Here is a 1,153,433-nt window from a genome sequence, read left to right on the forward strand (position 1 = left end):
AAATATATGCTGTCTACAAGAAGCGTACTTAAAATATAACTATGAAAGGATGGAAAAGATATATCTTGAAAACATTAATCAAAAGAGAGCAGGACTAGCTATATTAATGTCAGATATAGTAAACTTCAGGACTAAGAAAATTATCAGAGACAGAGACATTATGTAATGACAAAAGGGTCAGTCTGTCAGGAAGATACAGCAATCTTAAATGTGTAAATATCAAACAATAAAGCTGCAAAATATATGAAGCACAAACTGACAGAACTGAAGGGAGAAATAGACATGTGCACAATTAGAATTAGAGAATTCAGCACTCATTTCAATTGTCCAATTGATAGAACTAGATAGAAACTCAGCAAGAACATAGAAAAACTAAACAACACCATCAACCAATGAGATCTAGCCAATATTTATAGAAAACTCCACTGTAGAATATACATTGTTTTCAAGTAAAAACAGAACATAGATAAGACAGGCCATATCCTGGGCTATAAAACAAACATTAATATTTTTTTTAAATATGAAATTTATTGTCAAGTTTGTTTCCATACAACACTCAGTGCTCATCCCAACAGGTGCCCTCCGCAATGCCCATCACCCACCCTCCTCTCCCTTCCACCCCCCTTCAACCCTCAGTTTATTCTCAGTTTTGAAGAGTCTCTTATGGTTTGGCTCCCTCCCTCTCTTTTTTTTTCTTCCCCTCCCCCATGGTCTTCTGTTAAGTTTCTCAGGATCCACATAAGAGTGAAAACATATGGTATCTGTCCTTCTCTGTATGACTTGTTTCACTTAGCATAACACTCTCCAGTTCCATCCACATTGCTACAAAAGGCCATATTTCATTCTTTCTCATTGCCAAGTAGTATTCCATTGTGTACATAAACCACATCTTCTTTATCAATTCATCAGCTGATGGACATTTAGGCTCTTTCCATAATTTGGCTATTGTTGAAAGTCCTGCTATAAACATTGCGGTACAAGTGCCCCTACACATCAGCACTCCTGTATCCTTTGGGTAAATTCCTAGCAGTGCTATTGCTGGGTCATAGGGTAGATCTATTTTTAATTTTTTGAGGAACCTCCACAGTGTTTTCCAGAGCGGCTACACCAGTTTGCATTCCCACCAACAGTGCAAGAGGGTTCCCGTTTCTCCACATCCTCTCCAGCATCTATAGTCTCCTGATTTGTTCATTTTGGCCACTCTGACTGCGTGAGGTGATATCTCAGTGTGGTCTTGATTTGTATTTCCCTGATGAGGAGTGACATTGAGCATCTTTTCATGTGCCTGTTGGCCATCTGGATGTCTTCTTTAGAGAAGTGTCTATTCATGTTTTCCACGCATTTCTTCACTGGATTATTTGTTTTTCGGGTGTGGAGTTTGGTGAGTTCTTTATAGATTTTGGATACTAGCCCTTTGTCTGATATGTCATTTGCGAATATCTTTTCCCATTCTGTTGGTTGCCTTTTAGTTTTGTTGATTGTTTCCTTTGCTGTGCAGAAGCTTTTTATCTTGATGAGGTCCCAATAGTCCATTTTTGCTTTGGATTCCCTTGCCTTTGGAGATGTGTTAAGTAAGAAATTGCTGTGGCTGAGGTCAATGAGGTTAGACTAGCAGAATGGACTCTCTGGAGCCAAACATCAATATTTTTATAGTTTTATATTTTAATAAAATTATTTAATATTTTAATATTTTTTTAAAAATTGAAATCATATAGAATGTGTACTCTTACCATAATGGAATCACACTAGAAATCAATAATAGAAAGATCTCCAAAAAACATGAAAATAAAAGATCATACTCCCAAATAATCCATGGATCAAATAAGATGTCTCAAGAGAAATAAAAAGAATAATGAACTTAATGAAAATAAAACCACAACATATCAAGATTTGTGGAATACAGCTAGAGTAATGCAGAGAGGGCAGTTTATAGCACCAAATGCACATATTAGAGAAGTAGAAAAGCCTCAGGTCAGTAATTTAACCTTCTACTTTAAGAACCTAGGAAAAGAAGAGCAAAATAAACCCAATGCAAGCAGAAAGAAGGGAATAATAAAGAAAATAGCAGAAGTCATTGAGACTGAAAACAGAAGAAGATAGAAGAAAATCAGTGAAACCAAGAGCTGTTTCTTTGAAAAGGGCAATAAAATTGACAAACTTCTAGGAAGACTGACACAGTAAAAAGAAAGAAGTTAGCAATATCAGAAAGGGAGAATATCACTACTGATTCTGCAAACATCAAAGGATAATAAAAAAATACTACTAACAATTCTATGCACACAAATTTGACCACTCAACACGGAGCAAATTTTTGAGAGACACCAACCACCACAACTTATGAAATAGATTGTTTGAAAAACTCTGTAACTATTAAGGAAATTGAATTCATAACTTCAAAAACTCCCCCAAATAAATTTCCAGGCCCAGATGGTTTTACTGGAAAATTTTATCAGGTTTAAAGAATTGAAACCAATTCTACATACTCTTTTCCAAATAATAGAAGAGGAGGGAACACTTCCTAATTCATTTTATGAAGTTAATATTACCCTGATGCCAAAACCATACAGTCCAAAAACAAACAAACAAACAAACAAAACAACAACAAACAAACCCACAGTCCAATATCATTCATAAATATAGACACAACAATCGGTAACAAAATATTAGCAAATAAAATCCAGCAACATATAAAATGAATTTTATACCATGAAAAAATGGGGTTTATTGCTGGGATGCAAAATTGGTTTAATGTAAGAACATCAATCCACATTAATAGGCTAAAGGAGAAAAATCAACTGATCGTATCAATTGATGCAGAAAAAGCATTTCAAATTTAACACCTATTTATGATAAAAACTCAGGATAATAAGAATAGAGGGAAACTTTATGGATAAAGAGTACTATAAAAAACCAGTAGAGAACATCATACTTAATGGTGAAATACTGAATCTTTTCCTCCAAGATTAGCAACAAGGGAAGGATGTCCACTCTTATCATTTTTATTCAGTACAGTTGAATTCAACTGGAAGTTCAAACCGGTGCAGTAAGGCAAGAAAAAAAAATGGCACACGGACTGGAAAGGAAGAAACAAAACTGTTGCTGATTGCAAAAGACACAATTGTTTACATAGAAAATGCCAAGGAATTTACAAAAATAATCCTAGAGTAAATGAGTTCACCAAGGTCACAGGATACAAGGTAAACATAAAAAAATCAACTGTATTTCTATGTGCTAGTAATTAATTCATGGATACCAAAATTTAAAATATAATACCATTTTTATTCACTCAAAAAATGAAATACTTATGTGAAAATCTAACAAAACATATATGGGAATTATGTGCTAAAAACTATAAAATACTGACAAAAAAATCAAAGACAATACAAATAATCAAAAGACCTACTGTGTTCATGGATTGGAAGACTCAACATAGTAAAAAGTTCTCCCCAAACTGATGTATGGTTTCAATATAATTTCTATCAAAATTGCAGCAAGATTTTTTAAATAGGGATAAGAGTATTCTAAAATTTATACCAAAAGGCAAAGCCTTCTTATCAAAAGTATTAAAATAGCTAAAACAATTTTGAAAAGAGGAATAAAGTAGAAGAAATCAATCTACCTGATTTCAAGACTTAATATATAACAACAATAATGAAATCTGTATGGTTTTGGCAGAGGAATAGGCACATTTGATGGATCACTGGCACAGAACAGAGAACTCAGACATAGACTAATAGACCCAACTTATTATTTTTTTTTTAAGTTTATTTATTTTGAGAGACAGAGCGAGTGAGCAGCAGAGGGGAAGAGAGAGAGGAGAAAGAGAATCCCAAGCAGGCTCTGCATTGTCAGCACAGAGCCTGATGTGGGGCTCAAACCCACGAACCCATGAGATCATGACCTGAGCTGAAATCAAGAGTCAGATGCTCAACTGACTGAGCCACCCAGGTACCCCACAACTTATTTTTGATGAAGGCACAAAAGCAATTCAATGGAGGAAAGATAGTTTTTCAACAAATGGTGCTGGAACAACTGGACATCTATAGCCATAAAAGTGAACTTGTTTCATACTTTATACAAAAAATGAAATAAAAATGGATCATGGGGTAAGTGCAAAATGTAAACTAAAACACTTATAAAAAAAGATCTTCGAGATTCAGGGCTAGGCAAAAAGTGTTAATGACACCAAAAACACGATTCATTAAAAAAATTGATAAACTGGACTTCATCACAATTTAAAAATTCTGCTCTGTGGGCGATCCTGTTAAGAGGATGCAAAGACATGCTACAGACTGAGAAAAGATATTTTGAAACCATATAGTCAACAAGAACCAGTATCTAGAATACAGAAAGAACTCCTAAAACTCAGCAGAGAAACAAACCAACCCAATGAGAAAATGGATCTAAGACTTGAAGAGATATTTCACCTAACTGGACACACGGTTGGCAACTGTTCAGTTTCCAGTCATTCATACTCATAGTCTTTGGGACCCGGGTTGTTGGGTTTTGTGCACTATCTGATTGAAAGAGTGATGGTGTTGCTAGGATGAAACTCCTGAGACTTTTGATGAAATTGAGTCACAAAACCATAATCATTGAATTAAAAAAATGGAACATAGGTCCATGGAACAATCACAGGTGTAAATATCAGCATGAACATGCATCTTAAAACTGTCAAAATGACCTTGAAGAACAGGTACAGCTGAAAACAATGAGTATTCAAGGAAAAAATATTCAATATTTGATTCTGCCAGATGGCTTTCCTCTGGATACACTACTCATAGATGTTGAGCCAAGGGTGAAATCTAAGGGGAGATGTTGCCAGAAGAAGCTGAGGCCAAGGAAGAGGAAGAGGAAGAGGAAGTGGTCCAGGTAGAGGAAGAGGGGGCCTTAGGCAATAATGTCTCTCAGGATTACTATTTCAAAGTGATATGTGAATTGGGGCATTTTTGTATAGGTTTTGTTTGTTTATGTCAGTTTTTAATAAACATAAATGTAGGAAAAATAGAAAAAAAAAGATGTTCAATGTCCTTAGCCATCAGGGAAGTGCAAATTAAAGCCACAATGATATTTTATTATGTATCTGCCAAATTGACTAAAATAAAAAATATTGATAACACTAAATACTGGAGGGGATTCAGAGAAATTGGATCATTCACACATTGCTGGTGGAAATGTAAAACAGTACAGCCACTTAAAAACAGTGTAGCAATTTGTTAAATAACGAAATATGCAACTACTATGGAACCAAGCAATGGCACTCCTAGGCATTTATCCCAGGAAGATAAAAACTTACATTCACAGAAAAACCTGTATGTGTATGGAAGTTTTATTCATTATAGTCCCAAACTGGAAACAAATCAAATGTCCTTCAATGGGTTAAACAGACAGTGGTATGTCCATTCTATGGAATATAACATAGCAATAAAAAAGAGTAACTGTTGATACAAGTTACAAGCTGGATGAATCTCCAGAGAATTAGGTTGAGTGAGAAAAGCCAATCCTGATGGGTTATATACTATATGATTCCACTTATAACATTCTTGAAAGGACAAAGTTACAGTAATGGAGAACAGATTAGTGATTGCCAGGGGTTAAGGGGAGGTTGGAGACAGGATGAAAGTGGGTGTGGCTATAAAAATGACAACATGAAGATCCTTGAGGTGATGGAAATGTCCCAAAACGTGACTGTTTCAATGTCAACATACTGTTGATATGGTATTGTAATTCTGTAAGATGTTACCTTTGCCGGGGGGTGAGGGGGCAGGGGGCACGTACTGGGTAAAGGGTACATGGGATGTCTTTGTGTTATTTCTTTACAATTTTTTTAAAATTTTTTTTGAGAAAGAGAGAGACAGAGCACAAGTGGAGAATGGGGGAAAGAGAGGAGAGGGAGACACAGAATCTGAAGCAGGTCCCAGACGCCAAGCTGTCAGCACAGACCCTGGTGTGGGGCTTGAACCACGAACAGTGAGATACCTGAGCTGAGGTCTGATGCTTAACCGACTGAGCCACCTAGGCTCCCTTAAAAAAATTTTTTTTAATGTTTATTTATTTTTGAGAGACAGAACACAAGCAGGGAATGGGCAGAGAGAGAGAGGGGGACAGAGGATCTGAAGAGGGCTCTGTGCTGACAGCAGAGAGCCCAATGCAGTGGTCCAACTCATGAACCATGAGATCATGGCCTGAGCCAAAGTCAGACACTTAGCTGACTGAGCCACCCAGGCGCCCCATCTTTGTGTTATTTGTTACAACTGCATGTGAATCTACAATTACCTCAAAATTAAAAGTTTAATAAAAAATAGTTATGAACCCTTTGCTGCTAAGGTTTATAGTACTTTGGAGGAGTCGTTAATTAAATCTCTATATAAACACATAAAAATTCAACTGTAATAATGCTTTGAGGAAAAGATATTTAGTCTCAGGAGAACATGTAATAGGTAGGGTGTGACCATATAATTTATTGCTCAAACTGGGACACTTTGAGAGTGAAAGAAGGTGCTATTATTAATTAGGCAGAAAAAGGAGTCCTAAATTGGGGCACTGGTCACCCTAATAATGGGGCAGGGGTCCTGAGGTCGGGGGAGGCTCCCATAGGGAAATGAAGCTAGACCCAAGATCTGAAGAAAGATTGAGAATGAATCAGGCAGGTAGGGAGGGGAAAGGCAACACAGGCAAAAACCCCACAGCAGGAGAGAGCCTGTCCTTGAGGGAGCAGGAGCACCCAGGGTGCTCCTAGGAGCTCGGGGAAATCCCTGCATGGTTTTTGGTGGGAGAAGCCTCATCTGGGCTCTGGTTCCTGTGACCTGAGTAGCACTCTCCCTTCCTTCTGCCTTCCTGATGCTGAACTTGGGTGTAAACCACATGTTTGTTTTCAGGCTACATTTAGTTCCTTCCTTTGCTCTTCTTTGCTATGCTTGAACAATTTCCCAAGAACTTCCAGCTCTCTTAGGTCCCCCGTGATGCTCCTGATTCTGAGTGTGGATGGGTGAAAGAGTCATGGTCCAAGTGCGGGGGTGGGAGGGCCACAGAGCATCCATGATACATCTTCTCCTCTGGCTGTAGCTAAATGGCCTCCGGCTCTTCTTGGGGGTGTCCATCTTGTCCTCAGCGGGATGCTTCTTCGGAGCTTCAACTCTGTCTTTACTTGGCTGTTCTTACCCATCTAGAAGCTAATCCTTGCCCCTCTTTCTCCACCCAGGCTCCTCATTCTTGCTTGTCTTGTATCCAAACTTGGACTCAGGAAATCTGCACCCCCTCCCCCTCCACCAAGTTCTCTGAGCACCAGGGACTCCATCTATAAATACAGATACTGACCTGGCCTGCCGACCTCTCAGGACTCTGGGAAGATTAAATGCACTTCTGCTTCCCCATCTGTAAAATGGAGATATCAGCAGTTCCTATCTCAAAATTGTGTTGTTGTTTTTTTTTTTTTTTTTTTTTTTGTTCTTGATTTTTAGGATCCAATGACATAATCTCTGAATAATGCCTGGCGTATAAGCACTGAATAAATCATTACTAGACCTCTTTACCTCTCCTCTCTAATCTCCCTCTACACCCACCCACCCCCTGCCACCAAATGTGCTCCATCTGCTCCATGATGCCTAGATTTCCTTCATGAGAAGCCAAAGCTTTTATTCCCCAAGGTGAAAGTGCAGAATTAAAGAGTAAATCATCTCGAGGCAATGGCCTTGTTGGTTGACCTCAATGCTATGGCTCTGAACAATTATGAAATACTCGTTTCCCTTGCTTCTGAGATACCACTATCTACGGGTTCCCCTTCTACTGCTCAAGTTGCCTCTTCCCAGGCTCATCAGTGTGTCCTCCTGGCCCATCCTCTTACCAACATTAAGGGTTTCAACTGGATGCTTTCATTTCCCACGTTGTCTTGAAGAGACCACCTTATCTCTAGGAACATAGCATTACTGTTAGAGTCGTCAGGGAGAAGAGTAAAACAAAAACCTGTTTCCTCCAATCTTCTTTCCCATTGCACCCACCTCATTAGGTCGATGCTTTTGTTTTTGGAGACATGAGTAGGGGGCAGATGTTGACAATGTTGGTGATGGCTTTCAGCAGCTTAACGAGTGTGTTCTTTTCCTGGAGGTTGTTATGTTTCTGTTGTTGACTTGTCTTCTTCAGCCTGAACTTGCTAGTTGAACACAGGCCTGGAATTCATTGACCATAATTTTCTCTTCCTTTCTAGGGGTGTCATTTAAAGATAAGAATGTCAACAACTAAATCAGCAACCTCTACTCAATTGCTAGGCATGTTGCAGGAACCATGTGCCTGATCAGCTACCAGCGTCAGTCCTCATGGTGTGTCCTTGTGTGGGGAGACAGGTGGCACTGCAGAAAGAACACTGGCTTTAGAGCCAAGGAGACCTGAATGTAAATATTGCCTAAGGCCTGTTGTGTGATCTAGAGGAAGATGCTATAAACCGCTGTGTAAGGACTTAGCTCTAATGTCATACAGATCTGGATTCAAACCCCGAATTCTGTCACTCACAAGCTGTGCAACCCAACCTCTCTGAATCAAGATTTCCTCAGCTATAAAATGGGCCAAAGTGCTGACCTCCACGGGACCATTAAGAAGAGTAAGAACCTTTACAGTCAAATTTACCTTTAGCAATTTATCTGTGCTACACTTCATTCAACTGCTTTTATGTGCATTAATTATTTAATCTTTACTATGACTCTGTATGGTACTTTCGCCATCCCCATTTAAAGATGAGGAATGGAAGCACAGAGAAGTTAAGAATTTGTCCAAGGTCACACAGCTGGGGTTGGTATGGTAGGCATTTGGATACAGGTAATTTAGCTCCAATGTTTGGGTTCATAATCGCTCTGCTAGAACGATTATGGATCATTACCACACATCGGGTCCCAAGTTAGTGCTTGGGGTGTGTGAACACTCATTAATGCCAATGGAATTGCTTTTATCATCACTGCTTCACCACATACATTTTCGTTTCTCAGTCTACCGATTGGAACCAAGGAAACCTACTCTGGCAGAAATAAGTAAAGCAATGGCATAGAAGACACAGAGTGGGACTTAAAGCCCTTATTAAATGTCAGTGTTCATGCTGTTCTTTTCTGCTCCTTCTTTCTTCTTCCGCTTTTCTTCATCATAACATCTTTGGTGACTTTATGACCAAGCTTCTTCTTTTTGTTTTGTTTTGCTTTTATTTTTAACAATGGCCAAGCTTTGTAATGTCACTACGTGCAACTATGCTGGGCAGATGGTCACCTGTGATAGGGAAGAGCATCAAATCGTAGAGCTTTTGCCTCTTTAGAAAGTATATGGGGCGCCTGGGTGGCTCAGTCGGTTAAGCGGCCGACTTCAGCTCAGGTCATGATCTCACGGTCCATGAGTTCGAGCCCCGCATCGGGCTCTGTGCTGACAGCTTGGAGCCTGGAGCCTGTTTCAGATTCTGTGTCTCCCTCTCTCTGACCCTCCCCCATTCATGCTCTGTCTCTCTCTGTCTCAAAAATAAATAAACGTTAAAAAAATTAAAAAAAAAAAAGAAAGTATACATATGCGAAAAAGAACAGAGGACTAGAAGTTGCAGCAGAAGTGTTATTATTTAAACTCATCTGTTTCACTCGTGATTGCACAGTTATCGAGGCTCAGTGCTATGTCACAGATGGGGCCAGGTGCTGAGGTTATAGCGTGGAGCAAACCAGACGCTTCTTGCCTTCGTGGACACACAGTGGTAGGAAGTCCTGATTCCAGTGGTCTTCTGACTACTTTCATCTGCATTTCATGGTTTGTTTTATAATCATTTACCTCTGTAGAAATTCAGAGAGTTACAATGTGAACCGCTGTTTTGATGTTAATCGATTAATTTCCTATTTAGTTCCAAAAAGGATGTGAAGTGGCTTATCAACACCGCACAGCTATTGTAAGACTGAAGAGTATCAAACAACAAAAACAAACAGTATTTAGTAAAAGGGGAGCAGAGGATAAAGATCTTGTTCTGAAGACAGTTGGAGCAAGTGAACCTGGTACTCAGCTTGACTGTCGAGACAAGAGGAAGACAAAGTGAGAAGACAAAGCCACTTTAAGAACGCCTTTAAAAAAGGATGTCAGTTTCACAGGAGAAAGCCACTTTTTCCGGCTCTAAGTTTTATGAGGAATATGTCTTTAGATCCTCATATGAGGAGTGCTGAACATGTTATAAAATATGAGAAACAGGCTTAATTGGAATGCTTCTCCATATGTGCTGGCCATGGGTGTTGATGGCAAGATCTATTAAAATATTAAGGGTTTGGGGTGGGGAGAGAAAGAAAGGGGGGGATAGAGAGGATATGAATAAGAATGCATTTTTGATGTCAGGAAGAATAGTGTCCCAAAGTGTTATTTCACCGTGATGATTAAAAAAATAAAACATGAGGGGCGCCTTGGTGGCTCAGTTGGTTGGGCGTCTGACTTCGCCTTGGGTCATGATCTCACGGTTTGTGAGTTGGAGCCCTGGTCAGGCTCTGTGCTGACAGCTCAGAGCCTGGAACCTGCTTCAGATTCTGTGTTTCCCCCTCTCTCTGCCCCTCCCATGCTCACGTTCTGTCTCTGTCTCTCAATAATAAATAAACATTAAAATTTTTTTTTAAAAAACGTGAAAGAAGTCATATTAGGGTGGCAGTCGTGTAATCTCATGGATAATTTACAGCATACAGTGTGCTTTTTCCATTGTTTGCAACAGGGACAGAAGCCTGGAGGGAAAATGCATTCTCAGTAGGGCCTTCTTTGCTCTCCCCATTGTACCTGGGTGAGGGCTAGTCTTGGCTCCCAACATGACTTTTCCAGCTGAACTGAGCATTATGCCAGCAAGGGAGATTGGAGTCCATCTAACCCTCACCTGTCTTTCCAATTCCAAATAGATGTTGGACAGCTCCCGTCTTACAGCAGGAAGACAAAACTTTGGAGATGGTGATGATGAAGATGGTAGTGGTGACGATAATGGGTAGTGTCAGGTGGAATGCTATAGTGGGGGCAGACTTCACGGGAGAACTGGCATTGAGAGCAGACCCTGATGGAAATGTGGCAGAGGGCAGATGAAGACTTAAGGAATTTGGTAAGAAAGTTCAAGGAGGCAAGGCAGTACATGGAGCCTTCATACTATTTTGAGAAGTTTGGACTTTATGGACAATGGTTGGCGATGCAGAGTTTTGAGGAGGGCGTTCCATGACTAATCTCCCTTATGTTTTAAAAGGCAACCATGAAACTGTGCTGTCTAAAACTGTAGCCACCAGCCACATGTGGTTATGAGCCTTGAAATGTAGTCAGTCTGAGTTGAGATGTAAGTGTAAAGTATACACTGGATCTTGAATACTTAGTGCAAAAATATGTAAAAATACCTCAATAATTTTTATTTAATGAGCTAAAATGAAGATATTTTGCATATGGTTAAGGAGGTATATTATTACAATTAATTTCATTAATTTCTTTTTGATTTTTCATGAGGCTACTAGAAAAATTTAAATTTATACTTTTATTGGACAGGCTGGTGTGGAGGCTGGGTTGGGGAAGGAAAGAACTGAAGACCAAGAGAAGATAGGAAGTTACAGCAAAACCCTAGACGACGGGGGGCGCCTGGGTAGCTCAGTCGGTTAAGCGTTCGACTTCAGCCCGGGTCATGATCTCGCGGTCCGTGAGTTCGAGCCCCGCGTCGGGCTCTGGGCTGATGGCTCAGAGCCTGGAGCCTGCTTCTGATTCTGTGTCTCCCTCTCTCTCTGCCCCTCCCCCATTCATGCTCTGTCTCTCTCTGTCTCAAAAATAAATAAAAACATTAAAAAAATTTTTTTGAAAAAAACCCTAGACGACGGAGGATAAGGGTCAGATCTAAGGCAGTGACTCTGGGAATAAACAGGAGACAACAGGTGAAAAAGGCTTTTAAAACAGGATTTGACAGGGCACCTGGGTGGCTCAGTTGGTTGAGCATCTAACTTCAGCTTGGGTCAGGAACTCCTGGTTAGTGGCTTAGTGGGTTCAAGTCCTGTGTGGGCCTGCATGCTGGTGGTGCAGAACCTGCTTGGGATTCTCTCTTTCTCCTTTCTCTCTCTGCCCCTCCTCCACTTGTGCTTTCTCTCTCTCTCTCTCAAAATTAACTTAACAGAATTTAAAAGAGGACTTGACAATGATTTTTCTGGATGTGGGGATGAGAAAGAGGGAGGAGACAGGGTTGCCTGTTAAGTATCTAGTCTGGGTGACAGAGAAGGAGGATGGTTTTTAGAACTTGATGCATATGGGTTTCAGTGTGGACCTCCACGTGTCTGGAGCAGTGGGGAACTCAGATGTGAAGCTCAAGAGAGATCAGAGTGGGCTTGTCGATTCAGGAGTCAACAAGCAAGAGGTGACAGCTGAGGCACAGAAATGGGTGAGAAGGTTGAGCTCACTCACACAGGGAGGGGGGAGTGAGCATGAAGCATAGAGAATGGGGTGTTGATGGAGGTTTAGGGCTCAGAATTTAATTTGTGGACAGGAGAAGAGAGGCTGATGAGCTTGACTGAGGCTGGTCAGGGAGGGCCCAGGAGACCCTGGTACCACATAGACCAAGGGAGATCTTTCCAGATGGAACACTACAAATGCAGCAAGTGGAAGGTGTTGACCAGGCTGTGTCAAGGAAGCCACCAGGAGGTGTTTGCTGGGAGTAAGCCTTTGATGAGTCACCTGAAGGCAAATGTCCGCTTGCAGAAAGTCCAGTAGAGAGCGGCGGGTGAGGAAGGGGACTACAGGTACAAGAGAGAACTCTGTGAAGAGGCTGAACTCTAGAAGGTTGGTGGGGACTCGGAGGCTGCAGAGGGAGAGTGGGCACAGGGCCGAGGACAAGGATTGTTAGGCAAAGGGTGAAGGAGGGAGAGCCTGAAGATAAAATGGGGGCCAATAACTGCTAGAGCAAGGCCAAGAGGATGAATCCGGGCAGGAGATGTGTGAAATTATCACATCTGCTAGAGCCTTTTATCCCTTTTTTTCCCCAAACAAATACTTAATAGCCACATCTCCCAGAGTCCCCCTCGAGGATCCGACCTTTCCACGGGCTATGTTCAGGTCAGGTCAGATGGGAGTGGGAGCAGGGAGTTTCCAGCATTGCTCTTGCAGATAACTGCCCCCCCCCCCCCATGGGGTACTGCACGTGAACTTTGGGGATTGGACAGCATACCTCCCCCTGTGGGTCTGGACTTGGGAGGCCTACCCCCAGCTCCCCCCCGCCCCGCTCCCGGGCTCTGTGAACGTCCACTCCGGGAGGCCAGCCTGAAAGCCAAGATCACTTCTACTCTGGCAACTAGCACCTCTGCCCACAGCCCAAGCAGAAGAGAGGCCTCGCATCCTTCCTGCACCCCGAGCTTGGCTCGGGCTGCAGCGCCCGGCTTTCCCCGGCAGGGGCGCTGGGAACCTGCGAATGGCCTGCTCGCGTCCAGCGCCCGATCCCGCGCCCACCTCAGCCTTCCGCGCTGCAACTTTTTTGGGGCGTTCCGCTGCCAACGGTCTTTGGAAACCCCTAGAGTCCAAGACACGACTCATCCTGGGCTGGACGTTGTCATCGACTTGGCTCTCCAGCTCAGTCTCCTGGGTTTCCAATTTCCAGTTTAGCTCCGGTCGGAAAAGCCTGTTCGCCAGGGTGGGGGCTCCCGGAAACCGCCGGTTGCCGCCCTCTGTGACCGGCTGATTCCCAGGCCACCTCTGCCTCCTCCATCCCTCTTGGCCCTTAGCTGGCGCTTTCGCCTCTTCTTTTCTCTGGCCTTTCCTTTCGCACCGTTATCTCGCCTTTCCTCCTCCATCTCATTTCTCCTCTCTTCTCCCTTTCCCCTTTCTCTCTTCCCCTCCATTCCCTTCTTGTCCCTTCGCCCCACATTTCTCCTCTTCCCTCTTCCGGCGTTTCCCTCCCTCTGGCTACGCTTTAAACATCACCCACAAAGGAACTCTTCCTCTAATCCCGAGGAGGAGGGGAAGGGCCTGGAGGCGGCCACGCTCTCCAAGCCCCCTCCCTTCATCCTATTCCTTTCTTAACAACCCCTCCTCCAGCTCTGCGCTTCTCGCCTTTCCAACCCCTAGAAATCACGGGTAGCTTCGCGGAGGCGGTGGGCTGCACTACGTGCCCGGGCCTGTAAACCACATCTCCTCCTCGTTCAAGTTTAGCTTCCCGCTCTCCGAAGTCTCCCTTTTCCTAGGGGGCTCCAAGGGCCCTAGCCCGGACTGCGTCCCACGCGCTCAGGCTGCTCTTCTGCAGCGGGGTCCAGGGGGGCCTGGTAGGCCGGCGCTGGGCTAGGCCGAGGGCCCTCTCACTGGCAGCCTACACTTCGAAGGAACAACTGAGCCGGTTCAGAAACGAATCTAGGAAGAGTGAGCGACCTCAATCCCAGGCTAGAAGATGGGGGCTGGATCCCCCCGTGGGAGCGAACGGTCTCCACTGTCTTTCCTCAGCTCCGACCACGGGTCCCGAGAAAGAGAACCGTGGAGCGGGAAGAGCCGGCAAACACCTGACCCCGCCGCCGGCTCCTCCTGGATCTCTCCCCTCGCCTTCCAGGAGGCTTAATGAATCACCAGGTTCCGTCCGCCGGCTGTGGGGGGAGCATGGGTGCGCGGGGCGCCAGGAGGAGGGGGCTGTCCAGGGCGGCCTGCCTCACTCTCAATATTGCCTTTCTGAAGACTCGCAGGCTCAGGAAATGCAAGCATAGCCCGCGCGTGATCCGAGAGCGCCCACGGTCCGAGCGGACCCCTCCCCGCCCCACACCCCACGGCTCACACTGACACGCACACAAATGCGTGCAAACGCGCACGCACGGAGGCGCGCGCCCCCGCACACCGAGCCAGCCCTGGGCTCCGCCAGGTGCCCCCACCCCGCGGCGCCCGCCCGCTAGCCCGCCAGCCCCCGGCGCACCCCTCGCCTCACCCTCTCCCGCCTGCGCGCACGCACGCGCACGCACGCAGTCCCCGTGCCCCCGCACCCGGCGGAGGCGCAGGCCGCGAGGGGCGGGGGGCGGTGGGAGGGGCGGGCCCGGGAGCCGCGAGCGGAGTCCCGGGTCCATCCCGCGCTCTGCTTCCGCACGCCGCCTCCGCACGCGAAGGCTCCGGTCTGCCCCTTGGCTTCCGAACCCGAACAGTTGGCGCTGAAAACACTTTACTCCTCCTCCTCTTCCTCCTCCTCCCCCTCCCTCGAGACCCCCCCCCCCACATCCTCCCTGCACGCCACCTCCCGCCCCCCACAACAGGCCCGAAGAGTAACCCCCTAAAGGCGGCCAGAAGCGACTCCGAACTCTTCGGCGGGAGCAGGTTGGAGGCTGGGTTTCGGAGAGACTCTGGATTGGGGTCCGTCGCCAGCCCCTCCTCCTGGATCCGGCTTGATTTTCATATTTTAAAAGAGGATTTTTCTCATTACCTTTAAACACCCCTTTTAACAAAATTTCTGGAGGAGCTCGGTGAGGAAGATTGTGAGGGATCTTATTTTAAGGGGGAAAAAGCACCGAGGGGGTATATATTAATTTTTCTTGGGTTTTGGAATCGCCCTTTCGAGAGAGCGAGCGGTCGAGAGCGAGGAGGGAAGAGTGGAGAGGACCAGCGAGGCGCGCCAGCCCGAGCCACCTCCTTCCCGGCCGCCCCCTCCCCACTCCCCCCGACACACACTCGCTCGCTGGCTCGCCGGCGCGCGCACACCCCCCGCGCCGGACCCGCACCTCGGCGGGCGCCACACTCTCGGCAGCCCGAGCCGCGGCAGCCGCAGCGGGATGGAGGCAGCGCGCACCGAGCGCCCCGCAGGCTGGCCCGGGGCGCCTCTCGCCCGGACGGGGCTCCTGCTCCTGTCGACGTGGGTCCTGGCCGGCGCCGAGATCACTTGGGGCGCGACGGGCGGTCCCGGGCGCCCCGAGGCCCCTGCGTCGCGGCCGCCGGCGCTGCTTCCTCTCTTCCCGCGGGCAGTGGCAAGCCAGTGGCCAGAGGAGCTGGCGACGGCGCGGAGAGGCGCCGCACTGGGGCGCCGGCCCGGCCCGGAGCCGCTGTCCCAGCCAGGCGGCGGCAGCGGCGGAAAGAAGCAGGGAGAAGGCGGGGGACCGTCGCCTGCAGGCGCGCGGTGGGGACAAGGCACCCCGGCTCCGGGCAAGCCTGCCGGCGCGAGGAGGAGTCGCCGGGCGCAGCCCCCCAGTACCCTGGAACGCGGGGACGCCCGGGCCTCTGCCTTGTCCGATGGTGCCAAAGGAAGCCGCCCTCCGGCCAAGGGTCTCCGGGAGGAGGTGAAGGCGCCGCGGGCCGGGGGGGCGGCGGCCGAGGAGCTCCGGCTGCCCAGCACCTCGTTCGCGCTGACCGGGGACTCGGCCCACAATCAAGCCATGGTGCACTGGTCCGGACACAACAGCAGCGTGAGTACCCGCTGGACCGCTGTCTCCTGACAGCAGGGCAGAAGGGGGGGGGGGGCGGGAACGAGGGACAGATAGTTGCTGGAGGGTCGAGGCAGAGGCGGGGGCGCCCTGGCTTGTAGAGAGAACAGGTTCATTCGGCTTCCCCCACGCCCCCAACAGGTTAGCGGAGTTTGTTGTAAGATGGTGTGTACGTTTGTTTGCTGGAGACCCTAGATTTGGGGCAGCCCGGAGGGAAGAGAGGGGGGAAAGAAGTGTCTTAAAGATGGGCAGGGGATGGATCTGTGGTCCCTTTCCCTGGTAAACGGCTTGGAGAGTCAGTTTTCCCGTCGGGCGCTTGAATTCGTGAGGACGCGGTCTGAATTGGCGAAGGACCCGCTGGGCAGACTGACGGATTCCCGCAACTGCCGAGCCTCCCCCCCTCCAGTCACGCGAAAGGGAACCCGGGAGCTGGAGGCCACTCAGACTCCCAGACCCCTGCCGGTCTTGGGGCCGCTGCTCTCCGCTCCAGGCGCACTTTCTCCCAGCCCCGGCGAGGGGGCTGCGCCGAGTCCACCCAAGCCCCGGCCTTCACGTCAGAGTCCCCCTCCAAAACCCAGGCAGCTGCCTGGAAAGCTATAGGAGAGGCAGTAAAAAAGTTTAAAGCGTGCAGTGAAATTCAACACCCTTTCCGCACCCCTCACCCTTACGAATGCACAGGCACACCTAAGTCTTTGAGCAAAACACTCGCCTCGGCTGCTGCGTCCCGCATCACAATCGGCCCCCGGAGTGGAGATGGGACCCGGTGCTTTCAGTGCACCTCTCCACCCCTTTCTCCCCGCTGCCAGGTTCCCCTGAGAGCAGCGGCACCGACAGGTGGCGCCCTTGAGTTTCCACTCCAGCGGCCCGGGTGCTGACGGCCCTGCGTTGGGCTTGGAGCTCCAGCGGCCCCGGGCAGCTGCTGCAGCCCACAGAGCGCGCTCGGAGGGGGTCCCGATCCCCGCCGCCCGCCCGGGCCCAGCGCCTTGCGGCCAAGCCAGGAAACGGAGGGGGACGAGCTCTCCGGTGGATGGGGGGCGGCTTCCCGCGATCTACCCCCCCTCCCCTCCTGTCCACGGCCCCCACTTTCAGCCAGTTTGGGAAAAATCCTTTCCGCTTCTCTGGCTCTCCGGCTAAAATCAGAAACCGGCGTTGGGCAGAGTCTGGAGGGTGATGAATGTCTGTATAGGCAGCTTTGGGGAACTCATTTGATGGGAAAGCTCCTCCCCTCCCCTTCATGCCTCTCTTTACGGCTGGCATTCAAGACTTCCTGGGAAATTTTCGTCTTATTTTAAAGGGGCTCTAGGGTGTCACAGGGGTGAGAAGGAACAGGAAAGCGGGGAGTCCGCATAGTGCAGCATGTCCACGCTGCCCAAAACAGGTTTCCTGGTTCTCCATGACACGCGCAGCCCAGCCTGGGTACGGATGCTGGGTTGGAAGGATTTGCGCGGTCCGACTCCCCAGCGGCGCGGTGTCTGGCTTCATCTGCCTCCGGTGAAGACCCCCGTAGCTTCGGAGTGTGCAACTCTGGGCATAGGGGGTGGGCACAGCAGGCCTTGTCAGGGCTGGGTGATTGAAGACTTGGAAATCTCCAGAGGGAGAGGGGGAGAGGGGGAGAGAGAGGTAATTCTCTGACAGCAGGGAGTGTGACTCTCAACTTCATTTTAGTTTGATAATGAGGAAGTGTGTGTGTGTGTGTGTGTGTGTGTGTTCGTTCATGTTCACACTCAGTGAGGAGGATGAACAGGATGTGTGGAAGTAAATGTATCTCTGGGAGAAGGAGGAGGTGCTGTCCTCACATTATCTATGACTATATTACTGCCACATTTGGACGGTATAAATTCACAATGCCTAAAGCGTTTCTTATGTCTCTGCTTTTACTTGAAGGATCGTTTTTTTTGTGTGTGTTGACTTATCCCCTGAAGATGGAATTTCAGAGAGTGACCACTTTTTTGCAAATGGTAGTTACATCTGCCTGTCTTCAATGCTGTTGTGCAGCAGAGGAAGTGAGGGGTCAAGTCTAGCCCTGTGCCCCCTGGGCAAATGGCTCATAGTTGAACGAGGGGCAGAAGCACCTGGGGAATGGACCAGTTGGCCTTGGAGCCCTTAGTGACAGCAATGAGATTCAGGCAGTCCACAAAGAGCCCACGGGATGCTTGTTGGTTGTGTTCTTGGCCAGTCTTAACTGTCCGAGAAAGGACGAGGCAACACACGTGGGTGCAGGGACCCCATCCTGTCCTTTCTTTCTAGTGGAGAGGGGGACTGCCTCTTTAGCTCCTGGGCTGGACCTGCCTCTTCTGACCATGCTGTGTAGGCAGTATTAGTGAGAAAGGCTTCACTGAGTATCAGATCTGTGCTGCTCTGAGGGAAGAGGGGAAGTATGTTACCATGGCCCTCTCTTTGAGAGACTCTAAGGAAACAACCCCTCTAAGAGAAACTGGGAAACTAGCTTCTGCAACATTACCAGGCTGGTTTCTTCAACTATCCCCCCCCCCATTCCTGAAGTCAATAAAAGAAGATGCTCTACATAAAAGCCAGGGTGAGGGATGAGTGGGACGATGGAAGTTTCTGGAAGCTTCCCTCATCATCAGATTCAAAGTGGAGGGAGATATCCTAGCACCAGGCTCTTTTGACGTGAAAAGAGAGTTCCATCTTGCCTCTGATAACCGAAGTATTAAACACATCCTTTTCTGGGAAGACCAGCAGTTTAAGTGTGAACTGGGGTTTCTGCTCTCCTTGCAAGTGCCTTTGGTGGACCTCATTACTTGATATGAATTCCCTTTTGGGGACGGTTTTCAGTCACCCCATGTAACTGAGATCAAACTCCAGTCTGACACTTGGCAGGATGTCAGGCAGGCATAACTGGACGTGCTCCACTCCATTTGTCCAGGTGTGCCCAGGGACTCGGGGGCAGAGGAGATCCCTGTCCAGGGCTTGGGTCATGTGTCCACTTTGGTTCAAGGACTGTGCTCAGTTGGCTTGGGGGACAAAGGAGGAAGTGCCCAGCAGGCTTGAGCTAGAAGGTGTCAAGAAGGGCTGGAGTCTGGGTCTCCCTCTGACCCTTACTACCCTGCCAGGTGTTCCTAGCGAGAGGTGAGTGGACTTGGACTTGGAGCCTCTACACTGGAGGGACATTCCCACCCTATCTCCAGCAGTCTCCAGCTGGATTCCTGGTGATTAATGGCGAAGAGAGTGTGTCACAAACACCCGGAGGGACAAACCCGGAGGAACAAACACCCCACAGCTTGCAGGGAAACAGAAAAACACATCATTCTGCCCTTCTCCTTCAAATGCAGGAAGGTGCCTCCTGCTTGCTCACTGGATTGACAAAAGGCTCTGGAGACTGGAAGGTTGTAAAGGTGACAGTTCACTTCTCTGTGCCCCCTCCTCTTTGGAGTAACCCCGCATGGGGATCCCCCGTGCGTGTTGCCAAGGTGGGAACCTTGCATTCTCCCTTGGATGACCCCCATTCCTTTCCAGCTCACTGGCAGTGGCAGCGACTTGCAGCCTGCTGCCCCTGCAGCGTGTCTGGTTGAAATGACTTGTCAGATGGTTTTCAGTTAATGTGCCCAACACTGAACATTGGTGCAGAAGCAGGGGTGTCGAGAAGCAGGGGATGCTGGTAACTCCAGGTGCCTCCAGATAACCCATCCCTGAGCCCGCGAGGAGGTGGAACACACAGATGTTTTCCAGGCGGGATTTCATACCTTTAACTAATTCAGCTGGACTGTGTTCTAAAATATTTACTCCTAATGTGCAAAATAGTGACAGCTTTGATCAGATTAATTGTATTTCACTCACTGGAGCAGCTAATTGTGGCTCTCAAACAGATTTTTCAAATAGCTTTTGGCTGGATTGTCTTGCCTTCATCGTCCCTGCTCACGAACCTTGTGTCACAATATCTTAATGCATTTTGCCTTCTCAGAGGCTTAATAAAGAAGCCTGCCACAGAAGCTGTTCCTCAGGGGGTTGCCAAAAAGAACCTGTTTTTAATTAATATTACAAGGGGAGCCTCTCCTTTGCGCTGGAGCTGGGAAGTGCTGTGGGCCATCACAGCCCTAATTGCTCCTGGTCATTGTCCGCCTGGGGTTGGGGGTGGGGTGGAGAGAGGAGGGGGCTGGACACAGGCTGTTTGTCTCTATTTGTCTGCTCTGCGTTTCCTCTGATGGCTGGGTTACAGGGTGTGATTTGCTTCTCAGATCCTGCAGTGATTTCCAAGGTGAGCAGAATTTGCAAACTCCTTAATTGGGAGGCCTGATTTAATGATTGCAGAAATGCAGTGGTTGGAACTTGCTTTGTAGTTGGCAAAGAAGTGCTGGGAAGTGGCTTCTCCAATTGTGTTGGATTTAAGAGAAGCAGCCGTGGGGGTGGGGGTGGGGGGGGGGTAGTGGAGGGTTGTAGCTCCAGTGGCAAGAAGGCTCAGGGCAGAAGGGAGAACTGCTTTTTCCTTGGCCTGCGTAAATCTATTATTGTCACTGGGGAATTTTGGAACTGGATGATATGTGGGCTCTGATTCATCCCATAAGGAGCAGAGGGGGTGCGACAACCCCAAACAGGCTGAGATAGGAAGATACCTCTGAAGGCTGGGTTTATCCAAGGGTAGGTGCACCTGAGGACTGCTGGCTTGACTCACCTGTTGATTTCCTGCTTTCTTTGGCCTCTTGGCAGGCTTGAGACACTTTTCTTATAGAGGGAGAATGTCGAAGGATGATTTTTCAGAGAGTTTGGGAGGAAAGCGATCTAATGAAGTTGGAGGCAGAGAAGAGAGAGTGTAGTGTCAGCGGGCCACCTTGGGTAAGTGGAATGGACACTGGGGTATGGATGGACGTTGGTAACCATCCTTACCCCCCAGGTATGGGGAGTGACTGAGAGAAGGGTCTGGATGGTGCTCTGGTTTTGCTGGCAGTGAGTGGAGATGGGAGAGCTCCGTCTCACATGCAGGAGGGACTCAGCCGTGTTTGACCAAGTGGGTGAAGGGTGACAGCCTCAAGTCTTATTGAACGGAAGCTATGAAGGAATTAGAAGTCCTTGTCCTTTGGGATATCAGTGATTTCTTTCCCAGGTTTTTCAAACTTGACAGCGATGGTAACCAGGGGTATTTCATCTAGTATGTCTACGTCTGGCTCAAATGCCTTCACCTGCTTGTATTCAGATCCAGAGCCCTTTAACCTGGCATTTGGGGCCCTTCACTGCGTATGTCCTGGCTCTACTTTTCCACTTCTCTGTTCCCTGATGGATTCCTTCACTCTAGCCAAGGGAGCCCCTTCATTGCCCCAAGCCCCTTCTCGACTCTGAGCCTTTGCTCTTGAGGTCTTCTCCACTTATGGTACCTTTCTTCCTCTGTTGAAATGCACCTGTTATTTACAGCTCTGCTCAAGATTCAAATTCAGTGACTTTCCTTGAAAGCATTTGTTTCCCTTTTTCCTAATTGTTTATAGAATGTCAAAGACTGCATCACACATTTGATCACGAGTTTAGTACTCATTTATTTTAATCTTGTATGGTTTTGTAAGTGTTTTCAAGGTAAGAGATGAAGGAGGAAATAATTACAACAGCACCTCCCCCACCCCTCAGCGTGAGTGTTGTTTTTCTTCTTGTGTTGTGTGGCATACAGTGCTTGTCACACAGCTCAGTACATACTTACTGAACTTACACCCAGAGCTGGAAGGCGCCTTAGCTGTGTGGGGAGGACGGGCTGATGCTCTTAATAGCACTGAGTTAATATAGCTGCTTTATTACTTCATATGTGACTTTTAACACCAGATTTGGAGGCATCTCTACCCCACTTAGTAAGAAGATGGAGATAGGAACTAGGCAACAACCTGGCTTCTTCCTTTTGGACTTCAGAGATCAGGTGGACTCACAGAAGGTAGTCGACCGCTTGCTGTGTGTTTCCTGTGTGTGTGGCAGTGTTCTGGGCACCGTGGGATTGGTAAGGGTGAGATGAAGGGAGAGCCAAATAAGGATAAGACAGCATTTGCCTCAAGGTCCTTCCAACATGCTTTGGATATGAGACTGCTGTTCTGTAAAGTTAAATAACACATGACAGCAAGATAGAAGCCATGGGGATGATACGTGGTTAATCGTTAAGCAGTTGTTTCGGGCTGCGAGCTCAGGGGAGAGAGGGTCACTGTGAGAGATACTACGGCATTGAGACTCATAGGATGTCAAGGCAGGAAGGGCATGTGGCAACTGTTTTCATTGTATCGCTCAGCATAGAGATGAGGGATGTGAGGCTCAGACAGAAACGTGGCATCCTATGATCTGGACTCTCTCCTGTTCCTTTTCTCTGTGTAGCTGTCCCCTACTCATTCCCAGGTTTCTCCTTGGGTTTACAGACCATTTTGTGTCCAAGAGGATTATGCATTTTCACTCAGGGGAGGTAGGATGCTGCCCATTTTATAGGTAGGACAGACTGAGGCCTAGGATGAATATACACGAGGCTAACCAAAGAGGCTCCTCTGGTTCCTCCTCTGGTTCCCTGGCTGTGTTCTACATCCACCCTGCCCACCCAGTGAGTTATCTGCAAACGATAAATACCAACCTCCTCAATGTTGGACAATCTGTGTCTTACTAACCGTTGTTAATGGGGGCCTCTTGTGAATCACCTCATTATTCGAGTTAGTGAATCAGGCCTGGTTGCATCACCAGGAACATTTTGCTCATTTATTTTGATCAGTGTAGTTTGGGTTTAATTATTTATGGAAATGCTTTTCTTCATAGTACGCTAATAAATGTGTTGTAGTAAATTTGGAAAAAGTAATGGAGTCTAAGAACTTCAGGATTGCACAGACAGCTTTCTGCTATTAACTCCTTGCTGGGGAGCGGAGGAAAGCATCCCTAGTGGGTTGAGATGAGAGGGCCCTGGAGCACAGTGGGGCCAGCCATACAGGACAGTTGGCCAGTAAAACTGCCCGCTGCTAAGTAGGGGCCTGTCACTTGGCCCACACCGGGACCTAGTTTAGGGGAAAAACTGGAAATAGAGCCATATAGGGAAATCAAGGATCCTGTTAGGGTGTGGATTGTGGGATTGTTTGGTCTGGGTGTGAATTCATGCTTGTGGAGTGTATCCATCCTGAACATAGTCTTCAGAGATTATTGGGGACAGCCGTGTAGTAAATAGTTAGGAGCATGGGTTCTGGAACCGGGTGCCTGGCTTTAAATCGTGCCTCTGTCCTTAATAGCCTTGTGACCTTGGACAAGTTGTTATACTTTCTTCGCTATTTGTACATTTATTAGAAGAGAGTGGTAGAAATAGTACCGTTCACACTGGGCTGCTGTAAGGATTAATGAGATAACATACGTGGCCAAGTGCTTAAAAGAAGTGCTGGACCTGTGGCAAGCCCTGCGGATACCTTAGTTGCTTTAGTTGTTATTTTTATATTGGAAAGGGCTTTCCCTTCGCTTTCAGATGGAAACATTGAAGCAGAGGAAGGACGTACTTGCTCCAAGTTTTCCAATGAGCTAATGGCAAAAGCTTTGGCCAGAACCCTCAGGGAGATGCTCCTGTCAGGCACCTCCTATCCTTGGCCAGATGAGCCTTTGCGATATCTCTCTTCTGTGTTGTGCTGAGATAGTGAAAAAGACAGGAGAGAATGACTGGGGACCTTGAAATTCCTACTCAGAATTTGTAATAGAAGCGGTTAGAATCAGATAGTTAGAACCAGGTTAAAGATTACACTAATTAACAGCTTTTATGTGGGACATTTTTTGGGGGGGATTTCATTGAAGCCTTAAGGAAGGCATCCAGAAAGGTAGAGAATAGCTTCTCTTGGCTTGGGCACCCATAATTATGCTTCACAGCTAATCTCGGAAGACTTCTTGAAGGAAGTGAGTTAGTGGAATGTGTCATTCAGGGAAGTAGGAGAACAGTGGGCTGCTGGGGCTGGGCGGCAAGTGGAACCTGTAATGTAGTGCCGAAGACTTCTCTACATGGAAGCCATGGGATGGACATTGAGGTTCCAGCTGTGCTTCTCCTCTTGATCTCCCAGCTCTCTCTGCTTCGTGCCTAGTGTAAAATGGGAATATCCATGACTAGAACTATCTGCAGAATATCCGCAGCCTCTTTCCAAGAATTATCACCCTGGCCAAACCCACTATTAATTTTGTAGTGATTTATCCTCATCGAGATACAGGCTTGTATTCCCTTTTTGCTTGCACCCTCTGCACCAAGAGTGGAACCTGAGATCCCTACACAGACACTAGAGGGAGTGTTGCCCTGGGAAAGAAGTGAAAATAAATAGGATGAAATAATAAAAAAAAATGCTGCACAAGGAATCGTTCCAAAGGAGAGAAGAGGAGAAACAGCACCCTGCAGGTGAATTGTGTGTGGGGATGTTTGGTGACCCCTAGATGGATATTGATTGGCAGCAGGGCACTTCAGTCCTGGGGGGGTGGGGGGCAGGGAGGTTGATCAGCCTCTTCCTGCAGAAAAAGGAAATGGGTGTTTTGTTTAAATACATTACATCCGTTCTGCAGTCCATTCAACCCATTAATGACCCAGCTAAGACTCTAGAAGTAAAAATCCGCAGGAAGTGATACTTAGGCTTGGTTGCCCTATCTCTTCTGCATTTTCTCCCTTTGTGTCCCTTCACTTCCTGTGCATGGTGCATGGTCAGTAGAAGCTTACTGAGTTGAATGTAATAAACACTTTCTTAAATACTTAGAACTGCCTGGGTAAAGAATGAGAGTCTTGGGGCTGAGGGAAGGCCTCTTCTTGCTGCCCCTGGGCCTAGGCTCACCCCTGAACATCTCTGTTCCCTCTCACTGGTGCTGAGATCCCACATGCCTGATTCAGGGCTTTCCAAGTCTTTTTGGCATCTATGGTGAGGTATGCAGTTTCTCTTCCAGATGGTTAGAGTCAGGTTAAAGATTACACTGGTGCATCAGAAATGAACTTTTTCTTCTTAAAATCTGTTCTCAGTGGGAGATGGGGAACAATTACTGAATCGAACATTTTTTTTCAGGGCTGGAAAAGTAGCTCAAGCTGCCATATCTGAATGTGATTACATGTAGTGGAGGAACTTGCTACAATAAGAGTTTCGAGACCATAAAACTGGAGTTGCAGAGAAATTTGTTTTCCAGGGTGGTGGTAGGTAGAGGAAGCTATTTTTAGAGGCAAAAGAGTTGCTCATATCACTGTGCTGCTGTCAGTGTTACTCATACTTGAAAGTGAAGTTTTGACTGGAAGGTTTCTCAAAACTCTGAAATGTCTATTGGGTTATGAGAAGATGCCCAAGCAGCAGCGACTTTGAACGGATGTCTGAGCCTCAGTTTCACTGGCTGTAAAAGTGGGATAATAGTGAACCTACAGGTTGTTGGTAATCTTAGAGACGGCGTGGGTCTAAAGTACGCTATAGTATAAAGGGTCTAGCATTGAAGGCTATCATGTTGGTTAAGAATGTTCTTATTATTCGCCTAGGCAGGAAATGGGGTAGGTTGAGTATCTGTCCATTTAGGCAGATCTGTTGGTTCTCTGCCCATATCCCCTTGGCACTTGTTGTTTCTCTGCATGCTGGCCTGACTTAGTGTGTTAGTCTGGGCTCTCTAGAGAAAGAGAAACAATAGGATATATATCTCCGATATATATCCAGTATGTGTGTGTGCATACACACACCCCTCATTGTAAATCTCTTTGTGTGTATATAAGTAAATATATATACATACATACATATATATATGTATAGGTATGTGTGTGTATGTGCATGTGAATGTACGTGCATGTATGTCTATATCTACGTATGTGTATGTATATGTACATATGTATGTGTGTCTATGTGTATATGTATGTGTATCTAAAGGAAGTGTGTATATGTGTATCTAAAGGAAGTTATTGTGAGGAATAGACAGACACTATGAATGGGGCTGAGAAGTCTTAAATCTATAGTTGTGAAGCTGGAGACCCAGCTGTAGTTCCAGTCTGAGTCTGAGTCTGAGGGCAAGAGAAGACCAGTGTCCCAGCTTGAAGATAGTCAGGCAAAGAGAAAGAATTATTTCTCACTCAGCCTTTTTGTTCTAATCCGCCCTTCCTGGCTTGGATGAGGGCACTCACACTGGGAGGGCAATGTGCTTTACTCAGTCCACTGATTCAAATATTAATCTCATCCAGAAACATCCTCGCAGACATACACAGAGTAATGTTTGACCAAATATCTGGGTACCCTGTGGCCCAGTCAAATTGACACATAAAATTAACCATCACACCAAGCCAGGAATTTCCCTCCTACTCTTTTAAAAGCCTGTTCTGGGGCCTCCCATGGTCCATATTGGGTGTGGGGAGGAGGATGAAGTCACTGCCCCCACTTCTGAGAGGTCCTCCTTGGAGTTGGCACCTTCCAAAAGAAAGGATCCCACTCCAGGTTTATACTGAGTGGCAGGAACATGGTGCTGGGGTTTTGAGAAGGGGACACACGCCTCCAAATTAGTGTTCACTGTCATTTCTCAAGGCTAAGCAGCCCCACCTCACTTAGGACCTGTGGTTGTTCTTCATAATACATAAAACAGAGGCTCCCTAAAATTTTGACCTCTACCTGCTGGCAGATGATGTCCTACCTGGGAGTGGGTGCAATTCCTCTTTTTCTTAGACTTTGTCAGGATTTGGGCAGGGAGCAGTTAGCTTCCCATTAGTATCTTTCTTTCTAAGATCTCATCAGTGAGAAGCATCATAATAGGATGGGAAGAATATTGTCCTGGGAGCTGAGATCTGTGGAGTTGGGTTTCTGACTCACATACAGTAACTGCTTTTAGCTGGCCACCATTCTTAGGTGTAAGGGGATGAAAACTCTTCAGTATATGTCTATGAATGAGAGTTGTTGTTGTTTTTTAATGGGTACATTAGTAAGGAGAGTGTCTAGGATGATGGTAAAAATACTGAAAAACGCTTCTTTCAAGCATGCATAAATTTGGTCTTCCCCAAGCAGAGGTGCATTCATTTGTTCATTCATTTTTTCATTCATTTCTTTGCTTAGTGTGATGCTCATTAAGTTATTGAATATTCTTGGATTCAATTTCTTTATCTATAGAATGGATGAGCTGCATAAATTGATACAGGCCTATCTCAGCATAAACTAGATGTGATACTAGGTCAGTCATTTCCTTATGTGTGAAATGGGGACAATCCCATTGCTCCCTTTATGTCACAGTTAAGTAAGGACATAACGCACCTGGAAGCATTTTAAAAAGAATGGTTCTCAAAGCAATGTGAACAGGGGCGGTGTGAACTCATGGTGTTAGTTTACCTTACCTCTCCTTTTATGCTTTAAGTGGCTGGAGGTCCTTCCACAATAGATTTGAGACCATGTCCAACAGCCGCCTTGTTTTGCCTTCGCCCAGCACAAACGAAACCCTTCCATTAGCACACATAGCATGGCGTTAAAAACCTCATGCTTCTTATTCCAGGCACGATGTACAATTTATTTCAAGCCACATCTGATATAATAAAATTCTCAGATGGGAGTGTAATTTGGGAGTTTAAAAAAACATTTGTTCCAGGACTTGACCTGTATTGATTGCCTGGCCTCATTCTTTTCAGATAATGTGAAGTATTTGGGGAGCATCTGCTATACTGCCTAGTGGTGCAGACTGGACACCCCCAAAGTGTATAGTCTTGTGTGTGGGAAACACACATTAGGAAAATGTTAGGAACAGAGAACAATGCAAGGTGCTTAGGAAATACATTGGATGTAACCTAGAGCACAGCGAATGAAACTAATAAAATGTTCAGAATATTATGCTTGTTTTTATTATCTGCAACAAAGTAGTATGGTTGACAATACTCATGACTAAATCTGTGTGACATGATAAGAAGTAAAGATTGGGTAGATTATTTTATGCTGTGACAGTTGCTCAGAATTCTGCCATAGTAGTTTGGGCTGTAACCTTCTTGTACTGCTCTTTGTTTTTTTTTTTTTTTTTTTTTTTTTTCTTGAGTTTCTAATTGTTTTATCATCCTCACAGAGAGAAGAAACATCTGTTTCTTCACCATTGTGCCAAGATATTCCAGCTTCTTAACTGTATTACTGGATATTCTTATTTGTACTGATTTCTTTCTAGGTCTGTCTTCCTGTTCTTATCTTACTATTTCTGTTTATTCTACTCCTGGGTTCGTACTTCTGGGTTTTTGGGGGGATGGGGAGTGGCTCCATTCCTCTTTTTTGGGATGATTTTCATGTTTCTGTGGTTTATCCTCCAGTTTTTTTTTGTAGAGAGGGCATGAGAATGTCCTGGATTATTTCTGTGTCCTGACATAAATATTGATATATTGCTTTTAATTCTCAAGAAATCCTGGCTTGGATGATAAATTATATGGTCTAAAATTATGATAAATTTATGTCTAAAATTTATTTGCCTTTCTCATTTGCTTGTGGTTCATCTGGACATGGAAGTCTAGGGTCAAAAAAATTTCCCTTGGGTCGTGAAGTACTTAGTGTACTTGCTTGATTTGCATCTTTGCTATTTGGGGATTCTATGTATCCCTCTCCTACTCAGGACTAATGAGAGTAAGGGAAGGAGGTGTCTAGCATGGGCCACCTTGGCTTTGCTCAGGTCACTGATGCGCAACCCTTTAAGGAGACCTGATGCATTACAACCAGGTTTATACAAAATCAGCAGCATGGTGTGAGGGATTAAACTCTACAGAGCAGTTTGCCATAGATGCTTATTATCTGAATACTTTTAATATAAAACTCAGCCAAAAAAAGAGTAGTTTTAGCTATTTGTCATTTTAAAAAATGTAAGATAGCTTTTGAAAACGACATCAATATTCAACAAATATTTTTGGAGTACCTGCTAGATGCCAGGCCCTGCTGGGCTCTGAGTATATAATGGTGATCAGTGCTCTGAAAGAGAGGTTCATGACATTATCAAAGATTACACTAGGCACATTTAACTTGGACAGAGAGGCAGAAGCAGATGAGCTGAGATCTCAAATATGCACAGGGTTAATTAGGTGAAGAGGAGAGGGCAGAGTGTTCTGGGCACATAGCTTCTGAGACACGAGGGAAGAAAGTATCTGAAAGGGACAGAGAGAAGGACAGAGAGAAGAGGGTTTGTGGGCTGGAGGCTGGCAAGAGATAAAGCTGGACAGGCAGGGATGGGTAGGGCCTTATGGATCCAGGGGGAGGAGTTTATTCTCCATCTTAAGAGCAAAGGGGTAAGCCATTGGGAGGGTTTAAAGTAGGAGAGTCATTTAATTAAATGTGCATTAAACAAAACCACTCTGATCACCCTATGAGTTAGATGGCGGAAAGGAGACCAGACTGTCGCTGTAGCTAGAGAGAGTGATGGCTTGGGTGGTGGCAGTGGAGGTGGGTGAGGAGAAGCCAGCTGAAGAAGTACTTAGCAAGTGTAGTTGATTGTATTGTTGGTTTCTCTATATAATTCCTCGCGCCTCTCTATAACCCCTTTTGTACTGGGCCCTGGTAGTACCCTTTCTCTGGAGGTGGGGCATTTCTTCTCCACCTCCTAACTTTGGGTTTGGCCTTGTGATGCACTTTGGTCAATAGAAGAAGTGCCAGTTCTAAGCTTAGTTAGCAAGAGGCATCAGGTATCCACCTGCTTTCTTGTGCCTCTGCATGAGGAAACATGCCCAGGCCAACTTGCTGGTCCTGGGAGAGAGGACAAGTCATGTGCAGCCAAGCCTAGCCTACACCAGCCTGGCCCAGCCAAGAGCAGCCCTGCCCAGCTGAGCGCAGTTGAGTCAGCCAACCTCCAGCTGCCCTATATATTTATGAGCATAAATGATTCTTGTGAGAATAAGTGGTTGAGATTTGAGTGGTTTGTTCCCCAGCATTTTTGCAGCAGAAGTTAACTGATACAGCAGGTAAAGTCAACAGAACTTGATAGATTGGGTGTAACAAATTTGTGGGAACATAACTAGAGTATAAAGGGAGGCTCACCTGTATTTCAAGGTCATTAGCCTCATACATGCTCAGGGCTATACTTAGGTGTCTCTGTGGTGGTTTCCTGTCCCTCACCTCTCTTTGTAATTCATGGCTTTTCCCGGAACCCAGTGAGGTAGGTCAGAATTCATGGTCCAAAAGAATTAATCTTCCCCCTTTTTTTCCTTCTCACTCTTTCCAGCAGCCTGCTCAGATTGCAGCAGAGTGTTGGGGCTGAGCAGTTCTCAGGTCCCTCAGTGGGGGGGGCCTTCAAGCCCTAACACTCAGTGCATTCTTGTTAGTTGAAGTCCGTTTCTGCTCTAGCTGTGAAGATGGGATTTCACTGCAAGTGGGGAGACATGCGGGGCCAGGGATTTTTCTGGTCTTGACTGATTATTTAAAATATATTAGTTCTGATAAAATATTTAGCTTTTAAACAACAAATTTAATATAGGGAATTGTGTTTTATTTATTAATTGCAGTTGGAGGGAGATTGGTAGGAGTTGCGCTGAAGTGCACTGTTGTGATTTTGCAAAGTATAGTAATTACTGTAATATTTTGTTGAATTATTAATATCTACTATGCCTGCAGGAACATAAGCTTTTGCAGTCAAATTCATTTCAAGATTGCCTTTTGCCCTTCTGGTTCTGTTTTGTGTTTTCTTCTCTTTCATGTGCACTTAATGAATTTTTTAAGAAATGGAGTTGGAAGGGCAGGGTTGATTATATGGTGTGAAACACCATTGTCACACCCTGTAACTGAACATAGGTGGGCAGGAGAGAAAACCTGTGGTTCCTTGATTGTCTCTTGTCTCAGCCAAGAGACTGTTGTGGTACCAGACTGAGGGATGCTGAAAAGGGGCGTGTTTGGGAAGAAAGGACTCATCAATGTGCCTCTTTAGGAGCTGCGATGAGGACAGAAAATGGTGGGGAGGCCATGTGTGTGCACGTCTCCGAGCACACAGTACTGATCTTTCCAGTAGGTGGAGTTGGCAGGTATTTGGGTGTATGTGTTGAAATGACACTAGCGTCCCTTAGTAATTGTTCTTGGCAACCATTGCTTAGTGTCTCTTGTGTCCTCAGATAAGATCATTGTAGATGATGATGGTAATGATGATGATGCTGACAGCTTAGGTGTGTGGATGGGCTCATGCTGTGGTAGGACTCCAGATCCATGCACAAAGCACATGTAGGAATATCCTTTTGGTTGTGATTAAATGGACGTTGGAAGACCAGCCTTCATACCACCATCTACCAGCTTTATGAAATGGCCAAAGTCAGTCCATAACTGAGACTCAAGTTTCCTTATCTGTTTCATGGTTGCAGGAATCAGAATGCAATCATATATTTGAAAAGGTGTTAGAAACTATACATTTCTAAACATATTTAGGGGAATGCCTTTGCTATTAAATCATAGGCGAAGTCGCTTGTATTCGTGGTGTGATTTTTTTGAGGGGAAGCAGGAAGTATTCTCTGCCAGATTTTTGTTTTTACTTTTGCTAGAAACTTCACAATTCAAGAGCTATCCCTTTGGGTTAAACATTATCCTCTCCAAGATCCTCTTAAAGTATCAATAATGGAGAGACGGTATTTGGAGCTGGAAAGAACAAATAATGATCTAACCAGGTCCTTTTTCAGATGTGGAAAGTGTGGCCAGGTGAGGTTGTGGCATGATCAAATTCACCAAGATGGCGGCAGCACCCACACCAGTGTCCATGTCCCTGACTCCTAGTCCAGTGCTCTTCCTGCAACACCCTGAGGCTCCTCCGTTTCCATTAGGTTCTCAATACAGTCTAAGGCTTTCTCTCCCAGAAGGGAGCCTTGGGCAGAATGAATACATTCGGTGACTTTGGGGAGACATAGGGCAGGGGATGTTCTGGGCGGCATAGTTGTGCTTGGGTCAGTCAGGTGGACCTCACTCCTCCTCTGACTGGCTCTGTCACGTTGGGTGGGTTACTTTTCTGAAACCCAGCTCTCTCCTTTATAAACTGGGATTATAATCCCTATTTTACACGGCTGTTGTGAGGATTTAGTGAACTTGAAAGGCTCGGCAAGGTTCCCACCCTGCCGGTGAAGGGTACTGGAAAGTGACTTGTAGATGGTAAGCAGTCGTGAAGACAAGCATGGTTTGTTTATCTCATAGTAGGTCTCCTCCTGAGACCCATTTTTCCTACTCTGAGAGTGTGTGTGAAGGGCAGACAGAAGGAAGTTGCACCGTCCAACACCACCATTTCCCTTCTCCGGGGTGGGGGAGGAGGGGCCCGTAAGGTGTCCAGGGGAGGAAAGCCCTGCAACGTCCAGAGGGATGAGCCAAGACTTACCAATGGCCCTCCCTTTCTCTTTAATCTCAGACAGCACAGATCCAGCCCCTATTTAAATGTCCCCCCAAAAGGGTGTGGATGACAAGAGGTGAGAATGAGCATCTTTGAAGAACAGCAGGTGACTCTGAAGAGGCTGCAAAAGTGCTTGCATACCCATACTGCTCAGTTCTGTGTTCTTATGGGGCTCCTGTTCTGGGTTTAAGTTACCAGTGTGGTTTCTGGGAAACGAGCTTCAGGGGTGTGTGTGTGTGTGTGTGTGTGTGTGTGTGTGTGTGTGTGTGTGTGTGTTATAAGGCAGGGCTTTAGCAATTGGCGAGAGGATGAAATTTTCTGAGACAGAAGGACACCTGAAACACCCCAGAGCCTGTGTCAACTCTCAGGCCTGGGGGCTGGGCTAGTGTTTGCCTCAAAGTGAAGTAAAGAAAAGAAAGGGACCAGGGAAGTGTGTTCAGTTCCCCTTTCTGGTTCTTTGCCTCCTCTCTGCCCAGCACCCTCCACTGTCTTCCTTCTCCCCGCCCTGGGAAAATGTTCTAACATCAGTCCTGTAGTGCTTCAGTTCCCTTTCCTGAGGCCTTTGCATTTTATTGCCTCTGCCCCGCCCCCACCCCTCCAGCTTTACTGAGGAATAATTGAAGAATACAAATTGCATATATTTAATGTGTACAGTGTGATGTTTTGACACATGTATACATTGTGGAATGATTACCACAATCAAGCCAGCATATCACCTCATAGAGTTACCATATTTTTTTCTTTCTTTTTCTTTTTTTGGTGGAGAGAACATTTAAGATCTATTCTCTTAGCAGATTTCGAGTATGTAATATAGTGTCATTAACTACAGTCACATTGATGGGCATTAGATATCCAGACCTTATTCATCCTGCATAATTGAAACTTTGCACTCTTTGACCAACCTCTCCCCTTTCTCCTACCTTCTAGCCCCTGACAACCTTCCTACTCTCGCCTTGTATGAATTTGACTTTTTGAAATTCTGCACGTGAGATCGTGCAGCATTTGTCTTTCCGCCCCCGCCTTACTGTACTTAGCATCATGTCCTCCAGGTTCATCCACATCATCACAAATGACAGGATTTCCTTCCTTTTTAAGGCTGGACAGTATTTCATTGTGGGTATATATATACCACGTTTCCTTTATCCATTCGTCCTTTGATGGACACTTAGGTTGATGAAATATCATGTTGTGGATAATGCTGCAAAGAACATAGGAGTGCACATATCCCTTTGAGGTCCTGATTTCATTTCCGTGGTACACCCAGAAGGCATTTTAGGGGTAGGGACTCCGGAAATCTCAGCCAGTCCCATTTGTCTAACTTGTCCACCTTCAGGGCTGGCAGCAGGAAGAGGGCGGCAGCAGGAGGAGGGTACCCTCTAGCCAGAGATGCTTGTTTCCTTTCTGACCCCTCCCTAAGCCTCGGAACACCACTGGGACGTGAGAGTGAGGGCCGTGACCAAAGGCTGGTTTCTATGTCTCTGGTGGCCATGCTTCTAATACTGGGTTTTCTTCGGTTAAGGAGGCAGGGAGTTGGGGAGAGCTCTACTGTCTCCCCTGTCCCTCCTTAAATCTTATGTGTTGATTTAAAAATATATATAACATAGTGGGGGGTGGGGTGCCTGGGTGGCTCAGTCAGGTGAGTGTCTGATTCCTGATTTTGGCTTGGGTCATGATCCCAGGGTCATGGGATTGAGCCACATTTCAGGTTTCTCCCTGAGTGTGGAGCCTGCTTAGGATTCTCTCTTTCTCCCCCTCTGCTGCTTTCCCTGCTTGCATGCTCTCTTTCTCTAAAATACACACACACACACACACACACACACACACACGTATGTATGTATGTATGTGTGTGTGTATATAACACATAACATTTGCCATTTGACCCACTTTGAAGTGGCATTGATTACCCTCACATTGCTGAGAACCGTCACCACTGTCCCTCTCCTGAGCTTTCTCACTGCCCAAACAGAAACTCTGTTTATGCATCAGTGACTTCCCATTGCTCTCAATTCTCTTTGTCAGCCTCTGAGCAGGTAAGGGGGCTTCCAGTTTGTTCCTCGATCCTGCCTTCTCCTGCCCCATCCCTAACCTCTCCCCCTCTTCTCCTTTCCTCCACCACAGGGGGCTGTGGTGTTGGGGGTGAGAAGGCTTATCATATTCAGAGCTGAGAAATGGGCTGCATTTCATTCCCCCCTTCACATTCCATGTTCTTCATTTATGAAAATAATCACGCTTCTTGCACCCAGAGATCTGTGCCTTCTTCCACCCTCAACTTGTTCTCTTGGCATGGGGGCCGTAGGCCAGATCACTGACAGGCTGGCCGGGTATGTCCAGTGCAGTCTTGTACTTGGGACTTTGTCTCTGCTAAGCCTTTTTTTTTAATGGGAGACTTGTTTCTATGCAGCTGAGATAGGAAACAAACATACTCCATAGTTGAGTGGTTATCGCCTATATTCATTATTATCTTTGTCATTATACGTAGTGAATGATGATGAGCTATGCATTGTGGTGTGGGCACTTTTATGTGTTTACAAATAATATATATCATCCTGCAGTAGTTCAGAACATATTGTGAACAACTTCCAAACTGTGCTTCAGTGCTGTGGCATATGCTGAGTAAAGAGCAATTCAGATTTGATCTGGTCTTTTGGGAACTTGAAATCTAAGATAAGTACATGTAAATAGAGAGAGATGGAAATGTTAAACCAACATTGGCATCCAAAATGAAGCCTTTGGGGGAGGCGATCTAATTCACCGAGGGTCTACTGTATGTCAGGAGGGGGTGTTAGGTGTGTTGTACCTGCCGTCTCATTTCCCTCTGCCAATAAGCTACAAGTTGGGGCTTACAGGTGAGGAAACCGTGATGAAGAGAGGTTGCATAGATTGCCAGGGTCACATGGCTAATAAGCTACAGAGTAGGTAATGAACTAGAACAACATGCCCTTTGGAAATGTCAGGTCGCTGAGTCTGCTATATTCATGACCTAGAAAATCATGGGGTTATAGAGTTTGGGTGTGGGGATGGGCTGAGAGAACCAGAGCGAATGGCTGGGTAGAGGTGAGGAGATAGGCTTTTATTTCATTCTAGAATGATGCAATTTTGTAAAAACCATGGACAACATTTAGTGTATTCTCCCTGTGTGCCAGGGGCTGACCTGTTATCTCTGCATCCAGCATCTCATTTAATCCTAACCTTTCTGAAGTATCTGCTATTAAGAGCCTCATTGTAAGGATGAGGAAACAAAGGCACTGAGGTGTTGCATTCCTGGCTCAGGTCACACAGCGGCTGACTGACAGAGCCACAACTCCCATGTGGGCTAGGCTGACTTGAGAGCTCCTTACAGGCAGGGCCAGAGAGCCTCTCTTCAATCTGCTTCCCCACCTGCTCCCAGCAAGGAGGGTGAGGCCCCAGGATTGTGAGGTTCACCTCCTGATCCCACCAGGGCTGAGATGGATTTCCAACCCCTGGACCTTTCCCCAGTGAGACCATCCTGTTCTCTAGAAGCCCTCACTGAGCATTTGTTCTGAAGTTCTGGTGTTTCCAGGCCTGGAGCAGGAGGAATAAAGAGTCAGAGGTGAGAAGTAACAGTGTGTGTGTGTGTGTGGGAACCAGGAGAGAGAGGGATGAGGTGAGGCCAGATTATGGAGGCATTGCATATCCCGCTGGCTTTATTTTTGTTGGCAGTGGGCACCCCTTAGGAATTGTGGGCAAGGGTGAGATACAGTTAGCAGAGGCATCAATCCTTCTCCAACCACCAGGAAACCCGGTCTCCCTTCTTGGTGGGAGGGAAAACAAAGGCTCAGAGAGGTGTGGCAGCTCCCCTGGAGGCTCCCAGTAGATTGTTTCCAGCAGCAAAACCAGAAGCTCTCTCCTTCCCAGAGATGGGGCGCTGGCAGCTGCTGGCTGCCTTCCCCTCCCTCGTTGCCCTCCCTCCCCTCCAGCAGGAGGGCCTCCTGCCCACTCCCTCCCTTCCACCGTGAGCTCTGCACAGGCCCTCTCCATCATTAGAGCAACCAGTGGGGTTCTGCTGTAATTAAAGGAAGCCAACGGGAGGGAGCAAAGCAGAGCAAGGGGAAAAAACAATCACCAACAAAACATTTTATTTCCCACGCACACTCCCTACAACCCGCGTCTATTGGCTTTCATGGGAACCTGCTTGCTTTAAATACAGCAAAGGGAAACCCCACAGGACGATGTGGGAAAGCCGGCTGTTAGTTACCATCAGGCTGCCAGGGTGGGGATTTACTCCTTTTTCCCCCCCTCCCTACCCTGCATTGGCAAAACCAATCCAATGTTAGTGTTGAAAGAGACCTCTAAGGTCATTTATTGCAACTTCCTTCCCAAGGCAGCCTGCCCTCCATGCTTGCCCCTTCTGGACATCATCTCTGACACATTGTTACCTAGCTCCCACACTCTCCAGCTCCCTAATTTGCTGGATCCAAGTTCAGGTAGGGATAGGAAGACACTTTAGGGAACAAACAAACAAACAAACAAAAAACCCAAAAATCTGGCCACCCACGCCTGCTGTCATTTACCGCCTGACTCCGGAAATGTCTAATTAATTCATTTATCCAATTAGCCCCTTGCTCTCTGAAATGCTTTTTCTTGGTTGCTGAGCAACCAGGATAGACTTTCAACACATGCACGCTGCTGGTGAATGAACCAGTAGTTTTTTCTTCACCCTGACACCCCTCGCCCACCCCCTCCCCTTTCTCCTTTTATTTTCCTGATGCACAGTAATGAAGACCATCTCCACCAATCTCCAGCCTTCTCACCTTCCCCAGGCCTCTGGATGTGTTTGCTGCCTGACTTAACACATCTCTGAAGGTAATTTTTATACCAGGCATTTGTCATGGACAAGGAGAATGACAGAATATACAGGTACACAGAGATGCGTTTGCAAAATAACGGAATGAGCCAGGCTCAGGTGGACCCAGGAAAAGCTTTGCTGGTGCCTGGGGGCTGGGGGGAGGGGACCCTGGCCAAGGTTAGGCTCAGAGGCGTTTGGGAAGAGGAGGGGCAGACTCTCTTTAAGGGACCAGGCATAAACAAGGGTAGCTTGACTAGGCTGCGGTTCCATTTGTTTTAAAGTCTGCCCTTCATGGGGAATTGTCATCCGTCCCCAGCCAGGAGCGCACTGTGAGCAGTAAACAGGACAGGGGTTTTAAGGGAGGCTGAAAGGGACAATATCAACCTAGGAGGGCGGGGAAGTACCTTGAGGAATCATCCTTGAAGTATAACTTGCTCCTATTTCGGGATGTGAAAATGCCACATCCTGCTTCAATGAGTTAGAATGTTAGAACTGGACTTTGAGCCCAAACTTCCACCGTTCCTTGCTTTTACAGATGAGAAAATTGGAGCTTTGGGAGGATAAACAGTTTGCTCATAGCCAGCGTTTGGGTCTCCAGGGTCCCAGGCCTTCTCAGTTGACCACACTGCTTCTGTTTCATCTTATTAAGGGGCCCTTGTCCATAAAATGAGTCACTTGAGTCACTGACACTTACTTTTAAAAGTCAGCTTTTATTTTGGAAGAGCTGAAGCTGGCAGTGAAGATTTGCAGGGCACAAGGGTCTTGGCTTCTGTCTACTGCAGATGCCAGGGCATGTGATGCAGTCCAGTATTCACTGTGAATAGGGGCTGGTCCTCGCCCTCAGGGAGTCCCCACAATACTGGAGGGGATGGACAGTAGAGGGGGAGGGGCTCCTTCTTAGAAGGAAGCATTTAGAGAGGAGGATCTGGGCCATTTGACCTGGACCCAGGTCTTGTGGTTGAAGGGGCTGTGAGGGTAGGGTGGGGGTGGGGCCATTCTACCAAGAGGCAGCCTGGGCCAAGGTCAGGAGGTATGAGAGATTGTGACATGTTTGGGACTGGAGAGTGGGTTAGGAATGGAGGCTTTGGGCCATTTGGCTTTCTGGGATACACAGTGGATGGCTCGGGGCTGCCCATAACGGCATCTGGAAAACGTTGCCTCCTGCTTGCCAGAATAGTAAAAGAGCACAGTTTTCTTATCTCTATGCATGGGTGGGTATGGAAAAGTGTATGTCAGGTTTTCTGGATGGAAATGACTTCCCTTCAAAGTTAGTTCATAAATAACGATGAAGGCCATGAGATACGTACACACTGCACACATATTTAGCTACTGCTGTGGACCAAACTCTCCAGGAGCAGAGTGTTCAGGAAAAGCAGCTGCCTAGAGAAAGAAATAACTATGGACTGTCAAAACCATTGGTACCCAGAGCCTCCTGTGGGACCAAGGGAAACATTTTATTGAGAAGGACCCGTTCCTTGACACTCACCATTGGTGGCACTCACTCAATCTGCAATTTCAGGAGATAGAGAAGGAACTGGCTGTGGACGATGATCACCCGATCAGGTTCTTCCAGTGAACAGGAGCTTCTGTACATCTGAACATTGCGCTTCAGGGTAAAGTTCTCCTTTCTTCAGCCATCCAGCCAAACTCCCCTGATGTCAGGCACTCTTTTTTCATCAAGGCTGGGCTTGCTTTTAGAGAACCTAGAGATGGCAGGCAGCATTGTGGGATGCTCCTTAGTATAAAATCTCCTCTGGGGATTTTCTTAACAAAGTGGTTTGAATTCCTCTAGGAATTAAGCTGGGGGTGGCTATTTTTCTGGCTAAGACTTTTTATAATAAAAGGCATGCTGCACTGAAGGTCCCAGTGGTCTGTCTTTGGGGCAATCAGATGCACACGACAGTCTAAGGCTCTGGTAGGAAAGAGTCTGTGGCCTCAGTAAATATTTGATACACCTGGGGCTTTGATGGATGAAGCCACTGTCTGCTTGGGTCTTCCTAGACCAGAAGGTGGAGTCTCCGGTAGCCATTGCCTCTTGTTCGTTCCTTTGATTCTCTTTGGTGAAAAATGACTCTTGTCTTGGTGAGGTCTGTTAAATCCGTTCTTTTCCAAATGGGGCTGTTGGTGTATGGAGGGGATTGGAACTTTCTCTCCCTCTGGTCAGCCCTCGCCATCCCTTGGGTGATTCGGTTTCCCATTTTCTGGGATGTGTCCACAGGGTTTGTCTCCCACCCCACCCCCCGCCTTATATAAGGGGGTAGGGTGCATCTGGCGCCAGATTTCATTCAACCCTGTAACAATCCCCCCTTTATGACATCATTGCTTGTCACCATGGAAACATCCCCCGAGTCACAGAGACTGGATTGTGGCATCATAGCATCAGGCAGGAGGAGGGAGAGAGGAGAGAAGAGGAATGAGACTGCCCAGGGGGATGAAATTCCAACAAAATACCATTTGGTGGCAGGAATGTAGGATTTTTCTGTTTGGATCCTTGAATGGAGAGTCTGACCATGGCTTGCCAGAATAAACCTCACCTAAGAGAAGGAGCACGAGTGGTTATGGAATGTGGGTTCTGGCCTCTTTGTTCTTGCTGAGTATTAGGGAAAATACTTTTAATGAGACCTATCCTAGATTTTATACGTATTTCTCATTTGATTCTCATAAAATGTTCATGAACTATTAGAGCACAGAGGTTAAATAACCTCCCTAAGGTTACAAAGCTGGAAAAGGCAGAGCTGAGAGTTGGAGGTAGGAGCCGTAGCCTGTGCCCTCACGTGGCTTACAGTTTTGTGTGTGCACACAGACAGTTATTAAGCAAATAAAATATAGTTAAGATTGTGGTAGATATGGAGAGAGTAAACATGGTGCTTCAGTGAGGAGGCATTGGAGAGTGAGTGGGAACTGACTTTTGTGTATTATTAAATTTGGGACACGGCTCTGCATCTAGTTGTGTGTGCTTAAACACACAACACACTGTGCTCATAGAGGCTCTGACCTGCCTGAGCTTGTCTGCTGGGCCCTGTGACTGTGACCCTCTTCCCTAGCTGCTTTCCTGTGCCTGTACCCTGCTTCTCCATTTGTCTGCTCCCTTTTTCTGAAATATTCCTGCCAGTCCTCCTCCCTTGATCCTGTTTTTTCCTACCAATCCCCCCTCCTTCTCTCTCTCTGGACTGTAAACTCCTTAAGAGAGAGAAGATACTCTCATCTGGTATAAAACATCCTTGGTTTGCCCAAGAAGGCTAGAAGATCTGTTGCAAAAATTAATGCAGTGGCTCGTTTTATAGGAAAAAAAATTGGCTAGATTTCATACCGTTAAAAAATATTCTTATAGACTTATCAGATTTTGGCTCCTAAATAAACGAATAAGTAACAAGTGTGCATTAGGAGAGAATTCCCCACACAAGTGAAATGACCAGTCATGTTTAGTTGAGTAGCTTGTTTGCTGTTGTTGGTGTGGTTCATGCTGATTGTGATTTCCTATTGTATTTATGTGGTCCAACAACATTTTCTGTTAGGAGAATTGGTCCTAGTGTGTAAGATGGTGGCAGGTAACTTAATGCTCTTCAGGTTTCTATGAGCTGTAGGTGCTGTGCCATGGGCCACCTCTGGGCATTCCTATCCTTGTATCTCACTTGGGCAATAGATGGGTCTAGCGAAGCCTACTGCTCTTCATTTGTGCCACCTTGCCGAGCTTTTAGGAGTATTTGCTGCTTGAGTTCAGTTCTCATCATTGCTTTCCTAGGATATAGGGTAGACAAGTCCCTACTTGGCTTCCAAAGTCCAGGTTACCCATCTCAGGTGAGCATCATACTGATTGGAGCTCTGCTATTATACTTTACTGTGACAGGTGTGTGTGTGTGTGTGTGTGAGAGTGTGAGCGTGTGCGCGCATGTGCGCGTGCATGTGGTATGCATGTGTGTGCACACAGGTACAGTTCTTAATTAGTAAACCATATTAAATGCACTTACAATCTAAGCTTGTTCTTTCAAAGACCTAGAGTGTCTCAATCTGACTGATAAGGGGGCCGTTTATTGATTGCATCAGGACCATTTATGACTGGCACATTACAGAACTAGTAAGTGGCTTATTTTTTTAAGGGATGCATGAGGAGTCATATAATGAATTAGTTAAAACCCCAGGCTTAGGAGTGAGATAGAGACGGTTTTGGATCCTGGTTGGGCCTCTTACTTGCTAACTGATCTTGAGCAATTGACTTAGATTCTCTAGTTGTAAATGCCTTCATTTACAAAATGGGCATGAATCTTAGATTCATCATGGCATGGATGTTTAGATTCACTGAGATACACCTGTAAAGTCTTTTTTTTTTAAATACAAAATTTATTGTCAAATTGGTTTCCATACAACACCCAGTGCTCATTCCAACAGGTGCCCTCCTCAATACCCATCACCCACCCCCCATTCCCTCCCACCCCCCATCAACCCTCAGTTTGTTCTCAGTTTTTAAGAGTCTCTTATGTTTTGGATCCCTCCCTCTCTAACCTTTTTTTTTTTTTTAACACCTGTAAAGTCTTAACCACGTGCCTATCTTGTCAAAGTTAACTATAATTTAGTGGGTTAAATGTACTGTTTGTATTTCCTCCAATAATTTGTTAACACTTTTTGAACTCAGTGCAAAACTTTGACTATACCCTAGATCACATCTAGGTGTTTCAAAGTTTGAATTAGAAGGATCAAGATAATTGGCATTTTTATTCATCATTTGCAGTCTCCATAGGTGAAAAGGACCCAGGAAGTGTAACTCCTAGCATAGAACTGATTTCTGAGAACTGGCTCAAGTACTGGAGATGGTTTCCCAAGTGTGACCTTGACCTTATGGCTATAAGAGCAAATTAAACAGGTGTGGTCCTCTGCCTCCAAGAGCAAGCGGTTCTCTTCACACGGTACTACCAGAGGGGAGATTCAGTCAGATGTGTATGTGAATTGACAGGCACACACAGACCAGGTGAGGGAGGTTACTCTGACCTTTAGGAATTCAGTTCATATTTCTGTATCCTCAGATATAAAAGTGCAGAAGGTAGGGGCTACTAGATACTTTTCTCCCCATGTGTTTATTGATGTGTAAAATACATGCACTGAGTACACAGTCTTTTTTTTAACGTTTATTTATTTTTGAGAGACAGAGACAGAACATGAGCGGGCGAGGAGCAGAGAGAGAGGGAGACATAGGATCTGATGCAGGCTCCAGGCTCTGAGCTGTCAGCACAGAGCCTGATGTGGGGCTCAAACTCATGAGCCATGAGATCGGGACCTGAGCCGAAGTCAGATGCTTAACCAACTGAGCCACCCAGGCGCCCCACGAGTCCACAGATTTTCATCTCATTTTTTACATATGAGTACGCGGATGTCACTCCACCACATAAATGAGGTCAAGCTGTAGAACTATGTATTCATTGCATTCCAGAAAGCTCCTTCATTACCCCTTCACATTGTATGGCCTTTCTCCCTGGAAGTAATCAATATTTTGATTTCTATCAAATTTTGCCTGTTCTTGAAACTCACATAAATGGAATAATACAGCGTTGTAGGCAGCTTCTTAGATGGCTCCCAACAATCTCTGCCTCCTGATACCCATGCGCTTGTATAATATCTTCCCTTTGGATGTGGACTGGCCTGTGTAACCTGCTTCTAATGAATAAGGTATGATAGACATGATGGAATATCGCTTCCATGATTAGGTTACAAAAGATTCTAACTTGAATTTTCCTTACATTCTCTCTGGTCCTTCTCTGGCTCTTGTTCTGGTGAAGCAAGTTGCCATGTTGGGAGGTGCCTTCTGGGGAACATCTGGTGAACTGAGGCCTTTGGCCCGACAACCATATGGGTGATCCTGGAAGCAAATCTTCCCCTGGCTAAGCCTTGAGATCACTGTAGTCTGGCTGACACCTTGATCAGAGCCTTGGGAGCCACCCTGAGCTGGAGGACTCAGCTAAGGTGCACCAGAATTCCTGACCCACAGAAATGGTTGAGACAATAAATGTCTCTTGTTTTAAGCCACTAAGTGTTGGTGTAATTCAATAGTAATAGACAACTAATATGTATAGTATGTTCTGTTTTGTGTCTGGCCTTTTTCACTGAAGTCTATGTGAGATCTATCCCTAGTGATACAAGTATATTGATATTTAGCTATATTGATGTATATAGCTTCAGTTTGCTTTCTTTTATTTCTGTGAAGTATTACAGTGTAGGAATATACCCAAATTATTCATCCATTCTAAAGTTTGGGATATCTGGATTGTTTCAGTTTTTGGCTACATCACAACTTTTTTTACATTTTGTGTGTGTGTGTGTGTGTGTGTGTGTGTGTGTGTCTATATGCTCTACTTCCTCTTGATATATATCCAAGGGTAGAATAACTGGATCATAACATAGACTTTAGTAGATACTTCCAATTTTTCAAATGGTTACACTGATTACACTCCCTCTAGCAATGTATGATACTTCCCGCTTTGCCACTTCCTTGCCAAGGCCTGATATTTGTAATTAAAAAAAATTATTTTAGCCATTCTGGTGGATGTGTAGTGGTATATGCCATGTGGGTTTTAATCTGATGACTATGGATGTTGACCATTTTTCATGTTTAGTGGTCATTTGGATATAATCTTTAGTGAAACATCTATTCAGATATTTCGCCCATTTTATATTATCTGTTTTTCACGTGGATTTGTAGGAGTTCTTTATATTCTGCATTAAAGTGCTTTGCTATATTTATTATTGAGACCTTTTTCCAGTTTGTGGCTTGCTTTATTAATGGGATGCTCTTAATTTTAATGAAGTTAAATTTTTCAGTTTTTTCTTTTAAGGTTATAAAATCTTTGCTCATTCCTGTGTCAGGAAGATGCTTTCCTATGTTTTCTTCAGACATGCTTTTTTTTACGTTTTACATTTAGGCCAGTGATTCACCTGGAATTTCTTTTTTTGTGTGTGCTGAGTGTCTGATGTGAAGAAGGGGGTCAAATTTATTTCCTTTTCTCATATGTAACTCCAAATGACCCATTGTCATTCACTGAAAGCGTATGTTTATTGCAAATCAGGGGTCTTGTGTATGGCAGGTTTTGAGTTCTCTATTTGGTTCCATTTTTTTTTTTTTTTCTGCTATCCTAACACCGGTGCTACCTGTCTTCATACTATAGCTTTATAATCTGTTTTATTATTTGGTAATTTAAGTTCATCAGCTTTTTGTGTTTTCTTCATGACTGTCTTGGCTCTTGGCCCTTTACATTATATGTATATGTAAAATCCATATATGTTTTAGAATCAGCTTGCCAATTTTCATACAAAAAAAAAGCCTGCTAGGATTTTTGGCTAGGATTACATTATATCAATGATCGGTTTGGAGAATATTGACACCGGTTTTTCTTAATTTCTTTCAGCAGTGTACCACAATTTTTAGTGGAAAGATTTTAGAAATCTTTTAATATGTTCATTTCTAGGAGTTTGATGCTTTTTTGATGCTATTTTAAGTGAAATTTTCAAAAGTTAATTTTCTAATTGTTTGATGCTAGTATTATGTTAGGTTCTTCTAAATTTTCTTTGCATACTGTCGTATCATCTATGAATAATGAAAGGATGTTTTCTTTCTTTTATTTGTACCTTTTATTTCATTTTCTTGCCTTATTACACAGGTTATAGCCTCCCTACAGTGTTGAGTGGAAGCAATGAGGGCAGACATCTTTTGCTTGTTCCTGAGTTCGGTGGAAAACATTTAATAGTTCACAGTGAATCATCATGTTTGCTGTAGGTGGTTATAGATATCTTTACCAGGTTAGGGATAAAAGTCTCTTTTTCAAGTCTGACATTTGATGATTATCTCTGATTGTATGGAAAAAGTAAAACCTAATCTATAGGAGGGAGGAATAATGATGAAAACATGAGTAAGAATCAGAGAGGCAAGAGAGAGAAGGAGATGAAGTATGCTAAGAAAAGAATGCAAGAGGAATTTCCTAAGTGCTTCCTATGTTTCGGGCACCCTGAGAGCTGAGGTAGGTTGTGATCAATAGGTCACATGGCTAATGAGGGCTGGAGGTTGGGTGAGAACCCAGGTCTTCCGGAACCAGGGCTTATTCTTTCTGCTGTACTCAGAGGGAGAGTAAATAAAGGAAGACCTGAAAGGAAGGGAGCAGCTATTGTAAAGTCCTCTTATGGATTTTAGGACCCCGTTCTTTCCTATGTCTCCCCATCTCTTGTTTCTTTCTTCCTGTCTCTTTTTCAATCTCTGTTTCTAATTCAGTCATAATCTTAACCATGGACTCGAGCTCAGTCTCATGATGCTCTCCACAGGGGGGAATGGTGGTAGGTGTCTTCTTTCTCCTTCTATCCAGATCATATGAGGCTTCTCTGCTGTGGGCCACCTCTTATTTTAATTCAGTTTTTACATAATGCCGGTTGACACGGTCAGTCAGATCACAATGGCTAGGGAATGAGATTAATGGGCATGGTCGGTGCCTCCTTGGTGTCTTGGTGTCCATGCTCTGCAAATAATGACCAGTCAACAGTCACTGGTCCACATGGAATAAGAGGGATGAGCAAGCTTCAGCCTGGAGTGAAGGGTGCACCCACCACTCCTCACCCTAGACAAGCCCAACATTTTGTGGTGACAAGCCAAGCTTATCTGTGGCAACTAAGGCCTCTATCCTGGACCAGGCGTAGGTGTGTTTGCAACCCTTGCTGCTGCCGTGCTGCCTGAGCTTTCCACAGCTGGCTCCGTTCTCCTGTCGGTTTTGCTTCCTCTTTTGCAAAGTCTATCCTGAGGCTATTGTTTGGTTTTCTAGTCCTGACTGAATTAGGATGGTTCCATTTAAGGTGAAAACAATATACAACAACCACAAAAAAAGCGCCAAAGAAGAAACCGAATAAAGAAGTGTTTTTTAGTCTTTGAAAGATGAATGCAAATGTGTTTTTGCAGTGTTTTAATACATTCGAGATGCTTCCCTAACATTAGCCAATCTATCATAGCCTGCCCGGGAACCTGGTGTATTTATTATGTTGCAGGAAAGTTTTTTTGAGGAAGAGGCTGAAGGGTAGGGTGAGAAGGTGCCTGCCTGAAGGCCCATGAGTCATCAGATTCATTACTGAAGCATTAAACTACCTGCTGGTCCCTAGGACTGGCCCTTGGAGGGGTGGTTGAGGGAGCGAGGTGTGGTGGGAATGAGGTCATTATCTGACATTTTCCTGTTGTTCTGTACAGGCAGTAACCTTTATCCCACCCCAGGACTACAGCTTATGTCCTCTGAGTATGACCTTCTGGAGAAGTATGGATGAGTCAGCACTATCCAATCCCCATTCCTGGAGACAAAGCATTCAGTATGTGTGTGTGTGTGTGTGTGTGTGTGTGTGTGCGCGTGCATATGTGTGCGCACGTGCATGTGCATGTTTAGCAAAGAGGACCATTGAAATTGCTTGCAGCTCTGAGATTTTCTAACTTTTTCTGTTGTATGCAACATTTTAAAGTAGGAGGGGTGCTGTGTGACCAGACATTTGTTTAAAGCAGTAGGCAGTCTTAGTTCCTAGTAACATTCTAGTAGTGATGTAATTGATGTCACTTGTAGACACATGTGCCTGGTCTTAGAAAAACATGAGGATGCCAAAATTAAATTCCTTAACTGGGCATTGATAGACCCCCTTGAGCATACTTTGAGAATCAACAAGGATGGGTCTCAACATTTCACATCTTCCTACGTTCTGACCTCAGGTGGCCTTCCGGATGGTGGTGCATGACCGTGGCATGCTTAATAGTAATGGTACTTTAGTAATAGTGGATCCTGTTGAAGTGAGGTGACTCTGTTACGTGGGGTTGACTAGTTGGGTTGACTAGATCTGGTCCACACTAGTGACTTTCAGAGGCCAAGTTCAGACCTGCAGAAGCAGCTGTTAATGAGTTCATACGTGTAAAGTGCTTGGCTGTATCTGGCACATAGTAAGCCCTCCATCAGAGTTAGTGAACATGAATGCTATTGCTGAAAAAGAGGTGACGATTAACAGCCATCGGGACCTGGTAAAAGTAGGGTAGAGTCAGTGCTTGGGGACAAGAGCACCATTTAGGATGAGAGAGAGTATTCAGTGCTGGAGAGTACAGGAGACTTAGTGCTTTACCTGCCTCTGACCCTTCTGTTGGGTTCAACCTAGTTGGGTCACATGTGCTCTGGAGTTGTGCCTCCCACAGCCTCCTGAGGGCAGGGACCATGTCTACCTCAGCAGTCTCTGGCCTGGAGCGTGTGCTCAAAAATACGTTGTTGAAAAAATGGGTAATGCGCTCAAAACGCTTCGACAGTGAGCTGTGGTATTTCCCTAAGTTTATATTCTCTGAACTAACAGCATCGTGCCCACAGTGAGGTCCTGCTCTGCTCTCCCGCCGAGGGCACAGCTGCACTGGGTACCCTCAGGTCTGGGGGCTCAAGACAAATCAGATTATCTTTCCCTGAGAGACCAAGCCAGGGAAGGACATTGGAACCCTACTGTAAAATAAACTATTAAAAAAGATAGGTTCGTTTAGCCTGGAGAAGAGAAACCTGGGGGCCCAGAGCTCTTAGTATTTGAAGAGCTTCTGGGCAGAAGAAGGCAAGAATTGTTCCTTATAGCCTTCTGGATAAAAGTTTGATGGGAGATGAGAAATTGCAGAAGCTGTTTTTGTTGTGCTGTAAGGAGGGACTTTACCCTGGGGAGAAGTGGTTAGCAGAGTCTCAGGGGAGCTTTTTAGGTGGCTGTCCTGGGGTGTGCAGAGGACTTTGGAATCCACCTTCAGACTTCCTTCCAAAGTAGAAGTTAAATGGGATGAGAACAGGCTTCTCTTGCTTGTGGAGAAGTGAAAGCTGTTGAGTCAATCAGGGTTGGTGAGAACCTTATCCATCTTGAACGAGAAATGAAGGAACCCACCATTTCCTGAGCACTGTCTCTGTATCAGGAGCGTTGCTGGGTGCTTTCTTTACCAGACTTACTTGTCTTGGAACACGTTAAGGTGAGTAGTAGAGAAGGAAGCACTCAGGTGGAGTCAGTTGGCCAAGGCTCACATCCTTTCCAGTCATCTCCTGGGACCCTGTGCTGTCATGTTGATACTTTTTTAATACCACACCCACTTTTTCCTCATCTAAATAAATGATTTGCAGGTAGAACAGACCTGCTTCAAACTCTTCTGGAACTTTCTTCAGGGGCTTGGATGGGTTTTTGCCTTGTCAGCCAAGACTTTCCTCTTTCCTGCGGAGTCCTTGCCCAAGGCTCTCAATTGAAGTGTCCCATTTCTCCCCCTTCCCCTTGGTGGAGAGTTCCAGAAAGCTTTCTGTTGACCTTCCTTTAATTGCTAATAATTATTCAATTTTATGTAGCCCAGAGTGATAAATATTCATGAATAGCACAGTGCATCAGGATCCAACACTTTAAGCTATTGTGTTTTTTTAATTAAACTGAAACATGGAATTAAATGCAATAAAAAGGGAAAAAAAAGGGAGAGCATATGTACGTATCTATTTCAGTCCTGCTGTGGGACTGTGTGGGAGGCAGATCGGAAGCTTTGACCTGGATGTTGTGATGTTCTGTCTTAGAGTTTCTAAAGGAGACACCTAAAATATCTGGACCTGGCCAGGTTCATTCATTCATTCACACATTTTTTTCATTAATTCACTCAGCACATATTTACTACCATGAGCCCTCACAGTGCCTCTCAGTGGGCTACAAATAGACTAGAACAGGACCTAAGGAGCTCACGATTTAGTCCTGGAAGAGATAGGCACACAAATCAGCCATGCCGGAACTGCTTGGTGAGCATAGGTAAAGCACGAAATAGAGTGTTCCCAGAGGAGCAGAGGGTAACTTCCCCGGGCGGTTGATAAAGTGGCATAGGGGTGGCGTAAGCCCCGTCAGGACTTATTAGTTGGTCCCGTGTACGATGCTTCTTTCTTCAGCCCACTGAGTCTCATCTCCCTTTCCCTAGAGAGTCTGTGGAGGCTGTGGACTCAGAAGTTGGACTGCTTGGGCTCATCTCAGCTCTGATGCTTACAGTGGGTGAATATGACCCAGTGCAATGTTAACCAACCCTGAGCCTCAGTTTTCTTATCTGTGATATGGGGATTATCACAGAACCTACCTCACAGGGATGTGGTAAGGGCTACACTAGCCGATGCGTGTGAGGTTTCCAGAATGGTGCCTGGCGCACAGAATGTGCTCAACTATAGACGTGCCAGCCACCATTGCTGTTTGCTCTGAGGCCTTAGTCCATGAATTCTTGTGGCTTCTCTCCTGCTGTGGACTTCTCGGTTCTCTAGAGACCTCTTGTGAGGTTTGGCTCCATGAGGAGGCAGGCAAACGGCAGGTGAGCTATTGTTGAGAGTTCCAGAATACTGCTGAGAGCTGGCCTCGGGAGCCAGCGAGAGGAAGGCAAAGGCAGGGCCTTAACAAATACCTTCCAGAAGGCCCCCTCAGAGATGGGGCGGGAGCCTGGGTTGGGCACCTTGGGGAGCAGAGAGCAGGAGGGACAGCGCGAGGGGAAAATAGCACACCTTCCCGCGAATGCCACCTTGGATCCCTGCGCTCTGTGGGGAGGAAGACGCACTCACATGTGGGTGTAACACATGCTGTACTCCGTGGGTCGTGTTTTCCTGCTTTAAAATGGGAAATGTGAGTTATTTATTTGTAGCACATGCATGGTGAGATGCTCATGAACCAGCCTGGGGATGTTCTCCAAGTAAACAAACCCACTTTCTGGAGAGGCGGTTTCTTTTTACAGCCCCAGAGATAAAGTAGCCCCAGAAAGCGCACCACTGCCAGTTTCTAGCACCTCGACGTCCCTTCCTGGCTCCGAGAGGCCCATCTCTGCCATCCTCCCCCACCCCCGCCTGCAGCGTCAGCCCTCCCACTGAGTACCACCCAGCTTGCCTTTTTGTGTCAGTTCATACTGTAGCTGTTTCAAGTCAGAGGTGGATGGGGTTGCCAAGTGGAAGAGGTTGTGGCCATGAGGAAAAGGCCCTGGGGTCACTGTCTGATAGGATGACCCATTAGGGTTGATTTTGTTTCCGAGCCTTGGTTTAAACACGAGCTCTGTGTGGTTTTTAATACACCACCGGCCCTCTCTGAGCCTAGTTTCTTCATCCATAATGATAGGATTGATCAGAATGTAAAGGCAGAGTCCTTACTGTAACCGTCCAGGCCTCATGATTGGCCCTTGTCACTATGCTCACCTTACCTCTTGCTTGCTCCCCTGGTTTACTCGGTCCAGCTGCACTGGCATCTCTGTTCCCCCATAGATCCCAAATGCTCCTGCCTCAGGACCTTTGCATGGACTCTTCTCTCTCTCTCTCTCTCTCTCTCTCTCTCTCTCTGAAATGCTCTGTCCCTACCTAGCTGCATGTTTCATTTTCTCACCTCCTTCTGAAAGGAGATGAGAATTTTTTTTTTTTTTTTTTACTGAAAATTGCCTTTGTGTGAGGCCTGCCTTTGGCCCCCAATTTACAATTGTGTATCTCTCCTCCCATTCACCTTCTTTCCCTGCTTTCGTTTTCCTCAGGAACCCTCTTGCATATTACCCATTTTAGTACTGCCTGTTACTTATTGGCTGTCCCTCCCATGGGCATGCAGGCTCCACAAGGACAGAGCATTGGTCCATTTTGTTTCCACCTCCCACATGGTGCAGCCTGTGGTGGGGAGTGTGACAGAGATGGGGAAACTCAGCAAAGCAAGGTGGTGGAGACACTTTGTGATCGCAAGCTTTCTGGTTCTTTATCTCCTGAACTGTGAGAAGAGACGGCCTCCCCAGAAAGCAGTTTGTTTACTTGGAAAACAATCTGCATGCTGATTCTGCTCGGTGCCTAATAGATACTTGCTGAAGGAAAGAATACAAGGCCAAGCCTGGGGCCGTATGGCCTGGACTGCTCCTCTTATCAGCTCTGTGAACCTGAGCCAGCTCCTTAGACTCAGTGACTTTAGTTTCCTTCTTTTTCAAAAGGGGGTAAATGTGTAACTACCTTGTGGGGTTGTTGGGAGCTGTCCACGCAAGGCTGAAGAAAGCCTGCATCTTGGAGGTGCTCAGCAGGTTAGCTTTTATTTTTAAAAGTGCTTTTAGTTCTCATACTCTACTTACGGACAGAGGGTTAAGGAACTTGGGTTGAGCCCTCAAGAAATGACTCCCATAGGCACTAATATGGTTCATGCATCCTGCCTCTGATGCTGCCTGAGAGGAGGGTGGGGGCTGTTGGACAGATTGTAGGGGGTGCAACTTCATCCAGTGCTTTCATGTTGCTAAAGTCTTAGGAGACTGGACAGCGAGGCAGAGGAGGATTCTAAATTGACCCCTGGTTAGGAAATTCAGATGCCCTGGGTTCAGTACCCGGAGGGAGGTTGGGATGAAGGGACCTGGCTCTGGGCCCTGAAGCAAGCTGGGTGCCAATCTTGAGGGTGGATGCAGGCAGCTTCTGGTCTTCTCTCCTCTCCAGATCTTGCTTAGTCTTGGCCCAGGATCTTACCTATTCAGATCCTCCCTGGCATCACCACCAGCCTGGTGGTCACTGGCTTTTAGCCAGTATTCTAGGGAATCTGCTTACCCAGGACATCTAAGCATGCTTCAGCTCAGGTCCTTACAGAGCTCAGAGGAAGACCCCGAAGGTCCCAGTGGTAGGGACAGTAACACTCACCCTGCCCACCACATTCCCCGCAGTAGACTAGTCAAATCAAGGTGACCTTGGAGCTGAGTCTTGAAGGGTTCAGAAAGCTGAGGAAGTCTTGGAAAGAGAAAGCCTTTCTTGTTTGGGCATAGTCATCAAATAGGAAGCGTAAGTTTGGGCTTCTGTTTGCCCCTTGGTCTTAGAGACAGCATGTCCTTCTAAGGGCGAGAGTGCCTGAGAGTCTCCGTGCCTTTCCTTCAGAAATAACGGATGCTTAGAAGGGAGCCCCAATTGTCTGACCCCTGCTGGCCCTCCCACTTTCTTGTTTATGGAGAAGTAGAAGAGAAGAGGCCAGCCAAGACCTACCTGGTGCTTCAGGGAAGCTTCCAGGATGATTTTGCTCCCAACATGAAGCCCTGAGGACAGGATGCCTGAAAATGGGAGAGAAAGGTATTTTTATTCTTTTGCCTTGGTGCTGTTGTGATGGCTCCTTGTATTTATGCTGTGGGTAACTTTTGGTGCCAGCTGATGTTTACTGCCTGACTCTTATCCCAGCCAAACCATCCAAGCTGGGAAGAGATGGGGAAGCCAGTTATATAAGACTGGTAATTCTGGGGTGGATTAGCCCTGGGATTCACAGGGTCTGGCTCAGCGCCCGGCAAGGCCTGGGATGGGCCTACCTCAGTCAGCTTGGCTGCCATAAGAGATACTGTAGGCTCGGAGTCCTGGGCCCCGTGCATTGGCACAGACTGCCGTGTGGCAGAGTGGCACAGTGGTCCCTCACTAGACTTTAGAGCTGGTCAGCCCCGCTCGATGCTAGCTGCTTGTGGGACCTCTGGACAGCCTTGGACTCACTCTGCTGCTCGGGCAGCTCATCTGTAAAATGGGGATGATGGTAATGATGCTTATCGTAGGAGGTTTTTGTGGAGATTCAGTGGGCCATTCCACGAACATACACAGCACCAGGCATTTGTTTAGAGAGTAACTCAGGAAATGTTGGTGTTGATGAGTAGAGAGGTGGGCAGTGAATGGATAGTGGTCGTGCCGTGAGAGGCTAGCTGTGGAGGAGGACCACACTGAGTGTTGCAGGAACGCGGAGGCAGCACACAGCCTGTGTCTGCGAGGCAGAGAGAAAGGGAGCCACAACTCGAGTCCAAGCGTGGGCGCACTGGTCATCCCTGGTGTCACCTTTGATAACAAGTCTGCTGCTCCCTGGCCCCAAGGGAATCCTTTTTAGTGGCAGAGGCTGTGAGGGCCATCCACCAGTGCCTTTCTTGAGTGAGATCACAGGGCCGTGGGCCTTTAATGCACCCTCCCTGCCCAGCCAGGATGGGGAGGCAGCAGCTGCAAGGGTCACCTGCACCTGGCATCCTGCACATCCAGACCCAGGAGACATTCTTCCTTCTGTTTGACCTGCATGTTCTGAGCCCCTGGGCCCAACACTGTTCCCCCAGTTTATTGGAATTCCTTACCTGCTGACTCCATCCCTGGCCCACCCTCCCCACCTGTGCGCCCTCACAAAACTTATAAATGCCTAGAAAGAAGACATGACTACATGCAAGGTTGTTTTTTTTTTTTTTAAATAGGGGGCACATTGACTTTTTGGGCAAAGAAATTCTTTCTGGTGCTGACTGTCATGAGCACTGAAGGACTTAGCACCCCTGCTCCCAGCCGGCATCACTGGCATTGTCCCCACCCTCTTCCAGATGTCCTCGGGGGCTGGCACCTGCCCCATTGAGACCTGCGAGAGCTGAGGTGGCATGGATGTTTGCTTCTCCTCTTGTGGGTTTCTTTGCTGACTCTGCTTTCTCTTTGGGGTTGGCTGACCCCCCTCCTGACACTTTACTCCTCATTGCCTGGTGGCGGTGAGGTCCTACAGCGCTGGTGGGGGTGGGTAGGCAGTCCTGGGGAGAAGCACAGCTGTGGCAGCGGAGTGAATGCAGACGGAATGAAAGTGGGCAAGCACAGGTGGCCCGTGGCACGGGGTGTCCCTGGAGGGGCGTCTGGCTCTGATTCTCTTGCAGACCCTGCTTGTCAGCTTGTCTGTGGTGAGAGGAGGTCAGGGAGGAGGGCACTGTGTCTCTGGAAGTGAAGCTCTGAGCAGGGGTCTGGCATTCCCGGAGGCAACAGGGACTCTGTAGGAGTGCTCTCCAGGTCTCAGTTTTGTGGGGGAAGGCATCTCCCGGGAAGGGGCGACAGGACCAGCGGTGACCAGCTTGGGGCTGGGGTGGGGAGGCACAGGAACTGCCAGTTGCCGCAGACTCAGGCTGCAGAAACATCTGCCTTACTCACCCCTGCAGCCAGCATTCTGGGCAGATAAAGTGATGAATAACTGATCGTCGTGAGCTCTAGAACACCCACACTCAGTAAACTACAGAGATGAAAATCTGGGGTCTCCATGGGGCTGGCTCTACTCTGGTATAACAAGCCTGAAAGGTTCAGGAACCTTGGGAGGGAGCCCGATGAATTCAGAATGCCACACCACTCTTCCTTTGACCTGTTTTCCTGCCTCCCTTTCACCCTCCCTACCATTTCCTAGGTATTCTGTTCCCATCCCTCTTCCTTTCTCCTTGTGTTTAGAACCTTTCGCGTACCTGATGGAAAGGACCCAGGCTCCTGGGACGAGCCCCATGTACTCGGCGGTCTCTCTCAGAACCACAAATCCATCCCTCTCTCAGGCTCTTCATTCATCTATCCACCCGCCCACCCACCCTTCTGTCCGTCCATCCATCCATCCATCCACCCACCCCAACCCTGCTTAACATCCTCCCTCCATCAAGATGGCCTGTCTTTCCCAGCTGGATAGTAAGCTCCATCAATCAGAGCATGTAACTGATACTTAAAAATCACCCAACCTGTCTGGCCTGGGGAATGCCACACCACTCTTCCTTCTGACCTGTTTTCCTGCCTGGCTTTCGCCCTCCCTACCATTTCCTAGCTATTCTGTTCCCATCCCTCTTCCTTTCTGGGGAAGTGCTGTTTGAGACACTTAGGAGCCCTCTGGGTCTCTTCCCCTTTCCTGCTGCCTCCAGGTAAGGAGTGGGGCTGAGTGAGTGGAAAAGCCCTTTCTTGATACAAAATGTCACTAGCGACTGAGCTTTTTTAAATGGTGAATATCTGTATTCTCTTTTATGAGACAGCCCCACGTTCAGATGTCTGGGAGAGGTCACACCGAACACAAATACACATTAAGGTATAAATGACTGATGTGAAGTTGTCTTTCGAGTGTGAGGGTGTGCTCAGAGCAGGGGCTGGGAGAGCATGAGGTGTGGCTGGAACCATGCAGGAGTAAGTACAGGGGTGTGGCTGGAAGGGTACCACGCAGGAGTAAGGTACAGGGGTGTGGCTGGAAGGGTACCATGAAGGAGTAAGTACAGGGGTGTGGCTGGAAGGGTACCACGCAGGAGTAAGGTACAGGGGTGTGGCTGGAAGGGTACCACGCAGGAGTAAGTACAGGGGTGTGGCTGGAAGGGTACCACGCAGGAGTAAGTACAGGGGTGTGGCTGGAAGGGTACCACGCAGGAGTAAGGTACAGGGGTGTGGCTGGAAGGGTACCATGCAGGAGTAAGTACAGGGGTGTGGCTGGAAGGGTACCACGCAGGAGTAAGGTACAGGGGTGTGGCTGGAAGGGTACCACGCAGGAGTAAGTACAGGGGTGTGGCTGGAAGGGTACCACGCAGGAGTAAGGTACAGGGGTGTGGCTGGAAGGGTACCACGCAGGAGTAAGTACAGGGGTGTGGCTGGAAGGGTACCATGCAGGAGTAAGGTACAGGGGTGTGGCTGGAAGGGTACCACGCAGGAGTAAGTACAGGGGTGTGGCTGGAAGGGTACCACGCAGGAGTAAGGTACAGGGGTGTGGCTGGAAGGGTACCAGGCAGGAGTAAGTACAGGGGTGTGGCTGGAAGGGTACCATGCAGGAGTAAGTACAGGAGGAGAAGCCCTTCAGTACTCTCCTGGGCCAGTGGTTTCAAACTGAAAGTAGTAATTTCAGCGTATCAAAGCTTTGGCTCACTGGTGGCTCTTGAATCCACCGTGCGTCTGGAGAGAGTGGTGGGGAGCTTAGCGCTAGAGGTCATAGCTTTGGAGCCTGTCTGTCCTGGTTCCAATCTTGGTTCGCACGTCCTAGCTGTGTGCCCTCAGATAAGTTCTAAGCCTGAGGTTCTTCGTCTGTACCATGGAGATAGTAATAATACTGTTCTCATAGGGTCGTCCTGAGGGTCTGATGAAATAAGGCGTGCACTTCGCTTTGCAGAGTGCCTGGCACATCATGGTTCAAAACATGAGTCACCGTCATCATCGTCACTGTCATCATCGCCACCCTCATCATCACCCTCATCCATAGCTTTGGGAGAGGAATCTGGAGCAAAAGTAGGAGGCATCTGCGTACCTGAACCCTCAGCCACAGCAGTGCCAGGTTTAGCAAATAAAAATATAAGCACATTTACTCATTATTTATCTGGGATCCACATTCCACTGAATGTCCTGTATTTTATCTGGGAAGCCTCATCAATCAAGCCTCTCAGAAGCCAGGTCTGGATCTCCTCCCCCAGCTTGATCCTAACTAGGATGGCCAAGAGGGATCCGGGAGGAGGCGGGGGATGGGGAGGAGGCGGGGGCAGGAGGGGTGGCCGGGGTGAGGGGCTGTGTGCGTGGGGGGGACTCAGCAGAGCTGCGTGCTCCGTGGATGCGGAGGGCGTTGTGAATCAGAGCGCGTAGACGCCAGCACCTGCCAGCAGGCCGTGGGCACGGAGACTAGCAGCCCGTGGGGAGGTGCTCCACGCCGGTTCCCAGTGGCAGCGGCACAGCAGTGGGGACCGCTTCTGTTTTCTTCTTGAGAGAAGCAGCCAGCGGAGCTCTGAGTTTTCTCACCCTGGTGGGTGTGTAGGGCACCTCCCTCCAGTTTTCTCCTGTTCCTGCTCATTTCCTTCTTCTCTGTCCTCCTGTCCTCCCCCCGGCCCCTCCTCATCTCTTCCTCTCTACCTGCCTCCCCCTCCCCCCCCCAGCCTTTTTGAGAGAGCTGGTGTGGGAGGGATTCTGACGCATTCCTGGTTACCTGCTGTTCCAAGCCCACAGGCTTCTGCCCCTCCACGTGCTGACTCCCAGACCGTCCCTTGGCAGCATGGCCCGAGCCCCCAGCAGCAAGGGAACATCCGAGGGCAGGTTCTGCGTGACCTGGGGGAGATGAGCCGCTTCCACGCCCCTCCAGGTGTGCAAGCCGGCCAGGGAAGCGAGGATGTGATGTGCATAGGTGCCATCGTTTTTAGTACAGCTGGGGGTGTCCTTTCATCGGGTTAACATTCTGTTGTTCCATCTATTTTGGGGGCTCTAAACTCTGGCCCCCATTCTTTTTGCCTTGGCGTAAAAGACCCTTCGTGTCTCGTCCACTTAATTTTTCACCTTTTTTTTGGTCTACTTAATTTTTTCTTGCTGTTTCTCCCATCACTCCTCCTCCCACATGAAGTCCCAGGTAAATGGAAGCGCTTTTCATTCTGAGAAAGCTCTGTGCCCCTCATACTTTCAGGCCTTTGTGCATTGTGTTTCTTCTGTCTTTGCAAGATCTACTCATCCTTCAAAATTCTGCTCAGATACCTCCTCTTCTGAGAAGCCCTCTTGACCAGCCCCTGGCAGGCTTGACCTTCAGGGCTCTTTCTCCTATAGTCAGCTTTGTCCGTAGTGCCAATGAAGCCCTTGTTGAAATTACCTTGTGAAATTGTGATTGTTTGTTTGTATATCTGCCTCTTTATCCCCGTTGGAAGTTCCTCGAATCATGTCTTTTAATTATCCCTGCCGCAGGGCCTTTGCATGTGCTATTGGATTTTCATGGAACACCGTCATCCTGTCACTGTTCACGAAATGGGCCCCGTATCAACCCTCAGATCTCAGCTTAGATGTCACCTTGTCAGAGATGCCTGCCCTGACTCACCTTACCCCTAGATGATTATTTATCACAATACCCTGTTTTCTCTTACAATAGTTTATTCGTACCTGAAATTTATTTCTATTTTGTCAGTCTTCACCACTGGAGGAGGCACCAATGAAGGCAAGCCCCTCTTGGCTGGTTCACCATCATGTCCCCATGTCTTGGCCCAGAGCCATTTGTGGATAAGCTGGAGAAAGGCATTTGTGGAGAGAGGCACGTGCAGCAGAAACACTGAAGGCCAGGAGAAAAGGAATTCCAGATCAGGATTCCCTAGAGGTGGTTAACAGAGAAGGGATGTGGGGCTGATTTCTCTGTAACTGTACCTTCCCATCTTGTCTGATCGGAGCACATACCTCCAGTGTGTACCATTATCATTTCTTTCCCTTTGTACATTTTAGTTTTAATACATGTTTCCTTGGAATTCTTCCATTTGGTTACTGTCTAACCAACAGGAACGTCCTTGTTCTGCAAATATGTAAGGTGTTTGATGAACAGCGGCTAGAGTGCCTGGGTCAGCTCTGGGATTTGCACACCAAAGGTCTGGAGTGGCCTTTGTCCCTTGCCTGCAGGTGGGAGATTCCCTTATAAATGTGGGAGCACTCAAAAAGGCCCATTCTTGGTGGTGACGCCTTTCTCTGGACCCTGGAACCCCTCCAGGTAAGGGTGTGGACTTGAGGATCCGAGCATTGACTCCGAAGTCTAGTCCCTGGAGCCCCTGCTAAGAGGGTAGGCCAGCCACCCGGGGAAGGGCCCTGAGAGATTATCCGCTCAGAGCCCCATGCCTTCTTACAGGGGGAAACCATGGCTCACAGAGAAGAAATACTTTGCCCAGAGTCACAGGGTTGAAGCAGGACCAGAACCCAGGTTTTGTGTCACCTCCTCTGGGCGCCTCACCCTCATCTAGCGAGACCCTCATGTGATGCAGGATGTTAGTTCAGAAGTGCACACTTCAGTACCGCAGGACGCTTTATGTTTATTTTCATTGTACAAAACTAAACCTTTTCTTCTTCCACATTCCTCCTCTCCCTCCTCTTCAGCAGCATGAGAACACTGAGCAGATGAAGGCAAAGTCTTGGGTTCGAGCGTAGTGGGTAGGCAACAGGTGTTTCCTAGTGATCCACGATCCAAACGAGTACCGTGGAGCCCTGGCTGCTCCTCTTGGGACCAGACAGACTGTACGGAGGGCCCCCCTCTGTCAGCAACCATCTGATGGTTTCCTTATGGAAGAGAGCAGCTACGTGTGTTCAGAGCACTTTGGTTTTCAGGTACAGATTACAAAAGGTTGTTTCTATGTAGTTAACCTTTTGAGGGGTCTGCTAGAAAACTCTTCTGCAGGCTGTTTTGGTTCAGGTGTGTGATTGCAGCTGGCTCTGACCACCGCATCGTTCCAGGACACTGTCCAGGGGACCGGCCTGGCCAGAAGCCTGTGGGCAGCTTGCCTGCAGGGCTGTTGCCCTCCTGACATGCAGTGAGGGATGGGGAAGGAAGGATTCCATGGCAACAAGGCTGGAGAGCCCTAGCGCCATGGTGTCATAGCAACCAAATAGAGGAATTCTATCCACATAGTGACAGGGGGACCCCTGGACCTATCAGACTCAGCTGGCCCACTGCATTAGCAACCAGGCTGTGGCCTCCTATGATGAGAGTTGGGTGGGAGGAGGGTGCGAAGGTTGGAAGAAGTTGTTTTGTGTGTGGGTTTAGAAAACTAAAAAAAAAAAAAAAATTATTGAGAGAAACAAATAAAGAAGGCTCTGTGGGATAAGTACCAATAAAAGAGAAAGGAATCAGGCCTGGCTTTGTATTGCATACCCTAGGAAATGTGTGTTGGTTCATCTCTCTCCTCGCTTGGGGCATTGAGTTTTCCCCGTTTCATGCCTGGTCTGGAACATTTTACCTTGGAGACAACACTCGTTGCTGGTTTTCCTCCTCTCTCTCCTAACATTGTTCTCTGTTCCTTTTGCTTACTCAAGACATGGGAGGAGGTGTTACAGTAGCAGTCATTGGCCGTTCTGTCCCTCACCGTATGTGTCCGCGCTGTATGGCTTGTGATGTTTCAATGTGTGTCTGTTTTGGCTAACTAAATGGACTGTGGTACTTGACCCCTTACCCCATTGTCTGGTTTTTACTGGGCAGCGTGGACACATGCAGATATTTGTGAGTTGACCAGGACCCGGTTTGGGGTCAGGTGATTGGGTACAGGCTTTAATGTAAAAGGTATCTTTTAGGGGCACCTGGGTGGCTCAGTCGGTTAAGTGTCCGACTTTGGCTCAGGTCATGATCTCGCGGTTTGTGAGTTCGAGCCCCGCGTCGGGCTCTGTGCTAACTGCTTGGCGCCTGGAGCCTGCTTCGGATTCTGTGTCTCCCTGTCTGTCTGCCCCTTCCCTGCTTGTGCTCTGTCTCTCTCTGTCTCTCAATAATAAAATAAACATTAAAAAAAAATTGAAAGGTGTCTTTTAGCAGCCTTGCAGACTTTCTGAGATGGGACCGTCTCAGCATGGATCTGAGCCTTCATTCTTCTTTCTCATCAGTTGTGGAAGGGTAGGGAGAATGGAAGATATGGGAAGCCCTGGGGAGAAAAAACAGAGGGAAGCATGGACTACAGCAGGGAGGTCTGTGCCTATATCAGCAGAGAAAAGAAATGTGGTCTTTGACTTTCCAGCCATAAGTTTGGATTATAGGCACCTCAGTGGTCAAGATGCAAAGTGTCTTTGAGGCCTTTGGGCATGATGGATCCGGTTTTCTGTGTATACACAGTGAGATCCTGTAAAGTTAGGCCATGGCTTACATTTCTCTATCCCCCATGCCATCTGCACAGGGATGGGCCCCCGTATTTGGATGCCTTGTATTTGTTGAATGATACTGTTCTTGTCCTTGTCAAGCTTACACTCTACCTAAGAAAATGGAGCATCTCTCCATGGATTACTTACTCCCAGGGACATTAATAGACTACACGTTTTCCAGTGTAAAATAAGGATTTGCTGGCTACTGCATGAATGAATGTTTGGAACATATGGGGGCAGGCATTAGAGATTTGGAGATTGGGGAAGTTAAGAAAAAAGAAAGAGATCGTGAAAACCAACCCTGGTGCTCTAGGCTGTGAAGAAAAGTATGCCTGTATCCTAGGGGACCTCAAACTTCAGTTGGGTCAGATTCATCTAGAAATCTGTTTAAATATGCAGCTTCTAGGGCCCTGCTTCAAAGATTCTGGCTCAGGAGTCCTGGGAATCTGCATTTTAAACGAGCTACCTAGGTGACTCTGCTGGAGGTCAGCTGGGGACCACACACTTAGAAACACTTAGAAACAAGGGCACTCCTCATATAGCAAAGCCTCTGTGAGCCACATGAGCTTCAAGACTTGCTCTTCTTAGGGGATTCACAGATAGGTTTAATAACAGAAAGATAGCATCTGTGGGGCTGGCAGATCTGGGAGCCTTGCCTTCTCTGGTAGAGGAGAAAGCACCAATGTCGTCTTTATGTTTAATTGGTGAAGCCAAGAGGTAACGGCAGGTGGCTGAGCTCCAGTATGTGGATTGGGAAGCCCTCGCTGGGTGTGTGAGCCTCACAGGCGGGGAGGGTGAGCTCCTGTCGTTTCACGGGGGCCACACTGTGGGAGCTGTGAAATGCAGGACAGGATAGGGAATTTCGGGGGAGGATTTGCTGTTTTAGGGGTTGTCTCTAAATAGGGAAGGAAAACCATTTATAAGTCAACCTACTTCACAGAAGGTTCAGAAAAACCCAACCCATCTACCACACTTTCATTCATTCTGACTTTTCCTGCTGCAGTTGGGTTGTTGGGAGGGTGCTGACGATTATATTAACCACCCTGATAGTAATAATCAAGAGCTTACACTTACTAAATGCTTTCTGTACATGCACAGTGGTAAGCACTTAATGTTCATCATCTCATTTAATCTTCACATTGACCCTGGGAGGTCTGTGCTTTTTCACTTCCCACTTAACACTGGAGGAAACTGAGGCTTCCAGAATAGAGATTTACAGCTGGTGATGGATGGATCTGAGGTTTGATTACAGTCCCTTTGTTGGAAGCATTATGCATGGAGACTGTTTGATTCAGCTTCCTTCTCTCCTCTCTTATTATCTTCTCCCATGTGCCAAAATGTTCATTCTCCTCCATCCAGTTTATCCTGTATAGTTTCTAGTCTTACTATGGAACATGGATAGTAGAAATGGAGTGGAATAAATGGATCTTTTAAGCATGCATGTGAAGCAAAGCCTTTCAGTAAACACACAGTGCAAATAGGATGAGCACAGGGTTCTGTGTAAGGTCCTTCATGGCAGAGGTGATCACAGAATAACGGGGCCTTGATTATCCATGTGGTTGTTAGCAAAGCCCTTCTTCTGTGTTTGTGACAGATCTCTTTGGCTTGATAGATTCCTTCTAGTGTCAGATTCAAGACTCCCCTCACCCCTTTTGTCTTGGTGGGCGGATGGATATGCTTCTCAGCATAAAGGTCCAAATTGCAAGTGTGAGATCCAGTACCAAAAGCTACCCTTCTCTGAGTCAGGTGCCCTAAGTGGGTACTTGGTTTGGGGTGCAGCATGGCATTAGGGGAAGACTTTTGGAAGTAGATATTCAAATCCTGCCTCTCTGTTTACCTTGGGCTAATTTCCTTGTTCACCATGGTTATTACTAGTGAATGCGGTGGATGCAGGATGAGCCTTTCTTTTCCCCAGCTGCCGTGAGCACCGGCCGCTGAGTCTTTCCCCAGGAATCACCCTCAGCATAAGACAGCTGCCTCACCCAAGGTCACACCTATTCCCTGGAGGTAGCCTGTGTCCACATCAAAGGTATAATGGCTTGGCATCTTGACCTGAGGCCGGACAATTCCAGAACTCCTGTGGATGGGTAGAGGCCTCTGTTGTGGCTGCATCATCCCTCTGTCTTCCCAGAGGGGGAGACTTCATGTCCTTCTGCCCAGGCCCCAGGCTTCACTTCTCCTTGGCCACTTGTCTTGAGCCTCTCCCCTGAAAACACCCTCCCATATGCAAATCTCTGTTTCAGAGTTCTGGGTACCCAACCTAAGACACTTCTGTTTTGTGATCATTAAATGAGATCACTGATTCAAGTGCCTAGTGTAGTGCTTGAAAAGCAGTAGGACCTCTGTAAATGTCCCTTTCATGTTGTTAGCTTTAACATTTCATAAAATTTATAGCTATGAAATTTGAAGCCACTTTTCTGTATTTTGGAAAAATACTGAATATGCAGTCATGATCAGGGCTCAATAAATTTCAGTGAAAGTAGGAATTCTTTGGAGCTATGAAGGAAGCTTTCCTATTGATTCATGTCAAACTTCATTGTAAGAAATGTTTGGGACATTTGGATCAGCTCTGTGTAATGGAATATTATTGGGGTAATTTTTAAAAAACATTTTACTAGAAACCATATGTTCTCTGAAGGATCTTCCCAAAGATATCTTTGCTTTTAGGAAGATCTTAACCAAACTCAATCTTTTAGTGGGGAATTAATGAGGAAAGGAAGTGCTATAAATCCAGTAGGGGAAGTGGGAATGTGTTATCATCTGCATCTGCTCTTTCAATCCTCCAAATGTGCGTGTCTACGTGTGTATCTCTAAGAGAGTATTTGTGGTTTCTTATTTGCTGGAACATTAGGGAACTTAGCTGATGGTCATCAGTGGGAGTGGTTAGGATATTGGAGGCTCCATTGAGAGAAGAAGTTCTAGTATATCGTTTTGACATAACCTTTTGTAGGTGATCATAACAGAAGTAGAAATAAATGGAAAGAAATTCATGCATTACTGGAATGTATAATGCCTCTCAACACAAATTTGGTGTCCTAGAAGTAACCACTATCATAAGTTTAGCATATGTATTCCTCAGATTTTCTCTCTATGTATGATTATATTCATATAGATTAATGATATATGTGTGTGCATATGTACGTGCATATATGTATGTGTGTATATATATTTTTTAATGAGGTCCCATCATAAACTCTACTGTGTAACTTTTTTCCACATACTCTAATTGGACATCTTTCCAGATCTGTATATGTAAATCTCCTTCATTCTTTTTGATGTCTGTGCACAATACTCCATTGAGTGGCTGCACCCAAATTTATTTAAGACTTCCATTGGTGAGGATCAAAGTTGTTTCCATATTTTCAATATAGTGAACCAAGCTGCAGTGAAAGATCCTTGTTCCTACATCCATTATACCATTTAAATAAATGACCCTCAGCTCACAGAGGGCTGGATGCACAATAGGCACCGAATCAATAATTGTTGAATTGATTTCAAGGCTCGGTGCAGCTTGAGGAGAGATTAAAAGGCCTAGCTGTGCTTAGTACGCAACCAGGCACTGAGTTTTCAGGAGACATTGACCATCAGGGATAGATTTGGACAAGAAAGAGTCTGGTGCACTGAAGTCTTTCTTGGTGAAAGTTTGTTTTGGTCTGATTGTCCAGGCCCTGGTCCTGCTAGACATTCGCTTTGATGTCACAAAGAACCTTTCCTGTATGGTGGGCTTTGCCTGTACCATGGCATTAGGATATCTGGTGTTTTCTTCCTTTACAGTTTGAGGGTATGGGCTTTGATCCGAGCACATATGCTGACGATCACACGGCTGTCACCCCAGCCAGTTTAAATGTTCACAGGTGTTCCAGGCTTTACAGATGAGAGGGCTGTTCAAAGGGAACAGGTGCATCACGCGGGTGCTGAGCCTCCAACATGTAAATACTCTTTGAAAATGATCCCCTATGAATAGTTAATTTCAAAATGCATCCAGAACACACTCTGTGACATAATAGTTGATCTATAACCCCATTAATGCATCTAAGTGAAGGGTCTAGGTTTAGTGATGCCATTTAGCATATTCATAGTCCTGTCTGGGGTTTAATTATGTCAGCCAGGAGCCCACGCAAGCCCAGTGCACCTGATGCTGCCTGCCCCCATTGTGCTTTAGCACAGGGCAACTTTTTAAGGTGTTTTGTGCTGTATTAACCTCAGGTTCAGCAAAGGAGGTTTTCATGAAGGCCACTAATTGGAGCATCTCTCCAGGAAATCATGGGCCATGCCAATCCACTATGCAACACTATCATTTTGTCAGAACCCTCCCTCATTTCCTTTGCACGACATTCTTGTGGATCAGGACAGATGCGGAACCTGAGAGTCAGAGTTTACTGGCTTATGCAAGGTCCCATTGGATCAGTGATAGGAAACCTAGGACCAAGTTTCCTGTTTTGAAGTCCTTGGACCCCTGCAAATAACAACCACTGGACATATCTAAGTTGTGTACATAGACCGTGTACATTGAAACACACTACTTGGAGCCCAAAATGAATTCCATGTGTTCAGATTCCTTGGTGAGAATTTCTAGGGTTTTAATTCACTTTTGGTATTCAACAGCCCTCTTACTGCCACTCTCATGGTTCAGTCTATTGCTGACTGTTCTCTTTAGCACAGGTGCATACACACGTGTATCAGCTCTCACAAATTAAATAGAAAGTCATTTAGGAGGAAAGAGGAGCGATTTCATTCTAAGGAGACTTAATTAGACCCCTTACCAAACAAATGGCTGTTGAATGCTCACCCTGCGTGACTCTGGCCTGGACACAGGGAAGGAAACCCAGCTGTGCAAAGAAGTGTTCCTATACTGAGGAGCTTGCGATCCAGTTGAGGAGATGAGAAGATGATTAAGTGACACAGGGAAGCGTGTCACCAGTTGCCCATCATGAGCCATGGAGTTCTCTCCTTCCCCAGGATTTTGGAGGACGTGGGGTCCCTGTGGGGTGGAGGAGTCAGGGAAGCAGCATGGGTCCCTTTAGTCTCCCAACAGAAAGGTCTTAGAGGCTACGTAACACTTAGATGAAGGGAATGGGATAACACTTAGATGAAAGGAATGGAGAAAGGAAGTGCATTCTAGGACCCTACTAGCTCCATGAATTTGAGGCTCAGTGAGGAAATGTCAGATACTCATAAGCAGAGGTGATGCCTCGCGTGGCTTTGGATCATGTTTGTTAGCTTCCAAGGCAACTTACAGAGTGCCTAAATCACTGATTTCTAGGACTTTTTTGGACAGAAAAGGCCCAAGGGTATATATGTAAAAGAATGAAGGCCTGGGCCACCAAAATATTTTGCAGCTGATTACTCTGGGCTTTGGCTTTGGTGTCCCTGATTACTGGGTCACCACCCCTATGTCCCCACTTTATCATTACCATCCTTGGATGTGTGGGCAGAGCTCAGGAAGGGACATCATGCTTGTGTAGGGAAGACTAGTCCTCAGGGCTCCTCCTCAAGAATATAAAACTAATCGTACATATGGACCCCTGTTCTACCAAGTATATGCCAGGTAGCAAACAGGTACAAACTCTAGAGGAGAGAGTTAGCCCTAGGCTAGGATGCCTAGTTTTGTTTCAAGTAAGAGGTGGGAATTAGGCCCCTGGAGACAGGCTGGGATTGGATGGCTGGATATATGAATGGGATATGGGTGGGAAGACCATTCTGGGCCAAGAGAACCACCTGAACAAATCCTGGGGCAGCAATGTGATGGTCTTTCTGGGAAAGAGCGAGCCAGTGTTTCTGGAGGGTAGGGTACTTGTGGGATCTTAGGAGGAGGAGAAAGTCACTGTAATATGGGAGTCTTTAATATCATTTTAAAAGATTTAAGAATTTGGATACAAAGTATTAAAAGTTATAATCAGGAAAAATAGATAAAAAGATAACCAGGAAACTCTTGCTTGGCAAAACATAATAGGAGCTAACAGATTTTTAAAATATGCCAGATTTTAAAAGATGGATGATTTACAGTTACTCATTAGGATAATTGCATCTGGATGCAATGTGAGCTTTATTCTAGAAATAATATATTCCAAGATTCTTAGAAATTATTTTCTCACCCAATGCTAAATAAAAATGTAATAAATAACCATTCAAGAGGCTGTTGACATATTGCAAACGTAACATGTCATGGAACAGAACGGAGTCAGAGCACTGCCTAAGGCCATGCTTCAGATGAGTGAGTGCTTGGGCAGGTGCTGAGCTGTGATTTTAGGGGTGGGATGGGTTGCCATGAGCCTCCCACATTCTGTCACTTGACCCCTCCGTGAAGCTAAACGAGATGGCTTGAGATGTGCATTCACTGTACTGGTAAGGAAGCTTTGGGTGGCAAGTGACAGAAGCTAAACTCAAACTGGTTTAAGTCCAAATGTTTAACCAAACTAAAAAATTAACCAAAACTCAACTAAGATGTCTGGAGTGGATGTAGCTTCAGTTGTGGCAGGACCTAGAGGCTCAGTGTGGTTAAGAGTCTGTCTTTTTCTCTCCTGCTTCCAACTCTACTTTCCTCCTGGTCAGCTTCCTTTTCAAGCAGGCACTCTCCATGTGGTGGGTAAGATGGCCATTCAGAGCTTGCACTGATGACAAGAGAGTCAGTCTCTCTTCTCCTTTCCCTCCTCATCCTCCTCTCCCTTTCATTATTTTTCTTTCTGAAAAAGTTGTTCCTACTTGATTCCTGTGTTCACCCCAACACTGGGCTAATTACCGGTCAGCTTGAGGAGACAGCACTCTCTAATTGAGAGCACTGCTCAGCAGGATAAAATGGAGGGGATAAAATGAAGAAGCAGTTTCCCAAAGATGTGGGTACAGACCAGATCAGAGAGAGAGTGAGAGAGAGTGGCTCGGATCAGGGTGATACCAGCTGATGCTTGCTATCATGGGGTGGGGCCCTGTGGTCCTACGGCCTTAGATGCTCTCTGATCCACACCATCAGCCCCATACCTGGAACAAAAGCAGGGACTTTTCTTAGCCTGAACTGCAGTGAAGGATGTGGGTATCAGAGGCAGGGACCTATTGGATCACATAGTCAACTGCAATCCAAGCTTTTTTGCTGGACAAAGTGACTAAACTTTACTTTGAATTTCCACCTGAAATTGTAGAAAAAGCTACTCATACTGATAGAAAGTAATAATTGCTTAGAGGATGAAGATTTGAAGGTTTTCTCTTAGAGATTACCAAAATTTAATCTATGAAGAGTTTTCCATCGTGTGTTGCCATATTTGGAATAAGGCTTTGTAGTAGATGAGTTAATAGGTCATTTGCTTGTGACACCCTGGTTTTGTTCTCCTGTGTCATGTTTATATTTACTGAGCCCCACCTCCTTGGAGAACGTACATGTAATGTTTAGCCTGTCCCTGTGAGGGGCTCTTAAAAAGCTCACAGCAAATGCTGTTTTGTGCATCCTTTTCACATCACTGGTTTGGAGGAGGGAGATAAGGGGTAGGAGATGGATATGATTTTCTCCATTTGGTTAGGAAAGTAAAACATAGGGAGGGTTAAGAAATTTGCAACGGAATATTAGTGGCAAAGCCTAAAGATAGAACATGGCACTCCTCATTTGAAATCCGTTTTCCTAACAATCGGGCACTGTCTTTTCTGATTTCAATATGCTGTTTCCTTTCAAAAGAGTAGCACCTTGAGTGTTCAGTTTCACGGGAGAGTCCTTTCAGATCCATTGGTGAGCCCAAAAGATAATAGCCAAGAAATCATTTAATGAGATCTGGACCATTTTATAAGGCATGCTGAGTTTCCATTTATTTGTAGCGCTGCATTCAATATGCACTTCTCTGATTTTTCTTTTAAAATAAAGTAAAAAAAAGTTTGTTTTCTGTAGTTTTTCTAATGATTGCTAATCGTAAATGCACTGGTAATGAAAGGAGTGGATATCTAGTTCAAAAGTTCAGGCAAGAGTAGATATTATTGACAACAGGCTTCTAAGCAGGTATCAAATGCTGAAGTAATTGGTTTGTGATATATATATATATATATATATATTTTTTTTTTTTTTTTTGTATTGGGTGGAAAATGATCTTTCCCACCTCATTGAACATCAGTAGTACTTTGTTTCATTTCTGCTGCTGCTGCCCTTGTTGTTGTTAAGTGAGCTAAGTGAATCTAATATGCCAGGAGTTGGCAAACTCTTTTTGTAAAGGGACATAGGGTGCTTTTGTGGGCCATAGGGTGAATTACTCGATTCTGCTGTTATAGTGTAAAGTTGCCATGTGCAAATATGTACATGGATGGGTGAACCTATGCTCTAATAAAGCTTTATTTACAAGAACAGATGGGGGGCCAGATTTGGCCCATGGACAGTAGTTTGTAGACCATTGGTGTGCACAGTCTGCTGGAGTCTACGTGGGTTCCTCTACCTGAGCACACCTGAAGCACAACTGTGTTTTCACAGTGTTCCTGCAGTCTCCATCCTTCTCGCTTCCTGTTTCCTGCGCAAGTGTGTTATAGGATTCAATTTCAAGTGGTATTTCCAAAAGCCCCTTTTCTAGTGGCTGCGTTTCCATCTTAAGGGCACTGGACCTTGGACTGGACTCAGGGGCCTGATCTTAGCTCTGCAGAAGCAAAGAAAAATCTTTCTGCTTAATGCTGGAGTTCGGATACATCCTCTAGCAAAATGACACTCAACAAATGTTGGTGAGTCCTAGGCTGAGTGACCCTGAGGAAACTACCTAACCTTAATGAGTTTATTGTCAACCGTAAGAATATCCACCTTTCTCTCCTCATGGGGCTGATGTAAGGATTACCCATTCATCCCATTTTTCTTTATTAAGCACCTACTTTCTGCCGTTGCTTTGGCTAGGCACTGGGGATGTACTGGTGAACAAAACACTTACCAAGGTTACCTTCAAGGGTTCAAATTAATATTAAAGGAGATAAAACTTCAAATTGATTGATTATACAAAGATTTAAATTTTCCTGATCCTTTTAAACCAAAATTATGCCAAAGACCAAGGGAGATATTTGGTTCCTTATTTAGAAGGTGAACTGTAATGAAAGCCAGTGGGAGGGTGGTTTAGGTAGAATGATAAGGATTGGGGGTGAGGGCAGGGAGAAAATGAAAACAAAATGTGTTAGAGTGGCCTGATGAAGCTGCTTCCTACCAGAGTTCCCTTCTGAAAGAAATCAAAGAGATTTTTCAACTCCATCTGGGCTCTAAACCTAAGGAGATTACCACTAAAGTCAGCTAGTGGAGGGTAAAAATAAGAGTGTAGGAGGATTCATTTTGAAACGTTGTCAGCAACCAGCTGGAAAAAAATAGCAGTTACTGTGATTACTAGGAAATTTCTTGGAAGGTGTAGAGGTGTTTATCAGGTAATCTAATCTGTCACCCATTTCAGTGGCATTCGGGTGGTTGGATAAGCATTTCAGTTTAGAAGGAAATAGCACCAAACAAGAGAGAAAAGAACATGGTTATTTTCAACTCTGGGTCATCTTGGGCAGCATGGATTTCTTGTCAATCAGATCTGATAGCCTGTTCCAGTTCACTATTGTGAGATTTTCTGAGAAATAACTTTGGGCCCTGCATGGGGTTGGAAAATGGGGGTGGGGTAGGGGTGGGGGTAGGTACCAAAGCACAGGCAGACCCTGGTTTTAGCCTTCTGAGAATCTGCTTTCTGGAGAGTGTGTGTGAAGAGGCTATGGAAAGCGTGATGGGCCACCTTCCACCTCAAGCAGCAAGGAAGTATGTCTCATGAGGGCTGATCTCAGCATGGTACCTGGCAAACTACGGGTGTGCAAATCATTGTGGAAAGAATGCCACTGTATGTTTGGTGTTCAGTCACAGCAACTCATTTGGAGACTCACAGATGCACCTTGTGCCTTTATAGTCGTGGCTCTGTGTGCTTGGAATACCCTTCACCCCAACTTTGCCATGCTAGCTCTTTCTTCTTCTTCAAGACTCTGTGCACATTTCTTCTCCCTGAAGGTTTCTTTTCTCTTTCCCTTTCCCGCCTCCTCCACCACAAGCTTGGTTCAGATATTCTTACTTACCCCCTCTGCCTCTCTCTTCCCATTCCACGTGCCTCTGTTACAGCCTGTGACTCACTGGATTGTGGTTGTTAGTATCTTACAGTGGAGACCAGTTGCTGGTACTTGAAAAATGTGTGTGAAATTTGCAGAGTCGTTAAAAAAGTACACACAGAGCCTGAACATATTATTTTAATGTAACACCGAGAGATGTATGTTTATTTACCCATTTTTTATTTTTTTAAATGTTTGTTTATTTTTGAGAGAGAGAGAGAGAGAGAGAGAGAGAGAGAGAGAGAGTGCAAGTGGGGGAGGGGCAGAGAGAGGGGGACACAGGATCCAAAGCAGGCTCTACACTGACAGCAGAGAGCCCGAAGCAGGGTTTGAACTCATGAACTGTGAGATCATGACCTGAGCAGAAGTCAGACGCTTAACTGAGCCACACAGGTGCCCCTGTTTACCCATTAAAAAAAAAAACTTTAATGTTTATTTATTTTTGAGAGAGATAGAGATCGAGTGCAAGTGAGGGAGGGGCAGAGAGAGAGGGAGACACAGAATCCGAAGCGGGCTCCAGGCTCTGAGCTGTCAGCACAGAGCCTAAGGTGGTGCTCAAACCCATGAACTGTGAGATCATGACCTGAGCCGAAGTCAGATGCTCAACGGACTGAGCCACCCACGCGTAGTCTATATTTAAAATACAGACAGGCTCGGGGCGCCTGGGTGGCTCAGTCGGTTGAGTGTCCGACTTCGGCTCAGGTCATGATCTCGCGGTCCGTGAGTTCGAGCCCCGCATAGGGCTCTAGGCTGACAGCTCAGAGCCTGGAGCCTGTTTCAGATTCTGTGTCTCCCTCTCTCTCTGACCCTCCCCTGTTCATGCTCTGTCTCTCTCTGTCTCAAAAATAAATAAAAACATTAAAAAAAATTTTTTTTAAATACAGACAGGCTCTAGGTCTTTTTTTTGCATGTTGGTCTACTGATTAGCCTTCTAGGTCTTGGGGCTTGTTTAAATCACACCTGTAACACATCATCTCTACTTTCCAGTTCCTGATTTTTTTTTCATGGAGTTAGAAGACATTGGGAAAACAATTAAAAGATTCTGGGTCTTCCCTACACCCAGTATTTTATACTTTTCCTGTTCACAGCTAACTTAACCACATGTTTTAATGACTCACCTTTATCAGCTCTTTGCAAAACATTCAAGTAAGCTTTTATAGAAACATGGATTTTTTTGGTCTTCATCTTCTGTTGATTTACACACTGTTTAATTTAATTATCATAACAAGTATGACAGCTATACATAGTTTGGAGAATAAATGCAATTAGCTGTCATGAACGCATAATGCAGCTGGGGGGAGAAGTAATGCTTGGGTGTACGAGACTGGGGTAACATGTGACTCAGTTGGTAGGACTTGAGTGAGGTGGGCATCAGAAGCAAGGAGAGAATCAGTTAATCCAGCAGGTCGGTTAAGCAAAGTTCCGTTTAGGGAGCATGTTCTTGGTTGAGCTAGTATGGTACCTGTTCAAGCAGGTGTTCAATAATTTGTTATATGGATACATGAACGATCCAGTAAGTGAAGGAGAGAATTTTTGGGGATACCACTTTTATAGGCCACTGGTATTTGAACTCATAATTGGCCATCTCTATCTTATAAGGAGTGCTGAACCCATATCAAAAGGCTAGAACTTTTCCCACCGTCTTTGAAATGAAGAGGTGAAGGGAAATTTCTCTCCAACAAACAAGGCACAGATTTTGGGGGGAGGCTGCAAGCTGGCTTCCCAAACCCCTGCCCCAGCTTTTAACACAACTGCTGTCTTGCTGATGAATTAAGTGTCTCCCATGGTCCCTGGATACTGTGTCTGCCATTACTTCTTATTTCAGCCCCTTCTACTTTGGCTCTGAAACCTGTGAAATGTTCAGGGACTGGAGTTTCTAGAGATATATACCACCAAAGGAAACTATTTGTATTAAAATTCTCTGTGTTGTAAACCCTTTTAATGAATCTGGTTTCACTGCAGCGTATGGAACATCAGCTGGCGAGGGAGGCTGCGTACACATCAGGGCCCCATTTCTGATATAGTCCCACTTCCCTGTGGATGTTTTACCTTACCTGTAAGGAGACACTGGCAAGAAGCTTATGTATATGTGTGATACACCACGCACGCGCACACACACACACACACACACACACACACACACACACACAATTATTTTCCCCCTAAATATGAAACAGGTAAGTATGAGTACAGGGAGGATTGATATAGATATAGGGTCACCTCTTGAAAACCAAGGATCATGGAGAGACACAGACTGAAGCTTTTAGTGTGTGTGTGTGTGTGTGTGTGTGTGTGTGTAGTGGTTAAATTAATAGAAGCAAAATCTGTCTGAGTCATAGCATAGATCGGACACTCTGTGGCTTATCCACAAAACGGAGTGGAATGAGTTAGATCCAAGAAGCAGAAAAATGTGGGGATGTGGTGGCTAAGGGTGTATCTCCTAGTTTCAGAGAGTTCTGGGTTCAAGCTCTAGCTCTCTGCTTGTTCGCTATGTGGCTAGGTCATTTAGCTTATAGGTTTGCTTTTTAGTCTATCGAAAAGAGAATGATCGCTCTTCACAGAACTGGTGGGATGATTGGATTTTTATATGGAAAGTAATTCACACAATGCCTGCTCCACAGTAAAACACTTAAAAATGTGATATTCTTATAAACATTAGTTGTATCTGGAGACAGGACAATTTTGTCCTGCTATCAGGGCACTTTTTTGGGCTACTTGGGATCAGGAGACCTTTAATGAACTAGAACCTCTCTGATGAACACTGTGTAGTACAAAGTATAATCTAGACATTTTGAAGGTGGAAGGTCAAATAAGTAGATTTCAAGATTGCATGATACAGATTTTCAATATAATAGGAGAGCTAATAATATCCATAGAGAAGGACAGAATTGCATTCAAAGAAAATATATAAATGAGTATCACTGATGAGCTGCCATCCCTTGACCAAGGTCAAGATACCTTGGTCAGTTTGTTTCCTCTGCTTTTAATCTCTGATATTCTTAACTCAGGCAGGGGCTGAGAGCTGGCAAGAATGTATCTGCTTCATGTCTATTTCAGAAACCAGAATAGAATGCCTGTTGCTTCCCCTCCCCCTCCCCCAGTCCGATGCAAGCCTGTTCTTTATCCCTTATATCAGGAAAGATTCACCTATGACCGTCTTGAGACCTAATGTCAGATACACTCGGGATGCAGTTCTTTTATTGCTGAGAAGATTGGGACTTTACACGTGAGAGAGGTTGAGATGAATGAGTTTCCATTGTATTTATAGAAACTCAGTGCAATATCTCCCAAGGTATAAATAGAACAATGGAGTGTTGACAAAGGAGCTGGTTTTCTGTAACTGTGGAAAACCTGCAATTATTCCTGGAACTATACTCATTGTTTATCTGCATCTGAATTTTAATAAACAGGGCTCTTGCTGCTTATTCATGAATTTTCAAATGGAAATATATCTCCCATTATTATCCCCTTCTTGTGAGTCAGGCCCCATCTTGCAAATTTGCAGCTGAGTAAATATACGGAACATTAGCAGCAATTAGATAATTGGTGCCCTGGATAAACCCACCCGCAGCTGTGAATCAATATGGACTGTACCAGTGTCACCTGGTGCGGCTTCCTGATGGCACTGCATGCCACCACAGCCTTGCAATTAAGTATAGACGTTTACCAGCCCGTGTCCTGGCCCTCCTTCCTCCTGAGAGACCCAAGGTAGCAAAATAAGGGAGGTTCCTCATTGTCCATGTGAATCACTGTACAATGAAAGAGTAGATGCTAGAGACTTAGTTAAAAAAAAAAAAAGGAGAGTAGGTTCATTTATCTTTGCTTGACTGTTTGGTAAATTGCTGGTGGTAACTTGTTTGCTGCATGCAGACAACAAAAATTCATGCTTGCGTTCTGGGTTGGGGAGAAAGGAAGTTGGGTTATAACTCCTGTCTTTCTGTAAACCTCCCCAAACTTGAAGCTTTGAGCTGGTCATTTTTTCCCGCCCCATCATTGTTTGGGACTCTGACATTGATTTGGGTTTCCTTTCAGCAGGTCATATTTTCCTGTCTCTTCCCTTGAGATTCTATTCCTCCTAGGCTGAACCGGATGCCTTTTCTAAGCGCATTCTTTACTCCTGCCCCTCGGGCAATCACATAGCCCTTTTGAGGTAGCTAATCTTTTTAAAATTTTTAACGTATTTTTAATTGCTAGCGACTCCAGGGACACAGTAACGTTACAAAAGGGAGAGTGGCAAGACGGCTTCACCATCGCGTCTTATCACTCTGATGAGGCTCATTCCAGCCCGGTGGAGCTCACCCCCTCGCCCTCCTCTGTCCCGCCTTGTCTCGTCTGCCGCCTCACTTTTGCTTTTGGTTTGAGAGCAATGCTGTCTAGACCTCCAGTCTCTCATTCTTGTTCTGCAGGCTAGCACCTCCCACCCCCATGCTTTCCCAAGTCACTGCTTTCCTTGTGTATGCATACACCTTCTGCGTGTTTAGAAGGAGGCGGCTGCTGTGGGATTTGGAGATAGCAGGGTAGTGGGGAGATTTGGGCTGGGTGTCTGGGCCTATGAATGAGTCACGTGGAATTCATTCATCTCCTGGGGATCATTCCAGGCCATCTCACTCTGTCCCAGCTTAGAACAGGAATGCCATATGGGTCTTGAACAGAACGGCTGGGAGGAAAGCCCTGGGAGAAGCAGCAGTCCTGGCGAGACTTCTTGCCAGCCCTGCTCTGCGTTTTCATGTGTACCGTCCTCCTTTATAAACTTGGGGCACATTCTCTGTCTTCTATGCTTATTTTTGCCACGGTTTTCTTCACATGGCCAATATTTGACATCATTAATATAATGACGAAAGCTATTTCCCGTGTGGAGCGCCTACCCTGCTTTACGTATGATTATATGTTATTTCCACAATCCGTGAGATTAATTTTATTAACCCTATTTTATAGATGAGCAACTGAGAGTTCAGAGAGGTTAGTAAACATCTCAAGGTCACACAGCTAGGAAGTGGCAGGGAGGAATCGAAACCCAGGCTCATCTAATTTCAAAGCCCCTATTCTCAAACACTGTGTTGATGGCAGGACTCAAGTCCTTTGGGGCTACAGTTAATGTGTGAATTCTCTGCTTGACAGAGAGATGTGAACTGTATAGTCTGCATTTTAGTTCCTTAAATCATTTGTCCATTTGGGAGAAGACATTAAAAACACAGACTCAGGCAGCAGTGCTTGGTGATGGTGTGTGAGTGTGTGTGTGTGTATGTGTGTGTGTGTGTGTGTGTATGTGTGTGTCTTATACCTTGGCTGAATTTTCCTTTCCAGCTAGAAACTAGTTTTCCCAATACTCTCCTCTGGGTTCTCACTGCTGCCAACACATCAGATGCATCAACCACCTGAAACTGGGCTGCAGGGGTAGAATTTATTTGCAGACGTTTTAATTTCCCTGGTGATAAGCAAATTAATTTTGTTGCAACTCTTTAACATTCTAATTGAATGATGGAATGTTTCTGAGTGTGTTTTCCAGATAAAAGGCCGTCAAAGTCTTACCATCCACCAGAAAGAACAGGGTTGGGACCTTGGTTTACAGTTTTCCTTTGCCCGACAGCCCAGCCCAGCCCAGCCCATCCTATCCTCTGGGCTTGAGAAAAGCCTTTTGGCAGAAGGGTGTCAGCTCTGTAATCCAGCCACACGGCTGGTGGTCACCTCTGCTGGGGGAAGACCTTTACTTCGTTCATTTAATCAGGTATTTCTTGAGTGCTTGTTAATGTATGTAACAGACACTGTTCTAGGCTCAGTGGTGAACAGAACAGACAAGTATCTCTGCCTTTTTTGGGGGGGAGCAAGCAGATGATAAACTAATGAACAAGCGTCCCAAATCATCCTATGAAGAAAAGCAAAACAGGACAACGGATACATAATGTTGAGGGAGCTGTTCCAGAGGACACCCCTCAGGAGACCAGGGAATGAAGTGAGGAAGGGCATTGCAGCCAGGGGGAACAGCAAATCTGAGAGTTTATGTTTGTCGCTAGGCCAAATTACCACGCCCCTACCCTATTGAGAGCAGTGATTTGACCTGAATTGGATCTTGTGTAGCACCTCTTTCTTGTGGCTCCTAGAGGCCTCTTCCAGGGCAGCTCCTTTGGAGATTGCCTGTAACACCTGTGTCTCTCATTTGTTGGGAAGTCTGTTGAAGAAGTAAATAGCATCACCACAAAAAGGCTGTATATGTATGTGAAGCATAAGGCTGTGGTGACGGTAACACGGGTTCACACTTTCTGCCTCTCTTGGCTAAGAAACACTATTTATGGGGAGATGGAACCTGACAATGATGGGAAATTAGGTGGAATGATCACCAGGATCATTCACTGCACATGTTTGTCATTTTCTATTATGTGCAAGAGCCTGTGGGATGGGGTGGGACTGCTTTGGTTTTCATGTTCCTTCAGCAAGAATTTTCTATTATTATTATTATTATTATTATTATTATTAATTTTTTAAACAAAGACTAGCTGTCATTATTGGGCACTTACAATATGGTAGATGCTTTTCTAAATACTTCATAAGGATTAACTAATCGTCACAATAAGCCTAAGAAATAGGTTCTTTTTATTGTCCACATTTTATGATTGAGAAAACAGAAGCACAGAGAAGTTGGTAATTTTCCTGGGGTTTCCCAGTGCCTAAGTATCTTGTCCAGGTTTCAAACCTGGCTAGTCTGGGTGGACATATCTAGCTAACTGTGGGCCAGACGCTGTGGTAAGGGCTGTAAGCTAAGTGCTCCTATCATCCTCATATGAGAAAACAGGCCCAGAGAGATCACACATCTTACTCAAGGTTACATAGTTGTGTCATCGTGTAGAGGCCAGAATCTAACATGGGTCTTTCTGACCCCAAGGCTGTGCTGTTAATGCCTCGGCCCAGCTGCCCCTCCCATGGCCACACTCACTTTCTGGGGAGCAGAAAGGATCAAGGCTGGTGCCAGCCTGGTGTAGTTTGCCAGCACCAAGCTGTGCCCCCTCTTCAGCCTGGCATTTCCTCAGGAGTTAGGATCCGGGAGAGAACCAGCATCTGGAGATGATGGTGGAGTTGCACTGGAAGGAGTTTGGGAAGCATCACCGGCTGCTGAGTTCAGGGACTCTCTTTTCAGCCTGGGCCTCTAGGTTTGGCTGTGGGACATCTCGAGGATAGTTCAGAGATGGGGGTGTTTGAGCTGAGGGGGGACCCTGCGAGTTCTGTGGGCAGCAGGTGCCAAGGGAAGCAGGAGGTTGCCAGCCACACTGGCTTACCCCACTTTCCCATGCTGCCTATGATGCTCCTGTGGTGCAGCTCAAGGAGCCCAGCTGCCATTGGTAGGTTTTCATCCTTCCTGAGATGCATCTCCAGCTCCTGGAAGTTCCTCCAACCTTCCTTCTTCTGTGATTCTTCCCACAGTAGCAACAATGAAACAAGAGTAACAGATTTCAGTAGTACTTCCCACTTACCAAAGAGGAAGAAGCCCGGCTTCAGAGAGGTTCTCGTCTTGCCAGAAGCCACATAGCCAGTAACTGTGCCCGAATCCAATCCTAGTTGCTTGACTCTTCCCCACTCTGCCACGCCGCCTCTCCAGATCATTTCCTAATTAGTCTATTTAACGGCTCTCTGTCAAGCTGGCTTCAGTTGCCCTTGCAAAGACAAGCCTGAATGAAATCAAATGATTTTACCGCTGAATGAAAACATTTGCACGATGCTGTTTTCTAGGCCATCCTCACATATGGTTCTCTTGGCTCAGGAAGCCAGTGCAGGTTTGGGGCGGGCTGCGGTGGCTGAGGAGGGACAGGACACCCTCCTTGTCACAGGTGAGCCAGTTAGCGATTGTGAGCCTGGCAGATACCTCCCTGCACGGTGGGCGGGTCCAGGGGGAGGAAGGAGACCGAGAAGCTTCCGTGGTGTTTGTGGTGCCCCCCTCTGTCTGAGAAGATGCCCATAGCTGAAGGATGGCTTGCTGCCTTATTCGTCCCGACCCTGCGACCCTCTTTCCCGTGGTCTTGGCCCCTGAATAATCTAAAAGATCACAAAGGCCTGAACTGGTTTATTCACGCAACAAAAATACGCACACGCCAATGTGTGGTGGTGATGTGGCAGTTAATAAAACAGCGAAGTCCCTGCCTCCCGGAGCTTACTTTCTAGTGGGGGAGAGTCAAGAAAATAGATTACACAACACGGTTAGCAAGTGCTAAGTGCTGTGGAGAGCAGAATGTAGGACGTGCTGTGGGTGGAACAGCTGTGTCCCCTCGTCTCAGCTCAGCCCCCTCCCCACACAACGTGGTCATCATCATCCCAATTGCAGGTGGGGTGATGGGGACAAGGAAGGAACCCCAGCCCCCCTCAGCCTTCCCCAAATCTCAGGAAAAACTATCCACTTTCACTGTGGGTCCTTTTCCATGGGATTGCTTCCTATTTTTTCCGTAGCTCCTGGCTTCCTGTTAGCAGTAGGTTTGTTGGGTAGATATTCTTCTGGACATTCCCCACTATGTCCAGTTTGCTGTTTTTATCATAAATGGGTGTTGGGTTTTCTGCACTGATGGATACTATCGTGTGGTTTGACTTTTTAAGTCTATTAATGTGATGATGACTTAGGTCCATTGATTTTCAAATGTTGAACCAGCCTTGCATACCGGCGACAATCCCATTTGGTCTTGTTGTATAATTCTTTTTATATATTGTTGATTTGCTAATATTTGTTGAGGATTTTTACATCTATGTTCACGAGAGATATTTGTCTGTGGTTTTCTTGAAAATTTTTTTTTCTGGTTTTGGTATTAGGATAAATTTTGGTCCCATAGAATGAGTTAGCAAATGTGCTCTCTGCTTCTGCCTTCTGGTGTTATTTCTGCCCTAAATGATGGTAGGACTCAGGAATGAAACCATATGGACCTGGTGATTTCTCTCTCTCTCTCTTTTTGAAGATTATTGATTCTGTTTCTTTAATAGATACAGAGCTCTTTAGGGTATCTCTTTCTCCTGGTGTCAGTTTTGGTATTTTGTGCCTTTCAAGGAACTGGTCCGTATTATCTAAAGTGTTAAATTTATGGATATTTATTTATTCTTTTTAATATCAATGGGGTCACTAGTGATAATTACTCTTTCATTTCTAATATTGGTGTTTGTGTCTTTTCTTTTTTTCTTGGCTCTCCTCACTGGAAGTTTGTCAATTTATCGATCTTTTCAAAGAACCAGCATTAATTTTAGTTCATTTTTCTCTGTTGTTTTCCTGGCTTCAAGTTCATTGACTTCTGCTTTTATTTTTCTTATTTCTTTGCTTCTGGCTTGAATTTCTCTTCTTCCTCTGGTTTCCTATGGTGGAAGCTTAGGTTATTGATCTTAGATCTTTATTATTTTTTGATAATATGCATTTAATATGCTGTAAATGTTACATACTTTTGAGCACTGCTTTTGCTGCATCTGATGACTTTTGATAAGTTGCCTTTTAATTTTGATGGTGTTCAAATATTAAAAAAATTCCCTCGAAACCTCATTTTTATCCAGTGTTATTTAACATAGAAAGGTGTTGTTTAATTTCCAAATACTGGGGTATTTCACAGCTCATCTTTTTGTTTTTGATTTCTAGTCTAATTCCATTGTCGTCTGAGAATATACTTTGTAGGATTTCTGTTCTTTTAAACTTGATAAGATGTGTTTGTTCAGAATGTGATCCCTCTTGGTCAAATTCCTTGCCACCTTGGGAAGGATGGGCATTCTGCTGTTAGATGGAGTGTGATGTCTGTTTTAGACGTAAGCCAAAACTCCAGGGTTCTTCACCTTTTCCTCCCAGCCCAGAAGATGGTGCCTTTCCAGAAGGGAAGCTTTTGGAATAGCTGAGAGTTATACTAGGGTAACCTTAGTCAGGCAAGCGGCCAGGTCATAGGCAGCATGAGGAGGGCCAGAGGCGATACGATGGGAGAGCAAGGGATCATAGGCTAAGTTAAATAGGGGTCAGGACAGGAGAGACCAGTATAATGAAGCTCGTCCTGTGTTCCTACACCTATGCTTGGTACTTTACACACATTATTTGGTACAATCTACACCAGTGCTCTTGAAAGTGGGGTATATCCAGGGAGTGGACGAGGTTGATTCCATTGAGTGTTTGGAAGAAAATAGTAGATCCTCTATTTTTATTTTTGAACCTCTTCCTTTTACTATTTCTGCTTTGGGGTGTATTTTTAAATGTATGTCACACACTAGTGCAGGGCTATGAAGTAGATGAAGACTGGCTCTCACCACTGCCACGGCTGAAACCCTGGTCTGAGTGATCATGATCTCTGGTTAGGATTATTTCAGTAGCCTCAGATCCAGTGTTCTAATTTCTGCCCTTCCCACTGTGTGTTCACACCAGGTGACACTCTTACACATAAGTCAGTGTCCCCCTACCTCACCCAGCATCCCCAGCTCTGTCTCATTTCAAGCCAACTCCAAAGCCCTTACCATGGACCTTGTCCCCTGTTGCTCATCTCACTCACAGCCACCCAGGTACAAGGTTCTTGCTGCCCCTGCCTTTTGCTGTGCTGTGCCCTTTGGCTGGGTGCTCTTCCCCAAGCCTGCTTGACCTGCTTTCTCAGTTTCAAGTCCTTTAAATTTGCACTCACTGCATTTCTTAGTCCTCCTCTCTGCTTTATTTTCCCTTCCCCAAATTTATAAGTGTCAGGTGTATAATTTATTTGTTCATTTGTTTACTGATAATCTTCCTCCAGCTAGAATTTAAAATGTACAAGGTCAAGGTTTTGGTCCATTTTGGTAATGCTCTGTCTTCTAGTTTCAACACATACATAGAAGGTTCTCAGTAAATACCTGTTGAATACATGAAACAGTATTTCAGGGGGTGTTAAATTTTGTTGACTGTTGGGGTACAGAGTGAAAACGTATATCCTCAGAGAAGGGAGGCTGAGGCCACTAGAAAGAAGCAGAGCTGAGTTTCGAATCCAGGGTTTTCTGATGCCAGAGCCCACACTTCCCCAAGTTGCTTTTCAGGAAGAGAGGACAGGGGCATAAAGAGAGAGAGACAGACAGAGACAGATACAGAGAGAGAAAGAGGGAGAGAGAGAGAGAGAGAGAGAGAGTAAGAGTAATGGAGGAAGGGAAAGAGGAAAGGAGAGAGGGAGAGAGAGAATGAGAACTGAACATAAATAACAGAAATGATCAGAACCAAAGAGAACAAGTATTAGCCACATCCAGGCAGTTTTTTAGGATAAGAAATCATCTTCATTCCTCCAGGAATATTTTTGGAGTGGGAATGTGGTTCTTTTATCTTACCTGAGTCCTCTGAAGTTGAGTCTCAGATCAGTGGGGCCAGATACCCTGGTTCTCCCACTGCCCACAAGGATGGACCATTGTCATCTTTATTTATTTATTTTTAAAAGTATTTATTTTTATTTTGAAAGAGAGAGAGAGAGAGACAGAGAGAGAGAGAACGAACATGAGCTGGCAAGGGGCAGAGAGAGAGAGAGAGAGAGAGAGAGAGAGAGAGAATCCCAAGTAGGCTCTGTGCTGTCAGTGCAGAGCCTGATGTGGGGCTCTGTCTCATGCACCATGAGATCATGATGTGAGCCAAAACCAAGAGTCAGATGGTTAACCAACTGAGCCACCCAGGCACCCCTCATTGTCATCGTCATTTGCAGGGTTGTTCTTAGGTGAGGAGGGTGCCAGCTGACACTGGAGTTCTGTCTGACTGAGGAAGGGAGAAAAGGCGCTTGACTTCTCTGCCATTGGAAGAGGAACCATCATCCTGATCCCCTTCCCCACCAAAAAAGAAGTACGTTCTAGCATCAAAAGTGGCAGCACACAGTAAAACTAAAGGAAATAGAGGTCTGTTTCCATCTCTTCTGCTGTTCTTACCCAGAGCCTCATTTCTTCCCTTCCGGTCTGTCACCAACACTGCTTTGTTGCCTGCTGTCTATGATCTGGTTCTTTCCTCTGAGTTTTTGTGGCTGAGTTCCGGTGTCTTTCTTTATCTTCTTCCCTTTCGGTTGCTGCCTCTGCTTATGAGCATCTTCTCTTTGATGATCACATATAAAACCCAGGGACAGTGACAATTAGGAAGCCCCTGAGGGCACCACCTACATATCATGCTTGTGAGATGGTCACATCATAAACTGGAAGCAATTTCAGCAGGAAAAAAGAAGGCCAGCTGGGCAGCCTGATAAAATGTAAGGCACACAGAGCCTTGGGACAGTGAATTTTGTTACCATAGAAGAAAAGTTTGGGAGGTGCCTGTGAAGTACAATTAGAGCCTCCCAGATCTGATTGTGCCCTGACCTTCGCCCAGTGACTTCGACTCTGGGAAAGAAATCTGGAGGCCAGCAAGGCAGGGACACTTCAGCAAGGGACCCCAGTTCTGAGGAATTGGGTTTGTTGAGTGTGGCAGGTTCATCAAAGACCATAACACAGAAAATTCTGATTGTTCCTGAGAAGTGAGTCAGCATGACGGACAAACTAGGCCAACGGGGCTGGGAGTGCTCCAGGAAAGTGGGACAAATGTCAGGAATATGCCAGTATGAAAACATCTTTTTTTACATGCTATTAAGAATATTGGGGAAAAAAAAGACATTCTGGTTTTATTCCATAAAAACAAAGAAGAAAACTTTCTAGAATAGTGGTGCCCCATAGAAATATAATGTGAGCCACATATGTAACTTAAAAATTTTATATATTCCTTCTTCTTCTTCTTTTATTTCATTAAAGCAGGTTCCATGCCCAGTGTGGGATCTCGAACTCAGGACCCGAGATCAAGGGTTGCATGCTCTATCAACTGAGCCAGCCAGGCACCCCATATAATTTAAAATTTTCTAATAGGTTGAAAAAGTAAAAATGAGGTGAAATTGATTTTAGTAATAGGTTTCATTTTTACCCAATACCTCCAAAAATTAGAATTGCAACAGGTAATCAATATAAAATATTAATGCTGTTTTGTTATTTTTTTCCACATGAAGTATTTGAAATCAGGGGTGTACAAGACGCCTACAGCCCATGTCCGTTCTGACCAGCTCAATGGTTACACGCGGCTGATGGCTACTGTGTTAGACCACACAGATCTAGAAAATCCTTTTTCTTTCTCTAAAATCTCCGTTCTTTGATTTCTTCATCATTGCAAACATGTCCCTGGTTTTGCTTGCGCTTCGTACGGGAGTGTCTAGTGTAGATGTGCTCGCCAGTGGGTTGGGTTGGTTCAGGTCTTTAGGTTTTGTTCGTGTAACTGAACGTCAGGGTGGAATGTGAGATGATTGAGCCCTGTCCCTTCACCTCTGTACTTCCTGACTCAGGCCCTAAGGGAACAGGGATGCTGTGGAGAATGGATGGTGGACGTAGCACAGAGAGAGACGTGATTATGTGTCACTGTCTGATCTTCGGCGACTCACGTCACCTCTCCATTTCTCTGTCTCCTTCCCCATAAAGTGGGGAGGGTGGAGTCATTCATGCCTGGCTCCAGGATTGTGCTGAGGATTAGGGAACACCAGAGTAGAGGACCCTTGAGGAGGTAAAAACATCACCTGCATGTAAGACGGGGTGTTTTTTTTTATTTTTTATTTTTTTTTTATTTTAAGGTGATCGAGATTAGCTAGGTCCTCTCGCTGTCTTTGTGTGAAGGTAACCTTGTCGGCAGCAAGAAACCATGGGAATTATACTCGGGTTGATATTGGAGCAGTTTGTTTGTATGTGTTGGGGTGAGGGAAATAAATGGAATGGGAATTGAGGATTGGGGAAGCCCCAGCTGAAAAGAGCTTGCTCTCTTTCTTGTCTGTAAGACCATGTCAGGAAGCTAACCAGCCAGCTGAGCTTTTTCTGCTCAGGGAGGTCTCTAAAGTAAACAAGGTGGGCAACTTTAAGCCAGCAGAGGCAAATTTACCTTAGCGTTCAGTGGCTCTGGATTCCGGGGACCCCCTGCATTGGTTTACCATGCTGTACTTAAGGACACCTCGCTCTCAGGAGATCCTGCAAACATCGGGTTGTGTCCTCTCCCAAGCACTGGAGCCTGGCATTTCTTCATCACCGTGGAGGCACTTGCTTGCAAAGGGTGTTTTACTTTGTTAGTGTGTTTTTGCTTGGCATTCCCACTGGGCATATTCATTTGAGCTCTTGCTTTTAGGTGGATTAAGTGGCTGCTGAGGTGGTGGTTGGAGCCCAGCGCCAGGGTGCAAACCTGTGGGGCCTGTTCCCCCCCATCTGTTTTGCATGTTTGCATGTAAATGGCATTAGTGCCCTCCTGCCACACCACTTCCCCAGGGGGAGTCTCTTGGGTACTGTTCTGGGATCTCCCCTTCATTCCTGGTCTCCTCCTCTGGTTTGCTAGGTAGACTGCCTCCAGGTTATTCTTTCAGAGTTGCTTCTCCTCTAAAATCTTCGATAGCTCTCTGTTGCCACTGGGTTAAATCCATCCCCTGTGGCTAGACTTCAGAGTCATCCGTGGTTTGGTTCCTTGTTACCTTTTCTCAAGCTGGACTGCCTTCCTTCCAGGGAACAAGGTTTGCCTGGCCCTGTCTTAATGCCTTTACTTTTTCTCAGCCAGAGAGCACTTCCCAAAGAGGGTAGCCCGTAGTCGTGGTTTACTAGAGACTGGGGATTCCTGGGGTGCAGGACTTTCAGGGCTCAAGCTGGTGAAGTCTTGGGTGAACCAGGACAAATGGGTCACCCTCTTCCCACATCCTGTCCACCTATTGAAATTCTACCCAGTTCCAGGGTGCTGATCATCCGTTCCTTGCTGGGCCTCTGAGCTTGGGCACTCGTTACCTGTCCATTTATACAGCACTGTTTCTGTTGTCTTTGGTCATAGGTGTTTGTGTTCTCTTACTGTCTCCCTGTATAAGTGTAAGTAATTCGAGGACAAGATCATTCATATCTCATTCTCTCCACCCTTTGGAGCACGTGGCACAGGGTCTTTCGCGTGATAGGTGTTTAGATTTTATCTTGATGCGTGAATGAATGGAGAATGAATTCTATCCTTGCAGTGAGAAACTGTAGTATACCCACATTGATTTTTATTCTTATCAATTACAAAATAATACATATTCATTGTGTTTTCACAGAAACTGGATAAAATAGAAAAGCACGCATATCGCTTGAAAATCTACTACCCAGAAACGACTACTATTAATATCTTTTTTGTCTATCTCTAATATTTTCCCTTCTTCCTTTTCATCTCTTTATCTAATCATCATCTATCTGTCTATATATCGTTTTAAAAATGCTTGGGTCTTGTGGCGACTGGGTGGCTCAAGTCATTGGGGGCGTCTGGAGCTTGATTTTGGCTCAGGTCATGATCTTGCGGTTCAAGAATTTGAGCCCTGTGTTGGCTCTGCGCTGACAGTGCAGAGCCTGCTTGGGATTCTCTCTCTCTCCCTCTCTCTCTGCCTGTACCCTGCTCTCTCTCTTAACAAAAATAAAAGTTTTTGGGTTGTATCATACGGATTATTTTGTAACCTGTTGTTTCCTTCAACAATGTATCATGAATGTTTGTCTTATGTAACTAAATATTCTGTTATAATTCTTAAAGGATACATATATATATCCTCACATGTCATACATATGTTTATCATTGTAGATCATCTGTTTATTTTATCAATCTATCTATTTACCTGCCATTCCATTTGTGGCTGTGCCAGTTTTCTTTTCTTTTTTTTTAAATATATATTTTTTAATGTTTTATTTATTTTTGACAGAGAGAGAGAGAGAGAGAGAGGGAGAGAGGGAGAGAGGGAGAGAGGGAGAGAGGGAGAGAGACAGGGCATGAATGGGGGAGGGGCAGAGGGAGAAGGAGACACGGAATCTGAAGCAGGCTCCAGGCTCTGAGCTGTCAGCACAGAGCCCGACGCGGGGCTCGAACTCACAGACCGTTTTTTTTTTTTTTCCTTCCTTTTTAACCAACTCCCCACTCCTGGACATTAGGATTGTTTCAGAAATTCTGCTCTTGTGGCTTTTTTTTTTTTTTTTTCTCTCACCATTCCTGATTATTTCCTTAAGGGTAAATTCATAGAGGTAGAATTTCTAGGTCAGAGCCTTCTGAGTGATTTTTAAAATTTAGTTGGGGTGCGCCATATAGTTTGCAGGTTACCCCCGATAGAAGAAATGAGCTCTAGAGGTTAAGCCTTGCGTAGATCTCAACTCTGACAGTGACCTTGCCCTTCAGTGCTGTTCGAAGACCTGAGCCCTGGAGGTTTGAGGAAACTTAATTCTACTGCAGGGCTGAAAAAACCCGGGGCAAGGCTGAGAATGAGGTGTGTTCATGGTGGGTCGGGATTCCGGGAGTCTGGGCGTGGCTGAGGCAGTAATAGGAAGATGGTGGAAGCCAGGAAAGAGTTTGGGAACAAGGTTAGGGCAGTGCAATGTGGGCAGATTAGGTCAAATCAGGTCAGAGACCCTTGAATCTGGGGATTCGTACACTAGATGTAGTACACTAAACCAGGGGACCTTCTTTCTGCAGTGAATCCTGCTTCAGGCGGGAAGCCCTTTACTCCTGTCCTACTGAAAATCAAGGACTAATTTCTGTGATGGGGCTCTCCTGGGGCCTGCAGGCTCAAAGAACATTTCAGTGTAAGCCTTAGAAAGTGCTATCTGGCTGATCTTTCCTAGCCCCAGCTTGTCTGAGCTTAGCAAGTGACAGTGGAAGTCCAGGCTCACTGGGAGATTAGTCCTGCAGGTCACAAGCCTGAGGTGATCAGCACTAATAAGTGTGGATGACCAGCTCTGGTGTTCCAATTAGAAGAGAGCTCCATCTGCCTTAAATGGGCTCAAGTCTCTTGATCTCGACAATTACATCCCAGGTTAGATGTCAAACTTTGGTGTAATATAATATTGCTGGCAATATTTGAGGACAACTTTGCAGAGTCAGAATGTTCTGGAAGGTTGGAGACAGGCACTAATTATTCCTGTTTTCAAACTGGTCTGTAGGAGCTAGTTTACAGATGTGTGAGCTGGTTTAAGATCCTGGGCAAGATTCTAAAATAAGAGTATTCGAAAGATGGTTTGTGTAACCTTGGTAAAGCAAATAGTAATCGCTAGGAATCATCGTGTGCTAAGCAAGGAGCAAGTATTGTGTAGCTAACCTCAAACCCTTCTTTGTAGTAGGCATGGTGTATCCTAATTTTTGCAAGGTGTTGGAAAAGCCTCGCAGGATAACCTTGGGCTCAAGGTGGAGGGCTTTGGGCTGGATCAGTTATTCATGGAATATACTCAAGAGTGCTTTTTAACGAAGCATTCTTAAGACACAGACAGGTTTTAGAGCTACAAGGTTCTACTCTTGATCTTGCATTGTTAACATTTCCTTTAATCAATGACAGAGAAAAGAAATATGTAGGTGACATGAAGATGGGAGAGATAATGGATATGTCGGATGAAAAGATTCAGATCCAAAATGATTAGTTCAGGCTTGAAAAAACGAACTTAATTTATCAAAATGATGGTTAATAGGGTCATATGTTAGGTTTTATCCTTGCATTAAAAAAGTAAAACAACTGCTCAAGTACAGGATGGAGAGGCTGGGTGGACTAATATATCAGAAGATATGGAATGTCAAGTTCGGTGTGTGTCAGCTTACTTGAGTCGAAGTGCAGGGCCCGTGGGGAGGCTGGAGAAAGTCCTTCTCCCTCGTCACCGCTTCTGTTACACCTGGAACCAGGTGACTTGTTCTGGGCACAGCACGTTGAGAGGACACAACAAAAGGCAGACGGTGCACTAGAGGGAAAAAACATGGTGTCCTCCAAATCTGCCAGTGACAGGCGGTGTGTACCTTGAGGATGTGCTGAATGTCTCTGAGCCTCAGTTTCCTTGTCAGTCAAATGGAACAATAGTTACCTTATTAAGTCTTGTGAAGATGATATAATTTGTGAACATCCCTTAGAACAGGCCCTTGTCCAGACTCGGTGCTCAGCAAATCTTGGATTTATTTCTGTCGTCCCTGCTAACAGAGTGAACACAATTCTAAGAAGAGTTGAAAGTCATGTCAAGTGAAGGTACGCAGTCTGGAGAAGAGTCGACTTGGAGGCCTGCGAGATGGATGTGTACTTTCCGCCAGGCGTTGTTTGAGTGCTTTGCTTGGAGTATTTCATTTGCCTTTCTGGGTAGGCCTGTGAAGTAGACACTGTTTTGTTGTCGTTTTACAGATCAGCAAAGTGAGGATCAGGCAAGATGTGTTTAGACCAAGGCTCCGCGGCTAGTCACGGACCGAGCTGGGGCAGGATCCACCCTCGTCTTTTTGCCTCCCTGTCGAAATTACTGTGCCACATCTCTTGCATTCTGGAATACTGAAAATTGGCAGGGTATTAAGTGAAAGGATTTTAGGGTAAATGGAGAGATCCATCTAGATTGGGCACCAAGAAAGTCTGAGTTGAAGAGCAGCCACGTTCCCGTCCTGCACCTTTCCACCATGTTTTCCTCAGTTGGGTCTTTTGGGCATTTTGCTGGGCGATTGCCAGCAATCCCGGAGTGAAAGAAGTGCGGAGTCCACGTTGCCTGTGGATGACTCAGGGCTGTGGTTGGGAGGGCAGAGACTTGGTGGGGTTTGTGAATGAATGAATTTCTAAGACAACCGGAAACTGCCTGTTTATCTGATCTCTCCCCCAGCCCCCACTCCTGCTGAGCTGACTGCCCAGTAGGGAGGCCTTGTGTGTGGGGGTGCACTTTGAGAGACCCCATCACCCTCCATACATTCACATCTGCGACAGAGAGCTACTTCTCTGGGTTGGAGCATAACAAATGATCCGTGGGAATATCATGGTGACCTTTTCAAAGGGTTTTCCTGGGTCCCAGCCAGAGGCAGAGATGCAAATTGATGTGTCTTCTTAGTCTGCATCTTCATTTATTGAGTCATGTTCCTTCTGTAACAAAGAGTTGGTCTTGGGGGCTAATTGTAAATCATCTCCCTCCCAGGCGTCCTTGCTCAGGATTCCTCCAGAAAGGGCTGCCTAATTCCTGACTCTTCCTCCACTCTGATTCTGAGAGCCTCAGTTTTCTAGTCACCTTGACTCCAGACCCCAGGCTCTAAACTTGGCTCCCACTGTGATGTGTCCCTTGTGCCCTGTGTGTTTTTCCAACTCTTACCCTGCATTCTGCCCCCTCCATGACTTGACCCAAGTTATTAAGGCCACACAGATGAACTAGACTGAGGAACTGAAGGGCAGGGACAAGGATCCCTGTGCCCAGAAAGTTCCTGGCCCTCTGAAGATGCTCAGTAGGCCTGTTAAAAGAATGAGCTAGAACAAAGGAAGGGAGGAACACCAGCGAGCCCCATTTAGCCCTTCAGTGGTCTCTGCTTGTTTTGATGCAGGTGGTTAAATGACACTTCCTTCAAGCTATGGTCTCAAAAGTCAGAGGTTTGCGTTCAAATCTCAGCCTTTCCGCTGACTTGGGCACATTCGTTGAATTCTCTAAACCTCACTGTCTTCAACACGGCAAGATACAGGGTTGTTGGGAAGTTGAAATGAGATTATGGATGCGATATTCTTATTAGCCACAACAAGTGCTCAAGAAACCCTAGCTGGCTGTAGCTGTATCAGGAGGGCAGGACACCAACTTTTATTACTCCGGTTGACTTGGTGTTCATCTGGCTCTCAATAAATCTATCTTGAGTGCTTATTGGGTAAGGACCCCAGCATTTACAAAGCAAGCAAGAAAGGACTCAGCAGAGGAGTCTGACACGTTTATAATAAAACACAGTATTGTTTTACTTGAACAGAATTGTGCTAGCTTGGAGGCTTAATAGCAGACATTATGGGAACAAAGAGAGAAATAGAGGGTCATGAGGTCAGTGCCATTGTTACATCAGTGTTCTCTGTTGTCTCCGGACAGGATGTTCCTAAACCGTGGTGCTTGTATTTGAGAGGTGACTCACTCCAGCACGACACTGCTTTTAGAGATTATGATAGATACTGCCGAGAGAGGAACACTCAGAACCAGGCTCTGCTGCAGGAAGTTAAAAATGCCAAGTGCCTTTGCTGTTCTGTCCCCCAAAGGGGGCGGCTAGGGGTGTCAGTATGGAATTATTAGAAGGATGAACTCCAATCTCAGTCCCCTTAGCTCGGAGCAGCCTCTGCTTTTGCATACGTGCGGCTGCCACTGCTCTTAAGAAGGCTTTGTCTTGGGCTCACATGCATATTGTGGAGCAGAGATGTGTCACCCCTCCCTGAAAAGAAATAGCCACGCTAACAAGCAGGATTGGTGAGGAGGGCGGCGGGGTCGCAGCAGTGCTTTGTCATCTAGAGGGGCTATTTTGCTGGGGAGGTTTGTGTGGGTGTTCTGGGGGCAGCACGGAGTACCCAGAATGGAGGTGAGTGTAGGGATGGGGGTGTTGAGACTGCGTGCAGGTGGAGGCGGCAGGGGAGAAGGAGCCCCTCCTCCAGGCCTCATTCCTGGCCCCCGCATCTGAAAGTTGAGGGGCTGAGCAGCAGACAGTGGAGGAGGGAGCCTGAGAGCCAGAGTGGGGGCAAGTCAGGCTGCAATCAGCTTGCAGTAAACAGGCTGATTAATCAGGGATGGATTCAATTTCCCTACAAGAACTATTGCGGATTGTCATGGTGTCTCCAAAAGAATAATAACAACCCTTGAACTTGGAAAGTGCTTTATACTTCTGAAAACGCTCTGGAGTTCATGAGCTTCTCTGATGCTCCCGGCGGTCCTGAGAGGTGGGGGAAGGGAGGGTGGGCTTTGCTCTCCCCTGGGCAGAGATGCGGACGGGCCTCAGGACCTGTACACGGACACCAGGTAGACCCAAAAGAGCTGGACCTGCTGCCTACCCTAAGTTCTATAACTTGTTCATGCATTCATTCATTCATTCATTCATTTATTCACCAACTCTTTGGGCGCAGTTTTTGTATCACACATTGGGCTTGGCTGAAAAAAAAATAAGGAGATCCAGAGACATGCCTGCAAATAATCCCAATAGCTTGTGTGATTCAGTAGAGCAGCTCTTTGGTGTTTCCCCTTCAGTTTCTCTTGGCAAGCACCAGGTTGGATGCTTTGCTGTAAAGTCCAAAGGTTTCACTTTTAAAAAAAAGTTTCTCAATCCCCGCTTGGTGGCGGAGGAGGGGAGGGCGGAGGAAGATAGGACAGATCCCATGTTGAGCAGGCTTGTGAACGGAACCTCATTGCCACAGAGTTGGTCTTCATTAAGCATCTCCTGGAAACCAAACAACTGAGGAGGTGCTATTCCCCAGCAGTGTCTTCGGATACCTGTGTGTCCCAAAAGAGATCATAAGCTTCTTAAGGGTCCTGGTGTGCTCTTTACCTTCCCAACCTGCCCTCACACCCTCACTACAATAGTAGGCACTCAGCATATAATAACTGGATTGAGTTAGTGGAGATACTACTATTTCTAAGTTGTTCCTCTCTCTGCATGCCCACGTGCCTGCGTGCATGTGTGTTGTGAGCATGTCAGGTTGCTTTAATCTGAAGTGTGACAAAAATGGTCTACTTCTGTGGTTTGTTTTTAGGGATGCAAGAAAAATCTCTTGCCTAGAAATAAGTCCCAGTTCCTAGTCTAGGGTACACTAGTAATTTTTATCATGAGATGTACTTCTTTATTATAAGGATGAATATTTATAGCCCTGTACACTTTAGTATGAATGAGTCACTGGTCGTTTCTTTCAGCTGTAGGAGAAATTATAATAGTGGGAGGTGGCCTGGAGCTTCTGGAGATGAAGAGGAGACCAACAAGGGCAAAGGGCAGAGGAGGTAGCCAGAGCCTAGGCACCAAACACAAACCGCTGCTCTTATCATCTAGCTGAGAGCTCACATTGGCCCTGTCTTCCCACGGAGGTGGAAAGAGCTTCGGGAGCAGAGTTTGCATTTGTCCCTAAGAAGCATTTACTAAGCAGTCAGATCACAGATGCTGCTGTGCCTGTGCACAGGACCTCAGGAAAGGTGGATTGCAGCATAATGGATCACACAGGCATGATGGCCTTAGCAACTGTCAGTGAGAATGAATCAAGAGGGGTCCACATGTGGGCAGAGAGGCTTACCTCTGATATCCTCCTTCATAGCCTGTGCTGGTGATGCTCAGGACCGCGTAACAGGAGAGACTTTTCTGCAGGCTTTTGAGGGAGCTGGGTTTGACCCCACCTCGGGCACATCGGACCTTTGTGACCTTGACTGAATGATTTAACCCCTCTGGTCGCCAGGGATAAAACCAACACTGACCTTGTGTTGGGTGTATTGAATGACATGACATGTGTGCAGGACTGGTTACTAACTTAGTTTCAATAGAGCTGGCAAGTTAGGTTTCTTTTCCTTCCAAGAAAAAACTCTTTTCTATAGTTAATAAAAGAATGTACACTTTAAGGTGTTCAGCTTAGAAATTCTTTCCCTGGAAGGGGTGGAGTACACATTCAAGAGTTGGTGAAGAACATCAAGAAAGAGAAGGGCTCCGGGAGGGGGCTTCCCCCCTACCGGTCCCCTTTCAAGTGGTTCTCCTGCCTGGTGAATGTCTGCAGGCAGGGGGCCGGGCTGCCCCTCCTCCAGAGCTCTGCCACTGCATTGTTCTTGGCACTTACGCCAGCCGTTCAGGGCTCTCAAAAAATTGGCTTAGGAAATAGTTTGAAAGTTATTACTTGGGATTCAGGAAACTCCAGGTGGCTTTTGAGCTCTGCCCCCAAATGCAGCCGGAGATGCATCCTCAGCTGTGCACTTTGAGGACTTTCATTATTTCTCGTGTTTGTTTCTGGCTGGAGCCAGAGCTGGGGTATTCATGAGCTCTAGCCGCCTGGCTTTTTTTTTTTTTTTTTTAAACCAATCCCTTTGTTTCTCTGGGAGAGAAAGAAGCTTGCTCCTCAATCCCCTCTGCCCAGTGGTAGGGTTCAAGGAAACTGGCCCTTGTAATTGTAAATTACCTATGAAAAAGACAAAGCCCTTGGCTCCCTTCCTGGCTAAAGCTTCAAGATCAGCGGTGATAGGAGAAATTAATGAAAGCTGCTGCTGAGCCACTGGCCTGTTGGAGGCTGCGAGATGAAAAGGCAGCCGTGGAAGCCGGCTTTGGGGATGAGCCCTACGATAAGGATTTCTGTTTGGGATACGGTTATTACACATGCCATGGGCTCCAGCCAGGCCTCAGCTTTCTTGGAACTAGTTCTGATTTGCTCACTAATCACCAGTTTCCTTTTCTTTCAAAATGTAACCTTTCCCCCTCTCCTCTGACCACCACCTCCCCCAGGAAAACATGCAGCCCTCAAAACACAGTATAGTAGTGACTCAAGGTGCATCTCTCTTTCTTCTTCTGTTTCCTCCTTTTGAGGGCAGAATGACAAGGGTTGGTGGGATCCACTTTCCCTTTCAAAATCTCAGCTCATGCCCTCCGGGCCTGTGTTAAACAGCTGTCATACTTAGGCTGCCCAGGAACCCACTTAGGAAACAAACCAGCCAGCCTTCTGAATTGTCCTCCTGTGACCCGACTAAATTTGTCTTCCTAATTTTTGAATGCTTGAGTTCCTGGGCCTCAGGCCGATGGGTGTCATTGCTGAACACGGTCCATCTTTTGTGCTCAGCCAGACCCTTTTGTGAATTGAGTGGATGGAGTGCAGAAGCCTGGTGGCTGGGGTCTGACTTCAAACACGGAAGGCTAAAAAGGAATAAAGGTGTGAGCTTGTTAAAAACAAAGCGATCTCTTGTTCCTGTGTGAGGGATGCTTTCTTCTTAACGTTCCATTATCTTCCCAAGAGGAATAAACACTCGAGTGGAAAGGACACTCCGGGGGATCCCGTGTCCACCTGATCAGGGTATGTCATGTTGCAGGTACATGCGTGTTCTGTTGCATGAAAGGGCTGTGTTTTATTTATTAAAAAAAATTTTTTTTAAGTTTTTTTGTATTTTTTGTATTTGTATTTTTTTAAAAGTTTTTTTGTACTTAAGTTTTAAGTATGAGTGGGGGAGGGGCAGAGAGGGAGACAGACAGAATTCCAAGCAGGCTCTGACCCTGATGAGAGGCTCAGACCCATGAACCTTGAGATCATGACCCGAGCTGAAATCAAAAGTTGGTTGCTCAACCAACTTGAGCCACCCAGGGGCCCCGAAAGGGCTGTGTTTTAGAGAGCACAGTGACACTTCGTTATTCTGTCAAGGTTTAGAAATAGGTTTTAAATTGACATTGATGAATTTCACATTCATGGTTTTGGATATTGTTGGCATCCCCAGAGAGCTACGTGTAGTGTGAACCCTGATAGTTTTTTGTTGTTTTTTTTTTTTTTGTAATGCTAGTGCCAGGCAACCACTTAAAGAGGCATTCACTTCAAAGACAGCCCTCCGGAATAAATACGTTGCAGGCCACAGGCCACAGGCCACCTCCTCTCCCTGAGGCTCCTCTGTTTTAGAGATCCTGGATGATTTCCATAACTGATCATTTGGGCCCCTCGCTTTTTCTTCCCACTCTTAGTGTTTTAAATTCACCAATAAGGGGTGAGCCCTCACCTCTAACCCCAATACAATCCCCCTGTCCTGCCCCCTGCTCCCCTCCCCAGCGTGCTCCCTCTGTCTCTACTTGCGATCTAGCTCTGTGGCCCCAGGTGTGTTGTGTAATTTCCAGGTCTTGTAAGAAATTTTTATTTTTTTTAAAGTGTTCTGATGGTTGATACTGAAGGGCATCTTGCAGCCTTAACCAGTAGGATCAGTCCCACCACAGCATTCCTGATTGATAGACTGATGCCAGGCACAACACGCTGTGGCACAGTAGTCCGTTTCAATGCCTTTGATAATTTTGCAGTTTATTTGATTAGTTATTACGTTCTCTGTTTGGAGAATGAGTCCTTCTGAAGTCTGTTTCTCTTGCACCCTTTGCAAGTGAACCTTTTCTTTTCAAAATGTTTCCATGTCTGAGTCCTCTGACTTTTTCAGTTGGAAACTTGATTCAGTTATTTGTCCTCTTTCTTGCTTGGTGTTCAGACTTTTAACATGGTGACTTTTTCTTTGTTCACAACTCACCCACTCGTCATGACATTTTACAGTGATCCAACCCAGGCAGTCGCCCGAAACAGGTTCTCAATTCATCTCGAAGCAGCAATTCACAGATGTAGCTTCTCATAAACACCTGGTAATATCAGAAGAACCTGGGAATATTTGAAGTGGTAGTTCCCCCCCCACCCCCCGCTTGCTCTTTATTTCTGCACAGAAGTAACTGATCTTCTTGAGGGGACTGTGGCCAAATGGTAATTAGTGCTTTCTTGTGACAGATTTTGATGGGTTTCGTTGCTATCTTTTGGGATCCCAAAGCAGAAGAATGTGAGGCAGACACATTTGTGAGTGCACATTGATGGGAACTATCAGAGGCATTAAAAACTAAAATGGCTTTTAGGTCACAGTCCAGGAAAATGCTCACTTTGTGTACATTTTGGGTTAGGTGGAGAATAGTGTACAGCTGAGAACCAGCAGCAACTTCATGGTTTCCCCTGAGACTCACAGCCCAACACCCGTGGTCTGAAGATTCAGAGGGAGTTCCCTGACAGTATGCAGGTGTCCTGCAAACACCCACAGCCTATTCAGCTGACTCTCCTGCTTCTGCCTTTCAACAGTGGCAGCCAGAGGTGAAGCAAGGGGAACCCAAGACACGTGCTGCAGACACATGCTGGGTGTCTGGGGCTTTTCTGGTGGAAGTGGGCTCAGCTGGGCATTTGCACATCTGACCCTCCAAAAGTTATTAGAAAATAGGAGGAAGCTATTGGCCATGAATAGGTCCAGACTTATATTCATAGGAAAGTTGAGCATCCAGGAACAGATGTTCAGTACAGACATAATCTCTGCTCCCAACCACCGCAGGGTCTTGTTGACCTGGATCCTCTCTAACTGAGAGATGTCAGAACACTTGGGACAAGTGAAAAGAACCTCGTGGTTCTCTCCCCGAATGCCTGAGACAGGTGAAGCGGAGGCTGTGTTTGCAGCACAGCCAGCAGCGGTCTTCACAACAGTTCAGGCAATGGATGGAGTTCTCGTTGAGTTTTGCTGCCATGGTCCCATGGGAATTCACTGTCCCAGGGTGAATTCTCAGGCCTGTGCCTATTACTGGCTCCACTCTGATGAGGCTGACGAAATTGCCCAGTGCCAGGTTTTCCTGAATTTGCTTCTCCTAGGACTCTGGGCAGATGAAAAGCCTTTTTATCAGTGTCCATAACCAAAAAGAGAAGGCACCTTAGAGGTACACGGTGTCTGAACTTCATAGAGGAGGGCTCTCAGAGTTGTCGCAGAAACAGAGGGAGGTCAGTGCTCTCTGGAGTCACAGCCATAGATGCTCTTCACAGCCATTGTTGTCTCTCCTCTGGCATCAATGCTGAAGGCTCCTAGTGCATCTGGAGGGATCTGGAATCACTGCTTTCCTTTTATCGGAGTAGGTGAGATCACACCTTCCTCCCAAATCCTGCCACACCCATTATCTCTCCTTTGATTGTATTTCCATTAAAAGCCAATCCGAATAAAATATGGGCTTCACCCATCTGTGTAGGACTCCAGGATTCCTGGATGGTAATTTGAAGGTTTTGTGTTTATTCAGCTATCAAACAGTGTTCCACTTGGTACCTCCTTTGTGTAGGAAGTATGTAAGGAGATGCAGTGTGTTTAATGGTGAGGAGGAAAAACTTGGACCGCACAATGGTAGTTAGTATTACTTTTGACAAGTTAGTATTACTTTTGAAAGTATTTCTTTTAATTTGTGTATAGAATTTCTTTCTTAGCATAGTAAAAAAATATTAAAAGGTACATATTTAAAATTTTGCAACATAGGCTAACAAAGACATACTGGGCAGCATTTTCATTACATAAAACTGAAACAGTCAACATTAATTATAGCGAATTCCTTAAAAAAATATCTACCTGTACCAAATAGTCCTAGAAATCTGTGGGACCTTTTTTTCCTCACTTTTATATCATTGAATCAAATACTTATTTCCTAAGTTTGTGTCCCTTGATAAAATGAAGGCTTCGTAAGAGCAGAAGATTCCCTAGATCAAACAGTGGTCAAAACACATTGAATACTGACCGTCTGCTTTGTCTCATCTCCTTCTTTTTGCTTTGATGCCACCTGCTCCAGGAAGTGTTAGCTGATCTCCCAGATTCAGAGTCCCCTTGTTTATGTTCTCACAACCTGGGCCTGTTTTTTTTTTAATTCTTTAATGTTTATTTTTGAGAGAGAAGGAGACAGAACACAAGCAGAAGAAGGGCAGAGAGAGAGGGGGACACAGAATGCCAAAGCAGGCTCCTGGATCTGAGCTGTCAGCACAGTGCCTGACATGGGGGCTTGAACTCAAGGATCGTGAGATCATGACCTGAGATGAAGTTAGATGCTTAACTGACTGAGCCACCCAGGTGCCCCTGTTTTGTTTGTTTTGTTTGTTTTGTTTGTTTGTTTTGTTTTTTTACAACAATGCTCCTCTTGTTACCTGCTTAGTGACTGTCTTCCAGATAACTTTCATAACGGTGTGGACCCCCGTTTTCTTATCCCGAATGGATGCCTGCATCAGGGTCACACAGGTGCATTGCTCCCTGAAGATCAGTGGATTAATGTGCATCACACAGAATGTTTATAAAGGAATGATACCTCCTGTTTTCTTATTTCATGGTTTCTGTGTGTCTCAAGGCAAGGAAGTGGTTTGTATGGAGAAATGATGGTGTAAAAGAGGTGAGGTTCTGTGATTCTGAGGGCTTAATTTTCTTCCGGGATCTTGTCAAATGCTTGGCCTCATTAAGTCAGAACAAGATTTACCTTCCCATCCACACAATAATATTAGCTTCTCATCTTGACAGTCTTGGTTTCATAAAGTCAGTTAAATCCTTTTCTTTTTTTCTTTTTTTTTTTTAATTACTAGAAGGCAATGCCAATATTCCCACCCAGCCATCATAGTGGTGCATTTGCCTTCCGGAGTCCTAGAGGGCATATTTACTTTGTTATGTATCCAGACCTTTGGTTTTTATTTGTTTTTTAACTGAGCATCCATCATATGCTAATAACTTTGGGGATGCAAAAATCTTCTTTGTTCAAATGGTCTTCTCACCCAAGGGTCTCATGGTCCAGGTTTAGGCTTAATGGAAGCTCCAGGGAGGTTAATGTTAATGCTGGAATGGTGTAGTAGAAGGCAGGGTGGGAGAGGTGCTGTGACAGGCATTCACCCTGTGTTAGAGGTCCTTGACCAGATGAATCATCATGGGGATGAGGGGTGTTAAGACCTGGGTATCCTATAACTGTGTCCAAGAAATTTTCTCTGTAAATCAGTGTTACTGAGAGTGGGCTCTCGGGACAGCCTGTGGATTGAGTTCTTTCTCCTGGGGAAGGGATGAGTTTATTTTGGGCCACCTGCGTGTTCTCCTAAGCCTCTCTGTGTGCGTGAGTATGATTCTTTGAGATAGAGGGCTGGGGCCAGAAGACACAGGACATCTGCCTGGTCTGTACAGATGTGGACATGAAAGAGAGGTTCAGAACAGGAAAATGAAAAGCATCCTTTATTCAGGCATCTGTTTAAAGGCTAGGGCTCCAAGGAAAGGATTTCAGAATGAGCTTCCCTAAACCTTCATTCATTAGTAACAATGCTGCTGCTTCTAATCATGCTAATAATAATAGCGGTAAGCTCTGATAATGATGCCTCCCATTTTACCCAGTTCATCAGCTCATTTGACCCTCGTGGTGCTGTGAGATGGGTATTATCATCTCCATGTTGCAAGTGGAGAAACCCATTTTTGAAAGGTTGCTGAGTGTATGCATGGTGTCTGCCTGTCACCTCAGAGCTCTCCCTGATCCTGTCATCGCTCTTCCCTTTATATGCAATCTTCCTCAATAGTCTTTTTAAAAAATCCAAAACAAAAAATTGAAAATGAATAGACTGTCAGAGTTATCTTTCCTTTCCTTCTCCTCCTCCAACCTTGGGCCCCTGGACATACTGGACCTGATTGGGTGGTATTTATACAGTGCTGCCTGTTGGATGAGAGTCCTAGCTTGTAGTAGTAATTTTTCTATTGCAATAATGATAATGATGATTAATTACACTAGTGCTGTATTTTATTAAAACACAAAGCATGTGCCGAAAATAGTGAAGCGTTTGCTTTTTCTTACATACTCCTCACAGCAGTCCCGTGAGGAACATATGATTACCTCCACTGTTCCAGATGAAGGAGTTGAAGGTTAGAGAAATGGTATAACTTGGCTACAACAGTGTGGCTAGGAAGGGGCAAAGCCGGGATCTGAACCAGGTCTGCCTGATTCTGAAGCTCATGCTTGTGCTTCCAAGCCTTATTTTCTCCCTCATGAATGTTTTCTCATGCTGGGTTTGCAGAATCTGGACCCGCCTGCAGCCCCAGAATGCATCAGGAGTACTGCCAAGTGAAGGGCAAGCAGAATATTCTCCCTGCACTTTCTCTCTTGCCTTTTGCCTCTCTGCAGGCTGCCGGTTTGGTGTCGCGTGCCTGGGACCCATTTTAAGGCTGTGCTGCCCAAGACGTGAGTGGTGTATTAAAACTGGAGACTCATTGTTCACTTCACGGGCGTTAATCAATGGCAAATTAGAATGGAATTGATATATGCATATGACATGCACATTAATTCCAAATGTGTTTATCGTAATTAATGCTATTACAATGAATACCAAAGGAATCAGGGAATGATTAGCTACACTTAGTATTTGTTACGGTTTGTTTAAAAAAGTTAAACATAGAATTAGTTGAGGTTTGAGGAGTGATGTTTCATTTTCACGGCGAACATGGCTGTAAGCCTTGGGTTTTTGCGTGATGGGAGGTTTCAGGTGGGCTCCCCATGCGAGATTTTACAGAAAATTGAGGTAATGAGGCTATCATCCTCAATTAATGGCGTGGTTTTCCTTTTGAATCATTTGTATCTCACAGCTGTTCCCTATTGTCATACCTATATTAAAAAGCCTACCAACTCAGAAAGATGTAAATGGAAGAGATGCAAAAGTAGCCTATAAAACATCGAAAAGGATCAGTTTATGCTTTTATTTTGAGAGAGATAGCATGAGTGGGGGAAGGGCAGGGAGAGAATCCCAAGCAGGCTCCATGGTAGCCTGATGCAGGGACTCAACACAGGGCTTGATATGGTGGCTCATGGCAGGGGCTGAATCTCACAAACCAAGAGATCCCGACCGGGGTCGAGATCAAGGGTCAGGTGCTTAACCAATGGGGCCACTCAGGCGCTTTTAAAAGACATATGCTGTGTTAGCTGGGTGGGCTATTCATATTCATAGACATCTGTGATGTTTTTGCCACCTTCGTTTGTGTGACCCCATTTAATCCTCAGAATGACACTGAGGCAGAGGTTAAAATGAGAAAACCACGGCTAGGAGGAGTTGACCTGCTCCCAGTGACATGACTGCTGCGTGGAGAAATGGGGATTCGACGCTAGGTATCAAAGTGTGAGTTCAAATCCATGCTTGCTCCACTAAGAGTGGTGTACTTCCTCCCAAGTGACAGGCCCCCTCCCTCTGCACCCCTCATCTGGTGGAAGACCTTCCAGATGGGTAGAGCTGGTCATAAAGAAGACAGGATGAAAGAGAATGGTTCACTTGGGACAAACCCAACTCTGTCAATGGATCAGCTGCTCAAAGTGTTGTACTGTCACTTGTTTTCAAAGGATGGGCTTTTGAAGAAGAAGTATGTCATATGGAGGAATCTGTTTAACAAACATTTGTTGAGCACCTACATATGCTGGGAATTCTTACCAGCCCTAGTGAGACAGATGAACAGCACAGTCACACGTATGCAAATAGCTTATATTATAGGGGAGTAAGTAGACACACAGATGATTCCAAAGGGACATGATAAGTCTATGATAGATACCTGAGGTTTCTGGAGAATCAGTGAGGAGTGCTAACCTAATCTGTAGATTGTAGGGAGGCAAGAAACACTTCCCATATGTGGTATGTAGGTTGAGCCTTGAAGATTATCAAATGCCTACTTGGTATAAGATACTGGGCTCCACTCTCTGAATCCTATGGATGGGGATTCTTGGGCTATAAGAGGGCCACTTCTGGGACCGTTCTCAGTGCCTAGCATAGTGCTGATAGTAGGAGGCCTCAGTGTCTGTTGAATGAATGAATAAGTTTATGTAGAGTTTGCAAATTGCCTTCGCCAAGACACTTTCCTCTCTTCATCTTTTCACTTCTGCCCTGAATATGCCAGCATCTGGAAGGACACAGCTTACTGTACATTGTTAAGAGTAGTGGGTTTGAAGGCTGGATCTGCTGCCTGCAAGCCACGAGACCTTGGGGAGGTACCTCACTTCTCAGTCCCTGAGTGTCCTCATCTTTACTTATTTTTTTTAATGTTTATTTAGAGAGACAGGGAGCTCATGCCCATGCATGTGCAAGTGTGGGAGGGGCAGAGCAAGAGGGAAAGAGAATCCCAGGCAGGCTCTGCACTGTCAGCTCAGAGCCCAACGCGGGGCTCGATCTCATGAACCGTGAGATCATGACCTGAGCTGAAATCAAGAGTTGGTCATTTATCTGACTGAGCCACCCTGGTGCCCCTCCTCGTCTTTAAATGGGACTGATAATATCCCCAAATCACATGGTTATGACTCATAATAACTCCAAATCCCATGGTTGTATGACTGATAATAACTCCAAATCCCGTGGTTATATGACTGATGATAACTCCAAATCACATGGTTGTGTGCTGATGTGTGAAAAAGCGCTTAGAGCAGTAGCTAGCACATAGTGAGTACTCAGTCATTATTGGCTCTTCACTTTTCTATGACACATTGATTAATCTTCTCAGACAAATCTCTTTTGGCAAATTCCAGCTTTTCTCTGCTATCATGTGGTCTGATTCTACAGTCTATAATCTCATAGAGTTTGATGATACTTTTGATGACAAGATTCCATGATTTCTTTCCTAATAACTTTACTGAGTCCCATCGAGTCTGATTTGACAAATAGTAAATGAAGAGACCTTGTTTTGGTTGTTTGTATCAGCCAAAGCTTGTGCAACCATGTGCATGGCCGGGCTGTTGAAACCACTGGTCTCTCTCTTTATTTTAATTCGTGTATTAGTTCAGTTTTTTGTTTGTTTGTTTGTTTGAATTTGAAGGCAACAGAAACCAGCTGGAATTCCCTTAAGCAAGAAAAGGAAATTTATTGAGAAGATTCTGTAGTACTACAGGCATTTCCGGGAACAACCAGGCCTCAAAAAAGGGTGGGGACCAGGGAAATTCCATAGCCTCAGGGACAGGAGTTTGTAGACCTTTCTTACAGATCTCCACCAATCCTGTAACTAGATTCTTAACAGATCCCTGGGAGAAGGTATCCAGTTTTCCCAGATGTGGCTGGGTGTCCACCGTGAAACCAATGTGCTATGGCCAAGGGGGGCCAGACTCGTGAAGCAAAAACAAGAGTGTGTGGAGGCCTGGGTCAGGCAGTTCCCAGGGAAAGGTATACAGTGTATTTACTGCAGTTAATTTGTGTGTAGCCTGGAGAATTGTGAATTTACTTCTTGCTTTCAGCTCTGAGGAGATCACTGCTCAGTCAGGCATGGTTACTGAGCACTTACCATGTGCCTCACTCTGCCGGGAATGGTGTTTATGTGAATATGTGCACGTGTGTGCATGCGTGTGTGCGTGGTGGCCAAAAAGAAGCATGCCTTGGGGACTTCGTCCTTAAGGAGGTTATAACACAAGGCCAGCACCAGGTTGAGATGGTTTTATTAGTTTGGACATGAATGTGACCTCTTTATCAGTTGTTTCCTCGTTCCTTTTTCTCCTAAGCTATTTATATCTACCTTGTATTTCATGCTTCTTACAAATTGGGGCATTTTTGGCCCAAGTATTCAGTATTGAGGGTGGATCTCAAATGAGAGCATAAAAAATACTGTACAGTTGAGGTGCCTGGGTGGCCCAGTAAGTTGGACATCCAACTCTAGATTTTGGCTCAGGTCATGGTCTCGTGGTTTGTGAGATGGAGCCCTACGTCAGGCTCTGCGCTGGCAGCTTGGAGCCTGCTTGGGATTCTCTCTCTCTCTTGCTCTCTGCCCCTCCCCTACTTTCTTGTGTCCTCTGTCCCTCTCTCTCAAATTAAATAAATAAACTTAAAAAAATAGTGTAGAGTTTAGTGAGTGCTTACTATATGTCAATAACTGTACAATTTCATTATTTCCCTTTTCTCTAGAATTCTCTCAGCCCCCTAAACAGCAGACACTAGGATTATGCATATTTCAAAAATGAGGAGATGGGACCTTAGAAAGAGGAAGTAGCCGTCTCAAGATTATGCACCTCAAGTGTGAGCTGAATGAAAGCATTTGAACAAGTTTCAACCTTGCAAAACACAAAGCCAGGACTCCTCACTACTATACTCTCCTAGCTTTTACCTTTTATAAGATGTAGTAAATTTTTTGGCTTACTTTTCATGTTTCATATTTTCCATTTTTTCCCTTACGTTTCCACATGGAGAGATTTTCATTTTTTTTTTAAACCATAATCTCATTGGTATTTCCTAAGCCTGCACCGTGTAATCATAGGTCCCTTGCAAGATAATGGAATTGAGTATTGTTCTTTTGAAAATCAACACATAGTGGGGCGCCTGGATGGCTAAGTTGGTTAAGCGTCCGACTCTAGCTCAGGTCATGATCTCACGGTTTGTGAGTTCAAGCCCCACGTCAGGTTCTGTGCTGACAGCTCAGAGCCTGGAGCCTGCTTCGGATAATGTGTGTGTCTCTCTCTCTGCCCCTCCCCCACTTGTGCTCTGTCTCTCTCAAAAATAAATAAGATGTAAAAAAAAATTTTTTTAAATGAACACATAAAAAAGTTATTAAATTTATTTTGTCCAAATCAGCATCAGACATGATTTTTTAAGCAGTCTGGAAATATGTTCAAAGGCAAGGTGTGCTAATACAAACTAGTAGGTGACATTGACCTAAAAGAATAGTTTGGAAGGGAAAAATTTAGAATATTTATTAAAAAAAAAATCCCAAGGACAAGAATGAGGTTTTTGGAAATATTTGGGACAAGGATATTGGGGAAGGTCCTCTAGAATGATGGATGAGAGGAAGGAAGTAGGGCTCTTCAGTTCCCACTTTATTTGGTCTTCTATGTCAAGGAAAATGTTCTCTGGACTCAACAGTGTAGAATGAACATGTGTAAATGAACATGAATACATGAGAAAAGCCACAAGGTGTGTGAAGAGACTTACAGAATATCATATTGATCTAAATAAATTCGAGTCTTCTATCACACAGGAGATTTACGCCATGGCTCTCGAAGGCATTACGTAGGAGATCACTGTTAAAGACTAAGGAATCTCAAGAATGAGATAGACAGATGTCAGATGATGGGTGTCGCAACCCTGGAGCAGTGGGCTTAATGAGGAGGTGGTGATGATCACTGGGGATGTTGTGAGAATTTGATGCAAGCAATTCATGCTAGCGCAAATCTTGCCTTGTTTGTAAGGGTCACTATTAGGTGAGAAAAAGAAAATAACACAAGCAAAACAATCTCAACAACATATCTGAACAACCTCCTTGTGAAATCTTTGTGATCATCAATAGGGACGTGTATTTGTAGGTAAGGGAAACTGGATGGATTAATAATGGGTCACAAATCATTCTCAAAGGATACTGACCCATGCTTGAAAGTGAATCTGGAGATAGTCTAGTAGCCTGCTGGCTGATGCTGCCCTTGGCTCCGCCTTCCTGTCTACCTAAGAGATGCCAGCATCGTTTCCCTCGGTTTGGGGACGATATCCCCCAGTTCATCCAGTGTGCAAATAATACAAAGACAGGAGGGACAGTGAATACTAAGACAGAAACAGAATATAAAATGATATTTATAGACCAGAGATCTGGGCCAAGTCTAACAGAACAAAATGTAGCAGGGATAAATGTAAAGTTCTATAAATCCCAAAATTAAACTGCCCAAAATCGGATGAGCGCCCTCCTGTTCTAGAGAATTAGTATCATGAGTGAAATATTATTAAATGGTTGAGGAAACAGTAAGCTCAAGGATCCCTATGAGTCAACTCTGATATAATAAGCCACAAAACTTGCAAACCCATAACCTATGTTGATAGATGTATAGTATAGAATGAGAACGGGGATGATTTATTTATACTTTGCACTTCTTAGTTTGGAATATTGTGGTTGTAGTATTTTAGTTGGGAATAATTTTCTTCTGGTATATGCTTAGTGGGATATGGACACATTGGAAGCCATGTAGGAGAAAGAGAACCTGATGGCCAGAAGATTTCAAGTCCTGTCATATAGGGGATGTTTGAAGAAATGGGGGCCTTACTAAAACGAAAAGAGAAAGAGAAGGCAGAGAAGAGACATGATAGCAGCCTTTAGATACAGGAAGGGGTGTCAAGTACAAGAGATATTACGACTGCTTAATATAGTATCGCATTGTGCTAATATGTGGCAGTCACAGGGGGGAGAGATTGGGATTCAAAATAAGGAATGAATTCCTAACAGCAATGCCTGGTCATGAGATGAGTCTTCTTAATAAGAGGTATGGAAGTTTCTATTATGGGAAGTTAATCCTAGGCTAGAAGACCAAGTAGGGTGAATCTTAACAGACATTCCTGTAGATTGCTGGTATATTCTTCAATAGGGGAACTAAGCTTTTGAGTGACATGGGCTCTCACCGTTCTGCAAGAGGTAAGCAAGCCCACAGTCAGGGAGACTAGTTAGAGGCTATTGCTATTTTCTGGGTGAAATGAAGATTGGCAACTGTTTGGATGTAAAGGTTAAGTAGGTGCAGAAGAGTCTAGGATTATCCATCATTCCAAAGCCCTTGTAAAGCACAGTGAGTGAATCTGATGTGGCTGTGGCTTGCTGTGTGATCTGGGCCAAATCATTAAATGGTGGTGGTCTTTAGCTTCCTCACCTCTGGAGGCTAGAATCAGGATCCCTTTCATTACTGGCATTCTGGGGGGAAAAAAAACGAGCTGTAAGAATCACATTTTTGGAAAAGTACATTTATGGCTGTGTGGCTGCCCACTTATTTAATATATGAGGAGGGACGTGGAGGTGGCTCCTACCCAGATATATTTTCTCATATTTTCCAGCAATGACTTCTACAGTGGCTGGAATTTCACCATTCAGGTTTTATTCAATTGAATTAAGACCTCATTCTCTCTCTTAAAAGCTGAATAGATGCTAAACGATGCACACGTTAAACCATAGTTAATGGTTTAATTCTAGCAGGAATTAGGTTTTTGGTTGTTTTTCTCTAAAAGCTCCAGTGAAACACAGGCTCTTAAGGAAAGACCATTGTGGAGGGTGGGGCAATATTTGGATTGCAGAGTTGAGTATAATTCCTCAGTTGACAAACGCAGTGGGGTGGGGAATCACCATTGGGGATAGAACAAGTATACGGGCTTCAAGGGCACGCTTCAGTCATTTCAGCTGTGCTGTGGGCTCACCAGCTCTCTGGTTGGGTCCCAGGTTCATTTAGCTCCTTCTCTTCCATTTTCTTGAGAGCGAGATCTCGAGGATGTTAGGTGTGCTCCATTGTGATTGTTGTTCTGTCTGCTCAGTGATTGAAATTTAACCATCTTTCCCCAGCACTTGATTTTGTGAGATGGAATTAATTACTTTCATCTGAATTATTTCCTGAGTGGTCTGAGACACTGTATAATAATGAAGTTACTGTTGGGTTTCAGATAGTTAATGTGGACTTAAAAGAGAAAGTTTAAATATTTTCCATGTATCTTGAATGTCTATAGACAGCTGTTTGTTTCTGTCTATTTAACAACCTTGGAAAGAGTTTGCTGGTGGAATTCAGTGAGAGTTTTAAGAAAAAAAAAAAACCTTCATGGAAACAGGGACTTTGGCTTGAAAAATAATTTATTAAACTCTTTCTAGCAATTAACCACTCAAGTAGGAGTATGTCTACTCTATTGACTGACCTTCTTTTAATTAAATGCTGTACCTGGCTAGGTATCTTTTAAGAATCTGGCATTGACTTTACACAACCATAGGGAATCTATCCAAATAAGATTTGCTTAGGTCTCCCCCCACAGAAAAAGGTTTAGGGCACGTTCTAATATTTTAAATTAAGAGTGAGGAATCCATTTGATGGATGGAACTGGGGCCGCCTTCACTATTTGAGAAAGGTTAAATGATATTTACCAGCAAATTTTCTTGCCAAGAAATATAAAAGGAAAAGCGGTCTACATTCATGTAGAGTGATGGGCCAGGTCATGTCAGGAGGAGAACATATGTGCTCAAGTCCTGCATAGGCTTCCATTAAGTCTGGCTGCTGAAGGATGCAGTGACTATAAAGTGTGTGTAAAAACAAGAACAGGAAGAATGCAAGTATTTGCTGATGGGAACACTTTAATCCAAAGCTCATTTCCTGATACTGATTACCTTTGGTAATAGAAGGATAAGAAGGATCCTAATGTGTGACTTTGTTGATAGTTTTTCCCTCTGTTCCCAGTAAATGTGGTTTTAAAAAATATACTTTTACTATTCTAGGGTAGAGTTTTCAGAGGACTTCCTCATCAGTGATCTTATTTTCTGGCATGACATTGTCCTTGGGCTTTATGTTTGCACCATGCTATGGATAAGACAGCGTTATCATGATATTCTCCAGAGGTCAGTGACCTAAAAGTCCAAAGCTGACCGGGAACTAGGGGATTCTGTGCCATCATTATGGTGACCATGTTTTCAGAAACCCCAAGAATGTTTTTTTCCTAATTATTTATGTATGTGGAATGACTAAATCATATTTGCATCCTGAAATAGAGCCTTAATTTGATAGACCTAATATGATTTAGAGACATTTGGACTGGGCCAGGCAGTCTGAGAGGTAGGAGTTCAAAGCCTCTATTTGTGGAAAGTTTCTGTTTAGTGAAACTCTACCACGTGCTAGACCCTGCACTACTAATTTTATGTTACAAGCTTAAATTCCTACAACTCTCTGAAGAAGCTATTCTTACTCTTACCCAGAGGTGAGGTAACTTGCCCCAGTTTGCAGTATATAATACAGCTGGGATTTCCACCTAGGCCTGTCTCACTTAAGAGCACATCAGGGGCATCTGGGTGGCTCAATCTGTTGAGCTTCCAACTTTGGCTAAGGTCATGATCTCATGGTCTGTGAGTTTGAGCCCCACGTCGGCCTCTGTGCTGACAGCTCAGAGCCTGGAGCCTGCTTTGGATTCTGTATCTCCCTCTCTCTCTGACCCTTCCCTGTTCATGCTCTCTCTCTGTCTCAAAAATAAATAAACATTAAAAAAATTAAAAAAAAAAGAGCACATGCACTTCACATGACACGGTGTTTCCATGTTGTTTATCAGTCTGTCATAAGGGCTGGCTACATCAAGATCATCTGGGGCCCTTGTTAAAAATCAGACTGTCAGACTCCTCCAAAGACCTACTAAGTCATAATCTCTCTACCTGTTGTTGGCCAGCTCTGTAGCCCATGGGTCATGGGCTCTTCTGCGTTAATGCTTGTCTTAGACTATAACCTTGTAGAGGGCAGGATTTTTGCTATGCACTTACACCTACCAGCAGATGGTAGAGACAAAGTCCAAAACACTGGGAGAAAACCCTTTATCCCCTAGCATTTCTGGTTTTAGGCGCTGTAATCAGAGAAGTCAAGAGAGTTATTGAAATATAAGCTTCCTTGGGCTTGGTGGTTGAGAACAATCTTTGGGCTCATGGCCTTGCTTGCTGTGCTATGACATGGAAATTTACTCAGAAAATGATTCCTGTCCAGCCTGCTTGTAGCTTGGGATATTCATAGAGGAATGAAAACTGATTGCAGAAGTCAGTCCCTGCTGGGGCCCCACCAGGCAGGGCCTGACCTCCATGCCCATGTATCAGCATCTTGTTTATTAGCATCAATAAAGAGTTATTCCACTCATTAGTGGATGGCAATTTGAACCACAGAATTATACCCCATTCCTGCCAGCTTGTTTACTCATTTTCTCCTTTTCCCCAAGCACTAAAAAAGTCCAGATGGAGTCAGGGCGGGTTGGAGGGGGATGCCAGAGAAAAAATTAAATTAGAGAAGGTGCTATTGAAATAACCTGGCTAATCTTAGCAGAGATCTGTGGCTAATGCATTCCAGGTGAACTCATTTTGTTTGAAAATAGTGTCATGTGTCTCTGTGTTAGTGTGTAATGGGGAGGAGAAGAGACAGAGGATAGATTTGTCTGGAATTGTTGAACAACAACTGAAACCTGACTAATGAAAAGGCACATTCATTCATTCACTCATTCATGCATTCTTTCTGCAAGGAGAAATATTGACCACCTGCTGTGTACTTGAGACTTGTCCATGTGTGAATTTTTTATATAAGAGAACTTGGGATCCACCATTAAAGAATTTAAAATTTAGATCAATGGGGCAACTGGGTGGCTTAGTTGGTTGAGTGTTGGATTCTGACTTTGGGTCAGGTCATGATCCCAGGGTTATGGGATTGAGCCCTGTGTAGGGCTCCATGCTGAGCATGTAGCCTGCCTGCTCCAGATTCTCTCTCCCTCTGTGTCTGCCCTGCTTGTGCGAGCACACACTCACTCACTCTCTCTCTTTCTAAAAAAAAGTTAAAAATTTTTAAAAATTAGATCAATAATAAAAGTGCATGAAAGTTAAGTAAGGGCATAAGAATTGGATGAGAAATATCATAACAAACCAAGTACATGTTGTTGCAGAAAGTGAGTGGTAAAGTAGTTAAGGAGAGCCTGGATGAAAGGAATAATCCTAAATGATTTAGAATTGAACTTGAAATTTGAGTTCCAAAAATGAGTTAGATTTACATGGAAATGAGGGGATTTTGGCCGAGGAGAGTGTGTGCTGAGGTGTGCTGGGGGCTTTGGCAAATAGTCAAGCCAGCCATATTGTGTTCATGGGGAACATGTTGGTGAGTCAAAGAAAGAGAAATGGAATAGCCTTTAATGATCTAGAATGATTCTACTTTGCCTTCCTCTGTCATCACACTTGTCACATGGAGTCATAATGTTCTGTGATCTTGTCTGTCTGTCCCATTAGATTGAAACTCCTCTTGATCAAGGACTATCTATCTCTTTTGACTTTCAAGTGCCATCACTGACACAAAACTGACAAATAATATGCACCCAGTTAAGGGTGTAGGGACTAAATTATGTTGTATCTGGATAAGGGTGAAGGGCCAATCCCTTCTCCCTTCCTTATTGCCTGCTACATGCAGGCCACCAACCAGAGGGGTTTACTCTTGTATAAAATTATTAGGTTATTATATGGCTCGTCATCAATGTGGTTGGGGGAAGTTGAGGTTATTCTGAGCCCTACAGTACTATTATTGGAGTGAGGTCATTAATAAACCACAGAGGAAAGTGTCCAATGATGGACAGCTATTTATTAAGGATCTGCTTATGTCTGGTCCCATGTTAACTACTATGGGGGTATATGAAAGATTAACATATAGGATAATATAGGGACTCTGTCTTTGGAAACATGTAGCGTGTTAGACAGATGAAAGTCCAGTACATGAAACAGAAATTAATAAAAGAATGTCTGGATAAGCCAAGCAACCTGCCTAGGCCTTGGTTTATTTTTGTCTATGAAGTTGGACTGGATGATCTCTAAGTACCCTTTGAGCTTGAAATTGATCAAGGGCTTAAAGAGTGCAGCAGGGGTAAATAAGTGTACAGGGCAGGTGTTGCTTATTCAGCACCTTCTTCATAAACAGCCTTTCTTGGCAGGGTAAGGGTGGGGTCAGGTAGAACCTGGAAGGTACCAGGTGAAGTTTGGGAGAGGAGAAATCATCCAGAGATGGAGAAAGCCCGAGTGAAGTGTTGGATGCTGGAGCGAGCATGCAGAGTGGAGACTGCCTGTGGTATCAGTGGACCTCCCAGGGCATGGACCCTCTGAGACTGGCGAGGGTGATGCTTTGAATATGAATCTCCTGGGAGGTTAAATACCTCCCTTCACAAGCTGCCGGCAGTGCACTGGCTGAGATCCTGGGTGTTCACGCTCTGTGCTGGTTGGTGCCTGGGGAAATCTTCCCGACTTTCAGATTAGTGATTTCTGGGACTGAATGCTAAGGATTTGACCTCTTAACAGTTCCACGTGCTTTTAGGAACCCTCCTGAGATAGTCACTTGGCTTCTCCTGAAGCTGGAACATCTGTATCCATGTTCAAGATCAACCATTATTTTCAGACCCACTCCAGCGCTGAATAACTGCTGTTGTCCAAGTTAAGGTTTTTTGTTTTTTGTTTTTTTTTGTTTTTTGGTGGGTTTTTTTTTTTTTGGCCCCATTAGAGCTCACAAAAGTCTGTGCCTGCTTTGTCCAGGTGGGTCTGCCAGAGGCCCCCTGACCCAAATGGTCTGTCCCCACATCATGTGGCAGCAGAGCCCAATTACAAGTGACCAGGGCAGCAGTGCACTTAATTTTACGCAGTTAACACCTAACCCTTGGTTTCCTTGGCAAAGCAAAGGCATTGGCCTTTTGGCCTCTCCTGGTCTGGTCAGCAATTACCCAGTTATTAAAAGGAGATAATTGCCATTAGCGCTTGTCCTCAGTTCATCCCAAGTCTCAGTGCGGGCTGATTTTCATCTCATTTGCAAAGCTCTCAGATGCAGGGCAGGGGATGCTGGTCCTTCAGACAGTGGGCAGGTGCAGCAGCAGAGCTTGCCCCCAGGGGCCCCTTTGCTCGGGCTGCGTTTTGCTCTTAGTGATGGTACCCCGAGGTTTATGCTCGCCTTCATGCTTCAGCTCCGGGGCCCCCACCTGTGTGTCTGTGTTCCTGTTTGTTTGGCGGACTGTGGTTTTATTGTCAGGGGAATAGGCTTTCCTCTTGCTTTTTCTCGGCTGGATATTGCTTTGTGGGAGCGGTTTGAAATTCAGTTTGGGGGGGCGTGAACTTTCTCTCCTCATCTCTTTCTCTTCCCCTTTCTTTCTTCTGAGTTCTCATTTCTGAAGAGATTTCTCTTCTTAAACCCTGACATTAAAGGGAGGCGTTTTCATTTTCTCCAGGAGAAGTCTCACTGCACAGGTGTGTGCTTCATTCTTCTACACGCAGCTGCTTTTCCCCCCGCTGCCTCGATGTTGATCGCGCTTGTCTGAAGTACAAAGGGAAAGTCAAGATTACAGGTTGTCCTTCTCTTGATTGTATTCTTGGCTGTAGCCTCTCAGCCCTTTGCGGGAGGAACTTCATCAGGCAGATGTGGAAACAGGAGAATTCTCAGCCCCAGAAATAGACGCTTCTCAGAGCAGATGGCTTGGGGACCCTCCTGCCCAAGAGCGGATTTAGACGGGCCCCAGCAACCCATAGGTTCCGGGTGGGGAGAAAACGTCTGAGATCTGTGTTTGAGGCAAAGAAAATTCTGACGGAGCCTGTGTGCAAATGTATTCAGAAATCTAATTAGGTCCTGGGTGTGTTTGCACTACTCTGTTGCAGTGGCTACAATATTATTCGATTTTAACTACTTCCAGAGGGCAATGATCTTTAACCCAGATTCATCCCTACTCTTTTTTTTTTTTTTCATTTTTCCTTTTCTTTTTAGGGTTGTTAAATAGAATGAGGGTTACTGCATTTTATTCTTGTGGCTGTGGAGATTAAGGAAGCATTTGATGCTGTTTGTCATGGGGCCACCAGCTATAAACTGTGTCCCAGCTAGGAACCAGTGGTGTAGATCACAATGACAAGATGGGTCCGGAGGTAACATAATCCAGCCTCTCATTCTGTAGGCGAGAAACTTAATCTCCATATTCCCATCTGTCCAGTCTCTCTTCAAGGCCTGGGCTCCAGGATGTCTTGTTTTCCAAATGCCCTGTACCTCATCACTTAAAAATGACAGCTAGGACCTTGTGAGACTTGAGAGCTGATAAGGTGATCCAGCTGGTTCTCTGGTCTCGTGGCCCTCCACGAATGCAAGGAGAGATCCCATCCCTTCCGTGTTCTTCTTCCAGGCTGCGTCTCAGATCCAGGGGGCCTGTCCTTTTTGAATTTCCCATTTAGTGGCTTGACAAAGTCAGTCTGCCTCCATGGGCTTCCCAGTTTGACCTCTGACATGCCTTCGTCCTGCTGAGGCAGCCCCTGTTAGGGAACTGATTTTATTTTATTTTATTTTATTTTATTTTATTTTATTTTATTCTTTTATTTGAGAGAGAGAGAGAGAGAGCGAGTGAGCAGGGGACAGGGGCAGAGAGAGGGAGAGAAAGAATCCCAAGCAGGCTCCACACTCAACGTGGAGCCCAGTGTAGGGCTTGATCCCACAACTGTAGGATCATGACCTGAGCCAAAATCAAGAGTCAGATGCTCAACTGACTGAGCCACCCAGGCACCCCAGGAAAATGATTTTAAATCTGAGGCTCTGTTGTGGGCTGAGTTGTGTCCCCCTAAAATTCATATGTTGAAGTTGTCATGCCCAGGACTTCAGAATGTGGCCTTATTTGGAAATACATACAGTCATTGCGGATATGATTATTTGAGTTGATATTGGAGTCAGGTGGGCACCTAAAGCAATATGACCAGGATCCCTATTAGAGGGATATTCAGATACAGACACACACAGAGAGGACACTGTCTAAAGATACAGGCGGAGATCAGGGTGATGCATCTTTCAGCCAGGAAACACCAAAGATTGCCAGCAGACCCACAGACACCACGGGAGAGAGGTCTAGAACAGCTTCTCTCTCACGGCCCTTAGAAGGAACCAACATGTCCACACCTTGATCTTAGATTCCAACCCCCAGAACTCTGACACAAAAACTTTCTGTTGTTAAAGCCGTCCAGTTTGTGGTACTTGGTCACAGTAGCCTTAGAAGCTAACAGGCTTCAAACGAAGCGAGAATGTCTTCCCTTGTGGAAGGGGAAGTCATCACCTGGGGAGGACGGGGGCAGTGGAGGAACTTCTGTCTTCTTACTGCCATCCCAGCAGTGTGGGGATTCTTGGACAATAAATTAGGCTGAGATTTTGTGTAGGGGTTATTTTCGTGTATAATCTTTTGTCTGTTATATGTGGCCTTTTATCTGGAATACCAGTGGACTTCCCTTGCCCATGTGCTACATGTGTGAGATCCAGCCCACAACTCCCCTTCTTGAGATCTTTTTCTACTCCTAGGCTTGGGTGTGTGTTTTCTGCCCTCCTTCCCCACAGCTTGCGTCATGTTCTAACCATTGTGCTGCTTTGCCGGTTCAGCAGGTGCTCCGCAGAGGGCCTGGTATAGTCCTGAGGGTGCTGGGATGGTGGTCGACTCAGTGTTCAGGTTGCTCATCAGCAGCGGGGGGAGCAGACGATAAGTATGTGAATGGATCAGAATAATGTCACCATGGAGGGTTACGTAAAGAGAGTAAACCAAAGTAATAGAGTAGAAGGGCCACTGGATACAGTGAAGTCAGGGAGGCTTCTCAGAGGGGGGTATAGGTGAGCCGAGACCTGAAAGAGCAGTAGGAGCCAGCTACACGAAGATCTGCAGGGAGAGTTCCGGGCTGCGGGGAGTGCGAAGTGCGAAGCCCCAGAGGGGGCGGTGGTCCTGGCACACGCTTGCTGGAGTGGCTGGAGAATGGTGGCTCAGTGGAGAGCGGGGATGGGGTTGAAGAGATGAATGGGAGTGAGGTGGTGTGAGCTTTGCTTCCCTGCCAGACCGAGCTGATTGTGTAAAGGATTTCACAGCCTTCGTCACCAGAGCACCTAGCACACTGTCAGTGCAAATATACATATATTTATGAAGACCCATAATTAGTACATACGCTAGTATGCACACATGCTAATTAAAAATCACTAAATGCTAGACTAGATAAATGTCACTAGACATTTATCAAGGATTGCTTCTTGGGCAAACTCTGCTGTCCAGGATGCATCAAGAGACAATAAATAAGTAAACACGGTTCGGAGATGCGAAGGCAAAATGTCGAGAGTTTTAATGTGCTTAAGGTCACAGAGTTTACTTAGCAGACACTGCCTTTGACCCTTGTTCAGAGTCTATTAATTCTCTTTCTACATACTGTTCTCATGATGTTGGTCCTTGAGTTTCCCAAGTCCTAGCAAATTTAGAGCAACAAATTATAATTGAGAAGCAAGCGGGGGTGGAGAATGGACACTAGGGGCAAACGGCATGATGTAGGCATGACGTGATGGTGGGCAGACTGGCAACAAGAAGGTGGACAGGTGTGAAGAAAAAAGAAGAACCAGGAATGCAGAATGCTCACCGGGGTAAGACTATTAACTCAGGGAAGGCAGCCTTACGCATCACAATAAGCTGAGACATCCTGTATATTCTAGCATGGTAAAAATACAGGCTGTTCACAATGAGAGTTCTGAAGTGCCACAAAAAAGGTTACATTTTGCTCCATGTATTTTGTCTAACAAAATAGAGAAGTGAGTACCATTCTAGAGTAATTTCCATTTGAAATGGCTAAAATTCAAAAACAAATCAGGTGCTTAAGGGTAAGCTTCATTTATCTGGAAAATGTATGTCTGTGCAATTCTACCTCTTTGAATGATGCCAAATAAATGAAAATGTGATTGTTTAGCCTTTTGATCTTCAAAAACCTTAGTACAAGTGGTAGATGATTTCCTGTGACCTCCTAATCAGAGCAAGGAATTATCATTTCTGTTTTTTTCCTCCCGAAGAGCCAGGTAGAAAATGACGAGCAAGCAATGACATTATTACAGTGGCACTTTCATGGATGTTCAGGGAACTAAAAAGTCAGCAGAGGCGCTGCATGAAATATTCATAGGTATTATTCTTTTTCTCGCTCCTCCCTCCCCAGATGCAGGAGTGAAAAGCATCCAGGGCAAAAGTTCTGAGTACCGGAAGCATGTAGAAGTGACTCCCGCAGGCCTATCTTTGACCTTTTGGGGAAGGGAGGGAGAGACAAAGCTCTTCCTCTCCGATGCCAACTTTCTTTTTTCTCATTTCTGCCATCTTGGTTTTCCAATACACAGAGATGCATCTGCTTCTTACAGAGGCTCTAGGGCCCTGAATGGATATTGACAGTTCCACCTCCTCTTGGGAATGAGGTTAGGATTTTACCCCTAGAGGTTTCTGGGAGGAGGTGTGTGGGATCAAATAGATCGGTATCGTCGGTGGGAGGAGATGGAAGCTAACAGCCTGGTCCAAGGTGGTTCTTGGGCACTGCCTGCAAGCTGTTGACTGGTAGGAAGTCAGGAGGCCCCCCCGGAAGCACTGGTGGGGTTGGACGATTACTCTGTGGCCTGCTTTTGTCTTAATGGTCCTTACAGAAAGTTTGGCCAGTATATGATCCCATACTGCACTGCACGTGCGCACTCTTCTATGGAAGCCCATTGTATGAAATTCTAAACTTCTGAAGTCAGATTTTCAGAGAAGCACTTTTCTGTGACAAGAACCCTCACTCTGCCCAGAGGCACCTTGACCTGTCCCACCTCCAAACACATAATGCTTATTGTTCTCCCAGGCAGATGACCTTCTTTCCATACAGATCTTAGCCATCCTTTATCGTCCATCTCGGCCTCACCACCTCCATGAAATTCTCCATGTCCACTGCAGCCCAGTGAGATTTCTTCTCATCTTTCTAGTATTTGTTGCCTGACTGTTCATTTGGTCCCTATCACACATACCTTCTAATCAGTGGTGTGCTGGTAGATGTTTAATAAAGCTTCTCTTGGGAGTGCGGGGAGAGCCCTGATCCATAGCACTTGCCAATTTCTGTAGTGAAAATATACCCCTGCGGTGGCCAGTTTCAGACTAATGACATGATGTGACTCAATTCACAGTTGGGAAGAGGTGTGTACCATTGGCTTTCTCCCGCTGGCACCAGCTGCTTCCGGCACCTAGTGCCCTGGGACTCCTCTTGCATATCTATCTTACCTCCTGAGCTCACTGGTGCTCAACTCTGACTTCATGTTAGAAACGACAGGGGAACCTACAAAAATTCCAGTGCCCGGGCTCCACCCCCAGAGATTGATTTCCCTGGTGGTTGGAAGGAACCAGGCATCAGTAGTTTTAAGAGCTTCCCAGATGACTCAAATATACAGCTGAGGTGGGAACCACTGTCCTCGATGCAGGGGGAATACTTTATGTCAGTTCTTCTCAAAGTGTGATCCCTGGACACATCATCCTGGGACTTGTTAGAAATGCTAATTTTTGGTCCACTCCCCAGACCTACTGGCTGAGAGACTTGAGGAATGAGGGTTAGATTCACAATCTGTGGTTTCATAAACCCTCCAGGTGATTCTGGTGCACGCTAAATATGAAAACTACTGAAAACTACTGTCTTATGTCTTCTGAATCCTTATTAGAACCTAAGACAGTTACAGGCACACAGCTGTGCCCAATCAGCACTTGTTGATTAAAACCTATCAAGGGGTACATTTTCATGAAGCAAGCTTTTCCCCCCCCTCTCTTTGTGAAAGGATTTAGTAGAGGGTACCTTAAAATAGAGACTTCTTCTTGCACAGTGAATCATGTGGTTCACAAATAGTCAAGAATCTAAAATTTAATGTTCATTCAGCTGTGCAGAAACAAACCTATTACATAAAACAAAGTACAATGACATTCATTCATTTGTTCATTTACCAAATACGTATTGATGGTGGGAACCTCATGGAAAGTACAATGAAATGCATTCATTCATTCATTTACTCACCCATTCATCCAATATGTATATGGCTGGGGGCCTCATGCTAGGCATGAACAATTTGTTATCAGTCCATATCCACCTGTGATGACCAGTCAGCATTAGAGCTGCACATGCATGGACTGTTGTGCTTGACCTGTTATTTACAAGCTGGGTGATGTGGTGGCAGACACTGAACTTCTTTAGACCTTTAATTTTTTCAGAGTGATTAGTATTTACGTAGAACTTTCTGCTTTAACTGACATAGGATACCTTTCAAAAAAAACTTACCAGCATCGTAAATAATGTTGAAAATAGAGACACACTCTCTTTTTAGTTAGAACAAAAATCAGGACACTTTTTACTCTTTTAATTTCTCAATAGTCAGTTGAGTAGTGTTTCTCAATCTTTAATGTGCATGCGAATCACCTGGGGATCCTGTTAAAATGCAGATTCCTAGAGGGCTGGAATTCCAGTGCTCCTGCTTCATAGACAGTACACTGAGTAGCAAGGCTCTGAGGTTCTGGCTGATGCAACAATAGGAAAAAGAAATGAGGGGGATGAGAATTGCAAAGGAAATTATTTGCAGAGGTGATTGCCTACTTAAAAACTTGACAAACCACTAAAACTAATAAGAGTTTTATGCTTTACACATTACAAGGTGCTTGCCTGCCTGGTGAGGTAGTTGTGAGAGTCAAGTGATGGTAATTTGTAAATCATAAAGTGTTCTAGAAGTTTAAGCTAAGAAGGTAATGAATCGTTAGTTTCTGAAAGCATAGTTAATTGTACTGCATTGCCTAGTCCATTGATTTTTTTTTTTTTTCGGAATTGTTAACTAAGATTCACCCAGGAAGTTCTAAGAATATATATTATCACTTGTTTCCAGTGTCCTAATCATTTCCTGAAGTAGATTACCTATCCTTTGAAGACTAGGGGCTTCTTAATCTCCTCTTGACAGCATGGTGAAGAGAAGGGATGGCAAATAGATTTTATCTAGTAGTCAACTCTGGTTGATTGGCAGGGCTTTCTGGAGTCTGAAGGCTAGGATTGCCTCCAGGCCTGAAGGCATAAGTGCGGTGATCGATTATTGATGTCTGCCTTTGACAGAGGACAGGAGAAGTGATGAGCTAGTCGTTAGAACCAGATTGACTTAGGTTTGAATCTCCTCCAAGAATCAGACCATGCCAGAAACTCCTCTTGTTAAACTCTATGACCTCTTTCTAGGTCCATGTCAGCAACCACGCTTTACCTTTCTTCTGACCCGATGGAACCTTATTTTTTTCTTTCTACTACTACCGCACACACACACCCTCTGTCCCCTGCTGTTTCTCTGTCCACAGATCAGAGAACAGAAAAGAAGGATGTCTTTCCAGCTCTACTCTTCCTTACAAACCCCATTCCCTTTTGGGCTCAATTCCTGTGCCATCTGTGGAAACCGATAGATACCAACATGAAGACTTTAAGAAGTTTTTGGACCTTTACAAAGCTTTATAGTCATGGAGCTAGTCACTAGTACCTAACCAGGTCAGAGGAATTTCTGGACCTCTGTCTTCTTATCTGTATAATGGAGATAATGATTTTGACATCCCAGATTTGCTGAGAGATTAAGTGATATATAGTGTATATGAAAATACCCACACCAGTGGCTCGTGTACAGCAGTTAGTTGGTCAGTCAGTGTTGGTTCCCTCTTCCAGTTGGTCCTCTGCACATGATGTGCAGTGTTTCAACAATGTCGAGATAGGGTAGGAATTGTGACCTGACTTGGCACAGAATCTAGATGACCTATGCTGTTGGATGGGGAGAAAGAAGGACAGTTATTTTATTTATAACTAAAATTTCCCAGGCTCTTGCTCTGTTTCAGGTATAATGTGAATTATGTATTAACTCATTTAATTTTCATAATGATATTGTGAATCATTATCTATTTCACAGATGAGGAAACCAAGCCCCTGAGAAATTAAATACGTTGTTCAAGTCCACCCAGCCAATCAGTGTCAGGGCTGGGGTTCCCACAGGGAGTCTGACTCAGAGTCTGTGCTTTCAACTACTTCACATGGTACTTCGTCTAGGCCTGGGGTGGGGGACATCCTGGCATCCACAGCTACCAACTTGCCTTTTGGAGCCGGACATGATAGAGATTTGCTTTGTTTTCTGTAGAATTCCTTATCTTCTAGATTTTCTGGAAGGGGCTCTTATCTTTGACTCTGGTATTCTCCTTCTGCTTCAGGAGAAAGGGCCCAGGACAAAGTCAGAATGGGATAGAGGGCAGTGAGACAAAGCCTGGAGCAGACCTACTAAAGCTATACAGTCAGGCTAGAGAGAACCAGGGGGTGAGGCCATTGTCTGATGGCTATGGTATCCATGAGAGTAGCTGAGAAGGTGGGTCACAGAGAACTATGGAGTGGAGGCTGTCACTAGATCTGGTTGATATTTGCCTCCTTGTCCCAGTGCGGGAGTCCCACCCTGACTCCCATGTGTCGAGTGAGAGGAGCACTGGGGGAAGTGAGTCAAGTGGCATCCTTGCATACCCTTCTCCTAGAACATTGCATTCACAGGGCTTGTTTACTTGTCTGTGTCCTGTGTGAGCTCTGTGGGAGGAGTAGGGGCTGTGTCTTCTTGTCACTCTTGTGTCTTAAGCACAGGCACGATGCTGGCCACACTGTTGGTAGATGAACCATGGATGGATGGATGACTTTTTAAAAGAAGGGCCCTTCATATTGTGGATTGTTGGAGGAGGCTGGCTTCCAACATGGTGGCAAGTTGGGCCTTCACCTTGGCTGTTCTTGCTGCTAGTGTAGGGACCATGACAAAGATAAGATTTGGGGAAGTCATAAGTAGAAGGAGGAACAGATGTTTCACCCTGGGCTCAAGGAGATAATGGGGCCATAATACATAAAGAGCATAACTCTCCATTATAACTTGGATGTACCCTCCCCAGTTGTGCATATTGGCCTTCTGTGACGTGTTCTTCCATCATTTTCTCCACCATGACCTCTGAGAGGTTTGATTTAACATAAATATTACCTGTATTCCACTGTGATGGGAAAGACTCATTATTTCCCAGATAATACAGGTCAGGTTCCTAGTTTTTTTGGGCTTAGCAGAGGGATACAAAAAGTGGTCATTCTTTGGGTTCACATTCCTCCAGGTTTTAAAATTTTTTTTTAAAAGTTTGGTTATTTTTGAGAGACAGAGACAGAGCATGAGCAGGAGAGGAGCAGAGAGAGAGGGAGACAGAGAATCTGAAGCAGGCTCCAAGCTCTGAACTGTTTGCACAGAGCCCAACACAGGGCCCAAACTCACAAACTGAGATCATGACCTAGTTGAAGTCAGATGCTTAACCAACTGAGCCACCAGGTGCCCCTCCTCCAGGTTTTTTGGTGGGTAGCTTCATGTCCCCAGGTCCTCCTTACCCCCCATCAAATGTGGTTCTGATTCTAAATGTCTTACTTTCCCATCTCAAGTGTAAGCCCTCCAAAAGCCGGTTCTGTGACTTGTTCTGATATAGCGTGTGGTTCTGATTCTAAATGTCTTACTTTCCCATCTCAAGTGTAAGCCCTCCAAAAGCCGGTTCTGTGACTTGTTCTGATATAGCGTGTGATTTCCATAGAGAAAATGATCAGTCAATACTTGTTGAGTTAGTGGTAAATGTTGGTACACATAATCTATGCTGGAACCGCTGAGAAAATGATTTTCTCAAGAAAGTGGCAAGGTCTGCTTTCTGAACACTGAATAAATGAAAAGCTCTAAGTAGGCCTGGAATCTCTGGCCTACATGCTTGATGAAGTTTCACCTGAAGTTACAGGTGGAACCCTAGCTCCCAGGCCTGTGGAATTAATGCTTTTTGTCATGCTGCTCCAGAGGACTTGAATGTGGAAAGCCCTTAGGTTCTACTCTGAAAGTTAAATGTCACCCCTTTCTTTAGAATTGTGACCCTCCCTCTTTCCTTTGATTCTTCATGATTTACAAGTCTGTTAGAGCTTGGTTGTAATATAAAAGATGGCCAGTAGGTGCCGAATTGTTTTACGACAGGTGAAGTGGCATCAAACCTCATGGCTTTCCAAGACTGGACAGTTTCAGGGAAGGAGGACCCAGGGGTTTAACTGGATAAAGCAGAATTAGCCCTTGAACCAAATATTTTCTGTAAAGAAATCGCTAACTATGTGATCGGGGTTGTTTAAAACTGTTAGAGCAGAGCATCTCAAGGTGTGCCTGACTGGTTATGATGAGGGTTTACTGAGCTCCACAGTAGATGCACAGAATCAGAGTCTGCAGGGAAGACGTCCATCTGCTGTTTTGTGAGCTGTCAGGTGATTCTTAGGTGCATGGAAGTTTGAGAATCATTTGATGTAGGCACTCTCCCTTCTTCAGGTGGAGACAAGTAGGCACCTTGATTGGAGTTCAGTAAGGAGTAGGTGGAGACCAGGCATCTTTTTGAGAAATCTGAGATTTGTTATAGTAAAAAAAAAAAAAAAAATCCAGGGCCCTACTTTTTCTATCTGTAAATTGTATTCTGTGATGCAAGGAATATTTAAAGAGAGGTTGTGCTTGAGATGCGGCCAGGGAAAGTGGGTGGAGGAGAGGGAACTCTTGATACATAGGAAAGAAAAAAAACCCATCACTTTGCTAATCTGATGTTTTATTTTCCTTGACAGTGTGGTATCCATGGCCACCACGCAGAACACCTATAATAAGCCACCAAGGCGCTTGAAGGCGATGGTGAAGTGTACTTCTCCGTGGTGCTTATTAGCCATTCAGGGCTTGTTGGGCTTCTCCCGATGGAGAATTTGCTCTTCAGAGCTCCACAAGTCACCCCTTGCTCCCTCCAGCCCAATTTTCTATGCAAGAAGCATCTGTTTCTCTGCCTAATTGGAGGCCTTCCTCCTCTCGAGTGACACCGTAGTGACCTGACGTTGGAGGTGCACTGTTGAGTTCACAGAGCACACGGACAAGCGTGTAAAGGCCTGGACATGGAAGGAGGTACAGGGTCAAGGGCAGCTCGCAGAGCCCTACTCCCTGTGCTGATGGAATCCAAATGGCTGGAGAGGGTAGCTGCACCTTTGAGTGCCCTCTCTGCACAGTAGTGACATCAGGCTTCACTCTGTTCCTTCCCTGCTGCTGTGTCTCTTCTCCTGGCCCTCTGTCTTCCAAACCCTCTGCCTCTCCTGTTTCTATGATCGATAGAAGAGAGGGTCAGGGAACCACCAATTTATTTATACCTAAGGAAGCGGATCTGTATGTGAGGGAATCACAGACCGTGGGCTCCTCACAACTCCCCAGGGAGAACGCAGAGAGGGAGAACTAGTGCACCCCCCAGGGGGCTTCTAGGTTGCTGGGTGTTGGGCTTCTGTTAGCTTATGGCCAGAGGCAAAGCCAGGGTGAAGCCAGTTCACAGAGGTTGGGTCTGGAGGCTGCCCCAGGCACTGTGCCCACAGGGGTGCTGCTGGCTGTTTGCATTTCTGGAAACAGTTTTAGAACGTAAGTATCTGGTGAGGTATTTGGCATGCCCAGTGGACATTTCTACCCCTTGGAGGGAGGCCAGCTGCCGTCCTAGCTCAGGGGAATGTGCCCAGGTAGGTGAGATGCCTGTTGGGAACGGGGGGGCCCCCATGCAAGATTCAGCATCGGATGGAGGAGGCTGTGAGGTGTTACCAGGGTCTCACTCTGGTAGTTAGAGGTGGAGGGGGTCTTCAAGATGACTTCTTAGAGCTAATGGATGCCCACTAGGAGTCGGCACCAGGCCTCTGGGCGATCTAAGATGGCTGGGCAGAGCTGGAGGGGTATTTTGCTGCCAAGGTCTGAGGCAGGACTCTCAGGGGTGAGCACTGACTTGGAGTCTGATGTCTACGTCTGTATGCTTGTGTGACCTTGAGTAGGGCCTGCCCTTCTGTGTGTCTTAGCTCCTTAGCTATAAAACGAAGGATTTGGCTTGGGGAGCCCTACGTACTGACTTGATCTTATAAGGTATAACCTTTGGTCAAATGACTCTTCTTCTGGGGCCCATTTAGGGTAATGATGATGGTGATATAATTTCACCAGTGGATAATAGCTGTTACAACAGTGCTGCCCAGTCGTGAAACAGTCTGCCTCACAAGGTAATGAACTCCTTGTCACTAGCGGTATTCAAGCAGCAAAGAATACTCTCGAGTGTTTCCAAGATAACATCATCATAATCATCTGATTATAAAAAAAAAAATTAGATTCCTGGACGCCCACCCCCAGAAACTCCCAATTTGGCAAGCTTGGGATGGGACATGGGAATTTGCCTGAAAAGTGAGTCTGGGACATGGTGCTGCTATAGATAGGCCAAATTAATTTGGGAAACCATGTACACTGTAGCTTTTGTTGGAAGTTCACAAGGTGCAGGAGCCAGATAAAGCATCCTCATTGTATATGAGAGGAGCAGGGACTCCTGCTATGAAGGTACAGTGCTGTTTCATGGGACTCTGTGAGGATGCCACTTTTGTGGGCCTTACGGTATTTCATGGGAAGTTCTATGACAGTGCTGTCCAACAGAAATACAACATGAGATCCATATGAAATTTAAAATTGTCTCGTGACCATATTTTAAAAAGTAAAAAAGAAAAACCCATGAAATTATTTTTCATGATTTATTTATTTAACCGAATATATTCAAAATATTGTCATTTCGGTACCTAAAATGATGAATGTGGTAGTTCGCATTCTTCTTTTTCTACTAAGCCTTTGAGATCTGGTACAGACTTTATACTCGCAGCCCATTTGACTTGCGATTGGCTATGATCCAAGTGCTTAGTAACCACAGGTGGCTGGTGGGTACTGTACTGGACAGTGCTGATCTGTGAGATCTTTGCTACTCACTGTGTGGTCCAAACATCAGCAGCATCAGCGCCACCTGGGAGCTTGATAGAAATGCAGAATCTTTGGCCCCACATCTGATCTGCTGAATTGGAATTTGCATTTGGCACTATCTCAGGATTCTGTGCACCTTCAAGTTTGAGAAGGTGTGTTAGATGACCTCTCTTCCAATTCCAAGGTTTTCTGTTCTTCAGATTCCATGGGGATGTGTTTAACTAATAAGTATAGCTCACATGAGAAATTGGGAGCTCCCATGTGTAAATGTTTGGGTTCCTGGGATCCCTGGATGGAGAATGGGCACATCACATAATACTGAATTGTTGCAGTCTCAATCTTGGTGTCGTAGGAGTGTCTTACAGAGAGACTTAACCGCAGAGAAGACTTCCCTAGAGAAGCGATGTTTAGGATGAGAAATGAAGGAATAGGTATCTCAGCAGTGGAACAGCATAGATGTGAGTCCTGAGGCTTCCGGAGCAGGTCAGGAGGCTGGAGAAGTGGTTGGCAGGGGGTCAGACCCCTCAGGATGACTGAGCCATGGCCCTTCATCCCAGCATGCCATTCTCTCGCAGTACATCATCAGGCTATGAGCTCCTGGCAGGTAGGCAGTGCATTGAGAAACCTTCTATTCCCCCCCAGCAGTGGTGTGCTGATGCCTTGTGACTTTGAGAACCAACTGATCCATTTCGAGGAATTTTTTGAACCGGGTAATGCACATGAGTTGCTTGAAATTGGCCATGATGACAATATTTACACTATGGAAATTGGCAAATGCTATAAATCAGGGCTCTTTTATCTTCTCTTTCAGCGAGCTGGTGTTTAAACATTTACCAGCACGTTGCTGCCAGCTGACACAGTGCTGGGTCTACAGAGCAGGAGGCAGAGGCTGGGAGAAGGAGCACAGAATTGGGAGACAGATACTGTCTGTGTGTTGCTGGTCAGGGTCTTTAGCCTTTCCGATTCTCAGGTTCCTCATTTTTCAAATGAGGATATTAAGACAGATTTGAGGAATAAGCGAGAAAAGCTGTTCAAACTACAGGCCCCAGTTCAGGTCACACAAACCAGACTGAGCTCATTTCCTCCATCTCTCAATTATCTGAGTGTCCTCAAGAACTGGAAATACCTGTTCTCTGCTCCTTTTGAATTGTTTTTTGAGTATAGTTTTAAGTTTTACCTTATCAAATATTCTATGTCGTGTTAATTTTGCAAGCCATTTCTCATCCTTCTTGGGAGAAAGTGGGAACTGTGCCTCCCTGTAAGGCCCAAACTCCGGGAATAACTGTTCTGTTCCCTTACAGTGGCCTGCAGCCCCTCTGCTACCCCTCTTCCTACCCCTGTGCTCACAGCATCAATGGGAGGTCAGCCTTACTTTGGGCTGAATGGACCTTCCCAGCCCTTCCCCTGACAGCAGGAAGGAGACTCTCTTCGCACTCAGAGGGTCCCTGAAATTTATGACTCGATTTTGCGAGGCTGCATTGTTAACCCCCACGCTTCAGAGGCTGAGCAAACTCCCCCTCTGTTTCTGCAGCCTGTGCTGATATCACTGTTTCCCCAGGGAAAGGGAAGTCAGTGTTGTTCCTCGTGGGGTTGGAGGGTGAGGGCTGCTGTGTATTGATTACTTAAGGATAATATTTCTGGCAGTGAGAGCCAATGAGGTGGGAAATGGCTTTTGTGGGTGATTACATGCCGAGATGATGTGGCAGCTTCTGTCTGTGGCCACGAGTCCCAGTTACCTGACAAGAAAGAGAGATTTGGCCAGCCGTCCATCGGCGAGGCTTGGTTCAGAGGGCTGTGGGCAGGGAGAAATAACAACCGGACATTCAGAAGTGGGATCCCAGAACACAGAGGAAACAAAGAGGGACCATCATGGATTCTGGTCCTGTCACGGCTGCAACTTGATGTGCGACCTTGAGCAAGTCATTGTCCATCTGTGCTTTATTTAACCTCTCTGGGAAGCACGGACGTGAACTACATGATCTCCAGCATCCCTCTCGGCATGGAGAGTGTATGATTTTACGAACTTCACCAACCAGCAGAGACATTCCCATTTAGGCTTGTTTTATGTTCTAATTCCCAAGGACATATTTCTAGTGGACTGTACTCCAGAGACTCTAATTATTTCTTGTTAGCCAAGAATAATTTTAACAAGCAGCAGTAAGCTATGAGGAGCCTGGTGTGTGCGTGTATTCAGTTGTAGAGTGTTCTGGGCATTCAGCTGAACTCAACCAGCATTTATTGAGTGTCAACGCTGGGGATGAAGTATGGTGCCCTGGAAACAACATAGGATTTAGGGCTAAAAGCTTGGGATTTGATCTGTGATTTGCTATTTGTTAGCTGTGGCCTTGACCTCTCTGAGTCTCAGTGTTTCCGTCTGTAAAATGGGGATAGCAAGAGCCCTTTCCTCCCTGAAAATAAATGTGAGAATGTGTCTAGAGTACATAGCACAATGCGCGAGGCATGGAACTGCTTGATATATGCTCCTTCTTTCCCTGTCAGGTGCAAGGCCTTGATTAGGTGTTCGGAGTACAATGATACATGGAAGTCAGGGGATTCTTCGAGGCTCCCACTGAACTTCAGGCAGACAGACACCATCAGTCTGTGATGAGGCATCCATCAGCACTTGAGGCGGGAATGCCATGATCACGGGCACAGAGATGTTCAGCTGTAGAGTCATGACCTAGCAAGCCAGTGGTCACTGTGCTCCTGGTTGCAATGAGGAGATACAAACCCAGTGCAGCTGGGATCAGTTCTGTAAAGACAGAATGACAGACTTCAGTGCTGCCTTGGCCTTGGGCATGGCATTTAGACTGCCTCCCTCTTGGTGCCACTGTCTTCCAGACAGAAGGGCATTGGCATTTATGTTTCCAGTGCTGGACTAATACCATGGGGGCAGGATGGGATTCTACAGCTTAAAAGACACAGCCCCGAAGCCAAGAATTCTTACTTAGCTTGGGGACAAGGTGTGCTCACTTGAATAGCCAGAAGCTGGAGGCAGAGCGAACTCAGTGCTTCTGACCCTGGCAAGTGCATGATCGTGTAACCCTTCCCCTCCTGCCCTCTTTTCCTTTTTCTTGCATTAAATAAGCAGATATTGAACGCTTGTTGGTGCCAAGTGCTAAGGATCTTGGAGTAAGCAAACCTAGTGTTTGTCTCTGGAAGATTCCAGTCTGACTGGGAGATAGGTACATAAACAAGTGTGCTCAGCAGAGTATTATAGGTGCTCAGAATGTTGGGACAGAGTTGGGGGCCAGGGGAGGAGGGTGCAAGGCAGGAGTCTACCTGGATGTGAGGGCGTGTGGTTGCACCAAGGCATGTGAAGAAGGGGTTCGCGGGAGCCCATAGCGGCCAGGGAGGTTTTCTAGGGCGAGTGAGGTCTGTGCTTCTTACTCAGATCTTCTGCAGGCCATGGAGCCCTCACACTCTGTGGAGTTCTCTGACACTCCCCAGGGCTGGGGAATTCTTAGGTCTGATTTGAGTTCTGTCTGCTAGGCCTGCTTAAGTGTTGTCAGGCGTAGCAAGGGTAGTTAAGAGTTGGCGAGAAGCCCTCATCTGAAAGTCAATTGCATCTGCCTTTTGAAAACGGGACAAGACATTTATGCTTAATATTTGGGTATTTGTGTTGTTGGCTTTTTAAAACATTTTCTTTCTCAGGTCACACTCTGCTAGTGAAACAAGATTAATTTGAAATGGAATTAAGTGCCTGTTCCGTGTAAGACACCCTTGCCAAATAATTACGTCAAATATAGTTTGCAAGGAAGGTTGTCTTTTTTATCTTTTCATAAAGGGCAGTCCAGAATCCAAACACACAGCAGGCCTGCCTCTGAGAACCAGCATGTTCTTGGGTCTTTACCTAAGATCGCCGTATCAGCTCATCCCTCTCCCAGAACCCGGGTTAGGCAAAATTGTAATAATCTTATATCTCAGGACTCAGAGAACTTTTCTGTACTGTCTTCACTGAAGGTATCAGCTTTAATCAAAATAAAAGTACCTGGGCTTATTCGGCAGTGGGGGAAAAAAAAAGAAAGAAAAAACGCCTTAGGAAGCCCTGCAGAGTTCCTCTTTGTTATATAACAACAGAGAGACAGAAATAAAGAAAAACCTATAGGGAGAGATAGAGTGCTCATGGACTGAGAGAGAGAAATGGGAGTGTTGGGAAACAGAGACGTCCGGCTCATTGCACACACCCAGGCCGCCGTGGAACTGTGGCCTTGCAGATGTCTGTGGCCGTGCCCTCCTTCTGGCAGCCCCATGAGGGGCTTCCCTCTGGCCCCACCTGCTCACAGTTCGGAGAGCTGGCTGAGAATGGGCTCACCTTTGGGGAACAACACGACGTGACCCTAGACAGATTGTTGCTCAACTTGTTCATTTTGCGAATGGGGAAACTGACACCCAGACAAAGGAAATTCAGCAGCTTCTCACGTCTGCCAAGTGCAAGCGATGGGATGCGGGAGAGTCTGAGGCTGCCCTCAAGGAGTGGCTCCTCAGTTACGTGCTGAGCTGCAGGGCGGGCAGGTGGGACGAGAACCCTGTGCTCTCGATTCCCAGGCTGCGCTCTCGATTCCACATGCCCTTCCCGCTGCCGCCTTCCCGCTTGTTCAGGGACAGGTACGAACTGACCAGAGACTGGACGTCTCTCAGGCAGTGACTTTGCTTTTGTGACCTGGTCTTTCTGATCCCCTGTCTCAGTGGTTTTCAGCCAGGGGCAGTTTTGCCTCCAGCAATATCTGGAGCCTTTTGTCACAGCTGGAGGTGGGGAGGGTGCTCTTGGCACCTATAGAGGGTGGAGACCAAGGAGGCTGTTATGTATCCTGTGATGCGCAGGAGAGCCCCTCACAAGGAAGGGTCATCAGGCCCCAAATGTTGATAGTGCTGCTGTTGAGAAACTGCCTATCTGATTTTGTGTGTGTGTGTTTGTGTGTGTGTGTGTGTGTGTGTGTGTGTGTGTGTGTGTGTGTGTGTGTGTGTTTCAAAGAGATGAGAGTTGAGTGTGACTGCAGAGAGGATACTGTTATTATTTAGGGGGCTCCTGTTTTACAAATTTGCCCAAGCATCTGAATGAACATGTTTAGCTTGTTACAAAACAGGAGTTGATGGATGAACAACACAGGTTTGAACTGTGTGGGTCCACTTTTTTTTTTATTTTGATAAATACAGTATAGTGCTATAAATAAACCTATTTCCTTTTCCTTATGATTTCCTGAAAAAAAATTTAATGTTTATTTATTTACTTTTGAGAGACAGAGAGAGAGCACAAGCAGAGGAGGGGCAGAGAGAGAGGGAAATACAAAATCTGAAGCAGGCTCTAGGCTATGAGCTATCAGCACAGAGCCTGACATGGGGCTCGAACCCACAGACCATGAGATCATGACCTGAGCTGAAGTCGGACACTTAACCAACCGAGCCACCCACACGCACGCCCCTTCCTTACGATTTCTTTAATAACTTTTTCTTTTCTCCAGCTTACTCTGTCGTAAGAATATAGTATATAATACATGTAGCAGACAAGATATGTGCTAATCAACTATGTTATTGGTAAGGCTTCCAGTTTACAGAGGGCTGTTAGCTTTGGGGGAGTCAAAAGTTAGATGCGGATTTTTGACTGCATGGGGCATTGGCACCCCCACATTGGTTAGGGGTCAGCTGTATTTCCAGACCCCACTCCCTATATATGGAATCAGGATCCCAAGTGGTGGGCCCAGGAATCTGTATTGCAACTTGGCTCCAAAGGTGATTCTAACACGGAGCCTGTTTTGGTAAAATAATGGGTTAGGTCACAGCGCTGGCTGAACATTTGTTATTTGCCCATTCAGTTAAATCTGGACTTTAACTTCAGCTTTGCCCTTTGTCAACTTGTGTGACCTTGGACGTATTCTCTGGGCCTGTATTTTCTCCTCCTCCAAAGAGGGACGGCCACATCCATCTCATGGTTTGCAGCGAGCGGACAGTGAGATAACTGCTTCAGAGCTCCTGGGCAACAATAGATGTTCATACCTGTGTTTGGTAGTAAGGAGAGCTACCGGTCATTAACCACTTGTATGCCAGGGGCCCTGTGAAGTGCTTTGACAGTATCCTTTCCACTTAGCTCACAGTGACCTTGTTTTATAGCTGGGGCACAGTTTAGTTCTCTGACTGGTGGGGTGAATAATGGCCCCCCAAGATGTCCACACCCTAATTTCTGGAACATGTTTAGGTTATCCTACATGGCATAAGGGACTTTACAGTTGTGATTTAGTTAAGGGTCTTGAAATGGGGAGATTATCCTGGATTATCCAGATGAGCCTGACCTCATCACAGGGGTCCTTTTCATAGGGAGGAAGTAGGAGATGGGACAGTGGAGGCCAGAGGTTGGAGTGATTTGAGGAAGGGGTCACCAACTACAGAATGCCACCGACCTCCAGAAGGTCAAGTAGGCAAGGACTCGGATTCTCCCCTAGACCCTCCAGAAGGAGCATGCTCCTGCTGACACCTTGACCTTAGCCCCGTAAGACCCATTTTGGACCTCTGACTTTCAGAACTGTGAGAAAATAAGTTTGTGTTGTTTTTAAGCCACCAAGTTAACCACCAAGTGGTCATTGGTTAGAGAAGCCATCAGACGTTAATATACTTACTGAGGTCTCATATCCAGAAATTCTGAGTGATAGAAGGGGGTGGGGGGAGTGGCCAGATATCTGTTGTCTAACCAGTGAGAGGATACACACACACCCACACACCCACACCCAGAGCTGAAAAAGTTGGGAGAATTTGCATCAAGGAGCAAATGAAAACATCTGAGAGAAGTTGAGAGTCAGGACCCTCGTAAGTGGTACTGTTAAACCAAGGTAGCTCCCCCAAGGGTGTTGGGACACTGCCTGCTCCTGCAGCGTGTGGCTGATGTCTTGTAAAGGCATTTTGGGATCTTGGGAATGACTTCTCTCTTGCCATGTGATCAGCCTACTCCGTTGGTGCTGGCCCTTCAGCCTGGTCTTCTGCCCTCTCCCGTCTTACATGGCACAGCGGCCCCTGCTGCTGGTTGACAGATTCCAGAACAGCCTTTGGCTCTCGGGTGACTCTGATTAGAGAGGATGGCAGGGGAGGCCCCTCTGCATCCCCCTTCTTTTCCACACACAAAGGTCTCTTCTCTCAGCCTCACGCTGCACTACCCTGAGCTGGTTGATGAGGGCGGTGTAGGTGCTGACTAACACGCTTATTAGAAGTAGGAATTATTTAGGGAGATATTGCATCATTAACCTGTCATTCATCAGAGGGAGGCTTGGCAGGCATATTAACATTAAGCACATTGCTGTTTTGCTTGTGGGAAGGGGGGGTGGGGGGTGGGATGGGGGTGAGGTGGTGCAAAGAACTGGCTGAATTGTGGAGGACTGGGAGGGGTTGCCCTGAGTGAAGAGGCAGAGCAAAAAGAGCTGAGCGCAATTTGATAGCGGAAGTGTTTTTGGCTCGAGAAACTGAACCGCACTTGCAAGGGGACCAGCACCTCACACATCCAGGGGCATCTGTGAACACACATGCCCATGTGATCCCTGTAATGACAGTAATAAATGTTGTCTCGTGCTGTGACTTGTGGAGGTCGCCCTGAGATGACAAGGTGACGAGGAAGAGGTGGAGCGGGAAAGTATTAATAATAACCTTGGACATGACCCTCAGCTCTCTCACCCCTTCCCCTGAACCCGTCGGTGCTGTGCTTTGCCCAAACCTTAATGACATAGGAGCCCATGCCATCTAGTGTCAACGTAGTGTCAGTGGGTAGCTGCTGTTATTTCCAGATGGACTTTGTGGTTTGATGGGAAGGCCAGTGCTGGTTCTTGTCCCTGTTTGGATCTGGAGGGCCTTCTGATACAAAAGCAAATGTTCCTGCTTTGGGATAATGGGGTTTGAAACTGGGTCTCTGGGTGGGATGGGAGATAAGGACTCTGCTGGAATGTGCTGAACCGAGGCTGTCAAACCAATTCCCTTTGCAGGGGGTCAGTCAGGTGGCATCCACCAGGAGTTAGTTAGCTGGGTCTTTTGTCAAGCACACGTTTGCTGAGTGTCTGTCAGATGATCCTCATCTTACAGGGGACACGCAAGTGTCAGATAAGATCCCTCCTCAGGAGCTCACTGTCTTCTTGGGGAGAGAATAACAACATAAGGCAGTTGCTACAGAATATTTTTATTAGTACTGTTGCCAGACACAATATCATCCTCTAGTATCAGAGAGCAATATAATTGTTATGAGATACGTTATGTAGCTTTATTAGCTGTACGTACCGCTCCTAGTAGTAATAAATGGAGAGCACTATTGTACCAACGTGGATGGTTTTTTGCACAGAAAATGAGCATCACTGGAGATTACAGGTAGTAGAAAACTCTGTGCAGCAGTAATACTGACATCCAACATCTGCAGAATGTCCTGTAGCTCACACTCTGCTTCGCAGGTCGTGGGATCTTCACAACAGGAAGCCCAGGGGTGTTAGGCAGCTTGCTGATACCACGCAGCTGCTAAGTGGGAGAGCTGGCGTTTGGGCCCCTTGTGACACCGGAGCCAGGACCGGTCCCACTGCACCACAGCTGCCCACCCCACTGAATGTTGTGGGTTTGTACGTGGTATGTGGGTCACAGCGCTTTACGTTTCCAAGTCCTTTCCCATCAGCCACCTGTGAGAGTCACAGAGCAGGAGTGCATGAGGTAGGGGTGGGTGTGTTCTGGGGGAGGCTTGTTGGAGGACATGGCTTTGAGTAGCCCACTAGCTTCTGTTAGGAGAAAAGACACAAAACTCACACACACACACACACACACACACACACCCCAAGAAAAAAAGAAGACAAACTCACAGAGCGAACAAATAATAGTCCTAAGAAGCTATAACCACAAAGAACATTTGGCTGTGTCACTGTTCCCTGCTAATTGCCCAATATCAGGTACCCTTTCCTACATCCCAGAGAGGCAACTGCAAAGGATGGGTAGGGTCCATCCGGTGCCCCCACTTCCTCCCGCTGACCTTCAGGTCTGGTTTGGGCCTTGGTAGTTTGTGCTGGTCTTTGGGGTCAGGGCAGATCTTCCTGCTCCTCTTCCCCTGGATCTTCTGGGTCCACCCACTTCCTCTGCCGTCATTTGCACAGGGGGGTCTCCTTCAGACAAAAGAGACACACTGCTGGTTTTGTTTTTGCAAGTTGACTGGGGTGCCCGCGTGTCGTGGCCTGCACGCTCACCCATGAACACCCTCACAGGCATGCCTGGGCTGAACTTCCCTCCCACAGCTCAGTAATCCAGAGTGGAATCTGCCATCTTGCTCGTGGATCATTTGTATTAGCAGTTCTGAGGCAGCTTTATTATTTTAAACCCCCCTTACGACATTTCCTGTGACTGACAGTCACTGTCATATTTCTGCCTGATGCACACTGAGCCTCGAATTGTTGACTTGGCTTTAGGGATGTGTCACCTGGTCGTCTACCATCGCTCACTCACGCTGCACCCGCTGTTCATTTCGGCTCGCCTGCTTCCATTAGGACAAGGCAGGGGCCTGGGGACCAGAGAGAATGGGCAGTGGTTATCCTTTATCTGGGGCTGTGTCGCTTCAGCAGAGTGGGCTTCCTTGAGCATCCTGTGGCTACGGTCAGGCAGGATGCAGCAGTGCTAGTGAGCCTTCGAGAAGAGACTGTACAGGTGTCTAGGTCACTCATCATTGCAGTCACCAGATCTTCCAATGACCACCAGCCTGTTCTTGGATACCTGCAGAAATGAGGAGATCACTCCACCCCAAGGCAACTCATTCTGTAGGGTTAGCACCCTCTTTCTGATATTTAGTCAACATGTGGTAAGATGAGGAGAGTACTGGGCTAAGAGTTAGGCACTGCCCTAGGTTCTTCTCCTGATTCTTACTGAGAAGGTGTGGGGTCCCAGGCAAGTCACATCATCTGTCTGGGTCTCAGATTCCCCTGCCTGTGGAATGTGGGGACTGTGTTTCGCATGTTTGCTCTGAGAAGCTTGGGCTTCCTGGAAGGTTCTTCAAAGGAGGTTGAAGTGGGGGTTAAGTGTTGAGTGGGACTCCAGCTGATACTAAATGAGACTATTTATGATTTTGTGTTGTATGTATTGGGTTTTGAGTAAACGACTCTCATAGACTCTGGATAAACAAGTTTAAAAAAGAACAGGGCTGGGGGCACCTGGGTGGCTCAGTCGGTTAAGCGTCCGACTTCAGCTCAGGTCACGATCTCACGGTCCGTGAGTTCAAGCCCCGCATCGGGCTCTGGGTTGATGGCTCAGAGCCTGGAGCCTGCTTCCGATTCTGTGTCTCCCTCTCTCTCTGCCCCTCCCCCATTCATGCTCTGTCTCTCTCTGTCTCAAAAATAAATAAAAACGTTAAAAAAAAATTAAAAAAAAAAAGAACAGGGCTGGATAATTCAGGGTCCTTTTCAGTTCTAATGTTTTATGATCTTTGAAATCTGTGGAAATCACAAGGAAGTCTTTTTAGTAGAATAATACTATTTTAAATCCATTTTACACAGAACAATTCTAACCCCTCTTACGAGACCGCCTTCCTACTATCTCTGACCTTTCTAAAGTCTGTACATGCAGACTATGAATGTGAGTATTACCTCAGGGGCAGCCCTGGCCAGAGCAGGAAATTGGGAGAGATTTCTTTTGGTGCTCTCTTTCCTCTGTTACTTTCTTTCCAGCCTGTGGGGTTTCCCATTCTCCATAGACTGTCAGACCTGGTCAGCTGTCACTGTGGGAGGAATTCTCTGATAACTTTACCCTAGTTATGAAGTGTTAGCTGATGATGATTTGAAGTTTTAATATCTTCCAAAATATCTTCCAAAATATTTGGGACTTTTGAAGACAGAAAGTCTAAATCTGTTCTCAAAAAATGAATCTCTAATGATGAAGTCTGGGGTTTTAAGATAAATCGTATTGTGGGCAGTTGTGTGTCTGGAGGCTGCTCCTGGTACCCATCAGCTTCTTCCGTCCCTTCCTCCGGGCGTATTTGCCTCACAGGTATGTTTCCAGTTTTGCCTTACAGAAGTGTTTCCAGAAGTCAATCCCTCGGAATACTAATCCTAAATGCACTGAGATAAAAGGACTGTGCAGCCAAGTGCCTTTGGGGGGAATGCTGGGTATTATGTTTACCTCTTAGAGATTCATAGTGCACCCTGATCTATTTCAGACTCTGAGAAATCTGTCAGGGAAGAGTCCTGTTTATTTTTGTTTCATACAGTGTTTCCCAAACTATTGACAGTATCCTATTTTCCCCTAAGTAACAACTTTTAGCATCCCTAAGTACTGGTGTTCCCTTAGACACAGTTGGCAGATCCTACTGTACTGGTTCTCAGGGGGAAGTTTTGCTTTCTAGGGGACACTTGACAAAGCCTGGAGACATTTTTGGTTGTCACAACTTGGTATGGGACAGGGAGTGGTCCTGGCAGATGGTGAATAAAGGCTGCTTTATTTAAAGGATGCTGCTACATTTCCTAAATGCATCAGATAGCCACCCACAACAGAGAATTATCTGGCTCCAAATGTCAGTAATGCTGGGGTAGAGAAATCCTGTTCTGGAGACAGGCAGGGGCAGGGTCTGTTTAAATGTGGGGCAAGTCCCTGCCAAGTCAGGTACTCAAGTCAGGCCTTTTCTGAGTATTTTCTGAACAGTGCTGAAGGAGATGCTTGCAGGTGATGTTTCCCTGCACACAAATCCAGAGCAGAGTGTCTGTTCCTTCAGGCTCAGAGGCAGCACCCAGTTGCCCCGAATCCCCCTATGTGGGTGGTACTGACAGCAGGGCATCTGGGATCAGGACTGACAAGGTGCATCACCTCCTTCATTTCCTTCATTCTCAGAATCAAGCAGTTTAGCACCACTGTAGGGCAAGCCTATTTTCCCAGCTTGCAGATCGTGCTTTATTTATTTCTTTAATCTTTCTCCAAGCCTCTTTTCTTTTTTTCTTTGACAGGGCTTGGCTGCTCCTTCTGGAGATGTTGACTTGGTGGAAAAAATGTGCCTGCTGTCAAGCACAAGAGCGTTCCGGGGACTGGGATTCTTTAAATCCTGGTGATTTATCTGTTCCCATAAAGCAGAGCAATGATGCTTGTTAGTCAGCAGAACTCACACCTGCAGCGTCCCCGCCCCACTCAGTCCCACTTGGCATCAGGGAGGGCAGAAGAGACCATTCCAGGTCTCAGATTTTCTGATGCTCTAAGTCTGTGAACATAGAGCTCTTGGGAGGCCATGGATCCCTTTGAGAGTCTGAAGGAAGTAAAGGATCTTCTTGCAGTAAAGTGCATACAGATGCACTCACACAATTTTGCACGTGATTTGAGGTGGTGCATTTACTTTTGTGTTTGTGAACTCAGAATTTGACATGCCTAATTTAAGGGATACTTCTTGGAGACTGCGGCTGCTCTGTGGGTCTACATCGAGCATTATCAATGGGGAGGACAGGGAAGGAGCCACCTCAGTTCCAGACCCCAAAGAGCTGCTGGTCTTGGGGAATTAAAATTACCCCAGCAAGTTAATAACTGCTTGTATTTTAGCTCATTTGTTCAGCACATGTTTTTTAGTTCCTGTATGTTAAGTATAGTAGGAACTACTGGAGAGTCAAAGACGATGAAAAAACGATCTTCTTTCCCTCAATAATAAAAGATACAGGAATTAAAAGAGAGCCAAAAAAAAAAAAAAAAAAAAAAAAGAAAAGAAAATTGAAACTTGAAGGCAGAAGCCGAGAGGAGTGGCCTCAAGCTCAGAAGCAGAGTGTGAGCTGGGTGAGAGCAAGCCATGAGACTGGGGCTTCCATTCAATGTGCACGGCTCCCCTAGTCTCAGAGCCACCTGCTGGGATTGAAGAATTGTGCAACATCAAGCAGGTTCTGCTCTGGTGCCTGGCACTTATCCCTGGACTCAGTCTTGGCCTGAGAAACACTAAGAAGTCAACCAGCACTTTCCAGTGTTCCAATGAAGCACTGCCCATTTCCCCTTTTCAGTGCCCTCTGCAGAGCTGGGGCCATTTTTGTAGCTTTACCTGGTTGTTATGGGGAAGAACAGAGGACACAGAGTCTCCACGTTGGGGTTTTAGGACTTGTCTTACCAGTTATGGCCCATAGCCTCCACAGCTCCTGTAGCATGACAGGGAATAAGGCTGAGTTTTCTGATCACAGTATCCTTTTTGGCAGAGCTTACTGATGTGGGAGTCTCTGTAGAGAAAGAACTTTGCAGAATGATGAACACCTTTGGAATGAATCATGTTAATGCCACGGTTGTCTCTGTTTGGTTTCCATTGTTTGGGCTTCGTAATGAATTGTAAAGAATCCAATAGAACAACTAGACTCCTCGCTTCTGGCTAGGACACATACTTTCGGCAGCCTGGGAGGAGGACATGTTGGTCTGTTTGTTTGAGCTGGTGAGGACTTTGAATGATCCAGCCTAACCAGTGGATGCTCTTGGGCAGGATGGGCAGATGGGATTTCTTTTTCCCAAACCAATTTATGCTTGCATCAGGTTGTGATGTTCTCACCTGAAGAGGGACAATGAAGTTCGTAGCAGTTGGATTCAAAAGAAGAAATCACTTTTCTGTAATTGGTACCTTCTGTTCTCTTTTTAGAAATGCCTAGCACCACTCCCCAGTTCTGAATCCCCAGAAAAATGCAGCATAGGAAAGGAAAAAGACCACACAGAAATTACAGTTGTAAGCAGGTAATGAGAAGCAACTACAAGCAGGCAGCTCTCCGTCGTGAGAATGGGGTTGCAATTACAGATTTATATGGCTCCGTTCTCAGCTTTCAATATAGCCTGTCGACATCTCCAACTACGAAGCCCATCGCTTCGGCCTGGGCAGCCCCCTCCCGGCTCTGGCTTCAGGAGAGATTTATTATGCTTACAGACCCTGCTCACAGCAGCGCCCTCCAGATGGGCCGATGGAGGCAGGATTTTATTTTATTTCATTTTGCTGAGAACCACAGCTCTGCAGAGACGTTTGTTCTGTCTCTCAGGATGGGCTCCTGAATCTAGGTGAAGAAGGTAGGGAAATTGAATCAGGCAGTGGCTGCACTGAAAGAAAATGAAAATGGAGCCAAAGGACCACTTATTGCTGCATTGTGGGAACAGAAGCCTGAAACAGTAACCGTAATACCCATCAGCTGGGAACTGGTGAAATTAATTATGGTCCATCCAGAAAATAGAATACAATGCAGCTGTTAAAAGGAGTGAGGAGGATTTATTTCCATGGGAAAGGACTGCTCTCCATGGTATAATGTGGAATGAGAAAAACAAAGTGCAATGCAGTATACATAGTGTGCTTCTATTTGTATAAAAGTATGAGTGATCTATAAATATGTCTATGTTGGAGATCTCTGGGAGGACTCATAAGAAATATGTAACACTATTTGCTACTAGGGAAGGACTTGACTGAGGGACACAAGAGGCGGGAAAGGTTGTTGTTTTTTTTTTTTTTTTTTTTTTTTGTAGAAGACCTTTCGTGCTTCTAGATTTTTTTTTTCTATGTGCTTGTATTACTTTCTCAAAAATCACTTAAGGCTAAAAAATGAATTTGAAATCTAATAATGCCTAGCAAGGTTTGCTTTTGGAAGGATGAGCAAATTGTGGTTTGAATGTGACTAACCGAAGCTACCCAGAAATGAAAAGTTGTCTCCAGGAACTCCCATTATTGTGTGGGATTTATCATGGCTAATGATAAGTAGGAACTAGAATCTGTCAGGTGAGGTACGATTTTACCTTCATTTATGGGGATGAATTGAGTACATTATGGCCCACATAAATTGCATTTATACCACACCGATTTGTTACGTACCATCTATTAGAGGCTCAAACATCCCTCCTAATGACATCATTGTTTCCACCACCCAGGCGCCCTGCCTTTTCTGCCAATGTCTTGTTATTCTTCAGCAAGGTTGGCATGGACAGTCTGTTTCTTGGGGCTCTTGGGATTTCCTGTGAATCCCAGGGATCAGAGAGGTAACGTAAGTGTTTGAAATGGCCAAGTAAAGGAGGAAGTAAAAGTGGTCAGGGCTCTGGCAACCAGAGTGGCATGCCCCACTTGGGAAAAACATTAAATTCATCTTGAAAACAATCTGTAGGTCGTATCTTGTTCAAGGTCCGGGGGGTTCTACAGTCTCTTTATTGAACTTTCTCTCATGTCCCATCTTCCTCCCTCAGTAATGCCCAGGTCTGCACGTTTGATAGCAGTCTTGGTAGTCAGAAAACATCCTCCTGGGTGTCAGTGTTGAGAGTGAATGGGGGGAAGGGTGACCAGATAGCTTAGAGCCAGCCTGATTCTTTGCATTTCCATGCATTCTGCCCCAAGTTATTGAAAAATGCATCTTCTCTTTTCTCTTGCACATCAGGTTCTTGGAGAGTGAGGACTTGTTCATTTCACACAGAGCATAGGCTAACACATCTTGCCTCGGGCTTTTCTTCGAAAACCTGGGTCTTGCAGGGTGTTATTGGGTTATAGTGTTGCACCTGGGAGGCTCTCTTCCCAGGATATATCTCACTGCTGGGAAAGGTAGAAACCAGAACAGATTTGCTGAGAAAATTAAATAAATGAGTGGTATCATTCTTAGCACACTGCGAATTCAGAACAACAACTTGATCAGGATTAAGAGGAAAATGGTTGCCCTTTGAATGCGTAGCTGTATGTGGAGGTGAGCACTTGGTCGGTCCCTCTCCGAGCCCTCTGCTGCCACCACCATAAAAAGAATATATGGCTGTGTGACTTTTGGGGTGATGGTTCTTCTGTCTGGCTTTCTCTGGCTCACAGGGGTCTTGGCTATCCCAGTGCCTAACTTTGTTGGATAATTCAGGACTTTCTCCCTCATCCTGTCTCTTCTTAATGGGGTTGGCATGACTCGGGGGGTTCTGTGCCAACGCTGCCATAACTCTCCTCGGTAACTCGCCCAAACAGGAGTTTCTTCCCCAGAAGAGGAGAGTGAGAGCCTATCCAGTTTCCATATAACACTGCTTCTGTCCTCCACCGAAGCACCACTGTGCAGACTATATTCGAAAGCCATCCACAGTACTAAATAACACAATGCAGCAGACAGCGGCTCCCATAAATTACTGGAAATCGTGCTGAAAAGACAATGTAGGGTGCATAAATTCAAGTATTTAGCCAGAAGCCCATTAACTTGGGGCTGACAAAAAGAAGGGAAGAACATTAACAAACCACTTCCCGGTAGGAGTTTGCAGTGGCTGGGGAAGTAAGTGAAGAGGGAACAAAAAATAAACCACATTGGCAAGGAGGCCAGAGAAAAGGAAAGGAAAAAGGGACAGAGGTTCTTTTTTTAAGACAGTGGGAGAGAAAAATCTATGGCCTTGAGTTGGAATCCCCAGGTGGACTAATTACCCTTGGAAGGTCCCCTCACTGTTGGGACAGCCTTTACCTGTCTCTTTACCTGTCTAGTGGCCACCTCCTCCCTGAAGCTTTCCCTGAGGTTCCAGATGAAAACAGCTTTCCCTTTTAGGACTTAACCTGTTTTCATTGCTCATCTCTCTCAGTGCTGACTTTCTACCTTTTGGGATGGTTACTTGTGTCCGTTTTGTTTTTCTACAAATGTATATGTACTTTGAAGGCAGAGATTATAACTTGATGGTTGCCAATTTAGCAGCTATGTTGCTGATTGCTTATATATATATTTCTCTCTGTGCTAGAAGGGGATACTTAGATGAACACAATGTGGTCTTAGCATTAATCCCATTTGCCTTTAGCAGAATCAATAGGGTTCTTTGCATGATGCATGTGTGATCTCTCCTGAATGAACCAAACTTGAACCTCTCTTCCCTGTTTTAAGGAAATGAGGAGATTGAAGTCCATGGTTCCTTGATCTTCAGAAGATGGCACTTCTGGTTTGCATAAAGATGGACACTCAGGCAACTCTGTTCTTGCTCTGTTTTATAGTCTACAAACAGCATCATTCTCCTGGCCAGCTGTCTGATAGATGAAAGGTAGGACTGGGAGAGTCTGGCAGTAGCCCTAGCCCCCCAAAGCTGGGAATAAAACTCGCAGGACACACTGAGATCTAAAGACCGATATGCATGAGCTATTCAAAGCAAGGCCAGTGGAGTAGTGGGTATGTCTGAGAAAGGCTAAAACAGGACTTCCCGAAGTGAGGAGGAGACTTTGATGGATAGGAGGGCTTGCCTTGAGGCAGCAGACCCTGAGCTCAGAGACTAGTGAGGTCAGTAATGCAGACACCTTCCTCTTTCATTGGTCACTTTGCAGGTGTTTATAGAGTCCTAGAGGCAATATGGACTTAGAGCCCTACAAACAAATATATATCTATCCAAGCTTGGCATACAACAGTCCATTGTCAAACTTGGAAAACAGCCTTCCCTTTTCCTGGTTGCTATGCAGGCAAGTTGGAGCCGGGCGATAACTCCAGAAGCCGTCTGATTCAGCTCCCTGCCTTTATGTGGGTTAAGATATTGGCTCCATTTAACAGATGACTTAAAAGAGGCTCAGTGGTGCTTAAGGGCCTTAAACCACTCAGGAAGGGTGCCTAGCCCAGTGTCAACCCAGTGGTGATACATGGTATGTGGAGTGGCCATTTCGTGAACATTTTTTTGAGTTGGATTTTGGTGGAATAAGGCACTGCATTCATCTGAAATCCAGGTTCCTCAAGGACTGACTCTAAAGCTGCCTCTTTGGCCCTTAACTTGGATCATGGGAGCCCTGGAATCTCAGATTTTGCATTCTGGCTGCTGTGCTTTGGTGACATAGGAAGGACTGCAAGGGCGTTTGTGTGGCTCTGGTGTGGTCAGGAGCTAGGGCAGCAGCAGACACACAGGATCTCAGGCTGGGGTGTCTCCTTTAGCCCTTCTCTCATTCATAAGCAGAGGAGCTCTTCTGTTATTCTGTTATGTGCTGTGGATCATCTAGAGTTCTCTGCAACTCTGGGGAAATTGGAGCTCTCCAAATTGGTACTCTTTAGGTGGCTGTGATCAGAGAAGATATTTATATTTTCTACACCTTTCCATAACAAAGCCGGTGATTATAATCTTCTGTAGAGTTGTTATATTTCTGCTTTGGAATCAAATCAGAAAGAAGGAAGGAGAATAGGTTAGAGGCATAAATATAGAGAGAAACCTGGACCAGTGTCTACATTCCCTGCAAAGAGAAGCTTATGTTTTGGGGATAGTTCTGGTCTGAATTCAAAATACAGGGCCCAAGAAAGTCAGAGTTATCCTAAAACATCACATACCTATCCCGTTAGAGGTATGTGGCAACAGGTCTCGGCGGGAAGAAGATGGAGAATGCATGATGGCACTTCCACACTGACCCTGCTGGCTGCCACCTGTATCAGGTGTGCTTTTGATGCCACTTCGAGCCTCATCCTCCTGTGGCACGTGGTTGTTTCCTCTTTTTGACCATGTTCCATTCTGCTTTGCTTCACCAGTTAAACATGGTAACAACTTTGTAAAGACCATTTGGTCCTTGAAAGCAGTGAGTGTTTTATTCCCTGTGGGTTGCTTACAACATTTGTGCTGTTCCTGGTGGAGAGAAGAAATGCAGGGAACATTTATCCTTATGGTCTTTGCAACATTTCCTGCTTTAGAAAGTGAATTTCTAAGTATCCTTGGTATCAAGGTGGCTACAGTTCTTCACAGTTATCATTTCCTTCTAAGACTTAGAAGCAGAAGACTTAGAAGCAGCCGCCTTCATGAAACTTCGAATGACTGTGACTTACACGCCCTACCTGTCAAAAGTCCCACATTTTTGTAGGTTGTGTGTTATCCTTTTTGTTGTTGTTGTTCTTGTAGCCTCAGGTCGACTGTGGGATTTCCTTGGGTCTTTCACAACAGCTGTGTCCCTACTTTGAGACTGAGTGATTTTTCGGTCATTTATTTCCCAAGTTTATCTCTTAATAAGGAGTTTTACTATGGTTGGGCAAAGGAGGAGAGGAACCTTGGAATTGGTGCTGGGATATATATACATATACAAATATGCACACACATAAAATGTATATGTATATGTGTATATATAATTATATATAAAGATACATATATAGTATGTGTATAGATAGAAATGCATATGTATATGTGTATATAAATGTATGTGTACATACATAATATGTATCTATAATTATATGTACACATATGTATATGTGTGTGCAATATATATATAATTATATATACATGTGTATGTGTATATATGTAATATGTATATATAATTATATATAAATGTATTTGTATATGTGCATGCATATATTTTTTCTCTTTTTAATCCTTGCAATAAAATGGAAAAGCATCATTATTATCTCCATTTTTGATAAAAAGAAGAGATTTTTACCACTTCAGAAGTGAGTTATTTTGAATGTCAGATAACATAACCCCATCTCCTGTGGATGCCTTTTTTTACCTAAAGTGGCTGAATAGGAAGTTGAACTCTATGTACGATAAATACAGACTCTACAATTAGGGTAATTAAAATAATGAGTCTGCACTCTTGTTCTTGTCCAAGGTCACACAGTCAGAAATCTGTGAACCTATAATTCAACCTCAGGTCTGCCTGATTCAAATGCTTCTAGTCCTTCCTGATTGAAAGGAAACAATAATGGAGGGCTGTGTTGAGGAACCAGAATTCTGTACCATGGGTCATGCTGAAAGCTTGGTGTGGAGCTAAGTGTCAGATTTGACTATACGCTTTAATAGGATCATACTGCTAAGAGGTTGGGAGATGGGTGGGAGGATCTGAGGAGGAAGAGAAATCAGTGAAAGTCCTTGGTATTACAATATTCCAGGTGAAAGATGACGAAAATCTGGACTGATGCCCTGGGAACGGAGGATGTGATAACATGCTATCATTGCAAAGATAGAGTTCTTAGGACTCAGCCATGCGTTTGGGGAACAGTTAGGTCAATAATATGGCCTTCAGGATTCTGTTGTGGGTGCTGGGAAGGCAGTGATGACCATTAACTGAGACAGGAATACAGACAGGAGCAGGGATTTAACTTAATAGGGGAGGGAGGGGAGGAGAATGTGTATGATTTTGATATATTATCGCTGAAGTATTGGAAGTTCAAAGGTTGGATTTTTCTAGGAGGTCGTTGGATTTATAGGACTAAAGATCAGGAGGGAGGTCAGGATGGGATTAGGAAGGTTTGGATCCACTGGCACTTAGGTGGTAATGGAACTGTCAGAGTGGATTAAATTTCCCAGGAGTGGAATGTAGAGAGAGAAGGGAGCTGACAGTGGAGCACTGGCAATGACCAAAATTTAAGGGGTAGAGTGAGACAGGACAGCAATGACAGAGGTGGAGAAGATGCTGGCAGAGTGTTAGGAGAGGGTCAGGACTGGACCTTTTGCCTCAGTTTCCAGGCCAGAGAAAAGGAATATGCAGCTGCTGCTATTCTTGGCAGCTACCTCAGAAGAGTTCTAAGATCACTCTGTCTGGATTATTCATCCCTGAATTTCTGGGACAGTCATGATTTCCAACACTTTGTTCTGGGTCAGACTCCAAGCCCATATTTTCATCAGATTTTGTGTCCAGGTTTTTGGTTTGGAAAACATCATACATATACTGCTTATCAGCTTTCGGGAGTATGGGGTCTTCTCCTGTGCACCTGTTTTCCTTCAAGGGTTGATGATTGGGACATTTTCTGTCATGAGGCCAAAGTGCTAGGAGCCAGATGGCTGTGTAGGTGGGAAAGATAAACAGTGATAAAGGGGGCTCTGGGGCTCAGAACAGATGCTATGGTAGGGGGTGGGGCGTCTTGGGAGCCTTGAGGGAAAAAAGCTACAGGAATCTAGGGGAAATGAACCAAATGAACTTCTATTGGAAGGATTTAAACAAAAGATCAAGGAAGGATTTCAAGGTAGATAGTGTATATGTGTGTGTGTGTGTGTGTGTGTGTGTGTGTGTGCGCGCACACACACACAGGAGAGAGAGAGAGAGGAGAGAGAGAGATTATTATCTAGCATATAGTTGAAGAGGGGATTTGGAAAGTTACTTCAATAGGCAATACCTGCCTACTCCCCTTCTTACAAGTTTTGTTGCCAAAACAAGTAGGTTGCTGTGGAGGCAGCAGGGACCACATTGGATTTGAAGTCCTTGGCTAAATACCCCGTGCCTCTGGAATTCACAGCCTAACACCCACATGGAGCTTGAAGAGGATGAGGAGCCTGTGTTTCTCTGCCCTACGGAAGGCCCTCCATGGACTCGGTGGGGGTTGGGGTTACAGAGACTAGGAAGACAAACCACCATGGGGCTGATCTCTGAGAACGGTATTTTCAGGCATTTCACACCCGCTTCCCATTTTTACAACAAATATTTTTAAACACTCACTTTACTGTACTGAAATGAAATTCAGAGATAATGTAACCTGCCTACACACATAATTAAAATCAACATAATGCTCTGACTCTAATATAAAGAAGAAATAAATGGAGAGTAATTTATAACAAAATAGCATGTATTTCAATAAATGCTTGGGTACGACTACACTAGAGTTATAATGAAGTCATTGGATGCTTGCTTCCATACATAGAATCACTGAGAGGCAGCTACAAAAGCAGACTGATACAGGTGTGTGTTGGCAATACAAACACTACAAATGATATTGCCATTTATTATGTGATTTTTTGTTAAAATGGTGAATACTTTTTTGTAAGATCCTTTACAAAAGTCAGTCTTATAATCTACGTGGTAGTTATGTGCTTAAAAATTCAGTCTATTGATGCTATGCAAAAAAGACTTTCTGCTTATATGTAGAATGAGTTTAGGTTCTAGGTGTGGTTAATGACAAATAGATTCTTCTCTATAAGAATGTCTGGTGGGGCACCTGGGTGGCTCAGTTGGTTAAGTGTCCGACTTCAGCTCGGGTCATGATCTCATGGTCCATGGGTTTGGGCTCTACACTGGGCTCTGTGCTGACAGCTCAGAGCCTGGAGCCTGCTTTGGGTTCTGTGTTTCTATCTCTTTCTGCCACCCCCCTACCCTGTCTCTCTCAAAAATAAATAAACATTAAAAAATAAAAGAATGTCTGGTGACTGTTTCAAGCTGTGTGAGATGTGAAGTGACTTTCCATGGTACAACACAATATAGAATGATCAGCATTCCTGCCTCTGCCCACTAAATCCAGTATTGATTGCCTTGTTGCCCGTAATTTTCAAAATGCTCCCTAAGGGCCAGTAGCTGTCCTACTGACAATACATGTAAGGTGTCCAATAAAACACATATATGTGTATGTGTGTGTGTATGTATATAAAAAGTCTTGGTGGTGGCCAGAAAAGACCAATTCTGCTGGGAACTGAAGAGCTCCAGTTATGTCCTGTAATCAATTCTTGGGACCACAAGGAGCTGTCCCTGGTTCTGCTTAGATTTTGGTACAAGCTAATTTCATTCCTTCAACTTGGACCAGTTCTAAGTCCTACCTGCCACCACGACACCATTGTGATCCTGCCTTCCTGATTAAAGGCTCTAGTTACCAGCTTTAGCTTTCTCCATAATGTGAGTTATGTGCCTATGGCCAGGCCACCAGTCAGGCTTCCATGCCCTGCTTCAGACCGAGAACATCCTGGGTGGTGGTATGGCTTTGGCTGAACCTTCTTGGTTGGATCCAAAGACAGAAGGGATAACAAACTAAGATATTTCATAAGAATAGCCTTGAGGAGGGATTCCATAAGTTATCTACCTTTTGCCTGGGAAGAGCATTGTTGTTTTCTCACATTTGGATGTTCATAGCTTGTTCTGTATTTGTGAAAAGCCTGTCAGTGCCATACCTTCTGTAGCCAGAACTCTTCGTAGTATTTTCCGAAGCATTAGGACTTGTGGCAGTTCATCTCAAGCATGGATGTGGCTGTGAGTAGTATTGGCTCATTTGGTGAGATACTTAATTCTTTTCAGTTTGCTTTTGATCCCTTTAGAACATCAAGGGAGAATCTCCGTTTGGGGCTAGTGTGTCTTTAATACCTTTCTAACACTTGATAATCTCCCATTTTAACAAAAAAAAGTGGCTTCTGTCTCAGAGCCCACAGCAGGGGACAGTATTAAGACTTTAATGGCCTTGTTTTCCTTGCTTTGCTATTATTTTCATGATCCCTCTGCATTTATGGCAGGTGATGTAGATTTTCCATTTTGGTCGTAATACCAAGTTTTCTTTCAAAATCAATTAATTTTAGTAAAAAGAAGAGCCAATTTAAGAAATACACGGCATTTAGTATAGCTGTTTCACAGAAGCAGCATACAAAGAATGTAGTGCAGCAAAGATTGAAGTTTAGGGAACATTGACATTTTGTATCATTCAAGGATCAGGTGCTGGGTGTAAAACAAGTTCTGGGGCAGAGGAAGGCCACAATTTCAGGGTATTGGCTGGTTGTCAGGTCATTAAATTATTGCTTTCTTGCACAGACCCACTCCAGACTATTTACTATTCTTGTTGCTGTCTTTGTCCCTGGATAGGAAAGCAGCATGTTAATGCCTCATATAATTGGTGATGGATGGCCCCAGCCTGTCAGTCTCTGACACTTTGAGTGTTCAGTAATTTCATTATCTGCCCATTTCTCTACTCTTTGCAGCCTAGCACTTATGACAAGGTGGCATTCATCCCTAATGACTTGGGCTGGGCTGGGATTCCCAGGAATCATTCTGTCTTTAGGAGGGTGAAATTCTTTGAAAGAAGGCATTCCCCCTCTTTTTTTTTTTCTACTCAGTTTAGAACAAATTAAGAAGCTGGGCCAAGAATTTTTGCTGCTGCAAAAATAGAAAAATAGCATAGGTAAAGAGGGCTGCAAAATGAAACTTTTAGTGACTAATGACAGTGCTTGAGTTAAATGTTTTCTAACTCAAGATGGAGCCAAAGGTTTTTTTTTCCTACTAAATGCATGTTTTAAAGCAAACACTGATGTAGGCTGGATGTCCACCAAATAAATAAGATTAAAGGAGCCCCATTTGACATTGGCTTGATGGCACCATACTGTTTGCTAGGCCAACCTTGGCCAATTTTGCTGCTCTGAAAAAGGTAGCAAAACCTTGAGTCTGAATCAAGGCTGATATATTTTATTTATTTATTTATTTATTTATTTATTTATTTATTTTTATTTTTAAACATTTATTTATTTTTTGAGAGAGTGCAAGCAGGGCAGGGGCAGAGAGAGGGGGACAGAGTATCTGAAGTGGGCTCTGTACTGACAGGCTGACAGCAGTGAGCCCGATGTGGGGTTCAACTCACAAACTGCAAGATCATGACCTGAGCTGATTCAGCCAACTGAGCCCACCCAGGTGTCCCAGGGCTGAGAGATATACATATCTATCTATCTATCTATATACCCAAGTATATAAGTATATATATATGTATATACGTATATATATACATGTATATATATACGTATATACATATATATATACACACATATATATATACGTATATATATACATGTATATATATATATATGTGTGTGTATATATATATATATATACTTAAATGTTGGCTGAAATTGTATGTCTAACTCCTATGCACCACATACATTTATTTCACCTAATCTTTACAGCAAACGTAGTTTCATACAGGTTAAGTCAATTGCCCCAAGTCACAGAGCTGGCAAGGTAGGACTAAGATTTGAATTTCACATCTCTCACCTATGTCTCAACATCCCAAATCCATGTTATTGGGACTTACCTGGCTTTTTCTTAGAAGAATTTTTCTAGCCTGGGTGGAAATAGTTCTTCCCACTCTCTTGTTTTTAATTGCAAAACTCTCCCAAAGATAAGAACCACCCTGGGGTGCCCAGTGGGTTAAGTATTCGACTTCAGCTCAGGTCATGAACTCGAAGTTCTTGAGTTTGAGCCCTATGTTGGGCTTTGTGCTGACAGCTCAGGGGAGCCTGGAGCTTCTTTGGGTATTCTCTCTCTCTCTCTCTCTGTCTCTCTGTCTCTGTCTCTGTCTCTCTCCCCCTCCCCCACTTGTACTCTGTCTCTATCTCTCTCAAAAATAAATAAACATTAAAAAAATAAACCCTGGGAGATTGGAAAACAACAACAACAGCAACAGCAACAACCAAAAACCCAACACCTTGGATGTTTGAACAAAAGAAAAAGGAAAAATCACACATATACATGTTTCTGGGCCCCAGCCCAGATCTACTGAGTCAGTGATTCTGAGGGTGGGGCCTGATTATCTAACAAGCCCAGCAGGTGTATACAGTCATCAGGAAAGTTTGGGAAACAGTACATAATCTCATAGTGTAAACCCATGAGTGATATTTAAAATATTTAATAGCCAGGAAAGGTCTGGGCTTTGACTAGTCAGGAAGGACCCTGGCTGTAGCTGGAGCACAGTTCCAGAGGTCTTCTCAGGGCCAAGCCTTAGCTCCTTGGGTACAGGATGCGAAACACGCTGGAAAGTCTAAGCAGTGGGTCTGGGGCTATGTGGGTGGTAGTGGGACCCAGAGAGGGCTTGCAGTAACAGCTTTTTACTAATGGGCCTAGGACTGTGTCAGTATTTAACTGACAAGTCTGTACCAAGTGAGCACCAGTTGAGAATCAGCCCTGATCCTCAACCCTCACATGAGAGACTGCAAGCTGGTGGTAAAGCCTTTTTCTTTAAGTTTCCTAAAATTTCTCAACCTCGAGCCATCTGCAGGAGAATCACAGGGAAGCTCTTTTAAAAAAATGCAACTCTGCTATGATAACACACCTATTAGAATGGTGCAAATCCAAAACGCTGACAACACCAAATGCTGACGAAGGTGGGAAGCAACAGGAACTCCCGTTCACTGCTGCTGGGAATGCAAAATGGTGCCGCCACTTTGAAAGACGGCGTGCCAGTTTCTTAGAAAACTAAATGTACTCTCACCATCCGATTTAGCAAAATTTGGTATTTAACCAAATGAGTTGAAAACATATGTCCACACAAAAACCTGCATATGGATGTTTATAGCAGCTTTGTTCATAATTGCCACAACTCGGAAGCAACCAAAATGTCCTTCAGTAGGTGAATGGAAAAATAAACAGTGGTACATCCATACAATGGAATAGTATTTGGTGTTAAAAAGAAATGAGCTACCAGGCTGTGAAAATACATGGAGGAACCTCAAATGCATATTATTAAGTAAAAGAATCCAATCTGAAACAGCTATATACACTGTATGATTTCAGCTCTATGGCATTTCCAGAAAAGGCAAAACTAATGGAGACAGGAAAAAGATCAGTGTTCACCAGGGGTTAGTGGAGAAGGGAATAGGTAGAACACAAGGGATGCTTAGGGCAGTGGAAAGATGCTGTCTGATACTGTAATGGTGCGTACACATCATTATGCACCTGTCAAAACCCACTGACTACACAACACCAAGAGTGAATGTAAACCATGGGCTTTTGGGTTATACTAAGCCAGTCACTGAAAGACTCTGTGCATATCAATTTCCTTCTACTCCTGGTTACTCTGATGTTGAGATTACCCCCTACCTTAAGGTACTAGTTTCAGAAAGCACCTGTGCTATGAAGTATTCCCTGATTCAGCTAGCCAGGACTGATTCTTCCTTCTCCTAAATTTGTAGAAATTGGTGACTATTGTATTGCTCATTTTCAATCCATGGATTTTCACTTCTTTTAATAGAGAGAGTGGTAAGGGGCATATAGCCAGATGGCCCTGGGTTCAAATCCTATTCTTACCACTTATAGTTGGTATCACCTGGAGAAGTCACTTGATCTGTCCATACCCATGCTTCCTCATCTGTAAGCAGGGGGAAATTAAAAGGACCTGTCTCATTTGAAGCTTAGGGCTACTAGGTTAAGGCACCATAGCTTTCATTATTTGTTTTTGACTTTCCTGTCTCCCCTGGAGAGAAATAGTGTGGGGGATTGGACAGACTCTATAGCCAGACAGATCTTTGAATTTGACCTTGGAAAAATTCCTTAACCTTTTCAGACCATAATTTCCTCATTTGTAAAATGGAAATAAACATGCCTACCTGTGGCTATTTTTTTGATGGTGAAAAATACACCTGTAAAAGGTCCAGCCCTGCGATCGGCTCAGTCTGTGCTAATGTCTCTTTTGTGCCTGTCACTCATGCTGCCGTAAACACAGTGAGTGTGTGAATAAATGAATTATGTATTGTGCATAGTGCAAATGGAATCTTTGAGGGTAAGATACGAATCTGCTGTGAACATAATTTTTACAACTTAGGACTTTCATCTGGGTATATATGTTTGGAAGCAGAGCCTGAAAAGAGAAACTAAAGCATTGAGGCATACATTTAGTTCTAAGACCAGAACTGTACATAAATTTACAGATATGTAAAAGCTCACAGTGTCATTGTAGTATATGGCAAGGGCAAGCTTCAGAAGATCCTGTTTAAAATTCGAAAGTTTCACTTCTGAAGGTCTTAAGTTTAAACATGGATAAGAATAGAACTTACAATGATTTTGAAAGATCCTGGCTTCTTTGATGCTAAAATGGGATTTGTATTCTCTGAGATCTACTTCCATTGCCAGCTCACTAAGCAATTGCTCACATTCTTTCTTTTCACTTTATTATATTTTAAGACATTTTAAATATTTTGGTGAGTCATTCTTCTTGGTAATTAGATGTGGTGATTAGAATAGCTTTTATATTCCAAGGCATTTAGTTTCTTTTGTACACCTCAACATCATCATTTTCAGTAATGATCTAGTATTTAACAGTGGTTTCACGATACTGGATCTGTGAAGCCAAGAGAAAGTGAGCCTGTCAGGTGATGGGAAAGGAGGACCAAAACCCTCCTTATTCTGGCTATATTTAACAATTGAATCATCTAAGATGGGAGAATAGAAGAGAATAGAAACTCAGTAGCACTTGCAACACCATTAGGAATTATGGGGTTTATACAAAATTGTTTTTCAACATTTTGTAATAGTTCTTGGCATTGAGATAGTACTTTTCAGCCTGAGCTGATAGACCTCTTTGGGATTTAAAGAACAAGATACTAGGCTGAGGTTTCCCCCAGAAAGCAACGGGCTCATTCTGGGAATATCCTGGAGGCAGCAGTGCTGGGAAGTGGAGAATGTGTAGAACTGTGACATCCCAGCTCCAAGTCTGAAGCCCAGATGTAGCAAAAGAAAAGAAAGGGAAGGAACTCTGTGCTGCCATAGTGTAGTCCCAGGATCCATTTGGGAACTATGGAGCATCTACAGAATCACTTTTCCTAAGAAATGAAGCATAAACAGAATCTGTTTCCATTCAAAGCTATGAACAACTTCTGGTCATTGAAAGAGGTCATCATTCTGGCATTGGGGCCAAGTCATGGGCTCAGAGAAGATTTGGAGGTAGTGTAGGAGGCACCGAATTGAGGGTTTCCCCCTACATTTTCCTCTTCTCTTCCTACATACTTCATTAGCTAGGTCACAGGGGATCTGTAACAGTGACGCTCATGGTGCCGAGGCTTGAACAGGATGGAGATTTCTTTCTCTCCCATGTCTGATGTAGGTGGGTGGCCCAGGGAGGGGAGGTGGCTCTGCTCCACAAGCTCATCCTAGAGGCCCAGGCCCCTTCCATTTTGTTGCCCTATTAGCCTCTAACTTTGTCCTTTTCACATGGTTGAAGCTAGCCATTGTCTTATCCATGCCTGTAGTGAGCGAGAAAGGGAACAGTCCATTTCTTTTGAAGGAAGTGATGCAGAAGCTGCACACACCACTTTCACTCACATTCTACTGGCAAGAGCTGAGTCATCTCAAGGTCACTTCTAGCTGCAAGGGAGGCTTTGAAATGAAATCTCTACGAGGGGTTTCAGCTCTAAAAGGAAGAGAGAGAAGTGGGTAATGGAGTTGGTTGTCTTTGTCACAGATCCAATCCCTTTTTGAGTTGGTGGCCTTCTGATTCTACTGTCAGATCCCACTGTGCCTCACTTTCCTCAGTGAGGCTGCCTTTGGGGGATGGAGGGGCTGTAAGGCTGAGCATTCAGGCTCCAGACCTTTCCTCAACTAGCTCACCTTGATTTTACTTGTTATATGCATTGGATTTCCATATTGATTTCCTTTAAAGAAAGAATGTGTAAAATATTTTTAAAAACCACTGCTGTAAGCACTTTCTATAATCCTCTATATTACCCATCACTGGCACTTTTTTTTCCTTCTACCTTATCACCTTTCTCCCTTTCTGGGTATCTCTGGGTTGCTGTTTATAAGGAATGCATTTAAGGCTCCTCCGTGAGTTCCCAGGCTCATTTAACTCACTCAGGCTCTTACTGCAGGTGAGTGACCCCATTATTGCTTCTGAATTCTCATGAAAGGCAGTATTTTGTTCTTGATCATTTTCTCCTCCAGCTCTTTCTTGGAGGGCCCTCCTCCAGGGCTCAAGGTCTCTGTCTTTGACTAAATTTACAGCTGTCACAGAGATCTTTCACTGTCTCCTAAAGCCGGTTTCAAACCCCAGGGAAAGAGCCATTCTGTCATCACTTAACCACACAATGCTGGGACCCAGATCAACCCTGAGGAATAGTTCTTGGATGTCAGTTCCCAGGTTGGTGGGTATACATTTCCCATTTAGCTCCAGTTATGTAATAACCATATTGGGGTATAAAACATTCTATTGTTTAGTGCTTTATAGTTCTCATGGAGCTATCTTATGGAGCATCTCATTTGATTCTAACAAGCACCTGAGAGTAGGAATTTTCATCATTCCTATTTTAAGGTTGAGGAGACAGGTGATAATCAAAGGTTAAGGAACTTGGTCTGAGTCAGCACAACTACTAGGTGGCAGAATCAGGATTTGGACTTAGGTCGTCCAGGCTCTCCTTTCATCTACATAAAATCTTGCTTATATGGACTGTAGAGAGGATGAAATAGGTTATTAAAAGTTTCTTTAATGGTCCTTACTTCATGGGAGGGGCACAAAGTAAATATTAGTTTCCTTCTTTATCATACCTGGTACTTTTGTAAAGGTGCCTCATTTCCACCTTTACACCTTTCGTCTATTCTTATAGCCCTGGAAATAGGCAAGGTGGGCATGATTAAGTCAATAATCCAGGTACAGATACAGAGGGTAAAACAGATGAAGTGGCTCTACCATTGTCACATAATTAGCAGCAAAATCCACCAACTGAAGCTTAGTTGTGGTTCCTTTCCATGAACTTGGCTGCATCGTGGAAGTGGGATCCTAATGCAGTTATATTCAATATTCAGAAGTTAACAAAGCTCCTCATTGAGATAGGATAAGATTTGGAAAACTGGTATCATTCAAGAAACCAGAATAGATGCCACTTCATATGAATTGGGCAACTTGATTTCTACCAGAGGTGGACTGGCTGGTAGGTATGAGCTTCCCGTGCCTTAGGAAGGGTTCAACTCTAGACACTCCAAAGTTTCATTAATTCTTTCAAACAAGTAGGGTTTAGATAAGCAGATAAATAGGGGAAGACAAATCATGAGTTGTCACCCTTAGCCAAATCTTAGGTGCTGCGTGGGAGTCATTTAGTTTTCTAATACAGTCCACCCCAATCTAATGAGCACCTGTTCTGTTTGAATCATGGAGGGGGGGATGGCTATAAACCGTGATTTTTGTGCTTCAGTTTTGTACTCTTGAATAGAAGAGGAGTAGAGCTAGGATTCTAAACAGAATATTTATGACTAAGTCCAGGTCATTCCACCATTCTAGGTTGGAATCCTCTGAGTTGAATTTCTGTGTGCCCAGAGGTTAAGTCTAGGCATAGAGAGATAGGGAGCATAGTTACAGGTGACCCAGTAGGAGTATGGCTAGTGCCCTCCAAGAACAGCAGCACAACATTTGATTGTGACTAATGATGAAGCCCTTGAGCTCTCTTCAGTTGGAATAATCATTCTGGTGGCATTTCAAATCAGAACAACTATTTTGGAAAGCAGCATGACAGGTTGTACCCAAAGCTATAGCATTGAGCATGGCTTTGATTAAGTAATACCACATCTTGGAATTTATCCTAAGAACTTGCCCTCAAATGAAAAGATGCTAGGGGCATGAAAACAATCACATTTAAACCAAAAAGGAAACATAATAAGGTACATTCCATGATAGCAGTAATGATCGTTATGAAGTCTTTAAGGAAAAATGAGAATACATTTATGATAGGTTAGGTGAAAACAAAAAGATAGCTCAAAAGGGCATATGTCCTTGATCACAGATCTTTACAAAGGTCTACATTTCATCCAGTCAGAAAGGAATCCTAAGTATGGGAACAGTTATAAGAGGCTAATGTGATTATGTATTTTTTTTTTTCTTCCCAGAATTGTCTCTGGTGTTCTATGGTTTTTATAATGAAAGCATATGGAAGAGAACTAAGGGATGTGTGCCAGGGTAGGGTTTGCTCTGAGCTGTTGAGACCCTTATACTTCAGTTTATGACAAATTCTGGGAAACTCCCTGGGTCCCTGGGCTTTAGGGGCAGAGCCAGGTTCCATAGAGCCTACAACCCAACTCTTCCTGCATTCTGAGTGCTTCTGGGAAAACATCCTAGGATGTGCACCCCCAGGCTACATTTACAGACACTTCTGGACTGTTGCTCTTGTTACAAACTTTTAAACTTTTAACTGAAGTTTAGTTGACACACAATCTGAATATTCATCTTAAGAAACTCTCTCATTCTAAAATCTCTTCACTAAGTTCCCTGTACAGGTTGTGTGTGTGGTTGGGGGTGGGGCAGAGAGGGCTCTATTTTGTTTTTGGAGGCATCAGCCTACCACCGTTTATATTTTCAGTCTTAGCTGAGGGATACTGTAGAACAAATTAGGTTTTTTTTTTTGGGTTTCTTGATCCATGGAGAGGCTTTAGGGGATCCACGAATACCCTGAGATTGAGTGGAAAATTGTGTGTTAAGTGTATGCTTCTGTGGAGAGAGGATCTATCGTTTCATCATCTTCTGTAAGAGCTCTTTGAGCCTCTAAATTAAGGAGAACTGCACTGAAGGCTCAATGTGAGGACAAATGAAGAGATACCTAGACCAGAAGGGGACATGAGTGGCCTTGTAAAAGTTTAAGAATCCCCTGTTGGGAGCATCTCCTGCTGATGGGGGGGGGGGGGGGGGGCGGGGGGGGGAGGCAGTTTGTCTCCTCCCAAGTGCTTTCTCCATCTCTCTTCTCCTTATTTTTTTTTAACCTGAGTTTGGTTTTTATAGCTGAACTTTGTGAATATGAGGGTGACAGCCCAGAAGTTAAAATCATTCTGTGGCTTCCAACACTTGCTGTTCTCCCAGCTTGTAACAGATGGATTTATCGCTATTATTCCATAGAATATGATGCATGATGAGGTCGTCCTCACACCAGAAAAAAAAAAGCCTTCATAATTTACCTTCAAATCTGGGTTTGAGTGAGTGCTGGGAGGCCTGATTCTGCCATGGTGTGAAATGGATTCCCGGGAAGGGGTATGGCTCAGTTGTCTGACCTTTACAGCATATTTAAATACATATTATGGTGTTCACGGTAGTAAATAATATAGCTAAGGTTATGCACAGAGGAGAGCTGAGGGAAACATTTGCAGTAAAGCTGTGGGCTGCCCTGGCGGGGAGACAGGCACTTGGCTTTGAACTAGAATTTGGGATCTGGGTGGGGGAGTGACAGCAAATATTTTCCACATGGGTGCCAGTTACTTTAGCACTGACAGAACGAAGATTCCCAGAGCTTCTAGACAAAGTTGGTTCCGTTGATTCGGGGTACGTTCTACTTTTATGAGTTGATGGAGGACATAAAGGTGGATCTTCATTTATTTAGTCATTCGCCAAGCATTTACTTAGCACATGCTGGGTACTTGGCACGATTTTACATGCTGGGGATGTAAGGACACGGCTTCTGCCTTCAAGTAGCTAACAGTAAAACTGAGATGGATATAAATAAATAAGTTACAATAATGTGCAAATCAGTGGAAGCATGCATGCAATATGAATAGGGTAAAAGAGGGACTGATTAGGGGAGTTATTAGTTCCGTATGGAGGGGCCTCAGGGAGAGGTGGAAGCTTGGAGGTAAAGATATGACTTGTGTTTTGAAGGATGGATAGGAGTTCATCTGTAATGGATGGCTGGGAAGGACATTCCACATGGAGGAAAAAACATATGTAAAGGCCTGGAGGCAAGAGAGGGAAAGGGGCACGGGTGAAGGTGGTTTGCATTGTCTTCAGGTAAGTGAGAGGGTAGGAACTGTTGGTATATGAGAAGACTGGCGCCCATTATAAATTGGCATCGTGTGCTGTTATTATTAAGGAAAACAAACTAACATTTACTGAATGCTTACTCTGTACCATATTTTCTATTGAGCACTTCAGATGCATCATGTCATTAATGTAAATAACAATTCTGTGAAGTAGGTACTGGTATTGTCCCTATTTTATAGTCAAGGAAAAGGAAACTCAGAGAAGTAAAGTAACCTGTTAAAGGTCACACAGCAGAAATGGATTGATGGTAACTTAGAGAAGTGTTGGTGATAAAGACTGAGAAGTAAATGGATTTGGGAAATATTTAGGTGGAAAAGTCAACAGAACTTGATGCATTGGATATAGAAACATGTAGGAGAAGACAAGGGAGGATTTGAGGATGATTTCTAATTTTTTGTCACATGCAGTGGGAAGGATAATCCTGTCATTCACAGACTACTGGAGGTTCTGGGAGGGAGAACAAGAGTTCCATTTTAAGTGTGCTGGGTTTTAGATACCTTTAAGATATATAAATGGAGATTTAAAAGCTGAAATAAAGGTCCATTTGTCACACATCTCCCATGACTCAGTGGCTTAAAAAAACACATTAAATTGGCTTAGAACTGTGTGAGTCAGCAATTCGGGCTGGGCCCAGCTGGTCAGTTGTTCTGGTCTTGGCCGGTCTTCCTCATGCACCTGGTCTCCCGCACACATCAGCCGGTGGCGGGGCTACTGGGGGGTGGCCGGCTGCGTGTCTCTCCTTCCAGCAGACTAACCTCAGATTGTGCTCCTGGAGGCTGGGTAGGGCTCTTAAAAAGCAAGTGGAAACACGGCATCTCTGGGAGCCTAGGCCCAGAGCTGGGGCACCATTGCTTCTGCCATATTCTTTGGAGGAAAACGAGTCAACACCAACTCAGATTCAAAGGGTGGGATAACGGTTTCTGGCTCTTGATGAGAGAAGCTGCGGGTCACAACTTGAAATGCAGGTACCGGGAGGTATGACAGCCAGGGCTGTGGGTGCAGGCGGTCGGCCACCCAAGAGAACAAGGCCCCTCTGTGCTTCTGGAGTACGTCTTCTGCCTTCCACCTCCCAGCTCTTACTCATGTCTTACCCATACTTGTTTAATAAGCATCTTGTGGTTGTCTGCTGTGTGGGTTGGCCCTCTGCTAGTTGCTGGGGATACAGAAGGGGATGCATCAGAGGCTTGGCACTTAGGCTGAGGAAAGTCGTGTACCTGTTAGTGGTGAAGGCGAGGCCACTCTGCACATCCCAGACCCTACCCAGTGTCCTTTATTTGATACTCCCTCAATGTCACCAAGGTGGCAGCCCCGGCCCCCTGGAGAAGGGTCTGCTTCCTGTAGGTGTGCAGGAAATGTGTCACCCACCAGTGGGATGGGTTATTTCTGAACATGCTTCAGACAGAAAGCATGCTCTCATTTAAGCAGAGCCATATGCCACATCTTGAATGTTAAAATTTAGCCACCACTGAATCATCTAGAGATGAAATAAAGGTTATGAGATTTTTAAAGCAGAGATAAAGGCCCTTCAATTCTATTTTTATAGCATTTCTGACTATAAAAGAAATAGGAGTATCTATCATAAGAAATTAGAAAATATGGAAACTTGTAATGAAGAAAATAAAAATTCCACTGTCATGCACTGAGGATTATGTCAACACACATGAACATTTATTTTGTAATAATATAAAAGTTATATAAAATTTTTGTGTTTAACATTGTCTTTGTACAGAATATGCGTATATCCATATGATGTATTTTTAAAAAAATATTTGTTAGTATTATGTACAGTGTTTTATGGATTGTATTTTACCCTTGACATTGCATGATTATACCTTATATTCAATATTACAAAATAAGAATGTGAGATTACGATTTTAATCCATCATATGGAAGTACCACAGCTTAATTAACCTTCCCTTGATTGTTGGCATTTATGTTGTTTCTGGTAGTTTGCTGTTATAAATTATGCTCTTGTGTCCTTCCTGGCACCTAAATCATTGCAGGCATCTATTGTTTTGTCCAGACATTGTCTTAGAATTTGCTGCACAGGGACAGAGGGTACATGCAAGTTTTAAAGGTTGTGGAGAGATACTGAGAAATGGCTTTGTAGAAAGGTGACAGAACAGTTACTGTCTCATCCTCTGAACTTCCTTTGACTCAAGAACTCTCTAAGGTGGACATTGTGGAAACTTGCCAGCAAGTATTTGTTTGTTTATTGTTTCCTTCCTTCAGTTTTTCACTCATTTGTTCATCAAACATTTATAGAGAGAGAAAGTATGTAGAGAGAACTAAAAATGTCTAAAATGGATAGTCACCCAACTTCATGCATTTGTCAAAACTCAAAAAACTGTACGCCAAAGTAAGTTTTACTATATATACATTCAAAAAATAAATTTAAAAAATGACTAAGACATGTCCATAGCTCCAAGGAACTCGAAAGGCAGTGAGGAGGAGAAGACACGCGCACCACAATTCCAACACAGGATGACATATTAAAATGCCATAGAAGGGAAAACATTTCTTGGCACATTTTGTGTGCCAGAGACCGGGACAGGTGTTTGACGCATTCCTTTCTTTGCTCATTTCCTGGGAATAGGAAGATGGAAAGCCAGAGTGCCTGCTTTCAGAGGCCGCAGCTTCTGAGAATCAGACCTGCAAACCATCACGAGCAGGACAGGGTAGTTGCTGTAGCAGGTGTGCATGGAAGAGGAAAGAGTCGGCCTGGGGCAGCTGTGGCTGGCTTCTGAGAAGCCAGGGGGTTTGATAGGAGACAAAAAGGAAGAATAGTGCTTTGCCTTGTTTCTTCCTCACAATTGCCTGGAAAGCAGGGGCCTCCTACTTGATTCACAGAGGAAGAAACCGAGGCTTATCGCAGAGGCTAAGTGACTGGTCCAAAGTCACCCAGCTGAAAGTGGCAGAGTCACGAATTCCACCTAGATCTGTAACTGTCTGTCCTAGTCACTGGGTCCCTAGGGAGGAGCTGGGGTTTAGGATCGAGCCTAACATGGAACAGGGAAGAAAGAGAACTGGAAGGGGGTCAGAAGTGGAGTCAGTGGAGAGCAGAGGTTCATTTAGGGGAGTAGCGCGGGGAGGTGATGGGGGACCCAGACATCAGAGGGGCTTGCATTCTAGGCCGAGGGCCACAGGCCTTAGTAGGTAGGGAAGTGATTGATATTGTGAGAACAAGGAAGTCATCTGCCGAGACAGGTGCATCAGGAAAGATGAATCTGGCAGTAGCGCCCTTGAGGGTTAGATGAGGGCCAGGGGAGACTCAGATCTCTCTTGGAGAGCCATCCACAGACACATGTTAGTGGGGGACGGTGGTGCATCCTAGCCCGAGATCGGTCCCCACCTAGTTACGCACATCCTTAGTTATTCCAGGATTTTGTTTGCTATGGAAATTCTCTTATCAATTTAGTCAGAACAGTAGAAAAAACTGTATGAACACCCCTGTTGATGGGGGTGTTGTAGTTAGGTAGTGGGAATCTGAATTTTAAGTCTCTTTTTTTTTTTTTTGTAAGCAGTGGAAGGAAGAACCCACCTCTTTATTTTCTCTAGTGCCGTGGCTTGCCCCCACCTCCAACTCCAGGACACCGGCAATGCGACCTTTAGCTCCAAAATTACCCTCAGGATAGTTTTCTTTTTCCATGTCCTACAAGGCCCCTGCGTGCTTCACTCCCTTCCCAGCTTCATCGCCTGCTGATCCCTCCAGCCTCTCTGACTTTTTGTTTGTTAAGTGTGCCAAAGTCTTTTCAGCCTGAGGGCCTTCACCACTACTGTTTCTTGTGAGGGCTGTGGTTTCCCTTCTGCTGTTCTTTAAGTGGCCAGCTACTTCTCATGATCCATTCACTGTTTAGAAAGGGCATTTCTGATCTCTGGATGTGACAGATAATCCCTTTTGCTATTTGTTAATTCAGAAAATTTCTTTGCAATTTGTAGTTATACATTCATTTCTTTGTCTAGTTTAAAAGTCTCATCTTTACTATAGATTTAATACTTCCTGAGAGCAGGGACAGCTTATTTTATGCACTAATATATATATATATATATATATATATATATATATATATATATATATATATATATATGTGTGTGTGTGTGTGTGTGTGTGTGTGTGTGTGTATGTGTAGCTGGCTCAGGAGCTGGAACATAGAAGAGGCTTCATTAATATTTGTCGAATGACTGAACCTGAGACCTTCCATTTCTGTGGCTATATCAGCTCATTTCGAGTGTGACTGGGTGAGAGTATATCACACGTCCTCAGAGCAGGAAGGCTTTCCTTTCTTCAAGGTTGGGCACATTGGGTTGGTCCTTCCTGTACCCCTTGGTCTCTCTTCAGGGGTGGGTGGCAGTGATGGCCCCACATGAGAACATTCCTCTGGGCTGGCAAAAAAGATATGTTAAAGGAAAATACTCCATTTCTTCCATGAAACAAAATTTGTAAGCAGGACAACAAAGTTTTCATGGGTTTGTGGAGGAAAAGAGAAAGAGGGTATTTTATCATTGTCCACATTTTGACATTCTAAAACCTGTTTCTTCAAGTAGGAAAAAAAATCTTTTATTGAAAAGGATATCTGGGGGAGTCACTTTTTTGGGGGGGTTCTATGAATAGTTTAGGAAAGTGTGTAATTTTTTCACCCCATTCCAGAGTAACTTTGCATTTACCAAATAGAAATTGGTATGTGTTCTCTCTTAGTCACGTAACGTTCTGCTAGAATATCCCTCGTTTGAATAGCTTCCAAGTTGCTTGTCACTCGGTGCAGCCCGAGAGGTGGTGTTTTGAGGGTCGAGACATGTTGAGGAAGTGAAATCAGCTTTCCTTTTATGTTGGACACGGTGTTCAGATGCTTTCTGCTGTCTCTCCTGACCTGCGGTGACATGTGTCGCTGGCCTTTTGTATATTTCTTCCTCCCATCTTCCTGCCCTGCTCTTAGTCTAAGGACACACACCACCCAAAATAATGGAGTGAGACCCTTCTCAAAATCCAGGCTTTTATGTTGACCCAGCCTCAGCTGTCCCTAACTCAGATCCTGTGTTTGAGATCTGCTGGCTGTTCCCAATCATCATACCTCTGCCTTTGTAGGTTTTGTTCCCTTCGCCTGGAATTCTGCCCCCTTCCTAGCCCTTCACCGACCGCAGTCTCCTTATGGCTACACCTTATTCATCCTCTTAGGATTCAGCTCAGCTAGTAATCCTCCTCCTGGAAGCCTGCCGAGACAGGCTTTTCTCCTTACTGACAGGACTTTGTGCTGATGTCCATCAGAGTCACTCTCTTTATGTTGCTATTGTATGTTCATGTGTCTAACTCACTAAATGTGAAATACTCTGTAGGAAGGGCAGGACCAGGTCTAATTTATCTTTGTATCACTAACACATACTAGATATGGCTTATCAATGAATGAACATGGAGAATATTTTGTTTCAAGACCTTTGCCAAAATAAAACATAGCAAGTTAATTATTTGTACCTAGCTCCGATTTGTAAGTCTTTCAGCATTATTCTATCTTATAAATATAGTTGATAATTATCCTGCCTTTTCTCTTAACCTTCATCATTAAATCCTAATGGAGCCCCAGTCTGTGAATCAGTTCAAAGATGCTCTCTGTGGAGGCACCTGGAAGAAGAGAGAAGACACAATCCCGCTTTTCAAAAAGCTGGCAGTCTAAAAGGAAGAGGCAGGACAGACAAACAGTTTTAACAGAAGAATGTATGTGCATGGCGATCGCTGATACGTCAGCTTAACCTCAGCGGTAAATAACGGCTAACCACCGTAGTGAAGAACAATGTGGAAGTCAGCCACTGGGCATCCTGTAATATAACGTTCTTGGAAACATTTAAATATAAACAAATAAAGATTCGAAGTTGGTGTACAAAGTAGATTCATCATGATCCCAGTTCATTTAAAAATAGTATTCCATCCTGATTGTCATTTATGACCATCTATACAGGGGTGTATATTTGCATTTCCACAATTACATATTAAATAGACACGCATTTTTTTAAAGGTAGACTTTAGGCTAAGTCAATACATAAAACAAAAATAGTTTTTCATTATGTATCTAACTTTGTAGAATATAATCTCATTAATACCAAACACAGGGTTATCAAGTGGATATACATATTTATACGTAGCTATAATAAGCACAGCATTCTTTTGCTCTAGTTTGTAACTTAGGTATGTTTCTACATTTTCCCCCCTGTATTAATACAGGCATGTAGTTTCAGTTCTCCATTTGTAGTAACAGTGTGGAATCCATCATAGAATATGCTATTAATTGCTTGAATATGTCTGTGCTGTTGGGTATTTAGGTTGTTTAATTGTTTTTTTTTCCCCCTGTGAGGGACGGCAGTGTTATGAACATTTCCATACAAATAGCTTTTTTCTTTTTTACTTTTGAGTGATTTCTTTGGAACATAAAAGTATATTACCAAAAGTGGAATTAGCAGGGTAATGGGCATAAATAGCTTTGTCATTCTGCTAGAATGTTCCCTGGCAGTCTTGGGCCAGCATACAGGATAGAGGATCCTGGTTTCTTTGGGGTATCTGCATACTTCATAACTTTAGAATTAATTTTCACTAATTCAGATGCATTTCAGAAATGAGTTAATTTGCTTTTCTGTTTTCTGTTGAACGTGGGCTGCTAGGCGGGTGTCCTGCTTTGGTTTTCTCTGCATTTCTTTGTGTATAAACTACTGTCTTTTGCTTCCAGATATCCTTGCTCTGGTGCCTTCAAGCACAGCCTTGGGTCTTACACCCAGATGGTTCTCCTTTCCAGTATGAGGAAAAACAGAACTGAGCTACATCAGTTTGCTAATTGTTTTTCTTGTATTTATCCTTTCCCTCCCGGCTCATCTCCACGTTACACTAATAATACCCATCCCGGGTCCTCCTGTGTGCAGGCAGTTTGTGAGCTCAGTGCATTCTTAGCTGTGCCCACAGGGCCAGGAAGGGATTGGTTTCTGCTCAGTCACCTTCCAGACCCACCAGAGGCTTTTACACATCAGCTTTTGTTGAGGAAAGAGCAAGGCTTTGAGGTCCGGCTGGACTTGAATCCCAGCTCTGCACTGTGTGACCTTTGGAGGTTTATTGGCTCTGTGAGCTTGGGCTTTCACAGCGGGATGCTGGGGAAAACCGAACCCGGTTTGCATCAGATTGGTACTACTTAGAGTGGTCTCTCTCCACTTCCCACCTCCTGCCACTCACCTCTCATCCTTCTCGCCTCTACCTTGTAAGAGAAATGGAACATTCCGGAGCTAATTCTACATACCAGCTACCATTGCCCAGTTTCTTTCTGTGTGCCAGACACTGAGTTGATTCACGGTTTTCCTCTTCGTTCCTCACCGCAGGCCTATGAGGTCGATGTGCCTGTGTGGAGGGAGGCGGGGAGGCTCTGGGGGCCACACAGAAGTGGCGGTGCTGGAATGCGAACCCAGGGCTGTCTGCTTTCAGGATTTGGGCTTTAACTACTATAACACTTAGTCTTTAGGGGATTACTGTATCCACTGGTATATACACCGGGAGCTCAGGGTTGCTTTGCTCTTGCATGCGTCCAGCCAACAGAGGTTTGTTGAGAACCTCCTATGTGCCAGGAGGCCCATCGTCCTCAGCATCCAGTGGGTGCTCTCCTATGCAGGCACTGCTGTCTGGAGGAGATGGGCTCCATGAGGTGGGGCCACCTTGCAGCACAGGAATGTACTACTGGAGGTGGCTTGTAGGCCCCAGTGGGTATCTGGCAGGATGTGTCCCACCCTTGGGTGGGTTTTTTTTTTTATGTTGCACTCATGCTGCTCAGGGCTGGGTTCGGTAGAGGCTACTGGAAGATTTGAGTGATGCTCATAAGTGGAAAAGAAGCTGGGCCCCTGCTGAGCCATAGATCTCAATGCAAAAGGCCCTTAAAGCGGGGGTTCGTTCTTCTTGTGCTGGGGTGGCTGGGAGTCAACATTTGGGAGCCATTAGCAGATGCTATGTGGCTGCCCTTGGCCCTGCTCCTGTGTTTCTTGTGCCCCCCTCCCCCCCAACCCTGTCACCTTCCCCCAGACAATAACTACTGGAGGGGCTGCTTATGTAGCTCTTGATTATCTTGAGTCACTGGAGGTCTGGAAATAAATCTAGCTTTCCAAGAGGCGTTGTGCCATCTGGCCTCCTCTGGAGGTTCTTGCAGATGACTCAGGTCTGCTTAGGAACAGAGCCCTGAGCAGCCGGTGGCCCCAGTACAGTTATGGAAGGGGTGACACCTCTGGGCACAGATCTCAGTGCATGAGGGGTAGAAAACAGAATCTGCATTTTTAAAAATAAGTTCTTTAAGCAGGTCTGATTCCTCTGGTCCACGACCCACACTGAGAGAGGTTCTCACCTGTTGGACGCGTATGTTGTGTTTATGTGTAAAAACACACATGCTATATATAAACTGTATCTCCATCTCACTTTCTCTCTCTGAATCTCTCCCTCCACCGTAATCTCCCACTCACAGCCTCCCACCCACTAACCTGTCTCAGTAGGTGCCCCGTCTTTCCCTCACGTGCCCACAATACCTGAGAATCCCTTGGCACATTTTAGGTATTGGGCACATGCTGGCTGATTGAATGATCCCTTTCCTGTGATTCTGGGCTTCACTTTTCTTTGAAGTCCCGTACTGTCCACCTAAACCCATCAGTGTCCTGGATGGTAGGAGACAGGTGTGTGTTCCTTTCCTTTCCCCGCATCACCTGTGACCCAAAACCTGCTCTTTTGAATCAAAGTTCCAAGTTTAGGAGAAAAACTAGAGCCTGCCATCCGAGCACTGTGAGGTAGGTGGCCTGGAAGCAGAAACTGAAGGTGGAGTGTGACTCAAGATGTGGAGGTGGAACCTGGGGGTCGGGAGAGCAGAGAGGTGGGAGGGAACCATAGAAGTGCCCTGTCCTCAAACTCAAAATGGATAAAGGACCTGAATGTGAGACAGGAAACCATCAAAACCCTAGAGGAGAAAGCAGGAAAAGACCTCTCTGACCTCAGCCGTAGTAATCTCTTACTCGACACATCCCCAAAAGCAAGGGAATTAAAAGCAAAAATGAATTACTGGGACCTTATGAAGATAAAAAGCTTCTGCACAGCAAAGGAAACAACCAACAAAACTAAAAGGCAACCAACGGAATGGGAAAAGATATTTGCAAATGACATATCGGACAAAGGGCTAGTATCCAAAATCTATAAAGAGCTCACCAAAGTCCACACCCGAAAAACAAATAACCCGGTGAAGAAATGGGCAGAAAACATGAATAGACACTTCTCTAAAGAAGACATCCGGATGGCCAACAGGCACATGAAAAGATGCTCAACATCGCTCCTCATCAGGGAAATACAAATCAAAACCACACTCAGATATCACCTCATGCCAGTCAGAGTGGCCAAAATGAACAAATCAGGAGACTATAGATGCTGGAGAGGATGTGGAGAAACGGGAACCCTCTTGCACTGTTGGTGGGAATGCAAATTGGTGCAGCCACTCTGGAAAACAGTGTGGAGGTTCCTCAGAAAATTAAAAATAGACCTACCCTATGACCCAGCAATAGCACTGCTAGGAATTTACCCAAGGGATACAGGAGTACTGATGCATAGGGGCACTTATACCCCAATGTTTATAGCAGCACTCTGCACAATAGCCAAATTATGGAAAGAGCCTAAATGTCCATCACCTGATGAATGGATAAAAAAAATTGTGGTTTATATACACAATGGAATACTACGTGGCCATGAGAAAGAATGAAATATGGCCTTTTGTAGCAACGTGGGTGGAATTGGAGAGTGTCATGCTCAGTGAAATAAGCCATACAGAGAAAGACAGATACCATATGTTTTCACTCTTATGTGGATCCTGAGAAACTTAACAGAAACCCATGGGGGAGGGGAAGGAAAAAAAAAAAGAGGTTAGAGTGGGAGAGAGCCAAAGCATAAGAGACTGTTAAAAACTGAGAACAAACTGAGGGTTGATGGGGGGTGGGAGGGAGGGGAGGGTGGGTGATGGGTATTGAGGAGGGCACCTTTTGGGATGAGCACTGGGTGTTGTATGGAAACCAATCTGACAATAAATTTCATATATTGAAAAAAAAGAAAAAAAAAAAAAAGAAGTGCCCTGTCCTCGCTTCCAGAGAGCTGACGTGTCTCATGCAGTCTTCATGCCCAACCTGCAGTCCCCCAGGTCTTCTTTAACCTCTGAGCTTAGAGTAAACGGTTGGCTTGAGATTGAGTTTGTGGTTCCATCTTGAAGATTTTGTTTGGTTGATTTTGAACTTAGCCTTGAGAGAGAGGCTTAGCCAGCAGAGGTTCTAGTATACACCAAGCTGGCATGATAATTTCTGTAGTGCCAAAGTTGCTGAGTTCGTTGACTCCCTTAATCAGGAGGGAGGTGGCGGGGAGGCCCTGGGCGGCTCAGTTGGTTAAACATCTGACTCTTGATTTTGGCTCAGGTCATGATCTCAGGGTTTCTGATCGAGCCCCATGGCAGGCTCTGTGCTTCTGTGCTGATAGTGTGGGGCCTGCTTGGGATTCTCTCTCTCTCTCTCTCTCTCTCTCTCTCTCCCTCCCTCCCTCTCTCCCTCTCTCCCTCTCTCTCCCTCTCTCTCCCTCTCTCTCCCTCTCTCTCCCTCTCTCTCCCTCTCTCTCCCTCTCTCTCCCTCTCCCTCTCTCCCTCTCTCCCTCTCTCCCTCTCTCTCCCTCTCTCTCCCTCTCTCTCCCTCTCTCTGCCCCTCCTCTACTCGTGCTCTCTCTGTCTCTGTCTCTTCCTCTCTCAAAATGAATAAACATTAATAAAAAGGAGGGAAGTAGGATATGAAACCTTGGGAGGGAACAGTCATATTTTTTTGTTAGAATATGTCAAGTGCTGTCATTTATGTGTCATGGGACTTTGTTTAGTTACATAATCTTTTCAAGACTCTGGTTGATCCTGTTTTAAAAAAGTGGGGGAAGGGAATAATGGTGGTCACATTTCATAGGATTGCTGTAAGGGTTAAATGAAGTAGTGGATATAGATGTTGACTTGTAGTCTTACTACCATTACTGTTGTGAACTGAAATTTGTCAGTTGGCTACCATTTATTCTGTAGATATTTACTTGTTAACAGATGCTTGGAAGCATCTATTATGGATCAGGTAGGGTTATGTATGTGTATTTCCTTATTTTTCAGAAAGATCAAGAGGCTCGAAACTCACTCTCAAATATCTCGCAATGTAGTAAGAAGATAAAATGTTAACATCACAATTCAGTAAGAAGTTGTTATAATGCTAGGGTGTAGCAAGGGTCATGTAGAAGAAGGAATAATAGTCTGTCTGGAAAAGACAGGGTAGGCCTTGTGGAGGAGGTAACTTTGACCTGAGGCTCAAAGGATGGCTAGAGTATTTCAGGTGTAATTAGAATATGGATGAACTGAGAAAAAAGGATTTATTGGCTGATTTGACATAAAATACTAGAGGTTAACAGCTTCAGGTCAGGTTTGATACAGCAGCTCAAATGATACCATCAGTACTTACATTCCTTTAGTATTTCTACTCTGGCTTATGCAGTGTTGGCCACATCCTCAGGTTTCACTTTGTTTTCCCCCAGCAACGTCAGGCTTTCCTTGCAAGACAGCAAAATGGTCATAGTATTCTAGAACTCATACCTTCATTCCATATTATTTAGAAGACAAAAGTCTCTTCTGATGTTTCTTGAGGAAGGAAGGGGATGCTTCTATTTCGCAAAAGTCCCAGCAAGACTCATCTTGGATGTTATTGGCTCCAGTTTAGTAACATGTTTTTCTTGGGATCAATCACTATACCATAGGGCTGGGGTGGAAGACTGACTTGGGATAAATAGAGCCAGCTCTTCAAGCTGAGGATAGATTCAGTACCATGGCCCATGCCACCTGAACCATATGACTCATCATGGGGAGAAACTGGTTCCCCAAAGGGATATTGTTCCCAGAAGGAGAGGGCATGGAGAGACATGGCAAAGCTAGCTCTCCACTACACAATAATGGGTATTTAAAGTCTGCATTTTAGGGATGCCTGGGTGGCTTGGTGAAGCATCAAACTCTTGATTTTGGCTCAGGCCATGATCTCATGGTTTGTGGGTTCAAGCTCCACATCAGGCTCTGCACTGGCAGTGTGGAACCTGCTTGAGTTCCATGCCCCCCCAATCCCTCCCTTGCTCTCTCTCTTTCAAAATAAATAAATAAACCATAAAAAAATTTTTTTTAAAAGTCTGCATTTTACGTGAGAAAATAGGGAACTGTATTTCTAGAACAACACTTAGTTGAGAATATCTAGATCAGCACTATTCATCAGAACTTTGTGCAGTGATGGGAGTGTTCTATGATCTTCTTTGTCCCGTATATTAGCCACTAGCCACATGTGACTGCTGAGTGCTTGAATGTGACTTGTGTGACTGAGGAACTGAATTATTAATTTTTATTTACTTAATTTTATTTATTTACTTAATTTTCATTATTTAAATTTAAATAGGCATGTGTAGCTAATGGATATGGTTTTGGAGAGCACAGTTCTAGACTCTAGAGAGGGTTCTGCAATATAATTAAGCCAGGAGACAGGACAGAAACAGAGAATATGAGAATGAATAAATTAATCCTGAATGCTTTGGTTATATATTATTGTGATGAGAATAGACAAAAGTCACTCAAATCATCTTCTCCATTCTTTGGTTCAGATGAGTGACCCAGAAAATAGAACCCAAGGTGGCAGGAAATATGGATAGAGACATAGAGACCTAGGCCAGGACCAGGTTGATAAAGCCCTTGTGCCTTGTCAGTTACTTTAGATTGTCCCTTCTAGGCAGTAGGGAGTCAAGGAGGATTTTGAGAATGACCTGATCATATTTGGGTGTTGGGAAGGCAGCATGGCACTTTGCAGAACCAGAGGCTTGTGCAACTAGAGGTGGGGATACCAGAAGGAGGCAGTCCCAGAAGTGCTTATGAGAGAGGATGACAGTTTGAACTTGGGGAGGAGGGGTGGGGCTGCATAGAAGGGTGAGATGTGAACATCAGAGACAGAAGAGTAGGGTGGGGTTGCATGTGCTGCATATAGCAGGATTCCTGGATGTTTGACCTGGACAACTGAGGGGATGATTGTGCTCTCTTTGAGATGTAGCATTCCTCAAGGAAGGGATAGGTCTGAGGGGTTCCTTGATGAATACTCTTCAGGGCATGTGGTATTTAGTACACCTGTAGGAATACGCCTGCTAGGTTCTAATGTGTTCTCTCAAGGGGTATATGTTCTAGGTATGGAGATTAGGTCTTTATGAATCAAATCATTAAAAATTATTCCATGTGCCTAATGCTGTCTGCCTTAAATGCTGCATGTGTTTTTTGAATGGTGTTCTAGGTACCTTTTCAGTGTAACGAACCACCCCGAAACTTAGTGATGCAAAAGAACAACATTTTATTATGTACATACATTTTGTGGGTCAAGAATTTTGATAGGGCATGAGGTATGCCATGTCTGGTGCCTCAGCTGAATGAATCAAAGCTGAGACTGACTCAGTGGCCTTATTGGAGGGTATGTATTCCCTCATGTCTGGTGACTGACTGTCATTCTCAGCTGGCTCCTCAACTGGGCCATGGGCTGAAACTCTGTGGCCCCTGCCTGTGGTCTATCCTGTTGTGGGCTGGTTTTTTACTTCCTTAAACATGTCATTTGGACCCCGAGAGTGACCATTCTAAGGACACATAGTGTCGCCTTTGTAGTCACTTAATACCATTTCCCCTCTGTGCCATTGGTCTGGGCCGTAACAAAGATCTGTCCACTTTCAAAAGGAGGGATGTGAACTCCACAACTCAATGGAAGGAGTATCATGGTCAAATTTGTAAGATGATAAGCAGTGAGAAATAAGTTGGCCACAGATGGAGAGATGTATGTGGACGAGGGTAATGGATGATCTTGCTGGGGGTGGCAGGCTTGAGCTGATACTTGAAGAGTGGGTGGGAAGATTCTGGCAGGCAGAGAGAAACAGGGGGAGGAGAACATGTGAGAGAGGGGAGGGTTTATGTTCCTTTTGAGGTCTACTAGACTAATCTTCTTAGTGCCAAGGGCAACTAATGGTGGGGCCCCGTTACTGCCACATCTCTGTGGGACACCAAGGAATACAGCGGGTTCAAAACAAATGGCTCCTTTCTACGTGATCACATTCAACATCAGGTCTAAAGTTCCCTGTGCTGACCAAAGTTGATCAGGCTTGTCAAAATGCAAAGCCATTTCTTTTGATTTTCCGTACTGTTTTGTGTTCTGTTTTGGAGTGGGGGGAGCCTCTACACCATGGAATTATAAGCATCACCAGAGTCCTTGAGTTAGTGCAGTTCAGTACCCTTGTTAGTGCAGGAATCACATTATGTATTTGTTTACTTATCTATTTCCCCTCCCCTCATTAGATTGAGAATTTCTGGAGAGAAGAAACTATGTCTAACCTACTCAGGCTTCTGGAGCAGAGCCAAATACACAGTAGATGCTCAGTACAAGAAAGTTAGTCATTCAAGGTTAAATGGAAACAGAGCTGAACACCTGGGCATTTTTATGCCAACTCAATTTTTTTTTTTAATATATGAAATTTATTGTCAAATTGGTTTCCATACAACACCCAGTGCTCATCCCAAAAGGTGCCCTCCTCAATACCCATCACCCACCCTCCCCTCCCTCCCACCCCCCATCAACCCTCAGTTTGTTCTCAGTTTTTAACAGTCTCTTATGCTTTGGCTGTCTCCCACTCTAACGTCTTTTTTTTTTTTTTTTTTCCTTCCCCTCCCCCATGGGTTTCTGTTAAGTTTCTCAGGATCCACATAAGAGTGAAACCATATGGTATCTGTCTTTCGCTGTATGGCTTATTTCACTTAGCATCACACTCTCCAGTTCCATCCACGTTGCTACAAAAGGCCATATTTCATTCTTTCTCATTGCCACGTAGTATTCCATTGTGTATATAAACCACAATTTTTTTATCCATTCATCAGTTGATGGACAGTTAGGCTCTTTCCATAATTTGGCTATTGTTGAGAGTGCTGCTATAAACATTGGGGTACAAGTGCCCCTATGCATCAGTACTCCTGTATCCCTTGGATAAATTCCTAGCAGTGCTATTGCTGGGTCATAGGGTGGGTCTATTTTTAATTTTCTGAGGAACCTCCACACTGCTTTCCAGAGCGTATGCCAACTCAATCTATCGTGAGGTCCAAACTTGTTTCTGTTCCTCACTTTTATTCCTTCTCTTTGTCTCAGACTCCGACCAGCTCTTCTGTGCTCCTTGTTTCTCTAGAGCAGGAATCTGATCTGTCTCCACTTTCTGTTTCTGTATCTGACAGTCCCTGCCCCAAACCTGATTCCCATGCACACTTTTCTGCTTCATATCATGGAGGGAGATTGTTTAGATGAGAGTCAGTATACAAGAAGGGCTGCCGGCCCCCTTTCCCCTTTTCCTTGGCAAGTCTCCTTGGCTGTACTCTTTTTCTGTACCTAAGATATGTGAGGAACTTATTTTTTACAGAGATATTCTGCAAAAGATAAATTTTTCAGGACTGTGGCCATGGATTCTTAGCAAAAGAAAGGACAAGGAGATATGATCAAATGTGTGCTGGTGAATCAATACAAATAAATTATGTGTTCTTTGTTATTATGTCCTAGGCTACATGAGAGAAGGTTCTTAAATCATCCACCATCAGCCGCTGGAGGTTCTGCTCCTTTCCGAGGAGTTATATGGAGACAAAGTCTAGGCTTGTGTTATTTTAGGCAATCTAGATAACTTTCTAGTGTGGACACTGGTTTGGTTGCTAGGGGAATGCTGGCCACTGCAGAAGACCAGAGGGGAGCAATTCTTCTCTAGGTATGGCATGGCCCTGATTACACACTAAATATTTTTACCTCTAATGTCTGGGATTTATGAGCACTGTCTTGCTTGAAAGGATGGTCCTTTTACTAGAATATATGGGACAGACCTCTGGGGTTTTGACTAAGTGCTTGTCCAAGAGTTTGAACAGATTAAAATCTACATCCCCTCCCCACCTCCTACCACATGAATAGGACAGCCCTTCATCTGTTATGTCCTGAGATATGGCTTCCATGGCCCAATTCTCAGTTATTCTGGATCAAGATCTAGAACAAGGCCAACTCAGAAAGAACATGGAAATCTGGGCAATCCGCAAATGAGATCCAGGCAAGTGGTTTGTGAATGTGCTCAAGAGGTGACCAGATAGGTGGGTGAGGCTAAGCATATTAACCTAGGGAGGGAAATCCTTAGAAGTTCAGGCAGTTGGGCAGGCAATAACAAATATTCCCATCCATCTCTTAGGTATATGAACAAAAGCAAGAGGGGAAAGAGGGAGAGCTTTGGCCATGAACATGTTTCCAAAGAAAGGGAGAATGCATAGATTCAGGGAGTTAGGCTGGAATCCCATCTAACCAAGCTGGGGCGTGAAGTGAGTGTTAGATTATGCAAACATACAAGATGCTCCTCCTGTAAGTGTTGGAGCTGGATTCAAGTGCAGGCCTTCGAATTATAATGAAACCCACTAACTTCCTAGAAATCTCTGAGGCATCTTTGACTCCTTTCTTTTCTATTATGCATCATTTGCAATTTTTAGCAACAATTTTCATAGATTTTTTTTCTCCTTTTCTTTCCAATTATCATTATCTCAGTTCAGATCTTTAATCTCTTAAATTTGGATTATTGCAATATCCTCACTAACCTCCTTGTTTTTCATCTTCACTGATCTATCCTTCATACTCTGGACAGTTTTGTTTCCAAAACATAGGTGCCAACAAATCATTCACCTCAAGCACTTAGACATCTCTGTGCTATTTACTGAGTAGAGTAGAATCTCCTTAACCTGACATGGTAGGCATAATAGTGGCCTCCCAAAGATGTCCACAATTAATGCCTGCAACCTTTGAATATGTTAGGTTATAAGATGCAGGGGAATTAAGATAGTAAATGGAAATAAGGTTGTAATCATTTGAGCTGAAGATGAAGAGATTATCTTGGGTTATCTGGCTGGACCCAGTGTAATCAGAGGATCCTTAAATGGGGAAGAGGAAGGCAGAAGAGTAGGAGACTGATACAGTGTGAGAAAGAGTGTTGATTAGCCATTTGTGGCTTTGAATATGGAATGGAACCACAAGAAAGGAATGGGTGCAGCATCTAGAAGCTGGGAAAGGCAAGAAAATGGTTTCTCCCCTGGAGCCCAAGAAGGGATGTAGAAACACAGCCCTACTGGCAGCTTGATTTTAGCTACTGAAACCTATTTTGGACTTCTGTTCTCCAAAACTGTAAGATAATACAGTTGTATTGCTTTAAGCCACTCCATATGTGGTGACCTTTCCCTACAGAAACAATAGGAAATTTACATACATGGTGTTTTTTAGCTCTACATTTTTATTTTATTTTTAAATATAATTTATTGTCAAATTGGCTTACATGCAACACCCAGTGCTCATCCCAACCGGTGCCCTCCTCAGTGCTCATCACCCACTTTCCCCTCTCCCCCACCCCCATCAATCCTCAGTTTGTTCTCTGTATTTAAGAGACTCTTATGGTTTGCCTCCCACCCTCTCTGTTTGTAACTGCTTTTTTCCCCCCTTCCCTTCCCCCATGGTCTTCTGTTAAGTTTCTCAGGATCCACATAAGAGTGAAAACATATGGCACCTTTCTTTCTCTGACTGACTTATTTCACTTAGCATAATACCTTCCAGTTCCATCCAAATTGCTGCATGGCAAGATTTTATTCTTTCTCTTTGCCAAGTAGTATTCCATTATATATATAAACCACATCTTCTTTATCCATTCATCATTTGATGGCCATTTAGGTTCTTTCCATTATTTGGCTATTGTTGAAAGCACCTCTATAAACATTGGGGTACCTGTGCCCCTATGCATAAGCACTCCTGTATCCCTTGGATTAATTCCTAGCAGTGCTATTGCTGGGTCATAGGGTAGTTCTTTTTTTATTTTTTTAAGGAACCTCCACACTGTTTTTCAGAGCAGCTGTACCAGTTTGCATTCCCACCAACAGTGCAAGAAGGTTCCTATTTCTCCACATCCTTGCCAGCATCTATAGTTTCCTGATTTGTTCATTTTAGCCACTCTGACCAGTGTGAGGTGGTATCTCAGTGTGGCTTTGATTTGTATTTCCCTGATGATAAGTGATGCTGAGCATCGTTTCATGTGTCTGTTGGCCATCTGGATGTCTTCTTTGGAAAAGTGTCTATTCATGTCTTCTGCCCATTTCTTCATTGGATTATTTGTTTTTTGGGTATGGAGTTTGGTGAGTTCTTTATAGATTTTAGATACTAACCCTTTATCTGATATGTCATTTGCAAATATCTTTTCCCATTCCGTCAGTTGCCTTTTAGTTTTGTTGATTGTTTCCTTTGCTGTGCAGAAGCTTTTTATCTTGATGAGGTCCCAATAGTTCATTTTTGCTTTTAATTCCCTTGGCTTTGGAGATGTGTCGAGTAAGAAATTGCTGCAGCTGAGGTCAAAGAGGTTGTTGCCTGCTTTCTCCTTTAGGGTTTTGATGGTTTCCTGTCTCACATTTAGGTCTTTTGTCCATTTTGAGTTTATTTTTGTGTATGGTGTAAGAAAGTGGTCCAGTTTCATTCTTCTGCGTGTTGCTGTCCAGTTCTCCCAGCACCCATTTGCTAAAGAGACTGTCTTTTTCCCATTGGATACTCTTTCCTGCTTTGTCAAAGATTAGTTGGCCATACATTTGTGGGTCCAGTTCTGGGTTTTGTATTCTATTCCATTGGTTTATGTGTCTGTTTTTGTGCCAATACCATACTGTCTTGATGATTACAGCTTTGTAGTAGAGGCTAAAGTCTGCGATTGTGATGAGTGCTGCCTTGTTTTTCTTCTTCAATATTACTTTGGCTATTCAGGGTCTTTGAGGTTCCATAAAAATTTTAGGACTGTTTGTTCTAGCTTTGAGAGCAGTGCTGGTGCAATTTTGATTAGGATTGCATTGAACGTGTAGATTGGTTTGGATAGTATTGGCATTTTAACAATATTCTTCCAATCCTTGAGAATGAGATGTTTTTCCATTTCTTTGTGTCTTCTTCAATTTCCTTCATAAGTTTTCTATAGTTTTCAGCATACAGATCTTTTACATCTTTGGTTAGGTTTATTCCTAGGTATTTTATGGTTCTTGGAGCAATTGTAAATGGGATCAGTTTCCTTATTTCTCTTTCTGTTGCTTCATTATTGGTATATAAAAATAAAACCAATTTCCGTACATAGATTTTGTATCCTGAAACTTTGCTGAATTCATGTATCAGTTCTAGCAGTCTTTTGGGGGAGTCTTTTGGGTTTTCCATGTGGAGTGTCATGTTGTCTGTGAAAAGTGAAAGTTTGACTTCTTTGCAAATTTGGATGCCTTTTATTTCATTTTGTTTTCTGATTGCTGATGCTAGGACTTGAACACTATGATAAACAATAGTGGTGAGAGTGGACATCCCTGTCGTGTTCCTGATCTCAGGGGGAGAGCTCTCAGTTTTTCCCCATTGAGGATTATATTAGCTGTGGGCTTTTAATATATGGCTCTTATGATATTAAGGTATGTTCCTTCTATCCCAACTCTCTCGAGGGTTTTTATTAAGAAAGGTTGCTGAATTTTGTCAAATGCCTTTTCTGCATCAATTGACAGGATCATATGGTTCTTATCCTTTCTTTTATTAATGTGATGTATCACATTGATTGATTTGTGAATATTGAACCAGCCCTGCAGTCCAGGGATGAATCCCACTTGGTCATGGTGAATAATTCTTTTTATGTGTTATTGAATTCAATATGCTAGTATCTTGTTGAGAATTTTTGCATCCATGTTCATCAGGGATATTGGCCTGTAGTTCTTCTTTTTTTGTGGAGTCTCTGACTGGTTTGGGAATCAAAGTAATGCTGGCTTCATAGAATGAGTCTGGAAGTTTTCCTTCCATTTCTATTTTTTGGAACAGCTTGAGAAGGATAGGTATTAACTCTACTTGAAATGTCTGGTAGAATTCCCCAGGGAAGCCATATGGCCCAGGACTCCTATTTGTTGGATGATTTTTGATAACTAATTCAATTTCTTTACTATTTATGGGTCTGTTCAAGTTTTCTATTTCTCTTCATTTGAATTTTGGTTAGTGTGTGGGTGTTTAGAAATTTGTCCATTTCTTGCAGGTTGTCCAGTTTGTTGGCATATAGTTTTGCATTGTATTTTCTGATACTTGCTTGTATTTCTGAGGGATTGGTTGTAATAAATCCATTTTCATTTGTGATTTTATCCATTTGGGTCTTCTCTCTTTTCTTTTTGAGAAGCCTGGCTAGAGCTTTATCGATTTTGTTTATTTTTTCAAAAAAACCAACTCTTAGTTTCATTGATCTGTTCTTCTGGGTTTTTTTTAGATTCTATATTGTTTATTTCTGCTCTGATCTTTATTATTTCTCTTCTTATGCTGTGTTTGGGGTTTCTTTGCTGTTCTACTTCTATTTCCTTTAGGTGTGCAGTTAGATTTTCTATTTGGGATTTTTCTCGTTTCTTGAGATAGGCCTGGATTGCAATGTGTTTTCCCCTTAAGACTGCCTTTGCTGCATCCCAAAGGGTTTGGATTGTTGTGTTTTCATTTTCATTTGTTTCCACATATTTTTTAATTTCTTCTTTAATTGCCTGGTTGACCCATTCATTCTTTAGTAGGATGTTCTTTAACCTCCATGCTTTTGGAGGTTTTCCAGACTTTTTCCTTTGGTTGATTTCAAGTTTCATAGCATTGTGGTCTGAAACCATGCATGGTATGATCTCAATTCTTTTATACTTATGAAGGGCTGTGTTGTGACCCAGTATGTGATCTATCTTGGAGAATGTTCCATGTACACTTGAGAAGAATGTATATTCTGCTGCTTTAGGATGAAAAGATCTAACTATATCTGTCAACTCCATCTAGTCCAGTGTATCATTCAGGGCCATTGTTTATGTATTGATTTTCTTTCTGGATGATATGTTCATTGTTGTAAGTGGAGTATTAAAGTCCTCTGTAATTACCACATTCTTACCAATAAGATTGCTTATGATTGTGATTGTTTTATATATTTGGGTGCTCCTGAATTTGGTGCATAGACATTTATAATTGTTAGCTCTTCTTGATGGATAGACCCTGTAATTATTATATAATGCCCTTATTCATTCTTGTTACCAGCCTTTAGTTTAAAATCTAGTCTTTCTGATATAAGTATGGTTACTCCAGCTTTCTTTTGACTTCCAGTAGCATGATAGATCGTTTTCCATCCCCTCACTTTCAATCTGAAGGTGTCCTCAGGTCTAAATGGGTCTCTTATAGATAGAAGATAGATGGGTCTTGTTTTTTTTTTGTTTTTTTTTTTTTTTAATACATTCTGATACCCTGTGTATTTTGATTGGAGCATTTAGTCCATTTACATTCAGTGTTATTATTGAAAGATATGGGTTTAGAGTAATTGTGTTATGTGTAGGTTTCATGCTTGTAGTGATGTCTCTGGTCCTTTGTGGTCTTTGCAACATTTCACTCACAGAATACCCCTAGGATCTCTTGTAGGGCTGGTTTATTGGTGATGAATTCCTTCAGTTTTTGTTTGTTTGGGAAAGCCTTTATCTCTCCTTCTATTCTGAATGATAGGCTTGCTGGATAAAGGATTATTGGCCACATATTTTTCCTGTTCATCACATTGAAAATTTCCTGCCACTCCTCTGGCCTGCCAAGTTTTAGTAGATAGGTCTGATACTACCCTTATGTGTCTACCTTTGTATGTTAAGGCCCATTTATCCCTAGCTGCTTTCAGAATTCTTTCTTTATCTTTGTATTTTGCCAGTTTCACTATGGTAAGTCACGCAGAAGATTGATTCAAGTTATGTCTGAAGGGAGTTCTCTGTGCCTCCTGGATTTCAGTGTTTGTTTCCTTCCCCAGCTTGGGGAAGTTCTCAGCTGTGACTTGTTCAAGTACACCTTTGGTCTTTTTCTCTCTCTTCTTCTTCTTCTGGAACTCCTATCATATGGATATTGTTCCATTTCATTGAATCATTTAGCTCTTTAATTATCCCCTCATGATCCAGAATTTTTAAAAATCTTTTTCTCAGCTTCTTATTTTTCCATAATTTTATCTTCTATTTCTGCCTCTCCCTTCTGCCTCTTCAGTCTTCTCTGTGACTGCCTCTGTTTTATTTTGCACCTCATTGATAGCATTTTTTCAAATTTATCATTACTATTTTTTAGTTCCTTGATCTCTGCAGCAATAGATTCTCTGCAGTCTTCTATGCTTTTTTCAAGCCCAGCGATTAATCTTATGACTATTATTCTAAATTCTTGTTCAGTTATATTGTTTATATCTGTTTTGATAAATTCTTTAGCTGCCATTTCTTCCTCAAATTTTTTTTGAGAATTCTGTTGTGTCATTTTGGCTGGTTTTCTGCCCCTTGTGTGTTTCAAAAGCTTGTTATGAGCCCTGCACCTATGAGCACTACTATATTAAAGAGGAGTCATACACTGTCCAGGGCCTTGCCCGTCAGGAGGTGTTTTTTGGAGGGTGTTACTTGCTCTCTGTTGTTGTGACTTTGGTTACTTTATCTCCCTACTTGTAGTGATGTTTTGGACCTTCCACCAACATACCTGATGTTTAAAACCATCATTATCAAACTCCAGTCTGGGACTTCATCTCTTTCTCCATGCACCTGACTCTAGCCTAAGCAGACCACCTCTGGTCCTGAAACACGACTGACAAGTCTAGCCTCCTTGTGTTTTCTTGTAATGCCTCCATAGCCAAAAAAGTCATTTGCTTTCTTCACCTGGTAAAATAAGCCAGCTCAAATTTTCACAAAGGGTAATTCTCTACTTCATCCCAGTTTGGGAATCACTGATTACTGTTATATGTCTATCTTTCATAGTTACTGCAAGACTCACGTGAAACATTAGGTATAATATGAGCAGCCTCGTGTCAGACCAATTTCAATTTTCACCAAAGGTAGTTGTATAGATATTTACCTCTCTTCTCACACTGAAAGTGCCTTAGGTCAGATACTTTGTGTCTCATGTTTCTCCTTTTTTTTTTAAATGATATTTAGCACAGTGCAGAGCCCAATTTGTAGGGTTGGATAGGAGACAAGTTGTGATAAATGACAGATCATGGATTGGGTGATAGATCATTTTTCTCCTCCCTTGTGTATGTGAGATCTTGGGATGGGGGGGGGGGGGGGGTGTCTGGGTACTGTCCCAGGTGCTGAAGATACAGTAACAAATAAGACAGCTCTTGGATTTGCCATGAGGTCATCTTATAATCTAGTCAAGTCTCTGCTCTTAGTCTCATTGGAAGCACCTTGGGCTGGTAGCTACTTCCAATCTGGGGAATTGCTGATCCCCAGAAAATCCACTGGGGTCATCAGCGAAAATTGTTTGGCTGACAGCTCTTTCAGCTCCTGAGACCCAAGAGGGAATGATGCCCCTGACAGGAGTGGTAGAAGGAAGGGGAGTGTGTGTGCCTGCAGGTGAAATGAAAGAGACAAGTGGATAGGATCACACACCAGGAAAAATGGACTTGATGGACCTGGGATCTTTCCATTGCTGAGGCTGTCAATGCATGTCCACATAAAGTGAGCACCAGCACGCAGGGAATCTCTGAGCTTTCATCTCTACATCAGTGAGAGGCCTGGCGAGGTTGCTCTTTATTTTGTTAGCTTCAGGTTGTCATCACTAAAGAAGTGACATGCTCCCTCTTGGGACATGGCATTTTTCTACTCTGGTGGCAAATGACCTGGTTTGCTCAGAGACAAACCAGGGTGGAAGGGACCTGATATATGCTGAGGGCTTCCTGTGCACCTGACAGAAGACAACTTTCATCTAATCCTCACAACAATCCAATGAAAGAAATGAAATTGGCTTAGTTTTCCAGATGAGGAAACTTAGGCTTCATAGGATCAGCTTCTTGTCTAAGGTCACACAGAGAGTGAGTGGCAGAGTATAGATTCCACACTAAGACTATCTGGTTTAGAGCTTTTTTTCCTTTCCCAAGGAAACAGATTGCTTACATTTTCCTTTACGTTGGTGATTATCTCTGAAAGCTTCACTCCAGTGGCTTTGGAGCCAGCTTTTCATCTTTTGTCTGCTCACATCTGTTCCTGCCCTCAGCCTCCTCCTCAGGGGGTGCTGGTGGTGGTTGGATGGAAGGTGTGATGGGCACATAGGAAGATATGAACTCAGACTCCTAGTTACTGGTATACCTTGAGCTAATTAACTCTAGTTCTGGTGAGCTATCATCATGGGATATAGACACTGGCAGGGAATTCTGGGGTCATTTGGCCCCACCCCTGTTAGGGGGCTGCAAGCTACCTAAATTATTTCCAAGAGATGACTCTCTCTCTCTCATTTTCAAAGTCCCTTAGGGAATGAGAGTGAATGGATTTTTAATTAATTTTTAATGGCTCGTTATACAAAGCCAGAACAGCCCCCTACTATTCAAGAGCCATTTTTCATAAGCTCCTTGTTTCAACAATACTGTATTTCCATTTCCTACATCTGTCTCTTACCTTATTCAGCAACCAAATTCTGCACAGTACTTTCTTAACAATAGCTCTGCTTTAAATAGGGATGACTAATGCTTATTAATTTTTGTATCTCATATCCCTTGCTTGGATCAAGAAGGAATAGATAAACCTGTGTTGGGCCCTGACTGGACAGTTTCCTCATTTGGACAGTGGGGATAATGATATCTGCTTTTCACTGTGGTTATTTCCATTATATGTGTAATGCACATAAAGCACCAAACATGGTGCTAGACACTTAGTAGGTGCTCAGTATATATTAGTGTCCCACCTCTGCTTTTTCTGTATTTGTTCAGTTCTGGTCTAAGCTACTCTACTTGATCAGGTCATGCTTTTGTCTATAGACTAGTGTTTTCATTAACCTACATCCCATCAGATATAGGGATATACCTTTGTCTTTTCTAGAAGTATCTAGAGAATAACACCCCTCTAATACTTAATATGGTCATATTTAGAAGATTGTTTTCACTGTCTTCCCTTCTTGCCCTTGTGTCCCCTTTCTCTTACCCTCTCGTGGAAATTCATGAAGTTCTCTCCTAAACCACCTTGGGTTCTCACTTCTGGAGAGAATTGGCAGACTAGTTTATCTAAGGAAAAGACACATTTGAAGGAGTTTACAAAATACTCCAGAAGAAGAGGGCTGGAAATTTCCATTTTCCTCCTGTCTCTTAAGATCTTCACTTATAGCTCTCATCCTTTCTGAGAACCTTGATTACCCCAGTCCAGACTCATCTTCTCCTCCTTTGAACACCTATGGCAACACTTTCTATTCAAGAATGTGTGTATTTCTGTTGGTTATAGGCACCATGTCAAGGAAGAGCATAAAATACTCTTATAGTATAATGAGAAAAGCAGGGTCTCTATCTTGAAGGTACACATAGCCTAATGGTGGATATGCATATGCAAGTAGAGAATTATAATATAATCTGGTGAATAGCATAATTGGATGTATGTGCAACAAGTTAGGGAAACATGGATTAAAAGAGAATCCATTCTGTCTCAGAGGACAGGTGAGACATCAGAGTGTTGATGACGTTTGAGCTGGGCCTTGAGGAATGAGAAGGAGATCAGCAGGTGGAAAATGGGGGAAGGACTTTCAAGGAGAGAAGGGAGCTTTTGAAAAAGTGTGGGATCCTGGAACAGGGAAGAAATAGGTATTCCAGTGTGTCTAGAATTTAGATATCATTTGGGAAAGTGGCTCTAGAAGAGGGTTAAAATGTCTAGAGGGGCCAAGTTGAGAAAGGCCTTTCATGCCATGTTGAGGAATTTGGATTTGATTTTAAAGATGGTATGAAGGCAGGAGAGATTTTTTTGGCAGTAGGTAATGGGATTTGGCCTGTGCTGTAGAAGGGTCATTCTGGTGTAATGGTAGAAGAGGGGTGAAGATCAGAAATTAAGTAAACTAGTTATTTTGAAGGCCTCTGTAGTCATCCATTAGCTAAATCCATTGGTCTGTTCTTAATCTTCCTTGTACATGAACTGTCAGCAGTATTTCACACAGCTGATCCCTCCTCCTCTTTGAAGCACTTTCTTTACTTGGCTTCTAGCACACATGCTTTCCTGGGTTTCCTATGATCTCACAGACTCTTCTATGTCAGTGAGGGTCTCTGACTCTAGTATTTCTAAGAGAAGACAGGAATTGAATGCAGGAATTGTTTACAAGGCTGGAGGAGTGAGGAAGAGAAAAGGCAAAGTTGCCCAAAGATTGGTAACTATAGAAACCTTTTCAGGCCTCTGCATAGGAGGAGAAGAAACAGTGCAAGAGGCTGAGGATCTCTCCTACCTAGATTCCTACTGTGTGTGCCGGGCTTCGCATGCAGGGGACCCAGAAGTCTGTGCTTCCTGTCACTGAGGTCCACCGTCACTGCTGTTGTTCCCGCCAGCTCTGTTGCTGCTGTTGTTTTGTGACTTCAAAATACAAGTGGGAAGAGTAGCTTTTTTCTTTCCTACTGGTCCCTACTGGTCCCTACTGGTCCCTACTGGCATACTGCCTCGTGCATTGGGTCAGACTGGAAGGCAGATAACGTGAGAGTCTTAGAAATACAATTCTCAGGGTCCTGATTACCTGCAATACATAGACAGGAAAGAGAACTTGGAGTAAACAGACAGCACAACCCCTCTCTCTGGCTACTGTGAGCATCCATTTCCATCCCCAATTCATAAATAACTCCTTCTTTTCCTGTAGGTTCAGTGATAGTGTGAGAAGCTCAAAATAGCTGGGTATTAGTTTCTGCTTCCAGTTCAACAGAACAAGAGTTTTGTCTTTTTTTTTTTTTTTTTTTTGACAATTCCCTCTTTAGGAACCAAGAGTTCTCTCTCAACAGAGCCAAAATGTATGGGGACATGAAGCAGATACTGTGAAATGGCTTATTGGGGACAATAATGAGAGGACCACTACCTCTTTTGCCCCTTGATTCTCAGACCATTGTATTTCGACCATATGTTGGTCAAATGCATTTTATGGAAGACAGTGCCACAACCTCACAGTGTTGACTCCCAGCTAGTGTTGTCATTGAATCTTTGAAAATCCATTCAACCATTGTATCAGGCCAGCTGCTTCTGGGTGATTAAGTTTGTGGTAAGACCAGTGAATTCCATGGATATGCCCATTACTGCACTTCATTTGCTGTGAAATGAGTTTCTTTGTTGGAAGTAATGTTGTGTGGGATACCATGACAGTGAATAAGGGGTTCTGAAATGGAAAGATTTTGACTCTAGCATAAGCACTGCAGGTAGGGAAAGCAATCACAATGAAAAGAAATTGCTCCCTGTATGTGATGGGGGCGGGGGTGGGGCGCGGTGGTGCAATGTGATCAAACTGTCACCAGGTGCCATAGTGAGGCTCAACATTGGTTTCTGATGTTGGCAGGTCGGGAATGTAGCAGTGATAATATGCACAACAGCCTTGGTGAAAGGAAGTCCATGTGAAGCCTAGGCAAAGTCTCCATCTCTGTCATAGCAGTGACCACAGAGGACCCCCCAGAGCAAACTGGGGGGGCTCTGGGGAATTGGGCTTACTGGCCTCAACCGAGGCCATCTTGTTCATTTGATTACTGAGGTTCTTCCTTGTAGTAAATACCATTTGGTGAGCATTCACACAGGACATACATATCCACTGTGGCAATTTTGAGAGGACTTTCTCACTCCCCTGACCTCTAGATGCTGGAACACCTCAGCTCTCAATCCTCCTATCTTTCCTCCATCTTCACACTCTGTCTCTTGGTGATCTAATCTAGTCTTGTGTCTTTAAATACCATCTAATTAGAGATAATTCCCAAATGGATATTTCTGTCCTAGATTCTCTTCCCTCAACTCCAGACTCATTTATCCAGCTCACTATTGGACTTGTTCATTTGAATTCTCTTAGGTATCTCAAACTTCATGTTCAAAGCTAATTTCTAATTTTTCCTCCATACCTCCTTCATCTGTAGTCTTCATCTCATAAACCAGCAACTCTGCCTCCAGTTGCTTAGTCCTGAACTCTGAGGGTCATCCTCAACTGTTCTCTTTCATTCACACTCCATATCCAGTTTGCCTGACACTACCTTCAAAATACATAAACATCATGTCCCTTTTCCTGTGCACTGCTGTTGCTCTGCTGTAACACATACCATGTTTCACCTGGATGATTACAACAGGATCCTAATTCACTTTTGTGCCCTTACTGCCTTTCTCAACACAGCAGCCAGAGTGATCCTGTTAAAAGTAAACTTCTCTATTAAAATCCTCAGCAGCTCCCCATCTCACTCACTCACTCCCTCCGCATCTCACTGGAGTCCTTACAACGGTTCACAAGTTCCAGCAAGATCTGAGTCTCCGAATATCTCCCTGACTTCATCTCCCCCTACTTTCCACACCAGCTTCATTGGTCTCCCTGCTCTCCCTTGAAAATGCCAGGGACACTCCTGCCGCAGGATCTTTGTATTCACTGCTCCTCTGCCTATAATGTTGCTTACCCAGATAACCCCATGACTTCATCTCACCTCATTCAGGGTTTTGCAGGAGTGTCCATTTTTCATAGAAGATGTACCTGGGCTCCTTCATCGTCTCCTTTTCCTTAATTCCACCCCCGCCCCCATAGCACTCACCATCATCTAACTATGTCATTTACTTACTTACTTACTTATTTATCTTCCCTGCCAGAATGTCAGCTTCATGAGGGCAAAGAAACTGCTGTATTATTTTCAGTGCTGAATCCAGATTACTTGGCAATCAGGAAGCGTTCCATACATATTTGTAGTTAATGAATGAAAAAAAAATATGAGAACCTGTAATTGTGTGATACAGTGGACTACAGTGTATTTCAAAGACTCCGTGTTTGCCTTGATTTGTGTGGGACGAGGAAGGAATCAAGGACCATGCTAAGGTTCAGTCGTGAGCCACAGAGTTGATGAGATGCCCTTATAAAAAGCAGGAAAGGGGATAAAAGCTTTGTGAAAATCTGTGCATTGTACATGACAAGTTGCTATAGTTTGTACTGTTTCCTTGTCCTCTTAACTAGATTGTAAAATCATAGCAGGCAGGGAACACTGTTCGTGTCACTCTGAATTTGGCACACACCTACCACAGTTCAAGACGCCCAGTTGGTACCCAGACATCCTTGTATTGGGGATCTGTTGGGCTTTGGGTTGTAAATGTTCAGTTTCTGTTCCTTGGTGAGGGGATCTCCCTGAGGTGTGAGAAGGACCCCGGGATTCAGACTCTGCTGGAACTGGAAAATGAAGCTCTATAGGCTGTCCCAGAGGGGTAGCATCTTTGTCGTGTGACAGTTATCAACCATTTCTGGTAAAGAAAGCTGCGGTCCTTATTCCAACTGGCTGGAAACAAAGAACTATCAAGTAGGGGCAGGAATGAAGCGGTAGCCTGTGAGTGGGATGCGCAGAGGACCCCGTGGATTTAAAGGCACCAAGATTTCAGGAAGGTTTAATGAACTAAATTAATTTTCCTTCAGAGTAAAATTTTACAGGCATGAAAGGCCCTCCCTTCACTGAATGTGCTCACGGGCGAGAGCGTCGCAGTGATTTATGAATTTGCAGATTATGCATTATCCTTTCAGAGGACAGGAATCCCCCCGGGGTTCCTGCCTTCTTTCCGAAGCTGAGTGGGGGGAGCCAGGTGAATGCACTGACTCTGATCTGCAGCCTCCTGTACTGAAGTTGGGGTTGAGAATGGATGAGTTTGTTAGGAGGAGCTTAGCATAAACTCTAGAATCTGAATTCCCCTCCCCCAGCCCCTGACCAAATGAAAATCATTTGGAACCCTTATCTCCTGAAGAATAATTATCATACTAATAACACCCATTTCCCTAGTACAGTTTATAAAGCAGGTCAGCTTTCCTTATTTGATTTGAATCAACAACCCTGTGAGGTTGGCAGGGGCAAGTGTATCATTACCCCCATTTAAGGAAATTGGAGCAGATTCTGAAAACATAAATAAGTTGCTCAGGCTCACACAGTAGCATATGGTGAGACTGGGTTTTGAGGCAGCCCTCTGGTCGCAAGTGTTCCGTTATTTCCATGCTGCCATGCAAGCCCTGTCCAGGAGGCAGACGGCTGGATCCAATGGGTAAGTGAGTCTAGAGACAGGCACATTTAGAAGGGTTCTCAGGTGGGATAGCGATGGAGACTTCTTTGCAGTTCTGCATTGTGGGTACCTCCTCTCACATAGGAAGTGGGTAGGAAGAGGATAGAAAGCTCCCTTGTCCTCACATATCACTTTCCCTAACTCTGCCAGAGACTTGGACTCCTTAGTTCAAATGCATAATCCTGGAGGCAGCAGGTTGAGGAGGACTGTCCCTTTCATGAGGACAGCCACCATTTCTCTTTTGATCACTTCACCAAGAAGCTTATGCTGTGCTTAACGTAAGTCAAGAACAGATGAATGAAAGAGAAGAGGGGACATATGAAATAAAGACACTAGTTACTGGCTCCGAGTGTGTGTAAAGAGCAGGCACAGGGATGGCTTGAACATCTGGGGGCATTAGAAGACACTAGGTGCCTGGGGCCAAGAAAATTGGTAGTGGATGGTCAACAAAGACAGCAGCAACTGATTTCATAAGAGGCTAGTCCTTCCCTTTATTGTCACTTACTATATAAGTCCCTTATTTTAATATAGTCTCTTAATATATGAATTATTTATTATATAATGTATGCATTATATATGTCTCCTGTTATAATTAGTCCTCTGATATATTACTTATTAGATATTTATGTATACATTACATATAGACACATAATAAGTCTCTTGGTAAATATGGTCCCTCCTTGTTATCGCCCTCTTCACTCATAAAACTTTTTATCTACCCATAGTTGGCCATAGGTTGGGCTTCCTCTGTCTTTCCTGCATGATCCCATTGTCCTTTGTGCCTTCTTTCCCAACTTGACATGGCCTATGTCTCTGAGTGGCTCATGTACACATGACATTGCATTCAACACATGACTGCTCTTGCCCCTAATGGCCCGTGCCACTCTACCTCCATACCTTTTCTTGTTACTGGAATGGCCTCCTCCCCTACCCTCCTTTTTTTTCTATCGATCTCAGTTCAATTAAAAAAAAAGAAAAAAAAGTGAGTGAGCTCCATTTTAGTTTATGCTTATTCTTAGCATACTTTAAGTCCCAGTTCATGTAATCTTTCCTTCATGGAGACCTTTCTGATCACACTCTATGGACTTAATTGCTTCTTCTTTTCAACTCTTATAGCACATTATCTGTACCTCTCAAATACATTTATCATCTCATCTCTTCTTTTATTGTTCTGCATCCATAATTCACTTGTAGTGCCTGCCAAGTGTCAGGTGATGTGCTGTGCATTGAGGATGCAGAATTGAATGAGACCTGATTTCTAACCTCAAAGAGGCCACAATCTAACAGACTAGTCAGACATACAGAAAAGTCATACTGACCCAATGTGATAGAAGCTATAAGAGATAAATGACCACAGTATAATTCCAGAGATGTCAGATACCAATTTAAGGGTGTGTGTGTGTTCGTGTGTGTGTGTCTCTGTGTGTGTGTGTGTGTGTGTTTACACATTTCTCTCTATATAGGTCTAACTATGTTTGTATATACACACACATACATGTCTGCGGATTTCTCTTTATACTGTGTGTGTGTGTGTGTGTGTGTGTGTATAGCTTATATTAAGAGAGAAATGCTATTTACTCATGAATTATTCCAATGTATTTTCACATTTTAGGCAGCAATCCTGCTGCCTGGAGGTCTCTCAGCAGTTTGTCTCTCAGCAAACCTGGGTCTCTCAGCAGTTTGTCTGGGTCTTTTCTCCTTCCATAACTCTGTTTCCTATTTCCTTCTCCAAGAACAAAGAAAACAGAAGTTCCCTTCATCCTTGGGCCTTGAACTCTGGATCTCTCCCTGAGTCCCAGAGTTTAGCTGGTGCCTTCCCAATTCACCTAAGAGGAGCCCAGTAAGTATCTGTGAACTTCAGGAGAGAATGTGCAACTCCTTGAGGGCCAGGGTGTGCTTTTCTCCTCTCTGTGTGCCTGCTCCTTGTCTTGCACACAACTGGCTCACAGAAACACTTGCTTCCTGGAGTAGCATCACATTAGAGCAGAGTGAGCACAGCGTGTCATATAGCCAGGGGTGGAAGTGCTGGTTCTGTCTCCTGCTAGTTGTGTGCCTGGGGTGGGGGTATAATTAGCTTAGCGCTTGGGATTCAGTTTTCTCATCTATAAAATGGGGATATTATATTACACTTGCTTAGTCTCAAGAATTTGTTGTGAGGATTGAGAAGCACTCCATGTAGTGTTTATTGCCTGGTAAGGGTTCAATTAACGTTTACTCTTTGCTTTTCCTTTGCTGAATTTGACTGCCAGCTCTCATCTGGGAGTATCTTCTGAAGAGGAGTCAAGTCAGGCTTTGCTGTGGATCCAGGATTAGCCCTTTAGCCTTCCCGCACCCCACATCCCATCCGCTGGTGATTCCTGAGGCACACTTGCATCCTCTTTCTGATCTGAGTCCTTGCCTCATGGTCTGGGGCTTAGTGGCTTTATTGCATCTGCTTTCAGTTTTCTTCCCTAATTCCCTCCTCTCTGGTGGCCTTCGGAAGGCTCTGAGTGGTGAGAGAAGCCAGGGATGGGCAGGCCTTGTTTCCCTCTTGGTTTTGTTTGCTTGGCACAGAGTATCTCAAGGCTAAAGGTTACATTATCATCTCTTCATCGCTTTATTACTGCCCTTCTGTGCTGGCACCAGGGGAGTGGAAGCTTCCAGCCCCTAATTCACCCCTTTCCTCTGGGAAATGCAGGGCTGATTTTGCAGAGGCATTTTCCTCATACGTCTCTTTCTGCATGCTTTCTGAAGTTCGGCTACATTTAAAGGACAGGATGCTTTTCTAGGTTAGGATCTCAGCACGGTGCAAGGGCAGTGTCACTGCAGCAACAGTGTTGGGAGAGGAATCATAGTGGGATGGAGTCTTTCCCAAGTGTAGTTCTCCAGTTACCACAGGAAGATTTCTGGACCCCACTCAGGACCCACCAAGTCAAACCTGCTGGGAGTGGGACCTTAGAATCTGCATTTAAAGGCTTTCTGGTGACTGTTAGCTCCAGCTGTACTCATGACATGGAAGAACAGTGCCCTGGGCACTTGGTCAAGGTCACACATTATTGAGACTTTAACCAGTCCCTTCCTTTCTCTGTGCATCAGTTTCCCCATCTGTACAGTGAGGGAAAGAGACTAGATTAATACCATTCCCATCTGAAGACTATGATTCATCACCAAAACACCATTATCTTCTATTGACTCAAAATGATTATTTTTAGGAACCTTTGACATGTTGAGCTTGCCTGTTAGGGAGACAGAAGTACAAAATACGAACCCCGCCTCAATCTAGCTGGGAATGCAAATCCTGTGACATCCAGAAGGTAACAGGATAGCGTTTGACTAAGTGCCAAGTTATGTAATTCCATTTTAAGTGCAATAGGACTTTAGAAGAGGGATAACTCTGATGGCTGGTATGGTCCTAGGAGGCTGCCTAGAGAAGGTGGGCTTCAAGTTGTTTCTTGAACAACAGGCAGGCAGGTGCAGGTGGTAATAAAAGGCTGAGGCACAGTTGATACAACATAGCATGGAAGAAAGAAAGCAGAGGTGTGAGAACAGGTTTGGCTTATTTGCAGAGCCTTGAGAAACTTGGATTGCTATAGCAGAAGACAGCGTCTTGAGAACTGGGGAAAAGTGGTTGGAGGAGTGTGTGTAGTACATGTGTGTGGGTAGTGCATATGTGTGTGTGTAGTGTGTTACATACCAGGCTAAGGAGTCAAGTTCATCCTGAGGCAGAGGGAGCCAGGACACTGATAGAATGAGAACAGCTCTGGGCTCTTTCCAGGGCTTTCCAGACCCAGTTGTTTGTTAGAAGCTCTCTATTGGTTAAGTGGAACTCTTACCCCCTACACTTCTTTCTTCTCTCTGTGTGGACTTTGCACTTTTTGGAGGTTTTTTGATGTCCCTGAAGGCTTGATATTGGGAGAAAATGAAATGACCTAATTTGCTCCTGCAGAGCTCTGGATGGGTGTTCTGACCTATTTCTAGAAAAGCATAGTTTTGAGTTTGTTTGTCCAGAATTTGGGATGGCCAGCACATAGCCAGCCCCTGTTTTTTACATAGTGACTGTGGGAACGACTTTGTAGATGAGAGAGGATAAAAGAAAGGGGAGGTGAAGTCTGTTGTGCGGGTTATCCAGCAAACAGGATTATTGGTGCATTCCTAGGCATTTGGTTGGGGAAGGTGGGGATAAGTCCCTTGTTTTCATCAGCCCCTGAATTTAACAAATGAGGAAAACTCCATGAATGGGAGAGGCAAGAACCACTGAGTGGCTGTGGGGAGCAGTTCTCTGCAATGGATATACACTCCTTACTGTTGTGCTATGTCAATAGGACAGGTAGCTTGGTAGATTTTACTGTTGTGCAAATAGCCATGTCATTGATATTTTTCTTGGCTTGGCTGTTTCTTGCCCATTCACCACTCTCCATCAAAGAATGCACGCTTGGGAAGAGCCCTTCCATTGTGGCCCTGCAGAGAAGTTGAGCATCCCAAACCAACTTTGCCATGGACTCTCTCTGACCTATAATGGGTCACATCCTTGCCTCTAATTTTTTCTTAGTTTACATAAAAGTAATGGAAATGGTGCGGACAGACCTCATGGGGTGTTGGATGTTAGTAAATCTCAAAGTGAGTGTTCTGTTGTCAGTGAGATGCCATAAAAATGTTCAATATAATGGCTGATTATTTTTCTTTAATCTTAAATAGATACCTAGAATGGGAAAGTCCCATCTTGGTAGCAGAAATTCATTATCTTGGAAAGAGTTTAATGGCTGCTGTGCAAATGAACTGGAGGAAGTTAAATTGTGGAATGGGAAGGAACTGAAAAAAGTGAAATGAGTTGTGCATTAAATTTAGAGAAACACAATTATGTGTAACTGGATTATCACGTGTGCAGGCAGGCACTGTATATTAGGCACCTGTGTTTTGATTAAAATCGATTCAGGTGCATGCACTTGGCATCCTTGTGATTCGGAGTTGTGCCTAAGCCACTGTCCAGGCACACAGTGGGCAGGCAGGGAGACGTCTGATATCCAGGTCCCCAGCTGGAGAAGTTTAAAGGGCCTAGGACCAGACCGGCCCACGACCATTTCGGGAAACTGCTAACTCTATTAGAGAAAGCTCCAGCCCTCTTTCATGTACAGCTTCCTTTTGGGTTTCTGAATTTCAGCTGATGTCAGGAAAGTGGTCCCGGAGTCCAGTGGAGTCCAATGACCTGCTTCTTACTCCATGATGAGGACAGATGCCAAATGGTAGATGGCAGATAGCATCAGGGGATGTTGGGGACTGGGTTTACCTGCCATTCAAGTAGATGCGGCTGCTGAGGCGCTAGTAATGGAAACACAGAATCTCTTTGAACCCGTCTGTAGATGGAGAGAATTAGGCTCGGTTTCTTCTTACCATTGGGTCCAAGTCTGTAAGTCAGAGTCATCTCCAGATCAAAAGCAAGCCCATCGTCTGATCCCTGGGTGGCTGTACGAGTGATCAGAGCCAGCCGGCCAGCACCTCACCTTGAAGGAGGACAGATGTAGAGAAACCACTGTCGATAACCCAGTTAATTCCTGTTGGCTTGTTTTACTTCAAATGCAAAGCGTCGTCAGGATTAAAATAAATGCTACCAGTTACAGGAATGCATTAAATTAATAATTGTTTTCCCTTGCTTGATCCTATAATACCCCTCCACTCAACGGATAAATACTAAACCCTCCTCTGGGTGATTTGAGATGCACTGTATATTGTTACACAAACTAAAGTAAGCTTGCTTTTTTTTCCTCCCCTTTTGTTCCTCTTCTCTGCCCTCCTCCCCATCCCCATCACAGGTTATACTTATCCTGACGAAGCTGTACGACTTCAACCTGGGGAGCGTGACTGAGAGCTCACTCTGGAGGTAAGTGGATTAGAGGTTCTTAACAAGCTTCTGTGGCTTGGCTCACTTGAAGAATGCCAGCCACGCGGCTGGGGGGCACGTTTTGGAAGAGGCAGGAAGCAATCCTCCTCATGGAAGAGCCCCTTAGCCCCCCAGGTGGAATGGACAGCCCCACCTGTGAACTCCCGTAGCACTCTGCTTATCTCTCTGGGGGCCTGTCACAGCCCTGCCTGCTTGGCACCATTGTTGCTTCTGCGTTCCTGCGCTGTCTCGTTCTGCTTGAGGGACACACGTCTGGTTAGAGAGATCAGGGGAGCATGCCCGGAATGAGAAGAGCCGTGGGTCAGGGAGTCTGCTGAGGGGAGAGTCTTGCCTTGGGCGTGAGTCTTGGCCCAAGGACCATTTCCGGCCCTGTGCATCTGTGAGATGCTGTGGTTCTTACCTGTCCTTGTGGGAATAGATACACGTGGGGATCAGGTCCAGATGGGGACCTTCATGGGCTTCTTGATACATATATTTTAGTATATTCACTATACATATTTATAAATGCTTACTGTATATTAATGTCTATATATTTAACAAACATTTACTATATATTTAATAAATTTAATATACGTTAAAATGTATATTGGTAATACATATATTTTAATATATATCGAAATATGTATTTTATGGCTGCAATGGCATAAAGATAAGTGTGTTAATATAGTATATGGAAACTTTTTTCAGCCTCAAAGTTCATTTTTTGTTTGGACTTTAAAAGAAATGAAACATGTTTGTGGATCCTTAAAAGTATGGTAAGCCCTCGGCACTGTGCCCATTGTGCCTGCTGGATAAGTCCGCTCTGACGAGACGCGGGTCACGGGACAGAGAGAAGGATGCGGGTGGTTAGATCAGGGAGAGCTTGACTGAAGCAGAGGCCTGAGGACTTTCTCTGCACCGGGCGCTTTGGCGCCCGGCTCTACACAGCGCATGCGCACACTGCGGGCAGTGCCAGGGCAACAGCAGATTCCATCAGTCTCTCTGAGTCAGCACTTCAGGCTCTGGGAAGGCTGTGTTGTCTGTCCTGTTTGCTTTGTCATTTGTAAACACTGGGGAGGGGGCACTGTCACAAAAGGCTCTTCACTGGGCTGCCTCACCATCCCAGACCTCTGTCCTGAGGGTTTCCTGGGGTCTTGGAGCAGAAGTGGTCTGGGGCATGAATATCTGTGTGCCTTGCTTCTTCTTCATCCCACCTGTTTGTTTGCAGAGGACTGGCCAGAGTTTGTTTCCCAGGAAGGGGGAACAGTCACAGCATCAATGAAATATTTAGGGGTTAATTGCTCATATTGACTCAGGCCTGCCTCCATTCGCACAGGATGTCCAAAACCTAACTTTGCTGCTCAGTGAAAATTGGCACAGATATAAGAAAGCACTGTTCCTCTAATAGATGAGAGCATGCCTGTTTCCACTCACACAGGACTCCCGGGGAAGTAGAGCCTCAGAAAACTTCCTCTCAGGCCCAATCGCAGTGATACTATGGTGATACCTGAAGCCTGACTTGCGCACTGCCTTCGGAGGGCAAATAATAAAAACAAGCCAGAAGATCCTGCCCTTACAATTGGAGAAGCTCTACCTGGCAGCCCATATTTCAAGAAAGGTTTGGCTAGGTCTAGGGGTGGGCCAGGCACAGCCAGGGGCCCATGCCCAGGCCCAGGCCATGCTTACTGCTAGAGGCCCTTAAGTAATGAAGTGTGTGGCCTGTGGTCATAAGAGCCAGTATATTCACTGGTGTGTACCAGAGACCATAGGCAGCCTAAGGGCACCCTGATGTGCACTCGCCAGGATTCAGACCCCACCTCACCCACCCAAAGAGCTCTGTAACTTTTTAACCTCTTTGTATCAGTTTTCTGGGGCTGCTGTGACACCGTACCACTAACTGCCTGGCCTAAAGCAGCAGAAATGTACTGTCTCTCAGTTCTGGAATGTGGAAGTCTGAAATCAAGGTGTCTGTAGAGCCGCACTCCCTCTGAAGGCTCTAGAGAGAATCCTTCCAGCCTTGGCGGCTGCTGGCATTCCTTGTAGCTAAGGCTATGGTCCTCCTTCTCTGCCTACGTCATCTCCTTGGCCCACTCCTCTCCTGTCCCTTGTAAGGACGGTTGCCATTGGAGTTAGGCCCCAGGATAATTCAGCATGATCTCATCCTGACATCCTTAAACGCATCTGGAAAGATCCTTTTTTTGTCAAACAAGCTCTGCGACAGGTTCTAGGGGTAAGGATGTTGAACATATTTTTCTGGGTGGTCACCATTCAGCGCATCTCTCTTTCCCTGGATGTAAGTTCGAGATAGTACAGAAACCCCCTTTGCTGCAACCACATTGTTCTTGCCTTCCCTGAGCCACATCACCTTGTCCCCTCCACGGCCCTTACCCTCGCCGCCTTTTTCTGCTCCTCTCCAAGGCGGGGCGGGCAGTGCCTCTGTTCCTTACCCTCTCGGTTCCTCTAATCAGGGAGGCCTTTCTCTAGGACTTCACATTCCATCACTCAACTTGCATTTTCCTCCTTAGTACTTACCCCCAACTGGCATGCTAAATATTTTACTTATTGAATGATTTATTGTCTGCCTATAACCACTAACATCTAAGCTTGTAGAGAGAGACTTTTTTCCATTTTAATTCAGGGCTATCCTCTCTGTACCTAGGACAGTATCTGGCACATAGGAGATACTTAATAAATGTTTGCTCAATGAATTAATGGATGATTTGCAAGGACTAAATGAAATAATAAATGTAAAAACCCTTAAGAGTGGCTCACACGTAGGAAGTGTTCACTTAATTGTAATGATTGATTATTATAACCCTCTGTGTTTGTATAGTGTTCATCCCATTATTGACTTTGTTTATAAGGATCCAATGATGTTGGGGTCCATGTGATGGAAATTATAGGGCACCAAGGGGATATATTCTGTGATATGGATGAATTAGCAGAGATCTTCAGGGGATTAGGGAGGGGAGAAGAGTGATTTAGATGGTTGTTCCTTGTGCTGATTAGAGGGAATTGAAGTATCGGTTTCTAGCAACAAGAGGATGTTCCTCTGTAGACAGGATTCTATGAGCTGGGGGTTGGACTGATGGGTGGGATGTGACTTGGCAAGTGAGAAGTGGAAAAACGTCCTTACTACAAGGGAAAAGGGCAGGTAAGCCTGAGCTGCAGGAGAAAAGGGAGCCAAGCAGCAGGAAGAGAGAGCAGCTGGTCTTGGACCAGGGAGGGAACGTTTGGGTGGGTCTCTTCATGTTCACAGAAGGAGCCAAACCAAAGAGTGTTTGTTACACTAAGCATGGTTTGCAGATAACAGATTCATATGGTGTGACCTTATAAGGATTTGGAATGCTGGTGGATATTGTAGGCTTTCCCTCTGGATAATTGTTACATATGAATGTGTTTTTGTGCTCTGTTTCCAAGGGTTCATGGGTCTGATAAAGCCCTGCTTAGCAACCCCTGCATAGAGCTAGAGAGAGAAAAGGGGCTGTTTCTATCCTTCGGGGGAATTTTCCAATGTGCTGGGGCCTCACAGCATTTCTTCAAACCTTGCATTGTCTTTCCTGCTCATCCCCTAGAGATCTGCGTCTCCCATCCTCTTTTCTGTCCCGATAATGATGATGTATTTTGCAGTTAGAGCCTAGAGCACTGTGATCTTCCTTACTAACACAGTGTGCAGAGAAAAAGAAACTAAATTAAACACGCACCCTTTCAGTTTTGTGATTTGGCCCAACATGCTTAACCAAGTTGAAATTGAATTTAGGGGATTCTTCTTCAATTTTCTGTACAGCAGAGGAGCCTGGAGCAGCAGCTGTCATGACAAGATGACACTCCCTGCCAGGTTACAGTGGGATATAATTATTCGCCTCACCGGATTAATAATTCAGAGGCCATCTACTTCTAAATAGACAAAAGACTGTTGAAAAGCATTCAATAGGGTAGGGGTATCTTAAGCCCTCATGACATTCTTTCTGAAACTCCTCGGTGCTGTTATCCTGGGGGGAGGGTCAAAGTTTTTCTCTACCAATGCAAGGATGGCTGTATATTAATAACTGGTTATTAGCACAACCATCTGTTTGTATCCTTTAGTCAATGGACATTTTCCATAGAGAATTCATGCTTATAGACTTAAGGAGGTTGGGGACTGATATTTTTTTAAAAGACCCAGGGCTGGGGTGCCTGGGTGGCTCAGTCGGTTAAGCGTCCGACTTCAGCTCAGGTCACGATCTCACGGTCCGTGAGTTCGAGCCCCGCGTTGGGCTCTGGGCTGATGGCCCAGAGCCTGGAGCCTGCTTCCAGTTCTGTGTCTCCCTGTCTCTCTGCCCTCCCCCGTTCATGCTCTGTCTGTCTCTGTCTCAAAAATAAATAAATGTTAAAAAAATTTAAAAGACCCGGGGCTTCACTTTCGGGGTGTTTTCAGTCCATAATGTGTCAAATCTGGAGGTTGCCCATCAGTCAAGAGTGATGCTGGCCCCCAGTACTGTTAGATTTGATAGAAGCCTGACCCAAAAAAGGAGAGATAAGTTCAGATTTAAAGGCTGAGCATTAGTTGATCTGTTTCCTGCTCATCGACGTAATTAAGAATAGAAGCTCGGAGACTGATGGCCTGGGTTCAAGTCCACACTCCTCCACTTAGCCACGGAGTGACTTTGAACAAGTTTCTTCACCTCTCTGTGCCTCCATTTCTTTACTGTACAATGAGGATTATACGGGTGCCCACCTCATAGTGTGGTTATGATGTTTCACATGAAATACAATGTGTGAACTGCCTAGCATAGTGCCTGGTATACAGTGCCCACCCGTGGAAAACGCTCAGGGAGGGTTGGTAATCCTATGGAATCTGGAAATTGATCTGCTTCTTGGTGCCGGCTCCTCTTCCTGACAACAGTGTGAGACACGTTGTGCCCTTAGAAAAGCAACCAGGTTGCTCAGCCGTTTTTCCTAGGGCCCAGAGAGCAGAGAGAGGAGTTCCGGGGTAAGGTGTTTATGGAGCATACCGCCTCCTGTGCTCATCCTCCTGGGAAGCTTCCCTGCCCCTCCTCCCCGAGTGGGGTGCCCCTGTTCTGCTCACCACCGGCACCACTTACACTGTGTTGTGATTTGTTTCCAGCCTGTGAGCTTCCCAAGAGCAGGGGCCATGTGCCTTTCATGTTTCTGGATCTATAACACATAGCACTTGGGCTACACTAAAGAAGGGCTTGGAGAGCGGAACTGAAGTACCAGTGGCCCCAAATCGGCTGCAGCATCAGCCTTGCCTTGGCCTGTCGCTTTCCTTGTATTGAGTTGTCTCATCCTCCTGCCACTGGGGAATCCAGTGACTTTTCATCCGGTTTGCAAGCTGTTGGCTGGACCATTTATTTCCTCCCCTAATTGTTCTGTCAGTGACCTTTCTGGGGGATGCTGTATTTTTTTTTTAATAGAAAATGGAGACCTTTGGATTTATTAATTTTTTGTTTGCCAAGAAAACCCTGATAATAATTGCTAAGACTTCCCAGAAGTTATTAGTTTACAAATTTTAATGACACTCATGATTTATTTATGTGTTTCCCTCCCTCTGCAGCTGCTCACCCCAATTCCTTAGTGGAATTGCTGCTGAATCTGAGTGAATTAATGGAAACAAAACTGCAGATTGGAATGACATTTTTTTGTTAGGCTGTTAATTAAAAACTTCCCGTCCTATTCGCTAGGCTCTTCATATGTGAAGTCCCGAAGGCTGGGCTGATGATACAGGCTGTGAAATCCTCTCCCTAGAACTGGGGCCTCCTTCTATTTGCTTTCAGTAGTAATAAATCTGGTGAAAGCTCCTGAATGGGTCACAGAGCATTCAATTGAACAGATATTAATTGAGCATCAATTATATAAGCAGCCCTGTGCTCATTGCTGGGGGATGCAGGATAATTATGTCATGCTTGTTATCCTCGAGGAATGTTTCGTTTTGTTGAGAGGTAAGATTAATGTACTAGGAACCAACATCAGGCATATGCACGAATAATATGTATATACAAAATACAGTGCATTCTGCAAGAAGTTGCCCTGCTATAGAAATACTTATATTTTTATTACCACCCATCTCATTCTATAAAGGGTGCAAAATAATTCTAGGAAGGAATTAGAGAAGTGATCAATATGGCACCTATTTTTTGTTTTGCTGTTTAATATAAAACATTTATTTCTCTGTTAGGGTGTGAAACTCTTAATAGGAAAGGCTCTCTCCTGTACCATTGGTTCCCATGGTTCTCGGAAACACTGGGTAATTGGTGGGATTGAATATGAGTAGTGGATAAGGAGTCGGTCCTGGATTCAGACTGCCTGGATGTGAATCCCAACTCTACTGCTTATTAGTTATACCACCTTGAGCAGTGTTTTAATTTCTCTTAGCCTCATTTACGTACCAATATAATGGGATGACAGTAAGACCTGTCTTGTGAGAGCTTTGTGAGAAGTCACTGAGATGGTACATGTAATGCAAAATGTCTGTAATCTAGTCATAACTTAATATAAACAGTAACATCTGTTGATAGGTCCACATCTGCCTAGCCCAGCAGCTTCCACCTGGTTCCACATGACAGTTGTGCTGGTAACTTTAGGAGGGCAGGGTGCAGAGCACATCTAGAATCCTAAGCACGTAAGGCCTGGATGTGATACACTTCTTTTGAGAGAACACTGTGGAGTCTTCCTCTTTGCATACTAATCTGTGCTTAGCAAAAGGGCAAGGTGAATATATTTCTTGGTTTTTCTACACCAGATGCTGATAATGATTTGGAGTATAGGATACAAACCACAATCTGATTTAAGTTCCCCTAACATAGTGTTGAGTTAACTCATCTGTTACTGGTTATTTTCTTTTTAATGCAACCATAAGGAAATCTAAGCACATTGAAGAGGTTTGTTACCGTCCAAGTACTTAACATGGAAGTCAGAGTGGGATCATGCATGTTTTTCAAATTTGGCATATCCTCACAATTTCTTGTGGAATGTGCTAAAAATCTAAATTCCTGGGTCCTGCCCAAGAGATTCCAATTTAGTAAGGCTGAGGATTACTCTGGATGTATAATTTTCGAAGTGCCCTAGTGGCCTCTTAACATCATGTAGGACCAGGAACCAGTGATCTAGGAGAAAGCCTGGTTCTGGCCCATCTCAGTTACCAGTAAATTGGATTACTCTTGCCATCCTTCTGCTTCCTCATAAACAAAGGTATGAGGTGAAATGATCTCTCAAGTCTCTTTCAACTCCGAAGTCCACAGATTCTTCCACCTTGGGAAATCAAACAAGAAGCCAACACAGTGGGATTTATGATGTGCAACGGATAACGCCCTCACTCCCGAGCATAGCCACCTTCCTTAAAAAATCAGGTATTGTTAACAACACATACACAACCCTGCTGACATGCCATGCCGCTCACTGATGGATAGTGGCCAGTTGGCAGGTATTAGCTAGAACACCTCTCCAAACTACTTAATTTAAATTCATTAAACGAAGGGAGCATCACTCAACTTGTGAAAGTCTTTGTTCCAAAAAACAGAATGAGAAAGGGGTTTGCCCTAAATATTGAGCCCTCAAACATCTTACTTTGTTAGAGAATAGAGAAATGAGAATACTGGAGAATGGGGTCTGGATTGCAGATTTGTTGTTTTCCTATTTATTATGGGAAAGAGGGGTTCTTTTTATGGCCTCGTCTTTTTGTCTTCCATGAGGCAGGACCCAGACATGTATAAATCTTGATTTTTGTCCAGTGGCTGAGAGAATGTAACACTTTTGTATGGATCATGTCTGTTGATTGTTATTTTTTGTTGTTTTCGCTTTCATCCAAATGCAGTGCCATTTTATCACAATCATAAATAACCTCACCATTTGGAGAAGGGGTGTGAAATTCTGCCCATCCCTTTCCCGAGCCTGTGCTCCCTCTCATTTTCCCAGCAGGAGATTCATTAGCTTTCTAATGAAGTTAATAAGTAAACAGGATCAGACAGTCCCTTCTAAAATAACATTTATAAATGGATGCATTTCCCTACTCTCTAAGGTAAGCCATAATTTATTTCCCTGCCAGATGTCCACGTGTGTAACACTATGATAGGTGGATCCTTGGAATTTGGTTTAAAACCCAAGGGGAAAAAAAAAAAAAGAGGAAAATTTTCAACTCACATAGAGCCTATCTATTACCAAGTTTATAGGAGAGTGGATTTTTACCAACCCCATTCCTGCTTATGTATACACAACGCCTATAAAGATAAGGTAGTCAAGCTTTCATGGTTACTTTCTCATCATTTGGTGGCCAATTACTTTATTGGACGTCCACTGTAAATGTCTTTAGGAGGCCTTTGGCAGCTTCCCCACAAAGACCACTGCCCTCGATATTATTTGGAAAGCAATAAACTGGTAAAAAGACATGTTCTGTTTTCTCTCTCACATGTCGGTGAGGTTTCTTTTCAAGAATTGCTGAACTTACAAAGGAGGCATTTCACACCTTGCTGTCTAAATGCTTTGTACCCAAATTAGAGCTAAAGTTAAGTCTTAAAATGCAATACATAGTAGGGTTTATCTTTAAAAGCTCCCCCTTTCAGTGGTACTTATCTCTTAAACTGGTATACTATTTGTAGTCACTGCCCACATGAATGCCTGGCACGTCTCCTATTTCTGGGAGGAATGTGAAGCCTGTGCATTGAACATTCCATTTTACGGATGGATGAACTAAGGTCCCGAATGGGTTGGTGCTCACTGATTCAGATCTGGGACCCAAATCTAGGTCTCTCCATTCTCAGTAGCCCCCTGCTCTTGCTGTTACATTAGTAATCACTCTTTCCTGGCCTTTCTAGCTCAGCCACCATTCATATTTCATAAGATATCTATAGCCACAGGGTTGCGCTGGGGACTAGGAATGGGTTTCTTGGATGTTTGTCTAAGTGATTTTCAATTCTGGTGGATCATGAAAATCACCTGGGAAATATAAGACAAGCCAGTCTCCTGGGCCTCATTCCAAACCTATTGAGCCAGTTTCTGGGGGTGAAGATCTAGTTGTTTATAGTTTTAAGTTTATTTATTTTGAGAGAGAGGAAGAAAAAAATGAGAGTGGAGGAGGGGCAGAGAGAGAGAATCCCAAGCAGGCTTTGCACTGTCAACACAGAGCCAGATGCAGGGCTTGAACCCACAAACCGTGAGATCATGACCTGAACTGAAACCAAGAGTCAGATGCTTAACCGACTGAACCCCCCAGGCTCCCCAAGTTGTTTATAGTGTTTAAAGAGCTCCCCTCTTGATTCTGATATAACTGTCGACCTAAGAGAGGTCATGGCCATCTTTACTTCTGAAAGGTGCATAAAAACTTGTTGTGGGGAATTCCCCCTTAGCCTAGCACCTTTCCCTTGTATCTATTATCCTTATGTCTGGTTCACAATGAGAAGCACAGTCATTCATGCCCTCATCTTTATAAATGACAACCATAAAGGTTAATAATTGGAATGAGCTCTGATACTTACTAATTAGCTCACATTCTGTCAGCATCAAACTTGTTTAATTGGCAATTAACATTGATTTTAGAGAGTGGTACCACAAGAGAATGGTTACAAGGTGCTGCTATCTGTGGAGTTGTGCTTGAGATGAAACCTGTGAGGCTGAGTTGGCAGCTGGGAATCCAGGTTCCCTGGGGGTTTGGAAGGGCCCACAAATGGGAAATAGTTTCCAGGTGATTTTGGAAGGCTTTCTATTCATAATACTTGGTTGCAAGCAATAGAAGTAATCACTAATTTAGGCGAGATGTAGGATTTGTTGGAAGGATACTGGGATCACTCCGTGTTTGGAGGAACAGGTAACAGGAAGACTCCAGGAAGGACCAAAATCCTAGGCCTCTCTCGGGACCATGGTATGTCATGACTCTATTCTCTGCATCTCCAGGGACCACAGCATCTGAATGTCATGGTTCTACTCTCTAGTGAGCTGCCATAATATGACAACAACCTTCTCCGTGATTTAAATTCCCAACAGAGAATTGGAAGGCCCCCTTGAGTCAAGCAGGCAAAACTTTATGTTTGGGGGTGAGAAATTCCCAGTCTAGGCTGGCTTTCTTTTTTTTTTTTTTTTTTTTTTAACGTTTTATTTTATTTTTGAGACAGAGACAGAGCATGAACAGGGGAGGGGCAGAGAGAGAGAGGGAGACACAGAACCTGAAACAGGCTCCAGGCTCTGAGCTGTCAGCACAGAGCCTGACGCGGGGCTCGAACTCACGGACCGTGAGATCATGACCTGAGCCGAAGTCGGACGCTTAACCGACCAAGCCACCCAGGCGCCCCTAGGCTGGCTTTCTTATTCATTCCTGTGCATAGGGAGACTGGGACCGCTAGAAAAAAAAAAAAAAAAAAAAACAAAAAAACTAGGGAAGAATTTTGGGAATACTAGACCAATAACCTTCAAGGGTATCAAATGTTTTCTGAGGTATTCTAATATAAAGGAGACTTAAAATACACTACATTTTAAAGAGCATCCCTTCACTTGTACTATTAATTTAAAAGACTAATTTAGAATGTGTTAGGGAATGCCTAGGAGCTTTACTTGTAAAGATACCACTTATAACAACCTTGCAAGGATTTTATTCCATTTTGGTAGAGATGAATCTGAGGTTTTTATAATCAGCAAGTAATGGACATTAAGTTTGACCTCACCCCTATAAAACAAAAATACATGCTTGTCTGACTTTGTCATACTGCCTCCCCAAATAATTTTCAGTTCGGGGTCTAGTTAGTGAGCACCTTCTCAGTTTTGGATGCTGCATTGCCATATCTGTTCTCCTGAACTTTAGACAATGTACCATAGTCCCAATAGTCTCCATAAATGATGGCATTGTGATTAATTAGACATGTTGCCAAAAATTCTTAATTTTTGGCATACCTCCTTCCCACCACCTCACCCAGAGATGCAGCAGGTAAAATGCTCGTAATCATCTGCAAATTCTCACTCATTCCGTTTATGGTTGTTGAGTACAGAGTGTTCTATGGGATGAGTGTGACATTTGTGATCATATACATTTTCAATTGAAATTTTTGCGAGACAAATGAAGATACACATACAGCTTTAAGAAATGATACAGATTGAGCTTGTGTACTCTCTACCCAGTCTCTCTAATGGTAATATTTTATCAAACTATAATATCACAACAGTGCATTGACATTGATACAATCATCAATGTTACACAAATTTGTTGTTCTCATTGGTGTGTGTGTGTGTGTGTGTGTGTGTGTGTGTGTGTAGGTTTGTCTATCCACCACTGCAATGAAGATACTGAACAGTTGCATTACAAGAATCTCTCGTGTTCCCCTTTTATAATCACATCTACCTCTCTTTCCCCAGACCCTTCATCACTAAACCTCGGCAACCTCTGATCTGTTCTCCGTTTATAAAATGTTTCATTTCAAAATGGTTAAAGAAATGGAATCATACAGTATGTAACCTTTGGGGGTTACCATTTTCACTTAGTGTAATTCCCTGGAAACTCACCCAGATTGCTGTGTATCAATAGTTTGTACTTATTGTTGAGGAGTATTCCACGTATGCATGTACCACAGGTGGTTTAACTTTTTACCTGTTGAAGGACATTTGGCTATTTCCCAGTTTTTTGTTGTTGCAGATAATGCTGTTATGAACATATGAGTACAGGTCTTTGTGCAGAGATAAGTTTTCATTCCTCTGGGACAACTGCATAGGAGTGTGATTTCTGGGTCATGTCGTAGTTGTGTGTTTAGTTTTAGAAGAAACTGACAAACCTTTTCAGAGTCGCTGTTCCATTTTATATTCCTACCAACAATGTCTGAATGATCCAGTTTTTTATAGCCTTGTCAGCAAGGCTTTCTCACTACTTTTAATTTTAGCCATGGTAAGAGGGAGGCAGTAATATCTCATTGTGGTTTGAATTTGCATCCTTGATAGCTAATGATGTTGAACATCTTTTCATGTGCCTACTTAGCATCTGTATATTGTCTTTGGTGAAATGTCTGTTCATGTCTTTTGCCAACTTAAAAATACACTTTAGAGATATTATGGAAATACAAGAAGCTGTACATATTTAATATATATATATACACATATATATTTATATTTATATATATATATATATATATATATATATATATGTATATATATAGATCTTGGTGAATTTGGAGGTAAGTGAAGCTGTCACCACAACCTCTGTCATAAACATATCCATCACCTGTAAAGTTTCCTGCTGCCTTCTTTATTCATTATTATTTTTTGTGATAAGAACTCTTAACACAAGTTCTACCATATTAACACATTTTTAAGTCTGCAATACAGTATTGTTAACTATAGCTTTATGCTATACGGCAGATGTCTAAGACATGATTATCTTGTATAATTTAGAACTTTGTACCATTTGATTAATACCTCTCCATTTCTTCCTCCTTCCAGCCCCTGGCCACCACCATTACATTCTCTCCTTCTATGAATTTGATTATTTTAGATTCCTTATTCAAGCAGTATCATGTATTTGTACTTCTGTGTCTGGCTTATTTCACTTAGCGTAATGTCCTCCAGTATCATTTATGTTGTTGCAAATGGCAGGATGTCCTTCTTTTTTTAAGACTTAATGTTCCATTGTATGCGTATACTACATTTTCTTTATTGATTCATCCATCAGTGGACATTTATGTTGCTTCCATGTCTTGGCTCTTGTGAAAAATGATGCAATGGACATAAGAATACAGATATCCCTTTCAGATTCATATTTAAATTCAAATGGATATACACTCAGAAGTGGTATTGTTGGAGCATATGGTAGTAAAACTACCATACTGTTTTCCATAGTGGCCGTACCAGTTTACATACCCACCAACAGTGTGTGGGGGTTCCCGTCCCACCACATAATCACCAGCGTGTATTATCTCGTTTCTTTGTTAATCTACATACTAATAGGTAGGAAGTGATATCTCATTGTGGTTTTGATTCACATTTCCCTGATAATTAGTGATGTTGAGCACCTATTCATATACGTGTTGGCCATTTTGTATGTTTTCTTTGGAGAAATATCTAAATGTCTATTCAGTTTTTAGTTCATATTTTAATTGGGCTATTTTTTTTTTTTTTGGTGTTGAGTTATAGGGATTCTTTATATGTTTTGAATATTAACTATTTATCATAATGTTATATGATTTGCAAGTATTTTCTCTCATTCCGTAGGTTGCCTTCTCATTTTGTTGATGGTTACCTTTGCTGTGCAGAAGCTTTTTAGTTTGATGTAATCCTACTTGCTTAGTTTTGCTTTTGTTGCCTGTGCTTTTGGTGCCATATGCAATAAATCATTGCCAAAGCCAATGGCAAGAAACTTTTCACCTATTTTTTTCTTGTAGCAGTTTTTTTTAGCAGTTCTATGGTGTTAGGTCATTTGCTTAAGTCTTCAATACATTTTGAGTTGATTTTCATGTATGGTGTAAGATAAGGATCTGGTTTCATTCTTTTAGGGGTAGTTACCAAATTTCCCATATACTGTTTCTTAAAAAGCCTTTTCTTTGTTCATTCTGTATTTTTGGCATTTTTGTTGAAGATTAGTTGACCATATATGAGTTGATCTATTTCTGGTCTCTAGAGGTCAATTTTTATGCCAATGCTATATTGTTTTGAATACTTTGGCTTTGTAATATATTTTGAAATTAGGAAGTGTGATGCCCCCAGCTATTTTTTTTTTCTCAAAATTGCTTTGGCTATTTTGGGTCTTTTGTGGTTTCACATGAATAATTTTAGGATTATTTTTTTCTATTTCTGTGTAAAATTTCATTGGGACTTTGATAGAGATTACATTGAATCTATAGATCACTTTGAGTAGTATGACATTTTAATAATAATAATTTGTCTAATCTCAACACATCTGTCTTTCCATTTATTGGTATTTGCTTTCATTTCTTTCATCAATGTTTTATAGTTTTCAGCATGTGGGTCTTTTACCTCTTTGGTCAAGTTTATTCCTAAGTATTCATTTTGATGTTATTATAAATGAGATTTTGTTAATTTCCTTTGTGGATAGTTCATTGTTAGTGTGTGGATGGACCTTGAGGGCATTATGCTAAGTGAAGTAAGAGACAGAGAAAGACAAATACAATAGGAGCCTTCTTATATGTGGAGTTTAATAACAAACAAAGAAAGCAAATTCACAGATGTAGAAAACAGATTGGTGGTTGCCAGAGGTTGGGGTGGAAGGGGGTGCGCAGAATGGGTGAAGGTGTTCAAAAGATACAGTCTGGTAGTTATAAAATTAATAGGAACTGGGGACATAATGTACAGCATGATGACTGTAGTTAATAATACTGTACTGCACATTTGAAAGTTACTAAGAGTATACATCTTAAAAGTTGTCATCACAAGAAACACAGTTTATAACTATGTGTAGTGATGATGGATATTTACTAGACTTATTATGGTGATCATTTCACAGTATGTACAATATCAAATCACCGTTTTGCACACCAGGAAGATGTTATATGTCCATTTTATCTCAACAAAGAAGAGAGAAATACAACTCATTTTTGTATGTTGACTTTGTATCCTTCAACTTTATTGAATTTGTGTATCAGTTCTAATGGTTTTTTTTTCTTGAGTCTTTAGGGTTCATACACACACACACACACACACACACACACACATATATATAAAATTATAATAGCATGTTGTCTGCAAACAGATAATTTTACTTTTTCCTTGGATTTGATTGCCTTTTATTCCTTATTTGTTCTGGCTAGGTCTTCTGGTGCCATGTTGAATAGCAGTGGTGAGCGTGGTTTTTTCCCATTGAGTGAGAGATTAGCTATGGATTTTTCATACATGGCCTCTATTGTGATGACTAAGTTCCTTCTATGACTAAGTTGTTGAAACTTTTTTGGTGGGTGTGAAAGGATATTGAATTTTATCAGATGCTTTTTCTGCACTTCTTGGGATGATCATGCAATTTTTATCTTTTATTCTGTTAATGTGGTGTACCACATTGATTGATTTGCATATATTGAACCTTCCTTGCATGCCAGGGATAAATCCCACTTGGTTATGATATATGATCCTTTAAATGTGTTGTAAATTAGGTTTTTGTTCATATCTTGTTGGTGATTTTTGCATATATGTTCATCAGAGATATTGGCCTGTAGTTTTCTTTTCTTGTGGTATCTCTGCCTGGGTTTGGTATCAGAGTGATGCTGGCTTCAGAAAATGAGTTTGAAAGAATTTCTTCTTTTTCTGTTTTTTGGAAAAGTTCAAGAAGGATTAGTTTTGATTCTTCTTTAAATGTTTGGTAGGGCTCACCTATGAAGCCATCTGGTTCTGGGCTTTTTTTGTTGTTGTTGGGAGTTTTCTGATTATTTCAGTCTGTTTGTTATTGGTCTGTTCAAATTTTCTATTGGGGAGGGGGGTTCAGTCTTGGTATGTCATATGTTTTAGGCATTTATCCATTCCTTCTAGTTTTTCCAGTGTCTTGGCATGCAGTTGTTCATAATGGTCTCTTATAATCTTTTTTTTTTATTTCTGTGACATCTGTAATGGTTCCTCTTCTATTTTAGAATTTATATATTTGAGCCTTTTCTTTGTTTCTTAGTCTGAGGACCTTTTGGTTTTTTATATCTTCAAAAAACCAACTCTTAGTTTTGTCAGTTATTTAATTATTTTTTAGTTTCTATTTTATTGATTTCTGCTCTTAACTTTATTATTTTCTTCCTTCTGCCACCTTTGGGCTTAGTTTCTTTTTCTTTTCCTAGTTCCTTGGGGTGTAATGTTAACTTTTTTAAGATGATCTTTTTTAATCCATGTGCTTATGGCTATAAACTTCTCTCTCAATGCTGCTTTTGCTTCACTCCAGAAGTTTTGGTATGTTCTGTTTTTGCTTGTCTCAAGATATTTTCTAATTTGCCTTTTTGTTTTGACCCATTGATTAAGAGCATATATTTAATTTCCATGTATTTGTGATTTTTTAATTTTTACTTTTCCTTTTGTTACTGATTGCTAATTTAATTCCACTGTGGTCAGAAAAGATACTTGGAGTAAGTTAAATCTTCTTACACTTGTTAATCCTTGTTTTGTGACCTAGCCTATGATTTGTTCTGGAGAATGTTCTGGGTGCTGCTGTTGGATGGAATGTTCCATCTATGTCCGTTAGGTTTACTTGGTCTGTAGTGTTTTTCAAGTCTGTTTCTTTATTGATTTTCTTTCTGGATGATCTATCAACTATTGAAACTGGGATATTGAAGGTTCTTCCTAGTATTGGGTTGTTGTCTATTTTTTCCTTCAGTTATGTCAGTGTTTGCTTCATATATTTAAGTGCTCTAATGTTGGATGCATATATATTTATAATTTATGTATCTTCCTATTGAATTAACCCATTTAAAGTTATGTAATGACATTCTTTTTTTTTTGTGACAGTTTTGATTGCCATAAATAGAGGCACCCCTATGCTCTGTTTTGGCTACCATGTATACAGAATATCATTTTCCATCCTCCACATTTAGTGTTCTTAAATGTGAAGTCAGTCTCTCCTAGGCCGCATATAATTAGATCTTTTTTAGAAAAAGATACATTCAGCCAGTCTTTATATTTTAATTGGTGAGTTTAAAACATTTAAATTTAAAGTAACTATTGATAAGTAAGGACTTACTATTGCCATTTTGTTAATGTTTTCTGTTCTGTAGTTTTTTTTCATCCTCTCTCTCTGTCTTCCTGATGATTATATGTAGTGATATACTTTGATTCCTTTATTTATTTATTTTTTGTATTTACCCAAGGTTTTTTTTTCTTTGTGGTTACTATGAGGCTTGCATAAAACTTTTTTTTAATGGGGCACCTGGGTGGCTCAGTCAGTTGAGTGTCCAACTTCAGCTCAGGTCATGATCTCATGGTTCGTGGGTTCGAGCCGCATGTCGGGCTCTGTGCTGACAGCTCAGAGCCTGGAGCCTGAATCAGATTCTGTGTCTCCCGCTCTCTCTCTCTCTCTCTCTCTCTCTCTCTCTTTCTGTCAAAAATAAACATTAAAAAAATTCTTTAAAAAATTTAAAGTTATAATAGCCTATTTTAAGCTCATAACAGCTTAACTTAAATTGTATACAAAAATTCCACACTTTTACTTTCTTCCCGCAACATGTTAGATCACTGATGCCAGAGTTTACCTTTTTTTACATATTATTTATGCATTAACAAAATACTATTATCTTTTACCTTTTATACTAGGGTTAAAAGTGATTCATACACCACTGTTACAGTCTTGAATTATTTTGTATATATTTACTTTTGCCAGTGAGATTTATACTTTCATATTTATGACAGCTTTTGTATGTTGAATCTTTTAATACCTGAACATGGTATACCTCTTCATTTATTTAAGTTTCTGTTTTTATCAGCATTTAAGCATTTTCACCTATATATGTTACATTCAAGTGTGTACTTAAGTATTTTATTTTCTTTGGAGTGATTATAAAAGGTATTGTGTTTTTGATGTCAGTTTCCACATGTCTATTAGTGAACAGAAACAGAAATGCATTTATGTTTTGTCTGTTGGTCTCGTATCCTGTGACCTTGATCAACTCATTTAGTATTTGTGAATGCTTATCGTGGACTCTGCTCTGCTAGGTGCCTTTTGTTAATCATGGAATAAATATATTATGGGATAGAGTGAAGTTCCCCAGTGAGGGCTCTAAGTCCAGGAGATTTGGCTCTTTTATGACCATGCATTAGGTCAGTTCATTTAATAAGACTTAGCTATGTGCAGTATCTGTGCTAAGCACTGTGGACCATGCAAAGATGTAAAAGAGATCTTCTCTCTTAGAAATCCCTAGCCGAGAGAGACAGAGAAAGGTAGAGATAGAGAATACAAACATTTCATATTATTTATTGTTAGAAGGAAATATAATAGAAGTTTAAAACAGAGGCCTGAGAAAATAAGATGCTAATTCTAGCTTTGGGAGTTCAGGGGAAGCTTAATGTGGAGAGCAGATATGAGGTGGGTCTTGAAGGGAGAGAAGGACTTTGATGGGTAATGTGAGGTGACGGGCATGCTAGATAAAAAAACATGAAAATCAAGGGGTAGAAAATGACGAGGACAGGTTTGGAGAATGTTCACGAGACTGGGGAGTTGAAATATTGGTTCAGGGCAGGGAAAGTGACTGAGGAAGAGGTGGGACAGGAAGTGAAAGTCACATTGGGGAAGACTTTGGGGCCTGATTGAACAGTTTGGAACCTTTTCTGTGGGATAGAGAGGAAAGAGCACAGGTTTGTGAACAGCAGCTGTAAATGATAGTTGTGCTTTAGAAAGGGTGATTTAGTGTGGAAAAAGTTGTAGTCTGGAAGGATCAGGATTGATATGGTTGGATATTTGTATTTTTTTCTCTTTGTTTATTTATGAATTCATAAATGTATGTATGTGTTTGCTTGTGTGTTTATCTTCCTACCCTTGTAGATCCTCTAGAGATCTGAGTAGTCTGTTTATTAGGTCAGGAATGAGGAAGTCAGGAAGCCTAAGCTCGATGCCCCCTTGCTTGAGGGAGACCAGAAATTTGCTCCCCACCTTTCAGATGTATAAACATGGATTCTATACCTTTGGGGTTAACCTGTGGTGACTGGCTTATGCGTTGGACCTGGTGAGGGGCCATCAGGGACATGGCATGTTTCTCTGGCTTCCTGAACTCAGGCTAAGGTCAGACTTCAGTATTCTGAAAGCATGGGGCAGAGGATAAAGAAGGTGGCCTGACTTCATAAGATTATTCCATTTCGTTCCTCAACATGTGCTCGCTGTGGGGATAGGGGAGGGGGGGGAGTAACAAGGCAGCCTGTGTAGAATTTAGAATTGCACCTAATTCTGATTTCCTTTGATACTTTGATACCTTATATTGGCATTCTCTTTAAACTCATCTGCCTGGATTCCCTAAGATTTGAGAATTGAAATGTTACACAAGATTGCCTCTGGCCAACAAGGAAGTAACAATGAGTTTCCTAAGCTTCTATTTTACTTCTCATTTTTGCGTATTTAAATTTTTATACCATAATTTCACTAGTAAAGACAATTTTCCAAAACTTGAAAAATGAAGAGTACTATAAAAAAATAGTCACCATCTATAATCCTGTTCATTACCATTGTTTCAGGATATGTATACTTATCCATGTTTTACCTATCCATTTTTGCATAATTGAGATCCTCTTGTGTCAACAGTTTTGTTTCTTATTTTTGTATACCATTTGAGTAAGCATTTTTTGTGTGACTCAAAATGTTTTGCAAACATAATTTTAATGTTTGCATAATAGTGTATTGTATTGCTGTTCTGTAATTTGCTTAACTATATTCATCTATATTGGAGATTCGGATTGTTTTAACAGTTTCCCACTATTTTAAAAATGTTGTAATGAATAACTAGAAACATAAATCTGTATTTTCATCTGCATTTTGTATTATTTCCTTAGGAGAGACTTCTGGAGGAGAATTTTTGAGGCTGTAGTATATATTGTCAAATGGGTGATGAGAAAGTTGCTTTTCTGAAAGTCTTATGCTGGGGAAAGAAAACCTTGAAATTGAAAGAGAGAAGTTAACACACTGCACAGTGCATGCATGTACGTGTGCGGGCTGCTCATAGCTCACACGTGTGTTTCCATGCTTTAGGGTAATCTGTGTGCCTAGAGTTATTGTAAGATCATTGGAATAAGACTTGGGTAGTAAGATCCGTGAAAATGATGTATCCCTAGATGCCACAAAGAACATGCATGTCTCCTGCTAACTGAACATATCCAGGCTCATCTGAACTGGTAAAATGAAAACAGTAATAACCACATCAATAATAACAGCTGCTCACACTTACTGAGCACTAATTATGTGCCAGGCACTGACTCGAGTGCTTCCCATATGTTTAAGCTACCCTTCTAATAAACCAGCTAGGTAAATACTGCTGTCATCCCCATTTTGCAGCTGAGGAACCCGAGAGTCAGGGAGTTCAAGTAAATTTCCCCCAGGCCGTGCTCTCTTGGGAAGTGGATGTGCAGGGATTTGGATCCGGGCCCTCAGATTCTAGAGCCTGTGCACTTAACCTCACTGTGGATAGTCATTAATTTAGACCTGACCAAGGTTGGAAGTTGTTTTGGGGGTTCTCGACAGCCTAGGTTTACGACTCACCTAGTGCAAGTCTCATGTGAAGGAAGGAGACATGGAGAAAAATCCTCCTGGATTAGACCCAAGGCACTGTCTTTTATGGAATTGGCAGAGGAGGGGATGGGGAGGGTCTAGTCTCTTCCTTCTATAAAGGTTTGGAATAGCCCTGAACTTCTTCTCTTAATAAGCCATAAAGAACTTTTTGAACACAGCTTACCTGTTCATACCTGTCTTACCTGTTACCTGTACCTGCTTACCTGCACACTCCTGAGAGTCACCACACAGAAAGGTTAAAAAGCACGGACTCTGGCACCTCCTGGCTGGGTTCAGATCCCAGCTCTGCCAGTCCCCAGCTCTGAGCTCCAGGCACGTCTCTGGGCCCCACTTTTTCATCTCTAAAGGAAGAGTGATAACATACCCACTGGGCAGCTGAGAGGACACCATGAGTTCATGATGGTAAAGTGTTTGGAACGGTGCTGGCTCACAGTAAGCCTGCGCTCTGTCTATATTTGCCTCAGTTCCTGTCAAGACCGCTCTGCCTCTTGTCCTAATAATCCCTCAAGGCTCCAGTGAGGGCTTGTGCCTGTCAGGGCTGATTCCCACGTTCCCCAGACATAACCAGCACTCGCTCATGGAGCGCTCCCACCTGCTCGATGTCACAGGGATTGCAAGAAAGTGAGCAAACTGCCTGCACCTTAATGCTTCCCTCCAGTGTGGAGGCAGATGTCAAGTAATCTGTGAGGTGGTCCAAGGAAAGCACAGTGTCCCCAAGACACTGAGGTTGCAGGAACATATTGAGGGGAAGGATCAGGGAGCGCTTTCCTGGATGTACAAGTTTCCTGGGGCTGCTGTAACCAAGTACCACAAACTACGGGACTTTGGCCACAGGAATGTATTGCCTCACTGCTCTGGAAGCTGGAGGTCCAAGACCAGGGTGCCAGTGGGGTGGGTCCTTCTTGCTGTGCGAAAGGATCTGGTCCACGCCTCTCTCCTAACTCCTGCTGGTTTGCTGGCAATCCTTGGCATCCTCTGCCTTCATGTTCACATGATATTCTCCTGTGTGTGTGGCTGTGTTCTAATTTATCCGTTTTATAAGGCTGCCGGTTATATTGAATTAGGGGCCCGCTCTACTCCAGTGGGACTTCATCTTAACTAATTACCTCAGCAAAACCTTGTTTCTTTTTTTTTTTTTAATTTTTTAATGTTTATTTATTTATTAAAAAAATTTTTTTTAACGTTTATTTATTTTCGAGACAGAGAGAGACAGAGCATGAACAGGGGAGGGGCAGAGAGAGAGGGAGACAAAGAATCTGAAACAGGCTCCAGGCTCTGAGCTGTCAGCACAGAGCCCGATGCGGGGCTCAAACTCACAGACTGTGAGATCATGACCTGAGCCGAAGTCGAATGCTCAACCGACCGAGCCACCCAGGTGCCCCTAATGTTTATTTATTTTTTAGAGAGAGAGAGACAGAACAGGAGAGAGGGAGACACAGAATCTGAAGCAGGCTCCAGGCTCTGAGCTGTCAGCACAGAGCCCAACTTGAGGCTCAAACTCATGAACCATGAGATCACGACCTGAGCCAAAGTCAGACGTTTAACCAACTGAGCCACGCAGGTGCTCCTGCAAAACCTTGTTCCTAAAACGGGTCATACTGTGAGGTCCTGGAGTGAGGACTTCAAGATATAAATTTTGAGGGGACGGGATGCAATTTACCCCCTCACACTGGGGGTGAAAGATGAGGCAGAATTCATCAAGAGCTGAGGGGTTAGGAAAGAGAGAGGGGAGTCTGTGCAAAAGCAAGTTCCTTTGCAAAGGCAAGTTCCAGGCAAGTCTGTGCAAAGATACTGTGGTGGGGGGTGGGAGGAGGGGGGTTTGCATTTCCAAGGAGCCAGAGTAAGCCAACATGTGTGGTGATGGTCTGTAAGATGTGCGGTGATGGCAGGGGGCATGCCCTGTGGTGTCTTAACCATTTTAAATAGTTTGGGTTTTACTTGGGGCATGTGGGAGACAATTAAAAGGCTTTAAGCAGGGGTGTTCCATCATGTAATGAATGTTTGAAAGATTCATTATTGTTGAACTTTCATGTAAATTTTTATTACTGATTCTGTGTTATTGTGAATGGAACATTTTTTTTTCTTGTTTGTTACCTACTTGTAGCTCCACAGCACGTTTTCTTTCCACACATTTTGCATGGTTATCTGCTGGTGACTTCTTTTCCTTATCATTCTGTACATGGTTTTTTAATATAATATATAAACTGAAAACGTGGAATCTGATGCCAACATTCCCCCATTCTATTTTTTCCTGTTATCTTAGTTTTCGTTTTCATAAAGCCGGAGTTTCACAATTTGTAAATAATCACATCTGCTGATCTTTATTTAAAACCACATTTCTTCTTACTGGTATTTGTTAGGATTGAAGGGCTCCCACTTTTTCGTGCATTTTTACGCGGCTGCAAATCTGTCCCTTAGGTGGGGAATGGGTGCTAAAATTGTTGAATAAGCTGTGACATTCATTAGAGGAAACACCTGCTTGTTTTGTGCTCTATTATCTCAGAAAATCCTCCCCCAAACCTTAGGATGTAGGAACTACTGTACTTTTCCTTTTTGAGGATGGGGAAGCTGAGTTTCAGTGTAATGAGTAGTGTGCTGAAGTTCACACAGGTGGATTTGGGGCTGTTACCCTCAGATGAGCCGACTCCTGACTCCTTCACCACCTGGAATTTCTCAGCTAGGAGCTGTCAGTCGTTTCTGGGGTGGCCTCTACCCTATCACTTTGCACTTTAGTACCTACTCCGCGTGTGGAAATGAGGAAGTTCCAGCAGAGCAAATGCTTCCATAGATTTGTTGCGTCTACACCGCTGCCTCCCTTTCTGACTCCCCCACCTCCCCTTATGCCACTTCCCATTCTGGAATTCCCTCCTCTTCCCTCCTATTCACTTTTGGGATTTATGTTCTTCTTTCTCCCAGGGACGGTCTTGAACACCCTCTCTCTTCTTTCTTTGGAGTCCCTTAGAATCTGTTTTTCCACACACTCCTCGGCTACGTGGTCTTACCACACATGTACGGCCTCTCGAGATCTCCCCCAGCACCTGGCTGTGTGATTGGGGTGTCGCGTGTGCTCCATAAGTGATTTCTGGGCAGAGGAAGAGCGGGAGCCGCCTGAGTGTCTTTGGTCTCGATATTGGGAGTGTGCGGAAGGCCTCCCCGGCTCCGGCAGGCTTGGGTCCTGTGGATGCTGCCAAAGGCCAGGCAGCCTCTTATGGCCACTTGGTTCTTGATAGCCCTCCTGCACCCGTCACCAGCTTTGCAGTGGCAGTGTTTTCTGCTCGGTAGCTTGTCCTCTGTCACAGTCAGATGGTGTAGGATGGGATAAATGGATATTTTGGAGTGACAGCCTGTGTTGGAAGGCAGCCAGCTGATAACTGAGAATCGCACACAGAATGCCACAGTTATCAAAATTCACTGGCTGTTTTGAGGCATTTGCCAGATTGCTTATCAGGGTTGACAAAAGGAACATTGCCAAGAGATGGGGGGTAAGTGGGGGCAATATGTGCTTGGGGGCAGTTATAATTGTTAGCATATACTGAATGGCTACTGTGAGCCAGGAATGGAGAGTTTCTGATATTATCTCTAATCTAAACACCCTGATGGCAAGATGTTTAGGGAAGTGCTGAGTATAGTACGAGTTGAACAGGATGCTACGTGTGTGGGGTTATTGCCTGGCCTTCTGGCTTTGCTGTCTTGCCCAGAGATGTCAGGAATTGTTACATGGTTATAAAAGTCTTAAGATTTAAACAGACTTTAAAAGATTTTGCTGTGCTAGGAACCCGTAGGAGTGGGGGATGGCTTAGGGTCATTGCAACCACAGCCCCAGAGCCCAGAGTTTAGCCTCCTTGGGATCACTGGATGCATGCAGTCACAGAGGGATCTGTCCAGCCTTGGACACCTTAGGAAGCCTCACTGATGTCTTTGTATGCACTGGCACCAAAGCCATACTCTCCTTTTAGGGTTCCACTCATTCCTGTCACCAGTACACCCCTGGAGTGGTTCCTAGTATTGAGGTTCAGAAGGTTTGTCCATAAGAGTCTCCCTGGGTGATACTGTCTTCCTTTCATGGCCCTTTGGCATGCTGTGATGGACAGCATCTGCCAATGGGTGCTGGACCAGAGTGCACCCCACATTTTTGCATCAGAGATATCAGTAGGTGTCTATGATACGTGCCATGATTCTCCCTATTGTCCTCTGTTAAAGTATCAGTGATAAGGCGAATGCACCAAATGCACATAGGCCTGTAGAAGCAAATTGTGGGGTGATCATGCATGCCACCCCAAGTCACCAAAGGCAAGCTGGTGTTCTTGCATTCTCTTTAGAACAAACCACACTGTTTCAACTCCCTGGGGAACTTCACGTCTGTCTGGAACATTCTCATTGTCTCCTTACCTCCCCGTTCCACCTGCCCCCAGTCTTACTTTTCACAAACCTCATTCTTTTTAATTTTGTTCTCTTATTTTAAAGATTGCTTCAATCTAAGCGTCTCTTCTCCAGAAAGGTGTTGTCCAGCCATGCTGTCTAAGTGAGGTTTCTGAGCTGGTCTGTCTCTCAGTCTCTCAAAGCATGACATCTTCTACAACCTGCAGTCATTTCACTTTATGTCTTACGTTGGAGCTATTTATTATTATTTTTTCCACTACTGTTCCACCTTCTCCACTAAACACATTCACTGAGCTCAGGGGTCGTGTTTGACTCATACGAACTTTTCTCACCACCAGGCACTGCTTGGCACGTGATAGGAGCCGCTCGTTGGAAGGGGAGGAGGGAGGGGGAAAGACAGGGAAGCAGAAGGGCAGGCAGCAATCCACAGACAGAAGCCAGGGAAGACAGGTAGACGTGTGCTTTCCAGTCCCCTGGATGGTGGTTCTTGAATTCACCCCTTGTAGATCCCTTCCTTTATGAATGCTTTCACTTAGATTGCTGATATTTTACGTCAGAAGAAACACCTATCATCAACGCTTCCCTACAGATTGTAGGGAGGGGGACAGTGAGCTCACAGAAGGGAAAAGCCTTGCTCCGTAGCATTTAGTTAACGGGAGGTTGGACCCAAAGTCAAACCAGCACACTTCAGACAGGAAGGCAGGCATCCCTGAAAGATCTTGGGAGCCCCCGTCTTTTGGGATTTGTGACTAAACCTTTTGCTTTCTAGAGGAACAATAGAAATAGTGGGAAACGTAAGACATGAAGACAATCAAATGCTGGGCTTTTACCCAGGAGCAATCTCTTGAGTCTGAAAAGCCTTTCTCTAAGAGGGACCTTGAAAGAACAGGGTTTTTTCCTTTTCCCTGAAGCGGAACCTACAAGCTGAGCACAATGCACTCCACAATGAGTCAGGCGCTGCCTCAGAACAGTCCCCCGGGGGTGGGAGGCTCGTCCATCTTTTGCCTTCTTTGCAGGGCAGTGCTTCCCGCTTGGAGGCTGACTGCAGTGCTTCTGTCCTTGGCCACCCCGGGGGGAAGATGTGTAAGGGATCGGACAGTGGTTCTCTGTTTGCTTCGCACACTCACCAGCCTGTGGTTGACGCTTTCTGTGGTTCATCCCTGAAATGTCAGAAGGGAAGGAGCGAGGAAATCTACTTAGAACATAGCTGCACCAGTAAACAGTGAGTTAGGGAAAAGGGACCCAGTGGTGGTGGTTCCTTTTGGGGAAGTGTGCTGAAACCTGACTTCCTGTTCACAATCAGGTGCTTGAGGTGTCAAGGTCTGAACAAGAAGGAATAGGTTCAGGCAAAGGAACTAAGGGCTTATGTAACACAAGGACTCCTATGGTGTGAAAGGAGTGGGGTAGTTATGTAAAATCTGTAAAAAAGACATGTATTTCTGAAAACCCAATTGTCTAATTGTGTTGACTGCTCTTCGAGGATAGGTTTGTTGGGTTTATTGATCTAGGAATTCTTTCAAAAAGCCAGAGTTGGGAACAATTAGTTATGACCACCAGTAAATGTCATGTTTCTAACCTGAGCCCTTGACATGAAATCAACCTCAGTGCTTTGTTAGGTCATTTGAGAGGATAACTTTGGTGCTGGCAGCAACCCGAGTTTGAACACGAGCTGCCTCAGTTATTCGCTGTAAAATCAGTGACAGATTCTAGAACCTCTTCAGTCTTCACCTTGATGTCCTCATGTGGAAAGTGGGCAGAGTTTACTTCCGAGAGTTAATGTGAACATTAACTGAAATAATCTTGAAGTCCCTTTGGAAGAGGTATTCGTTCATTGTTTTGTTGTTGTTGTTGTTTTCCATTTTCTCTCTCAATGATTTGGAAAAGGTGGTCTTAATGCTTGTGGAGTTCATACTTTCTGACTTGCTCTTTACCAAATCAGGTGCTTTCTTTGGCCCCAAACTTATTTTGGAGTATCTCAGTCTTGAACATGTATCCATGACACTGGTTCTCTCTGTATACTTTAAGGTAAGTAGGACGGATGAGGGCTTAGGGGGATTTTGTTGGGTTGCCATTCAGCACACGATCTCCTGGGAACTGGCTGTGTGCCCCACACCCTGTGAGGCAATGAGGGACTGCAGGCGGGGGTGGTGGGGAGATAGATCATGTTCCTGCTCTCATGCAGCTGACAGACTATAATAGACAGTAGATGAATAAACAGCCAACCAGGTGGTAACCAATATGGAGAGTGCCACAGCGTTGTGTGACAGGCACTAGGTGGGCATGGGAGAGGAGAGGTGAGGGGCTCATCCGTTAGCATGGTCAGGGGAGACCACACCTGGGTGCAGGGCCTGGCAGGAGGCCAGTGAGGCAGGTGAGATGTCCAGGGTGCAAAATGGTGCAGGGCCCTAGGCACCCTGCTCACCTGTCTCATGCTAGTCCCAGCTCTGCCCAGGAGGTGACATCTGAGCTGGTACCTAAAAGATAATGAGGATCTAGGCCTTCAGAGAGCTGTGTGGTCATCAGCTAAACAAGAGAGTGAAGATTGCCTTTGCTGTGGCTCATTTCAAAGTGGTGCAAAGATAGCCACGTAAATCCTAATTGCCAAAATTGACCCATCAATGTTAAAGACCCTTTTTAAGTGGATCATTTTCTTCCTTTTACACAGCCATCAAATGCAGCACTAATGAGGGGTGGTATTCATCTTGTTTTACAACCCTGAGCTTCTCTGTATTCATTAGCACACAGGAATCTGGCTGCGTGTGGTTCTTAGAAACACGCGCCCCCATCCTTGCTTCATATTTTCATGTACAGTTGTTTTTAATTGCTGAGGAGCCTTGTGGCTCAGCCCAGGTGGCTCTATCCATTTCTTCCTTTTCTCTGACTTCACAGTGCTTTAGGGGTTTGTTCTCTGACTGAGGGAGAGTGTCTTGGCTGCCTTCTTGCGGGAAATGTCTCTTTATAGCTAACACGCACAACTAGAGATCATTAATTAAAAGCACATCCATGATATTAACACATCACTGAGAAACGCCACATTGCAAAGTTCCAAAACTGCGAGGAAAGTTCTAACTTCTGAGCCCCGTCTGATGCATTGCTCTTTCTATTGTGGTCTGCAGGAGCTGACTCTAACCCTGACAAGACCCTCCCACTATTGCAAAGCTGTGTTCCCAGGGGACCGCCTACCTGTGCAGTGATCTTTCCACTCGCTCTGCTTTCCTGATGGTATCTCTCAGATGGAACCCTGTAGGCACTACAGCCAACCATCTCTTCTCAAACCCAAAGCAGAACCCACCCTGTGCCCTGTTGAAATGTGTTGGATTGATTGTTTGAACTCAGCACTCAGTTGGAACGTCAGGAAGCATGGTCATTGCACACATTGTGTGGTGCTGACTGCTTGTGTTCTCTTGCTGGCTTCATCATTATTAGCTGCAAATCATTCACCTTTGTTGTACCTCCATGTCCTCAGCTGCAGAATGGGCATAACAATGATGGCATATACTATATAGACTTGTGTGGAGAAAATGAGTTGATACATAGAGAGTTCTGGAAAGAGTGCCAGCATATTGTAAGAGCTCTAAAAAATGCTCTTTATTATTATTATTATTATTTCATCACAAAGTTGATGCATATTCTGAGTATCAACAGCTCTCCAAGGATGGTGTACTCTACCCTATTTTTATGTTGCATATGCAACGTATAAACAAAAACCACACAATTAAATTAATACTTACTCTTTCTATCATTGATCCTATCTTCTGGAACTGTCCTTCTTGGCCAATCTAAATCCTTGGGAAAAAGAGGCATTGAGACCCCTTTAGCCAGTGGCACTGAGTGGGAATCATTCATTTATTCATTCATTCATGCACGCATTTATTCAACAGGCATTTCGTCAGCCCCACTGTGTGCCAGGCTCCAGGCCAGCCCCTCAGTGAAGCTGACAGATCATTATTATATGTAATCAATGTTTTTGTTCTTGTTAGACTCTGTTATAACACTTCAAAGAAAAGTAACACCTAGAACTGTCATGACTTCCTGGCACACCAGTGTGAGGAAGGTTTTGAGAGAGACTTTTGACAAAGGTCTGGGGACAGCGTGTGGATTAGGGCCTTGGGCCCAAGGACAACAAAGGGCATAGGGAGCTGGCCATGAGAGTAGACCCCAGGGTGACCAAGGGAAAGAAGGAATGAGAAACAAGTTTACCCAGGATGGGGAGAAGCTGGCCGTGGCAAAGGCAGTGTTTTGCCATGTTGAGAGTGTGCCCACCTTGGTTTGGGAGGGACAGGCCTGCCTCACACTCCCCTCTTCTCTGACCATTGGTCCTCTCCCTTCACCTGGTCATCTTTCTTGGAAGTATCTTGCAGTGAGCCCAGCTCTGAGGTCCACCAGTCTCCTGAACATGTTTTGTAGAGGGAGGCCAGAGGCTTTAAGGCTGTTGGCTGTCAGGGAGCATAGAAACCAACACCAAGAACAGGAGTGGGCAGAAATCACAGTGGGCAAAACAGCTGTGCATCCTCATGTGTGACCCTGTGTGCTGGGGTATGAGGATAGGCCAAGTCAGAGAAGAAGCAAGCATGTGTAGGTGAGAGGAACCAGATGATAAAGTCGTAGTCATATATATTGAGAGGTCACTACATGCCAGGCACTGTTCAAAAATTACACAAAGATTAACTTTTTAAATTCTCACAGCAGTCCGAGGAGTTAGATGCTACAATGATCCCCATTTTGTAGACGAAGAGATAGAGGCACAGAGAAGGCTTCACAGAGAAATCCATTGTGGATTAGGCCTTAAAGGATGGCTATGGTTTAATTATGCAAAGAGACAGGAGGGAAGTTTCCAGGAAGGGAAGAGGAAAGGTATGCCCTTTTATCTACAGGGCCCGTATAACTAATTGGTGCAAGCCAATTTAAAAAAATATCTGTTTATTTTTGAGAGAGAGAGAGAGGGAGAGAGAGAGAGAGCATGAGCCGGGGAGGGGCCAAGAGAGGGAGATGGGGGATTCGAAGCAGGCTCTGTACCGAGAGCAGAGAGCCCAACGTGGGGTTTGATCACACGAACTGTGAGATCGTGACCTGAAGTCGGAAACCCAACTGACTGAGCCATACAAGCGCCCCATGTGCAAACCAATTCTTTAAGGGTCAGGAGTTATCAGTGGTCCAGTGTTGTGCTTAGAGTTCTACTTTAGAAATCTGGAGCCCCCGCCCTCAGCCCCACTGTGCGCACCAGCTCTGGGACTTTGGCAATCCAGGTGGACCCTCAAATGCAAATTTCCAGGAAGATAAATGAGAATTGGCAGCTGTATTTAATTATGCAGACTTCTGCAATGTGTCTACAACAGACATTTTCCTTATAGAGACTAATTATTCTTAGCGTGCCCATCTGAATGAGATGATGCTTTGGTAATTGGTTTTGAATCCTTGATCCATTTTTATTTGAGCCGCCTTGCTGGAATCCTCTCTCTCACTGTTTGTGAGGTGAGGCCAAGGCGCTCCTGCCTCTGAGACACAGCTTAACGGTGATAGTGTTTCTGCCCTTCCGGGAAGCCTGCAGAGGGAGGGCAGGAGTCCCTGGGGCGATGGGCAGACCCTGCTCTGTGGGATATGCTTGCTTAGCACTCTCAAACCCTGCGGAGAGGTCTTCATTTTGCCCCTTTCCCTTGTAGTTCTGATTATAGTCTCAACTGATTGGAACCGTTGTACTTGATGCAAGGAGGTGACTTCTGCTCTGTCTCAGTCTTTTCTGCTCACTCTGACCCGTTGATTCACGGGTTTACGCCGCGCTGGGCTATTTGGCTGAATAAAGCACAGAGAATTTACATTCTAGCCAACCAAATCCTACTCCAATCCTCTGTACCCATGTCCGTAATATAGATATAATAATAACTGCCGCATGAAACTCAGAAGATGCTGTGAGGAAATTGGCAAAGTGCTTTTAAATTATATGTTAAATTATAAATAGCAGGTATTGTTGCCAGACTGGACTGAATTCCAGCATCAACTCCTGTGTGACCTTTGGCAAGTTGGTTTTCCTTCCTGGACCTTCGTTTCATTCTCAGGGAAATGAGGGGGTGGTGACAGATGATACTCCTGATTGAGTATTTTTGAGAATCTATTTGCATGCAGGGCCTTTGACCTAAGGGAGCGAATAGAGGTTGCACTCTCAAACTGAATGTGCATTAGGGGTATCTGGCCACGACAGAATGCAATCCTGCTGAAATGCCAGCTTTGGGTCCCACCCTCCTGGGCTGGGACTCTGGTAATGAGGGATAGGAGTATGGGATCCTTTTTTTTTTTTCTGACATCCCAAAGGATTGTGATGTAGTTATTCCATAAGCCATCTTTGGATAATTCCTACAGTACAGGAAGGGAAAACAAGAGAGAGTGGAGGAGATAGCAAACTGTACTGACCCTACTTTTGGGGTATCTGGGTTTCCGGTGAATTTCTTTTCTTGAGCCCCAATTCCTCATGTGTGTGTTTCATGTGCTCGCCCAAATGTGCACAGGCACGCCCACTCCACACGCCATCACAAACAATATGGGTTGAAAAGTTTGTTTTCTGAAAAGCACAATATGCTGGAGTCTTGGCAGAAGGAAAATTATGTTACGTGCTGAAAGCATTATCATTTGCCATGCGTGAAAACTTATGGCTAGAAGGACTGATACTCCATTTGCAGAATGTGATTTATAATGACGTGCGCACACACAGACACACAGACACGTAGACTTGAGTATGCTCCCACACAACAAATGTGTTAAGAAAAGAGCAAAGAAAGATCCAGAGAGACCTTGCCCTCTCTGTAGCAGAGGGCAGGGAACGCCAGTGTGTCAGTCATTCTCACAAGAAGAAGCTTTCGCTTCTTGTTTTCAAAACTAGCAGAAAATAGAAACAGAGTGAGGGCTTCTGAGACAGAAATGCAGTAGGATGTGGAGTGCCGGATTTCCTAGTTCTGGCCCCTCTTTCCCTCAGTGGGATGAGACCCCTGGTTCTTTGCTTTTCCTTAGTTGCCGGCCAGATTCCTCCTGACTGGGAAACGATTCATCCCTAAACGGGGTGGGGAGCCTGTACTCACCCCACAGTGCTCCCTGCAGCAGTGTGCAGGTTCTAGGGAGGGGCTAGTTCTGAGCAAAGAGCAGAGCCAGTCAACAGCCCCCTTTGGCTTTACCTGAACATCTTCAGAAGAAGCTCTGTTCTACCTATTCCGAAGGAAAGTGTTCATGCAAGGTAATTTCCTCCTCCTCTTTTTGTAGCAGAAACAATTGCCGTTTGTGGGTAGAACCCCCCCGTGTTCTCTTTTGCATGCACAAGTCATACAATCACCGTTTGCAGATGCGTGATCTTTCATTTTAATTATAATTGTGGCATATCTTTAATTTGCGTGGCCTAATGCACTTAATCCAGAATTATAAAATATGCAGCTAGCCCTTGGCCTCATTCTGCTCTCCCACCGCAGAGACAGCTTGGTGTTTTTATTAATTTAACTTGATACAAGCTAACAGATTGCCATAAAGGAAAACAGAATTTCTCAACCAGTTCAGCTAATAGCTGTGCTTCGGCAAAGGGCCCTGTGGTATGTGTTGAACAATAACTACCTCTCTCCAACTCCGCTTGCAGGTTTTAATTGAATTTCTATCCCATGGATATCATGTTGGAACTATTCATCTGCTCCACTAAGTCCTCTGATATTAAACAAGTTCTTCCAGGTTATTATTGTAATACAAACACTGTTAGACAGTTGATTTGCATTAAAAATTCACTGCCGCGGTGAGGCTAACACAGTAAAGGGAGTTTATCCTGAACATGGCCAAGTACAGAAATCACATTAATAGGGGTGACAATGCAGCATGCTTATCTTGTTTGCTTCCTTCATGGCCCCGTTCTTTGTTTGACTGAGAGGGTTTGGTCATGCTGACAAATTTTGATAAATGACAAAAATACCAGGCATTTTCAGAGAGTGCTTGGTTTGCGATATCTGCCATTCAGATCTGCCACCAACAGGCACATACATTCAGCTGGGTTTCTCTTTCCCTTCCTTTCTCCCTTGCTATCTTGTCTCTAGCTCACACTGCCGTTCTGGTCGACATTAGGAATATCTGCCCCCGAGAGCTATTCGAACTGCTACGAGAAACATTTCAAAAGGCCTTCCTGTCCCCTGAATTGTGTGTGCTGTTCCCTTTCCAGCATTTTTACCACTGACACTTCCTCATGTTTGTAGACTGACAAGTTCACCAAGGTTTCAGGACATCAAAAGACGGGGGCCTTCTGAAAACTCTCAAGATGAATTTTCTAAATAAATGGAAGTAAGCCTTACATGTAATTGGGATGGGTGACATTAGGAATGGCTTTCCTGTATTTTCTAGCTCTGGGACGGTGTCATCACGGAAGGGGACTACCATCCTGCCTGCTGTCGTAGTGCCTAACCTCAAGTATACTGCATCCTGTTGCTTACCGTGTCCCTACCTTAAACCTGTCTCCATCATCATGTCCTTTAACACCCTCTGTGATGTCTTCTCCATCTGTGTTAGAAGACACCTTCACTAGTCTGACCTCATAGTCTTCAGCCGTCTTCTTCAGCCACCTACTAGCATCATTAAATCTTGGTCCTGTCGTCATTTTTACTGCCTGATTGATAATAACTTGAACCTTGAAATTTCTCTGTCTGATCACATTCTCCTATTTCTCCAAATTTCTGACATGCTTATGTCTGCTGAATTTGTTTTTGAGTATACGATGTCTTCCGTTTTCTCAACTGCTCCTTACCTCCAAGTTCTGAAGTCACATGTCTCCTCTTCCTTCAAAGACTATCTTCTTCAAAGGCAGGGATCAAGCCCGCTACAGACATCGTGCTTTCCTTGGAATAGATGCTCAGTGAATAGTTGCCAGTTGGTAGATCTTTTCAAGTCAAGAGTGTTTGACCAATCAATAAGAAAATTACTCTCTGACTTCTGTTTTGGGATATGCGTTGGATCAAGGGGATGCCATCTTGGTACAATACCATTATTTGCACTTCTGTTTCATGATAGTGGTTTTACCTGGATAGTCAATTCTGAGCTCAAGTTCTTGCTCTCGTTGTGTGACCTTGGGCAAGTTACTTCTCTTAAATTTTTTCATCTGCAAAATGGGGCATAATGAGAGGGTCTACCTTATAATGTCACTGTGATAATTACATTAATTGATGTTTATAAAATGGCTCACCTAGTTCCTGGAATTTAGTGAACTCCTAAAAAATTACAATTATTATTACTAGGAGTCATGGACCCACCAAGGTTTCAAGCCTGTGTTTGCTTAAGATGAACCTCTGGAATTTCTGGTTCAGTGTTGAAGAAATTTGAGTCTATAAATTGTGGTTGAGACCCAGTTGCTCTAATGAAATTCCTAGTTAGTTATTGCCGCTGGCCTACCCATGTCCATGAGAAAATAGATGGTCTCACGGGCTCAATGGTGCATATTAGAAATGTTTCTAAATTGTAAAACCTGCACGCCTGTCTGAATGAATAAGTGCTAGGCTGATGGTCAATGCAAAGCTTTACAATGGACATAATTATTAGTGTTTTTGAATCTCTAGACACCATAACACTGATGGGAAAGCCTTAGAATGGCTAAAATGAGGTGACTTTTTTAATATTCATATGACCCTGTAAACATAAGCCTGCAGGCTCCTAAAGTGTATTTGGGAGTTTTGAACCATGCCTTTTCTCTCTAGTTAGTGTTACTCTGTATGTCAAGGTTAGATGCCAATAAGTAGCAAATCGTATTTCTTGCCTTGGCCTGGTTGTTAGACTTGCTATTTCTTGAGAAAAACAGCAAAGCCTGCTGACAAAGGGGTTCTATGACTTCAGTCTTAAGTCACTAAGGGCAGTAAACATTCCTGAAAGGGACTGTGTTCTAAGGATTGTAATCATCTCCTTTTGCAGCCAGTTTGTCTGGGATAACTATGCCATCAGATGTTAATTACTTGCTTTGATTTTTCTGGCTCTCGGAGGGTGGTGCTTATTTTAATATTGTTATCCTTTATCTTTGGACTTCTTTCCTTTATTTTAGATGTTAACAAAACAAGTCAGGTTCCAAAAGTATTTTATAGTTATGCGACCTTCAAATTAATCTGTAGAAGCATAGAAATTGTATAGCAGTTAAAGGCCTGTTTCCATGCCCTGAAGTTCCCCACATTATTTGTTTCCCTTGAGATCTCTCTCTCCCCATTCCTTTCTTTGCTTTTTCTACTTTCTATTATTCAAAGTGCAGCCCCAGCAATTTCAGCCCACAGCGATCTATGTGAGATTTTTATCTACCCCTCAGAACCTGTTTCCTCATCTATAAAATGGATACAAGTATAGCATATGTCCTACGAGGATGAACTAAGTCAGTAGTTAGTGCAAAAGTATTTGGCCCATATAAGATGTTCAAGAAATATAATGTCCTACCATGATTAATTTAGCATATCATCATTTTTCCCTTCAAGCCTGTGTGTAGAGACCTGGACGAGGCATGGGGGATCAACAGTGTAGAAACTGGCCACCCTCTCAAGGGGCCTGGAATCTAAAAGAGAAAGATGTTCATTAATAATTTCAAGGCAAGGTCTTCTAAAGGAATGCCACATGAGAGACAGAAAATCAGCCAAGAGAGGAAAGGAAGGCTACTTATATGGGGTGATAAGAAGGAAGTTCTTGGGGAAGGACTCAGATACCACAGAGCATGTCCTTGCTGTGTTGTTACCTGTAATTTTCAAAACACATACGAAGTGTATTTTTAATATTTTGACTTTGAAAATCTTCTATAATGCCTGTGTTATAAAGTTGGTTTTCTTAAGAGGTCTTTTTGGTAATAACACTTCTATTTTGAACAATTTTTACTTATTTATGCACACATGCCTTACTGTTTTCCAGAAAGGATTTCAGGTAGTCTGATAGTATGTATCTCTACTGTCATCCCAGTGTCTATGTTAACTCCAGCTTTTAGGAAATATACACAGATTTTTTTTCAGTTGCATTTGTTCATGAAATTCATTTGTCTTTATTAAGCATTAACTCAGGGACAAGGGTATATAGTCCATGGAGATCTTCATGGAGGACTATGTTTGTCCATTCAACAAAGATGCTGTGCCTATACTCTGTTCCAGGAACTGTGCTATGCCCTTGGGGGTACAGGTGTGGACAAGACATGCATAGTTTCTGCCATTGGTGAGCTGACCTGCTAGTGAGAGAAGCAGATAACAACCACATTAATGAGTTAGCAGTATAATTATAGCTGGTAATAAATGCTGCAGAGGAAACAAAAAGGTGCTGTGATAGGGAAAGGAGAGTGGTAGGGCTGGGCTATGGAGAATTCCATTATATAAGCATTTTGGGCAAAGGGCTCGATTTGTCATATAAAGTATTTGGTGTTCAAGAAGATTTACTCAAAACCTGTAAGGAGTTTGAACTCTTGCCTCTGGTGGTTCTGTCTTCAACTATAAATGTATGTGTGTTTGCGTGCACACATGTATATACATGTATATACTAGTAGAAGATGTTCATAAGAGAAAAAAATGAACTTAATTCAGAGAATGGTTAAGTAATTTGTCTCCTAGGATGAAATACTGTGTTACCATACAAATGATTTTATAGAGGTTTTAAACTAACATGATGAAATAGTTGTGAAATACTTGTGAAAAAGGTAGTACAATTACGTAGGTTAGAATGTAAGTACATAGAATTGTACCATCATCGGTCATGCTTCAGTGCCTGGGGAATACACTCTTATGTATTCCAAATATGGAGGGTTTTAATAAACAGATTAGAGAGAACTGCATAATCTACTGGAAGAGCCAGGGACGTAGGTCAGGGATGCCACCACTGACTGCAGCCTGCAGCGTCCTAATGGATTGCTTTTATGGACTCAGCCTGAAGCTATGACAAATCTCCAGGAGCCTCTGGGAAGCGCCAACCTATTCCATCAGTTTCCACGAGCAGAATCGGTGGTTTTTAAGGATGGCTTCATGTTATGAGAGACTGTTCAGAATGTGTTTTTCCTGAGACGTCTGCTGCATATGAGGATTACATTTTGGAAAGTTTTAGGAGGAGCAGATTTTGATGGATAGTCATCATATCCGTCATGTCAATTTCCTATTGCTGCTGTAATGAATTACCACACATTTAGTTTATTATTTTACAGTTCCATGTGTGAGAAGCTACAGGTCTCATGGGGCTAAAATCAAGGTGATAGTAGGCCGAGTTCTTTTCTGGGGGCTCTGGAGGAATCTCTTGCCTTGCCTTTTCCAGCTCCATGGCTGATTGTATTCCTTGGCTTATGATTCCCTTCCCTCGGTTTTAAAGGCAGCAGTGGCAGCCCCATGTTGTATCGCTGAATCCACCATTGCTGGGGAAAGTTTTCCACTTTCAAGGACTCCTGTGATTAGATTGGACCCACCTTGTAATCCAGGATAATATCCCCATCTCAAGATGTGTAGTGAACTGCATCTACAAAGTCCCTTGTATAGGTGGCATATTCTCAGATCCTAGGGATTAGGGCATGGACATCTTTGGGGACCATTATTCTGCCTGTTGCAATTTATGTGGAAAAGACGGTGGGCCCAGGCCACCACTAGCCCATTGTCTAACACATGCATGTGTCTAAATTGTACAAAGGCACTGTCTCTAGTTGGACATGGCCCATTGGTGAGAAGATGGAGCCTGCATGTGAATTTGAGAATTTACCCCTTCTGTTGAACAAATGTGGTCTTGAGCGGAGCCTCCCAGCCTGCCTAGCAGAGCAGAGACTGGGTTTCACACTTTTTTTTTTTTCCCATAGCAGGATGTCCTTAACTTGTAGAACGCGGTTCAGAGGCCCTGGGCAAGGTCAAGGAGTGGAAACATCGAGAAGAAGCGTGTTGAAGTCTATTGAATTTTACCTGCCACCTCTTTCTCTGGCAGGGTGGTGGAGGTGGTGGTGGTAAACCTGGCTGATACCCTGGGGCAGGTGAACATGCCACGCCTCAAATCCCTCTCCCCAGGACCCAGGCCACCCTAGATTCACTTCCTTTTGCTTTCATAAATACATTTAAATAATTATAAGTTGCCTCCTCGGCCAGGCTATAAGTTCTTGGGGGACAGAAAGCCTACCTTGTCTTCTCCTTACATTCCTTAGAGCCTAACCTGATTATTAGATACTTAATGACACGTGTGGCCTAAATGAGCCAGTGACTGAAGTAAAATGTGATAGGGGTTATAAAAGATCTTCGAGGCTTTGCAACACGTGCTGCCTTGCTCTTCTTGCTACGGTGATACAGACAAAGAGTATCAGACATCAAGGTTTATCTTCCTTCCCTGAGTGCTCCCTGCTTCCTTGGGACTGCTCTCTCCCATAAGGCTGCTGCTTGCTCTCTGCCTTTCCTTTCCTCTGTCCAAATCTGCTGGCTGGTATTGACTCAAGCATGACTGAATTTATCACTGTGGTCTGCCTTTCAGTGATACATGCCTTTGATGCCCCATTACAGAATGCAAGTCTTTACCTTTGTGTTAAAATAGTTGTCAGAGCAGGTGGGAGAAGCGTTTTGAGGTCAGGGTCTTCCTTGGTGCCTCGAACATCCTCACATAGGTTGTCACCTCTTCCACGGTTGCCTCTAGTGGCTACCCTCCACCGCCCATCTGTGGGCAGGAGGCATTCTTGCCAAACATTCGAGCACATTCTCTAAACCCAGATTAGAAATCTCTGCTTTCCCTTACAGAAATCTGTCCTCCCTTGCCTTTCCCTATAACGTTATAGATGCAGATAAGTAGGGAGGTGGCCCGTATCGATGGTGTCATTACTGAAAAGATCCTCATCATAGACAATTCACTCTGCGGTGGGAATGCCGTGATGTGAGCCACAATTGGCCTTCAAAACCACATGTTTGTCACTGTACATGCAGGGGAGAAAGAGATTAATTTTTCAAAATTCCCACAATGGTTCTCTGAATCTGACTCGTTAAAATATATCATCTCTGTAGCCTGGAAGATAATGCCTCAAAGTTGAAACTTTATTTATTTGCTTCAACTTCAGTATCACTGATGCAGCAAAGTATGAAAAAACAGTTACACTCTTTGATAACATCACTAAACCCATGGTTAATGCAGATTTTAAAGGACAACTGCTAGTTTCCTGGTCCCCGTGATCAATACAAACACACAGAGGTTTAGCAGCTGTGCAGTAGCTCTGTACAGAGTACAAAAGAGATCCGAATATGGGGGAGTGTGTATAGATTGTAGTCTAATAACCTGAAATATTTCTACTGATCAATTACTGTGGCAATAGGCGTGTGCAGTTGCCTCCCTTAAACCAAAATGGCTTACCTATTTGTGAACTCCAGCTCTGTGCTTTGCTGGGGGAAAGAAGTGGGAAAGAAATGTATTAGCAATGCATAGAGCAATACTTTGTAATCAGAATATTAACATTTTGATTGAATTGATGGAACATTTAGATGGAAATATTCAATTGCAAAGATCAAACTTGGGAGGGAACCTACAACATGCAGAGTCTGGGCCTTTTTTCTTGATTACAGAGAATTCTTTTAATAAAAAAAAAGAGTAACAATGTAAGGAGCTTCATATTAAGAATAGAAGGGTGGGCAGGCACCGGGTGGCTCAGTTGGTTAAGCGTCCAGCTTCGGCTCAGGTCATGATCTTGCGGTTTGTGAGTTCGAGCCCTACATCGGGCTTTGTGCTGACAGCTTGGAGCCTGGAGCCTACTTCAGATTCTGTGTCTCCCTCTCTCTCTGGCCCTTCCCCTCTCAATCTTTGTCTATGTCTCTCTCTCTCAAAATAAATAAACATTAAAAAAATTTAAAAAAAAAGAATAGAAGGGTGGGCAGTGTTCATTTTTCAATTGCTTATATTCGAATACACATAAGTACCCACATTGGAAGGTATAAAGGCAAAGTCTTTGATGTACTGATGATTGAAGAAGTCTATGGTAGTTTTATCAAAAACCAAGCAGAGTGACTGAGCAGAGAGGCCCAGGAATGTGGTATGTTATCAGACTTGGATGCTTGCTCTGCCTCCATTCCAAAGAGCTATGTAGTGTCGGGCAAGCCACCTCCCTGTCTGGGCTCAGTTTTTCTCACTGGTAAAATGGGAACAACAATACTTACCCTAAGGAATTCACATGGTTTTCATGTGGAGCAGATGGGATATAAAAGCTGTTTGCATCCTCAGCAGCCAGCAAGCATCTGTATTCCCTGATGGGAAAAGGTCTGTCCCCAAATGGGATCGGAAGCTAGAGGTGCTGAGCTGCTCAGTGGATGCACAGTGAAATTTAGAAGGAAGATTCTCCTTTGAAAATTGTAGATTCTCCTTCAAAGAGTTTTAACAGATCACCCTTACTGATCAGCATACCAGTTTTTTAGAGTAGGGAAAAAATATGAATTTTCTTTTGTAACAAATTGTGGGTAGAGATACACCTGATTGACTTTCTACCTCTGCTTTGTCCTCAACCCAACTGTTTGTAAAATGTCCAGATTTATTATAAAAGTGGTTCTCAAGTCACTTTTTTTTGTTTGGCTTCAATGCATTATCAAAAGTAGGACTATCTCCTCGGTCAAAAGAGATCTCCTGGCTTTCGACCACTATTAGAACAGAACCTATTATTTGGAATGAGAAAGAAAAGAATGACTAGTAGAGCATTAGCTTATGACGACAAGTATCTTCATCAGAATGCTTATGGTTTTGAAAGGAAATGCTAGTAAATATGGTCTCATTTGTGATGGGGAAGGAACTTGGTCTCCTAGAACTGTAGAATTCTACAGAATCATTTTACAAATAAAGAAACTGGGGCCCAAATAAAGCACATTCTATTTAGGGAAGAAGCATCCATAGGGCCACTCCCTTGTTCATAACATACACTGTGATTTTATATTTCTTTGGATGGCCTTCCAATTTGGTGCTGCCGCATTCCATATTACAGCTGCCAGTTCCAGTCTCCCCATCCACTGCCCTCTGCCATCCACAGCTTGGGATGAGAGAATCTTTGCAGATATCACAAGAGCTAGTGAACATTTGGACTAGAAGAAAGAATACTAATTCACTATTTCATTGTCGCACAATGTTTCTCCTCTTGACCCCTCTCTTCTACTTAAAAGAGAATCCTGCTGATTTCTAGTGAAGTCTAGAAGGTGTCCTGGTCCTCAGGAGACCAACATCACAGAATCACGGGGAGGAAGGGTGTACATTTTAAAGTTACAGGTGGCTGTCCCATCTGTCCCACCTGTTCTCCATAGACAGGGTAAGGGCTCCATTTTTCTATTCCAGAGCAGGACAGTGGGTGTAGGGAACTTTCCTGGACCTCACTCATTCTGGTTGCCACCAGGTCTGGGGAGCTCAGGAGTCTCCACATTGGGGTGAGTAGGTTTGACAGCAGAGGCGGGGAAGGCGTCTCCGGGAAAGAGCTACCTAATTAATCACAAGCTATCAGAGCCCATCCACAGAAGGACTCTCTGAGGTCTTAACGACACCCCTCAGTAATGTTAAAAACCAGCTTGGTATGACTTCATTTTCTTAGAGACACATGATTGATCTGGCTATTGGTGAATGGAGACACTGCGGCTTCTTTCCGTAGATGGTGTCATTAGACGAGAAGATTAAGTGCCTTTGCACAAAGGCTATGAGGACACTGTGAGTGATTCACTGGCAATGAAGGGAAGATAAAGACAATTCTGAAATATGTATTTTTAAAGGCAGAACCTTAGACTTTACCTCATTTATTAGCATCATGAAAAGCTTGGTGGAGAGTCTGAGCTAAGAAAAATGGCTCTTTGGGTCAAGTCTTTCCAAGATGTTGTTCAAAACAGTCAACTGGGGCTAATATCTGTGGGGAATGCCCTATTTCTTATTGGTGATCCTAGTAAGTATTTCAGGGCTCTGAAAGGAGGTGAGAGTCTTCTTAATTGGAGCCTGTTAAATTTTGGGAAGCCAGATTGGGGCAACTCAGCTTCTTTTATTCAGAGGAGGCTGGGAAGTAAGTTTGTTAGAGTGGCCCCTGAGACTGATACTCCACCTTTTCCAGGAGTTTAGGGACTTCCTAAAGAAGACATTGTACCTTTTCTTCAGGCAGGCAGTAACTATACCTTCAGTTCTTTCTGTGTGTGAACCACAGTGGGGGCCAGCCTCTCTTCTTTTGTAGATTCTACTGTCCAGTTGGGGATACTGGCTAACACTACTAAACTATGTAATGCATAGCATCAGACCTTTACTGTTGGCTGCTGGATTGTGTAAAATGCAGTAATACATGAAAAGTGCCTAGAACAAGTTCTCGCTCAAGTCAATACTCAATAAGTGTTAGTTACTATTATGATGCAAATGTTTATAAATTTGATGTTGAGGATTATAGAGCCAGGTATACAGAGAAGAACAAATGAGTAAAGAAGGACAGGTAGTAGAGGTGGGTGAGGCCTGTGGTCAACAAAAGCATTTATATGCCCTCTGAAGTCATTCAAGTTCATATTTTTAAGTATTCATGGCAGGCTAAATCAAACATATTCAGGAGGACTTAGCTCATACAGATGATGTAGATCTCTAGAGATGAGAAGAGATAAGTTAGCATAAGTATGCTTTGATCACTTCATTCATTCATTCATTCATTCATCCATTCCTCATACATGGAGGGATTACCACCTACTGGGTTATGTCAGAGGAAATAAAAAATAAGACATAACAAATGATCTAAAGCAATTCAACATCCAGGATCTGTTAGGTAAAAATCAATATGTCCTATGAGAGATCTTTAAGTATAATACTGTAAAATCCAGAGAGAAGATAGGATAGTGGACTTTGGATACCAGGTTAAGGAAGGAGTCAGCAGACTTTGGGGAGCCAGCAAAGGTTTTGAGCTGGTTATTATAAGATTAGATGTGGAAACTAGGAAGCATAATCAGGTGATACTGTATGAGATGTATGTGATGGGTTGGTCTTAGAAAAGAGGGATGGGTCTCCATTGGGTATAGACAGAAGGTGACCTTTTCAAGACGTAATATGGATACAGAATCCATCACATTTCATAGAACATCTTGGTGTAAGGAAAAGTAGACATTTTCAAAATGAAGTATTGAACTCCCATAAGTAGTAATTTGGGTAAAAAAAATGGTGTCTATCAGCAAAGCTGTTCATAATCTGGTCCCACATACCTTTCTAGCTTTGCTTTCTTCCATCTTCCTCCAGGCATGCTTGCTACCAATCAAAGTAGACCTAGACTAGTGTCTTTGCCCAGAGCATCCCTTGCGTTTCTTGCTTATAGATTGTTTTCTCACACCATTTCTTCTGCTTCATTGAAGTTGATAGGAGGTCAGGAAATTGTGAGTGGACTAGTAGTAAATTTCTAAGTCAGTATTTTGACAAAGAGTTCCCAAGAATCCACTAAATGCTGGGCACCATGCCAGGGGCTGGAATATAGTGACCAGGCTGATCTCTGCTCCAAAGCCAGGCTGACAAAAGGGAGACTGAAGTGCTGCTCACCCATGCAGGAAGCATCTTCTCCACGTCCCCTTACTGACGCTCATAGTTACAGCCAAGTGGCTGCAGTCTCCCATGTCAGCAATATCTCTTTACTGCACATTTTGGAATCACGCGTTTTGGCCTTTTTCAGGGTCATGTTAACAAAGATCTCAAGGACAGCAGATTCCAGTTTATGCTGTCAGGGAGACTTAGTAGCTTCGTGAGGGCATATACACTTGAGTTTTAAGTGCACAAGAAGCACGTTAAAGATGTTCAAAACATTCCTTTCTATTCCACAGACTCTGCTGTGTAGGTGCTCCTTGTGGCAATATAGTAGGACTTTTAAAATATATCTTTATGGGTTTTAATTTTGTATTGCAATTTCAATATATAGAAATTTGTATTTGTATTTCTTTTGTATTTCAATTTCAATATATAGAGCTTTTAATGTATACAAATGCAAATTTGTATTTCTTTTGTATTTCAATTTCAATATATGCAGCTTTTAATGTATATCTTTATGCATTTTAATTTTGTTAGGATTAGAAAAATGTTAATGGCTACCAATCTTTTAAAATGCTTGCAGGGTATTAAGGCTCAGGAGAAAAAGGTTCTCCTTCAAATATAAAATTTATAACCAAGAAATATTTTTTTGTTTCTTTTTGCTTCTCTCCCATTCCCATGCCATCCTCCTTACACGAGGTGTATGATGTAAGTCAGATAGCTGCATCAGACTAGCTGGAACATAGGAAGGATGAATATCCCACTATCCTGGGAAAGTTTTGGGTATACTTTAGCGTTCTCTGAACTTTGTAGGATTTCTACTTTCTTCCTTAATTGTTCTAAGAATTTCTCTTGGTTCATATGATCTGAAGCCGAATAGCAAAGATAGCAATGTCAACAGAATGGTTAGAAAAGAGAGAGCAAAGAGAGAGAGAGAGAGAATATAGGTTTACCTGTTCTCTGTGACCGGTTATTTGGTGATGTTCAAAGTAAAGCAAGAATCTCAGAGCCAAAAAGACAAACTAGGCATTCCTCCCATTGAACAGATTGGACAGCAGAGGGTCCGGAAGTATCAGGTGATGGTCTCACAGATACCCCAGCTAGATAGCAGTGGTGAGGGGTAGAATTTATCTTTTGGTTCCCTGTTCCATAGTCTTTAAATGTATCTTTAATAATTTTTTTCCAGTAAAAGTAACATGATCCAATGGAGTTGGGATGGAAGCTTTCATTTGGGGGGCAGCAAAATCTGTTTGGATTCCTTTCTCATCAACAGCTCCAAAATTCTTATTCAAGTCCTGCTTCTCTCTTTTCAAAATTCTTGGAAATTGAATTTGAATACCTTTGTTAAAATGTAATTCGTGAATTCATTCCATTTACTTTAGAGACTTAATTTTATATGTATTTCCTTTTGTTTAGAATAGGCACATACATAGAATATGCTTTGAGGCCATGTAAGAAATAAATTATATATATATATATATATTATATATATATATATAATATACATTATATATAATAATGTATATAATATACAAAAATACTGTCATGGAGAACATTCTAGAAGTGTAGAGCTATAGATATAGATATCTACCTGTATATATTATGTATTTTTCCCTAAACATACATTTAGAATTATAATCCTTTAGGTAAGAGTCCAAGATAGTCACTAGGTATTGACTGGAAATGGCATGTCAGATACAGCCTCTTTGCCATTGTGCTATTTGTTTAAACTGATATGTAAAATTTGCAACTCAGTGGAAAAAATTTTTATTCCTAGATTTCCTGAATAAAATGTTTACTTTTATCTATGATGACACCTTTCAGGCTTATTTAGAGGGTTCCCTTCCCCCCCGCCGCCCTCAGTTTACTCACCATCTTCTTCATCCAATTTTTAAAGTAATCTGACTGGAACACAGGCGAGTTACCCACTTTCCTGTCTGTGAGCTCAGTGGCAGTGAGGGTTGACAAAGTTATCCAAAGGGAACATTTGGGTGGCGGGATCTGGGTTATCCTAGCAATTCAAATTTCTTTGTTTAGCAAGTAATTTAATGAATACCCCACTAAGCATAGTAGGGAAAGTATTTATTCTAGAGTGTCCGTTTTATAGGAATTTATGATTTAGTTGGGGAGATAAAGGATTCACATAAGCAGTAATTATATGAGAATTTAAAGCCCTATTTGAGCAAATGGCATAGACACTTCACTGTTTATAAATGCCAAAGGACTTCAGAATAAAAAAAAACAAAACATTGTAGACTGATTGGGAAAGTCTCCCTGGGTGGGAACAGCTTGGGCCAAGGCTGAAAGGCTGGTTAGGAAAGAGCTGTGCAGGGAGGAGTCATAGAGAACATTCTAGAAAGAGGTATGGCATGAACAAGGGCTTGGGTCAGAAATGAACATGGCTTTGTGAGAGACTTGGGCCCATTCAGTTCTACTGGTGTGGAGTGAGAGTGCAGAGGAATAATCAGAGATACAGTCACAGACATGGAGGGTGGGAAGATGGAGATTTTAGAGGGCTTTCAAACTTCCACTGATGGGTTAGGATGCTCCTGCGTGTTTGTTACATAGAATGCAGCTCCTAGACAGGAGTTCAGTTATGGGAAGGGGTAGAATTGCTGCTCTGGGTCAGGTTGTGGGGTGCTTACCTGAGGATTTTCTCTCTGCCCCAAGATCTCCAGGCAGTGATATTCACGGTGTGTGGCTCCTGTCCCGAATTTTATTAGATCCCACATGAACTGGATTGTTTTCAAACAGTACAAGTTTTGAGAATCATGCTTCCCTCTTCCACATCTTTGTTACTTAATTGTTCTACCCACGTTTCTGTGAATGTTTTAAGTTCTGCTGCATCTGGCATGATGTGCGGTGGCCAGACCCACACGGACTGTCCAAGTACAGATGCTCGCACATTTAGTGCAAGGCAAGTCACTTCCCTTATCTCCTGCACCTTCCCAGCAGCATGGGGAGTGGCAAGCCCGTGGACGCAGCATGAGACCAATGAGAGTGCTTCTCAGAGTTTGGGTTTATGGTCTGCTTTTTTGAAGGTGGCTGGGAAGCTGTGCTTTCCCCCAGGACCTCTTTTCCTCTTGCTCACGGCATTGAGACATCATAGATTTCTTTTAGTGAGCATTGTAAAACCATTCCCCTTCCTTTCACTTTTTAGAGTCTCAGACAATTGTAACAGTTAACCTCTTTTAAACGATTTTGCTCTGACTTTTATTCCCCTGGTACTGGGAATAAAACTGAAAATTAAACGTTGAAATCAAATCCATAAATCCCTAGCTACCACCAGAGCAAAGTGACAGGCCGAGTGGTTGGGCCACGAGACTCATGGGCTGGTTGATCCCAAGGATTGTACTTGCTTGTATTTTGCTGTAGGGCATCAGACTTCGTGGTGTTCAGTGAGAAATGCAAAAGGGCCCAGTGGAAGAAGCCTTTGTTTTCTGTGTTTTTCAAATGGGTGCTCTGCACGTGCTGCCCGTGCAAAGTGAGGATGTTGTCCATTCTTGTTTCTTTGCTCTTAAATACCTCTCCACCACTCAACATTTTCTCAGTGTGAAGCCAGCTTGAATAAATGAAATGATAAAACCTTATAAATGGCAAGAGATTTAGAGATCACTTTTATCCAAGCCTAGAGGTTGTATTCAAAATACTAAGCAATTGATATCAATCTGTCAGGGTAGGTAGAGGCTACAGGGTTGGAACCGAGCAAGGAGACAGCATGGTGTACAGATAATTACCTTTTTAGTTTCTGAGTTGGGGAAGATCCTGGGGGAGAGGAGAGATGGCTGAGAGATGTTGGGGAGTCTGGAGCAACAGCAAGTTACCAAATTCCATTATTTTAAAATTATTATGGTTGAATATTAGCCCTGCCTGTAGCTTATTATATTTCATATATTTTGCAATTCTATTATCAGATGCATAAGCATTAAGAGAGTTCTGTCTTCTGGAAAGATTGAGTACTTTATCATTATGCAATGGTCTTCTTAATCCATGGTAATATACTTTGCTCTGAAACTCACATTTCCTGATGTTAGTATAGCCACTCCAGATTTCTCTTGATTGGTACATCTTTTCCCATCATTTTGCTTTTAATCTACTTGTGTCTTTAATGTAAATCACATTTCTTGTAGACATCATCTTTGGGTCTTGCTTTTTTATCCAGTCTGACAGTCTCTGCCTTTTAGAATGTTTGAACCATTTACTTTTAATGTGATTATTGATAGGTTTGGTCACCTTTCTCTTTGTTTTCTACTTGTCTCATAGTTCCCTCATTCCATTTTTTCTTTTTCTTCCTCCTTTGGATTGAGTACTGTTATTTCGTTGTACCTTTTTTTTTTTGGCTTATTGGACATAACTCTTTAATTGTGTTATTTTATAGTTGCTTTTGGGTTTATAGCATGTACCTCAAAACGTTCACAGTCTAGAATCAAGTGACATTTTGCCATCTCACATATGGTGTGAGAACCTTATGGCAATGTATTTCTATTTCTTCCCTTCTAACCTTTGAACCATTGTCACCATGCATTTTATTTCTATGTGTGTTATAAACCTCACAACATGTTGTTGTTATTTTTGCTTTAACAAAGATATTTTTTAAAAAGAGATTTAACTAAGAAGAAAGACTTACATTTATTCCTATAGTTGCCATTTCTTTGATCTTCATTCCTCTGTGTAGATCCAGATTTCCATCTGGCATCATTTAGAGGTTTGTTGTTGTTGTTGTTGTTTGTTTGTTTTTGTTTTTCATTCATACTTTAAAAATACTGCTTCGCTTTCTTGTCTGCTGTCATACATGTCTTCGCTCCACTCTTTGTGATATATCTTTTTCTTTCTGTATTTTTATGTCTTTATTACCAGTATTAAGCAATTTGATTATGATGTGCTTTGATGTTGTTTTAGTCATGATTCTTCTGCTTGAGAATTTTTGTGCCTTTTGGATGTTGGTTTATAGTTTTCATCAAATTTTCAAAATTTTCAGCTATTACATTTTCAAATATGTTTGCCTCCCACCCCAACCCCCACTGCCAATTTTCTTTGGGGACTCTAATTACACCTGATGTCCTGCAGCACACTGATGTTCTATTTACGTTTTTCCAGTTTTTTTTTCTGTATTTCATTTGTACTGTTGATATTATCATGGTTTTAATTTCACGTGCCTTCTTCAGTGTCAAATTTGCCATAACTCTCATTAAACTCAGAAATGGTAGTTTTTGTCTCTGGAAGTTTGATTTGTGTCTGATTTTCATATCTTTCAAATATATAATTAACATGTACATTTTTTCTGGCTTCTTGAACATATGGAATAAAGTTATAATAGCTGCTTTAATGTCCTTTTTTACTAATTCTCTCATTTGTGTCATTTCTGAGAAAGATTTCTCCACAGTGGTAATATTAAATCTTGGCTTGGCTAATTTTTAGTTATGGGGGGATTTTCTGTGCGTTGTAGGATATTTGGCAGAATCCTTGTTCACCACCCACTACATGCCAGTGGCATCTTCAGTCATGACAATTAGAAATTTCTCCGGACCTTGACTACTGGTCTCAGGTTGGAGGGGGTGAGAAATCACTCCTAGCTGAGACCTAGTAGTTTAGATTGATTGATTTTTTTTCTTCTCATTATGGGTTGTATTTTTTCTGCTTTTGTCATGCCAAATAATTTTTTATTTGATGCCAGCTATTATGATTTTTATCTTACTGGGTGGTAGATGTTTTTTGAATTCCTACAAATATTGTTGAGCTTTTTTCTGAGACACACTTAAGTCACTTAGAAATGGTTGAATTCTTTCCGGTGTTGATTTTAATCTTTAGAAGGTAGGATCAGGTAGCATTTTGTGTAGGGCTAATTTTGCCCTGTGACTGAGGCAGAGCATTTCTGAAGTATTCTACCTGATGCTCTGTGACGGTCACCACTCTGGCTGGTGGGAAGAGTAACTATTAGTGACCCTGTGTGAGCTTCTGGGATTGTTGTCTAATATTTCCAGGTGGTTTTTTCTCTAGCCTTGGGCGGTTTCTTCACATGGGTGAACTGATTAATACTCAGCTGAAGACTTGAGTAGGATCTTCTGCATTCCTCTGGAGTTCTGTCTACTTATGTAGCTGTCTCTTCTCCCGTACTGTTTCTTGCAAACTCGACCCACCTTGGCCTGCTCACGCTCGCCATGGCATCAGCTCAACTCTGGGAGATCACTGGGCTTTGCCTCAGTTTCCTTCCCTGCATGTGGCCTAGAGGCCTTCCTTCTGCATTGGTCTGGGATGACTGGAACACTTGCCTCATTTGCTTCTTGTCTGTCAGGGATCACTGGTCTTCATTGCTTGATGTCCAATGATTTCAAAATAATTGTTTTTATATATTTTATTTATTTATTTTTCGTGGGGGAGGGGGGGGGTTGGTCCAGTCCTCTTTACTCTGTCATGTCCAGAATCAGAAGTATCTATACCTTATTTTATATCTTACAGAACTGAGGTCAAAAGAGGTGTGTGTTTACCTAAGGCTTACTCAGCCAGTTTAGAGGCAGGACCGGTGCTGGTCCCCAGACTTCTTTCTTCCATGTTTGTGCTCTTTTAGTCATTTCACACCCTGCAACTGCTGACTCCACAGGCAATGGTTTGGCTTCTGGATCTTTCATGATAAGATTTAAATCACAAACAGAGGGAAGGTCCTAGAGTCTTCCTGCCTCTTCTTTGCTCCTTATTTGTTAAATGCATTTTTCTGTAGACAAGATTGTGACCCCTGGGAAGATGATGTAGACTGTGTGTTGGCGTGGGTATTTTGTGAAGACTCTCATTTTAAGTTTTACAACTCTTACTGTTTGATAGTGTAAAAATATGTACTGGGTTGGTGTGTCCCTTTAAAATTCTGCTTTGGTGGTTAAGATGTCCATTTGGGATTCTGTCCACCTCTAGTGTTAGGAAACCTGGGTTTTAAGTGTAGAAAAACCTAGTAATAATGGACTAGCTCATGCTATATTTGGGGAGATGCATTTGGCTAATTGGAATCAGGTGTTATTTTGGTTGAGGAACAGTGCAAAATGACATGTGTCACACACGAACTTACCAAATCAAGATCAACACAAATATATCCAACATGACTGATCATTATTTTTATCCAACATGACTGACCATTCTCTACACCCAGTATGGGGCTCAAACTTACAACACTGAGGTCCAAAGTTGCATGCTCTACCAACTGAGCCAGCCAGGCACCCCCATGATTGACCATTCTGTTCCATATATGCTAGTTCTCTCTGTAGGCTTCTACAGGCAAAAGCAGAGGCTGTGGTTGAAAAATACCTCTTCCAGTGTTTGAGACATAGGACACACTCAGTCTGTGTTAGTTTCTTTCTTCCACGTTGTGTCCTTGGTGAGAGAGAGGAGGCTGGGCCACATAGTGTGTCCTTACCACTTGTGTGTTCTTTCCACATGTCTTTCTCTCCCTCGTTCACTTTCTTGTATTGGTCAACCTCTTTCCTGCTCCAGGGCCCTTACAGATGCTTTTCCAACTGCATTGCTCAGGCATCCTACGCCTTTGCTCTTTAGGTCCAGCCTCAGTGGCATCTCCTCTTAAAAGACACTTGCCACCAATAGTCTCTGCCATACTTCCTCTTTATTTCCTTCGGCATGCTCAATAATTTCCATTTTTGAATTTGCTTATTAGAATACTCGTTTGCTGTTTTTTTTTCCACTGTGGATTGTGAGCTTCACATGAGCTGTGATTTTGTTTGCTTTATCACTCATGGAATGGCTGATTTGGGCTAAGAATTGTGGGAAGGTATACAGCTCACGCTTGTTGGGATTTGTGTCTATGAAGTAGGATCATGATTGAAAGCCGATGTAGATACTCAGTAGGTACTTGGGAGTTGAATCTCCAAGGGCAGTGAGCCAGTCTCCTGGGCATTGCCAGACACAAAGTATAACCTCATTCTGAGTCTAGAGCAACTGATGACAATGGTCTCTTCCATCCAGTCCCCATGCTGTCTGCTTTGTCAGCTTTGGCATTCAGAACAAGGGAGGGCATAGTTCACCATGGTTTGATGTCACTTGTAGTGTGATTTCCTGGCTTTCAAAGTCTATCAGTGATAGGTACTGGTTGTTTTCAATGCTTCTGACATACAACAGACCTTTTGTCCTTCCTTTTTGCCTCGTCTGACTTCTGGTCACCCAGTCCCCTGGTATGGAGACCTTTAACTGATGCTTCTGTAGAGTCTGTGTCAATGAATTAGGGCTTATTTCCTTCTAGGTGCTAGAGATTCCTTACCGGCCCTGTTCTGTATGTTGAAAGGAAGCCGGCAGTCTCAATGGCGGGATGAACAGCAGCTCCTTGCTTTTCCAATTATTTCCTTCTCAGGCAAACCCTGTCGCACTTAGTAGTCTGGTCAGCCTTCTGCTCTTCTGAGACTCTCCTTCACCCATTCTGATAAGGACCTCAGGTTTTCTCCTGTGGCAAATTTATGCCTCTCTCCAGCACCTGTTCCCTGCTACCTTTCCACAGCACTCCTACCCGACAAATTCATTTCATTGTTTAGCTACGTCTCTACTCCTTGTCAATAAATTACTTTTCCCTGGCTCACCCAGGTTTTATTCACTTCCTTTCGGGGTCATCCTCTTAATTATTCTGGCTGCTCACTGACTGGGCTTCCTCCCTGTTATTTGTCATGAACTCCGGTGTAATCTCCTTTCTTCTCTCTACCCTCTGCATTCTTATCATTGTTTTACACACTTGTAACTGTCAAATCAGTTCAGTTTTATAAGCTCACGGGTTCTCTCAATGGCAGCATTCCTCCCAAATAGCCATAGAGGGAAAGAAGAAGAAGAAGAAGAAGCAGAAGAAGCATATAGCTCTTCTCAGTATTCTTCAGTCACCAGCCGCTCCATCATCAAGCAATTACTGAGATTCAACTGTGTGCTTCCCCCCGGGTTGGGTGTGAGCGGTGGTGATGGTGAGTGCAGACAGGGTATGGAATACCAGAATTCTCTTTTATAGTAAATATGGGACAGTGAAGATTCTTGAGCTGGAAAATGACTTTGTGCTCACAGCTATGCTTCAGGAAGGTGGATTTGACACCACTGTGATCCCTGGACTGAGGAGGGAAGATGTCTGGAGGTGGCCAGTAAGGTCAGGGAGTATTACAGTAGCCCAGGCAGCCCATGATGTGGAACTTGGGTTGTTTAGAAAGAAGGAAGGAAGGAAAGAAGGAAGGGAGGGAGGGAGGGAGGGTGGATGGACCAATGCAAGAGGTATTCCTTGTTAAAATTTTTTTAATATTTATTGATTTTTGAGAGAGAGAGAGAGAGAGAGAATATGAGTGGGGAGAGGCAGAGAGAGAGGGAGACACAGAATCTGAAGCAGGCTCCAGGCTCTGAGCTGTCAGCCCAAAATTCAAAGCAGGGCATGAACCCATGAACCCTGAGATCATGACCTGAGCTGAAGTCTGACACTTAATCCACTGAGCCACCCAGGTTCCCAGCAAGACGTATTTCTGAAGCAAAGTGGGGACAGGACCTGGCTGCGATTAGAGGTGAGGGAGAGAACACTCATGATGGTTGTAACGCTTCTGACCTGGGCAAGTTAGAGGGTTGGGTCCCATTACAGAAATGGGGAATGGCAGAGGAGGAGGAGGTAGGGGTGGAGAGAGAGGTGCAGGAGTGCTCTGGTGGGGGAGGTACCCAGCTCAGTGTTAGCATCCTGGGATTGCAATGGCCCTGGTTCATCATGCAACATTTGGAATGTGGGACTGGAGCTCACAGGAGAGACTGGTGGGGACTAAGTTTTGGGAGTCATCCAAACGGAAGTGGGAGGGGAACCTGAGGAGGAGCTGTGTGCATATTAAGAGGCAGCTAACACCACAGGCAGCAGGTGTGGGACCCCAGTGTGGTATGGACAGGTCCTGTGGGCTGTGGGCATCAAGTGGAGGGAGCATTGCGGCCAGTTGTTAGCAAACACCTTCTCAAAGAGCTGAGCTTCCGTCTGTCCTTGCTTCTCATGCCATTTATATTTACTGTTTTCTTCCTTTTCAGTGCTTTTCCATTTCTGCACACTATTTTCATTTGCATTAATGTCTTCAACCTCAATGTTTCCTTTCTTTCCATTTGTTGTTTAAAAAAAAAGGTTGATTTTTGAGAGAGCAGTGCGCTTGAGTGGGGGAGGGTCAGAGAGCGAGAGGAGGACAGAGGATCCGAAGCAGGCTGTGTGCTCACAGCAGAGAGCCCAATTGAGGGCTCCAACCCACGAACCGTGAGATCCAGACCCAAGCCAAAATCCAGAGTCCGGTGCTTAACCGATTGAGTCACCCAGGCGTGGCTTTCTGTTTGTCATTAAGTCTGAAAGTGGAAGGAGGTAGAGCGTAAAGGAAAAACATCAGGGGTGAATTTGTGTCTTTTCCTCAAAGGCAGTGAGTGATTGCCTTTCTTTGCGAAGCTTGCTGGGCGGCAGAAACGAAATCAGAAATTCCTACTTATTTCCCACTAACACTGAGAAGGAGGATAATTGGACAAAAGTGTTGCAGAGGCCTGGGTACACTTTGCCTTCATAAGAACGCTCAGACACCGTGTGTCCTTTTTCTTTGTCCAGAGAACTGCTTGCTCCGGCGTCTCTCTGCCCTCACCCTCCTTTCCTGTCTCATTCTCTGTATCTGTGTCTCAGTCTGTAGAATTGAGAAATGAGTCCCCTTCCGGGGCTGGTCTCGTCGGCTCTTCTCATTCCCACTGCACCGACTCGTGGCTTTGCTGGCAAGCCAAGAGTTCCCTCTGCTCTCTGCATGCATGCCTCCATGCCTGAAGATGCCTACCCATGTGTTGGAGGTAGACTTTGGGATGCCATCTCTGCCTGCAAGCTTTGCCAAGGCCATTGAATTAAGCAGGCAATTTCCTCTCACTTTGTCTCTCTGTAAATTTCCCAACCATATGGTATGAGGAGAGTTTTTGGATTATAAATAAACAACACTGCTCATAAATCTCAGGGTTTTTGTTTTTCCCTCCAATGGGAATAAATAGAAACCATAGATGTGTAACTTCAGAAAAATGTGTTGGAGAAGAAGATAATGTCTTTCTCTCTCTCTAGGTATATAAATATTCCCCCCACCCCATTTCTTCTGACGCAAAGTCTCTTTTTACTGAGAGTCATCTTTTTGGCTGGATTCCATTTATTTTTTATTGCTGCCATTTTCCAACCCGGAGGTAAACTGTTGCTTTAGGCAACATGAATATAGCCACATGGGCCTGGCCAGATTGCACTGACCAGATGGGTTTGGTGCATCTTTTTCCCTGCTGGAAATGTCAGTTTCCTTCTTTACGGGACACATGCTTCCTCACTGGTCTTATGGCAAAAAAAAGTGAAATGGTGGATTCTTTTGCATTCTCTTCTGGAAGAAGCCCAGCTTGGGCATCTTGCATGTCTGTCCATTGGGCAAGCTGTAGCTTGGCCACTCTTAAACTGCAGATCTTTTTAAGACATGAAGAATCACAATATTTGGCAGCCCTTTAGTTTGCTTTCCTACTACTGAAGCTACAGGGAATCACATGAGCATGCCAACCACCAAGGACAGATGCTGGGATGACATCCTGGGACTGGGGTGGTTCAGGCAAGGGACAGCTCATGGAAGCATGACTCAGAGTGTGAGTGCGGATTTTGGTCTAGGGGGAAAGCTGAGTGTTGGTGCAGCTAGGTCAGCAAAAGGTAATGGGAGCTTATAGTTGGGAGGGGGCAGGTAGGCAGTGGCCATTAGGCAGGGGGCAGCAGAATGTGACCCATACACCAAATCCAGTGTAAATCCAGTGCAAATCCAGTAATGCCCCCTGTACTTGTATAGCCCGTGTGCTAAAACCATTTTTAAATGGTTGAAAAACAAATAAAAATAATACTACATTGTGATACCTTAAAAACAAGAGGAATTCAAATATTAGTCTCTCTAAACAAAGTATTATTGGAACTTAACCATGCCCATTGTTTATGTATTGCCTAAGACTGCTTTGGTGCTACAGTGACAGAGTTGAATAGCTACCCCACTAAGTGTAAAATACTTGCTCTCTGACTCTGTGTAGAAAAAGTCTATTGTCCCCTGGCCTAAGGCATTAGGAATTATGATCATAATGGTGGAGAACACGTTTAGGGGAGGCACTAGGTGCTGCTATACAACATGTTGATTAGGCGCAGTTCAGCTTATTTTCCATGCAGACCTGAGACAACGGCCCATACCATAAAGATGTCAACATAACATCAGCTTTGTTGGGCTTCGGGAGACTAGGTTAGTCTTTCAGAAAGAGTTTGTCTAAGGGGTAAAGATCTGTGAATCTATCATATTTCATTTCATATTAGGTCCTTGTGCTCATACCAAATGATTTCAAATAAAATAATTCCCATAAAGGCAATGAATATTCAGTATCTTGCCCAGAATTTTGTCTTTTCCAACACCGATCTTGATGAATACATTTTGCTTAATTCAAACAAATGAACATCAAAACATGAAATTGGAGGCACTGAAAAAACACTGTTGTGGAATGTTTTTGAGATGGGGAGACTTCATATATCACAACATGTCCAGCCATTAAAATCAGTTCTACTAAAACCTGAAAGATTGTTCAAAGGGCAATTAATAGAAAGATGAAGTTAGTAATTTACTTTTCTTTAAGGGAAATGTATTCTTCACTCTGGAAAGCTGTATTAAATTCCAAGATTTTAATTTCTTTGCTATTGTTCCCATACAACTGACTTAATAGCTCTCTTACCCATTATTTTATAGTTTGATAAACTATGGGACGATATAGTAACTTTAGGGGTCAGTGATGGAAGCTAGAGAGAAAAGAATTTCATCTCTCTCTTGTGAGTGCAGAACATAGTCTTCCTTGTGAGTGAAGCAATTGTTGCATGGTTCTGGGAATGGGATGCTTTGAGTGAGTCCTGCTCTGGTCCCCATGAGTTGGAATCGTTTGCCTGGGATAATCCCACTCATGCCTGCCAGCCAGCCTTTAACCCACACCAAGATATCTGTAGCCCATACTGACTTTTCATATTCTGTCCAGCTGGTTCGTTATAGTGGAGGAAGAAAATAGAGGGCTAGATCTAGTCTGCACATCTCTTCCTTAGCACCACTGAGAAGCTGATTTAGAGTTGGGTTATAGTGGCCTGTAATGAAGGCATCTATGTATCTCTTTGGCTCAGAGAAGTGTTTTATGGGAGCTAGCATGGCATCTGGAGAAGAACTTGACTTCTGAAGTAAAGTAGACCTGGTTTCAAACATGAACTTTGCTACTTACCAGGTATGTGAACTTTAGCAAGTCACTTGGCCTCTCTGAGCCTACATTCGTTTGTTCCGTTCCTTCCTTTCTTCCTTCTTTCCCCCCCTCCCTCATTCTCTCCTCCTTTCTTCCTTCCTTCATTCTTCTCTTCCTTTCTACCTCCCTCTCAAGTGCTCCCTCCCTCCCTTCCTTCCTTCCTCTTCCTCTTCCTCTTCCTCTTCCTCTTCCTCTTCCTCTTTCTCATTCTTTTTCTCTTTCTTCTTTCTAACAAACATTTTTATTGTGGTAAAATATACATAATACTGAATTTGTCATTTTAACCATTTAAGGGTATAAATCAGTGGCTTTAAGTGCGTTCACAATGTGCAATAATCACCACTGTCCATTTCTCAAATGTGTTTAGATTTTAGGGTAGAGGTTTTTAATTTCTACTTGGGTGATTAAATTTCTTCAGCACTTTTATCATTTTTTAATTTTTAATTTCGTGGTGAGAATTATTAAATTGTACTCTTTTAGCAAGTTTCAATTATACAACACAGTATTATCAACTATAGTCACTGTTATATATATATTAGATCTTAATACTTTATTCATCTTAAAAAACAGAGTTTGTATCCTTTTACCAGCTTCTCCCTATTTCCTTCATCCATTAGCCCCTGGCAACAACCACTCTTCTGTTTCTATGAGTTTGACTGACTGTCTTTCTTTCTTTCTTTCTTTCTTTCTTTCTTTCTTTCTTTCTTTCTTTTATTTTCCAAATGTAAGTGATACCATGCAATATTTGTCTTTTCTCTGACTAGCTTATTTCACTTAGCTTGATGTCCTCCAGGCTCATTCTTGTTGCCACACATGGCAGAATTTCCTTCTTTTTTATCTTTTAAATATTTATTTATTTATTTATTTATTTATTTATTTATTTATTTATTTAATTTTAGAGAGGGGGTGGGAGAGGGATAGAGGGGCAGAGGGAGAGAGAGAATCCCAAGCAGTCTCCACGCTGAGCATGGATCATGGGATCGTGACCTGAGCCAAAATCAAGAGTTGGATGCTCAGCCAACTGAGCCACCCAGGCACCCCTCCTTTTTTAAGCTCAGTAATAGTCCACTATATACAAAGACCACATTCTTAAAAATCTGCTCATTGTGTATTTGGATTGTTTCCATTTCTTGGGATCCTGTTTTCAATTCTTTTGGGTAAATAACCAGAAGTGGAATTGCCAGATCATAGGGTAGTTCTATTTTTAACTATTTAAGGAATCTCTGTACTATTTTCCAGAATGGCTGCACCAGTTTGCATTCCCACCAGCAGCATTCAAGGGTTTCCTTTTCTCCACATCCTCACCAGTATTTGTTATCTCTTGTCATTTTGATAATAGACGTCCTAGCAGGTGTCAGCAGATACCTCATTGTGGTTCTGATTTGCATTTGATGATTAATGATGTTTGGTACCTTTTTGCGGACCTATTGGCCATTTGTATGTCTTATTTGGAAAAAGGTTTATTCAGGTCCTTTGCTTAATTTTTTTTAAGTTTATCTCTTTCTTTTGAAACAGACAGAGACAGTATGAGTTGGGGAGGGACAGAGAGAGAGGAGGGGGAGAGAGAATTTTCTAAGCAGGCTCTGCGCTGCCAGCTGTGCAGAGCCCAATGCAGGGCTCAAACTCATGAAACCATGAGATTATGACCTGAGCCGAAACCAAGAGTCAGATGCTTAACCGACTGAGCCACCTAGGCACCCCTCCTTTGCTTAATTTTTATTGGGTTATTTATTTATTTATTTGCAAATGAGTTGTATGAGTTCCTGTATCTATTTGGATATTAACCCCTTATCATTTACATATATTTTCCCCATTTCATAAATTTTCTTTTCATTTCATTCTTGGTTTCTGTGGCTATGCAGACATTTTTTTAGCTTGATGTAGTCCTACTTGGTTTTTGTTTTGTTTTGTTTTGTTTTTGTTTTTTTTTTTGCTTTTGTTGACTTTGGGTGTCAAAACATCATTGCCAACGACATTGTCAAGAAGCTTACACCCTATATTTTCTTTTAGGAATTTTATGGTTTTAGGCCTTACATTTAAGTCTTTAATCCATTTGTATTTGCTTTTTTGTGTGTATATTGTAAGATAGGAATCTTGTTTCTTTCTTTTACATGCGGGTATCCAATTTCCTCAGCACCATTTACTGAAGACTGTTCTTTCCCCCATTGTATATTCTTGGTTCCTGTGTTGAAAATTTACTGACCATATATGCACAGACTTGTGGACTGTCTATTCTGTTCCATGGATCTATGTGTCTGATTTTATGCCAATACCATGCTGTTTTGTTTACGATAGCTTTGTAATATAGTTTGAAAGCCAGAACTGTGATGCCTCCATCTTTGTTTTTCTTAAGATTGCTTGAGCCATCTAGATTCTTTTGTGTTTTAGTACAAATTTTAGGGTTATTTTTTTCTATTTCTGTTGTCAAATGCTATTGGAATTTTGATAGGGATTGCATTGAATCTGTAGATTTCTTTGGGTAGGGTGGACTTTTTAAGAATATTAGTTCTTTTGATCTATGAACAAAGAATATCCTTCTATTTAGTGTCTTCATTATCTTTCATCTATGTATTATAGTTTTCAGTACACAAATCTTTTACTTCCTTAGTTAATTTTATTCTTTTTGATATAATGGGTTGCTTTCTTAATTTACTCTTCTGATAGTTAGTTTTTGGCTTACAGAAACACACCTGATTTTTGTGTATAGATTTTGTATCCAGCAACTTTACTGAATTCATTTATTAGCTCTAACAGTGTTTTGGTGGAGTGTTTAGAATTTTCTATATAAGATCATGTCGTCTGCAAACACAGAAGATTTTTCTTCTCTAATTTGGATGCCTTTTACTTCTCCTTGCCCTAGTGCTCTGGCTAGGGCTTCCAATGCCATTTTGAGTAAGAGTTGTGAGAATGGCCATTTTTGTCTTGTTTCTGATCTTAAAGGAAAAGCTTTTAGCTTTTTACCATTGAGTAGTAATCTGTAATTTCATTAGCTAGTCACATATGGCCTTTAGTAAGTTGAGGTACATTCCTTCTATACTCAATTTGTTGGCAGTTTTTTTTTTAATCATCAAAGGATGTTGAAAGGACCTAGTTTCTTTATTTGGAATATTGGGATACAAGTGAAAATTCCTGTCTTAATATAAAGTGCCCAGCACTTGACTGGTTTGTTTTCCCTTTAATGTGGTGTTTTGAGCACCTAAAATAGTGTCAGGCAAGTCATAGGCACTGCATAAATATATGGCAAATGAATGGGTAATCAACAAATTATGTTCCTGTTCTTTTGGTGAGTAGGATGTGTTTCTGGGTGTTTTATGAGCTTAGAATCTCCTTAGGAGCAAGGAGTCATTAACTGGTCAGTCTTTTATGTAAAAAGACAAAATTCTAATTTCCAAATTCTGAAACTTCACCATCATGTTTCCATGGCAGAGACTGAATAGATATTTACTACACTTATTCTATCTTCATCCAGGGCAAACAACCACACTACCTTCTTTCATTTAAATATAGCCATAGGACTGAATTCTGGCCGGTAGAAAGAGGCTGGAAGTAATAGATGCCACTTCCATACCTGGTAAAAAATGCTTCTTACACCATTCTCTCTGTTCACTCATTTCTCCTTCCACCTATTCAGTTGAGGATTCCTAAGATCTGTGAGATAGCAGAACCTTGATATGAAAGGAGGCTGGGTCAGTGAAGCATCGCCCACATCAGAGTCCCCTCCTGCCCCTTACCTCTCTGCCAGTCCATGTTGCCCTATAATGTGAACCAGAAATGCACTAACACGGTATTAAGTCACTGAAATGTGACTAAATGCTGCCGTTTGCCACTGCAGTTAGCTACCTCGATGCATGCAATGTCTGAAATGCGTATCTAGCCCTTTCACTCCTACATTAACTTTGTTCTCTAGCCAGAAATGTCTATTTACTATTCCCAAGATATTCTGTGTTTTTCCAGCATCTAGCATAGTGCCCTTCACACCATAGGCATTCAGTAATAAACACCTGCTGATTGATTTCTGGGTCAAAGAATGAAACAGCAGCTTCCTATAAAATGCAAGCATGTTTTATGTTAGATCTGATATTTCACAGGAAATATGCGTTTGGATGTGATTCTCTACTGTAGGATTTTGTGTGCAGCTTTTAAACAGAGTTCAGCTTACTTAGAACATTAAAACTAACAGTAAAGTTACACAACCCTTTCTGGGAGATTCCTGCTGTATAAAAGGAAAATATAGCCCTAGGGAATCCTGGAAGTGTTAGAGTAGCCTTGCAGATAGGCTCCAACCAGGAGACAGACTCCTAGACCAGAATATATGAACTGGCAGTGCATGTTAGTGGCCCAAAGACATAGGGTATCCATGCCAGATTTTTCCATGCATATTCAGCTGTTTTAAATAGAGACAGCTTATCTTTTCCACCTTTTTAGAAAGGCTCACCTAACTTTGCTTTTGCACCTCTGATGAATTACATGGCCAGTGGTGAAAACCCAGAAAATGACAGCTACCTAGCATTCTGCTGCTTACACAAAGCATGTCAAGAATTGGAGGGGAAGTGAATTACACTACTGGATAGAGGTTGTACAGGGGCAGAGAACTGGAGTTGCCCAGAGTTTTTCTCCTTCATCCATCAGATATGTTGGACATCTTGCCATCTTCTTCATGCTAAAGTTGTTATAACATTAAAAGACATTTGTTGAATGTTATGTGCCAGACCTTAAGTTGACATTCTCTTTACCCATCTGTCAGCTGCTGCAAGAGAGGTGGTGGCCATCTGCAGGGGGAAGGCTTTACCTGTATCAGGCTTTCTCTGGATCCACATTATTGCTTGTCTCCCCCCCCTTGCCTATCTTGCCTTCCTCTCTTCTGGTAAGTTTTGCCTAAGAGCACTCCTTCAGTAATTCTTGAGCTTCCAGATCCCAGATGCAAGCTCTGCTTTTAAAGAACTCAGCCTGGGATGTTTTTCTTCTTTCTCAGAGTCAATTTATAACCTATGCCAGAGGCGTTAGCTCCACTCTTATTTCTGCCAATGGCGACACTATTCTCTTAGGCTCTCGAATGGCTTGGAATCTTTAAGTTACCATCACCAGCCCCTTCTCCTTCATCTCTGCCCCCTGTCTGGGAAACAGATTATGCTTCTTCTCCGTGTCCCTATTTCATCTCTTACAACCTACTGCCATCAGGCTAGTGAGACAGATTGCTAATAAGTATTTCTGCCTCCAGGAGGACATGCTTCACTGATCCATCATATACATCACCAAAAGATTAGTCTTTCCAAACAGGCATCTATCATGTCCCTGCCCTGTTCAAAAGCCTTTGCAGCCCCCACTGATTGTAGATAAAATTCAGACTCTTTAGCAGATATCTAAGACCCTTTATCTTATTCTACTAATCTAAACATACTCCCCTTTATGCCCATGTGGAACATTGCTTTCAGGTCTGGCCCATCTCCTAATTATCTTCTGAAAATATTTGCATGTTTCAGGTTCCAAGCCTTTGGACATGCTCTTTGTCTTGCTTTGGCTCCTCATCCTCCATCTTTTCCTCAAGGCCTACCTCTTCTATGAAGTCTTCCTTCCTTTTCTCTGAGATCCTTTAGCACTAACGAATGTCAGTGTCTTCAACATCGTAGCCATCGTCATCATGTTAATAATGGCTACCTTTTATTAAGAACCTGTAACCTTGACATTGTGATAAATGCTTTAAGTGTCTTTACTCGGTGAGCTCTCAAACCACCCTGTGAGGTAGTTGGAATAGGTGGTTTTGCCTATTTTATAGATGAGAAAACTGAAGTTCAAAGAGATGAAGTGACCTGCCCATGATCACATAATCAGTAACAGGTGTGGAACCAGCCCTTGATCCCATCCTGTCTCTGACTCCAAAACTTGTGCTCTTAAACATACTGCTATCCTATTGCATTTGTTCTAACTCTTTCCTACTCATGTGTCTCATAGTATTTATTTGTTAAAATGGTGATTGGGTGCCAGGGAGAGGACACTAGGGGCTTGGTAGACCCCTTGTCCTCCCAGAGTTTTATCTAATTGCATTCTTGAGCCTTTTTCCTAATCACTATCTCCCTCCCCAAACTTCTCTTTCTCCTTTGATCTCTCCAGGAGAGGAGTATATTGGAATTTTACCTATGTTCAAGTCATTTTGTCTATCATTTTCAGGTGGTTCAGGTGTTGGGTGTCGTCCCTTGGCATTCAAGACTCACACATACCCTGATTTCTAGTTATTTAACGAGAGATGGTCTTGTTGCCCCAAGACCATATGGTTCTTTTGGACCACAGTCCTGTAGGTGCCTAGATTACGTGATCCATATGCTGGTAGACCTTTGGGAAGCTGAGCACTTGTTTTAGGCACATGCCTTAACTCAGGCAGTTTTTGCAGGACCTCAGTGGCACATTTGCATCCTTAGAGCATCGATCTGCATTTTGGAAGCAACCAGAAGGCATTTGGAGCTTGATCAGATGCACAGAAGGTTGGAGATGGCAGGGGCTTTTGAGATCATTGATTCCAGCCCCTCTCATTTTACAAAAGAGAAGAGTAATCAAACTGTGAAGCGTTGTTTTGGGTTGGAAACAAGGAGTATCTGTAACAACAAGATTCTGGAAACCCAGTAGACCAGAACTTATGGTGCTGGCTGAATGCTTAAGTTTGAGCCACTGGAGACAGTCAATAGCATCATGTTGCTGCCAGTCCTGGTGTTTGTTAACGTGTTGAGAGACACTCTATTCCTAATCAGGGCTCTGGCTCCTCTCAAGCACCTTATCTTGCCCAGTTGAGTACTACCATCCCCCTATGGGAGCAACCCACCATGTCAGGAAGGATGTTGAGTTCCAGTGATTCAGAGAGGACATGGGCCTGACAAATGTCTGTGCATGTTGAGGGAGGTGGGCTATGGTGGCTAGCTTCCAGAGCCAAGCCCCCTGCAGGCTTTCACATGAATTGGCAGTGAATGTCTTGGTAAAAACCGCTGTCCTCTCTTCCCAGCAATACCTTTGGCCCAGGCTTCTGCAGCCTCTGTGTTCCAAAGACCCCCAGATCCAGGTGTTTGGTATAAAATATACTTCTGTTCAGTAAATTGCTCAGACTATAGGAAGTACCTGCTTTCATTTCATTAAGTCATTCTTGTTTTATAGAGGGGAAATAGGAAATGGTAGGAAGATGGCCTCAGGAAGGAATGGAAGTATTTCAGGGACCTAAGCTGATTCTTGCACTATGCTTAATGCAGGTTTCTCACTTTATAGAGAGTATCCCAAACAACTCTGCCTGGTGGAAGTTGTTATGCCAATATTAGAGATGGGGAAACTGAGGTCCAGAAAAATAAGGCAGCATTCCCAGTATCCTATGCTAGTAAGTGGGAGAGCAGGGATTTTAGTCTAATGTTGATTCTAAACACTCTCCTTTTTGATACCTGTAATGCCTCCTAGTAAGCAATGCCTTTGGAGATCCCCTGAAAGTATGAGTCAGTGAAACATGTGATACTTTGTGAAACACACGCTCCATTTACCACTGCTTAAATAACTAGCCAAACACTGGAGTAGAAGAGTACAAGGGATTTGGAATCCGTTGACCTTGATTCCAGGTCCAACACTGTTGTTTACTCAGACACTTAACCTCTCTGAGTCTCTATTTGCTCATTTTTATGACAAAGATAGAAAACCTATGTCAAAGGAAGTTCGTGAGAATTAAATAAAATATTTCAAGAGGAAGTGTTGTGCATAAGGCTCTATGTGCATGTTACTTAGATGCTGGTGATTTAGGGTAGCAGTCTTCCGAGAAATCAATTACTGAGCCCGAGTGTGTGCCAGAGGCTTGACCCACGACCTCAAGAAGCTTATAGTTTGGGTGGGGGCAAGTTACTGTGAAAATCAGAGAGTACAGGCCAAGTGGTGCTGTAGTTATAGAAAAGCAGGAGAAAAGCAGAGACGGGAAAGATCACAGGGCAGCATGGATGAGAAAGCTTTATGTGGGAGGCTGGAGCTGAACTTTAAAGGAACTGGATAAGAGGAATGCTTGAAGAGGAGATTTTCAAGAAGTCCAGAGATTTAATAAAAAAAAAAAAAAAGTCATCTTTTTGTGTGCCGCGGCCCTCTTGGGACCTAGTAGTTATTTGGCATAGGGCAGTCGTTCTCCAAGGGTGGCCCTTCCATCCCTGGGGGATGTCCATGACCCTTTCAGAGGATTGATGACATTGAATTATTTTCTAATCATAAAATGTGATTTTCCCTTTTTTATGCTCATTTTCTCATTGTGGAGTTTCTTAGAAGCTACATGATCTATGCGATATATCAGATTAAATGCAGACATAGATAGAAGAATCTCATGGTCTCCCATGAAGCCAAATATTAGAGTTTTGCAAAAAAGCATAAAATGCCACTCTTTCTCACTAAATTGTTTTCATTCTGGAAACCAGCTGGTTTTCGCAAAAGCGTAATATGTATTTATTTTTGTTATTTTAAAATGAATTAATAAATGGAAAATTTTATCAGCTGTAATTTCTCATGTAGTACGTGGGGTGAAGTAAATCTCCTAGGGTCCAGTCCCCACCAGTTTTTAGAAGTATGAAGGAATCCTGAGTCACAAACATTTGAGAAGCATTGTTGAAGACGTGGCATTCTGGTGTGAAGACACAATCAAGATCTCATGTTTTTTACAATGCTTTGGCGTCAAGATGGGTGTCCTCTTGGTATGTTAGGACACCTGTGTTCTCGTATGGAAAACTTAAAATGTTGTCTGCTATGTCTGGAAAACTTCGAAAGGTAAAGCCCAGTGTTGACAAGTAAGCAGTGAAGCTGGTGCCTGCCATACATTACTAGAAGTGCCGATTGACCAGAATAGTTCTGTAGGGCAGTTTATAACAAGAATGTTAATGATAATTTTTACCCTTTGAACCAATAATTGCACTTCCATGAATCTATTCTAAGGAAACAAATAAAGATGCACACAAGGATTTATGTACAAGGATACACACTAAAGTATAAAATTGTAAAAGTTTGGCCAGAAACCGACCCAATTGTCCAAGAAGAGAGTTAATGTAAATTATAATACGTTTATATATTCGAATGTTGTAGGGCTTTAAAATGATTTTGGAAGAATATTTAACAACACGGGGAACAGCTTAAAATATTATGTTAAGTGAAAAAGGACGACATTAAACTGTATACAAAGAATGACCCCAATTTTCATAAACATACACATGCACACGGATTAGAGAAAAAAAGCACACCAGATGTTAACTGAGCTTTTCTCTGCATGGCGTAGCTATAATTGATGTCTGTGTTTTGCATTATTCTTTTCTGTATTCTGTATTCTACCATAAATTTTCAGTCCTTTTATCTTCTTTTATGTGAGGCTATGGGAACCCATCTACCGAGTCAGCCCATGTCACTGGGGGTTTAGGTGAGGGCTACTTCAGATCGTGAAGGGGCATTTCGCAAGGGTGATGGTTTAAGTAGTCTGTGATTTGAGGATAAACTCAACTTCTAACTGGTTGTCTTTTTCTACTTAGACTTTCAAAAAAGCTTAAGAAAACTAGGATTCATTTTCATTCCCTACAGTGCTCTGGTCTATCATTTTGAGCATTTGGAGTGTAGAATGCAGGGCCCAACAGGGCAAATGTTTAAATAATGTTGTGCAGCTGGCACAGTGTAGAGAGAGCATGGCAATCAGTGTATAATTCTTTTAAAATAACTTCTTTTAAACGTTTTATTTATTTTCGAGAGAGTGCAAATGGGGGAAGGGCAGAGAGAGGAGGGCAGAGGATCTGATGTGGGCTCTGCAGTGATAGCAGTGAGCCTGATGTGGAGCTCGAACTCATGAACCACGAGGTCGTGACCTGAGCCCAAGTTGGGCGCTCAACGAACTGAGCCACCCAGGCGCCCCAATGTATAATTCTTCTACAGGAAGAGGTTTCTCAGCCCATGGAGATGAGGTGACTATGGCATAATAGCTTCAAATAGAAGAGCTGCAATTCACTCCTTTTGTATCTGGAAATTTCTTCCTCTTTCCTGTGTTGGGAAATGTCAGGTGTTGGAAAACTTTAGTCTTCCTTCTTCCCTGAATGACCAGTAGGATAACTGATAGTCTGAGTTCTGCATGAGGGAACATCTGCTTTGTTGTAAGTCTCTGACAGCAGAACACTTTCACAGTCAAAATGGAATCTGTTTGAATGTGACTGTTTCAGTTCCTGGAACATATTTGCTCAGTTTGACTATCTACCCTGTGTGGCAATATTCAGCATGCTTTAGGGTTTAAAAGAGACATCCAAGATACTTCCTTGACCTCAGAGAACTTATTCTGTCTGGACAAAGAAGCCTGATGCAGAAAAAGTTAAATGATGACATAAAACGACAACAGAGGAGAAGAGATGTATGTCCCCAGAGAGCAGGTACAATCGTCCCTGACAATGACACCAATGCTGGGTGCTAGGAAACCAGAAGCAGGAGAGATGAGAAGCTTCTGGGAGGAGGATACAGCCCAGGTACATGCTCTCTTTACAGGGCTGGCTGTTCCTGGGAAGAACAGATTCACATTAATTGACAGTAATTAATTACTGCACTGAGTGCCCACCACATAAAAGGCATTGTGCTTATCTCTGACAAGAAAAAGATTTACAGATGAATGGGACACAGAATTTAACTTCTCTAGGGTAGTGGGATGGTCTGAAGGCTCGCCATCAGTTCACATTTCTCCATTAGGCAGCTACACATTTTATCCTGGGGGTTTCTGGATGTGCACAAACAGACATAATTGCTTGTATGGCATAGGGACCCAACTGGCTGCATGTAATTTTAAAGGGAAATGGTAAACATCTGCTCCCAAGACAGAGATGCCTTGCTAAAACTGTCCAGCACCTTCTAGTTCATGCCTCATTATTTTTTACCCCAGGAAAACTTAGTAAAAAAAAAAGTTGATTCTGTTTTCCCTCGACTTTAATTTGCGAGCGTTGGCCACCTGCTGGAGGCTATCTCTGATTATGTGTAGCAACCCCTCCATCTTCCGTGTGCCTTTTGGTAGCTTACTGCTGATTTGGTGGGGATGGGATGGCGTTCGTCTGTCCGCTGGTGGTTATGTAACTATAACTCAGCCGCTGTTTGGCCAGAAATGGACGGGACAATTTCTCCTCCAGTGACTATTATTCTACCATGGGGTCTCCCAACAACTGGCAGTGAAGGGAGCTCTGTGATATTAGGGCTATTTAAGCTTCACAGTAATCCTATGAAGGCAATATTTATATTCTCATTGAGTGGATATGAAACATGAGACTTATGTAATTAGCCTAAGGTTCCACAGGCTGGATTTGAAACCAAATCTGCTTGACTCTGAAATGAATCCTCTTATGATTATGTTGGGCTGTCTGTTTGAATGCAAATGCTTATCTATAATAGGGTTCCTCTACAGATGTGTCATTTTACTATGTGCATTGTAGCTGCTCAGTAACAAATCACTTTATTGCTATTATTTTTTAAAGTTTATTTATTTATTTTGAGAGGGAGAGAGGGGGGTGGAGAGAGAGAATCCCCAGACGGCTCTGCACCCAGCGCAGAACCGTGAGATCGTGATCTGAGCTGAGCTCAAGAGTCAGACGCTTAACCAGCTGAGCCACCCAGGTGCTCCGTGTTGCTATTATTTAAAAAAAATTTTTTTTGATGTTTATTTATTTGTGAGAGAGAGGGAGAGACAGAGTAAGTGGGGAGGGGAAGAGAGAGAGAGAGGGAGGCACAGAATCTGAAGCAGGCTCCAGGCTCTGAGCTGTCAGCACAGAGCCTGACATGGGACTGAAACTCATAAACCACGAGATCATGACCTGAGCCAACATCCCTGAGCTTAACTGACTGAGCCACTCAGGCCCCTCCAGCTATTATTTTTAACTGTGTGAGTGTTACATGGATACCTTTTCATTTTAAAACACTATAACATTACAAAGAGCTCAAGTCCCAGTAGCCAATGGACCCCACCCCAGTCTCTTACCCCGAGTTAACTTTTATTACCAGTTATTTGTGTTTTCTTCTAGAATTTTTAAAATGCATTGTGTACACACTTATAAGCTTAATGGCAATATGTTATTTTGTCTGGGTGTACTGTTTGTGTATTTAATATATCATTATTCAGTATATGTGTTAGGGACTTTTCCAGATCAATAACCTTCATATCTACCTTATTTTTTGATGTTGTTATATAGTATACATACGTGTGTGTGTGTGTGTGTGTGTGTGTGTGTGTGTGTGTGATAAAATACACTTAGTCTTTCCCTTAATGATAGCCATTTCATTATGGTCACATGAATAAAGGTGCAGTAAATTATGGGATGCTGCACCCACGTGGGTTCTTTTAGAGGCTTTTTCTTTGGAAGGCTTCTTTCCTCCCCTTACCTGTATGATATAAACATACCTCTTGGATGATAGAATTGAGACTGTCCTTTTGAATCCTCAGATTAACAACCCAACAACCTTATTGTCTGGACTGAGATTCTTTAGTGGGAACCAAAGTGTTCACACAATGGGAAAGAAGAAAGATCTGAATGTTTGGCCAACCCCACCCACCCCAACCTTCCCTCCCAGATCTGTGCTGGGTGGGTGCTGCTGGTGGATCTCCATTTTATCTGATATAAACCATGGATTATGCACGATCTGGTCTTTAGGGTCAGCTAACCCCCAATTCTCTGCATTTGAAACCCAGTGGTGGTTTTCATTCAAATAGCTGGGGCAGGAGGATACAGAGATGGATTAATTATCCTGTATCATTGTGCCTCTCTTTTTGAGACTAGATAATGCAGCTGAGGAATCAGATAACACAAAGAGGTCAGTGGGAGCTTTGTGAGCTTCTGCCTTGGCATCAGCCTGTGTTTTTTTTAAACAGAGGGTGGGACCAATACCCACTTGGAGAATGAAGCTATTTAAATCACTTGCTTTTGGCTGAGGTCTCAAGTGAGTTATCTGTTTGTGGTCAGGCTGGGTTTCTGCCATTGCAAAGATACAAATTAATATGGCTTTGGGCACTGGCCCTAAGAGGAGAAGTGGGGCCGGCCAGAGGGGAGCATCAATGGTTTTTCCATTTCATCATAAAGACTGTCTGGGCAGCCCTTGGTCTGGAGCTATGCTGTGGAAGCTCCTGACCCTGACCCTGGAATGATCTGTGGTTCACCACACTTGAGAGCCCCTAATTGCCTGTGGGTTTTGATTGTTGACTCTCCTCAGTGTTAGTTAATTGGGACATACTTGGGGAATGGCTGGAGGGTCCACCCCAAGGCATGCCACTTTGAAGCTTGGTTCTGACTTCTGATTTTCCAGGCAGCTGGGCCATATTGTACTTTCATGGTAGCAAATTGAAACGGTGGCCAAAGATTCTTTAATGATTTATTGGGTGTTCATAGGCCTTCCCACCCCTGTTAAGTGTAAGGAGTGTAAATCAAGGAAAAGAAAACAAGGTGATTGCCCTTGAGGAAAATACAATCTGGGGCATTCATAAAAATGACAGCCATAAGCATTTATGGAACGAGGGCTTTTATCAGCTCCTAGACTAGGTATCTCACTACTCTTCATTGACACCACAACAGTATTGTCTGAGCTGAGGTTTAGAGGAGCAAAGAGCTTACACAGCTAGTTCTTCAAGCTCTGCATCTAGTTGTCTTTGCCATGATCCCACCTTCCTTGTTTTCTCTGCTTAGAGCTGTGCTCCACACTTCCAGAGATTTGAAAGGCATTTCATTTGTTATTTTTCTTTTAAGGAGCTCTTAGCAATTGCCAAAAAGCAAATTTCACATTCAGAGAATAAATAGGGAACTCCAAGGTGCCTTTGATACAAATGAATAGGAGAGTGTGGGCTGAAGTTGTAGGAAAGTCTCCACGATGTAATCAGTGCAAGAGCTGGGAGTCAAAGAAGGGGGAAGTCTGGGCAGTTGCCAGCCTTCAGATCACTGGGAGAGTGGGGGATGGGACATAGATGGGGTGGACCATGAATGCCCAGCTCAGGTAGGCATTTTGACCCAATGTGGCAGCTGGGCTGGGAGGGTGAGTTAGGGCATCAGTGACCCTGGTGGGAATCTTGGAAAGTTGTCTTAGAGCAGAGACAGTGAGTCAGGCTGGTGGTGGGGATAGTACAAGCTGATGGTTTGATAATCTGGAGCAGGGGCCTCCTCATTATGGGCTCCCTGCTTTTGTAAATACAGTTGTATTGTGACCGCCACACCCAGTCGGTGACATGCTGTGTTTGGCTGTTTTGGAGCTAAAGTACAGAGTTGAGTGGTTGGGACAGAGATCAAGGAAACCTAAAATATTTACTCTCTGGCCCTTTTACAAAAAAAAAAAAAAAAAAGTTTTAACCTGAGCTGGGGCTACTTGTAAGTGTCCAAAAGGAGAAGCGAAGCCCATTGACTGGCACACAGTATGTGCCCTAATAGGTAATAGGTAGGTATATGTTAAGAAATGAATGGAACAAACTAAACTTGATAACAGGAAAGAGAACAATCGAGCCTGTGATTGTTTGCTGAATTTAGATGACCTCCCAGAGAATGGAGCCGATGGAGGGGAAGAGAGACTGATAAGAGAATCCAGGAGGGAAAGACTTGTGGTCTCCCAGCTCCTTTGCTTTGCAGAAGTCAGGGGCAAAGTTTGGAAAGGGAAGGAGCAGGAGGCTGATTAGTGAGCTGGGTGGTAAACTGGAGGAAGGCGGCTGCCTGGACGAGGGAAGCAGTGCACTCACCTGATCCCGAACATCTGGTGGGCCAGCGAGAACTGGCAGAGTGCCTTCCAGAGTCCTCTCACCTCTGGCAGGAACGTGGCATTGGAACGGGGGCGTGGAGTTACAGTTCCACTCTACCGGGAGGCTGACTTGGCTGAGTTGCCTGAAAGTTTTTCTTTTATGTTCTTTTACTTTTAAAATAGCAGCCCATATGCTTGTTGCCACCAGCCTCTCCCCCAGAAGCTTACTAGAGGAGTGGGAGCTTGCTGGATGGATAAAAGTATATGATATTCTCAACTGCACTCTGGACGTTGTCATGGAGAGAGTATCCCTGGTGAACACCCAGGGTTATGGCAGGTCAGGCTGCCATGCTCTCCTGGAATGTGCTGGCCCACATGGAGATCTTCTGAAGGCCTATCAGCATAGGATAAGAACTCCTGAGTTGTTGAGGGGCTCACTAGGAGTCAGGTCCTGGCACAGAACTGTCTGTGTCTGGGAAGTTGAAGACGGAGGGTATCCAGCCTACCAGTCATCTTCGGGTACCTAGGGAGTAGTGTGAGTGCTTGGCAGCTGGGAGGCCCAGCTAGACAATAAGCAGGTCCCTGGGCAGGCTTGGGCATCATGGAGCAGGTGACCCACAGCAGTGCAAATTGGAAAACCAGGATCAGGGTCCATGTGGCCAGGATCCAGGGCCCCAGATGCTAACTGAGTTCAGATGGTCTGGAATTCAGGACTGTAGAATTAGAGATACCTGGGACAAGACTGGTCAGGATCTATGGACTTAGGCCCTGGAAATAAAGAAGGACTCAGCTGCTGGAACTGGAGAGTAAGGGAGTGTATACAGGCTTCTTGGAGAAAATTTGTCAATAACCAGCAAAGTAGAAGTTATGCATAGAGTATGAAGCAGTAACTGCACATCAGGATATGTCATTTTCTTCCCTTTCTTCATAAATGCATGAGAAGCCATGTATAAGAACGTTCACTGAAACGTTGCTTACTATCACAAATTTTAAAAGAAAAAAATTCAGAAATATTTATTAGTGGTTGGAAAGATAGACAGTGGTTTCTTCATACGCTGCAGTGCTCTACAGCAATGAAAAATGGATGAATTAGGGCTAGATGTGCCACCATGGATAAATCTCAAAACTTGAATGTTGGGCAAAGTAAGCAAACTGCAGAACATAGATCCTGTATAAGGCTTACGTAAAAGTAAAATACTCCAAAAGATGATATGTTGTTTATGAACACAGATACTTGTTAAATCTAGTAGTGGGCATATGATTGGCATCTCATTGTGTTTTCCCGTGTGCTGGAAATAATTCATTAAAAAGGCAGGAAGAAAGAACGAGAGAACATAGAACGGTCTGCTAGACTGCAGTAACCTGAGCGGAAGCACAGAAACCCATAGCCTGTGGCTTTATACCTCTCACGTGTCGCCTTCCAGGGTAGCTGTGCATTCTGATCTCCAGAATGGTAAATGGCAGGTGTGATGTTTCCAGGTTTCCGGACATTTCAGTGTTGGGACCACAGTGTCAAGATTTGGGAAGCTAGCTTTGAAATAGGAGAAAGGAGCCTGTTTCCTCCACGTGGCCCCACTGGCAGGTGTCTCAAGTGACAAGGTGGAGGATGGTCTGCTTTCTTGGAAAAGTGAGTTCCTCAGGTGCAGCTGTCTCTGGCAATGGGGTGGAGGCCTCTCTCTCAGCTGCTCCTCACCCCAGGCAAAGGGGGTCCCCATAGCTCTGTGGTCAATGTGGTGTGCAGTGTCCACACTGGAAAGGACAGAGTCCGGGGCACCTTTAATCCCACAGGCGGCCTGGCTTCTTAAGGTGTCTTCAGTGAAGACACCTGTCTGTCAGCCTGAGCAGAAAATGCCCAAGGCACAGAGGAAGCTGATCTATGGAGAATCTTTTGTTGGAAAGTCCTGACTCTTGGAGAAGCAGCCACTCGGAGAAGAGCAGAGTCCCTGTGAATCTGTGGTGCAGCCAGCAGAAAGAGAGGACTATGTGGTACTAAGCATACTACCTTTGATGAGATTCATTTGGATTCTGGAAGGAAGTTTGTTGTGACGTCAGTCATGCAGGGGGACCTGAGAATTCAGCTCTTTACAAAAGTAAGATGTTTGCTATGTATAGAGTGAGGAAAGTTTGCTGGTTGGAAAACAGCTAAGCACTGTGTTGGTGGCATAAAGATATTCAAGGTCCAAGTGGGGCCTTATGATTATTGGAGTAAAACCTCTTGTATTTGATGATGAGAAAATGGGGCTTGACAGACCCTCTTCTCTGCCAAACTCTAGTCAGGACCCTCTGAGTGCTTTGTCAACAAGGCCCTGTCCTTGGGTGTGTTCAACTTTTACCCAGTTTCACCATGAATCCTGCTAAGCCAGTTTAGCTAGAATCCCCCGCCCTCAATATTTGACTGAATTCCTCATCCCCTACCAGGCCCTAGGTGATGTCTGATTACCCTGGCATGCCTTCAGTAAGAATCCTCTCAGGTCAGTTTAGAAAAGAATTACTCTACCTTCTAGTAATGATCCACTCACTGACTCCCACCCTTCTCTTTGGCTGTAAATTCCTTGCTTTTTGTTGTTTCTAGAGTTGATCCCAGTCTCTCTTTCCTATTGCAGAACCCCATCACAGTGGTCTCTATACTTATTGCCATTTCCCTGAATGAAGTCTGGCTTACCATTTTAACAAGTGTCTGGGTAATTTTTTTCTTTAACAGGCATAGAGAATTGGTTTGTCCAGGGGAACACTTTGTGTATGCTTTAGAGTCTAGATTTCCAGACTCCAGATTCAATGTTCTTTCTCCACACCATGTTATCTTTAGGCCTTCAAGAGTACAGAATCAAGAAGTGATTCATCCTACAAAATATTTTATTTGGGTTAATAAAAGTATGCACCTGACTGCCTCTAGAGATTAAGGTGTCTCCTCCCTGCTGTGGAGAGGAAAGGAGCTTGGAGTGATTGATCATTTAACCTTGATGCTAGTGCATGTGAACTGTAGGTCCTTCCCTGGAACCAGATGCTGCTAGATCTTTCCAATTGTGCCAACATCCAACTTTATGAATTTTTCTAGGTAAGGCTATGTTTTGACTTGCTCCCAGATGTTAGCAGTTGGTCAAGAACTTGTGACCACGCATTCATTCTTGCAAATAAAGACAAAGCAAAGCAAAACAATACACAAATCAGTACATTCAGCACTTGCTTTGCACCAGAAGTGGTGCAAGGCATTGGGGCTGTTATAAGAAATGGCTTTTTCCCTTAGGGACTTATAGTCAAGGAAGAGATCCCAGAATAAAAATAGTATGACTGAAACCATAGGATAAGTGCCAAAATAGAATTATATACAAGGTGATATGAGAACACAAAGGAAATCTTGATTAATTTCCCAGTGGGGAAGCTGGAAGGAGGGTGATATTGGTGTTGAGGGTTGGAGATGAATGCACCAAGAAGAAGAAATAGAGCAGGAATAGTTCAGGCAAAGGGAATGATATGTGTAGAAATGGAGGGAAGTGAAAATGCAAGACATTCAGGAAAGTTTAGTGAGGCTGGAGAGAAAGGGACAGGGAGCAGATGGCTGGAAATGAGTCTAGTAAGGAAGATTAAAGCCAAATTTGACAAGACTAAGCTTGGAAGCTACAAACTCATTGTGCGTAGGCAGTGGGTAATTACTACGAGGGATGAGATGGACAGAGCTGGGAGGTTGAAATATAGCCTGATGACAGCATGGAGGATGGTGGGGCGGGGGAGAAGGCTAGAAGAAGAGCATCCAATTGGGGAACTATTGCAAAAATAATGATGCATGAGCCACAGCATCGGGGTGAGGATGAAAAGACCAAGGGTCCAAGTTATTTAGGAGATAGGATCATTAAGACTTGGAGACTGAGCTGGGTTTAAGAGATAAAGGCAAGGAGAAAGATTAGGCGTGATTCCCTGTGCTTAAAGGTAGACAGGAGACAGAAAATAAGTCATTTTGAGGTGGGGGCTGGTTATAAAAGTTACCATAGCCACTGACCATGTGGAGCCAGTAGCCTAGGGAGGGATTTGAAATGCTGATGTTTGTTTATTCAGTAAGCATGCTGAGGGTATATGATGTGTGAAGCCTGGTTCTGTACATTTTGGGGAAAGGAGAAGTGAATGTCCTTTTTATTTTTGTTTTATTTTTTTAACATTTCATTATACCTACATCCTTTTGGGAGGTTTCCCATGTGTTCTATTTTTGCATCTTTACAAAGATCTTGTAAGACTAAATTACCCTGAATCTTTTATTTGAGAAACCTGAGGCTCTAGCAGACTAAGTAACTTGCACATGGTCACGCAACCAGAGAGCCGTGGATCTAGCAATAAAATAGAGATTTTGCTATGCCCAAAGTTCATGTTCTTTCATCTCACCATAGCATTCTCTGTGGTTCCTTGCCCACCGGGAGCTTATGTGGTGCTAGGGGAAACAGAACTTAAAGAAATTCAACATAACAATATCAAAAGAGCCGAAAGGAGGCATGGACAGTGGGCTTTGGGCATGTAATGGGTGGAGAAGCTTGTTCTTGTGCAGAGAGATGAAAGTGACTGGGAAGAGGGCTAGTGAAGCCTTAACAGAGGTGAGGGTGGGCATCCAAGCTGGGTGTGGGGACACGGAATTTGCTAGATTAGATGGGGGTGGGGCTAATTCTTAAAGGTCATCAAATAGTACAAGCCTTGGCTACTAGGCTTGTAAAAATAAGATGTAGGCCAGGACAGGAGCAGATTCTGGTGAGAAGGTGGATGAAGAATCCAGGAAAAGGCAGTTACTAGGGGAGGCACCCAGCTAGAGCTGGGATCTGAGATTTGAGACAGAATGCAGGCACCCATGAGGTTGGGTGACCATAGAGGAAATAAACAGACCTCTGATTTTCTAAAGCCTGGGTGGGAGAAGTTTCGTGATCTAGCCAAGGAAGGCAATGAGGGAAAGACGAGTTGGGGAGCTGATGATACCGGTTGTTTGAAGAGGGAGGGGGGCAAGTGAGGGGTGGAGTTGGGAAGTGAAGTAAAAAGCGTGATAGCGAGCCTAGCTCTTGGGGCCTCCCTGTTTGGCACCCCTTCTCCTTCCTCCACTATGGAAAGGTGGGGTGGAGAGGAAGGAGCCTGTGGTTTGGCCTGCCTTTGTTCTCTGAGACCTGACTTGTGGCTTTGGTATAAGGTCAAAACCCTGGAAATGAGGGCCAAAGGACAAACAGGGTAATTGGAATAATGAACTGTTGGCAGTAGTTCAACAACATTGACTTTTCACCCTGACACACCATTGCTCCTCTGTGAAGGCTCACACCCTCTGCCTGCTGCGGCCTGATTTGGCCACTGGACCCTAATGGGCTTCTTTCCACCAGAGGGTCCCGAGCCTCAGGCTCAGTGGAGGGGGCATGAGGTTGGCTGGACTCCAGTGACCTCAGGAGGCTGTCTGGCCTTGCACATAGCTCCTTGTGCCCCTGCACGGCACCAAGAGGGACTGAAGGTCCCTGGGCTGAAGGTGGAGCAGGAAGTCCCCAGCAGCAACCTGTACCCACAGTCTCACAGAGGGCAGAAAAGGAGGTCTCTGAGAAAGGCTGGGAGCAAAGGGGACTGAGTTTAGGTAGATGCAGTGGTCTAATTGCTCTTCTAAAATTAATGGGGCCTTTTATCTCTGAATCACACCTGTGATTTGGGAACAAAGGTGCGAGTTGAAGGAGAGCCTGGCTTCCCTTGAATACAATCTCCCATTTGGTGAAACATCTCTCCCTTTGTTTCTCTCTTACCTGCAGATCAACAGACTATGGCACCACCTATGAAAAGCTGAATGACAAAGTAGGTTTGAAGACTGTCCTCAGTTATCTCTACGTCAATCCCACCAACAAAAGGAAGGTAAGACTAGGGGTCAGGGGTCCTGACCGCTCCCTGGGGATGGGGAGTTGTAGTAGGGCTGCCTGCGGCCAGGAGTGAAGAAGAAAACCCACAGCCGTGGAATCAGAGAGGGCCCGCTTGATATACCAAGGAGAACATCACAAACGCTGCTTATAATTCTAACAACTGCCTCAATACTAGTAATTTCAACAACAACAGTAAAATTATATAACTAGTAAGGTGTTCCTCTGTGCCAGGGATGCCTTATCTCGTTTATGCTCACAGCGAATCTATGCGCTAGACATTATTATTGTCCCCATTTTACAGATGAAGAAACTGAAGCTCAAAGATACGAATTTTCTAGCCTAAAGTCAGACAGCGGTGAGTAACAGCTTTGTGATTTGAGGATGGATATGCTTGTTTCTTGAATTGGCTTCTTCCACAGTTGCCCTCTTGCTGGTCTGTTTTCAGACAGCGCCTTGGAAACGGGGAGTCTGTTTCTGCCGAGGGAAGGAGAGGCAGTTCCTGGATTCACCAACTTGATCTAGAACAGCTGCTGAGGCAGGAGAGAGCAGACCTGGCTCCGGTGGCCCCTTGGCTCTCTGACTTTCCAATGGACTCAATAGCCAGGATGTGGAGGAGATCATATAAGGCCAGACCTTGGTCATGGAGACCCATTGGGAGGAAGGGTCCTGGATTCCATGGAATAATGGATGTTTTAGAAAATAAATACTGTGTAATATGTTGGCTCTGGGAAGAGGTGATCTTATTGCAACTAGGAAGGCACTGCTCTTTAGAAACTTAGGCAGGCCGAGCCCCTATAAACATACCAGCTTTCTAAAAGGCTGTTTCAGTGTTTCTAAAAGGCTGAAAATGTTATGGAACCAGGCTGGAACGCTGGTGGAAAATCCAAGTGGCACTCAGAGATCTTGGTGGATCAGATATTTATTTAACACCGGTGGGCTCAGAGGAGACCGTTTCTCCAAAGATCTGAGCCCGAATACAAGTGGGAGGGGTAATTTATAGTTGTCAGCTTCCGTATCTGTGGGGGTTTTTGCGCGTGCAGCAAATAGGGCAAAAAGAACCCGGAAGAGGGGTCTCCAAGCTAGAGACGAGAGCTTATTTTAGTCCCGTTGGCCATCTTATAGTGTAAAACTTTATTAATTTTCCCAACACTCCCCCCTTTGATGCCTTTTTAAAAATCTTTTATTAAGCATCACTTTTTAGCTCTAGGGGTTGGTACCCTCGGAGGGCTAAGATACTGCTGCAGTTTGGCGAGCAACAGTGTTTTCAGTAAAACGTACCAGGGTATTTAGTATATGGGGGCCGATGGTCACAAGTAAAATTAAGGAAAGGAGGGGCCCTTCCAGGGCAGGGAGCCAGGATGCCCAGTCTGTGAGATCCCATCCTCTCCATTGACTGATATTTTCCTATTGTCTACATTGAATTCTTTCCTCGAGTTCCTTAGCCTTAGTCCTGACGATTCCTGATTGGTTTACAAAATAGCAACATTCCGCCCCGCCCCAGGAAGACACAAGTCCCTCCTTTTTCTGAAGTGAGGAGGTGGAGGGCTCGCCTGTTTTGGAGGGACACTGCTACCAGGGAGTTTGTTTGGCTTTGTCAGGTTACCAGGGAGTCTGCCATCCGTTCCACATCCAGCTTGTTGCTGCAGTCCCTATTAGCCCACCAGCAAGAAGCAAGATTAGGGCTATGACACCAGTAAGGGGCAAGGGCTGGCCGAGTTGCATCCAAACCCCTGGGCTCAGTCCACACGTTGATTCCTCAGGCTTTTGCCATGCGCAGGCCAGCCAGCTTCCGGGGTGTGGCTGGAGCAGGGCTGGAGATCTCAGGGGCCAGTGTCTTTTTGAGGGTCAGTTTAGGCGGGTTGACTGGATCTGGATCACTTCGCCAGTTTGAGGGTTCCTCTGAGTTGGCCTTCTTAGCTCTGGAGTGATCACCATGGGGTGATACCCGAAACTGAGTCCTCTATTTGGTTGTGTGTCTGTGAAGTCCACCTCCAAGTCTTCAAAAGGGGCGGGTTTCTGGTAACTGTCAGATCAGGTTTAGGGAAGATATGGTTTGCATATGTAGAGATCCATCCTGTTTTCTAGCTGTTTAAATAATCATACGACCATAGGGTCTTAGTACTATCCCCACAGAATAACAAGCACGGAAGATTGTCTATACACAAAATACTGTGACAATTTTTCTGAAGTTTACCTCAAGTTGTCTAGTTTAGGCAAACAACAAACATTTAAAGACAGTCAGAACTAGAATTTAACATCCTTAACGGTGCATTGTTGAAACATAGTCTTTTTATTTTCTCTCTAAACCAGCCCCCCCTCCCCCCCGCCCCAGCCTTTCTAGAGATAGCCAAATTGAGACCAATGCATTTGTAGAACAAGTCCAGTCTTAACAATCCTGGCCTAATTATTTATGCAAGCTCACCAATAGCGATTGATCGTGAGGATCTTTTAAAGTTTGCTTTGCTGGAACCTTTTATCAGGAATCTCTTGGTTGAACTTTTAGTAGCCTCTCCAGGCCAGAAGCCAAGCCAAATACTTGCCATCAGACAGGCCTGCGATACCTGTACAATTGGGAAAATTCCTCTTTATGAGGTCCCCAAGATATCCTGAGGTTCCTGCACCTGCCAGGAAGTGACCTTCTTTCATCACCTGGTGAGGCTGCTGGGAACTCTGTAAGCAAGGTATCAGGCCAACATTTCCAAGGGGCTCTATGGCCCCATGTTTCATAAAGCCAACCTTAGTTCCTTAAAGCTGTCTGGTCATATCTGAGTCTATGAATGTCACTCTCAAATATGACATTCCAGTCAAAGCCTTGGTAAAATAACCAGTATTTCCAATGGTGATCTGTTACAAGATGAACAGATTCTTATTGAACTTATGCAAACAACTGTAATTGCCATGAAAGAAAGAATACTCACTGAGAGTTTTTGAATTTCAGGGGAGTTATGTAGAGAGAAAAGATAAATGCTTCAGTTTACAAATGAATATTTTATGACATTTCTGTATGTCATAGATATCTTAAGAGAAAGTTTCCTTAATCTGGAAGAGAAAACATCAGAGGACAAGCAATATTTTCAACAAGAATCACAAAACTGTAATCTTCCTTAGTTCATTTAATCCCATGTTCCTAATTCTTGTTCAATTTGAATGCAGCTTTTTAGTTCTGGAAATTCTTACCCATTTTAGTATTAATCTTAAAGACGTCAAATACCTGTATTTGTCCCTAAAGTCCTTTTTATAAATCTCCTTGAAGAAGAAACACGTTTTGTGGGAGAATAAGAACAATTATAAATGACAAAATCTCAGAAATAGACATTGTTAAAGATCTGATGAGAGTTCATTATGATGCAATTGACAAAGAAATTCGGTTATTTCTGTGACACATAACACTTCAAGTAATCAGAATATTAAGTGATGACCTTATACCAAAACATTAAAACTTTAGGAATTGCATATATATTTGGGCAGTTACAGCATTACCTGTGCAGTACAACCTAAGGTTTACCATCGTACGACAGTGCCTTTCCAAGTAACTTAGTATCCCAAATAAAAGGGCGTAATTGGTCAAAAGACTTCATTTGCCATTTAAATCCCGGGAAGTTTGTTAAAACCTTAGGAAGTTATAAGTCCATTCTAAATAGGATTACAGATCATTACAAACCTTAAAACTTTATTTAACCAAGGTGGCAGTAAAAGATTCTAAAGGTGAGTGTGTGGCATTATATAGTTGTTACCGAAACCTAGCTCCTTTAACATTGAAAAGTTTTAACTAAGTAATCAAAGACCTGATAAAGATGACACATAAAACTTTGGTTTTCCTGGAAAATAAACCTTTGGTTGCATTGTCTTACCAAGAGCAGATCAACAGTCCAAGAAAACTTTGCCATTTGAGGAAAGAGAAAAGCAGAATTTTAACCTTATACCAGTGTACTTTTAAAATTCCATTTATCTCAACCTTCTACAACTTTCCTTTGCCTTCAGACTTTGTCCTACAGCTATTTCTCTCCAAATAACCAGTCTCATTTAGGACAAAATTACTTTCCTCTACCCTCAACAAAAATGTATTTCCATTCCTTATATCTTTCTTACATACCTCCTACTTTCCTACATACAGGGTTGCTTTCCTTATTTCCATCAGTCTTAAGTACACTTAGCAGAATTTTAACTCTTAGGAAACTTTAGTCTCCAATTGAGGACTTAGTAACCAACTGAGAGGTGTTTACAATGAGAATTTTTTTAGATGGTAAATTCATGAACCAATTAAGTACAAAGCATGTTTTCCAATAGGTCCAAATAGCCTTAATTTCTCAGCAATATGAAGTTAAAAAAACAAACCTATGTTCAGTAATCAAAGCTTTAGCATTTCCATCCTATTTGGAAAGTTTCAGGTTACTAAGGACCTTGAAAGTTATCTCAACAATTACCCATGAAAACTTTGAGACAGACAAAATTAACTATCATTAATAAATTGCAACAGAGATAACATGAGCTTATTTGACCTTTGCTGATAACTTTAAAGACAGGGCCAACAAACTTAAATTAGTTTCAACACTGAATATGTTTCACCTGCGTCCACTTAAAAGTCCATCAATTTTTCCCCATTGTCAATTTTCACCTGGGGCACCAGTGGAGGTATCTGAAATGGGTGGTCCTAGAGGGTGCACTTTGCTCCTTGACCTGGAGGGTGGGAGGAGGAACCAATGGTGCCAGAGGCACTGAGGGTGGTCTAGGACCACACCCAAGTTGGTGCAGAAACATGAGGGGGAGGGGAAGGCAGAAGCAGCAACTGCTTGGGAATATTCCTTCAAGTCTCCATCCCCAGGTAGACTAACCACAGTTGGCTCCAATTATAGCTGTTAACCTGGGAAATGAGGGAGAATCCCTCACATCTATTAGGCAGAGGAACAGGGAGAGGGAGTCAGTGTCCCTTTTAGTCTGATTCTATTTCAGCCAGACCAATAAGGTCCCCTTGAGGTTCCTCCTGATACCGGCTGGGTTTCTGGGACTTTCCCTGGTTGGGACACTTATTCTTTTAATGTCCTTTCCCCTTGCAGTAGGCTCATTGACCCCTTGCTAAGGAGGTTCTGGGCCTCCCCGCTTTTGGTGGCTAGACCTTCCCCGTCCTTTTGTTTTGGCCTTTTTGTGCCTCTGGAGCAAACAGGGTGTAAGCCTCGCATATTCTCTTATAATAATCCCCGGGGGAATCCCCTTGCTGCTGGGCATATTTATGGGCTTCTCAGCCCCTGCTCTGATCCCCAGGAGTACAGACTCTTGGTACCCGTGGATATGGACCTACATCTGGAGAGCGCCTGCACCTGGCTGAGGATGCAATCTGGTCACTGGTCCCTGTGGAGGAGGGTTCTCCGGGTCCCTGAGGGGAGGAGAAATGGGTGGTACTGGTGGTGGAGGAGAGACAGACGGGGGAGGGAGCCCTGTGAGTCATAAGGTAGCAGAAGGATGAGATCTTCCTTCGTGTCTCCTGCAAACACTAGGGGAGCAGTGGGTTGCTTCTTTGGCTCTCTGGGTGAGTCTCCGGATAAAGTGGCTAAAACCTTTGCCTGACTCCGCTTGCTATGGATGAATCGCACCCAAGGCAGAGGATTTTGGGCAATTTCAACCAGTCGATGTATGGAAATTGATCAGGGTGACCTGGGTCCCTGGAGACAACATGCTAGATGCAGCAGACCATTGGGACATCCAAGGTTCCTTCACAGGGCCCTCCTACACCAAAAGTGGGCCATTCTAACTCACATAGGGTCTTTAACATGCCAGGGGTTATCTTAATTTCATAGTCTTCCAAAAACTCCTTCTTTGCTCTGTCCTGACCCCATAATGTTCCTGTGAGACAGAGTCACAAAGACAGAGGGATAGGGGTGCTTCCTTTAATGAGGAGATCAGTCAGATGCCTGTCTGGCCGTGTCCCGAAGGAACCTAGGTGACGCTTAGCCGTAACGGTCTCAGCTTTGTGACTTATGATTAGAAACTATTCTGATGCCACCATAGACTTTGTGCCATTCACCACAGAGTCGCAGACGGGCCCATTCAGACTCTGTGGGCTTTGGGGACCTTAAGGGTGCCCACCCACGGAGCCACAGAATCGAACTTGGCAGGCAAGCTAGACCGAGTTGCACATTCACACTCACATATACACCAGAGGTTATTACATTCCCTCCCACGGAATTTCTACCTGTGAGACTACTGAAGTGTCTGGGGACTGATCAGGTCCCCCTTCCACTCTTGTGAGTGGGCCTCACTAGATTGAGCCCCAGTCTTACCAGTTCTGATGTCGGGTCCAGATCCTCACCTGCCAAGTCTCCTTGAGTCAGAATGGCAGAGCAGAGCCAGCCTGAGGCAACTGAGCGGGACACTGCCAAAAGTCAAGCAGGGCGTGTCTTCTCCCTTGCGATTCCTTGTGCCGTCACCGCCTCGCTGTTCTCCCAAACCAGTGGCAACAATGGGTCAGCACAGTTGGGTTTCCTGGTCAGGGAACCAAATATGTTACAGAACCAGGCTGGAACGCTGGCGGAAAAACCAAGAGGTGCTCAGAGATCTTGGTAGATCAGAGATTTTTTTAATACCAGTGGACCGTTTCTCCAAAGATCTGAGTGCCGAATGCAAGCAGGAAGGGTAATTTATAGTTGTCAGCTTCTCTATCTGTGGGGGTTTTTGCCTGCGCAGCAAACAGGGCAAGAGGAACCTGGAAGAGGGGTCTCCAAGCTAGAGAACAGAGCTTGTCTTAGTCCCATTAGCCATCTAATGGTATAAAACTTTATTCATTTTCCCAACAAAAATGGCACTGCCAAGATCTCTTGTGATCTGATTTGCATTCCCCCAGTGGTTTTCTAGCCTTTTCTTTAGTGAGAATAAGTGCAGGGGTGAGCTTGAACCCATTGTGCAGATGTCCCTGATCTCTGATTCCAACCTGGTGGAGACCAAGCGGGGGTGATGATTGTTTATGCTACTCAAAGCAGAACAGCTTTGACTCAAACCCTTAGCACGAGAACTCATAGCCCCCTCTTCTCCTCACTTTTGCCTCCACAGCCCCAGCAAAGGGAGGAAGCAGAATGGGTGACACCTGGTTCAGTGTTGGTGATGGATACCCAACGATCTAGCTAGGGAGCCCCAGACCTGAGACTGTGCCCACCAGTCAAGTGCCAGGACTCAGATGATCATCAGGAGGGCTGTTTAGATACCCGTTGCTGGCTTTAGTGGAGCCGTTTGTCTTTCCTTTTCCCCAAAGTCTGTCTTTCACACAGTTTTCAGTATTGTCATGTGACTTCTTGAACATTAGAGCTGAAGGGATCATAGATTTTATTTATACAAAGAGTTATTAATAGTTGTTGAACTTCAGTGCTTCTGTGAAAGTGATCAAAACTCTAGATCTCTTCTCTTAAAACCTGCCCCTGACATAAAACTGGAAAACAGTTTTTAGCAGTTTATGAACAGCTGGAATCTCACCCCTGGACCAAAGATGTCCGTGGAGTCTCAGTTAAGAATCGTTTATCTGTAATCATTTTACAGATGACGTTTACAGGAAGACAGAAGCCAAAAAGCCCACATAACTGGGTGAAAAAAGGAGCCAAGTTAGAGGCCAGGACTCATGATTCTCAGTCCGGATTTCTTTTCTCCAGACCACACTTTGCACCTTTTCTTTCTATGCAGTCACAGCCTAGTATTTTAAAATTTACAGTCTAGTCTTGTCTTGGAAGCTTGGGGCAGTTGCTTCGTGACTTCGATTAAAGCTGGTGCCCCGTCCATGATGGACACATGATAAAACTGGACCCAATCAATTCAGAAGTGATGTGTCTCAATTCTGTCTCTGCCCTTCTCCCTTCATTAAGAAGGAAGCTGGAGCCCACAGACGATAAATGTCCACCCAGGTCACTCAGCTGGTTGGTGGCTCCGTTGCCAGTTGGTCTCATGACTTGCAGTATAAAGCTTCCCACAAGTGACGTGGGGTCAGATGGAATCACATCTCAGGGTGTGTGCGCTCTGGGAGAAACAGGAACTGGTTTGTCATTTGTCATGTAGCAGATGCCCTTCAGCACTGATCTCTGACCTATGACCACAACAGAATTAATCATATTTTCACGTAGATGATAGGTCAGCCCTCTCATGAGGATTCTCCCAAGTGGGATGTGGAGGGTCACACCTGTTTGCATCCATTTTGGTGGTCATCTGTCAAGTCTGTTTCCTGTTGGGTTTCTATTAATGTCTTCTTTGGTCTTTTGCTGTTTTTCTTGACCTCTGACTTCTTTATCTCTCCCTGCTACAGCCTAGACGTGCTTAGACCTGCAGGGAACAAAGTTGGTGAAAGCAGATGCTGGGGTCAGAAAGAACAGAGAGCTAGGATTGAGAGACTACTGGAGTAGAGATGCTGTCTCCACTTCTTCATCCTAGAGGTGCCGTCTACCCCACAGGCTCTCTGGAGCAGTTTCTCATGGGAATTCATTCCCACTTAACAAAAGTTGGAACTATTTTGTATGTCTTCTCTGAGAAACGCCATTAAAGCACAATTAATTCCCACTTAAGAGGTACTGTTGCCCAGAAAATTAAAAGCATAGATATTTTCTTCACACAGATTGGGGAAAAACAAATGACCGGCTATTGCCATGGATTTATTTACTTTTTTTTTTTTTAAATGGCAGTAGGAATTAATTCATAAGGAGACTATGTGATCCTGAAGTTCTTTCTGAATCATCCAAGGGAAGATGAAATTAGATTTTGTTTCATTTTATTGTGTTTTTGATTGTCTTCTGAGCCTCTAGATGCCGACAATTCAAATACTTACATGGTGGCTTTCTTTTAACCAGAATATTCAGTTTACCAGAACTACTGTTAAGCAGCCACATAGGCAAAATGACAATTAGACATAAATACTCAGTTAGATGAAAATTCTCTGATTTGTTTCTTTATTGCTCTAGTGCTCTGAATCATTATGACCTTGTAATTCAATTTTTGGTTTTGCTTCCTTCTTAAATATGTCTTAAAGTTTAAACTTGTGGTCTCTGGATTCTCATCTCAGCTCACATTATGCAAGATCTTCTGATTCTCCAGTGCCTGAATTATCTGTAGCTGCCCATGTTCACTGACAGCCAATGAAAAATCCAGCAGATTTTCGGTTAATCTTGTGGAAACACTTGCTCTTTACTTAGTGAGTTATTTATTTAACAGATGGCTTGCTTTCCTTGGAGGCTGTGAGAACATCAGAGATCTGTGGCCCCTGGCAAAACAGTAAATTGTGCTTGTATTTATATAGCTGTTGATTTTCTAACGCTTTTGGTGATGACATAAAATCTCCAACTGCAGATAGCCAATAAGCCGTTAGATTGAAAATAGAAGTGTTAATATGTGTACAGTCTCCTTCTACCAGTAATCATCTTAGCCTTAATTGAGTACCTACTGAGCTAAGTTGCATTTTAATAACTTCATCTGTATAACCTCCAGTCCTCCCAGCCACTTTAGGAGGCAGGTGAGGTAAGGAAATAGCTCTATGTCAATTACGCCAAGGCTGTGTTACTTGTAATTGGTGGGTCTGCAACGACTTTCCCATTGATAAGGACAAGGAATGACAGATTCATCAGGATACATCTAGCAATGGTGGACTCCCTAAGGAAGTTGAGATTTACACTAGCCGTATTTACTAGTCTTTCCTACATGGGAGTATTGGTATGAAATGCTGGGAGCTACTCCAGTGGACGTTGTTCCAGGCTGTCATATGACATGGTGGCATCAGCATTATTTTAATGACCTTGACCTGTCCTGACTGTTTTTGATGTGAATTCCATATTCCTCCCTGTTTGCCTTTCTCGAGCCATTGGCCAAATAGCTCATTGCCTGCATGATGTCTGAGCCTGGCAGTGTGTTAGTTCTAGAAACAGGCACATGTGAGGTTTGCCTCCCAGAGGAGGGGCTCTGGTGGGGTCTGAGTTCCCTCTCATAGCTTCTGCTACTCGCAGGAGACAAGTGTCCCTGGGTTTCTAGAGCTCATTACTGTCAGCTCATTCTTGTCCTCTGGTCCATGCAGAATGGCATGTGCCAAGGTCAAGCTTGCATTTAACAGACATGTGTTTTGTACAACACAAACATGCTGAAGGCTTTGTGCCTCCACAAGAGAGGGGTTTGGCTCCTACGGGTGCCTATTAGAGAACAAACCTTTAAGTGGATAGGGAAATGTAGGCCTGCTATGGTCTAATTGCTCTGGCTCAAAAGTGACTGCCACCTGCAGATTTGGAAACAGTGTTTTGGAAATGGCAGAGAGCATAGGAAGGTCTGACTGCCAGGGAATGTGACTAAATCACTGCAGGGTAGAGGTGGGTATGCCTCTGTAGATGTGTGGGGTGTGGGGAGGCTGTAAGGTCTGCTATCAGAACAGGATAATTACTTCTTACGAGCTCCTTGTAAGTTCCAAGCCCTGGGCTGAGTTCACTTCTACACCCTATCCTAAGTTTTGCTCTTAATCCCTAGACCCTGGCACTTGTATTCCAATTTGGCAAGTAAGAAAACTGAAGCTCAGGCAGGTGAGCCCCTTGTTTTTTGTAAAAAAATGTGGATCCCCGTTCACCTCTGTCTGACCACATGGGCCACACTGTCTACTCTGACCTGGAAGTTGACTGCCCTTGCACAGATATGGAGACCAGGAGAGTACAGTCAGCACCCTCATAGGACTCACTCTGCTTCTGGGGGTTTTCTGTCCATTATTGTGAGAGAATTAGCAGTTTCTTAGAAGAAGAGGGGAGTGTTAGACCGTTCTTTCTTAATTGATTTACCATGGAGAAGGATAATTGCTTCCAGGCTACCCTGCAGAAATATAGTGGGAATTACCAGTCAGATTTCTCTGACAAGCAAGCCGTTTCTGTCAGGCTACTAAAGAGGCGTTGTGAACGTGGTCGGATGTTGGTTATTCCCATATCATTCTCTTAATACAGCAGCATAACCCTGAGCTCTCTGACACGTGGGAAAACCTCTAAGGAAAGCAAAACACAGAATTTTAAACTATTGGCCTCCTGCTTTCCCTGACCATGTCTCCTGAGATTGTTGGAGGATCAGGGAGAGTTGGCTTTGGGGCAGAACACTTTCTATTCACAGATATTAAAATCTCTTACACTAAAGCAAAGCAGTCAGAATCATAAAAAGGAGAATGTAGAAAGATAATTTCAGGCTGTTCAGCAATCTGTTAAATGTCTAGCTCTGAGCAAAGTGTTTTGGAGGGGAATTTCCTGCTTTTAGAAGTGTGCAGTCCAGGGGCGCCTTGGTGGCTCAGTTGGGTAAGCGTCCGACTTTGGCTCAGCTCATGATCTCGTGGTTCCTGAGTTCAAGCCCCACATCGGGCTCTGTGCTGACAGCTCAGAGCCTGAAGCCTGCTTCAGATTCTGTGTCTCACTCTCTGCTCCTCCCTGCCCCTCTCATCCTGTCTCTCAAAATTAAATAACCTTAATAAAAAATTAACGAAAAAGAGGTGTGCAGTCTGGGACACTTGGTGGCTCAATCAGTTAAGCTTCCAACTCTTTGTTTTGGCTCAGGTCACGATCTCATGGTTTTGTGAGTTTGAGCCTCGCGTTGGGCTCTGTGCTGGCAGTGCAGAACCTGCCTGAGATTCTCTCTTTCTCTCTATCCCTCCTCTGCTCACACTGTCTCTGTCTCTCTCAAAATAAATAAGCTTAAAAAAAATAGTGTGCAGTTTGGGCAGACAGCATGCACAGAAAAAATGGCTGTGTGTATAGAGTTGGAGTCTCAAACTCAAATGCATACCAGGGCCAGGGAGGGGGTGCCAGCGAGCAGCAGGGGCCAGGTGGGGACATCAGCAGCCACTCCACAAAGGGCCTTACACTCAGGGGCTCCAGATCACTGCTTGCTTGCGAGGATGAGGGCCCAGTGCAGCTCTGACATCCTTCCCATTGTCTCCTGATTCTTTCTGCATATTTTCCTGTGAGACTTTTGCATTTTGAAGTGTTTTAGATAGGCTAGGATGTGGAGTTGGGAGTTTGGGGCCTGGGAAATGGTCCAAAATCCATTTCAATTCCTTGCATCCAGGTGGTGTCGTGTGCCATATTCTGAGTTCTAAGTGATTCTCCAGATGAAAAGCTGGTATTTGCAAAGCGGCCTTTGGGGCCACAGGGTAAGGATAGCACTTAGTAGGTGTTCTTACTGAGGGCCTCCAGTGATGCCTTGATGACCTGGGGGAGAGATCAGCTGAGTGTGGCTCACAGAGACTTCCCTTTGACTCAAAGGAATCATGTAGTATTTTGTGTCTTTGAAGGGCAAGACCTTTAGAGTAGGAATAGAAGACGACCTCTGTTTCCTTTCAGTCCCTGGGTACCTGTGTTCTTTAGTAAGCCAGTCCCTACTCAGAACCTCCATTTCCCTATCTGTATAATGGCAAGATCATCTCCTATACTTCCTGAGGCTCCTTCCAGCTTGGGTTGTCTGGATGGTCACCATTTGGACGGTGCCTCTCAGAGGGCTGCATGGTGGTATGTGATGATCTGTGGACCTTGGGCTTAATGCACAGCCAGTTGAGTAGACCTTGGAAGGTGCAATCCCCATAGCTCTTGGTTTTAGGGATACATGTTGGCCAGTTAAGCCCTTCCATCCAGGCTAGAAAGTTCTTTTCTGCAGTTACAGTTCCTTGGTCAGAAGGTGGATGCTTTCCTATAACTCAGTGGCTCTGCTGCTGTGACCCAGAGTAGCAGCATCCTCAGTGGCACAACAGAGGGCTTCCATGAGCACGGGCTGACGCAGCGTCATGTGAATGTCCCTGTCCCGTGTAGGCGTGTGCAGCTCTCCTCTTGCAAGGGAGGGAACTGGAGATTCTCTCTCTGGAGCACCCAGGCGTAAGGATACTCTCATGATAGCAGCCAGTGGACAGGCTCTGCTGCATCCCACTTCCTCCTTCGTGGCCACCTGCTTGGTGCACCCTCAACCAGGCATCTCGTCGCCGTGGGCCCTGCTTTATCCCTTCACAGAATGTGTATAATAAGCCATGTGTTAAAGAGCAAGTGAGACAGGTCCCTCCTGATGGTCCTTTCTGTTTCCAAAGGTAACAAGTGTCTGTGGTATTAATGACAGTGGTGATGATAATATAATAACAGTGATAAGCAGCTAGCATTTTTTGAGAGTTAACTCTGTGCCCCAAATTATTCTAAACGTTTTATGTGAACTAACTCATTTTATACTTCATCAACAACCCTGTGATGTTGGTACTGTCATTATTCCATTCACAAATGATGAAAGTTTGGCACCGAGAGGCCAGTGACCTGCTGAGGTCTAGTTGCTCCTGGTCACTTGCCGTGGTCTAATGTGCTCACCTAACTCACTTTTACTCATATTTAATTTTAGACTCGCTGCACATTGGAGCTAAAAGGGCCCCCAGAGATCATCTTTGCCAGCTCTCATTTAGCAGAAGGGACCACTTGGGGACTTGCCCCAGGTCATGACATCATTTGCAGCAGAGCCAGGGCTGGGACAGGGTCTACTGACCGCTAATCCAGTGTTGTCTACAGACGCACAGGCTGTTGACAGCTGGGGCACTCAGATGTGATAGAAAACCCCTGCTGCAAGTGAATGCAAGCAGGGAACAGCTGGGGATATGTACTCCCCACCTGTCTCACTGATGTGTGTGTTAGCTGCAGGGTCATATAAACATCCATAGCTTCTCAGTTCTTTGGCCCAAAGTCCAGAGGACATTACCACTGGGATCCTGTTTCAGATGAAGCTGGATGAGAAACCCAGGGCTTGAAATCCAAACTGCCATTTGCATGTTGGAAGACAGAATGGTTGAGTACTGTGCTCCAGGCTAAACGGGTATCCAAGAAACAAGAGGCTGGCTCCCCTGGGGACGAGATGCTTCCCTGGGGAAGGAACTAGGATTTCTGGTCTAGCCCTTTCTCTTAACTAGCTATGGGAATAGGGAAAAACCATTTAAATTCTCTAAGCCTCTGTTATCCCATCTGTAAAATGGGCATAAAGGATCATTTACCTATCCCTTCCTTTGGGAGCAAAATTAGGATAAAATGAGAAACATAATACTGTATTGGAGGAAATAAGCTTCAGAAAGTGAAGGGAGGGTTGTATCTATTGAGGCGGAGCTGGCATTATGATCACAGACTGGAATCTGGGCTCCCTGTGCACTGGCTCCTTGGCTGTGCCTCTGTGCTGACCATTGGGGCTGCCAAGCCTCCCCTGCTGGGCTGCCTGCTTCTCAGTTTCCTTGAGGGGAGGGGAGGCTGCACCTCCCAGAACCCTGGGTTTTCGAGGGCCTCACATCCTGCCCTGTCCAGGAGGCACACTGCCACCTTCTTTCCCCTGCCAATCTTCTTCTTTGTCTCTTAAAACCAAACTTGCTGACAGCCTGTGGGAGATGGATTATTCTGCTGATGGAGAGAAATGGTCCCACTCTTGTTAATTCACAACCACCTCGTTTTTCTTGCCTCATCAGTTAACAGTTATCAAGAGGCTAGAGCAGCGTTTATGGGGAAATGTGTGAAAGGAAGCAGTGACAAAAGGAAAAACAGATCTTGGACCAAACCTTCTTCATTTACTGATTCCATGTCCAAACCTTTTTCCTCTTAGTATATACAAAAAGTGATCCAGAAAGTAACCTTCCAAGAATGAAAGCGTCAAACTTTGTTGGGGGCCACGGAATCCAAATAAAGGAGAACTAAGAAATCAGAAGGGGGTAGACCAGTGAGGGGAGAGACCCTGCTTTACAGATTTCCACCTGCCTTTGCAAGTGTGACCAGTGATGGAACGGATATGAAGTGTGGTTCAACTCAAACTAATCACTTAAAGGAAAAAGAATCTAAAGTAATTCTTGGAAATTCACTCTTTAGTCACAAAGTCCCTTTCTCAGCAAATATATGTATTTGGTTCCCTGTATAAATTACTGCAGTGTGCTCTAGCCAATAATTTATTTAAAGGCTCATTAAAATGATTACTAGTTTTTTCTTTTGCATTTTATTTGAAAATGGGAAGAATATAAACCTATAGCCTGGCTTCTCTCCAAAGTGCCCTTTGGGGTTTGCATTGAGTAGATCACATTTTTTTAAATAAAGATATGATTTGCAGTAAGATTGTTCAGGCATTTAAAAGGAATAATAAAAATTGGCCACTTCCTGCACTTTTTAGTGGCTTGTGTTTGCCTAACCTATTTTTTTTTTTAATTTGATTTTTATTGGATTTGGGTTTTATGTGTTTGTATGTGTGTGTGTGTACTTGTGCATCTGTGTGTACAGAAGATCTCGACAAAGAGCATTATGGAAACTTCAGGGTTAAGGGGGAAAAAAAAAAAACCCGGAAACCAAAACCCTTCTCTTTCTGTGCGTACTCTGGTTTGGAATGAACTAAGGAGTAAAGGAAAGCCTATGTTTCTGGGTGGTCATATGAGATGCTGGTTCTGTTATGCTGTCTGAGATCGTGGGAATTTGGCACATTAAAGGCAGTTAAAAAACAATGTATCCCGGTGTGAAGGATTTAATAAAGCACCAAGCTTGGAGGAAGATGTCACCCTGTGGCATAATCAGAATCAGTGAAGAGGAGAGGCGAAGATTGGGCTGTGGAAGAAAGCTTGCGATTTGGAGAAGAAAGGAAGAACAAAGACAATCTGATAGGGGAGGCAGGGTGTGTGGAGGTTTTACCAGACATACTGGGTTTAGCAGTTGCAGTTCAGGAGAGTGGCAGAGTGAGATTAAATATTGTAGAACCTCCTCCCCCGAATCTCAGGGATGGAAGTAGGACTCAGGGCAGGGGCATGGGGAGCCACAGCAGGCTTTTGAGTGGGGACTGGCAGTGTGAGAGCGGTGTAGGGGAAGGCTGATAGCCTATGCACTGATAAGGTGCCCGTGTTAAGCATTGTACACCAGCCCTCCGTCCTTGCCCTGCCCTCCCTAGACCTCTGGGTTTTTGTTTTTGAGCGTCACAGGCAAGAGCAATTTTAACAAAGAGCTTGAGATGGCAGGGTGATGTGTTCTTTCTAATGTTCCAATGCACAGTTATATAGCAAATGGATCTCACTGCCCCTGAGGTAGAGATATCTGTTACAAAAACAACCACCACCACCAGTGAAAGAAATGACTCTATTTTTTTTCTTCCTTGGTGGGCTCAACCAAGCAGAGGGATTGTTGGCACGCATGGCTCGCCCCCAGCCCATCCCCCCCATCACGGGCTCAAGGTCAGAATGATAGACGTCAGCACTCAGCACACACTCTGCTGGTGAGTGTGTCCGGGTAATGAGGGGCCAGCGTCCTGGGATCCTCAGGTCTGCCAAATGGCTCAGGGGCAGGTTTGCGGCAAGTAAGTGTCTGTCCCTTGCACACGGGGGGTCTGAGCCGGCAGCGCAGAGCGAGATGCTGACCTCAGTGACAAATGGAGGCCTAGCTTGGTGCTGGCAGGTCCATGTGGAGGGCCCCCTGGGAGCAGATGCAGACAGTCAGCCCTGCCATTTCACAGCATGAGTCTAACTCTGAGAAATGGCTCAGGCTGTCTTATGATGACCACATGGAGGAAAGAAATGAACCAGAGAGGAAGGAGCTACGAGAAATACACAAGAGTTTCACCTGGCTTCCAGAGGGAAGGTGCGTCCAGTTTAGAAACTTGCCACCTGTTCCTGATTCCCTCCTAGTGCCCAGCAAGGTGTGTGACTACGGAGGGAAGAGCTTCATGGCACAGCCTGTGCCCTACTGGCTGTGTGCCCTTAATGTGTCATTTCACTTCTCTGAGCCTTCGTTTTCTCATCTGTAGATGGGGCTTCCGATTGGATTAAGAAGACAATTTTAAGCATTAAATAGCATATGCACGCACAGTGCACAGAGTAGATGCTGTCCTTCTCTTGGTTAAATGAACTTCTCTTTGGCTTTTCCCCCTCTGCTCAGCGATGCTTCCAGCTTCCCAGGCACTCCATGTCCACGCAGCTGACTTCGCTGTCCTGCAAAAAGGCATCTATTTCCCTCAAACTAGCATTAGGCAATGTCCTTTCAACTTCTAAAACGAAGAATTGCCCCCTTGGCATCCCTTCCATTTTTCTCTCCCCAGCCGCCTGCCTTGTGTGTCTTCTGACTGATGCATTGATTGCTTCTATCTCACTTAATGAAGTCTAAATTAAAAGTGATGTTTGCCAGCCCTGGGCAGTGTGTGTAAACCAAGCTTCTACCAGTTATCACCCAAGCCCCATTAGGCAGATGGAGCTGGTGGAGCAGGGATTCGTATCCAGGTCTGTCTGGCTTCAGAGCCCCAGCATCATTCCCCCATGACCACCTCCGTCTGTGTAGATGCACATTCAGGTGCATTGCTCCCTCTTGGTGGTGTACAGATTATCCTTCTCGACCATTTCGGATCTCCTTCTGTGTGGCGCCAGGCCCAGGAAACATGCAGGCACTTCCGGCCTGGATCCCACACGGGCAGATGTTGTATTTAAATGGGACTTTCCTTTGGGACTGAGCTGGGAGAGGAGCTGGTGGCCACCACCTCAGCGACTGCAGTTACAACAGTGTGCTAGATGCCAGGAGACACCCCCATGGACACTCAGCCTGCTGCTAGATGTCAGGAACTCAAGAACATGCCTTGCTCTGGCTTGGGCATTAGAAAGACAAAAAAAAAAAAAAAAAAAAGCTAATATTGATTGAGCATGTGACATGCTGATGGTTTTAAGTGACATTTTTTTCACATGCAAGAATATGTAAGGTACTACTGTTGTTATCTCTGTGTTGTGAGGAGGGTACAGGGGAGGCTGAGAATGACTACTGCATGAGGGAAGTAGAGGGACAGAGACAGAGAGGGAGGAAGTGATAGGGGAGGGGCAGAGGAGAGAGGTCCAGAGGGAGAGAGAATGAGCACGTTGAGACAAAGCCACTAAGTTCTAGCTGGGCAGTGGTCACGCCAGGTTTCAAACTCAGATTGTCCACCTTTCAAACATAAGGTCTTAAGACAGTGATTATTTTGGTCTTTCTTGGCTTGGATGGGCACCATGACCTTCCAGAGGCTCTCTGCTATCTAAAAGGAGTGTAGGTATGCAGAGGGATGAGTTTCCTTCTAGTTCAACAATGCCTTGGTCCTGTGTTAAGAAGTTCAGAAGAATGTTCCCTGCTGAGGGGAGAAGTCAGAGGAGTGTAGAGTTGCTGTGTTTTCTTAAACATAAGACAAACAATAGACTGGGGTGGATGGGGGTAGTAACCAGCCTGTGGAAAATGCCGTAGCATTCAGTAACTAAAAAGAGCAAGCAACAGGACCAAGCTCTGGCATTCCCATTTGGAAGCCCCCCCCACAGGGCTGGGGCTGGCTGGGTTCTGGAGGGTCTCTTTCCACTTGGGTAAGAAGCCATTTTCTTCAGATCCTGGCTCTACCTCTTAGCAGCTGGTGGCTTGGGCACATTATTAAATATTACAAGCTTTTGTTTCCTTGCTAATATAATCAGGACAATACTAGTACCTGCTTCATAGGCTGATAGAAGTATTAATTGAGAAATGTTTGCAAATGCTTATCCAGTGACAAACCAAACAGTACTACTGTTTATTATTATTATCATTGTCCTAATTTTGAGACAACTGGCTTCTGTGGGATAGTCCCATGTCGGGTCTGCCCATTTATTGAATGGATACTCAGCCTAACTGGGGCACTCTTGGCTTCTCTCTCTCAGGAATTTGGTTCTCCGTTTGGAGATGAGGCTGATTGGTAACTCAAAGGTTGTCTGGTTCAAGCCTTTCATTAAACTGATAAAGAAACTGAGTCCCAGTTAGGGAAGCCAATTATTCAAGGTAATACGGACACTTAATGGCGGAACTGTGGTTTTTGAAATCAGATTTCTGGCTTTGAGCCCAGTGCTCTTCTTATGAAGTTACACAGAAAGACACTTCACCATGCAGGCAGACCTGGAAAGACATGGAGTTGAGGAGGACACTGACAACTAGGAGCTTTAAGATGCTCTTTGTCTTTGTCCAGTAAACCCAGAGTTTCCAGGGCACTGGGATTAGAAGGAGCCAAGTCAGTGTTTCAGACCAGTGGGGAGTTATGTATCATGGATAAGGCCCCCAAGGGTAAGTTGGACCCAGAGCAGTCAGAGGCAGCAACATGAAAGAAGAATTTGAGTCAAAGTTGAACGAGGAGACTAAAGGTTGAAATTGGACAAGGTCTTCTAAAGTCCAAACGGTGAGAAAAGGCCTGAAATGGAAGGATGAGGAAGAAGGGAAGAAAGCAGGAAGACGGGCCATGGAGTACAAGGAAGGCTTGGGCATGGGGACACAAACTGAGATTGTGAGGTTATTGGCAGCGCATTTGTATAGGGCACCTCTCTCTTGTCGGGGGGATGGTAACAGGGGGAGGCACTTGACTGATTAAAGCAGTCAGCCTGGGCCAGACAAGGACAGTCACACAAGAAGAGTAGCAGGGAGATAGGATGCAATTATCCAAAGTGGTCTTTGGCCTGAACCTCCAATCTTTAATCATCCCTGGGGAGGCAGTGACAGCATATATATGCATGGAAGATTTCCTGACTCTGCTCTGGACCTTTGGAGAGGAGTGGGTTGATGTCAGAGCAGAATCTTAGCACACAGGTTAGCTCTGCAAAGGTGGCGTGGAATAATAAACTGCTGGCTTCTTGGTCTCAGCCACCCCACCTTGATCCCAAATCACAGAGCATCAGCATTCGGTAGCTCAGAGCAGACCAGCCTCCTAGACGCAAGGTTGTAAAAAGTTATTTCTCTGAGAAGATTTCCTCAGCATTAATGGCTGTGTGACGTGGCTGTCTGGGGGAGCTGTCTTGCCTCAGCTGGACCCTACGCCAAGTGTAAATGATTTGAAGTACTCCTTGTCGCCCTCTTCTCTTGAGCAGCTATAAAAATCATTTATCTGGGTCTCACAGTTGCTCGCTTATGAACTTGTGTATGCTGAGTTTTCTGTGAAGTCTTAGGACAGGTGCTTGGGGCCTGACCATCAACCCCTGGAAGGAAGGTAGGAGGAGGTGGGAAGGAGGTAGGCCGTTATCATAGTCATTCTCTCAAAAAGTGATACAGAACTTCAGACCTTCATTTATTGTCAGACATCACCACTTTGATCATGCCAATCCTTACTCAGAAACCTTCACGAGCTCCCCACTGTTCATGGGAGAAAATCTGTACATTATGTGTGTTACAGCAAGTGGTTCTGAGCTTAGCTGTCTACTCTTCCCTGTGTCCCCCTCAGCAGTGTCACTTCTGTGACCTTGGACGCTTTTTAAGTGCTCCATACCTCAAGACATTATCCCTACAATGGAAATCATAACCCCTGCCTATATCAGTTAGGATGCTTTGGCTCTGTGAGTCACAGAAAGCCGTGCCTTGCCCCTCTAAAGCATGGGGCATTTATTGCTTCATACGGTGACGTCTAAGGGTAGGGTGCTTCTGGATTGTTCATTCACTGCTTCCATGACATTGTCAAGGGCCAGTTTCTTTCACATTTTGTACTTTGCCATCTAGAGTGTTGGTCTTTGTCCTCGAGCTGGTTTCCTCATGATGAGGAAGAAAGATGGTCACAGTTCTCATATCACATCCAGACACGAAAATATCCAGAATAGGAGACAACATGTTTTCCGAATGAGGGAACTGTTGCCAGACGATCCCAGCTCCCAGCATCCCTCGGGCGTGCCGGTGCTAGGACTGGGCTGACCAGGGGAGGCTTCGTGGAGCCGGCCTCCTCCAGGCACATGGCCACACAGAGGGGGTACCTCGACAGAATTTGTTAGGAAGTAAGAAGGAGAGGCATGGGTGGATATTGTGTGGGCAACCAACAATGCCTGCCACTTGCTTCATGGGGACCTTTTGAGAATCAAATGAGATAAGCCAGTAAATCATATAGATGTTAGCACTTTTGCTGTTCACCATCCTTCCTGTCTTTATGTCCTGGCTCTCACTGACATGTGTCCACCCCACCTGAAAAATCTTACTCCCCTTAAAAAGATGAGTTTGTACCTTCCTTCCTCTTGAAGTTTTCCCTGACACCCCAGTATCTCATATCCATTGTTTTTCTCCCAGATGGAACTTCTGCCCCCAATTCCTGAAATAGTATAGGCAGTCTATGGATAGTCTGCATCAGATAACCTGAAGAACGTTGAAAAATACTGGAACCCAGACCTCATTTACCCCCTGGAGATTCTGACTTTATAGGTCTGGAGAATGTTCGGGCTAGATATTAAACAAAAAGTCTCCTAGGCCTGCCTGATGTCAAGCTAGGTTTAGAAGTAATTTCTGGAACCTAACATGAAGGCTTCATTACCTACTTTAAAGATGGTGGATAGCTTTTCAAGTCCTGTCCTCGGCTGGAGAGCAGGAGCCCACATCTCATATTTTTGTGTGTTGCTTAACACACAGCCTGGGCACAAGTGTGCCATCAGTAGTTTTTCAAGGTGTGTTTTCATGGAGTCTTTGGAGAGGGTTAAAAAAAAATTCCAGAGTTTTTCTACATTTTCTACATTTCTAGGTTGTAAGTCTACTCTAAGACTTACAACCAAAAGAGGTTGGCTGGTTTATTCCTCTGGCACTTCCTGCCAGAGGGATAGACAGATCTGTCGGCTCATGCTCAGTTCCAGTGTTGCCACTCAGCGTTTCTTTCTCTCCTTTCAGAGTTATAACCAATTTAGAAGGTCTGACTGTGGTTTCCTTTACAACTGCAGAGGCGGAAGAAGTCGGAATTGACTTAACATTATCTCTGAAAACAGCCAAGGCTGGGAAGGGGCACTTTTACGCTGCTTCCTTTTTACCGGTAATGATCTCCACAGCAAGTGACAGCATCGCCAGTTGGAGTTTCAGGGAGCTGATGGAGATACTGAGCAGCAGAACAGTCATCTGGTCCATGAACTTCCTCCAAATGACTGTTGAGAGTGTTGGCTTGTTTTGGGCCCTGAGGGGGGGGCTGTGAAGGAATAGCAAATACCAGCCTATAGCATGCTCACTATGTGCTGGGGTCAGGACTAAGTTTTTATATGCATTATATGATTAATCCTTAAAACAGCTCTTGACCCTTGTGAGTTAGGCATTGTTATTATCCCCATTTGGCAGCTGTGGAAACTGAGGCTGAGAGGTTGAGAAATTTGCCTCGCTAAGGAGTTGATGACCTAAGTTTTAAACTCAGGTTTGCTCGACTCCACATTCCATTCTGTGACCCACCGACTCTACTGAGTTCTAGGAGACACGCATCACTGCTTTCTAAGGGTCTGGAGTCACTGCCATTTATTCTCAGCTCTGGCTGCCCTTCAGACTTCCTGAGGAGCTAGAAAGCTACCCATGCCCAGGCAACACCCTTGGGACTGTTTTAATGTATCTAGCATGAGGCCTGGATTATACAAAGTTTTCTAGATAATTCCAGTGTGCTTCAAGCATCAAGAAGCACTGGTTTAGTTAGAGTCAAGAAAAATGAATCCATTGACTATTTTTGAGTGTGTCTTGTGCTCTGGGCCTTTGCTTTCATGGAGGCTTTCCCAGGAGGGTGATAAATGCACAGAGGAAAGAGACACTGATCCTGCCTAACAGGGCCAGGAAGGCTCTGCATGAAGCTAGTATTTAAGCTGTGTGAACAGGTGAGTAGGGCTTTGCTGAGGACTGATGGTAGGGTTGGGCGGGGAGGGTTTTCTGGGCAGAGAAGATAGCATGTGCAGTGGCATAGGCATGTGTTCAGGAATGCCCAGGAACTTCGGTGAGGTAGGGTGAAAGCGCGTGTGAAAAGGTGGCAGAGGGGAAAGAGAGGTGGTAAAGGGCCGCATGATTAAGGGTCTCCTGTATCAGGCTAGTGAGTTGTATTTTTGTTTTTCTTGATGGAATAGGGAGTTACTGGATCTAATCGCTGTCTTAGAAAGATCACTGGGATGGAGGGGGTGCCTGGGTGACTCAGTCTGTTGAATGTCCAGCTCTTGATTTCGACTCAGGTCATGATCTCACCGTTAGTTGGATTGAGCCCTGCGTCCGGCTCTGCAGTGACAGCGTGGAGCCTCTCTCTCTTCTCTCTCTGCCCTTCCCCTGCTCACACGTTTTCTCTCTCTCTCTCTCTTTCTCTCTCTGTCTCTCAAAATAAAAAAGTATTTTTTAAATGCCCCCCCCCCAGAAAAAGAAAGATCACTAGCAGAACAGGGTGGAGATTGGACTCAAGAGGTTGGTGAGCCTGACAGCAAGAGTCTAGTATGACATTGCCTTACACAAGCAAAAAAGATGAGAAGCCACCTGAATACCCAACCATAAGAGATTTATTAGGAAATTAAAAACATTAGTATGATGGAATACTCTGTAGGTATTAAACATTGTATTTGTTGATCTAGGAAGCTATTTGTTACATATAAATTTGAAAAATGTTATAGAATTGAGGAGTGCCTGCGTGGCTCAGTTGGTTAAGTGTCCAAGTTGTGATTTTGGCACAGCTCATGATCTCAGGGTCATAGGATGGACCCCTGCCTTTAGCTCTGCACTAAGTGTGGAGCTTGCTTGGGGTTCTCTCCCTCTCTCACCCCCCCCGCTCTCTCTCTCTCTCCCTCTGTCCCTCCCCTGCTCACACTCTATCTCTCTCAAAATAAATAAATAAACTTTCAAAAAATGTTATAGAATTGTGTATTAGAAATAAAGCAAGCTCTGCAAAAAAAAAAAAAAAAAGGAAAGAAAAAGAAAAAAATGGCTGCCATGGTGTTCTAGGCAAGGGCTGACACGGGCATGGACTTTTGCAGTGTTGGAAGGATGCTGTGGAAGTTGGCTATGAGAAGTGCTAGAGAAGTAAAGTAAGCCCAGCCTAATGCATGCTTGGATGTGGAGCTTCCAAAGAAGATTGTAGTGTAGGTCTCAGGGTTTCATTTGAGTGGCTGGGTAAATGCGTAGGGTGTGGTGGTATTCATAAGCCATGCACGGACCACAGAGCAAGAGGCTTTGGACAACAGATAATCAGTTTGGTCGGGACATGTTGAGTTTGACACTCTGGGACATCCAGGTTAGAAGGCTTTTAGTCAGTTGTATTGATGGGTCCAGATCCTAGGAGACAGGCTTATGCTTAAGAGCTCACATAAGTCTTGGCAAACAAAGATAAATTCGACAATGCGGTCTGTTTGCGATTCTTATTGTTGAACATAGGATTGAGTGCATATAACCCAGCTTGCCATCAATTCAGCAAACATTTATTAAAAACTTACTCTGTGCTCAGCACGATGCCAGGCACTGGGATCACCAAGATGAATGGGACTTTTTCTGCCCAAGGAAACATATTATAATAGAGAGATGTATCAAATGCATTGGTAACAAAGAAGAGAAAGTGATTAATTCTACCAAGGGTAGTTAGAGGAGGAAACAGAGCAGAGGTCACATTTGACTAGGACTAAAAAGATGAGGTCGAGTTTGCCAAGTGGATCAATGTTTTATGCATTGCCACTGCGGTTGAATTTCACTTTAGAAATTAAGCATATTTCAGAAAAAGTTGGTCTCAATTTGAATGCCAGGAAACAGAATATTAAATCCACCAGAAGAGTCTTCTATAAAATTCAGGAAGTTCTTTTCTGAGAGAATAGAGAACACCAGTTGTGTTTTGCAAGCCGTTTTAAGTTTTCTCGCAGGTTGGCTGAAAGCTCGTGTCATTTTTACTCACCACGAAGAAAAGTGACATTGAATATCTGATATGTTTTCCTCCAGTCCATACTAGCCAAGTCAAGCTTGGGTCTTGGAAGGACAACCCTTCCCCAAGCTCCCGGCAGATGCCCATTCCCCATGGCTGCTTAAATAGGAACTGGTGAACCAGTTCTTACTCACCTCAAAGGGCCTTATTGAAGGTCACACAGCAAAGTGGTGGCAGAATCCCACTGCTGTATGCACCTTGCCACACCATCGGGCACTTCCAAATGATACTTCCCCACATGTTGGCTGCTCTCCTTTGGCAGTGCTTGTGTGTACTTTTACCTTTAATTACAAGGCACAGCAGCGAGTAGTGGTTTGCATGCGGGCGCCAGTGGGGATGGAAGCCAGCCAAGTGGTAGACGCTTGACCTGGTGAAAGATGACTGATTAGCAGAGTTTGGACTCCAGTCTTACCCTTTCATTTTGCTGAAGTTTAATGTGTTTTGTGTACTTCCAGGGCTCTCTGTTCATCGGGAGCCCGTTCAACCTCAGCCTGCCTCTTTCTCCACTGTTGTTAGTGCCTTCAATTTTTGACCGGGATATAAATACAGTGCAGAGACCCAAACCTTCCCAGGCTGATATGGGCCTCAGTTGGCAGGTGAATTTATAACCTGAGACTAGTCTGTGCTTTGACATCTTCCAGTTGAATGGCCTTTATTGGTCAGGGATGAATCTTTTGCGGGGAGGAGTGTTACATGAGATAATTTGCTTTTATGCAGTCTCTAGCCTGCTCAAAATCTGCTAGTGATTGCCCACTGTCTTCAGGATTCAGGCCAAACTCCGTAGCAGGAGACTAAATCTCCCCTGACAAATGTCCCCAAGTGTTTTCTCCTGCTTCATCACCCTTGTACTTTCATATCTTTATAGGATTCGTACATGCCATGTTCCCTTTCATCTTCTCTGGCTGCTCCTGCGCTGTTGCTCACAGTGTCTTCTTGGAATGATCCTTCCCATTCTCTCTCCACTACCTGAATTCTAACCATCTTTGGAGCTCCATGAAGAAGTCATCTCCTATAAGAGGCATTTATTGATCACCTCTCCCTGTATTTCCTCCCACATTGATTGTCATTTCCACCTTGCATAATATATTTTAACATTCTGTCTGTAGAAATATGGTTAGCTCTCTTGGAGAAGGTACTGAGTTTTTCCCGTTCTTGTACCCATTGTAGTGCCTGATGCAATGCCTTACAGGCTCTCAGAGCACACTATTCTTGTTGCTTTTTTGGAGGGAAACCATGGTGCAGGTGTTCAAGGCAGTTCCAGGGTAGCTGGATCTCAGCCACCTGTCAATGGTTCTCAGTCTGTCCCTGGGCAAGGCCTGTGGAGGGCTAACTAATGAAGAGGGATTTTGCTTCAGGTTTTATCCCAGCTCCCAGATCTGCTTTCCTGGTCCAGATGGCACCTGAGTTTGGCTGCTCCATCCTGGACTCACCTTCTGTGTTCAGCATTCTGCTGGCCTCTCCTGTCATTTCAACAGGACTAATGGCTTCCAGCTGTAATAGCTTATAGTCTTCCTCTAGCATCCCCTGCCAGAATTCAGAGCCTAGCACCTTCTGCTAGGGGGAGAGAGCTGAGTAAAGGGGACATTTATGGTAGAATTGATTGCTCCCTCCTTGGTGCTTTTACAACATTCTGTTTATCTTCTGTCTAGCATGTATCTTCCTGCAGCTCAGCCATTTATGTTTCTGTGTCCCCAGCTAAACATTGGATGCCCTAAGGCTAGAACCATGCATTATCTGTTCAGGCTTCCTGGTACCTAACACAGTGCTTGGCACTGGGTTGATATTCATTTCAATGAAGCTGAAATCAGTAAACAATTATTAACTGGCAATGGTCCAGAAAGTGCCCAATCCAAGCCGGTGAACCATTTGAACTCCATACTGTGTTCCTGCTACTCCTGTTCCTATCCAATCCCTTTCCAAGGGTAGTATCCCAAGAGTATCCCTTTGGACTTGACGTTCCTGCATACTGGAGTTTTAAGGGGCATTTTCTGTCCTTTGGGTGGAAGTATCATAGGGGCAGAGGGAGGTCTAAGCCAAACTATCTTCAAGGCTCTGTGAAGTGACTGTCCTCACCTACCCAAAAAACTAATTTCCTAATTGTTTTTCACCCTGATGCTGTTCTATAATGTGAAAGAGATGTGGACATGAGTTTCTCTTGGTCCACAAAACTCAGAGGGTAGAAGGTAAGCCATATTTTAAAAAATGTTATTTTTTTCCTATTGAAAAATGAAAAAAAAATACACTGGAGATCAAGCCCTTCATCACTGGACTTATTGATTCAGTACATAGCAGTTATTCTTTCTGGCTCTCTCTCTTGGTTCCTGTAAAAATGCTGGAATTTAGACAATCCAGGGAAGAATGGGAACATCTTTGACATCATACAGTGATGCTCTTCACTCTACTTGGCCCTGGAAAAGTGTCTGTCTTGTCCATGTAGAAGTGTCCAACTCTGAAACCATCTTTACTCCATGTTGAGTGGGCTGTACACACCTTCTCCAGGGTTCTTAAGGTCACCAACTTTGTTCACAGTCTACATGGGCACTCATAGCCACCTTCATTTGAATTTCTGCCACTCCAGATGATACTTGTCAGATTCAGAGAACTTCAGCCATTCTTACTGCTGTGAATAAGACTCTAAGGACTTGGGCTCTGTTCTTTTCAACCAGGGCACCAAAACTTAGACAATCTGGCTAATTTCCCTGGACTGGTCCAGACCTTGGAGAAGAAAGCAGGGATGATTTTAAGGTTGGCTTCCAAGCACAAGCTTCTTTCTCTTCTTGCTCTGGCTCTGAAACAAAGTAGAAAAAAAGCTCTGACATTCCCAGTAGTGGAGAAGAGAGTCTAGTCCTTGCAAACAAAGGCCTAGCTGCCTGTCTGGAAGGGTTTATTTGGGGAATTGGGACTTCACTTTTGTTTCAGACTGATTAGTCTGAAGCATTGAGAAGGAAGACACAATTTTATGTCTTCATAGTTTATTCTGCTGTGTTTATTTCTCAATAAATCAACCTGCTAATAGGGACAAGGGTCATATATATATATTTTTTTCTAATGATAAAAACATCTCGTATTCATCAGAGAGGCAATGCTGATTTAGGATGAGGATTACTGAGATCTGTCTAAAAGATCAGGACTGTGGAAGGAGAATCATGGCTGGAACCTGCCCAGTAGGATGTGTTGCAGCATTTTCTGAGGACTGCTAAGAGGCTAACACCATAGCTTCTAGAGCAGCCATTGAAATATTTTGGAATACTGAAAATTTGAAGCATCCATTATCTATTAGAGAAACTGAACCTGTATTTAACATTCTTCCCACCAAGAAGTCACCAGGCCCAGATGGCCTTACTAGTGAATTCTTCCAAATGTTATGGACAAAATAATTAATAATAATAATAATAATAACACACATCTTAGAGAAATTCTTCAGAGAATAAAAAAAAAGGGGGGGGACTTTCCAACTCACTATGAGGACAGCATAACCTTGATACCAAAGTCTACATGGCATTAAAAGGAATAAAAATTACCTATTAATTCCTCTCATGAACATGGATGCTGAAATCCTTAACAAAACATTACCTAATTCAAGCCAGCATAATATAAAAAGAATAGTACATCACGACTAAATTTGGCTTATTTCAGGAAGGTTACTGCAAGGTTACTTTAATATTAAAAACAAATGTAATTTAATATAATTATATAATAAAGGAGAAATCATATGATCTCAACTGATGCAGAACAAATATTTGATAACACTCAACATCTCTTATGGTAATAATGCTTAGCCAATCAGAAGATAACTTCCTAAATATGATAAAATATATTTTAAAAAAACCCTACAGCAGATGTCACACTTAATGGTGAAATTTTGAATGTTTTTCTCTATGATTGGGAATTGGATGAAAATATCTATCATATCTTTTTTTCAGCATTATAATGAAGGTTCTAGGCAGTGCAAAAGGTGAGAAAGAAAGAAATAAAATGTACAAGGATTGGAGAGAAAGAAATGATAACATAATTATGTGGAAAATTCAAGAGAGTATGAACAAACCACTAGAATTAGTAAGTGATTATAACAAGGTCACTGGATACAATGCCAATATATAAAAAAATTATGTCTATATGGTTGTAATGAGCAAATATGAAATTAAAAATATAAAATGGTTCTGTTTATAATAGTATCAAATAATATGTGATAAATATATAGATAATATAATAACATAACAGACAAAGTATTTAAACCATGAAGAAGTCCTCAGTACAGAAGACTACAAAACATTGCTGAGAGAAATCAGAAAAGGTCTAAGTAAATTAGGATAGGGACAATATTGTAAACATATTAATTCTCTCCCACACTCATCTACTAAGTCAAAACAATCCCAATAAAAATTTCAGTGGACACTTTTTGTGGAATTTGATAAACCAATTTTAAAATTTATGCAATAATGTGAAGGACCAACAATGTATAAGACAATCTTAGGGAAAAAAGGAAGAATTACACCAAATATCTGTACTTATTTCAAGCTGCAGTAATTAAGACAGTATGCTATTAGCACAAGAGCAGTGGAATAAAGCCCAGAAGTGTGTGTGTGTGTGTGTGTGCGCGCGCGTGTGTGTGCACGTGTGTGTGTGCGCGCGTGCATGCTCTTGATACTTTCTTGGTGATAGAAAGGTGATCTTTTAAAAAACATAGCTTGATCTACTGAATATCTTGATATATTTTTTTTAAAATATTCTTAACTTCTATTTCACTCTCTACACAGAATCATTCCTGATGGATTACAGATAGAAATGTGAAAGTTAAAATCATAAAGCGCCCCAACAAGAACATAAGAGATTGTCTTCATGGCTTCTGGATTGACAGAGATTTCTTACATAAGCCACAAGAGTTTTGACCATAAAGTAAATATTACTAAATTGAACTTTAATAAAACACATAGCTTCTATTCAACAAAAGCATTATAAGAGAGTAAAAAGGCAAGCTACTGAATAAGAGAAGATACTTGTAATACATATACATGACAAAGGACTCATATCTAGAATATATAAAGAACTCTTAAAGTAATTTAAAAAAGACTGACAACTTAACAGAAAAAATAGGCAAAATATTTGAACTGACTTTGCACCAAAAAAAGGTATCTAAATGTCCCATAAACACATGAAAACTTGTTGATCAGTCTTTGGGAAATGCAAAATAAAACCACTCTGAGATGCTTTTATTTAACCAACATATTCACTAAAATGAAAAAAGACAACATTGAGTGTTGGCAAGGATATGAAGCAACTGGAACTTTCATACACTCCTGAATTAGATGTAAACTATTACAACCACTTTGGAAATCTGGCAACATCTTCTAGAACTGAATATACACATAGCCTTTGAGTCACTGGTTCTACTCTTAGGTATATGTCATATAGAAATACATGCATATTTGCATCATTTGGCATGTAGAAGGATGTTCATAGCAATAGAAGCCACACTTTAGAAGCAACCCAAAAGTCTATCGGTAGTAGAATGGATAAATAAATTGTAGACTATTCATACAATGGAATACCATACATTAAAGAGAAAGAATGAATCACTGCTATAAGCAAGTGACAAGATGGATTAATCTCATAGAATGCGGAGCTATATAGGCAAGACAAAAAATAGTACACACTTTATGGCTCTGTTGCTATCACATTTTAGAATAGTCAGAACTAGTCAATGTTGATAGAAGAAAGAATAATGGTTACTTTTGGGAGAAAAAGGACACAAGTTGTATTTCCAAGGTGCTACTAATGTCCTTTTTCTTAATGTCCAAAGTGTGTAATACACAGGCACACTCACCTGTAAAAATTCATAAGGCTATACCTTTATGATTTGTGAACTTTATGTGTTTTGACTTTAATACATTGTTTACATTAAATTATTTTGTAAAGATAAGGAGGTACCTTCATTTTAGAAGGAGGTCATGGCTTCTCTGTTCAGCAGCTCACACTTTTTTCCCACAAAAGTAACCACACACATGTACACATACAAAAAAAAAAAGTATTTGCTCCATTCTGTACTCTGCCTTCACACCAGTATTACCTCAGTAATTTTGGAGAAGTGGCGGTGGCATAGTTTACCCTTCAAAGTGCTATGGGAATGGGTTTTGAGTTAAGTGGTTGCCATCTTGTGGCCATTTGTGTGGTTAAGAGCCCCCACATCAGCTTTAGGCAGACCTGAGTTCTAGGCTCTACTAGTTATTAACAATGCTATTTAGTTACAGTGAGTGGGTTGAGTTCTTAAAACTTCAGTGTTGTGGGGGAGGAAATAATTTTACTCTGCCTTTGAGGTTCTTATAACTAGACTAAGAATGAAATTAACTTGAGGCAGATTAACAAAATAAAATAAAATTTAATTTTGTATATAGGGAGAATCCACATAGACATGAGATTCCAAAGACAGGCATAATGAAGTATGTATCATTTTGAACTAAGAAGGGGATAGGGGTCTTGGACTTGAAAGAGAAGGAATACAATTTACAGGAAGATGAAAAAGAGTAAATGTATGGTAATGAATGTTGGCTGCGCCACTCAAAAAATGAGACATAGGGAGGACTTTGATCAAGCAGTCCTTCCTAGGTTCCTCTCTACCACACCTAGTTCATATTACAATGTAGTTATCTGTGGTGATAGCTCTCTTCCTGGAACAAGTTCTCTAAGTTCTTTCAGGCATTTGGTGGATGGGGGGGGGGTGTGTCAAAGTTTCTTCCTGAGTCTTTAGGGCCTTGATTGTTTTCAGCTCAGCATAATCTGCGTGCCAAAGTGGCTCATCCTGGGTGCCTGCCCTTGGCCCCTGAAGTTTTCTTATTTGCAAAATGGGAATAATACTAATCTTTCTTTCTTGGGTATTGCTGAGTATCAAACAAGATAACCCATGAAAGTGCTTTGCACAGTGACAGGCACATGGGGTATTTCATAAATGACATGTTTGGTGGTAGTGGTAACAACTATGAGTACTAGCTAAGGAGGGGCTGTGAGGGTGTTGAAGATACCTGTAGGGGACTGAGAATTGGAGTCACAAATACAGAACTTCCTTCTTGTGGTGCTCTGCTACCTATCTCTTCCTTGGGGGCCCCATTTTCACAGTCTTTCAGTGAGCTCCAGCCACACTGCTCCTTGCCTGGCTCATTCTGCCTCTCTCTCTCTCCAAGTTCTGTGTGTGGTTACTGTGGAGGTAGTTGTATCCACTTTAGCAGCAGCTACCAAAATTGTTTGATAAATGCTCTGTCATCATCAGACCATTTCAGGGGCTTTGATGTGGAGACAGGCCACTCAAAACTCTGTAAATGCATGGACCCATCTCCTGCTTTGGCATGAAGTGGCCTCTAGGTCAGTAGCCTTGCTGACTGACTCGATGGTTTCAAAAGAAACCAGGAGTTCCATTCCCACTGGTTGAGAGTGTTCCCACATTCAGGGACTGCTCAGCCCTGTGCTTCTCCTCATCTGCTCCCCACCCTCCCATCATGGGTCCAAGTTAACTGAGATATTCTCCTTCCTCCTCTCCTTCTGCATGAGAATGAATTTATAAGTCCTACCAAAAACAAAACAAAACAACTCAACCAAAGCAAACAAAAACAGAAAACCCAGGAGTCCTCTCTCCCTCTGAGCTCTCAGCCTGTTCCTTGGGGTGGACATATGTAGCAGCAGTAAGGACAGCAGGGGACAAGTCTGTGTTAAAGCCAAACTTAACTTCTGGGAGTGACAAGTTGGGGTTGTTTGCAATCCCCAGCATGGCAGCTCCCGTCCCAGAAAAAGCAATAGTGTGGCCTTTAAAAATTAGCACTGCTACGTGTTTTAACCTTCTTCCCCCATTCTCATTGCCCCATCACTTTTCCTATTTCTCCTTTTGGGAGGGAAAATGTACTTGGCCAAGGAAGGACTCTGTTGGAAAGAGGTGTGCTTTGAAAAAAGAAGGTTCTATGGCAGAGATCAGCAGTAAGATCCATGGCTACAATAGTGTGTGCAGATTGGGGAAAAATTTGCTCTTCCCTGCGGATACTAGAAAGAAGGACTGATACCATTAGGAATCCCATACACCATCTGGGACAGAGGGAAGCTTAGAAAATTCTGGGATTTAGAGAGAAGAGTCTCATTCTTTCTCTCTCTCTCTCTCTCTCTCTCTCTCTCTCTCTCTCTTTCTGAGGGACACTCAATGCGTTCAAAAGCGTGAAGGCTCTGCAAACACGCAGGTGCTGTCCCTTCATGGATGGTGAAGCTGACCTATGTGGCAGTAATACACCATCCTCATGGGCCCAGAGAATGGCAGTGCTTCCCAGGACCAACTTCCTGACCCAACACTGGGTTGTATGGTTTTTTTATCGACCTGGGACATAAGCACCTGAAAAACAAAACTGCCTTTGTCAGGACACCAGAGCTATTTTTGTGATTGTAAAAATGAATGAGAATGTTTAAGGGACTCTTTATAGAGGACTTCCAGCAGGGCTAAGAATGGGCTTGGCATTGAGGAACAGATAACACATATACAACCTTTATGCTTTTCCAGCTACATTGTCTACCGCTCAGACTGATTCAGGATACTGATTCCTGCCTGGCCCTGTCTTGAATGCCCCTGAGTTTTGCTTTCCTCCAAAGGGTTGGTAGCTGTGTGGCACCTCAGCCACAGCGTTCTGCTGTGGCTGATAGAAGTTGCAAAGAATGGCATACAAAGCACAGGAATGAGGGCTTTACTAAATTAGTTATTACCAATAAATTCTGATATGGGCGCTTTATGCAAGATGGAGAAACCAACATCAAGGAACTGGGAAAACAGCCTCAGACATCACATAGGCATCTAGCTGGGCCTGCAAACCTTAAAGACCAAGTGGGTATGGGGGTGATGATAAATGGGCAGTGTGGAGGTAAGTGGAATGGGATGAACTTCTCATGATAGAAATGGTCTAGCTGGGAACCACATGGAGTAGCTCATTTCACAGCATTTTCAGGGTACCAGGCATCAACTCTGGGGACACAGTAGCTAAAAACCGAAGATAGCCCTGCCCACATTTTGTTGACTTTCCAGTTTGAAGTCTATAAGTGGCTCCCTTTTCTTTGATCCTCATGTGTCTTATGGGTTCAAAGGAAGAGTCTTAAATAAAAGGAACATCCTCAAGAGGAAGAATGCACAGGAAGTGAATAAGTAAAGATGGGCTGTTCCTCTTCTTAGGGGTTATCAAACTGGGCAGACAGCTCCAAAGCCAGCAGGCCAGTGGTGTCTCTATGGGAAAGATTTAGTTATTGGCCACTGTTCTCCCAGCCCCATTTGCTACCAGCCTCACTCCTCTCAGCCACCCACTAATATTACTTACTTTGTCAAGCAATGTGAAATCATGCTAATAGTAGCCCAAGCTAATTCAAGCTAATTTGTTTCAGAAAAGACCACCATCCAGGATATAAAGGGGGGAAAATGCTTTCATTAGTCACTATTTGAGATTACACATCCATCCAGGTCTTCTCTATGGTATGAATAACCAAGCTTTGACGGTAAAAGCCCAGTTTGTTTTTTCTTATGTGTTTACAAAAATCAGTAGATCCCTCTAGCACATATAATCTTTGCCTCACTCCAGAGGCAGAAAATTGAAAGTTGGCTTTATTTAAAATTGCTATGTTCACTTTGTCTTTAAATTGCTATGTTTTCCACAGATACTATGCTTGTGTTTGGGCATCAGTGGGGACACATGGGTGGTGGAAGGAGCTTTTTGCTTATATGCCATAGGGAAAGCAAAATAGTTTTGAATGTAGCTGAGGCCTGGCAAGTTAGACTTTTAGTGTAATTTGGCAGTTCAGGAGAATTATAGACACAATTATTTCAGTAAGAGAGTGAAACACATTAACAGAGAAGGCTTTCTCTTACGGTTTCAAGGTGTAGAGTATTAAGAAAAAAAGCTAAATATGACTTCCATCTTTTCCCTCTTAGGAAATTCAGTGCTGTCTCTTGGAACCTCTTTGTAGCATTTCATAAATATATTCCATTTTCCTTCACGTAGGTAGGTAATTGAGAGATCTTAGAGCAGCAATCTGGCTTGGTCTAGGTTTTTGATCTTCATTCATTGTGGCTTCTTGAATAGAACTAAGTGCATGTTTAAATTTGTGTTCTCTTTAAGAAAACCCACTACATAAACATTTGAATTGTAAAGTAGGTAGGCTTTGAATTTCTGTGTGTACGGAGGAGGGAAGTTTGGAAAGAATGGTGAATTTATTGGGCAGTTCCTTGGTGTATTTCACTGTTCATTTGCAGATCATTAGCTACTTGCCTGAGAACTGAGAGCAGAGAAACTTTAAATTGCACATTGAATATCAATTTGAAGTGAAACGGTAATGAGTCAGTGGAGGAATAAGATTCGATTTACACAAGTTCGGTTTGTTCAGTTTTTGTTTAAGCGGCACGAATCCACCTGTACAGGTGTCAGGTGAGTCATAGGAAGCATCCATCTAACACGCAGAGGCAGAAGCCAGGATCAGGTGGAGGTTGAACAAAAATCAGAGTAGGACTCCTCTGAGCATGCCCGCCTTTACACCTGTGTTCGCCTCCTTCCACATCCTTCTGCTTATTTCCTGTGAACCTTCTACCCCATTCAAGGTCCTTTTCAAAATGTCATCCTCTGGAATGAAGCCATGTGTGATCGCTACTCACAACCAATGAGATACTGCCTATTGCCTTTTTTCACACACACACAAAAAAAAAAAAAAAAAAAAAGGCTAACTTTAGGACAATATACAATAGTGAATTTCGGTGTTAGAAATATTGGATTTTAGTTCTTGCAATATTACCTACTAGATCTTGGGCTATGTTCCTTTTACCTCACTGGATCTTTCTCTTAACTACTGGTTAAAATAAAGGGTCCTAATGCACAGGGCCCTTGCGAGGATTTGAATAAAGCACTGCATGTAAACAATTCTTAGCATACAGCTTGGTGCATAACAAGAGCTAGAGATATTAGCTATTATTAGTTTAATTATGATTTTAAGGCTATTTTTATAGATCTGGTTTAGTTACAGACATGTTTTATAAATTGGTTTTGGAGAAAACCTGCTGGAAATTTCCATTTGAATAGAAAGGCTAGTCCAAGTGGATTGGGGAAAAGCAACATTTTCCTCTGGCTCAGACTGGGGATATGCTGTCTTGGACGAAAAGGGGGAGAGGGGAGAGGTATATATCTGCACCACAGAACTCCAGGAGGAGCATCTCCAGAGCAAGGAACATGGATTTGGAATGTTCTGTCAAGTTTTCCAGGTGATCTTATGCACACTAAAGGTGAAACCCACAAACTTGGTATGTAAATGCTATTCTCTCAGCTGTCTTACAACTTAAAAGCTGAGTCCTAAATGTAAATGGTTTCAGCAAATTGGTGTTATAACAGGACCATCTTAAGTTGAATATTTTTTTTTAAGAAAGACTACTTTTTGAACTGCCCGTCCATAGGGGACTGGTATTCCTATCGCAGAGCCCTTCAGACATCTCTAGTGGGTACTGGCAATATATTTACATTTTCTGGTTATCTTTACTATTAATAGAGAGTTTCTTTCTTAATCTTCACTAATGTTGTTTATATGTTCCCTGTGAAGTGTGTAGCATATAACAAGTGCATGCTTAGTCCTGAATCTCCTCTTCCTTTTGAGATTGTAAGTTTCTTGAAGGCAGAAACCATCTTGCTTTGTTCCCAGTTCCAGATGCACCTTCCACACTGCCTTGCACGTGTAAGACTCGATTGAATAAGTACTGATCACTCAGGTTTACCTACAAGTCTATGTGTCGAAGATGGAAGGTCAGAGATGGGCAAATCATAGCAGACACAACACACAGAGTCACGATTATCTTGAATCCTGGACACATATTCTTGTAACTCAGGCATTCTTCATCATTGTTCATTTCTGAGGTCCTAACAAATTGTGCTAAATACTTTATGTACATTATTTATTTAACCCTCATCCAAACCAAACAACCAACCAACCAACCAGTAGATTTTATTATCCCCATTTACACCAGGTTCAGAGAGCTGAGCAAGTTAGCCCCATGGTGAGATTTGAGTCAAGTTCTGCCTGATTCTCAGTCTGGTGTCCTTCTACTACAGCAGTGGTTCTCAGATGGGGTTCCTGAACCAGCAGCTAGCTCATACATCACTTGATAACTCATTAAAAATATAAAATCTCAGACCCACCCCAGAACTCTTGAATTCAGACACTGTGGGGGTGGGGCACAGAAATCTGTGGTTAAATAAGCCCTCCCAGTGGTGGATTTCATGCACGTCAAAGTTTGGGAACCACAGCACTACACCAGATTTTTCTAACAGTCCCTGTTACTCTAAGACCTACAGACCACAGCATTGGCTTAATTTAGGAGCTTGTTAAAAATGTGGATGTTACACCTCTCACTACACCTACGGGATCAGAATCTGTAATTTAGAAAGATTTTTGGTGATTCATGAGCATATTGGAGTTTGAAACACATTGCTCTCAACTATATTTTCTCCCCTCAGTCTTAAATGAACCCATCCTGGTTTGGATGTCTAGGATCTTGGGGTTTGCATTCACTCATGGTACAGAACCAAATGCTGAGGAGCCTTCCATTTTCCACCATGGGATAGTTGAGAGTTGTGCCAATTTTTTTCTAATCAGATTGTGGCTTCTTTCCACACATGCTTGCCTCTCTAGTCTAAATGCATGCACACACTGATACTGAATACTTTTATTTGTTTCCCTTTGATATCACCTTAAGCTAGGCACAACAGCCAGGGAGTAGCTAGAGTTGTGTTAACATGTTGTAAACTAGCAGGAATGGCAGTGCTTGCCTATTAATGAGGAAGGAGAATGGCTAATTCCTGCTCATTTCTATTCTGGAAACTAAATGTAGAATCTGAAAGCTCATTGCTCCACAGCTGATGCTAATTACTTTCCAACCATGTTATAAGTAAATAGGTGATGTTTAGAAAGCCTAAAATGTAGGCTCTTTAGGGGGAAAGACACACACCTTTTGGGAGCTTAGTGTGCAGTTATAGAAGTCACAAAAGGAGTATTTGGGGACCCCCATCTCTGGTAGTAGTGGGGATTAAAGGTTATTCAGAGAAAGATATTAACGAATGGTGCCCTGATTCCCTTGTTGTAATTACTTTTGTCCCTGTGGCACTAGGGACACATCATTCTCTCCTGCAATCCTTGATTCCCTATTGAGTCCAGGGAGACTGACCCCCTCATGATGAGGGCTGCATCTGCATTTCACACTCCATTTTTGCTTGTATGAGTCCTTCAAACTCTCCATGGCCACATCCTTGATGGAGGAATATCAGGCACCAGCAGTTTATTTCCATCCTGCAAGAAACCCGAGAAGATTTGTTTTCTTGTTGCAAACACTTTACAGGCATGATGCTCACATTTGTGTATTTGTTAGAATAATCTCACTACTTGTTAAAGGCAGAAATTCCTTCTCCCTGAGTCAGAAATTTTAACTCAAGATGTCTGAAGTAGGACCCAGGAAGACAGAGTGTTTAGGAAGCATTATGGGTGATGCTGATGGTCTTTTCCAAAGTGCCACTATTGGCCAATCACTATATCATGGATATCTGTGGGATTTTAAGAAGATGGCTACATGTCTCATGTTCTATCAAATGTATATGGAAATGGTTGGGATGGATGAGCTGCTTGCTCTGTAATAGTTTTCTCAGAGTTAGTTAACTATGACTTCACTTAGACATATCTGTTGACATCTGCAGTGTACCAGATATTGTGCTGAATGCCGGGGATAAGAAAGATAAATCATCGATAGTCAGTGTTCTCAGAGATGTCACATTCTTCTAAGGACACAAATATACAGAGCAGTGAATGGCACTAAGCATACTGGCTGGATAGAAGCGATAGGACATTAGATCCAAGAAGACCCAGAGTTGGGAATAGTGCCATAGAGTAAGTTTCTACTGTGTTCTAGTAGCTTTCTGTATTGGGTTCTCTAGAGATATCTACCACAAAGGGAGAAAATAATCTTGGGCAATGCTTCACATGGTCATGTGGGAAGGGCAAGGTTGCCCTTAAAAATTTCCAGTCTCATAGAGAAGGCAGATCCAAATATTTAACTCACTGATTTTCCTCTGACGGATAAAAGGTTTGGTCACTAAGAAGCAAAAACAAACAAACAAAAAACTGTTAAGAAAACTCATGCTGCTGAGAGGGAATCTCAAAAGGGACTTTGGGGATTTGTGCCATTTCCAAAAAATATGGTGGTCCTATTATTAAAAGCTTAGAAGAGATGTGGTTCACTTCATTGCCTGGAGTTTTGAAGGCTATGTGTCCCATTTTTCATTATCCAATAATAAATATCATAGTGAAAGTCACCTTTAACACTTAAATATTGCTTGGATTTTATGAGATTGAATTGAATGGACTGCCATGGTATTAAAAAGCCGTATGGGTGAGGTACTTTTATAACACATGCTTCATAAAGCTGTATAAAGCAAGTGCCTGTATACCATCCTTTAAAATGAGAGCATTCAAGCATGGCATTTAGGCATGAGGAGGCCTCTGGTTGTGGATTAAACCTGTTGGTAATGTTAATTTTTAAGAAATAAGAAGAGAAGGCTTCAGGCAATTAGAATAGGATTTGTTGCTGGGGAGGGTAATCCACCTGGAACTGTGGCTTGCTCAGCAGGACATGTGAAGTCTTCACAGGCTGCAGCCACGCTGGAATTGGGCATCGCGGGAGCCAAGCGGGTCTGTAACAAGACTCACTAGCCAGTAGCTGATTGTGAGGTTTGTACAGCTGTTCACACTCTCCTGATGGTGGTGGTCGGTGGCACCCATTTATTATTTTCCATTAAGCAGAGGAATTAATAGAATTTACAAGCTAGGTGGGAATTAGTTTGGTGCTTAGTAGTATCTTTAGCTTGATATTGTCATCCTCTTTTTTCTTGGCAAGCAGGAGAGAGCCAGAAGCTGACCGGCACTGGCCTCAACTCTTGTAATTTTTTATCCAGGTTTAATTTGCATAATATAAAATTAATCATTTTAAGGGAATAATTCAGCGGCATTGAGTACATTAACTGTATCGTACAACCATGACCTGTGTCTAGTCCCAAAACATTTTCATCACCCTAAAAAGAAACCCCAGAAGCAGCAAGCAGTCATCACCTCAACCACCCATCTGCTTTCCATCTCGATGGATTTACCTGTTCACCTGTTCTAGGAATTTTATGTAAACTGAGTCATTAATGTGTGACCTTTGTGACTGGCTTCTTTCTCTTAGCATGTTTTTGAAGTTCATCCATACTGTAGCATGTATCCATACTTCCTTCTTGTTCACGGCTGAAAAATGTTCTATGTGTAGGTCCCGTAATTGGTTTATCCATTCATCTGTTGATGGATATTTGGGCTGTTTCCACATGTCTTGGCCACATTTTATAAATAGTGCTACTGTGAACACGAATGCACATCTATTTATTTGAGTATCTGTTTTTGACTCATTTGAATGTATATCGAGGAGTTGAATTTGAGTCTATTATTTGTACAAAATATTTCTTGCCTCCCCCCTGCCACAGGGCTGTCCCCTGGGAGGATCGTACACCATCTCTCAATGGGGGTAGGCTCGGCCCAATGACTTGGCTTTGGTCAATGAATGTAGTGAGAGCAGAGGTAACTAACGCCTCTTGTGAAAAAAAATGAGCCATTTCGAGGCGCTGCCAGACTCCTTTCCCTCCTCATTTGGGAGTTCTTTAGTATGGCAGGGGCTGCTCCCTCAGGCGGGGCTCATGAATGCAGCCACGGGGAGCAGAGCAGTAGGTCTTTTGAGCTCCCTCTGTAAGATACCAAATTGGACTGTGTAGGGGAATAAGTAGATGAGGGGAAATCTCTCTGCCATGAAAAATCTTACAGTTTTACTATAACTTAAGCAGCTAGTTGTAAGCTCTATAAAGCACAACAGAGTGAAGAGGGAGGAATCCATGGAGATTTCTTAGACGACTTTTGGTATGGCCTTAAGTGACATATCGGGTTTGGGTGTACAGAGTGCAATGAAGAGCATTCCAGAAAGAGGAACGGCCTCAGCAATGGCTTCAAGACGGGGAAGCAGGATGCTTATGGAAAAAATGAATTGGGTGATTCTTTTAAAGAGTATAAGCATTCTGGGGGTTCGGGTTGGAAAGTTCTGTTGGCACCTGTGAGTGAAGCACTGTGGCCTCCAGGCCAAAGAGCTGGTTCTCTGTAATCTGCCATTGAATATGCCAGACAGTCACGAATGGCTGTCACCTGCTCCTTCCTTGTGCTTTGGAGGTTGGACACCTTCTACAACAGCAGCTATCAATCTTTACATTGTGGGGTTTTGCTTCATCTCAGCTGTGCAACTTGAGTGACCCCCCCCCTTCTTCCACAAACTCATTGTCTGCTTTTATCCCCCATCTTGGCTGAGAACATCTGTTCTCAACGGCCTTGGGGAGCAGGTGGGAAAGAAAGGCCCTGACATTTGCCAAATGCCAATATATGTCAGGAGGTTTCCAGACATTGCTTCTGTCTCTCATTCTCTCCTCTAAACCCACCATGATGTTGGGGTTGGGCACGATTCCATCTTTTTTTTCACAGAGAAAATCTGAAGCTTTGATGTCAGGGAGCTAATAAATGAGCTGACCAGTAGACCAACAGAGGTGGGATTTGACTCTGTTTGATTCCAAATCTAAAGGGGGTGATATTTTGTAAGATTTGGTTCCAGGACTCTCTCCCTCACAAACACCAAAATAAATGCTCTTGAGCTGTGGTGAATGTGGTCAGGGGCTAAAATGACACAGCTCTGGCTTAAGTTAAGGAGGAAGGGACTCCGCAGGTTCCTGGATAGAGTTGGCTTAGCTAAGAGTATGTTCCCATTTATCTCTTGTCCTGCTTCTCTGGACAGACTGCTGGGTGCAGGAAAAGCCGTTGGCTGATCCTTTTCAAGTACATTGTCAAGGACGTTTTCTGGCCCTTTGCTGTGGGATTAGAGCTTTGTGAAAACCATAGCTAGAAAAGGAGGGAAAAGCGAAGAAAGCAAGGTGAAATGTAATTTCCTCTTTAATATAGGCTGTCATTTAATCTAATATTATAGAAAATGATTAGATCTTAAAAACCTATAAATTACATTTGACAACTCTCCGGCGTGTCTCTGCTTCCCCTCTCGGCAATTATACCCTGCCACAGTGGGCCATGGCGGAGAGGAGCTACTGAATGCAGTTTGTTTATTGGCCCTTAATGAGAAGCAATTAATCTAAATCACCATAGGGGTGGATCCTTTGCCGAGCTTTGGAATCCAAAGTGGCAGTTGGACCTTTTGACAAATGTGCTGCTTGGTCCTTAACCACAACAGAAAGTTTCCAAGGAGATGTGTGGTGTGTGTTTTCTTCCTCTGAGTGATGAGGAAGGAAAGAAAATACACACACACACACACACACACACACACACACACACAGGCTCAGAGCAGTCATGGCACAAAGTAGAAAACTGCCCCCCTTAGGCACCTCTGTCTCTCACCGGCAGCCTCCCCTCTCCTGTCTCTGCCCGCCCTCCCTGACTGAGGCAGCTGGGGCTCATCATTATGTCATTCCCTACAAGGCCCTCTGCTTGTCTGTGATTGTTATTGTGGCTTTCTCTTTCCTTCCTGCCTGGGGACCACCTGGCACAGGATGAGGGGTCATTACAGAGAGTACCTGCATGGCAAAATTGCCACCTCTCTGTCCCCTCCTGTCCTGCTTCACGTTGGGAAAGAGAGGAAGCATCACCAAACAGCTAACAGGAAGGCTTAAAAACCCTGCAGGAAAAAGAAATACACACACATGCGGCCACATTCTCTTTTGTTTGGGGATCACGGGGTCAGATTTGCAGCTGCAGGGACGGACACAAAAAGGGGAGGATGGTGGGCAAAGACCTTTCTGGGAAATGCTTCAGTTTGATTGTTTGCCGCCTTTATTCCCATGCACTCTTTGTCATTCCCTTGCTGTGTCATCTTGCTCATTTTTACTGTGTGGCCAGCACAGGGCAGCCGAGCAAGAAGGAGAGCACTCACCTCGGGAGGTAAAGTTCTGAGTTTGAGCCCAGTTTTCACACTTGGTGACTAGCTGTGACTGCCAGCAAGTTGCTCAGCCCTGGCTGTGGTGGGTCCTGGCCTGTAGAATGGGGTGTGACGGGCAGGATCCTGGCCTCCCAAAGATGTCCCGATCCCCAGAATCTGAGAATGTGTTAGGTCACATGGCAAAGGGGGGATTCAAGTCTGGATGGAATCACGGCTGTTCATCATCTGATGTTAAAATAAGGAGAGTACTCTGGATCCTCTAGATAGACCATTGTCATCACAGGAATCTTTCAAATGGGAAGAAGGAGGGAGCAGTCAGAGTGAACCCATAGGAGCAAGACTGGCCTGGCCATGGCTCGCTTTGAAGATGGAAAGGGGCCATGAGCTGACGAATGTGGGCAGCCAGTCTCTAGGGGCTGGGCCAGGCAAGAAAACAGATTCTCACCCAGAGCCTTCAGAAAAGGGCTGAGCCTTGCTTCTACCTTGATTTTATCCCAGCAAGATAAAAGCCCAGCATTTTGGGCTTTTGACATCTAAATTGTAAGATATGAGATTATATTGTTTCAAGCCACTAAGTTTGTGGTAATCTGTTCCCTGCAACCAGAAACAAATACAGTAGGCAATAATACCTGCCCTGGCTTTCCCAGGGAGTAGAGAGAGAGAATCAGGGAGAGAATATCTGTGGAAAGACTTAGCAAGCTGTGAAACTCAATGCAAAGCCTGTGATATTGTTTAGCCCTGCTTGAAAGTGAAGGTGTGCAGAGAAGGTATCTTGAGCTGCGGTTAGAAAGCACAGACCAACTGCTTCAAGGATCTCCCAACTCCTTGCGTGGTCTGGCTCCATTTTGTTTATCCTCTTTCTGGTAGCTGAATATCTGTCCCCTGGAAGAATGGGATTGGTGCCCCCTTTCCCTTTCCTCAGGCCAGCTACTGTACTGGTGAAAGATTGAAGCTACCATCAGTTATTATTGTTTGACTCTTACATGGTTCAACCCCAAAGCGTTGTTGCCTTGGAAAATTGCCTCTTCATTGTTAATCACATCTAACATCTGGCTGAATGTGAGCTCCTTCCTGCCCCTCCAAAGAAGTGGGGACAGTGACTGGGGGGTGGTGAGTTGAGTTCTAACGTATCAACATTCTCAGTGGTCAGCGTGGTGCTTCCTGAATGCAGTGACCTTGCTACCAGTGCCAATGAATCTCTTGACTGAACAGTGTCTTCCAACCTGACCACAACATGGGGTATTTCTAAGCATATTTGCTCCCCTGATTGTTTTCCTCATGATAACCTAAAGCTTGTCTTCCCTCTCCTGACTGAAAGAGTCTTTCCCAAATATGGAGGGTTAGGGCTCTGAAAATTGCCTCAGTCAGGGGTTTCTCACATAACAAATAAGATCCAAAAGGAAAAATAAGATTAGCAGGTGAACTTACGAAAGCCCTTGTCCTTTTTTTTTTTTTAATGTTCAGTGAATTAAACACTAAAGATAGCACACTAAATAAATACTGTATCCGTGACAATCTGCAATTCTTAAATTAGTCATAGTGGGTACTGTGCAATTAATTTCTATTTACCATCCCTGTGCACTGGAATCTTTTGAGGATCTTCCCACACAGATTTAAATGCTTATAAATTAGGATTTGTTTTGTAGTAGGTGGTATGCATGCTGGTGAGCATTTTTCCTCTGTCTCTTCATGTAGCCATTGGCTTTCTCATTTTATGATTTGAAGCAGGGATTCTTAACTCTGGGGCTCCGCCGTGTTCCCAGACATGCACAGTTGCAACTTGGATGCTTGAAATAGCAAAACCTTGGATGATCTTGATGCAACTGATTTGATATTTGTCAAAACCTTTCCCAAAGCACCCAGTTATTATCTATGCCTGTGACAACGTTATGCCAAATCCCATGCCTTATACCCATCTAACCCGTGTCACAGCATACTCCATCTGATGCCGGGAGTCTACAGTGGGGTTTGCATCTTTCTTTAGTGCCCCTGATGTGGCCAAAGACAAAATGAACAAATCAAAGCCCCTACATCAAACCAGAACAAAACATTAAAAATAATTCAGGGACGCCTGGGTGGCTCAGTTGGTTAAATGTCCTACTTTGGCTCAGGTCATGGTCTCACAGTTTGTGGGTTCGAGCTCTGCGTCAGGCTCTGTGCTGTTAGCACAGGCTAACAGCCTGCTATGAGTTCTGTGTCTCCCTCTCTCTTTTTGTCCTCCTCTGCCACTCATGCTCTGTCTCTGTTTCTCAAAAATAAATAAACATTTAAAAAATTAAAAAAAAATAATTCAACAAGGGCTCCTGGGTGGCTCTGTTGGTTGAGCATCCACTCTTGATCTCGGCTCAGGTGATGATCTCAGGGTCATGGGATCAAACCCCATGTCAGGCTCCATGCTGAGCATGGAGCCTGTCTCTCTTTCCCTCTGCCCCTTTCCCCCACTCACTCACTCTCTCTCTCTCAAATAAGGAAGGACAGACGGATGGACGGAAGGAAGGAAGGAAGGAAGGGAAGGAAAGAAAGAGAAAGAAAGAAAGAAAGAAAGAAAGAAAGAAAGAAAGAAAGAAAGAAAAAGAAAGAAAGAAAGAAAGAAAAAGAAAGAAAGACGGAAAGAAAGAAAAGAAATTCAACAAAAGTAATCAAAATTACTTCTAACTCAAATCCTGTAGACTTCAGTTTTATCATTATTTTTTGTAATTATGAAACTTCCATTTCCTTCTCTCTCAGGGGTGGACTTGCTTTTTTAAAATACTGGAAATGGAATCTTGCTGAAAAATATAATATGGCTATTGATTTGTTAACTTGGTATTTCCACAAGAGAGGAACTGGATTGGCAGAGGGACTGAGTGGTGATATTGCAGCTGGAGCTGGTATTGCCTGGGCCACCAGCAGTGCTTCAGGGAAAAGTTTTGCCGACCACTTTTATTCAGACGGTGTGGTCTTCTCTGGCTAGGGCACTGGTAAGCCACTAATACGGTGGACTGAGTAGTTGGCCGAGCCAACTCAGAAACCCTTGTGTGAGCTTCCCTCAGCCATGCTTCAGATGTTTATTGAACATGTGCTTTACTGAGCCCAGCAGAGAAAACCAGAGTGTGATATGAGTGAAGCTCTCTGCCTTTGAGGAACTTAACATCTGGGTGGTCAAGTGAGATGAATAGAAGCAAAACGAAATATAACTAATATTTGTAAATATACAAAAATGCTACTTAGAAGTTTTCAACTATTTTAAACATAAAACCATAGTTCATTGTGATAACTAATTTGCCAATGGAGTTTGTAGAAGGCAGAGATAATTCTGTTGGAGTATTCTGGAGGCTTCGGGAAAGGGAAGGAATTAAAATGGGCCTTGGAGGGAAGTGTGGGAAGGGAGGATGCTGGGACTTTCCAGGTTGGAGAATAGCATTAGCAAAGATAGGAGTGTTAGGGTAAGACAGTGATTTGAACAACACTTTTTTGGGGAATGCTTGATTGTGTCATAGTGGTCACGCCTGAGAGCAACAGGGGAACCCAACTGTGAAGGGTCTGAGGTGCCAGGCTTGGTTTCCATGACATGTAGAGGATACGGGAGTTTCTTCTTGGGAGGAAACACCGTATTCAGAGCTGCCTTGGGGAGATCCGTCACGCAGTGCAAGGTGGGCTGGGTAAAGTTTGGAGGGTAGGTGGGCACCAGAGGGTCCTGCTCCAGAGGGCAGGTCAGGAATCCCAGTCCTGAGTTGGGAGGTCCTCTTGCTGCTATCTCTATTGAGGTCCTCTCACTGTCCTGCCTTCACTGCATCCTTTCCCTGTGCTCAGAGGAGTGCTTCACAGTGTACACAGATAATTACCCATCTTCCCAGTTTTTTTAAGGGTAGGCGATGGGTAGCATAATCCTGTTGATATTCTTGAAAGGGCTAACGACAAAAAGTGTGTGTGTGCATGTGTGTGCATGGAGAGAGGGGGGAAAACCTTATTACAAAGGTAATGTCAGTTCATTGCAGAATGGGGAAAATAGAAGCATGTAAAGAAAAAAAAGAAAATTACTCATGATCTTGCCACATAATAGTATTTACTGACAAGTATTGAGTTTTTCCTTCAAGTTGTTTTATCTATGCATAAATATAGGCATGAGATATAAACAATTTTTAACAAAATTGAGATTATGCTTTATGTGTTTTCAGCCTGCTCTTATGTATACTGCTTGAGCATATGATTATTTTTCACGTGTCATAAAACTATTTGAATCCATACTGAATGGTTGCATAATATTCCATTGAATGGGTTTAACCTACTTTATTTAATCATTCTATCAGATATTTGTGTTGTTTCCAATTTTTTATTATTATAAATAACACTAAGATGATCATATAGGTGCATTAGCCTTTTATTGGGTCCCTGATGGCTTCTTTGGACAGATTCCTAGAAGAGAAATGACAGGATCAAAGTTATGAATATTTATGAGTCTGGTTCCATATTGCCACATTGGTTTCCAGAACAGTCCTGCCAATTTATCCTTGCTTCAACACTGAGTGTCTGCCTCCTTCACCCCACTGCCTTTGCCATGGTCACCAATATCCTCTATGTTGCCGGATTCAGTGGTCAGTTCTCAGTGCTCATCCTACTTAAGTGTCAGCTGCATTTGTCACAGTTGAATATTCTTTTCTCTGGGACTCTGTCTTACCTTGGTTTCAAGGTTTTGAGGACACTGCACTCTCTGGGTTTTCCTTGCCGTCTTACACTCCTTTTCTGGTGCCCCCTTTTCTCTTTGACCCTTAAGCAGGGCAGAAGGTTCAGTTTTCTATTTACTGTCTTGTTGCCTCCAGATTCACATCTATTTTTTTTATCTTTTTAAATGTTTTTATTTATTTTTGAGACAGAGAGAGACAGAGAATGAGCAGGGGAGGGGCATAGAGAGAGGGAGACACAGAATCCAAAGCAGGCTCCAGGCTCTGAGCTGTCAGCACAGAGCCCGATGTGGGGCTCGAACTCATGGACCATGAGATCACGACCTGAGCCGAAGTCGGACGCTTAACCGACTGAGCCACCCAGGCACCCCCAGATTCACATCTTTAAATGGTATCAAACAGTGATATCCCCTAAATTCTTATCTGTAGTCCAGCCCACTCTGAAAATAAGCCTTGTCTACCACTTGTCTACTTAACAGCCTTTTTTGGATGCCTATTAGCCATCTTAAACTTAGCCTTTCTACCATCATGTTTTTTATTTCCAAGGCCCCCAGCCTGCCCTTCCACAGGCTTTCCTATCTTATAAACACTGGTTTTGTTTTCCCAGTTTTTCAGGCCAAAATCCTATCAGGCAATTTGAATTATTTCCAGATTTTGATTATGATAAGCAACATCAAGATGCACAGAAAGTAGAAAACTTAAAAAAAATTTTTTTAATGTTTATTTTTGAGAGAGAGAGAGACAGAGAGACAGTGACAGAGTGTAAGTGGGGGGGGGGGGTGCAGAGAGAGAGGGAGACACAGAATCCAAAGTGGGATCCAGGCTCTGAGCTGTCAGCACAGAGAGTGATGTAGGGCTTGAACCCACAAACTGTGAGATCGTGACCAGGCTGAAGTCAGACGCTTAACTGACTGAGCCACCCAGGTGCCCCTAAGGTAGAAAACTTTTTAGTGGCTCTCCTCACTTTCTCTTATACTGCGCATGTCATCTGTAAATGGACCCTTTTGACTTTTCCTTTAAAATATACCCAGGGGCGCCTGGATGGCTCAGTGGGTTAAAGCATCTGGCTCTTGGTTTGGGCTCAGGTCATGATCTCACTATTTGCAAGATCAAGTCCTGGGTTAGGCTCTGCGCTGGCAGGGCGGAACCTGCTTGGGATTCTCTCTCACCCTTTCTCTTTGCCCCTCCCCTGCTCTCATGTGCTCTCTCTCTCTCCCTAAATAAATAAGTAAACATTTAGAAAAATAAAATAAAATGTACCCGGAAATGGACCACATCTCAGTACCTCAGCACTCGCCTTAGCCCGGGCCAACAGCCGCTCCCTCTGGGTCATAATGGTGGGGGACTCTGATAATGTTGCTGTTCCCCACCTCCTGGGATCCTCTATGCAACCAGCATGGCAGCCGCAGTGAAAAGATCAAAATATAAACCCTGGCCTATCAGTGCCTTGCTCCGAGCCCACCAGTGCTTTCCAGATCACTTGCGGTCAAGCCAGGGTGCTTCTATCACCTACAGACCCCCTTTCCAACACTGGGCCTCCTTCCCTCTGCGCTAGCTCGCTGCACTCCTACAGCCTTTTTCGGATGGCACCTTCCCAGGGAGCCTTTCCTGACCCTCTGCCAAAAGTGAGCCTCGCTTCTTCTGCACTTTTGGTCTCCTTTCCTGCTTTATTTGGCTCTGAAGGACTTGTCACCATCTGATAAGCTACAGATTTTACTTATTTGTTTGCTTACTATGTATTCTTCTCCCCCTAGCATGTATGCTCCCTGAGGGCAGGGATTCTCATTTGGTTTGATTATTGCTCTAATTCCAGTCTTTATAATCGAGCCTGGCATAAAGACTCAGTAAATAGTGTTTATGTGTTTGTTTGATTGGTTTTAAATTTTCCTCAGCACGTTGTTCTATGTCATTTCGTGCCTAATTGTGTGTTTTATTTATTTATTTATTTATTTATTTATTTATTTATTTATTTTAAAGTGTATTTATTTATTTTGAGAGAGACAGAGGGAGCATGAGCTGGGGAGGGGCAGAGAGAGAGAGGGAGAATTCCAAACAGGCTCCCTGCTATCAGTGCAGAGCCTGATGCTGGTCTCAGAATCACGAGATCTGTGAACTGTGAGATTATGACCGGACCCAAAATCAAGAGTCAGACACTTAACTGACTGAGCCACCAAACTGCCCCTGTATATCTTTACTTCTGTGTTGTTTTTTTTTTTTCAAATGTGGTAAGAGGCACATAACATAAGATTTACCATCTTAAACCATTTTTAAGGGTACAGTTCAGTGGTGTTAAATGCATTCACATTGTTGTGCAGCCAGTGTCCAGACTCCTTTCATCTTGCAAAACTAAAAGTCTCTACTCATTAAGCAACTCCTCATTCTCCATTTCCCCCAGCTCCTGGCAGCCATCATCCTACTCCCAGTCTCCATGAATTTGACTACTCTAGATACCACATGTAAGTGGAATCATATAGTATTTGTCTATTTGTGACTGGCTTATTTCACTTAACGTAACATCCTTGGGTTTCATAATGATGTAGTGTATGTCAGAACTGCTTTCCTTCTTACGACTGGATAATATTTGATTGTGTGTATATGCCACGTTCTGTTTATCCATTCCTCCATCAATGGACATTTGGGTTGCTCCCAGCTTTAGGCTGTTGTGAATAATGCTTTTATGAACATGGGTGTACAAGCATCTCTTTGAGACCTTGCTTCAGTCCTTTTGGGTATATACCCAGAGGTGAAATGCTAGTTCATTTGAAACTCCACTTTTCATTTTATGAAGAACCACCATACTGTTTATCATGGCGGCTGTACCATTTTACATTCCCACATGCCCACAGTGTGCAAGGGTTCCATTTTCTCCACATCCTCACCAACACCTGTTATTTTCTAGTTTTATTTTCTGTCTTTTTTGATCATAGCTGTCCCAGTGGGTGTGAGGTGTGGTATCTCATTTGTGGTTTTTATTTGCATTTCCCTAATGATTAGTGATGGTCAGCATCTTTTCATGTACTTTTTGGCCAGTTATACACACACACACACACACACACATATATATTCATACATACATATACATATTTGGGGGGAATGTCTATTCAAGTACTTTGCCCATTTTTTTAATCCAGTTTGTTTTATGTAGTTGAGTTGTTTTTGTGCTTTTTCCTCCCTGATTGGCCTCGATGGCTGTTGCTTTATTGGTGGTACTTATGTTAAATTCTAAAGGACAAGTAGAAATATGCTTAATACAATGGGTTGGGTAGAAAGATGGGGAGTCTAATCTTGGCAAAGTGAATGACATGCATAAATGGCAATAGGTGAAAGAGACATGTATATGCATAAATATGCATTGATGTGCATCTGTAAAATGTATGTAGTTTATATTTTTTTCAATATAGGATTTATATGTATATATATGTCTATATACATTATGCATATATTATGATTAAGGTTTCTCAACAGTACTGTTGACATTTTATGTTGGATAATTATTTGTTGTAGGGTGCTATCCTGTACATTGTGATGTGTTTAGCAACACCTCTGGCCTTAATCACTAGATGCCAGTAACTCCCTCTGCTGCCCCCAGTTGTGGTAATTACAGTGTCTTTATACATTGGTAAATGTCCATGGGGGCATCATGTCCCCCACCCTGCCCCCGTTGAGAGCAACTGATACAAGAGGAGGTGTTGGATGGATGGATGGATGGATAGACAGAAATACAGAGAGATGGGTAGACGGATGGCAGTGGAGGGGAATGCTGGTATATCGTTATATCATGATTAAAAGCCTTATCTATAACAGGCTCTATTTGTGTATAAGTCAATACTCAACAATATATCAATTACGTCAGTGGTTTAGGGGTCAGCTCAAAGAACATCTTTCTTATATTCTTTGTGAGCTTGTATTGATACTATTGTTATTTCTTATTGAACACTAACTGTGCTAAGCATCTCCCATTAAGACTCAATTATATAGTAAATTATAGCATTTCTCCTTTTCCATTCAGAGGAGAATCTACTTGTCTTCTGAGACCATGTTCAAAGCATTGACCAACAATCTGTTCCTTTGCACTCCCGGGTTCTCTGGCAGAGCGAGAAACTGAGAAACCTTTAGCTTTCACCCACTTTATAGATGGCACACAGACCAGAGAGGATCCAATTGAATGAAATGACATATTCACTGGTGATATTGTAAGACTTGCCAAACAACAGGAAAGGGTGCATTCTGGAAAGAGTTGTGGGGAGGATTGTGACCTCTTCGATACTAATTTTGACTGGTTTAGGCATAAATAAACTTGACAGGCTTGTGAAAGCATAAGACTAAGCACAGCCCCTGCCTGATTCCTGACCTTCACCCGTGTCCTTTGTGATTTGCAAAACCCCATGAAAATTAGGGGTGCTGTTACTCAAATTCCTGAGGAATTTCCTGCAAAAAACATTACAAACTAAAAAAAAAAAATTCTAAATGTTGGTGAACTCTAAACCTTGTCCATTTCTAATCTTAGATACAGACAATTCACATACAGTAAACAGCCAGATCCATAGAGACCAGTTATATGAGGTTTTCACCCCTAAGGCAGTGATGTGTTTAATCTTTCATGTGCTGGAGCTTTGCACTGAAGAGAGGAGAGTGGTCATTCATTCAAAGCCACAAACAAATTTAGCAAATTCCCAATTACCTACTGATTGGTGTTCATTTTGGCGGTGTTGATATTTGCTAATAAAGTGTTTTTCTTAAAAATTACCAGCAGTGTAAAGCACATGTAAAATGTAGTTGTTTTTTCTTTTTTCTCTTTTACCTTTTCATGGTATTCCTAATTGTGGTTAAAAAAAAAAAATACACCTAACGTGAGATCTGCTCTCTTATCAAACTCTTCAAATTGTACAAATACACTGTTATTAACTGTAAGCACGGATGTTGTACAGCAGATTTTTAGAACTTTATCATCTTGCACATCTGAAACTCTTTTCACCGAACAGCAACTCCCCTCTCTCCCTACCACCTATCCGTTTCATCTTCATCCACAAAGCTCAGGAATCATGGGAGCCAAGAGGGAGGCACATAATCCCCAAATTGCTTCAATTTGTCTCCAACCTGCTTGGCATCGCTTCTGACTTAAGTTGTGCTCTTACCCTGGGTGATTTAAAGATGAAGGTTAATGTTTATTTAGCAGTTATGGGCCTGTGCTAAGCTCTTGGAATCATTATCTCATGTAATCCTCTCAACAGCATTGTGAGTTAGATATGATTATTATCTCCTTTTATTTTAAGAATTTATTTATTTATTTATTTATTTAGAGAGCAATGTATTTATTTAGAGCAGCAAGAGAGAATCTCAAGTAGGCTCCACACCGAGCATGGAGCCCAAGGTGGGACTAGATCCCACAACCGCGAAATCATGAGCTAAAATCAAGAGTCTGATGCTTAACTGACTGAGCTGCATAGGCGCCCCTATCTCCTGTTAACAGATGAGGTAAAGACTTGGAAAAATTGAGTAATATCCTCATGTTTACATGCAAAGTAGTAGAATGAGAATCTGAACTCAAACCACCTGTCCCCAGAGCCTATACTAATAATAACTCTGCTAAACCATAGTTGAAATACCCTTTTCCCCTTCCAGTACACACATACACCCACTGCAGATCTTATGTTAGGACAAGCTGGATAAAAAATCAAAGCAAAAAGGAAGCAAAAGCAAAATAAAACAAAACAAAAATCTCCAAGGGAAGCTCTTCTCTGCTCATATTGTCAAAATCTCACAAATGCAGAGCTCACAGACATTGATTTTTACACCTCTATACCTGTAATTAAAAATTAAGGGGCAAGGGTTTTACATTTCTTGATTTCAGTAGTATTGTAGCTTGGCCAAGAATCACATGCCTAGTTCAGAAATTCAGGCTGCAGACATATTTAATTTGGGTACATTTTTTTAAAACTCTAACTTTAAATATTTTAAGAAAAGGTGTGCACCTTCCAAGCTGGCACATTCCTCACCACTCCTTGTCTTGCTTTTTTTTTTTTTTTTTTGCTTCACTCACTTATTTTACCTGATTTTGCCCTCTTATGCATTTGTGCTTGAAATCCTTGCTTAGCAGTAAAAATTTGGGTGGATATGGCATGATTTTCTTTACATATGTCATACATTAATATACAATACCCATATTTTACCTTGAGTCAACTTCTGGCGAGGTATTTGCTCTCACATTATATTTATGTTACTATTATGGTCTCCTTTTTCTTCTTCCTCTTCTTCTTCCTCTTTCCCTTCTTTTTCTCCTCCTCCTCCTCCTCCGCCTCCTCTGCACTGACATATATTTCCTCTTTGTATTTCTACTCATTTAATTCTTCTTGGCTTCTTGGCCAGAGGTGGATATGAGTCACAGGAAGAAAAGGGCTTTCTTGAAGCTACATTGTTTGTTTGTTTGTTTGTTTGTTTGTTTGTTTTGGTGACTTTCGTAGAGATGCTTAAGAAAAGGATGAATGAAGACTTGCTCCTCTGACTTCTGCTCTTCCACTGATAAAGATACTAACTTGCTGTGGTTTCAAGGTCCAGGAACGTGTTAGTATTGGGTGCAGGTGGTGGCATTTGAGCCGATCAGAGGAGGCAGTGGGAAAGTTGCTTTCCTCCTCTGAGCCTCTGTTTCCTTATCAATGCAACTGATGATACTTTTGTCACTTGACTTGTGTGAGATTTTGATAAAGTATCTGGTAGTGTGGCCAGTGCAGACTTGAAATCCAGAACATACAGGGTTCTGTTTCCCTTCATCTCCTTCTTCTCAGAGGCTAGGACTGAATACAGACACTGGCAGTGATATCAAAGTATATGAAAGGGATTCTGATGAGAATGTCAGAGAAAGGTTGCAATAAAAATGTACACCTGCCAGTAAAAGCTCTCTAAGACCACCACACGGTGTCAATGTGCCTTATATATGAATTCATTAGTGGATGTGTGTGCATCCATATATGAAGCATCAATGTATGTGTGAGGGTGTATGTGTACATATATATGCAGTGTTTACGGATTAATGTGTGTATGTGTACATGTGTGTGCACCTATATATGCAGCATTGATGTGTGAGTGTGCATGTGCACACATACATGCAGCATTTGTGTATGGGTTGATGTGTGTGTGCATGTGTGTATGTGTGTGTGCCCATACGTATGTAGCATTGATGTATGTGTGAACCGGTATGTGTGCACATATATGCAGCGTTTGTGTGTGGATGTGTGTTTATGTGTGTGTGTGTGTGTGTGTGTGTGTGTGTGTGTGTGTGTGCACATGTGCCCAGAAGGAAACTGCTAGGGGAAGAGAATACATTGCACTAGATATTTGATGGTAACCATTATTCAGTACATAGTAACTCATGGTATATAAAATAAAGTCCATCTATGATGTTGGTCTTATCTTCTAATTAAAATCATAGGCATGAAGCTTTTTTATACCTGCATAAAATAAGCAGTTTAATTTCTCTGCACCAGGGGAAAAATGATTTCATTGCCTGTTATGTAGCCCATCAGCACATGGTGGGAGCAGGGCAGGGCTGCGATGAAAGCCTCATTCTTCCTCAGTGTTTGTCCTCTTAGACTTTGTGAGGAGGATAGATATGTCCTCTGAGGTTTCCTCAAGGGCAGCAGAGGGGTGCTTTTCTCAGTTGCCCCTCCCCCTTCATAGCCCCAAGGGCAGAGACTCTCTTCTGTCTATGAAAAACCCATCTCAGATCATTTCCCCTGGATTATTCATATAGGAATGGAAAAAATATTATACAGCATCCATTCCCTAAAAATTTGCTGATAACTAGTAATAACTTATTTGAATGAAGCCAAAGCAAATATTTGGGGAAAAGAAAGTAAGCTTGTCTTGGAAGCTGTAAAGGAATAAAAGAGGAAAAGGACTATGAATCTTAGCAGCTGAAGGGATTGAATCTATTTTAAAGCTTACTTTGTAATAGTGATATGTACTATAAGTAGCATTTAAAAAATCCTGCCATTAATAGTTTTATTTGATGAGGTATGGGTATGGGTTTTGGCTTTATTTTGTACTCTGGGCCCTGTGGTTCAGACCGTGGTAAGAAGTAGCCCTAACAACTGGTGAAACTATAGCCAAAGGCAGGAAAATCTGTAAGAGGAAATAAACCCGTTTGCTCATTCAGTCACTCAGCAAACATTAGGAACTCAAAGAAGCTAGGTGTAGCTGGATAATAAAGGTCAAAAGGGCTATGCTGCTGCTGCTGAAGCCAGAGACATAAGCAGGGGAGAGTTTGTCAGGCTATTTTAAGGATTTTAGGATATATGGGAAGATCAGTGATAAGTCATCGAATGGTTTTAAGTAGGGAAATGTCAGAAGCAAATAAGTTTTATATAGTACAATTATTGGGGTCACAGTGTACAAAGTAGATTGCTGGGGGGTGGGGGGTGGGCAGGGCTATGTGACATCAGTGAGGTTGTCTAGAAGGTCTTACAGTGATGCAGTGCAGAAATTATCACATTTTGGGCTAAGGCAGTTATAATGGGCAAAGAGAGAGAGAGAGAAGACTAGATCTGATTTTAGAGTTAATTAGTAGGTAAAATATACAGGGTTCAAACACAAGTTAATGTTAGGAGGTGAGTAGAAAAGCAGAGTCAAGGCTGAATCTTGGGTTTTTGGCTTTATACTGAATCATTGGTAGAAACAGTAACTGAGTCAGGACACAGTGGGAGATGGGTAGGGCTGGGAGGAGGTACAGTGTGAGGAATGTTGAATTTGAGGTGTTTGTGGACCTTCAGACAGAGAAATCTGCCAGGAAGCTGAGGCTGAGACGAGAGGAGACCTCAGGTTGAGATTTAATTTATGACTTGTCCCCAGAAAGATAGCAATAATAATAATAAAAAAAAAAAAGCTTGGAAGAAGTCCCTGAGGAACGGTATGTTGAATAAAAACCCTCAACTGAGGGTTGAGGAGTGGTTATATTATAAATTTTTTTTTAACGTTTATTCATTTCTGACAGAGAGAAAGGGAGTGTGAGCGGGGGAGAGGCAGAGAGAGAGGGAGACAGAATCCGAAGCAGGCTCCAGGCTCTGAGCTGTCAGCAACAGAGCCCAATGAGGGGCTCGAACTCATGAACTGTGAGATCATGACCTGAGCCAAAGTCAGAGGCTCAACCAGCTAAGCCACCCAGGCGCCCCAAGGAGTGGTCATATTATAGAGATCAGAGAAAGTTGAGTATTCAAAACAGATGAAAAGGAAGGCTAGATGAGTGTGATGTGACGGAAGCCCTGGAAGAGAACGCTTCAGGGAGGATGGAATTGCCGTGGTATCAAAGACTGTTAGGAGTTCCATGATGGGAAAGGTCTGAGTGTCTAAATGTCTGTTGGATTAAATACTGGAAAGTCAGTCACACGTGCAGTGAGGCCAATGTCACTGAGGTACTGTAAGTAGAAGTCAAAGTGCGCTGATTGGAGGGAGCTTTTACATACATACTGGAAGATAAATAATAATTATAGCTATCCCTTGTCAAGACTATGTGTTCAAGGCCATTTTGGCTTCTTGTGATACTCAATTATTGTTGTGGCAACTGAGGCCTCTAGAGTTAAGTAGGTTTCCAAGTGACCCATTGTGAACAGAGAAGTGTTGAGTTTGAATCTGCTCCTTCTGATGCCAAAGTGTTTTTAGTCTATACCATTCTGTCCATCTGGCTTGGGGAAGACACACTTTCCTGAGCAGCAGTCTTTGCCCCAGGGGCCTTTGGGGATAGGTGCTTTGGAAAATCTCGAAAACAAAGGGATCATTGAGACCACTTAAGTCAATTAAATCACTGAAACAATTCCTTCAGAAAGAACAAAACAAACAGTGGGATAATCAGGGGATCCTTTTCATGATTAAAGGGCAGTAAGAACAATAGCATGATGAAGAGTGACAGGAATTGAGGGAGGGGGAGGGAGGAAGAGAAATTTGTGACGGTCTCAAGGTCAGGGGACAGAGGACCATAAGAATATGCTCCCACTACTTAAAGGCTGGACATCAAAAATGAAAGTACTTATAAGATGGACATCACAAAACAAAGCCTCATTTGTATGCAGACCTAACCATGCACAATATTCCAGCTCCCTTCAGCAATGAAGGACTAAATCAGGGGGGAAATGCCAATATTTCATAGAGAGACCCACGTGCCCCTTCCTGTGCTGTGATATGCAAGTACAGATGACTTTATATTTATGCTTTAATTTCTTGTAGTAGTTCTCTTATGCTAACTCTGTCAGTATTTTCTCCCCTCTCCTTTAGATCATGCTTCTTAGTGATCCTGAAATGGAGAGCAGCTTACTGATCAGCTCAGATGAGGGGGCCACCTATCAGAAGTACCGGCTCACCTTCTACATCCAGAGTCTGCTCTTCCATCCCAAGCAGGAAGACTGGGTGCTGGCCTACAGTCTGGATCAAAAGGTGAACAAACACTGTTTTTATTTGCATCTTGTCACCCAAGTACCACCTGGGGAAAAACGCTTGTTTACTCAGTCCAAATTTTGGAAGGGATTCAATGACATTTCATCATCCATCTGGGTTGATTTTGTCTGCAGCAACGAACTTTCTTTTCTACTCTTCAGTATCAAAATATGCAGGCAGGTGCATTTCACGTATTGGCAGTGCTGTTTATCATTTCATAGGCTGAAGATGATTTTCTCTATAATTTTACTCATTTGACCTTTAAAACAACCCTGTGAAGTAAGTAGGGAATGTGTATTCATAATAATTTGCTGGTGACTATAGTAAACAAAGGTGCAGAAGGGCTGAGGTGTTTGTTGAAGCCTGCCGAGCTAGTCATTGGAAGAGCCGGAGCTCAAATGCGTATTGTCAGATTCCAAGTCTAGGGCGTATTCCAGCATACCATGTGGTGTTGATTTGGTAAAATGTGAATATACCATTGCTTGTAGTTTAGCAAAGGAAGGGAAGTCCCAAACATGCCCATTTTGTTGTTTTCTATAAGTGCCTTCAAGATATAATGACTCGATACATCCTCCTCTTCAAGCTCGAGATCCATTTACCCATCTGTGTACTTGACCTTGACTCTCATGTGTCTCGGATGCCTCTTGATTCAACATATTCCAAAAATGAACTTTGCTCTCCCTCCAACATAGCTGGTTTCTCTTCCAGTGTTCCCTAATTGTATCCATTTGTTGGCAAAAGGTAGAAACCTGGGAGTTATCCTTCATACTTCCTTGTTGCAAACCTAGTGTCTGTAATCTGTCACTCTTATCTCTATCTCTTAATTCCATGGACCCTTCGATTACCACCACCACTCAAACATGGGTTATATCTGTCCTTTGAGCTGTGATCAGAGCCTCTTCCAGTGTGTTTACACTATAACCTGAACAACCTATTTTCCAAATGTAGATCTTAGGATTTCATCATTTTCTCATTGCTCACAGAAAAAAGACTGAAGTCCTTTGCAGGATCTGTTAAGATTTCCTTAGCTGGTCCCTCCTCTGTCTTGACTCAAGGTTATCACTTTCCCTTGAATGGCTTTCTTTCAGTTTGTCACCCCAGCTGTTTCCCTGGCTCCATTTCCTGGGCCTGGAATCTTTTTCCCCGAAATCAACTTTGTCACTGTCAGATCTCAGTTCTAGCATCACTTTCTCAGGACCTCTTCCCTAAACTCCCTGACAAAGTTAAATGCTCCTTGGTGTTGTTTCCCATAACGCTGTATACCCCCCTTCAGAATGCCTGTCACTGTTGAAATTTTACATTGATTTATGCGATGTCAGGATTATCTATATTCCTCACTAGACTATAAGCTCCAGGAGGGCAGGGCCAGGTTTGGTTTTACTCTCTGATTTAACACCAGTGCTGACACAGTGCCTGGTACTTAATAAGTGCTCAGTAATTTTTGTGAGGTGAACAAATTAGTGGATAAATGCATAAATGCTATGGTAATGAGCCTGCTATAACTGATCAACTTACACTTAAGAGACTTTAGACTATGCTTCTTTGTATTGCCTTAGTACAGAACCTAGGTACAACACTTGATGACAAACTGTTATGTAACAATGTTGTGAAATCAATCAGTGAAAGAAAATAGATAATTGTAAGCACTGTCTAGCGGAGAGATATCTACAGATTAACCTTAACTGAAATAGCTTTTTCTGTTCTCTCTTAAATCCTGAAACAGTTGCTTCTCTGTATATATTTAAATATGGGATTGTAAATATGAGTGTGTGTGTGTGTGTGTGAGAGAGAGAGGGAGAGAGAGATGTCAGCACCTTTAAACAATAATTTCAACATAACCTTTATATGTCTCATTAATGGAGCCTCATGGTGGGTTCCAGGTGCTTAATGCAATCCCCTAAGGACACCCATATGACATTTGCAGAGCAAAAGCCACTGCAAATACATTTCTTTCATGGCATCGAGTGGATATTGTATGAAAGACTTAGCCAAATGTCAGGTAGTCTGTGAGTTTAGATGCTTAGTGTTGCTAGGAATTTCGAAGCTGTATTGAAAAAAAAGATAATTTATTTGGCTTTGTTAAAGGCTGGATAGTAATTTATCTAGATGATGCTCAGAAATCCGAAACTATGTTTTTATTTATACAGAGACAAACTAGATTAGACCTCTCATGCCAAAAGATTAATAAACCAAGTGCAGTGTGCCTTGTGTGTATCTAGAAGGAATATCCTTTAACTCCCATCTCCATAGCGCTGCGAACATCTGGGCCATTGCTCAGGAAGTACTCTTGTGGATATAATGTGTTCAAAATACTTTCAGGCTTGGTGGCTGCTTTTTCACTTAGTAAAAATATTTGGAAATGTGGCAGTGGGTGTTGATGGATTTTCCTAATCACGCTGCACATTTCTGGATGTATTATTCCTTAGGTACTCTTTCTTGTTGACATCTTTTGCATAAAGTGGCTGGATGTTCTTCAGGCCCATAAAGTTTCTAACTGGTACCCTGCCATTCTTTTAAATAAATGGTGTGAGGAGGCAGATGATGCCCCTGGCAACATTTGCAGAGCTGGCATAAAACATGTAGCCTCAGTCATCCAGGGTGCAGAAGAGTTTTTCTTTATTTTGGAATAATTTATTGGTTTAGAGTCAAGGACAGTGATGCTATGCAGCAGCGGATGAAGAGGCAAGGGGAGTTGAGATTGATATACAAATGTCTTACTTCAGACTGGAGCCTTCTGTGATGTGCATGCATTGAGGCAGCTGGTTTCTTCTAGAGAAAATGAAAAGTGTTAGTATTAAGGTAACTGCAGCATCAAAGGGAGATGTTTGTGGTGAGGATTGAATCGATGTTTTCATTATTGTGCCTTTGATGAAATGCACTGGCAATTTCTTTAGAATCGGTAAGGCTATCTCGTTACGTTGTATGTATTACAAAAGACCTAATTGAATGATATTTTAAAGGGACAATATCCAGTTGCTTCACCTTCCAAATTGCTACCTCAAAGCTGCAGGAGACTTGCCAGGAGATCTCATTCAGTAAAGGCACTGCAGGAGAATTAAGGAAATACCTTCCGGATAGGACAAAATTGTAGCTAGAAATTGAGACATGAATATAACAACATGTTAGTTGAGATGCTGGATGGTAGGTTGTGAGCCAGCTAGGAAATGTTGTACTACGAACTGTACTGGTTCAAGGCCAGGTTGTGGGAGATCACCCACTTCCAAAGTTGCAAAGGGGTGGCGAGGTAGCGACAAATGCACCTTGTACTTGACCCTGTACATGGGCCATGACTCTCAAATTTTGATGTGTCATGATGTAGCAGTTATTTCTGTTTCCTGTTCAGCTGGACCTGGACTTTTGACCAATTTCTTCCGTTCTGGCCATCCCAGGAGCTTCCCAGTTCCTGTGGCAGCTCTTCTTTTGCCCCACAGACAAAAGAAGAGATGACTTTATAAGAATCTCATGATTAAAAAACAACCAGCAAACATGATAGGTTATGGCTGATTAAATTGGAATAATAAGAGAACAGCTACTCTCTCCTCCCCTCACCTCCCCTCCCCTCCCCAGTATTTCCTCTCCTCCCCTCCCCTCCTCTCCTCTCCCCTCCCCTCCTCTCCTCTCCCCTCCCCTCCCCTCCCCTCCTCTCTCCTCTCCTCTCTCCTCTCCTCCCCTCTCCTTTCCTCCCCTCTCCCCTCCCTTCTCCCCTCCCCTCTCCTCTCCCCTCCCCTCTCCCCTCCCTTTTCCCCTCCCCTCCCCAAATCAAAGCCCTAGAATGTCTTTTGAGGGCTATGTATTTATGAGTCAGGATTCTCTTTTGTTTCCACCAGGCTATGTCCTCATTGACAACTGAAACTACATTGTGATGTTTTGGATTAGCTGGAGGGCTCAATAATATTATTAAAACAGATTTAAAAAAAAGACTTCAAGACAGGTTTTGAGGATATTGCAGCCCTCTGAATGGATAGATGTTCTCATTGCTGTAGAAATCTGGATTTTTAAACATTCCTCATTTTGACAAGAGACTTGGTGTAGTTTTTTGTTGTTGTTGTTTGTTTTGTTTTGTTTTTAATGGGCACATGCTCATGTATTTACAGATGCATATATCCTGGCACAGGGGTCTTCCACAAGAGACAGAATTGAAAACAGCTATTTTTTTTCTGTGGGAGAGGCAGAGTTACACAACTCTCTATTATCATTTATCTACTTGGCAAAATGAAACATTAACAAATACAACTGGCTTTGGAGACCAGAGATGAGGAGCTCCATGGGATTTCAGACTCTGTTGTTTTTCAGACACTTCTGAGCTAGACTGGTCTAGAATTGCCAGTCATTTCCATTTAAAAACCACTTTCTGAAACACTAGCACACATAATGCAGGCTTGCTGTTACAGTAGTTGGGGGGTGTGGACTGCTATGTTTTTTTTTTGTTTGTTTGTTTTGGGTTTTTTTTTTTTTTTGATCACCTGCTACCAGACAAGTTCAATAGTAGCTGACAGATTGACAAGCTGGCTGAGGAGCTGATGCAGTTTTGGTCATGGTCACTGGCAAAACAGAGTCCACAGTTGAAGAGGTGATGGTTGTTCCATGCAGGCTTTACTGGTTGGTGGACTCTATCTGGGGCTGCATGAACAGGGCACTGGTGAATTAGAGCATCTGGTGTGTGGAGGAACTGAAAATTCAAAAAGGAAGTTTAAACCTGTATTTCTGGAATGCTGGATACAAATGATGCTGTTCCTTTCATTTGTATTCTCCTGTAAACCCTTAGATTAGAAATGTAATTGTATTCAGAGCTCCAGGATTAGCAGGTGATGACAACTTTCCTCAGTAACCATTGGCAGAAAAAGGCTTTATATCTCCCCACCTGGTGGGGATAAAGCTGCTGGGGATTAACTAGGGATGACCATGGTTTTGAAGCGTATCCTCCAGGGAACGAGAGTACTACTGAAGGGCACCTTCTATTTCAAGAAAAACATTGCAATTTCATTAGGTCTCTTCCATGCCTATAAAACCATTTGTGTATCATTTAAGAGAACAACAGTCCAGAGTTCCACTCACCTATGGCAAGCTGATCGTGTTCTTTGAGATATCTTGTGGATATAGTGGGGAGGTGCTGTCTCCATCGCCATAGAAACACCAGTTTCCATGAGGCTACTTTCATGTAGGTGAAAACAAAACAGTGGACCAAGAATGGCCCTATTTTTTTTTTTATTAAGAAGATGGAACAACCTGTGTGTTATTCAAATATTACCACTAATCTATCTGAACTGAGATCTGAATGACACAACTGGTTGAGTGTACAATATTAACTTGCATCCGGTGAGGGTCACATAGTAAAAATCTCTACCCATGGCAACTTTGCTCATGAGAACATTAGCTCAAAAGAACAATATACCATAAAATTATGGATCTCATGTCCTTTGTCTTCCCAAACCTGCTTTTCTGTATCAAGTTCCAGAGTTTCTGTGCGTTGCCTCTACATTCTAGGTGTCCATTTTGGTAAGCTGACACATTTCTGTCAGGGAAGAGAACATGAATATTTGCCAAAATAATTGATGGGAGATGCAGCATATATGTGTATTAAGTAGGGTACTCAGGGACCTTTTCCCAATGTCTTCCCAAAGAAGTTCTGCTCTCATGGTAGAAGTTCAGCCAAGACAGTATCTCGGCAAAGGAGGTGACTGCAGCCACAGGTGGGAAGGAGGTGGAGCAGCTCACAGCCTTCTCTGGATTCTTCCACCCATTTCCTGTATGCAGTGACCATGTCTTCATGCACGCACTGGTCACACTGCTGCCTAGTGTCCCCAACTCTGACCCTTTGCCTAATTCTGACCCTAGGTCTCCAGTATTCGAGTTGGACTCAGGAATTCTTTAGCTTGCCCCTTCCTTGGCAAGTCTCTCTAGACTTAGGAACTTATCTACCTGACCTGACCATACCTTCTATCCTGCTTCCATTCTCTGCCGCCATCTTGACCAGTCATACTGGTATGACAGTGCCTGGCCTTTCATTCATTCATTCATTCATTTATTTATTTATTTATTTATTTATTTATTTATTTTTAATTATTTTTAAATGTATTTATTGTTTAATTTACATCTAGGTGAGCATATAGTGCAACAATGATTTCAGGAGTAGATTCCTTAATGCCCCTTGCCCATAGTCCACCCCCCCCCCCACTCCAGCAACCTTCTGTTTCTTCTCTATATTTAAGAGTCTCTTACATTTTGTCCCCTTCCTTGTTTTTCTATTCTTTTTGCTGCCCTTCCCTGATGTTCATCTGTTTAGTATCTTAAATTCCTCTTACGAGTGAAGTCATATGATCTTGTCTTTCTCCAATTTCACTTAGCTTAATACCCTCTAGTTCTATCCATGTAGTTGCAAATGGCAAGATTTCATTCTTTTTAATTGCTGAGTAATACTCCACTGTATGTACATACGTACATACGTACATACGTATGTACGTGTATGTGTGTGTATATATATGTATATATACACACATATATATATATACATATACATATATATGTGTGTATATATATGTGTGTGTATATATATACACACATATATATATATATACACACACATACACGTACATACACACACACACACACACACACACACACACACCACATCTTCTTTATCCATTCATCTGTCGATGGACATTTGGGCTCTTTCCATACTTTGGCTATTGTTGCTAGCGCTGCTATAAACATTGGGATGCATGTGCCCCTTTGAAACAGCACACCTGCATCCCTTGGGTAAATATCTAGTAGTGAAATTGCTGGGTCATAGGGTAGTTCTATTTTTAATTTTTTCAGGAACCTCCATACTGTTTTCCGGAGTGGCTGCATCAGTTTGCATTCCCACCAGCAGGGCAAAAGAGATCCTCTTTCTCCTCATCCTCGCCAACATCTGTTGTTGCCTGAGTTGTTAATGTTAGCCATTCTGACAGGTGTGCGGTGATATCTCACTGTGGTTTTGATTTGTATTTCTCTGATGATAAGTGATGTTGAACATTTTTTCATGTGTCGGCCATCTGGATGTCTTCTTTGGAGAAGTGTCTATTCATGTCTTTTGCCCATTTCTTCACTGGATTATTTGTTTTTTGGGTGTTGAGTTTGATAAGTTCTTTGTAGATTTTGGATACTAACCCTTTGTCTGATATGTCATTTGCAAATATCTTCTCCCATTCTCTCAGTTGCCTTTTAGTTTTGCTGATTGTTTTCTCTGCTGTGATGAAGCTTTCTATTTTGATGAGGTCCCAATAGTTCATTTTTGCTTTTGTTTCCCTTTCCTCCAGAGACATATTGAGTAAGAAGTTGCTGTGGTCAAGGTCAAAGAGGCTGATCCCTGCTTTCTCCTCGAGGATTTTGATGGCTTCCTGTCTTACATTTAGGTCTTTCATCAATTTTGAGTTATTTTTGTGTATGCACCTGGCCTTTTAAAGTCAGAGTCAGTCTTGGGGTTCCTGGGTAGCTCAGTTGGTTAAGTGTCCAACTTCAGCTCAAGTCATGATATTGCAGTTTGTGAGTTTGGGCCCCATGTCTGTGCTCACAGCTCAGAGCCTGGAGCCTGCTTCAGATTCTGTGTCTCCTTCTCTCTCTGCCCCTTGCCCACTCACATTCTGTCTCTCTTTCACTCTCTCTCTCAAAAATAAATAAACATTAAAAGAATTAAAGTCAGAGTCAATCTTTAATCCTTTTCACTCAAGTTATAGCATATATTGGAAAGTTTACATCTCATGAGCTTGATGAATTTTCATAAACTGAATTCACCTATGAAACTAGCACCCTGATTAAGGAGCACATGACTGGCTTTCCAGAATCCCCCTTGTGCTCTGTGCAATCATTATGTTCCACCCCCAGTGGGGTCACCATCGATCAGGGTTGTTTTTAATGTCATGCAGATGATTTCTGGATAAGGTGGTGAGGGAATAGACACAGATAAATTCCTTGGAAGGAAAGTTAGAAGACAGCAGGTGAGGGAAGTGATAGAGAAGGAGAATTTAAAAAACTTAAACTTTAAACCAAAGGCAATAATTCATTGATATTGAATGAGCCTGATCCATCCAGAGCATTTGTAAGGAAACTTTCAAAAAATGCCCATTTACAATTAATTTCACAGGTTTCATTTTTAAAAATGTGTGTCTTTCTATGCCATAAGAACAATACCCTGTGTTGGCAAAGTTGTGATGAAACCCATATTCTGACATGATATTGATGGTCATGTGAATGAGTTTGCCTTCCTGGAAGACATCTTGGTGATGTGTATCAGAAGATGTACACGTATTCATAATTATAATCCAATGATTAACTTATTCCAGTTCTGAGACTACCAAGAGAATAACACTAAATACCACAAAAGCTTTAGGTATGATGGTTTATCAAAGTCATTCATAATGGGGAAAACTGCATGGAAACTCATTCAATGGCCAACATTAAGAGACTTTACATCATGGTCCATACATTTGACAGAATATTACACAGCCATCAAAATGGTGGTTCTGATGGCCATGTAGCAGCATGGATATGCATTAATTCGTATTTAATACGTCTACATTTCAAATGAATTCATATACATATGCATTCATGCGTAAGAAATGTTAAGTAAAGTTGTGTTATTTGAATGCAGATAGGCAAAAGATAAAATAAGATAAAGGGAAGAAGAAAGGAAGCAAAGAGGGAGGGAAGAAAAATTTTTAAAGGAAGGAAGGAAATATTCCCAAATATTTCCTGGGATCTCTCAAGATGATGGAATTCTGTTTTCCATGCCGTTTGTCTTTTAAATTTTCCATTATTTTGTTAGATTACTTTTATAATTAAAAAAATTTTTTGAAGCTATTCTTAAATAGCTTATGTTAAGTCCTAGTTCTAAAGCAGTGCTCTTAAGAAACATTTTAGGTGTGAAAATGGTCATTTTAGATAAAATATTTCAAATCATTATTTAAATACCTTTTGAAGAGGCAGGGTGGTGTAGAGGAAAATTTCCTTGAACTAGGAGTACATTGAGTCTAAGGTTTCTCTTTTCTTCAGCTTTGTTTTTCACTCTGGTCCCTTTTAAACTGTGAAACTCTAGAAATTATGTTTTTTCTCCTAACAAAAAGTATACTCTTGTTGGATATAACCTCAATCTATATTATTTACAACTCAGTGATAGATATAGGTCTTATTATTTAGAAGCATCCACTATAGATAGATGTTAAGGAAGTGATTTATTCTGGTAGTTTTTCAGATGAATTTTGTGACTATACCCGAAAATTGAATTAGTGTTTGGTTATTTGATTTGACAGCTGTAATGGAAACAAATACTCTGGAGCCAAGGGGTGTAGACATATGCAGTGAATTAAGGTTTGTGCTGAGTAACTCTTACACGTCCATGCTGTGTTATTTAATATTGGACATATAGGTTCTTCTCAGAAATGGAGATATATGTCTTTAAATATCTTCTGTGTATGGGCAGTGACAGGTGCTTTTATGTACATTGTATTGAATTCTCATAGGAGTCTGCAAGGTGGATAGTGTTATTTCCAAGTTATAGGTAAGCGTATGTCTCTTAAGAGCAAGCAGTGTTAATTTGTTCAAGGTCACATAGCCAATGAGGGGCCTGGCCCTCTCTCTATTCTAGGCCTTCCTGAGATCTCCCATTGGGACCCACCACCACACCTCACTCTCTCTAGTGGATAGACAGACTTAACTACCACATCTGGGCAGAAATTCATATGGGCCACTTCATACTGAATCCCAGTCCCAGAGAGCACTGTAATAATGAGACAACACAATTGGCCATGCCAAGACCAGACGTTTGGAAGCATCCAGTGGTTCCTCTGTCACATCCCTCAGCTGATGGCACTTTCCAAGATGAGATCCTGAGGCCGGAAGCCATCAAACCCGCTTACTGATGTTAGGCCATAGGACTAATTAATTTTGCCTCAAGCAGAAAATAAACAAGGCAGTAATGGTTTTTTTCAGGTTTTGTCCATTTTTACTCACTTTTCCTGTTAATTTGTTCCAACATGTGGGTTAATATGTAGATTAAACCAAAGAGTTTGCCATTTAAATAGGTAATACTATGATTTGAAGTTTTTTAAGGAAGTTTATGAAGACAACATCTTTAATATGGTAATGAAGATAGAAGTTGAAATCATTTAACTTCATTTACAAATCATGAATATGTATTATGCTTTAAATGAAAAGAAGGGCTAAAACAGATATAGTGTTTGTTCAATTTACTAAAGAGAAGACAATTTGTCAAGATTTTTTTCCCCAAAACTCAAGCAATATGCAAATGTAGGAAAATCAGACCCCCATGTTAATTCCATGGCATGATGAATATTTTTATAATCCTAATTAGTACCAGTCATTTAGTCTAGCAATTTCCCCCAATCTAGCCAATTTGAAATTAAAATAGATGCCTTGATTACAAAACTCATTAGCACAGAAGCACCCTTCTCACTAACCAGTTCATTTAAAATGCACAAACTGAATGAAGTGTGGAACACTTGTGTTGTCAATTGGCATAAGTGAAGTGAGTCTTAATTGGAAGCATTGTGAAGTATTTGTATTGCTGCATGTTTCATTGCAGTATAATATATCATTCATTAAATGTAACAAAAGCAACTTTTAAATGGTTTAATTAAGCGGAGTTGGTGCACTTGGTAATTTTTATAAAGTCGAATGTCACAATTGTTTGCATTTGAAGTCCTGATGGGTATTAATGTCAGGGAGACGAGGTCTGACTCTGCATTTATCACTCCGATTATGTGAAGAATGGCAGGTTTAATGTGAGAGGAGAAAATTAAATTCTAGAACATTGACTTCTTACTTAAAAGTACCCACATGCGTATTGTCCTCATGCATGTGGATGTGGAAGCCCCAGAAGTGCCTGACTTCTGGCCGGGAATGGAGAAGAAGGGCTGAGGACTGAGAGTGAAGTGGAAGGAGCAAATAACAGTTGGAGATTTTTCTTTTTGTCATTTCTTTTTTAATTTTCTTTTTTAATCAAGGGAGGAAGTAGTAGGTGGAGAGAAACTCTATCCAATATATTTTCATCTGCTCAAAAGAGCAATAGAGATGTGTGGCAGTGCAGATTGATGTTCTGTCTAAGCCAAATGTGGTGGGAGTGGGGGAGGAGGGGGAAACTGGCTCCAGACCAGGGAAATGCTAGAAACAGGGACTCTATAGAAAGTCCTGAGCTGGAGCCAGTTAGCAAAGAGTTCGAGACTGGTTTTTGTGTAGAAGTTAACAGAGTGAGTTGCAATAATGGCGGTTCTGGGGGCGCCTGGGTGGCGCAGTCGGTTAAGCGTCCGACTTCAGCCAGGTCACGATCTCACGGTCCTTGAGTTCGAGCCCCGCGTCAGGCTCTGGGCTGATGGCTCAGAGCCTGGAGCCTGTTTCCGATTCTGTGTCTCCCTCTCTCTCTGTCCCTCCCCCGTTCATGCTCTGTCTCTCTCTGTCCCAAAAATAAATAAACGTTGAAAAAAAAAAATTAAAAAAAAAAAAAATAAATAAAAAAAAAAAATAATGGCGGTTCTGGATGCATAAGGTATATGACAAGCACAGAAGCCACTGTGCTGTTGATGTTTATTCTCTGTGTGTTCCAGATGTCAGCTGTTACCTAATGTTTCTGGACTGTTTCAACCCCACATCCGTGAGGATGCAAAACTCAGCCATGTCGCTGGTTTCCATGAGAAATCTAATTTTCACAGACACGGTTGATGTCCTGCCCATATGCATTTGGTATTTCCACTGTAGTGTGCTCCTGCTGACTTCCTAGGGCTAGGATATGCATTTCTTTGCTGGAAGTCACTCTCCAAACCCTTTAGAGGTTACCCCACTCCTCTGCACAGGACCCAGTAGAAGTGCCAGGGAGGTAACATGTGGGAGCAGTCCTCAGCCAGTGACCAACAGAATTTGGTATATACGTACTCTGGTTCCCTCATTTCTCCTGTGGGACAGCTCTGAGGCATGTATTTATTATATACTTTTTTCCCCAGAATTTCCCATTGTAGTTAAGTTGTGGTTGCCCACAGAGTTAGCTGGCTTTGTAATATACCGTATATTAAGTGCCTTCCATTGCCTGCGTTGCTTCTCTAGTCCTACACCATCTCCCAAGGAAACTACTTAATTCTTGTGTCAGTGACTGCTCCTGGGGGAACAGTAACCAACTATGCCAAGCATTTTGTGATTAGGTGGTGGTAGCTGAATTACGGTGTCAAGGACAGGAGTCATAACTCATAGGTTTTCACTTGGGAAAGCCCCTTTAACATCTCTGTGTCCCTAGTCTCTCCTGGGTCATGCCACCCTCTGGTTTTCCTCACTCTTGTAAGCTCATTGATGTTCCCTCCCCCAAAGATGTCTACCTCCGAATCCCTAGAACCTGTGAATTTGTTTTCCTACCGGGCAAGAGGGACTGGGCAGATGCGATTCAGTTAAAGATCCTGAGATGGAGACAATATACTGGATTACCCAGGTGAGTCCAGTAAAATCACATGGGTTCTTATAAGGGGGAAGAAGAAAAGAAGAGTTGAAGAAATATGACAATGGAAACAGAAGTTGGAATGATACTCTTGGAACATGGCATCATGAGGGCAGGGAATGCAGGTGGCCTCTAGAAGCTGGAAAAGACAAGGAAATGGATTCTCCCCTAAAGCCTCTGAAAGGAATTGCAGTCATGTGGATACCTTGATTTTTCACCCGAGACTGATTTCAAATTCCAGATTTCCAGGAAATATTCTTTTATATTCTACAAATTCCATAAATTATATTTACACTTATAAATTAAATTTGTGTTCTATTAATTGTATAAAAAATAATAAATTTGTGTTGTCTTCAGCCGCGAAATTTGCGGTAATTCGTTACAGCATTGATAGGAAACTAATACCCTCACTAACCCTTCCTGTGGCATTTACAGGTCTTCTGTCCCCACAGCAGACAAAATCCTCAGCTTGTCTGTACCTCCACCCAGACTCAGGCCATCGAGGCTATACTTTTGACTCCTCTTTACATTGATCCGTAAAGTCCTGAAGTAATTAAGAGGTCCTCCTGAGAGGAATTCTGGTGGAAAAAAAAAAAGTTCTCTGTCTTGTCACATATTATTATTTTGCTAGGCCTGTCCCAATAGAAACTGTCTCACAGTTCTGGAAGGTAGAAGTCTGAGATCAAGATGTCAGTAGGATTTGTTTCTTCTGAGGGACTTCTCCTTGGCTTATAGATGGCTATCTTCTCCCGGTATCTTCACATGGTCTTCCCTCTGTGTGTATCTATGTCCTAATCTCCTCTGCTTAAAATGAGACTAGTCATAGTGCATTAAGGCCCACTCTGATGACCTCATTTTAACTTAACTAACTCTTTAAATACCCTGTCTCAAATTCAGTTACATCCTGAGGTACTGGGGTGAGGACTTCAGCATATGGATTTGGAGGGGACATAGTCAGCCCATAACTTATATTCATGTCAAGGTTGCTGAGTGATGGACGTCTTGTTGAGATATGGGTCTCTATGGCCCTGTGGAGGGGAGAGTAGGAGTCTCTTCCTACTTTGTAGCCTGAGATGTTCCTGAGGTGTATGGAATGGAACTAACAACCACCAGGAAGATTTTACAATGGGGGTGGGAGGTAAGAAGTGAGGGTGGGACTTATCCCTAAGATGTAAATCAGATCCTCATGAGAGGTCTTGACGTTGGTCAGGAAGGTTTCAAACTGATCTTTGTCCTTGACCCTAGATAAGGTTAGGAAATCATGGAGGCACAACAGAAAATATGGTGGCCAGGCCAAGGAGACCACTGAGGAGAACTTTGAGGGAATAGAGTCTGAAAGAAGTCAGAGATGGAAACTTATTCTTTAGAATCATGGCTATGTGCTTGTATAAGCTAGATTTGTTTAGTTTGGTTTTATTTTGGTATTTTATTTTTGTTCTTTCTTTGCACATTAAAATGTCAGTAGATCTCAGATGTGCCAGAAGTTATAGAAAGAGGTTTGGTTGACCTTAATCTTCCTCTTCCTCTTCCTCCTCCTCCTCTTCCTCCTCCTCCTCCTCCTCTTCCTCCTCCTCCTCCTCCTCCTCCTCCTCCTCCTCCTCCTCCTCCTCCTCCTTCTTTGAGTACAGTTGACATACAAAATTGCATTCATCTCAGGTGTACAACTTAGTGATTTGACAGATTTATATATTATGCCATGTTCACCACAACTGTAGCTACCATCTGTCCTATCACATAGCTATTACAATGTCATTGACCGTATTCTTTATGCTGTGTTTTTATTTCCATTACTTACTTGTTTCATAACTGGAGGACTGTATCTCCCTCTCCTCTTCACGTATTTTACCCAACTCCCTACCCCCTCCCCTCTGGCAACCACCAGTTTGTTCTTAAAATTTATCTTTGGCTTCCCTGTAGTTTGGAGGATAAATTTAACTTAGCACATAGACCATGGTAGTTTGGATCCTGTCTAACTTCCTACCACCCCCCCCCCCCCTTTCTATGCACTCCCTTAATTCATGCAACAGAGAATGTATCCTCCTGTTTCACACCAGAGTGTGAAACTCTGGCACTTATCTCTGGGAGTCCTTTCCCCCCTTTTCATCTAGCTAGTCCTAAAACTCAGTGCAAATATGGCTTTCTAGAGAAAGCTTTCCCTGGGCAAGATTATCTGTGGAAACGTAACTCAAGTTATCTAGATTTTTGAGAAAAATCTGGAAAGAAGCGATTCATTTTAGCATATGGAAAGCTTTTTATTTTATAATTTTTTATTTTATAAGCACCTAAGGGATGGGAGGACCAACGTTTTTCTCCGTGTTTACGACAGCGAATGATCTTAAATTGTCCCTGGACAAGAGATAAGTAAGATTTGGATTAAGGTAATAATTGTGGCATCGAAAAGAAAGGGAACCAATTATAGAGTGATTTGACAATAGAAGTAGACTTTGTGACTGTGTAAAGTCACAGGAAGGAAGAGTGCTTGATAACTCTGACCATGACAAGAGCCAAAAGGACACTATTGATCTGATAGTCTGATTGCCTGAAAAAATATCTAAGGCCAAGGGCTGTGCCCACAGCATGTTTCTTTCCTGACAAAGAAAATGCCAGTTTCTCAAAAGCGCAGAGTGGTAGAGGGGAGGTCCTGGTTGGCATTGCCGCCAAGGTGTACCATGGAGGGGATAATGACCTTCCTTTGTGGTCGTTTTTCCCGTTAGCTGCTTTTCTGACATTTTGCCCCGTTGTCTCCCTTGGCTGCTCTGAGTGCCAGAGGCAGTAGCCAGCTGTAGCTAAGTTATTGAAACAAGGCTTTTTAAAATGGAGACTTTTTAATTTAAAGTGCTTGGTTGAGATACCAGAGGTTGTAATCTAGAAGCTTTGTAATAGGCAGCTGGGGAATGAGCGAAGGGAAAAAAAAAGGACATATTAACTTTCCTTTCTTCAAATACTGTTGTACTAATATTGAGCTTGAATGTTTTCAAAATGAAGATGTGGGAAGGTGGCTGAGGAATCCTCTCTCCCGCGTCTATCAGCCTAGATGGTCTCTGAAACCTTCTAGCCCAGAGGTTCCAACTCCCAAAGGGAGCTTTTGAGTTTCACTGGTAGATCATTACTTGTGATATGATCTGTCTGCCCTTAGGTTTATACAGTTTCTTTCCCTTTTTTTGATGCTGAATATGCCAGTTTAATAATCAGATAGAACGCTGATACTCGTGTAATGTCTACTAGTGGTATCACACCATCAGTCGTTAAAAATAACTGAAAAGTATGCCATGGTGTTTGTCTTTTTTCCTCCCAAGTATCTTCTTAGCAGACCAGAGTCTAACAAATCCTGACAGATTCATGTTTTAAACTATTGGAAACCATTTTTTCTCAGGTGAATATTGATAAAACAAACGGAAAAATGAAAAGCATAGAGAGCAAAAAGCATTTCTTTGCTTGAAGTGTATGTCATTAAAAGTGTCGATAACCTGTGCTTTGCCACACAGACAGCAGGTCGAGGATATTATATTCAACAAATATTTACTGAGAACTTAGAATGTACCAGGGCTGAGGGATTCACTAATGAAGGCTACTGATATGAGTTCTGCTGCCATGGAAAGAGAAGCACTGATCATATAAGTAATTGATGGCCATTATGATAACTGCTACAAAATGGAAGTATTGGTAACTATGAGAGCATATGTTGGGGAGAAGGTCTGACCTGTCCTCAAAATGTTTGATATAATTACTGTGTTCAAAGAGTTAAGATATACTTTGGAAATTAAACATTTTTAAGTGCTCATAAACATTATTTGAAATAATCTAAGGTCACTGTATGAGTTGCCTTCAGATTTCTGTAAAGACCTTATCGAAGTATAATTGGCATTCAGGAACTACTCAGGTTAAAGCATACACACTGGATAAGTGTTGACATAAATATACCCACACAGGCATAATGATAGTCAAGAAAATTTGCATATCCATCACCCCCCCACACTCCAAAGTTTCCTTGTCCTCCTTTATAATTCCTTCCTCCCTCCTTTCTTCATTTCCCCACGGCCACCCTAGTCACAGTTGGGGATTTGCTTACTGTCACTATACAATAGTTGGCATTCTGTAGCATTTTTGTAAAAAGGCATCTTATATCCTCAGTTTTTTGAGTGGCTTTTTTAATTTCTCATAATTATTTTGAGGTTCATCCATATTGTTGTGTGTATGAGTCGTTATTTATTTATCTATGTATCTATTTACCTATTTGCTGGGTGGCATTCCATTTTATGGATATACCAAAATCGGTTTATTCATTTGCCCATGAATGGACATTTGGTTTGAATCTGAGTTTTGGCTACTACAAATAGAGCTGCCGGGGCCATTCCTGTACAAGCTTTCACATGGATGTATGCTTTTATTTCTGTTGGGTAGATACCTAGTGGCAAAATGGCTGAATCATACGGTAGATGTGGCTTCGCATTTTTAAGAAAATGACAAACGATATTCTAAAGTCGTTGTACCATTTTACATTTCCATGAGGAGCACGTGAGACTTGCAGTTGCTTCATATCCTTATTAACACTTGTTATGGTTGTCGGTCTTTTCAGTTTCAGCCTAGGTTCTACGAGGCATGTCGTGGTATCTCTCTGTGACAGTAGTTTTCATTCTGTTGGTAACTTTGCTGTTGTGACATCTTTCCACGTGCTTGTTTACTATCTGTATATTTTCTTTGGTGAAGTCTCTGGCAAAAATATGTTGCCCATTAAAAAATTGGGTCACTTTTGTTTTTTTTTTTGAGTGTTGAAAGCCCTTCTGCATTCTGGATGAAAGTCCTTTATCATAGTAAAACCTTGGATTGCAAGTAACTTGTTCTGTGAGTGTTCTGCAAAATGTGTGAACATTTCTAATAAATTTTTACTTGATAAAGGAGTGATGTCTTGCAATACGAGTGGTATAGGATGCTGAATGTCACAAGATCACAACCGAGCTTTCTTTTGCTGCGGAGGGGGAGGAGGAAAAGGCAGAGGAATCCTTCACTTCAAATGAGATTAGGGAGATGTGTAAAATTTTGGAAACAGTGCAAAATTTTGTAGAAAAGCACCACCTGAATGAGGCTGTAGCAGTGGGGACGATGAATCTGTTTAATGACAATACCACGAAATCCTCAAAAGGAGGCAAAAGCAAGTGTCATTGGATAGGTTCCTTGTTAAAGTTGTACAAAAAGAAGATTCCATTGAGCCAATAGATGGCACTGATTCTGTTAGTGATAGTGAAAGTGGTCCTACACAACATACCTCCTCTCTCTTGTCTCCTTCACACCAGCCAGGAAAGTTTTCAAAGGTAAGTGCAGGTTAATTTGTTTATTTTTCTTTATATTTTATATTTTTTAATTATTTTGTATTATATGACAGTATTGTAATCATTTTTTTTAATGCTTATTTATTTTTGAGACAATGTGAGAGACAGAGTGCAAGCCATGGAGGGGCAGACAGAGGGAGACACAGAATCATAAGTGGGCTCCAGGCTCTGAGCTGTCAGCCCAGAGCTCGACGCAGGGCTCAAACTCACGAACCATGAGATCATGACCTGAGCCAAAGTCGGATGCTTAACCGACTGAGCCACTCAGGCACCCCTGTAATCATTTTTCTATGAATATTTTTGGGTTGTGGTTTGAATCATCTGAATTTCCATTATTTCTTATGGGGAAATTCACTTTGATATATAAGTGCTTTGGATTACAAGCATGTTTCTGGAATGAATTATGCTTACAAACCAAGGTTTTACTGTATGTGGTTTGCAGATATTTTCTCCATAGCTTATTTTTTTTATTTTTTTTTTAACGTTTATTTATTTTTGAGACAGAGACAGAGCATGAACGGGGGAGGGTCAGAGAGAGAGGGAGACACAGAATCCGAAACAGGCCCCAGGCTCTGAGCTGTCAGCACAGAGCCTGACACCGGGCTCGAACTCACGGACCGTGAGATCATGACCTGAGCCGAAGTCGGACGCTTAACCGACCAAGCCACCCAGGTGCCCCACCATAGCTTATCTTTTAATTCTCTCGACAGTGACTTTCAGTGAAGAGAAGTTCATAATTTTGATGAAATGTAATTTGTCAATTATTTATTTTGGACCATGCTTAAGGTGTCATAAGAAATCTTTGCTAAAGTCAAGGTCACAAGGATTTGTTTCTTCAGCTTTTTTGTAGATGTTTTGTAGCTTTATGTCTTATACTCAGGCCCACGATCTATTTTGAGTTTAATTTGTATATGGTGTGAGGTATGAGTCAAAGATTATTATTGCAAATCTCCACTGAATTGGCTTTGCACTTTCATCAGAAATCAATTGTCCACATATATTCAGGTCTTTTCCTGGACTCTCTTCTATTCCATTCATTTAGTTTTCTTTCTTGACGCCAATACTATGTTACCGTGAGTATCATAGTTTTATAAAAGTCTTCAAGTCTAGGAGTGTAAGTCTTCCAAGTTGTTGTTGTTGTTTTGAGAGAGAGAAAGAGAGAGAGAAGAGAGAGACCATGTGCACATGCACATGAGCGAGGGAAGGGGAGAGAGAGAGAGAGAGAGAGAGAGAGAGAGAGAGAGAGAGAGAATATATCCCAAGGAGGCTCCACAGAGCCTGATGTGAGGCTCAATCCCATGAACTGTGAGATCATGACCTGAGCCAAAATCACGTCTGACGTTCAAATAACTGAGCCACTCAGGTGCCCCCCAAGTTGTTCATTTTTATCAAAATTGTCTTGGTCATTCTAGGTATTTTGTATTTTCATATGAATTTTGGAATCAAGTTGTCAATTTCTACCCTCCAGAAAAGCCTTCTGGAATTTTGATTTTGAGCTTATGTAAAGCCACAGATCAGTTAGAGGAGTATGGACATTTTACAAATATCAAGTTTTCTGATTCATGGCCACATTATATCTCTCCATTTATTTAGGTTTCTTTTAATTTAACTCAGCTGTATTTTATGGTTTTTAGTTTATAGATCTTGTATCTCTTTTATTAGACATACCTAAACATTTAATAAATGTGATTTAAAAAATGATATTAAAAATTCAATGCTTTAATTTTTGCTGGTACTTTATAGAACAAGTAGAGAGAAAAATCGCTAAGGGTATAGAAGAATTGAACAACACAATCAACTAACTTGACTTAATCGATTTTGATAAAACACTTCAGCCAACAAAAGCAGAAAAGACATTCTTCTTAAGTGTATATGGAATACTTACCAAGATCAGCCATATTCTGGTCCTTTGTGACTCACTACACTTATTGTAACTTTTCACTTGTAAAATGGAACTATTTTGACTAGTTTCAGAGAAATATGAAAATTACCTAATGTGTGAATAAGTATTTTGAAGCCATTAGAGAGACTTTGAGAATCAAGAATTAATAATAGAAAAAAAAATCCTTACTACTAAAATGTGACTTTAAAATGTTAAGTAAGTACAAACCTCCACCCTCACATCCCATTGTGTATGTTAGTTTAGTGGAGAGAGATCAAGACAGTGCAGTGGAGGATGAAAATGTGGCTTTTTGGTTTTTGGAAAAAGTGTCAGATTAGCACATGGAGAAGATATTCTGCACAGTGCAAACAATAGCCTAAGTAAATTTCTGAAGGCAGGGAAGGAGAAGTATAGTTAAGATTAGCAACTACTTTCACTTCACTGGGGCACAGAGTGCATAATGGGGAGCAGTAGAAGTGTGGTCAGCCTGGGGGGGGGGGGGTGGATTTGGTATTAATCTAGCGAATTTGTGCTTTACTGTGTAGAGATGGGAAATTATTTCTTTTGTTTTTAACATATTCCACAGGAAGGTTGGGAACTCTCTCTTTAAATAACAAAGGCTATTGGAGTAAGTCATTTATTTACCATAAACTAACAATTCAAAAACTAAAAAGAATCTTCCAATTTTGTCATTAATCAATTTCATACGAACCTCCAATTTGTTTCAGACTTCCAGATGTGAAGGTTTTTCTCCAACTCTGTTTCTTTGGTATGAGACTTGACCTTTCCATCAATGGTTTAATCCCAATTAATTCCATTCTAGATTGGGCGATAACCTCTTAACACTTCACTGTTGTAATCATGGGAAACAGCCCTTTGTGGATGTTTCCAGTTCTTGAAAGAAGAAGGCACATCAGGGCTCGAGGATCGGGGAGATATAGATGTGTGCTTCCCTGCCCCCCCTCCCCGACCCCCACCTGGGAACTCTCCCTTGGGGATTAGCTCTATGGCAATTACAATTCAGGACACAGTTTAGCATTTAATCCTTTCTGCTTTCTTCAATGTTTGTTTCATGTGTACGTCTTGGCTCTGTAACAAGACCCCAATCTCCTCATACCAAAGCCTACTTTTCCATTTTGCAAAACTTTACTGAGGACTAGAAGGGTGTAAATAATTGTATACAGTGTTTGTGTGGATATAATGATGAGTCAGACTCAGACCTTCCCTGAAGTAGCTCAGTTGGGTGGGAAGTAAAAGGTAATGAACTATTAATCATGTGTGGTGCCATTGGAACCTTAGGAACCAGTGACTTTCTGAAACTACTGGCAGTGAAGGGTCTACAGAATATTGGGGGAGGGAGTGAGCTGAATTTTAGAGGATGAGGGGAATTTTACCAAAGAAAGAAACCTACTAAGTGTACCTGTTAGGTGCCCGATGCATACTTGGGGATGGGTCAGTTACGAAGAAAGGGGCTCAGTTAAGAAGAATCAATACTTTAGAGGTAACCTCATAGCTTATATGCAGCTGAAAATGGATCTCACTGAGGGACATAGTACTAGGCTCTGGAAAGAGAATATGACTTAGACTCAAAAATCCTAGATTTCATGCTGTGCTTCTCCCTTTCAAGATGTGTTTAGCTCTGCCTGCCACCCGGCACCACAGCTAAGTAGATGACGTCACTTTTCATATGATTTGGGGTCCGAACTAGCTGAGGTAATTTGGATTTTCTTCTCAGGGCAGTTATTGCCTTCTCTTTTAATCTCCTCCTCTTTTGCTACTTTGAATTTTAACTTTTCTAAGACTTCAGGGGGTATTTTCTCTCGGGTGGAGTTACCTGTCAAGATTCTTTGGAACTTCAGTCTCCTTAATGCCTTGTTGTCCAGACTCAGAACTAAGGCCAGAGGTCTCAGGCAAAGGAGGCCGACTGGGTAATAGTTGGCTAATAGGACCATATATCATTGAGGACAATTTCCCAGCAGAAAATCGTCAGCCATTGATTAATATGGAGTGTGGACGTCTGTGACTGGGCTGTCTTTGCTCATTAAGTCACAAGCTGGGCTTCTGACTCCATTTGCAATTCATCAGGGTCCGTGTTCTCTAATTACAGAGTTGAAGACAGCAGTGCTCAGATTATCCAGCTCTTTCTCTTTATCATGGAAACACACACAGAGGAGGCAATTTATAACAACGTGTGAACTATGACCTTTTTAGCATTTCAATTGTGCCAGAGTCTCTAGGTGGTGTTCCTTTGGATGGCCTGTGTGTGTGCGCATGCACTCATACTCTACTATAAAATGAGAAGAGGAGAGAATAAAAACCATACTATCGTTCATTTAATTAAACTCTTCTGATTTTATTAACACTTCTAGGCATGGAGTTCGTTGTACAGAATCTCACCAGTAAATGTTTTTGTAGTTGTTTTTGCTTCTGTTAACCTCTCTGCTTTTTATTTTATTAATTAATACTTATAGAATCTTTGAGCTGGACAGGTCTTTAGTCCAACTCCCCAAACCTCTATATTTTATCTCTGAGCACAGTTTCTGTTTACACACTTCCAATTTCAGGGATCTCAGTCCCTCAAAGCCACCTCTGCTCTTGGAATATTCTAATTACAAGTTAAAGCCTTACACATAAAATTAAATTTTTCTCTCTTTCAGTTTTCCACTGGAAGTTGGTTTCTCTTTATGTGCTACCTTGTTCAAACACTCTGTTCATTGAAACCCACAAGTTCCACGCGCCCCACCCCCCAATCCCTGCTGTCTCTCCTTAAGAAACCCTTCAGGTAGGTAACATACCTTAGTACTTGTTGTCCTACTCTGTCCTCTCCAGAACCATCCTCTTTTGCTCCACAAGTTAAGGTCCAAAAATGCTGAATTGGGGCCCTGGTTGTGTCAGGGGGAGGTTGGAGGGCCCATGCTCCATGCTCCAGTGGTCCAACTGTTGGCCTTTTAAGCACACAAAGTTTGAAAAATACTTTATATGCCTAAACTTTGGGTTCATGTCATGGATCCAGCCCATTAAAGTCTACAGGTGGAGCTAAACATTCCTAAGTGCTTCCCTGCTCTTTCCCACTTAGCTCCTTCTCTCATGCTTTTTTTTTTTTTTTTAACCACATGGCTACCCTCTTGTGGTAGGCAGAAGAATTACCTTTCTCTTGGACCACTTGTCTCTTGCTTGTTCCCTGGTCCTTTGTTACTGCTTCTGATTCTTTTAATTTTTTTTTTTTTTTTTTTTTTTTTTTTTTTGGCAGTAGTGAATGTATCAATATGGGGTAGCATAAAGTAAAGTCTTCCTAAACCTCAGCTCTGGTCATGCACTCCCCTGCTGAATGAATGAATGAATGAATGACATATAACAAAGCCAAAAATAAGTGTCTAAAACCAACAATAGAGTCTAAAAACCAATTATTTAGGATATGAAAGAAAAGAGACTGGGAAATAGGAACTAGTGAATACCTAATATGTACTACACATTGTGCTAAGGTGCTAAATGTTTTATTTAGGCTAGTTTTGCTCTTCTAGCGTCTTTCTGATTCATTCATTAATTCCATGAATTTCAAACCTCGTGGTGGGGTGTGTGTGTGTGTGTGTGTGTGTGTGTGTGTGTGAGATTATGTATGTCTTTTAAGTGTTGGTTCATCTTGCTGAGTCTGTTTTTTTCACAGGATGCCCTGGATTTTCAAATATCCTCCATGGGTGGTTTTCTTTTGTTCCTGCTTGAGGTCTAGGAGTATCAGCGGACATAGACAAATTTTTATGTATTTGTCTATGGTAGATTTCTGCATCATGCAGACCGTGTGAATTCAAACTTCAGATTCATAGCTGCAGCTAGCCTTGGGTTTTGTTCTCTCTCAAGTGACTGTTCCCATCTCCCCCACTCTAATTCAAGGCTCTGATCAGAAGGCAGTTTGTTTCTGCTTCCCTAGATAGTGGCTGACATATTTCAAGGCTCCATGTTATGTGTCTGATAACACATCAAACTTTATATATGCACTGTTTCCAGCTATTTGCCTTGTAGAGCATAAGGACAAGAATCTTTCCCTTGTACAAATATTAGAATGCACCCATTAGAATGTTCCCAGAGCCTATATTTGTTCCACAAAACACCATGGGTCACAAAGTGAGTCAGCTCCTGCTTGCCACTTTGGTTTGAGTTCTCAGTTCGATTTTGACATGCAGGAATTTTACTTTCAAGCTCAGAAATTATTTAAGATTTTGAATTTTTCTATGTTTACTATGTCAGAATGTTTGTTAAGAGATTAGGTCCCATTCAGTTGTGGCCTCACTCTCCTGTATAATCTTCAAGCTAACCTAATATCATTACCTTGATCTCATGATGACACTAATGTTCAGGATGGTTAGGTAAGTTTTAGAGGTCACAGAGCCAATAAGTGGCATAACAGAGATGGACAGCAGCTAGCAAAGGAGACAAAAGAAGGATGTTGGTAGAAGAAGGAAGAAAACTAGGAATGAGCAGTGTCATGGAATTTAGGGAAGGAAAGCGGCTCAAGGTTTGGAGAAGAATCAAATGCTATTTGAGGGGTAAGGACTGAGAAAATCATTGGGTTTAGCAATTTTCTAAAGGGAACAGATTGTGTGTAAGTGGCTGTTTGAAGTGGGCCTGGAGGGCAGGGACTGAGTTCTGTCCTCTTCCTTCAACACTACTTGCAAATAGGCACTTAAGTGGTTTTTGATGGTGATGGTAATTATCCAAAATTTTCCTTGAAATTGCTCTTCCCATTTGAAAAATTTATGCAAAAATGTGGGATCAGGTCCGGCTTTATGCTCACCCTTTGAATACACTTTTTCTTTGGGAAGCTGCCTATAGAACCCCCTCAGGGGAAAATCACAGAAAGGAAGGATCAGTTAGGACAGGCCAGTTGGAGGATGTAGATGTGGTCACTGTAGCCTCGTAGGGAGAGGCAGAACATTCTTTCATAAACACATACAATGCATTGTGCACTTCCCTAAGCTCTTCGTACTCAGTGTCTCAACCTTTTGGAAAATGGCACTGTTATTCCCACTTTAAAGATGAGGTAACTTAGGGTTTAGAATTTTGATGTGCGCAAGTTATGAGAGCCAGAAATGACGGAGATGGTGTTCAAACAGGGGCTGGTTGGACTCCATGGTGAGGCGTCTTAATGCTTCAGGTCCCAGAGTAGGATCTGTTTCAAGTGGTTCTTGAAATTTCCGTGGGTACGTGGGGGGATGTGACTCCCAGAATCAAAATGAGAGATCAGCATGCTCCAAATTATCTTCTAGACACTAAGATGTGTAAGATGTGGGCCCAGGTGGGTGATTCAGGACCTTTATGGGCTCTGAGTTTGACTCACCAGTCTCTCCTTAAGAGTAGACAGAAGCCAAAGGCTGCAGGCTCAGGAGGGGTGTCTGCGTCATATTAGAGGAAGGGAGATTGGAGAGCCACCTGCTTCACATGGAGCCATTTCTCAACCGAGCTGAGGTGAGACTTTCATTCATCTATTCATTGATCCTCCAAGCACTTAGGAGTTCATTTGAGGTGAATAACTGTTTATTGAGGATAGACTTGGGAAGGCAGGAAAATCGGAAAGATGGGAAGAAGAGTTTCTATCCTGCAGAGTGACACAAGAATGCCTACCATACGTCAGGCACTGAGCCAGGGTGTAAGGACAGCAAAATGGATAAGGTAGTGAAGAGACAAGCTGTCTAATGTATTAACTGCTAACCACACGTGGCTGTAAATGAAATTCAACTAATTAAAAATAAATTTAAAAATTCTATTTCATAGTTGCACGAGCCACATTTCAAGTGCTCAGTAGCCACATGTGGCTGATGTCTACTATACTGGTTAGAACAGCTATAGACCATGTCCATCATTATAGAAAGTTCTATTGGATGGCATCAGTGAGAAAAGCCTTAATTCTAGAATCAGAAGGCCTGGATTGTGTGTGTGTGTGTGTGTGTGTGTGTGTGTGTGTGTGAGAGAGAGAGAGAGAGAGAGAGAGAGAGACAGAGAGACAGAGAGAGAGAGAGTTCTTGAATAGGTTTAAAAAATAATCTGCCTTTCTTCCCTTATCTGCAAAATAGGAAACATAGTAGAACAGTAAACTAGGGAATATCTTATTGAGCACTCACTGTGTTCTGGGCACCATTATAACTGCATTAAGTGTATTAATTAGTGTAATCTATACAACCCACCCCCATGAGAGAAAGGCTGTTGTTATCTTCATTTTAGATGTAGAGACAGGAGCAGGAAACTCATGCAGCTTGTTGACCGTGGACTGGGATATGAACCCAAACAGTCAGGATCCAGAATCTATGCTCTCAGTCTTTTATCACAATTCCTAATAATGGGATCAATCATGTGGTGTTGGGAGAATTACATCATTTACTCCATTAAGATCTTAGTATCTTCCTGGCCTAGAGTGAGGGCTCCAGAAATGTTAGCTGTTATTATTCTGGCCTTCAGAGAAGTCAGAGAAACTTGAAACTCTTATTTTCTTCAAGATTCTAGGAGAGGTGGACACCTTGTTCCCCTTGGTAGTAGAAAATAGCAAAACGTGGCAGAAAAAGGACTGTAATGGGAGACGAGCCCATAGCCCTTGCTCTTTCCTGTCTTGGACATGCGCCCTCCTTTCTCTGCTTTAGTTTCTTCATCCTTAACATGTGGGGGTTGAACTAGAAGGTCCCCGGACTATGTTTCCTTTTCCAAATTCTTCGATTCCATGATAAATGGGGACTAATTTGCATGGCACAATTGCAAGTCATGTATAAATATTAGCTTATGCCACTGGTTAATCATTTAATGTCAGATAAATGTGCAGAGCAAGGTGTTTAGTGTGTTTACATACACTGTACAAACCACTTTGTCATTAATTGTGCTTATCCAGAGTCCTAGTGTGAGTGTGTCGAGGCAGGGAGCTTGGCAGGGGCGCCTGTCCCCCTACCTTTTCATTCTGACCAGGCTCTGATTTACGCTGTGGGTTCCCTCCTGCGCACTTGGGAGCTGGGGTTTTGAAAATGTTTATGCAAACAGTGCAGCCCTCAGAATTGGAAGCGCATGAGGTGTTATCTCTGTCTTCAGACAGGCTGAGCTCCTTGTGGGCACTTCATTTTTCATCCCGTCAGGGGAAAAGATGGGACTTACCACCAGTTTACGCGTAGATGTCAAATCTCCCCCTGCCCCCGCATCTTCTTTAAGTTTTACCACAGGAGATCCAGGATGATTCCAGGGCAGTTACGGGAAATTTCTCAGGTGTGATAAAGATTCTCGGGGTTTTTTGTTCCATTGATTTTTATGGGACTGTGGATGGCTGTAAAATCCGAGCAGGCGTGATGCAGCAGTCTGCCCAATAGCCAGGACTGTGCAGGAAGCCCGGAAGGGTTGGGGCCAGAACAGGATGACACTGAAAAGGGATGCGCTTCGACCTGGTATCCAGAGAAGAAGATTGGCCTTGGTGGAATTTGGGGGAGAACGGACTCTTTTTCAGAGGGATGTGCCGGGTAAGGGCCCCCACACAGCATGGCCAAGCAGCAGACTGCAGCAGTAGAAAGCAGTGGGAGGAACATGAGAGCCCCCTGCACCTGAAGAACCAAGCGTGTGGGAAACTGCACCATGATTCCTGGAGTGAGCCCAAGTGGCTGAGTGGAGGTGGGGGCATCCAGCAGCTGAAACTGAAGTTGTGGCAAGGGGAGCCCATGGCAGACAGGACAGAAGCAGGGAGGTGGAAAGGCAGACTGTAACCTCTCTTTCTTCTCACCGGCCAAGCTCTGTCCATTGCCTCCCTTTTTTTTAATTTATTTTTGGGACAGAGAGAGACAGAGCATGAACGGGGGAGGGGCAGAGAGAGAGGGAGACACAGAATCGGAAACAGGCTCCAGGCTCCGAGCCATCAGCCCAGAGCCTGACGCGGGGCTTGAACTCACGGACCGGACCGCGAGATCGTGACCTGGCTGAAGTCGGACGCTTAACCGACTGCGCCACCCAGGCGCCCCCACTGCCTCCCTTTTTTGAACCCATCTGGGAGGCAAGGAAACCAGGTGGGTCGGTGCCGCCAATGAGGGTGAGCCCTGCAGGGGTGGGGAGGGGGCCGGAGAAGGGCAGATGATGGCCACGGAGTGAGGACACACGGAGAATAATCGGCATAGACACCCGTGGACAGCTGTGTAGTGTGAATGTGAAGTGCAGGAATGGGTAGGGAGAGAGCCGAGAGAGAGGGGAGTGGCTGGGAGTGCAAGGCTCCAGCTTATCAAGTCTCCTCCTTGGTGCCCCATTTGCAATCGGCTTCCCCTTCAACAGTCCAGCATCAAATATTCACTGAGTGATTAACAGCAAAGTTGGAAAGGGCCGTCTGCTTTAACTTGGACTTGGGTTTTCTTTTGACCACTCCCTCACCTTTCTCATCTTCTCTTTTCATGTCTGTAAAGTGGATGAATTCTACAGACATCACAGTATGGCTCTTCAGTTGGAATTAGGTAATGAACACAGGGCATGCAGCCCAGGGCCAGGTGCACCCTGGGTGAATGGAAGCACATGTGACCCTTGCATGCAGGTGACAACCTGGTTAAAGGCAGATATTCGGTGCTTGTACGTGTAAACAAACATGCAGTGATACAAATGATCATGCTTCATATGGCAATATTGCATAGACTCATACCCCAAGTGCTAAGGTGGCAAAGACCAATGCAATATGATAAGGGAGGTTTGGGGAAGTCCTCTGAAAAATTAGTACAAAGGCTGAGATTTGGAAGATGAATAGAAGTTGTCCAGTAAAGGCAATGAAATGTGTTCGGGAGGGGGAGGAGGAGGGGGAGCAAGGGAAGGGGAAGGGGAGGTGGGGAGAGGGGGAGAGGGGGAAAGGGAGAATTATGTGAAAGAGGGAATCCTGCTCTCCTTTGTATCTCCCCCTCACTGGGTGCTCCTTCTCAGAAGCCTCTCGTGCCTCTGCCTCATCTTTCTGGCCTCTCTGAATATTGAAGAGCCCATGGGCACGGTTCTTGGACTCCTTCCATCTCTGTCCTTCCTTATTCATTCCTGTTATTTTCTCATCCAGGCTTGTGGTTTTCAGTGCCATTTATTTGTCCTAATTATTACCCAACATCTCTCCTCTGCACCCCAGACTTGTTCATCTCCAAGTGCCTACTCGACTTCTTGACATGGATATCTCCTAAATATGCCAAATATTCCATCCTGAAATCAAACACCTGGTTTCTGTTCATCTTCCTCTGCAGATTTACCTCCCTCACAGATTCGTTCTTCCAGGTTTTCAGGAAAAATACTTTGGAGTCTTGGCTCCTCTTCTATTTCACACTCTACTGTCAGTCCCTCAGCAAATCATTTTGGCCCCATTTTTTTAAATGTTTATTTATTATTATTTTTGAGAGAAAGAGAGAGACAGAGCGTGAACAAGGGAGGGGCACAGAGAGAGGGAGGCACAGACTCCGAAGCAGGCTCCAGGCTCTGAGCTGCAGCACAGAGCTTGATGCAGGGCTCGAACTCAAGGACAGTGAGATCATGACCTGAGCCGAAGTCACGGAACCACCCAGGGGCCCTCATTTTGTCTCCATTTTTAAAACACACCTAGAATCCCACCGCTTCTCATCCCCTCCCCCACTGCTTCATGGGGTCCTGACACTGTCAACCCTCTCTTGCATGGGTGAGGGTAACAACATCTTCCCTGTCCACCTGCTGTCCACTCTCACAAAGCAGCCCAGTGATCTACTAAAGGGTGAGGATTATGCCATTCCTATTTAAAAGCCTCCAGTAGATGCCATCTCACTGAGAGTAAAACCTTCAGTCTTTGCCCTGGCTCATGAAGTCATCTGTCCCCTCCCCCACGTGCCTGCCATAGTGCTGCTAGGACTCCGTCTCCCTCTGCCCTGCTGTGTACTCGCCAGGTGCCCTGGCCATCCTGGCTCCAATCACCAAGCACAGCCCTGTCCCTGTTGTCTTCTCCAGCACCCTCATTGGGATGCACTTACTCACTTGCCTTGTGTTCTCACCACTTTCCCGTCTCCGCTCAAACCCCATCTTTTTAGCAATGCCTCCTTCAACCACCTTGTGTAAAGTTCAAGTTCATTCTGACCCACTCTGGGCACCATTTATCCTGCTTTGTTTTTCTTCATGACAAGTTGTCACCATTCAGTATGTTAATTCTTGGGTAGCATGTCTGTCTCTCCCACTAAAATTAAAGTTCTTGGAAACTGGGGACTTGGGCTCTTTAGTCCTGGGATGGGACTTCAGTACTTCAAACAAGGCCGGGCATAGGAAAGGTGCCTTAGACACAGCTGTTGACTGGCTGTGTGAGTGAGCCTGAGAAAGTCCTACAAAAGTTCCTTACTATAGTGAGGATCCATCCTTGACACAGCTTGTTCCTTGGAGACAAGGATGGAAGGCAAGTTACTCCAGTATCAAATTGAGGGTTCGAATTCATCCTGAAGTCCTAACTAGGGGCTGGGCTTTTAAACCATTTGGTCAGTTAACGATTATTGGTAATCAGGGGCACCTGAGTGGCTCACTTGGTTGTGTGTTTGGCTCTTGATTTCCGCTCAGGTCATGATCTTATGGTTCATGAATTCAAGCCCCATGTCGGACTCTGTGCCGACAGTGCAGAGTCTGCTTGGGATTCTCTCTCTGCCTCTCTCTCTCTGCCTCTCTCTTCCTCAAAAATAAATAAATAAACTTTAAAAAATAATTATTAGTAATCAACTTTCTGTGCAGCCTTTTGTTGGGTGATGAGAGATACCAAAATATATGTGGTATAATTTCTGTTCTCAAGGATCTTTGTAGTCTAATTGAGGTGAAGTACACTCACATCCACACACACACATCCACACACAAAAATAGCAGTAATTAACCACACCAGGCAGTACCTAGGTTATCCCTACCCATGTTGTCCCTATCCCTGCCACTGTATCCCTACCCCTGCCACTCCATCCTACCCCCCCCCCCAAGAAAGAAAGAAAGAAACAAACCTAGAAAGCAGGAGTCACTTTTCCAAGGTGAGTGTTGGAGTGTAATTTGTGAGGAAGGGGCACTGAGTGAAGCAGCAGAAGCTGGGTTCAAAACCACCTGCCTGACTCTCAGTGGCATGAATTGCAAACATGTTTTCTGAAACCCACAAATCAGGGCATAAGATCAGTTCCCAGAACAATTGTTGGGATGATTTTTCATTAATTATCTGTTTGTAGGAGTGGTACCAGACAGGTGCTTTGCACAGGCCATAAAATTTTGAGCAACCCCAGGCATGGACCTTGCCCAAAGGGCTTCAAAGGTAGAAGGGCATAAATTTGAAATTAGGATAGCAGCTAGAAATCTGGAAGTATGGAAATCTTCTTCCAGGAGAGAAGTCCTTCTGGGCTGGGATGATAGGCTGTGTTACAGAGAAGGAGGAGTTTTAGGTTGGCCTAGAAAACAGAAAAAAAAAAAAAAAAAAAAAAAAAAACGTGTAGCTGGAGAGGGATGGGGAAGAAGGAACAGAGAAGTCTCTGGAAAAACATGAATCTCGTTGGATAGTTTGGTTTCTGTTTAGCAAATGCTCTCTCAGTTTAAGTGTCTGGGAAGCCATTTGATCTCTGCCAGGCTGTCCTCCCTCCCTTCCAATTGTTGAACACAGCCATGTCCATCTTAGCATCTACCAATAGCCACTACTTTTTGCTCTGTGAGTGACGGTGGAGAAGACCCCTTGCCTTTTCTTGTGTGACTCTCTAGTGCCCAGAACATTGTAAATACCCAGTAAACAGCTCTTGGACAAAGGTCTACACTTCACTGATGTCTAGTAGATTCTCCGTGAAGGGATGGATCTTCTTCTTTCTGTCTGCAGCCCCCGATCAAGGAAACATATTCAAACCTGCTTGAATGTGAAGGCTATAGCACTTTTCCAGATGTATCTAGCTCTCTGATGTGGCTTTGAGCTAGATTTGATGCTCGATCTATGGTTTTTGTTGCATCTGTGTCATCAGAAGAGGGAGTGCTGAGATACTTCATAGCTAGGGTATTTTTAGAGGATGCTACCTATCCTACTGAATGTTACTGACAGAACAGTGTTGAGTAGTTTTGAGAAGGTAGCAGTGAATCAAATTTTAAATGCACATTTTTTCCTCCTTTCCTTTCTCCTTTAACTCTAAGGGAGACAATGAACACAGACATGTATTGTTCATAGTCTCAGATCTGGCACATATTTATTGAGCATCTTCTATATTCCAGATACTGTGTTAAGTATTTCTATGTGCTTTGTATCTCACAATAACATGGTAAGCTTGGTTATTATCATTGATGTTGTTGTTATTAGTATTTGGACACTGAATAATTAAATACATAACATGGAGAAATAAGTAATTTGCCTCTATACTGAGAGCTAGTAAATGCCAGAGTGTAAATGAGAAACTAATTTTATTTGGAGAATCTGAAAAAGGAAGCAGAGTTTTAATTGTGGAAGGATAAATTCAGGAAGGAGAGAAACATACTGTAAATGTGTATTGAAGCCTTCTATGCTTCTGTCAGTAAACGGTAAATGCGGAGGCACATCCAGAGAGGTGACATTTAGGGTCCCTGTCCTTAAGCTTACAATCCTGTTGAAGAGAAAAAAATTTGCAAGAGATACAGTTTTAACCAGAGGGAAGAAAAACAAAGAGATGTATCTTATCCTTGGGAAACAGCAGTGAGATGACATATTACCTATGTCATTTACATATACATGTAAATGTATAGATGGAAGTTTGCAAGGCCTGACAAAGATCACGGGGAAGTGAAAAGAGCGATCCATTGGAGCTATTGATTAATGATTGATTTTTTTTGAACGTCTGATATTTTTATGATGGCATTTTTTTTTCTCAGTAAGTTTGAGAGAAAAACCAGGAGTGATACCAAAGGAAAGGGGAACTTTTCATGATATAACAGGGCCCTGGCTAGGAAGAAAATTAACCAGCTTTCCAGGTGATCAGGAAATGAGACCCCCTTTCCTCCAGTTTCCCATTTCTCACTTTAGGGAAGCATATGTACAAGACTCTTGGAATTAAAGAATTGAAGGGATGTTGAAATAGCAGCTCTGTTTATACTCAAGGAGACTGAAGCCCTGAGATCGTTCCCGAAGTCAGTCATAACTCACGGCAGAGGCAGAACAAAACCATGTGCCAGCTCCGTAGTGGTGAAGGGATCACCAGACGCAGAGTCGGAGATGTGCATCTGGCTCATCTCTGTGGTTTTTCTCTGCAACTGGGTGCCTTACTTATCCTCTATGTCTTTGTTCCTAAGTCACTGTGGGAGGGGCTCTGATACTAACTTCACAAGCTCCTTAAGGGGAATCCAAGAAGAAACATGAAAGTGCTTTGTAAACCATAAAGTGTCATATGAATGACAGTGGTTGTTAATAATTCCATTGCCCTACACCACCTTTTGAAAGGAAACTTTTGTATTTGAAACAGTCTAGCATCTGCTGTTCTGCCTGAACACTGGTTCAGTATTTGTCTCTGGAGGTGAAGGATGCATTCTGGGATAGACAACAAGACAGAACCGAGCAAGGTATTTGGAAATAGAAATTGGTTTTTCACACAAGACCTATTCAGATTGATAGAGGGCATCTCATCATACTCAGCCATTAACCAAAATCACCTTGAAGATTATCTACTTCTTAAGAGGCTCAAAAGAGCAGGGAACTACCACTTTAAGTTCCACTCTGGCTAATGTGTGAGTTTCCACTGCATTGCCCCAGCTACTCTTGCATTCAATAAACATGAGGGATTGCACTGTAATAGCAACCAATGCACCCAGACACACACTTTAATTAAAGGAATACATCACACAATAAAGTACATTTAAATGAAAAATCTTTCTGTTGGAAGTACACTTTCTATTTTTTTCTTTCTTTCTGTGGCACCTTTCTGATGTTTAAACACTTCTAAGAGAATAGGAAGGGCAGGCTAGGGTCAAGGTGAGATTCTCTATGGGGATGTTGGGGGTTTTGGCTGTCTTTGCCCAAATATTGTTAGGTTTATGTAGTGAAAGATGGTGCAAACAATGTCTATTGTGACCATACAGTTAATGGGATGGTTGGGCAGAACTGATGCATGCATGAGATCCTGTTAGAGGATTTCTTAGTTTCAGGAGGAGGCATCATGGCTTGAGAAAGCGGGGTTGGCGGGGGGGGGGGGTGAGTGAGAGAAAACCACAGAATTGACATCATATGTTGTAGATGTCTGGCCTGATGACTCTATAGAGTCTGAATGCTTTTGCTCCTGGATAGGAGACAGAGCGAAAGAGCCATCTGCCTCTCCCTGTGCCTGTTATGGTATCTTTTCCTTATCAACTTTATTAAAAAATAATTTATGTCTAGTAAACCACATTTATTTAAATTATATACTTCAATGAGTTTTAACAGTTGTAAGCTCTCGCAAAACTACCACCAAGATACAGAACATATCTGTCGCCTCCGCCAAAGATTTCTCATACCCCTTTGCAGACCACCCTTCCCTCCACCTCTGGGCTCAGGCCAGCCCTCCTCTGCTTTTTATCACTATTGATTAGCTTGCACTTTATACAAATGGAGTCATACAATACACCATTTTGTGCGCCTGGCTTCTCTCGCTAAGCACAAGGATTCTCACATCCCTCATGTTGTGGTGCATATTTGTCGTTCACTCTTTCCTGTTGACTATGGTGTTTTGAGGATAACACAGTTCTCACCTTGATTACATGTTCCATATATGGAAAATCCTCTATGCATATCTGAGCTGAGGTCAGTTGTCACCACATTTAGGGGTCTGCTTGAGTGACCAACCATGGTGATCATCATTTTCCAGTCTGGGTTGCACAGTGAGGAAGTGAGGATGGCATCCCTTCCTTCCCTCCCTCCCTTCCAATTTCCCTTCCTTTTTCTGTCAGTATTTATTGCACTCTGTGTCCCAAACACTGCTCAAAGCACCTGGATATACTGGGAAACAAACCAAACAAAAACACAGAATTTCTCCCATTATGAAGCTTGCTGTATCTGTCAAATTAGATATAGATATAGATATAGATATAGATATAGATATAGATATAGATATATGATAACATTGATTATTATAGTTGGTTTTATATAGTTGGCCAACTCTTGCTGTAGTTGGTCTAGAAATAATATATATTGTTAGTTGGTCATAAGTGATGTAAGGTAATAACACACAGAAGGGAGTGGGGAGAGCCAGGATGGGAGAGCAGCAGCTTAGGGTGGCCAGAGAAGGACTCATCTAGACTGCTATCTGAGACAACCAAAGATCCAGAGCAGAGGCTCCAGCCAGTACTGTGGGTCTACAGCATAACATGAATGTTCAGCACATGATCTTTTGAAGGTGGACAGGCTTTTTAACAGCATATAGGGATGAAACCTCATGACACCCTTTCTTGAGTTTCCCGAGGCTTTTGCCTCTCTAGAGCTAAGCATTCTTCCTAGTTCATTTGAACTCTCTCTGGTGTTTGGTTCTGGTAGCTAAACTTAGAAACGGATGTAGAGAAACTGGAGCAGGCTGAGAAAACATACATATTCAAAGTGAAAAACATACTTGGGAGGCAGTCAAAATGGACCTTTGGATATTGGATGCTTTGGTGAGAGCTTGCCAATATTTTCTGGTGAATGTCCTTGCAACCTAAAGTTGAGATTGACAACAGTGAAAGTTCTAATGAGCAAGTGTGAACTTATGCAGAGGTGGGGCTGGGTAAACAGATTTGATAAATTCATAAGTCTAGATGGAAAGGAAATAAGAAGGCCCATTTCCATTAAGATTGTAACCTGTAACCTCGGGCCACCTGGGTGGCTCAGTTGGTTAAGTTTTCAACTTTGGCTCAGGTCATGATCTCGCGGTCCGTGAGTTGGAGCCTTGCACTGGGCTCTGTGCTGACAGCTCAGAGCCTGGAGCCTACTTTGGGTTCTGTGTCTCCCTCTTTCTCTGCACCGCTCTCTCTCTATCTCATGAATAAATACACATTAAAAAATTTAAACATTGTAATCTGAAAACTTCTAGCCATTCCCCTAATAGCGCTAAAAGACATTTCAGCCTTCATTTACACCCATCCCCTCTGGTCTTTGAATATTTTAATGCCAGCAGATCTATCCCTCTTTTCTTCTCTACACACACACACACACACACACACACACACACACACACCTACAGGGTTGACTTTTGAGGTCCACTAGTCAAGTGTAATTAAATTAACCTGTGGGGATTTTATTCTTCTAAGAGCAAAGAACTGGACACCTAGTGGACATTATAAAAAACATCTGTTGAGAAAAAAAAAAAAAACATCCGTTGAGGTGTTATCCTGAGTTGTCAACTTCAAAGCACCCGGAGAGCTATGGAAGATGGTTAAAATCTTGGGAGTTTGGAGTCAGGCTCAGGTCATACCACTAGTAAATAATACTCTGTAAAGAGATTATAAAGCACCTACTTCATAATGTGAACATTCAGAGAGATAAACTGAATCCAGCCATGTATGCAAAAGGGAATATAATAAGATTGAGTTTGGTTTATTTCTAGAATACAGATCACTTAATGATAGAAAAACCTAAAAATGTAATTTTCTCTATTAAAGGCTCCAGGAGAAAAGCTACATTAACAACTCAATTGATTCATAAAGATTCTTGAATAGAATTCAGCACCCATTAGTGATTTACAAAACAAAACCAAGAAAAGAAAACAAACAAATAAACCTTAACCAACAAGTGAAAAATGAGTGCTTCTTTAAACTTACAAAGATTATTAATAAAATTACAACAAACTTTAAAAAAAATTAATATTTATTTATTTGAGAGAGACAGAGCATGAGCAGGGGAGGGGCAGAGAGAGGGAGACACAGAATCTGAAGCAGGTTCCAGGCTCTGAGCTGTCAGCACAGAGCCCGACGTGGGGCTCGAACTCACAAACCGTGAGATCATAACCTGAGCCGCAGTCAGACACTTAACCGACTGAGCCACCCAGACGGCCCAACAAACATTCTTTTTAATTATAAAATATTAGAAGCATTTCTTTTAAGACCAGGAATGAGAGAAGGTTATCTACTATAGCATCAAGTCAGCATTGTACTTGGAGATCAACCATCATAATAAGAAAAGAAAAAGAAAAAAATCATTCTATGTAGATAGTATGATTCTTTCTCTATAAGACTCAAAAAACCCCTGCAAATTATTAAGCTTAACAAAGTCTGGAAAAATCAAATGGAGTTTTATTCCCCAGCAATAATGAATTAGAAAACATAATTCAAAATGTAATTTACACAGTGTAACTTTTTCTACTATCCAAAAGGAATGAAATGTATAAGACCTTTATGGAGAAAACTTTAAAATGTTTTAAAAAGACATAAAAAGAAACCAAACTAAGTGGAGGAATGTACCATGCATGTTTACTGGAAGCCTCAATAGCATAAAAATATCAGTTGCTGTGTTTCAATACAATTCAATCAAATAACAACAGGTGCTTATAGGAACTTAACCAAGCTAATTTTTCTAATGCATAAAAGATAGCAAAGGTCCCAGAATAATGCAGACTTATCTGAATAGAGAAAGTGTGTGTTGTTGGGCTGGGTGGAGAACTTACCAGATGTCAAAAGTTGTAGTTCAATTTGTATGCGTGCACATGCACACACACATACACACACAGACAGACACACATACACACAGAGACTGAGGCTGATTGGCAATTGGTACAGAATAGCAAGCTCAGAAGAGATCCAGACATCACATATATGATAATTACAAAATTGGCATGAATAGTGGGCAAATAATGGGCTACTTAATTATTATGTTGAGATATTTATGCATAGGGACAAAATACATTCAAGACACATAAAGGTAAAATTCCAGATGTATTTTAAGACTTAAATGTGAAAGAAACATACTACCTTTAAGAAGAAAATTTTGGAAACTGTCTCTTATACCCTGTGATAGGAAGGTTTTCTTAGTTATGACACAAGAAATGCTAACCATAAATTGAATAAGTTCAATTTACATTAATTAAAGTTCATAACAATAAAGAATAGTTGTTTGTTAAAGGATACCATAAATGGCATGTGCAAATATAAGCCATAGACTTGGAGAAGATATTTGTAACACACATCTCTATCAAAGGGTAAGGATCTATTGTATATAAAGAAATATTGCAAACTTATAAATAAAATGCAGTCAAATTAGCAATATAATTGTCAAAATAAATGAAAAGGCATAATATTTAAGAGAAAACATGAAATACTAGCAACACAACATGAGAAAAATCCTTAGCCTCATTAGTCATCAATTCAATGCAAATTAAAATGACAATAAGATAGCATTCAGTACCCATCAGACTGACAAAGTTAAGACATCTCACAATTTCAAGTATGAGGGAAATTGAGGTTTAATGGGAATCTATTTTATCCTGGATAGCAATATAAATGTGAACAAATCACTTTGGAAAACTATCTGGCAGTACCTTTGAGTCCAACTAGGTAAATGCAAATCCTATGATTGAAAAGTCTACTCCTGGGTATAAATCCTGGGAAAACATTTGCTGGGAGACATATGCATGAATGTTCATACATGATTTCTTGTTATGTCAAAAAAGCTGTAAGTAAATAGGTGAATGGGTGAATAAATTGTGTTATACTGACATAGTAGAATATTATTCAGTCATGAAAATTAACAAACTAAAATTGCATTGAACATGGATGGATCTTGGAAAAATAATTCTGGGTGGGGGAAAAAAAAAACATCAAGTAGGCTTTATACCAGTATGGCATTTTTATAGATTTCAGAAACAAGCAAGGCCTAACAATATTGCATTTAGAATTACATACCTCTGGAGCAGAATTATTTTTAAAAGCAAGGGGTCAATAAGAGGCCAATTCTGGTGAATGCTTGCCTTAGGGTTCAGGGAGAATGCACAGAGAGCTTCAGTGGAATGAACAGGTAAGCTTCTACTTCTTAACTTTCTGTGCCAGGATTAGGTGTTCATTTTGCTGTACTTCATGAATTTATGTTAGATATTACATATTACAAGTATTACATATATACTGTAGGAATAAAATATTACAGGCTTTTTAAAAAGCTAGACCATAAGCACTGGAGAAACTGTAGAACTAAAAAAACTCAACACCAGTCACTGAATAACCAAAAAATAGCAATTGCTATTATAGCTGTAACTCTTTTCAAGCAGGGATTATGTTTTTTTTCTGTTCTCCCTTTGTATAAATTGTTACCATAAAGGATGAAGGCTGCTGAGGGCTCTGTCATGTTGGCTGGAAGGTGGACCCTGATGGCAGTCAGCGTTACTCCCGCCTGCCACTCCAATTTCTTGCCATCCCTGGCAAAGTTGCCTCCTCTCTCCACTCAGCATATCTGTGGAGAATGGATGGCTGGCAAAGCTCACAAAATTAATGTATTCTGAGTTGCAGGGAAAAAAGTTTCCTAAAACAACATACACAATATTATTAATCTTGAAAACTGCCTCGGGGGAAAGATATGTTTAAGCTGATTTGACTCTTGGAATCAGGAGAGCAGTGTTTTCATTTGGAGGACAGCATTTTTAACAATGACTTTGATGCAGTGCAAGAGACTCCATTATGTCTCATTTAAAGATTAAGTTTTGCTTGTTCTCCCATGCTACTAATATTTTTTTTCTGCCACTTCTGGGTAATTATGAAGGTTATTTGTTGGTGTAATGAAGGGGATTTTTTTTTTGAGGGAGCCATCTGCTTCTTCTGCAGGTCTCTGCATGAAATGGTTGACTGTTAGGGGATGTGTAGGTCAGGGGCAGGTTGGGGGAGCCCAGCACAAAGGCAGTTCTGGTGGCCTTGGTAGAAAGGTCTTATCTTTGGTGGGCAGTCCTGTTCAATGATTCATAGGACTCCAAAAGGCAGTCAAAGAATAGGAAGGTAGTTTTCTATTTCCAACTGGTGTTGAGCAAATAAAGAATTTTCTCTGCATATTCAGGGATGAGTAATAAGATCAATTAATCAGAAAGTCCATTTGGATCAGTCAGGCAGCAAGAGGTTGCTAGGTCGTCTAGTAAAGGGGTTGAGGCATAGACTTTTAAATTATACAGTCCAGTCTAAAAAAAATGGAAGAAGCAGTCATGGGCTTTATGGCTTTTATTATCATTGTTACCGTTGCTTTTGAGAACATAACTACAGAGGTAGTAAATGTGAGAAGTTCTAGCACATAGAATGTTGCTCAATGAATGCACACTTTTTTAAAAAAAAGCAGTCCTTCTTAATGTCATTTGTTAGGAGGATGGATCCTTCTCTGTTAGGCTCCACTCTTCATCTCCTTAAACTTGGTTCACTCTTTTGTTGAATTTGGCGTGCAGCTGTTTCCTACATGAAATCATGAGGTTCCTGACTAGCAGGAGCTACATTGAGATAATTTTTTATAGTCCCTGCAGTATCCAATAAAAAAACTATATTAGTCAAAGCACAATGAACCAACCTCCAAGAACTGGCCTCTTACATGGACCTTCCATTGGCTAAGGTAGCCTGTACAATGCATGGCTCTCTCTGGTTTTAGTTAGCATGTTGCATGTGATTATGTGCTATGTATGGTAGGAATATTTGGAATGGAAGTGACAAAAATTCCATCTCAAAGTAGCAGTAAGTGAAAGGGAGTTTTGGGGTTAAGATAGCTGTGGTATTTAAGGGAAGACCTGGCTTCAAGCATGATTGGGTCTCAGACTATGCCAGCAGTTGTTTCTTTTTTTGGTATCTTTCAGCTCTGTTTTTGTTCAGACATTGTCTTTGTTCTCAGGAAACTTCCCCCTCAGAATGGCAGGGTGGTGGCTGGTAACACCAGGCTTCGGTCCTAGTGTCTTGGTGGAAGGAAGGATCCTTTAGCAGAAATGAATGGGATTGCTTCTGATTGTTTTTAATTGTGCCACCTGCCCACCTTTCAGCTAAAATTACCAAGACCACTGCAGGTGGCATAGACCTGGATCACATGCTGACCCTGATATGATGGTAAGAGTGGGGGAGGTCCCACACAAATCTCATGAACTGGTTGGAGGAGGAATGGTCCCAGGGAAGTTTGAAGTTACTGGAAAACATCAAAATGAACAGGGAGTGGGAAACCAACAGATGTTCAACAGAGATGTCTTATGTTGCCTTATGTGGAAACATGGATTTGACATTTTTCTCAGCTGCATTTTAAGGTTATTACTTGTGAGGCTATATTTTCATTTTTTTCTCTCCTAACTTTTAAAACAGAATATACAGTAATGATTTGAGACAGACTCAACATGATCGAATTGAATTGTTTCCCTCAGGAGAGTTTAGAAGAAGCTGTAGCTGCTCATCCAAATTCTCCTTTGATTAATTATAGTAACTCACTCTAACGTCAGCTTCTCTCTCTCTCTCTCTCAGACTTATGTTCATGGGGGCATGGAAGAAATATTAAGAATCTTTCACCCCATGTGTCAAACTCCAGCCTGAATTTTCCCTCGCCTTCCCTAGTTCTACCAGTGATCTGTCCATTCTTTCTGCCACTTAAGCGTTACCTTCTCCTTTCACTTGTCACTTGTGTTGAAATTGTCTTACCTTGGTGTACTGTTACTGACTTCACCTCCTTTCCATCCCCACTGTTACTACCTCAGTTTTTGTGTTTGTTTTACAACACTTGTGTTGGCTTGCTTCCGATGTCCCTCTGTCTTTTCCTTCTATGCTTCTTATGCCAAGTTAAAATCCCTAATGATGACGTATTTGATTATTCTTCAGATGTCATCCCTTTCCTCATTTTGCAGATAATAAAACTGAAGAGAGATTGACATAACTGCTAAATGTCATTAGTTCCATCTTTGGTGTTCTACGTGATGTAGTGTGTCACGCCCCCCCCCCCCCCCCCCCCCCCCCCGCAACACACACACAGGAGAATGACCAGTTGTTCTCCATTGCTCATACTCAGAGTTAGCATTTGGGTCTTCCAGCTCTTGAGATTCTGGAACCCCCCCCCCCCCCCCCGCCCGCCATTTCTACTTTTCCTCTTTATATACTTCAGGCTCTAGACATGTTTGAGTCGTGTTCATTTCTGTAAACATTTATTGTTCTGCCTCTTTCCCGCACTTCTCTTTCCTCTCTGATCCACATGCTAATGTACTTCCATGGTCTTACCACTTTTCCATGAAGTTTTCCACAGGCATTCAACAACAAGTGATCTCAATTCCTTTGAGCCTTGACATTCCTCTCTTCCTTTCACCTAATACCAAGAGTAGCTGTTTATCAAGTGTGTACTATGTGGCACATCCTATGCTTAGCACTTATTCTACCTTGCTCAGTGATGTGCACTCCCTTTTTGTATCTAGGAGCCATGAATGGTTGGAATGAATCTGTCTCATGATCTTTTTCACTCTTCCAGCATCTAGAACAATACCCTGCACAAGAAGACCATCAATAGCTTTTTTTGAATGGGTGAAAAATTGAATAAATGAAGGGGTGTACTTATTTCTGAATTAAAGATCAGCTTGGTACAATGGCCCACTTTTCCTGACTTAAAGTGGCAGCTGATTTTTTTTTTTTTTGTTCTATGTCAGGAGGATACTGGTTTCCATAGAAATGTATTCTTTTCTCTTTCCTTTTCTTCCCTGAATTTTGCAGAAGCACCAACTACTAATATTTGAATTTTGAGGCCTTGAAACTCTAATATTTTACAATTTCACTTAACTAAACTGACTTAAACCAGAGCCCACGTTTGCCCTGTGAGAATTTCAATGTCTTGTTTCTAAGACCATGTAGCATGCTCTTTTGCTGCATCAGAAAGCTTCCTGGCTCTGTCATTGGCATCCATGGGGTTGCCCATACTTACCTGTTACTGGATATCTTTATGGAAAGAGAATCTTCTGAGGCAAAGGCCCCATAAATATTGACCATATAAATAGCTTCTTCCAAAGGTGCCACATCTTCAGTGCCTCTCCCTTGCTGTCAGGGTGAACTACAAGCTTATAGACATAAAATCCATCCTTTCTACAGTTTGTATCACAGATGCATCACTCTCTGATTCTCTGTGCAAACCCTATACCCTAGGTTTATCTCAGATGCATATTAGGGAGGGGCAGATTGTATATAAGAATGGTTTTAGACTAGTAAATTGGTGTGCACCTGCCCTGCCTAGAAATATCAAATTCACTAAAAATACTATTTTAGCAAAAAATCAAAACAAAAGAAAACAAAAAGAAGAAAGGAAGAAAAAGAAGAAAGCCAAAGCAACTCCTCTGAAAAAGAAAAGACAAGGAACAAAAGCTGGATTTAAATCATAAAGTTGAGACCCTTGGGAAAAAATAACCCATAAAACAAAACAAACAAACAAAAAGCAAGGCCCCTGACTTTCACCATCACCCTCATCTTCCTTATGCTGTTTTGTCACTGGGACATTATTTATGTATGACTTTTAGCACTTTCTGAAGGGCTGTGAGCTCCCATATCACCTAATCAGAAAGGGTTTCCTTCTCGGAGCTCCCTTGACACTGGGTATCTGTACCTGCCCCACCTCCAGCACATGATGTCTAACATTGTAGTAATTATTGCAAGCATCACACTCCTTCAGATCATATGCTGCTGATGCACAGGGCACGTATCCGAGACATCCTCATATCCAAAGTGCATTGCACAAAGCCTTGTCGTTAGTACGTTCTTAGATAGCATCCACTGGCTGGTACTTGTGTATATACACTTAAATGGGATTAACCAATCAGTTGAATGAATATCTCTTCTGTGCTGTTTTATAGAATTCAAACACTCTTTCTTTTTTCCTACCTGAACTCTGGCACATTCTCATTTTAATAATGAATAATTCTAATAACTAGTAATTATAATAATGTTCCCTGAGATGGGATAATTTTGGTTAACTCACTTGACATATTTATAAATATCCACTGGAGAGTATAAAATTAATTTTAGTGTTTTGCCCTTATAAGTATTAAAAAGTACCAAGCTTTTGTTTGACTTTTTTTTTTTTTTATGGTGTCCCCAGTCTGCTTCAGAGATTACAGTTAAGAGAGGAGAAACTTGGGAGATATTTTATAAGCTACCAGTTCCAGGCCTGTATTTACAAGTTACTAGTTCTAGCAAGCAATCAGTCAAAAATAAAAATTAATTTTTCCACAAAAAGATATGGAAGAAACTTAACTTGGATGTTGCTGAGTGCAAGAGGACAGTTTGTAAAAGCTACATAATATATGCTTCCAACTACATGACATTCTAGAAAAGGCAAAACTATGGAGACAGTAAAAATATCAGTGGTTACCAGGGGCTGGGGAAAAAGGAAGAGTGGATAGATGGGGAACACAGGATGTGTTAAGGGCAGTGAAATTATTGAGTATCATACCACAATGGTGGATTCATGTCGTTAGTATCATATAAGTGGCATACATTTGTCATTTGTCCAAACCCATAGAATGTATACAGAGTGTGAGCCCTAATGTAAACTATGGGCTTTAGTTATTAATAACGTATCAATATTGGCTCACAAATTGTAGCAAAGTACCACACTAATGCAAGACGTTAATAATAAGGAGAGGTGACAGAATATATGGCAATTTCTCATACTTTTCACCATTGCTATGTAAACAAAAAAACTGCTCCCCCCAAAGAAAGTGTATTAATTAAAAATCTTTTTATTTAAATAATTAAGACAATAATATACATCCCAGTTGTCAAGAAATGATTTTGTAGGTATTTTACCCAGAAAACATTGGACATTTTGGGAGGTTGGTGAAAGGCCATGGCAAGTCTGACTATATGGTTAAGTGAATTGAAAGTATACCAGGCAAGCCAGAAATGGCAGCTCGTGCCTCTGAGCAATTTTTCCAAACAAGAAGCTTTTAAAACAATAATTTCTAAGGTGCCATGAAGATCATTAAGTCTGTAATAAAGAGACTTTAGAAGAGACAGCATTAAAAAAAAAAAAAAAAAAAAAGATCGGAATGTCTGTGGAAGATTGTCCAAGAATGACCTGGTTTTTAACTTGCTCTCTCTTCTACCAACCAATGACATGTGTGAGGTCCCCAGGCTCACTCCTGATTGGCGTTTTAGGGTAAGCTCTTCCCACAGACAACCCCCTACTTGGTGAAACACTATTTTGGCGTTCCCACCAGTCTCAAAGCAATGGAATAAAAGTGAAACCAAGGCCAGTAGATACATGGGTCTGTTTGTTTTCATTTCAGTTACTGGTTTCGTGTTTTTACTCTGGGTAAACAGGGCTGGAAATGGAAGCACATATGTGAATTTAATTTTTAATCTCTCAATTCCTGTCTGCTGGCTGCTTTTCCTGAAATTGCTTGGCCCATAGCAGTGGCTGCCTCTCAGCTACCAGCCTTAGAAGGAAGGGAGCAGAGAGTTCCCAGTGTTGGTTGGAGAGGAAAGTGGCGGTGTGGGGGCCGCTATCTGGAGTTAGGAAAACAGCTCCCAGTCTTGCCTTCTTTGGCACTGATGGATTAAGCCATTGTTTTTGGCGCAGCAGCTTTGTTTTGTGCCTGGGGCTGTCGGCAGAAAACTGTTTGAGCTGGAGGCTGTGTACCTTGCCATCTTGGCAATTCTGTATTTTCAGCATTTTGTCAATGCAAGGCGTAAGAGAAATTGTAATTGAGGCTGCCTTTCTATAAATCATGCCACAGAGGGTGAACACGTCCAAGTGATGAGTCCAACAGGAACTTTTGTCCCTTGCCTGGGGACAGTGGTGGTGGTGGGGGGGTGTTGGAAAATCCGGCTCAGGCACCTCTGTAGTTGTGAGCAATGCAGCGAGGAAGAAGTGGAAAATAAATTCTACGTTTCCTGGCAAATTACGAGTTGTGCACAGGGATAGGCCAGAGGAAGAGAAACAGCAAGAGATTATCAAACCATGGAATTCAGTTGAAAATGGGAGGGCAAGTCCACATGGCAGAGCAGTTTGTGCACCTACCCGGCCGGGCAAGGAGCTGGGAGGCTCCGTTTCTAGGACAAGCCAGCCGCTCCTTTCTCAGCCTAATTACTTTCATCTTTGTTATTTGACTCTGCCATGGCAACACTGTGAGAACGCAGTGTTCTTTGTGCAATAACATTAAAATGCAAACGGAAGGCAAAATGGCGGAAGGGGCATGTATATCTGTATGGGACTCACACTCCATAGGTGATCTGCAATAGTACAGACTAAGCTTGGGGTGAGCACACAGTGGATAGACCCTGTGTGATTTTGTGGGTCATCTTCCTGGTTTTTCTCAAAGGACTTTGCACGCTTTTCTGTTCTTGTAACCATTGACATAGACAGGAGTGCATTTGACTGTTATCTTTCACTGTTGTTGGAGTGTGAAATGCCAACATGGAAGGGTTGTAGGGCAACTTTACAATCAGATAAAGATAGAAACCCCTCTGTTCAAGGTTACTGACTTCAAAGGGGATATTGGAATTGATCTCACGGACCCTCCCAGCCCTGAAATGCAAAGTTTTCATGAAACAGGATACAGTAGGGGCAGGGGAAGTGGAGAAGAGATCAGATCTTGGCCCAACCCATATCTCTGCTGTCCTATGCCTGAAGGAATGTGAGTTTTGCTTTGTTTGCCCAATTGGACTTTGATAACCCCAACACCCATATGTTTCTCCCCTAAAACTGTCCCTGGCCTGGAATTTCCACTCCAGGGATTTATCTAGAAAAGACGCAGCCAAGGAGTGTGTCTGTGAGTGTGTACATGAACTGCCTTCTTAAGAATTCAACAGGCATTTTCTGAACCTGGAGCTTTCAGACAAAATGTGCTACAAAACAGGGCCTGTGCACCTGGTAAGTAACATTCTTAGCTATTGTAGGGTCAAGACCCTCTGCTTTGTGACTGACATGATTTTACAGTTTTCATATTTTCTTTATGTATTTCCCCTTTGAATTTCTAGAGTAAGTCCTTTTTGAAAATGCTGGTCTTCAACAGCTGTCCTGGGGGGACTAAGGAAGAGGATTGTCTTATTTTTCCGTGTTGTCTCCCTCAGTTCTGGGGCCGGAGAGAAAGGTAGAAGCAGACTCAGAGCAAAAAGTATCCTGCCTTCAACAGAGATTTTCCTCAAGAGAGCTATGTCTCCCTTGCTCAAACCTTGGAGGAATTTGTGTTTTGTTTGTTTGTGGAGGTGGTTCCCTGGCTTAGAGGCTTTTGGTTTTGTTGGTGGCTCTCTGCTCTCCCCAAGAATTGCTCTTGGTTACATGTTAAAAGCAACAAGCACATCTGGAGGCAAGTTCAGCAGGTTGAATGAAGGAATGTGGAGATGCTGGTCTTCATGGCTCTTGCTTGTCATCTGAGCAAGGAGACATTTCTGTGACACTTATTGTTACGTTGGCTCTTGGCTGCCTGGCTGGGTTTCTCATAAGCTTTTCCCGAGGAGATCCCAGAAGGACTTTACTCATCTGCTGAGCTACCTAGGCTGAAAACTTCAAACAGTGTGTTTCCAAGACCAAGAAAACCATCCTTCTTCAGGTCTTCCTCTGGAGAAATTGGAGTTTCTGCAGATTAGGATTTGGGGATCTCTGTCCAGTGTTCCTTCTGTACAGCAGTGGGCATTGCCTGACATTCTCTGGCTTCAAAACCTGTATTGATATATTTTTTTTTAATAATCACCTGTTGACTTGTCTGTTTCTCCCATTAAACTTCAGGCTTCTCCGGGGTAGCTGGGTTTTGTGCCTAATCCTGAGCACTTAGCAGAACATGTACAATAGGTAATTTATAAATATTTGGTGAGTACCTATTACGTCTTTATAATATTCTCTCTTTGTCTCACATACACACAAAACCTGAAGAATATATTAATGCGTACAACTCTTGACGCCCCCACAGACTCAATTCTTTCTCAGATTTGAATTGCAGTAAACGATACCACTTTCCATGGACTCCAGTTCTTGGAATCGTCTCTTTCTCTCAAACCCACTTTCAATACAGCAGCAGATCTTGTCACTCCCACTTTCAAAATATATCCTGAATATGATCATTTGCCTCACCTTCCTCTACACCTCAGTGGACAGAGTCCAGCATCTCAATTATCTGTGACTCTTATGTTACTCTCAGACTTCACAGCCAGTCTGTGACCAGACCTGCCTGGCATCCCCTCTACTTCCCCACCTCTACTGCTCACGCACTATCCTGGGCCACGTCTCCTCCCTGGACCAGCACAGCCATCTCTTCCCTAGTTTCCCTGCTGTTCCATTGCCTCCCCACTTTCTGTTCTCCACTGAACTGTCAGTGAGCTTTAAAACCTGTACCAGATCATGGCAGCCTCCCCTCAAACACCTTGTACGTTTCCATCATGAGCAGAAGGATGCCTGGGTCCTATCAAAGGCACACATGCTTTTTATTTATTTATTTTTTACCGTTTATTTATTTTTGAGAGAGAGATAGAGACAGAGTGCAAGCAGGGGAGGGACAGAGAGAGAGGGAGACACAGAATCCAAAGCAGGCTCCAGGCTCTGAGCTGTCAGCACAGAGCCCGACCTGGGGCTCGAACTCCCCAACTGTGAGATCATGACCTGAACCAAAGTCAGAGGCTTAACCGTCTAAGCCACCCAGGCGCCCCGGCACACATGTCTTTTAACATGACGTTGTCCCTGATTTTCTCTCTCACTTCACCTCCCATCGCCTCTCTCTCATCCACACTCCAGCTACCCTGGCGTGGCGACTCCTCAGAGACACCACCCACACCTTCATGTCACGGCCTTCGCCATTGCTCTTCTGCTGTCTCAGGCCACTCTTGGTCAGATGTTCACCTCACCTGCTCTGTCCCTTCATTTGGGTTTCTGCTCAAAGGTTAGGTGTGCAGAGAGGCTTTCTCTGACCACCTGAACAAAAAAAAATGGCACAACTTGTCATACTGTATCCCCTTACCCTGCTTTAATTTTCTTCCAAGCTTTATCTCTGCATGACAGTATTAGGCAAATCCTCATGATGTGCACGTTCTGTGTTTGTGAATTTACCTACTCATTAAAATTTACTTGTAATCCCCAAATCAATACTCAGAGTATTGTCAATGTCACCTGTGGACATGAGTAGAGTGGCAAAAAAGAGTTGAGTCGCCTGATGTACATGTTCTCAGCTGAGGTTGAATGAGGAGACACTCTAGCACCTTCTAGTTCTTATACCCCAAGCAATTGTCCTTTCTGTAGTCTTTTTTGTGCCATGGTTTTTGTAATTTTTGTGCTTTTCTTTAGTGGTTCCATTGTCTAAAATGGTCCCCAAATGTAGTACTGAGTGTCTGGCTGGTATTTTTAAGCATAAGGTGGCTATGATGTGCCTTGCTGTGATGTGATGGCCATTAGTTCAATGTTAGTGTTATTAACAATATATGTTGAATAATTTTTTAAAAAATATTAACATACCTAAAACAAGCTTGTGTGTGTGAAACACATTATGTGTGATGAAACTGTGACAAGAGATTCACAGGGACCTAACCTTGTATTTCCCATAGGGACAATGGTTTAGTATTTGCTACATCAGTGTCTGCGGTGACTTTAAAAGAGCATAACCACCGCAGATAATGAGAAACATATATTTGCTTATTTATGTCCATATAAATATCTGTTTGCTTATTGTTCCTTTTCCCCACTTCCATGTAAACTCCATGAAGTCAGGGATCAGTAAACTGTGTTTTCCAGCATCTTGTTCTCTATGTGTAGCACCTAAAATCACGCCTGGTTTATGGAAGGAGCTCACTAAATTACTAAGTTGATTAAATGGATGGAAAAAATGAGTGAAATATAGTCAGGAACATCTCAAGACAAAAATCTGACAAGATTACAGTTTCACTGTGCCAGCGTTTTCATTTTTTTAGACATCATGCTATCTCTGATCTTCCCCTAGCCCTATAATGTAGGCATCTTAGAAGCCCCCTTCCCTGCCCCTTGAAGTAACCTGCCCAAGTTCACACTCCAGTGTGGCTCAGAAGCTCCATTCTCAGGTTGTGAATCTTGGCTTATATGGTTCCTGAGCACACAGGCCAGAGAATCAGACAACTTGACCTGAATAAAACCTTCAAAATTGCTCTGTTTTCAGGCAAGTGACTTAGTTTTGTCCAAATCTTTGTTTTCTGCATTTTTTTTAAGTGAAGATAACCAGAATTTTTTAGTGCATATAGGGATTAAATGGGATGATGCAAACTGCTTAATGTAGTATCTGATCAATAATAAATGCCTGTTAAAATTATTATATACATTGAGCTCCTGATGTTGGAAAAATAGGTCAAAGGGATATGAAACCAAGCCACGAGACGCTCAGGAAAAAAATCCTGTAAGGACCCCTTAACCAGTATTAAAGATCAGTACCTAAGAGCAAGGTTGGCAAACTTTCTGTAAAGGGCTGAATAGTAAATGTTTTAGGCTTTGCCAGCCATAGGATCTCTGTTGCAACAACTCAATTCTAAATAAATGAGTGTTTCAATCAACCTTTCTGTTTACAAAAAACTAGTGGATCATAGTTTGCCAACCTGTCCTTCAGACAGAGAGTACTGAACCCTATCTGCACACTAGAATCACCTGGGGAGCTTTAAAAATATCTATGCCCAGGTAGCATATCCCCAGAGATTCTGATTTTATTTTTCTGAGATAGGGCGCAGGCATCAGTATTGCTTAAGACTGCCAGGTGACTGTATTGCAGAGATTAGAACCAATGATTAAAGCCATGAGCAGAAGACCCTCAGAGCAGTTGCTGTCTTCTAGCTCCTACTCCATCATTCTCCTATTTTAGAACCCAGGGATCCATGCTGTTTGAGAGCTTTGGGCAAAGGCTGGCCAGGCTATGGTAAGTCCCTTTTGCTTAGTGCACAGACCATATCGTTTTTGTATCTAGAGGGAAGTCTAATTATCTATGTAATAAATGAATTGTACTTTCAGGGAACACAGTCCAGCTGTTACTGTGCATTTTAGCTGAAGCTATGCTTTTTGCTATTTAATTGTATTCCAGCATTGGCAGCTGAACAGAATGGTTTTGAGTGGAAACACTCTGCCCATTTCCTTTGTCAAGGCCGTGACTTCTGTAATGGAGCTAGGAGCGGGTTCCCAGTAGTCAGTCAAAAGGTGTCTGACTTAAGGTGAAGCCACTCTTCTCTAATGGGCCCTGGAGCAAGCTTGTGATACTTCTAGAAGTCTCTAAGGAGCTCTCAATTTTCATTTGGACGTTGTTTACCTGTGATGGGGTGGAGTTTGGCTGAAGGCTGGGGGTGAGCTTAGTTATAAATGTCGAAGCTTTCCTGAGAATTGCCCCTTAGCATTTACAATAGGGTCATCTGTTATCTTGTTAAAATAACACTCTTGACCTCCTGATTCCAGAATTTCTGGAGGGGTCCTTGGATTATGCATTTTTAACAAGGTATCTGGATAACTGAAATTTGAGAGCCACTATTCTGGAGAAAGCCTTTCATCATACTTATGTAAGACTGAGATTGAGGAATTTAAAGTCTTCCTCAAAACAGCCCAGTGAGGTCATAAAAGTAAGACTTGAATCTCAGTCTGTGTGTCAGGTAGCTAATGCTGTGTAACCAAACTTACAGGCTTCTCCCTAAACTTACAGGCTTAAAACAATACACATTCATTACTGTTCATAGCTCTGTGGTTTAGTGGGTAGTTTTTATGATCTCAACTAGGATGAATTCATGTGTCTGTGGTCATCAGTGTTTGAGTATGCAGCTGTACTGATGTTGGCAGGGTCTCTCTTACATTTAGAGGTCAGATGGCTGTATGGTGATTTGAGGTGGCCTCTTCTGGGATACCTAAATTCTCTTCTGTGTGATCTTTCTTCCCCCATCAGGCTAGTGTCACCTGGAGGTGACAGAACTCTGAAAGATTGAAAATATTCATGGCTTCTTAGAGACCATACTCACAATTGGGACACTCACGTCTTCTCATTCTGATGCCAAAATGAGGAGTAAGGACATCCTTGATTCAAGGGGTGAGAAAATTCTAGCTCTTGGGGGAAGGGCTGAGAATTGCTTTCCAAAGGTGGTAGGTACAGGGAGGCTGAATGAATCCACCAATGCCTGCCAGAGTTCTGGGTTTTTCCCACAACATTTGAGTGCCTTTAGAAGAAAATTTATCTCCTAGCTTTTACAAATGTTTACGGAACATCCATAGTGGTATTCTTTTGCGTGCTGTACCTAGGATTACTGTTCTTAGAAGAACAATTAAAAATCCTGTATCTTAAGGGACCTAAGAAGTCATTGGTTTAAACCCTATCTGACACTTTAATTTCCTGATAGTATCACCTTAATCAAAATGCTCATCCATCTTCTATTCAAACACATCCCAAAAGTCCCTGGAGAACTTGCTGCCCTATGAGGCAGCTTTTCCATGCTCAGAGAGTTCATTCCATTAGAATATTATTTCTTACATCAAGCCAATATTTACTTCCATTTAGATTTGACCTTTCAGTCCTACTTCTGCCCTCTGATGCAACACAGAAGAAAGTTCCATTGCCCCTTCCATGAGAGAATGTTTTCCCACATTTGAACACCGTTACAAACCTCTTTGCTCATTGGCCAATTTTCTGTGCCAACAATCCCAAGTTTCTACAACTTCTCCTAGGACATTGTTTGAGCTGCATCAGACTTCAGGAAATTTCCTTCCAAACATTCATTTCTCAACGGCAGCCAGGTATTTTAGAATGCAGAGTGGTTTTGGAATCAGGTTTTCTAGAACTTGCCTTGAGATCTTGATCAAATTTATAAAACCCATGAGGCCACCAAGTTCTCCTCCTGAATGTGTGGGCAGAAGTAACCCTCAAACTGTTTATTTTGTGTCATTTAAACTATAAAGCATATACAAAAATGCCTGTCAGGGAAAATCCTCTATAAATGTTAGTTTCTTTTTTCCCTCTTGTTTTTCTGAAAGAGTAGCCTTTGAAGTACATAGTTTTTCCTTTAATATCTTGAGTTTGAATGAACTTTTAAATTTTCTGACTAGAGGAGTACCTGGGTGGCTCAGTGGGTTAGGCTTCTGCCTTTGGCTCAGGTCATGATTTCACGGTTTGTGTGTTTGAGCCCCATATTGGGCTCTCTGCTGTCAGCACAGAGCCTGCTTCAGATCATTTATGCCCCTCTCTCTCTGCCCCTGCCCCCCCCCCTCTCTCTGTCTGTCTCTCTCTGTCTCTCTCTCTTAAAAATAAATAGACAAACTTAAAATTTTTTTCTGGCTGTATATTAATACTAAAATCATGTGCGTGTTTAAATGTCTGTATCTGGAGGTATGTTTCAAATGGTGTTTCATATGTTAGGGTTGGTGAAATCTTCATTTCTTCCAAATTGAAGGGAGGTATTATTGTTTTGATACTTAGAGGTAGTAATTTAAATTACATAAATGACCTAAAACTAAGAGATTTGAGTACTTCATGCCTCTTTTAGATCCAGGCTTTTCGGAAGAAAAACAAATCTGAAGTTGGAAAGAGTTAGGGACAAATTGGATGCAGTGAAAAGGCCAGGAAAATAGGTGATCAAGTGGATTTAATAGCGGGCTGTGGTGCGACACCAAAATCATTAAGGAGAGAGAAAACACAGGTAAAGGGAGGGATATGAGTCGGAACAAAAAAGTCAGCTCACAGAGGAATACCAGCATTTGTGTGCAAAGAGTACTGCTTAATATGAGATATTTCTGAATCATAATATATAAAAATGAATAGAATCTGATTGCAAAGGAAAATGGTCAATAGAATAGGAGTGTGGAGACAAAAGAATGGATTTGGGTAGATACTATGTAAATTGTTTATAAGATTGTCTTATGTGACTTTTGGCTTAGAAAATACTCTTCAGTGTAAAAGAGGATAAAGTGAATTGTGAGAATGAATTGTAAATAAAAGCATTAGATTCAAGGTACAGTGTCGTTCATGCATGGCATACCCAAATGAGCCATTGTTCTGTGAGGTGATGGTAACTTGTTTTTCTTTTAAAGTCATGCACTTAATTTAACAAAGACAGCACATGCAGTAAAAAGAACGTTGAGATGAGAGTCAGGACCCTAGGTTTGAATTCCAGCTCCACAGCTGACTAGGTGTGGGACCTCAGGCAGGACAGTGAGGTTCTCTGAGCCTTAGGCTTGCCATGTGTAAAAAGAATTGTCCAGATGATTCCTACTTCCAATCTCAGCTACAAAAGCTTATTATTCTCTGATTCTGTGTTGTTAAGCAGCCCAGGGGAAGTTCCTTTAAGGGGGAGAGTGTCAAGATTGCAGAGGGGATTCCTGTCATCCGAGAGTCTCTAGTCAATTTGAAGAGATTACCTGAAGTTTCGATGCATAAGTAAATGGGTGAATAGATCACTGTTTGATTGAATTAAATAAAAACAATTTGAGAACTTATAAGAGAAACATGTTAGTAGAATCTGGTTGGACACCAAGTGTTAAATATGGGAAAAGAGATGCTGTTTATAAGGTATTCTTACCTTATCCCCAACATCTTCTAGTAATGAGTTGTATGAATTTGCTTTTAAAGTAGTTCTTTAGTTTTACTATTGTAATTTTGCCTCTTTTGGCCGAGCATGGCCATAGATGGCATCATTGAAGGGAGACATGGAAAGAAGGGTAAACTTATGACAAATTTGGGAAGGAAAGTGGGGGGCTTTTTGGGTGGAAGACACAGAACTTTACAAGACTTGGAAAGGAATATTTATGTATTCACTCAGTGAATATTTACGTGAGCATCTCTTCTCCTGTACTTGGCATGGTGTTAAACACTTGGGATTATTAAGGTAGCAATCCCCACTACCTAGAAATGAAGACAGATATCAAGCATATAATTACATGAATGTGTAATTTCATATTTTGATGAATGTTATGAGATAAGAGAGACTAGAGAACCATAAGGGTAGGAAGTAACCAAAGAGGGCTTCTCTTAGGAAGTGTTACTTCTGCTGATATCTGACATTTGAGCAGCAGTTCAGTACATGAATACAAAGAGGGAGAAGTGCAGAGTGGATGGAGGGCATTTTAGGTAGAGGGCACAGCATGTGCAAAGCCCTCGGACTGGAGAGCCCATGATATGTTTGAGAAGCCAAAAAACTGATGTGGCTGGAAAATAAGGTGGTGCAGGGAGCAGAGAGGAGAATCCTGGAGAAAAAGACATGTGGGAAATGAGCACGGGTCACCCTTTAACAGAGTATAGACATCAGTACCATTATTTCTGTGTGCCCATCTGGAGGAAAGCATGCTATACTGAGAGGTGGGCACTGGGAGAATGGGGACGAGTATCATCTGTGCTTTGTGTTCTCAAATGGGCCTTTAAGGCACCAGCACCTCCATTAGGGAGTAGGATACTAACTTGGGAAATAGAAGGCTTTGGTTATTCCAATATACACATGACCTCTGAAATTGGAGCCAACTAGGAGGATAAGTCTGAGGAGTCGTACAAAAGCCATGGCGAAAATGAGACTTGCTGTGTTAGCTTATAGGGTCACATGGAATTTCTTTCTTGCAAGTATGGTGTCACCAGACTGCGTGTTTTCCTCTCCCTTGTTCATTATAATTAAGGAGACTTAATGGAAACCCTGGCCATAGAGTGTCTTCTCATATCAAGTCCAGGATTCTAGTTGTCATAGGCACCAAGAAATGACCATAGCCCCTCTGTGGTCAGCTTGAGACAGGTAAGTGAGTCACCCCAATCAATAGCACCTGGGCCCTCATTATGCACCAGACATTCTTTGTGTAACTTCTTCCTCTTCTTCAAACTTAGCTCAAAAATGAACCACTTGAGAGGGGAACAGTGGTGAAAGAGAGTAAGTATGATAGATAGTGTCTTTCTGGAGGGTCCAATTCACTTGAAGATACGTGAAAAAATTTATCTTGCATTCTAAGCACAGAGATATGGTAGCATACACTACAAAATATCCATGGAAGGTTAAGGTAAGAGTTAGAGATTTGAAGATATTTGTCCTTCTTTCAGAATACTTAAGGCCAAACCCCCAGATTCCTGGTGGATGATTTATTCCCTTTGGCTGTGGGAGATGTTTTGATGAACAACTTTGAGAGGCATGGAGTCTTAATTTGTGTTTGATGCTGTTTATAGGATAGCCTGTGCCTTTCTCACCAACTTCCTCTAGAAATGAGCTTTATGAGCTCACTTTTAGAGGCAGTTCTTCATATTCAGTGTGTTAATCTTTCCTTTTTTAAGTTTCAAGGGACGGTATTTCCAAATTCGATGAGTACAAGTGTGTATCTGCCTCCACTTCTTACAAATTTTACTCTTGCCGTCTTGCTGTTGCTCTCAGGGTCTTCCTTTTACCCATATGCCCACCCTCTCATGCACTTGTTTCTTCCTCTTCCTCCTAAACACTTCAGATGACCTTGTTTGACTCCTTTTCCTTTTCTGTTCTTTCTCTTTTTTGATGTGGCACTTAGACCAATGTGCACTCATCCAGGGCCAAGCAAATGATACTTTTGGAGGAGGATGAGATGATGTTTCTGTTTTATTTCCAGTGTCTTCCCTAATGACTGTAATTTTTCACCTTTGTTAGCTGCAGTGTTTGGGGGGAACTTATCCTTCAGGCCAGCTCCTACTCATTCATTATGACTCAGCTCATGGCACACTGCCCAACCCCGCAGCACTGACCGCTACTTCCGTGAGTTTTTCCAGCCCTCCTCTACCTCTGTGGGCATGCGCCTCATTGTGTTGTGTTGCACTTACCTGTTGACATGTCTGTCTTCCCGTCTAAGTTTTCAGTTTCTAGAGATCAGGGAACTTGTATTATTAATCTTTGCATCATCACACCTGGCATTGAGCCTAGCACATGCTAGGTGCTTAATGAATACTAAATAAGTTGAATAAAGTGATGTGAATTAATTGAGTACAGGGAGTATTTACAATGATTTTGAAATTCTTTTATTCACTTGGGGAAATCCAATGTCAAAGAATAAAGGCACATAGTTTAAGGGGATGTATCTTATGATCCAGCTGCTTAGAAATGGAATGGGAGAGACTTCAAGGGAGGGTTGCCAGATAAAATACAGGACATGTGGATAAAATACAGCTAAATTTGAGTTTCAGATAAATAACAGTGTTTCAAAAAACATAATCATATTCCTACTGTTACATCTGACATACACACACACACATTTATTTTTCATCTGAAATCAAATTAGCTGGGCATTCTGTATTGTGTTTGTTAAATTTGGTAATCTTACTTCAAGGTCAAATAGTCCCATTCTCTTCTTCAGGCATTAGTATGTCTTTGCTAAGATTCAGGTCACAAATTTGTGGCCCTCAGGCAACATCTGGCCGGCAGGATCAATACACCTTATTTGCCCTGCAGTACATTTAAAATTAAAAAAAATAATAATGTTTATTTACTTTTGAGAGAGAGAGAGAGAGTCACAGTGTGTGAGCAGGAGAGGAGCAGAGAGAGACGGAGACACAGAATCCCAAGAAGGCTCCAGGCTCTGAGCTGTCAGCACAGAGCCTGATGCGGGGCTCGAACCCATAAGCTGTGAGATCATGACCTGAGCTGAAGTTGGACGCCCAATCAACTGAGCCACCCAGGCACCCCTAGTACATTTTAAATTTTTAAAATTTTTGCTAACACTGAAAAATACGGAGATTTCTCATAAAAATCTGAAATTTCAGTTCCCTTGAAAAACTATAAAGCCTGACCACACTAGATCAGCTGTCTTTGTCCAGATAAGGAACAGCTAAGCCCATTTTTAGATGGAGCATGAGCTTTGTGTATTCCCTGCTTCTCCCCAGTATTATGGGGAAATGTAGTCTGCCAAAGTTTATCACACCTTGCACCTGTTTTCCTTAGGGTTGAGAGGAAAGTGAAACCTTTTTTGAGCCCATGTCTCCATCAAAAGCAGGAAAACAAAAGATAACCAAAAGTGGCAAATGTTTCAATAAAAATGGGGAAAATCATCTTGAGTAAGTAAAGGAAGTTTCTTAGTGTGTTAAGTGCTAGCAAAATGATCATGTGTCTAAAGAACACAAACAGTGGTACTGTTTCTCTTATACCTCCCTCACATATTCACACTTACAGACTTGAGGGCATTTGAGTTCCTGATCTCCACAAGAAAGTAAGATCCCTGAGGGCAGAAACTTTTGTCTGGTTCATTGATGTATCCTAAACCCGTAGAGCAGTGCTTGGTTGTTAATAGACATTTGATCAATATTTATTAAACAAAGGAATGACTGATGTAAGCCATCTGAAAGAGAGAAAACCTCTATGGTTAGAAATCTTCAAGAAGAAAAGAAAATGTTGCCTTCTACAAAAGAATGACATGACTGGGTGAATGCCTGTTTTTAAAATAAATATATCTATGCTATAGATGCCTGATATCTGTCAAGGGCAAAGGAAAAGGGCTACTGAGGACAGAAGCCCTTGTCTAACTACCCAGAGCTTAGAGGGACATTGGATGGGTATTGTCTCCACCCGTTATCAAGGGAAGGGTTTTTTGGAGAATATTTGAGGAAGGAACCAGAGGCACATGTTGGAAAGGACTCTCTGCTACTGTGTGACCTGGTTTCTCTCCTGCCTACCGTAAATACTGCCACAACCCAGGGGATTCTTCCTGTAGTCCTAAAGAGCCCAGACAATTCCTACCACTCCCTCTGTGGCTACCAAGGAAACAAGTGCAGACACCTTATTTATTTATTTTTTATCAGAAACAGCCTCATTTTATTTGAATGACAAAGACCATCATGACTACAGTTCAGCAGAATACTACCTAAATTCCATAGGTTTTGAGGAAAAAAATCGGGACAGATGTATATTAAATTTGAATTTGCTACAAGGGAGAGATTTTTTTATAAATGTGTTCCAAACCATTCTTCCCTCTTCATGGACAGTATTCTGGCTCTAGGGAATCTGGCTGAATCACCAAAAGCTCACATAAAATGCATAGTTTGTTGTTTCTTCTGAATATGTCTGGTTACCGCCATATGGTCATTATTAATTCATATTTATTCTTAGAAAATATTATCCTTAAGGGTGTGGTGAAAACACATAGCAGAGAAAAATAGAGGCAAATGAGATTTTGGCTTTTAATCACAGATTCAACAATCTGGTCACACATCAGACTTCTAGCCTAGGAGTGGAAACAAACAAAAAGAAATATAGCAAGATTTGTCATTATTATTCTTGGAGGTAGGTGTTAGATCCCTGTACAGTCGACCCTTGAACAACATGAGGGTTAGGGGCACTGACCCCCTGTGCAGCTGGAAATCCATGTATAACTTTTGACTCCTTAAAAACTTAACTGCTAATAGCCTATTATAGACCGGGAGCCTTACTTATGACATGAACAGTACTATATACTGTATTATATACTGTATTATTATAATAATCTAGAGAAAAGAAAATATTAAGAAAATAATAAGGAAGAGAAAATACATTGATAGTAATAGACTGCATTTATAAAAAAAAATCTGTGTATAAGTGAAGGCATGCAGTTCAAACCCATGTTGTTCAAGCATCAACTATATTAGCTTTCCATGGGCTGCTGTAACAGACTACCTCAAATCAGGTGACTTAAAACAATAGAAATTCATTGTCCTACAGTTATGGAGGCTAGAAGTCCAAAATCAAGGTGTTGGCAGGGCCATGTTCCCTCTGAAATTTAAAAGGAAGTCCTTCTTTGCTTCTTCCTGACTTTTGGTATTTTGCCATTAGTCTCTGACATCCCTTGGCTTGTGGATATACCCCTTCAGTCTTTTGTCTTCACGTGGCCTTCTCTCTGTGTTGTGTGTCCTCACATTGTCTTCCCTCTGTGCCTTTCTGTGAGGCCTAATTTATCCTTATGAGGGTATCACTCATATTGGATTAGGACCCACCCTGACCTCATTTTAACTTGGTTTCATCTGCAAAGACCTTATTTTCAAATAAGCCCACATTCTGATAATACTAGAGGTTAGGACTTCAACATATCTTTTTTTTTTTTTTGTGGGGAGGGGCGGTGGACACGGTTCAAGCTATAACCTCCTAATGCAATCATATCATTCTTTGGACTTAAGCTTTCCAGGTATAACTTGTTGTTCCTCCTGTGGAATATTACATTGATTAAATTGCCTCTAGTTCTTTAGCCATCAGATGTTTTTCCCTGGCAGGCTGATGTAATTAGGGAACTAATAACCGGATCAATAAGGAAAAGAGCATGTTCTTTCATATTTTCCATCTGTTCCAATGATTCATTTAGGGCTTTCTGTGTGTGTGTTGCCACTGAATACGTGCTTGTTAAGAGATATGAGACCATGATATATAGGAGAAGAAGGGAAGGGAGGGGGTCTGGATTATTCTCTGGTAAAAGTCCAGGAATGTCATCCTTGCAGGGAGGGGGCATCATAAGGCAGGATATGAAGAACAATGTCATATACATAACTTTATATGAATAAGAAATGTTCTTAAAGATATTTGCTGTCTGGAAAATATACTTTATTTTAGTGTTGCATGAAACACGTTAGGCTGAAGTCATGCAGGACTGTTTAAACCACATGGGAGCTAATACACTGCTTGTCCTAAGAAGGATTCACTGCTATCCATGATAATGTCTATGCAATACCATTTTGTGGAAAATCCCATATTGCTTTGTCTAATTCAAGGTCCCTCATATAAAAGTTGGAATTTTAATTTTTGGCCTTTTAAAAGGTAGTTTTAAAGATAAATGTAGTGTATACATTATGGTTGGAAATTATTATTATAAAAATATAAATAGAATAAAACTTGGCTTATATTCCAAAATATATTATATATAATATATATAATATTCCAGTAAAACATTGGAATATTATATTCATTGTAAAGAAATTTGAAAGATATAGAAAAGTTTTATTAAAAATTTTTTTTTTTAAGTTTATTTTTTGAGACATAGAAAGAGCGCAAGTTGGGGAGGGGCAGAGAGAGAAGGAGGCACAGAATCCGAAGCAGGCTCTAGGCTCCAAGCTGTCAGCACAGAGCCCGCCATGGGGCTCGAACTCACAAACTGTGAGATCATGACCTGAGCCGAAGTTGGAGCTTAACCAACTGAGCCACCCAGGCGCCCCAGAAAAGTTTTAAAAGTATATGTTAAAATATATACTGGGTGGCTTGGTCCATTGGGGTGCCTGGGTGGCTCGGTCCATTGGACATTTGACTCTTGATTTTGGCTTGGGTCATGATTCCAGGATAGTGGGATCAAGCCCTGCATTGGATTCCCTGCTGAGCATGGAATCCTGCTTAGGATTCTCGCTCTGTATCTCTCTTCTCTCGCCTTTCTCTCTCTCTCTGTGTCTCTCTCTCCTCCTGCCCCTCTCCCCCACTCATGCTGTCTCTCTCTCTCTAAAATAAAAAAAAAAGTACATGTTATCCATAATCCCACAATTCAGAAATAACCACTGCTAATATTTTGGCATATTTCCTTCTGATATGTTTCAAGTTTTTACAATACTTTAAATAAAATTGGTGTGAATGTATGCATGTTTTGTAATATATTTTAAAGTAAATAATATATCATAAGCATTTTCATATCATTAAATCATCTTCTAACACTATGCAATGGTTGCCTAAATTCTTTGAGTGTTAGAGCTTTAACTTTTTAATTACTAAAGTAATATATGTTCTTAATAATTTAAAAACCCACATAACCAAAAGAAAAAATACCAATGGCCTACAATCTTACCCTTGCACAGATAGCTAGTAATAATATTATGACACACTCTGCATGACAGTATAATTGTCTGAGTTTCTGTCTTCCACTGTTCATGGCATTTTTAACCTTTATAATTCCAGCACTTAGTTCCGTGCTTAAATCATATTGGTTGCTTGATACAATTTTAGTCAATGAGTGAAGGAAGGAAGAAATGGATGAACACTTATATGAATGGAGAGGCTGCAAAGATCCAGCTCGTGGTAAAATAAAGTTCATTTCAGACTCAGCAACTTACTGTGGATAGAGAGACAAGGTAGCTAACCAAAGACTCCTAATGAATAGGAGCCTGCTCTTTCTGTTCATCTGAATCAGCCTCTAGGCAGAGAATTCAATTTAATTTTTCTCCCATCAGTCAAACAGAAGAGCTGAAAAAGCAAAACCAGAGACAAGGGAGGCAGGAGGTGGAACAGACTTGGATGAGGAGATCAGCAGCTGATCTCTTGTTCTTTCTCTGTTAGAAATAGCATGAGATGAGAGGAACCATGCTTACCCTGAGAGTGAGCCCCAGCAGGAGCTGTGGTGGATGCATTTAGCCACTACTGGATCCTGCATGATGGAAGGACTGATAATTTCCCCCAGAGGATTGAGACGCCAGCAATGTCAGTGTGACCCTCATGGTTCTTCCCTGGCTTGTCTTTAGAGTTTGCAGCAGAGAAAGACACGATCATGCTGGGTTTTATTTGAAGGAATTTGGGGCTCTGATTCTATGATTGGAATCTGGGCTGACAGTCTGATATCTTTGGGCTATAGAAGGCTCCAACCAAAGTCTCGTCTATATTTAATTAGGAAACATGTGTCTTAAGTCTGAGCATCTGTCCCTCAGACACCTGCCATGGGAAGGAGAGTGATCCATTTCTTAACACTCTGCAGGAAATCTCAGTCCTTGAAATAAAATATAAGAATATATCCTTTCCAATGCAATGGTCTGGTCCTCACCAACTCTCTCCCTCCTCCCAATCCCCTCCTCAATAGAAATATACATACAGATAAATATAAGATCAGCCACAAATAGTTGGATGGATAGGAAGAGAGACAGAAAAATGGACAGACAACCTCCACCTCCTTTTAGCCAATGACAGGTGTCACATTTCTCCTTCCTCTTAAAAGCTTCTCCATGGGATGCCTGAGTGGCTCAGTAGGTTAAGTGTCCAACTTTGGCTCAGGTCATGATCTCACAGTTCATGAGTTCAAGCCCCACTTCAGACTCTGTGCTGACAGCATGGAGGCTGCTTTGGATTCTTTCTTTCCCTCTCTCTCTGTCTCTCCCCAGTTCTCTCTCTCTCTCAAAATAAATAAATAATTAATTAAAAAAAAAAAAAAAAAAAAAAAGCTTCCCCATAAGCCAGGCTCAAGACCTTGGCCATATTGACACTTTGTTCTTATTGTTTCCTCCACCCAGTAAAATCTGTATCCATCTTTTGTCCTGTCCATACCACTCATCTCCAGAGGCCTAGGTCAAGCTGTGTAGCTCCAGGAAGGCTAATTGTTCCATTTCTTGCCCATTTCTCAACTTCTAGAGCTTTAGCCTTTGGTGTCGTGTATGTGTATTTGGGAGTCATCTATGTATAAATTGAGAGATGGGCAAGATTAACATGGGTGGAAATGGAAGAGTGAGGCTTCCTGGAGAAATAGAGATAGGTGGTGTGGATGGGATGGGAGGCAGATAGAGATTTTTTATGTGTATTCGAGGTTCAGGAAGGGGTTGTCATTTTGGTTTCTGAAGAATTGGATGTGGCTCTGTGTGTTCTACAGTATAATGGTCTACAATTAGTTGCTGTCTTCACTAGGCTCGTGAATAGAGAAAGGACAAAGGGTGATGGGGAATAATTTTGCCTGATTTTCCCATATGCAGAGTTGAATACACACAGTAGTTAGTACTTACCGATGGAATGAGAATCCGGTTTGGGTAAATACTGTGAGAGTTGGTAGAGTGGGTGAAGTATAGTATAAACTGTGATCAGCTAAATCAGTATTGGCATCCTGGTTTTCATATAGTTGTTATAGCCACTTCAAAGAATCAAGCATCGGTATCTTCATCTATAAAATGGGAATGCTAATATATCTCCTTAACTACCATATAGGATATTTTGAGTATACAGATACGTATTTACGTGTATATATGTATGTATGCATATGTTATATCCCAACACACACATGCACACATCTGTGTTATTTACTGGACAAAAAGAAACATTGTTATGTAGTTTATGGTGCCAATGTCCAATAAATATTGGAATTAAATTGAAATGGTCTAAAACTTCCTCAAGCCCCACAAAGCTTATTTGAGATTACCAGATGTTCATACAAAAAATTATTTCTGTTTGAGTTGCATGACTGCAGACTCAGAACTTTACAGATGGCAGCGTTACCTGGGTGTGGCGTGCCAGGCAGCACATTCCTATAGGTGAGCACTACCGGGGATGTGATAATGGGGAGATACTTCACCTGACCCCATTTCTAAAAACTTGAGGCCCATCTGCTTCTGCCTTTCTTAGTTTCCCCACCTGTAAAAGTGTGGAGAACGTAAACATAATAGAATTCTCATTATAAACTAGGTACCATGATTCCATGGAAGGAGATGTGAGCTAGGCATCAAAAAACTTAAATCCTAGTTACGTTGACCAAAACTTAACTTCTCCAAGACCAAGTTTCATTAACTTCGAAATAGGTTTGTGTGCTCACCTGTTATGTGTCAGGCATTGTATAACTGCTGATACATAAGGGTTAATTGGGCATGATCTATGCTCCTCTTATGACTCATACTCTGATGGAGGGAGGGACATGCCAACCATTATTGGCTTGGTGTGAACTGCTTCTTAGAGGCAGACAGTAAAAATGGTGATGGTACCGGCCGGGAGTGGTTGACTCTGCTTATAGATTAGAAAATGCTTGGGGCACCTGGGTGGTTCAGTAGGTTAAGCATCTGACTCTTGACATCAGCTCAGATCATGATCTCAAGGTTGTGAGATCGAGTCCTGCATTGGGCTCTGCACTGATGGTATGGAGCCTGCTTGGGATTCTCTCTCTCTCACTCAAAATAAGTAAGTAAATAAATAGGTAAATGAATAAACAAACTTAAAAAAAAAGAAAATATTTTAGAGCAAAGATTCAAGTGAGTTATAACTGCCTTGCCTTACTGTCATTGTCCTTGTAAGTCTCAAAAGTATGTGAAAGTGCAATGTGGTCCATCTATTATTATTATTATTATTATTATTATTATTATTATCATCATCACCATTATCAGTTAGATACAGATATTGTACTTCCAGACATACACTTAAAAATAAACCCCATACTCTTGGCTAGTCTCTTATAGGAATGTTGGCCTTTCCTTTATGTGTTCAAAAAGGGTCACACTCTACATCCATAAAGTAAGTGAATGTGGAATCTGACTTCATTAGCTATACTGAGAGTTCTTCATTTTTCCAAAGTCTTGAGCCTCCTCCAGAATTTTTTCTCCTTTCATCTCTCTATGTTACTATCTATACTGACTTGTCTGTTTAATTACTGATTTATGCAACAGATATTTATTTAGTGAACACCTCCTATGTATTTAAGGAGTATAAATGCAACTAAATAATACAGACAAATCTGAAAGACATAACCACATATTACCTTATGGCAAGTGCTCAGAGGAAACCAAAGTTGGGTGCAGTGAGTTGAGAAGCAAGAAAGAGGAGTGGGTTGAAGTGGGCAGAAAAGGATCCGGGGAGGAAGCCACATTTGTGGGTGCATGGCTGAGTAATGTTTACTTAGGCATAAGCGTGGCCTTATCTCTGTGAAGACATGGGAGTATAAATAAGGGTGGTATCTTGATTGACACTGAAGAGTCCATTTCATTTGGATTATATATTGGAGCAGTAGGAGATAAAACTTCACTAGCACGATATTTTGCATATAATATTGGCTCAGATACCAGCTGATGAGTATTTTTACGTGTGTTTCATTTCCCTGAGAGCACAGAATCTACCTCTTCTTTATCTTCACATCCACCAGAGTGCCTGATGCATAGGAGATATCCAATAAGTAAATTCTTAGTGAATTTTGCTGAATTGTTTCAAATGTAGCTAAAGACCTCAAGGAATTTACGGGTGTGCCTGGGTGGCTCAGTTAAGCCTCTGATGCTTGATTTCTGCTCAGGTCATGATCCTGCGGTTTGTGAGTTTGAGCCCCGTGTCAGGGCTCTGCTCTGATGGTGCAGAGCCTACTTGGGATCCTCACTCTCTCTCTCTCTCGTTCTCTCTCTCTCTCTCTCTCTCAATCTCTTAAAGATAAATACATAATCTTAAAAAATTCTTTAAAAAAGACTTCAGGGAATTTGAAGAAAAATAAGATAGAATTTTACAAAAGATTTTGTCCCTGAAGGAGAGAATGATAGATGACGTCAACTCAGCTCAAAAACACCAGCCGATCGGATATATGTGGAGCACCTACCTGGTGCTGGAAGGCACCATGATAAGCCCAGCACATCATATTCATATTTTCATCTTGATAAAATGGGTGTCTACTTGGGTGTGTTGGAAGGTCCTTATCCAGGGGCATACCACACGTATTTATGTTGAACGGTTCCCTCGATGCTTATGCTTTCCTCACGTCATTGTTTTGCAGCTGTACAGCTCCATGGACTTTGGAAGACGGTGGCAACTCGTGCATGAACGCATCACACCCAACAGGTTTTACTGGTAAGCCCCATCGGCACACTCACTGCCCTCTTGGGTAAAGAACCATCAGACAGCCTAGCTCTCTGGACAATCCTGGCCACCTTCAGCACTTGAAGACAGATTGTTCTAGCCCTTGGCTATTCGGTGTGGTTCACTGACCAGCAGCATCAGTATCACCTGGGAACTTGTTAGAAATGCAGAACCTCAGGCAAGACTTCCTGGGCAACAATCTGCATGTAACATGGTCCCTAGTGACTTAGTGTGTACATTAGAGGTTGAGAAGCCCTGGGCTAGGGTGTTCCATGAGAAGGTCATGACCAGGTGCTCTTAGCTATATACTTATCCCCCCTTTTTTGTGGGGGGGGGGAGTATCTATTTTATGTACCCATTCTAAAAGTGGTATTTCCTAAAATGTACTCTGAAGAACACTAGTTCCACAGAATTTGATAAGCATTTCTATGGTCAAATGATTTTAAATAATAATTATTTAAGTCTGCCTTACTGAAGATGCAGGGTCCGTGTTAAGATATTTAAGACTCTGGGGAAGCCCTGACTGAAGAAGTCTACCAAGCATTCAGTCACTGATTTCCAAACTTACTTCACTACAGAATCGTTTTCTCGTGTCACAAATGATAACTCCTTCAGAAGAACTTCCGTGGAGCACATTTTGAGAAGCCTTTTTAAAGAGTACATGTGTGTTCCAAATGGAAAATTAGCTCCCCCTCATCAGAAAGTGTTTTTTTTTAATTGGTGTTCCTTTATACGTGCATACTATTTTTACCTTGGTTGTAGCAAAGAAAACGTGGTTTGGTATAATTCTATATTTTCTTTTTCCCTGCTGCAATATGAAAATGCTTCTTATTTGTATCTCACTTTCATTTCAGCAGAAGTGTGGCCAAAGGAATAGAGAATAGGAAGCATGCATCAAAGTGGTTAATATGTGTAATTCTGTGCTTAATTAAAACAAAAGCAAAGTTAATCTTTGAAAGTAGTCTATATTCTATATTTCTTTCTAACTACCTTAGTTCAATGCCCTTAAAAAATCATGAAATGGGGGATGCTTGGATGGCTCAGTCAGCTGAGCATCTGACTTTTGATTTCGGCTCAGGTCATGATCCCAGGGGTCATGGCATCGAGCCCCGCGTCAGATTAAGATTCTCTCTCTCTCACTCTGCTCCTCTCCACCAACCTCTAAAATTAAAAAAATAATAATTAAATGTCCATTTATGTCTTATACAAGGTGGGGGTGGCGTGTGTGTGTGTGTGCGCACGTGCATGTGTATGTAGTGGGGGATGGTGATGAGTACTTTGTACATATATATATTCACACCAACATCTTTGAAAGCAGTGGCTCCATACAGTTCCCTCTGAACCCACAAAACTATGACCAGAATTAAAAAGGATAATTGTAGAAGCATGTTGTGAAAACACACTGTGTACTGTGTATTGATTGTACACAGTGAAGATAATTGGGAGAAAGCAGTGAGGACCGGGAAGTGCTCTTGGCTCAACAGCTGGACTATCCCAAGTTAATTTGGCCTTTTCAGACCGACTATTATTTGGTCTATACTATTATTACACTTAGTATTTGATCTGTATTTAGGACTACTAAGATTTTTTAATAGACTAAAGCACAAAAGGAAATATTTGTTTCTCTGATATTCCAGCCATGTGACTACAGCCTTTTGCTCATCTCAGAAGGACCTGTTTCTCTGTACCATCATGCAGAGGTCCATCAAAAAGAAAAAAAAATCCTCTGCTATTTCTGGAACAAACTCTTGAGATGGTGAGGCTGTTGGCTGACTAGGAAGTCAAGTTGATGGAAAAGGAAAGTACAATAGACTGGATAAGCCTTGTCATCATTGCTGAAGGAAATTAAATTAAGTGGATGAGGGGCAGCATTTTCCTATGTTTTGCAAAGAGCAAGAAGAGAAGGTTCCAGCTGTGGTCTGCCCTCCCCCTTCCTTTGTGTAGCAGAAAGAAAAAATCCCCAGGTCCTGATAATTGTGTTTCATCTCTCCTGCACTCTGAGATTCTTTCATATATGCCCCCATGGGGAAATATAAAAGTTAGTGCCCGTGCTGGCTAGCCAAGTGGTAGCTGGAAATTCCATCTTTGTAATTATCACTTCTTCATTTCTGATGTATAATTGCCATGATTATTCTTCTAGGTGTCACAGAAGTTGCAGTGGAAGTGCTCACGTTACACAGACCTTTTTCCCCCCCCAGTGACAGAATCCATGTCTTTCTCAAGCTCTAATCCATTTATGTTGAAGAGACACGGCCTGTGTGGGTTAGGAATAGAAACATTCACTAGGCACCTCCTTGAGAAAAGACAAAAGTGTGTCGTGGAGCTCTGCTTTGGCTGACACAGGGACTCTTTGAGCTCTGGTTCCCTCATCTCTGTAATGGGAACAATATTCTTGTCAATTCTGTAAGGTTATTGACAGGAACAGATATGATCAATTGGACATTTGGCAATTTCACGTCTTCAATTTCATATCAGATTTATAATTTGTACATTATAAGTCATTGAGAATTATGCTTATTAGCACTTCCAAAGACCATGACACCTAAGTGCTTTGCTCTTTTTCTGGGACACAAATTTGTATCCCACGCGCGATAAGTTTGTATACCTATGGTCATCTGATAACAATTGTTTGGATCTGATTTACTATCACAGATTCACTTCTCAGCCTAACTTCCACTGCTCTCTGTTCTTTATAATACTCTTCATAATTCTTATGAAATGGTATAACAAAAACAAATCAACAACAAAAATCCCTAAAACTACTTCTCTGGGAGGGATGGTACAGAGTGAAGTGGTACTGGGGACAGTGGGGACACATTGAAGGGAGTGCAGTCATGCTTAAAACAAGATATTGAGATGAAGGATGATGTTAATACTTTTATCTTGCATGTAGACAAATAGAGTGAGTGTGCAATTCATGGATAATATTGCCCAAATATTGTTATCTATAATTTGGAGATTTGCAATTGTCTAGAGAAAGATCCTTCATAAGATTTCTTCCCCCATGCCACCTTCAGTTGATGGAGAGATGGAATCCCCCTGGAGAGGATTCTTGGGAAGAACACTGTGATCCAGGGTGATTTTTGCCAAGGCTCCTGGAGGAAGAACCGACCACACACATACCTCTTCGTTGCTGTAATGGCTGTGAAATGGATGAGTTAGGTGTAGTAAGGGGCTGCCATTATTATCCATTTCCTCCTTAGTGCCCCACAGTGCCTTTGAGTTAGGCCAGGAATGGGGCACAATATTGGTTAGCAGTAATAAGAAAAGCTTCATCTGGAGGTAAAATTTTCTCTGTGAATTCCAGATTTGTCACCCCATCAAGAGAGGTCACCTAGGAATCTTACGTTATGGATTGATTCAGCTATCCGATACATGCGTAAAGAATAGGACCGACTGACTTGAAAACTCCTTCTTTGTATGTGACCCTTTCACTCCTTTGATACCTTGTTAACAGGAAGATCAACAGGCCTGTCTTGTGTTCCCATTTATCACTCCAACTGCTTCAGCAATTATAATTTGCAAGCAGAGCACAAAAGTGGAGTATGTGTCTTAACACAATCCCTTTCTAGTCTGCTTGAGCAGAGCTATCATGGGGGAAAAGTATGTATTTCTTTTTTTTTTTTTGTTTTTGTTTTTGTTTTTGTTTTAATATCCTACTGAGCTGCAAATGAATAGTATTTCCACTCTTCCGTTGGGAGATATTTAACAGGCAGGCACATTCTGCACTGAGAAGATTGTTTTCTTTGCACATGCAGTGTGAATACTTGTTGTGGGTCCCATCTTTGCCTTTGTGGCCCCTCACCCTCCCTAGGTGTTTACCTTCTTCTGGTGTAGCTGGGCTGGCCTCTAAGTGCCTCTGGTCTCTGATGGCATTTGCTTATATAGTGTTGTGAAAGAGAGAAAGAATATCTTCAATATCTCTTCCTTATTAACTTCCCTTAATTATTGTGTCTCCTGAAAGATCATAGTCCTTTTGTTCCTATTTCTTGCCATCACTGCAGGAGGGTGTTCTAATAAAGTATACACCCTAAGGTATCCCAGACTTTAAACTCTTACTTCTTTTCTGGGCTATTTGGATTGCAGTGTGGACTGCTGTTGAGAGTAAGAAAGCCCACAGGAAGTCAATAGATGTAGTACTGGTTTTAGATCAACCCACTTTAGAGGGTCCAGGAAGATGGTTCCTTAAGGACTGTTCTTTTGAGCTGTTATGATGCCTAGTTGCTGGCGGACCAGTGGCTGCTGTGTAGGGACAGTCAGGATGGGCTCCACGTCTCTATTGTACATTGATTAAGATCAGTGTAATCACCGTAGGTTCATGATGATGGTTGTGCCAGCATCTTTTCTTTTGCTTTTTCAGAAAGACCATAAGGGAGAGTAAGAAAAATGGAAAAGCAGAGCTGTCCCTCCAGGTGTGTGTAGATAGTAGGTCCTAGGAAAATGTCTTTTAAAAGAGAAAGGGATGGAATGGAAAACAAACAACAGACTAAAAGTCTTCTCATTGCAATCTTGCCTTTCCAAGCTTTTATTGTTCTTTTTTTCCCTAGTCTCTTCTTGTCTGCATATGCTCATTTATACATAACCTATACACATTAAAGGTGAGTTTCTGCAGTCTGATTTTTCTCCTCTTAATGTTCTATGGTAACAATTTTTATGTTATTATAAGACCTTTATAACCATCATTTTTAATTGTCTATGCAACACTTCATTATATAAAGATACATACTTTATTACTGTGTTTTATGTTTATTGGATATTGGAAATTTCTGCATCTTTCATTACCGTAAATAACCGTTTCATTAATGTTTTATGCATATGTCTTCAATATCTGGGATTGTTTTCTAGGACCAGTGTCTAGGTATCCCAAGCAAAAACTTTGACTGTGTTTTTCCCAGTCTCAGCAGAGTGTCACATTTCAGTTATTATGACCCGATTTCCATATTGAAAGCATTTCAGAGCAATGCCAGTTTTTACTGAACATTTTCTTAAATGGGTTGCAAAGAAGCATTTTATCACACAGCACACAGTAAGTCTTTTTAAAACTCCTTTGCCCCTGTTTGTCTCTAGGAGTCCTGATCATAATGGTAGTTACTTTATCTTTTCCTTCTCTTTCTGTGGGCTCCCAGTCACAGAGGCTTATTGCCCCAGAAGTCTCCTTCAAGAGCCCTGCTACACTTACACCTTCCTCCCCGGGTATCACAGGCTTTTCTTACATGTGGTGACCTACCCTCTGTCCTTTACTTCTCCGTCTATTGTTCACACCCCATGCCTCCAGCAAATCAATGTAATACTTGTTAGGTGCACATCTCTTAGAACATGGAGGAGGGGGAGTTGGTAATTCTTAGGGCTTAATATTTTTAGGTTGGATCACCACCAGACGGGGAGTCGTTACATCCAAATACATACGTTTTGAATGTCTTTAATACCTGTCATTGAAAATATTATCAAAGTTGTGTGCTAATGTATATTCCTGCCTACAACATAGGCAAATATAAGTCTATTTGTAGACATAATATTTACTTCCTCCTTGTGGCAGGCAGCCTCCAAAATGGCTTCCAGTGGTGTCTGTCTTCTGGGGACCCTTCCATTGTGTAGTCCCCTCCTTTTGAGTTTGGGCTGAATGTAGTGACTTGTTGCTAGTGAATAGAATGTGGCAGAGGTAATGAGAATGTCATTTGAGACACCTGGATTCAAAAAGATAGTGGTTTTCATCTTAGGTACGTTCTTGCTTGCTTGGTCAAAGCAAGCTGCCATGTTGGGAACTGCACTGTGAATAGACCTATGTGGCAAGGAACTGAGGGAGGTCTCCAGCCAGTATTCAGTGAGGAACTTAGAGCCTCAGTCCAACAACTCAGTTCCAACAAGGAACAACTGAACCCCTGCCAACAGTCACATGGGTGTGCTTGGAAGCAGCTTCTTCTCTGCTCATCCTTTAGCTGAGATTGCAGCCCCAGCCGACACATTGGTTGTTTGCCTTGTCAGAGACCTTGAGGCAGAGACACCCATTTGAGTCAGGTCTTCATTCCTGACCCATAGGAATAGTAAGATAATAAACATTTGCTGTTTTTAGCTGCTAAGTTTTATGGTAATCTGTCACACAGCAAGTGCGCACCTGTCGTTTCAGAGAAGTGTTAATTTCACTTCAGACAAAAAAAAAAAAATCTCATGTTTTTGAATCCTAGACCTACCCCTCTCAGCATACTAGCAGCTATGGGTATAGAAGACATTGGGCAGAGAAGCAGGAGGTAAAAATGGGGAATAATTACCTTGAGATAATGTGGTTGGCATGAACCCTCTTGTACCTTTACCTCCATTTAAACTCTGTAGATCTTGTATGCTATGTTTTGTATGCTATGTTTTGCTATGTATGCTATGTTTTGCTTCCAATATGGGCTCCTCTTCATCCAGGAACTCATTCAGACCCTAAACTATGATTCCTGAAGAACTACATGGCAAGTCATTTAGGCTATTAATACATTAGCCACAACAGAGACAGAGTTAAGGAACGGGCTGAATGGCTTGAGATTGCTTCCTGGAAAATCAAGGTCTTTTCAAACAAAGTGAACATTATGGGTTGAATTTTTGAAGCTGCCTCTAAATGTGCATCTACAATTTTGCAAACACAGTCATTTGCAATCTCAAGTAATGGGATTTAGGCATCGACCCGATCTAAGAGATCAGATTTAGAGGCCCTTTGCAAACCAGGGTATGCCACAAATAATATTTAATTCAGCTCTCCCTTACATTTTTAAAATGGTATGGCAATTTAAAAATGCATTACATTCAAAATAATACATGCAAGGTCATGAGGGGAGATGTGAAAATTCAGCATGCAAGCAGAAATCAGTTTCTACTTTGCTGGTGGGGGCTGCCCATGCTGTCTGTCTGGTTACATCTTGGCCTTGGAAGAGCTATGTTAATGCTAAGAGCAAACGCAGTGCTCAAAAGCCATACATGGTAGTCAGCACTGAGGAAGACACAATACTTTGACAAGGCCTCGGGATATCTGAAAATACTTGTGTATGTTCAACGTAGAATTCACAGATAGTCACAATACTCACCTAATCCAATGTAAGGCAAATTCCAGGACACAAATGGAAATACCATTCCTCCTTCTTTCTCTATCTAGCCTTGGCTGCTAGTGTCTCTGGAATTAGAGACACATGACTTCCAAATGCGTATACCACACAGATGATTATGAGGAAGACATGAGAACATTCTTTCAGCTTAGAGACAGTGGAATCTCACTGATAAATAAACTTTCAGAGGAGAGCAAGTTTGACTGTCCTTACAGTGGGAGAGATTTGAGTTGGTTAGAGTCCTATGAGGGCTGGGTCAGGAGACCCCCCCCCCCCCCGGTAGAATAGAACATTTTGACTGCTGCCCTCTTCTTGAAGGCCAGATTGTTCATGGAGGGCTTGCTCCTTACATGAAGAAATGTGGTTAGTAATAAATTGTTCTGCACCCTCATGAGTAGGAAGTATGAGAATTTGGTGGGTCAGGAAGAGGACTAGGTAGAGAAAAAAGAATAGAATGTTGAACAGAGGAACCCAAGGAGAAAACGCCACATTGAACACATGGAGGCTGTTTAAAATGCAGGTTGGATGCAGGATTGTGAAAGGAGTCACCCTTTTTCTCATTGAGCAACATGTAAGAATGTTCTGTTACAGCCGAGGCCAAGGGTATGTATTAGTCTGCTGGGGTTGCCATAATGAGAAACCATAGACTGGGCAGTAAAAACAACAGAAATTTATTTTCTCATGTTTCTGGAGGCTGGACGTCTGAGATCGGGGTGCCAATATGCTTGGTTTCTGGTGAGAGCTCCCTTCCTGGCTTGTAGATGGTCACCTTCTTGCCATGTCCTCACATGGTGGAGGCGGGAGCAAGCTCTGGTCTCTTCTTATAAGGACACTTAGGGTTTACAGCTTCAACATGTGAATTTGGGCAACGAGAGGAGATAGGAATCAGTACATGGCGGGATATAAAGCGGGGAAGAACTTGGAAAGGAATGCAGACTTTCTAGAGAACCTCTTACCAACAAGAGTTCTGGAACAGAAATGGCCAGGCATGTGGGGAAAGGGGGAGAGGTAATGCCAAAACTACAAAAAATAATTTTAAAAAGAAACAAACACATTTTACTTTTTTTCCTGATTTTAGACACAATGGAAGTCTGTTGTAGATATTTAAGGAAAAGCAGAAAAAGAAAAAGAAATAATTACCTATAATTTCACTGCCCAGAGAACATCACTTAAAAAAATCAAGTACTTCATAAATTTTTCCCTAGTATAATTTTTAACATGAATATTTCAGTTTCATCATAATTGAGATCATGTTGTGTATAAAATGTGGTCTCTTTTAAAAAACATACTTTATGGGGCGGCTGGGTGGCTTGGTCGGTTAAGCGTCCGACTTCGGCTCAGGTCACGATCTCGCAGTTCGTGAGTTTGAGCCCCGCGTCGGGCTCTGTGCTGACAGCTCAGAGCCTGGAACCTGTTTCAGATTCTGTGTCTCCCTCTCTCTCTGCCCCTCCCCTGCTCATGCTCTGTCTCTCTCTGTCTCAAAAATAAACGTTAAAAAATTTTTTTCAAATAAAAAAAAATAAATAAAAAACATACTTTAACATTTTCCTGTACCATCCTATACACTTTCCAAACATAATTTAGAACTTATATCATTTGCATTTTATTCTGATTGGTGGATATATAACTTAATCATTCATCATTTAACATTGATTCTTGCTTCTAAACTTTTATTATTAAAAAAGGCATTGGAATGTTGTTTTGAAAACCTTTAAGTATTATTTGTCCTAAGTCTGATTATTATAATTTTTAAGGATAGAGTACCAAAACTATATATATATATATATATATATATATATATATATATATATATATATATATATATAAAATATCGTCATGCCAAATTGTTCTCCAGAAAGTTTATGCCAGTTTCCACTCCAACTAGTAAAATACCACTTCACTACACCTCATAAAAATTTAATTTAAAAAAGTAATCTAATTCAGTAGGCAAAAATGAATTTTTCTTGTCTTCATTTGCATTTCTTATCAGACCGGTGAGTTTAGACATGTTTTCATATATTTATTAGCCATTGTGTTTCTTTTATGTGGCCATCTGTTTTTTCTTTTTCTTTATTATGAGTTCTTTATATGGTCTCTCATTTTGTTTCAATATTGTACCCAGTTTGTTCTTTGGGTTTTAATTGCCTTATGATTTTTAACATACTTTTTAGTTAAAAAAATTTGTACAGATCTTTTTCTTTTTCCCATTGTAGTGTCTTTTATTACTTCATGTTCAGATAGTGCCCTCAATGTATGATCATGTAAATATTATATGAAGTTTTCTGATTTGTAATGCAGCTTTATAAGTACATATAAATACATAATATATTTTTATATATTAGATGTATATTGAATATAATATATACTATGCATAAATTAGGTAAAATATGGCAGAAAAATACTGAGCATTCTCTGACACTGTGCTTCAAAAATCTCATGTTAATAGTTGTCCATATCATCCTTTGACCATATTATAATCAGTTTAATAAAGTAATAATTTTATGCATACTGATGGATATTTTTAGAACGTATAGGATTTCTATTTTTTTAAGTAAAACAAAATCTAATGAGTGTGTTCCCACTTATTCTGTTCCTATGGACTGTCTCATCTGATGATCTCCTGCAAAGGAAGCTCTGGTCATCTTAGGTACCCTTGATGTTGGTGGCATCAGTCAGCTTTTATTCTACTGGATTGGTTGGTCCTCTGTTTCCTGAGCTAGATCTTACTGTGTTTAACTACTGTTGATAATACATGATCATGCCTAGTCTTCTCTCCTGTGCTACGTAAGAAAATAAAACAAAAATAGAACCCCTACTTCTTTTTCAAAATATTCTTGGCTTGTGTTCCTCATTTATCCATCCAAATGAATTTGGAATCACTTTGTTATGTTCCAAAATCTCCCACTCCCCCCCACCCCCCACTGAAGCAACTAAGTAGACTGTTGATTAGAGTTGCAACAAAGCTCTGAGTTCATCTGGAGGGAACTCATTCTTTTTCAATAATCTGGTTTTCATTTTGGACCACATGGTTTCTCTTCTTCTATTCCATTTCTGGGCGTTCTTCCGTAGAATTGTACAGTTTCCTTCATGTGGGTCCTACACATTTCTAGGTAATGTTTTTTCTAGGAATTTTCACTTCTGGTACTAAGTAAAGCTGTTTTTCACACAGCATCTCTCTTCAGATTGGCATGATTGAGCTGGGTAAACATGATGTGTGTCTGTAATGTGCCTGCATGCAGGTAAAGTTGGTGTCATTAGATTCTTCGCACTACAATGAAAATATCTCTTAAATTTTAAGTGATTGGGAGAGTGGGATGTGACTAGGGATTTATTCTTGTGGCAGGGGGATTGGGGATCTAAATAGGAGGAGAGCTCTGCCCTTAACAACCATGTGACGTTTGTACTAGATCTCTGACCAAAGCCCCTTGAGTCAGAAAGGACACCAGCTAGTACTCACTACCGCTGCCTCCTGGCTGAATGCCAGTCTTCTCAGCCTGACACATAATAAGTACTTCATAAATACTAGCTATAAAATTAATAATATAATGACTTATAAGATAAGCAGACAATTGAAATAAATGACTGTTCTCATTAATTAGGTGGCAAAATAGCACTTAGCATCTTCTTTGAAACCAAACAAGGTTGGGTGTGTCTGAATCTTTCTTCCCCCCATCCAAATCCCATTGCCTAATGGTCGATGTTTGCATTTCTGATCTGTTTTTCCGGCTCTCAGCATATGTCTATTATTATACTTGTTAAAACTATTTTTAGAGAAAATTATTTCTGGCATAATGTTAACAAAATTCAATAAAATTTACAAGACCATCAATTAAAGATTGTTCTGTATCGGATCGTAAGTGCTTTAACAGATTTGATGTAGATGTTAAGTCCATGTGGATCGCTGAGGGTCCATGGCCAGAAGGAGGAAACACTGAAAGAGTATTGGAGGAAGTGTTATCACTGCTCAGCAGAGGCTTCTTGGAGGAGTTGGGATTGAAGAATCTTGAAGAGTGGGTTGAATTGGTGAGGAAGGAAGGGAGAGACCGGTTTTCCTGGGAAGGGAGAATAATCAGAATGAAACTAAGGTCATGATACGTTTGGAGAGACATTGGAGGATATGCTGGAAGAGGATTTCTCAACCTCACCATTTTTGATATTTTGGTCTGGATGAGTCTCCTGTGCTTTGCAAGAGGTTTACCTCGATCCCTGCTTCCCACTCCATAAATAGCCACAGCACCCCTCCCCAACTTGTGACACCCAGAAATGTCTCCAGCTATTCCCAAATTGCCAAATGTTCTCTGAGAAGCAAAATAGTCTTCCCTGGCTGGCCCCTGCCACTGAAGAGAACTACTGTGCCAGAACAGTCGGATTTGCGTTGAAGGGCAGTGAGGAATAGAATAGAAGTAGACTTGACTCAGATTGTGTAGGGCCTCACATGCCGGCAAAGTGATTTAGATTTGTCACTCTGGCTAATGGAGGGCATTCATCTTTTGTGTAGGTGAATGACATGATATACATGTTTTATGAAGATTTATTAACATATGGAACTTTTTTGTGAGATGCGTAAGTGCATTTCTGTGCAACTCACTGTCAGTAGATAAGCTATTGGTTTTTCTGAGGACAGATGCAAATCTTCTCCAGTATCCTGATCCTAAGTTCCATTCTGCAATGACAAATTATGGAATTGTAGACTTTTAAAAAGTACATATCGGGGCGCCTGGGTGGCTCAGTTGGTTAAACGTCCAACTTTGGCTCAGGCCATGATGTCACCCTTTGTGAGTTCAAGCCCCGTGTTAGGCTCTTGTACTGACAGCTCTGAACTTGGAGCCTGCTTCGGATTCTGTGCCTCACTCTGTCTCTGCCCCTCTCCCGATCATACTCTGTCTCTCTCTCTCTCTTAAAAAGAAATAAAACATTAAAAAATTTTAAAAAGTACATATCTAGTATATGATTTTTTAAAGCGACACATTCTTATGTGCATTTTAATTGATACAATGGCATTAAAATGTTCTTATTAAACTAAGGATTTAATCATTTTAACATAACTTTAGTCTTGTAACAATTTTTGGACACATGAAAGCCGTTTCTCGTAGAATTATATTTGCTCATTTTAGATCTTTTTAAACATTTTTACTTACACCTAACCTGAACAGTTTTCTGTACATGTACATAATTTCATAAAGATCATTTTGATGGTGGCAGAATATTCCACTAAATTGATACACTCTCATTTAGACTAAACAATTATGGAAACGTTAGAGTGGAAAGGGCTCTGTCATGTTACCTGGTCTGATGATTTCTCTGACAGCGCCCTCAAAAGCTCTACAGGGGTTCAGCTAATTTGCCCCAAGGACTACATGGTTCACAGAAAAGCCTGTGAGGTGCCTAGTGATCAGGTCCTTGGCCCTCTCATTTTTGCCTCAGCCAGAACTACTCAGCTTCTTAATTAGTTGTATATATTAGGCTTCTGCCTACAATTTCTTTTGAAGATAGAACCCCATTTATTAAACAAAAATGTTTACAAATCATTGATTTAAACTGGTCTTTTCATTTTACACAGGCTGCATACTGGTATTACAATACCCCGAAATGTACAACTTCATAGCGTAGACCCTGTTTAAATGGTTGCCAAACTATATAAGCCATTGTGTTAAGTGAGGACATTGAGAAGTGAGAAGTGGACTCTCTTCTCTGTCAATAGGCTCACCATGTTTGGTGAGAAGACAGTTGTCCACACTCACCTAAACGTGGTTTTGGCAAGTGAAGTGCTAATTCAGAGTGATAGGTGTGGCAGCATAGGATGGAAAGCTGTGGTGACTGGATTGGAAGAAATGGACCCCTTCATTTACTTGGTGGCAAATGCCACCGAGGATCATTCATTCAGTCACTCCCTAATTTGTTTTGTTCTCAAAGGGATGCCTAAAACAGGGAATTCCTTTAGGTGATTAGACTTTTTTCAATTGTCAGCATATTGCCTTTCAAAGACGGCAGTTTTCTGCCTGTGTACACGGTTTGTGAATCTAGCAACTGGGATATTCTACCACCTTGATCCCTTTTTCTTACATCAGGGTTCAAGAATCTATGTTGTTTCTCTTTCAATCCCCCCGCTCCTGCCCCCCTGTCAAGATACATTATCCTGCTTTAGGCATCTCACTCACGTTTGCTCTTTGGGAAGACAGCCTGGATGATGGATTAGGGCCATGCCCCGCCCCTTCTCATCTCCCCACTGGCGAGTGGTGTCCTATTGAGACATTCTCCAACCTTTTCCTCTAGCGGTGTTGAAGAGAAGCTGTCAAGTAATTTGGGCAGAACTGTGCACATTGGAGGCAGAGAGAGTGCCCCTGAGGGAATCCCTGCTCTGCCCACTCAGCGTTTTGGATGGATGTAAGGAGACTGAAGTATTGAAAAGGTCAGACCCTGGAACCAGGCTGATCTATAAAAGGCGCCAAAGTATGCAATAGTTGCCAAGGAGCAGGCCAAAAGCCCGGGGCTGCCGGGGGGGGGGGTTTAAAATGGGGTGGCCATACACTTGTCCATGTGACTCTGGGAAGGAGAGGTCCAAAATCCTGCTACATACATTTTTCAGCATTATTGCCCCCTGTTTAACAAGTCTCATTAAAAGAAGCAACAGTGAAATAGAACAAATGGAGTTAAGTTTTATGACTATTTTCTCTGCGCAAGAGGAGATTTGGAACATGGATTACATAATTGGGGGAGCCGTGCTTTCCTCCCTCCCTCCCTCCCTACCTTCTTTCCTCCCTCACTTCCTTCCTCTCTGCCTTCCTCCCTTCTTTCCTTCCTCCCCTTCTTCCTCCCTTTCTTCTTTCCTCCCTTCCTTCCTTCCTTCCTTCCTTCCTTCCTTCCTTCCTTCTTCCCTTATTCCTTCCCTAATGTGAGATTTGTTAGGATTTTTCCATAGCTCAGGGAAACTCAGTAAATTGGGTAGAGAAAAATCTGTGACCTGCGATATAAGCAGGAGGAGAGTTTGAGTAGGATCAGGCCTTCTGGGTATAGGTTCTGCTTCTGCCACTGGAATGGCACCAGTCCTTGGGGCACTCAGAAATTTCTGGCTCTCTGTGTCTTCGGCACAAAGGGATGGCCAGAAGGTTTTGAAGGCTCAGTCTTGGAGGCCCAGTGCTTTCCTCCCAGGTGTCCATAATCCTCTTACGGCCTGGGTGTTGGTTTCCAGCATTATGTGATGGCATAAGAGGAAATTCTGTGTACTTCTCTGACGGTCAGGGAGGATTTTGTTTCTTGGTTGACGGTCAAGGGAGAACCTGCAGTGGATTGACTTGAGATGCTTGTTAAAGATGCAGATTCTTGGGTCTCACCTCAAAACTCTCGATCGGAATCTCTAGATCTAGGCCTCAGCATTAGCACTGTCTCCTGGCAACTCCTTTGCACCTTAGATTTTGGAAACCAGAGGAGGTGGTTAGGAAGTGGTTTTTAAAACCAGGGAGGCATGTTAGCGAACTATCAGGTTTTGTGCTTTGAGTCATACAGACTGGGCCCTCTTACCAAAACCTTCCCTTTTCTCTGCAGCACTTGACATCCATAGTTAGAGAGTAGTTAACCAGCAAAGACATGACCACCTCCAGGCATCTTTTGAAATGTACGCACTCCATGCTAAATGAGATAATATATTTAAGTGTGCTTTGAAAGCATAAGACATTATTAAAATGCTTTATAGCTGCAAAATGCTGTCTAGATGTTAGTCATTATAAAAATAACACCTGTAGTTTTTATGAATACTATGGCATGAATGAAGTTATTGATTTTTTCTTTATGTCCATTTAGATGTACTTACTGAGCAATTCCATCCAAGAGATGGTTTTGAGTGCCCACTCTGTGAACTGTGTATCCCTATAAAGGGATATAAAGGACAGTAGATGTGGGTTGTTCCAATCCTGAGCTCTCTTAAGCGATAGAATTGCACATCCAAACCTGTCGCCATGTAAATTTGTGGGGCCTTTTGACTATCCATTGCAGGTACTTCCTCACCCCCTTGACTGTGGGTTCATCCATGTGACTTACTTTCTCCAAGTTTAGCAGATGTGACACAAGCAGAGTCTTTTAAAGTACCTGCCAAGTTGAGTGTGTCTCTTTTACCTGGGCCACGGCATAGTAGCTGTGGCTTCCCCCACCACACCCCCCCTCCCCGCCCCCAGGCTCCACAGCGAACACATGGTGCGTGCATAAGCACACATCTCTGAGAGGAACCAAGTTCTGCTGTATTCCTATCATGGAACAAAGCCTCCCATGGAACCCATCCCAGATAAACTGATCCTCACCGGGCCCCTAGATGTATAAGCAAAATATATAATTGCTGTTGCGAGCCACTGAATTTGGGGATGTGTTATTATGCAGCGAAAGCTAGCTGATACAGTAAGGCGAAGGAAGGCTGAGACGAATGGACACATATCTGATACGAAGGACCATAGTGAAGTGGCTGAGTGAGGGAGGTGCAGCCTGTGACAGAGCGGCCCTGGGAGGTGGCATCAGTCACGTCTTCATGGAGGAGGTGGCATTTGGATAGAATCTGGAAAGACGGGTTCATTTACATGGGGCTGAGCATATGTGTGTATTCCCGTGCCTTCTGGTGATATGTGATGGCAGAAATTCCAGGCAGAGGAAGAAGCAGGGGGAGAGCTTTAAAAGTGGGGGAGCATGGGGTGTGTTTAGAAAATTGTGAATGGTTCAGGCTTTCCGGAAGTTCAGGTTCTGTTCTTATGGGAGAAGAGATGCTGATAAGGCTGGAAAGAGGATTGAAGTGATTTCTGAGCAGTCGTAAAGGCCAGGTTGAAGATTTTGCAGTTAATGCCGTGCACATTGTGGGCTTCTGCTCAGGGCCAGGACGCACTCAGGACTGGCCCTTAGGAAGGTCGTTCTTGCAGAGGAATTAAGGGCAAATCATAGAAGGAAGAGCTGGAGAGCAAGTGGCCTGTTAAAAGGCTATTACTAGGGGCAGTGAGAACTGGAAAGAGACAGAACTCTAGGGAATTTCAGAAAATGCGCTTTGCCATGAAAAGAGGAAACGAAAGGGAAAGAAAGGAAAAAATAAACAGAAGAGAAAGACTCCTGAAGAGTAGAAAATAAATCCACATCCTTCTTTGGTCCTAGAATATTGTTATATGTTTTCATAATACCTAAAAACTCAAATTGTACTTCGAAATAAATGAACAAAGTATAATGACCACAGATTTCTAGATGTACAAATTAACCTTTTAATACATGTTCAAATTCAGCATGATATTTACACACTTTGTGGAAAGCCACACTCTGGACTTAGGTGTGATTTTTCCTAGTGTAAAAGGGCACCCAGGGGTACCTGGGGGGCTCAGTCAGTTGTGTCCAACTCTTGATTTCAGTTCAGGTCATGATCCTAGGGTGATGGGATCAAGCCCCATGTTGGGCTCTGTTCTAAGCTTGGAGCCTGCTTAAAATTCTCTCTCTCTCTCCCTCCACCCCTCTTACCCACTCATGATGTTCCTCTAAATAAATAAATAAATAAATAAATAAATAAATAAATAAATAATAAAATAAAATAAAATAAAATAAAAAATAAAAGAGCACCAATGGTGGTGGGGTGGAGGCGCGGGTGGCTCAGTGAGTTAAGCATCAGATTCTAGATTTCAGCTCGGGTCATGATCTTGCTGTTTGTGAGTTTGAGCCCCGCACCTGGCTCTGCCGTGGCAGTGCGGAGTGTACTTGGGATTCTCTCTCTTTCTCTCTCTCTGCCCCTCCCCTGCTCTCTCTCTCTCTAACTCAAAGTAAAGAAACTTAAAAATTAAAAGGGCACTAAAACTGTTCTCTGAATGCTTTTGTTTGTTTCTGTGTTTGTTGTTTGTTTTTTGTGGGGTGCATGGATGTTGTAGGTGGTGTTTCCTTGGCAAGTATACTTTTTAAATTTTTTTTTAACGTTTTATTTATTTTTGAGACAGGGAGAGACAGAGCATAAACAGGGGAGGGTCAGAGAGAGGGAGACACAGAATCTGAAACAGGCTCCAGGTTCTGAGCTGTCAGCACAGAGCCCGACGCGGGGCTTGAACTCACGGACCGCAAGATCATGACCTGAGCCGAAGTTGGCCGCTTAACCGACTGAGCCACCCAGGCGCCCCTTGGCAAGTATACTTTAAAACAGAAGTATTTTATGTATAGGAGGTTTGTTGGGAGCTCAGACTTACCCTTTGAGGGGTGAGGGAACATGGCAGGTAGGATGAGGTGGGCCTGCCATGTATTTGCAGTAGCTGATTCCAGGGGGCCATGTAGCTGGGATGGCCCTTCCACACATCCAGTCTCGAGCCAAAGGATTGGACCTTCATACCTCCACAGTGACCCTCCACACCCAAAGAGGGTGACCTTGGTGAGGTGGCTGTCATCAGCTGTAGCGAATTCCCAATGAGCAGCTCAGCTGGGAGTTAATCAGGCACACATAGATTTCCAGCACCGGGGAAGGAATGTCTGGGGCAGAGTAGGGTGCAGACCACATGCTACCGTGTCCACTGCAGCAGGGAGAGGGAGGTATACTGTTCATCCTTCTTGTTTCTAAGACGCAAATGAGCTTTGATAATAATAGTAATAAATAACAGTGCAATAATAAAAAGCCATGTAAAATGTTAATAAATATTTATGTGGGCATGGCCCATAACTAGTTACCATTTAACAACGTGGTAAGTTCATGGCGCCCGTTATTGCAACTCTTTTTAACAAGCACACGGGCAGAACGTCGTGGTGGCCGAGTGTGTTGGGCTGGCCACGGACTGCTTAGGTGTGAATCAGAGCTGTACTGCTTATTAGCTGTGTGATCTTGGGCCCAGGGCCTCAGTTTCTTTGTTCATAAAATGGGATTAACACCAATAGTCTGCTCCATGGGATTGTGTGTTAATGTGGACCAGAGCATAGTGGGGCTGGTCTTTCCTAGTTTGGAGCTGATACCGTCAAGTTTGGTTTTGGGTGTTTGCAGGAGGCTAGGCCAGAGAAGCATGCTGTAACGGGGTCCTGCTTAGCGATGGGTACTTTGGGGTTGGGGAGAGTCAGGGCTAAAAGTGCGGTAAAGGCAGAAGTGTGATAGGCAAGAGGGTACAGAAGACTATTAAGCTCACAGTGATGGGGGCACCTGGGTGGCTCAGTCAGTTAAGCATCCAACTTCAACTCATGTCAAGATCTCAAAGTTTGTGAGTTTGAGTCCTGTGTCGGGCTCTGTGCTGGCAGCTCAGAGCCTGCAGCCTGCATCAGATTTTGTGTCTCCCTCTCTGCCCCTTTGCCACTCACACACACACACTCTTTCTCTCCCTCTCTCTCTCTCAAAAATAAATAAACATTAAAAAAAAGGCTCATAGTGTCGGCATGCCTTTCCCTGGCAAGGGTAACCCTGTCATCAAAACAACAGAACCTAAGGAGTCAACACCTGCTACTGAACACCACCCTTGGTGGTTTGTGCAGGGAAGCCCTTGTGCTTTTTGACTTTCCTCCATGCCATGCACTATGTCTATATAGGTGGTTCCATTCCACCCCATCACAATGTCAGGCTCTGTTGGACACTTTCTGAGGGTGATGATGGTCTTCTAGGCTCAGAAATCTACCCTGATTATAAAAAGACGCTCGCTGCTCCAGGTACGATCGCTGCTCTGCGAAATGGGTAAGACCAGAGAGAAACAGCAGTGGGGGAGGTGACCACAGAGAAACTTACTGTTGTATGTCATTAATCACTAATTGCTGAATGATTTTATTATATGGCAGCCATAAAATATCACTTGAGATTTTACAGCCAGTTCTAGCTTTAAGAAAACAATTCCTTATGTCAAAATGACTGTTAAATTAAGTGATTCCATATTAAACATCCTATGGACTCCAGATGATTTATGGGGCTGTGTAATGAATAGGAACCTTTTCCTTCCGGCTGCTCAGAGGAAATCAGCTGCCATTTCTGGAACAGGCACTGACCTTGGGAGCCCAGGAGAGACAGCTGGTTTCTAAAAGACACCTGAATGATTAGAGGGAAGGGATTCTAGAGAAACAGGCCCAGCACCCTCATTTCACAGATAAGGAAACTGAGGCCAGGAGGCAAAGTAACTCCCCAGAGTCACTGTGTAGACACTGGTGGCACACTGTATCCATTGTGCTGCTGTCCCTGGTAATTATGTAGTTTTCCTGTTATTTCCAGCTGTCCTTACTGTCCCCATTTTATTTTTTAATTTTTATTTATTTTTACTGTCCTCATTTTGTAAAAGATGAAGCAAATCTTGGAAACCTCTTTTGTATGTTACCTCCAACATAACCACTTTTGAGGTGATGTGCAGTGCCTTTCCATGACCCTATTCGTATTGGTTGCCATGACTTTGCTTTTAGGTGTTCTAGGTGGTGGAGACCAGGAAAATGACCTAAAATGAAATTGTTTTGGCCCTGCAGTATGCTTCCACTGAAGTGTTCACAGTTTCACACTTGGAGCACGGTGGGAACACTGCATATGTTCCAGCCACGGTCCCTTCCTTCAAAGTGCTTATACTCCAGCAGGGAGCCCTGATCATAAGTGTCAGATCCCCCAGTGTTCACCTGTGTGATCCAGGTGCCATAGGAGACAGAAGGGTAGTTAGTGTATGTCTCATAGGTGGCAGTGAAGTCTGGCAGGGTGAGACCTAGCAAAGCCAAAAGGAGGAGAGAGGAACGTTTCAGGCAGGGCAGCAGCAGGAGCCCGAGGTTCAGAGACTGAAATCACTGTGATGTTTGGAGGTGCTGAGAAGTTCAGGGTTTTCTGAAGCGCGCCGGGTAAGCCTTGGCCAGATGTGATCTGATTGTGAAGGGTTTACAATCCAGGCAGAGGGGTTAAAAGTCCTGGAGCTTGTGTTGTGTCAGTGTTCATGTTTGCTGGCTTCTCTCCTTATCTACCCACAGTACTTCTCTCTCTCCCCAGCTCAGTTATAAACCTTCTCTAGGAGGCAGTCCTGCTAGGTTGTCTCTGTATACATTGCCTCCCCCAGTGTTAGATACAGGAATAGTTACAGAGAGGAGAGAAGGACAGAAGGAAGGACGTAGGAGGAGGCAGGACTAGAGGCAGGGAATGGAGGGAGAAGGGAAGTGCTGTCTTGCTTGTTGTATTGATGAAAGGCCACATGAAATAAGCCTGGAGAAGTTGCTAGAGTTGAGGAGTGGCCCTGGAGAAAACTTAGCAAGTCAGGCAGTAGCCTGTGGAGCCAGACCGTGCTCCGTGACTTGGCTGGTGTCCTCACGATGGATGGCAGCTGTGGGCAGGCTGCTAGCTTCCACAATGCCTACAGATGGCCCCAGAGTGCTACCCCACGTTACTTCTCCACTCACTGGTTCTTTGAACAAACATGCCTTGCCTTCAACATCTACTAGGAGCCAGCCACTCCACTAGGCACCAGGATATAATGGTGAGCCAAACCCACATGGTCTGTGCTCCCTTAAGTACTCACAGTCCAGTAGGGAAAACAGACGGTAACCAAATAATCAGACGATTGAAGATGTGATTGCTAACTGTGCTAAAAACAATAAGGGACAATTAAAGTTTGCCATATGAATGTAAAATGACTCAGCATAACCTCCGAGTCTGAAAGACCTGCCATATATATGGAACCTGCCATATATGTGTGTGTGTGTGTGTGTGTGTGTGTGTGTGTGTGTGTGTGTATAGAACCTAAACGAGGCAGAAATACAAATAAACTTAACAAAATCAAAATATGTAGGGTGCAAGTAAGAAGTCTTCCTGCTGGGTCCATCTGTCTCAATCTATATGTGAGTGAGTATTCAGTAGGAGGTTCAGTAGTTGTGGCTGGCATCAGTAGTCCTGGTACAAACCTAATTCTCCAGCTAAGAAATTGTGTGTTTGTGGTTAATTGCCTCCTCCCCTTGCACGTCAGTCTCCTGTCGTGAAGCATGAGGAGTTTGTACCAGCATCATTGCTACTCAAAGTGCGGCCCAGGGACCAGTGCCGAACCACACACTGCCTCTGGCCTGGGATGAGAGAAGTATGGATGAGTACATCCATTGAGAGTTTTTAGGAACTTGTATAGCCATTTGACATTCTGTGATATTTTTATTGCATTTACAAAAATATCAGTTTGCAGTAGTTTGGGGAGATATATTCATCCCAAGTGGTTTGAAAACCAACCACACAAGATGACCTCTGAGGACTCTTCTGGGACTAAGAGCCTTTGATTCTAATTGGGTGGGATAGAAACTTTTAGGTCAGCATTATAAAATACCCAAGGTTAGATCTAGAGCCTGGCGTTGAGTGATTATGAATGGCAAGATGATATTCTGGAACGAACTCTGCTTCAGCCTGGGGCTCTGAGACCTTAGGCAGGTCAACTCTGGTGCACTGATAGAACACAGAAGTCAGGACATCATCGGAGTCAAAGGTTGGTCACTCTAAGAAGACAGCTCATGTCCTTTTCTGGCCAAACACCTGACTTCCAGGTCAAAGACGAATACACCAAACCTAGCTCAGAGCATCTCTATAAAAGAGGAGATGTCTTCCAGAGAAGACAAAAGAAAAATCTGATAAACTCAAATTACCACACGTATATATATTTGTTGTTTGTTCTTCTTAATCCACTACACTCCCATCAAATTGCTCAAAAGCTACTTTGATTTATAAATGGAATTTAGGAAGGGAGTAGTGTGCAATGTAAGCAATTTAAACTTTGAAAAGTAGCTCCCATGAAGCAGAGTAAAGGTACTTAAAGGATTTCTGTTTCCCAAGACCCCACAATACAATAAATTAGAGTGGCTCTGTTTAACTGCTGTGTTATGGATGGTCCCCTGGGTAAACATTGTGCTTTATAAAAAGCTAATACTCAAAAAGGGTTTTTTAAAAATTAATATTCATTCATGGGCTCATCCGGTCGAACAATCCACAGCTGACGTTTTGTGACTGTGTTGTACAAAAGACCTGCGTTAATACTAAGAAGAAGCCCTTCCCTGTGTCCTGTCCCTGCTGAAATCTTTCCCTGTGAGCAATTCCTTGGCTTTCCCTTCTTCAGTGTTCAAAGAAGGAGGATCTATTCTAGACTTGATCTAGATTTCAGGAAGTGGAGATCACCTGGAGGAGAAGGATCTGGGTTTAGAGGTTGGAAGAGCTGGAAATAAATTAGAGACAGACTGGGGCTGCCACCTCACTGGCCACAAAAGGCTGCTTGTGGGGAGCAGAGCCGGTATGGGATTGGGGATTTGCCACATTGGATTTGGATCATTACATCCAAAGACCTAATTGAATTTGTCATCATTCTCTACCATTTATTTTATGGGCAGCCACTGCATGTCACTCCATGCTTGAAGAAAGAGAATTGTAATATATTGTCCAATACCAGCCATAACCTGCTTCCTTCCACTTATTTGATGAGCCAAATGGCCCTTGCTCTTGCCACAGTGTTTTTCTCTAATTGGCTCACCTCCTGTCCTTACTTGGGCTTGTCCCAATCTTTGCAGCCCTTCACCACTCACCTGTGCCCCTCTCTCCCCTGTGCCTTCTTTACAGCAATCACTGAGCCTTCTGTTTCACCCAAACAAGAGGCTACAGTATTTAAGTACACCCTACTTTCCTTTGTCCTTCCCTCCAAAGTTCTGTCTGCTTGGCCCTATATCTCTGCCCCACTGGAAGACTAGCTGTACCTTGCTAGTCAACTTAAATTTCCAGTTACACTGTTGTCCTGTCTCTTCTCCCCTTTTAGGGGCTTTGCTTCCTCTTCAGTTATTCTTTAGTCCAGTAAATTCAAATTCTTTATTCTCTTCCACCTAAACACATTGTTAGTTCTCTTCTACCCTAAAAATTAGAGTTAAAAAATAAAACGAACTGTCTGGTTTTCCACCCAAGTGACTTCCCTATTTGTCTCCTTTTTTCCATTGCCAGATTTTATGAAATTATTAGAATAAATATGTTTCCTTCCCTCCAAACCACCTTTAAACCCCCTCCATCTGGTCTCTGTACTGCTGCTTCCTTGACTGTGATCATCAGGGACCTTCTAATGCCAAATCCTGTACTTTCCCTTTATTTCTCACTCTGCCTGACTTCAGCTCGCGTTCTCACATTGTCTGCTTCCTTCCAGAGTCCTCATACTTCCTTGATCACTGTAATTTTCTTGTTTCCTTTCTGTCTTCCTGCTCATTTCGTTGCTGCATCCGTCATTGGCTCCGCCTGATTTGGGTACCCTGTACATGTCAGTGTTTCCAGGACACTCACATCATTGTCTTGTTGTTCTTGGAAAGGTCCATTTTCCCCCAGTATATCCACTATCATCACACCTGTTCGTTCCTATAAAGACCACCAAACCCTTCCCCCACTCTACTCTCTCTAGAATTTCAGACACACACTTCCCATGCTTCGCTAGACATTTCTACCCTGACATCACTCAGACACTACTGGAAAGTTCTACTGTGATATTTCTCATATATCTCCATGCCCACACTCTCCATAACAGAACATATTGCATTCCCCAAAGGCACAAAAGTCTCTTCCTTCCCCCAGTTTGGTTAAATTATTCCTCCTGATTTCACAGATTGTCCCTCCATCTACCTGTCTAACCTAGAAATCTCAAATCACCTTGGACCCCCTTCATTAATTCTCTCAGCCATCCCACCCACTTGATCCCCATGCCGTTTTATGACATGTGCAAGACCTTTTTCCCAAATACAACTTTTTTTTGTCCCTTCTGGCATTTTTTTATACCAGATGATGAACACATCGCCTTTTGCCCAGACCACCTTCTTCTCTCCCATCAGCTTTGCTACCACTTGAATTGATCCTTTACATTGCCTTGTAAGTTTGCTAAGAATCAGACTAAATGATGTTCTCTTTTGGTTAAAACCTTCTGTTGAAGTCAAGAGAGAACTATAAAAGAATTTTAAATAAAAGTGTAATGACACACTGGTGAGTCATGATTACTTGTGAAGTGTATCACAAAATTTTTGTGGCCAGTAATAAATAACTGATGTTGATGAGTTCTCTCCCCTCTAATTTTTTTTGGGGGGTAAATTCGAGGCAATTCAAGGTTATCAATAAAATTATGTCATCCTTAGCTCTTTGCATTCCTAAATGAATAGAAATCAATTAAAAGACAGCGAATGTGTCCCCGGCCTCTTCTGTCTCTCTTACTGACCGTAGTAAAGCTGCCTTTCTGGATGGACCTTAAAGAGATGTAGTGAATGTGCATTATGACCGCGCAGGATTTCACTAAAGAAGATTTGAGAGAAAAGAGATTTTCTCAAAATCGTGCTATGCTCACCCGATTGTGTCCTAGGTGAATGCCATCTGCCAAAGATTTGTCAGGGAACAAGATTGACAAGAACTACCCTAGACGTTGAATTCCAAAACCTTTAGCGTGCCCTAGCATGCCTTCTCACACCAGACACTTTCCAGACATCTTTCCAAATTCACAGTCACTTAACTGCTCCTCACCCCCACCCGCTGTCCACACCAGTTGCTGGTCTGCTTATAGGCTCTGCTCTTTCCATGGGGGTCTTTGGTCAGGCCTCCCTTTTGCCAGGACAATGAAGACAGGACACACAGCTCTAGGCAAACTACTTAATTCTTGCAAAGTTCTGTTCTGAAGTTACCTTACTTTTGAAATGACCTGAGCCCCCCGCCTCCCTCACACTGAGTTGTTAAGAACACATTTCCTGAGATAGATGTCTTCACTCCTTCATTAGAAGCTCTCATATTTTGGGCCAGTTTTGTAAGCCTCAGTTTCTTCATCAGCATCATGCTGATGATAATGCTGTCTACCTCAGACAGTTGCTGTGGAGATTCTGTCAGGCAATGAACCGTGCCTGGGGGCTTTTTCTGCACCCCTTCCATGCATTCAGATTGGTTAATATCTGCAGCTCATTTAGACAGTACATGGTATTGCCACGCTCAGCTGGGGTCAACCTCACTTTGCATCTCTCCAAAGCATCTAAACTGTGGAGTAAATTAATTTTCAGCAAGTTAGATGTCGTCCCAAGGTAATTCTCTGTGATACTTTCCAGCAGGGAGGCTTTGAAATGCCATCCCTTGTATAATTAATATGTTGTACTGTGCTGCACCCATCAGCAGACGGATTTCTTCTTGCACATTCGGACTTGACAGAGGTCAGCCGTCAGCTCTCTCCATGTGTCCCCATGTGCCCCTGGCAAGCTGGCCTCTTCCTTTCTTTCCCTTCTTTCCTAGCCCTCCCTATCTCAGCCTGCCTCCTAGTCTAGCCAGATCCTTAGCTCACTGGCTGAACGTAATTATGATATCAGTCTGGAGTTTGGAAGCTTGGAAAGACTCCACTGTCTGTTTAGATTTCATTTCTGACTGGAGTCATCACATTGTCAAACATTCCACATTTACTCATTCCAAACATTGGAATAGGAATCTGGTGCTTCCCAACCTTCTCTCTGCCTGTCACACTCATTCCTGGGTTCGATTTCATTTAAAAATTTCTCAAAAATGTAATTAGGATTAATAATGTCAACATTTATCAGTATTGTCAGCGTCTTTGGTTTTCATGTTGTTGTTAGACCTATTTCACAGATGAGGAAATTGGTGTTGACAGAGGTTACGAAGTAATCCCAGTTCACACATAATTAGTAAGTGACGGGGCTGGGATCCAACCTAGGCTTACCCCAAAGCTGAGATCTACCCACAATGTTATACCACCTCTGTATGTCAGGTGAGGATCTCCTTCAATGCTGCTTTCATTTCAGCACCGAGGAGATGGCTGGATTAAATAGACTGAATCAGAAATACCCAACATCTTTAGAGAAAGGGAGAGATCCCAGGTCTTTTGTCAAAGAGCCACTTCCCAGCCTGTGATCAAGGAGATTCACATCATCTCCTTCAGTGGAACCACTGTCCCCAACCCTTTTGTGAACCCTACATGGGAGGGAGGCAGCTCATATTTTCTCCACAAGCCATGAGACCCTCCCTTGATAGCTAAGCAGGATGATCTCGGCGAAGCTGACAAGATGTTTCCATGTTTGTTAAACAAGAACCATTTGTTTAGCTCAGGAGCATCTGTTGAATAAACAAGATATCTGATGTGCCATTTGCTCATTGGAAATTAACAAACCCTTTAAAAATGGCAATTTGTCAGGAGTTATATGAGGCAGAATTCATTCTCAGCAAGTGAACAAATTGAAACTTCCTTCCTAGGCTTTCTAGAATCCCCCAGAGCCAGTTGTGCAGAAAAAGTTCAGTTTAATTCTGCTATCATTAAGGAAAATATGCAGACAATGATGGGAGAAGAGAAGCAAGTGTCCTGTTAGGGAAATTGAAGGGTCCTGGAGGATGGATCTTCCAGAATGATTGGTACGAGCTGTTCCCCTTCTGGGTTGTTTCTTTTCGGAGAGTGTAGGTCTTTTGAACGGGAGGCAGCTATTGCTTCATCCATGCTGTTTCCAGGCACCATTTAGCAACACTGTCATCAGCCAGCATTGTTCCTATATGTGGCTTCCTGTGGGGAGGAATGGGAGGAGGGGAGGGTTTAACTTACTACAGGAATAAAAGAGAAAGGGAAAATAATAAAAGGAATAAAAAGGCAGTCACTTCTCTCCGGGGATGCAGCAGCTACTAGGGAACTAGCTAAAATCAAGTCTGATTATGGTCCAGTTTCTCTTATGAAACACAGGAGCTTCCTAGTGCTGGTCCACTTTTACTGAATCTCCAAATAAGCACAGTACGTTGGCACCAGGTGGCCCCAGCATAATGGACAGTGCACGATGGCTAGCATTTATTAAGTTCAGGTGCCATGCTAAGCACCTGACTGGCATTATTGAGTTGTGTGCCCACAAAGCTCTGTTGGGACTCCCATCTACAGATGAGGAGACCACGGCTTAGAGAGAGTAGCAATGGGATTTAAATGTGTGCGCTTTGAGAGCTCGGTGACTAGAACATGATGTTACATTGCTTCACAGAGCCTTTGAAGGTGCAAGTCCCTGGGATTTGGGGCATGAAGACTGAGTGAGGCAGGCTCTGGACTCATGGACCCCACTCTGGGCAGAAGCCTAAGTGTATGAAGTAGGATCTTCCCGAACTTCCTAGGATGTGCAGGCTGGCTTGGGGTTGATCTGCTATTCTTGCTGGGTTGCAGTTCAAATTCTTTATATAGAGGAGGATTTGGAACGGGAGGGTGATTGAGCCAGGCAAGTTCTCAGGCTTTATATAAGTGGGTCCCTGTGGGCTCTAGTTAGAAGCTAAGGAATTAGCTGACGCTGGGCCCAGCACAACCTGCTGCGTCATCTCCTCACATTAGCCTTCTTAGCAATTGATCTTGTAAACTTTCTGAATCAGAGAAATTAAAGATGAAAAAGGGCCTATTAAGTGATCTCGCCCCTGCCCCTGCCTTGGCAGAATGACTCCCAGGAGAGGATTCCAGAGTGTCTGGTTCAGTTTAATTTTAATTGTCCCAGGGCTCTGACTGCTTGCTCTTCCCCTGGGCAGCCCTTCTCTAGGCAGAAGGATACAGGTGTGAGCGATATCTCAGAGGACGATGCTGCCAGGGCTGTGCATTGTCATCTTGGACTCAGTTTTCCACGGCCTGAGAGTTTTCACATGTTGCCCCTGAAGTGTGCTGGGCCCTGGGAAGAATTCTTTTCTGGGGACAAATTAAATAGCTCTACTGTAGACAATTTCTGCTGATTTCACCTGCTTCTTCTTTTAGCCAGGAGATGTGCCTACAGCAGTGTCTATGCAGGTATAATGTGGGGATGGAGGTTCCTGAGTACAGTCAGGGGTCGGGGGGTCAAAGGCTGATAATCTATTACAGAGACCAGAGACACGAATGGCTGGCATGTATGGGGTATTCCTAAGCCTGTACTAGAAGTGTCCTACTATTATCTAGTTAAATTCTTATGACAACACTGTGAGGTGAGTATTATTATTCCCTCTTCAGAGATAAGGATTCTGAGGCTCAGAGAAAGCAAGGGCATGTCAGGGTCACTTAGCTGGTAGGCACTGGGGCTGGGTTTGAACCCAGGTCTCTCTGAATGTGAAGGGCATGTGTTACCCCACTTCCCTTTGTCACTGCCTCATAGTAAAATAGAGTGAAAATGAGACAGAGGCAGGAAGGGACCAGTGCTTACTTTGAATTGAAGATAGGTGATCCTCAGATTACCCAGGTTTAGTTTTCTAAACCCGTGGTATGAGTTCTCTGTGCAAGTCCCAGGTTTGGAGACCTTGGGGTGTGTGCACCTAGACTGATCCTTTCCAGTCATAGACAAAGGGGGAATTTCACTCATGTATCCCCTGCTTAAAGAGTGATGCTGCACAGGAGGTATTCAACATCTGGCACCAGCATAGAAAATATAACTGGTTATTTTTGGTTTGTTCTGCTGCCCCAAGATGTCCTTGCTTGTTACCGAAGGATATCTTTACATTCATTCATTATTTTCCTTTGAGAGCCCTGGCATATCCATGGGTTACTGGTGGCTGATTTTAGAGCCCAGAATATTATCCAGGAAGGGCAGGCCTAAGAAGGGAATGTCTTAGGTCCTAGGGTAGGACAGGGATGCCTGTGGGTAAGAAGCATGAGGCTAGTGGCTGTAGAAATAAGAGAAGAACTGAAAGAGGGGTGGAGTCAGGGATTGGGGGAGGGCGGTCATCAGAGAATCATCTGCATCACAGTTTGTCCCCAAGTTGTCCCTAAAGGATTTGTTTGAAGAAACAGGAAACCGTATACTTTTATTTTCTTCGCCTCAATGCCTTGTGTTTTCAGGATGTAATTTCATCTGTGTGGTGTCAGTTTCTGGGAAGGCGTGAAGTAAAGGGTAGCTCTATAGAGGTTAAGTTATGGAGTCATTTGAATCCTCCCTCTTCTCCGTTGCTACCTGAGTAATCTTGGGCAAGTCACTTAAATTGTCAGGACCTCTGTTCCTGCACTTACAATTTATGGGCACTGCATGCTTCATAGACTCCTTCTCAGGATTAAATGATATAAAGAAATAAGGTGGCTGGTGCAGAGTAGCTGATTAACACATGTTGGTCATATTCTTGCCTTCCTCCCTCTTTCTCCAGTCACCAGAGGCAGCCTTCATGGTGCATCACAAGATGTTGTTCCAGAGCTGGGTCCGTCTGACCTTAGTGTGAATGCAGCGACTGCCATTTATTAGCTATGTGACTTAGACAAGCCAGTAGGCCCTTGTTAGTAAAATGCAGGTAAAAGTTGTACCTCCCCTGGGGATGCCTGGGTGGCTCAGTTGGTTGAGCTTCCACCTTTGGCTCAGGTCATGATCTCATGGTTCGTGGGTTTGAGCCCCGCATAGGTCTCTGTGCTGACAGCTCTGAGCTTGGAGCCTGCTTTGGTTTCTGTCTCTCCCTTGCTCTGCCCCTCCCCTGCTTGCTTGCTCTCCTTCCCTCTCTCTCTCTTTCCCCACCCCATCTCTCTCTCTCAAAAATAAATAAACATTAAAAAAATCATTTAAAAAAATTGTACCTCCCTATAGGAGTTTTGATCCTTTGTTTAGCAACATGATTGAGCACCAACTTTGTGTTAGGAAATAAAGTTACCATAGCGGGCAGGCAAGACCCCCTTCCTTCAAGAAGCTTCTAAGCCAGAAGGGAGGTGGACATTACCCAAATAAACACACCAATTACTTATAAAATATTAAATAAGATCACACACACAAAGCATTATATAACAGGGACCAGCCCACCGTCAGGCAGCTTAGTATGCAAATATTAGCTACCATTATGTGGTCATTGGGGGTGCTGGGTGCTTACCGAATTCTTCACAGGGTCTGCACAAGATTCCAACCCATCCCCTCGCACCCGTGCCTGTTGTCTTCCACACCCATGTGCACTCATGAACTCATACAGCAGATGCCCTTTTCCTAACTGCTTTTGACCCCAGTCAGGTGTGGGACAGCTGTAAGGCCTTGCTGTGCGGACTCCAGGCGGGATGTCTGTGCTGGTGTAATGTGCCAGAATGTGTGCCCCTAACAGTCCCAAGGCAAAGACGAGGAAATTCTGTTTTTATTCTCTTCAGAGCTAAGATACAATTAAAAATGTTACCACAATTATTGGCAACGTCCATTAATTTGATGAGAATCACCAGAGGCGTCACATATTTCCCCTCTTCTGCACATTATTAGTCTATAAATACACCTGGTTCCTTTCTCTTTCTTCTCTAGAACTTCCACAGAACATCCTCCGAAGCTGTCTCCTTAATGCCCTTTGCCTTTTTTTTAATTAACTCTGAGTTCCTCCAGCACTTCCCATTGGGACCACGTAATCTTGCATCTAATTCTGTGAGGCCTTGTGGCCCGAGAGGCCGCGCCCGCCGCGCCCGGAGCCCTGGGTTCAGAGTCAGCAGAGCCTGGTGGGAACCCCAGCTCTGGTTGGTGACCTTCAGTGACCTCAGCTTTCTGAGTTTGCTCACCTGTGGAGTGGGAACAGCGACACCTACCTCTCCAGACTGAGGCGTTAAAATTAGATGGTGATGTGAAAGGGCTGTGCGATGTGTCAGGTGTGGGGAACCCCTCCAGCTTGTCCATCCAGCAGGTTCTCCACCTGCCGGTGCCCGGCTTGGCCTTTCAGTCAGCATGGAGGTGCGGGTGCAGGCTGTTTCTGGAAGCAGGAGGAGCCTTTGCCAGCTGGGTGTGGGCCCTGCTGCCGGCGAATGACAGCTCTGGAACCTCCCAGCAGGAGGCTCCTCTGCCTTGTGGTGCCCTCTCCTGGTTAGGAAAGTTCTCCCTCAGAGAAGGGGGTCAGGGCAGGGTGGAGCATGGAGGAACCTGACAGTCAGGGGTGGAAGATCTGTCTGTGCAAAGAAGGAGCTTGCATACCGGAGTCCTCTTCAGCGCTGGCGTGAACCGCACAGGAGGGACCAGAGACGGAGGGGATCCGTGGGTGCCTCACAGCCCTGGCAGCCCTTCAATCCACAGAGCAAGGAGCGGTGCACTTTGGGATCAGGTCACTGAATAGACTAGGACCAGAATTGAAGCCTTTATCCTCGCTTCAGTCCAGGGGTCTTTCTGCTACGTTCTGATGCAAATTTTTATTAGACACTGTCTACGTAGTACGTGTTGAAATGAGTGCGTATGCACATCTGTGTTGTGCACGTATGTGCACATGTATGTGTCCATTCCCGGATGCTTCATCAGATGCCTGGAACCTAGTGCACACATTCACTAAATGTGTGCTTATGTCATTTTATTTCACCCTCTTCAAGACTAGAAGGGGAAGTTTTGATGGTTTCAGGGAATTGGAGGTTTAGGGAAGGAAACTAACTTGCCCAAGGTATAGAGCCAGGATTATGATCTAGAACCTGTGATTCCAAAGCTCCTATCTTAACCACTGGACTATTGAGGAGACAAGTTCATGTCCCCAAAACACATTATATGTTAAAAATAATACTCAGTGTGATCAGCAGAACCCCCAATAAGCACTAACTCTGTTATTCCAAACTCCAGTTTGGGGAAGATGGGAGCATTGAGGGTTATGTTCGTCCCTAATTGTTTTTGTTTAACTGATCTCTATACCTTCATGAATGTATTTCTCTGAAATTATGTCCTGCCCCACTTTACCAACCCCTCCACTTCCTCTGGCCCCCTGACGCTCGTCTTATCTTCAGTCTTCGTGCTGAACACACAGGAAGCCCTTGAGAAAGACTTGATTTGGGAACCACAGGGCTACGCTGGTGGACCAATAGGATCTATTTGTATCTCTCTCTTCTACTCACTTTTAAAAGCCCACCCCTTTGTGGATTCCCATACCACCCTGCTACATTTTCATATGAATATCTGCCTGCCTCTTTTCCCGTATCAGCCATGGAGCCTCATCTTACTCAGCTTGGCATCTTCTGCCATTATGATTTTAGTACTGGACTCGTAGCTGGTGCTCAGTACTTGTGTGGGAATAGTGGGACAAGTTACTTGGTGTGGTGCTTTGCCGAGAAGCAACGCTGTCATGTGACCATGGGGATGATAGGCAGGTGTTCCTTCCTAATCCAAGTGTTTATAAAATTCCTGCCAACCAGGATGTCTTCCTTCACTCTTCTCTCATGGCAGAGTTTGGGTGGCTTGGCACAGTTGGTGTGCACTACTCTCACTCAGAGTTTGCATTTCTTGTGCTTTGGTTTGCATCCCACCTGAATGGCCATGGGTATTGACTCAGGCCATTGATGAAGGACGGAGTGAGAGGGTCTCCACAAATACTGTGATTTGGGGCTCACGCTTGCTCCAAGTTATAGTGTTTTAAGCACATCCCCAAAACAACAACAACAAAAGGAGAAAGCAAAATTTTAAAAAGCCTGGACTTTTCTAAATAAACCAGTTTATAGAAGTTACATTTATATGCTTTATTTCTGAAGAAATAGAATGGATATACCTTCAGAAACAGGATTTTTTTTTCACTGATGCAACCTAAATGGAGGGAATATTCCAGACTTGAGTTTCCAGGACCCGATCCGTAATTCGTGGGATGGTGGCTTTTCGTGGCCTTCGAGGTCCTTCTTATTCTGTCTCCAAAGTGATCTCTTGTGACCTCTGGCCAACATTCCACCCCTACAGCATGTCCATTTGCCCCACTGTACCTTGCATCATGCATTTTACCTCTTTCTTCTCCTTGACTTTTCAATCCCACACATTCTTCAAGCCTAGCCTTTGTCTTCCCATCTCTGTGAAACCCTTTGTGATCTAGCATGCCTTTCCAAAGTTTCCTTTATATATCATTCCATAAATACCTATGAAAGGAATAGTATACTCTCAGGAAATAGGTAGTGGGGTCTGAGAATGGCAGTTCCAAAGTCAGATGTCTAGGATAAAGGACTTGACCCATTCTCTCTAACCACTCTGCAAGTGTTGCAATGTGCTTGGTCTGTTTTATGGATTAATATAGGATGAACATTTTTTTAAATTTTTTAATGTTTATTTATTTTTGAGAGAGACAGAGACAGAATGCAAGTGGGTTAGGGGCAGAGAGAGAGGGAGACACAGAATCGGAAACAGGCTCCAGGCTCCGAGCTGTCAGCACAAAGCCCGATGCAGGGCATGAACCCACAAACCATGAGATCATGACCTGAGCTGAAGTCGGATGCTTAACCACATGAGCCACCCAGGCACCCCAACATTTGTCTTTTTTGAGCTGTCATGTGACATTATCTTGTTTGGAAATATATGGCTGTTCCCTAGAGCTCTGCCAGACTGTGGCCACACAAACAGCCACGTGGTAGGCTGTCTGGTAACTCACTGAATGCTCACACATAGTAGGTATTTAGGAAGTACTTGCCAAGGGATTACTGGTCATATTTTGAGTAGGCCAGTTGTTCAGTTGTATTTAGATAAAGCCTCATGCATTGTCACTGTGTTAACAGAATCACCAATGACCAAAGCTCAGCCTCACATTACCACTGCCAGCGTGTAGCATGGTGTTGGCTATGCTTCACTGAAATTCTTCAGTTATGTTCAACCTCTTTGTTTGATTGGAGTGACCTCTTGGTGTGCGTATGCCTTGTCCTGAAACTATTCATGTGACTGCTATATTCAGTTCCAAACATCTAGAACTTAAAAAATATATTGAATTAGACCGTATTGTTTTTCCTTATTTTTTAACTGCTTATCTAGTAGGCAGTGTTATGCTTATGACCCATTATAAACCTAAGTCTTTTTATTGCATCTTAAATTGACATGAAAAATACTTAGTCTCCCACATGAGATGCTCTCTGATATTTTCTATCCCATTTCATTCTATTTGATTAAAAAAAAAAAAAAAAGGACTTGTGATCCACTAAATACACTTCATAAAGTGTATTAAAGTGACCCACTAATGGGTCACAACCCCTAGGTTGAAAGACGCTGATCTAGTGGTCAGTGGCCCTTTCTGCTGGGAGGACCAGAATGCTGAGGAGATAGTAGTGAATCCAAGCATAATGAGAAGGCTCAATATACACTGAACAGCTTTTAACAAGTATATTCGTAATGACTCTCTGGTTGCAAGAAACAGTAACTACCTTGAGCTAGTTTAATGAGAGAGAGATGGGGAGGGAAGGAGGGAGGGAGGGAGAGAGAGAGAGAGAGGGAGAGAGAGAGAGAGGGAGAGAGAGAATGAATGGCAATAAATGAATCATTAGGATCCAAGAAAATAAATGCATTCAGATCTTAGAAGGGAGTCTATTCCAGATCTCACAGAGTCCTCTTTTTCTCTTATCTCTGTTCCTCTGTTCTTTCTTGCAGAGCAGCTAGAAGTGTCCAAGATGAATTGTTCCTAAGTCTTATGTGTACTCTCTCCAATCAATCCCAGAGTTTGGAAAACAAATGTCTTTGACCCAGCTTGGGTTGGGGGGTGCTGTCTATCCCTAGTCTAATCAGCTATAGACAAGGGATGGAGCCATATAGTTTGGACATGGGAGTGTACCCCTAGAAATCTGTGAATCTGGGAGGAGACAGGGATTATTGCTGATTTAGAAGGCAAGCTCCCAATGTGCCCACTAGGGGAGCCATGTTCATTTGAGCTGGATGAGATCCCTGTTTTTGCAGCTCTGGCATTTTCACAGCCAGATCACATTTGTCAGGCAAATCACAGATGACTGTGTTTGACAGGTCCAATATTGCTTTGAGGATAAATGGTGAAAATAGCAGCATAATAATGTAAAATGAAGACTTTATTCATTTAATTGCCTAGAGATTAATTAAATGAATGGAATCTGCTTCACCATATTATGGAGCTATTTTAAACATTTATCCTAAACACACTGCTAGGGTTATTGTTGTTGTAATTTGTGTATTTATTCATCTACTCTACTTATATTTAATAAGCGAAGAGCAAGGCACACTGCTAGGCACCAATGGAAAGCATGATTTGATCATATCTAGAGCCTGTCTTTGAGGTTAGTACAATCAAGAAAGAAAAAATTCAGGCCCACGAATAACTGAAGATGGAGTAAGACAGACCATGTTTGAATCCAGGCTCTATCTCTTTCTCACCCTGTACCAACAGTTGGGTAATTTCACATCTCAAAATCTTCCATTTCCTCATCTGAAAAAAAAAAAAAAAATTATATGACCAGTCACGAAAGTTTGTTTAAGGATTAAGTGAGATAACATTAAATTGGTAGTAAAATTCTCGGTCCATTAGGCACTCAATAAATATTAATTGTACTTAAGATAATGGGAGCACCATAATAGTAAGCATTATATATAATGTTAAATGTTAAATACATGCCTCTGTCTCTTAAAAATGTTCTACATGCATTTAATTCATTTGGTTCTTGTAAAAATAATGAGACGGGTGCTATTATTATCTCCCTGTTGTGCAGATGAGAAAATTGAGGCACAGAAAGGTTAAGTAAATGGTCTATGATTCCACAGTTAGTACATGTACTAACTGTGGTTCTTGTAAAAATAGCACCTCACAGTCTGATTCCAAATTCCTGCTCTGACACGTCAAAGGAAGCGACTGTTTCAGGCTGAGTTCATGGAGGCGGTGTTTTGAGCTCTAATGAATGATTCTCAGCTCTGAGTGCACATTCTTATCACCTGGGAATACCTAAAAGCTATTGATTCTCGAAGCTATTGATCCTGCACTGTTCTCCAGGCTAGTAGTTCTCATAGTGTGATGCCTGGCCATATTGTGATATCATCTATGTATTTCCTAAAAATACAGATTCTTGGGCCCCACTCTCGAATCAGAAGTTCTGAGGGTGGAGTCCCAACATCTGTTTTAAGGAGAAGGTTCTGATGTTGTTGAATTGTGAGAAGTTCATTGCTCCAGACCAGTTAAGCCAGAATTCTTGGGGTAGGGCCTGTGCATTGGTGTCTAGTATTTTTAGAAAGTTTCCCAAGGGGTTATAATATTCAGCCAGGGTCAGGAGCTTTCCTGGAAAGAGGTATTGAGGTGGGCCATCCACAGGGCCCAGAGTGGGATGGAAGAAATATTTCACTGGAGAGGTGGCTTGAGCAAAGACAAAGGGGGAGAATGTGGTGTGAATTGGAGAAATCTGTTGAGATAAGAGTGTTTTGTAAATTTAAGTGGCTAGCTGATCAGTTCATAAAGCATTTGTACTTTGACTTGATGGGGTTTTGTAGTGATGGCGGGGTTCAGAGCCAACGGCCAAGAAAGAATTATTGAAGATGTCTTTGGTGCTAAAAAGTGATTTTGTTAAAACATGGAGACAGGACCCATGGGCAGAAAGAGCTGCACTGGGATTGTGAAGAGGGACTGCTTAGGTACTATGGAGTTGGGGGAGGTAAAGTCTAGGAAATTTCTTAAAGGTATTTCTAGATGCTAAAGAAGATTCATAGATTACTGGAGGCATGGCTGTTGTCAAACTAAGGTTGTTTTTCCCTCTAGCAAAGCATTAACATTAAGACAGTAGGGAGTTCCTGGAAATAAGGTGATTGATAAGATTGTCCTTTTCTTGTAATTGTACTAAGGCATTTGTAAACTGATGGAGACTCTTATCAGTTTAACCATTTGTTTTCTGCCCTCTGTCCTTGCACAGCCAGTTGCTCTTGAGGAATATCACACATAGCCCCCCCCCCCCCCCCCGTGGGTGGGGGGAGGGGGTATGCTAGTTTGTGCTTGGCCCCCAGCTTGCCTTATTGGTCCCTCATCAACCAGATCACTGTTTTACCCTTAATACCTCCCTCATGCATCCCCAGTGTCCAGTTTTTGTTTTTGTTTTTGTTTTTGTTTTTGTTTTTATTTTTCTGGTGAAGATTTTGCTGTGGGATTCTCATCCACAAGGAGAGAAAAATGCACAGAAGTCTAGTGCTCCCACTTCCCCATGACAGCAGCTATGTTATGAGAGGCTGGGCTGAATAGCCCCGGGAGGAAATCACCTCCCACATTATTCACATCTGTATAGATTTTTTTCTCCTTTTTAACACCAGTTGAGCAATCCACTTGATAAACATTATCTGGGGCACAGGAAAGAAAATGAGATCTCTTTTGGCCTTAAGAAAGGTTTGTCTTTGAGACCCAAACGTGAGCTCCAGGCTTACAGAGGGCCGTATATAATTTGTCTGACTAAATAAAAGTGTTGTAATCATCCATTCATCAAATACATATTGATGATCTACCATTTGCCAAACACTGTGATGGAAAATGCCAATAGAAGATCCAGCAGAAGCCTGAGAGGTCAAGGATTGTGTCCCACAGCTAGAACAAAACAATTGCAATTCTTTATGGTTTCTACACTGGAGAGGAGAACGTGCTGTTCAAAGAACCTCGATCAAGGGTTGATCCCCAGGTTTGTGGTGTATAATCCATCTGAAGAGGGGGAAAGGTGCTTAAACTGAACTCCATAGCAGCGACTTCTCATATCCAGTGCCTGGCACAATGTTGCATTATTAAGTGCTCAACAGATGTAGAACTGAAGTCCAAGGGAAGGAAGAAGGTAGGCAGGAAAGCATATTAGTTTATCCTGCCCTTCAAACTGCAAAGAATGCTTTTTTGTGCCAGACACTGTTCTAAGTGTTTACCACTTAGCTCATTTAATCCTATAACTGTGTGAAGTCAGCATTATGATCTTCCCATTTCACAGATGTAGAAACTACAAGTCATTATTGGCACATCTGTGCAAAATGGGGTGGGGAGCTTGTGGAAAAGGGCCTGATATTATTTCCCTTTTGAGGAAGAATGGGAAAATCCCCTGGAAAAGATTAGTTTTTCCCCAATCATGGGTGTTAAGTTTCAGGAAAACCTTGTGAAAAGAGAATTAACCATTAGGGAATTTTTAAATATTTATAAGGATTTTCATAGACTCATACATGTTCTTGATACCTTAACTCTGTTTTGTTCTTTTAAATTCTGTTTTATAGGGGCGGCTGGGTGGCTCAGTCAGTTAAACGTCTGACTTTGGCTCAGGTCATGATCTCACAGTTTGTGGGTTAGAGCCCCGTGTCGGGCTCTGTGCTGACAGCTCGGAACCTGGAGCTTCTGATTCTGTGTTTCCCTCTCTCTCTGCCCCTCCCATGCTCACTCTCTGTCTCTCAAAAATAAATAAATGTAAAAAAAAAAATTTGATTGTTTTATAGTCACCTCATTAAAACCAGGAATACATATCACTAAATAAAGGCACTATTGATGACTTAGCATTAATAGTAATCCACCCATGTGTAATTTCTCTTTATTATCTGATACATTTTAGAAATCTTTGGTAGTTTCCTTCCATGTAACTTCAATGGCATACATGAAAATTCATTTTTACTTTGTTGTAGCCATTCAGCATAGGGAACTTGATGTGTCCTATGGCTGGTTCTGCATTGGATATGGGTCCTGGCCTTTCTATCCATCCTGGCCTCATGTTATTCCTGGAAATGTGAAGGGGCTTGTGTGTTTGTGATGGAAGAGGGGTCGGGGCAATCACTAACCCTCTTGGCCTACCTGAGCAAGCATGCCTCTCATCCCCTCCCCTGTACTCATGGCAATTTCACGGTCCCTTTTATATATGTCTTGGCTCATTCCATTTGCATAGACCTACAGTAGACTCAGACCCAAACACCAAATTTTCTTTTCCTCAGCTGTATTTATCTTTCTCAGGCTTCTGCAAAGATCTCCATTTATTACTTCTCTGTTATTGGCCCAGCCTCCTTGTTCTGTTCCCAGAATTTCCTTCTTACTGATTATCACCAATGGGGGGGTGGGGGGAGCTTCAGGTTCATGTAGTCTAGAATGAACATTTTCTGAGATGCTGTATTGAAAATGTATAGAGTGCATTTCTATTTCCTACAAAGCTGCTACTGAGGACCTCCATATGGGAGGTGTGGAGACAATGGGGCAAGATGGTTCTGGTCCTTGATTCTAGGAGAGATGGCTGCAGGCAAACCTCTCACCAGCCAGGAGAGGCAGCTTACAGGAGAGGTTAAACTCCTGGCTCAAAGCTACTTGCCTGACTGAGCCCTGGTTTTGCAGTTTACTAAACTGTGTGCCTTTTGGCGAGTTGTTTAATCTCTCAATGCCTGAATGTACCTTTTTAATATGGAAAATATGGAGAAGAATGGTTCAAGACTCAAAGGAATGGTGTGAGAATTAAAGATCAGCATTTACATGTAAAACAGAACCTGACACACGGTACTCTCAGTGTCTATCAATTGTGACTATCTATCGTGTGACTTTAAGTATGTTATTTAATCTCTCTTATTATCCCCATCCTACCAAGGATGGAAATTCAATGAATGGTACCTTCCTTAAAGATCATCTTGAGGATTAATTGCGACAATGCATGTAAAACACTGAACACAATGACTGACATGTGAATGGTCTCAATGTCCATTAGCATTTATCCTTATTACTGTATGTGCTTTCCCCCAAATTTCCACAGGTTTATCCCTTACAACTTCTGCCTACCCCCCAGAAAAATTATCAAATATCTGCATCTTGTATTTCTTTGCTTGCTGTATTTGTTTGCACTTTTCTTACATTTGGTTTTTAAAAATGGGGGCTTTGGCGCGGGGGGGGGGGGGGGGACTTTAAGATTAGGAACTTGATTGTTTCCACCTGATGAATGTCAGAGAATTTCCTGATAAAGTGGTGTAGCCCAGAATAGTGATAGTTCATGGGCATATCAGCAGTGTTAGGTCTAAGTGTGGAAGGGAGATCTCTGCGTGGTTGGTTGGTTTGTTTGTTTTGTTTGTTTGCTGCCTTTTTAGCAGGGGAGATAGAGTCCAGGCATCAGTTGAGTGAGTCCAGGTAAGACACTGGTTCTCGTTCTCAACTCGGGGCAGTTTTGACCCCAGGGGATAGTAGGCAGTGTCTAGAGACAATTCTCATTTTCAGGCCGGTAGGGATATGCTACTGCATCTAGTAGAGGCCAGGGATTCTGCTAAATTTCCTGCAGTGCATAAGACGGCCCCACAATGAAGAATTATCCAGCCGAAAATATCAACAGTGTTAGTGTGGAGAAACCCCAGGCTAATGCCAACAGTACTGCAGAAGGTGGGCAGTAGCATTCCTCTGTGTGCTGGAAAAGGGCAGGTGTATTCTCCTTATCCTCAGCACCCAACCTTCTCTGCTGCATCTCTGGCCTGCTGAGCAGCTTAATCTCTTCTCTTGTGGATCCAGAGACAAAGCAGCTCTGAAGTACAAATTTCGTATCCCCATCATTTAATCGGAATGTATACCTAATCCTGAGCTGTGTGTGGTGGTAAATATTAGAGAAAGATAATTAAGGTCCCTGTCCTTGGGAAACTCAGTGTCTGATAGGTTGTATATTAAGAATCATTCTCTTTGAAATTGATGCCTTAAGCGAATATAGAAACACATTCACACGGGTATGCTATGGCCTTATGTGGATAAACAGGCTGCAGTGCTGGAATGGGACTAAGAAACATTTTATTAGTCAGGGCTGTCCAGAGAAACAGACCAATAGGATATAGAAGAGACAATAGTATATGCAAATAGACCAACAGGAGGATGGGGGGAGAAGACAGGGAGAAAGAGATTTATTAGAAGTAATTGGCTCATGTGATTATGGAGGCTGAGAAGTCCCAGAGTCTGCCACCTGCAAGTGTAGATTCACAGAGTTAGTGGTGTAGTTCCAGTATAAGTCTGAAAGCCTAAGGACCAGCAGAGTTAATGCTCTAAATTCCTATCTGAGTTCAGAAGAAGACCAGTTTTGGGGCTAGAAAACATTCAGGTAGGGTAAGTGAATTCTCCTTTACTCCTTCTTTTGTTCTATTCAGGCCTCCAACAGATTGGAGGAGGCCCACTCATATAGGGAGGGCAATCTGTTTTCCTCAGTCTACTGATTCAGATGTTAGTTTTATCAGAAACATCCTAGAAGACACATCAATAATAATATTTAACCAAAGTGTCTGGGCACTTCATGACCCAATCAAGTTGACACACAAAATTAACCATCACACAAATGGATTCAGACTGAAGTACCTTCAGATGCATCTAACTGCCATTTGTCTCTAAGTGCATTTCTCTATTTGTGTGAATCCCGGACCTCTACATTTTATGTTTTGATGTCACAATTTGCATTTATTTACATGTATATCCATTAAAAAGTTAATTATAGTCAATTTAATATTTTGTCTTTTAAACTTCCTACTAGACTTATCAGTGATTTATCCACCACCATTAAAGTATTCTGAATTTAACTATACATTTACCTTTACCAGTGAGTTTTATACTTTTTTGTTTGTTTGTTTTCCTGTTACTAATTAGCATCCTTTTATTTCAGCTCGAAGAACCTCTTTTAACATTTCTTGTAAGACTAATCTATGGGGATTTCCTCCTTCATCTTTTGTTTGTCTAGAAAACTCTTTATGTCTCCATTAATTCTGCAGTACAGTTTTGCTGGGTATTCTTGGTTGGTTGACAAGGTTTTTATTTGTTTAGTGCTTTGAATATATCATCCCACACCCTTCTGCCCTGCTAACTTCTGCTGAAAATCTGTTGATAGTCCTACCAGGATTCCCTTGGGTATAACAAGTTGTTTTTCTCTTGATGGTTTTAAGATTCTCTACTTGTGTTTAAATTTTGATAATTTAATTGTAATATGTCTTATGTGGTTCTCCTTGGTTTCATTAATTGTAAATGTGTCTTATGTGGTTCTCCTTGGTTTCATTGTTTTTGGAACTCTCTGGGCTTCCTAGGTCTGGGTGCCTATTACCTTCACCAAGTTAGGGAAGTTTTCAGCCAGTATTTCTTCAAATCTTCTGGAACCCTATAACAAGAACATTTGTTCATTGTATGTTTTCTCATAAGTCCCTTAAACTGTATGCACTCTTTTTAATTCTTTTTTCTTTTTTGCTCCTTTGGAGGAAGTCCACTTCTATCTTAGAGTTCACTGATTTTTTTTTTTTCTTATACTTGATCTTGTCTCTTATTGAACCCTTCTATTCAGTTGTTTAATTCAATTATTGTATTCTTCAGATCCATGATTTCTGTTTGGTAATTTTTAATATTTCTATCTGTTGAAATTGTCACTGTTTTCATGCATTGTTCTTCTGACCTCAGTTAAGCATTTTTATGACCATTACTTTAAGCTCTCTATTAGGTAGATTATTGTCTCCATTTCTTTAAGATCAGTTTCCAGAGGTTTATCTTGTTCTTTTGTTTGAAACATATATTTCTGTTTTTGTTGTTGTTGTTGTTGTTTGTTTGTTTTTCATTTTCCTTGACTCTTTGTATTGGTTTCTGAGCATTAGATAAAACAGCCACTTTTTCCAGTCTTGACAGAGTGACCTCATGTGGGAGATGAACCTCATTGACCTGCCTGACTGAGCTCTTAGCTGTCTCTCAACTTTGTGTTTGTCCAGGCCTCCTTTGTTCTTAATGGCTTTTAGTAGTCATGAGTGTCCCAAGTCCTGTCAGTATCTCAAACTTGAGGATTACAGTCAACGTCTAGATACAGGCTTATGAGAAGCTGGTTCCTGAGGCACAAGTTGGGAAAGTATGTAGATAAGCCACTTCCAGGGAGAAACTGGGAGGTGGGCCTTTTTGCCATCTCCCTCAGTGCTAGGCCTAGGTGTGTAGCTGCAGGGGGTAAGGGTGCTGCTATGTCCATTAATAACTATTTCTTTGCTTGCTACAGTCCTTAGTGCCTCAGGAATGCAAGACCCATTTACTACTAGCATCAGGTGATCCAGGGTCCCATCCCTCATGTGACAACTGCAAGAGCTGAGGTGCCACATACGTGTACAACTTCCTTTCATAGAGATACTGGTGACTTGGTTTTATTATTGGAGTAGGTTTGAGGGAGATGGTAGGAGAAGTATCTGCCAGCTTCCCCAGTCTTTGGAAGATTGCAGATAGTTCCCAGATGCCTGCTAAATTAGAAGCCTGGCCCTCAGGCAGTAGCCTTTAAGGTAGGCAGATAAATCCCTTTCAGGGAAAGAGTAGAAGATAGGTGTTTTGGACCTGTTTCCTCTGCACTGAACCTTGGGGAAGTAGATGGTTAAGAATGGATTCTTTGTTTGCTATAGTCCTCTGGGACTCATGAATGAAGACCTGTTGGCTATCAGAGCCAGGTGATCTGGGGACCCATCCCTTGGGCAGCAACCCTAAAAGCTGGGGTGTGGTCCTTCCAGTAGCACAGCTCCTTCCAGGGAGCTACTGGCAACTAGGAATGGACTGTAGGGAGAAGACGGGAGAGGTATCAGTGGGCTTCCTCAGTCTGTGAGGAGGGTCACAGCCCCTCAAAGCCTGATAAATTAGAAGCCTAGCCCTCAGGCAGCAGCTTTTAAAGTATGCAGATAAACCACTTTCAGGGAAAGACTGGGGGAAGGTGCACTGAGCCCTAGGGCAATAGCTTCAATGATTGCTCTTGCACAGGAAGAATTGCTTCTTTGTTTGCTATAGTCTCCTGGACACAAGCCCCACTGGCTTTCAGAGCTAGGCATTTTGGGGCCCCATCCCTCTGATGCAAGCCTTAAAAGTTGTGATGCTAAATATGGAGGCCAAACCCTTTGCTCCTGATTATCTGTCACTGTGCCAGAGGTGGGGTTCATGGTGAGAGTGTATCTTAGCCTTTTCTCCCCATTTCAGTGTGGGTGTTTTCTCATTCATCCAGTGTGTGGGAATCACTCAGCTAGTTTCTGGGTATCTTTCAGAGAGAATTGCTCCATATATAGCTACACCCAATGTGTACCTGGAAGGAAGGGCACTCAGGAGTCTCCTGTGCTGCCATTTTGGTCTACTCTGTCTCTTTCTGAACCTCTGTCTGTCTTTGTCTCAACCACTGTCCTCTTATCATCCTTTCTATCCCTATCTCTCTATGAGACTCCTTGTCACAATGCCAATCTTTCTGTATTATATCCACATCATCCCTTTAGACCTATTCTCCCTATCAGACTAGACAATTTTCTCTCAACAGTCTTGACTTGGTGAGTAGAGAAGAAAAGCTATTCTTTCTAATGAGCTCCAGTTAGAGAAATTCTGAGGAAGTCCTCTAAGTTGTCCTGACATGTTCCAATCACCACAGCCAGGATGCCTCATGATCATGCTGGATCATATACCATCCTGGGGGTTCAGATGGGTGGGCTGCTGTAATTGATGACCCTGGACAAAGCACATGGCTTGAGTTGGGTAGAATAGTTCTATAAAAGATGGAAAGGTTATAGAGGTACTAAGATAGCCAAGACTGCAGAGGTCTGCTCTAGGGAAGCAAAAACTTAATCAAAATACAAATGCTAGAGGATATATGATCCAGATTCTGAATTCTGTAGAAGTCCAAAGGAGTTAAATCAATGTGAGCTAGAGTGACCAGGGAAAGCTTCCAGGAGGTGATTCAATTTCAACCTTAAAAGATAAGGTTTTAGATAGATAGGAGGGAGTGAGAAATCCTGAACTAGGGAATGGTTTCTGGTTTTTTATTGGTGGTGTTTGCATTCTTTTAAGCTCCTAAGAGACAAGGGCTTTTCTTTTGGTATAGAATAGCACTTGATAACCAGTTAGGCTTGGTCATTGGAACCAGGTTCCAATTCTGTCCATTCTACCCTGCCCTTGACCTTGGGGGAATGACAGAAGAATACCTGAGAATCCTCTTATCCTGGCAATACCAACTTGCTTATAAACAGAAAGGGAGACTGTAAAACAGAGCAGGTGTCCATAAAGTCCATTCTGATAGCTTCAGCCCTCTGTTTGTATGACCTCAGCCCTCTGTTTGTATGACTCAATGTGAGTTTCACATTGTAATTTTGGCATTATCATAGTAGACTGGATTGCTTTTTAAATGAATAATATATTAATTTAATAAGCACATTGGTAGCCCCTGATATATACTGAGCACAAAAGTGCCAAGGATTCCAAGATAAATAGATAGGGTTCTACTTTGTTAAAATTTATATCCAAGTACAGCAGGCAAGTGCAATGACATAAGTGATATGACTGAGCCATGCAAAGCAGTGGTTCTAACACTTGGCTATACATAGAAGTCACTTGGGAGCTTTAAAAAAAACTACCGATGCCATCATCTTATTGTTACAGCAAATGCTCGGTGCCCAGGAAGAGACAAGCCACACACACTAGGGAAATCAGGAAAAGACTATTTATTGCACACCAGTGTTGACCCAGCGGAGTCACCTCCAAAGGCTGAGCCCCGAACCTTGGCATCGGCCTTCTTTTATGGCTGAGATGGTAGAGGGTTGAGAGAAAAAAGAAAAAGGGGAAGGGGCTTTTATCAGTGTTGCTATCTGGGCAGTTGGTGGACACAGGAGGCAAGCAAGATTACAGAAGCCAAAAGTATGCAAAGGGAGTATCCAGCCTTGGACATCTGGCTGGCCCCTTTTATCTTGTTTTTATTAGCTTTTTCCTCATTATCTCCAAAGGATTTTTATTTCATTGGTCTGGGGAGGGGCCCGGACATCCAGATATTTAAAGCTCTTCCAGTGGCTCTCATGAGCAGCCAACATTGAGAACTACCAATGTACAGATGCTATGGAAGCAGATAGAGGACTCTTCAGCAACATGAAGAGTGGAAGGGCTGCCAGAGGGGTGAGCCTAGTGAGCTTTGAAGGAAGGGTGAGAGTTAGCTGGAGAAGAAAGGGGACAAGGAGACCATTGGATACGAAGGACATGGAAAGCAAAAGGGAGAAGAGCCAAAAGGACATGACTTGCTCTTGGCTGAGGAATCAATAAGTCTTTCTAGTTCTGGCCTCATCCCTTTGTGATCTTAGACAAACATCAACTTTGCTGTGCCTCAGTTTCCCTTTGGTCAAACCAGCTAATGATATCTGCTCTCTTTACCTTAGAAGTTTCCCTTAGGATCAACTGAGGTGAGCAAAAACTAAAATACAGTATTTTGATGATCATAAGTGAGATTTTTAAGTAACAGCTTTGGGCATTCAAAACATAATCATTTCATTTGAACAAATAAAAATCATTTTATTTTTCCTAACATAGAGCATTTGCAACCTACTTTCTTAAACAGAGTGCACTGATGCCATTTCCCACCCCCCCATTCCTGTTTTCTGTTCTCCCTTTAGGGTAGATGTCAATAGAGTAATGAATGGCCCTCTAATAGAGTAATGAATGGCCCTCTAATAGAGTAATGAATGGCCCAAGGGCCAGGGAGAAGCATTGGGTTTTAAGTTCTTAGGTCTGTTTTTCATAGGTTTTTTCTATTTTTCTTGCTATCTGGGTATCAGCTATTGATGCTCACTGTTTTAAATTTCTATTTTATTTATTTTATTTATTTAGTTTAGTTTTTTTTTTTTTTTTTTGAGAGAGAGAGAGAGAGAATAAGCAGGGGAGAGGGGTAGAGGGAAAGGGAGAGAGAGAATACAAGCAGGTTCCCTGCTCAACGCAGAGCTTGACCCCATGACCCTGGGATCATGACCTGAGCTGAAATCTAGAGTCAGATGCTCAACCAACTGAGCCACCCAGGCACCCCTCTCACAATTTTAAATTCTACCTTTTCTTTCTAACTTGCCACTTATTACCTGTTGAGGACTGGAAAACCAGAAAGCCCATCTTAGAATGATATTTAAAATAAGAGTAAATAGACCAAGCAAGAACTTGCTGGAGAGTGGATTATGTGACCTCTTTAGTGCATGAATGTTTTAATGTCTGTGTTGCCTCTTTTAGCTGACTTTCTGTGTCATCCTCTGGCCTGGATACCTCATGTGGGAGATGGCTGACTGAGGCTTTATGTGTGGAAGGTCGGAGGCCCACAAGGATTAGTTTGTCAGGATTCTCAGCCTGCCTGCTTTTGGCTGTTGGCCATAGACCTTTAAGGTTTCCCACTCTGATCACTCCGAGAATTTTGTTCTTGTCAGACCAGATTTTAATGTGTGTCACCAAACACTTACTGTTTCCGGGGTAGGAGGAAAGAAGGGCAGATAGCCTCAAACTCAGGAGGGCAACAGTGTCTTGAAGTAAACAGCTTGAGTGGAGGTTAACCACCCTCATCCAGAGGACAGATCAGGGTAGGGAACAGAACACTCCCAGTGGGAAGACAAGGGGGAGAAAGTGCTGGAAGGAATCCTGTGTGGCAAGACTGGGTGTGAGGGGAGAAGGAAGGAGGTGGGGAAGAGAGAACTTCTTAGGTGCCAGGTGGTGAAGAGGCAAGGACAGAGATTTAGACCTGTATTACTGTGGACTTTGTACTCTTTTATGGTTTTTTTGAGAGCCACCGACTCCCTAATGCCATTCCGGGACTCATGAGTTGTGACCATTGCAGGTGACAGCTGTATCTGCCAGGCTCACCAGTGGCCATCCTCTGTGGGTCCCCACAATGCAGGCTAGGCCCTCTTGAGAAAGTGGCTTTCCAAGTAACAGTCAGCCCTGAATTCTTTTTTGCACTTTGTTGTCTGCCTTCCGCGTGGTCACTGTCTCTCCTTCCTTCCCCAGGTCGGTGGCCGGATTGGATAAGGAGGCGGACCTGGTGCACATGGAGGTGCGGACTGCAGATGGATGTGAGTGCTGAGGCCTGGAGGCTAGGCCGGGGGGGGGGGGGGGGGGGGGGGGGGGGGGGGGGGGTGTCTGCCTGCAAGGCTCCCTCCTCCCCTAATTTGCATTTTAATGGCTTGGGAAAATGAAAAGCCCTGAGCTCCTTTACTGCCATATCCATCCTATTTTTCAGAGTAGGGGGAGAGGCCTCTGGTCCCAAGGGAGATGTTTCACTGAAATACACCCTCAGGAATGAATTTTCTGGGGATGTGAGTTAATGTGATGAATTTTGAGGCTCCTGTTAGTAATTTCCTGGCATCTTCAGTGTAATTCGAATAGGAATGTCCATAGCTCATCAGGCTATTTTGCATTCACATGGTGAATTACAGGGACTGTCAGCTTTAAAAATGAACCCTTCATATAGTCAAGCTTACCCAAAAAAGTCACTGGGCAATTTTTTCAAAACTGTTTATTCATTCATTCTACAAATATGTAGGGTCAGGCTACTCTGTGCTGTGTTAGGCCCTGGAGATACAGTGGTGAGCAAACCCTTTCTGTTTCTTGTCCCTGCAAACAAGCAGTGGTATCCCAGGATCCTGAATACGTGACCCCTTTGCACGGTATGCACCTGCGCATGTCTTACACGGAAATTGATAACATATCATTTTGCACCACTTAAGCATTTTACTCTTCCCAGAGTTGATCGTATTATCATAAGGCTCTTCCCTACCCAAGAAAATCAACTTAACAACACATGAAATGTGTGAAAATATATGATATAAATGAAAGAGATGAAAATATAATTAGCCTAGGTCAACAATAGAGCCAAATAATCTGTGGAAATAGTAGTGATGGAGGAATGCTGTGGAACAGGCCCCAGCCTGTGAGTTGGGGTCCTGGGTTGTTCCATGCACTAGCCCTAAGGCCTGGGGAAATGCCCTCTGATCTCAGTGCTAAGTCCTTCCATTATCTGAGAACACTCATCCTTGCTCTCCCCACCTCATGGGGTTATAGGCTGACCAAGTGGAGAGACATTTTATGGAAATTGTCAAAGGTACAGATGTAAGGAGGGTCCGTTTTGACCTGGCTGTGGGCGTTGCATTGTCATTTAGAATACATTAAGTAAAACTGCATGCGCTTTGTCCCTGATAAATCTGTTTTTGATGCCAAACACAGGTGCATGCCAGAAACATGCATTTTGGGGAATATTTTCTTTTTCTTTTTCTTTTTAAAAGTTTTAGAATATGACCAGCATTTGTTACTATATTCTGCTGAGTACTTGATTTTTTTCTTCCTTTCCTTCCCTTCCCTTCCCTTCCCTTCCCTTCCCTTCCCTTTTTCCTTCCCTTCCCTTCCCTTCCCTTCCCTTTCCTTTCTCTTTTCTTTCTTTTCTTTTCTTTTCTTTTCTTTTCTTTTCTTTTCTTTTCTTTTCCCTTTCCTTTCCTTTCCTTTCCTTTCTATGTAATTTGGTTGCATTTATTTGGTCCTTGAATAAATGTAAGTCTCTGAAGCAGGCAAGGATGAGGGATGGTTCACATACTCTTTAAACAAAAAAAAGTATTTTTTTAACGGAAAAGCTATTTAAGATTTAAGAAAATAATGCCACACATTCAAATGCACTGATCATAAGAGTAATGGATTCAAAATGATATTATCTGACTCTTATTGCTGAGAAAGAAACTGGGGGAAGAGTGAGATGTAGGGGTGTGAAGGAGGAATAGGGCAGCAGGAAAAGAGCAGACAGTAGCCGCAGATGATCTAGAGGCCAGTTTTTGGTACAGTTCCTATCTTGGCTTTGCTTCCCATATCAACTTTTTTTTTTTAATGTTTATTTATTTGTTTTGAGAGAAAGAGAGAAAGAATGAGTCAGCCACTGGGATAGAAACAGAAAGGAGAGAGAGAGATGGGGTGCCTGGGTGGCTCAGTCGGTTGAGCGTCTGACTTTAGCTCAGGTCATGATCTCACGGTCCGTGGGTTCGAGCCCCACGTCGGACTCTGTGCTGTCAGTTCGGAGCCTGGAGCCTACTTCGGATTCTGTCTCCCCCTCTCTCTGCCCCTCCCCACTGGCACTCTGTCTCTCTGTCAAAAAATGAATAAACGTTAAAAAAAAATTAAAAAGAAAGGGGAGAGAGAGAGAGAGAGAGAGAGAGAGAGAGAGACACTCCTAAGCAGGCTGCACTTTGTTAGCACTGAGCCCAACATGGGGCTTGAACTTAGAAACCATTAGATTATGACCTGAGCTGAAAATCAAGAGTTGGACCCTTAACCAACTGAGCCACCCAGGTGTCCCTCCATGGCAACATTTTTATGCCTTAGATGTGATCTGTGCTGGTTGTAGTATTTTAGAGTTGGAAAAACTTTGTATGACTATCTAACCTCCTGTCTATGTAGGAATACCATCCCTGAAAACTTCTGACAGTGTATCCTCAGGTTCCTGGATTTAGGCTTAATTAGAAACATCCTGTTCTACTCCTGGACAGCGCCATGTTTGTTTGTTTGCTTGTTTGTTTGTTTGTCTATTTAAGGTAATTTCTCACATTAAGTTTAAACCTATTTTCCAAAAGTTTAACAATTCTGATCCAAATTTGGATAAGGCCTATGGTGCAGGACTGCCACAAAATTTTATGAGATTAAAAATGCAAAAAAACATAATAGTTTCTGGCCTATTGTCAAGAATTGAAGAAAACAAACAAGTACAACAGGAATAAATGTCATGTGCCACACTTAGGTTAAATATGGTATATATTAATCCTGTTATATTTTTTACGTTTCCAAAATCAGTTTTTCAGTAGTTAATATTCTGATTGCCTCTAACCCATAGTTACTTAGAAAATGTATATAACAAGACTGCATTAATCTAGAGATGTTGTATTTTGTATATCCTAATGAAATGCATGATACTTTTCTTTCATGCTGTGTGGTGAGGGCCTTCTTACTCATACATTTACACATACACACACATGTCTATCTTTTAATCATCACAAAAGGCACAACATTTATTTCCTTTTTTCTGATGTGGTAGTCTGGACTACAGTTTGCCCAAATTCACACAGCTAGCTAGTGATAGAATGAAAACTAAAGCACAAAACTCTCAACTCACTAGAAATGAGAGGGAACTTCCAACAAAGGGCATCTACAAAAGACCTACAATTAACATTATATTTCATGATGAGATACTGAGTGCTTTCCCCATAAGAGCAGGAAAGAGAAAAGGATGTTTATTCTTAACACACATATTCAACATCATGCTGAAAGTCCTAGCCTGTGCAATAAAGGAAGAAAAATGAAATGTAATTCATATAGATTGCAAAGGAAAAATTAAAACTATTATTATTCTCATTGACATAATTGTCTATGTAGACTATCCCAAGAAATCTACAAAAATAAAAAGTTCCTACAACTAATAAGTAAATTGAGCACAGTTGCAAGGGACAATGAATTCAGTCAAGAAAGGATGTTATTTTTAACAAATGGTGGTGGAAAATATTGGAAAGCCATATGGGGAAAACTGAACTTCAACCTATGATTCACAACTTACACAAAATGCAACTCAAAAATGGATATTTTTAAATGTAAAATATAAAATTATAAAAAAATATAGAAAAACACATAAGAGAAAATCTCCATGACTGTGGGTTGGCACCAAGAACAAAAAGTACAAAGAATTGATAAATGGATTTCAAAATTAAAAAAACACGTATTTGCTTTGCCAAAGAAACAGTGAAGATACTAGGAAAAATAATTTGCAAATTATGTATTTATTAAAGGACTTGTGACCAGGGACTTTGAGAGCATAACAATAAGAAACAATGCAATTTTTTTTTTTTTAAAACAGGAGAAAATTTGAGTAGATCATTTACCAGAGAAGATATAAGGATGACAAATAAGCACATGAAATGATGCTCAACATCATTATACATTAGGGAAATGAAAATTAAAGCCATAATGAGGTATTATTACATACCTATTGGAATTACTAACATAAACAAAACTGATAATATTAAATGCTGACAAGAGTGTAAAGCCATTGGAACTCTCGTACTTTCCTGGTGGGGACACAAAATGGTACCACCACTCTGGAAAAACATTTTGGCAGCTTCTTATAAATTTACACACACCCTTATGATTCAGAAATCCCACTCCTACATATTTACCATACAGAAATTCACACTGAAACTTATACACAAATGTCTGTAGCAGATTTATTAATAATCACCCCAAAATGGAAATACCCTAAATATCCTTGAATGGATGGATGGGTAAGCAAAGCTGTGGCACATCTGTAAAGAACATGGATGAATTTCATAGGCATTATACTGAGTGAAATAAGTTGGTCTCAAAAGGTTACATACTGTAGGATTCCATTTATATGATCCTATGGAAAAGGAAAAACTAACAATGGAGAAATATATCAGTGGTTTCCAGGGTGGTTGACAAGAAAGCAGCACGAGGAATCATTCAGGGTATTGTAAATGTTTGGCAACCTGTGGTGGTTGTTACATAAATCCATATATCTGTTAAAAATTTAGAACTGTATGTCAAAAAAATTACTGTACGTAAATTTAAAAAAGTTTGTATTTAAAAATAATACTAAATGGGCACCTGGGTAGCTGTGTATTAAGGTTAAGCCACTGACTCTTGGTATCAGCTCAGGTCATGATCTCAAGGTTGGTGAGTTTAAGCTGTGCATTGGGCTCCACACTAGCAGTGTGGAGCCTGCTTGGGATCTCTCTCTCTGCCCTTTCCCTGCTCACTGTTTCTCTTGAAATAAATAAATGAAACCTAAAAAAATAAAAAAAAATAAAAATAATACTAAAATAAGTATTTAAAGAAAGGAGGGGGGGTACCTGGCTCACTGATTTGGAACAGCATGCAACTCTTGGTCTCAGGGTCACGAGTTCTTATAACTCTTGATCTCGAGGTCATGAGTACAAGCCCCACATTGGGTCTAGAGGTTTTATAAATATTTAAAAAAATAATGATAATAATACTAAAATAAAACCTATAGTGAGGAAAAACTAGAACACACAGTTCTTATCTTCTAGTTCTATAGAACTTGCTACCATTTATGATTAATTAATTAATTAGTTTATTGATCACTTAGTTCTTTTATTCAACTGGTGTTTATTTAAATTAAAAAAAATTAACGTTTATTTTTGAGACAGAGAGAGACAGAGCATGAACGGGCAAAGGTCAGAGAGAGAGGGAGACACAGAATCTGAAGCAGGCTCCAGGCTCTGTGCTGACAGCTCAGAGCCTGGAGCTTGCTCCAGATTCTGTGTCTCCCTCTGTCTCTGCCCCTCCCCTGCTCATACTGTCTCTCTGTCAAAAATAAATAAATATTAAAAAAATTAAAATCTGCATATTCTGGTCACTGAGGGGATGTAGAGATGAATATGATATTATCTCCACCTCAGAGAGCTTGTGGGCTTGTTGGGGAAATAGACAAGGATTTGAGTAATTCTAGCACAATCTCACAGGGTTCATAGGGTTGAACATATATTATGTTGAGTTACAAGTGGGAGTATTGCTAATAGTCTAAGGAAGTTGGGGGTTCATAGGGGCATATGTACTCCAATGTTTATAGCAGCGCTTTAAACAATAGCCAAATTATGGAAAGAGCCTAAATGCCCATCAGCTGATGAATGGATAAAGAAGATGTGGTGTATATATACAATAGGATACTACTTGGCATTGAGAAAGATTGAAATCATGCCATTTGCAGCAACATGGTTGGAACTGGAAGGTATTATGCTTAGTGAAATAAGTCAGAGAAGGACAGATATAATATGTTTTCACTGATACGTAGATCTTGAGAAACTTAACAGAAGACCATAAAGGAAGGGAAGGGGAAAAAATAGATACAGAGAGGGAGGGAGGCAAACCATAAGAGACTCTTTTTTCTTTTAATTTTTTTTAATGTTTATTTATTTTTGAGACAGAGAGAGACAGAATGCACGTGGGGGAGGGGCAGAGAGAGAGGGAGACACAGAATCTGAAACAGGCTCCAGGCTCTGAGCTGTCAGCACAGAGCCTGATGCCGGGCTCGAACCCACGAACCGTGAGATCATGACCTGAGCCGAAGTCGGACGCTTAACCAACCGACTGAGCCACCCAGGCGCCCCAAGAGACTCTTAAATACAGGGAAAAAACTGAGAGTTGATGGTGGGGGTGGGGGAGAGGGGAAAATGGGTGATGGGCAATGAGGAGGACAATCATTGGGATGAACACTGGGTATTGTATGTAAGCGATGAATCATGGGAATCTACCCCAAAAATCAAGACCACACTTTACACACCGTATGTTAGCCATTTTAACAATAGATTACACACACACACACACACACACACGCACGTGTGCGTGTGTGTGTGTGTGTGTGTGTATGTGTGTGTAAAAGAAAGTTGGGGGAAGCTTCTTAGATGAAGTTTTTGATCTGGCCCTTGAGAGATTAGTAGGATTTTATCAGAACATTTTGGATAGAGAGGAGAACCTCACACGTTCCCAGAGTTCACCCATGAAAAGTGGTGTGTGCAAGGCTGTGGGCTGTGGTTTGTGGCTGGCAAAGATGAAGGGAGATAAGGCCAGTAAAGGCAGGCTGGAGAGGTTGTGGGAAGAAATGGGTAGGTAGCTTTCCGATCTGTGATCCACACTGAACACCAAGCATTGAGGCCATTTTTACCTTTATCATAAAAAAGCTTTCATGATAGAATTGTGATTTCCCTAGCTGTGACCTTAAACATTGATTATACTAGACAGTTCTGCCTGGTTGTTTCAAGTTCCTTTATTTCTGCTTCTTCTGTTTGCCTGTTGTATGTTTAAACTATAGCAGCTGGTAGATGAAAAGTTAGCACCCATTCTAGCTCATTTAGACTCTAGCTCTGGGCAGTTACTTGCAATGCTGCTGTGCCCCCATCTCTGAGGCATAAGGCAGCCTTGTTATGTTTCCCTAGTCCCCCATCCTGCCTAACTTAGCTTCTAACTCAGGAATGGTGCTGAGAGATAGAGAAGGCAACTGGCCTATGTCTGACATCCTTGACGGGGACAGGGGAATAGAATACAGAATGACCTCTGTGATGAGGCCAGGTAACGTCCTGAACCCTGCTTCTTAGGGATCGTGCATCAGAGAGGCTTATTAGTCACTCCCAGCTCTGTGTCCAGGTCTTTTCTTGCCTGGCCAGACTGTGCTTGCTAATATATCCTGTGCATTCTACTTGCCAAGAGAGGCAGGTGGACCTGGGCAGAGTGCTGGAATGAGCACACTCTCCAAGTTCTGGCAGAGGGTTGGACAGTCCTAGACCAGGAGGAGGCACCAGAAGCACCCACCATCCCTCCAGCTCTGTCTCCACTGGGGGCCATGTTTGCAATTTGGGTTTATCCTTTCGAGGAGCAGGGAGAAATGGTTTTCAGATATTTATAGGCAAGCAGACTGGGAGAGTAGAAACCTAGATCTTAATTTCAGTTTTTCCATGGAGAGGCTGTGTTTCTAGGACAGCAACTAAAATTCTTGGGGTTCCTGTTCCCTCACTGTTAAATGAAACAATTAATAATTTATTCACTTTTCTTTCTAATTCTCTTATAGGATATTTACTGGGTGTCCCCTGGATGGCAGTCATGACCTGCATTTTTAGAGATATAAAGAGGGAATGAGACATGGTCTCTGCCCCCCCCCCCGCCCCGAGTCTGTATTCTAAAAGGGAATGGGCAGACAAATAAACCAGCAGCTCCTGAATAGCTGATAGCCTTCTTATAGTCACACACAGGACATGCTAGGAACCCACAGGAAAGGGGACTTCTTTATATTTGGTGTATTTGAAGTCAATTGAAACCTCAATTTTTCTAGCCCATTTGTTTTGTCATTCACATGTCTAAAGGGAAAATAACAATTCTCTGAACATCTTAAAAGAACTAGTAGATCTTAGGTAATAGTTATTTTTCCTTCCCCTGACTTTCCTTTGTTATTCCACTTTTTTTTTTCCATGTTGGAGAGTCTGTTACTTAATCAGCCCATTTCAGACCACTTACCCCGTGTTCTGGATTTGCCAATTACTATTTTGTAAATTATCCCCCAAAGCACCTTGAGCAGTAAAATTCCATTCTCTGCTTCTTCTAGCAGCATAGTTCTTATGGCCGTTTCTATCAACCTTTAACATCCATGACCCTCTGGCAAGCTGGTTCTATTGCAGATTCCTGGGATCCACCCCAGAGGTTTTGATTTAGATTGTCTCCTGTAGGGCCTGGGAGTCGACATATTGTTAAACATGCTCATGACATGATTCTGATCCAGATGGCCCCTTCAAGAACACTTTGAGGATCCCTAACCTCAGATGGTGCTGGGATTATAGCCAGCAGTTATATCCTCATAGGCATGAAGAAAGAGCCTTGGTGTTGGGGTCTGGAATTACCCTGTTGTAAACAATATGTGATGATCACGGCAGCTGGGCTGTCATAGGGTTGGAAACAAGAACATACAAGTAGGGCAAACATGTCTTTCCCTTCTTTCTTCCCCTTTTTTTAAAAGTAAAAAAAAATTTTAATGTTTATTTATGTTTTGAGAGAGACAGGGACAGAGCATGAGCAGGGAAGGGGAAGAGAGGGGGAGACACAGAATCTGAAGCACGCTTCAGGCTCTGAGCTGTCAGCACAGAGCCCGACGCCGGGCTCGAACCCACGAACCATGAGATCATGACCTGAGCCGAAGTCGGACACTTAACCGACTGAGCCACCCAGGCACCTTTTTTCTTCCCCTTTTGACTTTCAAGACAAAATCACAATAAATTGTAACTCATCAGAGTGTTTTCCAAGTCAAGATAACGTTCACTGTGTTACTTGGGGTGAGGAGAGATTCATAAGGAGTAGTAGAAATTGTTTGAAACCTGAAAGGATGTTCAGAGAATAGAAACAAGATATGGCTATGAAACAACAATTAAATGTTCTATGTAGTTCCCAGAGCAAGACAGGGATGTGTGGGCATTCATACTAATGTCGATAAAGAAATTTGTATTTCTTGTTTATTTACCCTCTCACATTCACTCCACAGAAATGGAAGAGTTTCCATGTGTGAAGACAGTGGTTCTCAAAGCTTAGCATTAATTATAATCACCTGGAGAACTTACACACACACACACACACACACACACACACACACACACACACACACACACACGGAAGGTCCTGGGCATTGGCCCTTTATGAAATTGTCCTCATGATTCTAAAGTACATGCAGTACTAAAAACCACTGCACTAGATCTGAGCCTTCCCAAATGGAACATGCATATGAACCATCTGGAGAGCTTGTTAAAACACACATTCCATATTTCTGACAAGCTCACAGGTGATGCTGCTGGTTTGCAGACCCCAATCCGATCAGCACTGCACTATGCTAAGCTGTGGGGGATTTACAGATAAATAGGACACAGCCAACCCTGACTAGCCAGCCCACAGTTTTAGGGGAGAGGCAGATATACACGCAGATTGTTATTTTGATATAATGTGCTGAAAGCCCCCGATTGTCCAATTTAAGTCTCCCAAATAAAGTGCTGTGGGAACCAAAAGGAAGGTGTTCTGGATAATAGTAATTCATGATAGCCATACTTTCGGTTCCATGGAGGAAAAAATTAATTATAAAGGAAAGAGAATATGAAGAATTAAACAGTTGTAGTAACAATAAGAAGGAGAGAGTATAGAGAAGAACAAAGAAGGCTTACTGTGTCAAATCATGTACTCACAACAGCCAACCTCTTGGCTGGGGAAGCCCCGCGGTGAATAGCCCAGTTGGAGTGCCACTTGAGGGTCCTGGGCAGAGTGTCCCCCCAGCACTCAGATGAGACTTCCGACTAACTTCCAACCAGGGCGATGCATATATGACTCATGTGTGATTTATGGCTAGTCGCCAAGTTTGCCTAAGTGCAGTCCTGAGGGAGCTGTTTTTTCTGTTTCTCTTATTGTATCTGACAATCTTAGGAGCCTGGGCATCCGCATATACCTCTTCCCTTCCTGGTCTATTCCATGGCGCCAGCCTGGTCTGGCTCAAGTAGGTGAGGCAAATTAATCCCATCAGGAACAGAAGGGCCAGTTCTGATTCCAAGGCCAGATATGGAGCACAAGCCAACTAAGCTTTCCATGATTGTGTGTGTGTAGGCTCTGGGCAGAAATGCCTGACAAGTCACACAAACAACTTCTATACAGAAGAGAAGGGTACCCCTAGTGCTGAGGAGCAACTGAAGGCTGCACAGAAGAGGCCATAGTTAAGCTTCATCTTGAGAGATGAGTTGGATTCTCCCAGGAGGATGGTAGAAAGGGGGTCAGGAAAGTCATGCTAGAGTGGTGCTGTCCAGTGTGGTAGCTGCATCATCACATGGGGTTGCTGAGCACTTGAAACATGCTGTCCAGATTGAGGTATGCCATGTGTGCAAAACATACACCAGGTTTCAAAGATGTACTGTGAATTAAATGATGGAAAATAGCTCACTAATAATTTTTATGTTGACTACATGATGAAATGATAATACTTCGGATATTTGGGGTTCAATAAAATATGTTACAATCCGTTTCACTTTTCTATAGACTTTTTAGTGTAGCTACTGAAAATCCGTAAAGGTTATTTGTGGCTTACATTGTATGTCCATTGGACGGCACTCTTCTAGACTGGAGGAACAGCAGGTACATCAGCACAGGGCGTCACTTTTTCTGTACTGTATGTGACACTAACCACCCTCTTTCTCAACCTGGCTCCCACACGTGGGAGCAAACCCAGTGTAAGCCGGTCCCTGTTCTTGTTTTGATGTAGGAATCTCCACTCCGGTCCAGTCCTGGCCCTTCTTTTTGGGAGTCAGACTTCCAGATTAAGCTGAAGCCATTGAATTATCTCTTGCCCTGGCAGGGTTTAAACAGGGCAAAGCCAACCAGTTTGGTTAAAATCATTGTGAACCCATTTCTTCCATACAATTCAGGATTCAAATGACTTTTTCTCCCATTGTCTTCTAGAAATCATTTTTCTCAGAATGTCCCCTGTGATCCTCCCTACACCCGACCCAACACATATTCAGATACACACATATACACACCCATATCCTCCATCCAAAAGACATTTGGGTATCAATAGAAAGTTCATCACCTTGATGCCCTAAGAGTTCAGAGTTGAGTTGGAGGATTAATTCTGCCATTTAGAAGCTGTTTGACCTTAGATCCCTTCTCTTCCAGTGCTTTATATATTATAAAAAATATATAACTGTATATATATAGTTATATAACTATACATATTATAATAATAATATATAACTAACAAATATAAGAAGTACTTTTATAACATTTTTTCATCAATGGACTAAAAAAGGTGTTATTACAGAGTAGAATTTATAGTGGGGAGGATTTCAGTTTGGTGAACAGAAAAGTAATAATTAAGGGTATCCGAAAATGGCTAAGGCTATTTTGTGAAGTACTGAGTTTCTCTTCATTAGAAATTCTCAAGCATAAGCCATTTGGATGTATCATAGGGATACCATAGTAAGTGAACCTGGATACAGGCAGAAGCTCTTTAGCATCTAGACACATTTGAAATTTCTAGAATCAAAATCTGTAGCATATATGCCACCATTTCTTGTCCTGGTGCCATCATCACCTGCCATCAATCTATCACCGCACCTTCTCACTAAGCCAGGATGAAGCCTAGTACTTTTTAAAAACAATGTTTAAATTTATTTATTTTGAGAGAGAGAGAGAGAGAGAGAGAGAGAGAGAGAGAGAGAGAGAGAGAGAGAGAGAGAAAGTGCATTTGCAAGCGTGAGCCTGGGAGTGGGAGGGGGGAGGGGCAGAAAGAGAGGAGAGAGAATCCCAAGCAAGTTCAGTACTGACAGCACAGAGCCTGACATGGGGCTCAAATTCGTGTACCGCAAAGATGCTTAACCAACTGAGCCACCCAGGTGCTCCAAGCCTAGTACTTCTTAACAGACCTCAGGGAATCCTAACTAATCAAATGGTATTGGCACCCAATGCAAAACTATTAACCCTATAGCCTAAACTTCAGGTTCTAGATACATAGAATATTGGCTCTTAAAGAACCTTGGATTATTGACTAGTTCAGTAATTTTTAACTATGTAACTCTGAGCTCTAGCAGTGTTCTAAGAACTCAGAGGCAAGATGGGGATGGGGTGTGGAGTTAAGCCAATGGGACTGCTGAATTCTTACATTCAACTGGAAATGGTGCACTAAAGTTCACTTTCTATATTGAGAAGATAGGATCTTGTTTGCTAAAAGCGTTCCGAAGTTTGTTTTTTTTTTTTTTTAAGTTGAAATAGAAAAGGTACTTTGAAATTGCATCACTTGCAAAAAAGTACTAAAATATATAATAACTTTCTCAAGGCCACGTAGATAGCTGTGGATGAGGACTGAACCAGAACATGGATTCTTGTCTAATTCTCAGACTGATTGTCCTTCCATGATTAAAAAAAATAATAGTTGGGATCATTGGTCCTGCTGTTAATATGGCTGTGTTCTAATCCTGGTTCTGTCATTTCCCAGAAGCTGTGGAACTCAGGCACATCACTTAATTGTTGTGCCTCAGGTTCCTCATCTATGAAATGGGGATGCTAGTAATTGCAACTCCTTACTGGATTGTTGCAGGAACTAAATAAGTTAATACATACAGCTTCTGCAACACCAGAAGACATAGAGTGAGCATTCAAAAATACTACTTCTTGGGGCATCTCGGTGGCTCAGTCGGTTAAGTCCCTGACTTCGGATCAGGTCATGACGTCGCGGTCTGTGAATTCAAGCCCCGCATTGAGCTCTTTGTCGACAGCTCAGAGCCTAGAGCCCACTTTGGATTCTGTGTCTTCATCTCTCTCTCTGCCCCTCCCCTGCTTACACTCTCTCTCTCTCAAAAATAAATAAATGTTTAAAAAAACATTTTAAACAGTGTTACTTCTTGTTATTGTCATCGTTATCATCATCATCGTCATCATCATCGTCATCATCTAGTCATCACTGTCACTGTCATCATTGTCATTATCATCATTATTGTCATTGTCATCATTTTTATCGTCATCATTGTCATCATCATCATTATCACCATCATCATTATCACCACTGTCATCATCATCATTGTCATCATCACTGTCATCATCACTATTGTTATCATCTAGTCATCATATTCAATCAGGCTCAGTTTATTTGGCAATTGGAGTGGAAAGAGCTCTGGATGCAGTACCAGGAGTCCTAAGATATTCAAGGACACTGTGATTTCTAAATCTCTATAACTGCCATATTCCCCCTATGCCATAAGAAAACAGGAGACACTAGAATTCTTCTTCGGTAGTTACAAGTTTCACAAAAACTCTAAATCCATAAGCACAATAGGCAGGAATGGAATAAGGTAGGTAAGCTGCCTTTTTCAATTCGTTTATTTTGTTTTCAGTACCTACCATGTCTGGAGGGTTGTGTAGGCATTTCCAGCATGTGGGTGCCCTGCACACAGGTTAGCCCCACTCCTCAATCAAGGAAAAGGAGGCTTGTGGAAACTAAATAACTTTTCATAGTTTCTTGGATCTGCTGGTTTTTACTTGTTTGCATCTGAGAGTTAATGCTATTATTCAAAATAAATAGCTCCTGGGTATTTCTCTAAGAGAGGACCTGAGGAGCTGATTTGCTTTTTGTTCACAATTTAATTCACTTTTTCAAACTTTGACAACATGTATATTACCCAAAGGGATGGAAGTTGAATGAATCCAAGGAAAGTTTCTTTCTCTGAGGTGGTAAGAGGCATGATGGCTAGGATAGTTTGAATATTTAGTAATCTCAAAGGCAAACCATTGCCACAAGTCACAATATCACTCAACATAACAAAAGTGTTTAGGTTTTTTAATGTCATTCAATTCAATTTAACTAGCATTTACGGGGACTTTATAAAGTTAGCTTAGGAGACAAACAAAGATAACTAAGACTTCATTCCTACTTCTGAGGAGGTGACCCTTTTGGAAAGGTTTGACAGAGAAAGAAACACTGGATATAAATGGATGAGAAACTTGCCTTGCTGGATGGGGAAGTTAGAGACTGCCTCCCTAAGCCTTACAGAATTCCTGGCAAAAATATATCTCCTTAGGAATAAAAGAATGCTAAGGATGTCAGATAATCTCCTTCATACTCTCTGTCTATATTCTCCAGTTCTCAGATCTTCCTCTGTCCAACGCAAACCCCAAGCATGTTCACTTGTGAATATCCCATTTTCCTCACTGGTCTGTGATTCTTCCGAGAATGTTCTCTGGTTCCTGGAAGTTCTCTGAGTGCCTGACACTTGAAGCTTCACTATACTCCTTGACCCAGTGCAAAAAGGAATGAATCAGTCAGTCTGAGACCACCCCTTCTTGCTATATGAGACCTTTAGCCCAATATCTGCTAGGTGAGAAGGCGTGAAGGCCGGACTCACTAGGGAGATGTTCTTATCTTCCCTAAAGGGTCTTCCAGCAGTAGAACTAGTTAAATTGAGCCAGATATTTCTAACGTTAATGAGTATATCCCTCTATTGACAGTGCAGGGAACAAAGCCTTTGACTTTTAACTTTTGTAAGTGGAACAGTGACTACACCAGCTCTTCAAAATACATTAGGAAGACATTTGACATTTAGAAATACGTTAATCATCAGGGTAATGATTGACTCTCAACCCCTAGGGAAATCACTCTCTAATTTTCTTACAGGGATATCCAAATGAGTTCTTCACTCAATCTGGTCTTTCTGATTTTTCATTTGAGAACATTTCAAAGGAAAGGATAGTAAATAAAAGATTAAGAATATAGATTAATCAAAGCTAATCCATTAACATGTGATTATATAGTGCCTTCCATGAGCTTTGCCTACCTAAAAGGCCATGGTTCAGTTTTCACTCCCTTTTTAGGAATTTCCTTCTCACATAATATACTTCTCCATCTTGTCTACACACAAAGGCTGCCTTCTCCTTCAAGTCCTCCTTGGTTATTGAGGCTCAGATTTTTTTTTTTTTTTTTTTTTTTTTTTTTTTTTTTTTTTTTTTTTTTTTTTTTTTTTTTTGTTATCTGCACACCCAAAGCACTTGAAGAAATTAAACAGGGGTATAAATTTGGAATATGACTTTACTAGTAGGACCTGTGATATGGTCTTTTGACTCTCCACAAACAACATTACTTGTTATTAATGGAGGGTATGAGAGATGCCGAGTGTTAAATTCCCTTCCTTCTCTTTTCATATTAAGAAAGAGGTACCATCTATTAGTCTTTTAAAATGTATCCAATGATATGCTAAGCATTTTTCATACATAATCTTGTTTAATACTGATGACAGTCCCTGGAGGCAGATACTAACTTGCGGGTATTTCACAGATGAAGAGCCGTGCTACTTACTCAAGGGTGATAAGCAAGTAACAGGTCCAGGACTCGAACACAGCCCAATCTGGCTTCAGAGGCCTTGCTTTCAAATACCACACTATGCTCAAGAGCTCTGGACCCCTGCCATCTTATCAGACGTTTGGTGTTATTAAAAGCAAATAAAAAGGCCACAGGTATTAGAAGCCTAGTTTGGGATTCAAGTTAAATGACGAATACCCTTCAGTTTCATCTTTAAATCTCCATGACTGTACCCAGCTTCATTTCAGGATAACGTCCAAAGCCCGAATCTGAGAACTTTTGCAAATGTGAGGCTCTTGGTGTCCCCTGCTCACTTTTGACACCCTGAGTCCCTCATCACCCTCGGTCACTTCCATCTGGTAGCCAGGCCTGCCCGGTAATTGACTCTCCCCTTTTTCTCTATTCTGAGTTTTCACCAGGCAGTGGGTACCTTAGCACTTACTATCATGTCTCTGTATGTTTGAAAAAAAAGAGCGTTGAGACTTCCAATATATGAGTCCAGCTAAAGACTGCAAGTCCCCTGAATTTTAAGTGGATTTGAAAAACTCATTTCAGTGCTGCTTTCCTGTTAAATTGGACCTTTCGTTCCATGCTGGGCAGTAGCAAGCAGGGGGAGAGCCAAGAAGTAGGATGAGTTTGGCACAAGAGCTCACCTGCTGTGGGCCAAGGTTTAGGTAGGTTTTGATTTTGTTTGGGGTGGCCTTGAATACACTTGATTCTTTTTTTTTTTTTTCCCAAAGTGTCCAAATGGGAGAGTGAATAGTAAACAGACAGTAGAAAATGAGCCTGTGGGGGGGCGGGGGATAAGCAGATGTCCTCCTGTGCGTACCTTTGATTAGCAGTGTAAGGAGCTTTCTGAGACACTGGCTGGCAAGAAGGAAGCAGGTTGTCATGTCAACACTTGTGGTTTCTTTATGTGTATTTACTGCAGCTTTTCACTGGCTTTTAGTGCCTTATTCTAGGAGAAAATTACTAAGGCTTTGTGGGTCCAAGAGTATTCCTGGTGGGCAGGCCATGTGCTGCTCGGCACAGCCTGTGCTCTCGGCCTTCCCTCGCTCTCACACCCAGAAGTGGAAAGCCAGGCCATTCTTAGCTTTCTGTGTGTGCAGAGACAAAGAGGAAGTCCAAGGGCAGGCTGTATGTACAGAACGGTGAACAAGCTGGGTTTGCTAATGGGGCAGGGAAGAGGGGGAAGAAGGTCGCTTCTCTGGAGAGGAAGGTAGGGACCAAATTACAGAACAGGTGACATATTTGGATGTAGGCTTGTTTTGTTTGGCTTTATGGTATTTGGCCCACACCCTATTTTAAATGTAGAATAGCTGTCCTTTTTTTTTTTTTTTTTTTTTTTAAATCAGGCAATTTCACATTTAAAAAATAGAGACAGTTAGATTTATTATAAGACACAGAACTCCTTACTCCTGTGTGCCAATGATGAACAGACACTGAGGAGCTTCTCCTCCATGAAGAGTCAAGTGTTGGCCATTTCACTGCAGTCCCCACCGCTCCCGAGTGCTCCCAGCCGCCGAGGCCGTGTGCCAACTGCTGTTTGTCATCTTCATCCAGCTCGTTTTATTCTTACACGTTACTTGTCTGCCTCCCTAGGCACTTGATTTTATTCGGCTTCTTGTAAGAAGCCTTCTGTTCTATAGAACGACGTTTGGGTTTTGTCCCAGGGCACTCAGAACTGTTTTGAAGCCGGGAGAGACTAGGTCAGGTTTAGGTTTTAGAGATGACTCTGGCTCCCTGTCTCGGGTCCATCCAGTTCCCAGTCCATCATGTACATGCAGGCTAGTCGTGAAATGGATGCAACAGGCCACACGGATGAGAAGGACTTGTCCCAGGCAAGTGGCAGGGCTTGTGGAGAGAAGAGGAGAGACTAAGCATGTCACAGGCAGGATGGTCGGGGCTGGGAACCAACTGGATTACATGGCATATGGAGGAAAGAAAAGTTAAGAGGCTTGTGCTCACGGGCGGGTGAAAAGACTGCTGATGGAAAGAATGAGATCTATGTTTGACATGTTTGGATTAAGAATACCAACGCAAATAGGCCTTGTTCAGCTATGGACGTTCGGGAAGTAGGGATGTAGCACATAATGAATTCATTTCTTACCCACATGTGTTTGTTACATTAGCATCATGTTTATACATAAATGTGTGGAATAGCTAGCTGCAAATAATATGAGTAAGCCCCTTTCTAGTCAGCAGGTCCTTTTGAATCAAAAACCTCTGTCTCATTCACTGTTGTATTCCTCGTACCTAAGCAATACCCAGTATATTGTTCACACACCAGAAACACTTGTTGAAGCCATCAGTAAATTAGTTAATTAACGATAAACAGGGAGGGGTGCCTGGGTGGCTCAGTCTGTTAAGCGTCCAACTTTTGATGGCGGCTCAGGTCATGATCTCACGCTTCATGAGACTGAGCCCCATGTCAGGCTCTGTGCTGACCGTGCAGAGCCTGCTTAGGATTCTTGGTCACCCTCTCTCTCTGCTCCTCCCCTGCTCATGCACTCCTTCTCTCAAAGTAAATAAATAAACTTAAAAAAAAAAAAAAGATAAACAGGGATAATTAAACGTATTCATGTTTTAACTCAATTAGCTTTTTTCTTATTTAACCTGTTTGCCTTTATCTCGGCTGCCTGCAGGCTCCCCTTCCCTGTCACCCGTGACACCTGTGCACACATTCAAGGGAGCATTTGCATTAGATACATGTAGTAATGAACATGGTTTTAGGTGATAACAAAGACTTCTCTACTTTTAATACTGAAATCACTCCTACTTCTCATTTTCCCCACTTACTACTTTCAAGTACTATTCAGTTATAACCACTTTATTATTTATTTAGTTTTTTTTAATGTGTATTTATTCTTGGGAGACAGAGACAGTGTGTGAGCAGGGGAGGGGTAGAGAGAGAGAGGGAGATATGGAATCCAAAGCAGGCTCCAGGCTCTGAGCTGTGAGCACAGAGCCCGATGCAGGGCTCCAACTCACAAATCACAAGATCATGTTCTGAGCCAAGGTCGGTTGCTTAACCGACTGAGCCACCCAGGTCCCCCAATTATAACCATTTTGAAAGCAAATGTACGGGGACACCTGGGTGGCTCAGTCAGTTAAGTGTCTGACTCTTGGTTTTGGCTCAGGTCATGATCTCATGGTTTGTGGGTTTGGGCCCTGCATTGGGCTCTGTGCTCACAGCACGGAGCCTACCTGGGATTCTCTCTCTTTCCCGCCCTCGTTGCCCCTCCCCACCATCTCAAAAATAAATAAATAAACATTTAAAAAAAATAAAATAAAAGCACATATATACACAGGTTTCTTTACAGAGACTTACCTGTAGTTTTTTCCCCAGTAACAAATAACTGAATAAATTATCTTTCTTGGATGACCCTATGGTCATAATTGGGATGCATTTTAGAGTCAGAGATTTTCCTATTGAGCAACAGCTTCTGCTGTCATGTTCCTGGTTTGCTAGAGGGGCTCTTGACCTGCTGAGATCTTTCGAAGATTTTACAAGTAATTATAGAGGATTTATAGGTTTTATACAAGTAATAGGTGAATACATTCTTATTGTAAAAATAATAAAAATGTATATAATATGGAAAGGAAAGGTCTCACTTCAACACTATTTCCATTCTTTTCACCCAAAAGTAATCATAGCTAATTTTTATGGGTTCCTTTAAAACTTTTTCTTTGCACTGTGGCACAAACCTATACATTTATAAAGGCAAGGTTTTGGGGGGACATAATTGTATCATACTACCATACTGCCAAATAATTTTTTCAAAGGTTATTTGAAAAGGAACAAGGATTCTAGAGAAATCAGGATGTGGATGTGTCCATATCTACTTAATATTTTTTAATGTTTAGTTTTGAGAGAGAGAGAGTGTGTGCACATGATGGGGGGAGGGTTAGAGAGAGGAGACAGAGGATCTGGAGCAGGCTCTGTGCTGACAGCACAGAGCCCCATTCAGGACTTGAACTCATGAACTATAAGCTCATGACCTAAGCTGAAATCAAGAATTGGTTGCTTAAGTGACTGAGCCACCCAGGCACCCCTCTAGTTAATTTTTTTAGTTATAGCATAGCATTCTGTAATATGTGTACCTTAGTTCATTGACATGTTCAGGGACCTTTAGCCTGTTTCTGATTTTTCACTGCTATGAACAATACCCCAGTGAGCATCTTTGCTCCTGACTCTTTGGGAAAATATATGAGTGTTTCTCCAGAAGACATTCTTTGCGTTAGAATTGCTGGTATAATATATGCACATTTAAAATTCTGATATTTCAAATTGGTTCTTCCAAAAATCTATTATCAGTTTACCCTTTTGTCAGTAGGATATAAGATTAACTTTCTTCCACTCCTTTGCCTCATCTAGATATTGCCATTTTTTAATAATTGTTACAAATTTTGTGTGAACAAGAATGAAATCTCGTTGCTTTGAACTGTATCACTGATATCCCATGGGGTAGAGCCTTGTGTACTGATGAGAGCTTTGTCACCATTTCTCTTTGCGTCTAAGTGTCGCTCTCCCATTTCAGATGCTCACTACCTCACCTGCAGGATCCAGGAATGTGCTGAGACCACTCGGAGTGGGCCTTTTGTCCGCTCCATTGACATCAGTTCCCTGGTTGTTCAGGATGAATATATCTTCATTCAGGTGAGTCCAGAAAATGCATTCAGTGGTAGAGGTGGGGGTGCTTAGGTGAAGTCAGGAAAATGAGGGCAGCATTCCCGAGGTTGTGAACACGTGGAGCTGGGGTGAGTCTCTGCTTTGGTGACCCATTCTCTGGGGGATCCAGGACTTCTGGTGAAAGATGAAGATGTTATGGGTCAGTATCACGGATGGGGTCTTTAGTGGCCCACTGAATCCTCAGCTGGGTTGCTGTTTTATTATACCAAAAGGGTCTTAAAATGACCAGGATTTGGACTAGGGCTTGGAAGTTTCTTAGAGCCACATCTCCAATGGATCTGACTTTCAGTAGTTTATCAAAGCCATGATCCATTGCTGTCCAAAGTGACCAGTCTCAAACTCCACACCCGAAAAACAAATAACCCAGTGAAGAAATGGGCAGAAAACATGAATAGACACTTCTCTAAAGAAGACATCCGGATGGCCAACAGGCACATGAAAAGATGCTCAACGTCGCTCCTTATCAGGGAAATACAAATCAAAACCACACTCAGATATCACCTCACGCCAGTCAGAGTGGCCAAAATCAACAAATCAGGAGACTATAGATGCTGGAGAGGATGTGGAGAAACGGGAACCCTCTTGCACTGTTGGTGGGAATGCAAATTGGTGCAGCCACTCTGGAAAGCAGTGTGGAGATTCCTCAGAAAATTGAAAATAGACCTACCCTATGACCCAGCAATAGCACTGCTAGGAATTTACCCAAGGGATACAGGAGTACTGATGCATAGGGGCACTTGTACCCCAATGTTTATAGCAGCACTCTCAACAATAGCCAAATTATGGAAAGAGCCTAAATGTCCATCAACAGATGAATGGATAAAGAAATTGTGGTTTATATACACAATGGAGTACTACGTGGCAATGACAAAGAATGAAATATGGCCTTTTGTAGCAACGTGGATGGAACTGGAGAGTGTGATACTAAGTGAAATAAGCCATACAGAGAAAGACAGATACCATATGTTTTCACTCTTATGTGGATCCTGAGAAACTTAACAGAAACCCATGGGGAGGGGAAGGAAAAAAAAAAAAAAGAAGAGGTTAGAGTGGGAGAGAGCCAAAGCATAAGAGACTGTTAAAAACTGAGAACAAACTGAGGGTTGATGGGGGGTGGGAGGGAGGGGAGGGTGGGTGATGGGTATTGAGGAGGGCACCTTTTGGGATGAGCACTGGGTGTTGTATGGAAACCAATTTGACAATAAACTTCATATACTGAAAACAAAAAACAAAAAACAAAACAAACAAACAAAAAAAACAAAGTGACCGGTCTCATTTGGGAGTGAGAATCCCCAAGAAATGAAGCATCTCTAGGATTTTCTTTCTAGAAAAATGTAGAGCTCCCTAAATCTTGCCCTCCCTTTACAGTGCTGACCACACCCTGATATGTCCTGAGTCCAGAAATCCTTCACTCCCAAGAGCTCTGACTCACAGAGAAAACTAGGTGTGACTCACATTTTTAGGCAGGAAAGGGAAGCCTTGTTTTAGGTGTTGAGTTTCACTGGAAGGAGATGCAAAGAAGAACAAAAATGAGGAAAAAGAAAAGGTGATGCTTCTGCTCCAGAATGACTTACAGTGTGTGTGTGTGTGTGTGTGTCTGTCTATGAGTGTGTGTAATCATACTTGACCTTTGAGAGCAGCTTTGATTTCTCCCACTCTGCTTTCCCACCCTTCTGCTGCCAGTTGTGTTTGCAGGCTGTTTCCTATAGGAACCTTGATCTTTAGACTCTCCTGAGTTTACTCAGACCTATGCACCTGAATGACTTTCTCTGCCTCACTCCTGTTTCTTTGGTCCAGATTAGCCCCGTTTCCCAGGAGCTGGGTATGCCTCTCTTCCTCTGAACCACTACAGCTGTTCTTGTCTGCTATTCCCTTAGCACATGGGCTATTAGGAATTGTTACTTAAATATTAGTGGATTTGTCTTCGTCTTTCCAAATTGCATTTTATACTATCTGAGGATAGGGACAATAGTTTATACACAAATTTTTCTCCTCATCCTTGGCCCTAACAGAAAGCCTTTGAAAATCCAGGGTGCTCAGTGACTACTTGTCTTACTGATAGATTGTAGATGTAGGAGTCACTTCTTTTTAAAAATCAGTTGTGTAGACTTTTGAGGTCTGAAACACAGGACATGTAGCCATCCACTCAAAAACCAGCTTGAAAAAGGGAGGGAAAGAGAGGTCTGTGTGGCTCCAGAAAAACCCTGTGTCTAAGTTTGCGTAAAAGCCAGAATCTCAGAATATTTTTGTCTAAATCTTGGCAGGTCATTAGCACTATTATTGCCTTATTCATGAATATTTATTGAACACATACAATGCAAATTAAAGTCAACAAAGTATTAGGTGTGACTCTGGCTCTCCCTAACTCTTGCCCTTGGCCTGCTTCTCTTTGCACCCAGTATATACCGTCTTGGGTCTTAAGTACTATCTCCATGTTCTGATGAATCTCAAGCCAGGGAGCTATAACCTCTGCCCTGGAAAGCAGACCTTCTTGTCTAATAGTCATCTTGATATCTCAACTTGGATGTTCGTTCCACAGCTAGAATAAAATCAACATGTCCACCTTGATCCTGAGGCATTGGTGGCATTACCCTCTACCTGGTCACTCAAGGTAGAAACCTGGAAATCTGTCTGTGACAACAAATTCAGTGAATCCAGGTCCCTGCTAATATCACCCTTAGTCTCAGATGGTTTTTTGTTTTTCATTCCATTCCCATGGTCCCAGTTTAAGGCTTTATTATTTCTTTATCTCTATTTAATTTTTCAAGGTAGAAGCACAGAGATGATTTATGAATTTACCAATCTTATTGCCCTTTCCTTAATGCTAATACTGCATATAATGATGAACATGACAGGACCATTTCTGGGAAACATGACTTAGAATTTTAAATGTTCAGATTTTTTAAAATTCATTTTTCCTTTTATTGCATAAAGTTTTCTGTAACTCTGCCGGCAGACATCCAGATTTTTTCCCTAACTATTCTGAAGTATCTTTTTATTATTATTATACTGCAAGCCAGCAAAAGTTTTTTCTTTGATAAGCATCAATTTTTATTTTGTTTGAAAGAGATAGGAGTTCCCGTTAGTCAATAAAATTTTATTGACAGCCTGCTACATTTCAGGCCCCTGTTCTAGGAGCTGGGGTTAAGACAGTGAACATAATAAAATTCCTGCCCAAGTGGTATTTATATTCCAGTGGAAGACATGGGAAAATATGTATATAATATATACATCCATATATACATAGGTATGAAAAGCCTGTGAAACATTAGTGGTTGAGATGCTGTGGTTTTGAGTCCAATGGCCAGCATTTATCCCAGCCTTGGCAGGCCACACTTTAGCTGGGTGGTCTTGAGCTATACTTCATTTGACTTATCTGTAAAAAGAGGACAATTGAGTACTTATTTTATTGGTTGCTGGGCAGATTCTGTTTGTTAATTACATTTGTAAAACACAAAAACAGTGCTCTGTAAATGTTGCTCTCTATCTTTCTATCTTGTGCTATCATCTATTCATCTATCTACCAAATATATTAGATGATGATAATGTTTTAGATGAAAATTAATGAGGAATGTGAATGTTAGACATCTGTAGATACTACTATTTTTTTTTTTTTTTTAAGATGACCTGAAAAAGTCTCATTCGGTGAGTGGTGAACCAGAAGAGGGTGGCAGGAGTCAGCAGTCAGATGGGCACGTGGGGCCAGGTGTGTTAGGCCCTGTACTTTCTTGAGCCCCACATGGCGATGTGTTGGGAACAGGTAGAGATTTGAGGCTGGCTTTAGGAGCAGAGGTGTTGGGAAAACCAGGGCTGAGGATATAAGTTGGAAGCATGTCAGCATGTTGATGTCACTTTTGAGTTGCAAAATTGAAGTCATCAAGGGAATAAATATAGACAGAAAAGAGAAGGAATTCATAGACTAGGGCAGAGGGCATTCTAATATTAGGGAGATGAGAAGGAGGGAGTAAATGAGACCTAGAAACAGAGTTTAGAGATAACCACAGAAAAACCAAGGGTATTAGATTCCAGGACCTTGAAGGCTGTTTTCAGATTTTTAAAAAGAAAACTATGAGAGAGATGGGAAGCAATGGAATAACAATGCCCCAAATAATGCAAAAGGCCAATACTCTTGAGAAAAGCATGGAATTTCATCAACCACCAAACACAGATTAAATGCTATCATTTGCAACTATCAATTGGCTAAATTTAAAATAAGGTAAAAGAATGTGAGTGGGTTACATATGAACCGCTGCTCATGCTGAAGGTATATTTGTGTATTGTTTGGCCATCAGTATTTAATGAGTCCTTTCCTTATCATAGGTGAGTTTGGCCTTATGCATTGATCAGTATGATAGATGTGTCTTATTTCTGACAGTGTATGCTTAGCTTTCAGTTAAAATTGCTTCTTTTTTAAAAAAGTCATTATATGATCTCTTTTCCTGCTTTCCTGCCTCTGGGTTTCTTTGATAATTTTGAATATTTGTTCTAGCTACTTAGCTTTATGAATATAACAGCAAATCTTCTATTTCTGGATAATATCTATTGATTTCCTTTTGTGAGCCGTGATACAATTTCCATACATTTCTCTTTCCTCCCCTCTCTCTTAGATTCCTTCACCACCTGTTTTGGGTTGGTCATATTATCTCTTTGTTTGCTTTTCTATCTTCAAATATAATTCTCTTAGACTTAAATATTTTACGAAGTACTGTTGAACAAAGGTAGAAAAAACTAGCCTGTGTTTATGACCTGTATCCAATTCTAGTTTTGTTAATTAAATCATTCAGAGCATTTACATTCTGCTGTGAATGATCATTCCTGCATTTATTTTGATCTTAGTTATATGGGTAAATCTAGTTCTTTTCTGTAGTTTTTGCATTTTTTTTCTTGGTTGTCTGAAGTTTGTCCTTCAGTTTTTCTTTTTTTTTTAAATTTTTTAAATTAATTTTTGAGAGAGAGAGCGAGAGAGAGAGAGAGAGAGAGAGAGCATGAGAAGGGCAGTGGCAGAGAGAGAGAGAGAGAGAGAGAGAGAGAGAGAGAGAGACAAAATCTGAAGCAGGCTCCAGGCTCTTAGCTGTCAGCACAGAGCCCAATGTGGGGCTGCAACTCAAACCTGAGCCGAAGTCGGACACTTAATTGACTGAGCCACCCAGGTGCCCCTGAAATTTGTCCTTTAGTAATGTCTTCAAGAAAGGTAAATTCTTTTAAAAAAATGTTTATTTATTTTGTGAGAGAGAAAGAGAGAGAGAGAAAGAGGGAGAGAGAGAGAAAGTGTGAGAAGGGGAGGGGCAGAGAGAGAGGGAAAGAGAGAATCCCAAGCAGCTGACAACACAGAGCCCAATGTGGGGCTCCATCTCATGAACAGTGAGACCATAACCTGAGACAAAATCAAGAGTCAGATGCTTAACTGACTTAGCCACCCAGGCATCCCACAAAAAAGGTGAATTCTTGAATGTTGTAAACAGTTTCCCTCTTTAGGTTTAATTTCCTTTTTTAAGCTATAAAATGCATGTATCATTTGCTTTCCATGATAACTTTGCTCCATTAACTTACTGAATGTTACTGTGTCAGGCCAGTCTGATATTTCCCTTTTGGGTATCTTAATTTTTCCCCCTTGATACCTAAAAGTCCTTTTTAAAAATATTTATTTTTAATACCATTTGCTTTGTTAATGTATGTTCTGTGGTTGATCATACTGTGTGAGTTTCTTTTCCTGAAATGTAAGTCTCATTCAGTTGGTTCAATTTCTTCTTCCTTTTTAATATCTCAGAACTTTCTGTTGCTTATATTTTGAAACATATATTTTATTTCACTTTAATTATTTTGGTTCTCTTTCTCCAGGACATTTAGGATGTGTGCAGTAGACAGGAAAATCAAAGGAGAGTCATTATTTTTTTTCCCCTTCTAATCAGTTTTAACTCACTGAGCAAAGTGATATTAAAAAAAAAAAAAAAAAAAAAAAGGGCACCTGGGTGGCTCAGTCAGTTAAGTGTCTGACTTTGGCTCAGGTCATGATCTCACAGTTTATGAGTTTGAGCCCTGCATCAAGCTCTGTGCTGCCAGCTCAGAGCCTAGAACCTGCTTCAGATTGTGTGTCTCCTTCTCTCTCTCTGCCCCTCCCCTGCTCATGCTCTGTCTCTCTCTGTCTCTCAATAATAAATAAACATTAAAAAAAATACTGGAAAGTCTTACCCACATTATCCCTGAACAAGTATTTGGCAGTGTCCAGGCTCTTTTTTATATTTTTTTGCTGCTCTTGTTGAACTTATTTTCTGAACTTTGCCAGCTTATATTTTATCACTTTTGTTGTCCCAACGTATCTATTCTTAGCTCTTGTATTTCTACTTTGAAGTCTTCTCTTACAGAGGTAATCTCCTCATCATACAGGCTATTTTTAATCATAGCAGTATGGGCACAATTTTCATTTGCTTTCTGGAAGCAGATTTTTTTTTTCTGAGTCTGCTGTTTTTTCTGTCCCTTTCTCTCTCATTTTGCCATAGTATTTTATAATCCCTGCACTATTTTATTTTATCTTTAGGTTTTTAACCATTATTCATTTTTTTTATGACATGAGCTCTTCTGGACTATTTGAGGAGATTCTTCTTGGTGACAGACCAGAACTCTTTCAGCTTAACAAGACTCTTCTTTGTTTCTCAGTGAGGTTCCATATAACTAAAGATAGTTTGTCTGTGAATGAGTTCTTTACAAAAGGTAAAACCACCTGGCTGCTTCTTCATCCAGCCACACCTCTCCAGCTTCTTGTCATTAGTCAGCTCTAAGAATAAATAAACTGCCACTTCCTGGGCCACAGTCCCTAGGTTCCAAATAATTGATTGTTAGTTTTGCTCCTTGGGAAATGTCATCTTTGGAGAATGCTATTTCTCTAGCTTGATCTAAGATTTGTAGCTGTAGGCATTTTTGCCCTGGTGCCTGTCGGTACTCTGTTTGTTCTTCACTGAATTTGGCTTCCACATATATTGTGTTTCAGGGTTATATTTTCATTGAGTATTGAGTTTGTATTTTTATTTCTTGTTTTCCTTGTTGCTCTAGGGTGATTTATGAGAGGAAAAGGGAAGCACCATTATTACTTGGCTATTTAAAACCATTTATAAACCTTAATTATGTATTTTCTGAAATGTCACAAAAGCTTGCAAACTGATTTTCTCATTCCGAGACCAGCAACCCCCACCCCCAATCCATTCACAACACTACTTTCAAAGTAATTTATTTACAACAAAAATCAATGTTCCTGTCTTCAGTGGCTGCTCATCACCTATAGGTTAAAATCTAATTTCCTTAACATTGTCTACAAGGCCCTGTACGATCTGGATCCTGCATACTCCATTAGCTTCATGGGAATCCCCATATACCTTCCTGGTTATATTTTCCCCTCCCATAAACGATAAACCTGTTTGGTCTCCATACACACATCATGTCATTTGTTGCCTAACGTGCCTTTCTTGAGTTTCCCCACCTGCTTGGAATGTCCCTTTACTGGACAAACTTATCCTTAGATTCATCTTATGCGTTGCTGCCTGTAGAAAGTCTTCCCTGGCATCCTTGATCAGGATTGGACCAAGCCCCTTTGCTGACTACTTATCCACGTGTGTTATGTCTCCCCAGCCAGGTCTGTAAACTTTAAGAGGAACAAGACTATGTCTTATTCATCATTGTTTCTCCTGCACTTAGCATAATGACTGGTACTCAATAAATGTTTATTGAACTGAACTGAACTGAGAAGATAAGACACCGTCCTTATTCTCAGGGAATGCGGTTAGTTATCTTTTTAAAGCAAGGGAATCTTGTTTCCCCAACTAACAATATGAGACAACTTTGGGTAATTGCCAATTGTTCACTGCACTAGAAATGACCGTATGTAGGATGTCTCTGCATTTTTATAAAACTGCTGTCCAACAATTATCCATTATGTTATTCAGTACCCTTTTCATATTCATTCATTTAAATGTATTAAAATACAATCAGCCCAGTGGGGAACACAGACAGCTAAACAGTTATTATGTAGCATGATGAGAGCTGTGTTAGTGCAAAGCACATGTTGCTCTTAAAGCAAGTGGGGGGAGCTTCGGAAGGAGGGTCTGTGCAAGCTTTCCAGCAAGGGAGACTAGGAGTACCAGCTGGGTAAGTGAAGGCAAAAGAGCATTCCAGGCAGAAGGGAGGCAAGAATGAAGTTAAGAAAGTAAGAGAAAACAATGCCTGGGGATCTCTTTGTCCAAGGATAGGTGTAGTTATGGGAGGGAGTGAAGTGGCAGGACTGTCAGGTAGGACAGTCCTGGGGAGGTGAACCTTTTCTGTTCCCTTTCATTAAATCTAGGTAATTGCGCATTTCCCTCTTTGTAGTGCTAAAAAGCTCACAACTAAGTTTTGTGTCAATTATAGCAGCTTCCCTGCATCAAATTGTGTGTTATTATTCTTCCTTTTCTCCTCCACTGCTGACCATTTGTGTTTATGTGGCTGCTTTCCTTTATCTGTTTATCTGTCGTTATGGCTTACTGCTTTTGTTTTAATTATTGGAAGCCACCTCAGAGAAATGTCTGAAATCAGTGCGAGTTTTGAATCTTTCTTGCAGGGGATGGGTTTTGAAAATTGAAATGGGCATCAGGAAAGGCTTTGTGGGGAAGGCAAGATTTGGACTGCAGTGCCTAATGTCTATCTCAGAAGCAAGGAGAAGGCAAAGACGCCTCATTCTGTTCATGGAAGTAAAGCTGCCGCAGAAGGCTTTTGGGAGGGCAGAAACTCCTCAGAGCAGCAGTAGCTTCTCACTCCAGGGTTTAAACCCACAGGTTTATATGGGAGCAGGGCATCAGGCCATCAGGGTAGGTGGCATTCTGCCGACCCTGCCAGCAAAAGCTACTGAAAAGAATGATCTCAAAAGCTGTAGTGCAGGGAGGCTTGGGTCCAGCACGCCCCCTCATGGGTGACCTCTCTCGGGAGTACCGCTAAGGTAGAGCTGGACATTGAGAACTGTGTCTTTTCTGAGAGATGCTTGCTGTCACTCCACAGTTGGGGTCTCAAAGGGGAGCCTTGTACAGCCACATTATTTTCTTTGTCTGCAGTTGGAGCAGCTACATAACAATAGGAGGAGCATAAAGGACTTTGGTGGCTTTGGTTTTTCATAACTTTAAGGGGTCTGTCTATTCACTTGGATTTTCTAGTTTTGTAGAGTATTGGTATCTTTTATTTCGTTTTAGTGCCACCAGAGACATACACCTGAGGAAGAATCTTACGGAAAAGGACGCCAGTCCATCCCCTTCACTCTTTCTGGCGCCCCCCCTCCCCCCCCTGCTAAATGTGGTTCTTGGCAGTTTTTACATGGAGTCTTAGGTAACTTGTCTCAGGAGCTATGGAAAAATGGAAGAGGGTATCTGGCCCTCTTACCCCCTCCTTAAATAGCACACCTCAGCTTTTGTTTGTTCCGTATGTCAGGGTTCTTAATACTTTTTGCATCTGATGAAAGCAATCTGCTGCTAAGAAATGTTTGAAACTGCCAACTTTTTGTAGCACTGTTGGTTCCATGGGTCACAGGTCAGGCTTTTTGGGTGTGGACAACCGAACCATTCGGGATTCATGTGACATGGATCCATTTCCTTTCTCTGCAGATTAATAAATGTTGTGTGTGTGTTTAAGGCATAATTGTTTACCCATTAGTGAGTCATATACAAATGTATATGCACACATTTGAGAGTAAAGTTAATAACCAAAAACCCAGGTAACTACTTCATAATAAACTTCCCATTAATTGTGCATTAAAAAATTCACCCTTAAAAAACTTTGCCCTCCTAAAGGAAAGCTCCTCATGCCCAGTCATTTCTTTCTTTCTTTTTTTTTTCAACATGATTATTTTTGATCTGTATCTTGTGTGTCGTTGAAGGGTCCCTATACTACTCATGTGGCTCCTACAGTTCAGAAGAGACCCCGAAGGTTCTGCCTCACCTTTTATTTTTCTATTGACAAAGAGGTAAAGATAATCATCTTGATGGTTTTGCTTGAGGGGGCCTAGTGTTTGATCTCCAGCTTTCAGCCGAGCTGAAGATGTACAGAACACTGTGAAATTTGTTAATCTGTCAATGCCTTTTCTGGGCAGGGGGCCTGGGGGCCTGGGGTTTCATAGTGAAATCAGAAGGAGCTAATCCTTCCCAGAAGAGCCCTTGTTTTAATGGGAAAGCGTCTGCCTGAAATGCCTCCGTTCCACATGGATAAAAGAGAAATCGGCTTTCCTCGTAGGGGCAGGGGGAGAGAGATAAGTTGGTTTCTGTGTTCTGAGCCAAGAAGGTTGGAAATCCTGTCTTTTCTCCTTATGGAGTAGCTTTTCTAATGATTATCCTGGAAAATAGGTAGTTCAGCAGTGATAGCAGTAAAATCCCTTCAGTGATAGGATTGATACCCTGGCTATTAGGAGGTATGATGAAGAAACAGGAACAGAGCCCTAATAAGCCATTGTAAGAGATTTGTGTGTCTTTACTGAACTATGCAAAGCCTGGCCTCATCCTCCCTTCATGGCATGGGAGGTGGCCTTCAGTGTAATGAGGATTCATTTACTCATTGAATAAAGTTTTATTGTGAGTGCAGTTGTGGGGGGAAAAACCCAGTTCTAATACAGATATCTAAAACACAAGAGAAAACACTGACCGATCCATAATTAACATACACACACACTACATCTTCTAGAGGTGTAGATAAAGCAGAAAATTCAAAGGGAAGGTCATCCCAACTCTGCCAAATCCTTCTCAACGTCCACAACTAGACCAGTGTCAGTGTGGAGATCCACACTTTCAACTCCTGGTAATGTGTGGGTGTAGTCAGGAGAGAAGGCCCCCCTACAGCAAGGAATTCTGTGTGTGGATCAATGGCACTCAGAAAAGAAGTCCTAGGATAACTCCAGGGCTACAGTGAAGCCAGTCAGCAATTTGGACACAAGTTGCTGTTGTGAAGAGTTGAAAAGATGTTCTAGAAGTATTAGCAATTAACAAGTACTAGTAGCTAGGTAACAGATGCTTCTTGAGGTCCTTGATGTATGCCAGGTACACTGGAGCGTGGCAGAGGAAGAAGGCATTGTTCCTGCTCTCAGACAGTTTATGATTCAAGTAGCCTGTGGTTTGATGTGGGGCAGAGGACCCTGAACTTGAACACCTGGGTTGTAGTCGGGGCTCTGCCACCTTACCAGCCAGGGAACACTGGGCAACTCATTTGGACTTTCAGAACGCTCATCTTCTCATTTCTGGAGAATGGAATGATGCCCCTGGCCCTGCCTGAATTGGAAGGTTTTTGTGAGGATCAAGGGAGATAATAATGGCTTTGATATGCTTTGAAAACTACGGAACCCTATAAAACGCAAGGATCAAGAGATTAATCCGCATGCAAAAATCAGACTCGCTACGTTTGTGTATGCACATTCTCATTTAAGAGTTTTTATAAGCCTGTCATATAGAAGATTCATAAATCTTTTCCCCAAATTCATTTGGTAGTTATTCATGGATTCAACTCATGTTTCAACATATGTGCATGATAGAATCTTCCCACATACCTTCCATAGTGCTTCAAAGAAACCAGCTTCTAATGACAGCTATGTAACTGTAGATATTCTGGGGTTTAATTATCTTGCCAGACTCTTGAGTACCTTCTTGTAGCATGTTTGCCCCCAGCTCCCCTGGGTTTTGATAGTTGTTTAAGAACCTGGTTTAGGCACCACTGTGGGAGGTAGAAAAGCCTCTCTGACATGGCCACTCTAGAGTTATCTTTCTGAAAGAAAAAAAAAAAAAAAGCCCCGAGGCAGAAATTAATAGAGTGTAATTATTCAAAGAAAAACTATTTGGCAATATTTTAAATGATGTTAATTTGGCCTTAATGGGAGAGATTTGAATGTTAAATAAATAGCAATCTCATCATTAGGGACACATTTACAACACAGGAGTTTAAAGGAAAATGAAAGAGTTGCAGACACCATCTTCAAAAGAAATTCAATAAAGACATCTTCAGGTGAATATTCTTGAAGCGCTTTCAGAATCTTAAGTGAGTTGTTTTCAACAGCCAGCGCTAATGGAAGATCCTTAAATAGCATGTTGCTGGGATGTGTCTCCTGTACAGGCAATGATTTTAGTGGCTTGATGTAAAAGTTGCTGTTAGTATTTGAAATGCTTCCATGTACAAAAACAAATGAGCAACCTCATTGTGAAGGTCATGATGCTTAGTTGATCTTCGTGCTGGGCATCGCAAAGGTCCTATCTCACGTCCTTCTGGCTCCTGTTTGCTCCGCAGCTAGCTGTGCACACAGGTGGCCTGATGTCACCTTGCCTCAGCTGCACTGTGAACCTCTTGCTTTTTGTTCCGGGCTGATTCCTCCCTAAATGGGGTACTTATGAGAGACCCCTTAGCCATCCTGATGCAGGTACAAGCCTTGAGGTGCAAAGGTGTCAAGACCCTCCTGGACAATTAGACTGATAGGAGTCAGGAGCCAGTGGACACTCACTCCTCTCTTCCTGTGTCAGGAGGGCGATACTGAGCCTCGTTCTCTAGGGGTCTTTAGAGTGTCCCCAGTGGGGTTGGGCCCCAGTTACTTATAGTAATAACCAGTTGAGTGACACTCCCTGGGACGGCTTTTTCTCCCTCCTTGTTTTCCACTCTCTAGTTCTGCCACATCTGTTCCCTAGGATCATTTCTCAAACTCAAGCAAACAAACAGACAAAAGAGCCTCCCACAGAAAATAGCAAGTACTACCTGCAAAGAAGCCCTGGTCTCAGGCTCTACATTTCAAGGCAGATGGAACCCAACTCAAAGAAACTAAAAAAAAAAAAAAAAAAACCCTCAAATTTATGGAGTCCTTACTATGTATCTAGTATGTGGATAGATCGAACTATCCAAGAAAAGTAAAAAGAATCCTCTTCATGCCTATATAAAATTTCTCAATCCAAACGCCCAATCCCATCCCTTCTGATTTCTCAGGGACCTGGCTTTACCCATTATCCTTCTTCCCCTATCTCTTCAATATTCCTTCCTGTTTCAGACTTCCCATCAGTATTTAAATATTTTTAAATATCTACTATCCTTAAATTAAAAAAAAAACAAGAAAACTTTCTTTGAATCCCATGTTGCTGTCTATAAATGTCCCATCTTTCATTTGCAAGCAGATTTCTTAAGAGCTATCTATATTCATTGTCCCGTTTTTTCATTTCCTTCTCTTTAACCCACTTGAGACTGACTTGCTCCTTGTCCACTCCATTGAAATTACTTTTGCCAAGTTCATCAAAGATGTCTCTGAATTATATCTAGACAACACCTCTTGATAATTAACTTAGTTGACCCGTCTGCAGCACTGGGGTCTCTTGGCTGCTGCTTCGTTCTGGAAGCACATTCACCCTTGCTTCTTTGACAATGTGTGCTTCAGCTACTCCGCCTACTTCTCCAGCATCTAGCATCTTCTTCCTCTCCTAAACAGGTGCCTCTTCCTCTGCCTACCCTTGAAATATGGGTTGTTCTCAGAGATTTTCATAGGTTCCTCTTCTCTGTTCACTTCCTGTGCTCTCTGAGCAATCCTGTCTCATTGATTCTTACAGCGTGGCATCAATTACCATCCAGATGCTGATGATTCCCCAGTGTCTCCTGCTGAGACAGAGAGGCTCCAGGAGGGGCTCTTTATTTACAGAATGCCCATCAATCCTTTCGGCTTGGTGTCTTTTTGCTCCTTTCAGAGCTTTGCTGTGCATGTCCCTAATAAATGGTGACGACTTGTTTATTTCCCAGGAGATCTGCCGAAGCTCTGTGAAAGTTACATACTGTTATTTACTAGGCCAGCATAGCAAGGAATGTTTTCCCTTAATCTCAGCGAATTGTTCTGTAATTTGCCCCATATTATAACACAGGTATTTGCTTTTCTAGTAGTACATGGATGGGATATGTCTGGCCCCAGGGTGTCGAATTGTTTCCATTTTGTGTATCACCTTTGAGTAATTACTAATAGCTGCATAGAAGACTGTGTTGTTGTGCTTCAGTAGGAAAGACTGTTGCCGTTAATTAGTAGTGTCTCCATGGGCATGAGAAGGAAGAGTGGTGGCGTGGCGTGTATGCTGTGCAGTGTATTTTATAGGAAGGGTGGTGCTCATGGTGTTTAATTATCCGGGAGCCTCATATGATTAGGTGCAGCCTGTGAATGCTGGCCTGGAAAGTGGATATGTTGTCCAGGGGACCACAAGTGTTTCTGTAATTCAGCCCAAAAGAATGAGATCGGCCACACATCTCTCAGTCTCCTCCACTACTGGAAAATCTGTAATTTCCCGTTTCCAAAGCAGTGATGCTTCAGAATGCGGTTTCCACCTCGCCACACCACCAGTTATTACCCACCAGTCAGCAAAGTGAAACTGTTGTCACAGTTTATTTGTTGTGTCTCATGTTTATTTCATGCCAAATGCATGTCTGCTATGTGTGCATTTTCTTTTCTTTAATTCTACTTTAATCTTCCCAGGATCTTGGTGTGATGGATATTATTCTCTTTAGTTTTTAAGGGTGGAAACTGAATTTCAGAGAGGGTTAGAGAATCCCCCTTTGTCCTATAGCTCAGTAGATGGCAGGGTCAGGATATGACATCAGAGCTGTCTGGCTTCATAAGGGATAACAAAAGAGGACAGCGATCTGTTTCTCATTTCATTTTCCCAATTGGAAGATGTTTGCATTAGCACCGAGTAGCTGGTGTTCCCAGAAACTTTTCCGGATGACTGTACAGGTAAAAAAGAGGCAGCTGTTGTCCCATTCTTGGTGGACACGAGGGGCAGGAAAGCCTTACTCCCTCCTTGTTCAGTGGACTGTTTGTCAGGATCTGTTTCAATTTTGTTTCAGATCAGAAACTTTCTGCACCATTAACCAAAGAAGGGCTTAATGGGATTCAGTACAATGTAATCATGCCTGAACCTCTGAGAGTCGTCCCTCACATGCACTTAGAGGATTATTCAAACACTCATCACTAGGGTGCAGAGGAGGGGGAGTGGCAGCATGGTTAATCATAGTTACCATCCCCAGCTCCAGCTTTCTCCAGCCTTCCCCACTTACCATGTACCTCTTGCCATGAATTATCCAGTTTCCATTGTGTGTTTCTGGGCACAGCTTCTCTTGAGTTCCATTCTGGGGTACAGAGGAGCTACTGAGTCATGACCCAGCTGGGTCTCCCCATTGTCCTTCCCTTTCTAAGTCCCAGCAATTTCCCAATACCCCCTCTTCTAAAGCACAGCTCCCAGGAGGATCTCTTTTCTGGGGCCTTCTCCTATTAAAGATAATTGTATTGTAAAAACAACAGTGCCGATAATGAAGACAGTTGGGCTGTGGACTGAGAAGCAGACTATTAAACTCAGTCCTCTCCCCATTACCATTATAACGAGGATACATATCTATTTATTTCAGAGTTTCGGTTTTTACAATTTTTAATAGCTCTGCCTTTAACTCCATAGCTAGCTAATGGGGTAAACAAATGCTTTGGATTTCTGCAAGCAACTTTTAAGGATCTGATTCCGAAAGCCCTCATGGTCAGTCAGAACAAGGTCTTTTTGGAGTTTAAAAGTGGCGGAGCCATTGGCTGATCATAGCTTAATTTGATTGAGCACCTACTATGTACCCAGGGCTGTGAGAGGTTCTGTCTGAGACAGAAGTGTTGATCATTCATTCATTCATTCATTCAACAACCATTTGTTGAGCACTTGATATGTTCCTGTTATTCTCAACGAAGGGAATATATTGGTAAACAAGACTGACAATGTTGTCCTCGTTCTGTTTCAGACTAGGTGCGGTAGTGGGACTACATAGCCTGACACTCTCTCTGAGCAATGTTCAAAAGCTCTTGAGAAAGTGCTAGGCAATTTCTCAGAGTGAGGGAGATCCATGAGGCATGATATGATCAGAGATACTTTCCTGGAGAAGGCAAGGCTCAGGCTAGGTCTCCAAGCAGAGAATTGACTTGAGGAGCCTAATTGTCAGAGCAGCAAATGCTCTAAGGAAGAGACCCTTCCATGGCAGGAGACAGTTTGCCACCAGATGGGGGTGCAGGTTGGTGGGGGATGTGGGGGTGGGCAGTACAGCATTGCTAGATGTAAGTCTGTTCTCACCATTAACTCACTCGGTGACATTGGATCACCACCTTTCCTCCCTAGAGCTCAGTTTCCTTGTCACAAAAAGAAAGAATTGCATCCAAGAAGAGCTCTTAACCTTTTGTTGTTGTGGTTCTTAACAGTGGGGACTGCTTTTCATACAACCTTTCCAAGGAATTCCAAGATGCAAAACAGATACAAGGGAATGATCTAGTTTAAAGAGGGTCAGGGGCTATAGGAGCTCCCGTACCCACTCAGCCTCTTCTTCATCCATTTTGGACACTCCCAAGGCATCACTGTAGGATTCCCAAACTCCATAGAATCCAGTTGGGAAGGCAATGGAGTATATGATTCCAGAGTTCCCTTCTAATGGTGCAGTTCCAGAAGTCTGCTCACTCTACAGGATGCTCCATTTAGTTAAACATGGGCTGGTGACTGTTATTCAGGAGTATTTCCCAAGTTATTTCTTCAGTGTTGGAATGAAAACAAAAAATATTTAGGTTGCAGCCCATCCCTTAACAGAGTTGCTGAACTATCCTTTCCTCCTTTCCTTTCACATACATCTACTGAGGGCACAAGGTAGAGGCGGTACAATAGGTCAAAAATTAAAAAGCAAACAAGTAAAAGTTCCTGCCATAAGGGGGTTTGTAGTCTAGTGAGAGAGATAATACCTATGCAAAACAGTGAAGAAGAAAAATAATTACATGCTGTGATAAATTGATGACATAAACATAATAATTGATAATTATCAATTGATAATTATCAACAATTGATAATTGATGACATAAACATAATTGCAAGAGCCAATCATAGAAAAGAAGACACTTCATTAATTCATCTATTCTCTCAGTCCCTCAATAAATATCTCTGGAGTTACTATAGTCCACAAAGCATGGGACCCCACTTTGGAGATTTTGTAGCGAATGAGACAAACCCAGCCCTCTTCTCCTGGGAGTTTATGATTTACATGGATTCTCATCTCTGACAGTTATTGGGAGGCAAAAATAAAATAAGAGCATAAATTAGAAGAAAACTATGTGCAGACATGCCTGTGTGTGTGTGTGTGTGTGTGTGTGTGTGTGTGTGTCTGTGTGTGTGTGTGTCTGTGTGTGTAAAATATCTCCAGATTTTGCTTTTGAGATTGGGACATATGAAGTGATTTCATGACAGGTGCATCCACATGCACTCTTCCCTCCCCCTTTCTAAACTGGGAGTCAGAAGGTCTGAACAGAAATCAATCCCAGCAATTTATTTTTAACTTCTTTCTCCTTAGCCAGGATTGATTTTTGTCTTTGTGATCAATGGCACAGAGAATAGCTCCATGGCCTGAGCAGCTGTTCAAGCGCTTGGTCTGGTCGGCCCCACATCTATCGAGCAGAACATTAGAAGCCGATTATGAACGTAATAGAATGAAGATGTTTGAAGGATGGGCCTGATTACCCCTGCTTTCCTGGTGAGAGATGCCTGCAGGCAGGGGGCTGCGTTTGCAGGAGCCCAGGAGAACCATAGGGCAGGGGGGACAGGGACACACGCTGCCTGTCCCCAGTGGGCAGAAGCCAGAGACCGGAAGCCTGCAAGGACAGGGAGGCACTGGAGATTCACTTCTCCTCTGCCAGCCTGACTCCCTCCCTCCTTTCCTTTTTAGCTCTCTCTTTTTCTTCCTCCAACTATTTCATCTTTACTACACCAACTGCTATTAGATTTGGAACTGCAAGTGAAACATCTGTTGTGAAATAGAAAAAAGAAAAAAAAAAAAAAAAAGAAATTGATTGGCTTTTCCCTCTCCGGGCTCTTGGGCTTTCAAATGGTCTGTCTTTAATCTCCATTCTCTCCTTCCTTGTTTTTCTCTAATCCAGCGTGTGTGTGATGGGACCATGAACTTAGCCACTTCCCCTCTCCCTGGAGCCTTGCAACCTCTAGAGGCCAGGCAGAATCGCTTCCACCTCCTCCTCTGAAAAATGTTTTGGGAAGGGAGGCACACCTTGTTGAAATGCGCAGTGGTGATTCCACCACCCTACCGAACCCAATTAGAGTGGAGAATCTGCTTGCCGTACCCCAGGCCTTCTGTCCGATTCTCTGGAATAAACGCCTGCGGTTTTACTGCCTGCCCCAGGTGGCGATTGCTTCCAGATTGCAGGATGGAGAAATAATCAAAGTGCTGTTAATACGATTGTGTTTATTATTTCGTTCTGCTGTGTAATTGCTTCTTAGGTATTCTGTGTGTGCATGGGAGGGAAGGCGTGGAAGTGGTGGCTTCCTTCCTCTGAAACGTCTGGTATGAGTCCTTGTGGAGTTGATTGAACCTTATACGGAGCCCTTCTGTATAAGAAATACTGTGATTCTCAGCATTTCCTTACTTAAGATTTGTCCTTTAACATTCTTCCGTGATTTTTACCTCCTGGCTAATTTTCTTACTGCATAATCTGTAGTTCTTGGGGAGTCAACTTCATATAATAGTAAGAGCTAACACTTATTGAGTGGCTAGTGTGAGCTAGGCATAGTATTAATGCATTTGGGCATTATGACATCCTATGAGGTAAATCCTACTCTTACCTCCATTTCTCTCGGGAGGCACAGAGAGGTGAAGTCATTTTCCTAAGACCACACAGCTAGTAAGGAGTGGAGCATAGATTTTGACCCAGGCTGTCTGATACCAGTACACTTGTTCTGCTTTTTAAATGAGAGTCACAACCTAAATGTTCTTACATTTTGAGGCAATTGGGTCAAGAACAATGTAAGGGGCAGTTAAGTAAGAGCAGAAACCTTTAACACAAAGTAGCAGCCCACAACGTGTTTGTGGGGTCATTTAATGAGCACAAAATAAACTGGCAGCATAGAATCTTAGGATATAAGAGTTGAAGAAGATCCTTATGCCGAGGACACCAGGACCTAGGATGTGAAGGAATGAAGAACACAGAGGTGTGACAGTTTTGAGTCCCTGCTTTGTGTCTGGCACATGTTGGGCCTATATGTTGTGAGTGTGCCTTACCTGTTTGAGGATGAAACTGAGGTCCAGAAGCAGCTCAGTGCTTTTCCCAAAGATCCATAATAGCCAGTAGGGGTGAGGGAGGTTTGGAATCCATGTCTAGGCTCCTGATGCAAGGCTCTTTGTTAATTTTCCCAACAAAGAACTAAACAAAGGGCTGAAAAGTTTCAGAAAAATGAATTGCTGGTAACCCAGCTATAAGTCTTGAGTATTTTCTTGAAGCAGAACTATGTTCTTGATATGAACCACCTCTGCAAAGAGAAACAAATAAATAAATAAAATCTTAAAAAGATTATTGAGCAGTGTGGTGTAGACTTTTTATTGGAAATGTCAAGCAAAAATGAAGCAGAGTGTTTGTGTCAGATACTGCACAGAAAAAACACTTAATAAAACCTACACACACCCACTGTTTCTTGGCATTCCTCCAAAGCACCTCTTCTGGAACCGACCACCAGTGACCCGCCTTCTTAGATTTCACCTCCTGCAACCCCTTCAGATTTGCTGTGATCTTTTTCTTCTTTCAAGATCCATCCCCACCTTATCCCCACCTTTTCTTTCCATCCCTCCCTTGATTAAATAGAACACTTCAGCTACATCCTGGTTTCTCTAGTGTTCCATCCTCAGATCGATCATCCCATTCAACAAACAGAAAACATATGTATATGTGTGTGTGTGTGTATGTGTGTGTGTGTATGTATATATGCCAAGTTCAAATCCTCCGTGTGTGTGTGTGTGTGTGTGTGTGTATGTGTAATATGTGTGAGCCAAGTTCAAATTCAGGCTCTGCCACTTTGGAGCTGTATGTTCCTGTGCATGTCACTTTACTTACGAGTAAAGTGGAGCTGCACAGTGTGTGTGTATATATACATATATTTTATATATATATTACATTTGTATTCACTACACACTGATGTACATATATATATACTCTCTATATATGTATATACTTTATGTGCATATATATGTATATACTCTATGTATGTGTGTGTGCATGTTGTATGTGCACTGATTTTTTAGTACTTCTGTACAGAGCATGAAAACACGTGGAGTAAATTACTGTGGTTCTGAGCTGGTATTTCTCTCTTCTGTGGCGCATAGCCTTCACCCTGCTCAGGGTACCATAGCATTATGGTGTTCTATAGCCATTTGTACATCTTCTATGCTAGGCTTGTTTTTACAGAGAAATGGTGAAGTCCATGAGGTCACAGTCCTATGACTCCCATGGTACCTGATACAGCCTGGGCACAAAAGTGCTGAATATGTTTTGATAAATGTAACATATGGTAGAATTGGAGCCAGTATCCATAATGAGATGTGTAAACATGAGCAATGTTCAAGGAATAATGTGAGTTTGGCCAGACCTTTAATTAGTATGTGGAGTCAGCAGTAGGTGGGGAAGAACATCTTGTAATCTGCTTCTCTATTTCCCACAGGGAAGCACACTCTCTTATCGCCTCTGGTTTTCCATGTTGTGGTGTTGCCAAACACTCAAAGGATTATTTAATGTAAAATCACGACCCACTGGTGAAAACCCATGCAATTATCTCCACTTTGTGTTTTTCTGATCTTGACTCAGCACACACAGTCTGAAGCAGCCTGGCAATGTGAAAAAGGCCTGGGGTTTCAAGTCAGAAGTTCTGTGGTTGGCTTTGAGACTCACCATTTAGTAACGAGGTGACCTAAAGTAAGACCCCTTAATTCTAAAATGGGAATATACTGAGACCTTCCTCAAAGGGTTGTGCTCTGACCAAATGAGGTTCAGTCAAATAATAAAACTAATGCATAGAAGAGCATACCCTACAAATATTAATTGTTATGACATGGATGCTAAGTACTGAGAGAGGCTGTATAGTATCTTCTCTGTGTGGTCATTGTGCATGAGAGCACGCAGTGCATCCAAAGTGTGAGCACAGAGCTTGACTCTCCAGTGGTGGTGCTTCTGCTGGAGGACGAGAGCAGCACGACATGCGGAGTGCAATGGTGAGGCTCCAAGTAGCAGGTGGCATTTCACAAATATTCATGGCTCTCTTGGGGAGGTGGCAGTGTTTCTTGAGAAAAATCTTGACAGATGGCTTAAATCTGTCCACTGCTGTCCCAAACCTCACTCATGAGGCACGCAAATCCCATGTTGGCGAAGTTTTGCCGTCATATCTAGCAGCCCACACATATTTCCAAGACCGTCTGGAAATCCCACGTCCCAAAGAAGCATCCCTGCTTAGCTAGAAAATTAATGACTTTGTTTTTTATGCCCTTTTATGTTATGTAAAATATCTTGAGCATATCAATAAAATTAATCATTCTTTACGTGGCTCTATATGCCTGCCATTCATCTTGTGTGGCTGAATACACTTCTGTTCTATATCTCTGCCCATCCATTTCTTGCTTCTCTTCTCACATTCCTTATTCCCCATTGGTCTGTGGATAGCTATAGCCTAATTGGGAAATTTCAGTGCCCCCACACAATCAATAGATTGGGTATTTGGATCATCAGCTTGATTTCGGTCTTAGTCTGTTCGGACCGCTGCAGCAGATATAGCATATAATAGAATCTTATGTACAGATAACAGAGTATTTCCCACAGGTCTGGATGCTGGGAAGTCCAAACTCAAGCAACCAGCAGATTTGGTGGCTAAAGAGAACCCACTTCCTAGTTCATAGACACATAGTAGAAAGGGCAAATGGAGCTTGCTGGGGTCTCTTATAAAGGCACTAATCCCATTCATGAGGGTTCCACCCTAATGACCTAATCACCTCCCAAAGAGCCCACCTCCAAAGACCAACACATCTAGGATTAGGTTTCAACATAGGAATTTTGGGGGAAAACAAACATTCAGTCTATAGCAATTTCCCAGTGCAAATACTTCTAAGATCTTTGGGTTTTTAGGTACATACCACAGGTCACTTATAATATTCTCATCGTTATAGCTGTAGAACACTTTACAGTTACATGATAGCATTTTGTTATCTCATTTTCTTCTCCCTAAGAGAAGGGTAATTATTTTCTCCCTTTTTATGGAACAATAACCCTGAAACTCCAAGAGATTAGTTACCATGCCAAAATTCCCTGTCTGATACCTGGCTAAGCTGAAATTAGAAAGACAGATGTTCTATACACCAGCACCTTACACCCTTCTTCTCCTTTCCCACTATTTTGTTTTTATTTTCTAAAATTCTGGAATAGTAGAAAAAAAGACAGAGGCTGGTGTTGGCCTGGGAAGATTTCAGCCAATGAATTGGCCTCATAGCATCTACCTGTGCAAAGGAAACAGGTGACGTGAGGTCTCAAGTTGAAGAGAAAACTTACATAAGGGTAGGAAGATGATAGAAGCAAGTCTCCTTGTAATATCTGCTCTAGCCTCCTCAGTCCCATCTTTTACAAAATCATATTAAACTCACAGTCCACAAGGAACAGGACCATTCCCTAGAGATGAAGGAGCAGATGTTTTGGTAATGAGTTTTAACATGTTTCTTTAGAGGTTCCATGAGTAGTGATTTTTTTCTTTTTTAATGAAGCTCTGGGACAAAGTAGATGGACTAGGTTTTAGCTTTTAGCTGTTATTATATTGATCTTGAGCATCTTGATACTCCCAACTTTTGTGCTCCAAGACAACAATTCAAGTCCATATCTGTTCTTTTTTATTTCTACACTTATCTTTGCCTTTTTATATCCCCACCCCCTGCAAAAAAAAAAAAAAAAAAAAAAAAAAAAAAAAAAAAAAAAAAAAAGAAAAAGAAAAAGAGGGAAAGCAAAGGACTTTCATCCTGAAGGGTCTTATGGGAATTCCAAGAACTTCTTGTCCTCCCTCTAAGTCATGAAAGCCAGAACACAAAGATAAAGCTTGCAACCTTTAATGGTTCAATCTCTGGCACAGACCATGTTGGCTTTGTGGTCTCCATAGGTGTCTTCTCCATAAAGTCATCCTGCCTGAGGGCAACAAGAAGAATTTCAGTCCTCTATCCCTGACCAGGTGCACAATGTGGCTAGCCCAGCACTTCCTGAAGCCTCCAGTTTGTATATATAAACTGCCACTATGGTCATAGTCAATCCCCATTAGGCCCCCACGATGTTATACTGGTGCAGGTCTCTGTACCTCTAGCTCAGCAGGGACAAGTCATATACAATGAGCATTTACTGTGTGCCAGCTTTGGGGCTAAAGCTCTTTACATGGTGTTCTGTGTTTACTCCTCAAAATAACATGTTAATAGGTTGTACTGATGTCTCCATTTTCTAGAAGGAAAAATTGGGAAGGTTAAATTAATTACCTGTCCAAAGTTACCAAACCAGCAAGTGGCAGAAGCAGAATTTAAACACAGGTCTAGGATCCCAACCAAAGTAGTAAAATGCTAAAAAATAAGAGGAAGAGTCCTCTTTGAAAATATGTAATTGGAAACTTATCAAGTCCAGATCCTTTACTGTATTTGACAAACAGGCTCAGAGTCAGGCATGCTGATTCCTCTTCTAGTGCTGTGTGTGGTGTAGACACAAGGTCTTTATCCCATGCTTTTCTAACTCACCACCTTTTCTCTCCCTTACTATCATTCCAAATGGGCAGTGAAGGTTCCAGGGAGTTTCTTAGTAGGGTTGGGGAAGGTGGCAATTGTTTATCAATATGTTTTGGCTGACAAGTGTGCTGGCAACCTCAGTATACATCTCCCCTCCAACACCTCCCCTACACCACACACACACACACACACACACACACACACACACACACACACACCAAACTGAGAGAACAATATTGGCTTCAATGCCAACTATCTTACTCGAAATCCGTTCTCAGTGAGGTTATTTTGGGGCTGTTATGTTAGGGTCCTAGTAAAAGATTTTATTATGTTAGGGGCCCAATAAAAGATTTTATGTGCAAATCTGTTTCAAAGGAGTTCAACCTCAGCACAGTGTATGTGTAGTAGGTAATAGACCCACTCTTTCTAGAAACAGGCAGATAAAACTGCATATTACATTAATATCACACAGCCTCCAGGACATAAAATGAGCAAACACCAGTTTGACAAACACTAAATTCAACATCAAATGGTCTAGCAGAGGAGACAACTTGCTGGTAAGATGCTGTGTTATTCCAAGTGCCATCTCACAGTTTTGATTCAGACACGTATTGTGTTGCCTTAGCAAAACATTTTTGGAAAATGAGCTTAGGGTGGCAAAGTCAACATAACCTGCTGTGCAGGAGCCCTCAGGGCCCTCCCGATGCTTAGAGCAACTTCCTGATGAGACTTATGGCTCTTTATCAACTCTTGTGGTCCAGCAGTCAGCATCCTGCTTCTTTGTTCTTGAAAGAGAAATGTGATCTTTGAAGGAAGTATGTAGGTGGAGAGGAAGAGAAAGGCCTAACAATGTCAAGATTTATTTCAAATAATCTGAATAGAATTAATGAGCAAAGAAATTGGAAAAGTTAATTGTGCATCCTAACAACTGTGTGGTTCACTTTTGTTTCTTTAAGGAGGAAGAAGCACTGCAGAGGCTGTGTGGGAAGTCACTAACATGTACCTGGAGAGGTGGCCACTCCTCTTGCTTAGGCTGGTTATTCACATTGCGTGGGGCCAGCAAGGTCCTCTAGTCGACACACCTTCTAAGTGCCATTTCCTTCATTTCTTGTGCAAGCCCAGTTTGTTTCCACTGTGGCCCCTCCTAGTCACAAGTTGCAGGAGCAGCACTGTTCACTCCAGTCCAACAACAGAGCAGTGATGTCTCAAGGCTGGGAAACTATTACGATCCCTCACATAAAAGGATCTGCTTTGTTGGCAGGCATCTTACCTGGGAAATTTGGAAGTCAAGTGACATGGGATCCATTCCCCACCCCAGAAGTTTGGAAACCTGACACAGCCTGAAGGACCAGCATGGGCTTGACAGTCAGATAAATTTGAGTTCAAATTCCAGCTTCACCATTTACTTGCTGTGTGTCTTTGAGTATGTTGCATAACTTCTGCACCTGTCAATTTCTCACCTGAATGTAAGAGAGAAGGCCAGTATGTACATAGGGACAGTGCTTGGCATGTAGTAAAGACTCAGAGAATGTTATGCTATGAATATTTATGCCTTGTAGGGTACTAATAGCTTCACTAACAATCATCATAGTAGTAATTAATAGTGTGGATATTAAATAATATCATGAATGTAAAGCATCCAACATAGTAGACACTCAAAAATGTTCATTTTTGCTTCTCTTTTTAGATTACCATGCCCATTTATGAGTTCTAGAGATATAAGTTTTCTTCTATCTATGGCAGAAACAGGCTCAACATACTCAAGGCCCTTTGGTTCCTTTTTCTTTTTTTTTTTTTTTTTTTTTGGCAGATTTCTTCCTCTCCTCCAGGGCAAGCCATCATCTAAAAGCAAGGAGAAATGAAAAAAAAAAAATAATAAAGGATATGTCAGGTTAGACTTGGTTACAGCAAGAATGGGAACAAGTCAGAAGAGATAGATGTATTTAATGGCCAGTGCATTTGTCCAAAGGAATCATTTTCACTGGCCAGGAGCCCAATTAAACCTGTAAAATGGAAATCCAGAAAATCAGATTAACGAGCCAGTCATTAGTGAGGAAAAGACCCAGCTAATTCAGTGTTTAGCATGACGGATGGGCCCAGAGCAAATAATTGGATGACATTCATCATATGTAAAATAAAAGGTGTCACTGAAAAGGAAAGTGGTAATAATCTCTGGGATTTACAATGCCAGCAGATTTGCTTGTAAGGAAGAGAAAAGTTCATCAAAATAGATTAATAGTCGCTAAACTTTATTCTTTTCTTGTGTGGTTGCCAGAGAGCTGTGCAAATAGTATTGGAGAGGCAGCAAATGCATCAGCTTGTATCATCCCAACATTGTGAGGATTTTGCTCCCAAGGAGGAGTGCTAGAGATAAGTTCCTGCAACCATCTAGAGGCTGGGTGGGAATGGAGAGTTCTCTACATCCATGGTTTAGTCACTAAATAATGGAGGAAATCAAACTCAAAAGCGTCTCTGGTTGAGCTCCTTAATCCCCACAATTTGTTATTCCGTTAGTCAATAGGTATTGAGCCCTGCTCTGTGCCTGACATTGTGGGGATACACTTATTCATAATTAAGGGCTCGGGCATAGGCTGGAGTCATAGATTGTAACAATCTCGTCCTGACCTGTGGAGGCTCTGTACATTATATAATATGTAATTAGACTCAAATGAGGGATGGTGTTTAAACTGCTTATTGTACCATTTTCTATGTAACAAGGTTTCATTGCATGGTAGTAATTATCAATCTTGTTTTTATTACCTCACCCCTTCTCTTCTATGAAGACATCATTTTTAAGATACGTCATCAATGCCATCACAGATTTTCTGGGAATATGAAGAATACTAAACATATATACATGTGCCAATTACAGAGATTTTTATATGTTTCTTAAAAAATAAAAATATGTTTCCTTGGAGTCAGGAAAATGTATTGTTATAGCGAGGTAAGATGAATGGAGACCCTTCTCAATCACAGGAGGAGGAGAACAGGTTTAGAGCCAAACTTTGCCAGGTTCCAATTTGTCTTATCTTGGGCAAGTCAGTCAGTACCTTATAGTCTCTGAAAGGTTGTCATGAGAATTGAATTAGATAATTTATATAATGGCTACATGCAGTTCTGGAACATGGTAGATGAACTCAATCAATGACCGTTGTGTCATTACTCTTATTATTACGTATTCACTAATCATTTGCCACAAGACCAGCACTGCCTAGGAATCAGGGAGGTTGCAACTGTATAATAAGACATGGAGGGAAGATTATAGGAATATGTGTACCATCAGAAAAAAATGTTGAAAGGGCTGTAGAAATAGGAAGAATAGGGTTGAAAAGTTGAGAGGAGAGAAATTGTAATGAACTGGTGGCATCCAAAATCCTTCCATGATCTCATAGGTGGTACAGTGACGTGAAACCATCAGTTGGCTATCAGTAGGTACAGAGAAGGATATCACCAGGACAAAAGCATAACTGCAGGAGTCGTCTTGGTATCACTGGAAGATTTTCTGATATCCTTGGAAGTGGGAGAACCTCTGGGCTCCTGGGGCTTTATCAGCCCCTTAGTAGTTTGGACCATCCCCTTGTGTATCTGAAGTGTAATCTCCATCTTTGATTACTCAAGCACAAAGTCTCCCAGGTTGTATGTGTGAGCTTGTGAGAGAGAGAATCTGTGCTTGTGCAGGGCTGTATCAGGAATGGCTAGACTGAGTTCCCGAGTTGGTGGGGTTGATCACCCTAACGAGGGGACCACTCTGTTCTCCTTTGGCTCTTGGTGATTTGGAAACCGCAAGGGACCCAGTGCAGTTCTATGGTGCTTATCAGAGGCTTGGCAATGCTCTCATCTTGTTCCCTCGGGAGCCCACTGGGTCTTTTTAGGAGAACCTTCTTTTCATTGCTGAGCTCTGGCTGGCATTCACTGACAGGACTAGCCTACTCTGATGCCAGTTTCCTTCCCCAAGGCAACTTTGGTGATGTTCAGGGTGTCCCAGAGAGAACTGTCTTTTAAGCATATGATAAGTGACCGGAGCATATATTTTGGGGTTTAGAAACTTCATCATTGTGTATCAAGTCTCCTTTGGGGTTATGGAAGACTTGTAGAACTAGATAGTGGTTATATAACATTGCAAATGTGCTAAATGCTACTGAATTGTACACTTTATTTTTTATTTTTTTAATTTGAGAGAGAGAGAGAACACAAGCTGGGGAGGGGGCAGAGGGAGAGAGGAAGAATCTTAAGCAGGCTCCATGTGTAGTGTGGAGCCAGACTTAGGGCTCAATCCCATGACCCTGGGATTATGAACTGAGCCAAAATCAAGAGTCAGATGCTTGACCGAGCCACCCGGGTGCCCCAAGAATTGTACACTTTAAAATGACTAATTTCATGTAACAGGAATTTCCCCTAAAATAAAACTTTATCATCATTGTCAACACAAAATGAGGACAGTAGCTACATCTAAGAGGGAGGCAAGGGTCTCAGGACAGGTGCAAGGCACAGAGTCACAGAGGTGTATGTCAGTTGTCATTTGAAGTTCTGGTTCTGACCTGCTTAGAGTGAGTCCCCTAAACCAGCAGCATTTGCATCATCTGGAAACTCATTAGAAAAGACAATTCTTGGACCTTACCCCAGGCTGATGAACTCAAAGACTCTATAGGTGGGACCCAGCAGTCTGAGTTTTAAACAGCTTTTTAGGTGATTCTGATGCAGCTAAAGTTCAAACACTACTATTCCAATTCTGAGGTTGACAGGTATACATATGTTGGTTTTATAATTTATAATTAAAACACGAATTCAAAAAGATAATATGCACCCCTATGTTTATTACAGCCAGATTCTGGAAGTAGCCCAAGTGTCCATCAGTAGATGAATAGATAAAGAAGTGATATATATATATATATATATATATATATATATATATATATATATATAGCGTATATCTATATATATCTAAAATATATATAATTATATATATATATATATATATATATATATATATATATATATATATAATGGAATATTACTCAGCCATAAAAATAATGATATCTAGCCATTTGCAACAACATGGATGGATCCACAGGATATAATGCTAAATGAAATAAGTCAGAGAAAATAAATGATTTCACCCTATGTGGAATTTAGGAAACAAAACAAATGAAGAGGAAAGAAAGAGACAAACCATAAAACAGAACAAACTATAGAGAACAAACAGATGTTTGCCAGAGGAGAGGTGGCTGGGCGGACAGGTAAAATAGGTGAAGGGGAGGGGCACCTGGGTGGCTCACTGTGTTAAGCATCCAACTGCAGCTCAGGTCATGATCTCACACTCCGTGAGTTCGAGCCCCGTGTCAGGCTGTGTGCTGACAGCTCGGAGCCTGGAGCCTCCTTCAGATTCTGTGTCTCCCTCTCTCTGACCCTCCCCTGTTCATGCTGTATCTTTCTCTGTCTCAAAAATAAATAAACATTAAAAAAATTTTTAAAAAAATAGGTGAAGGGGATTAAGAGGACACTTATAATGAATACTGAGGAATATATAGAATTGGTGAATCACTATATTATACACCTGGAATTAACATAACACCTCATTTTAACTGGACTGGAATTTAAAACATAAATAAATGAAATGAAACACACAAATAGGATCAAGCAAGGACTAGTGGTGACTGTGTGTTTAGTACCAAAGATTACATTTTAATCTGTTCTATGCAGTTGAGATTTAAAAAGGAAAAGACTACTCAACAACTCATTGATCTTAATATGTGAACACCCCATCTCTAAGCCAGTGCAGCACAATATAGATTGAGAACGGATGTCTTTATCAACAAACAAAAACCCAAATTAAACAACAACAACAAAACCCCAAAGTCCTGGAATACAAAACATGAATGGCTCTAATGAGGAAATAGAGATGTAGGGATAGCATTGAACAGTGGGGACAAAATCAGTCTCTCCTCTTGATTCACAGCCTGTCTTTGCACCGAGTTTTTTACAAGGTTCTGCCTCCCCACAGACTCTAACATTTGCTCCACCTGGCAGCTTGCGCTGTCTGCTTTGTGGGCTCCCAATCTGTGCAGAGCAAGGGGGAGCTGTGGGAGATGCCCTCTCTTGGATGGGGAGCGATGGGTGGCTTTCAATAGGGGTGTGACATTTCTGCTCCCTGCACCTCCCGCTGTGGATGGGCGCCACGTTCCGACTGGATTGGGAGGGCTGGCCCGTCTCCAGCAAGTGCTTGGTGAGAACAGAGTGGGTGCCTCCAGTAATTGCCTCCTCAGCACAGCAGCCTGGTTGCTATTGTCGTCCTGCTATTTTCTCTGAACAGTCTATGGTATCTTCTCTTGTGAATATTAATTCCCCCCAAGTTAAGACGATTGGGCTGACAGCAGCCATCTGCAGAACTGTGCCATGTTGGCAGGACTTTTCAACAAGCCCAGGCCAGACCATTTCTTGAAGTGGTTTCCAGACTCTTCTAAGAATCCATCCTTCCCAAGTGAGATGATTACAGAGTTTGACTCCCCCAGCTGTCAGATAGCAGAGCTGGGACTCAAACCCAGGATTTCTCACTTTCCAATCTAGAGTTCTTCCTCTGAGCCTTGATTCCTTTAAATAACTTGCATGTGAAATGGACCAAAGCATACCTGCTTAGTGCATAGATTTGTCAATAGGAAGGAAAAAAATGTGCTCAGATCAGAAGTGAAATTAATTTCAAAGTAACAAGAGTTTTTGAGCAATAGTAATTATTTAGAATCAGAAAAAAAAATTCATTTCACAATCATGTCATGACTGCATTGGATTAGAAACTTGTTTTTTAAGGCAGAATAAAGAGATCATGGGTACATCCCATGTAATGGCTTCTGTTTTCTAAAAATACTTATTGGGTGTGTATATATGCAGAGCACAGTGACCAAATAGAGTCCCTGCTCTCATAGAAAGTGTCAACCATTGGGAAAGACTGTTGTAATTGCTCATTTGTGGTCTACGTGCCATGACATGGGAGCAACTCAGTGCTGTGTTGCCAGCAAGGGTTATTCTCTAAAAGGTTATCACAAACCTATTGTGGCTGGTGATGGAGAAGCTAGTACTTTCAACTTGGCCATGACCCCTGGCCCAATCTGACCCCTGGCCCCATCTGACTTCTTTGTGTTTCCCCTGTGATCCAGGTAACAACTGGTGGAAGAGCCAGCTACTACGTGTCCTATCGAAGAGAGGCCTTCGCCCAGATAAAGCTGCCCAAGTACTCACTGCCCAAGGTATGCACAACCTCTGTCCTGGGTCCTGCCAGACAAAGCAGCAGGGAGAGGCTGCCATATTGGGCTCTGGGGAGGTTTGACTTCTGCCTGGGAGACAGCTGGCATTCAGCCTGACATACCACTGCTGGGGTCTGGCCTCTGCTTATGTCCCCAAACATGGGTTCTGTATTCCCTTTTCAGTAGGTTATACAGGCAAGAGCTTTGATTCCCTATGTCTCAAACATCCTGTATGGGACTGGAACCATTTCCCAGGGGCCGTAAGGAAAGGAGAGCTAGTATTCAGTCTCTTCTGGGGGTTCCTTCCTCTTGCAAGGGCCTTACTGCCAAATAGAGGGACAGGCTCAGAAGGGCCTAGGCAGGAGCCCAGATACGTGGGGTGTGTGTGTGTGTGTGTGTGTGTGTGTGTGTATGTATGTGTATACACATATACAAGTGGTGGAACTGGAAAGAAAGCTCAGGGCTTCTAGCTCAGAAGCTCCATTGCCTTTTCCCCAGTCCAGCATGGCCCCCTGTTTTCTGCCTCCTCCCTATATAAAAAAAAATATATATATATATATATATATATATATATATATATATATATATATGCATGCATAAAGGTGCACATGTGAGTCTTGTGGTGCTCTTGCTTCTGTCTGCATTTTAATACTAAATATAAATGCACTGCCTGTTTTCTGCTCCCTTCTGCCACTATGAGCAGTTAAAATAGGAATAGTTTACTATAATGTTAATCTCAGATAATGGCATTTTAACTCCTCTATTGAAAAATTATAAAACTTACCCTGTGGGCTCCATCCCTTGTGAATGATGGCTTCTGGCAGAAGATGGATCTTGGAGCCTGAATCTGAACATGGACAGGATGCAGTTGCATCACCTACTGTAGCTGCGAAAAAGCCAAGTCTCTGGGTGGACACATATCAGATGTAAAGGGTCTGTAGGCTGGTGCTGGGAAAAAAGCTAAGTGAATACAGAGGTGGGAGGGATTATGGAATAAGAAGGTGGGTAATTGTCTACCCGCTGGTTGTTTTATTCATGCATTCATTCATATATGCATGCTCGCATCCATTCATTCATTTGATCCTTCTTTTATTCACCCACTGAACTGTTGTTTCTCCCATTTAAGCTTTTATTCTGTGCCAGGCACAAAATTAGCTCTGTGGATAAAATAGTAAGTAAGCCGCAAATGGTCCCTACCTTCATGGAGCTTATATTCTGGGAGAGAAGAGAGACACTGAATAAGCAATTGTAGGTGTAGGGAGTGTTAGGGGGATAGAAGCTCAACGCCATTGTGACATAATAAGTGGAGCTTACCTAAAATGGATAGTGAGGACAAGTGTCCTAAAGACAGTCATGTTTAAGCTGATTTAAGAGGGTTAAGGAGTCAACCCTGCAAGCAAGGGTTGGGAAGCCAATAGAACATATATGCATAGGCCCTATTTTAAAAGAGATAGTATCATTCTTTCAACAAACTAAGACACCATCTCAAGAGACTGGGTTGCAGAGAGAGAGGTGGAGAGGCTGATGAGATGAACAGGGACTGTATAAAGTAGCCTGAGGAACCATGGGAATCAATTTCTCATTTTTCTCTACCCTCTCTGTGATGGGTTTGAGTGGGACCATTATATAGCTTTGTGGTTGCAGGGTGTACCCATCCGATGGTCTAAACCCAAGCAGGAAAGTGGTACCCTGCTCGCAGAAGATGAGGAAGGGGAAGTTCATAATCATGCTCTTTCTGAAGGAGAAAGACCCCTTGCAGTCACTTGATGATTTCTATGTATTGGAGCAGGAGAGAAGTATTTTGGGAACTTTCCAAACCATATCTCCAGTGTAAGGCCTGTTTCATCTCTGTATTGTGTGCATATTTTATGTATTCTCAGCCTTCTGAGGAAAACAAACAGTTCGCTCCCCTGGGCAGTGTGGCTGCAGGTGGGGACAAATGAAGCCTGGAATTGATCAGAACGCTGGGACACTCCATTAACGATCAGCAACCCCATGGCAGTTTATTGTGGTGGAGTACTGTCCGTGCGGCCCCTTTTATAGAACTTCATCCACAGCAGCTTCATTAATATGAGGGCTGCTGTGAAAATAGCTGGATGGTTATCGATTCCCTTTATTAGCCAGCGTTGGCTCAGATTTTCATAGCCTAGGCTGAGGAGGTGAGGACAGAGGGGGTGGAAGTGTTTAAAAGTGGAAATGGCTTTTAAGCAAGTTGTTGCTGTTCCATGAGCTGCGGCTGCTGCTGGGCCTCTTACTTAAAAAACAAAAACAAGGAGAAGCTCCTGTCATCATTGCCCTCACACCTCTCCTCTCTGCCTGTCTGTTCAGAACGCGCTCTCCTGGGGCACTCCGTGCCTCGGAGTATTTTGCAGAGAATGAAATGAACACCATTAATAACGAGTGGCATTATTAGGAGCAGCAACCTTGTGCTGAGTTCTCCAGAACCAGTTCCTGGGTGTCGGCTTGGCAAGGAAGGCATGCACCAGCAAGGTGGGGAGGCAGAAGACAGGGGGCCATGCCTGACTGGGGCAAAGGCAATGGAGCTTCTGACCTGGAAGCCCTGAGCTTTCTTTCCAGCTCTACCACTTGCTTATCCATGAGCCCAGGTCTACTTATCTGTGAAATGGGCATCATAATACCATTGAACATTACTGAGCCCGGTGCTGCTGGAGAACAATAAGGTTTAAGAAATTCCCCCACTCTTTTATGTTGCTGGAAGTGGCTCCCTGCAAAGAACCACTCTTCCCAGTGTGCCCCGCTAAGACACAGATGCCTGCCTATTTGCCTTTGACAAGACCAACTTCCCCTTCTTTATCTCACAAATGATTACCTGAACTCTTTGTCCCCACTGACCAATCTGGACAAAATGCTGGCTATTTTCACTCGATCAGACTTAGTCTGGCCTTTCACCTTCTCCCAAACCCATGAACTCTGCCCACTCTTGAGCAGATGCGAGCATTGAGGGCTTAAGCAGTCACTGGACTCAGAACAACCCGTTAACAGCCCTTCTGAAAATCACCTGATGTGACAAAACTTAAGGAAGGTGGTTTCCTGTCTAATGGCCCTCTCTGCTGCCACCTGCTCCCCCTTCTCCCCACACCCAGTTCTCTCTAGCTTCGTTTTATTTTCTAATCACTTCATAAAAGTAATTCTTTTCTGCCTTTACTCTTGAGGGACTTTAGATATGACAGCCAGACTGTTCCCCCTTTTGCAATAGCCTTTGCAAGTAAAGTCTCTCCCTACCTAAGTCTGGGTTTGCTTTTAGTTGACAGTAGAATATGTTTAATCCCATTTTGAATAATAAAAGAGAGGAGAGGGAAATATGCTTGAGAAAATTTATTATAATGATAATGATGGTGATATTAACCTTTTCCTTAATTTCCTTAGGACAGTTTTCCTTAATGTTTACATTTCCCCAAATACTGATTTATCCTTCTTTGCTCCCTTACAGCCATACTTCTTAAAATGTTATCTGTAATTCTTATCTCTTTGGTTGCTTCTTATCCACCCTTCCATCCACTGCCAGATGCCCTGTGCTCTCCCACAGCCCTCTCTCCACTATTCCACCAAAAATCCTCTGGCCATTGTTACCAGAGACCACCTCCACACCAAATCCAATAGACATTTGTATAACTCTTTTTTTTTTAACCACTCTGGAGCATTTGACAGTGTTAAAAAAAAAATCCATACCTGATAATCTTCCCTTTGGAATATTTTATTCTGATTTCCTTTTCTGGATCCCTTTCCCTTGCCACCCATTAAATGTTGATCATCCTAAGTTCTCCTGGTATTCTGCATGGTTCCTTGGTGACCTCATCACTTCTCTTCATATTGGTGACATCTGTATACACAGCCCCATCCCATATCCACTGAACCCTAGACTGTATCTCCAACTGCCTATTTGAAGTACCTCCCCTAAATGATCTCATTGTAAAAATCTGGAACTGAGCTCAGAGTCTCTATATGATATCCCTAATATTTCATCCTTCTCCTCTGTTTACTTAGTCCATCTAAACTTTCATTGGTTATCTACCGTGTGCTAGATACTTAGTAAGTGCTAGAAATGAAGTGATAACTAAGAAAGGCACAGTGTCTGCCCTCTGAGAGGTTACAGTCTAGTGAGACAGACAGACATAAACTAAATGATTACGCAAGTATTTAATTATGAGTATTTAGTTATGATTGTGTGAACATGCTAAAAAGAAGCAGAGAATTTTGTAAGTCGGATATCTGATATATTATTAAAGATATGCCCTTTTCCTTCATCCCCCTGTGGGTTCTGCCTTCTTAATATCTCACCAGCCATTTCATAGGATTCTCATAGAATACCTGCTTTCTTAGCTCAGGCCCCCATGTGTCACTTTGGAGTTTGTTGCGGTGACCTCATAAGCCTTCCTCCCTGCCCCACTGAAATTCACCTTTCACACTGCCTCCACAAAGAATGAGATCACACAATGCAGCTGGTTTTCCCCAGCCAAATCTCTGCACTGATCAACTCGAATTCTTTTCTCAGGCTTAAAATCGTGTGCTAGTTTTGGATTTCTTTTCTGGGCGAAACTTAGGTGTGCCATACACAACCCCTTAGGATGCAGTCACTGTCTGTCCTCACCTCCCTCAGGGGAAAACTGCCTTCAGGCCATTCAAGTTCCACACATTTCCATGGATGCCCCACTCCTCTTCCTGTCAGTACTTGTGTGGGGGACCTTCATCAGGTTCACAAAAGGCCAAGAGTTGGGGTGCCTGGGTGGCTCAGTTGGTTAAGCTCAGGTCATGATCTCAGGGTTCATGAGTTTGAGCCTCATGTTGAGCTTTGTGGTGACAGCTCAAAACCTGGAGCCTACTTCAGATTCTGTGTCTGTCTCGCTCTCTGCCTCTCCCCCACTCACTCTCTCTGTCTCTCTCTCTCAAAAATAAACATTAAAAATTTTTTAAAAACAAAAAGGCCAGGAGTGAGGGATGTCCCCACCACCATTGGACATCTGCTTGAGGTCAGGTTCTACACCTTCTTCTCTGTATTCCTATTATAACGTTTGGCACATGACAGATGCTGTATATCATATGTGTGTTTACAGTGAATGAAGTAACAGTCGGCCCAGATTACACGAAAATGTTTCAGTCACGGGGAAGTATTTCCACCATTGCTCACCTATGAAGTCGCACATTTAGGTTTGTGAAAGGCAACTATGATTCTTCCAAATTAATGGTAGAAGGGTTTAGAGGGAATGCTACTTATCATGTTTTCCAAATAAAAACATGAAGGTGGTAACATCTGATGCTGCCAAAATTCCAGTTTAGTAAAGTCCCAATCAGAATTGACTTACTGATTTTTCCCCTCTTGGGTTTCTCTCTTCATCACTGATCAGATCTCTCCCTGCATGTTCTCAGGAGTAGCAAGAATGTCTTCATTGTCTTAGAAGGAGGTGACACGTGCTTTGGGGTTAGCTTGAGATCACAGGATTCAAGAAATATGCTTTATTATCATCAGATCCCTATTAGACCAATAATCCTGATAATGCTTTTATTGTTCTTGAAGATTTAATATCCTGGTTATTATTGGTTGATCCCTATTCAACTGTAAGATCTATTTGGAGAGAGGACACATAGTTTAGAGCTTTTTCAAAGACTGATTCCCCAGACTGCATGCACCTGGATTGCCTGCAAGGCTGGTTCAGATGGTAGACTTTAAGGCTCCAAAGCCAGATGTACTGAATCAGAACTGCAGGCAGTGGGACATGTGAGTCTACATGCTATTAAAATTTGCAGGTAATTTTGATGCATATTGAGTTATACTCCCACTGATACGGAGGCTAGCTTCTTGATTCAGATAGTCTTGGGTTTAAATCTTAGTAATATCATTTATTAGCTAAGTGACGTAGGGGAATTACGAATATCACAAGCAGACTTCCCAGAATCCTAGGTGCTAGAGAGCGCTGTCTCTCCCAGAGACTGCAATACCTGTTGGCCAGGTGATACGCGCCAGTACAGCTCCAAACTAAGATGCTTTCACAGCAAATCTGGCTGCCTTTAATCCCGACCATGCCCCAGTGTTTTAAGTTGTTTTTTTCCACTTATTTTACATTAGTTTAGTCTAAAATAACTTAGCTCATTCATTTTTATAACCAAAACATCTGGGAAAAGCCCGGCACTTCTATTGCATTTTTAACTGGGTAAGTGAATTTAATTCGTATTTCCTGCAGCTGCTATTTCCCCTCCTACCGGGTTCTTGGGCTTTCATTCCACACCAACACAACACAATTTCATCACATGGTTTTTAAGAAGAAGCCTTATTTCCATTTTCAAGCAGCTCAGCGGGAACCTGTAATTCTATAAGGTGCGTAAGCACAAATGAGCTACTGAGGTCTTAGTCAAGGCGACCTAAGGAGTTCAAGGCCAGAGGCTGAGATCTGACAGATTCGCCAATAAAAAGATCCAGAATTCTTCTCACTTTCCCACATCCTGGTTGTCCAAATCAAATGAGCTTCTCTTTTTTAAAATCATCCTGAGAGAAGCTTTCCATAGTTGTGTCATTATAGACATTGCTACCTCCTTTTGCTGCTGAAATCATTTTTGGGAAAGGTTGGCCAAATAAGGTAAAAGCTAGACCCAGCTTGGTGATTTACTTACTGTCAACTCCAATTGCCTGTGCCCCTACTATGAGTGCTTGCCACCACAGTGACAAGGGTCCTCTCCTGCTTTCCCAGGATGTCATTACTCTTTGCAATATATATCTATATATTAATGCATTTTTTAACTGCTTCCATTATGTCAAGTGTTCATCTGTGTCAACATCTTCTCCTGACAGGGCGAATTCCCTAGAGGAGGACTTGAGTTTGTGATAATCTTTGTATAGTGCCTAGCTACATATGAAAACTGGCTTTCATAAATTGTTTTGAATTGTGAACTGATTAGATTTGATTTTAGAAATGATCTAGTCCAGGTATGCAGACTAAATTGACTTCAGAGATCAGGAAGTTGATATTAATATGTAAGTGGCCGATCATAAGAACATTTGGGTACTGGAGGCTGAGACTTTGGGAGTGCTGACTTTACCTAAAAGACTGCGCAGTCAGGTATTGAACAGAGACTGTGGTTGAACCAAATATTTGTGATTCATATTCATCTCATGGGTCATTGGATTACAACTTCTGATCTGGAGGCTGTCCAAATGCTTAGAAGCTAACAGGTTAGACTCCTATTACAAAGGTTCAAAACTTGGTTCTTCCTCTGACTAGCTATGTAATAAATATGAAGCAAGCTGGCAAACCTCTGTGTACCTTAGTTTATTCCTCAGTAAAATGGGAATAATACTGCCTCCACTGTAGAATTATTTGGATTTTTCACTAAAATAATACATTTAGATGACTTAGAATAAGTGCTCAGGTGTTAGCTATTCTTTTTATCAGTAGCCCAACCTCTTCAGTATTATGGTGAGAAAATTAAATCTCAGGGACCCAGATACATTCCACACCATATAGCTAACTTTTAGTAGAGTTTCTATTATGACCCAGAACACTAAATTCCAGGTTGAGTATCCTTTCTGCCATATCTGTGATTTTCAAATATTATGTTATTAGCAGCAGAACCTCCCTCACCTTTTACTCCCAAAATATTACATGGGACTCCAGTATAAAACAGATTCAGGTGGTATTGCTCTGGTTGAAACAGAGTTGGAAGCCCAGAATCCCACTCATTGGCTATGCCTCCATGCCATCCTTCTTGCAATCCCCATGACTCTGAAGATTCCAACGACAAGTTTCAAAACCACTACAATAAAAGTTTGAAAACATAAATGAAGATCTAAAGAAGGGATAAGCCCTGTCTTCTTTGCATGTGTGTTTCCTCTTGCAGGGCTGTATGTTTCTGTTAGCACTAACACTAACTCTCAGATATAAAACTAAAAAATGAAAGTGGATGAATCCCTTGGAGCCATAGAAAATGATACCCACCAAAGCCCCTTACACCCATCTTACTGTCACTTAGCAAGGAACAGAAATCACAAAGCTCTTAATATATAGCCTTGGTCCGACACAGAATTGTTTAACGCTGCCTATAACTCAGGCATTTTCTCAACCTCTCAATAAGTCATGGTAATTACTCTGGGTCCCACTGGGCAGAGAGATATGGAGATCTGAGTCCTTACAAGTTTTCCATCTTCTTACAGGACATGCACATCATCAGTACCGATGAGAACCAAGTGTTTGCAGCCGTCCAAGAATGGAACCAGAATGACACATACAACCTCTACATCTCAGACACGCGTGGCATCTATTTCACCCTGGCCATGGAGAACATTAAGAGTAGCCGAGGTCTAATGGGAAACATTATTATTGAATTGTATGAGGTATGTAGCCAAGACTGTCCTGCACCTGGATCTGCCTCTCTTTTTCATGAATTTTTAATGGCATAAACATAAGCATTGCAGTCAACTAGTCCTGGGTTCAGATCTCAGCTGCACCCTTTAGCAATTGTGTGACTTGAGGCAAGGGACTAACTTACCCGTGCCTCAACTTCCTCACCTGTAAAACATTTGCCTAATGAGGTGGTTGTGAGAAGGAGAGATAACGTATGTAGAGCATCCAGTGTGGTGGTTGACTCAGTGAGCTTTAACAAATGGTAGCTGAAGTTGATGTTCTTGCGTGTATAAGCATGATTACAAGCCAGACATGCAGGTATTTGACCTAGATAGGCTCACTTAAGTTCCCCTTTCAACTCTATGGACTCGGAGTGGAGGCACGTATCTACTTATATATGTTATTTGGAAAATTCCATCCTATGAACAAATTTTATAGGAAAATAAAAGTGAATATCAGCGCTTGGAAGGAGGGTTTCCCTAAAATGCCACCAGATACCAACCTCTGCGCATGAGGGAAGAACGGGCCTTGACTTATGTTGAGTTGTTGTTATTGTTGTTGTTTAATATCAGCATCACCTTACTGAGTTTTCAGTTATATTGAGGTTTGTTTTTAAATGTGATCACCAGTTAAAGAATAATTTATCTAGGAAAACAAGTGATTCCTCATAGGAACTAGAGAAAAAAAAACTAATTGTTTCAGTGCCCCTAAGGCTATGGTACTTTCTTGTATCTCTAGTGGCTGTGTATGACCTTTGATGGTCCTGGCCACAGTGCCCACCTTGGTATGATGGATTGATTTGAGTAAAGGGATGTATTTTATTATCCAGCATTCACTCGTAACTAGTGGTCAACCTACACGTTACACTGGTTGAGGACATTCATTTGTGGAGGGGGAAGTTGTCTTTCATGAGTGGTAGCTTCAGATGGTATGGGTGAGCTGCTCCCTTAGGAGTTTTCATCTTTGGGGAGTGGGAGCAGCTTTTAGAAAAGAGGGATCAGTGCAGGGGCTTCTACTTTGCAGTGGTCTCTTCTGAACAGTGCCCGTCAAAGTTCCAGCATCCCTGTATTGGTATCTAAGTTGGCTCTTCAGTTACTGAGAGCAGGGGAAACATATACGATTCTAGTTATTTTGTTAGGCAGGATTACACAAAGGTCTGGGGTGAAGTGAATGTCAGTGGGTATAAAAAACAAAATCAGTAGAAATAACCGTGATTTCCTAGGAGGTAGTTGACAAATACTGAAAGAATTCCCTTAACAAACAAGGTCCCAGTTTGGAAGATTGTCCAGATTTCTTCTCAGAGTTATGAAAATGGGCAAAGATGACTAAGGTGTGTAAAGGGCTTTGGGAAGCTTACATTTACATGCCTCTATTCATACCTGGAAGAAGAAATATACATTGTTACTGGGCAGTAAGTCACATCTAGTGGGAAGGTTTGGATGAAATGTTCCCAGGACTCAGGCCATTCCAACCAACATTCCAAACCAAGTTCCTATTTGCATAAGTGAGGCTATCGAGGTGAGAGGATTACTCATACTCCTGCAGTTAGACTCCAGTAGGACAGAGTAGGCATTGCTGCAGATGATCTTTCAATTGTGAACTCCCTGTGTCTCTGGTCCTTTTGATAAGTCAGGTGAGTTTGGCACTGTGCTGTTCCTTTCCTAATAAAGGCACCTAAAACCCCTTGGTCATTGTGAATAGTGAGGCACTCTGATCTGAAGTAGAACAAGGATTAAAGTGAAGAATGTGCCTAGATACATGTAATCTCTTTTGTCTTGCTGAAGGCAGTCTTGCATTTTCAGTTTTGTTGGGAAAAATGCATGGTGTCATTTTATCTATAGAGAAGCAAGACATACCAGGCAAGGCGACTTCTCTAAAACCAGTTCTGTTGAGCTTGTTTTCCATTTAATTTTATCAAGGTTCATTGTGCCCCTACTTTGTGTTAAAGCCCATGAGCAAGGGAGGAGAGATACTAGTTCGTACCCTCAGGAAGCTGGCCATCTAGCTTGTTGGACTTTGGGGAAGTCAGTGAACGAAGTTCCTTTTTTACCTGCCCAGATTGGAATCAGTTGAGACAGAGACAAAGGGTGAGAGAAATGGAGATCAGATGTCAGTGTTATTTCTTTTTAAAAGTTACATAGGAGGGAGTGGGCTTGCTAATACTGCACCCCAGAACTGGATACACCCATCCAGTCACATGCACAATTAGTAAATGCTCTTCTGTGGAAGCCTCTTCCTGTAACATCATTGCAGTGAGATATAGAGAATGTGATCTTTGCAGGCAGAGCCCTAAAATAGTGAACATGGGGATGAGCCATACATGCCCAGTTATTTTTTTGCAATGTTACCAATCTTATTATAAGACTTTTTGCTCTGGGGAGGAAGAAGTAGAAGGCATTCCATATTTTGAGAGTGGCAGGAGCCAAGAACTAGATGGATAGTGTAGATTTGCGAGACCATGAACTAGCCAATCTAATTGCATAGAACAGATTATTGTCAGGTACGAGAATGAGTGCCAGATAAATGGTTGGATTTCAGATTCTATAAGGCATTTAATACCAAGGGAATAAATTGTATCCTCACGCTACCTAGACTATGACCATATTAAGGGTTTTTAGAGGGTGATGCTGTTTTGCACCTGGAGATGCATTCTGTGATTTGGAGATAAAGCTAAATTTAATTGGTCTCTAGGGGTCATTAGTTTTTAACCTTCTTCACTGGAGATTCTCACAGAAACTGAGATAGTGTACCATATGGCCAGTTAGCAGAGAGACTATAATTTTTCTGGACTCTGAATGCCCTTGAGTAATGCAGCTGGGAAAACTAGTAAGCTTTCACATTCAATTCAACTAAATTGAATACACTTTCATAGAGTGTATTTTGTTTGATGAGATGTGGCTAGTGCATGAGACTCACAATCTACTGGAAAGATATGTGATTCTATTAGGGTAGTTAGTGATCATAGACTAACTTGTATTAAGGCTATGATTTTCCATGTTGTAGGATCAATAAGGAGGAAGGTGACTTCTAACTTGAGGAATTTGGGGAGTCCTTTAAATGAGTTGGCTTAAAGGATGAATTACTGGAGCTTGAGAGAAAGACAGGTCTGGTGGAATCCCAGCATGAGATGAGAACTAGAGTCTGATGACTAGATGCCCATTTTCATGGAATGTGGAGAGATTTTTGGAAACACTGGGGGTAAATATTGTGACTATACTAGTAAAGAGCTGGATTGAAGAGTTGCGCATTTATTTGATGGGCTAACATTTCTCTGTGTTTTTCCCCTACATCTACATACCTAAAAAATGATATTTAGATGCGTGACATAGTCTCCTATGCCACATTAATGTCTAACTTTATATTATAATGTGATAGGATATTATACCTGTTTAACCTTGTCTGAAATGTCAGGGATGCCTTTAGGTAACATGGATGTGAGGTGGCTCAGAATGAGCACAGCCACTTAAATCTACTTACTAGTGTATCACTCTATTTTGCATGTGGCCCTCTCAAGCTTCTTCTTGACCGCGGAAAGGAGACAAAGAAAATGAGAACTTACTTGAGAATTCACCTTACAGGTCTTGTCTCTAAAAGACCTTGGAAACCAATGGGATTCCACCCCACTGAATGTCCTAAAACCAAGTAAAGCAGAGACATTGTGTGTTTCCTGGTCTGTTGGAGCAGTCTCCTACTGTAGAGTCCCATCTCGTTCTTTAATCCCTGCTTCAAAGTACAAAATTGTCATGGCTGTAATTACATAATCAGGTGAGAAAATAATTCTTGAAGGACAAATAATAATGTTTTTTAAGGTGTCAGAGCCTGTTCCATCAAAACAAGTCTGGTGTTGACAATGAATGTAATCTATTATGTGTGTTCACCATTCTTCTATGATACTCGTTTCGCATAGAGCTTTGTTGTGGTTTCTTTACATCACACATTACTAACTCTAAACTTCATTTCTTCTTAGTTGCTTTCCACAGATAAATCAAGAAACAAATATCCTTTCCAACGCCCTCAATTATATTACAGAAACATGCTCTGAGCTGCTAGTCGGATGCATTTTTTTTTCAATATTTTCCTGGATATTAAGCATCCAACTTGTACCTCATCGTAATAATAACAACAGCATATGAGACAATGCCTTAGACCGGCATTGTTGAATAAATATATAATACAGGCTACAGATGCAGTTCTAAATTTTCTACTACTCACATTTTAAAAAGTAAAAATAAACAGGTAAAATTAATTGTAATAATATGTTTTATGTAACAAAATTATCTAAAATATTATCATTTTAGTATGTGTTCCATTTGAAAAATACTAATGAGATATTTTATTTTTTTCCATACTGAGTCTACAAAATTCAGGGTGTATTTTACACTTCCCACACATCTCAATTCCTATGCTAAATTTTCATCAGAAATACTTGATCAGTATTTACATTTCATAAAATTTACAGTAGAAAAAGAAGATTCACATACCCAAGTTATTCCAAACATACTTAAAGTTTGCCAATAACAGAATTGGGTGTCAGTTTTTAAATTGAAGTTCAAATTGCTTAAAATCAAATACAGTTAAAAATCATTTCCTTAGTTCCCACCGACCACATTTCAAGTGCTCAGTAGTCATATGTAGTTAGTGGCCATGGTACTGAATTGCATAACCCTAAATAATGTATATACTTTTTCTTATTTATCAATTGCCCTATCTCTTTGTGGCAGGTATCATTCTCCCTTGTGCCTATGAGAGTACAGAGATGCAGAGAATTTAGTAAGTTGGCTGAGATCATACATATAGTAAAATGGTGGAGCTGTGTTTAAACCATTCCATGTCTATTTGATTAAAAAGCCCAGGCTCTTTCCACTATGCAATTTTTCACATTTATGTTTTTTTTTTTAATTGAAGTATAATTTATGCGTAGTAAAATTTACCCTGTTTGGTATACAGTTCTATGTGTTTTGACAGGGATACACAGTTGTGTAACTATCATCATTATCAAGATAGAGAACAGTTCTGTCACACCAAAATATTTCCTTTTTGTAGTCAACTATCCTCCTACCCTAAATCACTGATTTATTTCTCTCTCCTGATTCACCTTTTCTAGATTTTCATGTCACTGGAATTATACAGTAGATAGCCTTTTGAATTTGGCTTCTTTTACTTAGAATAATGCATTTGAGGGGCTCCTGGCTGACTCAATTGGTTAAGCATCCAGCTCTTGATTTCAGCTCAGTTCATTATAACATGGTTTGTGAGTTCAAGCCCCACATTGGGCCTTGTGCTGACGCTGTGGAGCCTGCTTGGGATTCTGCCTCTCCTTCTCTTTCTGTGCCTCTCCAACTTGTGTGCACGCTCTCTCTCTTTCTCTCTCAAATAAATAAATAAACTTCAAAAAATTAAGGGGCGCCTGGGTGGCTCAGTTGGTTAAGCGTCTGACTTCGGCTCAGGTCATGATCTCACCCTTTTTGAGTTTGAGCCCCGCGTCGGGCTCTGTGCTGACAGCTCAGAGCCTGGAGACTGCTTCAGATTCTGTGTCTCTGTCTCTTTCTGCCCCTCCCCCACTTGTGCTCTGTCTCTCTCTATCAAAAATAAATAAAATGTAAAAAAGAACATTTTTAAAAAATTAAAAAAAATAATAATGCATTTGAGATCCATTCATGTTGTTGAATATCAGTAGATATTCCTTTTTTATTGCTGAGTAGTATTCCATTTGTGGATATGCCCTAGTTTATCCCTTCATTCAGCAGTTGAAGGACATTTAAGTTGTTTCCAGTTCTGTGAGCTAATGAATAAAACTTCTATAAACATTCACCAGAACATAAGTTTTTTTTATTTCTCATGGTTATACACCTAGGAGTAGGATTGTGGGATTGAATGTGTTTCTAAAGTGGCATCCCCACCAGAGATGTATGAGAGTTCTGGTTGCTTCACATCTTCACCAACACTTGGCATTATCAGTTGAGTGTGTGTGTGTGTGTGTGTGTGTGTGTGTGTGTGTGTGTAGCTACTGTGAAGGGGCCTAATGGCACCTTATTGTGTGTTTAATTTGAATTTCTTAATGACTATGTTGACCTCCCTAGGATGGATAAAATGAGACCCTGTGAGTCATCCATAGTATTTTGCTTTCTTTACCCATCTTAGTGATGTTTCCTTGCTTTCCCTGTCCCTTGTGCCTGTGCCCCGCCTTTGCTTTATCATGACTTTAAGTGACCCATCTTGGGCTAAATGATCAACTGCTGTTAGATTCCACAAGGCCATCTTTCCCAAACTCACCTTGACCCGCCCCTCACCATAGGTCCCACTGTAGGGACAGCCCACAGCAGACCATGATAATTGTTTTTCTCAGCAGAGCCCCGGTTTCCTTGTCCTAAGGGCCCAGGGAGGTGAGCAACAGATGACCATGCCACCTGGACTTAGTACTCTGCCAAGAGGCCGCTGTCAGTTTCCCTTCAAACCTCAAATTGATTCCCAGAAGGAAAGTGGGCCAGGCAGGCCCGCACTTGTCCCACCCTCTTCTGTGGGCACCATCACAAGCTGTTGCCCTTCTCTTTGAACTCTGGGGCCAGCAGCTGCGGCCATGCTTCTGATTTCAAATAACAGTGGGAGGTCACATAGTTAGAGTTTATCAGATGCCAAGTACCTCTTTGGATGGAAGAGTCAAAATGTGTGTTTCCTTCCCTAATCCCTTTATGTTGTAGGTAGTGAGGGTAAGTAGTGTTTCATGATACTTTTGCGTCAGAGACATATATGGGTCTACGTATATACTCACACATGTATATGTGGGTGTGAGGACTAGACTGAGCATAAACACATTTCATTCTTGGGCCGCAGTCAGAAAGGTTGAAAGCTGTTGGTCTAGGGCATGCAAAAGCAAAGGGCCCTCCAAACTTATAGTCCATTTATACACGATACAGAGCCAAGAAGCAACTCAGTAATAATGTAAGGGTTTTAAACAATCCAAATGCAAGTGGGAAGTGTTCTGGTTCTTTCAGACTGGAGGGAGATTGCTTGTGGCTCCTTTGTAACTGCAGAAGAAACACCTTCAGAGCTGCAGATGTGTTCCTTCCTATATCTTTTATATCTTTTCAGACCCCATTCTCCTGATTTTTCTCTCCTAATACGTCGGGATTGCAAAAATTGCTCATCTGAATGGTGGAGCGCTCATTGGGAAACTATGGTAGTGACCATTCCATTTGCCAAAGACACTCATCCAGAAGAACTGGACATAGCTGAATGGCTAGTAATTCATGCTGTAAGGCATCCAGCTAGGAGGCAGCAGATGGGGGTGACAGGAGCCCCACATGAGATGTCTAAATCAGACCTGTATATTTTCTCCCAGGAAGTAGACAGCAAGGCCCTAGGTACGTGTTGTGCTGGAAGGGGCCAGCTGGCTTAGGTGAGACAGTTCTCTAGATCATTACCTGGTGGTCCAACAGAAAAGGTACCAGCTCTGTGGCTGAAGATAATACCAAAAGTCCTCCATCAGACAGATGATTCTAAAGAAACACAGGGTCCGGGGCGCCTAGGTGGCTAAATCGGTTGAGTATCTGACTTCCGCTCAGGTCATGATCTCATGGTTCGTAGGTTCGAGCCCCGTGTCAGGCTCTGTGCTGACAGCTCAGAGCCTAGATTTTGCTTCAGATTCTGTGTCTCCCTCTCTGTCTGCCCGTCCCTCACTTGTGCTCTCTCTGCCTCTCAAAAATGGATAAATGTTTAAAAATATTAAAAAAAAAAAGAGAAAAAGAAAGAAACACAGAGTCCACTCTCTGTAAAGAATGATTGATAGTCAGGTTTAAGAGAAACACTTTTGAAGTTGATTTTAAAGACCGAGGTGGTCTGAGAGACTCAGAGCCCCTGGATGAGCATGGAAGACACCAGTCTCCCTGCAATGGCACTGAGTTTAAGCAGTGAGGACAGGGAGGGTTTGTCTTGGGAAGGACAGAATTCTGACACCAGTGCCCCTCCCCCTACTTCAGCTTCTGTCTGTACCCACCCTCTGTTCAAGTTAGGAATCTAATCAATTCCACTGTTGGCCATTTGTCAAATTCTCCTGGTGGTGTCCTTCCCAGATAAATTCTATTCTCTGCTTGACATTCTTTGTCCATTATTTTGTTTTGTTTTTTTTTGTTTGTTTTGTTTTTGTTTTTATTTGGGTTGGCATTCTTTTTCAAGAAAAAACAAACAAAAAAAACCCCCAAAACTTCTTATTTCATCAACTGAATTATGTAATTAAATAAAAGAGCTGACTTCTGTGAAATCCTTTCCCACTGTTATTCTGCAAGTTAACCAGGATCCTAAAAGAATGGGGGAATAAATATACTTAAAATTCTGAGGTATCTATTTCCAGAAAATCTACCATTCAACCTCATGTTTATATGTATTTAAATGATTTGACTTCCCTTTTGGCTTTGGAACATGCTGGGATTATATAGGAAGTTAGGGAATCTTTCTTTGACATAGAGTGTTGCTGTTCTTAGTATCAGTTCATTGCCCAAAATGTAGACATAGAAGGAATAAAAGTTTGAGTTGAATCTGTCCTTACTCCAGAACCTTTCTGGATCATAATTTTTTTTTTTTAATTTTGTGGTGATGCTCTTCTGTCTTCTAAATGTCAAGGGTATGCAAATTCCAATACATCAGGAGCTTTGGCAAGAGTGCTGTGCATTATCTCATGTATCCATTGTTAGCCAACTGAGGAAAATAGGAAGGGCAGGTCTGATTCTGTCTGTTTCAAAGTGGCCATTGGCTGAGACCCAAAGATGATATGGAAGTTACGCAAAGTCACACAGAGAGCCGGTGGCACAGCCAAAGATGGATGCCAGGTTACCAAGCTGGGTCATCTGCCTACAAATAGATGTCTCACTACTAATTAGGATGCCTAAACTTCTAGCATTAGGGATTATACCTTTATGCTTTCAAAATCTGCCTACAAGCTCCTCCTGAGCAAAAGTGCACGTTCCCTAGAAGAGTTAACTCCTTCAGGTATTATCAACCACTGCCACCTCAGAGGGAATGTTAATAGTTAAGGAAGGATAAAATCCTATAAACAAAGTGTAGAAACATGTAAAGTGGGAAAATGAATATCAGTAAAAGGGCAATGGGACATCTGGGTTGGTGTCAGGTGAGGAGAGTACAGAGATTAACTTATACTTCTCCCAAAGACCACATGGCATATGGCATTTCTCACCATGTTCCTCCTCTTCTATTCTTTTGTACTCCCAAAACCCCATGGAAAGTGCTAGTCTTCTCCAAGAGTATCAGCATTTGGCCCAACATGGTTCTCCATCTCTTGCCCTTTTTCCTAGGTAGCAGGTATCAAAGGGATATTCTTGGCAAACAAGAAGGTGGATGAGCAAGTGAAGACATACATCACATACAACAAGGGCAGAGATTGGCGCCTACTTCAAGCTCCAGATGTGGACCTGAGAGGAAGTCCGGTACACTGCCTGCTGGTTAGTCATTCAGTCTCACATGAGGTCCATGGGCAAGCTGGTCACCTGGGATGTTGCATCAGGGGCTTTCTTCCAGCATGGGGTTCATAGGAACTTGGGTGGTGCCGAGCAGGGATTTCCCACAACTCCCAGGGAGATGATCTATGGACTCAGATTGCCATACCACCTGGATGGAAAGTTCAGTTGAAACCCACAGGCTTTTACTGAAAATGTACTATGTGCTCCAATTCCTAAGATAAAGAAATGTTTAAGAGAAAGTGCCTGTGTTCCAGGGCCCCAGACAGAGCTCTTGGATAGAAACACATTTGTTAACTGATACTGCTGTGATACAGTTTGAGAAATGTTTGATAGATGTCAAGGGAAGCAAAAGTTGCCTTGGAAGCCCAGAAAAGGTCAGGTGTGTCCACATGGGATAGGAGCTAATCTAGCAACATTCCCAAGGTAACAAGTGTATGGAATATTGAGGTTGGCACTAAGGACGACATGCTGTATAAGAAGTTTTTTCTGCCCTCAGGTGTGACAACTCTTGGTGGGGAGCGAAGACCCATCATTAACAGTGAAATTCACAACCTTCATGCTCTCTTAGAGAGGATGCTCTCTTCTAAGGCCCCAGAAATGGTTATGTGTCCCCTTAGCCAAAAGTTGCCTTCTGCCACTTATTAAGAAGGTTTATTAGGCATTTACTGTATTCTAGACATTATATCAAAGACTGGGGCTGTGGGGACATTCAGGGCCTTTCCTCTTTTGTGGATTGCAGTCTAATCCCATGTTTTCTGCTTGAGGTCTCAGGAAGATCAGAGACCAATGTGCACCCACCTCTAGGAGCTGGTCACAGAATGAATTTTATTTTTCCCTAGGCCTTACCCAAGGCTTTCTCTTATTTTCTTAACCTCATTTTCTCCTTTCCCAATTTTCATCATTTTCTTGTTTTTACTTATTATACAAGATACATCTCTATAAATCCCTAATCCTTTTTAAAAACACCTAAATATGAATAAATGAGTAAATACATTTATATGAGTTTTAGACAATGGCTTCAAACATTTCAGGTAAAATTCAAGTAACATCATATACAGGAATTGCATAATAAAAGAGGAACTGAAACAATCTGGTTGAACAAGAGGGTAGAGGGCGTGGAGACTGCTTCACATAGCTTCTCTCCCTCCCTCCCAGTGGCCACCTACACCTGTAAAAAGCAGGATGTGAATGTCAAGATCAGACACAGAAGGAGGTCGGGATCATCCTGTGGGAAGTAATGGTCAGGGAGGCTTCCTAATGCTGACTGTGAACTGGACCTTGATGGATGGGGCAGGGGTGATGAGGAAGAGGGGGCAGGGGCTACAGTTGTGATGGCGGGGGGGCAGCTGCAGATGTGAGCATACCTGCTGTCTCAGGGGGAAATGTCTCCTTGCCCAAATCTGAATATGTGGCTGTTTCTGGAAGCTGAGCATCTGGAAGGCTTGTCTCTGGTGGGGCAGGGTGTGTGTCAGAAGTTTGCTGGAATTAAGCTGTTTTCTTCTTCTCCGTTGTAGCCCTTCTGCTCCTTACACCTGCACTTGGAGATCTCTGAAAATCCGTATTCCTCAGGAAGAATCTCTAGTAAGGAGACAGCCCCGGGGCTTGTGGTGGCTACAGGTAAGGAAGACACTCCTGGGGCTTCTTCCTCTCTGAGGGCTTCTGGAATATGTTTATCACCTCTTTGGAATCATTTGAGCGTTGGGGGAAAGCAATGGGTGCTCTCCCCAGTAAATAGGCAGGGTTACGGAACCCCAGGGCCAGTCTAATGACCCAGGAAAAGAACTCCAGACACTTGACACTTCTAGGTTAATGAGCATCCCACACAGTCACAGAGCAGTCCCCTGGGCTTAGCAAGAGACCAGAGTTCCTCTCAAAGTAAACTGACTGATCAGAAGGCTTGTTTGTAATAGGGAATTCTCACTTTAAGACATCATGATATGTGAACTTTCCAGCTCACCAAATATAAGTTGAGGTCATTTTCTCTTTACACAGAGGATTCTTTGCAAAGAGTTTCACCCCAGAGCTGTTTTTAATCAGGAGGTCTCTGGTGCATGTAAAGGTTTGTTTACACATGATGAACCACTTGGCTAAGAGCCTGGGGAAAAGGGCAGAAAAACCTAAGGTTGCATTGTTGGAACCACTGTCCACTGAACATCAATCAGAAATGAAGATAAAGCAACTCTGAAATGAAAAATGAAAGTCTCTGGGGAATGTGTTCTGATTAGCATGCATTTGATTTACATGTACCTTTTCAGGAATACATTGATGGCATAAAGCAAGGCAGGCTTCTAATCTCAGAAGTTAGAGCTCCAGTGTTAGGCTCTTTTCTAATGAGAGAAGATAAATTCACAGTGACTTCCTGAGATGGTATATTCTGTCCTGTCTTATCAACTCAAAGCTCTGGCTCCTGGAGTTACTGCTCTCCTAGACAGGACTTCCTTCTCCTTGGCTCCAGCTGCATGAACTTCTAAATACCATCCATGACTGACCACACTGATCAGATTTGCAGCAAGTGTAGCCCTCTAGCATTCCAGTCCATTTCTCTCAACCCCGTAGGGATTAGATCCCCATATTTAACACCATTGGCTTCAGGACTGGCTTCCGCCCAAGATAATGAGTGATGACGGCAGGCTCTGTTACTGTTCTGGCTTGAGGAGTGATCCCCAAACCCCCAATCCTTGGGGGCTGAACCTGTCAACTCAGGGACTGCAATACTCTCTAATTTTCCTCAAGGCCTACAGGACATCCTGGGGTGGAGTAGGAGGAACATGGAAAACAGTAATCAATAATCAAAGTAATATTATTTAGCATGTCAACTATGTAGCCAGGCATTGTCCTATGTGGCTTAACCACTCTGAACTTCAGTGTTTTCCTTGGTGAAGTGGGATTAACGGTATTGACATAACAGAATTGAAGGATTCAATGAAGAACTGGATTTAAGGCACTCGAACAGTGCCTAGGACATAGCGAGTACTCAATACACGTTACCTGTTATTATCAGTAATATTACAGAAGTTTAGCCCTGTTCATCTTGCACGAGAAGACTATGTATGATTTGGGCGTCTCCTTCAACAGAACCCATAAATCATATGCATACACTATGCATGCACTGAATGAATGAATACACTCCTTGTTGTCCTGCTTTCCGAGATGAGCTCTGACACTCACCAGCCTTATGAATTTGGCTTAGTTCTTCAACCACTGGGCTTCGTTTTCCTATTTATAAAGCAGACTTTTTCCCCCTACCTTGTGGGGGGTTCGTAAGAATTAGAAGAGAGTGTCCACAAGACCCCCAGCAGAGTACTCAGAATACAGTGAGGTAGGATTAGTTTAGTTATTACCTGTGACCATTATGTGTTTCTAAATTAGTCAAATGTTAAGTCTTTATAAATTGACACACATGGAGACATTACAGATTTGTTTTGAAAGTTTTTATTTGTAGACACTTGACCCTTGAACAACAGCGGGAGTTGGGGACATCAATCCCTACATCATCAAAAATCCACATATAACATTTGAGTCCCTGAAACTTAACTACTAATAACCTAGCGTTGACCAGAAGCCTTACCAATAACAAACAGTTGATTAGCATGTATTTTGCATGTCATACGTATTACATACTGTATTCTTATAATAAAGTAGGCTAGAGAAAAGAAAATGTTATTAAGAAAAGAATAAACTGAGGGTTGATTGGGGGTGGGAGGGATGGGAGGGTGGGTGATGGGTATTGAGGAGGTCACCTGTTGGAATGAGCACTGGGTGTTGTATGGAAACCAATTTGACAATAAATTTCATATTAAAAAAATAAAATCATGAGAAAGAGAAAATGCATTTATAGCACTGTACTGTATTACTGGAAAAAAAAATCACACATAAGTGGACCTGCGCAGTTCAAATTCATGTTATTCAAGGGTCAACTGTGTACCAGAATTTACTAATGCCTTTTATTCTCCCCTTTGTAACTCTCATAACTTTGTATGGCTCTTTGCCATACAAATGTCCCTGGGACTTTGGGAAGGCTATAACACAGCCGAGGAGAGTCTGACGAAAAGCCAGAGCTAGATGTCTAGCACATGCCTTCATGTTCCCAGCTTCTGCTTAGCCTGCTTGCCAGCTCTCCCTGGGAGGTTGTTTGTTATCAGGAAAACAATTATGAAGTCAGCCACGGGTCCCCTCAGTGGCCTGCATGGAGCCTGTCTCTAGGGCCCTTTCCCATGTCCAGGCATTTCATCTGCCTCCAGGTGCCTGTGACCCTGGGCCCCCTTCCCTCCACCCCTGGTGCTCACTGCCTCTTCCTCTTTGCCCTGAGGTGTATTCTTGGGGGAGCTGCGTGGAGGAAAGGATTCGTCTCCAACTCCTGTTGAGGCCATCTCAGAGGGCAGATAGAATGCCAGTCTGGAGAGTTTGACAGTTGCTTTTAGCAGAGCGGGGACACTAGGGCTCTAAATATTCTTACCACTGTGTTTTCAAGCAAGGTGTCAAGACCCTGCATCTTCACAGTGCCTTGCAGTGTGCAAAGCGCTCTCCGTGCCTCCATTGCACAACAGTGCTAGGATGTGAAAGAGGTGATGACTCTCCTCCATTTACAGATGAGGAGATGGAGGAGGAAGAGGAAGAGGTATTGTGCCCACACCAACACTCTGTCTGGTTCCAAGTCTAGTCCTGAGCCCCTTCACCTGCCAGTTGCAAGATACCCCGGGCTCCCTACCAAGCTTCCTGTGAACTGAAGCTCCATGGGGGTGCTCTCCTCCCTGCAGTGGGTTGTGCCCCGTCTGCTTCCTTTTCCATCTTTTCACCGAACCCTTAGTCCCCTGAATGGGCATCTGTGCTAGCGAGACCCCAAAATTATCTCTTCTTTTCTTTTCTTTTCTTTTCTTTTCTTTTCTTTTCTTTTCTTTTCTTTTCTTTTCTTTTCTTTTCTTTCTTTCTTTCTTTCTTTCTTTCTTTCTTTCTTTCTTTCTCTTCCTTCCTTCCTTCCTTCCTTCCTTCCTTCCTTCCTTCCTTCCTTTTTTTTTCTTAGCACAAGTGTTTAAGGAGCAGAGAAAGGTAGCTTTGAGAGGAAATGGGAATTTTTAAAAGTTGTTTAAACCTGCCAAAAGGGCAGTGGAGCCTCCAGGACTGACCAGCTAAGCCATTGGTGAGAGAAGCTTCATGTTCTTCTCTGTGTCTCTCCCCTTCCCCTTTCCCATCACATCTCTTAAGTGAGGAACAGCTACATCCTCTTCTAATCAGATCAGAGGTCACTTTGGTGAGCTTCGCAGTCCCACGTCAGCCAGTAAGGCGCCTTATTCAAATCTTCTTTATCTGACACCATAACCCAGATTCTTCCTGTCAGGGATTCCCCATAGGGCCACTTAGGGACTGCTGTGTTCTGAGATCCAGTTGTCTTGGAGACATCTTTTCTGCCCCTTCATCTGGGAACCGACTTTTTTTGGTTCTTGTGCTCAGTAGCAATTTTTTAAGGGCTCCTTTCAGTTGGTGGAAGATATTTCCAGAAAAAGACATTGCTGTGAGCCTTGGATTCTCATCACCACAGAACCTCCAAAGTCAGTCTGGTGGAGCTTTGAAAGAGAGGGGCTTAGGAAGATGACAGAACCAGCTCCTACAGAGAGTACAAGGTGATGAGACAGACCCTAAGAAGCCATTACAGGAATAGCAGATTCCAGCTCAAGGGTGACTGTGCTTTTGTGCCTGTTTCTAGCTCTTTGCCACCTTGGTAGACATTCCTGATTGATCACTATACTCTGTTCTCTTGAAACTAAGTATGACTTCAGAATCCTTCTTGTCACAATGCTCCAGGCAGCCATCCCTAAACGACATGAGTTGATATTGTCTGCCCCATCCCTCCTTTCTTTCTTCCAAAACCTGTATCTAGAGAGTTGAATTCCAGATTCCAGACAGATCTCCACAGAGCTGCTCATGGTGCCTCTCTTCGCTCCACTCACACCTACTGCCTGAGCCCTGAGCCCTGGGGTTATTTTTGGAAGCCAGAGTGTCAAAACAAGTTGGCTAGCTGTGTGCTCCCTGGTGCTGATGGGAGGTTGACAAGCTGTAGCCTGGCTTTAATTTCTCATTTTGAAGCATTAAATGTCAGGAGCTCAATTAACATTTTCATTATTGCATTTTTATTGTGCTCTTATTTAGGCTACAGATGTGTAGGAGCTAACATTCCCTTCCTGCTATTTTTAAAGAAAAAAATATCAGCCAAAATGATAAATTCTTAAATCTTTAGGGTACTCTCCTGGTTCTTGATACGTCCCCAAATACACATCAATATCAGAACATGATTTAATCATTTGTTGACTCATTCATCCATTCCATAATTATTTATTGAGTGGTTAACTACTGCATTTGGGGCACTATTCTGGGCCCTGAGGTGGGGGATGCCCATTGGGGAACCTTGGGCAACATAGGTAGACCAGAAAATCTTGATCATTTCCTCTTTTAATAAGTATAACCACTGGGTGATGATGCTCAAGGGAAGGAAAAGAAGGGGAGAGAGCATGAAGTTGTGAAGTGATGGAGGAGGCAGTAAGTGTGGCACAAGCCAGATGATTTCTCCTGCAGTGCTCGATAGCCATGATCTGCTGAGGATAGTCATTTTATTCTGGCCACCCTATGCATTTGGTTACGTGGTCGATAATATGGGGTCATTCATCTGTGTGGCACCCAAGAGACAGGTGGACATGTTTGAGTTGGATATACACTCACATGTAAACACACACACACACACACACACACACACACACACACCAGTTTTCCTTAGGCTAAAATTATCCATGAGGAGGAAGGTATCCTTAGGCTCAACTTCTCCATGCATATCTATTGTTCCACTCTTTGCCACCTTCAGAAAATGCCTATAAAGATAAATTTTAAGAGACTATTGGTAAAAGCATGAATAGTTCAAGAGATCCAAGCTCATTAATACTGGGTCTTTGAGTCTTAACCATTTAAAGATGAATTCCTATAATATTATTTACTTGTGTTCCCATATTACATTTTTTCTTCTTGCTGTGTTTTTGATATGACACCAATAAAGACACTGCACAAATCAACTCTAAACATACTTAGAAAATCGTTACCCTCTGCGACCCTTACCCTCAGTCCCAAATCTGTAAGTAATTACAAATGATGTGCTTATGTTTCAGGCAACATTGGCCCGGAGCTCTCATATACTGATATTGGTGTGTTCATCTCTTCTGATGGGGGCAACACATGGAGACAGGTAATTGGGAGAATTGGGAACAGGGAAGAGGCATTTAGGGCAAGTTCTGTCAACATCTCTTTTTCCTATAGATTCTTGGGCTCATTATGACTTTGTGGTTGCAAAAAAATATTGAAGCACCTGTCCAGTTTGGTCCATTTTCCTGACAGATGGACAGGGGGGTAAAATGGAAGTATTGGGTAAGGAATATGAAGAACTGGAATTTTCCCATTTTTTTTCCATTCTTTCATTCAGTGATAAGTATGGAACAGCCACCAGACGCTAAGTACTGTGCTAGTTTCTGGGGATACAACCGGTGAAATGGTTTCTATCGTTAATGTGCCATGGGACCTATCTGCCCAGATAGGTCCCTTTACCTTTCTGGGTCTGTTTCTTTATGTACAAGATGAATAGGTTAGGATAATAAAAACCCAAGGCTGTTGAAATCTCTGGTGATTTAAATAATATGTAGGTCCAGCCTTAAGTAAGTATGAAGCAGCTTAATAGATACATGACTACATGAAAAATTAACTCAATTGTATACACATTTGTAGCACACTGTCCAATAGAACGTTCAGCAGTGATGTAAATGTTCTGTTGTGCCATCCCAAGTGGCTACTGAACACTTGAGATGTGGCTAGTTTGACAGAAGAACTGAATTTTTTTATTTTATTTATTTTAATCAATTTAAATTTATTATTTTTTTTAAATTTTTTTTTAACATTTATTTATTTTTGAGACAGAGACAGAGCATGAACGGGGGAGGGTCAGAGAGAGAGGGAGACACAGAATCGGAAGCAGGCTCCAGGCTCTGAGCCATCAGCCCAGAGCCCGTCGCGGGGCTTGAACTCACGGACCGTGAGATCGTGACCTGAGCCGAAGTCGGTCGCTCAACCGACTGAGCCACCCAGGCGCCCCTAATCAATTTAAATTTAAATCGTCTCATGTGGCTACTGTATTGAACAACACAGATTTATACAATGTCAGCTAGGTGTCAAGTACAAACCTGAGGAGGCAGTTGAATATTTTGGGGTCCCTTTCCTCAAAGAGTTCAAAATTAAGTAGATAAAACAGCTTCATAAATAACGAACTGTAGTTTAGAGTGATTGAATTATTTTCATGGCATTTTTAGCCTGCAGAGTAAAGGGAATTGATTCTACTTGAGGAAACTGGGAAAGACTTAACAAGAAGAGTTGACATTTTAGTAAGTTTTAAAGATGAGAAGGTTTTCACCTGAGGAAGACAAAGGAAGAGCACTGAATGTCTTGACGAAGGGGAAGCCATCATCTGCAGTCTAGTTGGACAAGTTCCTGTTTGGATCCCTTAGTGAAATGTCATCACCATCACCAGCATCATCATCACCACCCCCATTGCCACCACTGTCACCACTACCACTATCAAGAGAAAAATTTACCTAGGACTAATACTTACAACCAGCTATTTTAAGTATTATAAGACATACGACAAAGAATAAGTTAAGGTTCCTACCCACAAGGCCAGAATCAGGCAGATGAGGAGAGGACACATAATTAAGAACATACCTTCAGAATATAAGATAATCACTTTTTATAATTTTTTGAATTTATTTTTAGAGAAAGTATGAGCAGGTGAGGGGCAGAGAGAGAGAGAAGGAGAGAGAGAGAATCCCACGCAGGCTCCATGCTGTAAGTGTGGACCTGACACAGGGCTTGATCCCATGAACCATGAGATCATGACCTGAATCAAAATCAAGAGTTGGACACTTAACTGATGGAGCCACCCAGGAGCCCCAAGATAAACTCTTTTAAGTGTCAAATTTGGGTGGAAACTGGAACATCAACTCTTCTGGTATATAAACTCCCAACAACAAACCATTGTCTCTCCAACTCAAGAAATAGCTCACCTGGCCAGGTGACCACCACAACATCCCTTCCTTGTGTTGTCACTACTTTGGTTTTCTTTTCTCTTTTTGTAAATAGCTAAGGATTTCAGTTTCCACTCCATTACTGTACAGGACACTTATTAGCATTGGCCAAAATGATAGAGAGGAAAGTGTAGATAATGACGTTTCTCTTTTCCCCATGGCAAGAATCTTGTACTCCTCAGCCTCACACTTAAATCCAGCATCTCCATTATGTGGATTATCACAGAGCCTACCTTTGAGCTCGGGAAAGAAAATGCTGTCATTGTAAGCCCAAAGTTCATGTTTATATATGATATATAAATGAATCACCCTGAGGTCCTTTTTGCATTAATACTACCATTAGTATGGACATTCTTATTTTCTTAAAAGACAAATGTGAGAAAGGAAACCAGTTGGGACGTTAGGTTTTCCTCCATGGTGTTCCCTAAGGCAGACCCCATTCCTCCTATTCTCTCCCTTTTAAATATGTTTAGACTCCTCACTTTTTCTACTATGTCTCACTTAACCCGGCATCCCAACCTCTCCTTCTAGGCTGTAAGAGCCACCACCAGTGGTTAAGAGCTAGAGGGATTATCCAGTTCTAGTTTCCTCTAGAAGATTTATAGGTAGGAGGTTGGTTCTCTGCTAGAGAAATGTTTTGTTTTGTTTTGTTTTTCCTGTTTCAGGTTGGAGATATGATAGATGTATATAATAGAAGCATTGAGTTGTGTGGGATTACATCTGAAGTTCTCATAGCTCAGAGCCTGGCATCATAGTAGATGCTTAGGAAATGCCTATGGATGAATGGATCACTGAATGCTTGAATGAATTAATGGATGCATGAAATGAGTAATGGACAAAAGGATGAATCAAAGAATGGATAATTCTACGTCCCTGGAAGCACTGTATTCCAATATACCTTCAGAATCTGCAAGGGCCAAACTTAGGCCTTCATCCAGCTTGCACAGAAACCTAGGAGGCAGTGTCTCAGTCTAAGAACTCAGTCATCATGTCTAGAGAAATTGTCCCATGTGTACGAGACTGTCTAGAGAAATTGTCTTTACATTCCTAGATAATTTATGAACAACACTGTAAGGGACAGACCATTTATAAATTAGCAAAAACCTGAATAGTTGAGAAAGGAGAGAACTGAGTAGTAAGTTACTCAAAATGCAAAGATGGGTAAACATTTTTAAGTCATATTTTCCTTTGGGTTTCCTAGCTGAGCATGCATCTTCTTGTCTCGTCTTCTTGTAGCACACCGTACTACACACTGGACACAGTACTAGTGGAAGGATCCCTGGAAATTCCGTTTCAGTGAACTAGGGAGAGTTATTTGCTCTCTGCAAGTCCATTTCCTTATCTATTGAGTGAGGATGATAGTCTTGCCAAACTCCCTGGTAGGGTTGTTGGAAGACTCAGAACCTAGAGGAAACAATGTATGTGAAAGACTTTGTAACAAGCCCTGTGCAAATGTGAGGCATTGCTATGATTGTTGTTGTTGTTGTTGTTCCAGATCTTTGATGAAGAGTACAATGTCTGGTTCCTAGACTGGGGTGGCGCCCTCGTGGCCATGAAACACACACCTCTGCCAGTCAGGCATTTGTGGTAAGGACAGCTCCCTACCCTATTAATAAGCTTTTTTTTTTTCCTTTTAGTGGAAAGTGTTGGGACAAGTTTTTCTGCATGACTTTGTACCCATCTACCCATTTCCTCATCCATTTATTCACCCGTCCATCCATTTAATATACATTCCATCATCTAACTCTTAGGTAGCAGTAGTAGACCAGATAATTTAGGTGGGGAGGTATGATAGAGTAGAGTGGTAGAAAGGGTGCTCAGATAAGGCAGAAAAGAGCTGGAAGGACCTGTGGGTTCAAGCAGCCAAGATTAAGAATCCAAAATACAGGATATAGAAATTGCTGCAAGAAACTTGGGTTCATGTAGCAGATACTAATTTCAGTTCTAGATAAGTTGGGTTTGAGATGTCTGTGAATATTCAAACAGAGATGATGATTATTTGTCAGATATATTCATCTGAAGGTCAGGACAGAGGTCTGGGCTGACACTCTAGACTTGGAGTCATTAGCCATTAGATGATAGGTAAAGCCATAGCAGTGGGCTCAATGGCTCAGGAGGATAGGTACAACAAGGAGAAATCAGGGATTAATATGGACATGGTTGAATATCAACATACAGAATGGGAAATAAATTATGGAACAAAGAAGAAGTAGCCAAAAAGAAAAAAAAAAGCAAAAAAAAAAAAAAACAAAAAAAAAACCAGGAGAAATGTTTTCATGGATGCTGAAGAAAGGGGTGATCAATAGCACCAAATTCTATAATTGGACCAAATTAGTTATGGAACGAAAAACAATGTAGGATTAATCAATGTAGAGTAGTAGAGGAGTTCAAACTCTGTCAGAGTAGATTCAAAAGAGAAGTGGGATTGAAAGATAGATTGTAATAGATTTATGAATGAAATGAGTGATGAATGAATGAATGGTAAGCAATGGAGTAAAATGGAGACAGTGGAGATAACTCTTCTCAGGAAGGTAGATTATGGAATGAGGTTGTGTGTATATATGCAAGACCCTCCAGTGAGGACAAAGATCTGTGAGAATATACGATGATGATGATGATGATGATGATGATGATGACGACGACAACGACGATGACTGATGCTGTTGTTTGTTCTTGCTTTTGGCAGGAGATAAATAAGTATCATGTGCATTTATATGCTGAGGGGAAAGGATTTCAGATTTCACATGCAGCAAAGTGAATATTTGAGACTGAATATTTGGGAGTAGAGGGTACTATCCAGAGTACAGTTGTTGGGGTGAACCACAAGTTGGAGGATGGACTCTGGCTTAACTCCCAGACCCTTGATTTTGGGAGACTATCCCTTTTAAAGTAAGAGTTTTACTGGGAAGTATCAGACTGTAATCAGGAAGAGGCATAGGATTCCCAGGTGCCAAATTTAGGCTTCAGCCACCTTGGAAGGACTTAAAAAGTTTTCTCTCAGTTTGTCCTTTTATTGGGTTAAACCATATTTACTTGCCATTTTTGGGGGGTGAAAATAGTCAAATACGGTCAGTTTCTTAGAGCTGAAGTTAGCATGAAGTTCAATGGTTTTACCAACTGCTATATTTTCCTATGAGATTATGAGATTAAATTTTGAAATGATACATGGAGCCATTTGTAAGGAAAAGTACTAACTGATGAATGAACGTGTAAAGGTTCCCATTGTAATTGTTTATCACCCTGTTACTACTGATTATATACTTTTTGGGTACAATCAGAAGACTGAAATTACTTATACTAATGACAGAATTTTTTGAGGAATTCTTACATTCCAGACAGCATTCTAAACCCTTTAGTAAGTTAACTAAGTTAGTTCTTGACACAACGCTAGGTATGTGGGTACTCTTTTTATCACATAATTATAATAGCATTGAAATGCAGACATAATAAATACTTTGCTCAAGGCTACACAGCTAGTACCTGGCAGCACTAGGTTGGGTCTCTGTTATGGATGCTCTTCTGTTTTAACTGAATTTTCCAGATCTTTAATGAGTGTACAGAGGCTTATCACATGGTCCTAGCCCTCTAGGAGATCATAGTCAAGATAAGGAGCTTAGACAGTCTATATGTCACCAGAAATCCAAGCAATGCCTGCTAAAGCATGCTGGCCCTGTGCGTTGTTGGGATCTTAGCGCAGGATGGAGTCCTGCCCAGTGTGTAAGGGATCTTCGTGCAGGTGGTGACAGGAGAGTTGATTTTTGAGAAAAAGATGCCAGGAGTCAGAGGACTGATGAAATCAGTCAAGGGAAGGGAAACCCCTACCAAACCCTGGGATTCAGGAAAATTGGGGAGTGTTAAGAAAATATATCTGATTGGAATCAAGAATGTGAGTAAGTTAGGGTGGGTAGGACTCATTGGAACTTAAATCCCAGGTTGAACCTGTAAGTAATCTCTTTTATTGCAAAGACCTGCCTCTTTGTGGAGGGAAGAGTTTCTCCACTGAGGATAGAGTAGGACTTCTACTCTCAGAAAGGATTACTTGACTCTTAAAATGCATTCATTTGTTTATTTGTTTTTTTCACCAAGAAAGGCAACATTTTTAGCCCCTACCAAAAAATTGCATTTATGTCTCAATAAGAGAATTGATAAATGCCCTGCAGACAGGTATAGCTGAGCAGATTTTCTCCACTTAAGTCTTGAGAGAAGGGGGGTGATAGCCCCATCTCACACTTGACCATCACCCTCCTGCTCTTTCTCCATTATGATAGGAACCTAGTACTTACTTAATGGTTGATTTCTAGACCCTTTTGCACAACAGTTTCCTTATTCTAAGGAAAAGAGGAATTTGGTGGTGGTGTTTCCTTTGGGGTACAGAAAAGGAGAGGATATTTGGCATGAACTAGAGAGTTTTGGTTTTGGTTCATCTTACCATCCTTACGTCTGACTGTTCAGTCTGTTCTGCAGTTATTTCCCACCCAAGACCTGATCACTTCCCAAAGGAGCATTTATCTGGGAATTTTTGGAGGGAAACCATGCATGCTGGGAAAATTTCTTAATATTCTTTCAGGGATACGTAAGTAGGACAAAATCATGTCTCTCAAAATCCTCAATACAAAGTTTGAGTTTTCCCTTGTTCCATGAACTATCTGTTTTTTTGTTAGAAAATGTTTTCAAAGCTCAGGAGAAAATAGCTGCATTCGCATTGAACTTCCTCTTACAGTAACAGTGGTAATACTACCTTCCATTTGCTTGCCTACTCCAAGTTACAAAGTATTTTTCAAATGAAACTTTTGAGATAGCATTTTCTCCATTTAAAGGATGTTGACACTGCTGTTTGTCATAAATGCTACAAATATTTCCCTGAACTTGGATGCCACCCATGATTTCTACTTGCTTGCCTACCTATGAATGCCAGTCTCTGAAATCATCTCTGCAATGGTTAAATACCAGCTATTGGGGTCATGTGTTAGAACACAATAAGAAATACCTTATTCAAGAATTCTCCTTTGCACTTCTCTTTCAAAGGCTAAGTGAGTATTTTGTAAGGACTTGACCATGTCATTATCATCAGTGTTCCCTTATGAAATTCTTGACTGATATTTGTCTCCTGCTTATGAACTGCAAGCTTGTGAAACACAAGCAGCTTCTTCATCACCAGTAGCTTCTAATTAAGTCACAGCTTTCAAGGTAAACAAGTAGCTCATTTTCAGTGGAAGAAAAGTTAACTAATCAGTTCATTGTTATTTTCTGTGTAGGCCTCAAACTGACATTATTTTGTACATAGATGTATATATATTCACATAGAAAAAAACAACACCAGCCTACACACTCTCACACAAGGGTATAGTGGTTCTCAAATTTAAATAATAGCTACATTGCCTTTCAGAGAAAATAGGAGTCATAATTGAAAAGCTGAGGAAACTTTAGCTAGGCTAATAAGGCATGCTGTTTCCCATAAATTGAAATGATAGGTAGCTAGATATGCATGAAGACAAAACAGCATACAAATGAACCCATCTATTTGTGACCGTGTACTCTTGGATGCATAGAGATTAGAACCTAAGTGCTATTTCAGGTAAGCCCTGCATCCAGCATTATCTTTATACCATAGATGCATTAGGGTAAAGTGAATAATGGAGCCCTATGGAATGCAGTGCTCTAATGAAAACTCAAAATAGTCAGAGCTACTAATCTGCAGGTAGATTGGGGTCCTACTGTTTGCTTGCCCTGACAAGCTGGCAGTGTCTCCTTTCAATAGGATGTTCTTGGAAACAGGAAATGAAACATCACCTGGCCTTTTTTCTTCCTTTGTTTTTCCATAAATGGCTGTGAGTGTTAGTATTTTGGTCCGAAAAACATTCACATGAAAACAACAGTTCCAACCATACATGCCTCTGAAAAGGGAAAGTACATGTGCTATTGTGAAGAACTTCCAGGTGGCTAAAATGTTACCACCTCATGTGTTTGTGACAAAATAAGATGGAACAATGTACCTCACCAAAGGGAGGACACTGATTCTCTGGGGAGGACTTCGTTGTCCTTGGAAGATATCTTCCTTTTAGTGGATCTCATCTCAGTATTATAAAGTCGTAGATGCTGGAATAAGGAAGGGTCTTAGAGAATGTGTAGCCTGGTTTCACACCTAGTGTACCAGACACCTCTTGGACACCCCAGAGGATCACCCTACTTCACCACAATACCGCAGTGCTAAGCAACTCACATACACCCAAGACAGAGATTTCCCCATCTTGTATAATGTCTTTAGCTGTTAAAAGATTGTTTTTAGGTTGAGCAGTAGTGAACCTACTATAACTAATGTCCATCATTACCTGTTCTGCTGCCCAGAGCTATACTGAATAAGTGGGATCCAGAATTGCACATAATTAAAGAATTATATAGCTGGAGAGGACCTCAAGAGATCTCTTTGTCTAACCTTCCTCAGCTCTAGAAAATGATCAGATATGCAGCTCAAGACTGATTTTATGCATTTATGCACTTATTCCTCATGCATTCATTGAGCATATACTATCTATCCAGCTTTAGTTTAAGGGCTGCGCTATAAAAATGAACAAGACAAATACTGGGGAGCTTAAATTATTGTGCAAAAATATTTGACTATTCTCTTTAAAACCATTATGAGAATGGAAATATTTTCTCTTTTATCTGTATTTTTAATTGATATTTTTATGCATCCAACTACTTATTTCTTTCACAGACATTGACCCTTTTCAGTAGTCAACAAATAGTGTTTTGTTTAACTAAAGCTTTCTTACTAAAAAAAAAAAAAAAAAAGTAAAAGACATGATAATTAATTCAGCTCTATTCTTCTTTACCCTAAGCTATCTTCAATTCATATAAACTGTTTTCAGAACAACCTGGTTTTTTTTTACCTTTAATCACATTGAATGTCAGTTTCTCTACAATGATTGTAACTAAACACAGTATTTAGGATTTAATAGAAGGATAGTTTTTTCTATTATGCATGTTAGCTATCTGTGAACACATAGTAGACTCACATAGACTCACTGTGGCTTGATTACCTCTTATAATAGCATCATTTCTAGAAAGTATGATTGACAATGACCCCAGTTGTTTTCAGCTTGAGCTTACCATTAGTTCTTCTTTTCCTTTCTCTGACTGTGGAGCTTTTTTTTTGTTTTTTCTAATTAATTCTGTTTTAAGTTGGTCCTAACTTATAAGTGACTTCTAAATCTACATTCCCAACATTGATTACTCCCCAGAAGTTTAGATCCATCCATCCAAAAGTCTCCTTGACAATGTCTCAACCTGGAAGTTCAAAAAGCACCTAAACCTTGATGTGGACCAAATAAAAACAAACAAAAAAAGCTTTGCGTCTCCTTTTCATCCCTTTTCCCCATCTCAACAGCTTAACCCTAAAAATCTGTTGTTCATGATTTATTTCCTTTGCTCAAGCAACCTGTATACATTATATTGACTCCACCTCTAAAAGTATCTTTTCCATCTCTTTCTCCATCCACTACTATAACCTTTGTCCGGGCCCCTGTTCTTACTTGGTATCTTCCAATTGTTACACTTTCCCTCAGCTCATCTCCTTGCATCCACTTTGAGTCCTGACAATCCATTCACTATAAAGAAATGAAAATTATGTTTTAAATTTAAAGCAAATTATATCTCTCTCCTTGCAGATGGAAACAAGGTCCTTCATAGTCTGTCTGGTCTTGTTTTCTGACTCTGTTTTCCTTCTATAATCTACTTTCCCACTGATCTACAGCCATTGGCAATCTTTCTGTTCTCCCTTGTGAAAGCAACTTCCTTTCACACTAGGTCTTACCTCTGGAATGGCTCTTACCTGGGTCTAATCAGCTTGTTCCTTATTATCATTCAGACCTCAGTTGAAATATAACCTCTTCAAAGAGGACTTTCTTAAACTTTCAATACAAAGTAGCTATTGTGGTCACTCTCTATCACATCACTTTGTTTTAATTGTCTTCATGACACCTATTTGTAACTCACATTTTTTATAACTCATATTTTTAATCCATTTGTCTGAATATTGTTTGTGTCCTCAAATTAGAATGTAAGTTCCACTTACACTAGGGCCTTCCCTTTCTTGTTCACCCCTAGATCCTTTAAACAGAGGCCACTGCCAGACCAGGTACAGTTAAGCATCATATATATTTATAAAGGAAGTGTATTTTATTTTGATTTTGTATCCTTGTCTTGCCATTATTTAGAGGTCAGTTGGAACTTTACACCTGTCTAAGTATTGGAGACCCTAACAATTTTCTGTTTCACCTGTGGATCTAATAAAGAATTCCCAATTCCTTTGTCTGGGCCATTAATGAGTTATTGAACTGAGTAGGGAAAAGAAGGTGCATCCCTTGGGGATACCATTCACTATAGTTACTTCAAAACATTAAAAAACCTCCCTGTAATCAAAAAAGAATAGTTCACATAAATGGCAGGCCATCCAGACCCAAATTTCTGATACCCAAGAGATTAAATTTTCTAATGTCATATTTTTTGGAGTTTGTTCAGGAGTTTTGTTTTGTTTTGTTTTGTTTTTAATAATTACCTCAGTTCACAATATTCAAGTGTTAGAAGTTCCTGATCTCATAAAGTCACCAGTATGGCACAGTCGTGACCTTCCAAGTGGTAGGCTGACCATAAATGAGAATCACGGGATCCATTCCTCACCCTGATTCTATAGGGATGTCTCCTTGCTTATGTTTATAAGCATGGTTTGTAATGGATTCTTTGGATTTTGGTTATTGTATATGCTAGCTTTCCCACATGGATTTTGGCATTTCTTAGTCTTTCTTCTGATCTCATTCTTCCATCTAATCCATGCTTCTACTCCTTCCACATGAACTCAGTTCATACAACAGGCCTTTTATTTTCCAGTTTTTCTTTTCATCTTGGGCTTGGCTTTTCCTTGGAACTTCCATCTCAGAGCTAGAAGGCTATGATGGTCCCTCCGTGTCTACTCTGTGGTGTCTCATCTACTGTACAAAGTAATAATGACTATCTTCTACCTTGTTATCAATGGCAGTGGTAGGAAGGCTCCTCCTTCCCTGGGACATTGGTAGCACCCACCATTATTTTCTCTGCTAGTGTTAATAAGTGATCTTCACTGATAAGGAAATTCAGAGAACGAGATAGGACAGAGGACTTCATCTCACTTTGGCTTCTTCCTATCAGTATAAAACCCAGTTTATCCAAAGTCACCCAAACAAATAACTAAAGAAATGCTTACTTATCTTCTAGAGCTATCGCCTAGTTAACTAGTTAGTGGCCAGGACATACTCGAAAACAACTATGATTATTTTAGGAACTGAGCAGGTCAATGGCAAGAAAGGTATGAAGTTCATTCCCAATTGTGCTTTCATCTTCGCCTTTGAAATAAGAAACTCATTTTTAAGAAAAGCAGTTCATATCTACCCAACTTTCTCTAGGTCAGCTTGGATGATTATGTAGCTTTCAGCCTATTTAAAAAAAAAAAAGTCTGAAATGACCAAATTCTTAAAAGTTAAGGAGGTATTGTTTTTTTGTTTTTTGGGATTTTTTTTTAACATTTATTTATTTTTGGGAGACGGAGTGTGAGTGGGGGAGGGGCAGAGAGAGAGGGAGACAGAATCTGAAGCAGGCTCCAGGCTCTGAGCCATCAGCACAGAGCCTGACATGGGGCTCAAACTCACGAATCATAACCATGAGATCATGACCTGAGCAGAAGTCAGACACTTAAATGACTGAGCCACCCAGGTGCCCCAAGGCAGTATTGTTAACTATCATCATCATGTTACATGTTAGATTGCCAGAACTCATTTATCTTGCATAACTGAGACTTTGAACCCATTGAGCAACATCTCATTTCTCCCTCCTGCCTCCTCACCACTAACCCTGGAAACCAGCCTGATTGTGGTAATCTTTTCATAATATATACATATATCAAAATATCACATGGCACACTTTAAATGTATATAATTTTTACATGTCAAAAATAACTCAATATTTTAGAAAAGTCAAGACAGACACAATTTGTGAACTCATAAAAACTTAAGTTTGGACTGTCTACTTTTCGTTTTTTGTGTGAATATAGACTTAGGTGTATCATAAATTCAGAAATTGGTTAAGAAAGGACAAGACAAAGAGATAGAGACAGAGACAGAGAGTCTGAGAGAGACAAAGAAGTAGATATGTAGAGAACAGGCTGAGTAGGTTGACCAGTAATGGAGAGATTCCTGCAGCCAGTACATGAATGCCAAGATAAATCATGCTTGAAAAAAGTGGATGGATTGGAAGAGTGCCATTAATCATTCCTTATTTCTTTCATTAATTTATTCATTTAACATTTATATAGTGCCAACTAGGTGCCTGTTTTTCTGCTAGGTGCTAGGAATGCAAAAATGAATAATATGGACTTTGACCTCAAAAAGCTCACAGTTCAGTGGAAAAATCAGACACGTATTTATCTAAATGTATATGAAATATCATGTAAGAAATCTTATAATAAAGATGTGTGGGTGGTGTTAGGAGAGCATTCAATTAACAAGACATACATGATCCCTGAACTCTGAAGATTATCGTTTTGAACTGGTGGATTTAAGATCCATTAAGAAGTTATCACTCAGCACTATGAGAGGAAAAGCCTACAGAGTTCCTATAGTTGAACTCAGAGAATCCTGAGTTATGGAGTCAGGGAGGAATTAAGAATCAATATGGCCAGGAGGAGGGAGCACAGGGAATAAAGCAAATAAAGCTGCTTTGGGGAAGAAGGAGGGTCAGGTACTTGACAATATCAAGAAAGGAAAAGAAGCAAGCACTCAGAATCGCCCCAGTCTCCTCCACTAGTAACCTTCTCTTTAAAGAGTTTCAGGTGCTGTGCCCACAAAGGGCCAGACCTTTCTCTTAGCACTGGACAAAAGATGGGATAGTATTGTCTAGAATGTCTTTGACACTCAGCACTCATCTCTAACAGCTCCTTAAAGTGGCACTGGGGAGGGAAAATGATCCTAACGTTCATTCTGAACAAATAGGAAATTGCTTTTCTTAAGGTTTGATCTGAAAGACACACACCTCCCCTCCCATAGGTTACACCCCACACTACTCAATTTATCTGTGTCAGAAACTCCAGGGACTGAATTGATCGTGCTGTAAATTGAACCTCAGTTCTATTCTGAGTACTTGAAACGTTACACTCCATCCACTAAGTCCTCCTGCTTGGGTTGGTTGGTGGTGTCGGGGTGTGTGTGTGTGTGTGTGTGTGTGTGTGTGTGTGTTTTGATTCTAATATGTTGAAATATTTCTGCAGTCTGGTGCTATCTCTGCCTGGGACAGGAATTACAGTTTTGATCAAATCTCATAATAATATAGGGAGATGCTGAAGATTAATGCCTATTGATAATTCAAACTGCCAGAAAGTGAGATACAGAGGAGAATTTAATAACCTGAAAAATTGTTGCAAAAGAGTATGGTTTTATTTTCAGCTGTCTCTTCCATGTACTTGTTTCCAACCCAGGGTGAGTTTTGACGAGGGCCACTCCTGGGACAAGTATGGTTTCACTTCGGTTCCTCTCTTTGTTGACGGGGCTCTGGTGGAGGCGGGAGTGGAGACCCAAATCATGACGTGAGTACTTGTTTTGCTGTGGCCGAAAGGAGTCCAAGAACTGGGTTCTGTTTCCACTGAGGCCACGGGTTTTCCCAGGGAATCCAACACCAAAGCATTTCAATCTGGTCCATAGTTTCCTCATCTGTAAAATGGAAATATGCAACCTTATACTCACTGATTGGGAAGGCTACTGACAGTGTCTGAGAAGCTAGACTTCTAATTGAGCAGTTAAGATTTCTAACAGAATTTAAGATATTGTAAATTTCCGTGTGTCCAAAATCCAAGCAAATGGAAAACTTGTCTTTAGACATGTTTTCTTTCCAAAACTGTCCAGTAGGGGGCGAGGCACAGGGACAGAGCAAACAAAATAGCCAACATACTGAAATAAGAGAATATTTTAAGTACTCCTGGAGCCTGTGGCACGCGTGCACACATGCACACGCGCGCGCGCGCGCACACACACACACACACACACACACACACACACACCACGGAGTTGTTGTTCTACTTCAAGTTAATTTGCTGTGAATGTTTTTGTATATCCCTTTACATTGAGAATAGATCATCTTAAGGCTTTAACAATTCCTGAAATATTTTCTGAATGTTAAAGAAAATAGTAAGTTGCTACAAGTTTTTAAAACTCTATATAATTTTAATTCCTAAAAAGTTGATCACCTATGTGCGTTTGTGTGCATGTGTGTACGTGAGGGATATGGGAAGATAGTTATGGTAACCTTCTACCAGCCAATACCACCCTCGCCTCCTTCACTTTCAAGTGACTAGAACACTCTATGCCTTAATTATCACTGAATGGAATTGAGGGAGTCTTCTGGGTAAGATTAGGGGGAATCTGCCATGTGGTGGAGTTGGCACAGAAGGGCTCCCAGAATGCTTCTCTGCTGGTTTGGGAGAAGAGTCTGGTCTTCCTCCTCTAGGGAACACTGCTGTTCTTTGAAACTTTGCGTTACAGATGTCTTTATGGTTTTAATCAGTCTCTTCCAGTATTCCTTAACCGGCTTTGAAGGGAAGTTAGATACAGGAGCAAATGGCTAGTTCTGTGTCTTATCTTTTTCCCAGGGTATCGTTTAAAAAATCGGTCTTAACTACAGCTATGCAGTTGTGATCAGAGGTCATAAACTGGCCACCAACTTGACTCCTCTGCCGTGTTCCACCCCTCTACTGCCATTCTCACACGCAAAGTGTTGACCAGCATGCACACACACACACTGGTCTTTCAGAGTGACAGAAAAAAAACTGACAAAAAATGACAGAAGAAATGGTGCACAAGTGGGGGAAAACAAACAAATATAATAAATGGACAAAATCTGATCCCAGGTTTAGGGCACCCGAGTTAGAATTCTGTAGAATACTGTGGCTGTGGATTACCTGTCTGGTAGCTAACCACGCTATATCTTCATTTCTTCATTTTAAGACTGAATCACTCCTGCTTCTTTTAAAAATGTTGAAATCCTAAAACTCTTTGCCTTTTTAGTAAATTTAGCAGAAGCCCTGTAAGGGTGTCATGTCTACAGGACTTGTATACAGAAACAGTCCAGGATTTCCAGTATCCTCATTACTGGGGTGGGGGGGGGGGTGGGGGGAAGGTTTATAATAGAAAATCTGAATGGTTCCACAAGAACACCTTTAAAATGTTTGGGACAAGTGCAACAAAGAGTGATTTTAAATTCTCTTTAATTCTCTCCGAATTTCCCAAATTGCCAGGAAAATATTATCTCTTAACTCCAAGGGCGGTGAACTGTGTCTTTTAAAGACTCAATGCTCATTTTTGAGCTTCTGCTATTGTCTTAGGTCCTGGGTTGGATCCTGGAGCTCTGTGGTTGAAAACTGAAAGATACGATGTCAAACCCTATAAACAGCTGCTCTGATTCTCCATGGGGTATATTATGTTACTAACTGATGTCTGTAGATGAGAACCTGTGTTATGGTAAGACTTCTCTGGACAGTTCTGTCATAAAAGATGAGCAGAGTTTGTTGCTCAGGATGTAAGGTTGTAATCTGAGTTTTGTCCAGGAATTTCTTCCCATTTTCTTAAAATACACCCTAAACAGAACTGTCTCACTGTCCAAATTTCTAATGAAAGTTTCTAAACAAACAGACTCTGTTGCTAAGCTGAGAAATCACTTTATTAAAAGTTAACGATTAGGTATTCAAGTGTAGCTGTACAAGCATACACAGTATTTAAGATACAGTATATTATTGATGCTTAGAGTCTAAAGCTTCACCATTTGTTGCATATGCAGCAATAATGTATGGTGGAAGTGTAAGTTCTGGATGTTCAAAGGAAGCATCATAATATAAGTTGTATTTCTAAGATACAAATGATTTAGTAAATCTATAGATATACATCTATCATAAATATATATATACAAGTGTATATAAATACAGATGCATACACATACACATTTACCTATACATGTATGTATAGAGAGAGAGATAGGTAACAGATACAAGTAGAAATCTAAGGATCTAGGGACCTGGTATGACCTTTATAGTCATACTGCAAAAAAAAAATAATAGTAATAGAAGTTAAAAACATCGTTGGTGCCTATGTGGTAGATACTGTTCTAGATGAACAAATCAGAGAAATTCCTGTCTTCATAAAGTTTACCTGATTGTACATTAAATAAATGTGACATACAAATGACTCTGTCATTTTACCCAGAATACTCTGCCAAGAGATTAAAATGTTTTCTTGTGAATTCTGGAAAGCATATGGGATACTGGGAATACCATGATCTTTTTTCATGAAGATCTTTGACATGAACTAACTTTTCCAAATTATTTCCTATCCTTCACTTAATCACTAGCTATAGAAAGAAAACCTTCCTCTTTTCTAGGACTTTACATGTCCATCAAGGATTTAAAGTATTGAACTCTAAATTCCATAAGGCAAGTGTGCATTCAAGAAGGTTGTAGATTCTGCTTGAATTTATCAAGCCAGATATGGCTGCATTTCATAGTCAAACCTGACATAGTCCTAGAACTTGGGCAGTGAAGGTATACATGGTCCTAAAGTCAGGTGTTTCCTGCTTTTGTACCAAAGATAGATACCAGTCCCCCTTTTATTTTGTTTTCCTCTCATCCCATAATGTGATTGATCCTGCATTTTCTTGTATGAGCCCTCTTTGAATGCATTGCATGCTTATCGTGGGCATTGCTTTGAACAATATCATATATACACCAGTCTCTACATGACCTGGCATTCCCCAGCAAGTTTAAGGCTACATTTTAAATTCTGTGTTCATCTAATCTTACATGGTAATAATTTTTTTCTCAGCTTCAGATAGAGTTTAGCTCATCACGTGGATACGAAGGAGATTGACCTCAGGGCCAAACCATTTACCGAAAAGACGAGATAGCACTCCTATTTTTCTTTCCTCCCCACCAAGACTCCGCAAGAGCGGTCACAGCTTCTGCCCCTTCTACCTTCTTTATCAAGATACTTTAAATGCTAGTAAGTAGCAGGAACTAGGGGAGGGCATCATTGCCTTACATGGGATTTGGGACAGACAGGTATTTTCATGAAATTAAGATGCGTTTGGAAGCAGTTGTCCAACCAAGTATGAACAATTCAGGCTTCCTGTTTTTAACTTTTCATCAAATTCAGAGTTTCTCTAGTATGAAAATAATCGAGGTTTTGTCAGGGTTCTTCAGACAGCCACAAGTGTGAGCCCTGGAAGGATTGCCAAGAGGCAATTTTTGTCTCTCCCTCAGATTTGAAAAGGACTTTAAACCCAGGTGGCCCAATTGGCTAACCAGTGCTTTCCCCTCATGGAATGACAAGGACATGGAGGGAAGCAGGAGCTCAAAAAAATTGATATACTCCCTAAGCACTGTGAGGGCAGGGAGTCCATTTGGGGATAAACGTGCTTCCTCTTGTCATTTAACCAAAAACTTACTAATGATGTAGGCTGTTTGAATTCTGTATTTTTCTCCTCGTGATTAACCCTAACTCTGTAGCTCAGCTTTGGTCAGGGAGAAAGAAAGGCTAGCTCATTCTCACTGAGGTTGTATCGCTTTATCTTGCTACCTTCATTTAGAGGATGTAAATATTTATAAGGATACAGTGGTTAATTTTGTGTCAGCTTGACTGGGGCCTCTGGGTGCCTAGATATTTGGTCACATATATTTCTGTGAGGATGTGTTTGGGTAAGATTAATATTTCAATCATAAAGCAGACTGCCCTCCCTAATGTTTGTGGGGCTTATCTGGTCAGTTAAAAGTCTGAATGGAACAAAAAGGCGGAGCTTTCCCTGAGCAAGAGAGAATTCCTCTTGAGTGGCTGGCTGCCTTTGAACTGAGGGACATGGCTTTTTCTGTCCTTGAACTTCAACTAAAAAATCCACTTGGGTTTCGAGCCTGAACTACTCTATCAGCTCTCTTGGGTTTCCAGCTTGCTGACTCACCCTACAGATCTTGGGACTTGTCAACCTCCATAATTGTGTAAGCCAATTCCTTATAGTAAGTAAATCTCTCTCTCTCTCTCTCTCTCTCTCTCTCTCTCTCTCTCTCTCTCTCTGTCTCTCTGTCTCTGTCTGTCTCTCTCTCTCTCTCTCTGTCTCTCTCTCTGTCTCTCTCTCTGTATGTATGTATATACACACATATACAGCTGACCCTTGAACAATAGGTTTGAACTGCACTGGTCTACATATATGTGGATTTTTTTTTTTCAATGAATACAGTACAGTACTATAAATGTATTTTTTCTCTTCCTTGTGATTTTCTTTTCTCTAGCTGACTTTATTGTAAGAATACATTATGTGATACATATAACATACACAATATGTACTAAGTGACTATGTTATCAGTAAGACTTCCAGTCAACATTTGGCTATTAAAAATTAAGTTTTTGGGGGGAGCCAAAAGTAATACACAGATTTTTAACTCTGCAGAGGCTTGATGCCCCTAACCCCCCCTGCATTTTTCAAGGGTAAGGGTCAACTGTATATGTATAACTTATTGGTTCTGTTTCTCTGGAGAGCTCTGAATAATACACAGTTTATAATTGAAAATTGTGTAATGAGCTTCTAATATGTTTCAGACTCTCTTAGAGGGTATTAAAGAGGTAAATACAATTCTTTTTACCTTCAAAGAACACTCACACCAATGTGTTTGGGGAAGGAGATATACCAATCATCAAAGAACCCTGGTTGTATAACCAGGATATGAGTAAAAGGAAGTGAAAACTTCACACATACAAAAAAAAAGTGATGATTGAGTTGGTCTTGAAATTTCATAGCAGTTCACCAGTGGAGAACCAATTAATAGGTAATGGAATATAAGCTCAAAGAAAGCACAGATTTTTTTCAGTTTTATTGAGTACTGTAACCTCAGTACTCCTCCTGAAAGAGGAATTGCCACATTGTAGAAAGTCAGTAATTATTTGTTGAAACAATGACTGATTTCAAGACAAAGAACCAAACAAAGCAAAGTGCCACAAAAGAGCACATGGCTGGGTCTCAAGGGATTGATATTTTGAATGGTCTTTAATTATGTTTAAGAATTTGACCTGTATCCAGAGTGATGTTCTTGAATTTGAAAATATGGTAATGCCATTCCTCTTCTCGAAGCCCGTGGAAGTCTTTCTATTGCCTTTAGGATTAAGTCATTGAATAGTCTATAAATATCTATACTTGATCACATGTCTGGGATCTCATTTCTGTCCCCAACACTGACCACTTTTCTCTGATCCATTGGTGCCTTCCTGCCCCTGGGTTTTTGTATATCTGTCTGGAATGTTCTTGCCTTCTGAACTTGAACAACCAAACTTCTGGATGTCTTTCAGGTCTCAGCTTAAGTATCAGCTCTTCTGGCACACTTTCTTTAGCCCACCAGATCACATTGAGGACCCTCATGCCACATGCTGTCTTAGCCCTATGTAGTTTTCCTTCACCATGCTTTGGACAATAAATATTAATGAAAATGGCATTGTTTTTCAGTAGCTTCCTCCTCCACCTTCATCTGCCCTTGATCCACAGACACGTGTGTGTGTGTGCGTGTGTGTGTGTGTGTGTGTGTGTGTGTGTGTAAACACACACATATGACTTTAAGTTCTGTGAGGGAGGATCTTTGTATATGTTGTTCTTTGAGTGCTATATGTTTACCAGTTTTTAGGATATGATGGTGTATATGTCAGTGATTAAATGAATAAATGAATGAATTAACAAATGCATTTTATGGTCCCCAATAATCTCACCACTATTGTGATTGTAGTGACTTAACTGGACTCTGAAGTGCTGTGATCAGAATCCACTAGTTGCAAGTAATGAGGGTCTGGGAGTTGAGTAGGAATCAGCATTCTGTGTGCAGAGGTATGTATGGAGTATGACACAAGGGATGGAATGATGTGTGGCCACCAAGAGGCAGCTGGAGAACGAGAACCAAAAGGGGGTGATTCCGAATTTCCTCAACCATTCACAAGAGTCTGCCTGGCTTCCACTTCTCCTGAAGGCCAGTGCTTGGGGAGCATGGTACCTTCGAACATGAGCTCTACAGGGAATTCGTGTGGGAGAGACAGTCCCCAGCTTGCAGGCATGGGGTTTACCTACTTTCATTGCTCTTTTTTCCCACCGTCTTTTCAAATGTTATTATTTCGGCATCTCCCTGGTAACCTTGACAGGAACCATCTAGTCTAGCCTAATTCATTGTGAAATGTGACCATTCTTATTACTTAAGGCTGAGAACGGGACTGGATGATTGACAAGCAGAGGGCCTACTGCCATCTCAGACAGTGGCTCTCTACCTGATGGGATGAGTTGCTTGCAGCTGCTGAAGTACTCGGGCCTCTTTGGTGTAGTATTTGCCCCCAGATTAGCACGTTAAGGAGAACTCTTTTTTGCTTGACTCAGATGTTGAATCAAATGGAGAAACACTGCTTTCCTACATTCTCAAAGCTACATTTGAAATTCTTTCTTGATATAAAATATTTGAGCCCATTGGCTGTGATTTAGCTGATCTTTAACAAGAGCAAGGGAGAACCTGATAGTCTCTCAGGGGGAAAAAAATAAACCAAAAGGAAAGTCCTGCTTCCCTGGAAGAAAGTGGATGCTTCTTGCCAGGCGTAAGAAGTACCTTCTTACCCGTCTGTGCCTGTTCAACACCTTCTTTTTATGTCAGGTACCTGAGCACTTTCTCAAATTGGATTTTATAGATTTCTCCCAACAACCCTGCTGTGTAGATCAGATTGTCATCACTCAGCAGATGAGGACACTGAGGCTCAGAGAAATTCACTGCTCACCTCACAAGTTCAGTAGGAGGCAAATTGAGAGCAAGGACTGTGAATTTCAAATGTCAGGCTAAGAGCTAAAATTTGAGGAAAGGTAGTAGAATTCTCCAAGGTTTGTTCAATAAAGGACCGTGGTGTGTGGGAACAAGAGTGACAGGATGCTAGCTAGTCACTAAGTATTGATGGATGGCCACTGTCCTCCAGACACCAAGTCACAGAAGACCCATTCAAACACAACCTGTTTGAAAAGATATGGCGAACATGTGCTAGAACTGGAGAAGGATTACATTGGAAGGTATGGGGCAAATTGTAGTTGCTATGAGACATCAAAGAAGAGATTGAAGATAGAATAGCTGGAAAAGGTTTTGTGACTCTGCAGACAAGAAGGAGACAGGGAGAATTATGAGCAAACATGGAGCAGTAGACCATGCCTGTCCTGCAGAGGGGACAGTGAGAGGTAGAGATACTTGCAGCAAATTGTCTAGGGCCAATTGCCTCACTGACTCCTTGTATAAATCCAATTCTAATTGGCATAAATCTCAGATCCATTGTTCCACTAGCAGAACTAATAGCCATAGTGAAGGGGGAGAGAGAACATTTTACCTAGAAAATTATACAAACCCCAAAACTGCAGAGGTTAAAAAAAATGAAGACCTTCTTTCCACTCATGAGACTGTGACCACATGCTTAGCAGGGAACAATGCCCTTAAATATAGCCTTAGTGCCACGCAGAGACCCAACCCTGAGCATAAATGCATTGTTTAGCCTCTGGTAACTGCATCTGATAAAGTCGTTGGAAATGAACCAGTGCTGCTTCCATTGATCTGTTTTTCAGTTCTCTGCTATTTGCTGGAAGAACCCGATTTTACTTTGCCCAAAGTAAGTCATTTGAGTAATCGGTAAATCCAGTGGAACTCTGAAGTCACTGCCTCTAAGGCTGGCTGCCGGGCTCACAATCTTCACGTTGTCAACAGACGTCCATCATTTCAGAAGCACACTCCTCTGTGCCAAGGAACACAGAAGCAGAATGTGTGCTGATTGTAGGGGATTTTGGGTGATACTGGGATGTACGGGAGGCTGGCAATAGCCTGGAAGGAAAAGATTTATTTTGACCAAAAAACGACTGTGTGTGATGGGGTGATGGCCAAGAGCATGGGTTTTAGAACTCCACACTCCAGGGACAGGGCTCAGGTTTCCACTTAGCATCCATGTGACCTTGGAAGCCTTATCTGCTCTCCCTCTGAGTTTGGGTTTCCTGACATGGATGTGAGAATTAAGTGGAAATAAGCTCCACAGAGGAACGTTAGAGATGTTTGTAATCTCTCTAGTCTAATGAACAAGATGTGAGTCACTTGCAGGGAAGAACTTTGGCCAACCAGATAGGGGTCCACAAAGATTTTCCCTAATGATTTTAGACTTTGCTGGCCACAGGGTCTTCAATGCTACTTGATCCCCAATCTAGTGTGAAAGCAGCCAGAGCCATTCACAATATGCAAATGAATGGGCCTCAGTGTATTCCAATAAACCTTCACTCATAGGCACTGAAATTTGAATTTCATGCAATTGTTACATGTCATAAAATACCATTATTCATTTGCTTTTCTTCCCCTAACATTTAAAAACTGTTGTTAGCTTGTAGACCTTCCAGAATAGATAGCAGGCCAGATTTATCCCACATGTTGTAGTTTGTTGACTCTGAAGGACAGGGCACATGGAGCTTAATTTACTGTGGCTTGTTACAAACCTAGTGTGAATCTTTGACACAGTTTCTACAAACCTCCCCTTCCCACAAACTCTATCTCTATTGCGCTCCTTTATGAAATATTGAATAGGCAAATCACTTGGAATGACTTAGAAGTTTCCTCATTTCTTATTCTACCCACATAGGCAACTCATCTCTTTCAGGAAGCCCTCCTCAGCTCCTTCAGCTCTTACTTATTCCCTTTCATTGAATTTCCTTTCTTAAGGTGCAGGGTTTGGCACACAGGTGTATTTAGTGTGGTCTGCACTATTCTTAATGGAGTCAAAATTTGCAAAGTTGGAAACATCTGGCAGCATTGAACCTGAATGCTCATAGTCCAGAATTTTTCTAGAGCTGTATGACAGCTGCCCTTTGGACTGGACATGCTATTTCCTGCCCCACCTGTCTCCTGATGTACATGTGTCTGCTCCAATTCTTCAGCTCACTCATGGTCCATTCAAGCTGCCCTTCTGTCTCCTGTAAGAGTTTCCGTTTGTGATTTCCAATATAGATTCTACATCCACAATTTCATACCTGTGTTGTTTCTTGAAGTTCTCCTTGAAAGTTTCAAAAATGCAGTAATACAAAGAATAATCTCATAAGCACCTGTGTACCAACCCCTTGGAATTAATATTATGTTAACACACTATGACTCTGGCTTCAGATTTGTTTTACTGAATGTACAGAGCATCCCAGTAGAGTTTGTCTTCTCATTATTGCCCATTTTCAGACCCTGTTTTTTTATTCCCTCCACAGATCAGTGACCACCATTAATTTGATATATATCCTTGAAGTGCGTGTTGACACATTTAGTACATATTTAATTATCCACAAACAAATATGTAGTATTGCTTTATTTGTTTTTAAGGTGCATAATTTATCTAAATGCTATCATTCTCCTACATGAGTCTGTCACTCAATATTATCTATCTTGGGGCATATCCATCTGGTCCAGACACTTTTAATGTTGTATGGCATTCTGTCATGATATGAATATGTGCTGCTTATGTCTCCATTCTCCTATCAGTGGACATTTAGCTTATTTCAAACAGTTTTTTACACTATTTCAAATGTATTCTTCTATCTCTGTGCATGCCTCCAAGTGCCTAGATAGAAGTCTCAGAGCTACAGACCTACAAGTGGAATTGCTGGGTCATGGCGTATTGTTATCATCATCTTTACTTTTGCACGGTTTTCTAATTGTTTTACGTATTGGTCATCTTGGTGGTGGGAGTGTGAGGGATTTTTTAGTCCATCAGAGTCATAGAGTTTACAACTGTCTCATTCATCATCTCCCAGAGCCGTGGACATGGAGGCTTGTGCACGATTGGTACTCATCAGATACATAGGGATTGAATGATACCATTGGACTGACTGGCAAATATTTAAGGGTAGGGGTTGAATTTTATTCTCTTTAGGATTCTTTCTATCTCTTGGTTCAGATTTTGGCACAAAGTTGGAGGCTGAGAAATACAATGCCATGGGAAAACCAGGTGGCACTCCTTCTCCTTTCTTCCAGCTCTTTCTATTCCCATGTAGTTCCTCTTCTCTTGAGCATCCATCATCTCCTTGTTTGCATCTCTTAGGTCCCCCTTAATCCACCAACTCCTGACTCATCTTTCACAGGTCCACAGATGACTGGTTTCTAACCCACTGATACAGACTTTAAAATTCCAAATTTTAAACTCAAAATTTCAAATTTTAAAACTTTAAAATGTCAAAACTAAGATTTGAGAAAGGAATCAATGTTGTTTGGACACAGAAAGAGTCTTTACTTGTAAAAGATCAGCTCTCTTCCCTTTGCCTTGTCGGTTCCAATGCTAAACCTTCAGTTTCTTTCTCAATTTCCCCTCCATCCTCTGCCTCTTCCAGGACTTACTTTCAAGCCTGCTAATCCCTGCCTCTGTCTGCCATCTCACAGATCGGAGCATCATGCAGCTAATACAGGCTCTGTGTGCAGGATCCCTTGCTGCTGATCCCCTGCCTATTTCTATTAAGGTCTAGTTCCTGTCTCACTTTCACTCAGTGTAATTCTGAGGCAGCTGCTGACCTCCTTTAGTGCTAAGCCCATCTACACCCTAATGGGAAAACAATCAGGTGGCATGGACACACACCAGTAGCCAAGGATGTGGCCTAAATTTCTGGAGACCAACAACTGCGGGCTGCTGATGGCTGGCCTTCTCAGAACACTGCTCTTTCCGCTTTGATTTGAAATAGGTCCTCAGGAGCTTACTCAATGGAAGTAGAGAGGAAAGCTTATGGGGCAGGAAGCAGGAGAAGGCTTGGGGAGCCTCGGCCTTCCACAGAGAACTAGATATTTAGAAAAGGACTCAGGGAACCACATGTATCGAGCCTCTATTACAAGAACTTACCAGATCTTTATTCAACAGGATGCATTGCATGCTCACTACAAGATAGGCACTGTTCTCAGAGTTCCAGGAGCTGGTCTAAGACATACACAAGGTAGTCAAAGGCTCTTCTGATAGGAAGTTTATGTTCTAAAGCCTCTTCCACACCCTACAGAAGAAAGAACAGTTTTGTATGAGGTTTATTTCAGGTCTAGTGCTATGGAATATGTTCTATAATCTGATTGTGAGCTTTTAATGGTGGTAGTGGTGATGTGGGCGCACATGAGATAGGGGAGGGAGAGGAAAGAAGAGAGGAGAGGAGAGGAGAGGAGAGGAGAGATTGCTATAAACCTCAGGGCACCTCTAACTTTCAGCAATTCTGACCCTGGCTGTGGTTTCTCATTATTACTTGTATCTTAGTTTGAGAAAAAACAACACTGTGAATGAATTGAAAGGAACATTACAGATTATTAAGAGTGGTTACCTCCAATGGGTCCTTTATTTTCTCATCTATACATTTTTTATAGTTTTCTAATTTTTGATAATGAGGAAAGGGAAATCATTTATCAAAATATACACATGAGAAAAAAGTATCTCCTGGATAATGAAAGGAGCTGCATTTAATTATATTTTGGTGATTTTGTAGGTCACACTGTACTTTTGAGGTTGTGACCTAAAGGAAGGGAGAGTCTTAACTACCCACCATCACTTTTCAGTGCTAACTAATGCCATGAGTAAATTAATACTAAATCATTTCAAATAAATAGGCTACTGGAACCCAATCAAAAACAAGAATGGAAAATAGACAAACCCCACTCATAAAATAAAAATTCAGGAAATTGCTAGATAGTGGCTTCTGATGAAGCAGTGCTCTAAATAATTTCTTCAAGGTCATCTGGTTAATTTATGATGCATTTGTAAGTTATTGTGTATTTTAAAAATTAATGAAAGATTTAATTATAGCAGGGTTGCCTGTGACCTTTTGTGAAATGACTTCATCATAAATCTGCAGGCATTTCAGAACTGTTTTCCAGGTTTCTAATAATTTGCTCTCAAATTAATGACATCCAGCCAGTGAAAGGAGTCAAGCTTGAGTAAAAGGATTGAGTTGGGATTTGCGGTTTCCTAGCAATGGCTAATTCTAAGTCCTGGTTGGGGTTGGCAGAGAAGATGGTGTGTGACTCACAGGAATCCACAGCAGGTTTAACTGTTTACTTAGAGAAATAAATCCAGTGTGTCAATAGGGGAAATTGTCGGTAGCCAGACTAGCTTATTGCAGAATATTTTATTTAGGGAACATTTTTCTGCATATCCATGTGGAGGTAACGCCTGGACCAGTGGGAAAATTCTTTTTCCCTGGTAACCATAGTCCTTCTCCCTCATTTATAAATTGAAGGTCTGTGTCTACCCTCCAGCCCGGTTGCCAGCTACCTGTGAAGCTGAACTTAGACTCCATCACTCTGGGATCTCTGACCTTCACCTATGGGATCTCTGACCTTCACCTAACTTAGTGAGAAGAGCTAAGCTGCCTTTGGAAGAAAGCAGGCTCACTTCCTCAGAAACCAGGGTATATCATTGTCTGTGTCATTCTGATGATTCATTTGATTCAGTAGAGTGTACAGAGGAATGCTATATCTTAACAAATCAAAGAAAAATTCTCTCTCTTAAAAGAACCTGGAGCACTTATTTGTAGTTCCAGATTGGCAGGCTAGAGTTTGGAAAACCTGGAACATCCTTTAGACACAGAAGCCTGAAGGAAAAGCCAGCAAAATGTAGAAGGAAAGTCTTGGCTGAAGACTTCCTTGTTTGCCACAGCCCTGAATATGATCTCTGGTGTACCCTTCATTCTTCCAGTAATGCACTACTGTCACCCCTGGCAAATCATGGCTCAGCCTGCATGCTGCAAAGGCTTCCTGTGAAAAGTAGTCAGCGTGGGAGGAAGAGCTGGGTTCCAGGAGTCTTGGGTCCTAGTTCTTTGTGTTCTTGAGCACACCACTACATCATTGTTTTCCCTAGCCAGCATACGAAGGGGTTGGGTCAATGATTTGTCCCTAATGACCCTTGGATGACTAAGACTTTATAATTCTATTTGTCCTTTTTCATGCCCAAAGGACTCCCAAATAGAGGCAGAACCAATAAAGATTGTCATAGTTCAGGTTCAAGTACATAATCATCCACATAGTTGATGCTTTAGAACTTGAGACAAATTGGGTCATAATTGAAGCTCTCTGGATATATCTTCTCGGCAGATTTTTCTTCCTTCCTCCAATTGGACTTTCAGTTTTATATATTTCATGGGGTTTTTTTCTTTTGTGCAAGCAGCCTATAATGAGCTGTTGTTAAGGGGACCCCCATGCCCAAACCTCAGTGACAAACTGTGCAGTCCATGATTGCTAATGAATCATGAAATACTTAAAAGAGATATGGGCCTTGCTAAAAGCACAGTGCTGAAAACTGTGTTATAATATTAGCAGCAACTGCCTAAGTTGGACTGGCTGCCACACCTACTTGCTCTATAATTCTTTTTGGATGAGTTATTTAACTTGAGCCTTAGTTTCCCTATCTGTTAAATGAGAATAATAAATGAAATGACATAATCCATACAAAGTGGTTAATGAACTGTAAGGGTTCAATAAATAATCACAAATATTGATATTCCTGATTATTATTGTTATTTGACTGACTTCTACTAGAGTGCCTACTGTTTGCAGTCTTGTAGAGATCATGGGTATATAAAAGCATAAGGTACACTATCTGCCCACAAAGTTCTCAGTCATCCAACAAAGGACATAAAGCAAATTATCATTATTAGATGCTATTACATAAAAATATTAATAATTTAAAATTATTTACTTCTTAGTTTATACAAAACACTATATAAACACTTAGTTTATACAAAACACTATATATGACACATTTAAACCTCAGCACTCAGTTAGGTACTGTTATTATCCTCATTTTGCACATGAGAAAACGGAAGTCTAATTAATGTGTGTAAAGACTTTCATTGGGTCTGGGATTGGCACTCACAGCTTGCCCTATCTGATAATAACACCTGTGTGTTTAACTAGTTCATTCTGCTGGCTCTCAGACAATAAATATATGACAAGGATGGCTTGTCATAAGTTGCAAACTTTTAAGAGTTTAAGATCTAGCAAGGAGGATAACATACTTATGTACATAGTGTATTAATTTTGATACCTTCTGGAAGTACTAAGGGTAATACCCAAAGTACAGAAAAAATGCTACAAAAATTCAGAGGAAAGATATTTTTTTTCTTCTTAAGGAAAGGAGTGGAAGAGGAGGAAATATCAAGGAAAACATAATAGAAAAGTTAGCATTTGAATTAAACCTAATAGAATAATCTATCAAGAAGATAGAATAATCTCAAAATCTGTAGTGTTATGATTACATAATTCAAAAATGTACAAAAAACTCAAGGAGAAATGGAATATTTGCAGTATCATAGGAAATATTTTAATAATTTTCACATGGAAATCAATAGAACAAGGAGTCAAACAAGGAGTCAAATCAAGGAGTATGATTTTGGTGTGAATACTATTAGTAAGTTTTATTTAAAAGACCTGTATACAACTTCTACTCAACAAATAGAGAATATATATTTTTTAAGCAAACATTTATTTTTTTTTAAATTGACCATACACTGGGCCCCATGGAAATTATGGACTAATTCCAAAGACCTGATATAATTGAGGTCATATTCTCTCTAAATGTTATAATTAGATCAAAATATTAAAATAGAATTATGATAAAGAAAATAAAGGAAAAGACATCTATGTTTGGAAACAAAAGCCTGGGTCATTTGGGGGTAGTTTTGTTTTTTAAAGAAGAAATCTAAACAGCCACTATGAAATATTTAGATTTGAAAAACTATCCCTCCTTTCCTTTCACTCCAATGCATTATTTCCCATCACCCCCTCTACTGTTTGACTTGAGACCTGCAGCATGAGTGGGAATTGGACAAAATCAGATGTGGGGAATAGCATCCCCAAGCAGAGGAAAATCAGGCACTAGGAAATCATGCTGCTTTTGGTGGAATGAACAGAATTATGCTTGAGCGCAAGTAACATGGAGGAGAGCAGGAGATAATATTACAAAGATAGATGGAGGCTACTGTAGGGTGGCTTTTAAATCAAATTCAAAGGTATTATCCTGATAGTCATGACTAGAGCTTATGAAAGTTCAAGGACAAGAATAGGTACCTTGGGAGTTTTTTACAAAGAGTTTGAAATTGCAGAAATAAATACGATTGCCAAGGTCAAGTGTAAGAACCAAGAAGACGAAGACTTAAGTTACCACAGTCAGAAATGAGGGGAAGAAGAGATAGGTGAGAAGTACACTAACAGAAGTACCAGTAAGGAAAGGAGAATATGGTGTCACTGAAGCAGAAAGCTAGAGAAACTGAGGAAAAGCCTCTGTTTCTGGGGGAGAAGATCAGCATCTGCTCATACAGGATGTCAAAAGCTTAGAAGAGGGGAGAGATCCCTTACACTTGCAATATCTAAGGAATGTTTCTAAGAGGAGGTGACATTTCAGTGGGGGCTTAGAATGGGATTGGGGCAGGCAGAGAAGGAAGGAGCAAATAGCATGGCAAAAAAAGGTGTTGAATTAGTAAAATGTGTGTGTGTGTGTGTGTGTGTGTGTGTGTGTATGAACATGCACATGCACCACCAGGGACTCTGCTAAGTGTTCCACAGCAATTACCGTCAGCATATATATAATGCACATGTATGCAAGCATCTGTGTAGAGTAGGCATTTGTGGAAAATAAAGTAGACTAGTTTGGTTGGAACAGAGGGAAGAAGGAAGAACAGTTTGGAAAAGAATTATGAGGTCCAGATTTGGGATAGAATGCTAGTTCTAGGAATGTGATCTCTATTTTATTCTGTAACTAGTTTCTGAGCAGCCATGTAGTGTCTTTGGAATCATGCTCAAAGACAACTCTCTGGAAGCTGGTGGAAAATTGGTTTCATGAATATGGATATATGGTATAAACAAGTGAAACCAGTGAGGAGGCAGTAAGTACGAGAGCCTGGATTACATTCTTCAGCAGGAAGATGAGCATCCAGTAAGAGTTGGCTTCACATGGATGCCAACTTGAATCCTAGTTCAACCTTGATCTTGAAAATGAACCTAGTGCCTCAGTTTCTTTACATGAAATGACTATACCCATGATCTCAGGGAATGTGTGTGGGGTTCCAGATTATAAAAACCGTGAAGCATTTAGCAGAGTCCGTGGAAAATGATAAGCATGCTGTAAAATATAACCATCAGTGGTAGCCATTGTTGTTATCAGGGTATGGAAATGGGATTCCCATTGAGTTGGTGAATATGAGAGATTATTTAGAAGTGCAATGAAAAGGAATGAGTGTCAGGCAGGAGATTAAGAGAGAGGACCAAGTCGAGGACTGAGTTTCTGCTGACACACAGGTTTCTAGCCTAATGAGTGAGAACTTGGGTGGGTCAGCCACAGAGAGAGGAGAGTCAGGAAGGACCTGTCAAGTCATCTTTGGCCTTCTTCTCTTAAAATTTTCCTCAGGCAGATATAAATGGGGGAATTAGTGGTTAGAAGAGCTCGAGATGCAGGTGTAAGAGTCCCTGAGGAAGATAAGGGAAAGGGCAGGTTCTGGGGCAGGTCGATGACAACACTGTATCATCTTACTTGAGTTCAATCAGATGTTCTTTCAAAAATTAGTCCACAGTAAAGTCTTAATCGGACCACCCCAAGCATCATTTGTTCTTTCTTTTGCACATTTCTAGTGCCTTTCTTTCTAATATTGAATCCTTGTCCTTTTCCTCTCTGAAGGACTGTGATCAACCACTCTCTCCTAGAATCTTCGCTCAGCTTTTACAACTGTGTATAAAGGTTGGTATAATTGGAGGTCAGGAAAAAGAACTATGCAGGGGAGAATCAGGTGACCCAGAATTGCTCTCCTGTAAAGAGAAAAACATCTTCACAGAGCCTGCTTCTCTAATTACATTTAGTGTGGCATTGTTTCCACCTAAATTATAGCAATTAAATAACCAGATCCCCTTTGAAATCATTTAATTAATGAGTAGCTAAACCTTTATGTGTATGGAATTCTAATGAAGTTTCTTTTTATTTTTGAGAACCACTTCTGTCCCTCAGATTAATCACTCCCCTCCCCAGAAGTCTCACTCAAGTCTGGATGGTAGGTAAGAGAAGGTATGTTAGGGTCCCAGAAAATCATTTGTTTGTGGAAGTCCAGGATAACAAAGGACAGAGAAGCTGCTGCTATTTCTCTCTCAAGATTGTTTTTGTCTTTCTAAACCCCAAAGGACACACAGATCAACCATGTTCTTTGGCCCAGAAATAAGGGCGGATAAAGCTATTAGTCCAATTTTGAAGAAGTGAATGACTTTGATGGATTAATTCTATCCATTAATCAACTCAGAACTGTTTAATGAGCATCTGTTTTATGGAAGAAGTGCCAGTGGAGATAAAGACGAATGACTCTAAAAGATAAATCTTTTGTGTATGGGGTCACCAGGAGATAGATGGCTTGTACACCTGGAGGTAGGCATAAGGATTGAAAGAAAATAAACTCTTGGAAATTATCTTAGAAGGGCCACATTCCATCTAGACTGTTTCTGCATTCCAACCTTTGAGTATATGTGTCACTGATTAAAGTCATCTTGTATAAGGAAGCTGCTGGTTTAAAAGATGAAGTTATTTGCTCAAGGTTATTTAGTTAATTTAGTGGCAGACCAGGAATAGGGAAAGATATTTTCTATTTCTTTGCCTCGTACTCTTGTCACCATGACTAAACCATCTGCGTGTTAAAAATCAAGCAACAGGAGGAGCACATGAGGGCACTCTCTGACCAGAGTCACATTAGTAGTCTAGACATTTGATACCAGAGGAGTTTAAAAAAAGGAAGAGACAGTCTTTTAGGTTGATAGAGCCAAAAAAGAGGGTGAATCTTAAGCCAAAAACTCTTGTGAAAAAATCCAGATGACAAGGTAAAAAGAAAAACAGAAGTAATAAATTTTAATTGATTTTTCCTGAAAATCCATATAGTGAGGAATGGCTTAGAGAATTCATTAATTTTGCTTTGGTCAGGAGCAACTTCTTCGAGGGAACTAACGGGCAGGCTACCTGTTTCCAGTCATTTCTATTTATGTATGAGGTATCTACTTTCTCCAAGGCTCTGTATAAAATGTCACACACACACAGACACACACAAAAGGCAAAGCCCTGAATTTGAGGTTAGTATGTATCTTAAAAAGGGGATATTGAGCCAAACCTGTCAAAAGCTCTTGATGAGCAGGGACTTGGATGTGTATTTCTGGGGGTTCCAGCAATAGGAGTGATGGTGATGGTAATGAACATTTGTTGTTCAGTGGAATTTTCAAGATTTTCACATCTTTATCTCACATGATAGGTTTTTTATATGTTGGCGAAAATACACTTTAAGTTAAGAAGTGGGGTTAGGAATACATTTCTGCAGCAGAGGGTCAAAATAGTTTACCTTGGTAATTGCAAGGACTACGGATGATAGAGGATTTGTGCATGCTAGAAATTATCTTTTTTTTTTTTTTTTTTGCCAAAGACTTGAGATTGAAACCACACTCTAGAATTCCTCGTTCCTCAATAATCAATTAGTGTTTCTTTATCAAGCACCTACCATTGAAAGGCTTTATGGCATACAAAAAGTATAAAGAAGATGTGGTTTATGTACACAATGGAGTACTGCTCAGCAATGAGAAAGAATGAAATCCCACCATTTGCAACAATGAGGATGGAACTGGAGGGTATTATGCTAAGTGAAATAAGTCAGTCAGAGAAAGATAGATACCACATGTTTTCACTCCTATGTGGAACTTAAACTTAACAGAAGACCATAGAAAAAGGGAAGGGGAAAAAATTGTTTCCGAGAGGGAGACAAACCCACAAGAGACTCTTAAATACAGAGAACAGACTGAGGGTTGATGGGGAGGGGGTGAAGGAGAGGAGAAATGGGTGATGGGAATTGAGGAGGGGACTTATTGGGATGAGCATTGGTTGTTGTATATAAGCGATGAACCGCATGAATCTACCCCTGAAACCAAGAGCACACTGTAGAAACTATGTTAGCTAACTTGACAATAAATTATCTTTAAAAAAAAAAAAGAAAAAGAAGCGTAAGAAGTGTTCCAAACCATAAGGAGCTTTCTAATTGGTTAACACAAACTTGACCAAAGGTAGGAAAATTACATTCTAGATAAGAGGTCTAGAGCTATGTTTCTTAAAGGTTAGTCTTGGGACCAGCATCAGCATCATCTGTGGAGCTTTTAGAAATGCAAATAATCAGGGGCACCCAAGTGGCTCAGTCATTAGCACTCTTGATTTTGGCTCAGGTCATGATCCCATAGTCTCACAGTCTCGTGGTTGGTGAGACAGAGCCCCTCAGAGGACTCTGTGCTGACAGTACTGGAGCCTGCCTAGGATTCTCTCCTTCTCTCTCAGTCCCTCCCCCACTTGCACTAAGTGGCACCTACTCTCTCTCTCTCTGTCTCAAAATAAATAACTACACATTTAAAAAAGAAAAGAAAGAAATGCAATGAGGCACCCAAAACATACTAATAAGAAAGTAAGAGAATAAGACAATCTATATTTAACAAGCCCTCTGTGATTCTGATGGAGACAGTGGAGAACCTCTTGTCTAGAGATAATAGGACCATTTGAGCTTCTGAGGAAACAGTTCAATGTTGCTGGAACAGTCATAGAAGTCTTTCTGAAAGAAGTATCACCTGATTTTGGAATCACGTTATCCTTTTAGAGATATTCCATATCTTGGGTTCTTTCACCCTACCTCTCTTGGGTTTTCATATTAAGTTGATATATAAACCACTTTGTTTCCCCCAAAATTTACCACAAATGGGATGAATATGCTGTGCCTACTTACTGGTGATGAGATCTGTAACTTTAGAGGAGCATTTCCAGTGAATAAGAAACTTTTATCTGGGAAATTAAGTTTTTTTTTATTTGTTAATCAGAAGTAGTCTGGGTTTTCTCTATTCCTAATCTACCTTGTGGGTGATTATCATCCCAGATTAAGGTACATGGTTTCTCATGATGGTCATCCTGCTTTCTATGCTGGCTTCACACTTTTACAAATCCTATTGTGAATTTTAACATCTGTTCTAAGGGTAGTTAGGAAAAGGGATGAGAAATGCTTGAATTTAAATTAGTCCTTATTTTATCTCCTGCTAAGTTTGCTGCATTTCTGTCATTTCCTTGGCTTCCATGGGCTCCAATCAGAAGAACTGTGAATGAATGCAATATTGAATGGAATTAGGGAAGCCAGATACATCCAAGAGACCATTTCAGTCACTTATGTCCCATAGGCGGGGGCCCATATTGAACATTTTTCTTCCCAGAACCAATAATGGATAGAGAGATGGGGAGTACATTAATATCTGAAAGTTGCTAAGGGGTTTTAGTTAGGGTCCACTGATCTTAGTTGGGGTCCAATGAGAAAATGAGCAAAGATTATAGTCCTGACATTCAGTGTTTAAAATTTTGTATCTGGCAAACGTAAGTGATCACATGGGAGAGCAGACTAGCACACTCCCAAGTAAAAATATTTTTGTATCAATTTACAGTTTGAGGAAGGACCTGGGAAACACAGTGTAAAGACATCTGGGCTAGAAGCCAAAGAAATATAGATGAAAGGATATGCCTTGCAAGATTGCAGAAGACAGAGGCTGAATTAGTCCCCAAGTCCTAACTTGGCACCTGTTTTTGTGGTCAGTTCTGAAATGAGCTCTCTGAGACTGGAAACAGGTATCCCAGAGAGTTGGGAAGACCAACAACATGGACATCCTTAGAGGGTCAGGGTCAATTAGGCTGGGCACTTGGGTGATGCTTGCATCCTCCTCCAAAGCAGCCCTGGGAGATGGTGAAGCCTGAGCTTGAGGTTCTGTGTTTACTAACTCTTGAGCATTCCTTTCCTTTGTGGGCAAGTTTATCTATTAGAAAGTTCTCTCATATTTTGTAAACTTTCACGTTTTTCTATCTTGTTAGTTTTTTTTATACTCACATGATCTCCCCAGAAGGCCTACTTTTTGGTTTCCCCTCCCCTGCCCTTCCTAAGTCATCTCCCGGTTAACCAGCCATAGTTTTTATAGCACTTCTTGGATAGATAGGTGAAAAAGTGATTTTAAGTTTATTTATTTTGATAGAGGCTGCACATGAGTGGGGGGGGGGGGAGAGAGAGAGAGAGAGAGAGAGAGAGAGAGTCCAAAGCAGGTTCCACACCATCAGCACAGAGCCTGATGTGGGGCTCGAACTCATGAACGATGAAATCATGACCTGAGCTGAAATCAAGAGTTGGACACTTAACCAACTGAGCCACCCAGGCACCCCCAAAATTGGTCTTGAATCACATCACCATCTATATTAATTTCCTGTGGCTGCTATAAAAAATTGCTTCAAATTAGGGGGCCAAAAACCCAGAAATTAATTCTCTAACAGTTCTGGAGGCTAGAGTCCAAGATCAAAGTGGTTAATAGGGTAGCACTCCTTCTAGTGCATGGGGAAAGAATTCCTTCTATGCATGTTACATCTTCTAGGGGCTCCAGGTGTTCCCTGGCATGTGGCCACATAGCTCCAGTCTTTGCCCTTTCTTCACATGGCCTCCTCCTCTCTGCAGGTTTCTCTTACAAGGATGCATGTCATTGCACTTAGGGCCCACCTTGATAATCTGGGATGTTTTCATCTCAAGATCTTTAATTTACTTATGTCTGCAAAGGTCCAGATAAGGTCACATTCACAGGTTACAGGGACTAGAACGTGCTCATGTCCCGTGGGGGAGTCACTATTCAATACAGTATGCTATCTTATGTAGTGTCTATTTCAATGGTCCTTAAGCTTTAGGAACTGTGAATCACTTCAAAAATATGATAAAATGTATGTAATTTCTCCATAATAAATACACATGTTCCAGTAAATGCATATTTTTATTTAAAATTTCTGGAGATTCACACTTTACTATGACCACCAAAACCCATACATGTATTCTAGTTTGAGACACTTAGTGTATATCTTTGAATGGTGACATCCAAAATTGGCTACCTTTTTCTTTGCGATCTAGTTAATGTAGAATAGTCCTGGATATTGCCTCTTTCATTCTTGATAATATACAGAATTCTTAATTAATGTGTTGTAGGATCATCTCAAGTATTTTTGGTTTCTCTGAAGTATTTACTTACATTAATCACATTGTGTATGAAAACTCTTAAGATGCCACATTATTATTATTTTTTTATTATTATTTATTATTATTATTATTATTATTATTATTATTATTATTATTTAACCTGAGCTGCATCAAGCATCATTTTCTTTATTCAATACTTATGTAGTTGCCAGGGAAGGACCTGACATATCTTTCTGTTACTTCACATTATTAGATTCAGCCTTTCCCTTCAGTCTGTCAAGACCTTTTTGGGTCCTGATTCTGCCATCAAGCATATTGACTGTTTCTTCCAGCTTTGTGTCATCAGAAAATGTGATTTGCAATGATGACCATTATTTTCATGTCTTCAAGTCATTAATAAAAATGATGAACAGGAAAGAGCAGACAGCAGAACCTTGCAGCTGACTACTCATGCCCTCCCCCCTCTTCGATTTTAATGCCTTAATTAGGTACTGTTCAGTCACATAATTTTACTGTCAGATGCCTTGCTCATACCCAGGTAAATCGTGTGCCTCATATTTCCCTCTTCTGTCTGTCCAGTAATCCTTCCATGGAAAGGAATGGCATTAATCAGACATGATGTATTTTATGATCCATGAAATAACTGTAAACTATTTGGAGTAGGTGGAAGTGTTTGGTTTAGCATCACTATTATTCTTCTACTCAGAGTATTCCAATCAGGGAAGACTAGAGGAGGTGATATTTGAATATGAAAAGATTTAGAAAGGTTGGATAGAGACAGAAGAAGACATTCATCATGGTCTTCTCACAGTGGTTTTTGTTTGTTTGTTTCTCCTGACAGTCTTTCAGTTTAACTCTTCTCTCTTCAAATAAGTAGAAACTTTTAAGACATAACTGCTTTGTTAGAGATTTTAAATGGACTGACTAGTGAACTCTCCATGAAATGAATCAGGACTAGAAGGTGAAAGTACCTCACTGGTGACCTGGCATGGACGTATGGGATTTGGAGACCAATGAATATAGCAAAAATGCAAGAGATCAGAGTAAGCCTAGGGGAGGGATGCTTACATTCACTCTGCTTCACACGGTATTGACCACACAACCCAAGATATTCTAGCCCCATGGCTTCTGCTACTCAGTGCTGAGCTAAGATTCTTATAAAGATCATACGTTTTTAGTTTTGTTCTTTTAATATAGTTGGCACACAATGGTACATTAGTGTCAGGTGTACAATATAGTGATTCAGCATCTCCATATGTTATGCTACACTCACTACAAGTGCAACTACCACCTGTAACCATACAAAATGATTACAGTATCATCAACTGTATTTCCTGTGCAGTGCCTGTTATCCCTATGACTTATTCACCTCAAAGTCTGTTTTTTTAATTTTATATGTTTTTATTTATTTATTTATTTGTTTGTTTTGAGAGGGAGGGAAGGGGGAAGAGAGAGAGAGAGTGAGAATGAGTGGGGGAGGGGTAGACAGAGAGGGGGAGAGAGAGGATCCCAAGCAGGCTCCTTACTGTCAGTGTAGAGTCCGACACAGGGCTTTAATTCACAAATCACGAGATCATGGCCGGAGCTAAAATCAAGAATTGGCCACTTAACCAACTGAGCCACCCAGGCACCCCAAAGTCTGTTTGATCTTTTAGACAAGACCATAAAAAGTTGTATTTAACTTTAAAATTTTTTTTTAACGTTTATTTATTTTTGAGACAGAGAGAGACAGAGCATGAATGGGGGAGGGTCAGAGAGAGGGAGACACAGAATCTGAAACAGGCTCCAGGCTCTGAGCTGTCAGCACAGAGCCCGACGTGGGGCTCGAACTCACGGACCGTGAGATCATGACCTGAGCCGAAGTCGGCCGCCCAACCAACTGAGCCACCCAGGCGCCCATGTATTTAACTTTTAAATTGATAGAACATTAAAAGGCATTTCTCAAGGTGTAATATGTAAGTTGTACGATCTACAAAACAGTCCTATTTATTCATCCATTTCACAATTTTAGTCAACTTCCACCCCTCGCAAAGCATCTTCATCCTTCAGAAAGAAGAAGGGACTGTCCCTTGAGGAGTAGTCTCTTAGGTGTCACCACAAGAACATATGACTGGAAGGAGATGAGAATCCGGGGATGATAAAATGATTAAATCTTGCTGAAATGGAATCCATCCAATGCCTTGAAAGACTTCAGTTGGTTTAGGTTCCCAGAGTGATTGGTCTCCTCTTTATAGCACTATGATAGATATCTTGCATTGTAATTATAAGACATGCCACCCAAGTAGAGTATGGGTGATCAGTATTTTTTTCCATTTTTCTAGAAACCATTGGTCATTCATATGTATAGGGCCATCAACTACTGGGCTTTGAAAAGGTCAGTATTGATTATCTAAGTCACATAGATGGTGTGTTTCTTTACTATACATAAATATGAGTTCCTTTTATGGGGCTACTGTGATTTTTCAGGGAAGGGAAAGGAGGGTGTTATTCATGTGAATTAAACAATAGGAATTTCAACTAAAGCATACTTAGATTCTGTCAGAATTTTGGAACTGGCAGCCACACTTCAGATTAGCTAATTTGCCCCCATTCCCACCATACACATACACATTTACTTTACAGATGAGGAAACTGAGTCCCTGTCAGTAGACATCAGTAGATAAAATACCTGTGCTTGCATTAAGGAGAAACAAGAAGGCTACATGTCAAAATATCAACAACAGTTCTACCTGTTGAGTGTAAGATTTTGAACTATTGGGTGATTTTTTTCTTTCTTCATATCTTTCTGTGTAAGGTTTTGAACTATTGGGTGATGTTTTTCTTCATATCTTTCTGTGTTCTCATTGCTTACTATAAAGTACATATATTACTTTTCCAATTAAAAAATGGTTAGTTTTAAACCCACTATGAATACCATGCCAGTTGGCTAGAGTTGTGTAAATGGTGGACTTTCTCCTTGGTGACCTTCCAAAACCTCAATTTGGAAGAACCTGTTGAGTCCAGGCCGCAATTTAGTCCTCTCGCCCTCCAGTCTTTGTGTATTAGTGACTGACTAGTGGGACCTCTCTGTTTGTCTCTCCCCTGCCTCCCCTAAACACTTAGAGTTTTCGGCCACTTCAGCCTCCGTTCTGAATGGCAGTTGGTGAAAGTGGACTACAAATCTATCTTCAGCCGACGCTGCACCAAGGAAGACTATCAGACCTGGCACCTGCTCAATCAGGTATACCATGTGGTAGGGGCATACTGGCTTCTAGGAAGAGGAACTACCACAAGGCCTGTTTGGTCATCTCTGGGCCTTCCTATTTGGAGGAAGAAGGTAGTGGGGCATCTGAAGATAGTGATGGATTTGGGGGAAGGGTTGGAGTCCACACACACAGGTCAAGCATGCAAAGATGGTATTTAAGGACCATTTTTCACCCTGTGATCCTGATCAACCCGTTGAGATGATTGAATAGTCGAGGGGTGAGGGGGGCAAGTATTACCTCGGGCTTTTGCTCTATCTGTGGAGAAATAAACCCAGACAGCCAGGAGGACTTTCAGTGGTTTCATCATCTCACCTGTTAGTGGGGAGGGTGAGAATATTTGTCAGGCCAGCCTGCAGTGAGATCCCCAAGAGCCCTGGAAACAGGGCCACAGATAAAGGGTGAGGGATTGGGGTGAGTGCCTCTAGAAATGGTAGATATTTGTTGCTTTGCAGCATAGGTAAGACTTCTGCATTCTTCAGAACCATTGCGATCATGTGATTTATACCAGTTTCTCCGCTTTTCTTTGCCCTTGACTGGAAATAAGGACTTGGGCATGATTATTTATCATAGAGAGAGAACTTTTCAGGCCAACTTCAGTTTTACTCTGAAGATGATATGAAAAATATGCCAGAATTGGATTCTTTTCCACCAAAATTTCTGTTGAAGTCATTTGGGCAATTTGTAAGTCTGTGACAATGACTTGGAATTTTTGCCTTCTCTCCAGAGGTGGAAGAGAAACAAGATGAAGTAGACATCATTGGCTAAGTTGGGTGTGAGGTAGTGATGAGCCAGCACCTCCTCCATGGTGTTCCTCTTATGTGGTAGTAAAAGACTGGTCCTTTTTCCCTTGAGACTCCTGAATGGTTACTAGGGATGAGATTGGTAGACAGAGTGACCAAAAGAGAATGGAAAGGCCAGCGCTTCCTATAGAGAAGCTGGTTTATTTCACCTTCTTTGTGTTTTTCTTCCTTTCTCACCGTGGACTTTCTTTCTAAGGGGGAGCCTTGCGTCATGGGAGAAAGAAAAATATTCAAGAAACGCAAGCCAGGAGCTCAGTGTGCCCTGGGTCGAGATTCCTCAGGGACAGTGGTTTCAGAGCCCTGTGTCTGTGCTGACTGGGACTTTGAATGGTGAGTCCCATGGCATCTCATTGTCAGTTTCAACCAGACATTTACTTGTTGGGGGGTGAGGATGAAGATCGAGCTGGGGAAAGGGGAGTCATGACCCACAGGTGGGAGGTGTGTTTGCTGGCCTATGGGCCTGACTGTTTCAGTTCCTGGGCCCGAGGGTAACCCTGTACCCCTGGAGGGAGGACAGGAGGAGATATTTTCACAGGGGAGGTCACTGTTCTGTCAGAGCAATATGTCTGAGGAAACTTGTCATCTTCAGTTAGCATCCCTGGGCAAGTACCAGAGAGGTTGGTCTGAGCAGTGACAAAGCTCAGAGAGCTACCACCTTGGACAGCTACCTCCAGATACATTAGCTCAAACTGTGATCTTCCATGTGTACTCTCTCCTTTCATCATTTTTTTTCTCCCTCTAATGACAACCACAAAGAACAACTTTAAGTCTCACCTATTAGCCAATAATCCACAAATTTCCAATATATACCTCCAGCTCTGGCCTCACTGTCCTCTAGGATGGAGACATGTGTGTCCATGTACATACTCAGCCTCTATCTCCCCTTGAATTGCTAGTAGGGATTTCAGACCCAATGTGGCCAAAGTGGAGCTCTTCCTGAATCTTCTACTTTAGAAAGCAATTTTTTCAGCTCTTCTTGAACCCCTCTTCCCAGACCAGTTTTTCCAAACTCAATAAAAAATATAGTTGCTTAGGTCAAAATCTCAGGAGAGCTTGATTTTCCCTTCCCCTTCCTCTTCCCCTAAGGCCCAGGCCATCTGCAAGTCCTTGTGAGTCTTCACCTCCAGAACACATTCTAACCCAAAGTACCTCTGCCCATGTTGACCACAACTTGGATCACTCTCGCAATCTACAAACTCTCTCTGCCTCCACCCTTGTTGCCCTAAAACCTATCCTCCTGACAGCAACCAAAATGAGATTGTGAAAACCCAAATCATATATTACTATTCCTATGCTTAAAACACTCCAGTAGCTTCCTCTCTCCCACAAAATACAATGCAGTCTTCCTTCCTTGGCTTATTCTACTCTACACGATTTGGCCTGCTACCATTGTGCCCTAATTTCCTACCATTCTGCCCTCATTCCCTGTTTTGCAGCCACACTACCGTCTCCTTTCTGTACCTTAATTAATCTAGGCTTACGCCTATCAAAGACAATAGCAAGTGCAGAATTTCTTCCAAATCTCAGCATGGCTGGAACCTCTGGATGAGTCATATCTCAGCAAAAACATCAGCTTTTCAGAAATGCTTTCTGAGGCCACCTGATCTCTCCTACACCGTGACACTCTGACACCCTAGTTCATTGTCTTAGTATTAGTCACCACGTGGAGTGATCATGTTTTCTGATTGCTTTATTATTGTCTGTCTTTCCCCAGTAGACTGCTATGAGGGCAGGAATTTTAGACTTTCTTCAGTGCCTATCCCATAGTAAGAATTAAGTGGTTGCACCATATTCCCTGAACATTGTCCCTTTTAGGAGAGTCAAAAAAGTATTTCAATTCTGGGGATGGGGGATCCTGCTAGTGATCCCACACTGATCCCTATTAGATGAATTCCTCCTTCTCAGGACAGTCAAAAGGTGAAGTTCAATTTAGATATTTTCATAACCCATTCCAGGTTAAAAGACAAAGCTAAGGGCTCAGGCATCACCCTCTAAACTTGGCAGGACAGCAGCAGAGTTGCATTTGGGCTTTTCTGGTGTCGAATAACAGAAGTAAATCCATATGGATGCAGAACAGCTGCCCCTCCCCAGCAACCTCATTCAGCCTCATTTCTTCCTCTTCCTGAAGCTTGCTTTGTGCTGGAACCCATGTTTTGTTCCCCCCTTTCTGCTAGCACTATCACTGGTAACTGCAAACCAGCTAGATGGCTATGACTGCTCCCTAGCTACTCTGCATCCCTGAACACATGCCTTGGAAAGCTTGACCTCAGTGAGAATCATTAAAATGGGATATGCTGAATGGAATTTAATTTGAATGTCAGGGTCCTACCTGTGGCACTTCTGACCCTTTGGAAACAGAGGATATTTTCACACTTGGGAAGAATAATTTTCAATTATTAACCACAACCCAGAAAAATTGTCATAGACCCCTCAGGATTATGCTGCGTGACATATTGACGTCAGCTTGAATATTCTGAATATGAATTTCAGTCTTCCTTGGGTCCCTCTGAAGACTGACTCCATGGAGGCACAGTGCCCTTGCATGTCATACTATTCTCTCCTGTGTCTCTCTGAGCTGTAATAGACCCTTGTCTGCTATTGGGAAACCTCACAATGGAGAAAGAAGAAGAATTATAGCATAAATATTTTTCTTTCAGTAATTCCACTAACATTTACTAGTCTGGAAATAAAAAATCTCAGCTCTGATATTCACAGATTTTGACCTTGGGAAATTTTCTTAATCTCTATGATTTAACCTTCTCGGCAGTAAAATACAGATAATATAACATGTATCTCATTGGTTGCTAGAGAGGAAGAAATGAATTAATCTACATCATTAATGTAGGTGAGGCATTCATCCTAGTGGTGTAGGCATCCATATGGTAGCTATTGCTGCTGCTGTTGTTAATCTTGTACCCCACAGTTAAGTAGTCCCCATGGTATTTTTAGCAAGTAAACCAGAGCTTATACATCCAAATGAGCCCTGTCTACAAAGTCATACCTTTGGGTGTTTTTCGTTCATTTATTGTAGGTGGTACTGCTTAAAATATTTCTGAGCTTTTCTTTGGGAACTGCTATCAGAATCCATCTGTAAGTGAAGCAGTGCAAAAAAAAAAAAAAAAAGAAATTAAAAAAGAAAAAAAGCCTTTGCAAGGTGTCCTTTGGTTCTTGCACTTGAATTTACAGAGGTACCACCCGGACCCAATGCTCTGTAACATCAGCATTGTTACTATGACTTTTTAATGAGATGAAAACAAGCATGTGGAACGTAAGCTACTTGACTAAGGTCACATAACAGAGAAATTTGGAGCTCAAATACAAGTCTAGTTAAATCCTATGTTCTTCTCTGTATCATGCTATTTCTCAAGAAATCAAACAAGTCTTATTAGATTCACTTTATGTTTCAAAAGAAACAGGTCCCCAAGTTTAGTTATTCTAAAATTAAAACATCCTCAAATAACGTGGGTGAACTGCTGTTGATATTTTTTTATTTAGAATGTTCCGTTAACTCTAACAAAATTCCAGATGATGTAGTTTTGACCATTGGTACTCGAATTGTAATAGGTGTATGGTGTTCAAGAGGACCTTATAGAATTTTAGGGAATATGGTATTTGAAGCATTATGTGATTATATTTTAGACCCAATTGTATCTCAAATTAGAAATAATACAGAAGACAGTATGGATGTTCCTCAAATAATTAAAAATAGAGTTACCAAATGATTGAGTGATTGAGTAATTTCACTACTGGGTAATTTACCTGAAGAAAACAGAAACACTAATTTGAAAATACGTATGCACTCCTATATTTATTGCAGCATTATTTTATTTTATTTTATTTTTATAATTTTTGTAATGTTTATTTTTGAGAGGGAGGGAGGAAGGGGAGCAGGACAGAGAAAGGGGGACAGAGGACACATAGCAGACTCTATGCTAATAGCAGATAGCCCGATGCAGGGCTCGAACTTGCAAACTGTGATATCGTGACCTGAGCCAAAGTCGGGCTCTTAACTGACGGAGCCACCCAGGTGCCCCAATTGCAGCATTTTAAATAGCCAAGATATGGAAGCAACGCAAATGTGTCCATTGATAGTTGAATGAATAAAGATGTGGTGTGTGTGTGTGTGTGCGTGTGCATGCACACACACACAGTGGAATAGTACTCAGCCATAAAAAAGGATGAAATCTTGCCTTTTACAACACCATGGATGACCTAGAGGGTGTAATGCTAATTTAAATAAGTGAGTCAGGGAAAGACAAATACCATATGATTTCACTAATTTGTAGAATTTAAAAAAGAAAGAAACAAAAACACAAAAAATAACAGATTCTTAAATATGGAGAAAATAAGAGGGAAGCTGGGTGGTGAGGGGGATGAGTAAACTAGATAAAGGGAATTAAGAGCACTTGTATCTTGATAAATGCTGAGAAATGTGTGGAATTGTTGAATCATTTTATTGTACACCTAAAATTTATATAACAAAAAAAGCTGATTATACTTTAATAATAATTTAAAAACGAACCACTTGAGTCAGAGATAGGATAAGCAAACAAACACCCAGGACTTGAGGCTGGGTTAGTGGTCAGAATCTGAGAACAAAAGCAAAAAAAAAAAAATCGTGTGGCCTAAAAATATTTTTGCACTACTTTTGAGTAGAGAAGAAAGTTTTATTTCTGAAATTTCTGTTGTTTTTCTACAATATTTTATATAAACAACTACTGAGTATTTAAAATTGTTTTGTTTTAAGTGATCTTCAGTAAGCATAGGTATTGATTTAAAAATATATTTTTTTCCATCAAATACAGTTGTTTGTCTTCAGTGCTGGAAATCAGTGCATGGCAGGAGTTTCATAGCCCTATCTCCTCAATGGTCCTTCCTACCAGGAAGCGTTATTAGCTAAAGAATCTGAAAAGCCCAGCTCAGTTAGTATAAGTAATTATTATGTGCATTCTACCTAGTTGTTTGCCTAAGCCAAATCAGGTCATGTTCATCTGATTGGTTCAAGCAACTTTTAAGTGTCAGAGACAGCAGGGAGAGGGTATAACCTAGTTTTAATCAGATTAGTGTGTGTGTGGGGGGGGGGGGGGGTTGTTTATGGGCTGGGGAGGATGCATTAAACGTCTTGATTTTGGTGGAAAAGTTTAGGAGTATAGCCTAGATCCACAAAGGGAGAGTATTTTCAACCTATATCTTTTCTTTGTTTGAAGAGGGAAGCTTTTACAGATTCTCAGAAGCATTTATTTGTAGAATAATATTCACCCTTTCCTCAGGAGTACATGTCAGTATTAAGCATGAATTTTGCATAAATATTGATGTTTCTACTTAGTTAGCCTCATGCTTATTCTAGAGAGCCACTTCCATTGTGGCACTGGTGAAGGGCCAGACATGAATCATCCCTGTGAATTAAGTTTGTCAAGGGCTAGTGAGTAGTCAGAAAAGGGAGTATAAGGGCCTTCTTTGAAGTCAAATGAGGCTTCTAGGAAGGAGTGGCCCTCTGAGAGATGCAATTACCTTTGTTCAAGGAGAACCAGGTTGAACCAGGAATTATGTTTAGTCATTCTCTTTTCTTATTCACCCAACCACTTACTCAGCAATAACTTTTGCTGAGCACCTACTACTCACTAAGTCCTTTAGATGGATTATCTTACTTTTCTCAGCTAGCTTCTGGAAGGAGAGTCTGTTACTGTAGGCCTTTGATAGATGAAGAAATGGATACACAGAGAGGTTAAGTAACTCATTCAAAATGATAATATTCTGACCTGAGAGTTCTAAGTCTGGGTGTGTTTTAGTGCTTCCTTCCATGTGCAGTATGGTTCCATATCTATAGAGGGAGTTTATCAAGTGGTAACATAGAGGGGAAGAGAGATGGGGATGCCGCAGTGCATAAGTGCAGGGGTGTCTGAAATCAACCATTAGTATTCTGCATTTAGAGTACAATCAAGTATATTTTTCTATAGACTAGCATTGTGGAAAAAGCAAAGGTGTAAACCAGAGTTTTGAACTGAAAGAAGGCATAATTGCAAATAATAAGGAACATAACTAGGGGCTGAATTTTACAATCCAGACCTATATTATCCAATATAGCAGTCACTAGTCACATGTGGTTATTTGCATTAAAATGAAATTAAATTACACATTCAGTTCTTCAATTGTACTAGCCATATTCTGGGTGTTCGTAGTCACATGTGGCTAGTGGCTACCATATTGGATAGCATAGTTGTAAAACAGGAAGGTCTTTCAGACAGCCCTGGTCCTTCCTACCTGCAAGTGCCAGAAATGATCAGAGCAAGGAGTGTTGAGGACTGGAGTAATGACAGAAGGCTTACTGTGGAAGGTTGTGATGGAGCTGTGTAGACTTGGTGCCAAGCACAAGGGAAAAGGGCAGCACTTCAGAGAATGCAGTTGTGTGAAAAGGTTGTTAGAGGGCATGAGGCTTGATAAAGAGAAATACTTGAGGGATGCTTGTTGGGTTTTTCATACAATTTCTGAAAGAGTTTGGATGTAATCGCCTTTCTTTTTGCCTGTATTTAGGCTTCTGCCTTAGCAAAATGTTAATGATGTTAATTATTATCCCATCGTTTTTGTTGCAGTTGCTTCTGTTTGTTGAGTGTTCACTCTGCATCTGCCAAAACCTTCTATCTGCCCATTTCAAACCAGCATGTGATCCTGTCTCATTAAGTGGGACAGAGACATCCGGGGAGTACTATTCCTGGAATCTCAACCGCCAAATGGGAGAATGGAGGGCCTGGGGGTCACTGAGGCAGTGATAGGGCTCTGCATGGTCTGAGAGTAGAAAAGCCCCAGCAACTGTGCCAATAGAAAGCATGACTTCTGGGCTGGCTCCCAGAGTCTCAGAATGTCATTCCTGGGGACCAGGGGGCTCTCTCTTATGATGATTAAATGGGTGCTTCATTTACTAAATCTGAGGCATGGATCAGGAGTCCCAAGTATCACTTCCATCTGCCATTTCCAGCTGTGTACAGTCTTGAACAAGTCACTTCTCTTTTGTTTCTCCCTTCCAACCTACCAGTTGAGAGGATTAGACCCAAGGAATACAAGTGTCACTGACACGCAGAAGCTTTGTGATTTCTGAAGCTTGTCTCTTCCCTCTTTAGATGGACTAAGGCTTCTCCCTGAATGGGATTTGGAGGACATACATCTCCTGGAAATGGAGAAGTTTCCTCCTAAACTTTTAGAAGTTCTAAACCCTTTTATAGTTAAGAAAGATGCAGAGGTGACTTATTTCTGGAAGGAAACTGCTGGTGTGTTTGCAGAAGCTGTGGCAGCATACTTCCCTGAGGCAAATCAGACTTTCTGGTACATTCTCTCCAAATGTCACAATTCAACAGAAAAACACCTCTTCCCCAGAAAGTTGGAGCAGCAGCTGGAACTGCTTGTTTTTTTTTTGTTTTTTGTTTTTTGTTTTTTGTTTTTTGTTTTTTGTTTTTAAAATCATGCAAACTCCAGAGCTGGGGGGTAGGTTGGGCAGAATGAGATTTTAATATACATTTAACAGAAGTTAATGAAGAAGTCCACAGCTTGGAGGCAGCCAGTGATGTTTCCATTAATGTTATTAAATATTAATGAGGTGCCTTTTCTCTTTGGGGCAAAACAGCATCCCTGACGCACCTTTTTTAATTACTGCATTGCTAACAGGTAGCAGAGCTGAACAGAACTGCTAAAGATGGTTAAAGATTTAGGAAAGAGCATTAAGACATTCCTTTCCTTCCCAAAGCTATTAAGGAGAGCACCCTTCCTTCAGAGATTATTAATATTTCTTAGGGTTAGCAGGACATTCAGTAGATTTAGTTCATCCAGCAGTTGGAGAATTGTCTAGAAGCATTGCAGACCCACCACAGCCCAAATGTTTCTACTGATAAGCAATGCTTAGAAATCAGATATTCTGGTGGTGCCTGGGTGGCTCAGTTGGTTAAGTGTCCAAGTTCAGCTCAGGTCATGATCTCATGGTTTGTGGGTTCCAGCCCCATGTCAGGCTCTGTGCTGACAGCTCAGAGCCTGGAGCCTGCTTTGGATTCTGTGTCTCCTTCTCTCTCTGCCCTGGCCCCACTCATGCCCTCTGTCTCTCTGTCTCTCTGTCTCTTTGTCTCTCTCTCTCTCAAAAATGAATAAACATTAAAATTTTTTTTTAAATAAATCAGATAGTGCTGTGCTGGTAAATATTTAACTACTAGCTCTCTTGGAACAAATAAATAAGCCCTCATTTGTAGCATTTGCTGATTGCTTTAAATATCCCCAAATGTGGCCAATTTCAAGCTACCAGCATGACGCCAGTGAATATAGAATTGAGAAGAGATGTACAGAAGCACATTATGTAGTATTTTTGTCCTACAGGTACATAGATGCAAATGACCTCAGGAGCATAGATAAAATAATAATACCTAACATTTTATATATAACAATATATTATTATTAGTAGTAGTAGTAGTAGTAGTAGTATAACAAATGCAGCAAAATATAAGGGGTCTCTGTGCTTTATGTATTTATTTTTAAAATATATTTATTTAATTGAAATTTGATATAACTTATTTTTTTGATATTGGCTGTGTTTAACAACTATTAATTAGCTGGCAAAATTCCTGAAATTTTAAGTCTGTTCCCACTGGTGGTTACCAACTGTCACAATACTGAGTCCGCATTGAACGTGCGGGCTGGGAGATCTCTGATCATTGATCAGGAGGCATGGCAAAAGATTTGTTTGACGGACACGTCCCTTGCTCCTTATTTTCTTCCATTTTCATTTAAACATGGCCATATCAAAGCTGGTCTTGAGTCCCACCTTTCTGGCTTAGGCATCTGTCGAGCACTTGGGATGTTTTCTGTGGTCCACACTGGAAGGTGAACTATGGGTTCACATCTCCCTGCAGAGATAGACCCAATGTAATGGAATAATAAGTGTGATTACTTTTAAAACATAATTGGAGTATTCATTCACCCAGTAAATATTCAACACCGACAATGTCCTAAGTACTGCTCTGAACTATTATATTGCCAAACAAAACCAACAGAGATCTCTGTATCTTCAATGTTTCCAACATGCTGTGGTCACAAAGATTCTGTCTGGGGAATCAGCGAAGGCCTCCTCTGATTAGATACTGAAGACGAATACTAAGCAAACTACCAAACACAGACAACGTTGAGTGCTTCAAGCCCAGGGAATAACATATGCAGAGACAAAGGGTTGAAAATTTGGCCTGGACTGTTCAGGTATGAGTTTGGTGTAGAGGAATATGGTGAGGAAGTAAGGTGATATGGAACTGAGAGAACAATTTCTATAATCTCCTCCATCAGTCGGTGCTTCCTAACTGTACTGCTTCATACTGTATTTTCATGTTCTGCCTCATGCTGTATTATTCTGTTCTTTGGTTGGATTTGAGGCATGTTAGGTCTCTTTCTCCAAAGACTAAAAGTCCTTGTAGGCAAGGATTGTAATACTTCTTCCTGAGGACAGTGCACATATTGAGTCATAAATAAATCTAGAGTTAAACTTGTATTCCTTCCTCCCTTTCATTCCTACCCTAGTCACAGACTGTTTCCCTCTATTTTCATTGGACTTTAATTAAATCTTGGCTCAAAGAACATGGGAACAGAAAAAGAAAGGAGGGGTAGGTCTGGAGAGAGTGACTTTCCTTGCTGTTTTATGTTTTATTAACACTCAGTGGATCAATATTCAAATGTCCAGATTGTTCTGCCCAGTCTGTGGGTTTCAGGAAACCCTTGGGTGCTTAACTTAGAAGCATGAATTCTCCTGCCAAGTGAAGACACCCTCAGTGACCTCTGGTTGGTTTCAAGAGCAATAATACTTATTTTATTGCTCTTTTTCTACCCTGACATTTATGCACCTGGGAGCCTTATGAAACTCCAAGAAGTAAGGAAACACCAGTCACATTTCAGACGGGGGCCCTCCTCTCTACACACTGGTCTTTTACTTCATTTTGGAATGGGAGGAATGCAGGAGGGAATCATACCTGATTTTCTTTCTTTATTTTATTACAGCTAGGCTTTTATGAAAATGTGGAAAAGAACCTCAGTTTGTTGTTTTTTGTAGGGTAACAGGAGACCTGTGTTATATGTATTGGGGACAAATTGAATGACTGTTTGTATATATGTGAATGCAAATATATATATAAATATATATATATATATATATATTTATATATATATTCATTCCTTGGGAAGGAATTTGTAGGAAAAATTAAAATAAAATCTATGAAATTAATTTTGGAATAACACCTATGGAATTTTATCCAGAAATGAATCTTGACCTTTAAAATCATCCTCTTGCTTATCACCTACTTATGTCAGTAATTCCACTGTGATCCAGAATATGCTTTTCAGCTCATAGCATCCCTGACACCCAACCCCAGCCAGTGTACCTGCTACATGATGTATATCCATACCTCTTTTTAACCTGGAGTATTTGTTTGATAATGCATTATTTCTTCCATACACTGGATTTCCAATGATTCGAGATTATTTCTAACTCTAAAACTTCATATGAATATTTGCTGTCACTGGGAATATTTGAAAGAATGCAATGCAGCTTTTTGCAAGACCGTAGAGATGTATTTGTGTTTGTGTGTGTCTGTGGGTGTTTTGGCATTTGTGCATCTGTACTAGTGTGCAATATTCATTTTCTGGACAGTGACTACGGCTATGAGAGACACGGAGAGAGCCAGTGTGTCCCAGCTTTCTGGTACAACCCAGCATCCCCATCAAAGGACTGCAGCCTTGGTCAAAGCTACCTTAACAGCACTGGGTAAGTAAAACACCTGAAGGAACTCTATTCACTAGTCTCCTGTTTCCCTAGATTGGGATCAAAGGTAGCATTTCTTCTGAAGCATGAGAGAGTATGGATAGTTTGTTTATAGGTGGCTTCTGAGGAAAGCTGAGGCTTTCTTTAGCTGAGAGTAGCTTTAGGGGGAACATCAGAAATCTACCAGATTTCAATACTTTTTTCCATTTGCCTCTGACAGACCATAGCTATTGTTTCAGTCGGGTCTTCTTTGCTGGAAAGAGATGCCACCTTATTTTTTGAGCCCCTGAGGAAATAAATGAACACAAGTGGTATGCAGATATTACAGTGCTCTCTAGTGATAGATGAACAGAAGCTCTCCTAGACTGTGATGCTGGCAACTTAAAATGAAAATTTACAGGTCCCATTCTAGAACCTCCTGGAATAAGAAGGTCAAGGCATACTTTGTTTAATTGTCACACTATGTATGTGTTTCTCTCTTTGCTCACTTATAGTTACTCAGATTTGTGGGGAAAAAAATATTTCCTTGAAGACTTATCTTCCCGTCTTTTGCTACCTCCATGGTGCAGAACGGATTTGGCAAGTGGATTGGGGGTCTAAGATAGCACTTTTCAAATTTTAATGTGTTGTAGATCACCTGGTGATCTTGTTAAAATGCAGCTTGTGATTTGGTAGATGTAGGGTGGGGCTGAGATTCTTCATTTTTAAGAAGTTCCCGGACATCATTGGCATTACTGGTCCTAGGACTTTGAGTAGCGGAGGACTAAGGTGTTCTGGACTCCAGTCTCAACTCTTCCAATGGGTCCTCTACCGTCTCACACAAGTTACTCACCACCTCAGTACTTTTACCTTCTCTGATTGTAAAATACTGAAAAGGTACAATCTACCTAAGTGACGGGAGAAAATGATGGAAGAGATGTGTTGAGTGGTCTGAGCTACTGAAAGCAAGAACTTTTAGTTAAATACTTGGTTCTTAGGGAGCTGTTGCTGGGTCCTGAGCTGGGGCTTAAGCACTTTTGATGTGATTTTATTGTGGGTGTCTAGTTCAGGGATTTAAGCCATTCAAAATACAGATCCAGAAGCATGAACTTTCAGAGATATGGTAGAAGAGAACACAGTGCTATCAAGTTTGAGGAAGAAGAATATGATAGGCACAAGTCATCAGCTAGGCCACCAAATCCCAAGCCAGAGCATACCTTGGACGGAACTGGAAGAGAATTACATCACAACACCACATATGATCATGTGACACGTATATGTACACCCAATTTAAAGCAAGTTAGGTATACCAAAATCCCAAATAGCCAATCAAATAAATTAGGAAGCTGAAAAGGAAAGATAATTCAATTTTTTTCCAAAAGACTTACTACAACTGTGTACACATACCTCTGTGTTGCTTAAATGTTGGCTTATATTATAGGTGGTCAACCAGCTGGCCAGTTGAGGTTGAAGAGAAAGAGTAGATGATATCAAGTTTGCATTAGGATATGGTACCCACCAAAATATCTGCCATAAGTAAAAATTAAATATCTTGTAAATGATTAAAAGTCAGCAAGAAAGTATAAATTGATTATAAAAGTTTGATGATGTAGACTGGTGCTGACCAAAAGAATTATAATATGAACCAAAAGAATTATAATATAATATAATATGAGAATTATAATATATAATTTAAAATTTCCTAGTAGCTACATTAAAAATAATTTTAAATGAAAACTTAATTTTAATAAGATAATTTACTTAACCTAATATATCCAAAATAGTATCATTTTAACATACAAGACTAACCACATTTTAAGTGCACAGTAGGCACAGGTAGAAAGTGATTAGCATATTGGACAGCACATCTGAAGACCCATTATGAGCTCAGTTGGCAATTAAAAAAATATTATGTATCTACAAAGGGGTATATTGTAATTCTATCTGAGGCAGTAACTACACACAGCATTTGCTTAACATCTTCCTGAGATCTTTGGGTGGAGATAGGGCTGGTAGTTCAGCAGTGTTTGGGGGGTGACGGATGGAGAGAGGACCGGGGGGAAATATCAGGTATAGTGGAGGATCAATATTATTCATAAAGAATTGTCTCTCATCTGCTTTCAATTGAAAGGCAATCAGAAGAAGGCAGCATGGATGGTTTGGTTAATTACTCCTGACATAAGGGTGAAAGAAGACATGATATAATGATGGTGGTGGTGACACATTTATATTTTGTGGTTTTACCAGAATGTTGATTATATGCAGTCTTACAGATAGTGGAAATAATATTTTCCGTGCAGGTCAGGACTGTGGACAAGCTCTTGGCTTCATATGCTGGGATCACTCATGAAGTGAGATGACATGGCATCACTATGTGCAAAGATGCTCTTGTCCTGAAAGGCCACACTGCTTTGTGAGGAGTTTTCCCCATGCCCACTTCTTCTCTGAGCTGATTTTTCCTCAGCAGGATTTAACAGGCATTTCAAATTTGTGCTTTGGAATTGGCATTTGTGTTGAGTGGGAAGTGAAATATTAGTAAGGAGAGAAAATGTGCTGTGCAAGAGCCCCGTGGCTTCAGAGCAAGGGCTATTAGGTATTAAAGGATGGAATGATGTCCTGCAGGTCGAGGGAAGACAGGAAGAGGCTTCCTGATGAATCAGAGTTGGAAGTCTGATCTTCTAGGTGATGGGCATTGAAGAAGGCATCTTTTGGGATGAGCACTGGGTGTTGTATGGAAACCAATTTGACAATAAATTTCATATATTAAAAAAAAAAGAAGTCTGATCTTCTAGATGGTTTTCGGTACAGAGAAAACTGGAGATGGCCTTAGATAACTCCAAACAAGTCCCTTCCTCCCTCACAGAAAGGAGCACTTGCTTTTCTTACTTCCCTCGTCCAGTGGGTCAGCCTCCTTCCCTCTTGCATGTGAGTCACGCATTGATTTTTCTTGGCTAGTTTAGACACTGATCTGATCTGTGGCTCACCAGGTAGGATCAATAATAATGTTTAAAGAGCTGCTCTTCCTCAGATGGAGGGATAGCAGTTCCTCAGCATTTGTTTGGCTTCTTAAAGGGCTGTCTTCTTTGAGACTCAGTGTTTAGGAGCAGCTGTGCAAAACGTCTCTCACTCTAGCTTTCTGGTATCCTTTTCTAACATGCACACACACACTTACCCCACACTGCCAACAGCTGTCAATACTCTTTAGGTACCGGAGAATTGTATCTAACAACTGCACGGACGGGCTGAGGGAGAAGTACACGGCCAAGGCCCAGATGTGTCCCGGAAAAGCCCCTCGAGGCCTGCATGTGGTGACAACCGACGGGCGCCTAGTAGCAGAGCAGGGGCATAATGCGACCTTCATCATTCTCATGGAGGAGGTAGGTGTTGTCCTGGGTCTCCGAGGTCATAACTCACTGCTCCCAGGGAGGGAAAAAAGAAAGATGATGTACCCCCCCAGGTGCCTGTACCAGAGTCAATGGTCAGAAGACAGAAGGGATAAAAGAAGGCTTGGACATTTAGGGACCCTCTTCCCTCCATCACTTGGCACAGACCTGGGCTGCAGGAGACCCACTTGGCTCAGGGCAGATGCAGATCTGGATATGTTCTTTGAGATTCCCCTTTAGGGCCTGCTTTGTTGAAGGAATATTTATCACCATAAGACCATATGCTCTAAACTTTGCCAGAAGAAGGGAATTCGTATTTTTTCTGTTGCTCCCAGGAGCCTCTTTTGCTTTTTTCCTCATACTTAACCCCCCTGATTAAAAAAAGCCCACAAGACTTTCAAAGAGTCTTGAGAGTGAGGGTGAGTGTGGGGGAAGATTATTGCAATCTTTTAAACATATATGTATAAAGAAGGTCACATTAGTTGCTCTTCCATCAACTGGCTGCTCCATTATTTCACTTTTTAGTGTCTTCTGCAATTAAGGCAGTAAAATCAGCCTGCATCCATTCATTCCAGGATGGAAACAGCTCTGTCTTACGCTTCTTGCTCCCTACATGAACTACTTTATCCCTTTCCCAAACCAGAGAGCTTTTCAGGCACTCCTTGCTGAGGGGGTGGGGCAAAAAAGCTTGCCTGATTTACAAAGACCTCTAAATGTGTGTGCAAATTGCTTTGAGCTCTTCAGATCTTGGAAAGAGACCACAGCAGGCCAGGAGGGGTTTTTTTTTGTTTTTTTGGTTTTTTTTGTTTTTTTCCCCCAAATGTGAATACTTTAGAAACCTTTAAAGTCTGGGCCATACTGAACAGGATGGTGAAGGTTCCTTATCCTGGGTTGACAGATTCTTCAGCCTTCGCCCACAGGACACTTGAATTAAAGGACTTTAAGATTTAGAGGAGGTCACTATCATATTTCCACTAGGGAGTTTCCAGGACCAGCAATATAAAAACCTTCTCCTGAATGGATGTGAAGAGCCATGATCTTATCCATTTGAATTGCCTCTAGTTCATTTCCACTTCAATTTATATTCATAAACCCAAGGGTAGTTAACATTGTGCAGGGGGCAAGGGAGCACCTATCAATATTTCATTCACATCTGGGTTGCCATGGGGGAAGAGATGGAACATGAAACTGTGATCAATGCACCTTCACTGGACAGAAGGATTGGCTCATAATTCCAAAATGATGTATATCCTTTTTTTAAAATTTCATCAACTATGTTTGTAAACAGATCCAATTCTTCTTTTTCATCGAGGATCCTTGTTTTGTGGTCAGGTTCAATTGCATTTATCCAAAACGCTGACCCAATATAGTGGGAGGAAGAACAAGGGAGGGTAAGCTTCAGTATCCGCTCTTAAGAAGCTGAGCATCGGCTTGGGGCGTTCGGATGACCTCACCAGAACTGATGGCATCATGCCTCTAGGTGTCTCCCAGGGGGCTCTTGGCCTTCCAAGAGGCAGAGGGATCTGTGAGCTGGGATGATTGGAAAAGGCTTCAGGGAAGAGGGGCTTAGGCAGGTTTAGGGAAACCCAAGGTCAGCAGAGCATGGATGTAATTTTAACTGGTATGTAGTATCCATGTGTAGCCTGGGAATAATCATCCTACCTCACAGAGTTATTTTGAAGGTGTGGTATAGAGTATGTGTTAGGTGATAAACATAATGCTTGGAACATAATAATAAATATTAAAACATAGGAATAATTATATATAGTTCTAGCATTGTAGTTGAGAGCATTAGTGTTGAAACCAGACTGGCTTGGTTCAAAATTGGTCTCTTCCACTACTAGCTGTGAGTCTTTGGTCTACTTATTTATTTTTGTCCCCATTTATAAAATGGGGAAAGTAATACTTTCTGCATTAGAAAGTTGTGAGGAGATCAATTGCTTGGAACTGAAAAGAAACTTTGTAAGTTAGCTGTTACTACTATTGCTGTTATTCTTATGACACAGGAGAGGAATATTAAAGCATGTGTGTGCCTAGAACTCCCTAGAGGATTTACCTTGTCCCCTTGGGCCCATGTCAGAGGCTGCCCTGAGCTTGGGCTTACGGGGACAACAGATCCATAGGACCTCCCCATGATGCCCAGTGGATATCATATAAGAGTCTGATGGTTGTGTGCAGGGTGCTTCAGCCCTGAGAGAGTCTCTAGGTCCTCAAGAGGATGATGCAGAAGGCACAGGACCAAGCATCCAATAGGACTCAGACTGGACATGTGAGTGAGCCCAGGCCCACTGCTATTCCCCCCGTGCAGGGTGATCTCCAAAGGACAAACATCCAGCTTGACTTTGGGGATGGGATTGCAGTGTCCTATGCTAACTTCAGCCCCATCGAGGATGGCATCAAGCACGTGTACAAGAGTGCGGGCATCTTCCAGGTGACGGCCTATGCAGAGAACAACCTGGGCTCAGACACAGCTGTTCTCTTCCTGCACGTGGTTTGTAAGTAGCATGAGCCTTCTCCTTTCTTATGTTCCTCCCAATTGACAACTGGTGTCAAGACTTCTGGGATGCAGAGCTGAGACTAGCTTTGGTATGACTGCCACCCTTTTGTAATGGCCCAAGTGGAGAGACTGAGATGTGTGCTCATCTGTGTTTCAGTTTTCTGACACCGAAGTAGATTAAATATCTTGAAAGTTTGGGGGATAGCATTACCAACTGGCCCCTCCTTTTCAGTCCCACTACATCCTGATGGACGTATGCACATGCAGACACACATTCAGGTGAAAGTCATTTCACTTTGCTTTGGAGAGTCCTAAGAATATAGGAAGAGGAAGCTCACCTGGTTCACGGCCACATGGTGACTTCCAAGCTACTATGAGTGAAGGCAGCCCGAATCAAAGTAAATTTCTAATCTCTGTTGGAAGAACCAAAGAAGGGTTAAAGAAACATGTACGGATTTTTGAAAATGTAGAACTGAGCACACAAAAGAACCTAATTCTTATGTCCAAGGTTACTGTAAGTTCACTCCTATTGTAAACAATTCTAAGGACTCTCCAAAATGTTTTTGTTGACCTGGAACGTTTTGCATTACTATTGACTGTCGCTTGGCCCAAATCAAAACAACAGCTGAAATTCCAAAGTACTTTGTGTGTAATGGATACGTTTTGTGTATTTGCTATCCTGGGACTTAATTCATGTAAAATGAAACTTAAATATTATGATTTTAGCATGTTGGGTCAAGACATGTTATGGGGCTGGTATTGATTTCCTATGCCTTTCTCAGTGATACTCATGGGCCTAAGGAATTCTGTGGTTCTAATTTATATACCCCATGATGTTTGGGGAGTAATATGCTATATATGGTAAAAATTATATGTCCCCAAAGAGTCTAGGTGAATGCAAGAAGTATCTCCACCTCAGTGATGATGTAAACTCCACTTTATAAGCTGCCTACATTTAAAAGGTTTCTGGAAAACAGTAAACTATCTAGTCATCTAGCATTTTAATCATAGTGGTAGCACAAGGGCCACCAGTGATAGGGGAAGAGCACTGGGGGACACCTGGATGATAGATCAGTTACATCGTTAAAGATGCCAGGATACTTGGACACAAGATAAATTATTTCTTCTCTGGATCTTCTGAACTCCAATTTCAAAATGGCTTAATTCTAACTGGTACTTTGCCTCACATGGCTCTTGTAACAAATAGGAAATGTAAATAAAACACCCGATTATTTACTAATTTATTCAACAAATGTTTGTTGGATCTGAATATATGTAAGGCATTCAGCAAGGCACCGCGGAAGTAACAATACAGATATGGCCTGAGTCTTGAAGACTTTACATTCTGGTGGGTGAGGGCAGGTGCTGCTAGAAATGGGCCATCAATAGCCCTAGTGGTAATAACCATACTATACCAATTATACTCATTCTGTGCCAGAAGCACCAGATCCAAAACCCAGGTAGGTGGCATGCAGGGTGTTCATGAGTCAGGGTTTAGAACAAAGGGACCTCTGTTTGAAATCTGATTATATCCCTTTGTTAAACATCTAATACTGATCAACTTTCTTACTCTACAAACTTCTGATTGCTCATCTTTAATAGTTAGGTTATAGGGAAGCTATGAGAATCAAATTGGATTATGAATATGGTTCACGGGTCCCCAGGACCACCCCCTTGGGTTTGTTGATTCACTAAAAGGACTCACAGGACTCAACATATTGTCATACTCAAGACTGTGATTTATTACAGTGAAAGGTGACAAAATAAGATGAGCAAAGGAAAAGGGCCAGAGGGCAAAATCTGGAGGAAGCCAGTCATGATCTCCAAAGAGTCAGCCCCTATCATGGTGTCACCCAACATGGGTAATTCCTCCAGCAAGGAGTTCTAGAAGCACATGAGAAGGGCTCTTTACCAGAGAAGCTGCTTAGAAATACATTACCCATGATTTTTTGGGAAGGACTGGTCAGGTAAGCATCTCCTGCCTAGTGTATGCCAGAATTCCAGACACCCTAAGGAAAATACATTCTCAGAATAAACCATATTGTTGGCATAAACTATCTAGACATAGTGAACCACTCTTAGCAGTTAACTGTTGAGTGGAAATACTCTCAAAGCCAAGTTTCCAGATGTTATCAAGAGCCAATCTTGCACACAAGTCTTTCCAAGGATGGCAATTTCAGGTCTATGTTAACATTTTTCTGCACAGTATGCAAAATGCCACTTAACCACCCAGCTTGGCACATGATGAATGTTACCTGTTATAGTAATTACTAAGTACTACCTACTAACTTTCTGCCTGACACTTCTGCTGCATTTAAAAATGAAGACAAAGAGGGAAAATTTACTTTCCTCTCTCCCACCCATATTCCTAATTCTAACAATAGCGGACCTTACCCGAAGGGTGCAAAGACCAGTGTATCTTAGTGGCAAAAATCACAACAGCAAGGAACTGATTTATACTGTGGGTTATGTGCATGAAGGAGGAAATGTTCCTTGAAACTTTTATCATGCTCGTAATTCCCTCCAAATCAATCATGGCTGCATTTACCAGACAGTTATTATAGTGGAAACTGCTCTTGGCCTCACCTTGGGCCATTAGCTAACAAAAGTAGTTGTTAGCCACCCATAATAACCAATCTCGCACAAATTATTAGATTTTTATCAAAAAGAGCACTGTTTGACAGTGAGGATTTTATGAGTTGGCTGTGCTCCCTCCTGAATCCTTCCTCTCTCTTCTCTCTGGTCACTGGTATATCCCTAGGTTGAAGCCCAGAGCATCTGGTTCAGGTTCTTTGCCCTACAAAGCTATTACATGTTGGGGTGCCTGGGTGGCTCAGTCGGTTAAACATCCGACTTCGGCTCAGGTCATGATCTCACGGTTTGCGAGTTTGAGCCCCGCATCGGGCTCTGTGCTGACAGCTGACAGCTTGGAGCCCGGAGCCTGCTTTGGATTCTGTGTCTCCCTCTCTCTCTCAGCCTCTCCCCGCCCTCTCTCTCTCAAAAATAAATAAACATTAAAAAAAAACTATTATGTGTTATTGTTCCTTGAGATTCTGTTTACCCAAACATGCTTGTCTTGAATTTGGAAAAAATGTGATTATGTTTGATGGTGTGCCAATTCATGGAAACTGTATCCCTTTGTTTGCAATGAGTTTAGGGAGAAGAATATCTCCTTTTATCTTTTTGGGCATCAAAGTACCTGACAGTGTGTAGCTGGGCCAAGGCCCTTGAGTAACAGAAAGCTGAGAAGAAGTGCCAGGGCCACAAGCCATTAGCAGTATCATCACTTAACTGTGGAAAGGCCTGGGATTCTGATGAGCTGGCCAGGGGAAAAAGCTTCCTGCATTATGAGGGAGGGATATAACAGGAGAATTGACTTTAAGGGTAAATGGTCCCTTTCCCAGCAGGGGAGGAATGAGCTCTGTATCTGGGCACAGAGAAAGACTCTGGGGTGTTATTGTAAACACAGAGTTCTCATCTCCCTCCTAGGACATGGCTGGCTGGGGGCTCCTTCCCACTGTCTCATTCTCCTCCCCATGAATCAGTAAAACACAAACAACAAAGAAAGGTAAATCATATAAGGTCCTAAAAATGACTAATTAAGTCACAAAAGTAGCCAGTGCTTTCTCATAACTTGTGGGTATTTGTATTTTCACCAACAATTAAACCATACAAAAATAATTGAGCAGAATTTCTTATTGAAAATAGTTAAACCTTCGGGGGTGCCTGGTTCAGTCAGTTAAGCATCCAGCTTCAGCTCAGGTCATGATCTTGTGGTTTGTGAGTTCGAGCCCCATGTCGGACTCTGTGCTGACAGCTCAGAGCATGGAGCCTTCTTTGGATTCTCTGTCTCCCTCTTTCTCTGCTCGTGCTTTCTCTCTCTCTCTCTCTCTCAAAAATAAATAAACATTTAAAAAAAATTTTAAGGAAAATAGTTAAACCTTTAGCCAAATGTGTATCTGAAGTGACAAGGTTGAAATTATTTGCTAGAAGTGACTATTTGCTGGAAGAAACCTTGAGGGTTGTATGTCTGTGGTCAGGTCAGAGAGCTGTAATCAATGAGTAGTTTCAAGCTGTAGATACGCAGGTCCTCGAACACATGTTGACTGTTTAGGAAAGTACAGCATGGACAGTGGCAGGCAGGCCTGACTGCTCTCCTCCTTTCAGCATTTGTCTTTACCCAAACACCTTCTCCCTCAGCATAAATCTACCTACAATACCGGCGATGCCCAGTGAGACTCAGAAGAACTTCTGCTGTCTTAGAGGGACTTCTATGCAATGGTACACAGAGACAGCGATAGTGGCGGTAGAAATAGTCCCCACCCAGAATTAACGGGATGGTACTTTTAACATCCAGATATCACATTCACATGTTCTTATTCCTCTAAGGAAGATGCGGGACGGCGTAATGGTAAGGGACTGTGTAAGGTCAAGGCTCTGTAAGAAAGAGGAAAAGATCATACAGCTACATTTAAACCAGACCAGAAATGAGAAGAAGCCATCTGTTTTCTTCCCTTTAAACCGAGCTGCCTCCAAAAGAACCCAAGATGTAAATAGTGAAGGTTGAGTGGCCTGAAAAATGTCCCACCTATGAGAAGAACTCAAGGCCCCCAACTAAAAAGATGTGGGGACTGCAGTCTTGACTTTTAGTTATTCTTGACACTATCACGATGGAAACCAGGAATATTTGTGCTAGCATAGTGTGAATTGATAATGGAATACTTTAATTGGGTTTGGTTAAGTAGCAAGGATATAAAGAAGGGAAAGGAGGTAAAGGGAAGGAAGGAAAAGAAAGAAAAAGGAAAGGAAAAGAGGAAGGAGTGGAAGTGGGGGGGAGAGGAAAACCCCACAGAGTTAAAAAAGATAACATATCCACCCCACAGTGCAACACTGACCTGTTAATGTTTTCCAGCAGCTTTTCCTCTTCTCATTTTATTTTGGAAATGAATTAAATTAAAATCCTCATTTATTGTGAGTGGGATGTGTTCATATATTTTCTCTGACTTGCTGCTTATATCAGTTTTCTGCAGGAAAAAAAGAGAAATTTGCTCACCTTTTTGCAAGCAGCTTTTTTATTATTTGGGAATCTGGAATTTGTTTCTCCTTTGATTTAGGGAGATACACATTTTCCTTTTTGTAAAACGGCCTTGCCAGCGTCTGAATGACGCCCACTGAGTATTGCAGATGATGGGCATAATGGCGGATTGTTGAAGAGGATGGAACCAATTAACAATCAAGGATAATGGAAGAGCCCTCCATATGATGCGCTGACCCCACATGACAATACAGGCTAATTGTCAGAAATGAAAGAGACTGCTGTTTATCTTCCTATTTATTGGCTAAGTGTCTAATAAACTGGCTTTGTCCTTGGATTGGAGGTTCATAAGTATTCATGGTTAGGCACATCAGATGTAAATGTATTTCGGATGTCATTCAAAAAGTCTGAAGTCTGATTTATGTTCCCTTTTATACAAGGTGCTTTATTTCAAGCACACACCCACATCTCAACATTTGTGAGTTTGTGATCCTTGTTTTACTATAGTTTATGGTAATAGGGGTTAAGATTAAGAATCTGGGAGTGCGATGAAGTTCGTTTATTCCCAGGATATAAACACTCATATTGTTTTCCTTGTTCCCACAGGTCCCGTGGAGCATGTTCATCTCCGAGTTCCATTTGTTGCTATAAGAAATAAGGAGGTCAACATCAGTGCGGTTGTGTGGCCCAGTCAACTGGGGACCCTCACCTATTTCTGGTGGTTTGGCAATAGCACAAAGGTTCGGCCCTTTCTGATCCATGTCTGAGTAGATCTGTGCTGAATTCTTCTATCTTCCAGCATCCATGTTGACGTTGGGGACATCAGAGATGTGGGCAATAGGGAGTACTTCCTGAATCTATGAATCCACATAATTGAATATCACATACGTCTCTATACCAGATTCATTATTATAGTAGGGAAAGTTCAAACAATCCTGAGGAAGAAAGAGTACTCTGAGAAGCTATACAAACCTACTTCCATAATCAGTATTTCTAAAACTTCATTTGCTCTATTTTTTTTTAATCCTGGGCTCTCCACTCACTAGCTATGTAAAGGAAGCCACTTAGCATCTCTGAGATCCTGTGATTCCATCTGGAAATGTGAATTATATCTCTAAATACAGAGATGTGAAAATCAAATCAAATAATGCATGTAAAGAACCCTTCTCCAAGACCTACTAGATGTTCTATGAAGCCCAGGGTTTTCTTTAGGTTCTTTTTTAGACTGATGCTGCCACGCCTCTAAGAAGGGGACTACGAGGGCTAAACTCTGAACTTGGCACAGCCTCCCTACTCCCCGCAACTGGTGACAGTGATAGTTGTGTCAACAGTGACTACACTTGGATAATAGGAGCTGGGAGCAGTTAGGCTGAGGGTCTCTAAATGTAAGGGCTTCATGTTTTTCTCCATTCCTGATTTTGTCTACATTTTGCTTGGTCATTCTTGATGTGATTGGCATTAACCATCTTAGACCTTTCATTTTTAAAAAGTAAGAAAGATATCGTATCACACTTGGAAATGCTGGATATCTCAAGAAAGGGGAAGCAAATATTCAGTTCTATGTAGTAATTCCTTTAAAAAAGAAATGAACAATGATGGCTTTGTTTGTTTCGAGATGACCAAAAAGAACTTCAGTCCCTGCATGGTAAGAGTGGGAGATGATTCACCCTGCCCTTTTTTAGGGAGGCCGCATGACATTGTGATGAAAACATGGACCTTGGAGTCACAGTGCCAGTGCCAGCTGTGTGAGCTTGATGAGGTCACTTGACCTAAAATTTAATTCAGTCAGCGCAAATTGGAGAGAATAATGCCTATATCATCTTAATTGTTGTCAAAATTAAATAAGATGCTATGTATCTCCCTAGTACATGCTAGGTACTCACTAAATGGATGCTTTTTATAAAAACTTGGAGTTAGGATGGGTTGATAAAAGACAGACTTATGGACCCAAGGGACCCTTTTCTGTTTGCATTGTTCATGCTGTATACTTTCAAGTCAGTTTCTTAATATAGGTTGTGATGCTTTTGCATTTCTGTAAAGATTATTCACCAGGACAAGAGATACAGAAGTTAGTTATTAAGATCCCCATTTGGTACATTAGAGAAGTGAAGTTCCCTGCGTGAGATGAGCATCCCAAGGTCAAACATCTGGTTAATTGTGGAGCCAGGTCTCCTAACTCCCATCTACCATGCACCACCCCAGTCTCAGGATGCATTGGCTGCATCACTCTGTTTGTCTTCTAGAGGTTACAGACCCTAAAATCTTTCTTCAATCACCAGCAGGCATATATAGTGAAAGAGGAAAGAGAGAATCATTTGGGAGGAGAAAATTAGAAACAGAGGATTTTAAGTGCCTTTATCTGCTGAGAACTTTTGGCTGTCAGGCCAGGGAATTCTTTGCTGTTAGTGTTCATTTACCAGGTGATCTTTACTGAGGCTGCTGTGCTCAAGGAGAGAAGTTCTTCGCAGTTGTCAACACAGTGATTTACTCAGCAGCCCACAAGGAGCTGGAGACACAGTGTTTCTCTACAGCACCATTTTTCCCCTTTGAATATGTTTTTTTTTTCCTTTGAGTATTCTAAGACCTGAATTCTAAGGCTTTTACTAGTTACTTAATCTAGTCTAGTTAATCTAGACTAGTAGTTAATCTAATCTACTTAATGCAGTTACTTAATCTAGTTTCTTAAATTTTGGTAAATAAACACAGAAGTGGGCAAAGTGACTGGGGAGTCAGGTTTCTGTTTCTCTAATGATTATCTTTGCTTAAACAAATCGCCCGATCTAAATATCAGTGCTTTTTCTCTCTGTAGAGCAAGGATACTAATATCTAACCCACAGACATCACTGAGTTATTATTTGAAATATACATCTAGCTAATCTATATTATGACATATTAGGAGAAGGGAAATTTTAAATTACAGAATGGCATTACAGTTTTGTTTTGGTTTGGGTTGGTGGTAACCTGAGGTCTTCTTTGGTTAGGAATTTCCACCTATAAGCTTGAGCATGAAGTGCTTCACAAATGCCCAGAATTGAGCAGTTTTAAAATAATAAATCTGGGTTGCAGTCCAGAATCAGATTCTTCTTGGCTGTATGTGTATAGTCAATCATGCAATTTCTCTGAACCTCAGTTTTGGTCTTTGTAACATCAGAGTAATAATAGTAGTAACTATTAGTAACTAATAGTGAACAAGTAGTAACCAGTAATAATTAATATTAGTAACTTAGATGTACTTAGAATATATCTAATAGCCCTTGAAAATATCAGTCAGGGTGGTGCTTGTCATTTGCATCAACGGCATCTACATTTCAATGGTGTATCTGATTTGGTTTCCTAGATTTCTCTCCCCCACCTAAGAATGGTTATTTGGTCCAGGTGAAAGAGATATATTTTCAGTTTTGTTTTGTTTTGTTTTGTTTTGTTTTTGCTAGCACCATACCAGAAGCATATCAAGGGGGCCTCATCGCCCAATTGATCCAGTGAGCATTATATTTGACTGGCAAGTTAATGAGTGTCTTTGAATGTTTTGGTGAGGGCTCTGACTTGGTGCTATTTGGTTCCCATTAACTAGCAAACTGATCTGTAAAAAGAGATAATACTAATTTTTTTTAATGTTTATTTTTGAGAGAGAGAGAGAGAGCACGAGCAGGGGAGGGGCAGAGAAAGAGGGAGACACGGAATCCAAAGCATGCTCCAGGCTCTGAGCTGTCAGCACAGAGCCTGATGCGGGATTCAAACTCATGAACCATGAGATCATGGCCTGAGCTGAAGTCGGACACTTCACTGACTGAGCCACCCAGGCACCCCAGGAGCTAATACTAATTTCAGGCATTTATTTCTACTACAGCTTTGTAGGAGGCTGTTGATACATATCATTTTATTTAATCATTAGAACATTACTGATGGAGAAAATTATCCCATTTCTCAGAGAAAACACTTAGGCTAATAACCTTGTAAAGTAATGTTTTATGGGTGTGTGTGTGTGTGTGTGTGTGAGAGAGAGAGAGAGAGAGAGAGAGAGAGAGAGAGTTGTGACTGAGTGAATTATGCAAGTATACCCAGATGGTCGAATTAAATCAAGAATCAGTTCACCCCTGCCTTTATACCTAGCCCTTCACTCGGTGGTGTCAGGAATAGAGGAACACATACAACATTGTCCCTACCTTCAAGGAGATCAAAGTTCAAATGAGAAGGCATGATGAACACAGATGCAATGATTGGCGAGCCCATGTGATGTACAAGTAAATAGAAGAGAATAAACATTCCTCAAATCCAACAATAGTCTCATATACCTACAAACCTATCACAGGAGATGTGAAATTGCATCAGTAGCTCCATAGATCTTATTCAAGAGCCCATATTTTGTGCTAGATGTTTTGAGGAATACAAATCTGTGTAAATTCCATTTGTTATCTTTAAGAAGCGATCTTTTGGAGAATATGAAGGCATAGGTACTATAAGGGAAGGTGGTAGGGATGTAATATTATTGGCCCAGTCAAGCAGCCTAGGTGGTGATGGATGTACACCTTGTTGGTCATGGAGTGAGTCACGTATGAAGTTGGTCTTAACCTGGCATTGAAGAAACAGAATTGAGGCAGAGAAAGGGAAAGAGATTTGTATGGAAAAGTAAGGAATGGTTGTATTCTGTGTAGACTGATTCAGACAAAAGAGAGACAAGACACTGAAAGGTAGGGAAGATAGGTGACAGGTGGCTTTCAATGGTACAAATGGATGTTTTTTTGTTTTTTGTTTTTTGTCATAGAAATTCAGATTTATGATAGGATGACAGAAGATAGAATCAGATTCATGGACAGTGATACTTTTGATGAGCTTTTGATGTGTTTGTGTGTGTGTTGTGTGTTTGAGTGAATTTTTTCCCCTATGAATTTTCACATTAATTCCTTAGTCCTAACACCTGTATAGATGCTATTTTGCTGGTCTTTGTGTATATTTTAGGGTTTTTTTTTTTTACATAGGTCTAATCATAGTATATCCTCAATTATGTATTCTACCTTTTCAACTTCATATGATGAACACATTTTACATTTAACTATATAATCTGCTGAAGGTTTTAAGTAAGGCAGGCATAGTCATTGCATAGTCTTTCCAATTTGGGAATGGTAGCTTTTATAAAAGTATATATTTAAATTGTAGAGGTTTTATTATGTTCAATATTAACTTGACTTACAGCGTCTGGGAAACTGGTATAGGCTGCATCCAAAGGTTTCCCTGAAGCTCCTTGTTCCATTAGTCAAGTGGAAATGTCATAACTAAATAGTCACTCAGAGTTTTGTCAATATCTTTCTGGGCTCAGTGGATAATATGTGACCTGTCACACATGAGGGATTCTCTGTGGGCAGGGATGTATCCCACAACCCAGGCAGGAATGAGGTATTATTCCAAAGGGTCTCACTGTGGGCTGCCACTGCAGCTTGGACAAGGCACAGAGATAGAGAAGTCAATCGGCTGCCTGTTAGATTTGTAGGGCTCTGAAAGGCCAATTTGCTGGGATTAACAGAGGTCTGGCTTAATAAATGTGTCTGCTTGCCTAATAGATTTAGTAAATGAACCTTAAAATACTTGATTTAATTTAGCATTGCGCACTAGATATCGGTAGCCAACAAAGAATTCAGGAATCCTGCTGAGTGTTCCAGGTTTGCAAGGAAGGTGAAATCAGCCATGATGCCATATCAATTGATGAAAAACAAAAGCAATTTGGAAAACAAAATTAGCTCCTGCCTCTTCCCTAGTATGGAAGCTTGTGGTCTACCATCTGGGGACCAAGTGTTCCCATTCAGCACTATTTGCTGTGACTCAGAGCCCTGACTGGCTGGTAGGATAGCACACTCTCTCCCACCACAGATGGCATTCCCTTTGTCCTGCAGCCCTGCACCCTTGTTTGGCCCCTGGATCTCCTAGGGAAACAGCCAGATGGAGAGAAGATCAAATATTCAGGGACGAGAGGAATTTCACCACTCTCGAAAGAGGTGCCTTTGCCTGACAGATTGCAGCTACCCAAGTCTAAGGTTACAGGAGTGTGTAGAGAAAGGAAGGGGGCACAAATAGACCACTGACAGCTAAGGAAGATGACAAGGAAGTAGTGAACGTTTCATGAAGAGAACACTGTTAACGTAGAAAAATGCCTGGTGATGAGAGGTGGGAAGATGATAGCTGAGGGTAGAGAACCAAGATGGAGGACAATAGAATATAGCCACGATCAGAGAGTCATTCATGGAATCAGGAAAAGTAAAATCATATTGATTGTTCCTTTCATGTTTTCTCTCCCAACATCTTATTATGGAAAACTTCAAATATACACTAAAGTTGAAATAATTTTACAGTGAACATCCGTATACCCACCGGCTGTAGCTACCATTAACATTTACTATGCTTGTTTTATCACCTGTCTGTCTCTCTTTCTGTTCTGTCCATCCATCAATCGATCTTAATTTTTGACTTATTTCACAGACACCAATATACTTTGTCCTCGATGCTTAAGCTTGCAAGTCATTAACTAGAGTGCAGTATTTGCTTCCCCATGACAGTGTAAAATGTATCAATAATGAAATGCACAAATCTGAAGTGTGCACTTTCTAGGTTTTGAGAAACACATTCACATGTAACCCAGACTCCTGTCGAAATACATAGTATTACCATCACTCCAAAAAGTTCTCTCATTCCCTTTCTTAGTCAATACTCACCCCCAATCCCCAAAACCAACTGCTGCTTTGTTTTCCATCATAGATTAGATTTGCCTGTTCTAGAACTTCATCCATATGAATTCTTTTATGTAAGGTTTCTTTCTTATAGGTTTGGGATTTATCCAGGCTGTTGTATATATCAGTATTTTTTTCCATTATGTTCATTGTGTGAATACACTATGGTTTTTTTATTATTTTCCTATTGGGGAGTTCCTGGGATGTTTCCATCTTGGGGCTATTATGGATAAGCTTCCATGAACATTTTTGTTTATTTGTGGACATACGTTTTATTTTCTCTTGACTAAATTCTCAGGACTGAAATTGCTAAGTCATAAAACAGAAAATGGTACAATTACTTTGGAAAAATTGTTGCAGTTTCTTATAAAACTAAACTTTTTCCTAAGTTGTTGTGTCATTTCACAGCCCACCAAAAAATGTATGAGAGTTCCAGTGGTTCTGCATCCTTATTAATGTTTTATATTATCATTTTTAAAGAAAATTTAGCCATTCGGTTGGGTATGTCCAAAAAATATGACTAGGTAATGAAGCAGTTGAAAGTCTTCTAACAGATAAGATGGAATGGGTTGACCAGTAGGGACTAGAAAGTTTGCCAAAAGCCATTCATCAATCCTCTGTATTCTGATTGTTGAATAAGTTCTCACAGCTCTTCTGACCCAAAGCTTTCATTTAACAGATAAAGTACGAAGGCCCATAATGGGGACAAACTTTGCCCAAGGTAATTTATTACAACATTAATTTCATAAAGCCAGAGTTTCAAATCTTTGTTCTTCTTACACTAGAGATGGCAGTTCTGTGGTGTACATATTGTTATTCCATGGTCATGGCCAACACTGGTGTACTGAACCCAACTTGACTTCAGCTTCCTTCTCAACACAGGACACTAAACACCAACCATCTGCCCATGGGAGTTGACATACATCACAGAACCTACTTGCAACGGGTTGCAACCTACTTGCAACCTACTTGATTCACTGTTTTATTCAGAAGGCTGTACCTTTGTGTATATTGTTGCTGAGTCTTAATACTTGAACTCTGGGATCTGTCCTTAGTTAAAGGAAAGAGTGTATCTATTTCTACACTCACTTCTTTCATGTAGCAAACAAAAAAGAAAGTGTGTCACAAGCTTAGGACAATATCTCTAATCTTGCCCAACTCCACCTATCTGCCTGGCCATAAAATAATGGAGTTACAGAATTTTATTTTTATTTTATTTTATACTTTATTATTTTATTTTATTTTATTTTATTTTATTTTATTTTATTTTATTCTATTCTATTCTATTCTATTTTATTATTTTATTTTTTAAGTTTTAATTTAAATTCTAGTTAACTAACATACAGCAAAATATTAGTTTCAAGCATACAATTAAATAAATTGTTAATTTAAATTCCAGTTAGGTAACATACAGTGTAATATTACTTTCAAGTGTACAATACAGTGGCTCAACACCTCTGTGTGTTACTCGCTGCCATCACAACAACTGCACTCCTTAATCCCCATCACCTACTTAACCCACCACCACCTCCCTTCTGGTAAACCATCAATTGGTTCTCTGTAGTTAAGAGTCTGTGTCTTGGCATGCCTCTCTCTTTTGTCCCCCCTATGCTCATTTGTTTTGTTTCTTACATTCCACACATGAATGAAATCATATGTTATTTGTCATTCTCTGACTGACTTATTTTACTTAGCATAATACTTGTGGTGCAATGGTAGTCTGTCTGAGTCCAGAATTTTAAAGCAGAAGAAATCAAATTATGTTTCAGAAGCCCACTTGAAAATTGTGAGCTAGAAAGGAATTCCAGTCTTGCCGCAGAGACACTGCCTGAAAGCTGCATCTTTGAGCCTCTGCAGGGCTCTGACACACATATCTAGGCCATGTCTAGTTTAGTGTGCCTGAGTGTGCTGTGTAAGTGCTGACCCACACTCACACCCTTAAAGAGCTGCTCTGTGCATCCCCAACTGACTACATTCTTGATCTCCATCCCATTGTTGTCCTGACATACAGAGAGGAGAGGGAGTCTGCTCATCTGTGTTTGTGACCTCTCTTTAAGAGCTGCCTTACAGCAGCCTTCTCCTGTTATGTCTTATCTCATAAACAACAGGAACTTGGACAGGCACAGGCTTAAGATGACCACTGAATAATGACTCTTCAACCTCAGGATCTTCATTCTTCTCTTTGATAAGCACCTAATTATATCAAGATCCTAATTCTCAGGAAAATAATATAATTATTCTGTTTCTATCCTTGGGAAACTCCATATGTTATGAAAATAAAGAAGAAGAAAATAACTAAAATGGTCATAGATGTGTATGTTTATGTTTTCCAGCCTACTTAAAATGCTAGGAGTGCCTGGCAATGGAAAACACAGAATAAAACAAAAAGCCAATGATCTGACCATGCATCCAACTTACATATATATTCTACTATATGAGGGCGGTGTGCCAATGATGGAGATACAGAAGGATGGGGATACAGAAGTAAATAAAGTGTGATCACCTCCCTGAAAGGTCTTATAGTCCAGTGGCATATAGGAGAAAATGCAGTTGACACAGAATATTGGAGGAGAAGAGAAATAAATGATCTGTTCCCAGAGCCAGCTGGAATATGTTACTAATGTTGCTTCTACTTGGCCCCTGGAGAAGGACCAGAGTGATGTGCAAAATCCAGAGTGTCCAATCTTATCTTCATCTTTCAGGATTACATGTTACAGTCCATTTCAAGGATATTAGTACTCTTCCTGGATACAGGCTATAATCACAGTTTTTGGAAGCTATGAAAAGTCATTTTCTTTTTCCCTTTTTCAAGTGAGGATCCCTTGGGGATACACAAATACTATGCAGATTTGTGACAGTCTGAGATTTATAAGAAAGGAAGAAAATCTGATATTCCACAGAGGACTAAATGGGTATTCCTACTCTTGTCTTTTAGCCCCTCATCACCCTGGATAGCAGCATTTCCTTCACCTTCCTGGCGGAGGGAACCAACAGCATCACTGTCCAGGTGGCTGCTGGAAATGCCCTTATTCAGGACACAAAAGATATCGCTGTTCATGGTAAGCCCTAAAAATTGTTCAGTGATGCCCCCTCCTGCTCAACCAATCCTGTCTGCTCACCCTGATGGCAATCCCTGACTGCTTTGGAAATTCCCCAGGCTGGGAAAAAATTACATAGGTCAACAAGTTTTCCAAACACACTTTCTACCTTGTTCCTGAATAGACACTGAGGTTAAGAGAAACTGGCACAGAATGGCATAGAAAAGCCCTTATTACTCCCCTAGAAGTAACTGCATCACATCCTGACAGGGTTCTCATTAGACAAAGACATATCATAAGTGGAAGGGCACCAAGCTAGAAAGACTATCATAGAAGCATCTAGATCTGATGTCCTGCTAAAGTATCTACAACATGTATGCATCACCTACCATTTGTGGCCATGGGCACCAGTGATCTCAAAAGAGGAGTCATGGCCCCTGACCTTGCAGAACTCATAGATAAGTTACTGAGATTAACTACACATAACCAATTGGAAATTCTAGCATCTTTGGCTGCAAAGGCTCAAAAACAAGACTGAAGGCAGAGCTAGAAAGAAGAGTGGTAAATAGGGCTACCATGCTGTTCTCAATCCTGGAGAACCATTCCTAGCTATTGAATTTATTTTAATCACATTTTCTTCTAGTACCATCCCACAAAACCTCCCCCAGGCACCTAAAGACTATTACTATACCTGGGGTTTTCTAAAAGGTTGTACTAAGGTATGTGATCCTCTGACTCAGACCATATTTCTTCAGCCTCACTTCAGGTGGGTGCCTTTTCCTACATCTCTGCAAATTTGATACTCTGGCTCTCTCATCAGGCAGCTGGAAGCCTTTTTTTAAGCAAACATTGTTATTGAAGTGTACATTTTTTTAAATTTTTTATTTTAGAGAGAGAGAGAGAGAGAGCAAGTGTGAGCCAGGGAGAAGGGCAGAGGAAGGGAGAGAGAATTCCAAGGCTTCACACCCAGTACAGAGCCCAACACAGGGTTCAATCCCATGATCCTGGGATCATGACCTGAGCTGAAATCAAGAGTCAGATGCTCAACTGACAGAGCCACCCAGGTGCCTCTATTGAAGTGTAGATTTAATACAGAAGAGTACACAGATCATAAGTGTTTAGTTTCATGACTTACCACAACATAAACAGACCTCTGTATCCATCAGCCAAATCAAGAAACTGGACATAGCCCACACCCTACACACAGGGTTTCAATCTAATCCCCTGACAGTTTCTAGGAGGAAGGTCACAGGAAATGAGGGAGGGCAAGTGACAAGTTTCCATTCAAACAAGCACAGGTTGTAAATACTTTATCGTTGGCTCTACATGATACCGCCAATGGTAACAAATGCCTCCTTCTTCTGGAGTTTCATATTTGTCTTTCATTTCAGTTAAGACGCTAGGAACTCTTACCTGGTAGGAGCACAAATCCACTTCCAGTCACTAAGCTCCACCTTCTTTTCAGAAGCCAAGAAACACACTGATAAGAAGGAATTTTAGTTGAGGCCACGTAGAAGACTGGACCCTTTCCCTAAAGCACAGTGATCATGCCATCTGCTAATCCACCACCCCTCTCTCAGCCCCACTCACACACCCTCTCTCCTTGCAGAATACTTCCAGTCCCAACTGTTGTCCTTCTCTCCAAACCTGGATTACCACAACCCTGACATTCCTGAGTGGAGGCAAGATATTGGCAATGTCATCAAGAGAGCTCTGGTTAAAGTAAGTTGGTTTTATCTTTGCTTACGTGTTAGTGTATAAAGAAAAAAAAAAACAGAGTGTCTGGTCTAGAATAAATTTTCATGGGTTAAAACCACCATTCTACAGTTATATGAGAATTCTCTGTAAAAAGAGAGACAAGAATGAGGAGGGTAAAGCAAGGATGGAGGGAAGTGGGGACAGTGGAGGAGAGACACAGAGAGAGAGAGAGATGGGAACCAGTGTTTGAGGATGGGAATTGGCCCTGTCTGTATACCAAATTTTTTTAAGACAAGAGAGCTTGACCCCTTTAATGAACTAATGGATGGGGGCACTCATTGAATCTATACAGATATTATCATTCACTAGACTTGTTCTTTGCCCACCAAAGGGGTTTCTTAACCACATATGTGGACTCACAAGACTACCATTGGCTATACGTGACAATCAGAAGGCTACAAGCCAGAATAAAGAACATACCTTCAGGGTAATAGAGTTCTAGAGTTAACCCAAGGTCATACTGGCCTTAGAGAGCTTTGAAAGGGTTCTGTTAACCCTTTTCTCAGAACTAGGCACTAGAACATAATGATGAATACAACCTGGGTTTTCAAATGCAGAGATAAGTCTAACATGATTAGTTATATGGCAGAGGCACGGTCAGCATTACAAAAGAGCATGACGAAAAGTAGGATTCACTCTACCCAGACAAATGCAGGATTAGCACACTATTTGTGATTTGATAAATACTTGTGAGCTATTAGGATGGTCTTTGCAGGGAATACTTGAACTCTGTTTTAAAGAGCACATAATGGTTAACAGAGTTTGTGGTGTCTTTCAGGTAGAATGAACAGTATGTGCAGGCCATGGACTATTGAAAGAGTGGAGCATATTGGGGAAATGATAGAGTTTAGTGTAGCCAGTCTATAGGTTCTAAGGCAAGTATGACTAGACTTGAGCTAGAATGGTTAGGGCAGCTTGTGAAGCATCACAGAAGCTAAAAGGGTCTGACATACATCTGGTAGGCAGTGGGAACTGGATTTTCTTATTTAAGCAAAAAATACTGAGAATAGATTCATTTATATTCAGACCCTCATTTTGGTAACAGTGGAGAGGTTGGGCTGCTGAGGTAGGAAGTGAATAAGGTAGGGAATAAATTTCACAAAAGATGACCAGTTAAAAGAGTGCTATATTTCTCTAGACCAGAGATAACAAGATCTTGAAGAGGAAAGATTCAAAAGCCACTTAGGGAGTTGAACAGTAGAACTGGTGACTAATAGAATATAGTGTGAATGAGAGGGAGAGAGAAGCTTCTTGATTCCAAGAGGAGAGGGGTGATGGCCTTGCCCTTAGGCCATGTAGGAGAAACATGCTTGAGGAACGGTAATAGTATGATCTTGTATGTGAGTTTGGAGCACAAGGGGAGTTGAAACTATGGATCTGAAGGTCAAGTGCATGTTCCCCCTGAAGACAGAAATGTGGAGCAGTGACTGTGGAGGTGATTAGGCCCCCCAGGTGACTGGGATGCAGGGCAGACACGAATGCCAATGCTCCCCAAGGCAGAGGAGGACAATCTAGGGAAGGACCTGGAGAAGGAGCCAGAAGAAGAAGAAGAAGAAGAAGAAGAAGAAGAAGAAGAAGAAGAAGGGGGAGGGGGAGGGGGAGAGGGGAGGGGAAGAAGGAGAAAGAAGAAGAAGCAGGGGGAGGGGGAGGAGAAGGAAGAGGAGGAGGAGGAAGAGGAGGAGGAAGAAAAGAGAGTGATTTAAGAGAGCATTTCTATGGAGAGTTGTCTACCAGATGATCTTCATCTGAAATCTTTTTACAAAAACATTTTTCATAGAAAAGGATGAAAATGCCCCTAATCTTGTGTGCCTATTCACAGTAACATCCACAATTCTGTTGTATTTTATATGATTGTGTTTATTAAAAACATACTAACTTTTTAATAAATGACTTGGTAATTGCAATAATAATACTAGTAAATAATAATAATCAGACATGTTGGTTGATGCCTGGGTCTTAAACCTCAGGAGGATCTGTCCCTCAAGTGTCCCTTTGGATGGGATTAAGTGAATCTAGACAGATGGGTCCAGAGTCTCTCCAAGGTTGCTAATTGACTGATACCCCCTGAGACCACTATTCCCTGGGACAAAGGGTCAGCCCAGCCATTGGGTGATCCTCTGTGCTTTGCCCTCCAGAATGATCTCTGGAGACTTGCTTCCCCTGGCTGGTTAGTATGAGGCCTTCTTGCCCCATAGACTTGGGCACCAAGACTTTCAGCTACTTCGGGTCATGCATCCCAACAGGAAACCGAGATGTCTGGCCAGTTCCAAGGGATCCTCTGTGTCTGGTAGACTCTTCTGGTTTCTGATTGCTGCTTGTTAGTTCTCTGCAAGTTGGTGCTCTCACTTTTATCACGTCCCTGGGAATTAACTCCAATCTGTGAGCCTAGTCCCAAATAGGAATCAGAGCTGAGCAAATGGAATACAACCCCTCCACTTCTGTTCAGTCTAGCGACTGTTTATTGAGTCTGTACTCTGTGCAAACATCATCAGAACAGAGAGCTAACTACAAAGACTCCCAGGAACGTCTGGGTTAGCATTCGTAAGAACCTCTCAGGGAAAAGCTTATACCCGCCAGATATATTCATGTCACAGGTGAGATGATCTAAGTCCCTGAAACTTGGTAGACATGGTGTCTGGAAGTGTCGGCATGAGAGACTAACATGGAGGAGGTCGCTGCCACTGGATATAGTCAGGGGAGACTTCTTGGAGGAGGCAGGTATTTCTGACAAATCAAAAACTACCCTATTTGGATTGGCAGCAGAAGAGGAGGTGTTCTGGATAAAAGACCTTCAGGGGACACATAGGAAAGAATAACCATACTCTTTTCCAGGGTAGGGGGAGCTCAGAGTTTTGTTCTCTTCAGGAATTTGCCTCCAGAGAGGCACTTAATTTTAAGTTTTTATCAAAAAGTAATATAATCCTTTTATTAAACACTCAGGAATAAAAAAAGTTTCACTCACGATCTCAGCATCTTAACACAACTTTTAGTATTTTATTTTGCTTTTTTACTCCTATACATTTTTATTTTTATAGGGTTGTAACCAAAGAAATATAAGGAAATAGATCAGAATGCAGCTATCATAAGTGTTTTTCCATGTTGGCTGACTGTACTAATTATCATCGTAATGGTAAAATAATGTTCTGTTCGATGATTATACCATTATTTACTTATTTTTTTGAAAATTCGAGTTTTTCTCTATTTATTTGCTATTACAAATAATGTTTTTCTTCCTGTGTGTGGCTTTTTCTATGTTTTGGATCATTTCCTTAGGACAAACACTCCAAATTACAGTTACTAAATGAAGGGTCTGAATATTTTTATGGCCTTAAAGTAGTCTTTTGAAAAGCAAATCAGCAAAGTCAATTGATTTGTAGGGCTGGCAGCAACAAATGAGCGAGCCTCTTAAGCCTCCCTGACATTAGTGATTTTAACTTAAAAAAAAATCCTGCTTTTGTAAGTGAAATAGGGTTTCTTGGTTTTTTTTTTTATTTTTTATTTGCATTTCCCCACATTTGCTTGTAGCCTCTTATTCCTTGTTTGCATTGCATATCCATGTTTTTGCCAGAAGCTCTAGTCCTCTTAGTGCAGAAAAATGGAAAAGAGGGGAGGAGCTTTAGCCACTGTTCCCAGCAACCAATATTTTGAAAATCATCATAGTATTTGAGTTTCAGGATAAATGTATGTAAGAGCCAAAGGAGGTAGTGAAACTAATAATAGCACTTCTAAGGGGAAACAGAAAGAAAGCCTAGAGGAATATTGGAATGTGTGCCTAAAATGCTGTGTTTAAAAAACAAACGTAAGCCTTACACCCATGTGCACCCTGATCCTTGTGGTTGACTCGGGGAGGCCGGGTGCTCCCGGGCTCCACTCTGTGGTCTGAATGTCCCTGCAGGTAACCAGCGTCCCGGAAGACCAGATCCTAGTTGCCGTGTTCCCTGGTCTCCCCACTTCGGCAGAGCTCTTCATCCTTCCCCCCAAGAACTTGACGGAGAGGAGGAAAGGCAATGAAGAGGACCTGGAACAAGTAAGTGACAGAACACTTGGCCAGGACACTTGCCTGCCCCCCACAGTCTGAAGGCACACAGTGATCTTTCCAGCCACGAAGGGAGGGGAGCTTTCTCCCATAGGCCCAGCAGCCTGTGGGTCTGCACAGCCCCCTGGGCGGTGCCAGCAGCCAGCCTGGCCCAGAATTAGCACGAGTGCACAGACTGGAACATTCAGTGCACAAGAAGGGAAAGCGTCCCTGGCAGCACTCATTCCAACAGTTGGCATCCCTACAAACTTACTTGGGTCTCCCGCCCGGTGACCTGACCTGGGGGAGACACAGGAGGGGGAGGGAGGAATTTGAGTTTCCTTTTCTATTTCTAGGAAAATGTGCTTCTTGTCCTTAAACATCCCGGTCAACCTAAGTTCTGCTTCAGGAGAGAAAATGAACTGCTTCTAACCATGTTTCTTTGGTGAGAGATGGATTGCTTCATCTTGCCTTGACTAAGGCAGCAGCGTGTCCGAAGGGATGGTGATTTACTGTCCTCATCAAATGGGCGTGTGGCTCCTGTGATGGGCACACCGTTCTTGAAGTGAAGGGGCCGGTTTTCCCTCACTCACCTATTGCCCCCGCCTTCCTGTGATGCTAAGTCAGGAGAAGTAAATGAAAGTGACAGTAGGGGGCACCCGGGTGGCTCAGTGGGTTAAGCGTCCAACTCTTGGTTCCAGCTCAGGTCATCATTTGTGAGATCGAGCCCTAGGTCGGGCTCTGCACTGACAATGCGGAGCCTGCTTAAGATTCTCTCTCTGCTCCCCGCCCCGCTTATGCTCTCTCTCAAAAATAAATAATTTTTTTAAAGTAAGAATGGGCTTCTAAACATCAGCACAAATCATGCATTTGCTCCCACCTGAGGACATCTTCTCTGTCCCTATACTACTCACCTGGCCATCCCCTCCTCCATACGGCCATCCACAGTCATCCTCCAGCTGCACAGATACCAGCACAGTCCATTTCTCTGGAAAATGCAGCAGATCCTTGCCTTGTAGGGCTGCATAGCAAAGTTGGCCAGAAATAAATTCAGCTTCTCAAAGCATACATCACTTTTACAAGACCTCTTTATTCTGAAATAGCAAGTGGCATGTGTGAACTATATTTGGAAGCTACAATATCCATCCATTTAGATAAATAGGTAATTACGGTGATGAATAGCAGCTGTGATATTAAGGCGCGTACAGCCAGATAAGAGTTAGGGACAACAGCCCAAGTCGGCCTCGGCTTTCATGTGGGAATTACAGAGTGATTAAATCGATGTTATATGTTCTGAGACTTGCTAGGGAAAAGTAAAGAGGAAAAATTATCCCATAAAAAGAAGGCAGCTTCTGCTTTGATGTCTGCCTTCAATTGTCTCCAAAAGAAAAAAAAAATAGAGGAATGGGCTGGGGACATATATGCCTGCTTTAGTCCTGGCAGGGGTGTCTCTGCCCTGTGTGTGTTACTTCATTAGATTAAAGAACTAATAATGGGTTGATGTTCTTTCATTGTAAACCATAATAGGTTGTGCTATGGTGAATTAGAAAGGCATGGATGAAAAAGCACCGAACCAGGAATTGAATGAGATATCCATGTCTGTTATCAACTGTAATTCACTAAGTAACTCTGGACATACTCTCTCTGTCTCACTCTCCTCTCCAGCCCAAGCGAATACCACCAACTACTTCCCTGGGCACAGAGGGCTCCCAAGGGCCGTGAGAACCAAATTGATGAAAATGTCCCAATATCCTGTCTTCTGATTGAACGTGGTCACTGTTTGCTTATTGACCCTGGTTTCTTACTCCACGAGGAAGCGTTATTTCATTTCATGTCTTCCTGTGAAACTCTCTCTCTCTCTCTCTCTCTCTCTCTCTTTCAGATTGTAGAGATGATGTTTAATGCTCTAAACCAAAACTTGGTTCAGTTTGAGCTGAAGCCAGGGGTTCAAGTCATTGTGTATGTTACGCAACTGACATTAGGTGAGTGCCTGCTGGAATCCAGGGGGAAATGGGAAGAAAAGGGAGGAGATAATTAGCAGACACTTCTCCACAAATCCTTGACAATAGCTTTGAGGGCAGGGCTCTTTTGTGTAGTGATGGTTACAAGAAAGATTAATCACATCTTTCTTGGGGCTTCCTGTCAAGGTGGAAAGAAGACTTCATTAGAAGTGGCTTTGCTAACCCTGTATGACCTTGGGGAATACCTACAATGTTCTTAGGCTTTGACTTGGTTGGTTGGTTGGTTGATTGATTTTTAATCTGCCATGGTCAAAATTATTATATATAGTCTTCAAGGTTTCTTAATTTCTGTGATTCTCAAATTCCATGAATCTTGGTTGGGAGGTCAGATCAGGTAATGTAAAAAAAAAAAAACCCTTTGATTTACATCTGGTAAGTCTAAGTTGATACAGAGACAGGCTCTAGTGACTGATTTGTAAAAGAAATTTGAAAAGGCATGTCCCATTGGGCATCCACTACTGGCTCTCTGGGAGAGCCTATTATAGCTCTTATTAATATAAGACTTTGCAGATGTGGAAGTTCCAGATGTGCCCACTCTGCAGTGTTTTAGCAAAAGGAGTGTAGAGGAGGGGAATGAAACACTGCATCAGTATTCAATTGAAGGTTCCCGATGGGCCACCCATCATTATGTCAACAGGCACTCAGGCTAAGAGAAAGGACATTCAAACCCTCCTTCTACTCCCCTTAGCTAGACACACATTGCTCACCTGATACCAAGAACAGTAAATGTCCCCAGGCAGAGTAGAAGAGTTGACTTGTCCCAAGAAGCTGTGATTGAGGATACTATTTTCATCATGGAAGCCAAGCGTCCCATGCCCGGATAGCACGCAGGGCAGGGCAGTTGGAGATTGGATATGAGGATGAACATCAGCTGGCCTCCTTTCTCCAGTGGGATCTCCCTCCATGTGGTAGTTTCCAAGTGAGCCATCTTCTTTTTCCTCCTAGCTCCATTGGTGGACTCCAGTGCTGGGCACAGCAGCTCAGCCATGCTTATGCTCTTGTCAGTGGTGTTTGTCGGCCTGGCTGTATTTTTGATCTACAAGTTTAAAAGGTATGTTCCACTGTCACTCAGTTTTGATACTGGGGCTAGATTCATGGGGTCTGGTTCTTCCTATAACCAGAGTTCCTACACTAATCCTAAATATGTGAAATTGATTCTCTTTGAAGTTTTGTTTGGCACTGGGGGACAGCAGGAATGGTGGAGGGTCCAGGAAGGAATAAATGGGTTTAAGAATCTGAACTCTATCCAATTTATAGATATATAGAGTTAGGAAGGTAAGGGGTAGCCTATGAAATCAATTCTTTTTTTCTCTTCAAGAGAAGTGGAAAGATTTTTCAGACCTCACCTAAATTTCTTAAGTAAAGTCTTGGATATTCAGATATTTTCTGCCTCTTAACACCCATTGAGGGTGATTAAGCGGACAAAATGCAGCAGAAATCTGGTGCACACATGGACACACACACACATGCATGCACGCACACACACACATGCTTTCTTACCTTGTGTTGCAGCCGCCTGGTCTTTCTGTGTAAATTTGCATGCTAAAAATATTCAACCTTTACCCCTCTCCCTCTTTTTCCTGTTTCTGAAGGGCAATTGATCAGGCAAACCAAACTTCACATGTATTCAGATATTACTTTTGAAGGCCACAGGAGAGGTGACATAACAGGATACTTATTAAAACATGAACTTGAAATCAATAATGCTGTACCATTATTTGAATAGTATAATACTTCTACCAAGAGGTGTCCTGGTTAAGAGCATGAACTCTGAAAATCAGACAGACCCAAGTTTTACTTAGTATTTGTAGCCTTGAGCAATTGGATTTGCCTCCCTAAGCCTTAGTCTCTTTATCTGTAAAGTGGAGAAAACAATGATACTTAATAGGCTTGCTCTACAGTTGAAATGTAATAATATCGATAGCTGGTACATACTAAATAATCAAAAATGCTAACCTATGATAGATAGCAGATAACATGCCTTCCAAAGGTCCCTTCTGTGTCACCAACTGGTGCATGGTCGGCTTGCAAAAGATTGTATCAGTGGCATAGAGAAGTGCTTCATAGAAATACTGGTTAAAGTGAAAACATCATTAATTATTCTGAAAGCAAAATTTAGTCCTGAGAGTCTTCCTGGGCTCTGAAGGTAATGCTTTTAGATTTTGAAAGAAATCAGCTGGAAAGGTGTTTGGCTCCACCCTTTCCCCCAACCCTTAGCTGCTCTCTAGTGGATTCCTCAGGCTTAAAAACACCAGTTTTACTCAGTACACATCTCAGCAGGAATCCTTCAACACTGTCCTCCTTCTGAAGGAGGTTTACCTTCCTACCCAATTAATAGACCAGTATGTCCTCTTGGATCAAGACATGTCAACCCACCTGCCCGTGTTTCCTTTGAAGAGGGGCACAAACCTTCATATCACAAGTAAAGAGTGGGGTAACTGGGTGGCTCAGTCGGTTAAGCGTCCGACTTCGGCTTAGGTCAAGATCCCGCAGTTCGTGAGTTCAAGCCCCGTGTTGGGCTCTGTGCTGACAGCTCAGAGCCTGGAGCCTGCTTGGATTCTGTGTCTCCCTCTCTCTCTGCCCCTCCCCTGCTCACTCTCTGTCTCTCTCTCTCTCTCTCAACGATAAACATAATAAAATTTGAAAAGGAACAAGTAGAGAGCAAAGATTCCATATAGAAACAGACTAGTCAGGGAAACACCCATTTGTGGATGTACTTCACTTACATGCAAAGCCCACTTTTATTCATCCAAGGATTTGATTATGGGGAAGCCTGATGTTTGCTAGAGCTGGAAGATCAACTAAACCAAATTTATCACCATCTGGCTTCTAGAGCTCCATGCTTGCTGAGGACAAGGGCCAGGTGGAAGTCCTGCAAAACGTATTTGTGTCAGGCATCTCCAAACTAAGGCAAGACATCTCATGACTTAGGAAGTTTTCTGTTCTCTTATAAATTCTACTAAACTCCCTAGACAGTCAGCTTATTAAAGTAGGCATCTCTAAATGTGTACATTAGAATTCTTGAATCTCTGCCAGGTAATGACATCTCTGAATTACTCTACCTCTATAGTCCCCAAATATCAGCCAACTCTTTCTGTGTCCCTGACAGTGAATCATGTACCTAAAGCTACAGGAAGCAAATACCACTCAAACTGGATAAGCAGTAGAGTCAGTTAAGGTAACCAATCATCAGTTATCTTTTCTTTTCTAGCTACCTTTTCTGGAAGTTTGTTTCCCAATGCTCTAGCTCTTTGGCTGAGGGCCTGTTGGATTTTCTTTTATTTCTTTGGTCTCTTTTTCCCTCCACATCACCTGGAACTCCAGTGATGGCTGTATGGGAGGTGGCTGGCTTCCTATCAAGTAAAGGCCAGGTTCTTACCCGTTATTCCCAGAGGCTCCTTTGTTTCTTTAATTACTGTCCAATAGAACTTTTGGTATTAATGATTTAAATGCACCGTAACCTGTACTGTCCAATATGGTAACCACTAGTATGACTGAGAAACTGAACTTTAAATTTTATTTAACTTTGATTAATTTAAACTTAAGTGTCTGCACCTGGTTTGCAAACATTGAGCACATCTAGAGAAAGGGCAGTTCTGTTTCTGTTTCCAGATCACTGGCCATGCTGAGTTTTCAGACACAAAACTTTCTCTGTGTAATCATCAGCATTAGCTCACCAAACCACCTTTTCATTCCACAGACATTTACTGAGGGTTCACTGTGTGCCAGGCAGTGAAAACAATCTCAGTGTCCCAAGTGGTCACTTACCAGGGGCAGGAGAAGACAGCTACCATCAGCCTCAAGCTTCCTTTAAATAAATAGCACCCTGTTTCTCACATATGATCTTATTCTTGGGTAGCTGTTTTCTGAAGTTTTAGACAATGTTTTAGACAGTAATTAGAAATCGTTATTGGGGCGCCTGGGTGGCGCAGTCGGTTAAGCGTCCGACTTCAGCCAGGTCACGATCTCGCGGTCTGTGAGTTCGAGCCCCGCGTCAGGCTCTGGGCTGATGGCTCGGAGCCTGGAGCCTGTTTCCGATTCTGTGTCTCCCTCTCTCTCTGCCCCTCCCCTGTTCATGCTCTGTCTCTCTCTGTCCCAAAAATAAATAAAAAACGTTGAAAAAAAAAAAAATTTAAAAAAAAGAAATCATTATGACCTGGCTTTTATTTTCTGAAAATTCTGCCTAACAAGACTTTCTTTCTATATGGTAAATCTGTTTTTTGTTTTTGTTTTTTTTTTCTGGTTATCCAAGAATACTTTTGAGCTTCTCCCACAGGCTCCTAACACTTACAGTTGGAGCAAACAAAAACTGAAATTTTTATGGGTGACTTGGGTTGATCCATCGTCCTTCTCTTATTAAAACCTATATGAGGGGCGCCTGGGTGGCTCAGTCGGTTAAGCGTCCGACTTCGGCTCAGGTCGTGATCTCGCGGTCTGTGAGTTCAAGCCCTGTGTCGGGCTCTGTGCTGACAGCTCAGAGCCTGGAGCCTGTTTCGGATTCTGTGTCTCCCTCTCTCTGACCCTCCCCCATTCATGCTCTGTCTCTCTCTGTCTCAAAAATAAGTAAACGTTAAAAAAAATTAAAAAAAAAAAAACTATATGAATGTGGAGGCGAAGACATGCCCCAAAATCTCTTTATTGTTAACCTTTTTTACCTGCAAAAATGGGCCTTAGTCTGATATTCTCAACAGTCCTTGAAGCACACGTGTTAAGAAATGAAAAACAATATGACAATTTTTAAAAATTTTTTCTATGTTTATTTATTATTGAGAGACAGAGAGACACAGAGCATGAGCAGGGGACGGTTAGAGAGAGGGGGGAGACACGGAATCCGAAATAGGATCCAGGCTCTGAGCTGTCAGCACAGAGCCCACCGCGGGGCTCGAACTCACAAACTGTGAGATCATGACCTGAGCTGAAATTGGTCGCCCAACTGACTGAGCCACCCAGGCACCCCTGACAGTTTTTTTTTAAATGTGCCCATTATGACATAAAATTCTTTCCACCCGTCTGTTGAAAATGTTGAAAAAAATCTTCCTGTTGTTTAGAGATTGCAAGAAAGTGAATATTCTTTATAAGGGAAAATTTTTCCAAATCCTCGCTGGTATCACTAGGAATGCAGGAAAAGGGGAGGCAGTGAACTCTGGCTGCAGCTCTGAAGTCCGCAAACTTGTGTGATGAGGAATAGTGTGACCGCCTCCAGCACCTAATAAATATTACAGTTGATCCCAGCGTTCATGAGTAATATGTACTTTTATGATTAGAAGAAATCTAAGTTGTTAGGCTGCATGTCTATTTAGATAAGAAGAAAGTAAGGGCCAGAATGAATTTTTAATTATACGTATTTAGAGAGCCTGTGGTTTGCTGCCTCACATAGAATCTATTTATTTCAGGTTCTTGTAAATTATGTTAAGCTGGGTTAGACCAGTAGGAATCACAAGGACACCTCTCTTAATGTATGTAAAACAACCATGGAGGAAATGAGAATTGAATGAAAAGGAATGGTAGAAACCACCCATGTTTCATCCCCATTTTTGGATCTTTTCTAACAAATTAGCTACAAGTAAATCTTATTAAATGCCCACACTCTACCTCATTGGGGTTGGAGTGGGGAAGGGAATACAGAAGCTTGAAAATACCGCTGCTTGGTACCAGGGCAACAGAGTGATTCTCCTTTAGAAAGGCACAGAACATTCTAGATTGGGATGGGCACCGATGCCTTAAGTTTTAATAATATCATTGCCAGGGATCAGCTTCGTGAAATGTCTGGACTTTAATCCAATCTCCCTGTCATCCAATGGGTTATGAGGGGTCTCTTCTAGATATAATGTTCCAAGGTAAAAATGTGGTCTTTTTGTTTGAGAACATAATATATGAAGGTAGAAAGAGCACATGCTTTGAGGTCATCTGTTCATTCCTTTAACAAATACTTCCTGAAGATAAACCATGTGCCAAGCACTGTGCTAAGTTGTGTGTGTAGCCGTGAAGACAGAGAACATAGACTCAGAATGCTTTTTAGGGACTTTTAGGCAATGGAGACAAAGACAGAAAACGAGTTGGCAAAGTTGACTATTCCACCACCCTAAACCCAGGACCCTATCCATTTCTTTCATAAACACTATCCCATAATTACATCCTTTTAACAGGAGAGGTTGGGTGGTCAGGAGAGGCCTCTCAGAGCCAAGTTCTGAAGGGCAGAAAGGACACACCATCATGAGAAGAATAGAAGGAGAAGTGTTCTAGAGGGAACAGCTGGTTCAAAGTGCCCACGGTGGGGACAAGTTTGATGTCCTAGATTCTTACACCTCACAGTTTGGGGCTCAGAGCAGCAGCCTCAGAATCTCCTGGGAGCTTGGCAGAAATGCAGAATTTCACCCCATCGCGTACAGACCTATAGAGTCACAAATGCATTTTAGCAAGAACTCGGGTGATAAAAAGTACATTAAAGTTGGAGAAGCCCTGGCTTAGAGGAATTCAGAGGAGGCCACAGGACTGGAACACAGTGGGTCAGGGGATAATGGAGATGGGTCAGGAAATGAATCCAAGAAGATTTCAATCTGAACCAGCCGCTCTTTCAACCTCAAGTCTTTCTGCCTGGCTTCCAAACCTACAACCTTTGTGACTTTGAAGGAAGTTATTTCACGTCTCTTAATCCTCTCCACAATCCTGAAAGGAAGCTATTGTTATTCCCATCGAGCAGATGAGGAAACTGACTGTCCAACTGTTTAAGATATTTGGCCCATAGACGGTGTTCTGAATATGGTAGCAATGGCTGGAAGCCTTTTCTCTCTTGGCTACTCATAAAGAAACCAATGTAAATTGATGCAGTAGATGCAACCTTAGAAAAAAGCTGTCTTTTCACTGTGGTAGAACCTTCTGAGTCTCAAAGTCCAGCTCCTTGAAAAGATTCATGGCAGATAAGTACGTTAAGGGTTTTAGTGCAACCTGATCGACAGCATTGCCCTTCTGTTTACACCTGTTTTGTTTTTTGTTTTTGTTTTTTTGTTTTTTGGGGATTTTTTGACCCCAGAAGAAGGTGCAGCCCTCACGGAGTTCTGCGGTTTACATCTCCACTGGGCCATCTGCTCTCTGGCCTTCTGCTTCTTGGCCTCCTGGCTGCAGTGTTGGCATGACCAGCCCCTTTCCCTGACATGGGCCTGTCCTATAAATAGCTTCTTCCTCCCCCTGATGACCCAGGATCTCCCAGTTGCCCAAGTTTGGCATACCCTATGATCATAATCTGATTTTTGTAGGAAAATCCCCTGGATTAACATCTATGCTCAAGTCCAACACGACAAGGAGCAGGAGATGATTGGGTCAGTGAGCCAAAGTGAAAACGCCCCCAAAATCACACTCAGTGACTTCACCGAGCCTGAGGAACTGCTGGACAAAGAGCTGGACACCCGGGTCATAGGTATGTGTGCTGGTACCACCAAGCTCCTGTGTCCTCTGTCCTCCAAACCCGAGGTCAGCTGGCTCGTGTGGCCTGTCCCTCAGCTAGTACCAGACTGGAGCGGGGTGGGAAACAGCTGGCTACAGAAACATACTCATGTTTGAAAATTTGTCTGCCACCTCTGGCCACATGAAATTGGTAGGTTTTTTTTCCCTCTTAAAAGTAGACCAGGATAGAAAGTGCTGGGGTTGGAGTAGGGGAGGGATAAGGCCACCTATGCATTACTGTTGGGATTTGTCTTTCTTTCTCTGAAGCAAAAGTGGATGTCGTAATTCATAACCACATGAATATTGGCTCTGGTATCAGAGGGCCCTGGGTGCATTTTCTTGCTTTATCAATCTGCTTGCTCTGTGACCCCTCTGTACCTCACATTCCTCATCTGTGAAATGGGAATAATTGTACCTACCTTCCAAAATTGTTGTGATAATGAAATGATGGTGTATCATTAGCACAGTGCCTGCCACATAGTACGTGTTCAGTGCATGTTGACTATGACCATTGTCATTAGTGGCGTGGAAGAGGGCAAGGCATTGCTCCTACCTTGCATGCTGATGTGGGAGATAGCACACCTTAACATAGACGGCATAAGCCAATGAGCTAGTAGGATAGCCTGTCCAGGTGTCCTTTTTAATAAATACATAGTAGGTACCTGTTCAAGGTGGCTTGGTATTTAGCAGTAAATAAAATAGACACAGGTTCCTGCCCTTGTGAAATTGACATCCTCTCTCCTTCTGTGTTCTCTTCCCCACAGGAGGCATTGCCACCATTGCAAACAGCGAAAGCACAAAGGAGATCCCCAACTGCACTAGTGTTTAATATCCACAAGTCACGTGGTCAACCATCTTTCTGACCTTATTTTTGATGATTACTATTACTCTTGTTATGGAAAAATGAAAATGGCTTTTTTACCTTTTGTTTACCAAGGGCCCCTTCATAAAGAGCAGGCAGATGCTTATTAGCTGTGGGAGGCAAAGGAGTTCTTAGCTGATTAAAATGAGACAAAAAGAATAAATGGCCGTATTTGTGCAGAGGGCAAAGGATGCATCTTCCCGTGGCCTCCTTGGCTTCACTCTGCCGCTGACAGTGTGAGGACTCTTTTTACTGTGGTCTCCTTTGTCGTTTATTTGTTTTTTGGGTTTTTTGTTTTTGTTTTTGTTAAGCTGGGTTGGCTTTTCATTAACCTCCCATGTCCTGCTTCCCACCCCCACAATCACCAACACCCTCCCCCCACCCCCAGAACACACCCCTAAAACACAAACCATTCCCCAGTTAGATCTGCAAGAGGTGGGTTGGTGGGGAGTGAAAGTAGCTGCAGAAAGCGTGCACATCTTTACGAAAGAGGCCCTGCCTCGTGCATGTCGATAGCGAGGCTACCGGTGGCTTCTTGTATATAATTACAGTGTAAATAGCTTTTTATTTCCTAAGAAATAATTTAATGTTTAGTAAAAAAGAAAACCGAAAAAAGAAAGATGCGTGTGTTGGCTTATGCACTCACCGTCCGAGCTGACCAACCCCCAGGCCTGCTAGTTGTGTTGGGTTCTGGATGCTCTCCAGTTGTCTGTCACACTTAACTCTTGAATCTCTGTGTCCATGCATAGCTGGTTTCTACCTATGTATATAAAGGGGGGGAGGGCGGGACGGGGAGGGCTTCTTTGGGACAATTAGTAAAGGAAGGACTAGAGTGACATCCTAGAACAACGAGGGTCTTTCTGTTCCATCAGTGACGTGGAAGAAGTTGCACGATGAAGCCCACCAGAGACTTCTAACTGAGACCCAGGTGGGGAAACAAGGCTTCCCCTCCAAAAGGAAAGCATTGAGGGTACTTACCAGCCAGAGAAGGTGGTTTTCCCTGAAGAAGCTAGGCCACAGATCTAAGAGGAACAGTCTTTGTGCTTTCTGGTCAGATTCCATGGAAATGTATAATGCTTATGGAGAATTCCTGGACTATTTTTAGCTCAGAAAAGCCCCTGAGCACTAGGTTAGGCCTAGCGAGTGCGTCTTGGCACAGGAGTCCAAGAGGCTGGGAGGGATGTGGCATTTGTGGCATCATGAGTCCATGTAAGCCCTGCAGGCCAAATAGGGGGCTAGCCTTTAATGATATTAGTCAAAGATGATTTTAGCAAAGCTGTGCTATTTGCTTGTCAGATGTACACAACTTCCTTAAAGTCAAATGTCTGCCTTCAGTTCCCTTAAGATAGTTCTTGCCTCTGGGGCGAGTGGCTTTCAAAGCCAGCTTCTCCTTTCCAGCATCCCGACCCCTTCATGCATTCACACACACTACTTCTTTTCCGTAGGGTCACTTTAAGCCATGCCGTAAGCATTGTTTTCTTTTCGGGCTCAGCCTGAGTCTACTTGTTTTAAAAAATGATATACTGTATATATACACGAGGAAAGGCTGGAGTTTGTACCTGTTAATTTTTGTGAGCTATTGTTCACATTCTTCTCTGTGAGACCCCGAGAGAATGTGACCTAGAGAAATCTGACTGGCTACAGCATAGATGAAGATAAGGAGTGTTTCTAAAGATCCTGCTTTTTTGTTTCAAGGGTTAAATGGGGCAGACAATTGCAATACTTGTACTGAATACTGGAATACAAATGCATGAGTCATGTCTATATATACAGTATATGTATATATACTGTTCTTGATTTTATTGTTCCATTTGAATATTTCTACTGTAAAAAAAAGACAGTGGTTTTGAAATTGTTGAAAATAAATGTATTTTTGTACATCAAAGCTACATACTTGGCTGACATTTTTCTCTTTGGGCAGTTCTCATTATTGTTATCAGTCAACTGTTCCTGAACCAATGCTACATGGCCAGACAAAACAAACAAAAAACAAATAGCTTACAACACAGATATTTATGTTTTACTCATGCATCTCCAGGTTGGCTGTGGTTTGGCTGAACTCAGTTGGGACGGCCCGATCTCTCCTGAACTAGTTCAGATGCAGGCTTCAGTTCGGTCCAGGTCGTCTTCATGCGTTGTCATCTTCTGAGACCAGAAGCTACCCATGGCATGGCATTTCATGGTGGATTACAGAATTCCAAGTGAGGCCAGCAGAATACTCTATGCCTCTAAGGCCTTGGCTCAAAATGGTCACTCTCTTTACCATCATCTACATTCTGTTGTCTAAAGAAAACCACATAGCCACATCCAGCATCAGTGGCCAGGAACAGTCTCTGCCTCCTCTGGTGTAAGGCACCACCAAGTCACATGGCAAAGGTGTGGGTATATAATTTCAATCTAGGGGAGGGCACAAAGAATTGAGAACAGTAGTTAACAACAGTTCAATCTACCATACTTATTCATTTTCTATGGTCCTGTGGGGAACTTTCATTAGATGGCCCATTTCCAAGTTTCGATCCCAATATTTGTGGCCAGGACTTCTGAGCAGAAGGCTTGGTAACCACAAGGCCTTTGAGGCTGGCATCAGATCCCAGTGGGTGGTAGATAGAACTCCAACTCGGGCCTTGAAGATTTTAGCAGAGGAAATGAGAAGGAACCAAGAAGATGTATTTTCTTTATTATTATTATTATTATTATTTTAACCTTTTTATTTTTTTAAGTTTTTTAAAAAATTTATTTGAGAGAGAGAAAGAGAAAGAGAATGATCAGGGGAGGGGCAGAGAAAGAGGAAGAGAGAGAATCCCAAGCAGGATCCACAGTATCAGTTTGGAGTCTGATGTGGGGCTCGTTCTCATGACCCGCAAGATCACGACCTGAGCCAAAACTGAGTCAGACGCTTAACTGACTGAGCCACGCAGGCACCCCTATTTTAACCTTTGTTAATGCTGTTTGATGCATCAAACCAGCAATAGATCTTCTGTCCACTGCTGAGTAAGGAATTTGGAGGGATGAACGAGTGGCTCTTCCCTAACATTAGTACTTAGGTGAGCTAAGTACTTACAATAAGGGCTGTAAGTTAGATGTTTTAATTATTTTTTTCGTGTTCAAAATAGGTAATAAATTTCCACGGATCCCAGAAACCAAGGAAACCCTAAAACTTTGGTCAATAATTTGTTCCTATATTTTGGATACTAGCTGACCATTCCAGAATCTTATTTTTTGTAACTCAAATGAAAGATGTAGGATGAAACAAAGGTAGTTTTCTTTTGATTGGTGAATGTATCTAAAAATTATTATTCTTGGTATCACATGAGTTATGCTCACCTTTTAAAAAATTCATACTGTCGGAGTAACTTCTTCAATGGGGGATGCCATTTATAGTGCCTCTAAAAGAAATAATGAAGTGTTTTTTGGTCTAACTAGTGGTTCATAATATAAGGTGCCTGCACATCTTTAAGGTATTTTTTAATAGTTTTAAGCTTCCCCAGTAGTGTAAAGTGTCTAATATCCTTATCCCACGTCAAAAGTGATTTTTCTAAATGAAGTCGTTTTTGCTTTCCAAGGGGATCTGAATTCTTCCCATATTAATTTATGTCGGGGTTGATAAAACTCCACCAGATTAAGAAAGGATGACAGTGAAATCAAGTGGTAAAACAGAATGAGTCAGTTGGTTCATTTGGGCTAAGCCCTGCTAGGAATATAGCCTGTGCAACCAGCACATGGGCCTGCCAGATTTCTCCTAGCAGACAGCCAAAGGCAGATGGCGGAGAATGTGATTGGCTTTGTAGCTATTTCTATGCGGGGTTTCTCACAAGTGGTGGGGACACTCTTTGCACCAGAATTGTCTTCTCTCAGGAGATTTGAAACCTGATAAGCCTGCAGAAGTGCTCAGGCTGGAGCCTGGAGTTTCTGAGGATGCTCCTGTCTGTTGAAGTTTGAGAATAACTGGTCTGCCACTAAAATAGCTCAGGGAGAGTTACTGGGGAAAAGTCACCTCCCTTGGTTCCTGTTACCATGATACAAGGCACCTTAATCTGCAGAAGTGAGAACCACTTCCAAATTGGCTCATTTCCTCCTGGGCGACAGCTGCAGCTCCGAGAGAGTCACCCAATTGAGTTATCTGGGACAAAAAACACTGCGAGTCAAGGTGGTGATGGATTGGACGTTGGAAAGAATATTAAGCCAGGAATTAGGATATCTCTGACTTTCAGCAAGTCATTCTGGACCATGATTTCTTATTTGTAAAAGGAGAACACTTTATGGCCTGCCTCACTGGCTACTTCTGATTTACAGAGGTGTGAAGAACACATCGCCAATTCCAAAGTTGATAGATGACTAGTACGGGCGTACTTAGGAGAACTCTCTTCTGTAGGGGGATAAACTGAGAGAGGAAAGTGACTTCCCTATGGTTATATAACAAGTTATGGTGGAGCTGGAGACAGAACCCATGTCTTCTTTATAATGGGGCGGTGTTCTTTCCACCACATCCCTTCCTGACAAAAGCAAACTTGGTTGAACTGCACATGACTGAGCTTCAGTGGAAAGCCTAAGGGTTATGCCAATATGGCTCCTGTATTTATAGTGTCCAGAATGGTTTAGCATCTAACTTCCCAAGTGTGTTCATCATTTAGTGGCTCACAGCCCTCAACTTGTCATTGCCCTCCTGACCCACTTGTTTAGCAGCCCATGGCCCGACGCCCTCCCTTGCTTCCCTCACTGGACTGAAATACGGCTACTCAATAGACAGCTGCCAGGCCGCAGCTTCACATGCTATGCTGCTTGCCTTTTAAAGCAGTTGGCCTTGTTCAGAGGGAAGAAGGCCAGAGAGCAAACATAAGCAATGGGAATGCCTCATCCTGACACACACACCAGACCCTGCCAAATTCTCGTCTACTCCAACATTACTGCCAAGGGGGACCAGATGTAGCCCAATTACCTCCAGAGTACTGCGTCTTGATGTCCCTTAAACTTAGTTTAATTACCATTAACTTTACAGTAGCAGAGTTCCCTTTAAAATGCTCTTCGCCTCTGTGTTCTTAGACCATATATCATGATGAGATATAGGTTCATTCAGAGCGGAATCAATGGCACGTTGTATACAAAAATGGGAGGAGAACTTCAGCTAGAGTTCAATTTATTCAGAAACTAAAAAGTCTCAATAAAACTCCATTACTTTTTCATTGTCTGAGGCCCAGAGGGATATAATCACATAATCAGGTTCCAATTTCCCTATCTATAAATTGACAATAATGACATCTGTCTACCTCACAATGTTGGAACCCAGATCAAATGAGATAATTTGGGTAAAAACAGACAAAATAACTAGGGCTTGACAAATAATGAATTGAACCTGAGAGGCCTGAGTTCTTTTGTGCTGGGTCTCCTTTCTCTGTCCTCCCTGCCCTCCAGTTGTAAATACTATCTGACCACTTACCTACTCTCACCTAGGGCTGTACTTTCAGGGAAAGAATCAGAATTACCTGGGGAGATATACCATCCCCCTCCATTACCCCTCAGAAGGAAGAGAATTTTGGTAAAAATCAGCTATTTATACCTGATGCCAAAAGTCACAGCTACTTTTATTGCTTGTTTAAAAATATATAACTTATCTAATTTTCCTTGTGAGACAGGGACCACGGGAACGAGCCCCAAGTGAAAAATATTATGCACCTGGGGCACTTTCTACTGGCTGTTATTGTCAAAACGCTTCTACAGAGCAGAACCAGGATGCGGCTCCAAATACAAGCCAGACTTAAAGGACCGTGGCTCCAAAAATCACTAATGAGCCGCCGGTGTTGCCTGCCAATATCAGCCAGTCAGGACAAGACCCTTCCAACCAATCAGGATGAGGTGTTCGTTTGTTTGTTTTTCTTTTCCACTTATTAGCATAATGGACCGGAACGGGAACTTGGACAGGGACTTTCTCTATATAAGCAGGACCTTCCACTGCGTTTGGGGAGGTTGATCTAAGTGTTCATTCTTGCTGTGTCTCCTGTCACCTGGAGCTGTAGGTCCAGTAAAGCCTTTCCTGTATCTTTGATTTTGGGGTCTGGCCTTGTTGCTATTACTGTGGGCCCAAGAACCTGATTCCGATAACACTTGGACTATATAAAAGTTGCGAGAAATGGATACTTCCAATCAGGGTGGCTAAAATGCCTCATAAAATTAACAACTAGAGGCTGCTGGGTTCTGAAATATGCTCTTCCCAAATGTGTTGACGCTCAGGGTTCAAAACAGTTCGGCCTCGCTTGTTTATGGTTTTGTGGCTTCAGAATTTATAAGTAACTTGCTTCTTGTTTATTCTCCCTTCTCGTACAAAGCTTTTGTGAGGATGTGTGCAATTCAGGTCCTGAGGTCCCTCAAAGCTCCTCTGAGGCTCACTGACGTGAGTTCCTTCATCACCATACCTTGAAAAATAATCAGAGAAAACAATTATTTGTAAAAATACACATTTTCTATATCCGCAGGTACCAAGGACACCTTTCTTGCCTTCAACCCTGGTCACAGCTCAAAGAGAGCTCTTTCAGAGAGGGAGCTCAAGATGCAGATTCTTTACAAAATGTCACCAAAGACAGAGGAAAATAGATGATGACAGGCACACATGCTGTCTGTCATTACGGCTCAGTATCTGGGGAACAGCACTGTCTGCAGCCACTAGAAATGCACCAGATAAAGTGGGGCCTTTAGTGATTTGCTCCTGGGAAAGTATGCGGTCTAGTCCCTGAAGAACAGAGACTTCTTAAGATGAAATGTCTGTGCCCAAAGTGTCCCATGAGCTGAAGGCTGCTAGGCTCCAGGAATTTCTCACCACTAAGCAGGCCCCACTTCTTCCTAAAGCCTCTCCCAGAAGCCTCTTCTTATGATGCAAAGTCCTTTGTTGCTTCTCCCTTGCAGAGGGTTATTGCTGTCAGCATTCCAGGAACTGGTTGCAATTAAGAGTATGTCCAAGCATGGTGGATGGAAAGAGAAAGGAGGCCACACAGAAGCAACAGAGAACAGAATTGTTTTTCTTGTCACTAATCTATCTTCCTTGGTTTCTGGGCAGAATCACCTGGGAAGCACTTAATTGTCTCCATAAACACACACCTGGTCCTTGGAGCGCCAGAATGGTTTTCTTGCACTGACCTTCCAAAATCTTATGGTTCAATTAGAGAATTTCTGGGCTTCTTCCATTGGCAGCTGGGACACTTTGTGGGAGGGGCAGTGAGGGAGGAAGAGGAGAGAAATGAGCCTAGAGAAATAAAGTTAATCTTTGTCAATTACAAAGCTTTACTTGACACATTCTCATTTCAACCTGTCAATTTCAGATTCTCCTCTGTGAGGGGAAAATGCAGATGCTCCCCAGATTTCTAATCTATTTATAATAGTAACAAGACAACTCTAGGCAGTGTGTGCTCATCATGAGCTAATCATCCTCTGCTATGCCTTGTGCCTCCTAATTAGTGGCATGTTGGTTGCCTACTGATCAAGTTGGAGCCTCATCCAGGCAGCAGGGAGGGAAGGTAGGGGGAGAAAGAACTCTGAGCCCAATGGAGCTTAGATCTTGGCAGACTTTCTAACAACAGGTGGGCTTCACACCTTGCCTTGAAATGCATCCCTGTTAAAGAAGCAGCCACCACTACCATGGGTGCTAACAGAAATATGGCAGGTTTCCAAACACGTGTCTCTCTCTGCCTAAGAGCTCTCCTAGCAAGATGCTGTCCTTCCAAAACCTCTTGGCTTAATGATACAGACACAGCAAGTGACATCGGGGAGAAGAAAATAAATAATTAAGTGTGCATCTGTAGATGATAATGGGTCAAGATCCCTTTTGTTCATTCTTCATTTAAAAAGTATTTATTAAGCTCTATAGCTAATAGTCTCTTAGGATTGCTGGAGGGAAGGTGAGTGGGGGACGGGCTATGTGGGTGATGGCTGTTAAGGAGGCACTTGTTATGATCAGCATTGGGTGTTACATGTAACTGATGAATCACTGAATTCTCCTGAAACCAATAGTACGCTGTATGTTAACTAGAATTTAAATAAAAACTTAAAAAAATAAATAAATAAAAAGTATTTATTGAGAACTTGCTTTCCACCAGACTCTTTTTGGATACAGAGAATAATGATCGGAACACACTTAATAGAGGGTGACCATATCATTTTACACAGTTGGGGGTGAATGGAGCACTATTCATAATTACTCTGGGAAAACAAGCATGACGCGGGACTGTCTCAAGCAAACCAGGATGTGTGGTCACCCTAACTTAAAATTCAGAGGGCCGTCACTTCTCCTGGCTAATTCAAGCAAAAAGGAATTTAAGGAGAGGCGATCAGAAGCCCACAGAATCAACTCAAGTTTGAGGAACAAACCTTGGAAAGAGGCAGGAGCTAGGGCAGCTTTGGAGGGATGGGGATCAAGAAGTACAGGGATGTTTTCTGGGTAGATTGTATCTCACCAGGGGTCTGTCTCCTCAGGAAGGAATGAACTCTAATTATCTCTCCTATCTTCATGTTACTGAAAATTCAAAGTTTCAGATAAATTTCCCAGTTGGTAAAGTGTGGGTCGCATGCTCACTGCATGATACATGGACTGAATTGTGGTCATCCTAAAATTCATAGGTTGAAGCCCTAACATCTAGCACCTCAGAATGTGACCCTATTAGGAAAGAGGGCCTTTAAAGAAGTGATTACAGCGTGTTACACTGAGGCTGTAACACGAGGCTCTTAGGGTGAATACAAATCCAATCTGATTAATATCCTTTTAAGAAGAAATGACTCACGCAGTTACAGAGAGGAGACCACGTGAAGACACAGGAGTAGGCAGTCATCTGTAAGTCAAGAAGATGGGCCTCAGAAGAATCCAACAGAGCTGACCCCTTGATCTCTGACTTCTAGCCTCCACAGTTATGATAAAATACATTTCTGTTGTCTAAGCCACCTCACCTGTGGTACTTGTTACAACAGCCTTCCAAAACTAAAGGTGAGGAAAACTATCGGGGGAAATAAACCTGTTAAGTATTGCTCTGGCTTTTGAAGTAAGATTTAGAGGCATTTGGATTTACTACCCCGTGGGGAGTCCCTACACGAGGAGACAAGTCCTCCCTCCTCCACCACCAGTGAACAGAAGTGAGTGGTAATGAAGGCAGAATGGATAGTGGACAGAGGACAAGCTTTCAAGTCATTTTAAAAATCATGATTCTTTCAATATTTATTGAGCATAAACCAAGAAACGAAGTACCTGGTGCTATAGGTGGTGAAATTTGAGATAAGAATTTGTGGCCCATGTCCTGTCCTGGTGGAACTTATAATTTAAGGAGAAATCTTGTGAGTATTTATTCATTTTTTAAGTCACGCTTTGGGGGATGGGGAGACAAAGTACTTGGATCATTTCTAGAAAGGTAACAGAGAGGTGGAGTTACCCTGTTGGAGTTACCCTCCTACTCTGTTGGAGTTACCCAACAGAGAGATGGGCCCCCACCCCGCCCCACCCAGAGGAAAGGTGGTAACCAGAAGGATGGACTGTCAAAGGAAAGGACACTTAGAAATGTTGGGGCTTACACTTTTCTTTCCACCTAGAATCTTCCTTTCCCTTCTCTCCTGGCACAGTCCTAGAACCCCGAATGTGGAGGAAGTGACAGAACTAGAGGATGAGTAGGAACAGGGGTATGGTGAGAAATGGACTCTGAAAACAAGCATAAAATAAATTTAAAAAATCAGAGATTTGGTGGGAATGCAAGCTGGTGCAGCCACTCTGGAAAAGAGTATGGAGGTTCCTCAAAAAACTAAAAATAGAACTACCCTACGACCCAGCAATTGCATGGGCATTTATCCACGGGATACAGGTGTGCTATTTCGAAGGGACACATGCACCCCCATGTTTATAGCAGCACTATTGACAATAGCCAAAGTATGGAAAGAGCCCAAATGTCCATCGATGGATGAATGGATAAAGAAGATGTGGGGTTTGTGTGTGTGTGTGTGTGTGTATATATGTATATGTATATGTATATGTATATATGTGTGTATATATGTATATATATACAGTGGAATATTACTCGGCAATCAAAAAGAATGAAATCTTGCCATTTGCAACTACGTGGATGGAACTGGAGGGTATTATGCTAAGTGAAATTAGAGAAAGACAAAAATCATATGACTTCACTCATATGAGGACTTTAAGAGACAAAACACATGAACATAAGGGAAGGGAAACAAAAATAATATAAAAACAGGGAGGGGGAGAAAACAGAAGAGACTCATAAACATGGAGAACAAACTGAGGGTTACTGGAGGGGGGATGGGAGGGAGGATGAGCTAAATGGGTAAGGGGCTCCAAGGAATCTACTTCTGAAATCATTGTTGCACTATATGCTAACTAATTTGGATGTAAATTTTAAAAAAATTAAATTAAAAAAGTCATTAAAAAAATCAGAGATTTGGATTTACAAAAAATGTCGACCTTCTAATCTGCATACAACAAAGTTTGTATTTTCCGTGTTATTCCAAATTTTTTATGATGAGCATATGTTCATTTCATAATTAAAGACAAAAAAAAAAAGAAAGAGGAAAGTAAGAGTCACATCAAATGTCCATAATGGTTTTCCAGATGTAGCAGGTTTTGCGGTACTTCATTCAAATTCTTTTAAATAAACTTTAAAAAAAATTGTAATGAGATTGTTCTGTTATACTGATTATTAAGCATAGTTAAAATAAGAACATCCATAGGTCAAAGATGGACAATAACTTCAAAAGAGACTGTGATAGCATAATATCTGCTAGAGAATGGTTTATTGGTCTTTATAAATGGAAAAAGAAACTGTAATTACTTAGGTCTTTCACAATGAGTATTAAAGATACAGGAAATCATTACTCAAGATTCTTGGCAAAGGAAATGGAGATTGTGTTGCTCTCTGCTACTCTTTTATTTCTTTCACAAAAGTGGAGAAACTTCTCTGCTTAGCAGTTTTACTGGCAATGTCCCATCCGTAAGTAATTTGCTGTTGTTAATAAATGTTGGAACAAAACACCACCAATTAAGGTTTTAAGTGGTTATCAGACGTGGCAAGAGATTGTGCATGAACTGTGAGATGAAGAAGTTAGTTTGAGGAAGGCATTGCCTGCTTCTGGAAAACATGCTAAACAGAAGGGAAACTAGGACCCGGTTTCTTGCCTAAGCTTTAGTACCCACCTGATGCTCTGAGACAGGGGAATAGCTAAAGGTTCCGAACTGGAATTCTGGAAGCCACAGGCCTGGATGAGATCACCTGTGGAAGACATGAAATGGAAGGTGAGCAGGTTCAAACTAGCGCCTCCAGCTTGGGGAAAGAGCATGTTCTCCAAATGTTTTTCTGTTTACAGTATATGCTTTTTATGAGTGTTTATCGATGTCTCATGCAAACTTCCTGCCTTTGAATGGAGTCTCTCCCACTCAGCTCTCAGAATTAAGGGCTCGCTTCCCATCCCAGACTCATCTAGGGAACCGCCTCCACCTGTGGAGGCAGGCTCACCATGTTGTCACAGGGATTTTGCATTTGAAGAGCTATGGACCCGGGCTCAGTGGCAGCTTCTGCATTTATTAGCTGTGTGGTCTTGGGTAAGTCTCTAACCTCCCTAAACATCATTTTCTCTCGTATTCTTATGAGGAAAGTAAAATGCTAAATAGAAAACACCTAGAGCATCACAGGTTCACCATAAAGGAGCATTCCCTCTGCCCCCAACTTTCCTCTGTGCTTCCCTAGGACACCTGCATGGCAAAGGGAGGTGACTCCTCACCAGGACAGAAACAGGGGAAGGCTCAGACCATCCCCATCCCTCCAAAGCGTGTTCCTCGTCCCCCTAGGCCATGTGTGCACTACTCTAACAAGCCCAGTGCTGCCTCTCCTCTCTTCTAAAGCATCCCCACCATCCCATGAATGTTTACACCTGTTCTTTTGTCAAGTCTCAGAGAAGAGGCTAGATACTAAGTTTGTAGGAGCAAAACGAGGCTGGGACGGTGCAGGAGACAAGTAGCCAGCCCCAGACCAGGCTACTGGGCTGTTGGCTGATGAATGCCACATTGCTAAACTCAGCCACGCTTGCCAGCTGAACAGCTCTTTTTCTTTATAACAAATCCGAGACCAAGGAGGTCCTTCTGAGAGCCTATCATTAGCTTCGTTATTATGGTGATTATCAACAATGTGCCAATTTTCCTACATCTTTTAAGATCTTTCAATTACTACATGCTGAGTTCTTCCTCCCCTTCTTTTCCCTGGTCTCTCCACCCACCCTCCTCCTACCCCGAGTGCCCCAATTTCTTCTCTTTCCTCCTCCCAAATTCTTTTCCCTGTAAAAGAAAGGCAGTGGCAGGGATGGAAGTTCAGCAGGATTTGGAATCTCTCTGACTGAGGGGCAAAAAATATTTGTATATTATTCACCGTCCTCCAAGTTATTCATCAGAAGTTTCATTTTTCACTAAAGTCTTTTCCTTATCTGAAAGCCACTGACATGAATATATATCATAGAGTTAAAAAGATCGAATTACACTTCGCGAGCTACCGCTAAGATTCATGGAGGCTCAAAGCCCAGCTAGTCCCTGGGTGTACCAAGCTGCGGCATTTTACGTTTGTTTTGTTTTGTTTTGTTTCTTCTTTCTCAGTGAACACACGCTAACAGGGTTTGTCTCTTCATTGTGATATGGGAAGGATTGAAAATATACTCTGTATCACTTGATGAAAGACCTTTGCCAAAAAGGAGAACAGCTTTGTCATTTGAACATATTTCCCAGGGGCCCTGAGATGTGCTTAAGCCTGGTGTAATGGGATGTTTCTGAGCGGTGATGCTGGTGCACAGGCCAAAGACAGAAGCTTCTGTGTGGGGTCACTGGCCCCAGGAGAGTATGGAAGCCCCCGGATGTGAGTGGAGATTAGAATGCCGGTTGATATGCGTGTGCCCTGGTAGCTGAAGTACCTGGGTTGGGGGCAGTCTGGTGGTTCATCCATCTACATTGTTGTTACTAAGAGGGTTCCCGAGTCTTAGCACCTAACAGGCTGCAGTCTCCTAGAGCCACAAACCAGGTGGCTAAAAACCACAGAAATTTTTTTCATTGTTCTAGGGCCAGAGGTTCAAAATCAAGGTGTCAGTAGCATTGGTTCCTCCTGAAGGACCTAGTGAAGACTCATATCCCACCTCTCTCCTAGACTCTGGTGGCTGCTGTTCATCCTTGGCTTATAGCTCTGTCACTCTGACCCCAGCTTCCAACTTCATATGGCTCCTCTCTGTGCTCTCTCCCCACATTTTTCCTTCATTTTAGAGAGAGAACGTGAGCGAAGGAGTGGCGCAGAAGAAGAGAGAATCTCAAGTAAGCTCTATGCTCAGCATGGAGCCCAGTGCAGGGCTGGATCCCACGATGCTGGGATCATGACCCAAGCTGAAATAAAGAATCAGTTGCTTAACTCACTGAGCCACCCAGGCGCCCCTCTCCTTACTTTGTAAAGGATATGTGTCATATCCTTTAAATGTGTCACATTTAGGGGGTACACCCAGTTCATCCAAGATGATCTCATCCAAAGATCCTTAATTATATCCAGGAAGATCCCTTTTCCAAGTAAGAAACCTGTCACATTCACAGGTTCTGAATGGATATATCTTTTGGAGGGCCATCAGTTCAGCTCATACCATAGGCCTATACCTGAAAAAAAGATAAAGATTTAGGCAAAGAAATAAAAGTCGGGATCATCATCTAGCTAAGGTGATCCACCTTAGCTCTCAGCATCCAAGGCCAAGCCCCATGATCCTTCCCATCAAAGTTTACCAGGCCAGTGGTCCAGTTTTTTTGCTCTCTAAAGTGAATCTGGGTTGTCTACTATGACTTTGTTGCTCTGGTCTGCATTTTATAAGCTATTACTATTATTGGACACCATAACTTTTATAAGTCCTTTAATCCCATAAGCCTCATGGTCTATTATCAACAAGACAGTTCCCATTAATACCTGCACCCCCACTTGTGTCTGAGGGGGGAGAGACTGACCCAATTGCTCAGATTCTAGGATACAAATCAGGCCTCCTTGGCTACTTGTCGGGGTCACTGTGCCACTATAATATGGCCATCCTGCAGAAAAAAAAGGGTTTTCTTTTCTTGCGTTCTTGCAGCTTTCCATATTTTCATGAAATGGAATGAGCCATACTATCCCGGGACTTCACTGGAGCTTGAAGGAGAAGGGAGAGGCCTCATCAGTGTCTAGGCTGGGCCACATGTAACATTCAGATTTCTCAAAACATTCTGCATTAGAGTTTGTGGCCCAGGTCTTAGGAACAAGAAGGTGGTGATTTGTTTTCCTTTGTCTTTTTCCTTGAGCCCCTGGGGTAGGAGTGTTTGAGATAAGAGTGGGGCATTTGAATACTTGGACCTCACCTAAGCCATCTTAATTCTATAAAATCCTACCCTGACTTGATAGAAACTGCATATTCAGTTTAAAGGGCTTTGTTCCTCTTCATCTGATCATGGAAAGCAATTTCATGCAGCTCTCCACAGTCTGGGGCCAGTTATTCAGGAGTTAACACTTCAGAAACCACAGGTGATTTACAAGCTGGCAAAGGATGTGCAGTGGGTACGTGGAGGGACTATGTGAGATGCCCGAGAACACAGACAGCCTTCCTTGCGAGAAGGACTTCAGAGATGGAGGGACCCTCTTTCTAACATACGCACACAGGCCAACATTGCTTGTGCAGATCCAGCCCCTTGCGAGAAGGACCCACACGCTCTACTCCAGATGTACCCTGGGTCGTTCTAGTTTCTGGACTACCTGAGCCTGGAAGGCCTTTGTCCCTTGATCATCTAAATCCTAACCACCATAGAAGAGGCTCAGCACCGATGTAACCTCTCAACAAGGCTTCCTGATGAGGCCAGCTCAATTCCGCTCATCTGCCCCTGCTTCCCGTGGCACTTGCTCGCTCCACCTCCTGCATGCTTGCTGTCACTGTTTGACTTTTCTCACCTTTAACCATGAGAGCTAAGAGACAGATGTAGCAGAAAGCACACAGAACTTAAAGGCAGATGTCCTAGATTCTAGTTCCAACTCTTCTCGTATTATCTGGCTTCTTGAGGCTAGTAATTCGGTCTATCCGCACACATTTCCTCCTCTGTGAAATAGGAGTCAGTATTGAAGAGAAATTGTGTTTGCCCTGCCTATCTTATCAGGTCATTGTGTGTATCAAATGAGACACCCCATCCTGTAATGAATTTAATATACTGGCTCAGAGCTGCCACCACGATGAGTTGAGTTGGAAGGCAATTTCCTGGCTTTTCCCTACACCTGTATTCGCTCGTCTTTGCCTGCAGCAGTGCACCCGGCACCGGCGTCTGTGAGTGTTGGCTGCTAATGTCTCACAGCTGCTCCTGCCCCAGAGGGATCCTCGTTTCTCCTAGATGCAACACCCTGACCCCACTCCTTGATGGGCCACGTCTGTGGTATCATTTATGCTGTTGAGCCCCTTGGGGTTCAAGGCAAAATGAAACTTAACCTGAAACTACATCCTCGCTCGACTCTTGTTCCCTTTTCATCCTTTTTCCTTCCTACCCTTAGATTTCACCCTCTTAATAAGTTACCTGCCCCAAGTCTCTGTCTCAGGCTCTCCTTCTTGGAAAGCCAACCGAAGACACCATCCTATGGTGGTCAGATCACAAAACAAGACATCCCCATTCCTGTTATTGAAAGTGTCCACACAGATAAAAGATATGTAGGACAGCTACACTTTCTTCGATATAATATCTCAGGGAGCAGGAGAACTGAGTTCTTTGACCAACCCCGAACACAGCTAGCTGAGTGCTGCAGTCCCGGTCTCCAGCCCTGAGCCAACACAGAGGACCTGTGAAAGATGGGGGGGGGGGGGTGGCGATGGGATTCACAGCATGGTGGAGCCCTCCTGCCCCAAGACTAGACTACCATGGCCTGTAAGAGCAGTGGGCCTTAGAGGGCAATCCTGCCTCTACCAGGAATTTTCTTCTGTGGCCGCAGAGCCCCCAAACTCAAGAGTGATTGCCATCGATACAAGCTGAACTTCCTTGAAACTGATTGTTGAGTGGGAACATCTGGTGTGTGAATGGCTTATATATTATTTTTCTCTTCTCTCCCTCCAGTCAACACTAAGTGAATACTTTAAAAAGTCGGCCCTCCTTCCCTTCCAAGGACTGGAGAACTGCTTTATTATTTAACTCTGTGCTTTCGTCACTGCACAAACTGTTTTCACACTGCCCTTGCCTGGCTGGAAGGGATACAAGCCACATCTTGCGAGATTTTCCTGCTAATTAAAAGTTTCCAGCAACTCTGTTTGCCAGGGCAAACACTGCCATATTACCTTGTTCAAATATTGCTAATTAAGACCAGCTCACCATTCCCAGCAGTTGCTTTAAGTTCTGTGTTTTTTGTTTTTGTTTTTGTTTTGCTTCAGTAGCTTTGAATACATCTTCACACACACATTCACACAATTGAATATCGACTCATACATTGTCTTTTTTATTGACAAGCATTGGAGTATAGTTGACATACAATATTATATTAGTTTCAGGTGTACAAACATAGTCATTCCATTCTTTACATTAGACTGTGCATCACAATAAGTGGTTACCATCTGTCACTATACAACATTACTACACTAGTATTGACAACATTCCCCATGTTATTCATACATTATCTTTTACTTACGGAGCCTAGGCTTTCTAGGTTGTTCTTTACAACTGTCCTTCCCCTAAGCCATAGCTACTCTGAGGGTGACTGGTGAATGTGTAACTTAGACTGTGGTCATCTTGCTATTGCCAAAGTATAGGTTAGTCTGGGTGAGAAGTATGGAGGACGTCTTCTGCATTGTGTAATAAAGAAAACTGCAGAAACAACACTGGGTCTTCTCTGTCACCTTTAGCAAGTGACTTAACATCACTAAGCCCTTTATTTTGTTTCATCTTAAATTGCAAGTAATAATACTGTGCACTTCATGGTAGTATTTGAGGATTTTATGAGACAGTTAATTCTTGCATCCCACTTACGTCCCATTTATCAAATGCTAATCCGGGTGCCTCTGGCCTGTACATTATTCTTGTGTCTTGTTTGGGGCTCTCAATGAAGAAAAATGTGTTTGCATTTTATAGGAATTAGCCAACCCAAATCAACATATTCCTCTTGGCTGTGTTCAGACTATGGTTTTTTAGCAGAGAGAAACCATCCGGTCTATCAAGTGGACTAAATGGTCTATACTATCTGAAATGATGAACCGATGGTTATACACACATAGAAGCTGCAAGTACCCTGTGGTTGGCTTTTAGAATCTGAGCTGCCCTCAATTTGTGGATAGAAAATCAGGATGTCCTTAAATTATTGCAGAAATAGTCCACCCCTACATTGTGACTTTAGCTGTTGTTTCAGATTTTCCTTTTCTACTTTTCCCAAAGAACTAATAACACAGAAGCTTTTCTTTTCTTTTTCCCACTATTGACAACTACTTGAGGACAGTGAAGTTAAGGCCTAATGCTCTATATGTCTGATATAAAGTTCTTTTTTTTATTATTCAAGTATAGCTAACATACAGTGTTATGTTAGTTTCAGGTATACGATATAGTGATTCAACAATCTACTCATTACTCAGTGCTCATCATGATAAGTGTCCTCTTAATCCCCTTATCTATTTCACGCACCTGCTGCCTACTGATCCTCTGGTGACTTTCAGTTTGTTCTGTGTATTTAAGAGTCTCTCTTTTTGTTTGTTTGTTTGTCTCTTTTTTCTTTGTTCATTTGTTTTGTTTCTTAAATTCCACATATGAGTGATACATGAAAAGATGCTCCACATCACTCATCAGCAGGGAAATGCAAATCCAAACCACCATGAGATATCGCCTCACACTTGCCAGAATGGCTAAAATCAAAAGCACAAGAAATGACAAGAGTTGGCGAGGATGCGGAGAAAGAGGATCTCTTTTGCATTGTTGGTGGGAACGTAAACTGGTGCAGCCACTGTGGAAAACAGCATGAAGCCTCCTCAGAAAGTGTAAAAAATTAACAACAGAGTAAGTTCTTAATAAACGTGTGTTGAGGACATCACGTTGCAATCATGAAAAAAATAGTATCTTGGATAAAACACATGTTCTGTGTTAATCGGGGCTCTTGTCATGAGCTAAGATATTGAGTAAATTATCTCTGGTTAAGACCTTGTTCTTGATTTCTGACTTTCCAGTTCTCATGAGGGTCAGTGATAACCTCACTCTTTCTGTCTCTCAGGAAGTGCATCTTCTCTCACCTCTGGTTTCCTCTGCCTGCCTGTACTTACTCCTCTCTCTGTTTACTTTCTCTTCCAGCCCGTGCTGTTGCAACTGACAGGATTCAAACTAAGACTCCTCCAGGGAAGTTTCAGAGGTAGGGAATCTAATTACAGCAGCTTGTTTTTCTGAGCCAGCAAGTCACTGTCTCTGTCCAGATTTTGAAATGACCATCTGTCGAACAGTTGTCCATCCAAGGCCTGTCAGCTGAGACCTGGATATGGGGTATTATGGTACAGGGCTTAACCATCCCTCTCAGTGCACATGCACATAAGGCAGCTTCTCAGAGATGGGGATGGTGTGGTGGCTTCTAAACAGGCAATGTAAGTCTCAGGCTCCTTTCTCCTTCCTCCTTTGCCACAAGCCTCCTGAATCTTTTATGAGTTAAAAATGAGCAGAGAAAATACTCCCTCTTGGAGCATATGTTCATGGATAAGAGGAAGGTACTCCCTAAGCATGAAATTTAGATTACCTTCTGAGCAGAGAGCTAGGAAAAATTCAACATGCGGGAAATGAAATTAGCCATCTGTAGAAAAAGCAATCCTAAACGATAAGGAGTAAACTTCCAGGTTCAGTGATTTGGGTGTCATCAATCTCAGGAGAGTGTGGTCGCTTAGCAGAGCTAAAGCTGTCACCTTCTTCATCCTCCATGTGAAGAAGGAATGTGTTAACAGAAGGGTATTTCCTGCATGAGGAAAAGAAAATGGAGATCCAAGAGCTGAGACTTGGAAGAGAATACCCAGCTCCCCTTCTTCAAGGAGAGAGGGCCTCCTCACCACCAGATGCGTGCTCTCTGGTTCTGTCTCCCTGTTACCTTCACTTCGGTCCCCACCTACATTCACTTCATGCACCTGACTTCATTCCCCACAACTCCTTGAAAACGTCTTGTCCAAGTGTATCACCAATTCACCTCACCCCAGTCATGAAACTCTTGGGCACTTGATACACTTCAGATAATGGTTTAAAAAGATTAATAAAACAAAGTGGCACACTTTCTTCTGCAAATGTCTCGGTATACTTTCCCTTGTGAATCTCCTTCCTGATACTTCAAACCTAACTAATCTCTTTGGGGGCCATTTGTCTCCTGCGCTCCACCCCTAAAATTCCTTGTGTTTTAATTTCTTTTCTCAGTCTTCTGCTTTTATCACTCTTCCCTGGGCCAGTGTGTCTATCCTAAGGCTTTTAGTACCATATGTAGTATTGTAATAATCCCTAAACTTAATTACAGGCTCTAGAATCCAAGGAGGTTAAAGTCTTTCTCCTGGTCTGCATACGCAGCCCTCTGCTGCTCTAGCCAGTAATGTGCTAGTCACTGTTTAACAATTGGCTTTCATGGAAAAAGGAAAGAAAAGCTCTGATTTGAGGTTTGCCAATCCCTGCAACATAAATATACTGACCATGGCATCAACTAGCTCACAAAATAGCTGAAAATTTAACAGTTGCCTCTCCAGAGCTGGCATGAGCCAACTCCAGCACACCATTGCCTCTGCTGGAAATGTCTTCTTGATTAACCCATAGACCCTTCAAATTCTACACAAAGCTGAACATCCCATGGCTCACGTGACTATTTCCCTCTCAACTGGCAATTTAAGTGATCAGGACTCATAGGGTAATCGCCATGAAAGTGTGGACCTTGCTCATATTCACTGTCTTACCCCAAGCACCTAGAGCTCTGCTGGCACCTAGTGTGAAATCAATATATGTGGAATGGATGAGACGGTATACCAACATTCCAGTCTGTTTTCTGGGCCTACTTAGACTTAGAATGAATTAGAACTCTTTACAAATCAGATTCCTGTGAAGCTAGTAAATTAGTGTATATGATAATGGAAAAAATTGAGTTCTGAATCTAAAGACTGAGAACTCAGTTCTCAGTTAAGTGCCCGACTCTTGATTTTGGCTCAGGTCATGATCTCATGAGTGGTGAGTTTAAGCCCCACATCGGACTCTGTGCTGACAGTCTGGAGCCTGCTTGGGATTCTGTCTTTCTCCCTCTCTCTCTGCTCGTTTCCTGCTCATTCTCTCTCTCAAAATAAATAAATAAACTAAAAAAAAAATAGACTGAGAACCCTAAACTGGACTATGGGAATCCACCAAGGGCCTGTGAAGCCACGTGCCATCTTACAGGTATGATGCCTTACACATGTGCCAGAGATAATAGTGTGAATACGTTTGTTGAAGTTCTAAAATAAGGAAGCATCACCATATAAAAAATCACTTAAAACAGGCTACGTAATCTACTAAGGTGCCTGCTAAAGTGGACAGTACATGGCTTTGAGATATTTCCTGAACTGTGTTCAAATTACAGATTGGACAATTCTTAAACTGGTGGCTTGGGTGAATTCCTCAACCTTTGTATTGTCAATTACATAATGCTTCTTGTAATGTCTAACTTGCATGGTGAGGAAGGTTGAACGACTTGTCCTACTCAAGACGCAATGAAATTCTTTTTCTGGACAATAAGGATTGGGAGGAGGAGGTCTTGAGGCTGACAGGAATATTGTTATGTGAAGGGCCTGGTCGGAGGTACTCACTGATCTGGCTGCCCATGACAGCGAAGAGATTAAATCCTCTTTTGTTTCCCAAACTGGCACTGACTCTGTTAATGGAGACAAGGTCAGAGCCTCTGCAGCTGGCTGTTGCCTGTGCCAGGGCTGAAGCACGTTGCAGGAGGGATGGAGGTCAGTCTGCTCCGCTATGCTGTCGGTGCCTCCATGGGGAGGAGCCAGATTCTCCCCTGTGCTGGCAGTTCCTAGATTTCTGCTCTGCAATCAGCTATGCTTCACGAGGGCCCTGAGCTGGGAAACTGGCCCTGCAAGGCACAAACACCAGATAGACAGGCCTCCAAGTGGGCTCTGGAATAAAAAATTCAACATATGTGATTAGAACAATTTTCTTTCTTTCACAGATGTGATCCAGTCACGCTAAAAACGTTTCTCAGGGGTTTTCCTTTATCTTTTAAACCAAAGGAGTCCCTGAGATTTGTCAGTAGTTAATCTTGTTGGCCACCACTAATGATCTCAAATGCAATGTGGGATAACAATGGGGGCCCAGATATAAAATCTCCCAGAATCCCAAGAACTGTGTCCTGTCCTTGAGAAATCCCTCTGGTTTTGCAGGACCCAGTGCTGGCAAACTCATTATAATTCAGTGGCTTTTAACAAGGTGGATTAAGAGAGTGAGCACAGCAACATGGTTCTTCAGGAGGCTTATTTCCCTCAAATCAGCAATGGAGATGGAGAAGGAAAATTCCTCCTTTCCCCACCTGCCTCTCGTAAGTACCCTGACTTGGATGGTTCTGGGACAGAATCCTAATTATCTGACTGTCCTTCTGACTTTTATGATAATCATGACATCTGAGAATTCAGACCGTTGGAGCACAGCCAGACCTCCCTGCTGGAAGATGTGCTTTGTGGGCCATATAATTGTTTAAACGGCTTTATAGAGCCATAATTGAAGTACAATAATTGCGAATTTTAAAGTGTACAATTTGATACATTTTTACATATGTATACACCTATGAAACCATCATCACAATGAAGATAATAAATTTTCCGTCACCTCAAGAGTTTCCTCATGCCGATTTGTAATCTCTCTCTCCCTCCACTGCCATGCTCAGACAACCACTGTCCTTCTGTCACTAAGGTTTTGTTTGCATTTTACATAATTACAATCTTACATTATATACTATGTTTTGTCTGGCTTTTTTTCACTTAGCATCATGCCTCTGAGACTAAATCATTTTGCTGTACGTGTCAGTAGTCTGTTCCTTTTAATTGCTTAGTAGTGCACCATAATTTCAAAATTGAAATCTATTCAACTGTCGGTAGGCATTCAGGTTCCCCCCCACCCCGCCCCCAGTTTGTCACAAATAAATCTGCCATGAATACTTTCATACAAGTGTTCACATAGACCTACATTTTTACTTGTCTGGGGTAAATATCGAAGAATGAAATAGCAGGATTGCGTGGTCATTGTCTGTTCACATTTTTAAGAAACTGCTAAGCAATTTCCAAAGTGTACTTTTTGTTTTTCTACCAATAATGTATAATTATTCCACTGCCACCATGATCTCCAACTCCAGGTATAGCTAATCTTTTAAATTGAAGCCCTTCTAATCATCATTCAAAAATGCCTTAATGTGTGTTTAACTTGAATCTTAATGACTCATGATGTTGAATATGTTTTCATAGTTTCATTGGGCATTTACATATATTCTTTTGTGAACTATCTGTTCCAATCTTTTGTCTAAGTTTAATATTGTTTTTTTTTAATATAATTGCAGGATTTCTTTCTATATTCTTGCTACAAGTCCTTTGTTTTGTGTATGTGCTGCAAATATTTTCTCCCAATCTGTGGCTTACCTTTTCATTTTCGTAATGCTGTCTGGGTTAGTCTTCTATTGCTGTGTAAGAAAATACCACGTACAGAGTCTCTTAAAGGAACACTCTTATTATCTTACTGTTCTCTAGTGCATAATTCTGGCACCATGTGACTGGATTCTCTGCACAGGGTCTCACGAGGCCAAAACCCAAGTGTTGGTGCGGTGTCTGTGTTCGTTTCTAGAGACTTCAGGGGAAGTATGTGTTTCTGAGCTCATTAAGGTGGTTGTCAGAATCAAGTTTCTTGTTGCAGGACTGAGGTTCCTGTTTCTTGACATGTGGCTCCCTCCATGCTCCAGCCAGCAACATTAAATCATTCTCATGCTTCACATTTCCTTATCTTTCCTTCTTGTCTCCCTCTTCAGCTTTTAGGGGCTCATGTGATTACATTGGGGCCTACTCAGAAATCCAGGATAATCTACTTATTTTAAGGTTAGCTGGTTAGTAATATAGCTTAGCAACTGCAAAATTCCTTTTGTAATAGAGTAACATATTCAGTCATCCTGGGGATTTGGAAATGGGATCTCTTTTTATTGGGGGTGGGTGTCATAATTCTGTCTACCACAGTGTATTTCAAAGACCAAAGGATGTTGATTTTGATGAAGTTCAATCTCTCAAAATGTTTTGTGTTTGTTTGAAATCTCTGCCTATTTCAAATTGCAAAGAGGTTCTCCTGTATTTTCTTCGAGAAGCTTTACAGGTTTAAGTTATATATTAAGTCTGTGAGTCATTTCAAGTTAACTTTTGCATATGGTATGACAGTCAATTCCATTCCACTCCCCTCTTGTTATATCATGAATGTACTGTTGACCTAGCACCATTTGTTGCAAATTCTTCCCTTTGCCCATTGAACTGAATTGAATTGTTTGCCTATTTATTGAGTTGTGATCATTCTTTCTATATACTGGATACAGGTATGTTTTTCAAATACTTTTATCCCAGTCTACAGCTTATCTTTTAATTGTCTTCACAGTGTCTTTCAAGGAGCTTCAATTTTAATTTTTATGAAGTAAAGTATATATATTTTTCTCTTATGGTTTCTGCTCTTTGTGTCTCATTCAAGAAATATTTGTCTAATGTAGGGTAACAAAGATTTTCTCCTGTGTTATTGTGAAAAGTTTTATGGATTTAGGTTTTGTATTTAGGCCTAGAATCTACTTTAGGTCAAGTTTTAGGGTAGTGTGAGCTAAAGGATCAGTTTTTCTTTTCTTTTCTTTTTTTTTTTTTTTTGAATATGGATACCCGATTATTCCAGCATCCTTTGTTGAAAAACTTACCACTTTTGATCAAATCGTCTTAGCCCCTTTGTAATAAATCGGCTGACCGTATATAAAGGTCTGTTTCTAGACTCTTTTGTGTTCTTTTAATCTATGTCTTGATTTTTATTATCTTTATAATAATGAAAATAGATAATGTGGGACTTGCAACTTTGTTCTTCATTATAAAAACTAATGTATTTTAGTTGCTTTGCTTTTCCACATAAATTTTATTGTGTTTACATTCACATAATTGGAGTGACAATCTATTTATGAATTATAGAATTGACACCTTAACACTCCTACTCTCAATCCATTAATGTGGTAGATGCCTATGTTTTTGAAGTAGTCTCTGATTTGTCTCAACAATGTTTTGTAGTTTTCAGATGAAAAATATTATATGTATTTGGCATATTGAAATACCTCAGTATTTCATAAGTTTTTCTTGTGTGTGTGCTGTCGTAAATAGTACTGATTTTAATTTTGATTCCCAATTTTTCTTTGCCTTTATAAATGTAAATGTAACTTTTGTGTAGATTATTTGGAACCTTCTGTGAACATAGTTACCCTTTTATCTGATACCCCACACCACAAATCCCAGCCATCTCAGCTCCCCAAATTCTGATCACTGTCCCCTCAACTCAGAAAGACTTCCACAGTCTGCGTAGAGGCCACCTATCTGTACTGTGGTCAGGAAATTATCCTGAAGTAGAAGCCTGGACCACTGTGGGCCTCACTTTTCACTCTCTCTTCCCTCAGGAGTCATAATCTTGTGCTGTTTGTTGTCTAGTGATGAGGAATATTGCCTCATAGATTTCGTCCAGTCTTCTAAGTTAGGCTGGGGAACTAGCATATACTAGTTACAACCATCATGGTTACAAATAGATAGTCCTCCCATACTTTATTCAATTAGGCATCTATTAATAAATATTCATGTTGTTTTCTATCTTATTTTTACCCAAAATGCTACAAGAAAGGTGTTATAAGTATGTCATGTTCCACATATATGAGTTTATCTATAAGGTAATTACATTAAAGTGTAATTGCCGGGAACAGACGCTATAAATTTTTCACCACATCTTAACAAATTGCTGAACCCATTTATAATTCCACAATCATCATATGTGGACACCCATTTCATAACTCATCACGGCAGTTTGTGGATCTCTGCTCAATGGCATGAATAGACAGTTCATGGAAAAGGAAATGGCTCTCCAACATTTGAAAAGATGATCTATCATGCTCGTAATTATTCATTCATGTCCATAAAGATAGCATTTCTTATTTACATCAGATTAGTGATATCATATGAAGCTTTCTTATTGAAGTGAGAGTCGGCATTTGGATATAAAAGCAAAATAAGCCAAGAAAACCTCCTCAAAAACAACAAAACCCCAAAGTCTAGGCAGATTGGGGAATGGCAGTCCAATTTTTCCCTGCCACTTGCTGCTAACAGTTATCTGAGAAGAACACTAGCCACAGCCAAAAGGTCCCTAAAGCTTCCATAGGTTGCTGTCAAACCTTGGCTCCCCATTTGGTACCATACCATTGTCCCCTACTGCATTCCAAGAACTGACTTATGTCACTGGCATTGCCAAGCACAAATGATGAATTGCCTGAACTGTTTCCACCAACACAAAATGTGCAGAGCGAAAACAGAACCAAGGCCTGGGCCAAATTCTCAGCACACTTTTTAATTACCCCATTAAATCTTGTGCAGGGCTGTGGTGAACTCACTCTGTTCCTGGCAGCCAGCTGCTAGGAGGAGGGAAACCTGTTGGGGATTTAGAAATTGAGTCTCATTTTGGATAAGGGAGTTTGGATTCTTTCCACCTACTGGTTTTCAAGTTCCCCTTTTTGCCATTAGACATGTTAAACTCGGGAGAACAGTTAAGTTGAAACTCGTGATTTGCAATGTAGACAGTCCTTAAATTATATCCTAAATATAGATGTGCATGGCCAATTTCTATTTAGATTAGAGAGTCCAAAAATACTTTTAAAAAGCATATAGCTTTCCTTTCTTGTGCCCTTAGTAAAAGATCTCTTGTCTCGTGCAAACTTGGGAACTGAGACTAGAAAATCTGGATTTGGGAGCTTGGTGAGTAATTATACTAGAATCATCATGCCTGCATTTAAATTCCAGATTCATCCCCAATAGATAGATAACCCCAGGCAATTATTTAACCTTATCTGCTCCCAGTTTTAGGGTATAAACTGCACATAGTAATATATGTCTTATATGATTGTGCTTAAGTTGTTTGGTTCATGTTGAATCTTAACAATACTTTGTTTATTGGATACTATTATCATTTTTGTGATCATTATTTGTGCTTTAATAACTATGATTAGAGGCACCTTGGAGAACAGCTCTGAGAATAGAAGAACAATGGCTGCTTATAGATTAATTAGTAAATTAACCAAATATTTTGAATGTCAATTGTGTCCTTAGCACTTTTTTAGCTTATAGTCCTGAACTTTATGGAGTTGGTGGCCCATTTAAAATTCAGTGGATCATCTACATGGAAATTTAATGAAAAGAGGAAAGTATCTGAAAAAAATGTCAGTTACTGTTTTTATTATTAATAGTCAACAATTCAAGAAATGCACTTTTAAAACCATCAACAAACAAGCCAAGATTAGGTATATGATGAAGTCAGACTGCTATCATTTTACTTCACTTGGACTTTTGTAATAGACTTATAATTACTTTTGGAAGAAATTAAAAGGGCAAGGCTTAATTTATATCACTGACATGGTCTTACTCCAATATATCCCGTTGCCTAGGCTGGCAGATTAATCCTCTAAGAGTTCATTTCTGATCTTGTCAACCTATATTAAACACCTTTAAAAACTTAACAATGACCATATGACAAAGTTCAAGCTTCTTAACATATTTTTCACGTGTTTGTCCTGCTGTGTTCTTACTCACCATGTTTACCAACCCATTTTTCATGTTAAACCAAACTACTCACTATTGTCCTGATAAGGCTCATGTCAAGTTCCATACATTTTATTTCAGGTCAAATTATTTTGCTTCCATCCGAGGTCTCCTAGCAACTGTACTATGTCTTTTTTTATGCTACATATGACATCTGAAATATAAATGTCACCATACATTTCCTTGAATAATTATATCTACACAAACATACAGATACATGGGGGTGTAGGCATATGATACAATTACCCAAGGGCATTATAGACAAATGGCCAAGAGCTTTGTTTCTGGAGTTAGACAGTTCTGAGCTTAAGTACTGTCTTTGTCACTTACTAGGAATGTGACCTTGGACTGCAGAGCTGCAGTTTCATTATTTATAAAACTCTTGAGGATTCTCATGAGCTATCCATAAGATAACATAAGTGATGCCCTTATACCATAGTACATGGTACATAGTGATTCTTCAGCACTCTCTTCTGAAATGCTGTTAGCTCTTTAAAGCAAGACACACATATGATTGGTTTATATTAGGAGAGTAGCTCTGATAGAGATATACACAGGGAAGGTGCTTAGAACATGTTGATGAGTGAAAGAATGAATGTGATTAATTTCTGATAATACATGTGTTGGATTGTAAAATTCTTTGAGTTCAGGGGAAAGAGTGACTCAAATAGTGGGAGAATTCTTCCTAGAACAGTTGGGAAAACTGAGTTGAGTCTTCAAGACTGAGAATGACCTGAGGAGTTAGAGAAAAGGGCAAGAATAATGCACATGATGTATTTTCCTTAAGGAAGAGAAAATCCAGAGGACTGGAATGGTCTTACATCTTTGGTGGCATTGTGACCAATTGGAGCAAACCATACCTCATTAAACCATGGAAGACTCTCCTTTCCATGTCCAGAGAAAGGAGTAAACTTGGTACAACAGCAGCAGCTCCAACTGAGAACTTTCTCAATGAATATGTGGGTCTAGCTTGAGAACTGCTTTACCCTCTTGCAAAAACATCTCCATTATAGTGAAGTCAGGAATTTTGAACCTCATCAAAGATTTTTAGGTTGTGAGTTTGTGAGTCACATCTTAATGGAGATAAGGAATGTGGAGTAAAGTAGGTAAGTGGCCCTATACTCATTATATGCAGACTTTTCAGCAAAACAATTACATCTCTCTATTTCAAGCTCTTTAGCCTCAAAATAGAAGGGATTGTATCTGAGCTGTCTCCACTGCAAGTCTTTTTGAGAATTCTAGGTGTAAATTCACTTGATATAATTAAAACTATTTGCAATTTTATTTGAAATGATAGTGCAGGGGGAACAGTCCCGTATCCTTTAGAGAGCAGAAACAGGAATTATTGTGGCTATCACCTTTCATTAGGTGCCAATGCTGGCATAAAACATACCTGCTCTTGCTTTGTTTCCAAAGGTATTTTAGGCGAATGTTACAGCTAAGATGTTGGTATCCAATTTTTCCTTATATCTGGATGTTAAATTGTAGAGGTGTTCCTTGTGAAACCTCAGATCTCTTTGTTGAAATTACCATGGATAAGGACATTGTCAATGTGATCAATGTGGTAGATTAAAGATGTCCTTAATTCTTTGACATTCCTCTATTGAGAGGTAAATCTATTTTCCCTCCTCTTGAATCTGGGCTGTATTGTAACTGCTTTGATCAAAAAAGAATAATGAAAGTGACACTATCTTTTCTGGATCCAACCTTTGAGACCCTTTGAGAGAACTGTCAGCCTCTGTCTCAGTCTCTTGAGGTCCTTTGTCTCCATGTAATAGTTTGACTATCCTGCTAGAAAGACCAATGAAGTGGCCTGGAGACTAAGTGGCGAGCGACTCAGTGAAACCCAGCCTTTCATCTGACTCTGACAAGGCCCTGGGCATGTAAATAAAGCAATCTTGGACATCCAGCACAGTCCAGCTGAATACTAACAAGTGATTCTTGTCAATATCCTGTGGCACAGAAGAATTTCCCAGTTTAGCTGTTCCCAAAGTGCTGATCAACAAAATCATGAGATGTAATAAAATGGTTGTTTTAAGCCATTAAGTTTTGGGATAGTTTTTTTAAATACAGTGTATTCTCATGAACAAGGTGCATGCATAGAAAGTCATGTGTCAAAATTGGGGGAATTATGGACAAAAAAATCAATACTTTTGTAGAATCTGTAATTAGTAATGTGAAACCATCAGTGGAAAGTTTATTAATGCAGTTCTAAGTAAGATGTTTGCTTCATTAGAACCAGAGATAATTTAAAGTGATCAAAAGAGGTAATAGGTTGTATAATTCCAAATTCAGCCAAAGCCAGTTTCTGATAACAATTTTCTTATTAAATGTAAGCAGGAGGTATTGTAGTACAAGAAACACATCATCCCCAGACTCCACTTTAAGATGAGGGCAGGTGCAAAACTGTTTAAAAATGCTTAATAATGAATGTCTGCCATCTTTACCATAACTTGCACCTTGGAAGCTGTGCACATCTTAATTAATTAAGCCTCAGAATGCCTCTGTGATGGCAAAAGGAAATAACAAGGAATCATTTTACCCACTACTGAAACATAGTCACCTCTTGGGTTGAACACAACAGCTGTTTAGCAGCTGTAAGGGAATCCTGAACTATCATTCTGGGCAGCCATGCTAAAGAGGATAACATATCTGATTGAAATTGCAGAGGAAATTTGAGCAGACAGGATGCAATTACCTGAATTGGAGCCCAGCCAGCTCACCGGGGCTAAGTGGCAAGCGACTGGAACTCGAGAGTGTGCCTTCTGCATATTTCACAGATTACTGGGGATGGTCAGCACCCTGTATGGACAATAATCAGAGGCTACGTAAGTCTGTGGTCCTGAACCTGTGGTACATCTTCCCTGAACACACCTCTTTCTAGAACAATGTGACCATTCTGTTAAACCTATCTGGGAAGGAAGGCTCATATAGACCCAAACATGACATGGACAGGAAAGATGAGGCAATTGGACACTCAATCTTCAAGCTACTCATCCTGACACAGTTCAAGGCACACATTTTTTTTTTTTAGCCTCTGAAAAACAGTAAAGAAAAGGTCACAAGTAGGAGCATAAAACTCATGTATTCTATATTGATATACTTAAAACATAGTATAACTATTTTAATAATCCAGAAATACACAAGATAAGTAATATTGGAGTTTAAATTCAAGAGCCACTGAGGCTCACGTTTTCCTTAAAAATTAAAAAAAAAAAGACTGGAGGTAGGGGAACTAAATGTGGCTCTACCAGGCTACACGATGCCTCTATCTCCTCATCTGAAAAGCAAGAGTTTCAGATGACACACACTCTAATAACCTGCTCACCCTAAAATTCTGTAAGTCTGTGAACCCAAAGAGCAATTTCTGGCTTTACTCTTAAGTGAAGCAAATTCTCATTTTGTAAAAGCATGTTTAGGCGGGACCACTAAATAAACAACATTAGTGAAATAAAATTAATTGGCCTAAAGAAAATGCACTATTAAAAAATAATGTAAAACAAGCCAATTACAGGACCCCTGTGCCAACCTCAGAGTGCGTGGGTCAGAGAATTCTGTATTCGATTTTCTTATATCAACTATGGACTCAAAGTTTTGGTACTAAGTTTTGGTACAAAGTTTTGGTTTTTCTACTCAAAGTGTGGTACATAAATCTGCATGGAAAAGTCAGAATCCAGGTTCCATCTCAGACCCAAAGAATCAGAATCTGGATCTTAGCCTGATCCCCAGGTTATTTGTAATCACATTCAAGTTTGAGACACCCTGTGCTAGCATATTAAATTTTTGAGGAGTCCTGCACCCATATAAATTATTTGATCTTGTTTAAGTTAGTATCTGTCTTCAAATATCATCAAAGACCCAGACCTAAATATACAATGGCATTTTGTTATCGCCAAGTGGATTCACTTGAGATTTCCAATAATTTTTACACTTTAGTTTTTCCAAGTAAATATTGAAATAATTTCTTTGCCTTTGATTCTTCAGGGTCTTATATATAAGGGAGAATTCAAACTATAAGTACTACCTTTGAAAACCAAGGACTCAATAAATCAAAGACTCTTTGCTCTGCCTTCAATTTCTCAACCACAGCAATGATTTCCCTTATGCCAAAGGATTTACACGCTTGTGATACATCACCACTTTATGTCGGCCTGTTGTGAGTTGTAATTTTACATAAACTTATTCCATTTAGCTTAATAATATCCATTTATAGCTCAGTTTATAACACATTCTCTACTTGAGAGTAATAAAATTGCATTTTGTTAACAAAACGACTGTAATTTAGTTTTGTTAGTGAGTTATATTAGTCTCATTATTCAAAATTAGTGAGGCTTTACCACGTATGTCGTGGCTGCAGACGTCAGCCAGAATACTGTGAATAACACCAACACTGAATCTGAAATTTGTAGCTTGTTTGGAATTCGCACTATTCAGGGGTGTGCTGAGCATGCCTCACTGACCCCAGTGGACCTGAGCGCTCCTAGAGTCTTAGAGCTGAGAGTGTAGGGTGTCTGGTTTCAACTCCTCATGTTGGGCCTTTCACTTTCACTTAAGAAGGGGTCCTACAGGGACACCTGGGTGGCTCAGTCAGTTGAGCGTCTGACTTTGGCTCAGGTCATGGTCTCGCGGTCTGTGAGTTCGAGACCCCGTCGGGCTCTGTGCTGACAGCTCAGAGCCTGGAGACTATTTCAGATTCTGTGTCTCCCTCTCTCTATGACCCTCCCCCGCTCATGCTCTGTATCTCTCTCTCTGTCAAAAATAAACAAATTCTGTCACAGTCGAGAGGGCTTCAGACTTAAGACCAGCCCCCACAGTCCATCCTGTGCTGCCTGCCATATCACAGTCACCAACAGCAACCCTGACAGGCCATTGGCTCACTGTTCGTTTGCCATGCCCCCTGAGCGTGGGAGTACTAGATGTCCAGCTTGACTTGGAACATTTCTGGGGTTAATGCAATCATGTCTCATATCCCTGCTCTCTTTGGTCCTCACAGCACCTAAACTATTCATTGCCAGGACCTTAATCCTCAGACTACTCTCTGTAGTTACTAATTAATTCTTATTTCCCCCAGAACTTTCTGTTGTTCTTTTTGAATTTATGATCTATTAGCTGTGAAATACCCTATACCATCCCCCGTTCCCTAAACTTTCTCCTCACTTTCTTGCCCTAATAGAAATATGGATGTCCGCTTATAAAGAAATAGCAATAATAGGGGTGCCTGGGTGTCTCAGTCACTTGAGCGGCCAACTTCAGCTCAGGTCATGGTCTCACAGTTCGTGGGTTCAAGCCCCCTGTTGGGTTCTGTGCTGACAGCTCGGAGCTTGGAGCCTGCTTCAGATTCGGTCTCTATCTCTCCCACTCGTTCTCTCTCTCTCTTTTCCAAAAAATAAAATAAAACATTAAAAAAATAAATAGCAACAATAATCTTCTCTAGAGAAATCTTCATGGAAAGCAATGCATTTATCCAAGAACCTCAAAGCAACTTATAAACCACTTCTTCAGTCTTCCTTCACAACCATTGTTTCTGTGAAATTCATGCCATCAGACTTGCCCTATACCCTTCTCTAATTACCTTATTCCTTCATGCCTTGACAAACTTCTTTATGGCTGTCTCATTGTCTTCTTTTCCATCTTGATTCTTGGGACCATTTTTTTTTAATATAAGCTATTCTTCTTTCACTGTAAAGATATTAAGACTTACATGTATGATACATTGGAGTAGAAGCAACTATAAAAGAAAAAAAATGTCCCAAAACCTGTATTTGGATCAAAGTGGGGTAGCTACCTGCCACTCTTATTTAAAACCATCTCAGGTTATTGTTACAGGATTATTTCTGAAAAGGAAAATACTCAAGTATGCAACATACTTCGCAGAATTTTCTCTTCTCAATCAGTAAGTTATAACATTTTAGAACACAGCAAGTGATACAATAACCTGAGATGGTTTTAAATAAGAGTGGCAGGTAGCTACCCCACTTTGATCCAAATACAGGTTTTGGGACATTTTTTTTCTTTTATAGTTGCTTCTACTCCAATGTATCATACATGTAAGTCTTAATATCTTTACAGTGAAAGAAGAATAGCTTATATTAAAAAAAAATGGTCCGAAGAATCAAGATGGAAAAGAAGACAATGAGACAGCCATTAACTTCCTTTTTAAAATCATTTTTTTTAATTTAAATTCAAGTCACTTAAATTCAGTGTAGGATTTCCTCTTGGATCCCTCACCAGCTTAGCTACCCCTTTCCATTCTTGCCCTCCAGAGAACTTTTTAAAATAAGCCGTATCATGTCATGGCCATGGTTAAAATCCTCCAATGACTTTTCAGTGCATTTAGAATAAAAAGAAATTCTACAGCCTTGCAGTGGAAAGGTTTGTAGACTGATAAATCCCTACCCAGTCTGGCTTCTGCCTAACTCACATTCTTACTTTCCATTCTATCCATGAATCACAGCTACATTGGCCTTCTTTCTGTTTCTCTGATATGCCCAGCTTATTTCTGCCTTTAAGACCTGAAAAATGATGTCCTCAGGTCTTCAAGGCCTTGTCCCTCACGTCAATATTACAGTTTAAATATCACCTCCTCAGTGACCCTCCTTGTCCCATGCCTGATCTACAAGAGTAACATAATCACTCTCTGTCACATCATCTTCTTTTAAATTTCTACATAGCTAATATTACTTTTTATTTGTGGGGTTGTTATTTGTCTTTTCTCATTAGCACATCAGTTTCATGCCATGTCTTTCTCTTATGCGCTACTAATCTCCCATTGCCCACAGTAGGGGCCAGCACATAGTAGTTGCTCAATTACTACAAAATGATTTGAAAAGAAACAAATAAAACTCTTCTATGGCAATATCACAACAAAGCCAAGGTGTGCCAATCCTTGACCTGTTTTCTCTCAGATCCATTCAATCTATTGAACATTAACTCTTTGTGATTATACAGGCACTTTCTGCTTTAGGTTGTTAACTTTTAAGAATTAAACTTATTCTAGCCCCTGGGATAGAACAACACTGTATGCCTCTTTCTTCCCTTGGGTCTAGGGATGGTGATGGCTTTTTAATGTGGCTAAAATCTGGATTTCCCTACTGATTTATACATTTTTCCCCCAGTTTTTCCATAACCTTTGTCACCATCTGCTTTTATTAAATTAAAATAACATTCTCAATACATATAATGACTTTTGTTATCTTAGAAGAACACTATCTGATACACAAGGATAATAAAAATGTATAAACTTTATGTTTCCAAACATGTCTTTCATTTTAGGTTACTGATTCCTATTACTGAATCACTGTAGGTAAAAATACTTTAGAGCAGATGTAAGTGTAATGAATTATTGAGATTTTACAGGTTGTTACAGAGATGAGTCACCCCTCATCTATATTTTCAGTAAACTCTATAATGGTCAAATTACGAAGGAAGGGAAGAATGGCAGAAAATCAAAGCAAGGCAAATATACTACGTGAAAAGACTGATAGATAAATAGATGATACATAGGTAGATTGATTGATAGATCTATCAGTAGATGAAAGAGAGGGAGAGGCAGGGAAGGAGAAAATGTTTCCTCAGAGAACAAATTACTACAGCAGTTTTCAAGGAGTGGCCTTGGGGTCCACAAAGTCAAAACTATCTTCACAACTTTACTAAGACATTATTTGCTTTTTTTTTTTTTTTTTACTCTGTTGATAGTTGCACTCATGGTGCAAAATGCAATGGTGGATAAAACTCTAAAATACAAATCAAGGCAATGGCGTCAAACTGCACTCAGAATAATCGTGCTTCACTACTATACAATTATAGTAAAAAAAAAAGATGCGGATCCACTTAAAAACATCCTGATAAAACAGAAAAAAAAATACATTTATTAAATCAGAACTTGAGTACTTGACTTCTAAATATTAGGTATGTGGGGCACCTGGGTGGCTCAGTCGGTTGAGCATCTGACTTTGGCTCAGGTCATGACTCGTGGTTCAGGAGTTCAAGCCCCGCGTCAGGCTCTGTGCTGACAGCTTGGAGCCTGGAGCCTGATTTGGATTCTGTGTCCCCCATCTCTCTCTGCCCCTCCCCCACTCACACTTGGTCTCTCTGTCTCTCAAAAATAAATAAACGTTAAAAAATAAAAATAAATATTAGGTATGCAGAAAGCATGTCTGCCGCCATGTGAGAGACTGCGGTTGCCTCCAGGAAAAATCACTTGTACAATTGTTTGAGTTGCAAGCTGAATTAGCCGCTTGTTTCCTAGAACACTGTTTTTCCTTGAAAGAATGGCTGGCAGGAGAAAACTAAGATTATTTAGCTCAAGTATTTGGCAGACATCTTTTCAAAAATAAATGTTATAAGAATGTCACTTCATGGAAAACAACTGAACATATTTGTCACCAATGAAAAAATTTAAGAATATTGAAATCTGGAAATCATGGGCAAGCCATTGTGGCCTTGACAGAGTAACACAATTTGAAGGCTTTCCTGATGAGATCAGTGGTGATATTAATATGTGTGACTTGATATTTTATAAGGAAATGTGTCAATATTTGCAATATCTGCATAACCCAGTGAACCTATATTTTTATTCAAAGGTATAAAATGCAAGATAGACTAATCAATTATAATGTAAGAGAGCAGTAAAATTTCATTGATACGGTTTCAGATTCTACATTGTAACTAATATGTGATAAACTACCATTTTTCTGGTTCGAGTGTAGTATCAAAAAAGAATATCCACAATTATTCAAAAGGCTATTAAAAGACTTCTCAGGGCACCTGGGTGGCTCAGCTGGTTAAGCATTTGACTTTGGCTCCGGTCATGCTCTCATGGTTTGTGGGTTTGAGCCCTACGTCAGGCTCTGTGCTGACAGCTCAGAGCCTGAAGCCTGCTTTGGATTCTGTGTCTCCCTCTCTCTCTGTCCCTCCCCCACTCACACTCTGTCCCTCTTGTTCTCTCAAAAATAAAATAAACATTATTTTTTTAAGGCTTCTCAATTTTCTAAATGATTATCTGTATGAGGCCATATTTTCTTCTTTATATTTCAACCAAACAATATATTGCATCAGAAGCACACAGAAACAGATGAGAATCTAGCTCTCTTCTGTTTAACCAAATGTTAAAGTGATTTGTAAACTGTAAGGCAATATCACTCTTCTTACTATATTATGTTTTGTTTTGGAAAAAATATATAGTAATTTTCATTAAAAAGTGTTCTTTGTGTTAATGTATAACAGGATAATTATTGGTATTTTATAGGAATTAATGCACTAATATTTAAAAATCCTCAGTTCTAATTTGTAATATGTTAACCAATGGTAGGTATTACCAACATTAGAACAAAAGGCTCTTTGAGTCCTCAATAATTTTTTTTTAATTTTCTTTTAATGTTTATTTATTTTTGAGACAGAGAGAGACAGAGCATGAATGGGGGAGGGGCAGAGAGAGAAGGAGACACAGAATCGGAAGCAGGCTCCAGGCTCTGAGCCATCAGCCCAGAGCCTGACGCGGGGCTCGAACTCATGAACCGTGAGATCGTGACCTGAGCTGAAGTCGGACGCCCAACCGACTGAGCCACCCAGGCACCCCAAGTCCTCAATAATTTTTAAGAGTATAAAGGGGTCTTTAGATTTAAAATTTTGTGAACCACTATTCTATATTAAATGTGACCAAAGATATAAAACAACTATGTGTAATGTGTGAAACTTTATTGGATGTTAGTTAGAGATAGCCAGATACAAAAACTTGTTTTTGTGGAAATTAAGAAAATTTAAATATTTGTCCAGTATTATATGATGGTATTAGGGAATTATCTTTAATCTTCTTAGGTATGATTATTGTAGAAAAGGGTACTTTTTGGGGAGGTGCATAATAAAGTGTACAAGGGCTAACTAGCCTGATGAATATAACTTACTTTAAGATAAGTGAGTACAATATAAGTATAGAAGTGTTTCCTACTCTATCCTACTCTTCAACTTACCTGTATTTTTGAACAATTTCTTTTTTTTTAAGTTTATTTATTTTGAAAGAGAGCGAGTGGACAAGGGGCAGAGAGGAAGAGAGAGGATCCTAAGCAGGCTCCATGCTGTCAGCACTGAGCCTGATGCGGGGCTTGAATTCATGAACCGCGAGATCATGACCTGAGCCGGAACCAAGAGTCAGTCGCTTAACTGATTGAGCCACCAGGCAGCTCTTGAAGAATTTCTTAGTCGTTTTTTTAATTATGCAAAATAAAACTGATGTGTTTATCATGTAGCTTTTAAAATCGATGTAAAGTCATAATGTTGAGATAAGAAATATACATTTAACTTATAATTAAATGATACAGGAATATCTTGCCCTTCTCATTAAATATAACAGGAAACAATACAAGAAGAGGAAAAATAGCCAACTGTCATTAGGTATCCTGGAAATGTCAGCTGCCACCCAGTCTGTGTTGCAACCTTTGACTTAAGTCCTAATGTGTTGTCTGCAAGCAAACTTTTAGAGAAAGGAGTGGCTCTTATATTTCAAACAGCCAGAGGTTCCAAACGGTGGAAAAGGCTTTCCTGAGAGGTAGGGTGTTTTCTGTCACTGAAGGTGTCCCAGAGTTGGTGTGATACCCTAGACCAATGCTTCTCAACTATTAATGACCCTGAGAATCACCTGAGGATCTTCTTCAAATGCAGATTCTGATTCAGTAGGTCTGAGATGGGGCTCGATATTCTTTCAATCAAGTCCCCAGGTAGTATTGATACTGCTGGTCTGTGGAACACATGTAAGAGTTCTCAAAGAGTTAGGAAAGGTTGAACTCAGTGAAGCTGGGCTTCCCAATTGTTTTTGGTTGTAAGAACCCCCTGATATCCTGTTTAATCTAACTTTCTATCATTTTCCTTTAGACACTGTGACTTAGTTGATTTTGGGTGGAAGTCTAGAAGCTGTGTGTTTAACAAGGAAATATTTATGATCAGGCAAATTTGGGAAACACTAACTAGATGATCTTCATAAGCTTTCCATGATACTATTTCTCTGTTTATTTTTTTCCCATAGAACTAACAATTGATTATATTTTTTCCTGAAAATATTTTTTTTAATTTTTGCCTTATTCTTTTGTCTTTTTTTTAAATCTCAGTGACAGTAAGATTCCTACATATTATTAATAATCAAGAATCAGCACTCAATACATGAACCTGCTATGATCATTTAGTGGTTAAGCAACTTTGTGAACTATAAAATTTTATTTGCATAACAACTCTGTGAGGTTTATATTATTTCCCTCATCATGTGGATCAGAAACCAGCATCTATGGAGAGGATCATATGATTCTTATCCTTTCTTTTATTAATGTGATGTATCACATTGGTTGATTTGTGGATATTGAACCAGCCCTGAATCCAGGAATAAATCCCACTTGATCCTGGTGAATAATTCTTTTAACGTATTGTTGGATCTGGTTGACTAGTATCTTGTTGAGATTTTTTGCATCCATGTTCATCAGTGAAATTGGTCTGTAGTTCTCGTTTTTAGTGGGGTATTTGTCTGGTTTTGGAATCAAGGTAACACCAGCCTCGTAGAATGAGTTTGGAAGTTTTCCTTCCATTTCTATTTTTCGGAACAATTTCAAAAGAATAGGCGCTGACTCTTCTTTAAATGTTTGCTAGAATTCCCCTGGAAATCCATCCAGCCCTGGACTCTTGTTGGTTGGGACATTGTTAATTACTGATTCAATTCCTGTACTGGTTATGAGTCTGTTCAAATTTTCTATTTCTTCCTGTTTTGGTTTTGGTAGTTGAAGTCAAGTGACTTGCTCAAGGTCACACAGATGGAAGAAGTTGTGGGGTCAGTAGTGGATTCCCATCTCTGTCTGAATCCTGGTCACTCAGACACTAGACTTACAATCCCACTGGTATCCATGTGTATACCTGTACAGCACCCTGGTGAGGATCAGGGTTGATGCTCGGTGCTAGAAGACTTGGGGGAGCAGAAGCAAAAGTAAAGTTCTCGTCAGGAGACATGAAACCAAGATACCCAAAGACATTAAGCTAGCAAGAGAAGAGCAGACGTTGTGATCAGTGTCAGGTCAGACTTGCTCACTTCAGTATCTCCCTGTGATCTTTATGAACATCCACATCCATCTCGGTCTGGAGGAAAAGCACATCCTGATGCCTGAGGTTCCCAAGGACAGGCTCTTTGGACCAGATGAAATATATTCCCTGAACTATTCTTTAGTCAGAACCGGCCATTCTGTGCAGAGTCACATGGTGGGGTTGGTGGGGATGTTGGGATAAGAAACGTAGGCCTTGTAGATGATTAATAATGGCTTTTGCTGATTTTCTTTTCTGCTTGCTCCTCAGTGGTCATTAGTTTAAATTTATGGGTCTCATGTATTTATTTAATAGGTGTGCATTGAACACACCCCATGCGCCAGACAGTGTGCTGGTAGCAGGAGTTATAAAACCGAGCAAACACAAATGAGGATGCTGTGCCCACAAGGTGATGAGCACGTTTTTAAGCAAGTAACCAAATAACCCGGTATAATTGTGAGCCGTTATCAGGGTCATGGAGGAAAGGGATCCAGTTCTCTCAGAGCTGTAGAACTGTGGAAACCGACTTAATCTAAACGGTAAGGAAATAATAATAGATAAAATATATGTACCAGGTGCTTTACTGTGTATCCCACTTTGTACTAAATGCCAAACATGAGTCATTTTGTGGTGTCCTCAAAACAACCATACAAGAAAGTTACCTCCTGTTATAGGTGAGAAAACTGAGGCTCAAGAAGTTAATATCTAATCCCAGAACGTGCACCCATGGACCACCTAAGCTTCCTCCTGGCGACTCCTTCGTCTTGTCACAGTAGCAACAAATCCTGCAATCATGGATTTAATGCAGAAGCTACTGCTGGGTCCTCATACAAGCAGGGGTTTTCTGCCACGGTTCCCATGTGCCGGCTAACACTGAGGCTAAAGGTACAAAAAAATAAGGAGCCCAAGGCATGCCTGGCTCGAGACTGCATGCAATCGTTGCTCTAGTAAATGTATTCTGGGGCCAGTAAAGTTGGAGCAGTGTGTATAGAGGAGCTGACAGAAGCCATGGGAAATGGTCTCTAAATCATTGGGCCATGAGAAATGGTCTCAAGGAAATTTAAATGCAAATTAAAAATGTGTAACACGTTGATGGTCAAATCCAAAATAGAAACACTACCGCTGAACCAAAGTGCCCTGCTACAGTTTGTGGGGCTGTTTTACCTTATCCTTTCTGTACTATGATGAGAAGACAAAAAGTAGAGCCCATTTAATAGTAGGTACGCTTGATATCTTCCTGATTCTTTAGCAAGTCTCCATTCATGCAGTGCATATAATAGTAGCTTCTCATTTATGTAGGATTTTGAGTTTTTCTCAATGGATGTATTTGGGTCCAGTCTCATCCCCCAAATCTGTGAGTAGACTCTATGTATTGTAATTCTCACTTGCTATGGCCTAAGCAGTGAATGAAGGTTCTCAAATTCACACAGCAAATTAGTGGCCCCACTGGGAGTGCCACACAGGCTTTTTGATTTTTGATTCTATGTACTTCCTACTAAACAAAATTGTCATTATTTACTTTAAATGAATGAGACTGTTTTATGATCCAGACTAGCTGATACTGTAACCTTGCTCAGAAATGCAATAATTGCATATAAAATTGTAGGTGCTAGCTCGTGAACAGAATATATAACAGAATAGTATGCTGTTATGTAGATGTGAGACTATGTCAGGGCAGGTTATGTTTGCAAATGTAAAGTAACTGCTTGCATTGATGTGGAAATACCAGAGTAGCCTATTTTCCATACTCTATCAGTAGTATAAAATAGTACCACATAGAATATTATCTTACACTTACAGATCATGACCCACATGCTTCTATCCCATAATGGTGCCATGTTTAGAAGAACATATTTCATACAACAATATTAATCATGAATTAATTCAGTTTTCTAATTCATATGTCTAGAATATAATGCAGGTGAATAACACTTTCTTTCACGTCTCTAAAAACTCCCCATTTCACTCTTCTACTGAATCACTCTCCAAAAAACCACCCCTCCTAGTTTCCACCTGATTTTCTACCACAAAGATCTCAACAGTTGATCTGGCACAACAGAGTTCTCCTTCAGATGGTGAAATTCAAAAAATAAAGGCTAAGAATAATACTACCTAATTCAGGAAAGGGGAAAGGCTTAGGTCATCATAGATTGTTTTAGAGTTTTTCCCCCATCATAAGTACAAACTAGAGCCTCACCGAGCTTACGTTGGATGTACAAGGCTCCTCGTTGCGGACGTGATGCGTCCTGATGCTGCAGATGAAAGCAGACTGGCCAAGGAGACTGACTTAAATTTAAGTTCAGAAACATCTAGAAATAATGACTCCAAAGACCCTTTTCAAAATGTACCATTGGATGCACTTTTCTTTTTCCTTTATTCTTTATTCATGTATTCACCAGGAGTTAATATACACTTTAGCAGCCTAAGTTCTTTATGAGATACCACAGAGGTTACCTTAAGCAATTATATCCAGTCCTTGATGTCACTGGCCCCAGTCAGTAGTGGGTCTGAAATCTTCTGTATTTCCCACCTACTTTTCTGGTGACTGCTAAGTCAGTCTTTGCTCACCAGATAGATCGGTGCTTTGAACAGTCTTGTGAAGGAATTTAGTGCTTTATAATTAAAAGTAGTCATAGCATCTGCTCTCTGTTTTGTTTTTAAGCTGCCTCTTAATTTTTGTTTCTATCTTTGTGACCACTCTTTGATTTATTAGCATATGCTTATTAGAATTCCCAGGGGTAAATGCAGAGTATTGCTTAGAAATTCAACTGTTTAAATTCCAAAATAATGCAATTAAGCACCAGGCAAGAACCTAGGGACAGGGCACTTGTCTGGTCTGAACTCTGTAAATCATCTAGGGTGACCAAGCATCCTGGTTTGCCCTGGACTGGGCAGGATGGGGTGGGTTGCATGGGTGGGGGTTTTTGCAGGATGAGGGACTTTCTGTGATAAAACCGGACAATCCCAGGCAAACTGGGATGGTTGGTCATCACCTATTCGTCTGCAGTTATCATGAGGTACCCTTGGCTAGAGCTGCTCCTGCATAGCATTTATCTTTCCTGGAAAGGGGAGGCTGATTTTAAAAACATCCTGGCTCTGCTTCCTGCTCCAGGATGGTCATTGTGGACCAGAAGAGATCTGTTCTTTAAACTGCTCGGTTTGAAATGAGGAGTCCCTGCACTTTGCTTATTGGTCCTTTAAGATTTACCATGTCAGATTCTTATTTTTACACAGAAAAACCCATGAGAGAGAAAAATGCAAGTCAGCCAGTGCACAAATTATTTCAAGAAATCACAGTCCACTTTGTACAATGCAGACCATGAGAGGGAACATGCTGGAAGTCTCAGAGAGATGTAAGTTCTGCAGGTAATAGAACCCATTTTGTTCACCTTTTTGGACTTGAAATTGGGACTGTGCCTTCCTTTAAGGCAGGCAAGTTACAGATATAGATCTCTAGCAACTAGATGGAAGGACAAATTTTAGTCTTTATATACAACTTGGGGCAAGTTATTTATGTAACTTGAGACAATCGCTTCTCTCTGGACCTCTGTGTGCTCACTGGTCAAATAAAGATGTTGGAGTAGCTCATTCTCAGTCTACTTCAGCTCTGGATTTACACACGAGCTTATCACACGACTGGCATCAATGTCAGTACTTTATATGCTTTAATTCATGTAATCCTTGCGACGACTCTCAGAGTGGGTTCTACGACTACCACCCCCATTTGACGGATGTGTGCTTGTTTTTGCATTTTCCCATTATTCCGTGTCCTGCCGCAAGATTTTGGAGGGCAACCAGTGTGAATGCTATTCCTTTTCTCTGGTTTCCGTTTCAGTTCCGCCGACGGGGAGCAGGGAATTACCGGAGGAAAGGGTGAGAGTGAGGTTGGGGTACTTCCTGTCCAGCCTTTGGATGGAAGCATGTCTCGACAGAAGGTTGCGTCTTCTGCCAGGCAGCCCTCTCCATGCAGCCCTCCCTCGTCCTGTGGGTTCCAACATTCTCACTCCATTAGCCTCTGCAGCCTTGGGGAGGTAGCAGCTCCTGGTACTGTTACTTGCTGAAGATACTGAGTCTTTGCTGGTGGTTTCCAGGAACCTGCCCACACCTTTGTAAAACAATACCGTTATTAAACTCCCATTAAATCCCCCAGTCTTTTTCCGAGCGGGACTCTGACTAATACAACAAGGCAATGGAGACTCAGAGTGATGAAATGGCATGCTTACAGCACACAACTGCCAAGGGGTGAAATAAAGCAGGCCTCAAAATCACAAGGATGGATTTCAGAGCCCAGGCTGGTAAGCACTATGTTACGCTGCCCTATAAAATCTGTGACTACATACTTGATGCGGAGCTCAGTTTAACTGGTCTCTTACAGACTAAACTCTGCTCTGATGGACTTTATAAAAAGTAACTTTAACATTCTGGGGAATGTATTAGGCCTCACGTATACATAAATCTTGTACCAATGAGCACTTCATGCAGAAAAATGGAAAATATTGGGCTTCGGAATCAGACAAGCTTGGATTCCCACCCCAGACCCACCTTATAGAGATGAGACCATGGGAACGTTACTTCATGTGATTAAACTTTTCTGCATCAAAGGGCATGCAGAGTTTAAATTCCTTTCAGAATGAAAATATTGTGATGTTAATAGAACATCCAGTTCAATGCCTTGGTCAGAGCAGGGGCTCAGCAGATGTTCATTTTTTCATATCTTCTCCTAAACTTTTATTCTTTGATTTCTTAGTATGCTACTGTGCTATGACTGTGTCCCATGTGCATTTTCATGACCATTGGCAAATTTGGGTCTCTGCATTTCCCATCCAAACGTAAAGACTGCGACATATATACACCATGCAAAGAGTGCTTACTCTAAAGCTGCTTGTTGAGTAAATAAATGTGTGAATTTTTTGGCAAAGTTTCTGACCAGGATGCAGATTCCAAGTTTCCTAATCTGAATTCCAGCAGGGACTATTTTTTAAACCAAAGTCACCTATCTATACACCTCAACTTATTCCTGAGCCTCCTTTGTTCCCTACTACCAACAGAGCTCGAGGGAGAAACCAAGTATTATATTCTTTGTTTACAAAGTAGTCATGTTAAATACAAACTTATTCACCTACGAATAGATATTTCTACAAACCACTATTTCATCACCAAAGTGAGGCAAGGGACTGGTCATAACAAATGAGACAGATGTGGGAATTTTGAGTCATGTCATCTGGGGGTTCCCTCTTTCTCTCTTGCCTGGGAAAGGCCAGTGGGAGGTTATAATTTCATGGTGTGACTTTCTCATCTCAGGTTTCCTGCTGATGTTGCCACTGAACCCTTCAACAAAGTCTTGGCCTTTCCCCAACTATTGTCATAAATGGGGATTACACATCTTGTTTTCCTCTTAAACAAATTAAATTAACTCAAGTACCAGAGGCTGCTCCCTCCTGATTTATTTTATTCGTAAATCTCCCAAATTTGGGTTGTTAGCAAGCCAAACTGAATTAATGGATGTATCAGTTTTAAGAAAAAGGAACCTGCGAGTCAGTCAATGCATTGCTCTTCTTTCTGTGATGGATGTGGGATTTATGAGCAATAAAAGTATAAGAAAAATATCTCCAATTTACTTGCAGAGTGACACCATGTGAGCTGAATTACTCTGAGTATCAGTTTTCCTCTTTACGAAATGTAGGACCTGCATTTGATGGTCTGTAGCATTATCCTCAACTCACATTTGGAGAGTGTGATTCCTTGAGATGCTGCCCTGTATGCATTGTTAGGATGCCATAAAATAAGCTCTGTGCAGGCCCCCCGCCAACTGGCTCTGAGGATTAAAAGAGCCTCAGCAGTAAGTTTCTTTGAAAACGGTACACATTTAAAATAACTACTCTGTGAGGAGAGTTATGTGCCTCTGTGATCAGAGGCTGGAGAAGAGAAACCCCACCCCCTGCAGACATGAAACTGCTCTCTGCAAGAGAAAACCAATGCTCCTTACCATCGCTGTGATCCCCCCTTCTTACAACACTCCCTGAGTGTTGAGACCAGGCCAGGATATTTAAAGAACCCTCTCCTTGTTCTCTTTGGGCTCCTTCTCTTCTCCCACCTCCAAGCATCTCACACCCAAGATTCTAATGACAGAGTTAATGTTGTTGCAAGCTGGTGGCATCTGACATCCAAAGGCTCCTCTGAGGATGTATTTCCAAATCCTTTACGACCTTAGGGAGTGGCGTGTAATTGTTGCTATAAAGCAAGGCGCTGCAGTAACCTTGGGAATTTGAAATCACTACAGGAAATTGAAGAGTAAATTCCTCTTAATAAAGCAGTGCACAGCAAGATGCCAGGGAGCAAGAAATGAGCTCATGCGGCAGTTGGTGCTCGGGAGAGAAGAGAGACCTCTGCTGCCAGAACCCAGCAGGGTAGGCTTGGGGCATTTGTTCCACCACAGCCCCTACCCCATTCCAGAAGCGGCCTTATTACCTTCTGGATGAGGAACTTGGAAAACAAAATGATTCCTCTAGTTTAAGAAGCAGAGGCAGCAAGCTGGAGGTTCAGGTGTGGAATATAAGTTTTGGAGCAGAGTCGAGTCTAGTCTAGTCTAGTCTAGACTTGGTCTTTGACGTTGAGGACTCAGATCATATCCTATCAGCCTCAGTTGCTCTAGAACAAAGTCCAACATTAGAACGCATGGTGATTTTTCTTTCCCCATCAGCTAGGGAGAAAGATAATGTCTATCGAGCTAAATGTGTGAAGTCTACAAGAGAGAAACTATGTAAAGCTTGGGCAGGGAGACATTGCACCAATACAAATTACATATTGGTATGATAGCCCTGTTGTCAGAAGCACTTTGTATGTGTTCTGTTAGTCCTTAACAATTTTTTTTTTCTTTACATTAAAGACTGAGTGTAGACAACCTGTCTAGGCAGATGAAGGTGAAAACACCACTCAAGCAGAGTGATATTGCCCTGAAAGGGCATGGATATGAGGTTGTCCAGAAGGCATTTGTCTAAGGATATTTGACAGGCTGTGGCTAACGATCCCACCACAGGGAAGGCTAATATTAGCTGCAGTTGGTTACAGCCATTGCTTTCCAGAAACTGCCACACTCCTAATTATTCTAGGGACTTGTGATTCCCCACATTATCACTCTCCATCCAGGCTACTTGTGTCTTCAGTCCAGTTCTTACTAGAGGCTGCCAGTTCCTCCCCTTGAGCAAAGACCTCTCTTTTCTTGGCCCCGATCTCTCTTGTCCTTCTGCCCCAAATTCCTGATTTACTCCTGTTCTACACTATTAGAATCATCAAGGTGTTGTCTATTACCATGGGCTCTGGAGTCTAACTCAGATATGGCTGGGTCTCAGCCATGCACACACAATTACTTAGTGCCACCTACCCTCAGTTTTATCATCTTTAAAATGGAGAAAGGATTGCTAGGGATATGAAATGAGACCAAGTACGGAAAGCATGTAACAGAGTAAAACACCAGCAATACATTTTTACCTATAACTATTTTTGTCAATGAGTACCTATTTGTAATGAATTCTGATTTGCTTTTTGAAGGTTGTCCTAAAATCTTTCACCCGCTCTGCCCTCCCTATCTCCTGATTTATTTGGCAAACTCTTAACTTGAGCTAAAGTTACTGAAGCTCTCTAGATCTCTGTTTTCTCATCTGTAAAGTAGAGACTAAGAATTATTCTCCCATAGTTTCAGGTTCCTGTGCTCAGTGGCCTCATCAACACTCCCCATGGGAACCCCCAACATGATGTCATGCTACCTCTGCAGGAGAGTCCAAGTGCTAGTGACAGCTTGTCAGCTGTCCTGAGTTTCATCTGCCCTACAGTCAACAACCTAGGTTTTTTTAATGTTTATTTATTTATTTTGGGAGGAGCAGGGAGGCAGAGGAAGAGGGAGAGAGACAATCCCAAGCAGGCTCCCTGCTGTCAGCATGGAGCCCGACACGGGGCTTGAACCCACAGACTGTCACATCATGACCTGAGCCTAAACCAAGAGTCAGATGCTTAACCAACTGAGCCACCCGGGCACCTCCACAACCTAGTTTTAGCTGTTTATTTACATTCTGACTGAAATATTTCCAACGTTTTACAATCCTGCTTCTTTCCTCCAGAAGACTCAATTGCTCTCTATATAACCTCACTATAAGGTGCCAGACTGTGTGGAATGCTTCTTTCCATAAATGGTCTATTCAGATAAAGCAAATGCGGTCTCTTCTTACCTTTGTTTTATATTTTTTACCCAGATTTTATAATCCCAGAGTGAAACACAGATCTCATTAAGTGTTTTACCTGTCACCTAATGCTATTGCCACATGAAATATCCCGCCCACGAAAATTTTTATGTCAAAATGTGGAGTTCCATGTCCCCAGGTCAATAGCTATACTGTTGCTGCCCTGGACTCAAAGGGCAAGTCTTCACTTTCATTTGCTTTAAATTTCAAATTAAGAGAAGCAGACCTCAGTGGGAGTTTTGTGAATACTAATTTTGTCATCCAACATATTTGCTCCTCTTCTCAGCAGTTTTTGTCCACACATGGGATGAACCCTTCCCTTTCATGCATTTACCTAGGTCCACTGACAAACTGTTTCAGACAGGGCCAAGGACAGAGCCCCAGGCAGATGCTATTACGAACCTTCCTCCTGTTTGTCATCCATCAAAATATCTCCTTTGGGTCTATTTGTTCAACCAATTACCAGTCTACCTAATTGTTCTTACATTGTTCTTGCCACTGTCTCTCCATCCTGGGCCCAGTTATGACAACTGGCTCTCAGTACACAATGTCTACTGTATTTCCCTGAGGCAGTAAGCAATCAACAATTGTTAAAAGCTTGAGCAGTGGAGTCACATAGACTTGTGTTCAATTCTGCACCCATTTCTCCTTAGCTGTATGATGCTTAAGGTTTGTTAAACACTCTGTCCCAAACTCTCAAAGGAAGAAACTCAAGGGGATTGAGAATAGCTATTTTATAGGGCTAATGTAGTTTCTGGGCAGATATAATATGATAAAGCATATCAAGCACTTACAAGAAACCACTTGTCCATAATAAGAACTCAATAAATGTGAGCTCTTTTTACAACTATAAACATCACAACTCCACTAAAGAAAATAAAAGGAAAAATGAGATTAACCTGACCAGATCTTTGCTGATTTCTACCACACATTTGAGACTTTATTCTAATATTTGTGTTTTTTCCCTTCACAGCACTGATCTCTCTTTGTAATCACTCATGGATTGTTATGATTATTTAATTAAAATTATCTTCTTCATTGACTCAGAAGCTCCATCAGAACACAATTCATGGCCACTTGTGCTCAGCCCTGCATCCTCCAAGTACCCTGAACAATTCTGGGCTGGTGCTCAATGCATATTTGTTAGGCAAAATGATTTCCATGCAATTTGTACTAATGATAACCAAGGAACAGAAAAGAATCAGCAAGTTTCTATTAACTGCCTATGAGTACAGATTTCCCCACCCTACCAATCCCACCACGTGGCTTTGCACAGAGCAGCTGGTTCTGACTGAAGAATAATTCAGGAAGTGTATTTGATTGCTGTTCTGAAGAGCCTAACGTCAGGAGCCTCATTACATCACAACTGACTTTTCCTCCAGACTGAGATGAGTGTGCATGTTCAAGAAGACCAGAGGAAGATACTGGAAGAGTGAATCTGGGTTGAGGTCCCCTGCTGGAGGGCCTGAGGAGAGCAGATGCAAAAGTCAGAGCGTGAAGTCCTACCACGAGGCAGAAAGCCGAAGTAAATGGAGACATCAAGTAGAGAAGAGCAGAAGACGCGGAGAGCCTGTAGGCCCTGTGCCTCCCAGGCACACAGAGGAGGAGGTGGCACAGGTGATGGGGCATCTGCTGTCTGAGGGACCAGGCTCAGGACTGAGTTAAGAGTCACATCCATACCCCCCAACTTTGTCCGTCTGTACGACCTTTAGCAAGTCGCTTGACTTCTATAGACTTCTGTCTTCTAATCCACACAATGAGAGAAATAATGAAAATCTCACAGAGTTGTTATAAAAATGAAAGTCTATCACTTAACGAAATCATCTAGCCAAGTGATGAAAGCAGGTTCACATGTAGAGTGCTTACTCTTGGTTATGAGCAGTAAAAAGTGATTCCATGTAATAGGTGTTCTAATGTCCCTGGGATGAAACAACATACCAGGCCGATGGTGGACATAGGCATGTGTCGAAAACCTCGTCTATAGCTAGCCCTTAGGAGAAATATCGAGAAGCAGAATTGTGGGAAGTCAATACCAAAAACTGTTTTAAAGATTATTTAGGGGAGCCTTGGTGGCTTAGTCCGTTAAGCGTCTGACTTTGGGTCAGGTCATGATCTTGTGGTTTGTGGGTTCAAGCCCCAAGTCGGGCTCTGTGCTGACAGATGAGACCTAGAGCCTGCTTCAGATTCAGTGTCTTCCTCTCTCTCTCTGCCCCTCCCCCACTCATGCTCTGTCTCTCTCCGTCTCTCAAAAATAAATAAAAACGTTGAAAGAAATTTTAAAGATCATTTAGCATTTCACCAAACTGACTGATCGTAAAAATCATGAGGTTAAAACCACAAATACCAGACTTCCACTGAAGAGCAACTAAGGCATATTCCCCAGGGTGGGGGCCTAGACATTCGTATTAACAAAGTACCAGGTGATTTTAATGACTACATGAAATTGGTAAATGCCGCACAGTTAGTTCAACCTTTGCTAATTATTTAAATCTCTTTAAGCTCTCACGACTCAAAACAGCAGCATCAAGATCACCTGGGAGAGTGTTAGAATTGCAGAACCTCGCATCCCACTGCAAACTTAACTGCATAGCAGTCTGTACCTTAACAAGACTCCAGGTGATTCTTATGCATATGAAATGTCAAGAAGCACCAGTTTAAAACCTCCTCACCTATTCTTGGACATTTGGAGGCCGGGAAAGCTCTCTCCCTGGAAACTTTCTATCTCTTAGTGCTTCTAACTATTTAAAATATAGGAGCCAAAAAAAGCCGAAACCAAAACCAAAACCAAAAACCCTCCCTACGGAGTCAACACCATTGAGAGTATTTTAGGATCTGAGCCATTGATTGTGACACAGACTGGTAAGAGCTAACAATGCCAGGACATCTAATAAAGGTAGGTATCAATTTACTTCTACAATATTAATCCTCAAAAATCAAAAGTTGTTTTATGTTTGCCTTCTTATGGGTTTAAAAAATTAGGCTAGGGGCGCCTGAGTGGCTGTCAGTTAAGCGTCCGACTTCGGCCCAGGTCATGATCTAGCAGTTCGTGAGTTGGAACCCCGCATTGGGCTCTGTGCTGACAGCTCAGAGCCTGGAGCCTGCTTCAGATTCTATATCCCCCTCTCTTTCTGCCCCTCCCCTGCCCACGCTCTGTCTCTCTCTGTCTCAAAAATAAAGAAATGCTAAAAAAAAAAAATTAGGCTAAAAAAACATGATATAAATTCACTATCTTAAACATTTTGATGGGTCCAATTCAGTAGTGTTAACTATATCCACATTGTTGTATGACAGGTCTTTAGAATCTTTTCATCTTTCAAAGCTGAAACTATATCCATTGAACAACTCCCCGGCTCCCTTTCCCCCCAGTCCTTTGCTGTCTCTGAAGAAATAAGCTGCCTGGTTGTGAGAGGTCTTTGAGACGGTCACCTGGGAATGAACTACAGGTGGCTTCCAAAGGAACCCAGCCCAGCTGTCACCTTGACTGCAGCCTTGTGAGACCCTATGGTGTATATTGTGTGTCATTTAAAGCCACTAAGTTTGTGGTAATTTGTTGTGCAGTCGCATTAATCAAATACATCTCTGGGGTGAGACTTAAAAACTGCACAAATATTCCATTCCCCGTCAGCTTTTTATCTAACAATTTTATTATTATCTTGTTTCCTTTATATGATGTTGAAAGAATTATTCTACATTCTTCATTGCCCATTTTCAGAGTGTGGAATTGGCATAATAGTCACCTCCAATAGTACTAAATGATTGATTTTTTCCTTTTATTATTATTATGGACTAATGGGTTTTTATTTACCAAATACATTGCATATAATTGGAGTCATTCTTTTTGTTCCACATAGCCTTTGAAATATATCATTCACTTAACTTAGGTAATATATTCATTTTAAGAAACAAAAATTGTCCCCTTAAGTTGTAAATGAAATCACAGGTCTTGTACTAATTTCCCCCTCCTAGAAAAGATAATGTGTGTTTTCTGTTATTCAGAAACCCCAACATTTGGAGTTTCATTTGACCTTGCAGACTTCTTCCAAATGCAGGCAGACTTTTAGCAGATTCAGATATGAATCTGGCTATTTTGTATTCATTAATGCATTTCCTAGTGTTAGGTTTTGAGAGATTTGTGGAAAATTGCAGTCAGATCATCTAGTGAGTCTATGGGTCAGGATTTCTTTAGACAAGTGTTCTTATAGCAAAAATTCTTCCACCTAGTTTCATACAGCATTACTTCACTTTAAAACACACAGTAAGAAGTTGAGATTTGGTTCCAGTAGCACTAAACTTTTCAGTGTTTTCTTCTCTTAAGGGAGCCTCTTTCTGAGCCTTAACTCTGCTCTGTGTGTGAGTGGGGGTACATGTTTTCTGGAGGGTCTTCCTTGAGCTCCTTGACATATTGCTTTCCTAAAATGTACTCTTCTCTGCTCTTTAATGAAATTCATGAACCGCTAGCCCTTGTGGGTTCTGCTCAAGTAACTTCTCCAGGTTGGAAAAATGGAGAAACTCTGGATTTCCCTGGGATGTATAAAACTCAACATTTGCAAGTAGAATGGAAAGCATCATGAATCATTAATGGTAAAAATTCAGTAGGCAATTTTGCACCAAACACAATTTACTGCCTGTCTTGGGAAACAAGCCTATCCTATTGTTAAGCTAAGAAAATGTTCAATTCTAGTTTAAGTGACAGTAAAAACTAAATACTCGAAGAGCTCAGAAGAGAGAAGGCTGTTCCAAAGGGATCTGAGAAGGGATTATAGAGAAGAGAGAAAAAATATACACCATCATTGCAAAATGTAAAGCCATTGAGAGAATGAAAAAGAATTTCCTGTGAAATTTAAGAATTTGTACTTTTTTTTTTCTTAAGTGAAAGAAGGTTTGGAGACATGCAGAACTCAGTAATGCCTTTGCTATTGATTAATGTATCCGGAAACAGTAGAAATGGTAGAAATAGCAGAAATAGTCTTGGGCTGCGACCTAGGGGATCTTGAGTTGTAGCATATGGTTCCTATTTCTAATTTTGTGTCCTTTTCTTTATGGAACACCATTATCTCTTCTTCCACTATTCATTTCCATAAACCCACAGGGAAATTATTTTGTTACGTCTGTCAAAATGGTAAAGCACACTTAGAACATACTGTAGAATAACAGCAGATGTCCAATAAATCCATGAATCAAATACCTGGTCCCTATTGCCATTCAATAAATGAGTGAAGCAGGCCAGATTTATTTTATAATGATGACTTAAATTATATTACATGATTATCTGCCTAGACAAATGGAAGAATGTTCTATGTCTCCACAAAGACATATGCTGCCTCCAACTTTTCTTGAAACATATGGTCATTCAGTCCTTTTTTGTTTTGTTTTTTCCTTTGAATAGAATCCTGGGAAAAGAACCCAACCACCTTCTTCTATGTTAAATGACCATTGGCATGCAAATCTCAGCTCCCATGAGACAACAGAGGCACTATGATAAACATAGAACATAGGAGAGCTAAAGGAAGCAGCCTCTTCTCAACTCCCCAACCTGTTGCACAGGATTAAAGATCTCTTGAATTTTTAAGATGAAACTACAAATCCAAATACTTATGTAATAATGCCAGATTTTAAATGTTGACAATTAATTCTAATTTTTAAAGTCCCCGAATAGGCCAATACTGTACAAACTGGATCCTATCCAAAGACAACTAACTAGCAATCTGATTTAGTTTGTCATTTTCCCAGTTTGGAAACTTAAATGTCCTAAAGCCAATTAACTATAAAACCTACAGCAGCACTTTGTTTTCCGAACTTTCTGTGCAGCGAAGCATACAGATACAAATGGCCCCCTCAAAAGAAACAGTGTCAAATGTGTCCCCCATGGACTTTAAATCTTGCTGTATGATTTGCTCTTCCATTTCTTTGTTCTGAGAGAGAATCTGGTCAATAGTGGAGCAAAGCTTTTATTCAGTTTTTAAACTTTAATGTTGGTTAAAAAATAATAATGCATCTTTATGGCATGTATTATAATGGTAAATATTTAAAGTCTCATAAATCCACCATGACGGAGATTCAGAAGTCAATGGAAATGGATAGCAAAACTGAGATGTGCACACTTGCCCTTTGGAAGGGTGATCTAAGGAAGAAGGACAATACTCTCTCCAAGTCCTTTCCTTTTTGCCTAAGTTCAGGATTTCTCATTTTTGCAGGGAGAAGCAATCTTAGATGTTCATAAGGAGGCTTCCATTCATCTTACATTCTCCCCAGTCTATGGGCTTTTTATGATGAAACATATTAAGTGAGGGCTTTCAGATATGGCCCATAGGAAAGATGGACAGTCATCACCTGAGTTTCCCTTGTCCTTTTCATCTGACCCAAAGGACACTCATCTCAGCTTTACGGCCTCTTCCCAATGTACTGAATTGTAGATAATTCATGGTTTACTTCCACTGAGATCTTGGCTTAAATTAAAAGTTTAAAATTGTGTGTGTGTGTGTGTGTGTGTGTGTGTGTATTATAGCTATATTTATATACGTTACATATTTTCCTAAATATGAAAATATTCAATATATATTTATATATTTTTTTGTTTTTCCTGTATATAGTCTATGTCAGTGTGTCTTTTCAGCATGCTTGGGTTTGATTAAGTATTCAAATATTTCTCAAGTATAAGCACTGCATTTATGGTGGTTGTGGAGTATATGTAAGAAAGGGATATGCCTTCTTGGTTTATTGACTTATCATACATGGTGCTGTACACACTTACAATCTTTCTGGAAGGTAGAGTAATTATGAAATACAACAGAAGAGAATGTAATTGTACAAGGCAACTTTTGAGTTAATTAATGCAACTTATGTATACTAGATTCTCGCTTCCATTGACCTGTTCTATTGTTTTTGCTTTTTTTTTTTTTTTTTTTTGTTAGTTTCTATTTCATTTATTTCTGCTCTAATCTTTATTATTTCCTTCCTTATGCTGTTTTGGGTTTTGTTTTTTCTTCTTCTTCTGGTTCCTTTAGATATAAAGTTAGGTTGTTTATATGAGAGTTTTCTTCTTGAGGTAGGCCTTATTGCTATATGAATGCTTTTGTTACATCCCAAAGATTTTGGGCCATTATGTTTTTACTTTCATTTGTTTCCATGTATTTTTTATTTCCTCTTTGATTTCTTGGTTGACCCATTCATTATTTATTGGCATGTTGTTTAACCTCCATGTATTTGTGCTCTTTCCAGAGTTTCTTGTGGTTGATTTCTAGTTTCATAGCATTGTGGTCAGAAAATATGCATGAAATCACTTCAATCTTTCTGAATATGTTGAGTCTTGTCTTATGGCCTAATATGTGATCTATTCTGGAGAATATTCCATGTGCACTTGAAAAAAAATGTACTCTGCTTTTTTAGGATTGACTGTTCTAAATATATTTGTTAGATCCATCTGGCTCAATGTATATATCATTCAAAGCCACTGTTTCCTTGTTGATTTTCTCTTTGGATGATCTGTCCATTGATGTAAGTGGGGTGTTAAAGTCCCCTGCTATTATTGTATTACTATTGATTGTTTCCTTTGCATTTGTTATTAATTGATTTAAGTGTTTGGGTGTTTCCATGTTGGGTGCATAAATATTTCCAATTGTTGTATCTTCTTATTGGCTTGTCACCCAAATAATTAGATAGTGTCCTTTTTTGTCTGTTGTTACAGTCTTTGTTGTAAGGTCTATTCTGTTCCATATAAATGTGCTACTCTGGCTTTTCTTTTCACACCCATTTGCATGATAAATTCTTCTCCATCCCTTCACTTTCAATCTGTATGTGTCTTTAGGTCTGAAATGAGTCTCTTGTAGGCAGCACATAGATACATCTTGATTTTTTTATCCATTCTGTCGCTCTATGTGTTTTGATTGGAGCATTTAGTCCATTTATATTTGAAGTAATTATTGATGGGTATGTATTTACTGTCATTTTTAATTTATTTTATGTTTTTTTTCTGTTCCTTTCTTCTTTTGCTCTCTTCTCTCACGATAAGTTGGCTTTCTTTAGTGATATACTTTGATTCCTTTTTCTTTATTTTTTGAATAGTTATTACTGGTTTCTGATATGTGATTATCATTCAGTTTGCACATAACATCTTCTGCATATAGCAGTATGTCTTCAGTTGATGATCACTTAAGTTTGAACCCATTCTTTACTCCTCTCCTCCCCACATTTTAGGTATATGGTGTCAGAAATATATCCTTTCATTTTGTGAATCCCTGGACTGATTTTGATGTGGCCTCTTCTATACATTTAGCTGTGGAGTTTATTCTGTCAAGCTTCAGGTAGTTTTCTGAGTTATTTACACTGATGTGAGTATTATCTAGTTGTATCTGTGGGACAAGGTGAGCCTAGGTTCCACCTACTCTGCTATCTTCCCTGAGAGTTTCTACATTTTATCTGTTAGACCACAAAGCCTATAACAGTGGTTATAGGGATTCATAAGTGGATTGGGTAAATCTTAAGGATCTTAGCCTTTGAAAGAAAAAAAGACACAAGTTTGATAAAAATAGGTGGGAAAATAAAAGGACAGCAATCCAACATTGCTATCTATAGCTCACAAAAAAATCTCCTCCTTCAGTCCTCATTATAACCATGAGGTTTGCAAATAATTATTCTAATAATTACAGAGCAGAATACTACTGGTCAAGAATGTCAAGAAAATCCTACTTTATCAGAGCTGTCTTTGTATGGGGTAAGGTTGGACACAGAGAGAAGACCAACATATGGTAAGCAAATGTACAGCATTCTGTAATTATGTTCTTTGTTCCTTCTTCTGTTGTGTGGGGTAAGATGACCATATTAAGGGTCTTATTGGATAAGAGTCAGGTAGTTGCAAGCAATATAAAAAGTAGCAAGGGTGGATTTTTTAATCTGTAATGCATATCTGTTTGTAAACCAAAAACTAATCACAGACTATATAAAATGGAAAACATAGAAACTTGTGGTTTCTATTATTTGGCACAAGGTCTTGTGTGCAGAAAGCAAGTTTTATAGTCATAAAAAATAACAAAACACACAAGGCAGCACAGGTTACGTGCTAGATAAGCAATGAAGCTAGAGACAGGAGTAAAGTCACCCTACTTCAGACACAGATATATTCTTCAATGCACACAATTTTAGGTGTCAATTGGGGTCTGCCCAACAAAACTTTTCAAAATGGTATAAGCCTGTCCATTGCATATGCTTGGATCTCTCTTCATGCAGGGTTGGCCAGTGAATGTTTGCATTTGCTGGGAACCTAAATATTCACTCAGTCACTTACCTTGTTTTTTATAAGGAACAAATAAACATCTGTGCGCATGACAAAGTGAGGGTGGGTCTTTTCTGGCAATGTGGTTTTGACTCTGAGAATCCATGTGCACTGTATGGAAACCTCTTCTTGGATGTATAGATTCCAATGTGCATCAACCAGCCATTCATTCACTCATCTGAAACACCAGAGAATGTGGAAAGTATCTGGTTATGTCTGAGCACTTAAGAGCACACAGTAAGCACTTAAGTATTCAGTGAGAGTGAGTTTAACTGAAAAGTAACAGGAAAAACAGAAGAGAGAAAAAAATCAAGCAATAATAACAACAAAAAGAAAACAAACACAAGAAGGAATGAGTGAGGAAATATGGCGTGATCTATATTTTCTTCTAAATAGTAAACATAAACTGCAAGCCCAGGAATGTGAGTTAATGGTCACTCTTCCCGAATGAAACAAAGCCACCCCACAAAAACTTTACTAAAAACTGCGTGTGTGTGTGTGTGTGTGTGTGTGTGCGTGCATGTGTGTGTGAGAAAGAGAGAGACAGAGAGAGAGAGAGAGAGAGTGAGAGAGAGAGAGAGAGAGAGAGAGATTTCCTTTGAAACACGGGTAGCCTTCAAAGTTGCATAGGTTTTGATTGTGGGGGATACATAGTAATGCTTAGGAATAATGCCCAAGGATCCCAACCAGCTGGCTGTCTGGTTGAGAAAATGGTAAAGAAAATCAAGAGTGAAAAACTCCATCTCAGGGGCAAACATTCAGATTCTCTGACTTGGTGCAGAGTCTCAATTAGAAACTTTCTTCTTTGAAGGCATTTTTCTAAAACCAACCTCTATCCATATTTGAAACTGAGAGATTAATGGACTCTAGGAAATAAAGTTAAGTGATATTTTTAAAAAGCATCATATATAAGGGTCCCCATTGGACATAATGATACATACTGACAATTGAACATCTCTTAGTCAGAATTAATCTCCTCCCATAGGCTTGTGACACTTTGCACTTATGTTAATGTTATGAAACTTATCATAAGGTACAGTATATTATAGAAAAAAGGAAATTTGTATTTCTTGAGAGGTGATTATATGTCATGCACTTTCCTACTCTCTCTCTCTCTCTCTCTCTATCTCTCTCTTTCTCTCTCTGAGCATATTTGACACACAATATTACACTGGTTTCAGGTTTACAATACAGTGATTCTTATATTGTCTCTTAAGTTACTCAAAAAATAGAGTATTTGGTATATTAGACCCATTATTTCCATTTTATGGAGAGAACAGTTGAGGTATGAAAGGTTAAATAATTTCATAATTAGTAAGTTTCAGTGCCAAGATTTGAACTCTGATTTATCTGTTCCCATTTCTCTTCATGGCTCTGCATATGCAACATCTAGAGAAAGGCAGCTTATGTCTCTCTTGGCTTTAATGACCTACTGTACCTAGGTGCTCAATAAAATGTTATTACATTGACTCTAATGAACACCTAATAGTTGTGTCATTTTGTAAGTTGAAGACCCAAATAATAAACTTTAGAAGCCTTATTCAAATTGCAATGAAGTAAATAAACTTCAAACTAGAATAACAATCCCTGAAGATTCAGCAGAGAAATAATTATTCAGAACTTCTCAGTCTGTACATTAAGAATGGACTTGACTTATAGATAGGTAGAATAGGCATTATCTGTTACTTAGTCATTTCGATGAGTTCTAGAATGTCTCTCTGTCTCAAATTCTCTTCACATATGACCTTAACACTAATAGTCATGCCTAAAATTTCCACCTCTTAGAGCTAATTCCTTGTGTAAAATTATAGTCAGCTAAAGATCTCAATTCAATTCCTTATCTGCACTAGAGATAAATAAAATATAAACCTCATTTTATAGAAACACACATGCACACACACAAATGAAAGATTGTTTTACCCTAAAGAAGATCCAGGAATCAAGGGAATTCTATACTCAGACTTGGAGGGGGAGGACTGAAAATATCAGACTCCAAAGAAGGTCTTGCCAACCTCATCATGCTGCTCAAAGCTGGTTCTGAATGAGAAGCACATTTCCCATCTGAATGATGTAACTCAGTAGAATCTTAATCAATGTGACTTTGATATAAAGGGTGTGCTTTGTTTGCTATTAGATACGGTCAGAGTGCTAGGCCTGGCAGCTCTCCAGGGCTGGAAGACCTGTTGGGATGTTGAGTTGTCTTTGGGATGGGGATCCATTGGGAAATAAGGCTTTGATGGTTAGTAAAGACAGTCTACATAGCTACTGGTGTCCTAGCAAAGGTCATAAGCAAAGAAAAATTGTGAAAGTTATTGGAGAGAAAAAAGGAAGAGGCAAGGTGGCCCCTGAGTTTGATAACTTAGAGTTTAATTATAGGGAGGCTATGTATGAGAGAGAGAATGAATGAATGAATGAATGAGAGGAGTGAAATATTGGGACAGTGCCTCAAAGTTACAAAGCTCTTGAATGAACCTTCATAAGAATTTCAAGAGAAAAATACTGCTATGGCAGAAAACTAGACCCACAGAAGTTAAATTTCCCCAAGACAAACAGCTACAAAGTGACAGTCCAAAATAAGATTTTCCCTCCTGGTTCCACATCTCATGTTTTCAGGTGGGTTATACTCTCTGCTGCATAGCAATACAGACTACAGAACATTCTGTAATGTTGGTGCTACATTGTGTCACATGGAATATAGAAAGGACGGAATAGTCAAGGTTGGCTTCCTGGAACAAGTGAGATTTGAGGTGACCTGGACAGGAATTGTGGGGGGGATGGTTAAGAGAGGGCTTTTGAAGCCTGCCTGAGTTTGAGCTTTCATGTTTCAGCCGTGTGAACTTGGCAAGTTAATTAACTTCTTTGTACCTCAGGTTTCTCATCTGTAAAATGTGGATGACTGCTGTGAGAATAAATGGGTTCAGTTTTATAAAGTGTCTAGAATAGTCCCTGGCAATGGCACACACTCAGGAAATGACAGCATCGTTGTTGATATCTAAGGAGAGAGTGGGCTCCAGGCAGGAGGGAAGCATTTGTTTATCCATGCAGGTCATTTAGTATTTATTGAGTCTCCATGAAGGCTAGACAGGCACTGCCCATGATAGTTGAAACAAATTACCTAATCTAGGCTCTGCTGGCAAATCACAGAACAATGCAGAGATACAGCTGTCACCACCTGAACCCACCAATCAATCTTTGTATCACCAAAAGTGAGACAGACATTACGTGCCTACTGGGGTGTTGCAGTCTAAACCATATAGCGCCACCTGTGAGGCATTCTTGCCAAAATGGCCTAACCTGGATCTAACGAAGCCTTTAGGAATAATGTACAGTCTGCAGGCAATGGAGGAAACACAGGGGATAGAGGGACAGGTAAATGACACTATGAGGAAATAATTAGCCAAATTCAGAACGTGGAAGTTTTGTCAAGACAATTAACCCAGTTTATTCAAAATATAAGAAGTGTGACAAAAAAAAAAAAAAAAAAGAAAGAAACAAAGGAAAGGAAAAGAGGTTCTGTTTTAGGTTGAAAGTGACTGAAAAGACATTTAAGAGACAGCTATCAAATGTCACAATGGGCATTTTCTTTACACATTTTCTTTACACACCAATTGAAGAAACTACTTGTAAAAAGGCCTCCTGTGGATGATCATGGATAATCATAGGTATCAGATGCTATTTAAAAAATACAGCTAATGCTCTTAGGTTTGAAAATGGTCTTGCTGTTATGTAATAAAATCTTTCTTTTTGAGAGAAAAAGTCTTGAATAAAACATTTTTTACTCAAGAGAATAAATTGATTAAGCAAAATTGTCTGATACCAGATTTGAGAAGCAGGTAGAACTATTTAAAATGAAGCTTCCTGTCTCTTTTCCTCAAGACCCCAGAGGAGCCCCATGGAGTATCCTGGACCTTTATGGGAGCTAGCATCTTATCTGCGACCTCCTTTTATTTGAGAATCTTAAGTGCTTTACCTGCAGAGAGGAGCTTATCTCTGTTTAGGAGCCAGAGAAAGATAAAGAAAATGAGAGAAAGATCAGAAGGTATTTGGATAAATGAGAAGGATGAATGAAGAAGTGAGGAGACAAAGGAATAAAATCAAGAAAAATAACATGGCTGGGAGGAATGAGGGGTGTGTGTATGGGAGCAAGGGAATGAGAAACAGGGGTCAAAATAAAGGTGAGAGCAAAGAATCTGAGAGCTCCAGAATAAATCCCCAACACTTACATTTGCCAAAGAGAAGGAGACTTTATCAAGGAGGGAGATAAATATGAACAAGGCCGAGAAGAACATGGGCAAGGAAAAGGCTCTGTTCAGGGTGTTTTATTTATTTAACGCAACAGTGCTGTGCTGTGTATATTATTCTTACATTCTGGAACCTGAGGCACGGGACATTACACGACTTTCCTAAATCATATAGCTAGTAAGTGGAAGCCCAGGATTCAAACCCAGGTGGTCTCGCTCCAGAAACTTCACTCCAAATTAATAACTGCTTCTGTCCAAGGACCTCATGTGCATAAGATAGTATTAGCCCATAACCAGACAACAAAATGCAGTGTGATTTAATTGATGCACATTTAAATTGGCTTTCCTAAGTAGACTGCTCACTCTCCCTACCCTTACAAGTAGCCATTGTGTGCCATTCCTCCCTATCTAGAACAAGGTAGGGTGTGTCTTTGTCATAATGGATAAACCAAGTTCATGGTCTTCATCAGTTAGACTGGAGCCACAGCCACAAGTGTAGAACCATGGAATGTTAGAGCTAAAATGGGCTCAGGTAATATTTAATTCAACCTCCTTTTTTAATAAATGAGGAAACTAAGGTCCAAAAAGGTAGGGTGACTTACTCAAGGTTACATGTCAAGTTAATGGTACAAATTTGATGATGGTCCATGTTTTCTCACTTGGAGTTCAGAGATCCCCGCAGGACAGAAACAGGTATCCTAGCTACATCCCAAACTTCACTGTGAAAACAAAAATCCATATGATCCACAAATTGCACTTCTGTATGTATATGCAAACAATTGAAAGCATGGTCTCAAAGAAATACTTGTTCACCCATGTTTATAGCAGCATTATCTGCGATCCTGAAACACGGAAGCAATGCAAGTGTCCACTGATGGGTGAATGGATAAACAGAATGTGATGTACACTTACAATGAAACATTATTCTGCCTTAATAAGGAAGGAGATGCTGATGTGTACTACAACATGGATGAAACTTAAGGACATTTTCTAAGTGAAAGAAGTCAGTCACAAAAGGACAGCTAGTGTATGATCCACTTACGTGAAGTGATTAGAGTGGTCACACAGTCAAATTCATAAAGGCAAGAGATTAGAATGGTGGTTGCCAGGGACGTGGAGGTTCCTGTTTAATGGACAGAGTTTAAGTTTTGAAAGATGAAAAGAGTTTAGTGGATGGGTGGTTCTGATGGTATCCCAATACCACGAAAGTACTTAATTCCACTGAACTGTACAATTTAGAAAAGTCAAGATGGTAAATTTGGTGTTATATGTACTTTGCCACAATGGAAAAAAAAAAAAAAAAGCCAGCCTATGAACAATAACAACAACAAAAGTTTAGGGCACTTTTAAAAAATGACATGTTTAAGAGTCAGAACAGACTCAACCACAAGGATCCCAGCTTTATCCTGATATTTTACCTTGATTGCATTCAACTGCATTACAGAAACAAACGTTGTATGTTGAAAGATCTATGGACAATAATTCAGCATCTTTATACTATATCTGACTTTGGTCAGCCCTAGCAGGAAAGGTATAAGGTTACCTTTAAAAAAATATCTATAGGCCTTTGCAGGTATCATTCCCTCTAACTGGAGGTTACCCCCATTTCTTCCAAAGCATGCATTAAAGAGACACACAGACAAACCACAATACCACATTGCCTGCTTTCCAAACTCCTATCTGTCCCTCAAAACCCTGCTAAGAACCTTCCGAATATTTTCTGGGAAGCCAGCAACATACACGGCTACTTGCCCTGGATCTAGACAATCTCAGACAATCCCTATGGCTCCATTAATATTGCTCTTACTTTTAACTTACTTATTGATGTTTGCATCAGTAAATTTTACTGTGAGCTCTTTCAGAGCAGGTACTGTCTTTCATCCCTACATTGCTAACGTTTACAGTTTTATACCTCCTAGAATTAGTCTTAACAAATTAGCTGAGTGAATAAACAAAAGAAGAAAAATTCTGAGGCCAGGCACTACATGTCTCTTCAGTGTCTGGCACTCATACCCCTTGAAAGGCTCTTGTCCCTTGAATCAACCCATCAGTGTCAGTTGAAATTGTCTGTGACATCTAATAAACCCAACATCCTGCCCCGTGCTCACACAGTGCTGCCTTCAAATATGCAAAAAATGTCACGAAAGACAGCTTACCCTTCTGGAAGAAGATGATTAAGTGCATAATTAAAAATTGATGCAATTTTCTTTGATGCAACAGTATTTTGCTATTTCTCTTCCTGCAGCATATAAATGGAGAAGAACACAGAAAAGAGATCGGTTCCCAGTTGTTGGCTCCTCTGCCCTCCTTTCCTACTCTGGAGGGAGCAGAGACCTGGGTTTCTTTCTCTCTACTTTTGAAAACAGCCATGCAATTATTGGATTGCAGGGTCTCTGCTCAAACACAACCTTTATTCTGTACACATGTCCTGGGATATAAGGTTGTTAGACATGACTTATGCTATTTACAAGCCACAAGCTTCATAATGGATGATGTATAAAAAGCACAGCCTTTCTGTCCAAGTCATCCTGATATTTTGTCAATTTCATAATTTGAAATTGGTAAGCCAAGTGCTGGGAATCCCAATCATATAAACATGCAGTAAAGGAAGAATTATCATGGTAGAGTTTGTTGTTTTTCTTAAGCCACACTCCTACTGTCTTCGTGTTTTCTTCTTCAATTCCAGGTTCTTACCTACTAGACTCTTCTGAAAAAAGAGAATATTTATTTTTCACTCTTGGAACACTGTAAGCTGGGTAATAGAGATCCAGAGGTGTGGAAAACCAGGAGTGAGACAAAAGAAATTATTATAAAGAAAAAGTAATATTGGAATTAGAGAGGTTTGTCCTCATCCTTAGGATTCTGCCAATGAATGGTTCATTTTCTGTCATGGTAGGGTTCCCTTTTTCTCTCCCTCTGTCCCTTCCTTCCTTCCTTTTTACTTCCTGTGTGTGTGTGTGTGTGTTCTAGGTATAGATAAGGTATCGACTATTGACTAGTTCATTGCGTGCTGTTTGTATAAGAAACTAAATGAAGTACATAACGCAGTAGAAAAATATAATAGAAATTAAATCTTAAGATGAATTTCTCACCCCAAATCTTGTGACATTTTGTATGATCCCAAGAAATGCAAATTACCCTTTTGAGCCTTACTCTACTCCTCTATCAATGGTTTAACATCTGCCTTGCTCACCTTGAGTTTGGGTGAAAGTTCTGGTCTGAGGGAGCACAGATGCCAATGGGGCCAAGATAGGGGGGCCTTGGCAGAGGAAGGGGCATCACTAATAATGTGGGCCTCAGGAAATGCTTCCCAGGAAGGCCAGCAGGAGAGCTGGGCTTCCCTAGGTAGATCAGGTTTACCAGAAAAAAAGGAAGAGAGAGATAGGAAAGCTTACTTCAGGAGTTGGGAGTAACTTAGAATACCGTCCTTAGAATGCCACGGGAAACAGGCAATCGGTGAGTACACTTGAGGAAAGAGTTTTTAAAAATTAATGAAATGATCCCGTATCTATTTGCATGTCAGCTTTTCTTCTGTTAAAACAAAAAGAAGTCACTAAAATGAAAAGGTATCAGGCAGCTCTGTTATTAGTTCAACATAGAAGGGGAAAGAATAAATGCAATTAAATTGTCAATAGAGCTCTCCTTACATTTGGCCTTTCAATACATCCCTCCCTGTGCAGCCTCTCTCTGCAGCATTGATTGGGTATTGTTAACCTTTATCTATCTCTTGTTTACGTTCCTCTATTAGGGCCAAACATCAATATGAAGCTTTTAGAAAGGACAGAGGCAACCAGCAAGGAGACATTGAGAAAAGGTCAAAAATCTCGAAGATGAGGTGTGCTATTCTCAGCCAGGCCTAGAGAAACATTTTCTGGCTAAGACAGCCAGGTCAAGGCTCGGCGGCTGGCATCCCTGGTGCCTGCCTTCCAGAAAGAAGTAACACAGGTAGCAGTTATCAGTGCTCCCTCTGTCAGGGCAGCAAACACCCAGCCTAAAAGAGAGGGGGGAGCAGGGCGGCTTCACTGGGCATGGATGGATGTGAAGACAGTGAGATGGCTGGATGAGTAATCTGGCTGGGGAGGAGGGACAAGTCAGCAGGCCCTACCACTGCCTGTCCCTTTCCCCCTGACCCCCATCTTCCTCCCCATGCTCTGTTCTGCAAAACTGAAAGACAAGTTTTTATTTCAAAAGGGAGGAAACTGAAGCCATGAGTAGTTCAGTGACTTGCAAAGATCTCACAGTGCCAAAGTTACACTTGGATTTCTCAGTTTTGAAACCCTACATCTGCGTCTGAGAAACAGAAAACCCCCTTTCCCTTGCAAAGTCTGGCTTGTGCAAAGTGTCCTCAGAAGCCATAACAACTTGGCAGAATTTTTCTTGTTCTGTATGTTACAAAGACAAATATATACTTGAAAATGTATACTTGCAAAGACAAAATGTATATTTGCAAATGTAAATTATAATAGAATCTAATAATTTTAATATTAAATATGCTCCCTCCCTTTCCTCTTCCCATTACCTCTATGTTAGGGCTCCCTGTGCTGGAGACCTGTTATACCAAGCTGAGTGCTGGCCCACTGTGAAAAGCAGAAAATCCCCGCAGGTCTCAATTTCTGAATACTAATACTCATACTACTCTAGTACTACTCTTTATAGGCCACTGCTGAAATTTTAGTGAACCTTGGACTCAGTTCCAGGTCTGTCTCACTCAAGACCCCATATCCTAAATTATTATGTCAGAGGACCTGCAGGTACAGACAGTGACATTAGTGCTACTTTCTTGACAGGACACTTGTGAGCATCCAATGCAAACATAAAGGTAATTAGCATTAGGAGATCAGAATTGTGATGGTGATAGTGAGCCATCCTCCTCACCACTGAGAATAGAAATGCAGATAGGGGCAAGTAGAAGACTGTAGACAGACCCTGTATGAATTTGCTGCCAGGGCATTGCCCAGGAAGAAATATGAACAAAGATTGTGATAGTTTTTTTTTTTTTTATTTTTTTTTTAACGTTTATTTATTTTTGAGACAGAGAGACAGAGAGACAGAGCATGAACGGGGGAGGGTCACAGGGAGAGGGAGACACAGAATCCGAAACAGGCTCCAGGCTCTAAGCTGTCAGCACAGAGCCCGACGCGGGGCTCGAACCCACGGACCGTGAGATCATGACATGAGCCGAAGTCGGACGCTTAACCGACCGAGCCACCCAGGCGCCCCTGTGATAGTTTTTTAAAGGCAACTGGGAAGTCTCTTAGACACCACATGGTGCATCCCTTCCCCCTATGTAAGATGGAGAATCAATGGCCCAAAGTCACCACCTGGAATGCCCAAGGTCACCTGCTAAATTCCGGCAGGGAAGGACAGGTTCTGCTGAGATGGCTCAGGACTTGTGCTGATCTCCTATACATACTGCAAAAAGGGGATAAGAGGGTATTTTATAAAAAAAAAAATAGCCAACAAAACAAAGAAAATACAAAAACATAAGAATCCACGGGAGTATGAGCTGGTATAATGGAGTTCTTGTGCTAGGTCATCTAGAAGTTTCTATGTGATTAAGCTACTATTATCCTCCTTTTCATCATCACTGTAATGGAAGTGATGACTCTGCCCTGCTTGCCACATCAGTTGGTCGTAATCAAATGTCATTTTTAAAAAGTATTTTAAGTCTTGTGTACCTTTTTTAAAGGCATGAACATGGGGCTGTTCCATTTTAATAGATGGGTGACCTTGGGCAAATCACTTTAGTGACCACAAAAATAAAACTCTGTTTCCCTTATTCAACATCATCAGGAGCAAGAACATCCCTTTGTTAAACGGATTTTGCTGAGATATTTGTTGATGTGGGACAGCGCCTTTGTGTCCTAAGCTGCATGTAGGGCTGGTTGCACATGACCAGACTTGTCTGTTGAGGGGATACTACTCTAGAGCAAAGGCAGCCTCGTTAGCTATACACAGGTGCAGGAGATTCCATGTCCAACATTTTCCAGGAAAGTCTAGATTTCAGCGATCCCACCCCTATGTCCTATAAGTCCTCTTCTAATTGTTAGTCCAGGTGGAGTGATTCTGGTCTGGCTACCCACATGGTTGTAGTGATGGTGGGCTGGCCCTGGTTGGACGGGGACCAGGTATTTGGTTGCAGGAATAAAAGAACCAGAAAGAGCTTTCCTTCCAGCCCTCATTTTATATGGGAAAAAATCCAAATACATTTCATAAGTGTGTATTTCAAGTTGTCAGGAGTATGCTACAGCTGGGTGACAGGCTTCTTTTTGAGCAACGGAGGAATAAAGCAGATTCATGGGTATTCTGGTTCATAACTAACTTTTTACTTAAAAGTCTTGGGATAGGTAGGTGGGTGGTGGTTTTAACTTTTGGATACTATAGAAAGTTTCAGCTTATAAATGTTGAGTCCTGAAAAGCCACTTTCTAAACTCATCCTTTGGTTAAGGCACTGTCACTGATTAAAATGCAAATATCTCTAAATGGGAAAATATATTAAACTGTGTTGGTCATTAGCAATTTAGTGCTAGTATGGCTGTGAGATTGCTTTTTTTTTTCTTACCTAGACAGCCAGTTGCCATTAGCTCTCTGTTAGGAATAAGACACATATTGGGTCTGATGACTACAGGAGAGAGAAAGAGAAAGACTAGAAATTGAGCCTTATCTGAGAAGCACTGTTGGGAGCATACTAATAGAGTATGCTGGGGGCAATATTAGGAGGAAGGATATCACTGTGTTTATTCAGATTATATTAAGTGCCAGAAAACTTATTCGTTCTTCTATCTGTCCATCTGTCCATCTGCCCATCCATCCACCCATTCATGCAATATATATTTTTGAATACTTGTTAATTACTATGTTGATCCCTGAGGTTCCAATCTAGAAACCATTTTCCCCGCTGCTATAGACTGAATGGTTGTTCCCCCTGAATTCATATGTTGAAGTCCTAATACCCAATGTGATTGTATTTGGAAATGGGGCCTTTGGGGAGCAATCAGAGTTAGATTAAGTCCTGAGGATGGAGCCTTCATAATGGGATTAGTACTTTTACAGGGAGATAGAGGCATCTGAGCTTTCCTCTCTGCCATGTGGGGATATAATGACATGATGGTTATTGCAAACAGGAAGTGGGCTCTTACCAGACACCATAGTTACTGGTGCCATGATCTTGGATTTTTCAGCCTCTGGAACTGTGAGAGATAAATATTGTTTAAGCCACCCAGTCTATGGTGTTTTTGTTATAGAAGCCCAAACTGACTAATACACATGTCCTCAAGAGATTAGTCTCATGGCTGTGGTCACAAGTATACAGACAACTATGATCAAATTGGAAAGAGCTATCATTGGGGCAGAGGGATTCATGAAGGGACAGGAAATGGGTGCTTTGCCATGTAGCTGTGGGAATGTCAGAGAGAGTCATATTGCATTATTTCACTTAATCTTCACACTAGTTTTGCTTGGTAAAATTTTAACCTGTTTTACAGATGAAGAAACAGGCTCAGAGAATATAGCATCCATAATTATAATACCGAAGAAAGCTAGCCACCATTCCTTAATCATCATGCCCAAGACATATGTCAATGAAATGCTGAAAGTCACAAAGTCAATAAAGTAGAAAGTCTAGATTTCAATGAACTGTGTGCCTGATTCTAAATGAATACATATTTGATCCTCTCATTCTCTCCTTTGACGAGGAGAATGAAAGAGAAGAGATGTGTTTGTGGCTGGTGGGAATGCTGAGGGTGGGGAGGCTGAAGCAGCCAGTTCCATTCCCCTTCTTTAGCCCTAATGACAGTCAATGAAAACTACGCACAAAGAGGACTTATCCTCAGGCAGCTTTTGTGTAGTGTCTTTTAGACAAAGGGCACAGCATGACACACTTTAAAAATGTCACAGATTCCCCAACCACCCTTTCTTTGGCAAGCTCTTTGCTATTTTCCTTCATTTGCAAAGCCAACAGCCTGATTGGGGCTGGTTCCCCTGCTCATCTTGTCAGGGAAAGAGGCCATGGGAAATGCCCTTTTAAAGTCCTTGAGATAAGGTTCGAAAGGAGATATAATGTCTGTCTTTGCACAGAAGACCCTCATTCAATAAAAGGTTCAAGAGTGTTCACCTGCCCCATGCAACACCCTAGGTTAGGTGCAGGGGGCACTATCAAACTGGTTTTGCTGAGATTTCCCCAGACTTCTTAGGAGTGGAATTTCTCTCTTGGCTATCAGGAATAAAGTCTCAGGAGGAAAAAGAACACAGAATTGCTCTAAGAGGATTTGTGAGTCGTAAGAGAAGAAAACCTGACCTCCCTCCTCTGGGGACTCAGAGAAGGCCCCATCTTTGTAAATAAGCTGCCCTGATTGCTGGGAACAAAGTGGGATCCTTAAGTCAGTTCCTGCTGACAGAGGCTGTTGATTGCTATACTGGTCTTTATGGGACTTAGTGGCTGGTTTCAACTGTGTGCTTGCCCCCCACAGCCAGCGGTTTGCCAAGGGTACAATTTTATAAATCACAAACAAGTAAACGCAGGAATTTCATCCAGGAGGCTGAACGGGCGGAGTTCAAGCTTTAGTGCAGGCCATGGGAGGTGATACAAATGGCTGCAGGTTTGTAGAGCCCTCATTGTTACAGGTATAAACAATGCTCCAGGCAGGAATATTGGAGAAGCTCAGTTCTCATCCCCCCTTCCACCCCCATCTGACTCCTGCTCTATTATCCCATATAGCTCAGCACTGAAAAGATGGCAAAGAGTAAAGAAATGGGAACGTGAGACTTGTGTGGGTACTCCTTGAGCTTGACAAAACCACCTTGAATGTGGACCCGTCTCATTGTTTTAAGTCACGGGAGATACGGCCGAGGACTGTGAAAACAATTAAAGGTCAGGGTTGAGATGTCTTCATGAATTACTGGAAACAACCTCTTGCTATTCTTGACTGCCTGACACACTTAGGCGAAATGTCACCCTCAGCCTGGCACTTCCGTCAAAAGTAACATAACGGGCAACATCAGATACAATACAGAAGCCCTCAGTGAGAGGTCAGCGTACCAGGCCATGAGGCAAACAGCAGAAAATATATCACTCTCTTTGATTTTCCTGTGGTATTCTTCTCTCTTAATTCCCCAGAGCCAGCATACAATTAACAGAAGCAAACATAACTGTTGGATGGAGACCATGGAAGAGTAAAAAGCAGTGACTAAGGGGTACATACTTATTTTGTGAAGTCATTTAGAGGTAGGGCTGTGGCTGCATGAGGTGCGAGAAAGGATTCAAAGACTGACCATTTGGTAAAAGAGAAAGGGATTGACTGTTGGAAAGACAAACCACGAATGGAGGCTGCCTGCCTCCTGTTTCTCCTTATGTAACAAAAATATCTTGCTAGGAGGGTTAATACTGGATTCCTCTCCTCATGCTGAATTAGAAAACAAGAAGTTTCTGGGGCTGAGTCAATGACTGCAAAAATCATGAATACAAACACAATCAGATTCACAACGCATTGAATATATATAGCCCTTTTATTCTGAGGAGCTATATAAAGTCACACAAGGTATCTCCTTAATCCTTACTTCTCTGTCTGTGAGATGAGGTGATCAGCAGAAATGGGGCAAAAAATTGAAGATCAAGCCAGTGGAAGTGTCTGAGGAATCAATATTGTTCCTACCTCCATAGCAATAACTGGATACGTCCCAGAGAAGTGACAATTCTGAGCTTCCCCCCTCGCCCAACAGAGGAAAGTCCTATATTCATGCCTTAAAAGAAATGCATTTGCAGACAACTTTGTCCTGTCCTACCACATTTTCATCACATTGAAGCAAACGGAAAGGAAATATTGCTTTACAAACTATAAAATTCTAGTATTTCATGACTAGGTTAGTAAACATACACAGTGTTTCTATGATAACCAGGGAAAATAGCGTGCAAGTGTCTTGCATAATAGGAAAATAACAAATTCACGTGCACCTTTTAAAGCTTGAGGCTTTCCCTCTACCATCCCCTAAAGGAATTAAAAAAAACCCAACAGTTTAAAGCATTAGAATTGGTATACCCTGGGAGTGAAGATAAAAGGAAATGCAATTATGTGACCTGAGGAAAAGAAAGAGCAAGAGAAATTTTATAATATAGATCTTATGTGGAAAAAAGATCTTACAGAATGAATGGTGATCAGCAATCCTTTATCCTCACTGAGCAAGGAAGAAGGGACAAGAAGGAAGATTTTTCAGCAGCTGTGTAATGGATTTAATAGCAAAGAGCTTTGCCACCACGATTATTAATACTAAGATCACCCATCTGTCTCCATCATCGCTGTCGCCTCCTGGGTCCAAACCATCACCACCTCTCTCCTGGATTGCATGAACCTGGTAGAGGACCACTATCTCTGCAGTCTTCTGTCTTCGACTTATTCTCTAAACAGAAGCTGGAGCTGTCTTTTGAAATTCAAATCTGATCATTTCATTCTTCTTAAAATACTTCAAGCGTCCCATCGTGTTTGTGTTTGAGCCAAATGTTGAGTTTTAAATGGCCTGCAAAGTGTGACCTATGCCAACGTCCTCTTCATCCAAACCTGGCACTCTGCGTCATCCCTTCTCCCAGTACGGTAGCCACACCAGGACTCTCTCTTTTCCTCAAGTAGGTCACCTGCTTTCCCTTTTCAAGTTCTTTGTATGTACTGTTCCTTCTTCCTATCTACACTGCAGCTAACCCATCACTAATCATCCTTCATATCCCAGAGAGAATTGGCATTCTGTCTTTATCTCGCCTAAGATGTATCAGACTTGTAATTATTTGTTCAATTAGATGGAAGCTCCTCGAGGACATATTTGCCTTATTTGCTTCTGTGATGCCTTAAAATCTGGTTGGTATCATAATAAGATTCCATAAAGTACTTAATGAATCAAAAGGTGATCTGGTAGGTGCTCAATAAATAATTGTGGAATAAGTGAATAGAATAGAGTGTGGGGAGAGAAGCAGAGAAACACACACACACACACACACACACACACACACAATCAGGTTGGTTGGATATTCTCCTAATAGGTAAACTTAGATTATTCCAGTCTGATTCTCAGTCATTTATTTCTGTCCCAAATCTTGTGGGCAGGATTAGAATTAGACTGGTTAACGCATGTGGTTAATAATCAGCAAATAAATATATAGTAAAGCTGGGTTAACTTCATTTTTGCCAGTTCGAGTCTTATGATACTCTCAACCGTTTTGCCATTTGTAAAAAGATTGTTTCCTGGAAAGTTTTATTAATTGGGCACTTTAATATACTGCTGGTGGGAGCAGAGATTGGTACCATCTTCTTGGAAAGTAGGTTTGGGTATCAGTAGCCTTAAACAAAGGGACCTTAGAGCCCTATTTTAAGAAAGCTTTCCTAAGTAAATATTATATTTAGAAATGCAGATGAGGACAAAGATTTACACATTATCATGTTGAACGCAACCATTTTTACAAAGAATATAAATTTGAAACCACTGAAACGTCAAACAACAGTAGGTTGTTTGAGTCAATTATGACACATCTACCCTGTGGCTGTCAATAAAATGATGTGTTTAAATAATTTGCAAAGATGAGGAAAGCTTATGATACAGATATGTGAAAAAAGAAGAAAGCAACATTATACATCAGAGAGACCTTGGCATTACAAAGATAATACAATCATAGAAAATAATCAGAAGAAAACAGTCTGATATCTGTGTGTGGAGAGTTTAGAGGTGGTTTTGACTTTCTAGTCTCACTTGTCAACACCACACTAGCCATGCCCAGCTTGAAAACAAAAACCAAAAGGAAAACACAAACACTTAAAATGTAGACTCTTTTGAAGATACCACCAAACAAAAACCATACAAATGATAATTTCAAGAAGCAAAGGAGGGAAAAGTGGGACATTTTTCTCACTGCTGAAAAAACTTTCAGCAGGGGGAGCCTGGGTGGCTCAGTCAGTTGAGCTTCCAACTTCAGCTCAGGTCATGGTTTATGGGCTCAAGCCCCAGATTCATGGGTTCGAGTCCCGCATTGGGCTTGCTGCTATCAGCACAGAGCCTGCTTCAGATCCGCTATCCCCCTCCCTCTCTTTCCCACTCATGCTCTCTCTCTCTCTCTCTCTCTCTGAAAAAAAAAAAAAACAAACTATAAAACTATAAAAAAAAAACTTTCAGCAGGTTTATGTGCTAAGTGACCCCCCACTGGAGCATGTTTATGCTCACTCTGCTGTGCATGCTGTCTACACTGATATTCCTCTGTAAATTTGGTTAACTAGATCAGGTGGAATCTATGTCTGATCCTTCCAGCAATCCATGTCTGATTATTTGCTCATCTCAGTTGGGAGGCCCTCTCGTGCAAAATATATGCTTTATTTACAGTCTAACCTGAAATAACACCTTAACCCCAAATAATAAATTCTTCCTGCTGGATTCCAAAGGCAGGGGAGCAAGCTTGCATGGTGGGGAGCTCAGGTTTACCATAGGCAGAGCCCTTAACAGTGCTTCTGGAAGTCAACAATTGTTCATGCGCCACCTTTTGCCACTATCAAAATCAAGATAGGCACTTTGATGTTTGTCTTTTCACAGTAGCACATGGTAAGTGCTATTAACCCATTTACAGCTGAGTTAAAAAGCATTCTGTGACTGACTTTATTATAGTCACAGGATAGAAAGAGGCAGAATAAAGTTCTGACTTAGGTCCCTGGATTGCAAATCCTTCTCAGTTTTCAATGTGAGAAGCATCTAGTCTGCCCACACTTAAACTCTAGTTTTATCTTCAAGAATTAAAAGCACAAGGGCATTTGCTTTGAGCGCATAGGCAGCTGTGGCCTCTGATCCACAATACTAGACTGGTGTATTGATGATAAAAAACACTCACTGTGTGTCTGGCACTGACAGAAAACCATATGTGTTAATTCACCTCATCCCGACCACATTCAGCCTGATACACAGTACATGTTCAAAACATGGGTATTGAAAAATATGTTAAGTATGTACTATTATTATCTTTCCTTTAAAAAATAAAGAAACTAGGGGCGCCTGGGTGGCGCAGTCGGTTGAGCGTCCGACTTCAGCCAGGTCACGATCTCGCGGTCCGTGAGTTCGAGCCCCGCGTCGGGCTCTGGGCTGATGGCTCGGAGCCTGGAGCCTGTTTCCGATTCTGTGTCTCCCTCTCTCACTGCCCCTCCCCCGTTCATGCTCTGTCTCTCTCTGTCCCAAAAATAAATAAAAAACGTTGAAAAAAAAATTTAAAAAAAAAAAAAAAAAAAAAAGAAACTAAAAAAGAAACAAACAAAAAAAAGGGGGGGCGCCAGGGTGTCTCAGTCAGTTAAGTATCTGACTTTGACTCAGGTCATGATCTGTCAGTTTGTGAGTTCAAGCCCCACATTAGGCTCTGTGCTGACAGCTCAGAGCCTGGAACCTGCTTTGGATTCTGTGTCTCCATCTGTCTCTCTGCCCCTCCCTGGCTTGTGTGCTTGCTCTCTCTCTCTCTCTCTCTCTCTCTCTCAAAAATGAACATTTAAAAATGAAGAAACTGAGGCACAGTTCAGATTAAGTAACTTTGTCAATGATGTACACCAAATAAGTGGTGTATTTGGGATTCATAGTCAAGCAGTCGGGGTCAAGAGCCCACACTTATATAATGTGTTGGCCGAAAGTCATTAAACAGAGGTTACCAGATGGGCATGTGTGATTATTGTTTGGAGACCCTGTTACTACTGTAGCTTTGGGGGTGTGCCACAGAGGTCCTGACCGAATGAGGCTAGAGAGGAGTATGGTAATCTGTGTGTTTACAAGTGCCTTCAAGTACTTGGGGAGTGGCCAGTCTGCAGGACTAATGTTTAAACCCAAGAGTACTTGGGACTCTGAGCTCTGGCCACTCACTGTGGGTTGGGACAATTTGCATAAACTTTCTAACTTCAGATTTCTCATCTGCAGAATGGTGGTACTAATAAACTCTTAAAGAGGAAGTAGGAAGATTTGATGAAAAAAAATATTGCTTCGTGCAATCCCTTGCAAGTAGCAGTTACTCAATAAGCGAATTATCATGGTAACAGCTGTCATCTTTGTTTCTTAAAATTATTGATATAAATAATAAATTATTAGTCAATGCAAATTAATATTATTAGCCATATAGTATTATTGCTTTATTATATTAATGTATTGTTATTGTCATTATGACTATTGATACATTTTTTAATATTATGAAAGCCAGCTATTGTCTCTGAGTCATCCATGGCACAGGATTCTTACTGCAGTGACCTGACCAGCTTAGCTCCCAGAAAGAATCCCAGAAAACTCTGGCTGCTGCAGAAATAACTGAGGAGGCTACTGCTTGTTTACTTACAGCCCATGTAGCAGGCAGCCACCACAGCCCCAGCATTATCAATATGGATTTTGAAATCACCCACGGCTAATAGCCCAAATTAATAGCCTCGGGTTGACTCTAGAGCAATTGAGAAAGAAAATCCATAACTTCACTAAAGACGCCAGCGGCTGTTCAGGAAGAGAGCTCTACATTAATTAACAGCTGTGAACACTGTAAAAACTGGTGCATTCAGGAACGAGACAGAGGCAGTTACAATTAGCCAAACACAAGAATCCCATAAGGCTGTCCAGGTTAGGAAACAGAGGGAGCCACCCCTGGAGAGGGCGGGCTGGTGGCCACCCTGCTGCACCCGGGCATAGCCCCCAGGGAGTCAGGTGCATTCTCCTACCAGCCCTGCTTCCCTGTGCTCACAGCAGCCTCTAGGGCAAGCCTGTCCTTTCTGCATCAGCTATAAACTTCAGGAACACTCAGGTTTGGGAGGTGCATAAAACTCTGTGGTCCTTTTCTTCTGCAACAAAATCATTTAATTCCGGTGGCCTCCTTTCTTGAGATCCCTCCTGGATACTTGGCGAGGTGGGAGGCTGAATGTGAGGGAGATTGTGCCTGTAAAGAGGATCAAGGATGTTAAAACAATGATCACTATCCTCAGCACCCTCTCTCAGATGCTTTGCACTTGGCGATTGGTGCCTAAGACAGATCCCAACCTCAGGCAAGAAAAGAACTTACACTTAGGAAAAACTGCGGTGTCCAGAGCATACGGTAATCAAGGCAGTTGTACTCAGGGAGTGTGGTGTCCTGAATCAGAGCCCCACTTTGTCATTTGCTCCTTGAATTAATTCAGGTAAGCCATTTAACCTTCCTGCACTTCCCATTTGTGAAATGAGATGAATACTTCCTATCTTGCAGTTATTATAAGATTCATAAACTATTATATACATTATACCTGTAATATATATCCTAATGTATAATATATATATATATATATATATATATATATATATATAGCATGTTATTCACATTTTAATTATGGGTTTTTTTTTCTGAGTACATTTTTTCCTGTGTGGTTTTATTCAGTGGTATAGCTTTAAATACAATCGATATGCTAAAAACTACAAATTTTTATTCCTAGCCAGGACATCCCTCCTGAACCGCAGACTATAAATAACCTTGTCTACTCAACATCTCCTTTTGATCTCTAATAGGCACTTCACACTGAACACGTCCGACACAGCTCTCACATCCTATTCCCCATCACTGCTGATGGCTCAGGCCCAAACTCAGGAAATCATCTTTTTCCTCCTACTCCTCACAGCCAACCCTCAGAGAAAATTCTATGGGCTCTATCTTCAAACAGACCCTGAACGTACCTCCTTTTCAAGTCTCCTATCAGTACCACTGGGGCCATCAGCTCTCACGTGGATCATCACCATCATTTCTCAACTGGCTACCCTGTTTCTGTCTTCACCATTCCCACCCTGGCAACACGGTGGCCAGAGTGAGTCTATTCAGATCACATGACCATTGTGTTCAAAACCCTCTGGTGGTTTCCCATCTCAAAGACACAGGCAGGGGCGCCTGGGTGGCTTGGTTGGTTAAGCGTCCGACTGGCTCAGGTATGATCTCGCAGTTGGTGGGTTTGAGCCCCAGGTCTGGCTCTGTGCTGACAGCTCAGATCATGGAGCCTGCTTCAGGTCCTGTGTCTCCCTCTATCTCTGCCCCTCTCCCACTCATGCTGTCTCTCTGTCTCTCAAAAAATGAATAAACGTTAAAAATTAAAAAAAAAAAAGATACAGGCAAAGTCTTTGCCTTGGCCTATAAAGCTTTAGGTGATGTCCCTGCCCTTCTACCATCACCTCTGTGGTCTTATTCTTCCTGCACTTGCTCACTCTGCACCAGTCACCCTGGCTTCCTTAGGCTTCCCTGCACATGATAAGTGAGCTTTTACCCCAGAGCTTGTGCACTTGCTGGAATGCTTTTTGGAATTGTTTTCCCTTGGGTCAGTATGTAGCTTAGCCCTCACTGCTTTCAGGTTTCTGCCCAAATACAACAGAGATAAGCTTTCTCTGATCCCCCATTAGAATAACACTAGGGGTACCGGGTGGCTCAGTCGTTTGAGTGGTCCACACTTGAGTTTGGCTCAGGTAATGATCCCAGGGTCATGGGATTGAGCCCTGTGTCAGGCTCCGTGCTCGGTGAAGATTCTATCTCCTTCTGCCCCTCTCTCCTGTTCTTTATCTCTCTCTAAAATAAATAAATAGATAGGTAGATAGATAAATACAAATAGCACTTTGCCATGCTCCCCAGCATTCCTTTCTGTACTTACCTGCTTACTTTTCTCCATAGCATTGATCACCATTCAACGTATTATATATTTAATTATCATGTCGCCTCTTACCCAGAATATCAGATCCAGGAGAGCATTCCATTTTCTGTTCTGTTCCCTGCTATAATCCTCAGCACCCAGAACAAGGTGTGGTACCTAGTAGAAAGGCAATAAATACATATTTTTAAAAAATCAATGAATGTACGAATGAATGATTATTACTAGTTGAGTTAGTTTATCCATGAAGATTTTTTGGAAGTTATTACAGGTCCACAAGCACCGATCTATACCCTTTGTGTTTGTTTGTATGTTTGCTTGCTTTGTGTTTATTCTTGCTTGTTTACATGGAGGCAGGGTCAACATGAGGACATGGGAGTTCAAGACTCCTTGTCAGTGTAGTCAGCTCAACATGGCCCTTGAAAGGAAAGCTATATCACACTCATCCATATCAAGAGAGAAAAGACAAAAGCAAAACCATCAGTTTCTGGGCTAGGGCAGTGCTGGAGTATACTGGCGAGCCCACTGTCCCACTCATCAGGGGATCTGCTCTGGACCCAGAGCACTCGGGGAAGTGCCACACATTGGCTAGTTTAACTCCGGCCCTCATTCTTGTTCCTCCCAAGGTGAACTAGTGAAGAGGGGCTCCATCTCACTCCTCTGCTAGCTGTGGACACAGACAAAGTAGGTCCTTAACGCCTGTTAGCAGAAATGCTCTCAGGTAAAGCTGAGGTTAATGGCTCTGCAGGGCTTGGGGATGTTATCATTTATAAAGCAAAGGGTTTTGCATTAAGAAGAAGACAGGGTTCTAGTATTGATTGTCCAATTATTACCCTGTAAGACCTGTAGGAAAATTTCTAGGCTCTCTGCCTCTGGTCTTCCTGACTGGTTAAAAGGGCAGGCTGGACCGATTAGAACTGGTACCCAAGCTGGTTATGAGATGTGGCCTGGAATTTAGCTAGATTGGTGTTAAATCTTATTTCTGCAAATGAAGCTGTGTTTTCTCAGGCAAGTCACTTAACTATCTAGGACTTGGTCCTTTATCTGCCAAATGGAGGTAACAGATTTTAAGGTTAGTTATAAAAGTAAATAGAAATAATGCATGCAATGAGCTTAGATTTAGGTCAGTCATATAAAGTGTTCAATATGCTTATTATTAATATGATCATCCCCATTTGAAAGATCCCCAAGGTCGTTCACATGTGAATTGGCTCCCATAATTTTCTTATGAGACATAGTTGAGATTTAGAACTCATCTATCTATCTATTATCTATTATCTATCTATTTATCTGTCTATATGTCAGAATTTCATAAACAGACATAGAGGGAGTTCTAAATCTCAGTTATGTCTGGGTACTTGGATTGGGGTAGGTGAGAAGATTGTCTTTGACAGGTTGCCTACCAAACACCCTGTGGTACTGCCAGCCCCAGGCAGTGAGCAGGGACAGTGGCCACCAAGTGCCTGAGCTCCATCTGACGCTCCAGAGGAGGGATAGCCTCTGCTTAGGACAAAGGATGATGGGGGGGTGCAAGTCTTTCCAGGCCTATACTTCTTGGTCACTGCCCGGTGGGAGAGTGTCAGTGGTCATGGGGCCGGGAGAAAGTGGGGGAGGTCTGGTGGGGCCCAGGGTGCTGGGAGAAGGTGCTGACAACCCAACCCAGCGAGGCAGACAGCCTGGGGGTAGCAGGACCTTGTGTGAGCTGAGGCTCTTAGCCCCTGTGCATGCTCCATTTTCCCATTGAACTCCTCTTACAAAATACAGTCCATGACTTGGGGTGCCTGGGTGGCTCAGTCGTTTAAGCATCCGATTTCAGCTCAGGTCATGATCTCATAGTTCGTGGGTTCAAGCCCCATGTCGGGCTCTGTGCTGACAGCTCAGAGCCTGGAGCCTGCTTTGGATTCTGTGTCTCCCTCTCTCTCTGACCCTCCCCTGGTCATGCTCTCTCTCTCTCTCTCTCTGTCTCTCTCTCAAAAATAAATAACATTAAATTTTAAATTAGATAATCCATGAACAAATTACTAGGAATTTCAAGTCAGACACCACAGAGCCTTAAACCCCCAGTACAGAGCCCTTCTGGGTGTCAGGCACTTTTCTGACTGAGCTAAGTGGGGGGCCCTTTGCAGCATGCCCATGAACCCAACCCTGAATCTCTCCACACAGAATGGAGACAAAGGTTAAGAGAGTTAATATACACAGAATGCACTGCCTGTCATATAACAGGCTCTTGATGCAAAGTAGTTGCTGAGATGATCTTCAAATTGTCCCAAACCTGCCCTTTTACCAGGCACCATTCTCCAAAGAGGGCATCTTTTTACATTGCAAATTCAAGCATGTGATTCACCTTAAAATGTTTAAGTTGCTTCTCTGTTCCGAAAATCAAGTCCAAACTTCATGTGGTCAGTGAATCCTTGTCACACTCTTCTAAGGGCCGCCTGACCCCTTACCTGAGGCCCCTTCCTCCTCCGTCACTATCCTCAGGCTCACTGCCATTCACTTTTATCAGGCTTGCTCTCACCTTAGGTCCTTGGCTGTCCTCAGGGAAAAGAGGAGTTCCAGGCAGAGGGAACAGACTGTGCAAAGCCTTACTCATTTGTAAGTTTGAAAATTCACTTAGGAGGGTTTTCTTTGAGATTTTTGACCAGCCAAAACAACCCCCATCTATGATGTGCTTTCTTCATTTTTTTTGAAGTTTTATTTATTTATTTTGAGATGGGGGAGGGAGAAAGCACCCATGAACGGGGAAGGGGCAGAGAGAGAGGAAGAGAGAGAATCCCAAGCAGGCTCTGTGCTGTGGAGCCCCGTGCAGGGCTCGAACCTGTGATCATGGCCTGAGCCAAAATCAAGAATCAGACACTGAACCAACTGAGCCACTTAGGCATCCCATGTGATGTGTTTTCATAAAATCTTGTGTTCGATTTTGTTTTTGTTTTTCATCTTCTGAAACAAATTTGTTTCCTTCAAAAATGAGCCAAAAAGGGCTTAGGCTTAAAAAGAAAACCCACACCAAAGCAGAAAATGAAGCTCTCTTTCTCTGGCCAGAACAAAACATGAGAAAGCAGGAACTCAGTCCCACCTCCACCCCACCTCCAAATTATACAGTCGCGTTTCCCACATTTGGGGAAATCACAGGGCTCAGCACATTGGGAGTGCAGTGTATAAGACTTGCCCTGGGAAAACCACCTTTGTGATCATGGCATCTCCCCTGTCAGGTGAGTATATCCTGTGTGTGTGTGTGTGTGTGTGTGTGTGTGTGTGCTCACATGTGCTTTTTTTGGTAAATAGCACTTCTAACAATTCTAAATATAATCAGCTCTTTAAAGATTGTTGATGTGTCTCTTTCTAATTAAACTGTTAGCATCATGTATACAATCTTTGTGTCTCTCTTGTTCATATCTCCATTCTGGTGCCTAGTTGAGAGCCAGACGCATGGTAGAATCTTGGGGACGATTAATTAAATTACTTATATCCAGTGTCTAACCAAGATGGATAGGCTGATGCCTGACCACTTGAGATTATTGTCTGGTAAAAGATGCCCTTTAATGTAGGCAAATCCTGGTTAGGTGTTAGAACAAGACTGGTTTCAGGTTTATTTCACTTCTTGCTCTCCTGGACCTTCTGATCTCACCTGTTTGGGTGTGAAAACCTTTTCTTCCCATTTTGTAGTGTCCTGTGCCCCAGTTCCCTGGATTACCACTCTTGAGCACAGGGCACATACATGTCTTTCTTCCCAGTCTTTGCTTCTAGATTCCTTCCCCCTGCCATTTGTGCAGACACTGAACCTCCTCATTTATTCAGTTGATAGTATCTTTACATCATTGTTTTGTAGAATTTTCCTATAAACTGTCTGCTATTATTTAAAGGTGGAAGAGAGGAGTTTGTCCAGTGAGGCAGATTGCAAAATAAGCTTTGCAGAAAAGTATGGTCTCTTAGGGGCGCCTGGGTGGCTCAGTGTGTTGAGTGCCCAATTCTTAATTTTGGCTCAGGTCATGATCCCAGGGTCATGAGATCAAGCCCTGTGTCGGGCTCCACACTGAGCACGGAGCCTACTTGGGACTGTCTCTCTCTCCCTCTGCCCCTTTCCCCTGCTTGTTCTTTCTCTCTAAAAAAGAAAATGGCCTTTTAAAGTAAAAAATATACTGGTTTATTTAAATAACCTTACCACATAAGCAGTGCTGAGCTTCCTGTCAGTTTCAGCTTCCTATGCTACACAGTTTGATGATCACAGAACAGGTGTGGAAAAGAGAGCCCCAGGTACCCAGCCACTGGGTTCCAGGAGCATTCTGAGATGGTCTCTCACATATTTGTCATTGTCTACAGCCTAATAAGATTATGCTTCCTTTTCACCTTTCATTTTATCATTGTCCATAATAAAGGGATGCATTAATTTAATCCATAAATACAGATATGATGGTTTTATCCTGTGGCTGTGAATGGTGCTTTAAAATAAAGAACCAAAATGATAAACCGGTGTAGTAATTTACCATAATTACAGCAATGAAATACTACTTTGAGTCAGTCATGGCAGTAATACACAGCTCAGGAACTTCTAGCAAAATCCACTAAATGGAAGAGAGCAAAGGGAGGAAGAAATGAGATGTGAGGTCGCATAAGGTTTCTAGCCACGAATCCAGACAGTTGAGAAAATAAATGCAAGCTGGAAGGCTCAGGGAAAGATCTGCCCTGGGAGGAGTTGCCCTTGTTTTCTCTGGAAAAGCACGCCAAGTTTAGGAGACTTGCCACAGTTTAATTAAAGTCTGCAGCTGGTGTGAAAGCAAAGGAGAAAAAGAAATTAGGGCAGCACAAAAACTAATGAAAGTCTAGAATCTCATTTTAAAGTTTTCTCTCTATTATGAAAGAAATACGACTTGTCACATGTGCCCCCATTCACCGTGACAAAGCCCTCGGGGAAGGAACGTTCTGGACTATGAAGAGAAAAGACCTGTAGTTAGGTCTCTTTCGACATGACTGCCACTGCCTTTTTCAGGAAAAACTCATCAAAATCTTTTGTTTGTTTTTTGAAAACCAGATTGGTTAGGGAGAGCAGCACAAATTGAACAGCTTCAAGTATAACTATAGGAAAGTCCATTGAAACTTTAAACCAGCTTTGGCAATCAGAGTGGGATTCACATTCAGGCTGTATGGCTGTATTCATCAACGTCTCCAGAGAAACCAAACCAAGAAGATAGTCTCTATTATAGGGACTGGTAAGTCCAAAATCCATGGAGTAAGCCAGGCAGGCTAGTAACTCAAATGGGTTTGTATGTTAGTCTTGAGCCTGAATTTCTTTGCCTTCATGAAAACTCAATATTTCTTATTAAGGCCTTCAACTGATTGGATGATACCCACCCACATTATGGAAGGTAATCTGCATTCCTGAAAGTCTACTGACTTAGATGTTAATTACATCTTAAAAATACCAAGGCAGCAACATCTAGTCTGATGTATTTTTTCAATGTTTATTTATTTTTGAGAGAGAGAGAGAGAAAGAGAGAGAGAGAGAGCAGGGGAGGGGCAAAGAGAGAGGGAGACACAGAATCTGAAGCAGGCTCCAGGCTCTGAGCTGTCAGCACAGAGTCCAATGTGGGGCTCGAACTCACAAACCATGAGATCATGACCTGGGACACAGTCAGATATTTAACTGACTGAGCCAACCAGCCACCCCTCTAGTCTTATTTATGTTTGGTGAAGCAAATGGGCACCATGGCCTTGCCAAGGTAACGCCTGAAATTGACTGTCAAAGCAGCTAATATTGAAAATATTATATTAGTTAATATTTATAGAACACGTTATATTTGTCAGGTACACTGAACTCATCTAATTCTCACAACAACCATATTATATAGATAATATTATTATTCTCAATTTATGGGTGAGAAAACTAAGATATAGGAAAGGTAAGTAACTTTCCAAGTTCACAGAGTAAGAGACAGAGCTAGAATTTGAACCCATATAGTCTAACTCCAGAATTTGGGTTCTTTAGCATCAAAATATGATGAATTTGGGCAAGTTAATTAATTTTCCTGAGCTTTTACTGTTTTATGGGAAAATATAATAGCAAATAATGTGTGGTTTGAGGGAACAATTAAATTAGAATATGCATATAAAGATCCTAGTAAAGTACCTAATAGATAGTAGGTACTCAATAACATGTAGCTTTTAGGGCATCTGTGTGGCTCAGTCGATTAAGCATCTGACTCTTGACTTTGGCTCAGGTCATGATCTCACGGTTCCTGAGTTCAAGCCCTGCATTGGGCTTATACTGATAGCATGGAGCCTATTTGGGATTCTCTTTCTCTCTCTGCCCCTCTACCATTGGTTTGCACTCTCTCTCTCAAAATAAATAAATAAAAACTTAAAAATAATAAAAATAAATAAAATGTATCCTTCTTCCCCTGACCTTAAAATTGCTTAAGTTTTAATCATGTCTTTTTTTAAATTTTTTTAACATTTATTCATTTTTAAGAGACAGAGAGAGACAGAGCATGAGTTGGGGAGGGCAGAGAGAGAGGGAGACACAGAATCTGAAGCAGGCTCCAGGCTCTGAGCTGTCAGCACAGAGCCTGACGCGGGGCTCAAACTCACGAGCTGTGAGATCATGACCTGGGTCAAAGTCGGATGCTCAATCGACTAAGCCACCCAGGCGCCCCCGTCATGTCTTATTTTTAGAGATCTCTTCACTCTAGAAAAGCTCACTAAAGCATTGAGGTCTTTTATTGAAGAGAATTATTTTTATAATTTTTTGGATAATAATAGTCTCCCTTGATAATCTCTAAGATTCATTTAGGCTAGAATTTGTGTTATTCCATGCTGTCCTTCAGCACCAAGTTCAATCTTTGGCATACAGTAAGATCTTCAATGCATGAAATAAATCAGTAAATAGATTGAGAAATTATTGCCCTTTCTTGTCCATTGAGGTAAGAAACTGAAGCACAGAATGATCCAATGATGTGCTCAGGTGGATGCAATTTACAGATGGTGCATCCCTGTCTCCAGAATTCCATCGTTTCATTTATGTATTTGTTTTCTTTCTGAAAACAGTGTGGGATGTAAGCAGAGGCTTATGCAACCTTAAGGTTCATCATCTCCCTGCCCAGTTGTAGTCAGAGAAAGTTTAAATAAAATTCAAGTGTTGAGTGACAGTGACCTCCATGCCTAGGTGCCATAGATAGGTCCTGACGAGGATCTGAGAATTGCTGATGCCAACAGCCTTCATTTGGAGTGGACTTCTTCTGAACAGGCAGATAAATAGCTTTGAAGCTCAGTAATGAAAGGGTCAGTGATTCACGCAAAGCATGAATGTATCCACATTTAGATACATGTCATTTGCATTTCAACAAGAAAAGAGAAAAAAAAACCCTCACACCTTAATTCAAGTTCCACTTCTCTTGTCCTTTTACTTTTTCTAGAACTGAAGAGAAGTACCTCTATAATTTAAATCTAATGACAATTAAAGTGCAAAGCCATTACCTACTTTTATTGAATTGTCTTCTGTTTTATGGATTAATTGAAGAAATGACACATCACTACAGAGATGTGTGTGCTCATCCCATCCGGCCCAGCCTCCTCCGACCTGACATGTGCTGTCTATGCTGTAGGAAGCTGATCTCGGACTTGGAGACACAACACGCTGGGCTCGGACACTCACATACCGAGTAAGCTCAAGCGAGTGCCTGAACCTCTCTCTGTCTCACTTTCCTCACAAATAAAATGTGGGTGACAAGTTCCACCCTGACTCTATGGAGAAGTAAGATTTCAGTGGGGTGATTTATGTGAGAGTCATTTGAATAAGACAACAAATAAGACATATAAATAAAAATTAAGAAATTGTACAAACTATTATTATTACTCTGGATATTTTGAAAGAAAAATACATTCTACTTGGTATTGAGTTTCCTTCACACTATAATTCCAAGTCTAGATTTCAAGTCCAAGTAAATAGATAAGCAACTCACAATCTTCCAGGCATTACCATCTCCTGGCCATTCTGACCTCTCTCTGAAAACCAAAGTTCCAATCAGTCACCCTTTGCCTCCTGATCTCCTAAAGATTCTTAGTTCCTATTATTTATACTTTTCCTTCCCATTTCCATGGCCAACACCTCAATTTAAAATTTCATTGTTTTCTAGGATGCCTCTCTGTTTCCTCTTTCTCCTAAACTGACTTTCATAACAGCTTCCCACTGCCTAGAGCAAATTCCAAATCCCTTAGATCTCTACAACTTGGAACTATCAAGACATTACTGCTTTATATTTCTAGTTTCCATAAAGAAACCCTCTGCTCTGAAAATTTGATTGTCTTACTATTCCCTCAAAGCTTCAATGTGGTTTATTAGACTACTTCACAAATTCCTTCCTTTCTCACCCTATAAACCTTCACATTGGAGTTTTATTCATTTTATGTAAACTCCCCAGTCATTTCTCTCCCTCACCTAAAAACTTCTGAGACCACATTGTCCTTAGACCAATATCCTTAAGATTGATTTTTAAGGTCCTTCAAAATGAACTTAGCTTATATACCCCACCCCAACACTTTTTCCCCAAACAAGCTATTCATATTAAACTTGAACAGCCCCTTGCTTCCTGACCATTCTTTTCCTGGCTCAATTTCTCTTCCTGCCCCTTCTCTGTTTATCTAAATCCCAGCAGTCTTTATGAAAACAGCTCATGTAAAATCTCCCCTCAAAGCTTTCTCTGTTGCTGCGTATTTTCCTTCACTGACCTCCAAGAATATGGAGGAGGCAGTATGATGTAGGAGAGGCAATAAGGCCTTCTAGAAATAGAATTTCATTTGGAGTTGCACAGACCTGAGCTTGCAATCCCAGTTTGGCATTTAATATCGGTAAGTCCTTGGGAAAAATCACGTAACTCCTTGAGCTTCCTATTCCTTATCTGTAAAATAGGAATATTAATTATAACCTTACACAGATTGTAGTGATTGAATGAGGCAATTTATATAAAACATCTGCTACATAATAGTCATTCAATAAGTGGTAGCTACTATCATTATGAGTACTGCCTCTGTTGCTCAATTGGCATCTACCATATGCCACTTTGTGTTATTATTGAACTACTTTATGGGTTTATAGTTGTCTCCTATAAAAGTGGTTTTCATGGATGTGCTGAGTATTACACTTATTTTGAATGTCCCAGAGTGGTAAGCACAGTGATGGTATCTTGCCATTTGTTAAAAATCTAAGAAGCTCATCCCTTGAAAAATTCATTTCAATAGTATGCCTTGTTACTTTAAGTACATACTGTTAACTGTGTATTACCAATACTAATAAAGCGTTGCTAAGTAGAAATCCTTCTGGATTAGTTTGGCATGTTCTTTGAGAATCACTTTACAGTTCTATCCTGTTGCCTCGATGCCATTATTTGAAACTTAGGAAGAGACTAGGGCCATCTCCTTGGGTGATAATAGATTTTGGGTCTCCTCCCCCCAACTGCACTGAAACAGAGTATTTCATAATTTATGTATATGATGAACACATTGGGTGGTTCGTTATCATTCTGAAGGATGAGCGTCTTTGACACGAGGTAAGGTGAGCAGCTTTGAGCCATGTTTTTTAGCTCTCTGAACCTGAAACTTATTTTTCGAATACAAATTATCATCGTTCTACATAGAGCCTGTGAAAAAAAGAAAAAAGAACAAACCTCTCAGCTCATTGTCTGGTATGCAGTAGTTACTTAAAAGCCATAACCATAAATAATTATTCTGTTTGTAATTATAAATAATATTTGTCAGATGAATAGCTATAGCTTATTTGAAATGCAGGGTCTCAGGCTCTAGGACTTAACAACTGAATCCAAATCTACATTTTGACAAAGAAGCCTAGATGATTGGAAGGCACCTTAAAGTTTGGGAAGCACTGGTCTAGATCATATTCTGAATAAGTAGGACTAGGAAGGGACCCAGGACGATGCATTTCTGACAAACTTCCAGATAGCACCTGTGCTGCTAACCTAACCCATAGTTAGCACTATGAATAGCCAGTGTGGATCCCTGGTCCCAAACTTGGCTGTACGTTGGAATCAACTTGGCAGGGGGTTTCAGAAAATATGGGTGGCTGCTTTCCACTCTCAGATATTTCATTGGAATGGGCTGCAGCCTCAGCATCAGAACTTCTAAAATTAGCTTATTCTAACATGCGGAAAAGTTTGAGAACCACAGCTATGTATTAACTTGGGATTTTTTTTTCACACATAAATCAAAATTAGCGATTCTATCAAGAGATTATTACGTAGATCATGATTCAAAAAAAAATCCAGCATTGAGATTTTACTAGAGCTATATTGACGGATAAAAAGGTAAACACACACGTACACAAACACAGACATACAGATCCGTTTAAATCCTTTTAACTCCTGACTTGGTCTTGCGTAACAATAACAAAACAAAGTTGAAAGCCTGTGAAATACACAGTTCCAAGAGAGAGTTAAGGCAAAGACGGAAGCTGAAATCATTTGGAAAGAAGCTTCACTGAGCACTTGAAACATTAGGGAGTCTGCACACCGTGCTTCTGCATCGCCAGATTTGCACTTGTCAATACATCAGAATTAAGGTTGAGCCAGATAAACTGTTAGCAATGTCAAATGTGATTGTTGCAATATGTTCTAAATCATGGCTGCCAGGGGTGGATCTTGCTGACTTTTGCATCTTCCTTCCCAAATCTCAACAGAATGATAGATGGATGTGTTTTTTTCAAAGTATAAACAAGAAATATACTTAGAAACAAGTGATACTTGAGTGGGTGGGCTCGTGTGAAAATATTCCACCTGCTGGTAAGACTTGGGAAAAATCTCATTGGGAGTTTCCTCATTAAAAATGATTGTAGGATGTCATCAGGGTGGGAGTTTTTTCCAGTTTTAGGCAGAAGCAATATTTTTTCAATAAAAAAGTATTAAATGATACATCATTTCTCTAAAAATTTCAGTATTTGACCATACTCCAGATATGCCCTTAATGTGAAGGAAATCCCGAACCTAAAATCAGTTTCGTGGTTGTGTTCCTTCACACTAACTAAAAATACACCAGAAGGAAACTTTGAACATGCCTAGCTTTCACTTTGTAGAAATGATACTCCGTTCAGCAGGAGGAAAAAAACAACAACAAAAAAAGACAAAATAAGTTGTAACCCCTTTGTTCAAAAACATTTTCGAATGGCTACTATGTGCTAGACGGTTTTAAAAGACCTTAAAATAATCCTCTCCTCGACAATTTAATCTTCAATTCCTTCGCGCAAAACAGTTTTGTTGGTGGAAAAAGATGACACGAGTAATGATGAATAGTTGGTGAGAACTAAGATGTGGTGGGTGGTTTGCTTGGCCCTTTATGTATAACCTTGTCTCCTCGTGTTCATAGCAACCCAGTGTGGGTAGAACTGTATTATCCGAGTGTCAGGATGTGGCAACTGAGACCCAACACCTTACCTGACTAAAGAAACAGTGAGCAGTGTGACCGGCATTTGAAATCTGGATATCTGAATCCAAACCCCACCTCTTAGTCATGATGGAGGAAGCAAGTGTACCTGAAATGTGCGGGGTGTGTTGTGTGAACTGAAGAACTCCTCATCGAAGGCACACTATGCCTATTGTAGGAGAAAAGTGGTTATTTTCTTCAGTGTTTTCATTTATTTTGTTTTGAAAGAGAGAGAGTGGGGGAGGGGCAGAGGAAGAAGGAGAGAGAAGCTGGGAAGCAGGAAGCAGACTCCAACTCTGGCTCTATCTCACCAACTGTGGGGTCATGACCTGAGCCAAAATCAAGAGTCAGGCACTTAAACAGCTGAGCCACCCAGGTGCCCCAAGGAAAGTGATTCTTGTTCCCATGAAGAATCATCTCTGCTCAGTCCAGGAAGCTTCCATGGACAAAAGAACTCCATCATATCAGTGCCCTGCAGCCAAAGCTCATCCGAAACACCCTGGGAGTTGAGGAGTCTTATTTATTTCTCATTGCAACAAGGGAGGTCATATGCCACGGGGACTAGGAAATATCTCAGTAAGACAGTGCTAAAAAGAACTTTGTACGAGATTTGGACTTTGGTTGGGTGATTTTTTTTTTTTAAAGTTTAAGGAAGCAAGAATTTACTCTGAGTAGGATGTTTTTAGGAAGGGGAGACAATCCCTTGATCTGGTAACTCATTGCATTTTTGCCGGAAGCAACCTAGAGCTAGGATAAAGCTGTAGTCAGTACGGAAGCATCTGTCACTCACACAGGCCAGGAGGGGGATATTTGGCATTTAGTGGGTTGCACTTGACCTTGTCTTGTCTGTGCTTATGCAAGGTTATGAAGTGACCCTGTTTTGTCTCACTTTATCTTGGTGTCAACAGTGGCTTTGTCTGGTGTTGGTGTTTTGTAAGATTGTTTATGTCCAGAACAGTAAAGGCCTTGTGGTGTTCAACAGACCAGCTTCTAAAAACACTGAGGCCCAGCTGTGTCAGAACAGTTCCTAGATGTCAGGGCTAGTTTTGCTGTTACTGTTTTTAATAGTCTATTGAGAACAATAAGACTCCCAGTCCTGGTGTCTGGAATTTTCGGGGAAGAGAGCTGAAATCGAACACATCGTGTGTCTAATTGTGTGCCTGAGGGTGAATGTAAAAGCATCAGAGGGCCTGTGTGTGTTTGTGCGCGCGCGTGTGTGTAACACACTTGTGTGTATAACTAACACAGAGAATGAGGGAGAGCCAGATAGATATACTGATAGGTAGAGAGAGAGAGAGAGAGAGAGAGAGAGGGAGATGATAGATAATGTTAAGCTCCAAAGACGGGGACAAAGGACCTATTGTTTCAAGAAAAATTGAGAGTTCTGAGTTACAGTGGCTCAGGAATGCTTCTTAGGTCAAATGGACAAGATGAAACCTTAAAGTAGGAAGGAATTTGGGGAAAAATAATAACAGATTTACCACTTGAATTCTTTTTTCATGTGTTTGATTCTTCAAACAGCACTGCCTCCATCCTCACAGCAAGGGACTGATTTATTCCTTTCTCTCACCAACCATTCATCAAGAAGTCAACAAGTTCTGTAGAATCGACCTCCCTTATAACTCTTAAGGATTTAATTACAAAACAATTCAAACTCGCAAAAATGCACAGGAATAGTGTGACCAACAGACATGTCTCTTTTTTTCCAGTCCCCCATGTAAATATCTTAATCTTCAGGATATGAAGGTGTCTACTGTTTTTCCCCCTTTTAAAAAAAGTGTTCTTCCCCCAGAAATTATTTATGAAAGTAGAACATGCAAATTAAGAATCAAGCAGTACAAAAAAAAAAAAAAAAAAAAAAAGAAGAAGAAAAAGGAGAGAAAAGAATCAATCAGTACTATGAAGCTTCCACCAGTTTCTCTTTGCCTTCCCGACTCTACTTTATTCCTGAATACCTTGGTCCTCAGAGTCAGTTTCTATCTATCTATCTATCTATATTGATATATATTGGTTTGACCTCTTCCATATTTCTAAGTAATCTGATACTATTAGCAATTGTTGATTTGTGCTGTTGAGCATCAGACCTTTATTTCATAGTGTGAGAAATGAGGATTTAGCCCTTAGCTCTAGCTGAGTCCTCTCTATACACCCTTCTTGTCCTGCCATTAGCACAATACAATTGTAATCCACTTTTGGTTAAACACATATTACTTGTTACATTATATGACTACATAGGTATTATTCACTAGTAGGGTACTATGACTACCTTTTCCTTTCTGGTACCACTTTTTATATTGGAGTTAATGATCGCCTTTATAAACAAATGTGCTTAATTTTCAATATAAAATCATTTTCCCCAAACTCTACATAAGAAGTGGAAAATTCTTTGGAGTACCTTCTTCCACAGAATGAGCTAATATTTATGCAGTTTTTTTTCCTCTGAAACAGTCCTCCTCCCCAGGCCCTCCACCCTCCCCTCCCACTCTAGCCTAAACTAGAATGTTGTCTTCTAAACTCTGTATCTAGCCTCTTGAGACTTTTTTTTTTTCCACTCATTTTGTGGTCGATCTGATGTTTCCTGGATGAAATGGTCTGTTTTGTCTTTCTTGGTTTACTCCGTCATTTTGGAGAGGTAAAACTTTAAGTGGTTTCCTCAGAATGATACACGAGAGGGAATCTGGAGGCCTTGCATTTCTGAAAATGTATTCTTGAAATCTCATCTCCTGGCCTGCTCCTTTTATACATGTATAGCTTATTTTTATTTATTTTATTATATTTTAATGAGGTTTCATGAGGGTACAAAGATTAATTCATATGTGACATTGGCAATGTATGTTTGGAAATCTTTAAAATTTTCTTCTAAATTGTCAGATTTGGGGCACCTGGGTGGCTCAGTCGGTTAAGCATCCCATTTTGGCTCAGGTTGTGATCTCACAGTTTGTAGATTTCGTCCCCATGTCAGGATCTGTGCTGACAGCTCAGAGCCTGGAGCCTACTTTGGATTCTGTGTCTCCCTCTCTCTCTGCCCCTTCCCCGCTCGCTCTCTGTCTCTCTCTCAGAAATGAACATTAAAAAAAAATTAAAAACAAATACATAAATTGTCAGATTGTGCACCATTCTTAGAGGAGATGTTAATTATATCCTGTGTAACAGGATACATTTTCAGTCAGTAGGAAGAGTGCTGTAGCCACTACCAATAAAATTAAAGTGATCACAGTACATACAATTTCACTACTAGTAAACTGAATTTTTTCACCTTCTAAGATTTTCTAATAATGGTAGTAAATGCCTCAAATCCTCTGTGGAATATGTAGTAGGGTATATAGAAATGAATGAATAAATGAACAATAAATGAATGCCTGTTGTTTATTAACATAGTAGAGCAACGACAACAAAAAATTCCCATCAGATACAGTGTGGTCTTTAGACAGCTGTTTGAGCAATAAAATGTTTTGACTTTAAGGGCTTTGTGGAGGCTGCATCACCAGAATGTCAGGTTAGCTTTGAAAGCTGACCAGTGTAAACGATCCACTGATGTTTTTCACATTGAATACAATGAAATTATCATACGATTATTTACAAGTGTGCGGTGAGGCTTCTGATGTCAGGGCGCTGCCACGTTTTGACGGTAAGGTGCAGGAAAGGGAGGAACAGCATGAAAAACCCCCATCCCCTCAGCAAATATCCATCTTGCTGTAATCTGCTGCAGTACCTCTGGACTTCTCCAGTATTGATGGCCCTCTTTATACAAGGGAATCCTGAAAGCTGTCTCATTAATGCACTGAATGGATAGTGGTGTTTAGCCAATGCCATTTCCAGGTCTCCCTCACCAAAGTGGAAAGATCCATCATGGAAGTCCATTTCCCTCCTCGACATTTCTCACTGCAGAATGTTTCTCCTGGAAGTCAAAGCTACCCTTCCACATCTCTTTACCATGGCTCTTTCCCTCTGTCACAGAGGAGGTGTGCCTTCCTCCCCCCGTCTCTCTCTCTGAATTAACACCCTCTGGCCTGTGTGTGTGATGTGTCTGACGATCATTGATGCCTTGCTAGGCGTTGGCTCATGGGGTGAGCAATGTACAACATGAGCTTTCCTGACAGATTAGAAGGTGCTTTGTGACCAGGGGGAAATCAAATCAAGTGCTTGTCATAGGGAATTCCAAGCTAGGTGGGAAGGCAGAACGGGCATGGGAGAAAAAGAAGAGCTGGAAGAAGGACAAAATTCAGTCTGATAAATGAAATGCAAACACCTGAAAGGCAGCATCAGTTGATGAAAACAGTACAAACACTGCTCCAAGCTCTAAAGGATCTTCTCTGCTTCGTGGCAAACCGATTTTCAACAAGAGCGCTGAGCAAATTTAAAAGATACAAAATAGGAAAACGGTTGATAAAGCTGTGAGATCACCAATCAAAGGAAGTTGATGTATCCATTTAAATGTTGGCTGTGGGGCGCCTGGGTGGCTCAGTGGGTTAAGCGTCCGATTTGGGTTCAGGTCATGATCTCACGGTTCATGAGTTGGGGCCCTGCGAGGGGCTCTGTGCTGACAGCTCGGAGCCTGGAGCCTGCTTCAGATTCTGTGTCTCCCTCTCTCTCTGCCCCTCCTCTGCTCATGCTCTGTCTCAAAACTAAATAAAACACTAAAAAAAAATAAAACGTTGGCTGTGAAAAAATTGTGATAGTATGAAAAATGCTTATTAGCACATGATGAGCGGGAGAAGGATGCAAAAGTTAAAAAGCAGAATGATTACAGCTGGGTCAGACTTGTGCCTAGAGGAAAGGATGACTATCTACCAGTATGTTAAATCTCTAGGCCCCTGGGTGGCTCAGTCGGTTAAGCGTCTGACTTTGGCTCAAGTCATGACCTTGCGGTTCTTGGGTTCGAACCCTGCATTGGGCTCTGTGCTGAAGGCTCAGATCCTGGAGCCTGCTTCTGATTCTGTGTCTCCCTCTCTCTCTGCCCCTCCCCCACTTGTGTTCTGTCTCTCTCCCCAAAATAAATAAACATTAAAATAAATAAATAATCTAGTGCAGCTAAGTGGTAGAACTTCATATATATTTCCTCTTTATGATTTTCCATATTTTCCGCATTTTTAAAATTATTTTTTTAAAAGATAGAGCACATATGAGTGGGAGAGAGGGGCATAGGGAGAGAGAGAGATTCTTAAGCTGGCTCCATGTTCAGTGGGAAGCCTGACATGGGGCTCGATCCCATGGCTCTGGGATCATGACCTGAGCTGAAATCAAGAGTCAGATGCTCAACCAACTAAGCTACCCAGGCGCTCCTACATTTTCTTTAAAATACAAGCTACCTCCCAAAACAAAACAAAGCAAAACCCCCAAAACCAAAAACCATGTTTACTTTTCAGAAGGAAGAAGTCTATGGGGCACTGACAGTTCAGAGCCTCTTTGGGATTCTCTCTCTCTTTCTCTCTCTCTCTGCCCCTCCTGTTCACTCTCTAAAAATAAATAAACTTAAAAGAAGAAGAAGAAGAAGAAGAAGAAGAAGAAGAAGAAGAAGAAGGAGGAGGAGGAGGAGGAGGAGGAGGAGGAGGAGGAAGAGGGAGGAGCGGGAGGAGGAAGTGTAAGCAAGCTTCAGGCCCTGGAGGAAAATATTCAAACAGAAGCACGAGGGAATACAACGGGGTGTATTGGCTCTGGGCCTTCGGTGTAAAGGAAATGGAACCAGAGAAAAAGCTAAGATTAAAGAGAAAGACAAAGACATGGTAGAAGTTTGTAGGAAAAAAGTCAGAAAAGCTAATGGAGGAAGACACACTTTGTAAAAACATTTTAAAAGTTGAGGAGAAAAAACCTCTTTAAATGTCATGAATATATAGTCGTTTTAAAAGATCATTTTCCCTTAATTATTGCTTGTTTTTTAAAAGGTCGTAAGTGTTCCAGAAACATGGAAGATCCATGAAACATAGTAAGAAGGGTCTAGGAACCAATTTGGACTAGGAAAGTGTATGGATAATATATCTGTTTCTTAAGTAAGAATTAATTAAACTATGATACATGAACCTGTTAGTAGTATGCACCCATAAAAATGATGAATATGAAAATTATAGAAGCATGAAAAATGCCTACAAAAGATGTAAATATAAAAATGCCACACAACTTTATGTAAACACTGATTACAATGATGTGAAATTTTATGTGTGTATAGAGAGATGTAAATAGTTATGCTAAGGGGGATGATTCCTTATAAATATTTTTTTGTGCAACTGTTAAATATTTAACACGGTTTTAGTTTGTATGAAAGATTACTGATCTAGGCTAGATGCATGCAAACACCGTGGCTTAAATTAATTGCAAACTAGACCAGCAAGGAATCCAAAGATAGCATTCTGGGGTGTTTGGGATACATTTGAAGGCTGGGGTAGGGAGCAGACGCCTCGGATGCGAGCGTTTAGCAAACGACAGAGAGATTTGCTTGGTTGGAAGGGATGGAGAAAGGGAAGAGGATTTGCATAGAACAAGCAGCTTCGAAACACTGGGCTATGTCTACACACCTGACATATATCATGAGGTTGAATTGGCCATAACTAGCTTCTGCACGCCTGTGTCAAACATTTCTGAAGGTTCTTCCCGTGCTTCTGGATGCTGTCCTCACAACTTGAGAAACATTCACTGAAGACGTCAGGGGATGCCCAGAGCCCTTAGAATGGAAATCAAGCTTCGTAACACCAGCCTGAAGTCCCCACATCATGTGGTCCCATTGACCTTTCTGACTCATGTGATGCCCTTTTATTCCCACCCCGTCCCGCTCCCCCTGGTTCATGCTTATTCAAGGTTTCCCTGTTTCAGGTCCTGGCTGTTTCTTTTGCACAAAGTTTTATTTCACCTGGTTCTTCGTGGTTAGCTCTTTATCCCCCAGTCCTCTGTTCAAGTGTGCTTCACCCTCTGTTCAGGTGATATCTTGTCCGATATCAAGGTTTTGCCATTACCTTCTCTAAACTGTGCCTTCAGCCACATCCATCCATCCCGATGTGATGTCCCCAGGGCACCACTTTGCTTACTCCCTTTACAGACTTAGAAACAGTACTCATTTATGTGCTTGTTCATTTATTTATTTAAATTTAGCCTCTGGTTCATGAGACTGAATTCTCTTAGGATAGGGATGTTACTTTATCTGCAGTTCCTAGCATCATCTTTAGCGTATACTATGTGTTCAATCAATGTTTTGGACTTAATGATTTCCCGACTAACTGATGAAGCAAGTGAATGAAGCATTCTTTCCCTTCTCTTCCATCTCATCAACAGTTTGTTAGAGATTCTTATGCTGAGTAGCTCAGTTGGTTAAGTGTCCGACTCTTGGTATCGTCTCAGGCCGTGACCTCAATGTTCATGGGTTCGAGCCCTGAATCGGGCTCTGCACTGACTATGTGGAGCCTGTTTGGGATTCTCTCTCTCTCTCTCCCTCTTTCTCTGCCCTTCCCCCACTTGAGCTTGCTTTCTCTCTCTCTCTCTCTCTCTCTTACTCTCTCAAAATAAATAAATAAGCTTAAAAAAAAAAAGGACTATTATGCTTGGAGATACCACAAGCTTTCTGAAACCATAGAAATTATACCTCTTTTATTTATAAGTTATTTCACCTTGCTTTGGATACCGAAGGCCAGTTTAAGATGGGATGACAAGTCTGGGTCACACAGGTTGTGTTCAAAACCTGTGCTAGCTGTATGATTTTGAGTTAGTTGCTAAAACATCATCTGGGCTTATTCACCAGAACATAATGATTAACAGTAAATATAAGACATCATAATAAATTCTATTCTTATATTATCACTATTATTTTTGGTATTACAGCTTTTATTTTAAAATGATTTCAGGTAATGGTTGACATAATTAGTTTATGTGGGGTTACTTTTATTCATATAACTACTTGGTGTGGATTACAGTCAAATTTTATTATAACAACAGTTATCAAGTCCACTATAAAACTATCTAATTTTGGGGTGCCTGAGTGGCTCAGTCAGTTAAGTGTCTGACTCTTGATTTTGGCTCAGGTCATTATCTCCCTGTAGTGAGATCGATTCCTGCATCAGCTCCGAGCTTGGCATAGAGCCTGCTTAGGATTCTCCCTTCCTCCCTCTGCCTTTCTCCCTTACTCGTGCTCTCTCTCTCTCTCTCTCTCTCTAAAACAAACACATCAAGGAAACTATCTAACTACTTAAGAGGGTTTCATCATGTGAATACCCAGAGAGCCTCTTAATAAATTTTCCCAGTGACAATATTGTAGAACGGTAGAAAATGGGAAACACGGAAAAATAAGTCCAGACAACCCAATCTGGAATAAACTTGAGTGCATGTCAGTAAACAAGAAATCCCACAAACTTTGTGATAGCACAATATCAGATTTAACTGGCATGTAGGTCCTAACTGCTGCCTAGCCCATTCCCAAACAAGAAATGTCAAATAGTCTCTTATTTTGGAGTGGAGGAGGGGGAACATGGAGGTGGGACTGAGGCCTGATCATTTCAGTTACTCTTGCAAGAACGCAATACCACATTTTATTTGAATTTTTGGGATACCATTTATTAATGTATGGCAGAATATTACTGTATTGATAAGAATGAATCACCTTTGCCTCACCTGAAGGTACGTCACAGGTGAAGCAAAAACCAAGGTCCTACCTTAAACCCATGGCCTTCTAAGAGAACCATGGAAAGCACAGGTGATCGAGTCCCACTTCTGGTATAGATGTTTGTGGCTCTTTAGTGTTGTCTTCTTAAGAAGTGCTAACTTTTATAGCTTTGAGAGAGGCATTTGAAAGTGATTGCAACTGGTTTCTCTGAAGGCAGTGTGGCAGCCAGGACAGGCTGGATTATGCTGTGGTAACAAACAATCCCCAAACCGTAGCGGTTCTACATAGAAGGTTTATTTCCCAGCCACGTGACACGTCCACAGAGGGTCAGCCAGGCACTCTGCTACAGTGTTGTCACTGTCATCACATTGAAGTGCAGGCTGGCAGGGAGCTGTCATGAAAGAGAGAAAAGAGACAATGTGGTGGATTTTGCGCCGGCTGTTACTTTTCTCCGTGTCAGTTTCCTTATGTTTCATTGGCTAAGGTAAGAAGTGACACAGTCATGTCTGACTTCAGGGTGGCAGGAAAGTAAAATCTTCCTGCAGGATGAGGAACTAGGTAATGGTGAAGAGGAATATGGTCAACCAGGTAATTAAGTGGAAGTTTACATTCCTGACTTCTGAGCTTGACTTGTGAAACTACAAACGTACACACACACACACACACACACACATTCAAACACATGCATACATACACACATACATACCTACACTGTGTGTGCCTTCATGTGTGTGTATGTTTGTTTGTGTTTGAATCCAGGTCTAGAAATAAGTCACTCACATTCCCATGGCCCAGAGGACCGTTTTGGTGCTGTGTATTTTCTTCTCTTTGTATATCTATCTATTTTTAAATTTTCTACAACGAAACTTTATTGTTTTCAACAACAATAAAAAATTATTTTGCTGTTGTTTTAAAACAGCTGGTTAAATATTTGCACTCTAAGTCTGATCTTTAGTTCCATTATCCTGGCAACTGAAAACACATGGGCCATGTGGTGGTCGTGGGGCCTACGGCTACCCAGGTGCATTAAATCAGCTCCTCACGTGGTCAGCCATCTTTGAAATGAAGGCCTTTCCCCACACAGGGCAATCAGTACTTCTATGAGCTTGGTTTGAACCAGATCTCTTAACACAGTTTTAAGCAAGTGCTCTGGGGGACCGCCACTAACATTTGGTCGGGTTTCAGTGCTCTTGTAACACACCAGAGCAACCAAACAAGTGTAACGAGGAGGAGTAAATAGGACAACGCCAAAGTGCTCTCTGGAGAAAGATGCTCACGTAAATGGAGAGTTACTCACTCTTACTGCGATCTTGAGATTGCAGTCTCAAGGTCCTTCCTGAACCGTAAGTGGAATGAATTTTAGAAATGCAATTCACGTTAGCTACCTTTCACTTAGCTATCGATGACAAACTGGGCTCTTGACAAATTTTCTCCTGTGTGATGCACTGGATGCTAATTGGCTGGGTGAAAGCTCTCTGGTAAAGAAAGTATGTTTATGAGTGAAACTCAATCCTGGCTCATTTTCATAATGATACTTTATGACAATGCAGCTGGAGAGAAAAGGTCTGTGGCAGTTAGATGTTTAGGAAATGCTAGAGATGCAATATGTTTCTCTCTTGCCACCTTATATTTGTATAGCCTAGGCACGGTATAACAATAAAAACAGGAATTAAAGCTGATGAGAAACAACATGAGCTAAAATGAGGCAAAGGGAAAATAAGAGTAGAAATGTCATATGGTGCCAATAAAATTTTGGTCCAGCACGCACGTACCTTGAAGTTCTGTACATCTGCTACGTCACACTTGGCACTGAAGATATTTAGGCACCAATGGGAAAAGGGAAACACACCCATTTCATAACAGATTGTGAACAAAATATTTACCAAAAAAAAAAAAAAAAAAAAAAAAGCAAGTGTTGAGGAGTCAAATATTTCTGGTAGAGAAAATACTAAGAACAGGATACTAATCCTCATGGGTTTTCTTAGATACTGCATTCAGATGGACGTTACAAGCGTGAGCTGAGGGACCGAGCTGCTTGAGTCTGAATCCCAGCTCTGAAATTTACCCTCTGCGTCATCTTGGGCAAGACTGCGCGAGATCCTTCCGGCTCTTTTCCTTGTCACTAATTGGGCACAGCAGTGCTCACCACATAGGATCATTCTGAGGATTATCTTAGGTAGTCTACGAAAGAATTCAGCATTCTGCTTGTTCATAACAATAGCTCAAATTTAGTGACTTTCGATCTTTGATGTAAGAAAAAAATAGTCACAGTAATTTCCCCATTAGTCAAAATAACGTTTTGAAATGTATAGATAGATAGTGATAGAAAACATCAAGAAGGATTTCAGTTTCCTACCTGCAATTCTACAGATGAGTGGGAGGTTGGAGCATACAACAAGGACTGGAGAAGGTTTTGGGTGTAAATGGGAAGTCCATTTGGACATAGTGCACAAAACATTTCCCCTGTGTATGTTACACTGGATTTTGCACAGGTTTGGAAAATTCCAGTTTAATAAATGGAAGGCTTTTTCTTGACTTCATGAATTATCAGAGCTCTTTGTGCCCTGTTGTGTATTCTGAATTTCCAGAGGGGGCAATAATATGCAGCATTTGCCAAACTTGGTTGACCAAAGGATTCTTTCTTCATTGGACAGGACATCTTGTAGAATTTATGTCCCAAAAGACACACTTAGGAAATGCTGATTGAGGGAGGTGACAGAATCACACTTCCTCCAGACAACTGGTCATAAATATTGTTGCTATCAACTGAGTTTTTGAGTTTTAATTTAGAGTTTGAGCACATCTGTGGTCTGACTTGAGTGAATCGTGTTATTTCTCAGCCTAGTTGGAAGAGGGGATAGACTTTCTCCTGTAAATATTGAAGGAACTGAGGAAGACATTCATTGACTCATTTATATCATGGTAAACCAACAAACTGGTTTTGGTTCTATATGTAAGTCACTATTTTTTCTCCTGAGTGTGTGTTCTGTGGGATTTGGGTGGAGTCTTAAACAACTTCCAGGTACCATTCCTGCTCCATAACACTGATGTTCATCAGTACAAGTTGATACATCAGTACATTCATATCCATGTTAATTGTACAAAGTCCAAAATTCTGAAGTATAGAAAGAAAAAATTCCTTTTCATCGAGCCTATAATTTCTCTGCGGATTTCTTTGACTGACTGTACAAATTAGTAGGTTCAAAAAACAGGATCGGGGCACTGGGGTAACTCAGTTAAGTGTCTGACTTCGGCTCAGGTCATGATCTCAGTTTGTGAGTTCGAGCCCCGCGTCGAGCTCTGTGCTGACAGCTCAGAGCCTGGTACCTGCTTCGGATTCTGTGTCTCCCTCTCTCTCTGCCCCTCCCCTGCTTGCTGGTGTGCTCTCTCTCTCTCAAAAATAAATACACATTAAATTTTTTTTTTTTAAAAACAGGATCATATGATATATATATATATATATATATATATATATATATATATATATATATATTCATATTCATTCCTGGCTTCTGTATCTTAAAAAAAATTTCTTTGTCTCTTCTTTGTTTGGATCATAGACACAAAGAGGACCACTGTAACTATAAAATGTGATATGTAAAGAGAAATTTGCAGAGAGATAAGAAATTTATAGAATTCTGGGTTGAGGATTTGGGGGATCTTATAGGAAATGGGGAGCACTATGGTTCCTATACTGGCAAAAAGCATGAGACAGCAGAGTTTTAGGCCAGTTCTGGCAGTGAGAGGCACAATGTACATTTGTTACAAGGCAAGTTCATCTTTTCATGCTTGGAGGGTCATGATTTAAAATAAATAAACATAGGGGTGCCTGGGTGGATTAGTCAGGCGACTTCAGTTCAGGTCATGATCTCACAGTTGGTGGGTTCCGGCCCTGTGTTGGGATCTGTGCTGACAGCTCAGAGCCTGGAGCCTGCTTCGGATTCTGTCGCCCTCTCTCTGCTCTTCCCCTGCTCATGCTTTGTCTTTTTTTTTCTGTCTCTCAAAAATAAATAAACATGAAATTTTTTAAGTAAAATAAGTAAACATAGGTTTGAATTATTAAATGATGCCCATCAAAGCCACACTTAAGTTTTTGTTTGTTTCTTGTTTGTGAGAATGCTCACAATTTTGTAAAACATTGGAATGTTACAAACTTCCATGTTCTCTGGAAGTTAGTTAACATGTCAGACTTACACAAGAGAGTTGAGGCCAGGAGTCTTCTGGGAAGCATCTTATTTCCTCCTGGTCCAAGTCCCCTGAGATGCACAGGATGTTTATAGAAACCTTCTGAGTTTATGCTTTAGGGTAGTAATAAACTTAAATTTTGCCTGGTTATTTCTCCTGATCAAAACATCAGGAGGTTTGTCCTCCCTGATGCTGTGTGTGGCCAATCACATTTTCTGCCTCTCCAGCATCTCTCTGTAACTCACTGCCTGTCAGCTCTGATGAGCATTAACGAAGGCAATGACTTGTGTGCCGCTTGTCATGTTTGAAGAGGTGCATGATAGTCTACGGTTACCACTAACTGGGGAAACAGATGACTTCTGTGCATGACAGCTAATTGGTGTCGAATCACATCACCTGCATTGCAGAGACAGGCACAAATCAGACAGGCAAAGGGTTGTCCCAGTATCTGCCCCACCAGGGCCCAGTTGGCATTTCAAAACTGCCACAATTTAGCATTTAGGACCCTTGCACTCCCACCCCCACCACCTGTCCCATTCTAGAACCAAAACAAATTTTTCTTTAAATTGCCTTAATTTTCAGGTCAAACAAATTTCAGGGCTCACATAACTGAACCTATATAATTACTGCAGATGATGAGATACCTTCCTCTCTCCCGCAGTCAACTCTAGGAGGATCTTGTGCTGAATGTTGAGCTTGTGATGAAGGTTATTTATGACAAGAGAACAGCTTTGCTCACACTGAGTCCTTTTCCAGTGACAATTTTTTTGTTGAGTACCTTGATCCTCAGGCACTCGAGCTACTCGTGTCTGAAACTTACAAGGAAAGAGGGTAAACAATTTGCTTTGAAAGCAACCTCTCCCTTACAGAGCCCTGTGAAATTTCCACTTAGAACTCTTAGAAAAATGTGATTTCTCATTGAAAAGAAATGGAAAGAAAGAGAGACAGAGACAGAGAGAGACAGTGGCCTCCAAGAAACAAACAAGTTCCACTCAAATCTTCACAGCATCATCCCTGGATCCTTCACTACTGCCTCTTCCTGCCAGGAACACCTCCTCCCACTTTCTGGGCTCCTTCCCATACTGCATGTCAACATTCAAAAATACTTATCACCAACTCCACCATATTGAATGTCGCCTCTGTTATCCTCTCCCATAGCATTTTGTTGTTACTTTCTAGAGGTGTCCTGATCTTTAATTATTTGTATTCATTAATTTTCTAATTGAATCTGATATGTTTTCTCCACTAGAATGCAAGATCCCTAAGGGGGCGGGACTTGGCCTCTATTGTCACCACTGATTTATCATGCCACCTGCATGGTAGGTGCTTGATTAATTTAAGTAAAGAGGAAGAAAGGAGAAAAAGAAGGGAGGACAAGAATGAGTAAAGGAGGGAGAGAAAAGAAAGATGAAAGACAATGAGAAGGGAGGAAGTATAAAGAGAAATTAACCTGAACACCAATAGGACATATATATAGAATATTGTGTGTGTGTGTGTGTGTGTGTGTGTGTGTGTAGACACATCTTTCCCATTCATTCAGTGGACATTTAGACTGTTTCTACAATTTGGCTATTATAGATAATGGTGCTATAAACATCAGGGTGCAGGTATCCCTTTGAATTAATATTTTTGTATTCTTTGGGTAAATACCTAGCAGTGCAATTGTTGGATCATAGGGAAGTCTCATTTTTAACTTTGTGAGAAGCCTCCATACTGTTTTCCAGAGTGGTTGTACCTGTTAGCATTCCCACAAACAGTGCAAGAGGGTTCCCTTTTCCCTGCATCCTCACCAACACTTGTTGTTTCTTGTGTTGTTGATTTTAGTCATTCTGACAGGTGTGAGGTGATAGCTCATTGTAATTTTGATTTGTATTTCCCTGATGATGAGTAATATTGAACCTTGTTTCATGTGTTTGTTGGGCATCTGTAGGTCTTCTTTGGAAAAATATCTACTCAAGTCTTCTGCCCATTTTTAATTGGATTACTTATTTTTGGAAAATTGAGTTTATATGTGCTTCATATATTTTGGATACTAACCATTTATCAGATATGTTATTTACTCAGCCATGAAAAGAATGGCAAGAAATCTTGCCATTTGCAATGAAGTGGGTGGAACAAGAGAGTATTATGGTAAGTAAAATAAGTCAGAGAAAGACAAATTCCATATAATTTCACTCATATGTGGAATTTAAGAAACACAACAAACCAGCACAGGGAAAAAGAGAGGCAAACCAAGAAACAGACTGTTAACTATGGAGAACAAACTGACGGTTACCAGAGGGGAGGTAGAGGGATGGGTTAAATGAGTGATGGGGATTAAGGAGGGCACTGGTTGTGATGAGCACTGCCTGCTGTATAGAAGTGTTGAATCACTAAATTGGACACCTGAAACTAACATTACACTGTACATAATTGAAATTTAAATAAAAACGTAAAGGTTATGGGGCTCCTGGGTGGCTCAGTCAGTTAAGCCTCCAACTTCAGCTCAGGTCATGACCTCACGGTTCATGAGTTCATGCCCCGTGTCGGGCTCTGTGCTGACAGTTCAGAGCCCAGAGCCTGCTTCAGATTCTGTGTCTCCCTCCTTCAGTACCCCTCCCCCACTCTCTCTCTCTCTTTCAAAAATAAATAAACATTAAAAAATTAAAAAACTCAAAGGTTATATATAGAAATCTACAAGAGGAGATTTATTATAAGAATTGGCTTCACGATCATGTATAACAGGGACTCAGAAGTTCCACAATTTTTCTTGCATGAGCTGGAGAACCAGAAAAGCCAATGGTGTAATTCAGTCCAAGTCCAAAGGCCTGAGAACCACGGGAGTGGAGAGTGTAGTCCCAGGTCCAGTCTGAAGATCCTAGAACCAGGAGTGGGGAGGCCCATGGGTAGGAGAAGATAGATGTCCCATCTCAATCAAAAAGAGCAAATTTGCCATTTTCTACCTTTTTATTCTATTCAAACCTTCAACAGATTAGATGACTCCCACCCCACATTGGTGAGGGCAATCTTCTTTACACAGTCTACTGATCCAAATGCTAATCTCTTCCTGAAACACCCCCCCATACACACTCAGAAATAATGTTTACCATCTCTCTGGGCAGCCCTGTCCCAGTCAGGCTGACACATCAAATTAACCATCATACCTGGTATGAAAAAAAATCTCAGGACCACCTCTGCTTCCACTACTGGCGGGTTTCTCTGTTGTCATTGGCCTGAATGCTCTGACTTAATCCAGTTTGGGATTATGGGATTAGCAGCAACTGTTCATGCTGTTAAGTTTGTGAGTGGAAAATTTCTGAGTTTTCTTTTTATTGTTCATGCATTTGTCATCCCTTCTGTATAATAGGCAAGAAAGTCAACTGTGGGACTCAGGGTTGAAGCATTCAGCACGGGAGATCATGGCAGTCAGTCATGTGTGTCATGGGTGGGCGGAGAGGGTCAGGGCAAAAGCAGGCCCCTCTTCCCAAGGAGCTGATTCTAACGTTTGTTCTAATTTCACTGTCAGCACCCAGCTTGCTACACTGCCCCCTGTGTCAGGTTGGCTGCCAGTTTTAAACACCAGATTAATTAATTTAGTCAGAGATTTGCAAGAATAAAAATGAAAGAGAACTAAGCCAAGTGCTTAACTTTAATTCAAAACGAATTACCTGATTTCTTTTAAGGAAAAGCTCCTTAAGCTTCACAGAAGCATTGGCAGCTCTTTTCAAAGATACGTCTTAATATGTGGTTATTTCCTTGTGACTTTCAGAAGCTGCCGTTCCTCCAGTATGAGCCTGAAAAGTTTACAGGAGGACTTTGTGTTTTGTGTTGTTTTGAATTAAACAGACTAAACCCCTACTCTGACAAAATATTACTTTCAGAATGATGCAGTCTATTATTATTTCTGTGTTTGAGATGCTAGAAAGCATTCAGATTAGACACAGCCCACCATGGTCACCTAAAGGGTTGGTCTGAAAGGTACTGACAAGTTTGGTCTAAGATGCTCTAGGGATGCTGTGTGTGGCACATAGGACTTGCTTGAGGAACTTATTAAAATGGGACCACTGGGTCCCAACCCAGGGATTTAATCTAGTATGTAAGGAATAAAGCCCAGGAGTTGTTTTTTTTTTTTTTTTTTTTTTTTTTTTTTTTCAATATAACAGGCCACCATGACTTGATGTAGTTTAGACACACTGCTTTGGAGTATTGGAAAAACACAAAACAAAACAATATGACATATATCTCCATTGTGTATAAATCTAATAAGTGAATCACTGCAATGGTCTTTCAAACGGTCCTCAATTAATCAACTGCTAAGTCAGTTGGATCTGTCCTCCTACTTAAGACCCTACAGGGCTCCCTGAATCTTTTAAGCTCCCCTTCAAATGTCTTTGTTCAACATTCAAGACTCTTCATGATCCAGAATAACACCATGGGAAAAGAGATGGTTCAAATGCAGATTACTTGGCCCACTGAATCAGATTTCCTGGATCCTGTCAGGAATTGATCCCTTAGTTAGTTCCCAGGGTGATTTTGATGTGTATCAACATTTGAGACTTTGTACTTGAGACTTTCTCCATCCTGTTTCCCACCACTGATGGCATTCTCTGCGGCAACCACACGAACCTGCTTAAAATTCCCTCAGTATCTGAGGTTTTTCCAACTCTTCTGGAATGTCCCACCATATCCCCCAACCAGGTAATACTTCCTGTCTCTGTCAAACTCAGCTGAAGCCCCTTATCTTCCAGCAAGCCTCTTGTCCCCGCCCCGCCAAGCCTGAAAGCCCTGTATCTCTTCTGTGTTCCCATAACATTCTCTTCATGTCTCCAGCTAGAACTTAACTTACTGAATAGACATTGTCAATTTACTTAAAATTCCGTGAAGCCTGGGAGCATATCTCTTTTAATATATTCTATGTCACCAGTGATACACCCAGGGCTTGTATGTTTATACAAATACTTGATCTAATGGCTGGTGGATGAATGAGCTAGAATAAGAATGCGGAACAATTAACAAATAGCTGTGCATAGAAAGTTGCAGTTTTATATAGAAAAGCTCAAAGTATTCTTGATTGGAAATGTTTTTATAAGGTGGAGTTAATCTGAGATTTTTGCTTGGAGGGAGTGCCTATGGAGCCTGGTGTTGAAAGGGAATGTGGGAAAAAGAAAGGGACCAGTTGATCGAATCAGTGGAGAAAGGTTGAGGAGCTTCGTATATGGGTACCTCAAGAACTAAGTATGGATGGAATGGAGGTCAGAATGAAGATCAGGAAGTCACAGGTCTGGAGGGAGAGTTTATCTAGACATAGAGTCTAAGGATGCTGATTTGTCATAAGGTTCTTAGTTTTAGCTCTGAGAATATCACCTGAAGATTAGCCTTATCTGTGCAGCCTTTGCTCACATGGTATTTCATGTGAACTGTACGATTCTTTGCCCCCACGGACAGAAATCAGTGACAATGATCTATCATCCTATAAATTTTCCCTTTTCCTCTTTCTCACCTTAAGGTAACTCAGCACCATGATTTACAGCCTGCTTTTTCTATAGAATGTCAGAAAGATGTTAGACTATGAGCATTTCAGTTTGTTTATTCTGTAAAGAAAGAAAATGTCTTGATATAGAAAAACAAGAGGGAGATTGAAAGAAAAGAATGGGAGAGGCGGAGATAAAAACAATGAGAAAAAGGAAAGTCTGACAGACTCTTGGCATATTTATTTCAAGCATGTTTATTTCTTAAAGAAAATTGAATTAGAGGTGGATATCTCATACTCACTTTTTATTCAGAAACCTGAAGCTTTGAGAAGTTTTGAGATGGAAAGAAGAGTTTTCAAAGAAACAAAAGAGAAATGTATATTAAAGAGGGTAAAGTGGATTAACAAGTAAATACACAATTCAAAGGTAGATCACTTCACATTTTCTAATTGCTTGTATAAAAGTCAAAATATTTATATAATCTAAAGGGAAACCAGATTTTTCTAACTGCTTTTGTAGCCAAGTAGCGCCATTCTGATCTTTGGTTATGAGCTGACTGATACTGTTGGGGTCTTCTGGCCACCCCTAAAGCTCCTATATACACCACTGCTTGTTCCTTGTCTACAGCAACCCCTGACCAGGCTCCCTCAGTCAGAATTCTCCCTCAGACCCATGATTCAATCCACTTGTAGATCATACCTTTTCATATGGCGTTTTGGGCCTCCGTTTTAGATGAGGTCTAGTGAAATTGAGAGTTTTGTGGGTCAAAAACAGAGGACAGAGAAGAAGAATGTGGTAACTAACCTCAAGTACATGATCCTTGAAACTCTGCAATGCTTGAAGACTAGCTGGCTGGTAGAGTAGATGTGCAGTAAATGACAGGGTAATATTATTCCTTTTCTAGCCTTCCAGATCTTGATTCTATTCTATGCATCTAGGTCAGAAACTTGGAAACCAGTGTGGACATTCTTCCAGCCTATCTAATTTGTCACTCACATTTGTCCCTTTGAGCTTCTCCATAGTTCTTCAGTTGAGGTATCCTCTGTATTGCTGTTCTTTCCTATGGACCTGCACTGAGTTCAGTGCAGTTGCCCTGGGACATGTCTCCCTGCCCCCGCTTCTCTCCTACCTCTGGGTTCATTCTTCCTACTGTTCCTAGACTTAAATTTACTAATATATGAATAGGATTATGTTACAACTTTTAATGGTTTCCCTCTTTCCTCCTGCTCCTTCCTCTTCATTTCCAGGACTTCTTACAGATCGTAGACTATGCCAGGCAGTCTTGCCTATAATATTTTCCTCATGCTGTTACGATTATTTGCAAATGCACATCATCAGATTTTCCCAGCCCCTAGCATTCTGCAAGATTTAGCTCCTCCAGGAATCCTCAGGTAACACCTCTTCTGATTTGCCTACATCTGTGCTTCAAGAACACCTTGAGCATAAGGATATTCAATAATTATCACATCAAATTAGAACTGTTTGTCCTGTTTTGTTGTGTTAGTCTGCTTCCTTCACCAGCTACAAGTTTCTTACAGTCCTGTCTTTCACCTCTGCAAGCCCAGTGACTGATACAATGATGGGTTCGTTTGCAGAGCGCTGACTAGAATCCTTTCAGAAATCATATGGGCATCATTGTATGTGATTCTGGTATGTCTGACCTTGGACCTTTTAAATCTAGCGATGGGCATAAAACCAGGCTAGGTTAATCAGAGGCCTCCCCCAAACTGTTGAGAAAGAGCTTTGGGAAAGAAGTTCTCTTCTTCTAGAGTCTGAAGCTGTAAGAATATCCTAGCTGAACATCTTAGGTTTATTTTCCTTTTCTGAATGGAGAAAGCCATTTTTAATAAGACACTGAGGGCGATGCTTCAACATAAGCAGAGACTGCATTCACAGGGAAGGATGGAATTGAGAGAGAAGAGAAGAGATTATTTTGTCCCTCTCTCCAACACCTGGGCTGCAGCCACATATGAGATTATTCCATACCCCCAATTTCAGTTATGTGAGCAAATAAATAACTAGAAATACTGTCACTTGAAAACAAAAGAAATGAGTTTGTCAATTAATGCTTACTGAATGGAGAATTTTAAAAAAATCTTTCACAAGATGAAAGAAGGGGATGAGTTAAGGATGAGGGAATTAGAAGGCATGTGGCGGTGAATTAAGAGACTACTTACCCTGGAATATCTTCTAATACAGGCAGAAAGATGGTGAACACAGAGAAGGAAGAAACATGTATAAATTAGTGGATTGTGGACTGAGGACTATTGTTGAAGAGACCAGGGCAATCTGAGTGCCATGAGGTTTTAGGCATAAATCTATTTTTATGAACTGACAAGTCAATGATTTCTCTGAAAGGAGAAAAATCAAGATTTAACATCGGAAAATGCACTTTGTTAATTTATCTTACAGTTCCATTTCTAGCACTGCCTAACTCAGGGTTAAATGTTCAGCATCTCTGTAGAATTGTATCCTGACAGATATATATTCAGAGTTGTACTTGCGGTCAAAGAACAAAATGATGAAACCCACCAGGAATGGGCTCCAAATACAGTGAACCTGACCGGGTCCCATTTGTCATGGTGAGTGAAATGTTGTAAACAGACATTACACTCAGAAGCTAACTTAAGCTTCTGACCCTCTGTGGCTGCAAACAGCCAAAGGAAGTTCACAGCCTGAATGAAAGTGGACAGCAGCAGACGTGGAAACTGTCCCCTGTCTGCCCTCCATATGGCAATTCTGGGAATTCATATCCATTTCCTGACTCTGTCAGCTTAGACTTTGCAAACTCAGAGGATAGGAAAACCATTTTCCCCTCTTTGTAAGGGTGATAATAAATAATAAAAATGAATTGATTCTAGGCAGGTACCTCTTCTGTGTGTAGAAGCCCATTTCTGTTTTAAGACTAGGATATGAAATGTGCTTACAAATCACATAAGGGTGCACATACTTACCATGATTCATTTGGTTAAAAAGCTAGTTATAAGAGTGGCAGAAACAAATATCTTTTCTACTAAGAACTAAACAAGCAAGCAGGGAAAAACTGGAACAGAACAGTTGGGGGTGTGGATAAGTGGGTAGCTCCGGGGGTAAAGAGCAAATTATTTTGCGTTTTGATATCATAAAAAATTAACTACTTCATCATGAGTTTCAAACATACAGTAAGGAATGTAAACATTTATTTATTTAGAAAGAAAACAATAGATATACATTTTTCTAACATATGAGCAACTTCTTTCTATCAAAGAAGATAGAAGACAGAGTTGAAGTTGAGAGAGAAGATAGTCCTGGAACAAGGAAACAGTCTTGAAGTTTGTCAAAGTTATGTCAGAGGTCAGATAATATTCGGCGTCTAATACTGGTCTAGTATTGACTGTTTTCTTGTAGGGGTAAGAGCAAGTAAGAGCAACAACCATTACTTCAATTAAAGAAGTAAAAGTGAGTTTTCACACACAAAAAGAACAGATGTTGTCAAAATTTATTTTGAACATGTTTTAACTTTTCCTTGAATTTAAAATGTCCATAAATGTTTAATTATTTTTTTCATAATTCCGAAGGAGGAAAACAAAAGTGTTTTCGCATTCTGTAAAGTTTTCTGAAGTGTGCACAGCTGTGGAGATAAAGTTCGATTTCCATAGTGCAGCCATCTCCTCTTTTAGAATTTTTAGGATTTTAGTGCTGAAGACTTGTTTCATTATTCTAGGCATCCATGGGCATAAATGGTTTCATGCGGTTGGCCATTGTCCAAATGATAAAATTGTGAGAATTACAATGTTTATAATTATCTTGTAAAGTGAGGGAAGTAGTGGTGTGGGTGATGTTGGAAGTCCCCTACCGTTATACAAGCATCATCAAGCCAGATCTTTTCAAATTCTTTCTATAATGAAGTACAAACCATATTGGTTTGCAGCTCATTCTTCATAAAAATCTTTTTGTTTTGTGTAACTTCCGAGAGCTCTATGCCACACTCCTTTAGGGAAATCAGATTTGGAAATTTATTCCTAAGCTTGAATATTTTATTTGGACATTACTTGGATATATTGGATTTTACTTGGATATATTACTCTTGGATATTTTACTTTAAGAGATCTCAGCGCCTGGGAAACCTGTCTGAGCAGTGGCTTGCCTTTAGTAAAGCTTCAATTCTCCTGGGAAGTAGCTGTGCCTGCAAATGAGATATTAGGCAAAGGCTTATATTAAAATGTCATAGTACGCATATCATCCCTCATACATTAGTCCTCCTATCTGCCAGCAAGATAAACCAATGTCTAAACCCCACCCAACTGACATTATTATCTCTTACTTCCCCGTATGAAGGTTTGTTTCTATTCACTGTCTCATTAACAAGTCCAAGTCTCCTCTAATCCTGCTATCATTTCCTATCCTGGAACATTCTTTGATCTCTCTGCCTATCTAATTCCTATACCTATAATTTAATCCTCCATTAACCACTTTCCAAACTGCCTAAGTCAATGGTGACTGTTATCTCACATCATGGAAATGCTTAGTATATAATTATTTTTTTATAATAATGTGTTCAAGTGTCCCTAAATTGATCATTAGAAAGTCAAGAGCAGAGGCCAAGCCACGGAGATCTTCCGTGTCTCCCAAAGAGTTATGTGTTAGGAAAATACTAAAATGATCAGGAAATATTTACCAACTTTGTGTGTATAGTATACTTGTGTGGGATGTATGGGGTGGGGTGTGCACAAAGTCTTTCTGCAACCTTAAATATTTTAAGTCATTACAACCTCTGAGTGACAGCTAGAAGTATCACAGAAAACACTTGCTAGACATAAGAGGTGAATTTACATTACTTTGTGGGATATAGTTTTAACGCACAGGATAATCATTAGAAATCACTGTAATGTGTAATTTTTGTATGTGCATACACATAAGTATACATTATCTAGCACCCCTGGTGGTTTGCATCCTGCCTTTGTTCCATTGGTTCCTGTATTTTGCTTTCCAGGAGGCCTGGAGGACAAAATGTTACCACTAATTTGCTAACATTGTTGTGATTTATGTTGCAATATGGAGAGTGAGAACAACTTTCAGAAGGTTAAAATTTTTCATCATTTATACAACAGGTGTTATAATAACAAGAGGCACTCAAGTTAAATGGCCAGAGCTATAACCTGAAGGCAACACTTTACCAATGGCATATCTCTGATATGGACAGAACCTCTCCTTCACCACATTAATGGACACTTACGTCCAAAACCTCTCAGATTACCATCACCCAAGGGGGGCTGAGTAGCTGGGTTACCCTTCATAAACCCCTGTTTGTCATTTTAAGATGTTGCCTGTATGAATAATCACAATAAATATGCCTTAATAATTAATTTGCATCCATTTCATATAAAATTATGCCATTAAATCGAAATTAAATGTCTAGCCCAGGATCTTAAGGGAGCTTATTACCAATCTCCCCCCACCCAGAGCAAAATCCCCTTTCAATTAGAACTCTTTGCAGCTATAATTGTAATAATAATTGCACTAACCCGCTTACATTTCTCTCTTATCATCCTGAACATGTCTCTCATCTTGGCACTGTAGGAAATCTTTGTTTTGGCAGGATATTAGTGAAGCGTGTTGTAGTTAACACTAATTAATTCCTGTTGGTCTCTTCACAATCTAATGAAACAAAATTAAATCTATACTTTGTTCACTTGGTTCACATTTTCCAAATGAGACACCTAATGGAGACTTTGTGAAGGGCATGTCAACTCTACATAGCTAGTCTCTGTGATTTCTTTTAGATTTCCAAAGGGAAAACCAGCCTATGCCCATAATAATGATAATGATTATATAAAAAAAAAAAGGAATGAATTGCCACAGAGTGGCTGAAGATTTTCAAATAGCTAAAAATATGAATCTACAACCAGGTAGCCGTTTCTTCTCATAACTGACATTTAAGAATGAAATTAAGGAGCTAATATTGTCCAAGTCTTCCTTGCTTATGTAACATAGGAAGGCTTAGATCTGGCACTTCCAAAATAGTTTTGAAAATTCAATAATTATCCAGGTAATCAAAAACATCTTGGCTTTTGTTAGGATAATCTATAAAATTAATACCCATTTGGACATCATGGAAGTGAGATTTTCCATTTTTATTTGCTTTTTCATTTGCATGATTTTTCATTTTTATTTGGTTAAAGAAGAGCTTCCTTAAAAATAGCAATAGTAAAGTTGGTTATAATTTCAGACATTTACACATAAGATCCTGCAAAATATAGTCATAGGACAATTTAAAGAAGATTTATTTATTTTTTCCTGGTTGATTTGTACCAAGAATAAATATATATATATATATATATATATATATATATATATATATATACACACACAATACACAATATCACAGTGTGTGTGTGTGTGTATATATTTACACACACACACACACACACACACACTGTGATATTGTGTGATATTGGTTAATCCATTTCCATTTTATGGTTTTTTTTCTTTTAAAAAGTGAGCATGGTGGTTCATATAATCTCTGATGACTAAAAATTAAAAATTATGTGATTCAAAATGCAGCCAAACAATAAGCAGCCAAACACTTATTCAGAGGAAAATTCATAGTCCTATAATTTTAGCACTTTCTAAAAAGAATAATAATGTTTAGTACTTACATCCCTTACTATATACTATGCACTATGTAAATGTTTTGCAGACAGGATCTCCTTTAGGAAAGGAGACTACAGCTGTCTTCTTGGCTACACCAGATGCCCAAGAACTATGTCAAGACAGTGAATCAAGAAGAAAGAAAGTTCAAAATAGGCTAGCATCTGAGATGATGAAAAAATACTCCAACCCAACAAATCTTGCTCATTTTGAGAACTTGCCCCTAAAAAAGTACAAAACAAAGAAATAAACAAACATGTAAGACAATCTTTGCCTCAAAAGGCTTTATAATGCAGTAGAGATGGATGAAAGCATTGGCTATTTTCTAGGAAAAGAAATCTATAAGAATTGTGTTGTGTGGAGAGCTCAGAATATTACTTGGGTAGAACCTATTACCTGATGCCTATTACAGTTCTCTAAATTGTCTGGAGTGAACCCCCTATTTTGTTTACTGTCATGATATTGTCCTCCTCCAGTGATTGAAGTGGGAAACTTCAAAGTTCTTTTCACACCCTCTTTCCCTTGTCTCTCACATGCCATCAATGATCAAGAGCTTTTGTTTGTACAGAACCTTCTCCTTTTCAAATCGTTTTCTTTGACAACCTTTAACCTGTTTTTTTTCTCAAAACTTTGCTGCAAATAGAAGGTCATTATCGCTATTGTCATTTAACCTCTGATGAAAAAAATAATAATGCTTTGAAATGTGAACTGATTTGTCCCATATCACATGTGATAGTATTAGTTCAGAAATTGGGATCCAACCTGAAAACTCCAAACAAATATTTATCCCGCTTTCATCTCTCATCTGCTAATTTATAATTCCTCACCTTCTTAGGACTCTGTTTAGATCTTCAGGCTCCCAATAACAGAGAGGGGTATGTGGCCATCTGTAACTCAAAACAAAAATAAAATTAAACCATAAAATAAACTGAAATAAGGACAATATAGACCTAAACTTCCCCAGGACAATTTTGATGTTTGAAAGTATTAATTATCATATTGTTTCCTTTGTTTTACTCACTTACTTGGTATTCCTGCTCTAAGTACAGGCTAATCTTCTTACCAATAAACCTATTAGTCATATTACTACTTTTACATATGGTCCCTTTGGACTAGGGAAAAAAAAGTGATATACATATATTATATATACACACATAATATATATTAAATATATGTAATGTATATTTATGTTCTATATGTATGTAATAATAGTTTCCATACATGTTATATAGTTTATATAGTTAATAGTTTCCACTCTTGTTACTTTCTGTTTGTCTCTTCCACTGTATTTCACTCCTTTCTCTCTTTCCCTCTCTCTCTCTCTTTCTCTCTCTCTCTCTCTCTCTCTCTCTCTCTCACACACACACACACACACACACACACACACACAAAAGTAACATGCAATGTATTCAGTATTTGTTTTACCAAATTATCAGATGGCATTGTCCAAGCCACAGAACTCCTTTTTCATCACTCATGTTATATATGTCTTGTATGTTAAGAAAGAGTCCTAAATTCCTGGAGAAAGAAGCCTGAGGTAGCTGGGCTTTCCTAAGCAGAAAAGCTCCCTTTGAGGTTGGTCTAATTCAATATTTATATCTCACACTCTAGAAGGCCTTTCTTTTCATTTAAAGAAAGAAAAGTTTTGAAGATTCCAGTCTCAGTTGCTTTATCAACTAGTTGCTGTTAATTTCCAGAAGGAAGATAGTAACTACTTTCAAAGATTGAGCAGCTCTTCACTGTAGGCCTTGGGTGTCCAGCACTTTGTTGAACACTTGGATATATGGGTGATACAGGCAAAGGCTCTCTTATTCACTCAAAGAAAATATAGTCCAGCCATGGAAACTAGATTTCAATAGAATGAAAACAACAGTATGAAGAAGCAATGAGGGAAACAAAAGGTAATCAAATGCCAAATTTTAATTACTTGGATTATTTTTGTAGTATGAGTTAAGGGAAAGAAGATGCTAAGGATTCTAGCAATCAAGGAAACATTCCCGAAGGACTTTTGCAAACACAGCCATACTCACTCCTGTTCTTATATAGTACAGTATCATTGCAATCAATCAGACACCTTTAAGTACTATTTATCTATTTATGCAAGGTACTACTATTATCTATTTGTGCAAGGTACTGTGAACACCTGTTTGTATCACTACCGTTGCAGAATCAGTATTGCCTACTCCCACAAAGCAGACACCAATAGATGGAAATCTAAGCCATCAAATAGGAGCCTCTAGAAACATGGACTCTAGACAGATGTAAAGGACCATAAAGGCCATAAAGGACCTCACCTATGGCCATCAGGGATCCCACTTTCCTGGTAGAGAACTAGCTTCTCAGCTACTGCTCAGATCTCCATATATTTGCTGGACCAGAAGAAAATGAGAAAAAAAAAAAACAAGCTGGCTTCACCTCATAGAACGAACTCACTCTCCCCCAAGGTCTCTGGTAACCTGATTGCCTGAAGTAGATGCCGAAACAGGAGCCTAGGAAACCCACTGCACAGAGAAACTGATTTAAGATTCTATTCTGCTAGTGCACTAACTTTACCTATATATGGAGCCCATGTCTGATGTGGAGAGAGAAAGTAACATGGGCAATCCAGCCATCTTCACAGAGATACAGTTATTCCAGGGAACCAAAGCAAAAAGGAGTAGTGGGTTGTGGTGCTGACCAAATCATTCAGGAATTGGATTATTTTCTCCCAAGTAGTTTTGTTTTTCACTGCTCTTAATCAAAGTAGATGGATAGCTCATTGCCTGAAAGCTTATTAGAAATATTAGAAATACAGAAACTTGGATTCCAACCAACTTCTACTAAAATAGAATCTGCATTTACAAATTCTCAAGAGATTTTTATGCATGTTAAGGTTTCAGAAGATCTTCAGTAATGAACATTTAAACCAGGCTTTCATGAATTTACTATTTAGTGCAGAATATAAACAAGAAAATGAGCTATAAGAATGGCCACAATAGTGGCCAACATTTATTGAGCAATGATTAATTATCATACCCTTTCCAAGTGTTAATGTGTGTTACTGATGCTAATTCATCTAGTCCTCATGATGAACTAGAACTATAGTACTACTATCTTCATTGTATAGATGAAGAAATTGAGAAACAACAATTGTATTTGAGCCAAAGTTGCAGTTAGTAAATGACGATGTTAAGATTTGAACTGAGGATCAGTGGGCTGCAGAGTTACCCCCTAAAATGCTACATTCTTATGGCAATTTCTAGAAGTAAGCAGTCAGGCTTCCATAAGAGATCACTGAAGGGACAAATAACTCATAATTCGAACTTTCCAGAAACATGTTGAAGGTACAAATAACTCATAACTCAAGCTTTCCAGAAACATGTCAAGTAAGCTGAGACACAAGAGTGAGGAGGAATTAGCCAAGGCAGGGGTGTCCATTCAACAGGCACCAAGCCTTCTTTTTGCTCTCCTGACTCCGCTTGACCAGTTCCGTATTGTGACCCGAAGCTATATAAATGTCACCTCATTTGCAGCTCTCTTTTATCACCTTTACTTGCCCTACACTTATAAAAAGGACTGCCCTTCTCTAGATCCATCTCTCTCTTCTGTTTCCTCAATGATTGCCTCTATCATTAGGATGACGATTTAAATCTCTTAAACGTGTTTTATCTGCATCCATAAGCTTTCAGTTTTATCTGTGAAATGTTTTAGCCATTGAATAAAAGAACACTTGCAAGTTAAATGGTTGTCCAGCTAGGCATGTCTCTAGACCATGGTCAATGAAACATATTCTTCATCCTTTGAGATTAACATGCTTTCCCTCTGAAATCTACCTCTTTTTTGGAGTAATCAGTAATTTGTTAAAAAGGAATAAACACATTCTATGTTAGCAATCCCTGAAGGAGGGCCTGGAAGTGAGGGGACTGCAAAAGAGCTGTTTACAGGGGTCAGGGTATGGGTTAGGCTGGCTCAGAGCCCCATCCTTTACACTCTGGCCTTCCATTTGATGATCCTGGCTTGACTCAGCCTCTTCTGGTAACCTCTTCTGGTTACAGCAGTTAAATTTGATCTTGCCTTAGAAATGAATGATTTCTGGAGCGCCTGGGTGGCTCAGTCAGCTAAGCATCTGACTCTTGATCTCAGCTTATATCATGATCTCAGTTTGTGGGATCGAGCCCTGCATTGAGCTCTGTGCTAACAGTTCAGAGCCTGCTTGGGAATTCTCTCTCTTCCTCTCTCTCTCTCTCTCTCTGTCTCTCTCTCTCTCTCTGTCTCTCTCTCTCTCTCTCTTTTTGCTCCTCTCCTGCTTGTGCTCTCCTCTCTCTCAAAATAAATAAACAAACATTGAAACATTTTTTAAAAAGAAATAAATGATTTCTCTAGGCATGCGAGAATTGCCCTGGAGAAAATTCAGTTAATATGGAAAAGCCTCCTCTGTCTCCATTTACCTCATCTTCCTAGATCAGAGGCTCTCTAACACATGCTCCCCTAATCCCCATATCCCTATCAGTGTGTTAAATTGGGTGTCAGTTTTTTTAGAACTCAGGAATATAACTATGCAGAACATGCATTATGCTCACTGCCATGCCAGGCACCTAATAAGTGCTCAGTGAATGAAAGCTGGGCTCATACTCACCCTTACAGAGTCCAAAACAACAGAGTCAATCCTTGGTTATTGGCGTCAGACTCTGAAAGAACAGACTGTGTCTGACTGATTTCTCTTTGGATTTGGACTTTAACACACAAATAGATTGCATTGTCATTATAGTTGTTAGTTCACGTTTTGAATAAAATCTATTTTCCCAGAACATAGACCTGTATCCAGGCAGAGGATCCTAAAAGGAGGGTATCTGATCTGCTAATAAAAGATGGCAAATCATTTCATATCAATGGAGAACTAAGTAATAACTATTTAGAAGACTGTTGATTATCAAGTTATAAACACATTATCATAGGGAGATCTCTAACTCACAACATATTCTGGGTTTATTTTTAAAAGTTAAAAATAAAGCTATCAAACAATGAAAAGAAAGTGTAGATCAGTGTTTATCTGATATCTGGGTGGGGAAAGTCTTTGCAATAATGTATAAGGGGAGATGTTGGAAGGGAGAGTCCAAGAATAAGGGTTCTGGCTTCAGACACATCTTCTTCAGCATGTCACATCTGCCTCTTACCCACTGTACATTTGGATTATTTAATCCTTATAAACCTTAGTTTCTGAATTACTAATACTTATTTCATGTACTTAAGAGGGAAAGAGATAAAGCATATAGTAAACTCGTGCATTTCCCACATATAGTAAATATTAATAAATATTGTTATCTTCACCATACTTCATAAAATGACAAGTCAGTATATCTAAAATTGCTATGAATAAAATTGAAAAGTAAATGCCAACAAAGGAAAATTCAAGTCTACATAATAGGCAAAGGGTTAATATCTTTAACCTCCAATATCTATTATAAATAAGCAAGAGAAATCATTCTCTGATTTAAAATGAGCATAGATGGTGGGGTGCCTGGGTGACTCAGTCAGTTGAGTGACTGACTCTTGCTTTCAGCTCAGGTCATGATCCCAGGGGGGTGGGATCAAGTCCTGCCTCCAGCTCCACATTGAGCATGGAACCTGCTTAACATTCCCTCTCTCCCGCTACCCTTTTCCCTCTGCCTCTCTCCCCTGCCAACCACATCTCTACCTCTCTAAAATTTTTAAGAAATTAGCAAAGAACATCACAGACAATTCACAAACCACAAACCAAAACCTTCATAGGATAGCCAATACTTAAATGTAGTCAGCCTTATAGGTTAATTAGACAAATGCAAATTCTGAAATAACATTTTACCTATACATTTGAAAAGGTCGTTTTTGGGGTATGAAGAAGGAAGTAATCTTAAAAAGGGTGGAAAGGATTGTAGAACTATCCTTTTCCAGAGCAATTTGCTAAGGTATGTCAAAATCCTCAGAAGTATTCATACCCTTTAACCCTATAATACTCCATCTAGAAATTAATCATAAGAACGTCATCAGAGATATATCCAAAGGCTTAAGATATTACCTAAGCATTATTCTCGATTATGAAAATGAGACAACCTAAATGTTCAACAGTAGAATAACCAGTCAATAAGTCATATTATATCTTAAATCAATAAGTTAATATCTACGTGATACAATTTTGTAAATAATCCTAATAGAGTAGTAGAAAAGTGTTTATAATATTTAGTTATGCTTCTAAAAATTATGAAACAATACACAAATCATACTGTTACACAAAAATAAATGACATACATGCAGCATTACCATTTTATATCATGAATAAAATACATAATTCTGCTTGTAGTAAGATAGTTAAATTACTGGTACCCTTTCAATATATATGCTTTATACCTTTTTTTTCTTTTTATTGTTTACATTCTTTATACTTTCCAAATTTTACTCAATAAACATTCATTTTATTCAAAATATGATATGATATAAAATGATAAAAATATTATTAAAATGATAGCAATAATATTTTGTTCCAGAGAAGCTACATGCAGATAAGAAAGAATTGATTGTGAATAATCTTACATTAAGATAACTTTTATCTCGAATTTAGTGATACCATGTCTAACACTGATGTTTTGCTTGAGACATTGTTCTGATATAGGTCAAAGGTTATTGAGGGAGGATGGGTTGTGAAATTTCTAGTTCTTGGAGATCTACAGCAGTTCCTCCATTTACTTGGGACTTCTTATTCAAGGATATAATCTTAGGGTTGGAAGATGTCTGAGAAATCAGCTTTCTCATGATCAGTTTTTCATCAGAACTTCATTTTTAGGACAGTTCATTCTTCAGAAATTGTCTCCACACCTAGTACAATGGCACATGAAAGTCGCTCAGTAAATACTGCTGAATGATTCCATAGAATCCTTTCCTTTAATGGTATCTGCTATAGCGTACTATTAACCTTTTCCATGAATCTGTTTTTCCCAAACGTTGAACATGGATCTGTCCCCTTCTTTTTTTTATTTCTTGATCTTCTATGGTACTTCTTCAAAATATCATACCTTCTCCTGAATCATCAGCTAGTTTTTCCTTTTTGGTCAAAATTGTGAAGGAAGTGACAGTTGATGGATTTATTTATAAAATAATTTATTCACCAAGTACTTCCACTGGGGTGCTGGCACTTCGTAAATGGATAAGAGATGAGACAAGCATTAAGACTGAAATATACGTTAATATATATATTTATTAATTGTTAGCATACAGGTAGTAATTGAATCTATTCAATTTGTGCAAATAGAGAAGATGAATGTCCAAGGAAACACAATATCAGTAAAAATTAAAAGCTCTAAAATAAGCATCTTCTATTGCACTTGTTCATTTTTAATCATTGAGATAAGATTTGGAAGGACTATATCATCTTTTCTAATTTCTACTTTAAACAATGTAGCCTTGTAACTCTAGGTTTTTATTTTGCCTTGTTTTCTTAGCTTTTAAAACACTTATGTTCTTTCTCCTTCTACTTTATTGTAGGTCCCTCTAGGACAGAGTCTTATGATTTATTATAATTTCCACAACTTTAAATATAGTACCGTACCTAGAATAGGAACCCAGCGAATAGTTGGTGGTTAATTAAGTAGGCTAATTCCATATTTTGTGTCAAGATTCCTAGAAAATCTGGAACATTATTCCTAACCAAACTTGTATTTACCTATATTCTAAGCCTTTTTGGGCATTGTGGGTGGACAGATATTTCCTTATATATTTAAAATTCTTTTTTCAATGTTTATTTATTTTTGAGAGACAGAGTGTGAGTAGGGAAGGGTCAGAGAGAGAGGGAGACACAGAATTCAAAGCAGGCTCCAGGCTCTCAGCTGTCAGCACAGAGCCCGACATGGGGCTTGAACCCACAAACCATGAGATCATGACCTGGGCTGAAGTTGGTTGCCCAACCGATGGAGCCACCCAGGCTCCCCTCCTTATATTTTTTTAACCAGATTTTATGTACCCAAATATTTGTCAATGCCTCTGCCTTCAAAGACAGTAATGCTGTGGGAGTAGTTGAATGTTATTACTGGAGGCAAATAAATGCATTGGAAGGATTTCATGTGGCTGAAGAAGCTGAAAAGGCTATAACTTCAATCCATAATAGTGGGTAGTGAGAATATCATTATTGGAATAGTCCAAATATTCAACAAATGAGACACTTTATATATATATATATATATATATATATATATATATATATATATATATATATTTTTTTTTTTTTTTTTTCAAGGATTTTAAGTGAAACAGTGAATTTAAAACAATAAATGCATATTTAACAAATAAGCAAGTTAACAAGCTAAAAAATAAGTCTGACCTTAGACTAACATCTTTTTATATATTTACCCAAAAAATTCTTCAGGTATATTTTGGAGCCCCACATCCCAAATCATATTGTTTTACCTGTAGTCAAGTTGGTAGCACTGATCAGTGTCCTTTGGTCTCCTCAAATGTAGTGAAATTGCTTTAACATTTTTAATTTTATATAAAGAAAGTAGCACTTGTGCCATTAAGTGCTATGAAAATAAGGAGTAAATATATTTTCAAATGAAGTGGGTTTGATCTAACATGATCAAAGGAGCTGTGTTATTTAGAAATGTTTCATCTCTTTTCAATTTCATTATTAATATTATTTTCTGCTTCTATCTTAAAAAAACTCCTTCAAATATTTTCAAAATATTAAATTTCTGGCTCCCAACATCCTTAGGGAATTACTATGATATTTATTTTATATCAGCAAACCTGAAGCTGCTGGAAATAAAGAGAACAAGTATCACAGCACTTGAAACTGGCAAGGAGAAGAACCAGAATCTGAAGTGTTCACCCCTGCTGCAGGATTGGATACCACACTATTCAGACTCATTCTGAGATAACAAGAAAATTCCAGACAAAAGTTGAAGCTTAAACTAGGCTTAGAAGAATGGGGCACCTGGGTGGCTCAGTCGGTTAAGTGTTCAACTCCTGATTTCAGCTCAGATCATGATCTCATGGTTCATGAGTTTGAGCCCCACATCAGGTTCTGTGCTGACAGTATGAAACCTGCTTGGGATTCTGTCTCCCTCCCCTTATGCCTCTTATCCACTAGCTCTCTATCTCTTTCAGAAAATAAATAAAAATGAATCAAAACAAGCAATAAAAAAACTAGGCATGGAAGAACATTTGGGTAGAGCAATTCATCCTCAAACCAACCCTTTAACCTTCCAATTTAACCAATATTTATTGAATACTATGCTTATTTCTACCAAGCTAACTTCTGACTTGGTGTAGCAACAGAAGGTAGAGGAAAAGTACAGACCATCCCTATTCCATGCATGTCAACAAGTAATGAAAAAATATATACTAATATACTAAATTCTTCACAAAAGGTGTTGGGAAAATTGGGATAACCACATGCAGAAAAATCAAATTGAATCCCTGTCTCCTAAAACTTATGGAAGTTAACTCAAAATGTATTAAAATCATAGACCTAAGACCTGATACCATAAAATTATTAGAAGATGGCACAAGAACAGACACTCAGATCAATGGAACAGAATAGAGAACCCAGAAATGGACCCACAAACGTATGGCCAACTAATCTTTGACAAAGCAGGAAAGAATATCCAATGGAATAAAGACAGTCTCTTCAGCAAGTGGTGCTGGGAAAACTGGACAGCGACATGCTGAAGAATGAACCTGGACCACTTTCTTACACCATACATAAAAATAAACTCAAAATGGATGAAAGACCTCAATGTAAGACAGGAAGCCATCAAAATCCTCAAGGAGAAAGCAGACAAAAACCTCTTTGATCTTGTCCGCAGCAACTTCTTACTCAACACATCTCTGGAGGCAAGGGAAAGAAAAGCAAAAATGAACTACTGGGACCTCATCAAAATAAAAATCTTCTGCACAGTGAAGGAAACAATCAGCAAAACTAAAAGGCAACCGACAGAATGGTAGAAGATATTTGCAAATGACATATCAGATAAAGGGTTAGTATCCAAAATCTACAAAGAACTTATCAAACTCAACCCCCAAAAAACAAATAATCCAGTGAAGAAATGGGCAAAAGACGTGAATAGACACTTCTCCAAAGAAGACATCCAGATAGCCAACCGACACATGAAAAAATGCTCCACATCACTCATCATTAGGGAAATACAAATCAAAACCACAATGAGATACCACCTTACACCTGTAAGAATGGCTAACATTAACAACTCAGGCAACAACAGACCTTGGTGCGGATGCGGAGAGAGAGGATCTCTTTTTCATTGTTGGTGGCAATGCAAGCTGGTGCAGCCACTCTGGAAAACAGTATGGAGGTTCCTCAAAAAACTAAAAATAGAACTATCCTATGACCCAGCAATTGCACTACTAGGCATTTATCCATGGGATACAGGTGTGCTGTTTCAAAGGGACACATGCACCCCCGTGTTTATATCAGTATTACCAACAATAGCCAAAGTGTGGAAAGAGCCCAAATGTCCATTGATGGATGAATGGATAAAGAAGGTGTGGTGTGTGTGTGTGTGTGTGTGTGTGTGTGTGTGTGTAATGGAGTATTACTCAGCAATCAAAAAGAATGAAATCTTGCCATTTGCAACTATGTGGATGGAACTGGAGGGTATTATGCTAGGTGAAATTAGTCACTCAGACAAAGACAAAAATCATATGACTTCACTCATATGAGGACTTGAAGAGACAAAACAGATGAACATAAGGGAAGGGAAATAAAAATAATATAAAAACAGGGCTGGGGACAAAACAGAAGAGACTCATAAATAGGGAGAACAAACTGAGGGTTACTGGAGGCTTTGGGGGGGGGATGGGCTAAATGGGTAAAGGGCATTAAGGAACCTACTCCTGAAATCATTGTTTCACTATATGCTAACTAATTTGGATGTAAATTTTTAAAAAATAAAAAAATTAAAATACTAGAGGAAAACATACAGAAGCTGCCTGACTTTGGTCTTGGCAATGATTTTATGGATATGATACCAAAAGCACAAGCAACAAAAGCAAAGGTCAACAAATGCTATTACATCAAACTAAAAAGCTTCTGAGCAGCAAAAGAAACACGAAAATAAAAAGGCAACCTAAAGAATGGAAGAAAATATTTACAAACCATATATCCAATTAGGGGTTAATATCCAAAATATATAAAGAACCCCTATAATTCATATAAAAATAATCATTTTAAAAAATGAGAAGAGGAACTGAATAGTCATTTTTCCCAAAGAAGACAGATACAAATGACCAAAAGATACATTGAAAGATGCTCAACATCACTAATCATTGGTAAAATGCAGATCAAAACTACAATGAGATATAACCTCATAGCTGTTAGAATGGCTACCTTTAAGAAGATGAGAGCTAATATTGGTGGGAATGTAGACAAAAGGGAACCCTTATGCACTGTTGGTAGGGATGTAGATTTGTTCAGCCACCATGGAAAACAGTATGGAGGTTCCACATCAAATTAAAAATTCAACTACAATAGGATCCAGCAATCCCACTTCTGGGTGTATACCCAAAGGAAATGAAAACAGGATATCAAAAAGATAACTGCATTCTCATGTTTCTTGCAGCATTATTCACAATAGCCAAGATGTACATAAACAACCTGAGTGCCTATCAACAAATAAATGGATAAAAATATGGGGTGTATGTGTATATATTTACATATATTATGAAATTTTATTCAGCCATTAGAAAAAAAGGAAATCTTGCCATTTGTGACAACACGAATATAACTTGAAGGCATTATGCTAAGTGATATAAGTCCTACAGAGAAAGACAAATATTAGTGATACCACTTACATGGAGTTTAAAAAAGCTGAATTCATTGAAACAAAGAGTAGAATGGTAGTTACCAGAGGCTAGGAGGTGGGGGAACTGGGAAGATACTTAAGGTTACAAACGTGCAACTGGTAGATAAATAAGTTTTGCAGATTTAATACACAGCAAAGTGATAATAGTCAATGATATTGTATTATAAATTTCAAGCTTATTCACAGATGCTAATTCTTCTCACCACAAAAATGTAATAATAATTAAGTGAAATGATAGAGGTGTTAGCTAACACCATGGTGGTAATCATATTGAAATATATGAATATATCAAATCAACATGTTATACACCCTAAACTTAGAAAAATGTTGGGGCGCCTGGGTGGCTCAGTTGGTTGAGCATCCGACTTCGGCTCAGGTCATGATCTCGCGGTCCGTGAGTTCGAGCCCAGAATCGGGCTCTGTGCTGACAGCTCAGAGCCTGGAGCCTGTTTCAGATTCTGTGTCTCCCTCTCTCTGACCCTCCCCCGTTCATGTTCTGTCTCTCTCTGTCTCAAAAATAAATAAACGTTAAAAAAAGAAAAAAATGTTGTATGTCAATTATATCTTAATGAAAGAATGCAAAAAGTTTTAATTAAAAAAATAAAGTATCATATACACAAATGTACTATCCAACAGGTAAAATGTTTCCTATACGTTTTAGAATATGAACAAATTGTATTACACTCTAAATAATCAAAGAGCAGACATGCCATTCTCTGAGGAAATGGTGTTATAAACGGTATTATGGAAACTGCCCTGGAACGTGTTGTTGTCCAATAATGATGCTGTGCGTTCACTGACACCTTTGCCCATGCAAGCATAGGAAAACCACCAATTGGTTAGACAAAGGGGACAAGACGGAGGCATCATTTTCCTCCCAGATAAAACACAAACAGCACCATAAAGAGGAAACCGTGTTTAACTTTAATGAAATTTTACAATTAAATATCTCTGACTCCTCTCCCTCCCTATCCAGAGTTTATTTAATTCATCTTTGAACTCGGTAAAGACTCACTGCCCACTGTGGGTTAGATGAACATCTTTCAAGTGTGCTCTGAGGACCCTATGGTCCCTCAAATGTTTTGGAGGATCTATACGGTCTTCTAGTCCTCAACTACGTATCTGTGTGAAGCTATAATTTCTTCATATACTTCAGCCAAAACAACAGTAATCACAATAGATTGAATGCAGAAGCAGTTATTATAGAATCCAGCTGTCTTCTATTAAGCAGGTCACAAGAAATTGGCAAAAATGTAAAGCAATGCTACTCTTCTTACCTATTTTTTTTGGACAATAGTTATTTTTTAATAAAACTAAGTTAAGGCAAAACTTTTTTTTTTAAAGTGATAAAACCAAGTATGCAAGGCCCGAATCAGCTACACATTTATAAAGTTAAGGGAAAACTTTTTTTTAAAAGTGATAAAACCAAGTATGCAAGGCCAGAATCAGCTACACATTTATAAAGAATTTTATGGCACTATCTTCTCTTCAGCAGATACCTCTGGGTAAGAGTATCTTTTAATCTGGAAATATTAAAGCCCCAAATAGGTTAATAAAACAATGAGTACAAAAAGGTGGCTTAAAGTCTATTCTAGAGAAAAGCTTTCCTGGAATTTCATCAATACTAGCAAAACATAGAGCCCAGGGCAATTGCATAGACTTATTCTGAACCAATTTGAGAATGTAATTCCTGACATGATACCATAATTCTTGTGCTTACAAGGAAAGTCTTCAGAGATAATGGAAGAGCTTTGAGGCAGGCAGAAATCTTGGGTTGCTGGATTATTTTATCTATGAGGGCCAAGAGTACCTGTGAACCCCTGAGAATAACAATTTTATAGAGTTCTGATGTTGTCATTGAAATCAGTAGGACTGGAAGATATCTCAGAATAAAGCATTTTTCCTGACCCATATGTTTGAGACAGACATACTTGGGGCACCAAAGAATAGTCGGTGGCCAATACATTTATGCCTCCCTGTACAAATGCTGTCTACAGTGAATTCACTGGCTCAGACACTTAAAAGAATCAGGAAGTTCAATTATACAGAGTATCTAAAAATAAATTCCACCTATCCGTGAGTTTGAATTTTATGTAACTTGACTTTTTTGTCTGATAATCCTCCTCTGCATAAAAGAACCTATGTACCTGTCTAAAATTTGTTTCAATTTTTTTTCACTTCTTGGTTGACAAGTGGTATTCAATCATTTCACAGATTTTCACTTGCCTTCCTTGATAGAATGCTGATATCAATATTCATGCTTACAGTGAACTTCTCTGACTTTTTGGTAATAATAACTAATAGGAAGATGAAATAGTTTCCAACCTGCTGTATCCAGTTTTCCATTTGTTGATGGTCTTGAGGTGACCACAGTCCCTCTCTATCTACCAAATAAGAGAAAGCCTTCATCTTCAGGCTGATGACTGTCTTCCTGATGCCATCAGGTACTATTCTCTGTATCTGAAACAATTTCTCACAAGCTACTTATCTTCTAGTTCTCAACTCAGACATCATTTTCTCCAGGGACCACTTTTTGATTCTCTCTAGAATATGTAACATGTTCCTTTTCTTTCTTTCATATGATGTACCTATTATAGAATTTATCGCATTTTACTATTACTGATAATTTGATATACTTCTCTTCTAACCTTTAAGATCCTGAAGGCAGGTGTGTGTGTGTGTGTGTGTGTGTGTGTGTGTGTGTGTGTGCATGTTCGCAAGTACGGATGGAAGATAGATAGAAAGGTAGATAGATAGATACCAACCCCTGAGTGTCTATTGCCTGTGTCTTTAGTAAATATTCACTAAATACTTACTCAACAAATGGATTAATGGTTAGATGGGTGGATGGATGGATGGATGGATGGATACCCATTGACCCAAGCTACTTTAACCCACTAGACAATATGGGCAAAGATAGAAAGTAGTATCTTGGTTTGTGACCCAAACTTTACAATGTATATTAATGACCTGGACAGTGGAAACTTCTAAATATTTGGCCTTTCTTGTCTTGTGTGTTAATCTGGGACTCAACTTTCTGAGTTGAGTCTATCAGATCATGTTAGTGGAAATCTCAGTTATGATTACTCTTGAATTTTCCCTATTAGCCTGGTCCTATTGCCCCATATATCTTAATGGGATTATACATGCATTTTTCTTAAAATATCACACTTATTTTCAAAATATATGCTCTGTGTTTTTCTGCTTTGCTAAATCAAAATATCTGTGGCTTTCACTTTTTCCTGCAGTGTTTGTTCAACATATATTTATCAATAATCTATAATGTACTAAGCAAAATGTTAAGAATATTTGGCACTGACCCTACTAAGACTTACATAATGTCCAAAATAAAGAAAACATAGACAATATGATGCTTATTAGTTGTTTTTAGGGAGTTCTTATTTCTAAAGTTGTGTATAATGCCATTCTGAAACTGCTTGATTTAACATGTACCAAGCTAAACAGAAAAGGCAAATCCTCTATGTCCGTGTAGCTAAGAAACGAGTAAATGATTTTAATGCAATACATAGAAATCTGGATTCTATATCATAAAATAATAACCTAAATGAAACCAGAGACTTGATTGATATTATTTAAACCATCCCAGGGATTGTATGCTATTTTGTATGCTGCTTTTTGTAACCTCTGGGATATTTTTAACTTTTCTATACACATTTGGATGAGGCATTTTTCTCTCCGTGTATAAGCTTTGACTCAATTGAACCATCTGTCTCTCTTCATCCCCTTTCCTCTGTCACTCACACGTTCCCCAAAAGTTTTCTGGGAGAAAGTATTACACATTGAAATCATAAGTTTATTAATCCACAAATATCATATGCCAGGCACTGTGCTAAACACTGGGAATATAGCAATAAATAAACAAACACAATCCATGTTTTTAATGGAACTGATAGAAAAATGCTAAGTAGTGATCCTTATGTTTGATGCATTCAGTTTTCCTGGGAAAAATCTGTAAGAAAATAATCAGAATATATATAGTAGTTGGGATTTGAACAAACTGCAATGATAGGGTGAAATCAAGTTTAGCTACCTTCACCTGGGAGCATAAGAAATGAGAAATGGCTAGGGATGAGCCTCCAAAACAAAAAGCTTGGAAATCAGGGCTAGAAAAGATATTGGCTGGTTAACTGTGTAGAAGTAGTAAACCCTCTGTTAGTACAAATAAGAATCCTTCAGGACTCTCCCAACTTCTGTTCTCAATGTCTTCTTTCATACTTCACAAATCACACAAATTATTTCAAATTACAGTGATTGATATTTTACGAAAAGAAAATCTTGTATTTGGGGCACCTGGGTGACTCAGTCGGTTAAGCCCCTGACTTCATCTCAGGTCATGATCTCATGATCTCATGGTTCATGGGTATGAGCCCCTGTTCAGCTCTGTGCTGACAGTGCGGAGCCTGGAGCCTGCTTTGGATTCTGTGTCTCCCTCTCCCTCTGCTCCTCCTTGGCTCATGCTCTGTCAATATCCCTTTCAAAAATAAAACAAACATGAAAACATTTTTTTTTAAAAAGGAAAATCTTGTATTTAATCAGAATTTGCCATGGAAACCACGATGAGCTTTAGGCTGATATCGACCAATTTCAATAATTCCCATTTTACATATATAAAAATAGAGTGTTAAGAAGTTACGTTGCATGTACAGGGTCAAATAGTGTTGAATCCAGGACTTGAATATAAGAAATTTATTTTTCAAGCTTGTGCCAGCATGCTTTGCCTTGATTAGATTAATCATTCTTACCGTTAGTGGTTTAAATCCTGGTCTTTCATCTCCAATTAGAATATACACCACAAGTAATTTATAACTTAGTAAATACTGAAGTTTTACAATCTTTTTTTTTTTTTTTTTTGAGACAAAGAGAGAGAACATGAATGTGGGCGAGGGACAGAGGGGGAGAGGAGAAAAGAGAATCTTAGGCAGACTCCACACCCAGCATAGAGATCTCTCTATACATAATTTCATTTTAATATAATTATTATTACATAGAGATATATAATTTTAATTCCAGTGAAGTTAATGCACAGTGTCATATTAGTTTCAGACATACAGTATATTGATTCCACAATTCTATACATTACTCAGTGCTCATCACGATAAATGTACTCTTAGTCCCCTTGTTTCACCCATCACCCACATACCTCTGCTAGTTTCAGCAGGTGATTGTATCTCTAGCTCAGAGGTAGGGGAGGGAAATGGTGCTGGCAGCTCCTTTGTTCTTGTTCTTGGAGAAGTCTCCCAAAGATGTCTGCTCCTCCTGCACATGCTCTGAGATGAGTAAATTAAATTTCCTTCCCCTAGCATTTTTCAAACTGCTGTTTCTGTGCTGTATCTCACTGGGGCTCTTTGTTGTGCTGTCTCTTTAAGGGCAAGGACTCATTTTCCTCACCCTCCTGGCTCTCCCAGAGCTGAGCCCACTGATTTTTTAAAGCTCCATGTGCTAAAGCCCAGTAATTGTAAAAACTCACAAAATTAGGCACCTCTGATTTTCAAAGCCAAATATTATGGGTATTTTCTTCCTCTTGAGGGTCCGCTGTGCCTGGAATACCTAATTTGGGGTCTATTCCTCTCCCTTCTTCATGCCTGTGGCATCCCTCCCTCCCAGCGACAGTCTTATGGGTCAGTTTGCCTCCCAACCATGTCTCTACCCTTCCTAACCTCTTTAATGTGGACTCTTCTCTGCATTCAGCTGTGGAGAGTCTGTTCTTCCAGTCTTTGGGTCATTTTTGGGGTTATTTACACTGATATGGCTGTTATCTATGTGTATTCATGGGACAAGGTGAGCCTAGGATCCTCCTACTTTGCCATCTTCCCTGCAAAAATAGGATTAAGTGGTAATTGTACAAAGCTACTGGGAGCCCATAGAAATTACTGGATTGAAAAGTAAAATTTTGTAGGATTGTGCTTTGGAGAACACTGTGGACATTTTTTTTACTGAATTTGAGCTTGTGAACTACATGAGAAGGCAAATATTATTGTTTAATGATTATACATTCTGTAGACAGATCATGATGATGATAGGTAGGTAAGTAAGTAGGTAGGTAGAAAATAAGCCATGTCTCTTCTAATATACATCTTTTTTTTTTTCTAAAATTTACTATGCTGGGCTACTGACAAGGTGCCTTGAAAACAATCAAATACATGAAAATGGAAAATAGAATTGTTTCAGATAAAGACCAGTGATGTATATATGTATACACCTTCGTGTAAAAACATGCATTGTATAAGTTTTGGCACTGGATGGGCCTTAAGAAGTCAAAGCCAAGGCATTATCTTTACCTATCTGGGAGCTAATATCCTTAGAGGGCCACATGCTTTGCTACAGATCACACTGTTAGTATCCTCTGCTGCTTTACCTGTTATTCTAATACTTGTCTAAGACTAATACTAAAATATGTAACATATTTTGAGTATATGTTAGATGCCAAGCACAGTGGAAAGCACTTTCCCTATGTTATCTCAATTTTTCCTGTCACTCTGTTATGTATTTGTTTTATAGAGGAGGAAGTAGAGGTAGAGAGAGGTTACATCATCAGTCCATGCTGAGACTGGTACTCAGATGAAGGAAAGTCTCAGAAGGTTATGTTGATACCGTTTATATCATCATGTTGTTACTGTTCTGTCAGAGGAAAAAGGGGATACAAGAAAAACAAGCATTTAAAGGCATAGATGCAGCTACATACCATTTTACAATGTAAGTGTCCTGGGATTGTTTATACTCCTCACTTGACTTCAGATATGAGTAATAAGTTGTCATTCAGTCCATGTAAAACTCCCAAACACATAATATACATAATGACCTTGCCCAGTGCCAGATGTTTTCTGGGTCCTCAAAAATGTCAACTCTCCTTCCCTACCTCCCTTTTGACCAGTCTAGAAATTTAAATACCATTCTATTTCAACACTTTGTACTCAGTTCAAATCTTTATTGAATGCTTTCTTGAACCAAAACTTGTTTTTTTGCCGTAGGAACAAATGAGAGACCGTAGACAAAAATTAATAAGCTTGCTTACTGTTTCAGCATTTCTGTCAATATATGAGGAGACCTAAAACATTATAAAAACTTCCTGACAATCTAAGCAAAATATGTCAGGGGCACCTGGGTGGCTCAGTCAGTTAAGTACCCAACTTTGGCTTAGGTCATGATCTCATGGTTCATGAGTTCAAGCCCCACATTGGGCTCTGTGCTGACAGCTCAGAGCCTGGAGCCTTCTATAGATTATGTGTCTCCCTTTCTCTCTGTTCCTCCCCTGCCCACTCGCTCTCTCTCTCTCTCTCTTTCACTCTCTCTCTCAAAAATAAAGATTTTTTAAAAATTTAAGCAAAATATGTTAAAAATCCATAAACGATGGATATAAAGGTTCAGTTACACCAAATGAATAAATTCTAGAGATCTCTTGTACAACGTTGTGCTTATAGTTAACATTACTGTATTGTGTACTTAAAACTTTTTTAAAAGGAAAATCTCATGTTGTATTCTTACAAAACAAAAACAAAAACAAAATACCCAAGGAGGCACAAGAAAACTTTTAGTGAGGAGTATGGTATGTCTGTTACCTTGATTGTTGAGATGGTTGCACATGGATTTGCCTGTGTCCAAACTCATCAAATCATATACATTTAATGTGTACATTTTTTTTGTATATCAATTATACTTCAAAGTTGCTTTTAAAAGAGAAATTTTTCATTTCATATCTGAGTTGTCAACCTTACTGGCATACACTGTTCTTTCTTTTTTTTTTTTAAGTTTGTTTATTTTGAGAGAGAGAGAGAGAGAGAAAGAGAGGATGATGAGTAGGGGAGTGGCAGAGAGAGACACAGGACTCCACCTCACAAACTGTGAGATGATGACTTAAGCCAAAATCAAGAGTCAGTTGCTTAACCAACCGAGCCACCCAGGCACCTCTGGCATAATACTGTTCTTAATAGTACCTTGTTTTCCTTTAAATGACTGTAAAATAGGTAGCAATGTATCTTTTATTCCTCATTTTTACTAACTTGTATTTTCTATTTTATGTTGACCAAGTTAGCTACAGGATAGCAATTTCATTCACCTTCTTACAGGAACAACTTGGCTTTTTAATTTTATCTTGTGTTTGTCTCTCATAACATTGATTTCTGCTCTAAAATGTATTTCCCTTCATTGATTCATTTTACGTTTAAATTGTTTTTCTTTGTTCCCTCATCTTAAGGTGGAAGTTTAGAGCATTGACTGTAGCTCTTTTCCATTTCCTGATATAATCATCACAACTATTATTTTCCTCTAAGAAGGACTACAAATTAATCTCCCAAATTTTGATATATTGTGAATCATCACTCAGTTAAAAACACTTTGTAATTTTCTTTTTTATTTCTTCTTTCATTCATGGACCATGTAGGAATTTGTTGCTTTGCTCTAGTTTTGGAGATGTGCTAGAGATCCTTTTGTTCTTGTGTTTTAATCTCACCGTAGTCAAAGAATGTTCAGTACTGTAGTTCAATTTTTGAAAACTTTTAAGACTTGTTACATGGCTCTTTATTGCTCTTTATAGGTGAATATTTCATGTGCATGTATAAAGAGTGTTTATTTTCCAGGAGTTAGGTGTAGTAATCTATGAATGCCAATTAGTTCATGTCAGTTAATGGGATTGTTCAAAACTTCAACATTCTCATGGGATGCCTCAGTGGCTCAGTCAGTTAAGCATCGGACTTCAGCTTAGGTCACGATCTGAGTTTGAGCCCTGCTTCAGGCTCTTTACTGACAGCTCAGAGCCTGGAGGCTGCTTTGGATTCTGTCTCCCTTTCTCTCTGCCCCTACCCCGCTCACGCTATGTCTCTCTCAAAAATAAATAAAAACATTAAAAGAATTTTTAAAAAAAACTTCAATATTCTCACTAAGTTATTATCCTATCTATTACAAAGGAAAAGATATTACAGCTCTATTTATAACATAAATTTTTCTGTTCTCCTATTGGTTTTGTCCACTTTTAGTTTTTGTAAAAAATGCATACACACTTCAATTGGTTATTCCTTCTTGATCAATTGACGCTTCTTTCTGAAATGTTCCATTTTGTCTCTGGTAATACTCTTTGTCTTGAAGTATATCCAATTTCTTTTTCGTGTGTGTGTGTGTGTGTGTGTGTGTTGAGAGAGAGAGAGAGAGAGATGGAGTGTAAGCAGGGGAGGGGCAGAGAGAGAGAGACACACACAGAATCTGAAGCAGGTTCCAGGCTCCTCGCTGACAGCAGAGAACCTGATATGGGTCTTGAACACAAGAACCGCAAGATCATGATGTGAGCTGAAGTTGGATGCTTAACCAACTGAGCTACCCAGGTGCCCCAAGTATATCCAATTTCTTAAGCTTAGTACTTTCACAGTTTATGTTTTTCTTTTACATACTTTCAACTTCTGTCCTATTTTATGTATATCTGATTTTTATGCAGTGTAAGAATATTTGCCTTTGTAGCTGGGCTTTTCCTTCCAGTCTTACAATCCCTGCCTTTCAAATAAAATATTTAGTCTGTTTGCATTTGACGTAATTAGTGATATGATTGTATTCAAGTTTACCATTTTGCTATTAGTTTTCTATTGTCTATTTATGTTCTGTGTATCTTCCCTGTCAATTTTTGGCTACTTTTGTGTGCTTTTTGAATACCACTTTATCTCATGTATTGACATTTTAATTCTACAGTTCCCATTAAGTTTTAGTGTTTGCTCTAGAGTTTATATTACATATATATGTATTTTTTTTTCTTTTCTCAGCCTACATTTAAATTATATGCAAACAACATTATAATACTATAGCAGCGTCCCTGTGCTTCATGCTCTTATCTTCATATATTTAAATTCCATATGTTATCAGCTCCATAATACACTCTTATTCCTTTTACCTTTACATTCAACATCTAGTTGTCTTTGCATGGTCTTATAAGTTGAGCGCTGGGAGTTTTTAAATCTCTCTCTCTCTCTCTCTTTTTAACAGTACAACTCTGAATTTCTTACACTGCCATAGACTGATAATGTTAGTCTTATAAATCATTGAGTTTGAATGAGGTTTGATTACAGTTTTGGTTGGACGAATTTTATCCCCAAATTAAGTGCTTCGAATTTGTTTCAGACTTCTTCTAGAAGGGCCTTAGGACCAAAGACTGTAAGATTTCTAGACCTCAAGACTGTGAGACTTCAAGGTTGGTAGACTTCAAAACTGTAAAGCTGCTAGATTTTTAGGGAGACTTTTTGATTTTGAGACCATGAGTTTGCAAAGCTTGGAGATTGTGAGACCATAAGACTATGATTCCTGGAAACTTTAATATTGCAATACTGTGGAGTCTGGGACTGCAGAACCATGAGATTCTGAGATGACGTGAGTGTAAATCCACATGACAGTGAGATTTTGGGATTATGAGAATTTGAAACTCTACTTCTACTTTTAAGAGATATACTTCTAATTTTCAGCCTTGCCTCCACATCTGTTTACACCTGAAAAGTTTCCTTATAAGAAAATTACTTGACAGATTATTTTTGCATTTGATTCAAATTCTACAACCTAATACACATACATGTTCATCAACCATTCATTTGGTTATAAATTCGCCTTTCCCCTGCCCTTCTCCAAAATTAGCAACTGGCCAAGCTTGAAAATCTCTTTTGTATTACTCACCTAGTATCACCAGGGACTCAACAACAAGTTCCAAAGAACCCAGTTTTCCAGCCATGTTTTATAGGTGCTGCTTACCACCAGAACGTAAGACCAGATGTCAGAAGCCCAAAGCTCCAAATAAGCCCTTCTGACCCAGTTTTTGACCCATTTGCTAACCCTCCAGATGAGCTCAAGATCATTACCATCTAATTGTAATAACAACAACATGAACAACAAAAAACCCACACACCTACCAGCCCATGACAGAACCAACTGTGCTCCTTTAAGGGAAGAAAAGAAGTGGCACTCTAATTTGAAGAAAACTCCTTTCCATTTCATGAAAAACCCTGACATCAGCTTGCTTACTAGCCTCTTAATTGCCCTAACTCCATAAAACACTGCCCATGAGACCTAATGGAGAGAAGGTGCCTTTAGAGCATGACATCCCCTTCTCCATTGTCTAGCCATTGAATAAATTACCCGCTTGCCATCAAATACTGTTTTGTTATTTGTCTATTTGGTGAATGGTATTGAGCAGGGAAAGACTCTACCATGTAGATAACACTAAGAAGGGTTTGTCAGTCTAGAGTTTAGTTTCCTAGATGCTTTTTGCCCTCAGATCTCAATGGCTTTAAAAAAACCGTGATTTCCCCCCCTGTTATTTCTTGACAGTTTGGTGGGAGTAAAGGTCTTTAATAGTCTTCTATTTGCTAATCATAAGTTGAACTTTCATTGAATTCTTAATTTCAATTATTACGCTTTTCAGCTTCCATCTGATTTGGTTTTATAGTTGCCAGTTCTTTGCCAAAATTCTCCCCATCTTGTCATTTAACTTTGTGAGCATGTTATTAATCACAATTATTTTTAAATGATTGTTTGACAACTCCAATATCTGGATCCCCTCTGACTCTATTGTTTTGTCTGCTTTTTCACTTGCTCTTGGTCAGTCACGTTCTTTTACATGCTTGCTATGACAGTTATCAAGCTATTATCTCTCAGCCTGAAACCCACCATTCTGTACTATGTTCCAAGGGTGGGAATCTGCAAAAAAAAAAAATAAAAATAAATTCTGAAATGCCTTATAACTTCCTATTCATATCTGCCCATAAAGGCACTAGAGGGAGATTGTAAGGTTGGAGGGAGAAGGGAATTTGTCTTGCAAATTTGCTTCCTATCTGTTCTCTTTTTCTATCACTATCATTTTCCTCATGATTCTTCACTAGAGAGCAGATGTTGGTTTAGGTAGCAGCAATTGAATCCAGTTTCCAGTTCTTCAGACAAAGAACCAGCCTTAATATAATTGTTTGGAGAGTCCAGCATCAGCCAGGCAGGATTATGGCCTGAAAAGCCTGGGTCTCAGTCCCCCAAGAATCCTCTTCCAAGATTAGAGACATGACTGTCAAACATTAATCCCTTCTTAATATCTTAATTTTAATTTGAGAGACCTCTCTTCCAAACTTCCTTGAAATATTTCCAGCTTCTTTCTCTTGTTCTTCCAGTTGTAAATAAGGTAGCTGCTTCTGCACGTTTTAACTTATGATATTGAGAGTCCTATCTTTTGCCTTTCAGTTCTTCAATTTCCACTGAAAATTTTTTTATATGAAATCATTTCGACTGAAATTCATTGTATGGTCTCTGCTTCTTGAATGGACCCTCAGTGAAACTGTTGTTTTCTTAGAGGATGCTAGATATTTTGCATTATACCATTTACAAACAAAAGTCCAAGGAGGCCTTTTGCTAGGGAGGTATTTTAATTGGGATTTGAGCTAATTCAAAGCTAACTCGCAGTCACTGTAGGAGCCAGTTTCTATCTAATTCACACTTAGGTTTACAATATAGTTTTTCAAGTCCCCCAGTAAAGTTTCATTTGTGAACAAGAGCCCCTCCGTTTGGATGGCTTCTCAATTCCAGTTTTAGATCCAGACCTATAAGACTGCCCATCATATTAGCTTCTATTTTATGCTCAGATTTTTAACCTCTCACTTGGTGTTTTCAAACCACCAAATGCACAAAGGGAAAAACTATACCAAATGTTGGGTTCACCATTTTGGGCTTTTCTGCTTTCTGGAACATTGGCCCTAAAAATTCTCACTGTCTTGGTAGTTCCCTGACTTCAAAAAGCTAAAATGACTTTTTTTGTTCCAATAATTCCGTTTTTCTCAGTGAGAAGATCAAACTAAAACTAGCTTACATTGCTCTCCTTTTTGCAATGCCAAAGAGAAAAGGTACAAGTCCTTGTAGTTTCCTTCAATTGCCCTCCGCCCCTCTGTAATGACTTTTTCCTAATAATCCAGTAAGGTAAAATTTTAAGGATTCCTCCCCAAGACCTGTCATGATTCCCTAATCTTCCATTTTAAATTATATTCTCCCTAGAAGAAAACAAACAAAAGTTCCATCTCAATACCAAGTATTTGAGCTGGATTGCTAGAATGTAGGTTAAGAATTCATGTTGTTTGTATTCTTGGATCAAAGGAGACGTCAGGAAGTGATATGAGAGGCCTGTCTCCTTTATTTTTTTTAATTTACTATAATATATTATCTATTTTCAGGGACTTCTAATCTCAATCAAAATTTAGAATTATAAATTCAAAAGTGATTTTGAGATTAAGAAGTCTGGGTATATACAACTGTGATACTCGGAAAATAGTTTTAAAAGAGTAAGAGAGAGGCAGAAATTAGAATTCTGGTTGCTAGGGTTTGGGGTGATAGGAAATGCGGAGTTCAATGGGCATAAAATTTTAGACATGCAGTTGACATAGTTCTAGAGAGATGCTGTACAACACTGTGGTTACAGTTAACAATACCATACTCTATACTTAAAAATTGTTGAAGAGGGGAGATCCCATGTTACATGTTTTCTTACCACAATCATAAAAAATTTAAGAAATGTTGCGTAAAGATGCATATATGTATATTAAAAATAATATAAAAGCAAACTGAAGACAGAGGCGCCTGGGTAGCTTAGTTGGTTAAGTGCCCGACTCTTGGTTTTGGTTCAGTTCATGATCTCACAGTTCATGAGTTTGAGCCCCACATCTTGGGATTCTCTCTCTCTCTGCCTCTCCCCCCCCTAATAAATAAATAAACAAACATTTTTTTGAACCCTGAAGAGAAATATAAAATAGATATTTTCCAGAGGGGGTTATTTTTTGGTTTTATTATAAAAATGCTTTTCCCACAGTCATTTGAGACATTTTCTTCTCAAATGTTTAGTCATAAACTAACGTTTAATCTAAAAAGAGAGAGAAAGGGAATGAGTCTCTCTTCATGCTGTCAATCTAATTTAGTCTATTCAATTTGCAACAGCTTCATTAATAATTATAATATTCTCTCTGTATCCATCCACACACCCTACAGCCATCTCCGCCCCAGTTTCTTCTCTCTGATTGCTGAGAATATGCATGTAAGTAGATTCATTAAGTAGATTCATTAAGTAGATTCAGTCTTCTTCATATCCCCTCAACAAAATCGAGGCAAGCCAGTTGTAAAGGTGATATTTGTTGGCAAAGTAGAGAGCTCATAATTCACTAGGGCCACTAGGGTGGCCATTCTAGAGAACATCATGGTAGTACTGTGTCAAATTAAGTGCGCAGAACCCTACGACACAGAGATCCAAGTCTTACGCAGGTTCTTAAGGAAACGTGGATCAGAATATTTAGAGATGCAGGCAACCCATTATTTAAAGACAGGACAATTATAATGTAGTAAATGCAAAGTGTGGGATATTGTGTTCCAAATAGAAGCAAAAATCACACACAATCATGCATACACAATAAAAATGATCTTTTTTAAAGATCTTAAAATGGTGTTAAGAATAAAAAAAAGATACATAGAATTCTATAGTATATTAAAATTAAAAAATATATGTAATGAAAAATGTAAAAATAAAGTATATAAATAGAAGAATAGTTTAAAATATTTCAAAAATTATCAGAATTAAAAGCTTAAGAATACCCCCCCCCCCCCAAATGCATGCACTCTACAACAGTATATAGAAATTCATAGATAGGGGTGGCTAGGTGACTTGGTCATTTCAGTGCCCAATTCTTGGTTTTGGTTCAGGTCATGATCCCTGAATTGGGGATCGAGTCCTGTGTCAGGCTTCATGCTCAGTGTGGAGCCTGCTTGGGATTCTCTCTCTCTCTCCTTCTGCCCCTCTTCCCTGCTCATGGTTTCTCTATCTCTCTCTCTAAAATTAAAAAAAAATACAATAAAATAAAGAAATTCCCAGCTATATTTAGAACCCATTAAAATAGTGACCTGTGAGCAGGAGAAGAATGCTAGTTACAACTGGGACACAGGGGGAGAATAAATGAATAAACAAGTAGACAATGGAGGAACCAATAAAGATGGTGTCCTGAATTAAGGGCTATGAGCAACTTTCCATCTGTACTATTTTAAGGGAAAAAGAAGAAAAAAAGTCTTTAAATGAAAAAACAAAAAATAAGAAGGGAATTTTGGCCATATCTCAATTCTCATTAGGCTTCAGACTAGCTACTCTTTCTTTTCATGATTTTCTTAATGCATTTCATATTTGGTTCCAGAGTTTAGTTCTCTTAATTGAAATATGTTCCTGCTATTTTGAGTATGTTATGTGAAGATAATGTGACTTAACCTTATAGTATAGTTTAGTTTCCTTAAGTGCTTAGTTCCTCTCAATGGTTATAAGCAATAGCTTCTCTTTAAAATTGCCCTTGGATATGATTTTACAATTTTTCCAGCAGCTGTACAAGTCACTGAGCACAATGTCCAATACTATTTAATTATACTTATTCAGAAGGAAGTTGGGTGGTAATTGTCTTTGGCCTTTCATTTTCATGTCACAGCTGACACAGAGCAAATAGAAGTTGAGGCCAGACCCCCTTCTTCAGTATTTATTAAGCAGTAGCCAAACCAGCCATGCTATCCCTGATTATCACTGCAGTGTCAGGACCACATCCCATAGTTGTTTTGTATAGGTTGTTCATTGTTCAAATGTGCACAGCCAAAAAGGTAATGAGGACTGAAATCCAGCCCACACCCTGCTAACCTGGCTGTGTGCACATGGGCTACACCCTCTCACAATGGAAATGCCTTGCTCTAATTCATAAGAAGGGGCCATATGGACCAGCAGTATCTCTATTAGTGTCTCACTTCACCCCATCCCTTTTACCCTAGTTCCTTCCCATCTCTTTTTAGTCCATACCTATCCCTGAACTAAGGAGAGGAGAGAGAATCTGCAAGACTTTTCTTCCCTGTGGAGGCTGAGGACATTTTTCTTCATCAAAGCTAAGTGAGAGGGGCTCCAAACTATACAAAGGAAGAGTGCTTGGAGTATCAACAATAAGGGCACACTGGCATGTCACTCCTTCCTGGTATTGTTCAGTTAAAGAATGTGTAGGCACTGCAAAGGAGTAGAAATGTGTTTTCTGGTCTTGCTGGAGGCCAAAATTTCTTCCCTAGACTTGAGAGACGTTCCCAAAGAGACAAGGAACTGCTTCTCACCTGGAGATATTTGAAGGCAGAATTGTTCAGGTTAATAGAACAAGCTGGAATCATTTGATAGTATGCTTAGGATGAAGGGGGTAGGACTCACACCCAACCTATTTCATATGGCAAAGAGTTACATTAAGGGTGATTACATTAGATCAATCAGATCTCAGTTCTGGAGCAGAGGTAGAGCAAAACCTACCAAACTGAAGCCAACCACACAGGTGCTACCACGATGGAGGAGGAGTCATTCTCCAAAGGAAAACTTGAGTGATATTAGCAAATGGATGTGGATGACCATGGATGACAGAGAGAATGCCAGAGTTCTGTACTTGTAGGGTGTGAAACAACATCTCAGCAGTCACTTGTGCTTTCAAGTGAAGTAAAAAAAAACCTTGAGTAGAGCAAGGGCAAGAGCCATGTGGTTGCCCACGTGGCTTCTGAGAGAGAGGACTAAGTGTGTGGAAATATCGGGGTTGTAAGGAGATACAGCTATTCCTCTCAGAGTCCTCAGCATTGAATGGACCAGAGACCAGAGCATGACTTAATTTCAGCCTCATGAAAACAACTCCTATGTTTGCAGAAAATCACCATATTGGTAGATAGCATCAGTAACAAGTGGAATTAGCCTGACTCATGGTAAGTCTGTAGATACCTTCCTGCCACTGACACTCTTCCTTCTTTCCTACTCCCTCTCTCTTCTGCCTCTACATAGAGGGACTTGACACAGAGGTGGGAGGAGAGGCGAGGTATTCCATAACCAGACCGTGCAACCCCCACCCCTCTAAGGTTTTGGGATGTGAGGATCTAAGATAAAACCATGCATCCCATTCACATCCCACATCCCCTGCAGTGGGGCTGTTGCACGGAAGGGAGGAGTTGGTGTTTGAATTGTATTTGAAGCCAGAGTCTTAAATCAGTCTGGGCTGTGTGCATTTTCTAATGACCTAAAGTTACTGTAAAGCCACAGAATCTACCTAGCGGATCAAAAAAGTGTGGTTTGACAGAATATGTTTGAGCACAGGAATTGAAAAAAGGATAATTAAACCATTCTATTTTTATACTTAAAGCTCACAATGTTCAATAACACAGGAAATATCCAGTTATCAGGTAAACCTAAAAATACTTCCCCTTGAGCCTTAAGAAAAGAGACCTAGAAAAAGAAAGGTGCTGTAAATTTAAAGGCAATGTATTACATTGGAGGGAATTTCTGGCCTTTAAAATCTTTCCCATCTCTTGTTTCCCTTGAGAAGGCACTTTGTAGGATTGATATGAGGGGAACATGGGCCACTTTTCAATCCTTCTACCATTTGTTTATCCAGCAAGAATTTGTCATCACTCTTTGTGCAAGCCCTGGCTTGAGCCACCATGTGTGTTGAAGTGAGGAGGAAAGATTCAGTATAGCATATAAAGGTTACCCTATACCCTATGGAGAGATCAGAGTGCAACGATTAAAAACTGAACCAAAAGACAACACTCAATCAGTGACAGATGACCAAGTTCCAAATGGTATGAATGGGTCATGCCACTCTTGTAGTAAAGCCTGTCAATAACATCCCAAACCTTTTAGAACAAATGCAAGTTACCCCCACTTCACCCATGGTGTAATGATCTTTCAAGATTAGCCTCTTCTATCTAATCATTCATTAGGGTACTGTCTTCTCCCTCTGCTGGACTCCCTCTACAATGGTCTTATGGCACTTCTTAAGAAACATGTGTTTTTTTCTGCTTTAAAGTTTGTCCTTGATTTTCACTGTATCCCAAATACTCTTTCCTGGCCTCCCCAGATGGAAAACCTATCTCAACTTTTGGAAAGAGTGATAAACATAGCCTGGTTTGTCTGGGACTATCCTAGCTTTAGCACTTGAAGTCCCATTGCCAAGCAGCCCCTTGGTCCTGGGTAAACCTGGATGTGTTGTCACCCTACCTTCAGGTTTCTGGGATTTAATGTCTCCTCTGAAGAGAGACATTCTCTCAGCACTTTGTTTATAGGATTCTTTGAATAAGTAAATATAAATTTGATTATATCATAAAGAAAAATATCTCCAAGAAAAATACACTATAATCAAAGCAAAAGGACAAATGGTGTCCTGGGGGAAAAGGTGCATCTGATGTCGCTGACAAAAGTTAATATTTAAAGAACTTCAAAAAAGACAAAAGAGGGGTGCCTGAGTAATTGGATTGGTTAAGCATCCAACTCTTGGTTTCAGCTCAGGTCATGATCTCATGGTTTGTGTGTTCCAGCCCCCCATGGGGCTCTGCACTGACAGTGAGGAACCTACTTAGGATCCTGTCTCTCTGCCCCTCCCCTGCTAGTGCTCTCTCTCTCTCTCAAAATAAATAAATAAACTTTAAAACATGAGAAGAAGAAAAAGTCCAATTATTCCATAGGATGACAGACTACAGAAATGAATAGAATTCATAGGAAAAATTACAAATGACTCTTAATCATAGGAAGCTAGTCTCACCCTCACATATATAAGGGAAATGCAAATTAAAACTTCAATGCAATATAATTTCTTGCCTATGGACCAGAATTCCAAGTTTTTATTTTTTGCTTTTTTGTTTTTTTGTTTTTGTTTTTGTTTTGTTTTGTTTTGTTTTAGCATACTCTGTAAGCTCTGAGGAAACAGGTACTCTCATACTTTGCTGCTAAGGCTGCAAAGTGATAGAATACTTATGGTCAAAAATTTGGTAACATCTAGCAAAATAACATGTCTGTTTCATCTTCATGGTCACAGTACGGATCCCACTTTTAGGAATCTATTGCAAAGATTACATGCACAGAAATACAAATCATATTTATTGAAGAATTAGGAACAACAAAAAATTAGATCCAAGGTTGGAGCTGATGAGTTAATTGCTAATAAATAGTTTTTGAAAGTGAACCTCAGGTATCATTCCAGAAGCATTTTCGGTCAAAACAGCAGGTATCGTTGGTTTAGGCTACCAACTGCTACTGTAAAAATTAACTAAGTCCTGCACAAGAAAGTGGGAGCCTATTTGTATGTAACCTTCCTTCTGCCAGCAGATGGAGGTCGGAAGACCCAGGTCAATTTGAAAGCTCAAATCTTTGAGTCTTTTAATTTGTCCCCCAGCCAAGCAAGTCAGTCTGATGTATGATGAAACGGAAAATACAGGCATCCATCCCAAGTCTTGTTGAACTTCTTCATATTTGCAGAATCAAATACAATGTTCAAGCTAAATGAACCCATCTCTAGAGCAGGGGAGTTATTAGAATATTAAAACTGGAAGGGACCTTAGAGATGATGAAGTGGTTTATAACTAACTTTAGAAAACCACTGATTTTATGAAAGAGGAAGTTGAGGCCCAGAGAAGTCAAATCATTTTTATAAGATCACACAGCTGGGAGTGCAGCTAGATGGCTTTGGATAAGTTCAATAGTCAGCACTGTAATTATCAACACAATCCAATATTAGGAGAAAGCTGTGAGACACAAAAATGGAGCAAAATAAGGAGGAAGTGGATGTAGGTAAACCATGGAATATCAATGAAGATGCATCACTGGCCTCATAGATTTATTTCAAACCACCTCTTGCCTAAATTCCCATTCTCCACCCCATTTCAAATCTTGAGTTTATATGAGAACTAATATATGCTCATAGCCCTCTTAATCCCCACCTGTAGCCTATATCTTCCATGGTTTAGATCTGTGTATATTAGCCTTCAGGTTTTCCTTTGGGGAATGCTCTCTGCACATCGTTGTAAGCGTCTGTGTGGTTTGAATTTGGGTGTGATTTACTCTACACTGACTCTAGATTGGGGCTGTGATTGTTCTGCAATCAGCATTAATTCAACTCTCTGCCATGGTAATAGGTAAAGAAATGGACATAAACACTGGTTGAAACCAATGAGTTCATGGAATTGCCTTAGTCATAGTGCTTGGATATGGAAAGAGCATTTAAATTACATTGGCCCATCAGAAGTAAGCCTGCCCTTAGGTTTGTAGTAGGGTTTCCTTCTCTCTCCGTCATTTTCCCCCTCCCTCTTTCCCTGCCACTATCTTTCTCACCTAGAAGCTGCTAAGAGTTATGCTGTGACAGTGTGAGCTTTGTTCTTAAGACAAAAAGGGTGGGGGGCACTGCAGGAAAAAGAGTGAAGGGAGAAAAAATCAGGTGACATTTCTGAACTGCTAGATCAAACCAATTGCCATATCTACCCACCTACTTTTGAAATTATTATTTACATAAGCCAATACATTCTGTTAATGTTCAAGTCAATTTGAGCTCAATTTTCAGTTATGTGAAACTAAAGGCTTTGAAACTGATAGTGGAGGCAATGAGATTTAGGGACAAGACTCAGAAGAAGTATGCAAACCCAGATTCTACTCCAGCAACTGACTGTATGACCTCAGGTTAGTCATTATGCCTTTCTATACTACATTTTCCTTAGCTGTACATTTGCAATGAAATATTGTCCTTAACTGTTATTACATAGTGTCGTGAGACCACATGAAGTAAGGGTTAGGAGTGAGAGAACTACAAACCCTGTGCAATTGAACTGTAGGTGATATTATTACCATCAGAAGATCTTGCAACAATCAACATGATTATTATAGTACATTGCTGCTTTTTCCTGCATTTCAAAAGACAGGAATAATTTATCAAGATTTGCACTTCTGCAAAGCACTTGATGAAAACAAGAGTGGAAGTTTCTAAAGCAAAGCGGATTTCATTAGGCTGTTTAATATGAGTATTTATAGCCAAATTGTTTCCCAATTGACTTAGCAATCCTCATTTGTGATTCATAATTCTTGGTGAATAATTGCAATTATCATCTGCTTAATGAGACAGTGATTTCCTCTCTGCCCCATCTTTATTTTCCTTTTGGTAAAACCTTGCATTCAGTGCTGTGTATGTCATAGAAAGTTGGTCCATTGAAAGCTGATTTCCTGCCAAATACCCAGAAAACCAGACCCAGGGGCAGAAGAAAAGTTCCAAATGTGAATGGATATAAACTATTCTGCAAATTAGCATCCTTTTTCAGATATATGCACAAACAAAAGTTTTATGATTGAAGTGAGTATAAGTGGTTTTATATGCAGGCCATAAACTGAATGTTTGAGTCCCCCCCTCCCCCGTGCAATTTATGTTCAAACCCTATATGATGGGATTTGGGGTGGGGTCTTTAGGAGGTAATTAGGTCATGAGGGTGCAGCCCTCATGAGTGGGATTAGTACTGTCCTGAGAGGAGGCCAGAAAGCTAGTAAGCTTTCTTTCTTTCTGCCACGTGAGAATGCAACAAGAAGTCAGCAGTTCTCAACCCAGAAGTTGCAGAGATATATATATATATATATAAATGGACAGTATGTCCATTTATTTATCTTTGATTTATTTCATCATTTTTTTGTGTGTTCACCGTACAGGTACATATTTTGTTAGATTTATACCAAAATATTTCATTTTTGTGTGATTATAATTGGTAATATGTTTACTTTTCAGTCTTTACATGTTCATTTTTAGAAACATAGAAATAAACAATTTTGGGGGTGCCTGAGTGGCTCAGTCGGTTGAGCCTCCAACTTTGGCTCAGGTCATGATCTCATGGTTTATGGGTTCGAGCCCCATGTCAGGCTCTGTGCTGACAGCTCAGAGCCTGGAGCCTGCTTCAGATTCTGTGCTTCCCTCTCTCTGCCCCTCCTCCACTCACACTGTGTCTCTGTCTCTCAAAAATGAATAAACATTATTTTTTAATTAAAAAATAGAATGAAATCTTGCCATTTGCAACTACGTGGATGGAACTAGAGACTATTATGCTAATCAAAATTAGTCAATCAAAAAAATACAAATATACGACTTCAACATGAGGACTTTAAGATACAAAACAGATGAACATAAAGCAAGGGAAGCAAAAATAATATAAAAACAGGGACGGGGACAAGACATAGGAGACTCTCAAGTACAGACAACAAACAGAGGGTTACTGGAGGGGTTGTGGGAGGGGGGATGGGCTAAATGGGTAAGGAACATTAACGAATCTACTCCTGAAATCATTGTTGCACTATATGCTAAGTAACTTGGATGTAAATTTAAAAAGTAAAATAAAATAATAAAAAAATAAGCCATTTTTGTATATTGATATCACATCCTGTGACCTTATGAGCTGTAGGAGTTTTATTTTCATAGATTTCTAGGAAATCTGCACCACTTCCATATTACAATAGACTGCTGCGTGGCCCACATGATCTGTGACTTGTTGGTCTGAAAGAATCCAATTCTTGGGCAGCTCTGACCATCTTGTCCTTTGATGTCTCATGTTCAAAAGCTCATTGCCTATGGGGACCTTGTATTATGCCTCATGCTCTTCCAACAGTGTGTATATATCTCTGTTGCAGATGGACCTGTTCCCAAACCATGGATGTCTATGTTGTGATTATTCTTTTTGGACTTTCCATAAACTCCACATGGTGTTTTTGCCCCTAATACATCAAGGTCTTGGTAATATAGCCCTTGTGGCAGGATTGTATGATAACTTGGGCCAGGTATATGGGGCCCTTTATTTATTTATTTTTAAGTCTCATTACTACTGGAAAGAACATGTTATCTAGCAAATGAATAAGAAGGATGTTTCCAAGTGTGGAATATGCTACTTTCAAAATCTGAAGAAACCTATAAAATATTTTGGTTTTTTTCTTACTAATGGGAGTTCTAAATATAACAACTTGTCTCTTACTGTGAAGGGAATGTCCTCACATGTCCCAGAGCACTAGATTCCTAAGAACTGCACCGATGTCAGCCTCTAGAGCATGCATGTTTTCCACAGCCTCCAATTTGCCACTTCTTGCCTATGTAGGCTTCCTGTAGTCATATTCCTAATACAGTGTTTCAATGCACTGCTCTGCAGAATGTGCAGATGATCCAACTATCTTTGACAATGTTATGACAAAGGTTGGGAGTGTTAACATAATCCTGTTAGCATCGCAAATATATAATGCCCCACATAAACTGCTTCTGATTCTTCTTCCTGATAGGAATGGGAAATAGGCATTCACTAATACTTGGATGGATTCCATAGTAACATTCTTTCCCATAGTGTGATCCGTATTGTATTTTAGGAACCAGAGCGGTGAAATAAATGAAGATTTGACAGGAAGTATCTCCCTTCATTCTTCGTTTTTTGAAGGTGACACTATATATCCTTTCACTTAGGATGCATTATTGTTGTTTTTTTTTTAAATTTATTTATTATCCTTGGGGAGAGGGAATTTCAAAGGTATGTATTTAATCTACCCCAATATAGTAGCTCTTATCCTAGGTCTAAGAACCAATATTAGGATTCTTACAACTTCAAGTATATCCATTCCAAATATGCATTAAGAGACCAAGAAAATGATTACCAGGTTTGTCTGTGGACCCAGCGTGTCCGTTGTCAACCAGATTTAGGTTAGATCTTCACTTGTTACCTGCATCACATGTGCTCCCTACTCTAACAGGCGATCATGAGCATCAGTGTCAATGCAGACCATGTGTCTAACAATCTGTGTGTCAAATACTGATTGCCTGCTTTTTACTGATTGTTCTTTCCCCAACATTAAGTAGTTGCTTCATGTACATGCTTTGATCCATATTCACCTGAAGACTTAAGAGTGAGGCCTCTGCATGTTGCCAGAGTGCTCTCTCTCTCTTCTTTTTGATACTCTTCCTTATAAATGTAACTATACAGGTCTCCCTGGAAACTCAAGCTCCATATTTAACATCAAGACACCAGGAGCCTCCTGGGTTCTCTTTCCCTGCACCACAGCCTAGAGACACAGTCCAGGTGTAAGATGAGAGGCAAGTATAGGTCTCATCTCATCTGTTGTTCATCACTTTGGGGTCTCTGTCTTGCACTGTTTTCCAGTACTTAAAAAATCTCTGTTTTATGTATGTTTTCTAGTTTTTTTCTGTTTGGCTAAGGCAATTGAGTAAATTCGGTTCCACTTCATCTTGGCCAGAAACCAGAATTACATTTTTGTTGTTTTCTTTTAAATACCTTAAACCTTTTTTTAAGTAGTTATTTGATAGCTGTCTACTTATTTTATAGCTTTTGTTTTATTATGAATAAGGACTTCTTTTTTTCCCATTATGCTCCTTGATTTGTTATTACCGGCATATAGGAAGACTATTAATTTTCATATGTTACCTTTATGTTTGGATAACTTACCAAATGAAAGTCTTTTATTATTCATAGAATTTTTCAAATGATCCTCTTAGATTTTCTAGGGTGATAGTTAATATCACTTGCAGAACACAAACATTGTTACTTAATTTCCAAAAATCTTATTTCCTTTTTATTTCACTGATAATATTTTTACCATTGAATTGATAGTAGTTTAAAGCAAGTAAAATATTGTATTTGATTTAAATTCCAATGATTCTAGTATTTCACCATTAAATACAAGGTTTACTCTAGATTAGTTAGATTGGTTTCTAGAAAAAACTTTGTATTAAGTTAATGGAATTTATCTATTCCTAGTTTCTAGGAATGGGTGAATTTCATCAAAGTGTTTAAAAATTATTTGGATTGTCTTATGTTCCTTCTTTTTTAATCATCAATACTGTGAATTATATTAATAGATTTCCTAATGGTAAGCTATATAACCTTCCTGATAAAAATCTTCATTAATTATAATATACCATTCATGCTTATTTTTAAAATGTTTATTTACTCTGAGAGAGAGAGTACAAGCAGTGGGGAGGGGCAGAGAGAGAGAGGAGAGACAGAGAATCCCAGGCAGGCTCCATGCTGTCAGCACAGAGTGCAACGTGGGACTCAGTCTCCTCAACTGAGCTGAAATCGAGAGTCAGATGCTTAACCAACTGAGCCACCCAGACACCCCCATTCATATTTTAAAGTATAGTTGGATTCAATTTTATATTAGTTACCTAGAATATTTGCATATTTATGAATTATTTTGGTTGCCAACTGTATTTCTCAAACTGAGATCCATGGACCAAGTATTCTGTACATTTAGTCTCATATTGTGTCCTAGTTTGCTGATATTCTAAATTTATACACATCTAAGCATAATCGTGAAAATGTGGGTCACCACCCTACAACTGAGAACTTATATGTGAGTCCAATGTCCTACTTTGCCTTTGTGCTTAAGATGGATTTCTCACCAAGGATAGATAAAAAAATAAGGTTTCAGGGGATAGCTCAGTGTAGGGCATTTGGCTCCAAAAAAATCCCAAGGTACACAGACAACAAGGGGTAGGAAAAAGTGAGAGACTTGGGTCATTCTTTTTTTTTTTTTTTTCCCAAGGCTCAAAATATATAAATAAGTCTGTCTCCCATCCGTGTCCTCTGGCCACCTAATTTCTCTCCCACAGAAACTGCTATGGTCATTTTCTATATAGTTCCAGATATATCATATGTAATACCAACATATAAGCGTATATATATATATATATATATATATATATATATATATATATATACATATATTCCAAGTTAGTTAACATGTAGTGTAATAATGGTTTCAGGAATAGAGTTTAGTGATTCATCACTTACATATAACACCCATTGCTCATCCCAACAAGTGCCCTCCTTAATGTCCATCACCCATTTAGCCCATGCCCCCACCCAACACCTTGAAGAACATATTAATATGGGAAAACCAAGCTCAGAAAAATTTAATTGTGGCAGTTAATAATTTATTAAAGGTACTTTTGCGTGCACTGTGTGGATCAGAAGTCCTTGGCACTTCCTACACATTTCTGGGCTCACTCTGTATTAAATGAATTAGAATCTATAACGTCGGGGTATGGACATTAATATATATTTTTAATCCTTACAAATAATTCTAATAGGCAGCCAGAAATGAGAACAGATGTAAATTTTTCCCCAATATATATTAATTTGTAAAAATAAATGAAATTATAAATAAGTAATGAAGATTTTTGTCTGCTCCTATTCTAGCAATAAAAGGTAAAATAGCCATTTAATGCCTGCTTTAATATTTCCACAATGCTGATTTATTTTCAGGTGAACTAGGCATAGCAACAGATTTGTTATATGGCACCTGATTAAAATTAAAATTCATGTTTAAAGAGTACAAGATTGCTCATTAGCAGTTTTTGGAAAATTATGAGTTGTGATGATTTGTAACTACTAAATCAAACCCTGAAATTAGTAATTCTTTAAAAAATATATTTATGTGAACAAGCATACTCATTATCAGTTTTATTAAACTTAAAAACAGAAAAAATAGACCTTTCTTCTTTCAAATACTATCCCACTTACTTAATGTAATGGTTGAGATTGAGTGGCTAAGAATATATTAGTTTATACTGTATCTTTTTTAAGTACGCATATAATTTATGTGCTTTTGTTTTGGGTTTTAGGTAAAACAACTATAACTAATATGGAATTTTAACTTACTTTTTGCTTATACATATATAAGGAACATAATAAATATGTAAATCAAAATGCGGTTCTGTAAGATTTTTTTCCTTTTTTAATGCATTTATTTATTTATTTATTTATTTATTTATTTATTTATTTATTTATTTTTGAGAGAGACAGTGGGAGCAGGTGAGGGGCAGAGAGAAAGGGAGACACAGAATCTCAAGCAGGCTCCCAGCTCTGAGCTGTCAGCACAGAGCCAGGTGAGGGACTTGAACTCACAAACTATGAGATCACGACCTGAGCCGAAATCAGAAGCTTAACCCACTGAGCCACCCATGCACCCTAGGATTTATTTTTTTATTGAAATTAATTCACATATTACTAAAATGTGAGAAACTTTGTGCAATATATAGTGCGTGTGTGTGCGCGCATGTGTGTGTGTGCATGCCCATGTGTGTGCATGCCCATGCTGTCTATTTAATTTTGTTTTCAGGCTTATTTTGTTTTTGATTGAGATACTTTTTGTATTTTACTTGGTTATTATAATTTAAATATCTAAGAATTAGGTCACCTTTGGTGATATGCTGTAGGTCTCTGGTAAAACAAACTAGGTTTAGCTCCTTTTGGGGGAAGGTACTAAATGTAGGACTATTTCTATCTCACACTTATCCATTTAGATTTCTAACTCCTATTGCGAATAGATCTGCTGGATTTTCTAGCTTAGACTTATAAGATACCATTCAGTATTCACTTATAATTGTTCAAGTAGCTTATGTATCAGTAGTCATATTGTCTTTATATTCTTAATGCTTATATTTTGCATTCCCTTTCCCTTTTTCTCAACCATTTTTTTTGGAGTTTGATCAAATTTACTGGCTTTATTTTGAAATACATAATCCACATCACTAATTTCTACTTCAATTTTTAAAATCTTGTGTGTCTTTTAACAAACATTTTTTTGTGTATGTACTTTCTCTTACTCTATATGTCTAATCAACTAATGTTATGTAGTATTTATTTTCTCTTGTTCTAAAGATCTGTATCTAAAGAAAAGAGAACAGATGGAGGGGACAAAAATAGATGGAGACATAACATTATTACCAATCAGGAAAGCGTGGTTCAGGGATGTGAAGGGAGAGCCCATAGGAACATGAAGCAATATAGAAATGAAAGTGTTGGAAAAAATAATGCATTCATTTATTAATTTTTTGGTTCAAGAGAGTCTACTTAAATATTCACTAAACCCTTTGATGGAGGGTTGTATGAAAATGCTTTTAGACCAAAGTCTGTGATAATAACAAATTTATACAGTAGGAACTGTAGATATTTATTTGCCAAAATAAATCACAACTGGAAGAGTAGAATGATAGGGTTTTGGAAGACAGAAATAGAAAGTCAGTTTGAAAAAAATAATTCACTGTAATTTTCATAATTATAAAAACATTTTGGTTATATATATATATATATATATATATATATATATATATATTTATACATATTTAAAGGAAATACCAGGGTGCAATATAATTTGAATACCAAAATATCCATCTGTGTTTTTCTTCAACCAATTAATTATTGTAAAGTGATTTACAAATCCTATGTGCCACATGAATACTAAATGATTAAACCGAAAAATGGAAACAGGAATATTGGTATTTAAGGGATTTATAACTTAGAATATTTACATATGGCTGAAGAAGAAGAAATTTAAAGTGCCCAAATGATAATTGGTGGAAATTCTCTAAGTATTCCTTTGATCTGAAAACAATAGAGAGTTTGGGTTGTACTTTATTTTTTTTTAATCTTTTTTTGTTTGTTGGTTTTAAATATCCTGGGAACTTAGGTAGCATTTTTGTGCCTCAAATGGTCCCACAAGAGGAACTTAAAAATACGTATCCATGATTATTACTGACTAGGCAAAAACTAAGCCAGCTTATAATTATCTTCACAAATACTTGCACCTGCAAGTAATTCTACTCGAACTGCTAAACTAGCCTTGTTAATTAGCCTGTTAATCATAGAGGAAGCAGAGTTCAGACTACCAGAAGGGTCATCTCTGTTTCTAATGGTTTCCCTACAGAAAGTAACGTGCAACATTTTGTATAAGTCCCTTAGTTTGAACACATTGATCAGACCGTGTCCCTCTACATTAGGAAAACCAGCTTCTGAAACTATACCTTGCATAAAATAAGCACTTGGTGTATATTTACCAATGGATCAGATTATTGATGCAGGAAGTAGGAGAGGTCTGTTAGTTGGGCAGCCATTGAAAGGGCAGGAGAGAACACAGCAGCAAAAGTTTTACTCTCTACTGATATGCTACGGTTGAAGTTTGCTCAGAAAAGCACTAGAGATTTGACTTGAGAATTGCTTTCCATATGAGTAAGCCAAAGTTTCTGAGATTCCAATTGTTTGCTAAACCCTGTGTGCTGAGAGCTTGGGGCCCTTCATATGGATGCTCTTCCTACAGATAAGGAAATCATGACCCAGAAATGGTGAATTGCCCAAAGTCATATAGGTGCCACACTTAGTTAATGCTGTTTTTTTCTGCTGTGCCTATAAATACACTTTAGGTTGGAGTTTCCATGTAGAGGGAGAAGAGTAATGGCTTTATCCCAGTCTAACATGTTAATGTTTTTAACACAATAAAAGCATAGATACTCAAAACATAAAATGACTTTGAAATTGCCCACCTAATCCTTCCTCTCCTTACTTCCCTGACCAGGAAACTGACGACCAGACATGGGGAGCGGTTTCTCAAATGATATACGATAATTTATGTATATAATGATGCTGTCATCTTTGAAAAGTGAAATATGATCCATTTATACTCTTAACTAAGTTAGGGACATATTAGTACATTTTAATTAAATTCTCATTGGTCATCTATATTTACTAGTTTTTCTTTTTCCTTTCTGTAAAGGCTTAATTATTCAGATCACTCTACCCTAAGAGACATGCAATAAAAGATAGATTGCTGACTTACTTGTTGCAGAAATAAACAAACACATAAAAGTTGCCTATCACAAAGTGTCTGAAGCTCAATATTGCCAGTGATATAACTTTAAACAGCTTAATTTCCCCTTTTTATCAAAAGCAGTAAGCACTGTTAATGTCAGACACTTGCCTTCCTTTCTAGACACCAACATGTTTTTCCTGAAACCTTTCACATAATAACAAAATTGACTCATTGTTGCAAGCCTGTCCATTTTTGCCAGCTCTCCAGGAATCACTCTCTGATTCAGATTCCTCAATATCCATATTTTTTTCTATACAGTATCTTCATTTGTGCCATTAAATGTGATAAGCATGTTGATGATACGGCTTTTTTTTTTAATGTTCATTTATTTTTGACAGACAGAGAGAGACAGAGCATGAGCAGGGGAGGGGCAGAGTGAGAGGGAGACGCAGAAACTGAAACAGGCTCCAGGCTCTGAGCTGTCAGCACAGAGCCCCCCATGGGGCTCGAATTCACAGACCACAAGATCATACCTGAGCTGAAGTCGGATGCTCAGTGGACTGAGCCCCCCAGGCGCCCCCCAGATGATACAGCTTTTCTTAACAGTACTCCATTATTCTTTTCCAGAATTTCTCTATGATGCTAATGCCCAATCCGTAAATTCAAATGCTGCTGCATTACCAGCAAGTGGCAGTGGAAGGTTTTTGGATAATAACAAGTTGTTAGAAAGATAACAACCTCGTATTCCTTCTTCAAATGATCCTTAAATGGTTTTTTAACCAAAGTGTCAAAGAGTCTAGTCAGGCCATCAGGAATTACAACCAAGTTTATACGTGCCCAAGCAATGACGACCACCACTTTGTGAATTTCCATTACTTACAGAATTGTAAGGTTTCACGCTGATTTCTGAGATGTTCATATTTAAAATATGAACAGATGACCATTTCCAAATTGATGAGACACTTCATTACCTCAGACATAAAGCCATCCACCTTCTATTCCTTAGTAAGGAGAAACACAAACATAACAAAGACAAAACACTTTCCTCTTCACTTTTCCCACCAATAACCCTCGTTCTTACTGAGTCTGGCACATTTCACCTGCTTTATTTTCTGAATTCAGGGATAAGCTCTTTGTGTTGTACTCATGTGGCCCCACATTAGCTTTCTCATTTGAATCCAATTTTATGAACTACATCAAAGCTCTTACTCCAAATTTTCAGTCATCTCTGGGTCAGTGCCGTTTCTGCCGAAGTCCCTCTAATGTTAACGGTGTAGTTTAAAATACTCTCACCTGCAGTTCACCAGAGTTGAGGTTGTAAGCAATTTTAGTGAAATTGACATGATTTTTTAACTTGTATGATCACCAGGAAATATCCTGTCTTACACTGTTTCCACAAGAAAGTTTCTCCGAATCTGGACTTTACTTTGACCATAATCCAAATGCATTGCCGCTTTGCCCTTAAAACTGCAGTTCTAGACCTCTGTGACTCCTTCGGGTTAGCTGTTGACTGTGGCCTGTGGCAGGTTCCCTGAGCTGGGGTTGGGACCTCTGAGGGATGAGAAGGCAGAAGATATTGGCTGGCTCTGTGCACACTGTGTGCATTCTGCGTGCACTCTGTACATGACCCACAGACAGACAAACGAAGAATGTCCTGTTCTAACCACATATATGCCAAAAAGTATTTTTTTTTCTCTGCCTTTCTGAATCACTCATTCGCAAACTTTTCTGGCTTTCTGTAGATTCTGTTTTACTCTTTTCATTTACAAAACACAGGGGAAGGGAGTAGATAACACAATTCTGTGTACATAGTAGGTACTTAGTAAATATTGTCTTCATTGAATCATTGAGTGACAGACTGATAAACTGTTATGCCATTCCTCAATTAATGGAAAATGATTATTGAATCTCCATCAGATAAAATGTTTGTTTTGTTTTGTTTTCAGGAACTATGCTCTAAGCACAACACTCAACCTATATATTTTTAGAATAAAAAATAAATGACCATGGGAGGAAGAGCCTGGAACACGAAAAGGCACATGCTTTGGGGGAATACATTCCATTCATCCTTATGGATTTTTTTTTTCTTTTTCTCTGTCCCATTGAACTGCTTACATCTTTGGCAAATTGGTCACATTTCCTCTCTGTGTGGCTACCATGCCATTCTGGAGGTCTTTACCACTTTCATTCCCAACTTGATTCCTCCATGAGGCTTGATCTTTTCCAAAGTGCTGCACACCTCTCTGACTCCTGTTGTTCCATAACACCCCTACTTACACTCCAGAGTTACCTGGAGTAACTCTACATTCTTATACAGTATATGTATGTGGGCTCTTTTTTGAAAAAGTAGCCTCTATCCCCAAGGTGGTGCTCAAACTCCTGACCCTTGTGATCAAGAGTTGCACACTATAGCCACTGAGCCAACCAAGCACCCCTCCCATGGTGACTCTTTGATTCTTTTCTCTATTCATCTCCAATTTGCTAGCAATAAGAAACTTGATGTAGAAGAGAAAAGAATTACTGTTCTCCAGTAACTTAAAATATAGTTAGATAAGTATAAAATACATCATGGAAAAAAACAGAATAAACAAATTTATTCCGGGTCATAATTCTTGAATTAGCACCACTGAACTCTATATAGTACCAAGAGATGTTCTATTAAAAAAGTTACACAATCATAAGGAAAATGTGGCTTATATATACAATGGAATATTACTTGGCAATGAGAAAGAATGAAATCCTGTCATTTGCAACAACATGGATGGAACTGGAGGGTATTATGCTAAGTGGAATGAGTCAGTCAGAGAAAGACAGATATCATATGTTTTCACTCATGTGTGGAACTTGAGAAAATGGAGGACCATGGGGGAAGAGAAGGAGAAAAAATAACTTCAAACAGAGAGGGAGGCAAACCATAAGAGACCCGTGAATGCTGAGAACAAACTGAGAGTTGATGGGGGGAGGCGGGGGATGGAGGAAATGGGTGATGGGCATTGAGGAGGGCACTTGTTGGGATGAGCACTGGGTGTTGTATGTAAGTGATTAATCACAGGAATCTACCCCCAAAACCAAGAGCACACTGTATACACTGTATGTGAGCTAACTTGACAATAATTTTTTTAAAAAAAGTTACATAATCAAATGCATTTTGGAAATACTACACTATTGTATTTCACTTTTTCAGATTCCTGGTGTACATTAGCATATTAAAAGACCTGAGCAACTCTGTCTTATAATCACTAATTTAGCTTGATGAGTGCCAGTGTTGCTGCAGACTTTCTGATGCTGGGGTCTTTTTCAATGTGTTATACCTGATAATATTCCAGAAAGTGACTACTCACCCAAGAGAGCTTTTCAGAAATGCCATGTGGAATATATCTCTTGTACTTTCTCCAGAGTTATAAAACCTAGGATGCTTATTTCCCCAAATATGCAGGCTGCCCCCCTTCTTTCAGTCCACTGCCTTCCCTATTCTTATTACAAGCTACCTTTCCAGGTTCACCTATGACTCTACCCCATGTGCATCTGCACTGCAATTCACTGTCCCTGCATATCTGCATCTTGTCCATCTTGTTGTGTGACCCAAGAGGCTGATTTCAACTGAGCCTCCAGCTGGGTTTGGCCAATGGGAGAAAGCAGAAAAATATCAGAGGGTAAGAGGCCTGGAGTCTGGCCTAATTATTTCCTGGGCATGTGCTCCCTTGGCTTCCTGTTTCTATTTTTCTTCCTCCCTTCCCCTGCCCCCCCCCCTTTCTTTCTCTCTCTCTCTCTCTCTCTCTCTCTCTCTCTCATGTTGGTGATAGGGTCATTCTTCTACAAAAAGCGAAAACTCCTGGCAGGTGGCCTCCTCCCACAGCTACAGATTTCCCTAGGTTTTGCAACAGCCTTTTCATGTCTTAACTGCTTCCTGCTCTTGATGGCCATGGCATGTTGTACAAGCCTTTGCTGAATTTCAGTAGCCCTTGCCAGTGCCTTGCAAAAGTTCTTATTAGACTCTCTTTAATCATCCACATGTGGATGGTTAGGACCATGCCTGTATCCTCTGGAACTGTGAATGCCTTATCCCAGCCACAGCACAAACTTTCGCTTCTTTCCTCCAGTTGGTTTCTGAGATGGCAATGCCATTTTATCCGTTTTCTAACTATAGACATCCTTCTAATCATGCAAGGCTCATTCTGATCTATTCTTTATTCTTTATTCTTGCACTTCTTCCTGCTTTTGAAAATCAGAACCCCTTGTCCCACTTGAGTTCTATTAGGCAGATTGTCCCACTGGCCTGTGCCCTCCCAGAGCATTAACACGGGATATTTTACTCAGCAAGTTCTCTGTATAGTTTTGTTGACTGAAGCACACATTAGTGACACATTAGATAGCTGATAGAAGGAAATGAAAGATTAGGTCTAACTACTATGACTTAGCTTTTCCACTGCCAACTTGTGTGTATTTACCTTTTTAGTAAAGTGTTTGAAAACAAGAGTAAAAAGCCAAACTGTCTGTCCTATAAGCATTTTAGGAAAAGCAAATGTTCCACTCCCTTCACGACATTATCATAGCAAAATGATTGTATATCAGCACGAGCTGGGTCTCAGAAGCTATCTGTGCCCCATTTTGTAGATAGAGCATGCATTAGAGAACGTTTCCTCTATCACTCCACAGTAGCCTTGTTCAGCCCAGGTGATGATAGTATGTATATTCTGCTCCTTTCTTCTCCATCTAGGGTGTGGGTCATGACAGAGGACGAGCCAACAAGATCACTCCGTCACATGGTCACAGTGATGCTTCAAGAATGGTCATGTGACTGACTCAAAAGGGACTGTGGGAATCCTATCTAAGATGTTGCCAAAAATACTAAGAGAAACACTGTCTTGCTCTAAGATTTGTAAACTGCAAGACCTATAGTCTTCCTTTGAGTCAGGATAGGATAGGTTATGTTACAGTAATCAGATCTCCCAAATCACTAGAATAACACATCAAACATTTTATCCTGTATTCATCTCTCACCCACAGTCTACTGTCGTTTCAAGCAGTTCTCCATGTGGAGAGTCATGGATCCAATCTGATTAAACATCCAAAGGAAGAGCTGTACCATCTGGGATACATGGCCTCTTCTGTCAATGTTGCAGGTACGCCAAGGCTGGGGAGCTATGAGTGTGTGCTTCTCACTGTGTCAGCCTGGAAGTGACACGTCACCTCTTCTTGCTGCACACTGTCAAGTGTGACTGACCTGCCTAAGCATAAGAAAAAGGTACAAGAGTATTACCACCTCTGAATTTTTGTAGGCATCAAACATCCATGTGAAAACAGTATCACAGGGAAGCTAAATATCAGCTAGCAAAATCACGAGTTACAGAGGAAAATTTCTGATAAAAACAGTTAAAGCCAGGACCCAGCCAGGCTGAAGCCTCAACACACTCTGGCTCCCACAGGCGTCCAAAAAGGCAGAAGCTTGTGTCTTTCTGTGCACGTTAGTGGGTCCTATGCAAACGAAGCGTAAGAAATAGACATGCACCCTCTGGCAGACGAGGCATGAAAAATGTAAAAAGAAAAAAAGAAATGACCAAGAAACTCAGTTTTAAAAATCGTCATGGAATTCATGCCGCTTTTGTCTACACGTAGCTTTCTGTTCTTTGCTATGTGGGTGAATAAGCAAGGTGGGCGGAAAGAAAGGTAGACCTTTTTAGTTAATTAGAAACTAGGAAAGCAAAGCCAGACTTAGCCTTTATTTCAATTTCTGAATCTTTCAGGGAGACAACTGCAGTGGCTTGTTGAGATACATGATAAGCCGCCACAAGGAATCATTTCAACAAGCTGCTTTCTAGCTTTGCAACCACTTTATAGAGTATTTGAATCTATACAGGGTAAATACCAACAGGAGTTTCTAGTCTATAAACTCTAATAATAATAACAGTTGGCCTTTACTGAAGGCCTCCTGTGTTCCAGGCGCTGTGCTAAATGTTTTACTTGTTATACTGGTTAACGTTCACCATAACCCAATGGGTTTGATATTATTGTATGACATACATCAGAATATGGTGGCATAAAGAGGTTATGTGATTTGCAGAAGACTGATGAGAAATCATGACCTTCTGATACAAATTAAGAAACTGCATGTAAAACTAAATTATACTTAAGTATATTAGAAAAGTCCAAATGTTTATTATGTATTAAAAATGCCATCTGATAAAATGACTTCTGAAAAAATCATGTTTGGATTTTTAAACGAAGAGCTCTGATACTTGAGATAAGAAAGCAATGAGTGGAAACTGCTGATTTCTTTCCTCACAGTGAGGAAAATACCAGATAGAAAGTGAGTAGGATGGCCTGCCAAGGTGGGCAAACCTAAACAAAAGATGATAAAGCCTCAGGATTATTAATCTCACTCTGACAGAATTTCTTTGGTGTGGGGTCAGTCACAGGTCTTTTGCGTTAAGGAGCCTAAACTTGAATTCTGGCCCACCCACTCAATTAACTGCAGGGTCTTTGGCAAATTAGTTAACGTTTTTGAAATTTAACCTTCTTACCTATAAAATAGAAATGATAATGCGAATGTAATGGTATCTACCTTCTGAGCCTATGACAGTGGTTAGTTAAAGATGATCCATCTGAAAAGGCCTGTCAACCTGCCTCACATGCTACAGGAGTCTGCCACCTGGACGCTGATCTCATCATCCTTATTGTCACCATAATTATCATCAGGATTGTCACTCTTCATCAGAACCTTTGTCAAATTAAATACACCAAAACAGCTAACTTTGGTCAGTGATCATCTTTATGACGATCTGTTTTCATTTCTGGAGGATGGCTATATTCTCATTCATTTTGTTGTCAGCTTTTTGTGAGGTGGATTTTTTTCCTCCCCAATTTCGTAATTAGGGACTAAAAAAAACCCAGTGATTCAAAGTGAAGACACTCATGCTAATAGGATATAATTGCCCTTTAACAGGTAGGAGTTAGTGCTTTTTGAGACATAAGCACAGGATAATTAGAACATTTTGTTTAGAGTTTGGACAGTGCTCGTGTTGAATAAAGCATCCAAGAATACAAATACTGTGAGTGGGGGAAGGCTCAGGCTATTTTCTGTAAACAAAAGTGCATTTAATGGTTGTTTACAGGTATGCTTGAAATTTCTTTTTTTTTTTCAACTGCAAATCTATTTACCTGTTTGGAGTAAAGAAGCCAGTAGGCAATTAAACACACACAGGAAAAAAAAATCAAAAGATGGCAGTGATAAAGTAAAGGAAACAACAGTGAATTTCCAGGCATAGAACTCACTTAGATACCAATAAATTATGTCTTTGGAGGTATTCTGTGCTGGCAGGTTGTTACAGCCTCCCTCTCTTCTTCCTATTTGTGAAATTTTTACATTTCTTCTGCCACTTCCTTTTCTTCATCCCTCTTTCCTTCCTTTACTGAGCAGAAACCAGTCACAATGTGGGGGACAAGTGGATGAATATGAGTGATACAGTTGCTCTTTGTCTGTTGGCCATGAATGATTACATAGGGAAGGACACAGAAAGTATATTGGCAATTACAATATAATGCTCTCAGGAGGCAAGTCAGTGAACATATAGGAAAGTTACCAGATCCAAACTTGGGTGCATGGGGATGGCTTTCTGGAGAAAGTCACTCTTCCACCCAAACTTAGAGGTTGAGTAATTATGCTGTGTGTGGAGGTAAGGAAATGGAGATTTTTTTTTTTTTTTTTTAAATTTCTTCAACATTTTTTTATTTATTTTTTGGGACAGAGAGAGACAGAGCATGAACGGGGGAGGGGCAGAGAGAGAGGGAGACACAGAATCGGAAACAGGCTCCAGGCTCCGAGCCATCAGCCCAGAGCCTGACGCGGGGCTCGAACTCACGGACCGCGAGATCGTGACCTGGCTGAAGTCGGACGCTTAACCAACTGCGCCACCCAGGCGCCCCAGGAAATGGAGATTTTTAAAGAAGAGCAAGGGGTGCCTGGGTGGCTCAGTTTGTTAAGTGTCTGACTGTTGATTTTGGCTCAGGTCATGATCCCAGGGTCATGGGATTGAGTCCCACATTGGGCTCTGCATGAATGTGGAACCCACTTAAGACTGTCTCTCTCTCTCTCCCCACCCCCCCCCCCTGCCACTCTCCCCAGCTCTCTCTGTCTTTCTCTCAAAACAAAAGTTGGTATGTATGAAAAAGTTGACCTAGCTTTCTGGGACATGGACACCATCCATTATGGGTAGAGAACGGGGCTTGAAATAGACAAAGGTTAGAGAGGCAAGGAAAGTATCGGCAGGTCTTAAATGGTGCTCTGACATGATCACACTTACATTGTAGAAAGATCATCTTGGCTGTACAGAAGACAACGAATATGAAGGATGTGGAACAAGTTTGGCAATGGTGGGACACGTTCAGAAGCTACTGTAGTAATTCAAGTAAGTGGTATGGGGTTTGAATTGGGGTAACGGGAGTACAGAAAAGAAATGTATGTGGATTCAAGAAATGATAAGGCAGAAAACTCAGCAGAACTTTATGATTTCTTGTGGGGAGGTTCATCTTGATGAACAAGCATAAGAATTCAGTGATGCTGCCCAGATTACTGGCTTGAGAAAATGGGTGGGCCTACTTGTAGAGATAAGGTGCCCTGGGGAAAGCATACATTTGTGAAGAAAAAGTAGAACTTTGAGGAAATATCCCTAGGATGGGACAGAGGAGCTTGTAAGAAAAACTGAGAAGGAATAGCCAAAGAGGAAGGAGGTTAAGCAGAAGAACTTCCTGTCACAGCATCCAGGGAAGAGGGAATTTGAGAAAAAAGAATTACATAGGTGTGTACACATTGTAGTGGAGGTGGTCAGATGTTTGTTGACAAGAGAATAGGATAGGAGGGGGAAGAGATAGAGTGAGTACAAATGTCTTTTCCCTCTCTTATTCTGATTTGTGGCATGTAACAAACAAGAGGTGCCTACTACAGGTACCAGAGTAGGGTACCTGTCCTCCCCAATAAATCTCAAGTAGAGAGAGAGAGAGTCCAAGAGAAACTAAAAACTCTGGGGAAGAAAGCCTAATGGGGATTATTTAAACCTAGGATCAAAGTTCTTGCTATTAATAATGAATACCCATGGACCCAGTGAGTGAGGAAGGGAGGAGAGAGAACAAGTCCCAGGACTGAGAAGCACAGTTGTGAATTTCTATGATAATATTCTTCTCAGCCAAATGGCTGGCCACTCTGTTGGCACACTGGCATCTTGTTCCCTGTGGCAAAATAATGCCACCTGGTTTGCTGCTTTAGAAACTTGGCATCTGGGTTGGCTGAAATTGCTTGAATGGTTAAGGAGAACTGAGAATAGATGCTCTAAGGAAGTTTGTTCTTGTTTCAAAAAGCATACAATCGACTGGTAATAATAATAATGCTCATATCTTACTATATTTTTAATGATAATATTTATTTATTAAGTGTATTACTATAGCCAAATTCTATGCTAAGGATTTTATTTTCATTAGTGTGGGGGATAAGCTTAGGAATCCCCAGGGCTTACACCAATGGGTTGACAAGGCATAAAGAAATACAAAGTCATAAAATGCTCACACCTGAGTTTGGGTAAACCAGATTGGCACTCCAAGAATAGGGAGGTGCAAAGACACCCCGAGAATAGGGAGGCACAAAGGTGCCAGGATTATGGAGGTGCACAGGCACCCCAAAATAGAGACAGAGTGCAGAGTCCCCAAAATAGGGAGAGGCAAAGGCCTAAAATAGGTATGGCGCAAAGGTACCCAATACACAGGTATATGAAATAAACAAGATTAGATAGTTAGGGTGGAAGCACCCCCAATTTAGTACGATGGCAGAAAAGTTGCTTTCATAGGAGAATAGGGCCAGGTTGGGTAAATTGGTGAAATTGGACTATAGACCACTGCACTGCAGGCAAAGCAGCCCAGAGCAGAGATGGTTAACAAAAAAAAAGGTGTCTTGTCAACCCTGAGGTTATTTCCCCTACCTGTCTCATCCCCTAGGCTAGCTAAGGTAAACAGAGGTGCTGCCTCATGTCTGTGGTAAACAACCTGCCTCCCAACTGCCTGGTGCCTGGATTTTGTTTTGTATTAACCCAAACCCCTAGCCACAAATATCCTCAAGACTCCCTTTCCCTCACGTCCACAAGTTAATGTTCACAGATTCATTGTCCCTTTGTGCATGTCCATCACCATCTTTGTAAGCCTTCTGATCCTAATAAATATGGGGCAAAGACCCTTATTCAGGGCTCTTGTCTTTTCCCGGACATTAGCCATCTCTCGCTTTCAATCCAGAACTTTAGATTTAGAGTCTACAACACATTAGCATGTAATGCTTACAACTGCCCAATGAAATAATTACTATCGTTAGCCTAACTTTACAGATGGAAAGATAAGAGACTGAGTTTTGTTGATATTGACAAAATTGTCTGAGCCCGTTTATCTGATATGTGGTTAAGTTGAGGAACTGAACCCAACCCATGCTGCTTCTTCACTTTGACCTAGTGATGGAAAGAACTTGATTGTTATAATAAAAACACTGTGAGATAGCTCACATTTATCTAAGTATTATGCTAAGTGCCTTCATAGCCATCATTTCATTTAATCCTCACAAAAACTGCATGAGGTAGGCACTATTGTACCGATTTTATAAAATTGGACTCAATGAGGTCAGGGCACTCGTCTAATCTTATGAAGCCAACACTGCAGAGCTAGGATTTTATTCAAGTTGTTTGACCTCAGATTCTGTACACTAAACCATCTCCCTGTTGTTTATTAGCCTGTGATACATGAGCCAAGGATGCATAAGTTGTGAATTTGACAGAGACAGAGTGTACTACAAATAAAAAGCTGATTTGGGACTCCATTTTACTCTCTCTGGAAGATGACACATGTTGGGTGTATAGGTTACTTGCTAAGGAGAAACAAACTGTGGCTACAACTAATCTGAGAATCTCCAATGGGCTATGGACAAATGCTATACTTTTTAAGGAATAGAGAGAGAGAGAATTATTGAGGAAAGCGGGGAAATTATACTTCTAGAAGCAAATTCAGAACAACTTTTCCAACTGAAGGATGTTATGGAATCACCCTAATATTCAACAAAGAGGCTCTTAAATAGTGTCTAGCTCTGGGTTTTCTCCTACAAGGTAACTATTTGTCTGTATTGGCACTTTGGACCAAGAAAAGACCTAACACCTCCTTTGAAGGTTATTTTTCTTCATTGAGTTCTGAAGAAGGCCACCACTCCCTTGGTCCTGGACTAGGAAGTTTTTGATCATAAAAAGCCCATCTGCATAGTCCACACTGCTAGAGAAAGAGAAAGGGAAGATAAAACCCCTCTAAAATCCCTACCACTTGCTGGGAGCTATTGCAGCCAGGAATATGAAATGCTTTTTATCTAAAAGCTGAAGCCAGAAGGGATAAAGCTGGAAAAAAAAAACATTACCAAACAATTTACACCAAATAATAAATGTGGAGGGGATTCTGTTAGGAATGCATATTAGAAATTTCATTGGCTTTGTTCTCTGGGAGTTCTGTGGACATAGCCTATAGATATTTTGAGGTTTTTCCCTCTGGAAAATAATAACAGTGGCTTTCTGTGCCCATTTCTGCTATATTTCCTACCTTTACACCATTCATAAGGAGCAAAACAATAGACATCCAACATGAACTTAGGCTGGTAAGTTTTCCTTGAACTTCACATAAATACATGCACACACACACACCAGGTAAAAGTGGAAAAATTAAAAAAAAAATTAATTTAACACACTTTCTTGTCTCTTGTTTTCTATAATTCAAATAAAATTTGTTAAGCACATTATTCTTGTCAGACACGCACTGGGTGCTATGGATGATAAAATGATGAGTCATATATGGCCTTTAAACTCAAAGAATTAATAATTTATTGAAGAAGACTATGACGTATATACACCTTACCATGGTACAAAGCACACACTACTAGTTGCTATCATAATAAAGACACAACAACATGCTTTAAGAGGGAATAGAGGAGGAAGAAATTAAATTTTAGTGGATTAGTTGGTTGAGAGTTTTGAGCTAACATCTCTAATCACTCACTAATTTCTGCAACTTTGAACAAGTCCTTAACTGCTCTAACCCTTGGCTTTCTCCCTTATAAATTGAAGATGATAAGAAAAGCACTTTTATTAAGGATGATATGAAGAACGAGTAGCCAATTAATTTTAGGTGTTGCTCTTATAAAGGAGGATTGGAGAAGGCTTTTCAGGGGTGGTGATATTTTAGTTGACCTTTGAAAGGGAGTAGTGTTTTTGATAGGGAGACAGTTGTGGGAAAGATGTCCAAGCTGATGTAGCATGAGCACAGCACCAGTTGTGTTCAGCCTCAGGGAAAGCTGAAAGATGGCATACTCTCTCAGGTCCTCCGTCCCTTCCAGCCATTTCTTACTATTAGGATCACTCCTTTGGATATGTGCGAAGGGACTACTTCTAGTGACCAGAATCAAACGTGACATCCAGTGTCTAAAAAGTGTGAGATCTTTTGCTTTTGAATTTATTACTAGCCATGAACTCAATCATTTTATCAGGTTAGCCAACTAGAGTCTTAGGGAGCAGAGTGGGAGGCCACATGGGAGTTTCCGGACAGATCAGCTTGGTTGAAATTCAATAGGTGAAAAAGGGTAGGGATATGGGGTAGTGCTCAAAGGCCCCTATAAACCTGGTAGACCTGGTAAATGGGCCAATGGCAAATGGCCTACTTTCAAATTCTCCTAAAGGCAAGTTCTGGCCATGTTCATCAGCCCTGTCTACATGAAGATAGAGAGGAAAGAAGAGGGTGGGTTGGAGGAATAGTGCTGAAGGCCACATCACTGGGTGCTTCACACCTAGGGCTCACCTGTTGCAGCCCCAATCATAAGTAACTCTCATTGATTCCCAGTTGAATGTCTTGCAATCTGATGTTGAAAAACATCTCCAAGGTAACTAATACACACCTTTTCATTTCATTGTCTACTATTTCATAACAAGAATTTATCCAACCGTGATTATCTAATCGTGCATTTTGGCTCACCTTACTCCTCAATTTGGAAGGCAGGTTCCCTCTCCTCAACTGTTGACAAGCTAAATCATACTTACTTTTCTCCAATGCCTAGATTTGCTCAGACTCTTTGCTTTGTCACCCCATATCTCCTACATCTGAACCCAATGTCCATGTCACTTACCAGGTTTGAGAATACACTGCCTCATGGGGGAAATGATTTGTTTACCTTGGCAGCTCTGTTCCACTTCTCAAGCTAGATAGAATCTGAGTCCCTTGAGGAGAGAAGGGCACAGAGATTTGTTTTTCTCCTCATAACACCTAGCCTAGAGCCCAGGATATGTTCCTTGAAGACTTGCCAATTAATTATAGGCAGGGACAAAAACATTAACACAATCATCAAAATTCCTAGTTCTCTTGAAATCTTGTACCCTCCTCTCCTTTTCTCTAAAATTTAAAAGATTTTCATACCAAGTTATACCTGTCCCCTTTTGTTTAAAACTGCTTCCCTTCTTCTTCAGTACAATGCAGCTCCCCCTGACCAAAAAATAGAAAATAAGAGAAAATTAATTAACAAGAAAATGCCAATATAAATATATGCCTAGATCCAGCATGTCTTCCACATGTAGAAAATTGTCCATGTATGAATGTCCTGATTCATTTTTGTACACAAGCTTTCTCAACTAGCACAGACCAAGTATGCCGCAATACATATCTTGTCCATTTGTGAAGGGAGAAAATGAAGCCCAGAGATGCTAATGAATTACCCAATCACATAGAGCTTAGCCAGCACCCCAGAACTCTTTTAGGGTATGACCCACTATGTCTTTAGTAAGAAATAACTAAGTTGGGGATGATGGCAATGTCAAAACTGGCAGAGTTATTCACCTATTTTGTAAAAATGTAGCTCTCCTTTCAGCAAGGTGAGCAGGAAGTGTAAAACACACTCTAACACCAGATTCTTAGAGTTCTCTATGATCCCAGTGTATGAGCTGCTGGTGTCCACGTATAGCCCATTCATTCTTTCCTAAATGGCCTTACACACATTGATTGCCAATTAAGGCATTTGTTACCAACAGAGTAGTCAAGACCTAAAATTAGCCCCTCACTTCTTATGACTCCAGGGCACCCAGCCAAAGTGATATTTATGACTGTTATAGACCAGTGAACTAAAGACAGCCATGACACAGAAATGAGTCAAAACTGCTTTTTGTTTCATAGACACCGAAATGAAACACATGTTCTTGAAATAGAAAAGACAGTTTTACCCAATTCTTACTTTTACACATTCAGAGGTGGTTAGGAAAGACAAAAAATAAGGAAGGAGATTAATAACATTGAATGTATACATAATGCATAATTTCCATATATGGTCTTATAGTATGTATCTGGCATATATTTGGCATTCATCATTTATCAGGTATTTACCAGAACAAAAGATGGAATGTATGTGCTGCTATTTCCAGTTTTCTGATGAAAACAACAGAAAGTTCAATGATTGAGTAAATGACATAAATTATTAGTGAAGAGACTGAGCCTGAACCCAATTCTGCCTCCCAATGTCCTCCCATCCCTGGTCCTATCTATTGCAGGGACTGACAGATTGTCACTGTATTCTATGATCTCCCATAAAACTTTGTCAAATCCTATATTAGAAAATTTATTGCTTTGTATTTTAATATTCTCTTTACCTAATTGCCTGCTTCCTTTGAGAGTGTTGGAGCTCTGAGTTCTGGCTGCATCATTTATGAGCTTTAAAATTTGGTCAAATCATTTGGACACATTCTTCTCTATGGAACAAAAATATAATTATTTCCTCTTCATGACATTTTGTGAATAATTAAATGAGATGACGGAACTTGCTATTCAATAAGTGCTCAAATACTTATTTATTATTATCATCCAAGGACCTAAGAGTACCAGCAAATGATGGGAAATCATGTATGACACTGTAGGCAGAGATCGTGTCTCTCTAGTGTACCACTAGCATAGTACCCAGCAAAGAATACATATGTAAATATATATTGGTTCAATGAAGGGGAGAACAAACTTTTTAAGGTCTGAAGGCTGTAGGTATAGCCCTATAGTTTCCAACCCATTCATCATTGACCCCCAAGGACTAGCATATCTATTGTTGGAAATCTGCAAAATAATGTCTGCTAACAAAAGAAGTTATTCTCATTCATGGACATACTGTTGTTTAACTGTATATAGATACTGTTGTGATTTCAAAAGCATAAAATTTCTTCAAGGTTTTACTTAAATCTTAATAGTCCCTTGTTGTTTATTTTTCCATTAAGTGGCTAATATGGTTATGAGAAGGTCATGGGAAGTGTCCATGAAGTTCCTGAGCATTAAGGGAGAAAGGGCACACACACACACACACACACACACACACACACACACACAGAAAGCTGAAAAATACTCTCTTAAGAGTAGAGTTACTACTGTGGCCAGTAATAGCTATGGTTCTGTGAGATTGTAACCGTATCAGGTGTGTCTATACAGAGTTGGATTTTTTTTCCCAAAACAGGTTCTGTTCATTTAAATAAGGCCAGAATAGAGACAGCCATCTACATTTCCTGTTGTACTTATCTTTATTTGTTCTTTGTGTTTTTATATATTAATGAAAGAATACAAGTATGAGTTTGGAAAATACCTCAAAATCTAAGAAATAAACTCTGCCCCACATCCATAGGTATGAACCTCTTATAGCTCTGTTGTTGCCTTATGTGGTCCCCTTCTTTTGGCTACCATTCATTGGCCACTAAGAGGTGGGGTACACCTTAATCCAGTATTGGCCAATCAAATTCTCTCTTCCAGAAATTTTGAGGTTTAGAGAACTAGTGGAGTTCTTGTCTGGAATTGTAGTAATGGAACTCAGTGGTTACAAATTGAATCAATGAAAGTGAATCTCCAGAAATGGTAAGATGAATGACACAAAAAGAAGACCTATGAATCGATAGAAGATCTCAAAGTTTCTAATAGCTTCCTAGCCCTTTGTGAATCCTAGATTAACCTCTTTCATCGAAAGGACTTGACCATCAGTGGGCCCACGAGCTGCACCCAGGCAATTGGAGGCTACTCACCCTCTCCTCTGCCTTTGGCATATTCTTCCAACAGTTCCCCCAGACCTCTGCCCTAACAAAGCTTATATGCAAGTGTGGGAAATACAAAATAAGGAGAATAGGTGTTTAAAGTACACGGTATGATAGATAGTGATAAGTGCTAAGAGAAAAATAAAGTGTGGTAGGAAGCGTCATGGCTGAAAGTTCAATTATGATTAGCTGACTAGTTAAAATCTCAGTGAGAAGATGACATTTCAGTGAAGTGAAGGGAATGGACTTGAAGTAATGAGGAAGGGCCTTCCAGGCAGAGGGAACAGTGAGTACCAGTGCAGGAGCTTCCCTACAGGTGTGGAAGAGAGTAAGTGAGGAAAGGGGTTAAGAGGTGGTGAGATCAGAGAGATGATGGTTACAACAAGCTCTCCTAGTCTGTCTTACTCTGAAAGTGTTAGGAAGCCATTGGATCATTTTGAGCAAAGGAATGGCATGAACTGTTTAAGTTTTAACGGGGTCACTTTTAGAAGTCATCATTTTCCATTTCTTTGATTAGGAAAATATGAGCTGGTCTTTTCCACTTACAGTACATAAAAAATTCTTAACTAAGACATCCTTTGTCTATATGTTTGAACCAGAAAGCAAATCGTTGCTAAAGAGAGGTTATCTCCATGTTTTAAACAATGTTTTTTTTAATGCTTTTCTTTTTTAATTGGTGTGTTGCAGGGTTGTTTGTCTTGTGTCTCTGACTGTACTCAGCAGCACAGGCTTTTGGTGCTGGGATTTGAAAGACATTGAGGAGCAAATGAGTTAACCTTTAATAACAGTGGGAAATACCATATTTGCAATGGCCTCTGGACTCCACTGGCTCATGGCTCTCTCCACTGAGACTGCTCCTAGTAACCCGGCAGGAAAACAATTTTGTAGGAAGGGAATACATTTAAACGTCTGCAAACCTTTCAGCAGATGAAACCTGCAAAAATGTAGCCATGAAACTGAATTACAAAACACTAGGTAAGTTAACGAGGAAGATATATCTCGATAGAGAAAGATCATCATTTATTTTTGGAAATTCATACCTTCACTGATCTATTAAAACCAAAATTCCAGAATCAAATTTGAATATATCTGAGAAGTAATAATTCATTTTGGGTTGAATAAGTTTTTAAATGGAGTAAATCTTAAATATTATAAAATTGGGGTATTAAGAAGGAGTTAGTTGCAAAATCAAAACATTCTATCCTTTCCTCTTAACAAATTCCTTAGAAATACCAATGCATGAACACAAACTATCTACATAACTCTAGGGCAACTCATTGGCTTTGGGATTAGAAGGCTGAAATAATCTCCCTATAAAAATATAGGATGGCTTATTTACAATTATGGCCAATAATTACTAAAGTGTGACATGCATGTTAAGTTGGAATGGTTCAGGGACCATCAGATGATTTTGCTTTATAGGCAGAAAACGAAGTGAATATTGCAGGAAGGCAGCTGGGGAGGAGAGGGGTTGTGACTCCAGTTGCTTTATTATTTTATCCAATTTGATGCCTGCTTCTTTTCTTCTCACCTGGGGCCCTCCAATATGACGTGTGCAATTTTAAAGAAAACTGGAGGGTAAAATGAATAAAATGAGGCTTCTGTTCCCAGTACCCCAATCCTTGCCAACTGAGAGTCACAAAGGGAATTTAGCCTCATTGAAGGGCAGTGGGTCAGACCACAGAATCCACAGAGCTGCTCTTAAGGCTCACTCTTCTTGCTGGGTATCATTACCATAGGAGCCAATGGTCATATGACTGTGCAGCATGTCTGTTGTCAGAGAAAGGCAGTAAATTGGGTTGCTGGAACAAAGAAAGCTCAGTGCATCAAATTGGAGTCCACGCTACTGTCCAAAGCAGGTCTTTATGCCCTTCTGTGTTGTCCTCACCTTTCACTTTGTTTAGTCTTTTCGTCTTGTGGGTTTTACTACCCCAAGCTGAGCCAGCATATGGGATGTTTAAAATTTATACCATTTCTTTAAACTCATGCTCAGGTAGGAACCTGCCTCTAGAGCATAATTTCTTGACCTTGGCATTATTGATATTTTGTCAGCGTAATTATTTGTTGTCAGGGCTGTACTGCCTGTGAAGGATGTTTAGCATCCCTGGCTTGTACACACTAGCTGCCAGTTGCACCCACCAGCTGTGATAACCAAACACGTCTCCAGATTTTGCCAAAAGTCCCCAAGTAGGGGCAAAAACACTCCAGGTAGAGAGTCACTGCTTTAGAGGTGGAAGCTGGTGGACTGATCAGTGCCATCTGTAAGAGAGCTTATGATAGTTTGCTTGAAAGCTCTTCTTCAGCAGAAGAGGAATTTTTTTAAAACTTGCACAATATATCAGGCTGAGAGAAACTCCATTATTTAGGGTAGAAAGTTGAAATTGACCTCAGGGTTTTGGAAGCATGTAGTTTAGAAGGTAGGACCCATTGTGCAAAACTCTCCCCCTTAGTAGGGGAGCGGGAGGCATTGACCTAAACGTGTAACGTCTGATCTGTCTGTTCTGCTTTCTCACTGGGTGACTTGTGACAATACCTGAGACCTCTCTATGTCAGTTGCTAATGCCATGTAGTGATGCAAGGCAATATCCATAAAAGGTTTAAGTGCTGAGAATGGGAGTCCTATATCAAAATAAGATGTCACAGATGCATTTATGACCAGCCACTTGCCCAAGCACTTCCCCTGCCATAGTGGAATAAAATGAATTCCAAGGAGAATGATGTAGGGAAGAAAGATCTATCCAATTTTAGTACTAATAAAAATATTAGTAAATATTTATTGAACACTTGTAATGCCCCAGGCCCACACCTGTACACTTTGCTGTATTAAGTCATTGTATCCTTGTATCAGCTGTAGTGACATTTGGTATTTCAAAATAGTATTTTAAATAGTATCAGAAAGTTCTTTTGTCCCCATTTAACTGATAAGGAAACGGAGACACAGAAAGATTAAATAACTGTATGAATGTCACATCGATATCAAGCTGTAGAGTCAGGATACAAACTGGTCAGTTAGGCTATTAATCATTGCAATATAATTGTTAAGTCAGCAAACATGTATTATACTCCTTCTATCTGCCAGATGGTCTGCTAAGCGTTGGACACTCAAAGTTGAATACGTCATGTTTTCTGCTACCAAGTTGGTCACAATCTAGTGGAGTCAGTTATTTAAATAAATCATTCCTACAAATGATTGGCATGATGCTTCTAGCATAGCAGCGGTCACAAACGAAGTAGTGGAACAAAGGAGAGATGATGATCTCAGCCCTAAGGGCAGCAAGGAGACCTCATGGAGGAGATGGAGGGAGAGCAAGGCTTTGGAGGACAAACAAGAATTCACCAGAGAGACCTGCTGTGTGAAAGCCCCTTGAGGAGGGGGAATAATACAAGCCAAGGCTCATCCTGGTTAACATCAATCTGCTTTGGGTGCTAAGCCCCCAGTGTAAACTAGCCCATTCCACCACATTCAACTCATCTACTATCTCCTTTACAGGAGGTCTTTTAGAATATACTCCTGCTTTGGGGCGCCTGGGTGGCTCAGTCGGTTAGGCACCCGACTTCAGCTCAGGTCATGATCTCACTGCTTGTGAGTTCAAGCCCTGCATCAGGCTCTGTGCTGACAGCTCAGAGCCTGGAGCCTGCTTCAGATTCTGTCTCCAATCTCTCTGCCCCTCCCTGGCTCATGCTGTGTCTCTCTGTCTCTCAAATATGAAAAATTAAAAAATGAAAAGAATATACTCCTGCTTATTCTTGTTTCAGATCTTGACTTTATCACCTGTTGTCTTCTGCCTTGTGCTAGTTGAGTGCACAACATCCTCCTGAGGAGACTAAGCTCTAAGCTCCCTGAGGGAACTGAGTCTGTCTGTGTTCATTGCCATGCAGTGACTCATGCTGGATGGTGCCAGGTGCATGTTGAGTTCAATGACGGGTTGAATAAACATACCTGAACATAAGGCAATGTAAATGTCATATCAAACAATTCATTGATTGTGTCCTATTAAATCATATTCTCTAACATAAGTCAAAGTTGCACTTGGAGTGTATATTTTTATGGCTGGGACCAATGGTCCACTGCAAGATAACTAAAAAAAAAAGAAAAGAAAAAAAGAAAGGAAAGGGAAACTCACAATCAAATCGGTTTGTAATTTTGGTAGATCTGGGCCTTGGCTCTGCCTAACACCAGGAGTGGTTCTCAACTTGAGTGTGTGTTTGTCTGTCACAAGAATTTGTTAAAATGTGGATCTCTGCTGCAGAATCTAATGCAGAGTTCTGGAATGGGATACCTTCACTCTGAATGATTTAGAACAGGTTCTAAAAATGTGTTGAATGGTAAAAGTAGGCAAAAGGTTTAGACTTAGAAGAAAGACCTAGCACCTAACAAACTATGAATTTAAGTGCACTATATTGGCCAGATGAACTGGATAATAACAATTCCCTCATTATCTTGTGAGGAATTCCTGAAATCCCAACAAGAGCCAACTCTTAGCTTTAGCCTCCACCCGACTTATTGGGAGAGACTCTGACATGAGGCCCAGGCTTTGAACGTTTCAAAAAGCTCCTGAGATGATAATAATGAGTAGTTTGGGCTGAGAATTACTAGTTAGGGCCCTAAAAGTGACAAAATGTGTATGTCTCAGGATGATTAACACCTTAGCAAGCCAATTTTCAGTCATTGTTAACACCTGAGGGTAAATTATTCATTTGCTCTTAAGTAACCACCAGTGAGGTGATAGTTCCCCACCAGAAGCAAAATGCAAAAAAGTGGAAATTTCAACGGGAGAATTCAAAGTGAACAACCAGAAAAGCCCAGGGGAACACTGGTAATCATGAGCACACCCTGAGGAACAGAAAAGAAATGTCCAGGTGTGGGGTGTTTAAAAGGGAAAGTAAGGAAGGAGTGCAGAGATCACAGAGCCTACCGGTGGGGCTAGGTCCCTGGCTGACCTGGGCCCTCAGTCTCCTTCTTGGAGGAACACTGGTAAATGAGAAATGTGCTGAAGACTGAAGATGTAAGCAGGTCATGGGGAAATCTGGGAAACAGAATCATCTGCACCCCGAGCTTTCCCAGCTCTGGGCCATAATCTAACCTTCACTGATGATTTTCAGGTCTTCATAAAGGGGGAGAATGTGGGCAGAGCTGATTTCACACTGGCTGAGAGACAGAAAAGGCTAATATCTGAGAGGAGGTGGTGTTTAGGGAAGGGAATGAGCTATGCTCGAGGGAAGAAGGCGTGTTTGAAGGAAGAGGTACTGCAGAGGTAATTACAGCTGTAGCTGAAACTCCAAAACTGGCTTGTTCTTAACTGCTATTTGTAGCTAATCACTTCCAAATAACAAATGAATAGCACAGTAAATGTTAGCAGGATAATTTTCTATTAATCAAGAATAATGAGTGAGTAGACTAATTCCCTCTCCAAACATCCCTAATTTTAATGCTGTTGCATGTTGCTGCTTCAGATTGATTACACGGTGATTTAGAGGGAGTGAGACGGTAGGGAGACTCAAAATAAAAGGCAGGATATTATTATTTCCTGCTACATTCATGTAGAATATCAACCTCTCCCACGTGAATTCTTGGAGAAGATGAACATTGCCTTTCCAAAAATTATCTTAACCCAGAGAGATAATGCCCAAATTGTGTGTGTGTGTTTTGAGAGAGAGAAAGAGAGAGAGAGAGACAGAGACAGAGAGAGATGTCCTGGTTGCAAACTAAAGCCACAAAACCTAAATGCATTAAATCTGGAATAAGTCTAAGTGTTTTATCAACTTCATTCCCTGTGAGAGACTTTGGTCAATTTGCTTAAATCCATTGACATTTCATTTATACACTCTAAGTAAAGTTTATACAGGTTTTGATGATTTCACATTACATTAGACCTCAACAGTCTGCTCCTTGATTGGCCAACACCAGACTTCCTGAGAAATTAGATGTAGTCCCAGCCCTTCCAGGAGGGCATAATCTAATAGGAAAATCAGCCAAATATGAAACAAAAGCAATTAGGCAGTGAAATCACACTTAATCTGCAGTAGAGGGGAGAGACAGGTCTTTGTTCCAGTAGTACAGTAAGGGTTCCAGGGTAAGTGTGGAGCCGCTGGGTATAGTTTGAAGATGAGTGTGATGGACATCTTGTTGGCCCCTCCAGATTCACTCTCCACCCTTTTTTTATCTACCACTCTACTCCAAGAGGCTGATTTGTTTGGATTACACTAATGAGCTCCTTTGCCTTCCAGCCTCTTATGGCTTTTGTCCAAAGAGGAGCTCCAGGAAGAGACCAGAAGGAAGAAGAGTAAATTGGAGAAGCATCTTCCTTCTCCTTTTGAGACTGTAATTGGTAGCTTTCCTCTGGCAGAGAACACAGCTTCTCTTATGGACCCGCTTCCCACTCTCTCTCCTTTTGGCATTCATTACCACTTCCTCCCTTCTCCCCTTTTACCTAGAAGTGACCGAGGTGGCACAGAATGTTTCTGTTCCCTGTGATTTCCCTAAACTCTGCCCACATATTTGTAATTAGTCTCTTTAGTAAATTCTCATTGAATTATTCTAATGCATGAGTGTCATCTGCTACCTTTTGGGTTACTAGCTAAGACACATAGACTAAGAGGTGAGAGGGAAGACATATCAGAATAACGGAGAAGATACATTTAATTTATAGCAAGTTTATTTAGTATAGGGTCCTAGCCCATTTCTATATAGAAAGTTAATAGTTAACTTGAAGGCAAACAAGTAAGAGGTAAACATCATTCAGTATGAGGTCATAAAAGTCTTTCAGATGCACAGTTTTGTTAGATTTGAACCAACCTCCACTCTACTCTAAAGCCAGAAGAGCAGGTGAGAGATCCCTTCCCAGACCTCTCTGTTTGAAATGAGAGGAAGGCAGCAAGAGGGTTGAAAGAGACTACGAAGACCCCCATAAAAAAGACCCCCTGTTTAAACGTTGCTCTCCTCTAAGGGAGTCTACGTGAGCCTGAGCTGTGGGGCATTGGCTTACCTCTCTCTGCAATCTTAGGGAGTGTGAGGATCAAACAGAAGTTTCCATGCATTTGCAAGTTGTCCTGTGGCTTTCCTTTCAGCAAGGCAAGTTTGGGGATAAAAACAAAGAAAATGTTCAGAGGTTATGATTATTTACTTATTTGTTCATTTACTTATTCATGTGTTTATGCATTTGCTTAGGCATTGAGGAACCAAATATAAATGAAGTTGCATGCAGCAGTGACGCCCATCCCCTCAAAGATAAAGAGGGTGATAAGGATTTGTATAGGCGTGGACAAGTCCATTGTTTTGCTTCAATAGTTGCAGCCAATTTGTTTAGCTTGATGGACAGGTACAAGGTGTTAACTCCCTGTCATATTTCCCCTGGTAGACAAAGAGGAAGCTTGACAAGTTGATGAATGAAAAAGGAGAGTTCTTGTGGATAGTTAAGCAAGAAGAGAATGAATAAGACTAATCTCATGCCTAAAATCCAGGGCTAGGTTCAGCCCTTCTATCATCCTCTAAGTTAACTTGTGCAAGAAAAATGTTGAGGTGAATCCCTCACATAGAAAGTGTTGATTTTCTTGTTTCTACTATAAATTTCTTTTCCAAAGAATGTTGAGATCTTGGAGGCTGAGTCTGACAGATCCGGATTGGAATCCCAGTTTACAAATGTCTCAGCTATTTGTCCCCACATAAGAGTCTTTCCTTCATGAAATGAGCTTTCCTTACCTAGAAAAAAATGGGACAAGGAAACAACCTTTGAGGTAAGTGTTAAGGATTAAATGCAGCCATGAATGATATGCAAGTATCAATAACCTAAATGTGAAGGACTAATCGCTAACCAGGACAGAGAGTAGAAGAAACTACTCTTGTTGCTGTCTTAAAAAAAGGATGCTGCTGTAACTTCCAACAGGCTAACCACAAGAATGGTGGCAGGAAGAGAGAGGGACATAAAAAGAAAGATAGTAAACCAAAGTCAAAGTCCAACCCCCACCCATTGTAGGAACTTCTCTTTGATGCTCTGCTCCTATAGGCTCTGGACACCCATTTCTGGTGATTGAGAGTGTTTACCCATTTGGTCACTGATTGCACTTTTCAGCTGCTTGAGGTGTGGAAGTGTTCTCTGAGGTTATAGACACAGAATGGTAGAATGGGAAGTGTTTTAGAATCAATCATAAATGGAGATGAATGTCAGTTAGGCTCTTCACTAGCAGAGTGGCCACCACAAGCCCCATAAATATCTCTGGTCTGTTCTTTTCCTCAAGTGTAAAATGACAACTTGTAAAGATAAATGAATGAGATAAAATATGAATATTTTAGGTACAGCTGTTCATACATAATGGGTAGTTAATATTTTTAGTCTGTTCCTTTCCTTCCTTCCTTCTGTTGAGGCAAAAATCAGCGTTCTTGTGTCTCAAGCATTTATCCTCCATCCAACTCTGGAATCGATATGGATTAAGTTGAGTTGCTCTTTCATGATCAGACGATTCTCTTCCCTTTTATTTTCTCTTGTTAATGGTAAATAACTTCTGAGTTCTATTCCATTTCTATAGGACATGATTGTGATGGCGCTAAAGGAAAGAGATTCTATGTTTTTGTATGATTAAGGAATATAAATCGACTTTATGTAATATTCAAATGTCAAGGTTTTGGAGGCAAAGGGCCTTCCCCAGAGCGCTCTTTGAGCAATATATCTTTGTGACCTGCATTCCCCAACCACCAGACATCACATTAGGATAGAAGAGAATAAATTTCTTGTTCTTATAATAAATCTTTCTTACGTAACTAAAGCTCTTTGGAACACAGGCTGTTAAGAGACAACACACTGTATTACTATTACCCACCTCACAAACAGTGCAGGCTAATTTTAGTGACACATTTTGTCTGTTTTCATCATTCATTTGTATACTTGGCCTTGCAAATAGAGTAGTTTGAATAAACATTATAGCTATATTTATGGGTATTCTTGCTAAGTGCTTCTCTTGGAGATGCATTATCGGGCATTCAACATAAACCACAGAGATAGAGTCATTCATCCTTGTTAGGCAGGCAAATAGAGGGAAGTTGTTTTTACCAACCATCCTGTGCCTGGAAGAGTCTTAATCTAAATCTAAGGCAACATAGAGAGAAGAATCCCCAACTGATTAACTAGGATGTGAAGAGAAGAAAAAGGAAAATGTTTTAAAAACCTGTATGCTGGCTCTTAATAACAAAGTTGAGAAGAAAGGCTCAGGTTGCCGAGAAGTTAGTATCTATTGGGGGGGCACTACAATATGCCACAGCATGTGTTTAGGTCATTCACTTATATTCTGTAATATTCAGTTGAGGAGCAGATGTCATTGACCTGGTTTTATAGCTGAGAAAGTAGAGGTTCAGAGGTGAAGGAATTTGCCTAAGGACAGGGAGTTCATGGCAGAGTTGGGACTTACCCCAGATTTGCATAAAACACAGCCCATCTCACCCCACCAGCTGCCTTTGCAGTGCCAGGAGGGCAGAAAGAGCAACACTGGGCCTAAGGGGAGACATTCTCTGCATCTTAAGAAGGTATAATCAAAAGATCATTTAAAGGCAAAAAAAAAAAAAAAAAAGACCTAGTCTGGGGGGAATTTGAGGAAAGCTTACCCCCCAAAAAGGAGTTAAATTAAAAGGGGATAAAACCCCCTGCTAAGAAGTAGAAACTGCCTAGGTTAGTCTCTGGAACCACCACAAGAACAGAGAGTGGAAGTAACAAAGCCACGTGAGGGGAGAGTGGAGAAAAGAAGAATGGAGGAGGAGAATGGGAAGGGAGGAAGACGCTGTGGAGGAGAGGGAGAAAGTCTCTAATTTTGTTTGTTTCTTGTACTATCTGAGTGTCTTAGGTTGTTTCTTCTTGTTCTGGAACTATATAAAGCATTTTCATTTTTGTAAAACAACAACGCCTCTGATCATTTAAGGTATTTTTAAGATTAACTGCAATATATGCCACATCTATTAAGAAGGAAAGAAAGCAGGGAGGGAGGGAGAGGAAGACCCAATAAAACTCTAACAGATTGTTCATGATCTTGTAATTATGGCTGAATTACCTTGTAAAGGCAAACACAGACCATACATATACCCACTGGTCCTTCTGCAATGACTAAAATCAGGCTTTGTTGAATACCTCCTGAGAAGTAGAATCATAGATCTCTGTTTTCTCCTCTCCTGTGATGTTGGGGCCATTTGTTACCAGTGGCCCATTGCTCACGTCTATGGTCAGCATCTAATCATGACTGAATAGAAAGGAAAGATCCAATTCTGTCTGATCATAATACACTGTCAGTAAAATTGAATATAACTCCAACATTCAAAAGAAAAAAAAAGTAGTCAATCTATGCACACTCCTGGTAAAAAATCTCTTCTGGTTGTTACTTTCCACCCCTTAAACAAGTACACTTTGATTTCTATAATGATGCTAATTCTAATGCATTTCATTTCTTAATTTCCTCTGTGATTAGTCATCCTGGGAAATAATCACTAGGCAAGTAGTTTGGGATTAGGTTTTTCATTAGGACGCTAATGCACGTTGTGAACTATGGTCTTCTAACACTTCCACCCCTGGGTAACCCACTTTGCCCATTCAGCTGTCTTTACGGTCTTGTGAGTCTGTTGGCTGGGGTTGTGTTGTCACTGCGTCCTGCTCTCTGCAGTGCTATTTCACTTATACTTGGCATTTGGTAGCTGGTTTGAGACCTGGGCCACCTCATTAGTAATTTTTCTGTTCAGACATATTCTATAGCAACTGCCATTTAACACTGCAGTGACTCCCCCCCCCCTTTTTTCTTCATGTTCACAGTCCATTATACTTGCTGTATAATGGGCATGGATACGAGTCAACTAATGTTTTTCTGACGTTGGTGATTTCCCCTCATTGTTAACTCATTTGAATCACTGTGATTGGTCACATGGTTGCAGAAATAATTTCATATGAATTGTGTGTGTGTATGTGTGTGTGTGTGCACACGCACATGCATGTGTGCACACAGTATTGACCGATCAAATGTATACTCCTGTCATGGCTCAGGAAGATCCCCTTTCCATGTGTTTGCACAATGACATAATATCAAAATTTCTTCAATCTTTATTCTGGGGCTAAAACTAAACCACCAAGACATGATTAATCCACCACACGTTAACTAATTTACTGTACAAACTAGCAATTTTGTAATCTTTCAGAGACTACCTTATAAGGCTGCTGCTATTGTTAATTTTCTAGATTATTGGAAAGCTTATGGGTCAGGGTAATACCAGTTGCTTCATTAACAGATAAACCCTGAAAACTGTTCACTTAACCAGATATATATATATATATTTTACTTCTAGCTCCCATAAATTCCATTATGAGTGTCTTAGAATGGACAGTTTTTCTTGGCTCTTGGAAGCAATGGCTCTGGATTTGGGCTCCTTCCATCTACTCTAGAAATTCTTCTCCTCCCAAAGTCCTGCAATTCTTCGCTGGATCCCCTCTATCCCCTCTATCTGTCTAGACAAAGTGGAGGAGGGGAAAGGAGAGGAGAAGGCAGGAGAGGAGAAGAGAGAAATGCTGTAAGGGATCTGAAAGAGATTTTTGGAGCGCATTATTGGAAGTGTCATTTATTATTTTACTGATATTCCTTAACCCATACCTGAGTTACATTGTCTCACCACCTGTAAGGCAACATGCAAAGGCAGTATAGCCCAAGAGGAGATAAAGGGTGTGGAGAGATTAGAACAATGTCTCAGCTATGCTCTTCCCATGCATAGATCATTCTTACTGCCACCTCAAAGCTCCATCCAGGCATTGTGTCCAGAAGCATATCTGGGTAATGAGTGACATCCTTTTGCTCATAGATGTAGCTCTTCTTGGTTTAATACCTCTGATTTTCTTTCTTTCTTTCTTTCTTTCTTTGTTCTTTTCTTTCTTTCTTTCTTTCTTTCTTTCTTTCTTTCTTTCTTTCTTTCTTTCTTTCATGTTTGTTTATTTTTGAGAGAGACAGAGACAGAATGTGAGTGGGTTAGGGGCAGAGAGAGAGGGAGACACAGAATCCGAAGGAGGCTCCAGGCTCTGAGCTGTGAGCACAGAGCCCGACACGGGGCTCCAACTCATGAGCTGCGAGATCATGACCTGAGCCAAAGTCAGATGCTTAACTGACTGAGCCACCCAGGCACCCCAATACCTCTGATTCTCAAAGACAACCTATTTCCTTTCTCTTCACACACCTAATATATGATGGAAGAGTAGGGACAAACTAACCAGAGGGATACTGTCATTTGGAAAATTAAAAAGGGAAAGCAGAGAATTCACTGGTTTCTTTGCCATCTTCTCTTTGTCTTCATGTGGTCTCTGTTCCATACATGTCTGTGTCCAGGTGTTTCCTTACTATAAGGATACCAGCCCAATTGGATTAGGACCCATCCTAATGACCTTACTTTAATTTGTTAACCTCTGTGTATATTCCATATCAAATAAGGTCACATTCTGAGTTACTGTCTTCCTTCGTTTTGACTACAACTGATGAATTTTGGAGGACACACTTCAACTCATAACACTGCATATATGTGTATATATATATATATATATATATATATATATATATATATATATACACTGTTTATTATCTATCTTCTGTATTGAGCATACTTCTCTGATACTTGTTTATTCATCCACTGATAGACATTTTAGGTTATTTCCATTTTATGAACTTTTGTTAGAAGCCATGGGATGGCCACATGCCTCCTTTTCTCTTAGATAAATGCCTACGGGCAGAATGGTTGGATCAGATTGTAGGTGTATGTTTAACTTTTTAAGAAATTCCAAAGTGATTGCCAAGGTGGTTACCTCCTCTTACGTTACCAGCAGCAGTATATGAGAGTCCCAGGCCCTGCACATCCTTGCAGCACTTAGTATAATCATTGTACCCTTTCTAATAGGTGTTGATCTCATTGTGGTTGTTAGTTATGTGCACGTGATCTTTTGATGACAGCCAGTTCCACATGCCAAACTCCCCCTCATATTTCTTTTAAACTAAGGTTCAGGTCTCTTTTATTTTATCCTTTCCCTTCGTATTTATTTTCCTTTATCTTTCCTTTATTATTGTCCCCTTCTTTTTCAAGATAATGGTGGCTGCCAGACTTGAATGAGAAGCCACACTCCTAATTTAATAGTTCTCCTTACACGTTTTACTCATCTGAGTTTTAGTGGACACTTGGCACCTTTTAATGTTCCACCTCTTATTGTGTCTAAAGTGGATGGTTTTCTGGAAACAAGGCAGCTGCTTTCTGAGTCTCGATTCCCTTTCATTGCTACTCACAAACCAGCCCGATCTTTCCCACATTCATCTCTTCCTCGCAAAGCCTTATCAGATCAGCCTTTAGCATCGGACGCATACTAGCTGTTGGCTCGTTAGGTGTGTGGTTTACCTTCTATGCTACTACAGGAGATAGTTACACCAAATATTTTGCCATTGAATGACATGAGTTCCCATCCCTTCAACCTCTATTATCGCTCTCCTTGCTGCCTATCACCCAGCCTACAAGGCAACAATCACATATTTCAGTTTTGTCTTACAGCAGAACCCTTTTTACAGTTAACTTTGCTGTATCAGGTTAAATAATTTAGCTTCTGTAGACACGGCAATGATATCTCTGTAGCCTAGCATTATTTATTTCTCATAAAAACTCATCAGTTAGTATAATCACCACCACCTTCCTTGAGTGGCTTCACAGAGTCCAGTCCCCTCATGGGCCTTAGAATCCTCCCCCGGATTTTCTCTATCCAGTCAACCAAGGAAGAAAAAAAAAAAAAAGAGCACATGTGCAAAGGAGCATGTGACAGATATTAAAGTCAAGTTCTGAAAATGGCCTGTATTAGTCCTGCCCACATTTTATTGACCAGAACAGTCCCATGGTCCCACCTAACCTCAAGGGGACTGGAAAATAGGTTTGTCTTGAAAGGAGTGATTGGGTGAACATGTAATTCTAAGACACAGGAGAATTAAATAACATACGTAGAACCCTCAGCACAGTGTCTGATGTCTGTAGGAGGGATCCCATAAATGCTGGTTACCAATACAGAAAGAATTTTACATACTCATTGGTCTCAATAAACTTTTGAAGAATCTCTATTACATATCCGCACAGCTTAATCAAATATATCATTAGAGATAAGATGACATTTTCACTTATTGAAATTCTGACAGCTCATAAATCCTAAAATTCAGGATCCACTGTGAAGAACAAAAAAGTGAGATGCACTCATTTCTGTATGCAGACAGGCTTGCATAAAATTGCTCACATATGCCTGTACTCGAAGAGACCAGTGAAGAAAGCACTACAATATCCTTTCGTTGTGCTCTCATGAACCTTTCTAGACATACCTTTAGTTAACTGTGTATTGCTGCTTTCCTTGTAGGCTATAGAAAGGGTGGATGTGATGTCCATGAAATGGCCGTTTGTCGTCCTCAGAACAAGGGACAGTTACTGTACAGAGGCAAAAGCATGTTCTCTTTCTCTCCTGTTCTGGAACATTAGTGAGAAGTATAGGCTATCACTGTAAACATCTTCCTCTGCCTGGAGTTTGGGAACACATTCTCTTATCTGCTCCATCGACAATAGCCTGCGTTCCTGTGGGTTTCTTGTGTGGTAAGCATGTGCCTGAGAAAGAGAATTTTATCTTTAAAAAAAAAAAAAACACCATCTGATTTTTACAGGATTAGAGAGACGGAAGAGTGCCAAGCAAAAGCAATAATAATGTTAATGAAACCAATGGCTGAGGAGAAATTTCTGGTGAATATCAGTCATGAGGAAAAATGTCAGAAAAAGACATTAATGTCCCCTTATAGAAGAAGTCTCAGATGCAACTGGCATTTGAAACAGTTGGAAAAGGGCAGATTTTTCCGTAATAATGTTCCATTCAAATCAGATCCACGATGGGCACACTGGGTCACCCAAAAGGTTCAACTGAGTTCTCAACTGATTTCCAAACTAAAGATTCAAGGTTAAGTAAACTTCAAGTATGCAGCGACTTATTCTAAATCCCAGAGAAAATGAGATGCCAATGTCGACTGTTTGTGCAGATATCTTTCCCCTGATATGATGGTAAGAACGTTATTTCTTCTGCTTTCTTAGAAACAATGCTTTTGATTCCAATTCTCTTGTTTTCTTCTGATTCACTTCATCTTCAAACCAAGTGTTAGTAATCTAAGGGCTAGTTTCATAATTTTAGCAGTTAAAACTATGTTTGGCATGAAGTTAATACCTGAAGATGTACACAGGGGCCATCAAATATTCAGAAACCTGACTGCACACTGAAAATACCAAAATTAGAGGGTTTTCCCTCATTTAATTGACTGCCATGAATACCACTTGAGAGTGATAAAACTCAGGGCATCAGAAAAAGCTCAAACTGAAGGAAGAGAAAGACTCATAAGCAGGACTAGAAGCTCATTTCTCTAGAAGTCAAAACACCAATCTGCACAAGGTCAAAAAATCTAAATCATAGAAAAGGGCAGAAAATAATCTAAGTGGGAACAGTTTTAAAGACATTTACACATGGATTAGGGTTGAACCAAGCTGCTTTTTAAGGCTTCAAAGATCAAGCTGGTGAGAGTAGATGTGCCTCAACACCATCACATAAGGGATTGAAAAAAATCTGTACAACTTCCATGGAAAGCAGAATGAACCATGGAAAATTGCCTTTGATAAAAGAACTTATTAATCATGTTTAAAGCATTGATTCCAGACTGCAAAAGTGGCCCTATCTTTATTGAAAGCAGGGATTCTCGGGGTGCCTGGGTGGTTCAGTCGCTCAAACATCTGACTCTTGATTTCAGTCCAGGTCATGATCTCAGAGGTTCCTGAATTCAAGCCCCCAAGTCGGGCTCTGCACTCACAGTGAGGAGCCTTTCTCTCGCCCTCTCTCTCTGCCGCTCCCCAATGCACATGCACGTTCTCTTGCACTCTCTCTCTCTCTCTCTCCAAATAATAAATAAACATAAAAATAAACATTAAAAAAATAAAAAAGCAATTCTCAACCACAGCACTACTAACATTTTGGGTCAGATAATTCACTCTTGTGGGTCTCACCTGTGTGTTGTGTAACTTTTTTTTGTTTTGTTTTGTCTTGTTTTCTTATGTGCTGGTAGCACCTCTCCAGTTGCAAGAGCCAAAACCACTTCAGGCATTCCCAAAATCCCCTGGGGAGCAAAATTGTCCCTGGTTGAGAAACACTGATATCAAGGGATTATCCCTTAATGTGGGAGTGGCTAGATAATTCCTTCCATATTTTTTTCAATGATTCCATGAATTCTCTTTTGGTCAAACCAAAAGATTTCTTTATTCAGTTTGTCGCAACACCCACTGTGAACTTATTCATTATCTTCTCTATTTCCTAATGCCCTTTCATGCTTCCTCCCTTCTTTCTCAAAGTTACCCTACATTCTCTCTCCCAACCATCATTTTAGATTATAACCTCCCTGTGGCCATATCCTTACTGTGGCTTTTGTTTTATTACAACTTATGAGCCTTACAGACCTTCTCTTCCCACTAATAGCCAAATCAATATTCTGTGTAACTAAAGCTGCCAGGAGTGTCCAGAATATAGAAACTCTCAGATGTCTTTTGAGAAACACAGGTCATGTGAGCCTGATCAATTCCTGGTCACAGATTCCTCTGTGGCCGAACTCAAAGTACACAAGAAGTCTGCTGAGGTGTGAACACCATGGCCTCTGCTCCATCTTGAAATTCTAATTGTACGTTTCACCTGATCTGTGTGCATTTTGTCCTTGAACCCATAAGTCTCAACTTTTCTTTACATGGGCTTATATTGCCCGATCTGAAGGACTCTGCCTGGTAAAGCCTTCTAAATATCATTCTATCTGTTCACTTGGGATTTTAAATTTCTTTTTAAACTGTGCCAGCGTTTTCATTAGCATTGTTATTCTTATGGTTCTCTGGTTACAAAGTTACATAGGTTATGAGTGAAGTACCTGACCCCCAATTTTCCCATAAGCTCTGCTAGTGCTTAGTTCTTTTTGGAAACATATGTATCACTTTGTAACAGAAACAGTTGACCCTAGAAAGACCTAAAAAGTGATTTCATCCGGCTCTCATTTGCCACCCATTTTATAAATAAGAAAACTGAGACCCACAGATGAGGATACAGATTTGTTTCCTGCTTTGCTCTGTAACCACAGAGCTCACGGCAGCATTTGGTGCTCAATACAGTATATTCCCTTAGCTTAGATTTGCTGCTGTAAGTATCTTTTTTTTTTTTTTTTTAATATCAGGTTATTACCTTGTAAAAAGAGTTCTGATACATTAGTGGTTTTTATTGAAAGCCACCTCCAATCTGTCTTGGAAATAGGCAAGGTATAAATAGTAAATAAATAATGAGCCAAGGAGCAGAGAGGTTTTTATAGCTTCTTGGCAGCAGAAATGAGACTGGATCCTACTTTCCAACTCCAAGCCCAACCCTCTCTCCATAGCATCCTGTTTTCCCCAGGCAACTGTGGGTCTCCCACTTTACATCCTTGTGGTCTGGAAGACTCAATAAATAATCACCATGGCATTGCCAGGTTCACTCCCAAATGTTTCTCTTAGGTGCTGAGCTAGGCCAAAGTTCAAAATCAGAGATACCTGTGTTGCCATCTTACGTGAGTATAACATTAGCTGACCAGTGGTAAGGTCATTTTGGCTTATTTTTTGTAGAAGTATAGGTTATACACAGTGATTCACAGTTGTTTCAACTCTGGTTACAGAAACACATTGTTTATTCTTTGAAAGGTCACACAAAAGCGGGACTGTTCATGTGGGTTTCGTTAGCACCAGGCTCTAACCTGCCCAAGAGAAGGAAGCTTACAGATTAGCCCCACGATTTCTACCATCAACTCTTTCTCCATTTGTTTTCATTCTTTTTATGTTCTCTGGAACAAGAGTCAACAAAGAAAATGCAGAAGGGTTCAGACATAACATTTTTTTTTAAGTCTGAAACAACAGTAAAGGTCCAAGAAAACAAATTCAATGTGGGAAAAATATTATAGCTGGTCCTGAACCAAGTTAAAGATGGGGGGAAATAGGAAGACAGGGACAAACAGTGAATGAACATGGACCTGAGTTTGCACACCTGCCAACTTCAGGTGGAACATGACCTGTAGTTGGGTTTTGTTTGGTAGGCATGCCCACAAAGACTTAATAAATTTGGACATCCTGCCAACATTATATAAACAGAAGATTTCACACGCTCATCTAAATCTCTGGCTCTTCCTAGGAAAAAAAAAAAAAAAAGAAAAACTGTACACAAAATCTTGGGTTTTAGCACAGTCACCATGGGCTGGGAACGAGCCACAGGGGGCACTTTCTTAGAGGAAAAAAACAAAAAACAAAAAAACCACGTGATCTGTTTCTTTCAATCCCCAATGCTGATTGCCATCCCAGTAATGTACTCGTCTGGTTCCCAAGCGTGTCTCTATTCATGTGCCGTGTAATAGCAACTTCTTGTTTTTATTAGAGACCTGCTTTCCTAAGTGCCTTACTTTCATTTCCCCCAACCTGTACTCACACCTGGAAGCCCAACTTTCAGAGATTAAGCCCAAAGTTTCAAGATTTACTCTAGTTTATAAAGGCTTTCAAAACTCTTGCCTGCTGCTTCCATACATCTTGTTACGTTCCTTTGACAAATCTCTTCTTGGCAATGAACTGAAATGCACAGCACAGCACAGGCAGGGCTATCAATTTTGACTCAAGTGATGGGCTTCATCTGAACCTGTCCCAGCATCATGGCTGCTGGCTCCATTTCCACATCATGGCTTTCATTTCTTGGTACAGTGGGCAAAATCTGAGACTTGTCTACCGAAGTTACCACTTAAAGGGTACAGAGAAGCTATAGAGAGTAATTTTAATAAAGCATGGAAGATCAATCACTCTTGGGGAGAAAAAGGACTTAAAAAAACCCTTCAAACAATTTATGGTTAATTTCCAAACTGTTTATGCACTGTTAATTATAAGACTATACATTTGGCTATTTGCAATTTTATTTCTTCGAAGCACTTTCTCTGATTAACTTTGATTCCCAAAACTCTCAACTCTGCTGCCATTACCACCTTTGTTTTCAGTCACAAAGGTAGTTTATTACTTCAGTAATAAGATATATAGATATATTTGTATATCTATACTTATCTATATATCTTTCTGGTCTCCATCCTGAGTCGTCTTAGGACCTGCAAATTATATTTGGCTGAGTGTTGGTGAATTTATTGATCTATTACTGAGGTGGCAACTTGTGCCTTTTTTTTCTTGAAATTGGTGTTCATTTTTGTTTAACATTTTATTATAAAAATTTCAAAAATAGAGATTAATATATTAAACCCTCATGTGTTTATCATCCAGGTTTTCCAATTAGCAATATAGAGCTAATCTTATTTTCTCTCTCTTAAATTATATATTGTGTTTATCATACAGATATGTAACTTTTTATAGTTCTAAGAGACAATAATCCCTAATAATCCAATGCCATTATCTAATTGTTAATATTGACTAAATGTTATTATTACTATTTTTACTGGAAAAGATTTCCACTAATATCTACACTGTGTTCATATTTCACCAATTTCTTATAAACGTATTTTCTTTTCTTTTTTTTTAATTTTTTTTTTTAACGTTTATTTATTTTTGAGACAGAGAGAGACAGAGCATGAATGGGGGAGGGTCAGAGAGAGGGAGACACACAATCTGAAACAGGCTCCCGGCTCCGAGCTGTCAGCACAGAGCCCGATGTGGGGCTCGAACTCACGGACCGCGAGATCATGACCTGAGCCGAAGTCGGACGTTTAACCGACTGAGCCACCCAGGCGCCCCATAAATGTATTTTCTTAATAAAAATGAACATTTTAATTTTCTGTTTGAATCAAGCTGCTTTTTGATCTTTAAATTGTGGCAGGAACACTTAAGATGAGATCTACCCTCTTGAATGTTTAAGTGCACAATGCAATATTGTTAAATATAGAAAATGACCTTGCACAGAAGATACCTAACCTTTATTCATCTTGTACAACTGAAACTTTATACCTGTAGAACGGCAACTCTTTGTTGCCGCCTCTCCTAAATCTTGAGCAACCGCCATTCTGTTCTGTCTCTGAGTTTGACTATTTTAGCTGTCCATGTAAGTGGAATTGTGCAGTATTTGGTCTTCTGTGACTGGTTTATTTCACTCAGCGTGACCCTCCAGGTCCCTTCATGGTGTCACATGTAGTAGTTTCTTTCTTTTTCTAAGGCTGAATAATATTCCATTGTGGGCTGTATTCATTCATCCAATGATGGACATTTGTTTCCATATCTTGGCTACTGTGAGTAATGCTGTAGTAAACACGGAAAGGCACACATCTTTTTAAGATCCTGCTTTCAATTATTTTGGATAAACACCTAAAAATGGGATTGCTGGAGTCTATGGTTTTTCTATTTTTATTATCTTTAGGAAACTCCTTAACGTTTTCCATAGAGGCTCCACCATGTTACATTCCGACCAATAGTGCCCAGGGGTTTACATTTCTCCACATCCTCCCCAATGCTTGTTATCTTTTTGTTTTGGATAATGTCTTTATACACACACACACACACATATATATGCATATATATGCATATATATATAAACATATATATGTGTATATATATGCACATATATATGTATGTATACATATATATGTATGTATATGTATACACACACACATATATATATACACATATATATACACACACATATACATATATATATGTGTATATATGTATATGTGTGTGTGTATATATATATATATATATATATATATATAGCTGATTTACTCAAGGATTTACACATTGCATTTGTTTGCTTTGCTCTGTAACAGCCCCCCCCCCCCGACTTTTCTTTCTTCCCTGCAAATTGTACATAGAAAGACATGAATTCTGTAGAACTTCGTCCATTCTGTGTGGCTAATTACCTTCCTGTGGTGTTATAAAATGGATAAACTCCTACATTTTCTGCAATGCTTGCCATCTAGGAAATTATCTGGAGGTAGAGAAGATCACCCCCAGAGGGCTCAAGCTTCCTGGACCATTCTGGTGGGTGAAGGGAAGTAATATTTTAGCACATTTTTAAGAAGTGTTTGTCGCACCCCATGTGGGAAGCAGTCCAGCAGGACTGGACTAGAGAGACAAGAGGAGATGGGAGCCCGTGCTAGTTCTGTGGATCTCAAACTGCGTCCACGAGCGGCCTCTGGGAGGAATGCCCCAGAATTCCCACAGTGAGGCTGACCTCAGCCTGCCACTTCCATAAGGCAGCCTGCTTATTATTTGTTTCCTGTGTTGGGCATCAATATATAAATATCTGATTTTATTTGAAAAAAATTAAAAATACTTTTGAAAGCCACTATAGAAGACTTATAGAAAACACTTGGGTTTGTGATGGGGGAGATCTGACTGCTCTCTTAAATTGCCTTAAAGAACTGGAAAAGTTCAGTAAGTCACTTACCCCTTGGGGATTCCATTCCCCTCTCTGTTCCACTCGGATATCCCTATGTGCCCTGCATATCTTACAGGGTTGTCGTGAGAACCCAGAAATTGGGACAGTTTGAAAGCATTTTGCACAAAACAAATCTTAAGACTTTGTTTTCCCCATTTTTTCTTTTTTCGTTATAAACATGACTTAACAACAGAGAGGTTTTAAGGGGATCAAAAATCACTTAGATATCCCTGGAGAGAGAAAGTGCTATTAGTGGCAAAGCTGACGTGAGAAATTTAAAAAAAATAATAATGGAAAACAACTTACTTTGCAAGTTTGGCGTGCTGTCGTGACTAAATATACACTGCTGAGGAATCTGTGTGTTAGGCTGAAAATACATCTCTAGGGATCTAAAGACAAGATAAGATTTTCCCAGTAAGATAAGGTGGCAGATTCTGTTTTTAGTTAGGATGGGGACATCAGTGAGGAGCTCTGGATTCCTGACTCTGACAGTGTTTAAGAGCTGATTCTTGTGCTTATTCTTATATGCAAATCCCAGGAGGAGAGACAGTTGGAGCTTCCTCCCCTGTAGACCATCAGGAATCTGATGACTTTAATCCCATATCATGTAACACAAGTTTTGTGGGCTCCCTGAATTTTTCCATGCAGTGTCATTCTCTTTAGATTGAGCACAAAGCACTACCCACAAGAGTCAAGCCACATATCAGAAGTTCACGAGGCATTCCAGAATTCATTAAAAACAGACCTAAACACCCCATCTTCCACAGTTTAGTGTGTGTTCTAAGTAGAACGGAAAGATCAAGTTATTGAGGTATGCCATTACCACAATGACAATCCTCTCTTTACTGCTCAATGACTCTGTATGAGTCCGGCTAGCTGCTCGACCTCCCTTTATGTGTATTTTCACCTGTACTACAGAAATCCTACTATTACTACTACTACATTAATATAAAATAGGTAAAAATCATCATCATTATCACCATTTATCTAGAAGAGTTATCAAAAAGGTTAAATGAGATAAGATAACTGCTTTAAATTATAAAGGGCCATGCAATGTCATATACTAGAGCTATTCCCAGGTCATACTGGCCTGCCTTTGGAAGGTGCTGGAATATAATCTAAGAGTGTGTGGTGTCCCTTTGTTTGGTGGTTCCTCATAAAATACTTTTTTTCTTAATAGGAGAATATGTGATTATATCTTGACTACCTCATTCAGAGAAAGGAAGTTTACATGCCAGGATGACTAGGTGACAGAGATGGAAAGTACATAATAAAGGAACCACTGGAGATGTATTTTACAATCTGTAGGAAAATGAGGATTGTGAATGCTTTTTCTTTTCTTTTCTTTTTCTTTTTTTTTAATCAAGGGAAACCTCGAAACGGACCTTTGTTTTTCTTCTGTCTAGCACTCTAACTTTCTTTGGGGAATTTCTTTTGCCCCATTCCAATCATGTGGCTTTTCGGGTTCCCGGTTACAGTTGTCAAACCTGCTGGTGCTTGTGGGGACCAGACCTGGTGTAGGAGAGGCCATCCCCGGACCACAGTGATGGCTGCAGGGTGGACATGTGCTTCCAGTTAGCAAGCTGTGTTTGTCCCAAGAGATTTTGTCTTGGGCTTAAGGAATGACACCATGCTTTTAAGATTATGTTTCTAGGAGTGTTATGAATAAAAGACCTGTGGAAATGATCTTCCCCACAAGTACTCGTAATTGAAATAAACACAAGGGAAGAAGAGGGCTGAAGATCAGCTTTGAGTTTCTATACCTGCTGTGCCAGAAACCAGATCTTCCTTTATTATATCCTGGTTACAAAAAAATAATAAATTAATTCTTTTCTCTTTTCAAATTAAACCTCTTATGACTGAAAAAGTAATCAACTTCTTATAAATACTACCTGTATTGAATTCCAGTACAGATGCTTTTATAATTATTACACATTGATACTTTAAAATGTCATTTATTTATTTATTTATTTATTTATTTATTTATTTAAACTCCAAACATTAGGTATGAATTAGGGAGGGTAGAGGAGAGTGAGGGCACTTGATAAGAAGTAATATAACTAAAAAAGGCAATTGTTATGAATTATAAATTCTTTTTCAGGTATACCTAGTAAGATTTTTAGTCTAGCCTCTACCCAGAAGATAAAGACTGTATGCTCAAAATATCCATGCTGATCATAAAACAGATGCTCAATAATCTGATTTAGAGGCTTTGTTTCCTAAGAGGATTTTGTTATATTTTGAAATTAATCAATAAATACAAGTATGATATGAGCCTTCCTTTCAAAAGCAGCTAATGTTTTTATCTTTCCCAAAATACTTTTCAGATAGGGTCTCAGAGATCTTAGCTTCAGGTATTATAATTAATTCCCATAAATTTAAAAAGGAGGGTATTTGTTACATGGCATGAAATAGCTCATAACATTTTCCAGGAGGATTAGGGGCTTATGCTTGGATGATACACAGATACAGAGAATAACCAGAAGAATGGGTTCTTGGAAAGCCCCGCTGGGCTCCAGGCTGCTTCTCAGAACCTACAATACTCTAGATGAAATGACTAGAACCTTCATCACCATTGCCACAAGAAACAAGCACTATTCCCCTCCTCATTGCACTATCTTTTCCGTTTGCCTGCTGAGGACCATTTGTGGCTTCTTCTAAATCTCGCACAAGTGTACCCATATGGAAGAATGCAAGAAAGCTTTTTTGTTTTCCAGCTCTAGAGGATAGGAAGCCTGCTGGAAAAGATTTAGAATAGGTGCAGTGTCCCCTGCATATTTTACCTTATTTTTGTCTCATATCCACTTTGTAAGATAGGTATTTTTTTTTTTCCTATTTTAGAAATGAGAAGACTAAGGCTCCATGAGGTGGGGCTGGAATGAGAAAATCCTTTAATCCAAAACGCGTGTCTCTCTCACTTTATCACTGCTACTTGTCCTGATCATTTCTGGAACTTAAATGCATGTTCTATTAATATTTCTTTGCACTACCATTTCAACATGACCAGGATAGTTGTCAAAGCTGTCACATTGTAGAAGGCATTTGTCATCTGTATTAGCCCCTGTTCAGAGATGAACATTTTGAGAATGGAAACAACAACCGGGTTAGATGTGTCTGGGTTCTGTTCATTTGGGATTTTCTTAAATGACATGTTCTAGGGCTGTATGCCACACACCAAAAAATCTTCATGACTGTCCTTTGACTGAACCCAATTTGACATTTCCAACAGGCCCATTGTCAAAATAGCTAATACAAACCACGGTCTTGTTCAACACCGTTTAAATATCTTCCCTACAGATGAAGTTATCAACGTATGATCACAGAACTCTCTAAGACATGGGAAGAATTAGTGGAAGAGTTGGTATACGGGAACAGTTCACCTGGATTCAACCTTTGCACCAATTCCCCTGGGCTGAAAAATGCCCGGTGTGAAATGGGAGGGGGAAATAGCAAAACAAAGAATCCTAAAATTGATGAGCTGGAATCAATATGTCCAAAGTCAAAGTTAAACCTTCTAAATAAAGCTAGAAGCCCATGTAATCTTCTTTTGAATTTTTTGTTGTTGTTCCTGGAAAAAAAAAAAAAAAGATTACTAAAATGTAAATGGAAGACTGTGCGGAAAACTCAAGGTTGGCCTGCATCCATTAAAACACTATCTGTTGGTAGAAATCAGAAGGAAGAGGGCACCACTATTGTTTCAGAAATCTGTCAATTTCTATTCTAAATGTCAGGACACCAGCCATGACTTTGCTAAAAGATAAATTTTTATCAGGAAAAGAGTGAACTTAGGGCTTTGAATAGTATAAAATTTTCATGCCGGACATATAAATAAGATAGAACAGGGGAAGGAGGAAAGAAAGGGACTGTATACAAGCTCTGCTGATGCAGTGATAGTTGCTAGTTGTTCTGAGTGGCCAATAATTATAAACCGTGGCTCATAGTGAGTTTTATAGTTTAAAGTTCACCAACACATCCACTGCCTGTTGGTTGTAAACTCAACTACTAACCATTCTTCACACCAGAGAACTCATGTAAGCCGGTTTACCGTTGAGCCAATTTCAAGTCCTTTTAGTAATTATAGTTAAACTCCAATGTTGGGATTGGGCTGGGAGGGCTATATGCCTCAAACGAGTTTGTATATTACAACGAAAGCAAGATGTAGAGTAAATCTAGTGTACAAACATGTATCGGTAAACTGGCATGGAATATGACTTGTACTGTAGATTGAGAAATTCCTACTCTGTGTCCTAAAGCACTCTGACAAGCACCTTGCATAGAAAGCTTTTTCTAACAGGATACATTCTAGTGGTAGAATCAGCTAGCATCATAATGGCGTCACGTGGCAGGAACCATAGAGGAGGTACAGGAATGTGAAGCCAAGAAGGTTCCAGAGCTCAAGTACCACACTCTGTTATTGAACTGCAAAGTTTGCTGGCTCTCTAAACTTCTTAAAGGTTGGCAAAGCCCATGCATTCTTTCTAACTGACTCTAATTCCTAATATCACTAGGCTGATTTAAAAAACTCTCTGGTGTGGATTTTGACAAAGATATATGAAGTGTCAAATAATCACATCAGAATGTGTCAGTTCCTGCTTGTGGTAGTTCATTTGCTAGTTAAACACCCTTGGAGTACACATTTCTGATGAGATGCAGGTTTCACCTGATTGACCCTAGGCTACAGATTAGTGTTGAACAATGCGAAAACATATGTTTCACTATTTGTACACATTTATTTTTAAAGTAAATTATCAGGCAGACAATAAAGCACAGACCTGTATCCTTCGTGCCATTTTTGGAGCTGTTCCTCTGTGTACAGAATACTTCGAGTGTTTCTTTGTAGGGCAAGTGTAACAGAAGTTGACCTTTGCTATTAGGTGTCATTTCCTTTGCCCTGGAACCCACAGAGAGCACTCCCTTGGACACCTATCGCTGACTACATTACATGGTCACTTAACTGTTTCACTTAACTCTTGTGTCCCCCAGTAGAGAAAGGCCTGGCATCATGCCTCTATAGCTCTTTATTCATCTACTGTAGAGATGCATACGTTGGATCCCTCAGAGTCATGCTCAATAGATTATTTGCTGAATAAAGGAATATATGAGAACATGAAGAAGCCATGAAGGAAAGTACTGCTTGTATTGGGGGGAGATTTGTCTTTTTAACTTTGTGGTGCACACTTCGAGGGCAGAAGACTTATATGGTCTTTGATTTTGGAAGCAATATACATTGAGACATCCATTTTGACAGCTAAAGGCAGGTGTCTTAATGCTCCCCGGCTGCAGCCTGCAGCAAACACCACCTTGAGAAGGCTGATGGGGGCAGTGCCATATAAGTGCATTATGGAATTTGTGCTCTAGGTGTCTGCCAACCCCCATCCCAACAAATATGCACACGGTCCCACATCCAGCCCTGCCATTTGCTTTGTTGCCTGGCATTTACACAGCAGCAGATGTGCTATAAATAGACACACAGCAACAGGGCTGGCATACCAATGGACCCAGAGGTGAGACATCTGGTAGAACAGATGCAGCGTGGCAGGGGAACACAGACTGCCCAGAAAGTGCTCATTGCCCAAGATCTGACCAGTGCCCGCCTCGGCACCGTGCCCTCCAAACAGATGGGAACAGGTTTGAGCCAATAAGAGTACATGGAGAAAGTGGTCAGATTGCTTCTGAGAAGGAGTGGCCTCTGCCAGAAAAGTTGAAGCAGCCCTTTTTCTTTTAAAAGTCAGCTCTTCACCGTCACCTGGGTACCACCCATCCATCAAGTCCCGTCAAGCAGTTTTTGCCCACGTTTCATCGTGGCAGAGCAAGCCCTTAAATAAATGCCTTACCTTGTTCACGGAGATGACAGGAGGATTAATTAATGTTAGCAAAGCTCCGGCAAGATCAATGGATGAAAGAAAACTCACAAAGTGCATTATTAATAATGGAATGAGGTCACACTCCATAAAAGCCCCGTAAAAAGTCCCATTTTCCGTGTAGAGCAGTCATTTTGTATTACAGTCCCACTTTTTATTGAAATATTTAACAATCATAATGCATTGTAATTTGTGTCCTTAACTAGGGAAAAAGTGCATATAGGAGAAATGCTGGGGAGAAAGCATTTAATCCACTCATCTTTTTACTTCTTCTGTGTGGTCTAGACACAGGGTCCTTTTTCCCCTGAGATGATAAGCCTACTTATCCATGGCCCTAATACTCTCCATTCTTTGCCTTCAGTCAATTAACGACTATAATAGGAAGAACAACAACTAACTGCAAGGAACACTTGAATCTTCAGATATGCAAAAGTAAGGTGCACGATACATTGGTGTAAAATAACGTCCTTGAATAATAGAATTCTCTTATTCTCAGGTACATCTGGCACCGGAATGAAGCTATCAAAGTATTTCTGAAGTGGAGGTCTCTAGGGGGCCTATATTCGACAGGAACAATCAAGATAAACAGCAATGAAACTAGACAAGAGGAACTTGGAATTAGCATAATTTCTTCCATGGAAATGTCTCTTTGCTCACATTTCTAACTTTCTGAATCTCCACCTTCTATCAGTATTCCTTGAATTTCATCCTTCATTGTGAGGCAAACCAGATCATCTTAGCTGAAAAATCTTCTCTTGTGCCTTTACATCCATTACAACCTCTTTTACTGTATTTGCAGTTTTTTATTATGACATTTCATTTTGTCATTTACAGAGAAGGCACACTTTGTTTCGCCAAAGTGATCATAAACTCATATAAGGCAGAGTCACTGCTTCGTTCCCTACAGTCTCAATTACAGTCTCAGTTATATGAATACAGGATGTCCTTCAAAAAATACCGGTTGATTGATGCTTAAAAAAAGCAACGATGGGGTGCCTGGGTGGTTCAGTCGGTTGAGCATCTGACTTTGGCTCAGGTCATGATCTCACAGTTTGTGGATTCGAGCCCACGCCGAGCCCACAGAGCCATGCTCCGTGCTGACAGCTCAGAGCATGGAGGCTGCTTCGGATTCTGTGTCTCCCTTCCTCTCTGCCCCTTCCCCGCTCATGCTGTGCCTCTCTCTGTCTCAAAAATAAATTTAAAAAATTAAAAGAAAATAATTATAAATGACATATGTGAAGCATCCTCAGGCATCATACTGACTGCTTTCATGCATTTCTTTTACTAGTCATCACAGTACTCTGTAAGGTGGATACCACTGTCATCTCAACTTTGTAGATAAGGACAATGAATCTCAAACAAGTTCACTAAGTCGCCTACAACATGTACAGCTAGGAAGGTTCAGGTCCTTGGCTTCAATCCAATCCTGGCTGATTCCAGGGATCTACTGTGTCATATTGCCTCTAAAGTTCTTCCATGCCCACCCCTGGCAATGCATCATTTAATGCACATTTAGAAAACTTTTGTATTGCGGCGCCTGGGTGGCTCAGTCGGTTAGGCTTCCGACTTCGGCTCAGGTAATGATCTCGAGGTCTGTGAGTTCAAGCCCCGTGTCGGGCTCTGTGCTGACAGCTCAGAGCCTGGAGCCTGTTTCGGATTCTGTGTCTCCCTCTCTCTCTCTGACCCTCCCCCACTCATGCTCTGTCTCTCTCTGTCTCAAAAAAAAAAAAAAATGTTAAAAAAAAATTAAAAAAAAAAAGAAAACTTTTGTATTACATAATATCCTACAGATAAACTCTAATTCCTTAAAATAATGAAGAAATACACATAGATGAGAATACACTGTAGTATTTGGCCAGTGAATATAATGGGCTGGACACAGCAGGTCTATAAAGAGGAAAGCTTGCTCTTTGAATATGGTTTCACTCATGCATTAAAACCACCCATGATGTTGTCTGTCTCCAAGTCATTTCAGTTGCCTCCGCTCTCAACCAGCAATGCTGTGGGGACTAATTAAATATTGCCCACAGAGTGTAGAGTAATAATATAATTGATGATAGGCCATCTAAGAGCTCTTCTACTATTATGAGATCATTTGAATACAACCATCTCTATGGTCCAAAAGCAGTAAATATCTTACAGCCAAATGGCTTTGACATTCAGGTTCCAGGCATTCTAATGCATGGGATAATTCAATGCACTCTAATAGCCTGAACTGGAGACTTGCTTTCTTGATTGACTCTTTATTAATGGTGAATTGCTTAGTTAGTTAACAGGATAACTGCTGGAAAATGGGAAGTAAAATCATAATGGCATATGTTTGCAGAAAATGACTTCTCTATAGTAAAGATTTATAACCTTATGCAGGCATTTGTTCATTCAATAAACATTTATTCAGCACCATCCCTGTACTAGTCATCGTTTTAGGTGCTGCAGATACTAAGTTGAGTGATACTAATCCACCGACCTCTAGAACTTACATTCCAGGAAGCAAGACACAACGTGCATGTATTTCACTCTGTTGCTATCTAACTTCAGATAGGGATGATTGCTATGATAAAGAACACAATAAAAGAAGAGAGGAGAAAGGAGGTAATAGATGGTCAGGAAAGGACTACATGGAAGTGACAGGGGCAGATACCGGAGTATTGAAAGGGGGCAAACAATGAAAACCTGGGAGAGGAAACTTTTTGGCAGTGGAACACCAAGCATAATGATCCTGAAGTGGGAAAAACATAGGTCTGTTGGAGAAATACAAAACAGCCATACTGGCTACTATAAAATGAGTTAGGAGAAAGTTGTAGAAAACAAAATTGGAAAGGTAAGCAAGGGCCGGACCATATAAAGCCTGGAGGCCATCTTTGAATTTCCATGTGAAACCATTGGGAAGTTTTGAGGAAAAGAATGGTCTGGTCAGATTTACATTGAGAAAGATCACAATGATGGCTATGTACATAATACTGTATAGGATGCAATGGAGAAGGAAAGGAGACCAATTAAGAGCTATTTTAGGATATGACAAATTTTTGGAGTATGGTTTAAGGATGGAGAAGCTGAAAGAGTTAAGGTTCAGGATATATTCTTGAGACTGCAGCTGTCAGGATTGGGGGCTAAACGGATTGTGGTATTTGAGAGTAAGAGAGGAATCCTATATTCAAGGGTTAAAAAGAGACTAAAAAATATTAAAACAAAAAAAAAATAGGCTTTACAAACTGTGTTCTTCTCAGCCACATTTCCACAGTGGGAATTCCTCAGAACAGAACAAAATCTCTTACTCTTTTAAAGTTCTAAAATGAGTGTTGGGAGAAAGCCCTTGGGTCTAGTAATCTAGTCTAATCTCTGCTGTTAATTGACCCAGAACAGGCTGCCCTACCTCTCTGGGCTTCAGTTTCCTTTTATTTGAAAAGTAAGTGGTTGGGTCTAGTAATCTAGTCTAAGCTCTGCTTTTAATTGACCCAGAACAGGCTGCCCTACCTCTCTGGGCCTCAGTTTCCTTTTATTTGAAAAGTAAGTGGGAGTCCAGAATTAGAAAATGTTTAAGGTTCCTTCCAGCTACAGTCTTTAAGAAAATGGTGAGGTTTGATAAGCAGTAAGGTTTAGTGTTCACATACATAAGCAGTATATAATCAGATGTATTTTCTCAAACTGAAAATGATCATTGATGACGTAGTTTCCTCACTAAAATTAGAATAGGTCCTATAATTGATAGGACCTTGGCAAGTACAATCTGCAGAATGGCAAAAAATACCTATCAGAGCTGAGACCATGGGTCTTTGAATCCTGCTGGATGCACCTACTTTACTTTGGAATCTCCAGAGTAGAAACACTTCCCTTGTACCCTCATTCAGTGTAAGTACTAACTCCGTGGAAGTACTTTCCCTTCATGCTTCTCTCTCCTACACACACACACACACACACACACACACACACACACACGCACACACACACACACACACAAATGTATTGCTTGGTTAGAAAGGCATCTTGACACTAAAAATAATTCCCGAACCGTATACCTTCCAATTAGGATAATTATGGTCAAGGCCTTAGCATATATGTGAAAATTCTTTACCCTCTGAATGAAGAATATGACAATAAGAACAAGAACAAATATTGTAGATGAAAGAATTAGAATCTCTTAAAAACTTGAATGTTTTAAATGTAAAATAGAGTCAGGGCTCCTGGGTGGCTTAGTCAGTTAAGCATCTGTCTTCGGCTCTGGTCATGATCTCGCAGTTTGTGAGTTTGAGCCCTGTGTCGGGCTCTGTGCTGACAGCTCAGAGCCTGGAGCCTGCTTCTGATTCTGTGTCTCCCTCTCTCTCTGCCCTTCACCTGCCCATGCTCTGTCTCTCTCTGTCTCAAAAATAGATAAAAAAATATTAAAAAATTTTTAAATAAAAAAAATTTTTAAATGTAAAATAGAGTCATCTTAAGGGACAGATGTTTACATTCTATTAATTGGTCTTAGCCTGGATTGCTCAGAAAAATAAAGCCTGAGCCCAAAGCTTATATACCACTATTTTATTAAGAAACAAAATTGGAGGGGTGCCTGGATGGCTCAGTCGGTTGAGCGTCCGACTTCGGCTCAGGTCATGATCTCACAGTCTGTGAGTTCAAGCCCTGCATCGGGCTCTGTGCTGATGGCTCAGAGCCTGGAACTTGCTTCTGATTCTGTGTCTCCCTCTCTCTCTGCCCCTTCCCTGCTCATGCTCTGTCTCTCTCTGTCTCAAAAATAAATAAAAATATTAAGAAAAAAAATTAAAAAAAAGAAAGAAACAAAACTGGAGAGAAGGAGATGTGAGCAAAAGGAGAGGGGACAGGGCAGGAACGGAAGCCAGTACAAAGACACACTAGAGAGTGGACACCGCTGGAAGTGACGATTTGACATCGCAGACCTGTGTTCTGAAAAGTTGCATAAACTGCTTCTCAAAGGATTTGAGTGAGGGTTCACCCATCAACACCCATATCTTCTTGGTCAAAACATATTACACAAGATGGTAAGTTCCTCACACTCCTGACTTGCACAAACAGGGGGACCGAGTGAAGCCTGGCAGTGCCCTGTTCCTCCCTGTCTGCAGGAAAGCCGTGGGGTGGGGGGACAGGTGGTCTAGAAATGAGGTGAGGTGCTGTTAGGTTACCCCCCACAGACAGATGGACAGAACCTTGCAGAGTGGGGCTCCCAGGCAGTGAGTGTCTGAAGTGGTACATGAAGTGTCTGATTCAAAGGGTCCCCCTTGCCCAGTTACCATACAGATGCAAAGTAGAGGGGAAACTGCCTCATTAGCAAAACACAGAAGAATGTCTTAGGGTGTCAGTAGGCTGAGCATCTGACTCTTGGTTTCATGATTTCATAGTTTCTTGAGTTCAGGCCCTGAACTGGGCTCTGTGCTGACAGTGCAGAGCCTGCTTGGGATTCTCTCCCTCCCTCTCTCTCCCTCTTTCTCTCTCAATTTGTCAAAAATAAATAAGTAAACTTAAAAAAAAAGTCTACCTTAGAGGAGTCAGCCCACACTGAAAATCAGGTGAGTTAACTATGTCAGTCTGACAAACACCAAACAAAATAAAACACAAACAATGTCAGCTTGGGCAGCATTCACAAGAGCAGAGTGTCTAGAAATAGGAAGATGCTAATATTGTTCTGCTCCATACTGGTCAGATTACACATAAAGGGGACTTTGATCACAGAGGGTGGCCACGGCAGCAGGGCCAGCTGTACATTATGCTCAATAAAGAGTCACAGATAAAGGAATTGGAAAATTTGTATTTGTGAAATAAAAAGGAAATAAATTATGCTATTTATTTTATATCCTAGTACTTGAAGGAGTTCAAATGGAAGGTAACTAAGACTCATTCTGTGAGGTACGGCCCATAGAAATAAAAACAATTGGTCATCAGAGAGATAAGTTTTTGGCAGTAAAACTGTTGAGTACAAGCTATTGCATGGAGGCGCTGGAGTGAGGTTGGATAATCCCAGAGGTGTGAGTGTGCCTTGGGAGGATGTAGAAAGAGAACAAGGGATTTTTGAGTCAGAGAATACGTGTTTGGAAACAGAGCCTTGCATTTCTATCATTTTTAACTGGGTGATAGTTGATGTGTCACCTAATGTCTCAGTTTCCTCCTTAGAATACTGTGAACACCCTTAGGGTTCATACAAGAATTGTAAGATATAGGGAGGGGGAATGAGGAGGGGTTGTTCCAAGGACACCAGCATGCAGCTCTAAGAGGAGTAAGTCCTGAGGCTCCCATGTGCAGCACGGGTGAGTATCTTAATACTTTGTGTACTTGAAATTCACTAAGAGGTTAGATCTCGGGCTTTTCATTTTTAAAACAGTTAACTATGTACAGTGGTGACTGTATCAGTTGACTTATTGTAGGAATCGTTTCACAATGTGTGCATATATCAAATCGTCACATGTACACCTTAAATTTATTTCATTTTATTTGACAGTCATACCTCAGTAAAGCTGGAGAGAAAATGAGGAAGTTTCTCAGTAAAGTTAAAAAAATACAAGACACAATATGTGACTGCATAGGCATCTCTAGAAAGGGGTGGAATAGTTCCTTAGAATCCTTAGAAGGAACAGCTTTAGCCTCACACACAAAGGGCTGATATTCCCAGGCACAGCAACAGCTTGTTTTCTACAGAGAAAAACCTGTGTTCTCCAGAGCCAACACACATTCAATGGCAAGAAATGTTATATTTTAAAATGGGGCTCATTTGAATGGAAAGAAAGGAGCTCAAATTGTAATGAGCCTCCAAGGCATTTTACAAAATTCTCATTAGAAAATAACAGCCAACAGGCTGTATGGGTACCAAATCTAAGAACAAATAACATGAATGAGATGCTAAACATTCAAAGCCTGTACCATTTGCTTAAAAGCATAAATTCAATTGGTCAGATGCCAAATTAAATGTAAGAGAGACTAAGGAAATATTACCATAGCAGAAAACATTATTAGAAATTAAACAAATGAATAAACATTCCCCCCTCTGGTGAATATTTGTAGCAATTATTGAAAAAATTTGCAAGCATGTGGCATTTTAACAAACCTTACCATTATGTGATGTGCAATTGTATATGAGGAAACTCTGGGGTGTTCTGCTTTGAGAATTGGATGGTGCTCTGGCCTTGCTCCTAATGAGAGGCAAGTAAATAATGTAAAACATCAATTTGGCACTCAGATGGTGTTAATGAGTGAACAGTGCAGATCGCCAGCTCTTCTCAGTTGAGGCAGGTGACTCCACGTGTAGCAAGTGCCTAGATACAAATCAGAGATTAGGCTCTCCAAAACTTCCATGAAATGCAGATGCTTTGTAGGAGACATTGTTTCAACTGGGCCTTCAGAGAAAAACCAGTATCATTTTCTGTTAAATTTCATTAAAGTCAGCTTGCCATCAGAAAAGTTTTCAAAGGCATTTGAATCGCCTACTTTTGCTTGATATGATCTAACAACTAACTCATACATTTATCCACCCATCCAATCACCATTCATCGTCCGTGTGTCCATCTTTCTGTCTGTCTGTCCATCCATCCATCCATCCATCCATCCATCCATCCATCCATTACTGGTCATTTAAAGTATGGTCCCTGGAGTTTTGCTGCCTGGTTTCTGAATCTGGAGCTTCCATTTAACGGCATAACCTTGGGAAAGTTCAATCACCTTCCTAAGCTTTAGTTTCCTTGTGTATAAAATGGGGGTAAATAATAGTACTTAGCCCCATAGATTTAAAGCGTTTAGTAGCACTGAGTAGCAACATAGTTAAGCACTTAGTGTTAAAAGTAGTAGTTGTTATGTCATTCAAATTTTATGTGCCAGCTAACCAGCTCCCTTCCTTAATTACCTTCTACATAATATGTATGAGTGAAAATCACCCTCTTATTGAATAGTGCTCATCACCAGAAAGCAGAACCGTTCTCTACAGATCCTGTAGGAGCCCCCAACATACCAACTCCTTAAGCTGGGCTGCTTCTTATGAGTAAAACATGGGGGCTTGTATTTTGAAGTTCTCCCAGAATTCAAGATAGCCTGCCTTGGACAGAGCAATCAGGACCAACCAGGACATGGTTTGGGATGTACATAAACTGCTTTGGCACTTTTCATTCCTAATGAACATCAGTTTGAAGGCAGTACCTGGCCCTTTGTGCACAGACTATCCTGAAAATAATCCTGCTCTTACCTAAGGGACCTGAATAATGAGATAATGTCCCTGGGCCACCAGCCTTCACTCATGAGGCATGTTTACCAAAACGCAACTGATGGTTTGAGTTCATTTTTATTTTCTTCACCCTAAAAAGCCCTTACACCACCTCCCCACCTCCATCACACATTCACACCACAGCATCTCTTCTCGGAAATATACTATGCCAAATGAACTGGATTTAGTATCATATTAATCTAATTAATAAAAATGAAGCATTATTTATTGAAGTAATTAGGGAGATAATTAAAGGTGTAGAAACTTGAATTTAAAAGTGAGTTTTAGGGGGGAATCAAATTGTTTTACCCAATACCATAGGCAAATGCAACATATGTTACCAAGGGAAGATTCTTGAGTGCAGCTTCCAGAGAGATTAAGACTGCTTTTTTATAAGCCCATGAAGTCCATGTAAATGAACGCTGCTAAAACACTTGAAAAATATATTTGCATAAAAAGCTTCAATTTGTCCCCAAGATATTATATAGATTGTTCTTTATTTTAAGAGCATCTTTGAAGGATAGGGCACAGATAAACCCTCTGCTAGAGTTTTGGAAAACATAGTAAATGGCTCACTATAACTGAGACATTTCTTGTCCTTCTCCTACCAAAAAACAAAAATCAAGATACATAAGAAGATAAAATTTAGAAATAGGAGCATAAATAAAGGCTAAAGAAAGTCATTTACCAAATCCCAGTCTGAAGTTTTATGTTGAGAAATATTTTTTTGAATGCACAACTCACCTGAACAAGAAAAACCTTCCCAAATAAGGTAGGGAGGTAGAGGGAAAGGAGAGAGTGAGGCACAGGAGAGAGAGAGAGAGAGAGAGAGAGAGAGAGAGAGAGAAGGGAGAAAGAGAGAGAGAGAGAGAGAGAGAAGGAGAGGGAGAGAGAGAGAGAACTAGCAATCTTTGAATGATTTATCTCCATAACCTCTGCATCTTGAAGTTGGGCATGAATGAGAGATAATTTATGTTCATTCATTTAACAGATATGTATTTAGTGTTTACTGTAGTCTCAGCATTCTTGTAAGGATGAGGAATAAAACAGTAATGAGAAAGGCAAAATCCCTCTCACATAGAGTCACATTTTATTTGGGGCAGGACAAGTAATGTACACATAAATTAATGATTTGATTTCAGATAGTGACAGATGCTCTGTAAGAAGGAAGCCAGTGATGTATTTGTAAGTGTTGGCCTAAGAGATGCTATCAGAGGGCTGACATTTGAATGAAAGCTACCTGACAAACAGGGACTAGATCCTGAGACAGCAGGAACAGCAGGTGCAAAGAGCCAAGGCAGGAATAAGAAGGGGGGTAGGGTGGCTCAAGCTTCATGGTGAAGTGGAAGGAAAGTGACTGAGGGGAGTAGGGGGAGGGGGGCGGAGACTGGGTCACTCACAGCCTTAAGAGAGGCTGACCTGTACGTAACTAAGTAATTGGAGGTTGTTAAGCCTCCCATTTTTTGACTTGCCTTATTTTCAATTGTTCATGTGACATTTACTTTTTAGTGATCATATATTAGGCTAAACATGGGGTTCATTAAGTTCCCAGTAACGTAAGTTATACAGGTCACCCTCTCTTCTCACAATGACATAAAAATAGCAATTAATAAAAACCAAAGGAAAAAAGTCTATTACCTGGAGATTAAAAAAAATATATATGGAACCATTAGTTCTTGAGGGAGTCAAAACTATAATTTCAGATTATTTAAAGAATAATGAAAATTCAAATACACTTTCATTTCTAGCTATTAGCCAGCAGACGTGGTACCCTGAACTACTCTCCTACTATAAACAACTTAAATGCCTGCATAAAATTTGTGGCAGAGACTGGTTAGATGTTCACCACCCTGTTTCCTTTCTCTAAGCATACAGGCAACCCCAATGTCACAAACCTTCTTGCATCTATCTAGAAGAAATGATCTGTGTAGTTCTTGTCTATGGAATGCGAGTTGATGTCTCACATTCAATCCAAGGCAGTTATAAGTAGGTGTACCTTCTCCAAATTCTTCACCCGCCCACCCCTCCACACACGCATCTGTTATCTAAAGTATATCAGGATGACTCTGAAGGCACATGTTGAGAATGGCAGAGCCAAGGCATAGAAGGCATTCTGGACCAGTAGAATTTAAAAGTAATGTTTTCAAACCTCAGTATCTCTGACTGATTGAGTGAAGCAGAGTCTACTTACCTATTGACCTGTATTAATCTGTGTCACCAGGCAGACCTAAACCTTTGTTGTATTTAGCTTTGGAGAATTTGAGATTGTAAATTTCTGCACCTGCTATTATGCTGCATAAAGAGAAATTGAGATCTCTAAGTAGGACATTGGCTTAATGATTGTTCCATGAGCAGGGAGGAAACATATGTACTATAGTAGCAAAACATGTGGTAAAATTGAGATGTTGGCCCTTGGGAAGCAGATCGTACACTTACAGAATTGAAAGCTCCAGTGTAAGGAGGGATTGGAGTTAACCAAATCTTTAGTGTCTGTTGGCAACTTACTTTTTTTCTTTTTCTTTTGGCAATGTATTCTAAGACAGAAATTCACTCAGGAAATAAATTGCTTATTTGCAAGGAAAAATACAAGAGAATTTAGAAAGTGCAGAAGTTTGGGACTTTTATGTTTTGGGGAAAAACAAACAAATAATCCTACTGTTTATAGACCACAAAGATCAGCATGTAATATTGAGCAACTTGGTACAACAAATACTTGTTAAGATGCAGTCTTGCAGCAAACATCAGATTAATGGTATGGTCTGGGAGTATCAGCTACTCAGCCTCACTGTGAGTACCCACCCCTAAAGTCACCAAAGAGATGAGGAAGCAAAGAAAGACAGCTTATCTCAGAAATTTAAGAAAGAACTTGGGCTTTTGTTGTTGGCACAAGAAATTGGAATGGAATAGACCAGAAGCCATCTAAGTGCTTAAGGGATTTAATTGCCCAAAACCCACAAACAAACAAACAAACAAACAAACAAAAAAAACACCTCAACCAGCTCAAACTAAAAAAAAAAAATTGATCAATAGTTAAAACAATGTATAGACCACCATATTTTCATGAGCAAGAACAGACTCTATAAAGTTACAAAGTCTTGAAGATAGATCTGCTCTCCTAAATTCATATCGATATTGTCATGAAGAAAATGATGAATTAGGAAACGACTACTTGAAGATGAATCCGTGAAGAAAAAAATTGTCAAGGGCACCCCTGCCAGAGCAGAGAACCAGAGCCAAAAGGAGGAAATTCTCTCATTTCCGGGCCTTCACAATATCTTCCCAGCACAATTTCGGAATTACCAAATGATTGTTTTGTGTCTTATATTCTCTCCTTTACCTAAAGAGAAGCATTTTCTGTGGCTATATTGACTACATGCCACACTGCACATTCAGTGTGAGGGAATCAGCAGACTTATGTTTTTAGTTTTTTGTTACCAGAAAATGAAAAGCCATGTTTGGATTTGATGGTATTGACTGTAAGTCTCTAGGAGGTCTTGAAGCTTGAACTGGATACAGTGACGGGAGGGGGTGTTAGTAAGTGTGATAGAATTTGGATGGCCAAAAGTTCTCTGCTGGATACCTGGTATTGACAGGCAGAACTTAATCCCTCCCCTGCCCTGAGTTTAGGCTGACATTAGTGATGTTTTTGATCAAAAGAATCTAGAAATGATGTTCTTAGACCTCTGTGAATCGGCCATAAGAAGTCCTGTAGATTCTACCAAGATCTCTTAGAACACTCATGTGTAGAGCCCTGAGCTTCCTTATAAGTCCAACTACCCTGAGATAACCATGCTATGAGAAGCCCAAGTCTCCTTCAGGACCACATGGAAAGGCTCTGAGACTACATGAAAATGGGGAGAGATCAGGCTGAACCCAGACTTATACACATTATGCCAACACATTAGGCACACGAATGAAGTTCCCTAACGTAGCTATCAGATGACCTCAGTGATCCCAGTGGAAGCTGTTAGGAGCATAAAATTGCCTGTGAGTCCGTTTTGAATTTCTGATTCAGAGAATTGTGAGATGTAAAACAAACAAAACAAAATAAAACATTAAAAAATTATTGAAAAATGTAATCATTACTGATTAAAAATCAGAAATTGAAAACTACTAGAAAAGCCCTTGAAGTTTTGAAAATTAAAAGAACATATTTTGAATAATGAATAAGTCAACAAAAATATAAATTAGATAATTTAGAACTGAACAATAACAAGAAATCTCTACCTAGAAAATATCATGAGGTGAAAGTAAAGCAGTTCTTAGAAATTTATAGGCTTAGGGGCACCTGGGTGGCTCATTCAGTTAAGCATTTGACTCTTGGTTTTGGCTCAGGCCATGATCTCATGATAAGTGGGTTCGAAACCCACAGTGGAGCCTGCTTGGGATTCACTGTCTCTGTCCCTCCCCTGATCGTGCTCTCTCTCTTTCCCTCTCAAAATAAATAAATAAACTTAAAAAAAAGAAGTTTAAAAGTGTTTATAGGCTTAAACACTTAAGTCTGTCTTTTGGAAGATAGGTTTAAATTAATAAGGCAAGCACTAAATTTATGAAGTTAGAATAAGAACAAAAGAATTGAAAGAAAGTAAAAGGAGATAAGTGATAACAAATTTATAACCTCTAAAATTCCCTTGGAATAGAGAATATTAAAAAAAAAGACAAATGTTTGTGAAATTTTCAGTTTGTCTCTTCAAGAGACTGATCTCTTGCAAGTTTGTGTAATGAAAATAAAATAAAATAAAAAACCAATTGGACATAAAGACAATATTAGAAATGACCAAGCAGGCATGTCTAAAGATAATTGAATGGGATAAAGTCTAAGGTGATTTTTAAAGCAGTTTTATGCCAGTACATTTGAAAACTTAGAAAATCAGCAAATTACTAGAAAAGTATATCTTACTGTCTTACCAAAGCTGGATTAAGATGCAAAGATAAAAGCAACGTGCAGGTAGATGTGTAATTTGGAATACTTTAGAAAGCAATCTGTTTAGAAAGACATTATCTAGGAGGGTCTGCATGACTACACCTGCTGCGTTCCTTGGGATAGTTCCAATTTATAACTATTGTTCAAGCCTAATTACGTTCACTGCTCTCTTTTGATGCAAAGTGATTCCAGTGTTCACGTTTGGATGCATGTGCTAGAGCATAGCAATTCTACTCTCCGGGATTTACCCTAGAAATAATTTTGTACTGGTAAAAAGGAAACATGTGTTGGAATATTAATAACAACATCATACTTGAGTGAAAAAAAGAAACAAGAGCACAGGAACAAGTCACACTGTCCATCTCAAGTGTCTCCTATGGAATGTGATGGAATACCATATAGCAGAGAGGGGTGGACTACATGTCTGCGAATCAATATAGGTGGACTTAAAGAAAATTATATTGGAGTGGGACGGGGGTGTGGGGAGGTGGTGGGAGAAGAGAGTGGTTGCAGAATCTATCAATATGATCTTATTCTGGGGCACCTGGGTGGCTCAGTGGTTAAGCATCTGACTTCGGCTCAGGTCATGATCTCACAGTTTGTGTCAGGCTCTGTGCTAAAAGCTCAGAGCCTGAAGCCTGCTTTGGATTCTGTCACCACCTCTCTCTGCCCCTCCCAGGTTCATGCTCTGTCTCTCAATAAGAAATAAACGTTAAAAAAAATTTAAAAAATGATCTCATTCATATAATGCTACTTAGGGATATACCGATATGTGCTTAAAGAAGACTTTATTTTTTTTAACGTTTATTTATTATTGAGAGACAGAGAGACACAGAGGATAGGTAGGGAAGGAGCAGAGAGAGAGGGAGACACAGAATCTGAAGCCGGCTCCAGGCTCTGAGCTGTCAGTGCAATACCCAACGCGGGGCTCGAACTCACAAACTGTGAGATCATGACCTGAGCCCAAGTCGGATGCTTAACCAACTGAGCCATCCACGTGCCCCTAAAGAAGACTTTAAGGAACACAACAAGGAGACAACAATTCCAAAATTCAGGACAGCGATTTTCCCTCGGGCATTGGGATACACAGGGCTTGAATCTGGGAGACAAATAAGACTTCCAAAGTGCCAATTAATTTTTTATCTCTAAAACTATACTTTTATCCTTTCTACCTTACATGTGAAATTTAGTTACATAAATTGGCTCTCATTAAAATAAGAAAAAGAAGTTATAATAACAGTTACTAGCATTTATTGAGTATACTCTGAGCCAGGCATTATTCTGAGAGCTTTATGGCTGACAGCAACAAGCTTTCATTCCCAGCACAGCTCTGAGAGGGAACCCTTGTTATTTTCTCTTGCTAGAAATAAAAAAATTGATCCATGCACAGAGATGTTACTTAAAATACAGGGCTAAACCGCTCATAAATGACAGTGCCAGGGTGTTTTAACCACTGTGCCTTCCTGCTTTGCACCGCCTGGCTCTAATTTTACAGTTTTTCTCTGATAACGATATGTAATGTTTATATGCAAAACAAAACAAATATTATAAAACACTCGTCGGCCCAGCTTCTGAAATTCTTACAAAGCTTGAATTAATTGAGGGTAAATTAAAGATGTTTTAATGTGTTGACTGAGAGAACTTTGAAGCACATAACAACTTACAGTGCAAGGCTATTTACATTGAGCTTTCAATTTTAGAAACATGTTGCCATAAGCCTTTATAAATGCCTAGTAAAGTAGGTTTATACCATCATTTGCATTTTATGGAGAAAGAAAAAGGTCATGTGACTGTCTCTAGTTCACACAGAAAGGAGTCATCATCATGGATACAGACATTTTATCTACCTCTTAGTCATAGTTATTCACATAATATGTGTCACACTGGTCCGGAATAGTTTTTTATCTTGATAATGATGCTAAGGTATGATCTATGGAAAATGCTCACCCTGAAGATTTCACTCTTCTTCAGGGGACTGGATATAAATTGGTGGCACTCGAAGGAGGCTTTAAAGAAAATTAAAATATTAGGCCATGCCTGGTGGCTAAGACGGGATAGGGTCTGAAGGCAAATATGTTTTTATTTAAAAAGATGATTCTGTCTACATTTATTCTTTCCCATTGGCTGAACTTGGTTTAAGAGATGGTTCGGTGGGGCTACCTCTTCACAAAATGTGAAGTTGGTGAAGTTCGTTTTCTATGTTCTTCCTTCCTTTTGATTTATTTAATTTCTCTCGATCCCACATTATTCAAGTACCTGGATCCTTCCTGCCTCATTCTTTCCTTAATTAGAGGAAAGAGCTCTAGATTGATAGCTGGTGAACTTGGTGTTTTGGAAAGCAGGCTAGTTTGGAAATCCTAAAACTGGTTTTGGTCCCAATTCTTTGACTAACTTACCTAAGACCTGATGTTCCATCTGTCTCTGGGAACCTGTTTCTCCTTTGTTCTGGAGATAACTGAACTAGCTGTTGAATAGAAGGGATGCCTTCTACATCAAACATTTTGTCTTTCTTACTTTAATGTACAATGAGAAAGCTGCCTAAGCTCCTTTCAGTAGTATCTACACAATTACACAGAAAGGAATTTAAAATCTTGTTGGTTTATTCAATTGTTTATTATCTCTTATGAGTGACTAATGCTCCAAATTTTCTTTATTTGACCATCCTCTGGGTCTAGCTCAAAATGAGTTTACTAACTAGCGTTTCTCCACCCTTCATCCTTCATGGATTTTTCCACCTTATCAACTTGTTTAACTTGGGATGGCATTATGCAGGGGACAAGCAAGGCCACATGGATATACAGAAGTCTAGTTTATATAAACCGACCATAACCAAGTCAGCAAAGGACTTGACTTGTCTGTAGTACCAAGAACTTCATAATCATGTTTCATATATTCATTTTTATTTTTAAGCCACATCCAAAGCATATTTCTTATTCATTTTTAACGTGCCAACTCCTTCCAAACTCCTCTAGTCCTTCCCGCATAGTGGCTTGAACTCTTCCCTCGGTTAGAACGTTTTGGTCTTGTTTTGTTCTTCCCATTACAATAATAACACAATTAGAACACACCTTTACTAAAACAACAAGCATGTGAGCCTTGGAATGGTTAGGTCCTCTGGACTGCTTGCTCTATTTGCTTAAATATTTCATTCTTAAGGTCATAAGAATACAAACACTTCACAGTTTCCCTTTCCTTGTCTTCTTTTCAACAAGGTCTCTCTGATATAATATGTTCCTCTAAATTTATTTAGAGTATCTAAACCTGACATATTTCTCACCACCAACCATGGAGTTTTCTTCTTCCTAATACAACCCGGTTTGAACATACAAAGTCACTCATCATCTTTTTATGGCTCCTTAGTGACCTCAGAGCCCAAACCAGACCTCATAAGCTAGCACTGAAGGCCCTTTACAATCAGTTTTCAATGTAGTTGTCAGCCTCATCCAACCCTCCACACTTCCTGTCTTACTTCCTGTCATCCACGCCCTAAATTCTACTGAATAGTCAGAAAGGGTCACTGCTTATTACTCTCTTAAGGGATAATCATATGAATAATATTGATCTTTCAGAATTTCTTTAGTGATGATTACTTAATTTAATGCTGTAAGGGCCTAAAACTTATTAGAACACTTACTAATGATCTATCAGTAAATACTAGCTATATTTTCTATTATCATCATTCATGTTTATGTTTCTGCTCATGCAGTTCCTATAAGGTGGAATTTCTTTCTCTATTCTCTCTTCTTATTGAAATTTTACGTATTCTTCAAAGGTCAGCTCAAAAGCTACAAATCTGTGAAGTCTTCTGTGATAATCACAATCAGGATTAATTATTCCCTTTTGTGCATTGTCAAAAAACTTTAGTTATACTACAGTTCTGACTCACATTCGAGTTATTTATTTCTGTCTCCACAATTAGATTGTAAGGTTAATGAGGGCAGGGACCAAGGACCATTTGTTACTCATCTATCTTCATGATCCCCAGAGTGCCTGTGACTGATTATTCAGCCAAGAAATCCTTATTAAAGTGAACTTGGAAATTGAAGATGAAAATTCTTAGGGCACTAAGGAGATAAATTATAATACTGAAACAATGGACATTTATAGAAAATTTTGGAGCTGTGGCTCCCATCTAGAGCTGCCTCAGTCTGCATGATGACTTATCCAAGGGCAGCAATATGATTCAATCATCTCAGAATAGCTATACAGTGATAGAGGTTGGGGGCAAGAAAGGGATTTATTGAGTAATTACATCTACGTATTTATATTTTTTATACATATGAACATATTTTTTTAGCTGAGCATTGACATGGAAATATAGTGCCACTGCTAGGTAATAGGGAAATATTACAATGAGATGCATTTACAAGCAAGGATTACTAGAGGACAGACAGGTACAAATCTATTATAATAGAAGGCAAAGGGTGAGGGTTTTAATAATGATAATTACAGTCATAATTATTGATGCTTATTGAATTATTACTCTGTACAAGTAATTGTTCCTAGGACTTTACATAAATTAATCCATAAACCTTCACCTCACCACTCTGAATTGGTAGTTAGTGTTGTTACCCCTATTTACAGATGAAAATGTGGAAGATGAACAGTGTGGAAGGTGAGAAAAAACTCCCCACTCAAGTGTGGGTTGCTTTGCATAGTGACTTCCTTCCAAAGAGTACAGTATGGAAAGCAGCATAAAAAGAGTGCTTTTATAGTTGGGGAACCAATCAAACACTATTTCAACCAAGTGATCAAGGTTAACATCAAGAGTGGTATCATGCTGTGATAGTATGTATCCTTAAGATGATATGATGAAAATGACACTGTATGGTCTTCCTCATGGAAGATTCTGTGACCTTCCTCCTAATTCCTATAACCCAAGTCTGATTATGAGAAAAACATCAGAGAAATTCCAACAGAGGACCATCTTAAAATATACCTGACTAAAACTCCTCAAAAATGTCAAGGTCATAAAAGGAAAGTCACTAGGGAAAGTGTCACAGTCAAGAAAAACTTAAGGAAACTTGACAACTAAATGCGGTGTGGTGTCCTGGATGGAATCCTAGGATAAAAAGGACATTAGGAACATTAGAACGTTAGGACATAGGAGATCTAAGTGATGGACCTTATAACAATGTATCAATATTGGTTCATTAATTTAGTCCATAACTATACATTTTGGGGAGTTTGTGTCCCACAATTAAGATAGGTTGGAGTCCTAACACCAGATGTCTGTGAATGTAACCTTATTTGGAAAGAGAGTCTTTGCATGTGTACTCAAGTTAGAAGAAGTCATACTGAATTCAGGTGGGCCCTGTATCCAATGTCTGATGTCCTGATAAGAAGGCCATGAAAGACGCAGGCACACACACGGGGAAGGTGCCAGATGAATATGGGGGCAGAAATTGGAATAATGCAGCTATAAGCCACAGAAGGCCATGGATTGCCAGCCACCAACAGAAGTTGAGAAGAGGCAGGATAATTTCTTCTCTAGAGCCTTCAGAAGGAGCATGACCCTGATGATGCCCTAAGTTCACTTCAACTCTCCAACACAGTAAGAAAATAAATGTCTGTTGTTTAAGCCACCTGATCCATGGTGATTTGTTACAGCAGTCCCCAGGACACTAATACAGTACCATATCAGATGTTAATCCTTGAAACCATGTGTTGGGAGGAGGGTAACTCTCTATAATATCTGATCAATTTTATTGTACATTTAAAACTGTTCTAAAACATGAAGTCTAGTAATTAAATAACAAGTAAACAAAGGAAAAACCAATAATGAGATACCACACCAACAAGAATGGCTATAATAAAACAATAACAAATAATAACAAGTGTTTGCAAGGTTGTGGAGAATTTGTAACTCTCATATACTGATGAGAATTGATGTGATTGTTTTGGAAAACACTTTGGCAGTTCCTCAAGACGCTAAACATAAGGTTACCATATACCAGTATTTTCTCTCCTAGGTAGGTATGCCCCAAAATTGAAAACATACTTCCGCACAAAAACTTGCACGTAAATATTCACAGAAGCATTATTCATAACAGCTCAAAAGTGGAAACAACCCAAATGCCCAAACTGATGAATGGATAAACAAAATGTAGTCTGCTCATACAACGGAATATTATTTGGCAATGAAAAGGCATGATGTACTGATGATATAACAACATAAATGGACCCTGAAAATAAATGCATGAAGCCATTCTCAGAGGAGTACCTAGTGTATGACTTCATTTATATGAATTGTCCAGAGACAGTATATTGGTGGTTGCCAGGAGATGGGAAGAGGGGTGGGAGGAAATAGGAAGTGAATGCTAATGGGTACAGGATTTTTTTGGGGGGGGAAGTAACAAAAATGTTCTAATATTGATTGTGTTGATGGCTGTCTAGCTCTGTCGAGATACTAAAAAACCTTGAATTGTATACTTTAAATGCATAAATTATATGCTGTGTGAATTGTGTCTTAATATAGTTGTTATTAAAAAGTGCATCCACATGGGGCACCTAGCTGGTTCAATTGGTAGAATATGCAACTCTTAATCTCAGGGTTGTGATTTCAAGCCCCACATTGGGCATGGAGCCTACTTTTTGAGAAATGTGCATCATAGAAAGAACTTTGAACTTGTCCAAGGTCACATGGTTACTGGATGGCAGAGACAGGATTAGAACCAAAACAGTCTGACACCAAGGGTCTCCACTCTTAGCCACACCACATACAAGCTCTTTTTTAGAGGTTTCAACGAGATAGTGTAACAGCAGCAAGGGAGAGGTAAGACTAAAAGAAGAAGAGAAAAACCATCAAAACGGCGATTTTCCTAGTGTTCCCTGGCTTGGATTTGCTCCTGGAAATAGATAAGGGCAGACTCTGAGGGGGAAATGTCATTAAAATCCTGATTACATTCACAACCTCCTGCAGGGAAGGAGGCTTTTTTTTTCCCTTTGCAATTCTGAGAAGGGTTATATTTAGGGTAGCAAAAGAAAACGTATTCCAAGCAATATGATAAACACATTCCTGGTACCCACTTAAGTTATTTAGATGCATGACAAAGCGTCATTTAAAACCAACTTAAAATTAACTCTAATGAGGCAATATTGCCTTCCATTTCACAGCCTGTCACACATTTGTTTTTCTTTCATGATATGTACTGCATGCCTGTCAAGCAAAATCAAGATTTTTTTCCCCAATCGCTGAAGAATTTATGCGTAGATGAAGGTATTTTCAGGGTATGTTTTGTTGGACCATGACTTTTTTCAGATAATAGGGGTTAGATCCCACTGATCAAGCTACAGTCTGAAAGTAGTTCCCCTTAGGCCTGAATACTAAATGAGGGGTCAAGACTGTACACTCTTCTGATCCATAATGACAAACTAACTGTCCATCTACTGAGCCTGGGGCAAACCCCAAAGGCAACCAAATCCAGAGGAAGACAGAATCTTCAGGTCATATTTAGTGGAATGAGTAGTTGCAGAGGAAGAGTTCTGAGGTGTTCAGACAGGCAATACCCAGGCCAAGAAGGGTCTTATATCTCATGCTAAGGAGTTTGGACATTATCCAGCAGTCCATGGGGAGCCTCTAAAGGGTTTTCAGTGTAGGAAAGAGTTTGATATTTGAAAATTATTTCTGACTGTGTTATGGGATGCTGACATTAGGAGATAAGGGAAGAGATGAATAACCTGAGTCGATAATCACACATAGAAATGTACCTATTACCACCTTACTTGTTGAACAGATGTACACACTGAATTACAAAGACTTGAGTTCCAATCTTGACTTTGACAAGCTATGTGAGTTTGAATAACATTTATTTTTAATCACCAAGGTTCAATTTCCACGCCTGTAAAATAAGGACAAAATGATACCCCATTCCCAGGGCTTGAATGAAAGTAATACAGGATAAGGTATATATAAAAGTATTTATTCCTTACTACTCTATATTTGAGTAAATGAGAGGATTAGGCAACGTTAGGTATTGCTCTTGGTTCCTGAAGAGTTAGGTACTTAATGATGGGGATTCCAAAGGTTTGTGGGTCCAGGAAATTGAATTCATCTTAGTAGTCTTCATGATATCACTGAAGAATTTGTCAGGCACTAACAATGTTGTAAAACTGTAGTTCTTTATGTGGACATAATAATGAACTGGAAATTCTAGGAATACTCAAAAATCTCAGAAATTCCTAGAATACTAGGGAGTTATACTGAGAAGTGTGAATCCATTTGCTCATCAATCAAATATGCCTTGGCATCTTCTTTCGTCTTCAAGTTGACAAACTTTCATGAGCTCCTACTTGGTAGTGGACTCTAGTGACAGGTGGGGAGTAAATAGAGAATGCTCAATGAAGCATAACTTGTAACTAGAGAAAAGAAGTGTGATGCTGCTCAGTGAGAGTAGTCTGAGCAAAGATTTGGGTGTAAGAAATTATGAGACATAATCAAGACTAGTGAATAGCAGTGCCTGGCTTGTAGAGACACAGAAGCCTAGAAAAATAAACTATGACCCAAAAGGCCAATTGGGACTTCATTTTATGTATAATGCAGGGCATTCAGAAGTATTAGAAAAATTGGGTTTCTAATGGAAGAACCATTTGAATGTAGGATTAGAAGGTACACTCAGTAAAGTCAGGGAGCTAGGCAGCTATTACACTATTTCAGGAGTGACACTACAGGAACCTGAACTATTGCAACAGGAATAAAAAGGGCAAGTACGTGTGAAAATGCATATAAAGAAAATACTGAATTTATTAGGAGAAGGAAAAGAGATGGCAGGATGACAGGAACTTTCCCCTGGTATTATTAGTGATAAAAATTGCTTGGCATATAAAGTCATGCAAATGTATGAAATTGTATACATTCTTTCATGTGTTCTAAGAGAAAAAGACATACACATACAAAAAACAAAATGGCATAGACACAATTTGTCTTTGGAGGTGAGGAAAGCTTACAGAGGCCACTGGATTTGTCCAAGGTCATGCCCTATAATGGCAAAGGTGGGAACTGAATTTGCATCAGTGCCTCTTTATATCATGGCACAGGTCTCTATATACAAGTGTGCTTTCATCAGGTCTAGGTGTAAAATCACCCCAGACTTGGTGTCATTGTGCACCACTGAATTTGCCTTGGCTGCCAGGAAGTGCCCCCAAGCACACTTTCTGTCTTTGTTTTCTTTTGCTGAACACATCATAATGGTCCAGAATGTCCCATTTGGAAGTTAAAAGGTCCCATTTGCAGAGCTCTTGAAGATACTGACCCACTATGCCATGGACACCCAGAAATCAGGAAACATAGAACACATTTGCTATCCCTATGCATTGAAAACTAGAATGCACTTTAGGAAAACCAGTTGCTACATCCTCTTTCATAAGAATACTTGTTTCTTTGGATTTGTGAGTATTTGACAAAATAAACTTCAAATATCTTTATCTGTTTTATGCAGTGATATATCTCAGGTGTTAGGATGGCAACTGGCGGGTAGCATATGCTCAGTAAATATTTGCTTTCTTCTGGATAACAAAGATGAAAATGTTTGACTTAAAGTATACAGGGAGTGAGGGGCTTAAAGTGTGTTTGTTTTGTTTTGTTTCTCCCAAGAGGCCAAGAGAGACAACTTCATTACTAGATCTCTCTGAGTCTTTATAACCAGAGAAGCACTGCAATGCTATCCCAAACATGGTCCTCGCACAATGGCCTTATCTGTTACTTTATTCTCAAGGTGTCCATAGGCGGAAGTGGTGAATAAGTGGAGAGATTTGTGGGTTACTTGAAAACGAAGGTAACTCCATTTGTCCTCCTTCCTCCTTCTATTATCATTATCAGCCTGAATGATTTTCGGGGAAGAGCAGCATGGTGGATGGAAAGAACATGAGTCTGAGTCCAGGCAAAAGAACTTTGGAATCCCAGCCAAGTACTGCCTAGCTGTGTGACCTGGGACAAATTATTATACATTTCTGAGTCTATTAACAACATCCTCCTCTGTGGAATTGGGGACAGATTATCTACTAAAATTGTGAAAAGTAAGCACACGGCAAAAAGGTCTTTTTTTGAAAAGTTTATTTATTTATTTTGAGTGGGGGAAGGGGCAGAGAGAGAGAGAGAGAGAAAGAGAATCCCAAGCAGGCTCCGGGCTGCTCACGAACCATGAGATCATGACCTGAGCTGGAATCAGGAGTCAGATGCTTAACTGACTGAGCCACCCAGGTTCCCCAACAGCATAAAGGTCTTGACACAAAGCAGATATTTAGTGATATTTTATTGTTTTTATTTTCACATGTGTTAATTCTTTTTTTTTTTAAGTTTTTTAACGTTTATTCATTTTTGAGACAGAGAAACAGAGTGTGAGCAGGGGAGGGGCAGAGAGAGAGGGAGACACAGAATCCGAAGCAGGCTCCAGGCTCTGAGGTATCAGCATAGAGCCCGACACAGGGCTTGAACTCACAAACCATGAGATCATGACCTGAGCTGAAGTTTGACGCTTCACTGACGGAGCCACCCAGGTGCCCCTACATGTCTTAATTCTTTATCTCTGAAGATGAAAGTGAATGGTAATCTGGGAGAAAGATGTGCCACCATCTTATGGCTGTAGGTAACCAGGATAGCAAATGTCTGGGGGCAAAAAAATACCCCAACCTTCCCGTGTCTCTTTCGGTCTCTTTAATGAGTCCTGTGCGTGGGACCTTGAGGCTGGTTCGCTTTGTTCATTAAAGCCCAATGGTGTGTATAATCCAAGGCAGGGGTGAACAGTCAGGAATTCACCTTTAAAAATAAGATCTGCTATGATTCCCTCCAGGGACTGTGGCCTGGGGAATAAGTTGCCTGTTCCTGGGGCTGCTTGCTGCATGGAGAGTGACTGTCACTGACTTTCAGCTTGTCAAATGCATTTCTTAGCCATCAGTATTTACTCCTAAGGGAACCACTGCTGGGAGTATCAAAACGGAAAGAAGTTAAATAGACCATGCTGGTCTTGTAGCACTGGGGCTGCCATCAGCCCAGTGGGAGGCCTCCACTTCCTGGCACTCACAGCACCCCATGCTTCTTGCTGTGTCTTCAACTCCCTCCATCTTAATGTACACTGCATTTGCCTAATGCTTAATCAACACCAACTTTGTGATGAGCACTGATGGACTCTGTCCTATTTGCCTTTACCAATATCCAGTGAAGAGGATGGGTAATTTGAATTTAAAGATAAAACTGAGGTCCAGAGAAGTTAAATGCTTGCCTGAAACCACCCAGATAGTGTTTGCAAAAGAGGATCCAGATCTACACTGGTCTATGGTGCTTCAGGGGAAAAACTGTCTGCATGGGAGTCAGAATGGAGTTTGGTGGTTGAGACCTCTTAAGCTTGACATGTTCTCGCGCTCATCCTGGTCTCGGTAAGCACTTTTCTCTTCCATGCTTCCACTGATCTCTGTAAAAACCCTCTCTGATCACATCTTTTCTGCCCACTTCTTGCTAATTGGGTATGTTTTATTTTGAGCAAATTTTGAAAGGTACAAATAAGACCCAGGCATGTGAAGTGGACAAGTATAACTTGGTTCTCATTTGCCCGCATCTATGATCATGATAGCCAGAACTGTTGGAACACCTACTCCATACTAGGCTCTGTTCCAAAGTTCTTTGTACTAACTCACTGAATTCTTGCAATACCCTTAGGAGGTAGGTAATATTATCTTTGATTTGTAGATCAAAAAACAAAAAAAACAGATTAGACAACCAGTTCGAGTAACAAAGGCAACAAAGAACAGAACCAGGATTGGAATCCAGGGAGTTTAATTCCAGGGGCAATGCCTAACTAAAATCCTGCCACACTGGGTTAATGAGGTTGAAACTGTCAGCACTCAATCCCCCCTTCCCACCTGAATGTTACACTTATCTGTTAGAAGCCAATAACAGGAGGAACTCTGGTCAGCCTAGATCAGTTTAAGCTTGCCCACCGACGGACCCCTGCACAGATGGACCGTGGGGGTTCTGACAGTTATCTCTACCTAGATATAGTTTTTGAGGAACATAAGCTTCATTAGCACAACATAGGATACTTGTTTTCTAAGTACTCCTGTGAACCTTCTACCACCTCAAGGTGGGATGACAAAGCTCCTCTTTCTGAATTTTCACCTTAACCCTCAATAAATGAAAACCCACTCATCCCCACTCAGAGAGTCACAGCTTTGGAAGTGATTCCCTGTGATCTCATTGGCTGCAAATGACAACTCCACTCAGTATAGCCTCCATCTGTAACTCACCAAGGAGCTAACTCACCTTAGCTCCGTTACATAATGACTACACCAGATTGCCACTATTTCTGTACTTTGTTTACAGCAACAGTAGAGGGAGAAAGGAACATATACAGTAGCATTTGTTTGCATTTTTTACAAGTTTATTTATTTATTGAGAGAGAAAGAGAATGTGTGCGCCCAAGTGGGTGAGGGGTGGAGAGAGAGAGAGGGAGAGAGAGAATCTCAAACAGGCTCCATGCTGTCAGCACAGAGCCCACACAGGGGCTTCATCTCACGAATGGAGAGATCATGACTTGAGCTGAAATCAAGAATCTGATGCTTAACTGACTGGCCCACCCAGGTGCCCCAACATTTGTCTGCTTTTTAAAAAGAAGACAGACTGAGCAAAGATGTAGGTGAGGAGGAATGCACCTTAGAAGCCCACTTAGACCATGGAGTTCCCACCAAGGACAGTCTATTTAGGCAACATCACTGGAAATAAATTTTAAATAGATTAGCAAAGCGTATTAAAAGAGACACGGAAAGAGAGCCTGAAAGAGCTAGCAGAAGTCATGCCTGATTGCGTCTGGAGGCTTCTGTTTTAAAGGCTTAGGATACATTGAATGCTGTTCTCCTATCTCTGGTATTGACTGCATGCCAAGGCAGGGTGATGCAATGAGCAAAGTCAGAGTGTGCATTAGAGATACCAAACAAAACTGTTCAGATGCCAGTGAATCTCTTTGAAGGGCAAGTCCCTTTCTTTGTTTTTTGTTTTTTGTTTTTTGTTTTTTCTTGCCATGTGGCCAGAGGTCACTTAATTATTACCCAAATGATGAGCATGTGTGGGTAAGAGCAGCTTCAAGGGAAACCAGTGTTTTTCTTATTGAATCATGCATACTCATATCTGCGTGTGGTACATATTTAAAAGATAAAGACATTCACAAATGCTTGAGATGAGCTTTCATGTTTCCTAGAAGCAATGGGCATAAAAAGAACCTGGAGGAGCTTGTTGGAATGCAGATTCTCAGTCCTCCTATCCAGAAATTATAATTCAAAGGGCCCAGGGAGGGCCTAGGGATCGCTATTTACTAAACCTGCTTAAGGCGATTTTGTGGCAAGGGGTGTTCAGCCCTCATTTTGAGAAGGCCATGGGGTGCCTGGGTGGCCCAGTCAGTTAAGCATCTGACTTTGGCTCAGGTCATGATCTCGCGGTCCGTGGGTTCGCTCCCCGCGTCGGGCTCTGTTTGGACAGCTCACAGCCTGGGGCCTGTTTCAGACTCTGTGTCTCCCTCTTTCTCTCTCCTCCCCGACTCATGCTCTGTCTCTCTCTTCTCAAAAATAAAAAATAAACGTTAAAAAAAAAAAAGAGAAGGCTGGGCAGCAATTCTTTATAAGAGATATGCATTAGAGCTGCCTGTGGACTCTTGGAAACTATGCCAACCTATTGTGTGAGACTCTCTGTATCCAGACTTCTGAGGAAGGAGGCCTCTTGTCACAGGTGGGGCTCTCCAGGAAGCTGACTCTCAGAGATGTCTTCTGAAAAGGGGAGAGATTGGGCAGAGAAAGATGAACTACCATCAATCAGTCTCTACAGAAGCCTCAGCTAACCTAAGGAGTCATGAGGCTAAGATGCCTCCCAGAGGTATACTCATTTGAGGTTAGGGATCTGGGACTTCATACCCCCGTGTTGGCTGGTCATTCAATGCTGGCTTGGCTGCCCCAGGGAGGGGATGAAACCTTAGTCTTTGGCCTTGGCAATCCCCACAGGGGTCCCACAGGGGAGGAGCATCTGCCAGCAGCTTGAGAATAGATCTGGACAGTGCATCACAATATCCCCTATGTAGAGTATGGATTTGGTTTTGTTTGGTTTTATTTTGGTCCTGTGGGTGATTCTATGCACTTCCCGACTGAGAACCAGCAGTAGAGACAAGTCATTGGTTATGAAGAGAAAGAAAGGATACTTGGATGTTTTTTCTGATAGGACCAGCCAAATCACCACCTCTCGGGGAATTCCCATTCATCCTACAACACTGACATCCAGGGTCATCAGCTCTCTGAGGATGCTTTTGACCCCTTCAGGCAGAAGTAATCTCTCTGTCCTTGGAGAGATCACTTATCTTGTATAAACTTCCATTATTACGTATCTTTACTCCCTACTAGGCATATTGGGAACATGGCAAATTCATGTCAATATCCCAGCATCTAATAGGGTCTACACTGCATGAATGAATGAATGAATGATCAATAAATAAAGGGTTAACAAATGAGGCAGAGAAGATGCTACTCTTTTTAAAATTTATTTTATATTAAAAAAATGTTAATGTTCATTTTTGAGAGACAGAGAGAGAGAGAGAGCAAGCAGGGGAGGGGCAGAGAGAGAGGGAGACACAGAATCTGAAGCAGGCTCCAGGCTCCAAGCTATCAGCACAGAGCCCAAAGTGGGGCTTGAACTCACAAACCATGAGATCATGACCTGAGCCAAAGTAGGACGCTTAACTGAGTCACCCGGGTGCCCCAAGAAGATGCTCTTAAAAACCATCCCTTGATATTCCAAAGACAGACTTTGGGTAAGAAAGATATTTATACTCCAGTTGTGGCAATTCTGATATCACAGTACCTTTTAGCCTACCTCAGAACCAGGCACCATTGGGGAAAAAAATTTTTTTTCCAACCTCTAGAATAAATTTCACGGAAAAATATTTTAAAGGTGGCTCAAACTCTAGGGTGATTCTGTACACCATCCTCTGTCTAGGATTCATATCAGCCATGTCACCTTGCCTATTACAGGAGCACATGTGGAATGAAGGAGATGAAATGATGAAGCAGCAAGCTGGTGGCAGATTTCACAGAGCCCCTCTTCAGCGATTCTTTGAAGACTAAACATTTCCTCCACTTGCCCAGTAATAAAAATTCCCCACTAATGTCCCTGAGCCATTCAGTGTATCCCAGATGCATATTACCAAGCCCAGCCATACATGCACACAGAGTGAATTCCCAGCCTGGCAGCCCAGGGCTTGATTAGGCTGCAGCCTGGTCTTGAACTCCAATCGCTTGCATGAACACCCCTGAAGCAGAACAACCAGAGATCGGCCACAATAACAGGTCACCAAGGGCTCCGAGGAGAAGGGGAACACAATGAGTTTCACAAGTTCCTTATCCATCCTGAGAAATGCCTGGGGACTCCAGTTGTTTGAGAGCCTGGGACCATTACAGGCTCCTGACAGTTTATTTTGGATTTGTCCTGAGGGAGAGAGTATCAAAATTTCCTACTGATAGCCTATATAGGTGACTGATGCCATTATTTGTTCAAGCAGAAAAGAAGAGCTTAGAAATATAATAGGAACTTTGGCTTCCCCTCAGTGCCTCTGAAGCCAGAAGTTTTCTAGTGCTTTCTATTATGCAAAAGCCACAGTGCTTGAAATTTTCAGGAGGTGGTGCGGGGGAGTAGGATCCCCCACCCCACCTGACTTCATCTAAAATGATTGCTTCACTACAAGATAGCATTTTAGTACAAATGGTTTTCTGAGAAGAAACCTTAACCCTTCCAGAAGTCTTATTTCACACCTTGTAAGTAATCTATAAGAAACCCTATTGTGTATGAGCGTAAATGACTGTGAAGCCAATAAAAGAGAATATTATCAAACATGAGTAAAATAGCTTAGATAAATGTGCTAAGGAGTACTTCAAGGAAAAGAGATACATCGGTGACAGGAGAAAGGGAGCTAATGTTTCCTAAATGCTAGATCCCATACACATCGCCTCACCTTTTCCTGTGATTGAACTCTTGTCCTCTGTGCTGTAGAGGTAGGGACTCTGAGGCTCACAGAATTAAGTCCGTTACCCAGCATCACAACATTAGGAAAGATTTCAGGTTCTTGCTCCATCCTCTCCTCTCTGATGCTGCCATGTAGGGAGTTGCAAGGGTCAGAAACTGGAGAATTAAGCAGAGGAAGAGAGGTGCCTGGGTAGCTCAATCAGTTAAGCTCCCAACTTCAGGTCAGTTCATGATCTCGCGGTTCGTGGATTCGAGCCCCGCGTTGGGCTCTGTGCTGGCAGCTCAGAGCCTGGAGCCTGCTTTGGATTCTGTGTCTCCCCCTCTATCTGCCCCTCCTATGCTCATGTTCTATCTCTCTGTGTCTCTCGATAGTAAATAAACGTTAAAAAATTTTATAAAAACTGCTTAAGGCTGAAAATCTTGGTTAATTCATTAATCAGCAAAGCAATAGGTGTATTGATCATGAAAGAAAGAGTTTAATTGATATGGAGAGAAAACAACAATATCAACAACCTCAAAAATTCTACTAAAAAAGCTCTTTGTAGTCACCAGTGACCCCCATGTCACCATTAAATGAACATTTTTCAATCCTCATCTTTCTTGATTTCTTACCAACATTCAATATAGTTGATCACTCCCTCCTTCTCAGAGCACTCTGTTCCCTTGCCTACTGTGATAGATCACACATACCTCTTACTTCTTTTCTACTCCTCTGCCTACTACTTCCAGTCTCTTTTTCATTCATTTTCTTCTTCCTAAACCCTAAATGTTGACATTTTTCAAGGCTGGGTTCCAAGTGCTTCTCTTTCCCCATTCTGTACTATCTCCCTAGGCAATGTCATACTTACCAAATGTTTCCATCAACGATCACCGATATGCAAATGACTCCCAAGTTTATGTGACTAGTCCAGATCTCTAGGCTTACATATTCAGCTATTTTGTCTTTACATCTCTTAGAATGTATCAAAGGAATTCAAACTGGAAATGTGTAAAGCTGAACTCAATCCTCTCCTCCATCAAGTCTCAACCTGTTCTTCTTCCAGTACTTATTATTTTTATAAGTAGACCATCATCTGGGTAGTTCAGCAAGTAGAATTCAAGGAGTAATTCTGTCATTTCCCTCTCCACCAACCACCAGACATCTCATTCAATCCATCGCCACTCTTGTTCGTCTCACGTGTTGTAATATATCACCCTCTCTCCATCATCTCTGTTTGCAGCACCCTAATCTAGACAGACATCATTTTTCATCCAGAAACCAAATTAAAAAAAAATTTCCTAAGTGGTCCCCAACATCAGCTCGTTGCAGTTCCTTCTACCTTCATGACACACAATCCTTCTTCTCTATGTCTCAATCAGAGTCATCTTTTAAAAATATATCCACTGATGTTATTTCATTTAAGGCATTCATTGTCTTCTCAATGCTTCTAGAATAAAAACCGAAATTTAACTTGATTCACAGGATCTTCAGTGACTGGTTTCTGCTTCCTTTCCATCCCCTTCTGTCAATATCCCTCTTGTTTTCTGTGATTCACCTGCCCTGGCCTTCTTTTAATTCCCCAAATGTACAATTATCTCCTACCTGAGAACTTTGAATGTCACTTCCCCACATTTTCTTGCTAATTCTTCAGATCTCAGTTTACACATCTCCCCCTAAGGGAAGTGAGTCTTTACTATACCCACCAGGCTCTGTCAGGACTTCTTGTTTTGCATTCATAGTTCTGTGAGCTTCTGATTCTTCGAATTACCCACAGTTCATGATAATGCACCTATGTGTATAGTTATCACGTGAATGTCTCTCTCTAACTAGACAGTACGATCTATGAGAGCAAGAAGCATAGTTGTTTAACTCATTATATCCCTGATGCCTGTCACAGAGTAGGTAGTGGAACACAATTTTGAATGAGTGAGTGAATGGAGGCAGGAAGCCAAATGGTTGTTAAGACTCCCATTTAATGTTCAGTGCCTTTTTCTTGGGATTCAAGAGTGTCTTTTCCTGTTGGATGTCTCTTTGTGACAGTACTCTCATCTTCCATGCTAGATTACTCCTGGCCAGGACTGCTTCACTTTGTGCCATGACCTTTGTGCTCTGTGGTTAGCCTGCCAGAGTGATTGATCCTCAACATCAGCCTCTGGATTTGCCCTTCCTGGAGTAAACCCTCTCCTTCCAGGCATGTCTTATTCTCCTGGTAAGCACTAGTCCCCTGAGTCTGTGCTAGAAGCAACCTGGCTGTCGTGAGCAGAGTCTCAAGATTTTTTAATATGTCTCTAATGAGAGGTATTGGCTCCATGAGATTTTAACAGAGAAATAAAACTTGACTGCCAATGTTAAGTAAGATAAAACCCACCTAGAACTGAATGAAATGATAGCGGGAGAGTGTGGGGGCCTGTCCAATGAGACCATTTTATGCAAGTAAACTGGTAATATTGAACTAGGATGGAGCCCATGTGCATTGTTTGAAAACTGCAGGGTACCTGCTTCCTGTTTCCCAACAAAGCTTGCCCTTGAGAAGTAAAAGTTTGTTTGGCTACTTCACTTCTGTGAATTGAATTTCTGACAAGATAACCCTTGGCACAACCAATCAGACCAAGCTGCTTTGACACTGTGGGATGTCTGAAGCATACTGAGGGCAATTGATCAGACCACATTACTGTCCATTCACCTTCAACTAATCCGCTCTGCCTTGACCTATTCTAGGGAGGATTACTCAGAAATTTGGTTGCTGCCATTTGTGAAGGCTGAGCTTGTATAGGCTCCTAATCATTACTGCACTTTGCACTTTTAATGGATATTTTTTAATCTTGGTATTCTCCTTTCTTCCCTTTTGCACACCCTCTGAATTGATTTGTGTATAGACTAGCTTTACGCTTTGATGAATTGGAAAAACAGCGCTCAGCAGTTTTTCACTGGGGAAGTTATCTGTATTTTATTAAGAATAAAAGTGGTTATTTAAAGGTAAGAGTCCTTAGAACATTTTTATAGGATCCTAGCCAGTATGGTTAGTTCATTTGATAACTTGAACCTCGACCTGTCCCCACAGAGGGCTATCAATGGTGAGCTTCACTAACCTCTGGATAGTTGTATCATATGCAAAGGAAGACAGATATTTTTCAGTTTTTTTTTGTTTTTTTGTTTTTTTTTTTTGCAATTCACTGACTAGGAATACAGGGTTTTTTCTTTCCTTCTTAAGTTTGACAATGAAAAAAAGGTATCAAACATCTTGAATTGAACATGCACCAAATCAAGATAATTGGTGATCTTTAAACTAATTTCTATCCATCTGTCTATTTTTTCATCGTTCTTCTGTCCATCCACTTATTCAACAAATGTTGTTGAGCTTGTACTATGTGACAGGCCCTGAGTCAGACACTGGAACTATAAATGGCAAACAAACATATGTATATTTCCTACCTTGTGGAACTATTATGTATGAGGAAATAGAAATCAAATAATCACACAACATATGTGAAGTTCTATCTATGATCACTGCCATGAATGAGGGATGTATTATTTCTATTAGAGTATATAATAGACCATCTGGTCTACACACGTACAGGGGATCATAAACTTAACCTATGACCTTTTGCCATACTCTGCTGATTGCTGAAGTATTGGAATAGATAGTTAAGATGATGCCCACAGTTACAATATTCACAAGGTTCTGCCACAGTGGTTGGATTTTGATAGTTGAAAAACTTCCTTTACTATTGTACTCCTGAACTATGGTTCTTATGGCTTCTTTCTGAATGTTGAACTAACCTCTTACCCTGACATTGAAGATCGTCATAGTCCCCCGTTATCTCCAAGTTTCCCACCAACAAAAAAAAATACAGCTATAGTAATCTAATCATATTGCATGAATATCTCATGCATGTTTCCATCTCCCCCTTCTTGTAATGGTTAAACTCATCTAAAGGCCCATATCCATTGTGTGTTTTTTTAAATGCCTCTTCTAAGGTTTCCCCTTGCATAGATGAGGAGGGATATGTATTGGGAATGCTGAACTCTGACATCATCTCTATGGAAGAGAGATTGTTTACCTCAGAAGAGATAGCAGGAGTGTGCCTGTATAAGGGAACAGCCATGTGAGGGTACAATGAGAAGGCCTCACCTGTGAAACTATTCTGGCCCCTTGATCTTGGATTTCCAGCTTCCAGAACTGTGAGAAAATAAATTTCCACTGTTTAAGTGCCCCAGCCTGTGGTATTCCCTTATGGCAGCCCTAGCAGGTGCAGACAGTGAAAGCTGAAATGGCTATATTAATGTCAGACAATATACACTCAAAAGATGTTACTAGAGATATGAGTGGCATTTCCTAATGATAAAAGGGTCAACCCATCAAGAAGATATAATAATGATAAATAAAATGCATCTAATAAAAGAGTGCCCAGATACCTGAAAAAAAAGGCATAAATAAGAAGAGGAGATATAAACAGTACAATAATAATACCTGGAGACTTCAACACCCCATCTTCACTAGTGAGTAGTACATCTAGACAGATGGTCACTAAGGAACTAGAATTGAACAGCACCATGACTAGACCTTTCAGACATCTCTAGAGCAGTTACCTAACAAGAGAATAGAGATTCTTCTCAAATGCATACAGAACGTAGACCATATACTAGGCCATAGAACACATTTCAATAACTTTCAAAGGCTAAGAATATTATACAGTATATTCTCAGACTACAGTGAAATAAAAATAGAAATAAATAGCAGAAAAAGAAAATTGAGACACTCAGAAATAAGTAGAAATTATACAACACAGTAATTAACCAACGGGGCATAAAAGAAACCAAAAGAGAAATTATTTTAAAAAAACTGCAATAAATGGAAAGGAAGAGTCAACACACAAAAACTTATGAGATATAGCGAAGAACTAAGAAGTAAGAAGTTACTAATGGGAAATTTAGAATTGGAAATGTCCATTTTAAGAAAAGAAGCCAATCTCAAATAAACAATCTAACCTCTACATCAAGAGAGTTGAGGGTGAAAAGTAAAACTAAGCTGCAAGCAAACAAACAAACAAAAAGAAAATCAAGATTAGAGTAAAAAATAATGAAACACTGAAAAAAACTCAGTGAAACCAAAAGATGATTCTTAGAAAAGATCAACTGACAACCTTTTATTTAGATTGGCCAAGGGGAAAACCAGTGAGCAAGACTCAAATTACTAGAATTAGAAGTAAAAGAGTACCAACCTTATAAAAATAATAGTACTAACCTTATAAAAATAAAAATAATAGTACCAACCTTATAAAAATAAAAAGGATTATAAAGGAATACCATGAACAATTATAAGCAAACAAATTACCTGACACAGATGAAATAAACAAATTCCTCCAAAACATAAAGTGCCCAGACTGACTCAAGATCATCTAAATAGATCTGTAACAACAGGGGTGCCTGGGTGGTTCAGTTGTTTAAGCATCTGACTTTGGCTCAGGTCATGATCTCACAGTTAGTGAGTTTGAGCCCTGCATCAGGCTCTGTGCTGACAGTTCAGAGCCTGGAGTCTGCTTCCAGTTCTGTGTTTCCCTCTATCTCTTTCCCTCCCCCACTCACTCTGTTTTTCTTTCTCTCAAAAATAAATAACCATTAAAAAAATCTATAACAACAAAAAAATAAAATCTATAACAAATAGATATTGAATTAATATTAAAAAAAAAAACTACCCACAAATAAAAACCCAGGCCCAGATGGCTTGAATGCTAAATTCAACCATTCAAAGAATTAACACCAATTCTTTATAAACTTTTCCAAATAATAGGAGAATGGACACTTCCAAATTTACTTAATAAGGCCAGCATTACCCTGATACCAAAACCAGACAAAAAGATGACAAGAAAATTACAGATATCTCCTATGAATATGGATATAAAATGCCACAGCAAAACATTAGCACACTGAATCCAGCAATTTATAAAAAGAAATATATGCCATGACCAAGTGGGATTTATCCCAGGAATACAAAGTTGCTTCAACTTCTGAAAATCAATTAACATAATACACCATATCAACAGAGTAAGAAACATGTTACTTACATCTCAATAGATGCATAAAAAGCAATTGACAGAATCCAACACCTTTCATAAGAAGAATCTAGGGATAGAAGGAAACTTCTTAACCTGATAAAGGGCATCTATGAAAAACCAAAACCTACATCATATTTAATGGTAAAAGACTGGATGCTTTCTCCCTAAGATCAAGAACACGACAAGGATGTCTGCTCTCAACATTTTTATTCAAGATTGTACTGAAGGTTCTATCCAGGCAATTAGGCAAGAAAAAGAAAAATGGGGCATCTGGGCTGGAAAGAAAGAAGTAAAACTGCATTTGCAGATGACATGATCTTATATATAGAAAATCCTAAGGAATCCACTAATTTTTTTTTCAAAAACTAATAAATGAGTTAAGCAATTGTATTTTTACACATTTACAATGAACATTTTTTAAATGAGAAAATACTTCCATAAATAGCATCAAAGAGAGTAAAATATTTAGCAATAAATTTAACCAAAAGTGAAAAAAAATAGCAGGAGTTTACTCTGAAAACTATTGTTAAAAAAAAACAAAACCTCTAAATACATGAAAAAATATCTTATGTTCTTGGATCAGAAAGCTTAGCATTGTTAAGATGGGAAAACTTCCCCAAGTGATCTATAGATTCAACAAAATCTCTATTACCAATTTATTTCTCTGTAGAAATTGACAAGCTCATTTGAAAATTCACACAGAATTATAAGGGGTCCTTGATTATCAAGTTTTTTCCACCTACCAATTCCTAAAGTACTAACACCTTTGAAATTATTGGGATAGACTATATGTTAATTTTGGCTTTTATCTATCTATCTATCTACCATCTATCTATCATCTGTATCTATCTAATAAGCTTATAACAATTAGGTTAATAAGCCCTTTGAAAGTGAGTTCTATGTGAATTTACTATTTACTGGCACTGCTACTGAATCCTACAAATATTAAATTCTAAAAATATGTTGCCACTGCTTCAAAATAAATTCAATAATAAGGGTTAAAAAATTGGGGCATGCATGCTTTGATCATCTGCCTTTAATAATTTTACTATCAAGAAATTTCCTTAAAGAAGATATACTTCATGCCATTTTGAGGGAATTTGGCCAAAATTTCTATATTTCGCAAATGATCAGGTTCTTTTTTCAACCCACAAGGGATTTTTTTTCTTAAGTTCTAGATTCACAACAAATGCTATATTTGTTGTATTATAGACTTAACACACCTTGATTTCCTTTAGTGTCAGAGACTAGAAACTCCTCAACGAGTTTTCAGACTTATGTCCTACCTGACCAGATAATGTGGACTATGTAATGTCTATATTAGGCAATGAGTACATGAAGATTTTCTTTTTTTTTTTTTCCAATATATGAAATTTATTGTCAAATTGGTTTCCATACAACACCCAGTGCTCATCCCAAAAGGTGCCCTCCTCAATACCCATCACCCACCCTCCCCTCCCTCCCACCCCCATCAACCCTCAGTTTGTTCTCAGTGTCTCTTATGCTTTGGCTCTCTCCCACTCTAACCTCTTTTTTTTTTTTTTTCCTTCCCCTCCTCCATGGGTTTCTGTTAAGTTTCTCAGGATCCACATAAGAATGAAAACATATGGAATCTGTCTTTCTCTGTATGGCTTATTTCACTTAGCATCACACTTTCCAGTTCCATCCACGTTGCTACAAAGGGCCATATTTCGTTCTTTCTCATTGCCATGTAGTACTCCATTGTGTATATAAACCACAATTTCTTTATCCATTCATCAGGTGATGGACATTTAGGCTCTTTCCATAATTTGGCTATTGTTAAGAGTGCTGCTATAAACATTGGGGTACAAGTGCCCCTATGCATCAGTACTCCTGTATCCCCTGGGTAAATTCCTAGCAGTGCTATTGCTGGGTCATAGGGTAGGTCTATTTTTAATTTTCTGAGGAACCTCCACACTGTTTTCCAGAGTGGCTGCACCAATTTGCATTCCCACCAACAGTGCAAGAGGGTTCCCGTTTCTCCACATCCTCGCCAGCATCTATATAGTCTCCTGATTTGTTCATTTTGGCCACTCTGACTGGCGTGAGGTGATATCTGAGTGTAGTTTTGATTTGTATTTCCCTGATGAGGAGCAACGTTGAGCATCTTTTCATGTGCCTGTTGGCCATCCGGATGTCTTCTTTAGAGAAGTGTCTATTCATGTTTTCTGCCCATTTCTTCACTGGGTTATTTGTTTTTCGGGTGTGGAGTTTGGTGAGCTCTTTATAGATTTTGGATACTAGCCCTTTGTCCAATATGAGTACATGAAGATTTTCATGAGGCCCTGTAGGTGGGAAGAAGCAAGATACATGTTTGACAACAAGATCATACGAACAATGAAAAGTTTCTCCAAAGAAAGTAAATTTATTTTGGCATTTTTTCCTGAAAGAAAAATATTGTCTCCAATTCAAAGTATGTTTTTATAATTCAAGGACCTCTAGCATCTCCTTGTTACCTTTCATAATTTGAGATTTGATTAAACCTGAATATTTCTACTATTATACATTCTAATTTTCCAGGCACTGAACCATTTATTTGTACCCTTTTTTCTGTTACAATAGAGAAAGTGCCTCTCCAACTACTCTCCGATATAGCAATCCTGCATACATACACACTTCTTCTTTGACCTTTTAATGGTGTGTGTGTGTGTGTGAGCCTGCGTGCACACAAGCACATGTGCAAGCATGTGTGTGTGGTATTATATAAATTATTAAAAAAAAAACACCCTACTCATCCTTGAAAAATTCTTTTAGTGTCTACAGTGCTACACTTCTCAGGTCTTCCTCTGAGCCTCGCGCTTTCTTACGCCAGCATGCCAAAGGCTCTGGTACCAACGCAGACCCCTCCAAAAATGCTGCTGAGGCTGCAGTCCCAATATTGTTAACATGGGACTAAGATCAGTGACCCGTGGATTTTGAGAGAGAGATTCTTTTAGCATTTTCTCCATTCTCTTTATTCTTTCTTTACTCGGGCATATCTCCCCAGTGGCTGGAAAACAGGACAATCTATGTGGCAAGTACTATGCTGAACTCAGCATGTCTACTGTTATTGACTGAAATCAGCAGCCCCTAGGAGGAGCTCCTTCCAGGAGGAGACTCCTTGGACTTCATGTGGAAGGACTTCTGCTAATTGACCCATACACACCCAGCTATACCTGAGTCCCAGGACCACCCATGACTCATCTCAAGAACCAATCTTGTTAATTACATTAAATTTACTTGAAAAAAACATAGAGAATGGTCAATAAACTTTCATTTTTGTCATATATATATATTAGAAAGGTATTTTAATGCATTTAGTCATGTTAAATTGTTAAATTTCAGGTCTCATTTGCCAGCTTGCCAGGGAGTCTGTATCTGCTGGTGGGACATGACCACATACACAAATTCAGTTAGTGGAATATACATGAGTCTCATTGGAGTTGAGCAAAATTACTCTTAAACCAAACCTAGCTGTTCCCCCTCAGGTATGTGCCACTTTGCTTTTTTAGCAATGCTGCAAAACAGCAATGATAATTTCTCTACGAGATTAACCTTTTTTCCCCTGCCTCTGTCAGAACCAAGCTGTCCCTCTCCTCTCTCACTCTGCTAGAAGATCCAACTACACCCATGCAGCTGAAAGTTTCAAAAACCTTGCTTTGATTCATTAGCGCCTTCTTCCACTCACACTCTGGCCTTGCCTTGGCTGGGCGTCTGGCATTGTTTCACCCTTCCTGTCCTTAGCTAACCTACTGCAGTGAATTAACCAACTGCCTTGTTTTTGTTTCTGGATTAATTTTCGGTATTGTCTATTTCATTGAGTTCGACACCTCTGACTCTTGATAACGGGTAAAATTGTCCAGCCACAGTAGAACAGCCCAGCCCTGGCTTATTGTATCTCCATGAGACAGGACAGCTTTCTCTTCATGTAGCCTTGGTGCCAACAAATGACAAAAAGATCTGATGGACTCTTTTGACTTGGTGTAGAGAAACTATCACAAAAGATAAAGATTCTGTTTTATGTAACTGCTTGTGAGTAAAATACAGTGCCTTAGTTTTTCTCTTTAAGAAAAAGGAAGCTCGGGGTGCCTGGCTGGCTCTGTCATTTAAGCACCTGACTCTTGATCTCGGCTGAGGTCAGGATCTCGCAGTTTTTGGGTGGGGGCCCCATGTCCAGCTCTGACTGGTGGTGCAGAGCCTGATTGGGATTCTCTCTCTCCTTCTCTCTGCCCCTTCCCCATTCTCTCTCTCTTTCTCTCTCTAAAAATGGATAAACTTAAAAAAAAAACTAAACTAAAAAAGAAAGCTAAATTCAGATAAAATTCTAATAAAACTAAAAATAGGAAGATGAAGGCAATTGTTGGAAATTCCTATATGATAGCTTATAAAATAGATGGAACATTAAATAAGGTATGATATATCAACTGTAATCAAATGTATTTACTGTTGATAATTTTAATTAAGGAAGTTGTTAATGGAGTTGTATATATTCAGGAAGAATTTCATGACTTTATTTTTAGAAGCACAGACTCTCAAATTTACAAGTCATATGAATTAAATGAATCCAATGATCTACATGTAATTGAAAGCCGTCCTTCCAGTGCTGGAGAATAATTTTAATTGCAAATGTTATTAAACTGTCCTTGTGAATTTATTTATGTGAGTAAAATTCCTGTAACATTGCTATTTAGTTGTTTCAATGTGTATCATACAGTCATTAAAGGCCTCCAGAAATTAAAGTACCTTTCCCTTTCATTTATTTCTCGAAATATTTACTTGAAATTCATTCCCTGAAAGCTTAAAGTGTGGTTACGTGTTTGTCCCAACACCAGCAACATTTACTTACACAAGCGTCTAAGTTCTTCAATAGATAGGGATCTGAGATCTGAAGAAAAATGAATCACCCAAGTCCAGGAGAGTACCTGTAAAAAATACACAGTGGGGGCACCTGGGCTCAGTCTGTTAAGTGTCAGACTCTTGATTTTTACTCAGGTTGTGATCTCGTGGTTCATGAGTTTGGCACAGCACAGAGCCTGCTTGGGATTCTCTCTTTCCCACTCTCTCTCTCTGCCCCTCCTCTGTGCTCACTTTCTCTCTCTCTCTCCCTCTCTCTCAATAAATAAATATTTTTTAAAAAACACACAGTAGAGGGACCTGATTTTAAGAAGCTGCCATGCCCATGTGCTCTGTATTTGCTTTTAAACAGGATATGATCTGTAACCTCAATGATTCAGGTAACATTTGGAGTGGAGAAGTTTGAGATGAATCTGTGCTCAGCATTCTTTGAAATCTATTGTTTATTTTCACAGGGGTCATAGAAGATGTGAACAAAGATTATAACCTGAGATGCAGTAATCAGCCATTCATTTATTCTTTTTTTTAAGTTTATTTATTTATTTGTGTCGAGGTAGGGGCAGAGAGAGAGGGAGAGAGAAAATCCCAAGCAAGCTCTGCCCTGTCATCACAGAGCGTGATACAGAGCTCGATCCCATGAACTGTGACATCATGACCTGAGCTAAAATCAAGAGTCGGATGCTTACCAACCAAGCCACCCAGGCACCCCAGCCATTCCTTTATTCTTGCATTCACTTGATATATATTTATTGTATGGCTGTATTAATCTTTTTTTTTTTTAATTTTCTGTATTTTATGATGCTTTGATATCTTAGGACCTTGCTGACTGGGAAGGGACAGCCTCTCCCAGGGCTAGTTAATTCCTAGAGATGGCAAGCTATATGCCTTAGAACATGCCTTTTAAATGCAAACTGACCAATCTAAAATTCATTTCCCTCAATCTTCTCCTTTATCAAATTCTCACAAGCCAAGCCAATATTCCTCTGCTGTTATCAACCTGGGACCAGATACCATACAACTTCAGACAGCGCCCACACCCTGGAACCCGCTGACATTATTCAAACAAGTCAATCCTAAACCAGCTTACCTTGTTTCACTCATTTCTTACCGTGAAAAACCATGTCTTACCGTGAAAAACCATTTGCCTAGCTTTCTCCCCCCTCTCCCCCCATTCCTTCTGCCCCCTGACCAACCCTGTGGTCCCATATGGCAAAGCTTGCCCACTCTTCTTGCAACTGTGATTAACAAACCATATTTTCAATAACAGTTGCCTCCTGGTCTTGGTCTCACCATACCCAGATAATAATAAAACCAACATTTTAAAACAATGGCTGTATCTTAAATATTGTGCTAAGTGATGGAGATGTAGTAGGCAAGAAGCTAGATATGGTCCCAGTCCTGCTGGAGCTTATAGGCTGAATTGAGGACTTTCCTCCAGGGATAGAAAGTCTGATCCAGGTTCTTAAGCACCTCTTTGTGCATACCCTACACCACTGTGCTCATTCAAGCTTCAGGTCAGAGCATGAGGAGATCATGAGATTTGGAGTTAGACCTCATTAGGAGTCTGATTCCCTTTGAGACCTGGGACAGGGTGTCTGGCCTTCTGCTTTCACACATATGGTTGTCCTGATAACATTAGCAGAATATGAAAAGTGTATCTTTGAGCAAGTTGTTATATTTCAAAACAGGCCTGCTGCAAGGAAACCAGGAAGACTATACACTTGACCATTTCATAAGAAAGACTAAAGACTAGTGTCCCTGAGGCATCTCTCAAGAACCCCCTGAACTCTCAGAGGACTCACCTGGGTCTGATAAGCACGTTGAATATTGTATGAATTGAACTGCAAGCCTTCAAACAAGCATTTTGCTTGCATGTGCACGCATTGGTGCACACACACATAGCCAGACATGATAGTGACTTGTGTCTTACACGTTAGAATTCAGAGTTGTCTTCTTCCCACATTGGGGAATGTAGAGTAGTCAAAAAAATAATACACACTCATGCATATGCTCAGGTTTTCTTTGAAAAGTTTGTGGCAATAGTTACATAATAAAAATACATAACTTATAAATGTCTCTGTCTCAAAGAAAGCAAGAGACCTTTCTGCCCTTATCAGTTTATGTAACACAAACTTCTCACCCCTACCAAAAACAATTTTATAAGCAAATGTATGCTCCAGGGAAATCACTAAAAATCAATGATCCAGAGTTAAAATGGTGTATATTTTTAAAAGCTTTGTTTATCTCCCCTCATTAAAAATACCTTTACAAAAAGCAATAATCCTGATGGTGTGAATTAATAGTTGCATTTTTTAGCTTCATTGCTGTTCTTGTTTTACTCATGGTTCACTGATTCCCTGGGCCTGTTTTTTTGTGCAGGACTATTTACATGGTCTCTGGATTATTATCTGCCTTCAAAAGTGACAGGCAGAACATTAAAAAAAAAGGGGGGGGGGTGGGGCGCCTGGGTGTTTCAGTCCATTAAGCATCCCACTTCAACTCAGGTCATGATCTTGCAGTCCATGAGTTCAAGCCCCATGTTAGGTTCTGTGCTGACAGCTCAGAGCCTGGAGCCTGCTTCAGATTCTGTGTATCAGTCTCTCTCTGCCTCTCTCTCTTTCTCAAAATAAATAAAAAATAAGTGACAGGCAGAACTCTAGTGCTTCTGGGAGCAGTGGGAAGATGGCTTGCATAGAGGGAATGCAATTTTTTTTAGGAGAACAAATATCCAGATGGTACAAAAATCAGGCTAATGAAGTAACAGAGAAAAGAACAGAAAAGTAGAAGATAAAAAGGATAAAACACATTTATAATAGCACTGTAAGAAGCAAGTATTCATTCATATCACTTCTTAAGTTCTCAAAGGGGAAGTAGAATATTTGGTAATGTAAATTCTCAGAAAAGGAATCTGATGCCCAGGAAGGAACAGGAAATTGGGACCCATATGGATAAGGGCTAGAATCTCAATGCTGGCCCTTCCTTAGTGCCACAGATCCAGAAGCAAGTTATTTCCTTCCATTTTCTCATGCATAAAATGGAGACAGTAACACCTACTACCTTGGGTAGTTATTAGAATTAAATGAGAATAAAATGAATGTGAAAGAACTTGAGTAATAGGAGGGACTCAAGCAATGCCCTTTGTTCTAAATGGGAACTTGGTCTAATGTGCTGGGGACCAGTCACTGCACTTCAAAGGTTTCCTGGTTTAATTAAACCAAGTACTGTCTTTAAATCCATAAAATGAATAGAGGTCTCACTGTGGCTTTTCAGGAGGGTCTCTACTTGAGAGATTATCTGGGGTGCCTGGGTGGCTTAGGTGGTTAAGCATCCAACTCTTGATTTGGGCTCAGGTCATGATCTTGTGGTTCATGAGTTCAAGCCCTGCATCAGGCTCTTCACTGACAGTGTGGAGCCTGCTTGGGATTCTCTTTTTTTCCCTCCCCCCCCCCCCCCAACCACCCGCCTGTCTCCAGGTCTGGCTCTTGCACTCTCTCTCAAAATAAATAAATAAACTTAAAAAAAATAAAGTGATTTTCTTAGTCACTTGTAAAGTTAAGTGTAAACATAAATAATGCATAAAAAGGAAGCTGCTGGACAGATCTTCCCGAAAGACAAAAATCAAGTATTTAAGTTTGTGGTGCTTTGAATATTGAAGAGTTTTTGGATATGTAATGGGGAGACCATCTAGAGATAAAAATAGGAAAAGTGACTGAAGCTTGCTTAAGTTTCTACATTTGAACTGTGTATTCGGAAAAACATGAAGGATGCTTTTCCTTCTCTTTTGGTTCTGCTACAATTGTGGGTTGAATGGTCTTGCCATCAATTCAGACCCTGCTGTGCTTAGAAGCTCTTTCTCTCAGAGGGAACACTCTGGTATATGCATACAAGCTCTGGAAGATAATTTTGTAAGCCCATCTGATTTTGTCAAAGAGGGGTCACTTGAAATTTTATCTAGCGCAAGATTTCTCTTCGCTGCTGGAAATCATGGTGCTTTGTTGCGATTCTGAATGACAACTTATTTGAAGGCAGTAGGACTAAATTTTCCAAATGTGAGATCCCCCAAATAACACCCTGAGATGACAAGTCAAACTCTATGGTGTGTATGTACAGGTTTCCCCCGCTCTTCAGAAGTAGAGTATTCCTCTGAAACTTTTCATAAGTTCAAGTGGCATAAAGTGAAGAAGCAAATTATCAGTAATTTATATGGAAAAATATTTGAGTGTTCCCAGACTCCAAAAAATAACCTCTCTTAGGCTTTTCTGATACCTTGGATGCATCTTGCTAATGAAAGCACAGAATAAATCGAGATAAAGCACAGATGCTCACAGACTATGCAAAACTCTGGAGGCTGGATGCTGAGATGCTGAGCATCTTTCCCAGGGAAGGAGTGTGGCGGACCCCCTCTTGCTGCTCCGGGGTGTGCTGCCTCTGTAAGGGCTGGCTGCAAAAGTGCTGAATGCTATTTTTGCTTTTCTCCTTTTCTGATAAAAGTGAAATTACTCTTCATATTTCTTTCTTTTAGCAAATCAGCTACTGATGTAGGACTTTCGGAAAAGTGAGGTGGCACAAACTTCCGAAAAATGGGGGACACCTTGTTTTTTAAATCACTTGTAAATGTATATCCTGAAAACCTCACCAGTCTGGTGTTATAACAGTGTGTAATCCCTCACAACACAGACTTTGAGACAGAAATTTCTTCACTGAAATTTGTAATGATGAGGAGAGTCGTGTGTTCAGTGGAGCAAAGACAATGACAGCTAGGGAATCAGTTAAGGCTTAGAAATATAACACTTTCAGTCCCTTACTTCCACAGTCAAAATGTGAGAAAGCAAAATCCCTTGGGCTTTTTGAGTTTGTTTTAGAATACGCCTCTTCCAGTTAGGGAAAGATGTCAAACAGCAAATGTGTTGTTAGTTAAAATATCATGTCACTGGTTTCTAAGATCTGATTCAAAGTAATGCTACTGACCCAATTTGTGTAAAATTCTAGTTCTTGCATTAATGGCTACAAAGTCTATACAAAATGCAACGGGTCTCTTTCTCATTGTAGGAGAAAGATGAAGGAAGGCAAAGGAATTGTCACTGGAAACAAATAAGGTCCCCAGTTTCCCTTATACTTAAAAGATGAACCTAGCATCGTGCTTCATGCATTCTCAAGGATGTGTCTGATTTATAAAGCATGATGGGCACTTAAGATACATGATTTACAAAGCTTTTTGATTAGAGGGGAGTCTTTTCTTGGACCATTACCATTAACTTTGTAAAACCCAAATTACCCACTAAACGTACCCTCTCTAGGGAAGAAGTGTACTCTGTGATGTGCAAGAGTCCGACGTCACCTTCCAACTTGGCCCCATCCCTCACCAGCTGTGTGGCCTTGAACAAGTCCCTAAAGCATCTGGGTCTCAGTTTCCTCATTTGTAACGTGGGACTAACAATCACAACTACCTGACAGGAACATTGTGAGGATTAAATAAAATACTGTTTCTGAAGATCTTAGCAGAGTTCCAAAATCATATTATGGGCTCAGTAATGATGGCTGAGTCATTTATATATATACAGACAACAACCACAGGCTCAGATTAAGGAAGGAGCTGAGGTCAGCCTCCCAACCTCGATTTTCTATCCCCAGATTATCCCCAACTCTTTCCTATCCTTCCCTCTCCTTCCCTCATCTCTCCTTCCCTCTCCCTACCCCCCCTTTTTTCCTCTCTTCATATCTTCTCTTACAGCTCTTGTGTTCTCCCTTCTTTCTAACTCCCAATTCTTTTTTTCTTTTAAAAAATTTTTTTAATGTTTATTTATTTTTGACAGAGAGAGACAGAGCATGAGCGGGGGAGGGGCAGAGAGAGGGAGACACAGAATCCGAAGCAGGCTCCAGGCTTTGAGCTGTCAGCACAGAGCTCGAACTCACAGACTGGGAGATCATGACCTGAGCCTAAGTCAAAGGCTTAACCGACTAAGCCACCCAGGCGCCCCTTTTTTCTTTTCTTGTAATAGCTACCATCTGCTTAGAGTCAAATGCTTTACATATGTAATTTCTATTCCTTAGAAACAATACAAACGTAGGTATTGTTAGTATTATTACTTTTCAAATGAGGAAATTAAGTTAAAATTTCCACAAAGCTAACCATTTGCATGCTACAGCCAGCATCTGAACTCCAGCTGATCCAACTCAAAAGCTAATTCGATCTTCACTGTAACACATATTTTGGTTAGCTATTTCTGCATAATAAAATACCCTAAAACTACATAGCTTAAAACAACCCATATTTAATTAGCTCCCAATGCTACAGTTTAGCACTTCAGCTTTGGCTCAGCCCAGTTGGCTGGTTCTTCTGTTCTAGCGTGGGCTGGGCCGGTTCCAGTATCTACTGTCAGGTAGGTACTGTTGCTGGCAGTTCTGCTGATCTTAGATGGCGTCTCTCAAATGTTTTCATGTTGGCTTGTTCTGGCCACTCTGAAATAGCGTTAGCTGGAACAACTGGGCCATCCTTCACATCATCTCCCACTACTCCAAATGGAGCTGCCCTGACATGTTTATATAGCAGTTGCAGGGCTTTGGTAGAGCAACAGTCTAGATGACCAAAGCTGTTGAGGTCTGGTTCACAACTGGCTCTCTCTCTCTTGTCTGTTGTACTTTTTTGACCAAAGTAAGTCAGAGCACCCAGATTCAAGGATTGGGGAAATAGTCTGTACCCCTTGATGAAAGGGAAGTTTGCATTTGCAATGGAAATGAGGATAGGGATGGAGAATTGAAGATGTTTTTGTAATCCATTTCCACAACATCTACTCTGGCACATTGGTTTTTCCCTCGCACATTGAGTGCCCAGTTTGCTTTCATTTCCCGTAAATTCTGAAAAGGATTTTCAGATACTCTGACAGAGTATCAAAGTGCTTACCCACCCCCTAATAAAAAAAAATATTGCCCTTGTTAGGGAAAGAAATGGCAACTAGCTCTAGGGAGAGCAGAAAACTAATGACAATGTCCCTAGTTAAGAATGAGTATGACTAAGTGTCTATAATAGTTGCATCGCAATAAAAAAAAAAAAAAAAAAGACAAAACCAGGAAAAAAAAAACCTTCAGAATCATTTCCCTGCCATCTGTCTTTATTTTGCTAACCCACTCTATTGACATCCCCAGAAAAGCCAAGCATGAAGTAGCATTGGAAAAAAAAATTCCACGCAATAATTTGCAAACACACATTTCTATTTTTTTATGGCCAAAAAAGGAATATAGTTTGGGCAGCACAGCCCTGTGGCAACGGAGTGCAGAGCCATAGCAGGTACCTACTTCCAAATTTCTCTTTGCCTAGAGCCTCATCTGATTTATTTTTAAGTATATTTCACCAGGATACTCGAAGTCAAACTGTTATTTACAATGTGGGGTTAGCAGCAGAACCTACTGCATCAATTTCTCCAGAAAGAAGAGAGCCCAGTAATCCATTCTCATGAAGGCAGGGAAATACGGTCCCCTTTCTTTCTTTCTTTCTTTCTTTCTTTCTTTCTTTCTTTCTTTCTTTCTTTCTTCTTTCTTTCTTTCTTTTTCTTTCTTTCTTTCTTTCCATCCTCTTCCTTCTAGAAAAGGGTTTAAGGTAGCTCCCACAATTGGTTCCAAGCTCAGCCATGTGTGTTTGTAAATGGTAAAGCAATCCTTTTGTAACAGCCCTGACTCTGATTGAGCAGCGTCTGTATGTTCAGGGAGAAGAAAGAGAAAAAAGCAGGTATCGATCCCAAAGTCATTATCAGCCATGTTCAGTGATAACAAAGAAGCTCTCTGTTTCTACTCAACATTTGTTTCAATTAACTGGAGAGAACAAGGATTCAAACACAGTAGTTGCCTCAATAGGAAATCTTTGCCTGGACCACTGAATCTAGATCTTTCAAGAATCCATTTTTCTCTGAATTTCCCTAGGACACACATACAGACACACCTAACCAAGGAAATTCTCCTCATCATTAAATCGAAGTGGTTTGAGGTACACACCAGAGGAATCTCATTCTTGTCAGAGGTAAATCTCTGAAGCTGGTGGAAAAGCTGACTCCAAATACCAGTCTCTTTAAATTCTTCACTTTCGCTTGGTATGCAGTAAGTGTTTGCTGAATTCCAGGAGAAACCCAGGGAAGTTATTCCATGCAAAGAGGTGTATGTGACAAATATTCTTAATTTTTTTTTTTTTTTTGGCTGGGAGATTTGAGTGCAGAGGAAGAAGTGAAAATAATTTTCTTTATAGGCTTTATTCTAACCTACAAAAAAGATCTGGTTATTGTTGTGAGTCTAATAAATGCTTGTTGAATACCAGAGTGCACCAGTCACCATCTTAGCTGCTATTGATCATATCAAGGTATACAATTAGATGCTGTTCTTGAACTCATAGAATTTACAGAGTGGCTTAGAAGATGTGGCAAGGTAAAATTCACTGGAGTAAAGGTCACTAGAGAAGCAGAAGCCAAACACAACTGTGTTCAGAAGAGGGAAAGTTTGCTCTTATGTAGGGAGAATTAAGCCTTTCTTGGAAGAGAAGGCATTAGAACTCATCCTCTTCTGGACATGGTTAATATCAGTTTCGCCTAAAATTGTGATTCACAGGCCTCTTTTCATTTCCTACTGTGATCTACCATTTCCAATCCATGGCTCACCAACTGTAAAACATGGATGCCATCACTATCTTTTTTGCTTTGGAATCTCCTTCACCCACCCAGTTTTGCTGTGTTCCTTCTCTTTATAAAGAGAGACACAGCAGAAGCATGCTCAAGTTTTACCTGTCTTAAAACCAAGGAGGGTAGATGTGGACAAGGATAAACTAAAATTTCTCTACATTTATTGGACAAGAAACATGTGTGCACAATTACACATGTGCACATCTCATTTTCCTCTTTTCAAGTATCCAGATAGAGTTATCCAGACTTCTTGTCTCTACTGTGAGATAAAAGATAGATAGTTTTTTTTTAAATCATATAAAGCTGTTTTGAATGTTTTTTGTTTGATTGGTTGGTTACCGAATTTAGCCCTCCTCTGAGGAATCCACCAATATACCACTTGATTCTCAAATAAGATAAGAGAACTATAAAGATAGAATATAGCCATGTACCCACAATAACTTTCCCTGGGAAGGTAACATAAATGGTTCAACACTCAAACACTTCGTGGAACCCAATTGTCCCACAGAAGCCTACAGCACAGACTAGAGGTAAGACCCTTCTGTACTGACCACAACCACCAAATCAAGCCACCTCCTTTCAGACTAACAAAAAAATTCCTACTCAGTATTTTTGACAGAGAACTAAAAGCTGAGTGATTTGTTTATGTAATGTTTGTGGGAATGCAGTCTGGGAAGGCAAATCCTCCCAAATTTTAGTCAACACTAAAAGGAAGTTGTAGGAAACTGTAGGTTCATTTCATTATTTTTCCACTTACCTTCGCTAGTTACTTGCTACATCGTAGGCGCCCTGCTGAGAAAGGGGGTTCACAAAAATAAGATACAAAACCTGCCTTTGAGGAATTCATAGCCTTGGTGGCTATGTAAACATGGAAAGTATTTGTGGTACAGGTCAGTAATGGAGATATGTGGAAGTCACAGATCATAGAGAAGAGTGCACACAATTCTGCCCAAGGATGAACAGGAAGGGTTTTAGGGAAGCAGCAATGATTGACTGCCTTGAGGGGAAAATTTGAGTTTAATACTAAGAGGCAAAGAAACCAGGATGTGAGAAGAGCACACAATAATGTAGCACATCCATAGAAGGGTAAGCAGTACACTAGCACCAATACACAGGGAGGAGGCAGAGCATGTTGTTAAAAAACACAAAGTTAGGAGCGCCTGGGTAGTTCAGTCGGTTAAGTGTCTGACTCTTGATTTCAGCTCAGGTCACAATCTCACAGTTTGAGTCCCCGTCAGGCTCTGCATTTCATGAGTTCCAGCCCTTGTCAGGCTCTGCGCTGACAGTGCGGAGCCTGCCTGGGATTCTCTCTCTCTCCCTCTCTCTACCCCTCTCCCACTGATGTCTCTCTCTCTGTCTCTCTCTCTCTCTCTCAAAATAAAATAACATTAAAGGAAAAACAAAAAACACAAAAACATGAAGTCAGAGAGAAGTTGGGGTCACCTTCTGAAATGGGTCATTACGTGTTAGTTAGAAAGATAGCAATGAAATTAAATACTGGGGAGAGCATGCTGAGTGCCTAGTAGGTAGTGATGGACCTTCACGAATATCCACACTGAGAGAAGGCAAAGGGAGAGAACCTTTAGAGATCTGAGAACTACAAAAGGTAATGCCAAGGGGCACCTGGGTGGCTCAGTCGGTTAAGTGTCCGACTTCGGCTCAGGTCATGATCTCACACTCCATGGGTTCGAGCCCTGCATGAAGCTCTGTGCTGACACCTCGGAGCCTGGAGCCTGCTTCAGATTCTGTGTGTCTCCCTCTCTCTCTCTGCTCCTCCCTCGCTCATACTCTTTCTCTCTCTCCCAAAAGTAAACAAATATTTAAAAAAATGGTAATGCCAGGAAATTCAAGGATGGAGATAACTTGATGCAACAAGGTGTGGTTAGTGGGAACAAATGCAAAAGAGCAAGAGGAGGTGGATTAAAATGTATAACCTGGATTTATTTAATAGCTTCGGGTCACTAGGTACAGTCTGCATGGGCTGTGAAGGGAATTGCCAGATTCAAGTGGGTCATCTGGTGGAATAATTACTCTGTTTCATACATCTCACAGGGATGTATGTCTCACTGTGCCTCTGCCAGCATCTCTGAGATCTAGCCACGTGATCCTCTGAATTCAGACAAAACCTACAGACAGATCACTGAGGGCCAAGTGGGAAGTTTTCTAGGAGCAAGACCCTGAAATCACAGGGGTGACTGCTTACATCGTATTGATTGGAATGCAGCTGTACAACATCTCCTAGCTGGAAAATGTCATCTAGCTGCTCACCCAGAAGCAGGAGGAGATGGGAACAATTAGCACTATGGTGATAGTCATTTTGCACTATATAAGTGTGTCAAATCAACAGGCTGTCCACCTTAAGCTTATACGGTGTTGTATGTCAATTACAGCTCAGTAAAGCTGGGAGAACATTTTTTAATACTGAAAAGAGGAAATAAGAACAGAGATAGTGAATACACATCCGTCTCTTTTACAACTGTTTTTCCTTATTCTTTTATAAAAATATGGAAAATAATTTCTAAGCAAAAGAGACACTTAATAGGGAATTTTCAGACTTCATGTGATTTTCTTCCACATTGCAGCTTATCTCTTAGGAGAGACACAAAAATCTTTCTTCTTAAGAAGAACAGAAACAGGCAGATTTTTAAAATCACATTTGCTTTCCAGTTTGAGGGAAAATCCTTACATGTAGCTGTCAGGATGCTGAGGTCCCACACATAGTATGATCTTTGGATGAGGCTGGAAGTAGAGAGAAACAAAATATGAAACCACTGATGATAATTACTAAGGGATTTTCTGGCCAGAAGCAAAACAAAACAAAACAAAACAAAACAAAACAAAACAAAACCAAAAACCCCTGAGCATTTCCAAATACCGTGGTGCCAGTAGACATCAGTTATCCAGATACCAACTGGAAATCTCTCTCGTGTCAGAGCTGAGCATCCAACAATGTCAGTGGTGGAGGACATAGTGAGTGGAACTGCCCCCTCTGGATAGACTGATGGCCAATAAAGGAGAATGCACTGGTGCTCTGGAGGGAGGGAGGACCCTGGCAGAAAGTGACCATGTGAGTGAGGATTTTACAGTAGCAACAAGAGAACAAGAGAATGCAGACCAGATTTTAAACAATTCATAGGAAAAAAAAAAAAAGGAAAGGCTTTGTGATGAGAGGTTCTGAAAGAATGTGGCTCAAAAGGGATAGAACTTGAAAAGCTGATAATATGACCCTACAATCCAGCAAGTAGATGAACAAGGAAAGGGAAATTGGCTAAGAAAGCCAATGTCACATCTTGGGGTGCTCTCAGGGAGCTCCATTAAAATACCTGGGAACTACATGAGATAGAAGAAAAGGCCAAACCTAAACAAAGGTATAGATCTGAGAGAGAATTGGAATGGCAGAAGGACTAAATTAACAGGTTTTGCACCAGGTAGGGCAACTGTGTTTGCAAGCAAATAAAAAGCAAAAAGATGGGGCACCTGGGGGGCTCAATTGGTTAAATGTCTCACTCTTGATTTCAGCTCAGTTCATGATCTCATGTTTCATGGGATTGAGCCCCATGTCAGGTTCTCCATTGACAGCATAGAGCCTGCTTGAGATTCTCTCTCTTCCTCTCTCTTTCTCTCTCTCAAAAATAAATAAATATTTTAAAAAGCAGAAAGAGAGAACACAACAGTATGGGATAGATAGCAATATATTTGCCATCACAGAGAAGAGACAAACCTTTAATTTCTATTTTTTTAGCCTTTTCCAAATACTTTTGTCCACCTCAAAAAGACAGAACAAGAATTGCTTTTCAATACAAAAAAAAAAAAAAATCTGAGGTATAAGGGGAAATAATTGATTTTCAGCCACAGTCAAATGAACTTCCATCTCTAGACCCATTCAAAGTTAATTCAAGGCTCAAGGCTCAGGAGAAAAATTAAGAGAAGCACTCATGTTGAAACCATGAGTGATTGTTGAGAGGTTTCAGAGACTGGGAGAGAAGCCCCAAAACCGAAAATAGAAAAACAAAAAGATGTTTTTAAAGATGCAGAAAAATAGATTATAGGGAAGAAGTACTCATCACTCAGTGTGCTAACAGCCTACTAGCAGATTTTATAACATAAACAGATGTTTATATGCCCTTGAAAAAGTTAAGGCACAGTAATTTCAATACAGCATGAGTTTATTCAGGATAATATGTGCCAAACTATCTTCATTTAAGTAATATTGATAAGTATTACAGTTGTATTACCCATACAGAAGTCTAATATGCAAACAGAATTTGAGGACAATTTCCCCACATGTGGGAAACGTGTGTTTTTAATTTTTAAATCAAGTTTATCATTTAAACAAGGGACAAATATACATCTCTTATAAAAAAATTAACTTACAAGTAAGCCTAGAGGTCACTTAGGCCACCTCAAGCAACTCTGATCTTCTCTGCTCCTCCCTAAAAGATGACCCCCATTGTAACTTTTTGTGCATCCCTCAAGACCTTTTCCTATTTATTTACATATGCACATACACATGCATATAGAAAAATGGAGAAAATAAATCTTAATATTTTAGTAATTTTCATTACATAAAAATCTGAGATTTTTTTAACTATTCTGAATGTCCTATTCAAAAATGCTAATGGATATTTCTTGAAACATACTTAAAGATCTAATATTCTTTTATTAAGATTTGCATAACACTCCATTATATAAAATAACACAATCTATTTAGTCAGAATACTTTAAAGCTTATTTCCTACTTTCTTTTTGTGTGTGAATCAAGCATTGATGATTTTCTTCAGACACACTGGCTTCAAATAGCCCACTGTTTATGTTTGTACAATGGTATTCCATGGTTCCTTTTGGGAGCTATTGAATTGCCTTATAATACACTAAGTCCTCCTCTCTAGATTTTTCTCTGTTAATTAGATCAGTGGCCCTCAATTATGAATGCAACTCTGTTTCTTTCTCCCTTATGATTTGATATGAATATTATGAAGAGTGCTGAGGCTAAATTTAGTAAAATAGATCTCCTAAGTTCCATAAAGTCTAGAATGGCCGGAAGATTCACAAATCCAAAAAGATGAAAAGGTATTTGGTGTTTCCACGTGCCACGGAAGAGAAATCCAGCCTTGTCCTAGAGGAGACTGTCTTTCATCCACTTGTGTGTGCGTTCCTTCCTTCACCTGATAGCAGTAGGTGATAACTTGGTGCCCGATGCCATTCCAGCCAACAGAGATGCTGTCATACAGAGACAGGAAGAGTGTTCTTACAGCAGTTACCTGTCAGGTTGAAGGTTATCGAAAACCAGCAAGTCAAGAGTGAACAAGGTAATACTTTGAAGACACAAAACTTGGTAAATGTGTTAGAATGACTGTAAGGAAGCAAGTGTTCAAATAGTAACAATAACAGTAATGCTAATGATAAAGTTCAAAATGCAAAAAATACGGTTCTGAGGATATTACATTTGTTAAATCATTTAATCCCTACAAAACCTCAGTGAAGCAGGTGGTGTTTTTGCTCTTCTCTTAAAGAGAAGGAGACAGAAGCACAGAGACGTTAAGTAGCTTTCTAAGCCCCCATGGCTTATAAGAGGCAGAGACTGGATAATAGGAAGAGTCTCTTACAGAGGTGACATCCAAGCTGAGACCAGAATAAAGAGAAGAAGCTACCCATTGAAGTCAAAGGAGATATCAACTGCAGATTTTTTTAAGTTTATTTATTTATTGTTGAGAGAGAGAGAGAGGGGGAGAGGGAGAGAGAGAGAGAGAGAGAGAGAGAGAGAGGGAACGCACATGTGCAGGCAGGAGAGGGGCATAGAGAGAGGGAGTGAGAGAATCCCAAGCAGGCTATGGGCTGTCAGCTCAGAACCCAACGTGGGGCTTGAACTCACAAACTGTGAGATCATGACCTGAGCTGAGATCAAGAGTTGGATGCTTAACCGACTGAGCCACCCAGGTGTCCCTCAACTGCAGATTTCATATAGTGAATGTCCTTGAACGGTTTATGGATCAGAAAGATCAGTGTGGAAATGTGGCTGGGGCTTTCTTCATCACAATGTATTCCGTTGAAGCAATTTGGGAACAATGTATTTCTTCTTTCATGAAGTTCTGCTGGAAAATAACCTGGTCTTCTCCACAGTGGCATGGGGCTCTGTATGACCATGGATAGAGAAAGTGGACATTCCTGGGAGCAGCTGTGTTTTCTTCAAAGATGTAAATATTAACTAAATTGTGAGTATTATTAGGAAAATTATGAGTATTCAGACTTCAGCAAAACATGGTATCCTCAAAGGAGAGCTAGACAAGTTAGGCCTGTTTTTAGTGGTTGCAATATTATACCTTGAAAGTATCTGATTAATAGCTCAATAACAGCAAGTATGTTAGACATTAATATCATGCCTCCAGGCTCTATCCTTGTACTTGGCATTGTCCAATTTTAACAATGCCTTTAATAAAGACATAGAGATATGCTTATTAAACCTACAGACAGCATGAAGCCACCATTAGGTGCAAACAGATGATGACACAATCAGAGATAATATGAATTCAATAGATTACAATTAAGGTCACACTTACAAGATATAATCCAACTGAAAATTGTGAAGTGCGTCCATGCCTTGTATCATGTAATCGTGTGTATGTGAATGAGTGTGTAACTATATGTGTGTTCTTGTAAATGCACACTCAGAGAATGGAGAAGTGCCAATTTAATAAATGTTCTTCGAAGATGGGTGTCGAGTCTAATGCACTGTTTGAAAGGTTACCTGTCAGTTCCCTCCCTGGTACTGGTCTTCCCCACATTCATTTTGAGAAACTTTGGTCAACAGGAAAGGGACTGAAAAGGACTACAGTGAAAGTGAGGGTTCTAGGCGTTACATTATATAGGAATAATCCCAAGAAATATAGACAAATTTAGCTTAGGAAAAAAAAAAAGAAGTTACAGTCTAAGAGCTTTCTGTCTAAAAATTTGAAAGCCATTGCATGAAAAAGATACAGAATTTAGGGCAAAGAACATTGGTTAGAGTCAACAGCCTCATTTCATTTTATTTGGCTCATAGTGTTACCCTACATAATATTTCAAATTTGAAGTCATTATCATTATTTTTTTAATGTTTAAATGTTTTAGAGAGAGGGAGAGAGACAGACAGACAGAACCTGAAGCAGGGTCCAGGCGCCAAGCTGTCAGCAGAGTCCATGGCGGGGCTCAAACTCACAAACTGTGAGATCATGACCTGAGCCTAAGCTGGATGCTTAACTGACTGAGCCACCCAGGTGCCCCCATTGTTGTTATTTAAAAACTGGGAGTTTTTATGTAACAATCTAGTCTCTAGGTCTTTCTTAAAGATTGGAAGATCTCATAACACTGAACCACACTTTTCTACAATAAAGACAGGTTATGGTCGCTCTTTTACAAGGTAGATGCATATTTCAGTTCAGTCAAGTCCTCATCATTCTTTATTTGAACTCCAATTTATTACTTCATACCTAAGCCAAATCATTTATTTAATTATCTTCCCAAATTCTGTTATCCATAGAGCAGAATCAGGACCAAAACTCAGCAGTTTTAATGAGGCACATTTAAGTTCAGCACACAGAAAAAATGTTAGATTTGCTCCCTAGTAGTGCTGGGTGCCCTGAGAAGTAGTAAGTGCCCTGATCCTGGAAATACAGAGGGACCCTGGAAGACAATCTTTAAGGATTTCAACATGTGGCAGGAGGGGGTGGGAGTGGGGTTCCCCACACCAACAAGCAATTCTCCAATACCAGCTGGGTGTCCTATAGCTGAATTTCATTCTGACACTATCCACCTGGGAGAGCATCAAATCCCACAGGTTTAGGTCTCAGTCCTAGGAGACTGTCTCCCCACTGCGTTTCAGACACCTTGCAAATTCAGGTAGTTACCTGTGCTTCTGACCAACCGGCTATAGATTGGAGGTTCCAATGACCACCTCCTTGGGTTTGTTTAATTTGCTAGAGTGTCCTACAGCACTTAGACATTTTACTTACTAGAGCATTGGTTTATCATAAAAAGCTATAACCCAGGAGCAGCCTGGTGGAGGAGACTCATAAGGCAGGGTAGATGGGGAAAGACAATTTCCATGCTTTCTTTGAAGTTTCCACTCTCTGATTCTGCACATAGTCACCATCTTGGAAGCTCCCCTAAGTCGTCATTCTGAGATTTTATGGAGGCTTCATTACATAGGCATGATTGATTAAACCATTGACCATTAGTGATTGAACTCAATCTCAGCCCCTCTCCTCCTCCCCCAGAAATCAAGGCAAGGGACTGAAAGTTCCAACCCTCTAAATAGGAGATTGTTTCTCCTGGCAACAAGCCCCCATCCTAAGGTGCATTTGGAAAATCACATCATTAACATAACAAAAGACACCTTGAGCACTCTTAGCCCATGGAAAATTCCAAGAGTTTCAGGAGGTCTGTGCCAGAAATGGGGACAAAGACCAAATACACATTTCTTATTATAAGCCACAGTGTCACAGATAGTATGCAGTGAATATCTGGACTGGGTCTGCAGTTAGACCAAATGACCTAGGCAGCCCTTTCCCTTATCCTATTACGATATGCAAAGTCAGAAGGACAGGTGGTGGGGAAAGTAGAGAAAAAAAGATGTGAGAGAGAGGGAGAGAGAAAAGTGCCGGTAAGGCATAAGGAGAAAAAGAGAATAAACAACAACACAAGTAAAAGTTACCAAGAGTGTCCAAGAGATAGAAGAAGCAAATAAGACTTTAAACAATGGCCCCACATTTCAGAGAGAATCATAAACTTAAACGCAACAATTGCAATTAAATGAGGTGTATCCTGGGCAGCTGTCTTGATGCATTAGGCGGCCAGGTGGAAAAGTGAAGAAAGCAGATTTCCTCCCCCTTTAAAGAACCACCAGAAACTCCTAAAGGGTTGCTGTCTTAAGGGCCTCAAGTCAATTTAGCAGAGGTATTTTATAAAAAAAAGTTCATCAAATCACGTGTGGCCCAGGATGGATTACTCTGATCTGTTTTTATGCATTATAATTACCTGTTTTGTGCTTTGCATGTTCTCCTTAATCATAAAAGCCAGCAACCAAGCAGGCAAATAGATTTCATTTCTCTATGCCCCTTCGTTATTTCTTGGGCTAAATCCTTAGAGGACTCAGCTGTTCCAGGTCCTTACCACCAAGCCTCACGAAACTACCTATGATGCTTAGAAGAAAAAAGCAACTGCTTCTAGAGGCCAGAAGAGTATGAAAAATCTATGCAAATTCATAGAAGAATGGGAGGGAAAGGAGAAGAAAAGACAATTCACCAAAAGGATAGTTCATTTCTTTCCTCTGTGTCTTCCTCTGCAAATAGATTGTTGAAAGCTCTTGGGTTTAAAAGCCATGGCTAATCAGCTTGCTCACTGTCTCTCTGTTTCATCTGTTTTGGATAACCACGTGCTAGGAAGTGAAATACATTGAAATGTTGTTCTTTGGACATTTTCCCAAATCACATTAAGATTTTTTTTTTTTTACTTTCCCATCATTTCCCTCTATATGAAGCATTATCAGGGGAACTTATTAAAAAATGTGAATTCCTGGGTCCCTCCTTAGACCTATAAAAGGCAGAATCTCAGGGGACTGTGTCCTAAGGATGTGTGTGTGTGTGTATATACATATACATATATATATATATATATATATATATATATATATATATATATATATTTTAGGATGTGTATTTTTAAAATTCAGTAGGAGATTCTGATACATGGCATAAGACAATTACTGATACAGAGCCACCCTTTGTTTAGAAAATGTAACCAAGCTTCTACTAATGGGATTGGAGTCATCAAAAGTAGTGATATGAAGTGGAGATAAAGGACTTCTGTGTTTCGTTGGTTATTACAGCTGAGAGACTTGAAGGAACGTCTCTGTTTTAGGTGTCCTTGACAAATCAATTGATCACAATTCAATGTGGGGGCAGAGAGAAGTGTAGCAAGTTGTTTCAACCTTAATAGGGTGTCTTAGTAGTTTCATGCTTTGCTTGATTGCCAGTGGTACCTAGACTTGTTCCAAAAAGCTTGCACTAAAGCCACCCAAAGGGTGTCCTGAGAAAAGCTTACAACACCTTTAAACATGCTATTCAAAGAAGAGAAATGTAGGTTTTTCTAGGCAGGGAATTAAGTACCATTCAGCAGTACTGAAAATAAGGAAGACTTATGTCAGAGGCAGTAAAGCATGATGGATGGTTGGAGGAAGGCCAGTTGGCATTTTTGTTTACCCTTTTCCACAACAGAACAACAAGAGGGCACTCATTCAATTGGGGAAATCAAAAAGCAGCACCCTGAAAGCAAATGAAAGGAAATTTCACAGCCTAAAATGAACTCTAGACTCTGTGGCTGCAGATTGCCAGGGAAGATTATTGAAGCAATTAAACATTTGTGTGCAAATAATGATAGTATGTTTCCTAAATAGGTAGAAAAATAAATCCTGTACTTTTGGCTAAAGTGGGTTTATTTTTCCTTAGGAAGTATCTATCTTCCCACTTGAGGTGGGGAGCAGGGGGGAAAATGATATTCAAATGGGTGCAAAAAGTGCTGTGTCTTTCTTAAACAGATGATGGAAACTCTTGCCCAGACTCATTAAATCTTTGAGAAGAATGGGGCTGTGTTGGGAGGGTCTTCGAGAACAGACCACCATCACATTTGGAGATGGGTTGGAAAGGACTCTTGGACTTAGTATATTGTTGTACTCATGGCTAAGATGTATTATAACAGTGTAGTGGTAAGGAGATGCAACCATTTCATAAAGCGAAAAAACACAGGCAGAGTCTGCAAAACTTCATGTGCAGGCTTCCTTATGTTCTCTTCCTCCTGGGAAAGGCCACAAAAGCATACTCTTCCCCAGTAGTGGAAATACAGCAACACGTGTGTGACATTTTTATCCAGAAAATCCCACTAAAGAATAAGCACCCAAGTTTTTTTTTTTTTTTTTTTTTATTGGGGGCTGGTCACATAAGCACCATCTGCTTCACATGCACCAGAATTTCAGACTCCTAGAAATAAAGCCAGTGTTCATTAAAACCATATTGTTTTCACAAGCAGCCTGGCTTATGTTCCACGTTTATCAGTCAGCTCTTGAATGGGAACACTCCAAAAGCCAAGTTCTCAGATCCAGCCAAGGGCCAATCTTATAAGCAGGGCTTTCTAAGAATAGCCATCTCAGACCACCTATGGTGGCTCATGTTTTAACAGGGGCAGATGACAAAGGGCATTTGTGGTGACATTGGGTTAAAAGGACTCTCAGATCTGAAACCAGTAAGTGTCAATTACTATAGACTTTTCACCACCCACATGAACCACAGAACAATAGGACACAGCAAATTACTTTATTGTTTTAAGGAAGGCATGGATAAAAACATGGTCATCTATTTCCATAGTACTTTGTTTTCTTATCTTATCTTTTATCAGTTGGCCTATTCACTCCCTGCCCCCCCCCCCCAAAGTATTGGTAGTCTGGGTCCAACATTAATTACCCTAAAATATCAGAGCAACTTAGGAACTCCCGAAACCTGGAACTAATATTTGTTCACTTACTTGGTGCTTCCTTATGTTAAGACTGATGTAGCTTCTCAGAAAGGTGACCTTTAAAATTGTTTGATATACTACCATGAATACAGACATACGAATGCTTCATGAATGTCCAGTTTCTAAGGGGATCCCAAATCTCCAGGTCTGAGATTGAAATAGACTATTGGCTCTCCCTTAAGGTTGGAGAGTGAATGCAAGGGAATTAGGGATGGAGGGAATGATGCATTTGCTACCAAACATAATTTGAATGGTTGTTTTTACACATTGAGGGATAAAGCCTCACTAAATACTTTCAAAAAATAAAATAATTACTTCTCACATAAACAATTACATTTAGACATAAACATATTTATCTGCGTGAAATCTGGAGCACCGCTTATAGTGGCTTTAATCTCATCTTAAACATAGTTCTAGCCCACTACAAACTAGTTTATCTAAAGTGAATGCATGGTTTCATTTTCTTTTTCTATTTTTCACACTTTGAATTCTAATTCAGGATCTGGATGCCTGGAGCCTGGACTATTCCAAAAGCTAACTTTATACTCTTCCGATCTCTAAGATCTACCCTTTCAATATATATCATTGCCAAATGACTCTTCCCAAACATTCTGCTCGTGTTATTCCTTGCCCCAAAATCTTTGGTAGATTTATTTCAGCTTGAGAATAAATTTCTAAAACCACCACCATCACTTTCTAATTTGGTCCAATCTAGCTCTCTAAATTAAGAACTAATCAATTGTATCACTTACAACAACCGTGCTGGAATCTTGGAGTTTGTTCTGCTGTGCTTCCAAGCAAGAGAGAAACAACTAGAGACTCGTCTCGTCTCTACCCGTTAAAATCTTACACATTCTAGATGTAGAAACTGTTGAAATCTTCCATGTTAGATGCCTGTGTTACCCAATGTGATGGTTAATTTTATGTGTCATGTTGATTTGGCTAAGGGATGCCCAGAAAGTTAGCAACACATTATTTCTGTGTGTGTCTGTGACGGTGTTTCTGGAAGAGATTAGCATTTGGTTCAGTGTCTTGAGTAAAGACCCACCCTTACCAGTATGGGTGGGCATCATCTATTTTGTTTTGAGGGCCCAAATGGAATGAAAAGTCAAAAGAAGGGCAAATTCTCTGTTCCCTCTTGATCTGGGACATCCACATTTTCCTGCTCTCAGACAGCAGATCTTCTGCTTCTTGAACCGTCTGGGCTTTACATCAGCAGTGACCCGGTTCTCAGGCCTTTGGACTCAGGCTGACTTACACCAGCAGCTTTCCTGGTTCTCTGGTTTGCAGATAATGGTGTGGGACTTTTTGGCCTCTCAAATCACGTGAACCAATTTCTATACTCAATTGCCTTTTACATATAGGTATCCCCACTTTCTGAAAGTTTCTATTACACCACTTCCCTTTTATGATAAACCTACGTTAGTACGGTAACAGTTTTTCCCTACAAGCAAAAACCCTCTTTGGATTTCTTTCAGTGAGTGACAACAGGTATGGATGTACACATTCTAGAGAATTTTGCCAAGTGTTTGTTTCTCTGTTTTCAGGTAATGCATTCTCATTCCACTTTCCTAGGCTTTCCCACTCCTTCCTTTCTTATACTCTGCCAAGGCTGTTTCAGAGTCTCCACCTCATTTACTGTGTGAGCCAACAGCACGTTAAGACAGGTTCCAGGTGTCTTTGCTATGACACTAAATCCTGACTCATGAATGGGGCGCCTGGCTGTGTCAGTCGGTTGAGCATCCGACTTCAGCTCAGGTGATGATCTCACACTCCATGAGTTTGAGCCCCGTGTCAGGCTCTGTGCTGACAACTCAGAGCCTGGAGCCTGCTTCAGATTCTGGGTCTCCCTCTCTCTCTGCCCCACCCCTGCTCATGCTGTCTCTCTCTGTCTCAAAACTAAATAAATAAAAACATTAAAAAATTTTTTTTAAATCCTGAGTCATGGAAGAATGACTCCCATGAACTCTCCCCTCCTCACCCTCATAATTGCTGCCACATTTGTTGCTCTGCCTCTTTCTTGTATAAATCAGCCAGGTCCTTGATTTCTTTTTTTTTAATGTTTTAATGTTTACTTATTTATTTTTGAGAGAAGAGAGAGCACAAGTAGGGGAGGGACAGAGAGACACACACAGAATGTGAAGCAGACTCCAGGCTCTGAACTGTCAGCAGAGAGCCCGACGCGGGGCTCAAACCCATGAACTGAGAGATCATGACCTCAGCTGAAGTTGGATGCTCAACCGAGTGAGCCACCCAGCTGCTCCTGGGTCCTTCAGTTCTTTTGGGGATTAAGATATTTCTGCTCCAACTAGGGACTATAATTTCCTGTTCAGATTATGTTGAAACCTGTCCGCAGTGATTGATCTGAGGGCCTTAAGTGGTGTCAGAGTAGAATGAGCATCATCTTGAAAGCAGGGTGCTTCAGGTGTGCTTTTTTGCAAGCCTTCCAGGTGAAATAAGGCTGTTTACTGCTGGCAAAAAAAAAAAAAAAAAATGAAGGCCTGCTTCTGCCAGTGCCCTGTGTTCAGAACAATCTAGGATTCAAGATTCTCAGGTTTGTCACTCAAATGTCCTCAACTCAGACCTCAGGTACTATGACCTACTATAAGAGCCCTAACTTTAACATAAGAGGCCCACTGAGATGACATGTTTAGGGTTTTGTTTTTGTTTTTTGTTTTTTGCAACACTGCCACCTTTACAGTAAAATAATGGGCATGAATTTCAGCCTAATCTGCCCTCTTTCTGTTAGACATAAGGATCTCTTTAAACACCACTGTGGACACCTTCTTGCTTTCACAGCTTATCATTTCCTTTTTGGAAGATTTCCAAAGCAACTGTTTTGGAATAAAGTCAGTGCTCTCCACAAGCCTTGTTATTGTTGGTGTCCTCACAGTGTTTACATACCCAAATTACTATGTATGTAAGCTCGTCCTTCACCTTCCAGTATACAGCATCCCAATCCATCACTTGTGAGACAGTCTTAGTAATTTGTGGCTTACAGCACATCAGGAGTTATTTTACTTCAATACCAACACCAATGGTGTCTTTGTTGCTGTTTGAAGAGTGAATGATTTCTTTTCAGAATCTCAGGACTAAAAAGAATCTAACCTACAAGATTTAAAAGAATATAGGAAATATTTTGCATAATCTTGAATCATTTCATATTTTCTGCAAATGTCAGTATTCTTTTCTTTCCCATAGTCGATGTTCCATAATTTTCTATTAAATCATCATGGTCTTAAGCTTTCTCTTTGGCTGCCCACTTTAATTTTTCTGGGGAAATCAGATACAGTGATCTTAAATGAAAAATAATTTGCAAAATAAGTATAAATAAAATATGCATAGATCCCCATTTTAGGGAATATAAATATAACTCCCCTCCCTACTGTCAGTTTTAAAGTAAAGCTGTTTTCTGTAGAGGTCTATGTTTAAAGTTAGATAAGATTTTCTGAAACAAACCTGAGATAGATATACTTGTAGAAAAATAATTGTCCATTTTCTTCATTATTCCACCTAGATCCATGAAAATGCAACTCTACCATCTAGGAGGTATTGCAAATCTTGTTTCTTCCTTCTGAGTGACTCATCTCTGCCCATGAGAGGAGGAATAACTTGGGTGGTGGGTAAGACAGGGAGACAGAATCTGAGCCATGATAGCACATCCTCTTTGCCTCTCCTTTCTGGATCAGTTTGCTTGTGGCACGAAGCATATTCCCTTCCCACAGTTAGTAGACATATTTGAGGTCGTGGCAAGGGTGCTGATGGACAGAAGCTAAGGTTGGGGAGTTAGTGCAGTTTCTCACCTTCTGAGTCTGTGACTAAGTGGCTGAACACAGTCACCTCTATCAAGCCAACTATCTCTCCCCTTGAGGTGGTCCCAATATTTAGACTAGAGTATGTATAAGCAAATCAAGCTTCCACATTTGAGATTGATCAATCTATTTATATCTATCTATAGATATAGATGGATAGATATAGATACAGATATAGATTTGAGTTTTATTTATAAAATGTATTTATAAAAGAAAAAAGTGCCTTTAACTATGCTCCCATTTTTCAGAGACTAAAGAGTCTTTTTTATATATGTTTGAGTTCATCAGAAATGGATAAGGACATTAGGGGAATCTACTTATTCCCAAGGTTTGGGGTGGTAAAAACTTAGGACAAGCATAGATCAATAACAAATGAATATGTAGCTTCTTCATAAACATGTTACGAGACTTTTTAAAACAATTTTTAATTGTAAGTTTATAAATCACTGATCTGGTTCCAGGTGTCTTTGTTCAGACAAACCAATATTTTTCTGTTTCCCAGTCAGTGGTCAGAGAGAAATATAATTTATGTTTGTAAAATATAAAATAAATATGAATTTATCTGAAGTTCTATGGAAACAGATAAGGAATTTTATGCCAATCTTTTTTTTTTTTTCATTGATGTAACAAAATATGATAGCAACTCTGGGTTGCTTCTCTAAACACCGGTGTTAACAGTTTTCTATTCTTTCATGGCTTTGTTAACAGCTTCCAAGCCAAGGACTGAAATCACTGATTTCAGTTAGATTTTTCTATCCAGGGAAGAATTATAAAATATATAATTCCCCTTTTTACAGGAGCAGCTTGATTTTACTTGCATTTTAAAATGGCATTTTCCAGTACAGTGTTTCTAGAAATAAAGACAATTTCATAAATAGCAAAATCTCTTCAGGAAAGTGGATATGACTGGCAACTCAGAGAAACCTGCATTAATATATTCTTCATAATAATGACAAAGGGCTCCTCCAATAGAAAATTCTCTAATTAAAGTAATCCTAACTACTGAAGTAAGATAGTCGTGTAAGGCTTTAAGAGTATTTCAGTCTTTTGTGACACTTTTTAAAGATGTGAATTTATCTCTGCCATTTTCTCTTTTTTGTTCTTTCCCACGATATCCCTTTGGAAAAATAATGAGGTCCCGATTCATAAGGCTGTGTTGTAATGGTTATTTACTTTTTTCCTGAAGATTAGAAAAGCTAGTAGAAGAGAAGTATTACTGATAGGTGTCACTCTAGATTTCATAGTTTAGAGGGAAAATATTTAACAGTTATAAATTTAAGCTTGTAAAATAAATATTAGACTTCTACTTACCATTTATGTGCCTATGAAAATGTAAACCAAAGTTTTTCCTCTTCTTAGCAGACTCATACCTAAAAGACATTAATACTTTCGTTGGTGAATTCAAGGAGACTAAGAAAAGAGCTGTTGAGGCTGGCTATCCCCAAATGCAACTATTCTTTATGGAGGCTCACCTTATATATAATAAAAAGCACAGATCTTAGGCATATTGTTGAAGTTACGACAAATCTATGCATCCATGTTACCACCACTCAAATCAAAATATAGTAACTATCCATCAAACCTGAAAGTTCCCTCATTCAAGTCTTCAGTTAACTGCTACCCTCACCACTTCCATGCTAACCACTGTTCTGATTTCTATCATAATTGAGTGTTTTGCCTGTTCATAAACTTCCTGTAGATGGAATCTTAGCATGCAAACTTTTGTGTCTGGTTTCATTCCTCCAACAAACTGCCTTATTAGATTAATGCATGTTGTAGGAATCATTAGTTTATTAATTTTTTATTGCTGAATTGCAACAAATTGTGCATCATACTATGTTTATGTTCACCAATAGGCATTTGGGTTGTTAGCAGCTTTTGGTCGTTTTCAAGTTGTTGTTTTTTTTTTAACATTCTTGTGAAAGCCTTCTTGTGGACATGGTAGAAGTAGAATGGCTGGGTGTTTAGGAAACTGCCAGATTTGTTTTAACCAAAGTGCTTATATAATTTTACACTCTCGCTAACAATATATGAGAGTTCTGGTTGCTTCACATCCTTGCCAATGTTTGGCATTGATTACCATTTTTAATTATAGCCTTTCTAGGAAGTATGTAGTATTATCTCACTGTGGTGGTAATTAGCATTTCCTTGGTGACTGGTGAACTTGAATGTCTTTTTAATTTGCCGATTGGCCATTTGTATATCTGCTTTTCTTAAGTGTTCAAATATTTTTTTTTCTCATTAAAAAAATTGGCTTGTTTGTATTCTTAGAGTCTTTATGTATAATATCTGTAATAGTCTTTATCTATTCTGGATACATGTGCTTTGTCAGATAGGTTTATTGTGAACCTATTTTCCGAGCATGTGGCTTGCCTTTTTGTTTTTTTAATGGTATCTTTTGATGAACATCAGCCTATAAGAAAGGAGAAGTCTAGGGGCAATTTATAATTTACCCTTCTTTGCATTGTTGAAAAAACTGAATAGTGTATATTTTCAATATAGACCAATTTAAAATTTTCTGAAAATGTGTTCAGTGAGTTAATAGCCTTCTTAATGATCTTTTCGAATGTCTCCTTAGTAAAAGACTCCTTAGTAGCTATCATACTTATAAACTTTGAGGATGCATGTGTAAGAGAGAGAGAAAACACACGTGCAGACTTTGTGGGTTTCTGGGTGTCTCTAAATTGAGGACCTGGGATGTTCATGTTACTAGCAGTGAAATGGAACTCAGGAGGCAAGTTTGGACTGAGATAGGCTGTTGCAGGTTCTAGAGCCTGTGGCCAAATTCTGGTAAGGTGATGGCCCTTTCTAAGGCAGCAGCCAGGGAACCTGTGCTCTATACCTGAGAACACTGGGTACTTGCTCTTAGTATTGTGGCTGAGAGAGGCAAGCAGAGTTGAATTTCTCAAGAAGCTAGTGAAGCATAAGCATCAGAGTCTTTGACTGCATGGACTCTTTTCAAGACCCTGGGAGGAATGCTGACCACATATTTACATGATCATATACTTCCTTTATAAAATCTGCAAAGATAGAATATTTTGACCTTAAGGGGTTTCTCTTCTCTGATTTCCCTCTCATTTACCTTCTCCTCCCACTAGTTGGTTCGAGAGTGTTCATTAGCCCTTTGGGGATCTAGTTAAGCCAGGAAAGTTGAGATGAAGTTACAATTAGTTGTAGTTTAGTGGCATAAATCTATGAAAGTTACAGTCACCTGTGCTTAATGATATTGTTGCTATTGATATGGTGCTAGATTTTATTGCCACCTCAATATAAGAATGGTTTCTGGGAATACTCCTATCATCTATTATACCAGTTCCTCTGGTGAGATGTGAGAGGGTGCACCAGAGACCAGGGGTTATTATATAGTCATATGATAATGGTTTTTGATATCAGGTCCTAGAAGCACATACAGTGCAAGAGAAACAAGATTTGAAATGTATAGACTAGACACTAGTCTGTGCAACACTCTTCTAATTTTTACACATGTCAAAGTGTGATAGATTGATCTTTCATTGACAATCAAAACAAAAGTTCATACTCATGAGTCATATTCAATAAGGTGGACAGTATGTAATTTGAAGTACAACTTACTACTTTTTATTATAATCACATAAAGTATAACGAACATTTGTGTTTGTAAGGCATGAAACTACATAAGTACTATAAAAGTGAGTATGTTTGTGTGTATTCACAAGTTTTGTTTATCCCAACACACCTTCACTAAGCATATGTGACTTACCATGTCTTAAAGAGAATTCTGGTAGGCCAGGCAAAAAAGCAAACAACATCACTAGCAACAAAGAGAAAGATCTAGAAACACAAACATGCCTTTACAAAATGTCCAGATATATTCATCAGTAAATTAATGTATGTAGCATAAGAATGATTTGATTATGCAATTATATGGTTCATTACTACATAATGACAATTATAAATGCATTTGCATTACTTTTGTGTATACCTTATTTTCAGATTGAAAAATTTTTTTCAGAAGGATTGTATGAATGAATAGGCTCTCGGACAGTTTGATAATCTAGTTAATGAAGAGTGGATCACATGAATGCATTGAGAGAAGGTTCACATTTCTTGCTAGTTTAAAGCAAATTACTGACATAGATAAAGATGAAATAAAATTTATAATACATTATGACAACAACATCATTGACAAACTGGTTGACAAGTATGAAAGTATGATCATTTTAACAATTAGTTAATTTTAGTTGCTCATAAGAACATTTGAAGTGACCGGGGGGTACCTGGGTGGCTCAGTTAAGTGACCAACTCTTGATTTCGGCTCATGTCATGATCTTGTGGTTCGTGAATTCGAGCCCCACATCGGGCTCTGCACTGGCAGTACTGAACCTGCTTTGGATTCTCTCTTCCTCTCTCGCTCTGCCTTTAACTCTCTCTCTCTCTCTCTCTCTCTCTCCCTCTCTATCTCAAAATAAATAAACATTTTTTTTTCATTTAAAAAAATCAAAAATAAAAGAACATTTGAAGTGACCTGAAATCTTATAGGTTATCCTGGAGAAGTTTGATAACAATCTTTAAAATGAGTTTTGAAACTAAAAACACCTTTTCAATCTATCAATAACAAAAAAAATGTTTTGATAGACTATGGTAGAGAAAATACTAAATTATCTTTCTATTCTTCCTAGAGAAATGGTATTATTAAATCATGGCCATATGAGAAGAGATAATCAAAGACAATGCAGCCAAAGAGTAGTGGGAAATTATCATACATGTATCAGGCAATTAATGAAAATATTATGTTAAACAGATTTAATTGTGTGTAGTATATGAGCGTGTGTGTGTGTGTGTGTGTGTGTGTGTGTGTGTGTATAATTTGGCTATTAAAAAGAAAGAAATCCTGCCATTTGCAGCAATAGGATGGACCTTGAAGGCATTATGCTAAGAGAAATAAGTCAGAGAATGGCAAATACCATGTGATCTTGCTGACAGGTAGAATCTAAAAATGTTGAAGAAATAAAGGGTAGAATGGTGCTTTTCAGGGGCAGGGCAGTGGGAGAAATGGGGAGATGTTGGTCAAAGGGTAAAAACCTCTAGTTATAATGCAAATAACTTCTGGGCATCTAATGTACTGTATGGTGACTATAGCTAATAGATCTGTTTTATATGCTTAAAAGTTGCTAAGAGAATAGAACTTAAATATTCTCACAACGCATACACACATGTACACACACACACACACACACATACACACATACACGTAGTAATTAATGTGAGTTAATGGAAGTTTTAATTAAACATATTGTGATAATTATTTTGCAGTATGTACGTGTATAAAAGAATGACATTATACTCCTAAGAGTTAAACAATATTGTATGTCAATTATATCTTGATAAAGCTATAAAGGAAATAATATAATGACTATATGTTAAATTCACATATTTGTGGGCTTTAATGATAAAATACTGTGCTTCATTAGTGTAAACAACTTTGAAAAACATGGAACTATATATTTTTTAAAAGAGAATTTAGTCTCATCCTTCTGGAGCCACAAACTCTATATAGCAGCCCCCTACACCATCCTACATTAGACTCTGATGCTATATGGTGTCAGTTTAATCAAAATCAATCAGTATTTTGTCATAAGGCTGATATAAATTCTTTCCGTTCTTACATTGTCACAGTTGGATCCTGTAAAATGATTAATTTTAATATAGGAAACTGAACAAAATATGAGTGAAGTGGAGTAGAAAAAGAATAAAATGAAATAATCGCTGAGAAAATACAGAGTTCACTCACCCACTGGAATGAGTTTTCTTTCTACCTAGAGGAGAAGAAAGAAAGATAAATCATCCACCTGACATGGCAGAAAGTAGGGGTCTCAGAGGGGTCTAGTAGTCCTATCTATAATATTAATTAGCAATGGGATTTTTAGCAACTTTGGCATCTGGCCTTCAGTCTCTACTTTGTAATATTCCTTTCCACCTCTGATGTTTGTGCATAGCTAAAACCTACAAGTGAAATTTGATTGCTCCTTTTTTTCCACATGCCCTGCATCAAACCCAGGAATTCCCATTGGCTTTAATTCCAACATATAGCTTGTATATGCCTGCTTTTCACTATTTTTTTCTACTATTACCTTAGTCCAAGTTATGGTTATTTCTCCTGGACTTCAAAAATAGTGCTGTAAATGACATTCCTGTTTCAAATCTTGATCTCTCTAGTTCATTGTCCACAGTCACTAGTATCCTGTTTTTAAAGAATAAGTGAAATTCTCCAAAGGGTTTCAATTACAATTCGAATAAAATCCACAACACTTACCATGCATTCAAGGCCTTGCATGTCTTAGTTTCTACCTGTCTCTTATGTTTCTCTCATACACCTCCTTTGCTATCATAGCCTCACCACACTGGCCATTTTTCTAACCTCCAAATAGACTGAGATTATTCCCACCTCATGTCTTTTGGTGTTCCATATTCCTAGAACACTCTTCCCCAAGACTTCATCTTTTTAAAGAAATGTTTATGTCTACTTATTTTTGAGAGAGAGAGAGAGAGAGAGAGAGAGCACAAGACAGAGGGGCAGAGAGTGAGGGAGACACAGAATCTGAAGCAGACTCCAGGCTCTGGGCTGTCAGCAAAGATCCCCACGTGGAGCTTGAACTCATGAGCCCTGAAATCATGACATGAGCCAAAGTTGGATGCTCAACCAACTGAGCCACCCTGGCACCCCCAACACTTCATCTTTATATTATGTCAGTCTTAACCACCAAAATTATTTCCTCAGACATATATTCCCTGGTCATATAACCTTATATTGCCCTCCCTCATTTCCAATTAAATATCATAATCGATAACCACATTTGAGGTCCTTCACAGCACTTACCAGTATAAAAAAAAATTAATAATCTGTTTGTCTATGGGTTTATTTTATTCTCCCCCACAAAACCGGAAACTCATGGAAGACAGGAAATTCTCTATTCACTATTATTATTCCCAGTGTACTGAATAATGCTTGGCCCAATGTGAGTGCTCAATAAAAAATGTTCTTGAGTGAGTGAATAATGAATGAATTCTTAAGGAAGACTGGTAACAAAATTTTGCTTAGCAAGAGATAAAACTAGATTTTCTGCATCATGCTCATACTCAGATTTTTCTATTATCTAGGAAAGTATAACATTAATCATATGAGTCAAAAGTCTTCCATTAGATGAGTAACCCAACACTCATCACTGAAAACGTATCTTTTGATTTTTTCCCCCAATGTTGAAGTTTAGATTTTCTTTGTCTCTGTTTCATTTCAGGGGTGAAACAATGAAGTTTAAGTATCTACCACTAGCCACCTAGCTTTATTTGGGGGATCACTCATTTTTCTCATGCTTCTTGCCTTCTTCCTCAGCCTAAAGTGAAATTCCCCCCACTGATACTCTTCAGTTACTCACAATACCCTCCCACCTTCCATTTGTTTTAAGGGGGTGATTACTAAAAGCAGAAGATAGAATTTGTTAGCAAGGTTAGTCTGCCTCAACACTTTATCTACTTTCACTTGAAGACTGAGCACCTTTTCTCTGTAATGAAAAGAACAAGAATTAGACACAGATTACAGAATAAGAACAAGGTGACCTGGCAGAGAGATATGGACTGTGATTGTAGATTTAACAACTGTTCAGACAGGAGACTGCAGTAAGTTTTAAGACCCAGGACAAGAAAAATCTCTTTAGATTTTAGTCTTTTTAACTAACTCCAATTTGGGTCTCTGAACAATAGGTACTGGTCTTCCCACAGCTGGGCCAAGACTGCACTTGGCTGTAGTGCCTGTGATGACCTTTACAAAGACTGATGGGACCATTTCTGTATTGAGCAATTGCTGGCTAAAGATAAAAGAGCATACATTTCATTGTGCTCTAATGTTCTCCTCCTATTTATTCCTACAAAAGGAGTATAATTTTTCATTTGAAAGGGGGTGTTCTAAAGGGTTCATAATGTCTTAATCAAAGAACTGCCAAAATCTAGTCTACCATGACCAAGAAGTTGCTCTAAAATTGAAGAAAAAAAAGGGGCATCTGGGTGGCTCAGTTGGTTAAGCTTCCGATTTCCTGAGACTGAGCTCCACGTCGGACTCTGTGCTGAACATGGGGCCTACTTAAGATTCTCTCTCCCTCTCCTCTGCCCTTTCCCCACTTGTGCACAGGTGTATGCCCTCTCTCTCTCTCTCTCTCTCTCTCAAAAACAAAAATATTAGACCAAAAACTCCCATCTCCTACTCACTTCCTTAAACAGTTTGAAAACAAATGACAATTTATACTTAGGACCACATTATTTTAGAAATGGTCCTTTGCTAGAGACAGGTACTTGCATTTTTGTTAGAACAAAGTCCATCAAAGAAATTTCAGGAATATGTCGTGCTATAAGCAACCTTTCTCTTACAAAAACTGAATCTAGAGCTTTTCCATAAAGCTGTAAAGGTTTATTGACTAAATAATGCCCACTTTACCTTGGTTATAATGACATGCTCCCTTAACAAATAGGTGGAGGCAGAGAGGGACTGAGTAACAGCATTTTGTTAAGAGCTTTCAAAGACATCATCCTTCCAGGGAAAAATGCACTGAGACAAATAATCCCTTAATATTTTAAGTGATTGTCATCAATATTTAAAGCTATCAGGTTGTTTTACCAAAAAAATTAAGTTAAATAGATTTAAAAAAAATAATTTCTGTAGAATGAGTGAGAATAGGCAGCTCACACATGCTGCACATTTAGCTTTTTCCATACCATTTTTCCTTGAAGTTTCCTAAAACATATGTCCCCTCTGCAGTTAAAGCTAGACAACAAAATATTTTCAATATTTTCTACCTAAATTAAAAATTAAGAAGGATTTGGTGAATTAAAAGATTCAGAAGGTGCTAAATATTGATTTCACTGAGGCATCCCAAAATATTCAGGAAATTTACTCTTGGAATTATAGAGTTTGCTGATGTAATTGGTGTCATGTTTGTGGCTCTCACTAATTTTCTGACGCTGTTTGGGTGGGAAGTTTAACTCCCAGCATCTGTTATAAACCACACAGCTCTTAGGATGACACAATTTCATCAGCCTCTTTAAATCCCACTTTATACCTAAGTGGTTTTGCTGTGCACAATCTGAAAATACAAGCATATGAATTCATGGGCACAGTTGAAAACTGTTGCGATAGGGTAGAGAGCATATGCACTAACACAAAACCAATTAAGGCCACCTTGCTCTGCCCAAGGGTAGCATACGTGAGCAGGAGCCATGCGGATTTATTAGCCGCAACATGTCTCCACAGACACTTTGCAAGTCAAATTTCTTGACTGTTTTCTAAACTATGATTGTATCGCTAGTAATCTTTGGCAACTAGTCAACTACAACGATTTCATTAATTAGTGTTCCATATATGCAGTATTTCCTATCTAACTACAGAAACTGATAGCAAGGAGCCTGCCTGATCGCAAAATATTGGTTTAAGAATTTTAATGATGGTCATGATTTATTAATACATTTGTCTACATCTGTTAGAGAGAGCTTTCTGCATGCCTCAATGGGAATCTTCTTGATTTTTTGAATATGAATGGAGGAGAAAACAGGCATGTAAGTTACTGCTTTCTTGTATGCCATCCTTAAAATGTCTTAGGGGGGTTTTGGCTTTGCTGCCCCCGCATGAATTTGGCCTTTCTATATAACTTAATTAGTAGACCAAAGCAAACACTTCTGATGTGATTTAGTTGGGGTAAAGCCAAGGCTTGTAGTTTATATGTACAGCAATCTTGACAAATTTATGTGAAGGCTTAGTTTTATAATGCTATCACTGCTGTGGGGATACTAGCTTTATTTATACATCTCTAATTGCATGTACAGTGAACAAAGGCTATGACCCAGGGCTATGCCAAGATTAATTACATCCCCAAATTCATATGGCTTTCTCTTCTTCCTTTTTTCACTATAACTGGAAATAAATAAAAGCACACACACCATACAGATTAGTAACACAGGTAATTTCATTAGGTGACGGGCAGCACCTAATGAATGAGCTTGCTTCACTTTGCAACATTTGAACACAGAAGAAAAAAAAAAAGGAATGCACTCTATAGATGTTCTTACAAGCAGGGCTACAAAATTCTATAGCAATTTCTGAAATTTATATTCAGGGAAGCATATAAAGTACCAGAAATCTCCTTGGAACCACTGGGAAGATAGAAAACAAAATTTCATGAGAGACCTGGACAAGTTAATCCAAGAAGAGCAGGTGTTCTCCCACTGGTAAAGACTATATGAGTTTCTGAATTTCATTTACAAATAAGACCATTGAATTATCTTATGAACAAGTTGAAAATGCTGAGTAATGGAGAAGATCAATCGCAGCAGGAAGAATTTTATTGTTAAAGTAGGATTCCATTGGTATTGAGGCTCCCGGAACTTCCATTTCTAAAATGAATGCTAGATACTTGATCGTCTGAGGAGCCTGTTGGTGTTGAAAACATTTCACCTCGTCACTTCGAAAATTCAAAGCCTGATGGTTATGATTTCCAAGAAACATAAGGAAATGTCCCAAATATTTTTGTGGTTGATACTTTAATGCACTACCCAGATCTCCCTTCAGTATGAAGGATTTGCATACTCAGCCCTTAAAGAGGTTACTTCTGTTGAAGGGGCTGCCTCCCTCAAGATCATGTCTCATTACTGAGGTGGCCCACACTCAATGACTGAGTGACATGGGTCCCCTTGCCTTGCTCATAGTAATTCTTAAGTGTAAGGGTTAGAGCTTCTTACATACAAGATCTGCTGAAGCCTCCCTTAAGACTGCATTGTAGCAGTCTTAAAGGAGGTTGGAGGTGTGTGGTCGTTTTGTGGTCAGTATGAACATCTAGACTCTTGCTGGAAATGGAGTAGGAAATGGAAAGGAAGTAGGCCAGGCAAAAAGTTGTTTTTTTTCCCCCATGGTTCTACAGGGATTCTAAGAAGAAACCTGGGTGGACAAATCAGAAAGAGCAGATACCAAAGCTGAGGGCACCATTCCTGGACTATTGAACATGGGTGATCTAGGAATATTTCTTTACATCAAATGTAAATTATAGTTATCTAATTATATAGTGAAAACAAATAAATGCTGCTCTAAGCTATGACAGATTAGTGTATGGCAGAGTGGTTGCTCTGCCAAAATCAACTATAAATTCTGAATAGAATTTTCAAAAGTATGTATGAAGGTATGAAGGAAGGCATCAGCATCAGAGAACTAACAAGAAATCCCGTGCTTAAAGGACCAAGATCTCCAATAGATGTAGAGCCAAGAGGCTGAGAAATCAAGTTGGAGACGACAAGATGCTGGAAAGCTCAACGTAACTTTCAACTATTTTAGCTAGAAAGATAGAAATGGGAGCCCAGGGCTTCATATAGTTAGGACTCAGGGGTTATCGTTACAGAGAACATGGAAACACATTGAGGTGAACCCAACATGTAGTGCCACTTTAGTCTCAGTGTCTTTTTTAGGGGCAAAGAAAACATTCACAAAGCATCAGCTAAGAGATAGAAAAATTTAAGTGAGATCATGGCATTCTTGAATACATACATATAGATAGATATAGATATACATATAGATATAGATAAATATCTATATCACTTATTCTTTCACAAGAATTAATGGCAGCATTGATTTCACATTCCTTCAGAAAGAAAAATTGTTACTTTTGTCAAAAAGCTAATACTGCACACTTTAATCTCATGTTTGAGCACTTCCATTGGAGGATTCAGCAACTCTGTGTGTGATTAGATGAAAATACTCTGGAGAAATGACTAGGACATGCCACATGTTAAACTTTCATTATCATATGTTCTCTTTTACAAGTTCTTAGCTGCAACTCTATTTTTGTATTTCCTTTAACAGTTCCATAGTTCTGAGCAATTGGCTGTGTGTGTGTGTGTGTGTGTGTGTGTGTGTGTGTGTGTATGAAATCCATCTCATTATAAGACCAAAAGAAAATGTCTGTGTTTCTTCTGATCAGTTCACTTCTTAGGAATCCTTTGTGCAACTAACACCCCTTCCCCCTGTAGCATGTTAATATGTTTCTTAAAGGTAATAAGCCCTTCTCCAGATATTGATCTCTAGCAGCTGTGGCTGTACTTCTGTAGGTTTTTACAGAAACATAATGTATGTTTTGTCCACTATTTTATAAGAGGATATGCCCTTCATCACCCTCCTGAGAGCAACCCTTAGATGGGATAAGCAGAGTTATCTGGATTCAAATATAAATGGAGACAGAGCTTAAGTATTTTTAGAAATGTAGTCAAAGTCAATAGGAGCTGCTTTAGAAATGCAAATGAGAATCACATTGCCAGAAGGCAGATGTTGTAAGAAAAAAAGTCTGGGTATGTAGCATGTTACCCTGCCAGAGGTTACATTTGTGATTTTTCTCCTTTCTGAAAGGGGGAGCAGAAAATTTCTCTAGGACTAGGAAAAGTATCCTTTTCATCACGCTCTCTCCAACTCCTTGAGTTTATAGAGAGGTTCCTAAAGTTACACGTAAAACTGTCAGTCATACTACAGTCAAGAAAAGATTTCCATATTCTTTCTGGAACAGAATACAATAAGGATTAGTGAGTGGTATAAAAAGGGAGCAAGCAGAGTAGGATAAAGCCACAGATGAGAAGTAAGTTGGAAGCAACAGGTTGGGTGTGCAGTCATGGGGAAACAAGGGTGCTGATCCACAAAAATTCTTTCTTTAGCCAAGAAGAAAATTTTGCTTGAAAAGAATGGATATTGAACACAGAAATCTATATGAAACTGCTTAGTATTTAACCCTCCACAAAGCTACCTGAAGAAAATGAATGTCTATGAAATTACTATGGCTTACAATATAAGCTAATGATTGACATCATTAAACATAAAATCTTATGTTTGTTCTACACGCTAGGAGTTGAGATAAAAGGGAGACAATTACTCCTTTTGGGAGAGAACTGAAGAGAATGGGAGGGGGGTGGAGAGAAGTCTGGCTTCAGGGGATGACTTTTAATGGAGATTGGTTGGATTTTCCCACCTGTTTTCATCTACTTTTGGATATTTAAATATGCAACGATATCTCTTCTTCCATTCTGAGTCAACCTTACTGTAAATTTCTGTTTTAAAGAGAAAGGAAAAAGTGAAATGGGAGCTTTTCAAAAGAGAGGAGATATGAACATTTTCAAAAAATGTATAAGGTTAAAAGCAATTTGGGCCAGTGGCCCAGTAGAAGGGATCTTTCTGTTCCTCCATTGGGCAATGCTGGGTGCTACCATCTCGGGATGATGACAAGAAACCGACAAAGACAGTGGTTGCTTCCCTCAGCCTGACTCAACCTTAGACAGATTTCTTTTGGACTGTAGACCCCTCCTCTCCTTTAACTGGAGCATTTACTTTAGGAAACTTAAAATTTGTCAACTCTTCCTTTGCCTCTTTGAGATGTAAGTCTTTCACTAAATGTCTTTCTCAAGAACCTGGGAGTCATTTTTTTGAAATGTAATTATCTAGAAAGATAGCACCCCTATTTTCAAACCTCTGTGAAAGGGTTGCAGCCTAACTTTGCTAAAGGTCAATTAGCAAATAGAGCTGACCTAATATTCACAGAGACCAACCTCCCCCTCTAATATCCTCCAGTACTTTTCCACTAGCTTGCCTCCAGGCTTAAACTTTAGAAGTGAATTCAATCTCTCTCCCCCATTGCACTAGTTTTGAATAAAGTCTTCCTTTCTTTTCAACGGGCCAGGTACAATTTTTCTTTTACAAAATCTTTAAAAAACATGCTGTTAGAATGACTGCATGTGAAGAAGGTAAAAGTTCTACAAATTCTACATTTGCAGTTTATGCTGATACTGGAAAGCTTGCTCCCCTTAGAACAATATAGGGCAATGGCACCATGCAATATTTAGGAACTCCTATAGTTTCAACCAGGGAATTCTGTAAAGTTTTGACCAAGGATCTGGCTAGAATTTATACATCTGACTTCAAAAAGCTGATCTAAAAGAAGGGATGGAGGTATATATTTGGGGCAAGTGGAAAGCAAATTCTGTAAAGGCCTTTTGAGTCTATAAATAGAACCTATTTCAAAAGTTGATTCCTTCCAGAAATTCAAATTTCTTTCTTGTTTTTGGCATAGATACTAACAACTCATCTTCTGATCACATCTTTCATGTATGTGGGGAAAAGCTGGTCTCCAACATCACCTTGGCTTCCCTCATAACTTGGTCCAATCTTAATCTTCATTTTCCTTACATTAAAAACCCTCAAAAAACCTCAAAAACCCTCTCCTCCCATCAAATAGGAAGGCCGGTGAGCACAAAGATGGTTTTGTAGTATTCATAGTACCTTACGAATGGTACAGATTTAATGAACATTTGTTGAATCAATGAAAAAATTAATTAATTAATTCATCAATTAATTTCAATTTTGCAAATTCATTTTATGGCTTTGTCATTGGCTAACATAAATGTCAATGCCCTAAGTTTTCTACTGGTTAAAGTATTTCACTTTGCAAATGTACTTCTTAGATTTTAAATGAGTTGTTATTGCATATTTAAACAGAAGTTTATCTGTTTGATTTACCTTTTCCATGGAGGGTGGGAATCTGTTCCAAGTGATCTATTTTGTCCTCCTCCCTAGTTCATTATAGTTAAAGGCCAAGTTAAGAAAAAGCAGTATTGATGATACAACTTTTTTTTCTGTAGAAGAGGGAATATTAATGGTCTCATACAGGGACTAAATTCATGGTGACCTATGCATCTCTAACAAAATAAAGCATTTAAAACATGGTATTTACTACTCTAGCTTTTTTCTTTCATCATTGAGAATATTATTCCCAATAATGCTACCATATCAACATATGCTCTATTGCATTGTTGGTACCAACTGGATTGTGTTGACCAGGAGTGTTGAAAACCTCAATACAGTGATTAAATAATAGCAGGTAGTTTTCACTCATAATAAAGTCTAGAGGTAGTTTAATTTTTTTTAATGTTTATTTATTTTTGACAGAGAGACAGATCATGAACGGGGAAGGGGCAGAGACAGAAGGAGACACAGAATCTGAAGCAGGCTCCAGGCTCTGAGCTGTCAACACAGAGCCTGAGGCAGGGCTGGAACTCACAGACTGCAGGATCATGACTTGAGCTGAAGTTGGACACTTAACCGACTGAGCCACCCAGGAGCCCCAAGAGGTAGATAGGTTAATGTTACTGAAGCAACTGTTGCAGTAATGTCAACACAGACAAAAGCTCTTTCCATCTGTCTTCTCTGCCTTTCTTGGTGTACTGACTTCTGTCCTCTTACCTATTGCTGGTGACCGTGCAGCTGCTTCCCTTGGGTATATAGACAGGAATAAAGAGAAAGGGGAAAAGAGAGAGAGGCAGGTGAGTTATATCTATCCATTTCAATAAGTAAAACAACAACAACAATAACAAAACAAAACAAAAAAAAACTTGTCCCCACCCAGAGTCTTCCACTTAACCCTTCATTGGCTACTCCCACAATAGTCCCAAAGTGTTAGGACAGTAACATGGCCAGATTAGAGCACCATGGGTTAATGCTTGGGGTGTGACAGAGTTCTACTATCATGAGATCAAGGGATTTCTATAGCAACCTGGATGAATCTGGATTTTGTTAAAAAAAGAGAGAGAGAGATTGAGGAGGTTTGGATCTTATTAAATCAGTAGATTCTGTCTACTACATATTTTCTTTTAAAAACCAACACATATTGGGAACTTACTATGTGTAAGGTACTATGAACTTTATGTAAATTCATTTATTAAACACTCACAACAACCTGAGGGAATAGGTAGTCATGTTATCTCCATTTTATTGAAGATGAAACTGAGCAGTAAAAAGTTTTAGTAATTCTCCCCAGGTCTTACAGCTAGAAAGGAGCAGAGTCGGGACTTGAACCCTGACACTTTAGCTCAGTGTCCACACTTTTCCATGTTGACTAGTCATTCTAAGTACTATTTGTGCCTTAATAAAACAGGTATGATACTTAGATTGGTTGTGTTTTATATGGCTTTAAGAAGAGTGAGATTTGTAATACAGAGAGCCCAATATGATGCTGAACTTTTTTTGATTCCTAAAGTATATAATGGAGATTTTTGGAAGTAGTTACATGTGAAGCAGTTGTTCTTATTAGTTTCTAGTGTTGAAAAATCCAAGGTCCAACATATCTCTTGATTTAAATTGAATTCTATAAATCTTTATAGAATGCCCACTTTGGGACAGAAACCACAAAATTGGAGCTTGATAATAAAAATACTGTGGTCAAGGAGACAGGCTCATAAATAAATAATTATAATTATGACATGATAAATGTTATCATCAAGAAATGTACAATTACACTAAGGTGGACAGATTAGCCCAAGGCTAAATATGGGATGTCGGGATCACTGAGGGGAGGGGATAATTGAATTGCACTTTGAAAGAACAAATGTACAAAACCCATTAGAATCAGTAAAAGTGATCAAGTTTTATAGAAGCAGAACTTTGAGAAATTGAAAGCTGCAATATGTTTAGACACCTTTTAAAGCATGGGTGTGTTGAGTTCACAATCAAAGAAAATTGATGTAAATGGCAAGATCTACAGTGAATGTTTCAATTTGCAGGAGAATTATCCAAATATGATTCACTCTCAGCATCAGAACTTAGTGCCAAAAACTACTCCTCTAGAGGTTTGAAATTCTAAGCTTTGAATGCAAAATGTGTAGCTTGATGATCAAACTTCACTTAGCTTGTGAAAGGAGTTTGAGAACAAATGCATTATACGCTCATACAAATGTAATTGACTTTAGAAATATGTTGGATTTTTTAAGTACCAACACCTTTATATGATCATCAAAATCTAATGCAATGGAGAAATGACTACATAAGTGATCAAGCAAATATAACAAATTTTCAGTTGCAGAATCTACATGATGGGTATATGGATGTTCATAAGGTAAGTCTTTCAATTTATTTTATGTTTGAAAATTTTAATAATAAAATCTTGGGAAATATAAGCAATGCAGTATGTCCCCTCAGGAAGACTGTGGGTTATGAGGACACTTTATTTGCCCATGCAGCTCTTGAATTTGGGCAAAGCTGAATGTTTTTTCTGTACCTAGGGTTGTGGGTCAAGGCACTAGGTTCATGTTGAAACTAATCAGATGATCCATTCCTTCAGCCATAGTTGTTGGTTCAGTCATGGCATGTATGCACACAAATGGACTATTAAGATTTGGGTGCAGTTGGCTGAAGTCTTCTTGGGAAGGAAGTCTCCTCGCTCTTTACGAAAGCTTCTGAATAATGTCACTCTCTCTTGGGTTGGAGAAGAAGAAGCCCTTGCTTACAGATATCATGGAGAGCCACTTTTTTGATGACCAGGGGGGGCTCGCAGAAGGAAAGTATGTCCTTACTGACACTACTCTAAGGCTGCTAATCAAATCTTCTCTATACTTTGTCTTTCCAGTTAAATGTGTAAACGAATCCTTCCTTAATTTATTCCAATGAAGGTTCTATTGAATGCATATTAATATAGATTTCACATTTGAAGTAAACCCAAAAGTCATAGTAAGGAGACAAAATAATGATATTCACGTTTTACAATTCATTCAAAAAGTAAGTCCTCAACCGTAAGAAGTATCCATACAGAAGACAGGTAATTCCAAGCAGACTATGTTGTTAATTGTCAATTAGTACTTTTTAAGCTTCAAGCATTGTGTGTATACCTAAGTTTTTGAAAAATTCCAGGAAGTCTTCCTGATGGTTATTACTAATGTTGAAAATAAAATAGGTAACACCCATTTTTTTCAGAGGAGCACTAAACTCTTTCTTGGTCATATACAACCACATATTCATACACATTTATATGTATAAATTGTATGCACACACTCACTCATACATAGTGTTAGTCTGCCTGGGCTGCCATAATAAAATATTACTGAGTGGGTGGCTTAAACAACAGATATTTACTTTCTTACCATTCTAGAAGATGCAAGTCCAAGATCAGGTGCTCCCAGAGAGGCTGGTAAGACCTCTCTTCCTGGTTTGTACATGGCTACTTCCTCATGGTGGTTTCACATGGTCCTTCCTCTGTGTGTGTGTGGAAAGAGAAAATGCTCTCTAGTGTCTCTTCCTCTAAGGACACCAGTCCTATGGGATTAGAGCCGCAACCTTTTGAAATCATTTAGCCTGAATTACCTCTTTAACGGCTTTGTCTCCAAATACAGTCACATCAGGGGTTAATGCTTCAACATAGGAGTTTTGGCAGACAATTTAGTACAACACATATACAAATTCATAATAGATATATATATTATAAATGCATGTGTGTGTGTGTGTGTGTGTGTACACACACATGCTCACACACACCTTTATGTTTCTATTCTCAACCTTGGTAAATGTGTGATTTTTTAAGTAAAACATTTCAAAAGATGACTAAACCTAATGGATGCTTATTCCATTATGTGTCCCTTTACCCAGTCACCTATGCTCTGCAAAGACACTAGAATAATAGCTGAAAAAACTGCTATTAGGCAGTTTATTAGGCCTTAATAGGCAATAGCAGCATTGTGAATGGGGTTGCCAGATTTAGCAATGTAAAATACAGGAAGTCAGTTAAATTTTAATTTCAGATAATCAAATATTGCATGAAATATACTTACATTGAAAGATGATTTATTCCTCATCTAGAAGTCAGATTTCACTGGGGGTCATCTATTCTGGATGGAGGATTCTTTTATTGTTCTTGATGGAAAGACTGTAGCATAACCTTCACAGGTAGACATAAATGCAATTTTTGACCCTTTTCAGTCCTTCTAGGTCTTGTGTTTTGGCTGATTCTCAGCGTTACTTTTGTGAGCATATTGTATTGCATTCTGCCTTCATGTTTAATCTCATCAATGTCAAATAATGTTTTTGGTGAGGGAACAAATGGGTGGTTGAGAGATAGAATGTGACCCCCATGTTAATAAGATCCAGATTCTGCTTTTAATATGTATAACTTACTGGAAACATCTTGATGATAACATGTTTAGTTCAGAGAACACTGTGAACCATATGTGTGTGCTTCATGGCAGTTGACGGCCCTGCATTGTTGATTTCAAATAAAGATTGTGATATAGTTCAATTGCATCCCCCCAAGAAATATGGGAGGGTCCCACTCTCTCGTAGCTCAGAATGTGGACTTGTTTGGAAAAAGCATCTTTGCAGAGGTGATTAGTTGAAGTGAGATCATAATAGAAAAGGGTGGGTTCCTATTCCAGTGTGACTGGTATCCTTACAAAAAGATGGCCATGTGAAGACAGACACACACTGGTAGAATGCCATGTGACAATCAAGACAAAGATTGGAGTTGTGTAGCTCCTAGCCAAAAAAAACACTAAAGATTGCTAGCAAACCACTGGAAGCTGAAAATAGGCAAGGAAAGGTCTCTTCAGGGTTCAGAGAGAGCATGGCTGATTCTGGGTAGTTTTCCTTAAGCATCTTTGCTATAAGCATTTTTTCCATAAGCGTTCTCTCCACAGTTATTTATTTATTTCTTTTTGCTGCATCACTAGTTGGCCAAAGGGAAATTTTGCTATTAAGATAAAATCATGAAACATAAAAGCGAGACATTCACTAAAAATGACATAATGAAACGTGAAAAATGAATAACAAACTTTAAAAGACTTGGTTGCAAAATGTGAAATACTTGAATACATTAAAAATGTATGGGATAGATTCATGACAATACTGTGCAAATCGCTGATTTTATTTTGTATATTATACCTAAGCCCTTGTCTTTAACATCTTTCATTCATTATTCAGTTTAGTATTATACATTCTGTTCTACGTGTCCATCCGCCTTCTCATCTGGCATCACATTTTCTTTTGCCTTTTTTTTTTTTTTTTGCTGAAATTTCTTCCTTAATTAATATAGGTATCCTTTTCCAAGTACTAGGATGCATATCCATAACTGTGCTTTGCATTGCATTATGAAAACTTTCTATAATGTTGTTTGTTCTTGACATAGTGTCTCATGTCCATTGACAGATGGTCCGAAGTACGTTAGGAAATGTGCACTCAAAACTATTCACACTGGAGTGCACAGTTGGTTGAGCATTTGACTCTTGATTTTGGCTGAGAGTCATGGGATCAAGCCCTGCATAGGGCTTCACTCATGCTGAATGTAGTGCCTACTTAAGCCTTCTCTCTGTCTCCCTCTGCCACTCTCCCACTCACAGGCGCAGTCTCTCTCTCTAAAAAACAAAACAGGAAACAACTGATGTTGGCAAGGATGCAGAGAAAGCGGAACCCTTTTGCATTGCTGGTGGGAATGCAAATGGTGCAGCCATTCTGGAAAACACTGTGGAGATTCCTCAAAAAATTAAAAACAGAGCTACCCTACAACCCAGAAATTGCACTACTAGGTATTTATCCAAAGGATACAAAAAAGCTTCAAAGGGGTGCATGAACTCCAATGTTTATAGCAGCACAATCAACAACGGCCAAAGTATGGAAAGAGCCCAAATGTGCATTGAGTAACGAATGGATAAACTGTTATTCATATATATGTGTGTGCGCGCAGTGAAATATTACTAGGCAATCAAAAAGAATTAAATCTTGCTGTTTGCAACAACATGAATGAAACTAGAATGTATTATGCTAAGTGAAATAAGTCAGATAAAGACAAATACTGTGTGATTTCACTCATAATTTAAGAAACAAAACAGATGAACATAGGGGAAGGGAAGGAAAAATAAGATAAAAGCAGAGAGAGAGGCAAACCATAAGAGACTCTTCTATAGAGAGAACTAAGGGTTGCCGCTGGGGTGTTGGGCGGGGATATGGGCTAAATGGGTGATGGGCATTAAGGAGGGCATTTGTTGGAATGAGCACCGGGTGTTATATGTGAGTGATGAGTCACTAAATTCTACTCCTGAAACCATTATTACACTATACGTTATAACTTGGATTTAGGTAAAATTAAAAAATATTTTAATATGCCATAAAAAAACAAGACAAAACAAAAAAGCAAGAAACTACACCACAGTATAGACCATCATGAGGACTAAGATTCATATAATAGAAAAACGGAGCATTATATCAATGGAGAAATGAAACCAAGTGGTCACCAGTTGATGAGGCTAAACTGTCAACCAGTTATTTTTTTTTTTTTATCTTTTATGGCCAATTAGTTATGCAGTGAAAATGTTTGCTGCACAGATGCTTACAGCAGAGACATCTACAGCAATGATGCTTACCGTGAAAATACCCAACACAAGTGTGGCCAGGTCAGCGCTTGATTTCACACTTCTAGCCTCCAGAACTGTAAGACTGTGAGTTTCTGTGGTTTTATTTATTAAAAAAAAAAATTTAAATGTTTGTTTATTTCTGAGAGGGACAGAGAGAGAGAGCACAAGTCGGGTGGGGCAGAGAGAGAGGGAGACACAGAATCCAAAGCAGGCTCCAGGCTCTGAGCTGTCAGCACAGAGCCTGATGCGGGGCTCGGACTCGTAAACCACAAGATCGGGACCTGAGCTGAAGTCGGACGCCCAACCGACAGAGCCACCCTGGTGCCCGGAGTTTCTGTGGTTTCAAACCGCCAAGTTGCGCTACTTTGTTACAGAAGCCCTAGGAAAATGAGGCAGATTGTTACAATCATTTACTATTACTGTCAGAAGAGCAACAGAATGAAAGGCTTAAGGCATATCTTGGGACCTACTCACAAGTGTAGGGAGCATCACCACTTGGGAGGAAAAGTCTAATCCTATTGAAAAGAGGATGTCTTAACTCCTAACATCTCAGAGCTTCTTAGAAACAGGTTCCAGAAGGGGAAAAAATCACTTTCTTGATAGTTCTCCTTATTTCACTTTATTGCAACAATTCCAATGAGAAGTGCGAAAGGCTTTTTATTGTCATATCAGATTTACATGGTAAAATTTAATGTACTTCTTGTCAGCTTTAAACACTGGAAATATCAATAAAATGTCAAATTATATTTGACTTCAAACCCAAGTGGTTATAAAAATGCAATACAAATTTACAATCATCTAGTCTTCCCCTTTTCTCACAATAAAACCCCATTTTATTCTTTATGGGAAGCTAAACTTATTTTGCTCAAAGCTGGTAATTTATTAGGGCTTATATCAGATCTGAAGTGTGTTTCTCTTAGAAATCAATGATAGGCCTGGAACTAGGACCAAACTTTTAAATTATGGCTTTGAAGTAATGTAATTGTGGTTTTTAATGCCTCGTACATCTGCTTGAAGGATTATATGAGTTTGTTCAAAGTTCTGGAAACAATAAAATTAATTTTTTGGATGGTGAGCTAGCAAAGGGATCCCAGTGATACTAATTGGAGTGTACACCATAATATCTCTTAATGCATTTTGTGATCTCTCTTACACAAGGAACATCTTGCCAAGGGTGTCAGCAGGAACTGTATCAAAGGAACTTTTGTCAGCTTTCTGTTCAAATACCTTCTTTTCTCCCTTCCCTTTCCAGTTTCCTGGTACTGAAACAATTTGTTCTCCCTTAGATGAAAGATTCGGTGGCATGCAGCTTATATTGTTCAATGCTGTTTATGAGGGTTTCAGGCCAAGCCAGTTTTACGGATTTGCGTTTTTAGGCAAATTCCATGTGCTCAAGACATGCCTGTGCCTGTGATCAAGAATGGCAGTCGCTGCTTTGAAGCCAGCACAGCTAGCAGGGCATGAACTTCTGGGCATGAAAGGTAGAACAGGAAAGTTCAAGGCGGGGAGAGGGAGAATGCTGGAGAACAGCTAAGGAGAGACCCCAGGAAAGCTTCCATTCTGGCACCTGTTCTTGGACTCCTAAAGAGAGCACGTCTATGCCATTTCAGGATACTCAGATTTCAGCATCCTAAGTTGCTCAGAGTAAAAACTAGAAATGAAACTCCAGTCTTCCCCTTTTCCATGCTTTCTTCTCCTGCACATTTCTTTCTTTCTTTTGTTTATTTCAATTTTATAATTAAGTGGCATCATTAAATTTTTAGGGGAGCCTGGGTGGCTCAGTCGCTTGAGCATCCCACTTCAGCTCAAGTCACGATCTCACGGTTCATGGGTTCGAGCCCCACTCCGGGCTCTGTGCTGACAGCTCAGAGCCTGGAGCCTGCTTCAGATTCTGTGTCTCCCTCTCTCTCTGCCCCTCCCCCACTCATGGTCTGTCTGTCTGTCTCTCTCAAAAATGAATAAAATGTTAAAAATTTATTCAATGGCATCATTTATATCCCTCTAACGCTAGTTAACTTTCTCTAGAAAGGTGACCATCCTATCAGCAACTCTCAAAGTTAAGGTGAACTTTGATATAACTTAGGTTGGTTTGTGTAAAAAGTAAATGTTGAACGACAAAGGGATCATGGAAAATTGTTATTCTGGTTGTGATATTTGATTGGAATCAGCTATTTGGCATTTAACCAACTTCTCTTTCTGTAGATGGCTCTCCCACTTCTCATGGTGGCCCCACATCTTCTCCACTCCCCTCAGACACCTGAGCCCCCCTCTCCACCTTTTCTCCTTCGATTGATGGCTTCACTTCACATTTCATGAATACAAGAGAAACCATCAAATGAGAGCATTCCTGCCCACCCATACATTATGCTCAGAAAAACCATCAAATGAGAGCATTCCTGCCCCCCCATACATTATGCTCAGAAATTATATCCTGGTAGGCACTGGATTACTTGTTAGATGAAGGGGACTTTCCCCTCTGATTATTTTCTTTCTCTTATTTCTAACCTCTTCTTTTTAAGTGCTTTTTAAGAGCAGCATTTATATCTGACCCATAAGCTTTCTTTTATAGTAGGGAGAATAATGTGCCCCCAAAATATCCACATCCTAATCCCTGAAACCTGTGAATATATTAGCTTACATGAGCAGATGGAATTCAAATTATTAGTTAGCTCATCTTGAAATGGAGAGATTGTCCTGGATTATTCAAGTGGGCTCAGTATAATCTCAAGTGTTCTTGAAAGTACACAAGGGGGCACCTGGGTGGCTCAGTCAGTTAAGTGTCTGAGTCTTGATTTCTGCTCATGTTATGATCTCATGGTTTGTGAGACTTATCCCCGCATCAGGCTCCACGCAGAAAGCATGGAACCTACTTGGGATTCTCTCTCTCTCCTTCTCTCTCTGCCCCACCCCACCCTCCCTCCCCCTCTCTAAAAAGAAAGAAAGAAAGAAAGAAAGAAAGAAAGAAAGAAAGAAAGAAAGAAAGAAAGATAAGGAAGGCAAAAGAGGAGGCCAGGTTGATACACTGTGAGAAGGACTCCATTTGGGTCTGCTGGCTTTGAAGATGCAGAAAGGTACCCTGAGCCCGGGAATATGGGTGGTCTCTAAAACTGGAAACTGGAAAAGGCAAAGAACTGGAAAAGGCAAAGAACAGATCTTGTCTAGAGCCTCCAGAAGGAGAAGAGTGCAGCAGACACCTTGATCTTAGCCTGGTGAGACCCATGTCTGATGTCTGCCCTACAGAACTGTAACATAGTTAATCTGTGTTTAAGCTTGTGGCAGTTTGTTAGTTTAAGTTTGTGGTAATTAATTAAGTTAATTTAGTTTGTGGTAATTTTTCATGGCAACAAAGAAAAAACTGATCAACCTTCAAACCAATAAACCAAACTAAATGAAACAAACCAAACACAAATATAGCCACAACAAACCCACCCAGACACTGTAGCAATCTCTTCTTCCCTCTATCTCTCTCAATCCTGTCTCTCTCAATCTCAATCTCTCTCCTCCTCTCTTTTTATAACAAACTACTCAAAGTAATTGAAGGAACCTTCTCATCCTCTTGTCTTCTCCTCATGTCCTTCTTCTATCCACTAAGTCTGACTTCTATGCTTAACAATTGTACCAGATCTGTTGTTACAGAACCAGGGTGGAACACTGGCGGAAAAACCAACTGGCACTTGGAGATCTTGGTGGATTGGAGATTTATTTAACACTGGAAGGCTCAGAGGAGACCGTTCCTCCAAAGATCTGAGTGCCAAATGCAAGTGGGAAGGGTAATTTATAGTTGTCAGCTTGCATATCTGTGGGGGTTTTCGCGTGTGTGGCAAACAGGGCAAGAAGAACCAGGAAGAGGGGTCTCCAAGCTAGAAACCAGAGCTTGTTATAGTCCCGTTGGCCATCTTATGGTGTAAAACTTTATTCGTTTCTACAACACTGTCAATGGTAATTTGGCGTCCAAGTTACCAAGTTTAGGAGACTTTCACACCTCATCAGCATTTAATATATTTGCCTATTGCCTTATTGATATAGCATTTTCTCTTACCTTCTATAACACCAAACACCTCAGTTTTTCATTCTCATTTTGAACTTTCTCAGTATCTTCCCAGCTTTCTCCATTTTTTTTTTTTTTTTTTTTTTTTTTTGTGGGAACACCACTGCTCAAGTCAGAACCTCAGTCTGGATCCAATCATGAAAACAGATACCACTGTAGATACTTAGGTCAAAGAAAATCAATATATTGATTTGTTACACAGATGATGAAAAAGCAGGGAAGCCATATTGGGGATGCAAGTCAACCCCAAAATTAGTCATAGGAAGAAGCAATAGTCATTATTCCAAGATCTTGATGCATATAACACATTGCCTGAGCTTCCTTGGATATCATAAGGCACTTACGATGAAACACTTGAAAATAGAGCTCATACCTTTCCTTCCACTCCTCATCCAGGGTCCCTCTTTTGGTAAATGGAATCGCCAGGCACCTTGTTCATACACTAGAATCATGGGTGTCACCCTCAGTACTTTCTCTGACCTCACCACCCTTCCCACATTCAATAAACTAGTCTTTCTATTTCCCCCACAAATAATTTTTAAATATGACAAATGTTCTTGATCTTGACAATCATCACTCCAATACAGACACCCATCATTGCTCACCGGCCCATGGGAAAAAGTCAAATTTTCCTATTCTTTTGCCAAAGAACTACTTTTAAAATGCAAATCAGATAGATGTACATCCTATTCCCTGTTGTAAATTGTAGTTGCATTTAGGGTACAAAGGGAAGAACATTCTTACAGGACCTAAAACCATTGTGTGATGTGGTTTTACTCCCCGTTTGCCTCTCAAATGACCATACATCCTTCTGGGCACAATATAACTGTGACTTCCTCTCATGGCTCTTTCCTTCCCTTCCCTGCCCTCTCCTCATTCTCCATTTGCTGGAATGGTGTCCTTCTCTATTTTTTGTCTCACTCATGCTGTCTTAGGAGAGAAGCATATACGGACATGATTAGTGAAGAAAGAAGAGACTGAACATGTGTGGACCACTCATTCTTTTGTTCTCTGTCTTTTTAGGATTTCCTTCTCCGCCAAAGCCCCATGTCTGTTTTGCTCTCTCCACTCAACCACCGCACAATAAAAATCAGTTTAGCCTGCACCTTGAGGATTTTGTATTATTAAACATGAGTCTTAAAATTCTTCATGTTTCCAACTCTTACGCCTTTCACTTGCATGTAATCTCAGGCACAGAAGAGAGGGGCCCCCGCCCCCCATGGCATTTGTCAGGATGATACTTATTATTTATGCATCCCCCGTGATTATGTGTTTGTCCTACAAATTATCTTTTTGTCCTACAAAAAGCTCCATTCTGTGAAGGAGAAGCTGTGTCTTTTTCACCATTGTATTTCCAGTGACTGCCATGCAGCCTGGCACAGAACGGTCAGTCAAAAAATGATTGTTGATGGAATCCATGGAGAGTGCCACTCCTTTTCACAGGAATGGCCAGAGAGGCATCAAAAGGGGCAGCCACTTCAGGCAGGCAGTGTCCCAAGAGGAGCCCTTGATGCTCTGAGGCACAAAATAACATTGATTTCCTGGCTTTTTACAGAAAAAAGAAGGTAAAGGGCATTATTTTCTGGAAAATTATAAGTGGATTTTATTTATAATGTGGCAGCAAACTGCCTCCGTGGTATGAGAAAGGGACAAGAAATCCAATGGAATCGAAGCGTGAGGTATCCCAGATAGAAAATGTGATCTGAGGACTTTAGTCTGTGTTTTCTCTGTCTATTTTAGTATCTGATTTACCGATTATGGTATTTAGGATGGATATATTCAATCAATGAATATTTTTAAGTACCTCCAATATTTAATGAATGTTGTGAATACAATCAGGGTTATAAGTCAACAGTCCAAATTTCAGAGTCCTCGTGGAATTTATGGTCTTTGTAAACAACTAACAGCAGGGAAGTTTGCTTTAAATGCTCTGAGCTTTGTTGTTGTAAATGTTTATTTCTTTTATAAATGACTCTGGCTGGGCTTGCCTAGCATTTCCTAGCATCTGATTCCTAGGGCTCAGCGTATGTGTTTTGTTACCTAAAACACTAAGAGCAGCCTACAAGAGCACTGAGCTCATCCACTGGGGACTCTGGCTGTTCTATTAGAACTTGTGGGTTCTCAGGGGCGCCTGGATGGCTCAGTTGGTTAAGCATCTGGCTTCAGCTCAGGTCATGATCTCATCGTTCACGAGTTCAAGCCCCATGTCGAGTTCTGTGCTGACAGCTGAGAGCCTGAGCCTGCTTCGGATTCTGTGTCTCCTTCTCTCTCTCTGACCCTCCCCCACTCACTCTCTCTCTCTCACAAATGAATAAACATCAAAAAATTTTTTAAAGAACTTATGGATTCTCGAGGGGAATTCTTTTTAGGAAAAGAACTCAAACGTCAGCATTAAATTACAGTGAAACTGGACTCAGGTCACAATTTTGCTTCTCAATTGCTATTTGACCTCCGTCCGCCTCAAGCTTTTCAGTCTCTGTTTCCATAGCTTCAGAGTGGAGGCAACAAAAATGACATCGAAGCATTTCACTGACTTCTTGTTTAAAGATGTATTTTTTAATTTTAGAGCAGTTTCAGATTTATAGAAAAACTGTCAAGATACTACAGCGTTCCAGTGTAGTTCTACAGACAGTGCCCCATTACAAACATCTAGTATTATAATGGTACATTTGTCACAACTAATAAACCTGTATCAATACATTCTCATACTATACTGCATTCCCGTACAATACATTCCATATACGTATACATACATTCATTTTTATACACTTCATTCAGATTTTCCTACGTACCTAATACCTCTTTTTTTCAGTTCTATGCTCCAATCCAGGATATAACATTATATTCAGGCATCATGTCCTCTTAGCTCCTCTGGGCTGTGACATTCCCCGAGGCTTTTCATTATTGTGTTTGTTTTGATTTTGAGGACTATGGCGGGCACTATTAGTTAACTTCCCAGTATCCGTCTCCCCTCCCTTTTGAAAGAAAGGTGGTGACAGTGTTCTCAGCTAAGACACTCATTAACCCAGATGTCCCTGCTGCTAGAAGTTGTCATGTGACCCCATCCTGGGCAATGAGGCATAAGTCAAAGATTCTGAACACAGCTCCTCAGAAATCTTCTTAAAAAGGTCGTACTTGGCCAGCATGTGCTTTTTCCCCCTTTCATTACTCCACTCTTCCTGCCCAGATGGTGAAAAATAATGGTCCGAAATGCAGCAAATGTATTTCAAGAATTATTATGACATATTTTAAAATAAAACATGAAAATGAACTCTGGGATGTTTATATTAATATACATTTATATTATTGTATGTTTTTGATAGAAGCTTTATTGAGATATAACGCACATTCCATACACCTCACGTCTTCAAAGGATATATTTCAGTGGTTTTTAGTACGTTCACAGAGTTGTGCAACCATGGCAACGATCAATTTTAGAACATTTTCATGATATTGGTACTTATTTGTATTCCTCCTCTTTTCCCTCACTAACCCTCATCCTGGGCTACCACTTTTCTACTTTCTGTCCTTATAAAGTTGCCTATTCTGGACATTTCATATAAATGGAATCATATAATATGTGTCTAACTTTGTGTCTAACTTCTTTCCCTACCATCATGCTCTAAGATTCATCTATGCTATAGCGTATATTAATACTTCCTTTTTATAACTGAATACTATTCCACTGTATGAATATAATACATTTTATATATCCATTAACCAGCTCATGGAACTTTGGTTTGTTTCTACTTCGGGACTATTATAAATAACGCTTAGGTGTGTAGGCATAGGTAGATGGATACATAGGCATGGGAGTAGCACATATATTGAGAGCATGCAAATGAACATAAAAACGTGAAACATGAACATGGTGAGAATGGTTGAGCAAGGAACACAGAGGATGGGATCTTACTGATATCCTGGAGGTTCGGCAGTTCCCCTGGATTTTCTATCTTTGGGTTTCTTATTATATGCGAAAAAACACATCCCTTTCTTGTCTAAAAGGGCATCTCCTGTCATATGCTGCTGAAGAAGATTCTCCCTAAGATCAGAACTGAATGGGATATTGTCAAGCACAGAGTGCCAGGTACTGAGTATTCTTTGTTCTTTCTACTTATTTTTGTACCCTTGACTTACCTTTAAGTCCTTGAGGGAAAAATGCCAGAGACAAGGCCGTTTCCTTGTGCCTCTGGAATAAGTGCTGGGCCATCGTATGCCCTCAGGAAATACTGGTGCTTGATTCTGTTCGAAGTAAAAATCTGATGTTTTCTTAGGGAAGATCCTGTCCTCTGAATGTGGCATTCATCATTGCTTAGAGAAGCACAAGTACGCTACAGGGTAGAAACCAGAATTCTGGTCTCCTTCTGAGTACCGAGTCCAACTGTCACAAAAAGACCTTAACAGTTAAAGATCTAGTGTGGCTGGTACACTGACTCAACAACCACCCCCTTGCTTTTGTAATGATAATAACAGCAAGATGACAGCTAACATTTGTTGAGCACTTAATACATGTTAAAAATAATGCAACAAAGAAAAAAATAGGCAATGTATTTGGAAGATGTTGGAGGGGTGGGGAGGATGGTGATGAGGCACCTTCCCTGTATCTTGATTATGGTGGTGGTTATACAGCTGTAGGGATTTGCTAAAACTCATAGTTTTCCTAAAAAGGGTGAATTCTACTGTATGAAAACTATACTCCAATAAACCCGATTTCATTTCCCACCTCCAACAAAAAGGAAAAGAAATAGAAATTTTGTCTATACTTATAAGTGGTTTATAAATTGGAGGCAAAAATAATCAAAAAGTAGTAAGATTTTCGAACTTTATTTTCAAATTTCAAATCAAAACCAACTAGCACATTTTGAAATTTAATTTAGTATGTCATGAATACCATGTTAAAAAACAAAAAGTTGAAAGAGAAAATATTCAAAGTTAATACATACCACAAGAATAATTATTGTTTTGTAAAGCTTATTTTATTTATATATAAATATAAAATTATATTATAATATTATAATCATATTATAATTATACTATATTTCTAGAAATATACAATTATATATAATTATAATTGTATCATACTTATATAAATATAAAATTATATATAAAAATATAAAAATTATATATATATATATATATATATATAATTACATGCTGGAAGATATAGGATGTGTTGTTTGAGGAAATATGGATTGGGAGAGGAATGTAGGGTGACCAACATTCCAGTTTGCCCAGGACTGTCTTGATTTTAGCACCCAAGTCCCACTTCCTGGGTTATTCCATATTCCCAGTCAAACCCAAACAGTCAATATATATATATATATATATATATATATATATATATATATATATATATATTTTACTGAGAGTTGTGTGTGTTTTTTTAAGTGTGAGAACTACTGATCAAGAAATTATTACAATCTTTTTCTTTTTGCATTAAAACTGTCAGCACACTAAATGCCAAAGTTGTTTCTACGAGTGTTTGTATTTCTCTAGCCTGTGCTTATCCATCAGGACTCTAAACACCTTTCATCCTTTCTACTTGACATCTTGAGAGTGGAGCCATGTCATAATCATTCTTGAATTTCTTTGACTTAGTGAGTATTCAATATGTGTCTGTTCTACATACAGAGACTTGTCATCGTAACTGGTTTGAATAACTCATAGGCATTTGGTACATGTTTGTTGACTGTTGAATTATGAGTTCACAACTATCAATTACATGGCATGAAGTACAGCTGGGAGGAGAGTTAAAGACCAGATCATGTATTGGCTGAGAGCTAAAGTGAAGGTTTCAGATTTTATTATAAATATATTAGGGGAAAAAAACAGGTATTTGGCACAAAAAAAAATCAGATTCATATTTTCCAGGCTTTTCTGTTTTCTTTTTTTTTTCTTTTTTTTATACAACACACACATATATTATGTATTATATGCATTACAGGTGTATACATATATAAAACATACTGATAAATCATACATATAAATTGTATATTATATATAGATTGTCCTTTATCGTTACATATAGTTTCATTCAAGAATCAGTAAACTTAGCATGTTCAGTTATACAGATCTCTGCTCCATTATATGAAAAGTGAGGCAGAAAATATTTGTGTGTATATATGCTATATTCATTTAGCTATCAGCAAAGGAATATTTTTATATAGCTATCTTAACGCTGACAACATTTATGGGGAGTAGACATTCTTATAGATGTTTTAAATAAAAATAGTTGCTAATCAGAGATTACAAAGCAGGTGTTTAAAGTCATAGATATTTTAAGTGGTGGAGGTAGAAAGCAAACCCAGATGACTGATATTCTTTCTAGTACTGCCCATCATGAAGGATTAAATCAGAGAATCAGTCGGGGCCCCTGGGTGGCTCAGTCAGTTGAGCATTTAACTTCGGCTCAGGTCTGTTTTCTTAATTTTACTGTTCCAGTCACATTGTCACTATCAGAAAGGAGTGTTATCCTTACTCCCTAAATTAATGTTTGATAATGGCTCCTAATGAATTAGTTTCTCATTGGCCCCAACCCTTTGTGGTTGAAAGAATATGTCTCTCCTTACTGCAACTCCCTCATCTGTAAGTTGGGGATAACAGTAGTATCAACTTCTTAGGCTTGTTAAGAGGATTAAATGTGGTAATATTTCTAATGCACTTCAGTAGTTCCTGGAACACAACAAGCAGTCTATTGTGAAGAATGTAAGGATAAAGTGATAAGTTGTGTTCAGGCGCAGCACTGCAAAGAAGAAAGTGCTGAATCAAATGTACAAATCAAGAATTATCCCAGTGGATTACTTACCAGTATGCTTGTGTCTTTTGGCTAGTAAAGGGATTTGTATGTCTATTAGTTTCCTATTGCTGTGTAAGAAATTTAATAGCTTAAAACTCAAATTTATTATCTCACAGCTTCTGTGGGTCAACAGACTAAGCATAGTACAGCCAAGTTGTTGTTCAGATCTCACAAGGCTGAAATCAAGGGGTCATCTAGAATTATGGTCTCCCCTGAGGCACAAGATCCTTGGTTGTTAGCGGAATTCAGTTTTTTACCAGAAGGCCCTCAACAACCAGAGGCCACTCACTGTTCCCTGCTACATACAACTCTCTCCACAAGAACACAACTGACTGTTCATAATGAGCAGGAGAACTTCTCTCGTGCTTCAAGTCTGTCCATTCAGGAAGAGCCCAGTCCCTTTTTGGGAGTCACCTGATTAGGTCAGGCCCACTCAGGGTAATCATCATGATGAGTAACTCAAAATCAACTAACTTGAGACTTTAGTGTCACTTGCAAAATCCCTTTACCTTTGTCATAAAATATAATTTAATCACAGGAGTGAAGCCATCACATTCACTGTCTTCCCCATTCTGGAGGGGCATAAATTATACATGGCATCTAGACTTGTGGACAAGAATCCTTGGGGCTGTCTTAGAATTCTGCCTTTCACAGTATAAGGTTTGTCCCTTGTAGAGTAGAACTGCAGTTTGTATAAAGATCCCTCTGGCTGTAATGTGAAGGACTTTCTGGAAAGTAGGTGGAGAGATAAATAATGAAAGAAGGAACAACAGTTGGAAGGATAAGGCCTTAGTGAAGGACAATGGTGATGATGATGTGAATGGCAGTGGATGTGACGACAGGTAGATGGTGTTGGGATATATTCTTTTTTTTTTAAATGTTTTAATCATTTTTTATTTATTTATTTTGAGAGAGACAGAGACAGCATGAGCGGGGGGTGGGAAGCTGAGAGAGAGAGAGAGAGAGAGAGAGAGAGAGAGAGAGAGAATCCTAAGCAGGCTCTGTGCTGCCAATGCAGAACCCAATGTGGGGCTTGAACCCAAGTACCCTGAGATTATGACCTAAGCTGAAATCAAGAGTTGGACACTTAACCGACTGAACCACCCAGTTGTCCCATTTTGGGATATATTCTGAAGAAAATATATTCAAGCCTTGGTGACAAAGAAGGTGTATGAGAAAGATGAGGAAAATTAATGGATGTTGTATTGTTGTCTCTTGCTGCATCACAAATTTCCCCCAAAATTTATCTGTGTCAAACAACCAACATTTATTGTTTCTCACTTTCTATGGGTTAGGAATTAGGATACATCTCAGCTATGTTGCAATCAAGATGTCACTGAGGCTCAGACATCTGAAGGCTTGACTGGGGCTGGAGGATCTGTGTCCAGGAGCGCTCACTCCCAACACTATGGGCAAAAAGCTTCATATTCCTCAACGCATGGACCTCTCCATAGGATTGTTTGGGTATCCTTACAACATGGTAGATGTCTTTTCCAAGAACAAATTAGATAGGAGAAAGGGAAAGTTAGAAGCTGTGGTGTTTTTTGAACTAGCCTCAGCAGTCATACATTGTTACTTTTGCTGTATTCTGCTCATTAGAAATGAGATCCTTGGGGCACCTGGGTGGTTCAGTCAGTTGGATGTCTGACTTTGACTCGGGCCATAATCTCATGGTTTATGAGTTTGAGCCCTGTGTCAGGCTCTGTGCTGACAGCTCAGAGCCTGGAGCCTGCTTCAGATTCTGTGTCTCCCTCGCTCTCTGGCCCTCCCCCCCTAACACTCTGTCTCTCTCTGTCTCTCAAAAGTGAATAAACATTAAAAAAAAGAAACAAAGAAAGAAAGGAGATCCTTGGTCTAGCCCAAATGGCCCAAGGGGATGAGAATTAAATTCACCCTTTAAAAAGAGGAGCACAGAAGAATTATGGATGTATTACTAAACCATCATAAGTGACTTTCAGGATTCAAGCTTGTATAGTGGTACTGCCTGCACTAACAGACCCGCTGTGAACACTTCAATGAGAGTAATAAATCTTTCGTGTAAGAATTTTGGTCAGAATAAATGAATATCAATAGATTTCCACAAGAGTTTAGGGCAGAGATAGGTGGATATGAGCTGATGTGGCCCAGGGGTGTTTAGATTTGAGCTAGGCCTTCAGTAATGAGTAGAATTTTCCTAGGGAGATAGAGAATGGTGACCCAAGGAGGGAACCCGAAACAAACAAGAGCACGGAGATGTAACAGGAAGAGATCGCGCTGAAACCAAACATTTGATGTGAGAGTAATGGGAGAGGAGTCGGTGCAAGATGGGAACCACTTCATAAAGAGCCTTAAGTAATTTTAAGCTAAAGAGTTTGCATTGAATTTGCCAGTTGAGAATTTGTGATGGTTTTTGGAGAAAAAGGGAATTGTCGACAGTAGGTTAATGTAGCACAAACGTGGCCCAGCCAACTGATGTTTCTTCTGTTGGCTTGTGTTCCAGATAAAAGGCTTGCTCCTCAAACTTAGCGATACCCACAAACCTAAGTATTTTGTGCACCGAAGGGACTGATTGTGAATCCAATTATTCATCAGGTTTGGAAGGATTTATTGAGGAATCCTGAAGGAAAAATCTCCTGTCACCAAAGCAAGATTTAAACCGCTTAAGTGCACATAAGTCAAGCAGAAATTATGGTAATTGGACTGAAACCTGCTTCCCCCTCCGCACACTGTAAATAAAAGAAGACAGTTTAAACAAAGGAGCAAGATGTAAATACAAGAGTGAGATCAAAGCAAATCTGGAATTTAATTCTACAAAGAGAAAACAAAATCCAAGATATATGACCGGCACTTTGTAATGCATTTTATAGCACTAAAAACTGGCAGCTTAAAATATGATTTGTTCAGAATGTCTATACAGAATTTGCAAAACAATTTAGAATTTACCCTTTTTTGGTGTTTCCCAATTATCTTGTATTTAATGAAGTCATTTACTAATTCTTCACTGAAATAGGCGTAATGACTATCGTATTTGCATACAAATAAACTGTCCCTGTTCCTGAACTTTTCTTTATCACTTAAACCACCCATTGTCATGATGTTTATATGGTGTTTTCTTAGGGATAATGTAATTCTTTCTGAAAGCCAATGAACTAAATGAAATGAATGGACATTTTTTAGGCATAGAATTAGACTGGTGATATAAGCTTGCTTATGGAATCACTAATCCTTACGAATTTATTCTAATAAAGAATAATTTGAAATTAGGTCTTGGAGTAAATAGAGCTAAGAACAAAGATTTGTGGAAGAAGGAAGAAAGGATGGCAGGAAGGTTCAGGGAGCTGTTGGGGTTGATAGACAGATGCAGAATAGGGAAATGGATCAGGAAAACAAATTGGGTAATGGCAGGGAGCTAGCACAAACATTACTAATTTATCATTTTTAATCAAGGCCATGATGGATATGCAGAATTAGTATTTGCCCATTCACTTCATAGATAAGATCTGGCCAGCTATTTTCAAATAGAAATTTCTCTTTTAAACCTAAGTCTATACATGGATAGCATGCATTCTCAGTGCAAATGGTATTGCCTCCAATGGGGTAAAAATTGGTTCTTGGGGATGAAATGTCTTACTCGTTTTATGTACAAAGCACAAATATACATACAATGTATACACAGCATGGCTGTGGTATTAAAATCTCATGGAGGGGGAAATAGGTAAAAATGCCTAAAAGGCTCTGGGTGGGGTGGCAAAATGAAAAAAAAAAAGCTGAAAAATATTGTTCTATATTATATTCTCCTAAGTCTTGGTAGAAATCCTCCAGAGTTTAAGTATAAGAATGATTTCCCTTTTCTTTCACCACTATGTCCTCAGTGTCTAAAACCATGCTGAGAATATAGTAGGTATTTATCAGATTTTTACTAAATAGATGAATCATCTCACTTTAGAGCAGAGCTACTGAGGGTGATGGTAACAATATCCTGATAACCATCACTCTTAGGATTAAGGAACGAATCTAACACTTGGTCAAGTCCTTGGCCACCTATCCACTTCCATCTAGAGCCATCATCTCCCTTAAGTGGCTTCAGTGCCCCCAGCCTGGCATCTACCCCCAGCAGTTACTTCCTGCTGCATAACCTTTGTATATAATGTTCTTTGTCTTTTTTTCTAATGTTTGTTTATTTGAGAGAGAGAGTGCGTGGTTGGAGGGGAGGGGCAGAGAGAGGGAGACAGAAGATCTATTGGAAGCAGGCTCCACACTGACAGCAGAGAGCCTGATGTGGGCTCAGTCTCACAACTGGTGAGATGATGACCAGAGCCTAAGTCAGACTTTTAACTGATTGAACCACCCAAGTGCCCTATAATGTTCTTTCTAGTCTACATCTCCCCTCTTGCAGCCTCATCGACTCCAACACATCCTTGATTCACATCCCTGACTTTATCAAAAGTTTTCATAACTCACTATGCCTTTTTTTAATAGCCTTTAACATAGGGACAAGATCTCATGTCTATTTTCAAAATATCAATAATGCCTTATTAGATTGTAAGCTCCATCATGTCTGTTTGGGCTCATAATTTTATCCTATGCACATAGCACTCTACCTAGTATTGTGCTCAATAAATATTTCCAAATAACAACAGCAACAAAACATTATTAATTCTGCAGATCCCAGAATTCATAGATGTAAGTGTCACAGGTGTGTGATCAGAATAAAATGAGAACAATACTAACCTCAGATAATGTAAGAAGCAGTTACTTTGTACCAAGTAGTCCCTGATGAGCCACTTGGAAATGAGAATGAACTAATCAATGAGTAGTAACTGAGAAATTACCTTGTGCCCAGCACTGTACTAGAACCTATATTTAATCAGCTTTTTGGTGTCCACAGATATCAGGCATGCCTACTGGAAACTGACCATTTGGCCTTGGCTGTAGTATGGAGCTCAGCTTCAGAGACGATTGTCTTTTCCATTATCCAACAAAGTCAGGTGGGAAGGGTGAGACCAAAAAACATTCTTTGCTGAGCACTTTGTAAGCCAACATTGATAAGCACTTCACATGCATTCTCATTTAGCCCTCATGAATTCTGTGAGGTAGGTGATATTTATCATTATCCCCATTTTGAAGATGAAGAACCTTTGGTTCAGAGTGTTGCTGTGACCTACTTGTGCACCCATGAGGCAAGATTGGTTTTTTTTAGGTTGTGTCCACAGCTGAAAACAAAACAAAACAAAACAAAACGGTGTGACATTATTACTCTTCTATTGAGATGAACATGGGAGAAGGCAAAGAAAGTTTCCAGAGCAATGGTCACAAATGTTTCCTATAAAGGGTCAGGTAGTAAATATTTAACTAACGCTTTGCAGGCCATATTGTGTGCATTGCACTCAGCTTCCATTACAGCTCAAAAGCAACCAAGGATGATTCATAAAACAATGGATGAGGCTATTTTGAAATAAAACTATTTGTGTACACTGACTTTGAATTTTATATCATCCTCACATGTCACAAAATATTCTATTTATTTATTTCAACCATTATGGGGCACCACCCACTCTTGATTTTGGCTCAGGTCACGATCCCACGGTTTGTGAGGTCGAGCCAGGGGTTGGGCTCTGCAATGACAGCACAGAGCCTGCTTGGGATTCTCTCTCTCTCTCTCTCTCTCTCTCTCTCTCTCTCTTTCTCTCTCTGCCCCCCTCTCTCTCTTAAAATAAATAAATACACAACCATTTTTTCTTAATGTAAAAGCTGGAGCGCCTGGGTAGCTCAGTCCATTAAGCGTCCTTGATTTTGTCTCAGGTCATGATCTCACAGTTCAAGCTCTGCATCAGGCTCTTTGCTGACAGTGTGAAGCCTGCTTGGGATTCTGTCCCTCCCGCTCTATCTGCCCCCCAACACACACACTTACGCACTCTCTCTCAAAATAAATAAGTAAACTTTTAAAAAATTAAAAAAATATAAAAGTCATGCTGTAGCTCTTGGGCTATATACCAAGATGAGCAGGGGGACAGTTTTGGTCAATGGGCTGTAGTTTACTGACCCCTATTCTGTGTAATAACAGCAGTATTAATATTTATTGGCTCTATATACTACCCAATATTTATTAGCTATATATACTGTGTCCCAAGTACTATGCTAAGCACTTCATGCTAAAGAAATTATTTAACATTCACATCTCTTATCCTGTGGATGGGATTAATATTATTTTACTTGCTCAAGATCACACAGCTACAGAAAATGAAAGAATCAGAATACAAACCCCAGTCTTCTATATTCTACACTCTAAGCTTATGATCTATTTATAGATGAAAACATTATCTACATGAATCATAAATGTGACTCTGTGAGAATATATGTTGCCCCCAAAAGGAGTTTGGGGATGTAGAAGTCCATGGCAATGGAAGCAGGACGTGGAAGAATTTGGTCTTCATAGGATTTATTTGTCTTAAATTTTAGGTAGGAGGTAGAGTGGGGGTTGTGGGGCGGTAGGGATAGCATAAAAAAACAAGAAATAAATTCAGCTTGGTTTTGTAAAAAGCTTTGCTATTTTATATATAATCTCATGTGCATTCATATAATATCTAGAACTTGAGAGTGTATTTTTAAAAGGCTTTTAAAAAATACTATTTTAAATCTTTAAATATATCAATGTTGGTTTCTTCATTTTTGACATATATACCACGGCAAAATAAGATGTTAACTTAGGGTAAATTGGGCAATGTGGTTACTGGAAGCTCTGGATTATCTTGGCAACTTTCCTCTGAATCTAAAATTATGATGGGGCACCTGGTGGCTCAGTCAGTTAAGCGTCCAACTTTGAGCCCCCATGTCGGCTCAGTTTGTGGGTTTGAGCCCCATGTCGGTCTCTATGGGGACGGCTCAGAGCCTGGAACCTGCTTCAGATTCTGTGTGTGTGTGTCTCTCTCTCTGCCCCTCCTCCACTCATGCGTGCATGTGTGTGTGTGTGTGTGTGTGTGTGTGTGTGTGTATGTGTGTGTGTGTGTGTGTGTGTGTGTGTGTGTGTGTATATATGCGCGCGCGCATGCGCTCTCTCTCTCTCTCTCTCAAAAATAAACATAAAAAGAATTTAATAATAAAAGTAAAATTAAATTATGAGAAAATAAAAGGTTTATGACCACAAACGCTTTGATATCCAGTTACTTTTCAAATGCAAGGGTTAGAAGCCTGCCAGTTCAAACCATTTCCGAACTTAGACAATTTGTTTCATTTTCTCTGTACATGACCTGGGGTTAATCGGAGGATCTGAGTTGCCCACAGTGAGCCCAATCCATTTCCAGAGGAAGAAACGTCAGAGCACTTTGGACATGGACATCCAAGGTGTAATACTTCAGCTTCTCCTGCTGAAGCTCCGAAACTTTTTAGCATCAGATCCATGGCATGAAGTCTTTTTGATGTGGGATCGATCATATAAACAACAATTTTGAGTGACAGCTTACTCAAGTTAAAACCCCAACAACTGTACTCCAGAGACACAGACACATCTGCTGGAGATCTAGCGAGATTCCAAGGATGGACTTGAAAGAAGTGAGTCTTACGAGGGAGGCTTCCCAGAGACCTGCTCCCCCAAGCGTTTCTTTTCCATTAGAGAAGATTGATGAGAAGTAACACAAAGAAAGCCTTTCTCTTTGACCCAGGTGAGTTCAGTGCCGGTGAGATATTAGAATACAGCCTTGAAATGATCTCCTTCCACAGTTCCTTTGGCACCATAAGTAGATATAGTCAATCATTATTATTTGACCAAGCCCAGAATATGCTCAACTGTTCAGTAGTATTGCAATGCCCTTTGTAAAGGAAAACCATAGTCTAAGAGACTCTTTAATGCAAGTTAGCCAATAAAGTAATAAATTATCCACACTTTCATTGGCTATACTATGCACATATTTTTCACATGTTACTGTCTCTGAAATTACTATGCGCCTTAGAATCAACAGTGTCTGAACAATTGCCGCCTGCCTGTATTGAAATTGGGTTTTCTCATAGGCGATTTACATTGGCTTTTGCCAGTCACCTGAGGCAACTGTCCACCTGAGAGATCACTGTAAGTTAAATTAGGTCTTGGGAATGCACTGGTAATCTTTATTCAGACTTTAAACCTGCATGAGTATGTACTTGGTAAATAAAAATATTTTCAGGGCAAATTTTTCTTCCTCTCCTGCTTGTAAAGACACGCATGTTTGCTTGTGGTCTCTTCCTGCCTGGTGGGTTTATTTCTAGCTTCCTTTTTTTGAGAGTATAAAGCCCTTTGGTGTCTCAGCTTTAAGCTTCACTTCCCTACCAAACCTCCCTGTCTCAGGTGGTTTTGGTTTTCTTCCTGAAACATAAAATCATGGTTCATTGTACAGTAACTATCTTCTATTTGGTGAAATATGAAAACCTCTCAAGTTTGAGTGTTCTTTTTACCAGCTACTATGGCCAATGTTTACATACATTATTTCATCAAATTCTCCCTCTGGGACAGCATGAGTCGAAGTATTTGCTTAGTCTGTGGTTGGCCCTTGCTTGAATGTGACAGTGCAATATTACGTGTGCATGCGGCTTTCGATCAGGTGTGCGTGGTTGTTCCTTAAGCAGCAGTTTACTTGATTCCAACAGGAATTCAGACTCTGGGGGTACGGAGCTAGCCATCCAACCAGGAAGCTCTTCAGAGGCAACTACTCTAAGCATTTCTGTTATCCATGTCTCAATAGAAAGCAACGCCTCCCTCATTAGCAATTTCAGAAATAGACTTTATTGATTGAGAGAAACAACAAAGCTTATTAAATAACGGGACAAATGTTAGAAGCGGGGTCTTGCTGATGCCATTCAGGATTTCCATAGAAGCAGTAGATAAAATATAGTTCTCCCCTCTCTTGTGGAACTGGACAAAGGAACCCCGTGGGCCCTGCTCCATCCCTGGAGCTGGCACCTGAGACTTGATCCTTAGACTTGAACCATTGATTAGGAGAATTTCCTTCGGACTGATGCCAGTTATTAGGAAAACAGTATCCTGAAAATACATGTTTTCTGTGCTCTGAGAGAATTTGATAATTTCATGGTGAATTTCTACCAAAGGCAGAAGAACAGAGTTGTTATGCACTGGTATTTGGAACTTGCCTGGGATTCAGTCCAAGCTCTACAACGTAACCTCTATATAATCATGACTTTAAGCCTGGTCCCTCATCTGTAAAATGGGCCTAAAAATAGCATGTGCCTCATAGACTTGTGAAGCACTTAGATGAAAGCCAGGAAGCCAGGGAGTAGTTGATAATACTGTTGTCTTTGGTATCATCACCATCACCATCAAAGGGAAGTGGATGACACATTTTTAAGACTAATCTCACTCTAGGTTCTATAGTTATATGCAAAATAGGGCTGCATTTTCACAACATATTAGCATCACCACTGGAGAAGGTAAGAGCTAACAATGTTCCACAGGCTCCTGTGAGGAAACCTTTATCACTGCTTTGGATTTCCATGAAAAATAAAGGTTACCTCTACATTTATTAAGAGACCCCCATGAGTTTAATTTCAACTGTCTTTTCCCAATATCTATTTGCAACTTTTATTGACTCTACTAGAAGATAGACTATAGTCATTTTCAGTATGATAATTATATAAAGAGGACTTAATAGCCTAGGCTTCAGAAACAGAGGCTATCTGAGTCAAGGCCAACTACAATAGAGTTGGAGAAACTCAGACTCAGAGCAGGGAAGGCAGCTAGGCAGAACTCCTGATTACTAAATACATTTTATATACTTTTATTAAAGAAAAATAGAAGCTGGGGCACCTGGGTGGCTCAGTTGGTTAAGCGTCCAACTTTGGCTCAGGTCATGATCTCGTGGTTCATGGGTTCGAGCCCCATGTCAGGCTCTGTGCAGAGAGCTCGGATCCTGGAGGCTCCTTCAGATTCTGTGTCTCCCTCTCTCTCTGCCCCTCCCCCGTTCATGCTCTGTCTCTCTCTGTCCCAAAAATAAATAAAAAACGTTGAAAAAAAAAAAAGGTAAATAAGTAAAATAAAAAATAAGTAATAAAAAAAATAGAAGCCTCTTGAAAGGAAACAATTATGCATTCTCCCTCCTCCCACATACATAGAGAGTATCATAAGGAGAAATATCACTACTTTACAGGCCACTAATTGGGAAATAGCCATTTGACTTACCTTTGGGCTCACGCTTCCCTTTAACTCTCTAAAGGAACAAAGTTCTGCTGAGCACGTTAGTATAAATGACATTGTATGGAGATAGGTTCATTCTACTAAAAGGAATTAACTGTTTTTTAAGGATTTGAGTTTGTTAATTAGTTGGTTGTATGCAAAGGCCTGCTATCCTAACTTGTCAAATATTAGGATCCACCAGGGTTTTACTGAGAAACACTTGTTGGTAGTTACTACAGGTTTTTGAAAGTAATAACTTTATTTTGTTTTATTTTATTTTTTAAGTGTATTTATTTTGAGAGAGAGAGAGAGAGAGAGCACACAAAATCTGGGAGGGGCAGAGAGAGGAGAGAGAGAGAATCCCAAACAGGCCCTGCACTGTCAGCATGGAGTCCTGTGTGGGGATCCAAGCCACAAACCTTGAGATCATGACCTGAGTCAAAATCAACAGCCAGATGCTTAACTGACTGAAGGTCCCAGGCGCCCCAGTAATAACTTTATTTTAAATGTATCTTGTAAATGCTATTTAGGCTCACTCATACAAATCCACGTCAGTGAGGCTGTTTAAGGTCACACTTTTTATACACTAATGAGTTTCAGCAAATACTTGTAATGTGGAACATTTGAAGAAACCTCAAGTTTCCATTTAAAAAGAGGGGGAGGGGCGCCTGGGTGGCTCAGTCGGTTAAGCGTCCGACTTCAGCTCAGGTCACGATCTCACGGTCTGTGAGTCTGTGAGTCCATGAGTTCGAGCCCCGCGTCGGGCTCTGGGCTGATGGCTCAGAGCCTGGAGGCTGCTTCCGATTCTGTGTCTCCCTCTCTCTCTGCCCCTCCGCCCGTTCATGCTCTGTCTCAAAAATAAATAAACGTTAAAAAAAAAAAAAATCAAAAAAAAAAATAAAAAGAGGGGGAGTTGTCTAAAAAAAAACCACCTTAGCACTTACAGTATTGCGTGTATTCCTCAAATTTTCTGTTCATACTTGACTCTTCAAGCAGCTTGTGAAAGCCACATTTTACTTAGTAAAAACTGATTTTCGTCTAACAATTATGTAGAGTTTCTACTGTCTAAAAATAACTTGACCATTACACCTTTATTTGTAATACCAAAAAGAAATGAAAACATACCCAGTGGCATTCCAATAGGAGAATGGTAAATGGGATAAAATTACGGTAAAATAACCTTGTGGAATATTATTTAACCATTAAGATAATTATTAGAGACTTGAGGCAGAGGTTGACAAGATGGTGGACTGGAAGCTCCCAGCCATCATACCGCCACAAAAAAAGAATGAGCTAACAGCTACTGAAAACGTCTCTGTTCTGCAGAGTACAGTTAAGGATGGAGCACAAAACCCAATGGACAGATACATAGAAGAGCGTAGAGGGGCGCCTGGGTGGCTTGGTCGGTTAAGCGTCTGACTTCAGCTCAGGTCATGATCTCACGCTCCGTGAGTTCGAGCCCCGCGTTGGGCTCTGTGCTGACTGCTCAGAGCCTGGAGACTGTTTCAGATTCTGTGTCTCCCTCTCTCTCTGCCCCTCCCCTGTTCATGCTCTGTCTCTCTCCATCTCAAAAATAAATAAACGTTAAAAAAAAAATTAAAAAAAAAAAAAAAAGAAGAAGAGCGTAGAAAGCTTTTCCTGCAACCCCCAAGCTGGCACAGGTTAGCAGCAAAAAGGATCCCCTCCATGACAACATTTCCTGATGAATGAAAAGGAGAACAGGAGGGATCCCACAGCTCTTTCAGCCACTGAGGACACCACAGTCTTCCTCAACACTGACCCCTGCTGGTGAAGCTGCCTAGAGTGCACAGTGCTGTGCATGCCAACCACCAACCCTCCCCCCTCCACCCCCCCACCCCCCCTGCCCATCCAGAGGACCTCCCAGAGTTTTTAATTTTTTGTTCCAAGTGGACTGGGGATATGGGAAAATGGAAATGGATCTACCGACAGTGTGAGACAAATGAGGTAGACCTACTTGTAAGAACAGGAGCAAGCAAACAAACAACACAGGGAAGGTGTCCTGAGAACACAGAAGTCTTCAGTTTCTAGGTCACTCCTGAGGTCCTGCCCTTGGGTGCATTGCATCTTTAGTCCTTAAACTTTATTTCCCTTGATTTTCTTTTTTGACTTCACTTGATTTTCTGTTACTGACAATCAAATTCAGCCTCATCATTTTTGATATTGATAAGGAACATTTCAAATAATATAATCTTATGGGAATATAAAATGTAATGCAAAATAGACATTAGGAATATGTATAATGTGCAAGAAAATATGCTCTTGGGAATATGTGTGCCGATGATAAAAAAGGAGCTAGAAAAAATGATCCTTATGGCCTTTACAAATAATAGGGGAACTATTAATGTAAGCTTAGCTTATGGTACCTAGACAAATGACATTATTTTGTCCAAATCTCTGATTATTTTTGTGACATGTGACCCAAAGTGTGCCAAATCCAAGATTTCTTTTATAATGAGCTAGACCTCATTCTTCACCTTTTTAACAATTTTTGGTAGTTATGTGGAGTATTTGCATGCCAAAGACTTGGATTTTCTGATGTTTTGTTGGGGTCTTATTTGCTGACTAAAGTTCTGATTTCAAAGACACAACTGTATAGTGACCACAGAAGACCATTCTAGATGGTCCCTGAGGACTCTTTCCAATGCTCCTTACAAAAGCACTCAAAAACTAAACTATAGGTCACACCTGTTTAGCTGCATCATAACAAGCATGGGATTTTCAAAACAAAAATTAGTTAATGCAGACAGAGCAAATCCAGCATCGGCTTGGAGGGCATAGTGCAGACAGATAAAATCCAGACAGCTTGGGAGACACTATTTCCACACAGCAGAATTGCAGAACTCTACAGGTTGGAGGTTCCCTGACGACCTTCAGTCCAATGTCTCAGATACAGACATAGAAACTTCTATAGACTCCTGGTCTAGTAGCCATTTCCTGTTTTCTAATGCTGTCCCTGTTCCATGGCTGCACAGTTCAGATGTTAGAAAACTCATCGTTGGGTTTTCATCTGTTTCTCACATAAATCCTCATATGCATCTCACATCAATATTTTGTTGTAAGAGAGAACAAAATTCTCTTCTACTCAAGAGGCATTGATATCTGGGAAGTCTTTTTAAATTTTTTTAATATTATTTTTGAGAGAGAGAGAGAGAGACAGAGACAGAGAACAAGCAGGGGAGGGGCAGAGAGAGAGGGAGACACAGATTCAGAAGCAGGCTCCAGGCTCTGAGCTGTCAGCACAGAGCACGACGCAGGGCTCAAACTCACAGACCAAGAGAACACCACCTGAGCTGAAGCCTGCCGCTTAACCAACTGAGCCACCCAGGTGCCTCAATATCTGGGAAGCCTTTTACTTAAAAATTTCCAGTTTCTCTGACATGGCTTTGTATGACTTTTTTAAAGGTGCTTTCCAGAAAGGCAGTTTACAGTACAGTGGGGAAAACATGTGCAATAGACCCAGGCTGACCCAGCTTTGTGTAACTGTGGCCCGTTTCACATGGTTCACATGAGAAGTAAATACAAGCCCTTCACACATAGTAGATAAAAAAGAGATGCAAACCACAGTCATTTTTAATTCACCCCTACTTCCCTCTTTTGGGGTCAATTTATTTAGTCCATGTCCTGCATTTTATATTTTCTGGAGAGGAAAAAACAAAGAAACAAACATATTATGCACTTTCTCATCTCATTTCATAAAGCAATTGAAAACTCTTGGTAGAGAATTATCCAGGGGGGAAATAACTGTTCATCATAATCTTCTTGCTTAATGCTTGATGGAAATGTTCCCAGTGGAAATTCTCCTTGTTTTTCTAAGGTGGGGAAAAGTTTCACACATACGTACACACACACACACGCACGTGCACACACACATACATAATCACATATGCCATCTTCAAGGGTCTAATCTGACAACTGGATAGAAGCTTTTGCCTGCTGTCAGCACACATTTTAAGCTCTCTCTAGGGGACGCTCTTTACTGGGCAAAGCATGAAGAATGAAGAATGATAGGCTGCTTCCCCCAACCAGTGGGCCAGTTGTAGCAAACTTTAGCCAGAGTATTAAAGAGCAGGACTGGCCTCCTGGGTCATTATTTTAACTAAATACTTCTTCTGCAGGTGCCCCCCCCGCCAAAAAAAAAAAAAAAAAAACTTAATGAACAAAGAACTTCTAGGACTAGTGATACAGAATGAATGCCATCACATAATCTTAGATGATACAGGCAATATTTCACACTATTCATCAATGCTTGTGAAAGAATTCTATTTTATTAGCTGTTCATTACATTATACAGCAGATAAGATAATTCCATAGAAATGGGAGCAAGTAAGGTTTGGCTTTGAGAAAGATAAGAAATTTGGGATGTTGTCAAGAAAGATATGTGCAGCTCTTTTGGTAGGTGAATGATGTGGGTGCATGTATGTGAATGTGCATGCACTTACACATGTGTTGTGCATGTTGGGTTCCACAAATCGCCAGTGAGCCTATTTTGATGTCGAGGGTAAGATGGAATGAGGGTAGTCCTTTTTCAGGACTACCAAAGGAGGCAACCAAAGGTGATTTCATGAGTTGCCTTTGTCACCTAGTGCTGCCCTGTAGACTGCTATCCTCATACTCCAATTACTATATCCACCCGCTCCCAACTCCACTGCCATCCCTCCTGCTTACCAAATGCCCTAATCCACCTTCCTGTGATCTTAGGAGATAAAAGAACAACCTGAAAGAGTTGCATCTGTATTTTGGATGCATCTTAAGAGCAGAAGCCATGACTTTTCACATAGAATGACTTTGCCCTGACACAAGGAAATATTGAATCAGATGTCTTGAAGCTGTTTGCCTTTGCTTCTGGTTAATACACCAGCCACCCAGATGATGCATCCTGTATTCTGTCTGTAGAGTAAAACTTCCAATAAGCCCAACTTAAATACTTGCGGACATACTAAGTCCCTGTTGGTCTCATGAAAGAAGCATTTGATGAAATTTTTAAAAAATAATTAAAAGGGGGGAACCTGAGGGGCTCGGTCAGTTAAGTGTCTGACTTTTGATTTTCTCTCAGGTCATGATCTCACGGTCCTGGGATCAAGCCCTGAGTTGGACTCTGTCCATGCTGGGCATAGAGCTTGCTTCAGATTATCTCCCTCCTTCTGCCCCTCTCCTCCTTTGCCCCTCTCTCTCTCAAAAAAATATTAAAAATAATTAAAAGGAGAAAGAAATGAAGATTTAGATTCAGACATGGTGGCACCTTTAAGGCATCCTTCTTGGCTTTTCAAAGAGTTTATTTTCCACTGAAGATTTTGGCCATTATCCTTTTACTTACCAATAGCTTAACAAAAAGTGCCAATGAATCCACCCAAAATGGAAAGATAAGTCTGGAGGTTGGGTAGGTGATGGAAGGTGGGAGAATACCAATTATAATTTTTATTGGTGTCATCTCACAACCCTCATCACAGGATTAAAGGAGCTCCTCCTGGAGGAGACAGCTATCTGACTCTCTATGCCCATCTTTTATAGGGAAGATGAGAGAGGATAGCAATGGTGGACAGGGTCACAATAGGCTGCACTCACTATACTGCTCTGACATAAGAGTCCACTCTAATCAAATTATCTGGAGGTCCATACACAGGGAATAATGACTAAGTACACGAAATGCTCCCCTCCGAACAGTAAGTTCTGGAATATGATGATCCCAGGTTCAAGCTTGATGTCATAGATGATCTCTTGGAACAATGCACTCAATAATGATCCTGCCCAGTGAGTGATTTAGGTCAATGGTGCTTCATTATCTCAAACCTCTGAGGACATCATGGATATAACGCATTGCTGAAATTTCCAGTTATTTGAATCTTCCCAACCTTATTATTATGATTTTCAAGTTGTACCTAAATCCCTCAGTAAATAGAATGCACTGAATATAGATTTCTCTTATATCACCTCTATAACCCATGATCATTCTTATGAATATGAAATTGAACCTTGGGAAGTTTTGTGCTCTGGCTCAGGCTTGGGCTCTCTCTCTGCCTCTCTCTAGCACTGTCTCTCACTCTGCACTTCAATTTTCTCTCTCTCTCTCTTTTTTTTCCCCCTTTGGGCATAATGAGAGATGGATGGTGTAAATGACTACTGAGATCTCATTTAACTCCAAAATTCTATGATTCTCACATTCCTGCAATTTCAGGTAAGTCAAATTCTTCCCACCGTTCCACAATATATGTACTCAGTCCCTCCTTCTCCCTTTGAAAATGCAATAAGCAGCTTGTTAAATAGAATCCCTCAAAAGCCCAAAGGCAATACTGCCACTTTGGATGGTTTTCCCCCAAGAAAGCTGTTTAATTTGATGGTTATTATTTGTTTGTCAAAGCCCACTATTTATTCGGATTAATTAAAACCAATTGTTCCAGCTGCTCCTTGTAATGAAAATATCTGCAATCCCAAATTCATCAACCTACATCTGATCCCATTCAAAAGTCTTTAACCTCACTGTGCAAGGTAATATAACTCAACCTGTCTTAGACCTGTGTCAGTATATGGGAAATGGCATTCTTAACTGTGGGCCTTTTATTGCTGAAAGCTCACAGCATAAAACTGTTAGAGATGGCCCCCCAAATTGAGACTGCTAAATTGAAGACCCCAGATGAGGCTGAAACTACACAACAGGAAGTGACACTGAGCTGCTAAGTCTTAAACTTATTGAAAATATCATCTTCTAGCAAATGATATTTTTAAAGGCGTTTTGCTGTTTTGATTATTCGGAGTCCTTAGGTGTTATGGATTAGCAGATGCTATCATTTCCCAATACATAAAGGTACTTAATAAGAAATAGTATTTCTCTATGTGATGAAATAAAGCTAATTTATTTTAGTTTGTAAAATCTGCTGAGACCAAGTACTGTTACCTGCAGTTGCTCTGCTTATCCCAAATAATCTCCATATAATTGAAAGACCCCGAATTTAAAAGCTTAACTGATTGACATCTATAATATTAAAAATTGGTTTCCAACATACAGAGACTTGCTGAAGAGAGAGGAGGAGAAAAGGGAAGCTACTTTCCACCTATATGTCCAATTGAGAATGTGTCTTACATTCTCCAAAGTGGTTCCCCGTTGCCCACATGAACTCCAAATACTCCAGAAAAAACCATTTGCCATCATCCTTACAGATGCTCTCAGAATTCCACCTGTGAATGCAAGACGTGTGAAATATTTTGCTAATTAAAAGACAAATGAGCATTTTCTTTTGTGATTGCTATTGGTGACAGTCAGCCTTGTCTTTAGCTGATAGATCCCACAGTTTTGCCTGGACATTTCTCATTCAAATTCTAAGGTTGGTTGGTTTAGCACTTTAAAAAAACCAAAAAACCAAAAAGTCCAAAAACTTATTTATTTTTATTTGAGACAGAGAGAGAGAGAGAGAGACTATGAGTGGGGGTGGGGGGGGGGGACAAAGAAAGAGTGGGACAGAGGATCCGAAGCAGGCTCCCAGCTGTCAGAATAGAGCCTGACAACAGGGCTCGAACCCAGGAACTGTGAGATCATGACCTGAGCTGAGTCGGACACTTACCTGACTGAGCCACCCTTGTGCTTTTTTTTTTAAAGCTATCCCGACTAGCTACTTTAACTTAGTATTTGCTTTAGTTCTCCTGCTTTGGTGACCAGCATGCATGTGCCAAGGACTCTTCTGAAATGGTTCAGAGGTTAAAATACCTAAGCTGTGTCTATGCCAGGGTCCCTACTGAGGCGAACACATTTAAAGCAAGGCCCCTACCATGCCCCCCAGAGAAACGGGGAAATAGAAATGAGCCCATAGGATTCATCAGTTACTTAATTTTTTGCCTTCACATCTGTTCTGTTTTCTAAATGTCACTTCTAATATTGTTGTATGTCCCCTGTCCTCTCTCCCTTTCACTGTCTTCACCTCTGACCTTTCCTTTTTAGGGCTTATATTTATAAACTCCATGAGGGAACTAATCTGTGAAAACACCGACTTTAGTAGGAAATACATACAGAATATATATTAAGCAAACTTAAATTAGGCCCTCACATCCTCTGATTATTGTCTTTTCTTCTAAGGAACACCCTGATCACCCATCTTTATCCTTTCATAAAAGTGAACTCATTCTGGGGCTTTACCCTTCTCACCAGTATTTCTTCCAGGGCTTTGTTGCCACAGGATCTTTTATGTAATAAAAAATAAGCAAGCCACACTTGTCACCCTGCCGTCCCCAAATAGGGGCAGGCCTTCCTGCCCTACATATATCTCATTGCATGTGGGGTGTTTATTATGGAGAAATCTGCTACAAGGCAAAGGATAGTAAGCCAGAGCCCTTTGCAGAGCAGGACTTTAAAATAGGTGAAACCAGTCATGTTTATTTTAAGAGGCTCCCTTTTAACTAGGGCTCTTAGTTGTCGGTCAGGGGTCACCCCCCTCACTCAGCAGGGGAGACCACTAACAAGGATTTGACCAGGAACTCTTTCACACAGGCAGCTTTCTGAAAGAAAACCGTTACAGCCCATCAGTTATTTGTGAAAAACAAGACAACAAGCCCCAAATGGAGTCACTTATGCTAAGCCTCATGTCTCCAAACTGAGACTTAATTGTAGCTTTGGCATCTCCCAGAAACGGAATCTTGAACGAGTGCACCAGGAATCATCTGGTCAGCACTAGTGAGGAAACCTGCCTGATAGACAGACTGCCGTCCCCTAAAGGAAGGTGACCTTGCACAACCAATTCACTTTTCAGTAGTATAACTTCCTTCTTCAACTGCTTTCATAAAAGCCTTTCATTTTATAGAGCTCCTTGGAGTTCCTTTCTATCTGCTAGATGAGATACTGGCCAATTCATGAATTCTTCAATAAAGCCAATAAGATCTTTAAGACCTACTCAATTGAATTTTGTTTTTTAACACCTGACAGTTGTACAGAAGCCCTGAGTGCTGTGCCGCAGAAACCAAACTTCAATACATCTGCTGGATTTTCAGGAGGTGACATTGGAGTTTCAGATAATGATGAGGGGGCTGTGGGAGGTGAGGAATGGAGAGGGATGCCTGGGGGGAGGGGAGAACTGAACAGCAGTCTAAAACCCTCAGTTGCTTTCAGGAGAGTCTTGAAGCCCTGACCTGAGAAAGTGCATTCATCTTAATCCAAAATGAGCCCAGTCATGGCTCACAGCATCAGGTCGACACTTAAAGGAATTAACCAACATGTTTAAGGGTAGTTAGAATGGGTTCTGGTCACCAGAACATCACTCCACCTGCACCTGTCTTACAGTGCTTGGCCTTTTGAGAAGTAGTGTAGTGTCTCTAGTTTTGTCGTTCCGAGTGGGGGAAATAAAAGGAGGGAACCTACTACCATTAATCACAGATTGTATGCTGTCCCAAATCGTCTTCTTCCTCTTTAAGCCCTAACTACGGAGAGCCTATTCAGTCTTTGTGAGATCTCCTCAAATCTGAGATAAGGTCAGCCAGCTTCGGTTGTCTAAATGCTTTGTGGTGTCACAGTGGGAGGTTGGGTAAGAGGAAAGGCTTCTCCTTGCTAATACAAACCATGAAAGTGTGCAGTGCTCAGCCTTCAGCTAACAATGGTTGATGAAACTTCCCAAAGACAATAGGGCTCACACAGTGGGCCTCCAAATCCTCTGAACATGATAGTCCTGATTGCAGAGTCCTGCATACACCTAAGCTAGAGTTTTTCTAGACAGCCAATGAGTGGTATTGGGACCAAACTGACAAGCACTGGAGATGCCAAACACATGTAATAATAACATATTATATTAATAATTATAATAACAACAATATTATTTCACATGTGTATGGGTCTAAATGCTCTATGTATATTATCTCTTTCACACCCTATGGAAGAGCATCATTATTCGCGCCACTAGATTAAATATATTAAAACCTGGCATTGAAAAAGAAGCAGAATGGCTTGTCTATATTCATAGAGCAGTATGACACAGGGTTCCAAATTGGGTTACCATATTGCCATAACTATAAAATTTGATTGTCTTGTTTATAAACTCTGTGATCTTCTTCAGGTAACTTGAGTTCTCTGATCCCTATATTATTGTCACATCCAATAATAGGATTACTGTGAGGAGTAAAATAAGATAATAGCTCTAGTTTCAGGTAGATCAGATAGAGTGAGTGGCAAAAGGCTTGACACCGAGGTAACACAATGATTTCCAACTTAAAAGAAAATGAGCAGATGACATTATTCTCAATTTAAAGAGAAATGAGATGCAAAGAACCTAAGGGATTTATACAAAGCCACACAGGGAGTAGATCACCAAACTGGACTAGAGACTAGCCTTTCCAGCTAGTTTGGTATTCTGTCTACACTGCGAGCAGTTTACTGTTCTTAGACATGAAGTCACATGTTGTCAATGGAAATCTACTCTGTAAAGAAGTCACAAAGAGAATACACCCTCTTAATACTTTGCAACCTAAATTTGTTGAACCAAGAATGTTTAGGAGAGGCGCCTAGGTGGCTCAGTCGGTTGAGTGTCCAACTTCGGCTAAGTCATGGTCTCATGATTCATGGGTTCCAGCCCTTCATTGGGCTCTGTGCTGACAATGACAGATCAGAGCCTGGAGCCTGATTCATATTATGTGTCTCCCTCTCTTTCTGCCCATCCCCAGCACATGCTCTGTCTCTCTCCCTTTCAAAAATGAAAAATAAATGTTAAAAAAATTTAAAAAAAATAATGTTTAGGATTATTTTCCCTTGTCAGATAAATAAGAATGATACACTTTTCTTTGTAAGAGTAAAAGGGTAGCAGCTCTAAATTTCAGGGAGAGTAACCTTTGGGAGATTCTTTGGCAGGCAGATGGGAAGAAAGACCTCATAAAAGTCTTCAGTTCTGTGTGATCTAGGCTAACAGGATCTTCAGCCTCAGATGCCCACTTCTGTTTCTCTCTCTCTCAAGAAAGGCCAGGGTAGGGCAGGTCATAGCACAAGTGGAACATCTTAATTGCCTCCCTCAAAGTAGTTGTCTGACAAAAATGACTCACATTTACCCATAGATACTCATTCATTTCCCCAATTCTAAGAAGTGTACTGAAGACATTCCTGGAGTCCGAGGGAAATAAAACAGGACAGAGAAGTGCTTACCAAAACAAAAGATAGTCACAAGAAAAGAAAAAAAAAAAAAAAATATATATATATATATAGATAGATAGTCTTTTTTCCACTCTCCTCAATTTGGCTGAGTGGCATCTGGGTCAAATAGGTTGTTGTGAATATTTTATCAGATTTTTGACAAGACATCCATCTCACTGTAGAACGAGGCTAGATCTTAAATCACCTTAGACAGTTTTGCTTCTTAATTAGACAGCCAGTACACTACCAGTTGGGAGATCTGGGTTATATTTGGCTTCTATGATTGTGAGATGGCTGAGATCATTGAGAATTTGAATCTGGTCCAATTAATTCTCTTGATAGTTGGCTATCTCTTCAGCTGTGCTGGACAATTGGGAAATGACACAGCACCCTGCTATTAATTTCAAGTGAAGTCCTAGCAAGGCCCATGGGAGATAGCCTTGCTTGTAGCCGGAACCACGAATTCTGTTTAAAATGGTATTGCATCTGTGTATAAACACACTAAGCTGAACACAATCCATTCGTTCATTAAGATTCAAGAATTTTTACTGCCATCCAATTTCTTCAAGTTTTAGGTCTGTCAGAATGATTATCGGTCACCAAGTCCTTGGCTGTGCCTCCAAGTTCTAATTAAATTTGAGATTTTTGTCTTGAAACCAATGGAGAATCGTTAACTACTGATTCTATGTTGGTTGATACAAAACAGCTAGTTTCATAATGGCTTGCAATTAAAAATTCAATATCTTATCTTCCTCAGCCAGCAATTTGGTTGGAACAAGACATACACTGTCCTGAAATATCTGGGTCGATAAGCATACACATAGTCAACTCTATCTTCCAGAAACTGTGCCTTTTTTTTAAGAATTGGGAGGAGGAGGGGGCATTTGAGAGTAAAATGTGTTAGAACTCAAAATATTAAATGAGTCAGCAAAGTAAAATTTATCTTTTTGTTAGCAAAAGGTGGATGCATATTAAATAATTGAACGGTAATGTGAAGTATCTTATAGAAATACAATGAAGAAGAAGATATAATGAATCTGGTTAAACATGTCGATTTGGAAAACAAAATGCTTTGACATATATTACACTTGTGATATGCCCCCAAAATGACAGTTAAAAAATAGATACAAACACAAAAACAGGAATAGAATGGGAGAGGAACTGATACCAGATAACAGATGTCATCAAGGTTTGAAAGATGGAATGGAGAGAGATAACCTTACTTAAAAAAAAAATTGTTAATGTTTATTTGTTTTTGAGAGAGACAGACAGAGCGTGAGTGGGGGAGGGCAGAGAGAGAGGGACACACAGTTTCCCTAAGCAGGTTCCAGATTCTGAGCTTTTAGCACAGAGCCCGATACGGGGCTGGAACCCATGGGCCACGAGATCATGACCTGAGATGAAATTGGATGCTTAACCATTGAGCCCCCCCAGGCTCCCTGAAAAAATAACTTTAGTTTGAAGAATAGACCATGGCTACAGAGGGAAATAATTAGGAAATTATGAGAAGGGAACTGGCTTGTCCATAGAACTCTGAAAAGCCAGGATTCTTAGAGATTCCAAGAATCACAGCCAAGGAAAGTGAGATATAATATGGAAAATGTGGATTGGCTTAAAATTAATCCCACATCCTCATTCTTATGCCTTTTAGTCAGATTATTATTTTTTTCACAACTCTTTAGAAGACAGCATATTTGTTCTTTTCTGGAGAAAGTGAACTACGCAGAGCTAGGGACAGACTGCGTTTGACCCACTATCATGGTTGTACAACTTATACGATCACACAGCATCCCACACTCAGAAAGGACCCTTGTTTAATACTTTGTCATATTAATCTTGAAATTAGTAATAATTTTTAACAAGGAGCCCCATTATTTTTTTACACTAGGCCCCGTAAATTATGTAGGTGATCCTGATGTTTGTGGAAGTGAGCTGTGTTGAGGTACCTACCAGACAGAAAATATGGGCATTTGGGGAACTATGTAAATGAATCACAAGTCACCTGTTTTATCCTGGCCAGTTTCCAGAGTAAGATTAGTGAGATATATTACCCACCCATTCTACTCCCACACACCCAAGCAACAAACTACAGAAATTTTCTTAGGAAAAATGGAATAACCTTACATATACAGATGTTAGTGTTTGATAGAATCAGAGCTGCTATCCAATGACCCTACTAGGAAGGTCTCAAGTCAAAAACAACTCCCCTTCATCTAGAGTTTCTATTAGCTACTTAATACCTCACTTTACAATACAAATTGATAGCCAAGAATTGCCAGATACTTAAGGAAAGCTTTCAACATGTAAGAAACTAAAAGAAGGAAACAGAAAGATTGATTCAACAAAGGAACAGAATACAATTTTAAAATATAAAATCTATATTCAATTCTTTTGGAGAGTTAAGAGAAGAAGCTATAGCCATAATATAAAAACAGGATACTGTACATGGGAGTGGGGATAAGAAAACAAAAAGCAGAAAATAAGCTTAAAAATTAAAAATATGGTATCCAAAAAAATCAATAAACTGTTTGGAAGATAGTCAAGAAAATCCCCCCCAATGGAGAGAGAATAGATAAAATGAAGCATCAGAAATTGTAGAACAAATCATAAAGAAAATTTCCCATGATAGGAGGATATGTGTCCTCGTGATAGAAAGAGGTCATTGAGTTAAAAAAAAAAATCCACACCAAGAACCCCACTGCCCATCACACCCCATTTCAACACCAAAACGTAAATGGAGTTTACAAAGGATGAGGGGTAAAAATGGCATTGAATTTGGAGCCATGATAGGCCAGGAGACCACAGAGTTAAACCTTCAAAATGTTGACAGGAGATGATTTCCAAACCCCACCAACCATCACTGTCAGCTCCTGGTATAAGTGATAAATGTCCACATATAAAAGGACTCAGAAAATGGACTTGCAAGCCCTATGTTTTAGGCAGCTACTAGCTAGTGTACTTAGCAAAACAAAAGGACAAAGAATGAACGCAGGACACAGGGAATCTCATCAGGGGTGTGAAGTGAAAGATAAATCCAAGGCTACTGAGTGCAACTAGGTTAGACTGAAGCAATCAGTTGAAGAACTGCACGAGGGATGACTCCATGGGAAAAACAAATGGGTGCTCAGGGTGTGTGAAAATACTGAGCATTTGCACAAAAACATTTACAGAACTTCGACAACTCTCTCAGAGCATTTAGAGAGAAAACAAAGAGAATATTAGTAACAGAACATACAAAGTTAAGGGGCAAAATAGCCACTACAAGTCAAAGAAAAAAAAAAAAAAGAAGAAATATAAAAGAATGTAATCGTACACCCTCTGTCTCTGTAGTACAATGTGCAAATAATGATAATAACTCACAACCCAATATTTGGTTAACTTTCTCCCAAATGAAATATACTTACGTTGAGACTGTTTCAGTAGTAGTGATGGAAGAAGGATTGTACGAAGTATAGGAATGTTTTAGGAATAGAGCTAAAAATCTCCAGCTATTTTAAGCAGAAGAAAACAAATAAGTATAAAATTGAAAAACGCACACAGTAAAGTATTACTTATAATGATGGGAGAGTATAATAGAGTAAACAGTTAAAAAAGACAATTTTTACTACAGATAAGTCATACCTTGATAAATAATGGGATTAACTTAAAACAAGTTGAGTGATAAAAAAAAAAAAAGTTTTTGTTTCATGCATTGAGAGAGTTGCTCTAAAGTTTACAAAGAAATAGTTGATTACCGGGTGAGATTGCTTTAAGAATTTTTAAAATGTAGGCGCTTGGTCTTATTCTTATCATTTTCATCTGTTAGATGGTGTTCAAATGTCCCTAAAAGAAGATGTGGCATCTATATTCATGATAGTATTCAGGTGTATGGCTACAATGTTCTGTTGCTCCCACAGCTGACCCCCATCAACATGAAGAGAATGAAACACAGAAAGAAAGCTCTTCTCTGCATTTTTTTTTACCCTTTCCTTGTCTTCTTGTTTAATGGCTGTTTCATTCCCCAAAGAGTAAAACGAAGGCTACCAAAATGCTGAGAATATTCGAAGACTTTCTCAGGAAGGGTCAACTCATGAAATAAGAGTTGCTGCAATGTGAAAATTGAACACATTAAGTCTGATAGGTAAACTTCAAAAAGAAAGATATTCGTGTTTCCGAAAGTCTGGAAAGTGTACATGTGCAGCATTATGTGTTATAGCAAAAGACTAACAAGACTGTTTAAAATACTGTCCATACGATGCTATCCTCTTTATCACTGAAAATAAAGAAAGAGAAACAGATACGCTGCTATGGAATAATGTTCAAGATATACTGCTAAGCTAACTGAAAAACAGAAAAACAAAACACAAAATAACCAACCGAACCAAACAAACATGACAAATTGCAGAACTTGGTGTGTGGTATACTCATCCCTGCATGAACCGGTTAAGGGGCTGTAACGTTGGTTGCTCTGACACAGGCTCTGATACTAGAGTGCTAGCAGGAAGGACCAGATCAATCGATCGATCATCTATGTATCTACCTATCATCTATTTATCTATGTATTATCTATCTATCTATCTATCCATCCATCCATCCATCCATCTATCCATCTATGCATCCATCCATCTATCCATCCATCCATCTATCCATCCATCCATCTATCCATCCATCCATCTATTTATCTATCTATCCATCTATCTATCTATCTATCTATCTATCTATCATCTATCTCTTTTGCTTGGTCACGTCTAATGATGCCAAACCACTAGATGAGCTTCCCATGGGGTCACTGAAAAGAACCTTCTGTACCTGAGAAAGTCTTATGTAACTGGGAGTGATCAAAAGGAAACACAGCTATTCCCCATCCACATCTTAAAAAACATAAGATTGGTCATAATTATTTATTTAGCTTCTCCATGGGTTAGCCTAAATCCCACAATTCCCAATGCATATGTGGGCTGCAACTCTCAATTTTAAGAATCCTTAACATTTTTCAGTGGATTAAACATAGAGTCCAAAACAGGATAGTCCACAGGACCAGATTTATTTTTTTATCATTAATACTCATGTTATTTTCTATTTTTATAATGGGAAAATAACATTTTTTAGAAAGCCAATAGTATACAACTAATACGTTATATTAGTTCATGTGATCAGCACCTCATACCTTAGTTTTGGAACTTTCACTCCATCTTCGATCCAGGAATGAGGGTGAAATTGGGGCATTTGTCATTTAGGTAACCACACATGGCACAAGCAGAGAACATGGTGTTCTCCAAGACCTCTGTCCTCTGGAGTGGAAATATGCAACAGGAGGACAGAGTTTGGGGATGAAGAAGGAAGATCATGTATTGCTTTGCAGGACAAAGGAGACAATAGAGGGCTAATGCCTCCAAGAGTGCAAGCCCTCAAGGGATAAAAGGCTGAGGGGTTTTATGGGAAAATACAGGATCCGGGCGGATTCAATAGGAATCTGCTATGTGCTTCCAGTCATGATCCTCATGTCTTCAGGGAGGTCTCCTGACTACTGTTGGCGCTAGCCATCTGAGTGTCCTTACTAAGTACACACTGAGGTCAGCATCAGGGTTCTAACCCCATTTTCCCACGTAACATCTGAACGTATTTCCCTTTATTTCAGTTGTGTGATATATACAGTAGGGACATGATGATCTTTTCACCTTCCTCATAGTTTGGTGTGATGGGGAAATACAGTCAAGTAGAGAAAAAGGTTTTGTGCCCTGGAGAGTTCCATAAACTATTCAATGTTTTGTAGAAAACTGAATTTTCCTACTTGGTGCACATTGTGTTTAGCATGAATAACAGCTAAAGGAATCACTAACACCTTTGAGCACTTATTATATTTCCCTATGCTCTTTTGAGAACTTTACACGGATGAACTCATTACTCATGACAACAAATATCTAAGTGTGTATTACTGTCTCTTTCATGGAAAAGGATGCTCAGGTACAGAGAGGTTAAGTAACTTGCCTAAAGTCACACAGTTATTAAGTGCGGTACTGGGATTCATAGCCACAAAGCCAGCCACCCTTTCTCATTTGAAAAGAGTCTCGGGGCACTGGGTGGCTTAGTCGGTTAAGTGTCCGACTCTTGATTTCAGCTCAGGTCCTGATCTCATGGTTTGTGGGATTGAGCCCACATCGGGTTTTGCACTGAGCTTGGAGCCTGCTTGGGATATTCTCTCTCCTTTTCTCTCTGTCCCTCTCCTGCATGTGTTCTCTCTCTCTCTCTCTTTCTCAAAATAAATAAATAAATGTTTATTAAAAAAAAAAAAAGAAAAGAAAAGAGAGAGTCTCTAAATGAATTCAGCTGAAAAGCTGATGAGGACTTTCTGTGCTTTGTAGTAGAAGAACGTTTTGTTTTGCTTCTTGAATTAACTGAGGTTTTGCCTTTCTTCCTTGCAAGTTTCCTAAAGTTTCTGCTCTAAATTATCTGTAAAGTTATTTCTCCCCACAATGCACTGCACAACCCCTAAAAAGTAAATCACAAAATTACAAATGTATAAGGAGAGAGTAACTGACTCTAAAACTGTCAATGTCTGTTTTAGTTCTGCTTGGGCTCCCGCGGATGGTTTTAGAATTGTCTCACGTAAATTAACCTGACTCACAGAATCCCCACACTGCAGAACTAGAAAGGACCAATGTTATTTCATGAGGATTCAATCAAAGTAAAAATGATGACTTGTATCAAAAAGTATAAAATTAAAAATGGGATTTCAAAAATTAAACAGGATTCCCTGGGCTGAGCTCTGAGCCTGAGGGCAGTGCCGTGGGGATGTGGGGGGGGATGGGGTTGGCAGCAGTAAGGATCTGACAGCTTTCCTTCTGTCCTCAACTCTGTTTTTCAGTTTGCTTTGTGGTCTTGGAAAAGTCATTTATATTCTCTGGGATACGTTTGTCAAATCTGTACAGGGGAATGAATGGAGGAGTAGACGATCTGTAAAACCTTTCTGATATTATGTTTCACTGAATTCTTTCAGTACTGTTATTTTGTGTGCCTACATGATTTCTATCAGTGTTCGGGGGGAGAGGGTAGCTAGTAATGGAAATGCAAGAGCAGTTGCACTACTGGGGGGAAATGCTTAGTTTTTAGCCTAAAGTAGGCTTAAAAAAGATCTCTCCTTCCTTGCTTCTCAGGTCAAGGGCACCAAACAGAGGGAGGCAGGCTCACAGCTCATTCCTGAAATGAATTCCATTTCTGAACTCCTCTGCCTGCATTTGTATGACACTTCATGTTTTTTGCCACTTATAGGCATATGCACTTTAAAATTATGCTCTGGGATGCTTCAATGACTTCTAGTAGAAAAATGCAAATAAATGTAGATTTCTGTTATTATCAGCTTCATCAAAGCAAACAGGCAGAAGCAAGAACATTATTAGAGTTTGATAAGAGTGTATATTTGAATGATTTCCCCAGAGGACTGGGGAAAAACTCATCTCGTTCATTTCCTATTGTAGACGAGCATCAATTGTTTCCTGTGGAATTACCTGCACACACCACTTCTCAGCCCCACCCTCAAGGCCCCCCCTCCAGTTTTTTTCCCCTACAAGAGCTGCTCTTTTGATTTCTGAAATGTAATTTCAATAAATGGTCGACTTGAATCAAGACATTCAGGCAGAAGCAGGTGAGAAAAGGCATGAATAACATAATAGAGCATTGGGAGAATATGCGTTTGAGAAGGCAATATTTATATCACAGGAAAATAAAGGAAAATGCACAGGGCTAGTTCTCCAATTAGGACTAAATGAAAATAAGGAATCGTGGGGCCTTCTGTTGGCTTTCTAGTCTGTATCATGTCAGTTATCCTTAAATATTGTTTGGTATATTTCCTGACGTTTTTCCTTTAAATAAATCCAAATTTCTTTGCAGGTTGGAGCCTTGTGTTTAGCTTGGTATACTCCTAAATGCACCACATTTTTGGACAAACAGAATGCTTCCATTAAACTAACGTCAACCGACTCCTAATCTCCAACAGGGTCAAAACCAGAACTAGTGGGTGGCAGGCCAGTCTATGTGACTACGCTCATTTTAAACATCTATTTATTCATTCCAGAAAAGATACATCTTCTACTTTGCTGAGATGCAAAACGATCAATCAGATGATTACCTCCAAAAATGTATAAAACACTACATCATTCTTAAGTGCCTTTTATTCCAGAACAATAATGCCTAGAATGAAGTGAAATCTCTAATTTTATTTCAAAACACTGGAGAATTCAGGAAATTCCGTAACAGATGGGAAGTTTTTAGAAGAATTTCTCTAACTTTTCCTATCAACCACCTTTGGACGTTTTGAAATAACATCATTTTAATACTGGTTTTCATTCGTGCTGGATTAGACTCATCCAGTCATTGTAGAAAGATTACTGAATGGGAAGTAGGATCCTTGAATTCTGCTTTCAGCTCGGAGTCCACGCGCTGGGTGAACTGGGTTAAGTCACAGACCCTTAGCAGAGAAAGAAGTTTTCAGGAGAGTTTATTCCCTCGGGCAGTAGTTCTCAAGCTTCGGTTTGTATCAGAGTTGCTTTGGAGGATTTGTTAAACCTTGATAGGTCGGCCCCACCACCAGAGTTTCTCATTTAGCATATCTGGAGGGGCGGGGGTGAAGATTTACATTTCCAATGAGTTCCCAGGTGAACCCGTTGCTGCTGACTTGGCCCTCTCACTTTGAGAACCTGTGCGTTGGGGAAAGAAGCCACATTCTTTCCTGGCTACCTCTGCTCTTTTTTCTCAGTGTCGTGTTTCCTGGTCCGGCCCGGTCTGCCCATCTGGGCTCTCACTGAGGGCTGCTCCACTACAGCAGCCCTGGGGAGAACAGCAAGAACCACAGTCCTGGCTCCTTCCTTCCTTTCCTTCTAAGGAAGCATCGCGTCCCTGAAGTTGCCTTCAACTGCTCTCACCTGCCCCACCAGGTCAGCGGTTCAGCGCTCCCAGTAAAGTGCCAGGCCTCCGCCAAGACCGCGCATTGAGCAATCCCACAGCTGAGTGTTTGTCCCTGGCACTTCATGCTTCACAACCAGCACCACCCTCTCTGTGGCCTCCTCTAGAAGGTTCTCTGCTCAGACCTCCTGGCCTGGGAGACGGTGAGTCACTGGACTTATTAGTTGGGTAACACATACACTGTCAGGGCAGTTACACCCACACCGTCTGAGGGGCTTTTGAAAAGCTTATTTTCTCGAGCTCTATAGGTTAGAGAACAGCAAGTTGAATGGTCCTGGGCAAAGAAAGAGTAAATCTTTGTTGGTTGGGGGGAGTGGGGGAATAGGAAATAAAGAAACAATGTGCCTCATTAACGATGCATGAAGAGACCTAGCTTACCTCTTCAATAATTTAAGCTAATCGTTGAACCCATAAAGAATTGTGGAGAATGGATGCCAATGAGTGCTGTGTACGCTCCCCTCTGGAAGCTGGGCAGAATAATTAAGGGACAGATCCACGGGCCTCGCTCCTGCAAGCCTTCCCTCCCAGGGCATCTTGCCTTCTCTAATCACCATCGTAGGTGGTTTTTACTAGAATCTTTACCACACTGGAACAACTAATAAACATGATTTATTGTCACTCCAGACTCTTTCTTAACTGCCCTCTGTTTTAGGGACTTCCCGGGGCTCCAGAATTTATGTGGCTCCAAGCCCAGCCCCTGCTGCCTGGCTTTCTTCCTGCTCACGTATAGATAAAACCTCTACTTTAGCCTTGCTGGCTTCTTCCCTGAACCCCAAATGTGCTGCTGCATGCTTCTTGACTCAAAGTGTGTTTTCGCACTCTTCATGCCCTCTGAAATGCCTTTCTGCACCTTCCTGGTTTCCCTGCCCTTCCTACCCCTGCACATCTACTTTATGAAGTCTTGCTCACTGCTCCAATCCACTGATCCATGTTTGTTCTTTGCCAGATGTCATATGTGTGCTTCTGACACTGTCTGTCTCTGATACTGTTGAGTGGGTTAGACTTGTCTCCCCCTTTTAAAAGAAGCTTGCAGGCTGGGATTTTATCTCCTACGTCTCTGGACGCTTAACAAAGCTTTGTTGTGTTATTTGCCTGTTGGTAGATGCCCGAGAAACAATTAGTCGCCTTCTTTGAGCTCATATTCCTGTATTCCTGCTGCCAATGTTTTCGCATGTGCATGGTGTACAATAAATGCTATCAATGACAGTAGATCCTCAGTCTGCTGCTATACCTGTTATGCCATGAATTGTCATTAGATAGCCATTATCTTCCCACCCCAGTCACCAACCATTTAATCTAAAACTTAAAGGAAAAGGTTCAGAGCAGTTTGGGAAACTGTTAATTGGTGGATGTGGGATTACAAATTCAGGTCCATCTAACCCTGGAAAGGGTCCCTTCCTAAAGACCCCACCCCCATCCTAGATTACTGGGGCAAGAAGTATAAGGATCAAAGCCTTGTCCAATGTCACAGTGAAGCAGTTTATTGAAGAGATACATTAAAATATATTACATTTTCGTTGGTCTTATATACAATTATATTACTTGCAGAGGATAAGACTAGAAGTTCGTTCCCTCCCACATTTGTGTTGGTGAACTCCCATCTGAAATGGAGGGCACACTTTCTCTGTTGGCTTTTGTTGTCTTTTCTACCCCCGCCCCCCCCCCCCATGTCTATCATATAAGACATGAGGCATGTGAGGTAATGATAGTTTAGATCTTTTCAGTGGCTGATAGGAATCTATTTTAACCAACAGGGGTTTTATAGGGCCTGATGCCTCCTAAGTCTCCATGGGAGAAATTGCCTGAAACATCCTGCCTCATGTTCCCACGGGAGCCAGGGCCCTTATGATTATGTATAAGAAGTTCCTATAACTGCTTTAACTAATAACATTTTAATTTAATGCATTTTATGTTTCCATATTTATTGTGCTCCAATCGTGTTTTATGAGGAGAATGAACGTGGAAACCGATTTGGCTGATATTTAGTATGTATGCATAGTGTACTTTCCTCAAGAGGTTCCCCTGCTGAGCATAAATGTAAAATAAATACAAATAAATTAAACTCTTTGATAGGCCTCCGGAGTGCCCCAGCCTCGCTGATCCAGCCATCCCCTTCCCTCCCCTTAAAGAATTCTCTGCAGAAACCAATATACTGTTTAGAACCAAATCCCCTTACAAGATTGGGTTTCCTCTTTCAAACTCACATGGGAAGCCATGTTGCTTGCCAAACAACCTGAAAGGTGATTCCAGTTCTGGTGCTCTCCAGCTGATGAAGAGCCTTTCCTTGGAAGAAGAAAGAGTGAGAAGGGAATCTTGACCTTCCCTTCCATTGATAATCCTTTCTTGCTATTATCCAAAGAGAAAAGGGTAAGGTTTTGGTTTTTTTTTTTTTTCTGGTTAAAGTGTATTCAAAATTATTTTTTTAGACTTTGAAAGTAAAACATTTTGGGAGTTGAAACTATTCCTTTTTGTATCAACAGAAAAGTAATTTGGAAGCAATTATGAATATCAATTGATACCAGTATCATTAATTCAAAAATACCTGCCTTAAAGAGTAAATAGAACAAAGTACTCCCAGTTTACCAAAATCTTCAATACGTAGAAAAGATTGAGATGATCTATATGCAGCTGGTAGATCCTAAGAGAATACTGGAGAGGAGGGCATCCAGCTTCCAAAGTGCTCCATAATGAGACAAGAATAAATCTCAGCTTCTAATTCCTTCTGGAGTCTCTTGGGGACAAGTTCATAGCATTAATGCCCAGAGGCATTAAAGAAAAGGAAAACTGGTCCTCTGGAGTGGTCTGGAATGACCTAGGCAGGTGCTACTCAGGGACTTTGAAGATTTCTGCTGGTCCTAGGGTTCTATTAATTTACATCCTATCCTTTTGTTCTAATGAATCTATGTTATCAGATCCCGTGGTGACATAGTCTAAGTGTGAAGCATGAGAAAGGGAAAATGGAAACTAATGTAAATTGTCTGCTTTGTTCCAGGAACTATGTTATTATATCTTGTTTTATTTCCTCTAAAACTATAAGCATCATCCTGCGATCCATTTTTCATAGTTGAAGAACCTAAAGCTCTAAGAAGTTAGGTAGCTGAGTGTGTCAGTGGGAAAGGTGGGACTGAAACCAAGAATGTGTGATGGCATGTTCCCTCTGCCTCCCCACGTAGCACCCAGAGATGACGGAAGGAGGGGTGCCCCAAAATTTCAAGGGGCAGTTAGAATTTCGGTTGGACTTGAAAGAAAAGTGGCATATGGGAAATTCAAAACCTAGGGGATGAACATACTAAGGAAAAAGATGTTTGCAAATTCACGTCTGTAAAATGAGCTGAGAAAATGAGTAGACTGGTTGAGTTGGAAAAGAAACTTCATAGGAAGCATAGGGTGAGAGATACTACAGACTGGATCATGCTTTCATTATTCATTTTTGCAGGGCTCAAAAATTTGTTCTTCACAGTCACCCCTGTCTTTTCTCCAGGTTGGTGTTACTAGAGGAAGTCAAATCTGTGCACAGCTTGCTAGGCCAACTGTGGATAAGGAGTCTTCTATAGAGATACTGTTTAGATAAAGCCTCATAGAAAGCCAGGAGCAGCCTAGTGTGCTAATGCATTAACAAGGGAGGAAAGGTTAGCATGTTCAAGAAAATAAGACCACCGCCACTGGAGCACAGGGGGCTGCATGGAAAAGTGACACAAGGGCGCAGAGGAGGGGTACACGGGGGCAGGGTCACATTCAGCCTCGTGGGCCATGGCAACAGATTTGATTATGTATGAAGTTTAAGGGGAAGAACTAAGGGCTTATAAGTAGGGAAATAAGATGATCCACTGTGGTATATGTGAAACTGCTGTGTAAGCCAACTACACTCAAACAAAAAATAAATAAATAAAATGATCCCCTGGTTGTGGGGTGACGAAAAGTTTGAAGGAGGGTGTAACTCCATACTTGACAATTGTATTAATCCAGGCCAGAGATCATGGTGTCCTGAATGAAGGGGGAAGAGGTGGGGGTGGAGAGAAATGTGTGAACTTTGAGACCTGTCTTGAGGCTGGATTTGTCAGCGCTTGGTGATGATGTAGATTTTGGTAGTAAGATAAAAGAACCCATCAGGGAAGGGTTTCTGGTTTGAGCAGCTCAGGAATTCAGCTAGTGACCGATTATGTTGAAGACTCTGTGAGTCATTTAAGAGATGTCCAGTAAAGAGCTGGCTACTTGTCCAGCTTGAACTGGAGCTCCAAAGATTCATAGCTGGCTTTGTCCTTAGGGAAATACTGAGATCAAAATATGAGGAGGATTGCCCAATAAAATACAGGATATCCAGTTACATTTGAGTTTTATGCAAACAATGAGTATTTTGGAGGGACTTTTTATTGTTTGGGACACATTCATTAAAGTCAACATTAACTGAGTATCCTGTTTTTCTATGTGCCACCTTAGATAAGAACATCCCCCTACCTACCCCTTTTTCTGAGTCACTCGTCTTGTCCTTCCTTCCTCTCAGAGGAAAAGGAGGCTCTTCATGTTCCTTGGCAAGCCTGATTCTGTTTTCTGTGCTACCTGCTGCAGGGCCCTCATTTCACAATTATCTTTTTTCCCTTTCTGTAGTTATTTTGAAGCATTTTACAATTCTGTGTGTGTGTGTGTGTGTGTGTGTGTGCGCGCATTTCCTCTTTCTGCCTTACATTGGCTGATGTGTAGTTTTAATCACTTCCTATTTTCTTCTCTTACTTTCACTGCCAAAATAATTTTAAAATGCCTTATTTTCTTTTCTGTCTTCCGTCTCTGAGCTTCAGGTAGTGAATCAGACCTATTAATACACACTCTTCTCTGCTTCTCTCCCTGTTTAGTAAGAGAAGGCTGCCAGCCTAACAAGTAACTAATGCCTTCGATTTTTGTAGGGTTTTTTATTATTTTCAGTGTTCTTATTGTATAAGGTTGTTTTAGTCAACATTCCAAATTTGAAATATAAAATTGTGCTTTGATAGAACAAGAGGAAAACTTAGGACCATGTTACTAAATTCTTCAGCTCACAGGTAAGGGCACTGATGTCTGGAGAGTGGCCTGAAGGGTACAACAATTGGTTTGTGTCCATATTGGAATTAGAACCCAAGGCTCTTTACCCAGGCGGTCTAAAGCCAGATAAGTGTAGGGCCAGGAAATAAAGGCCAAAGTCAAGTATAGTGAATATTCACAATAGGAAATTATACACATCCTTGAGGATTCTGTATCTACATAAATTACTTGGTATTCTTCTGCATACAAGCTTTGTCTCTTCTCCCCATCTAATCATTTATTTATATCAATATGGACTCATGGATATCTATTTGATACTTTGGTTTAAAATCCAATAGTACATAATTTATTGATTTTTTGCTTAGATTTATTCAGCTTTGTTTATCTTTTTCTTTGCACTGCCTTACTTTCTGACACTACTTTTGGGTTTGTTTATTGGGAGAGCTCCTGTGTCCTTTGACACACTCCCATCATTTAAAAAAATCTTTTACTTTTTCTTTTCCTTTTCTTTCAAATGTAAATCCAAGTTAGTTAACATATAGTGTAATAATGATTTCAGGAATAGAATTTAGTGATCTATGTAAAACTAGCCAAACCCAAACAAAGGAAAATAAAACAAACTTTATTTTGATAAACACATATATTAAGTAAATGGTATTTAAAACTAAAATGTTTACAAGGATAACACCAAACTTAAAGAATGGGTAACTCTGGAGAAAGATTGGGATTGGTGTAGACAATCAAGGAGAGATTTAGCTTCATTACTAATGTTAAATTCTCATTTTCTTTTCACAGTGAGAATAATCTATTTCTAATACATAAATTTAAAATACATAATTTTGAAAGTGAAAGTTTTGCTCTTCAACCTAGAATCCCACATATTCTCAAGAAATCTGTAAAAATCTGCAAGTGTAATTTGAGCTTTGTTTGTTTCTCCTTACGTTTCTATCAATGTTTGCTTTCTATATTTTAAACCTATACTGGGAGGTGCAAAAAAACTCATTTTCTCATCTTTTTGACAAATTCAATTTTTATCAAATGGAATTTCTGTATTTTCACCTGAAGTTCTATTTTGTTTGATGATAGTATTTCTATGCCTGCTTTTTCCATTTAGATTTGCCTGATCATTCTTTGTCCATTTTCTGATTTTAACCCTTTTTCTGTCATTTTTTGTGTCATCTGCAACCCAAGTACCTCTGCTTTCATTTTGAAATTTTATTCAGTTTCATCAATTTGCTCTGCCTTTTTATGCTAATCATTTTTCTATGATTCAGCTAATTCTTGCAATCATTTTTTTCTGCCTCCTTTATATTCTTAGTGTTTGCTTACTTTTTCCTAAAGTATTATTATTTTTCAAGTTGTAACTTCTCTTTCCGCCACTCAGGTGTGGTGGTTCTCAAAGTTTAGAGTGTGTCAGAGTTATCTGGAGGGTTTGTGGAAACAGTGGCTGCTGGGTCTTGCTTTCAGAGTTTCAAAACTTCATTTATTAGTTCTGAAGAGGGCCCAGGTGATAATGATGTTGCTGGTTAGTGCACAACATTTGGAGAAACATTGCTCTAGTGGGTACTCTAAATTTTTAAAGAACTAATCACTTTATATTTCTTATAAACATCTGTGTTTAATCAACATTTTTGCCTTCTTTGCAAAATGGTAAGAATCTTATCACTCTCCCCCTATCCCTTTTCCAGGACATTGGTCACATATAAGATTCTACTGACAGATGGGTATAATATTTTTATATTATGCAACACTCTCAAATCTTTCTTGAATTACTTCTTTGCTCACCAGCATTTCCTTTATCACAAAGTACAATAATATAGAAGTATCAATATTACAATCATACATGAGGTTTGTTTTTTTCTTGTTTAGATGCTTTTTAAATTTTATTGTAGTACATCTTGATTTATTTTTTTAATGGGCTCAGGGTAGTTAGTAATCAGGTATTTGCAGGGTCGTAGTACACCTACTAAGTTTTAATTATTTTAAAGGTAAAGTTTACTTTTTAGAGCATTTTTAGGTTTACAGAAAAATCATGAAGCTAGTACAGTTTCCATATATCTTGTGCCCAGTTTCCCATATTATTAACATCTTACATTAATATGATACGTTTGTTATAATCAATGAACTTACATGGATGCATTATTAATAACTAAACCCCATATTTATTCAGATTTCCTTAGTTGTTAGCTAAGGTCCTCTCCCTGGTCTGGAATCCTATCCAGGATACCACCTTGCATTTTCTGGTTACCACGTTTATTTAGGTTCCTCCTGCCTGGGGCAGTTTCTCAGACTTTTCCTGATTTTGGTGACATTGATAATTTTGAAGTCACCATTTAAAGCCCGCACTTAAAAAATAGGAGGGGTGCCCGGGTGGCTCAGTCAGTTAAGTATCCGACTCTTGGTTTCAACTCAGGTCATGATTTCATGTTTTCGTGGGTTGACGCCCTATGTGGGGCTCAAGCGCAGCGCCTGCTTAGGATCCTCTCTCTCTCTCTCTTTCCCCCCAACCCCCCAATCATGCTGTCTCTGTCTCTCTCAAAATAAATAAATGAGCTTGAAAAAAATATGTTCCACATCCTTGAGGATGCTGTATCTACATAAATGACTTGGGATTCTTCTGCACACAAGCTTTGTCTCTTCTCCCCATTTTATTTATTCATTTTATTTATTTATTCATCTAATTATTTATTTATATCAATATGGACTCATGGATATTTATTTTATACATTGGTTTAAAATCCAATAGTACATTATTTATTTATTTTTTGCTCAAATTTGTTCAGCTTTGTTTATCTTTTTCTTTGCGCTGCCTTATTTTCTGACATGGCTTTTGGGTTTGTTTATTGCGGGAGCTCCTGTGTCCTTTGATACATTCCCATCATGTAAAAAAAAAATCTTTTTTTTCCCCTTTCCTTTTCTTTAAAGCTTAACTCCAAGTTAGTTAACATATAGTGTAATAATGATTTCAGGAATCACATTTAGTGATTCATCGCTTACATATAACACCCAGTGCTCATCCCAGCAAGTGTCCTCCTTAAAGCCCATCATCCATCTACCCATCCCCCACCAGACACCTTTCCAGCAACTCTCAGTCTGTTCTCTGTATTTAAGAGTCTCTTATGGTTTGTCTGCCTCTCTTTTAAAAATCTCTTTCTTGGGGCGTCTGGGTGGCTCAGTCGGTTAAGCGGCCGACTTCGGCTCAGGTCACGATCTCGCGGTCCGTGAGTTCGAGCCCCGCGTCGGGCTCTGTGCTGACAGCTCAGAGCCTGGAGCCTGTTTCAGATTCTGTGTCTCCCTCTCTCTGACCCTCCCCTGTTCATGCTCTGTCTCTCTCTGTCTCAAAAATAAAATAAAAACGTTAAAAAAAATTTAAAAAAAAATCTCTTTCTTGGCACTGTCTTCCTTTCTGACACACAATGTGCTCCAGGCTTATTTTGGAAATGTACCGCTTCAGACCTATAATCAACTATTTCTCCAAGGAGCCTCACTTTTGAGGAGGGTATTAGGAACCAAGATCTGGCACAAGATCTGTTCATTGCCACTGGGGTCTCCTTGCCTCTAAGGCCTCTCAGCTAAAAGAGCCAGAAGACATATGTATGCATACTACTCTGTATATCTATAGTATCGATAGATTTAGATCTATCTATATATAATCTATATTATGTCTATATAATCTATTTCCATCTATATTTATAGATAGGTAATATCCATCTGTATCTATATTAATCCAAACATGAGTTCATACGGATGTCTTCAACTCAATCCACAAGGATGGTTCTGACCTCTTCCTCTTGTTTATCTGTAAACTTCCATCTCATATTGGCTGTCACTATCCCATACCTATTCACTTAACAGTTTGACTTCATTGTATATATTTTACAGTGTCTTGAATCCTTGAGTGTTCTCCGGGTTGCGGAGTGAGTTGTGATTCCTTCAGGTTGTCGGTTCTCTCCAAATGCTTGGTTACATTTGCCACTTCTAATCCCAGCGCTCCTTGATGTGGGTGCCAGTTCTAACTGCCAAAGCCTGTTTCTGGCATCTTTAAGAGTCGGGCTACACGTTACTAAAGAGGTACCTAATGCTTTGTATTTGAGGCACAGAATCTCTGTTTTTCCTAGAGTAGCCAGTCACCTGAAACACCGCCCTACTTTTCATTCCCAGTGGGAAAATGGCTGGTCAGAAAAAAAAACAACAAAAAACCAAAAAAAACCCCACATAAAATAGAAAGTTTCCAAGCAGACTGCTACTCTAAAAAAAAGTTCCTTGGTTAAGCACCCGGATGATTTCCCCAGAGTACTCTCACTTTCTCTAACTTAATCAAGCCAGAGCCTGAACAACCTCTGGAATTAGCCTCTCTTTTGTAACCATCTTTTTCTGTATGTTTTGGTGTGGTCTGTGGCCTGTTCCCTTCATCCAATTTATCCGTGTTCGATTTTTCAGAAAGGCTTCAGCATTTTTTAGTTGGCTGATTTCTCCGATTTTCCAGATTTTATAAAATGAAAGAATACAAAAGACATTTATTGCAATTGCAGTTGGGATTTATCCAGCTCGTCTTTCTTGATGACCAACTTCAAGACAGTAAAAGTAGTCATCATATCTCTGTCATCATTCAGGAGCTCAGCCTTATACTCGGCAGCTCGTGATTATATTGTATGCTAGTTAATAAATATGTGGATAAATGAAATGAATATAGCAGCTGTACTGTGTCCTGTTTGGGGGTTACAGTTATTCAGCGATTGTATCTACGTTCCTAATGAGGATACCTTTTCTATAGTTCGTCATTAAATGCATTGGAGGAAGAAAAAAATACAGAGAAGTAAAAAGACTTCCATTTCTGATCACAGCTGCTCAGAAGAGACTTCCTATATGTTCTCTGACATCTCCAACCGTCTCCCCCGCCACACTGTTCTTAGGCCATGATGCTCATTGGCTGTGTACTGTGGAGATATGGCCTAACATCCCTTTTTGGTTTTTGCTGCCTTACCTTATAAAGGACTTCGTTTTTCTACCTCTGGGTCAAAGGCAGCTATTTTCAGTCGGAAAGGTCTGGCTGCCCCTCTAGCCCCAGTCAATCATGAAGCTGATGCAGAGAGAGCGGAGTGTGTGCGCTGCATTGCGTGCTGTGTTTTGTCTAATTTATTTCTCTGCCGGTTCTAGTCAACGACCTGGTGGAGTGACCCTCACTACCATACTCTTTGGTCTGCGAAGAACTGATGGTGAACCTTGCAAGAGCCCTAAGTTTTTTATTTGTCTCCCCGTCCAAGTATCTATTAGTGACATGTGGAAGTGTATAGCTATGCCTCCTATTCAGAAAGTGAGCCTTTCTGAAGTGAACCATGATACGTCATTGACAGAATCCACATTATTCAATTTCTTTCCTTGATGTTGTTGGTCTTCACACATTCAGGCAGTCTTCATCCAAATCATTAAATATCTTGTCAGAGGCCTAGTGATATATTCGGAATAAATTTTAACCTAGAATCAGCAGCTTAGCCTGACGTTGAAACATTTTTTTCAAGACTTTAGTATCTGAAAACACTCAAAAGTGTGGTAACCAAAAATTTAGAATCATCGCTCATATTGTTATGATTAACCTTAAAAAAATAGAAAACTTGGAATAAAACAATTAAAATATATTTCTAGCTCTGCTGAGTTACTGTAGAAAAGTTGAGGAACATCCCTTACCGTGATTTCAATCTATAAAATGGTTGCTTTAACTATGTATTTTCAAACATCTGTATGAGCTCTAAAATAATTCCATCGATTACACGAACTTATTATACTCTACATATTTAAGGGATGGAGGGTTTAAGCAAACAAAAATTTATATTGCCAAATACTGGCCACTTATGGATGTAATATAGTCTGATATTACATTGAGGGCACAGAGTAAGAAGAAGCTGGATGTCACACACGGTGAAAATAGTCACATAGAATAATACAGCTGGTTTCTGCTATTTTGGTAGTTGGTCAATACAAGAAACCTCTTAAAGGCTAATGAAAAGTCATTGCAAATCTCAGGTTTGTGCTATTATATTATGGCCAACACGGTGAACATATTTCGAAGTAGCCACTTCTATAGAAAGTTTAAAGAGTATACTGGCAATATGTCTTCCCTGGCAAAGAGAACCCGTGAGCCTGTAACAAACAGACTTTTCATTATGGGGCATTTTGTTTTAGTTAGATGTAGACTGGGGAGAATTAAAAAAAAAAGTATGAATAATACCATGGATGGTGACAGGAGTGTGTTGTTTGGTTCTGAGCTACCACCACTGGAATTACGAGGACTTAAGATTCAACCCTGCAGTAGAAAAGTGAGGAGCTGTTCCACGATCTCCGTGGGGCCATTAAAATGGTCCAGTTGGAGCTGTTCCCATGGTCGTTGTCCCAACACCTCCTGGCCTTTTCCAGTAATACAGCTCAAGGGATCCCCATCCCCAGTCTCCAAATCCTAGTCATGTTCAATTCTGGGGTTACCGCAAGGAGATGAAAGGGACATTTTCCCATCATTACTGAAACTATTAATGACTTTCTTATGAGCTAGTCTTAATGTTATGTTTTTATGTTTTTCTATATTTTTTTGTGAACTGGGATTGACAGCTCCATTGTATATGAGTCAAAAGACATGATTCTTTAAACCAAGAAAATTTATCCCACAAAACCATCTTCCAGAACTCCCTTCAAGTAATTTGCCAATCTTTGGATAAGTTCCTTCTGTCCCCTTATTTGCCTTCAGTCTTTATTTCTGTGTCCTGGGTACTTCATCACCAGCCTTAACTTTTTTCCATTTTCAAAACAAACTGGACGGCACTTTCCAGTGTCAGACTTCCAAAATCGATATGCAGATTAGGTCCCACTCCACTTCACTCCATCTCAACTTCCAGGGCCACAATGCATGGTAAGGCAGAACTTTTTAAGTACAATGTAAACTTGCTAACGGTCCCACTTGGACCAAGAAAACCAAGCTTCCTATATAACTTCATAATTTTTCAAACTTCTAGAAAAGTACTTACTTCTTTCCCCCATACCAGTTACTGGACTCAAATACAACCTTCTCTTTATTTATACTCTGTATCCATGTCCCAACTCAGAATCTAATTTCTATACTTTGATGATTATAAGATGTAGATAGGAAGAGGAACAGATATAGATGTAGCTATATTGGATATATAGATATATTTGATCCATCTCTTGTCATAGCAAACATCTGCAGATAGGTGGGTAATTGGAATCTTAAGATATGCCTCATTTGCATATCATGGCAGGTAGAACTCTTAGGCCTACAGCCCCCTCTACTGGGTGGATTTTCCAGATTTATTATGCATACCTTAAGCAGGAGGTCTTTGCCATCCTTTTTGCGTGTGTGTGTGTCTGGGCTCCTGATCATGTTGTAATTAACTCAGAATCCTACCCTTGTTCTGACTCATAGGAACCTACATGGATTCTGTTTCAAACTAAACTCCACCTTTACCTATTCTGAAGATTTGGGAATGAGTAAGAAGCCCATTCTGTTACATTAACTAAACAAGGAGGTCATTAGACTGAAGTGGTTCTAACACTGGTGGCAAACCAAAATCTAAACCTGTTCACGCTTCAGGGTTATAGAATTGAAACCTAAGGACTACAATCACAAGCAACCAACTAGAATTTAAGCTATAGCTAATGAATACTTTCCTTACATTGCTTCTGATGCTGGCAGGGAGGGTCCTAGAACCCAGAGCGGGTCCTGCAGGATGAGCCAAGGGGGTCCTTGGCTTTACACAGGATGGAAATCAAAAGTGAGCCAGCAAGAAGTGAGAGCAGACTTTACTGAAGATAGACAGAGGGCAAATAGGGAAACGCAGGAGTCAGAGGAGCAGAACATGAGTCTCGTCTTTGTTCTGAGTCTGGGGTTTTTATTAAGGATGATAGTCTGGGTAAGTGTCCCTCAGGCATCCAGGAACTGGTTAGAACAACGACAAGGGTCCAGGTGTTATTCCTTAGAGCAAGGGGACCTAGGCATTGAGATGCCTAGTGCTGGTGGTCTGGAGTGCTCTTATGCCAGCCCGTCTGGTCATTTTCACCTGGTTCTTCCTTAGATGTTATCTTTTCTAAAGACATCTTTTGTTTCTTGTCCCTTACAAAGGCATACACTATTTGCATTATGAAGCTTGTGTAAAGTGGGGTTGGGGAGGGCAGGTCATAGGAAGAATAAAATCAGGAAAAGGAACAAAAAGAAGATTTTTATGGATCCTTCAGTTTCCCTGTATCATTTCTGCCTTTTCTCTATAAAAATCTCCTGAAGCTTTTCTCAGTGGAGCACTCCTAACCACTCCATGTTGGCTACTGCCCGGTTCCAATCGGGTTTTGCTCAAATAAACTTAATATTTTGCCTTATTTGTCTTTTTTTTAAAAAAAATATTTATTTCTTTTTTGGGAGAATTCAAGTAGGGGAGGGGGAGAGAGATGAGGACAGAGGATCTGAAGCAGGCTCTGAGCTCATAGCCCAGAGCCTGACATGGGGCTCGAACCCACATAACGCAAATCATGACCTGAGCCAAAGTCTGACACACAACCGACTGAGCCACTCAGGTGCCCCTGCCTAATTTGTCTTCTAACAATACTTACCTAAAGATCTTTATTTACCTTTTTTCTTCTAAAAAATTGGTGTCTCATATGTGGAATTTAAGAAACAAAACAGATGAACATAGGGGAAAGGAAGGAAAAATAAGATAAAAACAGAGAGGGAGACAAAACATAAGAGACTCTTAAATACAGAGAACAAACTGAGGGTTGCTGGATGGGTGTTGGGTAGGGTGATGGGCTAAATGGGTGATGGGCATGAAGGATGACACTTGTTGGGATGAACACTGATTGTTACATGTAATTGATGAATCACTAAATTTTATTTCTGCAATCATTATTATACTATATGTTAACTAACTTGAATTTAAATGCAATTAAATTTTTTTTAAATAATAAAAAATAAAAATAGAAACTCTGGTGTCATTAGCCCATCAGATTCTTTAGGGCCAGAGCCTGATTAATTGATTATTGAACACAATGTATTGGATGCCTGTTATGTACAACATACTAGGATCTGCAGATGCAGAGAAAGCTGAGAGATATTTTGTTTGATATATTTCCCTACTTGACTTTTGTGTACACTTTTAAAAACAAATAATAAACAACCACAACAATGGAACAGATGCGGTACAGGACTTTAATTTTTTTTTTTTTTTTTTTTAGTTTGAGAGAGGGAGAGAGAGAGAGGGAGAGAATGAGTGGGATAGAGGGGAAGAGAGAAAGAGAGAGAGCATCCCAAGCAGGCTCCAGGCTCCAGGCTCCATGCAGAGCCCAACTTAGGGCTTGATCCCATGACCCTGGGATCATGACCTGAGCCAAAATCAAGAGTCAGTTGCTCAACCGACTGAGCCACCCAGGCACCCCAGTATATGGCTTTTATAATATGTTTCCTGGCTCAGATGGTTGAGTGTCGACTTCGGCTCAGGTCATGATCTTGCACTTTGTGAGTTCGAGCCCCTTGTCAGGCTCAATGCTGATAGCTCGGAGCCTGGAGCCTGCTTCGGATTCTGTGTCTCCCTCTCTCTGCCCCTTCCCCGCTCATGCTCTGTCTCTCTCTGTCTCTCAAAGATGAATAAACATTAAAAAAATTATGTTTCCTGAAACAATTTCATGTGGCAGAATATTCCCCTTTTCTTAAAAAAAAAAAAAAAAGACACTAATTTCCCATAAACTACTCCCAGACACTTAAGTCAGCACAATCTCATAAAATCAAAGTCTTTTTTTTTTTAATTAAAAAAAAAAATGTTTATTTACTTGAGTGACAGAGACAGAGCGCAAGTGGCGGAGTAGAGAAAGAGGGAGACACAGAATCTAAAGCAGGCTCCAGGCTCTGAGATGTCAGCACAGAGCCCTATGTGGGACTTGAACTCACAAACCGTGAGATCATGACCTAAGCTGAGATGCTTAACCAACTGAGCCACCCAGGTTCCCTGGCAAAGTCTTGATATTGATGTTCTTCACTGAGAATTTGACCTGCCCTAGTTTGTGGTTTCTATCAGCTCTCCCAGGAGGGAGAAGGAAAATTCTTCTCAGGGTCCACATAAACATGAGGTTCCTCAGCCTGGGGGCAGGAAGGCACCCCGATGCTGGGGCCTTTGGTTTGCAATAGAAGGAGGCCTAGCTGAGTTAGGAGGTCTGGTGAATCCTGACTCTTTGGAAGCAGTATATTTACATCTCTCTTTGGGGTAGAAGAGGAGAACTGGCAAAAATGGAAACTAAAAGAAATGTTCAATTTTAAATCTTTTGGGTAATATCAGTAGTGTAGTCTGTGTATGTGTGGTACGCAGAGACACGCAATTATGCAGTGACTTTTACATTAATTGGCAAAGATACACATGCATGGAATTTTTAAGTCACACGACATCAATTATGTCTTTTAGATACTTGTTAGCAAAAAATGGTCTTTATTATCGTTATCAATCATTATCATCATCATAGTTGACATTTATTGGTCATTCATTGTTTTTAACTCTTCTGTAATTATTATTCTTTTGTAGGCAATGTTGGAAATCAGTTTGGAGTGTTGGTGGTCTTATGGAGACAAAACACAGCTACCTGAGGGAGTAAATGTCACTGTGTCATTACGTTCGTGACAATGCATAGGAATCTAGAGGCTCCCAATGAGAATATGGAGCTTGAAGCATCCCTCAGCCCAGCTACCTGGGCCAGGTAAGTAACGTTTTTTGAAGTCTGAGAACATAAGCAGAAAAAAGTTAATCTGTAGGATAAAGGACAGAGTTTTAGAGACAAATTTCTTTTCTTTTTTCCTTCTCTTCAGTCTCCCTTCCTCACACTCCCTACCTTTCCTTCCTCCTTTTCTTTTTGTTTCTAAGACATAAGTATTTAAAGCCCCTGGACCTTCTCTGTCCAGGTTTTAGGGTGGGTGGTACTTTATTTATTTACTATTTTTTAATCAGTTTCTTTTTTTTTTTTCAAGTTTATTTGTTTTGAGAGAGAGAAAGTGACAGGATGAGTGGGGGAGGGGCAGAGAGAGAGAATCCCAAGCAGGCAGCCTGCTGTGGTGCTGTCATCATGGATCCCAGTGTGGGACTCATACTCAGGAACCCTGAGATGTGAGATACTGACCTGAGCTGAAGCCAAGAGTGGGACGCTTAAGGGACTTAGCCACCCAGGTGCCCCAGTGGGTAGTCTTTTAAACTCAGTACAATGATCTGTTTACTATCGAATTGTTTGTGATAAACCAGGAGCCATATATGAAGGCAAAAGACCTCCCTGTTAATAATCCTTAAGAAATACAGTATTGGGACTCTTGGGTGGCTAGGTTGGTTAAGCATCCATGATGCTTGATTTTCGTTCAGATCATGATCTCACGATCCTGAGATTGAATGCTGCCCTGCTGCTTGTTGGGCACAGAACCTGCTAAAAGTTCTCTCTCTCTCCCTCTGCCCCTCCCCCCCTTCTCTCTCAGAATAAAATAATAACAATAATACAGTATTATATAATGGGACCAAGAATGAACTATTTTAAAACTGGCCAGATGGGCAGCATTAAACAGATGGCAGAAACATCTCTTTAGAAGTTAGAGATTAGTGTTAAAATTTATACTGAGTAGAGCAGAGGTGTTTTAATGTTTATCCTTTTGTAATTCTTTTTAGAATTAGATTTTCTTAAATTAGTGACACTTCCCCTTGGGAGTGGGGAATTGTAGAAAAGCATGCTTTACACATTCCCAGGACCAACATCTCAGAGTAGCTCCCCACCTTCCCCAAGACTGAGTCTCTTTACAGAGAATACTAGTTCTCTCTGGTACAATGATTCTTATTAAAGTCAACTTTCAGGAAAAGAACCAAGGGTAATTTTCATGAATGTTGACAATGACGAAGAGCTGATAGTTTTTCCACTCCTCCTTATGTTTACATTTTAATGGGAACAGTGTTTGAAACAAGGGGACTGAAAGTTAGATCCTGGAATTTTAAGTCTTCTTGTTGAGTTGTTGAGGAGTGTGTTTCTAGAAGGAGGCATGGATTCTTTCTGGTACCCCTCTCCATCCCCTTCCCCTTTCTTTCTGAATCATATTATATAGGCATCTATCAATAATGAAGACAAGTAAATAAGAAACCTGGTTCAGCCATTTTCCAGAAATAGACTTTCGGGCAAATTTTTTACCCTATCTCAGAATTTCACTTTGCTCATCTGTAAAATTAGCTAAGGAGTACATTAAGTCATCTATAAGGTGTTATGTCTAGCTTCTGATGTTAGCCCTTCTTCAGGCATGGTAAACATTTGTTTCCCAGAAGTGAACCGAATGATACTCATCTCTACCCTGTAACCAAAATAAAACCCGTGCCTATAATCATTGATTCTCTCAAGCACAGGCACCAAAAGTTGGCAACATGTCTTGCATTAACTATTGTGGGAAATGTAATGTGAGTGACATTTGGGATATTAGACGTGACTTTAAATCATAATGACAGAAAGAGAAGAAAGTCCTTATAATTAGGAAATTATTATTAAACTATAACTTAAAATATTGTTCAAAGGGCTATCAATAAGGCAGAGTGATAGAGACAAATAGAAAAAACAAAAGGTGAGAAGTCAATGATGGATGGAAGGATATAAGAAAACTACAAAGACAGCAGAAGAAGCCCAAGGATCCTGAGAGAGAGTGAGCAGGGAAGACAGATCCATGTATAACATCATGCTAAAAACATGTTTGAGCTGCTACATGGTGGGAAGCATGGCATGGGAGCCTCTGCTTGATATGGAAAGATAAGAAATTTTCTAAGGAAAGGGACTATGAGGAAATCAAAAGGATGGACATTGCTTTTCTGTTTGTTCAGGCTGTTCTGAAGAATGGTCTCCCGGGCGCTTCTGGCTCAGGTTGCGCAAAGGCAAAACAAAGTGACAGCAATGGTTACACATTTCAGTCTGGAAGTGCATTTCTGTCATAGAGTTCCCAGTCATTTTGATCCAGTAGGTTTCTTCTTCTTCTTTTTTTAAAGACTCCTAGCCAGCCTGCAATGATGAAGGCTTCCCCGTTGAGAAAGCCAGGAAGCAGGCAATTCTGCACACTTGCTCTTTAGGTCGACCTTTGTTAGAGATGATGTGACATTTTCTCTTTTTCCAAGACCCAAATTAATTCTAGGCATCTCATCAGTCTGTTTTCAAAATCATGTCATCCTAGTTTTCTCCCATCAAACATGTAGGTGGTGAGTCTTTGTGATAAGGCACCCATTTCTAGCTTCCTTGCTGTTCTCCTTCTTGCCTGGGATGGGGGGCACATCCAGGAATTATCAGCAGTTTGTATTGTAGGTACTTTAGTCATTTGAATTTGTATTTTCTAATCTTTGACATGCGAAGTTAAAGATAACATGAGACCAGTTCTTTTATCAGGCGGGATTTGCTCAGCTTGCAATATACAGCTTGCAATATACTAATTGCTCATTCAGTAAGGAGCTGCTGAGGATGTTGCTACTTGAAGGCTGGGGCAGAGGATAGACAGAAACGTTGCTGCATACTTTGTTCTAACTGAAAATCAGAGAGGCGATGATTCATTTTCTGAGGGTTGTGTTATCAGTCACTGTGCTCTCTTTTCCTCTGTAGTTCACAGCCATAGTGTTTTTTTGCTGAGACTATGTGGCTAATGTAAAACAAAACAAAACACCCAATAAACCAAATCAACTGAGTGAATTTAAAGATCGGATTGACTTTTTTTCAACAAGTCATTAATAGGGCACCACTGATGGGGTTTTGGAGTGGTGGGGGTCCGGAGTTGATGGTCAAGAAAGAATTCCTGAGACGTCTTGGGTGCAAACAGGTGATTTTATTCAAGCATGGGGACAGGATCCACGGGCAGAAAGAGCTGCATTGGGATTGTGAGGAGTGACTGGTTATGTACCATGGAGTTGGGGGAGGTAAAGGCCAAAGGGAGGCCTCCAGAAGGACTTTCCTTTGCTAAAGAGGACTCACAAGATGCCTGGGGCCTTGCTCTTGTCAGGCTAGGGCTGTTTTCCCTCTAGTAAGGCATTAACTAGACAGTAGGGGGTTCCTGAAGAAATATTAAACTCTGTATTTGCTTGAAGATTGTCAATGGGCTGCAGGTTATTGTTAGAAATAAGCCTATCGACCCAATCACAGGAGGGACACGCAGACTTGGAGCCCAGTGAAACGAGGCTTTAATCAATGTTCTTGCAAGAGTGGGTGTCTGATGGACAAGCACACTTGGGGCTGTTATAGCAGACAGTTTATCTCCTAGCGTGTAAGCCCCTCCCCTGGCTCCTCATTGGCTGAGTACTGCAGAGGTTACAGCCTTATCCAGACATTGCCTATGCCCATATAAGGCAAAAAGTAGTCTGGAACAAATGTACATTCCTTGAGGTGACACAGAGACGTTGAATCCCTCTTCACTTTGTTCTCTGGCACATGTTCATGGCAAAGCCCAAGAAAATAAGCCTGCCAAACAGAGAGGGTAAGAAGAACCAGGAAGTGAAGTGTCTAAGGGTTTGGACTCCACTGTTGGGCTGTTGGGGGGGAGGGGGTTGTACATATTTCCAATAGGTTGTAAACCTATTGTTAATTAGACAGCACAGCTTTCATTTGGTATTTCTGAATATGAATCATCTGTCTTACTTCTCACAGCTGTGAAGAAATTTAATTTTACCTGCCATTTCCTTCTTGGGTTTGTTCCCCACATCCCTGTGGAGGGGAGTGTGACGTTGGGGCTCCAGGAAACTGAGGGTATAGGTTTTGGGAGATGAGGCTATTGATAAGATTGCATTTTTTTTCTTGTCATTTACTAAGATATTTGTTAACTGATAGAGACTCATGCCCTGCATGACTGTGATCTCTATCAGTTAACCATTTGTTTTCTTTCCTTTGCTTTGTTCTTGGACAGCCAGAAGTGCCTGGGGAATGTCACACACATCCCACCTGGGAGGGGGCGGTGTCGTTAGCTTGTGCTTTGCCCTCAGCTTGCCTCACGTTCCCTCATCAGCATCACATGTAGCAATTAGAGAAGAGCCCTGAGGAGTTGTGCAAAATGCAAGGTTTTTATATGCAGAAGGAAGGTGGGACAAGGGAACTAAAATAATAGATTATATTAAGGGAAGTCTTATCATTTGATGACTTCACCAGTGTTCATCAGGAGATTCCAGACTGATTGGTTTAGAATTCCATGCCCAGGAGAGGCTGCAGCTGCAGTTAGGTTAGGTGTTATCTTGGGGCTTACCAGAAATGACTATTTTTAAAGAATCATGGACAGTGTCTAGGAATGGAGTGGATCTGGCATTGTCCTCGAGGCCTTTCGTGGACACTATGACGACATTGCAAGAGACGTGCATTTTCATATAGTAGGTTGCTCAAGAAGACTGTCCCGGTCTGATGTGTCGTGAGTAGAATCAACATTGTTTTTTAGGGGAGGAAGTGCTCCAGATGAATGTACAAACTAAAAGAGGAATCTCGGGGACCTAGGTTTAGCTACTAATCAGGACCAAATCTCTGGCAGGAGCCTTAGCCTCAGTGTGGGCTGACCAACTGAGATTTCTCTGGGCTAGCTTCTCCATGCAAAACATTGTCTTGGGGCCAGATTTTAAGGTTGGGAAGCACATTTTGTAATCCGCGTCCTGTGCCTGCAAGATTTCTTCAGCATAGTCCTAGGAAGTCAGAAGCAATCTACTTTATACTGTCTTGATCATGCCCTTACTTTGTATTTTCTCTGAATTTTCTAGCTACGGTTTGGGTAACATTCTTTGATGTTATCTTGGTCTTGGGTCCTCCCAGCTTTCCTCTTCGGATTCTATGGAGTTTGCAAGCAGGTGTCTGTGTCTCCCCCGTATCCTGCTCATTAAGGATATGGTAAACACTCATGAAAGGAATGCATGAATGCATGTATGCCTTCTACACTGAAAAGCACTACTCACTGAATTCCCTCACTGAAAACACAGAAAAAAAAACACCAAAAAACAAAAACGAGGTGACTTTCTTAGAGTCAACCAACTTCTCTTGCCTTGTGCATTCATTTGTTCATCACACAAACATGTATTAGGTACCATGAAGAATGAAAAGGTAGATTAACAGATGGGGAGATCTCTGTTTATTCAGGGCACATTTGAAAGGTGGCGTGGAGGAAATACAGTGGAGAGTAAAATATGCTCACTGCTTTTAAACAACCGTAGTCAAGTGAACTATCCAAGGAGGTAAACACAGAGCTCATTTGAACTGTGTTAGTTATTGTAACAGAAATGCGTCCATGGTGCTACACAAACACAGAGTGGTAGAGCTGATCGGGGAACATGCTAAGCTAAGAGTTTCAACCTTGATCATTGAAGGGAAAGTAACTTGGCAGAGGTGGGAGGCTGGGGGGCACAGGAACAAAAGGAGCAAAAAGAATTGAGGTGCAGAGCGTCCGATGTTCAGTCCGACACCTTACACCATACCAAAGGAATGAATGAAGAAAGCGCTGCTTTGCATGGCCCATTAACTTTCCAACGATCCTCTGCCGCATTCGCACAGCCATTAGAGAATTCTTTTCAGGGTGTTTCCCTATTATAGCCATTTGGAGATGTGAGAAATTACACTCAACAGCCCAGAAAACTACCCCCAGAGCTTTCATTAGCATCTGCGTATCATCTCCTTGTGCTGGTAAATATCTAGATTGTCGGCTCCAGTCACTCTACCCCAGTCTTAATGCGAGCAAATAAAACCCAAGCACTCATCAGAAAATAAAATATTTACCCTGCACACTACCATAAACAAAGCTACTGGAACGGCGTACCATTTTAATAACCATTGTGTACGGGAATGTTGTAAGATAAATGCTGTATTTTCTCCAGAACATAAAGATACGCTGGCGGTAATCACAGGAAATGTGCGGAACTGGGATCTCTCCAGGAGGAGGGAGTGGGTGACTATAAGGCGGTGTCCTCTGCTGATGTATTGATGATTCCTTCTTTCCTTCTTATGTATTGGAAGTGACTATATTCAGGCATTTTGGCAATAAGTTTGTTACTATGTATAGCTCTAAAGAAGATCGGTTGTGCAAGGGTAATCTCAAAGAGGAGTTACAGTAACTCCCTAGTCTTTTAATGTGTATTATCTATTATCTGCTGCTTCTGAAACCACAGTGGACATTGAAGATTAAGACTTTTTTTTAAGTTTATTTTGGGCTTTCATCTGGAGCTGAAGAAAAAGCTACAGTCAGTCTGTATTTATTCCACTGCTATGACTCTACAGGGCTTGGGCTTCATAGGTATTTGAGGCCCTCTGTGAAATGAGTGCTGGCCACTCCAGCTCTACTCTGATCTTTGAGTCTCAATTTTCTTTTCCCCAAGTAATTTCAAACTTTCATGCCTAGTTCATTTTGTTTCCTCCTGGTCAACTCCTATGCATCCAGGAATACCTGCATCCCAGAGACATAGGAAAAAACCGACCCATTCTCCATCCACATAGAGTCCCCGGACTGCAGGTATGCATGGTAATCAAGGCCAAGGGCAGTGTTTGCCTTGTGCACTGCTCTAATGCCTGCACTTGGACCAGGTCTGACATAGAATAGATGCTCCATAAGCTTTTTTTTTTTTTTTTAAAGTAGCCTTCGTGTCCAGCATGGAGCATACTGTGGGGCTTGAACTCAAGACCCTGAGATCAAGAGCTGAGCTGAGATCAACAGCTGGATGCCTAATCGGCTGAGGCACCCAGGTATCCCTCATAAGTATTTTTAAATTACCTTATCTCAAACATGGAGGGTTTTTTTTGTTGTTGTTGTTTTAATTTTAATGTTTATTTATTTTTGAGCGACCGAGAGAGAGCATGCATGGGGGAGGGACAGAGAAAGACACACACACACACACAGAATCCAAAGTAGGCTCCAGGCTCTGAGCTGTCAGCACAGAGCCTGATGTGGGGCTTGAACCTGTGAACTACGAGATCATGACCTGAGCCAAAGTCTGACGCTTAACTGACTGAGCCACCCAGGCACCCCTAAAACACGGAGATTTTCAGCTTGCTTTTGTGAATCAGCCGCCTTGCCCTTGTTGGCTAAGCTTGGGCCATATTCACTAGATGAGTGTTTGGAGGAGTTCCCCAAACACTCCCTGATTTATTCCCAGCTCCCTGATTTATGAAGTTGGCACTGACTCAGGCCGCTGAGCTCTCCTCTGTGACATATTGCCAGGGTCCAGGAGGCCTGCATTACACATGCCTCTTGCCTTCTCCTCCCCTTCCTATTCCTGGTTTTGAGTAGTATTAGTCAGATGATATGCTGCCACTTTCAAAATGCTGAGAACAAAGGGGCGAAGCCTCTGTGTGATATGCAGAGGCCTTTCCCCAGAGACAGGATAAAGCGAGAATAAAAAGAAAAGCAGAAGGCACTCCCCTCAAGTGTAGGCACCCACTGAGTGTGTGTTCCTCAAAGGGCACCGACCGGCCGGACTATGTGGGACCTGCCACGTGCCTGGGTGGGCTAAGGTCACAAGTCATGACACAAGGGAGGAAGGCAGGGAGTGAGGCCCGAGGCTGCTGGAACAGATCCCTGGAGAAGGAGACTGAAGAGAGCCAGGCTTAAAAAGAAAGGAAAACTTCACATCCACAGAGAATGAGTGATGAGGTTGTATGCCAGGAGGGTGTTAAGTCTTGGAACAAACCGGACAGGCCAGCAGACAGGCGGGCACAGCCTATCCCCAGGAGAACTTGGACATGTGCCTGCCGCAGAGCAGTGTGACACAAAGTCAGAGGAAAAGACCAAACCGGGAGGCCTTGAATGCCGAGGTTAACATTTAGACTTTACCAACACATATCTTTTAAGTCCCTGTGTCCCTTCTGAGCTAGACTCTTCCTGGACAATTGTGCTGGGAGAGGTTGCAAGAATATATTCTGAGTTGCTTCTTCTTCAAGAATGAGTCCTCGATGCATCCTTCCCCATTGGTCGCTTTCAAGGGACAAATGCCAGAACAGCTATGGACTGACCCTTCTCTTTAATAGCCAAACCGGTTTTTGGTGCTGAGTGTCTGGAGACAGGAGCTATGGTCTATGCTTGTTTGTTCATTTTTCTCTGAAGCTCAGACAGGACCATAACAGCCCTGGCCTGCGTCCTGAGAAGGGTAACCATTTGAAGTGCAGTTCTGATGAAAGGAGGAGGGAACGAGCCCACAAGTTTATTCTGGTTATTAATCAGTACATTTCACTAGTCCCAGCCTCAAAATCTGAGCTGATGCCAGCGGCCACAGAATCCCCACATGCTAATTCACAGTGGAGCTGAAAAGTGAAAGCATTTTCAAATCTGTGGTGTTGCGTGAAACATTATTAAGCGTGTATTATTACCTCAGTAGATCTCGGTGGCGGTTTAACTATTAGAGAATTTCACAGCATATATAATATTATCCAAATGAATCAATACCTTAACCTCGAGGCCGATCCCTCAATTACTGTAACTACCAGTTGCTAATTGGAAGGCTTTTTACACTCTGCGCTCCCTTTAGACTGTCCACACTGCCCGTGTGAATGCAACCAAGGAGCACAGATAAATTGAGCATGAACAATTAGACTCTTCTGCTTTGGGTGATCTAAAGAGAGACGTGAAATGCCATTACATGGCGTTGTGATTTTGAATCTCCGGGTCGAGGCTTGACTCTAGTTGACTGAATATCTTAGTCCTGGCGGGGTTGGAAGGTGGGATTTTTTTAAAGACTTGAAGCAATTCGAAAGCATCAGATGTTTTCAAATGATAATGGAGAGTTTCACCCAGATGCTTTCTGTGCGGTGTCTAATATAGCTGTTATCAGCCTCAGGTGTTATTAAGTGGGGCTGCGGCTGGGACAGGTGTCACTTTATGCTAATGTAGGCAAGTGGCCCTGGCCAAAGGGGCTCCTGGGATTGAATGCGCCTGGGCAAGCTTGGAGACCACCGTCTTATGCTCTAACTTTGGCTTTAGCCTGAGAGCCCTTTGCTGCCCTTTGAGGAAGAGGTAAAATCACAGTGTCAAAAATCACTGAGCTCCAGTGAACAAAAAAATAAATCTGGCAGTTTTCACTTACCCTCTGAAGCAAAACAAATCAGAAATACCTCAGTGACTGATAACCGAAGGTGTCAATGGCTTTTAATCACTCACTATTATCAATTCAGCATTTTCTGGCAGGTCACAAAACAACGGAGTGCTCCCAGGCTGGTGGAAAGTAAAACTTCATCAGTTGCTCGCCGTATTCCTAAAATAATTAAATAAAACCCAGGCAAATAACCATGTTTGTGGGCCAGGTTAGTAGTACAAACGTCAATGCTGACCAAGGTTGGGCAGGCAAATGGCTTAGTATAGTGTAAGGTTTTTAAAACTGTATAATGCCTTAGGAATCCTCTGGGGATCTTGTTAAAACTCAGGCTGGAGGCCTGTCCACCAAAGGTTCCGATTGGACGGTTTAGGGTGAGGCCCGTGAATTTGCATTTCTAACAAACTCCCGGGTGATGCTGATCTGCTGGTCTCTGTGGGCCACCTGGTGAGTCCACACAGATGTCGAACGGACAGGGCTGGAGGGGACCGGATGGAAGAGTCTGCCTCGCTAACAGGAGGTAAATAACTCCAGCCGGTATCCATCCATCCTGGGATGGAGGGCTGCTGTTGCCAAATCATCTCAATTTTGTGAAATCTTTCATGGCAAGCAACCAGCTTGCTATTTTTCTTTTAAAATTCTCCTCCTGAAAAGTAAGACCTATCCATCAGGTAGGCGTGGCCAGTAGGTCACCAGTTTGAAACAGCTGGCCTTTTTACGTGTCCTGGAGATGGGGCATTATTTAGTGGAGTGCTGTTAAATATAGCACATGGAAAAATAAAACTGCCCACGTCTGAAAGAACAAAATGTAAACTGTCATCATCTGATTCTCATACTTTAGATCTCCAGGGGCTCTTTCAAAACCCAACTAAGACAAAATGAACAGGATTCTTTTCCAGGGAAAGAACATGGACATTCATCTAACATGTGAGCAAGAATATTGTGGGAATTTCCTGTGTGTATCTCAATTCCTCCAAAGTGAGAACTGGGCTCATTATGGGCATGGTATGTTGGCAAATAATATTTTTCTGTGTTTGTTTGTTTGTTTCTCTCTGTCTCTCCCTCTTTCTCTCTCTCTCAGTCTGTCTCTCTCACTCTTTCGATCTCTCTTTCTGTTGTCTACAGCAAGACCAATTAGGGCATCAGGGCTGCAGCGGGAAAATGTGAGCTGAAATAAGAGTGACATTCAGAAGAGATTTCTTTTCAAGCTCTGTGTCTTTGGGAAGCCTCCGTGCGGTGACCTTATACTTGGAATTCAGCTTTTAGCTGGTATATCCAGCATTAAAGGTGACAGGGAAAATAAAAGTCTTCCTTCCAAAGATTGTGTGTGCCTTTGGCAAAGGTTATAGATGTGATGTCTTTGAACATCCTTCTTCATGATGGCTCTGTTGCTGGAAACGGGCAGAGAAGAGAGGAAATCTGTAGTGAGCCAAAGCTGTTTTCAGGGTAATGATTGTCAAATCCTGTACCTCTTGAATGCAGAACAACAGTGGGTTTCATATTTACATCTAAATATCTGGTTTACTTACCACTTTGCTCCCTCCCTCTCCTGCCCTGCCATACCTTTGAAGACCTAGGCTAAAAAAGAGAAAATAATGCATTTAAAAAGAGAACAGTAAAATGCCCCAGCCTCATCTAAACAAGGGATTTTTGAGGCTGGAAGCCACTCATTAACTCTTGCAGCTCTTAAACTTTTTCCTGTGGCTCACCTTGTTTTTTCGCCAGGAATAACAGAAGGCAAAAGTATAACATGTGCCCTTTCCAGTCCACTGTCCCTGCCTGAAGGGATCCAGATGTCTCTAAATGTGGTTGGTTATAGGTCATTATCATTATTTCAGGGATTATTCATTCACTATCCAGGGTGGGCTGGGGACTGGAGACAGGGACAAGAAATGCCAAACAAGCCCATTTAGATGTATGATCCTGCCTGTACGTTACTATTCACCAGCACACTCCTTTCTGCTCAGGCCATTTCTAGAATATTCATAGTGTTCCCGTGAACCCATCGGAACACTACAGACCAACTCAAACTGTATCCCCCTTGAAGCTTTCCATGGCAACCCCCAGGTTCTTGTGGAGTTAGGTACTTGAGCAGAACACAACGTGAGAATGAACCCATCATGCGCCCAATTGCTGACATTCCTGCTAGTGACGAATTAGGGGACCTTGACCAATCACTACCAGCCCCTTCTACACAGTCCGCCATATTGCAATGGCAAGTCTGGGACAACATTTCTTTGAGGCCTTATTCCCATATGACTCCAAGTTAGATTTCACTACGTTGGTGAGATTTGAACACTGAAAAAGAGAACGACTATTCTCTGGGACAGCTGCTGGCAGAGATGTGGGCAGACTTAAATGTTGTAGCAGTGCTGTAGGGTATTTGTAGGGACTTTCAGGAAGGTGATGAAGACAGAGAACTCTTCAGTAGCCTCTTCCCTGTGATGGCTGAAGTTCACAGCTCCATCAGGGTGAAAATCCTTAATTTCTTTCTTTCTTTCTGTTTTTTTTTTTTTTTTTTTTTTTTTTTTTTATCTTTTATTTCTTGGTTTGGTGTCACAAGGGATTCTGTGCACAGATTTTCTGATTTTGGAGTTCCGCTAGTGGCTTCCCTGGTATACATTCTCTTTCTCCAGAAAGGCAGCTCACTAGTTGTGCAAGCCTTTAATTCCTGTATAAAAACATTTTTGCTATGATGTCTTTAGTTTTCTTGACTAAACCCTGAAGGATACAAAGCCTCAATCCCTCATTAGCAAAACCTAGATTAAGCCATACCCACCCAATAAGTTTATTGTGAGGACTGAATGAAATAATGTATGTAAAGTGCCTGGCATGGCTCCTGGAACTACATAAGCACTAAGTCCCTCCTTTATTTCACAGAACAAAGCACTAGGGCCAACACTCTAGCACTCGGTCCACAACGAATTGGTTTGTTAATATAGAGCCCAGCCCAGTCATAGTCAGACCACAGGCACTGAATAAACATGTATTGATAGAGTGATTCCTGAGTTTGGCCAAGCTAATTTCTAGCACATCTGCTACCATCTTTCATGTCACAGGTAAAGAGTCCTGGGGGAGTCTTCCAACCATTCATTGTAAAGCACCTTGATAATTCTAGGTTTGGGGATCAAATCATCCCAGATTAAGACTAAGACTATCATGTTTCCTAAAACTAACAACAGAGTTACATATTACTCTCTCACGCCTTCCATCTAATGCGAAACATGGGCTGTAAATGTGGATTTAAGCTGGGTACAGGTTGAAGGCAGTTGGCTCTGGGACCAGTTTGGGGGTGGCAGTGGCCTTGTGGGCATCACGGATATCATTCTGTCATCCTATGTGCTAGTCAGTAAGAGAACAGCAGAAATAAACTCTGGTACTTTTTATTTCTCTATAGAGTTAAGTGCGGTGATTCTTTTGTACTTTCTATAAATGTAATAGTGGTGATTTGAACTAATTTTTCTGAAGGGTCTACATTTAGGGGTTATTTATCAGGAGTATTGTTCCCTCTGTGGTGTCAGTTAGGGCAGCCAAGTAGGCAAGAATTGGAATTCCATGAATGGCGCCATCTTTGTTGGAGCAGACTTTTTGGCTTATCTGCCCTTCATGTTGAAGTAAAGTTCTCCTGCCAAAGAACTCTGGAAGGAGATCTATTCTTCACTTCCTGAGGTATATATGTTGTTTGGCCTTGATGCACATTCCCAAGGATACATCCTCTCTGGTCAATAATATTCTATTTCTGCTCTTCTTCAAGGAAGCATGGTAGCTGAAACATAGTCTCTCGAGACACACTGACTTGATCCAAATACTGTGTTTGCTGGTGAATAGCTGTGTGACTTTGGACGAGCAACTTAACCTGTCTGCCAGAGTTTCCTAATTCGGGGTAAAAAAGGTGAGGGTAATAATAGCATCAAGGGGTTACTGAGAACAATAAAGAAGCTATTTACATAAAGTCTGCAACAGCATCTTCTATACAATAAGTCTTTGAAACATATTATCATGCATTATTATGGTAGACATTACATACAAAATAGCTTACATTCTGGGGGGAAGATTTGCTGTGTTTTAGTAATTGATAATCATGTAGGAAGATAAAATGTAGATGTCGTGTTTCTCTCTGGTCTCTTAGGGTTCACATCTAACGTGGAAAGGTGACCTGCATGTTAAAACTCCAAACACAAGGCAGATATAAAGTGCTTTAAATTTGAAAAGGGAAACAGAAATTTCAGTGTGTGTTAAGGAAATATGAGTGGACGAAGCTCTCAAAGGATGGCAACACTTTAGACATGCAGTGATGACCAGTGGAACAGAGACAGGCATGGGACTGTAGGCAAAAGGATTGGAGCCACTAAGCATGGAAACACAGAATGGATATTCAGTTGGATGAGGCTCATTACTTCTGAAGAAAATAGCTGTCAGACTATGAGAAAGAAGGCAGGCATATTTGGTTTGGATAATAGGCTACTTAAAAAGAATGTAATTTGTTGGTACCACTTAATTTTTTTTTGAGTCTATTTATTTATTTTGAGAGAGAGAGGTAGAGAGAGAGGGAGAGAGAGCATCCCAAACAGGCTCCACACTGTCAACGCAGAGCCTGACACGGGGCTCAATCTTACAAACCATGAGATCACGACTTGAGCCGAGATCTAGAGTCAGATGCTTAACCGACTGAGCCACCCAGCGCCCCTATTGGTACCATTTTTAAGTTGAAATTTATTTTTTTGCTTAGATTTCTATGTTTATTGCAAAGTAAAAACTAGAATGTCTACTAACATGCATTCCAATATTATCTAGACTTGTGTTCCTATGTGCAAATGGACATGACTTTAGTTAGAAAGTGTTTGGGTTTTCCACTGTGCCATGGCTCCTACCATTGCCTATTGCCTCACATACCAGTACCTCAATCATTTGTGTTCTCACAGTTGACTCTATAGGGCCTCAAGTTTCTTCCCCTATTCTAGAGACTGAAATAGAAGGGTACAGCAATTAGAACATGAAATGGGGAGCTATAGAAGGTGTAGTGGCAGTTTTAGTGAAGAACGCCAAGTTGGATCTGCTGATGAAGTGATAAGAGGAGGTGCAGGGTTGGATGCACAAGAAAAGAGGATGAGGACCTGACTTCCTACAGAAGCAGGACAAGAGAGCCATCAGACATACCTGAAGGTGACATGTATGGTAGCCTGGGTCCAGAAGTTAGCGTCCAGGGGGCATGTAAATGAAGCTCCCTGAGTAGCCCACCCCAGTGTGTGACATGAGTGGAGGCCCTGTATGCTCCAGGCTCATGGGCCAGGCACACGGGTGGTCAGCCAAGTGTCTGGTCACTCCACTGCTGAGAACACTGGCTTATTGTGGCCTTGGGCATCCTTCACAACCCATGGAGCATCTTGACCTTCACTGCAGTACAGAATTTTATGAACATGATATTTTTTTCTTTCAAATCTCAGCTTGAAAATGGCCTCATACCTACTGGTATCATGGTCTTAGGTGGTTTCTTTCATTTCTCTGTTATCTGAAAAATGGGGTTAATAATGCATGCCTAATTGGTTTTTCTGAGGATTAAATTGTGTACACAAAGTGCTTATCAAGGCATATAGTACGGATTCTGTAAATGTTACTGATTATTATTATTATTATTATTATTATTATTATTACTGCAATGTTAACGTTCTGAGCACCTTAGCCTACAGGTCGGGGTTCTAGGTGGCATGAGAGAGTAGGAAACTCAATCTCTGGGAACTGTAGGTTTATTATTTTCTGCCACCCCCAGTTGGTGTGGTCTGGGGAATCACACACATTTTTTTTTTTTTTTGCAAGAGAAAATGTGAGCAAAATTATATATCAAAGATCAAATAGTAGGATTATGAAGTGTTAACTTTGAAAACTAAGAAACCAGTCAAGTGCTATTAAAATAACCTAGAAATGAATTGTTATCCATGTAATTCATCGAAAATACAGTGGGCACAGTGCCTGGCACAAAATGAGTACTCACTATTGTTTACTTCTTTTTTGACACTGAGTTTAACTAATTTGCCTTTACACATATGCAATGATTACTTTTATGTGTCAACTTGACTGGCCATGGGGTGCCCGGATTAAACATTATTTCTGGGTGTGTCTGTGAGGGTGTTTCTGGATAAAATTAGATTTGAATTGGTGTACTCAGCAAAGTTGATCACCCTCCCATTGTGGGTGGGCATTATCAGATCCCTTGAAAGCATGAATAGAACAGAGAGATAGAGGAAGGAAGAATTCCCCCATTTTTCCTGCCTCACTGCTTGAGCTGGGACATCTTATCTCATTTTCTCCTGCCCTTTGATTGGGATTTACATGACTCGCTACCCTGGTTCTCAGGCCTCAGACTCGGGCTGAATTAGACCACTGGCTTTCCTGGGTCTCCAGCTTGTAGATGGCAGATGGTGGGACCTCTCAGTATCTATAACTGCGTGAGTCAATTCCTTGTGATAAAACTCTGGGTAGGTCAGTGGGTAGGTAGGGATGGATGTGGATGTGGAGATAAATATGATAGAGACAGAGACAGATGTCCTATTGATTCTCTTTCTCTAGAGAACCCTGACTCACCCGGCACATTATTTCATCTAAGTTCTCACACCTACCCTGTGAAGTAGGTATTATATCTGTCTCCATTTTAGAGATGAGGAAATGAAAGAGTAAATTGCATGTTCAACACTACACAGCTAGTAAACGTCAGAGCTGGTGTTTGAGCCCCGACAATCAGGCCAGGGGTCAGGGTGCTGTGCATGGCCTCGTGTGAACTCTGTGCTTTAGGAACCTGCAGCCCCGGATGAGACGGATGTGCAGAATACGTTCCATGTGTGTGATAAGAGCCACAGTAGAGGTATAGAGAAGGGTCTGACAGAGAGCACAGACAAAAACAGGTGCATTTCTGAATGAGGTGAGGAGGGCTTCCCAGTAGAGTGACACTACAACTGGCTCTCGAGGAGTACGATGCCAGAGAAATACAGAAAATGTCTGTAAGGCATGTTCATCCTTTCTTGGCAGCAGGCTCAATCAGCATTTATCATAACGTAAATGGTCTACGCCTTTTGATCCTGTAACGTCACTAACTGTGACAGGCTGAGAGAAAAATGCACAAAAACGCTTATCTGAACTATTATTCCCAAGTAGAGAAAAGAAGGAACGGTATTAAATGTGCTAACAACATAACTTGCACAAAGTCATGCAACCCAGTCATCAGAAGTTAAGGTGGACACGCGTCCACAGTGAATCGCTGAGTGGCAGAGGGAGGTGAAGTTGACCTCGTGTGTATAAAATGTATGTAACATAGAATATGTGCATCTAAAGTGGTGCACGGATATGCTGTAGGCATAAAGAATAACCTGGAAAGATTTCACCGTATGGTCCTCTCTAGGTAGTGGAATTTGGGGGGACGTTTAGTTTCTCCTTTTACTTTTCTGTGATTTGTATTTTCACAATAGACACATATCCCCAAAATTCTGGCATAAAAAAAATAAAAGCAACAAGCTTGGAAAGCCAGACAACTTAAATATTAAGCAAAAGAATTACAGAATATGACTGTTCAGGAAAGAAAGAAAGAAAAAAAGAAAAAAAAGCTAGAAAGCACCGAGTGCCCAATATCTTTTTATACGTAGACTTGATGACTTTGGTGACAACGTGATTTAAGGAAACGTTTTAGTTCAAGCTGTTCAGGAGATTGTGGAGCTGCGATCCCACAGGCTAATTCTTCTAGGCAATGCTACCCTCCATGTGCCAAGTCCTGTTGAATCAGAGTGGGTTACAGACGTGCAGGCCTTCAGCCTTGATCCTTCAGCCTTCGGGGTGGACACACAAAGCTTCGGACAGCAGAGCCCCTGGGCCAAGAGCCCCTGGCAATGGACTACCTCATCTGTTTACCCAGTATGGCATTTATTCTATGTGAGCTGTGAGGTAAAAAAAAAATGGAGGCCTAAAGAGACTATTTTATGTGGCCTATTGTTTTTTTTAAAAAAGATAACTGCCAGAGAGGTTCCCAAAGTCACATAGCTTGTTAGATAAGTAAGCCAATCACTTCTTATTTTGTATTCTTTAATTAATTAATTAAATTGATTATATATTTTTAAAGTTTATTTATTTATTTTGAAGGTAGGGGGCACAGAGAGAAAGGGAGAGAGAGAATCCCAAGCAGGCTCTGCACTCGTAGCGGGACTCTACCCCACAAACCGTGAGATCATGACCTGAGCCAAAAGCTAGAGTAGGATGCTTAACCGGAGGAGTCACCCAGACACCCCTTATTTTATATTTTAATGTAATCTCTACATCCAACATGGGGATTAAACTTACAACCCCGAGATCACAGGTTCCATGCTCCACCGACTGAGCCAGCCAGTAGAATTAAATTTATTAAATAATAAAATTATTTTAAATTATTAATTTAATAATAACATTAAATATTTTAAACTAAATTAAATTAAAGTAGAAATAAGAATATTGACACACACACACCAACATTGAATTACAGCCAGAATCGAAGAGCACACCACAGAATGACTGAATTCCAGGAATGATATATTCTGACAAGCCAAGTGACCTCACTGCTTTTCAAGGGCCCTCTTCTCTCTATCTGATATTGATTATTCTGGATCCATTATCGGCTCATTTGAAGTAAATATCTGGACATTCACAATGTTAGCGTAACTCGTACAACATGGTAGTCTTTGTTTTCATCATCTAGGCCTTGTTTTTGTCAATAATCGCTATATAGAGGTTCAGCCCTATAGATGTTGTCTTCTGTTGGATGGTTCATTTCCAACTATTGATTAGTTAGGATATTTACGTCCATGTCTGTCTTCAAGACAGCCTGGGGCGTAACTCTCATGATGGGTTACTCAGGGTGTAGCTGCCAGTCATGGACACAGATTAGCCCACTCAGAGCTGAGGCCATTCGGGAGATGAAGTGCTCACTTTGAGCAGTTTCCGGCATGGTTTGTGAGACTAAAGTTCATTTTCCACTTTATGATATATCCACCCTCCATATCTTCGTCCTCTCAAATCTGGGCTTCTAAAGTCTTTGTTAAGGTTCAACTACACAGTGGCCCTATTTCTCCCTCCTTATCTCACAATTGATGTGTTTTTGTCTTCCTGCATCCCAGGGTGCTGGGCTGCATGTTTGCCCAATGTTCCTTTGACTATACAGGGAAGAAATAGGGAAATGGCTTCTGAGATGGGTTGACAAATGTCCACGTGCTAATCCCTGGAACCTGTGAATATTACCATATGGGGCAAAAGGGACATGCGGATGCGATTATATCATGGGTCTTGAGATGGGGAGATTATCCTGGGTTCTCTGGATGGGGCTTAAAGGGAATCACAAGTGTCCTCAGAAGGAGGTGGAGGGAGACTTATTATAGAAGAGGAAGTAGGTATAAGGATGGAAGCAAGAAGTCAGAGTGATGAGACGAAAGAGTCACAGCCAACGAATGTAGGCAGCCTCCAGAGACTAGAAGGGGCAAGGAAACAGCTTCCAGAAGACTTATAATGCTAGTATGCACTTTACTGGCTTTATCCTAGAGAAATTGATTTGGATTTCTGTCCTCCAGAACTATAAGAGAATAAATTCATGTTGTTTTAAACCACTACTTTTGTTCTATTATTATTATTATTATTATTATTATTATTATTATTATTAATTATTACAGCAATGATAGGAAACTAACACAAGCTGTTTCATGGAAAGTACCTCCCACACTATCACTATGCAGTTCCCACCTGTTGGAAAAATTTTATTTCTGGTCAATTCTCATCTATTACTGATAACACATCTTTATTTTTCTCTGATTCTACTATTTCTATTTTACTGACGAGGAAACCAAGCCTTTGAAAGCAACATCAGGTGCCTGGGTGGCTCGGTTGGTTAAGCGGCTGACTTCAGCTCAGGTCATGATCTCACAGTTCGTGAGTTCGAGCCTTGGGTCGGGCTCTGTGCTGACAGCTTGGAGTCTGGTAGCCTGGTTTGCATTCTGTGTCTCCCTCTCTCTCTCTGTTCCTCCCCCGCTCGCACTCTGTCTCTCTCTCAAAAATAAATAAAGATTAAAAAAAATTTTCTTTTTAAAAAGAAAGCAACATGTTTTTCTTAAGGAAGCATTACTGGTAAGCCATAGACTATCAGAAAGCAACAGGCTTTCTCTCTGTTTCCAAATAAATTGTCTTTCTCAGACAGTAAACCCTTGCCCTTGAATTTGAGCTTTCTCTTCTCTGATGAACAGGAAGCAGGGATTTCCTTTCCTTTTGTGTATTTTACTGCATAAAATATCAGTGTGGCCATGACTGTAATAATGATGAGCTTGACTTAGATGCTTGGGGATGAGTCTTGGAACTTTTTAGTGATTCACTCCCTATAGATGGAAATAGTATCAGAGAGAAAAAAATATCATCTTTAAAATTCTTTCACTAGGTGACCTCTAAGGTCACTGAGAGCCAGATGAGTAAAAGAATCTTTCAAGTGGTTTGGGTCAGTGCCACATTTTTCATAATACTTATGAGGGCACTTTCCTGTTATATTTAAATGGACTTGTCTTTCTGGGCTTTTTGTCTCCATTTTAGGTAGAAGTTGTCCTTCCTATTCTCCCTCCTTCATGCGCAGCCCTAAAGTAAAATTGCTATTTTTGGTATGGGTGATGATGATGGTGGCAGTGTCTAACACTTATTAAATGCTTACTGTACTTACTATGCACTAGACACAGGGCTAAGTGGTCTTGCATGAACACTTTATATTAATCCTCACAACTTGGTGACTTAGGTGCTTTTATTATTGATCGGGATGCTGAAACTCAGGGAGGTTAAGTGACTCACCCAAGGTCACGATGCTAGTAAGTACTAGAACCAATGGTTAATGAAAGTCTTTCTAATTTTCAAGCTCATGTGCTTTTTTCAAGAATGACTTTCCCTCCTGTCCAATTCTAGAAAATACCACTTCCCAGCCGTTCCGTTGCTGCTTAAAATGCATATGTGGTTTTCTGGCTCTCTGTACACTTCACTGCAGCTCCCCAGTGTGTCTCACTCTTTTGGGCAGAGTCAGGCATTTCCAAATCATTCTAAGATCTTCCCCCATTCTTTCTGCCCCAAGTCCAGGAACACTACTGTTTCCTCCGAGCAGCTGGTTCAGTGCAGCCATCACAAAGAATAAGGAACTGATCACCCCAACCCCACCTGTGTGTGAACTTTGCCCAAGGAAACAGAGTCTGACTTGATTGTAGGAGGAAGATGGAGAGGGTTTCATGAGCCTAGAGAAGTGACTGGTGGCATTCCCACCCAACTGTTAAAATGTTGTTTCATTTTTTATAGTCTCTCAAAAACCTACCCCCAAACTGTGTGGTCTTTGACAGTATACAACCCTGCTTTCTCCTTCCCCCATCGCAAAGGTGAGGACTTACTGGATTAGGCGGACTATGCTAGAAAGTCACTTGATGACTGATATTTAGAAACTGCATTCTTTTTCTCTTAGAAAATTGGCCCGATCTTGGAGGTTCCCAAAAGTGTGATATGGAAAAATGCAAAAGCATCTTAGGATTTTCCTGATGAAGGGCAAAGTCAAGGCCCAGTCTTGCTTGTTCACTGAGGGGGTCTTAAACACCCCATTGTCCTCTACAACACATAATAATGTTCTTTTAATTGAGCTCCGTGTTCACTATCAAGGAGAGTGAGTGAAAGATGAGAAATAAAATGCTTCCATTCGTTTCCACTGGCTATTACCTCAGTAATGGCATTAATAAAGGTGGCATTAGAAAGAACTGGGGAAAAAATCATCATTACTCTTGGACCCATAAGAAATGAAGATTCAAAAGGTTATTACAGGTAATAAATTCACATTCTAACATGTGAAATGATTGTGGGCTTGGATTGGATGCATTTGGCTTAGTGATGGTTTTCCAATGGGAGTCGCATTCTGGCTGAATAAAACCCGGGCCTCTGGGCCAGAGAGGGAAACTGGGGGTTCTGTTCCAAGCTGGGGACTCTGGTGCAGTGTCAATTCTGCAGTGACAATTCCTCCCCAAATCTGCTCTGAAAAGCCCAGCTGAGAGATGTTTCTGTGCTTGCCAGAATCTCCGAGGACAGGGAAGAAAGATGGTGCTAGATGAAGACAAGGTGAATAAATGAAATCTGTCTAGCCTGAGTGAGCACGGCGTCCAAAAGCTATTCCAGGAATCGGAAAGCAATCGCTCTCCAAATTGCTCTGTTCACACCCAAACTACAGCTGATGCATTATGTTTCTGCTAAAATCCAAGTTTACCAAGCCATGAGTTTAAATAAGCAAAATGTCACCATTCTTAACCCCCAAAACAAAGGGATTTAAAATGGCTGCCACTGCTTAGCCAAAAACATAAATTTAAAAACTTCAATTTATGTATGAAATTGTTATTGCCTCTCTAAAGCTTTTAAGGTATAATTATCTGAATTCTAAGGGTGGAGGGGGGTAAAGAAATAAATCTCTCTAATGCTTTTTGCTTCTTTTTTTTTTCTTTTTGTGCTCTCTTTTATTTTTGCTTTTTAAAACTTAAAATAGTAATTATTAACTGTAAATGTACTGTCTTCCTCTGAGATGAGATACTAATAATGCCTTCATGACCTCTGTCTACTACCATGAAATAATAGAGCACTAGTTGAAAAGTCAAGAAACCTAGGTTTAATATTTAATTCTGTCTTCCATGTCTAGATATTCAGGCTCCAGATTTCGGTGTCCCTCTTCACTTCTCTTTCTCTATTATCTTTCATCCATTCTTTTGGCAAATCTAACTACTTCTCACAATTTCTACCACTATTCAACCAAAGTCCATGTTACTGTCATCTTTTCACACAGTTGCCAGAATATCCTTTATAAAAGAAAAATCACATCAGGTCACCCTGTTTCAAACCTTTTCATGACTTCCCAACCCACTTAGAACACTCTCCAGAGCTCTTACCACATCCTATAAGACCTGGCTCTTGGATAATCTACCAGTACATTGTCTAATATTCTTTCCCTCCCTTACTGGGCTCCAGCCGTGCTGGCCCCCTTGCTTATCCATAGGCACATGTCAGCATGGAGGCTCCCCATGTTTGTGTTTCCACTTGGGCTACCCTTCCCTGAGCTCTTCCCGAGGTTTGTCTTGGAATATCACTTCTCACTGAGACTTCTCTCACCACTCTCTCTAGAGAGGCCACCCATGAAGACTCTCCACCCCTTAGTCTTCTTTATTTTCAGTGACTCATCTCTACCTTGCACTATGTTTTATTTTGTTATTGCCAGTCTCCCTCATTGGGATGAGAGCTCCAGGAGAGGAGGGGTATGGTTTTGGTTGTTTTGATTGTTACTATTTACTATGCTTTCTCAGTGCATGAACTATCTGGCAGAGAACAGGCACTGGATAGATAAAGTGCCTGGATGGGTCACCTTGCTACATTTGGTCTTGGTTATTTCATCTTTACAATTAAGATCTTAGATATTAAGGTTTCTAAGGTTATTTTTTGATTTGATGTTCTGAAATTCTTCAACACTCATATTGTTCACTATTCTACATATAAGGCACAAGAAACAAAAAAGCAACAAATACAGATAACTAAAAAGAAAAAAAATAAATCCTGTTTTCAAGAGATGGATATGATTAATGTTTTAGCATGTAACTGTCCATGCTTGTTTCTACGTGGTGTGTGTGTGTGTGTGTGTGTGTGTGTGTAGTAGAATCCACTGTTGCCCAGGGATGAAGTATACACTGAGGAGCTAAGAATGCTTGCTTTTGAGTCTCAGTTTTAGAACTTAATATGTGTCACTGTGGGTAAGCTTCTTATTTTCTCTATGCCTTTGTTTCCTTATCTGTAAGATGGGAGACAATAGTCTTTGGATTATTTTGAAAAGAAGTGAGTGAATACATTTAAAGAACTTAAAACACTGAGTAGCACACATTAAGGGGTGAAATATATTAATGACATTTGTTCACATTTAATTATATATGTTTTCATATTCTCTCTTGAACTTTGCCTGCTTTTTTTTTTTTTTTTTATTGTTCTGTCTCTTCTTGTGGACACTCCCTCCCCAAGCCTTACTGGTTTAATCTTCATGGTGACTTGATCCATCTGATTCTCAGTCATGAGTTCAATGTCATGAAACATTCATTGTATTAACCAGTCAATTAGAAATATTGATCCAACTCTTACTTGGAGGGCATCCAAAGAGTCCTAAAGAAGTGAAATGCTGATTGTTTTCCTCTGGGTGCTCATACACTAGCTGGGGACATGAGCACACACACACACACACACATACACACACACAAACACACACATACAAACACAGGTAACAATACCAGAGAATGAATCAAATGCCAAAGTCTTGGCACCATTAGTAAATATTGAAAGAATTCCGAGAAGGAAAAGGGCATTGTGGTCAAGCTCCTTGAAGAGGCTTCTAGGACTCCATGTGATCTCTATCCCCTTACTTCTCCTATCTTGTCTCTTTCCATTTCCTCCCTGCAACCTCCTTGCATGCCACAACTCAGTCATACCAAACTTCTTTCTGTCCTTCAAATGTTCCATACTTCCATTTTGTTTGCGAGGCTTTGCACATACTCTTTCTTCTGCACAGAACATCATTTCTCCCATCTCCTCTGCATCCAACTAACTCCTATGAAGTCTCAGGATCAGGGCAGACACCACTTTCTCTAGGAAGCCTCCCTGCTGTTTGCTGCCTTAGTACGATTTCGTCTTGTAATTACCTGTTTACTTGCTACATTCTCTCTGTAGAATTCTCCTAGGGAAGTTTGTTGTCCTTGCCCTTCCCTGCTGCATCCCCAGCACATGGTATAGGGCTTTTCACAAAGTATGGGTTAATTACAAATCTAATGATTAAATGACTCTAGATCAGCTCTTGTTTTGGAAGAGTTGTTTATCCTAGTTCAGGAACACCTATTAAGGCACATGTAATAAAAAATAATTCTTCCAGAGAAGCGGGAATGGAATTTGTAATAGGCAGCAAAGCATTGATTGGAAGACAGACTCAGTGCTTAGGACTGACTTAGCGGTCTTCTTCTCTAGCTTGTCATCTCAATAAATCTGTGCTTCCTACAGCTAGCTGAATAATATCCCAACCACTCTGGAAGACTATCCACTTTCCTATGGAACTGGGTATGGACAAGTCAGGCCAACGTAGGTGCCATACTGTAATGTCTTTGTGGATGGACGGATGGCCTAGCTGTTAGTATTATGGCAGAATTATTCCTTTACTGCCCCTTTCTTTATCCCAGACATATTTTCCATGAAGGAGAAGACATGTGGAAAGATGGCATAGGCTGACTGTACCCCATTTTGAACCTGCCTTTTCCCTACAGGCTATAATATTTAGGGTCTGGGTCTTGCTCTGTTCTTCTTTAGGGTACTTTCCAAGAGAGACCTTGGGTGGAGGGAACTCTGACACTTTTATAATCTCCACTACACAGTTTCTCACTCCACTGTGTTCTCGATCATGCTTCTTTAGGTATGGATTCCTATTTGAGGACTAGACTGGATTTGCCATATTTGATTTTAATCTCTGATTATGGATTAATTCCAGAGGCTATTGGTTCTTTGCCATTTGGTCCTATATTATAGCTAATTTTCTTACAAATGCTCTACCCTGGAGTTCCTGAGTGCTATGCCTTGCTGTATTGATTTCTAGCTCCAGGAAACAAATTGCATCATAACTAGAGACCCCAACACATATTATATTTCCTCTGAATTCTCCAAATTATAGAGGGCAATGAGGACAATGCCATAGACATAGAGGTCACTCAAACTGTGTGTGCGTGTGTGTGTACATGTGTGTATGTGTGTGTTTAAGCCCCTGAGTAAGAAATGCAGAAAGATGACAAACATAAACTTTCAAGAGCCTGTTCTACCCAGTTCAGTGTTCTTTGATGTCCAAAGAATTTAAAATTCTGGGGTAACTTTGCCAATGGGTAAGTATTCTTTTCCTGAAAATGCTGAAAGGGACAAAAGATGATTTCTTTTTTTTTTTTCCATTTTTTTGAAGCCAGTCTTCAATTTTTTCTGGCAGGTACATGTTTGACAAGGGGTTATTCAGTCCTTAGGGCCAGTGTTTCTTCCCCACATGCCAATTGCTGCCAACTCTTGTGTGGACACATGTGAGAACCATGCTTGATGCTGGTATGCATAGACACCTCACAGAGGCCTCCAGTCCTACACCTGGAAAATGATTACCAGGCTGAGATTGGCTCCAGAGACAAAGATGGTTCTGTTTAATTTGAAGACTTTTTAAACAGTGCTCAGGGAACGATAGACTGCTAATGGAGAAAGTAAATCTGTTAATATTTAATTTTCTTAAGCTGTGGTTTCTTATTAAGAACTCCCTTATGTAAAGTATGCTGATATTGTTTGGAGAGAGCAAAGCATCCTTGCACTGGTGGCCTGGTGCTCTTACTTTATTGCAAATCTGTGATATCTAACCTCAGTGCAAGAGGTTTCTCAAATTATCCATGCCACTTGTTCTTGAGGCCTTCACTCTCCTGCTTCAAACCTGACTTCTGCAAAAGACTTCACCCTCTGCTTTCCAAGTTCCTTAAGGATATATTAAGTAAGTACTCATCATAAGGTAGGCATTGCGATTGGTGGAAAGGACCCAGATGAATAAGACACAGTTCCAAGATAGAGGTCAAATAATCGGCAGGCATGTCTACAACTTTACTTCCATCTTGCTAAAAATACATCCTGTCAGCCTTACCTCCAATTCAGAGAAATAAACAATTTTTAAAAATTTTTTGGGTAATTTTTAAAATGAAATATACAAATTATGATAATATGTCCTCAAATCAAATGTGTTAGACACTGTTCTAGGCCCTCAGGATACAAGGAATAAGAAAGCAAAGTCCTTGTTTTTGCAGAGATTGAATTCTAATTGTAACAAGATATATTCTATTAAAAAACAAATAGCTGAATAAGATAATTCTAGATAATGACAAACATGATAAAGAAAATAAATGATATTATGATAGGGAATGTGTGTGTGTTTGTGTGTGTACAGAGTTCCTTCACAGAGAGTTATCAGGAAAGATGAAGCTTAAGCTAATATGCTAAAGAATCAGCCATGTGATGATATTGGGACTGAATATTCTAGAGAGTTAAATCAATGAGTATAAAGGCCTTAAGCCTAGGGGCATCTGGGGGCTCAGTTGGTTAAGCATCAGATTTCCTCTCAGGTCATGATTTCAGAAGTTTGCTCCCCACATCAGGCTCTATAATGACAGCTCAGAGCCTGGAGCCTGCTACAGATTTTGTCTCCCTCTCTCTCTGCTTCTCCCCTGCACATGCTCATGCTCTGTCTCTCAAAAATGAATAAACATTAAAAACAATTAAATAATAAATAGAGACCCTTAAGCCTAGCATGTTCCAGTGAACAAAACCAAAGTTATAAGCATAAGAATCAAAGAATAAAAGTAGATTGGGGGAGATGAGAGAGGAAGAAGGGTTGGAAAGGAGGGCAGGGGCATGGAGATCTTTTAAGACTGTGGTGAGGAGTTTGGTTTTGATTACAAGGCATTGGGAAGACAATGGAGGGTTCTGTTTGTTAAGATAATGAAATGATTAGATTTAAATTTCAAAGCTTATTTGTTATTTCTGAAGAATAATGGATTGTTCTCATGCAGAAGGGGAACAGAAAACCAATTATGAGGTTATGGAAGTAGTCTATGAGACAATTGTGGATGGTCCAGCGTATCAGAAATGAAGGTAGAGAGGCTCAAGATGTGTGTTGCATTTACTACTGATGGAACTCACTGATGCATTAGATGGGGGAGATGAGAAAAAAAAATAATAAATAAAGATGGGTTCCCAGGATTATAGCCTATATCCCTCAATCTGGATGCTTTTTCTGAGATGTGAAAGAGAGCAAAAACACACTTGATAGTGATGAAATGGATAGCTTCGCTTTGCCCATTATAATTCTGAGATATCTACTAACTTTCTAAGAGGAGGTATCGAGTAGTCGGTAACTTTGAGTTTGGAGCTCAGTAAAGTGGTCAGAAATAGAGATTATAAATTTGAGCTATATTGGTACACAAGTGGTATTTGGCTGAATGAGATTAGCCAAAGAGGAATAGGGAGTGTATTGGCAAAGAAGCAAATAGAGTAGAGGACAAAAACATTTACAAATTGAGCAAAGGAGGGTGACCCAAACTGAACGGCCTGAGGGTAGAGGTTAGTGTGGTGCTCTGAAATGCAGTAGAAGAACATATTTCAAGGAGTAATGGTTAATGTCACCACATAATCACATCACATAGTGAGAGAGTATTTGAGGACTACTGGATTTGGTACAATAGACATGATTATTGATCTCAACAAAAAGCAGCTTAAGTAAAATGTTGGTTATAAGGCTTACTTGGAGTGGGTTGAATAAAAAAAAAGAGGTGGTGTAGACAGTGACTATAGAAAACTCTTTCACTTTGATCTGCAGGGGAGAGGGGAAGTAGTTGGGCAGTAAAAGAAGGGGTTTGTAGACCAAGGACTTTTTACAAAAACAAACAAACAAAAAACCAATATACTATGCTATATATATACAAAAGTATTAAAAATGTATAGTATAAAAAAAAAGATATCTTAATATCCTGATGGGAATATTTCAGTAGAGAGTAAAAGGATTATGTATAAGTCAAGGAAGAAAATTGTATTAGATAAATATTTGAGGGGAGAGAGAGGGAGAGAGGTAGAATAGGAGAGAAGAGAAGGAAAAGGAGGAGGGGAAGGGAAGGGAAGGGAAGAATACGGAGGATAGAGAGAATGTACAGTGTGCAGGTAAAAGGGTTGATCTTTGATGAGAGCAAGATAGTTATTTTGTTGCAAATGGAAGAGGCAGAGATTTCGAAGTAGATGCAGCTAGGTGGAAAACTATGTGGTAGAAACTCAGAGTTTTTTTCTCTATTTTCTAAATGAAGTTTGAGACTTATGTCATCAGCTGAGATCGAGGAAGGGAAAGTGCAAACAAAATTTAAAGAGGGAAGATGTATGAAATAATTTCAGAAACTGGAAGTGTACACATGCTATTGAAAAGTGTTAGATAATGAGTAGAGCCCATTTTAAAATCGACACTATAAATCAAAAGTGGGGCCATTATGGTTTTACTAGCATTTGGTGGTATTATAGGTGAAGATAATGGAAAAAGTGAAGATCCAAGGAGTTATAGTTGTTTGCAAGAGTGGTTATAATGATGGTCCTAGAATATAAGTTGAGTGAGAGGAAAATTGGGACATGAGGAAAATGGTAGTCAAGGGAGTGGGCAAATAGGTGTGATTGAAGAATTGTTTGAATACAAGAGATAGTGAAGCTCCAACCTGGAGAGTCTTCAACTCCTGTCCTTGATTTAATCTCATATTCATCTCACCGTGGATACTGTTGTACCAGTTAAAGCTCTTCTCAACTGAATATTTAATGTTTTCTCTCCAGTATCTACTTTACCTACATCTGTAAATATTACCTAATGGCGCTGTTAGCAACATACTTTGATCTTATTCTCTCACATCCCCAACAAGTCTCTTCCTTTCATTCTATGCTCATGTTTCTTACCTTCAGCACTGGTGACATTTGGACCAGATAGTTGTGTAGAGCTGCACTGTGGTTTTTAGAATGATGAACTGCATTTTTGGCTTCTACCCACTAGGATGTAGCAGTCCATCTATCCCCCAGAGTGACAACCAAATATATCTCCAAGATATTGCCACATGTCCTCTGGGAGCAAAATTGCCTCTGGTTAGAAATTATCGTTCTATACTAATTACCTTCATGTATTCTCCACTCACTTATTCCTAAATTCTACAATTTGGCTTCTATATTACTAGTCCATAATAGTTCTCTTTCTGTGAAGGTAAGTCACCAACAAAGACAATGATCACTTGGCTTAGCATCATTTTTGTCTCCTGTCCAATTCTGAAAATCTCTCCTGTAACTACCTTACACTGGCTGTCATGATATCTTATTTTCCATTACTTATCCTACTTCTAAAATTACTCTCAATCTCAAATCTTCTCTCCTTCTGTACTTCAAATGTATATTGTATGGACCTGTCCTTAATTAAATCTATTTCTATTATCCCCTCACTTAATCCCCACAACTTTCATGCTGACTTCTATGTAGATGGGGCCTAATGTTTTTAGATGTTCAGCCTCTTGTCCTTACTAAGGATTGTATTCCTTCCTGCCTTCCTTTGACTTACATTTATAAATTTCTCTGGAACTTAAAAGTTCACACCCAGAAACTGATAATTTCTCCAGACCTTATGGTACATTCCAATGCAATCATTTCTCCCAATACCACTGTGTTGCCAATCTTAATGTCAAAATGCCAGTATGTAATATTTGATCTTACCTCTATACTGTTGCCAACCACTATCTTGTACTGTCCTAATGACCTCATCTACACAGTCATTGCCCAAATTTAGTCATTTAGTAGTTTTGCCTGGAACATTGCTCTGGCTGATTTTGTGATTTCCTGGCCTACAACCTATTTCCTCTTCTTATCAGTCTTCAGTACTGCTTTTGTACTAGTTTTCCTGGGGCAAATGCATGATCATGACACTATGATATGCTGTGCTCCATTTATAACCTGTCATGTGATACACACACATATTCCCAAACTCCCTAGACTATTGCCAGGCCATCCCTCATCTCGTCATAAGCTACATTTCCAACTTGATTTTCCTTTGTAGCATTCAAATGTGACAAAAACTTGTCCCACCTGTGACTCACATGTTCTTACCTTTTAACATTCCTTACGATTTCCACTCTGCCTATATCCGACTTATTTCCCTCTTCTCACATAACAAACACGTATCAGTTCTAACAAATCCTCCCAATTTTTCTAGGCTCCTTAACCTGCTATTTTTCCATAGACTCTGGAAAGAAAGTATTGTTTACAAAGTTCTTACAGTATGCCATGGGCTATGCTAGATTCCATATATGTATATATATAATTATAAAATTATAAAATTATAAAATTATAATTTTAATAGATATTTCCAACATAAAGAATAAATTTTATCTCCAATTTATAGATAAGGATGTAGTGGCACAATGAGATTAAGTAACATGTTTCACTTTACATAAAATGTAGATTGAGGGTCTGGGACTGTTTGCTAGATCTGTGTGGCTCTAAAACCAGTGTTTCACTGCCTACAAACATGGCTTCAGAAGCAGTGCCATTTTCCCCTGAATGTTCACTACCATTACATAAACTTTTTTTTGGTAGCATTTTTATGTACCGTATTGTGCAACAGTTATGTATTTAGATATTTCATTTTCCCCCATGTTCGCAAAAGGTCTTTATTTGAATCATGTGTGTGTTCTCCAAAGCACCCAACTCAGCACTTCACACATTCACCTAGGTGTACAGGAGCCTTTCTGAAAGACAGGTGCAATTTGCTGTGCATATCAGTGCTGAACTGAAATTTAAGTGGCAGTTCTCATTCCAGATCCAGCTCTGGTGATTGATGCATCAAGCCACCACAACTTGTGCTTTTGACCTCCACCATGCAAAGAGGCATCTGTGTGCCTACCATTATGTTGAAAGAAACCAGACAGGGTTCCTGCCTCTAATACTACAATGCCTAAATTTTTACCAATATCAATATATTTCTTAGAGGGAAAGTCATTATGACCTGTTAAAATGGAGCGGTATTTGGTTGGAAAAAGACTAAAATCCTAGCCAGAATTTGTTTCTTTTATCTTACGGCAAGACCCTGGTAATATCATAGCATGAGTATTGAAGACAGTCTAAGTTCTAAACCCTTCTCTAATATTTATTTAATTATATAGCATAATCTATCTATACATTCAATGCAATCCCAATCAAAATTGCACCAGCATTCTTCTCAAAACTAGAACAAGCAATCCTAAAATTCGTACGGAACCACAAAAGGCCCCAAATAGCCAAAGTAATTTTGAAGAAGAAGACCAAAGCAGGAGACATCACAATTCCAGACTTTAGCCTCTACTACAAAGCTGTCATCATCAAGACACCATGGTATTGGCACAAAAACAGACACATAGACCAATGGAATAGAATAGAAACCCCAGAACTAGACCCACAAACGTATGGCCAACTAATCTTTGACAAAGCAGGAAAGAACATCCAATGGAAAAAAGACAGTCTCTTTAACAAATGATGCTGGGAGAACTGGACAGCAACATGCAGAAGATTGAAACTAGACCACTTTCTCTCACCATTCACAAAAATAAACTCAAAATGGATAAAGTACCTGAATGTGAGACAGGAAACCATCAAAACCCTAGAAGAGAAATCAGGAAAAGACCTCTCTGACCTCAGCCGTAGCAATCTCTTACTTGACACATCCCCAAAGGCAAGGGAATTAAAAGCAAAAATGAACTACTGGGACCTTATGAAGATAAAAAGCTTCTGCAGAGCAAAGGAAACAACCAACAAAACTAAAAGGCAACCAACGGAATGGGAAAAGATATTTGCAAATGACATATCGGACAAAGGGCTAGTATCCAAAATCTATAAAGAGCTCACCAAACTCCACACCCGAAAAACAAATAACCCAGTGAAGAAATGGGCAGAAAACATGAATAGACACTTCTCAAAAGAAGACATCTGGATGGCCAACAGGCACATGAAAAGATGCTCAACGTCACTCCTCATCAGGGAAATACAAATCAAAACCACACTCAGATATCACCTCACGCCAGTCAGAGTGGCCAAAATGAACAAATCAGGAGACTATAGATGCTGGAGAGGATGTGGAGAAACGGGAACCCTCTTGCACTGTTGGTGGGAATGCAAATTGGTGCAACCGCTCTGGAAAACAGTGTGGAGGTTCCTCAGAAAATTAAAAATAGACCTACCCTATGACCCGGCAATAGCACTGCTAGGAATTTACCCAAGGGATACAGGAGTACTGATGCATAGGGGCACTTGTACCCCAATGTTTATAGCAGCACTCTCCACAATAGCCTAATTATGGAAAGAGCCTAAATGTCCATCACCTGATGAATGGATAAAGAAATTGTGGTTTATATACGCAATGGAGTACTACGTGGCAATGAGAAAGAATGAAATATGGCCCTTTGTAGCAACATGGATGGAACTGGAGAGTGTTATGCTAAGTGAAATAAGCCATACAGAGAAAGATACCATATGTTTTCACTCTTATGTGGATCCTGAGAAACTTAACAGAAACCCATGGGGGAGGGGAAGGAAAAAAAAAAAGGAGGTGAGAGTGGGAGAGAACCAAAGCATAAGAGACTGTTAAAAACTGAGAACAAACTGAGGGTTGATGGGGGGTGGGAGGGAGGGGAGGGTGGGGGAAGGGTATTCAGAGGGCACCTTTTGGGATGAGCACTGGGTGTTGTATGGACACCAATTTGACAATAAATTTTATATGTTGAAAAAAAAATAAAAGACTGACAATCTCAAAAAGAAATTATATAGCATAATTAAGTTTCCAAACATCTTTTTTTTTTTTTTTTCAACGTTTATTTTATTTTTTTTTGGGAGACAGAGCATGAATGGGGGAGGGACAGAGAGAGAGGGAGACACAGAATCGGAAACAGGCTCCAGGCTCTGAGCCATCAGCCCAGAGCCTGACGCGGGGCTCGAACTCACGGACCGTGAGATCGTGACCTGGCTGAAGTCGGACGCTTAACCGACTGCGCCACCCAGGCGCCCCTCCAAACATCTTAAGTCTCAGTTTCCTTTTCTATAAAGGGAGGGATTTACAAATACTTACTAGGGTTGTGGAGGATTTAATTGGGAAAATGCATATATTTATACACACATACACACACACACACACACATATATATATATATATACACACACACACATATATAATATATAATATTTATCACATATATATATATATACACATATATATATAATATTAGAGTGCCCAACACACACTGAGAACCTGATAAATGAAATATGATAATAATACTAATTTTCAAGGAAATTTGTATATAACAGGAATTTGTGGGAAGCAATGATAAAGGGAAGAAGGGGAAATAAAATAAAGTAGAAAGCCATCAAACAAATTGTGGGGCACAAACATCAACTCAAAATGGATTGAAGACTTAAACATAAGACATGAAATTATAAAACTCCTCAAGAAAACATAGGGGCCAATCTTCTTGATATTGGTCTTGGCAATAGTTTCATAGATTTGATACCAAAAGCACGGAGAACAAAATAAAAAAAAGATAGATGAGATTATGTCAAACTAAAAATCTTGTGCACAGCAAAAGAAACAATCAATACACTAAAATGTCAACTTATGAATGGGAGAAAATATTTGCAAATCATCTTTTGGTAGGGGTTATTATCCAAAATATGTAAGAATCACCTACAACTCAACATCAAAACAACAACAACAAACCCAAAATCCACAAACAACCTAATTAAAAATGGACAAAAGAATAGATATTTCTCCAAAGAAGACATGTTAACAGCTATCAGGTTTTTGAAAAGATGCTCAATATCAATAGTCATAAGGAAAATGAAGATCAAAACCATAATGAAATATCACCTCACATGTATTAAGATAACTATTACCAAAAAAAAAAAAAAAAAAAAAACAAAACCCCAAACAAAACAAAGGATAACAGGACAATAGGTGTTGGAGAAATTGGAATCTTTATTCTCTGTTAGTGAGAATATATACTGGGCGCAGTCACTATGGAGAATGATACGGAGGTTCCTCAAAAAATTAAAAATAGAACTACCATAGGACCCAGCAATCCCACTTCTTGTCATATATCCAAAAGAATAGAAATCAGGATCTTGAAGAGACATCTGCACCCCCACGTTATTGCAGTATTATTCACTATAGCCAAGACACGGAACCAACCTAAATATCCATTGTCAGGCAAATGAATAAAGAAGATGTTGCATATACATATAATGGAATATTATTTCTACTTTAAAAAGGAGGACATCTCACTACTTGTGACAACATGGATAAACCTGGAGGGCATTATGCCAAATGAAACAAGCCAGCCATAGAAGGACATATACTGCATGATTACATTTATATGAAGTATCTAAATAGTCAAACTCATAGAAACAGAGAATAGAGTGGTGGTTTCCAGGGGCTGGGGGAAGGGAAATGAAGAATTGTTGTTCAATGGGTATAAAGTTTTAGTCATGCAAGATGAGTGAGTCCTAGATATCTGCTGTATAACATAGTACCTATAGTTAACAATATGGTCTCATGCAATTTAAAATATGTTGAGGATAGATCTTATGTTAAGTATTCCTGACACACATAGACACAAAAAAACACAAGAACAGTTTTGGTAGTGGATATTGTTAGTATCTCGACTGTGGTGATGGTGTCACAGTACTATGCATTATGTTAAAATTCATCAATGTGTACACATTAAATGTATCCAGTGAAAAAAATATATCAGTTATACTTCAATACAGCTTTTAAAAAAGATGAATTGTGGATTTTTTTTGTGTGTTTTCAACATAATTTTTTTAAAATGTTTTTGCACCTTTTGGAGAGAGAGAGGGAGAGACAGAGCATGAGCAGAGGAGGGGCAGAGAGAGAGGGAGACACAGAATCCGAAGCAGGCTCTAAGCTCCGGTACTGACAGCATAAAGCCTGATGCAGGGATAGAATTCACAAACTGCGAGATTATGACCTGAACCAAAATTGAATGCTTAATCGCCTGAGCCACCCAGGTGCCCCTGAATTGTGTATTTTTAATTTACACAAGCTTTGGTCATATCTGGTTCTTCTGTCTGTGCATGTGTATACATATATACACTCATTTGTGGAAAATTAGAATACCCTTGTAGACTTTAGAATAGCCTTATAGCCTTCAGTCTCCAGAGCACATTAGGATGAGACACTGTTACTAAATAAAAGGAAATATAATAATGTCAAAAAATGAGACTTGCGTCCGTGGCGTAGCTTAATTCTCTCACATCTGTTTTTTCTTGTCTTCCTATAAGTACTTATTGCTGTTGGGAGTAACAAATTTATGAATGGCAATTTGGTTCTAGCCATTCAAAAGAGCTCAACACTGGTGGCAATTACTGTAACTCTGGAAAGAAGTTCCTTCTTGTCTAGCAAGAGAGCAGAGGCAGGATTGAAATGCGAGAGAGGCTGATGTCTGGGAGTAGACAAGAGCCCTGAGTAAGAGTCCTTGCTCTGTTTTCATTAGGATCAGAAGGCTTACACGTGTGATGGACATGCACAAAGAGACAGTGAAACTGTGAACATTAACTCAAGGGTGTGAGAAAGGGGGTTTTGAAGATATGGGGTGTTAGGGGTTTGAGTCAATACAAAACAAAGACCTGGTGCCGGGTAGATGGTTGTTTATGGCAGGCATGACGCTCTAGTCTGTTTATCTTAGCTAGCCTAGGGGATAAGACAGATGGTGCATGTAACCTCAGGGTCAACAAGGCACCTTTCTTTTGCAAATTAGCTCTACTCTGGACAACTTAGCCCTGCTGTGTCTACAGCCCTGTTTACCTGTTTACCTATTTTGGTCCTTCCTTCCTGTGAAAGCAGCTTTCTGCTATAGTACTAAATTGCGGGCGGGGGCGGGGGGGGGGGGGGGGGGGCATTTCTGCCCTGAATACCTAATCTTGTTTACCTCATTTTGGATGCTTCCATCTTGAGATTTCCTATTTCTATACCTTTGTCCGATATTGGGGGCCTTTGCCCTATTTACCTAATATATTATGTATATTATATATTTATATAATATATAATATATATATATATATATATATATATATATATATATATATATATATATATAATATATATATATTTTAACCTAATCTTGGATCCTTCATCCTATGGCTTTCTATTTCTTTATGCCTTGTTAACCCATCGGTGCAAGCTCAGGGAATTCCTAAGTTTATTCCTCACAAATTATGTATGAATATTTGATCTAACACCAAGCAGAAAGACACTGGGGCTACTTTCAGCCTTTTGTGGGGCTTTGCATTTGCTTCTTGTGGCAGATATTTAAAAACTCCACCTATTAGGATAGAAAGCCACATACCTTTCAAACTGAACAACTATGGGGTTACAAATTAAATGCTAATAGAAGATAACCTAAGGGCTGGGATGGGTAGTTTGCTTGTGAACTAACCATGGGCATGTATATTATAGAATGAAGGAGAGTGTCAAGCTGAGTTACAACTCCACCGTGTAGAGTAAGGTACAGTAGGCCAAGTCACAAGATGGGGACCATTGCTAGAGCAGCTACTTGACTCAGGGCCATGCTTCACAGATCTTTGAGCCTCATATTTTCATCTGTATAATGGGAATGATAGTGCAAACTTCATCGTGTTGAAACATGAAGAAATTTGGTATATGAATGTGCCATGGAAGTCGTTTTTATGACTCTTGACTTTAACAGATTGCTGTTACAATTTACAGTCTTGCTATTATTCTGCTCCATTGGGTGATTTATCCTTTGGGAAACATCTTTTCTTGTATTAAATCAGAGACCAGAACGTAGATGCCCATGTTTGTGGTAATTTCTCAAAAGGCATAGCAATGGAACAAAAATAAAGCCTCCTCAAATTCTAAGTTTATCTTAGGCCATAAATCTGTTTTCTAAAGTAAAGCTTCCTTTTATCCCCTTTGCCATTTTTTAGGCCTTGTCTATCAGATAAAATATTAATAAGCTGAAGGTAATATTTGACTATTATAAGGAGACAGATATTTTATTTATTTTTAACTATCTTTTAAAATGTTTATTGATTTGGGGGAGGGGGATCAGGCAGAGAGAGAGGAGAGAAAGAATCCCAAACAGGCTCCATGCTGTCAGCGCAGAGCCCAATGCAGGGCTCGAACTCATGAACCGTGAGATCATGACCTGACCCAAAATCAAGAGTCAGATGCTTAAGCAACTGAGCCACCCAGGCACCCCAGGAGGCAGATATTTTAATCATTTATTTGGCACCTATTTATTTCATGCCTACATAGGCTGGGATCTGTGATCCTCACAGTTTGGAGGAAGAGAGGAGGAGGTGTGGAGGCAAAGAGGTACACAGGGAGGTGCAGTGATACGTGGAGAACATCTAGCTCAGGCCATTCAAAAGACTTCTCAAAGGAAGTAATGTCTTTATTGAGACCTAAAGGATGAGACCCAAATGAAGACAGGAGAGGAAAATTTTTCAAGATGGGAAGAGCAGTATGTGCTAAGATGAGGAATTTGTGCAACTACTTTCTTGAGTGAAGCATACATTTTAAGAAAGAGCATGATTCATGAAGAAGCTAGAAGGCAAGATGGGAGCAGATCATGTGAGTCGTGCAAATCTTGTTGCATTTGGACTTTACTAAGAGCAAGAGATGTCATCAACGTGCTGTTTGTAGTCACGCGACTCTTGTTCTAGTAAAGCTGATGCTTAGAAGAGGTGAAATGTTGCGGCATTTATCCAGGAGAGAGATGGTGGTAGCTGGACCTAATATACTATGATTTAGCAAACATAGTGAACATATGTATGCTGTGTCACTCATTTTGTCCTGGGCCTTGTGGGAGAAGTAAGTGTATGATAGTATCTGCCCTCAAGAGGAATCCATTTGTTACCTTCATTGTTATAGTTTCCCAAAATGATTCAATGACAGAGGACATGTGTGTCCTGGGATATTCTTGGAACTCAAAGCAAACCTTGTTCTAAGTAAAGTTAAGCAGGCGTGGGAGACTTATTCAAGGCTATTGTAATAGAGGAGAGACCAGACCACAGACTGAACTCAGTGTTGCTGAAACAGGACAATGGAGAGTTTTTAAGAGCTAGGGTGGGAAAAATTTAAGGCCATCTGTGTTTGCTGATTGGCTTCACCCAAAGGAAAAGTAAATTTTCTCCATCTTTGTGACAGCAGGTCATTTTACAAGGAAGCACCCACAGCAATTAAGTCCTACCCTCCCAGAGACTTGGAGATAGGGGTGCTATTTTCCTTGATGATTATGTTTCAAAAGGATGTCTCCCCAGGTCCTTGAGAAGGACATTCCTGGGTTGTAAAACTGGCAAGAGGCTGGAAGATTACATTTCAAAGGAACAAATAAATAATGTGAAATTACAAGTTTTCTATAGTAAGTAAGTCATCTGAGGAAAGGGAAGTCAGGGGCTTAGAGGCAGAAAGAAATCTGTCTAAAGTTTGGTTTAGCTGGGGGAAATGTTTAAGTCAACTTGGTCAGAGCACAATCAGAACAACCTGCCATAAGCACAATAGATTTTCTGAAAATAAAAATTTATTTTGAAATTACAGGGGCACCTGGGTGGCTCAGTCGGTTAAGTGTCTGACTTCAGTTCGGGTCCTGATCTCACGGTTCATGAGTTTGAGCCCCACACTGGGGTGTCTGCTGTCAGTGCAGAGCCTGCTTGGGATCCTCTGTCCCTCTATCTCTTTGCCCCTGCCCTCAAATATAAATGTTTAAAAAATTAAAAAAAAAAGAAATTATGTAGTATGTGTGTCATATTTCAAAATATATGTGTCTATCAAATGTAAAGATTGTATTTGCCTTGGTTTGGATGCTGCCAAGAGCAGAGGCTGAGATAGACTTGATTTGGGGTAGTTTCTTTGGAAAATAATTCCAGGAAGCAGCAGCAAGAGTGAGGGCAGTGAGGCATAGAAAGTAGACAGTTCAATAAAGGTATAGTATGAGGTTCACTATTGAGTTGCTGGTGTTGCCAATGAGAGATGAACTTGGCAAGGACCTCTGAGGGGAGTAAAAAAAAAAAAAAGCTAAAGAAACAAAGGAATAAAAATAGTGCACGGAATTTAACTGAATGTGCTATCAGCTTTCCTGCTGCTTGGTTCTGAGAATGAAATTGATATTCACTGTTTACCTCCTTCATCACCCATTCTACATCTCCCTCAACTCAAAGGAGAAAATCAGCCCATAGGGTTGCTTACATGCTGTGATGACCAATCCTTCATCCTTGAGAGATAATCCCTCCATTCTCTTCCACTTGTCAGACTTTGTTTGTTTTAATTTCCCACTCACTGTTGAGACCAAACATAAAGCCCCAAAATATATTTTAGTAAGTTCTCAGTTCTACGATATAATAACGGTGCCAGCTTCTCATGATATGCAGGGTTGATCATTACAATCTTTCTTTGCCTACTGTCCTACCTGAGGGTGGAGCCCAAAGGAATCTGGCAGGATTTGTAACTTTAGATTCAATAGAATTCTCAATGTGTTTCTCAGTGGAAATTTTCTTAGCCAGAAAACAGGAACTTTAATCCACAAAGTTTAACACTGTTGTGCCAGAAAGCACAAATTCTGTAATTGGTTTCTGAGAGTAATGGAAAGAAGGGCCAATTATATATCCACCTTGAGGTTTCCAGTCTGATGTAGTTTAGCTCTTGGTTCTGCTATTAGTATAGTGCATATACAGCATCCTTGAGGACAACCTCAACCCCATAATGCATCATCCAATAGCTGGTGCCTTAGCTGAGGCTTTAATAATTTATTAAAATTCTATCAGGACATCTGCTTCGAGGTGATAAATATTATAGTGGGAAGAGTTAATACTCTGATCGTGAGTCCATTGTCACTTCTCACTTGCTTTAAAATGAGTCTCTTAGCCAAAGCATAAGAGACTCTTAAAAACTGAGAACAAACTGAGGGGGGATGGGGGATGGGAGGGAGGGGAGGGTAGGTGATGGGCATTGAAGAGAGCATCTTTTGGGATGAGCACTGGGTGTTGTATGGAAACTAATTTGACAATAAATTTCATATAATAAAAAATTAAAAAAAATAAAATGAGTCTCTTGATCCAAAGCAATATTTTATTGGATCTGTGTCACTAAGTTAGCCCTTGGATAATGGGGCTGGCAGAATAGTGTAGGATGGGATGCCAAACCAATATATGAAATAATTGTCATTTTTAAGTGTATTTATTAATTTGTAAGTAATCTCTACACCCGATGTAGTGATCCTTAGATCAAGAGTTGCATACTCTTCCGATGGAGCCAGCCAGGCTCCCCAGTAGTTGTCATTTTTAATGAGAAAGAACCACCACTTCTTGAGTGAGTTCAATGAAGTCAACCTGCTACCCAAAGACTGTCTGGTCTTCTTGAGGGATAGTCCCATATTAATCACTCAGCTTCTGTTACTGTTGTTTACAGGTTGGGCGTTTATCAGCAGCGGTGAGTAGATTGAGAAAGCCCATTTAGAACCCCACCCCTTCCACAATGGCTGCTCCTTTCATGGCCCCATTGCATAAGGTTTGGAGTGGCTGAGGACAGAAACTGGTAGATATCCACTGGATGAGCTATTTAATCCACCTGCCTCTTTAATGCCTCATCCACAATGGAGGTTATCTGCTGGACATTGAAGAAAGGGTCAGAGACTGGCACACTTTGTACCGTATCTTTAGATCCATCCATATGCCTCTTCCTTAGACCTTTCTTTTTCTGTCTTTTAGAATTGCTTATACTAGGCCCTTGACCCAATTGGGAGATGGACTCTATGGACTCCTTACTTAAATCCATCTTTTCTTCCATGTAAAGTTGATGAACAACATAATAAACCAGGAAAATATTCACTTGATGAGCCCACACACCTGTTGGACCCACTGTGGAAAAAAATTTAGTCCAGGACTACATTTATCCTCTGCCATGATGTTTAAAATAGGCCGCCCTCCAGCTACAGGAAGTGTTTTTGGGTTTTTGTTTGTTTGTTTGTTTGCTTTTTAATGTTGCTAAGAATTCTTCTTGCTTTCACAGCATGCCCTGAAGCTATAGTTGTCTGAAGGAATCTTGCCATTTTCTTCCCTTAAGGTGTTAAAAGCCAACCAACTCCACAATTCTTAAAATTGCTAATGCACCCTAACTGTCCAAATGCCAAAACTACTGCAGGAACTAACGTGTGCCTTATATCTGTGGTATATGCCAAGCTACCAAAAGAATCTCAGTAATTGTGGTATTTCAACACATCACATGTCATCATTACACCACTATCAGCAATGGGGTCTGTGTGGGCATCAAATTGGTCTAATATCAGAATTCCATTTTGATATTCCTAGGGCCATTTCTACATTCCTAGTTTGGTTTTCCCTTATGCAAGGGATTGGATGTAGGTATTTCATTTGGGTAGTGATCTTTCTAAGCAGGAATAAAGGAGTAGAGGAGAGTGAGACAAAAAAGTAAGAAAAACCAGTCAAATTTTCATTGTCATGGTTTTTTCTGTAGGAAAGGAAGGCTTCATTTCACAGGAGACTCTGAGAGGTATTGAAGACATCTCCCAGAAATACCTGACGAAAAGTGAGAGGCTCAGGTATTTATCCATTAGCTCTCATCCCCCGTTGTTTGAGCTTTGTCCCCAACGGTTTTAATAGCCCTGCAATTGTGGGTTCTGCCTTCACTTGGGCTGAGCTAGATTCTAGAGGCTGTGAGGCAGAAAGAAATTTGCAGTGAGCCCTGGAAGGGCAGCCCTCACAGAATGGTTCACAACCCTATGACTCAAATCAGAGGGGGGCCAGGTAGATGTGAAGCTGGACACCACAAGCACATTACAATGTTTTCAGTCATCCAAAAAGGAAACAAACACACAGACACCACCAAAACCACCAAGCCAACCAATAAACAAACAAAAAGTGTACATCGTGAATATCCCATGGATCTTGGCAATACCCAGCTGTTTTTCATTGAGGTTTTGCATATCCAACCTTGAGAAATATGACCAAAGGAGAAAACAACTTCCCCATATAATACATATTCTAGTAAGTGAGTGCAACAGTAATTATTGGTTTTCAGATCTCAATGAAAATATTTCGGGAGACACTGTCACGGAGGGATTCTCAGTCAAACACGGCGGATTGTACAAGCAGGAGAAGTGAGTAGGGTGCAGTGTAAACGAAAGAAAAGAGAGCATACCATGAGCTCAGTGTGGAGGGAAAGATCCCACTCGCTGGGAAAATCAAGATGGCTTCATGAAAGAAGAATCAGATGATTTGGAACTTGAAGGACAAAACAATAAAATTACTGACAATGGATAAGAATATATGAGACAAATATTCTAAGCAGAAGGAATAGTAGAAGCAAAGAGGAAAGGACCAGGGTGTGTGGTTAGTGAATGTTGAAAGGTTTGATCCCGGCTGGATCTAAGATGAGGTACTTATTTTTCAAAAGGAGTAGTTTATGGGGTGCCTGGGTGGCTCAGTCGGTTGAGCGTCCGACTTCGGCTCAAGTCATGATCTCACGGTCTGTGAGTTCCAGCCCCGCATCGGGCTCTGTGCTGACAGCTCAGAGCCTGGAGCCTGCTTCAAATTCTGTGTCTCCCTCTCTCTCTGCCCCTTCTCCGCTCATGCTCTCTCTCTCTCTCTCTCTCCTTCAAAAATAGATAAAAACATTAAAAAAATTAAAAAAAAAACAAAACAAAGAAAAACAAAAGTAGTTTAAGAAAGAAATACTGTACTAATTAGAAGGAAAAGCTATTTTGTGAGTTGCCTTAAGTCCTGACAAAGTCACCTTGTGATGCACGTGGAAGAGAGGGAAGAGAGTATGCTTTTGAGAATGGATTGTCTAACCTTGAGCTTCTACACCATGTGGCACAGATGCCAGACTCAGAGGTTTGTTCACTCCCATTAGGGAGTGTCCACAATTTGAATTGCATAATCTTAGAAGCAAAGAATAGACCATGATTTCCAATAATGTCAAGGTCTTGCAAGGAGAACACAGAGATGGAAAAAGCAGCAAGGCAGAACTGTGATTTTCCCTAATTATTCACTCTTGAAACTTGAGATTTTTCTCAAAGCAGAACAGAACTGCTCTTTTTAATTTTTTTTCCCCCCCAAGGGCTGGGCTGAGGTTTCCACTTTAAAGTGCAGGTGGGCTTTCAAGTTATAGAATGGCAGGTCTCCGTGTTACCAACAACAAAATTTCTTTTATCAGCCTTCCATGTTCAAAGGGAAGAAAAGCTTCAAATGCATATGTTTTCAAAGGGACTAAAGGGACTGATCATCTATAGAGCCAGTCACACCTGTGAGTTCAAGCCAGCTAAAGTCAGTCTATAAACATCCTTTAGAAAAGAAAGGCATCTCTTAAAGGGCAAACACCCTGTCCTTTCTGCTGTCTGATGCCTTACAGGCACTCCGCTCCAAGGTGTTGATGAGAACCAGGGTCATAAAACCTTTGTTTTTCTTTATCTTTCTCTTTTAAAATTTATTATTAATTTTATCATTGAGGTGACTGGAGGAAGTGAAGGAGACAGCACACAGGAGGAACAAACAATTTTGCCTACTAATTAGAGCCCGTGCTGCTGTTGTCAGGCTCATTTCTGGATTGGGGCCAGGGAGCCGCTCAACTTTCCTCCCAATATACTGACTCTCCCACATGGCATTTGACACTGGACTCCATCCCAGAACCAAGCACAGGTTCAGCATGAAGCCACCTGGGTCCTGACCCAATGGGTAACAAAGTCTCCTCATTAAGATTTTCCACTAGGTATGTTTGTATCTAATTCAGAAGAGAGAAAATAAGGCACAGTGGAGTGGTCTGTACACTTTATTAGTGTTGCTGTCGGCATCCTTCTCCTCTGTCTATCTCTTCCTTGCCATCGTGTAAAGGTGCTATCCTTGGGGACATGAAAGCTTCCTTTGAGAACTGTCTTTCAGTATTTCCAGGAGTAAATGACAAAAAAGTCCTGATAGAATGATTGAATCAGCTCAGCAATTAATCTGGCAGACAGTATTTTCCCCTTGGAGCATCTTTACCTACTGGATGAATGGAATACCATGTCATGAATAGAGGCTCGAGCAGGGGCTTATGAGACTTGCTTCAACGCAGGATAACCTTATTTTAAGGTATTCTGACACACAAAATATGCAAATCATTAAATCAGGGCATCTATGTTTACTAAATTTAATTTAAAGCAGGTATTCTTTACTTGTTAGTTTTGTAAGCCTTTTATAGTATATTACTTGAATAACAAAAATTATATTTATACTCACCTATCCCTTGAGATTGGCCTATGTGCCTGGCAAGTAGAAATTCATCCAACTATTCACAGAAGATAAAAGGAAACATTTTTGGGGGCTCCTGGATGGCTCAGTCAGTTACGCGTCGGACTTCGGTTCAGGTCACAATCTCACGGTTCATGAGTTCGAGCCCCATGTTGGGCTCTGTGCTGACAGCTCAGAGCCTGGAGCCTGCTTCTGATTCTGTGTCTCCCTCTCTCTCTGCCCATCCCCCACTCACACTCTGTCTCTCTCTTTCTCAAAAATAAACATTAAAAAAAGGGAAACCATATTTCATATACAATTCTTATAAAGTTATAATCAATTTTATTCTTTTGTGTGTCTACCTTTCCTTTAGATTGGGAGCAGTTTAAACATGGAAGTCAGGATATCTATCTTATTTAATTTATCATTGTTTGCTTCTTTTATTTCTAGCAGTTAGCCCCCTGTGTGGCTGTAACACTAATAGTAATAAAAGTAATTAATATTAACTTAAAACTTTTTTCATATTTGCTATGTGCCAGGCATTATTCTAAGTGTGCTTTACATACATTATTCCATGTGTTAACCCCAACAATGCACAAACTGAAGCAAAGCAATGTTAAGATAAATATATTTCTCCAAATCGACAACTACTATGGAAACAAAGATTTGAACCCAGATATTTTGATTACAGAATCCATATTCTTGTTCTCCTTAAGTATAGTAGGCTTCTGTCTTACATCTGGATTCCCTAAGAAGGTTCCCTAATACTGAGATGTGTTTGATTGCAAATACTTTATTTAACGAGTGACCCCAGAACTGTTGGTGGGAGAAGTGGGGCATGAGACAGGAAAGGGAAGGAAGCCAAAGACAGAATGTGTTAATTAGCAGGTTGCTGTTCACCTTGCTGGGGCCCTTTGGGAGAGGGGATGGGACATATTCAGCCCATATCCCTCACGTAGCAAGGAAGCTGATTCACTAGCTCCCACTTGGGGAGCGCTACTCCTGGGAGATCAGCTCTCCAGCAGGGCTGGATTTCCCTGTGTGTTGACTGAGCAGAACCGAGTGGCCAGAGAAAACTCTCAGCAGAGTCATAGGTGATTACTGTCACAAGCTACTGGTGAAAGTGTCCGTATCAAGGAGTCATGGTTTGAATAGGGATGCTGTCTGCTGCTCCAATATGAACATACAGTTTTGGGTAAAAAGGATGTCTGCAGATACGACATTCATCAATTCTGATCCTTTTGATGACCAGTTTTTAAAAGAATAGTTCAAGTTTCTATGGGACTCTCTAGTTGCCTTACCAGTTTTGTGGATACCAGTCCTGTGACGAGGAGATAAAGTTTTTCTAGTGACATTTCAAAGCTGTTCAGACAATTACTACATGGACATTTTCCCCTGCCAGAGATAGTGCACCCAACCTTCCTTGGCACCAATTAAGTAAAAAGAAAAGAAAAAAAAAAAAAAAAAAAAAAGGAAAGGAAAAATGTGGAGTTTCCTGTACTGCTTCATTGCTTTACTTAATTGACTTGTTTGAGTGTGTACCAGAACTGGATCTATCTCGTTAGAGTGGCAAAGTTTGAAAATCAACTTAAATTCCAATCTCCTGCAGGTTTCAGCATAGGAAAGTTTATAGTTGTTGGTGGTGGGAGGGTGGTAACAATGTGCTGGGAGCAGAATGTGTGTTCAGGAAAAGGAAACAAATTAGCAGCTTCATATGCTGCAGTCTTTAATAATACAATAATTTAAGGCTGAGTTATTATGAATTCTGAATAAGCGTTGTCTGCTGTTTAAAATTTCCCATGGCTTACTGTCAAATATATTAAAATGGATTTGGAAAGTCTGTAAGCCTTCTAATCATGGATAAAATATATTCTTTTACAGGACTCTAAATTTGTGGTAATTATGTGCCATTTAGTTAATCTCCCTACATTATTTACCAAGCATATTTTGTAGTCAAATACTTGAAGAGTTGACAGGGTAATGTTCAACAGCAACTATGAACAGAAATAGGAGAGAGAGGGTAGGGGAAAAAGCATCTGAATGTAAAAATGACTTGTTTTCATGTTATTTATTTATGGATTATTCTACATAATGACTATGATAGTTAACAGAGTCACCTATGTTCCATTAAACACTTAGGTTTGGGTGTGCATGAACGCCTGTTAAAAAACTAGGGTCTTATGAATACAATAACTCCCAAAACAAAAAGCGAATTTAATGAGACTAAACATTAAGAACACAATTGTGGCACCCACGTCACAGATCCTGGCAAATAGCTGAGGTCTGTGAGGACATTGCAGCTGCCTAGATATTCTAGAGCCCCAGAATAATTGTTAACAATAAATAGCTTTTTTGAAGCTGCTCAGAATTAGAAGGGATTTATTTTCCCAAATCAGAATTGACAGAGATGGAGAAAGATGTCCTATTATGCATTCGGCCACCTAAATATTCCCAGATCCTCCTTGCTCAGACACAGTAGCTGAAAATGCATTGATATTTATAAGCTCTTCTGCTGATGAGCAAACCATGGTGGGGACACTCAGAAAGTTCCTGTAGCTTGATGGTGATCCCAAGGAAGGGGACTTAAACTTCTGCCATTTTTAACTTACAGCTATGGAATATATAAAAAGATACAACATGAAAAAAGGGAATGTCTGTGCTATTGGTGTATAAAAATCCACGTTTTGTTATGCTTATGACATGAAGGTAATGTAAGTCCCAGACGGACACAACTCTAACCACATGCACTCAGTACATTTTTATATTAAAATAAATATATTACAAGAATATGATATATAGGCGATCAATTTAAAGTAGAACCTCCGCTATTGGATTTGGTTCTGTTGTGTTTTACAAAGCAGATAACTTGAGCATAGGAAAGGAAATAAAATGCTTTTTTTTACCCTGTATTTGCAAGCTAATAACTCAAAAAGATTAATAAGCATTAGCACTCTGTCATTCCCTGTGGAACGTCCCTTCATGCATAATGCTGGTTTTATTTGCCTACGTGTCTCCTATATCCCATTCACTGTTTTGGAAGAGGCATGTCAGGTGCATCTGGGTGGCTGACTCACTAGAGTATCAGACTCTTGGTTTCAGCTCAGGGCAGGCTCTCACAGTTTGTGGGTTCGAGCCTCATGCTGGGCTCTGTGCCAACAGTGCGGAACCTGCCTGGAGTTCTCCCTCCCTCCCTCCCTCCCTCTTCCTCTCTCCGTTTCTCAAAATAAATAAATAAACTTACGAAAAAAAAGAAAAAGAAAAGGCTGCTCCCTTTCAATCTCTTTAAGGCAGTTAATTCTGAGTATTTAGGCTTCTATCACATGGGCTCACTATGTCTAGTAGTTTTTTATTTTTTTATTTATTTTTTAAAAGGCTAATGTAGGGGTGCCTGGGTGGCTCAGAATGTTAAGCATCTGACTCTTGATTTTGGCTCAGACCATGATTTCATGGTTTGTGGGATCGAGCCCCTCATCGGGCTCTGCACTTAAAATGCAGAGCCTGCTTGGGATTCTCTCTCTCTCTCTCTCTCTCTCTCTCTCTCTCTCTGCCCCTCCCCTACTTGTGCTATCTCTCTCAAAATAAATAAATAAGCTTAAATAAATAAATAAGCATTTACAAATATAAGGCTGGTGTGTTCGGTACTATAGATGTTACTCTAGAAATTTCCATTTTCTTCTTAGCTCTCATATGGGACCTCTGCATGACTGTGCTTGTGATAGGGTGTTTTGGTGATGAGAAAAAGAGCAAGATTAACTATGGAGCCTGGAAGCTCTTGGAGGACACAGTTTACTAAATTTTCACAAGTATATTTTTAAAAGTCACACGTGAGAACTGCATGTCTCTTGAAATGAAAGGAAATACACGCACAGATTCTTAAATGTCTTAAGCTTTAAACCACCCTGGGAGGTCAGGCGCTGACGTGTCTGAGTAGCTGACCTCAGCTACCGTCCAAAGCATTTGTAGTTCTATGAAGATAAACTTGGAATGTAAACACCCTGGCTCTGAGCTGGTAACTGACATGTTAAAGAAAAGTCTCTAAACATGCACACAAGATAAACATAAGTTTATTTCACTAGAAATTCTAATTCATAAAGCATTTGGGGTCCAGGCAGGAGGAAGACGGATTCATCTGTTCTGAGGGAAGGGGTTAGGAGGGAGCAGTACCACCATTATGAATTCAGTTGGCTTCAGACTTGTCAAAATTCTGTTTGTGAATGAGTCCATTAAAGTGTATTGGGATATGGCAATCAAACCTATTATACAGATGAGAGAACTAGGAGATAGAGAGGGTCTCGTTTTTGCAGTCACTCAGATAGTGATAGTGGTGAAATCGAGTCCTGCTCTCTGCTGATTCTGAGTTCATGTCTTTTCCTCCATAAACACAGACAAACCAAATTTCTTGTTCTCCACATTTCCAATTTCTAACCAGCAGCTAAAATATGTGTTGGTGCTCCAGGACTCTGAAATATGCAGCCACATCTGAACCCTTCCCAGATCAAATGAGCACATTGCAAAAAAGAAATGTATAATGAGTCTAAAAATGTGCATTTTATTTCATTTTGTATACAAGATACCAAAATAGGAAGGACTTTTTTTTTTTTTTAATGTTTTTATTTATTTTTGAGACAGAGAGAGACAGAGCATGAACGGGGGAGGGGCAGAGAGAAAGGGAGACACAGAATCGGAAGCAGGCTCCAGGCTCTGAGCCATCAGCCCAGAGCCTGACGCGGGGCTCGAACTCAATGACTGCGAGATCGTGACCTGAGCTGAATGAAGTCTGACGCCCAACCGACTGAGCCACCCAGGCGCCCCTAGGAAGGACTTTTTAAGGTTTGCTCATTCTGACCTATAACAGCATATAAGCCAGTCTTATAAGTAACACTGGTGCTTACTACCCTTTATAGACTGCCTTATACAAATGGGAATAAATCCAGGGAATAGGAAAATTGTATGCATATTTGTATAATTGTATGTTTATTAATTTTAACAAGTCTGCTCGTTCTCACCAGAGTAAATACAGGAATTACTGGATATACTGGTCTTCGATATTTTCTTTAGAACACCTCTCCATAGGTGATAAGCAAGTGGTAATTCTATTGACTGACCTCAGATTCTCTAAAAAGAGTAACACATTATATCCCCTTATGATAATATTTATTATTATTATAAAATATTAAATATTATTAAAACTCTCTTGGCAATAAACACTAAGTAGAGGGTATAGCCAACACATTAAAAGGTAATGTCAAATCACACCTATGTTCCAGAGAGATTGTAGATTAAAAAAGGAAAAAATTAATATGGCCTAAAAGAATCCAGGTACTTTGGCCTTATATATTTTTTTTTAATTTTTTTTTAACGTTTATTTATTTTTGAGACAGAGACAGAGCATGAATGGGGGAGGGTCAGAGAGAGGGAGACGCAGCATCTGAAACATGGCCTTATATATTTTATGAAAAGAGAGAATAAAGCACATTTCAAGTGCCCTGGGATATTAATAAAATTGATCTTATAATAAACAATAAAGAATACCTCAATGCATTCCAAAAGGTGGAACTAACACAGATAACTAGCTTTAGTAAAATTAATAAATTAATAAAACTAGAAAACAGAACAGAGAGGGAATAAAAACTGAAATCACAGAACTTACAGAAAGTAAAATTTGAAAATGCTTTTATTCCAATATATGAGATAGAGCTAAAGCAATGCAAAAATATAAATAATATAAATATTTTATTCAAACAATAAAAAGTAAAAACAAATTAAGCATTTCAATAAGTTAGAAAGAGACCAATAATAAAACCTATATAAAGTTGAAGGAATGTAATAGGGGGGTAAAAAAAATTAATTAGAAAAGGGAAAAATAGTGAAAACAATAAATCTATTCACTTGTCATTTGAAAAACCCAAACAAAAGAAAATAGATTATACATTGAATTAAAAATAAAATAGGGAGAAAGCACACACATAAAATAAGAAATGGGAATGGGAAAATAAATATTGATATAGAGGATGTTACTAAACTAAAATGTCTCAGCTCAAGTCTGTGCAAATAGATTCGAAATCCACACAAAAGAAGTACTGTTCTTAGGAAATATAAATTAGTAAACCTACCCACAGAAGAGAATAAAATAAAATAGCCAAGGAGAGCAATAGTGGACAATTATTGAAATGTTATTCTTAAAGGAGTACCAGGGCCAATGCTCTGTAGGCATATATTACTGAAACTTTAGGAATATATAAAGAAATATTTAAACTCATTGGAACATAGATGAAAAGAAATATTTCAATACTCTTCTAAAATAAAGTTGGTATAATATTATTGCTAATATGACATGTTAAAACAACAATGTAATCTATTCTTTTTTAGGAATGTCAATGTAAAAATTCCAAATAAATAAAATCTAGAAACATATTAAAATAATAGTTGCAATTAAAATGTGTTTCAAAACAGGAATGAAATGATCTTTCAAGAACAGATCAAATGGTATATTTCACAATTGTAGTCCAAAAAAGAAGAAAGCTATTTCCATAAATGTTTGAAAGGCATTAAAAATTCAACAAGGCATTAAATTCCAACATCTATTCCTAATTTAATGCATGTCTTTATAGATTAACTACATTTTTATTCCAAAAATATACAATTTTTTTGCATATTTTAAACCTTTTATGTAAATGAAATTAAACTGTGCCTATCTTTTTGTAACATTTTTTTAAGTTCCACATTACGATATTTAACTATGCTGATACTCAATGCTTTAACTTAATTAAATTATTTCAGCTATAACTATGGCATCATTGGTTTATCCTCTTTCTTATTGATAGATATTCAAGTTGTTTCAGGATCTTCTTTTATAACAGTAGTGCTAAAAAATCATGCCTTTATGAAGTCTTTTTACAAGCAAATGTAAAAAGTCCTCTGTTATATTCCTGAGAGTGTAATTGATTGCTTGTAGTGTATGTGCATTTTAATATTTACCAGGATTTACTAACTTCTCCAAATTGGTGCTACAAATTTATATTCCTGCTAGCAGAGGCACGACTACATATTTCCCCCAAACATGGAATTGATACATTTTACTTAATGTTAACATTTTAATTATTGTTCCTCTCTGATATGTATGAAATGGTCTACAGTGTTTTTTAGTTGTGCTTCCCTGATTCCCTGTTCCAGAGCATAGAAAGAGAAGAGTTTCCTAATTCTCTTGTTGAAGTCCAGTATATGTAGATACTAAAACCCAACAAGGATATCACATGGAACGACAGCCCAATTTTTCATGTGAATAGGAGAATGAGTAAATGCAGAGTTATCAAAATAATTTAGAACCTACGGACAGAAAATTTTGAAATAACCGTGTGTAGCTTTTTAATTAAAAAATTTTAGACATGCAAAAAGATACCTATAATTAATGTGTACAACTTGATGAGTCTGGAGATAAGGATACACCATGAAATCATCTCTACAGTCTAGGCCATAATCTTATCCAACACCTCCTAAAATTTTCTCCTGACCTTTTGTCCATTATTATTATTTTTCTTTTGATAAGGACATTTCAAATAATATCTAACTTCTTAGCAGAATTTTAACTACACAATACGCTATTGTTAACTATGGGCAATATGCCATATAATAGATATCTGTCACTTATTCATTCGGGTAACCAGAACTTTGTACCCTGTAGTGAGTGTCTCTCTGTGTCCCCTCCATGTGAGGCATGGGTAACCACCATTCTATTCTTTGCTTCTGGGAGTTTCACTATTTTGGATTCCTCATGTAGGCAGTATCATGTCATATTTGTCCTTTAGTGTCTGGCTTATTAGCATAATGTTTTCCAGGTTTATCCATATTGTTGCAAATTGCAGCATTTCCTTTTTTTTTTTTTTTTTTTTTTTGAGAGAGAGAGAGAGAGAGAAAGAAAGAGACAGATTGCAAGCATGGGAGGGGCAGAGAGAGAGAGAGGGAGACACAGAATCTGAGGCTGGCTCCAGGCTCTGATCTGTCAGCACGGGGCCCCTTGCGAGGCTTGAACTCACAAGCTGTGAGATCATGACCTGAGCTGAAGTCGGTCACTTACAGGACTGAGCCACCCAGGCGCCCCATCATTTACTTCTTTTAAGGTTGAATAATATTCCATTGAGTGTGTATACCACATTTTCTTTACCCATTAATCTGTTCACAGACATTTACATTGCTTCCATGTCTTAGCTCTTATAAATACTGCTGCAATTCAGGGCGCCTGGTGGCAAAGCAGGTTGGGCGTCAGACTTTGACTCAGGTCATGATCTCCCGGTTCCTGGGTTCCGGCCCAGCGTTGGTCTCTGTGCTGACATCTCAGAGCCTGGAGCCTGCTTTGGATTCTGTGTCTCCCTCTCTCTCTGCTCTTCCCCTGCTCACACTCTGTCTCTCTCTCAAAAATAAATAAATAAAGATTTAAAAAAAATTAAATAATGCTGCAATGAGCATAGGGATGCAGATAATCACTTTGGGATCCTGATTTCAATTCTTTTGGATATATCCTGAGAAGTAAGATGGCTGGATCTTATGGTAGTTTTATTTTTAATTTTTTGCGGAACCTCCATATACTGTTTTCCATAGTGGCTGCTCTAATACACATTCCTACCAGTAATGTACAAGGTGTCCCTTTTTCGACATCCACACCAACATTTGTTATCTTTTGTTATTTTGATAATAGCCATCCTAGTAGGTGGAAATAGTTCACCGTGGTTTTGATTTGCATTTCCCTGATGATTAGTGATGTTAAGCACTTTTCATTTATCTCTTGGCCATCTGTATATCTTCTTTAGAGACAGGTCTATTCACTTACTTTATCCATTGTTTTAATTAGTTTTTTACTGAGTTGCAGGAATTCCTTATATATTTTGGGTATTAACTCTTTATCAGGTATATGGTTGGCAAATAATTCTTCCCATTCCATAGGTTACATTTTATAAGAAATAAGAGGTATTTAAATTGGAAAGAAGGAATTAAAAGCCATCATTTCCTGCAGATGATATGATTATATATATATATGTATATATATGTGTGTATGTATATATATGTATATATATGGAAAACAAGTGATATAATTAAAGATATTAAAAATGGAATGATAATTTAGCATCACCCCAAAATTCCACAGCCTTCACAATTAACACCTTGTTATGTAATGTAACTGAATATATAATTCATAATAACAAAAATATACTATATAGAAATAAATTTGTGAAGAAATATATAATATATGCATGCATAAATTAGTAAAAGAGAAGTAATGGTATCCAGTACCAGATATTAAAAATATATTATACAGGCAGTAATCAAAAGAATATAGTCACCTATTGTACCAGTGGCAAAGTTTAAAGATCAGAAAGAGATTCAAGTATATATATTTGTTATTTATACAACAAAGTGAATTTCTAGATTTAGAAGAATGGTTTATTCCAAAGCAGTGTTGGAGCAGTTCCTAAAACTCTTGGCAAAAATGTGTATTCTTACAAAATAAATTACAAATGGATATTCCACTTCTGGCATAAAAAAGTAACTTGGTCTGGATATGTGTTTCTTCCGAAAACAACTTTAAAATTGAACTTTAAAATTGACATTATATATACATACGTATATGTATGTCAGTACATATACTTCAATATGTATTTAATTACATATATATCCATAGACATTGAAAACCAAAGATAAATTGAATATATTCAAAGCAGCCAGGGGAAAAAAGATATATTAGAGACAGAAGAACGGTGATAGGAAGGATAGCTGACTTGTCCTCAGAAACACTGCAGACCAAAAGACAAGAGAATGACATCTTTAACATGCTGCAAAAACCGTCGATACAGAATTTTCTATCTGGTGAAAGTATTTTTCAAATTAAGGGTAAAGTGATAGCCTCACTAATCCTTTTGAATTCTCTGGTATAAACTCTACATTGTTAAAAAATTTTAAAGCCCCTTCATAATCAATGAATCAGGTCAATGCTGCCAGAGTATTCTGCTTATAGATGTGTTAAGAAGAACATGTTAACTTTTTAAGTTAAGCTCGACCCAAAGCAGTAGCATTTGCCGTTCTCTGACAGCATACCGGATATGCTCTCTTCCTTTATATCTACTGTCCGCCATTTTCCACCCGTTTGTCTGCCAGGGAATGCTGATCTTTATGAATAGTGTCAACAGTCCCACTTGCCTCCCATCTTCTAGTTGAGTTGAACCAATGTAAGGTTCCAGAAGGAGACTAGAAGGTGAGAGGAAAGAGTGTCACTTTGTATGGCCCCAGCTCCCTCACGGTTGAGCTGTGAGTTGCAGTGGCTGTGTTCCTCCATGAGACATCCTGTTCCTTAATGGAGCTGTCTCCTGTGGCCACAGCCCTCTTTCTGAGGTCTGGTGATCTTTCCTGTCCTAGCTTCCTCAGAAGAGCAGGGATATTGACTCCCTGCTATTGCTAGCTGCACAGCACTTCACTGTCCTTGGTAGTTTTCTCTTATCACTGCCTATACCTTTGTCAACAGTGTTTCTTTAAACCACCCTCAATTATCCTATTGATTGCATCCTCTGTTTCCTATTAAAAGCCTGGACTGATACAATCAGCGTTCTTACTTGCAAACAAGAGGAAGTAATGATGGAAGCTGGAAGCAAAGCAGGAATCATGAAAGCTCACGCAGTCTGAGAATGCTGGAGGGCCGGGGACGCTGGCTAGGCATCAAGAATGATACCAAGTGGGTTGCTGGCAAATGGTCCCTGAAAACTCTCATGCTGCTGTTGCTAAGCACATACATTCAGCTTGTACTGCTGACACCAGCAACGTCAGACCCTCCATACCACTCACCGTGGATCAAACCTAGAGAAAAGAGGTTAAAGAGGCTGGCAGTCATTATTTGTAAAAGCTGCCATTTTGACTACCCTCAGCTGCTTTCTTTCCATCTTCTAGTTCTTATATGAAAGGAAAGACAGTTTCTTCCTAACTTAACATACCATTCCTCATGCTACTCTTTTACTTCCTGATCAAGAAATTTGATCCCAGAAATTCACAGTTACTGTGTCCTATTCTAAACCCAGAATCTCTGCATGATGTTCATTTTTCTTAGTTTCTGAATGATTGCGTTAGTTTAGAAAACAGAGGACAAGATGGAATTAAATATGCAACGATTCTATGCATAGAAAAACATTTATAGATTAATTATTCAAGGGGTTTCCCAGGAAACCCCTTTAAAAGAAAATGAGGGACCTAGGAGAGGTTGGGAGAGGTGTCAGGATATGATGAAGGTCTGACACCCATTGCCTACCTCAGTGGAGGAGAGGGGCAAGGGAGGTTGAGTGGGAGCATCTTGAGTTGCTGTGCAGTCCAAGGAAAGTTCAGGAGAGCTGTTGAGGAGTCCTGAGCCACAGTTCTGCATGCCTCCTAGGAAAAAGCCTATTTTCGTATTGTTGTCACGTTCAGTCTTTGGCTTGGAACAGTTCATGTGAGGCATGGCCTCCGCCCTAATGCAGTTTTGGATTTCAGAGCACAGCAGCTGAGGATCTTGGTCAATTACACTCCCTGTAGTTGGGGATCTGTGGGGAGTGTTCTTCCGGCCATTACAATGATCCCGTCTTAATGTTCTGTAAACTGTGGGCTACATTGTACAGTCAACCATTGATAGACCATCCTATGTCGAATAATGGGGCCAAGCAAGAATGAAGAAGAAAGTTAGTTAAAAAGATGGCTATAGAGGGCCACCTGGGTGGCTCAGTCAGTTGAGCGTCCGACTTCGGCTCAGGTCATGATCTCACAACTCGTGAGTTCGAGCCCCGTGTCGGGCTCTGTGCTCACAGCTCAGAGCCTGGAACCTGCTTCAGATTCTGTGTCTCCCTCTCTCTCTGCCCCTAACCCACTCGCACTCTGTCTCCGTCTCTCTCAAAAATAAATCAACATTAAAAAACAATTAAAGAAAAGAAGATGGCTGTAGAAATAGATGGATATATAGGCATGTATATGCATGGCAAACACGGAAACAAAATACACAGGTCAATGCTACAGTTCTTATTTCTGTAATTTGCCCCAAAGGCATAATTGGTACTTAGGATAACTTTTCTTCCCTACTGACTCCACATTCAAATTGCCTGCAGCAAGTACAGAAACTCAAAGTTTTCCTGAGGGAAGTGAGCTTGTGATGGCATCATGTATATGAGATTCCTGCAGTCTTTCATTAAAATTTATCCCTGAATAAAACAGTGCTAATATCTGGGGCGGGGGGTCTTCTAAAATATGACATACTCTTTCTTGCTTCCACTATGGAACACAAGCCAAATCACCAGATAGTGAGAGTCCCCCATCCTGGGTGCCTCTGTAACCTCTCACCACTTTTGTTTATTTTCCTTGGTTGAAAGTACCTGGCCTGGGGCAGTCTCAGCTTCCTGTCAATAGAATCATGTTTTGTTTTGTTTTGTTCCTTTTCAAGGGGGAAGAGTTCGCTCTTCACTATGGATGTTTTTAAGCCAACAGAGTCCAATTAAAGGACAGGAATAACATATATATACCTTTATATAATAATATCTAAAAAATATATAAATAATATATATAATAAGTATATAGATATATACCTTTATATAATAATATCTAAAATATATTAATATTAAAACTAATATATATTAGTTTATTATATAATTATATATAATTAATTATTATAATATAATATATATGTATATATATAATATATGTATATATATTATATATATATATATTATATATATATATATATATATATATATATATAGTACATGATTATCTAAAACAGAACAACACTCTCCTGCACCTGTATTCTGTCCATTACAGAGATTGCACCCAATGTCTTGCATCTTTTGCTGTTTTTGGTTTCCTTTGTCAGAACCTATGTAGTATTGGATACTGTCATGGCAAGAAGGTATCCTGTAATCTCATGGAAAATAATGTCGACAGACACATGGCAGGCACGGAAGGGATAAACATTTTAAAAAGTATTTCTCTTCTTGTAAATACAAACCAAACAACTATCCACTATGTAAAGAGCCCAGTGCAATCACCCTTTTTACTATGGCTCAGGGATATAACACTATTTGGGTGATTTGGTGCTGGTTGCTGCTGTTGCAAAATCAAGCATTCAGAAGTAGGCTGGGCCACCAAACACGTGAGGTGTTGTTTGCTTAACTCCGTCTGCTAGGGAGCCATCCAATGACTTGGTTCTTCAGAATAACAAAGAAGCCGTGGTCTGCTTTAGATCCCTCTGTTTCTTGTGAGATGAAGGCGACTTCAGGATTTGAGGATGAGGTCCAGAACAAGCCACGTCGTGAATGTAAAACAAGACAAAATCAATAGAGAGAGAAGAATGGAAGTGGCCTTCTTCAGAAGTAATTCACATAAAAGCATATTTCTTGTTCATTTAAGAAAGATTGGAGATTAGTAATGGGGGCATTGGAATAGCAGTTAATATTTTGTTGATGGATACTGATTTTAAAATTCTGGCTCTGTTGCCCGCTATATGACCATGCTGGAGTAGGCTTTCCCAATTGCAATTTATTAGTAAATGGGAAAAACTCTAATTTCTGCCTTATAAGATTGCTATGAGGTACATGAGGTAGTTTCTGTAAAGTACTTAACACAGATTATGTCATTCCGAGGATTCAAAAATGGTGACTATTATGCTGTTCTGTATGAGCTACTATTGCTGATACCCTAGCATTTCACCTCCAGTGAGGTTAGTTTGACCTTTTGTGTGTTGGCTTTTGTTTTTCCTCCTTTACTTAGAAAACTAGACCACTTTCCTAAGTAGGATTTCTAGAATTCCAAAATGTAAGACTCAGTGTAAATCCTCAGGTTGGTTCTTAGGTGGAGTTCAAAACACCTATGTGCAGTTCCATATTCCATAGCCAAAAGTGAAGTATTATGGTTCCTTCCAAATGGGTGGGTAATTATTGGAAGAATAAAGCAATTAAAATCATAATTGAAGTAGGGGCACCTGAGTGAGCTCAGTTGGGTGAGCCTCTGACTGCGGCTCAGGTCATGATCTCATCGTTCAAGAGTTCAAGCCCCACATCTGTCTTGTCGCTGTCGGTGCAGAGCCTGCTTCAGATCCTCTGTCCACCTCTTTTCCTGCCCCTCTCCTGCTCATGCTCTCCCTGTCTCAAAGATAAATAAACCTAGAAAAAAGAAAAAAAAAGTCATAATTGTAGTAACGAAAGCAGGGGTGGTTCTGGTAGTAGCAGCACTAAAACCAGTGATAGACATGACACCCACCATGGCCACCACCACACCGGGTCCCATGTTCGCTTTGCCTGTGCGCGTGTGTGCGCCAGGTACCGTGCATGACACTTGACAGGTGTTATCTCTGACCCTGTTTCATAAAGAATATTAAGGCCATATCACTAATGGGAAAGTGACATTCTCAGAGAGTAGGTAAATTTCTCAAATCCATGTGGCTCTCAGCTGATGAAACCATGTTCTGAGCACAGGCGTATGGGGATAAAGCTGATTACCCATCCTGCCATTATAGTTTGTTTCTTTTGTTCTCCTTGTCTTATGTAACTCGGGACTTTTGCTGTGTGACTTTGTAAATTATTTCTCCTTGTCCTTTTGGTCTGCAGGCCCCCATTTAAGCAGTAAGCCTCTCAGCACTTCTCTTTCCTTTGCACCGTCTCTGCCCATTGAACTTCTGAACACAGGGTTCCGAACACAGCGGTTGTTAAACAAATATTTGTTAACTAACTTTCCCTTCTTTTTACTCATGTAAAACATTCCCCACAGTGTTCACTACTCTGCCAATTACCTTGTTTCAAATCTCAAAGTCACTCCATAAATGAAAGCTTAACACGAGGCTGACACAATCTACAAAAGCTTTGTTCATTTTTCCAACTAAAAATGGTAAAAAGCACCAGTGAAGTTCTTAAAGACGAAAAAAAAAAAGAAATAAAAAGATTTGGGGCTAAGTGGGTAAGTACAAAACTCAAAGCTTGCAGTAGTCTAGCTAAAGAAAGGAAAGAAAAACAAGTAAATAAAAGATTTGTAAATTAAAATATGCAGTGAGGGATTAGGACAGTTTGACATTTTTCAAAGTGAAAATCCTGTTGATCTATTAAGCAAAGAAAAAAGGTAAATATGAATTTTCTTCATTTCTAGTTTTTAGCTAATGCTGAGAAATGAAATTATATTTGCTGAAGTCCTCAGAGACGGTTGTGTATATTTTCGCTTGGGTTATAGCAACAACAAAACAAAACAAAAACCTCTTCAAAAAGAAAAAAAAAATACCCCTGCCAAGTCTCCTTTCAGAGAACTGCAGCTTTTAAAATAAAAGTTCAACAGATTCTTTTGAAGTTTGAAATTCACTTTTAAAGTGATGTAATTCCTCGTGGCTCATTGACTGATATTTCCCACTCAGGATGAGAGATTAGGGGAAGGCTCACAGGACAAATAATAAATGAAATCCTGGAGCAGACAACTTTGATCAAAAATGACAGAAAAATCTGCTTAGGTCTGTTGGTACAGCTTGATCTATATAATGGTGCCAAGTAGCTGCACATGGAAGCCAGACTCAGGGCTAACAGTTGACCCACGGAGATCCCTGTCCCTTCGTAAATTAAGGTCACTTCTCTAACGACCTATCCTGTCATTATTCAGCTCTCTTCCAATCAATATGTGGTGAGTTAGAGGAGGCCTCCTCATAGCCTCTGGAAAGTGAAAGCACTGTACAGTTTTCATACCTAGGCAAGCCATAACCACTGAGAAATAACAATCCTTTTACGCAAAATCCTAGGTCTTTATTTTAAAAAACAAAAACTCTTACACGTCAACACAATCACCTGCTCTTCCTTTCGCTCAGAGAAGTAACCCATCATAATAATGAAGCCAAAAGCTACATCTTTGAAGTTAAAAGAAAGTTCAACTCTTTTCGTGGATCAGCCTCCATAAATGGAGTAAAGCACTGAATGGACTATTTGAAAATTAAGTGCTGTGGTGAGGTGTGTGTTCACTTACGCATGAATGGTTAATAAGGTTTGTACGAGTAATGGGATAGCAATTCAAATATAGGAATATAAAGAGGTTTACTAAGAAGATTCAGATCATAAGCATGCATGTACCGGATTCCCTCCACCCCGGATACATTTTTGAACTTTGGATAGTGTCTAGAAGTAGTTTATATAAGAGACCTCAAGAGGGGCACCTGGGTGGCTCAGTCGGTTAAGCGGCTGACTCCTGATTTCAGCTTAGGTCATGATCTCACAGTTTGTGAGGTCCATCCCCATATTGGACCCTGCCCTGGGAAAATAAATAAATAAACTTAAAAAAAAATAAAGAGAACTCCAGAGAGGCAGCATTTTGCAATGTCTTGCCAAAAGGAGATGCCCAATGCTTATTTACTGAATATAATAACTAGCCCATTTTCCGGGCTTATTCCATTCTCTGGCACTGTCTTCTCTAGGAAAGACAGGAGAGCTGACTTAAGTTCTATATGAATTCACTAAAATGATAGCATGGAAAGAGACTGAGCAGAGAGGAACCGGCTTTATGTAGACTGTGCAAGAAGGCAGCAACTTCCCTGACTGCTTTTGTGACCTTAGGCAACTCACTTAACTTTTATAACCTTGAGACTTGTTGCAAACCCAGAGTGAACAACTAGATGAAAGCAGGGCTTTTGGACAAGTGTATCAATCACATTTAATTTCTAATTTTTTTAATGTTTATTTAGTTTTGAGAGAGAGACACACACACACACAGAGCATGAGTTGAGGAGGGACAGACAGAGAGAGGGAGACACAGAACCCGAAGCAGACTCCAGGCTCTGAGCTGTCAGCACAGAGCCCGATGCAGGGCTCGAACGCACAAACCGTGAGATCATGACCTGGGCTGAAGTCAGACACTTAACCGACTGAGCCATGCAGGCGCCCCTGGTATCATCTGTTCTCTTATCTTTGAATATCACTTGTACGGATCAAATAAGTAAATACACCCCAAACCACCTTTAATGTATAAAATTCCTTACAAGTGCCAGCATTTCTGAAACCACAAGAAACTTGTCTAGAGGAATATGTGATGTTTCTTTCATACCAGTGGTTCACAACAGTGACAATTTCCCACTGCCCACCTCCCACCTACCTGGGGACATTTTTAGTGGTCAAAACTGGTAGGGGGCAGTGAGGGGTGTGGGGGTAGGCAGGGATTATCTGCTACTGGATCTAGTAGGTAGAGAATAGGGATGTTGCTCATCCTTGATTGTAGCACCCTGCAATGCAAGGGCAAAGCCCCACAGTAATTTCGCAGTCCAAAATGTCAGGAGTTATGTTTGAAAAACTCTGGTTTAGACAAAGTTACAAATAGGTTATTAAAAATAAAACGCCATGAGAAAATCCTGCTAATGAGGCTTACTGCATTTCCCCCTCCTCTCCAGCTTCTTTCTAAAGTACATAAGAGAACTGTGTCAAGATTTCAGAGGCCAACACATTCAGAGTCAGAAAAATTCAAGTTGTGAGGGTGCCCAAAATGAATCCAGGGAATATGCTGTTCCACCCAAATGATCTTTCGTCATCAGCCAGAGAATTACGAAGTGTCCAAAACCACCTTTCCCCAGAAGTTCTGTAGTCCTTGAATCTCTAGCTCCTAGGCTATTGAAGAAAGAGCATCTCTTCTGTCTTTTGGACAACATGATTTATTTTGTTTATTTGGTTGACCATCCACATGCCCAAGCTCAGGGCATTTCTCATATCACTTGAAAATATATAAGGAGAGATGCTCAAGCTTTATCACCTGCCCTGCTTACTTCCATCCCAGACCCATTAAGTGGGCAGGTGAGAGGCAGTGAGTAGCTACAGAGGGGAAGGAGAACCGGTTGGTGCTGGGCAGAGTTAATGACTCTGTTGTGGTACCTTCTCTCCAGCTGAGTGCCAGCGCCACAAGTCATTATTTTCAGCAGAAATAATGGAGTTGCCAATTAGCTCAGCTGAATTTCTGACTCGAGGTACCTCTCCAGTATAGAGCAATTAGCTGACACCCTTTGTGGCTGGAAGGCTATGAACGCACTTTGTGAATGGGTATCATCCTCTGTGTCACCCAGCAGCAACTTCAGTGTCCTTGCCTGACCCCTGACAGAGCTAGTACTGAACTCCAAAGAAGGTAATCTTTCCAGTGGAAAGAGGAGAGGAGAGGAGAGGGAGAGAGAGATGTGGGGACAGATAGAGAAGACACTTCTCTTTCTAAGAGGGATTGCTATTTTTTTTACACTGCCCACTGCCAGAAACACAATGGAGAGTGTTATAGTCCCCTAAATTTCTTGCCTAGGTTTGAGAAGTTGAGAAATTGATTAGAGCTGGTGCCTGACACGCTAAGATCCAAGACCGAGGAAAGTGGCACGGTCTGGTCCTGGAAATGCAATGAATAAGGGGAGAACACATCCAACAGTAAGTGGGACTTGTATGTTTCTACGTGGTGGTTCTCAAACCTCTGTATATTTTAGAATCACCCACGAAAATCTTTAAATCGCTAAATGGTCAGATCTAGTCATGGGATTGTGATTCAATTGTCCTCAAAGACTGTGTCTTTTAAATTTTCTCCGGGTGATTCCAATGTGCCTCTGAGCTGGAGGAGCCCAAGGACGGTGTGGGCCCTGATGAGGGGCACAGGCACCCCTGGGAACTTGCTGGGAAAAATTACTGGGTTCCACTCCAGACCTGGTGAATCAGAAGCTCTAGGGGTCAGACCCAGCAACCAAAACCAAAACCAAATTTGGTTTTATCAAATCCATCTGGTCATTCTGAGGCAAAGCTTGAGAACCACTGCATGAGAGCATGAGTCGCTTTGTTTCCTTGCCATTTCCTGCTATTTCGAAGTGTTGGTGCTGGGGGAGTCTGAGTCTGGGCATTTTTGTACAGGCTTCCCAGCATTGAGAACTATGTTTCTAACTTTTACAACTGGGGTCATGTAACTTCTACCAATATGTTAATACTGGTCTCATATGTGAGCCAATCCCATCCCTACATCCTTCTTAAAATGAATAATAATGATAATGGATAGTTACTATTAATTGTAAGAATTCATCAGTTTCAGTGACAGCTCCATCCCAACCACATGCAAGAGTCTTATCAAACTCCATCCCCCACCTTTCCTGATGAGGATTGGCTTGGAAGGAGATACAACACTTTCATATAAAAAGCTGATTATTTAGAGATTCATGAAGGGCCAGAGGCCTCTCTTATATAGAGAGTTTTGGAAGTTATAGCTACCCTACTATTCTTGATCCACACGTAAAAAAATACCAAAGAGGACAAAATCACCCACAGCACTCTATGTTGTGGCTGACTGAAAGGAAAACAGCATGAGATTTGAAGTTGAGGGAACTTTCCTGAAAAGTCGAACTGCATAAAGTAAAAACTGCGTAAAAATATCCCTTTCTACCCAATGAGAAAAATTATTAAAATAATGCCAGAGGCCATTGGCACTGGGCATAAATTTGAGACTCACCATGGGAGCTTTAACTCCAAGGAGTAGAGCAAACATGGTTCCTGTGGTCGGCCGGGGGCAGTGAAGTGAAGGTGTGAGGGCTTATCCTCCTGGGCTCTAGATTTTAGAAGCCAAGGGGAGGTAAAAACTCTGGTGCTTGGCCTGGGTTGAGTAATGAGAACTGTAGTGCCTAAGAAGGAAATACTCCACCTCTAGGCTGCTGCAGAGTAAAGGAGAAGCTCCAGGAATCAATGCCTGCATCTAGCAAGAGTTCTAATTACTGCTGTGTGGAGAGTCTGTGTGTTCATGAACAGTTCCTTGGGGGAAGCATGGGGAGACCACATTGTGTGTTCCTTACTACACACCTGCCGCCAGATTGCAGAAGTCAGGTTTCTGACAACAGATTGAATAAAAATTAAGTTAAAACAATATATGAATTTGCTGTCTGGTGTTAAAATTTTATGAAAACAGATGGGTGAGCATAATCTCTCAGAGGAGCTCATCCAGGCTGAGATGCTTTCTTCAAGCTGCAGGTGTAGACATTTCAAGAGCCCCCCTGGGTCTCCTTTTGCAGAACAGAAGCAAAAGCAAAAATCTAACAGAGATTGCACCATATATGGTTCCTTTCACTAGCTATCCAAAACTGTTCTAATGATGAGAGAAAAGAAATAAAATCTAGATAAATTTCCATATTACATAGATAGAACATGTAGATCTGTGTCTGTTTGATTCATTGATTCTCCAGATCAATCAATAGAAATTTTAATGGTGCTTTTAACCTTTCTCATATACAGGCTTACAACCACCTGGACTGTCTCTGAATTACAAGGGGACATCAAAGAAAGAAGGGAATTCTAGTGGAGTAAGTATGTTTATGTAGATTATGTGCTCTGCAAACAGAAAAACATCTCTGAATCTGGGCTTTAGAGTTTGTTAGCTCTGATAGCTTGGGTAATATTCAAATTTCTGTTAGTCCTTGTTTCCTCATCTATAAAGTTACACTGTGTTAAGAATTAAAAAGCTAATGCCTGTAAAACAATAAGCCCCATGCTTATTAGAAAAATGTGTAAATGCTGTTGATTGGTGATGACGTTTTGGGGCTTTCAGGGAGATTAAACTAGAGCCCTCCAGTATATATTTTTAAATTTTATTTTACATAGGTACGGATAGAGAGTGAGCAGGCGAGAGAGAGAATCTTTAGCAGGCTCATGCTCAAGCACAGAGTCCGATGCAGAGCTCGATCCCATGACCCTGGGATCATGACCTGAGCCAAAATCAAGAGTTCAATGCTCAACCAAGTGAGCCACCCAGGTGCTCCAGAGCCCTCCAATCCTTAAGCATCCATCAGGAATTAAGATGAAAATCTATTTATTTATATTAATATGAATGACACTTATCTACTAAGAATACAATAATCTAAATCAACCATATTTTATTGTACTTTCAAGGACTTAGTTGCAGGTCTGGTCAAGTTATTTAGAACCTCCAACTTACAAATTCAAATGCTGATCTAACATAATCGTACAGAGAAAAATTTGCAGAGGAAAAAGACACAACTTCACTTCTGGAATAACAGTTGATTCTCTTCACTACATATGTTAACTATGGGAATCTATTTTTAATTTGTCATTCTAACGTTCTTGTTGCTGCATGAATTAAGTAATGTGTTAACTCCCATATGTTCATGACCTGTGAAAAGGAAGCACATATTAGCTACTATTCCAAATTGTACTTTCAGGAACCCTAAAAAGCACTGTTGATTCTAATTAATTCAGTCTAAATTTATTGAACTCTTAAAAATGTGCAATGTACTGAAGTGTTAAAGAATGGTCCCTGTCCTACAGAAACTTATTTCCTAGGTTATGTATATATATAATACAAGGAAGAATAGTATCATAATTATACAAGAAGTATAGAGGGCTCTGGAAATGAAAAGAAAGGACAAATGGCTTCAGCCTGATAAGATTAAAAAATATAAAATTAAAGATAAGGAGTTTTATGGGGCTTTGAAAGAAGAGTTTGGGTTGTTCCAGGTGGAACAGGGAAGGAGTGTATAGGAAATTCTCATACAGGGAACACTGCAGGTATGGAAGTGGGAAGGCACACTTAGATATTTTAAATAAAAGCTCTAGTTTGCTGGATATAGAGGTCACATTAAGACCATCCAAGTAGAGATCAGATTATGAAGAATATGGTGGAGTCAACAGTGTCTTGTCTATTCACCTGATGCAGCAGTATCTATTTACCTGACTCAGGAGTATCTACTCACCAAAAGCCAGCAAGTGATGAGAACACTTAAAGATGTAAGTTGGAGAGTGATCAGAGCTTCACACTGAGAAGATGACTGTGGAATCTAGAGGTTGGATGCCTTAGTAGAGTCAAGTGCATAGTATTTCAGGCAACAGGGGTTGGGGGTCAAAGCCAAGGAATAATATGGTAACAGAGACATGGGAAAGGAAAAAGAAAAAAGAAAAAAAAAGCACTGTGTTTTGGTGACTGAGAGTTCAGAGAGAAGAGAGTGAGGGAAGGATAAGACCTAATGTCCAAGTTTTGTTGATGATCTTTTCTTCCTCACTCATCTTTGTGGTTGGGAAGCAGAGGGTACATTGAGAAGGGGAGATATGAGCAACGTCCCTCTGGGGCCCCCATGCAGGGTTGCTGAGCAGAAGCTGGATGCATAGATGTGGAGTTCAGGGAGTCATGGCTACACTACAGATTTGCATTTAGGGTTTCTTAACAAACAGCGGATAGCTGAAGCCAGAAAGGCTTCACCACCAAAGGAAAGCATATCAGGCTACCTCTCTTATGGAGAATAAAGATCTAAAGAAGAGTATTCAATGTGAAAGGATGATGGAAGATATTAAAGTAAGAAAATACATGTAAAAATAATGACACTACAATAGTGCTGCAAATCAAGAAAGGCAGCCAGCAGTAGATCATTTATTTTGAGTAAATATTGGAAGACAGAGAGCAGGAGTCAGATTGAAAGTAAAATAAAGTGGGAGAAACTCCCAGTCACCTGGTGAGATGCTAAGTGTCAGTGGGCTCCCATAAAGAGCTGGAGACGGGCCTTGGGCAATGCTCAGCATAACAGATTGTGAACTGATTTCAAAACAGCTGAGCTAGTTGGTTCTACCCTCCCTTCACTACCCATGTGTACATGCATGTAGGAAGCTGGCCCTTGGAGAGAAAGCTTTAGCATTATTTGCCCAAGAAACATGTGTGATCTTTCTGAAGAGGAGTCCACGGTGGGTGGTGAGGTCTCAGCACATAATCCAGAACTTCATGTAAGACCATGGTCAAGGGAAAAAGATCAGTGAGGGAGGAGATGGGTAACTCTACCATCCAGAGCAGAATATTTCTTACTTTAAAAATGGTGGTGTCAGGGGCGCCTGGGTGGCTCAGTCGGTTGAGCGTCCGACTTCAGCTCAGGTCATGATCTCGCGGTCCGTGAGTTCGAGCCCCGCGTCGGGCTCTGTGCTGACAGCTCAGAGCCTGGAGCCTGATTCAGATTCTGTGTCTCCCTCTCTCTCTGACCCTCCCCCATTCATGCTCTGTCTCTCTCTGTCTCAAAAATAAATAAACGTTAAAAAAGTTTAAAAAAAAATGGTGGTATCCTCCTTCCTTTCCTACACCAGGCACCCTACAGAGAAGACTGCCAGCAGGACTGGTTCCCTCTTGAGGGTCTGAGAGGAGAAGCCATGACCTTCCCCTTTTCCACATCCAGCAGCCAACTACAAGGACTCCTTGCCTTGTGGTTCTTATTGCAATCTCAAAAGGCACCACCTTAATCTCTGCTTCCAACACATCTCCTCTGAATCTGATTTCTCCTGTGTTTCTCCTCAACACTGGACTCACCTGCATAAACCAGGATAATCTCCTAATCCAAGATCTTCAAATCAATCACATCTGCAAATTCCTTTTATTTCCCTATAATGCAACACATGCAGGTTCCAGAGATTAGGACGTGGACATTTTTGGGAGAGGGGAGCATTATTCAGCCTATTGCAAACATGTTCAGTAAAGTGGTCCTTCCTTTGTACAGTCCTCTGGTTCTACATCACTACCATGTACCGAGAAGTGGGATAAAATTATGTCAGACTGTGTCTTACTCTCTACACACATTACCTCAAGGCATGTCTGTTCTTAAACTATCAAAGCACCTCTTCTGTATCTCAAAGTAGTGGTATCCATACACTAGTCAGGTGTATTCAAATACAATGCCACTTAAATCCAGAGCTCATTTAATGGAACACTCATTTTAGACAGAAGTTTTCCTTCCTTAGCTAAAGGGTAAATGATAAAACAAATAACCATTTTGGATGTATCTCATTAATATCTTTCAGGGCCTTGTTCAGAAATGGTTACCTCTGCCATATCTGCATCTAATGACAATGTAAAAGGAACACGAGCAGAAGAGAATGCTTAAGGGTATGGAAGTTCTTCAGGTATAAATATTGAACTTGATAAGTCAACTTGTCCAATAGTCAGCGATTCTCCTTCCCCTTATTGGATCAGTATGTTCTGGAAAGTTTGTTTCATATACACCTCAAACTGACTTCTCTATTCCAGATAAGAAATTGGCCAAGAGATACTTGCTTGCTGTTCTTCCCCCATCTCCTTATGTCCTGAGTTGTTCTTACTTTTCACCAGCCCCCTCCCTGACATTCTAAGTAACAGATACTTTTCTGCTGCTAAAATGGAACATCCCCTAAACTAAGATGTAAGGGTAGATACATGTTTTGTATAATACAGTCCCGCGTGTAGAACATCTGACTCCTTTACTCTGTGGGTGGGTGAAACACAGCTGCTCATGAGAGGCCCCCCCCAGTAGTTAGGGGAGAGAAATGTGTAGTGTCATACAGCTTAGTTTGGAGTCTCACACAGACCTTTGCTGGCAATGACACTTTAAACAAATAATTACCTGTGGGGGCCTCATTTCCTCCTACATAAATAGGGATAATCACCATAATTGTTTCATAGGAGTGTTGCAGGAATCAAGTGAGATAAACCATAAAAGCTGGTGGATAGCAGGTGCTCAGCAAATATTGGCTCTTTTTAAATTTTGAAGTTGGGGACACTTCAAAATCATCCTCGGCCATCATTTGAACTTCCTCATACCTCCACAACTGGTGTGGGACTAAGCAGCTTAGTCTGTGGTCATAACCAGTGTTAGGGTCACTGTCGTCATCAGCTCACTTTGCCAAAGAGCACATCTAACATTTTAAAATATTGCTTGGCTTCCCCAAAACAAGTTACTGAGAGATAGTTGCCATCATTTAAAATGATGCAATGTGCTCACACCACATCTATATATTTTTTTTCAGAATGATAAAGTACAGTCTTTATAAAATAATATAAAATTCTTAATTGCTTCTCCTCACATATAAAAAGCAGGCATATACTGCAGTCTCCTACATGAGAAATATATTTCACCACAACAATATAAAGGTACAGAAAATCTAGGAGGGGAAATTCATATTTAAATAGTAGCTGTCATCCAAGACTATCAGAGCACACCATAATTCCTTGACATTTTCTTATTATATTTAAAGTTATGAGAATATTTTATTGCTTAAAATGAAAGTTTTAAAAACCGGTCTCTCTCAGTAGAACCAAGAAGGGAAGGAAATAATCAGATATGATTTCCTCCACTTTCTAGACAAGAAAATTAGAGACATGGTGAAGTCATCCAAGACAAACAAGATACAAACTTTTCATGGTATAGTAATGCACCCCTAAAATTAGAAACCAGTATTCTCAATGTGAACAGAGTGAAAAAGGAATTGGAATGACGAACTTGATCAATTTCCTTGCTCTCAGTTTGTTTGTAGATAAATATTGTCGGCTCATTAATGCTTCTGATAAGTTTCCCCTCTAGCCTTGTAGTTTAAGTTCAAGTGACCTACAAAAGGATTTAGCTAGACTTTTACTTCCTGCAGTTTAAGAGGTGGAGGAGATTTAAAAAAAATGTTTGATGTTATTTGAGTCCATTTCTTGGTCTCTAATGAATTCCCCAGTGGCCTGACATCTTAAATTAGCACACTCATTCCTAACTTGGTTTTCTGAAATGAAGCTAATCAAGAATCAAAAGAAAACAGAAGTAAAGTGTTTCCCAATTAAATAACACCGGGAATGTAGGCAACATTTTGGGGGAGAAAATCCTCACATGACAAGACTGCTGTGCCTGAAAGTCAAGTCTGTTCACTTGGTAAGTTGTCTTGTCATGTGAGGTTTTCATATTGGAGAAGAATGATGAACACATAAAGGAGTCATTTTTAAAAACAAAATTTTTTAATGTTTTATTTATTTTTGAAGGAGAGAGAGAGCATGAGCAGGGTAAGAGGACAGAGAGAGGGAGACACAGAATATGAAGCAGGCTCTGAGCTGTCAGCACAGAGCCTGATGCTGGGCTTGAACTCACAAAATGTGAGATCATGATCTGAAGTCAGATGCTTAACCGACTGAGCCACCCAAGGGCCCCCATGAGGGAGTCATTATTAATGTAGATGGCTCAATGTGTTACCCAGCTCAGGAGCACTACACCAGAAGAACACAGTGATTATCCCCAAGTTATGCATGAGAAAGGATAGATTTTACGCATCAGGCTCAGGATAAAGTGGAAGAGTAGATAATTCAGTGGAATCAGGGTTATCTCCTAGGTCTATCTAGCCCTTCTTTATGTCCTAGTGTAAGCTGTATTTCTTGAAGACAATTCCCATAATCTTCAGATTATAATTCTGGAAAACTCCATAAAAGCCAGATTTTTCGTTCCAGGCTATGTGCATAAATATTTTATACAAATATAAATGTAAGTATTTATATCATTTAGTATATATTTATAAATAATATTATAGATGTAACTGTACTTTTAAAACATGACTGGTGTTAACATCCTTATGCTCATCAGTAAAGGAAAGAAAACAAGAGGCAGGTGTTTTCTACTTTGAAGAAGTTTACAATCTTGGAGGGTAAGAAATTGGCAAAGGAGTTTTTGCCAATGAGAAAGGAAGAGATGTATATATGTTAGAAGAATTAAAGATGAGAGCTGAAGATCAAAATTAAATTATGGTGGATTAGTGGCTGGCAGAAATTGAGAGCATTTTATGTAGACAAAAGCTATGAACAAAGATACTGAGGTTGGAATGAAGTGGAACTATTTTGGGGGCAAAGAGCCAAAATAGATTGGGGCATAGAGGACACAAGGTGGATCATGTAGAAATCAAATTTAGCTAGATGGGAGATAAAGAAAGATCAGGAGAACTTCAAGGCCAGGGAATGTGCTTGCACTTGCTGTTTTAGGAAATCAGGTGGTTCCTGACATTGTGTTTGAGCAATGCTGTGCTAGCCAGCCCACTTCTTAGATAATAGCCCAGGTGCAGGAAATGTAGACCCACCTGAGACCAAAAGTTGGCTTCTCCAGGAAGCTCTCACGTATCAAACCAACTTTCTCCGTGGCCAATTTTAAACTCTAAATCGGGTACAACTCAGATTGTGAGTACTTATTGTCATTGCTGACTGTCTTCTTGGACACTATTCCTCCAACATTCCTGTTCAATGTCTCACTGGCACTTTGTCCATAATGGGGCTAGCTGGTGGGTATTTTGGGGGAGGAGGCCCGAAAGCAGGTTCTGAGACTATGATAGATGGTCAAGTGATTTCTTTAGGAAGTGCTCTCCAGAGAGACCTGTCAAAATGGAGAATCAAAGACAAGGAAAGGGAAGCAGACCAAGCAAGGAAGCTATTTCAGCCAAAGAAGCAGGCCCAGTCATCCTGCAGAGGAACTCTGTGGTGTGAATTATAACCGAGTTCATTCTGAATCATCAAGGCAAGGGAGAATAGGTTTTAATTTCCTCTGACCAATTAGTCATTGGCTAAGGAATGCCTGGGGAGGGAGAAGAAAGTAAACTTCCAGGTATTCTAGCTGTCTGTGATGGCAGGCAAATCAGCCCTCCTGAAAAGGCGCTAGACAAGATTCAAAGCAACAGGGACATCAAGCGACAGATGTTCCAAAAAGGTATGAGGGCACTGTAATGAGCACCAGCAGTACATGCTTCCACGGCACTGGTTGTATAAGAACAATATTTTTTGTCCTCCTTTTGTATTGGCCTGAACTTGTAATTTTAGCCCTATTAATTCCTCTCACCTGAGAATCTGAGGCATAGCGTTGAGAGGCCCCAGATTTCCAAGATATCTACTACCTCTTTCACCCCACCAGTAAGAAGTGTTCAGATTTAATCCTGCATTGCAGAAAATAATTAGGTCTTTAAAGCCTATAAATTACATTTGTCAGCAGCAGAGAAAACAAATGGAGTTTCTGGTTCTCTGGTGGCAATGATGAATGGCAACATTGAGCTTTTGCTGTAAGAAGCTTGCGTGGACCTAGAAGCTTGTTTATTGGATCTTAACGAAAAAACTATTAATCCAAACCATTTTAGATGGTGGTGGCCATGCTCTGTGTATAAAGGTTTGTGGGGCGGGGGGGGTTGTCCTACTGGACTGGAAAGTTCTATATGGCTGATGTTGCTCCGACAAGAGAAAATGCTGCCAGGGCACCACTTTAGACTAGAACACACTGCAAAAGTATACAGATTAGACAACCCATTAACTAAGATTTATATGATGCTAGTAGATATTAATAGGGTTGATGGTATCTGTACAGGACATCGATTTCTGACTAACATTCATGATGTAAACCGCTTCCTTAGCTTCTGACTCTACACGGCAGTTTAGCTGCAAAATTTCAAAGTTTAAGGTAAAATGTAACTGATTAAAAATGAGTCTTGAGGTAGGGAGTGTGTAGGCTGAGAAGAAAGCCTGGCTTTTGTCTAACTGCTAATAGGGTAGAAAGCCAATCTGTAGTCCATTGGCAGTCCTTGAGGATTGCAGCGTGGAAAGGCTGTGCACTGTCAGGGAGGTAGGCAGGTTCAAGGCCTAGGGACCTGGTAGAATGGATCATTATAATGTGGGTTTTGAAGATGCTGCAAATGGAACTGCTCCCCCCACCGTAACCTTGCTCCCACGGCAGTTATTAACTGCACTGTTAAAGCAGAAAGATACCCAGGTTGGGGGTTAACGGAGCACACATTCCCTCATTTTCTTCCTTTCTGAGGAAAGATGTTACATAAATGACTGTATTTAGGCAAATATGGGTCTGCAGGAGTTTTCAATCAAAGCTGATTTGCTGCAAAATCGTTAGTAGGTATCACGTTAAACAAATACAATAAATAGGAGACACAGAACAAAAGAAGCAAAGCAGAAAGAAACACTCAGCCAGCTTGTCTGCTTGCTTCTTAGCAACACCCACAAGCAATCAGTAGAATAAACTAACTAATGGAAGATGCTCTCCTGGTTTAATGCTCATAGAAACAGAGAAATCCATTCAAGGTCCCCGTTCAATATGGTTCAGAAAAAAAAAAATCCTTGCTGATTTAAAGTTTCGACGGAGTTACCTTGTCACCAACCAGAAACCTACATTTGTATTCACAAGTCAGGAATATTACTGTAAAATACAGGAGAACTCTCTAGACCCTGGGCTCAAGGAAGAAAAACAATTCATATCCCTTTTGATCAATAAAAGGGCATAGTGAGGGTATCTAAAAGGCCCTTTGAGCTCCGGCATAATTTCTCATCACTCTGTTCACTCCCTGGAGAGAAAACACTATTCCTGTGTCAAGCATTTATTTAACCCTATGCTGTGGAAGGGACAAAGCGACGTTCTATGGTGGTTGCACACATCCGTGAGGCTTGTCTTCATTTCTCTGGCGAGTGTTCCTTGAGGTCAGGAATCCAGATAGACACAGAAATAATTGCCATAACAAGCCTGGTAAACACCGACCACACAATTGGAAGAGATACCGTGTATTTAGAAATTGGGGAATGGGGAGAGACGGCACGGGTTAAAATAAGCAAAATTCTGGATGTTGTAGCAATGCATTCAGTGTAAACAAAGCTGGACAGACTACATGGCAATCCTAAGCAAGCCAATACAGAAGTTCCTCCACAAATTAACATTTCTTAAATATTTCTTCAATACTTATGAATGAGTTTGAGGTAATTTTTTTAAGTTTACTTATTTATTTTGAGAGAGAGAGAGTGAAAGAGAGAGAGGGGGCAGAGAGAGAGGATCCCGCGTAGGCTCCAGTCTGTCTGCGCAGAGCCTGATGCAGGGCTCGATCTCATGAAATGTGAGATCATAACCTGAGCCGAAACCAAGAGTCTGACACTTAAGCGACTGAGCCACGCAGGTGCCCCTGAGGTAATTTTTTTCTTAATAAAATGATATAAAGAAAATATTGTAATTAGGAATAGATTCCCTTCACTACTTTACAGCCATTGGCAAAAGAAAGTTCTAAAACCTATGAGCAAAACAGTTGCTGCTTTCTTGCAAGTTTTGTTTTCCTGTCCATCTTATTTTATTATGAGCTGAATTTCTTGGGACGTGTCATAATGATAATGATATCTAAGACATATTCACTGCCTATTATGTGCCAGGTCCTATGCTATATGAATTAAGTTATCTTTCTAAAACTTCAAAACAGGGGCACCTGGGTGGCTCAGTCGGTGAAGCGGCCGACTTCAGCTCAGGTCATGATCTTGCGGTGGGTGAGTTCGAGCCCCGCCTGGGGCTCTGTGCTGACAGCTCAGAGCCTGGAGCCTGTTTCAGATTCTGTGTCTCCCTCTCTGTGACCCTCCCCCGTTCATGCTCTGTCTCTCTCTGTCTCAAAAATAAATAAACGTTAAAAAAAATTAAAAAAAATAATAAAACTTCAAAACAACCTTGTAAATTGAGGCCTATAACTGGCCTCTTTTTTTTTTTTAGGTTTATTCATTTTGAGAGAGAGAGACTGCGTGCACACGTGAGGTGGGGGGAGAGAGGGAGAGAGAAGGAGAGAGAGAGAGACAGAGAGAGAGAGAGAGAGAGAGAGAGAGAGAGAATCACAAGCAAGCTCCATGCTCTCAGTGTGGGGCTCCATTTCATGGGCTTTTCATGGGGAGCAAATCTCATCAGCCTGTTTGGTTTCCTCTCAGCTCTTGCCACCGGTATTTTCTTGTGTGTTCATTCATGTATTGCCCCTACCTCCTCAATTGGTCTAGTTACACTTTAAGCTTCCAGAAAGCACTGACCTTGCTAATGTATTTATCACCACTGCAGCCTAGAACCTAGAACAGTGTCTGAGACAGAAGAGGCGATTCATAGGTTGACTGAACAAAGGAGAAAAGGAATGGATTTCAAGGTCTCTGCACACTATGCTCTTTCATTATCAGGGATTGTTGTGATTATCCTCAAAGTAACATGTCAAGGTGCTTAATCATTGCCCCCTGTCTCCATGATAGATGTGTGGGCTGTGGCTCTACTTGGTGTCTTATCCTTCATTTCACTTTATGGTATTTGGCAGTTTTGGATCATAGACTTTTTTTTTTTTTTTTTTTTTTTGAGAGTGAATGAGTTTATCATGTCTTTTCCTAAGAACAGCTTTTTCAGAAAGAGAGTGAAGGGGATTCCCAAAGGTGCTGATCTCCTGGAGGAATATGGAACATTTCACGGATTTGTGTTTCATCCTTGTACAGGGGCCATATGTATCTCTGTATCCTTCCAATTTTAGTATATGATCTGCTGAAGTGAGTGCAAGACTTTTTCTTTCTCTCTTTCTTTCCTCTTCTTTCTTTCTTTCTTTCTTTCTTTCTTTCTTTCTTTCTTTCTTTCTTTCTTTCTTTCTAAAATCAAACACAGATTCACACAGGCAGATATTTGAGACTAAAGACGAAACATTGAAATTCATCACGAAGAAGAACCAGACGTGCTGTTTGGGGCACATTTTTTGTCTGGAAGATACTAAGACATGAAATAGAAGTTTGGATAGTTTTGTTGTGAACACTGAGCCTCCAGCTAACCCATGGTCAAGGAGCTTAATCAGAGGGAAAGGGGAGGGGATAGACAGTAGTTCTTTTCACTTTGAGGGCTCGTTGGATTCCATCGCTTCCTGAAACTGCATTACAGCACTTATAAAGCAATTAGACTGCTGATATGCTAGAACTCTCCTAGGTTCATCCTTTTCATCAAGTAATTCCTGCCAGGGACCAAACAGTCTGGAACTAGCTTAATAGAACACTATTAAGAATAATCACTATTTGAGTTCCTTACTTCCTGGAAACCTCAAAGCGTAAACATATAGGTTTTATTTAGAAGAGATCCTGTGAATTGTAGAATTTTATCACTGTCCCTGATAGATAAATGGCAGCATGGGAGATTTTTGTCTGTTTTCCTATACTCAGAAAATAGTAAAGGTGGGACAATCCCTAGCATTTATTTATTTTTTTTTAATTAAAAATGTTTATGTATTTTTGAGAGAGACACACACAATCAAGGGAGAGGCAAAGAGAGGGAGACAGAGGAACTGAAGCAGGCTCTGTGTTGAGAGCAGAGAACCTGAAGTGGGGTTCGAACTCACAGACTGAACATCATGAGATCATGATTTGAGTCAAAGTTGGATGCTTAACCGACTGAGCCACCCAGGCGCCTGTATTCTCTTTTCATGAAGATGTTCTACAAGGTTCTTTCACAAATAAATACATGCTGGAGAATGTGTGGTTGGGAATGGGAAGAGGTTCTAAGTGATGTAAATTCTAGCCAAGATGTGCCTTCCTCATGTAAACGCAAAGTTCAACTCAAATTTATAACTAGAGGAAGAAAAAGAGAATTAACATTGTTTCCCTATAAATCAACAGCATAATAGTATTCACTTAAGTATGCCTTCCCATTCATTAGCCTGTTCCATTGTGCCAACATTCTATGGAGCAAATTGTTCTGACATCATTTTCCTTGTGTTTTCAAGGTGAAGGGACTGACTCACAGCGTTTAGGTCTTGAGCTCTTGCTCCAAATTTAATTCAGTGGTACCATTTCAGGAACAGAGAAGGCTGAAATAATTGGGTGAAATTATACAATGTTGGCAAAATTCAAATTTGTCTTAACTTATAAAAGTGATTCCGCTTAGTAGGAAACAGTCTCGTTGTAAACAACCTGGTGGATAAAAATAAACGTCTACATGAAAGTGAAGTGGTTCACCCTTTTACAGTTTGCAAAGCAATATCACAGACATTAACTTATTTGAGGTTTGCTTCAATCTTTTGGGAGAAGCAGAGGAAAGAGTCTCTTCATCTATAATATGGAGTCCTTATAAGCTTCAGTGGGTTGAAATGACTTATTCCAAGTCCCACAGCCAGACGATGGTGGAGCTGGGACAATCTCAAAAACCCCTTACTTGTTTTTCATAAGGGTTTATTACAAAGTTCTTTTGAATAATGACCCTCCTTTGTGAATTTCAAGTAGAATTTGGTATGCAGAGATTTGATTTACACATCACCTTTTCTAGCCCTTCTTTTGCTTAGCACTAAACAGATATTCCAGGAGACACTCATGAATCTTGAGCTTGTGTCCAGTCTCAGAAAGTATCAGCCAGGTGCTTCTATCTCAGAAAAGAAGCCACATTTCTGATGATAATGTTGAGGTTCATAACATATCGAGCCCTGAGCTTCTCCAGTGAGCCACTGGGAAGCCTCCATGACTCCATCTACTCAGTCTAAGAAAATTCTTAATCAGCAGTGAGACTGAGTTCTTAGTTTCCAATTGGTTCAGGCCCTTCCTTTCTTCTGTCTTTAAGAAACTCCATTGCAACATTTTCTTACTGCAAAATTTTCTGGCACCTTCTTTGCAAGTCATTTGATTTGATACTCTTGTATTTTCCTGAGACCTTCATAGATGAGAAAAACAGAGGCCAAAGTCTGTCTGTCTCTTATGTTCGTATTTCTTTTAATACCATCCTCTCGAGATGTTCCTCCTAGCCTATACCTATACGGATCCTCCCCTCTTGAATTTCTCTGCCATTTGTTGCCTTTGCTAATTTTCTATGGTTAATTATTGTGCTTTGTCTCCCTATTAAATGTCAAATGAAGGTAGATATAGTTGATTATATTATTTTATATCCAAGACATTAACCTGTATAATGCCTTCCAGATCAGAAAGGCTAGGCAAATATCTATAAAATGCTTGTCAGGTTTATTGTTGTTGTTGCTGTTGTTGTTTGTTTTTGTTTTTGTATTTTCCTGATCTAACCATCTCTAGTGAGGATGTAATAGTATTGTAATGTAATGAAATTGTTAATTTCCACTGACAATGGAAAACATTGTTAATATAGAACCTAACATACCATGGGGGTAGGGAAGGAGAAAAAATAGTTTAAAACAGAGAGAGAGGCAAACCATGAGAGACTCTTAAATACAGAGAACAAACTGAGGGTTCATGGTGGGGGAGGGCGTGGAGAGGGGAGAATGGGTGATGGGTATTAAGGAGGGGACTTATTGGGATGAGCACTGGGTGTTGTATATAAGCAATGAATCATGGGAATCTACCCCCAAAACCATAAGCACACTGAATACACTGTATGTTAGGTAACTTGACAATAAATTATATTAAAAAATAAATAAATACAAATACGTAAAGAAAAAAAAAGAAAATGCTTAATTGGCTATATATATTTACAAGGATGACCAAGGGTATACCTCTAAAGAATATTCCTCAAAGGAATCCATTTAGAAAATATTACTGGTTATTGCATTTTTAATATTAATAATTAGGGGTGCTTGGGTGGCTCAGTTGGTTAAGTATCTGACTTCAGCTCAGGTCATGATCTCACAGTTTATGGGATTGAGCCCCACATTAGTCTCCACACTATCAGCGCAGAACCTGCTTGGGATTCTCTCTTTCTCCCTCTCTCCCTCTCCTTCCCTCTCTCCCTCTCTCTCTCCTTCTCTCCCTCTCTCTCTCCCAGGATAGGTAAATAAACTTTAAATAAATAAGTAAATAAGTAAATAAATAAAAGAGCACTAAGATAACTGAAGTTATCTTAAAATATATTGATAGTCAATATTTAGCATATATTGAGTGCTTACCTTGTGCCAGGTAACTGTTGGAAATATTTTGTGTCTCTTAATTTATGTAATCTTCATAAGAAACAACCTTTGGAAAACCCAATAGTGAAAGAGTTAAAAGGGTTTACTTTACCAGACAGCCAGGTACATTACCCTGGATGCTTCTAGACTAAGAGCTCTTTCAGTATCAGAATTTTGTTTTGCTAATTGGTTTCTAGCACATATTAAATGCTTAATAAATATTTAATGAATGGAAGGATTAATAAGTGAATGGCAATATTGCTTGGAATTTGTTTGTTTGTTTGTTTGTTTGTTTTTGGACTCCATGTTGAAGATTATCAGGTAAGAAAATTAGTCTCATTACTCTGTAATTATCCCTTATTTTATTCCAGAAATGGCATTTTCCAGCTTAATTGACTTCCTCAATCATCAAACTTAGCTCTAACTTCTCCAAAATCAACCATATTTCCCCTTGAAGGAAATCAGTGTGAATGAGCGTTTCTCAACATTGGCACTATTGATATCTTAGATTGGAGGATTCTTTGTTGTGGGGGTTACCTTGTGCCTTGTAAGAGTTTTAGTAGCATCCCCTAGATCTCTACTCCTTAGATGTTAAGAGCATCTTTGTCTTCTCCGCTCCTAGTTGTAACAACCAGAAATGTCTCCATGCATTGCCAAATGCCCCAAGGTGGATAAAGGTGGTACAAAAGTATCTCTGTTCAGGAAATACTGTTTTAAACCATTAGGAAGTGTTGTTTTTGTTCAGTTTTGCTTTGTTTTTATGAGCTGCAAGTATTTGTTTTTCTGGTGATTCTGCAAAAAAAAAAAAAATGCACAGTCATGACTGGAGAAATTACAGTATCTTTGGATTAAGTAATATACATTCATAAGTGGATTATTATCCATAAGTGGAACAGTGCATATTTTGATGTTTAATTTCTTGTAAGTTTGTATACATTTTAAAAAATGTTTTATTGCCAGTAGTATGTCTTCCTCTGTCAAGTTCAGCAGTGCTCATTAATGAATCATCTCATTTATCAGATGGGAAAAGATATCCATTGGGCAAACAGTGACTTGGATGCATTGGCTGGACTCCGCCCCAGGCATCCTGCCTCTGAGCTCCTCCCCTGATTGGTTCCCCTCCTTTGTGACACATTCCACTTTCACTCTAGCCTCCAACTGTGTGGTCTCCAAAAAGTCACACTATTTCTCCACAAGTGTATTGGCTTTACTGTTCACCTCAGATGACTCCCTGCCTGTCAGACAGGATGACAACATCTCCCCAAGAGTGGCAGTTTCTTGCCTTTCCGGAGCCACAATCTTGTAACCAGCCTCACAATTATGGGTAAATACACTGGCCATGTACAGCCATGGGGATGATGGGCTGGTCGTGACAGATTGACCAGAATGCCGTGGTAAACCACTCTTCTTCCCTGGCCTTGAAGCCCCAAATGAGAAGAACAGACAGCTGAATAGCTCACGGCCTTTAGCTATCAATTTGATTTAGCAACTGCAAAACTGCTCTGACAGCCCAGTAGCCAATTAGTGGCCTGCAATCATCAGCATTAATTTGTTCACATTTCCCCCTGCAAATTGCTAATTGGTTGAACTGAGCAGTGGTTGGGCTGGACTGCTGGAGAGGAAGAAGGAAGTTTGAGCTGTCTCATTTTCTTGCTGAGTATATTTAGATTAAAGGTGATGCCAAAGGACACACGGCTTCTGAACTCCTTTAGCAATTTAGAAAGACAGTCCTTTACAGCAAGATGTCATTAATTCTGTATATTCTGGATGGTGTTCCAAGTCTTTCAGGTTACCCAGCATCTCATTTTTTGGAGATGCTTGAAGAGTGAACAGACGAAAACATTCTCTTACCCCTCCTTTATCAAGTCTTTCCATGTATTTGCATTTTATTCTCATAATATACTGTTAAGATAGCAAAGATCCCTTCCTTAATAATATCATTGTGTTTATTATTCTCCATTGCCCACCTCCTCTTCTCTGGTTCCCAAATATTTGTTCTTTGCCTGCTTTGGTACCCTGAGAGACCGACTTTTATGACCTCTGTTACTCATTCTTGCTGTCTAGTTTACCACTGGGTTTAGCTAATAAATCACAAGAAAGAGACTGTAATTCAGGAGGAGGGAGGAATGTTTTTCTTGCCCACTTCCTGCCTACGTTGGTGCACATTTCTAGTATTGGCCTCTGCCCTCTATAACTTCATTCCCTTACAGGTAGCAACTCTCCCACTGCTCTATTTATCACCAGACTTTGATACTATTGTTCCTGCCTCTTGCTTTTCCTGGTCTAGATATAGGAATGTCTTCTCCTTGCTGCTAATTGCTAGGTGCCTTAACATAATTTGATGGCTCCTTTAAACCTTCCCACACTTCTAGTGGTCCTTTCATTAAATTCTTGTGAAAATGTCATCTAATTGTACTATTATTCATTTTATCTGCCTGATACTTTCCATATGCTTTTATGTAACAAATATTTATTTTGCCCGTACTGTGCAGGGTGATGGGTGTTGAGCTGTGAGAAAAACAGATAGGATTACTATCCTCATGGAATTTGAAATCTGGTTAGGTTATTAGTTATTAAATGATTAATCATAAATAAGATCTAGCATGAGCTAGAATCAAGAGCAGAAATTCTAGAACCAATTATCATCCAAAATCCATAGGTTACATTAGAGTTCAATCTTGGTGTTGTGCATTCTATGAATTTTGATGAATGTATAAGGACATGTATCTAATATTGCACTACTGTTCAGAATAGTTTCACTGCCCAAAAAAGTCATTGTGCATTGTCTTTTGGTATCTCCTTCCTGCCTAACCACTGACAACCACTAACCTTTTTGCTATTGCCGTAGTTTTGCCTTTCCAGAATGTCTTCTAGTTGGAATCATACAGTATGTAGTCCTTTTAGATTGGCTTCTTTCACTTAGTAGTATGCACTTAAGTTTTCTCCAAGTATTTTCATGGATTAATGGCTTGTTGATTTTTAGCACTGAACGATATTCCATTGTCTTTGCCTATCATAGTTTATTCACTAATCTACAGAAGGATAATTTGGTTGCTTCCAAATTTGGGCAATTATAAATAAAGGTACTATAAACATGCTTATGGGGTTTTTGTGTGGACTTGTGTTTTTGGTTTATTTGAGTAAATAAACTGTGATTGCTGGATTGTGTAAAGTATGTTTAGTTTTGTAAGAAACTGTCAAACTGTCTTCCAAAGTGATTGTATCATTTTGTATTCTTATCAGTAATGCATGAGAGTTCCATATCTTCACTAACATTTAGCATTATCATTGTTCAAGACTTTGGCCATTCTATTAGGTGTGTAGTTGTGCTTCATGTTAAAGTTTTAATTCCCTAATTACGTATTAAGTTGAACAGCTTTTAATATACTTGCTTGATATTTCTATATCTTCTTTGGTATGGTATCTGTTAAGATATTTGGCACATTTTTAAATTGGGTTGTTTGTTTTCTTATTGTTTTAAGGATTCCTTATATTTTGGATAACAGTCCTTTATCAGAAGTGTCTTTTGCAAATATTTTCTTTCAGTCTGTGGCTTATCTTCCCATTCTCTTGACTTTGTCTCTTGCAGAGCAAAATTTTTAAATTGTAATGAAGTGCAGCTTATTGATTATTTCTTTCATGGATCTTGATTTTGGTGTTGCATCTAAAAGGTCATCACCATATCCAAGGTCATTTATCATCATATCCAAAGGCATTGAGGTTTTCTTTTATTTCATCTTCTGGGAGTTTTATACTTTTGCATTTTAGTTCTAGCTCTATGATCCATTATGAGTAATTTTTTGTTAAGAGTGTAAGATCTGTATCCAGATTCATTTTTTTACATGTAGATGTCCAGAATTCCAGCACTATTTGTTAAAAAGGCTGTTTTTGCCTCATTGTATTGACTTTGCTGCTTTGTCAAAGATTAGTTGACTATATTTATGTGGATCTATTTCTGGGATCTCTATTCTGTTCCATTGATCTGTCTGTTCTTTGACTAGTACCATACTATCTTGATTATTGTTTTATATAATAAACAATATTAAGCTTTATATTAAGTCTTGAGGTTGGGCAATGTTACTTTTTCAAATTTGTTCTCATTCAATATCAAACTGACTGTTCTTGGTCTTTTTCTTTTCCAAATAAACTTTAAAATCAATTTGTTAATGTCCACAGATAACTTACCTGGATTTTGATTGGGATTGCATTGAATCTATAGATCAAATTGAGAAGAACTGACATCTTGACATTATTGGGTCTTCCTGGCCATGAGCTCTACTTAGTTCTCCTTTCATATCTTTCATAGAGTTTTGTAGTATTGTTCATGTAGATCTTATACATATTTTGATAGGTTTATAGCAAAATATTTTATTTTGGGGAGTGTTAATGTAAATGGTATCGTATAATGGATTTGAAATAACACTTTTTCATTGCTGGTAAATATGAAAGTAATTGACTTTTGTACTTTACATTGTATTTTGAAAACTTGCTATAACTTGCTAAAACTTGCTTACTAGTTCCAAGAGTTTTTATTTTTTTGATTCTTTCAGATTTTCTACTCAGATGGTTATATCATTTGCAAACAAAACTATTTTTCTTTCTTTCTTCCCAAATGGTATACCTTGTATTTCCTTTTCTTGTCTTATTGTATTAGCTAGGACTTCTAGTGCAATGTTGAAAAGCACTGGTGAAAAGGGACGTCCTTGCTTTGTCCCCAGTCTTAGCCAGAATGCTTCTAGTCATTTAGTATAGGTTTTTGTAGGTATTCCTTACCAAATTGAGGAAGTTTCTCTCTATTCCTAATTTGCTGATAATTTTTAATCATAAATCAGTGTTGGATTTTGTCAAATGCTCTTTCTGTACTTCTTTAAATGATGATGTCATTTTTCTTTTTTAGGCTTTTGATATGGATTACATTAATTCATTTTTTGAATATTGAACTGGCCTTGTGTATTTGGGATACATTACACTTGGTTGTGGTACATAATTCTTTTTATACACTGTTGGATTCAATCTGCTCATATTTTGATGAGGATTTTGTATTTGTGTTCATGTGAAATATTGATCTTTAGTTTTTTTCCCTGTAATGTCTTTGGCCAGGTTTGATTAGGGTTATGTTGGCTTAATAGAACGAGTTATGAAGCAATCCCCCAGGTTTTATCTTCTGAAAAAAAAATATTGTAGAGATTTGTTGTAATTTCTTCCTTAAATGTTTCTTAGAACTCACTAGTGAACCCATCTAGGCCTGGTGCTCTCTATTTTGGAAGATTATTGATTATTCAATCACTTTAATAGGTATAAGCCTATTCAGATTGCCTATCTTTTGTGTGAGTGCTGAAAGCTGTGTCTTTCAAAGAATTGGCCCATTTTATCTAGGTTATCAATTTTTTAGGCATAGAGTTTTTCATAATATTCCTTTATTGTCCTTTTAATGTCCATGGGATCTGGAGTAATTCCTTCTTTCATTTATGATATTAGTAATTTGTGTTTCCTCTCTTTTTCATAGCCTCGGTAGAGGCTTATTGATTTTATAGATCTTTTCAAAGAACTGGTTTTTGGTTTTATTTTATTTTGAGAAAAGCCATGTCCAGCCATTAATGAGCCCATCAAAAGCATTCTTCATTTCTGTTAGTGTTTTTGATCTCCAGCATTTCTTTTTGATTATTTCTTAGACTTTTCATCTCTCTGCTCACATTATCCATCTGTTCTTTCATGTTTTCCACTTATTCCATTAAATCCCTTAGCATATTAATCATAGTTAAAAAAAAAATCCTGGTCTGATTATTAGAACATTTCTGCCATTTCACTCTGGCTCTGATGCTTGTTCAATCTCTTCAAGCTGTGTTTTTGTTTTTGTTTGAAATCTTTTAGCACACCTTGTAATATTTTGTTGAGAGGCAGACATGATGTGCTGGGTGAAAGGAACTGCAGTAAATAGGCCTTTAGTAATGTAATGATAAAGTATACGGGGGAGAGGAAGCCTTCTTTGGTCTTTTGACTTGGTATCAGTCTTTTGGTAAGGCTGTGCCCCTGGACTGTGAACTTCATCCCTGCTTCTCAGTGCCTCTCCTTCTACCCCACTTCCAACCTTAGGTGGGATAGGATGTCTGGAGGGTGCCAGAGTTAGGTATTTCCTTTCCCCAAGTAATTGAGGCTCTGATAAACTCCAGCAAGTTAGGCTCTGATAAAACAGTTTTTGTGGGGAACAGACCTTGTTAAGAATGGAATATTGTGGTATGTTTCAAAATTGTTCCTTTCCCCCTCTCCCTTCTGGAAACATGAGGTGATTTTTCTTTGTTATTCACTGTGAGATCCTAGTAAGTCTCCTGGAGGTTAAACTCCCCAAATTGTGAAAGCCCCCTCCATGAACTGGTCCCTTGAAATTTTTATCCCTTAGGTTTATTCACACTAAGCCTCCAGTAATTTGTTAATTACATTTCAGATTTTCCTACTCTATACTGTTTCCCAAAGATGTTTCTGCTTTGATAAATCATAAATCTCTGTATCTGTCTGTGTGTCTCTCCAATTTTGGGGTCAGTGGTTTGCCCTGTAACCTCTCCTCTTTGCCAGATCTAAGAAGGGTTATTGATTTTTTCAATTTGTTCAGCTTTTTACTTGTTCTTAGGACAGAATGAAGACTTCTAAGCTTCTTACATGCTAGACCAGAAACCAGAGCCCAATATCATTATCTTTATTTCACAGATTATAAAGCTTAGCTCAAAGAAGTAAACTCCATTTTGCTGTATCCTGGAATGAGTAGGTCACACACAGACTCAACTCCAAGTCTGCTTTCTCCAAAACCAAAGCTTTTGGACACTGGAATATAGGTAAATTCATTGTTATACATTACCTGTTTTAGCCCAGTGACTTGAATTAGATGTTTTCAAAAATTTTTTTTTGATCAGCTTCAGAATAAACCCAGTCAGATTAAATAGAAAGACTAATTCTGACTTTCTTTTGAGACACCAATGAGGCTGTGTCTGGTTTTCATCCAGTCCCATGAGTAAATTATTTATTTACAATGCAGACAAAGCTCAAACTCTTTTTTTTTCCTATTAATATTTATATTATTATTGCAGGGCCCATAACATCTGTAATGCAAAAGGCCCTGAAAGACCACCTATCAGGAACTTCTTTAGAGTTCATTGTTAACATTCACTGGGCCAAGTTAGAGAGTTCAGAAATGTATTATATTTTTTAAATTAAGTTTTTATTTAAATTCCAGTAGTTAACATATAGTATAATATTAATTTCAGGTATATAATATAGTGATTCAACATTCCATACATCACCCAGTGCTCATCACAACAAGTGCACTCCTTAATCCCCGTCACTTATTTCACCCATTCCCCCTATCTCCCCTCTAATAATTATTGGTTTGTTCTCTATAGTTAAGAGTCTGTCTAGTCCTTCACACCCAAGCCAGAGAAGGAGAGAGCTAGGTAGTCTGGCTACCTAAATGGGCACAGGGATAAAATCTTTAGTTTCTGGTACATTTCTTCCATATTAGAGGAAAAAAAATACTGGACTGAGAACCAAGGACATGGACTCCAATGCGACTTTCTATCAGTGACAGTTAATGACCTCTCTAAAACCTTTGGAGCTATTTCTTCATGAGTGAATTAAAAAATCCGGCTCTTAATTTTATGACTGTAAGTTTAATAAAATAATATTCCATTGCCATTTCTGTCTAAAACAAAGGGTGCTCTTATCTGGAGTCTCCTTCCTCTTTGATACAAACTCTTAGAGAGGGGGAAGGGTGATCACTCATGCTATCCTTTACGTATATTGATTGTCCTTTTCATAGATTGATTTTCTCCATAATTAGGGAATAATCACTTTAAAGCATTCTCTAAAGGAATAAGCCCCAGTAAGGTTTTCTATCTGCCATAACTTTAATAGCCAGAAAATACAAACTTCCTAAAGACATGAATGATGGAATTACACATTATGTCATTTACAGTGTGGGGTCCTGTAAAAGCCTCAGTGGCATCTGAGACACACTACCATCCCAGAAGGGTTTCAGACCTGCTTAGGGAAATACAACCAACATGTGCAAAACTGAAGGCAAAACAAAACATGTAGGTAGGGGGTGTGAAGTAGGACCTGGGTTATGATGCCGATTATATGCTCTCTGCAGCTCACATTACATCATAGAGCATGTTTCATCTGCAAGATGGGGATGATAAGGGTGAACTCACGCAGGATTATCCAGTCGTGGTACCACTTACGTTGCACACTCATGACTCTACTGCCATGGGGGCCCTCAGCGCAGCCTGGAATTGTTTTTACTCTGTCATCATCCTGGAGGACTCATACTTTCTCTTCTTACTTCTCCAATGCCTTCTTTCTCATCCTGAATTTCAACTGATGACCTCAATTTTTCTTTCCTGGAGAAAACAGAAGGTATTACAAGAAAAATTCTGTGGGATCCCTTGACCATAAGTTCATCATCAGCACTCACAAATTCACTTTTTCTTCCTGGTTTCAGGTGAGCTCTCCATTTTCCAAAGGCCATCCCCTCTCCTATTATCCAGACCCCATTTTCTGTCCCCTCCTTAGGTACACCACTTCAGGAATTCTCTCTCTTCCTCTCTTTCTCTCCTGCATCTGTAGTTTTTTCTCTCTCAACGGGATTTTCTAAGCTCACAAACATGTCATATATTTATTTTTTAAGATGAGATATATGTGCATATGTGTATATCTTGTTCCTATTTACTTGTTCACATAGTTCAACCATTCCATTTCTCCACCTGCTTTATGTCATATCTCCTTGAGAGAGTTATTTATAATTTTTGTCTGCAATTTATCTCCTCCACTTCTCTGTTCAACCCATTTCTGTAAGTATTTACACATTCATCAAACCTGCTCTTGTTAAAATCCAATGAATTCTGTATTGTTAAATTCAGCAATTAATTCTCAGTCCACATCATACTGACCTCTAGGAGCATTTGATATTGTTAACATGTTCCTTGTTAAAATACCCTTTTCACTTGACTTCTGGACACCACATCCTCCTGTTTCTTCTCTTCTATAATTGGACTTTTCTTTTCCATCTCCTTTATTGGCTTCTCTGCACTACTCTAACAGCCATATATTGGTAATGGCCCAGAGCCCATTCCATGGGCATCATTCCTTCTCTTTGTACAACAATCGCATCTCATGACTATCATATGGAATCTATACATTGACAAATCCAAGACGTATCTCTGAACCGAACATATCACATGAACTCTACAGTTTTATATACGCTGCCTTCCGGATATCACCACTTGGATATCTGAAAGGCACTTCAAACTTAACATAGTCAAAAATTACTTTCTAGACCCTCCTACACCTGCTCCTACAGCAGTGCTCATAAATGGCAACCTGGTCTCTCATGCCACTCAGGCCAAGAACCTTGGACTTATCTTAGACTACCCTCTCTTACTTGTGCCTCCCACTTCAACAAATCTTGTCATTGCCACCTTCAGAATATATTCTAATTTTCATTTTTTTAGCCTCTTTAATCCAAACACACCGATGCACGTTATCATCATTGTTTACTTGGTTTACTATATTAGCCTCCCTTGATGACTCTTTTTTTCCCCTTTTTGTCTATTCTCAACACACTAGCAGGAGAAAATCTATGAAAATGCAAAATGCACCATGTGTACCTCAGCTCAAAACTCTCCATTTCATTCTTAATTGACTCAGTGACAATGTTCTTACAAGGGCCTACAAGGCCCTTTGTGTTCTTGTGACACAGTACTCTTCTGAGCTCACCCACAACAGCTTCCTTGGTGTTAGTCAAATGCTAACAAGGCTTCCACCTTAGGGCTTTTACATTTCCTCTTTTTTTTTCCTGCCTGAACTTCTCTAGGTGGTTGGATAGCTTACTCTCTCAGCCCTTTCAAGTCTGTGAAACGTTACCTTAGTGAGGAGAATTTCCATTAACTCCATTTGTGAATAGTGCATTCGTTTTTCCTCCTTACCTTAATGTTCTGTTGCTCTGTATATTTACAGGGTTACTGTCTGCCTGTTCGCCCTAGAATGTAAGTTCCTTTGTTTAGAATGTAAGAGACTCTGTTTTACACATGGCCGTGGCCTGAGTAACTAGACAAGTGCCTGAGAGATCATAGAAACTCAAAACTATGTGGTAGATGATTAAAAGCAAGAATGAATGAATGAATGAATGAATGAATATAACTGAGAGAGTGCTTTGAACTCTGGTATCAACACAAATTTGTACCGTGTCTCATATGGGTCTGAGAGTAGAGACTAGAACATAAGGACTATAAATTGAAATTTGCCATTAGCTTCCCCAGCCTCCTCCCTTTAGTCTCCCCCTTCCTTCTGCCTTTAGTGATGTATTTCTCCAGCTTTTGTTTTAGCCATAACTCAAGGGTTAAATTGGGGTTGTTTTCTTCTTCTATTTGTAGAGTAAGAAAGCGTAAGGAAAAATGAGACCAATATGTTTCCAAATATACCCAGGAGACCACATAGTACCATTGTTCTAACAAGGTGGTAGAGCCAAAGGATGCTCTCTCTAACAAAGAAATAGCACAGAGCACATTTTATGGAGGAGAATTAACACAAGTCAATCAATCGCCTCAAGGAAGCTGTGATGCCTTACACACTTGGCTATTCCAGGCCTACCCACCACTAACACAGTTTCCAGGGAATACAAATCTGAGGCTGTGATTCAATTTAAAGAGCATTGATAGGTTCTTGAATGCAGGCAAAGTTTAGCATTAGATTTTGCAGTGTGAGGATAAATGGGCAGTGGGGGTCACTAAGGAGACTGATGACCATGGAGGTTCTTGTCGCTGTGCGGTAGAAAGGTGTATCGGTTAGGAAAGCAAGACCTGTGATGGAGGGCTTTATGTGGCAGGTGAAGGTACTTTGGTTTGATTCAGTAGGCAGTAAACGAGGAGTCATTGTATTTTCTTAGACAGGATAGAGGTGGTGACACGGTGGAAGCATTGTTGAGCGTGATTGAAAAACCTGGCTATAAAACATATGAGAATGTAGTCCTTGAACAACCTGCATCAGAACCACACTAGGATGTATGCTTTAGTTGGGCTGGAGTAGGTCCCAGTAATCTACATTTTAATCAGAAACTCTGTGGGAGAGGCCTGAGAATTTGCTTTTTTAAAAGCACATCAAGCAATCAGATGCACACTACTTTATGGTATTCATTACAGCATTTTTTTTCTCAAACTGAAGGTTGCAACCTGTTAGTGAGCTGTAAAATGAATTTGGCAAAATGCATCAGATAACACAAATGAGTACATACGCTATGCTTTCATTTATATATAGTTTATGAACAGGCACAACTAGTCTCTGGTGAAAGAGATTAGAGCACTCGTTGCCTGGGTGGGAGAGAGGCCTGACTAAAAAGGTGCCCGAAGAACGCTTTGGTTTGTTGGATGTAACATGATTTGGGTGACACCTACCTAGGTGTAAACATTGGTCAAACCTGATCCAACGGTACACAAAAAGTGGATGCATTTTGTGATGTGTACATTATTCCTCCATAATAACAAAAGTGAGAAAATTATGTAGAGCGCATCAAGGCATTGCCCGGAGTAGGGTTAAATTGTGTGTGTTTCATGTGGGCGTGTGTACATTTTGAGTCATGATTATTCAACATGAGGGTAAATATTGTTTGATGTTTGGGTTTATGTGTGTGTTTGAAGCACTGTGGTAGAGAGAGAGAGAGTCTAGCAGCTGACGGACCATTTATGTTTACTTTGTCTCTCTTTTGCTTTCTGTAGATTGAGAATTTGACTCCTTACAGATATCTTGCTATCAATATATCCAGTATGTTTTTATACTTATGAGGCCACTTGAGTTTTTTTGGTAATTTTTCACCCACACAACTCATTCTGATTCTAATTTCTCCAGTGGTTCAGTGTGACATAATATTTTGTGTTCTGATGAATGTGTAGTAGTAATGCCCGGCTACAGAAACGTTGGTCATATTTGTTCGATAGGACAATTGACTGCTTCTGAAAGCTCTGTTTAAATGGGTTGTAGGTTTATAGCAGATGCACTGTTCTCACCAGTAGAGACTGCATTTTAAATAAGCAAAGGGAGATGTTTGGAGGCTGTTCATTTCTTGTTTATAAGATTGGAAAAGGAAATACATGGAAGCAATGGTAATCTGAAGACTCATGAAAATAACGTAGTAACACTTGTGTTCTAGTTAACCTATCTTTGCCGTAAAACATCAAAACTTACGTTGTTCAAGTTCATTTTCTTGAGGTAGTAAGGATACTCCTGTGCACAAAACAGAGTTTTTCTCTGACAACTCTGGATATTATTGATTTTCAGAATGCAAATCCTCCATATGGAATGAGAATTAAAGATGTCTCACTCTGGATAGAATTTTTTAAGAGTTTTAATGTGGCTTAAAAAGAAAGAGAGTCAAATTGAGTTGGAATGAGCCATCCTGACTATACGGCTTGTATAGAACTAAGGATTGTTAGCTAGTCAGAGCCTGCTTTTCTCCTGGCTTGAAATCCTTCTGGATGTATGACATCACTTCTAATTTCCTAGATTTCCAAGATGAGTTTTGGACCTTTTTTGTGTTTGAAATCTAATTATAATTCTGCCATTCACTTGTATTCTTTTTTTCCTATGGAAGATTTATATAACATTGGTCCAGTCTTACTTTTATGTCTCGAGTACTTAGAGGGGACTATTATTGATTTATATGGGGCACCTTTTTTCAAGATATATATGTGCCCCGATGAGTCTGGAAGGTTTAAAGGTTCTAGTTCACATAAGAAAGTCAGGGATTCTGGAGGCATATATTGGGAAAAAACAGACAGTTTCCCTTTTATATCTTACCTTTTAATGCTCTTGGTGGTTAGATAGGGAATGCATAGGTGGGAGGCAGGTAAAAGTGGCCGGTTAGATAACTAGAATATTAGAGAAGATTCCTTCGTGGAAGGAATAGAAAGATCTTATACCTTTGATATTGACTGAGGCCACTACATTGTCTATTCCCAAATGGTTAGGGGCACTATATGGTCAACAAGTTTTTATGAGATACTACGAGAAGAACCTTTGCTTCAATAATAACAGCACCATCACCTCAAGTTAATTAAAATATCTAGGCAACTGTCTTCTAGTTATTCAACTTGATATAGATGGTTTTCTATCCTTCTAGAAGTGTTAATATGGAGACACTAAGGCTTTGAAAAAATAACATGAACACTTTAAGAAGAATTTCATCTTAGGGGCATCTGGGTGGCTGAGTTGGTTAAGCGGCCTAGGTCATGATCTCGGTTTCAGCTCAGATCATGATCTTATAGTTTGTGAATTTGAGCCCGCGTGGTGGATCTGCACCGAAGACACTGAGCTTGCTTGGGATTGTCTCTCTCCCTCTCCCTCTGCCCCTACCATGCCCTCTCTCTCTTTCTTTCTCTCTCTCAAAAGTAAATAAATAAACATTAAGAAAATAATTTCATCTTATAGCAAAGGAATGTCGAACTGCAGAAGAAGGTAGCACCAGGTCTGATGACAATATGTAACATGAAGTTGTTCATCATCCTGGTGATGAAGTAGACAGGGGACATTAAGATTCTTGGTTGCAAGGAAGAGAAACTAACTTTGAATGTCTAAGCAGAGGAGTCACTGTATGTTACAGGATGTTGAAAGGAGGATGTTTGGAAAGGAGTGCAATTAAGGCAGAACAAAATTAGGGGATGAAATAGTCCGGCCAAATCACATATGCTAGATGCATCAGACACAACCACATCTTCTGGACATCAGCTCTGAGTATTTCCACTGCCGCTGTATAAATCACTGTCTCTCATTCCAGATCTGTAACCCTGAGCAGGAATATATAATGATTAACTCATAGTTCATGTGTTTAGATCCTAGCTGTAAAAAGGATCTTCCATATCCCATGTCTATATTAAGAAATCATGTTCTCTGCTTCCTACCCCTTCCCACAGATTAGGCACATGGGGAACCCCCACCCCCACCCCCAAGAAATAGTTAGTTTATTGTTATGCAAGGGGAGAAAAGATAAAAGCCCACTACAATGTGTCTTGTGACTGGAACTTTTCAGGCAGAAGTTGGACGGGTACCTAGAAGTAATACTGTGCAAAGTGTTGCTGTTTTGAGAGAGAAGTTAGGAGAAAGTTCCCTATAAGCACATGGCCTAGGTCTAGGCTTCTATGGGGCATGGGGTCTTTGGAGTTACTCCAGTGGGATTGTTAGGTTATAAGAAATAAATCCAGGCAGCTGTGTGCTCTCTACCAGGAAGCTTCCTGTTGCTTTATAATTGTCTGAATACATTTCCAGCCCAACCCAGTTAGAGCAGTCTTAATTAAATCATGTAGATTTGGCTTCTTACCACAAGGGGTCATTCTTTTACATGTGTCATTCAAAAATCATCTCGGAAGTACCTGATCCTGAGACCACCTTAGAGGTGTGTTTTCTTTCCAGAAGTTTTAACTACTGCTACAAATTATATCTGCTAAATATGTGGTTCCAGTGACGAGGCACCTAATGATTTGGTATGGGACTGGTACTGCCATTCAAAAATAAATAAGAGCTGGGGAATGAAACTGTCAATTTTTTTAAATTTTTTTTTCTTTTACATTTATTTATTATTGAGAGACAGAGAGACACAAAGCGTGAGCAGGGGAGGGGTAGAGAGAGAGGGAAACACAGAATCTGAAGTAGGCTCCAGGCTCTGAGCTGTCAGCACAGACCCCGACACGGGGCTCGAACTTACAAACTGTGAGATCATGACCTGAGCCGAAGTCGGTCGCTTAACCAACTGAGCCACCCAGGCGCCCCAAAACTGGCAATTCTTAACATTCCATGCAATTTACCTTTCAACCAAGGATTCCTTTCACCTTAAGACCTTCCCCTCTGTCTAACATTAACAGGCATACAGCGCATTTCAAAAGTCAAGTGAGGCATAGGCTAGTTGCAATGTTAAGGTTACAAGCATAACTTTGAGATATTCAGGTTCAGTTCCAGACTACCACAATAGTGCAAGTACAATGATTTTTTTTTGTTTCCCAGTGCATATAAAAGTTATGTTTATACTACACTATAGTCTATTAAATATGCAATAGCATTACATCTAAAACAATGTATATACCTTAATTAAAAAAATACTTTATTCCTAAGAAAATGCTGACCATCATCCTACTTTTCAGCAACTCATATTTTTTTTTTTTTTTTTTTTTTTGCTGGTGGAGGTTCTTGCCTTGATGTTGATGACTGCTAACTAATCAGGGTGGCATTTGCTGAACATTGAGGTGGCTGTGGCAATTTCTTAAAATAAGACAACAATGAAGCTTGCCGCATCAATTGACTTCCTTTCACGGATGATTTCTCTGTAACATGCGATGCGGTTTGATAGCATTTTACCCAGAAGTAGAACTTCTTCCAAAATTGGAGTCAATTCTCTCAAACCCAGCTGCTGCTTTATCAACTCTGTTTATGTAATACTCGAAATCCTTTGTTGTCATGTCATCAGTCTTCACGGCATCTTCTCCAAAAGTAGCTTCCATCTCAAGAAACCACTTTTTCTTATCCATAAGAAGCAGCTCCTTATCCGTTAAAATTTCATCATGCGAGTGCAGCAGCTCCGTCCCATCTCCTGGCTCCACTTCTAATTCTAGTTCTCTTGTTGTTTCCCCCACATCTGCAGTTACTTCCCCCACTGAAGTCTTGAGCCCCGTATAACAATCCAGGAGGGTGGGAATTAGCTTCTGCCAAACTCCTGCTGATGTTGATATTTTGAGCTCTTCCCACAGGTAAAGTAGATTTAGCATGATTCTTTTTTTAAAATTTTTTTTAACATTTATTCATTTCTGAGAGACAGAGACAGAGCATGAGCAGGGAAGGGGCAGAGAGAGGGAGACACAGAATCTGAAACAGGCTCCAGGCTCTGAGCTGTCAGCACAGAGCCTGACACAGGGCTCGAACTCATGGACTGTGAGATCGTGACCTGAGCTGAAGTCAGACGCTCAACTGACTGAGCCACCCAGGTGCCCTGATTTAGCATAATTCTTAAGGGCCCTAGGATTTTCAAAATGGTCAGTGAGCCCTGGCTTTAGTTTTATATCATCAGCTGCAATAGTGCCTAGCAAGAGAGTCAGCCTGTGTTTTTAGGCCAGGCACTGACTTCTTCTCCCTAGCTAGAAAAGTCCTAGATGGCATCTTCCAGTATAAGGCTGTTTTCATCTACATGGAAAATCTGCTGTTTAGTGTATACACCTCCATGAATTATCTTAGCTGGATCTTCTGGAACTTGGTGCAACTTCTACATCAGCACTTCCTTCTCCACTTTGCATTTTTATGTTGTGGGGACGGCTTCTTTCTTCAGACCTCATGAACCAACCTCTGCTAGCTTCATACATTTCTCACATAGCTTCCTCACCTCTCTCAGCCTTCAAAGAACTGAAGAGAGTTAGGGGCTTTCTCTGATTGGAGATTTGGTTTAAGGGAATGTTGTGGCTGGTTTGATCTTCTATCCAGACCACTCGAACTTTATATCAGCAATAAGACTGTTTCACTTTCTTAAAATTCATGTGTTCATGGGATAACATTTGTAATTTCCATTCAGTCTTTTCTTGTGCATTCACAGCTTGTGCAACTGGTGCAAGAGACCTAGCTTTCAGCCTATCTTGGCTTTTGACATGCCATTCTTAGTAAACTTAATCACTTCTAGCTTTTGATTTAAAGTGAGACACGTGAAACTTTTCATTTAACTTGTACATTTAGAGACCATTGTAGGGTTTTTAGTTGGCCTAATTTTGATATTGTGGTGTATCAGGGAATAGGGAGGCCCAAGGAAATGGAGAGAAACATGGAACAGCTGATTGGTGAAGCAGTGAGAACACATGCAGCATTTATCAGTTAAGTTCACTGTCTTATATGGATGCACTTAGTGGTGTCCCAAAACAATTATAGTAGTAACATCACAGAACACCATAGCAAATGTAATGGTAATGAAAAGGTTTCAAATTTATGAGAATTACCAAAATGTGACTCCAAGACAGGAAGTAAGCAAATTCATGTAGAAAACGGAGCCCAGAGAGGTCTGTGTGGCTCAGTTGCTTAAGTGTCCAACTCTTGGTTTTGGCTCAGGTCATGATCTCACAGATTGTGGGTCTGCGCCCTACCTAGGGCTCTGCACTAGACAGAGCAGAACTGCATGGGACTGTCTCTACTTCTCTCTCTCTCTCTGCACCTCCCTGCTCACTCACTCATTCTCTCTCAAAATAAATAAATAAACAAAGAAAAGTGGCACTGATAGACTTGCTCGATGTAGGTTGCCACAAACCTTCACTTTGTAAAAAATGCAGCATCTGTTCAGTACAACAAAGTAAACCACAATAAAACAAGGTGGGATTGTGGTCAGTGATATAACTTGCCAAAATCTCATTAGATGGTTAGAATTTTTTTTTATCAATAAAGTATTTTTAATTAAGATAACACACATTGTTTTTAGACATAGTGCTTTTGCACACTTAATAGACCACAGTACAGTGTAAATGTAACCTTTAATGCACTGAAAAAGCAAAAAATTCATTTGACTCTTCTTATTGTGATATTGTCTTTATTGCAGTGGTCTAGAACTGAACCCGCAGTATTTCTGAGGTTTGCCTGTATATTAAAACATGAGGAAATTCAGATACACAATTAAGACTTTAAATATGTTGGGCATGTAAAATGCCCACAAATTCACATTAAAAATGAATCTGTGTGTAGTCCTCTCTGGAAACAATGGCACATGATTAAATTTAAGTCTCTTTTTCAGATCAGAATGGAATACGTGTGGCCCTGCGCCCACACCATCCCCCAGGATGTGTCCTGTGTGCTAGCACGCCAGAGTGCCTGTGCCTCACCACACACAGCACGTCAGCACAATAGACTTTATCTCAAGTGTTGAAGAAGCACTTGGTCTTGGCCCATTCCTTTGTGAGGACACATAAAAGTTAACGTATAATCTTCATTTTATAATGAAAGTTACCCTTTTGTCCTTAATGAACATTATCACTAATCATATTGATTAGATAGCAAGTGGAGTCTTTTAAATGCATCATGGGATGGAAGAAGCACCATGTTGCGATATCAAGCTCCCTGGAGTTGGCTACTGCTTCCCTACATGAGGAACGATTGATTGATTGATTGATTGATTGATTTGGTCTGTTTTGATTCACTTCTCAAATCTGACCGTGGAATGTTTCACTTGGTTCAACTGCCAGGGAAGAAGAACCTTCCTGACCTTGACACTCCAGACCATAGGCTGTCAGAGGACTAAAGCCCCGATATGGTCATGGAGCTGGAGCTGCCATGCTACAACCTCCACCTTAATTCTTTCCCCTTATTTTTTCCCTGATACTCAGCATTTAATCCTCCATACTTCCTTTCCCCTTCCCTTCAACATTTTTCCTCTTCCCATCCATGATTTTTTTTCTGCTGAGGGAGAGAAGAGTCTCCTACCTTTTCCCACTTTCCTTCTTACCATGGCCTTGGTGGGAGATGGTGGCAGGGCAGTAACACGCAGCGACATTTGATTTGATGCTTAAGAACACAACAGAGAGATTCTTCTGAGCATTTTAATAGGTTCTGTTTTCCGGGAACTGCAGAGAAAAGAAATAAAAGATAGTACGCAGAGTTCCTGTTTTTTTTTTTTTTTCTTATTGCTGCCATGGGGATAAAGATCAAAGTCTTTATCTGTGATTATCCATCAGACAAATGCAATAAAATGCCCAATTTGCAGTCAAGGCTAACTGTGTGCTGTCTTTCAGAACACATTCATCTCTAATCTTCTTGAAAGTCTTTCCTCCCAGAGGCCCCACAGGGCCTGTAAGGAAGCATTCCTGACACCAGCTGCTTCAAAATCTATAGATTGTTATTAAATAATAGGTTTCCTTGCAGCAGGGGCCTGGCCATGCCCTGGGCATATACAGGGACTTAATGCCCCAGGAGCATAGGCATTTATGGAATCCCTAAGGTGTGGTGGCATGGATTCTTATGAAAAGAGGCATTCAGCAGTGAACAATATTGTGTAGGTCCTTTAGGAGCTTGCTCTAAAGTTGAGGCTGTAGGATGGGGCACGTCATAGACACATGAATCAGTTAATCAACAATGCACATCAGAATAAGGGTAAGTCGACTGCAGGACTGAGACTGTGCCAGAATGACTCAACTGGCATTCAAGGCCATAATCCTGCTCCTTCTTTATAATGTGCATTCCAAATGGTTCTTCCTTATGTGCCCTGCCTTGGGAGTAAATGGGAAACAGATTGGCATGCACAGAAAATGGTGGTCCACAAGGTGAAGAGGAAAATCCAATACTTCCCAATATCAGATGTTAACAGGAAGAAAAATGTTTGTTGTGTGTCAAAGAGGCTATAGGAAAAGAGTATAGAGTGTGGGGGCCTCTGGTGTGACTGTTGAGCTTGAACAGAACCTGATATTTGTGAAACATTAATAGTAAGGCATATTGGGACACCATCTGAGACCCAGACCATGTAGGTCTGCTTCCTCTTGGTCTCCTAGATCTTTTTTCCTCTTGGTTTCATGAGCCTCCTACCCTCAGGAAAGACAGAGTTTGCCTCACTTCCTGTGATAGGCAAATCAAGCAGAGTTTGTTTGGGGGAAGCCAGCAGATTGTTGCTCTCTTAAAGATTTTCTGCCTGCCATGTTCACTAACATCTGGGCTGTACTCAAATCTAGGTTGAGTAGGGAGGTGGGAAGGCTGGCTGAGTTCTCTGACCAGCTTTTTCAGGAGTCCATTGGACTCTTCATGTTTTTCCTCAAATGATGATAACAAAGGGAAACAGTGGGTGATTCAACTACATCCTAACTTTGGTGACCTTTAATTAGGGTCATAATGTGTTATGCCTAGAATAAAAGTCCTTGGGGAAACTCTGGTTCTAGTTTTAACATAGTCGCAATAAATAAAGCAAAGTCAATCATTTTTTTTGTGTGTGTGATAAAATATATGTGACATAAAGTGTATCATTTTGACCATCTTTAAGTATACAGTTCAGTATACAGTTCAGTGGCATTATATACATTCACCTTGTGCACCCAGCACAACCATCTATCTCCAGAATTTTCCTCCTTTTAAAGGTTAAATAGTATCCATTGATGTATATACCACATTTTGTTCATCCATTCATTCATCAATGCATAAAGAAAGTGAAGTCACTCTTGAATGCTCACATTTCCTTTTGGTCCAGACTGCTATTTATACTTGTAGTCTCAGCATCATTGGTGTTAACAGCATTACCTCTCATTCTCAAATTATCCCACTTTGGATGATGAATTATATGATTACCCCTTGAGGAGAACTCTTCTAGAATTCCCATGTTCCCTGCAATTGTTCTCATGTTCAGTGCAAGTTTCGGTGCAGAATCTTCTGCAGACATTTTCTTTCACTTAAACTTAGCACCAGCTAAGCATACATCATTAAACAGTCAGTAGGGATGTTGGTGGGTGATGTTTTCCCAAATGAAGGAAAAGAAACAATTGCCGATTTTCAGGCAGCTGGATGAGTGTCATAACTTAGGAGACCAGACTATCCCACATCTGTTTGAATAGGAGAACAAGCCTAACAAGTCTTGAAGGCAGCCAGAAAAAAAAGTGCCTTTGTAATCACTGGGGGAAAACAGTGGAGATCCAGAAAGAGAAAGTGTGTGTCTTTCTTTCCACACTGGTCTGAAGCATCTGTCAAAAGCTGTTAAGGGAAAAAAGGGGTGTGATTTTGACTCACAGACATTTTCCCAAAGAGAATTTGCAACTTTTGTTGACTCTGCAAATAGGGGAAGCTCCCTGATTGGATAGCTGCAGAGAGCTTATTTCAGCATAACTGATGAGATAGGATATGTGAAAGTAGACAGCCTCCTAGGATTAAAGTTCTGTCTGGAGTGTTTGCTGCCATACTGGCCTATGGTAGATAGATACTTCAGTAAACATTAGAGAAATGAATGAGTAAATGACCAACTTCCTACCTGTCAGTTGTTCAGGAATCCAGTTCCTTCATATGTAAAATAGGAATAATTCCACCTTCTCTGCCATTATTTTAGGATTATGCTAATTAACTTACAGTTTGTCTTCCTAGGAAGGACCATTGACTTTCCACTAAAGGGAGCGTAGAACAGAGTGACTCCAGACAAGAAGTACTTTGTAACTGCCATGAAATTTTACAATTTAAAAACCACACCAGATAAATGTAATCTAATCACCAGTCAATTTTAGCAACTCCCTCTGATCTGCTTCTCATTTTAGAACAAAATCAAAGCTGAAACAATAGGCTGTCCAAGGGACTTAATTTAAAGAACCAAATAGTTTTCCAAATTGTGACACAAATGCTAACTGTTCACCAAAATTTGTGTCCTCCTATTTTTCCCTGATACACAGCTGGTCTCCATTTCCAACCTCTGTGGTGGTTAGGAATGGCCATGTGACCAAGTTCTATCAACTCAGCTGGGACAGGAGTGGTGTGAGTCTCGTGCTTGCTCTGCTCCTTCAGAACGTCCCATGTCCCTCGACTGACTTGGATAGTGATAAGCTTGACTTATATGTCAAGCTGAAGAATGTAGAGCTTCTTGCTGATTGAACACATGACAAAGAGTCATTAACACCATACAGGAAAAAAGGAAAAAAAAAAAAAACTCCAAATAAAGCTTATATTGCTAGTGCTTTAAAAAAAAAAAAAGTCTCTTAACTTCTTGTTATGGAAGATAAGAATGCATCTGTCTTTCACCACCCTTCCGACTACCCATGCCTCACGTCCTTCTGACATAGTTTTAACATAAAAATAGGTCAATGTTTATTATTTAATTTATTCCTACCCTGTTAATACCGTTTACAGATGAGATGTATAGTATTTACATGGTTGGTTTTCCTTTCCTGTAGAGAAGGAAATCATTAATCCAATCCGGATTCTTCGTCAGCTGAGTAAATTTTTTCCTGGTACCTTCAATGAATTTAAATTTTTATGAATGTCATTTTTTAAAAAAATTTTAATGTTTATTTTTGAGAGAGAGAGGGAAATTGAGAATGAATGACAGAGCATGAGTAGGGGAAGGGAGAGAGACAGGGAGACAGAGAATCTGAAGCAGGCTCCAGGCTCTGAGCTGTCAGCACAGAGCCTGATGTGGGCTGAACCCACAAACCATGAGATCATGACCTCACCCAAAGATGGATGCTTAACTGACTGAGCCACCCAGGCACCCCATGAATTCCCTTCCAACCATTTCCATTCTAAAAAGTAGCTCTCTAAAACTACTGAACAAATGTCACTGTGCAAACTCCTTAAAACATCATCATAAGGCAGTTTTTACCTCTTTTGCTGGCTCGCCAATTTCCTACATCATATTTGGTTATCTTTCTTGGTTATCTTCCTCATATTGATACAACAAAGATTTTCTAGTAGCTTCCTGATGGAGTATTTAACAGGTAACATTTTTTTTTTTTTTTTTTTGGCACAGCTGAAAGTATCCTGACAATCTGAGTATGTAGTTCTACTTTGGAAAAAAAAAATTCTCAGAATTTTAAGATATTTTTCTACCACATTCTAATGGCTGAAGTTGCTATTATGGGAGAAATCCTAAGGCATTATTATTTATAAGTCTTTATGTAAATATTTTTCCTCCTTATCAGGAAGCTTCTAGATCTTTCTATCACTGTGTTTTCAAACTTGCAGTAATTCTCTTTGATTTCTTTGTCTGTATAACCTTATCTCTCAGTTCTAGAAAAAACAATTATGTTTTTGATGATATCCTCCCTCCACTTGCTTTTGTCTTTTTTTTTTCTGGACAACTTATTATACAGACATTGTACTTCCTGAATCATTTACCTTCTATCCTTCATCGCTTTTCTTCTCCTTAACTTTATGTTCTACATGTATTATTATTTTTAACTTTTTTTTCTATCATCAAGATCTCATCTATATTCATGTCTGCATGCTCCTTTAGGTATATTTCTGTTCTTAATTCACAGTTGCAATATGTCTAGTTATCTTTTTGAGAATATTAATAAAGAAACTACTCATAGTACTAAAGTTGAGAAGAGTTATTTGTTCATTTGGTTTTGATATCTGTTTTCCACATCCAGTGCTTGTTTCAAATGTCTAGGCTTGTTTTTGTTCATATTAGAGAGTGAGGAAAAAAGAGGTGATCAGAAACCCAGGGCATTTGATTGGAGATGGTCAATATCATCCTAACTCTAACATCATCTGAAAGGGCTATTTCTTTGGGAATCATTAATGTCAGTGTTTTTCAGTCCTTTAGCTCCAGTTGGTCATATATCCCAGAGGAGAACTGCTTCAGAATTCTCATTTGGAGGGCTTAAACTGGCTGCTAGTTTTCTGGAAACCATGTAGGAGAAGACTGGAAAGGAAATTCAGCATTCACTATGAAACTTTGGCTTAATTCTCTCTCTCTGCCTCTTAAAAAAACAAAACAAAAAAAAACACTTTTTTTCTAAATTTTCCAAAAATGGATTTCTTCACTCAAATGTGTCTGGAAACCCAAATATAAATACCACCTACTTCACTCTCTGTAGAAAATAAAAGCCCTACTCATCAACTCATCAGCCATGTGACTCTACAAAGTGGGGTGGATTATCTGTGGATCTTATTCTTTCCTAATGAGATCCTCAAACAACACAGTCTTCTGTTAATCCTCACTTCCAAGATACTTGTTCTCCCCAAGTCCTACACCTATTAGAGATTCATGTGTAATGCTCTTTCTTGGCTTTCCCACTTAAAGCACAGAATTCAGAATTCTTGGATCTCCTAAGTCAGTTTTTATTTTTCATTTGTTTCCAGGTACCAAAAATCTTTTTATTTTCTCATCCCCATTGCTTTATTCCATATTACTTCATGCTTTAAAACATTTCTGTCATCTTTATGGGGCTTAGGGAATGGCTTAAATAGAAATATATGTATTCAATCTGCCATCTCTAACAATAAGGTATATGCAATTTAATTTTTTATTAGTAACACATTGAATCATAGGCTTATAATGCAAAAATATTCCTTGAATTATATGACCTCTAAACTCACCCAGTGAGGAAAATTCTGTCCTTCCTGACAGCCAAGTTATTCATGAGAAGGTGAATAAAGTGAATAAAGTCATTCATAATTTATCCAACAAATAATTATTTAGTAACTATGACATATCAGGTACTGGGAACTCAATGTGAGCAACACAGTGCTATCTTCAGGAATTGCCCATGAAGGTGAGAAATTAAAAAAAATATATGAATAGAATATTTAAAAGATCTTCAGTAATGTTGACAACAGGGAAATCCAGAAGTGGAGTATCTAGCATTATCTGAATGGGTTAGAATTGGAGGCATATTAAGATTTAATATTCCAAGAGATGTAAAGAGAATGTCACAGGCAAATGAAATAGAAATAATGAAAACTTAAAGGTATAACAGATCTGATAAATTTAGGAAACTACGTATAATGCTAGAAGGAGATAAGAATAGACAGAGATTTTGACATGAGCTAGATCATAAAAGGCTATATATGGCATGTTAAGTTGCTTAGATATTAACCTATGGACAATGGTCAACTATAGAAAAGTCTTAGGTGAGCCATGACAGGTAAATGGAGCCATACCAAAAAAAAGAAAAAAAATCACAAATGATCCACTAATGATGATCCATGGTACCTTTGCCTATTCTGTTCTTCAGTATCCAACTCCTTCCCTTGTCCTTCCATGATTACTTAGCTATTTGTGTTGCAATTAGTACTGCTTCCTGTCAGTCTTATTTGCAACCAGCTGAGCTCATTCACTGATAATTAGTGCACTAACAGTTTTCAGGAATTGTGATTCAAAATTGTGTCTTCCACTTCTACTCTGAGGAAAAAAGAAAAAAATAAGGCACCGTGATAAAGCAAAGGATTTGTTCTGGTCTTTTTCCAGGCAGTAAGATGCTGGTTCTGATGGAGTGCTCTCATTAGAATCTGCCGCTAATGGATTCAATCTCAGTTTAGACCATTTTCTCTCTTTCAGCTCCCTGACTGCAGATCATATGTTGGATCATTTCCCTCCATCTAACAAAAACCTAAGTCCTACCAAAATATCTTTTACTCTCTTGGTATCATTCAAAATATTGGGACTTGGGAGAGTACTATTATCACTATATTGCTTAAAGATTTCCTCTACAAAATGGGATTATAATACCCAGAGTATTTGGGATGGTGAATCTTAATCTCCTATTCTCCAGAGGGAATAGTGCAACATAAAAAACAAGGTGGGATTGAAACCCTACCTTCACAGTTTGCTTTTTATATGGCTATGGAAACATAGTCTCTGATTCTTTTCTATAAAATGGGGAAATATATACATGCCCACAGGGTTATTCTAACGAATAAATGAAATGATGTAAGTAGAAGGAACTATTAAAAATTTAGAGCTTATTATGGACTTTTTAATATTGAAGATTTCTAGATTGCTAAGTATGTATCTTTTGTATTTCTCTTGGCTTAGTACATGGTGGGGATTTCTCTCTTCTAAGTTTTTATTGTGGTAAAATACAAATAACATTTACCAGTTTAGCCATCTCTTAAATGTGTAGCCAGTGGTATTAAATACATTCATTATGTTGTGCAGCCATCACAACCATCTATCTCCAGAACTCGTTTTGTCTTGTAAGACTGTATGTAACTCTGTACTCATTAAACACTAACTCCCTTGCCCTCCCTTTCCTTTCCGCTTCTGGCAAACACCATTCTACTTTCTGTCTCTATGATTTTGACTTCTCCAAGTACATGTTATGGATATATATATATATATATATATATATATATATATATATATATCCATATAATGGAATAAAAGAAGTAGTCCATATATATATATATATATATATATATATATATATATATCCATATAATGGAATAAAAGAAGTAGTCCTCTTGTCTAGAGTTAGCTAGGTTTAAAACGTCTTGGGAAATTGTGAATTCAAGGTGGTTTTCTTTAAGCTCAGCTAGTCTCCACTTCCTGTGACTTTTCAGGTCTCCTGTTCCTGTCCTTTCTTGTGTCATCCTGGGGCCTTATATGCTCTTTTACTTTCTCTTCCCCATGTTAAAGTTAATTGCAGGAAATAAGAAATGGTTTCATGGCATTCAAATATCATTTCTTTCCTAATTTAGGGAGATTTTGGTTTATGAGTATCAGAAACACCTTCTTCAACTGCCTTAAAGATTATGAAAATGAAATTTTAAGTATAAAAAGTTCCATATCAGGGCAGGATTAGGGTATGTTAATTCCACAGCTCAGTAACATTATTAGGGGGCGGTTTCTCTGTTCTTCCAATTTCACTGTTGGCTCAAACCTCAGGATAGTTGAATTGTAAAAAGATGGTTGCCTGTAATAATTTGGATTACCTGTTTCTTTATTCCCATCAAGCAGCCAAAAACTTAAAATGAAACTTTTTTTTTCAAAATTACAGAATAAATGATTTTTCTTTCCTTCAACCATATTGGACAAAATTAGATGCCCAAGTCCAGATCAGGCACTGATTTAAGAGTATTACCTTCCTTCTGCCAATCAGCCCTACCCTAAAAACTCCAAATGAGATCATCTTCCTCCAGGTACAAAGGCTACCTAAGAATCTTTGTTAGGAAAGAAGAATGGGGAAATGATGTTATCTAGACAACTAATCATGTCTAATACACAACTCTTTCTTCCCCTAAAAATTGCTTGTTCTCATAAAATAGCCTTCATGATCCTGTGAGCAAGTGATAGGGTTAATTGGGAGAATGGTCCCCTCCTTCACAAGATGCATGAATGTGTGTGTAGAAGAGAACCAGAGGTTTATGTGCCCATCATCAAGAACACCCATTTCATGTAGGTTTAAATGGCATATCTATGTCTATGTCTATGACTATGTCTATATCATATCATATCATATCCATCTATCTATCTATCTATCTATCTATCTATCATCTATCATCTATCATCTATCATCTATCATCTATCATCTATCTATCTTCTGCTGGTCCTCTGGCCTGAATCACCTTCAATCAATCAATACAGCTCTTGCACCCTCCCTTCTCCCCATGGTTCCACTTCCCACCCCAATTTCTCACGGTCACGTAGAAAAGACAACAAACCAAAGCAAACATATTGATGCATTTTTAGGAAAACATTTTTCAAAAACCCATCCAGAAACAGAAACATTTGGCGTTTGAATCCTCTAAAAACGTAGGATGAAATCTCCTTCTTCCTGCTTTCACTTTTACAAACAAGGCTGGGGTTTGGAGATAGCATCTGAGATCTCCTAATAATACAGGTGTGTATACACTCACTCCACTCAGTTTCCTCAAAACCTTGAGGACTACTATTTGGTTCAGTCAGCTTACCACCATAACTAATATCTGTTCTCCATTTAACTAATTACTCTTTTCTTCCTCTCTTTCTCTCTGTTTCACTGTTTTGGTAAAGAAGAACATGAAAGGTATAGTCATTGTTGACATACTTGATAACATGGAAAGTTCTGTTTCCCACAAATAATATACTAATGAAAAACCAAAATCATACAAAAGTAATAGGCAGAACTTATCAATTTTTACATTTTGGGGTTGAATAATTTGTTTTTACATTTTATCTTATTTTTATTTTTTTTTATAAAGTTTATTTAGAGAGAGAGAGTGAGCACAGGGCAAGGGCAGAGAAAGGGGGAGAGAGAGAGAGAGAAAGAGAGAGAGAGAGAGAGAGAGAGAGAGAGAGAATCTCAAGCAGGCTCCACACTGTCAGTGCAGAGGCCAATGAGGGGCTTGAACTCACGAACAGTGAAACCATGACATGAACTGAAATCAAGAGTAGGGTGTTTAACTGTCTAAGCTACATAGGCACCACTACTTTGGTTTTATTATGAAGTCACAGATTTGTTGCCAATAACAGAAAAATTGGGGATTTAAAAAGAACAAAAGTGAAAAAAAATATTTCTGTGTGACTTGTATGATGGACCATCCACACAGATTTAGAATCTCAGGAATCTTAAATACTGTATTAGCATGGACCCACTTGAAGACAAATGATAAGAGTCCAATTCTAAATAGATTACAGATAAATTAGAGGATTTTTAAAAGAAGAAATGCTCACTCTTGAGTAATAAGTGAATTAATCAAATTCAGAAGAGACCAGAACCATGTCAATGGTAATTAGTTTATCAAACATTGCTATTGGCAGGCATTGTTCATAGAACTTTGTTTTTAACTCATTTAATCTTAAAATGATTCTGGTTTTGTCCTCTTGGTAGCTGAAAACAACAGCCATTTTATTATATCAAGTTTGTGTGGGTCAGGAATTCAGGCAGGTCATGGATCCATATAGCAGCGATTCGAGTCACTAGATAGTTTTCCACTAAGTCAGGGTTAGTCTAGAGCATCCAAGATGGTTCCAGGCACATTCACTTGGTGATAAATGACTGGAAGACTGGACTCAGCTGGGCCCTTTTTACTTTCCACACAGTTTCAGAACTTTTCTATGTGATTTCTCCAGTAGGATGTTGAATTTCCTACAAGTTGACTAAGGGATATAAAAGGGAATGTTGCAAGAGTGAAACAGTAGAAGCTGCTAGATTCTTAAGGCCTGAGCCACAAAACTGGCACAATGCTACTTTTTCTGTGTTCTGAAGCAATCACAGAGTATTCCCAGATATCAGGGAGAAGAACATCAAAGAATCTGAGGCCATTTTTAATCTGACCTAGTCCTCCTATGAGGTGTATACTGTATTCTCATCATACTTAAAGTCACACTGAGCTAAAGAGTAGATACATAATCTTCTCAAGGTTTCAGAATTAGCAGAAAACTATGAATTTGAGCCCAGGCAGTCTGGCTCTAAAATGTGTATTTTTAATCACCTGATAATCCTTAATAATTTCTAGACATAGACATTCTCATGCATGGATCCTCCTTCTACTTCTTGGAGGCTAACTGGCAGTTCTATTTTCTTCTTCTTCTTTTTCTCATTTTTTTAAATGTTTATTTATTTATTTTTTTTTTAATTTTTTTTTTAACGTTTTTTTATTTTCGAGACAGGGAGAGACAGAGCATGAACAGGGGAGGGTCAGAGAGAGGGAGACACAGAATATGAAGCAGGCTCCAGGCTCTGAGCTGTCAGCACAGAGCCCGACGCGGGGCTAGAACTCACAGACCACAAGATCATGACCTGAGCCGAAGTCGGCCACCTAACCGACTGAGCCACCCAGGCGCCCCTAAATGTTTATTTATTTTTGAGAGAGAGAGAGAGACAAAGAGGGAGGGAGGGAGGGAGGGAGAGAGAGAGAGAGAGAGAGAGAGAGAGAGAATGAATGTGCAGGGGAGGGGCAGAGAGAGAGGGAGGCACAGAATTTGAAGCAGGCCCCAGACTCTGAGCTGTCAGCACAGAGCCTGACGCAGGGCTCAAACTCACGAACTGTGAGATCATCACCTGAGCCTAAGTTGGAAACTTAACCAACTGAGCCACCCAGATGCCCACATTTTCTTCTTTTGGTATGGAACAGGGCCACTGGCAGCTCTAGGTTCAGAGAAAGTCCCAGATCACAATTTAAAAGTCTTAGAAAATGGCTTGGCTGGTATAACATGGATAATGAACCTGTTTTTGAATCAGTCAATATGGTCAAAGGCTGAAGACATTGCATTGGCTCAGATGAGGTTCTGGCCAACCCCCATAACTGAATAAACTGAGTCTGTTGTTAGAGAGAGGAAAAGTTATATCACAGACAAGCACCACTGAAGCCCAGAGAAATGTATATGTAACCAGGAGTTTAGCCTGATATTTGAGTCAACTCTCACTTTCTTTTCCAGTTAAATGTGTAAACAACTTCGCTTGTTAGCAAACTTGTTGCCTCCCAAGGATGTCCATTAATTTTTAAAGAGTTTCAAACTTCAGAGAGCAGATGAGGGAAGTGTTTTGGAGTCCTACGGGCATTGCTAGCCTTTGCATTAGAATTGTGCCACAAAAACTCATCAAGAGAGTATCTGGTCTACTTAAACTTTATATTTTTTCACCATGGTATCCCCAGAGTCTAACACAGGTGGATGGATGGGTGAACAAACTTGGTTCAATGCAATTTAACAAGCACTTATTGAACCATCAGGTTGATTGATTATCTCCCTAGAAAGGCTGATAATTTTGGCATTGAAGGTAATAACAGACTCAAGAGTTGTGAAAGAGCCCTTAGGGAGTCGTGATTCTCAGAGTCAACAATGGCTGTGTAAATCCTCCAAAGGAAGGGAAGCTTAGCACAGGAAAGTTAGCATTATCTCAGACCAAGCCCCTCTAGATATGTGACCACTTATAAAAACAGACACTATCAAATCAAAGTTTCCATGATGTTGAAAGCATCTGGACTACTAGGTACTGCCCCTCTTTGAGCACTTTTCCTCATGGTTAAAATGTTAAAATTTAAGCTGTGTGATCAATAAGGTCTCTCTCGACACTTTCTGTAATTTATAATTTTAGTCCTGAAAATAACTATTTCCTGGAATGTTCTGTATGACTTTTTTTTTAAATGAAGTTATATTGTAAATGTACTTGGGTAATGCAATTTAAAGGAACTCTATCATTAAATCCACAACATGCATAATCATTTTCTATAATTTGTCCATTATTCAGCATTTGTGTAAACTTGGATTTTCATGAATCGAATTTGTCTCAGCTGCCTCTGCAGTGCCCCATTTCCCACAAGCCAAGCTTTTACTGGATTCTGGGCAGCCCCACTAAAAGCCATGAGGTAGCTGTTAGCTGTAGGTCCACCATCACCTCCTTCATCGGTTGGCATTCAGATACTCTGAGGAATCTATTATACTGGAGTGTCAGATGGATTCAGAACAACACAAATGGGAGTCAGCCCTTTCAAACTCACCCTGCATGGTTTGATGGGATGAGCTGAAGGATATCTTTCAAACACAATGGGACGGGGCTTGGTCACAGGCAGGAATTATGGTGGCAAAAGTCACATTCACTGCCTCCTTTTGGGTATGTGGTCTGTATGCCCTGGCTTGCTAAGATGGTGCCAATTCTGGATTCACTAAATGGAATTTTAAACTTAATGCAACTTCCTCCTGCCAAAAAGAAAAGAATTCAATTATTTGAGAGTATTAATGTTAACGACCTTAATAGTAGAAAATGACAAGAACATATGTATAAATCAGTACATTCATGTATTCATAAATACATAATAGATACATAAGTGCATTTATAACAAAATATTGTAACTTCATTGTGCCCAGCAAATAAAAACAAAACACAAGACAAAACAAAATCCGCCCCAAATACTTGTCTTGTAGGTATATGATTCAAAGCAGGCCATGTATGAGCTAGTCCTTTTATCACACGAGGTGGGAAGTAGGACAAAGCAAGAGGAAAGTGACAATTACTTCAGTGAAAAAAAATAAGATACCTGCTCGAAAAGAACATTTGATTTGGTCAATCAGGTATCCCGATATATTTTTTGAATGCATCCCAAGCCATGTCTGGGTAGATGTTTTTGTACTCTTAAATTGTAGGGCTTTAATCAAAATCCATGATGTAAGGGAAACAAAAATGGATGCACCTTCTTTAGATTTGAAATAGGGCCAATGTAGTGCAACTTAAAATCTATATAGACACGTTCACATTCACACGCATGCATCCAGGGGCATGGAATTAAAAACTATGTTGGATATAGAGCAGAGTTTCTGAATAGTAACACTATTGACATTCTTGGCCTGATATTCTCTGTTGGAAGAGGATGTCATGTGCAATGCAAATTTCTAGCAGCATTTCTCACGGCTATGCACTAGATGCTAGTAGCGTCCTTCCCCTCACCCCATTTCCCACAACTAAAAATGTTTCCATACATTGTCAAATGTTGCCCGTTGGGCGAAATTGCTCTGGTTGAGAGATATCGGTCCAAGGTAAAGACTTCAATTACCTATCCATTATGATTCTCCTAAATACTCTTACCTACTGTGGATATTATTATCGAAGATTGATTGTCAAAATACATAGTTTAGTTCTCTCAATCGAATTTTAATGTTACTTGTCTTAGGTTTCATTTCTTAGAAGAGACTAGAATAGGGATTTGTGTGTAACCAGTTTGTCAAAGGAGTACTTCATGGAGATAACTGTGTGGGAGCGAAGCAGATTAGAGAAGGGAAGAAAAAGTAAATATATGGGTTCAGATGAGGTCTAGCCTTAGGCTGATCCCCTGGAAACCTCTGAAGTGTAAATTGAGTGTAAGCCTTGAGGCAAGTACTGGGCTTTAGTACCCTACACTGGTCAATCATTATCTAAGTGCTGCTGGGGTGAAGGTTGAAAATTGGCTGTTTTGAACTACACCAAAGTATCTGCTATAATATTTCTTCAGAAAAAAATTTCGATGATCTTGATTGGCTTCAATTATTTTATCCAGAGATGAAAATGATTATGAAGATGGAAGCACACTGAGAAAGACCAATATTGGCATTAACCCTGGTCTAGTGCAATACTCTTCATTTAAAGTATAGGTGAATTAGGTAGGTGAAGGGGGTTAAGAAAGGTTACACTTATCATTTTTTTAAGTTTATTTAGGTAGTCTCTATATCCCACGTGTGGCTTGAATTCATGGCCCAAGATCAAGTCGCATGCTCTTCCAACTGAACCAGCCAAGCTCCCAAAAGTACATTTATCTTGATGAGCACTGGGTGATGTATAGAATTGTTGAATCACTATATTGTACACCTAAAAATAATATAACACTGTATTAGACTTAAAATATTTTTAAAAATTAAAATATATATACATAGTTTTCTTAAAAAATATAGTTTAATAGAAACCAAAGCAATGTTTCTATGTATCTTTTGGCAATAACTATACCCCTAACCATAAATTTACAAAACATCTCTTAAATTTTTATTGTATCTATCTATCTATCTATCTATCTATCTAGCAATCAATCATCAATTCTGAAGGGTGACAGCCCTTATCTCCAGTATACCCTTCAAGTATATCTTATATTCTCTTTTCTCATTAGTTTGTATTCTGGTAATGTAAAAAAAAAAAAAAAAAAAAAAAAAAAAAGAGAAGAGAAGAAAAGAATAGCAAAGAGAGAAGAATATTACCTTAACCAAAACTGAGTAGTGTAGCTTGGTGACAGAAGGTGAGAAAAAACTACAATTCATATAATTCATTCTTAAAGGTAATGCAAATAAGTTCCTGGTTATTGTGTGGGGCTGTTGCTTCATTATTGTATTTGGGGGAAACACACACACACACACACACACACACACACACACACACACAATGGAAAGATTACTGACTATCAAATATCTTTTGTTTAAAAAAAAGTCAGTATTTCTGCATAAACCTTTATGAGGTTTATGAGGCAAATGCTTTTCAATGTACCTGTCATTTGGGTATTGTTTGCAATTGAACGAGATCTATAATTCTCTAAAGATGAAAAAAAAACTGACAGAGATATGGTCATCTTTGTTGGGAAAATGGTAATACACACACTAGAAACATTTAAATTATACATGTACAAGTCTATTAAGTGTTCTGCTAATTGCTGTCATGGGGCAGCTCTTTCAAAGTTTACAGTCTAGTTGAGTAGGCAGAACAAATACACAGAAGATGATAATTAATTCTAGGTCATAAGTAGTTAAACAGGTGGTAGCTATAGGATATGCCATAGGGAATGCTAGAGGGAGAGAGGCTGGGTTGTTGTTTAAGATAACCAGGACTTACTTTATGGAGAAGATGGTTTTAAATTAGGTTTGGAGACTGCATTAAGGATCTCATCTATTTTTATAAAACATTTAGCTATTCCAAAAATTCATAGTTTTATTTTTGATGTTTTAAGTTCAAGTAGTGGTGCTGGCTTCCTTAGCCAATCCAAAGAAAACAGTGAGGGGTTTCTCTTTAGGATTTGTGATTTTTTTTTCTTTTTAAGAAATGGTGTGTACTAATTTTAAAAATTCAGAAAGTCTACAGAAATTAAAGATACTCCAAACTCCAACACCTTATGTAGACCATTATGAACATTTTAATAAATGTGGATGGATATATTTTCATAGTTTGAGAGACAGAATTGTCTTACACAACTATGGTCTAGAAGTGACATGAGAAACTGTAGTTGAACCCATAGTGGATGCTTCAGTACCTAGTCACCTACAACTGACCATCAAATGTCTTCTCAATCATCTCTTTTACCAAGAAGTCACTAACTCCTGGGGGAACCCAGACTATTTGAAGAAACTGAGTGTAGTTTGAAAATGCTTCAATATATTATGTCCAAGTCCTCCACCTCTCAGTTCTCATGTATTTCGCTGATACTGGGTGTCCGAAGAATAAATTACATCTTCCAACTGTGAGGTTATCACCTTCTCTGTGTCCTGACCGAGCCATTGTTCACTCTCCACTGAATACTCTGAAAGGTATTCACAAATAAGATTTGCAGAAATAACATGATGACATAAATTCTAGGTACTCTCTACGTTGTGCACAGATCAGAACTATCCTGTGTTTTGACTAATAACTAATTATCACATAGTATGAACAACAATATTGCTATTATGAAGGAAAGCCTTCATTACTTATGGGTCTCCTGTCCTCTCTCATCGCTGAACAGCCTCAACAATATCTTCCAGGCCTTTCTATTCAATATCTAACAAGAAATAATTATGTGTGTCAGCTTTCAGCTGTCAAAAAAAAAGAGAGTGAAAATGATTTATAACAGAAAATTAAAATTCCAACAGTTGGCATTTTTATAAATTCCTGTATTTTTAAGAGAGCATATGTTGTTAAGCAGTAGCTTGAAGCCTTTTGAAATCTCTGATTGTCCCTCCCTGTTATCTTAGTGGCAACCAAGGGTATGTGAATCCTCTGTACAAAAACAGATCAAAACAAAACAAAAAACCCAGAAACACAAAAACCAGAGACAATAAATCCTTTTAGTACAGGTGTCCCCTGAATAACAGTAAGAGAAAAAAAAAAAACTGTGGAAAGATAAACGTTTGCTGGGGAGTTCATGATGAGCAGGGTCTTTGATTCAGTGGGTAATTTGTTTCTTACAACACTCCCAAACTACCCTATATAAGGACCTCAAACTCATACAGAAGCTAGGCAACTAACATATATGAATAAGAAGGGCTAGCTGAGAATGGTTGTAAGTAAAGAGGTAATGGACCATCCAACGGTGGAGGGTGCATCTCAGTATCAAATGATTACTGCTCTTTGGGCATTTGATATCATCCACTGTTGCCAAACGTTCTGATGTTTTTTGAGAGATCCTTACTTACCCCAAATCCTTACTTTTGTGCAAATGCTCTTGTTTTTTTACTGTTTGGTAATTAACCTTTTAAAAAGCTTATTGTGGGTCAAAAAAAAAAAAAAGCTCAGTGGGCTGAATTTGGAAAAAGGTGATACCTGTTTGAGATCTCAGATGTAGAAGTTTTTTGATGTTAACCAATGAGTCTAACAAAGTATTCAATTAAAATGATCTTGAAGAGGGGCGCCTGGGTGGCTTAGTCGGTTGAGCATCTGATTTTGCCTCAGGTCATAATTTCTTGGTTAATGAGTTTGAGCCCTGCATTGGGCTCTGTGCTGACAGTGCAGGGCCTGGGGCCTGTTTCAGATTCTGTCTCCCTCTATCTCTGCCCCTCCCCCACTCATGCTCTGTCTGTCTTGCTCTCTCTCTCAAAAATAATCAAATTCTAAAATTTTTTTAAATGATCTTAAAGGGTGAGAAGGGTTGGGATTGGTGGAAAGGAATGGGAACATCTCACACTAAACAGATAATCATATTTGAATATAGAGAAATGGGAATAACCACTAACGTGTGGATGTGACATTACAGGGTCCCACTGTTTGAAGTATATGGTACCGACTGAACAGGAGAAAGGGATTACAGAATGGGCTACATGGACTGTAATAATGAAGGATAGTTCATGCCAGCTAAAGTAAAAGAAATGCAATAGAAATGGTTGGAAACAGGGAGACATTGAACAAACTGGAGCAGAAGAATGGCCTAATACAAGCAGCGTTTACTAGAAGTGTTCAGGAAGTTGTGCCCAGGATAGAGATCTGGACCATTATGGAGATGGTGCCGTCATTTTTGATGACCACCTACTAGTGATCCAGTGGAGGAACTGTAACCTAGGGAAATCTGTAGAACACCTTAGCTAGTTGGGATATGGAGAGAGATCCTTTGAATTATTGAGCCCTCACAAGCATCTTTTTACTTCCATTCCTTTGCTCATTCATGCCACACATACTTACAGAGCGACTGCTTTACCTCCTCTACCTACTTCGCTATACTGAGAACTAAAAGCTGCATCAGAAAATAAAGTGGAATGAGGGGCACCTGGGTGGCTCAGTCGGTTAAGCATCTGACTTCGGCTCAGGTCATGATCTTATAATTCATGAGTTCTAGCCCTGTGAAGGGCTCTGTGCTGACAACTGAGAGCCTGGAGACTGCTTCAGATTCTGTGTCTCCCTGTCTCTGCCCCTCCCTTGTTCTTGCTCTGTCTCTCTGTTTCTCTCTCTCTCAATCATAAATATTAAAACAATTTTTTAGAAAATAAAATGGAATGAGAAATGCAAGTGACACTTGCACTGAAGGTTTGGACCTGAGAGAAGGGAATGCAGGGAGCTGCAGCAGCACAATAAGACAAGTACCTGGACCCGTCTCTGTGGGCAGTAAGGCATTTAGGAAATGTGCCCCAATGTAATTGAACTGTAGAGGATGTGTAGGGGTCGGCCTGGCTAAGCACCGGGGATAAGTGTCCTTGCCACAAGGGAGAAGGCAGCATGTTAAAGCTGAAATAGGAGTGGAGAACATTTAAGTGTACCTGGGATGTGAAAAAGAAAGGCAGAAATTTGCTAGAGGAGTCTGAAAAATGTGAGTTTCTCAAAAAAAAAAAAAAAAAAGAAAAGAAAAGAAAAAAGGGGAGTTCCTGAAGATATTCAGAGACCACATTCAGTGGGTCTCAGAGGCCTTGTTAATAAGTTTGGACTTTTTCCAAAAAATTAAAAATACTTTTAAAGCAGAAGAAAAATAAGATAGAAATTTAATTTAAAAATGAATCGGCAACCGTAGAGCTGGAGGCAGCAGATAAGGATTTGAACTTTTTTCTTTTTAATTCTTTTTTTTTTTTTTTTTTTTTTGCTCAGAGATTTGACCCTATCAAACAACTCAAAAAAACCTTACCGATGTTTAGACACAGATATAAATAAATACAAATCCCTGAGACTGTCCCCAGTATTACGCCAAAGAACCGAGGAGGGGCCTTGGTGGTTGAGTATCACAACTCTGAGTTTTCCAAGGTGGAAGGCATTTTAGGGACCGTTCTCTCTCTCTCTTTATATCAAGGAGGAAACTGAGTCCCAAAGATGGGGAGTGACATACCTATGATCATAAGCAAGTCAGTGGTGGCACAGATAAGACCCAGATCCCCAAAATAGTGTTTTTGCAAAGTTTAAATAATTTATTCATTAAGGTAGAAAAAAATATAAAATGAGATAAAAAATTTTACCTGTTGGATTTCATATCCATGGCAGAAAAGAAGAGCTATCCTGGTTTAGTTAGTCCACAAAGTGGAACACAGATGTATCCAACAAAACAAAGCACTTTAGCAACAGTATAAATGTTAGTAATTGCTCATACTGAACTTACGGAACTTTCAACTTTGCCTTTTTCCTAGTGAACTAGACTCAGAGTAGAAGGCCATTCCATTATTTTTGACACCTATGAGTTTTGCTTTCCCCTTCACTAAAATTAGGAATGAAATAATCTTAAGAGAAACTAATAGTTGCAAAACTCTCAGAGGAACTTGTGTTTGAGGATGTAGAAGGAGTTCCTGGAAGAAGTGGGGGGGAGTCAGTCCCCAGTCCTTTCAGCTCTTACACATAGAATAAGGGGGGTGAACTTGAACATCTTTAAGGGCTCTTCTGCTTCAGGACTCATTGGACACAGATAACAAAAAGCAGATCTTCTCAGCCATTTTAATATACCTGATTTTTCAAGCAAACAAGTTATTTACAAAAGATAAATTTTTAATATATTTTTCATATCACTGAGTAGGGGTGGATATTAATCATTTTGGTAAATAGATTTCAGTTTATTCCCCGAACACAGAACTGAAGCAACACTGCAAATTGTTTATAAATGAACCAAGGAGGTCAAGGAGTTAAGTTCATGGACTGCTGATTGTTAAATAGTTCGTGAATTGGATTTAAATAAGGCCTGCTCTGCCACTATACCACAGCAAATTCCTGCATATAAACTTTGAACATGAACCTGCTATTGTGGGCAAAATGAGCAGGACTTTTCAGGGAAAGGCATGCACATACCTAAGAATGCCACCTTTCCACTAGTTCAATGCTTGCTGTGTAGGAAACTCTCAGCAAATGTTAGATGAGCCAACTAATACACTCACCAAGATCTTACTGGCAGTGTTTTGTCCCTCAAGTGATATGTGCTTTTGATGAGGAACAGCAACGTTTAGCCCAATGAACCCATCTTGATGATAAAATTTTCGGCTGCTTTTGGGGACCACAGGTGCATTCCAGTGATGTTTGAAGAGGCCACTAACTAAAAACAAAAACAAAAAAATGTGCTGCCTGTATAGTCGTTTTGAACTGCTAGATAGATTTTTTTTTCCTGCAAGATCATTTCTATTTATGGAAGAAAGGTATCCTGGAGGACCAAGAATTTGAGGAGGTTGGCAGGAGTTGGGAAGATGTTAGAATCACAGATGCTTCTGATGAAGAGCTAATACCTTTGGCTCTTCTTCTTACTCCCAATTCACTCTTCTTCCAAAAATAAGTGTTCATTTCCTGTGAATTTTACAGAATAACTTAGGTTTATCAGGTGTAAAAGCCAGGCACATTAGAAAGCAAGCGTGATGCTCTTCTATAACCTGAGTAGTAAAAATAAATACCTCTGTGAAAATAACTTTGGCTCTCACTGCATATATTTTTAAAGTGGGGCTTCCCAGCTTGCCTGCGTATTAGGGAATAATGAGGAGATTCATTTTTACTACACAAGGGTAATATTACAAGTTGTAAGGGTGGGTGTGCAGGTTTGATTTACATTAACGTGAAAAGACAATTATCTACATAACACTGAAATGTAATTGTTTCCCTCAATTGAGACAGAATAGCACATTACGTCAAGAGTCATGAGTACAAATTTTAAAATACTTTATGTCACATTGAATCTGGCAAACATCCACCCCAGCTGATATACTTCCAATTTCGATACTTAAGACCATACCTGGCGCAAGCCTACTGACAGACTTTATGCACGATGTAGTAATGTGGAAAGACAGAACACTTCTATATTTAGTCTTTCACCTTCTATCATCTGGAAAATGCCCAAGTAGGCTATCTATATTTAACTGAAGATGTGTAGAGTAACCATTGCTGATAAGCCAGGATGCAGACAAGTCCAAAGAATGCTAAGGAGATTATTATTATTTAAAAAATATATTTATTTATTTTGTGAGAGAGAGGGAGACTGAGAGAGAGAGAGAGAGAGAGAGAGAGAAAGAGAGAGAGAGCAAGCGCACAAGTGGGGTAGGGGAAGAGAGAGAGAGACCGAGAGATTTCCAAGCAGGCTCTGTACTGTCAGCACAAAGCCTGATGTAGGACTTGAATTCAGAAACTGTAAGATCATGACCTGAGCCAAGATCAAGAGTTGGATGCTTCACTGTCTGAGTCAGTGGAAATTCCAAGAGCCCTGGAAATTATTATTTTTTGAACATGCCCTCTTCTAATGTAGTCTACTAGTATAATAGCAGTAAAATTTATAGATCAGATAAAATGTATCTCAGGCTTTTATTACCCACAGATAATAAAATGCTTAAACAGCACCAGTATAAAACTTTGGGACTTTTGTTCCAAATTGTGGGAACTGACAACGTAACCCAAGAGCAACAGCAGGCAATCAGGTTTCACGTTGTCTGAAAGAATCTCAGCTGGTTGGTGCAAAGCTTCAGCATTCTCTGAGACCAGTGACCAGTGAGGGAGGAGGTCAACTGCATGGATGTTCATGAATAGACATAAATCAGAATCCATATCTGAGAACTGAAGAATCTCAGAGGCCAACAAATTTACCTGTTACTTGCCTTTCTGGTTATGCTGGACCTGAGAGAATAGATAAGGGTCTGCAGATCAAGACAAGTTAGGAAGAACCTCTTGGCAGATCTGGGAGTATATCCAACAGCACTTCACAGCAACAAATCCTCTGTGCACACATACTACCCTTACTTCCTGGAAACCTTAGAAAATGAATCAATGAGGTTTCTAATGTGGGTTTAAAAGAGGCTCAAAGTCACTACTGCATTACAGCAGCTGCCAGGAATAGTAGTGTTGAAGATTTGGATCTAAGTTCTATAAATCTTGTAGGTCAAGTACTCGCGTCTGGAATTTTAGGCCACTAGTCCAGTGTCTAGAATTTTATGCCACTCATTTAACACATTTGGTAAGTGCAAGAATTTTAAAACACCATGTGGTCATTTAATTTTTAAAAAATTCTGTAATCAAACTACCATGATGATCCTGTGATGTGGCTGCTATCAATGTCCCCATTTTACAGATGAGGAAACTAAAGAATAGAAAAAATCCTGTATCTTGGTGTAGATCATACATAACTTTGCAAGAATTCAAATCCAGACAGTGATATTCCAGAGTCTCTGATATCAAATACTCCCAAGCTACAAAATGGTCTGTCTCATGTCCCTTTCTTTCTGATATTTCCTCTTTTTAGGAGGTTTGGAGCTGGGTTTTGTGTGAGATTACTGAATGATCTCAGAAATGGTGCCAAGAAAGGGGAAAAAATCATCCTTTCCTTTTTTCCATCTCATCAGTGAAGTATTAAAATAGGTAATTATAAGGGATATAGGTCTTTTGGATTTTTTATAATTGAAGTTTTGAGGGCTCATCAGAAAGTTTTACCTGCCAGAGTTTTCAGGCTAATAATGATCAGGAACAACAACAAACACATGTTTTAAATGGGAAGCCTTAGGAAAGAGTGTTGTTGAAGTTTAGGGAGTGGGGCTCAATGGCTATTCCATGAGAAACCCCACAGAGAGGCCACCCTGTGATGACAGAAGACCTCTGTCTTCTGGGCAAACAAGCCAAATTATATCATCACAAGAGGGCTCCAGTTTTTCATGAAAATGATGTAGATAAGGATGTTAATCCATTAATTTGCAATGAGAAATATAGTCGCCCTGTGGACTGGAATACTTGCCTAAGTATGGCCAGCACATTCTCACCCTGTAGGCAGACTAATGCGGGAAACCAAATTATAATCAGAAGGCTGCTTGATTAGCATGGAGTTAGAGAAAGGACAGTAAGTGAGATGATTTTAGATTTAATGCTGTGAGACAAAAACAGCCTGATCTGTCCATCTCCACAGCAGGGATAGCCTTTCAAACAGCCATGCAATACTCAACATTTCACTGGTTTAAATTCCCTCTGCCCTCGTGGAGTGTGGAGAGGCACAGCCAACTTTTCTCCTGTGATTATGATTTTTGTATAATTATTCTAGGACTAATCTCTCTTCTATTGGACAAAGTTATCTTTTTTTTTCTAATGTGTTGCACATTTTTAGCTTAATTTGCTCAAGCCCAAAAAACCATCCTCTTTCTTTCACGTTATTTCTACTAACTGTTCTAATTTATCTTTGGACACCTGTTTAGAGAATAGTTGAAGTTGCAAGTATTTCCATGTATTATTAACTTTAGGATAAAACCCTAAAGGAGTATAATAGGAAAAGGATGATTTCTCATGTCTGTACATTTTTCTTATTAAAAAGTTTATAAAAATCAATAAATAAAGATTTGTTAAGGATATTTAAAAAACTGAGTGTATGTCCTCAATTGAGTATGTAGACTCAATTCACATTCTACTCATATTCCCATACACTTTTTTCTAACATGAGTCCATGGATCAGGAAAATTAACGTCTCAGAAAGGTTATTTCAATGCTTTACAAGTTCCAAAATATCAAACAACTATTTACTCACATTTACTGAACTATTCTTATTGAAACAAATAAAGTAATTCTGACTGTGGAAAGTTATTTTCATCAAGTGTTAAAACCAGAATTAGGTAGGTAGGTAGGTAGGTAGGTATTTTTGTCAAACTTGAAAATTCATTTAGCCAGAATATCTCATTCTGTGTTAACTGAGTTAAAATAATTATATGTTATTACTGAGTCTTTGGCTTAATCGATTTGTTAACATTTATACCAACTGTATAAGAGATCTTATGTTTTTGACCATAATACTGTGCCTGGAACTTTCTTTAGCCTTGGTAAACACCCAAAGGAATGAGCACAGCTCTTAGATCCATTCTTCCTTTGGTGGAACACTGTTAGTAGGAGGTCCTTATTCTCAGATATGTAGCATTGCTGTCCATGACCTGTCCCACATGCACTGCCTTCTCTAATCTCACTTATAGCTTCAGTGGATCTTTCCTGAACACTCTGATAGCTTCTTACCACATGGGCCTGTATGTTTGCTTTTTTGACTGACAGATTTCTTCAGGTCTAGGGGAGCAGGCCACCCTGAAAGTGCTGGATTTCTGGCACACTAATGGCAACCTGACTGAAATTCATAAGCAAGTACCCCGCCTCCCCCAACTTCTATGGGACAACTGCATAGTTCATTTTTCAAGACACTTGAATGTTCCCAGAGGGGATGGAGGCCTGGTCCCAAAGCATCACTCACACACTAACATACCTTTCTTGGCTCCTCTGTCACCATTCCCTCAACTTGTGCTTCCTGAGACTGCCTCTCAGAGAAAGTCTGCCCAAGTCTTTGTCACAGTCTACTTTCATGGGAACAGAAACAAAACAAAGCTCTCCACTTCTTACTTCCTATCATGATGAACTTGTAGTGGTAAGTCAATTAACCACATTCTACTATTGCACCTAGAGAATGAGTCTCTACCTAGGACACTAAGTGATATGTAACTGACCTTATGGTGATTCCCTATGACTAGAAAAGAAAACAGCATTCCCTTTTTCTGAAAACGCTCAGCTTTTGGTGATTTCTAATTTTGCTTATGGTTCAAGCAAAATTAGATAACTACTCTTTAGTGAGAATTCATACTTCTGAATTATTTATATTGCTTTTACAAAGAAACTTGATAATATTTTAGAAGTCGGTAACAATGCTGCTTGCCTTTGACCCATTAATTCCACCTTGGGGAACTTACTTAAAGGAAACTCCTGTTACAAAAGACCATGTATGCTATAGATATGAAAATAGGCATTTCAGGACTGTTTACGATAACAACTGAAAAGAGGTTGAAAAAAAAATGTCTAACAATGACGAATGGCAGACTAGGTTATAATGCATTAACTAGTTGTAAAAGTATGTAGCCAGAAGAGAGGACACTAAAAAGCATGGTTTTGATGTGAAGGTAAATGAAAAAAAAAAAAGGCTATAAAAAGCTCTATTTGTGTTACAATTACCTGGTAAGATTGACATTTGCATATGGACAATAGTTAGAATAGAAGTGGGTAAGGTTACCTATAGTCTATCAAAATGGCTCTTTTCTTTTCATCTAGTACTAAAACCAGATTGGAGAAGCAAAGAATGGTGTTGGAGCTCTAAATATTATGTTTCTAAATGCCTGCAGACACTTGGTCACAAATCAGTCCCTAGTAGTAAGTATAGCTTCAAAACAAAGGTTTGGTGTTTCCATCTGACTTTCTTCTCAGGAAAAGAATGAAATGCTCACCTCTCTTGAGTATGTTGCCTTTGGACAAGAACTCCAGGATTAGATAGTGTCAAACAATTTTGAACATTGTTAGACCTTTGTCTTTACTTTCTCCCCCAAAAAATAAAAATAGAGGGAATGGATAAAAGTGTCAGGGGCACCTGGGTGGCTCAGTTCATTAAGTGTCCAACTTCAGTTCAGGTCATGGTCTCACAGTTTGCAAGTTCGAGCCCCACGTCGGGCTCTGTGCTGACAGCTCAGAGCCTGGAGCCTGCTTCAGATTCTGTGTCTCCCTCTCTCTCTGCTCTTCCCCTGATTGCACTCTGTCTGTCTGTCTGTCTGTCTCTCTCTCTCTCAAAAATAAATAAACATTAAAAAAAAAAGAATATCACAACCATACCATCTACTTGGGAATCCTAGATTCAGAATGTTAAGATAAAAGGCACCCTGAAAAGAAGAGGTGATTCCAAGGAGGTAAGTGGTTTGCTAGAATTAATTAGTCGTGGAGCCAGAGTCAGCTCTTTTTAACCATTAGTTTATGACTCAGTCAATTTGTTTATCTGTAAATGGAGTAATAGCTCATGCCCTATTTCAGGTCTTTGGCTCTTATAGGGATTAAATGAAAGGAAATTCATAAAATGGTTCTGCACATTGTGTACCTGGTCAATGATAAAGCAATGTTGCATTGAAAAGAAAAATCAGGTGGTAATTGTAGTTGGCTGTGTTATAATCTGTACAGACCAAAGGCACGCACTATTGGGGGGGGGGGGTCATTATCTGGTATATGAGATGCAGAATGTTTGACTGCTTTCATATTAGGTTCTGAAGAATGGGTGCCTTAGCCATGCCATGGTGGCCACCAGCTAGAAGCTACTGATGCATGGTTCTCTCTCCTCAGGTGTGATGGTGCCCATTCTTTGTACTTGCACCATCTGGGAATAACTAAGCATAGAAGCGCTACAGGTGTCAACTTGAACTCTATCTCTCCCCCACCCGCCCCGCCCGCCTCATTTTTCAGCCACACTGAACATGCTGTCTCCCCAAATACTTAACTCTATTGTCTCTAATGAGGTCCCTTCTCCTGGGCCCAGCCAAGGGACATCTCAGCCCAGGCTATTAGAAGAATCCATGCTGAGCTCCCCTGAACCTGTACATGCTCTTCACAAACAAAAAGCATGCTAATAGCTGTATGGAAATACTAAAACAAATCTCTGCATATAGGAGGTGTCCAACAAGTGCTGATTAAGAAAGGATAAAACTCTGTGTAAAGTAGCATAAGGTTCAAATTGTGAATAAGGACTTTAAACACTAAAAACAATATTATTCTCAAGCAGTACATATGTTATGAAAAAATATATGACACAGTAGAATAAACAACGGACTGGATATTTTAAGATATGGGTTGTATTCCTGGTTGTGCCACGAACTTAGTCTGTGACTGTGGACAGTTACTTGAACACTCTAGGCCCCTTTATAGAGTAAAGGGATTTTCTTAGATGACTCCTAATATCCCTTTTAGCTCTTAAGTTCTACAATTATATATAAATAGAATTAAAAATGAGGAAAGCTAATGCATATAACATATTTTCTTGATATGGAGGCCAAATGGATATCAAATTGGCTTCCGTTCAAAGAGAAAGTTACAACAATTAAACAAAAAGTTTGAGACACATGTCACTCAATACAAAATCAGTCATAGTGAATATATCAACATAGATTTCAATAAATAAAGTTTCAGTTCCACTTCAGAAAATCAGAGTGCAATGAATAGTATATTTCTGCCAACTTTTTATTTAAGTGGGAGTCTTTCTTTATTCCTCTTTTTCCCTCTGCCTTCCCCACCTTTCTACAGAATAGTGTAGATTTTCAGAACACACATTCAGCCAGATTGAGGTAAAAGTCAAGGTCTGCTACTATCTGGCTGGATGACCTTAGAAAACTTTCTGTGTCTCATTAAAAATAATTATAATGATAGAACTTACCTTGAAGGGTAGCTGCAGAGATTAAATGGTGTTATATATAAAGCTCTTAAAATACTGGAAGGACTCAGTATGTGTTAACTCTTAAGAGTATAATTAATGTAGAGCATATTAATATCTATTTACCCTTTATAGGTGGGAGATCGCATCTGGGGAAAAAGGATAAAGGATTTGATATACAAGCATAGTTAGTGTCCATAGGATATCCAGATAGCAATGCCTAGCAGGCAGTTCAAAACTACAAATGTAGTTCAGAGACAGATCCAGGCTGAAGGTTTGTATTTGTCATGCTACCCACATAGGCAGAGATTTCATATCTAGAAATGGCTAACATTAGTTATGAACAAAAATGGTGTTGTGTGAGGAGAGATGAAGGTAAAAGAACAGGACTTTATCTTGACACCTACTCTTAAGGAACAGGTTGAGATAAATGAACCAGTGTAAGCCTCTGAGAGATTGTCCACAGAACTGGAAAAGAAGAGAGCAATTCCATAAATGCCAGATTTTCACACAAGAGGTACTCCAACAGTCAAGTTATGTAGACTCGAATCCAGATAAAGGCTGAGAAAAAGCCATTGCATCCGACAATTCAAAGATTCTTGCTAACCTTTGAGAGAGCCGTGTTGGAGGGGATGATGAAAGAAGAAATTAGATTTCAGTAGGCTAAGGAATAAATGGGAGATGAAAAATGCAAGGTAGGGAGTATAGATTTCTATCTCAATATGTAGTCAGGCAAATGGAGCTCTTAGCCTGATGGAGCTGAGAAGGAACATGAATACTCACAGGTATATATCAAGAGAGTCACGTATTTTTAAGACACAACTTAATATTTTGTGCATTCCATCTTGAAAACAATGATATGCAATAGAACTTTCACTGGAAAATAGCTTTATACTCCTGTAATAACATACAGAATTTCAGAGGATTGACATAGCCATTTGGTAAATATCAAACAGGCTATATATACTCTTAGCTTTTTGTTACAGAATCAAGTCTGTATGATACCAAACAAGTTAAGTGGGAAAAGTTAATTAGCCTATGTTTTGTCTGTATGGTGAAATAGCTGCTTTGCCTGATTTTCTCACTAAATTGACTCAATCGAACATTTGTGGTTGCATGATATAGAGAAGGCCCCAGGTGTTTAAAGAGGGCATTGCTTGTCTCAGTTGTACTACATGACTAGGCTTTGTTCATTCACAAAGACAAGGCAAGATAAATATATGTGTACAAATATGCATATATATTGTACATGTGTGTCTACATACATATCGACCTGTGTATATATATGTATATATGCACACAAATACACATATCTAAAACATGCACATATAATCTTACCTCAGTATTTAACACTTAGCTGATTTTTTTAAAGCTAACAATGTTATTGTTTTTTTTTTTAAATCGAGCATTCTCAAGGTGAAACTTTGTGTATTCCATGTTATTTCTTTGGCTTAAGTCAGAGGAGAGGAGTCAAGTTAGAATTTATAAAGTTCATTCTATCTGAGAAGGTAGCAAGTGAAGGGAAGAAAGGAAAATGCCAAGGACTATGGTTGTGGATAGGGTAAGAAATATAAAGAGAAATAAGAAATCTAGAGGGAGAATAAACAGATAAACAAACAAACAAACAAACAAAAAAGCATTGCTTCTGCAAATCACAAGGAAGCTCGGGGCAACCGAAGAGGTCCTTGCTGGTGAATTCAGTTCTTATCCTGGATATCTTTTCCAACTATTGAGGCAAGACATTTTGAGGAAGATTTCTGGGGTCATAGCTGAAATTTTCACATCAGCATTAGTTTAGATCTCCACATCTCTGACTCATGACCTCCTAAACAGAATATAATATTTGCTCACAGAAGAAGGAAGGCGAATTAATCTACTGGAAAACTTTTAAGTAGGTTCCAAGAAGAAACATTTTTATCCACACTGCTTAAATAGGAGAAAAGGTTAAAATTAGCTCTAACAGACCTCTGAATTGTCCAATAAATGCCATTGCAACTGCTCTCAAAAAAATAACCTTATGCCAAATAGGAAAGGTCAAATAACATAATATGAATATTATTATCAATGACTAATTCAATTTATGTCACCATTTTAGATATTTCAGCAAGAAAGAGCTATAATGATTATTGAGCATTTGTTATTGCTAACATTTTCAATGAAAAACCACTCGTTCTCAAAATAGATTTTGAAAATATGCGTAATGTTGATGTCTGGCATGGTGTTGTCACAGGAAAATGCAGTAGTGTGAAAAATCCATAATGGAGGCAGACTCCTAGTTCACAGAAGTGTGAGAAGGTGCTAATGCATAAATATGGATTGGTCGCAGTGTTTTCTACCATTCCAGAAACTCTGACTCCAGATACATTTGTTTTAAAAGAGATGGTCTGCCCCATTTTGTGTTTACTCAAAAAAGAAAGGGAGAGAAATAAAATATGAAACTCCAAGAGCAAAACTTAAAGCACATCAAACTTGACCTAAGTGCTTACCTCTCTTCCCTTCTGTATTCACATACCCCTTCTCCTTCTACTACCATTAGGTGCTTATTCTGGGTTTTGTTTTTTAAGGATTCTGCTCTTAGCTAGGAGTCAATAAAGATACAGGCTAAGTAGCTGTTAAGATTCAGTCCCTCTAGAGTATCTGAATTTTAAACAATCAACAGATACTTACTGTGCACATCTTATGTGTGTAGCACTGTGGGGTTACAGAAGACCTAGGTATTGCTCAAGCGTATTATCTTGGTTGGGTTTATAAGAAGAGATGGTAAAGAGAACAATAAAGACAATAGCTGATTAATTACTATTGATAGAATCACTGTCCTATATAGCATTCTCTATGCTAAACAATTTAGTAATATGAAAGAGTATAGCCTTCTAGTGAGAATTCTAGAATCTGGAGCCAGCTTACGTGGCTTCACCTCTTGGTTTTGCTCTGCACTAGCTGCATGATCTTGGGGAAATCCCTTAAACTACATGTGCTTTGGTTTTCATTCATTTAAAATGGGAAAATTATAGTACCTTCCTCAGAGACTTGTATTATATAGTATTACATATTAAATTCATATGTATATACTTATATAGTGCTTGCTGGGCTCCACATGTTATTCTAAGCATCAGTGTTATTGTTATAAATAGATGGTCATAATTGTATACCATTGTTTATTTTACTCCAGGGAACACACAATTGACGATTACATGCTAAACACATTATTGGCTTTCAAATAGATAAATTATGCTGGATGCTCTTCAACAATAAATATTGAATAATTACTTTGTCCAAAAACTTTTCAAGGTGCTGTTACGTTGTAGTAATCATTACAATATCCATGCCATCATGGAGCCTATATCCTAGTGGGGGAGGCAGATTAAACAGTTGTATAGTCAGATAATGTCAAGTAATACCAACTTCCCTGATGATAAAGGAATAATGAGTGGTGAAGATACCATTTTATTATTTTTTTTTAAATTAGTTACCTTTTAGTTAACATACAGTTAGTTAACTGCTAACATACAGTGCAATATTGGTTTCCAGAGTAGAATTCATTGATTCATCACTTAGATACAACACCCAGTGTTCATCACAACAAGTACCCTCTTTAATGCCCGTCACCCATTTAACCCCCCACCTCCCTCCATCAACCCTCAGTTTGTTCTCTATCCTTAAAAGTCTCTTGTTGTATGTTTCCCTCTCTCCTCTCCCACCCTTCCCATATGTTTGTCTGTTTTATTTCTTAAATTCCACATATTAGTGAAATCCTATCATATTTGTCTTTGATGGACTTATTTCACTTAATAATAATACACTCTAGCTCCATCTACATCATTGCAAATGACAAGATTTCATTCTTTTTATCGTTGAGTAATATTCCATTATATATATGTGGTATAAATATATACACATTCTTTATCCATTCATCAGTCAGTGGACATTTGGGCTCTCTCCATAATTTGGCTATTGTTGATAATGCTGCTATAAACATTTGGGTGCATCTACCCCTTCGAATCTGTAGTTTTGTATCCTTGGGGTAAATGAAGGTGCCATTTTATTATTATTTTTTAATTTTTAAAAGAATTTTTAATGTCTATTTCTGAGAGAGAGAGAGAGAGACAGAGTGTAAGAGGGGGAGAGGCAGAGATAGAGGGAGACACACAGTCTGAAGCAGGCTCTAGGCTCTGAGCTGTCAGAACAGAACCCAACGCAGGGCTCAAAGTCACCAATGGTGAGGATGTGGCCTGAGACAAAGTCAGACACTTACCCAACTGAGCATCTCAGGGACCCCTGAAGGTGCCATTTTAAATAGCATTGTCAGAGATTTCCTTGAGGACTTGGTCTATGAGTAGAGCCTTGGGTTTGGTGAGGGAGAAAACAATGTGAATGCCTGGAGGACACACATTCCTCAGGATGGTGAGTGCAAAGCCTTTAGACTGGGAGTTACTTAATGTGTTCAAGGAATAATGAGAAGTTCATTTTGTTTACTGAGCAAATGAAGGAGCAAAGGGCAGAGGGGTGGGAAATGAGTATGAGATAGCTAGGGCAGATCATAGAGTAGCTGGTGGACAAGGGTCTTATTAATACATCGACAAGTCATTGGAGGGTTATAAGCCTTGGTGTGGCATGATTCCATTTACATTTGGAAGCACTGGAGAGGTTTATGGGTAGGTTAGAGTCCAGAGTGAAGGGATGGACAATAGTATAGAGGAGGCTCTTGCAGTTCAAGTGAAAGCTGGGACATGGGGGTAGGAGTGGAGGAGAGAGCTGTTATGAGATTTGGGACGTAGAAAATAGAAAAGGAGATTTTCTGACCATGCATGCCTACAATTTCTGACCATGTTCATGGTGGCCCTCCCCCTATTTCTCCTGATAAAAAAAGTACATAGCAAAGACAGTGAGGATGATGTTCCTGTAGGCTATAATTTGTGAAAAATAGGAATAATTTACCAATGACTGTGTTATTGAAGACAGATTATGCGTGACGCATCATCCTTGCTCCCTCCACCTGTAGGAGCTGACGTGTTTGGGGAAGACCAAACCAGAGAGGTGAGATAGAGCTGGGTCTTTAATGAGTGGGTCAGGTTCTGACTCAGAACAGGGAGAATAAAGGCATTCCATTAATGTCCAGTTACGGAATATGGCCATTTCTCCATACCCTTGGCTGATGCCTTAGGGAGGAATGAAAGGCAGTGAACTGCCACTTGGCAGACAGGAGTCTGTGTTCCCTCTTTCTAAGTAAATACACTTTGCTTTACCGCCTCACCAAACTCTCTAGGACAAGTACGCAGGAGGAAATATCTCGATAAGAAAATAATCCTCGTGCACCTACCAGTGGTGTTTGTCATTCCTTCCATCTCTCCCTGAGAGTTGTTTGCTGGGGGATGAACATGTCTCCAGCCCCTTTCAGGTTTAGCATGTTAACGTGAATACAAAAGATTCATCACACCTGATTAATATTATGAGGCTATCTGATAGGACCACAGCTGCCTTTTTATGCAGCGACACTAAATGAATTCTCTTCTTCATTGGAGTCCAGATGGCTAAAGAGGAAAGGCTGAAAACCATGTGAAAAACCTGCTGCCAGAATCCTAGAGATGGCAGAAAAAGTCCCTGACACTAAACCACATGACAATGGAAGTCTTTTAGGTCAGTGACAAGAGTGAACACGTTCTTCCTCACCAGGGGAAGGGGACACGGCTCAGCAGGTCTGAGCAGCTCAGGCAGCAGGAGTTGTCTGGGGTGAGGAAGCCAACCTAAAGCTTTTGTCCTGAAGGGAAGTAAATGTTCCAGCTGCTAACAGAAGAGCAGGTTGGTGACCTGACATTGCTACTCCCTGGACACTTTGCCCAGGCTATGCCCTTGCCTACAGTTTTTCCACTACCAATATGTCTCTCTCCACTCTGTGTGCTGAAATTTTACTTCTTCTTCAAAACTTTATCAGTTATGAATATAAGCAAGGTTCTTTATCACTGCTGACAAAAAGTAAAACAAAAGCAACAAAAATGGGTAGGGAAAAATACATATAGGCTTACATACTTAAAATACACGGGTTAAGGGGCACCTGGGTGGCTCAGTTGGTTAAGTATCCTACTCTTGATTTTGGCTCAAGTCATGATCTCATAGTCGTGAGATCAAGCCCCATGTCAGCCTCCTTGCTGGAGTCAGGAGGCTTAGGATTCTCTCTTTCTCAGGGTGCCTGGATGGCACAATTGGTTAAGCAACAACTTGGACTCAGGTCATGATTTCATGGTTCATGGGTTTGAGGCCCACATTGGGCTCTTTGCTGACAGCTCAGAGCCTGGAGCCTACTTCAGATTCTGTTTCCTTCTTTCTCCCCCTCCCCTGCCTGCCCTCTGCTCTGTCTCTTAAAAATAAATAAATGTGTTTTTTCTTAAAGAATATTCCCTCTCTCTCTCTCTCTCCCTCTCCCTCTCTCTCTCCCCTCTCTCTCCGCCCTTCTCCCCCTTCCTTCTCTCTCCCTCCCTCCCACTCTCTGCTCCTCCTCTGATTATACTCCCTTGCTCTCTTAAATAAATAAGTAAATAAATAAATAAGTCAGTAAGTAAATAAAATAAAATACAATACAATAAAATATACCAGTTAAGTCCAAAGGTGGAGGCTCAGCTTCAAGCATGGCTGAGCTCAGTGCTTAAATGATGTCATCAACAGTAGGGATATGAGAATAGATTCTAGACATAGAAACACTGTCAAGCAATAGGAAGATACTACTAGTCATACAGAAGAGGGAGGCAGCTTTCCATTGGGTCAAAGCCAGAGTGAGTCTCAGTGGTCTGATTGTCATGAATTATGTGTCTATACCTGAACTCAATATCATGGCCTGGAACATGGACTCTCGCACTGGTGTAGATCTTGCCCGCTGCTTACACATAACCAGATGGCGTCAACACCACCAGATCACCACGGCTGAAACTGAGGGAGAGCAAGTCCCCTAAATAAAAATAAGATCATAAGATCCTGTTATGCAGAAGGTAAAAGTTGTTGCTGTATGGAGGGGGCAAAAAGCCACTACAACAACCACCATCACCACCACCAAATCACCTACAAATGCCCACTAAAGAGGCTTCCTTCACATTTTCTTTCCTTCAGGATCTTTTTCCTGACATGTCAGCCAGAAGTGGAACCTTCCTCTCTAAATAAACTCAGTTAAGCACTTTTGTTTGTTTGTCTTGTCATATTTACTTGTGCGTGTGCCTTCTCTCTGTTATAATCCTCCGTGAAAGGCCCTTTGTTGTATTTGCACCTGAATTGAACATAGACTATAGCACAGTGTGTTCCATACAGAAGGTGTGCTCTTAAGAAGGGATGATTATTGTGTTCACAGATTGTTTTTTGGATTTGAAGAGTTGGTTATACAATTTTTAGAAAATGACGTAAGAGCCAATGATTACAGAGCCATGGAAATCAGTCATAAACAGGTTTTGTGGATTTCTCATACCATTAACACAGATTACTTACTGTCCTATTTAAGATTTTCATAGATCCTTATTTACCCATAATTTTATTTTCTAAAAATAATATTAACCAATATGTGTTGGATGTCTTATATGCATAGGACATGAAGAATGCAATTTTACTTTATAATCTCAATTGCCTATACAAAGCTAGGATCACAATCTCCATTTTATAGATTATGACTCTGAAGTGTAGAAAGATTAAAAAACTGAGCCCAACTGTGGAAACAGAGTTAGGTAGAGACCCGATCTGAATTTAGTTCTGACTAAAAAACAAAAACAAACAAACAAACAAAAAGCGTGGTTTTTTTTTATCATACCATAAATATCTTTTTTTTATGTGTTCACACTTATGTGTCCTGTTTCAATCACCTAGAAGTAAGATGATGATTTTCTAGACGATTATTGGAAGATGAAGGCATGGTTTTACCAGGTAATAATATATTTCCCTCCCTCCCTTCCTTTGTTATTATCTTAGAAGAATAAGTTGTGTAGCAGTCAACATTTAGAAAGAATGGCAGTGGGGCTCTCTGCTTGGCTTCTTAGGGTGAACAGATTTAGGCTCAATCACTCATTCCACCACTGAAAATGCTATGATCTTGAACAAGATAGTAAGCCGTTGTTTCTTTTTGAAAAAGTGGCTAAAATAATAGGACTTACTTTAAAGGGTTGCTATGAGAATTTAATGGAATACTTTACTAATGCAATTAGCCTTGAGCCTGGTACATAGAAAATACGCAATAAAATTTGTGCTCTTGGTTACCATTTATTTTATGAAGTAAGTTTGATCTCCCAGACTTTATGATCTTTGAGTTGTTTTAATTGACTATTTCCATAACTAAAAAGTAGAACTACTTGAAATCATCAAGCGATAATAGTCAAATAAAGGTTAATGATAATTATTGATGTGTACAGAGCATTAAATATATAAAACAATAAAAACAGAATCCTGTGGCAGAATCAGGATCTCATAGAAATAGTCCAATGTTGTTATCCCATGGACTCAAAAATTCATAGGATCAGTTTCTAATGAGGTCAAGTCCATTTTATGTGCAAGAGGATAGGTCCAACTGCAAAGTGAAAATTAGCCACTGAAACTACTGAAATATTTTGTTTTTCGTTTATTTTTTTTTCTCACCTGAAAAATGTGAGAAAAATAAGAGGTATGATATGCATACAGGTCATTGTTATTTGTAACCATAAAAGTCCCTCGGCTCTGTGAAAGATCTCTTTTCTTTGGTTTGATCAGATCACTGGCTTGAAGGGTAAAGGACTATATAGTGACCCCCGAGTTCTGGGTCTGAACTGACCAGTAGGTAACATGAGAGAAAGGAAGATAAGGGATGGATCATATTTAACATCTGCAGAGTTAATGATAGTTCCTTCTTTCTGCAACCTGCTCTAACATCTCCCTCTCACCAATGTCCTATGGTTGCTAAGCAACATCTCATAGAAGTAGTGGAGTGAACGAGATGTGTCAAATTCATTATTTTTGCCTTAAAGAGGCAGTGACTACGATGAGAGAAAAAGTAGTATACTTTATCTCTGTTTGAGGTAGTGTTGACTGGAATAAAGAAACTTTACTCTTTCTCTCCATCCCACACCTTTCTTACTTCCTGCTTTTAGATATGAAAGTCCTTGAGGTCCAGAAAGAAGTGGAGGTAAAAGTATGTCTAACATAGAGAAAGAAGTAAAGAAAGAAAAAAAAGATGAAATTGAAAACTTTTAATTTTCGTTCTTAATTTCCATTTCCAGTCACTCTGGAAGCAAGTTACAAAATCTCACTCAATCCTGGAATTCAGCAGAAGAAGAGCAGGAGGGAAATGAATGGTAGTTCTGCATATATTTCAAGGGGAGAAGAAATCCTAGCTTTTTCTATCCATTCATTACATGTTTCTGGGAATATCTGGTGTATTAGAAATGTGTGAGCTATGAATCTAAGATGAAATTTAGAGGCAGGCAGAATAAAGACCAAGGTGGCTCTTATGGACACAGCCTGTATTTCTGCACATAACTTTCTCCTACATATTTTGTTGGGATTGGAATTTCTTATGTGTGATTTCTCCCACTGGAATGAATTTCTTTGGAGACTAGATTGGTCTGCATTTCTTTCCTTGATGGAACTCTGATGGACCTCTTTAGAATGGGACCTGGCATCCTTCCTATGGAATACATAGATATACAAAATAAAATGGTAGTTAATAGCACTCATTTTGGAAGTATATGGAAGACGTATATGATCTCTTTATACATGGAGTCTAAGCGACAAGAATGATAACAAGAAGTAAGCTCATAGAGACAGAGGACACACTGGTGGTTGCCAGAAGCAGGGGATGTGAGGGGCAAGGGAATTAGTAAAGGAGGTGAAAAAGGTGAGTTAAAAAGAAGTAGTAAGCTATAAAAAATAATTAGGTAAAAATTAGTATCACATTTACACTCAAAGTTGTATCTTTGGCTTCCTTTGTGCTGTTGCTAGCTTGGAGGAGTGCATATTTTGAGAGATTGAATGAAAACAGAATAACAAAGATCACAAAAAAAAAAACAGAATAAAATAGTGGTTGATAGCACTCACTTTGAAAGTACACAAGTACGAAGTTATAGCTTAATTGCAATGTACTAGTCGTGAAGTCTTAGATGAAACATTTAAGCATGTTAACCCTTGGTTTTCTAATCCATAAAATGAGGACAGTAAAAATATTGTCTTCTGGGTTAGCTGTGGAGATTCAATGATACAATAATCCATCTAAAGTGCTCAGAAGATTGAACAACAGGGCGCCTGTGTGGCTCCATTGGTAAAGTGACAGACTCCTGAATTTTGGCTCAGGTCATGATCTCACAGATTTGTGATATCAAGTCCCTCATTGGGCTCTGCGTAATGAGCTGACAGCACAGAGCCTGCTTGGGATTCTCTCCCTCTGCCTCTTCCCCCGCTCACATGCAGCATTCATGCTCTGTCTCTTAAAATAAATAAATAAGTGAATAAATAAATAAATAAATAAATAAAGAGGAAAAAAAGAGCAAAGACAAAAATAAGTGTCAGATAGGTATGGTCTCAGTATAATTTTGATTTTTATTTATTTTTTTTTATTTTAGTTATTCCCAGTGCTCCTGCTTTGTTTGGAGGGTTTACTGTATGTGTTACTTCTGTGACAAAACTAAGTATAATGTTAAAATAATAAAATCAAAAGTGAACATCTCCATTCAAGCACCGTCACCATCTCAACCACTACCCACCACCCCCCTGAATAAAAAGCCTTACATTTTTTAGAGTCCTCCAAGTTAATATTAGAAAAGAAATGCCTTTGTTTAAGCTCCATTGAATGTAAGAGTGTTTTCTGGGAGGATTTTGTCCTGCCGGGAGTCCATATAGGATATTGATCAAGGCTGTGATCCAGTGTTCCTCTTCTCCTTCTCCACCTGACTCCAGTCCCCTGGTAGAGCCAGAGGGACATCAGTGGGTCATCTCATATTTAGACAATAATGCCAAAGGAATAATGTGACTGACAAAAAACATTAAGAGATGATTTCTGAAATGAGATGAATTCTACAAATTCCAAGTCTTTAGAAATTGATTGAATTTTCAATATAACTGGATCAGGTTGGGAAATCCTGTGGGTCTTGTAATACCTCCACTGTCACAAAGAAAAGTGGAACATTTCATTTCCACTCTCATGGTTTCACACAAACATTGAGTTTTATTTAAACTTTCATTTTCTCTGCAGCCTTGTTACTCATAAGCATGCTTAAGAAAGGCAGGTGTGCAGTAATTTATTGATAACTTTGGGAATGGAAAATTTTATAACTAAAATATTAAACAGTAAAGAGTATTTATTTGTATATGTATATAAATAATTCTTTGTGAGAAGATACCCAAATTAGGAAACTGGACTAAAATTTGGGTAATTTAGTTCTATATCTCATCAGTAACCCTAATCATACTGTTTTCTTTCTATTTCCTTGCCTAATTAATAAGATCAATGTCACATCACCACTGTGTGGCTTTCAAGAAAACTAAGGAAGAATATAAGAAGAAATAAGAATATCTCTATACCTTTTGGAGGAAAAGCATCAGGAAGAGAATTTCTGAGGAAATTTCCATTGATGTAGCTGGTGGGAGCATAAAAACTATTTCTGATTTCTTCATTTGGGTGGTAACATGTTATAGTGATCAAGGGCATATAAAATCAGTCATATCTGGATTTAGACCTAGATTCTAACATACGTTTACTTAAACTTTGTAAAGCTTGGTTTCCATTGTGAATGGAGAGTAATAACAGAGCTGTCATGATGATTATAGACTTAGCACAGTGGTTGAAACATATGTGAGCTGCTATGGCCATCGTCATCATCATGTCATGGGTGATCAATATTACCCTTTCCTCATTTAAGTCCATCCATTGAAACCCATGTGAATGCTTTGTAAATGAGCAAGTATCCTAAAAGCATGCATTTTTTAAAGTTTATTTTATTCTGACAGAGAAAGAGTGAGCAGGGGAGGGGAGGGGCTGAGAGAGAGAGGGAAAGTAAGAATCCCAAGCAGGTTCCACATTGTCAGTGTGGAACCTACACTGGGCTCAATCTTATGAACCGTGAAATCATGACCTGAGCCAAGATCATGACCTGAGCTGAGATCAAGAGTGGGATGCTTAACTGACTGAGCCACCCAGGCTTTCCCCCCTGCTGCCCCACCGCAAAAAGCATTTCTAAGCCCAGAATGTCTTTGTCTATAGGTAGCCCTATATTTCTAGTTTCAGAGGAGCCAATGAATCTCTACAGAGAGAGACACCCATAGATTTAAAATATTGTGCCATAAGTTAGGTTAAAAAATAAATAGTAGTTAGGGAAGAATGATCAGAGACTGACAAACATATCCAGTGAACAGGAGCCAGAATTTTGCCTTCACACGTTGTGGGCATTGTTGACTCTGATTACATTTTCCTAATTCAGAAAATTAAAATGGCAAATAAGTTCTAAAAAATGATCCAGAAGTGGGGTTTAGGTATAGAGTTGGTTCTTTGGGGAGCATCGATCTCCTCACTTACAGAATTAGGCATCATTTGAGGGCTTAATGTCAGCTGTAATATAAATGCTTCCTATAAAATAAGTCATAAGATTTCTTGTGATCCTAATATTATATTCCTTGGAGTTTTAGTTTTTTACCCTTCCTTTGTCTCTCAAATTGGACTAGTTGTAAGGGATCAATAAATGTCATGCCAAAGTGTTGAGAGTTTTCATTCAGTTGCTCTCGAGAAACTTGTCTGCTATTCCATGAAGTACAATGGTGCTGCTGGGATTATGCTTATAGAAGCTTGGAGTGTCAGGGTGGCTCAGTTGGTTAAACATCTGACTCTTGATTTTGGATCAGGTCATGATCTCACAGTTTGTGGGATCAAGCCCTGCATTGGGCTCCACACTGAGTGAGGATCCTGCTTGGGATTCTCTCTCTCTCTCTGTCTCTGCCCCTCCCTTTCTGGTGCACACACACACACACACACACACACACACACACTCTTTCTGTTTCTCTCTCTGTCTCTCTCTCACTCTCAAAATAAATAAACATTTAGAAAATAAATTATGATATGGTGTCATTATATTTCTTTAAAAAGCAAACAGAATTTACTGTAAGAAAAAAAAAGAATTTACTGTAAGAATGCATAATATAAATACCCGGCATCTCATCCATCAGGGTCTACTTTCAGCTATAATACATGGGTTATACTCAGGCACTGGTTTCCTGTGTATTTGTAACAAAAGTGAACCTAGCCATACAATTTCTGCTTTAAAGTGGTTTTCAACCATTAGCCAATCTATATTCTCTTTCTTGGAAGTAATATCTTCCAGGACCCATTCCCAATTCATTAGCAGTGACCAGTTCTCCATGATTTAAAGAACTTCAGGAACTCTCCCCAAATATATATATATATATATATATATATATATATATATATATATATATAGTTTAAAGCACCGCAACAATACATCTCTGACATAATTAGTCACTAGGTACAATTCATTTCATTCAACTAGCAGTTACTTTGTCCCTACTGTGTGCCTAAATGAGTGCCTTTCCTGGGAGGAAATTCTAAACCAGATCACTTATAAGAATCTTCCTAAGATCAGTGAATCCATGTTTTTGAGTTAAAAATATCAGAGGATACCATGTGTTGTCTTTGGAGGAATGGTAGTTGGATGTCTGGAAAGTAGAACTTTCTCCCTATAATAGGGTTAGTTGTGCCTAGTTGCTAACTCGTGGCCATTATCAGATGCAGAGCCACAAACTTTCTTTTATTTTATTTTTATTATTCTTAAAAAAATTTTTTTTGCAGAAATCAATTCTGTTCAAAGCAGAGAATCTCAACACCCTCCACCTTTCTCTCTCATGTCTCTCTGTCTCTATTTCTCTCTTCTTGCTCCATGTGTATAAATCATCCCTTACTCCCTCCAATATTATGTGCTGAACACATCAGGCTGTGTAGCTTTTCTGTGTTTCTACCGTAATTATGCAGCTTCAACCTTTACACATGAATAAGTTGTTATGTGGGTGGCAGGAGGAGCAGTTAAAAAGCAAGGCTGTTGCAAAGCAAGGATGTGGGGAAGGGAACAGCACGGTGATTTAAGCTTCACACTCTCTTATGCTTCCTATTGTGGTTTCATTAGAGCAGAGTCTCAAAAGGGATTACTGGCATGCTCGTTTACTCACAATTACATTTCTTCCATCCCTTACAGAAATCACAGATTTCTTCATATCATCTGAGAAGAACCATGTAGTGAAAGGATCCTCTCTTTTTAGAATGGGTTGTTTGCATCAAGCCTTGCATCCGTTTCTGACCAGTGGGCACTTTTTTCCTGTCCAGTTAAGATAAATGAAGGAGCTACTTACTCCTTACTGTTTATGTCGTCTCGCTAAGTAGAGGCACGAGATTTTCCTTGGGTCATGGTCCCTTGTAGAAACACCTAGAATCTACGTGAAACATAAATAACTATAATTTTAATAGTGTTAATAACAAAAGTTACCAATTTTTTTTTATTATTCTAAGATGTTTTCCTGTGTGTGTATTGGCATATGTATGGGTGTTAATGTGTGTGTGCAGCGGGTAGGGTTGTGTGGGTTAGGAGGGCACTAGTTACCAAGAAACTAATACTTCATGTTCCTTGTATGTCTTTTCCATTAAATGTCACTTCGATTCTGAACTGTTCCTTCTGAGGGATGGCTGAGAGCTTGCTCTGAAATACAACAGTTTCCTTTCGTCACACAGCTAAGCTATTAGAAGCACTTAACACTGACTCCACAGACCTGATAATATGCAAGGGATCTGAGTGGAGTTTAGTGGGTCAATGCAGCCTTTTCATTCCAGAACTTTTATTGAAGGCCATGATGTTCTCCAGAAGGCCACAAGGAAGGTCAAAAGGGGGGGGGGGGAAAGATTAGGGACCCAAGCTGTGGGGTATAAAGGCCACAGCATGTGAATACAAACAAGCAAACACACCAGTTAGGTAACTGTTAGTAACACACAAGTTACCTAAATGGTCCTTCAACTGAGCTGTGCTATATTAGAGGTATTAATGAATTGATTGACTGAACTGAGATGCTATGAAGAATTACTTACAAATTTCAAACACAAGTATTACTAATGACTACTAAGGGCCATAACCTAGACAGGAGCTTTCATAAGCCCAACTCATATATTACTTCTTTCAGTGATCAGGAGAACAAGAACACCATTAATTCCTCATCATAAACATAAATTAGGAGTCAATATGTCACTTTGATGTTCTCTGGATAGAATCTAAGATAATTTGGGCTTACTAATTTTTTTTATAGCTTATTTATTATTTTGAGAGAGAGAAAGAGAGAGGGAGAGCACACATACAAGTGGGAGAGGGGTAGAGAGAGAGAGAGGGAAAATCCCAAGCAGGTTCCACAGAGCCCAATGTGGGGATTGAATTCATGAACTGGGAGATCATGACCTGAGCTGAAGTTGGACCCTTAACCGACTGAGCCATCCATGCACCCCTAGGCTTACTAATTTCAATATAAATTTTATAAGGTAGGTTGATATTTAGTCATACTAAAATCATAAGGATTGATTATGCATTTTATCCCCCAAAAGGTATATGAAATAATTATTCTTTATTCTTTAAGAAGTAGCTGTTAAATTTTTTTATTAATTTTTTTAATTTTATATTTTATTTTTTAAAATTTACATCCAAATTGGTTAGCACATAGTACAACGTTTTCAGGAGTAGATTCCTTAGTGCCCCTTACCCATTTAGCCCATCCTCCCTCCCACAACCCCTCCAGTAACCCTCAGTTTGTTCCCTGTATTTATGAGTCTCTTCTGTTTTGTCCCCCTACATGTTTTTATATTATTTTTGTTTCCCTTCCCTTATGTTCATCTGTTTTGTCTCTTAAAGTCCTCATATGAGTGAAGTCATATTATTTTTGTCTTTCTCTAATTTCACTTAGCATAATACCATCCAGTTCCATCCACGTAGTTGCAAATGGAAAGATTTCATTCTTTTTGATTGCTGAGTAATACTCCACTGTATATGTGCATATATATATGTATATATATATCACTTCTTCTTTATCCATTCATCCATCGATGGACATTTGGGATCTTTCCATACTTTGGCTATTATTTATAGTGCTGCTATAAACATGGGGGTGCATGTGTCCTTCGAAACAGCACACCTGTATCCTGTGGATAAATGCCTAGTAGTGCAATTGTTGGGTCGTAGGGTAGTTCTATTTTTAGTTTTTTGAAGCACCTCCATACTGTTTTCTAAAGTGACTGCACCAGCTTGCATTGCCACCAACAATGCAAAAGAGATCCTCTTTCTCTGCATCCTCACCAACATCTTTTGTTGCCTGAGTTGTTAATGTTAGCCATTCTGACAGGTCTAAGGTGGTATCTCATTGTGGTTTTGATTTGTATTTCCCTAATGATGAGTGAAGTAGAGCATTTTTTCATGTGCAGTTGGCCATCTGGATGTCCTCTTTGGAGAAGTGTCTATTCATGTCTTTTGCCCATTTCTTCACTGGATTATTTGTTTTTTGGGTGTTGAGTTTGATAAGTTCTTTATAGATTTTGGATACTAACCCTTTATCTGATATGTCATTTGCAAATATCTTCTCCTATTCTGTCAGTAGCCTTTTAGTTTTGCTGGTTGTCTCCTTTGCTGTGCAGAAGATTTTTTATTTTGATGAGGTCCCAGTAGCTCATTTTTGCTTTTGTTTACCTTGCCTCTGGAGACGTGTTGAGTAAGAAGTTGCTGCGGCCAAGATCAAAGAGGTTTTTGCCTGTTTTCTCCTCGAGGATTTTGATGGCTTCCTGTCTGACATTTAGGTCTTTCATCCATTTTGAGTTTATTTTTGTGTATGATATAAGAAAGTGGTCCAGGTTCATTCTTCTGCATGTCGCTGTCCACTTTTCCCAGCACCACTTGCTGAAGAAACTGTCTTTTTTCCATTGGATATTCTTTCCTTCTTTGTCAAAGATTAGTTGGTCATACGTTTGTGGGTCTATTTCTGGGTTCTCTATTCTGTTCCATTGATCTGAGTGTCTGTTCTTGTGCCAGTACCATACTATCTTGATGATTATATATACTTGATGATTATACTTTGTAGTATAACTTGAAGTCTGGGATTCTGATGCCTCCTGCTTTGGTTTTCTTTTTCAAGATTGCTTTGGCTATTCGGGGTCTTTTCTGGTTCCATACAAATTTTAGGGTTGTTTGTTCTAGCTCTGTGAAGAATGCTGGTGTTATTTTGACAGGGATTGCACTGAATATGTAGATTGCTTTGGGTAGTATTGACATTTTAACAATATTTATTCTTCCTACCCAGGAGCATGGAATCTTTTTCCATTTCTTTGTGTCTTCTTCAATTTCTTTCATAAACTTTCTATAGTTTTCAGTGTATAGATTTTTCACCTCTTTGGTTAGATTTATTCCTAGGTATTTTATGGTTTTTTTGTGCAACTGTAAATGGGATCAATTCCTTGATTTCTCTTTCTGTCGCTTCATTGTTGGTGTATAGGAATGCTACTGATTTCTGTGCGTTGATTTTATATCCTGCAACTTTGCTGAATTCATGAATCAATTCTAACTTTTTTTGGTGGAATCTTTTGGGTTTTCCATATACAGTATCATGTCATCTGTGAAGAGTGAAAGTTTGACCTCCTCCTGGCCTATTTGGATGCCTTTTATTTCTTTGTGTTGTCTGATTGCAGAAGCTAAGACTACTAATACTATGTTGAATAACAGTGGTGAGAGTGGATATCCCTGTCTTGTTTCTGACCTTAGGGGGAAACTTCTCAGTTTTTCCCCTTTGAGGATCATATTAGCATTGAGTCATTCTTATATGGCTTTTATGATCTTGAGGTATGCTCCTTCTATCCCTACTTTCTTGAGGGTTTTTATCAAGAAAGGATGCTGAATTTTGTCAAATGCTTTCTCTGCATCTATTGAGAGGATCATATGGTTCTTGTCCTTTCTTGTATTGATGTGATGAATCATGTTAATTGTTTTGCTGATATTGAACCAGCCCTGCATCCCAGGTATAAATTCCACTTGGTTGTGGTGAATAATTCTTTTAATGTATTGTTGGACCCGGTTGGCTCATATCTTGTTGAGGATTTTTGCATCCATGTTTATCAGTGAAATTGGTCTACAGTTCTTTTTAGTAGGGTCTGTGTCTGGTTTTGGAATCAAGGTAATGCTGGCTTCATAGAAAGAGTTTGGAAGTTTTCCTTCTATTTCTATTTTTTGGAACAGCTTCAAGAGAATATGTGTTAACTCTTCCTCAAATGTTGGGTAAAATTCCCCTGGAAAGACATCTGGCCCTGGACTCTTGTTTTTTGGGAGATTTTTGATTACTGATTCTATTTCCTTACTGGTTATGGGTCTGTTCAAATTTTCTATTTCTTTCTGTTTCAGTTTTGGTAGTGTATATGTTTCTAGGAATTTGTTGATTTCTTCCAGATTGCCCATTTTATTGGCATATAATTGCTAATAATGTTCTCTTATTGTTTTTATTTCTGCTGTGTTTGTTATGATCTCTCCTCTTTCATTCTTGATTTTATTTATTTGGGTCCTTTCCTTTTTCTTTTTGATCAAACTTGCTAGTGGTTTATCAATTTTGTTAATTATTTCAAAGAACTAGCTCCTGGTTTCATTGATCTGTTCTACCTACTGTTTTTTGGTTTCAATAGCATTGATTTCTGCTCTCATCTTTATTATTTCCTGTCTTCTGATGGTTTTGGGTTTTATTTGCTGTTCTTTTTCCAGCTCCTTAAAGCATAAGTTTAGGTTGTGTATTTGAGATCTTTCTTCCTTCTTTAGGAAGGCCTGGATTGTTGTATATTTTCCTCTTATGACCAGAGGTTTTGGTTTGTGGCGTTATCATTTTCATTGACTTCCAGATACCATTTAATTTTCTCTTTAACTGTTTTTATTTCTGCTGTGTTGGTTGTGATCTCTCCTCTTTCATTCTTGATTTTATTTATTTGGGTCCTTTCCTTTTTCTTTTTGATCAAACTGCCTAATCAATTTTGTTAATTCTTTCAAAGAACTCGCTTCCGGTTTCATTGATCTGTTCTACTGTTTTTTTGTTTGTTGGTTGGTTGGTTGGTTTGTTGGTTGGTTTGTTTTGATAGCATTAACTTCTGCCCTAATCTTTATTATTTCCTGATTTCCTGTCTTCTGCTGGTTTGGGGTTTTATTTGCTGCTCTTTTTCCAGCACTTTAAGGCATAAGGTTAGGTTGTGTATCTGAGATCTTTCTTCCTTCTTTAGGAAGGTCTGGATTGCTAAATACTTTCCTCTTATGACCATGTTTTCTGTGTCCCAGAGGTTTTGGGTTGTGGTGTTATCATTTTCATTGTCTTCCATGTATTTTTTTAATTTCCTCTTTAACCTTTTGGTTAGCCCATTCATTCTTTAGTAGGATGTTCTTCAGTCTCCAAGTATTAGTTACCTTTCCAAATTTTTTCTTGTGGTTGATTTCGAGTTTCATATCATTGTGGTCTGAAAATATGCATAGTATGATCTCAATGTTTTTGTACTTGCTTAGGGCTGGTTTGTGTCCCAGTATATGGTTTATTCTGGAGAACGTTCCATGTGCACTGGAGAAAAATGTATATTCTGCTGCTTTAGGATGAAATGTTCTGAATATATCTGTTAAGTCCATCTGGTCCAGTGTGTCCTTCAAAGCCATTGTTTCCTTGTTGATTTTTTGATTAGATGATCTGTTCATTGCTGTGAGTAGGGTGTTGAAGTCTCCTACTATTATGGTATTACTGTCGATGAGTTTCTCTGTATTTGTGATTAATTGATTTATATATTTTGGTGCTATACATTTGGCACATAAATGTTTACAAGTGTTAGGTCTTCTTGGTGGATAGATCCCTTGATTATGATATAATGCCCTTCTGCATCTCTTGATACAGTCTTTATTTTAAAGTCTAGATTGTCTGATATAAGTATGGCTACTCTGGCTTTCTTTTGTTGACCATTAGCATGATAGATAGTTCTCCATCCCTTTATTTTCAATCTGAAGGTGTCCTTAAATCTAAAGTGGGTCTCTTGTAAACAGCATATAGAAGGATCTTATTTTCTTATCCATTCTGTTACCCTATGTCTTTTGATTGGAGCATTGAATCCATTGACATTTAGAGTGACTACTGAAAGATATGAATTTATTGCCATTATGATGCTTGTAGAGTTGGTTTCTGGTGTTGTCATCTGGTCCTTTCTAATCTTTGTTGCTGTGTGTGTGTGTGTGTGTGTGTGTGTGTGTATGAGAGTCCCCCTTAAAATTTCTTGCAGGGCTGGTTTAGTGGTCACAAACTCCTTTAATTTTTGTTTATCTGGGAAACTTTATCTCTCCTTCTATTTTTTTTAACGTTTATTTATTTTTGAGACAGAGAGAGACAGAGCATGAACGGGGGAGGGGCAGAGAGAGAGAGAGGGAGACACAGAATCCGAAGCAGACTCCAGGCTCTGAGCCATCAGCCCAGAGCCAGACGCGGGGCTCGAACTCACAGACCGCAAGATTGTGACCTCAGCTGAAGTTGGATGCTTAACCAACTGAGCCACCTAGGCGCCCCTCTCTCCTTCTATTTTGAATGACAGCCTTACTGGATGAAGAATTCGTGACTGAGTATTTTTCTGATTCAGCACATTAAATATATGCTGCCACTCCTTTCTGGCCTGTCAAGTTTCTGTGGATAGGTCTGCTGCAAACCTGATCTGTCTTCCCTTGTAGGCTAGGGACTTTTTTACCCTTGCTGCTTTCATGATTCTTTCCTTGCCTGAGAATTTTGTGAATTTGACTATGATATGCCTTGTTGATGGTCAGGTTTTTTTGAATCTAATGGGGGTCCTCTGTGCTTTCTGGATTTTTTTTTACTAGATTTTTTAAAATATCAAGTTTATTGTCAAATTGGTTTCCATACAACACCCAGTGCTCATCCCAAAAGGTGTCCTCCTCAATACCCATCACCCACCCTCCCTCCCTCCCACCCCCCATCTACCCTCAGTTTGCTCTCAGTTTTTAAGAGTCTCTTATGCTTTGGCTCTCTCGCTCTCTAACCTCTTTTTTTATTCCTTCCCCTCCTCTGCCCCATGGACTTCTGTTAAGTTTCTCAGGATCCACATAAGAGTGAAAATATATGGTATCTGTCTTTCTCTGTATGACTTATTTCACTTAGCATAACATTCTCCAGCTCCAACCACGCTGCTACAAAAGGTCATATTTCATTCTTTCTCATTGCTATGTAGTAAACATTGGGTATATAAACCACAATTTATCCATTCATCAGTTGATGGACATTTAGGCTCTTTCCATAATTTGGCTATTGTGGAGAGTGCTGCTATAAACATTGGGGTACAAGTGCCCCTATGCATCAGCACTCCTGTATTTGAGTAAATTCCTAGCAGTGCTATTGCTGGGTTATAGGGTAGGTCTATTTTTAATTTTCTGAGGAACCTCCACAGTTTTCCAGAGCGGCTACACCAGTTTGCATTCCCACCAACAGTGCAAGAGGGTTCCTGTTTCTCCACATACTCGCCAGCATCTATAGTCTCCTGATTTGTTTATTTTAGCCACTCTGACTGGCATGAGGTGAAATCTGAGTGTGGTTTTGATTTGTATTTCCTTGATGAGGAGCGACGCTGAGCATCTTTTCATGTGCCTGTCGGCCATCTGGATGTCTTCTTTAGAGAAGTGTCTATTCATGTTTTCTGCCCATTTCTTCACTGGATTATTTGTTTTTTGGGTGTGGAGTTTGGTGAGCTCTTTATAGATACTGGATATTAGCCCTTTGTCTGATATATCATTTGCAAATATCTTTTCCCATTCCATTGGTTGCCCTTTATTTTGTTGATTGTTTCTTTTGCTGTGCAGAAGATTTTTATCTTCATGAGGTCCCAGTAGTTCATTTTTGCTTTCAATTCCCTTGCCTTTAGGGATGTGTCAAGTAAGAAATTGCTGCGGATGAGGTCAGAGAGGTCTTTTCCTGCTTTCTCCTCTAGGGTTCTGATGGTTGCCTGTCTCACATTCAGATCCTTTATCCATTTTGAGTTTATTTTTGTGAATGGTGTCAGAAAGTGGTCTAGTTTCATCCTTCTGCATGTTGCTATCCAGTTCTCCCAGCACCATTTGTTAAAGAGACTGTCTTTTTTCCATTGAATATTCTTTCCTGCTTTGTCAAAGATGAGTTGGCCATACGTTTGTGGGTCTAGTTCTGGGGTTTCTATTCTATTCCATTGGTCTATGCGTTTGTTTTTGTGCCAATACCATGCTGTCTTGATGATGACAGCTTTGTAGTAGAGGCTAAAGTCTGGAATTGTGATGCCTCCTGCTTTGGTCTTCTTCAAAATTACTTTGGCTATTTGGGGCCTTTTGTGGTTCCATACGAATTTTAGGATTGCTTGTTCTAGCTTCGAGAAGAATGCTGGTGCAATTTTGATTGGGATTGCATTGAATGTGTAGATAGCTTTGGGTAGTATTGACATTTTAACAATGTTTATTCTTCCAACCCATGAGCACGGAATGTTTTTCCATTTCTTTATATCTTCTTCAATTACCTTCATAAGTTTTCTATAGTTTTCAGCATACAGATCTTTTACATCTTTGGTTAGGTTTATTCCTAGGTACTTTATGCTTCTTGGTGCAATTGTGAATGGGATCAGTTTCTTTATTTGTCTTTCTGTTGCTTCATTGTTAGTGTATAAGAATGCAACTGATTTCTGTACATTGATTTTGTATCCTGCAACTTTGCTGAATTCATGTATCAGTTCTAGCACTTTTGGTGGAGTCTATCAGATTTTCCATGTATAATATCATGTCATCTTCAAAAGGTGAAAGCTTGACTTCATCTTTGCCAATTTGGATGCCTTTGATTTCCTGTTGTTGTCTGATTGCTGATGCTAGAACTTCCAACACTATGTTAAACAACAATGGTGAGAGGGGACACCCCTGTCGTGTTCCTGATCTCAGGGGGAAAGCTCTCAGTTTTTCCCCACTGAGGATGATGTTAGCTGTGGGCTTTTCATAAATGGCTTTTATGATGTTTAAGTATGTTCCTTCTATCCCAACTTTCTCGAGGGTTTTTATTAAGAAAGGATGCTGAATTTTGTCAAATGCTTTTTCTGCATCGATTGACAGAATCATATGGTTCTTATCTTTTCTTTTATTAATGTGATGTATCACATTGATTGATTTGCGAATGTTGAACCAGCCCTGCAGCCCAGGAATGAATCCCACTTGATCATGGTGAATAATTCTTTTTATATGCTGTTGAATTTGATTTGCTAGTATCTTATTGAGAATTTTTGCATCCATATTCATCAGGGATATTGGCCTGTATTTCTTTTTTTTTGTGTGTGGGGTCTCTTTCTGGTTTAGGAATCAAGGTAATGCTGGCTTCATAGAATGAGTCTGGAAGTTTTCCTTCCCTTTCTATTTCTTGGAATAGCTTGAGAAGGATAGGTATTATTTCTGCTTTAAATGTCTGGTAGAATTCCACTGGGAAGCCATCTGGTCCTGGACTCTTATTTGTTGGGAGATTTTTGATAACTGATTCAATTTCTTTGCTGGTTATGGGTCTGTTCAAGCTTTCTGTTTCTTCCTGTGTGCTTCCTGGATTTTGATGTCTGTGTCTTTCCCCAGGTTAGGAAAGTTTTCTGCTATGATTTGCTCACATAACCCTTCTACCCCTTTTTCTCTTTTCATCTTCTGGGACCTCTATGATTCTGATGCTGTTCCTTTTTAATGAGTCACTGATCTATATAATTCTTAAATCCTGCTCTTTTGCCTTAATCTCCCTCTTTTTTTCTGCTTTATTATTCTCTACAAGTTTGTCTTCTATATCACTGATTCTGTCTTCTGCCTCATCCATCCTTGCTGCTGCTGCATCCTTCCATGTTTGCAGCTCAGTTATAGCATTTTTAATTTCATTCTGGTTACTTTTTACTTTTATCTCTGCAGAAAGGGATTATAATCTATTTTCGACTCCAGCTAGTATTCTTATTATCATGATTCTAAATTCTGGTTCAGACATCTTGCTTGTATCTGTGTTGGTTAAATCCCTGGCTGTTGTTTCTTTGTGCTCTTTCTTTTGGGGTGAATTCCTTCATTTTGTCATTTTGAAGGGAGAAAAAGAATTAATGAGGTAGAAATATTAAAATTTAAAAAATTAAAATTAAAAAAAATATTAGAATTAAAAATTAAACACACACACACACACACACACACACACAAATTGAATAAATGATGCTAGATCCTAGGTGTGTTTTGGTCTGGGTGTTGAAAATGGTTTGACAGATTAGAGAAAAAAATGGGGGGGGGGAGAAAAAAAAGGAAATCGCTTGAGAGTTTGAAAAAATGAATACACTGAAGTAGACTAAAATTAGATGATGGGGGTAAAATAGAATTTGAAAAAAATTTACAGAAAAGTAAAGAATATAGTAGAAAAAAGTTAAATGAAAATATTTTTAATAAACATTAAAAATTAATATGATTTTTTCTTTTTCTGTATTCAAGAAAAAAGAAATGAAAAAGAGAAAAAAGATACAAAAAGGAAAATAAGAGGAAATTGTTTGAAAATTTGAAAAAGTGAATACACTGTAGTAGATTAAAACAAAATGATGGAAGTAAAATATAATTTGAAAAAATATACATAGAAGCAAAAAATATAGTAAAAAAATTAAATTATTTTACTAGAAATTGAAAGTAAAATGAAGTTTTTCTCTTTCTGCATTCAAGAAAAAGAAAAGAAATGAAAAAGTGATAAAAAGAAAAGGAAAGAAAAGGAAAAAAAGGAAATTGAAAATTTGAAAAGGTGAATACACTGAAGTAGACTAAAAGAAAATGATGGAAGTAAAATAGAATTTGAAAAAATTACATAAAAGTAAAAAATATAGTAATAAAAATTAAAGAAGATATTTGTAATAAAAATTGAAAAAATGAATTTTTTCTCCTTCTGTATTCAAGAAAAAGAAAAGAAGTGTAAAAGAGAAAGAAAGAAAATTGAATAGATGAACCTACTAACAGATTGACGTAGGGCTGAAATTGCTTCGTTTTCCCCTAGAAGTCCGTCTAGGTAGCGCTTTATAGTCCATAAACCAAGCCGGCGGTGAGACTTGTGTTCTTGAAGAGCAAAGTTGGCCCAGTTGGGCGGGGCTCAGTGTAATGGCCCCGCTCTCCACTAGATGGCGCTGCTAACCTACTGGGGTGGATTGTTGCAGTGCTCCTAGGTGCGTCTGCGCCTGTGCGGGTGTGGTGAAGATGGCGTCTCCCAGCCACCCAGTCTGTTCTCCAGGGTCAGCAATTCCCACCTGTCCTCTGTCTTCAGCTTTCGTCCACTTCCTGCTTTTTCACTCTCTGTGACCAGGCCCCAGGCAGTACCTCTCTCCCGAGTTTTGTCTCAGATGCGGCTATTTTGGCCGGGCCCTTACTTTTGAAGGACTGAGGCTTGGATGCTTTCCACCCTTCTGTGGGAGGGTCTCACTGAGCAATGGCCAAACGAGCAATGGCCGAATGTTGGCTGCACCCAGGAACGCCCGCTGGACCCTGCTGTTGATGGTGCCCCGAGACTGCGGCCAGGTGCCAGCCCGCCCCAGAAAAAGTTCGCGAGACAGTATAGCAGCAGCTTTGCAGGGATTATGGAAAATCACAACACACGTCTGGCACCAGGCTCCACCCTTAATGACCTTGCCCCAGCACCAGCGAATGTGGCCATTTTCTGGGGTCTGCTGGGACCACGTGGCTTCAACAGTCTCTACCGAATGTCCTTCCAGCACTGGAACCGCTTTTCCCCGTGTGGCCCAAGAACCTCCCGGACCCCACTCTGCTCCTGGGGATTCGCCCTTCCCACCAGAGCACCACCAGGTATGGAGCTGCAGAGTTGCAGCCTTTGTGCTCCCCGTGTTTACAGTCTTAATGGAATTTAAACCCTCTCCTTTCTCCCTTTTTAGTTTAGTCCCTGCGGCTGTTTCCAATTTTCCACTTTCTCTCCAGCTGCTTTTGGGGAGGGGTGCTTTTCCCGTATCTGGCCCCCGCCTGCAAAAGCGGCTCCTTTCTCCACCTGCAAAAGCGGCTCCCTACCTTCCGTGGCTTCTCGCTCCCCAAATTCACCTCTCCGCGCCGCATACCTTCTGAATTCTGGGGTTCAGGTTGTGCAGATTCAGAAGTAGCTGCTAAATTAAGAAGAGGCCTGAAAGAATAGAAGACCTACTCCCTTTTTGGTGTCTGTCTACATTTTCATTACCATTTTAGGTGCATTATAATGTTCACTGTTTCTAGTTTGGACAGCGGTTAGTCGTTTGCAGTTAATTTTTAGAATGCCGCCTCCCATTGGTAGCAGTCCGAGTTTGTGTTTTAGAGGGGATCTCTTTCTCTGGAATGTAGCTGCCTCTCAGAGCTTCTAGGGTCTCAGGGTTAATTGGAATGCTAGTTTTATATGCAGTCGCAACAGATCAGTCTCGTGTTCTGGCAATCAAAACTAAGGCTTTGCAGCACACTTATTAAATTCTTTGAGCACCAAAGCCATTGTTTCAGAAACAAAGGCGAGCAAGTTTGTAGTTAATGCCTCTGGGGGCCTGGGGAGGATGAGAAAAATAAGTTGTCCTCAGTCTAGCGCTGGCAGACTTTGAGACAGAGATGCACAGCTGTTTTTTGTCAGCCTAGAAATTTGAATTTTAAAACATCTTTCAGATCAAGAAAGAAGCAACTGCTATCCTAATCAATGAATTCCACTGGGATTTCCGCTGATGAAATAAGGAATTTGGAATCTACCGTACAACTTTAATGTGGTCTAGGGATCTGCTGTTAACGCTGTTCTATGGAGAAATGGTGATGTGTAAAACAACATTAATTGATGAAACTATGAGAAAAAGAAAGGGAAAAGACACCCGAGAGACATGATTTAAAGTCCTGGAGCTGTGTCTTTGATAACTTGTCAGTTACCTGTAAAGTAAGAGGGTTGGAAGAGGCAGGCTCTTAGGTCCCTTTAAGCTCTGATACTCTGTAATCGCTTAGTGCGGGTCGGTTTTCATGAATCACAACGGGTTCTGAGAGACCACAGGCGTGTTGATGGCACCAGGCACCTGCCGATGGCTCAGGAAGGGAGGAGTAAGACCAGGTGGCAAACTAGGCAGTGCACTTGCCAAGGACGCTAAATGCAGTGAGCCTCAGCCACATTAATCACGAGCCCGCCCCCTTGATGTTTCAGCTCTCTCAGCCTGATGGCAGTTTCCCCATTTTTTCCATTTAGGATTCTGTGAAAGAGAATTTGTTTTGTTTTGTAAAAGTGCTTACTTGGCAAGCAGCACCCCCCCCCTCCTTCTCATAGGCACGATAATAATAAGCACCACCAAAAGAGGCTAATTTTGCCAGACTTGGATTCCATCAGCCAGCGCTTTCCAAAGATTGCCATGTTATTGCAAAATTAGACTTTTTATTACTGGAATAAATACTGTGCAGTCTTTGTAGCCAGCATGTAATGGATTCCTTTGCTAATTCCACTGAATAACAAGGATTCCTTGTGAAAATAAAAGGCAGACAAGGTAGAGTAAACCAGCAATTACATATAATGTGCTGCTGTTAGCCTGCCAAAGCGGTTCATAAACCCGGCAGGGAAAGACTGGGGCATTTTTCAGGGCTTTCACCCCAATTGCCTTGCTGAACGCCTCCCTCTTGGTGGGTTGTTTCATGGAGGTGAATAGATTCTGCAGCTGTCTCTTTCTGTGGCCTGGTAGGAAGGCTTTATTACCTTCTTTCCCTTGTTCCCTTTCCTGGGAGAATTCAGCTTCCATCCTAATACCTTATTTGCTTAGGAGCCAAACCTCCGTGGAAGCCAGAAATACAAACACTGCATCAAAGAAGGTTGTAGATTGTATCCATTGTATTGTTTACAGATTGTGTTCCTTCTGAGTATGGGTTTGAATGTTAGGAAGACCTGAGTCCAAATGCCTCCCCCGCCACATGCACACCGGGTGATGTTGGGACAAATTATATGACTTACCTCATCCTTAGCGTTCCCATCTTTAGGATGGACACAGTGCAGACATCGTCAAACTTTAGTGTGCAGAATCACCCGGAGAGCTCAGTTCTGGGTACCAGATAATTGCTGGGTTTCAGATTCCCAAAAACTCGGGTGGGGACCACGAATTGACATTTCTAATGGGCTACCATGTGCTGCTGATTATGCTGGTCTGGGATCCCACGGGGATCTCTAGCACAGTGATACCCTGAGGATTAATAAGACCATGTATTAAAAAATGTTTATCGCGTACAATGATGCCATTTAGCCATTAATCAGTACATTATGTGTCTGTGTAAATATACACCATCTGTTTTCTTGTTTTCATTGAGAAACTTTGCAGTCATTGTCTTTATACCTTCCCAAACTCTGAATTCATGTCAGTCTCTCTTCCTAAAACTCTTTATAGACCCTGCTGCTTATTTTTATTTTAAAAATCATGAATCTGAGTAGAGGTCCCCTCCCCCCTTTAAACATTTTTACACAGATTGAAATTTATTTGAATGGGGCTCAGAATTCACTCCTTAGCTACTTATCATTCCAGAAATCTACCTTTTCCTATTTCTACTCTACATTTTGTAAAGCTGGCATGTCTTTGTTTGTTGATTGTTTCGTTTTGTTTTCTTTTGGGAAAGATGCTAAAATCTACACAGCAATAACTGTTTTGCACCCGCACTCCGTGGTCCTAAAGTAAATTTCATTTGCCAGTTAAAATTTTAAGTTACTGATTTTCCATGGGGAAAAAGCAGTAAGGCTTTCTCTTATTTCTGGAAGAAGTAGAGGAAAGGGTGACCCGATTCATTCACGGCTCAGTTCTTCTGACTATGAGGCATATGTTCTAGAGGTTTCTAAAGGATCCTGGCCCTGGAAAGCAATTCATCTCCAGACAATACAGTGTGAGCTGTCCTGGGGAGTGACAGAAAGATGAACGAGCCTCCAGGGTGGGGAGCTGGATTCTCACCGTGGTTCAATCACTAGCTACATCAGTAATTTTGGAAGTTGCTTACCATTTCTAGACTGGGGATGTTATTCTACAACTACTATATGTAAAACATTAGTGAAATAATTTTCTAAGATCCCTATAAGTCCCTCAATTCTATGATTCTTTGAGAATTTTTCTAGAAACCTTGCCCATAAAAGATTATTAAAGCCTTGGGTAACTTCGGTAATTTTTCTAAGTCTTTGAGATGTTGTGGCTAAACACAGACACAGACATAGGCACACACACACACACACACACACACACACACATACACACAAAGTAATTTGAGGGGAAAAAATGAAAGTGGCTTGACCAGAAATAATGTTTTAAGAAATCATGATAGACACCCATTCCCGACTTTTCTCAACTCCAGGGTCTAGTAATCACCTGATATTATAGGTTTTTGTTTGTTTGTTTGTTTTTGATTTTGTTTTTGTTTTTGTTTTTTATAAATCACAGGGCATATTAACACATAAAAGCCTCTGAGAAGTCCTACAGTAAATAAATGCAATTTGTTCAAGTCTGTCTTAATTGGCTTATAGGAGGGGATAACACACATTTACCACACACACACACACACACACACACACACACACACACCTTTCCCCGCCCCCCCCAGTATTATCTAACATTCTTTTTTTAATATGAAATTTATTGTCAAATTGGTTTCCATACAACACCCAGTGCTCATCCCAATAGGTGCCCTCCTCAATGCTGATCACCCACCCTCCCACCCCCCCCCCCATCAACCCTCAGTTTGTTCTCAGTTTTTAAAAATCTCTTATGGTTTGGCTCCCTTCCTCTAGAAAACTTGAACAGACCCATAACCAGTGAAGAAATTGAATCAATTATCAAAAGTCTCCCAACAAATAAGAGTCCAGGATCAGATGGCTTCCCTGGGGAATTCTACCTAATATTCTCTTAAATACTTTTCCATGGGGCGCCTGGGTGGATCAGTCGGTTGAGCGTCTGACTTCAGCTCAGGTCATGATCTCATGGTCTGTGAGTTCGAGCCCCGCGTCGGGCTCTGTGCTGACAGCTCAGAGCCTGGTCCTGTTTCAGATTCTGTGTCTCCCTCTCTCTCTGCCCCTCCCCTGCTCATGCTCTGTCTTTCTCTGTCTCAAAAATAAATAAAACATAAAAAAAATACTTTTCCAGAAAAACCCATTTGGAAGAAGCTAATCTAGAACTGAGACCTGAACGATTGGGTTCAAGCTCTCTAAATGTCAGAACAGAGAGAGATTACTGCGATAGCTAGAGAAAGCAACCATGACATGGAAGCACTGAATTTGAAGAATGGGTAGAATTATTGGGCCCCTGGGTGGCTCAGTCGGTTAAGCCTCTGACTTCAGCTCAGGTCATGATCTCGCGGTCCGTGAGTTCGAGCCCTGCATCAGGCTCTGCGCTGATGGCTCAGATCCTGGAGCCTGCTTCTGATTCTGTGTCTCCCTCTCTCTCTGCCCCTCCCCCGTTCATGCTCTGTCTCTCTCTGTCTCAAAAATAAATAAATGTTAAAAAAAAAAAAAAAGAATGGGTAGAATTATTATACCGGTTTTCCATGTATATTTCTAGGAGCAAATTATGTCATTTCTCTGTACATTAATGTCCCTCTGTTAAACAGGGATAATAGCTGAGACCTTCGTGACTCCTACACTGTCCACACTTTGGTCTTTATGTGGGGGGTGGAAGGTAGCATCGACAACTCTGTCCTTCTTACCAGAAAGCCAACATTGGAAGCAAACACACAAAAATTGAGAAACAAAATAACCATGTCAAGATTGGTTTGTGAACCCTGTGAAGTATATGCTTATACAATCCTAAATAAATATGAGAAAGTATTATTATGTGGATTATATTAGTAATGGTTTATTTGTATTCACCTGATCTTCAGATTTCTGTTTTCAGCTGCACATTTTCCCAAAGTAGTAACGTTTAAACTTGAAGCATGAGTGCACTGAGTGCATTCAGGATGAAACAGACAGAAGTGAAAGAAATGAGAAAAGCAGCAAGACCAGGGTGCCAGAGTTTGACATGGAGTCCCTCTTCTCCTCCATGGGTTTGCCAAGGGACAGTCTGGGAAGGGCTCCAAGGTGAGGGAGGGACAAAAGACAGCTCTCTCAAGAATGGTCTTGTGATGTTTAAGACTCTTTTTGGTTGCAAGTAACAGAAAAGCATCAAATTGACATACAAAAAGAAAGTGATGTAAGTGAGGGTGGTGATGGTGAAAGAATCTAGGGAATAGTTCAGATATTCCAGGGGTAAATCAGTAAATATTAGGTCATGAGGAACTGAAGCAACACATAGAAAATTAGGAGCAAAACTATTATTTCACTTTGTTTAGAGACACATGGCTTCTGGTCTCTGATTTCTGTCAGTGAGGTAGGATCATACACTTTCTCTAAAGTGGCTTTCTGTGCTTAGCGTGAATATGCCAAATGCGGCCACTCTCATTCTGATCTCAAAATTTAATTTCCCAATTTTAGAACCTGCCCAAACTGACCAGTACCTCTGAATCCTGCTTCTAAATACCCAGGATAAATCGCCTTGGCCTCCACGGAGTCAGTGCCTGATGCCGCAAACACGACAGAAGCCCCCTTCCATGGAAGCGTTTTCACAAATAGGGGGGCTTAGATCAGACAGAAATCCCAAAAGACATGTACCACATTTGGTGAGTAATATCGTCATTGCTGGGTTGGCCCTGTCTCTTGTTCATGGAGAGTTGTGGGAGTGAAAAGTACAAAGATTCAAGAGACTTAACAGGCAAACAACAAAAGCAATAACAATTTCCAGGGTGAGCCTGTGCATGTCAGACAGACACACACTCAGAGGTACACACTTCACCAATCTGTTGGAAAATATCTTTATTTTTAAGGGATTTTCCCTCTTATTTCCCTTTTCTCCCTTTCACACACCAATGAGAAAGAGAAGAATCTCAGAGCAACGGACTTTCTTTAAGCTAAATCCTGAAAATGGAACTTGTTTCCGTTAAATCCTACTCATGCTTTTGGGCCTGTATTTAATTATATATAAAACAAGGATAATGGTGTCTGTCCTCTGAAGCTTTTGGCGAGGACTTAATGGGATGTTATTTGTAAAGTGCTTAAGACAGTGCTTGCCCTGTGGTAAAGAATCAACATATTTTAGTTTTAATTATGATTGCACAAGCATATAGCATAAGCATGTATAAGCATAATCATGTAGCATAAGGTGGTAGGAGAGGAAAGAAAACACCTTAGTTTAGGAAGGACTTTAGAGATGAGGCGAGGCTTGTGATTGAAAGGCAGTTCTTTGCCAGACAGTGTCTGAGGATGGGGCCATCCAGTTTGGGCAAAGGGGGCAGCAGAGGCAAACGCAGAGACGTGCAAGGGTTTCTGCTTTATTATGTATAGCATCGCATATTTAGGCTTGGTTGAAACAGAAGAAATTCTTAAAGGGGATATTTTAAAATACAAGTAGAGTTAGACTTTCAATCTCTATCAGACTACTTTAAAAAAATAAATAAATTGGTAATCTGTAAAATATTATGCATCTAGGGAACTGTCTTTGTACAAACAGGAAAAAAAAAAGTATGCAAAGAGAACAGCATAGAAACACCTGTTTACTAACCCCTTCCAAGGTGATTCCAAATGCACTTTCAATTTCCACTGATTTCAAAGCATTCTAAGGGGTAGTTTTTTCCAATCTGAATCAAGCTTCACATTTTTTTTTTTAATTGAAATTTTAATTAGCCAACACACCATGCAATCTTGGTTTCAGGAGTAGAATTTAGTGATTCATCATTTACACATTAATACCCAGTGCCCATCATAACAAGTGCCCTTCTTTAGTACCCATCACCCATCCAGCCCATCTCTCACCCACCTCCCTCCATCAACCCTCAGTTTGTTCTGTCTTTTAGAGTGTCTTGTGGTTTGTTTCCCTCCCTCCTTTTTCCCCTACCTTCCCATACATTCATCTGTTTTGTTTCTTAAATTCTACATTTGAGTGAAATAATATGGTATTTTTCTATCTCTGATTGACTTACTTCACTTAGCATAATACATTCCAGCTCCATTCATGTCATTACAAATGGCAAAATTCCATTCTTTTTGATAGCTGAGTAATATTCCCTTGTATTTATTTATATACCATATCGTCTTTATCCAGTTGATGGACATTTGGGCTCCATGGCTTGGCTATTGTTCATAATACTGCTATAAACATTGAGATGCATATACCCCTTTGAATCTGTATTTTTGTATCCTTTGGATAAATACCTAGTAAGACAATTGCTGGGTCATAGGGTGGTTCTATTTTTAGTTTTTTGAAGAACCTCCATACTGTTCTCTATAGCGGCTGCACCGGTTTGCATTCTCATCAAGGGTCACACTTTTGGAGGTAAATATATAAAGATCTCCTTCCTAAATCCTGTTGTCTGGTTTAAATGTATCAGTATAGCATTATGATTAACATGGCTGCCAAGGAGGTGTATGGTAAATTGCTGAAACCCCGAATGTGGTTTGTCAGAGAAAAAAACACATGCATTATCTTCACGAACTACAGATGTATGCTTAGAGCAGGTAAAGATAACACCAGGGCCTTCTGAACAAGATCAGTGACAGAGGGGAAAAAAAAAGTCTTAAGACTCACAAATATATGATGATCGTTATCACTGTCATCACCACGACTGTCAACATCATCATCATCTATTCAACACTTACTCTGTGCCAGAATCTGTGCCAGATGTTTTACATGCACGATCTCCAAGCCTCTCAATACACATTGAGGTGTGTATTATTATTATTATCACTCCCATTTTCTGGGTGAGGAAGTAGATGTGCAGGACTATTAATAAAATGTCCAATAGTACAGGTGTATTAATGGTGGAATTAACATTCAGATTCTGGCAGCCTAATTCCAGAATCCCAATACTCCTTACACATGCATCTTTCCACACGAGGTATTTAGTATGACCTGTTAGTGAATAGTGGGTCTGTCACTGTTTGACTTTTGTTTGCTAGTATCTTTCTCAGATACGGGTTGTAGCTCATGATTTCTTAGATTAAAACTAAATCCATCAAAAAAGCTTCAAAAAATATCAAAACATAGATCTAAATCTAACAAAAGATTTGTAAGACCTCTGTGCTAAAAGTTACAAATATTACTGTGAAAAAAATCAGATAAGACTTAAATAAATGGAGGGATATATCATGTTATGAATTGAATACTTAATATTATAAAAATGTCATTTCTTACTAGATTTCTCTATAGATTTGAAAGAATTCCAATAAAAGTATTGCCATTTTTTTTTTGGAGATTGACAAAGTGATTCTAATATTTATGTGAAAATAAAAGCTCAAGAATAGCTCAGATAAACTTGAAGAAGAATAATAAATATGGAATATTATGCCACCAAATATCAAGACTTATTAAAAAGCTTTAGTAATTAAGACATTATGTTATTGATCCAAGGATAAAGAAATAAACCAGTGTCATGAGATAGAGATTCTCAAACAGACCTACTTAGTTTATAAAAAGTGATCCTGCTGTGTTGGGGCCCAAGTGACAGTCTTTGCAATAAATTTTGTTGGATTAACTAGACATATACATAGGGTAAAAAAAAATCTTGATTCCCTGTCTCCCACTATTTATAAAAGCAATTCTAGATAGATTGTAGATATAAATATAAAAGGTAAAACATAGAAGTTTTACAAAAAAAAGTATTTTTATGACACTGATGATAAACAGAGAATTCATAAACACGATACAATATGTGCTCACCATGAGGTAATAAAATGAAATACTTTCCTTTAAGAATTTATGTTAATCAAAATACACCATAGGAAGTCATAAAATGGGATGAGTACAGCAAAAGATACACACACACACACACACACACACACACACACACACACACACACAACAGCACAAATCAGTAAGATAGGGAAAAACGGATCAATTAAAAATGGACAAACAACTCCGACACTTCACAAAAAGGATGTTCAAATGACAAAAATACATTGAAAAGTTTCTCAGTTTCCCTCATCATTAGGGAAATGTGTATTAAAGTCACCATGCCTGGAACTATACACCTGCCAGAATGGGGACCATGTCCCAAGCAATAGTGAGGAAATGAAGCAGCTGGGAATCACATATTCTTCTGAAGGATAAGATATCTGTACAATCATTTTTGAAAATTATTTCTCATGAACCAGCAGAGGTGATCATAAACCTTTACCCAGAAATCCATTCCTTTGTGCCTAACAAATCAAAATGCGTATTTTTCTTGCCAAAACAGCATGCGAGACTTCACACCAACACGATTCTTTTTTTTTTAATTTTCTTAATTTTTTTCATGTTAATTTATTTTTGAGAGAGAGAGAGAGAGAGAAACAGAGCATGAGCAGGAAAGGGGCAGAGAGATAGGGAGACACAGAATCTGAAGCAGGATCCAGGCTCCGAGCTGTCAGCACAGAGCCTAATGTGGGGCTTAAACTCACGAACTGTGGATCATGACCTGACCTGAAGTTGGAGCTCAACCGACTGAGCCACCCAGGTACCACACGCCAACACTATTCTTAATAGCCCCCAAACTGAAGAGAACCCAAATGTCCAAATGGATATATTGTGGTATATTCAGGTAATAGAAACTAGACTGAGTTGAGAATAAATAAGCTATGAAAGCAAAAATAAACACAAATCTCACAGTGTTGAGCAAAATAAGTCAGACACAAAAGAGGACATCCTACATGATTCTCTTTACATAAAATTTAAAAAAATAGACATAATCAATCTATGGTGTTTAAAGTTCAGGACTATAGTTGTCCAGTGAGAGGAGTAACAAATAAGTGGAAGGAGAAATGAGTGGAAATTCTGGAGTGATAATTTTTATTCTTGATCTGTGTATATGTTGGAGGGAGTATATTTACTTTTTGAAAATTCATCTGGTTGTAAACTTGACTTGTGTACTTTTTGTACCCATATGGATTTTATTTCAAGAGAATACATACTTGAAAAAAACAACCAAAGAAAAACCCTAAAATCATTTTCACTTCAGTAATTCTTGCTAAAAAGTGCCATAAAAATAACCCTCTGCTATGGTTAGAGCCCATGTCTGTTTCACATAGCACTGCTTGTGTTTACATACTCTATGATTTGTCAGCTCTGGGCACATGGATTGATTTTGAGAGGACAGATGCTTTATTTGCAAATGCTTTCTCTCTTGTGCTGCTCAACAGACTGCATACAGAGTGGCCTGAGATTTACAGCTAAGCTGTACACCCTCAGGAGAAAGATGGGAAATGTGGGTCTGAGCAAGTAGTGCCTGGTGACAAAGTGTCAAGATATCTTCGTCATTCAATGTCCAAGAATAACAGAAGGAGAATAACTAAAGAATCCTTGGGACAGGCCTGCAGGGACACTTCCATTTGCATGACCTCTGTATTCCTTTAAGAAGGAGGCAAGGTTAGGGCATGTTTACAAATCCTCCATTCAAAAGGAAATACTAAATTCCTTTTATGTGATCATGGCTGGTGTAAGAGCAAAGACACAACTGATAGGGTAGAAATACCCTCAAACTCCAGGAGACTCATGAGACAATCTCACTAACATTGAATGACCAAGAAGCATCTTGCCTTCTGCTAAGTTGATATTCAGGATTTGTTACTTAAGATAAGAAATATGTCATGCAGAAATTAGCCTCATTTTAGGTCTGCAAGAGAAGTTTAAGATGCTCTTGCCAGCATTCATTTGCCATCCCTCATGTACACACCTGTTGACTTATATGGAGAATATTCATTTTAGTATATTTACTCTGCCTTCTTTCATGGTTTGTAGGGGCTCTAAGTTCATTGAACAGACCTAGGTTCTCAGAACCAATGATCCAGTAGAAGGGAAGGGTTGGCTCTAAGATCAGACACAGGACTGGTACATTTTAACCTCGTCTTTCAAATTCATGATATTACCTGGGTATGTTTGTAGTTACCATCAAGGCTGTAATGGCAGCAACCAATGTTGTCATGCAGTCTGAATACCTCCCCACAGCACAGCTTGCCGTATCCTCCTTCTCCTTTGGTTAATGTTGGAGTACGACCCTAGCCCTGATTACACCAGGCAGGGGGTTTGCATAGTGTGGCGGAGGTTGGGGGGCAAATGAGAGTCATTTTTATTTTTGAAACGTTAAAATATAGGAAGAACTGGAGAGTTACTAGCTTGGGGAGGTTTCCATGGAGGTTACATGATCAAAAGAAACTCCAAATCTCCTTATTTCCTCATACTGTGTACATACTAGAAATCTGATACAGGAGCAGTGATGATGATGCAGCACCTGCAGAAATGAAAGTGGATTTGGGAGAAGCCTGCATCTTGCAGAGAGTGGCAAATATGACAGGCTTTACCACATGTAACTATATACTATATTTCATTTGCATAGTATTTCTTTGTAAAAATTAGGTTATTTTGTTTGTTTGTTTTTGTTTAATGACTAGAAAATGGGCCATGCTATACCACCATAAGCTGCTGTATTGTACTGTAGAGGAGAGGCACTAAGTTAGACTCCTGGGCTGACTACATCCACAAAGAGATGAAAAGAACTTAAGAGAGTACTCATGCTTTTGGACAGAAAATTCTTATTGTCATCCAGGGACAGCTGATTCCAGGACTGTCTCATTTTACAGGAATAAAAGTGTAAAGATATTTTTAAAAATCAAGACAGAAAAGAATAAAATAAAAAAATCAAGAGAAAATGATAAACTCTAGACTTAGAAGTTTATTAACTGTATTTCTCCAACATTCTACTAAATCTTTCAAAGTCGTCTTTATGTAGAATTTGTTTCAGAAAAGCATCTAGCAAACTTGTGTGTGTATATGTGTATGTTTATGTATATTTGTTACATATATACCTATTAGTTATATACACATGCATATAACATATTATAAAATATAACATATATATACACACATATATATATTATATACACATAATGTATTTTATACACACACAGTGCACTGATATTTAATGTCTTTAAGGGAACTGATGTGGGATGAAGCTAAATGATTCTGCAAATAGGGCCTGGATTAATCATGCACAGAGTTGTCTGTATAGGAAGACAGGACTCATGAATCACAAGGAAATGGAATGTACTTAGCCAAGTAGGCTATACTGAATTGCATAATAACTACAAAAATACCAGAAGGGAGAGTAGATGAAGTTGAGGCATAAACCGTATCCTTGTGGATGAGCTTGGCTCCAGGGAGGTGAGTGATCCTTCAGACCTATTCATAGGCTGTTACAGGGATTTGCCTGGCAAGACACCAGACTTGGTGGACAGCAAGTGCATGGCAGTTTTTCTGGAAGGTGCTGCATTCAAAGTCTGTGCCCTCCATTCAGAAACCTTTTTACTGGGGGCCTCAGGTAAGGCACTTTCCAGGTACCACTACCTAGATCACCTTATTGGGTGAGGAATTTTTCCTCCACTTTGACTCAGTATCTTTTTATTTCTAGTTCTCCCCTCACTCCCTCCCTTCTGCCCATGTGTCTACAGAGAGACAGGGTCCTTTTGTTTGGGGCTCACTTATAGTGAGATGATTTCCCCAACTTTTCTACATCCACCTAACCCATTTCTGGTACTGTTCCATGGAAATAAATGGAACATTGGAGAGCCAGTTTTTCTTTATGCCTCTGGCTCACACTGTCACAGGAGGTGAATAATGGTTTGATTGTTACATTCAATTTGGACCTTTTACCTAATTGACCACCTTGACACCTGATTCGTTGACAAAATTAAAAAGCTTCCAAGTGGAGGGGTTCCAAAGATGGTGGCTTAGGAGGACCCTGGGCTCACCGCGCATCCTGCTGATCACTTAGATTCCACCTACACCTGCCTAACTAACCCAGAAAACTACCAGAAGACAAGCAGAATGGAGTCTCCGGAGCCAAGCGCAGACGAGAGGCTCACAGAAGAGGGTAGGAAGGGCAGCGAGGCCGTGCGCGCTCCACGGACTGGCGGGAGGGATCCGGGGCAGAGGGGCAGCTCGCCGGCCAAGCAGAGCCCCCGAGTCTGGCTGGCAAAAGCGGAGGGCCCAGACGGACTGTGTTCCAACAGCAAGCACGACATAGTGTCTGGGAGGTCATAAGTTAACAGCTCTGCTCAGAAAGCGGGAAGGCTGGAGGACAAAGGGAGGGAGAGTTGCTGAGCCCCCGGACGACAGAGCTCAGTTTGTTGGGGAACAAAGGGGCTTGCCAGCGCCATCTCCCTCGCCCATCCCCCAGCCAAAATCCCAAAGGGAACCAGTTCCTGCCAGGGAACTTGCTGGCTCCGTGCAAACACCCAACGCTGTGCTTCTGCTGAGCCAACCCTCTGGCAGCGGGTCTGACTCCCTCCCTCTGCCACAGGGCCCCTCCTGAAGTGGATCACCTAAGGAGAAGCGAGCTAAGCCTGCCCCTCCTGCCCCCATGCACCTTGCCTACCCACCCCAGCTAATATGCCAGATCCCCAGCACCACAAGCCTGGCAGTGTGCAAGTAGCCCAGATGGGCCACGCCACCCCACAGTGAATACCGCCCCTAGGAGAGGGGAAGAGAAGGCACACACCAGTCTGATTGTGGCCCCAGCGGTGGGCTGGGGGCAGACATCAGGTCTGACTGCGGCCCCGCCCACCAACTCCAGTTATACACCACAGCACAGGGCAAGTGCCCTGCAGGTCCTCACCACTCCAGGGACTATCCAAAATGACCAAACGGAAGAACTGCCCTCAGAAGAATCTCCAGGAAATAACAACAGCTAATGAACTGATCAAAAAGGATTTAAATAATACAACAGAAAGTGAATTTAGAATAATAGTCATAAAATTAATCGCTGGGCTTGAAAACAGTATAGAGGACAGCAGAGAATCTCTTGCTACAGAGATCAAGGGACTAAGGAACAGTCACGAGGAGCTGAAAAACGCTTTAAACGAAATACAAAACAAAATGGAAACAACGACGGCTCGGATTGAAGAGGCAGAGGAGAGAATAGGTGAACTAAAAGATAAAGTTATGGAAAAAGAGGAAGCTGAGAGAAAGAGAGATTAAAAAATCCAGGAGTATGAGGGGAAAATTAGAGAACTAAGTGACACACTAAAAAGAAATAATATACACATAATTGGTATCCCAGAAGAGGAAGAGAGAGGGAAAGGTGATGAAGGTGTACTTGAAGAAATAATAGCTGAGAACTTCCCTGAACTGGGGAAGGAAAAAGGCATTGAAATCCAAGAGGCACAGAGAACTCCCTTCAGACGTAACTTGAATCGATCTTCTGCATGACATATCATAGTCAAACTGGCAAAATACAAGGATAAAGAGAAAATTCTGAAAACAGCAAGGGATAAACGTGCCCTAACTTATAAAGGGAGACCTATAAGACTCGTGACTGATCTCTCTTTTGAAACTTGGCAGGCCAGAAAGGATTGGCATGAGATCTTCAATGTATTGAACAGAAAAAATATGCAGCCGAGAATCCTTTATCCAGCAAGTCTGTCATTTAGAATAGAAGGAGAGATAAAGGTCTTCCCAAAAAAACAAAAACTGAAGGAATTTGTCACCACTAATCCAGCCCTACAAGAGATCCTAAGGGGGATCCTGTGAGACAAAGTACCAGAGACATCACTACAAGCATAAAACATACAGACATCACAATGACTCTAAACCCATATCTTTGTATAATAACACTGAGTGTAAATGGATTAAATGTGCCAACCAAAAGACATAGGGTATCAGAATGGATAAAAAAACAAGACCCATCTATTTGCTGTCTACAAGAGACTCATTTTAGACCTGAGGACACCTTTAGATTGAGAGTGAGGGGATGGAGAACTATTTATCATGCTACTGGAAGCCAAAAAAAAGCTGGAGTAGCCATACTTATATCAGACAAACTAGACTTTAAATTAAAGGCTGTAACAAGAGATGAAGAAGGGCATTATATAATAATTACAGGGTCTATCCATCAGGAAGAGCTAACAATTATAAATGTCTATGCGCCGAATACCGGAGCCCCCAAATATATAAAACAATTACGCACAAACATAAGCGACCTTATTGATAAGAATGTGGTAATTGCAGGGGACTTTAACACTCCACTTAAAGAAATGGATAGATCATCTAGACACACGGTCAATAAAGAAACAAGAGCCCTGAATGACACATTGGATCAGATGGACTTGACAGATATATTTAGAACTCTGCATCCCAAAGCAACAGAATATACTTTCTTCTCGAGTGCACATGGAACATTCTCCAAGATAGATCATATACTGGGTCACAAAACAGCCCTTCATAAGTTTACAAGAATTGAAATTATACCATGCATACTTTCAGACCACAATGTTATGAAGCTTGAAATCAACCACAGGAAAAAGTCTGGAAAACCTCCAAAAGCGTGGAGGTTAAAGAACACCCTACTAACAAATGAGTGGGTCAACCAGGCAATTAGAGAAGAAATTAAAAAATAGATGGAAACAAACGAAAATGAAAATACAACAATCCAAATGCTTTGGGACGCAGCGAAGGCAGTCCTGAGAGGAAAATACATTGCAATCCAGGCCTATCTCAAGAAACAAGAAAAATCCCAAATACAAAATCTAACAGCACACCTAAAGGAAATAGAAGCAGAACAGCAAAGGCAGCCTAAACCCAGCAGAAGTAGAGAAATCATAAAGATCAGAGCAGAAATAAACAATATAGAATCTAAAAAGACTGTAGAGCAGATCAATGAAACCAAGAGTTGGTTTTTTGAAAAAATAAACAAAATTGACAAACCTCTAGCCAGGCTTCTCAAAAAGAAAAGGGAGATGACCCAAATAGATAAAATCATGAATGAAAATGTAATTATTACAACCAATCCCTCAGAGATACAAACAATTATCAGGGAATACTATGAAAAATTATATGCCAACAAATTGGACAACCTAGAAGAAATGGACAAATTCCTAAACACCCACACTCTTCCAAAACTCAATCAGGAGGAAATAGAAAGCTTGAACAGACCCATAACCAGCGAAGAAATTGAATCGGTTATCAAAAATCTCCCAACAAATAAGAGTCCAGGACCAGATGGCTTCCCAGGGGAGTTCTACCAGACGTTTAAAGAAGAGATAATACCTATCCTTCTCAAGCTATTCCAAGGAATAGAAAGGGAAGGAAGACTTCCAGACTCATTCTATGAAGCCAGTATTACTTTGATTCCTAAACCAGACAGAGACCCAGTAAAAAAAGAGAACTACAGGCCAATATCCCTGATGAATATGGATGCAAAAATTCTCAATAAGATACTAGCAAATCGAATTCAACAGCATATAAAAAGAACTATTCACCATGATCAAGTGGGATTCATTCCTGGGCTGCAGGGCTGGTTCAACATTCGCAAATCAATCAACGTGATACATCACATGAATAAAAGAAAAGATAAGAACCATATGATCCTGTCAATCGATGCAGAAAAGGCCTTTGACAAAATCCAGCACCCTTTCTTAATAAAAACCCTTGAGAAAGTCGGGATAGAAGGAACATACTTACACATCATAAAAGCCATGTATGAAAAGCCCACAGCTAACATCATCCTCAATGGGGAAAAACTGAGAGCTTTTTCCCTGAGATCAGGAACACGACAGGGATGCCCACTCTCACCGCTGTTGTTTAACACAGTGTTGGAAGTTCTAGCATCAGCAATAAGACAACAAAAGGAAATCAAAGGCATCCAAATTGGCAAAGATGAAGTCAAGCTTTCGCTTTTTGCAGATGACATGATATTATACATGGAAAATCCGATAGACTCCACCAAATTCTGCTAGAACTGATACATGAATTCAGCAAAGTTGCAGGATACAAAATCAATGTCCAGAAATCAGTTGCATTCTTATACACTAACAATGAAGCAACAGAAAGACAAATAAAACAGATCCCATTCACAATTGCACCAAGAAGCATAAGATACCTAGGAATAAATCTAACCAAAGATGTAAAAGATCTGTATGCTGAAAACTATAGAAAGCTTATGAAGGTAATTGAATAAAGAAATGGAAAGACATTCCCTGCTCATGGATTGGAAGAATAAATATTGTCAAAATGTCAATACTACCCAAAGCTATCTACACATTCAATGCAATCCCAATCAAAATTGCACAAGCATTCTTCTCGAAGCTAGAACAAGCAATCCTAAAATTTGTATGGAACCACAAAAGGCCCCGAATAGCCAAAGTAATTTTGAAGAAGAAGACCAAAGCAGGAGACATCACAATTCCAGACTTTAGCCTCTACTACAAAGCTGTCATCATCAAGACAGCATGGTATTGGCACAAAAACAGACACATAGACCAATGGAATAGAATAGAAACCCCAGAACTAGACCCACAAACGTATGGCCAACTCATCTTTGACAAAGCAGGAAAGAACATCCAATGGAAAAAAGACAGTCTCTTTAACAAATGGTGCTGGGAGAACTGGACAGCAATATGCAGAAGGTTGAAACTAGACCACTTTCTCACACCATTCACAAAAATAAACTCAAAATGGATAAAGGACCTGAATGTGAGACAGGAAGCCATCAAAACCCTAGAGGAGAAAGCAGGAAAAGACCTCTCTGACCTCAGCCGTAGCAATCTCTTACTCGACACATCCCCAAAGGCAAGGGAATTGAAAGCAAAAATGAACTACTGGGACCTTATGAAGATAAAAAGCTTCTGCAGAGCAAAGGAAACAACCAACAAAACTAAAAGGCAACCAACGGAATGGGAAAAGATATTTGCAAATGACATATCGGACAAAGGGCTAGTATCCAAAATCTATAAAGAGCTCACCAAACTCCACACCCGAAAAACAAATAACCCAGTGAAGAAATGGGCAGAAAACATGAATAGACACTTCTCTAAAGAAGACATCCGGATGGCCAACAGGCACATGAAAAGATGCTCAATGTCGCTCCTTATCAGGGAAATACAAATCAAAACCACACTCAGATATCACCTCATGCCAGTCAGAGTGGCCAAAATGAACAAATCAGGAGACTATAGATGCTGGAGAGGATGTGGAGAAACGGGAACCCTCTTGCACTGTTGGTGGGAGTGCAAATTGGTGCAGCCACTCTGGAAAACAGTGTGGAGGTTCCTCAGAAAATTAAAAATAGACCTACCCTATGACCCAGCAATAGCACTGCTAGGAATTTACCCAAGGGATACAGGAGTACTGATGCATAGGGGCACTTATACCCCAATGTTTATAGCAGCACTCTCCACAATAGCCAAATTATGGAAAGAGCCTAAATGTCCATCAACTGATGAATGGATAAAGAAATTGTGGTTTATATACACAATGGAGTACTACATGGTAATGAGAAAGAATGAAATATGGCCCTCTGTAGCAACGTGGATGGAACTGGAGAGTGTGATGCTAAGTGAAATAAGCCATACAGAGAAAGACAGATAACATATGTTTTCACTCTTATGTGGACCCTGAGAAACTTAACAGAAACCCATGGGGGAGGGGAAGGAAAAAAAAAAAAGAGGTTAGAGTGGGAGAGAGCCAAAGCATAAGAGACTGTTAAAAACTGAGAACAAACTGAGGGTTGATGGGGGGTGGGAGGGAGGGGAGCGTGGGTGATGGGTATTGAGGAGGGCACCTTTTGGGATGAGCACTGGGTGTTGTATGGAAACCAATTTGACAATAAATTTCATATATTGAAAAAATAAAAGCTTCCAAGTGACTTCGGCTTTCAGCTAAGGCAGAGTAGCTTTTATCAAGCTGTTCTACAGAGAGCAACTATTAAAGTTGAAAGAAATACAAAAACACCTGCTTTCAGGAATCAGAAAGCAGTTGAGAGGGTCAGGATTTGATGGGTCATGAGCCCCAAGTAATTGGCAACACAATGAAGTAAGCCAGATATGCTCCATCACTTTTCCCTTTAGCATATTTGCCTTTCTTAAGCATCATTGCCTGAGAGGATACCCAAAATTGGGGATTCTTAGCTTTTGGAGGTCTCACAGAGAAAGTAGATAAAATTTGAAATTTGTATGACCAAGGCAAAATTTTTGGAGATAGGGGAACCTGGGGAAGGAGGCCTGACATCTGGCATCACTCTCCTCAGGCATTTTCTGATTCTGAATCCTCACAAAGCCAGATGACTAGGAGACCACAGGAAGTGAACGTTAAGAAATTAAAAAGATAAGCTGAGATTTTGATGGTCTATTACTGCTGAGAAGACAAAATTTGGAGCAGAGAGCAATAAGGATCTGGACCTTTAGTAAAACCCAGATTTTCAGTTGAGAGGGTAAGAAGGCTACCCTTAAACAGTAACAGCATTCCATATAGACTAGCCTTCACCAGGGCTGAGACTCAAGCCTGAGTGATTTGAAAAGCTAACTGGATTAAGGCCATCTTCTCTTACATTGATTGTTTGCCAGGAAAACACCAAATCCTCTCTGGAAAAAGGTAGCATCCCAGATACACTGAAAGTTCTTATCCATATGAACAGAATTCAATTTAACGCAATAATATCAGATACAACTAGAGACAGGATCAAGATCAACAGCCTAAAAAGGGGGAGGAAAAAAAAAAAAACAAGCCAATCCCACAATAAAAATAGATTTGGATCTGGAGTTTCCAGATATAGATTTTTAAATAATTGAGATTTAATTTTTATATCATTTATTATTAATATTATTTTAATTTAGTTAACATACAGTGTAGTCTTGGCTTCAGGAGTAGAACCCAGTGATTCATCTCAAAAAGTGTCCTCCTTAATGCCCATCACCCATTTAACCCATCCCCCTACCACCAACCTTCCAGCATCCCTCAGTTCTCTGCATGTAAGAGTCTCTTATGTTTTGGCTCCCTCTCTGAGATTTAATTTTTTTTTTTTCAACGTTTTTTTATTTATTTTTGGGACAGAGAGAGAGACAGAGCATGAACGGAGGAGGGGCAGAGAGAGAGGGAGACACAGAATCGGAAACAGGCTCCAGGCTATCAGCCCAGAGCCTGACGCGGGGCTCGAACTCACGGACCGCGAGATCGTGACCTGGCTGAAGTCGGACGCTTAACCGACTGCGCCACCCAGGCGCCCCTCTGAGATTTAATTTTTAAAGAAGAGCTAATAAGATGAAGAATTTCATGAAAAATGACAACCGATAAAAACAATCAAATGGAAATTATGGAACTAAAATATAAGTTAAATAAAAAATAAGTTAATGGATTTATGGCATATTAAACACAAGAAGAGAAGATTAATGACTTGGAAAATAAGTCAGAACAATATATCCAGAATATAGCATGGGGATACAAAATGGATGGAAAGTATGGAAAAGAGAGTAAAGACCCTAGGCCATGGTGTAAAGATTTAACAAATGAATTTTTAAAATTTTTATGGAGAGAAGAAAAATAATGGGGTAGAAACAATATTTACAAAGATATTGGCTAAATGTTTCATAATTGATGACAGGGTACTCAAAGACAGCAAAGTAATCAAGGAAAAAATATATATACTCACATGATAAAAATTTTTAAAAATAAAAAAAAAAAAACTGTTAAAAACCAACGGGAGAGACAGAAGTTTTAAGTCAAAGGGAAAGCTATTTTTTTATTAATGTTTTTTTTAACGTTTATTTATCTTTGGGACAGAGAGAGACAGAGCATGAATGGGGGAGGGGCAGAGAGAGGGGGAGACACAGAATCAGAAGCAGGCTCCAGGCTCTGAGCCATCAGCCCAGAGCCTGACGCGGGGCTCGAACTCACGAACCGCGAGATCATGACCTGAGCTGAAGTCGGACGCCCAACCGTCTGAGCCACCCAGGCGCCCCGAAGGGAAAGCTATTTTTAAAAGAGTAACAAAAAATGGACAACTGACTTGTGAATGAGACAACGGATAGAAGAAGAAATAAAATGTTATCTTGAATGATGTAAAAAAAAAAACTGTAGCTGCCAGGTTAAAATTCTTTATTTAGCAGAAATATTCTTCCAAAAATTCAGGCAGAATAAATATTTTGAGGCAAATAAAAACAGGAACTTTATTCCAGCAGTCCTACCCCTATTCAAAATAATAAACCAAATTCTTTGTGTAGAAATAATATTAATTGGAAGCATGGTAATGCTGGAGGCAATGAAAAGCAATACATGAGTAAATATGTGAAAGAATATAAATAATATTGGTTATATACATTTTTATGTGTGTATATGCACGTGTACATATATGTATGTATATATCTCACCAAGCTCTACACTCAATATTTTATGATACACTATAATTAAAACGTTCATAGAAAAAATAAGCACCAGACAAACGCAAAACTAAATTTATGAACCATTTAACTTGCCTCCAACGCTATGACAAACTGATCATGTTGAATGGAAATCCCTACAAATTTGAACCATATCCATCTATCAAGGCCCACTTCAAGCTCCCATTTCTCCACATAACCCTTCCTTGAATCCTCAGATTTTTATATTCCCATTCTCTTCCTTAATTTTTTTTAATATTCATCCACCTCAATGTTACTACATGCTATTTTACAGGTTACAAACCAGTAACAACAAAAACAAACCAAAACAAAACCTCTTAAATAATTACATTATCCAGTGGGTCAGAGGATCAACAGTATCTAGCTGTATCCAGTGGTGAAGTCAAGATAACTTGATTATTGCATCAAAGTTGGCAAAGGTAAATAGCCTCACACAGCTATATTTTGCTTAGATCCCTATGCTGGATGGCTAATCTTTGGATTTTTGAAACCTTAATAATAGAAAATATGTACATACACCCTTTGCAGTTAAATGTGATACACATTTTTAGCTCTCAAAATATATGAGATCTCAATGTGTTTTTTAAAGAAAGGTAATTTCTTTGTATTTGAAAAACAGCATAAAGAAAAATATACATATATAAGGATTTTCTTATCTAATGCAGATAAAATGCTAAATCTGGATCACAAGTCTTTCCATCTCTTTGGATCTACATCTCCATGTCAAAAATGATAATTTATTATGCAAACTCAAGCCACGTGGCATCTGCCTGCTAGGTTACTTTAAAATGTGTCTTCATTAATAGAGAAGGTAAGGAGGATGAGAGGGTGAGGAATCTTTTCCCCACATAGTGTCTTGCTTGTGAGTGGAGGACAGGAGCTAATTGGATGCTTTCAAGAGAGGGTTTGTTAGCTTCTGGTATCAGCCCATCTACTTCTGGGGAGTAGAGCAGGATGCTGTATTCCCCATCTGCGGATGGGATCCAGCCCTGCCCTAACCCTGAGAATTAGTAGTTAATGGTGAATAATACATTATTCTCCTGTATGTTTTAATGGAATTATTTATGGTATGTAGAAATGCTACTCTGTTTTTTTTTTTTAATTGATTTGTATCTGACTATCATATACTATCTTAAAGGATTTACTAGGTATGTATGCCAAATCATTATTTTACTCTTTGTCACTTTGTAATAGTTAACCCATGCCCACTCATGCCTTACCATCTTGGTTACAAATAGATTTTAACTAATTTTAAAGAAAATGTTGGGTTTGCTGACTATTTAAGGGAATGATGGCTTTGGGTACAGAGATGCTAGAAATAGAGTGACAGCCACGGAGCCACAGCGGTGACAGCTTAGGTGCTTAGAATTATAACTTAGGCAACGATTCAAGGTAAAGAGAAAGAAAATGTTACAGGTAGAGACGCTTTACACAATTAAGTATCATTGATTATTTGAGCATAAAGAAAATGCATAGACTTCAGAGTTGGAACAAGATCTAATTCAGGGGTTCTAAAATTTGACAAGTCATTAGAGAAACAATTCTGGAAGTTTTTCAGAACAGATTCCTGGTACTTAAAGATTTAGATTTCATAATTTACTAAAATAGTTTCCAATAATCTGTATATAAAAGTCCCTGAAATTTGGATGCTATTCAACTTTGGGAAGCATTGTTCAAATTAACAATGACTAAAGAATTTGCTATAGCTTAAGAGTTACCAAAATACATTTATCAGGAAACAGTTCAGTGGAAGAAAATTCAATTCCCAATTCAAAAACTGTTTCTAAGAATTTCATTTTGAGAAAAATGAGTAGATATTTAAATTTCCTTCTATAGTGCTATTGTCTGGCAATCTCACCGCAAGTAAAACATCTTATAGGAATTTATATCTGTGTGTTTTATTTTCAATTGTCAAAACAGCTATACACATGCTATTTCATTTGTTATTCACAGCCTGAAAATTAATGGCCGAAGTTTATTGAGCATTTATGTATAACCACATGCTATGCTGAGCACTTTGCATGCACCATCACATTAAATCCTACAACAACCCAATAAACAGGTATAATCAATGTGTTTCAGACCAGTAGATTCTACCACTGAGGCTTCCAGAAACCAACAAGTTGTTCAAGTTGACAAAATTAACAGGTGGTAAAGATTCAAATTCACAGAATCTATTCCGGACCCGGGCTCTGACCACTACCCCAGTTACATACCTGGCATTCTTCAATTGGTGACACACCAAAAGTGTCCCTTGTGCTGCAGATCAAGGCCAATGGGAGTAGTAAGTAAATCAATGCAAGTCAAGTTTCTTTGATTTCCTTGCATAGTTCACTTGCTAGCTAATCCCATAACATTGTTGCAGAAAACCAATGTGCTTTTCATGCTTCATATTTTCAAATATTTAGTTCTCTCTCCTGCAAATCTTTTGTTCTTTACATGTGGATGTGAGGAAAATCAAACCATGCTTCACAATTCCATCCAAGCAGGGCATGACATTCGTACTATCTCAGAAAGGACAATGATGCCTGGGGGTATATGAACAGCTCCCTCCAAGAGAGTAAAGGTCTGCAGTTTCCCTGGCACAGCCCAATTTTAGGGCCCATGAATGAGGCTCACAGTGACTGTAATAAGGATCTGGTTCTGCAAGGCCTCTCTGGAAGCCTGGATGGTAGCATTACCTATGGGTTTGACGCCTCAACAGTCTATACTTGCCTAAGCTTTCTGGCATTGCCCGAGAGAAATACTTAAGGCCCTCCTGCCCAAGCCCTTTGTCCCCAGAGCTTTGGATTTGGCTTACCCAAACCTATTCCCCTATCAATAAAAGGAACAGGGGCCTCTGAATGCTCATTAGACACAACACAAGAGGCGGGAGTTAGGCATTAGACTCAGTCTTATGATCTATCTGAGCTCTAATGCCATCTCTTATTAGTGGCTCCTTGTGATTTTTCCGTGTTTCACATACCTTATGTAGAAGTAATTCTGCCCTCCCTTAAATGCTTGCTAGAAAGCAGGAAAAGCAGGGTATCATTCAGTCACCAAGAAAAATATTTGCGAGGTCCCTGTGCTGTAGTAATAAACAGCACATATAGTGTGTTCCCTCCCTTCCAGGCACTGCTTCTTATAGGCATTTTGCTTGTAGTATGCTTTTTAAATCGCATTACAATCCTATAAGATTAATATGGCTTGTATTTTCATCTCACAGATATGGAAATAGGTCCAGAGTTAGTAAACAGCAAAGTCATGATTAAAAGCAGGAATTTTGTTACTAGAACTAATCTTCTTAACCACTCTTCTATACTTCTTATCCACCTCAAACATTAGGCTATGTTTCAACTCCCTTTAACAGGCAGCTAGCATCAAATATTTAAATATATGGAGCTATTTCTAAGAGGGCTATTCTCTGCCAGGTGCTGTCTATAAGCAGTTTTTAGGCTACTCAAAAGCGAAGCAGATTAATACAGGTAAAGACAGAAGGGATATATAATCAATCTCTATCAATTCCATATATGAATCCCAAATAGACAGTAGAGAAAATTTGATGTTACTCCATAGAATGTCCCTGCTCTTCATATACCCTCAAAATGCCCATCCGTTATTAATTTTTTTCTGTTCTGCCTGCACAATCCCGTCAGACAGCTAATGACAACTATTGTTTTAACTTATTTTAACTTAGTTAAGCCATTTAAAGCAATAGCATTCTTGAAAAAGACAGAGTCAAATCAATAAAAGCACTAGAACAAAATCACCATCCCCAAATGCTACAGGAGAATATCAGTTTCTATTTTATTGGAAGCAATTATCAAATGAAAAGCATTCTGAAATATACTGAAGGTCTGCCCGTGTGTGTGCAATTCCCAAATCTATCTGGCTTTGCTTCTTAAAACATGTGGAGGAAGAGAGGAAGAGAAAGCCCTTAAGGCTGGTCAGAGTCATAATTAGAAACTTCTTTTCTATCATCTCCACCTTTTTGATAATTGCAAGTTCCATATCTGGTAGGACACATTCAAATTGACACTCATTTCTTAGGTAAATTATGATTCTAGTAATTTCTAGAGATTTTTTGGGGGGGGAGATAAAAATGGTGTGATAGCAGAAGAATAGAATTATATTCTAATTTACGTCCCTGGTTTGAGGACTCTTCAAGTATTAGGACCTAAATTTATTTGGATGTTATTGGTACAAAGGCTTGTAACAGGTGGTCAACACATTTTTTAAAAGGAACTTAAAATGCTTGGTGTCCACGTACCTTCCTGCAGTGTCATCTGTTAAAGACACCTCGAACACTCATTTTATGCCAAGCACTGATGTCAGACACATTTATTGTGGAAGCTCCCATAAAAAAAGGTGGTGACATGACTTTTAAATGCTCAGTGAGACGTGGGTGTCTAAAGCTGGAACGTTTTGAAAAAGCCAGGTTGACAGTACAAAGAAGCAAGAAAACAGGATAGCATATCTTGGCGGTAGAAAATGTGCACAGAGAGACCAGGGTTGAGTATCCAAGGTGAACACCTCAAAACCATTCATTCATAGTACTCGGTCTACAAGGAAGTGGTAATACGTGGGTGGGCATAGCACAACCTGTGGGATCCAGGGATGGCAGAGCCAGCTGGGAGCCTCCCTCTGTGTCCTAGCTGTGGTACCCACGGCAAAGTGCAAGATCTCTTTCACCTTTTCACAGAGATACCTGGAAGACTAAGTGAGCAAAGGAATGGAAAGGTTCGTATATTTTCTAGCTAGCTCTCAATTGGTTGAATGTCTATTGTTTTCTAATTGGGCATGGCAGGCCTGTTCTGTTCAGGCCCTGGCATTCATTTTAATGTAAGAATGATGATTATAATGTCTATGAGGGTGATGCAGAGTCCTAATTCAGGGCACTTCTTTATGTTATTACAGAGCACTTTTGTCTAGGTTGTGGTTCTTAAGCTATGACACTATGTTCAAGATGTTTCTGTTCCCCTGTGGTACCTCTCAAAGAAGAAAAGCATCAGATCAGATTGTTTCCAAGTCCACAAGTAGATAAGGGAGGCCGTATAGCACAAGATATGAATTCAGATTTAGGCTCCGTCACCTACTAGCTCTGGGCTGTTGGGTTAGTCTTCCAACTTCCCTGAGCTTCAGTGTCCTCGTCTATAGATTGGGCGTGGAAGCAAGCCTCAGTCAGAATTGTATTATGATGAAATAGTGTATAAAATCATACGTCATCGTTCCTTTCATGTGGGACTTTAGCGTATGGTCAGTCTGATGACTTCATTTAGGTCTCTCACAAATATTCTGGTTCTCTCTCAGTCTGGGCACATGTACCATTGTGATTCCCCACCAAGGTGGCCATTTTGGTAAATGAAATGTAAACAGAAGTGCCCCATCGCTTCTAGTGGGAAGCTTTAAGGGCCAAGGTATGCTGATCTCTGTTCTCTTCCTTCTGCTTCCTCAAGCACATCCTTGAAAGAAGGGAATTAACCTGGAGTCAGGCAGGAGAATGATATGGAGTGGTACTCCCAGCTGGCTCTTAACACTCAGATCTTTGCTGTTTCAACCCATTGTGATTTGAGCTTTGTTACTGTGACCTAAACTAATTTATCCTTTATGATATTATTATTATTGTAAATCAAATAATAATATAATATAATAATATATAATATATTATATACATAATAATAATTATTATTATTATATAAACTTCATCTTTGTCTCTGACTTTGTGTCAAAAAAAGAAAGTCCATAGCAGTTCAATAGACTTGATGAGGTAACAAGTCAATTGAACTGCTAGTTGATAGTAATGAAATGGTATTAGCTTTTGAAGACATTATATAGTAAGCTCTATTTTATGTAATTTTCTTACATAGTGAGATTTAATTCTTACAATGACCCCATGAAGAGAGCACCATTACCCTATTTTACACATGAGGCAATTGAGAAACAGATTTGAGTTTGAATCTTAACACACAGGCCCTAATCACATACTTGTATGATCTGGTCCAAGTTACTTAAATTTTTGTCCTGTTACAAAGCATTTTCTTCTTTGGGCCTATAAAAGGTAGCTTCTGGAATCCAGCATTAAGCATGGCTTGAACATGAGAAGGTCAAGAAAATAAGGAAACATAAAACTATTTAGAAATTTATATTTAGTTTCTTCTCTATTATACATAAAGTTTGAACAGATTTTGTTGTGACCATTTTTTTTCTCCAGAATTTTATGTAAATTTTTGTTAGTTAACATGTGTAATAATTGGTTTCAGGGGTAGAATTTAGTGATTCATCACTTATGTACAACACCCAGTGCTCATCCCAACAAGATGATACTTTAATACTCATCACCCATTTAGCTCACCTCCCCCCCCTTCGACCTCCCCTCCATCAACCCTCAGTTTGTTCTCTATAATTAAGAGTGTGTTTCTTTGTTTGATCCTCTTCTTTCCCCCTATGTTCATTTGTCTTGTTTCTTAAAATCTACATATGAGTAAAATCATAAGGTGTTTGTCTTTCTCTAATTTATTTCTCTGAACATAATACCCTCTAGCTCTATCCATGTCACTGCAAATAGCAAGATTTCATTCTTTTGTATGACTAATATTCCATATTATATATAGTATATATATATATATATATATTATATATAATAGTGTATATATATATATATATATATATATTATACATTCATTAGTCAATGGACATTTGGGCTGTTTCTATAATTTCGTTATTGTTGATAGTGCTGCTATAAACATCGGGATGCAGTATCACTTTGAATGAGTATTTTTATAGCCTTTGGGTAAACACCTAGTAGCACAATTACTGGATCATAGGGCAGTTCTATTTTTAACTTTTTGAGGAAGATTCATACAGTATATTAAAAGAATCATTCACTACAATCAAGTGGCATTTTTTCCTGGCCTGCAAGTGTGGTTCAGTATTCACAAATCAATCAACATGATACACCACATTAGTAAAAGAAAGGATAAGAACCATATGATCCTCTCAATAGATGCAGAAAAAGCATTTGACAAAGTACAACACCCATTCATGATAAAAACCCTCAACAAATTAGGTATAGATGGAATGTACCTCAACAACATATAGACTATATGCAAAAAAAAACCATAGCTAATCTCATCCTCAATGGAGAAAAACAGAGCTTTTTCTCTATGGTCAATAACAAGACAGAGATGTTCACTTGCACCACTGTTATTTAATGTAGTGCTGGAAATTCTAGCCTCAGCAATCAGACAACAAAAAGAAATAGAAGACATCCAAATCAGCAAGGAAGAAGCCAAACTTTCACTTTTGCAGATGATACAATATTCTATGTAGGAAACCTGAAAAACTCTACTAAAAAACTGCTAGAACTGATAAATGAATTCTGTAATGTTACAGGATACGAAATCAATGTACAGAAATCTGTTGCATTTATATACACCAATAATGAAGCAGCAGAAAGAGAAATCAAGGAATTAACCATTTTCTTACTTTGTTTGTTTTGTTTTGTTTTGTTTTGTTTTGTTTTGTTTTGTTTTGTTTTTAAAGAGACCCCCCTTTGTCAGGGACAGTGAGTGAATTCTTGCTTTGTGCATATAGTAGCTAAAGTGAAGTTAGGCACTTACAAGTGGAAGATGATTCATATTGATTTTTCTATTATCTACCCCTTCCTATCCATACCTCTTCTGTTTCAGATCTTTTTCTACCTGAAAGATGGTAATGTAGCAGAAATAATGGCAGAACTTTCTATGTTTCCTACCTCCATAGGGGGTCAGAAGTTAAAAACAAATAAAGGTAGCTTTCATTTTCTGGGAGACTCCGTACTATTTCAAACCTCCTACTTACACAGATGTACATCCCTATAAGTATAGACCCCACCCTACCATTGATCTGGGCTGAGTGAGGTTCAGGGCAGCTCAAAGGGCATGAGAGGACATCCAGTGGTGGGTAAGGTCACAGGGAAGAGAATCTGTCATGGAAGATTCCAAACTTCTTTAATTCAGGAATTAAAACCAGACTATAGGAGGTGAGACACATTTGATCAACATTTCAATTTGCTCAAGTTTAATACATTATGCTCTCTTCCTTGGTCACTGGTATCTCTAGAAAATAGCAGTACATCCCCATGGTTATCAGATGCCCTCAAGCCTACCTTCAGCCATCCTCACCAGGTCCATCCCCTCCTCTTGACATCTTTAATCTTTCCCTGAAACTTACTCCCTTCTCTAAACTTAAGAATAGATTCCAGCCTCTCCCACAGTAAAATAATAATATGTCATAATTAGTTTGTAGCAAAAACACATACAAAGGTGTGAGATGAGCCTGAGTAAATACAGGACAGTGCATCGAGCCTGACTTGAGTGAAGTATTTAATATATATATATATATATATATATATATATATATATATATATACACACACACACATATATATATACACATATATATACATATATTTAACATATATATATTTAAACTGATTACATGTGAATGGTCTAGCCTACTGTTATTCTAGGGATATAAAAGTATTTGGGGGCACCTGAATGGCTCTGTCAGTTGAGCATCTGACTTTGGCTCAGGTCATGATCTCACGGTTCATGAGTTCAAGACCCACATCAGGTTCTATGCTGGCAGCTCAGAGACTGGAGCCTGCTTTGGATCCTGTGTGTCTCTTTGTCTTTGTCCCTTTCCTGCTCACTCTCTGTCTCTCTCAAAAGTAAATAAACATTATGTATATTTATATTTATATTTATAAAGATATAAGAGTATATTTATTTTAGTTGCTAATAACCTGACAACTGCAAAAAAATTTGGATAAAAAATGGCCCCTATGGTTTGAGGGAGGCAGGGAATATACATACATGGGGCACATAAACCAGTTTTACGTAGCTTTGTTAACCATGAGCAGATACCTCAAATACAACCTCATACAGACATACAAAAGCTCCTCAGGAAAAGTGAGACAACTTTGATCTTGGCTTATTCTTTTCCTTTGCTTCCCTGGTAGAGAGTTGCCTTTTACTTGAAGTAAAGCAGATTGCTTTATGAGTCATTATTCTCTTGAAGCAGAGCTCAGCAAGAATACTTCATCAAAGCCCCAGTGATTGGGCACTCCCTCCTTCTTAATGGGTTGTAATCTTGATCTTTCTTGCTCCTTCTGCCTGGAAAATCATGAGAGTCAAGTCTGGAAAACCCCAGAGGGTAGTACCAGGAGCTGGTCTAGTACATGGCTCATGAGGACTCAGTAATGATCATTTTGTCCTCTTTATTTTTCCCTGAGAACTGAGTCAACAGTTCTGTCACCGAATATTAACCAAGGAAAGAATATTCTCTGGATGAAAACTGTTTTTACAGTGCTATTACAGTAATTTTAGTGAGTGAGGCTCTACAGAAAAAAAAAAAAAAACTTTTCTTCTTCAAAATTCTGAATAAGCAAAACTGGAAAGGTTTTTGAAATTTGAGCTTTACAAACTTTCTAGACGATTCTACCCCATGACATCAGAAACATTTAGAAACTAGTCATTTAATCCAAATTTGTACCATAATCTTGAATTTTTTTGACATGTTCTTACAAATGTTCAATCTGGTACATTTTACTTTTAAATAGATATTCTTGACAAAAAGCCCTTCTCTACATGACTGGATATAATTTTCAAGCATTAGCTAATGATTTTTACACTTGGTTGTGTTTTGGGAAGGATGAACCCTCACATGAATTTGAGAAAGGAAAGTTCTGAGTTTCCATACACCTGAAACTCTGGAAGGAATCAGTAGAGTTAACCAAACATGATACCAGAGGCAGAAAAGGCAGCCCTAAGATTACAACACTGTAATACTTTCAGAGATATTCAGATTTTCCTGTGCCCCTAAGAAAGTTTCCAAGATTATCTGAGAGTTGATGTATCTGGAGTAGGTTTGCCATAGCTGAAGAGCTACATGACTCATAAAACTGAACTCCAAGTGATGTGGATATTGTGTTGGACACATCCATTCAGTGGCCACAGCCTAGTGAAGACAAGTGAAATCTCAGCAGATGCCTGCTTGGAAAAGAGGAAAGGCCATGGAGAAAGTATCTTTTGGTGAAACTAGGATTTTACATAAGCCATGCAAAATCTAGCTGTGAACCTAAGTGGGGGGGGGGGGGGTGGAGGGGAAGGGAAGAATTTTGACTTTACTTTAAACCTGAAATGACTGAGAAAATACTGAAGCACTTGAGGTTGACCAGAAATGACTAAGATTATAGGATCTGCATCAAGTAAAATGTGGGTTCAACAGAAAGGTTAAGTTGAGTTTGAGAAAGATAAGATCAAGATACTTTTTTTCTTTTACACACCTGAGTACATGTCTTTAAAAATGTTATATGTACTATATATTGAATTGAAACTGACCTCTCTTAAATTTCTCTTTATTGATCTTTATTGTACTTTCTGGATTCAAGAAAAACACCCTTTTCGCATGGCAGCTCTACAGAAATTGAAAGCTACCTCTGATGCTTTCAATAAGTCATTTTTTTTCCAGGATACTCATGGCCAGAATAATCCATTTGATAATCCAATTTTTGATCCGAAAACATTCAGAATTTTGTTTTTTCTCTATGTATTAGTTTTAGACAGTCCTCTTAGAACAGTGGATGACAAACATTTCCTGAGGCATTTTAAAAACAAAGCCAAAGCTTTGGCCCATACCTCCAAGGTTTTTTGATTCATTTGGTCTGGAGTTGGACCCAGACTTGGGGACTGTTTAAAACTTTAGACACAAGAGTAATGTGCAAATGCTCTTAGAGATTAAAACCCAGACTTGAACACAATAAACAAGATGAGAGAAGTGTAGGCCTACATGATCATTTCCCTCTTCCTGGATATTAGTTCTTCATTGAGGCTGACCAATATAGCATTTTTTTCCTTGCCAGTCACCTAGCTAATTGTACCATCCATCATCTAGTTTATCTTTCCTCCACCCTTTTCTGTTGTTGAATTTATCAGAGTACTTGTGTCCACTGTGACTAGCATACTGTGTCACTGTTAGTGTCCTACAGAAAAATGATATAGGTATAAATCGTATCACGGACAAATTTATGGTCTGGTAGAAGAGACTGATAAACAGATAACTTTGTTGCAATGAAGCAAGTGCTGTGATGGATAAAGCTACTCCAGGGATATAGCATGAGTCAAAGCAGGAGAAAAGTTGGATATGCATCTGAAGCTGGGAAGATTCTGGATTGGAGTCTGAAAAGCATAAGCCATTCCTGAAATGGTGGTAACCATTCCTGAAAAAACTGATCATCAAGTACCATACCTTCAAAACAAGAAAGAAAAGTAGTCCCAGGGTAATTCAACTAAGTATAAAAATCTAAGATTCCTGGTCTGTGTACCTAACACTCTGACTTACACCTTCTACATCGGCATTTCACAAAACACAATCGTGAGAAAACCAATCATCTGGAGACACTGGTAGAGTACATATCCTGATTCCACAGGCCTAGGATGGGGTATGAGACTCTACACTCATGAAAACCTCTTTCCTGATACTAATATCTCTGATCCAGATATCACACAATGAGTAGCAAAATGCAGTATAAATAGCATGAGAGAAAGGAAGGTGCCATGTTCTGAATGCAGGTAGCAAAAAGGTAACTGATTCTCAAAAGATAAATCAACAGAGCACAGACTTGGAAACCTCATCAGCACAGTAAGAAAGGAAATTTTCACTAATTGATTTTAATTTGCTACCCAATTATCATCACCACAAATTATTAGAGAGATTCATTGCATAAAAGGATGTTCATTGGTTTGGTAAATGGAGCCTGTGTAGGCTTCTGTACTACCCATCCATCAATCCCTTCCCTTGTCATCTTTTCCAAGGTACAGTTTTAGTGATAGGCCCACATTTCTTTCATTTCACACATGAGTCCATTTCTATGAGAGAAGCGACAAATAGGAAGTGTAAATATGGATCTGGTTTGTGATTCAAAAAGACTGCCTGCCAGTCCTCCTCATTTAGCATCTATTCTCTCTGGCTAATTTATCCTACATGGGGATTCATGTGCATGTCAAGGAATATTGGAACAGATTGAAACAAAGCCTTCCATCCAATTTCACCGCAGATTTCAAGTAGCGATGTAAGATGGCTTGGGCAAAATTCTCCTGAAAGCCTGCATCAGTTCACATTGGGATACCTACTCAATTTTAGATATATCTAATGTTTAACAACATGTCCCTGTTTGAAACTCAGAAAGACTGCTCTCAGGGTTTCACAGGCTCCTTCTGGTTCCCTGCTCCCTTTGCCACAAATAGTTGTGTTATTCCTATTATTCTGCCTGTCTGCCAGACTTTTCCTGTGCCAGTAGGATTCTGCTAAAATTTCTTTACGTGACCTAGGTTTTGAGCATAGTGAGCTTGATTTGATTAGTAGTCTACTGGGTAGTGAGCCAGAGAAGCACTGATGGAATCTCTTAGAAACATAAAAATTTGGTCCTCATTCTGGATATGCTGCATCAGAATCGCTTATCAGTTAAAGAATAAAAACCCACACATACGAAAACAAACCTTACAGATGATTTCAATACAGACCCCTGGTTGAGAAACCGTGGATTAGATAGAATAAATATTTTAATAATATGGGTTGTTGGATACTGAAATCAAGGGCAGAGGATTTTTCTTTCCAAAAAGTTGTAAGATCTAAGCAGATATTAAGAGACATTTTATATGCAGTCTAGGTCTGAGAGCTAACGGTCAGGATTTGGATTGGCAGTCTACAGATATTGTACCCTAATTTCTAGAACACATTCAAACCAAAAGTGATGCAGTTGCAAAACATATTAATAAAGACTGTACATTCAATCTTTTACCTGAAGGAAATATAAAAAGGCAATAAGCAAATAAAGACCATTCTTGAGTGACCAAATTAAAATTCCTTTACAAGTCCTTCTAAGTTTTGTGTGCTGATTAATGAGTGATGTAGATGGAAACTTCCATTGTATGGATGTACTACACTTTGTGTGGCCATTGATTTCTTAAGGACACCTTGGTTTCTTCCTGGTTGGGGCCATTATGATTAAAGCTGCAATAAACATTCAGAAGAAGGTCTTTATGTGGATATGTTTTCAAATCATCTGGGTAAACCTAGGCACACAATTGATCAAATGGTAAGACAATGTTTAATTTTGTAAGAAACTGACAGTTTGCCTAAGTGGCTATATCATTTGCATTTTCACCAGAAAGGAATGAGTTCCTCTTGGTCCATGTCTTACCACTATTTGGTGGTAGTGTTTTAGATTCTAGACATTCTAATAGATGTTTAGCACTATCTCATTGTTATTTTAATTTTCACTTCCCTAACAACAAATGATGTTGAGCATTTTTTCCTATGATTATTCAGTATATGTAAATTTTTATGAGGTAAAGACACCAAGCTGTCTTGCTTATTGTATTAAAATAAATTTTGAAATCAGGTAGTGTGAGTCCTCCAACTTTGTTCTTCTTCAGTACATTGTTGGCTATCCTAGATGTTTTGACTCTCCACATGAACTTTAAAATCAGTTTGTCAACATCTATAAAACAGTTTGCTGGAATTTTGCCTAGGATTGTAATCTATAGATCATGTTAGGAAAAAATGACATCCTAAAATATGGAGTCTTAAAATCCATAAACACTGACTAGCTCTCCATTTATTTAGATTTTCCTTAATTTTGCTCATTAGAGTTTTGTACTTTTCTGCATATAGATTTTGTTATATTTGTACCTATATTAATCCCATTTAATATACCTAAATATTTCATGTTTTTTGATGAGATTACAAATGGTATTGCTTTTTAAAAACAAAAATTCCAAGGGCGCCTGGGTGGCTGAGTAAGTTGAGTTTCTGACTTTGGCTCAGGTCATGATCTCACGGTCTGTGAGTTCAAGCCCTGCGTTGAGCTCTGTGCTGACAGCTCAGAGCCTGGAGCCTGCTTCAGATTCTGTGTCTCCCTCTCTCTCTGCCCCTCCCCTGCTCACGCTCTGTCTCTCTCTGTCTCAAAAATAAATAAATAAATAAAACATTAAAAAATTTTAAAATAAAAATTCTAATTTTGCATTAATAGTATTTTTGGAAAGCAATTGATTTTTGTATATTAACCTTATTGCTGAGGTTAAAGCTTCTAGCACTATATTAAATAGTAATGCTGAGAGTGGCCATCCATGTCCTATTCCTGTAGATGAGCCTTGATTTGTGCTCCTGCTATACTTACTGGTTAGTTCCTGGAGGTTTTCTTTGCCAATTTCTTAGGAATTTTTAGATCTAAGAAGAGAGACAGTTTTCTTTCTTTCTTTCTTTCTTTCTTTCTTTCTTTCTTTCCAATGTGGATACATTTTATTTCATTTTCTTGTCTTATTTAACTATCTAGGATTTTCAGTGTGGTATTTAAATAGATGAGAGAAGAAATTCTTTCCTTTTCCCCAGTCTTGGGGAGATAGTGTCCAGAGGCTTATCATTAAGTATGATGTAAGATGTAGGGTTTTTGTTGGTGTTTCTTATTCAAGTAGAAGTCCCTCTCTCTTTCTAGATCACTGTGAGTTTTTATTTTGAATGAGCATTTTTGGTTTTTGGAGGGCTTTTTTAATTTTAATTTTAATTTTTTTTTGGTATTTTTCAAATACTTTTTCTGTATCAGTTAATATAATCATCATCATATATTTTTCTTCATTAATCTCTTTATATGAAGGATTGCATTGATTAATTTTTAAGATTGAACTATTCTCATTTACCTGTTCCCCTTAGTTGTGGTGTATAATTCTTTTTATGAATTGTTGGATTCAATTTGCTAATATTTTGTTGAGAATATTTTATTTATGAATATTTTATTTATCAGGCATAGTGAATTGTTTCCCTTCTTTTTAAACATTTTTTTCTAACATTTATTTATTTTTTGAGAGACAGACACAGAGCATGAGCAAGGAGGGGACAGAGAGAGAGGGAGACACAGAATCTCAAGCAGGCTCCAGGCTCTGAGCTGTCGGCACAGAGCCTGACATGGGGCTCAAACTCACAAACCGCAATATCACGACCTGAGCGGAAGTCAGATTCTTAACCAACTCAAACACCCAGGCTCCCCAGATTTTTTGCCTTCTTATAATGTCTTTGGTCTTAGAGTAAAGTTAACCTTATAGAATGAATTTAAAAGTATGTGTTTTGCTTCTATTTTCTAGAAAAGATTGTGGATCACTGGTATTATTTCTTCCTTAAATGTCTGTAGAATTCACCAAACATTCTTTAAATGTGTCATCTTGTATTTTCTGTTTTGGAAGATTATTTAATATTGATTCAATTTATTTAACAGATGCAGGACTATTCAGGCTATTTTCCTTGGGGTGAGTTTTGGTAGTTTGTGTCTTTCAAAGAATTGGATAATATCATCTAAATTATCAAATTTGATGATATAGAATTATTTGAGGTATTTCGTTATTATCATTTTAATATCCATAGAATTAGTAGTGATGACTCATTTTTTACTTCCTGAAACTGGTAACTGGTGTCTTTTTGTTTTGTTTTGTTTTATTCTTCTTTAGTCTGGTTACAGGTTTTATTAATTTTATTGGCATCAATGAAAGAACTAGCTTTCAGTTTAGTTGATTTTCTCAACTGTTTTACTCTTTTCAATATCACTGATTTCTGCTGTAATTTTTATTAGTTCTTTTCTTCTGCTTGCGTTAAGCCTAAATTTGTCTTCTTTCTCTAGTTCTCTAAAGTGAAAACTTAGGATATTATTTTTAGATAATTCTTCCTTTTAATTACACATTTAATACTACATATTTTCCTTTAAGCACTGTTTTCTTTGCATTTATCACAGTTTGATGAGTTTTTTTTCATTTTCATTTAGATCAAAATAATTTTAACTTTCTGCTGATAATTCTTTAACTCATGTATTAATTTAGAAGGATATAGTTTTATTTCTAAATATTTGAGTAATTTCCAGCTATAATTCTGATCTAATTTCTAGTTCATTTCCATTTTGGTCTGAAAAGATACTTTGTATGATTTCTATTCTTTTAAATTTATTAAGGTTTGTTTTATGGCTCAGAATATGGTCCATCTAGATAAATGTTCTATGTGAGCTTGGGCTTCCCTAATTATTCCTTCTTTGGTAGAGTCTGTGTTTTATAGAGTAAAATTACAGGAGAGGGGAAGTGTTTTATAATCTTATACTTAAATCTCAGTCTTATAGTGGGCCTATGTCATTGGCCTGTGGTCTTCATAAGTGTTTCTTACTATATTACTTCCCTTCCCCTTTTATTAAGACAGGAAGGTAGAGAGAACTAGAATGAAAGGAATCTTCTTCCACAGCTCTGGGATAAGCTCTGATAAAATCAGCTCTCATCCTTGGAGAGTTAGCTTTTGTTATAAAGAACACTGGGGACATATATCACGAAGATTACTCTTCCCCTCCCCCTGCCAAGACTGTAGGCTTTATCAGATCTTTATCAGACACAGAAACATGATGAGGTTCTTGGAAATAAAGACTGTGAAAGTATGAGGACTTCATATAAGACTGAGGCCCCCAGGAGCTTCTGATTCTCAAACTAGTCCATATTCAAGACTCCAGCAGTTTTTCAAAATTACCATATAGTGTACCTACCAGTTTATGCCTCCAATAGCTTCTTTTCTAGGTAAACAGATCTCTATGACTCTCTGATTTGTCTGTTTCTAGAAGTATCAAAATGGCAGTTAAGCCTGCAAAGTCAGTTTTCTGATGGGTCTAGGAAAGTCATTGATTTTCATTTTGTTCACTTTTTTCTTGATATAAGGGTAGGAATGATGACTTCCAAACTCTACATGTTGGAGCTAAAATGGAAAATCATGCCTTTCATTTGAAAACTCATACTGCCAGTCCTAAGAATGTTCATATATTTGACAATTTCTTATCTTATATTTCTGTTTTCCTGGACTCTCTGTTAGATGTTAAGCTTCTTAATTTGACCTTTTAATGTTCCTGTATTTTTCCTCCTATGTTTTTGTCCCTACAATGGGTTGAATTGTGACCCCCAAAACATTATGTCTATATCATAACTCCGAGAACCTATGAATATGGCCTTATTTGGAAAAAACAAAAGCAAAAACAAAAAAACAAAAAAACCTCTGTACAGATGTAATTAAGTTAAAGATCTCAAGAGATAAGCATCTTACATTGTTCAGGGAAGCTGTAAATTGAATGACAGGTATCTTTATAAGAGACACAGGAAGGAGGAACACAGAGAGAGAAGAAAAGGCTATGTGAAAATAGAGGCAGAGACTGGAGTGTTGTCACAAGTCATGAATGCCTGCAGCCTCCATGGCTGGCAGCGACAAGGAAGGATTTGCCTTCTGACTCTTCAGAGAGGATATGACTCTGCCATCACATTGATGCCAGAGTTCTGGTCTCCATAACTGTGAGAGAATAAATTTCTGTTATTTTAAGCCACCAAGTTTGTGGTAATTTGTCTTGGTAATTCTAGGAAACTAATATACTGGCCATTATTCCAGTTTTAGTAGTATTTACCCAAGCTTATTTTCCTATTCTTCTGTTTACTTTCAAATTTCTGCTCTTATTTTTAATATTCATGGTATTAATATTTCCCATTTGTCCTTTCTGTATATATTTGGTTCTTTTTGCTCATACTAATTACTTATTTTTTTGAGGTTATCTTCTTTTCATTGGCATTACATTCACCAATTTCTTTATTTTTTTATTGGTTGTTTTTGTCTTTCTTATTAAAAGCATTATTGAAACATTTGACATGACCCAGCTGTATACTAATAGTTTGCAGTCAGTTACTACAATGCTGGCTGGAAGTTCCATGTTTGTTGATGGTGGGTCTGACTGTTGGGTGACCAGGTGGCTATTTTACTGGAGAATCTTTAATGTCAGTGTGTTGGATGTTTTATTTTGGACTAATAAATTTCTCTAGAGGTGAATTCTGTGATCTTCTGCCTAGAGATATATATTTCAGAGTTGGTGTTCTTTGAGGTAGAGGTCACAATGGTCAGTATATGGAGTGTTAGTCAATTCCTGAATGTCAGTGAATCCCATTATCCTGCCTTCCAGTGCCTGAGTTCCATTTCTGAAAGGATTTTCTATCTATAATCCTCCAGAATAAAAAGAGATATGTTTACCTGAGTTAAATGACAGAGGATATCTCTGATAATTTTACAGTCTCTCAGGAATTCCCTTCATTTTTAGCACATTCCTCACCTGTGCCTTAAGAGTTTCAAGATGCTACTATATTTAAGAGCTTTCCAGTATACTGAACATGATTAAGCTTCATATTTGTTGGCATCATTCCTCTGTCAGCACCTATATTTCATCTTTCTCTTTCTGTTAAATCATTTTTCACTCTTCCATCCTTTATGCATCTCCCCAAACCTATTTGTTCAGTTGCCATTGTGTACTGCCCATTCTATCAGTCAGTTAGGATTTATAGCATTTATTACAATGTATTTTTTTTTCTAGCAGAAATAAGAAACTCATATAATTATGTTAAGGCTTTTAAAGCTATCATAAAAGGGTATGTGCAGCTTCACAATTCTATATTTGTTTAAAAACCTACATACGCTCAAATATACCTATGTATCTATAAATACATAGATAGTGGGAAACAAGATAGAATTATAGTCATCAAAATATTATATAATGAACCAAACTCTGACTTTATGCAAGGTTGTGCAGGGTTTTAACTTATTCTTTTTATTTCTATATATTTTTTAAGTAGCGAAATATGAATAAGGATTGTTTTTCAATTACAATCTATTTTTTTTTAAGTCAAGGTTTTTACCTTAAAGTGTTATAGTGTTCTTTGCTATGGAGATAGGGCCATTTATGTCAACAATGAATACTTCTCAATTATACAGTCTGGAGAACAATCACACAGGTATTTAGGACAAATAATGTGAATGTAAAAACTCAAGGACTCATACTAAGAAAATACCTTCAGGAGAGCCCAGTCATACATACTTTGCATAAAGCCACTAATGTTCACATGTAGTCAATGTGTAATAAAATCCTTAAAACCCATTGTCTAATGCTAGGGAAAACTCTCAAATAATGTCCTTCAATACTTCCATTTTCTCCTTTATTATTATGCCATCAATGTGATCCATGATGCCAATAATGGATATTGGTCCTGATTAGTCCAAACTTCACATTAGAATACTTCTCAACGTATTGTTCTCGGCAGTCATCAACAATGATTTGGAATTTGTAAATGAGATAACACCTATTGGTCATACAAGCTCTAGAAACAAATGTCTGATAAATTGTTGGGGTCAGATCTGGCCCACAGTCTCTCTACTGCCCTGAATCAGTGCCCAAGTGCCATAGAAATTCCCTCCATGCATCTGGTTACCCTCAAGTACTTTGAAATGGAAGTATTTCCAAGTTTTATTATTTCTCTGGCTCTTACAACTTCAGTATACATCTGTGCAGAACTTTTCAATTGGTGTGAAAATGTTCATGTGTGCTGAGGTGCTATTTTATATATGCCCTGCTCCTCACCTGAATTTCACATTTCACTGAGATTAGGTAAATTGCCTGAGGCCATCTAGTTAATTTAAAAAATGGGTTTAGGACACCTGGGTGGCTCCGTTGTTTGAGTGTCTGACTCTTGATTTTGGCTCAGGTCATGATCTCAGGGTCATGAGATAGAGACCTGCAAGTCGGGCTCAGCTCTGGGCATGGAGCTTGCTTAAGATTCCCTCTCCCTCTCCTTCTGCCCCTCTCCTGATCACTCCCTCTGTCTCTCTCTCTCAAAAAAAAGGGGGCGGTGGGCCTAAAAATGTGGGCTTACCCAGTTAAATTTTAAAGTATATAGCAAAAAAATGAAAGGAAAAAGATAAGGAAGATGGATGTGAATTGTGGGAAAGCTCCTGGAGACTAAGCCTCAAATGATTGCGTTCATCATTTGTAACAGGGGGTATCTTTCATTGAGACCAGTTTTGTGTAGATCACACATCATAGACCACCAACTACTCCATCAGTATTTGGAAACAAATGAATTGGGACAAGCTATGATTACATATGGCCTGCACTTGCAGAGTGGTAGCTGGGTATTCACCTCTGCCTATCATGGATGGCTTCCAGGCAATATTATAATAATTGGAGAATAGTATCTTGCTTATAGGGACTAAAGAAGCCATTGCCTGCCCCTCCACATGAAACTTTGATTTCAACTGAAAATTTGGGAGCCACAAGAATCTCTTCTTCCTTGCCTGACTATTCCTGGAAAAGTGTGACTCTGCAGCACAGAAACTTTCTTTATTGATAGAATAACTTGAGAACAAAACACTGTTTCTTGGCTTTGTATTTGCGTTGTTAGATTTTTTTAAACTTGAATTGAGCAATGGCAGTATTGATGCCAGATTTCTTTCTAATGAACATTTCTCTGGTAGTACAAGAGTCCCAACTCTCTGAATGCCTTGTGCCATTAAACATGGCATTTTTACTTCTAAAGGGTTTATTACAGACATACAGACTTGAACAATTTGCTAAGATTTTAAGCAAACTAGTAGGAAAGAAACAAAATCAAACTTGCCCTGAAACAAATTCATATGAATAACAAATTGATAATGCAGTATAAACTGAATAGCAAAAGATGTCTATAGAATCTCAATACAATAGATCTAAGCCAAAGGAAAGGGGACCACAAAATCCACAAGATGGGTAGAATGATGTTGTTGACCAAAACTATAGCCAGGTTTAAGACTTCAGAGTGTCCCTACCTTCACCTAAACTCTTGGTGTACAACATGCTTATAGTGACTCATGCCATGATTTTTTTCTTGTCACCATTTCTCACATACTCCACAGCTCATTCATTTGTATAGCCTGTTCACCCTAACTAAAATAAATCCAGACTTTGAATGTTTTTTACTAGCTCCGTGCACCTCTTGCATAAGATCATGTCATTATTCTACTCAAAACCGTCCAGTAGTTTTGGTTTTTACTCAGCTTAAAAGCTGAAGCTCTATGATGACCTTCAGGGTCCTATGTGATTTATCCCTTGGCTATCTTTCTGACTTCATCTCCTACTTTCTCCCTACCTCTCTGTTCTTCATTCATTCTTTTTTTTTTTTTAATTTTTTTAACGTTTATTTATTTTTTTGAGACAGAGAAAGACAGAGCATGAGCGGGGGAGGGTCAGGGAGAGGGAGACACAGAATCTGAAACAGGCTCCAGGCTCTGAGCTGTCAGCACAGAGCCCGACGTGGGGCTTGAACTCATGGACCGCGAGATCATGACCTGAGCCGAAGTCGGCCGCCCAACCGACTGAGCCACCCAGGCGCCCCTCTTCATTCATTTTTGATTCAAATCTTTGCTCTTCCTAATTACTCCAAGTGTGGTTCTGCCTCAGGGACTTTGCACTTACTGTTCCCTCTGCTCACTTATTTTATTTAGGTCTGCTCAAATCGTATGCTATGACAAAGATCTCCCAGAGAGTACCACCAAAATTACCACAAACTCTTCACTCTCTATCCTCATTTGTGGTTTTACATTTCTCATGGTGTTCTTTGCTACCCAACATGTATTCATTTCTTTGTTTGTTTTTTTGTACCCCACTCATTGGAATATAACCATCCCAAGAATGGGGCTTTGTTTTACCTACTGCCCTGATCTCAGTCTTTCTGAGTATTCATAAAACATCTATTGAAGAAATAAAGGATGGGGGGAAAAAAGGAGGAAAACAAGGAAATAGGTTTATGAAAATTTTTATCTATTTTGATGGAAGGAAGGACATTTACCAGTACCCCAGTGGTTTTTATCAGCTGCTTTTCTCATCTTGAAAATAATATCTATGTAGTGTATATAGGTATATTTGGTTTAAAATCTTGCTTGCTAGCTACTAGCAAATTCGTGACACCATCATGAGCAAATTTGTTTTTTTATAAAGACTTCTTTATGGTTTTGTAAAGTTAGAATAATATTTTATAAGATACCCTTAGGATTATAGGGATTAGAATATACAAGGGTGCCTAGTAGAGAGCCCAACACATAGCAGGTTTTCAAAGATTAGTGTCCTCCTATTAAACTGTGACATTTCTCTCCAAGTTTTAAATGGTAAAAGAAGCTGTTGGGTTTTTTTCCAGACTTCCAGGTTTCCTTGACAAAACTAAAAACATTGCATTTACAAAGGCAAGAACTAGAGGGAAGGAAATAATTGGAAATAAAAAAGGTAATGGAAAAGTAGGTCTGTGATTTCCCTTCACACTTTTAAATAAGGCTAGTCCTCATTACATATGTTAAACGGAGCAAATATCTGGGTACCTTTGTGATTTCTATCAAAACTTGCCTCATCAGACTTGGGCCATCATGGGACCTTTGCCCCATGAGTTAGTTGACAATCTTTTAGGTGTTATTCTTCCATGAGATACTTACCTTTCACCAGAAGACTCTTAAACTTGGAGATGAATGTGTCCCCAAACTCCAAAAAGAAATGGATGAGTGTTGCCGTGCCTTGAGCACTTTGGTTCCCTATCAGGCATTATATGGAAGTAGAGCTGTCTGCTCAGTGCCCGTCAGTTTTTAATGTGGAGATGTTTACCTGGGGCAAAAAGAAATTCTCTCCTCTGTAAGACAAATATTGCATTTTTGCAGCCTTGAAAGACCATTATTTCCCATTATAGTAAACAGCTCACCCTGGAAGGATGAGCCAGGCTGATTTGTAGTGGTGGTGTCGCAGGATCAGGAATGGGATGTCATGGTAGTCAGGCCTTTTTTTCCATCTCCCCTCACTAATAAGAGTGACTCCATTTGCCACCCCTAACTGTATATGCTCTTGGGTATTTTAAGTCACTCTGTCTACACACATGGGTCCTTAATCATAAACCTCACTCACGCTTTACTAAGTCCTTCAGGGATTCTCTCTTTGTTTTGTGTTTCACGTCTGACAGTTTCTTACAGAATGAGGCTTGGAGCATTCCTGGAAATGTGTTATAAACAATTAAGGTTGACAAAGCCCCCTTTCCTTTCCTTAGTGCGTGTGTGTGTGTCTGTATGTGTATGTGTGTGTGTGTGTGTGTGTGTGTGGTGTATGCATTTTTTCTCAAAAAGCTTAGGATCTAACATTGCCACTGAAAGCCTTCAGTCTTAATGATGCTTTTTCTCTGCCATTGGATGGGATGGGTTTTTTACTCTTATGATTATTATTTTGGAAAGTAGGTAATATCTTCTTTAGAAGAAAAGAAAGAAAGAAAGCCAAATCAAATCAAACACAAACCTCTGGGCTCTATTATGGCATTAGGCTTTATGTCCCAGAGCAGGTCAGAGCATACCTTTGATATATGAAAATTTGCCATTGCTGGGTACATTTCATTTACTGAAATGCTATTTGAGAGCAACTTTATTAAAGATGCAAGACACTAGTACAATGCCGCTTTATTTTGTGTCACTGCTTTCATATAAAATCCTTTCACCAAACACTTTGGAGAATTAAATAATACAAGACAGGAGAGAGTGTTCTGTATAAATTATACAACACTATGGCATAAGGAATAATTTAAAGAATCTGTTAGAAAGCTGATAGCTAGGGCTCACAGAAATTGAAAGAAATAGGAGAGATTTTTCAGATTTTTTTTTAATCCAAAGGCGAGCTTTTGTTATGAAGAATGGCTTAAAGTAGTGAGTCAAATTAAGTTCCTAGCAGAACGTGGAGTCGATGTTTTACTTTCCCAACATGCAACCTTCTCTCCACTTCTACATACCTTTCTAAATTGTCCCCAGCACTTTTATTTTGTGAGGAACCTATGAGTAATTCTAGCAGATAGTAATGGCCTATTATCACTTAATGTCTTGAAAATCCTGAAGTTTAAGGTGATTATCACATACAGAGGTTAGAATCACAGAGGTAAAATGATTTACACCTGTGATCATAATATACTAAAGTAGCAAATCCTTGAGTCACACTCAGGTCGAATTGCACCCAAAGCCCGGTGCTTGCTACTACGCCAGTGAATTTAGCAGGAACTGGAATTAACAAGCCTCATTGCTCACTGGGTATATTCCTATAGATTCTAACAATGCTATTTAGTCAAGCACTCTCAGTCTTTGTTCTGACATAACTCAATAGCCTTAATTCATAAAACCAAAAGTAGTTGCAATGGCATGAGCCTCTAGGAGAGGATGCTATAAATAATTTTCATTATTCCAAAGAACTTTCCATGTCCTTGCTTTTAAATCAACAATAAAAGGTGATTGGGCAATACACTATTCATCAGGTGTACTGAGGTGACATCATCTTTCCTCTCATGACCTGGAACAAACATGAAAGATGGTATGACAAATATTAAACTCATTCTCATCTTTGGGACCAGCAAGAACCCTGATTTTGTTCTGGGAGAGAATATGCTCACTTTTAAGAGATGAATTGATAGAAGCCAATCATGAAAATGCTGGTTTTCTGTTTTTCACATCTCTTGCCTTGAGCATCTGACAGTCTTAGCCAGTGAGACTGAAATGAATTTTGCTCATAAGGTACTGCTTTCTCCTCTCCTTTTCCTATGCCAAATGTGGCTGTGATGTCTGGACCACAGCATCTATTTTGTAATCATGGTGCATCACACATAAAAATGGAGGAGAACATAATAAGGACTGGAAAGAAGAAAGGATCTAGATTTTGAGAACCATTTTGACTAGCTGTCAATCTCTAAATATTTGACATGTGAAAAAAGCAACAGCAACTCCTGTTTGTTTCAGCTACTCTTAGCTTAGTGGTTGTTTTTATTTATTTTTTATTTATTTTGAGAGATAGAGAACAAGCAGGAGAGGGACACAGAATCCCAAGCAGGCTCTGTGCTGACAGCAGGGCTTGAAATCACAAACTATGAAATCATGACCTGAGCTGAAGTTGAGAGTTGGATGCTTAACTGACTGAGCTTCCCGGGCGCCCCAGTGGTGGTTGCTATTCACACTTGATCTCAGTCCTAACCAATAAACATAGACAATCATGGCCAATACATATAGATTCACCTGGGGCGTGAGATTAGGGTTGAGTTATATAGAGAGAAATTCAAAGCTAAGGAGCAACAGAGTAATTCCATCTGTGATGATTTTGGACAAGGTTATACTTCTCCATGATACTTAAATTATAGATGTGACGACCGAGGTCATGCATGATTTCTAAAAGCCAACTGGCTAAGGAACCATAAGTATCACTCATCCAGCACATGTAATTACTACCATATTTTCTTGACCACATATGATTGCAAAGGTATTCATATGTGCTTTTGCTCACAGCTTTGCATTGCAGGCCAAAACTAGGCTACAGGTAAGTAAATTTGGATTCTGCATCTGGAAATTCCATTTTCTAGATGAATACATCAGTCAGCATAAGCTAGATTGTGCTACAGTAAAGACAACAAACAATACAATTAAAATAAAATAAACAATCTCTGAGTTTCAGTGGCTTAGAAGAGTAAAAGGCTTATTATTAACTCACACCACCTGCCCATCATGGGTCAGCTAGCAGGCTCTATTTTGTGTTGTCCTCATGATGGACTGAGGCAGCAGGAGGCTCCATCTCCCTGCTTCCATATTGTCCTTGCTAGGAAAATAGATAAGGCAATTTATGCTCAACTCTTAAAACTTCTAACAGAAAGTGACACATATTACTTTGCTCCATTTTCATTGGACAAAACAAGCCACGTGACCAAACCGTCATCATGAAAGCAGGAAAATACAATCTTCACGTGAAATTTTGAGTATGAAGAACATGAAATATTTAGCAAAATGCTAAACACTCCCTCACACAAAGATACTGAATCTGTCAGTTCCCTTCTCTAGAGACTCATTGCCCTCATCTTTAGCCAAACATTTATTTCAAACCCTTTCTTGACTGCTCTAAACATACATAGTCCTGAGAATTGAGTTGTGTGGCTCTTCACCCCTGATTCAGAGTCACTCGACTTTGGAGCTAAACTCAGCAACTGTTTGCCAGCTAGGAGACAAAGCCTGTGAGTTACCTTCTTCACCCTCAGCTCTCACTAGTTCAAAAGAATGTGGGCGGTTACAAGAAGAACACGTGGTATGGACTTGGATGCCTTCTCTGCCTCAACAAAGTAATGAAATATATTTCCACTTCACCTCCGTGTCTCTGGCTCCCTATTATATAAAGGCAACAAAACGATAATTTCTTTGGACCCCCAGCATACCCTCTGCAGAATGCTAGTTGGCCGATGGTACTAACTGTGCTGGGTGAATAGCACCCAGTATGATGGATGGATGAGAAAAGGAAAATTGACTGTTCTCTGAATTTGGTCTGAGGGCCTGATTTTTCCTAGAGGCACAGACTTCATGGACACTTTTTCCTGTAATGCTCAGTGGGAATTCTATTTCCTAATGACCACCTGTAGCTGCTGTCACATTTGCCTAAACTCCTACAGTTGTGTAAGAAAAAAAGGCTTATTTATGTCTCATGTTGGATTAACTTGCCACCATTAATCACAGAATTTAGGAATAACTGGTAAGCTTTTCTGAACTTTGGTGTGATCCTTCAGATGTTTCTATGGACTTCTCATGCACAAATCTTACTGCTCTTCTAGCAAATAAATGTTTTGCCTAAAATGAATGTGCAAGCCACCTTGTCACCAAAGTTTTACAATGAGGAGATATGTCATATACTTCAGACCACCTTTTGAATTACCCAGATTGAGGCAAGAGCTCTGAAACAGCAACTTCAACTGGACCAAACTTTATTACCAGCATGACCCGATATGTTCTATTTTTTGCCTCAGGGAAAATAAAATGACCATCCATATGTTTACATGGCATGAGATAACAACTTGGCCTTGACGTTTTTAGGTCTGAATTATTCAGTTGTTCTATTTTGTTTTGTTTTGTTTTGAGTGGTTAAGCAAAGCTCAGAACGATTCCACCTTTACACCTTTATTTTAAGAGCTCATTTTTGGCTTTTCTCCTCAGTTAAACATACGGGATACTTCCAAGTGTGAGTGACAAAGCTGCCAAAATGGTGATGAATATTTCCTTCAAAGCTGATAAAACAATCTCTCCATATCGTCATCCAACAAAGAACTGAACACTTCGAATGCAATTTGTATTATGTAGAGTTTTATTTGTTTCAATTTACAATGAATTGAGTTTTTCAGATGGAAAATGAAAGCAAGAATTGATTTATTATGAGAGCGCCACTCTGGGGAAGGGAAGGAAAAGAGTTTCACCCAATCTTTGGTCTTTGCTGCATGTTCCTGGGACAATGACAGTTCTTGCTTCACATGTTACTGAGCAGATCCATGCTGTAGAGTAAGAGTGACAGGGATAGATTCCTGAAGGGTGAGACCCCAGGAGATCAATGCAGGGTAAAGAATGATATGTGTTATAATCTAATGTTAGCTAACAACTCCTCTTGCTCTTCTTGGTATTGTTTGCAATTTAATAGTCCTCCTTTGCTTTCCCCCCTCCTTGTTTGTCACTTAGTATTCTTATTCCTAAGTTTCCATTTTAAGCTTCCATATTTCCTATGTGTTGTACTACTCTTCCTATACGATACTATGCCCTCCTCCATTCTGAGATTCCTGAGGGGCATACCAATAAAAAATTCAAGTTCAGAATGTTCAAAACTGAGTGCACTTGATTTTTCATATTCCAGCTCTGTCTTCTGTTTCAGAGAATGTTATCAACATCTTTTCAAAAGATGACAGTAACTCAAGGAAATAACTTTGATGAAGACTAAGGTAAAAAAGTAGACTTAACTTAGAAATCTCGAAATGGTTTAACTTTAACATACTTTTTTTCCTCTCCCCACCTCTTCAATAGCAGTCCTCTACTTTAGCACAAACTCTTTCCTACTTCCTAAATTACTGAAATAATCTCCCAGCTGTTCTTACCTTGAGTCGTCACTGTCTAGAAGCCATAGTTCCTGTCACAGAATAAGTGAACACTCAGAGACACGTGACCATTTATACCATTTCCCTATATGAAAGTGTTCTTTGTGTTTCCAATACAGTCAAGTTTAAATTCATTAGCTTATCATATGAGGGATTTATAATAAATAAAAAAAAAACATGGCCCATTCCTTCATGGAGAATCTAGAGCAACAGGGGGAAAAATAGACAAGTAAACTCATGGCTGTAACCCAGTATGATGAGTGTGCTGATAAAGACATGAATGTGTGTCATGGGAGCGTAGCAGAGGAACAGTTTAATTGGACTGGTGGTCACGATGGGAGATTAGAGGAGGGAACGCTTGAGCTGGGTTTTATAAAATGAATAGGGACTAACCAAATGGAGAATAAGCAAAGGCATACAATGCTTGGCATTTGCTAAAGGAAAAAAGTATGTAGGCTAAATGTATGTATGTGTGCATGATTTCATACCATATCATGGACCTTTACCAGGGCCAATTAGGCCATCTGCTAAATGCTTGGAAGACATGATACTCTAGATCTTGTTTCTAAAAGGTAAATTAGAATCAATGATCATTCTATCATTAAAATCTTAGAAATTCAGAAACATAAATATTAACATAAGGACACATATTTGCAGATGTAGATGGGCAAACTGCATATGGATAATTGAAACAATCCATAAGAAGTCTAATAAGGCAATTGGACGTTCCCTCTTAAGCGATGGGGGTCTGGAATTTCAGTTATTTTAAATCATATATCAATTCCTGATTATTTTGCAGGAAGTAATTTCATAGGTCTTCAGCCTATGTATCTTTATCTATCAATCATAGTACAGGGTGACAACATCCTCTTCTGCTGTCTTAGAACATTTTATCATTCTTCTGGTAGTTATGTATTATCTGTGACTTTCTGCATATTTGATTTTACAACTAAAATCTTCAGTTTTTATGGACCAGTTCTGAAGAACATCAGAGGTCAAATGTTTATATGGATTTCCCAGAATTAAAAGTGGATTTTGGGGTGGGGGGGGCCCTGGGTGGCTCAGCCAGTTAAGCATCTGACTTTGCCTTAGGTCATGATCTCGCGGTTTGTAAGTTCGAGCTCCACGTTGGGGTCTGTGCTGACAGCTCAAAGCCTAGATTCTGCTTCAGATTCTGTGTCTCCCCCTCTCTCTCAGCCTCTTCCCCACTCACTTTCTTTCTCTCTCTCTCTCAAAAATAAACATGAAAAAATTTAAAAAAGTGGATTTTGGTATAAAATATAAAACACACTATCTAATAATGTTTCATTCATCTTGCCACATCTGCCACATAGAGCCTTTATAGAAAGCAGGTTTTGTTGGCATTATTTTTGGTAAAGGGCTGGAATCACAGGAAATTGAGAAATGCTGGACAGGGAGAAGAGATTTCTTGTGAGCCCCATAAATCTTGGACAGAAGTGAACCCCTGGGAAACTATTTTATGTTTCTTACCTAGCCCATTGGCTGCACAGGTGGAAATAAAATTTCCCAGGTGGTTGATGAAACTGTATAAATCACCCCAGCACTCTTTGGGCCAGGCTACTCGAAAAGAGTCAGTGATGTAAGATTCAGTTTGATCTGTCATAGGGTGTTTTGCTTCCTTATTGACATATCCACCTCCTTATAGGGGTCTTCTAGAATTAACTGGCAGGCAATAGTGCACTCAGCTCTGGTCTTTCCTGATGCAGGCGAACTCCCCCATATTTCCCAAAGTTGATAATTGTTTATCAAATGCTTCTGTCCTCTCTGGAATAATCACACCACTTATAAACTATGCTCCCTACTGAAGCAAACTCTCAGAAGCGCACATAAGCTGCCTATTTCTGCTCCTCTCTCTTGCCTGGTGACTGGTGACAATATCTTGGCTTCACAATTTACTTGTCAATTTGTAGACCATGTTTTGCAGAAGGGGCTAAGGTTTGACTAGCTAATATTTTTAAGGGAATCTAGGATACAAAAAGAAAAAAAATGAAGTTTATTATTAGAATTATATAAAGAACAACAGACACAAAGAGGAAATTCATACTATGTCTGTTCACTATTAAAAACAATGACAGCCATAAATACATGTTGAGTAATATTTCCCAGCCATATACCTCTTTCCTCCCAAAGGAAAACAAAGGGCTTGATAAGTATATCAAAATGAAATACTGGACACATGGGAGAGAGGGAAAAACATAAGAGCCTTAGTCATGTTGACTCACTCTATCATTTTTGTTGTCCTTTTATAACCCAGGAAAATTACATTTCTCATTAAAAGGCCATATTTCATTTTGCTGGAACATAATGGGGGCTAAGTCCTTCCAGTACTTTTTTTTTTATAAAAAGCCATGAGAATTTAAAAGTTAATGCCTACTTGCTTTGAGTTTTCAATCATTCAAGATATGCCCTTAATGTTATTTATTTTACCTCATTTAGAAATGTAGTTCTATGCCTCCCTTAAAGATGAAACTAACAAAGAAAACACATCACCCTTCTATTGAAGTCTTGTAGTGGATTCAAATCAATTCTACATGCTTCTTTTCCTTTCTCTTTAATATTCCTTGTCATTCATGAGACTATCAGCTTCATAAAGTGGAAGACCATATACATATTATTTTCTATAACTGAGCTAACACCATTCTGTATAAGAGAGAGTTAGTGTCCCACATAAACACGAGACCTCTCAGGGTATCATAATATGCTATAAGTGAGATGGGTAGTCACCCTCCATGTGGTATACTTCTCACTCAGTGAAAAGTCCACCTCCTAACATGGTACATGCCCTGCTCCCCTTTCATATGTCTGATCTTTTCTGCTAGCACTTTGCTCACGCTATAACTTCCATATTGGGTTCTTTTCTCTTCCTCAAACCTACCAATCACATGTCTGCCTCAGGATTAAGGTCATGCCTTTCCTTCTACTTACACTTTTCTTCCTACATTTATCTTCAAGAACTCTATGCTTTCTTTTTTTTCAGAAGTCCCATTCTCAGTGAGGTGTTTCCTGGTTGACTGATCTAAAATATGCTCTGCCCTCTCCTCTACAAAAATATTCTGTTGCAATAATCCCCTTAATATTATCCTTAATATCTATCAGTATCTAATGTAACATACATTTACTTATGTACCTCGTTTATTGCCTATATCATTCATTAGAACATGAGCTCCATGAGAGTAGTTTTTCTGTGTATTTTGTTCTTTGCCATAACCCTATACCTAGGACAGAATGTAGCACATAGTAGGTGCTCAATTAAAAAAGTAAATGAATGATGAATGAATGTGTGAACATATATATGAATAAATACATGGGTGAATGAATAAAGAGTTCTGAATTGGTACAGATCAGAAATCAATTCTGGATACATCTCAGACACACACTTGATGTGTGACCTTGATCAAATCATTTAACCTCTCTGAACTACAACTTTATCTTTAAAATGTTATCCCAAGGCACCCGGGTGTCTCAGTTGGTTAAGTATCTGACTCTTGATTTTGGCTCAGGTCATGATTTCATGATTCATGAGAATTTAAGCCCCGCATCAGGCGCCACACTGACAACACTGATCCTGCTTGGAATTCTCTCTCTCCCTCTCTCTCTGCCCTCCCCCACTCATACTCATGCACACACTCTCTCTCCCTTAAAAATAAAAATAAAATGTTATCCCTTCTAAATAAAAATAATAAATAAAGCTGTATAGTTTCATGGTTCTAAAAGTAGAAAGTTGATCTTTACTTGGGATATAAAGGAGCAATGTGTATACTGCATGATAAATTCAGCTTGATACATATGTCACTAAGAATAATGTGAGGGGCATCTGGGTGGCTCAGTCGGTTAAGCACCCAACTCTTGATTTTGGCTCAGATCGTGATCTCCTATTTGTGAGGTCGATTCCAGGGTTGGCCTCTGTGCTGACAGTTCAGAGCCTACTTGGTGTTCTTTCCCTCTTTCTGCCTATCCCTCACTTATTCACTCTCTCTCAAAATAAATTTTAAAAAAACCATTAAACAAAGAATAATGTGAAAATTTATGAATCTCTTATTACAGGGAGCAGAAATAAATGCTGGGACCAAAATACTACTTTCTCTGGCAATCAACTTTACTTTTTCTTAAATCTTTGGATTCTGTTGGTTAATACTGGTTTCAGTCAACAAGTCACTTTTGATCTTGGGTCAACATGTGACGGTAGTAGTAAATCTATGCAGTGGACTGTCAACAAATATATTGAGGCAGAGTTTAGGGTATTTTGAAGAAGTTGGAGATTCCTGTGGAGGGACATGTCTGTATAAGGATACACATTCTTTGGAAAACTATCACATGCAAAGAGGCTCAACATCACTCATCATCAGGGAAGTAAAAATCAAAACTGCAATGAGATATTATCTCATACCTGTCAGAATGGCTAAAGACACAACACCTATTGGTTTTTGTGTGTGTGTGTGGAGGATGTAGAAAGAGGAACCCTCTTGTACTGTTGGTGGGAATACAAACTGGTACAGCCACTCTGGAAAACAGTATGGAGGTTGCTCAAAAAGTTAGAAATAGAACTACTCTATGACCCAGCAATTATACTACTAGCATTTACTCAAAGAATACGAACATCTTCATTCAAAGGGATACCTGAATCCTGAGGTTTATAGCAGCATTATCTACAATAACCAAATTATGGCAACAGCTCAAAGGTCCATCAACTGAAAAATAGGTAAAGAAGATATGGTGTGTATATTTATATTTATATTTATATTTATATTTATATTTATATTTATATAATGGAATATTACTCAACCATGAAAGATTGAAACCTTGCCATTTGCAATGAAATGAATGGAGCTAGAGAGTACTATGCTAAGCAAAATAAGGCAGTGAAAGACAAATATCATATGATTTCACTCATATGTAGAATTTAAGAAACAAACAAATAAAACGGGAAGAAAAAAAAAGAGAGAAGCAAACTAAGAAACAGACTCTTAACTATAGAGAACAAACTGAAGTTTACCAGAAGGGAGGCGGGTAGGGGCAGGGGGGAAATAGGTGATGGGGATTAATGAGGGCACTTGTGGTGAACACCGGGTGCTGCATGGAAGTGTTGAATCACTAGATTGTACAGCAGAATCTAATATGATACTATATGTTAACTAATTGAAATTTAAGGAAAATTTAAAAAAATAAAAACACTTCCATCATAAAGGAAAAACATGAAAAATAAGCTAAGTACCCTACTTGGTAATCCTTGGACCTAATTTTCTTTTACTTTATTTATTTATTTATTTATTTATTTATTTATTTATTTATTTATTTATTTATTTATTTTTGAGAAAGAGAGACACTGTGAGCAGGGAAGGGGCAGAGAGAGAGGGAGACACAGAATCCCAAGCAGGCTCTGTGCTATCAGTGGCTCAAACCCACAGACTGTGAGATCATGACCTGAGCCCAAATCAAGAGTGGGACACTCAAACTGAGCCACTCGGGCACCCCTGGACCTAATTTTCTATCACACCACTTATCACGTGAACTATATGAAAATTCTTATCTATAAAATGGGGCTACTTATACTGTCCACCTCATAGGGTTTTTGTGAGGACTGCATGATATATTAAATGTAAAGTGCCTGGAGTGTGTTAAGTTCTCAATAGATGTTAATTGTTTTGATTTTACTATTATTACCATGCTCATGGGTCTAATTGGCCTTCACACTCCTCTAGGCTCTGAACTCTGTGGGAGCAGGAAACATGTTCATTTTTTCGGCACACCAAAAGCGCTTTATCATCATATTGAACAAATGGATGCTTTTTAAATGCAGTGGAATCCAAAGTTATGCAACAGGTTTTTGTTTTCATTTTGTTTAGTTTTTACATTTGTACAAATGAAAGGATGATGCTCTTTGAGTCTTAAGACATGACCTGTACAGACAAGACTTAGAATTTTAAACTTGAGAGCTGGTTAACTGCAATGCCCTCTTCAAAGAGTAATAAAGATTCATGGAAAATATGAGAAAGCAGACCGTTGGCTAAACTAAAGAGGGCATGTGTTATACAGGTCATTCTCAGGGTTATCATAGCATCCATGGTAAACCCGAACAGATGAAGGACAGGAATAACTATCATAGTTATACCATTTCCTTATATCTGGATAGTACTTTATAACTTTCAAACATTATTCACATTCATTGGCTACTAATCTCAGAGATTTGTTAGGAAGACTTAATAAAACATATTTTTAAAATCTTGCCCAGAGAGCCTATAATATGTTATCACTTAATGAATATCAGCTTCCTCTTGTTCATTTGGATCTCATTAAAATTATAGGAGGTCCATGGTGTCCAAGGTGGGTATTGTTTTTTTGTTTGTTTCTTTGTTTGTTTTTCCCCTCACCTCCACTGCTCCCACCTTTGTCCAAACCGACATCACAGCCTTCCTGGAACATGCGGTAGCTAGCTTCCTCTCTGCTTTCTTTATGGTCTCTCTAAGATCTCTTCTTCACATAGCATTAATCTACTAAAAACATTAACCTAAGTCTTTATTCCTTAGAACTGGTTGGCACCTAAACATGGATCTTAGGATAAAATCCAAACCTATTGCAGTTTCTACAAGGCCTTGCATGATCTAGCTCTTGTCTTCTGGTCTGTTCTCAGCCCCTCCCCCCACTGCTCACTGCTCTAGCCAGTCGGAGCTTCTTTGTGCTTCTGCACACAGTAAGTACAGCTCAGCCTTATGGACTTTGCAGTTTTGCCCTTGGCCGGAAGGCTGTCCTCCAAAGTTGTACTCGCTTGCTTCTTTTGCAACATGCATGTTTCAGCTCTCATGTCAACCCCCCAAGGAAACCTTCTCTGTGCACATAAGAAGGTAGCCCCCTGTACCCCACTGGTGTCACAGCATCTTGTTTGCATAGTGGATCCTCTGCAAATATTTGATTTTCCTTTTGTTCACATCAGAAAAAAATATCCCAGAGAGATTAAGTGTATTGGCCAATCTTCTAAGCAGTGCGCTTGGAGAGAACCCAGGTCTCAAGAGCCCTAGTTCAGTTCTCTTTCCACACCCACAGCATGCATTACTTTTTATACTAATACATTTTCATGTGCCTAAGATACCTGAACAAATGTCCAGTGCAGTGATCCAACGATACCCACTTTGTTGTTGTTGTTGTTATTGTTATTGTTTAGGGGGTTTCCTTTAAACTTAATACAAGGCTGGCAAGGGCAAAACTTTGCCCAGTGAATAGTCCCCATCAGAAATGGTATAGATACACCTTAAGACAGCTGCGATATTTGTGTCAGAAAGATGTACTTTGTGAAAAGTTAAATAAAAAATAGCCAGGATCAAATAGTGTTTATGGCTGTGCACTTGGTGAATAGACTAGAAATCAAAGTACTTGTGAGAGGGGTGAATTCCATGGCATGTGTGTTATATCTCAATAAAGCTGTTATTAAAACTGATGATGAAATATATTATTCTTCTAACCCTACCCTTCAACTTAAATTAATTTAAATTAAAGGGGTTACTGAAAACCTGTTAGGCTGTGTCTCCTTCTCTATAAACTTGACTCCACTAATTAGGTCTCATGGCTGGGGAAACTTATCCTTTATGGTAGTGCTTGTTTATTGGAAGATCCTCCCTGGATTTCCTCATTATAAACCACTATAACATATATTCTTTCCTTTGGGGAAAATTTTACATATTTCGCATATAGTGTTTATTGTTACATTGCTTTATTAGGCAGCTGCAGAAACAGAATTGCATTTTTCAGGTCCCCAAAGGGAAGAGAAGATACTTATTTACCAGGCAACAGTGATAAGCCAGGGCCCATTTGAGGAAAGAACTCATTAATAATCTTAAACAAGCAGCTTTATTCTGAACAGAGGTGTGCCATCCTTGGATGGCATCCGGCACACCAGCTTTTGGGTGGCAATGGTGACCTGAGCACAAGGTCCAGACCCTATCCCTTCCTGTTTCTGAGGTCTATTAATCTCCCCGCCTTGTGTGTCTGTTGTTACCTGCCAACGAAGAAATTAAGACCCCCCACAGAGTAGTTGGCTGAGAAAATCCAAATGATCTGGGTTTCTTTTGGAATAAGTTCTGACTCAGATGAGAGATCTAGAGAGCCACTGGAGTTCATTTTCTGCTGGATCATAGCTCTGGTTCTACTGTACGTATTCTTGCTATAAATACTTTAATCCCTTTTTTGCATCTCAGCTAGGAAATGCTATCAGATAGCGGCCATGAGACTGAAACGCTTCTTTTTCAGAAAAAGCAAATTCACTCAGGTTTATTAATCACTTCCAAAACAACAGGTGGCATAACTCAATATCAAGTGCAAATTTCAAAATATTTAATGTTTACTTATCTTTGACAGAGAGAGAGAGACCAAGTGCAAATGGGGGAAGGGGAAGGAAAGAGAGAGTGAAGGAGATACAGAATCTGAATCAGGCTCCAGGCTCCAAGCTGTCAGCACAGAGCCCAACGTGGGGCTCGAACCCCCAAACCACGAGATCATGACTTGAGCCAAAGTCGGACACTTAACCAACTGAGCCACACAGGCGCCCCTCCAGTGCTAATTTCAGATAAGATCTTGATTGCCAGATGGAAAGCTAAACAATAATGGGAAAGCCATCTATCTGGATGTAATGGCATTTTTAATAC

At 40.9% G+C, this 1,153,433-nt stretch overlaps 1 protein-coding gene, 2 long non-coding RNA genes, 2 other non-coding genes and 1 pseudogene across 13 annotated transcripts; 3 read left to right on the top strand and 3 right to left on the bottom strand.

Annotated features, from left to right (window-relative positions):
• Positions 1-4,546: 4,546 nt before the first annotated feature.
• Positions 4,547-4,901, top strand: LOC122202330 (annotated as a pseudogene).
• Positions 4,902-15,719: 10,818 nt separating this feature from the next.
• Positions 15,720-606,001, top strand: SORCS3 (sortilin related VPS10 domain containing receptor 3). Of its 9 annotated transcripts, XM_042908254.1 has the most exons (31): positions 42,915-43,035; positions 46,583-46,698; positions 49,319-49,696; positions 52,242-52,430; positions 56,233-56,510; positions 193,987-194,054; positions 270,735-270,834; positions 328,395-328,553; positions 394,382-394,455; positions 441,760-441,824; positions 461,710-461,828; positions 492,578-492,667; positions 500,826-501,005; positions 510,321-510,467; positions 512,000-512,102; positions 517,634-517,710; positions 521,088-521,179; positions 531,093-531,200; positions 556,805-556,922; positions 557,944-558,077; positions 568,411-568,524; positions 571,706-571,877; positions 574,192-574,378; positions 580,022-580,155; positions 589,067-589,190; positions 590,779-590,891; positions 594,823-594,954; positions 596,825-596,924; positions 597,909-598,014; positions 604,217-604,377; positions 605,168-606,001. In XM_042908254.1, the coding sequence occupies exons 4-31, from the start codon at positions 52,418-52,420 to the stop codon at positions 605,230-605,232; spliced, it is 3,333 nt and encodes a 1,110-aa protein (XP_042764188.1). In that variant the 5' UTR covers positions 42,915-43,035; positions 46,583-46,698; positions 49,319-49,696; positions 52,242-52,417; the 3' UTR covers positions 605,233-606,001. The 9 variants fall into 9 exon arrangements, with proteins under 9 accessions (XP_042764185.1, XP_042764189.1, XP_042764186.1 ...); XM_042908255.1 differs by lacking the exons at positions 42,915-43,035; positions 46,583-46,698 and adding an exon at positions 41,374-41,452; XM_042908256.1 differs by lacking the exon at positions 46,583-46,698.
• Positions 487,078-493,934, bottom strand: LOC122202076. Its single transcript, XR_006194447.1, has 3 exons — positions 493,862-493,934; positions 493,449-493,624; positions 487,078-487,271 (listed from the first exon to the last, which is right to left on the bottom strand). It is a non-coding gene; the product is annotated as an uncharacterized LOC122202076 (long non-coding RNA).
• Positions 606,002-685,572: 79,571 nt separating the features above from the next.
• On the bottom strand, positions 685,573-685,739 carry LOC122202933. The gene has a single exon (XR_006194983.1). It is a non-coding gene; the product is annotated as a U1 spliceosomal RNA (small nuclear RNA).
• Positions 685,740-801,939: 116,200 nt separating this feature from the next.
• LOC122202588 lies at positions 801,940-804,213 on the top strand. The gene is made up of 2 exons (XR_006194749.1): positions 801,940-802,024; positions 803,928-804,213. It is a non-coding gene; the product is annotated as an uncharacterized LOC122202588 (long non-coding RNA).
• Positions 804,214-1,020,629: 216,416 nt separating this feature from the next.
• On the bottom strand, positions 1,020,630-1,020,733 carry LOC122202887. Its single transcript, XR_006194942.1, has one exon. It is a non-coding gene; the product is annotated as a U6 spliceosomal RNA (small nuclear RNA).
• Positions 1,020,734-1,153,433: the final 132,700 nt, after the last annotated feature.

This window comes from Panthera leo, chromosome D2, assembly GCF_018350215.1.
Source record: "Panthera leo isolate Ple1 chromosome D2, P.leo_Ple1_pat1.1, whole genome shotgun sequence".
NCBI lineage: Eukaryota > Metazoa > Chordata > Mammalia > Carnivora > Felidae > Panthera > Panthera leo.

What these genes read in the sequence shown, in the direction of transcription:
- SORCS3 (XM_042908251.1), top strand. Translation starts at nt 15,720, where the DNA reads ATGGAGGCAGCGCGCACCGAGCGCCCCGCAGGCTGGCCCGGGGCGCCT. An exon ending in TTATTATTGAATTGTATGAG is followed by an intron (nt 501,006 to 510,320) that starts GTATGTAGCCAA and finishes CCTTTTTCCTAG; the next exon opens with GTAGCAGGTATCAAAGGGAT. An exon ending in GTCCGGTACACTGCCTGCTG is followed by an intron (nt 510,468 to 511,999) that starts GTTAGTCATTCA and finishes TCTCCGTTGTAG; the next exon opens with CCCTTCTGCTCCTTACACCT.